Source organism: Camelus bactrianus, chromosome 2, assembly GCF_048773025.1.
Source record: "Camelus bactrianus isolate YW-2024 breed Bactrian camel chromosome 2, ASM4877302v1, whole genome shotgun sequence".
In the NCBI taxonomy this organism is placed as follows: Eukaryota; Metazoa; Chordata; class Mammalia; order Artiodactyla; family Camelidae; genus Camelus; species Camelus bactrianus.
Window position 1 is genome coordinate 89,962,482 of NC_133540.1, and position 1,153,433 is coordinate 91,115,914.

General features: G+C 37.0%; 6 protein-coding genes, 1 long non-coding RNA gene, 2 other non-coding genes and 2 pseudogenes across 19 annotated transcripts; 5 read left to right on the forward strand and 6 right to left on the reverse strand.

The window, feature by feature from the left end:
- Positions 1-21,388: 21,388 nt before the first annotated feature.
- ANTXR2 (ANTXR cell adhesion molecule 2) lies at positions 21,389-155,517 on the reverse strand. 2 transcript variants are annotated; one of them, XM_074346004.1, is made up of 17 exons: positions 154,486-155,513; positions 153,759-153,830; positions 151,250-151,321; positions 137,804-137,885; positions 137,204-137,311; positions 137,010-137,078; positions 136,164-136,244; positions 119,052-119,112; positions 117,116-117,214; positions 115,220-115,289; positions 104,372-104,450; positions 92,813-92,908; positions 81,784-81,828; positions 80,841-80,933; positions 75,597-75,764; positions 75,220-75,300; positions 21,389-23,359 (listed from the first exon to the last, which is right to left on the reverse strand). In XM_074346004.1, the coding sequence occupies exons 1-17, from the start codon at positions 154,638-154,640 to the stop codon at positions 23,321-23,323; spliced, it is 1,470 nt and encodes a 489-aa protein (XP_074202105.1). In that variant the 5' UTR covers positions 154,641-155,513; the 3' UTR covers positions 21,389-23,320. The 2 variants fall into 2 exon arrangements, with proteins under 2 accessions (XP_074202105.1, XP_074202111.1); XM_074346010.1 differs by lacking the exon at positions 21,389-23,359 and adding an exon at positions 58,134-74,152 and having other exon boundaries at positions 154,486-155,517.
- On the reverse strand, positions 99,433-101,505 carry LOC141579427 (10 kDa heat shock protein, mitochondrial pseudogene; annotated as a pseudogene).
- Positions 155,518-235,704: 80,187 nt separating the features above from the next.
- Positions 235,705-240,682, reverse strand: LOC105083999 (uncharacterized). The gene is made up of 3 exons (XR_012500289.1): positions 240,261-240,682; positions 238,800-238,942; positions 235,705-237,016 (listed from the first exon to the last, which is right to left on the reverse strand). It is a non-coding gene; the product is annotated as an uncharacterized LOC105083999 (long non-coding RNA).
- PRDM8 (PR/SET domain 8) lies at positions 240,632-247,306 on the forward strand. 4 transcript variants are annotated; one of them, XM_074346023.1, is made up of 5 exons: positions 240,635-240,768; positions 242,085-242,293; positions 243,041-243,261; positions 244,263-244,494; positions 244,901-247,306. In XM_074346023.1, the coding sequence occupies exons 3-5, from the start codon at positions 243,043-243,045 to the stop codon at positions 246,532-246,534; spliced, it is 2,085 nt and encodes a 694-aa protein (XP_074202124.1). In that variant the 5' UTR covers positions 240,635-240,768; positions 242,085-242,293; positions 243,041-243,042; the 3' UTR covers positions 246,535-247,306. The 4 variants fall into 4 exon arrangements, with proteins under 4 accessions (XP_074202122.1, XP_074202126.1, XP_074202131.1 ...); XM_074346021.1 differs by lacking the exon at positions 242,085-242,293 and having other exon boundaries at positions 240,632-240,768; XM_074346025.1 differs by lacking the exon at positions 242,085-242,293 and having other exon boundaries at positions 240,632-240,768; positions 244,904-247,306.
- Positions 247,307-292,145: 44,839 nt separating this feature from the next.
- Positions 292,146-312,156, forward strand: FGF5 (fibroblast growth factor 5). 2 transcript variants are annotated; one of them, XM_010974044.3, is made up of 3 exons: positions 292,154-293,152; positions 300,516-300,619; positions 311,408-312,156. In XM_010974044.3, exons 1-3 carry the CDS (start codon positions 292,792-292,794, stop codon positions 311,753-311,755), a joined length of 813 nt encoding a protein of 270 aa, XP_010972346.1. In that variant the 5' UTR covers positions 292,154-292,791; the 3' UTR covers positions 311,756-312,156. The 2 variants fall into 2 exon arrangements, with proteins under 2 accessions (XP_010972347.1, XP_010972346.1); XM_010974045.3 differs by lacking the exon at positions 300,516-300,619 and having other exon boundaries at positions 292,146-293,152; positions 311,408-311,557.
- A 37,324-nt stretch (positions 312,157-349,480) lies between these two features.
- On the forward strand, positions 349,481-844,038 carry CFAP299 (cilia and flagella associated protein 299). 3 transcript variants are annotated; one of them, XM_074346047.1, is made up of 6 exons: positions 349,481-349,712; positions 366,498-366,628; positions 537,282-537,366; positions 764,209-764,351; positions 822,793-822,922; positions 841,646-844,038. In XM_074346047.1, the coding sequence occupies exons 1-6, from the start codon at positions 349,602-349,604 to the stop codon at positions 841,739-841,741; spliced, it is 696 nt and encodes a 231-aa protein (XP_074202148.1). In that variant the 5' UTR covers positions 349,481-349,601; the 3' UTR covers positions 841,742-844,038. The 3 variants fall into 3 exon arrangements, with proteins under 3 accessions (XP_074202148.1, XP_045365481.1, XP_010972348.1); XM_045509525.2 differs by having other exon boundaries at positions 349,484-349,712; positions 537,282-537,372; positions 842,900-844,038; XM_010974046.3 differs by having other exon boundaries at positions 349,485-349,712; positions 537,282-537,372.
- Positions 353,484-353,656, reverse strand: LOC123614006 (DNA-directed RNA polymerases I, II, and III subunit RPABC4 pseudogene; annotated as a pseudogene).
- Positions 558,031-558,133, reverse strand: LOC123614023 (small nucleolar RNA U13). Its single transcript, XR_006721491.1, has one exon. It is a non-coding gene; the product is annotated as a small nucleolar RNA U13 (small nucleolar RNA).
- TRNAT-UGU (transfer RNA threonine (anticodon UGU)) lies at positions 699,440-699,512 on the forward strand. The gene has a single exon. It is a non-coding gene; the product is annotated as a tRNA-Thr (tRNA).
- Positions 844,039-892,782: 48,744 nt separating the features above from the next.
- BMP3 (bone morphogenetic protein 3) lies at positions 892,783-921,544 on the forward strand. The gene is made up of 3 exons (XM_010974048.3): positions 892,783-893,881; positions 909,308-910,218; positions 917,547-921,544. Exons 1-3 carry the CDS (start codon positions 893,557-893,559, stop codon positions 917,736-917,738), a joined length of 1,428 nt encoding a protein of 475 aa, XP_010972350.1. The 5' UTR covers positions 892,783-893,556; the 3' UTR covers positions 917,739-921,544.
- Positions 921,545-946,208: 24,664 nt separating this feature from the next.
- On the reverse strand, positions 946,209-1,041,548 carry PRKG2 (protein kinase cGMP-dependent 2). Of its 4 annotated transcripts, XM_074346070.1 has the most exons (19): positions 1,041,281-1,041,548; positions 1,031,342-1,031,815; positions 1,010,578-1,010,744; positions 1,006,231-1,006,344; positions 1,004,549-1,004,654; positions 1,002,095-1,002,158; positions 994,910-994,987; positions 993,203-993,297; positions 990,179-990,247; positions 986,582-986,680; positions 985,125-985,278; positions 983,081-983,217; positions 980,867-980,956; positions 978,516-978,657; positions 962,702-962,865; positions 959,219-959,341; positions 958,140-958,202; positions 951,266-951,332; positions 946,209-949,203 (listed from the first exon to the last, which is right to left on the reverse strand). In XM_074346070.1, exons 2-19 carry the CDS (start codon positions 1,031,800-1,031,802, stop codon positions 949,108-949,110), a joined length of 2,289 nt encoding a protein of 762 aa, XP_074202171.1. In that variant the 5' UTR covers positions 1,031,803-1,031,815; positions 1,041,281-1,041,548; the 3' UTR covers positions 946,209-949,107. The 4 variants fall into 4 exon arrangements, with proteins under 4 accessions (XP_074202171.1, XP_074202175.1, XP_074202177.1 ...); XM_074346074.1 differs by lacking the exons at positions 986,582-986,680; positions 990,179-990,247; positions 993,203-993,297; ... (5 more) ...; positions 1,031,342-1,031,815; positions 1,041,281-1,041,548 and having other exon boundaries at positions 946,210-949,203; positions 985,148-985,278; XM_074346076.1 differs by lacking the exons at positions 985,125-985,278; positions 986,582-986,680; positions 990,179-990,247; ... (6 more) ...; positions 1,031,342-1,031,815; positions 1,041,281-1,041,548 and adding an exon at positions 984,963-985,046 and having other exon boundaries at positions 946,210-949,203.
- Positions 1,041,549-1,153,433: the final 111,885 nt, after the last annotated feature.

Sequence of the window (1,153,433 nt, forward strand, 5' to 3'; positions counted from 1 at the left end):
AAGCAAGAGATTTTGAGAGATGGTGCTTGGGAGGAAAGCAAGAACCAGATCAGAGAGCCACTGGAATCCTCTTTCAATTGTTTGGACTCAGAAAATATTTAAAGATTTCATCAAAGATGGGTCTAAATCAGTTTCACTTAGTCCCCTCCCACTTCACCCCCAGTCGCTCTTTCTTACTGCAGTGTGGGTTGGAGAGGGGCAGGGTTTCCCGAAGGTCAGTAAGGAGGCTGTTTTAGCGTATTTGGATGAGAGACAATGGTGGTCTGAAGGAGGGAGTTAGCATGTGATAGGGAGAAGTGACACAGAGGTGAGAGGCGTTTACATAGCACACTGCCAGGACTTGACTAGAGATTGAATTTGGAGTTTGAAGGGAAGAGGGTTTCACCATTTGTTTCTGGCTTGGGTAAATGTGTAGGTTCAGTTTTGAACATTTGGGGGATAAGCTGACTCTGAACCATCCAAATGGTTGGTCAGAGACAGTTGGGCACATGAGTCTGGAGTAAGAAGAGAGCCCACACTGGAGGTAAAGACTTAAAACTCTTTAGCACATGGAAGATACTGGAAAAGCTTTCAGGAAGAGTGTGGCTCAAGTCTTTTAGTAAGTTTTTTCCTGTACTTTCTAATTGGATTAGTTTTTTGAAAATGGATTAACTCAGTTTTCTTGGTATTGTGGTCATTGCCATGGCATTGCTTGAGACAGCTTTCATTTCTTGTCATTTAACTCCTCTATACAGAAAAAAATATATATATATAAAATTATCTTCTACATGAAAAACTCAAAATACCTATCACCATCTCAATCCTCCCATTCCCTGTTTAGTTTCTCTTGGGATATTCCTAGAACCCTGCTGATATTTCAATATTGAAGGACCTTGATCTGATTTTTGTGAAATAATCAGGCTAACAGTTGAGGAAGAGGGATACTGTCAAAGACCTGCTCTTTGAAATAATAACCTTTAAAAATATTCTTTTGTGTGATTTAAATTATTTTCATTTGTGCAAGAAGAGTTTCTTGATCATAGAAAGTGTTTTTGCTTCAATTAATATGAAAATGAATATATGTATACATAGGCATGACTGGGCCATTACACCAGAAACTGACACATTATAACTGACTATATCTCAATTAAAATTTTTTTAATTAAAATTTTTTTTTAAGATTCTGTAGACATCCTAATTTATAAATTTGCATTCAATTTAAAATACTGTGTGAACAGAAAAAAAAAGTGGGAGTAAAAATTATAAAACAACATTAATCCCTCTAAGATTGTGAGGAACTTTTTCCTTCTTTACCTTTTTTTGTGCATTTATAACTTGTAAGACTATCTTACATCATAAAAGTATTATTGATACAACGGTTTTACTATCATATTACACTGTATTTGTACAAAAGAATGTTAGTGTTGGTATTGTTTTTGTGCTTTGAATTGTATTATCCAACATTCCTTTAAATGTCTTTATTACCCACAGACTCATTTTAATTTTATTGTAAGCAAAATGTAGTCCAGGTACAGATGGTTTTAAAATGACTTAATAAGCAGCGAACAAATCTTTCAGCAATCTGGTTCTCCATCCATCATGAGATTGTAGTATTAAAAATGGTCTTTCTCATACAGATAAAGCTGAGAGAATCCATGGCTTTACAAGCTGCCAGTTAGTAGCAGAAGTGAGATTAAAACTTTAGTCCTTTGCGCAAAGAGTTGGGGAAAAGTATTACCATTTTATGTATTTTTAAAAGTGAACTCAATTGACCTTTCTATTTTCAGACTCAGTACAATTGGAAAATCAATATTATCAACAATAATTAAAACTGCCAGCAATATGAAAGAAGTCAGTCTGATGAATTGTGTACAGTTAAACTCTTGTTTAAAAGGTTTTCTAAAATATCACAAATGATGCAACGGAGGATAGGAACAACATTTTCTGAAAGTGTCCCACACTGGTAAGAAAAAAAATTAAATGCTGAGAACTCTTCCCTTGTCTCTCCCCAGTAAGATGCCATCATGTTTACCTTAAGCACTAAAACTAAGTGTCCCCTATGTACTTTGCACTTCATGAAAATTTTTTGTTTGTTTGTTTGTTTGTTTTTAAAGAGAATAAAGGAAAGGAAGAATGAAATGTTGTATGGACTAGCTTGTAATGTCAGAGAAAAGAGTGTTCAACAAAATGCATCTTACTCTTTAAAGTAACCACCCACTTGATTACAAATTACTTTGCACATAAAGGAAATTAAATCTCCCATAAGAGTACCTATTAACAGTTACAGGAAGGCAAATGAAAAATCAGACTGTAAAAGGCCATGCAATGTATTTACTTTTAGTGATTCTTTAGTAAAAAAGAATGCTTCTGTTTACGTACTAAAACAATTGGAAGAAATGGCACGATCACATTATGTGAGAAAACAATCTCATTTATTTCATCTCATTCATACTAGCCTAATTTTTTGCTTTGTTTTATTCTCTAATAGAAAATAGTGTCGAATAGCATAATTTCCTGTGTATTAGTCATAGCCCTCCTTTTTCCCACTTGGTGGCCAGATGCATGACCTGTTGGACCATTGTTAATATCTTTGCCCTGGAACGTTTCAGAGACAGATGTGTTGGCTGGTTTCCGGCTAAGTTTAGTATTTCCTGAAGGAGAAAATTAAATAAAATCATTTTGTCTCAAATGCATTTCCAACTTCGAGTGAACCTAGACATGGTAGATTAATTCTTTTCATAGGCAAATGCATCCAGTGTCCTATTAATTCTGTCTCCATCTTTAGTAATTGTACTTTACAAATGTAATAATTTTCTCATGGGTCTATACTTCCTTGCATATTTTTTGCTCATTTTGACATTGCTTAATAATGAGTACAAGATAGGCTAGAGCTTGGGAACCTACAGAGAAGAGTGAGTATGGAAACCCTGGGGGAAAAAAGGGCAACATTAAAGGCTTCTGTTAAGATGTCCTTTTGGTCGCGAGCAGGAGATATAGCACTCTTGAAATGCTACTTCCTTTTGAGCAAGTGATTAATGTTGTTGGGAGAAAGACATGATCACAACATATAGCTCAGCAACTCGGTCTACTGTACCAGATTTATGAAGCCTGGGTCAATATAAATTGTTGTCGGAGAGCTCACAACCTTGTAATTCACTAGGGAAAAATGATCGAAATGAAAACATGGCCTTGATGTTGTCTTTGCTCACTATTTTCATTGGCAGCTGTATCATTGAGTAAAAAACTATCTTGGCATTTAATGAGCAGGTAAAATATGAAGGATAGCTCTCGCTGAATCCTGTCTTCAATCTTCCTTGATGGTGAAGGCATTAGAGACAAAGGTGAGTTTTAAAGGGGCAGAGTTGACTTAACCAATTTCCCTGGTTGAATTAATGTATTTATTTTTGTGTTTTTACATTGCAAATAAAGAATTCTTTTAAAATAGGCACATGTTGGGAAGATATTTTGCATATGAAAACCATGCCTTTCAAAAGTATATACATTGACAACGCAAAATAATACAAAAAGTTCTCTGACTTTGAAGTTTATTTTAAAGTCAAATGGAAACCATCATGTTCACTATTACCTCCATATAATATATACCCACCTAGATGATTTTTAAAGGACCTTCCCGGCCATTAGACTAAAATAACAAAATAACTCATAAGCATGGCATCAAGCTCTTGTTATCACCTCATTGTCATCTAAAGGGAGCCTTCCTTTTATTACATCTATTTCTTATATTATCCTCTTCAAAAAAGCTTTCACTTTAGCAAAATTGTTCTCATCAGTAAAAGCCTTTTCTGAATTAACATGTTTCTTCAAATGTGGTGTTCATTCTTGGTAGTTGCTCTATGGAACTAACTCAGAAAAGGCAGACATTTATTTGTTTTTCTAAGAGGCACGTACTGGATTGTGAATGAGATGAACAGTAATTTCAATTGCAGTTATTGAGGGGAAAGGACTAAATGAATACGAGTCTTAAATACAATATCCAAGTGAAAAACAAACTGGAAATTTGGTAGACGCTTGTGGTCATATCAACTTGGATTGATTTACAACATGACACATGATTTTTAATGTGCTGCTCTGTTTACCAAATGGGCTTTTGAGCTCTGGTTTAAATTTTAATAAGACTATGTCTGTACAACCTAAAAGTAAAGTAATACAAAATCGGTATTTCTAATTGTTTGATCTGTTTGATGAAGGAGCTAGATGTATGGAAACAAATAACAGGGTGAATTTATTTTTCACTTTCCATCTGAATTCAGTAGCAAGAATAAATATGCCATACTTTGAGCAGCACCAAAAGGATCCCTGTTTAATTGTACTTCCAACACAGGTATCTCTGGAATTCACGCAATCACTTTTTAAGAGGAAAGTAGCAACAGTTCTTATTAAGGTAAGAAAGTAATTCACTGAGCTACTAATACCTCATGACAAGTTAGTTTATGAGATTAACTAAATAGTAATCTGATAGTAATAATATTACTAACTCCTATGATAGTTAAGGACTTGAGGCATAGAAGATCTGGGTTACAAGTCGGCAAAATGGAGTGACTTCCTCCCACATACACACTCACAAAAATAAATGTAATGCCTCACAGGCTTGCCAAGGGTCAGTGATATATAGACTGAGATGGGAAAAAAGTGTTTATGCATGTATAAATGTATATATGTATACAAATACAGGGACATGGATAAATGTATGAATGCACACATGCATATTACAGGTTTATATAAATGTATGTGAATACAGCTGAGACACTGGTGATGAGATGAACTAAAAGAACAAGAGTGTTCTAAAATCTAAGGCATAAGTATCTATATCAAATTCGTAGGACTCAGGTTCTAAGTACATCTTCTGCAAAAATGACATTTAATTCAATTTAAACAGGTAAATATCTCATCTATAACATTTTTCTTCAAATTTTGCCATTCTTTTCGGTCACTTTATCATTAATTATTATTTATTGAGTAAATGCAGGATTATTTATTAAACGACTGAATTAATTATTATTTATTGAGTGCTTACAATATGCCAGGGACGGCTGGCCGAGCATAAAGGGACACTGTCCTGCCCTTGAAGAATTCATCAGATAGAGAGAAAAGACAAATGCACAGGGCCTCAGCCTTTAAATGAGGTTATTGGTGCTTATGTTACACCAAGAGGATGCTCGTGTGTGAATATGTGTGTGCATGTGTGTGTTCAGCCAAACAGTATGTGATTGACTTGACTATTTCACTTGGACATTCACAGGAGTTTGGCCCTCAGAAAGTTGAGATTAAAGTCATGTATTATGTTGGAAATCAATATTATTGTCCTTGTATAATTAGGAAAGTGTTCCTGATGGTGTTCATTTTTTTTTAAATCATGAAGTATGAATGCTTTTAAACACACAACAACAAAACAATATAACAGACACCTACATGGATACCAGTAAGAATAAACATATTAGCATGTTTTATTATTATATTAGCTAACACCTATAGTGCTTACTATGTGTCAAGCACAAGGCTTGACATATTTGCCTCACAGAACTTCCCATTCCTTTATATTTCACGGGCCATCATAGGTAACCAAGTTGATTTGTATCTTTCCCATGAATTTTTTGTATTTTTACTCTCTCTATATTTATTTACAACATAAAATATACTATTGTTTTGTTTTTTAAACTGACATAAATTTTATCATATGGTAGATAACCTGTGGCTGGTTGCTTTTTTCACTCACTGTCATATTCCTGTGATTCATTTATATTGATACATTTATTTTGACTGTATGAATGATCTGCAGCTTATTCACTAAGTGGTCCACAAAAAGTCATTAGATGACTTCCACTCCTTCATAGGTAATGATCCTCAATAAACAATCACATCCAAGGCTCCATCCCACCATCTGCTTCTGAGAAACCAGTGTGTGAATCTCAGGCAGTTACTCTCAGGCACTAGGAACAGTTCTGTGACAAATCAGTTTCTGATTCCCGAAAAGGAGATCCAGAGTTTCATCAGGCTTATCAAGGTCCCCAGTCTCATCTGTCTGTCTCAGTGACTCCCTCTTTCCCGCTATGGCAGGAGCCCCTATTTTCCCACGTCCTCTCATGACAAGCCTTCCGTCTGCATTTGGGATCTTGTTCTGCTCTTCAGCGGTTTTAGTCTGGAATGGCAAGTCTCCCCTCTCTGGTGGCTTTTCCCCCCACCTTGGTCTAGAAATAAATTTAAGTTACCTTGTTTTAGAAAGAAACAGTGACAAAAGTATAATAGCTTCTATAATTCTGAGCCTACAGAGACCTATTTCTGACCTTTCCAGCCAACCTCTCTATAGTAACTTCTTATCCCACTGGAATCTGGCTTCTACCACCCCTAGTTTGCTGAAATTATTTTTACCAAGGACCCTATTAACCACTTTATTACTAAATCCAGTGGACATTTTTCAGTTCTTGCCTTTCTTGACCTTCTGCAGGGCTTGACAAAGTTAATCAGTTCCTTTGAATTTTATTAATGTAAGTATTTCAAATACACAGGTGTTTCAAATATGAAAGCACATGTAACAACATAACATTCATTATTCGCTATTCAGATTAAACAAATCCGACATTTGTGTTTTCTTGATTTCTATCTTACTGAAAAAATAAATAAAATATAAAATATAAACTATCACTAAAAATCCCCTTAATGTCCCCCAATCTTCCTCTGCAGGAGTAGTGCATAAACTGAAGTCAATGTGTGTCATACTCAGCCCTTCCTTTTCAGAATGCTGTCACTCTTTCTTCATTCTCCGCACACAGCTTGACTATTAGTTCTTAGAGTCATTTTTGGGCTCCACTTCCATCAATGTCTTCCTATTGCAGGAATTCCCTACAAATGGTTCCCTAGAAGAGCTTGTGTCTTTGGCCCTCTTCTTCAGTCACCATTCTTTCTTTGAGTTATTTTTATCCATTCCTATGGCTTCAACCAATATCTCTCCAGAAACATAAAACCATCTGAAAGTCTACTGAAAATTTCCATTTACATATTTCACAGAGGTAAACTCGGGGACCAGAACTGAGCTCGTAGTTCCCCTCTATTTAGAGCAAAGTTAACTATTTTAATAAATAAGCTCATATTTCTCCTATAGTAGTGCAGTAGTTTTAAAATATGCCCACAAATTCTTTGACACCTTTCCTTCTAAAGGTGGAGCCCAACACCCTGGCATTGACTGAGCTGGACAAAGTGACTCCCTTCTAGCAAATGGGCTGTGGAGGAAGTGGGAGTGCACGACTTCCAAGACTGGGTCATAAAAACCATCCTCTCTCTCTCTGTCTCTCTCTCATCGCTTGATCTGGCACATAAAACCTTCTATGCCATGGAGGGATTCAAGGAGCTCTATCAAGGGGTTCACATGTCAAAGAACTGAGGTCTTCTGCCTACAATGTGACTTATCTTAGAAATGACTCTTTGCCCAGGTCAAAGCTTCCTACATTAATGAATGACGTCACCAGTCCCTTGCAAACCACATTTTCCAGAGTCAGAGACCTATGAAATGTTTTGATTCCCTGACTATCTTCAACTTATACAGGTAGTCAATCACCAAATCTTGTTGATTCTAGCTCTGTAGTATTTTTTCCTGTACATTTTACTTTCTCTCCCTACTGCCATTATAGACTAAGATCATGGCAACAATCTCCCAACTGACACCCCCACAAATTTTACACCTTCCAACCCATTCTCCCTCTTGTATTTTATTACATTTCCAATGTGCTCATCTAATTATTTCTCTTTTTTGCTTAAAAATAAACAAATAAAAAGCAAAATAACCTGGATTAGTATGCAATAAATATGTTATAAGCACTTTAAAATAGAAAATGAAAGAAAGGTTAGACACCACTCTGGAGTCTTTGCTTAACTTCCTAAGCCCACCTCATGACATTCTCCTTACTTTGGATTTTAGATTTCATCCACTTTGAACTTCTATAATTTCCCCCCAAATGGACTGCTCTCTATTGCCTTGCTAACATTATACATTCCTCTCTGTCTGCTCTTCTTTCCTCTGCACTCTTGACCCATCACATCTCACTTCAAGCACCACCTTCCTCAAGAAGCCTTTTCTCAGCACCTAGTTAGTCTCTGTCCATTCTCTCACAACACCCTGCACACACACCTCTATCACATTCTTTTCTTGGCCACCAGATCCTTGGGGAATGTGAATCTCTACTATTCCTGGGAACAAGTAGGTTTTCCCCCAAAAGATACTTTCAAGTGACTAAATATATATACGGATGGAGTGAGATTATGAAGCCCTTGACCTGTTTTGTCCAACACAGTAGACATTAGTCATAGCATGTAGATAACTGCTTACAAGTTAAAATAAAATAAATAAATTTGAAAATTCAGTTTCTCAGTCTTTCTAGTTTTATTTCAAGTGCTCAATAGCCACATGTTGCTAGTGGCTACCATATTGTCAGTGCAGATTTACAGAAGTTTTCCTTTATCTCAGAGAGATCTATTGAATAGTATTGGTAAGATTAAATTGATTGGAACACTAGTAGCAAAGAAGCGAAAGGAAAAATTAGTACTAGTAAGAACTAGGAAAATAAAGAGAGGAAGAAATTGACTATGATTTCTAGATGGCATGATTGATTGATGAACTGATGGACATAGGAACTGCCAAGCTACGTGGGGTCAAGAAGAGTGATTATTTGTTGTTGTTATTGTTGCTGTTTAGTGTGAGATGACAGTGGCACATCCTAGTGACTATCTCCTAAGTCACTGCCCACATTTAATATCAAAAACTCTGTTCCATACCTTACCTTTTATCAGGAGATATTTCTTCATAAATTTCCCTGTTTCTGCAACTGTTTAGAGAACTACTCCAAATAATGTTGGATTCTTATTTACTTCATGCTATCCTATATTTAGAATAAATGAATTTTGTGAAAATCAACTGTTTCCATTGATTTGTTTTTCCCATTCAAAAGTAGTTTTTGTGTGTGGATTAAATTTGCCATTAAGAAAAAACTCATAATGATAACAGTACAGAGAGTTGTATAAAAAGTTACTAAGCATCTCATTTTTTTAATTGCCTATAAATACATCAAAGGAAACATAAAGCAAACCTAATTGAGTCTAGAGAGTGCACATGTTAAGGATTTTATGCCAGATTTCAAAATTGCCTTCCTGAAGAGTTATTTATCCTCAATTGTAGTAGACCTGTATATGATACTGAAAAACTGTGCAGATGTGTGTGTGTGTATATGCATTTTATATATGTATAAATATATATACATTATACATAAATATATGCATTATATGTATAAATATATATTTTATATATAAATATACATACATTATATATATTTAAATATATACACATTATATATATAATATAAAACCCTAACAAGTTAATATATAATTTATATATATATATAAAAAATATATGTGTGTGTGTGTGTGTGTATATATACTATATATCTATGGTGCCAACTGGTAACTGAGTCAACATCTTCTAGCAGTGTTCTTTAGTCTCACAACAGGAAAACTGAAAGCTATAATTTAGAATTAGGAAGTTGTATGGTGTGTGTGGCCAACTAACTACAGACAAAGAATCTGAGAATGTTGAGCCTTTCAAAATTATCAGAAAAAGACATCTCAGTTGGCATGAGAAAAAATACAATCCACCTGGGTTTCAATAAATTGGATTTATCTGAAATTGAAACTAACAGAAATTTTCAAATGCCTATGAGAATTTGAGTAGTTTTTAATTTAGTTCCATTCTCGAGGCATATGATATGAATTTAAACTGTTACTTGAAATAAATTTATTTCAAGAAGATATCATCACAGGCCTAATTCTTAAATTCATTCTCTGTATTAGTGTGGGAGGCAGGATAATGCTCCCCTCATCCAAAGATGTCTGGGACCCATGAATATGGTACCTCACAGGTCATAAGGATCTTCATGAAAGGTGAGGGTTGTGTTTCTGTCTTTTTCACTGCTATGAATAAGTGGCCAACAAAGTGCCTGTTATGTAGCCAGTAATCAATAAATAACTATATGTTTAGCTAACTAATTAAGACCCACACATTGTTCCCATATACTTTGGCTTGACTCAGGAGGAGAAATTGTCTCACTAGATTTTAGGAGACAAATAGAATACACTGATTAAATTCTGACTTCTAACTAGTTTAAACAATGCAAACAAACCCTTGGAAGACGAGTAATTTCTTATGTAATTAGCTAAATGTAACTGTATGGATGGGGAGGTTGGACCCTACCAATGTAATGCTTGACCTCATTTTATTTGATTAGGCAAATTATGGAACAACAGCATGAAATGCATTACTGTATTAATGTAGCCTCCAAAATGTGCATCTCATTGTAACTGTGGCCTGAGGCCTCTTAATGTTGAACCTGAATGAACAAGTTAAGTAGTTCAAAAGAATGGTCACACACACACACAGCTGTGTTAATTATACTCTTTTGCAGAGGAAAGCTTAACCCTTGTGCTACAATCAGAAAAAGAGAAGGAAATGGAACATTGATCAATTTGGAAAAACGATACAGGTAGATAAACCACTTGCCTGTTGCAGCAATTCCAAAAATGCTTAATTGTGTGACTTGGGAGATGGATGGTGGTAAGGATAGTGCAATACTATGAATGTATTAAAAACCAGTGAATTACACACTTTAAATGCTGACGATGGTAAATTTTATCTTGCATGTATTTTACCACAATAAAAAATTGAAAAAAAAAATCTGTGAAGCAAAGTACCTGTTATCAGTCCCATGGGAGGGCTCAATAAACACTTCTGCCCATTGCATTTTGGTACTGGAGATGCCAAGGAAAATACAGTGCAGTCAAGTACTGGAGGGAGCAACACTTTACTTACACAGAGGAGAGAGAGGGCAAGGTCAGCTTCAGTAGGGGTGCCAGTCCCCCATGACCGGGGGTCTCTCCCAAGGCACCCTCCTTGGAAGAAGGCAATACGGAAACCCAGGAGACTCACTGGCAGATTGTCCTCAAGTTCATAAGCAGTCTGCCTTCTTCTTCCACCATCCAGAGACTTCCTGTGTTTGCTGCTGTTGTGTTATGTCCGGGGATTTTTGGTTGTAATAGAGAGGACGTGGGAGAAATGGACTACTCAGTCTTGGAACTAGAAGTCTGAATAATCATTTTTTAACTCACTAACAAATACTCATTGAGAGCTTATTATGTGCCAGACAGTCTGCTATTTTATGTTCTCTGTTGTTTTATGCTCTACTTATGTTGCTAAGTGATTAGGACTGAAGGAGGAAGGAAGGATGGAAGGAAGGGAGGGAGGGAGGGAGAGAGGAAACACTACTCATCATTCCAGTCTCAGCAAAAACTTCACTGCTTTTCCTAAAGACTCAGACTAGGTGAGCCCCTGCCCATTACAAGTTCTTACAGCACTTTGTATTTCTCCTTTATGTGACTCATGATCTTGCATCCTCTTGTTTAGTGTCTGTCTCCTTTTGCCAATAAGATTGCTGAGACCAGTGTGTTCTCTCTGCTGTGTCTCATTGCCCAGTTCAGAGACGGGCACAAGGTAGGCACCTGCCAATAGTCATTAATTAAGCCAATGAAGGTGTGAATTCCAGGCAATTTCCTCTCTCTCTCAATGGCTTTGTCCTTATTGTTGTTTTTCATCCCTTGTACAGTTGCTGCCTGGTTTCTGACTTTTTGGTTGGTTTTTAGCAACTTTCTCTTGGCATGGTTGGCACTCATCTGGTGTGGGATCAGGGCATGCGCTGGCAGGTGGAGGAGAGTTTTTACACTTCTGGTTACAAAGCGCAGCTAACCTCCTCTCCCCTCAGGGCTCCACCCCAGAAGCATCATTTGTGCCATTCTCTGGGGGTATCAGAAAATCATTCTGTTGAAGGTTTGCCATACCTGGCTTCAACCTACAGAGCACTGTTCTTTACCTGCTTTGTGTAGATCAGTTGGTAAAATGGAGTGGAAATACTGATGTGTTAATAGAATAAACACCTAGAACATTTCCTTATCACAAAGCAAAAGAGCAAAATATAAATCTAGTTGTTCAGTTTTCCACTATGAAGTGTTGCTTGACCATATAGTCCTTGGAAATTAAAACTAAGATTCTGAATTAATCACCCTTTCACTGTCTTGGGTTTTCTCTCCTTTCTTGTTCAACATTAACTGCCTCTGAAATTATGTTAAAGCAAGCAATGATCTCTATCATAATGTCCTTCAGCTGGCCCTGAAAACAATTTCCTCCAGAAACCTCATTCTTTTTTTCACTCAGGAAGCATCTTCACCTTCTTAACTGCATCATTTTTATGTCGTTTTGTTTTGTTTTGTTTTGTTTACACTTCAAGGATATTACATTTTTATGTGGCTTAACTTACCCGTGACTTAGACTAAAGTAATGTTTTGCAACAAATAGAATGATTTAAAAGTATTTTCCTCCCTGAGGAAGGCTGTTAATGTCCACGGGAAATTGTGCGGCAGCAAAATGAGATACCCTCGGTGGTACAGAGTTTATCTAGGGTTGCCCATATAAAACAGGCCTCATTTAGCATTAAATCTCATTTTATGTGATCAGGGTTTATTTTCCAATGGGCCACTCAGGATTCACGCTGTAAGACTTTTTTTTTTTTTTTTTTTTTACTGAGTATCCTGAGAAGGCCGTCTCTTCTGCCTTCCCTCCATGCCCTTACACCTCAATTTCACACTAAATTTGCCTGGGTTTTGGCCAAATTGGTGCTGAATATAAAGTGTGCAGCCAGTACATATTTGTTAAATAGAAATAATGAATAATACATGTGGAAGTATTTTGGAAAATTATAAAATGATATATAAGTGCAAGTTATTAATGCTTTCAGGTGATTTGCCTGGTTAGCTTCAAAGATGCTGAGAAATCATTATTTTCAGATGTCGTATGGCTTCACATGAATAATCAGGGATATCTTTAGGATCGTGAAGCACATGGAAGTTCATATTGTGAGTCGTTTTTAGCATCTTTCCCTAGAAAGGCTTATGTGTGTATGTGCACATAGCTATATAGAGTAACAAAAAATATGAGTGACATGAATGCTATTCCTGTTGAATATATAGAATTTAATAATTTTTCCTAAAAACTCAAAGTCTATTGGCGCAGGGCATTAGGCAAAATATGATCCCTTTTATTTCTAACATTTTAGAGTTTATCAATTTTATTGACGTCTTGTTCAAGATTACTACTTGAACAGTATTTGAAGTAGATGTTAGTTCTATTGACTTTGAAATCACTCTCCTTTCTTTACAAGTTTTTTATCCCGTGAAAAAACAATTAACAAGTGGGGAAAGATTGCTGTTTAAGTTCTATGTACTATTACCTTGAATCCATTCATCAGTTTTGGAATGGTCAATACTCAGTATTTCTGCAAATTTTCAGAGAGTCTTATGTTTCATATTAATTTTAGGGATCATTTTGTTTTTCTTGAATTCAGTCAACTACCTTGCGTGACAGAGAACCTGAGTGAGCAGATGACTGAAGTTACGAGCTGGAAGGATTTACACTGCAGGAAGGCATGAAATTTAAAATGGAAAAGCAGGCATCTCCATTCTTAAAAACACAGACACTTCCTCTGCCATTTTCTCAGCTTATAACCTAATCTCCCATCTCTTTCCTTAGCCCTCCTCTCTCTTCTTTTCTCTCCATTTTATTCCCTTCAGTTTTGGTGGTGGGGGAGGGGGATGTGGAGAATTTCTCCAAGATTTGTCTCATAAAAAGAAATTCAGTTTTGTTCAACCTCTACTGCAGAACTCAGGTCTGAGATTTACTTCCTGTGGAGGAACTCAGCTGAAGCTTTGAATGTATGACTTGCAAGAGCCCCTCCTCACTGAGTTAAATTCTTAGACAAAGGCTGTCATGCTCTTTTGTTCACTACGAAGAGGAAGAGAGGAAAGGCAGTTTATCTTTCTAGTTACCCAAGCACATAAGCAACTAGAGTACAATCTATCTTAAATTTCCTGGTGTTTCCTTTAATAAGCTTATGATCAACTTGAAATATAGTTTCTCTATATTATTAATCACAGCTCCTTGAAAAATATATAGGTGATTTTATGCTTAAACAGATTAAAGGACAGAGGATGTTTCATACTTCACACCTGTCTCCCTGCTTCCATTTTGCCTCCTAAAGTTTACTCTCCATCAGGAAGCGAGAGTCTTTTTTTTTTTTCCCCAGTATAAAGCCGAACATATCACTGTCTTGCTCAAACCCTCCAACACCTGGCTTCCTATTAGGAAGTTAGAGTATAATCTTACCTCCTTCCTTGGCCTTCGAAGCCCTGCTCCCCACCCTCTTCTATCACACATTCTCATCTCTGTCGCCTCTCTGCCTTTCTTCATTCACCTCCTTGTTCTCACCAAGCGCATCTCTGTCTCAGGACCTGGGAATGAGCTCTTCCCTCTGCCTGGAATCCCCATCCCTCAGAGAGACCTTGAGTAACCACCTCAACAATAAATCTTTCTACTCAGTTTTTAGCTCAAACTGCTTCCTTTTCTTCATAGCACATGTGATATGATAAATATATGTATGAATACACACACACACACATATGTATTTGACACTTTCTTGAGAGCATATCTCTAGAAGTCCCATTGCTTACTCTGTTTCTCTACTTGAATATAAAGCAGGGACCTTGTCCCTCTTTGCTACTGTTTCCCCAGGACCAAGAATGTGGCTTTTCAATAAATTATAACATAATGTTCGAATGGAGCTCTTTTGGTCTCAGTTGCAGTAGAAGACTCAAAAGTTCAGAGTAATTTCATAGGGGTGACATCCTAGTGTGCATTATACTAGCCCTTCTGGGCTCGACACGCCGATGCTGTGAACCTGGCTGCATAATCGTAATGCAGGATGCACTGGGGTTTGGTACTAGAACCCCAGTGAATACCAAAAACTGTGGATGCTCAAGTCCGTTATAGCACCCACAGCCCTCCACGTCTGCAGCTCACATCTACGGATTCAACAAATTGTGACAGAGCCCACAGATAAGAAGGGCTGACTGTGCTCACATTAGCCGGTCACCTCTAGCTAATGTGAGAGTAAGGCTAAAGAATTTAGATCCCCAGTGAGACACTTGGGTAGAGGCCAGACCCCGGAGCTATAAGCACAGGAGTGAGAAGCTCCGTAGAGACTGGGGGAGGGGGAAATACTGTAGCCAAATTATTCAAAATAGTACTCTCCGAATCTTTAAAGTAACAGGAAAAAAAAAATAGAAGTGTGAAGCAAGAATGACTAGTTCTAACTTTAAACACATGGCATCTGTTTAAAACTGAGAGGGATGTATCTTAATTGAGGTAGTAGAAAATACATTCTCCCATAATTCCCAGGGGATTTGAATTATGACAAGCTCAGAAATATCACGCCCAGACAATGCACAATGATGTGGCACTTGAGGCGAGATGTTGAATTATCCATGATACACCCTTTCCTTTACGGTCTCCCCTCTAAGGTGGCATTGCTTCAGAGTGTCATCCTGATATTACTACTTTCCTGCTTTAGATCTTCCAACACTTGTTGAATGGCTTCTTTCCATCCTGAAGATAATGGTCAAAAATCGTGAACATGGCTCCACACTTTGATTTCTTTCTAAATCATCCTGCTTCGTCTTTTCCCGCTCTTCCTGGCTCTCTCTTCTGTAATTCCTAACTCTCAGTCCTCAAAGACGGCCTCAGTTTCCATTCCCTCTAGGGCATGCTTGTCCGCTGTCTACAACATCCTTCTTCCTCCTCTTTTTGTGTCCTTATCCTTCAAAGTTCCTGCTGCTTCCAGTTTTCCCCCCGAAGCCCTAGACCTTCGCACTTAAACGTTCAAAGTGCTCATCCCACTGGTTACCTGTTTACTTAAGGTGTTCTTTCTCTCCGCTGTAAGACAAACTTAACGTTTTCCTTCCCACTGCCCTGCTGGCCACACGTCGCTGAGCCCTCAATTGGCATTCGGTAGTTAGTTGTTGAATTTTCCGTCGTAGGATGTATGTTCTGATGTGACATCACACATGGAACTAAACAGTGCAATTCAGACTATATATATATACACATATATATATAGGTATGAGTGGTATGATTGAAATCGATGCGCTTTGTAAACACAAAGTGTGCCGTGTGTGAATCCCATGACTTAGGACAAAATAGTTAACACAATAGTTTAAAAAATGTTTATAACGTTCTTTTTGAAATGTCTGTTGCTAATGCTAGCATTCGAATATCAGATTATTTTTGTTGTCCCTAGTGATCTCTCGTTATCTTCTAAGCTGATTTTCAGTATGACAGCAGAAAGTATTAAAGGGAACTAAATACAGGGTAACTTCTGGGCTTATGCGGATAGAACAGGTAACTGTTCCAGAGGCAACAAAGAACTGCCCGTGTGCTTCTCAACCTTGTGCGAGGTTTATCATCCGGCTGGAATATTCCAAGAATTTATCCCCTGGCATTTTTCTTTTTATGAGAGAAATCTCAAGTAAAATATAAAGCAGTAGAATGAGGACAAGTGGGATTCCTCCAAAAACAAGACCACTTGTGTGATGACAAGATCTAAATAATTTTGGGCAAAGACCTAATATAGGAAGTTAAACTCAACTTATGTATTTCCTTATGGTATCATATACAAGGGAAATATTTAATGGAAGGAAAATTAGTATAATCTTTCTGGTAGGCTGGATAATGGCCTCCCAAGATGCCCATGGCCTAATCCCCAGGCTGTAATTGTTACCTCATGTGGCAAAAGGTGCTCTGCAGATGTGGCTGTGTTTAGGATTTTGAGATGAGGAAGTTACCTGGGATTATCCAGGTGAGTCCAATGTAATCACAGCAGTCTTGTAAAGAGGAAGGAGATCAGAGACAAAAGGGGATGTGATGATTGAAGCTGAGGTTGGAGTGATACACTTTAAAGATGGAAGAAGGGACCACAAGCCAAGGAATACAGACAGCCACTGGAAGCTGAAAAAGGCAGGGAGACAAATTCTCCTTTCAGCACCTCCCACAGAAACTAACCCTGCTCAAACCTTCATTTTTAGTTCAATGAAACTGATTTTGGACTTCTGACCTCCAGCACCATCAGAGAATGAATGTGTTAAGCCATTAAATCTGTGGTAATTTGTTACAGCAGCAATAGAAAACTAACACAAGCCTCTCTTCTCGATTTAATTGATAATAAAAGTGACTTTTTGAAAGCTAGAAGAAATAAACATATGCAGCAATGACCCTGGGTTGAGAATTATTGGATCGATTTTTGAAGGGGTTGAGGGAAATATTTTTAAAAGAAATATTTTACTTCCATTTTTACCACGATTTTAAAGGAATAATTTGAGGAGTATACTATTGTTATTCTATCAGCTCAATAGATTTAACAATTCTGAAATCACTTGTGAATTGGCCTTTATCATTTTGAATTAGAATTTTAAAAATCATTGCTATAAATACATCATTTCAGTGCTTTCTGGCAGTGACAGGAACACAGAGATGCTGAGCACCATTAATGCTATTGTCGTAATTTTCTTTTTTTAGCTTTGTGTCCTATTATTCTAATCATATCAACATCCTTTAAAATGAGACAAAGTACACTGAATATTCCAGGTTATCATTCAGTCTTTGAGATCCTTTATAAACATTATTCTAAAACCCTTCAAACTTTCTGTAATCTCTAGTCCCCTTGGGAAGAGTCCCAAGATGTTAATTACAGAAGCCCTGAAAATTTCTCCCAATTTTTTAAACATTAAGAATTTGTTGAAGATTTTTTACACTTGAACATATTGTTTGAAATATAATCTTTCTTCCCATGTGACAGCCTCACACAAAGTATTTAAAGAAGATGAAGGTCTGTCATTGCTCTGTTTAATTAAGAGAGGCTTTTAGAATTAGAGCATGTTAAAAAAGAACTCAGAAGAAAACTTAGTGTGATAATGATAATCATCTCATTTTACATCAGCATTTCACCCAGTAAAAATTCTATTTACAGGTGTCATCTGCTAGAACTAGTAATCTTATTTCATAATGTGAGTTTTTCTTCCCCTAGTTACTTGGGCAAATCAGATGGTGGAGTACAAAAGTTCAAAAGCATGCCTAGAGGTTTAGAATTCCTTCTAATTTAGCATATGATGTAACAATTTCCTTTTCCTGTGACTTTGAAAGCTCTCAGTTCCTTTCTTTTAGCAACTAAATTGTTTAAAATCACCGTGCCTTTTAGCTCACAAAGGCAACGCATTTATTTTTTGGTTAGTCTACATTCTAGAAAATTAACTCAGTGTCTTTAACCAAATCTAAAATGCACATTTTAATAATTTTTACAACTTATTTTGGGTTATCCATTGACACTTATAATCTTGAAAATATAATTCACCCAAGGTACAAATAACTTTACAGTAATTAGAAGACAATGTCAAGGGTCTATATTTTTTAAACTCTCACTTTCATAGTTATCTTTTACAATATGACAATGGTGACTTTGGAAAAGTCAGCAATTCTAACACAGTACCTATCCTAAACTGTGTTCAAATTACTCAATAAAATGTTTTCCAATGAATACTTGCTATGGGAAACATACGCATAGTTATTGTCAATTAAGTTCCCCCAGCCCCCAATTTTGACTTAGAAGAGAAGAGTTCAACGATTTAACTGTCTGTAGGGTACAAAGTACCTCACTCACTAAAACTGGTGGCATAAACAGCTCGTAACAATTTCTGTATATCTTTATATATGCCTTTGAGACACTTACTAAGACTGTAAAGTCTGAGTGAAATACATGGATAAACTTTCCAGTATTTTACTCATCTTTTGAGAGGTTTCATTAGATATAAACTTTATTATCAGTTGCCTCTTCGACAAATTATAGTTATAAGAAATTAACTGAGAAATTACTCTATCATGGCTAATTATCAAATTATATACTATGGTTCAATGTCTTTCTTGTAACTAAAAGGCGGTTTACAGAGCTAATATTACCATGCTCTACGAATAAAGCCAGTCATTAAATATATAAGATGCATAAATACCAAAGCCTCCAATATGACTATATTCACAAAAATGTTGTCAGAGCTGGAAGGAACTTGAGATACCTCCAGCCCACCCATCTCCAGTCTATGGTTGAGGAGCTGATCTGTTCAATTTCAGCAAGCTGGTTGTGGCTATGTCTAAGGTCGAGGCTCTCTACCATCAGATTCTTAAACTAAGACAATTTGAAGTGCCTTACTCTGAGTCAACCTCCATCTCTCTGTGTCTGTCTCTCTTTCACACACACACACACACACACCCCTTAATATAGCTCTTGCAAAGCAATCTGAACAAGCACATTTTAATATAAATTTTCATGTTATACTGTGTACTTGCTTATCAGCATTTCTTTTGGCAGAAGAGCACAAAAATAAAGTGTTAAAAAAAACTAGCACAGGGCTTGCTTCATTATGAGAGAAATTTTTCTTTCTTTTGTCAAATTGACTGAATTAGACCCTAGTGAGGGTAGAAATATACCAAAATTAAAGTGTTCTCAGAAATAAGCCATAGAGATTCACTCAGAGAACTAGTAATCTAACTCTGAGACTACAATACATGGCTGCACCCACTTCATACCTGCAGACAGACAACATTCTCCAGCCTTACCAGCCTGTTTCTTTCCTTAAAACATACAACAGATGTTCCAGTTATTCTAGGAGTATATATTTTCTTTCCTGTTAAGATAAAGAATGTATATATGTGCCTCCTGTGCACATACACCCACCAAAATTTTCCAGTAGCAATAAAACACTAATAAACTTCCTACAGTAATGTGATGCTGTACAAAATCTAGCAAAAGTTAACCACAAGGTTTCATGATGAAGGAGGAAGTTACAATGTTTACAATATTTGTAAATGTGACCTGGTTATATTTTGCCTTCTTAAAATCAAAAAGTAAGGTATATAAGCTGATCAATCAAAAAATATATTAGACACCTTCTTGGCCGTAATATAAACTGTTTTGATTTATAAAAAAATAAACTAATAAATTGCCTCTGAGCAGTAAATAATGGTCAGTGCTATTTAGATAATAAAGTTAAGTTCACGGAGATACCCAGATCTTGTATTCAGTAAGGATTTATTAGAAAAACAAATATTGAATAATTTATGATTTAGAGTAAAATTCAGGAAAAACAGAAGCAATTTCTTCCCTAACAATTTAAAATATAGGAGGTTTAAACCTTACGTACTTCTGCCAAAATAGTAATAATCCATAGATGACAGATGCTGCTCCCTACTTAATGGAAGGCCTCAAATTTTACTCTGCATCTCATTGGGAAGGAAATACAAAAATTTAAAATAGAATTAACTTGGGGAAAGGCATCAGTGCTGCAACTCTTAGCACCAAATGTTTTTTCTTGGAGCACCAAATGCTTTAAGGAAAACATTCCAAGTATCAAAGTTTTCAGATAGATAAATATTTATGGATCAAATCCATAAAGAACAGACATTGTTATGAAATATATATAGATGCCTTCAAAACTTTCTTTCCAGGCAGAGTAGACACATAAGTTAGGAGTCATTTCCCACTTAATTGTTTTTGCAACCTTATGCGACACAAATGGATTATGGATAAAGACTTAACTTGTTTATTCAGAGGAAGTAGATCTTGACTGACATTATGTCCAAAAAATTAAACAGGGACTGTTTCTCTCTATAAAATACAAAATATGATTAAACTTATAGAAATGGTTTTATTTTACCCTTCTCTTTGCCTGTTTGAAAGGTGTGGATGTTTAGACCTTTGATGAGAAAAGAGAACTCTTTAAAGCAAATTCTTCTCTATTTGTTAGTTAGCATAATCAGAGAAAATCATAGCATAGATCTGGTTCATATCTTGAAGAGCAATAAAATTCCACCTGTCTTTGAACTTTATGAATGGTACTTTTTTAGTCTACATAAAGACCATTACCTCTCTCTCTTCACTAAGAGCTCTTCATAGTGGGGTTAGAACTGGTAATCCATTTTCATTACAATCTATGGAAATCTATTTTGCCATTTAAGGGCAGAGGTCTACTGACATTGCTCATGTAACAAAACAAAAGTGTCATACCAATGCCATATGATACTAGGCCGATTCAAAGTAACGGCCAAATAAACAGCCTTAGCTTCTGTAGTATCCTTGATGCTCTTAAATACCGTGTAGGGGTTTGTGGTGATGAGAAATGAGGTGCTAACTTAAGAAAACAGCAGTAGGCCCGGCCCCAGATGCAGTGTAAAACCAAGGTCTGCAAGAACTCAATGGATACATACCCGGCTCCCAAGTCACACTTGTACATGTGCATAATCACTACCAACAGGATCAGATGTGAACATAAGGGACATTTCTGTCCCTGAAACTAAGCAAGACAATTATATATTCAACCAAACCAAACGAGGCTTGAGTTTATGTAGGCTGAAAGAAAACGGTAGCAGAGGCACAGGTAAAATTTTATTTATGAATACACAGACACATGACGTTGGATCCAGCCAGCCAGTGACATAAATAAACTTGAGCAAAAGATTCAAGCTAGAGGATATATATGTATACCTATCTATCTATCTATCTATCTGTCTGTCTATCTATCTGTCTATCTATCTATAAAAATGTGTGTGTGTGTGTGTGTGTGTAAAGCTTCTTGGAGCAGTGCCACAAATCTGGACACCAACCATCAGAATCACTCCTGTCCTTTGAAATTTCCCTTAAGAGCACAATGCAGGTAATTATACTGGGATGCTCCAAATCGCTGTTTCCAACTTGTGCACTCACATGCCCGCCAAACATGAAATGTTCGCCTTCTCCCTTCCAACGTGATGGTTGTTGAACTTATTTTTAGTGTCATTTGATAAGCCTTTGTGCTCGCAGAGAGACATCCCACTGACCCAGCCACTGGTCATTGTCTATACCAGTTCACATCAAACAGGCGCGCTTTGTCAGGTTTCCAGTCGAATATCCATTTCGCATCTGAAGTACAGTATCGAAAGTGACTAGATCATTTGAGCTTTTTTCTTCAGCTGCTGCCTTCTTCCTCCCCCACAGTGTTTCCGCTCACGCTAACATAATTTGGCATCGTCGACGTGACACGATGGTGGTGTTTCTAAAAAATATTATAATACATACATTTTCGATGCTTTGTGGTGGTCGACCCTCCTGAAAATTTAATTGATGAATTGATGAGAAGTCTTTTTTCTTTCCTCTACTGAATCACAACCAAGGTAGAGTGCCCCTCAAAATCCAAGTAATGCGCATACAGTAATAGGTCATTCAATGTCAAAAGGCATAAAAAAGATGAGCAAAATCTTCACAGGCTGCTGCTTGCTGTTGCCTTTAATTATATTAATTAAACTTTGAAATTTTCATGCAAAGAGAGTTGCTGGCTTGTGACGCTGAAGAGCCCTTGGAGACTGGAGGAAGAAAAAACCCTGAGCGGAAGCTTTGTGGTTACTGCTTCCTTTAAATTAAAAGCAAAACAAACTCGTAGGTGTGTTTACAGATATTAATGCTTTATGCACTACTAAGCCCTAAACATAGAAAGAGAGTAAATCTGCCGATCGACCATGATTTGACAAGTCCTCAAATCACGAGTCCCTTAAACTCCACTCAAGATCTCTGGTTAAAGGCTGTCTTCCTGTGGAATAATGCTCTATTAATTTTCTTCTTTTCCCAAGTGTATAATGAAAGAAAGGTGTCTTCAAAAACTAGAGGGCAAAATCTTGCTTGCTACCAATACCTTGAGGCATCCTGTCTACATTTTGTCATGCGTGTGCACTTTTCAGTGTTAGAATGACGAGATTTTCCAGTCAGAAGGTTCCCGTAGGCACACTGTGATAGGGGACCTGGAAGGAGTCTGTGCTCTGACACAGCTATCAGGCAGTGGATGCCTTTATTTGCTTAGCCTGGTGGGATATTTCATACTCTGCCTGTGGCTAACAACCTTGCTATGTAAAAACACAAGTGCCATGGTTCCGTGTAAAACACTCTTTTCTCCATTAAAGATCCACCACGGCCAGTTGTTTTATGGTCTCCATTCTGATATCATCTTCATGCTTTTGTTACTGCTTTTCCCTCCTCCACACATTCAAACGGACTTTCTTGTGTAAACCGCAGCGTGTAGGTTACAGTTCCTCTTTATTTTCAATGTCCTGAATCATGAGTTACCCCTAGGTTTCATCAACGCCGGGTAGATGGCAGAACAAACGTTTGAAAATGTTTGGTGCAAGCAAAGCAAAAGGCAGAGAAAATATTTCCTGACTGACAGGAGTAAAGCTGCTCTTCCAAAAACTTCTGAAATGCACTTTTTTTTCGTTTGGTTGGAAATTGGCATCGTGAAGATTTACATCTTCGTACCTCCCGGTCTCCCTGGTTTCCTTTTACTGAGACGGAACTCGGGAGAAGTTTATGCACCGGCCCTAGGAAAGAAACAAATCCTTATTGAAATACTGATGTAATTATATATATAAAAAAGCATAAGAACACTTACTTTCCTACTAGAATATAATAAATGATTACCCGAGGTAAGGTCAATGTTCAGATGAGACTTGAAGTTCTAAGTATTTTTTTCCTTGGGTCAAAGAATGATGGTTCATTCAGATCTTTTCCACAGAACATTCATGTACAAAAAGGTATGGTAAAATTAGAGTTAAAAAAACACTATGGAAAACAGAACTATTTAAAGTACAGCACTACAACAGTGGAAAAAGAGAGAACATGGAGAAAATAGAAGAGAGATCTAAAGAGGAAAAGATAGAAAAGGAATAATCAAGAAAAAAAGAAACTACTGGCCAAAGGACACTTTTATTCAGTATTCTACTAGGCATCTTAATCCCAGGGCATTATTTCATGCTAGCTGCTACCAACCACTTACCAGAATATTCTAAAATCAAGGCAACACACCCTGGTTGCAAGACGCTGTGGCTAAGTGTTTGTGGCCCTCCGACTACTATTCAGTACCATCTTAAAAAACCCATCAATGTAATGCTAATTATATTTAAGGTCAAGAACGTTTGGGCTGCCACTGATAAACATGGCAAGCAGTCTATGCCAGAACATAGCAAAAGCAGAGCAATTGTTACTTGCAGGAAATGGGATATGACAAGGTTTACAGGTCTGTTATATCCTCATGTTTATAATGTCTATACAATAAAGGTATGTTATCTAAGTAACAAGTAAACAATATAAAATAGCTTGAGCATAAAACTCATGAATTAATAGTATAGAAAAGAAAATATTAGTAATAGTGATTATTTTTCTGAGAGTATTTCACTTTAATGACAAATAATACAAGTTCTGAAAATTTTTTTAAAGTTAATTGAATGGCTTAATAAGAAACAATTCAATGTAACCTAAATATACAGAAATACACATAGAGACATAATTTTAACACTTTATATAGAGGTTAATACTCATTATCAGGTAATAGGACTATATAGTCCATAAAATAAACCACTAAAATTGTAAGATACTACAAATAGATGAACACAAGGTTTCTGATAGCAAAAGTTATAATAAATGTGTAATATTATGCTTATGTTATATTTTACAAAATAATTCAATAACTTTGATTCAGGTGGCATAAATATTTAAAGGATAATGTAACATGTAATATTATGTTATAAATAATAATTATTACTATTAAGAAATAACATTTTCTCTATATTTTTGAATTTTTAATTAAATATTTTTAAAAATAATTTTCTTGACTTAAAATTATGCTCTAATCTGAATTATGGGTAAAATCAAAATATATTTTTGTTGTGATGCTTTAGGTAAACACTCACATTATTTATTTAATTAGGCAATCATAACAACCAATTTGAATTTGGTATCACGCCATATAAGTCAGTAGGTCATAAATTTCAACAATAACAACATATAGTCAATATAAAATTGAAATAAATTAGTATCTTAGGACTGCATTAGTTTAAAAATGAACTATGAATGTATTCCATTCTTTTGCCTTGGGAATATAGAATTCCTTGGATGCAATGAAGTAATTGTTACATTTATTGATTTTTTTATAACATAATAGATTAGGAGTAAAATTTCTTAAATATTAAAAAAAATTAAGGCTAGGCAGAACAAATATAATTTAATTACTGACTTTAGATTCTAGTCAAATACATTTAAAGTACATTAATTTCAAAACTGTGATAAATCAGATAATGACTGATGAGGTTATAGTTTACCTTCTCAATATGTTAAACAATCAGTTAGGCAAATTAACTATAAACAAGATTACTATTGGCATGTTGACCAACTTAAACTGTAGCATATTAGAAGGGCATTTAAATATTAATAATTGACATCATTGTATTATGATCTTGTTATGATATTTTGTTTGCCTAATAAAAATTATGGCTTAAAAAGAGTAAAACTGCCTACCTTTTAAAGCGTACTATCATATGCAGCTTACATCAAACAAACTACCTAACTAGTGATCTCCTGTAGCAAGAAAAGAACTCTCAAGCATTACTAGTGAAAGTATAAACTGGCAAAAACTGTATAATAAGCAACACATGTAATAATAGTTTTTAAAAGCTTATATTCCTTAATTTAGTCATTTCATGTTGAGGATCCAGCCCAATAAAATATCTAGACAAAAGTTTCAAAATATTTACCATGGGATTTTTTATAATATGAAAAATATAATCAGTCAACTTATATTTATTTCTGTCTGACAATCAGAGAATAACTAAATAAATTATGATTCACCTATGTAACTAAATATTATGTAGCCACTAAAATAGAAAAAATTAAAAAAATTTAAAGATGAAGGGAAATGATAATAAGACATAGGGAAATGCCAACTTGTATATGGACATAACTATAATTATGCAATATATATCTAAAGAGTAAAAGACAAGACGAACAGACTGCACGAACATGCTATGAGTAGTAGAACTGCATATGATTTCTTACATTCTATTTTATACCTTTTCTGTATATTCATATATTTGATGGTTTGAAAAAGTAGTTTTCAAATAGTAAATTCAATCAGCAAAATATAGTTATATGTTTAAACGTCAGCCCATGAACCTGCTGACTACTCACTCTTAGGAATCGCCACCAACTACCAACTATGCCAAAATTTTTCAGCATTCAGTGTTCCCAAAGGTCAACTCATTTACTCATCTCTAGGTTTTTACAGTTACTACCCTGGTGAACCCATGTGAACACAGCTCTACTCAAGAGTGCATGGGTGTGGCAGAAGCCAATGATGAATAAGTGTGATAATTCACAGTCAGCATTTTCATTCTAAGAGTTTTCATAAAATGCCTTTTCAAGCATTAGTCCAGGTCACAATCAGCAGTCTATTTTAAAAAACGTTTGTGTGTGTGTGTGTGCACACATGGCCTGCCTCAAGTCCTGTGTACACTGGAGTCCATTATATTTAAATAAGAATATAAGGGGACCTCTTTAATTTTCATACAACATCAGACTTTCTAAAGACACACATAGTATCTCGGGTGTGTGTATATATATATATATACACACACATGTATCTCCATTCCATCAATAGAGTATTTATACCTCAGGCACTTATCAATAAAAATTCTGGAATCCTTTCTCCCCAGATCAGTTGGCAAAACTATCTTTGAGAGTGAGGTCCTAAGTGAAATGCCAGCCATCAGTTTCTGTAGGTCAGTGCATTTTTTATACCACAGTCCATGAAGTCCTGTGGGTTCTACGAGGTGCGTCAGGGGCCGCTACGGCTGGAATGCTGCACGAGAATGGAGCAAGGAGGCCACTGCAAGCCTCTCAATCCTAATCCAACCCAAGGAGCTGAACTCTCACCTACCCTTTAAAATTGCAATTCAGTATAAGATTTTGTTTTTGTTTACACTAAAAACGTAGTTTGATAACTATTACTCAAGCTATTCATACCTATGTTAAGTCTGGTCGCCAGTAAACTATCATTATATCTGGGCTTGGTTTCTTTACCTCTCTTTAGAAATGCCTCCCTAAACAAATCTAGGACATTTCAGTATTATCCCTTCATATTGAGCCCACATAAATTTTGGTCATATAGAGAGAATTCTGCATTTTGGGAAGTTGCTGTTGAGGATGCTGATATGAAGGGAGTAATTCTTGGAGTTCAGAGCTAGCTAGGAAAAAACTTGTCACTTCTGGTAAGCTCACGTACTTCTCCTATTAAATAATGACAATTACATAACTCAGCCTTTCTCTTTGTGCCTTGACTTTCAAAAAGCTCAGGTTTACATCATGCCCTAAAAGCACTGCTACCTTTAGTGTACATTTTCTGGTATAGCTATATCTTAACTTTGGCCTATGATTATTTCTTAATTTATTCTGAAGTTTTATATATATAGTTTTCTCAATTTTTTTTAGAAGTAGATTAGAGATAAGTAAATGTAAATTAATATGTTTCTGTCTTAATTTTCTTAATCATAAAGACTCCATATTCATCAGAACCTTTAAAATTCTCCAATAAATATATTAACCTCAACATCTATCTACCTTATACAAAAGATCCCAACATGTCTAACTCTCTTCTTCCTTGCCTTTTCTTATTCTGGTAGAACTTACTGAACTACTGTGCAGAAAGCTGATGTCAAATGATTATTCCTTTGATTTTAATCTTCACTAAGTTAACATAGATAATATGAATTTGAAATTTATACACACAAGCATGCTGAAACTATGTTATTCCAAAAAAAAAAAATCCTGAAAGTTCTTCTGTAGGAATAAATTCCCTAGTTCTAAAGACTAAAAGCTTAAATTCATTTTCTTTGACTGCTAGGAAAAATAAGCATAATACGATTCTTTATAAACTAGAAATGTTTTTATATCCCAATTCATCTCTTACAGCAGAGCTCTGTGCAGAAGTTTTATTCCATTACCCACTTTCTCTCAGTATAGGAAGAAACAGGATGTACCCAAAATAAATCACCAGTAGAACTCTGGTCATAACAAAAGCTAAACTCACAATTAGAATCTGTCAACTTCAACTTTGCTTAAGTGATTTTCAGGCAACATCAAGTATCTATTAGAGTAAGAAGTTCACTGATGTTTCATTATTGGCAATTCCTTCTCTTGGGTCTCATAATAAGTAGGAGTGGAAAGTTGATGCTCAGAATAAAAATGTCCACTGCTTTGTTACTGTTCTGCAATTAACTAAACCAGGACATAAAAATAAGACAACAGTAGGAACTAATATATTTGCCGTTGGTTAAGTATACAGACTCCAACTCTGTTGCAATATTTGAAAACTGATTTCACCCACTGATTTTCACCGTGACCAGCAAGAGCAGCATTAACCAGAGCAAATGCCACATTTCCCATCTCTTGAGCATTAAAATTCTGCTGGCGTTAACACCTGTGAGCTCCTTTACTAGCTATCTGCACAGGGTATATTTCACTGCTATAACCGTTATAGCATTACGCTCACCTCATAAATATCCATTGACAAGCTGAAGCATACAACTGCACTTTAGTTTAGACTTTTCAAACACAGATAGCTGAGTTATTTATACCTCTACTCCAAACAAGAGTTTACTAAACCTTCTTGCTTTGTGCAACAGTAAACAAGTGATTCAAATTTTAAATTGTACTCAAAGCACAGATAAACAAAGGAACAGACACACAAGACAATTCAAGAGGTTCAGGAAATCACAAATATCAGGAAAAATGCTGACTTGAGAACACAATAGGCTTTTTGAGTGAAGATTTCCTGTAGCAACTGGATGTACAGAGTGAAGAGTAGGCATCTACTATTCTCTCTCTCTCTCTGAAGGTCAGAACTTCCTGAAAGGTTTACTTCATTTTTTTGTTTAGTAAAAGGGCAAGTTACTGGTCCTTACATATTTAATATTAATAATATAATAAGACCACATTCAACTATCAGCAATATATATATACACACAGCATACATATATACATACACATACACTCATAACGAGAGAGAAAGACAAAGAGAGATATATATACACACATATATAATAAATAAAATAAGCTGTGTTATCTTCTACTTTAAATAAAACTGAATGATTTTGAGCTGAAATATAAGTTTCATATACTTTTTTCTAATGGAAGCTCAATCTATAAATGTCCCATTTTACAGCAGAGACAACACACCACATGGATGTTCAGTTGATGTCGTGAAGGGAAGTACTGAGTTTGCCTGATAAATTCATCTCCAAAATTTTTTCTCTTCATTCTGTTATGGCATCTGCAAAATTCTAGTGACTCTACACATACTGTTAACATTTAATTTGCAAATATCTATGTATCTTTATTTTTCTTGAGATTCAGGCACACAGTTTGCAGTTAATGAAACATTTAACCCATACCTCATAATAGTAAGATATGATGGCTAAAATAGCGTTCACTAAGAGCAAGGCAGAACCCTGCCAAAAGTTGGAGACATAGCAAGAAAGCAAAGAGAGATCCCCACATAGTACATGACATTGTCTGTAAAAGCAAAGCAGTAGTCAACCGAAAGCTAGGGAGAAAAGCAGGAGAGTGCTGAAATAATTCCCTTTTCAAAGACACCTAGGGCCTTCCTAAGGGAAAGGAAGCAGCCCACTGACGGTTGAAAGTTTGGGGAATGGGAAGAGGAATAAGAAAAATAGGCCTGAGGGGCCCAGAGCCTTTTGGAAACACATGGCAGTAGCCTGCTGAAACCTGAGTGCAGAACTGAGAAAGATCCCTCCGAGGCTCATGGGGCCTTTGAGAGTGCGAGGAATAGGGCCAGTCAAAGGCTGCAGGCAGAGAATCAATACGTGAACAGGCCTCTCCAGGTACAGAAAGTAGCAGCTGGTGGAGACAGAGGACGTATGGTCTCGGCAGCTGGAGAGCAAAGAGAACTCCACTGCAACCCCAGAAGCTCACAGGTGAGCTAGAGTGAGAGAGAGGGAGGGAAAGGGAAAGCGAAAGGGAAAGACAGAGAGCTCTGCTAAAGGGAAACCCCTGACCCTGTCCTCAAAATTTTGGAAGCCAGCAGTGAACTAAAAATAACTAAGATGGCAACAAACCAAGACCCTGCTCAACCACAGATTAGCAACATGACAGTGGAAGTATATATATGTTTCTAGAGGTAAATATTATCCAGGTTATTCTATTTTTATGACAGTGTCCAGCATAAAATTACAAATTATGGTACACACAAAGAAGCAGGACAATATGACCATAATCAATGGGAATACAGTTAATATAGGCAAATCTACAGCTAACAGACAAGGGCTTTAAAGTAACTACAATAAAAATATTAGAAGTTCTAATGAGAAAGGTGGATTTTAGCAGGAATATGGAAACTCTCATTAAGAACAAAATGGAAAAACTAGAGACAAAAATTGTACTATCAGATATAAAGAACATTTTGATGTATATAAAAATAGACAGGACATACAAGAAGAAAAACTCACTGAACCTGAAGGTAGGATTATAGAAATTGCTCAAATTGAAAAACAAAGAGAAAAAAATAACTAAAGAGAATCTGAGACCAGTGGGACAATATATATCTAATGGTCCGTCACATGAGTAATTGGTGTCCCAGTAAGAAGAAAGAGAGGGGAAGAAAGATTTGAAAAAAAAAATAATGGTTAAGAATTTCCTAGACTTGATGAAAGGCATAAACCTTCAAATCAAAGAAAATTTGTGACCTTTAAGCAGGATAAACATATGGAAAACCTTATCAAGAACATATAATAAAACTTATGAAAACCAGAGAATATCATAAGAGTATACCTGCTTTGTCCCTCATTATCCTTTAGCCCAAGACATCCTATGCAGAGAAAACAGCTCTAAGCATGACAGCCAACTTTTTATCAGAAACAATGTAAAACACAAGACAGTGGAACTCTCAAAAATGCTGTATGGGGACGAAAAGAGTCAACCTAAATTTCCATATCCTGAGAAAATACCACTCAAGAATGTAAGGAAAATAGACATATTAAGACAAGCAAAAGCTAGAACACTCCCTTACACCATATACAAAAATCAACTCAAAATGGATGAAAGACTTAAACATAAGACAAGATACAATAAACCTCCTAGAGGAAAACATAGGCAAAACATTATCTGACATACATTTAAAAAATTTTCTCCTAGAAGAAATAAAAGCAAGAATAAACAAATGGGACCTAATGAAACTTACAAGCTTCTGCACAGCGAAGGAAACCAGAAATAAAACAAGAAGAAAACCTATGGAATGGGAGAAAATTTTTGCAAGTGAAACCGACAAAGGCTTGATCTCCAGAATATATAAGCAGCTCATACGACTCAATAAGAAAAAAATAAACAACCCAATCCAAAAATGGGCAGAAGACCTAAACAAGCAATTCTCCAAGGAAGACATACAAATGAGCAAAAAGCACATGAAAAAATGCTCAATATCACTAATTATCAGAGAAATGCAAATCAAAACTACAATGAGGTATCACCTCACACCAGTCAGAATGGCCGTCATTCAAAAATCCACAAATGACAAATGCTGGAGAGGCTGTGGAGAAAGGGGAACCCTCCTACACTGCTGGTGGGAATGCAGTTTGGTGCAGCCACTATGGAAAACAGTGTGGAGATTCCTCAAAAGACTAGGAATAGACTTACCATATGACCCAGGAATCCCACTCCTGGGCTTGTATCCAGAAGGAAATCTACTTCAGGATGACACCTGCACCCCAATGTTCATAGCAGCACTATTTACAATAGCCAACACATGGAAACACCATCAACAGGTGACTGGATAAAGAAGAAGTGGTATATTTATACAATGGAATACTACTCAGCCATAAAAACCGACAACATAATGCCATTTACAGCAACATGGAGGCTCCTGGAGAATGTCATTCTAAGTGAAGTAAGCCAGAAAGAGAAAGAAAAATACCATATGAGATCACTCATATGTGGAATCTAAAAAACAAAAACAAAAACAAACAAACAAAAACAAAGCGTAAATAAAGGACAGAAATAGACTCACAGACAGAGAATACAGACTTGTGGTTACCAGGGGGGTGGAGGGTGGGAAGGGATAGACTGGGATTTCAAAATTGTAGAATAGACTACACCGTATAGCACAGGGAAATATACACAAAATATTATGATAACTCACAGAGAAAAAAATGTGACAATGAGTGTGTATATGTCCATGAATAACTGAAAAATTGTGCTGAACACTGGAATTTGACACAACATTGTAAAATGATTATAAATCAATAAAAAATGTTAAAAAAAAAAGAATCATTCCTTTAATGTTAAAAAAAAAAAAAAAAGACAAGCAAAACCTGACATAATTTATCTGCAACAGACTTCAACAACCACGAGTGCTAAATGAAATTCTTGAAACTGGAGGAAAAGACACTATATGGAAGTCTAGGTTTGCAGGAAGAAATAAAAAGAAACAGGAGTAAACATATGCACAAACACAGAATCTAAATACATAAAATAAATAAAATTTCTTTATGACTATTGATTACTTAGCACTAAACTAATAATATCGTATTATTGAATTCATAACTTTTCTAGAAGTACCATATATGACAATAGGAGCACATAGAGATAGAGGGGGAAATGGAAATTAGGCCACAGTAGTGTTTATATATTATTTTTAACTAGTATACTATTATTTGATTGTAGATTGTGAGAAGTTAAAGAAGCTTTATCTCTAAAGCAACCACTGAAAAACAGCAGAGAGATACAGCTTTAAAAGAAAATAAGGAGATGGAATGGATTACAAAAAAAATTATATTAATCCAAAAGAAGGCAAAAAACAAAAAAAAAAAAGAAAGAAACAGATGAACAAAGAATGGGTAGGACAAATAGAAATAATATAGTAGACACAAGAACTGGAAATAAACTGAAACAAATAAACTGGATACATAACCAAATTTACATAAGAAATGATTTCAAGTAACTTAACACAGTATTTTGCTTGTATAGCAATAACAGAATATAATCCAGGGATAAACAGACCAGCAAAAAGTTTATTTCATTCATTAGCCTTAATTTTATTAATACCCATTTCATTATTAATTTGCAGATATATATATCTAAATATATATATATAAAAAATAGGATAGAGCAAATAAGTATTTTAATATTGGTAAGGCCAAGATTTTTCATGTAAGAGAAAAGAGGTACAAAGTATATATTCAAAAATATTAAGTAACATCTTTTAATGCTAAATTAGAATTGAAACTATACCATTAACTCATGATTTTTTAAAACTGTTGAGTTTCCTAGCTCCACCTGCTGAAAATGCTTAGAAGCAATGAAAACCCAATAACAATTAGCACCCTTAGTATCCAAATATGTTCTCTAAATACCATAATCTATCTAAAACATCTAAGGCTCCTTGGAGTTGAATGGTTCACTCCAGTTTTGAAATAGAAAAAGTAAAAGATGTGTCTGAGACATACTGTGCCCAAACTAAAGAAATTTATCAAAGACTAATGTAAGCCATGTCAAAAATATAAAATAATCACTATGATGAATCAGGCTTTTATAACATGGTTTCTCTGATCTATCTTGGCATCACAAACAGAACAGTTGATGTGATGCATTACAAAGTGCACAGCACCACTTGCGAATAATCTATGCCAAAAGAAAAGGGTGACTCTCAATCAGAAAGGGGGTACAGAATGTCAGTATATATGAGCATGTGTGTTGGGGACCAGTGCTGGAGGAGTTGTAATATCATAGAGATTTTCAGGTGGCACTTGAGCAGAGATTCTAAGGAAGTCAGTGAAACTTCCTATGGGGAAGAATAATTCTAGTAGAGAAAATAACAAATTCAAAGGCCCTGGGGTGAAAATGTCTTTGGCATATCTGTAGAAAAGTAAGATCGCATGGCAGGAACAGGCTGAGCGATGAAGAAAGTGAGAGATGAGGGCAGAGAGGAAGCAGAGACCATCTGAAGCCTTGAGGCAGCAACTGTTATAAATTCTCTTTTAAGGGCCAAGTTACTAGTTATACAAAGTTAACACCTGGATCCCTTCTCATCTCTTTTACAAAGCAGACTGAGCTAAGATATAAAGTGATTTATTTTTCAAAGTTCTTAAGACTAACATTCTCTCTCTCTCCCACATACACTCAACAGACAATATCAGAATAAAGTACACAAACTCCAACCATTATGTCAAATAATGGCTAAATGAAAACTCAGTCCATATTTAAATGATGCATTTAGATAAATGTTAGACAAATCCAAATGAAAGGTATAGTATATCACCACTATTCAATCAGGTGGAAAATAGAATAAATTAATTTACTCAGTGTGGAAGAATGTGGCATGAAAATGATAATTTTCACCTGAGTGTTTCTAGACTTAAAACTTTAACCTCAGTTGTTAACATCATAGAGCAAAAATTTTACATGCAACTCATATATTTTTTCCTAGAAAATTAGGCACTTAGATAATTTGTTTATCTTATCAAACTGCTTTTGGCACATTTAAAGAGAAATCTTGAATGCTTATACATCATTATCACTGAAAAATATTTATTGGGAGATTTTGCTAATGTACATGATCCTAGGAATGCAATGATTTATCCCTAGCTATGTTTAGGTTTTAAGAGTTAAATCCTCACTTTTGGGACTCTAAAACAGTGTATGTTGTTCCAGGTTGAAATTTAATAACTAAGAATGTGTTGATGAATTCAGGCTATACGTGATTCATACAAATTTTCATTAGCTGCCCCTACTTAAAAGTATCCACAGCTCTTTGGGTCATCTGTCAGACAGCTAAATTCCCAGCTAATCTGAGACTAAGAACAGTCATTTAACAGGATCTTTCAAAGAAAAACAAATTTTAAAAACCACTTTAGGTTTTAAAAATTAATACTTGATGGATAATACCAATTAAAAAACTTTAAAGAAATGTACAGTTTTTAAAGTTTCACTTTGAAGGGAAATTATAGGCTACTTTCTAGATTGTAAATTAAAATTTTTTATTAAAAATCTTCCTAAAGCTTTAGCTGGAAAATTAGTTACTATGATGCTGTTTTCCTTCAGTACAGCAAGTATTTAGTGAACTCATTCCAGGCATTCAGTCCTAATAGAAGACATATGTATGTATTCAATTTTTGGACAACAAATTTATGCTTTAGGTTTTTTTTTATTACATTTGGGAAAACAATTTTAAACAATTGCTGAAGTCATATTTATATTTAATAAAGCATCCAAATCCCTAAAGTCAGGATTTAATTTTGAATATTTATTATAGACTAGTATTTAGATGTATGATATAAAATGATATATGCTTTTATATAACACATAAGTAATGTGGATTAAAATTCTTCACATTACACTTCTACATCTTAAACTGCTACAGCAGCAACCAAATGATTACATTTATTGCTAAATTTATACCAAGGAGAACAAAACTTCAAGCAGCACCTTAAATCGTGGATACTAAAATTAGGCTGTTGACAGCGTGAAGACTATCCCTGCTTTTATATGCAGATGCAAGTCTGAACAAGCCTTTCATATGTAGCCACGGGGATTTATATTGCAAAGATAGATGCCACTGTGACCCAGGTGTCACTTCACTTATCAATGAGTATACAATGGCACTTAATGAGAATTCTTTGCTCATAGCGTGCAGAGAAACTAAACATGAATTTTGTCCCTTGACCAATACAGGCATTCCTACCCTAAATAACATTATCAACTAACAAGACTGACTCTTAAAATAATTGTGGTAATATTAAACCATATCTGGAGACACAATTAATTTCCCTCAAATGGAAAGAATAAAATCTCAAAGTTTAAACATTTATACACAGATAAGCATATAGACACATTCAAATAAGTAAAAAACATGATTGTGACAGTGTTTGAGAGAACGAATTACCTACTCATATGTAATAAGTTACCTCTGTTTGCAAAGGACAGTTTGCTTCTTCCTGCATAGAACTCAAAAATGCTGAAGACACATACATTTAAGAGTCAAATAACTAAAAGTGATTGGCTTTGATTAAATCTCCATTTGATTGTCTACATGTAATTATTCAACATAAATCCTAGAACCAGAAACTGGAATTTAGGTCCATCTACAAGTCAAATATTGGGTGGAGTGTTAGTGCAAATAGATGATTTATGGATAGATGGAGGGATAGGTAGACAGATAGTGATAGATATATAGATAAACAGACAGGAAGATATATAGACACATAGATGTGGATATAGAGTCAATTTTCAGTTAGCTCAGAAAAACAAATTCTGATATTCTAAGCCAAAATGATTTTCTAAACCACAATTAATATTTTTATCCTAATATCTTCTCCTACTACAAAAAATATAGACTCTAGATGATGGCAAAGTTTGTTCAGCTGTATAATTCTTCCAATTTTTTAAAACAAAATAGCTAAGTATTTGTTAAAACTCTTACCTTCTTTCCTAGACTGTAAGCTTCATGATTTTTTTTTTAACTACCATTTTGCAAATACCTAAGACAGTGTTCATCCTACAGTTTAAGTGCTTAAAAATATTTGCTGAATTAATTACAACTACTGGGTTTGAAACATTAAATTTGATCTATGCAGCTAATATATCTCTCTGAAACATATAATTGATATTGATATCAATAGTCATATGAATACTGAGGTAGTTCACTCTAACTGCACCATGATTAGCAAGCTATAAAATACAGGACAATGGATCCCCTGTCTAAACATACAAATTCAAAGCTATAAAACTACACTTCAGTTTTTAACTGACTCGTAAGTCTGCAATAGAGGCAACTGTTCCATGGCGAAAGTCCTCCTGGATTATTTTGTGACGTGGATATTGAAGCAGCCCTAGATGTCTTGTTTCCTACGTGTCGGCCCAGGGGCTAGGCATGATAGGGAAATGGCTGAACTGCAGGACAGAAGTGTTCTGAGCTGGAAGGCAAGTAGGCATCAGGGAGGAACTGAACTTGATGTCAATTTTAAATAGAGAGCAGATGGTAGGAAGTGAGGTCCGCTTCATGCCCGAAACCACCGACAGAGAAGACAGAGATAACAGTATGTATGCTAAGTCCGTTATGATCCGTAGATCTAAATGCAACACATGTTTGACAAGCAGGAAGTGGTCATTGTGAGTAACCTAATCGCACGTAAACATGTCATGAAGCAATGAAACGTTAGATCAGTGCCCAGTTAATTAGCTGATTTTGTGGGCGTTTATTTTCCTTTATGCCTCTTAATTCTCTGTCAAAGAAATCAACATCATGTGTGGCATGCCACTTACTACCTCCATGTGTGTCGATAAAATTCTAGAGACCAAGCTATGCTTCAGGAGGAATTATCCTGTATTTCCTGATTACTAACATCATTAGTAATTAGTCATTTGAAAACAATACAGCACAATTCATGCAGATTTCCCAAAAGACATATTTAAAAAAAAAAACTCTTAAAATTGATGGCATTTGCTGACAAATGTGAATGAAAGTTTAAGATTTAGTTAATACTGAACTCTTCATCAATAAGATTTGGACTTAAAAAGAATAAAAATATTCTTGAAAAGAATAAACTATAATTGACAATCAACTTCAATTACTACATCTTATTTAAGATGAACAAGAAAGTCCGTAATCTACAATGCATTATTGGAGTTGTTCTTCCTTTGGTAAGAGATTATTAGAAAATTATTAATTCCAGGCAAGACCGGTACACAGAACATTCTTCAGAGTCAGGAAGGTGAAAGGAAAAGGCAAGACGCTGCCTTTCGCATTTGCAGAAAATCGGGTGTTCATAAAGCTTGCTTCCTTTAAATTCAGTCTCTGTCAGACTGTTAAAATATGACAATGAAAACTCAATTCCCAGACCTTGACACTTGAAAATATCTCTTTGACGGAAACAAAAGAGAGGTGCAGGTAGTCCTGCGTCAGGACAACGCCACAATAAAAGCCGTGCCGAGCTGTCACACTCTAACCTGGCACCCTATCATCACAGACAGAAAGGCTATGTGAGATGACAATGTCATGTATTGTTTGAATGGCATCCCTGAGAAAAATCCAACTGCAGCAGCGCATTTTGAGATTTAAACGTGAAAGATTGGTCATTCTAAATATATATCATTGTATTTTTTCATCAGAGTCAACATCTATCTTTGGAACTTAGAGAAGACTGAATGAATAAAATATTCTTGTACCAGCAAACCCCAAACCTGGACAATCGTATCAGCATTTTTATTCAGTCTCTTCTGACAACATTAATGCACCTTGCAAAAAGAAAGCCAGATGTTCATTCTATTTGGTGCTATTAAAAATCTATTTTACAGACTTAAATTATATTCACTCTTCTTTTTTTTTCCAAAAAAAAAAAAAAAAAGATGATGGCATTGAAGCCTTTGATAATAAAGAAAACATATTTTTATGTGGGTTTTTTGGTACTTCCAGCTTTAAATATACAACTTAACATATGTTTAAAATAGAGCATATGGGAATAAGAAAAAGCAAATCTGAAATCCAGGCACAAATACTACTTTATAGTAATTTCAAATCATGCAGGTTATTGAGACTCAGAACTAACAAAAATATAATCTCTTTGCTATAATCATACTAACTTTCAGGACTTAAAATTTCCATAGCTAATATCTCGTTATTCAGGTTCTACAAAATTCACTCCTACATTTTAAAAGGATTATATCAAGAGAGTCCTCTTGGTGTGAGTTGGGGTCATTTATTATTGAGCAATATTAAAAACAACACCTTTACAAATCAGCCAGTGAGTGAATTAATTAGCAGCAACCAGCCAGTACCATCAGTGTAATAACATCCATCTATCCACTAACTGCATTATTACAGAGGTGGTGTCCATGAACTAGTTGGTATTGGGCAAAGAAGAAGTTAACATCATTCAGCTGTTCTCTAGACAAGAGGAATTTTTAAAGTATTTCTCTTTTGTTGCATTTCCCTTTTATGGGAAAAAGACAAATTTTGCCTAATAAAATGATCTTACAAATTATTTACCACCAATCAGTGTGTTCTGAAACAGTCTCTTCAATGTCCTATGTTCTTTACTTTGGGAGAACTATAGACCTAAAATTGATTCAAAATGATGGCTTTGGAAAACTTGCAAGATTGCCAAGGGTCTGCTGAATTAACAGTGATTGATATGTGTTGAATAAATCAACCAGTATTTTAAAATGACAGTTTGAATCCATTTTTTAAGAATTGATAATCCATTTGATTCATATTTTCTTGTGCATGTTTTTGAGAGGATTTAGCAAACCAGAACATTTAAGTTACCAAAACATAGCAATCCCAATCATGTCTACTAAAAAAAAGTTGATCAAACCATGTTATCAATGAGATAGGAGTGTGTCTAACTTGATGGAAGAAGGTTGTCGTTCTAACCTTCTCATTTTACAAGCCACATGTCAACTTTCCATCCAGATGGTTGTTTTAGCCTATGTAGTTGCAAAGAGGAATGAGACTGTTGTCATATTGAAGCAAACAAAGAGATCTGACTTTAAGCTTAGAAAGGAAAATGAGAATTCATAAAGATCTGGAAAAACTTTCATGTGAAAGTAACTACTTTATTTTTAAAATATATCTATTTCATCAAATGTGGAGACAGCTAAACATAACATGTCTTTAGATATTTTTAAATGAACTAAGAAGTGCAACTATGTTTCTTATATGGAAAAGCTGCTGTAAGGTTACCATAACTTACTAGGTAACTCTCTTACCTTTGTATTCCTATGCTAAGCAAAATGCTTCAGTTGGAAGTACACACTATCTATTTACAAATGGGAAAAGTAAGTGGAAAAGTAGAAGCTAAAAAAAACCCAAAACCTATCTTTATTCCACTTCACACCTCTTAGGATAGATATCATCAAACAAACAGAAAATAGCAAGTGTTGGCAAAGAAGTGGAGATACTGGGATCTTCATGCATTACTGAGGGATATATAAAAAGTGCACTATGGAAGATAGCATGGTAGTTCCTTAAAAAGTGAAAGATAGAATTATCATATGATCCAGCAATCCCACTTCTGAGTATATGCCCAAAAGAACTGACTCAAACAGGTATTTGTAAACTTGTGTTGACAGCAGCACTATTCAAAATAGGCAAAAGGTGGAAACAACCCAAATGTCCATTCACAGATGAATGGATAAATAAATGTGACATACACACACACACACACACACACACACACAAACACACACACACACACACACACACACACACATATACAGTGGATTATTACTCAGGCTTAAAAAGAATGACATTTGACACAGGCTAGAACCTTAAAAACATTATGCTAAGTGAAATAAGACAGACCAAAAAAAAGACAAGTATTATGTGATTCCACTTTTATGTGGCACTTAGAATAATCAAACTCATAGAGACAGAAAAATAAATAATGCTCACCAGGGGATAGGGGGAGGGAACAAGGGGAAGTTATTGTTTAACGGGTACAGAATTTCAGTATGGAGTTTTGAAAAAGTTCTGGAGAGGAACAGGGGTGATGGCTGTATGACAATGTCAATGCACTTCATGCTACTGAATTGTACACTTAAAAATGGTTAAAACTGTAAATCTTATGTTATACATGTTTTACCACTATAAAGAGTTATTATTTCAGGAATTTAAAAATCAACGGAAATACTATCATAATTTATAGATTGCACTGATAGATGAATTCAAGATATAAAAAAATAAAAAAGTTCCCATATACCAGTAAGAACCAAGTTAGGAATCTTAGGAAAGGTACATTTAAATCAAATGTATATTAATTTATTTTTAAAGATATATCAGACTTTATTACAAATTACTAATATGTGATTCTCTTTCTATATGTAAGTATATTTATCCTAATTATCTGTCATGACAGTCAATTCCTTTTAATATAATAAAACTAATGGTGGCATGTAAAAATAAGTATCGTTTAATAAGCATTTTTGCAGGATATATAGCCAAGAAAATATTTGATATTTCAAAAATTAACTCAGAATTCTAGTTGAGATATATTACTATCCTAATCTCAATGGAATGTTAACAGTCAAACAAAGTCTTGACTATATGCAAGAGTTGAGAATAAGTAATTCAGAGTGGAACAATTATCCTGGTAATTGAGAGTGGGAGGCAATGGCTCTGCTGGTTGCCCCCAGCCTCCGTTCAGTTCCCTCAGTCACTCCAGTCGGCTCCAGAAGGGGTCTTCTCCCCCACTGCCTACCGCCTGGTGGACATAGGACCAGACGCACAGACTCAGCCATCCAAGACAAAAACATAAAGATTCTAACTGTTGTTGAGGAAAGAATAAAGTTCTCATTAGCTGTCCTTAACACTGCTGCCACCACTAGCCTCTCCAACTGAGACAGGACCCGGTGCCTAGGACAGGAGCCGACTCTGTGGCTTTTCTTTCTCCTAGTGCTAACGCTGTAATACCACTGTGATTCCAAAGACCTTTCCAAACTGATTTCATGGCTAAATATACATAAAACAGAAAGCAGAGAAGCCAGGTACAATCATATTTAAAAACATAATTTGAACCATAACCAACTATATTCCACATAAATATAACCAATAATTTTCTGACAACAACAGCAATGATAATTGTGACCAACCATTACACAATTTAGTCCTTATATATCAAGTGCTTTTCCAAGGGCTTTATAAGCACTGGGGTTATTTAATCATCACTTCTATGTGGCAGGTATTAATACCCCAAATCTACAGATCAGGAAACTGATGCCTGGAAAAGGTAAATTATTTACTCAAAAGTTCACTGTAAATAAACAGCAGCCACAGGATCTGGACGCAGGAGAGTCAACTTCCAACACCCATAATCATCACCACTAAAGCATTAATAAAATTCTGCATCTTGGATATCCGTATAGATCTTTTAAAATTCCGTTAGAGATAATGAAATATTACTGGATGGGAATATAGGGAAAAATGCTCACCTTTATGAAACTTAAATCTGGTAGAAGTTCAGAAATTAAATACATTATAAACTAAATCTGAAGAATATTATGAAAAGGAATATAAAATTTTCAAAGGGAATTTGTGTGAGACCTAATCTTTTTGAGACCACAGGAAATGACCTCTGATTTCTAATACTTGCACAATACAAGCTAGTGTGTAAGGATGGTGTGGATTAATGACATTAAGTCCTAAAACTTTATACACTTCTCATTTAGGATGAAACTCTTTTCAATAACATACATTTCTATCTTCCTAAACGGAGTTGGCTGCACATAGTCTCATACCCAAGACAAAGTTTTGTAATGGTGAATACTGATTATTACAGCAGGATGTAGTCCAGCAGTGTCCTTAGGGCGTTCTGGGGAACGTGAAGCTGTTCTTTGCAGTCTTGTGTCTGTCAGTTCTCTCATTCTCTTCCTTGCAACCCTCACCTCTCATAACTATGATGTACCCCTCCTTCGCAGCCCCCGCCCAAGTCAACTGTACTGCTTCTAATTTGCTGCAGGTATGAAAACCAGAGAGTCAAGTCCACTAAAAATAGGTACAAGATAAAAACAGAAAATAGTGTAAATGAGCTGCGACTCTTCGACATTTATTTTTACTAATCAGAGAATTATTTATCTATTTCCATTAACATTTTTAGAGTAGGTTTTACTTGCTGATCTATTTTGCAATACCATACAGTTTAAAATAATATAATCTCACAATGATTTTATAGAATAAAATCAGTATTCTGATTATATGTTCCATACAGAGCCATACTTTTCCTGCATATGACTGTAATATTCTTAAGTCTCGATTTCAACACATTCACCAAAATAGAGTCCAGTTCAAGCAGTCTACTAAATCTAATCAACAAAACCAAACTTACATTATGTCTATTCATGTCTATACACATACTCAAATCATACATAATTTTTCTCAACTTGAAAATTTTGCAAATGTGCTTTGTTTTATTTCCTTATTTAAATGCTTGGTTTTAACTTCTTTTGCATATCACAGACTAAAAGTAAATAGCTATGTCATATATATAATATATATAATATACATATACATTTTAAGAGAAAGCAAATGAATAGGGTTAACTTTGTAAGGGTTGAAGTCAGGGACACCAGCTGCAAATATTTCATTCTTTCTTAAACTGTACTTGTGAGTGAAATACATGTTCTAGGATCCCTCTCTTTCTCTCTCTCGCTCTCTCTCTCTCTCTCACTCTCTCCCCCCACTTTCAGATAAATGCCAGTCATTTGGCCAGGGCTCACTCACAGAAGGTACAGCAGGCACAGATGGTACTAATGCATAAATGTAATCTAGCAAAAGAATGCCAACGCCAACCCAGAAAAGGTTCCAAATAACTGCAGTGCACTTACAGGAAGTCTGTGATTGGCAAGGTTAAAGCTGCGACTGTGAGAGCTCACTGCTTGTTCCCAGATCAACAATAGATATTCTTTAGCAGATGAACATATTTAATTTGCTTTATTTGCCACACATGTATTAATTTAGAAAGTATTTAGATAAGTGATATATCCTTAGAAATAACATTGAATGAGGATAATCTAATTCCTGCAACTGCCTGAATGCATACACAAATGCACGTGCATCGGAGTATCTGTAGACTCTTCGCACCCATTCTCTATTTCTTACCTCATTTTGTTTTCTTTATAGCTCCTGCTACCTGAAATTATCATTTGTCTATTAATATACCAAAATATGCTGTTTATTTGTTATCTAACTAAATAGATGAATTTATTTACTTATTTATTTCCTCCTTAAAAATACCCAGCTTCGAATAAAAGTAATCATTGCTACATCAGTTATAATGGTAGCCGTCCCACCATGAAAAACTATGAAATAGCCAATCATAGGGGATTCCTACACTAATTAAAATAAAAGGTTATGTGACTGTTATCATGAAAATTACATAACAATGTAAAAAAACCCAAGAATGGTATAATTTTAAAGCAGGGTGGAAATTAGCTTTTCTATAGTATGATTTCAACTCTAATTAAAAATAGGTTCAGAAAAATTTTGAGGTAATTCTTTGATAGTTTCGGTTTGTGTGACATGACATGAGAAGACACTCTTCTTCTTTGTCTTGAAACTTACACAATTTTTCTTTAATGAGTATGTATTTGTTTTGTAATAACAAAAAGTTCAAAGAAAACTTATCATCTTAGTTACTTATGTATTTTACCCCAACTTACTCCACACACACACACACACACAACTGAAGTTACTTTTTCTAAATTATAATCTTACCATTGAATCAAATTACTGGAAGAAATTAAATAGTTGTTACTGTTTTGAGCTTTCTCTCAGATATAAACTGTGGCACAGGGAAGCTGTATGAAAAAACCTGTAGAGCAGAATTTCTGTGACAAGAATATTAGTAAATGACTGTCAATGCTTTAGCATAAGATGAAAGGAGAGGTCAAGCATGTAAACATTTTTTCATCTTTCAAAACCAGATCTACCATTTGAGAGTCATTTGACTGGGAGCAACTTATCTTTTCCACTTTATTGTCCTCATTTATAAAATGTGGACAACAGCATGGCCTCATGGAGGCACTGGGAGACCTGTAGACACGCCCATGAAGTTCAAGGCCTGACACACGATGAACACGAGCAAATGCCATGTGTTCCTACCACTGTTTCTGTCTAACAGAGACGAAATGGCAAGTAGTCTGATGCAAAGAATCATTTTAAAGAAAACTTCAAGCTAGATACTGGAGCCAAAAAAAAAAAAAAAAAAAACCAAAAACCCTCGTTAGTCAAGTTCCAATCAAAGAAATATCTATGTATCCAGCGGTTCTTCCATGAAGGAGACCCACCAGTCATTGAAGTGAGATCCTGGATGCTTTTGGAGGACTGACTCTGGGCAGCCTATTAAGAAAACAACTAAACAGTGCTGGCCATTGCTAAGTAAGAATAGACAGGTTTGGAACATGCTCCTGAAATTAAAATGCATGCCCTCTACCAGTGTGGAGAGTTTACAAACTGTATGTTCCTTTTTTAAAAAGTCACCATACCTTGACCCACTAGAACAAATGCCCTTTCTCTCCCCGAGGCTGACCCAGCTTGGCAGCACAGAGTGGGCTGGATTTCAGGGACCATTCCCAGTACTCCCTTGCTTTCCACCTTCATGCGGGACATAATTTGCTCAACTAGAAGCAACATTCCTGAAATTATGCATAACGTGTGGTGGCACATCATGGTCCACAAAAGTGCAAATGAAGAAGTGACAGGGAATTTGGGGTACACTGTCCAGAAATAGTGGACATGAAAAGAAAATCTTAAAGGCCAGCTGGACTGGAAAAAAGGTGACCTAAAACTGGGGGAAATGCCAGAAGGAGCATTAAGTTAGGCGAAGGCTGGGCTAAACATGAATATGAGGAGGCAAAGTGGGAACCAAAGAGCAGGACAGCACACTGACATTTATGCTTACGTGCCTAAGGTACGTGGTATAAAGTGGGAAGAAAGTCTTAATTTCCCTTGGCTGCAGAAATTGTAATGTGAAGAAGTTTTAAGATGTTTACAATTAATCAAAGAACTTGGAGATCTAAGGTGAACTTAAAATGAGGCTGCTCTGCTCACTCGTGTGTACTTGGCTCCTTGTTTTTGGAAGGAGCATTTGCTGTTTCACATTCACTACATTAATATGTGGTGCATTTCTGTTGTCTAGAGTGACACTTGAGTTAATATACTCTCAGGAGATGACTTAACTTCCAGTAGGACCTATATATGCCTCCCCGACCCCAAAAAAGCACGAAGAACTATGATCCCATTCTAAAGTTGTAAGAGAAGGGAATTTATCAGGATTATATGTACAACCCTGATTGCAGGTCACATATTCTAATACTGAGATATTATTCATAATTCTAAATGGAGGGAATAACCTCATTGCCAGTATCATGATGCTACACTTTAAAGGAGTTCAGTTGTTTCAGTCATCACTCTTAAACAAGTATTACAAATTACCTAATTATTTAGTAAAGGTGCCCTCTTTTTTGCTAGAATTTTCATCAGTCTCTATTCAGATAATTTTTAAAATAACACAGTGCTATTTAACTTCTGTTTCCAGATCTTCTATCAAAACTTGCTACTCTCAAAACCATTACCATTTTCTTTCCTAAATCAGCACTATAATTGGTAGCATTACATTCAGCCCTTCCTATCACACAAGTTCTGTATCCGTGGATTCCACACCAGCAAATTCAACCAACCTCAGATCAAAAAGGTTTCTTAAAAATTCCAGGAAGTTCCAAAAAGCCAAACTTGAATTTGCTATGCACTGACAACTACTTACATAGGCATTATATTAGGTATAATAAGTAATTTAGAGATGTTTAAAGATAAGGAGGATGGGTGTAGGTTGTAGGTAAATACTACCATTTCATGTAAGAGACTTGAGTATCCACAGGTTTTGGTATCTGCAGGGGATGGGGGTGTGTTCTGGAACCAATCCTCTGTGCATACTGGATACCAAGAGACACATGCACTTTGGAACCCTGCTTCAAAGATTCCCACACGAGAAGTTTTTCACTTAATCTCACATCCAAACCCTAAATGAACAGCCAAAATGTTCTCACATCTTTTTAATTCTATCAAAGTTTCTTTTTCTTTTTAGATGATTAATTTCCTCATAAAAGTTCAATTATAATGATGAAAGAAAGAGTGAAATATTTCTACAGTATTCAAGTTAGTCTCAGGGGTTAGAGAATGATGCAAAAGAAATAAAATCTCTTATTAAACCTAAAAAGTAGTGAAGGAGAAAAAAAACTAACACATGAAATAATCAGAAAGCAGTGAATTTAAAAATTTTTGCACAATATTTAAAATAATTCACTTTAAGCTTTGGTTATTTATTGCACTGTGGATTATAAAGCCTTCTGCACTTATACAATCATTCTCACCTAGTACTATACAAGATTAAGAATTATTATATTTTCTATTTTTCTGTCTCTTGCACAATTCTAGATACAAAGTCAGCAAGCAGTGAATAATTTGACTGTGCGTTCATTCACTCCTTTGGAGGCATTTCTAATTTTAATCTTTGTTACAAAGCAGAAAAAAAGGGAATTGGCAATAATATTTTCACTTTACTCTTAGGAAATTAATAAATGAACGAGCCCTATTTTTATACAGTTTAAAAACACCCATAAATTTAATTAAGCTTTTAATTCAGTTACAAAGGACGGGAATCAATCACTGTAGTCTCAACAGGAGCATTAAGAAAACAAGGTGCCCATTTCAGGTTCTTAATGAGGTGATTACCAGCAATAGGAAAACCTCAAAAGACTCAGATTTGGCTCAATTAAATTCCTTGAAAACCAATTTCACATAACTATCTAAAATGGCACAACGTAGGGTAGGAGAAGAAATTCTCTGGAAGATTCTTTGAACTATCCATAAAAGTTCAGGGCTAGGGCAGGTGGTTTCTGATTATCTGCTTTGGATGTTATCTTCATTGACGTTCTCACTGTAGTACGTTCACAGAAAACGGTCTATCTGCCAGTGACTTTTCTGCCACTCGGGCCACTTCTTCCCAGATCTAATTTTGTGTGTGTGTATGTGGGAGGGGGTGTGTGATGAGATTAATTTATTTATTTTTAAATTTTTTTGAAATGGAGGTACTGGGGGTTGAACCCAGGACCTCATGAATGCTGGGCATGCACTCTACCACTGAGCTATCCCCTATTCCCCTACCCTAATTTGTGACTCGTATCTACCCTGATAGAGATACTGTCTGGATTGTGCCATTCTCAAACAACAGATTTCTGTTTCATCATCTATACCAGAAATAAAGAAATCATAAAATGTTATGTGTCACTGACAAAGTAAAACTTGAGCAATTAAGTATCTATTGAGCCAAATATTCGTCCTGAACATCAACCGTGTTACTTAGCATTATGTTAGTGTTTTAATAATATCTTAATATTTTTGAATATTTCATTTCTTTTCAGTAAAAACAAGAAATTATATTTTGACATCTGGTTACTATTTTATTCTAGTTTTCACTGATACGTGACTGCCTTATCCATTCCTTATTTTTAGGAATTTGTTGTTTCAACTCTTTGTGAAAGCTCTCATGAGGTTGGTTATAAACATTGCTACTGCCCATTTAGACAGAGATGGTCAGAAGGAAAGAACACTGAATGAAACGGCAGGTTCCTGTGCTAAGGCTGAAGGCAGAGTGTCATTCACTTCTGAGTCTGAATCAAGTTAATTAAGACCTGCCAGAGGCTTCGCAAAGCCTAACATTGCTGGTAGTGCTACTCATACAAATTACAAAATATTTTCCTCCAGAGGATATTTTTTGTGAACTGCAGAACTGTAGCGGAAAAGCAGGAAAGAGAGGAGAGCTCTAGAATTCAAGCTCATTAAATGTACCCCAAATGCTTTCTGTATTTTCATGCCAATCTCTCTATAAGCAATTCAGTCCCTACAGAAAAATCTGAATACTGCTGAAAAAGGAATGCATTAACTTAAGTATTGCTACTTTGTAATCCGTGGTGGTTAATATATTGTATTATATATAGGAATAATTGCTACTGTTATACTCATTAAAAACCACTAAATCACAAGACCATTTTAAACTGCTGCAGTAGGAGGAAAACGTTCAGATTTTTTACAGTATCGTATTCTGGCACCACACCAAAAAAATGATGGGCTGCACTACTTGGGAGAAAAAAAATCTGAACATGAGTTCTTGTACTTAAGTGTCTATTTCTAATTTGCGTGACAAATAAAAGGTATATCTTTCCACCTTCAGAATAAAAAGCCCTACTCTATGCCCGTCACAGTATAAAAACAAGTCACTGGCCTAAGCTGTAGCCCATATGGTTGTTACCCATACATTTGTGAGTTTGGTACAACATGCTTTGTGTTGGCAATTTTAATTTAAATCGACTATTAATCTTTTAAATACATTAAGCATGTCCACCCCTGCTGCCAGGGTCTCCTGCCCCTTCAATTCTCCTTCCTTCTAGCCCAGTGTTTGCTCCCTAGAGTTTGAGGTTGCAGCAACCAGAGTGACTCAGGCCAAAACAGAAGGAGAAAGAGGTTCATTTCAAATTGCAAAGTTGTTTTGCCAATTGCCTAGTAACGCCACAATTTTCTCTTCTGAAGCTTCGTAAAATCAAGCATAAATGTTTCTCAAACAGATAATTCTTGTTTTTTCAAACATTACCTGAATTATTTAACTCATGAATTTAGGCTTAGTTTCAAGTGGCTTTGTTGGAGACAGACTCATCCACACTAGGGTGACTTCAGTGAAGAGTCTGGTTCTCTCAGCCCCTGCCACACCTCTCCTCCAGAGAATGGCTCACTGCAGATGAAGATGAGAAGGTAGACAGGTGGAAATGGAATACTACTCAACCATAAAAAAGAATAAAATAATGCCATTTGCAGCAATGTGGATGGAACTGGAGACAGTCATGCTAAGTGAAGTAAGTCAGAAATAGAAAGAAAACTACCATATGATATCACTTATATGTGGAATCTAAAAAAAGAGAAAAAGACACAAATGAACTTATTTATAAAACAGAGACAGACTGATAGACACAGAAAACAAACTTACGGTTACCAAGCAAGGGAGGGAGAATGGGTGAAGGGATAAACTGGGAGTTTGGGATTTGCAGATACTAAGTACTATGTATTAAAATAGATAAACAGCAAGATCCTACTGTATAGCACAGCGAACTATATTCAGTACCTTGTAATGGCCTATAATGAAAACAATATGAAAGGAATATGAATATATATATATATATATATATATATATATATATATATATATATACATATATATATGTATATAATTGAATCTCTATGCTATACTCCAGAAATTAACACAACATTGTAAATTGACTATACCTCAATTAAAAAAAAAATAGTAGAGAGGTGCAAATTTCTTTCCAATGAGAAGACAACTTAGTACATTAAGTAATATGTACAAAAGTCCAATATGGAAATCCATTTTTTAAGAATATACCCCAAGTGTCTTTATATAGCAGGAATTTACCTACATATGGAATAACTGTATTCCTCAAAATTTCCATTATGATTTCAAGTTCCAGATTTTTAAGCCAACCATCATCCATACTGTATTATTTTATTAGAAGAAATGTACTGATTTCTTATATATTGTTATTAATGGTGAAAATATTTGTTGACATTTATTGAGCATTTGCTCTATGCCAGGTAATGGTCTAAGTAAAGCAGTTCTTCCCATTAGAACTATTCTCTTTTTTCCAAATTTCAAGCTAAATGGGTTATACATTTGTCTTATTTCATTTAAAAATTTTTATTGATGCCTAGTTGATGTACAATATTATGTAAGTTACAAATGTACAATATAGTGATTCACAATTTTTAAAGACTATATTCCACTTATAGTTATAAAATATTGGTTATATTCCCCATCTTGTACAATATATCCTTGTAGCTTATTTTATATGTAATAGTTTGTATCTCTTAATTCACTACTTTTATATTGCTTCTTCCCTCTCCCCACTGGTAACCACTGGCTTGTTCTCTATATCTGTGAGTCTGCTTCTTTTTTGTTATATTTACTAGTTTGTTGTAGTTTTTAGATTCCACATATAAGTAATATCATACAAGATTTGCTTTTCTCTGTCTGACTTATTTCACTAGGCATAATACCCTCCAAGTCTAACCATGTTGCTTTAAATGACAAAATATAGTTCTTTTTATGGCTGAATAATATTCCTTTGGTATGTATCTATACCACACCTTCTTTATCCATTCATCTGTTGATGGACACTTTGGTTGCTTCCATATCTTGACATTTGTAAATAATGCTGCTATGAACATTGGGGTGCATGTATCTTTTCAAATTAGTTTTTGGTTATTTCAAATACACACCTAGGAGTGGAATCACTGGGTCATATGGTAGTTCTGTTTTATTATTTTGGGAAGCCTCCATACTGTTTTCCACAGTAGCTACACCAATTTACATTCCCACCGTGTAGGAGCGTTCCCTTTTCTCTACATCCTCGCCAACATTTGTTATTTTTGTTCTTTTTGATGATAGCCATTCTGACAGGTGTAAACTGATATCTCATTGTGGTTTTGATTTGCATTTCCCTGATGATTAGCGACACTGAACATCTTTTCATGTGTTTGTTGGCAATCCACATTCCCTCTTTGGAAAAATGTCTATTCAGTTCTTCTGCCCGTTTTTTAATTGGGTTGTTTCATTTTTTTGATGTTGAGCTGTATGAGTTGTTTATATATGTTGGATATTAACCCCTTATTGGTCATATCATTTGCAAATATTTTTTCCCATTCAGTAAGTTGTCTTTCATTTTGTTGATGGCATCCTTTGCTGTGCAAAAGCTTTTTAGTATAATTAGGTCCATTTTTGGTTTTACTTCCTTTGCTTTAGGAAACAGATCCCCCAATATATTGCTACAACTTATGTCAAAGAGTGTTCTGCCTATGTTTTCCTCTAGTTTTTTGGTTTCTGGTCTTACATTTAGGTCTTTAATCCATTTTGAGTTTATTTTTGTATATAGTATTAGAGAATGTTCTAATTTCATTCTTTTCTATGTGGATGTCCACATTTGTCTTATTTTAAACTAGCATATGTAAACAGGAAAGAAAGCGTTCATAAGCAAAGTATGAAATTGGAAGAAAAATAATAATTATGCCGTTTTACATTGCTACCTCCTCTCATAACTAAATCTGCCTTGCATGTTGGTTCAATTAGGTAAATCTGATTATGTGGGTAGCAAGGTTCTATTTACAACTACGATTGGCTTGGCACATGACCATTCCTCATCTTTTAAGTGCTACAAAAACTAAATAGCAAGGCAAGCTCATAATACAAACAACAACATAAAAATGTTTCTTATTTTTCTCCAGCAGAATATTTTCTCACCTACAGCTTCCAGTCACCTTTTACTGTGGGCGATGTCAAAAACACTTATTGCACAAGCAGAGATCCGTGTTTCCTTTGCCACAGACAATAAATCTTTAGTGTCTTCTCCTGATACGCATCATTCCACTTGCTCTCAAGAGACACTGTATGTCTCTCTTGACTTCCCCTTCACCTCACAAGGTCACTTTTGAGTGACGATACAACTTATTGCAAAAATGTATAGGCATGCACAGTAATTATCATCTGCTGTTAAGTATCTTGTCAGTAAATGTTACAAAACTCTAAAAAAAGGTTGCTTTCCAAACTTAACATAACATACACATAAACTTAATACCACAAACAGAGATTTGAATAAGCCCATCTGAAAACATATTTCTGTTCTGTCCTTTCTACTCATTGTTGCCATGAAGTTATACTTTATCCAGAAGGTATACATTTGAGGAATTCATTTTAGCTTCAGAGAAATCTCATTTTCATTAAGTGATAATCTGGGAACTAAAGAAAATAAATTGCTAGTTGACTGCATTCACCTCTAGCTTACAAAACCAAAGCTTTTTCTCAATTAATGAGAAACATAGTGGCAAAATTTTGTGAAGTGGAAATTTCTTTTATCCTCATTAGCCTTTCTCAACCAGGGTGCCACAAGTGCATTAAGACCTTTGGAACCATCTCTTGTATATGATAAGCTGACTTCTCAGCCAAGTCTGTATTAGTTGTGCAGAAGCCTTGGGAGAATGAGAAAACAATCCCTTAAATTGTTTTCTCTGTTCTCTGATTCAGATAAAAAGCCTCAGTTGAAAAATTCTGTCAAAAAAAAGTTTCAGAGAGGCTATAAAACTAGCTCAAGGCCAATCAGCTGGTAAATGCAAAAGCTGATATTTGAACCTGGTCTTCTGACAATAAAGCTAGGGTAAATCACATAATGAATACAGGGCATATGTTATTCCAAATTTCAGGCATGACATTTTGTTTTCTTAAAGTGTCAAATTAAGATACACAGAAATTCAGATTAACTCTCTGAAGTAAAATAAACCAAAACAGATGCCTATGAGTAGGCTCTTAAGCAAAACAAAGATCATACAAGTCTAAAAAAGTCACAGTTTTCAATCTCCGGGACAAAGGCATTTCTAAACCCATTCAAATAAATATAATAATATGATGACTTAAAATCATGATGGAGGTCCTTTCCATTTCAGTATTCAGTGAATCCCCTGAGTCTCCCTCAAACTACATGCAAGAAAGGAAGGAAAGAAAGAAGGAAGGAAAGAAGGAAGGAAGGAAGGAAGGAAGGAAGGAAGGAAGGAAGGAAGGAAGGAAGGAAAGAAGGAAGGAAGGAAGGAAGGAAGGAAGGAAAGAAACTGTCCTTGGATGTAACTCAGATCTTTAAATTAAAACAAAGTTTTTAATATAGGTATTAAAATACCTTCTGTACATGATTTAAACCCTTTGGATTTGGTCATCATCCTTTCTTTGAGTCAACAGTACTATTTCTTTCTATGACTTCTACTCTAGCTCTCCAGTATTTTTAGCAGGATGAATAGAGACTCTAAATCCATTGACCATACTTTATGTTCAGAAAATATTATCCCTTAATAAACATCTGGCTAATATTTGAAAACTAGGGATATAAATCCTTTTAATATGAGTCACAGAATGAAAATGTTTCAATTTAGGTATAAAAGGTATTTGAACATCATGAGAAAAACAGGAAGACAGAGGACACTTGCACACTTGGCACTCACAAACGGGATGAGAACAGAGGAGCTACAATGGGTGTGGTACATGATCACGTGATGCTTACATGTCTGGGATGACTAAGAGCTGTCTGTTAAATAGAGGATGACAGGTAGTAATTATTCTAATGCAATATATTGTACACTAAACAAAGATGACTGGGATAAAGTGTCAAATGCAGGTCATTAATGATGACAAGGGCTGGATTCAGCTGCAGCAGCTGTCACCGTCCCAGGTGGGTGACCATACTGGCATAATACCTATCTCTGCAGAGGTCCTTCCTGGGAAAGTGCAAGCCAATACAGAAGGTTAAAAAATACAAGTAATAATATACACAGAAACATGCACATAAAATCGCAGTGTCCTCAATGCCCCAAGAGTTTACTTCTTGGTAGATTATATCTTTACAAGTCACTAACTCCCCATGTAATGTAAATTAAAGATCTGATATCATCAAACTCCGAGTTCAAACTTTACCACCTGCCTGCTGTTTAACCTTTGTTAACGTCCTATACACATAAAGGAGAACCTACTTTTTATGAGGACTACAGTAAGAAAATGAATGTAACATAGCTGGCACATAGAAGGTATGGGATAAATTTTAGTTATCTCCTCAGTCACTGGACAAATTGGCCAAGTCCAGACTAAACCACTTTCTGTTAGTGAACATGTATCATTCCTACAAAGTTTCACTGAAAATACATCAATTTGTAAATACTACAACTCATGAATTATGGTCTGATATTTAGAAAATAAGAAACACAACTGATGACCATATTCAAAATTTTATGATCAGGAAAGGACTAGAACAGCTATCATATCAGTGCTGTCCTCTTTGAATATGCACGATTGCAACTCAGTTTATAAAACTAATAGAAAACTTTCATTCTTCAAAATTTGCCACTAAATATTCTTTATTTTATTCAGTATCTGTTCATATTCTTTTTAAATAAACAGTCATCCTAAGACTTTCTTTTGGATCATCAATCTAAGAAACAGTTGTAGAAAACAGCCAAAAATTCCTTTATCATCATCTTCATTCACACTCTTTCTCTCATTTCCCCGTTACTCTCTTGCTGATTTATGAAACTCCCGCTGCTTTAGACGAAAAAGGCCACATCTCCTTTAGCTACACATCTACATCTCTTGAAGGAATTAAGCTGCTGAAAATAGCTGCAGCAAGTTAACAGCTTCAGAATTTTACAAACCAAAGCTAATATTTCTTCTTTCTCCTCCCTCTTTCCCTCTCTCCCTCTGCTGGTCCACCCTCCATTGCAGATTATTCAAAGAGTACTTCAGTTTTTGCATATTTCATATTATCAAAAATGGCAAAGAATTGGAAAATAAGAATATATGCCAAGGAGAGGTTAGGATGCTAATTCTTGTTTAAAAAACATTAAAACAGATACTAGTTTTGATCCATAAGAAAGACAATATCCAATGTTAAAGTAGGAGGAAACGGATCCTCAGCCTCTAATATATGAGACACTTCAGAAATGGCTATGATGTAGATTTATTCCCTATTATTTTCCAACATATAGCTTGGAAGTAAATAGCTGAGCCACTGTCCCGGAGCAAATGTTAGCTCTTCTGCATTTTCTACCTGTACAAATCCTGCAAGGTTAATTCAAATCTTTCTTCCTGTGTAAACTGTCATCTCACCTCCCCATCTGATGTGCTCTTCCCAGATAACACACACAGCAATTAATATCTAGACCATTCATTTGGAAATTAATTAGGCAACACTTCCACTACACACCTCTTGTTACTGCCTTGAACTGGTATTCAAATATTTCATTATTTTATTTTCTATATATATATTCTTGGTCCTTTGAATAGATTATACATTTATTGAAGACTATGTTCTAAATTTGGGGTCTCTAAGACTGCTTAAAATACTGGATGCACGAGAAAAAATGATTTTTATTTTATAGCTCTCCCATCCTAATCCTAGCTCATTTTTTTTTGAACTACCAATTGTCTCATGTGGAATTATAATTGTGGATATATATATATACACACACATGCATTTATATATATCATATACCATTCTTTGCAGTATTAGTATATAGTCTAGATTATCTGTAATATTTTTGTGTATATATTACCAAGAATTAATATAAAGCAAAATGATTATATTAATTCTTCAAAATACAGTATTTATCAAAAGCAGCACTATCATAGATTTCAAGGCCATACAATGGTAGAAAAATTGTATTAGAAATTAGGATCCATCCACTGGCTTTATTTTTTGTTTTTGTTTTTAACTGAATTTTGTTTGCTCTGCTTTGAGTTATAATTTTTAAGGCATTACTTTATCCCCTGCCCCAAATCATAAGTTTCTAGAAGGTAGAGACTATCTGGTCATCATTAAATTTTTTAAGTGTTTTTCTTTAGATAAAAGAGCCTATTGACAAGATTATGGTTTATCTTCCTCTCAGTGCAATTTTACTGAAAAACATTTCAACCAAAATTTTAGAAAAAACAAAAGCCAGGAATGTATTTAAATGCATGTTTTCCAACACACCAAAAAGAAAAATTCTAGTATTAATAATTTTTAAATTCAAAGAGATATTCACCTGCAATCTTATAGACCATATGTTATAATTTCATTAATGCCATTAATTATTTGTTTTTCCCCATTTCTTATTCCTAAAAAAACTTCAGAAACAAAGCAGTAAGTGGTTTACAAAGGATTAGAACTGTTTACTATAAATGTAATAACTTGAGCTTTAAAACAGTTTATATAGACATTGTTCTTACACCTTCAGTTACATAAACTGTCTTATCATTACTATTAATTTTGATATTAGTATTTGTATATGAGAGGGAGTACACAGAATGATACCTTGGAAATAAGAGAGACATGATTTCTTACAATTTGGTAAAAAGGTATTTTCTCAGCAAAATAACAACACCAACAACAGTAATAATGATAATGTTAGTGTGCCATGACATGAAAGTTTCTCAAGATAATTCACCAAAAAAAGGATCAAAAACAGCTTTGTTACGAGAAACCCTGGCCTCCCCATGTGAAGTGGAAGGAACGTGAGGACCACTTACACTGTAGGCCATCAACCTGCAGATGTTCACTGCTGCAAGCTGGGGATTAGTTTTAAAAGTAATGTCTGGCAGCCTGTTTGCCTCAGTGTTCACTAATGTACCCGAGAAGACACTTTAAAAACCATTTCAGTGGGCTTTTTAAAGGATGATTTTGGCACACTATTTGCAGATAGATCAAAGGATAAATTTGACAAGTGGAATCAGTTACTCCATAGATCAAAATGAGAGCTCAAGCAAGAGAGAATAAATAAGGAATAAACAGTAAATTCAATTCAAATTTAACTGAAGTCGAAAATGAAGATGAAATATTCTGAGAACTAGATTTTAAGAGGGATTCTAAACAATAAATTATATGATCTGCCAACAGTATGCTAAACTAAATTTTATGGCCTTTCTATAGTATATATGAATTTTGATATGAAGCACATTTGGAAAATATAATTTGGAATTGTGTCATAATCTTAGCCTCTGGATGGAAATCTTTTTAGTTTGATTTTAGAGATTAGAAGTAACAATCAATTTGAAAAGTTTTATATTAAGAGTAACTTGTTGATACATTTTCTACCACTAATTATATTTTATTCCTTTTTTAAAGGAAAATACATATTTATAATTGTTACTAAGCCTTGGCCCTTGTACAATATCTGTAGGTGCCCCTCAAAAATCCACAGATAATTTTCTGACTCTAGTATTTACAAAAAAAGTTATTAAAATACTTAACATTTACATTTTATTTATTTTATATTTAAATAGTCACTAGTAATTCCTATGTTACATAATAGCTGACTAGAAATTCCCATTTCTAAGTTGGACTTTGCAATTTAATTTCATTGTTATAATTTTCTCAATTCATTCCAGGGGGCTAAAAATTGCAACTAAAACACTGAATTCTGAACAGTAGTGCATTTTCTATATAATTGGTCAATTAATTTTAAAATGTAAAGCAGAATTTAAATGGTATACTACATTTTCCTTTAACTTATTTAAAGTTCAAAAGAACTTAACACCACTCACTCACCACCTATGTGTGTGACATTGGCATTATTTAGCCTTTCTGATCCTCAGCCACCTTACCCATAAAATGGGGATAAGGAAAGTGAGTTGTTTTGAGAATTACAATAACTCATGTAAGGTCACTAGCATAGTGCCTGGCACACAGCTGTTGCTCTGGAGATTATGCTGGTTTTTATTATTGATGAAAATATTAATAATGATGGTAATGTATGTTGACTTCCTTAGAACTATGCTCAATTTCTTAGTTAAGTATCTTCTTCAAGTTTTGACTTTCCATATTGTCGCTCACAGTTTTGGATCCTACACTATCGTAATATCAATGTAATTATCTAAGGTACATGTTACATTGGGGTCTTTCTTGATTTTTTAGCTTTTCTTGTAAAAATGGAGTTTAAGAGTGCTCTTTGTCTTATGATCCTTCGTATTTCTGTGGCATCAGTTGTAACTTCTCCTTTTTCATTTCAGGTTTCATTGACTTGGGCCTTTTCTCTCTCTTTTTTTTTTTTGTTGATGAGTCTGGGTAAAAGACTATCAATTTTGTTTATCTTTTCAAAGAACCAGCTTTTAATTTCACTTATCTTTTCTATTGGGCTTTTTTTTTTTTTTTCAGTCTCCATTTCATTTATTTCTGCTCTAATCTTTATGATTTCTTTGTCTCCACAATCTTTGGGTTTTGTTTGTTCTTTTTTCTCTAGTTGCTTTAGGTGTAAGGTTAGGTTGATTATTAGAGATTTTTCTTGTGGCCTGAGGCAAGCGTGTATTGCTCTAAACTTCCCTCTTAGAACTGCTTTTGCTGTGTTCCATAGGTTTTGAATTGTCGTGTTTTCATATTCATTTATCTCTAGGTATTTTGATTTCTTCTTTGATTTCTTCAGGAATCCATTGATTGTTTAGTAGCATATTGTTTAGACTCCATGTGTTTGTATATTTTGCAGTTTTTTTCCTATAGTTGATTTCTAATCCTATAGTTTTTGTGGTCAGAAAAGATGCTTAAACATGATTTCAATGTTCTTAAATTTACTGAGGCTTGCTTTGTGGCCTAGCATGTGATCTATCCTGGAGAATTTGAAAAGATAACATGCACCCAATATTCATAGCAGCACTATTTACAATAAGCCAAGACTTGGAAACAACCTAAATGTCCATGGACAGATGACTGGATAAAGAAGATGTGGTATATATAAATAATGGAATATTACTCAGCCATAAAAAAGAATGAAATAATGCCATTTTTAGCAACATGAATGGACCTGGAGATTATCATATTAAGTGAAGTAATTCAGACAAAGAAGAATATTATATGATATCACTTATATATGGAATCTAAAAAAAAATGATACAAATGAACTTATTTACAAGGCAGAAATAGATTCACAGATACAGCAAATAAGCTTATGATTACCAAAGGGAAAAGGGGGGATAAATTTGTATTTGGAATTAACATATATGCACTACTGTATATAAAACAGACAAGGATCTACTGTATAGTACAGGGAACTATATTCAATATCTTGTAATAACCTATAATGGAAAAAAATATATATATATGCACACATACACACACACACATATATATAACTGAATCACTTTGGTGTACACCTGAAATTAACACAACTACCAACTACATTTCAATCTTAAAAAATTAAAATAAATAAAGATATAAAATGCATACTTCAATCTCTTGACCAAATATAAGTTCTACCAAAGTGAACTGAAAAATCAGTGCCTAAAATCCATGCAGATTAAACACATTGACAAGTAAAAGAAAATTAATAAATATTCAATCAAAAAAAAAAAGACTGCTGTGCTTCCATGTTTTGCTAGATCCTTGTACTTCCCAATAACATGTTGCTACTTATATCCACTGTATTTATAATGAAATATTTATGATATACATTTGAAATAAGGATGGTCTAAAAATTTGTGGTTAAAATAATATTAATTAAGAATTTTTATATTTATAAATAATATCTAAAAATACTTTAACTGATCAAGAGTGGGATAATTCTATTATAAGAATAAAATTATGATCAAGCCATTTTCCTTAGAGAGTTAAGTTAAAATCATTCATTAAAGGCTAGAGGTCACCACAAATGTTATTTGTCATCCAGTTAGCTGTAGGGAAAAAGACCACTTAATAAAAGGAATGTATTTAGCTTATTTAAATCAAAGTGATTGATTTTCATTTAACATTTGTCCACTACTATTTGCCCAAGGTGGAAAATCAATTTCAGAATGACCCAATGGGAGAACAGTTCCATGTAGCTATATATATATATTTAATGACAGGAACACATTAGTACTTTACTGCTTATAACAGTATTAAATAAAAGAAACTCTGTGTTTAAATTATTTGCAGTTGTGACACAAGGCAGAAAATTGGAAAATATCAAAATGACAATGTACATAATCCAGTATCACACATTAATATTTCCTCTTTTTTTGAAAGAAGCAGCAATAAATAGACAAGTTTTATTATACAAAGGCAGAAAACTGGCATAATATTTAAATATACTGCTTTCTTAAATCTGTATTCTCTTTACTTTCTTCCATGTGCAGTTATTTTCAAATTATTTAAAGCATAATAGTAGCAAAATATTCATTATGGATCTAGAATCATAGCATTGTTATAATTATTCTAGTGCAATTCAGAATATTGAGAGATATAGCCATTTTTAAATTCTTATAATAATTTGTAAAATGCTTATATGTATTTATTAATTATTGATGGTGTTACGACATGTCTAATTACTAAAAAAGTATGAATTACTTTAAACATACTTGTAAACAATGGACCAAGCATTCTACCTACAGAAATTCTTTCATTCCTCAAAGATTATTAAAGCCTACTGTCCGAGAGGCAATGTACAAGGTCCTGGTATCCTATTGAGCATAACAGAAAAAGTCCCATCTTCATAGAGCTGGCTTGGTTGGAATTAGATAAAAAATTTGAGATATCTTTGTGATCATTTATTTCTCTAAATACAAATGCTAGAACTGAGGATCAGAGAAATGAGGACATTTGCACCGGGCTTCAAGCTAATCATAGAATAGAGATCCCATGTCTTCTAACACTTGAATATAGTGATCTCACCAACACGTCACCAAGGGCTTTAGGAATCACTGTAATTCTGTCCCCCTCCCATTATGTACCTCCCTAACTTCCAGTTTCTCGCTCCAGCCTAGGCAACTACTTGCAATTTCTGGAATATACAAACTATTTCATCCCTCTTTGAGCCTTTGAACATGCTGTTCGTTTTGGAGCCCAGAACTGAGGTGGAGGTGGAAGTCTCAGTAGAAGGGGTTGAATTACATAACTTCTGAGGTCTTTTATGATGCCAAAATTCCATATTCCTCACAGCTTATCAACTTTCTGTGGAATTTACTGCCACTTCTAAATATTATCTTTTATTTACAGATGCAAGCATAATTAAATTATTTAAATTATATATATATACAAATAATAGGGTAATATGCATGCATTCTGAATACAGTTATCCCTCTGCCCTCTGTATCCACAGAGGATTGGTTCCAAGATCCTAGGGGATACCACAGTCCACCGACACTCAAGTCCTTCATATAAAATGACGTAGCAATCGGTCCGCTCTACCCACGGTTTCCACATTGGTGGATTTGACCAATCGCAGGTTGAATTTCAACTGTACATGCTAAAATAATTTACCGATACAGACATAGATACAAAATTGATCATTTTAGCCCCAAGAGAATCAGATTCAAAATCGAAAATTTTAAAAGTATTTCTCAACCTGTATAAAAGCCCTAATTTAGTCAGTTATTGACTGAACAGGGAGAAGAATAAAGTGTTGCCCTGAACAAGGATGGCTTGGCATAATGGGGGCACTTACTGAACAGGAAATAAAGAAAAACTGGGTTTGAAACTTGGCTCTGTTATTTTTCAGCAACGTAACCTTCGCAGATTCACTAAATTTCTCTGAGTCTCATATTCTTTATCTGTAATATGGGAAGAAAATGATGCCTAACTCTTAACACTGAGTTGAACATACCTAACTAAACATACCTGATACATAGTAGGTGCTCAGTGACTGCTAGCAGAAAGAGTCCTAAATATTTCCCATGAGAACAGTGTTCCCTCTTTCCTGAAGTTATGAGAGCCCTCAACAACCAAAATGCCCTGCTGCCACCCCCCATCAGACACAAAACACCCTCCCACACGTGCAGGCATGCACATATGCATAAACACCTGCATTCAAGTCCATTTGTATTGCCACTATGAGCTTCAGTTATCTACCTAAACATTCCTAAGAAGCAAGGAAGACTCCTAGACCTCTGAAAAAGCAGAAAAAAAGGTTTGACTTTTTCTAGCTAATGAACCTAGGTTGTGTTAAAAAAAAAGATGAGGTTTCTGTTGGAAAAAATAGTGTTATTTTATCCACAAAACCACTTGACCTCTTGACAATCCATCAGACCTTCTACATCATAATTTTCATGTGATTCTTTTTGCAACTCATGATGAAAGATCTTATATAAAAGATAAAAACATTGATATAGGGCTAAACACCACTCCTGTCCCAAATTTATTTGAGAACCTTTCAAGAGCCTAATTCTAATTCCATTTGATTATGTTACTGCCCAGCTCCAAAACTTTACTGACTCTTCAAGGCCTATAAATTAAAATCTAAACTCTTGATACGTACAGATTTTTACATTACCTCTCCAGGAGTCATTGTGTGCAAAAGTAAGTAGGTTGATAAATAAACACTATTTCATTTTCATGTTTTATCTTATTTACATTTAAAGCTCATCATAAAAGGAAGAAAACACTGCTGTAAAGAGTAAATGTAATATAGCTCAAAACCAAATCTGTGATTTTAAATTTGTAGACAACAATATTCAAGTCACTGCCTATAACTTGCTACTGAATTCAGTTCACCATCATCAGAAGTAAGATATACATGTAAAAATTAAATTATTTTAGTGTGTTGTATATTTTCATTGCAGACCTTTTCATTGTGTCCAAATGCATAGAGAATATGAAATACAATTCTGAAATCAGATTTCTGAAGCTTTAAGCCTTATCTGCTTTTTGAAGATTTCCCCTAGAAGAATTGCTACCCATTTTTCCATAGCCTCCAAAGTCAACATACTCATAATTAATACAGTTAGTTACAATTCCACATTGAAAAGTATGGTGGAATAGTAACATAGATTTAATAGTGAAGGGAGATTAACCTGACAAACATGAGTGGAACAGCAATAGCGCAGGTGGGGGTGAGGGGTGGGGAAAGAGCTTTAAGTAAAGACTGCTTAGTCATCTGAAAGTTCAATTTGTTTAATTCCAAATAATTAGGGACTCAATAGTGGAATATGAAACCAGAAAAACATATATTTTGTAGTTACTTAACACTTAATTCTCCTATTGCCTGCAGGTTTTTGAGAGGAATAATCTTTTCCCCATTCTTCATTTCTTTTTCCTTTTTATTTGCTTCTTTCCCCCTTTCTGCTCCTGAGCTATTCTCCTTCTATTTTAGCCCATAATCTAGCATTTCCTCTTCAGTGAAGTATTTTGTATGCTGGTAAACATGAAAGTAATATTATTCAGATTTACTGCTGTTGCTATACCTAGGAATTTTATCTGGATTTATTGCGACTTGTCTGTAATTCCTAACTGCCCTACAGTAACTGTCAAAAGGTGGAGGCCTGAATATTAACCCAGGGAAATCTTTGAAAGATATAAATGAAAATATTTATGTAAGATACACACACACAAGCACACCTCTTTCCTCCTTCCTAAACTTCTTATCATATAAACAGCATCTGATGTCAAAGCACGAACAGTATTAAGAGCTTAACTTCAGTAAAAATAACTCAGATTTAAAACTCTTGGCAATTAAGATTAATGACAGACGTCACCTCCTCTTCCCCAGAGTAACACTTGCTCCCATCTCTTCAATGCCCAACTCCACTGACACTTCCATGCTCATTTCAGGCTGTGACAACTTGAGGTCCTGAAACTTTCATCCTGCTATCTGCTGCCTTTTGTATCTGACATGAACAAAGTAGACATTAGCAAATTTACAACCAATAATAGCTCAGACAGCTGCCCTCCTTTAAACAGTTACTGGAAAGGGAACTAATCTAGTTAAGAGCATAGGACTAGTTCCTAATTTGGATTCAGGGGACAGATAAAGCCATCATACTTCTTCTGGAGAGTAGGAACTGAATTCAGTTGTCAGCCTTCTCACTGTTTGTTGAGAAGAGCCTGCATTTCTGTAAACTGGACTAATAAGACACTCAGAGCTAGCATAAGCCACACAGAGGCCTGCACAGAAGATGATAATGCAAGAGATTGACATTATAATGTATGATTTCACTGGGATGAATACACATCTCACAAGAAGTCCAGTCACTGAAACCTTCTCTGAGATCAAATATGAAACAAAGATGAAATCTGCTTTAGAAAAAATAAGGATGCAACTGCAAGCATGAAAATAATAAACATATCCTGGTAAAGAAAATTAATAAAAATTACAAGCCTTCATCTATTCATCAGAATTCAACCCAAGGGAAAACAATGGTGTCAGGCTATTATAACACAGAAAATGTTCAATAGATTTAATTATAAATTAAAAATTAATCATCACCCCAAAGTGATAAATTTTAGCTCCATATAAATAATATTTTTATGAACCAGCATCCTCAGTCACATCTTTATAAGAGATAATTCAAATTTGTCAAATTTAAGAACTGCTCTGATGTCTTAATTTTTTCAGTAGCTTAGTTTCAGGGTAGAGTCATGAAGACAAAATTGTAAGTCCTAATAACAAAAAGCTTTTAAGTTCTACAAAGTCAAATTGATGTACCTCTTAACAATCAGTAGAGTTTACTGCATAAATTCACCAATAGCTCATTTTTACTTTTACTTACAATAAAACTAAAAGGGACCCTGATACATACAGTTCTCACTGAATCAGTAGCTTCTGCACATAACAGGGAAGTATTGTGATTTGTTAGCATAGGACATCACACCCAGAACTAAAAAGTTAAGGTCCTGGGTCTGCTCACTGAGGTATGGTAACTATGAGGTCTGCTGGGCCTCAGCTTAGATACATCAGGTGAAGGGTAGTGAGAATAACTAGAAGAAAAGATAAAATTTGAAAGCCATATATAGGGAATACGCTAGTCCAGTTAAGCACAGAGAATGTGGTGAAAACAGGACATCCAAGAAGAAAGTCCATGTAAGCTTCCAGAGACATGCAAGTAGAACTGAGAAGGGAGGGCAGAATTGTCTAAAAAGCATGTGTATAATGATGATAGCAAAGCAGTGAAAGTCAAGATGCTCCTAGAGAAAGTAAAATGAGAGAAAACATAAGATCAAGGGCTAAACCTTAGGCATCAACCAAAGTTAGGAGATAGGAGAAGGGAGGGAAATGAAAGAAAGGTAATTGGAGAGTAACTGCTCTTTACTCTCAACCTTTTATCTGTATGTTACGTATATACGTGTGCTATTTGAATTTTTTATTGAAGTATGTTTTACAGATTTACTAACTCTGTTAGACAATTAAGATATGATATGAAATGATATGTATGTGTGTGTGTGTAGTTACAAACCAAAATGTGCTTAATACTGGACAGGATTATGAAAAACATATCTAATATATATTATTTTCAGTACACTAACCTGCTTTTGAAGAAGCATTATGGAAATCTAAAGTTTAGGAAATTAGAACCATCTTTTCTCCCACATTTTCTAAGTGAAAAGAACTCTCTAAGGAGGGAGACATGAGGTATATCACTGAATAAAATTACTGAAATGTCTGTAAACTCTACATCAACTTCATTAATTGAAAAAAAAAAAGCATAAGGAGAAAAAAAATTCTTTGAAATAAAAAAGTTAATTTTTAATCCAAAGTCAGATAAATAAAATGGTAAATAAGTGAAGGTCCACTGGCAGTCTTAGACATAATTTTTTGCAAAGTTTGGATAGTAAGTCATTTTTATTTTATACCTTAAAGGTACAACAGTTTCAAATTTCTCAAATGTCAGAGGCTGTGATCTGATTCAGAATGGAACTAATGGAGACTTTAAGATTACATGAAGCAATTTTAAAGATGATTTACTTAGAGCTTACAAGTGTATATTATAAAAATCACAGTGTTTTATTTTGAAATAAGGGAAATGAAAGCTATTTAGTGGAAAAGTCATTTATTTCTCCTTAAAAGTATAGATTTATATAATGTGTTAATATAAATTCATTTTTAAGAAGGGGCAATAAAAGCTTCCTACTCAAGCCAATATCCTTAACTGAGTTATGAAGGTTTCCTTAAACCAAACTTATAAATGGGGGTCTGGTAGACACAAAGGCACCATCATTATGTACTCTGTTAAAATAAACTGTCTAGAAAATAATGCACTGCTTTTCCCTCCTTGGACTGCATCTTTTGAGCTCTCAGTTGAAAACTGAATATTTAATGTATGCAGACTAATATAGATTTTTGCCAATTATTAGAAATTGTAAAGTGATATATTTAAAGAAATATAAATTTAATCTTCCGTAATTAAAATTACATGAAAGCTGTACAAAAAGTACTCAAAAACAGGGAAAAAAAGGGTTAAAATTCTGTTCGCTGATATTTCTGCTCCCAATTGGATGATTTAATTGATGTCCTCAAGGTGCCCTACATCAAAGTAGGATATTAAGCCTATGAAAATAATGTTTTTAGCCCTGGACAACCAATATTAGCTCTTGATATTTTAAAAGTAGCTTTTAGTATGCCAAAACTCACTGATGACAAAAAAAAAAAGTTATTTCTAAACTCAGTGCATTAAAGGATATTTACACTAACTTAATAAGTTTTGTTTCTTGATTATCAAAAGGTTGCTGAAAATGATTATAAATCAATAAAAAATGTTAAAAAAAAAAAGGTTGCTGATCAATTTTCACCAAGAAATATCCCTGCCTAAACTTCCGATTAATACGTAAAATTTATATGATGCCACTATACACAAGTTATTTTGGACCAGGGGTAAAACGTCAATTAAATGTCTAAGTTCTATTGATACTTTCTTTGAAAAAAATTAAATTTTTTTTGTAATTTAAATGATTACATTTTGCATATTCCATATTCCACTTTTAGGGAACCAAACTGAATCAACACTTTCGCCAGCTTACATGCATAATTAAGAGATGGTTTTATTTAAGCTATGAAATGGTATCAGAAAAGCTCTCTATTTCATGAATGTTATTTTCCACTGAAGCAGACATTAGTTGATGACATACACACTGAGAAAATATGTCCTATAGGAATATATATACACATATATTCATATTAAACATAATATACACACACACACATACACATCCACTCATAAATCAGGCAGTGGGATTGTAGTAATAATGGCATGCTCACAACCTGAGTTATTCTAGTAAAAATTTGTCTTTCAAATATGTATTAACCAAAGTTAATTACTTTTACCAATTTAAACAGGGTATTTAAAGTATTTTAAGGATACCCTGAAATATAGATAAGAGATAATAAAAATGAGAGAGATTTGTGGTCACATAAAGGCTAGAAAAGCTTAGTGGTACTCTTTTCCAATGATGCCACGTTATAATTGACCTAACGCACCATTTAAAATTTCAGATCCTTATAGAAATAAAACATAAGCAATCACTCTACAATTTAAAAAAAATTGATTTTTTCTCTACCCTCTCATTTAAGTATGAAAAAGAAAATTTATGAAAGCACTGTGGGCAATAGGACTGACTGAGTTAGGCTAAAATAAAGGGCTATCTTACAGCCCCTAAAATCTATTACAAAGTTTGGCTATATGACACAAAATGTTTAGATGGAATTTAAAAACTAAATTTAAGAGTGCAGTCATTAGCAGCATAATTCCAAGCACTGAAAACATGTGACATATCAAACTGTCTGAGTGGAGGTTTCAGTCTGCTCAGAAATACCCACAAGTGGTTTACATTTTGCAAACGTGATGGGGAACTCAAAGGCAGTATGGCACAAAATCTCTGCCTTCCAGATGCTTCTTCATCCTGAAGATGAAGTGGTTTAACAGCACAGGGCACTGGGTGACTTGTAAGCATGACAGAGTTCAGAGTAATCCCTGGGAGGTTGAGAATCACTGAAGAAGCCACCACTGAAGAGGGTGAGGCCTGTTTTGAGCATGAGAATTCAGAAGCAGGACTGACAGAGGAATGAACATAAATTTAGAACTGGGGATGTGAGCCAGGGCTCCAGCCGCAATCATTTGCCACTGAGATTATCAGGCTCCTCTGGTTCTTTTTAAATAAACCTGTGCTCAGGTTGGGTTTTTGTAGGGTTTTTTCCTGTAGATTTTAAAAAAATCAGATGGCTGACACTGAGTTTTGTCATGGTGAACATTCGTTTTAAAGCAGCTACCATCAATCATCTTAAAAAATGAAAATCATATCTGTACATTTAATAGAAGTCCTCTCCACGTAATAAATTTAGCTTAATTGGAAACTCACTATGCACTTATGTTTCTTATTTCACCATTGACTGATAAAAATTTTGCCACATGCCAGCGTTTCTCCCCGGGCCACTGCTTCCTGGCTGCCCCACTCCAAAGGAGACCTTTGAGTCAGCACCTTTCCTTTATTGCGGTGGTCACACAGCTATTTCCTCAGGTGAGGAAGCCTAAATATTATTAATGGTAACAGTTTACTGTAGAATCTTTATTACCTGGCCACACTCTGGAGCTTTACTTGTCAGACTAATATTTTAACCAAATCTGTTACGCCATATATGTGTGTGTGCACAGTTATGAGTTTTTATAGTCTCCCCAGTGAAAATTATTACAAATTCTTCCATTTTTCCCTGGCTGATTCTAGGTGCTAGAAGGGGAAACTTCCTCAAGAAAGAAAAATGCTTCCATTAACATGTAAACCTTACTTTGGGTTTTTAATATTCAAATACAGGTAGGAAGCCTTTACAAACAGGAAGAAAACTGAAGTCAATGCAATTTTCTAAATTTTGTCTTACTGAAAAATTAAATACATCTGGGAAAACTATCTAACTCTAGTTCACCTCCATGTAATAAAAAGCTCTATGAGTTTAAAAACAAAGAAATAGTGGGTGTGTTTCGCGGGTGTTACTATTACTGGGATTCTTTTATTGCCCTATTTTAATTTATGTCTGCTTACTGGTGAATGAGGGACTGCGCCGTCTGAAGGTTAACATAACCTCGATTACAGACAAGCAGCTCCTTGGAGATTTAATTGGTTTGTGGAACAACTCCAAAACTAGGACTGTGCTTTCTTCTTTCTTTGCTTTGCTGCTTCTCTAACTCTCTTCTTTTCAGACAAAAAAAGGAGAACGCATGGTAATGCATCATTTATAAATTACCTTGTTATTGCAAAAACAAAACACTGCTTTGAAAACCAAACTCACTCCTGCTGCGGACTCCAGCATGTTTGATGGAGGCCCTTCAAAAGAGTCCACGGCTTAATGGAGGCTGTTTACGTGGAGACTCCGATCTGTACCTGCTGTCCCCCGTCACTCCCTGGAAACTTGGCGGCAGATGTTGCAGCGTTAAGTTGTCTCTGAAGTGGCTTTCTGTCCCGTCTCCCCACCGCAACGGAGTCAAACTGCATTAGATCTCTTTATTTGCGCCTAAGGCAAGTTTGGGATCGCAGCTGTGTCCACCCCCACTCCTACCTTTGGTGTTTCAGGCCTCCAGGCAGCGAGTGTGAGACCAAAACGGTTCTGCCGCTCTCAACTACCTCCGCTGACAATCGGGCCGCTCGCTGCGGGCTGGGGAGGCCGCTGCCGCCGCCGCAAACAGATGTCGGCGACAACCTGCTAGCTTACACCTGGACGCGCGGCCCGACCTTCGCGCGCCGCGCGCTTAAACATTTATGACTCCGAGGAGCTGCAGCCACAATCAAAGCCTCTGCCTGGTCTGCGTGCAGCCCGCCAACCCCGCCACCCTGGCAGGAGCTGGCGGCGCCGAAAGGTGGCGGGAGCGGGGGGCAGAGCGAGAGGTTTCTCGCGCCGCTTTGATACTTTATGCCTGAACTTTAGTTACTTGATCAAGGACTTCAGTTCAGCAGTGAGTTCCGCTAACGAGCCCGCTGTGGCCTCTGAGCCATAAAAGGAGAGCATTTGGCTTGAAATTCAGCGTGACGGGACTCGCAGAGTAAATGTGCGTGACTCTGGGTTTAGTTCTAAGTACACTGATTTGTTCACTAAACTCTCAAGAGGCAGAATCTGCAGTAAACAGTTTATAAATAAATGACAAGATTGGTTTCCAACGTAGAAAACAGGCAGTTGACTAGGCAGAGGTTCTATTATTTTGAAACCATCAGCCACAACCTCAAAACAATTGTGTTTTGTTGTCTCTCAAGCAGCATAAAGTTTGTTGTCTTTTTTTTTTAAAGAAAGAGTGTGACTGCTACTTCTGTTAATATTCAGAAAAGAGAAAGCTTTCTCGTTTGTTTCTTGGCAAAGTAAAACAAACTGCTTCCAAATGTTAGCCACTATATATAAAAATAGATTTTAAAAAACAAGTTTTTTGGGAACAATACTCAATATCTTATAATAACCTTTAATAAAAAAGAATATGAAAACAAATATATGTATGTATATGCATGACTGGGACATTGCGCTGTACACCAGAAACTGAAACATTGTAATTGACTGTACTTAAAAAAAAACAAAAAACAAAAAAACCTGCATCCATATCCAAAGATTAGAAAATGTTTTCAAAAGTCCTCCTAATTTCTACAATGTACACATGCTTTATACACATACATCCCTCTTAAACCATCATGCACACATTTCATAAAAAGCATAATCAAATGTAAACACACCTTTACAAGCACAGGAAAATAACAACATTATTTGCAAAATGTATTCACCAATGTATATATTGATAACAAAGTTTCTTTTAAAAAGAATTGTCTTTAAGTAGCTAATAACATTTGTACCAATGAATTATTTGATATGCAGAGACAAACCTTCTCAGTGAGAATCAATATCTGTCTTTATATATACCATATATATATAGTATACACATATATATGAAATCATTCATGAGTAGTTTGAGTGGTTTGGGTTCAGTATTTTAAATTAGTTTAATCAAATGCTGATTTGTTTCAGAGAAGTAAGGTTGAAGACCTCTAAGGTTAAAGAATTTTACCCTTCCTTATGCTGTGGAGCCCAGTCACATCTAAAGCTATCCCCAAAACTACAAGACTAATTTTCTCATTCAGTGATTATGCCCTGGTTTGCCTAGAAAATTCAACACAAAGAATAGACAAAAAGCTAGAGGACACTGCTACTTGGACATCTTAGTCTCCCAAATTTAAATTTTTCTCTACTCCATGTAATCCTATGAGACAAACCATGTCTATATAAACTAAATTTGTAAAAACCGTAGAGTTCAGACAGTTTAATTTTTGAGGGCTTAACTAATTAGCCACAATAAATAGAAGGTAACAGTGAGCCATGGTCTTCTTCTCATGCATAGATAAAGCATTACCAAAGCAAATCATCTCATCTTAACATCACACATCAAAATTAGCTGTGCCAAATATGCTCTGAGTCCCTTGTTCTCTTTCTGCCTTTGGGTCCTCAATTTCTTACTAGGTAAATTAAGTTTATCAAATGAAAGACACTCTGAAGCAAAAAAAAAAAAAGCACTAGAAGTTTTAAAATATTATATGTTCTTTTTTGTAAATAAAATTTGTGGGGTGCTAGAGTGTGAGTACAGATTATGCCATGCACCATGCAAATATGATTTTATTTAGACACCTAATTAAATATTACTTTTGGATAATATTATTTGATGTATTATGGTTATTATAAAGCCTTTTAAGTAAAATTCACCAAATATTTAATATAATTAAGCATCCTATTTGGTGCAGATTCTTTGGGGCATCACAGAGTCCCATAGGTTGGCCTTATCAATAATGATATTTATTACACTCCAGAGGAAAAGAATAGAGCAATTGAAAGGCTTCATTCAGAAGAAGAAGCCAAGAAGAAAATTAGCATAGCATATAAGAAATGCACAAACTGGTATAAGAAATTAGCAACTGTGAAAGTGAGAGCATAGTGGAGGTAAATGTGCTTGAAAGAAACAAAGAGGGAAAAAGAAGATGGATGAAGGCATAGAAGGAAGGAAGGAAGGAAAGAAGGAAGGAAGGAAGGTCAGGGAGGAAAGCATTCTAGAGATCATGTGATGGAGATAGTATAACGGCTGCCTAAAAAATAATGTAAACATATAAAAAACATTGGGATGCTTCAGTTGTCTTAGTAGTGTACAGAACACTAATTCTGCCAAAGTATTAGAATGACTCACTAGGTAATTTTATAATCTCTGAAAAAATACAGATTATAGTTATGTATGTGTATGGGATGGGAAGTTTATATTGGAGTTAATTCTATCAAGTAAAGAGGACCTGGTAGATGATGTGGAGTTGACAGAAACTTAGATATTATTAATAATCTTTCTGAAACATGAAAAATGGGGAAATGGGAAGTAAAAAAGAAGGGAGGGCAGAGATTTACCATGTTGTCTAGAGGAAAACAGTTCTATGCTGATAACTATCGATTTGACATCAAACCTCAGTCTAAAAAAATAATAAATATTATAAAGGATCATAGCAGGAATCAGAAGCTTAGAGCAAATCATGCCATAGTTACCTGATTTCCATGATCATTTTGCATCATTGGTTTGGTTGGATGGGGGAATAAAAACTATTTAACACAATTTATTAAATATCCTTGTGAATAAGACGGTAAACTGAGTTTATACTATTGGCTGGGCTCCTAACTTTACCATATTACTGTCAATTAACTGTGCAGAGTGTCAACCTGTGAGGAAGGTTCCCATGGAGTACTCCATTGAGGTTTTAACCATGGCTTGAAATAAGTGATGAAAATTTGCAGTTGACGAATTTTTGGAAGCAGTAAGGCTATCAAGGATAGTTATTATGAAGAGAAATTACGTCAGACTGTGTCAGGCACACACAGAATCATAATGTATATTTGATGGAAAAACAAATCAATTAATTGAGCAGCAATTGATATTTTCTAAGCTTAAGTCCTGCATTTAAATAAAAACAAATTAAAAATCATAAATCACATATATAGGTGAAGAGTGAAAAAGTGGAATTTTAGTTAATAACACACAGTAAAGATTTACAATCTTTTATCTATAGTTTTGAAATACACAATCTTTGAAAACTGAAAGTTTCATGTTAAGTTTGTCACCAAAATTCATTTGGAAGCAAAATCTGACCTGAATTGACTTAAGAGTATCTAGTCTGTATTTATTCACTTGCAGTAATTAATATTTCTGAAGCAGAATGTCTCAATAATGAGATTAGATGATGCTTTACATAATATATATGGACTATATCAGATCCCTAAAATCTGAAAAATTCTCAATTTTGAAAAAATTTAACCTCAAGAGTCAGAATAAATGGCTTTAAGGGTATATCAGACAAAAGTGTAATCAAATTACTAAAAAAACAAAGGAAACAGTCAAAATAATGCAAGCATTACTCTTCCTTCAACCATGGAAAAATAAATAATGCTTTACCTGGTGGGGCAACATGGAGAATATTCTAGCACTATAATTTAAGAAGAATGTTAGATTTACTTGGTATCTAACGAAGTGCTGGGTACATATTAGACACCAGATAAATATTTGTTGAATGAATGAATGAGTATAATGCATCATTCAAAAGCACAAATATATCAGTTTATGCAAACTCAAAGATTTCTTCTCTTCTGTTCCCAACCTATCATTGTGGTTTTAATCCCCAGCCCTCAGACTGTCTTGTAATCCACAAATCACTGTTCTCGGCTGCCTCAGAGATTTTGCTTATGATGTTGCATCCGTGGAAATACGCATTGCACCTAACTCCACCTGATGAAACCCTATCCATTTTCAAAGATAGAAGGCCTATATTTTTTAATAAGCATTCCCAAATTCCTCCAGTGAGAGTTAATCTCTCTTCACTATGCACTCAGAAGTACTTGATACCTACCTATGGTATGGCCCAGTCCAGATTCTGGAATAAATTTTATTTTTGTATCTGTCTCATTTCCCCCAAAAAATTTCAGGTTTCTTAAGGGCAAAGTCTATAGTTTGTACCCACCTCCCCAATTTTACCTGATGCCATTACTTGTGCAAATTTATAATCCAAAAATTTTTTAATTTAGTCAAAATTACTACAAATGATAAAAATAAACAAAATTTCAATCATAAGAATTAAAAAATATAGAAAGTATTGACAAGGTTTCTGGAACCACTCTCTGTTTTTACTAATACATCTTCAGGGCTAGCATGATACCCCACACTTAAAAAGATGAAAATTATTGAGCAAATGAACTAATGTCTAACATGAAGGAGAGAAAACTAAGATGATCATGAAAACAATTTTAAAACCTTCAAAGTGAAAGTCTAGCGTATTGACGAATAGAGTTGTTATATGTTGTTCCAGAAGCAGAACTCCTGATGGTGCATAAATTGAAACAGAGGCACAGATTTCATTACATATAAGAAATTTCTGTTAATCGCATTGGTTTGGTAATGAAAGAGGCTGCTTCACAACCCACGTGGTTCTCTCTACCTCTGGTCCTAGCAAAGGGTAAATGATCTGTTAGGAATATGCCAGGACTGTTTTCTCAAATTGCTTTTCTAAATGGCTGAACTCAGATGTTGCTAAGATTACCTCCATTTCATAGAAGTAAAATCTTAAAATTTAGACGTTTTTGTATTTTTGATATCAAGCTAGAATCGTGTAACACTAAAGATAGCATGGCATTGTAAAGTAAGTATTAATTTCATCAATTATTTCACCCTTAAAAAATTAGCCTATCTAACCTGAATAAGCCACAATGCTCTGAAGCTGAGATGAATGAAGATCACACACTTGTTAACACAGAATGATGATCACATTGACACATAATGAAACAGTCCTGTTATTATTGCTAACAGTGTCCTGTCTCTGAATCAAACCTGCCCACTGTTACATATGAATGAGTTTTAAGCTATTTTTCTTATATGGATACAACAGGAAATAGAGCTGATACATTACAGAAATTATAAAACTAGAGTAATTCTAGCCAAATTTCCAAAAACAAAAACAAAAAAGCCTCAAATAGGCTTCCTTGATAGGGAAAATGCATAACACATATGTGTGTGTGTATGTATGTATTTTTATACATAAATGTGTGTATCTCACCATTGCAGACTTCCACAATGCCTCATAACGTTAAAGGCACTTTCATATAGACAAGAAATTAGATTAAATCAAATGTTGGAGGCAGGAAAATACCTATTTATACCTAAAGCAGTGGAGACTCTGAGGCATGTGCCCACTGGGTAAACCTCAGAACCCGATGTCATCCAAGTCAAAGGCTAGAGTGACGAGGGTGCTTATTACAGTCTGTGTGCGGTGGATCTTAATTTTTGTGTTACTTGAAAAAGTCCTTGTGTTAAAACACAGCGTTTAAAGACATATTCTAACAATAGAGAATCATTTATTAAGCACTCTACCTAACAGGAATTTGCACGAGACAATAATTCCTTCCTCGACTGTAATGAGGACTTTAGATTCTTTTTGATTATTATTTCACTGCCTTCGTCACACAGACCCGTGAGGCCAGGGTCAGGATTTTCCCAGCACATCCCCACATACAAACCTCATCTCCTTCCTGAGGTCGCATCAAGGAAACCCTGTCGTACTGCCTCCGCAACAGAGCCCAGAGCGCGTCCAGCCGACCCTGGAGGGAGACGGGATTTGTCAATTCCGGGGGAGTGTGCTCCACACCGGTTTGCTAAATAGGTGCACTGAAGTGAAGAGGGTAAAGCCTTATTCTCTACTCTCATTTCTTTCGTAAGTTAGACGAATAAATAAATAACAGCAATGGAGTTTCTTGTTGCCCAGAAAGTGTTCACTTGCTATAAGGTGAACTGATGTACCTCGGTCCTCCTTCAGATAAATGGGGGCAGGGAGACTAAAGGGGCTACAGCTTCTCCAGAAAGTTGCACTGAAATCCCACAAAGTTTGGACAGTCACCTTAATCGGCGTGTACCACTTTGTCTGAGGAGGCTGGTGTGTGGGTTTGGGTCGGGGTGGTCTGGGCCTGACGGGTTCCTCTGGTTCTTCAGGAATCGTCACCACAGCATTTTTGGCTTTCTCTAGCCTTGCACCTTCCTCGGTAGATCCTTTATCACCCCAGCGGACCTTTAAAACAATGGGAAATACTAGTATCAGACGCAGAGTGGCCTAGAGGAACAAGTTCTTGTTTAGCTGGTTCATTGGTTCACCACCTCAGAGTCAAAGATGAACAGGCATCCTAACTCCAAACTCCTCCGCTTGGGAGGTTTAATAGGTTTCTTACCACTCCTTAGGTGCTTAATATTAACATTCTAGAAATGGAGACCCTTTGTAAAAAATCTGGCATCAATTAAATTGATGCAACCATTTCTCCACTGTTTCAAATAAGGAGTTAATTTTTGGGGTATGTATGAAGTGCATGACAGTGTGTAACTCTATTCTCTAATGAGGTATGTTCTCCTTCCAGCTAAACACATACCCATATATACTGATGGCACTGGGGGAAACAGACAATAATGATGGTGATAATTAGCATTTACTGAATGATTTCATGTGCCAGTCTGCATTTAATCCATACCAAAATGCAATGAGATGGATACTGTACTTTTTTCTTTCAGATGAGGAACTGAGACACAGAAAGGTTAAGTGTCATGCCCAAAGCCACACAACTAGTAAGTGGCAGGACAGGGATTTGAACATATGTAGTCTGAAATGGGTAATAAATAAGGTTTGAATTTTACAAATATATTTTATACAAAGGAGTCAGTTGTTCCTTCCAAACTGTCTATTGAATCTATGGCAAAAAAGTATGATTTAAACATTTAGCCTTTGGAAGTAAAATAATTATAAATGTTTTTCTTCAATTTTGTAAAGATCAACTTTGTAAAGTAGCTTTCAGTCTTTAGTTCCTCTACTCCTATGAGTATGGTAATTTGACACGTTTATTTTTCACGGAGGAAGGCAAATCTGAAAAGGCTAGGCTGTGAAGAGAAAAAATTCAGAGACACCAGGGAATCTCACAAATTTTAGGAAATTCCCTTCTCTGAAAACTCTGGATATTGAAAAACAACAAGGTCAAATGATGTTCATTTTTCAATGAAAATTGGCTAAATCTGGGCCAAATGTTTGCAAATGTGGGCATGTAAAGAGGATGCGGCCCCTGCAGGAAGGCTTTGTCCTACCAGGAGCAGTAGGGAAGTCTAAAAACCAAGGACATTACCAAAGAAGACAAAAAGATAAGTGAAGTTCTAAAAAGAAACAGGGAGTTCTGTGCAGGGCACATAGTGACTCACCAGAGTTAAGTGATTTCTACAAAGGAAAAAAAAATGATTAAACACTTTTTAAAGTATTTTAATGACCTGAATTAAGGGGTGGGAATACAGATGACTACTGTTCACAGAAAGAACCATTCATACCTTTTTGATAAGGCTTACTTAGATGTTTTTACCTTTTTTTTAATTACAGTTTTAGAATAGGTTTTCAATTTCAAGTGGACCCTGCTGAGTCATTAAAACGTATCTGTATCTTTCAGTGTGATCAGTGGTACTAGCATGTTCTTTATGAGGTTGTTAAAATTGTTTTAAACACCATTAAACCTTTAGAGCTAGATAGTTGGCTTTCTTTCCAGAGAAATGACCTTCTCTTTTCAAATCACAGTGTCTTCACCTAGATAAACTAAAACTTTACAAATCTTTAGATATAGCTAAATTGAACTAAAAACCACCAGAACCAAGATACATCTCTTGGAGTTGTTGTCTCAATTTTAAGGGAAAAAAACAAAAACAAAAGAAGATACATGGTTAAATAAGCATAGGAATGTCATAACTCAAAGAAGACATTCGGAGTAGAAATATAAGTAGATAAAATGTAGAGTCATTTGGAAATTATAGATTTTTTAACTTAGATTTTAACTAGCCCCAATGTCATGGTGGATATCATAGAGCTAATGTAATTGTATTCTTTCTCCAAGTCTCACCGGCACCGTATTCTCAGATAAAGAACACAAAGATCGTTGAACTAGAGTTCTGACCCAATGTGGCATTTCTAGGGACTCAACTATCAAAGGACTAAACTTATAATATAGTTGTTGAGGTCAAAGGAAATGCAGTAAATAAATCCCTGAGTGTTACTTCATGAAGCAGCTGTTTCATCATCACCACCATCACCACGAAACAATACAACTCCTCTCAATCTCAAGGTCAAAAACTAAGAAACATTTTATAGAGCTCTCCTAAAACTCTTAAAAACAATTAAATATATATACACACTTTTATGTATACATTTTAATATTTTAGTTTGACCACACTGATAGTCAAAAAGGATAAAAGAAGAAGAACAGATTGTTAAAGGCAGCCTTAACAGAATTAATATATCTGACTTTTTATCATGAAAGAAGAGTGCAAGCTTGATAGCTAAAATTTTCCAATTCTACTTGGCTTTTTCAATGATAAACAATGAAATTCCATAATTTCCAGAGCATATTTGGATGGCTGGGAGGTTGTATCATAAAAGGAGCAATTTCAGAATTGAGAAAAGAAACAAAAACAGTTTCACGCTGAATTGGCAGAAACACACATTTGAAGTCATTAGGTATTGTGGATCAGTTGTGCTAACAGCTGTTATTAACATCAGCTCAGTTCCAGCTTTCTGCAAATTGCCATTACCACAGTGTTTAAATATTTAATGTAAAGGAGAAGTAAGAAAAAAAATTCTATGTAAAATTCCTATACTGGCTTAAAATAACATTAGTTACGAAGATTTATTCTTTAATTCAAATGTACAGGTAATTTCTAAAATTCCATTTACTTTCCCCAAGTTTAAGGTATTTTGTAAAGGAAAACACTTTCCAGGTTTAAACAGGCATGGTTTTAAAACAAATTATGTTTTCTATTTTTCCTCTCCAAGTTTAAATAAGTTCATGTTTGAGAAAGTCTCATGATGCTTAATTCTCAGTTTATTTTTTATTGTGTATTTTTCTGCATCGTGTTTCCCCTTTGTGATGCCCATATTTACTTTTCACTTTTTCCTTCACTTTCATTCTCATTTCCATCTCATTGATGGAGCACTCCATAAAATGTAGCCAACATTATCTATGACTAAAATGGCTGCCAACTTATTAATAGTGAGTCCTTTTCATAAATTTTCTTCAGCTGAAAAGGAAAGGCAATGTAATTTCATATTAATTAAAAGTCAACAAATAAAAACACAAACAAATACATTCCAATTAAATTTAAATAAAATTCAGTTACATCTAAAATTAAAAATAAGAGTCAATAACTCTTACCACTTGAAATGTGAGTTACTCAAGAATGTTCATGAGCCCTTGGCTTTCCTGCACATATTCCAATAATATTCCTTCTAAGTCAGGACCCATTTATGAGCTCATACATATGCTTTCATTTTCTGTAGAAAAAAGTTCTCAATCTTTGGAACACTGGAATGTTGGAGTAACAAAAATCTGCCACAGTTCTTAGTGTTTTGAGCAAGAACTAATATATCTGAATCTCACTGTCACGTGGTATTTTGTATGTGTGGCTTTCAAAATGGAATTAAGTTTATTATTCTGAATATAAATCAGCACAAGCTCACTGTCAAATAAGTTGGGAACAGGGAACTCTAGAACACAAACTGAAAATCACTCCATCAAGGGAAAGCTACTAACACGTTGTGCTATTTCCTGTCAAACTCTTTTTCCCCTTGCATACATCTTTTACACACACATTTTGGAACGAGACTAAATAAACTAAAAATAAGCTGTGACAGATCATATTTAGATATTCATATGTAACAATTTTATACAAGTGTGACTTTTTTTTTTATACCTCCAATCCACTCTTTCCCCAACCCTCCAAGCCTAGAATGACACAACAAAGGCAAATGGAAGGAAAATGACCCTCCATCTGTGTCAAGCAACAAGAGCTAGCCTAGCCATGTTCTCTTGTACTGTGTGGTGTTCTCAATTACTCACGGGCAAACACATGCGCAATCTTCTCCAAAAGACAAATTTAATAGGTTCTAGCGCCCACCTTTTCCATGGCTTATTGGCAATGAGATACCTGTCTCAGAGAATATTTCAGCAATAAAGTGGCAAGCTCTTAGGCAAATGTGCATTATTTTAAGATCTAATGTGGTCAAGAAAATAAGAACCACTATCGGATGACTTCTTTAGCCACTCTGGTAAAGATAACCATGTTAAGAAAGTCTGGGCTTCTTCTGAAGAATACTGAAATGTATTCTGCAAATGGGAAACTCTCCTTGGGAATCTGAATTTTACTGAAATGTATAAAAAGGGAAAATTGCAACAGTTGTGAGGTTGTTAATTAGCTTATTGATTTTTTCTGGCAGTAATGGGACAAAGCTGATATGACAGTAAGGAGACATGTGCAATGATTGCAAAACATAAAAACTCCTTCTTATCAAGAAGCAAAATTAAAGAATAACTAATAAGGAAATGCCAGGATTTGTGTTTAATAATACAGTCAATATTTCAATGAGAAAATTCCTCCAGTTGCTCCTTGGGGTGGGATGCTGGCCTGTCTATCTTGTTGTCAAGGGCTTAGGGCTGGCAGTGATTCCTTATTATTAATTAATGCATCACTTTGAAAAATATTTCTGTGGTGGTAAAAATTTGATTTTTAAGATATAATATTTAAGTTCAATTTTAATTCACACTGAGTCTAAAAATTCAATATGTTCTATAAATGATATTTAATATTAATTATGATCATTCATAAGAGATAACTATAAGCTGTAAAAAAAAAAGCTTTAAATGTACTTCCTCAATATTTGTGATAAGCTCATGGACATACTATTTTGACATTTTTCTCCTCAAACAATACATAACTGTTGGATCTTCTCAAAGACAAGCATTGTTGTAACTTTAAGTAGCTCGCTTCTTCAAACTGGATGTTCTCGGCAATAATTTTTTCCAAAATAGTCAGAAAAACCCTAACTTTGTTTTGCCCTTTAGAATTCAGACATCTCATCAATGCAGTTCTTTGACTAATAAAGTCAGTTCTTCTTGAATAATTTTGAAATGGCTAGGATTATTCCAGAGAAATAAAACTTGTCCAAATAAAAAGTGTTAAGTAAAACTGGATATTAGGATATTGAATTGTGAACAGTAGAGTTGCCATGGCTTAATAATTCTAGAAATACATAGTCCAGATTAGCAGCTTCTATTTTTTTTTTAAAGATACCAACCTCCATTCTTTTAATTCCTCCAACTCCTCGACCACCATAGTAGGAAGCATCCACGGTGGGCCACTTCTTAGTAGGCAGAGGTTCCTTTTCCTCCTATGTAGATACAAGTTTTTAAAACTGGGTTGAAATAATTTCTTAAAATATTGCTTAGAACTGGCTCACATTTAAACATTTTTCAAAATAATGCCATTGATACAGAAGAAATGTAATAAAAAATATATAGCACGTGTGGGCAAATTTACGCTTACATGCATACATCTCAGGTGAAGTGCTATGGAATATTGGGACTCCTTCCACCCCACAATTTGAGAAATCTACCTTATTTTGCTAGGTTATCAGAAGTTTACTTCTTAACTATGAGCATCATTTGTCTTTTACAGATCTATTCATCATTTCATGTTTTAAAAGATAAAAAGACATAAAATTAGGACCACATTTCAGTAATCACTTCAAGCCTCAATGTATGTGTAAATTTGAATTCTGAGAAATTTGTACTAAAAAGATAGGTAGTTGAGAAGCTTTCAAAATGTGCAATGCCGTATTTCACGTTGCCAACACAATTTTGGCTAATGGTAATAAAAAGTAACAATCGTTTTGGAGAAAGTAATAATATCTAAACTGCCAGCTTGGATCTTCCAACGTTTTGTAAATAAAATAAGTGATGTCAGAACTACTGATATATTGCTATAAAAAGTAAATTAAATCTCTATGTACTATTGATCCTGATGGCCAGTCTATGTTCATCAATATGTGAAGGTCCCATTCCTCTAGCATGTGAGAGAAATCATAAGAAGATAAAAAATAACAAATGATTTTCAAAAATGCAAAAGTCAATACAGAGGTATCACAGTTATCTAATAATAATGTCATTGATCAAACTGGGGGATAATATCCAAATACAGGGAAAAAAACCATCCACATCACTCATTAGGCACTCATTTACCTCTTGTGGTGCAGATGGTGGTGGTGGAGGAGGATCTTTTATAACCTGTACAAAAAAAAAAAAAAATCAAATGTAAAACCTTCAGTAGTATGTAGGGAAGAGACAGTAAGAATGTGTAAAAAATAATTAGGTTAGTAAAAACATGACATAATTTTCTTCACGTAGATCACTTTTAGCATTCAAATTTTAGTTTAGATCAAAATCTCAGGGAAAAATACACAGATGGTAATTACAACTACATAGATATACATGGACCATAATTTAATATAACTGAATCTCAAACTCACTCATTCCTGTAGCATTCAAACTTTTGATATAAGAAATGCTGTTATTTCTCTGTAATCCTCTTACTTAATTCAATTTTCTTTTATCAATAAACATACAATTCCAGTTCTTTTTCAAAATTTTGAAGGATAGGAATTTGTGAATTTTTATAGCCAGCCCAGAAATAAATGCCAGGGGAGGATTAAGATTCAAAATAGTATTACAGTAAAATGAAATAAAGGTGATCAAGCTACAGGTGCATTTCCTTTATAAAAAGGAAGCATTCATATCATTATCAACCCACATGTCCAAAAGCAATCCATGAAAACCAGATCTATCAATATTTCACACTCAACAGGGTCAAAACCATGCTAGTCATCTGCATTTAAAAGCCAACTCTTCTTCCTGTCTTCCCTGTTTCTTTCAAGTAAATCACTTTCTTTAAAGTCTTAGAATTGTCTCATAATCTATAATTTCTTCTCACTTTTAAATGACTTCACCCAATCATTTATGCTGTCCAAAGATTCTTTGACATAATCCCCCCACTCCCCCTGCTCCGTCTCCTATATCTTTTCCTCTCCTCTTCTGCCCACCAAGAATTCCCCCAATTTTCTCAATGCAGTTCAGACTCCCTCAATATGCACAGATGCCTGTTTGTTCTCCCCTACCATGGATCACAATTGATCATTTTATCTAACTCCAAAAATCTGTAACTCCTGTGAGGATGTGTTTTATGTCTGCTTTGCTCCTCAGTGTATCCAGTAAAGTGTCTAACACAAAATAGATCTTCTATTTTGTAAGGAAGAAGAAAGGGAGGGAGAAAGGGAAGTTAGGAAGAGAGGAAATGGTGGAAGGTGGGAAAGAAAAAAAGATGGAGAAAAGATAAAGGGAGGAAGGAAGGAAGGAAGGAAGAGAGGGAGGAGGGAAGGAAGATCAAGGAGAGAAGGAAGGACTCTGAATTCCACTCTCACTATCACTACCTAAAATCATAAACTTAAGATTCTCTGGATTTTAAAAATATCTAGTACAATATTTTTCAACTTTCCCAACACACATTCAACCAAAACTTCAATATTCTGAAAAATTCCCACCTAGATGTAGTCCAACTATGTTTGAATTCCTGCAATAAAGAGAAATTCACTACTTCACAAAGTAATTCATTCCACTGGCAAGAAACTCACATCACTTGAAAAATTTTCCCCCAAATGAAGCCAAAGCCTCCCTCTCTGTAGTTTCCACTTTTTAGTCCCAATCTTAGAATGTGGAAACACACACACACACACACACACACACACACACACACACACATAACTGTTTTTTCTTTCAGAAGAGAGCAGGTCCTATTTTTGAATACTGGGATAATAACCATGTATCTATTGAGCCTACTCGCCCGGAAGCTAAACATCATAACCATTTTTTATATAATGGCCTGAATTGTTGGGTCATCTCGATCAGTTTCTTTAGCATAGCATACATTCATTTGATCAACATCTCAAACAGCGGTTTCCAGAACTAATCCTGGCATTTTAAGCACAGCTAAGCCAGTAGAATTAGATGAATGGTGCTCAGGCAAAATGGCTGCACCCTCAGAGGTCCCCACCTTCATTCTATGCATTTTAACTCATAACATAGTGATAACATTAATTGATTATCATAGCATACCAGTTATAATTAACATAGTTTTCTTTTTTTGGCATCAATGTCTACATGCTTTACTGGTAGTTAAGTTAGACATCTAGCATATTTCTCTATCTCTACCCCAACCTTCATTTTAGCCTATGTAGCCAGGTCAATATTCTTCCTAACAGAAGCTTGACTGATTACTTCTCTAGTCAAAATGGACCAATTGTTCCAGTGACAACCGAAATCAAAGAATTAACAGAATTTTGGGAAGAACCATACAAATCATGCTTCCACTCACTTTTGCAAATTACCATAAAGTGCTCTCTAGAGTTCTCTCACTAGACAAAGGCCAAGGGACATCCTTCATTCCACTAAGTCTGAGTATAATGTATTGGAACTCATTTTCATTTCCTTGTGAGGGTTTCAAATTTACCCTACTTATTACCTGAGGACTTAAATAGTATTCCCAACCCTGTTCGACACTATATTCTCCTGAGAATTACTGAACATCGCCTTTCATGACACTTTCTTTTTTACGTCGTATTTGTCATGCTCATTATCCTGCATAACACTGAGTTTGAGCACTGATATACGCAAATTGAATTTCAATTTAGAATCCTCCTATGACCATTGCTGATGAACTCACAACAGAATGATGAGAGGCATCTTTGCATTCTTTCTCTTTATCAAAGACCCTTATTATCACAAGCCACAACCTGGAAAAGGAAAGGTCCTTTTTCAGTACATCTACAGGAGCCACCTCTTGTATTCTCATTGTTCAAATGCCTTAGTGTGGTACAGTTCTGCCTTAATGTTCTATCTACAAACATCCCTGTATATGCTCCTTTACTCCAAGCTGACAGAAGATGTTACCCCAAATAAAATGGTCATTTCCATGTTAAGTCCATCCAGCCTTCACAGAGTAGTCTACCAACTTTCTATCACTTTATCTAGAAGCTTTAAAACTTCTAAAAATATGCATTGCTGCACAGTTGAACCATTCATGCTTCATTAACTTAGGTTTATATGTTTATTTTGGAACTTTTCAATTACCCCTCAAATGTGTAGATTTTTTAAGGGCAATAATCATTATTCCCTCTTTGTAAATATCACAGTGCCTAATAAAGTGCTCTGCAAACAACAGACACTAAAAATAAGATTGAAAGTGAGCTAAAGGAATTAGCTGAGAATGTTCACAAAGGCTCACAGCCAACCTCTAAATTTATAAGGAAAATACTAAGAAAAAAAGCTATAAATGATAACCAATAAAGATTTCCATGAAACTAAAATATTTCTAGGTCCAAAAAACCCAAAATATCAAGTTTCTTCTTTAACCAATAAAGTCAGAGAGCTAATGAACTCAAAGGCAAATGTGAACTCACAGGCAAATAGGAAAACATAAGACCAGACTAAGTTTCTTCACCTGGGAAATAAACCTGATTCATTGTAGGTCCTTTCCAAAATGAAAATTCTAATAGATTGATACAACAAAATACATATCACAATATTTCCACTAGGTTCTTTTCTTCTGTGCCTTTACATAATTAAATAGGGCATATGTCTACATGTATTTGTATTCACCTTATTCCAGAAAAGAACATTAGGGTTTATTTTTCCAATAATGTGTAATTAATCTTATGTATGACTAAATGCGTGACTTATTATAAATTCAAATTGATTTTTAAATCTTGGCAACTATATTTTCTATGTTGTTAACAATGAAAACAGAACCTTAAAACTCTACATAAATCAAATTTTGATCTAGTAGATTAAGAGACACAACCACCACCACAACAAATAACAGAACCTAAAGAAACTGAAGTAGAGCTGAGGTTCACCTGTGTGCTGTTAATACCATCAACAATAACCACCCTTTATTGGTGCTGACATACGCCACACACTCTATGTTCTCTCATTTTCATAATAATCCTGTGTGCTTATCTCCATTCTAAATATAAGAGGGAGGCTCTAACTTTAGTAACCTGTCCAAGGATACACAAAGAGAAAACACTAGAATTAAGATGCAAACCCAAGACCCAGGCCCATCTACCACCAAACTCTGAGTTCAACTTCTTCTGCCACATGACATTCTTTTAAATTAAGGTTTGGATCACAAAGGGACAGGGTGCAAGAGAAAAGGCTTAAGACTTGTTGAGTAGTTTGTTACTTGCTGGGATGGATGGATGGATAGATAGATATAAACAGATAGCTATAGTTCAGTATTTATAGTAACTCTGTGAGATAGATGCTGTCATCCCCACTTTATAAGGACATAATATACATACACCGATTCATACACCCAACATCCATGCCCTAGAAGTGTTGGAACAGGAAATAAATTGTGTGTGTGTGTGACATTTCAAAATGCTCCTTCTCTGCAATCTACCATACAGCCTTGTAAGTAACAAAGGAGGCTGAAAATAATCTGAAGCCATTCAGTCCAAAAGCCAAAAATGGCAAAAATCAGTGTCCACTGATATCCCTATGTTTCAGTAAAACTAGTGCAGGAGAAAAGGAAACCTGACTGTTGGCCCAAATACATTAAAAATAACAGTCATGAGAATCCCATTCTTGTATTAAATAGTGCAAGAACACATTCCTCTCAGAAAAGGATGTATTCATATGCACCATATTTTATGAGAATTTGCAGATTTTAAAAGGCATAATATTGCCTAGTTGCCAGGATTTTTTCCACTTAGCATCCTTCAGCTCTGTATTGAAGATTCTGGAAAACACTTTCACCACTTTATGAACCATATGCAGAGTTTGAGTCTTCTCCAATTTTTTTTTCATTTGTTATTATCATCATCAGGGAGGACTACATCTCATCTCCTTAGCTGCTAGAATGAAGATTTCAGTTTGGAGGAGAGCCGATTTCTTCAAAAAAAAAAAAAAAAGCCGCTTCAGGCAACAGTCCTTTTGATCTGCTCATTAACACTTTTCAAATGTTCGAGTGATGTGGGCATTCTTTGCGCTAGAAAATGTCAGCACGGGAGCCTGCAGCCAGCTTGATGCAATCATATGTTCCGATATTCAGAAAAGAGTGAAAAGAACTGTCAACAGTGAACTGCCTTGGATTTAAAAAAGGAAGATACTGTACAACGACTGTAGATCAAGTAGTATTTCAGGACTGATTCTTGCCAGTGACAAAAACAAATGCCCAATTTATGAGCAATGTCATCTTACTGCCTGAGAGCCCAGAGACCCATAAGGAATCATTCTTAGTGTTTACAAAAATTTATTTAAAATATATGTGGGACTTCCTTTCATTCTTCCTTTCTTTTTGATAAGATAAGACAGCAAGTGTAGTGCTTTCCTCTGAAGGGCATAAACACAAAGTTTTCTGACGTTAGTATTTGGGAAGTCCTTTTCTGAACCCCACAAAGGTAGATGCTTTCAACTTTCAGACCAAGATATGATCAGGCTTATCTCATCCTCCCTTTCCTTTCCTCCTTGACAGACTCATCAGTGTTCAAAGAGTCTACTTTGAACAAATAAATAACTTGTGGGAAGTCTAGACAATAAGCATAATGTAAAGTGCCAAATGAGGACTGGGAAGAACAGTGTGAGAGTGTATTCTCCTGGAGTTAAGTAAAGGTGCTGCTGTCAAAGCAGATAAACCAAGACCAGAAGAGTTTGAAACCCTGTTTTGTAAATGGTGCTCTGTTAGAAAACATCACCATGGAAGCAATGAGTACTAACACCACACTCTATTTCAAGGAGGCAACCAAACATAAATCATTTTAATTAATGGTGCAAGGAAGGCATATTAAAATTTAAATTACTTTTGTTTTATTGTGCATTCCAAAAAAAAAGAAACAAATCAGGCTGCTCTCAAAGTAACTCAATAAAGGCACCAAGAGCCCTCCTCAACAATAAAAAACAAGTGCAATGTAGAAGCATTATTACTATTTAGAAAGAATAGCACAGCTGTTGCTGGCTAAGAAAATGATTCTATACAGCTCCAGTCAGACAGATCCTCATCACAAAAGCTCAACTTACTTATAAGCAAAGTGGGCTTCAAAAAGATAACTTTAAAAAAATTTTTTTAAATTAAGATTTATGAGATCTTTATGTAATGTCTTAAAATGAACTAAGGAAAAATAAGCTTGCAATTTTGCCTTGCGGATGGAGAACTTTGGCCAAGGACACTAGAGCAAAGTGAACACTTATCATCTCCAGCATATTCAGATATTTATTTGCAGCTGTATAACACGCTCTAATCTAACACTACAGAAAGCCTTTGTTTGCCACCTCATTAGCCTTACATCTGTAATTCTGCAGAGTGTCTGGTTGCTCCAAATGATGCAACTATAGGGCTGTCAGTTCTGCCATCTTGACAGTAAAACAAATCTGCTATAAACTCAACATATCTTCTAAGCTAAACCATGATGAAAACATCCATAGTTTCTGATATCTTACACATGATTCAATATATGATTTTTTTAACCTCTCCTGGCCCCTTTTCTAATTTAAGGAAAAAGGAAGGATATTGTTGATGTCTTTGTTATAAAAAAGCAGTTGTAAAGGATGGATGGTTGTAAAGGATACTCAATGCACAGGATACAGACTCTTAAACAGATGGTGAGAAATAACTTCATACAAAAATGAGAACTTTTCCCCTTATGCAATAGTTTGCAAACTCAACACCCTCTGTAATTCACTAATGGTAGTGCCTAAGACTTCCAGCTTCGCATAAGAGTTCTTTTATTATTATTACTAGATAAAGTCCTCCAAATATCATTGGTTTGGATTCTATTTGTCATGGAAAGCCCAGGCACACAGAAGACACAATTTTGCAACATTTTAAATGATATCATCTCTCTCTTTTATCCTTGAAAATACTCATTAAAATGAACTGAAAGATTTAAATTTTTAAAAATAGTCTCATATTAAAAGCATCTTAGATGGCCATATATTCTATTACAGGAGTTTCCCTAACTTTTTATATTCTATGCCCCTCTTTGGCAATCTGGTGAATCTATGAATCCCTGCCCAGAGTAATGAAGCTATATTAAAATACACAGGATTTAGAGGAACCCAATTGTATTGAAATATAATAATCAAATCTGTTTAAAAAAAAAAACCAAATCTGTGACTCAAAAATATATATGCTTCTTTATTAATTCAATAATTATAATGAAACATAATAGTAGGCCTAGAAACTATCATAATTTTTGAAGTATAGTTGATTTACAATGTTACATTAGTTTTAGGTGTGCAGCATAGTGATTCAATATTTTTATACCACACACAGTTACTGCACTATTCTTGACTATTTTCTCTATGCTGTACTTTATATCCCCATGTCTAATTTATTTTAGAACTTGCAGTTTGTACCTCTTAATCCCCTTCACTTATTTCACCCATCTTTCTACTCCCCTCGCCTCTGACTACCACTGGTTTGTTCTCTGTATCTATGAGTCTGTTTTTGCTTTGTTATATTTGCTCTTTTGTTTTGTTTTTTACATTCCACATAAAAGTGAAAACATGCAGTATTTCTATTTCTCTGTCTGACATCATTTTGAAGTAGTGATATGTATCTGAATATGAATGGGATTGTACTGACCTCTTCTAGCAAATAACAAGCACTCTGAGAAAATAATACAGAATGCCTGGGTCTTTGCCGTCAATAGGTTCTAATAACATATGCACCTTGGATACTCCTAAAAATTAGAAACCTGTTTCTTCTACAAAACCCTTGCCACTCTGAAACAGTAAGTAAATTCTACTCAATGTATAAAGCAATATGCATATGCATATTTACAGTTACTCAAAACAAAACAGAATGGTAATTCTACTTTTAAAGAATGTGTATTGTTTTTAATCACAGTGGAACCACTACAAACAATTTTTTTCCACTGCAAACATTTTGAAGACTATTTCATTATCTCCCATCTTACAACCTCCTGTACTCCACGAACAATCTTTGTAATGATCTGACTTGAAAACTAGTTGCCAAAATCAATAGCCCTAAGCAGTGATTCCCAACCCTGGAGAATATCAGAATCATTTAGGGAATGTACCTGTTTCTTACTGCTGTTGTAACAAATTATCACAAACTGAGTGGGTTAAAACAACAGAAATTAATTTTCTTGCAGTTCTGGATGCCAGGAGTCCAAAATGAGTTTTACAAGGCTAAAAATAGGTGTGAGTAGAACTGGTTCCTTCTGCAGTCTCCAGGGGTGTATCTGTTTCTGGCCCTTCCAGCTTCTGGTGACTGACCACAATCCCTGCCTAGTAGCTGCATCACTCCAATCTCTGCCTCCATGGTCACATTGCCTTCTCCCCTTCTGGAATCTAATCTCCTCTGCCTCCCTCTTATAAGCACACTTATGACAGCATTTGGAGCCCGCCTAGATCATCCTGGATAATAACCCTATTCCAAGATTCTTAATCATATCCAAAAATGTTATACTCCAACTCTCTACACTTTTTTTGGAGAGATTTACCTCTGGTCATATCTAAGGTGCACTATCTGTTGCTGGCTTTGCACTTCAGCTGTTGAAAGAACTCAGTTGAATAAGACCTAATCTCTCCCAAGACCAGATATCAACACCACCATAAAACAAGCAAAGCTTTTTGCAGGGGATTACATTGATCAAAAGTGTACACTCCTTTCCAGTGGCTTCTCATCATCCTTGAGGTGAATTCAAACTTCCTCAATACAGAGGATGCCCTCCCTAGTGCGGTGCATGCCAAATTCTAAACCGTCTTTCACCTCTCCCTTTCCCTGGCACACTAGAACTCAGCCTAGGACTTCCCAAAGCATGCCAGAATAGCTCATAATTCCCCACACATTTCATCGGAAATGTCCTTCACCAACTGCCAATGTCTTATTCATTATTCAAAACTCAGTTTGGAGTCTGTAGCTCAGTCCAGTTTCTCTGAAATATCCCTAAACTCTGGCAAACCCCGACTCCTTTGTGTTCTTTACACATGTTGCTATTTGGGAACTTATAAGCCACCATTCACACTTTGCCCGCAGTTCTGTGTGAGTTTCCACCTCAGACGATAATCAGTTTTGTTCCACCAGTTCCTAGCACTGTACTAGCCCATATTAGATTGCTAAGGGCTGAATGCAGAATTTTGCCTCTACCTCTCCCTGCTTTTAAACCTACTTAGGAAACATTTGCTATGATTCACTTCTCTCTAGGTCTACATACAAGCTCATACTCAGGGCTAGCTGCTCTTTAATATATATTTCTAAATGTAAAATAAAGGTGCTTCTCTCTATTAAATAAGTTGCAGAAATTAGTAAACATTCATGTTTCTGAGGATAGGAAGCCCACCTGACATCCTGAAAACACACCTTGATGGTGTCCCTGAGTGATTTGCATAAAGAAATAAACCACGTGATTCACAATCTGCAGTGTCCCAGGGATGGAACGGATCTATTCTCACCACCTGATGATGGAGTATCTCTACACCATGAGATATGAGGGTGGAGACTTCATCTGAGCATACCTAGCAACCTCCCAAAGAAGCCCATTTCAGTTTTCACAAGTGTCCTTTTAAAAATCATACGCTTTGATACTTTTGAGCCCTCTGGTCAACATTAAATGAAACTGCAAAGTAACGAAGGAAGGATATCCACCACGGTGACATTTAAATTAAAAAATAAGAAGCACAAATCACATTAAGACACCTTTTCCCTTTTTAATTTGAGACTCAAGAATGCTACGTAGCCTAAAATCGCCATATCTAAGATAATCAAGATTACAACAGGAAACCGTTTGAGCATAAGTTGCTGTGGCAGGAAACTGATTAGTTCAGCAAAGAGACAGGATGCTTCTTGTCTCCACTGTTGTCTAAGTTAATTCTGTGCCTCGTCCATGGGCCAAGTGCTCTGAGATAAAGGATTACAAAGTTGTCTCATGAAAGCAGACTGAATAACAATTAATAATAAATGCAGGGGTAATATAAAGTACTGCCTGAAGTTGCAAGGAAGCTGAAATCAGTCAGCAACAGTTAGGGGAAAAAAAAGGGCCCTCACCTCATATTATGTAAAATGCTACCGTGATCTACAGAATATAAAGTCCTGTGTAATGTTTTGATTAGACAAGAAATATTACCAAAATAGGTTAGGTAATGGCCCCATAAAGATGTCCACAGCCTGATTCCCAGGAACTGTGAATATGTTGCCTTACAAGGCCAAAGAGACTTTGCAGACGTGACTAAGGTGAAAGACCTTAAGATAGGCATTTATCCTGGATTATCCAGGTGCCTCCAGCCTAATAACATGGTTCCTTAACATTGGAGGTCCTTTCCCAGATGGGTTCAGAGTCAGAGGGACATGTGACTACAAAATAATCACAAAGATGCCATGTTGCTTTAAAAGTGGAGGAAGGGGCCCGTCAGGCAAGGAAGGGAGGTCACCTCTAGAAGCTGGAAAAGGCAAGAGGGCAGACTTTCCTCCAGAGCATTAAGAAAGGAATGTACCCTTTCAGTCCAGTTTAGCCCAGTGAGACCCATGTTGGGTTTGTGATTACGTAACTGTTAGAGAACAAATTTGTGTTGCTTTAAGCCATCAGATGTGCGATAATTTGCTACAGTAGTAACAGAAAGCTTCTATCTACCCATATTATTTCAGAGGTTTTACTCAAATGTGAAAAATGACAACCTGAAACCAACTGTCATAATTTCAAAAGTGACTGTTTAACGGGTACCCTAACACCTACACATGACTTATTTATAGGATGTTTTTCTGAGAGGCAGACAGAGAAGGTCCTGAAATAGCAGATTTCAGGTAATGAAAGAGTAATGAAAGATTCATTAAGCACTGAAAAATAAAAACAAAAACCTGACAGATTATCAACCTCTCCCAATGAATCCGGCAGAACATATCATTCAATTTACTTGAAATTAAAACCCTTTATCCCTATAACCTTTCCTACCTTCTTCCCCGCTTCTTCCCCCAAACCTGACTGTGAAGTGTTTTTAGATGAAGTTTTATAATAAACATCTATTGGCATGCATGTTTTCCAGAATTTATTACAGTGATAAAAATTATTAAAATTCAGTTTGCTAACTGAAACTTTGCTGTTGTTGAACCATGTGTCACTGATTCAGGTTTCAGGTCCTACTTTACACCTTGCTGTTTAAAAAAAAATGGGTAGAGTTGCAAATCCTTCTTACTCACCACTTTGCAGCAAAGGGGCCAAAACCACCACATTAAACCGATGGCCAAGAGTAGCAGTAACACCAAAATCGCGATGAGGGCTGCAATCCCATTAGACTAGAAGAGGCAGAAAACAAAAACAAGGCAGTGAAGTTTAGGGACAAAGCCCAAAGACATGTTTTTTAAGGAAACAGCAGAAAATAATATGGAAAGCATCATGATATCAAACCTGATTTCCATCATATTCCTTTAAATTCTTTAAATTGAAAAAATTATCTTATAATCTGTTTGTATTGTATTCCCTTTTATTATATTTATATTGTATAATATATAAATATATCATAACCTATTTGTATTAAATTCCCTTATATTATGTTTTATATATATTATGTTAAGACAGGCAATAACAACAGGGAACTATATTCAATGGCTTGTAGTAACCTATAATGAAAAAGAATATAAAAATAATATTATATGTATAACTGAATCACTAATATACAACACTGTAAATCAACTATATTTCAATTTTTAAAAATGGGGGGGAGAAAAGGCAGGCAATAATAAATACGAAAAACTTCCAAAATGTTTTAAATTCGGCCATAAAAAAAATAAGGAAAATTACAATTTGAGATTGTACAGATCATCCATATGGTCCCTATCTTTTGTCTCTGGGGAAGGATTATTTTGGTTACAAGCATGATTACCTCTAGGCAGAATTTATGCAGAATTTCCCCAGATTTTTTGATAATGGAACACTATTTACTTTATATATTTAAATGATAGGACAAGATGAATCTCAAAAATCACCAAGGAGATGACAAACAAACAATGATTCTTGTTAGCAAGTGGTGCATACCCATCGATGCAAGACGTGCATTCACTTATCAGAAGATCTCTCAGGGCAGCTGAACCACTACCCACACAAGAACCACACTGGTGTTCTTTCACTTCTTAAGGATGAGCTCCTCCAGCCCTAAGGCACCTGCTCTGGGCTCTGCCTCCTACCCCCTTCACCTACCAAGTACCTATTCATCAGAGAACTTAGCTTAAGCCACTTCCTCCAGAAGACTTCCTTGTAACCTCTGGCTAGAAAATGCTCCTCCTTACTGTACAAAGGATAGTTCTCCACACTTTAATCTTTAGCATTATCACAATTTATGTGTTGATTATTTGCTTATTTTTGAGGTGAACTACAATTATTTATTTAATTTGCTTTTTCTCTCTTCGCTGTGAGCCCTAGGAAGGCAGGGCCCATGTCCAACCTACTTACCAGTATATACTCTATGATCAGCATTTAAATCTATTTACTAAGAGAATGAATTCCAAATAAATAAGACTGCAAAAGTCACAAACACACATAACAAAGAGTGTTTTTTTTTTTTTAGTTCAGAGATAAAAGTTTCCAAGGGAACAAGGTGTCTCTTCCAAATCCCACTCTCCAGGATCCCCAGTTATCATGTTTTGTTCGTGTTTTGGTTTGTTTTTTAAGGGAAATATTTCAAGGAAGAACAAAAATAACTGTAAATAAATCAATACACTCTCTGGATGGAAATTTGGGCCTTTATAAGGCAGCTTTTCAGAGATACATTTACTGCCATTCAAAACAAATAAGACGTTTAAGCCCAGAAGTCAAGGAGGGAGCCATATGTATCCCAAGAGCTAACAGAGAGGCTGGGGTCGAGTGGGAAGAACCTGTCAGTATCCATCTTAGAATGGTGTTGTCTTAAAAGTAGTTTAGTCGAGGGACATTATTCTGAACACCAGAAATTGACACATTGTAACTGACTATACATCAGAAAAAGAAAAAAAAGCAGTCTATGGGTCTAATGTTAAGCACATTGCTCAAATTCTTGGTGCCTCTGTTTTCTAATCTACAAAATAAGAAAGTCAGCTGTTCCCAAGGCATGAAACTCTGTGGCAAAGGATATCACTCTTTAAAAAGCACTGTGCACATTAACATATTTTTAAAGCTCTGGATGGTTTTGTAGTAAAAAAACAAAAGTAAGTCCAAGTTGTATCAGCACAGAATCTTTTTTATTTTTCATAACGTTATCAATATCCTACAGAAGTAGGATTCCCTAGAATCCATTTTGGGAAATGCTAGGATTGAACAAAGCTAAGAGGTTTTCTGATGTTGAAGCAACAGTGGTAGTAGGATTTAATCAGAACATTTAAAAATGGAATTTGAATTGCAATACATAATTACCTATGCACAAAAAGAGCTAACAATCTTTATGTAGATAGTTATTTGTAAATAACTGAAGAGAGAAGGTAGTTTTCAGAAATAGCAGGGAGTGCTAGCAAAATATACTTGGTTTAGCTGATCAGAAAAATCTTGAAATGTGTGTCATCATTTCCCTATATTATCTGATATTTTCACAATGGAAAAAAAAAGAGAGAGATTACCATAGAGTAGATGGAAACTATCTCCAAATAAATCAATTTCCAAAGATATTGGTTGTTAGTAGCCTTTCAGTTTTAATAAATCTATTAAAAATAACTTTAAAAATAATTCTCAGAGCAGCATAGACCATAAAACATTCATTAATTTCAGAAATTTTTAGGAAAAGATTAAGAATCAAGTATACATGATCAACTAAAGTATCCTTTGATTTCTAATTTTGCATCTGAATGTAAGAGGGAATAACCACACAAAATATTTATATAGCAGACGGTAGGTTGCAAATTAACCAAAACAGACACCACCAAAATACCACCTAGAATCTTTATCATTTCATTTATTTTTCAGAAAACAATGAAAATAACTACAGAAACTTTACATACACAGACACACACACACACACACACACAATATCTTCATAAAGCTTTACCACTTACCAGTAGACCATTCTTAAGGCACTTCAAGATGTTATCAAATATTTATCGTAAAGAATTATTTTAAAATACAAGAATTGAAAAGACATGCATTCGTCTAGTAACTTCTTGATGTAGAGTTTGTTAGAATGGAGATGTAAGCTCGGCATGTGGTTACTGATGTGTCCTAAACATCTAAATCAGTGTCTTGCACATAGAAAGCTGCATGTGTGTGTGTGTGTGTGTGTGTGTGTGTGTGTGTGTGTGTGTGTGTGTTTGATTCAGAGAGAGAGAGAGAGAGAGAGGAGAGAGATAAATACCTTACAGAAATTTTCCAGGCAAATAATCTAAGTTCTCTGTCCTCAAAACCAAAGAAAGTAATTCAGAACACATATGACACTTATGAAATACTCCAAGTGTATCTTTCTACCCAGAATTCTAAACATTCAAGAAGAAATCATGCAGCTCCCCACAGGCTTGATTACACTAAGCTCTAAAATCTGGACAAATAAGAACATAACAGGAAAGGAATGTCAAAGAAATACATAGAAAACTATAATATCCTTTGGGACAAATGTTGTCAAATCTATAAATTCATGATTCCACCTTCAAATATAAGGTCTTATATAAGATAGCCCCAATCTGTGACACGTATGGAATGTAAACAACATTCCCCACCAGACCTTCCCCACATGAGGATCGAGCCACAGCACCCATGGAAATGGCTCACCGCTTGGCTGTTCTACACAACTTTCTAAAGGGTTCTATGAACATTCGTTTCCCCCTTTTCTTAGAATCAAATCCTGTGTTCAGAAATAAGGACGTAAAACTAGAGGGTGTGAATATACTAAAAGTTTAGTGGTTAGGGTTTTCTTTCTACAAATGTGTCATGAGCAGGGAATTTGGAAAATGATACTGATGGAATATAAAGTAGATGGGGTAGCCATGACAGGCAGTTAAAATTCTTGGATTTTCTGTCAAAAAATGCCCCTATTAGGAACACTGACAAAACACTATGCACATCCAGATGTAACTATACATTTAATGTGATAATATTCTCTCAAATGATTCCAAACATCTGTCTGTAAGAATACTGACTATGAAAACACACACTTTTGAAAGACCTACAGACCTAATCTTTATCATATTAAGCTAAGCATGATGGAAAACAAGTCAGAAGAAGCAAAGAATTTAATGCAACCCAACCTCATCGTAAACACAGCTCTGGAGACCCTGGTCCCAGACACTAGCTCGGCTAACTGGATACAAACCGAGGCTTCCCCAGTTCCTTTGTTTAGGTTTGCCAAAGCCATTATCAGAGCATGAAAGGCTTCAGTCATGAAAGGGAAATCATTTCATTGTTCACATAACTTTATAAACAATTAAGGAAAGGTCAAACACATAGATTTCAGTCGCATGAGCAGACACCATGCTGAAAACTGCAGACTTCAGAGTCAGATGGAACTAGCTATGATTATGCACAGATCTGTATCACAGGTGGAAGCTAAAAGCTTCACTCCTGTTTAGGCAGTGCTGCTCTTTAAATACTAGATAGTTAAGGAACTGCCAAAGCGATCGTGTGAGATGAGTCCTCATGAAGCCCACGGGTTAGCTGGAGAGATAACCCTTGAACAAGTGAACAAATAATCAGAACCGTGAGGAGTGTGGAAGGAGAGCACAACAGAAACAGGGCAAAGTGGGAACTAGGCCGTGCAGGCTTCGAGAGGGCCTCCTGAGGAAGAATATGGAAGCCCAGGAAGGGAGTCGGGGCAGAAGCAGTGGCTTCTTGCAAGAACAAGAAAAGACGACTTTGGCTGGAACATAGTTTGGTGGGGTGGAGGGGCAGTTGTTGGTTGCAGCTGAAGCAGCTGAAGAAAATACAGGAAACACAAATTTTTGGAAAGCAGTAATCTCTTTATTACAGAGACAATTGGCCACTTGTTGGATTAATGTCCATTTGTTAGATGACTTTCCAGTCAGCCGTTTGTAGGATCAATTGTTCCTAGCTAACCATAGTTCTGACAGGCAGCATTTTCAAGTGTCTACAAAGACAAGTTAGCCGAGGAGTCCGGTTGGAGACTTAGTACCCACATGGTGATCAAGGCTGTGAAGCCAAAACTCTCTTAAGGTTTACCCGGGGACACACCAGACCCTTGAGCTTGATTATAGGGTAAAAGGAATATATATTTTCTAATCATCCTGGACACATTCAGTTTTGAACTTCATCTGCACCTAATTTCCTTTTCTTTATCGAAAACAAGTTATTATGTTCAATCAAAAACTTTAATCTGCCAAACAGAACTGAAATTCTAGCTAACAGAATCATAGAAGTGTAAAAACAAATCAGAGTCACTACGTACTTGCAAAATAACTATGGGAAGAGAGGAAGCACTCAAAAATTTCAAAACTATATGACTAGCATGTTGCAATCTAGCTAGAAAATAATTAATCATAGCAACAACATTAGAATAACACTGACACAGAAAAGGGGAAATAGGTCTCCACAATTTTGTTTCCATGAAATTAGAGCTAGGGGAAGAAAAAACAGTCATGGAAGAGGTGATGATTTCATTTCATTTGATTCTTTTGAAATATTCCATATCAGGAATTAGTAAACTATGGCCCGAAGGCCAAATCAGCTCATCTATTTCATAAGATGCCTGGCAAGCTAATTTTTTTTTACATTATTACATTTCTGATAAAAATCAAGAGAAAAGGATATTACATGAAATTAAAATGTCAGTGAACACAGTTTTGTTGAACACAGCCACGCCCATTTGTTTATATAATGTCTCCGGCCCCCTTTGGGCTACAATGGCAGAATTGGGTAGTGGGACAGAAAGTGCATTGCCCCCCAAAGCCTAACGTATTTACTCTCTGATCTTTTACCAAAAAAAAAAAAAAAAAAAATGCTAACCTCTGTCTTAACATAGATCAAATTGGGATCTGGTAACAAATGGCAGATTGTACAAGTATTCAGGCTGGGGAAAGACAGGCTTGGGTTCCAACTCAAGCATTTACTCGACTGTGAAACTGAGAAGCAATCCAATCTCCAGAGCCTCCAGGCTTCAACTCCCCCCTTTCCAGGGGGCAGTGAAATCAGCCAATATTCTGCTCATCAAGCTCTGGACCCTGCTGAGGGCTGGGTGCACCTACTAGAAGAAGCACTTTCTAAAGCGTTTGCATAAATGTGCTCTGAAGATTGGAGGTGGCTCTCTGTTCCTCAGTTTTCTCATCTGTAAAATTAAGGTCATGGTAATAGCCTCCTCTAGAGTGGTGAGTATTAAATGAAATCATAAACTGCTTAGCACATGTATAACACTTGGCACAGTGTCTGGCATTTAATATGTGCTCAGAAAACATGTTCTCAGTATTATTATTCCAAAAGAGTCAGAAGAGCAGCGATTCCAAGGGGAAAAAAAAATCTTTCACTGAATTATTTTAAGTGGAGACACATTTAGGAAATCTCCTGAGACAGATGAAGAGAATGGACTGCCTAAATCCAAACCTTCCTCAGACTCTAATCTTGAATCTCTTAAATCTAAACCTTAGTTTCCCCACTTTGAAACTGAATGTACAATTACTTTCATTCACTCATTTAACAAATAATTTTGGAGCACTGTCAGGACCCGGCACTGAGAGGGAGGCAACGAGCAAGACACGGGCTCTGCTGTCCTCGTCTCAAGACTGTTGAGAGACACCAAGAAGTAAACAGGAAATTACAGCCCAGTGACATAAGTGCCTTAATAGGACTGAGCCCGGATGCTCTTGGAGAACACAGAGGGCCTTCTTTATTTGTGGCATTTCCACAAGGATTAATCAATTGCTAAAGCAATGGTTTTTTATTTTGTTTCACTTTTCAATGCCTGTGAAGAGCCAAAAGCATCATCTTAGAATGAGTAAGATTACCAACTGCATCTCACCTATTTATGTCATTCTAATATGCCTAAAGGCTGCGTAGCATGTAAATACAATGCCTGGTATTTATCATAGTGTTACCCATTGTCCTCTTCTATTCTGAATAGGGATTTAATGCACACATCTGCAGGCGCATTCTCATCAGCTCCAGCTTCACGTCCCATATCTATGAAATGGTAATATTACTGCCACACACCAGAGGTATTTGAGTTTGAATCAAAACAATGGTCAAATCGAATAAGAAAAAAAAATTATCCCGTGATTATTATTGATATTATTATTATATTATTATATAATATTATACTATTATATTATATTATTTATTACCCTATAATAATTAGTGAAATAATAAAATTCACACAGAAGACTGCAAATCATCAACCTAGGCTGAAGCAGCAAGGTCACCGTGACCCCTTTGACCGCTCCTCCTTCCCCTCCCTGAAGCATCTGATGCTGCTCCTTTCATGTTGGCCTCTTCATATGTGTAAGTATCCTCGTTTTCCCACGTCTTGTGCTGTTCCTTCTCTTATTCACTTCATTTATTCTACAGACCAAGAAGGACTTACATTTTCCCTGAGCCTGATTAAACTTTAAACAAATTTCTTCTGGACAATAGGTCCTTGACCTCCCTTTTTCTAGAGAAAAAAACTTAGAAAACTTTATAATTGCAAAATCTTTTTCTGCTTCTTTGAAATGTGTATAAATCTCCTTTAAAGTCTTTTTCCAGTTTTACAGATCCCAGGGGGAATGTCTTTCTTGATCTGAGAGCCATCATCATAGAAGGTGGTGCCCCCAACTCCCAGTCTCCATGAGAGGGTAGGAGCCTCACTTTAATGAGTGCCTTGCTCCAAGTTTTAACACTACCTCCTATCAGGAGAATAGGAAAAAGATGACTTTCCCTTCAGGTAAGGTCAGTTAGCAGAGACAGGTGGCCTGCAATTCCCTCCACTCCAGCTCTTAAACTCTCCAGCTCTCACTAAATGTGTCGTGATAATCATGTCATATAAGTCGAATCATTATGCTGTACACCTTAAACTTACACAGCACTGTATGTCAATTACATCTCAATGAAATTAGAAGGAAAAAAACAGCTCTCTAGCCCTTTATCTCAGCAGAGTTGAGTTCATCTCTCTTCTCTATTGTAATAGTCTTGGATAAGGTCTTCCTTACCTTTTTAACTTTGTCCAGTGGAATTTTTCTCTATCACTAGGTATTCCTCCCACTCCAAGAATAAAGGAGGAAAGGAGAGAAGGAAAAAGGAAGGAAGGAAGGAAAGAGGAAAGGAAAGAAGGACCAGACAAATCATTGGTTATCTTTTCCTCAATTAAAGGATATTTTAAATTAAAATGCAGAAAGAACAATTTCAGAATAAAAGAGTTCTTTCAAATTGAGTAAGTCTAGGATTGTGAAAAATGCAATCCATTTTCTTACCTTTTTATTAGTTTGGAGATTATTAGTTTACTACAAAAGACAGACATGGAAGTTATTTACCTGATGAAAGATTTCAGAACTTTAGTGTAACGTGCAGTCTCACTTGATGCCATTTTAATAGCAACTTATTTCAGTCTTACAGATTTTCCAAGAATGTCACCATCTCTAAATAAAAAAATAAACCCCTGCTTTCCAGAACAACTTTGGTGCCTCTGTATTCTGAGAGAAGAAATTCACATTTAACTTTCACATGAACTGGTTGGATCTCTCCACCCCTGCCTTTAGAGCCGGATCCAATAGCCAATATTGTTGCTTGCAATACTTTTTCCTGGCATTTTTTCTGGAGGCATCATGCCTCCTTTGGTTACAATTTCGGCTGCCCTCCTTTCAACTAGTTCTAGATCAAAGAGGGGAAGAAACTTTCTAAATGCCTGTCGTGTGGTGACTCTAGTTGCTGAAGTTCGTATCCCACTCTGATAACCACAGCTCAAGGAGAGAGCCGTAGTCTGGCCCTTGGGACACGTGAACGTGGGAGATTTTCTTTCCTTCTTTCACTTCAACGCTGACATCTCTGTCTGCTGAAGTTTAGAGAACCACAGATCTATAGGATGAACTCTGGACTTTTTTTTTAGGCTACTGATAATCTGGTCTAAATTTTCCATTTCCAAGGCTTCCACTATTTTTACTCCAGCCAAATATATCTCCTCTCTCGATTTATTTTTGTTAATTAATTTATTTTTATTAAAGCATAGTTGCGTTACAATATTGTGTTAGCTTCAGATGTACAGCATAGTGATTCAGTATTTTTGCAGATTATATTCTTTTATAGGTTATTACAAACTAACTGGTATAGTTCCCTGTACTATACAGTAAATCCTTGTTGCTTATCTATTTTGTATATAGTAGTTTGTGTCTGTTAATCCCGTACCCCTATTTTGTTCTTCCTCCTTTCAGTTTCTGTTTGCTATCTACCTGTATAATGCTTTCCCACCTTTTCTCCTTGCCTAAGACCTGTGCTGTCTTTCAAGACTCAGTTCATCTCAGTTCCTCCATAAATACAAAACCTTTCTCTGGTTTTCTTTCCCTTCTTGCTCTACCTCCCTAAAAGCTCTTTTTTCCATTAAAAAAAAAAAAGAATTTGGTTGACTCTTTCATTCCACACAACTCCCAAATGTGTACCTCCAATCCAGATCTCTTTTTTGAACTCCAGACTGTATTCAGTAGCCTTTCTGACATTTCCACTGAGATGATAAGGGCATCTTTCACTCAACATTTCCAAAACAGACCTCCTTATCTTCTTCCAAAGACTGTTCTACCTGATGACAACTCATCTTTCTAGCTGCCCAGGTGAAAAAGCTTAGAACTATTCTATTGTCTTTCTCTCACACCCACATCTAATCTGTCCAGGTATCTCATAGATTCCACCTTTGAAACACATTCTACTCCAACCATCACTTCTTACCACCTCCACTGCTATCTCCCTAGTGGAGCCCCTTCTCCTCTCCTGGGTTATTGAAATAGCCCCAGAATTGGTCTTGATGTTTCCACTTCGGCCCCTGCCTGCAAAGTCTATTTTTGCACAGCAGCCAGAGTGATCCTTTTAAAACAATGTGGTGCTGTGTCACCTTCCAGTGGCTCCCTGTTTCACTCAGAAGAAAAACTCAAGTCCTTACAATGACTTACAAAACCCTACGTGATCTCTCCTCTCCCTCCACCCTCTCCTGCTCGTCTCAAAACTCCTTCAACCCACACACTGACTGCTTTGCTCTTCTTTAAGCTAGCAGATATAGTCCCAGCTTCGGCTTTGGCCCAGCTGCTCCCACTGCATAAACACCCTTCCCTTGCATGGTCTTCAAGGCTCACTCTCTCACCTTCCTCAAGCCTTTGCTCAAATCTCTCCTCAATGAAAATTATTTTGATCCCTTATTGAACATGACAAGTTGTCCCCTCACTCTCTCTGCATCTCTGACACAACTAATGTCCCTTTTCCTGAAATCACCTTACTCTTAAACCACCTCAGTCACATTACGCTCCCCTGAGAACTAGCAAGACCTTGAAAGACTTCCTTAAAGTACACAACCTGTAAATTCCAGATGTGTCATTTAATTTCAGCATCCTGCACACTGAGACAGTGCATGGTTATAAGGATCCAGACAAAGACTTGTTTTCCTGTTTGCATGGGAGAGGGTTGCATAAAGGTGGCTGGATGTACAGAAAAGGAAGGAGGATGGAGAAAGAAAGTCATTCCAGTGAGCTAAACACAGAGAAACCACATACCACAAATGTTTGTAATCACAACCACATCCCGAGGGACCAGAAAACCTATAAACTGCGACCGCCAAAAAACCTACAAATTGCAACAAGAATTGAAGATAAAAAGAAAAGAAAACTAGCTATTTTAAAAATAAAAACAGGTGTCAAGAGTTATCCAGGGAATTCAGCAGAGACCCAAGAGTGCATATGGATGCTTGTCTTCCCTGCAATGTTTTCTCACAACCAGAAACAAAGCTACCCTTCTACAAATAATATCGAGTTGTTCGGTTTTGTTTTCTGGAGGAAGCATGCCTCTAGGATTAAAAGATCAAAATATGAAATGATGAGATGTAAGAAAATGTTTAGGTTTGGGATTTTGGTCTTTTAAAGGGCAGGGATTTTTTTTTTTTCTTTGCTTTGATTATATATATTTTTACAAAGAAAATGCACTCATAAGAACAACAGCCTTGTGATCAGTTCCTTTTAGTGCTTCGTGTTTTCATGTTCAACAATATAACAGCAAGACTTTCCATAAACCAAAAAAAAAAAAAAAAAAAAAAAATCCTACAAGGAAAACACTGTTTTATCAATGGAGTTTACATTTCAAAATATTGCATCTTAGGCAACAAACATCAATCATCTCAACTAAATTATAGTTCAATGTAGTTTCAAACTAAGATACTGCCAAGCAATAAAAATGGAATTCCTTATTCATGTGAGAAAGCACTAACAGTAAAATGGACAGAGCAATAAGCTCACTCATTAAAATGCACTAATAATTTCAAAATATAATAAATGCCTTAGATACTATAATGCAGATTTCATTAACAAAAAGGCATTATTCCAGGTACATATGTAATGTTTCAAGAAAAAAAATGCTTCATTTGGAAATTATTCTTCTACTGTATTTTGGTTTTAAATATGACTTTTCAGATTTATAAATATCAAAATAAAATGTATACTCTCATAAATTCCTTTTGAAGGAGGCGAAAGGGAAAAACAAAACAACCTAAAATAAATTCTATACAAATTCTTTCTTGTAATGGTCTCCAGCGTTACTGTCTGTACCTTCTTTACTATAGTCTGCAGCAACATTGAAGATCCATAAATTATTTCTGGATAGAACTATTTTTAAAAGGTAACTTTATGCAGACTGTTACTTACACATTCTGTGGCTGTGACTATTAATGAGCTGGAGATGACAGATTTTCCTCCATTAAAGCTCACTGAAACATCAAGAGTTCTGAAAGAAAATAAAGAAGTAATAATCAAAACTAAATTAAAAAACTAGAATATTGTGGGAGAATTTTATTTACTTAAATAATTTCAAACTAGCCAGAAAAATTTACTGAAAGAGTCAAATCCTAACTTTGTTCTTTCTTAGTTGCAGTCCTTACTCAGTAGCCAGAAGCAAATTCCTCAGGTGATCTAATTGTTCCTAAAACAAGCATTAACATAAATAGAAACATTAAGAAATCCCGGTACTTCCTGTTATTTAATTTAAATTTTTTAAATTTAGAAAAAAAATTAATTTAAAAAATTCCTTAATCCAGAAAATTACTGAGATTTCAGGTTCACAAAAACCTAAAAAAGGGGGAAAATATCCTTCTATCCCATTTAGTTTATGTTCCCTGTCTTTAGATATTACCATTATCACAAGATCATTCTTTAAGAATATAAAATTGGAAATAATAAATCATTCAAAGGTAAAATATAGAGAAAATGACCATGAAAGACAAAGATAAACTGAAGGAAATTTAAAAAAAGTACACGATTTATGTATTAGTAGGCATTTGTTGTAAATGGTCCCAGGATAATTAAAATATCCTGACAAAGGTAGAAAAAAAGAGAGGATAACTTTTGTCTATGGCTAAGAAATACCATAATTAAAACATAGCTCTCATTTTTATTTCAAATAATTATACAATTAAAAATAGTGAAATTTTTATTAATTCAGATTCTAGTAATTCATTATTTGGGATCAGTTGGTAATTTTTTTTAAATAGCTCTAAGAAGGTATCAAACGGAAAAAAATGACAAGGAGATTTTAAAGCATTAAGGAAACAACTCTTTTCCAAAAGAGTTTACAAAGTATATTGCCAAAGAATAATCAGTGTATAAGCAAATCAAAGCTATTAATTAAAGTGGAAGTAGCAGGCAACATTGTTAATCTAGCTTCTGTACAACACTATGCTCCAATTCTCATAAAATATTATAAATTCCAAGAATTAATAGCAGAAGCTTTGCTTTAATTACTCTAAATTGTAATTTTATTTTCTTTAGAAAATTTCTTCTCTGTGCCTTGGATTGAGTGCCAAATATTATTAGTTATGGAGAGTTAAGATAAAAAAGAAACAATCTGAAACTGGTAAGATTTTCAATAATGACACCAGAGTGAGGAGATGAGGATTATTATTTAGTCCCTGCCACATGTCAGACACTATCCCAGACATTTCATGGATATTATCTCATTTAATCCTTACAAGAACCCTTAAAGTAAGTAGTTTCACAGTTTTACAGCTGAAGTACCTAGGACCCAGAAATGTTCATTTCTTTGCCCAAAGTGGCAAAGCTAGGATTCTAGTAAATTTTGAATTCTTTCCATCATACTTGAGAGGCTTGAAGAAATAAAGTCCTTAATGTGTTTTTTTTTTCCTTAATGTGATATTTAGTTTGGATTCTTACAGGGCTAGAGCCACCAGGAAAGATACAATTAGCAAACATAGCCAAACTCTTCTTCAAAATTTAGAATTACCCTCATTAAAAATATTTCTTTTGAAATATTCACTTCAAAACATTTTGTTTAAAAAAAAAGTTTAGCTAAATCCAGAAAAGAGAGAAAACTTGGGGTGTTTATACCAACTTAACTGAACTTTTGAACTATTTCAACACAGAATGCCAAGTTGCTTATTTAAGAAAGAAAACTTAAACCTGGTTGCTTATTCTGCAGAACTGAGTGCCTTGTTTTGTTTTGTTTCAGTTTGGTTTTTTGAAGACTAAGCATAGTTGAATCCAAAAATAATCTTTCCTAGCCACTAATTTCTCTACTTCAAAGCATGTACCAGAGAGCACACGGCATGGAAGGCATGGTTTTAGTTTGGGGGAAGATCATTTGGTTCATAATAATGTATGACTGAGCAGATAATCTTACTGACTCAACTTTTAAGGGATCAATAGACACTGACAGAAGTTGTTTATCATCTGGCCCGTAGAACTCACCAGAAGTGAACCAGTTGTCTAATCAATGAAGGAAACATTCAAAATGTTGAATGCTTATCCAAATGGAATAAGAACACAAGGTATATTTTACAACAAAGCTCACTCTTTTCTGTAGCCTCTTGTAGCATGCTGATGAGGTCTTGTAGGCAACCAAAACAATCAGATGTTATTCCTAAAATCTCAGTCTAGTATATACTGTGGCTGGTGTCAAATAAAACTGAGTTAAGTCTCCATAGCCATGAAAAGCCACCTGAAGATTCTTTTGACACATGGACTTCAATTTCAACAGTATAATCTTCATCTTCCTGAGGGCAGTAGCAGCCCAGTCAAAACATGACCGTCAGCAACAGTACTGATAATGACGGCTTTTATGGATTCCTTACTGCGAGACAGACACAGAGCTCATCTTATTTAACAACACACTGAGGGAGGCTGTAGCATTATCTCCATTTTCCAGATAAGGGACCCGAAGCTTAAAAAGGTAACTCACCCAAATGTTGGACTTCTCTGACTCTGCAGACAAAGTGCTTTCACCTCTACTGCATGCCACCTTAATCCTCGATAACCACTAGAGTCTTATATCTAAATTTCTCTCACTGACAAGAGCTTAGGGTCACTCCTCCAACTTTTTACTATATTCACGTATTTCTCATGGTTAACTACAATGGCATCTGCTATATGCTAAGATAAGGTATTTATTTGTGAATATACATAAATGTATATTTTTATATGCATATATATTTGCTGGGAAAATTTTTCAGAAGTGTTACAATCATGAAAAAAACACTCTAAGAGTTATTTCCACTTTTAAATTTTATCATCTGTTTAGAAGAACATTTTTGAGATTACAGGTATGATACTGGCACTATTATGACCCGACACCATTGTCCAAAGCTATGCTACCCCCTTGCTGGACACAGATTCATAAAACCATCTTCCCCTCTAATCCAGACTCAATAATTTGACCTTTCTTTTCTCCAAAACTGTGATATATGTATTTCATGTTTTGTCATATTTTATGTCACTTCCATTATCATCTATGGGTTTCTCACCCTGGTTGCTGTATAACTTCTACTGCTAGTTAGTACATTTATGACAATAGAATCCATACTCTCAGTTACAAAAACTTTATTATGGGCAAAAAATGTATTAAAGCCATGTTGTTTTTAATAAATCCTATACATAAGTGGGAGGTGAGTACAAAGTTCATCTTCAATTGTCCCAAGAACCAAATAAAACTGAGAAAGGGGACAGATTCAGCCCACGTGTTGGAGAATCAGGAGTTCTAGGTATGCACCCTAGTCATTACATTCTCAGCCTTGTGTTCTTCAACTGTAAAATGGGGTTAAGTGTGCCCATTTCAGAGTTGTTTTGGGGAAGAGAGCTTGATAAAATAATGTACATAAAATGTCCAACAAATCACCAGGAACACAGCAGGTACTCTATAAATTACTGTAACACTTGACTATTCTTTAACAGATTATTGAGAATATCAAGATACTTGTATATAAATATTTTAGATCCAAGTTCAAAAACAACACAGATAATATAGAAGAATGTATAGCAACAACAAAATAATTTCCTTAACAATGTTTTGTTCAATTTAAAGAATTTCCATTCTACTTACTGTTATATAACAATATAAAGAGCTAAATTGTTCAAAAATTCCTAGTACATAATGCCATGCAGGTTCCTGTAAAGAAATTTTTCAATACTACTTCCTTCTTGTTACAAAGCATTATCTTGATTAAATCCCACGTTTCCACTATGTTGAGCTGTGTGCTTGAACTTTACACCTAAAACTGCATGCCAAATTGGTTTATGAATGTTTATCAGGAAGTTCAATCAGTCACTCAGTCATTCTACTACTAATTAAACCAATATTTATAAATTGCCTACAATATAGCTAGGCTGTACTTGGTGATAAGGCTGCAATAAAAATAAAACAAAATATTACAATGTAATCGAAAGGCTTAGAACTGAAAACTCTGTCTACTTCCTTTTCTATAAACTGGTTCTACATTGTTTAGAATTGTTTACAAATATGTCCATATACTCTGCTCCATCCTCAGAGTATTTTTTTAAGTGGAAGGATAGAAGAAATCTAAACAACATAACAAAAAGACTGCTTGAAGTGCATTTTAATGTCAATTGGTACTCAATACCAATAAATAATAAATAATAATAAAACTAAATTCAAGTGTACTAATTTCATGACACATAAGAAATTATTAAATAGTATTGTGATATACAATTAAGTAAATAAATTCAATGTCCCAATGGTCACAGTGCTTTTATTTAATTTGTAAAGATGTATGAAAATTCCAAAACAGGAGAATAGCTCAGTGCCATATGTTAGGGCTACTCAGATCTGAGAAATCTCATATTCCATGAAATACAGTGGACATTTCAATCCACAGTAACCTATTTGCAAAGTATTCATTTGCTGCTATATTTATGCATATCCAATAAAAGACTGCAATTTTATGATCCATTAAAAAAGATGAAAAAATTAAATAAAATTGTGAAAGACATTTGCTGGAAGTAATAAATAATTTACCTCCAATTTTAACAGACTGAAAATTAAACTGGCAACTACTCAAAAAGTTATTAAAATTATGGTGACTTAAGATATTTTGAAATTAAGGGCTACTGTTTAATGCTCTGCAGACCTTTTCAAAAGTTAGCTTAATGCATAATGTTATGAGTTGAAAACAAGGTTTCATATTTGTGACTAGTTTAAAGAATCCACTTCTAGTTATGAGTATATGTAAGTGAATGCTTTGTCTTAGGACATTTTCTTCAAAGTGGTTAAAGAATAAAATAATTGAATAAAACAATTTCTTTTTGAGATATTTCAATGTACATATATAACTAAAGCAAACACTGCAGTCAAGAAGATTGCAAGATTTCAGAAGGAAAATAAAGCTGTATCAGAAATGTACTGGACATCACACTTAAAGTTGCATCGTAAATTTTTTCAGTATTACACTGAAAATAATCCCATTTTAACTGCTTTGCATATTTCTTAAAAATACTAAAATGATACTTGGAAATTATCACTCAATTTTTAGCGCCTTTCATCCAAAACTGTCAAGTGTCTTAGTAATAGTAAAAACTTTGATAATATAAAATTTAGAAGTAGATATATAAGAAATATCTTTTATATCGTCATGCAGCTGCCCCTCTTTGAACAGTTTTATAGTTACCGAAACACTCACTAAATGATGCTAATTATTACAAAAGTCTTCCTTACATTGGGCTGAAATGTGCCTCCCTATATCTTCTACTCTTTCCTCCTCTTGTTCTTGGGGCAATAAAGAGGAAGCCTCTCTGTCACGTGACAGACCCGACATTTGAAGAGAGCTGAGGTGTCACACCTGATTCATATCTTTTTCAGTAGTTTAACTGCATCCCCCTTAGTATTTCCATACTTGGCAACATCTTGTCGGCCATCCCTAGTTGTGCTGGAATTAATTGTTGTTCCTCTTTAAAAGACAATTTCCAGAACTGACTATAATATTTAGGATGGAGCTGTAATGCAGATTAGGGGAACTTACCACATTTATAGGTGTAATCAGAAAGCAACACACCATGGGAACAAAGAAATAAGCGTTCCACCATTGGGGGAGGGCGTGTAGAGAAATGTAAAAACTGAGAGGGCCCTGAGCCTTAACCCATCTCACCAAGATTCTAATATTTTTATTAAAAATAAAGACATAAAGTCCTGGTATCCATGATGAAAAAAGTAAATGAAGTCTCATTCCTCATAGAAACAGAAGAAAGAATAAAGTTGTGTTGCATCACCTGCTACTAAGATAATGGAACTGGGGACTACATAGATATGCAGATGGAGGACATTTGGTCAGCGTGTGGCCTAGAGTGGATGGCTGGATTTGCCCGCAGGCATTCACCCAGCATCAATGGGCTGTGCAAGCTGTAGCTGGGCCTCCGCAGCAGCCCGATGTCCTGGCAGCTGGAAGGAGACCCAGTGGTTTACACATGTGCATCTAGGATGTCTGCTCTGGGGGTGAGTGCTGTGGATGTTTCTGAGTGCACTCCATCTTCTGGTCTCCCCACTACAAGAAGCTCGTCTCAGGCCATGGCTTTGCCCAGAACCAGCAGGTTATTTGGAAGTACCCAACCATGGCCAAGGTGGCTGAGCTCAGACAAGGTCTGAAGTCCTACCACGAGCCCAGATGGAGCCCTGCAGCTATGGTGCTGCTTCAAGTTGGACCCTGACCAAGGAGGGAAGGGGGAGAAGACCAGAGCAGCCATAAGCAGCTTCATCCACCAAGTCATCTGATGAAGACCAACTGATCACCGCTGTTTGTGTTTGTGTGTGTGTGTGTGTGTGTGGTGTGTTTAACTTTTCTAATAAAGTCATGCCTCATTCTCCAAAAAAAAATCTGATAAAATAAGTTCACCTAACATACACATACTGGTATATATATTTTAAGTGTTCATGTGAGAAGTTGTGCTAAAAAGGCAGTTTTGTTCAACCAAGAAAGGGAAATAGAATTAATCAGTGTTATTCCAGGCAAAATGAATTATATTGAAAAAGTAACAATGTTGAGGAGAACACAAAGACTCTATTACCAAGTCAGGCTTTAACCCCAAGTCTGCCACACATCCATCTCAATGATTCTTCGGTATCAGATGCTTAAAATGTTCCACATACGCTGATGTCCCACCGCTTCTGTCAACTGTCTTCCCACGCTGCCTTTTAAGAGAACTAATACTATCAGTTTCATCTGATTTAGATATTTATTTCATATTTGCCAGAAGATTCTGGCCAATGTTTCTGAAAGCACATTTAACTATACCATATGCCTCCTTAAATCATTTCTATCAGACAAGCTGTAGGATAAGGCTCTGGTTCATTCTGTTCTGTTTTTCTTTCTTCACAATGTGTTTATGTATATTTACCCAATTTGCTCTGTTCTTCTTGCCAAATTACAGGTTTGAGATCTCAACTATTCCAGAGCAGCTGTGCTATTGTCGAAGTCTCACTAAACAAGGCTCAGAGAACAAGCCCATTTTGCAAGAACTGATGGCGCCTGCACATCAGCCCAAGAGGTGAGCGCCCTCAGATGGGCGGGCTTCACAGAACTTCACACAGTCCTTCCTACTCACACTTAGGAGGTTTTGGTGCGAATGAACCACTGGCAGAAATTAACTCCCAAACAATCTACAGATGTTTTTTAGGTAAGACAATTGATTTAACCATATGACATTTTAAAATTAAATTATATCCAGTGGAAAAAATAGAAAAGAATAATCTCAGTGCTACCATCCTTCTTTCTGTTTGTATTAAAACAGAATTTTAAGAATTTGTTTATCTCAGTCTGAAATTCTATCCTGAATGGAGAAATTTAATAGAGATGTCTCTCAAAGAAGGTACTCCAAAGACCCATTCCAGCAATGCTAGATACCTGGACAAGACTGCCCAGAGAGCTTTAGCTTTTGTTTACTCTGTGACATCAATTTCCAAATGCAAACCCAGGTTCCAGCTACTTTGCTACATCCTTAGGCCCCATCTCCAAGTAAACATCTTCACGTTAACTCTCTTTCAAACCAAAATTCGTGAGCCCTGGGCGTTGAAACGAACAATGCTCGAAGAAAACGTAATGCAGGAAGTGACAGAAAGATGAGAAGGGAACTGAAAGAGCACGCTAACGAGATGAGGCACGTGCCCATGGATCCAGCTCTGAGACGATGCAGCTGGCTTTGAGGCTGGCCGTCTGGGGTCACTTCACCAGCACGTTGTGAATTATTTAAGTGAGAGAATAAGGGGAACCATCACCACATCTGTCACCCTCGCGTAGGAAAAGCCTTCGTTCATTGTGGGGCCAGATGTGTTTATTTGAAACATAGACTAACTAGCTACTTAATGGGTTTGAATCCTTAGCCAAAAGCTAATTAGACAAACATATTAAGCATCAGTCACCTTACAAGGCTAAATGGTTTCAGTTGTGTTGGTTTTAATCCAATCTCATATGACAGCTCATCACCCACAAAAATATCTGAAGAAAATTCAAGCAGAGGAAAGGTCCAAACTACTTGCAACATACTTAGGAGAACAAATAACGATATCATCAAATAGCCAGTACAGTAACAAATAAAATCTCGTAAATTTTGCCTCAGTGGTTTTATGTACTTGACACAACAACAACAAAAAAAGGAAAGTCAAAGTAATTATTTTAGACAGCTCTCCTTCCAAAACATTCTCAGTTTGCTTGTAGGTGAAATATTAACATCAAAAGCCAAACAAATGATGATTTTTCATGCCTGATACTTATTACATCTTACATGACTATTAAAAATCACATCTCTGGAGTATTTAGCCAATCTACCAGTCACTAAAGAATATCAGAATTCTCCATGGTAGTCTCTTCAAAAAGAGACTGTGCCCCAAGGCAAATTCTAGAGAAAACAAATTCAGTGCTGAACAGGACAGGCATTCTATAACCACTTAGGAGAAAAAAGAAAGCTGTCCTCCTGAACTAGTAGTTACTATGAAAAAGCCAAGATAGTTTTGTGCTCTCTGCAATGGTAGGACCTTCCAAACAGAATTCCGAGGACTTTTCTCCTACCTGATATACCCAGACATCAAACGCACTGTTTGCTCCTTCTATACACAGTAAATCAAAATGTTTGAGAAAAATGTATTCATTCTTTCACGTAGCAAATATTCAGTGAATCTGCTGTGTGTCAGGCATGGCATTAGGTGCTAGAGACACAGCAAGAAACAAACAAAATTCATTCCTAACAAGCAGGAGACACAATAACAAACAGATAAATGCTTTGAAGAAAAAGTAAACCTTGAAAAGGGAATGGAGAGTGTTAAACTCAAGACGGGGGGAGGTTGTCTGATTAGGGTGACTGGGAAGGGCTTACTGAGAAGTTGACATCTGAACAAAACCTGAAGAAGTTGAGAAAAGAGAGTGAGACATGAGGGGAAGAGTATTTCAAGCAGAGAACAGCAAGTGTAAAAAGTGCTGGTGTGGGCGGAAGCCCACATGGTTAAGGAACAACAAAGAGGCCAGCATGACCACGACAGAAGGGGCAAAAAGAAGATGAAGCTGGAGACACAGTGAGGGCCAAATCCTGAGGAACCCCGAGGAACACTGCAGTGATGAGGCATTCACCCTGAACGTAATGAGGAGCTCATCCTCCAGGGGCGACATAAACTGACCTGTTTGAACAGGATCCCTTTTGCCAAGGACAGAGGCAGAAAGCCCAGTTGAGAGGTGAATACACTAAGCAAGAAAAGGCAGCAGTTTGGTCTAGGATGCCATCAGTGCAGGTGGTGGGGAGGACTGCATTCTGAACACACTTTGAAAGCAGAGCTGAGATTTGCTGACTGGCTGTGTGTAAGAGATCAGTAACAACTCAAAGGTTACCTGAACAACAGGAAGGATGGGGCTGCCAGTGGCTCAGATACAGAAGACAGCTCTGAAAGCAGACTGGTAGGGGGGCAATCAGGAACATCAGTACAGAATTACAGATTCAATAAAGTAAGACCAAACTTGAAGTCAATAGATTTAATACTGCTATCATACGAGACATTATAACTCAGAAAGCCACTGAGCCCCAGTGTGCCCCTAGGGTAAAGATGGCTCCATGCAAAATGGACCTGCCTCGAACTCCAAGGCCAGTCTAATTGAACCATAAGCATGTTATCAATAAGACGAGATTACTACATGACACAGAAAATAAATACTTTCTTATAGAAATAAAAAAGATTCTGGTAGTCTTGCTTTTATAAGTCATATTATCCAGACTTTTAATGGATTTAAAATAGAAAGCTGACACCGCTCCAGTTTCCTTGGATGATGAGAAGTGATGTCCAATAGCTTGAATATTTAAGCATCCACAAAAGTCAAGTGCTCAAGTCAACTTCAAACTACTAAAATGATTCTCTTAGGTCACAAAGGAAAACACAGTCTTCACTCTCTGAACACTAACTCAGAGTTTGGACTAGGGCCTTATATTTTTTAGTTTTCTCTGCTCTAGGTGCAAGATCAGTATAAAGTGATTCTTGAAAACTGTATTCTATTCATTATCCTAAACGTATTGCATCCACTACTGTTGAACTAGAGAGCATTTGAACTATTTGCAATTATTTCCTTCATAGTAGAGAAGGCAGGGGAAAAAACTGCAAATGGAAATATTAAGTTGCTGGTAAAATTATCTGTGTATAGATGATTAAAATAAAAACCCTTCCAAACTAAACATCCTTTATTTTAACCAGCTATCATTACGGTTTATTACCACACCAAAGAACATGAAAATATAGACATTAACAGGACTGGAACATCAATTAAAGAACAAATATTTCCTAGACTAAGGTATGCTTTATTAAGCCTTCAGCTTTTTAATCTTTATACTTAAATACTATGGTAATTCATCAAAATCCCACTTTGAAACTTTGTGTGTGTGTGTGTGTGTGTGTGTGTGTGTGTGTGTAAATTCAATACTCTACAGTCCAAAATAATGGCTGTGGCTCATTTAAAGGCCATAACAATAGTTCCCAATCCTATCCATTTAAATATTTATAGAGGCTTTTAATCAATACTTAAGAAACAAGATAAAACAGGCTTTACCATTTTCAACCTACTAAGAATATGTATAGTTAAATCATAACCACAGTAATTTGCCTAGTGTTTACTATTTCATATTTAATCTGCAGATCAAGAAAAGATAAAATAAAACAACTAATGTATATTTTGTCACCATTTCCTAATTTGTAGCTAAAAAGTTCCTAAATGTTTTTAATGAAATACTTACTCTCCAACTTCATGCAGGGCAGGTGCAGGACAAAGCATAGAATTACGTTCCACACTTACCGGCATTACACCTGGAAAATAAAATGCCATTGAATTAATAAAGGGTTTTATGTATCTCACACATTTTCATTAATAATATGAAGACATGTAGCAATCAGAGTTCAAGTGTGGAACATTAGCTATATTAGCATGAAAAACCAAAAAGATACTCATCGGAAGAAAGATGAGAAGGAATAGAGAATGAAAAATAGAGATTATATGCCTCATTGATATATAATATTGGTAAATTATAAATGATGATTTTTTGACATAGAGTAAGTTCACATGCAGCTTGTAGATACTATAAAATTATCAACTTTCCTCCTCATTATGCTAATGTATTAGATTGTTAAGGATAAGTGATATATATTTTAAAAGCACAATTTAAAAATGATGGAGTAAAGAAGACAAATGTCCAAAAGATAATAAATTTATTTTAAGAGTTTACTAAAATAATTATGTCTATGATACATAAATACATTTTATAAAGCTGAATGTTTACACTGCCCTTGTAATTTTAAGAATTTATGAGAAAAATTATCTAGACTATAAATATTCCGAAAAGTTACATAATCAAATGGATAATCCTAGAAGGTGAATGATGAAAATAAAATACAGTATGATTTAATTCATTTGTTTGAGGATTTACTTTAATAAATTTAACCTTATATAGCTAAGTATAAAATATGTTTATAGTGTAATCAACTTAAATGTGTAATCCAAAGGAGTTAGGTAAAGCTAACGCCTAGATACAGATGACTACTGAATAAGAACACTAAAATTATTCTGTCCTTTTCAGTTGTAGAACCTCCTAGGAAGAGAGTTTGTTACAAATATCACTGTCTTGCCTTACTAAAATGATGATCGGATAGGAAAGAGAGGAATTAATCATGGCATTTACCATGCTGAGATCCTCACACTTCAATTAAACAAACACATATTGAGCAGTTACTGCGTATGTAGCCAAAGCTGTGCTAACCAGAGGGCTTAGAACCATCAGATAAACAATAAAATTGTAGATGAACCTCTCAAAAAATAATTCCACCAGAGTTCATAGAATCGTAGCATCTGCCGTAGAGTATAAAACCTTAGAAGACAACGTAATTGTCAATGAGGCGAAAATGTCTCAGTAGAGATCCAGAATGCTCCGAATACTAAGATCTATTTAAAGAGGAGGAGTTTTTACTCAGAATGAAGATGAAAACATTATACTCATCTGCTTTTCTGAAAGCCAAGCAAGGGAAAAATAAAACCTAATTTCTTAAATATGATAATTATCAATGAACACTGTGCTGGGTGGGCATTGAAGATACAATGTATCTGAAAGGCAAAAAGCTTGTCTTCAAGAAACTGGCTGACAAATTATCGGAAAATTAGATGAAGAAAACAAGTGACAATAAAATAAGGCAATAAATAATAGAGTAGTCCAAGATAGTCAGATTTTCAGGCAAAAGTGACAAGAAATAAATCTGGAGAAAGAGGCAATTAAATCAAGCAGTGCATGTAGTCCATACAGAAGACAGTCAAGAAAACTGGGCTCATCTCTCAGCTCTGCTCATTATTCGTTGTGCCCCCGCAGGCAAGTTATTTGACTTTTTCAGCCACTAGCCCATCATTTGTATAAAAAAGGCTACTCAGGATAGGGTCCAGCAAATACTAAGTTATGAGCAAATGTTTCCACTATTAATAACCATCAACTAATTATTATTACTACTTGGTATTACGACTGGACTTCATTTCTCTCCTCACTGATTAAAAACATACATATAGCACAGTTTCATTTGGGGAAAAGAGGAAAACTCTTGTCACCGATACGCTGTGCAGATATTCAAGCAACACTGAGACCATGAGGACCTACTCTTTGTGTATGTTTCATTTACAGTGTAAGTACAGAGAACACTGCCATTCCGGCTGCCCAAGTTGAATCCTCTTCCGGTCAAAACAATTTGAAATTCCTCTAGAAGTAAAAGGGAAAATAAAAATTTTAATCACTGCTTTACAAAAAATAACAAAGAGACATAACTTAAAAGGATCAAGATGCACAAAATGAATTTCTTATTTCTATTCAGCCAACTAATAACAAGGAAGATGGGCTCTTCTCACTTTCTTCGACCCTCTAGGGAAATGCGGTGACACTACCACTCACTGTCACACGGAGACCCATTATTTTATTTTTAAACAAAGTGTTTTCCAATAGTGACCAAGATATTAGAATTGAAGCATAACAGTCATTCCCAGACAGACACAATAGAATCTTGCTCAAATTCTTAGGAAAGAACTTGCCATCTTAGGAAAATATCCGCAGGAAAGAAAACTATGTTTTTCTCTCCTGTCAGGTACTGAGGAATGCGAATTTAAAGAAATTAATGCCTCAGGTTCTCTGGTTCTTTGAACAGTCATGTGTTATGTTTTCTTTAATCTCTGACACTCCACACAGAGTTCTTTAACAGCTTCTCCATGCCCCTAATCCCAGTTTTATTTTCAGTTGCATGCAACCTTATAACACATCAACAGTCGTGCATTTTGGACTAATAACCTATGGTCATCACTGAAGAAAGCTGATTTAGCTTGTACTCTGCGTAAGAGGAGCAGTCACTAAATGTTAGAGGGTGAGATAACCTGCTAGAAGAATAGTTAACTGATCAAATGTCTTGAATGGCAACTAAATGTTCGCTGCTTTGCTATAAGAAGGTATCTCAACTATTCCAACACTGATTAACTTTCAGTCCTCTCAAAGACTTCCTACCCAAGATAATCTAGCATATATACGGTAATTAACTGTGAAAGAAAATACTGCCATGCCACTCTCCATACAGTGTGTTATGAAAGGAATTTTTCTTATAAGTTAAAATAAAGTGTCATGCATTTAAAGTTAAAATGTAATTCAGTAAAAGGAACATGAGCCTCTGGAGTCAGACAGACAAGAGTCTAATAGGACACCACTAACAGCAAGTACTGAACCTGTCTCTGCCTCGGTTTCCCCATCTGTGAACCAGGGATTATAGAACTGTCAAATAGCACTGTTATGAGGATTAGGTAAAATTATAAATGCAAAGAATCCCATCCTGCTCTGGAATATTCAGATCCATTATTCCTCTTAAATAACTCAATAATCTTTAATTAGAGAGTCTAAAAGATGCAGAACTTCATCCCACATCCAGCAGTTGGGAAGCTCTGTGGTAAACTGCACAGCACATTTCCTACCCTACCAGACCCCATATCTCTCCTTCTTAAAGTAAACTGCAGGTCAGACTTGAAGAAGAACTAGAACAGGCCAGAGAGAATCACTCTCTTTGGGTTGGATGGCTTGAAAGTGTTAAAACCTGAGTCCGTTCTTAGCACCAACTCTGAAGCCACCTGGTTCTTCCCTGTCATCCATCCATAAATCACTTTCTATGGGCCTTAAGCTGGTAGGTATTGTACTTTGGCCAGGTCACTGAGGCCTGGAGCCCAAAGTCTACAGATATATGACTGTTGGTATAATCAGATAAAAGGGAAAATTCCTATTTTATTTTACTTGTCAGAGGAAAGGTCTCAAACATGAACTAAATATACAGAAGATTTTAAAAGCCTGTCACACAATATGTTCATTATTTAAAATAACACTCCAATCTTAAAAATTTGAATTTAAAATAGAAATATTTCAAGGAATTATTTAAAAATTCTTACAGAAAAAGATGCCAAAAAAGTTAATTTTGTTATTCTCTTTCCAACATGAGTTTCAAATCATGTATTTTAACTAGGAAAAAAAAGTACAATTTCTTACATGGTATTTTTAAATTCTAACCACTTACCCCCCACACAGACACTTGAGGGCCGCAATTCCAGGACTTCAGTGCATGATTGAGCTAATATCTAAAAAGGAAAAAAAGAAGACCAAGATATAGAACGAACTCTTAACAGGTAAAATGAATCATAAGATCACTAATAATCGTGTGGTCCTCCCCTTAACTTCAATAGACGACAGAGAACATTTATTAACTATCATATATACAACTACCGAGGTCTTACGAAATTTCTGTGTTGTCTCTCAGTATATATTCTAAGATTGTATTCTGTAGGAATCCTTATTTGATTAGAGTAACTACAGATAAGCCCAGATAAAGTGGGTTGCTGCCTCAAAGTCTGGTAGCCTTGGATATGAAAAGATAACTAAAATTTCCTGATGGCCATAAAATCCATGCTGACTTTCCCCATCAGGCAAAAACGAGACAGCAATTCAGACCTCCTGTTTAATTATGCTAATTTAATGTTTTCTACTAAAAGATTCAATATAATATCAATAAACACTTTTTTATTTGACTCTGGCATTTCTATTCAATTTCTCCGCCTCAATTCCCATGGATGCTATTCCTCCTTATATGCATCAAACGTTACACTTGCAGAACACAGGCTCCTTGTGGGAGCCAAACATTATTCTCAAAAACACAGACTCTGTACTCCAGCATTCCCAGAGCACAGGAACAGAATGGCTTTTCTTAGACTTGTTCTGAGAAACAGAAACCACCATACAAGGCACAAGGCTACAGGCGAAAAACAACAATGACGAAATGAGCTGCTCCTAATGGACTCAACAATCCTGTCTTTATTTTTAGAACTGCTCTGCGCTACGTTAGCAAAGTCAGACAAGTTCCAGATGATCTCTGAACGACATTCCTTTCTTGACGGAAGTGGAAGACAGATGATGTACAGTCATTTCTAGCATCTTTTGCTCATAACTAAAACAGGAAGGAAGAATTGTGGCAGGAAACAGAAATGCCTTCCGTGCTTTCTTTAATAACAGTGGATATGTAAATTGTCCGACTCTTAAAATCAGCTGGATCGAATCACGGAATTTTTGTTGCTGAATATGCATCTCTGAAAGAGGGAATCATTTGTACTTTTTAAGATGACTTCCCAGTGAATCGACTTTTCATATAGTGATAGAGGCTTCAGTGATTAGGAAACAAACAGAGTAACATTTTACATCTGAGAAACTCCAAATGAGGTCTATTTAAACTCAGAAATGACCAAAGACATTTCATAGTCACTTAAAGACCTTTCAGTGCCAAACACCTCTTGGTCTGCTATTGTATCTCCTATAATTGACACTCCTTTGAAGAAAGAGTTTTGTTCAATTAAGAATTTAGGTAACCATTGAGGGCCATTGTCAAAGGTTAATGTGCCCTCTTGGAAGGAAAGTATCTCAAATCACTAACATCTTTAAATATTTTGACATACTTCAGATAACAAGTCTCTGAAGGGAACAGAATATAGAAGTTCTGCCAAAGGAATATGAAGCTAAAAAGGTTCCAGCTAACAAATTGGGGCATTATTGCTTTAGCTTTGGCCGATTTGAGATAAATGAGAACTAAGCTACGAAAACAGAAGGTCAAAGGAAAACAGAAAGCCCTCAAATCTATTTTATCTGCCAGCAATTCTGAAAGGATTTATTTAGAAATAAATCCCATTAAGGAGACTGATAGTATTTCACAGTTTACAAACTTTTTATTAGTTATTTTAGACACACCTCTATCAGCAGTACAGAAAAATGTTTCAACACAGAAAATTGTGAGAGGGAAAACCCGAGAGATGTTATATGAGATATATGAAGTGAAAGTACTTAAATATCTTAGTAAAGAAAAAAATGTATTCTACCGAGGACTTCAAATGGTACACAAATGCTTGATTCAAATTCACAAAATTGAGAAGGAATTTTAAGTTTGCAATGAAACAACCACTATGCACAGATTTTAACATACCGGAGACCAACATTAGGCCACTCATCAGGCCACTGATTGCCTTCAGAGTAAATATTATGAATTTTAACTATTAGATAAATTTATAGTATGGTAGATAGATGAATAAGTATCTTGTTAGAGGTTTTTTGTTGTTGTTGTTATTTAAAAACAGTTAAATTTGAAGAAAAGAATAAGAAAAAAATATATACATGTACTAACCCCTAATTAAGTTTCTAGATAACACTGAAATGATAAGGTCAAGGTAGAGAAAGGTAGGAGAGAGTTTTAAGAGCAAACACATATGTAGACTTCTCATCTTGTTGTGGGGAGATAGAGATGTCTGGTTTGTTTTTTTAAGTAAAAAGGATTAAAAAGAAATATTAAAAAAGTAAAAAAAAATATGAGAGAGGTTTAAAGACTATGTCTATTATAAATATACACCATTTTCTAAAACTTCCTTAGGATAAAGTAAATCAAGAAGTTATAAAGAGATTTTTTCCAAAGGCCATGTCAAAGACTATACAGCCCAGAATGATGTGTGTGAATTTCTGAAATTATGTTGGTTTTCTCTCTTCTTCAAATACTGATCATATTTAAATCAGATCTCAAACATTAAAACAAACGTGTGTGGGTTGACTTCCTCTTCTAATTTGGTATATTCCATCCAAACATTTCTAAAATAGAAAAGTTCCAATAGTAAAGATCAAATGATTAATTCTTATGGAATGTGCCTTAAAACTGGAGAATGAACACCTACAAGGACCATTGATGGTCCACTGCTCTAAAGTCAGTCGCTGTTTATCCCCTGTAACGTATTTTGATTTAAAGAAAATGTCCAGTATAATTTAGAAATTTATGTTCTATTCAAGTCTAAGATTAAAGAAATTAAATTACATTAAGCAGAGATTAAGAATAACTAAATATTAATTATATCTTTTAGTAATGTATATTACAGTATTCTTGTAAGTATACATTATATGTAAGAATATACTTAGATTACTTGAATATTTGTACTTAATTATTTTAACAAAATAAGATAAGAAAAAGTGATTCAGGTAACACATTCATTGAAAGACAAGCAGTTTAGACCATGAGTCATAAAACTGGAATTACCAATTGACATAATCCACATAGAACATACCTATCTTTCTCTAAACTTTATTTTGATTTTTTTTATTTCATAGGACCTTATATTGAGTGTATGAGTCACGTCTTCTGTTGGAAGATGAACTCTTTGAGTACAGAAATGGGATGACATACTGTGCAAGCCTTTCAGGACTAGCATGTTGTCTTGTACGTGCAGTACAACCAATAAATGCTTACGAAATACAGAATGAATGCATGAATTAATGAGAATATTAAAAATGTCTATCCAGTGAGCAATCAGCAATCATAAAAGGACTAAGATAAAGCAGAATAAAGTTAATTTATGTGAAAAAGCATCTAACCTCTCAAATAAATTGTAAATATTGGAAATCCTGAGACCCATAATTTGAAACTAAGTTCACCATGCTTACGAAATACAGAATGAATGCATGAATTAATGAGAATATTAAAAATGTCTATCCAGTGAGCAATCAGCAATCATAAAAGGACTAAGATAAAGCAGAATAAAGTTAATTTATGTGAAAAAGCATCTAACCTCTCAAATAAATTGTAAATATTGGAAATCCTGAGACCCATAATTTGAAACTAAGTTCACCAAAACCATTTCCACATGAAAAACAGTCAAAGAGCAAGAGAATGTGGTGGGGGGAGAAGTGAGAGAAGAAAGTGTATGCATGTTTAGAAAATAAAATTTGTTGTAAATTTGATTTTTCCATCGAGAGTTTACCATGTTGCTATATTAAGAAAAGAACAACTAAAAGGTGTTGTGATTTAATGTTTGTATACAAATAGTTTACATCATTAAATTTTTAAACAATCATTTCCATAAATACAAAATAGTTCATAATCCATTCTCACCAAGTAATTACACAAGTTCAAATGTTCAAAATATCATAATGGATCTATTACATTAAAATTGTCATCACTAAATGACAAAAGACAGAGGGGATGACTATTTTAAACACTAGTTAGTTTTTATCAAATTAAATACTGTTACTGATTGATTGAAAATTGGATCAGATGTCCCATCTATAATTGATGCATTATCTTTCATACTCTGCACTTAGCCATCATTTGTACAACAGAGGATCTTGTAAAGATGTTTCTTCAAATACATGTTGCCGTCTGTCTTCATTAAGTCTCAATAGAAACAGAAAATAGTTTCCAATAAAGGTCAGCCTTAGTTGACATCAGAGAGAGCTAACAGCACCATAGAACAAATTTAAAGATAAGCCAAATGCTATTAACAAAACCAGGGCACTCTAAGTCATGGACACACTAGATGCAAAATTGCATCATTTGAAAGAGATATATATATAAAGATAGATAGATAGATAGACAGATAGATAGATTGGCAAAGAACTTGATGCTAGCTGTGAAAAGAGTATACTAATTGTTCACTCAAAAAGTAATATTTGTATTAAGGAATATTTACAAATGAAAAAAATATATTATTACCCAATCCTTACTTTTAAATCCTCAAATATTAATACGGATGACAAAAGTTAAACTTTCTAAATTTAGAAAAAATATCCATAGCCAAAAATTCAAATTCTAACAACAATAATAATAATTACCATTTATTGGGTGCTTATTACATTCCAGAAATTGTGCTAAGCATTTTATCTGAATTTCTTCAATCAATCCTTCCAAATCTTAAGAATACATACTATTTTTATCCCCATTTTATAGGTGAGAAAACTGGGACTTAGAGAGATTTTTTTTAAAATATCCTAGAACAATTAGTTTTTTAAATAGCAGAGCCAAATCTCCCCAGGTCTGACTGAGCCCAAATTCCGTTCTTCTAACCAGTCCCCTGCCACCCTCCAGGCTTGGAATAAATGGTCTATCCATTAGACAAATTAATATCCAACAAACTAGTGAAATGTATCTGCCTGTTTTGCCTGGATGTCTTTTATACTATCAAAAATAATCTACAATCTGGCTTATTTCTTATCTTCAAAAGTATGTCACTAGGCTTACACTGTTTTTTTTACTGGGGATTTTATAGGTTTGTTTTAAAATTCCCAGGACCACCGACTTTGAATAAATTCAAATTTTGGATCATCCCATGAATTAGTAATATACAGGACACCCAAATGCTCAGAGCCCTCTCTCTTTTTATTCATTTTTTCTATTTTTTCTTACTTTATTACTGCTTTTGGTCTCAGATTTGGTTTTGTACAGACAAAACACTTGTACTTGTTACTTCCTGGCAACATACAGAAGCTAAAAGACAAGCAAGACTAGAACAAGCTACCAGGGGTCCTGACACTGGTGTGGGAACATAGTAGGAATTTGGAAATTAAAATCAAACTGCGCTTAGAAAAGTTATTTTTTGTATTCAATCTTAGAACACATTTTTTTCCATAAAAGTAACTATGTCAACGGTATTGAGGTTTCATAGTTCAAACACTCTAGAAGTTGCCTGAATCCTGGGAACAGAAAGGACATTCAGAGTGAGGAGGCAAAAGTTTGGCACTGTTGGTTTTGTTTAATCTTTCTGTTTTTTCTGGATGTGAAGCTGACTTTAGCAAACTTTTGATATAGGCTAAGTGAGTCTTTGCCCCTCCCCTCTCATTGTCTCACCCAGGTTTCTAGTTGCACAGAAATGTTTTTTCTCTAACCACAATCACAATCCAGGTTTGCCCTACCTCCCCCAAATATTCTATTTCAATGTAGTTGTTCTTATTCCATGAACTCATTCATACTAACATGTGAATGTGGATATGTGAAAAGATGACTCTTCAAACAACCTGGACAGGATTACAGCCTCAGGAGGTTATTTTTTTAAGCCATGAAAATCCCTATACATGGAAATTCAGGCAGCATAACCATTAGTAAAGCAAAAAATGCAAGGAAGGAATATGTTCCAACATGGAGCGTCAACACTGGAAAATCAAGTCGGCCTACATGTCTGCCTGAGGGAGCTCTGCCCCTCTCTAACTCTTTCTCTTAGTTTCTCTCCCTCCTGCATTTGTGAACCACAGGGTCTTTAAACATTTTTAACCTACAGTTGCACCCACAGGGCACAGGTTGGGCAGGAGATAAAAGTGTGAACTTCCAGGCAGGAGAGGTCTAGGCTGAGTAGCTGATGGTATACACAAGACCATCGGCAAGACTCGTGTTTATAAACCAGTAAAAATCTATAAAAGAAAAGAGGTTGAAATATATAGAATTCTAAATTCTAGTACTTTGTGTAAAAGGTCTACATTCCAGCATATTGTCCCAAACTGGGAATGAAATGCCTAAAGATGGTTTTATATATTTAATCTCTATAATAACAGTTACTGTCCTTACTCATTATCAAAACTTTCTGTCCTCTTTAAAATGTATTTGTCTTGAATGCCTCCTTTAAAATGTATGATAAAAAGCCTGCCATTAATTCATAAGAAAGTAAAAAAATCCAAGTATTTCCCATCTGATGAGTTGTTTGGGATAAAACTGTGTGGAACAGTAGCATTCACCCTTACAAATTATCATTAATTATTTTCTGTTGCTTCTAACTTATTGTACACAGTTTGAATATGTTATTTGTACAATTCAGATCATCAGAATACTCTCAATAGTTTGGGTGAACACTGCAAACACAAATTTCATGGAATGTCTCATTTTGGCAAGGGAGTGGGGTAGAATACGATAAGGTTGTTTACGCCTCCCTCTGGGTTAGTTTGGTTAGCGGTAAGACCGGATGCAGCCTTAGGAGTCAGCCCTGACTGTGCTGCTTGCTGGCTTCTGAGAATACAGATGTTTGGCAGGAGATCAAAGTAGGTCCTATTGTGCTGTCCTCTGAAGTCCAGCCTGAATGAAGTTCCAGAATGGGGTTTCACCCTGGATACTCCAGGCAAATTAATTTGGATTGAGCCTGCATCTAGTGTTATGTGGTCAGGTTGTACGATTTCACTACAGGCTAAATTTGCGCACAGGGCAACAAGTGGCAGACACGCACTTCGGAGTCAGAATGCGCAAGATTTGTGGAGGTGTGAGGACCACTGCTAAGACAGAGACATAACTCTTTCAAGAATCTCCTTGGTTATAAAACAATTTCTTATCTTACTCATCCATAGGGTTATGATCAGATCTTTACAACTACTGAATAATAACCAGGAAAATTGACAGTATTATCAAGGAACTATCTAGAGCAGAAATAAGCAGATAGCATCAGGCCTGATTTCTTCTTTCTTGGACATTTTATGATACCTATGAACCCATATTTTGATTGAGCTCTTGTAAGTCCCTAAACATGTTTACATAATGAACACATGTTATAATAACAAATATGGAACATATAGGAGGTAGTAAAAGCCATATCATGGCCTGAAAGAAATGCATACAATGGATATTGCTGTGGCCCTTTTCTTCTGGCCCTGAAGATAAAATGGGATTAATTAGTGGAGAATTGCAGTCAGGATATATCTAAGACAAAATTTAGCATGGAATTAGCTAAGATGAGGGGATGAAGTCAAAATATTATTTAGGACCCACAGTGTCTTTGATGTTTAATATTAAATTTGTGAGAAATATCTAGGTCTTATGATTTGAAGATCAAGCATCCAGTGTAAACAAAACAAACAAACAAAAGCCCACTTCCTACAACTAATTATAAACCAAGATAGATTTTTAAAATCTATATTTTTTCCGATTTCTAAATGGCAATGGGAAAGATACTCTTGGAAAGTAGAATAGAGCCCTTTCCAGAAGAAACTAGGTAAATATGTTTTAAATGAATGATAATGCCTCACATTCAAAACCAATCTAATATAAAAAATATACAGCACAATATGTTATAACAGCAGCTGCTCAATTAATCTTTATTGAATTAACTGAAAATTAAATGTAAAACTTTCTAATAAAAAGCATAAGCATTCAGACTACAAAACAAATAAATGGGGTGCATAACAATGAACTGTTTAACATATTTAAAAATACAGAGTTTAATGAGGGGCTACTTGAACTAATCTTTTGGTCACACACAATGAAAGGAAAACTTATTTGGACAGTTCAATTTTTTGGTAATCAATGCACTGAGCCAAACGGAAAAAAAAATTGTTTTAAAGAGAAAGAAACAATAAAAACAACACAAAAAGAAACAAATTTAAGATATGTTTCTTCTTTTCCAAAAAGGGCTAATTCTAGACAGGATATGTGGAAACAGGAAAAATATATTAAATCCCATTGAATGGTTTCCTTTGTGACCTCCTTTTTTAAGGTCAATTCTAAATAAAAAGGTATTTCCCCCAAAATAGACGATCTCTTCACACTTAAATTCAATATGCTAGCCAAACATCTTCAACATTTTAAAAACTCTATTCAAAATTCAAAATATTCATTCTAGCAATAATTTTCTAACAGTGACTTTGAGTATATAACATCACCTACACCAGTACCTTGCAGATAATTTACAAGTACTCTCAGTGTATACTTAACAAATAGAAACTGCTCATTTCCATGACATACAGCATGTCAGAAAATATCAGTGAGCATAATAATACGGTCTAAAAAAGCAAACTATTTTTTTTCTGCTTCACTGAGAAGCTTTTAGCACTGAGTTCATCCCAAATATGAAGCATTCCAAGTTTAAATTTCATGAGGAAAAATCACTGAACATCACTAGTTCCCCCCCAAAAGTCCCCTTCAAAATGAAGCTTTAGTAATCAGCCATACATGTGCATAAAATAAGCAGCTAAAACAACTAGAAAGATGTTTTTCACAATCTTTTCTTGTTTGCTTTTTACCTTTCAATATTCAGACATATGATTTTTACTTTCTATCTTGCTGCCAAACATCCCTACCAAATATATTTTTCTCTAAGAGGTAATACTTCAATGAAAAACAACTGTAATTTGTAATCACATGTTTTGGTTTGTTTATTTTTTAAAAAATGCTTGGAGCTCCAAAATACCAGTTGCTCAATACGGCATGTTCTGCACTGACCCATTTCTAAATATGGGTTCTCTCTTCCTTGGCAAACAAGGGAACAGTCTAAGCACAAGCGACGGATTCTAAACAAAGTTTTACTCTAATAAATCTGGGGACGAATGTAAGTTATGATTGTTGCCTTTTACTCGTCTCAGCTCCACACATAACAGATGAGTTACTGATTATCCTGTTGGTGAAATCATGTCCGTATCACAAATTGCGAAACAAAAACCCAAGTGACAACTAAGCTCCTCTGCATCTTGTGATTTTCACAACAAATCATATTAGCAAGTCTTCCTTTTTCACTGTAACACAGAAACACACCCAAAAATGGACTGGGATATAAAACAAAAGTTTATGTGCCTCTCTTTCTTTTGTTCAGCATAAACTCAGAATAATCATTTAATGCTTTCTTAAAGGATGAGTAGATTTTTCCATAAAAAGTGCTTTGAAATTATGGTATAAAGTAATAATAAATGTACCATTTGTTTCAGAATCTAAAGAAATTGAGTCCCAACATGTTTTTCACTTAGATGCATATATTATTTCATATTAGTCCTATTTACCCATTCTCTTGTTTCATTAACTGAAATGTTAAATAGACCTGTCAAGCATGGTAAGTCTATATTTGTTCTATTTGATTTTTTGAAACTCCAGAGTGGCAAATAAAATATTTTCCTATGCAACAGGAATAGAAAAAAAAAAAAAAAAAGCTCTATCAGTTCTATTGATTCTACAAACACATATGCCTAAAAATTGTGAGCTCAGAAAAGTCAAGAATACTATATCCATCTTTGTAACCCAACATCAGAATAGTGTCTTGGACACAGTAAATATTCAAAAATTTGCTTCCAAATAAATTAGGATTTATTATATTTGTGGGGAAATGAGATATAACTGAGGAATTATGCATTTACTCATGATAATTTACACTGACAGTACATTTAGTCACAAATTGTAACCATTTTAGCCTCCTTTTCAATGTCCTTGCACTCAACTGAATTTGCTTTCAAAAACAAGTGAGCCTCTAAAGGTCATCTTCTTTTGTAGTCCAACAGATTAATGTTAAGAAATAAACATCTGGCACTTAATTTTGGCTATGTAACCTAGTACCACCACTTTAGTTTTCTCACAAAATATCACAAAGCTGTAATTATTTATTGAAAATGGATTTGATTTTCTTAAACTACAATCCCAACCAAATAAAGAAAAAGGAAAGAATAATAATATTATTAAGTATAATTATCATGCAAATGCAAATAAAGCATTGGACAATGGATGTCAAGATTATAAAATTTCAGTAAAGTAAATGAATAATTTAAGGCAAATTTTCTATTTGTATTTTTGAGTTAATTAGAATTTAGAAGTGGAGTGACTTAATAAAATATGTCAAAAGCATTTTAAATGTATTTGAATATAGTAAACTGTAATAGTTATTGATTTTTTTTCCCTACCCAGAACAGTTTTTCATCCTTACATACCTATGAACAGTGTTCCCTTTCTACTGGGGAAATTGTTCTCCACTCCACAGAGTCCTAGTGAGGCTATCAATCATGATACCATCTCCCTCTCCAGCTTGCTCCCAACCTTTCATCATGGGGGTGGGCATGTTACCCAGGCTGGTCCAGATATGTTTGTTGATTATAATTGTTACAGGAGTGAGCACTTGACCCAAGGGAGTAAATCAGAGTCTTTAACTAGGACCAAGTATACCAATGCCCAGAGACAACAGGTCTCTCTTTCCAAAGGGCTTGCTAGTTGAGCCCCATATAAGCTGAAACCCTTGGTGATTACTTTCATTTGACACTCATCTGAATAAAGAGAGAATGAGGCAAACAGAAATACAGGCAAAACCTACAAAGAGAGAAGACCCTAAGAACACAGATTAATTCCCTGGATCTAACTGTACCTGAGGCAATTTCCTCCTCTGGACCATCCAGTTAGCTGTAAAAGCCAATAACTTTTTCCCCCTTAAGCTACTATGAACTTGGTTTTTGTCATTTGTAACCAAAAGTCTTAATACAGTGGAATATAAATAAAGAGGATGAAATCAAAGTAATACAGAATCAGAAGTCAATCCAAAATAAAGATTTTCTGGCAAAAACAAACAAAAAAATGATCTGATTTTTTTAATGCTTAACTAAACCATAAATATATTATAAAAATATAAAAATATTTTCAAGAAGCATGGATTTTATGTATCCATTTATTGATTAATATGAACTAAACAATGACTACGTAACCAATGCTATATTAAGCACTGGGCAAAAAAAAGGAGGAGGGGGAGAAATAGGATCCCAACCTTCCTACCATTAATGTGAAAGATGTTATAAGGGACAGCTCATCTATATTCAGTACTAAAGGTCCTTGGATAAATAGAAGCTCAGAAGAATCTGACATATAATGAGCCTCACATTATAGCCAGTCCTTTTTAAAAGGAGTCCTAGACACTGATTTCCAATTTGAGTAAGTTGTATCAGTTTGGTTTTTCTTCTTTCCCTGTGAATATATCTCTATAGTTAGCTCAGACTTTAGGTTTTTCATCAAACCATGACTTTATAGAGATTTCCACAATGAGGCAGTCAACATTCATAGCAGAACCTGCTGAAAGCAGTTAAGCTAAGGTCTTATCAGAATGTTTATTAGGTACCACCTTCCTCTACGAAAACGGTTTTCCAGTAGAGAAAATAATTTTGCAATGTCTTCTCAATCCATTAAAATACTGTTTAGACACCTTTCTTCAACACTTTTAAAAATAATAATAACATATTATCATTAACAATAATAGATGTTACTGAGAAAAAACATCTTGGCTCCAAAGGTCAAATGAAGCTTGTATTTCCAGCACTACAAATGAAGGTATTTTGTGAAATGTATATTGCACTGTTTCCCTTTATAAACAATCTATCACAGTTTTATTTAAATTTCCTACACGTATGAGTGACCATTGCCTTCCTATTTATGTTTCTCTACTTCTCCATTAGGTACTTAGAAACTCTGGCACTTGCTGCCATCACCTCAGATGCAGTGTTCTTAATTCTTTTGGATCAGGGTTATTTATAAACCCAGCTTCACAACTCATTCATCTCTTGTGCTTAACACTTTCTGAAGTGTTTCACTTCAGCAAAAAAATAAAAATTGCGGAAATAATTGCAAAGAGTAAAATATCTCATGGCTTTGTTTTTTTTTTAAAAAAAGAGGGAAGGAGGCCACAGATCATTTGGATTTTTATTCTTTCCCTTTATTCGCTAATCAGGCTTTGTTTTCTCTTTAATGTCCTCTTCTACAGGACTGCACTATGAAACACTGCACTAGAAACCGTGTGCCACTCACAGGTCAATCTGACCTATCCTCGTCTGAACAAAATTTTATTTTCAAATGAAAGTCCTACAATCACTTTTCCAAGAAACCAAAAATAACTAATATTCTAAGATCTTAAAAACAATGTAAAGTGGAAAATAGAAGAACTATATCCTTCTGTTTGTGAGTAATGGGAGAGCAGAGAAAAAACAAGAGAAAGAATGACCGAATGCTGCAGGTTTCCCGGAACATTTCCCTGGACTTCCACTTCCCTAAGAGACATCCTCCAGCGAGGTTTCTTCCTAGGCCCATTCAGCTTCTCTCTGCCCTTCTGCCCAGTTTCATTTTGTCCTCTCACACTCCAGACCCTCTGTGAGAACAGACTTCACTTGCAATGCTTCTAGGTACTCACACGAGCCAGGGGTGGAGGGCCCAAGTCACATTTGGTTCCTCTCTCTGCCCGTTATATCCTCTATCCAGTGAGCCCCCGGTTCTGTTAATTTTTTAAAGCTCCCCACATTTACCTTTTTATTTCCAGTTTCCCTGCCATCACAATGATAACAACAGCAATATTTGCCAGAGTCTCCAGAGCCCCACTTAGCAAGAGCAAGCGATTTTACAAAGGGACGTTCAGCCCCACCCTGCTCCCGACACAATTCTGACCAGGGCAGAGAGTTTATTGGGTGCTTCCCTTGCGGTCCTTGACCTAGTTTTATTGTGAAGGACCTAGAATCCCAGGGCCTGAAATAAGCCCTTAGGAACTATGGTCCACTGGGAGATGCAGTTTCCTTCCTAACAGGGTAGTATTACCACTATGAATTGCTAATTAGCACCACAACTTCCCCCACAAAAATTGTGCCTCTTTTCAGAATGGAGTTTCCTGAAATTCTACATAGCTTTTGTCAAGAGAATACTGAATCTCCTTTTCTAGTTATTGGCTGGGTCCGAGTCCCGATTCCCGAGGATTTGGAACCAGGGCACAGTCAGATACTTGACTCTGCGTGGCTACACCATCTAGACATCCTTGTTATGACCCACCTACTAGATGTGATCCTTGCACATATCAATACCATCCCCCTTTAGACCTAAGTCATTGATTGTTTAGAATGCTGGCCATTTCTCTCAGTGGACTGTCGTCCTGAAGAATCAATAACCCCACCCCACATGGTCCCATCTTCCTGCCATTCCCAGCTTCCCACCACAGGCTTTAAAGCCCACATCTTCTGAGTTACATCATTCTTAATCATTGTCTCACTTAAATCACAAAACAACCCAATGAAATAGGTATCATTATCCGCACTGACTGATGAAAATTTTAACTCAGAGAGATTACATTACAGGACATATACAAGGTCACGAGGCTAGGCAGTGGCAGAGCACTCAGGTCTTCCTACTCCCAATCGCATATTGTCTTCACTATATTAGGCTTCTTTGTACCGTGTCTCACAAGCACTATTGCAAGAGACGTAACACAGCTTTCTATCTTCCAAATCACCCTATACATTACCCAAAGATTATTCTTCCTGAATGTTCACTGCTATCATATGAATCTCATGCTCTAAATTTATCTTCCACGCTTCCCCAATTATTTATGCAATAAGGGGCAATTCACCATCTAAACATTTGAGAGTCTCCATAATCTGGGTCCAGCCTGCCTGTCAATGTTTATCCCCCATGATAGCTCCATAATCGAAACCAAATACTATGGTGCCTCAGCCACTCAGCCCAGGCTGTTCCTGAAGTTCCGTGTTTCTTGTTTCTAATTATACTTACTCTCATTGTCAAAGCCTCACATGACCAAATTATTCCACCTTTCTGTCAACTTTACTCTAGCCATATTGGCATTTTAACACAAATTGCACTGTAGGATTTCTTTTTATTACATAGGGTGACGCACGGAAATTTCCCTTTCCCAAATTCCCACACTTTGTAATTCTTGCAGGGCCCCAACCATATTCCAAACCTTAAATTGTCATTTTCGAGTTGCTTTATAACAGAGAATTTGTCTTATTTGAGTCTTCTCTTTCAAGCTTAACACAATGCCCTAAGCATAGTAAGAGCTCAATAAATGAGTAAGTGAAAGAATATATTAGATAACGGGAAAAGAGGAAAAGGTTTTCACTAGTACCTACATGATGATGATAATGAATTCTAAACCATCAAATGTGCTAATTAAGAGTGGAGGTTAAACCAATAGTACAAAAAAATGTTATTTATCCTGTTTGCCTGGATAGAAATCTAAAAATTTTGAAATGATACATTCCTTCCAAATTAAAATAGAACAGTAATGTGATTTTCTGAATCAAATAAATTTTAGAAAAGGCACTGAACTGTTAACAAGCAAAATGTTCATAACAAAGGCCCTTTCAGGTCCCTTGCTTTTGAAGCTGTAAAAGACAGGACTACTTAGTGTTTCTAACTGTGATAAAAAGAGGCTCCAAAATTAAATTCCAATCTTTGCTGATTAAGAAGCTGAGCCTAGACAAACCATGTCTTAACAAAACTTGCTATCTTATAAAACAAGGGGACCGAACCATCACTGGATTTTGGTGGGCAGGGGAGGAAGGACAACGGAAATAAGAAAATCACATTATCAGTTTTTCTCGATTAAAGATTAACTTCAAGGAAATGAATGCACTGACAATAAGGCCAGATGTACTTAAATGACTCCTATCAGGAAAAATAAATCTGTAATCTATTTAGCAAATATTTTTGCCTTCGGAGTACCAAGTATCTTGAAAGACTTAAATTTTCTGTTTTCTTCCATTTGCTTAGTTTCGTGTACATACATTCCACAGTACAATTTTATCCATTAGTTTGGTAAACCCTAAAGAACAGAGAGATATTCTCTTCTGTCTGCCCTTACCCTGAAATAGATACGCTATATTTGTTTTAAGTATCAAATAAAATTTTTAAAATATAATTTGTAAGTATAAGGGGTAATTCAAATTTGAGGCAGAAGTATACTTTTTGTATATTATCAGAGGTGGAGCAATCTCTGCCTTGAAGAGAGCTAAAGTGTTTGAATGGCCTTAAATTTCTACAAAGTGGGCAGAAATCCTAAACTAGCATCATGTTGACAAAAATCTCAGCGATTAGTGGGATCAGCTTTGACTGTAATGGCTCCGTTTGTCTACCTGCCACCTCTGCCAAGTTACTGCCAGGGCTTCCCCAGAGGCTGGCTTCCCTGAGGATCATTTACTCCTCCATTTGTGACAAAATAGCTGAAGTTTAATTACAATGAGATGATAGCTATACCCATCAGCCACCTCCAGAGGAAACTCAAGAGGCTTCATTCATAATTTGTGGCTAAAATAACCCAGCTCTCTCTAATTCCATGCTAAATCTTTCAACATAACTCACTTGAGCTAAAGTCCATCAAGAACTTCAGGCAAGAAACACTGTAGTTAGAAATTCCATTCTGAAGTTTCTCTAATACAAATTTAAACCATGAACTTTAACAAATGAATTTAATAAAACAACAACTTTATCTCCTCTGATAGTCAACTACTAGTACCTTGAAAGAGAAATCTGTCGTCATAACCCACAAAAAGAGAGTTTTCAAAAATTTCCCAAGGGAAAAACCCACAGAGGTCTTTTCTCCTCCCCAGTATTAATTATAAAAATAATTGCAAATTCACAAGTATAGTAAAATTCTATTTAAAATACAATACACTGATTTATTTATAGGGTCAAATGATACTTCTATTTGCATTGTCAATCCATTTTTTAATATTTTAAAGCCAATCACAGTTGTAGACTATATATCATGAATCTAGCCATAAAAGTATTTACTATTTTTTACATTGAAAATTTTTCCTAAAACTAAACACATATGTAAACTCCTAAAATAATTGAATCTCTTTTCCATTCTGCACTTACACTTGGCCTGTCCACTAGTCATACTAATATGGGATAGAACCAAATCGTATGTTTCCTCTAAAAAGCTCCACTTATTATGGGCGGAAGAAAAGCCTACAGGCTACCAAAAACAAATTCAATAAATCTCACTAGTTTCTGAAAAAAACATGATCTTTAAAAAAAATTGTAAATGCCAGAACCAAATGTCAGAAAAAAACTGAGATTTTTTTTTTCCTTCAAAAATATCTAAAGATTAAAGGAAAAGCTTTGGCTTAGAGAATGTATATTATTCACTTCCATTTTAGAATGTTGTTTACCAAAATATCATAAATACTTAATAGCAACCGTTCCTAGTGCTTCTAGCAAAAGGCAGTAAAACAAAACATAAACTTCAGCTGTGAAGCCCTAGGAGCTTTGCTTTGCATTTCATCACTCCACTTCCCCAGACCCCGTTTAGGGTGGCCCCGGTTCTAATGATCACCAGAGACAGCTCAACTGAATTCCAAACAGAAGTATTACGAGCTCCAGTGAAACCATTAATCATTGAAATGGAAAGAACAACAACAGCAGTCAAATCCTCAGCCGCTGGTTCCAGTTGCCTGACTGATAGCTAAGACATACCATATTTGGAGGAGGAAGTAATCACACATTCCAATCCAAAATTTTATTTTACACTTCTATAAAGCCTATAAAACTTTCAAGATATCAAGACGGTGAGGAACTCCATGCTCAAAGGGTGCTCTGGGACTATTTATGAAAATCTTAAACTTGAAATCACAAACCCAGGCTCACAGAGCTCAATTTACAAGAATTAATACCAAATCTCACTTACAAACAAGATCCAGATCTTTAGAATTTCCCTGCGTTTGCAACATCCAACTTCCTTCTTAATCTCTTTGTTCAAGATAATGACCAACTGAACTGGATATCAAGATTACTTTTTACATTTAAAATATATCTACAATTATGAGCCTCTCCTGTCTGCGGAGAAATACTCACAGAATTAATTATTCCTTTAAGAGCTTGAAATCCACCTTTGACAGGGAAAACTTGTTCCTTGGAATCAGCAATTCTTTCGAGCTTTAGAAAAAGGAGAAAAATTTAATTACGGGGTGGTTGAGACATAAAATACTTTTTACACTTCATTATGTTTCAGTTAATGTGCATCTGAAAAATTACAGCAGAGGATTACTTCACTGTCAGGAATTGCAGGTGACGGTACTAGTGTTACTCTAAGTGTATCACAACAAAATGCACTGAGATCAGGGTCCTTTTACTTGAGTTTCAACTTCAAAACAGCAGAGTTCTACTAGCTGTAAATGTCACGAGACTCAAGAATCTCAGGTGTACTTAACCAAGCATTTAAATGTAAAATCACATTGTCAGTGGAAAAAAATTTGTAATGTGTAAGCCCTCGAAACTTCATCAAAAAAACTGGTTTTTGTAAGGAAAATTATTAAAGATTTCTACGTGCACAGACTTCCCAAATCCCTGCACTCCTAAGAGTAGAGTTTTCAATCAAACTAAAACACGTAAACAAGACTTGTCATGATAATCTTGTCAGTTGAGTCAAAGAAGAGGAGTATTCCTATTATTTTAATCCAAAAGTTTTTCCTATGTTAATTACTTCAAACCAAATAAATGCTCAAGAAAATTAGAGTTTTGTTTTCAGTAAGGAAATCAAACACTATAAACATAGAGCTCAAGACATCTGGCCATTTTTATAGAGAAATCTATAACTACTGATTACTGTCATCATAAGTCATCAGTGAAAAAAAATCTGATAAGCTCTCCTCAAGACAATTATTTGGCTGAGATTAAAATTCACAGATCTGCTGTACTTACCTGAGCTTGTTCAAAGTCAAGGACACCAACACAATAAACTCTAGCCCCAAGTGACCTGGATATCTTTGCCTAATAGAGGGAGAGACAGAGAGAGGGAGACAGAGAGGTGAATTATTCAAAGATCAGGCTATCCATGCAGAGACATACAGCAAAGCACACTGGGGTGGAAAGAACAGTTTCAGTTCAACACTCACCTCCTTCTCTGCATACGATGGCACCAGACCGTCCAACTTACCATCTGTCAGAGCAATTATAATACTGGAGGTCTTTAAGCCTCCCGCTTTCTCAATTTGTTCATTTGCCTGAAAAGGAAGAATAATTGTCCAACTCACAAGTTAATCTAAACTTATAACCAGCATGTTCCACCAAGCTGAATTTGTAAGTCTAGCAAAGTCAAAATACATTGGACTGGCTTTTAAAACAGGGTATTTTGTGTTAACTATTTTAATTTGAAATATACATATATTGACATTCTAGAACAGTAACTATTTGGTTTAAATGATACAGGCTTTTAAGTCTTGGTCGACCATAATCACAGAGAAAATGTGGTTCTCTGAATATAGCTGCAGAGAAAAGGGGAATTTCCTTAAAAGGCAAAATGCTATCAAAACTTTTCTTATCACTGCAGTAAATGTTTCCTGTCAGTCTCATTCCTAGAACAACTAAGAGCATTTTTTTTAAATTTTAAGATAAACATGTAATAGGGTCTTTGAGTTTTTCTAGAGGGGTATATTTATTTCATTACAGAGTAAGACAATATTCTCTCCTATACTCATAAATGTAAAAGAACTTACCAGCTTTAGTCCTTCATGGATGTATGTCTCTCCCACAGGACTAACACGTTTTAAATTGTCCAAGCCTTCACTGATTTTGCCCCTGAAAATAATATATTAAAAAATGAAGCAAAAGAAAAACAAGCAAAGATCACAATAAACACTTCTCCAAAAAAGTGGCAGTTTTGCAAGTAAGGCTTCTTTAGTAAAGGAAAAAACTTGGGCTTTGAGGGCAGATAGCGCCTCACACTCTCTGTCATGTTAAGGAGTATTTAGTAATATCTGTATTTGAACTGCGAAAAATAAAAGTACTGACAATATGAAATGTCTTGAAAAATCCAGGCATATTCTAGGCATTTTGATATGACAACAGATTTCTATCATATTTGTTTTACTAAATGCTAAGGAGTAAAACATTTTCCTTCATCCAAAAAAAAAAAAAAAAAAAAACCAAACAAGGATTGAGTGAGTCAGCTTAAGTGAAAAAATATTTCTGAAGCACTCATCTCATCCCACCTCCCTAGAAGCTGGAAATTTTCTTTGTCACCTGAAAATTCCTAAAAGCACATTACTGAACCCATACTTATGGAAAAGAATATTTCCTACTTTTGTCTACCAGAGTCAGAATTCTGATGAGCTAGTCACGTTCATGGCACTTTCTCACCCATCCAAACCCCAGCTCATTCTCTTGAATATTGTAGATACTTAATACATATATGATGAACAAATGGGAGAATAAATGACTGGATGGATGGATGGATGATAATGGATTCTTGAGAGAGACAAAATAAAGGAAAACCATAAAAAAATCTTTTTCATCGTCACTAATTAGTTATCTCAATGGAATTTGTCTAAAGAAGTATAACTACAATATTATGAGTTATTTTGTGTGTGTAAGTAAAAGACTCATTTTTCAGGTTTTTTAAATACAGTTTCTAGAGACCCCTTTAAAAATAAAGAAACCACAAGAATCTTGAGATAAATACAACAATGTTGCAAAAACAATCTAAAACAAACTCAAATTTTCTTTCTAAAATTTTAAATTTAACAGAACAAAGAGATCTGAATATATTATTTTCAGAATTTTAGTTTTTAAATAGAAGTAAAAATATACCTTTCTAAATAAAAAAGTCTTGAAATGGTAAACTGAAGTATAATGTTTTAAATAAAACACGAAGAGCACCCACACTACTGAAGATGAGAGATGAAAGATTAATTATAAAAAATATATTATCTGAACGTCAAGAAACGTACTGGGATCACACACAAAATTACAGAATTTATATATATGTATATGCACACATATATATGCACATATTAAAACAAATGTCAAATATAGCAAAAAATTTATTTTGTCATGCTGTGAAGTTGTGTTTCAAATACTTGAAATAAATGAGTCATTAATCAGAGCCTCATTCACATTTTAAAAGTAACATAATGCTTATATTTTAATATTGTAATGAAAATGATTATCAGACAAGTTCTCCATCTCAAGAAGTTGCCAGAAAGAAACACAAGACAACTTTCAAAATATGTTCCTAATCTTCCTCCTTCCTAATTCAGTCATCTCTACCAATCCATGTTGATTTTCCCTTTCAATACTTGGTATAAAATCTACCTATTCTGAACCTAACTTTAACTTCAGTTTACTCTTTTTTTCTAAGGTGCCCCAACCGTATCCATACTCAACTTTTACTACAACGAATAATTCTGTTTCTCAATGACATTCTACTTTAAAATAATTTTACTAACTTAATTTAATATTTTCACTTCTCAACCAGACTGAAAGTTTACGGTGCCCTATCACCATGTCTATTATCTATAATGTAACCCCCAACTTTGCACTTATTAGTGATGATAAGGCCTTTTACAAAGTAAGTGTTCAATACATTTTTCAATCTCCATAGGAAAAAAATTCATCATTCCACAGATGATGGAGTAAATTACATAATTTATAAACTTGTTTTATCTAAATATTTATGTTTTAATACCTACAGAAACGACTTGAAACTAATTCTGTCTGAGTGTAGATAAAAACCAAATATTTGATGCTTCCCAGAAATGAGTGGCAGCGTGTCCTCAAGCATTAATGTTTGCTGCCAAAAGAGAAATGAAAAAGACAACTGAAATTCAACTTTACATAAACAGATTTTGCATGGTAAAAATTGCCTTCTCAGTTCAGTTCAGATTCAGCTCACCATTACTTCTGAAGACCAGACAACACCAGCAGGAGACTCTAAGCTGAAAGCCTGGCCAAATGTGGGATTCAGAGTCTTTGGGAGGGTAGGGCTCTGCTAGCTTATCTCACTGGAAGAACAGAGCACCTCTTTTCTGCCCATACCTGCCACCATAATATTCTAAATTGCTCTGATGCATCATTACTTTTGAAGCGACACAGTCATAGAAGGAAAAGTGTTCCTTGCCCATAACCATTAACATCAACACATGTGAGTCCTGGTTGCTCACTTTCCAAGGTAACTACGTAATCTATCAGCCTCTCCTCCATTAACAAGGGTCACTTCGGGGGAAAAAATGGAAACCAAAACAAGACAGGGCAGATCTCAGGCCTTTGAAGGGCCCCAAGCAACTAAAAATAAGTTCTAAACTTCTCTGTTAGTAAATGGTTAACTAGAGGAAAACAGAATTATGTAGTAGGTTAAACATATAACTCATGGGGTAAAATGATAGAAAATAAATGAGGAAAAATTGTCTCTGTTATAAAAATCAGCTCAAATCCAACAACATCTTAGAAGATCAGCTTTACTGAGTTTGGCTTTAACGTTATGTCTTCAACTACAAGGCAGAGCAATCCTGGAACTACTTTGGTATTTGTTGTGAAGCTGTAGTCAAGGATGCTGCTGTCATGATACACAAAGTCCCCTATGAGGTCACAAGGCAGAAGCTCCTTGGCCACGCCTGAGTAATCACCAGACACTTCCTCCTTGTGCTCGCTACAACTCTGTAAACTCTTTCTTGCCCTGACAATCGGGAACCCCACAGTACATTTCTCACTCATTCAGAAAATTCTATAAGTTCATATGGTGATCACACTGCTACATTCTCTTTTCAAAGAGCTCAACCTTTCTTTTTATATGTTAATAATTTTCTGTAATGTTATTATATTCTGTGTAGCTTCAAATACTTTCTGGAAAAGAGGCAGAATTTATACAAATAAACTGGGATATGAAACGTCTGCTTTTGCTGTTGTTGTTGCTGTTGAGCACCAGGGAACCAAAATCTATAATCAACTCTTTCTTCTTGTTTTTATAATTATATTGATTGAAAAGACAGAATGAAGGGGTCAGGGGAGGAGGCAAAAACACACTGACTCATTTTGTTTTCATCTATGAAATGAATACTTTCAGCTCTGTTAGTATCTCTCAATTATCTCTTCTGGGTAGGGAAAGGAAGAAAGAAAAAGGGCAGAAGAAGGATAAGAAGACAAGAGATGAGAAGGGCAGGAAACAAGGCAACTACAACTACCATACATGGCACGACAGCAATGGCTTTTCTCCATCCGTAGGACATTTGGGATCATGGAAGGTGCGCATGATGTCATAGCTAAGATAAAGATACATTTTATAAACAATGGCATGAAAAATGGTTAGCAGCAAATTCTGACTTGCCCAACTAGCATAATTAAGGCATTATTTTAAGTACTTTCTGCTTGTGACTAAGGATGTACATTTATACATCTGTACAGTACTTAAACTTTTCATCCTAACTTTCCAGATTTCAAAGCTCTTCCCATATTTCAATCAGTCTGGATGTGTGTAGATTACCTACACACATCTGCTGAGCACCCCCTGCTTGTGAATACCGTGATCCTACGCGGTGACAGGAGAACGACTCACGCTTAGCCCCTGGCTACTCTCACACACATCTCTGCAGATGCTGTGTAGTACTCCACCTTGGCCGCACACTGGAACCACCTGAGGGGCTTAAAAAAAAAAAAAGAAAAGTTCTTCTGGACTCTAACTGAAGAGATTCTAATTTACTTGGTGTGCAATGGGTCAGGGAACTTTTTGGAAATTCCCCAGGATATTCTAATGTGCAGCCAGAACTAAAAACCTCTAATCAAGTCTAATTTACAGACCTTGCACGTGGTTGGAATGCTCTCTTCCTCACCTAATTTGTCAATTTTTCTATCGAAAGGGTTTTTAGGGTGACTAGGATAATCTTTTAAACTGTAAAATACAGTTTCTGGGATGGTACGGCTTATCGTCAGAGAGAACATAAATTAATTTCAAGCCCTATCTCATTTTCTCATCTACAAAACAAGGATGAAAATACCTACCCCATGGCCCACTGTGTGGACAAGACGGCACATAACAAGCACTGAGTTAGCTGTCGCTACTGTCGTTGTTACCGCTGGTACTGGTCATTCCCCCGTTAGTAGGATTTTGTTCACCCAGTTTACTTTCTTCTTGATTCCAAAGAGAGCTCACTCGGCAAATTGAGGGTTGAAAAATTTTGATACAGAGACCAGAAAGGAGGAGAGAAAGGGAAAGAGAAAAGAGGAAAGAAAGTGTTATACTGAAGCTTTGGTGAGGAGAAGGCCCTAGAAAGGAATTACATGGAAAGACAGAGGATAAGGTAGGAAGACTCAGGGGTTGGAGCAAATAAAAGATGAACCGAGACTTTGACTCTGCAACTGTTAAACTGTGTAACCACCAGCACTTGGGCGGTTTCCTGGAGCTCGGTTTCTATAGTCATAAAAGTAAATAAGAATGCCTGTTCCAGTGGAGTTTGGACTCACTCACTCTACAAATATTTATTAGGTGCCTACTATGATGTTTATAATATAATGTTATTTGGCAGCACTGAGAATTCAGAAGGTAGTGAGTGCCTGGACAGAAGACAAATTAGAGGATATTAAAGGAGAGAGACAGGAGAAAGGATATGAGTAGTGCCCCAATTAAAAATATATATATTTTAGGAAAACTGTAGTCATTTCTAATAAATGAAATTTTGACTCTCATATTGTACTAGCAAAGTATTTCTACATATTGTTCTTAAGTCCTTGAGAGTTTGAATACAATAACACTATTCAAAATCATGGAGGTAAAGGAAATGTATCAAGATCTATTCCAACCTAACTCAAGGAAATAATGGTAATGTTAAAATAATAAAAGTAAAAGCAAATGTATAAATGTTGTTAATAAAGAAATAGTTTTAATTTATACAAATGAATTAGAGGGATGAGAGGGAGAGGCTAAAAATAAATAATAAAAGTAAAGGATACTTATTCAAAATTTACTGATATGGGTTATGGGTTACATGAGAATCTGAAGAATATTGCCAGAATTACCAGTCTAATTTGTTACTTTGGTTATATACAAGTTTTTTTTCCCTCTAAGCTGGTGTGTTTATTTCTGAAATTCATCTTTGGGATTTCATTATTCCTTTCATATAAACTATGGTAGATAATCTCTAAATATGGCCTCTGTCAATTCCTTCCCACTCTCTATGTGCCCCTCTCCCATCAAGAGACAGAATTTATCCCCTATCCCCTTGAATTACTGTGTGGCAATAGAATCAGGCAGAAATAATGTTCTTAGATATGAGTTCAACCCCTAAGAGAACTGGAGACTTTGCTTCCTTACTCTTACAATTCTTGCTCTTGGCGTGCTCTCTCAGAACCCAGTCATCATGCTGTGAGAAGCCTGTGCCCCGTGCAGAGATCACACGGAGGAGAACCAAGTTATTCCACTAAACAGCTCTAGCTGAGCCCCAGGATCTACGGCCAGCCGCTGTGACTACAGCACCAGGTGACATCAAGTGGGGCAGAGAAAGCCCCGAGCCGAGCCACTGGCCCACAGAATCATGAGCGACAACAAACTTGCTGTTTGAAACACTAAGTTTGGGGGTGTTTTTCACGATCACTGTGCCAGTTGCAGGTCTAAACCTTAAAAAGGCAAGGGAGTTTCCTCTTTGTGCCCTTGGGAGCTAGCTGCCACATAAAAACTTAGACTACCTGAGATCACAGTTAGGGGGGGGAAGCCCAACCCAGCCATGTGCAAGAGCCACACAGAGGAGAACAAAGACTCTGGTCAACAGTCCCAGCTGAGCCCCAAGACACTAGCTGGGGCCAGCACCAACACCAGCCCCAACTTGCCAACCGTGTGAGTGAGGTCATTTCAACTCTTCTAGCCATCCCAGCTTCCTGGTTGACAACCCAGGAAGCCTAAGAGCTGCCCGTTCAAAGCACAGTATTGTGAGAAACAATACATTCTATTTATACCCCTAATTTGGGGGTAATTAATGATGCAGAAATAGATAACCAAAATAGGCATCGGGACTAGGGTAGGAGCTAAAGGAGTAGGACCTTGAGGAGACTCATAATAAAGCCTGGAAGGGCAGTGAGCAAATTGTAATCGGAGGCTCAGTTTAATGGTTATGTCTGCTGCATTCTACTGGTTAAAGAAAGCCATGGCCCAGCCCAGATTTTTAAAATTATATGTCTAAAAAAATATTGATTTTACATACATATATGATATATATATTATACATATTACATTTATATAATTATATACACATGTATGTAATATACATGGGTATCTATGTAGTTGGTGCTTCATTGGAGGCTGCAGAATAACAGTCTACCACAAAAGCAAAAAGCTTCGTTTGTCTATGCTACCACATGCCAATTTAGGTAACGGCATAAGAATAAATGTTACAGGTATTTACATCATAGGTCAGTTCTGTTCTTTATTCTCAAGAGATCGTTAGCCAGGGACATTAGTTCTTGCAATAAAAAAACTGTAAACAAAATGCAGGAGTACACAAGAATTTTATAATGATTAGCCAGTTACATAACATCATTAAATGTTTATTTTAGAAGATAAAACTTAGTAAAGTGAGTAGAATATGAAACAAAACAATGTTCTCAGGATGTTATTGATGTCTGTACAAAATTACTAATGATTTATAATCCACTTAGCATTGTACTTTACCTGAGCAATTACATATATAAAGCATTTAGCAAAATGTCTGATACACATAGTATGTGCTCAATGAACTTCATCTACTACTTTTATTGTCTCCTTCCATTAACAAATCACAATATTAATCAGTCTGACAAAATTAGAAAAAAATTATATAAAGGAAAATCTGTTCATGCATTCAAATATACCCAGCCTAGCTATCTATTTAATTGTGCTATTATATACTGCTATGCACAACATACTGCATGAAAGACAAATTGAAAAAAAAATGTTCCATACAAGTTCCTCAACTTAAAAATTTTTTAAAGGTTTCAAAAGAGGGAAAGATGATTTTCCAGACACAAACACTGCTAATACACTCTATTATCTCAATAACTTGTACTTCATATAAAAACTTGCTTATGGTTTCTTTAACATGCCACTCTAAGACCAATATATGCCAAGGTCTCTGTGGTCCAGAACCCAGACCAGTGAATCCAAAGTAACAAATGGTTCAAAAATATCTGCCTACAAAATGCTCCGCATGATCTGGGTTTTGAGGAAAGGTTTTCTCCAATTTAGTCTACACCTAGCAAAGTGTGGTACACAGCTAACGCCTCAAGTTCGTATCTACTGCGTTTTGTATATTTTTACACCATTTTCCCAGTCAGTGCGAGGAGGAAGTGACCTTCGTGTTTTGCCACTTCAGTGGGCCAGGTCTGTCTCCCAGGCATCAGTGACAATGTATTTAATTTTCTAGAACATACTCATAAAGCAGATGTGGGACTTCACTGAAGTAACTATTCACATATCCACAGCTAGAATCTGAGTTGCTGCCATGCCCAGACTTCTCAGGATTAGCACAATGTGTAGCCAAAGCTGAGTCTTCTAAACAGGAGTAATTACTTCCCTAATAGAATCAAAATAAAAACAAAAACAACAACAGTAACTAGAGTCAGTGCCTCTCACCATGTCACTGGTCTGTAAGAGAACAGAATACACTTAGAGGGTGTCTTTGAAGAATGACAAATTCTGACTAATTGTGAAAACTGGAGAAGAGGAACAGCGAGCCAGAGGCAGTGCAGCGGTTAAGTGCTCACGCACAGGAGTCAGAACTGGGCCTGAATCCTGGCTCTAACTCCTCAGCTGAGTCACTTTGGGCAAAGTCACTCAACTTCTCTAAATTTCTGTTAGAGTTCTGGCACGCAATGATGAAAATGGTGATGATGGGGTCCACCCCAAATCCCATTTCAACCGCAGCCTCCTTCCCACGCTGTCATCAGTTAGGCCTACGCATCACTATATGCATGTAACCATCCCTACCCTGCAATCTGGTGGGCATGATTAGCTCCTTTTAACACACATGGAGACTGGGCAGCAAGAGAGGAAGTGACTTGTCCAGAGTCACACGGCTTGTATACAGCTGCTATGTCCCTCCGACCCAAGGCCCAGTCCTGGCGCTTTCACTTAACAAGGAGCGTGTAGGACCCTCCAAGGTAACAGCTGGATATGCTCTACTTTCTACTCTTTTTAGCCCTGTAATTCCATTCTTATTGCAAGATAGTTATCTCTGGCTACAAAAGAAGTCAGTAACATTTCTTTTTAATTTCAACATTTGTTTAATTTTTTTCTTTTACAAATAATACATTATTGTTGAAATAAAACTGAACAACCCAGAGGTATGGAAAACCAGGAAGGCTCTCCCCACCTTGAATCTCCCTGCTAAGACCATATTGTTATTAGCAATTTGTTGCCCATCTTCCAGACCTTTTTCCATGCATTTATTCTCACACACACACCATAAAAACAGTTAAAATGTTTTCACCATTTTTATTTATCACCCTTAACAGAATGTTCTGAAACTTGCTTTTCTCAATTAGTATATTAGATAATTTTTCATGACATATGTGGATTTTCCAATTCTTTTCATGACTGTATAGCATCTCACTCTATGAATACACTCTGATTTAATAATGAGCATTTAAATTTAATACAATTTTCATTATTATGAACAATGCTGCCGTGTTTAATTTTGCACAGACTTATCTTTGCCCAGTGGTGCTAGTATATTAGTAGGATGTAGTCCTAAACAGTAGAATTGCTGATAGGAACCTTCAAAACTTTTAGATACTGAAAGTTTCCATGCAAAATGAATGAACTACTTTACAGATTAACAATTCTTATAAAAAACTGTTTTATCACAAATAAATTTTAATTCAGATTTAAAAGAATTAGGAGAAATCCTTTCAAATAAGAGAAATGTGTATATTATTTATACTTTTCAATGTAAATTTAATCAATTGACTTCTCTTTAAATTCCTACAAATTTGCCTAAGAAATATTTTTTTCCTAAGTAATTGATTATTATTTTCAGGTCAAATAATTATGACTTTTTCAATTTGGGGACAAAGGTATTGAAAAGAGAGCTGAAAATGTTTATAACTGATCTGTAACAATAGGAATGAGAAAATCAACAAATGTAAGTCATCACTTATTTCTCAAGGAGAGAAAGTACATGATAGAAGTTAATAACTCAGGTTCTAGAGTCAGACCAACTCAATCATTCGTTAACAAATACTCACTGAGTATCTATTGTGTGCCAAGCTCTGTTCTAGGTATTAGATACATGGGTGAATAAGACAAAGAAGACCCCTCTGCTCTCATGCAGTCTGCACTAGGGTTACAGAGATAAAATAAACCAATTAATTAATTAAACAATTTCAGAAAGTGATAACCAAATAAGAGTATTGTGAGCCATTACTGGGAGGATGGGGCAGAGTTCCTGTAGGCTTGATGGACAAGTGGGGCCTCTCAGAGGACGTGGTGCATGGCATGAGGCCTCAGTGACAAGACTGAGCCAGTCAGGGGAAGATCTGGGGCAGAGAAAGAGCAAAACTCCTGAAGTGGAAACAAGCTTGGCCTGTTGTGGGAATGGAAAGAAGGCCGGGGGCGAGACTGTGGCACACGATATTGTAGGAGAGGACTGGGTGAGCAATCAGGTAGAGCTTTAAGGCCAATGGGAAGCGTGTGTCTTCTATGCTAAGCCATTAGATTGTCCTAAGTGTGAGAGTGGCATCATCTGCTTTACACTTTAAGAGACCATTCTGGCTAATACACTCACCACTTACTAACTGTGTCCTTTGATAAACTACATTACCTTTCTTAGCTTCAGTTTCCTCATTTGTAAAGTTGAAATAACAGTATTTATTACATGGAGTTGATATGAGGGTTAAGTGAAGTAATGACTGGAAAACATTTTGCATAATATCTAGCACATAATAATTGTTCACTAAATGTTTTTAATTAAATCACTTTTATGCCATTAAGATTATATTGAACAGAACTAAGCATAATTCACTATCCCCAATTATACAGCATAATACCTAAAAATATCCTTTAAAATTAGTCCTGATTTAAATTGTCTAATATTGAGAGGCTGGATATTTCCATATTGTACCAACACTTGGCACTTTTCCATACCTGATCCTATATAGAGCTCTGAGCTGTTCACATGTATGTGTACACCCCCTACTCTCACACACATGAGAGATTATTCATCCCTGTGTTACCCCCAGGGCCCACAATGAACAATACACTGTGTATAGGGTAGGCAAAGCAGGTAGGTAGGGAGGTGGATGGACTAACAGATACACGAAGGATAAAACTCACGGGGGCAAGAGAAGAAGAGAGTGTTTCAAATTAAAATAACAAAATAATAAAGTTTTAAAATCATGAGTATATAACATGTATAGCTGATCATTTCTTGCCATGTTTATTATTCTATTCATGCATCTACGTAGTACTGACCAGTACTTCCTGCTGAAACCCTAACAGAAGAGGTGGTTCTACACTGCCTTCCAATCTTTCTTCATATCTACTGAAAATATTTAGCAACACTCTGAGAAACATGAAGGAGGCACTTCTCATATTTACCAAGGTGCTGAAGAGTTATGAGCAAGAGAAAGAAAATTGTGAAACCTGCTGTATTTGACCTTTGCATTTCCTTTGCTCACATCTGTGAGTGTGACATACGACATCAAGAAAGTTCATACATAGAATTCCCCTTTCTAGGCTTTGAAAGAAGGATCCTCAATAGCTGTGAAAACATTTGTTTAGTGATCTTGCATCTAAATATGCAAATGGCTTCCACACACTTGAAAGTGTGTAACAGATGGAAAGTGACCTTATATCCAAATACAGAGGACCATAGAAATTTGAAAAGTTACTAATTTAATTAAATAAAACTAGTAAAAGAACAACTAGGGTCAGGAAATAATATCCTTTAGTGGAGACTTTTCTGTGATACACAAAATACTTTTCTATGCATTGTCTTATTTTTGATCTTCACAACTCTTTTAAGAAAACATGGTAGATTATGTCTGCAGTTTATAGACATAAAAACTGACACATTGCATTGATGATTTATCCCAAGTCTCTAAATCGATAAGTAGCAAAACTGGAACTCTGACCCAGCCCTTCTTAGTGTACTTTCTGACACCCCAAACTAATTCAATAAGCCACAAATAGTGCAATTTACTAAAACTGAACTTATTTCTATTTAAAAAGAGACAAGGGAGCCAACTATATATAAAACAAGTTGAAAGTGCATTACTAAAATTCGTCCTGGAATATTATAAATCCTTTCTAACAAGACAATAATCCCTTTATAGAAGCATAATTCCTCCCTGCTCATTAAAACACTACATATTCCCTAGCTGCAGGTAATAACAACAAAGCCTTCATCTCTTGAATTACATATATGCCAGACTCTTCCTACATTCTCCACATTCACTGACTTCAGTTCTTACAACAACCTTATGAGGAAGGTATTGCTATCATCATCGTCATCATCATTACATAAGTGGAAAAAAAGGAGGCACGAAGAGGTTAAGTAACTTGTCCATAACCATTCCGCTTGTAAATTGGTTCAGCAGCTTTTAGCTGCAATATTATGCTGCCTCTTGAAATGGAAGCCTCTTTATCCCATTCCAACTTCTTCCCTGTTAGATAGAGTCAGTGCTAAGGGAAGAATCTCTAATTGTGATTAACCATTTAAACCCTGTCCGCGCACGTCCACAGAATGCCAGCCTTGTCGACCAGTGACTACCCTTCATCAAAGTGCTGGAGAACCCACATGTAAAGTACCTAACAGAAAACCGGACACAGTGTATGCAGGTGACAATTGCTGAGTCCACTATGCATCTGGTATTACTCGAAATGCTTTTCTCTTTGTATGCACTCCATAAATGTTAAAACGGTTCTTTTTTTCTCCTAATGGAGAGACTGGATCAAAAGCTGTATCTTTGGAAATTAAGCTGGGCAATGGAGATAACTTCTTTTCAAGAAGGCAAGGACTGTTATGTAAGTGGATATAGAAAGCTGCTATATGCGGGTTGTTAGGGACTACTATTGCTCTGGCCCTCGATGAGACCCAGATGCCCAGAGGAAAGTATGAAAGGAAGTGTCAGTGAGATGACTGAGGTTGTAAGCTGGACTGCTCACCTGCAGAGAGATGTCCTATCCAGGAAAAGTAAAACTTAAAGCACAAAAAAATCAGAAGTTTGATTGATTTGCTATGTCAATTCTGTGAATTATATATAAGTTATCTGCCTGAGTCCCTTTAAATATTATGCTTTCTTGACATTTTTAAAGAAAAACATTATTTAAAAAAACCCATATACACATAACTTTTCAGAAATCCACATATTATGCAAAACAAAGTACAACAATCTCTCTTGCTAAACTTACAGTTTGGAGAAATTTGATTTCCAAATGTTATTAACCCATTCATTTATTCAACAAGAATTGAGCAAAAACTATCTTGCATACTTTGTACTAACTGAAGTAAATACAAATATGAAGCAGAATTATCTCCCTTCCCACTATGGAAAGCAACTATTCTTCAAAATATGTCAATGACCACTTCTAACTTGTCACAATGATGGATTCAAAGGCCATAGAAATGGTCATATGAAACACTGTAACATTGATTTGGGAAAAAAAATTTATATATAAATTTGAATTTATATATATGTGTGTGTATGTATGTGTGTCTGTGTACTTGAAAGCAAGTTCTTTTATAAAGGTAAACATATTCAACATCAGTGGACCTCAGAGTAAGACTGGAGATACAGGATGTCTGCTCAATCCAGTAATATATCCAAATAGGTCCGTGTCTTTCTCCTCCCTAATGTTCTTCAAATTCCTAGTTGATTAATATATTACATCTAAACAAGAAAATGGAGAACAACTTATAGTACCAGAGAGGGGGGAAGTTGGGAAGCAGTAAATACACACAACTAAGGCAGGGATCTGGGTTTCACTGCACATTGCACAGCCAATATGAATGATATTGATTTTCAGATTATCGGCTCTTTTATATTACTCATACCTCCTTTCCCCTCTATTAGCGAAGAGAACTAAATTGTTTGTGCATTTGCTTGATTCCACTGAGAGACCTGAAGCACCACTTCGAAATATCAATCATTCCTTCCAGATTAGTCTCTACTAAAAGCTTGCAGTGAAATGATAATGCACTAACCTGTCTCCAGTTAATGGCAAAATAATGGTCGCTTGAGAAGAAAACACAATGAAAGATAATCTCATTTGAGGGCTGTAAAATAAGAAAAGAGGCAGTTAAAGCATTTTTAAAAGATATTTTGATACCATACAGATGTATAGCTAGGGAGTCTCAATTAAAATCAGTCTCACTGAATAGTCCAGGCTTCTTTTAAATGGAACTCCCTAAGTGGATACACCAAGTCTGCTCAGCACTACTGCATTTGTCATTTTGGATTTAGTCAGTGCTTCTCAGTCCTCAAGCACTCCTCCCTGACCCATTGGATCATTTAGGGAGAGACTACCTGGAAAGATAAATTCTAGGTCAATGCAATATTCGTTTCTAGGAAGTACTTCTTCCTTTGGAGTTCTACCTCATGTCCTGCAAGGAGGCCAGTCCCTTCAGAGTGATTATCATTAGTGCTATTTAGGGCTCGAGAACAGCCCATTTGATTAAATTGCCACAACGGTGAGAGGAGTTCCTACAAGTTATTCTGAAGTAAGAAAACTAAAGAGTGTCATGGACAAAGTGAAAGAGATGAACAAAAGACATTTTTTGTGCTATGAATTTACTGCAGTTTATCTCATTTCACTTATTTTTTTTTATATTGAAGTGTAATCATTTTACAATGTTGTGTTAATTTCTGGTGTTCAGCATAGTGATTTGGTTATATATATCTATATATTTCATATTCCTTTTCACCATAAGCTATTATAAGATACTGAATATAGTTCCCTGTGCTATACAGCAGAACCCTGTTATCTATTTTATATGTAGCAGTTAGTACCTGCAAATCCCAAACTCCTAATTTATCTCTCCACCCATCCTCCCTTCCCCGACCCCTTGCCCGGTTAAGAATTAGTTTGTTTTCTATGTCTGTGAGCCTGTTCCTGCTGAACAAATCACGTTTTGATACGCATTTTCAGTTTTCCAAGCCTTGAACATCACATTTTCAATTGGCAACAATTGCCCTGGATAGCTACGTCTTTTAAGCTTTAGGCATTAATCTCACAGAATGGTTCTTGTTTCTAAGACACTCTATGCAACTCTTACTAAGATCTGAAACTGAAAATCTGAGACTAAGATCTATCGGCTGAAGATCAGAATGATCTCAAAGTATTATACATATTTGAAAAGTCATCCTGTTGGGTAGTCACCCTTTATTCACTTCCTATAATGTATCATTAGTTAGTAACCAGCAACTAAAGTCAAGCCAGAGAACTGTGCATTAGAGAATTCCAACTTGCAAACCCAACAAAATAAGAGCCCCATTTCTTAAAAATGTACTGCAGTGACCCATTGCTTTCAATGGAAATCTGTGGGACACTGCACACTATTGGATTAAATGAGAAAATTTATAAACAACTGTCTCTTCTGCCTTTGATATTTAAGGATACAGAGCCTTGTTCATTTTTTCTTTCCTAGACAACTCTACCTCAGACCCTGTCCAGAAATGAGTGTTATACTTGGCTTCTTAAGCAGGCGACTGATGATTGAACATGGACAAGCATACATTTTTATAGGGATAAGCTTACTGCTGCCAATAACTGAAAGCAAGGATTGCCTAGGCCTCTACAGATTGTTTGAAGTTACTTGCAACATGACTTTCAAAATGTTTTGATCATCCAAGCCTGTTTTACAGAAAACATTTGGGCTAACAAGACTGAAAGAAGCAATATTTAATGATACAGCTCCTTTTCATGTCCTTTCCATTATTCTGATAAACTTGAATTTGCTCATTACATTTTTTTTTTCTTAAAAAAAAAAAGGAAGGGAGGAGGCCTTCAAAAGCCTTCACCAGGCCTCAAAAGCCTGGTGTCCTAGGGGTATTTTTAAATAGGGATGCCACTAATTCTTAGTTACCTCTAAATAAGAGAGTAAGCTGGATTTTATAGCAGTTGTGCTTTTTATAGGAAACCAATCTTTCCTAGTAAGGCTTATTGCATATATAGAACAGTTAAATTTTAAACCAGCCACACACCCACACATTGTGTAAACACAAGTCATTTCTTTAAACACACACACAAGTGTCTTTTCTGGTAGTGGGTTATTAACACATGTTCTTTTGAAGTTTACCAACACTTTTTTTTTTTAAATGAGGACCTCTACAATGCTAAGAATTGTGTGGAAAGAAAAATATATTATGGATACTATTAGCATAAATGTTTAATGTGATAAATTATGAGAAAGCATAACTGAAATTCAAAACATGAAAATTCAGAAAGGAAAAGACATTTGGAATAGTATTTGAAGATACTTCCCCAGAGCCAGAGCCAAGTTTCTGGGATCCAGATGAAATAGGCCCTCAACAACTGAAGGGCTGTCCTAATAACAGCATGTGTGTGATAAGGTCTTGAGGCACTTAAAAATCAACATTGCAGTAAAGGCTTTCTCTGCAAAAGGTGTCCAAAAGAGGATACCCTCCCTACCCTTTGATTTACTTCCCTCCACTTCAAACTCCCCTGCTTAGAAAAGGAAAGTGAAGAAATACCTCACAAATCTCTCTGTAAGTTGCTGGACAAAATTGTAAATTTCAATCCAGTTATTTGCCACACTCCCAGACCTGAAAAAAAAATTGAACTGATTAGAAACATATTTACATGGGGTAACCTGACCTCTTCTTCACCCAAGGTAAATATCAGTAGCTGAAACTTAGTTGTTACAAGAATCAAAGAGGTCAAACCATCTTCAGGGATCACCGGCCTGCTAGTTGTTTGGAGTAGGATCCCAGCTCTTCAAAGTAAATACAGCCTTCCTTGGCAGGAAATGCAAACCACACTGGGCATGTTAACCTTGGATTTTGCCTAGTGACAATGAAAGTGCTGTGATCAGGACAAAACCAGGCAAACTTTAGCCATCATGAGGGGGTCACAACAGAGAAAGCCGAGAGTCTTGTCTGGATTCCAGGGACGCAGAAGGCTACCCCAAGTGGCAGCAATCTCGTTTCCCAAGAAGTCCCAAGACTGGCAAGCAGTGACTACTCATCTCCCCAGAGAGCCTAGCAGTTCAGGCCTTCTCCTGTCACCCCTACCCCACCCCCAGCCCGCACAGATCCGAAAGCGCTTGCCTTTCGGACAGAGGTATCAACAGGGCACCCACCCATCACCGGTTTCCAATCTTTCTGCCCAGGTCGCACACACATCTCACCCTCCCCAGCCACAGCTCACCACCCAGTGTCACTCTCACCAGAAGACCCTGGAACTCCCTCCCACACTCACTTGTCCAGGACGAAGTAGAGATCAAAGGCTCCTCGGCAGGAGGGTTGCTCCTGGGCGCTCGTCAGCCCCCCAGGACCGCTGAGAGCTAGCAGCCACAGCCCGGGGACCAACCAGCTCCCGGGACTGCGGGCCGGGGGCAACCCCGCCACCATCATGCAGCCAAGGGCCTGTGACTCCTTCCTGCTCGCAGCCCCCTCGGCTCGACTCGGTGGGGACGCTACTGTGGTACGAGTTCCCAGGGACGCACCCTGGGAAGGGGGACTGCCAGCAGCTAGGGCGCCCGCTTCTAGGTCAGCGGGACCCACTAACTGACAGAGGGAGGGAGAGGGGGAGGGAGGGAGGTCCTAGGAGGACAAAGGGAGACTGCAACCGCCGCAGCTGCCGCCGGAACTCTTGACGAATCCCAGTGGAAGAGAGATCCAGACCTCCCCCTCCCGATTCCGGAGAGTTCCTGCAGACAATGAGAGCCCACGGCGACAGCTCGCAAGAGAAGTTCCTCCCCAGCTCTGGTCGCCCGCCTGGGACCGGGGCCGGGAGTTCCAGTCCGCCAGGGGGGCTCAATGCCGGCAGCTGCAGTGCGCCGCGGGACAGGCACCCCCGGGACGCGGCCACTGCCGCGCAAACTTGGAGCGGAGACCCCTGTCTTCCGGTTCCCTTCCTCCGGCGGCTAACTCCCCTTGACACTCCAAACTTTCTTCCTTGCACTCCGCACTGGCACAGCGCAGCCGGGCGGTCCCGTTTAGGGGAGGAGGCTGAGCTGGCCCCGGGGCTAGTGGCTCAGGAGAAGCTACTCTCACCAGGCCAGAAGGGATCTGGCCAGGTCCCCGCGGTGTCAGTGCGTCCCGGAGGCCGAGGGCGGGGCCTGATGCGAACCCGGCGAGCCACACACGCACACTTCTGGGTTCGTGCCGAGCTGAAGATGACTAACGGCTTGCCAGTTTTGGAAAGAGAAGTCGTTTAGAAAAACAAATGTCCTCTAGAAATTGAGCCGATCCATGTATCCTGCAGGCCCGGCCTATTTCAGCAGCTGTGCAGAGCAGCCCTCTGTGTGGCTGGGAGACTAGAAGTCTAGCAATCTCAATGGATGTGATGGCCCCCTCACTCTGCCCCACCTCTGCCCCGTCACTACCGCAAGCCGACTTGCTGCACCCTTACCTAAGGAAGGCAACTTCCTCTTTTATTATAAACCTACTTCGTAGTTCAGCTCACCAAGCCTAGAAACGGTGGGGTGGGGGAAATGGGGAAGTCGGGGTGGGGAGCTGGGGAGAGAACTCTTCAGGAATGGAGAGTTGTGCCTCAAAATATTTCATCCCACTTTTGTTCATCTCAAGCTCCAGATAGTAAGAATTCATCCTGGAGCAAGCTAGGCCACCCTCACCAAAGTTTGCATGCATTCAAATTCTCTGCTTACTCATTCTGCACCCACTCCCTCCTCTCTCCCCCTTCCCACCACCTCTGCCTGAGACTTTTGCCTTCGGCTTGTGGAAACCTAACAATCTTACTGATATACACACCAATGACTGAGGGCAATATAAAGTGTTACCTCCTCCTTTTCATTTGAATTAAATCAGTGCTTTTTATCATAATAAAAAGTTCATGTAGTACTTAATCACATATAGTACTTAATCCTGTATTGTCTTTCAGCAATTCTCTTGGTTGCCTGTGTATTTCACTTTTCATTTACATTATCTTTGACAAACAACCAGATTTGCAATCTCTTTGAAGTTAGAAACTTATCACTTTAACAAAGATTTATTGTGTACCTACTCTGTGCTAGGCACAGTTCTAGGACCTAGAGTTAATGCACAGAACATGATGACAAGCCCCAGTTTCCATGAAGTCTGTAGTCTGGTTGAGAAGAGAAACAGACAAAAATACATAATACTGTCCATATTAGAAGGTGGTTTGCAGAGATTTAAAATATGGTAATATGGGGGGGAGGGTATAGCTCAGTGGTAGAGTGTGTGCTTAGCATGCACGAGGTCTTAGGTTCAATCCCTAGTACCGCCATTAAAAATAAATAAACAAAATTACCTCCTCACCAAAATTTAAAAAAAAAATAAAACATGGTAATATCCCAGAGAATGACTGACTAGTTGACTAACAGAAAGAAGGCAGCCATTCCAAGAGCTAGAAGAGGAAACATTCCCAGTCACTGCAACTTTCTATTAGTATCAGCTTCACATATTGGAGAAACACAAAGAAAAGCAATGTGGTTGGAGTTTTGTAAGTAAGATGAAGTAAGAGAGGTAGGCAGTGGCTAGTTAATGTCCTTTATAAACTGTAATAGGGAATTCAGTTATTTTATATTGTGTGACAGGAGCTCATTAGAGGAGTTTAACCCCAGGAGTGCAGCATGGGATAAATTGATAGGCTCTATTTTTTCAAAGATCTATATGGCTGATATGACACAGTGAACTTGGAGGTGGAAAAAAATGAAAGCAGGAAGACCAGTTAGGAGACTATTGCAGTATCAGGGCACAATAAAATGGTACCTTAGACCATCCCTGCAGCGGCTAAAATGAGAGCTATGAATGGATGAGAGCGTCAATAAATACAGGTGGATCCCCAGTTTGGCAATGTCTGCCACTTAGAAATGGAAATTCTACTATCATCTGCTGAATCCACTGCTTCTTACCTGATAGAGTAGGGAGGGTACTCATGGGGCAAGTGGCTGATTGAGTGGAAGGTAACTATGCTTTTGTTAGAAAGAAACAGAATTCTCCATTGATTTCAAGTAAATCAGCTCTATAAAATGTTTCAGTGAGAGGGATGGCTATATTATAAGCATCCTAATTCCGTCTTCCTTGGTCTCGTTTTTTCTTAAGGTTCTGAAACTCTGATTCCTCTATAGCCATCAGGTCTCCAGACATATGTTACTACCTCTCATTTCAAATTTGGGCCCAACTGTGGACACTTTAATCTCCTTGACTTCTGACAGCAAAACTGAAACAGTCTTATATTCTCAGGAAACTTGTATTAACAGCTTGTTAAAGGCTTTTTCCAAAGTTTTAAAATGTTGGTTAAAACTGGTCTCCATTTTCAACTTCAGTTTTAATCAAGACAGAATCCAAGATAGCATATACCTTTAGCAATTGATACCATATCAGTACATGAATATAAAATCTGGGGGGAAAATCTGCCAAAAAGCAATGGCAACTGGTTTTAAGTTAGGGGGGGACAGAAGGTAAAGAAATATGAGCCACAATGCTATCCATGGACTCTACCCTCATGATGAAGTATTTTAAAATCACATTCATTGGCTTCCTTTTCCCCAAGCTTCGTGACTCAACTTCTGGGACTTCACAAACCTGTCCAAGAATCCATCTTGTCCTAGGCCCAAACTAAAGCAAAATACTTTAGACTTAAAACTCGTTCTTTCTGAAAATTCCTAGGCCCTCCTAGAATTCTCTCATTTAGCTCTCCTGACCAGGGTCACCTGGTGACTGACATACTAAGGTGTATTACCTGTCTTTTGTTTATTTGTTTGTTTGGGCAATTATTTCACCCCAGTTCCAGAACTTTTATCATTTCACTCATTTGCTCACATAAGATCTACAGCAAAGCAGGGATGTGGCCTCACCTAGCACAGACCCATAATTAATCACATCACGTTCATCTAATATAAATTAGTGAGAAGGTCATCAATTACTGGGGCAACCAACTGTCTCGATTTGTCCCAGACTGAGCGGTGTCCAGGGACATGGGCCTTTCAGTGCTAAAATGAGTCAGTCCCTGGAACAGTCCTTAAAGGAGGCTCTTGGTCACTCTATTTCCAAGCAACAGTGAGGGAAAGTGAAAGCAAGAGCAGACTGGGGATCTCACCAAGCCATGAAGAAGGAGCAGTAACAACAGCAAAGCTTTCTCTGCCCCTCTCTGAGGTGAGAGGGCTCGGGCACCGTGTCAGCGGGACACTGGCCAGGTAAGGCTTCAAAATGACTTTTGTACCATGCTGGGACACTGTTTAACTTTCTATTTTAAATCAAGGATGTAATAAGAAATGCAGATTTTTAAGTAGAGGGGGTTGGTTGGACTGAAGTATTTACATAAATAAATCTAGACTATTTCTCTTTTATCAAATTATCTGCATTTCTGCTGAAGTATTTGGCTTCATAATCCATGCAAGTCCCTACTCTTTGAAAGTTATTCTTTGTATCAAACTAAACTTCTAATTCAACATTAGAATTTATCACCTTATTGTATAAAATATGCTAATAAATCCAAAACATTTTAAACCCAGTTTAATGCAGTTAGAATGGCTTGAGATTGACTCCTGATGATTAAAAGTGTTCACCAGCCCCTCTATCATTGACCATTTCTTACACCCACAGAGCTCCTGCAGACTTTTGTTAAATTTTACTTAAGTATTTATTTACTGATTTTTATTTAACAAACATTTATTGATTCCTACTATGTATTTGGTAATTTTCTAAGCATAAAACTTATATCCCCTGCTCTCAGGAGTGCACCTTTCCAATACACTTCCATTAGTTTATTTCTGTCTCCCCTGACCCCAACAAAAAACAAACAAAAGAGGCAAATGAGCAACAATAATAAACACAGGGAAATAAAAATAAATGTATCCTTTATGAGTAAAAAATCATATCATCTATAGTATTTGCAAGTAGATAACTTTGTATGACATCCACAATGACAAGCATGACTCTCCCGGATGTGATTCATATTCACATTACACATGGAGTGATTCATTATATGATAACTTCCGGGACTTAGAGGAAGAAAATAAATCTACCTACAGGTGACAAAGCTTGTTTAAACTTTTATCAGTGTAGTTATTAGAGAACTAGATTTCCCCAATGTCTGAACTAGTTCCTGAGAGTGAACAGAATGCTTCTGGAGGGTGCAATTACTTCTAAATTAATACCTCTATCTATGACAATAAGGGATGCCAACCAATGATAGAAAGATTACCAACATCTGTATTTGGGATAAATGTGTTTTAAATTCTAGAAACAGACCTGAGACTCTGAGATATGCCTCCAGGAGATATAGTGGGTCTCAAGCAGCAAAGCCTACAAGGAGTAAAGGAAGCAAAAACGGTCAGAGGGAAAGCTGAACCGTGACACAGTTGCAAGGAAGCCTCAGCCACCCCAGGGGTAGCCCTGGAGCTGGAATGGCCTCACGCAGTTGTCCTGAATTGAATGAGGCAATGGGATCAGGGTTTTTGTCTCCCCGTGGACCAGCCTTTAAATGTGGGCTGCCCCCTCAAGGGAAGTATAACCTTGAGCAAGGCAGCTTCCTCTGGCTTAGGGCAAGTATAGGAGGAACTCAGCTATGAGCTGCCAGCAGTCACACTCGGCTGTGGGAGGAATCTCTCTATGATTCTGCAACCACAGCATCCGAAACATCCACAAAAAGCTAACCACCTGGTAGCTTGTTTGATGAAAGACTTACGTGCAACGTCAGACCTTCGCAAACGACTGCAGGCTCGGATTGGCTCCTGGAATAAAATGTCCTGTAACGGCATCCCTTCGTCTCATGCCCTCGATAGCAGACCTGGTCCAGGCCAGTTTCTCAATTCTTAGTGAACTTATTCTAATACTGTTCTGTCTGCTCTTACTTCCTACACACTTCAATGTGATGTATGTTCCTGAAGTGCAAAACCAGTCATACTAATCACCCACCTAGTAACTGCCAATGAGATATCATTTCCTAACAACTTGAGGCCCTCCACAGTAGTATCACAGATTAGCTCTTTGTCCTCACCTCTAACAAGTTAAGCATGTACTCAGTGCTCCAGAGAAACCACGATAGTCCCTGTGTCCCTCACATACACAGTTACACCTTTAGGGCTTGCCTCATTTTGTACCCCCATGTCCCTGACACCACTTTCCAGGTATCAAATTCTGTCTCCTCTTTCTCTTCCCTTCCATTCTGTTACTGAATAATCCAGGTCAAAGGCCATTAGGTGGGGCCAAGCCAATGTGTTACTGTCGAGAGGAGATATAGTAGTCCAGGGCAGGGTGTCAGAGGCCAACTGGAGTGAGGGGAGTGTCCCCCCATACAGGGAGGGGCAGCCTAGAGTAGAATACTGAGCCAAAAAAAGTGAGGGAGATTTCTACATGGTGGGGACAGTGGCCCAGGATGAGGAGTCAAAGAACCAGCCAGGTAAGAAGGATACCTGTGAAGACTTCTGGGCAGGGAAGGAAGCCCATCATAAAGTTGTTGGAACTTAAACACAGACTTCCATGCAGGGAGGTCACCCCAGTGCAGGGTGTCAGAGCATGAACAGGGCAAGAAATTCTACACTGGAAGACAAGCTATCCAGAATGTTGAAGCAGGTGAGGGGCAAGTAGAGGGTGAGGCAGCCTGGTGCAGGGTCTCAGAGCCCAGCCCAAGCAGTGTGAAAAGGAATTCTGCACAAAGAGCCAGCCTGGTGTGGGGCTGAACCCAAGCAGGACAACGAAAGTTTCAGCACGGGAGAACCTGGCACGGGTTACTGAAACCCAAGTAACAAATGGAGGGTTTGTTTTTTTTTCAGGAGCCACCCTCCCATAGGGTATCAGAGCCCAGATGGGTTATAAAAAGCACTCACACAGGGTAGCAGCCAAGTACAGTGTCAATGTCTCAGTAGGGGGCAGCAGGTGGTGACAGTGTCAGAACTCCTGCAGGACAAGGGTATCAGATTTGGTGGAGGGTAACTGTGGTGATGAGAAACTGATTATGTATAGAGGGATAGATAAATTAAATGAACATAGATAACACACTTCTCACCACCAGAGAAGGAAGTTACAAATGAGGAAATGGGAAAATAGTTATTCTTCTCACAGGTCCTTGATGCATCTTAACACAACTTAATTCATAAAACAGTTTTCAAATTCTAGTCATTTTGCTGTTTATCCCAGTGGGAGAAGTGATGGGAATCAAAGAGAATGGAAAATAAAAAGTTGCCTGAAATGGTGGACAGTGAATTAACTCACTCAACACTGACCCAACCCCTCTCCAGCATGCCTTTCTACAAGCTAGAAAAAGCTTAAAATGGACATTTCCTAAACTCCCTTACACGTTTTCCTCATGGTTTAGAATCCACCCATATATGCTCATGCCATACTTTGAATGAGAACTGAGGTGCATGAGGAGAGAGGCAGAGCTTGCATTGTCCTTTTACTGGTGCAGGGCGGACGTGACAGAGGCTGTGTGCAGGAGGCAGCACCTGGGGCTCATAGGTGGCTTTGGGGCTCACCCCCTCTAATCTCAGCAGAGTGGGCAGCTCCCTTGAAGCCCAGTGATGGAATGTATTTGGGGAATTGCTCCTGAATTTTCAGCCTTCACCTTCCTTCTTCAGCAATCCAAATGACACTGTGAGCTATTTATACTCCTGAATAAATGCCTTTCATTTGGAGTAGCTAGACCAGATTCTGTTTTCAAAGACATTGACAAGTCCTAACATTCTCTAATCTCTGTAAACCTTACATTAGTCATTTTGCTGGCATTTTAAATTATGATAAAAGGTTATAAATGGAAGAAAAGAGATAAGAAACTGAATTTTTAAATTATCCATAGCATTCATTTGATATTATTCCTCTCCTTGGTAAACTCAGATATTCTGAAGAAAAAAGGGAAATTAGATTTAAAAAAAAAGAAAAAGAAGGGAGTTCAAAAATGCTTTAAATTTTCAAAAGTTTCACACACATGATTTCATATAATCCCATAATAACCCTTTTTTAAAATCATGTACTCCTATATCCCCGTCCCCATTCCCTCTCCCCGCTGGTAACCACTAGTTTGTTCTCTGTGAGTCTGCTTCTTTTGTTTTATTCACCAGTTTGTTGTATTTTTTAGATTCCACATATAAATGATATCGTGTAGTATTTATCTTTCTCTGTCTGACTTATTTCATTTAGCAGAAAATTGAAAATTGTAAAGCACTATAAACTTAAAGAACCTTCCATTCAATAAGAAAAGTAAACTTCACTGAAAGCAAATCAATAGATTTTTACATAATGAAAAATTGAAAGAAAATAAGAGATCCCATACACTTTCAGGATATCATAAAACATGTAGAAATCTTTTTAGTTTGCCTAAGAACACAGAAACAGGAATTTTAAATTAAAAAAATCAAAGAATGAGAGTGATTGTAGATAGAAGCAGTCAACTCAGAAGGTAGACAAAACAAGTTACAGCTAAGAATGACACCTTCCTCAAAAGAAACAAATAAAAAGGACTAGATTATCCTAAATGACGATGTTCTTAGCCTGTCTGTTCAGCTGAGGGGATTCCAGTTTGGTTATCTTTGTCCCTTTGCCCTGTAGGAGGAGGGCTCTCTATACCTATGTCTCCACCATTTTCAAAAAGAAAAAAAAAAAAACCTCTTTTTTAAGCTAAATATTATATTTAAAGACTTTGTAGGCAACATGAAAAAGAAACTTTTTTTTTCCCACTTCTTTGAAACTTGTTTATATAACATTTTAAACAGCCACATTGTTTCTGCTCCAAGATATTTAAGCTTTGGTATAAACTATTTTTTTAAGATAAAAAAGTTTGAAATTTTTCTATTTGGAGTGCCTACCATAAGTACTACCATTTAAAAGATTTTTCATATTTTGGACCCCTTGCGTTTCTCATGGAAACCGCTTGATTAGTGCATATCCAACTTTATTTTAACAGCACATATGGCACATAGATTATCTATCCCAGTTTTCTTGGGAAGTTCTTTGAAAGGAGCAGTAGGAAAGTTGTCAATCCCCAAATGGCCAATGGGTTTCATATGTAGCAAATTTGGCTAGCAAAAATACCAACTTGAGTTCACCCACACTGGACCACAAATGCCTGAGGATATTTTCCAAGTTTAGTAAACCAGAGGTTTGCTTTTGACCCTGATCTTTATACAGAGTTAACACTTCTTCATCAAATAAAGGGAGGCTCGATTTGAAGACATTTATTTTTATAAATTTTTAAAATTTATTAATCAAACAAATGTTTAGTGCCTACTCTCTGCAAAGCACTGTTCCATGCTCTTCGGAAGACAGAGTCTATTAAGAGGATATTTGAGTTAGATATTCTAGTTATTGAATCAAGATAATTAAATAACCATAATGCCAAAATTAAAATGAGGTGGAGTGTAATAGGAATTCTGAAGAGTAACAAATTACTCATAGCTGGAAAGATCAGGATCGATAAAGGACAGAGCCTTTAATCTGCATTTTGAAAAATGGGTAGTGCTTTTAAGATTAGCCCAGATGAAGGGAAGAAAACTCTGCAGAGAGAAAAGGCATAACCAGCTTCTAGCTGAAGGTAGGGATGGTGAAAAATGGCATTAATTAAGATGGGTAGAAGAGCAAGCATATTTTTTAAAGGCACAACCTTTGAATACCCCCTTTATCTTTTTCATAGGATTAGTATTGTTTTAATCATGTATTTTATTATGCTTTCTCCAGAATATGTCATCTGACTCATAATAAGCAGTATGACTAAACAATACCTTAAAGTTAATGTTAAGGCACCTTCTTATGGAAAAATGTGCATAGAGAAATGACAGCCTCCCTGTGCCCCACTCCAGCCTCCATCCAAGTGAGTAGTGTTTAGGCATAGAAAAGTAATAATAATAATGTCAGTGGAGACCTGAATGTATGAAGGGATAGAGTAGAAAGTAAAGCTGACAGAAGTGGGTAAGGTGCAATATGTAGAAAGCTTTAGGTCAATCCTGTCCATCGTCTGTTTTTGTAAATAAAGTTTTACTAGACACAGTCATGCCCTTTTGCTTACATATTGTCTGTGGCTACTTTTGTGCTATAATAGCAGAGTTGAGTAGTTGAGACAGAAACAACCTGGCCCACAAGCCTAAAAAATTAACTCTCTGGCTTTTAATGAAAAAGTTTGCCAACTTCTGCCTCAGATAAAACCCTTTTAGTGTATGAACACTTTTGTGTAGACAAAGTAGAGACAGTAATACATTTTAAATATCAGAAGAGTTTGAACAGAGCTTTGCTTTTAGAAGAATAATTGGGTTGCTGTAGCAGGACAAATTAGAGAGGAAAGACACCGAGGGACTGAGAACACTTAAAATTATTTTCAAAATTGGTAAAGTTTGGCATTCTTTTATTGTTTTTTTATCATATTTTCAATGAAATACTAATGCCTAGGTTGATTAAAAACTGTAGAGTTAATGGTAGAATCAGAAGAATGACACTTTTAAAAGTGAGAAGGTTAAGGAATTTCTGTGCCTCAGAGAAATACATGTAAGTCAGAAAGTAAGCTCTGCCTGTAAAAAAATTGGAGACTGGGAAGCTGTGCAGAAGACTGTGAGTGAGAAGGCTCAGAGGAAACATCACAAGGGAAATCTCATTGTTGGAATAGGGTTGCAGAAGATCTCAACAGTAGATAGTAAGCCTGCCATTTCTAAACCAAAGTCCTTTACCATGTGATCCAGCATTCCCACTCCAGAGCATATATCCAGAGGGAAGTCTAATTCAAAAGATACATGCACCCCAATATTCATAGCAGCACTATCTGCAATAGCCAAGACATGGAAACAACCTAAATATCTATCAACAGAGGACTGGATAAAGAATCTGTGGTATATTTATACAATGGAATATTACTCAGCCCTTAAAAAGAGAATAAAATAATAACATTTGCAGCTACATGGATGAACCTGGAGATAATCATTCTAAGTGAAGCAAGCCAGAAAGAGAAAGAAAAATACCATAAGATACCACTCATATGTGGAATCTAGAAAAAGAAAAAAAGACACTAATGAATTTCTCAACAAAACAGAAACAGACATAGTAAACAAATTTATGGTTACCAAGGGAAAGGGGGGTGGGAAGGTACAAATTGGGAGTTTGAGATTTGCAAATATTAACTACTATATATAAAATAGATAGACAAGTTTATTCTGCATAGTGCAGGGAACTATATTCAATATCTTGTAGTACCTATAATGAAAAAGAATATGAAAACAAATATTTGTATGTATATGTATGACCAAAACATTATGCTGTACACCAGAAATTGACACAGCATTGTAAACTGACTACACCTCAATCAAAAAAAAAAAAAGAAAATAAACCAAAGTCTTCAGTTCAATCCATAGGGTTCCCCCCAAAGGAGAAGTAAATTTGGTTAAAGGAACAGATAACAATGTGAACTAGATAAAGACAAAAAGAAATACTAAGAGCTACAGAGTATCTCATAGAAACTCCAGAGAGGACTGTAACGGGATCTATGGATGGGATTAGAGTCTAATCTGGAAGGTCCAGGTTCCAATTTCAAATTTTTAGAAAAGAAGATTTTGTTGTAATGATCTAGTTAGGATCAGGCGTCCACCCTTGATTGAAACTCAAGTTCAGAGGCAGGAACATTTAATCCACATGTGGCAGACAGGGCCCCACCCTGGTGGTGAAAGTACACCTCCTAGAGATGGCATATTAGGTGGATACCTTAAAAGGTGTCCTCCACAAGAAGGGTAGCTCCTGTTTTATAAAGAGACTCATCAAGGGAGCAAGATTCACTTTACTAAAATTCTTCTTACACCCAAATTCTCTGGGACATTTTGGTTCCACAGCGTGCAATAGCTGTATAGTTTATACCAATCATATAGCCATCTCTTTTCTGCCCAAAATAGTTTTCTCTCACATGCAGCTCAATTTGACAAAGAAAAGGCTGAAAATGAGTTTTATAAATTAATTTTTAAACAATTACAGTCAACATTTTGATTGATAATCGAACCAACAATTAAAGAGAAATAAAATGCAGTGCATGGTTCAACCAACAAGCTTCTGTTTTTGAAACTCTGACCTTGACAAATTTGCATTTTAAAGACATTCATTAACAATTTCCCTTCTGTGGCACAAATTCTGAATATAAACCAAGGGATCCCGAGTAGGCACAGACATCAGTATGTAAAGGATATCGCAGATAAATTCATGGCACCTTGAGGTGATTAGTTTAAAACTCATTGAATTTCTAGTCTTTGAATTAATGTCTTTTTTGTTCATACATGATACAGTACAAGAAGAATCATGTGGCAGTCAAAAAAATAAGCTAACAAAGTTGGTATCTTAACCATTCATCATATCCTTGACACGTCTAACAAAATGGTTTTCCACCCTGAATTGACAGTCAAAACAGAGGGACTTCACATAGAATTTTAAACTGCATTTGTGTTAGATGGTATCACAACGCAGTACCAAACTCATGAGATCAATCACATAATTTCTCTTTTCCCTGATGCAGATGTTAAGAAGTGTATCATCCCTTTTAACTAGTCATTTTTTGTACAAGAGTGTCTTGTAAGAGGTAAAGTGCATTGACATTCTTCATACATTACTATACAGTGGGATTTAAACGGAAAGCTGAGTTCCATGGGGAAACCAGGAAAAATATAATGTTTCTAAGTCTCCTTGCTGTGGCTTACTAAGAAAGTTTAACAATGTACATTAAAAATGTATATGTGAGTATGAAATAAATTTCTGAAGAAATATGATAAAATGTTTGTACCCTTTTGCTAAAAGCTATGAGCTGTTGCATTTCCCGTGTCTGAGGGGACGAACCCTGTGATTGTGCCTGCGTTACTGGCTCTCTCTTTAAGTCCGACCTCCACTAGCAAAATTATGTATTTAATATTCTTTATTCTAATGATTCAGGAAAAAGTTTTGGCTATTTTTGATATTTTCCCTTTCCCTTTCTGTCCATCCACCTCTTTCTAAATAATTTCTAACTCTTCCTTTTTTTTTAAATTAAAGTGTATATAGTCAGTTACAATGTGTCAATTTCTGGTATACAGCATAATGTTCCAGTCATGCATATATATACATATATTCATTTTCATATTCTTTTACATTGTAAGTTATTACAAGATATTGAATATAGTTTCCTGTGCTATACAGAACAAATTTGTTTTTATCTAGTTTTATATATAGTGGTTAACATTTGCAAAATCTCAAACTCCCAAATTTAGCCCTTCCCATCCCCTTTCCCATGGTAACTATAAGATTGTTTACTACGTCTGCATATCTATTTCTGTTTTGTAGTGTCCTCTTTTTTTCTTTTCTTTTTTTTTTTTAGATCCCACATATGAGTGGTATCTTATGGTATTTTTCTTTCTCTTTCTGGCTTACTTAACTTAGAATGATGATCTCCAGGTCTATCCATGTTGCTGGATTTTATTGTTATTTTTTTTTATCACTGAGTAGTATTCATTGTATAAATATACCACATTATTTAATTCTTTTATATCACTGAGTAGTATTCCATTGTATAAACATACCACAACTTCTTTATTCAGTCATCTGTCGATAGACATTTAGGTTGCTTCCATGTCTTGGCTATTGTAAATAGTGCTGCTATGAACACTGGGGTGCATGTATCTTTTCAAATTAGAGTTCTCTCTGGACATATGCCCAGGAGTGGGATTGCTGGGTCATATGGTAAGTCTATTTTTAGTTTTTTGAGAAATCTCCATACCATTTTCCATAATGGCTGCACCAAGCTACATTCCTACCAGCAGTGTAGGAGGGTTCCCTTTTCTCCACACCCTCTCCATCATTTATCCTTTGTGGGCTATTATTTCTAACTTGCTGACTTATTGATCCCACATTTATACACATATATCTCTCAAACAGGTGTCAGTGAGCACATACATATAGATGAATCACCTTCCATGTATTAACCTGAAGGCCAGTCTCAGGTAAAGGTTTTCCTTTCCTTTTACCTGTGCCTTTAATTTTTGCATCCTTGAGATTAAACATTCATTTCTTTAACCTTCCTTCTCTGTAGGGCTCTGTATTTGGAACTTTAATACAAATGATATCACATGACAAGGAATTTCTGGAAAAGGTATTACATCTTCTGGTTGAGAAAATTAAGGCACAGAGAGTCAATACTTATCTGGTCCATTGCAGAACAGAGACTTAATTTCAAGTCTTTTGATGGACACTCTGTGCAGTTTTCTTTCTACTATGCCTTGGCAGGGCCTTGTCATCAACAGGCACAGCTTCTGTCAGGCAACCCTCTCTACACAGCTCTAGGATCTGCTCCTTCCTGACCTATTCCTACCTCATCCTTTATAAATCATCTCTCCATGAGACCATCCAATGTGAATGTTTTTCATCTGTTTCCTGCTGGGAACCTGACTGGTATGGCTCACTCCCAAACAGCATTCTCCAAACCTCTGCTAACTTCCATCCCACTTCCATTTCTACCATGCTCCATCGCAACTACTCTCTCACTTGCTCCCATTAAAGTACCCATTCCTGCAATTCTTGCTCTAAACAAACAAGTTCTTTGAGCTTTCTTCATAAAGACAAGACAATCTGATAATAAAATTCACACTAATATATATGCATCACTAGAAAATATTTATGTATTACCTTTCCTTCTACCCCATCTCCAAGCTGACCAACAGTATTTGCATATTTGCATATTTGCATTAATCTCAAAAAATAAATATTGATGGCAGAATGCCAGGCATCTGTTGCAGGTGGTTTAACCATGTAGGCCCAAAGGTCTGTAGTCAGGGAGAGGGAGTGCCAGCTAGGGCTGAGTTTCAAAGCTACTTTTGTAGCATCTAACTCTCTCTCAGTCTACTTTGAATCTGATTGGTGATAAAAGCACCTACTAAGTAAATACTGATAAGTAATAAGTAATATTAAATAGGAATAAAAATGTGTGTTTTAGATGGAAAGTTCCAGGAGGGCTTTCTATATAGGATGGTTAAATATGGTCTTCAACTCTTAGTCAAAATAATTTTTTCAATGAGGTAATATAGTCAGAAAATTTTCAGTGAACATATTCTTTGTTATTCTGTGTAATTACTGATTCTTTTCCTATGTAATATAGATGCAAGAAGTCCTATGTACATATCAACTAGATAAAATATAAACAAAAAATATATGACTAAAAATTTCCTATTATAGACTTTTTTTTTAAATAGGCACATTAGAGAGGATTGAAGATTGGATTGTATGTACATTATCAAATAATAACCCAAATAAAAATATGCTTCCAGACATGTACAGATGGCTGTTTTATAATCACTGAAACTTTAAAATGATGAAATATGGCTGGCCTTTGGGTTTCCTGGATGAAGTCTATTACAGGATGATTTAGCATCTGAGGATCCAGAGAATGTATAACAAGTGTTATCACCAAAATAATGTTGGATAAAGTCTTCTGCCGAGCAGAAGTAAGAAAGCAGCCTGGGGCCTTGGGAACCTTCTGTCTGGCCTGTGGCACCGTTATCTGCCACAGTATCTAGTCTGTACAGAAACCTTATTTTAATTTCACTTGGGATCCATATGTTTCTGCTGACCTTTCCTTGCAAAGATGACTTTTTTCCCACATTTTGCTATTTTCTGCTCTCTAAGCATGTGGGTATTTTTAAAAATTCTTTTGGTTTTGTTGAAGTGACATTTCACTAGCTAAGACAAACAAAGCTTCTAACATAAGGGTAGTGATTAAGAGTTTGATAGCATCTTAAATGTACACATAGCATAAAGAGAATCACAGGCAGCGCATTCTGTATTCTGATACAAACATCTATGCTTCTAATACCATATTTGTTTAATCCAATAATCATCTTTAGCTTTGGTCTTGTCAAAATGAACTCGAGTGCTTTTTAATTACTTGTTGGGTTTTCTCTTAATGCACTTTTAAGAATACTCGGAAACCATATGGATACAATACTCATTTTTAATCCCTGCACAAACTGAGTTTTCCAATTGCCATTTAAAATATGTAATACTCATCAAGAAAGCATGGCTGGAATGCAGCTTTATGTGAGAGAAGGCTTTACCCTAACCAACTGTACTGAAAGATAGTTGAAGAAAAGTGTCACCAGATGGTCTGCACGAAGTCAAAGAACACAGATCTGTCAGCGTGGCTTCAGCACCACCCAGAGATGAAGGTGACTTGGCCAGCTGATGTGGACATTCTGGTTGCTTGGCAAAAAATATCACCTGAGAGTGTGTTGGGGGACATAACATGTCCTAATTTGATGGTATCAGCCATTAAAAGCAGCCCATAGCTGTGCTCTGACTGCCTTTCTACCAACCAATCTGAATTTCCATGGAAACATTTTTTCACAGGGGACAGAATGTGCAAACCAGGTGATATCGGCATTTTAATTCATTTGGCAGTTGTACTTTTCACTGAAAATTAATAAACAAATTGTCACACTGAGTTATAAAAATAGATACCTATTACAAAATTATTATCTCTGTCTTGCTTCCATAGTGATACTAATGTTTAAGCAATTCCTATAATTTCTTTTTCTTTTTTTTTCCACCTTCTCTATTCCTTACCTCCTAGCAAAACCAAATGTCAAGTATTATTCTCTCTATTTTACAGGGCAGCTATGAAAGCAAAGTGAAAGAATATAAGTTAAAGTACTTTTATTAAATATAATACCTATGTAATTTTATAATTGAAATTAGTAGCTTGCACATTGTAGGTACTCAGTAAACCCTGTGGATATGCCCCCTTGCTCCACAAAGGTGTTAGGGAAGTCATCAAAAGATTATTTAGGAAATTTATCTCTCTTCTTTCTTACTCGAATTGGCATTGTTTCTTTTAATCTGGTTCTTTTTAACTTAAACATAAAGGATAAATGTAACAGTCGCTTATAAGCTTTACTGTTCCTACCCCACATGTACCTTCTCTTCGTTTTTACTATACTGTGTGTGGGTATGTGTGTGTGTGTGTGCGATGCGTGTACTCAGAGCCAAATATTTATTCCTCTCCTTACTCTGCATTGATTTTTCTTCCCATCTTACAAAAGCATTGTCAAAATAGGATTAGTTAAGCTTTACTGAGTACTATACTATATAAATATATTATCTTATTTAATATTCAAAATAATCATAAGACATAGACATTATTTATTGAATTCTTACTGTGTGCTTGGTCTTGTTTTGCCATTTACCAAGGAGAGAACTGAAGTTCAGAAAATTCAAGCAACATGACAAAGGTCACAGGACTCATAGATGGAGAAGCGGAAATTTTAGTCCAGACATGTTTGACTCCCTGGTACTCTACTGATTGTCTTTTTTAAATTTATTTTTTAATTTTTGTATTGAAGTATAGTTGATTTATAACATTACACTAGTTTCAGGTGTACAGGATAGTGATATAATATTTCTACAGATTATAATTTTAAAAGTTATCTCAAGAAAATGGCTATAATTCCCTGTAGTATACAATATATCTTCATTGCTTATCTATTTGATACATGATAGTTTGTATCTTTTAATCTCCTACCCTTAATTTGTCCCTCCTCCCATCCTTTTTCCCTTTGGCAACCACTAGCTTGTTTCCTATATCTGTGAGTCTGTTTCTGTTTTGCATATACAATCATTTGTATTATTCTTTAGATTCTACATGTGATATCACATAGGATTTGTCCTTCTCTGACTTATTTCACTAAGCATAATATTCTCTAAGTCCATACTAATTGGCTTTATATTTTTATTTTTCATTATTTATAAAGTAACACAATTCTCATTTTCATCCCCTACCCCTAATCCTTGATAAAAAGACGAAATCCATTTTCAAATACTTTAGCAGCATCTTCTTGTATTATCTTTATATTTCCAATACTATGTAAAAACAAATAACATACTTATTGTTATATATCCTGACTTTTCACTAATGACTATATGGTATAAAAGATGAGATTTAACTCCTTTATACCACTGCCTTGCATGTAGATGTTTCCCTCCCTCTGTCTTTTTGAAAGAGCTGTAACATTTGTAAGTCTTTTTACATGGGCTGTGTTCTCCCAAAGAAGAATCCTGCAATCTCCTGCCTGAGGAATATAAATTTGGCCTCCAGAATTCTGGATGTTAAGAATCCCATGAAAAAGTGTCCTGAGGGTCTCATTTTTCAGAAAATAGACTTTCACATTTTCTCCACTTTTATTATGGCATCTCTCCTCCATACCCACTCCTATCTGGAATCGCTAAGACCAGAACATCTTTGGTTCAACCAGTTAACCTCCAGGCTTTCGCTTGGGCAGGAGAAGGAATAGGGAGAATGAGTGCTCCTCCCTGTAACACAACGCTGTCAACCTCTTCTGCTTTCAGCCCCATCCTGCACTCTCACCTTCAGAAGGATCTGGTGGTTTCAATTCAGGAGCATTTCCAGGGTTCAGCAGTTTTAATTAGCTTATTGGTAGGCTTAGGTTTCAGCTTTCCTAGATCTGCTAAGTCATTTACCATTTGTCCATCTGCTTGGCAGCTTCCAAAATTACCCGTTGTTCCAAAAATGTACTGGAATGTTAAGTGAGTAATTGAGAGGTGAGGTCTTACACTTTGAATTAGCAAGCCACATCAACCAACGAGAACACATTTGCCCACAGTGTTCTCAGTATCCTGGCCTTCTCTGAAGCTATTTAGGGGATGAGAATGTTGACTAAGAGGAAATTATAGATTATCCAATTTCCACTTAAATCTATGATTAAATAACCCTATGTGAAAATTATTTGTAAGAACATACCCCCATCACTGTTTCACATATAAGCTTGGCTTGTCTGCTTGCAAAACAGTCCCTCTCCCTGGACCATCTCTGCTTCTTGTCAGTTTATCCCCTGTGCCAAGCATGTGTCTGACCTAAAATGGGTGCTCAATAAATGTTTGTTGAAAGAATAAACACAAAGACCTCCCCCTTAGATGGAGGTTTATTTCAGTTCAGCAAGAAAATTTTAGAGTTGACTGTCATTGTTATTCCCAAATGGAATTATATTGCATCAAAATTGGCTTCATGATTATGGAGAACAGCAGTGAAATCCTCATGAGAAACTTCCTCGTACTTTCTTATTCACAAGTATCACAAAAATATGAATCCTTCTTAAGATATTCTACCTAATGCCTACTTTGGATAGAAACTGAAATTTTCAGAGGAAATATATATATAAATGTTTCACATTTGAATCTCATCCTCAAACTCAAGATGTTCAAGAATTTAATATTGTTTTTGCTGTTCTAACTCTTAAATTTCTACTGGGGTAGTAAGTCCCTGAAGTGATTAAACAATCTTAGTCAATCCCTGTGACTCCCCACTCCCTTTCTTGGGGTGTGTCCACAATCAGAGGGACTTCTTCAGTACCAAGGTATGTAGATATGTGGAAGGAGTGGAGGAAGGAGGTAGAACCTGGTCCACAATGTCATTTCCACATGGCATGTGCCTACCAGCTTCAGTCTGCAAAAGGGAAAAAGGGAAGAGGGTGGAAGATGAACTTAAGAGGAGGGAGAGTGGGAATGGAAAATGCCAATAAAAACTTGATAACTATCTCAAAAATATTATCTCACTTTTCCCAGTTGGAATCTCAAGGGGTTGATCTACTTAAGTTTTGACTTTATCACATCCTTGTCCAAACTTCCTCCTTTTTCTTGTCCTTCCACAAGCTCTCTGTGTCCCCTTCCCACATTCCCCAGCGGCTTATCTCGCCTGGCCCAGGCTGTTTGTTTGTGTCTCACAGTTGTCCTGCTGCCAACAGGGTGGGATGACCAGGCTGAGCCAAGCTATCCGGATAATGTCACTCCTGGCAGGAAGAGAGATTTGCAGCAGTAACACACTGCGCCTTCCACATTCCGGACACTCCCAGGAATCCTGTGAGACCCACTTATACAAAATTGGCTCTCTGCTTCATTCATCTGGCAGCCAAGACCCATAAACTAAATCTGGTTTCCAGCAACAGCAGTGGTAATATCAATATCAAAATTGGTTTGATCCATTCCACAAATGTAAAATTTTGTTTTTTATTTGCTTTGACAAGTACTCCTGCAAGCAGTGTTTCTGGAGCCCACCTCCAATCATGATTTGTACTGAGAACTTGACTTTTATGAATCATAACAATAATAACAACCGACATACAATGAATACTGTTCTAAGCCGAGGCTAAATGTTTTACACAAACTCTCTCACTAAGTCCTCATCACAATCTCATCTCCATTTTACAAATGAAGAAATAGTATTATTGAGAGTAGTTACCTTATTTGCCTGAAGTCATGAATACTAAGTCCAGAACTAATCAAGAATTTTATCAGAACCTGAGTGCTTAACCACTATCATATTCGACCAACAGAACTGATATAAAAATCCGTAAGTAATCTATAACTTAACAGTTATAATACAGACAGTACCAGAAACAGACATCATTAGGAAAAGAGAAATTTAGACTTACACTAACTGTTCTGGTTAAAATATTTATTTCTCAATTAAAATACTAGACAGATATATAATTAACACTAAAATGCATCCTGAAGAAGGCAAGAGTGAATAGGTCTAATTTTTTAACTTTAGAGACCCATTCATAGATATCACAATGATGAAACCACTAACCAGAGAACCAAAAACAAAACAAACCAATAAACAAAAACGCCTATCATTCCACTTCCACCTCTCTTTTCTATAATTTTCTTCTCCAGGATATAAAATACTATGGAAACGTATATTTATTTATACTCATGTTATGAAAATACAACCTGCAAGAGGAGAACCACCAATAAACCAGGAACTGAGATTTTCAGATACTAACTACTGTATGTAAAATAGATAAACAACAAGTTTCTACTGTACAGCACAGGGAAATATATTCAATATCTTATAGTAACCTATAATGAAAAAGAATGTGAAAAGGAACATATGTATGTTATTTTATGAATATTATGTTGTACACCAGAAACCGATGCAACATTGTAAACTGACTATACTTCAATTTATAAAAAAGGAAGGAAAAAAAAACTTAGGGAAAAATTAAAACACGATAAAGCTCCTTTGTTAAAAACAACAACAACAACAACAAAACAGCAATCAGAGACTACATTTAGTGCAAACTCAACCACTAACCAGCTATGAAAACGGAGTAAATGTGTTGCTTGATTTCTCTGCCTTGAAGAAACATTGTGCAGAATTAAGGGTGCTGGACTGAATGAACTCGTAGGTTTTTTCCGGCATGAACATTCTAGTATCTGAGTTATGTGGTTTATGTTACCAATACTCCTTTGCTAAACTAGCAGGCCCAGAGGGAGCTTTTGAAGAAAAAAAAAAAAATGAGGAAATTAACAATAATTAAGGATCTATCTTACAGATCAAGCCCAAAGTTTCCATATTTCTAAAAGGTAAGTAATTCTATCCTCTCAACTATTATATCATATAAATACAGTCGAAATGATCCCAAAATGGCATTTTTATACCATTTGGGGACTTCTACCTTAAATACTATTCCCCCTGTCTTTGTCTTATTGCTTATTATTCTCTGTTCTCATCTTAAAGGTGAGTTACTCCAGGAAGTTCTTCCTGACTCCCTCTGGAGGAAGAGAAATACCCTGCGTGTACCCTAATACTCCATGCATTTCCTAATAGAGACTTTGTATAATTTTTTGTAATTGCTTATGAATTGATTCTTCTTCCAATAATATCATAAACTTAGACTGAGAATCTGTCTCTTTTTCTCACCAGCACCTACAACAGTTGCTGGCACGTGACAGTTGCTCAGTAAGTGTTGACTAAAATTTTCTCTAGTCCAGGTTCCTCACTACAGCTAAGAAACTGGAGCTCCAGGACAGGAACACCAAACTCCCAGTAAAGAACTCTTTTTACCACACAGCCCTGTCTTTCAAACTTTGAAGAGTGTATTATATATTATCAGAGTAACTTTAAGTAGAGAAGGGATGATAATAAATATATTATAAAATGCAAATATGAAAAGACACACGTGGAGTTTAAAAAAAGTCTTACCATAGATAAAAGCAAGCAGGAAAAAAAAATTAAATTGCTAGCTGATGGTGAGATGAGATATTATCAAAGAAAGTTGCTGACAACTCCTCAGCTGTAAAATCACATCACAACCATGACCAATTAAAGACATAACATAGGTGCTGAACCCCAGGACCTGGCCAAAAAACAAAGGAAAATCTAGAGTTATCAGACTTAGAAGGAAAGAAAAAGTTTAAAACATCTCAGTAATAGATGGTAAAGAATGATTTGTGAACACAGACACACACACATACCACCACCACCACCACCACCACCATCACCACCACCACTAGCACCATACATATGTAAGGGTTTTTAAGGTTTTAAAAATATCCACAGGTGAACATGTGCATCACAAAAAAAAAAACACTGTCTAGTTAAACTCTAAACTAATAAAAAATTGAATGAGTTAGTACAAAGCCACTATGAATCAAATAGTGGACACATGATTGTATTCCTAAATCTGACTGACTCATCGGACCATTTCAAGGACTTACACTCCCAAAGTTCTCCGCAGACAAAGCACCCAGTGGTCTTATTCATTGACATGGAGCTGTCATCAGCTCATCTGGAAAACTGAAGGGAGAAAAAGTATAGGGTAAGGATTGATAAGGATAAGACAGATACTAAGAGAAAAGAGAGCCAAAAAGAGCAGAATGGTTCTCAGCAGAGGAGGGGCCATTAAACGGCCCACTTCTCACCCTTTATCTTCCTGGTGTTTTTGGTGCTGCAGCAGTTCCTGGGGTCCATGAGGAAACAAGCATGAGAATAAAAAACCATGCTCTATGGATGACAGAAGGAAAAGAGGAAAAAGCCTGTTTAATATTACTCGAAAGATGCTTATGATTTAATATGCTTCAATATAATAGAGGAATTCATTGGAAAGAAATGATTTATACTCTGTAATTAAACTATATAAAGCTCACTAAAAGGTTTAAAAAGTTTAAATGCACGTAACACAGGCACCACGTTCACAGTCTAGCATTCATATACACACAAAACTAACCACACAACAGATAACTACCAGTACCACACACATATGTATGTGTTAACGTAAGCTGTAGTTGGGGATATGATTAAGGGAGATTTCTTGCCTGTTCCTACTTAGAATCTTTTTTCTTTTCCTATTTGCAAATTGTTGGAAAGTAGCCTCTTTTTAATGCTTTTATAAGGAAAGGTAAACATATCTTTCCCTGTGTAAACCCTCCAATTATTTTGTTATAAAAATGTTTCCTAGGCTACCCTCCTATGTACAAATTCTATACTCACTGCAGAGAAAAGTCTGCATCAAAAGTAAAGGGTCCCAGGGAGAGGGTGTAGCCAGTGGTAGAGTGCTTGCCTAGTAAGCACAAGGTCCTAGGTTCAATCACCAGTACCTTTATTAAGATAAGAAAATAAATAAACCTAATTACCTCTCTCCCCCCAGAACAAACAAACAAATAAAAAACAATTCAAAAAACAAAAAACAAAACAAAGGGTTCATGCTAAAATAGAACAAATATGTCTTCCACATTGGAGGAATATTCTTTATAAATATTTAGAATATTATAAAAGATTTTATCTGCTGCCATTTAGATGTTGTCAACAGAAATAGGACACTTGTGCAACTTGGTAAGCAAAACAATGCTTGGAAAATGAAAAAGATGGTAGTTTTTTTTAATTGAATTTTTTTAAAGTATGAAATATGTATCATTTTAAAATATGTTGTGGTTTCAACAATGCAACATAGAACATCAAAACTGGAGGAGACAAGAGAGATCTTTTAGATCATTCTAAGGGAAAGGAAACTATCAGAATTATTAAGTAACTAAAAGTTAAAGAACTCAACCAGTGCTTCTGCAGAAGACCCTTTTAACCTTTAATAACTAAAGGAGACATGGGTTGGGTGGAGACATGACTTCTTTAAGACCATGCTGTCCTGCCTCACTTCATCTGACTTTCTCTTCCCCACCAGATTCAAACCCTGAACCGATTCTCCCTCCAATCTCCCTCTCTGCCTCTCTGCTTTGTGTTCCTGACAGCTGGGTTGAGTGCAGTTCTTCTCTTTGTAGTTTTAGAAAAATGTACCAAATGAAAGGTATTGCTCCATCTCACTGTCATTTTATAGAACTCTCAGGTTCCAAGATTTTTCTCTAAACTTCCTTTGAAAAAAGAGAAATCCTTAGAATAACAAGTGATCACTCCTTCACCAGGAGTAGGGATGGGAAGAAATAATAACCCAAGGGAGAAAAAGTGATAAAAAAACAACTGCTTATAGTGGTGTTTGGAGAAAATTATGTAAATATTTATGCAAAGACAGCTTTGCAGAACACATCGAGCTGCATCAGAACCGCTTGTGCCAGTGCGCACAGGCAGCCTCACAGTTGGATCAACAGCCTGAAAAGCAGATGTGCCAATTTCCTGTATTTGATTATGATGATTCCTAATTATGCCAAAGCTGTGGCAATGTCCTTCCCCGGAATGACTCTTAATTTTGTTTTGCTAAACCACACACACAACCTGTTTTGGACGTGTAATTCATTGTCGCGTTAAGTCTATGAAATACTAATAGTTCTGAGGACAATGGCTCACAGGGATGCTGTTTTCTTTTTTAATGTGGCGTTCTCAAGCACGCGGGCGGGGGGCGGGGAAGAACGAAAATACGCATAGTGAGAGAGTCGTGCTGTTTAACATCAGCGGGACTTGGGCTTTTCCACTGTAGTCTACAAATGAAAAGAATACTACACAGCTGTACTTGAAAGGGCAGTTTTCTTGCTTTGCTTGTGTTTACATTTGCAATGTCATCAACAAAAAACTCAGGCACCACTTACGATCAGGTGTGGACTACAAGCTACAGCAAACTGATAATACCTGATAATAGCAGATGTCAAAATTAACAAAGAGCTTGACCATTGAGGTGCTTAGACCTAACTGTACAATAGTCAGAGGAAGAAAAAGCAAAATGTCGTCATACAGCCTTCCACACAAGCCTGGAACGTCTCTGGCACACCTAAAGGTGTCTTTGCTAACCTAGACTTTAACTGGTACACTCTTTTACATCCCACAGTTGATATTTAAATTTGCTTTACAATATAAAATGTGCTTTTTATTTACAATCCTTTATTTACACTACACAACAATCCTGTGAGGTCAGTGCTGTTAGTACCCTTATCTATAGATGTAGAAATAAGGACAGAGAAGTTAAATTACACGCTCAAAGTAGTAGAACCAGGACTTAAACGCCAACTTGTACATAAATCAATGATTATTTATGAAATATCTGTGTATTAACTAGACTTGATCTTTATTGAAAAATAGTGACAGAGGCAAAGCTTGAGTTTGGCCCTTTCCGAGTGCAAACTTTTAACAAATTGTAACTGTCTCTCTCTCCCTCCAGGAATCTAGGGGCTTCCTGTTTCTCTCTGTATGAGGTATAGACATAAGCTCCTCTACCTCAGGTTCTGAGTCTTTTGGTCCAATCTTTTCTCAAACCTGCCTGCTTGGCCTCTTTACAAACCTACTCCAGATTCACTCACTATAGAAAAACCATAAGGCTTCATTGTGATCTGCACTACAATGTAATCTTCCAAAGAAGGAAGATTCTTTGTCTGTTTTCTTCATTCTGCATTTCCAGCAGAAACTTAAGTGGTGCCTGGAACACTATGGGCCTCGGTAAATATTTGTTAAATGCATATAGTTGCATACTCTTAAACTCATAAAGGAACTATCTAATTATCTTAATTTGGGTTCCCTCAAAGCAGAGCATCAGACAAGGACTTAATTTGAGATCATTTATATGGAAGATGATCTCTAGAAGCAGGCATGAAGGTGTAGGAGGAATAAATTGGGGGAGAAGAAAAGCCAACATCAGGTTTCATAATCAAGTTTGCTTTCTAGGTAATGGGAGCTCAACTTGCCTAGAAGACTCTCAGAAATGTCCACCTGAGAAACAGGCAGCTGGCGCATTTATCTGTGGACTCTGTTGATTGAGGGCCTCTGTGGGAGTGTTAATAATCCCTACACTTCCAAGAAGCACAGGTAGGTTCACACAGCTTTGGAGAAGGCCCTCCTGAGGAAACAAGCAGGAAGATACAAGATATATAGATGCCACAACAGGAGATGAGCCTGAGTTTACAGAAAACTAAACATGGTAGCAATCGCTAAAATTAGATGTGAGCAGAGAGGATGTGAAACAAAGAACTAAAGCATCTGCTCCACCCACACAAAAGAAAATAGAGATGTTTGTGATGTTTATTCTTTGAATTATTAAAACTAGAATTTCTGGAATTTTGGAAATTCAAGAGGAAGAACGTCTTCTGATGACTAGAAGAATCAAATGTCTCAAGCATTGCAACGGCTCTTTCAGTTATTCAACAAAGTCGAAAGACACCTGGACATGGTTCAAATACAGAGATGCCACAAGCTGAATGGGAAGAATCTTAAGCCATGTGCTCAGACAGAAAAGTGAAGTTCAGAGTATATTGTTAAATTAACTTCCACCTGAAGACTGAAATAGGAATTTAAAAATAATTAAGATTTTAAATCTAAAATAGTAATTTGTGGGAATGCAACCATTCAAGGATTGAGAGTGTGTAAAATTTTGACAATAAAGAAACAAGGAAGGAAGTGTTTCTCAAGCTGAATCTGTAGACCTAACTTCACAAAGTCTGATGACATGATTTGGGGGGATTCACAGGTTGAAGAATACATATATATAAAAATGTGTGTATATATATATATACACACACATATATGTATACATACTATATTAAATTCACACACTCACATATACACAACATATATATGATTTTAGGCGATTCACAAGTTGAGGAACATATATATATATACTATATACATGCCATATACATATATATGTATTTATAAATATAGTAAATACATTCTGGATCATCTTGATAACCACTTTATAATAGAAATGCCCAAAACATAGAATTCTTTTTCATATTTAAAATTTTTAATTTAAAAATTTTGAATACAATTTGAATGACAAGTATTAAACTAAGAAGTAAAAAAAAAAATCAAGAATCTTAATATTTTTGACAAGTGAAAGTCATGTAGTTCAGCTTCTAATTACCCTAACCCCTAAATGAAGTAAAAGCATAGAAGAGTATCCTTAAATCCAAGAAGCCAATATGAAATCTCTTGGAGAAAGATACTATCTCATAGGCCTCAAATTAGCTCTATAATATTTCATATTCAATGTCAGATACACAATCCAAATTAAACAAGAATAAGAGAAGACAAGAGAATAACCTTAGGAGGGTTATAGCTCAAGTGGTAGAGTGCATGTTTAATATGTGTGAGGTCCTGGGTTCAATTCCTGGTACCCCTTCTAAAAATAAATAAACCTAATCACCTCCCCCCACCAAGATAAAGTAAAATAAAATGATACAATGGTAGACAAATAAAGTTTTTTTTAAAAAGAATAACCTGATTGAAAAAAAAAACATGAGAAAATAGAAAGAAAGCCACAGGGATGTCAGCAGTAAATTTAAAATAACTATGTTTGATATGTTAAAGGAAATAAAAGAATTTTGACAGAGAACTAAAATGTATTTACTTAATACATAATTTACTTAAAAATACATTTTAGTTAAGTAAAATACAATAACCAAATTTAGGAACTTAATACAGGGGTTTATGAGAGGATTTGATATGGTAAAGAGAGTATTAATGAACTTGAAGATAAGTTAAAGAAAAAGATTCAGACAAATTTTTGTTGAGTAAATGAATTAATGTTGCTGACATGTGAGAATAAATTCTCCTAAGGCTATTTGTAATTGGGATCCTAAGTGGTCAACCTGTCTACATGAAAATTACTCCACATGACCCAAGTTTCTTCAAAGATTCAGAGAATTCCTCAATTCCTCAATCTCCACCAAAGATTACTGCTGCTCTTTTAAGAGACCCTCGCCTAGGTCATGAAGTTTGATCTCAGACTTCTGCTTCAACTCATCTTGCTTCCACTTCCTGTTCAGTATAACATTTAACAGCCTCCAGTCCTCTAGATCTTTGGGAGATCCCTTCATCTTTGGGACTGTAGAAAACCATGGAGAGCTTACTTGGGTGAAGTCACAGTGACGCCATAACCATCTCCACTATAAGCTACAGTTTACTGTTCCCAAAATTCAAGTTTTCATCTGTCTAGACTTTGAAACACTTACATTTCCATCATCCCTTCTCTCCAAAAAGTCCTTCAGTATTCTTCCATACTGAGTTATGCACCCACTCTCTATCTGGGCAGCCCTCCTGACTCTCAGCATCACAGTCGTCATTCAAGCATTTATAAATACATGTTCACGGAGCAGGGTGCAGGGAGAAGGGGCATTAAGGCTGTTAAAATAATCCAGACTTAGACACCACTGTTCAAATTTTAACATAGCTTTCCTCATACCACCTCCTAATCTAAGCTTCACCTTGTGATTCTCAGTTTTTGGAAGGCATACAGATCATTTAGACTATAATTATTAAACTGAAAGTAAAATGTTGAAGACCCCAAAAGATAAACAATCTGATGCCTTTACACAGGGATAGCCTTACCCCCAAATTATTATCATGAGCCTTTTTCAATTCCCACAATAAGGTAGTTGAAGAAAAAGCACATCTGGGTCTGGGTTTAAATTCCAGCTCTGCTTTGTATTAGCTGCATAATGTTCAGCAGGTCAGCTACCTTCTCTGTGCCCACTTCCTCATACATAAATAGGTAAAATAAAATATCCACTTATGAGGTATTTATGAGGATTTAATGAAGTACTATGTACACATTGTCTAACAAGTTCCTATCATTGAAGAAACGCACAAGAAATGTTATTATTCATTATTGCTATTTTTAATATTATCATCCTTTTCTTCTGTTCAGTTGTCACTATATCTCACCTTCCTGTCTCTTCTCTTCTAGTCACTCTCTCTTATTCTTTCTCAGAGCTTTTCCATCAGAGGAAAGAAAAAAAGGGTCTTATCTCTTCATGACTTCACTAAAAATTAGTCATTTACTAATAACAGGTGGGAACTTAAAAAGTGTTTATGCTGGTGGGCTTCTACAGACTCTGCTCAAAATTCATATTAAAAGTTAATTTCCAAGGGGAAGGTCTTTGGAGGTAGGACCTTTGGGAAGGCATTAGGTCATGAAGGCAGAGCCCTCATGATGCAGCAAGATTGGTGTTCTTATGAGGGAGACCCCAGAGGGCTCCTTTGCTATTTCCACTATGACCTTACATGAAGAAGATGGCCATCGATGAAACAGGAAAAAGGCTTTCATCAAACATCTAATCTGCTGGTGCCTTGATCTTGGGTTTCCCAGCCTCCAGAACTGTGAGAAATAAACTTCTGCTGTTTAAGCCACCAAGTATACAGTATTCTATTATAGCAGAGCCAGGGATTAAGATCTGGACTTTTGAGTCAGATGTCCTCTGTTTAATGCTGGCTACGTCACATCCTTGCTGCACATTCTTGGACAAGACACTTAACTTCCCAGATATTTTATCTGAAAAATGCAGATAATATTTGTGTCTGCTTCATGGGGTTATTATGAAGATAAAATAATTCATAGGAAGTACTTGGTACATGAGATATCCTGGGTGAATATTACCTGTTTATTTCCTATACTTTATTTTTGTATTTTAAAATAGGGAAGAGAATCACTGATTAAGAAATTTTAGGCATGAACAAGGGAGATATTATTCAAACCTCCTAGGTATTCTGTCTACTGAAAACCTTACTTTAACAGCTTTCCTGAAGGCCACCTTTCAAGTAACTTTTTCCTTCTCTCTTGGGAGATTTCCCCTGGGTTGCTTGTCACTGAGTCATTCCCCACTCCCAGTCTTGTTCATACATTAATCTACCCTAAGGTTAATGAATCATCTCTATATCCTGCCTTATCATTTGCTTTTTTTCCCCCTGCATAATTCCCTGCAGGGGGAAAAAAAAAGGAAGAAAAAAGCCATTTGGGAACAGAATATTGAATAGCCATTGAAATTCAATGCCTTAAATACTTTTGGAAGAAGTCTCAACCCAAATGGCAAAATACCTTCTCCTTTACATCTCCCAATGTTAGAACTCACAATTCTAATCTGTTCTCTTCTTTAAAGTCTCCAATAAAACCTTGGATACAAACACTTATGTCTGTTTAGTGATACATTGTCTACATTGATAATTCTTTGGAAAATGTAAACTTAAACAGAAGTGTGGTGAAGAGAAGGAAGGAAGAGAAGAGGAGGATGAGAAGAAAAGGAAACCAGCTTAAAAAAAAAAGGAGGAAAGGAGATGGTGAGGGTATAAAAAAAGAGAGAAGTAGAACAAGAAAGAAAATTAGGAAAGATTAGTGAAAAATGGAAAACAAAAATAAAGACTAGACTTCCAGTGTCTTGTTCCATGTATAAGGAACTCAGAAGTCACCACTCTGTTCTAACAACAAATAAAAATCTGAACAGATTGCAAAATCAAAAATTCTTCTTAGATCCATAAGAAAAAGGAAGACATAGGGAAAACCACTGCTCCCAGGGACTGGAGAGAAAGACAGGTGAATCCAGGGACTCATGGCTTACTGGAGCAGAGACTCACAAGCAGAAACCACCACAGGGAGAAGTGCTGGAGTAGGACAAGCTGAGCTGTAATTGATGACTCGCTGGAGGTTCAGTGAGGACAGTTAAAACTCAGAGGGACCCAGTCATAGGGAGAGGCCCCAAAATATTGTGAGATTTACCTACAGACAGTGACCAGGTTCCCACAGTAAATATCAAGAAAAATCCTCTTGTGCTTATGGCAAAGGGAGGGGAAAAGGAACCATCTTGAAATAAGCCAGAGCATCTGTGCCTTCAGGGGTAACTAGTTAATCAGAATTAACCTGCTGGGGGTATTATCAAAGTCTAATTGTCCTGAGGGAAGGGAACTATCAAAAATCCAGCCCACTCTGGTCACCCTGTCCCAAATAAGGAGGGCGAAAAACTGAGAAATGCTTGTGAAGTTCACAGTTCAGAGGCAAAGGCTCACTAAAAGACAGACCTAATCATAAGACTATAGAATATTTCCCCTTGGCCAACACCTTACCACCTCATTACTCAAGGCTTATTTACAGCAGTTTTTATTTTTAACCCAGTACAAAATGTCTACCTATCAAAAAAAGCACCAACAAACAAAAAACAAGGCATATAAAAAGACAATTTATTCAAAGAAGTAATAGCTGAAAACTTCCCTAACCTGCAACAGAAAACGGAAACAGATATCCAGGTCCAGGAAGAACAGAGAGCCCCAAGCAAGATGAACCCAAGGGAATTCACAGTGATGCATTATAATTAAAGTGACAAAAGTTAAAGATAAAAAAAGTCTTAAAAACAGCAAGGGAAAAACATAGTTTTTACATACTTTATGTATAAGGGAACTACGGTAAGATAATCAGTTGACTTTTCAGCAGAAACTTTGCAGGCCAGAAAGGAGTCACATGGTACATTTAAAGTGCTGAAAGGGAAAAATCTACAACCAAGAATACTCTACCTGGTAAGGCTATCATTCAGATTTGAAGGAGAAAGAATGAGTTTTAGAGACAAGCAAACACTAAAAAGAATTCAGCACTACTAAACCAGCTTCAAAAGAAATGTTAAAGGGACTTCTCTAAGTGGGAAAGAAAAGACCATAACTAAAATTTGCAATTTATAAAAGGAAAAATCTCATTGATAAAGACAAGTTAACATTAAAGGTAGTAGATCAACCACTTACTAATGAAGTAGGAAGATTAAAATATGAAAGTATTAAAATCATCCACATCCACGAAAAGCAGTTAAGGAATTCACAAAACAAAAAGATATAAAATATAATGTTAAAAACAATGAACATTGGGAGGGTTCCAGTTAAAATGCTTGGTTGTTAAATTGTGTTAGATTTTAAGAAATCATCAACTTAAAATGATCCTGTGTATATTTGTAGGTTTCTATATATAAAGGTCATGGTAACCACAAACCAAAAACCTAAAATAGATAAATAAACAAAAAAGAAAAGGAATCAAAATATAATACTAAAGATAGTCATCAAATTACAAGAGAGCAAAAGAAGAAAAAAAAAGGAATATAAAAACAACAAGAACCAATTAGCAAAATGGCAGCAAGTACATACCTATCAATAATTACTTTAAATGTAAATAGACTAAATGATCCAATCAAAAGACACAGAGTGGCTGACTGGATACAAAACACAGATTCAGTTATGCTGCCTACAAGAGACTCACTTCAAATATAAAGACACATAGACTACGAGAGAGGATGGAAAAAGGTATCCCGCGTAAATGGAAATGAAATCTAGGGTAGCAGTACTTGTATCAGAAAAACTAGATTTAAAACAAAGTCTGGGACAAGAGACAAAGGAAGACAATATATGATGATAAAGGGATCAAACAAGAACATACAACATAAAGAAAATAAAAACAGAACTTATAAAAATTTATAGGATGCAACAAAAGCAGTGCTTAGATGGAAATTTATAGTGTTGAATTAATATATTAGAAAAGAAGGAAAATATAAAATCAATATTCTAATAAAGGAATAATATGAACAATTCAAATTTGATAATCTAGATGAAATAGACTAATTCCTTGAAAGACACAATTTGCTAAAACTCACACAAGAAGAAATAGACAATGTGAATAGGCCTATGTCTATACTGTGTAATTCCAACTATACGACATTCTGGAAAAGGCAAACTATGGAGACAAGAAAAATATCAGAGGTTATGAGTTTGGGGGAAAGGGATGAATAGGTGGAGTACAGAGGATTTTTTAGTGCAGCAAAAATACTCTGAATGATACCATTATGATGCATACATGTCATTACATTAATGTACAACACCAAGAGTAAACCCTATTGTAAACCATGGACTTTGTTGATTATGATGTGTCAATATAGGTTCATCAATTATAACAAAAGTACCATCCAGTGAGGGATATTGATAAGGGAGAGGCTATGCCCATGTCAGGGCAGGGGTAAATGGAAAATCTCTGTACTGTCTTTTCAATTTTGCTGTGAACCAAAAACTGCTGTAAAAAATAAAGTCATAATAAAAAATTAAATTAAAAAGTAAAGACTAAAGAAAGTGGGACGTAATTAACATGGTGATTAAGAATACTGGTTATGGAGCTTGACTGACTCCATTCACATTACAGCTTTACCACTCACCAGCCATATAACCTAGAGTGATGCGGTTAGCCTCTCAATGCCTCCGTTTCCTCATCTTCAAAATGAGGATAACAGTACCTACCTCAAAGGGTTGTTGTGATTAGTAAGGTAACATATGGAAAGCACTGTGAACAATTCCTGGAATATAAGTGCTCAAAAAGTAGCTGTGGTTGTTACTAGTTGGAGCATTCGGGTCATCACAGTAATAGTTGGAGTCTTTAAATTATCAGTATTTAGAATTTCTGCCAACACCTGAATATCTACAAATCCAATAATTAGAAAAACTCTTACTAGAGATGCCCAATATATTTGTCAGTGATATTGAATGTTACTATCTCACTAAGAATGTGCTAATGAAAATTCAGCAAAACAAGTCTTTTCGCAACTTGTACAAATGTGCTGCAAACACCCAGAAAAAAAAAAAAACTAACCACATTTTGTACTGGATTTAGTGTATCTATTTTAGAATATCTAGGCACCATCCCAGAGGCAGGACTGCCATTTAAAAATAGTCGGAGGAGTGGGAGAAGACTCAAAAACCCATGCGTTAAATATGTTTCCATTAACCTCACAGAGGGCTGACCCCAAATCCCAGCATGTGTGTGTAACTGTCTCAGATACCTGAAAGTAAACAAGAAGATAACTAGTCCTGCCTATTGAACCAACATACAAGTTCCCATCAAAAAGATCTCCTCATCAGATGTTCACATATTCAAAAGTTTACCACATCCCATAATGTGTTGACATGTTTACCATGATTTGCTAAGAGGCAGGGGAGACTTTTCCCACTTAACAGGAGGCTTCTACAATCAGGCTCCTGAAGGGCTTTAGCAGTTCAAGCAGGTGAGTGACAAATGGGATTACAAACAACAGGAAATGGGGTTAGATCAGTGTCTTCTCCTACTCACCCCTCCCCTATAAAATACCTCACATTAAATTGCCAAAATGATGAACTTCAGAAAATACCCATAGCCCAGTGACACTCACATTTTTAAGCTTTTATTAACAGTAGACAGACATCTAATATTGCCTGGTCTTGTGTGACTTGAAGATTGATGAACCTGAGTGCCTTCCTTCTCACCATCATCTGATACTGTCATCTTATAGTACTTGGGCAGGAGAGAAGAATTCATGACATGGAAGACAATGTAGATGATAGTATAGAAAAGGAAATAGACCGCAGTTAAAAGACCTTGATTTGGCCACAAATCATGGTTTTGTCATTTAAAAATTGAAAACAATGGCCTTTCACATGTGAATAGGACTTCCCATCAACTTTTCACAATACTAACTCTTAGAATCTTCTCAATGATCATAAGGAAGGTTAACCTCTAAGATTAAACTCTAATAAAATCTCGGTGGCTAACATTCCTGACGATGCTGAGAACAAGGAGTCTGGAATCTTGAGGAACAGATATTTATGGCCAAGTAGTCTCCATCAAGCCTGGTCATTCCATCATCCCTGTTACAGTATTTTTATATACTTTCTATCTGTGTAAGGAACATGAAGCTCTCAGGCAACCAAAGTCAGATTTGCTAAAATGTACTTTTGAATTTTTCTATGGGTAATTTTCTTTTAGCTCTCAAGTTTGCTCTAATGTAAAACTTAATCTTCCTAATTCAAGGTGGCTCAGTCACTTCCAGATATGTCTTTATCTCTTTTGGTTTAAAAATCTGTAATGTCATGCTTTTCCCCCTTTCCCTCTCCTCCCAGGTAACTTACCTCCCAGGTAAGTTCCACGAGGCTCATAGTGTGTCTCCAGGGTCAGGCCAGGAATGCCTGTGAAGTATGCCATCCTCCATCCTCACTAGCCAGTGCTGAGTGCTTTCTTCATTCTGCCTTTGAGTCCTGCTTTCTCACTTGATGCCTGACCTAACTTAGAAGCCAAGTCTTTCCTGTCATAGTCTCGAGTCATCAGTAAATAAACCCCTATTCCCCTTTGGGACTACTGGTTTACATTTAGCTCTTGCCTCCCCACTAGGGTGCATGGGGCTCTGAGAGGCTGTCCTTGGACTTATCAATCAGACATTTTCATCAGGGTCAATCTATCACTCATGCATGACGTTGGATTGTGAGAGTCTCCGTACTTTGCAGTTTGGAGACTGCACCCTGAGGAGCAGCCCCATGGTCCCGACTGCTCTGAGATTCCCACACACTTGACCGAACTTTCTTTTACCCTCCCTCTGAGGTTTAGACTCCAAAGGATGGAAGTAAGCTGGGCCTTTTCTGGTCCCACTAAAGCTCCAGCAGGTCCCTCTCAGATGGTCTTCTTCCCAACAGGTGATTAGAATTTCATCTCCTTTAAGTGACAAAGAAACATCCTGATCCTACATCATCCTACATTTTTGCCAACTCAGCGCTACCGTATTTGGCAAATGGTACCCACCAATTACTAGTAGTCATTGAGTTTAAGGAAGGTATGTAAAGAATGTGTGCGTGCACCTTAAAGTTTTGGGTAAATGAGTAAGTTTAGCTGAAATTACTTGATTGGAAGGTTAGAGGGTGTTTTTGGCTGAATAATGGCCTATCAAGATGTCTAGGTCCTAATTCCCAGAATCTGTGGCTGTTACACGTCAAAAGGGACTTTATACAAATGATTAAATTAAGGATCTCGAGATGAGAGATCATCATGGATTATCCAGGTAAATCTGGAGCCCTTCATATGAAGGAGGCAGGAGATCAAAGAGACAGTAGGAGAAGTAAAGGCAGAAGCAAGACAGTGCTCATGAGCCAGGGCATGTAGGCAACCATCAGAAGCTGGAAAAGGCAAGGAAATGGATTCTCTCCTCAGAGCTTCCACAGGGAATCAGCCCTACCAACACCTTGACTTTACTCGGAAGACCCAAAGACTGTAAGATAATAAATATGTGTTGCTTTAAATCATTAAATTTATGGTAATTTGTTACAGCAGCAACAAGAAAATTAATACAAAGGCTATGAAACAAAAAAAATCAAAGTATTACCACTTTGAAAAACAATTTGACAATTAATATAAAGCTAAACATATATTTACTATATGATCCAGCAATTCTATTCCTAGGTACTGGCCCAAGAGTAATGAAAACATAGAGTCTTATACACCAGTATGCATCTTTATTCATAACACCCAAAAACTGATGGCAGCCCATATATCCCTCAACAGGTGAATGGATAGACAAAATCATGATGTATTCATACAATGGAGCACAACATGGCAATAAATAGAAATAAACTGCCGATACAACAACATGCATGAATCTTTAAACATTATATTCTGGCTGAAGCCAGGAGCAAAATGTACAGACTATATAATTCTACTTTTATAAGTTCTATAAAAGGAAAATTAATCTATAGTGATAGAAATCATATCAGTGGCTGCTTAGCAGGGCAGGTGCATTGCCTGTACAGGAGAATAAGGTGGGGTGAAGAAAATGTTTTACATTTTGACGGTTGTGGTAGATACACAGGTATGAAAATGTAACAAAATTTATCAAACTGTCCTGACAAACCAATGGCTCTTATTCAAGACTTTAAAAATGTGAGGGACATTAGTTTACAATAGAGCCTTAAATTCATGTGAACTCTGTTTCCATCCAATTTCCAGAAAATAGCACTAGGAAATTGTATGAACAAATATTTACCTGATAAATTACAAGTAGTATAAAATTTAACTTAGTTATTCAAAATATAACAAACACGAAAGAGCTGCTGTTTTAAAAAGTATCCCTTTTTTGGAGAGATATTTTTCCTTTGAGGAAGCCCTATATTTTAGGTTGAACTATGTAAAATTACCCTGTGTAGGTTAAAAATCTTTTGAATATCAGGATTTTTGTATGATTCAACCTAACAAAAAGCTAATTTTTCAACCTGCTCCACTTCATAGCCAAGTACTAAAAAATAACTGAGTAAGATATTTACTCTTTTCTTACAAAGTAAAAAATGACATCCTTGAGTGAATACCTCTTCCAATACACACTTTAAAAATTAGGATATAATGATTGTCCTTGTTTTATTCTCTGTCAATTGCATTTAAAATATAGTATATATATTTGAAGTATTTTTACATACGAAATGCTGTCGCTTTAAAACACCCTGCATATATTTACATTCCAAATCAGTGTCACGTTCATCGTATGTTACCACAGTGGAGTGTTTCTTCTGTAATGCATTAAAAAAAAGAGCAAAAACAGGGTATTCTTGAGCAAGCAGACTCTGACAAGCTGCTCTGCAAAGCTTACTTAAGTGCATTTTTTTTATTACTTCAGGTATCTATAATTACCTACAAAGCAATCTAGAGATAAGAAATTTCAACCCAATTCAGATCCTCCCTTCATGTCTTCACACTTCCAGTTACTGACTGAAATAATGGTCTTGTTATGGTTGTAAACCTGATACTGCCCCAGGAGTGATTTGGGGTGATAGAGATAAGAAGTTTGTAAAAATATTGTATAAATTTTATTTTATTTACTATAAAAATAAAATTTAAAACTCAGAGCATATACATGTACTATCTAATTCTATTTGGTGGTAGCAGCCATAACTGACCCGGCGTGAGGAGAGTACTGGGTGAAACCCGCAACCCTTATGCCTCCTTGCTTTCTCTATTAAATGGATTAAAAACAAAAGAGTTTAGATGGACTCTTTCAATCCTTTTGGGAGAACATATACTGAAAGCATAGTCCTAGGAATCCTTTTCCTTTTACTGAAAGGGGCTTAAGTAAGTTTGCAATCAGGAAAATGAAGAAGTTCTGTAAAAGAAGAATACAAAATGATCTTATTAAAATGGCAGATTTGGGGCCTGAAGGAAAGCCCTATCAAATTTGGCTTTTCATTTCAGAATAATACCGAAATTGCTGAAAATGAAGCAGAGAGAGATGGTATTACCACCAGAACGTGTATCCTTCCCCCTAGATATTTAGGAAGTATCTGAAATACATTCTCCATTCTTAAACTCAGGAAAAAATGTGAAAATGTTATTAATACTTTGACCTTAATTTTTTTTTCCCTGAGAGGATTTTCATCTTTGGGAACCCTAGATAGTGTTTCATGGAATTTTCAAAGTACTTCTCCTTGAAGCAACGAATTCCTTTCTCTCACACATCAAATCACTCCCATTTTTCTTGTTCCCAGTATCTAATTGTTCTTTCTTTCCCATTAAGCCCAAACTTCCAAATCCACTACAACTCCATGTTAACAAAGGATACAATTCTTCAGTGTGTTTTCATATTTTTGCTAGTATGGCCAAGACCACATATAATCCAATGACTGAAACATGAGGAGATGTTTTTCAAATACTTCTTTTTTGAGATGAAAAGAAAACCCTCTTGAATTGTTTGTTTCTCCTTAAACAGTCTTACTTTTAACCTTCTGTTTGCCAGATGGCAGAACTGAATATCCACTTAATATAAACGTGGTACCTAGATAGGTTAGTTTGAGCCATACCAAGAGGAAAAATAGGAATGTCATTTCTCTATGCTTTCAAAAAAAAAAAAAAAAAAAAGAATGTGTTTTATTTTCTCCTCATTTGTCTGACTCTGAGACAGTGAATACTGATTATAAAAGACACATTGGTGCACCCAACTTCAGTCCATTTCATCCATCTGGGTAGACAAAGTATGACAGGCGTGCGTGGGTGTGGATGTGTGTTGTGAGAATGTGTAAGCAGGAATACAGGCTCGAGAGTGCGAGAAAGTGAGAGCGAGAAAATGGACTGTGAAAATTTAAGTCTACCCCAAATCCTGATTAACAAGTCTGTTATTTAATCTTCATTTATCTTAACTCATTTTGTAGTCAGGGCACATGGGCGTCATTTTTCTTAAGGAAGCTTTCTCTGATTAGAAATGCAGAACCAATAGAACTATGGGCTATTACTTGAAATGCTTCCCTGGCCTTTATTTTCGGATGCCTGTCAGTAAATACAGATAGAAATAGGAAGGTCTCAAGTGTAATAACTAAAACAAAGTATAGAAGGCAAAGTGGTCACACTGGTAACGAAGACAGATAAACCCAGAGCTGCAAACTCCCTATTCAGTGCTTTGCCTGCAGACTCTGATCTTCACCTTAAACTAGACCTACTTTTATTAATTTTGCCTTTTTAATACTTCCCCCCTAAACTACCATTATTGGCCCTATCTTGATTTTTCCCCTCGAGATATCTTTCACCTTCTACTTATTTTATTTTCTCTAATTTCTTGCCTTCTAGTATCTTTTCTTCCTAAGTTTGAATAATTATTTGTATCACCTACTGCAACTTTTCTTATTTTTTTTTTTTTACAAATTCTAGGGTTTCTTTTTCTCTGTAAATGCACATTTCTTAAAATCTTATGATGAATGCATAACTGAACCCTAATACTGAGGTAAATTATATTGCCACATTCTCCTTGGATGAACGTCCTTCTCATTTAGGGGAAGTACATGAAGCTAATCAGCCTGTGAAAATATTCACAGGGAGGAAAATGGCACTTGTTAACTAACAACCCAGGATAAGCAGTACTTCTCAATTTAAGTATTTATAGGTGATTTTTTTTTTTTTTTGCAAAATTCTTCTCAGTAATATTATCTCATTTAGTTCTCACAGCAAAACATGATTTCAGTCTCATTTTATAAGCAAAGAACCAAGACTTAGGAAGGTTAAGCTTCTTGCTCAAGGTCACACAAGTAGCAGGTGAAACAGCAGGACCTGAGCCCAGGCCCTCTGACTGCAGATCCCAAACCCTTTCCAATACAAAACCTTGGAAAGAGCAGCACAGGTCTTGAAAGTAAAGGCCTGCTGGATACACAAGCCCAGCTAAAGAGGATTCCTGTAAAGTATATGCTTTCATGTGATGACTTTACTTGCATAGACTATGTTTCATTAATATCACCTCCCCCTTACTTTAGATGTCAGCTGATCACCAAGTCAAATCAGGCCTGGTTTCTGTTTTTATTGGAAGAAACAGTTTCACCTATTTGTGTATTGTCTAGCGCTGTCTTTGAGCTACACTGGCAGAGTTGAATAACTGCAACAGGGACCATGTGGTCCGGACAGCCTAAAATGTTTATTATCTGGACCTTTTCAAAAAATGTTTACTGACCCCTGGCTCAGATTTTTTTTTTTTACTATTGTTTATACTTAAAAATATTTAGACAGAAGAGAATAGATTGTAGCCAGCAAAATATAATTTCCTTAGAAGTAGACTATGTACAGCTGTCAGAAGAACCATTCTAAAGTTGTTTTTTAATAACTCCAAGGGCCAGCCACATTATAGTTGACTGATTCTACCCCAGTAACTAGTTATTGAAAAGTAACTGTACCAAAGCAATTGAGGTTGCGGTCCAGTTATTTTAGACACATAAACGTGAATCATAAAAACAATTCTTGGGTTTCCAGGTTGTTTCAGCAGGAATTTTTCTAATATTGGCTTATTTTCCCCAGTTGAGAATTCATTGATTTGCTTAAGAAAGAAAAACATTGAGAAATGTTTGTTTTACAAAGATGAAATCTGTCAGAGATGCTCACTGCCTTCTCAATAGTAACTAAACAATACGTTGTGACAGATGTTTGAGAAACTCATGTACTAATTATACATCTCCATTTTTAACTTCTCAACTCATGAAACTATTGGTCCTGAATTAGAAATCCCTCCTGGAGATTCCCTTACTCATAAACTAGCACCAGGTCATAAGATATGGATGCTCCCAGCCCTTAACATTAAGGGCCAATTGTGAACACTAAACCTTCTACTTGATGAGCATGATGGACATGAACTACAACATCTTAACAAGATTTTATTTAATGTAGGAGGGCAGCAACAAAATACACAGAAAGAATTTGAATCCAGAGAATCTGGACTATACATGATGAATTTTTTTCTGGAGCTTAAATTGCTCATCCTATCCAGATTCTGGCTGGCTTCCTAGAGAGAAGTTCTCTTCATCACCCACCACTCAATAACCTAAGCTTTCAAATTTAGTTCTCTCCCTGACTGTCCTCTTTCCCTGTCAATAGCACTGTTCAAAAGAGAATGCACTTTGTGACCTATGAGGACCCAACGTCACTCTTGTAAAGTAAACCACAACAGGGTAATCACTACTTGAAATCACAAGACAATCCCAGCTTTTGTACCAGAGATACACATACAGGCGTAAAGAGGAGTAATTTCCTTACAAGGACCAATTTAATTAACTGTCAATTACATTATTTAAGAACTAATATATAATTATTACTTCAGTAATACATGTCATTAGCTCAAAATCAGTGCAACATAAAGGAAAACTTGACTGGATCAACAGAAACACAGATGCATAGACAGAAATAAAGATATAGATATATCTGACTGCTCTAGAATTTGGAAGAACTCAGAGCAACTTAACTTGAATTTGTGAAAAATCAAACACTTGCTTAGCCATGTCAGGTCAACAGTTAAGGTACTTATTGATGGGATGAATTTGGCAAATGGTTTCTCTCTTTTGAATATTTTCTGGGTAATATTTGAACAAGTGCCCTGGGCACATCTCTTCAGTTCCTCCTGGATGTCAGCTGAAGCTGCGGTGAACAGATCCTATGTCAGATGCAAGTACCCCCAGTCCTTTCAAGTCCCTGCTGTATCACATCACCTTTCTTCACTCTGTTCACACAAGGGGCAGCCCAGAAGCTGCGTGGAGTTAATTCTCCCAAGGACAACCCTCAGTCAGTTGAGGAGGAGAGTCACTAGACAGATGACCTGGCCTCTTGGTCTCCCATCCCCTGGAAGAACAATTCTCAGTGCTTTCTACATGGTTCCTCAGAGGATCACCAGTAGAACCGAGCTCCAGGTGCACAAGCAGAAACCAACTCAGTAATACCGACGCCCTCTGAAAACCTTCCCTTCATCCCTGCCTCATTTTTCTAACTTCTAACCAGAACCCCTCCCCACTCCCAGTCAGATAAACTAGTGGCACCCTTGTCTCTGTCTCTGCTTTATGGGAACCCAAATTAGCCCAGTATCTGTCTATCAGATTTATCAACACATTTGTTCTTGAACAGTCCATTTTAATACCTGAAAAAAGGCAATTTCTTACAGTATCAATTAGCAATGTTAACCATGGGCAGCATGAATATTATTAACAAATAAAAGAAAAAATAACTTTTGTCCATTAAGAATATCCAAGAGAATGGATTTTCTGAGGAAGTAAAATCATAGAAGGATGACGAAAAGCATACCACAATTCTAACAGAGATGTGGAAATAGATGCCTGACTTCACAGAAAAATGCAAATCTAACTGTAGATGTAAGATTTGTGGAAGAGGAACTATATTCATGACATGAAGTCATTACATTTGTCGTCATTTGTAAGTAACTGTATACAAATTAAAAATTCTATCAGGAAACTTCAAACTATTTCCATGATTTGAAGGTAGGACAATGCTGGGGTGGGGATAATAGATAATATCCTTCTTCTCATAACCACATTTTGGACTAATTAAGAGAAAACAGATAGAAGTCAAGCAGTCAGAAATCAAAATATCACTTTTATTACTTAGCCTGGGTTACAGGCCAGGGGCTTTCCTCGATCACAGGGAACAAATTACCATCACAGGCATCCCTGAGAGGAGAGAGGCCTGTCCCTGTAAAACTTATCACAGGAGCAAATTGTGTGTGTGTGTGTGTGTGTGTGTGTGTGTGTGTGTGTGTGTGTGTTCATGTGTGTGTGCGTGTTTGTGTGTGTGTGTTCTGTAAGCTAGATCCCAAAAGAAATGGGAGTTGAGAGGAATAAACTATTCTTGCCTAGTTTGTCCTCCCAAACTCAACTATCAGCTAAGTCACTCTTCCCTCTGGAAAGAGTGAGGGCATGGGCAGAGGGCATGAGTGTCATGCTAATTACATGCCTTCTGCATGGAATGAGGCTTCAGGAGTGGGGACAAAGCAAAATATCGCCCTCCAACAGATTGGGAAAAGCTTCCTGGATCTATCGTTACCTGAAATCTCACACAATCTCCTACAACCCTTGCCACTGTCTACTTCTAGTTTCTGTGAGAAAAAGAGAGTATTTATTTGGCAAAGCATATTTAAGTATAACATGGGAGACTACAAAGTAATTACAGGCCACTATTAGCTCAAGAATGAGTTATTCAGAATTCTTTCATTTGAACCGGAGTTCCTGGGCAGCCAGAAATGTAAGGATTCCCAGGGAAAACCCTCAACCAAACAGCCATTGTATATAAGTCTTGGCTTCCTGTATTTCAGAGAGAAAAGTTTATGGTATTTTACATGATGCTGCAGAGGATCCCCAGTAGGATTGGGCGTTAGTCACCGAACAATAACCAGCTCAATAATACACCCAATATCCAAGAAACTCAACTTTGACTTTTGACCAATAGTTACTATTATCTAATTCCAATAATGACTATTAAACATAATTTAGAAATTATCTTAGATATGAATCTGGGTTACTAAGAAATCAAAGTGCAACTTTAAAAGATATTAGAGGTCACTCTCATATATAATGAAGGAAGAAAGCTAAAGGAGTCATTAATGGTCCATAGGCATTTAAAAATTTAGAAGTCCCTCAAAATTAATAGCCAATAGTGATAGATTCTTTAATGTCCAAGGAGCTTTATTGTATCAAAAAGAATACTTCTAATGTTCAATTTATTTATCCAATAAAAATATTCAGGGTGTAATAGTCCTTCAGAAATAAAAATTAACATTCTTGTAAATATCTATACTATTTACAAACTAATAAATCAACATTTTTCCAAACATTGAACATTGACTATAAACTTATTTATTCAAACTATTCTAAAACTTGACTTAAATCTACTATTATTAGAATTTCTTAATACTGCTATGTTAGAATCTACTATATTAGACTCTCTTAATGCCTTCTTAAAAAATAGACTAAACACATGCATAAAATAACAGTGTTTGAATTTATTACACTTAACACGAAAAAACTAGCTATATTTTTTCTGGTATTTAAAATTCTTACATTTTTTCTTTATTAGCTCTATTCTTATCCTAATGCATATTCTTCTTCTACTTGTATATGGTTTACAGTGAATTTGGCAAACATATCTTCCAAGTAGTACTGCAGAAGCACATCCACCTGCTCCAGCCCTTCTCCTAAATATAAATGGATATACCACTTTCTGTAATTTCTGTCTCCTTTACCATCACCCCACTCCTCATTCTACACTTTAAAAGATGTACATTGTTATATGAACAGAAGCTAGAACAAAATATATATTCATTTACAGACATGTACGAGTGTGCATGTTTGTAATGTTTTTTACATGCTTTCTGGGGCAAACTTTGCTGTTTGAGTGAGTCAATATCCACTTTTATTCCCCTCCTCTCTTGCTGCTTCCCATTATAGTGGTAGGGAAACTCTTAAACCACTAAATCCTCTAAAATTCTGTAGCAAAAGCAACTCCTCCTTGGTAGAGGATGATAGCTTCTCCTTGCCTGGAGACTATGGGAAGTCTTCACCTAAGGCACATGACCCATAAGATGATGTCTGCATTCCTCAAGATCTGCCCCACTTCTGCTCATGGCTTTTAGATGAGTGGTTCTCAGACTTTCACATGGAGTTCTCAGCGTCACCTGGAGGACTTGTTAAATCACAGATCACTGAGCTAGGGCCCCCAGAGTTTCTGGTTCAGCAGGCCTAGGATGGGACTTGGGAGTCTGTATTTCTAAAAAATTCCCAGGTGATGCTAATGCTTCTGGTCCGGAGACCACACTTTCAGAACCACTATTTTGGAACAATAATCAGGAACAACTCTCAGTCTAGCCTAAATTAGGGAAGTACTGTCTCTGCTGGAAAGAAAGAGGTTATTTACAAAAAAAAAAATTCCCAGAACCTGAAACATTTGTTACCATGGGAACCAAGAAAAAAAATATGCCCCAAAATGGATCTGAGAGTATAGGATATAAAGCAGATATAAAGCATTTTAGATCTACACACACTCTTTCATGACTCAGGACACTGGGAACAAAGGTGCTTTGAGCCAATCCTAACATGCTGCTGGGGTAGCTCTTTGAAATGTGGAGATGATAGTAGCCTAGATTAAACGGAATAAAATTGCCTTGACAAAGTATTTATGATGGAGTCAAAAGGCTTGGAGAATTGGACACATTACAATAGATTTGTTATGTATGACCAGAGACCACCAGCTATGTTCCTCAGGAGGGCCCAAAGGATACTCCTTTTGTTAATGCAGTAAGGGAGGCAATAGCATCACTGAGTAGAGGTGGATATCCTCTTTAAGTCACTGGGTCCCCTACTTTAAATAGGAGAGACAAATTCTAAAATAGGAGAGACCAGGTGGTAGCACTCAGCTGCCTGAAGCAAGAAGGACATAGGCAGCAAAGCAGTATGACAAGGAAGGGGCCTCGCCCACAGGGACCATACGGCAATAGCTAACAGACTCTGGAGTCCCAAGAGGCAAACCTGACAGACAACACAGGTACTGCTTCACCTGTATAACCAGAAAAGAGCAAGAGCAAGTGAGCAGGTTGGTGTCAGCCACCACAAGTCAATGTCAGGATTCTTCACCCAGTTCCAAGATCTCAGCCAGTTCTCAGACCCAGAGGCCACTGATCAAAGGGGAATGTAATCTCCTTGAGGAAGGAGCCTGCACACTGTACGTATCCACAGTAGTAATTCCCCTTACAGTTCCCCAGAGTGACCTATAACCACTTAATGAGAAATTTTACACTGATAAAAGTGGAATACCCAAATATTTACAGGGCTTGTTGGAGACAAACACTGAGGTAATACTAATACAATGCAAACGTTTTATAATGGAAGAGGTAAACACATGAACCACTGGATCGCCTATCCCACCGTATACAGCATCCCCCAGAAGCTGCAAGCCTGAGAGTGCACTGGTATGACCTCTTAAAGGTGAAGCCAACTGCCAGCTAGGGACAACACCCTGCAATACTAGGTGCTGTCCTTCAGGATGGGCTGCATACCTCAAGACAAGGGCCATTACCTGGTGCTGCACCCACCACTAAGAGGTGGAAGTAACGGTGTGTGAGGACTGGCCTCTCACGCCATTATTCCTAGTAACTCAGGTGAGGGAACTTGTGCTTCCCATGCCACAACTTAAAACTCAGCAGAACTGGAGTCCATGATTCCCTGGAGGTGAATCCTTCTGTGGGGATACACAGTAAGTTTCCCAATAAACCTAAAGCTGTAGCTGCCACCTGGCTGTTTCGGGCAGAGGAAAGTTACTATATTACCTGATCACCATTATCAATCACTACACTGGCTGATGTCAAATAGGGAGGATAATGTCTGGAATTCAGGAAATTCTCTGAAGCACTTCTTAGTACCTGTATGCCTAATGGTGACCACAAATGGGAAAAGTGGAAAATTTCAGCAAAGACAGCAGGACAATGGTATAGTAACTAGGGGCCCAGATCCCTCCAGGTTGAAGGTTTGGGATACTTGAGTGGGCAACCTAGGTGGACAGAAGTGCTGTCCATGGCTGAGGAGAATCCACAGTGTAATAGAGGAGGAAAACAAATGAAGTTCAGTTACAACCACAGTGTGAACTAGAGAAGTGGGGTCTGTAATTTGTCCTATTAACCCTCTTGTGTTAGTCTATTGGGGGTTTTAGTATTGTTTCATTATTTTTTTAAGCTGTGACTGGCCATAAATCTGAAGAATCAGTGACAGAACAGAGTAAACTTATCATGGGTCACAAGTGTATATATGTGGTATCAGGACTGTAGCAGATGCTGTTGACGCCCCAGCCATGTCCCCTCAGCACTTACCATCTGTGCATGCCAGCCTGACTTCCAGCGAAGGACCTTTATCTCTTTGCCTGTTGGCTTTCTCTGGCTATCAAAGCCTGCCCTGCCTCCACACACAGCACACAGAGAGTTCTTGCAAATGAATGCCCCATAAGATCAACGAGTGACCAGTGGGCATTGTATGTCAGTATTCCAACTCCCCGCTACCTTGGACTCGATAACGCTGAGGCGTACGTTCTGCTCCGTTTCAAACCGTATCTTGGTTGCTGGATAATGCACTCTTTATTGGCTTCCCTTCTCGGTCTCACTTCCTTACTCCCTTACCACTGTTTCCACAGATATTCTCCCAAATATGTGCTCTCAAATGTTTGTTTCTAGCACTCCTTCTGGGGAGGAAGGCCATTAAGATATACAAGTAAATAAAATGGGAAGTAAAAAGTTTCTTCCCTTTTTCATTTGGAATTCTGGCACATCACCACCTAAGTTGCCCAGCAACAACACAGGATAGCTGATGGAGATTAGAAACTGTGATGTGACACGGAAGCACAAAAGGAGGGGGGCAAGAAATAGTACCTTCTGAGTCTTTCTCTGTGAGGTTTGTAAGAGATTTAGAAACTCTGACATGACGTAACCGAGTTGAGAGTCGGAAAGCCTGCTAGAGTAAGAGGTGACATCATTGTTAAAACTGCTGAGGACCAGCAATGCCACCAAGAGCTAAGGCGGAGCAACTTTTGTAAGTGGAAGATCACAGTGCCTTGGCCATACCAAGAGACCAGACAACAAGTTTCACTAGCCTCAGAATTCCGCAAGTGATCCATAAGGGTGAGGTGAGGAGGAAGGATGAGGGTCGTGGCCCAGAACCCAGGGAGAACACAATCTCTTTTCCCATGACCATGAGAACAGATAAGCCCTCTTGAATCCAGATATCCTTCAAGTAGGATAGGAAAGGAGGAGTCATAGAAAGGTGAATTTTGGAATGTCTGAACAGTTATATATAACGGGGCTGCTTAAAACCGGGAGACTGAGATCATTTTAATTGGCAAGTTTAACTGCTGCCTCAGCACAACCCACACTATCCAGCTAAGGGGGCTCAAGAGGAAGAGTTTTATGTTAATGTCACCCCCACTATACAGATTCAGTGTCTTCAAAGAATAGCTGAATTCACACTTTCCCTCATTTATTAAGGGGAGAAATGCTTTTGATAGATATACTTTTTAATGTAATTGTACTTTAATAATACGCTACCCTGGAGTACATCAAGAAGTACATGAATACATCTACACTTTCCAGGGGCATAAAGAGAGAAAGACAAGGGCATTGGCACAGCAGGCTGCGCAGACAGGACGGCCCTCGGGTGCAGCCAGCCGCACCCACATGAGACCGAGAAAGAGGTGAGGCTGTGTCTTAAAGGACGCTGGACCTCAGGCACCTGAAAGGGCCAACAGGCCAAAAGGCAATTAACAAGTGTCCCTTCTCCTTCTCTCTGGAAACTCTTGTCCCCTTGCTTCCATACTTGTCCTGTGTCTTCTCTTAACAACTAGTAGTTCAACCACTCTGCACCAAAATGCCATTAAGAAAGGTGATCTCACACAAAGGGGGGCTTCAGATACCTTAGACCTGAGTAAGCACATTCAGATAAAGAAGTATTGTAACATATATGTTTTTTTTTAATGCTTTGAAATAGATCCTAAAACAGAAACAAAAAAAAAAAAAAAAAGAGAGAGAGAGAAGAGAGAGAGAGAAATGTAGGGATTTCAGAGGTGAACTTGTTCACAAAACTGTTAGCCTGAGCTTCAAACCCACATCAATATTAATCAAGACACCTTAAATTGACTCCTTAGAGCACTTTGTAAAGTGCCATATAAACAAAAGTACTATTATTGGAAATCTAAAACAGAAAAGACAATACAACATATAAAATGTCTTTTATAGGCGCAGCCTGATAATTAGTATAATTAAAGCCCACTTTTGGCACCAGATGGGCTTGGATTTTAATCCCAGATCTGCCACCTGCTACCTGTGCAGTCTTGAACAGTTTATTTAACCTTTCTGAGAATAAACTGAATGTTGTGCAGATTAACCCAGACGTATAAAGTTTCAGGAACATCATAGATGCCTGATAGTTATAATCTTCCCACCCCATTCACAGCCACCCGCCACAGCTAGGAGAGGGAAGGAGGGGAGCCTTGGAAAACTGAGACTGAAGGTACAGAGGAAGAAGGCAAAGCTCAGGGGGAAAGTGTAGACAGAAGAGTGAAAGACAAAATACTTTATGGAAGGCTCCTGTATGCCCTAGTACATGCATTCTGATAAGTCAAAGTAAATTTTTAAAATATCTATTCTGAGCATCTAAGCATTCATGTCATTATGACACCTACATCTTCAGTCTCCTCAAAATCCTCTGGAATCCACCTGAGACAGGTATCCAAACTGGAGAACCTGCTAGAATGCTGATTCCCAGGCCCCATGCCCAGGGGTTCTGATTCAAAATCCTTCTGCATTTTCATAAAAGAGGCTAATATTCGGAGATAACAAGTGAGGTTTCTCTAGCCATTTTCACCCCACTACTAAATTTTCCTGTTGCTTTTCCCCTATTCATTCAGAAGCAGCATTACCTCAGGGCAAAAAAATAATAATAATAAAAAGAAGAATCAACATATTACTTTTCAACAGAAAATTTAATTCCACAGAACCTTCAACTTTGAAAGGGGAAGAAAGGCTTATGGTGAATGGCAAAATTCAAGGACCATACCATAGACCATGGATTTGGGGAAGAATCAGATAACATCCCATTTTCCCGCCCACCCCTAGCCCAAGAAAAGATGGAGCTTACTCACCTAGAGGGAAGGGAACCCTGCAGAGAGAAAGCAGAATTAGGTGTGAATGCGAAATTTCTGGTCAGTAAAGATCGAGGAGGAGGACGATTTAGACCAAACCTCTGATGTCATGGGACCACTAAAAAGTAACTGTGGAACTTAGATATGATCTCAGGAAAAGAGGGTAAAGCAGAACTCTGAATCTGAGTAAATTTAAACCTACAGCGATAGGATAATCCATGAATTCCTGGGTTTTCTGAATGTCAGTAGATTTAATGTTTCTGTCATCAATTGAGAACAGGGCCTCTAGGCAGAAATTAAATTCAGTTATGTAAATTTTATAAAAGTTATATACTTCCTCACATGTTTTGGAGATTGTACCACCTACTGCAATTTAAAAAGCCACCTCAGTCCTTCTGACGCAGGTGACCTGCAAACCACGCTCAGGAACATTGAACTATCATGGGTGATTTTCCTCCACACTGAGCTCCAGCCTCACCTGTAAAATTGTACCTACTTCGTAGGGTCAACGTAAGGATTTAATAAAACAATACATGTTACTTGACATATAGTAAGTTATCAATAACTATTAACTTGATATTAGCAGAGAAATATTTCTTACTCGCTCCTGATATTTTCTTCTCTATGGAGAGATCTTAAGTAGTGCAAATGCTGGTATTTTTTTATACAGCTTTACTGTGGAGTGTAATGACTTACCTGATTGGCAGATCTGGGAAGAATAAACTGGAGTGTTGTTGGCTCAGCTCCTTCCTGCTGCTTCCTGAGAACCTGTTGTCAGTGGCCTTCTGCTGGGAACAAGCCACCCATTCCTCCTCCAGAGACAGAGTGTCCCTATAGTGAAGCTCCCCCTGGTCCAGCATTATCTGTACCTGGGCATTTCTCCTAACCCTGGGCTCCGTTAGCAGGCTCATTTAGCTTTCACATGGTCTAACTTAACTTCTCTAGGCAACAGGGTTCTATTTTAGCCTACTGCTTTTCCTTTACATTGTATATCAGTTTGTTTGAAAATTAGATATTGAAGAAGACTGCTATTTAGTAAGCTCCTAAGGAATCCCTGCACTGATTTTAAACGAGATAAGTAAAAACCATAAAATTTACCCAAAATGTCTTGGTTTTTACATACTCTCAGAAATTTTACCTAAAAAATTAATTAAGGGTAGAAATATATATGCACAATAATTTTCATAATATTTATGCATAAGAATTTAAATGATTAGAAAAATGTAAATATCCAACAACAGACAACTAAAGTCTGGTATCCATAAAATGGAATACTATGCAGACATTAAATAAAATATTGTAGACTTCAAATTCTGACTAGATGAAATACGAGGGACCAGATTTACTCTAATACTTTAACAACTAAAAACATGGACAAATGTATGAAGAAATAATGTTCAGACGTGAGACAACAAGCAGCACAGGACTGCGATCCCTGAGAGATCAGAGACAAGTTGAATCCTACATTTTTACCAGCCTACTGTTTGGAGATGGTTTTCAGTCCATAGAACAGGAAGGAAGAACTCAAACAAAATCAGGAGTACTGCCTCGATGAGAAGACAGGGACAGAGTTCAAGGCAGCTACAACTTGCAGGGCTCTACATAGAAAGGGCTCCATAGCTCTGCAATGGGTCCCACTGTCTTTGGTGGAGTATTGGTCTGCACATGTCTAAGAAAAAAACTTTGAAAGGTCAGGCGGGAAAATACCTAAGAGGAATAGGCAAAACAATTCTGGAGCTCACATAAGGCTGGAAATAGTTTGTCCTCCCATCAGTCAGAATGGAAAAATCTCATAATACATGGGCATCAGATGGAATTCTCAGAAGGGCATCAACTTAGTAGTGGAGCTAAATTAATCCCAGTCTAAAGGGTTATCCACACAAACAAAGATTAAATCTCAAAAAAGTGCAACTGATTAACTGTGGACCTGACCAAATTCTAACATTACTCAAAAGAATCATCAGAATTCATCAGTCAGCAACATAAATTCCCAATGTCGGGTGTCTAATCAAAAATTGCAAGACATTCACATAAACAAGAAAATATGACTTATAACCAGAATGAAAATCAAAGTATAGAAACACAAAGAAAATTTACGTGAATGATGAAACTAGCAGACAGGAATATTAAAACAGTTAATATAAATAAGCTCCATATATTTAAGAAAGTAACAGAAAACATGACCATAAATGGGAGTTATGTAAAAAAATTTTACTTCTAGAGATGTAAAATACTATACCTGAAAAGAAAAAAAGACATGGAACAGGATCAAGAGCGAATTAGATATTAGAGGAGAAAAATATCAGTGAATTTGAAGACATAACAACATTAACTTTCCAAAATGAAAGACAGAAGAAAAAAATACTGAAAAATAAGTGGGCAGAGCATTAGCAAACTGGTCAAACTTATAAGTGGTTGAACTCCAAAATGAGAGAATAAAGTGGAGACAGAACAGAGTATTTGAAAAAATAACAGATGAAAAATTTCCAAGTTTGATTAAAATACTACATATATTAAAACCCCACAAATCTAACTCTGAATCCCAAGCAGGAAAAACTAGAAGAAAAACATGGCAAGACACATAATAATCAAATTGCTGAAAAGATCAATTCAATAAATACAAAAAAAAGAATGGTTGATTAAATTGAACATCCATATCTGATAGAACTCTCCATAAACTATAGATAGAAAGGAATTTCCTCAACCTAAAAGATATCTATAAAAAAAAAAATCTATCACCAGTAGAATACTCAGTAGTGAATGAGTAGTTACTTCAACTATAATTTTGGAATAAGGCAAGGATGGTCATTCTCAGCAATTTTATTCAACATTGCCTTGGAGATCTTAGCCAGGGAAACAAGGCAAATAATAATAATAATAATAATAATAATAATAATAATAATAATAATAATAATAATAATAATAATAATAATAATAATAATAATAATAATAATAATAATAGAAATAATAATAATTAAAAAGCCACTCAAGTTCAAAAAAGGAAATTTAAAATTTCTCTTTTTTTTCATAAAGGACACATGGTCTATGTAGAAAATCCTAAAGAATCTACAAAAAAAAAAAAAATCCCAAAACAACACACGTGAGCTAAGCAAAATCACAGGGTACAAGGGGTTAATCTACAAATATCAATTTTATTTCTCTATTTTATCAGCCTACATTCGGAAATTAGGTATTTGTCAGTTTTTAAATTTTTTACAATTTCTTTTTTCCTTCTAAATAAATATTCAAGATTGCACCTAATATTCTATTCATATTTTGTATTCTAGCTCTTAATGAAATTCTCCAAAATTTGACAAGCTTCAGGCCCCATAAAACCCTGGTGCTTTCCTAACACAAATGTTAGGGTCTACTTAAATGATGTCTTATTGTGTACCACTGTAATGTGAAGCACACTTAGGAAATAATTAAACCTACTAATGCAACATTTTGCATGCTTCCTTCTAAAATAATAGTTCCAAATTATCAACGAGATCATTTATAGAAAGCACTCTGTGAAGTAGTAAGTGCCAAATCAATGCAAAATATTACCCTTATTATCCTTTTAAATATAAGCATCTGGAGCTCTCAACATTTGTCTGATAACCATTTTGTGATCTTCTAGCAGTTAGTATATGACACTGCTGGGGCTGTGGAGGGTGTAAAGATAAAATATATCCAATAATTGCCTTCAGGGAATTTACAGTCTCCAGTATGGTAACACTGTAAACTGAACACAAAATTCAGATATAAACTCTATGTTAGTGCTATGAACTGAATTTCGTCCCTCCAAAATTCATCTGTTGAAGCCCTAACTCCCAACATGATGGTATTCGGAGAAGAGGCCTTTGGGAGGTGATGAGGTTTAGATCAGTTCATGAGGATGGAACCCGGATGGTGGGCTTAGTGCCCTTATGAAAAGAGACACCAAAGAGCTTACTCTCTCTCTCTCCCAACCACATGAAGAAGGCAGCGGTCTGCAAGCCAAGGAGAGAGTTCTCACCAGAATCCAACGCTGTTGGCACCCTGAACTCTGACTTCCAGCCTTTGGAACTGTGAGAAAATTAATTTCTGTTGTTAAACCACCCAGTTACGGTATCTTGTTCTGTTGACCAAGGCCAACTAATATAGTCAGCAAATTTCAATGTTTTTAAAATTATAGTCCACATTTTAAAGTGGAAATTATATTCCAATACACAGACACACTTAGACAAAGTTTTCACAAAATAATACTTAAGCTTAGTGCATGCTACCTACACTTTCTCATAGTTTTCTCTTCTACCCTACTTCATTTTGTAAAATGCTGGCCCCAACTCTTTTAGTTTACTTCATTACCTCCTAATAAATCACAACCTATTATTTGAAAAATACCATTCTATGTGACTATTTTATTCTATTGGGTGTGTACTAAAAAATCCATTCCATTAATATAACCTATACGGAAATCTCTACTAGCTCTAATAAAAATTGTTTTGAACTCTACTGAGTGAAAAAGAAGACACTGAAACCCTAACAGCCCTTCCTCCCAATTATTCATACATACATTTTATTAGAGCAAAGACCTAGCTGTCGCTCTATATACATACATATTCAAGAGAGCACACACACACACATATACTCACATGCCTTTACCCTCTGTGTATCTATATATTAAAATTGATTGCTTTTTCACAGTGACAACTGCAATGAAAGCTCCCTGCAGGGACTCACAGTAGTCTGAGTGAAGGGGTTATTTTAGCGGTTCTTCACCATCCGAGAATCGCACTGAGCCACAAGAGCTTTCTGACAGGACTTGGCAAGCTTTGCATTATATTCAAGATTGTTTATTCTGTTGGAAAATTTATCATAAAGGGGTTTGGCTCTTTTCTAAAGTACATTCGGGGTGTGTGTGTGTGCGCGCACACGTGTGTGGGCATGTGTGTGCATATGCACACATGTGCATATATATGTATATATTAATATTCCATAAAATATATGGATATAGATGGAGATACAGAGATATTTTGTTAATTCTTTAATGGCAACATGTGTGCCTGAGTTATTATTAAACTAATAATTATTATAATGATAAATAATTACTTACTTACTTAGAAAACACGTCACATTGATGGAATAATGCTGAGATCCTACCTAGCCAAAGTACACATTTGCACCTACTAGCTGACTAATCACAATAACTGGACTCAGTAATTTCCTTATCCTGCAAATTACTAACAAAATTTAGTTACTGCATTTCCAAGTTCCCAAATCTCTGTTTTTTCTTCATCTCCCCAGCTTACCTTTTCTGTAACCCATATTTTATTACATCCCAATCTTTTATTTCCCAATCTTTTGTTTCCTGCTCTTTCCAATATGATTCTCTTGGGCCCTCTAAAGTCCACTACTTGCTGTTCAGCCTGACTGTGATGTCCTCCCTCCCTTTATAGCAGGCTCCTATTCATCTCTCAAGATCAATCTCAGATAATCTCCTTCTGTGAACCCTTCTCTGACCAACCCGAACAGAATGAATCACTCCCCACCTCATATAATGAGGCTATAATGAGGCCCTCATCATCTTTTGTTTTTTCTCTTCTTACTCTTCTATTAAAATATAACCTCCTTGAGGGTTGAGACTGTGTCATATTCATATTCCGTCTTCAGTGTCTCTTACAGACTGTGGTTCTAAGGTATTAAGTTGATTAACTGATTGATTGACCCATTGATCAATATGTCTGCCCTGGGTTAAGGTGTGTACTCTTTTTGGGAGCCCTACTTTGTTCTGAAGCACTTTTCTCTGTCCTTTCTGAATTTTTCAAAATCTATTTACTAGAAGTTCATGAAGGTAGTCTGAACTTCTTTATGCAAAAATCTAAGCAAGCATCATAACCCAGTCTCACCTGAGAATTTGCATCAATGGTGGCTGATACTATTCTCTGGAGTATGTCTGCATTACATTGGTTCCTTCTAATGATCAGAGGCAAGCTATTTTGAGCTTTCATCACGATTATTATTTTTTTCTTATTGAAGGACTCCTCTAATAGAGCAGATATATCTAACAAGTCCTAGGTCAATAATAAAACCAGGGTAACAACATGTCACAGTTTCTGCTGAATTTGAGGATTAAGCTAGACATCTCTGTCTGAAGATTAAAAACATTCTAATTGTTAACAGTCCCAGAATTGGCATTATTTCATCATAACTGGGGCCAATGACGGAGGGATTCCTTGCTCCTAATTGCTGGCTCTCTGCAGGTTTGTCCAATATGGCTTAGCTGGAAGGAGAAATGGTGTTCTTACACATAGTATTTTTTATCATTTTTTCCAGGCAGAAATTTGAAATGATTTCACCTGTGGTGAAATGCACTTGTAACATCCTTTAATCTTTCTTGGAAAAGGTTTTCCTTATTTTATACATGGATATACACATAACAAAATACTAATCAAGCATAATTCCTAACAAAAGGAGCTTTAAAAAGGATCAATTTTTCTTTCATTTCAGTGGTGGAGCTTTTCATAACAGAGCCCAGCAACCTTGAGCCACCTTGTTTAAGAAAAATAGTCGGAATTTACCAGTCTTATTTTTACCCATGGAAAAGAAAAGTTATTATACATGGTAATATACCAGGGACCTCAGGCCAAGTGGGGAATTTTTCCGTAGGGTTCCTGCAACACTCTTTTCCTGTAGAAAGTCTAAGTTCCCAAGTTTCCCAGAGAAGCAATCCTTCCAGACAATGTTCACCTATAGATAAGAAGAGGTTTATCCCCCAGTCCCAATGTCTGACAGTGAGGTCACAGGATGGGTAATTCCAGCAACTGCTCTAATGGGAGTTAGAGCTCCTTGATCATAGATCTAAATTCCTCTCTGGAGCAGCTCTCAGAATCTGTCTCCCAGGCATTCAGTTTCCCCTCCCAACCTTCTGTTAACGTCCTTAACATCTTTTCATGATTATACCCTGGATCTCAGACTAAACCAGGAGGCAGTTTCTTGATCCTACAGACTCCATTCTCACTCCCCTTCCCAATGTCTTCAAATTACCATTGCTGCCATCACAAAATTATTAGGTTGAATATTAGGTAGAATATTTCAATAACCTAAACAAGAAATGAGGACCTGGACTGAGGCATAGCCATGAAAATGAGAGGTTCACCTTTGAGGGGCACCTCAGTTAACAAACAGAATAACTCGGTGATTAATCAGGGGTGATAGAAAGGGAAGAAGCTATTAAACAGAAATGGAAATCAGACTGCTCTTCCAGTTACTGGTTACTGCTGGAAAGGAAAGGGAGGGTGTGTGTGTGTGTGTGTGTGTGTGTGTGTGTGTGTGTGTGTGTGTGTTATCATGGGGAATCCATCAAAATAGCTAAGGAAAACCAAGCGAAATTCCCTAGATTAGACCATTTTTTACCTATAAAACTGTCACTTTCACTTGATTTCAACCTACAAGATTCAAGCCAAGGAGGAGTCATTTTCATTGCTGACAATCTTACTGGCATGTTTCACAACTTTCCATTTCCCATATTCCTTCTAGGTTTTTGTGTGCACAGAAAAATACTCGGTGGTAAGTCGTACAAGCCTCCTTAGGTCTCTAAACTACCAGTAAATCTACAGACGCTTCTTTTTTAATAATAATAATGCTAGATAAGTGCACTTCCACAAAGATTATATCATATTATCCTCACAGTAATATCCCCAGGGAAGCTATTATCCTCATCGTGCATATGGAAACAGGCTCAAAGAGGTTAAACGGCTTGTCTGACGACAAATGGAAAGTAATGACCTCTAAGTTGCCTAGCCGCTAGTCTGCTGTTCTTTCCACTTTGTGTACATTTCCCATCTATGAAACAGAAAAGAGGAGATTAGGTATGCTTCCCATCAGCCATGTCTAAACCAGCAGAGAAAGGCCAACAAAACAAACAAGGTCAACTTTTATTTTCTAAATTGTGATCATTTCATACAGGCTTAAAAGTTATTACAATTATCATTATTTCCACTTCTCAAAGTAATTGTATCTACAGACCTCTTGTCACATTACATCCTGTGGAGCTTCACTGTTGGGAAGACCACTGGGCAGCCTCACAGCAAAGGAACTTTTCCTGTTCTCCTGCCCAGATTTGCCTTTCCTGGTGTTAGCTGCTTTCCTCTAGTGACTGTGCTGCCTAGAGAACATGCCCAGTGTGTTTTCTTTGTTTCATAGAAGAGGCCTGCAGAAGACTTCGGATTTTAATTTGAAAAATAAATAAATGCCCTTGAAAAAGGATGAATGTATTCCCCTAGGCCTCTTTCATTAATATGAGCCTCATGAAATGCAGAGTTCAGTAGTGAGATTCAAGGTTAGAGGCAGAAGACCACACAGACTTGGAGAAGCTTTAAAAAATAAGAGAGGAAAATGTGGTTTATTAGTTATACTAGTTACAGAATGAACAGCATATTGTATGTGCTGTGTTAGAGGTATGTTATGAATAACAAAAGCCCTGGAGCATTTACATATTTGTTTTCAGCAATCCTGGCAGTTGGATTTCACCATTCTATGCCTCTTTGCCAGAATCACTAAACACTGGTACATATGGCATCTGAAGTACCATATGCCATAGAAAATGTTAGCTGATGCCTATACTTCTATATTATATTTTTATTTCAGATTTTTGCAGTTTGAACAAAGAATAGTAGAAAAAACAAAATATTGGACAAGCAGTAAACAGTAAAGTGAAAAAAATGCCTTCAGAGAAAGCAAATAAAAGAGATGAATCTACCATGAGTTAGCATGGCTCTATGGTAATGAATCGGATATGGGAAGTAATTGTTCTGCATGAATAAATTTAGATAGCCTGTCATTCTATTATTTTGGAGTTAAAGCCTGCAACGTGAATAGTGAGAGTTGACATATTTTTCTTATCCTATTCTTTCTGACATTTCTTGCTAAAATCATAGTCTCCATTTGATTGAAGTTAATTAACATGAAGGCTATAGTCAGTGACATTCAAAATCCAGGTTAAAACAGAAAAATTCAAATACCAAGACTTATTTTTCAATATTCATTTAGATCTTTGACTGAGATTTTCAGCTAGCATCTAGTTTTTGTTTTTGTTTTTGTTCGTAAACACAGGAAGACTCTAAAGTTAAAAATCAGTATAATTGAATACTTAGCTCTCTTAAAACAGAGAAGCAAACAAAAATCCCATGGCCAGCTAGAAATTGTGATTTATAAGAAATACACATTTTTGATCATTCAGATGACCAAAATACATTTCTCATATATATTTGGTCTTCATTCAGAGTTCCTGGCTCACAGCTCCCAAATCCCTTGGAATTTCCTGAGCAATAACAGCAATAGGAACATCTTTTGTTATACTTGGTCTCTTATCCTTAGTGCCTGAAAATGCTTCAGAGCCACAAAGGTGAAACAGGTGTTTTATTATTCATCACAAGCCCCTTTCCACCACAACTAGGTTTACATTAAAGAAGGTGACTTTTGGCCAGGGTAACCAACTATGAATAGAGGGTTGGAAGGAACTTTCAGTGCCAGTTTCTGATCTCCAGGGAGGGAAAGGGAGCTAGAGATTGAGTCAATCACCAATAGCCAGTGAGCTAATCAGTCATGCTCAATCAGGCCAGAACCAAAAATATCCAGCTCCCAATCTTATATAAAGAAACTAAAACTATATGAGGGCTCTTCTAAGATGTGAGCCTCCCTTGATAGAGCTCTAAATCTAAAAACATAACAAGGTAAATGTATTTGTTTCCTAAGGCTTCCATAACTAATTACTACAAACCCTGTGGCTTTGAACAACAGAAATGTGTTCTCTCACAGTTCTAGAGGCCAGGACTCCAAAATCAAGGTGTAATCTCTTTCCAAAGGCTCTAAGGGAGAAAACAACTTGCCTCTTCCAACTCCTGATGGTTCTAGGCATTCCTTGGCTTATGGCTGCTTAACCTGAATCTCTGCCTTCATCTTCCCATGGCCTTCACCTCATTTTTTTATGTATCACTCTTTTGTGTGTCTCTTATAAGGACACTTGTCATTGCGTTTAAAGACCAATCAGGTAAGGTAGGGTAATCTCATCTTAAAATCCAAACAATTATGTCTGCAAAGACCATTTTTCCAAATAAGATCACACTCTCAGATTCTAGGGATTAGAATGTTGCCATATCTTTTGGAGGACAACACCATTCAACCCACTGAAGCCCACTCTCAGGCCCCCCAAAATCCACATGTGTCTCATATGTAAAGTATATTCACACTATCCTGACATCCTCCAAAATCTCAACTCATTACAGCATCAATTCTTAAGTCCAAAATTTCATCTAAATATTATCAGCTCAAACATCCCAAATCTCATCATCTACATCAGATATGTGTTAGACTCTGGGGCAAAATTTTTCTTTCTGTGGACATGTAAAACAAGAAAACAAGTTACCTACTTCCAAAATAAAATGGTGGGCAAGGCATAGATGTTAGATACAGATAGGAGGGATATTCCCACTCCAAAAGGGAGACGTTGGAAAGAAACATAGGGGCCAATTCCAGGTAAGTTAGAAATGCATACGGGAAAATTTCATTAGGTTTTAAGGCCTGTGAATGATACTCTGTGTCTTAATGCTCTGCCCTCTGGGACTCCACAGGCCTCTGTATAATCTGCAGAGGCTGTACCCTTAGCATCATTACTTTTTCCTTAAAGAGTGGCATATGTTTGCAGTTGCAGTTTTCTGCTTGAGTAATTTTGGCAGCCCAACAGCTTTCTCTCATTTTGTCCTGTTTCTGCTCTTTTTGGTCCAAACTAGCAGTGTTCCTGCTGACATAACATTCTCAAAAACCTTGTGGGTCTCCCATGTATGTCACAAGGGTCCACAGCATTAGACATGAGAGCCCTCCAGAAATATTTCCTGGATAACCCCATCTCTGTTTCTGCTTTCTCCTAAGATGACTGAATGGATCCATGAGTAGCAAGCCTAACTGCTTCAGCAAAAGTTTATCCAGCCATACCCTTGACCTTCTCTCCAGAACATCCTTCCTTAACAGTGAGTCTCCTAATGGTGCCATCCTCTGAAATCTGGATAGGCCAAGATTCTCCCAAGTCATCAAATGTTGGTTCCTTTTTGCGTAACAGTTCCTTCCTTAATTTATCTCCTTCCTCCTGCATTTTACTGAGCAGAAAGAAAAAAACCAGGCTGCATCTTCAATACTTTGCTTGGAAATCTCTTCAGCAACATATCCAATTTTATCATTTATGATTTCTGCTCTCTCACAACTGTAGAACACAGAGAAGCCAAGTTTTTGCTACTATATAACAATTCTTCCAGTTATATTTAAAATTCCTTCAGTTTCCAATAATGTGTTCCCCTTTTCCTTCTGCATGCTTACCAGAATTTCCTTTAAAATTCATATTTCTACCAACAGTCTTCTCAAGGCAACCTAGACTTTTTTCTATTATGTGCTCAAATTTCTTCTAGTCTCTACCCATTACCCACCTGTTATATAAAAGAGCCAGAGATAGCCTCTGTATATTGGCCTCTAGGTTGTTTACTTCTTCACAGAAGGCTCCACCATCAGCTCCACCAGTGTCACACTCAAACTTTCACATGCCCGGTTGTTTTAAACTTACCCCAAATAAGCAGGGTTGTAGCCATGTAAAGCCTGCCTGCTTTGCATGTCCCATAAAATTGCACACAGCCTCTGCTAGCCACAGATGAAACAAACTCTAGATCCTAAACTGCTGCTGCCCATTACAACTCTCTGCCTCAGAGACTCCCTTTGGGCTGCTGAGCATCACCAGCACTGCTAACACATTTCCCTCAGGAACTCCCCTCCCCTCGTCCCTTTCTGAATGGTGGCCCCTACAGCGTGGCCTCTGGACAGCCTCATGCTGTGAGGGATTTCAGCTACTATGCAAATCTGTCAAAGGGTTGCCCAAATAAAGCCTACTTGTGTGATAAGGATAAAGTGGTGATAAGGATGGGATAGCCACTTTCACATTTTTAGTTGTGTTACAGCAGCACTCCACTTCTGAATACTATAATTCTGTCTTCTTGAGAATGTCACAGAAATAAAGACAAGAATATGTAACCTTTTCAGATTAGCTTCTTTCACTTAGCTTAATACCTTTAAGAATCATCCAAGTTTCACTTTTTTTTCTTAAGGAGTCTTTTTTTCGGGGGTGAGGGGGAGTAGTTAGATTGATTGATTCATTGATTCATTATTTTTTTCAATGGAGGTACTGGGGATTGAACCCAGGACTTTCTATATGCTAAGTACACTCTCTACCACTGAGATATACCCTCCCCCATCCAAGTTTTTCTATACATCAGTAGTTCATTCCTTTTTCTTCTGAGTAGTATTCCATTGTGTGTATGTATCAAAGTGATTTATCCATTCACCCACTGAAAGACATTTTGGTTGTTCTTAGTTTTTGGTAATGGTGACTACAGCTGCTATTAATGTTACTGAATAAAATTTTGTGAATATCAGTTGCGTTTCTTTTGGGTAAAACGCTAACAATGGGATTTCTAGGTCCTAGAAATGTATTTTAACTTTATTTTTAAAAAAAAATATTAAACTTTTCCAGAGTAACTGAATGATTTCACATTCCCACAGACAATATATGAGAGTTCCATTTCCTCTGTATCCTTGTCAGCTGCTGCAGACAAAATGTTTGCGTTCCCTCTAAAATTCGTATGTTGAGCTGGAATCCCCTATGTGATGGTATGTGGAGGTAAGGCCTTTGGGGAGTAATTAGGTCACAAGAGTAAAGCTCTTAGGAATGGAATTAGTACCCACATAAGAAGAGACGGGATAAAAATGTTCTTTCTTTCTGCCATGTGAGGATACAGTAAGAAGGTAGCCATCTGCGAGCCAGCAAGAGGGTTCTCATCAGAACCGGACCATGCTGGCACCCTGATCTTGGATTTCTAGGACCCAGAACTGTGAGAAATAAATTGTTGTTTAAGCCACGAGCTCTTTGGTATTTTTCTTATAGCAGCCCAAGCAGACTCATGTACTAGTACTTGCTACTATCAGTATTTTCTTCTTTAACCATTCAAACATTGAAAACCATTATAGTTTTAATTTTCATCTCTGCAGTGTCTAAAGATGTAGAACGTGTACGCACTTACTATCCTTATGTCCTGATGGGCGAATATTTGTTCAGACCATTTACTCATTTTTAATCAGGCTCTTTATTTTCTTACTGTTGAGTTTTAAGAGTTCTTTTTCTATTTTGGATACAAGTCGTTCGTTAATATATGATTTGCAAATGTGTTCTCCTGGTTTGTAGCTTGTTTTTGCATTCTCTCAATAGTGGCTTGTTCACAGAGGAAAAGTTTTAAATTTTTATTAAGTCCAAGTTACTTTTTTCTTTTATCAATCATGCTTTTAGTATCATGATTAAGAACTCTTTGTCTAACCCTAGGTCATGAAGATTTACTTCTATGTTTTCTTCTAAAAGTTTTATAGTTTTAGGTTTTGCATTTAGATCTATGATGTATTTTGCATTAATATTAATGTAGTAAGTGTGAGACTTAGTTGTCTTCTTTTGTTTTTGCATATGGATGTCCAATTGCTGCAACACAATTTATTGAAAAACTTATTCTTTCTCTATTTAATTATTTTTGCACCTTTGCCAAAAATCAAATAGTTGCACCTGTATGGCTCTATTTCTGGACTTTCTATCCTATTCCATTGATCTATTTGTCTATTCTTTGCTAACACCACAGTTTTGATTACTTTAGCTTTATAGTAAGTCTAGAAGTAAGGAACTATAAAGTGTCCAAATTTATTCTTATTTTTCAAAATTTTTTTAGCTATTCTATTTTCTGTCTTTCTATATAAATTTTAGAATTGTCTATATCTACAAAATATCCCTCTGTAATTTTAATTATAAATTTGTTAAACCTTGGATTAATTTAGGAAAAACTGACAATGTTCCTATATTGAGTATTAGAAACCATGAATAAGATATATCTCTCTATTATTTAATGTTCTCTGATTTCTTTCATCAGCACTTTTTAGTTTTCAGTATAAAGATGCTGCAGTTTACTTAGATTTATTCATATGTATTTCCCTTTTATCAGGAGCTTTTGTAATTAAAAAAATTTTTTATCAGTGACCTTGTTTAATTCACACTTTTATCCTAGGATTTTAGGATTTTACAAATAAATTCCCAGGAATTTTTATGTTGGAAATCATGTCATCTGTAAATAGGGACAGTTTGCTTCTTTCTTTCTACCCCATGCATCTTTTATTTCTTCTTCTTGCCTTATTGCAATGGATGGAGGATGTTCAGTAGTAATGGTAAGAGCAGACATTCTTGTCTTTTTCTCAGTCATAGAAAACATTCATTTTATCAGCAGCAAGTACAATGTTAGCTGCAGATTGTTTATAGTTGTCCTTTAACAGGTTGAAGAAGTTCTCCTCTATTCCTAAACTGCAGAGAGTTTTTATCAAGAATGGATGTTGAATTTTGTCAAATACTATTTCAGGATCAACTGACATGATCACGTGGGTTTTTCTTCTTTAGGTTATTGATATGGTCGATTAGCTTGATTAGTTTTCAAATATTGACCCAGCCTCACATTCCTTGTATAAACTCCATTTTCCTTTAGTGTCACTTTCATTTTATATATTGCTGGATTCAACTTACTAATATTTTATTGGAGATTTTGTGTCTATGTTCATGAGGAATAAAGATCTGTGCGATTATTTTACCTATATTGCCTTTGCCTGGATTTCATATCCAGTCTCATAAAATGAACTGTGAAATATTTCTTTCTCCTTTTTGGCAGAAATTATGTAGAATTGGCATTACGTCTTCTTTAAACATTTGGTAGAATTCACCAGTTAAGACACTTAAAAATGGAGATTTATTTTTCAGAAAGGTTTTTTGTTTATTTTGTTTTTTACTATGAATTCAATTTCTTTAATAGTTGTAGGACTGTTCAGGTTGTCTATTTCATCTTAGATGAGTTTTGATAGTTTGTAGTTTTTAAGGACTTGGCATTTCATCTCATCTGCTGAATTTGTCAAGTTTTCACAGTATTAGCTGAGTACCCTTTTAATGTCTACTGAGTGTCTTCCATTGCTGACATTAGAAAATTTTTCTTTTTTCTTTGTCAGTCTTCCTACAGGCTTGTCATTGAACCAGCTGTATATTTATTAATTATATTTATTATTTCTTTTAAAATTTGCTTTGATTTCTGTTCTTATTCTATTATTTATTTCCTTTGGCTTCTTTTGGGTTTATTTCCCCCTTTTTCATCTGGTTTAAGATGGAACTTAGATAATTGATTTGAAACCTTTTTTTTTTCCTAATATCACAATCTTATAAATTTTCATCTCAGCACTACCTTAGCTACATTCCACAAATTTGCTATGTATTTTTATGTTCCTCCATTTCAAAATATTTTCTAATTTTTCTTGAAATTTCCTATTCGATACATGAGTTACTTAGACATGTGTTGTTTAACTTGAAGTGCCTGGACAGTCTCCTGTTAACTCTCTGATATCTGTTTCTTAAGTATCTTTCTGATATCTATTTCTTGCTTAGTGTGGTCAGAGAACATAGCTATTATTATTCTGATTATTTTAAGTTTGCTAACTTTGTTTTATGTTCCAGGATATGATGTATCTTGGTGAGTATTCCATGTGCATGTGGAAAGAATGTATATACTACTGATGTTTGGTTGAGTGTTCTATAAATAAAAATTAAATACAGTTGTTTGATAGTGATTTTAGTTATTCTATGCCTTTGCTGATCTTTCTACTTGTTCTTCTATTACTAAAGAGGAGTTTCTGAGTCTCTAATATAATTGTATACTTGTCTAGTTCTTCCTGTACTTTTTTCAGATTTTGTTTTGTGTGTTTTAAAGCACTGTTATTAGGTTCATACAGATTTAAGATTATTGGGAATGACTGAAAATTTGTCCTTTTTATTGTTACATAATGAATTTTTTATCCCTGGTATTTCCTTATCTATGAAATCTGTGTCTGCTATTAGTATAGCCACTATAGCTTTCTTTTTTTTAAAACTTTTTTTATTGAGTTATAGTCATTTTACAATGTTAGGTCAAACACTATAGCTTTCTAATGATTAATGTTTTCAGGCATACTTTTATTATCTTTTTACTTTTAATCTATCTACATCATTATATTTGAAATGATTGTTATATAGACAACATAAATTTTGTTTGTTCCTAATCCATTCTGACCATCTCTTTATTTTCTTTAATGTGTTTAGGCCATTTGCATTTAATGTGATTATTGATATGTTTGCATTTAGGTCTACCATTTTATTATTTATTTTTTGTTCATTCATCTGGTTTTTGTTTCTCTGCTTTCCCTTTCCTGACTTATTTTGGTTTATTTAAACTTCTTTTTTAAATTGTCTGTCTTTTTTATTATAGCCATACTAGGTGTGTGTGAAATGGTAGCTCATTGTGGTTTTGATGTGCATTTCCCTAGTGACTAATAATACTAAGCATCTTTTTATGTGCCTATTGGTCATTTTTCCATCTTTTTTAGAGAAATATCTATTCAATTCCATGCTTATTCTTTATTTGGATTATTTATCTTCTAGTCTGGGGTGCCATTGTACCAGCAGGATTCTCTTCTACTCTTTCCTCGACTACACTCAGCTGTTAAACTCTACTAACTTCTGGCCTATTGTGCCAATGTTTTCAACAGTGCCTTTGCATTAGAGAAATAGAAAAAAAAATTCTAAAATTTGTATGGAACTACAAAAGACCCTGAATAGCCAAAGCAATCTTTAGGAAGAATAACAAAGTTGGAGGCATCACATTTCCTGATTTCAAACTATATTACAAAGCTATAATAATCAAAGCAGTACAGAATGGCATAAAAACAGACATATAGACCAGTAGAACAGAATAGAGAGTCCATAAATAAATAAGTATGCATAAACTATTAACCAACCTTTGACAAGAGTGCCAAGAACCCACAATGGAAGGGGGATAGTCTCTTCAATAAATGACGTGGGGAAAACTGGATATTTCCATGCAAAAGAATGAAACTGGAAACCTATCTTACACTAGTCACAAAAATTAACTTGAAATGAATAAGCCTTAAATGTAAGGCTTGAAACCCTAAAACTCCTGGAAGAAAACATAGGGAAAAAGTCTCTTGACATTGGTCTTGGCAATGATTTTTTTGATATGACACCAAAAGCACAGGCAAGAAAAGCAAAAATAGACAAGTGGGACTACATCAAACTAAAAAGCTTCTGCACAGCAAAGAAAACAATCAACAAAATGAAAAGGCAACTTATAGAATGAGAGGAAATATTTGCAAACCATCTATTTGATAAGTGGTCAATATCCCAAGTATATAAGGAACTCCTACAACTCAATAGCAATCACCATCATCATCATCATCATCATCATCATCTGATTTCAAAATGGAGAAAGGACCTAAATAGACAGGTACACAAAAAGATGCTCAATAGACAGGCACATAAAAATACAGTCAACATCACTAATCATCAGGAAAATGCAAATCTTAACCATAGTGAGATGTCACTTCACACCTATTAGGATGGCTACTATTCAAAAGACAATAGATAACAAATGTTAGTGGAAATGTGGACAAGAAGGAACCCTTATATACTGTTGGGGGGAATGTGAGTTTAGGTAAAGCTGTTATGGAAAACAGTATGAAGGTTACTCAAAAAATTAAAAATACGACTACCATATCCAGAGGAAACAAAATCAGTATCTCAAAGAGATATCTGTATTGCCAACATTCACTGCAGTATTACTCACAATAACCAAGTTATGAAAGCAGCTTAAGCATCTGTTGATGGGTGAATGGATCAAGAAAATGTGAGATAGATAGATATCATATATACACATATATATGTACATATGATATATATACATATAATACCATTCAATCATTAAAAAGAAGGAAATCCTGCCATTTTTGCAATAGATGGAATTGGATGACATCATGCTAAGTGAAATAAACTAGACAGAGAGAGACAAATGCCATATGATCTCACTCATATGTGGAATTTTAAAAAAGAAGTTGTACGCATAGAGACTGAGAATAGAATGGTAGACTCTAGGGGATGGGGAGCAGGGGTGGGAGAAATAGGGAGAAGTTGGTCGAAGAATACAAACTTTCAGTTATAAAATGAATAAATTTTGAAGATCTACTGTACAGCATAGTGACTATAGTTATTAATGCTCTATTGTGTACTTGAAATTTGCAAATAGAGTAGATCTTAAGCATTCTCAACAGATAAAGGTAACTGTATGAGGCAATGAATGTTTTAGTTAACTTGATTGTGTTAATCATTTCACAACATCTACATATATTAAATCATCACCTTCTACATGTTATATGTAGAATTTTATTTGTCAGTTATACCTCAATAAAACCAGGAGAAAAATTAAAAACAAAACAAAAAACCAAAGAGTTCCAGGAGCAGAGTTCCTCTACAAACTAATCCAATCATATTGTGACTCCTTTAGATGGAACAGTTTCTGAGGCTAGTGTTTGATACCTCTTTCCAGCTCTTATTCCTGGATTCTCTCATACAAACTACTGGCTTTACAATCTAGGCTATATTTTTAATAGGTTCACAAATCTCCCCCCAGTTGCCTTTTACTACAAGCTCTGCTGTTCTTGAAAGTAGCCCTTAGGTTTAAACTTCACCACTCTGTTGCAGATAAAGTCAGTTCTTTCAGGAAAAGATTACAAGCTATCTGCTTCATGACCTGATTCTTTCCCTCTCCCCTCCAACAGGCAAAATTTCTGAGCCAGGGCTCTGGAGCCGGGGGTGGGAACAATGGCAAGGTTCTCTCTGAGTGACACCCCTGTTCTAGGAGCTGAGTGCTTGGTAGGGGAATGGGAGTGGGGGTAGGCAGCAGCCTGCAGTCCTCTCAGCTTGCTTCTCCTGGAAAGGAATCTCAAGGACTAGGAAGAGGGCTATCTGAGCCCTAGGATTCTCAAGACACCACACCCAAAGGAGAACCTTCATTCCACAAGTAAGGGTTGGGCAGAAGAAGGAAGTTGCATCTCCTAACCACATTCATGTGGGACTTAGCCTCAGCAACAGGCAGCTAGAGGCAGGATGAGAAAAGCAGAAATCCTACTCCTCTTGCAAAGAAAATCCTCCAGTTGGGAGCTGGTGGGTAGAGGGGGTGCTGTGTTCTTGGCCACAGCAGTCTGGAGTCTGTCTCACTGAGTTGGGAGCGGGGTTTGGAAGGGAGTGGTCTTAGTTCAAATACCACAGACTCTCACTTTTTACCAAATTTTCATAGATTTTCTTGAATAGTTATTCTTCATTTGCTGTTTGCCTTTAGGACCATTTTCAGAGGCTTTAAATGACTGGCCTTTATATACATAATTTTCAACAGTTTCACTGGGAAATTGGTCCACAGAGTTCCCCATGCTATCATGCCAGAGGTTGATCTATTTCATTTATACTCATTGCTTAGTTTTATATGTTGCTTCCAAAATTATTCATCTTTGCTTCTCACTCTTAATTTTCAGGGGTTTTTTCTAATTTGTTAATCTGTTTCTCTCCATTAAAACAATGGCTACTAATTTTACTTCAGGCCTACCAATTTTTCAAACTTAGTTTCTAGGAGATTCAGAAACGAGGCTTTTAATTGTGCTAATTATCTAGAGTAAACACTCAAGACTCTGATACTACTTATAATTTTATCTAAAATTAGAAAAGAGAATATGTTTCTTTACCGTTGTTTTTCATTGTCTTGTCTCTGGGTTTGTTCAGATATAGGTGGAAAGGACAGGGACGGCAAAATTGGAAAGAGGAAAGATTACTTCAATCTGAAGTCCACACAGACTCTGAACTCAAGAAAAGGCATTAGTAGGGTTTCCTGTTGCTGTGAGGTTGATTTGTTATAAAGCAGTCACTTTTTGCTGAATACTGGCTGGCTTCCTTGAAAGCAACAGCCAGCAAGTGACTAACCGGGTCTAGCAAGACTGATCCTGACACAGGAAGCCACAAAATGATGAGAGACCTGGGGAAGCCCAAAGGAAGTCAATAGGGCGTACTCTAAAATTCTTCCAGGTCTTGGCTTACAAAGCCTGCCAAGACTTCTGGAAACCTTTCATGAGTGCTAGTAGGAACTTTCAGCCAAAGGGCTCTGAGAGATGATTCTTAAAAACTTGGATGGTTAGGTTTACAAAGCCTCTTAAGTTTTTACTTCCCATTGGAACTATGCTTTGCAAAGATGTTTGCAGGGAGGGTTCTCAGACAATCTTATTGCTGAATAATAATAATGGTGTGCTAATTATTCTCCCTTTGTCTCCCCAAGATCCATTCTCCAGCCTTCTATGCCTGACTCAGTGTCCTCAAAAGCTGACCCATGCAGATTCATCATCATGCTTCCAGTAGAGTGCCACCTAGTTTCCAGTTGGGTTTGGCCAATGGAAGATATCAACGTGGAATTGGAAGATGTGAGAAGGGAAAGACTGGAATGTTTCACCCCTGCTCCCTCCTTGCTATGCCGCTACCTCTCTGGCAACAGCCATGTTCCTATGACTCTCACTGGGCCCCTTCTCTAAGGTTCCAGTACTACTGAGTTCCAGAAACACTAATTCTCCTAAGAGCTTCTCAATGCACTGTTTCTGTGCTTCATCATCTCACTTGTTCCATAACCATGCTTACATCTTTTTAAGCAGTCTCTTCATATGACCCATTTGGACTGAATTCTGTTTCCTGCTTGGTCCCCCAAAATTACCACCTTTAAAAACCTGTCATTATTTCTAAGTTTCAACGTAACCCTGCAAGGCATTATTAACATTATTAACCCATTTACAGATAAGGACATAGACTTAAACAAGTAAAATACCCAAAGTCACACATCCAGTGAGTCACATAGTTGGGATTAAAACTCTAGTCCTTCCTATGAGCCATTTTCCTTGTTTCATTGAAATTTGTAAAAAAAAAAAAAAAAAAAAAAAAAAAATTGGGTCTATACTTTCCTTCCAAAAACTAATTTTATTTATATATGTCAGATTTTGTGTCTGCTGTCTTATGAACATATTGATTAAGCTTGAGGCCTTATTTTGAAATAGAATCTGATGAAATTCACAAAGAAATTGCTAAATTCAAGTACAGTATCCTGACTGGTAAGTTTTAATGTCTATAATAAAAACAAAAGATTTTTATTTAAAACAATGATAAAGCTTGATCATCTGCTCTTGCCTGGTGCTAAAATTAGTCTTCCTTGCCCTGAGTTTTTGGTCAGAAACCCTTGGTCGCAACTCAACAACCATCCCTAATTCTCTTCTCCCTACCTTTTTACATTTTAAAGGTTAATTCTCCCAGACTTCTTGCAGTTATCTATGGCCAGATGACCCAGGTCTGGCTAATAAAAAGTAAAAGTACTTCCTTCACACAAAAGGAAAGAACAACTTTTCTTTGCCCCGACCCTTTCTTCATGCTTAAAACAATAGTGTGATGCCTGGAATTAGAGCAGTCATCTTGTGATCATGAGCCAGCAGCATAAGTTATGCCCCAAATATTTCACAGTATACATTTATACTAAAAAGAGTATTAAAATTTTATATATAGTATATATGTGTATATATTCAATAAAGAGCTGTTATGCTCAAACACTGAGTTCCTCAAACCTCTGAGTCTTGTTGTTTTTAAATTGAATGGGCAAAAAGAATATTTATAAAATATGTGCATGGCATAAAGGAAAACAATACACTGACCATCTAGGTAACCACAACCCAGCCTAATCAAAAAGGACAACCTCAGAAGCAACCCCTATTCTAGATTTTGTTTATCCAGCCTTGGCCGTTTTAATAATCCCCTTGCTTTCCTTTATCTCTCTCTTTTGAAAGTCCAGGAATTGAAATAAGATCTTTACCCATTTTTTTGCTCATATTAATATATGCAATATTTTAGTACCCCAAACACATTTACTTTTTAAGATGCAGTAAAGATAACCTAACAGCCTACCTCCCTCCACAAATTACAAGGCAAAGAGAATGGTGCAACGTTAAGAACAGGAAGGTGCTTTTTATATCAGTGATCAGAAAGCCTTGAGGATGGCAGGAAAGTTCATCTTTTCAGAGCTAGTTAGATAAACAGAGGTACACATGGCAGGGCAGGGGTAGGGGAGAGAGAGACGGCAGGAGGGAGAAAGAGGTCTTATAGTTAAGGGAGTGGGGATTGATCTTTGTGTGTTTTCAGAGGAGCAACTTCAGCTTGAGGTTTCTGAAGGGGTTCCCCTGCCCCTCCCTTAGCTCATCCCTAGGCAGGCAGACCCCTGCCCAAGCCTCCCTCCTGAGATCCTGCATATGTTTTCTTGCTAAATGACTTTTCGCACCGTTATCTCCTCACGGGATACATCTGTTGGGTGCCTCGCATCCTCAACTCCGCTTTCATCTCTTGGTATCTCAACAAATTGTTTCCTCCAGTCCTGGTGCCAGGGTGGAAGGGAGCCATCCCGCCCGGCCGAGCTCTGGGATTGGCAGCGAATGAATGATTGGCAGTGGGCATCTCTGTCAGGGCTTTGGCATGCTGCAGAGTAGAAGCCCTGTGCTAATGAATGCCATCTACACCTACCAGATGTGCCACTGGGTGACATGCCAGATCTTTTACATAATGCCATTCTGCCGGACACAAGACAGCTGGGGAGGGGGTGTCTTTTAATGCCTTGGGGTGGGAATGAGTATGTTTTTTTTTTTTTCAATCCAGACTTCCCACTACCACCTATACACCCGATCAGCTCTCCCTACATTGAGCTAAAACCTATAGCTGAGGGCATCTCCCGCAGAGATTGCCCCAAAGCTGGAGAGCTTCAGTTCCTTGACCGGCTCCCTTGGCCCTCTCCCATACTTTCTCACCTTTCCACTTCCTTGAGTTTGCTCCCCCACCCCATCCAAACTTAGGAAGGGGAATTTTTTTAAAGATAAAAAATATTGGAAGGATCTGAAATGAAAAAAGAGGGGAGAAATAACACTTCCTATCCTGCCCCTCCCCAATTACTCTCTCCTTCCCTGTGCTAGCAGTGCAAGGATGAGCTTCCCTCATCCCACCCCCTCCCTTTTCCACCATCCACCGGAAACTAGACGGTATTTATTCCCAAAGGTGATATCCTGTCAGTGTCTGTCCCACGTTCTGGCTGAAGTAGTTGTCTGAAGTAATGTGGAGGTGTCCAAAAACCCATGCCGTTTGGAGAGGACTGTTTCCTGGAGTGGGATGAACAAGGTGGGAGGAAAGGGAAATGAGAAAACCACTTCTGATGGACAGCGGGTGTATGCGCGCGTAGGAGTGTTTTGCCCCCCCCCGCCCCATCCCCATCCCCAGCCCCATCCCCAGCCCCATCCCCATCCCCATCCCCAGCCCCATCCCCATCCCCATCCCCATCCCCATCCCCATCCCCATCCCCATCCCCATCCCCATCCCCATCCCCATCCCCATCCCCATCCCCATCCCCAGCTCTCCAACCTCCTGGGGAAATGGCTGGTGGGAGGAGGGGCTGCCACGCTGGTCCCCCCTCTCTTTTGCTAGACCTGCCTGTAGGGAATGTTCCGGAATTCAGGGGACTTAAAAGGGGCAGGGTTCTGCTCCTCTTCCCCAGGGGCCATACACCCTCACGCACACTCCACCACAAGCACTCAAGCACGCGCTCCCACGCTCGGACCCCGGCCCCTCGTGTACCCCAGGCCGAGCCGCCAGGCCCTTTCCCTTGCACCCGCACCCCCGCCCGCTGCCAGGCTCCAGATGGCGGCTCCTCGCGCTCGGCTCGCGGCCCCCAGACGCCGCCCGGCAGCAGCCGGCGGTCGCTCCCTCCCTCCCAGCTGCTGCAGCAGAGACTGCGATCGCTCGGCGAGGAGGGCGGGCTCCGCCGCCGGCTCGGATCGGTGCGGGAGCCGGGGCCGCCGAGGAGCGCGCAGGAGCTGTGCCCGCGATGAAGGGGCCCTGCAGGCCCCAGGTGAGGAAGGCGCGGGGGAGGGTGCGGGGAGCGGGGAGCCTCTTCGCCGCCGCAGCACCGTCACACCCTCACACCGTCTCCCGACTCTCCTCCCGGCTCCTCCTCCACGTCCCCCGCGCCGCCGGCGGAGCAGTCGCTGGAGCGGAGCAGTCGCTGGAGCAGAGCATCCGCGGGACCGCCCGGAGCGCCGCGAAGCCGCCAGGAGGGGGCGCCCAGCACCCTGGAGCCCAGCCCGAGGGTGGGCCCGCCAGGGCGTCCTGCCCCAGCCGAGTGGAAGGCTGTCCAGGCCGGAAAGGTGCCCCCTTCTGCCGGAGAGCGGTAATGCCCAGCAACTGCGACCACCCCCTTCCCCATTTTCTGCGTTTTTCTCCCTACGCTCTCACTCGATTCCTAGTTGCTTCTCTTTCTTCCTTCCTTGCCAGTTTCCCTTCCTTCTCCCCGCCTGCTCCCTTGCATCCTGGAACTTTCCTCTCTTTCTCTGGTCTCTTTACCCGCGCGGTCAGGGTTTGACAGACCCCCGGGGCAATGAGAAAGGGGATATTTTTCCTGCCCAGGCTCTGGCTGCTCTCCACAGGTGCTCCCCTGGGTGCCCCCGAAAGCAACCCTGATAATGGGGGGCCTGAGGGGACTGCAGTCACTCTCTTCCGGGTCTGGGCCCGTAGACTCTGGTTTGAGGCGGGGAGTGAGGCATTTGGGAGCAGCGCCTCCCCTGAACACGGAGCTCGGAATTCCCTTAACTGGACGGATATATGAAGTTCAGTGGTTTGGTATTGAGCCCTTTTCCCCCACCCCGGAGCCAGGACACTTCGAGGGCACTCTTTGATACATACTCCTGTTAAGACCTGAAGTCCGCCTCTTGGGATAGTCCTGACTGCTCTACTCCGTAGCAGTTGTGCAGGGACTGGGGTGGAGGGAAGAAGGCGCTAAAGGCCGCGGGGCCTGGCATCGCGCGCCCATCTGACGACTCCTCTAATCCCCCAGTGCTCTGGCGCGTGCCCACAGACCCTCTGCTCGCCCCTACGCGCGGTTGTCGGGCATTAGACCTCCGAGAGCACGTTCTGTAAGTTCCCAAGACAAATCCCCTAGGAAACATTAATCACAGCCACCAGTGAATGTAAAATGTGTGCCCGTGCCGTGTCTGCCTTTTAATCCGAACGTAATTCTGGAAAGCAGCATCAGACAGGGGCTCCATTAATCCCTTACAGGAGCAAATGCAATCTCTGACCTACTAGACTTGTTTTCCTGCAATTTCACGAAGAGTTAGCCTCGCTGGAGGAATATTTAAAGACAGAAGGAAAACTGAGCGACTTGAGGCTTGGCGCAGCAACGTAATAATAGGGTGCATTTCAGTCAAAGGGCGTTCCTGTTGTGGACTAGGATCCCTGGCCCATAGTCCTGAAATTCCGCTGGGGCGGCTGTGGAGTGCGTGTTGGCGCTGGGGATGGAGGGGCTGGCGCGCTGGCGGGGGTGGAGGGGCGGATAGAGTTAGCTAGGCGGTAGCCACCTAATGAGGTTGGAGCCTGAGAGGAAACCCAGTTCTCCTTCCTCCGAAGGCTTCGGACCCAAGTGACCTCATTTGGAACTGTCCCCTTGCGACAGCGTTAGGGCAGGCAAAGAAGCCCGCTGGCAGGACAGAGGGGTCAGGGTTTTACCCCCTGAGGCCTGTTTCTATCACTTGAGATTTCAGTACCCCCTATCATGTGGTTCCATCAATCACATTTCCCTTCTCCCATTTTATTCAAAACCGTCTTCCAGTTCCCTCATAATCGTAATTTGCACCATTGCCTTTTATCTTTGATTAATTAGGAAATCGAAAAAGATAATGGAGGGTCGGGCCAATAAATTAGCCTTAGGAACCGACGGACGGATGTCTGGGGCTGCTGCGTGGGTGGGCACTGGCCACGGAAGCTTGTGGGGGACGCCGCCGGCCGGGCAGGAAGGGGTTAAGTAAAGGAGCGCGGTGCCTGCTGAGTGGAGAAATGCGCTCTGAAACCAGCCCGTTGGGCGCAAGCAAAAACTTCTCCATGTACTAAGTGGAGAGTATCCAGTGATTTTTAGCTTCTCCGGTTTGAGTCCAGAAAAGCAGAGAGGAGAGGATACGGGTAGGGTGCGGGCGGGCGGGACTCCTGTTTTTTCAAAGGGGCCTCCCTACTAGCTGATGAACAGGTTTAAAGCTTGGCGTTTTTAAGCTGAGGTCTATTTATCTGGGGACGGGAAGTTAGATTTACTTTTGCATCCTTTCCTTCCCTCTCCACTTACCTACCAGACTGAAGGAGGGTAGGAGGAAGGGAAGAAGGAAGGGAGAGAGAGAGAGAAAGAGATTGAGAGATTGTGTTATTATGAGCCAATCAGTAACTCCCTGGCCCCAGAGCTAAACTCGCAACGCAGTGTTGTTCCCTGCTCTCGCCGAGGCGTCGGGCAGGTTCCGGATTCTTCTTCTCGCCCTCGGCGAAATCGATCACGCCTCCCAGACGGCTGAGGGAGAGCACTTTGCCACTCTCCACAGCTTCGCCCCAGCCTCTTTAGCTTTCAATTGAAAACCAATTAAAGGTTTCTATAAATCTGTTAGATCCCCTTTTATCTGGAGACCCCTGATGCATGCGATATTGCCCTTTAGATGCCTCTTCCGTGTTTTGTTTTACAATTGTTGTATCAATATAATGTGGCCTTTCTTCTCCTGTCTCTATAGATACAGATACACAAGGAAAACCAAAGCTATTCAGCCTCCTCATTTGTCCAGCAGCCTAACAGTGGTGCCCTTTCTCTGCTGCTGCTTTCCCTGCTCCGGGAGCAGCAGTTATGGTAGAAGCAGATGGCTACTGATTGGGGGAGCTTTGTGGCTCTAATACTGAATACTTTATGGAAAAGGACTTTATCATGCTTCGTTGGGCAGAGGAACAAGGGGGTGAGATTTATAGCCAGGAAAAATAAATCTTTTCCAAGTTGCAGCTCCTTCTCACCAGTTGTTGCCTTTGCCCTCCCCACCGGGGGGGTAAGGGTTGAGGAATTGGTTTCATCTCATTTTATTTTCCTTTCTGCTAACACTTTTTAGTCAGGGTCTGAGAGGAGAGCAGACAAAAAGCCAGAAGTTTATGAAATACCTTAGATTGCTGTTGCTGCGTCAGCATTCTCTGCCCTCAGGAGTAGAGCAGAAGGATGTGGTCTTGAATGCTGTTTGGGGCCATGTTTTCCCCAATGCCCTGTTAGTTCCTGGTAAAACATCATCCTCCATTATCCTATTATCTATAGAGAACAACAACAACAAAAAAGGATGTTCGTGCTCCCATTTGAAAAATCAAAGGACTCTGGCATTGAAGGAGTGTGGCAGTGATAAGGCATATGGTGATGTAGGTATGCTCCCTACTCTGAAAGGGCCTAAGCTGTAAGGATGATGACAGAATATCTGTGAATGTCAGCTCCTGGACTCTAAATTGAATTTTCAAGCTTTGGGGAAATATAGAGATTTCAAACCTCCACTAAAGGCCTAATTCACCCCAAGATAATTCACCCCTGTATCTTCTTCTCCCAGACGCCATGACATTAAAGTCACATAGAAATGCTCCCAACATGCCTACTGGCAGCCAGGTGCAGAGAGATGGAAGCCAGTCCCAATCCTGGGTTTCCCATTCCATTTCAGACAGACTCCTTGTCTCATTAATATTTGAAATGCCATTTTCTACGCAAGAAACATTTGTTGAGCATCTTGCATGTTCTAAGTTCCTTTCCCCTGCCTTTCGTATTCTTTTACCTTACCCTGAGAAGGCCAGAAGGAAAGGCCTGCAGCTTCTAGAAGTGTCACCTAACTTTCTGCCACAAACTGCTTCTTCCCAATTCTGTGTGCACTACCACCCACATACCAACGTGCACCTTTGCATTTTTTTCTCTCTCTGAAGAAGATAAAGAGATTGGGGGGGGGAGGGCTAAGATTAAAAAATTGCATTTACCCAGCATTTCAAAGTGGCAGACACTGAGATGCTTTAAATAGTTTACTGTTTGGGCTCTTACTATGTGCTAGACTAAATGCTCTCATAGGCTTATCTCATTTACTTCTTATGACCTTTGAGGTAAGTATTATTAACCCTAGTTCACAGATCCCCTTAATTCACAGGAAACAGAAGAATAGAGAAATTAACCCAAGCAATGGTCCAGCTGGGTTTGGGACCCAGGCTTCCTTTTGCAATATTCATAGCCACCCAAATGAGACAAATGGTGTTTTTGCTATTTTACAAAGGAGGAGACTAAAGTTCAGAGAGGTTAGGTGATCTGCGCAAAGACACACAGACTGCAGACCTGGGGTTCAAACGTACGTGTCTTAAGATCCCAAATTTCGACGACCTCTTAACCACTAGCTCCAGGACCCTTCCGAAGAAAGAGCCCACACTGACCGCTGTTCCGGGTCCCTGCCTGGGCGGGAAGTTTCACAGAGCGTGAGACTGCAGCTGTGGGGTAGAGACCCGCCGGCTCAGGGCTGAGTTAGCCGGGCCCGACCCGGGGCTCCGTCGGCGGTGCGGCCCACAATGCCCCGCGCAGACCGGGGCGTCGGGGCGGGGCCTGAAGGCGGCGGGCGTGGAACCCGCCCAGCCCCAGGCCTGGGCGTGGCGGAGGCCCGGGTGGCGGTGCCTTGTCCCGATCTGATCCCGGGGCTGGAGTGCGTACGGGTGGTCCTGGAGGGCGGCCCACCCCGCTTCGGGTCCCGCCTGCGTCCGAGCCGCCGCCCTTCGAGGAAGGGGCGGGGCCGCTCCGGCCCGAGGCCCGAGGACCTGGTCGGGGCGGGAGGCCCGGGCCCCAGGCTTCTCTGCCCCGCCAGGCTTTGGCTTTCCGGCCGCCGCAGTGGAGTCAACCAGCGATGCGTTTACGGGCTTCTTGTTGCGCCAGGTGGGACTGCTTGAGCCCTCTGCCCTCGCCGCCGGACCTCCCAGCGCCTGTAACGTGGCGCGGCTGCCAGGTCTAAAGAAAGAACTCCCAGCTGGTGAGGGATAGAAGTCCCGTCTCCCAGCCTCCCGGCTGAAAACTGCTTGCTCTTCTATATTCTGTGTTTGGGCCCTTCCTTGGGTGGTAGAGGGAGGGGGTTCCTGAACACCTGAACACATTCCTCCCGCCTACTTACTTTATTCTCCGGTACCTCCTTCCAGCCTTCCTAGAAACATCGAGAAATCCCCAGGCTTCACTGAGTGGCTTTGAAAGCGGGTGCACAATACAATTCCTAAATTTTCCGAGAAGGAAGCGAAAACAGTGTTACCAACAGTAACATAGCCAGCACCGAAATAGCTGTTCACTGTGTGTCAGGCATTGTTCTCTACGCTTGCTAAATATCAACTCAGCTCTCATGGTAACTTCGGTAACTTCGTGAAAAGAGTTCCCTTTCTTACCCTCGGTTCTCAGATGAAGGCCTGAAGCACGGACAGCGCCACGGGCCCGGATTTGAACCCGGGCATTATAGTTCCCCTGATGGAGTTGTGGCCTGAACCTGAGTTGCTGGTCCTTCTTGGGTCAGTTCTCTAGACATCTGAGAAGGTTCGTTAATGAAGGCATTGAGATCTCTCTGGGATGTCCAAGGCTGAAATGAAACTAACCCCGGCTCTTGGATGTAATCCCTTACCATCTGCTCAGCAACTGGCTTTCCAAAGCGCGCTCGCCCCGCTCGCCCTCGTTCCCTCCCTGAGTCCTCCGCGCGACCCCGGCGACACCTCTTGCCAGCACCCTTAGTTTGAGGAGGAAACAAAGGCTGAGGGAGGTCACAGGCAGCCCAGCTACTGAGAGATCGGAACACAGACCCGTGCCCTTGGAAAGGGGGCTGGTGGGGAGACGGGAGAGCCGGGTGAGGACACAGGGGGCATATGGAGGCGGAGGGCTGGAGTAAAAGGAGCTGCCCAGAAAGCCCAGAGCTCGAGAAGCCTTTCCACGCGGAAAGTAGTCTCAGCAGGAGGCAAGAGTTGGCACTAATTCCAGGGAGGGGGAAGGAGGCTGGAGAACGTGGAAAAGAGGGGAAGGGGACGTCTACATATGCTTCCCACCTGCTTAGTCCAGGGTGTGTCTGTCACGCACCTAGAGTGCCACATGGCTTCTTCCTGCCTCACTTTCATGGTTTGCTAATGCTGCTTCTAGAAGAGTGACCCTTCTCTCAAGGCTTGTCTGGTTCTGCCCAAGCCCCATTCAGTGTCATTCTTTAGTTACTCCTCGCAAATGTAGTGGGAGCGTTGTCTGCCCTTGTGATACGGTCGGGGTAGTATCCTCCCTGGGTCTCTCTCAGGAAGATCTCATTAGCCCACGTCTGAGCCTGTCTCTGTCATTTGACCTTCTCTGCACTCTTCCCTCTGTGCCTTTACTGAGATACGGGCACCAGAGAATCCAGACATCAGGAATTGTCTGTGGCTAGCAAGCACTTCCCTGCTTTGCCTTGAGGCCCAAACGTTAGGCCCAAACTCAGCTGTGAGTGGCTTCAGGGGTAGAAAAGCTAATTCAGTCCCCCAGATAAGAAATGGAACCCGCTGCACTGTCAGAGGATTGACTTTCCCGGGATATTTTCACAAATTCAGAGGATCCCTCCCTGTCTGGAAACATTAACTTCCTAGGGCCTCAGGTAAACTGACTCTAGAATGTAGCTAATGCTATGAGACAACTGATCATATACACAAGGTACTTGATAATAAATCATATGTATAAAGTATATTCTTTAGAACTCTATTGTTTTGCCTCTCCAAGACCAAATGTTCTCCTATATAACTTAATACAAACTATTTTCTTAAAACCATTTTACATGAAAACAAGCAACAGGGAGAAGTGACTATGTAGACATGCAGCCAAGAGAAGTCTCTCTCTCTCACACACACACACACATACACCCACGGAGAGAACCATGTCTGATCAGGTATAAAATTGTTCAGACCTAAATTGGATTTGAGGCCTTCAGGAAACTCAACATTCAGGTTTTTAAATTCAATATGTTTATTCTTCTTAGGAATTTGTGAATGATATATTTTCTAATTCAGGATATTGTTTATTTTTTATATATGGGTTTTCCTTAAAACTTTAGAGATGTTATGAATTATATCTTGGCTACCTTTATATTACATCATCAGAAGACTATCAAATCAATCTGGAAATTGGCTTTTCAATCAGTAAGTTCAAGAGAACAAATAAAATTTTCAATCCCCCTATTATTTTTGCCACTTTGTAATGTGCATACAATATTGTTTATAGTAGTCATGCTGTTAATATTGTTTGTGACAAGCTGATCTTTGAATTCCTTAAGAGACAGCTTCTCCTAAGTATTAGAATGTTAAAAAGACCTACATTGGTAATTTTTTAGTGCTTATGTAAACCTGTTAAAAGCTATAGGCCTTTCATTTAATGTTTAGGGAGACATTCCCCCACTGATGCTAGATTAACACCCCTGGATTAAATTATGAAACACCTGCAATTCATTTGAAATGAAATCATGAAAGGTGGTTTTCACTCAAACGGTCCAATTTACAATACAACCAGGGGAGTGCTTTGGGTATAAGAACATAGTTTGTGAAAAAACTAAACTGTATTTCCAAGGCTCTAACAAAGCAATGGGAATCATCACTGTTCTGGTCACTGATTGATATCTACTCCCCTAGTCTTTTTCATTCCTTTTATTTCTCGCCTCCCTTTTCCTTAGAGAAAATCAAATGTGTCTTTCCTCAGGCTTCAGGAAAGTGCAGTCGATGGATTCCAAGCTAGAAAGTCCTGGGCATGTGTGTGTTCTGCCTAGACCCCCTTTCCAGGAGAGGATTGCCTTATGCTGCTTATCTGCCTGCAGCCCAGTTTATAATCTAAGTCCATGCTTCAGAGGGCCAGCTGTGATCAAGTGCCAGGGAATCGAAAATCTGCCCAGTGGGAACCCACTGTGTTTCAATAAGCATCTCTCTTTTAACTCAGGAACTAGACATTCAGGTACCAGGTATTGGGATAATGTCCCTTCTCCTGGCTTTGTAAAGAAATCTGATGCAGAGCCTCTCACCTTGATGACATTCCCAGCCTAGAATCAGTCTTCTCAAAATCTGATGCTCCCTCCCACTTGAGACTACTGGACACTCCTTCAGCCCCAGTCTCCCTAGAGAGCCTGGCCCAGAGGGCAAGGAGATTCAGAGTGGCTGACTGCCTGCATTTCCTTCCTCCTACCCTACCCCTCCTACAAAGAGATATTCAAAGACTGTGTGTATAATTCTGGGAAGGTCTTTGTAACCTGCAGATTTGATAGAAAATTCCTTGCCAGATCTCTAGCCATTCATCTGGAGAGGGGTACAAAATCTGGGAGAATCCAAGGGGTCAGGATGCTGGATATTAGATCTGGCTCACAGGTTACTTTGACACAGGTGAGCATGAGACATTGATTTCAGACCTGTGGTGGTTGCTTTCAGTAGCACCAGTTTGTCCTGCTAGAAGTCATACCCAGAAGCCATTAAGCCAGTTGACTACAGCTTAGATCCAGGAGAGAAAATGAATTAAACAAAGCTCTCAAAGACTATCCAGCTCAAAGCTGAACTCCAGCAGAAAGGCAAGTGGAACTTGAGATCCCTCAGATAGAAAGTTTTAAACTTGAGAAAGGTAGGTTATAACTATAATGACAATAGTTACAGTAGTAGCAGCAGCATGAAAAACAGTTAACATTGATTGAGAAAGAGAGAAAAATGTGTCAGGAGTAATGATCCCAGCAGTTGGGACCCTGGCTATAAGATTATCCATCTTTTGCATCTCTGGCTGTCCCAGAATGAACCTGGGAAAGATTAATTCATTTATCAGCTATTGAACCCACTGTAATCCTTGCTAAGGAACAGGCCCATAATGGGATTGCCATGTATATTTATTAAAAACAAAGTGCCCCCTCCCCATACATGTAAACCTTTATTCAGCTCAGCAAGTCTGCCTCTTCTTGGCTCTAAGTTATCCCTTAGAAAGTTCCTTACTCTCCATGGTGAGGCTAGACAATGCAATACCCCTCCATGAAGTTACTCTCTGCCTCCCCCAGTCTCCTCATAAGCCCTTTCCAGAGACCTCCCTGTGGGAAATATAAGTTTAGGAAAAATTCTCCACTGTCTGTCTGCTTCTTTGGCATCCTCTTGTCTTCCAGTGTGAATATGTAAATATACGTGTGTGTGTGTGTGTGTGTGTGTGTGTGTGTGTGTGTGTGTGTGTGTGGTGCTTCGGTGATATGATTAGAGGGGGGATGAGCCAGGACCTATAAAGAGAGAGAAAAAGAAAAACAATGTTTTCATTCTTATAAAGTAATAATCCTTCTGAGTAAGTTGTTCTTAGAGACTTTGCCTGCCTCCTATCACAGAAGTTGAGATATTTGGGGCCCCATTTCTCTACCCTGGGAGAAGAAACGACATTTCCATTCAAATACTCTCAAGAATCAGATTTCCTTTCGTACCCTTTCTCCACCCTCCCACTTAAGTCATAAAAGGCACCACCTCGGGAATCATTCATCAACCTCTCTCCAGCCTTCTCTTCCAAAACAATACTGCAGTTGTCTACACATGTATTTTTTACCGTAACTGCCAGAAGCCTTGTTAAAGTGGAGCAAGGCAAAAAATACCCTCACTCTTCATTGTCATCCCTCTAATCATTTAATTGGAAATAAAATCCCAGGGAAAAGAGCTCCAAATATATGCATAAACCCATTGTTCCATTGAATTAGATAAAACCATTGACTGAGATGCACTTTTATAGTACTGTTTGGGGCTGAATAAGTGCTTCAGCCCTTCATTAGTGTCAGTGAATTCCAGTAATACTGCAGAATGATCTAAAAGTAGTTTATGTACCATTTTAACCCATACATTTCTAGAGAAATAAAAATAATCTGTAGATTTTCTTTACCTCCTATTAACAATTTTCATTTAGATCATTTATATTACCTAGCAAAATATGTACCACTTTAAAAACTGGAAAACCTTCAAAGTAGAAATTTCAAAGCTAATCTTACTAATATTTTTTTGTTATGTGTATTATTTAATACCTAAGACAAAGAGTTGGTTGGATTCATAAAATGTAGGAAATTCTTTTATTTGGGCATTTTATCTAAAATCAGTAGGGGAAATCTAAGTGAGCAGCAAATAAGAGAAACTGAGAAGAGATATCTGATGGCCAGATTCTCAGTATATAACTCTCCTCTTGGATGTATAGAATCTTAATTATTTTCTAGACTTAGAAGATCAAGCTCCCTCATTCCCAATTTAAATACCAAAAACATTTGTTATTTTATACAAATCAGAGTCTAGGTTTCAGTACCTCAAAGGAGACATAATCTTAGTGCCCTTTATATTTAAGAAAGGAAAGGCTAGGGAAAGGAAAAATGCCTGCCATTTAGAGTTTAAGCGTAAGAATGCCCATATACTGCAGTGGGTGCTTTTATATTTACAATATGTAGGAGGATTTTTAAAAATGGCTTGCATGGACAGATGACTTGTCCTGGGAAAGACTCTAAGGAGTGTTCTGTTCAACAGTTTAATGGAATTAGTTCAAAGACACTGCTACACACACACACACACACACACCATTGCTGTAGTTTCTAAGGGACCACAACTGTCTTATGGCTACTTCTTTATCTTAATTTGCTGGGGATTTTTACACCTGCATGTCTCCTGTCCTTTCTTTTTCCATTTCTTTTCTGAATTCATGTAAGTGAATTCTTTAACACTGCAAGTTATTTTTCAGATGTTTCAGGCAATTCTTTTGACATTTCTAATCCCACCATTCTTTCTTTAAACAAGTGATGGGGGGATGCTTTGTGGGGGGGTAATGAGTGGAGCACCCAGTTATAAGCCAATTGGTGGCTAAATAACTTTGCAGATTCTTATATAGAAATACGTGAAAGCCCTCAGCATTGAGTCTTGGTCGTTACATGAGTTGCCCTTGGCCAAACTATTTAAAAGTGTGCACACATGCATAAGAGGAATGATATGTTAAGATGAAGGACAGCTGCAGTTTGAGAAGGTTTATTTGAAAAGTCAATAGCTAACCTGGAAATTCAGGAAGAATTCTCCCCTTCCTCCCTGGTATATGAGGATCTTGCAACTCTTCCTTCTCCAAGTCCCAGCTTAATCCTAGGCAAGGGGCTCTGTCCGATCAGAAGGAACTTATGTGGGGAGGCTGACCAGGGCTGCTGGGTGAAAAGAGAAGGGAGGAGAGAGAGAAGAGAACTCAGTGGGAAATTCCTTACACATTTAAAAAAATTTCTTCTCAGCAAAATCCTTTCCGGGCCTCCTTGTTGTAGGCGCCAGCAAGGGAAGGCGCTTCGCGCCTCGCTGCTTCACTGGGTTCCGGAGGGAGGTCTCGGAGCCAGGAGAGGATCAAGGTAACACTGTACACATCTTTCCCTTTTAAGCTACTTTTTGCCAACACCAATATACTTACCTTATTTCAGCACTGGCTAAAAAATGAGGCTGTCTCCTTAAACAGTGGTTCTGCTTCGTCCACTTTAGCCGGCTACACGTCCTATTTATCCTAAAGCTAACAAATTGCCCTCTTCAATGTAGTGGTGTTGTGGGTGGGGCTGAGGGAGTGGGACTCTCTATACGACTCAAAAGTCTTTCTTCCCTTAGGAGCAGAGAGTTAAATGTCGAAAAAGAACCCCGAGAACTCCCAGCAAAAATGTGTTGCGACCTCTGTTGAAGGAGTCAACTTTCAGGCTGTTAAAGACCTCAAGTCATTAGCATCAGCTGCTGCACTAAAGGGGCAAGCCAGCGCCTCTAAGTGGCTTAGTGCACAAACGAGGCTCCCGAGACGGGCTCGGCAACTCCATCCGCTCTTCCACCACCTGCTGGAAGTGAAAAGCTCTCCGGAGCCCATCCCGGTAATAATTTTTACTTTAACTTATCCTCCGCAACCCTAGGGGGTCTTAGAATACCGACCGCCCACAGCAAGGGACCCCCTATGCAGCATGCGCCAGGCAGAGGCGGAAGAGCAGGAAGAGCTGGTGTCCCCGTAACCTGGGTTCCTGCCACCCATCTCCTCTTCACTTCTTCCCCGGTCAAGCACTTGTGTCCTGGGACCAGAAGATCCCCGTAAATCCCCTTCCGAGGTCTGGCAGCGTTCCCACAACATCCCCCTTACCCATCTCCATTTTCAAGGAAAGACTGAGCCAAGTTCTCACCAAAGCGCATCCTTTCTGAATCTTGCTCCTAAAGGCTTGGTAGTGTGAGCGCTCCTAGATAGAGCTGGTGCGCGTTTATCACCCCCAGGCAACTAGCTGCGCACATCAGCCGCGGCTCAAAGACCGGAGAATCCCTTGGGACTAATCCACGCCCCTCCCCCCATCCCCTTCACAGAACTCAGACTCTGGAAATGAACACGGGGTCCGTGCGTGTGCTGAGTGGCCAGCTCTCTACCAGAGGTTCTCCAGTGCCAATCGAAACAGTAAAAGGCCCTCTCCAGGTCTTTTGGTACTTCCCTTTCCGACCCCGAAACTGATTTCCCCCTACCAGTCCCAGAGGGCCGAGGCTTTAGGAGGCGGCGGGCAGGGCCGCGCTCTGAGAGGCGTTTCCACTTGGGGCAGGCGCTCAGGGGCAGCGGGGCGCGGGCAGGCCGGAGAGATCGCTTCCAGGCAGGCAGCGCCGGAGGGAGCGCCCAGCCCAGCAAAGAGTTAAAGGGAGGGGACGTGGGCTGTCACGCGTCATTGGGCAGATTATGTGCAGCAAACAAAAAGTGTGTGTCTGCGTGCCAGTCAGTCACTGCATCGGGTCCATCTGTACAACTCTCTTCTCTTCTCTCTCTCTCCTCTCTCTCTCTCTCTCTCCTCTTACTCTCCCCTCATTTCTCTCTCCACATCTCTCCATCTCTCTCCTCTCTTTAGGCAGGGCCTTCACGACTGCAACACCAACACCTCTTGACATGGAAATACACTGATACAATAGGCAAAAGAAATACTCGATTGCATCTCCTGTTTCCAGGTGGCCTTATTTGGTCGATTTGATCCTGACCTTATTCCTGGTAAGTATTTGCATTGATGGAGGAGGGGGATGGGAGGAAGGCAGGTTTGATGGTAAGAGTGGAAAATGTTGTCCGCTGTCTCCTCATTATCCAGAAGAGGGGGGAAATAATTGTTGAGGGGCTCTCCACTTCCAGTAGGGTAGGGTTATACAAAGGGAGGAGTGGGTGGAGAGCACTTTGCCCAAGAAGCAAGGGACTGGGGAGCGCGCGGCCGCCAAACAATGCCTGCCTACGGGAGAGGGCGAGCGGCAGGCGGCAGCGACGGCTTTCGGCGAGCGCAGCCGGCTCTGGGAGGGTCCCCCGGGCGCCTGAGAACCCGGGCCTAGAGGAGGATGCTGAGCTGTGAAAGGTTGGGTGGCAAAGGCGGCCGCATGCGGGCGACAGAGCCCAAGCGTCGCCCAGCAGTTATTGTGACCGGCTCGAGGCTCGTGGCGGCCGCCGCGGCGACGCGAACTCCTATTAGCTCGGCGTAGCGAGGATCTTTTCACCGTATTGTTAGGTAGAACTGCATTTTAATGATTGCGTCCCTGCTGTTGCCCGAAGTGACGGGGCGACCTCCCGGCACAATGAAACGCTTGTGTGAAAGAGACTTTTAAAAGGAAGAGAAAAATTGGGGCATAAAACGCTGAATTGAGGAAATTGAAAAAAGAGAGAATAGGACTCCGTTGAAAAGGAGGTTTTGAGAGGTTCTGAGGGATTTTTTAAATGTGTCTAAATTTGCAACTGGAGATGAGAAAGGCTACCTCGTGTGGGGTAAAAATGCCCAGGGATAGACGCTGTAGCACAATAAAGTAAGTTCCCACTTTGTGGGTATTTTTCTCTTATTCCTGTCTGGCAGATACAGCCCATTACTTGACATTTGAAGGATATAGCAGAGTGAATGGGAAAGAGCTGACCAAAGTTTCATGCTCTGTTAGCTGAAAAGGAAAAAAAAAAACACTATCTTGTAATCACATCTGCAAGATTAATTGGTTAATAGACATTAAGATAAAAATGGACATTACTCATATAATTTCATTAAAAAATAGCTTCTTAGGAAAAGAATCGGTCTCTTCTTTCCTGCTTCTTAAATTATACAAAACATACATAAATCATTGCCACGTTATTGGGGAAAAACCAACTTGAGAGAATCTTTTAATCAGTCAGAAAGAGTGAACAATGCAGTTACTCAAAGCTACTTTAAAATTTAAATATCTGTTTTGTTTGTTCGTTTAATGGTAAGTCTTGTGGGGGGGGGTGTCCAGCGGTAAAGGAAGGGAAAATGTCTCTTTATGACAGCTTAATAGAGAGCCCTCCGTTGGGGCATTACTTTCTAGATTGCTGCGGATTAAACAGCTGGAGAGCCCACCGAGGTCTACTCAAGCAGGGCTGCCCTCTCTTGCCCAGACAGGATCCTATCTGGGAAAACAGGAATTCACCAGTCATTACACATGTGGTATTTCAGACAGGGGACACTTCAGGCCTGCCCTGTACCTGCTCACTTTATGAGGCGCATGCGACTCTATCCACCCCCTTGTATAACAAGGTAACTGGGATTCACTCTCATCCATAAATAAGCATGTCGAGAAAAAAATAATTACCTCTGCTCGCTGCTTTTAATTAAAGCCTCGGAGGGACAGTGTTGGATTATGGTAATGAGCAGACATACGTCCCCTCTTGTAGGCTGCAGAGAAAGGTTAGCTGACACCGAATCAGTGGCCCTGACACTCCACTTGAAATCCATTCGCCATGCTCCGCTGTCTCCGCCTGCTTGCTCATGCTGCTTCCCTCTTTGGAAGAAAAAATAATAATAATAAAATCAGCTTCTGGGCACCCAGTTCAATACATAAGAGGAGAAGAGAGGAGCTTTCTTCTAAGGGTTAAAAGTTTCTTTCAGTCTGGAAAGTCAATAGTCTAGTAAAATATCCTATTGTTCTCCCCTAGTCTCCGACTTCCCCCCAACCCTGCCCCATTCTCCCCCAAGGTAAAGCAAAACAGCGATCTTCTCTTTCCTAACCCTCTGTTTTTCTTCCTCTCAAGCAATCACTCTACTCTGAGCTCCCCCATTGAAATTTTTTTTTAATTTTTAAAGGAAAAGAAAGTACTCTTAGTTGGCATCTTCAAAATATGCCAGATTTAATCTGCTGTTGGCTTTATTTCTGAAATAAGAGCTATGGAAAATTCAGGCAAATTCAAGAAAAATCTGTCTAGTAGTTAAAATATTCTTCCTGGATTCATAGAGGCAAAAGGAGTAATGTAATTCGCTTCCACTGTCCTTTGTATCTGTCTCCAGTGATGGAGGATTCGGGCATCCCGCGAGGCATCTGGGATGGAGATGCCAAGGCTGTCCAACAATGTCTGACAGATATTTTTACCAGCGTTTACACTACCTGTGACATCCCTGAGAACGCTATATTTGGTCCCTGTGTCCTGAGCCATACTTCCCTGTATGACAGCATAGCTTTCATAGCTCTAAAGTCCACCGACAAGAGAACAGTCCCTTATATCTTCCGGGTAAGTCTTGGCTGATGCTACGTAGGGTATGAGGGTAATATCCTGTTGAAAATGAACTAATAGTCATTTTGATGACAAGCTGAGACAGCTTCTGAAATCTGAAAATGCAATGATGTGAGAACACATTTTATCTTACACACCAAAAATTAGAAAAGGAAAATTAAACTCAAAGTATTGTCAACTGATTTTCTGAAATAAATGACAAATTTGATTTTGAATGCCAGATATGTCTAAATCAGTGCCTCAGTTCTGAGCTTTCCTGGACATGAACACCACTTCCTTAACTCTTTGGGAGAGTTCACTAGGGTTGTGGCTATTTGCATACTAAGTACTTTCTATAAGTACTTTAATTATAAATATTGGGTGCATTTGCCTTCCAACCCCCGAGGTCTCTTGTTCCTGGGAGTATTACTCTTGCTGGTAAAGCTAGCTAGTGCCAAGAGTTCATATTTAAATAAAAATTTTAATGGTTTGACAATAAAACATCATTAAAGCCATATATTTGAGAGTGAAAAGTCCTCATTTCCTATTCTTTCTTTACAAAGAAAAACTATTAATTGTTTAAGCCAAAATTAGGAAGATAAGTGAATGCCGTAGAATAATTGATAAGATCTAAGCTTGCTTTTTACTTGTAAAACGAACAAAATCCCCCATACTTTTGCAATGGGGTAATTTAGAAATCAATTCTCAAGAGGTTAACACTAATTTGGATTGTAGGAAGGAACATCTTCATTTATTGTTCAGCCAGTGTATGAAAACGACGACTTAAATAATCTATATATAATTGATTCAGCTTGCAAGGGATGTCATCCTGCCTGCTGGTGACAAACATGAGGGTGGGTGCCAACTTGGGTCAAGTTTTTGGAAGCTTGATCTCAGATAATTCATTGGAAAAGAATAAGGAGAAATGGCCCTGGCTCCCATGGCCATAGAAGTCTCACAAAAAGTCTCCCTCCCTCGGCCCCTCCCTTCTTGTATTCTTTCTTGTCTCTACACTGTAGGTAGACACCTCAGCGGCGAATGGTTCCTCAGAAGGTCTCATGTGGTTGCGTCTGGTCCAATCAGCCAGAGATAAAGAAGAGCAGAACCTTGAAGCCTATATAAAAAACGGACAGCTGTTTTACCGCTCTCTCCGCAGGATTGCCAAAGATGAGGAGTTATTAGTTTGGTACGGGAAAGAACTGACTGAGTTGCTCTTGCTCTGCCCCTCTAGATCCCACAGCAAAATGAATGGTAGGTTGGCTCTCGACCTGCGTATGGGCCCTTAGCAAGCGGGGAGCAACTCGGGGAGCAACTCAGGGAGCATCGGGGCTCACTCTGGCGTCTCGGCGCGCCTTTCCTCCCTTGGAGTGCCTCAGAGAAAGCCTCTAAGATATAGTTCGGAATGAAGCTGGGACAGATGGGTGAGGATAAATCGGGGCACGCTTGGCTTAATTACTGTACGGCCCCCAAGTCAGGTGGCAAAGTCGGATTAGGCCTTACTGGATATTCTGTTCTTGGGCACTCAGTCCCTGATAGGTAACGGTGGATTTGTGAAGAGGGTGATGGCAAACTGTCCTGCAGACGATGCTGAATAATCATGTGGTATGCGTGTGTGTGCGTGCGCTTGTGTGTCTGTGTGTGGCGTTTGCTCACTAAGCAGGGTCGTCCCCTTACACATGCCTGGAATGCAGCCAACGTTTCCAGTTTGAGTTCCCCTATGTGGCGCATCTGCGCTTCCGCTGCCCCAAGAGACTTCACAGCGCTGAGCTGAGCCCCCGAGAGGAGCAAGGCGGCGGCGTGGGCACCAAGGATCACGGGGGCGGCGGCGGCAAGGATCAGCAGCAGACGCAGCAACAGGAGGCACCCTTGGGTCCTGGCCCCAAGTTCTGCAAAGCCGGCCCTGTCCACCACTACCCGGCCGCCTCCCCCGAGGGCGGTAACCCGCCTGCGGCTGGTGGCGGCGGCAGCGCGAAGCCGTCCACGGACTTTCACAATCTGGCCCGAGAGCTGGAGAACTCCGGGGGAGCCAGCGGCTGCTCCCCAGTCCGGAGCCTCAGCAGCGGCAGCAGCGGCAGCGGCCACCAGGAGGCGGAGTTGAGTCCCGACGGCAACGCCGCGGGCGTCGGCAAAGGGAAGAGGAAATTCCCGGAGGAGGCGGGGGAGAGTGGCGGCGGCGGCGGCGGCGGCGGCGGGGGCGGCGCGGGGCTGGTTGGAGGCCGGGGCCGCTTCGCCGAGCGGCCCCTGCACGCCTCCAAGGAGGACCTGGTGTGCACGCCGCAGCAATACCGCGCCTCCGGCAGCTACTTCGGCCTGGAAGAGAACGGCCGCCTCTTCGCGCCGCCCAGCCCGGAGACGGGCGAGGCGAAGCGCAGCGCCTTCGTGGAGGTGAAGAAGGCGGCCCGAGCGGCCGGTCTGCAGGAGGAGGCGGCCGCCGACGGCGGGAGCACGGCCGCTGAGGACCAGGACGCGGGCGGCGGCGGCTCCTCCACGCCCGTGGCCGCGTCTCCGGCCGGCGCCGAGAAGCTGCTGGCCCCCCGGCCCGGGGGCGCGCTGCCGGGCCGGCTGGAGGGCGGCAGCCCGGCGCGGGGCAGCGCCTTCACCTCGGTGCCGCAGCTGGGAGGCGCGGGCGGCAACGGCGCCGGGGGCGGCGCGAGCGCGGGGGCCGCGGGCGGGGCGGGCGGCGGCCAGGGCGCCGCGTCGGACGAGCGCAAAAGCGCCTTCTCGCAGCCGGCGCGCTCCTTCTCGCAGCTGTCCCCGCTGGTGCTGGGCCAGAAGCTGAGCGCGCTCGAGCCGTGCCACCCCGGCGACGGTGTCGGCCCCACCAGACTCTATCCGGCCGCCTCCGACCCTCTGGCCGTGAAGCTCCAGGGAACCGCGGACCTGAACGGAGCTTGCGGGTCCCTGCCGAACGGCGGCGGCGGCGGCGGGCTGCCCAAACAGAGCCCCTTCCTCTACGCCACTGCCTTCTGGCCCAAAAGCTCCGCCGCCGCGGCGGCCGCGGCAGCCGCGGCCGCGGGGCCTCTGCAGTTGCAGCTGCCCTCGGCGCTCACGCTGCTGCCACCCTCCTTCACCTCGCTGTGTCTGCCCGCACAGAACTGGTGCGCCAAGTGCAATGCCTCCTTCCGCATGACCTCCGACCTGGTGTACCACATGAGGTCTCATCACAAAAAGGAGTACGCCATGGAGCCCTTGGTGAAGCGAAGGCGGGAGGAGAAACTCAAGTGCCCCATCTGCAACGAGTCCTTCAGGGAGCGCCACCATCTCTCCAGACACATGACCTCGCATAATTGACACGGAAAGGACCCCAGCTTTCCACGGGCGCATACGCACAGTCGAGCCACCTGCAGGAACAAACACTCTAGGATATCCACCACCTCCTTGTGACCTGAAACATCGAGCGCACATACACACACATACACACACGTGCACACATGTGCTCTCCCCCACAGCCTTTACATCCAAATGTTTACCCGAGACCTACACTAGCGCGCGCTCACACACACACACACACACACACGACAGGATGGTGGATTTTTGATCTGGTGGGTTGGTTGAGGGGTTTTCTTTTGAATGCACGCATTTTCACTTTCCCAAAAACAAAAGTACATTTTTAAAAATGTCATATATTGCAACATATTGATGCATTTGTCATACGTTTCTACTTAAATTATTAAGCACTTACGATTTAGATGTAATAATTATATGTAAGGGCAAAATTTATTTTAGATATAAAGTAAAGGAGGAGTGTGAAATGCTTTCTGCATTTCTTGATTACAGTTTGTGTTCTTACAAAATAAGCAAAACAAATAAAAAGGGGGTCACCATTCAATTTAAATTTCCAGGGGAAGTGCATGTATCATGAAATGATTATGGACTTCAATGAAGAATGTCATCATTATGTAAATATGTATTTCCTTTTAATACAAAGTGTAATTTTGTGCCAGTGAAATGGAGTCTGAATAGTTACGTGTTTCTTTTATCCCTGGAAAGATTTATTAAACTTTATAGATTATCCGGATATGTTGGATGCTTTGACAATAAATGACTATTTTCTTCAAAGCAATTATTTGGAAAGTGTTTTTCAAATTTTTTTTGTAGCTAAGGGCTGCACTTTGAGTAGATACTATCTATTTTATTGAGAAGAGATAGCAGAAGAGAGGGGCGATAAACCCTGCCCCACTTGCATTATTTACTCTAAGCCAATTTTGAGCCTCAAAGTTAGAAGGTAAGGTTTGATTATTAGTTGGAACATCTTTATCTGGAAAGTGTTGAGCTTCTTGATTAAAGGACAAATTATTTAAACAAAGATGCCTTCAGGGACATGCAGCTAACCTGTCCCTGGAATGTCAGCATTGTTTTCAGCAGCAGGATAACTAGCATCTTCACAAGTGGCCATTCTTCAGGCCTGGGTCTGGGGGACCAGGTGAAGGCCCTATAGTAGGGCATCCCTACTACAGGTTCTACTAGTGAAGCTTACATGAAAGAGCATCTTGTGCACTAGAACCCTTCAGCTTTTCTGTCATTTCCCACTAAGAGACCCTAGGGAGAGCTTCTTTGGAAACCAAGGTGAAATGACCACAGTGGTCTAGGTATTGCAAGTCCTGGCCTTCCTTCTAAAATCCTGAGCAGGTGCACAGCCTCTGACAAAAAAGAGCTCTGGAGCATCACAATACAGAATAACCTGATAACTTTCCTCCTCTCCCTGCCCTTCCTCTTACAGAAAGTCCCTCTGTACTCTTCATATACTGACAACAGTTCTTAAACAGAGTATACACATGTAGGTGCATGTAGTATGTCCAGCAACCAGTAGATGCAAAACCAAATGAATGATGATCCTTTAGGTCCTAGAGTAGCAAGCACTTGATCTATGGGCATCTTCAGAGTCACTCTATAGATGCTCTAGTGACAGATATTGCACTGATTTATCTATCACAGAAGGTGTTTTCCCATTTTTTTCTTCCTTCCTTCACAATCTTGCCAACCGTCCCCTATGTCAGAAGGAAGACACTTGTGAAAAGGTCTGAAATGGGAAACTTGCACGGAGTCTCACTGCAGGCTTTCAATGGTTTTCCTTAAAGGGATTGTAAAAACTTCATTATCTTAAGGTGAATACAGAACAAGTTATTAGGCAGGCAAAGACCAGGGGCAAGGCAAAAAGGTGTATCCTTAAGTGTGACCAAGGTTGTTGAAAAAGCAGGCTGACTTTCTTAAGATTATCCAAGTACTTTTAGCACTACATTTCTTTGAGGCTTGCTCTCAGTTTTCCTAGGCAACAGTTGGGTAATTTGAAACACTAATCCTCAGCAAAGTGTGATGAGAAGAACAATCCAAAATTCCAGTTATAACTGCTCTGAATGACTAGTATAACCTTGCATCATTATTGGCATCATTAATTTACCTGCATCTTGGTGTCTTATCTCTACAATGAGTGAGACAGGTTCTGCTATCTTTAAAAGAACTTCTAGCATGGGGAAATTTTTTTTTTTTCTAGTGAGCTAATCAGGCTCTTTTTAAATCTAAAGAGGGCTTTCTGGAGAAAAGATCAAGATTGGTTGTGGAGCAAATTTGATGGCAAGAAGTAAGAAAGATATTTGGGGACAAATAGAAAGTAGGCCTCAAGAGATCTTTAAATCACAATGCCTGAGAGGTTGACTAAATTGCCTGGAACATAGTGGATCTCTGGAGCAAAAGTTTCTTAAAAACCAACCAACCAACCAACCAAGCAGCCAACCAACCCAGGTTGCCTGGGGTCTTACTTTAAAAAACAAACCAAAAAAACTTGAATGCCCTTTCATTTCTGTCCCATTCTTCCAGAATCTCCTTTTCACTATGGTGGCTTTATTACCTGCTGGAGATTCAAAAATTGAATTTAGATCTGAAGAAAAAGTAAGCAAATACTGCTTTTTGAAAAGGACTTCCTCATAGTCTAGAACGTTATTTTTTTGAGGGACACATACAGACACCTCCTGAGCTTCCCCTGTGTTTTCTTTTGCATGGTCATTGACTTAATCACACAATGTGGAAGAAAGCCGAGCCTTGGCTGAGCTACTGCCCAGGCGACCCAGGTAGGTGTGTTCGTGGCAGACACTTTAGAGCTGGGCAGCTTTGCTGACCAAACTGCCTACAAGACCTTTTTGGAGAGAAGCAGTAGGGGAAGGGTGCCCAAAGCTAGTTTTGCCTTCAGCCAAGGCAAACTGAGGCATGTTTTCTTTTAATGTTGCATTAAGCTTTCGGATGTATCTTAACTTTCTTAGATGAGAATTTCTAAGATTCCATAACCCCACCCCTCTGCTGAGCCGGCTGAGGCCATAGGCGTAAATGTCGGCGCACAGCTGCGGAGAAAACAAGGTCACAGGGTCATGCAGACTTGGAGCAGGCTGGTGCCCTGAAGCCCAAGCAGGTGGCCTGAGCTCCGAGTGCCTGCCAAACCCACAGGTCCTAAAGACTGGGGAAAAGGAAAACCGAGCGGCTGCCGCACCAGTGCTTGTGGTGTCCCACTCAGGGGCAGAAGGCTTGGGAGTGACCCGGCGCCTAGCGTCTGCGATCCCCAAGCGTGCTGCCTCTGGGCGGACTGCGAACCCCTCTTCTCTGTTGGCGTTTGTGCGTGGGAGGGGGCGACGCCTGTATTTCCCAGGATGTGTTTGCAGAGGACAGCGTACGCGCACAGGCGTGCGGGAACTAGAGGGCCAGGAAAGGACGCACGCACATCTCTGCACAGCTTTGCAGGCTCTGTAGAGCCGAGACCGACACCGGACCCAGCGGGGAAAGTTCCCAAGGTCCCGGGCCCACTCCTAGCTCTGAGGCCCTCCGAGGCCCTCCGAGGCCCAGAGTACCGCGAGTAGAGGACGCAGCCGCGCGCCGGCCAGTTGCGAACATAGATGTGCAGCCACAGCCGCCGTCCGGCGCTGCGGTGGGGGTTGAGAGGACAGGGGTCCAGCGGGGTTGCGCACTTCCTCCTCCCACCCAGGTCTCTGAACCTCTGTGCACGCCGCTTCCGGTCCTCTGCAGAGTTTGCCCTCTCCTCAGCGTCTCTCTTTAGTCGCCGGGTCCAGTAAGCGTGATCCGCTGCGCCGAGACCTTGGACGCCCGGGACCAGTCATACCAATAAAACGGCCAGGAAGTGCACCTCCGACTCCCGATTCCGAGGGCCCGAGGCCCAGGGCCACCTGCCTCTTGGGTCAGGGGCTTCTCCTCTCCTTCCCTACGCATAATCGGCGCAGACTCCCCTCCGCGCCCACAGGACGGTGGAGGAGTCCGCGCTTGGTCTGCAAGGCGCACGGGGACCTGGGGAGGCGCACACACCCGGAACCAGGGGCAGCCGTCAGCGCTCAGCCGCGCCGGGACGCCTCGCTTTAGCGGACCACCGAGGACCCAACCACGGAGCGCGGGCAAGCGCGGCGAGCAGGGATCCGCCCCGAGGTTTCAGATTTTCTTTTCCAGTTCTCTGTTCTGGAATCAATTTGGATCATTCTGTGGTATCTCTGTTTCCCCATCCCGCAATCCTGCCTGACCTCCACGTTCTTTTCCATCTCTTAAGTACTTCTGGAGATATGAGATCATTTCTGGAGTTTTATTAGGAAATCCCCACCCTAACCCTCACCCCTGATGATTCTCAGCCATTCAGGCAACCAACTCCTGTGGTGGTCGCACCAGCCCAACCGGAGACTGCATTGTGCATATATTGGGTACTGAGGACTACCTCACACCCTACTTGGGGATGCAGAGAGAGGGACAAGTGCCAGTCCTCTCTAAATAGACAAACACATACACACACCTGGGATCTCACACGGCCACCTCTTGAACAGTTCCTCTTCGTAGAAGCAGCAGCTAGTCTGACTTTTGAACAGATAACCTTTGGGCCTTGTTTGGAAATACTGTCTTCCGCGGAAGGTGCAAAAATACCTCCAATGGGTGTAGAAAGTTTAGCCTGCTCAGAAACTGAACTGGGAATGGAGTGAGAAGCTGGGCCACCTCCCTTTCCTCTTCCAAATGCATTTGAGTTGACAACCGGGCCACGAGGCCTAGAATGCTGAGGCAGAAACAGAAGCCTTAGACTGGTGGGCCTGAACACTTGCCGGCTTTATAATCGGGCTGGGCAGGCAGAAGGGATGCTCTCTGCTTCTCTGCTTCACAGATCCCATTCCTAAGGCAACTTTTGCTTTTCTTATTTTAAATCAGGACTTAAAATTTTTAGAAACTTGTCTCTTCTCCAGGACTAGAGGATGAAGAAACTGAAGAAAAAGTTCTTTTAAAAAAATTATATTTTTTAACTCTCTAGGGTGAGAGGTCTGGTAAAGTGTCCTCCTTTCATAGCTAACCTGGTTATGATCATTGTTATTTACTTATTCCTTTTCAAGTTGTCTGTGTCTGTGTACTGGAATATGTATGTATGTATGCATGTTTGCACACATGGTGCATTTTTACGCATATATGTGTATATTATGTACATACATATACATTTATATATACAAATGTACGTATCCATTTTAGCACACACATAGATACACAACTGGCAGGCACTCTTCTAAGTACTTTTCATATGTTGCTTTGGTTTAATTCTCACAACCTATCCAGGAGGAAGCCTCCTAAGGGTCCCAATTCATCATGTTTTAGGATCTTGGAACAGAAAGACGTGATACAATATCATAGTATAATGGAAAGAATAATGGCTCCTAAGGCAGGACATCTGCTCCAAATTTTGAGGCCTTTCTGTCTATGTATCTCAGTTTACTTTACTTGAATTTGTGAATAATACTACTTGTGGGCTTATTGCACAGCTGTGTCTTGAAAAGCAAATACAATCATTCATGTAGAAGCTTTTCATACTATTGTACAGGATTAACTTCCCTTTTGATAAGAGAGATAGATTTTTAGCCTCGGCTTATCTTCCTCAGGTGGTCAGGATGCTCTAGTCCTCTCTAAGAACTCTTTTGTGGCCTTGACTTCCTTTAATGATCTTTGCTCATTTTCAAGCAGAGGTGGGAGTAACAGCTGGTTTCATTTTGTAGATGTGTATTTAACTACTCAGCTCTTCTTTCTTACGTCCCAAACTTACAGAAGGATCACTGAAATAATATTTAAGAAGTAAAATCAAGCAAGCCTATAAGTCCATCGAAGGATGTATGGGTTTAATTGGCTTAGCTATAATAATCTTAAATTATAAGTACCATGTGTTCCCAGTACTTAAAAATTATATACAAGCAAAACAATAAGAACGAAAAGGGCTGTAAGAGCAATCCTAGCTATAATTTGCCCTTTTGTAGAAAAGATGCTCGAAATGCAGAAGAGAAGCCTGTTTCTCTTCCTGCGTACCATTAAAGAAATGACATCTTGCTTAGAAAGCTATGCTGTCTCAGTGCTTAGTGAAAACAACTCTGGTTTTGCAGATCATGGTGATGCATGAATGATATTAATCCAACAGTCAGTATCATTAGAAGGGATCCCTGATTCCAGCTCACTTTTTTTTTTTAGTGTTTTTAAATAGACTTTGAGCTAGAATGTGTCATTTTATCATTTCCCCTCTTTTAAAATTGAGATTTGAAGAACACCTACACTATCTTCTTCTCTTTCCCAAATTCTTCAGGGAGTAAATTCTTCAGGGAAATATCCTAATGTCCTTTGTAAACGAAGAACAGGAATGAGATTTGGAAGAAAATAATTATGGGATGAAAGAAATTAATTCAACCAGTTCTTTGTCCCTTCGCTTCTCTTCGGATGTCTAGCCATCAATTCCAGATTTCTTTTTTTTTTTTTTTTTTTTTTGAGAAAAGCAAAGCTGTGGCTTTCAGGGGAGAAATCCAGAAACCAGTCCCACCCTTGACCAGGAGCCCAGGGCACATCTGCTGTGGGGGTTGAAATCCAGAAAAATGTAGCATGATTATACTTTTCTCTAGGGATTCATCTGGGATGGGTGTGCCAGTGTTATTGCTTGCAGAACTCAAAGTAGCTTTTTCTGTGTTTGGTAACTTTGTGTGTGTGTGTGAAGTGTGAAACTTTTTGAAAGTATTTAATGACTTCTTTTCTCCCAGACAAACAAATAAATTAAGATCTGTTTTCCCCTCTGGCAAGATTTCACTGGGTCTTTGAGAGAGAAAAACATTGCCAAACAGCGACACCCAGTCCCCAAAATGATAAAAAAATCATGCGGGTTAGAAAAATCTTAGTATCCATAGGCCTCTCTAGGCTCAGGGGTCCAGGGTGGGAGCCAAATGAAGGTACAGAAAAGAAAGAAAGGGACTAATACTGCAGGGTTCCTCCTACAAAGAGAGATAAATTAGATTTCCCCATTACAATGCTTTTAGAGAGGGTTAAGTACACTATTTGCTTTAGCAGGGCTGGATAGAGGTAAATAGTGAATGTGGGAAGCTCATCTGCATGGACATTTAATCTAACCTCTGAATTCTGTCTCAGAACCTCTCACCCTCGGTTGCCTCTGCCTTATGACTTTGTTAGGTATCCCTTAGTCCTTTGCCCTCCAGCAGAGGTGGTATAGAAGATTCCCACCAGTATGAATAAATAGTAAGAAAAAATGTTTGAATCTTACGTGAAAGTATTTTTTTCCCTCCATTTGCTTTTTAGGGGCTTAATTCCTAATTTTGGAACTGTCGAAGGAAAGAGGAGGCATTGGTATGTAGAGGTTCTTCTCTTCTGGGGGTGGTAATGCTTAAGACTGCTTCCAAATCAGAGGTCTTTGAGTTTGAGGCTACACTTGAAAGTGTTTATTAAGCCTCCAAACATGCCTAAACTTAAAACCAGGAAGATATTTAGAAAACCTACCTTTCAAAAACCTAACTCCATGCAGAGTAATGATAATAGCATGGTAAGACAAGTTTCATCAAGTTACATGGTTGCCAGCAGCTCCCATCTGAATTTCTTAAATCCTTTAAATATCCAAAATACATCTATGTTGGTATTAAGCCAGTTTTGTAACAGCTTAAAAACAGGGACTTGGGATTTCAGAGAGCACACATTTTCTCTCTTCTCTGGGATGGTGTCTTCCCTTTGACCACACTTCAGGAGAAGCAATTTAAAGTTTAATACGTACAGAGTCTGGGTCCCTTTCATACCAGCTCCTACACAGCTTACTCAGGGACCCAGGAGCATGGTCAGCTGGAAAATCATGTAAAGACACTGAAAAAAGAGGACCTCTGGTAACAACTTCACATTTTCATTGACTCAGTAAGGTAACAACTCCAAAAGACGACAATCCCCAGAGACAACTATTCTCAGAAATTTTCATCAGAAACGTTATTAAGAGCTCCCAGAGCAGAGGAAAAGCAGTAGTATCTTTGGACATTGTAGAGGTCCTCGAGGGAGCAATCGCTCTAAATCACCTAGGTATCTGCTAAAAATGCAGATTCTCAAGCTCATCTCCAGAAACTGGGTAGATCTCATGAGGGGCCCAGAGTCTTGCATTGTAAGCGATCATCCTAAGTGAGTCTAGAGCGGGTGGTTCTTGGTCCACACTCCACACTTTGAGAAACACCGTGAAGGGTTTAGAACAGCAGCCAACCCTTGGGAAACTTAAAATGTATAAATCCTCAGTCTAGAAAATGGCTATGTTGTTGATATATTGAGGCTCAATTGAATTATAGTGCTATAAATATACATTAAATTAAAAAATCTTCACTGATGCTCTATCTTTGTTTCATATGGATTTTTTTTCCCATTTCTAGTGATTCATAACATGTCAAGATTTTGCTGTTCTTTCTCACTCAAGTCTGGGTTGTTTTGAACAACAAAAAATAGAAGTGCATAGAAAATTCTCTGTTCAAGAAAACCTGTAAGCTAAATCTTTATGGAAAAAATGTTCAATATTTGTGGATCGTCACCCTCTGAGGGGTTAGATTTTAAGTTTTTGGATTCCAATGCATTAGGTTTTCTAAAATCATGTCGCAACTTATTTGTCTATGTGTGTTCCCTCCCTTTACCAACTCAGACTCTGACACCAAGCTCCCAAGAGCTCTCTTTACCCCTGGATTTTGGATGGGTAATAGCAGCAGAAGTGAAAATCTCTTGAGCTACCAGTTTGCTCCCTGTTCCAGCTCACCAATCAGTCACTGCTACTTCTCTGCCAGCCGACGCCAGCACAGAGGCTGCCACTTTCTGATGGTGAGTGATGCTAAGCCACTGACTCCTGCTGCAGAAGCTACTGGTGCCAGGGAAACAGACTCCTCCATCGGCTTCATAGCACTGAATTTGCTAACTCATTACTGTAGCCTCCACCTAGGACTCAGGCCTAAATCTGGGGAGGCGGGACCTGCAGGGCCTTGGCAGCACAGTATAATGTAGGATTCGCAATAACCCATCAGTTCTGATGTTGCCCATTGTCCACAAACACAATACAGGCTCCTGGAATGCATTTTAAAAGGAAATACAACTGTAATAATCCTGTCCTCTTGGGCTTCTAGACTTGTCAGGACCTGCCTGGATTCGAGGGTAGATGCAGTTGAGTCCTGGGACCAGAATTACAAGATCGTTTTAATGTCCACACATTTCTTTATTAGCTAAGAGAATCCTGCTAAAAAATTTAGATTAAGTTTCAGGAGATCTAACATCTAATCTCCTTCTGGCTCTGCTGTTCTCTAGCTATGTGACCTTGGATGAGCTAACTTCGCCAAGCCTCAGCCTTTTCACCTCAATGTAAAATGAGAGGGTTAGACTAGATCAGAGCTTTGCAGACTTTTGGGTTCATAAAAATTACTAGGACCCTTGATAAATGGACTTGGCTCCATTTCTGCAGATCAGAGTGAAGGCAGCCACTGCCCCTGTATAGGAATTTGCATTTTAATAAACTCTATGGGTGATTCTTTAACCACTTTTGGGAAATAGTTGTCTAAATCAGTGGTTCTGCAGTCAGGTCTCCTATTAGAGACAATTGGAAAGTTTTAAAAAATATTCATGACCGGTCCCACTCAAAATTAACTCATCAGAATATCTGGGTGTGGGACCAGGCACTGGTGCACTTGAAAGCTCTTTTGTGCCGCAAGGGTCAAGAATGAGTGGATTAGATAATCTCTAGAATCAGTGCTTAGCTCTAGAACTCAGGCTTTCAATCTAGGATTTTTGGTCCTATAGCTCAGTTAAAAGTACGGGGCACTCTGTGATTATAGATTTACTAGTTGTTATGGTCTGAATTGTGTTGCCTCCACCCCAAATTCCTATGTTGAAGTTCTAAGCCTTAGTACCTCAGAATGTGACTGTATTTGCAGGTAGAACCTTTAGAGAGGTAAGTAAAGTAGGGTCACACAGAAGGATCCTAATCCACTATGACTGCTGACTGGTGGCCTGGTAAGAAGAGGAGATTAGGGCACACACCACACAGAGGTTTAGCTGTGTGGAGACACGAGGAGAAGGCTATCATCTGTGAGCCGTGGGAAGAAGCGTCAGAAGACACTAACCTTGCCCACACCTTGGTCTTGGACTTCTAGCCTCCAGAATTGTGAAAAAATAAATTTCTGTTGTTGAAGCCCCCCAGTTTGTGATATTATGTTATGGCAGCCTTCGCAAGCCAGTACATTGGCAGACAGTTCACTGAAACCCATCTGACTTTAAAGAAAACAGCAGTTGTCTTATTATTCCTTCAGAACCAACTTATCTCCAGTATGGACCCAAACAAACTAACACACACACACAAAGTCATTTAATGAGTACTATTTTCCAAGTCCTGATTGAAGATAGGCTATGAAAATACATACTGCAGCTTAGAACACTACGACCTAATCTTGAGGATGATGTTTTAAACAGGACTAAGAAAATTTTCAGTGCTTTTTGCTACTAATAATACATGACAAACCTGATTTCAATTAAACGATACAGCACTACCAAATTTTTAAGGGGGTCATGTCAGTTTAAATTTTGTTTATGAGCATATAGGAAGCAAAATTTATTAATTTTAATTCTACGTTTTATAAGACAACCCTATCCTCTGTCTTAGTATATTCCTAATTTCTCATGTCTCTTTCTTAAGGTTGTTTAGTCTTAATTTCAAATGAGTCAACTCAGAGAAAAACTACTCAAAGGCGTCTTTTCATCATACCCTGGAAAAACACATTTAAACTGTAAAGAAAAAGATATATTGCCACCTAGTGGAAAATAGACAGAATCATCTGTTGTACTTCGGGTTTTAAACTACAAAATGGCTAGTACAAGAAAAGTCTTTAAATGTTTTTTGATTATGAATAATTATGCTTTGTTAGTGAAAGGATGTCTTCCATGTTTAGCTGCAATATCACTTTTGACTTTTAAGTTATATATTCTTTATTTTTTTTAGCAACTACTCATACATATGCTGTTGCTATATGCTGAGTGACAAAGTCGAACTCAACCTTTATCAAAAATATTTAGCTAAATTGACAAAATAATTTACAGCTAAATATTAAAAATATTTACCACCCACAGAAGATCAATAATATAGTAAACAATCCATGTCAATATAGCTGACTGAGCTTGGGGAAGTCACAACTCTGGACGGTTTCCTCATCTAAAAAATGAGGTTGAACTACGTGATTTGTAAGATATTTTCAGTTCTAATATGATTATCTATCTATCTATATATCTATAACACACATTTATAGTTATTCAGCTCAGGGTCTTTTTAATAATTAGGAGGGTGTCCAAACTCGGTTTAGGAAGCATTCTTGGTAAGATAATAGGTGTATGTCTTTGGAGTAACGTTTCAGCACAGAATGAAAGAAGCTTATTAATGGGAAGGAAGTTCCTATCTATTTATTTGGTTGCCAGGTTCCCAGGGCTTTTTTTCCATAAGAGTAAGGTGACCTGGCTAATTTTAACCTCAGTAATTACATTCTATCCAGCTAAGTTATCCTTGCAGCTTCTATTTGGATATAGCATCCTTTATTGTTTCCTGTCCTAAACTTTTAGGAAGTTGCTAGTAACTGATTCACTGTTGCTGACCTTTAATAAGCATGAAGAATATTAATGACTTGGTAATTCTGTAGGTCTTTCCTACCATAGGCCAGGGGAGGAAAGAAGAGTTTAAAGACACTTCCCTTTTAACAGCCCTTGGTATGTCCCAAGAATGTCACAATCCTTAATTAGTTAACCTACTATGTGTGTGCTTTCTGAAAAGGTCCTATTTCAGGTGATGTAATTCAGGGAGCTTAAGTTATCAAATTGTTTTGGCTCAAATTGCTGGATACAGTTTCTTTCTGTACAACATTAAGACATCCCTATCAAATAGGATGGGCTTAAGGAGAAAATATCAGTGTGTCTACAGGAAATAAGGAGGTAGGCTAAGTTAGTAGGTGTCATGAAATATTACAGAGAAGTCGTTTGCTATAATCACTCAACTTTTAAATAGTTAGTTGTGAGAAACTACATTTATATGAGTATTAATAAAAATAGAGGACACAGGAAAGATTGATATCAAACTTCTGTTTGAAGCTTTGCCCAGAGACAAGGTGTCAGGAATGCTAATTATACCATTTCTAGTAACTTCTCTCACTTATTGCTTTTTCTATCCCATCTTCCTCCCCTCCCTCACCCCATTACACCCTACACAGACAAGAAAGGAAAAGGAACAAACGAGAGAAATAGCTAATTTTCCAGAGTCCATTTATCCTAATAAAGTCTTGAAAAGTTGCTTCTGACAGTTGAGAACAGAGAAGACATCTAAGGTCTCTTTTTTTCTTCCTAGAAACTTTTTTATGTGTGCTCTCTTTAGTAATAATTGACTCTTAGATGCATATTGTGGTATTTGTTGCCAAAATTGTGGTATGTGTTGCCCATTTTACCTATTCTCTTTTTAAACAAGCAAAATTGAAGAAAAATAATGTTCTAAGTGTCAAATATGAATCTAAAAACTATTTGCCTTCTTAGGATGCATATCTGTTTCTCCTCTATTGCCTTTTCTATACAAATAACCAGCTCCACTACTTTCAGAGGTAAAAAACTTCAGTTAATAATGTGAAACACTCTTTATCCTATCAGATCATCACTTTCATTGTCAGGGTCACCAGCGTGTTACATATCATCTAATTTCTTAATTAGGTAGGTAGCTTCAGCAATAAAATATGGAAGAGGGCCACTACATGCTTGAAACAACAGTTGGATGTGACAAGGACAAATGAAAGGTCATGACACATGTCATTAGGGAAGCCATTTCTATAGGTTTGGAAAAAAATTCTCAGATTGATCTATGACTTAAGTTTCAACATAATTTAATATATCTGTTCCTTCAACAGATACATCTGTCAATGATTACCATTATTATTCTCTTTAAGATAATATTCCCCCCTTGCATTGGAGTGAGACAGCACTCGAGGACATATGTCATAATGAGATGGTACCCTCTCTATTAATATATAATTCAAATATTCCATTTCAATTAAAGAAGGCATCCTAAATACAGACCCATGGAATGGGTACTTTATAAGGTAACTGTTTTGACTGCATTGATTTTTTTTTCTTCCTTTTTTATCCAAATGCACAATCCTTTGATATACATTCCAGGGAAGCTGAGTTTAAAAAATCAAAAGTTTTGTCATAATAAATGAGAAGAAATTTTTGAAGTCATACATGTTAAATTCCAGGCATTTTCTACGGCTCGTCAGAGAAAGAAGGTGTAGTATAATGAAATAATTTAGAAATACTGCTGATACTCAGAATTCAGAAAGTGTTAAGATGGAAAAACATCCCAGAAATATAGGCAAAACTTTCAATGGGTCTTTCTTTATATATATATTTGTATACACACACACACACTCATAGTCAGTTTACAATGTTGTGTCAGTTAATTTTTGGTGGACAGCACGTTTTAGTCATACATAAACATACATTTATTTATTTTCATATTCTTCCTCACCATAAGTCACTACAAGATATTGAATATAGTTCCTGTGTTATACTGTATGAACTTGTTATTTTCTATTATATATATATTAGTTAGTATCTGCAAATCTCGGACTCCCAATTTATCTCTTCCCACAATGGGCCTTTCTGATAAAATATTGGTCTGTTTAGGAATAAAAAGTTTTATTAACCCTCAATTCTTTTGTACACATTTATCATATGCATGATAATAAGCTTATTTATATTCAACCAAACATTCATTTGGCAAGCAGCCTAGAATATTCTAGTGTTCTAAGAGTCAAACAAAATGCCTCAGAGATTTAAAGTCTTTTGTTTCTTTTTCAGTATCTCAAATTATAACAACTCTTTGTGTTCTTGCTGCTGTACTGAAAAGCGCATTAAGTGACAGGCTACACACGCTGCCTAAATGACTTTCTCCACTTACCTTTGAAGTGGAGCCTTCGTTGGGGGATTATATCTGACATCTTTAATACTTCTCTGTACTTGGAGTGGATGGATTTGGCTTCTAGGTGGCCTGAGAAAAGTCACCAAAAAAGTTTTATTTTGTTTTGTAAGTAATTTTTGTTGTTGTTGTTCATTGGTGGGCTAAAGCTTGTTAAGTCAAAGTTCAAAATTATTGGCTAGGCAGCTGGTAAGGATAGTTATCAGGTATTGAGATTACTCATGACTTAAGGGATGACAGTCACCCTTCCTTGCTTTTCTAGGTTGTATTTGGATGTAGAGCAAAGACAGGTATTGGAGTCAGAAAGACCTTGATACTCCCTCTTGGTGGTGCTCTGTGCCATGTGTACTGTTGGCATGTCATCTTATTTTTCTGAGCCTCAGCTTTCTCGCCTGTAAACTGGAATACTGAAAAGCATATAAGGTTGTTGTAAAGACCAGAGGTGAACTATGGAAGTGCAAGTCACTTAGCAGGTACTAGATACATAATAATTCTTATTTTCATAACCCCCTTTATAGGCCTTTGTGAATCTTCCGTTATCTTGGGGTTAAATTCTTTTCTCCCTTTTGTGAATGAAGGGAGGCATCTTCTGTGCTTTTTTGTACAAAGAGGATGTTGCTGGGAAACTATGAGAGGAGATTTCCTGGGATACAGACTATTTCTTGAGAATTCTAAGTGGGAAACTAAGATAAAGTTGGAGTCTGAACCACGGACTCCTCCACATGACAGAGTAGATTCCTTGTCTCCTCTAAACATCTGGGGTAAAAACCCACTCCTCCAGACTCCTTTGGAACCTCACCGCTCCCAAGAGCTCCCTTCCCTGGTGGTCTGGCGGAGCCCAGGAATGCTGGCCTTTAGGGCACACCGGCCAGACCTGTTTGCTCACTCACGCCTGGAGTGAGCAGCGTGGGAGGTCTTGATAAGCTGGCTTCTTAAGCACGAAAGGCACGTTCTGAGCGCTTGTATAGGCTGGTAAGACAAATTGTCAAGTAGTCGCTAAGAAGTCTGTATTAAAAAAAAAAAAAGAATCAAAGCATGGATTCTATTAGCAATGGATCCTCTGAGAGCCCCCCAAAATGATTCTGTATACAACATTTCCAAATCTCTATGTTTAACTTTTGGGGAAAAAATTATCCTATCTCTTTAAATAGCCTTTTAGATCTCCTTTTTTTTCCTAAATCACCTAGGTGCTGGAAGAATTGAGGCCAAGAAAGATGAAAAACATGTAGTTCTGTAGTTTTCACTCTAAGAGAATTGAGTAGAAAGGAAAAATCAAACTATGAAAAGTCGATGGAAGTGATGCTAAGCTTGCACACCCCATCCCATTTTAATATTTCTCTGAATGGGTGTGGGGTTGAGCTAGCAGAGGTTTTCAAAAGTTACTGAAATCTTCTTAGTCCTATAAAACTATATGATATTAGTTGAAGAAGACTAATAAAGTTCTGCTTCTAGAAAGAAAAAAAATTCTCACCTCGAGATGATTATTGATTTACAATTTTTCAGAAATTAATTTTTAATTAATTTTAACTGTAATTTTTTTAAATAATAATTTTTCTGGGTTAGAAAGAGCAAAATGATCATTCCAGAAATTTCCTGTGCTCTGTGGAACTTGCACAGAATTTTTATGTTTACTTGGAAATAGAGTTCCTGAATATATTTTATTTTCAAGAAATTTCATCTTAACTTTTTTTTGCTCTTTGAAAAAAATGGTTCTCTTTTTTCATAAAAATATATTTTATAGTGATTTTTGAAGAGAAATCTCCTCTTTAACTCAGTAAGGACCTCTTCTGCTTCTACTCTTTCACCACCCTACTGTAAATCAACATCTTGTTTCCAATGTGTGCTTTTTAACGAATTTCCTTCAAGATCCTGAAGTCAAGAAATAATGGGTGCTGGTTTGCGGCATGTGCTCATCAGAGGGTCTGGGTTCCTGCAGATGATCAGCCTGAGTTTAGAAGGTAAGAAGCCAGCACGTGCCATGGTCAGTCTGTCTTGTCGGTGTGCCATCCACTGGCAGTGTGCGAGGGAAAGAAATGAAGCATTGGGCTAATAAAGGCATGGGTCAATGAGATCCTATCACTCATTCTCCTGAATCTAAACTGTGTCTCTCCTCGCCCACCTGGAAATGCACTTTTGGGCAATAAACACTGTTCCATGTGTGAAAAGTACTTTTTAAAGTTGATGTTATTTTAAAGATACTAGATTATATCAGGAGACTTTGTGAACTCCTTTTGAAATAATGATTTCTAAATTTTGAAAACAGCCAAAATAAATACAATGTTTCTAAACGTGTTTTTAAAAATACGTTATCCAGATTCTATGTCCTTAGCAACTTATATTCGTGATACAAACTTTTATTTTTTTCAAAATAAAAAGAGCCAACTTTATGCATGAAGCTGAGAGTCCACTAGAGGTCACTTTTTCAACTTATTTCCCTTAAAAATGGAAAAATTTAGCCTTGATTACTGTCACTGAATCTTTTTTACATGCCTTTATTTTCAATGTTGGAACTTTTGATTTTTCCCAGAAAAGTTTCTGCTATTTCTCAAACTCTTTTTCTAAAATCTTTCTGATACTGGAGTCGTATATTCTTATGTTTCAAGTGTATTTTATATTATGACATTTTGAATGACCCTCTTCGATATCTAATTATATCTATATTATTTTTGATTATTTAAATATCTCTATTTCAATGCTAGCATCTAGAACACTAATGTCTATTTTCTAAAGTTTTCATGGACTTTATGATGCTGTATTAGTGTGAAACAATAAGAGATGTGCAGCCCTCTTGAGACTTAGAAACAGTCGTTCAATTTCTGCCCCTTGCCGCAAACCTTAGTACTGATGAAAAATATCCAGCATCAACACCAGTTGAATTGAATCTCCGAATTTCATCATTCTTGATTTAATTTCCCTAGTAATCCATTAAAGCTGTGTTTTGAACCCCTTTTTAAAAAGCAATGTCTTTAAAATGTGAATGTCTAATGTGCTTAGTATATCTAAGACATTTTATTGTTTGAGGTTTTGACTAACATAAAAAACATTCACAAGCTGCTATTATACTGTTAGTACCACTACTTGTGCATAAAAAGTAACGTTACAAACATATTATATTTTTTGTCTGTTTATAGTCATGTGTATTTCCCACTAAGCCATCTGGCATAAAGTTACAATTTTCTGGCTTCTCAGTTGAATAAATGCCCTCTATAGCTCTCCTATATCCATACTGATATTGATTTTAAAGTATTTTCAGCTATTCTTAAAATTTACCCCAAATCAGCAGTTTTTAAGCTCAGAAATAGTGCAGTATCTCATTTCTCTATGAAATGGAGGCATTTATAGGGAAATCACGTAAGACATTTATTCTTACCTTCCAAAAGACTATCTCTTTATATCATTCACCCATGACTTACTTATCAAAATGCACTGTGACAGAGGCCCCTCTAACATAATTTTTACCACTTTTGAAAAGATCTTATTGAAGAAAATGTTTGACATCTGAGAGCAAAAAAGTTAAAACAGCAAGTACACTTTAAATCATTACACACATAATACTAATTTTAATAGTATTTAAAATTATTTTCATGCATAAATATAATACATGACCAATTTTTCTGTATAAAATACTGAAATAGTACAGAGAAGAGGCAGCCTCCATTGTTTACTGGGTCTAATCTCCAAGCCTTCCCAAAGGTACCTCCTTTTGTGTATTCTTCCAGATCTGGTGATAAATATTTATGTTCAAATGTTTCAGACACCTACAATATATACCACACTATTTTGTTTTATGTGCACATGTGTTTTTAAAATAAATGTTAAATACCATTGAACAAATTGTTCTGTCATTTATGTGTTAGATTTTTTTTCCTTTTTTTATTGAGGTATAGTCAGTTTACAATGTTGCAACAATTTCTGGTGTACAATGATTTTTATTCAATAATAGATGTTGAAGTTATTTACATGTTGATTCCTATAAATCTCGCTCATTCTTTGGATCTATGGCATAATGTCTTTGAGAATGAACTTATCTATAATTACCCATTTTCCTCAAAATGTACAGTTAGTTTCTTTTTCTGCCTGTACATGACCAAGCATTTCTCTGCACTGGGTACTGTGAAGAGACTTGCTGGATCATAGGGAGAGGCAATGAACGCTGTAATAGATACTACCAATTAGCTCTCCCAGTGTCTCCCAGTGTCTCACCAGTGCCCTCGCAACTAGCAACAACTGGAGAAGAGCAGGCTCCCCAAACTCAGGCCAACATTCATTATCTATCTTTACATAGTCATTTCAATGGTATCTCATGTCTGAAACTATTGCCAAGTTATTAGTACCATTTACATTCACCATCTTTCCATACATTTTTTGGGTATTTGTAGTTCTGTGAATTTCTTATTCATATTTTTTGCCTGTTTTTCTACTGTGCCATTTGTTTTTTCTTACTAATCTCTAGGAGGTTTTATGTACTTTGAATATCAAATGCTTATTGCTTACAGTTATGCAAGTATTTTTCAAACCCATCTCTTGACTTTTAACTTTATTTCTCTGTCATAAATTTTTGTTTTTATGCTGTCTATTTATCAGTTCTTTCTATTATGACTTTAATTTTTGTATCTTCCTTAAGAAGATCACTTGTACTCTCAGAACAAATATGTATCTTGTACATTTATCTTATATTTTCATCTATTCTTATACAGTTTTATTGTTATAATTTTGTTTAAGTCTTCAGATTTTCTGAGGATTATTTTTGTGTGTGAGGTACAAATCTCATTTCATTCTTTTTCCTAAATGGATGATAAATATTCCTTACACCACTTGATAAATAGTTAATAATTTCTTACTGATTTTAAATGCTACTTTTATGATAATGTAAATTTCCTATGTTTACAGAGTTATTTCTGGGCACTTGACTATTAATTTAATATTATTTATTATTCACGCATACCTGTGTAACACCACATTTTAAAAAGTAGCACCTTTTTAGCTCACTGGCATAGCAAAGCTTTTTTATTTCTTCAAATACAAAAATAAATAGCAAAATTATCTTTGCTACTTTTGTTTATTTACTCTTTCATATTAATGTTAGAATTAGATTATAATGGTTACAGAAAAATTCTATTGCAAGCGAGCATTGCACTAAATTCACATACTAATCTGGGGTGAAATGATATGTCGAATCTTCTCGTCAATGAATATATGTATCTCTGAAATTTTTATGTCATAATATGTCCTTTAGTTAACATATTTTTCTAATAGACTGACCGTGACAGGTTTATCCACAGTCATGCTGTAGTTATTGATACTGTGAATGAAACCCTTTATTCTTTTGCCGTTTCTCGTGATTGCTTGTACAAAAGAAAGCTACTGATTTTTAAAGGTTGATCTGATGTCTGTCTACCTAAATGAATTAATTCTAACTATCAGTTCTAATAGTGTGTCTGGTGATTCTCTTAGATGATTTTTACATCAGCAATCATACCATCATCAGATGTTGACTGTTTTGTCTCTTCCTTCCAGAGATATATATACCTCTAATTTTTTTTCTGGTTTATTGCATTAACTAGGATCTTTAAAATGCTGAATTGAAAGAATTTGAGCATCTGTGCCTTCTATTGGCTTTAATGGGAAAAATTTTAATATGTCATTATTATGATTTGCTGAAGTTTTTTGGCAGCTTCCTTTTATGAAGTTAGAGAACATGATGATTAGTACAAGAAGTGTAACACTTAGGAGTCTGTTCCTGACTTGCTTTGAGAATTTAGGCAGCTATGCCCTCTGCCTTCAGTTTCCCACTGACCGAATGAAGAAAATATGTATGTTTTTAAAATGAAAGTTTAACTTTTCCAGTTATATTTTGCACTGAATATAAGGTTGAGAAGTTAGAAGGAAACCCAATTAACCAATATTCTAAGGCAATTAACTTAGGAAATGAACATAATTAATTTTGGCTAGTTTACAAAGAACACATTTTGGAAATATAAATGAATAATTGTATAATTATAAAACTTCTTTAATATTATTAAAGACTAACAACACAATCATGCTATTTTAATATCATTTAAGGAGTTCAAAATGACAATAGTCATTATTCTAATTAACTCTAAGTTTTAAAACAGTTTCTAAGGTAACATGAATATATACATAAAATGAGTACTATAAAATATCCAAAAATATATACAGTTTTCATATTTTCTTTTGACTGTGATTTTTATATATTTTTATTTCAATTGTTACTCAAAACATTACAATTATGTAATTATATCAAGAATGTAGTTAATCTTCTCGGTCCTTCTCTGACGCATGATTTACCACCTATGAAGGCTAAAGCAGAATGGAGGTATGAGTTTCCTTCTCCAAGTTACTTGCAGACTTATTAACTGAAATTTTTATTTCTCATAGTTACAGATTCTTTGGACCTTGAAGTGGCCCCAGGGATAGAAAATTTTTACCCCATTTGAAAGTTGAGGAAATTAGGGGCCAAAAATGTCAGTCACTTCCCCAAACACATATGGTTGGCAGGTTTGGGGCACGATGCCTCTCTCTTAGTCAAATTCACCGCTCTCTGTATGGCATCTCTGAGCATTTCAAGCTTCTGTGCAATTGCTGAATGACAACTTTGTATAATTCTAACAGAAACTGAGGCCCCAGTAAGGAGGTGGAAAGGGATTCTGGATGATGGTTGGGACCCAATAATGATGCCTCAGGCAGGTCTGGCTACATACTTTGCAGGGCCCAGTTCACAATCAGTGTGGGACCTCTTGTTCAGAAGGCAGAAGAGTGCCATTAAAGGTACTGAAATACAAAACATTTTCCTTTTTTCCTGCTTCTGTCTCTCAACTTATCATGCCAGTCCTTTTTTTTTTTTTTAATTAGCTATTTAAGCTATTTAATATTACTCAAAGTAAAGAAAATTTTAAAATTTTAATCATTGTGTAAATTTTGCTGTTTATCTTTGTATTGCACAAGGCTAGTTTTAAATGTGACTGTAAGAACACTGAACTTGTTTGCAGAATCAATCCCTGAAACGACACAGTTCTGTTTTGTACCTTATGCATGTGGCTTTGTATTTGCTCTTACCAGAACAGTGGCAGTCTGCTCACAACTAACTCAGCCGTTTCTGTTTCCTTGCTTGGTAGACACACACTGCACCAACAGTCTCTACTTTTGTCTCACTGATATAAGTAAGGGAGGCCTGAAAGGAGAAGGAACTGTCCACTGTCCTTTCATCCAGAAACTCTCCCTTCATTCCTCACATTCATCTTCTACAGAGTTTCCATCACTGACTGACCTTTTATTTTATTTTATATCTTTTTAGCTTATCTTTACCTGCCAGTCGTACAAGTGATCTGAGGCGCTATGTCTCTTTACCAAATTTTCTCATCTTTACAAAATCACTTATTATTAACATTGCACATTATAACAAAACTATTATTTGTCTATTTTTCTTATTCTTTTGAAATATGTCCTACAAATACAAGGTATTTCTACAAAAAATTTTTCCCATGAGGAAAGCTAACAGGTTTCCATGTTGGAAGGGCTATTGTCTCCTTAGAAGAGTAACAGTAGTAAATACTTTCCCTCTTTAAACTTTGGTCCACATTACTTGCTTTTCTCGTTTAAACATTTGTATCTTCCAAACTTCATTTTTCTCTAACTGTGTAGGAACTGAATTCTCTTTCTTCATATGTATTTTATCATTGAATGTTTTCATTTATCTGAGCCATTAGTAATGCATATTTGTGATGACTTATATTTCAGAAGAAACATGAATAACAATAGAGCTTAAATTTCTTTAGTATTTTATACTTACCAAAGCATTTCACTTCACACTTTCTCATTTGATCTTTGTGACCCTGGAAATGATTCATAGATGTATTTTTAGTCTTAAAATTAATAAATAATATTTTATTTTATATCATTTTAAAACTTTTAATTTTTTCTTCCAATTTTATTAAGGTATAATTGACATACAGCACTGCATAAGTTCATGGTATATACAGCATAATGACTTCACTTACATATATTGTGCAATGATTACCACGATGGGCTTAGTTAATATCCATCATCTCATATAGAGAAATAAGACTTTTTCCCTTGTGATGAGAACTCGTAACAACTTTCAAATATACCATACAGCAGTCATTATGTACTTTACATGCTCAGTACTTATTTATTTATAACTGGAAATTTGCACCTTTTGATCACCTTCATCCAGCTCCCCCACCCATAAATAATGCTCGAAACAGCATATTAACATACTTATTTTTCTCATTTTGAGGTTTAAACTTTTGTAAGTACTTCTTTGGAAATGATACATTCACCCCCTTTCTCCCCCTGCTTAAAAAAGTTCTAATAGAATATCAGGTCTTCAAGGGAACAAATAAACATAGCTAGCTGTTTTGAGGTCAAGTCTGTTGGGTTGGTGGCCTACTACAGTTGGTCATAGTCGAAAAGCAGAATAGAACTACTTTAAAATAAATATTTCTTTATTCCAATACATTTTACATTTGCCCTGTGCTTATTTTCTGGGTCAAATGTAGAGTATCGTAAAAAAGAAGGCTGAGTAATTGGGCCTGTTTTTTTGTGTAGTGGCCTCTGTTTTTAAACAGAACTCAGCATTTCATTGATACAAAACATGGGTACAAACATGCTGTAAAACTAGATCCAAGCCCCCAGTTTCTCTGAACTTTTTTCATACATTTCTGCTTCCAAAACTTACATTGCATACACTCATTTTTGAAATCACAATTGCTGTATAATATTCTTTCTTACCATGGAAACATATAAGGAGAATTTGGAAAACCATTCAACTTTCACTGCTGGTCAAACGAACCAGCATTCCCCATTCACATAGCAGCATGGGTGGTAGAATCTTGAACACAGTCCTGTCCTCCTGACTCTATCACCTGTTGGAAATTACATATGTATATAATTATATATATAAATAATTTATAGATAATTATATATAATTTATATATAATTATATGATGTATAACATATAATATATAAATGTACCTCAATAATTTATAATAATTTGATAGCGGCTCTAAGCTGTCTATTCTTAGATGAGTTTTAACAAAGGTCTCTCCGCTTATTATCTTCTTTAAATATTATTCTAATGACCAATTTATACTTCAAATTCAGATTTCTTTTCCTCCTGCTCGCTTTCCATTCCTCAGCTGGGACACATCAATTCTTGGAATACCTTTTAACACTCACGCTTCCTCTCTCCGTGGTTTCACTTTCCTTCCTTTTGCTCTCTCAGGTGTTCAGTTGCTCTGCTCTCTGGTCCTTCCATACCCTCCCCTCGCCACTCCTTCCTTCCGGTCAGTATAGCTGCCCAGGGCTTGTCAGTTTCCAAACAGGAGGAGGAGAAAGAGTACTCATAGCCTATACTTTTAGGCGACTTTCCTGCTGTTGCTCCTCTTCTACCCCCCCCCCTTCCTTTTTGTGACTGTTAACTCGTTTTTTAGCATATTCTTCCCTTCTTTCTTCCTGTGGTCATTTCTTGTAACTGCTACTGGAATTCTTCCAATCATCACTTACTTACTTCCTTTTATCACCCTTGGTAGTTGACATGTTGCAATGTAAGGATAAAGGTAATAAGATACAACTATTGTTAAAAAGGAGAAACATCAGTTATTTAAGCTATCGAGTAAGGGTCACACTGACAATACTGGAGCTTAGACTAGAAGTGGTGTCCCCACTCCTAGGCAGTTCCAGGGTTCTCCCATACTTGAATGTTATGGCTCATTATAGTGGAATCTGGCTGGCCTCTAACAAAATCCACACTAGAAGTGGGTGTCCTGTAAGTTCTATCATAAGATAATTATGCACTCATGAAAGAAACAGAATTGTGTATATTGTCGGTGTCTTAAGAGAAATGTCTGCTGAGTGCGTTAAAAGGCCCTGAGGATGTATACATCCTCTTGCCTACATTCACACAGAGACAAAGACGCCTTACCCTTTATCCTCCAGGTCCCCCACGAAAATGATTCACAAGAATAATTTACGTGTAAACTTGGTTGATGGAATTGGAAATGATTAATTCAAAAGAGGAAGAGCTAGACAGGACATGAAAACTGTCTTCAAATAGATGAAGTGCTATTAAATGGAATAGCAGTTAAATAAAATAATTAAATTTATTTCCAGAGGATGATAATTGGACCAAAAGGGGAAGCATATTATTACCACTATAAGGAAAGTGAGGGAGTCTTTTGACAAATTGTATATTTTCCCCTCCGTTTAAATGATATCTTTTTCTATGGCTTAGCTACTGTAGGTGAAAGGGGTAAATTTTCTCCATCCTCTGGAAGATTCTGTCATGTAAGTCCTTCAAGCCTGGCCTGATATATTAAATGGAACTAAAAGGAATTTATGAAATCTTCTGCTACAGTGGTTCTCAACTAAGGGTGGTTTTTCCCTCGAGGAGATATTTGGCAGTATCTGGAGGTATTTTCGGTTGTCACATTGGGGTGAGGTGCTGGTTGGTGGAAGTCAGGGATGCTGCTAAACATCCTACAATGCACAGGACAGTGCTCCCAGAACAAGGAAACTAGTCCTAACTAGTCCTGCTGCCAAATCATATTTTCCACGTCAGAAATCAGATATTGCTTTATTCTTTCTCTCCATGTTTTCTAGCAAAGTCTTCCCATTATTTTCCCTTTCCAAGTGGTTGTATATTTTGGATCAGCTTCATAAAGATCTTATACTCAGAAAGATGAAGGACAAAAATATATTTACAATTCTCAAAATATGACCCTTGTTAGAGACGTCTATTTGAAGTAGCCACGAATATCTTCCTAGTATGACTGGAGAGTATCTTGAGTTACTAATTTAAATTCCTTTGTCTCTGTATTTCCCTTTCTCCTGATCTCCATCTAGATAAGCAGCTGACTATATAGGTTATTGTGTAAGAGGAACTACATGGCTGGGTAGAAGCAGCCTTGTCCTTCACCCGCAGCCATGGTCATAATGCCTAACCATGCTGGCTGATTTTACTTTGAATTCATTACCTAGCTTTAGTGCTCTCTGGCAGTCCAGCTGCATTTCCTTAGACCATTCGCCCCCTCACTCTCCCAGATGCTGTTCCCCTCTTCTTCAATTTCCAGTATATTCTTTCCCCTACACATTCTCAGGTGAAACAGAATCGATCAGAAGTAACTCCTTATATTCCACCTATCACATTTTTAAGATCATCTGAATCCATGACCATTTACCCTGCTTTCCCTTTGCTACTGTAGATGAACTATCTATGCTCTTGCTGAAGACCAAGTCCTACACCAGTGGTTCTCAGTGGTTCTGTCCCCCAGGGGGCACTTGGCAAAGTCTAGAGTCATTTTTTGATCATCATAACTTGACTATGAGGGAGCTCCAGGTGTCTAATGGGTAGTAGGGTCGTCGTTGCTACTAAGCAGTCTTAGGATATATAAGAGCCCTCACAGTGAGGACTTGTCTGGCCCAGTGTTGAGGTGGAAAAAGCCTATCCCACCTTAAAGCACTGAATCTCTTCCCAGCATCTTTCCATCCCTCTTTTATATCATCAAGTTCTTCCTCTTTCCTAATCATCCTCATCTTCACACAAGTGGTTAATCGCTGCATCTTAAAAAAAAAAACAACTTTTTTTTCTCATTCCTACATTCCCTTCCAGCCACTTTTCCTTTTCTCTGATTCCCTGAACAACAGAATTCATGAATGACTTGCACCAAGTGTGTCTTTTTCAGAATAATTTTTCTTCCATATCTGCACAGGTTGCTTCCTCACTTTTTATGTTGCTTTGTAGTGGCGATTTGTCACGAATGCCGCTCTTGACCGTGCTATGTAACATAGCAACATTCTGTCCTCCAACCTAATATCTCCATCCTGCTTACTATGATTAATTTTTCAGTGGTTTATTTATTTATCATCCGCCTCCCTTCACTGCAGTGGAAGTTCAGTAAAGGTCATGGTTGTTTTTATTGTTGTTGTCTATGACATCTCTAGTACCCAGAACAGCACCTGTACAAAGTAAGCACTATGAAAAGAATTTTGAATGAGTAAACCAATCTTGTCATAACCACAGGCTGACATTCAAAAAATCACCATTTAAAAATTATTATTAGGTGTATCAGAAAACATAATATATTGTGATGTACTGAAACTCAGCTCTGCTTTGCAACTCCACTGCACCCTGAGCAAGTCTGACACTTCAGAATCCTGGAGAAATATCTTATGTGAGATAATCTGTCAAAACAAACATAATAAAATATTGATGGAATTCTATCACAGTGGATTTAAATGTAATCACATTGTATATTTATATAGTATCAAGGCAGTGTCCAAATGCAGCATAGTAACAGTCCTCAGCGACTCCTTGTTTTATGGGACTTTTAATGCAGTAAATATGGCATCAGTAAATATTTAGTCAGTTGAATTGTATGAGAGAAGTGTTTTACAATCATCTATAATTAGACATCTTGATTGTGGTCTCAACACAGCTATAGAGCAGATACAGTTGGGGCTTTAACAATATGTTTAGTCTCTGATTCCCAATCTAAGACCTCTGGGTTCTCAGAGTATTTGGGGACATCCACATGTTCCTCAGATCATGGTTCCTTGAGTGGAAAAAAAAAAGCCAAAGCATCCAAAAGAGATGAAAAAAAGAAATATCACTGAATTCCTTTCTCTTTGTTTTCTTCTCTCACTGTGACTGCAGGGTGTGGTCTGCCTTCTGGCATGTGAGCTCTGGGTGACTTGCACGTCTGCTGGAGGACCGCAGGCTTCCCTGTCATCATGGTGTGATCCTCCAAGCCAGTCTGGGGCTGCAGGTCACCACTTCCACTCTCATCACATTTCCTGTTTGTGCTTGTTCAGGGGGTAGCTGTCACCCTGCTATGACAGTCTGCTCTGCCCTGCTCCTCTTTCCCTGTGCCACCATCTCTGCTCTTTCTCTGTTCTCGGCAGTTCCTGAACGCTGGTTACCGACAGCTTGCCAGCCGCAGCACACTCTGTGCCCTTGTCATCTCTCGCCTATCACACCTGCTGCTGCCACCTGTTCCGGTACCTTGCCAACATCTCCCCCACTGCCTTCAGTGCCGGCTATGCTCCTTAAGGGGAGGAAGGATTTTTTTCCTAATCGGTGGCTGCCGCTGGACAGTGACACAACTAAATAGTGACGTCTGGAAAATATGTCATCTGCCCTTGGGATGGTGTACTTACTCTCATTGTTGCCAAGACATGTAATCACCAAGTTCTGAGGTCTCTGATGTTCACAGTTGTAAGAACACTTTTCCCCTGCCGGCTTTCTAAGAACTGCAACCTCTACCAAAATACAATCTAACTGTTAATTAAAACTACTCCATTAAGCTTGTTTTTAAAGTCTTCACCTTTGATTCTCATATCAAAATTCAGTTATGGGGAGATGAAGGGAGGAATATTTTGCAGTTTGGTTCCAGCATCACTGACATTGGCTAGGGTAATAGAGATAAACCTAAATCTAAGAGCCGTGTTGCATTTACAGATAAGTCTGAATTAAACTTTACTATTTTAAAGTGAATATTAAGTTGGTATGTGGTCTATAAAAGACACATAATTAGGATATTGATGACTATACTACCTACTTCTGGGTGAATGGTGTACCCCATAATACTCTGTTTTTTTCCAAAATGCCAAAAACAAAACTGGGGCTGGGAGACACACGGAGAAGGAAAATGAGAGAATACATTGGAGATTAATATAAATCTTCAGAAAACAAGATTTACTAAAAACTAGCATACAAAATAACAGATTAATGGAGATCAAAAGAGTAATAGAAATTTAAAATATGAATGTGTTATATAAGCAATAAACTATTATGCAAATATAAGAATTATTTTTAGCAGGTTATTTCCAAAGCATAGTTTGCAGAAACAGTAAACTGATCTCTGAAAAAAGCAGTCTATATTTATGAACAGCTCTCATTGCTAGAAAAAAATATACCAAGCCAAAAGCTAATTTCACTTAAACTAGTTCTAAGCTCCAGAATGATACAAAATAATCCAATCTCATTAGCAAATCTTTTAAAATAATTGAAGACATCTTTCCAAGAATGTAAAATCCAGAATATCTATGTTTCTACAGAAGTGGAGAGCTTCATGCATTGCTGCAGGGGTCTTTGAGGAGATATATAGCTTTTGTTAAGTAATCTGGCAGCGTTTATTCAGATAAAAATTGCTCGTAACCTTTAACCCAGCTATCCCAGTTTTGGGGACTCTATCGCACAGAAATAAAATCAAAGGTACATTTGAATGTTTTGCATTGTAAGTAATTACTGCTAAAAAATGTTGGAAAGAACTTAAAGAGTATATATTTATTGTATATGAGTCTATGAAACATAGAGCAAATATCTAAGAGAATGAATTAGATCCATACGTATTGATCTAGTCTAGGAGGGCTACCCTTGGCATATTTTTATATGAGGGCAGCACAACCATGTGTATTATAAGATTTCATTTCCTAAAATAAACAAAAACCTCCCAAATATTTGGGGATAATTGAAATAGCATAGAAAAAGTCATGGAAGAACATACTACCAACATGGAATACACCAACATTGATTACATTTTTAAATGTAGAGGTCTCTTTTGTTTGAATAAGTTTGCATTCCTTTTAAAATTTAAATTATTTAATGTCTAAAAACACAAACCATATTTTTAAAAGTAAATCTCAGTCTATGCTTTTCTATAACTGGACATGAAATTAAAGTTTCTTCTAGGATTTCTTCTATTTTAGAAATTATACACTAATTTTCCCAGTCACAGTTATAAATTTATAACTAAGGGACTATGGGTTTTCATACGTGAACCATTAAGGATCCTGTTAGTAGTTGTTCAACTCTAATAATGTTATGGCAATAAGGCCTCTATTGTTTTTTTTAAGTACTCACTTTTATATTTGGATTGAAATTGGGAATACATCCAAGTAAATGTTGTCAAAAACTATAACTCCAAAAGAAGGTATCATTCTCCCAATTCTATTTTATATGCTAGAACATCCTCAGATCATTCAATCAAATAATATTATCAAATATTTTATACTTTATTGGCTGTTATTCTCTGGTTCTATTTTAAAATATTTCATCCTGCTTTGGAAACATGTATCTGCATCTTTCTTAAAGTATCCCAATGTTGCAAGTAATTTTGAGAAGCCTTATCTCAATAGCGATTTACATTGAGATTTTGACAAACTCACAATCCCAAGATCTTTTACTTGTGTGTTGTATTTGAGAATGTTTTAATACAAATATTGTTAGCTTCTCTGTGCTCTATCTTGTACTTGAGCAACTGATTTTCTTAGCCTAAATATAGGACTTTATCATTACCCATTTTCAATTTGTGTTCCCATGTTAAAATAAAAAGGAACTAAATTATACATACAATATGATTAAAACTATGTAAAATATATATCTTGTTCAAATAAATAAAAAAGAAAAGAAACAGATTCCAGATTTCCAGGACAGAAAGAGTGAAACTTCAATATTAGATATGGTGGATGGAAAAGATATGATCACTCAAAGTATTTTAGCTTGGCCAAGTTGAAAGGGGGTGATTGTATTAATGGAAAAGTGACTGTATGAAGAGGAACAATTTGGAGTCAAGATATTAATAGATACTGTAGTGCTTTGCACCATCTCTTCTTAGCCCAAATATTTCAGCATTGCTATAGTAAGCACTTCCATGTGTATCTCCAGGGTCCCATGTCAAATGGCAAATGTTGCACCTCTCTGCTTTTCTGCCTCAAGGCTTTCTTCTAAGGCATCAGTACCCACAACCAGCACAGCTGCTTCCAGCAGCCTGGAAGTGGGAGGAAGAAGGAATCAATAGCTAATTGCTCCAACTTCCCCATCCTTCTATGAGACAATTTTGAGGCAGTTTCTACAAGGTGCTCAGCATGTCTCCAGTGGGTCTGAGCTCCAGGTACTGACGCAGGTAACCAGTTCAATGATCTATCCCCTTTTTTTGCCCTTTACCCTCACGTCTGGTTTCATTCTCTCAACTCCCTCTTTACTGCTTCCTAGAACTATCTTCCAAAGGAATTATCTACACCCAATCCTTATCTCAGGCTCTGATCAAGTCTAAGATGAAGATATTGAATGATATCTGGGGCACATAAAGATTTAGGAGTCTTTAGGAGATTAATTGAAGATGTCCATTAAAAAGTTAAAAATTAATTTCTGTCATCTCAGAAATAGTCTTTTCATTGTCTTGATCCAGTTTCACTCTTCATCCTTACAAAAATTTTTCTTTTTGCCACTTATTTATATTTATCATTGTTCTGTGACTCTTCTCCTACTTTACTAGATTTTTTTAAAAAACCTGAGATCTTAAGAAAATGCACTGAACAGAGATTTTGTTTAAAATGTTTCACTTTTTTCTTCCTCAAATGGAACATATGTGACTAAATATAAGTCTAGTTTCTTTTTTAGAGAATCTATGGTCTCCCTTGAGTTTCTGGCCATAGGGCAACACCTAATTATTTTTTCTCAATCTAACTGCTCTGAATAAGGGCATGTTCCCTTCTGTGTGCCATTATTTCATCAAATGCAAAATAGTGCCCTTTAAAAAGAATGTGAAAGAATGTAATGGAAGACATTTTGATCCTGCCTGGTCTTGTCAGCCTGAGAGGTTTACTACTGTAACAAAGACGTGAGTTTTATTTTCTTTTTAAAAATTATCTCTAGGAACCCATTATGTCCATGTGTCACATCTTATTGGATGCACAGTGTCAGAAATGTGCTTAAAATCTGGAGAAATCCTGGCTCTTTGGCACTTTTCCAAAGGCTAAAAGAAATTCTCACAGAAATGAAAGCCATTTGTATCCTGGGAGAAGTAAAATTGTTCTTCTTGAATCAAAATTGTTGTTTCAAAGAGAGCAAAAAGTGAAAAGTTTGGGAGATGAAATGATGTTAATCCACCCTTGTAAGTTAGAGTACTCCCCCTCTTCTGGTGGCAAGGATGCTGTGATCACGTTACCTTATCCTAATCCTCCCGCAAGCACAGGGATTCCATCTCCTGGGACATCGCTTTCCCTCTATGCTTTGTTTTTCCCAGTTTATATCTACCCTCTATTGTCCTTTTCAGAAATAACTCTATAATATCTATCCTCTTCGTAAGGTTTAGAGGACTTGTAAATTTGACTTCAGTGTAAAGAAAATCTTTGGAACTTAGGCACTTAAAAGACATCAATTCAGGAATTTTCACAAAAAAAGAGTTACTTTAAACAAAACAAATTTTTAAAACAACTAGAATAATCAAACTTTGGGGATATAAAAGGTCAGAAATCTCCTTATTCTTCTCCTAAGTTTGTATATAAAAAATGGAAGTGCATGCAGTTTATATACTATGCAAAGCCATATGCCAATAATCAGCATTGCCAGGACTAAAACATATTCTTTCTGTCATTTAATGTAGTTTAATTGAAATAGGCTGCAATATGGCTGGTAGTGCCTGAGATAAGAAGTAAATATAAGTGACTTTTTCTTGTCAATCTTATGTTTATAACATCTGTCTTGTTTTTAAAAAGACTCCTGCTGATTATCCAGTCTAACTGCTTTTATAGATTTTACATGTTACAGTTGAGGAAAGCCTGAAATATGAAGAAAGTAAATAACTGGGTCAACCACAGAGCTAATTGATGGCACAGTCAGAAGCAGAACCCATTCATTCATTCATTCGTTCATTTCTTCACTCAGGCGGTAAATACTTCCTGAGTGCATCCTCAGTTACAGGAATCGTGGGGATTCAACTGGTGACCAAAATAGACACAGTTCCGGCTGTCACGGAGTTCATGGTGGGCCATGGCTGGGCTTCTATAGATCCAGTGATGACAGAAGAAAGAGAACTTGGGAACATTTAATAGGGGAGTAGCAAGAATTCCTAGTTGATAGGACCTTGGCTGCTGATGTGGCCTGTTCCCCCAGCTTAAAAGTATAAAAGGCAGAAAGTATATGCTTTTTTTTGTCTCCTCTTACTGGTCAGACCTTTAAAGGACTGAATAAACTAAAGCAGCACTTTGCACGCAGGAGCACGAGGAGCTAAGAAGACAGGATCGGTCACATGCAATCTTGCGGCACGTCAGCCTTACTCTACGTGACTGCTATTTCTGTAGTGAGACAAAGTGAAAGAAATCTTTGCTAGCATCTAGGTTGCCCTTCTTGCCAGTATTTGAACCCAGATCAACCTTTGTGGGCCAGCCTGGCTTAGAGCTGATTATCCAATGAAAGCTAAGGGGTGTAGCTAACTGTAGAGCCTAACTCTGGGAGGAGAGAGACTGGTGGTGGATCTCATGCCATTTGTTGGTTGGAAACAAGTTCATTCCAGGAAGACTCCACATGTAACTTCATTTACATACTTTATAAATCCTTCTGCTGATGTTCAGCTGTACATACTGATCTTTACTTTCACACAACTTTTACCTAACCATAAGAAGGGGGTTGGTATGATGCCATTAAGAATTTGATATATTTGAAATATATATATTCCACATATATATTTGGACTATTATATATATAGAGAGAGAGAGAGAGAGAGAGAGAATATTACTCAGCCATAAAAAAGAATGGAATAATGCCATTGAGTGAAGTAAGCCAGACAGAGAAAGATAAGTATCATATGATATAACTTATATGTGGAATTTAAAAAACAATGATACAAATTCTATTTACAAGCCAAAAACAGACTCATGGATGTGGAAAACAAATATGGTTACCAAAGGGGAAAAGGCAGAGAGGGATAAATTAGGGGGTGGGGATTAACAGATACACATTACTATATATAAAGTAGATAAACAACAAGGACCTACTGTATAGCACAGGGAACTATATTCAATTTCTTGTAATAACATGTAATGGAAAAGAATCTGAAAAGAAAATATATGTATGTATGTATATGTATAACTGAATCACTTCACTGTACACCTGAAACTAATGCTGTAAATCAACTACATGTCAATGAAAAATTTTTAAAAATAATTTGATAGTATTAGGCTTATTTTATCCTTGAGCCTGAAAAAATTGTTGAAACAAATGCCATTTTTGGAGAGACTGCAGGACCAATCACACTCTCAACTTAGTCGTGTGGGAGACAGACTTTAGGCTGATTACCCATAAAAAGCTGTGCAGAAAAAAGCTGTATAGGTAAATTGTGGTAAGTAGTGATACTCTGAAAACATCACAGGAGGACCTAATCTAGATCTGGGGTGGGAGATGAGTCAGGAAAGGCACTTGAGAGAAAGCAGCTTTTAAGCTGAGACTTTTTTTTTTTTTTAAGGGAACAAAAGAGAAGAAATTAGTAAATGGAAATTGTGGAAATGAAGGGCTTATTTCAGAAGACAGAAGCCCATGTACCTTTCCTCTGTCATTTTCCCCCATTCTCTGTGTTTGCCTCTTAAAGGAATGAATCACTCACACTTTGCCATTTATATTATGTTATGTATAATTTAGGGCTAATTAAAACCAAATGAGGGTCTTCAGCGTGGTGATGGTTATATGTCTATGCACTTACGAAACTTAGAGCAGCACACCAAAAAGAATGAATTTTAGTATAGGTAAACTTTTTAAAGAATGAAAAACAAAATAAAACAAAATGTAAATAAAGTAGAGCGATGACTACTGTTGTTCATTTGCTCCTTTAGCTTCATGTTAAAAAGAAGCACGTAACAGAGAAGTGTGCATACAGTTACGTGTGTTTCCTGGAAACTCTAATCTTCCCCTGGAGAATGGAATATTTGCGCTTGTTTTTATTTGAGTGTTTTATGTTTCTAACACAAGAAGGGCTCTTTAATGTGCCTGTAATATGTGGACAAGCTAGGAAAATCCCTAGAAGAAAAATGTATTTTGTGACATACTGACTTGACAAATGGAGTGTGATCTGAAGGCTTTATTCTGGCATTACATGACAGCTGTCTTTTTATCTAGAAGAGATATGCTACGCTTACTGGTAGAACACAAGATATAGGTGCCTGAATGTCATCACTCCAGTAATGGGAAGACAAGAGCGATCATTATTTCATAGCCTGCAAAACTTGAGCACTATTTTTGTTAAACTGAAGGCATATCATTCCTTTACGCGTCATCTGATGACACTGTCTCTGATATTTATGACAAAGGAAATCCCTTGTGATTTTTCCCAATCAGGATAAAGAACGTTTTCCTTACCTTTCACAGAGCTGAAGAAATCTGACTTGGAAAAGGAAAGACCATTTTGATGTATTTGTTGACTTGCATCAAAATGGTAATCCATTTCTTCTCCGAAATGATTTTCCCCAAAGTATGTGAGAGGGAAAAGAGGGGTTACATTATGATCATTAACAGTATTTAGGCACTCGATGTGCCAGGAAAGGGAGGTAGTGCTTCGTTTGTGTGCATTAGCTCCTCAGCTTTTACAGTGACAGTCAAATCAGCACTCAGAGGCAAAGGTTATTTATCACTGTCTCCATTTTCCCAGTGAGGAGACTGTGGCAAAGAGAGGTTAAGACAAGTTCTCCAGGTTGCAGAGCTAGGAGCACTGTGCCTGTGCAGAAGGCTGAATGTGTGTTTTATGTGCCGAGGTCAGGTGTGTTTGTGCAGCAGAGAAATGCTGCGTGATTCACTCCAGCAGCCTCTAATGCTGATGTCTGGGTGTGTGCTGATCTCTTCCCTTTGGATGCTTGCATCTCGTGTCAGTTCATACTAAGACCTCATCCAGTACGTCCTGGTTCCCTGCATTAACACAGAAGGTAGTTTCCTGAGATTCCTTTTAAGAAGCTGTAAACAATGAGTCCCCTACATTTTGCTTTGTTAACAATCCTGTGTTCCACAGCAATAGACTGGGTGTGAAACAGTTGTATTTGAAAGTGCAAAAGTTTCCTTCCTTACTCATTAATACAAAGGTAATATTTTTAGGAACAATTTCAAATGTTTCAAAGTGCTTTACCTTTGTAACAAACCAACAATGACCTTTGCTATTGAAATAGACAATTCCTTTATGATTCTTTTTTCTTAGAAAACATTGACTTAAAAAATTTTTAATATTAGATGTGCCCCTAAATTTTTACTATGATGTCTTGTTCTAGTGAACATACAGTCCTGTTGCTCATGTTTCTCTGAACAAATCAAAACACATTACAGACAAAGCTTAATGCAGTAAGAGGCCCTAAAATACTTTTTTCAAAAAAACTTTGAAAAGTAACCATATATGAGGAAAAGTCTTGAAGCCAGTGAGTTTGTCTTTTGCTTTTACTAATGGAGAAAATGAGGTGAAAACAGGTTAGAGTTTGTTCCAGGTGCTCTCTGGCACGTCAGCCTTGGTGAAGGCATTCAGTTCAGACAATGGGAGATTATTTGTTTGCTTTTACGACATAGCTTTAACTAGCACGGCTTCAAAGTGTCCACTACAAAGGTATTCCCACATGGAAATCTGAAGCGAAATCCCTTTCTTTTAAAGGGTGGACAAGTGATCCGGACAAATCCTCATACTCTGGAAACTGCTGTACCTGCTGGAGGCCTTAGAGTCAGAAAAGATGACACACCAGTGACTTGCTGCCTTTAGATGTGTTGGTGGGAAAAAGGACCACTATTTGAAGAAGACAGTTGCAAATGCAGACTGGGCTTCTTTACTTTATCTTCGCTTCCGTTAGCGTTCCTCAGAATCAGGCTGATAAATCTCATTCACCCTAATTCTCAAATGTTCTCTGCAGTTGTCTTTCAGCTGCTGAACCACCTATAGGGCATCATAATCCCACCTTGTAAAAAGCTGCTGGACCAAGCGCTTCTGTCACAGATTGTGACACACAAGAGCATTCATCTTATTGATTTTATTACCTGCATTTCTCCAAAGGCAAGATGATCTGGTTAAAATAGTTATATCCATGCATTGTGAGACTTTTTTGTGTATTAAGGAAGTGCATTGTTTTAACAAATTTAATGTAAACAATTATAATTTTTGTAATTACATAATTTAAATTATCAATTAAATCTGTAATAATTTCACATTCATAATTACAACTGTGTTTTTACCTTTATTTCTCCAAACAAAGGACGTCAGAACAGAAATTATTACCCTTATTTTTATGGAGAATGAAAATGAGGCTCTAGGGTTTAACTCACTACACAGTTACTGTTCGTGTGTGTGTGTATGTGTGTGTGTGGAGGTGAGCTGCAGAATTAGAATTCAGGTATGTTTGTTCTCATTAGGGGTCTTTTCCACCACTGAGCCTGCTATCTTTACAGAATAAACAGTTTTGAAGCACTGAGGGCTTCCACTTTGCTGGACTGGAATTTTTAAAAATCTGCGTGTATGAGGTTTGCCTTGTTTTGTTCTCAAGTGTGGGTACCACGAAGAATCAGCTGCATTTCTGTCACATCGTCCATGCCCATTCTCTGGCTGCAGATTCCTTCTGCCTTTGTGCTGTCATTACTACAAAATTCCTAGAGGATATAAAATGTAAAAGCTAACTAGTGTTTAGTGTGTGTGTATATAAGACCAAGAGTGAATCCTCATTTCTTTCCTTTCACATCTACCCACTCCAAGTACAGTGTGGAGAGGGGTGGGTGGAATTGTAAAGGAAACTTAAGGTGAAAAAAAATCAGAGGGAAATAACAGCTGCATCTCTATGGCAGTTTCACTCATTCAAAAATGATAGGATGAAATAAAATATCTGAACTAGAGTGAAGTTTCTCCCTGTTCTACTTTACCTGAAGTCCCTGGAGGATAAATCGAGGTGCCTGAGAAATGGATGTCTTGATAATGAGCCCAAAACAATGTATCTCAAGCTGGAGAGCAGACTCTCAATCATCGAGTTTATTTATTCATTCCACAAGCATTTATTGGGCACCCACAGTATATATCAAGCCCCATTCTAGGTATCTGTGAACAGAAGAAAGAGCCTCATCATCATGGAACTTTCATATTAGCAGGGGACAAAGACAGTAAACAACAAACACAATATAGATGTATATCCTACAGTATATTAGAAAGTGCTAAGTACATCAAAGCACAGTTGTAAGGGTGCTGCTCCTAGAATCAGCCTGAGTCCCAGCCTCAGCGCTACCACTTCCTAGCTGGGTGACTTGGGTAAGTTATTTACCCTCTCTGTGCCCCAGTTTTCTTATGACCTACAAAATAGACAACAGTTCCTACTCCATAAGTTGGTATGTACATTAGATGAATTAGTATCTGGCGAGAATGCCTGGCTGACAGTAAGAGCTACATAACTCTTTATTAAATATACAGCTTCTATGGAAAAAAATTAAAAAGAAAAGCAGAATGGGTATTAGGGAGTATGGAGGGTGATCAGATGACATTTGAGAAGAAAACATGAGCAAAACCTTGAAGGATGTAAAGAATTAGTCAGACAAATACATTAGGGGAAAGCAGTCCAAACAGAGAAAGTAACCTTTGTGAATATCTTAAGGTGAATGCATGGCTGAGTTTTTCTTTTTTAATTGAAGTACACTCAGTTTACAATATTGTGTCGATTTCTGGTGTACAGCATAATGTTTCAGTCATACATATACATACACATATTCCTATTCCATATTCTTTTTCATCATAGATTACTATAAGACATCAAACATAGTTCCCTGTGCTATACAGAAAAAATACATTTTTAAATCCATTTTTGTATATAGTAGTTAATATCTGCAAATCTCGAACTCCCAATTTATCTCTTCCCACCCTCTTCCCCCACCAGTGACCGTAAGATTGTTTACTATGTCTGTGAGTCTGTTTCTGATGAGTTTTGAGAACTGCCAGGAAGCCAGTATGGCTTGAACTGAGCAAGCCAGGGGATCACTTAGGGGCTGGAAAGCCACTGGGAGGATTTTAGCTTTTATTTTAGGTGTGAAACAAGAAGTGACCAGTAATTTTAAGGATAGGAGTGTCTTTTCTTTTTAAAAAAGATTACTATGCTGCCTTTAAAAAAAAATTGAAAGGAGGAAAGGCCAAAAGCAGGGCCTTTTGGGAGGTGATGATGGCTTATACCTAGGTGGTTGCAATGGAGATGGTGAAAAGTGAATGGATTCTGCTTATATTTGGAAGATAAAGCCAAAAGGAGTTCCTGCTGGATTGCATATAGTGAGTGCAGAAAAGAGAAAAATCAAGAATGAATCCAAGATTAAAATTTCTTTTCATGATTTCCCCTGCCTGCTCTCCTTCCTACCTACAATTTTATCCATCCACTGTCTGACCCTACCCTGCTTTCTCTTTGTATCAATGCCAGGAGAGCTCCCAAATCTAGGAAGAGTCATAATGTAAAGAAAGGAGAATGGTTTTGTGAGAGACAATGGGACAGAAGAGAGAAGCAAAATCCATCTGGGGGAAGAATTCAGGCTGACAGCTCCTCCCACAGAATACAGCGGAGAGGAGTTCCAACTGGAAAGAGATACAAATGGAAAGGCTCGTATCATCCCCATCCTTGTAACTCCCAACTGCGTGGGTGATCTTCACAGGCTGAGGTAGGATCAAGGCATTTCTCTGGGCTGGCATGGATTTCTATATATCTTGAACTTAGGAAACAAAAGGTTAGGAAATCTAAGAATAAATATTGGTACTAAACTCTGTCTTTGAAAAACATAGGCTTTTAATCTCCTTTCGTTGTTCTTCCCAAAACTTTCTGTCATTTTGTTCTCTTCCTTCTCCATGTGTGGACATAAGCGTATCTAAGTATCTACACTGTTAAAGAATAATCGTTACATTCAGGAATTGACACTGAGTTTTTCCATTGAAGCCTATTAGGCTGGATACACCTATCTCTACCTAGAACCAGCCTAGTGCCACCAGAGCGCTCAAAATGCTGATCTTCTGAAAGAGATTATCATATGGAAAAAAACCTTCTTGGTCCCATTTTTCATGCTCCCCCAACATTTCTTTGCATCTTTTCTCTTTTCTTCTTACTTCCCTTTTTCCACTTTTATCCACTGGATATTTATTTGTAAAAGCCATTTAGAGTTTGATGCCTCAAAGCCCTCATACCTGTTTAACTACAGTCTCCTTTAGAAAGGAATTTTCCTCGAATCTGATCACATTCATTTGCTCATTAACAGATGTTGTGGCCCCAGGCTGCATTTCTGGGGAGTAGGTAGAGAAAGGGGAACGGATTCATCGACATCTTCTGTCAGGAGTCAATAAGCTGTCATTCAGCTCTCCTGGGCCCTACACAGGTGCTCTTTCCTTTTTTCTGACAATAGCAAAGGTTCCCAAGCCCCCAGATTACAGTCTCTACATTAGTACTTAGTGGCTCCACTGACAGGTGTTTCTCTGTATAAGGAGACAACAGGTGTTGGCCTGGTGCAGCCTGCCAAAAGTCAAGGAGCCAGAGAAGAAAACAAAGCCAGTTTGTGAAAATGATTACTGTAATTAAGAGCTATGGTGATGCAAACGATGAAAACACATGCACATGAAGCACTCGCCATCTCCCAAATTCTCTGTCCCCTGGGTAGAGGAAATGACAGACTACAAATCTCCAGCACTGCAATATACTTTTTATTATTATTATTATTGAAGTATAGTCGATATACAATGTTGAGTTAGTCTCTGATGTGCAGCATAGTGATTCAGTCATACACATACGTATATTCGTTTTCATATTCTTTTTCATTACAGGTTACTACAAGACATTGAATATAGTTCCCTGTGCTATACAGTAGGACCTTGTTTATCTATTTTATATATAGTAAAGTTCTCACTTCTTTTGGGGAGAGATTAAAATGATTATTAAGCCATCTTTTGAAACCATCCCTCATAAAGATCCTCATTTAGAATTTATATTATGGTGCATTTGGGGGATTACAAGGCTGAAGGAGTCTGCCTTGGAGGGGCTTATGATTTTCTTGAGAGACCAGATGCACTGATAAGAAAAGTGAACTCAAAACTACAGAGAGTTTCTATTGGGGGCCCCTTGGGCTCCCAGCAGGAAATTGCCTCATTCATAATCAAGCAAAGTCTTTTTTTTTTCTTGGTGATTTTTTGGAGGGAAGGTAATTAGGTTTTTCTTTATTTTATTTTATTTTTTTTTTTAGGGGATGGTACTGGGGGTTGAACCCAGGACCTTGTGCACGCTAAGCACGCACTCCACCCATCATTAAGCTATCCCCTACCCCCTCCAAGAAAAGTCTTGATGGTGGCATGCTGTAGACTCTTCAATTCCTCCTTTAGGGAGCATACAGGAGCTTCAGAGCTAGGGCAGATAGCAGAGTGGCTTGCATAAGGTAAATCCTTCTCTTTATAAAAATCTGTGAACATACATTAGTTGCTAAGGATCCTCTCGCTGCTCTGATCAGAGCCGGCTACTACTGGAATGAGAAGCAGAAGGTGGTATGGACCAATGATGAGGACATAGGTCAGAAGTCACGGACTTTACCAACATGATTTCATATTATATATTTATGATTACAATATGCAACGTAAGTTATAACTGTTAGGTCCCTCTGCTCAACTTTTAGCCATTTTTGTATATGTTTACAAGGGAGCTGAGGGTGGTGGCATGTGGGTAATTCAATTTTGTTACATACTGTGATTATTGAACACTTTCATACTGTGATTGCTGAAAGAATGGTCCAGGATTTTTCAACTATTTTGCAATTAAAAAAAAATATTGAAAGAAAAAAAAAGGCTGGTTCACCAATAATTCTTCTAGAGGCCCCAGGAATGGATGCTTTTTGGCTTTTTTTTTTTTTTTTAACAGCTTTTGGTTAAGCTGAAAAACTTTTTAGATTTCTTAGAAAGTTTCTGATGTTAGAAAATGTATACAAAGAGTATTTCTCTAGAATATGGTGCCTGAACTTTTCGTGGGAAAAAACTAAACTGAAGCAAAACATCCACTTGGTCTTGCTGAAGATATCTTTCCAGTGCTGTGTACTCCCTGCCAACCGTTCCATCTTCCCAGTTTTGGGGCTCCTACCCCTTTAACAATGAAGAAAAATAAGCATCTTATTATGGGGGAAAAAGAAAACTTAGCCTGTGTGGACAAGCTCTCAGACTCAGCCTGAGAAATTAACTTTGATCAAATTACTTTCTGAACAAATGGTCTTTGCCGGAGCTGGTGAAAGGATGCAGCCCATGTGGCCTCGGTTTCAGCAGTTTCCTATCTGTTTATCCCTGGACCAGGCTTGATCTCACTTCTGTTCTCTTCCCCCTGCCTCATTTGGCACAAGAGGGATGTCCTACAAGAGGACACTGTGCTTTCTTTCTCTCATCCTCTGCCCTCATTTTTCTTGAATGAGTGCCCGTTTGCTTATGGCCTGTCTCGCTGGATACCAACCAAGCATGCAGAATGCTAGAGCTGTTCCAATAGCAGCAACTCAAATTCACCCTCTTTTTCTCTTAGATGAGAAAAGTCTCTGATTTCTCACCCTTCTTGCCACCCGACCCACTTCTCATGGAGAATTAAGACTGGAAGTACCACACCTCTCTACCTTATGCTCAGAACGACCTCTCTAGACATTATTAGCTCCAGACTGTGCCAGGAGCAGAAATCATCACAAATGGCAAAGTGGGCTCTGTTGGAGGCAAGGGACAGTGGCATGATCACAAACCATGACTTTTGTGCTCCCCTGTCACCAGCACAAGGCACTGCATCCTCCATCTTCCATGGCTGGCCCTAAATAAGATAAGGGGCTTCTAGTGCTATCTATTTCCTCCAGGCTTGGCTTCTCACCAGGCAAGTTGGCAGCAGCTACAGGAACTAATAGCCTGTGGCTAGAGGAGTACTGAGCAGGCTGAGAAGGGTGGGAAGGGCTGCTGTGCTGGAAGGAAGCGGAGACTAGGGGCGCACAGGCGGGGTGCTGATGAGTGATTAAGCACTCTGCAGGTCCGGAGGTTAGATCTCCTCCTTCTTCTCAAGGGTCTGTTACTTCTCTTTGAGGAGGCAGCTGTTTTGAAATGGCCACAGGCAGCTGCTCTCCTCTATATCTGTGGAGAGAAAAAGCAAAGCAGCCTTTGCTGGTAGAAAGAGGTCTTTTGTGAATTGACTCAATGAAATCAGTTACTTTTTCTCAGAAAGCTCATCTCTAGTGCTTTTCAACTAACCTGGTGACTATTTCTGCTTTAGCTTCTGGTACATCCATTCACTGTGTCCCAAAGTGCTACAAGCCCCCAGTTTTCTCAGTACACAATATCCAATTGCAGGAAATAGAGGGTCCTGGCAAGAATGTGGACTGACCTCTCCCCCTCCCCAAGAGGGTCAGTTCATTACTCCTCCCATAATGCAACTGTGCCTCCATTAAAAAACCTATGGAACTAGAAGGCACTGTGGGGGTCACCAGGGACCTGATTAGCCAAAAGTAGTGCTGCTGTCTGGATACAGCCTCTAAGTGTATGGAAGGGCGACAGGAATGGACAGGGAGGGCTAGGTTCAAGCCCTTCACTTAGGAAACATTTCTGAAATCCTCTGGCCTTTTGTCTGCCTGGATCAAGCAAAGAAAACCAGTCTTTGCCTTGCATTATAACAAACCTAAGACCAGACAAACCTCATAGAGTGTGGGTACCTCTAGCAGTGGAGATGTGGAGAAACTAACCTGTGTGAGGTCCGCGGGCACCCTGGCAGCCTCAATTGTGGGTTGGAGAGCCTTCCAGGACTCTGGCTTGCCTGCCAAAGGTTGCTCACCCTATCCCACTATCTCCCTCTTGTCCTTCCTCCATCCCAGCATGATGCACTGTAGGAAGGACCAGGCTTTGGCCTCTGGTCTCAGCAAACTCTGACTTCTGCTTACAACCAGAGGAAGGTTGTAAATAGTAAGCTGGTTCCTGGGATGAGGGAAGCTTGGGCACTGACTTCTTTGCCCTGACCTCTTTTTCCTAGACTTTTGAGTGCCCAGTGACTGAGGATACTAGTCATTATATCTTGCTTTGAATCGACTCTTTTTGCTAATGACTGGATCACAGCTACAGCTACAAAAGACCTAAGAGAAATTCAACGTCTGATTTCTCACACTGAACTATGGGAGTCCTGGGAAGAAAGCTCAGGTGCTGGGACTAGGAAAGGTGAGCCTGAGGAGGTGGGGCTACTGAACGTGAGGCGGAGGGCTTGAGAAGCTAAGGAAGGTTAACCCGAAGGGCTGCTGACCAGATCTGGCACCTAGTTGATTGGTGAAACCCATTCATCTGTTGGTTAGTTTTTTGGTGCTCCATCCGGTTGCTATGAGTGGAAGCTCGCCTTGGAGGATCGTTTGCTTTATCTCTGGAGGTAGCCAGGAGCATGCACCGTCTCCGCAACCTTGCTTCCGCGTCTGGGAGAGCGCGGGGGTTTTGACCAGCACCGCGCACCGGCCCCGGGCACGCGTCCTCCTAACCCTGGCGACCTTCACTAGGCTCTTTAGCCTGTGAATGGGCCTGGGAAACGTCTCCAGCCAGAGGGCTTCTGATGATCTGGAAAGTAACCAGAGAAAATCTGGTACACGCTTGCACTCACCCTCTTTAGAGTGGAGTCTATGGGAATAGAACTTGAGTAGCCGAGACGGTGAAATGAGAATTTTTCCGACAGCAGATTTACTGTGGGCAGAGGCTCAGCGGATCTGCTGCGCCGTGGGTTAGGCAGGGCGCGGGCCAGGGAGGGCGCAGCCGGGAGCGCAGGGCGACTGGTTCCTCTCTCCGCCAAGTTGCGGAGGGAGGGGCTAGGCTGTCCAGCTCTCGGGACAGGCGCAGTGCTGCTCTCTTTTACTGTTCAGTGTTTGGAGGTCTTTAAAAAAATTTTTTTTGGTAATGACCCCAATACATGTTCAACTCTCTTGTTACAGGTTTTTAAAAGTTTAGTGGCATCCACCCTACTTGCTCATGCACACCAGATCAATTTGGTTTTAAGCGCGCACTTATTTTAAGCCCCCGAGCATCCACGAGAGTTAAGAAACCTAGGATCTGTGGTTTGCTAAACCCAGTCACAAGAGCTGGTCACTTCTCTCTGCTTGGAGAACGCTCGGCTTTTCCTAAAGTCTCACCCTTGCACCCAAGAGAGGTCGGAGTGCACCTCGACACCCTCCAGGTTGAGGTGAGCTAAAACCTGAGCAAGTGGTTTGGCCTTCCTAAGTCATCCTTAGACAAAAGTTTAATCCCCAGCTGGAATCTTGTAGAGAACGAGAAGGATACAAGAATGATTGTTTCACTGGGAGTGGTGCTTGAGAAGCTGAAAGAAAGCAGAAAAGGCAGAATGTCAGTTTCAGAGGCTCTGCCTGAGTGGTTTTGGCCTCCAGAGTTTGGGAAGGAGGCTGATAGTGCGTCTAAGGTTAGTCAGTCTCCTGCCCTTTCAGCAGACTCCTAGGGAAGAGAAGGGGGGAGATGCAAGCTGGATTTGCTTTGGAAAATCTTTGCCACTTGAGGCATGGGTGGTATACTGTGTGACATGCAGGGGAACTTACTGATGGTATCCAGCAGCACCAACAGGTCTTAAACCCTGACAGCTTTGTCACAGAATCAAGGGTATCACCTGCAGAAGGCACAGTGCCCAGGCCCAGCATCCCACAATCATTCATCCTGGAAAGGGGCAATGTCAGTCAAGTGGACCGTTTTCAGAGGCAACCTGTCTGTTCTCAATGTCCACTCTCAAGATTGCCTTGTCAGCATCTATCTACCCCACGGTAATTAAGCCAGAATCATAGAGCTTGAGTTTAGCACAGTGGAAACAGAAGGAGGTGTTTAGCCCAGAAAAACATCCTACACAGTGTGTTGGGAGCACTGTGCCCAGGCTATGCACATCTATGTGTGACATGCCCTTCCTTCCCCCTAGTGGCTTCGCTAATTTGTCCAGGTAACGTTCTGTTTAAAGCTGCCTTGATGTAGCCACGAAAGACTTCCAATCCTGAAAAACCTATATGTGTTTTATATGCTTTTCATTATTGAGATAGGAATCCTTAAGTGGGTACTCAGTAATGGATAAAGCCACAACTTAGCATCAACCTTGGCTTATGTGAATCGACTTCATCAGTCAAAATCACAGCCTTTTCATTAAAGTAACCAATGAATAGTGTATCAGAGTGTAGCTTAAAGCTTCAGATATATTTTCAGACAGAAATATTTCAAGAATGTAAGCCAGGTATATTTCTCAGATAAATGACAGTAGGGGCATGGCATACATGGAAATTCCCGGTTCTCAGGTTTCCTGAAATCCAGTGTGAGCATCATTAATCATTCATTGGGGTCGGCCCTTCAGTCAATGGCAGCTCTGAGTAAGCTGAAGCGAGCCGTTAGCTAATCCTTCCTGCCAAGGGAATCCTGGGGCGAGAGAGGACAACTGGACAGTTAGTCACATGTGCTGGGTGCTCAGACCCTGCCTATCTTGCTCAGCTCTCAGTGTGATGTGCGTGTGCGCTTACCCTCTCAGACACAGACCGAGAGCTTCCCAGAAGCAAAAACAAATTCAGCAGCATCGTGTTTAGCGTGACCAAGAGTTTACAACAGGAAAACAGCTCAAGCTCAGGCGTAATGGCTTAGGGTGGCTCTCTAAACGCTGAGTAAATGCATTCATTAGCTCTTTAGTAAATCAGTAGTAACAACAGCGAAAACAGTCCCCTCCTCCCCCGCGCCACACCAAACCCTTCCCAAGTTGGGCTGGGAATACTTGTTTGGCTCTTGGTCGCAAGCACTAGCAGCGTTGGGATCCCCGGCGGGAGCAGTTCCCGAGGGATTCCCGGGACAAGTGTTGTGATAGTCTGGTCCTCCCAGCAAAGGGAAGGGAACCTGGAAGCTGGATCCTAGGTAGACGAGAGTGCCTTGCTGGGACGCAAGCGTGCGGCAGAGGTGGGAAAGGACAAGATTCACTCCCGCGTCTCAACCTCCCGTTCCCGTCGCGGCCCCGGGAGGACACAGTGCTCGCGCGGAGCTGAATTCCGCGCAGCGTTGGCTCGAGTGGAGGATGGCCGTGTGGCGCGTGAGAACTGCTGGGGTGCGTGGCCCGGGTGTGCGCGCGCCCAGCGGCGGGGTGCAGCTTCTCTCCGCCCGGCTTCTCCTCCCACTCGCCCTCTCCCATCTCCTCCCTCCTCCACACCCCCGCCCCCGGGACGGCGAGGCTCCCTCCCCGCACCGGCCGGAGAGTACACAAAGCGGCGGGTGAGGGGAAGCTTCGCAGGCGTGCAAGGAGCAGTGAGATCACTGGCGTTATAAATATCCCAGTGCCAGCGCCGAGATCCGTTCGGGTGGCCTCCCTCTCTCTACCCCCTCTCCCTGTCTCTTTCCCAAGGCTATGTCCACTCGGTGCGGCGAGGGGGGCAGCGCCAGAGGTACGCAGCCGCGCGGGGGCTGCGGAGCCCAGAACCAGCCCTACAAGATGCACTTAGGACCCCCGCGGCTGGAAGAATGAGCTTGTCCTTCCTCCTCCTCCTCTTGCTCAGCCACCTGATCCTCAGCGCCTGGGCTCGCGGGGAGAAGCGCCTCGTCCCCAAAGGGCAACCCGGACAGGCTGCCACTGCTAGGAACCCGGGAGGCGCCAGCAGCAGCTGGAGCAGCAGAAGCACGACGTCTTCCTCTTCTTCCTCTGCCTCCTCCTCCCCCGCGGCTTCTCTGGGAAGCCAAGGAAGCGGCTTGGAGCAGACCAGTTTCCAGTGGAGCCCCTCGGGGCGCCGGACCGGCAGCCTCTACTGCAGAGTGGGCATCGGTTTCCATCTGCAGATCTACCCGGATGGCAAAGTCAATGGCTCCCACGAAGCCAATATGTTAAGTAAGTTGCTTGCTCTCCTACAAAACCCGTCCTAAGCGGGCGGCAGGAGATTCGGGAGGGACAGCGGATTATTCCCTGGGCCACAGGCGCACCTTTCCGAGCCTCGGCCACTGGGATCCAGCCGGCCCTGGAAACGGCGGGGCAGGTTGGGTGGAGATCCGTCTACACGGCGCGCACACGCTTACCCCTCTTGTGATTATGAGGAATGGAGATTCCTGAGGTGTAGGCTATCCGGAGGCTGGTACAGACAGGCACCTTGCTTCCAGTTTGCCCTGGTCCCAAAGAGGAGCTCCAGCCTGTGCCTGGAGAAAAAACACGAATTTTCTTTCTCCTCTTCTAGTTTCTGTTTACTTTCTGCTTCTGTTTACCAGAATAGTATCTTACACTGAGCATCAATGTGCACCTCCTTTCCCTGCCCATAAATAATAGTTTTTTTTAAGAATAATCAAACCTCGCATACTCCCCTCCCCACAACCACTACCATAAATCCCAAATTAATATTATATATAATATATATACTTGTATATCTATTATAAATATGTACATATTTGCATATTTATATTATATATGTGTGTATTACATGGGAGACAAGACATACCTTGCTTCGAAGAAGACCGTGATCTAGAAAACTGGACACGTTTAGAGGGGAGGACGTGATGGACATTCGAATTATGAATTCAGGAGTTGGGTTTAACAATGTTTAATATCTTGAGACCACGACCAGACCTTGTGAGAAAGAGTGGCCGGCCTTTGGTCCCCAAGGACAACTTTATTTTAGAAGAAACTCAGAGGCGATTCAATTTTGTAGATGAAAATTTTGTAGGTTTTTTAAAGCCAAGTTTAAAATTTTCTGAGTTTTCTCTTTAGCTCCCTCTTTTTCCCTCCTTCCTCATCTCCTCTTCCTTTCTACCCCATCTGAGTTTCCACACCACTCTGATTCCTCTCACTGCCTCTCTAGGCTGCAAAGAGGAGAGATGATTTGGGGTTGTGTGCGGGACTGGGGGTATCTCTGCGGGCCTTTTCCTCCTTAGGGCCGGATTGCTCTTCCAGCCGGGGTTAGTCTAGCAGATAGAAGCACAGTCGGAGCCTCTGAGAGACTCGGGAGAGCGGAAACGTGGCCAGAAAACAGCGTTGCGCAGGGTCTCCTGGCTCCCATAGTGTCAGCCTGGTGGCTCCCAGGTGTGCTTAACTTTATCCGTCTTTTAAACCGATGACCCTACGGTCAATTGCGTGTCTTCTTTCCCAAGCTCCGGAGGAGCGCCGGCGCCACAGCGGAGCTGGCATCTGACACCTTCTCCGGTCGGGGGTCGGTGGGCCGGCGGCTGGTTGCCACCAGAAAGGGAGCGAGTCCACGCCCGTCTCCTGTCTCCGACTAGTCTTCCGGTCTCTGCCGCTCCAGCTGGCTATGTCGCATGTGGCGAGGTGACCTGGAGCACGGAACCCCAGAGAGGGTTTTCCACATCCCCTCACCGAATGCTAGGGCCTTCCACACTCTCCTTAGGGGGGCTTGACTTTTATGTTTTAAGGTTCGTTGCACTCTTATTCAACAACTGACCGTCTTTGGTGGCAAAAGGCAAGGTCAATTAGGGCAAATGACAATTTCCCAAGATCTCAGGTCGACAAGAGTTATGTCTATTTCAGTGTTTCCATTGGCCTTCTCATTTTGGCCCACCCAACTCTTCCCTGCTCCAGACTTCAAATCTCATTCCCCACTTCTAGTAATCTTCCCCCTTTCTCCTTACAGGAACACTCTTTCTATTCTGTTCTTCTTGTAGTTTATCCAAGAAAGCAGCCTCAACAGAGGATAACTTCTGTGTTCCCAAGGGAAGATCTAGAGTTAGCCTGCAAGGGGCAGCAGGTTGGATCCCAGGGAGGGTAAAAGGATGTGTCTGGCATGTGTTTTGGTGTGCTACGGATCTCTGAAAACCAGACTTATTCCCAAGATACTCATCCTCTTCACTTGGAAGAAACCATGAGAGACAAGGACTTTTGCAGACAAGGCCTTGTGGAGGGAGTTGTAGAAAAATATAGGAAAGAAAATGAGAACAATTCAACAAAGAATACATTCAGCTAAAGAAGACATTGGCCAGTATTTGTTAGTTCTAAGGCACATTTTATTTTAAAATCCACTTTGAAAGGTATCTAACAAAGAACAGGCACAAAACACTGTTTTGTAACACTGTTTTGTAACACTGTTTTGTTTCATAAACAAAACTAAAGTGCCTAAATAAAACTTTCTTAATTTAACTAACACTTTCCTAATTCATTCCAGTTTACAGCAGCCTTTCAGAGTTTAGTCTGTATCTTTCACATGGCTTGAGATCATTCACTGACTCATTCATCCATTTATTCGTGTACCCAGCATAGGGTACCTAGCTCACCAAACTTGATATTTGGGTTACTTTGGGGTTCATTGAGGGATTTTTTTTTCCTTCTACAGGTTTTTCTCACTGAGGAGTAAAATTTACTTGTTTAAATCATGGTGATTTTCAGTTTTGTGATGTCTGAGTGTCTAACACTATTTCATACGATTTTGCAACCATTGATCAATGGAGAATTTATGAAATATGTCATGTTAAAAGGACAACATGTAATTTGGAAGTTTAGAATGAATCTCTGTCTTTAAGAAGCTGTGAGAGAAAAACAGACCTGCCAATTGCAGTTGGTCATATACCTCTTTGAAGACAGCACTTGATGGTTCCCTGATTCATATGTAAACTAAGGCATTGTTTACAAACTGTTGGTTAGAGTGTGTGAGGAAACAATTGTCCAGGTCTCTCTAGAGACACTAAGAGAGTTTTGGGACCAAGAGGACCATAGAGGATACATCAGAGTTTTACCTCATCTTCTAATTCTACTGTCTGAGTTATCAATGATAAAAAACAAAAAAACAAAAAAACATTATTCTGTCACAGCTTGCTACTTCAGAAAAGAGTCAAAATTTTGCCATGAAGCTGAATTCTAATAGTTGCTTTTAAACTCAAAATTTTTCTGTGTTTGTCAGAACAGATAAATACATGTGTGTATAAATGTTTTACAACCATCATTGGACACTAATTTTTGCAAACTGTGTATATCTTCTAGTTTCACCATCAGAAGTACACTGGCCATAGGTTTTTGAAATACAATAGTTCTCTTATACAATAGTTCTCCAAAGCTTTGAAGACAGAAAAAAGAATCAGTCTCATTGTACATAAACTCTTATTATGAGGAAATACTGGGGAAGGATGAAGAAAGATGGTCAAGACAGATGATAAAATCCTAGTACTGAATAGAAACATATTTTGCTTCAATTATTATGCTTTCAAGTTTAGTTTCAACACACTGCTCCTGTTGACTTACCTTGAGCCACTGAAGAATAGGCAATAAAGTAGTTGTCAGTTTAGGGAGCAAAAGCTCAAAGCTATAGCTACACAAAGCTGAAGTGTTCACATAAAATATGGAAATTCCAATCATGTATTTTGGCTAAGCCAAACCCTCAGTTTTACTCATTTAAAAAAATCTGAATTCACTATCAATTTTGATGTCATGTAGTATCAACCTTTATATAGTCCCCAAAGACTAAATAAACCAGAAACTTTATCTACTATATAGAAAATCTCAAGCAGGATGTTCCTATGTTGCTAACGTAATCAGTGAAGACTGGATTATTAATTGGATTATTAAGACTCGGATTTGATAAAGATATGACATATCTCCTGCTGTGTGAACGCAAGCAGAGAAACTTCATTTTTAAATGATTTTTCTTTGAGGATTTTCAGACGAGCTGTTGAAAGCTTCTGAATACATGGAGTATCTGTCATTCTTATTAACTAAGAAAAGAGAAAAGGGAGAAGTTTACATAATTGGATCCACCACTGATAATAAAGTCTATTATATTAAAAATTCTAGAGGGGACTAAGTAAAAAAATCTAGATACTGATTTTCTTACTGGAATAAGTTTACTTTGTAACACATGCCTATGCTTGTGAGTGAGTTGATTAAATAGTGTGTGTATAATCTGAGACACCAAGTTCTTGTATCTTTGAACCTAGATATCAATCCCAAAATTCCTCCAAGAGCTAATAATCCCTTCAGTTAAGCACTGCTTTTTTCTTTTGATCCTCTTAAATGTGAACACCCTAGGAAAGAGAACACTTTGTCACTTGCATTTTAACATGAATTAACTATACTGATCCTCTCCCCCTGCCCCACTCCTCAGCATTAGAGGGCCAAAATAGCAGGAGAGAATGAAAACATGTGTCCATACAGGTGTACATGTGGGGTGTCCTGAAAAGGAAGAGAGGTAGTGAGAAGGTCAAAGAAACAATCCAATTCAGCAAACAAATTTATTGACTATCTATGATCTGTGTGACACACATGGCCATCTGCAGTTTTGTTTAGGGACACCATCTGGGCTCCCTTAATGTGAATTGCAAATTCCCATCATGTTTATTATTACTGACTCCTAATAAGAGTGAGGAAATTACTGAAATTGAAAAAAAAATCAGTTTTAGAGAAATGTTTTCTGGGATTTATATATATGTGTGATTTAATGCACATTGGTTTAAAATGCTTTAAGGAGTTACTGAGATTTGGCATAGTAAAATCAACAGGCCTGTGATCTCTTGGTGAGGAGGCAGGAAGTTGAATTGTGAGGCTTGCAGAATATGCTCCAATATTCTAGAAAAAAAGACATTGTGAAATAACTTTGGGGGTTACTTTGGAGACTATGATCTTAACAGGGTGCCCAATATTACAGCATAATTACCTTAAGATCTAGAAGATCATACCAAAGTTGCCTCTGTGAAAAAACTATTATTTCATCTAATCTCATCTTTTTTCTTTCCTGCATTCTTCATAATTTTAAATAGAATGATACATGTAAAAATACATTTTTAAGCTTTCAATTAAATAGAATTTTCTTAAAATTATAAAATTCTTTTATTTCCAGGCATTGTAACATTTTTTATACTGGAACTTACAAGAAAAGAAGCCATGCGGTATGCAGTGAAATAACACTTTCACGTATATGATTTCATCTTGCCCATATTTAAAACTTATTACAGTGCAAATTTTACATAACATGTACATACAGAATGTATAGTGTGTTGGGAAACAAGCTGAGTCAAAAATAGGTCTTTCTTAAAAATAGAATGTGTTGTCAGAAACCAACAGTTTACATAGGCAGAGCAGTGTTCCCATTAAACAAGTATTTACAGATCCCTTTTTCTGTGGCTTCTTAAATGTTAGCCTGCAAACACTTATGCTTAATGAGAATTTTATCTTGTATGCTACCATGTATTCTTTTTCACTAATACACAATAGATTTGCATTTACAAAACTAGGTGATTTTCCAGACAATGGTATAGAAAAACCTCTAGAATGTAAAACTATGAGTAAATTGGGGGAAACACACAATCGAGTCTCCTTTTCTATCAACTCCATATTGTCTCTTTTGCATCTGTCATTCTACACATAGACAATTTCTCATGTTCTCTCTGTCTCATTTTTTGATACACGTTTACACAGTAGTCACATTCACCCCCTCATCTCCCAAATATCCAAAATTATTAATGTTGTTTTCAGTATCATTCTGTAATTTTGATAGAACTATAACTTTGTATCCAATGTTCTATTTATGTTTTATTAATAATATTATTATAGCATATTATATTGAATAGTAAGTTTATCTTTACAAAGCATTCTATGTGCTTTGTTACTATTGATAAAATGATAATGCTTCTAAATCTTTGGGTGAGCATCACAGTCAAATAATTCACATAGCAAAATCTATTATAAATAGCACCTTGAAAATATTTTGAAGAAATGAATTTATAAAACATATTTTTAAGAGTTTCTTCCTAAAAGCAAAAGTAGGTTCTTTCTAATAGTTTTTACATATTTTTTGTTCATTTTAAAGAAACATCCACTAATAAAGTGGTAGCTGCAGTTTTCTTGAGATGCATTTTATTTACCCCAGGCTAAGCACGCTTATCACAAGAACAATAGTTCCTCCATGAACTTTCTGATCAAGTATTTTTAACAAATCTTAAAAATAAATTGAATAAATAAGTGGCAGGATTTGCTGCAATTATAGTTATTAGGTCACATTGTGCAACATAAGTGTGCTGTAAAGATATTCATCTATATAATTCTATGTATTATATATGTATATCCACAACACACTACTTTTTGGTAAATTGAATAATTTTTATGTACTCCAAATTCATCAGGGGAAGACTGCTATTTTAAGAAAATATGGTGAATTTCTCTATTTGACACAATCCTATTGAGATATCCTAATTAGAATATGTGCTCAAGATACAGATTGAAATATTGAGATGTTTTTTCCCTCTTCCCTCCCAACCTTGCTTGTTTCCTTCCTTTCTTCTTAGGTGCCTTTTTAAAAGCTTTAATGAACTATATTATTTTGGCCTTTTTTTTTTTTTAATTTGTTGTAGGCTGTTAATAAAAAGCACTATGCTTTTCTCCTGTTCATATAACATTATATATGAGTTCACAGTAAACAGCCAGGAATTCCAATTATGTACAGACTCTGAGTTTCATCTTCTCTATGAAGTGTTGTCTGTGACTCACTTGACCCAGTGGATGTGGGCTTTCAAATTATTACAGAAGACAGAAGGACATCGAGTTGATAATACTATGAAATACCAAATATGAACAATAATGTAATAAAATACCTCATTAAATTTTTTTCCAGAAAAGTCATTCAAAATGCAAGATGTTTGAAACCATAATCCATTAAACACTTCATTGAGCCAATAATCCCGAATTATTTATGTTGCTTTCAGTATGTTATGTGTAATCTTTGAATGAGCTACTCACTAAATGATGGATCATGATATGTATATTGATTTGTACTTTTATAATTATGATAATTTGAGAAGAGGGATTTCTTTTATTAAATAAGTATCATTTCAAGGCTTTCCAAGGTTTATACTAGTCCTGAGTACAATCTTTATATCCTTTAATATTAGAAGTACTCTATTTTCTCTGACAAAAACAATGCATGAGAATTATTTTGTAAAACATTTTAAAATGTCTTTTCCATTCCTTTAGAACTTGAAAAGATTCTATGGTCAAACACTGCTTACTAAAAGTGACATATTCGTAAAGAAAAAAAAAGCATTACTAATGAAGCACAACTAAATTTTTGAACCTTGAAATTTATCATTTTAAAGAATACTTGAGTGCTAGACATTTTTTTCTTTTACATAATGAATGTCACAAAAAATAAGGATGTTAAATACTTTTAAAAATCACAGTAATAAAGAATGGAAAGAATCTATGCAGAAATTTAATTCTTCACAATGATATATAGAGGAGTCTGTGTTTTATTTTGGGATTTCTGTCATCCTAGGTATTTTGGAAATATTTGCTGTGTCTCAGGGGATTGTAGGAATACGAGGAGTTTTCAGCAACAAATTTTTAGCGATGTCAAAAAAAGGAAAACTCCATGCAAGTGTAAGTAGAACCACTTTATATTTGCTAAAGGTGTTGTAGAGATTTTACATTTGTAAACTGGAATGAAATGATTTTCCAAATTGGTAGATAGGACAATTTGCCCAGATTACTTAATGTTTTTGTTTTTGTAAAATTATATGTACCTTTAACCAAGAGAATTGTATGTGTTTTTGTAAGTAATCATTTAAGTATTTTATTTACTTGAAAAGATAATAGAGACTCCACAAAAAGTTTTAAGGATTAGTGTACTTGAAAATAGCATTCTCTAAGTGATTGTCATTGTTTATTTTTTTAAAATGGTCCAAGTGAGGAGAAATGTTATGAAAATAGTATATTATATTATATTTTCAGTTAACATGTTTATGGTGAATTGTGTGTGTGTTCAGTAGATCATGTTTTTACTTAATTTTACAAACTAATCATGATGTCAAAGATGGAGTCTAATAAAACATATTCAAATTAAGAAATACGGAGGGAAGAAACCAATAATGAGATGAGCTTGACCTGTCATAGAGAAATTTTATTAGATTCATTTGAGGGATTTTTATCTTGTATTTTTGTTGCATCAAAAACTTCTTAAAATTATGAAGACTAATTTTACACTCTTAAAATTTTCTTCAGACCACTTATACATTTTGTAATCAATTTACAAATCATTGATTTCTATGTTTTGTTCTCAAAATGTGCATTACTTGGGAAGCATTAAAACATTTTAAAGATAATAAAATACATTTAGTTGACTTTTCCCACTCACAGATTCTGTTTATTATAGTATTAGTACTTAAGCACAGTCCTTAAAAGTGATTTATGCTTTTGCTGTAGTGTACTAGGTTTTGTCACACTAAATCTTTTTAAACAGCAATTCTTCTTTAAAACTAATCCTTTGATCCTTATTCCCTTTAATTCTCATTAAATAAATTGGAGAAATATCATTTTTCCAGGTTTTGAAATACATAAGATGTTTTAATCAAGTGCAATCAATTGAAACTTACTAATTATGACTTTTACCCTACAGACCTTTAAAAAAATTCAGGGAGAATTTCACTTGGTTCAATGTTTAAGACTTTTAGTTTTCCTTTCCTTAGCATTTAAAGGTGGTTTGTTATCATAGATATCATAGAATTCAAGCTATTTCTACTGTTATTTGAGGATTAAATGAGATAATATACATTAAACTTTAAGAACAGTTTTAGGTACATTGTAAGTGCTTAATAAATATTATATATTATTATATAATAATTTAAATATAATCTAAATGTAATAAACTACTAAAATTTCAGTATATTAAGATAAATGGAAAGTCATCAACTTCTTTGATCATCCATTGCAAGAATTGTTACCAGATTTACCTATTTCATTTTCTGAGCTGGTTATTTATATTCTAACAAGCTATAATATAGTATTCACAAAGTAATTACTCTTTGATTTATTTATTATTAATTTTATAAAAGAGGCAAAGTTCTGCATTGCTATGGGAAAGTAGAACATGCCATTTTATTTTTTAAAATACTTGATTTTTAAAAAATCCACATACAGAATAAAAATCAATGGTCAAATACATCTGCACTGAATAACTTTTCCTCAATCTACTTTAAGGTTGTAAAAGATTGAAACATGTTCAACATCTAGCATCATAATAATATGCAATGCCTGAAAAGAAATTTTCTCTTATTTGTTTGTTTTTGGTGAAAATCTAAATTTTTAAAATACTCTGATTCATGTCCTAGTACATGCAAAAAATAGACTAACTTGGGCCAGCTTAAGGATAATTGCAACAGAAAGCGAAGTATTACAAATGGATGCCAATTAGAAAGGTCAAACCGAGAGGTTAGGATACATGATTCCTCTGTCAAATGCAAGTAACAAATTTCCAGAAACTTGACCCAAATGTCTAAGGATGGCTGGCCGAAATAATGCAGATAATGCAAAAACAGCATCTGTTATTCTTTCTCATCTTGGCAGGCTAAAGTTATTTCATGGAATAATGACTTTTAAACAGTACAAAGCAAGTCTTGCTCTTGTCACTCACTGAAGCCCTTTGATATAAAAGTCATTCTGATGACTTTGAGCTGAATTGTAGATAAAATATTAAGCCCTATGATTATGTGGATTCTTTTTAAACCAATTGTCCAAGCCCACTTTCTCTTATCTGAGCTTTTATTAGCACTTCTTCTCTAAATGGAAACCTAATTAAATTATAAAGTGGATTTTCTTTAAAGGAAGTTGAATTTAGAAGTAGTTTTAATCCTAACAATGATCAGTTTTATGCCAAATGTTTTTTTCCTGTTTTAAGTTTCTAGTTAAACATGCTAAAAAGTTGGTCTTATAACTTTAAATATAATTATTTAATTTTGGCTTTTACAAAGTTTCATCACCACTAAAAAAGGCTAAACCCCCTTATACTTTAAGGATTAAATATGTTATTAGTGAGTTGCTTTAAATTAATAATTGTGCTGAGACATTTAAAGAGTATCTTTATAATCGTTTCAAAAATATATACATAAAATCACCGCATTATGCATCTTAAACTTACACTATGTTGTATGTCAATTATGTCTCAATGAAACTGGAAAAATTTTTAATTAATAGACAATAACTTTAGGGTTCTATTTACAGTGTAAATGTGAACTATAAATGTAAAGTATTCATATAATTCTGGGGAAAGTAAATCCATAGTGTATCAAGAAATATTCATAGATAATTGTAGATTTTCAACTTGGGTTTTATAGTAACAATCAGACTATTAAAAGTTAGTTACTAGGCAGAGATAAAGTATTTGCATATTTCTTTGAAAGGTCTTTCACTCACATTATCTCATTACATAGTTAGGCGAGGAAACAGTCTCAGAGATGTTAAATATCTTCCTAAGTGAACACAGTTAACAAGTGATTGAAGCAGAATTACATACTTTCAAACTTGTCTCTTCCTTTAAATGCTATTATGCTTGATAGAGGAAAGCTTGAAAGAAGATATTTTGTTTTGTTTGGAACAAATACACTGTTTTCAGCTATTATTTTATAGGAATTAATAGTTGCATATTTTAATAATATTTTTATATTACATTTTAAAGAATGAATATTCTGAATATTCTGGCTCATCCTTAGAATATTTTTCCATGTTTCTCTTTCTTTCTCTCATTCCAACCTCTTCTTGGGGATCTTTTTTTCCATCTACTTCTGTATCTCCAGTACTTGATTTTAAAGTCTAGAAAGGTGGAGATGGGTCTGCCACAGAACTTATCACCAAGTATTATAAATGTTGGTTTTCAATGTGATGATGAGTTGCTTGGGGAAACCCTCTTAGAATGAACTTTCAGAACAGAGATCTGTTTTGTTCACAGAAAATCTTCATGTAGAAAATGCTTCATCGTTGGTGGACACAAAGGTGGTAAACAGAAGTATCAGCCTAGAACAGTTAGACTCAGGCAACATTTATGCTGATTTCCTTTGTGTGCTAAGTTTGTTAATTCGGTGAGAGAAGTTTTACTCGAAGGTCAACCATCTCAGTGTGCGCTGCTCCCTGCCTGCATTCAGTCTACAAACTCATATTAATCTACATGCAACTCTCCTTAAAACCCTTACTGGTATACCCTAAACAGGCAATGAAGCCAAATGCTTAGCATGCAGGTTTTTTCAGCATTCTCTACAAGGATGGAGGTGTCTGGTCTCCTTCTCAAGACGCCTTGGGAATCTTTGAGTGTAGGAGCAGATAATTGCTTCCCTGAGAGCCATGAGGTTTAGTCAGAGCCTTCTCTGGGATCTCTGTCCTCTTTCTTAACTCATTTCTGGGCTGACGTTCTTTGTGGGACTGAGCATCCTTCTCTTTCTGCCTCTATCTCTCTGGCTGCTTGTCTGTTCATGCTCCCTCCTCACTCTGTTCTTGCTCTCTCCTCAGGTTTGTTGTCTTTATCCAAAGTCCCATAGGGAGCCTTTCTGGATTTATCTGAGGTGGGTCCAGATGTAAGAGTCAAAGTTCATGAGTGTGGTGGTGAAGGACACAACTAGATTGTGTCCTTCTACATCATCTTTCTATCCCTTGGTTTTATCAGCTATAAAAGGAAGAAAACTAAAGTAACAATGCACGGCTATAGATGAGCATTTTAAATGAGATAGTACATATAAAACACTTAGAATAGTGCCTGGAAAGTATCCAGCATTTAATGTTAGAACAGAGTTTCCTGAATTTGCTCTCAGGCAGCTGTTTGAAGATCTTCAGTCTCTCTTAGAATACTTTCTGATTTTGGGGTCAGGCAGCTGTGACCCCCTCAGATATTTAGACCAGCCTCAAACCCCATTTATTGTTGGCTTTTTTTTTTCTTTAGATTCAAACTTGTCTTGCATACAGTAGTCCCTTATCTCCTGTATTTTTGTTTTTCCAAGGAACCTAATCCGAAAGCAAAATTCCCAGGCTCAAGATCTTAAAGAGGCAAGGATTTCCAATGGTCCTAATCTTATCTCTAAGATCCCTATTGTGCCTTTTTTTTTTTTCTCTCTCTCTCTCTAAAAAGAAAAAAAAAATATGTATATATATATATATATATATATATATATATATATATATATATCTTGGGAAAGTTGATTATCATGTATTCTTTGGTCTTTTCATAAAGTATGCTTGATAGCTCATTGCCTGTTGGGGAAAAACATTTTAACTTATTTTAAAGATGCATAGAGAAGCATGTGGTGGAATTATTTCTGTTTCTCAGGGTTTTAGGGGATCATGTTTGGAAGGAAAGCTAATTGCAGAGTTTACGAAACAGGCATGGAATGTGTGCTTGATCAGCCCTGAGCAAGGACTAGAACGTCCTCCTTTCCTGGTTTCAGAGGGTGCCAGCTGGCTTGCCGGGGATGAGAGTCTGGACAGGACTTCCTGCACTGGGGGCAGAGTGAGGAGTGAGCAGCCCCTAAAGCTGGACATGTTTATTGAAAGGGGGAATGGGGGCTTGAGTAATAGTTATCATCATCATCAAAAAATAATTTATTAAGCACTCCATTCTTACAGTCAAGACCATGAGCTGTGTCAAGGCGTTGAATAGAAACTCCCCTTGCCCTCCCAGAGCTTTCAGTTTACACAGTAAAATGGAATACCTAAGAATTCAGGCTTAAAAATGGGTTCAGAGCTCTGTCTTTGCAGTAAATGTCAGTTTTCCCTTAATGTCGTACTATGTAAATCTGGCTAGAGGGCCTATTTTATTGAAGAAATCTGGGTATAATGGATCAACTTATAGCTTCAAAGATCCATTTCAGCCTAAAGTGAGAGATGGTGTTTTATGTCTCGGATGGTGTGGGGATTGGCTCTTGTTTTTCATCGGCATTTCATCATGGAGCAAATTCAGGGCAGGTAGGACTATACAAGCCTAGGAGATGCCCTTGGGTTTGTGCAGAACTACAGAAAGAGCTTGACGCTAGGAATTAGTAGATGAGATTTCACTCACAGGTTTATCCTGGCACTTGATAAACATGAGCCTTTAGATGAATCCTTTTCTTTACTTTTCTGGATGGAAAATCAGATAATAGCATCCTAAGAGTCATGGAATTATGGTGAGAATGAAATAATAATGACACCCGGCACATTTTTTGAGCCCTCAACAGCCCAGCTTTTTTGAGCTATTTAGAGCAGCAGAAAGGAAAGTCCTACCCTACCCCCTGCCTTTCCAAGTGTGGTTCTCACCTCACCTCCCTGAATGTCACACAGGATGCTGTTCGTGATGCAATTCCAGGGTCTCACCTCAGACTTACTAAAACAACCTCTGGACCCAGGGCCTGGGAATGTGCATTTTCACGAGTTCCTGAGCAGTTTTAAGTCAACTCATCAAGTTCGGAGGAGGAGAAATCCTGTAGTTGGCATTCTTCACTATATTACCTCAGGTTGAGGGATTATTAAATCCAACTTGTATATTCCTTTGGCTGTTCAGCATGAAGGACTGAGATACAGGAAGCACAGATGTCCAGTGCCAAGCAGGAAACATGGCCATGCTCTGGAGGTAGCGTTGTATGGCCACAACTGACCCATGAGACGCTTATGAAGAGTCAAGGGCACCCCTCTGGGCAGATGCTGCCTTGCTCTGGGCTTCTCTGCTAGGGGGCAACTGGAGCAGGGTCTGGCTTTCAGACTTCACGCACCACCAAAGTGGATGCCTTTGTGCTGGGACATCCTGCACAACCATCCAAAACAGCCTGGGCCTGGGGCATCTGCCCCAGGCAGTCCCATCGGAAGGAGTAGGGGTGGGAACCAAAAAACACTAAAAGGAGGCAGGGGAACCGGAAGTAGGAATGTATGCAGCAGGAAAACTTTGCTTACAGCACAGTTTGGTCTATAATTGTTTTTGTTACAGTCTATAACAATATTTTAATTATTTAACAATAGTCTATATTCTATGATATTTTAATTATTTGTATTTAGTCCATTACTCCTTTATAAAATTTTTCAGAAGAAAGAGGCAAATCAAAGTGAAATAAAGCATTAAAATTGATTAAATTCCCCACAAACTCGAGAGCTGTGACTGCTGTTCATCCAGATTCAATGCTCTCTATATGCCTCTTTGACATACTGCAGATTTATGTCTGTATTTGCACATAATGAGCATTGGGATGTGTTAGCATAGCCTCAACTCATTTGCTACAGGATTCTCAATCATCATAGGGCAAGTTCACTAAGGGACAAAACTGTGTTAGGAGCTTTTTGAAAGTTTTTAAAAATATTGTTTCAGGAAGAATTTTCTGTTTGGATTAATTGACCGTTGGATTTCAATTAAGCAAAATTAGTCTACTCTGGAATATCTAAGTTTTACTTTCTTTAAACTAAATTTCACCTTTCTTCTAAAAATCCACTGTGTGCCCTCACTATGTCAGATGAGTAGAATCAAAGCAAAGTGTCCCCCTGAGCCACCTCTGAGTAATTTGGACATTCAAAGGAAAGTAGTTTATTTAATTTTTATTCATTTTGTCAATCAAGACTATTGTAAGTTACATAGAAATTAGCTGATTTAAACATTTCATTTTAATTTTGCAGTTATGGCTTGTTGATTGTGACTTGTGTTTACACTTGTAAGATCAAGGAAAATTAAAGAGAAAAATAATTTAAGTCAACAAAGAACATGGGCAGAACCTTGCCTATATTGTTTTTCTTTTTTCTTTTTTTTAAACTTTTTTTATTGAGTTATAGTCATTTTACAATGTTGTGTCAAATTCCAGTGCAAAGCACAATTTTTCAGTTATACATGAACATATGTATATTCATTGTCACATTTTTTTCTCTGTAAGCCTATATTGTTTTTCATTGTAAAAGCGGCAACTAACACAGTGATACACAGTCAATAAACATCTGCTGAATAAATTTATGAAAAAAATGAATTTGAAACAAAGATGGGGTTCTTTACAAACATTTTAATGATTGATTTTGTTGTCATGGCTGATGGTGGGCGGGTGGAGGTGATTTGAATCCTGATTTCAGCTTATTTGAAATGTGATTTACCACTCTACTTCGCACCTAAGCTGTTCAAAAAGTCTTCATGTCGACTTGACTTTTTCTAAGGAAATAATCCAGTTCTATTATTTTAAAACAATATATTTTGCTAAAGGACTTTTTATAATTCAAAGATGATTTCAAAAATTACAAGTAGCCTGAAACATTTATAATTCAAAATTGTGTAATGGTAAAGTATATATATTTAAATGCCTATGCTGCTGGTGACTCTACTGTAGAGATGCTTCATTTGTAACACAAGGGACAGAGATGTACCACTTAGGGTCACCATCTTGTCTGGACAGGGCCAGGAATACTGACAGGAACAGTCGATCCGTCCAGAAGAAACTAGATCTCTTGATGAAATAACTCACTGAAATGTTTGTTTCAAATGGTTCTGTTCCATTGTAGCTGGAAGAATTTTTCAGACAAAACATTAAATTAGAAGTCAATTAAGAAAGCCAAAACAGTCTGACTGCCTTACTCCTGTTTTAATGTGGGATTTGGAATGGCTAAGGGCCTGCCAGTCATGTGTGGGTCCTCAGCGTTCTGATCATCTCTACCCTAGGTGACAGCCTGAACAGCCATCCCTTTAAAGGCTTCTCTTAAGAAAGAACTTTAGAACAAGAATCTTGAGGGGGGAAAAGAGAAAGTTTTTAGATAGAAAAATTTTAAGGAGTGGCATCAGTGGGTTTTCACCCTTATGAAAGACTGTAAGATGGAATTGCTATAGGTTAATACACTGTGTGTGTGTATGTGTGTGTGTATGTGTGTGTGTGTGTGTGTCTGTTGGCCACATCAATTAAAAAAAGACATATTCCTTTTTTACTTTCTTTGACATTGTCAGGGAAAAAAGAAGGTTAAATAATGCAATACACTTGAAAAAAATCTGTCAAAATTGCAAAAAGCAATCACTGCTATCTCTATTTCAGGAAATAATTTTTTGTGTGTGAAACAGGGGTGGAAGTCAGGTCAAAGTATGATGTATTGTACATTTTTAAAAATGTTTTCGAATGCATTTTAAGAAAATAATTTGAGGCAGGATAAGTATACCTGCCACTCTTTTTTTATGAAATCCCCTACACCTTTTGAAAACGCTTGTCATTTTATGTAGCAGAAAATATTCCAGATGGCTATAGCTTTTATTTTAAAATAAAACTTTGGGATCATCTAATTGAATGTGAGAGCATTTAAGTCCCTTTAAGTGCTAAGCAGACAAATTTATATTAGACTTATAAGAAAGCCTTTTTTAATTAAAAAAAAAAAACAGGAACAATAAATGTGTGCTCTTCTGAAGTGAAGTCAGCATAGTATCCTTATCCTAGATGTGGGCTGGTAGCTTCTGACTGACAAGAAAGCCACAGGCAGTGGATCTTTAAAACACTCTGTCCAGGGAGTCTCCAGTAGACTTGTGGAGTTCTTACATACATAGTTCCATAGCCCTCATATTTAAAAAAAAAACTTTATTGATTGAACTACACTTGAATGTAAATAACTTGAGGAAACTACCATACGTAAGATAAATACGCTGTTGGAAATGCTCTGAAACTGGTTATCTTCTGATACTGCCAGGACTTTGCACAAATCAAAAACTCCGTGTGGCCATCAACGGTAGTTCTATGTAGATTGCCTTGCAGTGTTCAGACCTTCAGATTACAGTGCTGTGATCTGTTTTGCAGAAGAAAATTTGGCATTATTAGAAAAGCGAAGGAATGAAAGGACTTCTAATTCCAGCAGAGAATCTCTGGGTTTGATATAGAAAGATTATCTATCTATCTATGTGTTTAGTATTCTTATACATACATAGGTGTCAAAATATTTGATACTCCCAAGCCCAGGAAGTTTATACTAATGGTGCTCCCTGAAACTGTGAAACCTGGTCATCTAGTCCGGGTTAGGAATTCTAATTATTTGGGGGTTATGGACACTTTCGTATTTTTTAATGGAGACACTGGGGATCGAACCCAGGAGCTCAAGTATGCGCTCTACCACTGAGCTATACCCACTCCCTATGGCCCCTGTGACCCTTTTGTATTTGATGAAAACTCCAGATCCTTTCCTAAGAAAAATATTTTGATTCTCACAAAAGCCCTATGGGTGTAAGGATTGTGGACAAGGAGCCTAAACCTAAGAACTGAATTGAGAGAACTGGCATTTGATCGCGTGTCTATCTGACACCGACTCACGCTTTCTGCCCAGACCATGCTTGTTCAGTTTCTTCCATACGACAAAATAAGCCTTTACAGAGCTTGTACTGGACAACTTTGTCATCCTCATCTCTTGTTCTTTCTCCACGCATCCTGATTGGAAGTCCCACTGAAGTACGTATACTGCCCTGGGAACACACTGTTCCTGCTCCCTGAAAATCCTTTCTCACGTCACCTGCCTCACTAATATCCCGGTGTACTTGAAGACTCAGCTCAAACATCACCTTTTCTAGGAAGACTCTCCTGCCCTCTTCCCACCACCTCCATCCTCTTAGATGCCCTTCCTCTATGCTCTCCTTGCACCCTCTGCACACCGCTGTCATAATGCCGCTTATCAAGCTGCACCGTGACGGATGTGTACTTCTCTGCTTTTTCCATTCTTCTGTGAGTATTTCCAAGACAGATGTCGTGTGTGTGTGTGTGTGTGTGTGTGTGTGTGTGTAGAGAGAGAGAGAATGAGAGAGAGATCTGGCTGAAGTGTTACAAGTGACTCCAAAAGGTAACTGTTCTCTTCCTGGCATCACACACACTCTCCTGCGTCACTGTGTGAAAATACATGTTTTCCTGAAGATCTCTAACATACGCAACTTTAAATAGGGCCATATGCTACCCCTCTCTCAGCACCATGAATCACACTGGTAACAATGAAAAATGTATTCTTGTTTCAAAGCATAATGTGACTCCATTTCTCTGAATGAATGTGTATTTCACCCAGCAATTGTTGCTTAGTAACACAGCAGTATTTATTTTCTTGATGGCTTAAGAGGGGCCAGATTTTACATTAAACATTAAATTTTTAACTAAAACTTCCAAAGTAATTTAAAGAGAAACAGAATTTAAGTATATGAAGAGTTCTTATCATTTTTATATTCACTGATAACTATGTCATGATTGTACATAGTAAGCAGAAATCAGCATTACAAAGGTGAATAAAGTAGGAATATGGGAACCATAGTCATTTTAAAGCATCAAAAATGTGTCTTTATAAAAGAGAATGCCATAGGAGGGCAAGGGTCCATGGAATTCCTGGTTTTTCTTTGCAGTACAAGACCTCATTTTATCACATGCTGAAAATACTCTCACTACTTGAATTTCTTCTTCTCCCTTTTTTCCCTAGGCCAGATTTACAGATGACTGCAAGTTCAGGGAGCGATTTCAAGAGAACAGCTATAACACCTATGCCTCAGCGATACACAGAACTGAGAACACAGGGCGGGAGTGGTACGTGGCCCTGAACAAGAGGGGGAAAGCTAAACGGGGCTGCAGCCCCCGGGTTAAACCCCAGCACATCTCCACTCACTTTCTGCCAAGATTTAAGCAATCGGAGCAGCCGGAACTTTCTTTCACAGTTACTGTTCCTGAAAAGAAAAAGCCACCTAACCCCATCAAGCCAAAGGTCCCCCTTTCCACATCTCGGAGAAGCCCCAGCCCGGTGAAGTACAGACTCAAGTTTCGCTTTGGATAATTCTCATCTTGGCCGTGAGGAACCGCGCAGTTCCCTCAAGAGTTTCCCTAGATGTTTTTAGTGCCCTGAAGACAGAGTTTCGGACACAGCTTCAGCTCTACTACACTGCATCGAAGCCAGGTCATTTGTTTCAGTCTGACTGAAACAAAAACGTTTTCTGATAGGAACTGAACTGGAATTCTTTGTACCAACATGAAGAGCGCACTGCTTCAATTCAGTGCCACATAAAGCCTTTTGCTTTATGCTTGACGCGTCCTGGTACTCTGGTTCCAGAAAGTTAAATGATGGGAACTATGTACTTTTCTGACTTTTACAGGTCAACCTGAAAAAACATACATGGTACATTTTTTATTTTTGGTTTCCAAAGAATATTTTGATGCAGATAAAAATATTTTATTAACTTTTGTTTTTTGTTTTTTTAAAAAAACATACCTCTGCATTGAGCATATTTTCTTACTTTTATTATTTTAATTAATAAGACATAAAACAACCATTTGAATACAGTTTATGAATTATAAATGTGTTTATAGCCCATTTGTAACAAGTGGATTTCCCTTTCATTTTTCTTATTCATTGCACTTTTAATTTTTATTATTATTATTATTTTTACCATACCTCAGATCATGTAAGTTTAGTTTTACATCTTAAAATGTTTAAATTCTCTTCAATAGCACCAAAGGCTCAGCCTGGGTGTGTGTGTGTGTGTGTGTGTGTGTGTGTTTGTGTGTATGTGTGTGTGTGTGTAAATTCATGATCGTATATGGAATTCTATCTCTTTGGTGCTTGGACTTTAATGGGTTAGAAGTAAGGAAAAAATATAAGGACTTTTTTTGGTAGAATTGAAAGCTGTAGATAAGGAAAGGATTAGAGGTACAAGCACACTGAGTTCACAGCATTTACTGGTACTAATTCCGCCTTGCCTTCACTTGTCCTTTTATCTACCCCTGCCCTCATTCTTTAACAGCTGGATGAATACATTTTATTCTGTCCCTCAAGCATACACTATGAAACCAGAGTGCTTAAAATACCTCTTCCATGACCCTCTGCTCTCCCCACTGTATAGATCCACAGGGAGCAACCCACTTAGTGGAATAACAGTTTTCCACGTCAAGTCCCATTGTCAAAGTACTCCTATTACTCAGTCAAACACCCTTTGAGTTTTCTATCCTAAACATAACCATCCCAGTGAATAGATCTGCCCCTTTGTAAGGAAACTTTCTGATGTATGTTTTTAAAAAGTTGGCCATGTGATACGGGAAACTTAATTTGGGAATTTGATGCATTGAAAATGGCACTTAACTGCCAACCCAAATACTGAATGTTGGGCATAAATCACAGACAATTTAGTTTAAGAGAATTTACACAATTTACTTTCTTGGGTAGTCATTTTTATGGAATTCTATGAAATATAAGTATTTATCTTCAGAAATGAGGCAATAGGAAAGGTAGAGCTAATGTTTAAAAGAATGTCTCATAGGAAGAGCAAAAGAGTTCACAGAAAGTTTATGGTTTGCATTTAAGCGTATTTCTTATAAGGAATTTGCTAAACTTATTTTTTGAGCAAAGTATGGTTTATTTTGGTGCACAAACGCAACGTGGAAACTCAACAAAATTCAAGTTACTACCACTTAGGCAGATAGCTTTGTTTTAATGGAAACAAATTATACACATATATATTATATATAATATATAAAATCCATCCGTCAACTAAAACATCACACACATACTCTGTGTCTTATTGTAAAACTAATAATCTGGTTAAACATTTGGATTTAACGCATGATTTTTAAAAAAAAAAATAAAATGCTACAAAAGTCGTAATTAATTTATACATTAAAAACCTCCTGGATTAAATGAAACAATGAAATTTTGCAAACCAAGGTATGTCCAATTCTTATCCAATTGGCATATCACCTTATATACATGGTATAAAGCTAAAAATAATCCTCTAGTTTATTCTAATATAGTGTTAAGAATTATGCACTGTGTATCAAGTTCATAGTACATGTGAAAAATAAAATTGCAGGACAGGAGAATGGTAGACATGTGTTCCTAAATGGACAAGGACATTAACGACATTAATGATGATTAACAGCAAATTAAATTAGTGCATATATTGTATTAGGCAAATGTTGCTGGTAGTTTATGTTAAACTAAAAAATAACACCTTATCTGTACTCTTTGATTTGATTAGCATATGAAGGTTAAAGTAGAATAGCTACCAAATATACATTATGCAAATCAGGACTCATTAATTTCAAAATTTAAAGCCAAGCTAAAGTTTAAAAAAAAGCAACTTTAAATTACACTTATCTTGAGTTTACTGGCCATACACAATTACATTTAATTAAAGCTCACCGAAGCATAAAGTTACCTAAATTAATTAATTGGAAAAACTCATGTAGAAAAAACTTCATGTAGAGTATAAATATAATCCTCACTAATATTTAGCACCTTTTAAGGAGATCTTTGCTTATGTAGTTTTTGGTGATTTTTTAAGTGATTAGATTTATCTGACATTAAATAAAGTTATTTAATTGTGATTGTGTTCACCTAAAAATGTCAACAAATTTTACCTTACAATTTAGAAACCTCATTTGCCTAGAAGAGAGATGACAAACACCTTCAGACTAACATTTCAGTTTTATTAATTATATTATGTTCAATTTAATTTAAGATATTCTTTATTTGGAACATCAGCAGAGATAGAGGTTTTCAATAAGATGTGATAACACTGTGGTTTCTATTTCACAAAATATACCATTACTTCCTTCTAAAGAAACTAATTTGAGAATGTGGGTATATATAAATTAACTTAGTTCTTTTAGCTGAGTTATGGTGACTCAGCTGTTCAAAACTGTGTGACAGTTATAAAGGACACTGACAAAATTTCCAAATTTAACAATTATATCTTCTTAGATGCTTTTATTTCTTGTACCTGAAAATAAAACACTATAAATCTGGTAGGCAAATTTTCTATAAAGTTGATATTGAAGTAAGAAACTGAACATTTTTACCCTTCCAAAAGAGAGAGGACTAAGCCATGACTTCTGACATTTTTCAAAAGGAAATGAGAATATTGCACTACCTGAAAACTTGAATTCTGGCACCATTTTTTACAGCTGCAGAAAATTTCTTGTACAGTTAATTTTTAAAATAAGAAACAGTATTGTAGACATTGCTGTGATGGGAAGTAAACAAAAATAACTTGTCCAAGGAATTCTATACCTTCGTTAAAATTTATTTCATTGCTACATCTAAATTTTGATCATGTAAAATCTATTTTTAAGCCAACCATCTTTTTACAAATTTTGAAAGAAGTTTTTGGGTAAATGAACATGACCCCTTTATTTTTCTTTTGGAAGTCAGTTTAATTGTAATAGTCAGTTTTTGAAATAAGATTATCCTATGATTAGGCATTGTGCAAGAAAAGTGTTACTTCCTCAATCTTACTTCCTGGGAGAGAAAGGACGAGAACTCGGCCTGAGTCAGGGGAGGCATTTTTATACCTAAGAATCACATACAGTGTCCACACATACCATCAGAATATTGAACTACAATTCATCCATTGCTATTTAAATGATTTTATGTCATAAAAATACTAGGTTAGAATCAAGAGGTCTTACATACTTTTTATTTTATTCAATTGGCTTTTGTCCTGACTGCCGTATAATTATCACAAGTCACTCTCTGGGCTTCGTTCCGCTATATGATCTCTGACATTATTTCCAGCTTCATCATCAATAATTGCATGAATCTTCAAATGTAGAAGTACCAAAAAGAGGGCATGGTTCCTCTTCAGGTAAAACTAAAAATCTATATCCAGATGAAACTAGACAACCACATGAAAAAAATTGTCAAAACAGTAATAAACAGATATTTTTTAAAGACTTGTCTTAGATTAAGAAAAAAATGATCTGTGAAGAGATTTAAAAAACGGGGATCAATTCTGGGCTTATCTTTTCATAAGGGGCTTTGCAAATCTGAATTAACCCAGATAGGATTGGTCAGGGTAGTATCATTGTTGATAATAAATAGTTCTAAGACCTTAATTACACATGTAATTTTTGAACAACTCTGTTTTGACTAAAATCCCACTTTCTCCATGAAGCCTTCTAGAAATTCATGAAGAAATATGAGTAATCTTGTTGACACCATCCTTCAAATATGTATAGCTCATGACATAACTTTCCATCACCATTCCCTTACTATTCCACTGTGTCAGTATTTTCTGAGACCCTGCTGGCGAGCTCAAGGCACTCAGTTGGTGAAATACGTTTTTATTTGGCTTGATACTTATTCAGTATGTTCCTTGAGGTTAACACCAGCGTATTCTCAGATTTTGAACTTCTGCAGGGAATATAGCTGCTCTCTCCTTGCACGTTGTCTAATGCAAGTGCAGCCTAATAAAAGGAACTTAAGAAATGCTCTTAGCTGATAGCAATTTTGAATAATGTGTTCCTTTGACTTAAACACTTTGTGGAGGTTATTGGACATTCTACTTATTCAAAGTACTGCCTATATAATTATATTTGTAGGTTCCTGGAATATGTCAAGTGCTCAGAAATGCTTATAGGATGGATGTAAGTGCTGGATAAGATTTATTTGATGAAGATGACGGTGATGGTTAAGAGAATTTCATGAGGAAAAAAAAAATAATTTCATGTAAGATGTGAAATGGCTCCAACAACAAGAGTAAGAACTCTGGCTGCTGCACTCACTGTCCTTGGACTTCTCAAACACAGATCCCAAGTCCAGACTAAAACTGTCAGGCCCTTGCAAGCTGCATTTAAGTATCAATAAATCAGTCATCGTATGAAACTTCAATTTAATTGGCAATCATAAAAATAGGTTACTGTGCAAATCCCGATGACTTTGCTATTTGCAGGCCAAACAAGCAGTCCGGTGGGGCATCAGTAGGTATCAGTGGGAGGGTGAAGACATTACTTTTCGGTAATTTGTTTCTAGATGTGCTTTTTCCCCCTTTTCTCAGATAAACTATCTCCAAGAAGATCGCCTTTTTCTGTCGCCTACAGAGAGATTAGAGAATGCATAATCACACAGTGACAGGTCCGGTGCCAATGTGTTTCTCATTAAATTCTCTGTCACTCCCTCTGTGGGAAACTGGAAGATTTATCAGATTTTCATCCAGGGAGGTGAATTTCTGCTGAGGAGGCAACACAGTGTCTTTTACTCTCTGGGGTGCAATTACAGCTCTGCTTCAACAACCTTGCTTCGTTTCACCACCAGGCTCTCTTTGTGGGATGTGTGCATTCCATAACTTGTTTCCATGCTTTGACACAGGTTACAGCTTTACATTTTTTGAAGTTTGCTAGTTGTGCTGCATTCTTCTCCATAAAGTGCCCCTGAGATCAAGTGTAACTATACTGGAGTATTAAATGTATTGGAAGACGAAACACAAACCTCCCACACAACCACCATCCTAACAGGGCAGAAAGAGTTTAAAATCTAGAAGCAAAAAGCAGCAAAAAGTTGTATGTTCCTTGCCTATTCTCTCTCTCTCTCTCTTTTTTTTTTTTTTTTTTTTTTTTTTGCATACAAGGTGCATTACGAAGGGGTGAAAACATGTTTTCTGTTTAGGTAATGAAAGACTAACAGTCACGGCAATGACTACTCTAAATCTCTGAGACCTGCAGTTCCTGTAAATAATGCTTAGGAGGGAAAGCCATGCCCATTTATGTTGCCCCATTTGTTATATCACTCAGAAATAAAACTGGGTTGGTTCTGAGTGAGAGTTTGTTTTCACCTTAGAAATCAGGTTGCCTGAGATTCTCAGCTTCTACAGTCTGGAGAGCAAGAGATCAAATGAGAAAAAGACAGCCCAGTGTGCTGGTGCAGAGCACAAACCACAAGCTCTCTCTGCTAGTCAAGTGAGTTTAATGTTTAATGATGAGAAATTAACTCGGTCCAGCAAAGTCCAAAGGAACTTACTCAAACTAAGGGAATAATGATTTCTTGGTTGCTAATCATTTATGGCAGAAATCGCTAATGAATTTCTAATGGAAATTCAATGGTTATTTAACTCCTTAAAAGATACTGGCACTGTGCTGCGGTCTTGGGGATAGAATTAAACATAGCACCTGTTTCAGGGGAAACTTACACTCTTGCATATATTATCAGGGCAGTGGATTAATTCTTTTGAGTGTTCCATCCAGTTCACAGTTAGTGTCATTCAAAAATGACAGTTATTCTTGCCAAAGGAATTTAATATGTTAGGTTACTACTTACCACAGGAGACCCAAAAGCTTAAGCTGTGGGTTACATTATAGCTTTGAAAGAACTTCAGACACTCCTTTGGCACTCCCTTTGGAAATTTTTAGCGTGTTTTCCATCGGTTATTGACAAAGATGCAAGATTATCCTATACTCATTGAAAAATAATTAGGAGCCCAATAGAGCATGTGAAAATGTGATGTACGCTTTTCTAGGGAGATCTCCAATTCTATTTGTTATAACGTTGATCTGATAGCTAGGATAGGAGATCAATGGATGTCTAATTTCAGTATTGCTTAAAAATGGGAGAAACTGGTGTTTTTCTTCTTCCCAGAGTCTGATTTGTTTCCCATGATAAAGGTGTCTACAGGATAGAAACAAGTGTGTAGGCTAAAAAATCAAAATTGAATATAGCCCTGAATCTTGCCTAACCTTTCAGCTCTTTTCAACCTGTTTGCGGGAAGCTGGAAAATTAACAATCTAGCACTTAAAAAAAAACTCTACCTCCCACTTTTGGTCTTAAACAAAGGATTGTATCAGACTCCCTTTGAGAACAACTGCTGCTTTGGGGGCTGCTAGGCTTAGCGCAAACGAACCTCCCCCAGGACATTTGAGGGGGCTGGCAAATGTTGTCGTGTCTACCTTGAGTGTTACAGAGGCACCCTTGCAGTGCTTTCAGCTAGCGTTCCTGTAACGTTGGCCTGCAGTCAATAAATATTTCATGTCTCTCGCCCCCAGGGTGTGCTCAGAGGACCACCCTGCAAGTGTCTGCCTCTGCAGTCGGTCACAGCTTCACACTGTGGGCGGAAAGGTGGGTGTGGAGCCAGAGGCAGGATGTGCAGGCAGGATCCAATGTGGTTAAAATTTCGGATCACTGGTCTGGCTGTAGGGGATCTGGAGACTTCATGTCAACACTTATTCTGGGAGAAGCATATCCACCAGAGGGTTATCAGCCTGCATCAGCGTGACTCACTCAAGGGTTAATAGAAGGAAGCATTCATAAGAGGTGAGGTTGTAGAGAGAAGTAGAGGCTTCTCATACGACTCATTGTTGAGGGGATGTAGAATGCCATCTTCCGTTTGGGAAGGAAACTCTCAAAATTTCCCAAAGGCAGGCACCCAAATGGGAAAGGGTTCTCGTATCCTTAACTCTTTGAAACCTGTCATGTGCCATGTGTCGAAAGTCATGCACTAAGTGAATATTTAAAAAGCTGAATGATTCAGGATTTGGTCAAGGTTCTCATTGTCTAGTAAAGAGACTCAAAGGCCAGAGAGGGTAGAGCCAGTTTTGTATCCTTGAAGAAAATAAGAGGGGAAATGAAAATGAAGTCTCACGTTGACTTTCAAGCCTGAAATCAGCTTCCCCTCACCCTAATGGAGGGTGGGTCCGGCTGACTTAAACTATCATTTGGAGGGCTTACTTAGCTCCCGCTTCTTCGTTTTTCACAGACGTTGGTTGAGTACCTATTGTATGCCTACTACAGGATAAAGTATTGTCTACAAGGAGATAGATGAGACATGGTTTCTTCCCTCAAGAAGCTTATAGTCTAGAAGGGAAGGGAAGGGAAGGGAAGGTGGACAGTTTAACCAATAAGCCCCAGCCATGCTACGATGGAGGGGCGGGGGCAAGCAGGCAATAACATTAGCATTAAAACTTGACTACTCTAATGACTACTACCACCTCGCATTTGACCAGCACTTTTTAGTTTTAATCTACACTTTTGGTTTTCAGAACATATTTAGCTACCTCACCTTATTAGATATATAACTAAAACACCTAAAAGGAAGTGAAGTGCTGGCACTTGACCTTGGATGCTGTGGTGCTGGACGCAGATTCCCTCTTTGGTGCTGTGATACTTATTCCTCAGAGGCTGGAAACTCAGCTGCTCAAGGCTGTGGCCAAGGGTACACTCACGCCCAGGGGCACCGCGAGGTCAGTGACTGGCTGATTCAGAGACTCAATGGCCCAGCCCACTTGCCACAGTTTGCAAGAAAAATGGAGGACTGTGCTAGCTTCAAAGTGCCCCAGGATCAGCTGAGGTCCCTGTTGTAACCATGTAGAGTGTCACCTCCCTCTACCCTGCCTTCTACATTTCCTTACAGGTAAGGATAGAGATAAAATACAACATTCCAGTTAAATTTAAATTCCAGATATAAAACAAGTAATGTTTTAGTATTAGTATATTCAATATTGCTTGGGCTGGGTTTTTTTTTAATTATTATTATTATTATTATTATTTTTGAAGTGTAGTCGATTTACAATGTTAGTTTCAGGTGTGTTCAAAGTGAGTCAGTTATACACATACCTACCTACATTTCTATTTATTCCAGATTCTTGTCCATTACAGATCATTACAAGAAACTGAATATAGTTCCCTGTACTATACAGTAGGTTCTTGTTGTTTATCTATTCACCCCCAGCCCCACCCCAACGCTGCCCTTTCTCCCCTGGTAAGCACAGTTCGTTTTCTATGTCTGTGAGTCTATTTCTGGTTTGTAAATAAAATTTGTATATATATATTTTTTTTTTAGATTGGGCAGCCTGTCTTTTTATTTGCTAAATTTGGTAACCATACTTGTAGATGTTACTCTCAAGAGCACTCCCCAATAAACTTTCTGTGTGCTACTTTCAGCCACAGGTGGTTTCCAGGAAATCCATTCTCTAGGAAAAGTTATTATGGTCAGTAAAAACCAAGGAGTAGCTTGCAGTGCAAAGGAAAACTCAGAGAGGAACAAGAAGATCTAGAAGTTCCTCTTTCTACATTTGGGGGGACATATTTCAACATTCTCCTGGGCAGAAAGAACTTTATACTCATAAGCAACACCAAATTCAGAAGTTTTGGCAGCTATACAAACCTTAAAATATTATTTATCCAAAATGTGATCTTTAGGCATCAACTCTTCCCTCAAGATGTTATCTGTTGTTCTGTGCGTTTGTACGTGTTATATAGAAACACATGGACTCTGTTTTCTTAAAGTTATACAAGGAATGTAATCAATTGGTGACTTACCAACATTTCTGAAGCTCTCTTTAAAAAAAGTTGATCACTCCCTCCTTCATTAAACGCATTTTTTAGTTATTTTCCCAAGTGCCACTTGCTCCTGTCTTTCTGCTAGCTCAGTGCCTGCTCCTTTCTCTTCCATCTGACCTCTAAACTTCCCGGGATCCCAGGGCTCAGTTTTTGGCTCTTTTCTACTCCCTCTCAAAGCTCCCCACCGTGTGATCTCACCTCTGCTTTAAATACCATCTGTATGCTGCTGACTCCCAAATTAAAATCCCCAGCCTCAACCTCTCCCAGAGCTCCAGGTTCACACAATCAGCTGCCTACTCTACATTGCTACTTGGATGTCTAACAGGAATTTCAACCCTAGCATGTCCAAAACTCAACTCTTGTTCCCAAACCGGTTAAGCTTCCAGACTTCCACAGTTTAATAAACAGCATGATGACATATTCAGTGACTTGAGCCAAAAATCTAGGAATCATTCTTGTGCCTCCTCTTTCCCTCGTAACCCTCATGCAATCCGCCCATCCCTCCTTTTCCCTAAACCTTCAAAATAAATCCTGAATCCTACCATCTCTCTCAACTCCATACCTTAGTCCAGACCACCCTTGTCTCCAACTCCATCTGTTGCTATGGCTTCCCAACTCATCTCTCTTCTTCTCACAATAAGAAGTCAGAGTAAGTCAGAGAAGTCAGAGTAAGATTTCTAAAACTTGAATCTTGTCTTGTCATTGTCCTGCTCAGAACCTTTAATAGCTCCCCAGCCCACTAGAATGGACCCAGCCCTTCTTTCACTCTCCTATCACATCTGCTCTCCTTCAGCCTCCTCCCTCTGCTCCAACCACAGTGGCCTGAAATGCCTTTCCTCCAGGTCTTCAGCAATGCCATGCTTTGTCCCCTCCGAGATGTCTTCCCCGATGGCTCTGTTTGAAGCCTCCTTCCCAAGTTAGTCCATCTCACCCCCTCCTTATTATTCCTTAGAGCACTTTACACTCTCCCAAGTATCTTACGTGATTCTGTGTCTACTGATTTCCCCCAAGGAACTGTAAGTAGTCTGTCTTCCCCAATTCGACTGTAGGCATCTTGAGGGAAGCCACCCTGTCTGGTTTATTCATTGCAGAGTCTCAGGCACTGAGCCTTGTGCCTGGAATATAAGAGGCAGCCACTATTCATGGATTGAACGAATGAGTATGGTCACTTTTGTTACAGTGCTTCTTTTGAAAATGCTAATTAGTTCCAACTCAGTTGATATGTAAAGGAACAATCTGAACAAAATGTGAATTTGTGTTTGCTTATATGCAATTTCATTGGTGAGAAATACTATGCATTTCAGATGAACCAAACTGCATACATGTGCACAATAAATATATACTGCACACTTCTCATGAAACCAATGAACCACATCTGTACACATCTGGTTTTACAACTTTCCACTCGATTTAGATAACACCTCCCTGAATCGTTTTATGGACTGAATTGTGTCCCCCCCCTCCAAATTCATATGTTGAATTTCTAACTCCCATGTATTTGAAGATCAGGCCTTTAAGGAGATAATTAAGGTTAAACAAGTTTATAAGAGGGGGGCCCTAATCTGATAGGACAGGTGTCCTTGCAAGAAGAGAAAGAGGCAGCAGAGAGCCTTCTCTCTTTCTCCCTCCCACTCCGCCCCCACCAACAATGCACAGGCTTGCACACAGAGGAAAAAGGCCATGTGAGGACACGGAGAAGCCAGTGGTCTGATGGCCAGGAGGAGAGCCCTTACCAGAAACTGAGTCTGCTAGAACCTCAGTCTGGGACTTCGAGCCTCCAGAACTGTGAGGGAATAAATTTCTGTTGTTTAAGCCACCCAGTCTGTAGGTTTTTGTGATGGCAACCTGGGCAGATGAGTACAAAGCACTTGACAGTAACTCACAAGCCACACCCCTTCCCACAGCCCAGCACCCTCCCTTCTTTCATTCTCCACTTTCTCCTCACAGGCTTTTTGGTGTTTTTTTCCTCTCTGTTCTGTTTTTTTTTCTTTATCTCTCTTTTATGATAAAAGTATTATTCATTTGCTTCCTCTCCCTCTTTCTGATCTTTTTCTATTTCACAGAGTATACTGGAAACTTAAGTATAAGCGAATGTAAGACTTTTTTTTAAGGTAAAATGACATATTTATTATAGTATTTACATATTTCTTAACCATTTAATGTGTATAAACTGTGCTATTATTTTTATTAGGTTCCTATCCTTTTTTAATGTGTCACTGATAAAGTTTTGAGTGTTGTATTTCTCACCCCCTCATTTTCTCCTGTTCTTTTTATTGCATAATTTTGCATATTGCAGTGATTTTTTTAGGAATGCATATATTGAATTATAGAAACAAACATATTCACACATATATATAGCACAAAAAGGTATCCTGACTTTATAAATGAAGCAAAAGATCGAAGCCTCAGGCATAAGTCATAATGTATTCTTTACTGTGCCAGGCAAGCTTCTGTATTATATCTTCTGATATTAAACCTTAGCAACCAACTTTAATCTAATCATCTTTGAAGTAAATTGTCTTTCTGTGGCGATATTTGCCTTTGCAAAAGACGTAAGGATATGGCTTAGATAATTTAGGTCCAAAGTCTTCCACTGACAATGCTGTATAGAGTGAAATTGTAAATGGTATACCCTTATTGCTGGATGCAATACATTGAATTGACAATTGTTTCATTCATGGTTTATTTCATTTTGTAGGTCAAATATACATTCATTCTTAAATGGTATGTTTCAAATCACACAGTTCAGTAGCAAATAAAAATAAAGCAGATTAATACATAAGCAATCATTTTATTATAGTTTTAAGAAGCTGTGCACTTTATTATATTTATCAAACATGTACTATGCGCAAATATGCAAAAATGACTAAAGAAGATTTCTTCTTCTGTTAGTTATTCCACTTCTGTGTATGTCCTCCAAAGCTGGGACCCACGGGTCTACTGCTCGTAAGAGGAAGTGCTGCGATCGGCAGATGTGAGTCTGTGTCCTGACCTTACCCCTCTCGTGAATTAACTGGAAAGGCTTGGACATCTCAATGGGGTTTAACTTGATGATTTGTAAAGTTCCCCAGCAGTGTGAGCTGGTGTATTAGTCAGGGTTCTCTAGAGAAATAGAGCCAATAGGATATATATTTATATCTATATATTTATATAGGTATCTACCTATCCCTATCTATCTATTTTTCTATAGAAGAGATTTATATAGGAATTGATTCATGTGATTAGGGAGGCTGAGAAGTCCCATATTCCATCATCCACAAGCTAGAGAACCAAGAAAGCCAATGGTATAATTCAGCCTATGTCCAAAGGCCTGAGAACCAGGAGCACTGATGTCCGAGGGCAGGAAAAGATGGATGCCCCAGCTCAAGCAGAGAGAGTTTATCTTCCCTCTACCTTTTTGTTCTGTTTGGCTTCTCAGTGGATTGAATGATGTCCACCCTCTTTGGGGAGGGTGATCTTCTTTACTCAGTCTACACACTTAAATGGTAATCTCTCCTGGACATGCTCTCATAAATCCATTTAGAAATAATGTTTTACCAGTTACCCGGGCATCCCTTAACCCAGTCAAGTTTACACATGAAAATAACCATCACAGCTGGGTTTTCTGCTGCTCCTCCTCCAGCCCAGTTTCTAAGTTGGTTTCACTTACGGCTGAACTTCTGTTTAGACTATAAGTGATGTCATGGAGAACTCTTTGTTCTTCCACCCAAACTCGGCAGACCTCTGTAAGCTTCCTTTAGGAAGGCTCTAGTGGATGAACAGGGATAAGACAAAGTCTTCTGTAAGAACACACAGTTCTTCAAACGTTTGAATATGGTGCACTAGAAAATGATCTGTTTAATAGTTATAGACGACAGCAGGGGAGGCGGGGAGAGGATGCCAATAAGACACAGTTTAATCAGTATAGGTAACTGAATGAATGAAAACTTTAACAAAGATTTCTTTGCTTTCTTTGCTGGTATAGGCCAACTCTCAAAGGTCTTTTAACATTCCACTCTGGGGTAGAAGGAGTTGATGAGATTATTTCAATTTAGAGGCAACCAAAACCTGAAACTATCCTACTGGATTTATGTCTTGTTTTCAACTTGACTTTCCTCAAATAAATCACACTTCCTAATTTGTCTCTTATTAATCTACTGATATAGAAACTCAATTCTAAAACTAGTTTTTCTTTCTTACAATGAATGTTTTCCAAATTAAAGGAGAGAGGGGGAAATAATCTTACAGTTACAAACACAAACGTGACAAAAAAAAAAAGACAAAAGAAATGTTTATAGTATACTAGATACAGGAAGTTGCATCTTAAATTGCCTCTAAGGTACTATCCAAATTTAAGCTTTTAAAAGTACATAAAACTCACTAGTTGTGAACATGTTGATTGGCCAGCTGCTACATTAATTACAATTTAAGTCACTTTTTGAAAATCTCACTGAAATGGAAAACCATGGTAATAGCCCTCATTGGAACTGCCTTAAGATATGCTAAAATATTTCAGTGATAAGCCACACATTCAAATAGTGAGGTGCTCATTCAGAAAGCTGGTGGGCTTGTCTTTGAGAGGCCTGATAAAGATGAATTTTCCCCATTTCTTGAGTGGGAGCAATGAGAACACTATTGTTATCAACAACAACAACAAATGAGCAGACTGTTGGATTCTACAAAAGATGGTCTGTTTTGTCTTCAAAATACAGCAGGGGGCAAAGGAAAGGGCACTTTAATACAAATGACGCACATAATTTTTAGCAGAAGTTATGAGCACTCATGTGATCCAATAAAAAATATGTCCCATCTACATAATAGTTTCATGCTTGCTCTGTGCTAATTGAACTATGTACTTTTGATGCATTCTCTGCTCATGTTAAAGGGTGGGCAACAAGTGACCGAAGTCAGCAGTCACGGCAATTGGACACACTGAAAATCTTTCTTCTTTGACTCTGAGTCAGTCTCCTCAGTGGATTACTAAACACATTCCAGAAATCTCATAAGTTACTACTGGTCTAAAAATGGATATAATTAAAGATGAGTAAACCTACCGCAGAGCTTGATGTAATCTTTTAGGATAATTAACACAAACTATTTACAATGGACTTTTATTCCATTTTTCTAAAGATTGCAAATATGTTACTACAAGTTCATATACCTTACCATTACAAAAGCACCCTCGCCCCAGCATATTCACGCAAAGCCAAGAGATATCTGCATTGTCACAGTTGCAGAGGAGGTAAATCAGTAACTATGGTTGTAACTTTGACCAGGCTAAGATCTGGGGATTGTTTGTGAATTTCATTACTTTAGGGATTTACCAGTACATATACCTTTGGGTTTGGGAGCACTGTGATTTGGGGGGATAACTTCTAATACTTTTATTTTATGCCACCAAGTTGCTTTCCATGGTTAGAGGGTAGAGAAGACTCATTCCTAAAATTCTCCTTTTTTTTCAAGTCTGGTGGAGTGTTGTTAAATTCTAAAAAATAAAGCTCCTTTTCTTGCTCTCTAGTAGTTTTGTCTTAACTCAGACACTAACTTTCCATAGTAAGGCATTCTATTCTATGTGGACTTGCTAAAAGACCTACGAAATAAGAGAGGCCATTTCTGGATAATTAGCTCTATCTTTCCACTCATAATTGACCATTACTTCTTGCAGGCCAAGTACTGTGCTCAGTGCTTCATCTTATCTCTTTACCCCTCACAACCGCTGCATGTGAATGACTAATTTCCTCCTTTGCAGGTTGAGGGATTAAATCTTCCAGGATCACAAGGCAAAGCTGAGAATAATCAAATCAGGGTTTTTGTTTGTTTGTTTGTTTTTGTCTCTGTCTTCCAAGTTTTAGTGTACACAGTGTGTTCATCATTGAAACTCTGTTACATATTTTATAATATAGTTCTCTATTGAGACAGCTTCTCTACTGAGACAGCTATGGGTTGGGGGCTCTAGGGTTTAGAAAAGAAGAGTAAATGGTCAGATGTGAATTTGGTTTTCTGAGCCTGCACATGGAGACTGTATGAATCCGTGTGCTGGTATGTAGGAGAGATGGGCCAAGTACTGAGAAGTAAACTGACAAAATGAGTGGTTGGATAAGGATTACAGACATTGAATTGACATGTTTTAGTCACCCTATACATCTGGAGGTGCCATGATCTTTTAGGGTATTGAATCCCTTTTAATTGTCCATTCTGACTTTTGATGAATAACACAATTTTTCTTTCCATAGTATCACCTAGAGTTATGTCTAAATGTGCTTTTATATCAGGGATTAAAATCATCTTTAATTTTTCTTTTTTACATCAAAGAACCAGAAAACAAATTGTAGAAATCAACTGTCACAAAACTCAGGACCTGAATCCTGTCTTTGAGATAACTTTGTCTCATTATAATTTGACCTGATTGTAGCATAGGAGTAGTTGAGAATATTCTTTTTCTTAGCTGTCAAAATTCAGTTGATACATCACAGATCCCTAAAGCTATGTAGGGAACTCTTCCCTTAATTCCATCCGCTTCATTTCTAAGCATCTGTAATAGTCACGGCTGGGTTCAGTGAGAGTTCTGCTTGCCATGAGCGTGAGATCATGCCCTAAGTAATTACAGTGAGCGTGCAATGAAAATATGTGGTGAGTATAATGTCAGGAAATCATGCAAATTTTATTATCGTCAGTGAAGTGGTGGCTGGTGGAGAACTTGTCAGTATTTGCAACTTGAAGCTTCTAATTACCTTGATTTACTTGTAGTTCCATTCATAAGCTTGCTGCTGTGCTGTTCCTGACAGCACTTCTGCATTTTACAAGAAAGGAATAATGCCACGTAAATAATTTAAAAACAATAAATCATTTAGAGTGGCTTTAAACCAAAACCTAATGCAGTAGCTGGCTGAGTACTTGCTACACTTGACAGGTAGCTGGCATGCAGAAGTCATCTATGCATCATAAGTATTTACTTTAAAAATTCCCCAATCCAAGTCAGGCAGATTGAAGAAGAAATATGATCCAAGCCTCCTCCATCCTGAAGAGTCCATTTTTCCTTTTTGAGGCAAAATAAGAAAGAGAGAAATTAAGTTTTATACAGGATCATTCTACTTCAAACACAGATTTGCTGAGTTATGCTAGGTAAATGCCTAATTAAGGCTGAGTCTCCAAGCAGAGCTGGCTGAGTTTTGGACTACAGAAGCATGCCTGCGGCGGGCCCCACATCCCTCCCCCACTCCACCCCACCCCCGCTGGAGGGGGCAGACTAGCAAGGTTGGGGAGCAGGAGGAGAGAACAAGCTGATACAAACCCAGTTCCCACCTACTCTCCCAGGAGGACTCTGCTCTTCCACTCTGGTCATTTCTATTCACACAAGACAAAGCAGATAATGAAAAGCAAAAACCCATGGAGAAAAGCTTCAACTTAAGGAAAAAGGTAGGACTACTTCCATTATGCCAGAGGGGGAGCTGGGTCTGCCAGCTGCCTTTGGACAATTGAGTTCCTACTGGGTGCCAAGCACATCATTATCTCTTTTAATCCTCACAACAATTCTCTGAGGTAGGTATGATTATCCCCTTTTATAGATAAGGACAAAACCTGAGTTAGATTAAGTAATTTGCCTGAGCTCACCAGCTAGGAAGTGACTATCGGAATTAAGTCTGAAATCTGTCTGACTCAGGCAGCCCTCTCTCTCCATCCCGTTTTGTACCCACTAACCCCTCCCCACAAGCTCAATTTCTTTAACTCCATCTCTACTTTCTGACATATTTGTGAGGCTGTCCTGTGAACGTTCAGAGTGGTGGAGTCCCTGGGGGGAGAGGCATCCTCAGTTACCTCTCCAGAAGGGGTCCCCGAGCATACTTTGAGAGCACCCCACAATAGGGCAACAGGGCACACACACAGCTTGCTTGAGACAGACACCAACTCTGTTTTCCCTCTTTACATTACTCCTGCCTGCCCCCCAAAGTTATTCTCCCCAAGTTCCCAGCTACCTTGTCTCATTTGGTGTTTCTCTTTCAGGGCAGACCTCACCAGCCTCACCAGACCTGTTAAAATGCCAAAGTGGTCTTTTTCTCCTAAAATACCAATATTCAAATATTTATTTCTTTAAATTAATGGTTCTCAAATGTTAATCTGCCTAAGAACTACCTGGAGCACTTGCTAAAACACAGAGTTCCGTTTTGTGAATTAAAAACGTCTGATGGTTTGGCTCCTAATAGGCACTCAATGAATGTTAGTTCCTTTTTTAGGAACTAATTTATGAGCCTCATATTTTCCGGATTTATGTTTATCCTGGTGTTCCCCAGACTTTGGATAGCAGTTGCTATTAACCAGTAGCAGGTTTCTTGAGTTAACGCATTTAGAAGAAGGAGTATCAGGGCTGTTTTTACCCACTTATTTGTACTGCATGAAGAAGCAAAATATAACTCACCTGTGCCCTCTCATGCCTGCCTAGCGTGGACAAGAGACACTGTAGTGTAACATTTATGTAGTGTGTGTTTATGGAAAAATATCACATCTTTAGATGGTTACTATGTTTAAATGTATTTGAAATGTTTCAAGGGAAAGAGTGTTGTTCTTTAAGAGCTAAAAGCAAATGGCAGAGTCCAGCTGATAAAATCTGCTAGAGGCTTCCTAAAGCTACTGAGAGGGAAATACATGTGCTAGAGGTTATAGGCACTGATCAGAAGGGGACTTGACGGAGTTAGTTGTCAAAGAGTCTTGCCTTCTGTGGGGGAAAGATCATTAAGGAAGAAGGAACCCAGTGGGCTTTTATCAACTGCTCAGAGTAGTGATTCTTGAAGCGTGGTCCCTGGACTGGCAGCAACAGCATCACCTGAGAAACACAACATCCCTGGTCTCATCCCAGACCTACTGAAGTAGAAACCCTGGGCAGGGGCTCAGAACTCTGTGTTCTAGCAAGCCCTCCAGGGGATTCGGATTGTAGGGAAAATGGAGTCAGTCAGGTCCCTCGCTAGATGCCCGGTGCCTAGTGACTCAGTGATACTATCCCTCATGCGCAGTACCAATGTGTTGTTACGCGGTGATGACTTGTCCTACGCAAGCGCACTGGTGAGCCCATAGGTCGTAATGGGCTGGGTGCCGGCTTTGTTTGCCTTGCTGTGTAAGGTGGGCGGGGCTTCCTGCTGCCGCCATCGAAGCCTGTGTACTCCTCTCGCAGTGAAGACATGTCAGAGACACCTCCGACTCTGCAGGTGTTCTTCAGAGTGCCCGAATCTGTGAACCTGCCAGGCCTTGAGCGCCTGCAATACACTGATGAACAGGAAAGTTGTGAGAACACTGTCTTAGAACAATTTTCCTAAAGAAAGGGGCCTGGGTTGAGAATTACAGCTGTAGACACTTGAAGTTTAGAGCTTAAAATAACGTAAGAGAAAGTTAGTGATATTTCCTTAATGCACGATTTAAGTACTGGGTGATCACTGTTACCAGACAGCTGAGTTATCAGACCTCCTGTTGCAATTAGGAGACTGTCTAGATTGCAAGGCTGCTGCCATTGTTCCTAGTCTGACCCGTTAGCAGCCTTTACAGGCTACTGGGCACTTGCACAAGCAGACTTGTATACCCTTACACTGAGCTCTCTGCCCCTTTTGCTGCTATGTTCTGTGTGAGGAGAAAGTAGTAAGGCTCATGGAGGGAACTTGGTCTCAGAGGGAGGAAATATGCACTGGAGCACCTGCTTCACCACTAACAAACCCTACAATGAGGTCAAATAACTTAAGTGCTTTGCACCTGTTTCCTTGTCTGTACTATTCAATATGCTTCCTCTAGCTGTAAAATAAAAGCTTTACTCATAGCTTCTTTAGTTTCATGCAAAGTGAATATTTGTACATTTATGTATTAAGAGACAACACGGTCTGATGCATCACAGATCTCAATCCTTGAATTTTAGTCCTTTGGCTCTTTTATTTATTAAAGTTAACCTTTCAACATTGGATAAGACTGATGCTCTCAGGGAAATACAGAAATTGCGAGAATTGGGGTTGGAGGTGGGTATACTCAGTGGTAGCATGCGTGCTTAGCAAGCACGAGGTCCCAGGCTCAATCCCAAGTACCTCCTCCACAAACAAAAACACAAACTGCCAGAATTAAGTTTGCACCATGAACTGAGTATTAAAAATCAGTTGAAAGCAATCCACTTAGTTACCTGTAAAATCAAATTTTAATGAAAGGAATGGGGTTGGATATGAAAAATAAGAAGCTTCTCCAACTGCCTTTTTAAAAAAGCTACTATGAGATGTGCTTAAATTTGATTTTGCGATTCTTTTTTTTACTATGAAGGCAGCTTATAAACTAAGACTGAGAAGGGCTTGGGTGCAGCACATTCCTGCTCTCTCATAAATGATGCTCCAGATAGTATGTGATTCTGAGAGGTACCATATGAAGCATATCATGAAATTATTATGGTCCATTCATCACGGTTGGTTTCCACCTCTGGATTTGGAAACCAGAGGAGGATCAGATTCTAAATGGAGTACTTAGGAAGGAGACACATACGGCCGTATCTTTATTGCTCCTATACTCTATCCTTCTTACACCTTAACATTGTAAATGTTCTCTCTGCTGTAGCATAGAGTAACTCTTTTCCCGTCTCTCTCTTCCTGCCTTCCCTCTTGCCTTCTTACTCTAACATATCTTCAAGTTTTGTTATATCAGAAAATCTCGTTTGAGAGGTTCATATAAACTTTTATTTTTGTTGAGGCACAGGTCAATTGATAAGTGTCAATTGTCATTCACATGCTTTTAACCAATCTCAAAATACATGTATGTGTATGGATACATACATGTGTGCAAGCACACACAATATTTGCAGCCTCAACAGCAAAACCATTCCCTTCTCTTTAACCAAAACAAGGTCTTGGAGGCAGTCACATGGCCCTGGACTAGAGGCTGAACCAGGAAGTACTGGACTGGAGGAAATGAGACGTCTCCTCCAGTTAAAGATGCACAGCACTTTCTACCTAGCATGAGAGATTGTTATCAGGGAAGACAGAGATGTATTTGCTGCATTTCAGCAAAACTCTTTTACATAATTGGCAGATGAGATTGTGAAAGGCTATTTTTTTAGATTGAGGTTTAGTTGAATTACAATGTTGTGTTAATTTCTGATGTACAGCATAGCAGTTCAGTTATACTTATATATATTTCTTTTCGTATTCTTTTTCATTATAAGCTATTACAAGATATTGAATATAGTTTCCTGTGCTCTATAGTAGGACCTTGTTGTTTATCTATTTTACATATAGTAGTGTGTATCTGCAAATCATGAACTCCCAATTTATCCCTCTCTCCTCCCTTTCTTCCTTGGCAACCATACATTTGTTTTCTATGTCTGTGAGTCTGTTTCTGTTTTGCAAACAAGTTCATTTGTGTCATGTAAAAAGATACTGTGATTTAATAATCAGAGCCTGCATTCATCTCTCCCTTATGGGTCTATGTAGCTTATGAAGAATATTTTGCAGTTACAACAGCTTTTTAAAATCACATATTGAAACATAATGAATTTAGACCCATAGCTTTGAATACCAGCATGTGAGTACCACAAAGGGTTGATCAAGTTAAAAAATTACAAAACAATCACATTGCTCTCAATTAAAATATTAATATTAGTGAGAGGAAAATTATTTGAATTATTGGTAAATAACAAAATTATTTAAAACATGAATTATATTTATCACATCCTTTTAAATTTCAATTCCATATATATTTACAACACATACATTATGTATTATATATTTATTTTTCATGTTTCTAAGGGAAGGTCAACTGTGTAGAAGACAATCTATAACAGAAAATTGGTAACAAAAAAGCCCCTAAGTCAGTGAATTAGAGTATTGGGTTCATCCATAAGGAAAGACAGGTATAGTCCTTTTAGGAAAACAGACAAACCAAAAATAACAATCCAAAACCCCTACAAATCTTATTGAGGACTTATAAGAAGGTGATTGCTTTAATTCAGCAAGAGAGGTGCAAACTGTATATCAAGACAATCCACAACTGTGAATTGTGAAGTATTTCAAATGCATATTAAGAGTTTGACAAGTAGAGTTACTTTGATGATATAATTTGTGTGGTACCTATGAGACTTGGGGAATTATATGCTAAGAGCCTTTCACAATCCATTTTATGTCCACTGATGATCAGTCATACCTTCTTTTCTCTCTTCCATCACATCTGGATATAAACAAGAATTTCGGGTGAGAGAAGTTTCAAGCTGGAAAAAAAAAAGGATGGATGGATCAATAGGTAGATGGATGTATAGGTAGATGGCCGAGAACTGTTTCAGCACCACCCCTTGCCAAAGTCTCCATACCTTTTAAAACCAGTCCTATTAGTAAAACATTATTTGAACCCAAATTCACACCTAAATTTTTATAAATTGCATAAAGTACTATTGTACCAATATGTAACTATCAGTAATATGTATTAAAACAGAGTAAAATATTTTTATATCAGTTAATAGCATATGGGACTTTTTTTATATTATTAAGTTTTTTAATCTACCTTATCATCTCCCCCTATCTTTCACCATGTATGAGATGTAGTTCTAATCAGTAAATACTTTTTGAACGCCTACTATTTCCTAGGTACAATACTAAGATCTCTAGGTGATACGGAGATGAAATAGGCTTGTCATATCTCTTCTATTGTATGCCTAGTGCCTCTGAAAAAGATACACCCTTGACATAATATCAGCTGTTGAATTAATGTGGGAATATGGTTCAATGTGGGCTGTGGTTTGTTATCTGCTAGTCTTTCATACAGGGAGTACTGCCTTCCTGGATGTAAAGAAGGTAATAGAGTGAATGCTAAGATAGAAAAGTTGGAAAATTAAATACATAATATATGTAGCATATATATGCTTTATCAATAAATGTATATGCTTTATATATAGCATATATGGTACATATAATATAGCATATATTATATATTTATCTTTTAAATTTAAAGCATTTCATTCATATTAATAGTAGACAGTATTAATGCACACGTTTTAAGAGGGAATTGCACTGTATTTTTATTAACTCTCAGTTATAATTATAATAAATGTGAGTGTTACACATAAATTATTAGTTAAGATTTTCAAATTAGTAGGCTAAGAACAGGAGTAGAATTCAAAGTCTATTCAAGAACTTACCACATGCCAAGCATTGTGCTAAATTTTTTGATATGCATTTTCTCATTTCATTCTTTAATGTAACTCATAAGCTAAATAGTTCTCACTTTCTGTTTACAAAGAAGAGAGCAGGCTTTGGAGAGATTTTGTGATTTACTCAATATGGCATAGCCACAAAAGGGGAGATCCAAGATTAAAATTCAGATTATTCTGGCTAATAGCTAAGGCTCTGGAGTCAAGTCTAGATGATTTTTCTGTCTCTTTACTAATATGGATGCTCCAGTGTTTGCACTGAGATAAAAATCAACAGCATTTAAATACAGTTTATGGGGGCATGTTCGGATAAGTCACTTGCAAGTGAGCATTCTTGTGGTTTGTTTTGTTATGAATCAATGATAACTTAGGCTATCAACTCTGCCAAATTTTAATATACATTCGATAACTGTTTTCATAACAGTTAAAGCTTGGTCTTAAAAAAATGTATGAGTGGGTAATAGTAAAAAATATGAAATATAACCAGCCCGAGTAGGAGACTAATTACTTAAACCTTCCCTGATTATACATATTTCGTTTATAGAAGCACATAATAAAAAATGTCTCAGAATGGAGCTGAAGTTATATCACAGATTAATCTATTTGCTTCTGACGAAGGATTTTAACTTCATCCTAAATGCAGCATCTTGCTCTCTGTGTCAGATAACTTCCAGATAAAACTCCTTAAAAGAGCTATTTTCTCAGAGAAACTGCATGGCCATCTTCCTTATAATGCTCCTTGGTTCTGGAGGCTACATCCTGGGATCAGGAGGTTGCCCCTGAACTCAGTCTCCTCTTTGGTAACACACTAACCCATCCTCTGAGCTCCTTAATGAGTGCCTCAGAAACTTAAGTCTAATGAGACAGCCATATGTGGATGATAGATGGATTTTGGACAGAGACGGAGAGACATGTTGAAAGACTCGTGGTGTTCCCAGAATCAGCTGTATAATTCTTGACTAATTTTTATTGCTTTGCTATCAGTCTGTGCCAAATGCTGGCAGCTTTTTTATTCAATGTGTTATAAAGTGATTGCAGGAGCAGTTTTCTAGGTAGAGGGGAAATTAGCCATAAGTGGCAGGTATTTATGTTTTGTGGTGTGGGAGGAATATATATCAAAATTTTAATTAGCCTTTTGTGGACAGATGTTCTATTGTCTTATTTATAATACTACAAACTTACTGCTATAGTGAGGTGACAGTGCTCTTCTGTACTTTTGATTGCTGTATAAAACTCCATTCTCAAGAAATTTGTCTTATTTCATTAAATCAAAAACTGCTGACCCTGCGACTGGTTAGATGACATAATCCTTTTAGAATAAATGGTAACAACATTGTTAATTTTGCAGAAAGTTAACAGTGTTACTGTGGGGAAGTAAAGTGGTCAGAAGAAACAATTGTTCAAGCGATTTATATTAAAAAACAGAAAACAAAAAGAGAAGAAAAGTAATGTTTTATTAGCAATGATCATATATTAGTGAAAAGTAGATTTGACAAAAATGAAAAATCCATGTATAAATTCTCACATCTGGACATAGTCCATTCAATGATTTCATTTAAGGCTAAAATGTGGTGAATTATTATTTAAAAAGCATTAGTAAGAAGTAAAACTATCTCTATTTGCAATGACATGATCTTGTATACAGAAAAACTAAGGAATCCACTAAAAAATTATTAGACCTAATGAACAAATTCAGTTGGGTTGTGTCATATAAGATAAACATATAAAAATCTATATATTGTATGTACATATAAGAGTATATATTTCTATACTCTTGCAATGAACAATACAAAAACAAAAAACAATTTCACTCATTTAACAGCATCAAAAATAATAAAATGCTTAGGAATAAATTTAACAAAAAGGTGTGAAATTCATACTCTGAAAACTACAAAATATTGTTGAAAGAAACTAATGATCTAAATAAATGGAAAGACATCCTGTGTTCATGGATTGAAAAACTTAATATTGTTAAGATGGCAATATTCCCCAAACTGATCCACAGATTCAACACAATCCCTATCAGAATCCCAGCTGGCTTTTTTGCAGAAACTGACATGCTGATCCTAAAATGCTTATAGAAATCCAAAGTACTCAAAATAGCCAAAGCAACTTTGAAAAAGAACAAACTTGGAGGACTTGAATTTTCCAATTTCAAAGCTTACTACTACAAAGGAACAATAATTAAGACAGATAGTATTGGCATGAAGATTGACATATAGATCTGTAGAAAAAACTCCAACATATCTATGGTCAATTGACTTTCAAAAAAGGTGCCAAGACCATTCAATGAGGAAAGAAGAGTCTTTTCAACAAATGTCTGTGGGACTACTGGATATCCACCTTGAAAAGAAAAGTTGGACTACTACCTCATATTGCATATAAAAATTATCTTGAAGTGTAATAAAGACTTAAAACAGAAAATCTGTAACTATAAAAGTCTTAAAAGAAAACATAGGGATAAATCTTCATGACCTTAGATTTAGCAGTGATTCCTTAGGTATGCTTATGAGCAACAAAAGAAAGTGATTAACTGGACTTTATCAAAACTTACATACAGCTTTTGTACTTGAAAGAACACTATCAAAAGAGTGAAGCCACTAGGATGGCTATCATAAAAAGTCAGATAACAAGTGTTGATGAGGGTATGAAGAAATTGGAATCCTCATACAATGCTGGTGGAACTGTAAAATGGTGCAGCCATTTTGGAAACCAGCGTGGCAGTTCTTCAAAAAGTTAAGCATGGAGTTATTATATGACCCATGAATTCTACTTCCAGGTATATTACTCAAAAGAAATGAAAACATATATATACAAAGATATGTACACTTATTTTCATAGCAGCATTATTCAAAGTAGCCAAAGGGTGGAATAACCCAAATGTCCAACCACTAATGAATGAATAAAATGTGGTATAACCACAAACTGGAATATTATTCAGCCCAAAATAGGTATGACATACATGCTATAACATGGATGAACCACATGCTAAGAGAAAGAAGTCAATCACCAAATATCATCACTTTTGAGATTCCATTTACATAAATTGTTCAGAATAGGCAAATCTACAGAGACAGAAATTAAATTAGTGGTTGCCTAGGACTGGTGGTGGGCGGTTGGCTGCATGGGGGTGATGACTAAAGGATACAGGATTTCTCTGGGAAGTGATAAAATGTTGTAAAAACTAATTCTGGTGATTTGTTGCATAGCTCTTTGAATTCACTAAAAACCATTGAGGTGTACACTCTAAATTTGTAAATTGTCTGGTATGTAAATTATACTTCAATAAAGCTGTGACCAAAAAAAGCATGATTTCTGAGGCAACAATCACACACTTTTAATATTAAGTATCCAGCCCTTTCAACATAGATTTTTCAGTTATTCCTGTGCAAAATAAGGAAACATTTTTGAAAAGAACCTTATTTTGTCTGAATGAAGAAATATCCAATATACTTCCAAAATACAGATTCATTTAAACGTTGGTATGTCCCAGATGCTTATTAGCATTGTGAAGTGAATGATTGAAAAGGTCAAGGGATGTGAAATAGGAGAAGAAATCCTTTAGGCTTTTTTCTTTTTTAAACAGGTGCACCATATCCAGAGAAACAGTTGGTGTAACCCTTATATCCATCTTTTTTGTTGATAACTCAGTAGAAAATACTATTTTCAGAAAGTATTGTCTTGCCAGTGAGTTACACATTTACCACTCCTCATTCTTGCCCAGCTATGAGAATAACCTTAGAGCATTGTAAGGGATCCTGAGGAGCTGACGCCGGCGCCAGTTCTGTTTGCCTCGTGCCTCTCTTCTGCCTCTGAGCCTTTTTACTTAATAAATCTGAAAAATGTATTAGTCACAGCGGTTTTGGATTCTGCTTTCCTAAAGCTCTGTTCTAAGAGAGCTGCGTCACTTCTGAAAGAAAATTTCCCTGCTCTTTGCCGTCTTTCAGCCTGGGCTTTTCCAGACCTAAAATGTCAAACTATCAAACAGATGGAATTACATTTGGCACATTGGTTTGGTAGGGAATGATTCCATGTTTTCAGTAGATCTGTAATTGTATTTTTAAAAACAATAGACTTAATAGAAGACTCACTGAATCCAGTTCTCAGTTCTACATCTCAAGTAGCTATTGAATTTAGATAAAATATTCAATGCTATAAAATAAAATCAGCACTGGCCATTTGCTAAGGTACCTAGGAAGTTATAGTAGGCCAGATTTTTGTCTAGTAATTCTTTAGAAGAAAGAGTTTTAGGAACACTTGGATATACTTCAGTACTTTTTTTTTTTTTTTTTTTTTTTTTTTTGATGCATCTGGGCTAAAGAAGTTAAAACACTTTTTCTAACCCCATGTGAGCAGAAGAATAGCTTCCTTTTTGCCAGGGTCCTGTGCCCAAGGAGCAACATATAACAACACTTTGTTTTACCCTTTAAAAGGATTGGCACTAGGTTTCCTTTACGTAGAAGTGTACAAAGATGCATTTCTGTGATTGGAAGTGCATTATTTTTCTTATTGGGTTTTGCACCTACATGACTACAATTATGTCTTATTGCACTGCTGACTATGGCTCAGGAAAATGTGAGGATGAGTAATGTCAAAACAACTGACCAGGAATCAGGAGTCCTTTTGGTTTCTAAGGCTGGCTCTGTCACTATCTCTGGCTTTGGGTATTATTTCCATCATCCAACAAATATTTATAAGTACATACTACGAATGGGCAAAGTGCTGGGTCTAGATGTCTAAACTTGTAAGAATTCAGTTTCCCCATCTGTAAAATGAAACATTAGTTTTAAGCTGTTAACTTGATTTTTTCTTCTATGATCCAGAGAGCAAAGGTTAACATATTTGACCTTTCTTCTGGAGAAATCAGAAATTTTACACATATTTGCACACTTACAGAATGCTTTCTCACTCATAGAGATGTTCCCTTCTTTTCTAAGTGGTGTTAATAAAGTCCTGTACATGCCTTAAACTAAGTTTTGAAAGTCACCTTATGTGAAAATTGTGTGTGCATACAGCTTTATAGGAAAATCAGCAGTGGAAATGTGACATTGGGCAATTTTCAGTGTGGTGTCATAATTTTAAGTGGCTGGAAATTCCCTCCAGTCTGAATAGAGAGGACTGACAGGATATTTTGTTGCTCTTGAAAAACTGTTGGATACTAGTCCATGTTTTTCTTTCCTTGTTTAAGAAAAAAAATGACCAATGTACACGGGGACCAGTGAGGCTGTAGCCCAGTTGTGGTGGCAAATGTTCTTGGTCGCAGTCCCATTATGGGATATGGGCCACTTTATAAACTGCCCTTCGGTGCTTCAGCCCTGTTCACAATCAATCTGCCTCCTCATGGTGGAGGGTGACAAGGAGATAGCGGAAACCCTGACCCTGTATTTTTAAATGTATCCTCCTTTTCTTGCCCTGCCCCTCCTAATATGAAGAGTTAAGTAGCCAAAAGAACAAGTCCACCCAGATCTGGATCCTTTCCTGTTTAGATGGGCTTTGGGGACTGGGATTCCAGAATTCCCTGTTAACAGGGACTCCACACTGCAGGTATAGGGACCCTGCCTGAGGGGTGGTCAGGCCAGGTGTGGACCCAGATTAAACCTTTGGGCTAGGGTGTCCATATGCATGCACATCAGGGAAGAGAAGAGAAGGGAGGATGGGCTCCAGGCCATGGAAATACTGGGCTGGGCTGGGCTGGGCTGGGAGTAAGTATTAACTACTCTTTCTGAGACATCCTCCTATGTGTATGTTTCCATGGTTATTCCCTCTCTTCTGCCAGGAGCACACATTTTCACAATTTAACTCTAAACCTGGTTAAGCTCTCCCTTTGAGGGAGGAGTGATTGGTGCAAAAAATCGGAATAACTAACATTTTAGTAAGGCAGAGAGGAAGTAGCAAGTAGAAGGAGAAAAAGGATTTGGGAGGGTACTGGAAATATTTCTTGTCCTTGGGGGAAGTAATATGGGTATTCACTTTGATATAAATCATTCTGGGTATTTTTCTTTAGGTGTGCTATGATTTTCAATAAACATTTTTTAAAGCTCTGAAAAAAAAAAAGCTCTTTGGTCCCCTTTGGTCTCCTCTGCCCCTCATTTACGCATCTCCCAGTCATGTTGGTGATTTCCTGCCAACACCCCTATCACACTGTACTCCCATGTTGATCCCTGGCTGCTCACCTGGACTGGGCTCGCTCCTTTGACTGCTCACGCCTCCCCACCCCAAATCAACATGGCTAGGTCTCCATTTGTTCCGGGAAATGCTGTGCTGCTGTCAGTAGCTGAATTAATTAAATGCATCTTTAATGATGCATTTACTAATTAATGTGTCCTTTGTTCCAGGCAACAAAGGGCTTAATCTTGTTAAAAATCTACTTCTGCTCAGAAGGCATTTATAAGAAAAAGGACCTCCAGAGTGAAAGGAAAACTCAGAACTTCCTAGGTTTTAGAAAGAAGAATCATCTGGTGAGGAATGTTCCCTATGTGTCCGTTTGCTTGGATTTTTCTCATTCTGGTTACAGTTTCCATCACTTCTGTTACCAACATCCCCGGGCCACTCTCCTCTTGTGTGAGTACAATCTCTTGTCCTTAGTGAGGAGGCAAACTTATTTTTAATACTTTTTTCTTTCTAAATACTAATGTAGAATAAAAGGGAGATAAACTGATTATAAGAAACATAAAACTTTGCTTACCAAGCACCCTCTGTTTTGCTATAACACAACTGTTGAAATCATAAGAAAGTTTGAGTTCTTAATAATCATGTAGGAAAACAATTATTTCAATTGGAAAAGGTAAGAGCCGGGGAAAGAAAGATTCAGATTCAAAACAACAAAGTTATTTTAAGGAGCAACACTAATGATCCTTGGCTGGAATTTCAGGTAGGCTGCCAGGGGAGTTTTGGCTGGCAGGCTTGATGCCCTTCAAACCACACCATGTTACGGCTTTCACCTGTGGATAAAGCTGTTCCTACCGGGCACCGTTGGCAGACGCAGGAGAAGCAAACATTGGATCCGGCTTTCCGGCTGGGGAGACCCAGGCAGGAGCGCCACCCACAGGATGCTGGAATAAATGCATTCCTTAGGAAAAGATGAAGCAACATTGAAGAAAAATCCATCTCCAGGCCAGATGCAATGGCCATTCATAATTGGGAAAGCCAGGTAAAATATGGGGTGGAAGGGCAAAGTTAGATTGTAAGTGGAAGAATAACAAATTTCCTTAGTAATAGAAAGGTCAGAAACTGGTTGGAACACGGTGTATAAATTAGAGCAATTGGTTCTGGACGAAGCACCTGAACAGTGATCAGAGGCCAGCTGTCATCTGATGTCTCAGGTAGAGAGCCCATGGATTGAAGAGCTCATGATTTAAAATAAAAAGCAGAAAACATGGCCTCTGTTTTATGTAGCTCATTTCTCTTAATTAACTTTCACTGTTTATGACTTGGAGCTCTAATTTATTATCACTGTCTCTCAATAAAGAAAGATATAAAGGAGCTATAGGATTTGACTATGGTTCCCAAATAAATAAATAAATATAACTGGACCTTGATTTTCTAGAACCCAGGTCAGCACTGTATCTATTAATTGTTCGCTTCTCAGGAAAATTGTCTTTTGAGTAGTTTTTTTCTTGACTCAACAAAAGGTTTGATTACTTTTTTCTGTTAGTGTCCAAAGACCTACATAAAAAATTATATTAGCCTAAAAATTCTATTAATTAAGATTGATTAACATGTGGAGGAACAAATTAGTTATGTAATCATGTATATTATAATGGTCAATAAATTATATAGGCCTTTAATAGAAAGTATGCAAGTATTTCATAAATATAATTCTTCACTCTTAAATAATTATGCAGGATAGACTTCCAGAAATCAGTAGTTTTAAATTACTTAGTGTATTTTCAGTGTGTTTTAAATTAAAAATTAGATTTCCATCCTGTGTACTAACAGTTATTTGAAAACTTTGAGTGATTTGGGTTAATCAGAATGATTGCCGAGAGTCACATACATCTTCTTGATAGCTGCCCTTGCAGTAATATTTTAAGGCAAATATCAGATTTTTAATTAAAGTGAGGGACAATATTCTTAAACTACATTTTTAAAAAATTCAGAAATTTATACTACGCGTACACTCTTTCTGGAATATGTGATCTACTGGGAAACATTATAAAAGAACATGGAATGAAAAACTGTTTTGCTCTCCAGAGCAGTTATTGTGAAAGGATCTCAGAGTACTTTGCAATCAATTTTTATTATCAGCCAGTTACAAAACCCCTCAAAATCCAATAACTGACTCATACAGTAAATAGTAAGTGGAAAGGGGAAAAAAATTAGGAAGCATAGTGCATTACATAAGGTATCATAAACAGACCTAAGTTATCATTATTAATGCATTCGGTTATTGATAAGCATGCAGACAGAGCCACATTTTATGTGATAAAATTTTATCACAGACTCACTCACAGCCATTTCAGTTGTGTTACTGCCCTCACCTCTGTTTCAATGTCCTATAATGCAAATCACAGACACTGACACTGACGTGCCCTAGGAGGAAACAGTTTCTGAAGAAATTTGAAATTCTGAGAATAGCAACAATTTTGAAAAAGAATATGTGGGCCAGTAATTATATATGATAGTAGATATTCTGAATGGACATGGAAAAGTAGAAGTTTAGGAGAAAAGTAAGAAGAATCTGAGAAATAAACACGTTAATGAGGTCCTGATAGAAAAGGCAGCAGCTGGGGGTCCTTTAATATGGTCACACAATAACATGTTTGTGCTATGTTCATTAAAATAAGTTTATTTAATGTGTTTCCTGCTGAAACACTGAATTTGCCAGAAATATTCACTCTTGGTTATTGAAATTAACATTTTTGTGTGCCTTTGGCTAATGTTAACCACATTATTTTGGCAAATGGTAACAGCTTCTATTTATATAAGCTTCTCCTTTTTTCTTCATAAATATATTCTAAGGCGTTAATATATTTAGTGTTCAGATCATTTGGCTAGGGTTAGCTTTATCTGAATTTTCCTAAAAATAATATCCATCTTATCTGCTTTCATATTTAAAAATTAAACTGCTGCGTAGATGTGGATGTATTGGGTGGGTAGTGGTGGTGGAGGGAAGTGGAAAGGGAGGGAGAGGGAAAGAGACAATTTTGAATAGCAGAGGAGGTGGGAAATACACATTTTTCGACACACTAACACAATGTGATAGTCTTGCCAAGCATGCTGAGATTTGTGGGCATAAAATAATCTAGTACAATATGCATTTTCTTAGGGCAAAGCGCACTGTTGGGGAATGATTCTCTTCTTTCTCCCTCTTCTCAGAGACTTCCTTAGGTTAAACCCAAACACTTAATAAATATTTGTTATAATAGAATATAACAGAAATTTGAAGCTAGACGTGATCTCACAGATCATCCAGCCCTAACTCATTCTGTTAGAGAAGACAAAATTATTTTCTGATTTCTTGAGACATTCTTGCATTCTTTCTATTAAGTCTGTCCTTCACACACAGATCCAATTTTTCTCACCTATATCCCACTCTGTAAATATTTTTATCATAGCTCCTTTAAAATTTTATCACAGCTCCTATTAAGTTGTATTTTCTTCATTTATTTACAAACATGTTTCTCAAATCTGCTTAGTTCATCTCCTCCCTTTCCTTCACTCAACCAACTACTAGTCAAGGCCCTCTGCCTCCCATGCCTAACTTATAATATCCTTATAATACATATAAAGGACCAGGCTTTATTTTTTGTTGCACTTTTAGGGCCTAGCACAGTGCCTATCCTGGTTTTGTTAAATTATTGCTGAGTGATTAAGTTTATTGATTTGATAAGTGTCATTGGGGAAGATGGACCAAAACATCTTTTATTGTAATTATCATGATTAATTTATCCATAGTCAGAGAATGTTTGATATCCTGGAGAAGCAGAGCCAAGTTCAACGAGTGAATTAGCCCTTAGTGGAATTGGCATCCCTTCTTTTAATGCTATTTCTAGAGTGTTAAGTGACGTCTAGTGATCTTTTTCCCCCTTTCTGTGTTGGCTTGGTTGTGACTGGGGTTGTATTATTACTATGGCTACAAAAATGCTTTAGTACTTGATGATCTCTGACATCGTACTCAGAGGCTGGAAAGAAGATGTTGGTTTAAAATAGATCAAGTTTCTCCTCTGAGGAATCCTATAGAGGTCAGTGCATATTTTGGAGGTGCTAAATATACTCAGAGAAGCAGCTTGTTTCCACCTTGTCTCTAGAGTTTTAAAGATGTCATTTCTTAATTTCCCCAGAAATCTTATTTGATTTTTTTTGTAACCTTTAAGTCAGTGCCTCATTAGTTTATTAAGTACCAGCAAAGTGTCATTAAAAAACCAACCACATTGTTGTATTTCTTAATATGAAAATCTTCTGAATTTTATTTAAGGGTAAAAAAATATGCATTGAACTTGAAATCAGTTGCTCCTCTCTAAAATCCCTCTCCAAAGGTTTCTTGAATCCATCTCTCCTACAGCTATTCTCGGGTTCAAACTCCCCTTGCTTCATTTCTTCCGGATCTAAGAGACATTCCTGCTACCCCTCTAGTCTTTTACTGCTGTCAGAGTAATCTTCTAAACTACTGTTCTGATGATTACTTCTTTCCAAACCCTTCCTTTGACTCTCCTCTGCTTGAAGAACACAGCCGAAGTTTCTTAAGTTGACAAATCATACCGTATCATTTTCCCTCTTGTTACACATATCCTGCACTATAATGCAATTTACCTGGTCACACATCACTGAACGTAGCTTGTGATTTTCACCTTCAAACTTTAGCACACATGAGTCATTTGCATGGACATTTATTCAGAGCCCCAGATTCTTGTCTCAATACTTCAAATTTACTGCAAAGGCCATGGTATCCTTTACATTTTCTTTGAATCCCCTGAGTTAGAAGTGATTTTAGCTGCTCTGAATTTGTATAGTGCTTCAAAAAAATTGCCTTGAATTGTGTTATTACATTAGCATGAAAAAGTACCTTTCTAAAACCAAAAATAGAACTACCATATGACCCAGCAATTCCACTCCTGGGTATATATCTGGGGGAAAAAAAGCTAATTTGAAAATACACATGTACCCAAATGTTTGTAGCAGCATTATTTACAGTTGACAAGATATGGAAGAAACCTGGGTGTCCATCAACAGATGAACGGATAAAGAAGATGTGATACACACACACACATAAAAAGAATACAATTTTACCATTTGCAACAACATGGATGGACCTGGAGGGTATTATGCTAAGTGAAATGTCAGACAGAGAAAGACACTGTATGTTATCACTTATATGTGGAATCTAAAAAATACAGCAAACTAGTGAATATAGCAAAAATGAAACAAACTCACAGATATTGAGAACAAGCTGGTGCTTACTAGTAGGGAGAGGGAAGGGGAAAGGGCATTATAGGGGTGAGGGAAGTGATGTTTTAGGGTGGAGCCTGATTTCCAGGTTGGCAAAAAGGTTGAGGGAACTTTCAGTGAAATTGTTAGAAGTACCTTATAGAGTCACTGAGAGCCCAAGTTTTTTCTGTTTCAAATGGCTGTGGCTATTATGTCCATGATCTATCCCACAGCACAGTGGTTTTCAAACATTTACCAGGTGTGGACACCTGTTCTGGGAGCAGTTCCCTCTGATACTTGGTCTTTCCCTCTTTACACTGTCAGGTGTAGGCCAGGGGAACACTCTGGAGTTACGATACATGATCACATCATGTCTCCATGACAGAGATGCTGTGGAACCAGAACTCCTGCTCTTTAGAATAACTGAGACAGTGTGGAAGTCCAGTGATCTCAACACAAGAAATATTTTAAAGAAGTTCAGTGTGGTCATTATTACAAAGCACAAAAGAGCTCTCCTGGGCTGATGATTAAGCAGTAGTCCTCATCTGCAATCCACAGAAACTTCACAAGCAATGGGGCAACATCAGACACAAATCTCTCATCTTTCTAGAGTGATTGTATGTTTTTCTTTCTTGCAATATGGTGGTGTCTTAAGTCCATTTGAATAGAGTTCAAGTTCTTAATGTTTAGCATCTCATTAACATAATAAGGCATTCCTCTTCTTACTGTGTCAAAATACCAAAAATATGTTTCCCACTCACTTTCCCAGTTATCATGGTGTATTGCTGAATATTTGGAAATAGAAAAGTAGAAAGTTTAATCTGAAATTGTTTTACATACTTCTGCCAGGTAACTATAATACCAAGGTCTGCTTATTTCAAAGAGATACTGATGTTTAGATTTTCTCTACATTCCGATGACTCTTATTTTTACATTATGCCGTTTCTTAACTCAGTAAACTAAGCTAAATGTGGTATATACTTTGTTATTCTTACATAGCATGTGCTTCTTTTCTCTTACATTTTGGAGTTGTGTTGTGAATAGACATAATCCTTGCTGGTCCTTTGGCAAAGGATGGAATTTCTGGGATTGGGTGCTAAATTCAGGTTTCAATCTTTAAAAATCGAGGAGTTTAAGTAGGAATGCATGTTATCCAAAACAAAGTATTTCCCCATTATAACAAAGACTATGCAATAGGTAATAGAGACTTGCTGGAGCTCATTAATTTCTTTGTTGCCATCCTTTCATTGCAGTTTCTCAGGCACAAGTCTGAAAGTGCTTTTGAACTTAAACTGAAAGTTAAGAAAAATACAGTTGAATTAGGCTTACTGTCATTCAAGCCTTTCTGTGAAAAACAAGGCCGAGTTTATAAATTTTCATTTTTTTTCTTTCAATATTCATAGAAAAACTAAGTTGTTGAAAATCATCCCTGGTGTTTTGAGTTGGAACACTTTACTAGATTGACTGACAGAAAATATTTTCATGATTGTTTAACTTTAGATGTTTTAGAGGTTACTTCATCAAAGAGCCATTGACTGAATGGTAGATTTAATGAAATTTCCACTAAGAAGGCATAATCACAATGGATCATAACAGAACAACATAGGTCCTTGTAATCAAAGTGCTATAGTTTAGTGAACCCAAAGATTCCTTAGGTGCTTTACAGTTTCTTGAAAGTGATGAAATCATGACGGAGGAGGACTTCAGACCTAAGATAATAAAAATAAGCTCTCTGGAGGCTTTAACAGTAAAGACACATTTTGTTCAGTAGTACATGATCATCACCCAGTCATTTTCACTGTACCTTCTCTCATTCAAGGACATGAGTACTACCTTTTCAAACTCTTTAGCCAAGCATTTAAAGCCTTCCTACCAATTTTCCTCCTCTGGTCGGCTTCCTTTCCTCTACTCTCCTTACTGGGTCCCTCACAACTGTCAAATCAATGTGCAGTTTTTTCCCACACAGAACCCAATCTCCTTGCCTCTACTTCTTGGAATTTGCCCGCTCCCCACCACTCCACCTTTGCTCCTTTATTTGTGCTGTTCCCTTTCACAATTTGACATATATTTTTTCCGAATAGACACAAAAAACCAAAAAAATTAACTTTCATAGTTAATTCCATGTGGTCCTTCAAACCATGATCCACATCTGCTTTCTCTTTGTGGGCAAGCAAGAGTAGTAAGTTGTGTTGCTATTTTCATCTTTAAGACTTTGGCCAATCCACTTAGATTCATTGTCTCTATATTATGAATAAATTATACTAGTGCTACTTTACAAGTGGATTTGTAGTCATGATTAAATGACACCATGAAGGTAAAGTATGTGTTTGGAACAGGGCTGGCACATAGTAAAGTTTTAATAAATATTATCATACTAAAGCAAATACATATTTTCCATACATAGCAAGTGGCTGGAACTTTTCCAAGCCTTTTCTTGTGTTCAGTTCATCCATAATTATGCCTTTTTCAGGATGGACTTATAGAACTCTCTAGATAATAGAGAATACTGAGATTTATGTCCCTTATCAGAATGTCTTAAGTGATGTGGATTTCTTCTTGTTCTTAGGCTATTTGAATTTTCATGTCTTTTTAGACATTAGATAATATCAAAGTGTTGGTGGTTGTTAATTTTAGCACAACTGCTAGTTAAAGATGTAATCTGTTGTTGGCACTTAGGACAGTGCCTGGCATGTAGGATGCCCTAAGTAAATGGTATTATTATTATTAATATTGTTGCTGTATTAGGAGTGTATAGGATTTTTCTCTCCTTTCTTTCTATTCTCTTAAATTAAACAATTACATTGCATTTAAACATAATGTCCAAAATGCTTTTTAAAACATTTCAGAATATACTCATTAATTAAAAAAAAGTCAGTGATATCCTAGAGATTGTCTACATCACTTAAAATTTATACATTTATGGCATTCCAATTTTTTTTGTGGGGGGGGTAATTGGGTTCATTTATCTATTTAATATTTTTAGAGGAGATACTGGGGATTCAACCCAGGACCTTGTGCATGCTAGGCATGCACTCTACCATTTGAACTATATCCTCCAGCTGACATCTCAATTTTTGAGATAATCTTTTAAAGTTAAGAAAGCTAACTTAAAATGAAGTATCTTACCAGAAGTTTTCATTAAATTTTTTTTTTTTGCACTTCTATGAAAATCTTCAAAATCACTTCATTAAGCACTTAAAGAGCAGCTACCACAGGCCCGAGGGCTGCACTGTGTGTTGATTCCCAAGGATGATTTGTAGAACATTAAAATCCAAAAATGGTTTCTGAAAAGTTTGCTGGTTTCCAAGTTGGATTACTTTAAACCCATATTTTTAAAAATGCACAACTTTGTTCTATAGGAAAAGTCTTTAGTAAAAACCTTTTAATTTCTAATTTACCCTTTAACAAAGGCAACTTCAACAAGCCAAGATCCTTCTTTATGTGTTTACTGAAACTTAAAAAGTAAAAAGAAAAACTCACTTGGGACCAAAAGAAGTCTTCAAAGATATTTTCATTGTTTCTTTCCTTTGAGAAGTTCATAAATTGTTCCTCTCCAAACATTAGCAATAATTTTAAAAATAATTTAACAAAATCATTAATGTATTTTATTATTGGTTTTGGTCACAAGATCATTTCCGGAGACTTCTGTTTTGAGATAATCTCCTTGCAATACTCTCCTTGCAATAATGAACTTCCAGGTACCTGAGAACTAACCTTGATATTTTTGTCCCTCATAGCATGGTTTTAGAATGAGATTAGAAGAGCTGATCTATAATATTTTGTCTACATATCCTGGGAGTCTCATACTTCTTAATTTTGGATTGGAATTGGCATCTCTCCTGTGGCTCCACATTTCGCCGAAGTCCGAGTGAGGTGACGGTGTGAGACCTGACTTGCAGTGGGTAATTTGAGACGGCGTTCTTAGGAATAAGGCGGAAGCCTGAGCAGTAACAAGACACGGGGGCGGGGTTAACGTCCAAAGCTGCGCACCGGTTCCCAACTGATTGGAAGGGACGGAGTGGGTGGAACCTTCTGACCCGGGCCGGTGCCTCTGTCGCTAGGGACGCTTCGGCCCAGGTAACTGCCATGGATCAGGAAGAGGGGTCGACCACGTTGGACAACATAGTCACTCAGTTCAGCACCTATGAAGATTTCCTGGACTCGCAGATCACTACGGTGGACCTGTACTACCTGGAGGTAAGAGCGGCAGCCCCACGGGGCGGCCACCTCCTTCGCGTCCCTCAGGCTCTCCCGAGGCCCAGCGTCGTGGGGTGATCGCCCCCTGGCGGTGGACCGCGGGGACAGCCGACCCCGAAATACCGACGGCGGCGCCAGAGCTCAGCGGCGGAGAATCGGCGGGTCTTCCCGCCCCGCGCTGCCTCAGTCGGTGCGGAATTCGGGCCCCAGGTGTCCATCACCCGGCGCAGACCCACGGCCGTGCGCACGCGCGCACGCAGACCCGCCGCGGGGCCTGGCGTTCCTGCACGTCGGCCTCCCTCGCCGGCCTCCCTCGCCGGCCTCCCTCGCCGACCCCCCTCGCCGACCCCCGGCCCGCTCCCCTTCCGAAGTCCCTCTCCGCTGAGGAGGGTGGCCGGATTCCGAGGCCCGCCGAGACCCTTCCGGCGGGCTGGAATTCAGGTAGGAAACCCTGCTTCTCTTTCCTTTGCCAGTTTGTATGAAAGAATAGAAGCCAGTATTCTTTCAGATTGCCTCGTGTCGTGCTGGGCATTTGGTTCCACGAATTTCCACCTCACGCTGGTTGATTCAGAAAGCCCTCTAATTACGGGTACGCGCTACAGGTCGTCCTGCAGGCAATTCCTGACTCCAGTTTATCGGGGTGAAGGATCACAACTAATGTTGAGAGTTAAAAAAAAAAAAAAAAGCCTGCAACATAGCAAAATCGGACGTAATTGGAATTGCTTCTATCTTCCTCTCAGGACCCCGCCCCCCCCCCCGACCTGCTTCTTGAAGGTGTATACGTGCTGTGGGGGTGGCTGGGGGTGGGGGTAGGGGGCCGACAGAATAGCGTTCTTGTCCTCTTCCAGGAGGACCAGGACGAGCGGGAAAATAACAGGCTACCGGTCCTGGGAAGCAGGAGGTGGACGGCGGGTCTCTGTAGCCCTGGTACATAGCCAAACCAGGCCCACTAAATGGGCACTGACTTGGAAATTATGCTGTCCTGGAGCCATGCCAGAGAACCCCAAGCTGTCCCCTCTCTGCCCCTCTCTGCTTAGGCCAGAGAGGACCGGCGCCGCTCTGTGGTGCCACACCACACCTGAGTGTGAGAAGGATTTCTATGCTGCAGCCAAATCCTCAAACTCCTTATCTGCAACGATGTAATTCTACATTTTAGTGGATAGTAATTTTTGGACTCCAGTGATCCTGTTAAGTGGGATTTTATTTCAGTGTGGATTCCAAGGTCTGAAAAGTGCTTATCCTCTAAAACACATTCATATGCTGGATAGGAACAGAATTTTAAGGAAATAGAAACATCTAATTTTAGTCCTATCTCTGCCACAAATAAGTTGTGTGACCTTGGACAGATAATTTTATCTTTCTGGAATTAAGTGTTTAAAAATCCAAGTGATATTTCCAAGATATATTCTGACTTCAAAAACAAGCTTTTAAATATTTTATACAGATAATATGTTTAAAATCATGAAGGTTGAATTTTATGCCTTGCATCGTAGTCACTGAAATGAAGGGGAAAAAATCATGGTGCCAAACACTGTTTGCATCTAAATTTTTGAATATCTAAACAGAAATAAAGTATAGACGATAAATATCCCAATAGGATATCATTATCTTTGTAACACATGTGGAAAATTGCCAAGCTTAAGCTTAGTATCATTAAGAAGGATTTCAATTTTTTTAAGGCAAAGTTTTTCATGTGAGTAAGCAATTAAAATCATTAACATTGATTAGGAGTCAGAAATTAATATTGTGTTTCATCAATTAGAATTTTAAAGGTCTCCAAAATGGAAAATGGTGACTGCATTTGGGGGAAATGTAAAGAAATTTACTGTTAAATTTGGCACTGGTTAAAATTATTATTATTGTACTTTCATAAAAAATAAGATGAATATTTAGTTTAATAATAATATTAAGCTACAGATTTTTGGACTGAGCAATGAAAAATTCTAAATGTCATTAGCTCTGGGAACCTGTATTCTCCAATACTTTCTGAGGATACAACTTACTTGCCCACTTAGGGCACACAGAGACAAGTGAACTCCTCAGAGTTGTTTCAGTATTCTGGCTAGTCTGGCAAGCATGTGTCATGGATCATGCGTTGTGAGGTGATGCTCTTTTCTTTTTCTTTTTTCTTTTCTTTTTCATTTTGGTCATCTGTACTTGGTTTGGATGGAGCAAATTTTGAATGGCAAGTGAGAGAGAGCATACTGTAGTTGGAAGAGCCTAGAGTCATGAGATTAGGATTCGAATTCTGTATTATTGTGTTTTAAATCAGTTTGAAACTTCATTACTTCATCTGCAAAATGAAGGGGCTAGGCAAGACTATACTGAAGGATCTTAATGTATGTAAAATTTCATGAATCATCTATGCACCCATCTGTCCATCCACGTATCTATGTGTTCATTCAACTGTCGAATTAGTAAACCTTCACCAAGAGCCTACTGTAGTAGATATTACCTTAATATCTAGGAATTTAAGAATCAGTTCTATGTTGTGTCAACTTCTGATGTACAGCATAATAGTTCAGTCATACATATACATACATATATTCATTTTCATATTCTTTTGTAAACTGAGTATACTGCAATAAAAAAAAACAAAGTTCTATGGTATAGCACAGGGAACTATAGTCAATATCTGTAATAACCTATAATTGAAAAAGAGTACTTATGTATGTATATGTATAACTGAATCACTGTGCTGTACACTTGAAACTAACACAACACTGTAAATCACCCATACTTCAATTTAAAAAAAACAACAAAAATAAACAAAAAAAGAATCAGTTCTAGACTTGACCTTAAGTCATCTTAGTATTAGTACTTACAGTCCAGTCTAAGTTTTATTTATTCAGCAAAAGTTTTACAAATATTTACTATCTTCTAGGCACTCTTTTCTTGTGTAGGATATTCTGCTGCTGCCAAATGTTTTCAATTAATTAAAAAAAATTACTACCAATGATTCACATACAAAGGGCATACTATCTTTGCTAGACTCAATCTCTACCCTTCTCCACCCTTATCTGTGCCCCTGGAAGTTATCCCTTGTGGTCATTAATCAGGCTCTTTTGGTTTTGGGTTTGTTTCAGCTGGTAAGGAGACTGAAGAGATTGAAGAGAGTTAGAGAACTTATTCCCTGTCGTCTTCCTGCGGGCTGTGGTTTGGAAGTGGCTGCATTCCTTATGTTTGGCCAACTTCTTGTTCCATCAGCTGCAGCACTCTTTCCAGGTGCTGACAGCATTCCTGTTCTAGGAGTTCTAGGGACTGTTTCCTCTCCTGTCTCCTTTTAGGTCTAATGGTGTTAATAACTTTAGCACTGTTGCTAGCCCAAGGATGCTTCACTATCCCATGTTGGTTTCCATTAATCTTGCTCATATCTTTGTAAATTGTGCTTTTATTCTTTTTAAATCATCTCTCCTGAGTTTACCTGCCATGGCCCTGACCTCTGTGTTGTTATTTAACATCTCAAGCCACAATAAGTATATGAGTAGTGTATAAATATAATAACCACAATGCTTTTTATATGATACTTAAGAATGAAGGGAAGTAGGAGAAAAAAATGAAAAATGACCTCAGTTAACTATTCGATGAGCTGAAAAGTTTTTTTTTTAATTGAACGGAAAACAATGTCTTTATATAAACTGTTAATAGATACCTAAATACAGTGTTTTTTAAAATGAAATCGTGTGTATATAGTAAACAAATCAAAAGCTATACAACAACATTAACAGCAAATCCAATTACAAATGAACATATTCCTCTGAATTCCATGTTTCATTGAGCATCAAATACCACCAATCTTTTAGTCCTTTTCTTGTATATTATTTTGTATCCAGATTCTCTGCATTGGATTGGATCCCTGCATTTTATTTCATTTTCTATGTGACATTCTCCACAAATAACATTCGCTGCTGCTTTGGGGGTTGAACATCCTTCTGGGTGTCCATTGTTGTCCCCAGGTAGCATGGAGAACAACTTAGAGAATTTATTTATAAAGTAGGAAATAAAAAGCATGTTTTTAACACTTATTTAGAGTATGAACAAAACTTGAAAAAGTTAACCTACAGGAAAGAAGGTAGAGAATACTGAACTTAGCTTAATGGCCATGTAATACAAGCAAGCAAAACCCAAGTTTCTTTCATGCAAATAAGCCTGAAGGGAAAGAGAATGGCAATGTTTATAGAACAGACCACAACAAATATTTAAAAAATTTACTTAAGAAACTGTATATAAATGAAAAAATAAATTAGACAATTTATAAGAAATGTTTTGTAGGTTACAATAGGCTATAACTTAGTTTATTATGAATAAAATTTAAAACACTTTGTACTTTAAAAAATTTTTTTGAGGGGGTTGGATAATTAGGTTTATTTATTTATTTATTTACTTTTTCAGAGGAGGTACTGGGAATTGAACCTAGGACCTTGTGTATGCTAAGCATGCACTCTACCACTTGAGCTATACCCTCACCCCCAAAGAAATCTGTAACTGGCTGTGATCAATTAGTTATAAACACCACTGCACTTGGACCAGCCAACACATTGTACATTTTTTACATCATAGGTTCAGTGTTAAAAGAATTCCAACAAGACAGAGCTTAGACTTGGCAAGAACAATGCAATAGATAGAGTAAGGCAACTTAAATGGAAATGGCTTGTATAAGTAACATTGATGCATATGAACATCTTCAAGGTATGATTTGGTCTATAACTGGGCAGAATTAAGACAAATGCCATTCAATTTCAGTTAAAAAGTCCAAGTTTCACTGTAGTTAATAAAAAGTCAAAGCATACAATGTATATACCAGCTCCCCCAGCAACTAGGGTAAGGTGGTAAAGGAGGATGAAAGAGGCTTTTCATTCTATGTACAATGTGCTTTGGTCGTCTTACTAGGTACCTGTAAACATTACAATAAACTTATAACAGCATTGACAATCAGATTTATCTATGCCAACTCAAATAACAGTATTTGTTCTGGGAGGTAGTATCATCTAATCTAATTTAACCTATCCCCTAAATCAATATACAAATACTTAAAAAGTTTTGGCCAAATTTTTGCACTGTATTTTTCCAGATTCTTTCTTGTTAAATAAACACTATCCCCCTCATTTCAGTGGCTGCCTGTGACCATGGGAGAAATAAGAATACTATGGAATTGCTTTTCTCAGATAAGGGATCAAGGGGTATTTTTTGAATTATTTTAGAATTTCCCTGACTCATGGCTAAATTATTTACAGAGATTGGCAATATGGAAGTTTTATTTAGAGATTATCTTTCCATTATTTAGAAAATAGAAATAAGTAAATCACACAAATTAAACCTTTTGGATATTTCTTAAATTTATTTGGCAGACATTGATTAGGTAAGTTTCTAAGAAAAACCCAGTAACATAATTTACCATAATTACACAGTAAGCCAGTTAACCACCAACCATTGTATTTTTTTTCCAGTATTTATTCCATCAAGGTACAGAGTAAATACTGTTCCCTATGAAAGATCTTAATTCACATGTTTCAGAATCAGTTATACTTTGTTTATTCAATAGAAAAATATGTGGCATAAATTAGCTGCTCTCTGCTTAAGAGGAATCTTATATTTTTCCTTCATTAGGTTCACAGAGGTACTTCTCCTTAAGTAAAAATATCTGGTTTTTTCATGGAGATGAATTCTGATAATCAGGGACTGAAACTGAGGTAGGAATGCCTCATCCACTGTACTTCTGAATCTTTATCATAATGATAAAATTACAGTGCTGTGAGCCTGATATCCTCCTCAGTTTCTCAGCTGTGTCTCAGGCAATCCCCCAAATTTATTTTCTTGGTATTTAAGGTATGTTCCATTTAATTTTTTGTTTATACTAACTTCAACAGCTACTTCTGGGAAGAGGCAAGAGTAGAGGCAGAGAAAATTCCTGAGGAGAGTATGTAGGGTGAGATAAAACAGAGGGCTGAAGACAGAATGCTGGAGAACAGTCATCACTTAGGGCATGGGCATGGAAGTGGTGCTCACAAAGGAGAGGGAGGGGTCTGAAAAGTGGAAGGAAATAAGGAGCATAGGATGATCCAGAAGCAAAAGCAGCCAGATTATGATACCTAAAACCCATGAACAACATTTGCACAAAACCAGATGAGAGTTATTCCTATGAAGCCCAAGATAAAAGCAGATGAGGAGAAACGATCAATAGCCACAACACTCAGAAGGTGTTAGCTTCGATGTGAGAGGAAAGCAGAGAGAAGAATGGGGACATCCAGAAGACCCCAGAACAAGAAACTACAAAGCAGTCCACAGGTGTTCCCTGGAAGTGGAGTAGTCCAATCTGAGAACAGCAGCTGAAACTGGGAGGTTTTGGCCACTACATTAGTAGGTGAGGATAAAGGTTCCTGGGTGAGGTCTGAAGGAGTTGGAGCAATGGACCCCTGTGAACTCTTGAAACTAAATTCCATAGCTCATTTTTGGGCAGTGCTCTGCACTGGAGATGCTGTTAGGAGTGGAATCAATACTGAGCAGGATAGGGACAATAGAGACACAAATGGAAAGAGAAGGATCAGGTAAAAGCAAGGGAGTAAAACAAATTTAAAAAGAAATTTTAGAAAGCAAGTGCCAAATTTTTTGGACACTTTATAGAAACAAAATAAGTGGGAAGTTCTGTAAGATTCTTTTAAAAGTTCAGGAAGACCAAAAATGAGGTCAAAGCTCTTTCAAAGTCATAAGAAAAAAGAGGATGAGGAGCAGAATAGCATCTTTGCAGTCCCTTACAGAACTGTGACCTTCCTTTTGCATGCAAACTAAAAGATATTAAGAAGATAATACACACATGAAAGAATTCAGATGTGACAGAATCCAAGAAGGAAAGAGGAACAAAATGAAACCTGTAGAAATGAAAACTGAACTGGAAGGAACACAAGAATGGATAAACACAATAGATAGTATCTTAAAGAAATAATAGGTATAAAGGATGAAACTTTTTTTAAAAAAAATCAAAGCATAATGGAATAAAGAGAGGTTCAAACAAAACTGATAATTACTGAAGATAGTAGTTTCAGCATATGGATAATAGAAGTCCCCGATGAAGTAAGTCAGAGCAGGGAACAGAACAAATACTAAAAACTATAATTCAGGAAAACTTTCTTGAAAGAAACAACAAAAAGATTTGAAAATACATATTAGAAGAATACACTCTGTACCTGAGAATTTAAATCCAGTATGACCAATACCAAAGCATATCTAGTAAAATTGTATGGACTTTAAAGAAAAAGTTAAAAAGCCACTTGGATATCTAGGCATAAACAACAAGTGACATATCAGGTTACACAAATGAAATTATCAGACTTTTAAAACAATGCTTTATGTTAGATCAAATTAGAATCACTTATTTCAGATACCAAAGGGAAAAAATGTGAGCCAAGAGTTTTATATCCAGCAAATCTGACTTCTAGTTATAAAAAACGCAAATTGTTATTAACATGCAAGAACTCAGTTTTATCATGGGTCCTTCTTAAGATATGTATTACAGAATGAGCTTCAGAAAATCAAAATGACTAATATGATATCAACGTAAGGGTTGGTAACATTGGTTAAATACAGCTGCTAATGTCACTAAAGGGGGAAGAACCAGACATTAGTGCATGAAAGAACAAAACACCACTTATAAACTTTCTAAAAAGCCCAAACCTCAATCTGATCAAGTCTCTGTTAATCAAGTCTGCTGTTAATTGCAGAACATATAGAAGAGAGAGGAACACATGGAACTGAACCCTGAGAAGGCAATCAGCAAAGCCAGGTGATGGGAAACTATAGATCACACTGTAGCTTCTTCATGGGAAACTGTAGATCAAATCGTGCAGGTAGGACATGGATGAGAGAAGATGTAGATCAAGAGAAACTTAGAAAACACGTGAAATTTTAAGAAGTAGACAAGACTAAACTGGCATCTAGAATAGCACTTGTCTGATAATCCTATAAAGAAATGCAAAGAAGTGATTACTGGGAAGGTCAGGAGAGTGGCTACTTTTCGGGGAAGGCAAAGATTGGTGGTTAGGAAGGGGCATGTGAAGGAGCTCCTGAGATGCCTAAGAAAGCTTTGTTTCTTGACTGGAGTGGTGGGCTCCCACTTGCCAAGGCTGACATAACTGCTGCCACCTCTGAATGTCCAACTTGAATGACAGGCATTCTACTGTCTGCAACCAAGTAAAGTGCCTCTGATATAGCACTTTTCTTCAGGTAAACATCCAACTACTTGGTGGCAAATTTACCATACTGGGCCCCCTCAACTTTGGAAGCATCAGCATTTCAATCTGATAGGAACAGATGCATTTGGTTTACCTTTTCCGGCTGTAGTTGTAAGCCAGCTCCACTATCTAATGACTTACGGAATATTTTTTTCTTTTGATTTTCTTGAGATAAAATTGACATATAGCACTGCATGAGTTTAAGGTACAGAGCATAATGAGTTGACTTACATATATCCATTCACTTGTTGATGGACATAGATTCCTTTATCCATTCATCTGCTGATGGACACTTAGGTTGTTGTTTCCATGTCTTGGCTATTGTAAATAATGCTGCAGTGAACATGGGGTGCAGAGATCACTTCGACAAAGTGTTTTTATTTCTTATGGATATATGTTCCCAGAAGTGGAATTTCTGGATTGTGTGTGTGGTAGTTCTATTTTTTTTTTTTTGAGGGGGGAGTTGAGTAGGTTTGGTAGTTCTATTTTTAATTTTTTGAGGAATCTCATATTGTTTTCCATAGTGCCTGCACCAGTTTACATTCCCACTAAGAGTGCACAAGAGTTCACTTTTCTCCACATCCACAGCCAGTTAAAATACAGCATTTGTTATCTTTTGTCTTTTTGGTGATAGCCATTGTAACAGGTTGTGGTAATATCTCATTGTGGTTTTGATTTGCATTTCCTTAATGATTAGTGATGTTGAGCACCTTTTCACGTACCTGTTAGCCGTTTGAGTATCTTCTTGGGCAAAAATATTTGTTCAGGACCTTTGCTCATTTTAAAATTGTATTATTTGTTTTTCTGCTCTTGAGGTGTTTGAGTTTTTTTAATATATATTTTGGATGTTAACCCCTTATCAGATGTATGATTTCTATTCCATAGGTGGTCTTTTCATTTTGTTGATTATTTCTTTTGCTGTGAAGAAGCTTTTTAGTTTGATGTAGTCTCATTTATTTATTTTTTTATTTCCTTGCTTATGCTTTAGGTGTCAAATCCGAAAATTATTGCCTAGACCCATCGGTGAGCTTTTTTCCTATTTTCTTCTATGAGTTTTATGGTTTTGGGTATTACCTTTAAGTCTGTAATCATTTCAAGTCAATTTTTGTGAGTGGTGTAAGATTTGGGTCTAGTTTCAGTATTTTACATATGACTATCAAATTTTCCTAGCACCACTTATTGAAGAGACTGTATTTTCTCTATTGAGTGTTCTTGGGTCCTTTGTCAAATGTTAGTTGACCATAAAGTTAGTTGACAATTAAAGCTGACTGGATTTGTCTATTTTAATTTCTATTTTATTTTCCTATTGTTTTTATTAATTGTTTCCTTCTATGTTACTTAGGTATATTTTGCTATTCTTTCTCCACTTTCTTTAGTTGAATGGTTAGCTGTTTATTTTCAAATTTTCTTCTGTCTAGTAAATGCAATGATGCAGTTTTTTCTATGTACTTTATTAAGGTTTGATATGCAATTTCTATGCCAAAATTTAAAACTCTATATGACAAAAACCAAAGGCAAGCAACTGCTTGAGAATAAATATTTGCAAAATGCATAATCAAAGACTTGCTATATAGAATAAAGCCCTATATATCAATAATAAATAAAGTCTAATTGAAAATGAGCAAATTTACACAAAATATACACAAAATGTTATGATAACTCACAGAGAAAAAAATGTGACAATGAGTGTGTATATGTCCATGAATGACTGAAAAATTGTGCTAAACACTGGAATTTGACACAACATTGTAAAATGATTATAAATCAATAAAAAATGTTAAAAAAAAGAAAATGAGCAAATTTAACAAACAGGTAGTTCTCATATAGACACTAAAATAATCAATAATTATATGAGAAGTCGCATATGTATGACATAATATCATTTGTGGGAAAAAGCTTTTAAAAATCATGAAACTGTACCAAGTATTTTTCCCTTTCATGATGGGGTTAATCCTATGTAACTAACCTGCTACCAAGTGGCTGGCTAAACCTCAAGCCCTGAGTTTCTCATTTTCTTTTCCCACGGCCTTCAGCACACTTAGAAGCAACCAACGCCATGATATTTCTTATTAACACTAAGTTATCCTTTGGTAGCCAACACCTGGTTATTCCAAACCCTGTCTTAATTACAAGTCTCTAAAGGTGATAAATTAAATAACTTGCCTCTGCATTTCACTGACTATAGTATAGGCTTTCCTACTGTAATCAGGATTTATAATACCTTTAATAAGATGAGAGAATCAATTCCAGGTAACCCAGAACCAATTCAGAGAACCCATCCTTGAATTTCTATTCCTTTGGAACCATTGCCAGTAGCTAATTGTGACTCATTCAGGGTTCAGTCAGAAAATTAGAACACACACACACACATATGTATTTGTATATGTAGATATATGTGTGTCATATGTATATAATTTTTCAGTAGATATTTGACCTTACACAATTATGAGAACAATTTAAATGGTCCATGAAAGGCTGTTTCCTTGGTGTCTGGTACTGGAGCTTGAAGTCATCAGGACAGACGGCCATGAAGGGAAGGTACATGAAAAGTGGAGGAAGCAAGGGCAAACAGACCTGCAATGATGAGCTAGAATTCATAAGGACAAAATGGAACTTGGATTAGGCCCTCACCTCCTCTGCACCTCCAACTTTGATGGTAGGGGACATCTGTAGAAGAAGCAGACACCTTTAGTCAAAGGGATAAACATAGTCATGCACCTAGCCCAGGAATTGTAGGAGGTGAAGGAGAAGATCCTGCAAGAGCTAGAACAATAAGGCTGCTCCTCTTGTGTCTTCCAAACCTATTGCAAATGTCTCTTGTAGCCCAGCCTAATCTGTAACTATCTAACAGAGGAAAATTATGGAAAATCAGCTCCAGCTTAGCCAGGTTGACAGAATACAAATTCACTACATCTGCCACATTTTAATTTTCACAAGGAGAATATATTTATGTCTGACTTGTATAATTAAAAATTAATAAAAAGAAAAGCATATAATTTTTTAAATCGTTTTATAGGACTTGTGTAACCCTGACATCAATCTAGAAAAGGATAGCACAAAATGGAAAGCTAAAGACTAATTTTACTTATGAACTAGATGAGAAGAAATGAAAAATGAATCTAAGACTATATTAAGAAATAATAGATCAGAGACTAGTAAAGGCTATTCTTAAGTGGTGTGATTTATCATAGGAATGCAAGGATGAGCTCATGACGCTAATAAATTAAAAAAGAAAATTCTATGATAACCTCTACAGGTGCAGAAAAAGTGTAGGATAAAGTTCTAACCTCACTCATCATAACTTGAGTAAGAGTATATAGCAAATACTTGTAGTAAACTGCATATTCGGTTGTTAAACATTTGAATGTTTAGCCTTTGAATAAGAGACAAGATAAAAGTGCTTGCTGATACTCAACTTTTTTTTTGGCAGTCTGGCCAAAGCAATGCTATAATGAAAGAAAAGTGTCATAAATATTTGGAAGAAGGAGTCAGAATATTATTAATTGTAGGTAATAATTGATTATCTACAATAAAAATGCCAGAAAATTAAATGGAACTTATTAGAACAAATCAGTGAGTTTAGTAAAGAAATCTAAGATTGAGCTACAACAGTAACTCTCTTCTCTAGCAATAAACAACATAACAAAAGACACAAACAAAAGCTAACAGAACCTTGGTCTCCTGTGGGGCAATGCTCAATGTTCTAGTGGTTATAGACTTTTCTTCTTTTTTCTTTTCGGATGAGAAACAACTGAGTGCCCTGGATGCTGGATGCCCCTTGTCCCATATTCCTCCATAAAGAATATGGCTCACACCACCTAATAACACACAAAGTTCATTTCCTTATCTACACCTTGCTTCCATCCACTGAGAAACATTGTACAAGGCTCTTGCATCAGGGTCACAGCCACATAGAGGAAGGAATTGGCTCTGGCACAAAGGCTGTATAGAGGGGTGGTATAGCCTAAAACCAGTAAGGGAAATAAACAGTGAATATGCAAATCCATAACCTTCTGGGAACCTGTAGGTCTGAGGCAGCTACACAGGCTTCTGGCATGGAACCCTGGAATCCCAGTCCAACATCAAGGACCAAGGCTGCAGAAACTTGCAGGTGCCATTCCATTGCACATCCTTGGGGCCATATGTTGATCCCAGCAGCTGAGAGAAGAATTCATCTCAGAATAACAGTCTACTCAGAATTAAGTCTTCCGTAGACATTTGCTTCCTACTTGGTAGGGTCTACCTTTGCCACATGTTGTTTTATAGTTTGTGTGTGTTAATGAAGTCTTTTCTTTAGGGGTGAACTGTCTCTGGGTTCTGCTTTGCATGATGCCAACTTATAACTAAAACTCCCAAACTGCTAACATCCAAAAGTTAGTGACTCATGATCACATGAGAAAAGAAACATTAACATTTAATAGAAGATTACTGCTTTATTTATATGCCTTGACTATCATTGCTAATCACTGGTTTTTACTAGGATGAACTGTTATAGCCAAAACCATTAGAGTTTTAGAGTTTAATAAAAAAATGATAATATGTTTACCTTTCCAAAAAAAAAAAAAAAGTAATTGGAATCCCAGAAGGATCAGAGAGAAACAGGGAATAAACTATATTTGAAAAAATGACTAAAAAGTTTCCAAATATTGTGAGAACTATAAATCCATAGGGCAAGGAATACACTGCATTCCAAGGGGAATAAATGCAAAGAAACCACTCCAAGGAATATCTTAAAATTATTGAAAACCAGTGATAAAGAGAAAATCTTAAAGAAATCTAAAGTAAAATTGCTGAAAACCAGTGAAATGAGTAAAATCTTAACGGAATCTAATCTAAATCTACATAATTTATTCGACACATTATGTAGAAAGAAACAAAGGCAGTAAAAATTGAACTTTTCATCAGGAACAGTATAAGCCATGGGACAATGGGATGACATCTTTAAAGGGCTTTCAGGTAAAAAGTCAACCTGGAACACTAATCCAGCCAATACATCTTTCAAAAATTAAAGTGAAATAAGAAATCAAAGAGAAAAAAATTCCTGGAGACAAATACAAATGAAAACATAGCCATCCAGAATCTTTGGGACAAAGGAAAATTAGTTCCAAGAGGGACTGTATAAAAATATAAGGCTACCTTAGGAAACAAAAAAAAAATTTTTCAAATGTAAACAACCTAACTATACACCTGAAGGAACTAGAAAAAGAAGAACCAACAAAACTCAAAGTGAGTAGAAAGAAAGAAATCATAAAGATCAGTGCAGAAATAAATGAAATAGACTTAAAAAAAAAAGGAAAAGATCAATGAAACGTAAGAGTTGTTTCTCTGAAAGATAAACAAAATTGATAAGCCTTTAGCCAGACTCATCAAGAAAAAAAAGAGAAAGCCCAAATAAATAAAATCAGAAATGAAAAAAGAGAAGTTACAATGGTCATAGCAGAAATACAAAGAATCATAAAAAGCAAAGGACTACTACAAACAACAATATGCCAATAAAATGGACAACCTAGAAGAAGTGGACAAATTCCTGAAAACCTAATACTTTCCCAAGACTGAACCAATTAAAAAAAAAGAAAATATGAATAGACCAATCACCAGTAACGAAACTGAATCAGTGATAAAAGAAACTCCCAACAAACAACAGTCCAAGACCAGATGGCTTCATAGGCGAATTCTACCAAACATTCAGAGAAGAGTTAACACCTATCCTACTTAAATACTTCACAAAAGTGAAGAGGAAGGAATGCTTCTGAACTCATTCTGTGAGGCCAGCATCACCCTGAGACCCAAACTAGACAAAGATATAACAAAAAAAGAAAATTACAGGTCAATATCACTGATGGACATAGATGCAAAAATCCTCAACAAAATATTAGCAAATTGAGTACAACAGTACATTTAAAGGATCATACACCATAATCAAGTGGGATTTATCCCAGAGATGCAAGAATGGTTCAGTATCCACAAATAAATCAGTGTGATACAGCATGTTAACAAACTGAAGAATAAAAATCATATGATCATCTCAGTAGAGGCAGTAGATTAAGAGGTACAAAATTCCGGCTGCATGGAAGTGAGTGAGTCATGGTATGAAATGTACAGTGTGGGGAGTAAAGTCCACAACTATGTAATATCTGTAGACTTGTTGTGGTCATCAATTTGCAATGTATAGAAGTATCACATTACTCTGTTGTGTTAGTGGAACTAACACATTTAGTATTTATACTAAACTAATTTAGTATAATAGATCAATTATCCTTAAAAACGAACAAACAAACATACTTATAGAAAAAGAGATCAGATTTGTGCTTACCAGAAGTTGGGGGTGGGTGAGGGGGAATTGAATGAAGGCAGTGAAAAGGTACAAGCATCCAGTTATAAGAGAAATAAGTACTAGGGATGTAATGTAAATGATAATATAAATATAAGTAACACTGCTGTATGTTATATATGAAAGTTGTTAAGAGAGTAAATCCTAAGAGTTCTCATCACAAGGAAAAAATACTTTTTATATTTCTTTTATTTTGTATCTATATAAGATGATGGTTGTGCACTAAACTTGTAATCATTTCATGATGTTTGTAAGTCAAATCATTATGCTGTACACCGTAGACTTAACATAGTGCTGTATGTCAATTATATCTCAATAAAGCTGCAAAAAAATTAAGGTGAAATAAATATTTTTTTCAGTCAAACAAAAGCCAAGATAATTTGTTGTTAGCAGACCTTTATTATAAGAATTGTGAAAGTTTTTTAGGTAGAGGGAAAAATCATATATCACTAGGAAACTTGGGTCTATACAAAGGAATGAAAATCACCAGAAATGCTAAATATGTGAATAAATAAAATGTTTTGTTTCTCAGTTTCTTTAAAGATAATTTCTTTAAAGATGATTGGCCATTTAGAGATGACTTGTGATTCCACCAGTTAGAGCATGGTAATGGTTAAGTGGGAAAACTCCAACTTCAACTTCCTAGTTGTTTTTTCAGTAGGTCTTGTCATCTGTCGCAGTTTACAGTAGTGTCGATGAGTGCAGGGCTATCCAGATGATTTCGTGTGGCCCAGGGAAGGCACACAGGAATGTATAATTCACTCCATATACAAAGTTAATACAGCAACGTTTTAACGGCCTTTATTGTAGAAAATACTGTTGACCACAAGTAACTTATATTCCACTAGAAGAGCCCCACAGTCTCTCAGAGATCAGCTGTGAGTTCTTCCCATAAGCTCACTTTCAGTAATATATTTAAGAAAATTTAGACTCAAATTGTCTCACTTATGTAAATCAAACTCCAAGTCTGCATTGCTTTGTCTGTTAAATATTAATTCCACTAGGTGGAGGCATTTGCTTAGTTTTGTGGTTCACGCTAAAGAAGCCTGGAATAGCAGGTATAATAAGCAGGAAAACAAGTCGGGAAGAAGGCAAGGAGCCTCCCAAAGCCTGGTGCTTTGCATTGTATTAACTTGGCAGATGCATCCATATTGCTGTAGAGTTTGGTATTTGCTTTCGAGTGTTTAGCAAAGCAAAGTAGCAAGTTTTCTATTTTGTTTAAATAGTTTGAACTTTAAAGTAGTCACTATGGGTTGAATAGATTATTAGCCATGCATCTTAAGTTTTCTCTTTTAATTCTGTTAGATAATTCTTGCATTCAGTGATGTATTAAGTAAGGATAAATGTAAAATATATGCTGTTTTCATCATATTTCAGACATTCATGTTTAAGATGATAATGTAAGGATCATTATTAACATATACCTATTTTTATGTAACACTTTATACTCGTAGTACATTAAATTAGCCTTTATATTAGTAACTTCAAGTAAAATGTCACCTCTTCAAATTATGGGAAAATGGTATTCTTTTTTGAATATGCTATGCAAGTGACAGAAATGTGTGAGACAATTCTTAAAGTAAAATATAAAAGGTCTAAAGGATTGTGGGGAGATTTTGTTTTCAGCTTGAAACTTTTTGTGGTCATCTTCTTGGGTTTCTACTTTTCTGTTTTTATTGGTACCAACATTATATGGAAACTATCTTTCTACTCAGATGGGAAATTCATCTGCTTTTTATTTTGTATTTGAAGTTATAATGCTCTGTGTCATCAGTTAATTGACTTCAAGGAAATAAGTCTGAAATGTTGAACTTTCTGAAAGCAACCCAATTTTCTTTTTGTGCAATTGGTTTTTAAAAAAATCTTTTTTTTGTGTGAATACTATTGTCTCTAGTTTTATTGTTTTAAAGATACTTTATTAATTATATACAGCTGTTCTTATAAATTGATTAAAAACACAACAGACTTTTGTCCTCCCGTCCCTTAGAGAAAATTTATTTAAGATTCATGTTATTATTATTTTTTTGGTTTTACATCTCTGGGAAAGGGATGACAAATCATGTTTATAAAAGTATTGTTAGAAAGAATTCTAACTTTTTGTATTTAATAGATCTTGTCTCCTTTTTAAATAATACATTTGATTTTTCGTTTCAAACAATTATTCATATACATTAGATAAAATAAGATGTCTCATTCATCTGCAAATCCAACAATTCATATTCTTTTTAGGATGAAGGCCTGGCCCGCCAGTTGGTGGAGCTAGGCTACCGAGGGACTGGAGAGGTGGTAAAAAGGGAAGATTTTGAAGCAAGGAAAGCAGCTATAGAGATTGCAAGATTGGCTGAAAGAACTCAGAAAACGTAAGTGTCCACATTCCAAATTCAGCTTTTGTATTATATTGTAGAGTCTCTGGAAAAATCCAGTTTGGTTGGCATTGTTGTAATTTAGAAACGTTGGTTGGAGCAGGTGGGACTTGGAATATTCTAAGCATGTGTTCTGCAGATCAGAAACCAGAAGAACTGTGATATGGTTGCAAGAGGGCCACGTGCAACTTTGAGCTACTGGTTTAAGTATGGCCATCATACCAATAAAGTCTTGTTAAAACATAACTCAGTATTATTGACTTTACGTAGTTATATACTAGAAATATGAGTGACTTTTGCCTTAGAGTTCTTTGTACTTTTGTTTTTGAGTTCTTTGTACTTTTGAGGCCTAAATCCTTGGCATCATTTATGTTCTCACATTTTTGTAAACATCAATTCATTGAACTCTATCAACGATCACTGGCTTTTGTCAATGTGACTTATACATGGTTATATAAAATATGAATCCAATAAAGTACATTAAATATATTAAGAAAGAGATGTACACCTGAAGTGATAAGACGTTTGGAAAACGACTTGGCAAGGTAATTGTCTATTTACTTTTTAAAAATGAATGCTAAAGTTGTAAGTGTTGGAGAGGATAATTACTTAGAAATGGGTGTATTATTCTTAGATAACATTTAAAAAATACCCAGTAATTATGGGTTGAAGTCTCCCATGTATTTATTAAAAAAATAACATTTGGTAGTGGAATGTGAATTGGCTCTGGGAATGTGCAATTTTAATTGATCGTTTTAGTGGTTCTTGTGTTTCAGAACTGTAGAGTATTGGAATTTAATATACCGACATTCTGTAACATATTAGTTTTCTATTGCTGCCATAACACATTACTACCAAATTAGTGGCTTAACACAACACAAAGGTATCTCTTCATAGTCCTGTAGGTCAGAAGTCAGAGCACAGTGGCTCAGCTGGTTCTCTGCTCGGTGTATCACAAGGTTGAAATCCTGGTGTTGGCTGGAATGAGTTCTTCTCTGGAGGCTCTGAGGATGAGTCTACTTCTACACTTGTTTAGGCCAATTTCAGTTCCTTGTGATTTTAGGACTGAGGTCTCGTTTCCTTGTCATCTGTCGATCTGGGGACTCATCTTTGCTCCTGTAGGCTCTCACGTTCTTTCTTAGGCTCTCCATGTGGTCACCCTCCAGCAGGAGTGTACCAACCTTTACATTTATCTGACCTCTCCTTACACAATGTCTTTCCTGACTTCAGTCACAGAAAGATCCATCCTTCTAAGGACTCATGTGATCACGCTGGGTCTATCTTGATAATCCACGATAATCTCCCTGTTTTAAGGTCTGTAGCTTACATCTGCCAAGTCCCTTGTATTATGTAATGTAATATATTAACAGGTTCTAAGGCTTAAGGCATTGGCATCCCTGAAGGGGCCATTCTTCTTACCAAAGGTAGTTTATATAAAACTTCAATAATTTATTCAGCACAATTACACTTGACTTCTATTCACAGAAAATTGAGATGATGCAAAGTACATGTGTACATGTGATGTGTCTTATATAAAACATCAGGGGAGTCTTCTCTTTCTGTAGGTATCAATAAATGTTTATCAGTCAGAAGTAGAAGTATAGAGTTTTTTGTGAGATTTTATAAGGAATTAATATATATTCATGTTTTATTAGAGATGTGTCCTATTGTGTATCAAGAGGAGCTGGTCATGTCTAAAGTGTAAATTCTATCTAGGTACACGTCCATTTTGTGTTTGGATCAAAATGATTATTTATTCTATGTAGTCGTGTCTTTAACTGGCCAGAGCTGGAAGTCATCAGACTACTTATTCCACCCGGAGCTGCTAGCATCGGAAGCCTTTTCATCTGCACATCTTCTCATCTCCTTTGTGGGGATGGGCCCCATATGTTTCCTCTTGTCCCACGTGGGAGTTACTTTGTTTCCTTCCCTGCCAGGTCCATTGTGTTATTGGCAGCAGGGCCAGCAGAGTGTGGACACCAAATATGTCCTGTGTCCATATTTGCGTGAGGATCACTTTGAAAACATGCCAACTGGTACCAACTTGGAAACACTTGATTCTACTATCAGATTATCGTACATACTTCTGTGCTGTGTGAGTGAGCAGCCCCAGGTAGATCACAACCCTCTTCTCTAGCACTTACAGAGCACCCATTTCAAGAAGTGCTGGCACCTAAGAGTGTGGCCTGTCACAGATTAGCTTCTCCAGGAAGCAGAAAATGAGAGGAGTACAGAAGGCTTGCTGGGGAAGTAACACCTGTGAAAGGGAAAGTTAGGAAACAGCACTAAGCAAGGTCAGAATCTTGATGCCAAAGTAACATGGACTCTCAGCACAGCAGAAAGCACCAGAGTGAGAGTTGTCCATTAAAGGAGTCCCACATTGGGTGAAATGTCAGGCCCTAGTACCTCGACTGTACCCAGCCATTGGCTGGGGCTGTCCCTCGAAAGTGTGAGGTCAGCTTGAAACTGAGGCAGACCCTGGAAGGGTTACAGGCTGAAGGCTCTCAGCTCAGCACTCCTCACAGCCAGGTGGTGAGGCCTTTCTCCCCGGGGTATCTTAGTGATGTGTCCTGTGCCTGCCACAGTTTGCCCCTCGTGATGTTCAGATCCATTTTGTGCGTGTAGGGACCAGCAATTCCAGAGCACCGAGGGCCTCTCTCCCTAAGAGGAGACTCAGAAGGGGAAAGTTAGTGAGATGAGCTACAGTCCCCATCACTGCTGGTTTGAGGGCCAGAGCTGGTTCTCATCATCTCATTCTGCTATCTATCCTAAGTTCTGTGCCTTCAGCTGTCACCTCTCTGAGTCTCAATCATGAGAACGAGGAGGCCCTGGTAATCCTACCCTCCCTTGGCTGGGGTTGCTGCATTTCTCATTCTCTTTTAAAATTCTGTAAGGGAATATCAAAAGTTGCCCGAGTGAGTCCCTCGAGTTGTCACTTGTTACTCTGCACCCCCATTCTATAACAGCAGTCCCCTGAACTGATCAGCAACAATTACTCTTCACAAGATAGTGCCCCTGCTTCTTGCCTGCTGGCCCTTGGGCATAAGAATCCCAAAGTGCTCATGTGGCAGCCATGGTTTTTAGTTCAGTGAGACACTTGCTGTTTTCCCTGGTGAGAGTGTTCTGAAAGATGGCACCTTACCCATGAACAATATTGCCCCTAAGCTGATGATTCAGCTGTGCCTTCACTGGGCCGTTCCAACACTTTCAGGCTGACAGCTTCCGATGGGGCAGTATGTGATGTGGCCAGAGGATCCCACGGTCATGAACTCCCTCCCACACCTCTTTGTTGTAAAGTGGGTTCCCTGGTTGGGATGCTGTGTTCTATTGGATTCCCTGCCGTGGACTAGGTATTCTGTAAGCACCTAGATAGTGGCTCCAACTGAGGCCAAGGGAGACAGAAGAGGCACACTCATACCTGGAATAGGTAAGTACTCTTGTGGTAGTGAACTTTTGTCCCCTAGGAGACAGAAAGGGCCCAGTGTAGTCAGATTAACTCCATTGTTCTCCTTGAGAAATAGGCCCTACCAGGGACTCAGTATTGGTCTTTGCTGCTGGCATAGCCTGGAAAACTTATGAAATGACAGACCCCACTCTTTGTAGGGTTTATCTGTCCTCCAGAGTATGTCTTATAAAAGCAATGTGACAGCTACCTCTTGTTCATTCTTCCAATCAGTGTGATGTCACTGATGAAATTAATCAATGTGATGTTTTGTGGGATGTCCAGTTGGACCAGATTCCATTATGACAGGTGATAGAGAGTTAGTATAGCCTTGAGGCAAAACTGTGGGTGAATATTGTTGTCTGTTTAATGTGAATTCATTGATTTTGACCTATTTCCCAACTGGGATAGAAAAGAACTCACTCACCAAATCAGTAGCTACATACCATGTACCTGAAGTCATATTAATTTGTTCTAGCAGCCAGCATGGCACCTGCAGTCAACACTGCTACTTAGATGAGCTTGTGGTTGTCTACATTCTCCAGGATCCAGTGTGAGGATTATGCCAACTGCTAAGTTTGACAGTCTAAATTAGAAATTCGACTCAGTTATCCCTGGGTGGATCCATGGACACAGTAGACCTATTATAAACCAACCCTTGGCCACGACTCCATTTGTTATCTTACCTCCATATGTCTTTACTCTAACAGTAGGACCGTGATGATGCTTTGGATCTCCAGATACCAATCTCAGCTGTGACCTTGCATCCAATAGTCTATCAACTATCTGGGTATTCTCCTTTCCTTAGTGTCTACTCATTTAAGTAAATGGTTAAAAGGTCCTTCTGGGGAAGAAAAGAGGGAATCATTGTAATGGATACTTTATATAGCTTTACAGGTCCATTCCTTTAGGACTTGGTAACTTCTTCAGTCAACAGGTTCTTAGTCTGAAAACTGGATCAGGTATGGATACTGGGCAAGACATCCTGACTTTCTATTGGGATGACTGCCTTCAGTGTCAGATAATCAACTTTGATTTCTTATTGTGATACAAATTGAATAATACCATTTTTGGCTGCCCATCTGTTTTGCCCAAAGGAATGCCATGTTCAATAAACCAACTCTATAACTTTCTGTAGGTTCCCTAACCTTGGCAACCACTCTAACCTCATGGGTCTTTATAATAATTACAAGCATCTGGATTCCTGTGGTTAAGCTCCACCTCTTAGCTTCTATTACATCAAGACACCATTATTCCCATTCTTCTCAGCAAGCCAGGGTCTGTGACAGGCTCTTTTACATTTAGCCCTGGACTGCATTGGAGAGCCACTACTGAACTTCTTTCTTAGTGATTCTGGTGCCATTCTGACAAGCACATTTCTGATGGCCTTGGTGACTGGGTATCCTCTGTGTCCTTCCATGGACCATAATCCTATAGTGGATCTTCTGGTCTCACAGAATATGTCCATTGTAGCATGCCCATTTTCCTAAGCCTTTTAATTTATTCCTCAAAATTTGTCCCTGCAATTTAGACATTTCAGTTGTACTCGTTGTGGGCCATTGCTTGTTCCAGGTTCCTTGGAGTCACCCTAACAATGAGCTAAGTGATCCCATCTTCTGGGGTCCTTACCAAAATGCTGTATCTTGTGTTCTGAGAGAGTGCTGCGAGTCAACAAACTGATTTGTTCAGTCTTAGGTCTGGCTTCCCTGTGTAGAATCCACAGAATCTAGTCCCATGAGCACTCCCCCAGTCCTGCTAGTATGTGTTGTTTTGGTCTTGCAGCTCCTTTGGAATCATGTTCCTTTCCTTACTTACCAGATGTGTCCCTGGCTGCGACTTAACCCTCTTATAGGCCTGGTGGTCAGAAGTGGAAGTGGGATATCTCCTGAGGTGGACACATGTCTTATGGGAGAAAGGACTCTGTTTTCTTATTGCATTGCTGCTGCTGATGGTGGGTGTTTCCTAGATCTTATTGGAGAAAGCTAGGCTACTTCTTTAGGTTCAGAAGATTCAGAGGTCTGGGGAGGTCAAAATTTTCAGGAGCAGCTACTCAGTTGTCTCTATTCCATGGGTCAGGATCCCAGATTTTCCTAATCAGAGCTCTGATTTTGATGTAGCAGACCTGCCCCTGCTGGCATCCAGTTGTCTCTGGACTTTAGCCACTGTGCCTATCAAGTCCTATGCTTGATCTTTATTTTCTACTTCCCCACTGCATGAGATGAGGACCTCTTTGGCTTTCTTACTTTGTTGCAATTGTTGGTTAATTGCTCTTAGCTTTGCATTATTAACTTATAGGGCATCGAAGCAATTTAGCAATAATTATCTAATTCCATTGTTCTTATATTTATCATTCTCTATATATTTCAAATGCCCAAATCATCCCATTGGCTTAGACATTCCAGTCTAATTGCATAGCATTCCAGCTTACCACATGAGGACGTTTTAACAGTTGGACTGCCACCTTGTGCTGGGGTTGTCTGCATGCCACTTACTTCCAGGGCTTTGGATCTCATTACTAGAGGGTTCATGGTGAGAGATCCAGTTCCCAAACCCCATCTTACTGGCTTCTGTCTCAGGCTACTCCAGATACAACCTGTCACAGACTAGACTGTTTGGAAAGCAGGCACAGAAATGACTTAAGAATTCAAAAGGCTAACTGGGAGTAATAAACATAAAAGGAAAAGGGTGGAAGCAAAATTGGATAGGGTGAGCTGTCAGACCTTAATGCCCACTTGGCAGTCTCTGCCAGATCAGTGGAAGGTCTGCAAAGCAAAGACTGCCTGTTGAAGGGGTCCCACATTTGGGGGATATAGGTCTTTGAACCATTGTCTTTTTCAGTGATTTGTGAAGGCTACCCCAAGAACAGTAGGACGTCTTCTCAATTGCTGAGGCTGACCAAGAAAGAGTTAACTAAAAGCTGTCAGTTAACCACGCTCCTTGAACCCAGGCAGCAAGTCCTTTTATTTTTATAATTTTATGATTCATTTTTAAGAGTCAGATTTATTGGTGTTTTTAAAGTATTTAATTTGATGAGTTCTGACAAATACAGTAGTGTGACCCCTACCAAAATCAAGATAAGAACATTTCTATCACCCCCAAAAGTTTCCTCACGCCCTTGTATTTATGCCTTCCTGTCAGTTCCTGACAACCACTTGCCTGATTTCTGTACCTAGAGTTTTGCCTTTTCCAGAATGGCATATAAATGGAATCATACAGTATGGAGCCATTTTTTCACTAAGTATAAGGCTTTTGAGACTATGTGGTTACATGCATATTTGTTGTTCTTTTGCTGAGTAATATTTTATTTTATGGATGGACAATGATTTGTGTATCCATCCTTTCTCCACTTGATGGATAGTTGGTTGTTAGTTTTAGGCTTCTCTGATAAACCTGATGTAAATATTTGCAAATAGGTCTTTGTAAAGACATATATTATCTTAGGTAAATACCCAAGAGGGGATTGCTCGTTCATATGGCAGGTGTATATTTAATTTTATAAGAAATTTTCAAATGGGTTTCCAAAGTGTATTACTTTCTCATTAGCAACGTATGAGACTTCCATTTGTACTTCCCAGACAGTGCACATGGTATTTTCGGGTTAATAACTTCAGCCAAGATAGCAGGTATAGTGGTTGGTATTGGATTATAGTTTAACATGTAGTTCCCTACTAATGAATGATACTGAGCATCTTTTGATGTGCTTCTTCGTCATCCATAAGTCTTCTTTGGTGAAATATCTTTTTATTATTGACTATAAGTGTTCTTTATATATTCTGGTTACAAGTTCTTTGCCAGATACACATTTTGTAAATATATTCTCTCTGTGCATTTAAAATTTTTTTTTTAACGGTGTCTTTCAAATAGTAGAAGATTTTAATTGAGATGAAGCACAACTTAACAATTTTCCTTTGTGGTTCAGGGTTATTTTGTGTGTGTAATATTTGAGTATTACAAGGTCACAAATATTTTTTCCTATATTTTCTTCTAGAACTTTTAGAGTTGCAGGTTTTGTATTTAGATATATAATCAACTTTGAGGGTTTTTTTTTTTTTTTTGGTATATTTTTCAAGGTAAGGGTCAAGGATTTTTTTGTTTTGTTTTGTTTTTAAATTTGGATTTACAGTAAAGTGAGAATTTATTAAAGGATGGATAGTACACTCTCAAGGGGAGAGAGGGCAGGCTCAGGTGAGCGGCTGCCCTGAGGTTTTTTTGGCAAGTTGTTACCATGGGGTGTAAAAATGAATAGGCAGAATATTCATTAGGGAGGGAAGGGTCTGGGGTCAGATTTTCATCCCAACTCCACCTTCCCAAAGGGAGGAGGGATTTTTGTCCTTATTTAGTCTGTATCAGAAGAGTCATGGTGTCGGTGCATGATGGGTACTTCTAGTCTGCCAGGCTAATTTTATTGAAATGAGGGCATAATGAGCAAAAGGTTACATTCGGACACTGGAGATTCTTGCCTTTTTCCACCTTTCTTTTTTTGGCCTCTGGGCTGCTTATCACCTCCAAATGTGTAACCACTTATCAGCCCAGAGGTTCCTGCTTCTCTTTCTCTGCCCAGGGACTCCTGGTGCCTATATGATGTATGGATTCCTGCATTTGGCCTGTGGCCCTCCTTTCTGCCCAATTTCTGTCATTTGGTCTGTGTCCTCATTTCTCTGCTCATATCTAGCTATCTGCCTACTCTAACATTATGACTTTTTAATTTGTACTTGATTTAGTTTATATATTCTCTTTTTCTTTGTATCTATATGTTGATATGATATATTCATATATCATTGATATATATATATATATATGTATGTATGTATTAAGAAGCAGACTTTCATGTGAGGGAATAGTCTTTCAGTACACTGATCTGAGTGTGTTTTGTGTATAATATATAATAATAATAATAATTAGTAGTATTGTAACTATCATTTGCTGACGTGTGCCAGGCACTTTAGAGCATTTTATGTTTTGAGATAATTTCTATCTTCTTAAAATTGTTGAGGCTTCTTTTGTGCCCAAGTACATGATAAATCCTAGAAAATGTTCCATGTGCACTTGAAAAGAATGTATATCCTATTTTTGGGGGGTGTAATGCTCTGAAAATATCCACCAAATCCAATTTTTCTATTGTATCATTTAATTTCTCTGTTGCCTTATTTATTTTCTGTCTGGAAGATCTGTCTAGTGATGTTAATGCAGTGTTAGAATCTCCAACAATGATTGTATTCCCATCAATTTCCCCCTTTATCTCTGTTAGTAATTGTTTTATGTACTTAGGTGCTCCTATATTGGGTGCATATATATTAACGAGTGTAATATCCTCATCTTGTATCACTCCTTTAATCATTATAAAATGTCCTTCTTTATCTTTCTTTATGGCCTTTGTTTTAAAGTCTATTTTGTCTGAAATCAGTACTGCTACACTTGCTCTTTTGGCTTTTCCATTTGCATGGAATATCCTTTTCCATCCTTTCACTCTTAATCTATATGTGTCCTTCTCCCTAAAGTGGGTCTCTTGTATGCAGCATTTTGAAGGTTCTTGCTTTATTATCCAGTCTGCCACTCTATGTCTTTTGATTGGAGCATTTAGTATATGTTTTAGCTTATTTAATGTTGACAACCACCTTGTCAATATAATTATCTCCATTTTACAGTGGAAAAGCTGAGTACTTAGAGTTTACATATCAGTTTAAACAACCATTGAGAGGCAGTTGTAGGATGAAAGCCCAAGCAGTCTGGTGTTGGATCCTGGATTCGTAACTACTACACTTCATTGCCTCATTTAATGAAATAAGGTCACTAAATGCCTTATCCTCAGCACATAGCCTCTTCCTTTTACATTATACTCTATGTGTTCTCAATCATGTGAGTTGTATGACCAAGCTAATACTAAGGTGAAATCATAAGCACCAATTACTACCTGGTAATATTGGATTTGGAAAGGGAGTCATGAAATGCAGGTTTATCTTTATCAGAATCTGGGTAGCTTGTTTCATTTACTTTAAGTAGCAAATTGGGCAATACAGACTTTTGATGACTAAACATTCATGTCCTTAATATGTTTACTTTAACACAATATTAAATCAGTTCTGAAAAGGTGCAGGTGTGTTTGGGTAGCTTTTCTCTCTAAGTAGTGAATTTGTAACATTAGCAAAAATGTTTTTGCACCTGGATTTGGATAGCGATAATAAACTTTCTCAGCCTAAGAATAAATTTGGACTCCTTTAAAACATGTTTTTATGTGATTTAATAATATTCTAAATGTAAATAATTTTGGAAAACCCTACAGCAATAAATAAATAAAATTTGTTTACATAGGTGCAACAAAACATTTCCTTTTAGTAGGGATTGTTTCTGCTTGTAACAAGTTAATAATCTTCAAGCAAAAGGGGCTAGATTAGAGGCAGTAATTTGTTTATGGAGTCCAGGGCTGTTATTTATAGGTTTAAAATGATTCTGCTCTTTTGAATCCTTTTCTTCTATTTTTTAGTACCAACTGATAGTTCTGGTTTATTTCTTTTGTGAAGATGAAGCTTGTTCCTGGCACAGACTCTGCACTGGCTCTTCTTTTTATTCGGAAAACTCTTCTGCCTGATTGATCATTATGTGGCTGTCTTCTCTCGGTCATTCAGATCAACAGTCCATATCTCAGTATCTCAGTGGAGGTATCCCCAGACTGTCAGTCCAAACTAGCCACACAGTTGCTTGCTACAACGTTGCTCTATTTTATTTTTCTCTGAGGTCTTAATAGGTTTTTGTTTGTCTTGATTGATTGATATATGCCGTCTTTCTCCTCAACTACAAGTAAGCTCTGTATGAGCAGGTATATTTCTTTTGTTCACCACTGTCTCACCAGTCAACCTTAGTGCCCGATAAATAGTAAGTTCTCAACTACTAGTTGAATAAATGACTTTTTGATTCAGGACTTCAGAGTGCCAGATGCTAGATGTATTACGGATGAAGTAGCAGTAAAACGGTTTGTCGCTGAATTTGCAACATTGATGTTTATCTCGCATTGCCAATGGAGTCCCAGGTATGGCGCCCATAGCTTCAGTAACTTATCTCATGCATTTTGAATCTACCTTCTTTTAAAAAAAATCACATTATCAAAACCTATACCTACTTATATCTTCTAAAAACTTAACTTCTATGTGTAATTAGTACTTAGGAAAATTGCTCCTAAGTTAGATTGAGAATCAATGGCAATGATTAACAGGTCAATAGCTAAGTAGCATTTATGTATCATATATAACATACATGATCTATAAATATGTGTAATATAAACTTTATATTTGTGGTATAAATACACATTACACAAAATTTACAGTCTTAAGCATTTTAAAGGGTACAGTTCAGTACAGTATATTTACATTATTGTGCAACCAATCTTCAGAACTTTTTGGTCTTAGGATACTGAAACTCTATACCTATTGAACAAAACTCTCTCTTTTCCACTCCCCCAGCCCCTACTACCCCCATTCTACTTTCTGTCTCTGTGATTTTGACTACTTTAAGATACCTCAGATAAGTGGAATCATATACTATTGTCTATTTTAATACTGGTTTATTTCACTTAACATGATGTCCTCCAAGGTTCATCCATGTTGTAGCATGTTTCAGAATTTCCTTTGTGATTTTCTGAAGAGCATATTAATTTTTTTAGTCTTTTTTTCAGCTCTTAAAAAGTATTAACTATATGCCAGATATTATTATTATTATATATAGCCTTGACAGTAGTTATTAATATCAACTCACATGCCTTTTTTTTTGGCTGATCAAAACTTCAGAATTATGGATGATATTTTTATGATACCTATCCATCAGGATATGCCATGTCTTAATTGAAAAGTAAAAAAGGTACATCACACATAAGCTCTAAGAGGAATAACTTTAGGTAGACATGGGGATGTCAGTACATTCAGCACACAGATTATTTAATGGGCCTTGTACATTTGCTTCTAGAATGTCAAAAGCATGGGTCATGGACATGTTCTCCTGGCAGAGGTAGGGATCCAAGGGAGAGAGACTCAGACTTGGGTCTTGAACCGGCACACTGTCATTTCTGTACCGTTCTATTCACCAAGGGAAGTCACAAGGCCAGGCCAGATTCAAGGGGTGAAGAAATAGTCTCTGCCTCTTGATGGAAGAGGGTTGCCAAATTATATTGCAAAGAGCGTAGATGTGGGGAGAGCTATGAAAGACAGAGCCCATTTTTGTAATAATTGGAGCCATTTTTACAGTCACAAATTAACCAACATCCTGAATTCTGTGTTCACCATCCTCTTGTTTTCCTTTTTATGTAATTGTATGTCTATATGTGTTCTAAAAAGTCAATTTTAAATTTTAGTGGTTTTAACTTTACAAAGGATGATACTGCTGAATATACTCTCTTGGGACTTACTTTCTCAGATAATATTTTATTACTAAGAATAATTTATGTTGTTGTGTGTTGCTACAGTTTATTTTTTGCCTTCTCCGTGACATTCTGTTGGTGGTATCACCACTGAGTCTTAAGCATCCTTGTTGAAAGGGATTTGGTTTGCTTATAGGTTTTGCTGTTGTGAACAGAGCTGCTATGAACATGTCTCCTTATGCACATTTCTCCTGGGCATATGCCATCCATTGGGATGTATCAATTGTAGAGTATGTGCATGTTTAACTACTTCTGAAGTAGTTGAGCCAGTTTGCCTTCCTACTACCAATTAGTCAAATGTCTTTTGGCTCTCCATCCCATTCAATACTTGCATGGTCAGAATTTGTTTCCTTTTTGCCATTTGAATATTTTTAAAGTGACTTCTCATTGTAGTATTGATTTGTGTTCCCTAACTGCTAAAGGCATTGAATTGAAAAATCCCTTCATATGTTTTTTGGCAATATAGGTTTCTCTTTTGTACTTTTCTTATTTTCTTGTAGGAATACTTTATTTATACTTGTTTCAGCTTTATATACTTCAGGTAGCTTCTTCCAGTTTGCACATTGTCTTCTCCCTTAATTTAAAGTGTCTTTTGATAGTCAGAATGTGAAATTAACTTGGGTATGAGGTTATTAGGAGTCACTGAGTGATTTATACATTTGCTTTAAGTCATGCATAGAGCAGAGATGCATATTGCCACTCCTCCGCACATTCCTTAGATCGTATACTGCTATTTGAGGGACTGGTTAAGAATAGCAGACACCTGAAAGAGGCTTTGATGATATGGGAGAAATTGGGAAGAAAATTCCCTATTAAAAAAAAAAAATCCTAAAATGAAGACATTGTCTTTAGTGTTTTCCTTCAAATCATTGTAACACTTTCATTTTAACATCTTTCAGTTTTAGCATTCCTGAACAATAAAATGGTCAAGTGGTGTCTTTAAAACTATAAACAACTGATAAATATATGTGGTAGGGAGCTATATAACTATAGCTTAATGTCTGTGAAATGAGAATTTGTACATAGTTCAGTACCTTCGTGAAGGTAAACAAAGAAAGGAAAAAATATGAGAAATTTTAGCTGATTTCAAATATAGTTATTTATGATAGTTCAAAATAAAAAATTAGAGTTATTGGCAACTCTAAAATCCTCAGAAACATAACCCTTGATAAATATATTCAAACATTGAAAGCAATATAGGTGTCAGAAAGTGTATTTTTAATGTGCATTATTAGAAGGTAGAGTCTAGATTAAAATTGCAAAACTCAAACCAGATTTAAAATGTACTAGGATTCACCATTTTTACAAAGTTATTGACAAATTCATCCATAAAATTTAACCTTTTTTTATCTGTGTTGTTGTTATTACTTCTTAACAAGTTATTCCTACAAGATCTGTCAGATTATATCATTCTTAAACTAGAAGAAAATGGATTTCTACATACATACGAAGAAAACATACTTCTTAAATGTCATCAGAATGTAAATGTTGATGGTTTTGTCACGGATTGTATGAATTTTGATTTTGTTTTCACAGCTTTTCTATTTTAGCTTTTAAAGAAGGTAGAAAAATGTTCCAAAGCTATGCGCTTCTAAATTTGGTCCTTTCTGACAGGGAGGAATTATTTGAAGCACCTGAAATCTGATCTGAGCCTTGGAGAAAGGTACCACAAAATGATAGCGTACATGATTACAAAGCAAAGAGGATTAGAAAGAGCAATATATTTTTGGAAAAAAGGGCAAGCACACCACTTGGAATGTTTTATCAAGAGAGGGATACAGAAGTGAAAAGTAATCCTTCTGCTTTATTTGGCATTTTTGCTGTGTTCGATTTTGGTCTTTGCATTTGGCAAAGTATATGGAGACTCTGGAGAAGGTCCAGCGAAGATCAGCAAAAGTGATGTAAGGAATGGGGACTAGCTCCTAAGAGAGGGCTCAGTGGGATCAGGACTGTTTAACTTGGAGAAGGGAAGACTAAGGGGTGATTTAACTGTCTTCAAGCATTTGAAAGGTTATTACATGGAAGATGCAGAACAGATGTTCTTTTACCTCCACAGGAGACCAAATAAAAGGAAATAGTTTTAAATTGTAGCAAGAGAAAAAGTTCAGTTGGTCATAAAGATGGATATAACTATAAAGAAGGGATTAAACATTGAAACAGGTAACCAAGGAATATGGGGGAGTTCAGTCCTTAGAGATCTTTGAAACTAGGAATAGAGAGCCCTCTGCCTAGGATGCTGTGAGTGTCTTCCATCGCAGTGCAGGGAGCTGCCCTGTTTCTCTTTTTGAAACTCTTCCAACTTCAAGATTCAGTGCATGTTATTTCTATTCTTGTGGAGTTACCTGGAAGACAGTCAGTTAGGAGTATGTATCCAAGGACAGAAGCTAGAATTCAGCAAAGGCAGAGATCAGAGGTCTACCCGGTGTCTCCTTGAGCGTCTCTGATCTCCTCCTAACTCCATAGTATTAGCAACTGGACCAGAGAGGAGAAAGTATTTCTCACCTGCTCATTTGTAGAACTATAGTACGTATGTTCTTTCTTCCCTGGGCTTTCTGAATGGAGTAATTATTCAGGAAATTATACCAGCTGCTACTATAGGGAAGGTCGGGCATCACACTAAATTATCTCAATCGCAGGGAGATGGTATTTTTCTCCTTTCAAAGATAAGGAAACCAAGACTTAGAGAATTTAGTTACTAACTTTAGGCCCTTCAAAGAGTCAGTGACAAAGGCAGAATTTTTGTTTGGCCTTCTTTTTTGTTTCTTTGTTTTATTCTATGGAGAAATTGTACACATTTAGAAGTATTCTCCATTGATAATGGCAGTTTTTGTTAATATTAAGAATAGAATGTGGGTACAAAAGTAATAATCATCATTAGGAGAATATAAGGAAATGCGTGTTGAATGAATGATGACCAAGACTTAGGTTTGAAGGGAAATTTGGTGATGTTTCGTGATATGTGTCATAATTAAGTTGCTCCCCTTCACTAAAGCAGCATTGTGTGTAACCAGAGATGGTTATTTCCTTTGGCCATTTGATCCCTAATTAAGACATCTGAATGGTGGCCACATGAATCATAAAACTTTACAATTCAAATAAATTTTGTAGTTTGAGCATTGACACTTCCTAAAGGCATGAGTGACATGGAATATTGCAAACTTCCACAATTTAGTTAAACACAAAGTGATATTATAAGTATTTTAGAGGAAATTTAAATAAATAGCATAGTATATGTTTAATGTGATGTTTGATTCACTAATTATTAACTGTCCTCAGTCAATACTTCATTTAATTTTATCACTACCTAAAGTTTGTTTAGAGTTTAACTTATTCCAGCTCTTTGTATTTCTAGTAAAAAATACTTCTGGGAAAATTCAAAGAGATAAAGGGATATAAACGATCTTTTTAAAATTTAAAAATTAGCAGTTAACATACTACAGCGTTTATCTTGTTTTTAGAAAAATGTTACCCTTCTCATTAATTTATTCCATGAAAAACTTTAAAGAACCTGGGGCTATGTACTATGCACTCTTAATTTGTTAGGGTAGCAGAAACGTGAATTCTTTCAGTGGGTTTGGTTACTGTCTCATTGCTGTGATGTCATCTTATCCTTGGAAAGCTTTATCAGGAGAATATTGTTAAGAGGCCCTGAGTGTTATTTTCTAGGATAAGAATTCTCTTTGCCCAGTTTCTCTTTTGCATTCCATAATTTACACTTACTTCATAGTAAAGAGAAAGATAATGGATAACATTTATTAGTGCCACAGAGGGCATCATCTATGGTGTGTTCTATGCAGCGGTTTCTTCCTGTATGACAGGTATTCCTCCAAATGAGATAGTCTAGATTATCTCATCTAATCCCCATCGTTGTCCTATGAGGGGGCCTTAATTAGGCCCCTTTTATGGAATAAGAAACTGAGTATGTGGGATGTAGACCACAGTCACAGAGACGTTAAGTAACTACCTCTAGATCACCCCGCTAGTAAATGGAAGAGTAAGGATTCATACCTTTGCAATCTTGTGACCATGCTTTTTGCCTCATACTGTGCTTCCTGTCTGTTTGAGACCACTTGCTTGTGAAAATCTCAATCATCATTTCAATTGTCCCAAGCTTTCTGTACTTCATTTCTAATTAATAGTCTGAGTCAATATACAGGTCTTATTTTTTTTTTGCTTATTAAACACTTGCCATAAAACCTTTACAATTCAAATAAATATGTTACAAGATACTACTAAATGAATCTGTTTTGTGTGACACATTTTAGGATAAAAGTTAAGCATGGAAAAGCCCCTTTCATTGAAGAACTTCCAGATCAGAAAGGAGGTTAACACATAAATTCAACTAAATATATTCCTTGAAGCAGAATGCGCTAACTGGAATAAGAGAAGTAAAAACAACATATTCCAGAAGCACAGAGGTGGGAGAGATTCATTCTCACTTGGCAAGTGTAGTGCCATGGAGCTTGCTATGGGGAGAGAGAGCTAAAGGATCTATGTTAAATAGGGTGACTACGAGATGTGGGCACACACAAGGAGCCATACTGGAAATAGCGGCGTTCCTCCCAGCAGCTTATGTCCGTTGAGGATTTTGGGGAATGCGGCAGCAGGTAGGTATATGTCTCTTACTTGCTGGATCAGGAAATGGCACCTCGACCCACACACAATATCCACCCATCTGGCTGTTCACTCTTTTATCAAATCTCTGGTTAAAGTAATGTCTATTAATTGGGATGATGATTGTTTTCCTTAATGGGTATGCATTTTTTTCAAACTCAAGAAGATTTAAAATGGAGTATAAAAGTGTTTAAGACTCAAAATTAGAGCATTTGTATTTGTGTGTTAGGGAAGAATCTGTTCATAATTAGTATTATATTTGCTTAAAATGAGCAAATTTCAGCCTTTAAAATGATACCCTAGTAGCTTCAAATTAAAATATGTAATTGAGTAAGTAGTTTCAACTTGTGGTTTTATGTATAAATGTTTCTAAATTTATATGTTGTATGGGAACATTTAAGAGAATTTAAGATTGTCCTTTTTATATGTTTAATTTACTAAATATACAAAAATTGCTAAAGTACTTCGGAGAGTTTTTTCCTAATAAGACAAATTCAAGTATTTAAAAAGGAAATTGAGTATATTGAATTTATGAATGCACTTTCATATATTTGAAGGTATTTAATTTTATAAATGGAACCAAATGTCAATCAATCAAAGGCTTCTTAAACAGACCCTTAAAAAATTTCTAGGCTTATAACTAAGATTTATCAGTAGAATTTAAAAGGCTAGAGAAGAAGGTGGTTTGCATCCCAAAGCTGCCTGTGCAATGACATCAATAATAGGGGTAAAAGTCTAACTGGAACGGGCTTAAGAGGGAATGGAGGGAGTGGAATTGGACAGCAAGCATGGATCCACTATAGACCCAGACATCAATGTCATTACTTAGATGTTGACTGTGGTGCTGGCTGCAGCTTTGAAGTCTTACCCTTAAATGACAGTGCAGAGGAGCAGGCCTTCCTGAGAGGGACCAGAATGGGTAAGATAACAAGACTGTGCACGAGCTCACCTGTGACACCTGCGAAGGTGGGTTTCAGGAGATGGAGATGGTTGCAGTTCTGCAGACAGGGGCTAAAAGCTGCAAATGTAGCTTTTACCTTTAGTAAAACCCTGTTTGTACAAAGAGACGTCTGAGAGCTGAAACTCACTCTACAAGAGTAAAAAAAGAGGAGGAAAAATCTGGGACAATGAAGGGACCACGAAACTGGAGGGGCTGTGGAGAGTAGATGCCTTAGGGTTCTGGATGAAAGGAACAGAAGCGCATTTTATAGCTGGGTCTCATAAGGCACCAGAACCCAGGAACTCAAAAGTTGGGAATGAAGTTTGCTTTCTGTGTTTCTCCAGTGTCTCATGGTCACTCACTTCTTCTTTTGTCTGCCTGTCTGTGTCATTCTTTTCTGTCTTTAGCTACAAATCTGCTTCTCTGCTTCTCTGTGTTTATGCCGTAGAGTGACTGACACAACTTTATTTGACTTCCTGTTCAAGCAATCAGAAACTCGTAAAAGTAGTGCGTCACAACTGCGAATTTCCAGGACCAAAAATGCGACTGACCCAGATCCAGTCACTTCTGGCTAAGAGAGCAAAGTGTATAGTCCATTGTCCTCTTAACCAGCATGAATATCTCCTCTGAAAAGGAAACTCATCTTTGTCTTGGAGAGGGTGTGAAGGGGCATGCTGGAAATGGATGGGCATTTCTGCTGTAGGGCACACGTCTGGAAAATGCAACTAAAGAAGAATATTATTCCAAATCTAATTTTTAAATGGAAACTAATTTAAAACTTAATTCATAATAATCAAAAGATTTTTCACATAATGCTAAAGTTGTCTTTCATCAAGTTTAAGGAATAAAATGAAGCACAGTAATCAGGTCAGTGATTTCCAGAGTTTTTTGTTTTTTGGTTTTCCTTCAGCAGAATCTTTTTGCAAATGAAATCTCATGTGCAACTATACAAGGTAGAACAGATGTGGACGGAGTGCTGTGGCAGAAGTATTGTCACGGAGCACGGCACCCTCCCTACCCCTTCCTCTGAAGGATACATATTATATTCTACTAGCTGCCATCTTCTACTTCTGTTTCTAGCCCCTTCTCTAACCCCAGCATCCACATGGAACTACTCTTGGAGTAACTTAGAGGAATTTCCTCTCTCTTGACTTATTTTAATTACATATGCTCTTCATTTTGGCATTGTGTTCTATGTGAATAGTTTCATGTACGTTTGTGTTAAGGACCATAAAGGGACCACTGGCCTTTTTGGTTCACCAGTGACCCTCCCAACCCAGACCACTGGCTGGAACACAGATGTGCTGAAGTAGTAGTTGTATTGAAGGAATAGAGATAAATTAATAAAATTAGAAAGACAGTGTCACACTTTAAAAAAAATTCACCTAACATCTTGTAGTTGTGCAATAAGTATTTGCTGAATTAAGTCAACTTAAAAATGAAAATATAACCTCTATCTAATGCTACTTGGTAATATTACAGTTGTGGCTGTGGCTGTGACAACATATCTAATGAAAATTTGACAGTCTTTCTGGATTAGCTAATATGTGGTTTAGGCCTAAAAAATGACTTAATGAAGTTTAGAAGTTGTTACTAATTTTCTTCTTCTGGATTTTTCCCCAGATAATTCTGCAAAAGAAGTCAAATAAAAAAATATTCTTGTTTACCACTTGCATAAAAATTACTGCCATTTATATAGTGGATTACTAATTTGTGTATAATCCTATCTCAGCATATTGAATCTGAATGAAACAAATTTTTGAATTTTGTTTTTATATATATATTTTAATTAAGGCTTCATTTTTTTTTTAAAAGGAGTTTTAGGCTCACAGAAATATTGAGAGAGAGGTATAGCGACTTCCCATATGCCTTCCTCCCACACATTCATAGCCTCCCCCATTTATCAGCATCCCCTACCAGAGTGGTACATTTGTACCGTTGATGAACCTATGTTGAGACATTGTAATCGCTCAAAATTCATAGCTTACATATGGTTCACTCTTGATGTACATTCTGTGAATTTGGACAAATGTGTAAGGACATGTATCCGTTAGTATGGTGTCATACAGAGTATTTCCACTGCTCTAAACATCCTCTCTGTTCCATCTATTCCTGCCCCTAATTCCTGGTTTTTCTTTCTTTCTTTTTTTAACTGTCTCCATAGTTTTGCCTTTTCCAGAACGTCGTATCTTTATAATCATACAGAACGCAGCCTTTTCACATTGGCTTTTTTCGTTTAGTAATATGCATTTAAGTTTCCTCCATGTCTTTTCATGGCTTGATACCTCATTTCTTTTGAGTGTTGAATATTTGCTTGTCTGGATGTACCACAGTTTGCTTATTTGCCCATTCATCTGCTGAAGGACATCTTGGTTACTTCTAAGTTTTGGCAGTTATGAATAAAGCTGATATAAACATCCATGTGCATGTTTTGTGTGGACCTAAGTTTCAACACCTTTGGGTAGATACCAAGGAACACAATTGCTGGATCATGTGGTAGGGATGCGTCAAATTTTGTAAACAACTGCCAAACTGTCTTCCAGAGTGACTATAACATTTTGCATACCCACCAGCAATGAATGAGAACTGTTACTGCTCCACATCCTTGTCAGTATCTGCTGTTGTCAGTTTTTTAGGTTTTGGGTATTCTAATTAGTGTGTAGTGGTATCTTATTGTTTTTTTAATTTGCATTTCCCTGATGGCATATGAGGTGCAACATCTTTTCATGTGCTTATTTGCCACCTGTATATCTTCTTTTGTGAGTGTCTGTTAAGGTCTTTGGCTCAATTTTTTTTGATCAGGTCATTTTTGTTTCTTGTTTAGTTTTAAGAGTTCTCTGTATATTTTGGAGAACAGTCCTTTATCAGATGTGTCTTTTGCAAATATTTTCTCCCAGTCTGTGGCTTTTCTTCTCATTCTCTCTCTATTGGCTTTTTGAAAAACAATCTTTTCTTGAAATATTGCTGAAAAGCAAGCACAAATTATCATTAGTATAAATGCTAGAAAAGCAGTTGATACCCATATTTCAAGAACCCTGACACCCCAGGGTTATTAAAAAGTTACATCAGAAACCTCTTGATTATGAGGTGTCTTTATGATGATCCGTTTGACTTTGCCATTAAAATTATGGATTTGTTACATAATAAACTTGTTAATACTGTGTTCTGACTGTGATTTACATCATACATATTTTGTTATTTTTACATTATTTTATTTTATTTTTGTTAGGTTTTGACAAAAGACCTACTATCCTTTCCTTGAAGGTTATAATTTAGGACATTAGCCGAGATGTGTTAAAGGCCGGTATAGATAATACAGACTCTCACCATAGGTGTAAATGGCATGACTACTTATTTGTGTGAAATTATAAATCTACACAGTTCTGCCCATCAGAAATACAAGAAATATAGCAAGTTTCTCTATGACATTTCCATAAACTTCATCCTTCTAATGACTGATTTGAGTAAAGTGGGGACAGTTCACAAAAGATGCTGTTATAATGAGCAAACCAGATAATACACAGTTATTTAAAAAATTGCATTATGGTGGTATAATTCTTTACTAAAATTAATTTATAGTGATCTCCCATGTGTAGGTGTTAAAGCCTGAGGATCTGGTAAAGGCCGATAACATTGAAATTCAGAAAAGGAAGGCACTGGGCCAGGAGTTCTATTCCAACCAATTACCAACAGTAAAATATTCCCATCCTGATCGTGAGATCAGAAATAAATGCTCTGATGTTGTAGTTGTGGCTCTTTCCTTGAAGCGGTACTCAGCATGTTTTGTTTCTTTTTTGACAATACTAGGTCATTTTTATTATTACAGAAGGATTGTTTTCACAATTGGGTAGCAATTTGAAATCCAATTCTGTCTTATATTTCATTACATTAAAGAGTGTTTCCAGTGCTTTGCACCCAAGATGCCGGGTGATCTGAAGGAGGGAGGTTTTGACAAGGGAGTGTTCATGATGTGCCCCACTGTCCTGTGGCTCCCAGCCCTGGTCTCTGCCCTTAGATTTTATATCCTGCTCTCTTCTCACTAAAAACCCATCTCTGGTTTTGTTTCTCTCTAGCTCAAAACCCTTTAAGGGCTTTCCCTCATCCATTGTTCCAACCTGCTTTTCCTGTCTAGTTCCTTACAACTCCTCTTCGCTTTTACTTTCACAAAATAAGCTGCTCGTTGTGCCTCACTCCAGCCTTGGACCGCTCTGCTTCTTTGCCTTTCCATATTCCTTTGTTTGTTCTTGTATTGGGGCTGCTTCATGCCGGGAACTGCGTTATTCTTCTAAGACTTCTTTCTGAGTCTCCCCGTATACTGTATAATCCTATCCTTTGTTCAAAGCCCAACTGAAACACTTTATGAAGCCTTCTGTGATATACCTTGATAACCCTATTCTCCCCTTCTTCTGGGAGCTCATGACATACTATCCTATTACCTGTATTTTTCACATGGCAAGTCACATTCAATTTTTGCATCAATTTTGCTGGAGTTCCAGTGGGCAAACTGGTGGACAAATCCCTCTTCTGACTGGCACAGTCTTTCTCTGATTGAGCAAGATTGAGTAACAAGAATGTGCTGATATACAGATTATTGGTGGCTCACCCATGGAGGTCAATGAACAAATTCAGGGCTCTGAGAGACTAACAGGGCCTTGTGCTTGAACCACTTGTGCAGGTGTGTGCATCGTCAGTGTTTCCAGCTGTAGTGCTGCCTCAAGGCTACTGTACTCTAGCCTCAGATGACCTTCCCCAATGGCATCCAGAGTGGCCACCCACCTCTCTGCAGGTGGTCCTCCAAAGTGGCCATGCCCTTGCTCTCTGAGAACTTTAGAAATCGTTGCTCTCAACACCAGTGGCCCTCCTGATTGATATCCTCTTTTGTCTTTGATCTATGTAGATGCATGTTCTCCTGGTCTTTCTTAAGCCACGCCAGAAGAGAAGGACATTCCTTGCTGCATTGTGTCACTTCTCTCTGACAATGGCTTTTCCCCTACAGTCCACTGGTGGCAGTGTGTGGGAGATGAGGTTGCAGTTTCAACATGGAAAGAGTTCACATTCTACGAGTGCAGTGATTATAGTCAGAAGACTTCAAGAAGAGGCACTGTTGGAAGATGTTTATTCCATATTATAAAATTTCAAAAGGTAAATTTAACATGAGCAGAAAAGGAATTATCATTCACACTTTCCTGCATGCTCTGGGTAAGACTTGCTTTTGTGATTATCATCAATAAAGCATAGTGTCATCTTTTGAATGTCACTGTATTGCAGCATTCATTGGTGGCACCAAGGATAAGGCAGCTTTCTAAGGAATGATGTAAATTGAATGAAAGAACTGGTATTAGGGAAGTGCAGAGGCAAGAAGGTGTATATTGTTTCAATATAAACATGTTCCGAAGAGTCATGGCATTATGAGTAATAATAGTGTTGCTACTTTTTCCTTGCTAAAGAGGATAGGAAATTAACCAAGAATAGGATGCTTGACAATAAAGAACATGAAGAGATAGTTCCCAGACTTGTTCAAGAAGAAGTGATACCTAGATATTAGGAGGAACTGTCACATGTGTTTCTGAGCTGAACTGGGTCTTTTTGCCCACCACACAGCAAAGCCAATCTACTGACACCACCAGGTTGTGATAAAGGAAAGTATAGCATTTATTTCAGGGTGCCAAGCAAGGAGAATGGGCAGCTTGTGCTCAAAAGACTGTAACTCCCTGATGGCTTTCAGGGAAGGGTTTTTAAAGGTAATATTTGGGATGAGAGTTGTAGCTCCTGGACTTTCTTCTGATTGGTTGATGATGAGATATCATGGTGGTGTTTCAGGAATCGTAACCATTAACCTTCTGGTTCTAACCAGTCTAAGATCTAGTACATATGGTCAGCATATCGTCACCATCCTCCACCTACGTGTGAGTCTTAGTTTCTGCAGAACAACTCAAAGATTTGTGTCAGATTGTTATGTATATCCCTTGGGGAGGAACTGGGACTCTGTTTTATCACTGAACTGTTGTTTAAGGTATCATTACTTTTCTGCTTAACTGCTTTTCCTTTGTTTCTGCCTTCTCTCACTCCCGTAATTAGTAATTGCTTGAGTCTGCTCTCTGGAACTCAAGGAAGGTGTAGGGGACTAAACCCTTTTTTTTACAAACAAGAAGTTGGGGACAAAGAGGGGCTTTTGTATCTGAGAAGGCCCTTCAAGGTCCTGCTCAGTTTCAGTCCCCCCTTTTCTTTGATACTTCTCATTCTGAGGGGAACAGAGGTCAGGACAAAAACAAGAACAAAGTTTTGGATAGAGAAGTTAATCATACACTTGGCAGGGGAACTTGGTTTTAAGGGGACCCAGTTTCACATGCACTGATTGGACAATAAAACAAAACAAAACAGAACAAAACAAAACAGAACAAAACAAAAAACTTAAGCACCTATTTTCTACCCATTATACTAAATTGTCAGCAACCATTAGACATTATATAGACTCATGAACTTTAAAAATAGATTATTTAATCAAGTAGTTTATATAGACAGGGGACCTTCACACTCGAGGGACATCCCAGCCAGAATCATTACTTTGTACCTGGATTGTCCAGAAGAAATGGTGCCATCTGTTCTTGGAGACTACTCAGCACCCAGCTACTTTAGGGGGACAACACTGCTTTTGTTACCCAACTCAGGTTTGACTGCTCATCACTCAAAAGGCAATACCTGAGAGGTGAGTGTTGGTTGGAAACGAAAGGTTGATTTATTCAGGAGGCCAAAAACCTGGAGGGAAGGTGGTCTCATGTCCAAAAACCAACCCAGAAGATTCTTTTCCAACCATGAACGTTTTTAAAGGGAAAATCATCTGGGGAGGGAGTCAGAGCCTTCGTTATTTTACACCATGTGCAGACTTTTTTCTGATTGGTTGGTGGTGAGGTAGCAGGGTAGTGTTCTAGGAATCTTGTGCTCAGCCTGAGGTTACCATCCTCCACCTGGGTGGGGGCCTTAGTTTCTGTAGAAGAACTATCAGATTGTTGTTTACATCCCTTGAGGGGGAATAAGGACCCCGCCCAGGGCTGTGCTATCTTTCTTGACTGCTCCTCCTTTGTTTCTGCATTCCTTCCCCATCTTTCCTTTGGAACTCAGGGAAGATCAGGGAGGCTGAATGAAGCCTATTTCTATAAATGAGAAATGAGGGACACAGAAAGGGTTAGTACCTGGGAGGACTCCACAGGACCCTACTCCATTTACTTTCAATGGTCTGAGGACTTGTAAGCCAGTCAAGACACAGGTATGGCCATGGAGACCTAAAAGAGTAGTGGAGGAATGAGAAGGAATGCCCTCCCTCCCTCTGTGTGTAACTAAACGAAAATCAAACCCTAGGAAATCTCTGCCAGATCTGTGATACTCGTTTCAAAGGTCACAATCACATAAAGGCTCAAAAGGTTTTTGAGAAACTTCAGAGTAAACTAAATTCTATAACAAACTCCATACAGAATACAATATTGGATTAAGTAGCTAAAAAATGTTGACAAGAAGTTAACATGGTTATATGGTAAAAAAGGAATTTTATTTTAAATTACTTAAAAAATTTAAATTTTGTAATAAATTGTTATGTGCGATAATGGTGTTATATGTGTATGTGCACACATGTTCTGTGTCTGTTAGAGAGCATTAAGAAATCATAGGATGTATGGGATTTCCTTTAAAATACTTGATGGGTGGGGAAGAATGAGAGATGACAGATAAAATGACTGACAAAAAGCAATGATAATTGTGGAAGTTGGGTGATAAGTACTTGGGGGGGCCTCTATCCTTGCCTATTTACATTTCTAAATTAAAAAAAAAATATTCTAATAAGACAGTTGATGCAGAATAGTGTCAGGCATAGGGAAGGTACCCTACAAGTCTTCACTGCATCAATGCACTGACTTCTCCCTCACCTCTTCTGTGAATTCCCATAGCACTTTGTATTACTCTGGATGGCCAGTGTATTAGTATGCTTTCTGGTAGCAATTGGATTATAAGCCCTTCTTAGTATTTCTTTTTAAGTAGTCATTTTTTTTTTTTAACCTCTCGCAAGGGCTAGCCCATAATTTCTCATATGTATTTTTTACATTATACATAGAGTGCATATGGTAGGCTCTCAATAAATATTTATTGAATGAATAATAAATGCTTAATACATAGCTGTTGAATTGAAAAGGATTACTGCATAACAGATAACATGGACAATTCTTAGGTCTTACTCCTGGTAACTGTTTCTGCATTGGGAGGTGATAAAAAATATTTTCCCCTTATAATCTAACACATTTACTACTACACATAAATTTCTGAGAACACACTTATGTATCTCTGGGATACCTTTACTAGATCAAAGATTATTTTCACCCCTTCCTTTCCTTGGGGTAAAACTAGTTCAGGCTTCTGTGAAGAAAATATTTAGTGTTATTTTCTTGTTCCATTATCTGTTCCTAGGTCTTTTCATTTAGAATCTTTGTAAAACAGGTGTAAAAATACAATTGTTTTCAAATGAAAGGGAACCTTGCCCTTAGCAAGCCTCTGAACAGTTGTGTTCTGCACCTGCTATAATAAAATTCGAGAGAGATAATGTATTGAATTTTAATCACATGTTGCTTTGTTACATATTCACTGTTTAAAAACATTTCCTTTATTGTGGAGTTGTTAGTAAAAGGGCGGTATTGCCAATTAAGCCACTAAATGTCCCGGGGAGTGATTTTACACTGGGGAGTGATTATAATCTTGTGTAAAAATAGCAGACTCTTAGGTTAAAGTGAAAAAGACTGTTAAAAAAGCTTGATGAAAGCTGTGCTCACAAGAAATGCTTCAAATGTGAGTGTGTGTTTAAAGTTATAGATGAAATTGGATTTTTTATCCAAATACCCAGAAAGGGATCATTTAGTCAATATCTATGTATGTTAAAATTCTGATAACATCAGTTTATTTAATACAATTGATCACTGAAGGGAAGGGGAGCAGACTTTGCCACCCCAAAATATACCTGTTTGGCGTAAGGATTATCTTTGCCTGGTTATTTTTTAAGAAACAGCAGACACAGGAAAAGCTTCTACAACTGAATAGAAGTTACCCTTTTGTAAGGGACATTTACATTTGTAAGAGCAATCTCCTTTTGTAAGGGTATCTCCCTACTGTAACAGGAAGAGGTGGATGACCAAATCTCTAGAAACTCTTACCAGTAAGGAAGGCAATGACGTAAACCTGCATAACAACCTTAGCCTTGTTTACTGTGCTTTGCCTGATAATCTCCCATAACTGGCTCCCCAACCCCCAACATTTTTCTCTTTAGCTGGAGATGGTGTTTTAGGTGATGGCTTGGGCCATTTCGAGGAGTCACTTAGTTTTCCTGGGTATCTTCCATATTTATAGGAGGTGTACATCATATGAAGCTTCTGTTTGTTTTTCTCTTGTTAATCTCTTTTTTTTTTTTTTTCTCCTGGTGTTCTCAGCTGAGAACCTTGAAGGGTAGAGGGAAAATGATTCTTCCCTTACACAACCAAAGACGAACAGTACCTGGGGTTGTTAGTTTTCTTTTTGTTATTAGACTTTTAAAAAATATTAATCTGACATTTAACATGTTAACTGTTTTCTACACTTACTTACCTGAATATATTCAATGATGATTTAATGGAGATTATTTCAGTTATTTTTAAAAGAGAATTATGAAAGAAGAAGAAAGCATATTTTTATTAGTCTTTATTTTTTACAGGATATTTTAATATAACCAGTACATCGTTTTACTGTGTTTTCTGGAAGGCTCTGTTTTTTGTTTTTTTTTTTTAATATTGGAATATGGCGTTCTCTAACAATTTCTTAAAAGGTGGAGAATATATAGAGATGAATTGTAGAATAGATAAACAAGATTATACTGTACAGCACAGGGAAATATACACAAGATCTTATGGTAGCTCACAGAGAAAAAAATGTGACAATGAATATATATGTCGACTGAAATAAATGCACAGCCTAAAAGTTAAGAGTTATGTTTTTATTTGGCGTGAGGACTCGAGCCAGGATAACAGCCTCTCAGATCGCTTTGAGGGACTGCTCCAAAGGGGTAGGGGAGGAGCTAGGATATATAGGAGCTTTACAACAAAGACCAGGTAGTTGGAACAATAAAAGATTGCTTGTTATCTAAAGAAAGCCAGGCATCTCATGTGGGAGGAAGCAAACATTTGGGCTCAATGAATTCATTCCTTTGACAAGCACCTAGCTATCTAGGGCCAGTATCCTGTCCTTTCTTATTCTGAGTCTGCTCCGAGTGCACCATTGTGAGTGGCTGCAGAGACTGAGCTGCAGGCCTGTCCTCACTGGGGGGTAGCGGCAGCCGCTGATGACTTGGTTTCAGCATTCTTTGTTTACTGATATGGTTGCAGTATTTTCATTCACATTGCAGTATTTTCGTTCACATTGCAGTATTTTCGTTCACATATATATGCTCATGTATGACTGAAAAATTGTGCTCTACACTGGAATTTGAAACAACATTGTAAAATGATTATAAATCAATAAAAAATTTAAAAAATATAAATATAGAGATGAAAAAGTATCTGCTGTTCTTCATCCTTATAGATAAAAAAGTAAAAAAGCTAAAATGTATGAATTTAGGTTAATATATGTTAGAAATTAGGTTACGTATGTGTTAGAATTTAGGTTATGTATATGTTAGAATTTTCAGAGACTCAGCATGACATAATATGGGATTTCCCAAACCTGCCTGTATCGTGTTACCCAAAAACTGGCTTTGCCCCTTGGTGGGTGTTGAGCTTAGGCACAACCATGCCAAAGATCAGTCGAGAGAAGGAAGGGTTTATTACTTACATCAAGTAGGGAGAACACTGAGGATCTTTCCCAAAGTCATGTCTCCTTGAACAGCAAAATTGGAGAAGTTATAAGCTAAGGGTCATGCATAGTCATGAAGGATCTCATATGCATCTCATGAAGGGGCTTGAGCAGAGAATTTTGCATAGAATTGGATCAAAGGTAGGTACAGTCCAAGCTTCAGTTGATTGAAGTCAGCAAAGGGCATCATCATCATTCCATTCTCCACGTGGTGGGGGCCTTAGTTCCTGCAGATCTCAGGGATATATATCAGGTTATTATGTATATGCCTCAAGGAGGAACTGGGACTCTTGTTTTGTCACTGAACTATTGTTTCTTGACTGCTTTTTCTTTGTTCTCACATTCCCTCGCTTCCCTAAAGACCATTGATTACTGAGAGGTGATCAGGGACAAGCCCAGTGACCAGGCTTGAATCACAAAATACTTAGGCCCAAAATGACATCTTTTATGTCAAGAAAGCCATGTCTTGTTCTCTTTCTCCCAGGACCCCCTACCCTATGTACTTATGTTACGGAAATGACAGGCCAGCCAAGAAACAAGCACCACTCGGAGGGTTGGAGTACTCAGATGTATTACACCGGTGGCCTCAGAGGGGCTTCTGCTCTGAAGCTCTGAGCACCACCAAGACGTGCGCATGAGGTTTTATAGGGTAAAGTACAAGCTTGGGGTATTCGGCCAATAGGCATGGAACAGCTTTAGCAGCATCATTATCACAAAAGTGGAGGCGGGGAGGCAGCAAACCAACATTCCAAAGCCAGATATGCATCTTTGAAAATCCAGCAGGCTAGCAAAAAATCATGAACAGCAAACCAACACTAATTAACCTAGATTTACAAGTTAGTCCTGTAGAACTCAGATCAGTATTCCGATACTTAGATTTGTGAGTTATCTTGTTAGCCCAGCCCAGCTTTTCCTTCACACTTATAGGAGGACTTCTTGCTAAGGTAGCTTCTTGGGTCCTCCAGGCCTACAGAATCAGAATTAACAGGGGAAGGGCCTGGAGTGCTTGACTAACACAGAAACATTGGGTAGTTGTTAAGAACAGATACTTGGGATTAGAATATCTGAGTTAGAGCCTTGATTCACTACATTTTAACAGGCTATCCTTGGGGAAGGTGTTAAATGCTCTAAGCCTCAGTTTTCTCATATATAAAATGGGGGCAATGGTAATATCTACTAAGAGGGTTGCTGCATGGATTAAATGAGATGTTAAACTGTGCTAAGTATGTAGCACAATGCTTGGCATTAGGGAAACATTCAATAAATATTAGTTACATGGTTAAGTCTTCTCCAAGAAATTAGAAGTCCACTAATTAGTTTAAATAGGTTGAGTATCATTTAATATGGGAATCAAATGAACCAACATGCTATTTTCAACTCTTTGAAACTAACTCAGTCTTTCCTGAGCTTTTCTCTAAAGCCAAAAAAAAAAAAAAAAGGCACATTTATACCACATATATTCAGGCTTTTAAAAAATATAACATTTTTCCTAAGTAAAATATTACAACAGATCTAAAAGGGGATTTTTGTTACATTGTCTGTAAGTTACTTTTAAGTACTTATGCATAGAAAGTGTGATATATATGTGTAAATTATTTTTAAACGACATTTGTTAACACTTGAAATGCCCTAATCAAGACTCCTCAGGCTAAGGAAAGTTAGCATTTGAAAGAGATGCTTATCTGAATCTGCAAGAGAGGGTTTATTAACTAGCATAAGTGCTTTTAGACATACTTTTTCATTGATGAAGTTGAGGCTTTCAAGATTTGTGGGTTGGGTAGATATTGTACAAGCACCACCACTATTGCATGGCTGGGGAAGAATAATTAGGAACATCCATCAGCTTAATCTTTTTAGATTGATACAGATATGTAGACTTTCCATCAGTCCTTTTTCCCATCGCTTAAAGGATGGGCCTTTGTGTGATTCAACTAGTCACTACGATTAGCTAATGCTGCCCACAGAACACAGTGTTTGTCTTCAGATCTTTAATATGAGGCTCTCGTTGGAGAGGCGAGGACTTCATCTAGCTTAGAGAACTGGGTTTGTGCCTCCTTGCTAAAAATGTTTATGCATGTGGTGGAATTCATTGTGAAGCTAACTTTGTTTTTCACATGTTCTGGTGGTGACTTGTAGAAAAAGACTGGGATTTCAAAATTGTAGAATAGACTACACTGTATAGCACAGGGAAATATACACAAAATGTTATGATAACTCACAGAGAAAAAAAAATGTGACAATGAGTGTGTATATGTCCATGAATAACTGAAAAATTGTGCTGAACACTGGAATTTGACACAACATTGTAAATTGATTATAAATCAATAAAAAATGTTAAAAAAAAAAAAAGAAAAGAAAAGGACACTTTCAGCACTCACCTGCCTTTAATCATTAGAGGCTGCTAAGCAGGAGATACTTAGAGAAAATTTGTGACCCATTTTGAGTGACCACTGTTAAAAGGTAAGCTGAGGCATATTAGAAATTTTAAGAGTTTATTTGAGCAAAAACTTATTTGAATCAGGCAGCGCCAAACCAGAGGTGGTTAGGAGCACTCTTTGGAAATGAGCCAAGGGAAAGACTTGTATGGAGAGAATGTAGAAGCAAATAAATGAAATTATTTGATTGGCTATAGTTTAAAGCCCAGTTGGCTGTTTGTGATTGGTTGTCGTTAGCATTTTGATTTCATAACTTTGAGGTGTTTGCAGGCTGAGATTTTGATTTGTTTACATAGGCCACCCAGGCATTAGTACCACCTCAGTCTGATGGGTTCCTTGTTTAATTAATTTAACACCACATGAGTTTATTTCAGTTCACAAATACCAAATTTTAAAGATTGAAGGTCAAAATCTTAGGGATTTTAGTCTTTGTTTTTCAATTCTTGGTATTGCCTCAAAAGAGGCAATTCTGCGTAACTCTTCCAGGTTCATTGATAGCTTGAAATAGAACATGGTAGGAGCATTCACAAGTTGGCAATTTCTACAAACTGTCGCCTACATTCCTGCCAGAGCTGTTTATTAAACATGTACCTGGCCTTTCATGGTCTGGTGTCCATTCTGATAGGTTTGTACTCATGATTCACTGGATTTTAAAAAAAGATTCAGAATAGTACCCTTGCAGAAGTTAAAGGGCAGCAGATATTTAAAAACCTCATAAATTTTTTGCTTTCTTTCTGGACGACACTGCCTTGTTGGAAGAATACAGTCAGCTAGAAGCATAGAATTGGACTGGATCTTTGGCAGAAGTCTGTTGAGACAAAATTTAGAGATAAAGCCCAGGTAAAACCAAGACAGGTGATGGAGCTGAATATAGAAACGAAGGTTCATGTATTAATTTCCACAAGCATCTCTTAATTTTCTGTTGATACTAAAGACCAATAATGTATTTATTATTCTTTATATAAATGTTCTTGAATTAAAATTTTTATTTTGACATATTCGTCAGTTCATTTGTAAGAAATAATAGAGATCTCATGTATCCTTTAGCTATTCTCCCTCAATGGTAACATTTTACAAGACTATAATACACCAAAGCCATGATATTGTCATTGATGCAGTCAAGATACAGAACATTTCCAGCCCTACAGGGATCCCACCTGATGCCCATTTATAGCCATAGCCACTCCCACCCAACACTACTCCTTCCTTGTAACCCTTGACAACCACTAGTGTGTTTATTTCTATAATTTTGTCATTTAAAGAATGTTATATAAATGAAATAATATAATATGTAATCTTTGGGATTGGCTTTTTTTCACTTAGCGTAATTCTCTGGAGCTTCATTGAGGTCATTGTGTGGATCAAATGTTCATTCCTTTTTATTGCTTGGTAGTTATCCATGGTATGGATGTACCACAGTTTGTTTAATCATTCACCCATTGAAGGATATCTGGGTTGTTTTGGCTGTTATGAATAAGGCTGTTATAAACATGACTGTACAGTTTTATTGGTAAATGTAATTTTTTATTTCTCTGGGGTAAATGCCCAGGAGGAGTGCAATTGCTGGGTAACATGGTAGTCACATTTCAGTTTTTTAAGAAAAAAAAAAAAGTGCCAAACATTTTAAAGTGACTGTATTATTTTACATTCCCAACAGCAAAATATGAGTGATCCAGTCTCTGCATCCTTGCCAGCATGTGATGGTGTTACTAGTTTCTATCTTAGCCATTCTTGCAGGTGTATAATGATGTCTCATTGTGGTCTTAAGGCATTTCTACTGGCTAATGATGCTGGACATCTTTTCATGTACTTATTTGCTATCTGCATATCTTTTTCATTGACATGTCTCTTCATGTCTTTGCCTACTTTTCAAATTGGATTTTTTTTTTTAAACTGTTGAGTTTTGATAGTTCTTTATATGTTTTAGAAATTAGTCCTTTGGCAGAGATGAGGCTTGTGAATGTTTTCTTCTGGACTGTATCTTGTTTTTTCACATCTATCACATGGTCTTTCGCAGAACAAAAGTTTTAAATTTTGATAAGTTCCAATTTATCAGTTTTCCCTTTGGTATCATCTAAGAACATTTTGCCTAATCCTAGATCTTCAAGATTTTCTTCTGTTTTTTGTTCCCATGAAAGTTTTATAGTTTTTTATTTTATGTTTTAATCTGTGATCCATTTTGAGCTAATTTTTGTATAAAGAGTGAGACTTAGGTTGAGTTTTATTTTTGATTTATGGATGTTTAATTGTGCAGCATTGTTTATTGAAAAGGTGATTGATTGATTGATTGATTGATTGGTTTTTACATTGAATTGCTTTTGCACGTCCATAAAAAATCAGTTGGGTATCTTTGTGTGAGCCCATTCTGGCTTCTCTGTGATGTTCCAATTTCACTGATTTCTGCTCTTCTTCATCTCTCTGCTTGCTCAGGGTTATCTCTTCTTTTTCTAGGTTGTTGAGGTGGGAGCTTAAATTATTGATTTGAGAATTTTCCTCTTTTCTGCTGCATTTAGGTCAGACTATAATTTTTTTCCCTCAACACTAAGTTAGCAGTTTCCCACAAGTTGATGAAATATTTTCATTTTCATTCAGTTCAGTGTATTTTTTAATTTCTCTTGAACCTTTCATTTTTATTCATTTATTATTTAGAAGTGTGTTGGTTCTTCTCAGTTGATTTACCCTTTATCACTAGAAAATATCTCTCTGTTTCTTTGTTTTAAAGTCTATTTTATGTGATATCAATATAATCATGCCAATTTTTTTGATTAATGTTTGCACAATATATCTTTTTTTCCTTTTATTTGCAGCTGACCTATATTGTTAAATTTGAAGTGAGTTTCTTTAGACAGCATACAGTTAGTCCATGATGTTTAATTCACTCTGCCAATCTTTGTCTTTTAATTAATATATTAGGCCATTTACATATAATTTATGTATTTATATGTTAGGGTTTAAGTCTGCCATTTTATTTTTTGTTTTCTTTTTGTTTTTTATTTCTTGTTTCCTTTTTCCTGCCTTCATGTGCATTTCTTGAACCTTTTTAGAATTTGATTTTGATTTACTTATATTGTTTTTGAGTGTTGTCTTTTTGCATAGCTTTTTTAGTGGTTGCTTTAGATATTAATTATATATACATAATTTATCACAATCTGCTGGTGTTGTCATTTTTCTAGTTTGAGTGAAATATGGAAGACTTACCTACCTTTTAACTGTTTTATTCCCCTTTGTTTGTAACATAAGTGTTTTAAGTATCTTCTCTACCTATATTTAATCAGTGTTATAATTTTTGTTTTAACCATCATTATCATCAAATGAGCCTAATAGTTCATTTACCTCTTTCTTGCTTCATTCTAGACTAACTTCCACTCAATTGCCCCACTTGAATCAGAGATGCTTTAGACAGGTAATATCAATGCCACTCAGCTGAGCTCAGGAACTTTAAAATAGTCACCATCCGCAGTAGGGCTAGGGTATGGGAATAGGGTCAAGTTCAGTAGGGGAGCAGGGCAGTATGGCAGTAATTTAGTACTTGTCATTTTATTTCCATTAAGTTTTTTTCTCATTTTGTTTGGGTTACAAACTGTAAGAAATTTGGAATAATTAAATGCAAGCTTATTTAACTACATAATTCCTCTTAAGTATATATTATTTTATTTTACTTTGCATATCACCAATTAATAAGTTTTAGTCTATTTATACCTATTAAAACCAATTTTAGCTTGGGAAATAGAAATTAAAAATAATTTATTTTACTTTTAAAGTAATAATAAATCTGTAAATTTATTCTTCATCTCCTCTATAGGAAGTTTCTTTAACTGGCTTCCTGTGGGCTTTTTCAGTGATTGGCATGAAAAGTCCCAAAATTGGATATGGCCTTTTGTGTAAGATGTGCACAGTTCTGTAGGAAGAGCTTATTGTTTTAAAATTGGATCTTTAAAGAGTTATGCGACCCTAATAGGATTAAGACCTACTTTTCTCTAGGAGGTAGTTGCCACCATTACTGTAGTTTTTCCTTTTCCAAATCAAGGTACTGCATTAGAAAACAACTTAGGTTTCTAAACAAGATGGAGAGATACATTATAATATATTGGTGAAGGCATTTAGGGCATTTTGTTTTTATTTCAACTAGGCATGAAGCTTAGAATTTGTATAAAAGAGCAAGGGAAGTCATACTCTTTTTTAAAAATTTTAAGTAGCAGATTCAAACATTATTGTTCATTAATTGCCTCAGCTTCCTGATGTGTTTTTTTGGTCTACTTGCATTTATTCACAAATGGTTATTAAATAGCTACTGTTTACCATATATTAAATACTATGAAATAGAAAGAAGAATCATCAGTTGATCTTAAGGGATAGCTCTTTATTTGAACTTTACATTTCTCAGAAAAATTAGCACGTTTAATATGCTCGACAGCAAGCCATTGCAAAAGCTGCACCCCCAAAAAGAACCCTCAAAAACTGAAGGGGGTTGCTTTTTTAGCAGAGTTTGTTGAGCTGCCCAACTTACTCATGTTTCATTATTTCAGACCCCTACTCGGATGCCGTTCCTTGGTTCTGAATTACAGTGCTTACCGTAAATGACTGTCTTTTTATTTCTAGTTTGATTCTTAATTCTACAAAATTTCTACTTTAATTCTTCTACTATTCCTATCCATCCAACATCTTGTTAGGAAAAGTCTAAAATCTATTCTACATTGAAAACAGGCAGTGACTGTTTTTTATCTGTATTCTATAAAGTGACATGGGCAGGATTTAGGTCCCAGGGTGTAATGTTAACAATTTAAGTGATCTGCATGGGAATAAGGAATGGCTGGGGGTGCAAAATCTGAAACCTTGACCTTAGTAGCATCATTTTTTAAAAAGCTGAATTAATTACTCAAAGAAAATAATATACAAATGTAGTAACTTATGAAGAAAATGTTTCCTTGGGAGAAAAATGAACTAATTATGGTAAAAATATTTCAGTAGAAACAACACTGCATTCTTTTAAAGTGAAATCATGAAAAGAGGTAAACTAATATTTCCAAAATTATTGACACTCTATACACAATGTGTGTATTTTTCTTGGCCTTAAATGTTTTTTTCCACTAAATCAGATTCATTGCATTTGGCAGTATTTTCAGAAAGAGCATGAGGTTATTTGTGGGATGGGTATTTGACATGTTCACACAATGTACAGTTCAGAGTTCAAAGCTGAAATCACAGGACTGTTTTTCTTGACAAGAATTCTCTCTGGCAAATTGCCTAGGAAAATTCTAGTAGGTTTCCATGCATCCCACCCAATATTCAACTAATGTTATAAAGTCAGTCATCAGCTGGGACTAATTGCTCTAGAATTATTTATCTGAATAAGAAGACTCTCCATTAGCCTTGTTCAAACAATAGGGCACATTTAATTGAAAGACCCAAGTATTCTTTTGCCTAAAAACTAATGAGAAGATATATGTTGAATTTGTATCTTTGAGAATATGAAATATCTTAGACAATTGTTGGTAAGCTATAGTTATACAAGTATCTAATCTGTATATTTCAGTATAAAATCTGAGTAGGAACGTCCTAGAAATGTTTCTGCTTTAACTTCATTTGATGACATGTTACTGTTGCACTCTTATTATGTCATCAATATTCTTTATTTGTTAATTTATTTTGGTGGCTACTGTGCTGAAGTTTTATGTCATTTTGAACTATAAACTCTGCCTTATGGAAGTATTATACCAAATTCAGAGACTATAGACTCAGATTGGCTATTATAGCATGAGTCTAAAATTTGATTTTAAGATTAAGTGTGAGCATGTTGCTGAATCCAAGTTTGTGTGCCTGACACACAGTGAGGCCAAACAAAGCGAGATATCAAATTTTGGAGCAGAGAAAGCTTTATTGTGAGGGCCAAGCAAGGAGAATGGGCAGCTTGTACTCAAAAAACCCAAACTCCTTGGTGATTTTCAGGAGTTTTTAATGGCAGAATTTGGGGTGAGGGCTGCAGGATGTATGACTTTCTTCTAATTGGTTAGTGGTGAAGTAACAGGGAGGTGTTCCAGGAATCTTGCACTCAGCCTGAAGTTATCATCTTCCACCTCGGCGGGGGCCTTACTTCCTACAGAAGAACTCAAAGGTATATTGTTATGTAGATCCCTTGAGGAGGACTTTGCACTTTATTGATGCACTATTGATTGAACAGCTTTTCCTTTGTTCCTACATTCCTTTACTCTCCTGAATAGTAACTGTTTGAATCTGCCCTTTGGAACTCAGGGAAGGTTTAGGAGGCTGAAGCCTTTTTCCTACAAAAAGAAAGTGGGGACACAAAAAGGTTTTTGTATCTGATGGGGCCCCACAGGGTCCTGCTCACTGTCCAGCAGTCTACGAAATGTTGGATACTAATTTGATTCTGGTAGAGTTCTTTAGTGTCTTTCAATAGAATTAAATACTGCTTTTTGAAAGAAGTTGAGTTGGGATTAAGAGTTGTAATTTATAATATGTCATTGCAAAACGGCCATGTTTGTAAATATACAAAGATTAGGTAAAATAGGTAATCTGGATGTAAAGCAAAAAATTAGGGATGAAAATTTTTGTTTTATTTCCAAGTTTTCTTTTCTATATACTGCTAGCTTGTTGCCCAAAGATCCCCCCCCCCCCCCCCCCCCCCCCCCCCCCCCGTCCCTGATGAGCCAAATAACCCAGAGACATGGTCTTGGAGCTTAGAAGAAAAGAGGCAATTTTATTGCTTTGCAGGACAAAGGGGACTCACAGCAGGCTAGTGCCTTCAAAACTGTGAACCCACCTTGGGGATGGGGTGGGGTGGTTATATAGCCATAGTTCAAACAATAAAGCATTGATAATTAGCAACAGAATCATTTTCTGATCAGAAGCCTTAGAATGTTGACATGATGCCTCCAGGCGACCAATTCTATTGAGGCCAGCAGTTAGATCTCTTTATCTTGTAAGCACTCAAGGTGTGGTCTTGGTAATTCCAGCTATTTTGTAATGTTACAGTCCTGTGATCTTCTCCTTGGAGAAGGACTCCCAGACCAAGCTTGATTATTACTTTCAATTATTAGAATAAAGTAGAAATAGTAAGATCAATAGCTTTAGTTTTAACAATGGGCCTGGAACTGTGAGTAGCAACCAGGTCAGTCAGGTCAGTTGACCGTTTTAAGGGCAAGCATAAGAATAAGCAATCTGTTAGCCTAAGTGCAGCCATTTTATTAATCCTTCAAACTCTCTGAATTTTTTATATAAATTGGCACGATCTAGAACCTGAGGCTTATAGCAAAGTTCTACTTTTCTAATCTAACAATATTTACGAACATTTCACCATCATAAAACATTTTTATTTTATTTTATATTTTTATATTTATATTAAAAGCTGAGATTCATTTATTAATATGTATTTATTGAACATGAATTATGTACCAGGCATTGTTCTAGTCTCTCATAATTTATTCATGACTAAGATAGAAAACAATTCCTGCTATGTGATATTTTGCAGGAATATTGTCTTCTCTAGCATAAGAAGACAATAAGCAAAACAAACAAATTCAATGGCCAGTTTCAGTTCTCATCTTCTTTGATGTACAGCAGTATTCACAACGGCGGATCTTTTTCTCTATTTTGCAATACTTTCTTCACTTGGCTTTGGATTTTCCTAGGTTTTCTTTTCTGACTGTTCATTTATTTCTTTTACTGGTTCTTCCTTATCTTCTCAAGTTTTTAATATTGAAGTGCTCCAGGGCTGTCCTTGAACTTCTCCTGCTTGTCTTCTTTGCATCCTTGATGATTGTATTTATTTTCATAGCTTTAAATACACTCTCTGCTCTGACAACTGCCTACTAATTAGCCTCCAACTTAGACTTCTCCACTGATCTCCAGATTCCTTATGGAATTGTTTTCTCCATATATCTTCTTGAATATCTGATACACATAAACTTCCTGATTGTCCCTTTCAAATTAGTTTGTCATGCAGGCTTTTCCATTTTTGTAAATGGTTACCCCAGCCAAAAATCTCAGAGTTATCATTCAATTCTCTGTTTCTTCTAACACATCTCTAATCCATTGTCTTTTTGACCTCATTACCCCTCGTTTCTCTATCTCTAGCCATTCTAGCCTTCTTGCAGTTCCTCCTGTACATCAGATGTGGTTCAGCTTTAAGGCCTTTTGCTGGGAATCTCCTCTCTCAGATTTGCTCCTGGCACACTCCCTCCCATCCTTCACGGGTTTGTTCTTGAACTCGTCTCAGTGAGACTTTCCCTGACCAATCTGTTTAAAAATTATACACCCCTTTTCCCCTATAGCTGTTGTCTCTTCCTTATTTATGTTGATTGCTAAGTTTTTCTGTTTTGTGTTTATCCCTGTCTAACATGCTGTATATTTTATTTCCTTTGTACTGATTGATAGCTCCTCTCCCACCAGAGTGTGAGCTCTGTGGGCAGGAATTTTCATCTGTTTTGTTCTGTAGGTGGAATGGTATCTGGCACGTGGTAAGTCCTCAGTGGAATGTGGAGCTCCAGCAGCAGAGGAACCACATCTCTGCAGGGTTTCCCTCTCTCCTTCTTGCCTCACCATTTCCCCTCCCTCCCACCCAGCCTGTCTTCCTCTTCCTTCCCACTTTCCACCTCCCCTCCCTTCCTCCTCCTCCTCCTTCATTGTTCTTAATAGGCTTGGAGAAGCCACTGCATCAGTGCCCATTAACCTTACAGTTTGAATTCTGCTGCTGGCAGCTCAGCAGCCTTGAATGCCATTGACATGTGGCTGCAAAAGTTCTGTTTTGTGGGTGGCTTGATCCTGTAGTGAGAGTCCCAGCTGCTGCCTGCCATCAGGCCTCTGGGTAACCCTCCTTTAGTGGATAGGAACATTCTCTGAATATCAAGGCCTATAACGGTAGCTCATTCATGAAAACATAATAAATATTTGTTGAATAAAGGAAGGAACATCTAATCTCACTTACAGATAGGAAAATCTAAAAGCAAATAAAAATGGAAAATATTTTATGATGATAAAATATTGGTAATGAGCGCTTAGTTTTTTCTTTTGTTTATTTCATCTGTGCTGTAAAAGAAAGTCTTAATAGTTTTTGGCAGAAAGTTCCCTGTTCTTATACAGTGCACACGTTATTTTTCTATATACTTTTGTTCATGTTAATGGGAATCTGGAGTTGGATGGAGGGGACTAAATATGCCTAGCTTGCCATCTTTCCCAGAATATTTTCACCAATGTTTATGATTTGTAATAAGTGCTTTTTAATAAAAAATATTTCTCAGCTTTTTTTTACTCACATTATATGCTTGACAGAGCACTAAATGACTTTGCTCTCAAAGTGGGCAAAAATTTTGCTTTCATCAAGGAATTAAAAAAAAAAATCTGTTCTTAGTGAGGCATGGCAGGCACTGAGCAGTTGTTTTCCTGCACTTACTGTGCTTAATTTTTCCTATTCATCTGTTAGTTCCCAAATATGCAGAACTGCAGAGGGAAAAAAAAGTATAAAAAGCTAAAGATGTGTGATTTCACCTAAGATATTATTTTGTGGAAACAATCTGGATGTGTCATATACCTGAGTGATTAAAATAAACATTTTGTATATGTATGCAGACAAGTCATTAACTTGTGGACAGCCTTCTAAATAATGTATCTTAATAGTCTGTAGCAATATATTGCTAAAATTGATCCTAGGTGATAGCTAAATACTGCTTCCAGGAATGAAAGAATAGAAAAGAGAAAAATTTGTGGAAAAATGAGAGGAATGCTTTACTTCAATCAAAGGACTACTTTAAGTTCTGCTTTTCTCAGTTTCTCAAAACTACAAATGAATTATTTTGTTCTTCATATAAAAGCACAAATAACTTTGATGGTTATAAAGAAATAGTTCATTTATTTGTCATTGATTTAAATTACTTGAAAAACATTCCAGTTTTAAGCAAATAGTTACATGTCACAATGTCATGCTAAATGTACATTACTTTTTACTAAAATCTTAAATATAAGATTTGTTATAATATAAATATACAAATTCAATATAATATAAAAATTTCATAAATACTAATTATTTCATTTGCCCTTAGAGTAACCTTCACACTGCGAGCGAGTTAAAAAGAGGATACCCAATTTTTATATTTTATTTGAAATTATAAAATAATTTTAAGAAAATTTAATTTAGAACAGTTTTATTTTCTGTACAATAATTAGAAATTGTGTTGAAAAATTCTTGATTTTTATTATTTATTATTTATGTATTTTTAGTATTTTATACATTTATTTTTATCATCTTTTTTATTGAGGTATAGTTGATTTACAATGTGTTAGTTTCAGATGTACAGCAAAGTGATTCAGTTACACATGTATCTATCTATCTATCTATTTGTATATATATATACTTTTTCAGGTTCTTTTTCATTATAGGTGATTATAAGACACTGAATAGAGTTCCCTGTGCTACACAGTAGGTCTGTGCTGTTTATCTATTTCATACTATAGTAGTTAGTAGATGTTAATCTCAAACACCTAATTTATCCCTTTCCTCTCCTTTCCCCTTTGGTAATCATAAGTTTGTTTTCTGTTTCTTTAAGTCTATTTCTGGTTTGTAAATAAGTTTATTTGTGTCTTTTTTTTTTTTTTTTTAGATTCCACATTTAAATGATATATGATATTTGTCTTTCTCTGTCTGACTTATTTCACTTAATATGATCATCTTTAGGTCCATCCATGTTGCTGCAAATGGCATTATTTCACTCTTTTTTATAGCTGAGTAATATATCCCTGTATATATCTGCCACATCTTCTTTATCCATTCATCTGTCCATGGACATTTAGGTTGCTTAGCTATTGTAAATAGAGCTTCTGTCAACAATGGGATGTGTGTATCTTTTTGAATTAGGGTTTCCTTGGGATATATACCTAGGAGTGGGATTGCTGGATCAGAGGGTAACTCTATTTTTAGTTTTCAAAGGAACTGCCATACTGCCATAGTAGCTGCACCAAACTGCATTCCCACCAACAGTGCAGGAGAGTTCTTTTTTCTCCATACTTTCTCCAGCATTTATTATTTGTAGACTTTTTAGTGATGGCCATTCTGAATGGAGTGAGGTGATATCTCATTGTAGTTTTGATTTGCATTTCTCTAATGATTTGTGATATTGAGCATCTTTTCATGTGCCTATTGGCCATCTGTACGTCTTCTATTTAGGTCTTCTGCCCATTTTTTGATTGAATTGCTTGTTTTTCTGATATTAAGCTACATGAGCTGTTTGTAGATTTTGGAAATTAATCCTTTGTTGGTCACATTGTTTGCAAATATTTTCTCCTATTCTGTAGGGTGTCTTTTCATTTTGTTTACGATTTTCTTTGCTGTGCAAAAAGTTTTAAGTTTAAGTCTGGTTTGTTTATTTTTGCTTTTATTTCCATTACTCTAAGAGATAGATCCAAAAAAATATTGCTGGAATTTATGTCAAAAAGTGTTCTGCCTGTGTTTTGTTCTGAGAGTTTTAGAGTATCATGTCCTACATATAGGTCTTTAAGCCATTTTAAGTTTATTTTTGTGTACGGTATTAGGGAATGTTCTAGTTTCATTCTTTTACATGAAGCTGTCCAGTTTTTCCAGCATCACTTATTGAAGAAGAGACTGTCTTTTTTGCATTGTATACATTATTGTACGCTTTGTTATAGATTAATTGACCTTAAGTGCGTGGGTGTATTTCTGGGCTTTCTGTCCTGTTCCATTGATCTATGTGTTTGTTTTTGTGCCAATACTATACTGTTTTGATTGCTGTAGCTTTGTAGTATAGTCTAAAGTCATGGAGCATGATTCTTTCAGCTCATTCTTCTTTTACAAGATTGTTTTGACTATTCAGGGTCTTTTGTGTTTCTGTACAAATTTTAAAATGTTTTATTCTAGGTCTGAAAAATGTCATTGGTAATTTGATGGAAGTTTCATTGAAGCCATTGATTGTCCTGGGTAGTATGGCCATGATAAACATATTGATACTTCCAATCCATGAACACAGTCTATCTCTCCATCTATTTGTGTCATCTTCAATTTCTTTTATCAGCATCTTATAGGTTTTGGAGTACAGGTCTTTTGCCTTCATAGGTAGGTTTATTTCTAGGTGTTTTATTCTTTTTGTTGCAATGGTAGATAGGATTGTTTCCTTAATTCCTTTTTCGGAATTTTCATTGTTAGCATATAGAAATGCATTCTGAATATTGATTTGTATCCTGCAACTTTACCAATTTCATTGATGAACTCTAGTAGTTTTTTGGTAATGTCTTTAGCATTTTCTATGTATAGTATTATATCATCTACAAACAGTGACAGCTTTACTTCTTCTTTTCCAATTTGGATTTCATTTATTTCTTTTTCTTCTCTGATTGTTGAGGATAGGACTCCCAAAACTATGTTGAATAAAATCAGTGAGACTGGGCATCCTTATCTTGTTCCTGATCTTAGAGGAAGAGCTTTCAGCTTTTCACCATTGAGTCTGGTGGGAGCTGTGGATTTGTCATATTGGCCTTTATTATGTTGAGGTATGTTCCCTCTGTTCCCACTTTCTGGAAGAGTTTGTATCATAAATGGATGTTAAATTTTATCAAAAACCTTTTCTGCATCTATTGAAATGATCATGTGACTCTTATTCTTCAGTTTGTGAATGTGGTGTATCACACTGAAATGTGGGTATTGAAAAATCCTTGCATCCTTGGGATAAATCCCACTTGATCATGGTGTATGATCTTTTTAATGTATTGTTGAAGTGGATTTGGTAGTATTTTGTTGAGGATTTTGAGTCTATGTTCATCAGTGATGCTGGCCTATAATTTTCTTTTTTTGTAATATCTTTGTCTGATTTGGGTATCAGGGTGATGCTGGCCTCATAGAATGAGTTCAGAAGTGTTCCGTCCTCTGCAGTTTTTTGGAATAGTTTCAGATAGGCGTTAACTCTTCTCTAAATGTTTGATAATATTCAGCTGTGAAGCTATGGGATACTGGAATTTTGTTTGAAGTTTTAAATTACTGATTCAATTTCATTACTGGTAATTGGTCTGTTGACATTTTCTATTCCTTACTGGTGCAGTCATGGGAGATAGTACCTTCCTAAGAATTTGTCCATTTTGTCTACATTGTCCATTTTGTTGGCCCATAGTTGCTTGTAGTAGCCTCTTATGATCATCTGTATTTCTGTGGTGTCAGTTGTAACTTGTAACTTGCTCCCTTTTTCATTTCTGATTTTACTCATTTGGGCCCTCTCCTTTTTTTTTTTTTTTTCCTTGATGAGTCTGGCTAAAGTTTTATCAAATTCGTTTATGTTTTCAAAGAACCAACTTGTAGTTTCATTGATTTCTCTCTCTCTCTCTTTTTTTTTTGTTCTCTATTTCATTTATTTCTGCTCTAAGCTTTATGATATCTTTCCTTTGACTAACTTTGGGTTTTGATTGGTCTTCGTTCTCTCGTTGCTTTAGGTATAAGGTTAGGTTGTTCATTTGAGATTGTTCTTGTTTCCTGAGTTAAGCTTGTATGGCTATAAACTTCCCTCTTAGAACTGCTTTTGCTGTGTCCCAGAGGTTTTGGATCATCGTGTTTTCATTTTCATTTGTCTCTAAGTATTGTTTGATTTCCTCTTTGATTTCTTCAGTAATCTATTGGTTGTTTAGTAGTATATTGTTTAGACTCTACATGTTTGTGTTTTTTTTTAATTTTTTTTTTTTTGTAGTTGATTTTTAATCTCATAGTGTTGTGGTTGGAAAAGCTGTTCTATATGATTTCAGTTTTCTTAAATTTACTGAGACTGGATTTCTGACCAAGCATGTGATCTATTCTGGAGAATGTTCCATGTGCACTTGAGAAGAATGTGTATTCTGCTGCTTCCACATTGAGTGCTCTATAAGTATCAGTTAAGTCCATTTGATCTACTCTGTCATTTAAGGCCTGTGTTTCCTTATTGATTTTCTGTCTAGATAATCTGTCCATTGATGTAACTGGGGTGTTAAATTCCCCCACTCTTGTTGTGTTACTGTTGATTTCTCCTTTCATGTCTATTAACATTTGCCTTCTATATTGAGGTGCTCCTATGTTGAATGCATGTATATTAACAATTTTTATATCTTCTTCTTGGATTGATCCTTTGATCATTATGTAGTGTCTTTCTTTGTGACAGTCTTTTTTTTAAAGTCTATTTTGTCTAATATAAATAATGCTACTCTGGCTCTCTTTTGATTTCCATTTGCATGGAATACCTTTTTCCATCCCCTCACTTTCAGGCTGTATGTGCCTCTAGATCTGAAGTGAATCTCTTTTAGGCAGAAAATATATGAGTCTTGTTCTTTATCCATTTAGTCAGAGTGTGTCTTTTGATTGGAGCATTTAGTTCATTTAAATTTAAGATAATTATTGATATGTATGTTCTTATTGCCATTTTGTTAATTGCTTTGAATTTGTTTCTGTAGGTCTTTTTTTCCCCTTTTCTTCTTTTCCTTTTTTTTTTTTTTTTTTTTCTTTTTCAGCTTTTCTCCTTTCCTTCTCTCAGGAACAGCCAGATGGACAAGATGTATAGGGCAAGGTATATGGGAAGGGGCTCAGAGCTTCCATGCCTCTCTAAGTGCAGCACTCTCCTCAATCTACATGTGTTCACCAGCTTGGAAACCCCAATTCCTGTCCTTTTGAGTTTTTAATGGAGGCTTCATTACATTGGCCATTGGTTATTGTACTAAATCTCCCTATTTTATATTTTTATTGTATGTGTATAGTGCTTCATGTTGCCAGTATCAGAAGTAAAATGCTGCCAATTTCTTCCATATGTTATACGTTTTTTAATATATCTTTGTTGTCTAACACAGTTGTGGTCTCATAGGAAGGACTCAATAAATACTTACTTTGGTCAGTTCATTCATTCTTCCATTCAACAATTATTTACCAAATGCCTAGTATGTATCAGATATTTAATGCAAAAGATAAACTGTATATTTACATCTATTGATAAGAAAATTTATGTTTTGAGTGTTATGCCTTGTAAAATATTCTATAAATATTATTAAGTGAGCAGTTTTTCTTAAAATAGTGTGCTAGTCAACTTAGTTCTTATTGTTGTAAATATTGGTTCATGATATACAAACATGTTAGACCCCAATAATGTCATTTGTTTTAAGGTTGTAGCAAGGACTATTTTTTTGCTCCCTGCTATCCATGATCCTTTTCTCCTATAATGGAAGGAGTCTTGTTTTGTAGCTAGACATGTGGCTACAGAGTAAGGACTACATTTCCCAGGCTCCATTGGAGGTGATATGTGCTGCTTCCAGACTTTCCTTAAATGGAGGAAGAGTTGACCCTTTGCCACCTTTTCCCCATCCTACTGCTTTGAAAAGTGTTTGTGGTGGTAGATTATCTTGCACCATGTAGATAAAAGCAATGTCTTAGAGATGACAGAACTACGTGATAGAAAGAGCCTGTATTCCTCCATAGCATCCCTAGAGGACTATTTCTGGACTATAATGTGAAAGGAGTAAACATCTATTTTTTTTATGGACTGTATTTGAACTTTTGTTACACATTTTAAACCTGCATCCCAACTAAGACAGAAGTTGGTACCAGAAATGGCATGCATGAAGTGGCATAACCTAGGTCTCTGACGTAGTTATGTTTAGCACTGGGGAGGCAGGAAGAGAGACACAGCTATTGGAGATAAAAAGCTGGTTCTTTCTGATATGCTGAGGCAAAGCATTGATATAATTGTTGTTTATAATATTTTAGAAGACAGATTAAATGGTAATGGAGTCCATACATCACATTAAGGGAAATTATAGGAAAGCTGCAGGATCTTCATCTGTGTTGGCAGCTTCTTGCTCTTCCAGCAAAATCCTATAACAGAGATGAACTCAAACTAGAGTTAACCAGTCTGCAAGCAGAGGTGGAAAGGAATACAGTTCTGTTAAGAAAAGCTCTTTGTGCCAGGTTAGCAAAATAATTTCACTGAGAGTCCTGTAATTTGAGGCCTTTGAGGGCTGAAAAAGTCAACTCCCTCTGTATTCCAAACCAAAGCAATTATAACTGGTAGCTTCAAAGCCACTGCCTTAGTAGAGGATAAGCTCAGTGCCCTGCCAGATTTGGGATCCAGACCAGAGGCAAAATCAAATTAAGAGTATTGCTTTTCTACCCAAACAAAATGGTTTAGATAGCTTGGATGTAGCTTCCATCCAGAGAGAGGGTAAGCAAAGCACACAAGGTAATAAGGAAAAGACAAGCATCTTTGGGCTTAAAGACTACATCGAGATTAGATCTTTGACTATAGTTACTTACATATGGAACTAATCCAAAACAAATTGCCTAGAAGCTTGCTAAGGTTTTGAGGTAATTGTATGGCTACAGAACAACAACATAGCCTGCAAAAGCCTATAATTGTTCAACCCTTTAGGAAATTCCTGGGCTGCCAAATCTGGACCAACAAAGGACAGGCTACAAAAACGTTGCAGTTTCCAAGCAGAGCAGTCTCTGTAGTGCCTACCTGATTCATGGCAAAGGAAGACAAAAGATAAGAAAGAACTAAGGGCTTTGGAAGAAATGGGCATTTCCTCAAGGAAAGCAGAAACAGGGGCTTCCAGATGAGACTAATCCATTGTTGGCTCGTGGAATATCTGTAACTCCAGTCTAGTAGGATTTGATTACTGCCATAGCCCAGTGACTGCTATAAGTTTCCCAATCCTTCTTTGCTCCGTAGGGGGAGTTTAGTTTGCAATATTCACTTTCTTTACAGTTCTTGAATATTGAGTGTATAGGGACAAATTAACTTGTTTTAATTTGTAGGTTGCCAAACTATGAGACTCTGTATCCATAATTAATGAATGGAAAGGGCTATATGACATCCAGAAGGAGAGGTTTTCACCTGAGTACAGCAACATGGCAATGGGACTTTGGAGTTTTCTCTCCCTTGTGGAGGTAATCAATGTATTGTATGTGAAGGAGAGAGGTTGTGATGGATATTTGGGTTGCCACGTGAATAGACTGTGGCAAATAATGCTAGTTATATTCAAATTTCCATTCTCTCCTTTGACAGAGATACAGTCGTAAGATGCAGGTCTGGTTTCAGACCACCACAGTAAAGCGAGTATCACAATTAAGTGAGATACACAATTTTTTTTTGTTGTTTCCCCATACATAGAAAAGTTATGTTTACACTATACGGTAGAGTATTAAATATGCAATAATAGCATTATGTCTTAAAAAACCCAATGCAATTAATTAAAATACCTTAATTAAAAAATACTTTATTACTAAAAAATGCTAACTATCATCTGAGCCTTCAGAGTCATAGTAGTACCATCAAAGGCCACAATCACAGATCACCAGAACAAATATAATAATGAAAAAAACTGAAATATTTTGTGAATTACCAGAATGTGACACAGAGAAATGAAGTGAGCGAATGTTGGAAAAATGATGCCAATAGACTTGCTCCATGAAGGGTTGCCACTTACCTTCAATTTGTAAAAAACACAGTAACTGTGAAGTGCAATAAAGAGAAGCACAACAAAACAAGGTGTCTGTATAGCCCCTGATTTTTGGATATGTGCAGGATTGCCAAAAATAAAGTAAGTTTTTTTTAACCTTCCTTGCAGTTAGGTGTGTCCACATGACTAATATCTTGCCAGAGGATGTAAAGAGACTTGGTGGGTACAGAATCTGGGATGTTGTTAAAAGGCAAGTATGATGCATTTCTGTCACCCTTCCTCTATCTCATTTTTCTGGAATATGAGTAAGGTAGTGAGTTATCTTGGAATAAAATAAGGAAAATTTTGAGGGAAAGGTGGATCAATAAAATAGAAGGAGCTTTTGTCCCTGTATAACTTCGTGTGGCAGAGCTATCATACTGTCTCTGTATTGCCTCCATTGAGAATATTGCATGGGGAGAAATAAGCTTTTATCACATTGAGAGGATATTTTGTGGGTCTGGTATCAGTCAGCTGTTGCTGTGTAACAAACAATATAAAAATTTCAGTGGCATATGAAAATAAGCATTTATTTCTTGCTCATGATTTTATGGGTAGGTTGGAACAGTTCTGTTTTATACTTCAGTTAGTCTGGTAAATTCTGCTTCATATTCTCATTCTTCTCCTGAGATCATGTGAGTGTATATATTGCTTGTAGCCAAGAGTTATGATAACCAGTTAAATGACTATAGTGAACTATCCTACATGGTAGTGAACTGTTATCCATTTATGAATATCATGTAGGTGAAAGTGAAGTTGATTGATGTTTTGAAGGTATAATTTAATATCATACTGAGAAGAAGTAAATGATTATATCATTGCTAATGCTGGTGTATCTATACAAAATCTGGTTATTTTGCCATTCCTCTAGAGCTGTATATTTTAGGATTTTACCCAATTGGCACACTAATAAATTAGCCTGCAATAGTTTTATGGATGCTGATAGGAGACACGACTCCTAGGTCAGAGATGAAGGACAATTTATTATTTACAGTATTAGCAGCAACCAGAAAATCAGCACATTTTGCACCTGTTTTCTGGGCTCCAGTTCCCATAAAAAATGGGTCACATTACTATATTATGTTGACTCATCCTATACAAGAATGCAATTTGGTTATTAATTTATTTAAATATTCTTTTATATTCCTTAGTAGATATTTAAAGTACAATAATATGTCTTTTTGGTTATTGGATTTATGCTTTAGGCTATTTTTTTTTTCAATTGTGTTTAGGTGTTAGTAATGTTGAACGTAATGGAGAAATACATATCTCTGGACTCAATTTCAAAAGTTAACATGCTTTAGTGTCAGCCTCAAGTAATTCATAGAATTCAAGGTGCACTTATTTTATTATTCTAATGAAGTTATGACATATCCATTATAGAAAGTTATCAAACATACTTCTAGATGAGAGTTCTTTGTGCTCTGGGCTTTGCATATATAACAATGATCAGGCAGTTATAGATCCCGGGACAGAAACATGCCCCAAGTGATTATTCAATCATCTGTCTTCCCAGAGGTAGAACTAAATTAAAAACATCAGGCAAAATAGCTTAATATACTTTTTGGAGATTTAGGGTCAAGACAAGAAAATCCATCTGTTTCTCTGTTATACTCCACAAATTATAAAGTCCTTTTGCAGATGGTCTTATATCCCAATTGGGCCAAGATATACCACCTACATTTGTCTACTTTGCTTTGATTTTTAGTCAAAGTTTGCATGATGACATGGAGACTCTCCCACTTACTTTCCTACTTCAGTTTGATAATTATTTAAGTCATGATGTTTATCAGTAAAGTTCCTTGTTTTGTGAATACAAGTAAAATATACAGTTCTTTAAAGATTTATATTGTGCTGAATTTTCACATTGAAACTGTTTCATGCTTAATTTTATTATTATTTTTATTACTAATTTATTATTAGTATTCATAAATTAAACAGAATTCCTTTGTTAATTGTCTCTACCTTCATTCTTGTTTTCCTTATTTCTTTATTGGCTATTGATGTTAACAGTTAGCCAAGTCTGATTTTTGATGAGATTTTATAATTTTTTTCATGTAGAGGTAGAAAAGGTTTATTTCTAAAAACAAATAATTAACAGTAATTTAATAATTTTATTAAAGATGATTATGTGTCTTACTGGATTTAGAAACTGATCTTTTAAAAACATTTAAAATTATGATTATAATTGATAATTATATTTTTCAAATTTTCCAGGATTACAATGAAATTGAATAATTTAGCAATGTTTTCAGCTTTGCTAACCATATGCTTAATTTTCAGATTTTCAATGCATTTTTGTTTTATGTAATTTCTAAGAATGCCAACATCTAGAAAACACAAACTAATTTTCTGAGGCTAGAAAGTCCCACAGACTCCCTAACTTCTTTATTTTTAATTCAATTCAATACTTATAAATACTAATTTTTCACCAAAATGTACAACTTCTTTCTCAAAGCTAGAATGTTCCTGATTCACAAGGTAGAATACCTTGTCACTGACGGAGGGATATAATGGGAAACAGCTTTTTTTCTGCCCTAGTAATTTCTGTTTCTCTGCCTAAATGCCTTATTTGCTGGGAAGAAATATGCAGCAAAACAGTGGGGCAAAGTAAACTATGTTGGCACACACACACACACACACACAAGTTATTTTGAAATCTCTTAAAACAGTGTCAAATCAAGCTCAAGAAACTAGATTTAGAATTAATTAATCCATAAAGTCAGAAAAAAAGACACTAAACGTAACTGCAAACCTCTAATTTTACCAGCCTGCAAAAAATCTTAATACTGTGTTTGATACTACAAAGGGGAAGTTGCCTTTTCAAATAATACTATTAGTAAATAGTATGACATTCATATCAAGTATGAGAGAGACAATATGAATTCAGAAGATTGGTACATCAAACAGAAGATTGGTACATCAAAAGTTTTCATTACACACAGTGACTTCACAGAAGTAGTAACTATTCTTGCTGATACCACATCATTTGGAATACCTGAAGACAAATGCTTGAAAGAATATTATTTGTTCCAAAGAAACTCTATATCACACTACTGAGAATAAATTGTTCAAAGTGGTAAAAAGTACCTGAAACCAATAACATACCAGGGAAGCACTCCCCCAAAATATCTGTGGGTACTGAAGTTTATGTTAAGTTGCAGGAAAGTATATGAGATTTACATCAAAAGTTCTTTTTAAATGCTGGAATTCAGAAATACATTAATTAATATTAGAGATGTTCACATATGTCAATGTTTGTCCATAGATCTAGTTTATATTAAAATATGTTACAAAAATGGTGATTGGTAATAAAAAATGAATATATATAATGATAATTAAATCCAAGCTGTTAAAGTATCATTTTTCATCTTTATTCAAAGAAATATGATCAGAACATTACATCATACTGAAGTACATGGTTCCCCAAGGAAAGTTAGGCAAGAATTTATAAAATTACTTTTTTAGCCTAATTTAAAAGAAAAATTACTTTTTTAGCCTAATTTAAAAGAAATTATTTTTATTTTTTAATTTGAAATATAGTCAGTTTACAAGAGTTTATAAAATTACTCATAAATGTGTGTGTGTGTGTGTGTGTGTCTGATAGAGAGGAGGGCGGCGGGGAGAGAGAGAGAGAAAGGAGTATAAGAAAGAGGAGGGGCTGATCTCTTACTTTGCATATTTTTAAAGACATTGTTACTGGCTTTCAAAATAGTGCACTTGGCTGATGTTTCTTCAGCTTCCAAGGAGTTTAAATTATTTTAACAGGTATTGATAGAGTCAGCGGAGAAGTTTGAATCCTAAAACATTAACGTGAGCAAAGCAACATCCATGTAGGCTTGAGGAAAATATTGTTTTTAAATACTTGAAGGTTAAAAATCAGCATCACCACAAGACTATTCACAGTTATATTTGTCACAAAAAAGAAGGAAGACATTTTTAAAGACTGAAATATAAGTTCAACAGAAGAATTAACTGAAGTCTGGTAATTCTGTAAGAAAGTCATTTCCAATAATTGAAATACAATCAATGTATATTCATTTGCTGCCACCTACTTGTGTGAACAAAATTTATCATTGATATCATAATGAAAAATTTAAAGAGATCATCATTAAAAAATCTTGATTTGTGTATAATCATTTCAAACATAAAACCATATACTAAAGCATTATGTCCACAGAAAAAATTCATGTTTTTTATTAAAAGTTAAAAAACTTTATTTTGGAAAGTTCATTTATATCAGTATTTAAAATCATCCTTAATACTTTGTATTTTATTGATATTATAATCATAAAATACAAAGAAAATGTAATATTTTTTCTTCTAAGCCCCATATAGATGCTCCCATAGTCAATTTTGTGAAAATTTTATTTTTATATGTGTCATTAAAAAAAGAGGTTGTGAGTCACATCTGTAGAATTCAGCAGGGGAGAATAATGAGTCAATAACTTAGTGGAATTATAAAGAGTGAAAAAAGGAGCGTCTTTGAAAACAGGCAGTGAAGAAGGTAATGGTTAAAAAGATTGGACCAAATGAGTTGGCTAATTTTTATCAGAATGAAAAACAAATGAGGTAAATCTAAAATAGATTAGGGACGATAACTGTTCTTGGGACGTTGTAAACGCTTTGTCAGTTTTTATGTCGTTTTTTAGTAATTGTGCTTCTCCACTGTCCAAAGTGTTTGTATAATACACTGAGCGGCGAGAATGGGAGCAGTGTCCTGGTGCTGTGCCCAGCCCGGCAGCTGGCACCCTCTCGGCCCATGATTGTTCCCAGGGAGTATCTGTTGAGTCAATGGGGGTTGTATTAGTTTGCACGGGCTCCCATGACAAATTACCAGACTGGTGGCTTAAACAACAGAGATTTACTTTCCTACAGTTCTAAGGGATGGAAGTCCAAGATCAAAATGTTGGCAGAATTGGTTTCTTCTGAAACTTCTCTTCTTGGCTTACAGGTGGCTGCTTTCTTGCATTGCACTAGCATCCTTGGTGTCTCTTTGTGTGTCTAAAATTCCTTTTGTTATAGGGACATCTGTCCGATTAGAATAGGGTCTACCCATATAACATATTTGACTTTAATTACTTCTTTAAAGGCCCCATCTCCAAGTATAGTCACATTCTGGGGTACTGGGGCTTGGGACTTTAGCATATGAATTTTAGGAGGATACAGTTCAGCCCATAATACAGGTCCAGCAATGCAACTAAGACATTGTAAGAACTCATTTAAAAATATCTGAGTTAATATTTTTCCGTGTAGGAATGATTTTCATGTTATTTGGTAATGATAAAGGAAACATATAGTTCTGTCTGGTACACAATTAACATAGTTAATGATCTACAGAAATGTAAACTAACTCTTTTCTGAATGCTTGATTTAGTGTTTTCAATCTTTTGACAACATAATCCATTCATTTCCTTTCCTCTTTGACTGTTTTATGAAGGATAGAAAGTTCTAGTGATAGATGGCTTAGATTAATTTAGCCTCTTCCTCATTTTTAACCCATTACTCTAACAAACTATGCTACTGAGATGAACCTCGTTTAAGACTATGTTAATCTGATAATTACTCTGCGAACTAAGACTAGATCCCATCAGATCTAAAGCCTGAGCCGTACCTGGAAAACTGTTCCTAGGAAACTGACTTGGCACCAGGTCCCGCAGTAAACACTCAGAAAAATGCTAAGGATGTTACCTGTTAACTTGTGGGCACAAGAACAGTTGTGGCGGGTAGAAACATAAACCCACCAGAAAAAAATGTAAAGGTGCCTTCTAGAAGGCCTTCGTAGATCTTCACCTTAAAGGGACATGATCCTGGTGATTGATGTTTAGTGCGAGCTTGGGGCAGGGAAGCCTGCCCTTTGCCTGGGGATGCCACCCCGTCATGATAGTAAGCTGTATGTTGTCACCTGAATCCTGACATTAAAGGAACAATGTAGTCTTTGCATGACTCTGTAGTTATCTTTTAGTCAATTCATCCTCCTGTTGGGGCAAACAATTCCTCAGCTATTCATTTCATTCCCCACTTGTTCCTCTTGATACAGAAGAACACCCAATAGAATAAATTACAGGACATGTGACTCCAAATTAGTTTTTCTGGCTACTGTCATTTCTGGGAAAGATAAGTAGATAAAATTACTTTTAGAATTTCTTCTGAGAACTGTTGGTCTCTCAGGTTTGTAAAAGCCTTGGGTATCCTTAATGGAACTAGCTGAGTTATGTTAACATGCTTCTGTTTGGGTAAAGGCTATTGTAAAATACATCTAATGGTTTATTTTAGATGACAGAAATTTAATGCCTTTTAGAGGTAAAGCTATTATTGTTAATATTGTTAACCTTAAAAGAGCCATCAAACCAAGCTGAATGAGAACAGTGTGGTATAACAATAAGTTTGAAAAATAATGTAATTAAGTTATTGTATTTTACTTGATTACTTGTGAAGTAGTAGAAGTTGTGGGGGTAGATTATGGGATTTGTTTGAAGGGATATAACACATTTCCCCAAATGAAAACATCTGTCCACACTGGTGTTTTCCATTAGTCATCTTCAGAGATGTTAATTTAACTTAAAACAATTCACACTACTCTGTTGATGATTAATTTGAAAATGATGTTTGCGTTACCAGTTGAAGTCAGAGACACCATGAGAAATGGTAGTAAAAACAGATGGCCATAATGATGCATTTGGTACTTCGAATGTTTATATTAAAGCAGCCCCTGCTGTTTGTGCAGGGATTTGGAACAGAGGAGAAACTAAAATAGGCACAGGTTATTAAAACGCCTGCTTTAGAGAGTCACCAGAAGCCCTGAGTAGGGTCTCATAGAAACTGCAGTCTTAGCAAGTTTCATGTGATTGACATGCACTCACCTGTTATTGCAGAGGGCTGTAGAGTAAGCAGTGAGAACTCAATCCCTTTTGTTTACTTATATTTAAGGAAAAGTTTTAAAATCATAAAAACTATTAGAAGAGATCATGCTTTTGTCTGCTGAACCTTGCATATCACGAACACTCCAGCTTTTAGTAGACAACGGCATCCAGGCAGAGGCCTTTAAACCCCTTATAAGAGTTCTCATACAAAGAAGTGAGTTCTCGTATATCAACCCTTTCATTCATTTGTCCCCAAATTTTAGTGTGCATATATCCTGTCCTATAAATCTTAATTTAATTAGTCAGTGTTTTGGTCCAGTAATCTAAATTTTAGAAATACTCTACAGAATGTTTTTTTCAAAAATTCACATATACCCTTTCCTCAAATTATTCCTTAAAAATAACCCTGCAAGCCTGATGTTCATTTTTACCTATCTAGTTATTTTCCTAGCATTTTAGCTTTACAGTAGCTTTAAAAGTCAGAGAAGATTTTTGGTTCATGATGGCACACAAATTACATGATCTTGTGTTCTTTACCATCTCAGACACCTCAAAGGGATTAAAACACATAAACACATCATAATGAAGATAGCAGGGTGACCATTCGTGGCTGACAATTTTCAACAATTTTCTGGCAGACAGAAAGCAGTTTGGGGAGAGGTCCTGGAAGAAGCAGAATGGATGGGGCTAGGACCTGGGAGGGAGTTGATCTACCCGGGTGAATCCTGGAGAGCAACAAGATTCTGGATACCAGGTCTGATGAAAAACAGGAGTGAAGAGTGAGTTGAACCATTAAGATCTGTATATGGAAGGTCACAATAATCTTATACTTCACATGGTGGGCAGAATACCCAACAATGAGCATCAACCCACTTAAGGAAAATATTAGAGGGTTCCTCCTTTTAGAGGTAAGTGACTGTCTGAATCTCCTGTGGACAGCTGGTGTGGGAGCTGATGCCCAAATCAAAGCATTCTCAGCCTGTAGGAGTTCTCAAGAAAAGGACCAGCTCATCACCACAAAATTCCACCTGCACCCATGCATGCATTCCCACATATTTAGGTTTTTATTGCTTCATTCCTAAATGTGAAAAGATGACAGAGGCCCAACAGATATTTGAGGAAAACTTAAAACATAAGAAAGAAAAACAAAGGTAAACATTTAAAAATGCCTGTAAATGCACACACAGTCACAAATGAAACAGATACTTGTTTAAATTAAATGGGAATTTAGTAAATGCTGTCACCACACACTCATACACACTTTCATACTCTATTCAGTATCCTTAAAAACAAGGATACAATGCTATGTAAAAGCAACACTTAGAGAACAAGAAAGATTCTTTTGAAAAGATAGGTGTAAAAAACATTTAAAATGTAGGACCAGTAAATTTGAGGAAAATCCTGGAGAATAGGAAGAAATATACACTGAGTGACCTATTTCATTTTATAACATATAGCCCAAGGGAATAATCATCTCCTGGAAATGCCTTTAAACTTTTTAAGTTAATCTTTTCAGATATAAATTTTGGCAGTCACCAGTATATAATACTCAGTGAGTCACACATCAATGAATTATCTTCCTTCATTCATTATCTGGTATTGATTGAGCACCTCCTATTTGTCTATCATTAGTCTAAGCATCAAGTACTGATCAATACAGTGCAGGAAACATACAAAAATTCCTGTATCCAGAGACCATATATTTTAGTTGGGAAAGAAAGACAACAAACAAACCCTCAAAATATACAGTAAGATAGATGGGCATAAGTGCTTTGGAAAAAAATAAAACAGGTAAAGGGGATAGGAGGGTGCTGCTGGGTGTGGAGTTGTAGTTTTAAAATGAATGATCAAGAAAGATCTCATTTAGAAGATGACATTTGAGCAAAAAGCTGATGGAGCCAAGATAGTGAGCCATGGAGGATAGGTCGGGGAAGAAACTTCCATGCAGAGGGAGAAATGAGCCAACAGCCTCAGGCAGTCACAAACTTGGTGTGCTTGCCACATTGCAAGGAGGCCAGTGTGGCTGCAGTGGAGTAATTTAAAGGCAAAAGAGATCAGAGAAATAAAGGGGTGGGGAAGATTCCTGACAGGCCATACTGTAGACCGTGGCTTTCACTTTTGAGATATGAAACCACTGGAGGGCTTTGCTCAGAGCAGTGACAAAACCTTGTATAAGCGATCTCTCTCTGGCTGTAAGAAGAATAGATTGAGGTGAGGATACGGATGGAAGCAGGGATACCCATGAGAGGCTACTGTAGTAAGCGAGGGATGGTGCCTCTTGGACCAGGATGATAATGGTGGAGGTGATATGTATACGTGTCTGGGTTCCAGACGTATTTTGAAGATAGGAAAAATAGACTTCTCTAATGATTGAATATAAGGTATGAAGAAGAAAATGACTCAAGGATGATTTTAAGTGTTTTTCCTGAGTATCTAGAAGGATGAAATAGCCGTTCAATTAGGAAGGCTGCTGGGAGGAGGATTTTATGGAGGGCTGGAATCTAGAGTTTGGGTTTCAGACATATCAAGTTAGAGATGCCATGTAGCAATCCAAGTGGCTGTGAAGAGGGGGAATTGGATAAGCATTTTGGAGTTCTGTGGAGAGATCTGGACTGCGGATGTTAATTTGTGAGTCATTCAAGTATACTGGTATTTAAAGTCATGTGAACAGAGAAGATAGAGAAGAGTTACAGGCAATGAAAAGTTACAGGCAACACTTCAATGTGTAGAGGTTCAGGAGATGAGGAAGAACTTACTAGCAGAGACAGAGAAGGGCTAGCCAGGAAGAGAACAAAAGGAGTATGGTGTTCTGGATACTAAGAGAGGAAAGTAATTTGAGGAGGAGGCAGTGATCAATCATTCCAAATGCTTTTCTGAGAATGTTTTCGTCTGCAGATGGGTAGTGGTAGTGTTCTTATTATTTCATGAGGCTATGAGAGTAAGTAAAAATGGAAGAGTTATATTGCACAAGTAGTTTGCACTATACCAAAATGTAGCCACTTCAAATATAACTTTGAAGTAAGCAGAGTAGAAGTAAATTATTCAGTTAACCATGAAATTGAAAGGCAAGAGTTGCCCTGTTTGATGATCCACAAGCAGCATTTTCACCACCATCACTACCACCAGTAAATCATATGGGAAACTGAGTAACTGTCTTTGTTATTTGCCTGTGTCCTAATAGCATCTCTGAAATCTGAAATCATTATTGGGGCATGTTAGAAAGTTGTTTTTGATAATTTTCCTAGTTTGGAGAAGAGAGTCAAAGAGGCTGCCATGTTTGTGGTGTTTAAAAACATATCCTTTTGAGTTTTCACACTTAAGCAAAATTAAATGGAGTGACAGATGTTTATCCACTGAATCCCTTTGGCTTAGATAGGTTGGCAGAGTAGCAGGAAATATTCTTGCTTTTAGTATATTCTTTGGGTACCTAGAATGCTGTTAATACTTCATTTCTTATAAATATAACAATATATGTTAACTTGTTGAGATACTGTTTGTTGGTCCTTTGCATTTCCTTACCTCATTTATTTTCCTAGAGCTTCTGCTTGGAGTCCTGAAGGGGAGAGAGAGTCCAACCTGTGAAAGTAAGGAGAAGTGCAGAACAGATTTCCTTCCTGACGCAGTAGGATACAGGTTGTCACATCTTTTGAGGTGGAAGGGGTCCATGCCTGCCCTAGAGTAATACCTAGCACAGTGGGCCTCAGGAGCCTGGTTCCTAAGAAAGGAGGGTCCCAGCCACACCATAGAGTCTGTGCGTTAGGTGTGACTCAGGGACAGCCTTCAGCTTCCAGGGCCTATGTGGCTAGAGGCAGCACATGCCATTCTTCTGTGTGCCGCTTCTAGGTCTAGCCTGTGTAAATCTGTTGCACGACTCTCCACCTTTTCCCCCAATCCCACCTGCTGGTTGTATGACAACGTCCGTGGTGCTTTGGAAGGAAGTTGCGTGCTGAAGATGGGTGAGCTTTCACTATCCCGACTCCCTAAATGACTTCATGAATAAATCCCTAATCCTATTCTGAATAATTTTAAATGAATGAGAAATAAGCTTCTATTGTGTGAAATCATTAAATTTCTAAGTTAATCTGTTAGAGCAGTTAGTGTTATCATAACCAAAGATAGATCCACTCCTCTGCCTCCCCACCCCGCCCCATAACTGGTCTGCCACTGAGAGGTACTGGAGACATTCACACCATCATGTGGATTTGTACCAGACTTCACCACCTTCAAATTTAGCTGCCTTGTCAGTTGTGCTTGGTGATCATATTGCTTCTTTTTCTCATTTCCTTCAAGAATTATTTTATTTATTTTACTGTGAACATCCTCATTTGAGTATATGATTTGCATCCTATGTTATAGAAATAGGAAAAAACCTTGATGTCTGAACTTCTTCTAACTCCTATCCTGTCCCTTTCTTTCGTCTACAAACATGCCTGCTTTCATGAACTTTATCCTAGTTCTGTGAAATAATTGGTTCTCTTTCTTCTTAAGACTAATGCCTCCACTTAGATATTAATCTAATCTACCTTCTTAGAGCTTTTGGTCCATCTGGGATTCTCAACAGGGCAGCAGCCTTGCTAATTTAACCCATCCTTGGATCCCCAGCAAGAAGTATGATACATGGTGCATAGTGGGTGTTCAAAACAAGTTTCTTAAATGAGAAAAATAAATGCATTTCCTTTAGTGTATTTTCAACATCATCTTCTCTACCAATACTTTTCCTCCTTAATATATAGTTAATTCTGTCCCTATGAAAAACAAATGAAGTAAATAAAACTTCCTCAACCTTTAAACTCCTCCATCTCCTGCTCTAGTTTCCTTCATTAGATGAGCCACCTTTCTGAGAGAGTCATTATATGCAGCCACCTCCTCAACCCACTATAGCCAGACTTCTGTCTCCATCACTTCACTAAGTGATTTTTGCTAAGGTCAGCAAGACTTTGTAGTTTTTAAAATCAGAGTATATCACCACTCTTCTGGTCTTAGTTTCCTTGATTTCTCTGTTGAATTTCTCGCTGTTGTCACACCCCTGCCCCCACCACAATTTGTTTCTTTGACACATAGTTTTGGTTTTTCCTTATCTCTCTGCTCTTGCCCTCCCACCATCGATTTATTTATTAATTCTGGTGGCACTGATTTTGCTTTCTTCTCTCTTTATATACTCTAAGTGATCTCATCCCACCCATGCTTTCCCAACTCACAACAGCTGCAACTCCCGCCCAGTTTCAGATCTGTTTATTCAACAATTCACTGGTTGACCCATAGATTCTTCAAACTCAACATGTCTCAAAGTGCGGTCATCAGCCTGTCACCCTGAGAAACTTCCTCTTCTCCCTAAATTTCCCTTTTTCAGTGAATAACAAGGTCCTAATAATAGCCTGTACAGGAAATTTTAGGTTTTTTTCCTTCAACATACTACTTCAATCTAGAGTACTAGAGAACAAGGTAGTGAGAGTAGGAGAAGTTGACTCCTCAGGATAACAGAATAGGACCAGGTGAATATCTGAGCAAAACCAGAAGTAGAGGAGGAAGCTATGCACATGAGGTTGTTTTGAAGTTGCAGATCTGAGAAAAGAAATCACCTGCTCCCTCAAGCAGTGAGTGGGATGGGAATAATCATCAAAACCTAGCTTTTGGCAACATCAAGTTGGAATAAAATGGTTAACATTTTAAAAATAAATCTATTTAACATAAGACATTAAAATGGAGGAAGAGAAACATGAAACTAAACACTCAGAAGAAAAGCAAAATTCTGAAAATCATCTATAGCAAATGGCTGTTTTAGAAACATGATCATAGGAATGAATCAATTAGGAATGAATGCTATAAAATTATATAAAGAAAGAACATGAGGTGTGATCAAGAAACTGAAGAATTTCATGATCAAAAGGAAATGGCCTTAAACCAATTAAATGTATTTAGTTGAAATAATCTGAGGTCCTTCTAGTTTTTCATATGTTTTATGCATCTGTCTGCTGGGCTGCCATAAAAGATACCATAGGCTGAAGTGGCTTAAGCAACAGAAATTTATTTTCTCCCAGTTCTAGAGGCTGGAAGTCCAAGATGAAGGTTCCATCAGGGTTGGTTTCTGGTGAGGCATCTTTTCGTGGCTTACAGATGTCTGCTTTCTCACTGTGTCCTCAGAAGGCCTCTTCTTTATGTGTGTGCAGATTGGGAGAGAGAGAGACAGAGACAGAGACAGAGACAGAGACAGAGACAGACAGAGAAGATGAATCTCTGGTGTCTTCCTCTTCTTATGAGTACTAACCCTATTAGATTAGGGCCCCGCTCTTAGGACTTCATTTAATGTTAATGATCTCACTAAAAGTCCTATCTCCAAATACAGTCTCATTGGGCATTAGGGGTTCAACATACGAATTTTAGGGGGATACAGTTCAGTCCACAACATTATATAAACACAGCAGAGATTTACTGAAGTGATATTTTGTGTCCTAGGTAATATTATTACTTCCATGCCATAGGCTCACTTGCACCAACATTAAAACTCTACCAGTCCAACCAGGTCTTCCTTATCTGCAAATGTCTGCAACATTTCACTTTTAAAGTTAAAACTGACTTTAAATTAGAGATACATAAACGTACCTAAATTCAGCCAAGATCATGTTGTTTTTGGCTGCCTTTGACTAAATAACAAGAAAACTAATTTTGACTTTATTTTGTAAAGTAAAAGAAAAAAAAAAATGCACACTCCAATAAAGAGCTTTCCATGCCAACTTTAAGCCTGGAGCCAATGTGAAAACCAAATTGTAACTCCCTGAAATGTAAACGGTTGCTAGAACCTTAACATTACTGTGCTGCCAATTGCTTACTGTAACATTTACTTACATTTCTGGTACTTAAGCTGAAGAAAACTGAATGTAGCTGCATAGTTCAAGACACATGAAACTATGTGCTATATTTTCTATGCATTTTACTCTTTTCAACATTCATTAAGAAAATGATGATTTTTACCTAGAAGTGAAAAAGGTGACATTCACTGGCCACTCAAAACATTGCAGTGCTAAATGGTACACCCATAGTGTGTGATGCACAACTGGAAAAACAATGAGTATCTTTCAATTTTCCAATATTTAAAGCTTTGCTCCTAAAATTTCAGAGCTTTACAGATGAGGTATATCGTCCAGGATTCCAAACTTCAAAGGCTTAAAAAATAAACTGCAAACCAGCAAACTTTTCGTTTTTGTTTTACTTCCATTATTTTTGTAACCTTTCCTTTTAAACACACTTTTTCTTGCATTTGCCATTTGCAGATGAAGTTAGTAGTACTCAAATAATTCATTTTTAATAAATTTTAAATGGGCTAAGCTTTCTGTGAGTTGTACCAAATAACAGAAAACTGTAAATTCCAGACATTTTATAATTTCTTCTACCTTGTCATAATATTTTGACATCTTCTTGTGAGCTTCATATTAAAAATGTACCTGGCATATTATTGATTAATTGAAAAACAAGGATCCTCTGAACTGTAGAGAATACTTTTATGTTTTTTACTTTTTCAGTTATTTAATTTTCTACTCTGGCAAGATAAAACGGAGGAGTATTTTTTTCTCTATGATGAGCCTAATATTTTTATTAAGAGTGGCATTTTTCATAATTCCATTTTAAAATTATTTTTCCGTGGCTAAGTTTCTTTCAGGTATTTATTAATTTTTATTTACAATTAATAGCAGAATAAAAATTACAATTCTTGCGTGTGTGTGGAACCTAAATGATTTGGATTATTTTAGTAAATTACTATGCATTGTATGTACTGGACCTTATTTTCCATCAGACATAAGTCAAGAATAGACAAAAATAGAATTTGCTATTTCTATTTTATATGATGCCCTAATTAGGATAACAAAAATGCCAGGGATACAGACTAAGCTGACAGGCAGAGGAGGGCAATGATGCTGGAGGTGGGGGTCACAGTTCCCCCTGAAGGGGAGACAGGACGGTTATAGTTTACTGCATAAGAAAAGAGGTGGTGGGTCACAGAGGCAAAGATTCCAAAATGCCCCACAGATCCCGGGAGCAACCTGAGATAATGCATCATGACTGGAGTGAGGGATCCAAATGCTTCAACTTTCTGTATCCTTCACTGCTCTTCCGTCTCTTCTACACTTTAAAAACTGTTGCTATATTATGAGGAAATTAAAATACATTCCTGTCTCTCCCTCTCACCTTGGGAGAGTGAAAGAGAAAGAAAATCAAGGAAAGAAATGGAGTGACATAGAATGAAAAACCAAACCAAACCAACACACTAACAAATCACAGCCTTCCTGCACATTTTGGAGCTTTTCTTTAATGTTTTAACCCTCTGTAGACTGTTTTTCCTTGAACATACGTGAGCAGGGCTTCTGAGACATGCGGTCCCAAAGAAAATAAAAAGGGCGTGCCCAATGAATAAACACCGTGTGTGATTAACATTCCCAGCCGGAGGATTGCAGCAGGGCAACTTAAGCTGTATTTCACACACAGACGAATGTAAACTCCTCTTTCATTCAGCAGCCATAATTTCTGGGAAGAAACAGATCCTCTCAGAGTTTCAGAGGAGCACAGAATTTCCAGGTTTTGAGGTCCCCAGTGGCAATTTTTAAATTTTTTAATTTAAGTGAAGATCCCTGAAAATACTTCAGGATACCTTAAAACACCCAAATCATTTTCTAGTAATTTAAAATGTTTGTGAGCTAATAATCAAGGAAAAAATATCTAATGGAAAGGAAAAATAGTTTTTATGTAATGTCTTCTCAGACTTGAATGGCATCTACTTAAATATATATATTTTAAAAATGGCATGAAGTACAAATTAGAAGCCCTTTTTGAGCCAAAATCTGTCTAGACCTTTTCTGCAAAGAAGCATGTCATGGAAATATCACCAAAATATTCATTGTTGTGTTCTTTCAAACAAAAGGAAGCAAATATTTTTAGGTTTTAAAAATTCTCTGTGATTTGCTTATCAATGTTTGAAGAAAGGAAATTTGTGAAGATTTCTCTCCGTATATTTTTTAAATAAATATGCATGACTATCTAAAATAGGCACACATTATATAGAACCATATTTCAAAATGTTTAACCTGAAGGCTCAGTTTGGAATTGTTGTCCTGTTGTGGACTGTTGCCCAGCACGAGGACTACGGTGAATGGTCATGGGGGCCTTCTGCTCCTTGGCAACTGTTTTCCTTCCAGTTCCCTTGAAACCGACTGTGATAGAGAGGGCTTATTCCCTTCTCCAGCCCACCCCAAACCACAGAGAATCAGCTGAGGGCAGCATTTTTCATCCCTCAGCTCCTGAATTCTGTTTTCACTGATCTGGCCCCCAGTAGCCGACTGCAGGTAATCTTGACCACCCTATCACATGCTCTCTCACCCCAGGCTGCTGCGGTTTTGCATCGCCTCAGACCCTCCAACTGCAGGGTACAGGCACAATGAGAGCATCTAGAGATGTGTATCAGCACCCAGAGATGAAAAAGCTGTGTTCTAAGGCTTTGTTTAGGAACCTGCAGGAGGGCAATCCTGTGTCTCTCTATCAGTTACAGAGAAGGGGTGGTTCTCTATTCTACCAGGAGGATTTTAGGGTCAACATTCTAGTAGAAGGCTACAGAGCTATTGCCTTGAAGCTATGTTTGAATAGTGGGTCCACTGATTTTCTCTTAGGCTGTGTTTTTGTGGGTTTGGGGCAGGAGTGTGCTGGAGCCAGGTTTCACAAGCTAGCAAGCCCATTGGGCATTTCTCTTCCCAGATAGGCCATCAGCTGGTAGCTTGAAATTGGCCAAGGTGCGAGTTCTTACACCTTTATGCCACATATACTGGCAAATGCTGTCAATCAGGACTTCTGTCCCTCCTCCATCCCACCGCAGCCAGGTTTGGGGATGTTGCTAAAGACTGGAGCAGAGCAGCTAAAGCCATTCTAAGCCAATACCTAGGGGGTACCACTCTCTTAACCACTTCTTAAAATGCAAACCTTGCCTCACTTTTCTCCTTTGCTCTCATCATTTTGCTCTAGATTTCCTCTCCAGATTATTCCATCTCCTCCTCTCCAACTTTCCCCATTCTACCTTTCTTGTAAACTCATCTGCCTCCTGAATCTCTTCCCAGAAAGTTTCCCAATTCCCCGCCTTGTCTCTGCCAGGCAGGATACTTAGTCCACAACCTCGCTGACACCTGCGTCCCAGTTGTTCCGCATGTGGAAGAATATTTTCCTTTCATGCGCCCTCCAACACTGGACTGTGTGGTACAGACTAGATAATGGAGCTCTTAATGCTAAGTGATTTGATACAAGTGTGGATGAGGGTCAACCTGCAGAAAGAAAAAGTTGGTACCACATAGGCTTTTTGTTAGCTGTTTTTTGCCCTTATATGCAATCCAGATTAATAAAATAAGATTTAACAGAAATGTGAGCACTGTAGATGTCTTTAATAAAAGAATATAGTGAGAACCAAAGTGAGCATTGGTTCCTTTGTTTGCTTTAGAAAACACATTGGTAATTGTGGTTTAGGAAAAGATGTTATTTCTAGATACGACCTTGGGCTCCTCTTTCATTATCCTTTATCTCAGTGTCTGGACTTACATTACCAAATAAATTTGGATAATTAATAAAAAGCAATCAGCAAAAATACTCTATTAAGTGTGGTATATATTTAGAAACTATAAAGTTCACGGCCAGTGGTTTCAATATGTGGTCCCTGACTAGCAACATCAGTATCCTATGGGAACCTGTCAGAAATGCAGATTCTCTGGCCACACCTCACATCTACTGAATCGGAAACTCTGATTGAGGCAAGGTCCTGGGATCCGTGTTTTTCCTCAGGCCCTCCAGGTGATTCTGATGCCTGCTGGTTTTGAGAACCATTCTTTTCTGGGCTGTGGCCACAGAGTTGACTGCCAATGTGGTGCTGTCTTTTTATTGAAGGAGAACATGGGATTTGGAGTAACAAGATGTATATAAATATTTATGAATAAAATTCATTACTATTTAGGTGACCTGGGGCAAGCTACTAAGTTTTCTCATTTCTACAAACGCTTTTCTCATTTATTAAGTGAGAATAATAACAGTGCCTAATTCAAAAGATATTCTGTGTGAAAGCATGTAAAAATTATGCATTAGTATACATATAATATTAATAATAATAGTATTAACAATAGCTAACAATATATAGGATGTAGGGTTGGGATGTTAGGAAAGGAAGTCATTTAATATATTATCTTTCTCTAATCAAAGAAAGCAGGTAAGAAATTTCCTTTAGAAGTTTAATGGCAGGAAAAATGTTTTATTTTTTCTCAAGAAATAAATGCCCTTATTTATTTCTGCTAGTGAGAATTACATTATTTTCCATGTGTTCATTTTTACTTTGTTTGCTGGGATACTTAGGACAAAATTTGATACTCGTCCCATCAATTATTTAAGGATGCCTGTGTAATATATTTACTTACCATTTTCTGTGGTTCTTGTTATCTATTTTTTAAAAATTTACTTTATTTTATATAAGTCCTTAATTACTTACTTACTCCCTCACACTTACTTCTTTTTTTTTTTTTTGTCTAAGTGAAAAATAAAAGAGAGAAAGAAGAAAAAAAGCTAAGTTATTATTTGATTTAGCAAAATAACTTTACTTAGGGATGCTAGGAATATCAGGAAAGCCTCCAGGAAGGAACGCCTCTGTGTTCTTTCTGTGGTCATCAGCTTTCTCAGGTTCAGCCTCTCCTTTGCATAGTGAAAACTGATTTTCCAGCACCACGTAGTGAAAAGAGCACTAGGCAGTATTCAGGAAAACCAGCCACAAGCCTCTGCCACCTTGGACATGTCATACGTTCAGTTCCCTCATCACTTATAAAGATCAAATAATAAAAATGTATGTAAAAATGCTTGGGAAATAACAAAACTCTACACAGCTTGAAGCTGATGTATACAAACTTTTGGTTGCATAGATACCATTTGTTAAATACATGAATAAACAGTGAATGAATGAATTCTCAGTCTGCTTTCTTCTCTTTCTTTCTCTTTCTATTGTTGTGCCTGAATATTGGCTCCCAGAGTGAAGTTTAGAGCAATGTTTAAATAAATCAAATTCATTTTGTCATTAAGAACATGATATCTACAGTCCATGTAGATATCAGCTCAATAGGAAATGTGATACTTTTAAGTACTTTATACAGATGTAATTGTTATTATATGTATTATGACTGAGTCACTTGATGTCATTTAATGGCCCATACTTGTTTGTGTTTTCTTCATATTCAATCTTGGATATGACAGTTGTCTCAATTTCATGAGAATATTTTGTTGACTTAAAAACTGTCAGTTATTTTGTGAATCAGGAATAATAATAGCATGACATGTTCTTAATGAAATCCTGGGTTGCATTTTGACAGTTTTTACCGAAGTGCCATCTTTCATCCAGTGGAAAATTGCCTCATTAGAAATATTCAAAACTGAGAAAATAGGATAGAATGGGGGAGAGAGATTATATTTTAGCAGAGAAATTAACTACAAATTTTTTTGTTTTGCATTCTGTAGACAATCATTTTGTACAGTTAAGCAGTTTGGAAACCATATCAAATGAAGTTAAATTCTAAATAAAATAAGCTGATGTTATTACAAAGCAGTAATAATGACATTAATAGTTACTTTGCATTATTATCAGGCATTATATAATCCACAAAATAACCCTCTACAGGGAGATATCACAGTTTTCTCGATTTTGCAAAGGAAGACCTGAGGCTTGAGGATTTACATAATCTGCTCTAGCCTCACAGTAGTAGGTTGTTCCGCTAAAATATGAGCTGAAACTGTCTGCCTTCAAAATCTGTATTTATAACCACTGGCCATACCCTAAAAGTTATTGTACACTATTTTAACACTTTAACTATATTTGATAACAGATAGATACATCAGAAAACTAAACCAGCGCCTTCTCCCTGCAAAAAGAATCCCAAGATAAAACCCAAAACAACAGCTTTAAAAAAGCAAAACCCTAAAATGAAAACAAATCTCCCCAAACCCAAACCAGTTAACAAATGTTATTATTGTTGACAAATTTATTGGTAATGTATGTCATAGTCCTAATATATTTTTTAAAAAACACTGCTATGCCATTTAACAGATTTTGGCAGGAAAAATCCTCTTGTGGCATTACTTCCATGCAACCGTAAAAAGAATCCTTGCTAAATGCCAGCAAATGAGGTGGTAATAACTTCAAACTACTTTACTCAGCAGGGAGATGCTCAGCAGGGGAAAAAAAAAGATGTGCTTTCCATCTCTTAATTTTCAGCGTAAAACAATGATAGGAGGTTCAGGTGTGCTTCGTGAATCCTTGAAGTTGAGGGGGTATTAACCTGCTAAGTAAGATGTAGTGATTTTACAAAAATGACCTATTTTCAAAATCAAGCATTCAGACGCCACAGCGTGACTGCCAGTGTTTCTTTAGCTGCTAGATGGGAGAGCCCTTGCGCTCCTTCCCACACACCTGTGTTTACATTGAGGCCTTGGCAGCACATGACCCCGCAGCCATCCCTCACTCACAGCTTTCGGTTTGCTTTCAGCCATGGCAAGCCACACTGTCCCTGCACTTTCACTAGCTAGCACTGTTAGAATGTTGACTTAGGAGTCCTAAGCTTGGAATTTAATATAAATCAGTTTGTTGAATCTCACTCGTTTTAGAATGTTACACAGACATTTTCTTAAATCCTAAACTGGAATCGATTATGTCTTGTAAATACCGTTGAACTTTAAAATAAGGGTGGAGGGGGGAGTTGTTTTCGTGTAACTTTTTGCTTTTATATGGACTTAAGATATTTCTCCCTACTTTCTTAGAAAATGGAGATCATGGACTTAAAACAAGTTAGTTATTTAGTAAGCAAAAGAGGAGGGGGATAATGTTTCTTTGAGCCTTCTTAGGTTTCAGGTGCAAGACATTAAAGCAAAAGAAATCTATAACAATCCACCTTTGCAGTGATGGTTAGTTTTTAGATGCTACTTTTTTTTATGGAAAATTTGATGCATAATTAATCTTTTCATCAAAATATATGCTGTTGGTCAGAACCTGATGAATGAATAGTGGAGTGCATTGACCTCTAGATTTCTTAGGAAATAGGAGGTACTGTGGCAATATTCAGCTGCAGTGAGTGTGACTGATGTGATTAATTGGTATTCAGTTCATTGACTCATGAAAAAAAAGCTATGCTTTCCAATAGATATATTGATAAAGAAGATAATCAGCTCCTGCCCGCAAGGAGCTTGAAATTATTTAGAGGTTAGAGACAAGCAAGTAGACCATTACAATAAAGTATAAATACGCGAATAGATGTGGAGAGTGCCCTGGAAATCCACAGGAGGGACCCCTAACCCAGATGCTGTGGGGCCAGGAAAACCCACACAGAGAGGGAGATACAGCCAAAGTGAGACCTGATAGGTGAGTAGGGGCCAGCCAGGTAAGGAGCTGGGTAAAGAATATTCTAGGAAGAAGTCAGAGCATGTGTGAATTCCCAAAACCAAAAATATATTTCTACGAAAGAAATTCAGTAAAATGAGTCTGAGGCCAGTATCGTTAATCCTTCCCAAGCGGTTGTAAGGTTTAATTTTAAATTTATAGTTTTCAATAGATTAAAATAATCCTATGCTTTAAAAAATGCAATGTGCTACTTTTTTAGGGAGATAAATTGTCTCTTATGGAATATCTCCTTGATTTAGATGTTTTGTGCCCTTTTGGAGTAAAATAGAACACAACCTGTTCAAAAAAATTAGAAATTTTGTTTTACTCAATGAACTACCAAAGAGAGGTTGATTATAAACTACATTAAAACTAAAACTCTTTTTGCTATTAAAAATGTTTATTATAAATAATTTTTATTATTTAACACATATTTTGACCATTTAAAATCATGACTTTAAGATTGAAATTAATGAATAAATTTAAATTATAAATAGAAATTTAGTTTAATAAATTAATTTAATGGATACATTGAAATTAGAATTGAAATTTAATGAATAAGCTCTGGGGATCTCAGGTACAGTATACTGATTATAGTTTGTATTATATACTTGAAAGTTGCTATGAGAGTAAATTGTAAATATCATCACAAAAAAGAAATGAAAATTATGTGACATAATGCAGGTGTTAGCTAACACTACAGTGGTAATCACTATGCAGTATTAAGTATATGAAATCATGTTGTACACCTTAAACTTATGTAATATTAATATTCAATTATAGCCTAATAAAGCTGGAACAATTAGTTAATTTAAGTTTTCATCACGTTGTGACCGTGTTTCAGGTTTCTCCAACTTTGTATTATCAGCATTTTCATTAAGCAAAGGAACATGCTGAGGAATAAGTACAAGAAAAACATATTTATTTGAACAATAATGTTTGGGTACATAATTTATCTGATATATATGATTTTACATATATTTATAACTTGTTGAATTATGAATCTTTTCAAAAAGCTGAGAAGTGACGTTACTGACCTGACAAATAATACTCCTTATTTTTTAAATGGAAATAAGAAAGTGATTGTAATTAGGAAATGTTTATTCAACCTGGAAATTTCCTGGATGGGACAATAAATTTTAAAGTCAGTTTCTGAAAACTTAAGGTTAATAAAGATACTAAATATTTCCCTGTTCATCTCTAAAAAACAAGCAATCTAAGACAAGTTCAGTTTTCTTCTTTTACATGGTTGAGTGGGATGGAGAATGTATATGTTCAAATTCAAACAACTTTAAAACAATTTTCTGAGGGGTGGTTCAAGATGGCAGCATAGGATGTTGAAGACTCATCTCCTCCCATGGATGCACCAGATCTACAGCTATGTTTGGAACAATTCTTTCTGAAAAAAAAACATGAAAACTAACTGAATGGCTCCTTCCCAACAAAGGATAAAGGCCGTATCGAGAACGGTAGGAGAGGCAGAGACATCGTCTCACCAGACATTCCATACCCCCACCCCCAAACAGAAGGGATCTCACAAATATGGAGCTTCTGTCCAATGAGGGAGGGGTTCATGCCCCACATCAAGCACCTCAACCCTTGGGACCTGCACTGGAGAGAGGAGCCCCCAAAGGTCTGGCTTTGGAAACCAACAGGACTTACATCCAAGTGAACCAGAGGGCTAGAGGAAAAGGACATTTTGCTCCAAAAGGACTCACACACAGACTCACTCCCTCTGGGACCCCACAGAAAACCAACAGTTTGAAGAGCACATAGACCAAATGTGAATGAGATTAATTTGCTAATTTTAAAACATCTACTGGAGGGGCAGGAGCCTGTTAGAGCTCTCTGGGAGTAGAGGTGATGGTGAGCACCATTTCTGTGTTCTCCATCTACCTTGTTAGCAACAGTGGGCATGCCCAGGCCCTGCACTCTTCTGCAGTCCCACCAAAGCTTGTGGGTGTGCCCCAGCCCTGTGCTCACCCATGGATCTGCTAAAGCCAGCAGGCATGCACTGGCCCTACACTCTCCGATTGGTCTGCTAAAGGGCACATGGTCCACACAGCTGATACCCATTAATCACCTATCTCTGTTGACATCAGCTTGTGCATTTCTGGACCCCACAGAACTGAAAACAGAGAGACAATTCTTGACAGGCTGTCACACCCACAGCTTTGCACATACAGTAGACTGAAATACACCCCCAGTCATCTTGTGAAAAAAGACCTATTTACTTGTCCTGAAGCTTCAACCTGAGGAGCAGGCTGCAGGTTTACCACACATCTAGAAGCTACAGAGATGCTGTCAGTGTACGCAGGCCAGGGAGAACTGTGTTTGCACTCACTTGGCCTTGCCAGTGCTTCCCAGAAAGGAGCTTACACACTTGTCTGGATCCCTGATTTTTGCAACTTTCACCAAGGGGACACCTCAAGATTATGTGGCCGGAGGCCAGCAGGGTTTATGATTGGGGTCCCACAGGACTATATATATATGTGTATAGTTTAAAAGCTCCTGCCTGAGAGTCAGGATTCCCATCAGCCTGAAACTAGGTACTAACTGAGATCCCTCCCTCTGGAACTCTGACAGGTCTTGGCACACCCTCAATAACTGGGACCTATCAAGAATAAATCATGCTGCTTAAACAATCACAAAGGTTCACAAGACAAACAAGAGCTAGGGCAAGGTTGAGTGATAAGATTCATCTCTTACATAAGGCCACTCCTTCAAACCTGGGAGAGGGAGCTGTTTTGCCCAGTACAGAAAACAAACACAGAGAGTCAAGCAAGTGAGGAAACAGAAGAATATATTCTAAATGAAAAAACAAGGTAAAACTGCAAAAAAACCTTAATGAAATGCAGATAAATAATTTCTCTCATAAATAATTCAAAGTGTTGATCATGAAGATGAGAGCTTCAGCAAAGAGATAGAAAATACAAGAAAGTAGCAGAAACTGCAATTGAATAAGAATATAATAACTGAACTGAAAAATACACTAGAGTTCAGAGTAGCAAAATGAAAAAAAAATTAACAAGTGAAGGTAGCTTACACTGAAAAATGTAACAGATTGATGAAAGAAATCGAGAAAGACAGAAAAATGGGATAATACTCTGTGCTTATAGATTGGAAGAATTAATGTTGTTAAAATTTCCCTATTATCGGTAGCTCATAGCAAAAAAAAAAGGTGACAATGAATATATGTATGTTCACGCATAACTGAAAAGTTGTGCCCTATACTGGAATTTGACACAACATTGTAAAATGACTATAACTCAATAAAAAATGTTTTAAAATAAACTAAAATAAAATAAAATATTACCCAAATAAAAAGAATTTAAAAACAAAGAAAAAAAAAGACAAATGGATAAAAAAAAAATTCCCTATTATCTAAAGCGATCTACAGATTCAGTGCAATCCCTACCAAAATTCCAATGGCATTTTTCAAAGAAATATAACAGATAAACCTAAAATGTATGTAGAACGACAAATAATCCCAAGTAGCCAAAGCAATCTTGAGAAGGAATAACAAAGCTGGAGGCATCACACTTCCTGATTTCAAACTATTTTACAGACCTGTAGCAATCAAAGCGGAATTGTAGTGGCATTAAAACAGACACATAGATTACTGTAAGAGAATAGAGAGCCCCAAAATAAACCTGTACATATACAGTCAATTAATTTCCAACAGAAGAGTCAAGAATGGGGAAAGGATAGTCTTTTTAGTAAGTGGTGCTGGGAAAACTGGACAGCCACCTGAAAAGGGGGGAATTAGTCTACTACCTTACATTATGCACAAAAATCAACTCAAAATGGATAAAAGATTTGAACATAAGAACTGAAACCATCAAACTCCTAGAAGGAAATATAGATGGCAAGCTCCTAGACATTGGTCTTGGCAATGATTTTTTTTTTTTTTTTTTTTTTTTGTATTTGACACCAAAAGCAAAGGCAACAAAAGCAAAAATGAACAGGTAGGACTCCATCAAACTAAAAAGTTCTACACAAAAAACAAAACAAAAACAAAAAAATAAAAATTCTGCACAGCAAAAGAAGCCATCAACAAAATGGAAAGACAAGGGTACAGAGTAGAAGATGATATTTGCAAATCATATATCCAACAAAGGATTAATATCTAAGCAATATAAAAAACCATACAACTCAACAACAGAAAAACAAACAACTTGATTAATAATATGGTCATAGGATCTGAATAGACATTTTTCCAAAGAAGACATACTGATGGCCAACAGGCACATGAAAAGGTGTTTCCCTTTACTAATTATCAGGGAAATGCAAATCAAACTATAATATCGCCTCACACCAGTTAGAATAGTTATTATCAAAAAGACAAGAAATGACAAGTGCTGGTGAGGATGTGGAGAGAAGGAAACTCATGCACCGTTGGTAGGAATGCAAATTGGTGCAGCCATTATAGAAAACAGAATGTAAGTTCCTCAAAAATTAAAAATAGAACTACCACATGATCCAGCGATTTTACTTCTGAATGTTTATCCAAAGAAAACAAAAACAGTATTTCCAAAAGATATAGCACTCCATGTTCATGGCAGCATTATTTACAATAGCCCAGATATGGAAACATCTTAAGGGCACATCAATGGATAAATGGATAAAGATGTGATAGAGAGAGAGGAATTCTTTTCAGCCATAAAAATGAATGAAATCTTACCATTTGTGACAACATGGATGGACTTTGAGAGTATTATGCCAAGTGAAATAAGTCAGAGAAAGACAAATACGGTATGATTTCGCTTACATGATCTAAAACACAGAACAAATGAACAGACAAAAGAAGACAAAATTAATAGATACAGATAACAGATTGGTGATTGCCAGAGGAGAGGGGAATTTGGGGGTGGATGAAATGAATGAAGGATGTCAAGAGGTAAAAACGTCTACTTATAAAATAAAGTCACGAGGATACAATATACAGCATGTGGCAATATATAGCAGTTGATAATATTACATTGCATATTTGAAAGCTGCTAAGAGAGTAAATCTTAAAAGTTCTTACCACAAGAAGAATAATTTTGTTACTTTACATTGTGACATATGGTAACGACTTATTGTGGTGATCATTTTGCAGTATATACAAATATTGAATCATTATGCTTTACACCTGACACTAATATATTGTTATATGTCTATTGTATTTCAATTAAGAAGTAAAAAAATTCCTGCATTCACCATCAGTATACTATAATAACTATTTAAATATAGTTTTATATCATATAATGGAATGCAGGAAATGGGTCAGGTTAGAAGTATTTCACAGGATGCAAAAAAAAAAAAATTGAGTGTGTAAGTCCATAGAATTGAGATTTGGTATATAAAGCAACAAAAAGAATGAGAATGTACAGAATATATTTATAAATTGACCACTCGTTTATTCCTCAATTCATTCAGCAATGTTGTTTGGTGATGAAACTATCTTTCTAGGTTTTGGGGATACGGAGATGAGAAAGATAGACATGGTTCCTCTATTCATGGGGATTATATCTTAGTGAGGAAGACGGGTAATAAACAATTAAACTAATCAATGTGAAATCCAGTTTTATGTGGTAATTGATACTATGAAGAAATGAAGCAGAACAAGGTGATTGGGTTGACTTGAGATGGTGCAGTTTATATAGTGTGTTCAGGGAAAGCCATCAGAGGCTTGAAACAGAAAGAGGCAGCCCTGCAGATTTTCAGGAGGGTCCAGGTAGAGGAAACAAAGGCTGGGGGCTGGGGGCTTAGAGTAGCATGTGTGGGGGGGAGTGAGAAGGCCTGTGAGGCTGGAGCAGAGGGTGACAGAGGTAGTGAGAGGAGAGGGAAGCTAAAGAGGTATGCAGGTGCCTGTGTAGACTGGGACTTGGAGGCCATGTAAGGTCTTTGAGAGGCACTTAGCTTAGAGCTAAAACAGGTAGAGGTTGTGAACATACTGTATTTTTAAAAATCCCTCTGGCTGTTGTGTAGGGGGCAGATTATGGGGGGAAACAGAAGCAGGCAGAAAGCAGTTAGTGGGTACTGCAGTAGCCTATGCAAGAAATGATAGGAGCTTGTTCTGGGAGGTGGGGAAGTGTTGCACAATTAGATTTTTTTTTTTTTTTTGAAACAGAGGGACAAGATATACTGATGGATTTGATATGCAGTGTGAGTGAAAGAGAAGAATCAGCTGAGACACATAAATTATTTTTGGCCTGAGAAACTTGGTAAGTTTTTGGTGCCATTTGCTGAGATGAGGAGACAAGGCAGTCTGAGAAAGTGGATGGTTGTTCTGGGGTATGAAGGGAATAAGGACATCTCTTGGACTTGTTAAAATTGAGATAGCTTCTGTCATCCAAGTGAACATGTTAGGTCACTTGGGGATGTGTGAGTTTTGATCTCAAGACAACGTCAGGCTTAGAGTTGTACATTTAGAAATGAATACAAATCATCAGCGAATATTGGTGTTTAAAGCTAATTTAGTGGGAATGATTTAGGGCTGGAGGGAGAGAGATGGAAGGAAAGAGGGCAGCCACGGACAGAGTCCTAGACCACTTCAAAATTTAGATGTTGTTAAGGTACATGGCAGGCCAGCGTTTTAGGTAGTAAAAGAATTTACCAAAGATAAAGGAGGAGAATGGTAAAGGAGTTTATTAGGTTACGCTGCCATAAACAACAGTGGGCCACACAGACGATAGGGGCCTGTGTGAGCACCAAGGGCCAGTTATTGGGGTCTTTTATACCATATGGTTACAAGGTGCCTGATCAGCTTGTGCATAAGTCTCTCATTGGTTGTAGGTGAGGTAAGAAGTTTAGAGTCTGCGAAGGGGCGGTGGGTCTTATGAGTCTGATAAGGTGGACTGAAATGAGCCAGCCTGAGCTATTGTGAGATTAGGCATTACCGAGGGCTATTAGTTTCTTAGGGCAAACATGCCCAGTAAAGAATATACTTTATCTGTTGAGGGATTGCAAGCAGATACCTGAGAGCCCAGGAATGAGGGTGCTGGACTTTGAAGGACGTCAGTTGGCCCCACAGACATTAGGAGAGGAGGAAGATCTAGCAAAGAGACTGAGAATAAGAGTCAGTGAGGCAGGGGGGAAACCAGAAGTGCTGTCCCAGAGGTCAGTTAAAGAAAGAGGTGTTGACTGAAATAAAAATGCACGACATGAGAGCTGTGAGTTCAGTTTTATTTGGGGACTTACTGAGCACTATAGCCTAGGAGACAGCCTCTCAGTAGCTCTGAGGAACTGCTCCAAAGAAGTAAGGGGGGAGGTCAGCCTATGTGTGAAGGAGTACCTTTAGAGAACGGGTGCTTGCAATCAAGCACACATCTTGGTAGAAGGTTACTGCTAGTCACAAGGCACAGATGTCAATGATTTTAGTGGTTTTCTAAGTATAAGAAGATGCCCAAAATTGGGTTCACAAAATTTTCTCCTGAGAATACCTAGCTGTCTGAAGGCATATTCTGCTGGTTTTCCCAGAGCGGAGTGGCTCATTCTTGATCTCTGCTCTGAACTTCTTTCAGCATGTGTTGAAGGTCAGCGACTGCAGTGGCTAATGACTCAATCCTTGTAGAGCCAGATGGCGAGCGGCATCTTTAGTTGGCAGAGATTGCTAGACTCATAGTAGTCCCTGAGAGACCAAGTGGTCTGTTCTTTTAATGGATGAATTATGTAAAGCAAGACCCACATAGTGCTCTAACAACGCTGTCCTTCCTCCTACAGCATCCATGGTAGGAGTAATAAGGGAGTTCTTGAATCTCCGGCTCCTAGAAAGATCCCACTGCCCCTATTCCTTCTTTTTCCTTAACACTCAGAACTCCACTGACCATCACCATCTGTCTTGATAGTGTTGAAATGATAACTCATTGTCTTCCAACTTGGGTCTAGTGATTGAGGACTTGCATATAAACTGAAAATAGATTAACAGGAGAAAAGAAGGTTCATTTGTGAATTCATGGGTATGGGGTATGTGGAGGGGTGTTCAGTGATGAGTTATTCACTCAATAGCCAAAGATAAAAGGTTTATATACTAAACTTAACAAGAGTGGGGTGTTGGGTTAGCATTTCAATGGGAGAGTATGGAAAGTTTTTTTGGGCTTTTTGATGCTAATGGGAGTGAATAATCTATCTTCAGGGCAGCTGAATTCATAGGAAACTCCCTTGGAGGGTTTAAAGGTAGCTGTATTTTTGGGAGGCTCTACTTTAGATCAGATAGGTGAAGTTCAGATAAAATTTCTTTCTGCCTCTTCTATAGTTCAGATGTTTTCACTTTAAAATAATCTTTATACCAACTCATGGGGCCCAACTCATGGTTCTCCCACGGTAGCATCAAGATTAATCTCATGTTCTGTTTCACTGTTTGTCAGTTGTACGGATACTCAGGATTTCCAGGAGTCCTTATCTCCTGAAATTTCATTCCATGTGTGTGCCTCCTTTTCTGACTCTATCTTCCATTTCTTTCCAATCCCTTTCACTGTGTTCTCTGGAGCTCTTTTCTCATCACTCTCTTCACTGCCAACTGGCTCTTCCTCAAGGACACTATCTCCTTTGCAAAGCTCTTGAATGATGGTTTCATGCCTCTGGGGCTGCTGTTTCCAGAGAATTTTCCTTTGTTTTCCCCAATCTCCCAGCTTGGGAAGTCATGTCTTCAAACTATACCATGTACCACTCCTGCTTCTTGATGTTTTCTGCAGACTTCAGTTTAAGCTCCTGGGTTTGTCTTTTCAAACTGTTAAAAGGTAAACTGAAGTATACAAAAAATTTCAAGTTTTTGAGCAAAGAACGACTTTCATCAAGCAGCTCCGTATCAGAAAGTGGTGAGGAGGGCTCCACCAGCAGGAGCTTAGGGAAGGATTTTTACTGAGAAAAGGCAGGAGCAAAGCAAGGAAATTATTATTAACCTCATCTTAAAGCCTAGCTAGTTGTCTATAATTGGTTGTCCTTAGGTTTCAGTTTTGTAACTTTGAGGAATTTATGGCTTAGATTTTTGTTTGCTTACTTGTAAATATAGGCCTCCAAGACATTAGAGTCACCTCAGTCAAGTGGCCTGTTGTTTAAATAATTTAACAGTCCCTATGCCCATCATCATTTTGGGGATTCAGTAAGCATGGAGATAAGCCTTCTAGTCTGGCCACTCAGATCCTGGCTTTCTTCTCCCATGAGCTTGTACACCAACCAACTCTATCCATCTCATCCCACTGTCAGACCCTAGATCTTGCATTACTAATATCTGCAATCTCCTCATTGTCTCCATTTCAAGTATCTCATTTTCATAACACTGCTGCTGACCTTTCCACAGCTCTCTCTTTAGTTCTCTAGATTTATTCTTTGACTCTCATGAGCCCTATAGCCTATTGTTCTGACACCTTTTAAAACTATCCCCTAAGTCTCCATTCTCCCATTTCCCTCCCAACTTAGTTTAGATTCCACAGTCCATCATTATAATTACTCCCTTGCAGACATTGTCAGCTCGCTTCTATTTTTCACTTTATTATTGTTGACTTGGCAAAACTCCAACTCTGGTTAAATCCAGCTCTCCTCTCCCTCCACACCTGCACTTGCAGACGTGAACAAGGCTGGAGAAAACCCTGCAAAAATGACTGATCTCATTTTCAATTCATGAGGACTAACCTGCTTGAACTGTTAGTGCTCCAGCAATCCTACTACATTTCCCTAGTGCATTTATTTAGTTCCTCACTTTCCCTAAGTCAGTGGTCTTCAGACATATTGTTCATTCACTCCTTAAAGGATTTTTTAAAAAAAAATACATATTTCATGTATTTTTAAAGTTTATATCTAATATTTTTACTGTAATTTAAATTGTTATAAAGGATGTTACCCCTGGTATATTGTATGCCACCTTTTAAAATGTATCCAACAAGAACTAAATGCCATAGCAGATGATGTCCACTATTTAAAAACAGACAAGCTGTTCCATAACAATTCAAAATATTTATCACTAATATTTCTTCTTGACTTTAATTCCATTCCACTTACCCCACAGAATTTTATTTTGTTCAAATGAATTTTTTCGGTGTGTTTGATAGCCTTTCATTTATTGCCCTATCTTATTTATCTGGAATAAAATGCATATAAATAAAAATTTAAAAATTCTTTATATTCTATGAGCATAGTCCTCTAGCCATTAAAATAGTTAATGAATTATTATCAGTACAAATATTTTTAGTAAGAAGCTTATCAAATAAAAAAATCTTGTATGTATTTTGAAAAACAATATTAAGTCTAAAAATTAAAACAGTTACTGGAAATTCAGTGTCAAAAAGGACTGAGTTAATTTTTAAGCACCAGTAAGTATGGGCACCCGGTGGTGAATCATTTTGTGTCTGAATGCAGTAGTTGGGTATGAGTTGATTCTATTTCCTTGTATGTTTCATAGATTGAAAGTTTTACTCCTTGTCTTAATGTATTTATTATCATTTATTTACAAAATTTAAAATATCTTACTTAAAAAGACATCGGTATAGAGGATTGCCTTGGCAAAAAAAAAAAGCTGTATTTTGGGGGGTAAGGGTGGGAGTGGAGGGTGTTGATACAGTGATTTCACATAGAATTTCCAAAGAATTACACTTTATAAAGGGAATGTGCAGGAATAATTTCAGAGAAGTCTTGATGTTTAAGGTGGTTTCTGATTCTTGTAATATGCTGTGTTAATTAGACTGCTGTGCCTAGTGTCAATGATCATAATTCAAAATGATCATACATGTCTTTGAAAAGGTAGGGTTCCAGAAGAATGATCAGATGGGTATAAATTGTGATCTATAAGGAAAAACAATTGTAGGGCTTTGGTCTATTTAGTCTACCAAAATGAAAACTAAGGGATGGTATAACAATTTTACCTTGGTGAATATTTACTGCATTGAGTTGGATTATGTAAAAGTTGAAGTTAAGGTTGCCAGTTTATCGAAGTTTTTCTCTATTAAAAAAAGAAAGAATGAGACATGGGGACTTAAAGTGAAAAAATATAGATTTGAAAAATGTGGAAATCATTTAAGAATTAGAAATGAAGTATACAAAGAAAACTTGGAGTTATCTTTTCTATCCCAAGCCTTTTAAAGTACTCTCTGCATGAGGTTAATATTTTTTTAAGGGATATAAGAATTACATAGTTAAATAAATTTGGGAGATGCTGAGTTAAAGAAAATCAAACTGATTTCTTTATCGCAAGATTTCTCAGGCCATTTAATATGCTAACGTGCATAAGAAAGGCAGGTAAAATACTTTCATATTCTATAGAACACTCTGGGAAAACAAATTAGACTTTAAATAAATGTTTCTATTGTTAATTGGTTTTTCCAACTGTTAGGTAAGACTAAGACACATTTCTGATCAAAAGAGCAAACATTTGCCACAGAATGATAAAGTAATGAATTATTTGTTATGAAAACTGGTCTCTTAGGAATAATAGCATTGTAAACACACCTATTAATTAAAGAATTCAAACTAGATATTTTAGTGTTAAGTGGTCATGTAGATCTTATTGCAACATCTTAAAGAGCTACATCACTTTAGTGCAATAAACTTGTTTGGTTCAGTAAAGTTAAACCACGTCTTGAAAAATCTTTATATTGGTACTAACTGAATTAGGTGGACACCTGGAACATTAACACGTTTTGGGAACCAAGTGACAAAAAGCTCACAGCCCATTGCCATAAAGCTAAAACATGTGTTCTGATTTATGCTGGACAAGTATCTGCTAATAGTCATATCCAGTTTTTTTATGGTTATACCCAGCTGTAACAATTTAATGTGAACCTGGGCAGTACCTAGTTGATAAATTCTTTCCCTCATGTACTGGGGCATTTTTCCTTAAAAACAAATTAATACAAAGTTTTCATTGTGTTCTTTCTTCAAATAGTATCCTAATGTGTCCTTAGTGATTGTGTAGTACTCCAAAGATGAAAGTGTCTAAAGTGGATATTGTGAAGATGCTGCTGGTTGTTTACTGGATGGATTGCTTCAAAGAATTGGATTTTCAAGATACTATATTCTAATCAAAATAAATTTTCAATTATAGTATGTGTAGAAAACCTCTGAAGTTCTGCTTTGTTCTCATTATTTATAGCTGAACTCAGTTTACAAAGAGTATGATGAAATACACATTTGTTCATGGAGTATTTTTTTAAATCACTCTGTATTATTTTAGCTCATAAATTATCTAAACAAGTAAGTGCTATTATTAAACATCCATTGATGGCCAGAAAGTCAATCATTATCTCTGGGAAAGTATCAAAATGCCTAAAAGACATATTTTTAGACTATTGGTCTCTTTAAGCCATGTAAGCAGAAATGGCAGGTTCAAAGACAATGACATTGTCATAGCAGACGGGAAAGCATAGTCATGGATACTTCTTAGGGGCAACACTTTGTTGAAAAAGCTTAGTGTCAGTAGAGGCAGCCAGCAGATGCTCTGAGGATTGCAGATCTGACTTGTAAAGACAAGTAGTCTAGATAAGGATGCAAGTACTTCACTGAAATGAAGATACTCTTGTGAAGTTTATAGATGGTTATTTTTGAAAAATGTCCGTATGCCACAAAAAACAAAATAATTTGCAAAATGATCAATTACCACCAGTTAAATTCCCCCAAAGGCATAGCAAATAACATATTTTTAAGGTCTATGTGTATTAGTGAGCTATTGATTTTTTAAATTAACAAAATTGAAACTCACTGAACATACTGCACTCAGCTTAAGGCATTTTTAAAAACTCCATTGCAAGTGTAAATTCACCTATTTTACTGGCTTTGCAAAATACATATGAAATAATTTTGTTAATATAAATTTTATTTTGTTCGGAGGATTTTGATTACTGACTGTAGCTACTAAATGCGGATAAAATTTTAAAACTAGAAGGAAACGTAGAGACCTAGTCTTCATTTCCTTGTTTTATAGATTGAGGAAACTATGCCTGACCCTGAGGGCTTATAAGTGACTTGTTTAAAAATTTCATGCTAATTAGTAGCAGAGCTTGGGCTAAAATACAGGTGTTCCTACTTCTCAGCTGAAAACAGAAAATACAATTGAACAAGTATTTATTTATTGTCACCAGTTAACATGATGATCGTGAGGCTACCATGTATTTTTTCCCCCTATTTATACTGTCCATCCAAGAATCTTCCACTAGGAGCCTGGTTTATATTTAGGACATGGTACATGGCTAATACTCAATGTCAAACATTTAATTTTGAAATAATATTCCAAGAAGTGTTAAGAAAAAATATTTTGTGTTCTGGTATATGTGGCATTTTTTGAAAATTTGGGAATGCACATGTTTTGAGTAATTATATGAGAAAGGATTACTATCTAAAACTGGATAGTAATAAAAGAAGTGGAAGAGTCAGAGAATATTGTAAAATGGCTGTATAACTGCACAGGTGGCAACTCTACCTGGGAATATAGAATTTAAGGAAAAATTTTATGATGCTTGAAATTCTTTTAACAGAAATGTGTACCAGATCAATAAGAAAGCACATATTAAACTCTTTGCAGTAGTATCAGTACTAGCTCTAACTACATTTTCTCTTTTCTCTGACCAGGAAGAGATATTAGAGGATGAAAAGAAATTCAGAGTGAAATCTCATGGACTGTCACTTTTATGTAGATGATATTTCTATTATTTGTTTAATAACAATATTACCCATAAAGCGTTCCTTTTGGAAAGATTAAAATACCATTCAAGATTATAGTACTCCTAGGAAGTGTCTTATTAAGTCATCCAAGAAATGAGAAAGTTTTTAGCACATGAACTTAATAAAATTTCTTGGCATGCAGGCTGTAGTGACATATGCTGTTTAGCAATTGTTCACGTTAGTAAAACAGTAAAGAACAAAGCAGTAGACAATAAATTAAGGAAGACAGTCTTAACCCTGGGCAGCAATTCAGAGAGGTAGCAAACAGTGCATTGTTTTCAATAATCTAATACTATCAGCTAGTGTTTCTGAAGGACTTATACTGTCAGGTATTGTGTCCAGCCTTTTACCTAATTTACCTTTACCCTCACAATAATCCTGTGAGATATTTTTTCTCAGTTTCTTAGATGAGGAAATCATTGTCCAGATAATTTCAAAAATATGTTACATCAAATAGCCATTAAATGTTGAAGCTGAAATTTGAATCAGGTCTCTCTCTCTCTCTGAACACTAGCTCTTAGTGAATGATAATGTTACCTCAACTCTTATCTTTTAAATATATTTATTAATGTATATGTAAATTCTGAAGCAGGGACTTCCAAGAGAACTGAGGATGTATTAGGCAGAGTAATGAGTCCCCAAAGATGTCCATGTCTTAATCCCTGGAATTTGTGAATGTTATCTATCTGACAAAGGGGAAATAAAGCTGTAGATGGAAGTGAGATTCCTGATCCGCTGAAGTTAAAGTAGGGAGATTATCCTAGATTATCCTGGTGGGCCTACTGTAATCCCAGTGGTGTCAAAGTGGACAAGCGAGGCAGAAGAGGACATCATGGTGATGCTATGTGAGAAGGACTGAACTGCTTTCTGGCTTTGAAGATTGAAGGAGGCCACAACCTGGGAATTCAGGTGACCTCTAGAATGTGAAAAAGACAGAGAAGTGCATTTTCCCCTAGAGCCCTAATTTACAGAACTATAATAGAATAAATATATGTTGTTTTACATCACTTAGTTTTTGGTAATTTGTTATAGCAGCAGTAGAAAACGAATTCATCTCTTGGAGGTTTGGTTAGCAGAAATCTATATCCCCTGAGCCTGATCACCTGTGACAACCCGCCTGTGTGACCAGCCAGGTGCTTCAGACATTTAGAGTCCTATTTGCAACTTTGACCTTATATTTTTCTAGATCCGTGCTATCTCCTATACACTATAACATTCTAGTAAGCAGAACTTTCTTGTTGAATGCCCAGTCCTAAGTGTATTTGGGCACTTTGTGTAGGTGGGCCTCTTTTCTCCCCGTTTCTAAGTGCTGCTCTAGTGTAGCATTATTTCAGTTCTGTCAAATACTTTGGGAAGATGTACAGAACTTATGTCACCAAAGGCATAAAAATAATCAATTTAGTAACTTCAAGCTATTAGTACATTATTTTAGCAGTTACGAAAAGTGTGTTTAATTTAAAAAAATTACTTTATTGACAATGATCTTTGTCATCTATGATGACTTAGGTTTTTTAAAAGAAGTAATATGTATTCTATTTTATTTTTTCCTTACATTTTCTGTTCTACTTAGTATCCTATCCCTCTGTGAAGCTTAATATAACCTACCCAACTCAGGGTCTCCTGGACAAATCTATAAGGGTCTCCTCATCCTCTCACTACTGGTTCTTAACATGGCAAATGTACGGATAGCTTTCCACTTTAGGTACAGCCTCTATCACCTAAAGGCTTCAGAATCCTTACCTATGCCATCTGATTTTGACTCTTTTAAACGTTGACTTCTTTGTCACTTGGTCTTTTTCTGCTTCAGCCTAACTTCAGTTACAGAGCCTCCTGACTTTGATTTAACAAGTCACTATCTACTCTTGTTCTCCTTTATCGATGTCTGTCCTGTAGAATGTGAGATCTATGGATGCAGAAACCTCTTCTGTCTCATTCTCTAGTACCCAGAAGAGTTCCTGGCTAATAACAGAGGTTAAATATATAAATGCTGAACCAAGGGGCTCCTTATCCTGTTTTTCTTCTTCTAGAAATAATATAATTTATATATTCTTGGAATTCCCAATTTATGTTCTTTACATTTACCAAAACTTTTCTGGACTTTTTTTTTTTTTTTTTGCCTAAATTAGCACTTAAAAATATCAAACACATTTGTGATCTCATAGTTTAAAACCCAGTACATTAAATAGTCATTATGTTTAAGATTTAAACCATTATAGCTATCCAATAATTCAGTAAAATGTTCTACAGAAGGGATTACTGCTTTTTTAAAGACAATTTTACCCATAACTTTTTATTACATAAATTTCATTTTCTGTAGTATTTCTATAAAGAGGGTGTTTTTCTTCGTCAATCAATCTTACTTGCCTCTCCATTTTACGAAAGGCAATTTTTAGTTTTAACATTGCATGTGTAGCTTGTCATTCTCCTAGAAAAAAGTTCAGTTTAGTGTTTAACAGTGTTTGCCAAGAGTAAAAATATTCTGACATGAAATGCTTTGTTAAATATATTTAATTTTGTCTAATATGGATGTCATTAAGCTGTGGATCAAAATTATTTAACAGTAATAAAAAATAATTGTAATATGCTTTTCAGGAAAGACCACACATTTTATATAATGATTATTTTAATAAGTAAGATTTTTTAAAAATTTAGGGATAAGTTCATGGTTTAAAAATAGAATTAATATAGGCTGGATACCAGGTTTTCTGTAAGTTTAATATGTTCATAAAAATGGAGGTGGCAAAATTAAATTTAGAATTCTGGATGCCATTTGATAAAAGCACTAAACAGTAATGAGCTTTGCTCAGGCTTTAAAAAAGAACTCATCTGGAAAACACACAGGACAACACATATGATATGCCGACAAATACCACAGTTAACATTCATAGATAGGACATAAGGGTAATACAGCCGTTTTCTTTCTGTTTAAGGAAATATTTTATTGTAGTCAGGTAAACAATATTACACAGCCCATATCTGTGTAATAACTTACAAAAACTTCTACTTTACTGTTCATTATCATCAAATTTCATAGGTTAATATTTTTGATAATCTAGTGTCAAGAAGAATTAATGATGGTATGTTTTTGAAAAGTAAACAAGCATGTAGTGGCTCATGATAAACTAGTTCTTCGGGAGATCCAGGGAAAATAGTTGTGACCAATGGGAGGTCAAAGGCAGAGAGTTTTTATGTAGGATAAAATGGAGGCATTTGGAAGTATGTGTAAAGGAGTCAGAAGGAAATACATCTTGGTGCAGATAACGCTAGTTGCTAGTTTAAATAGTTTCATCAGGCTCTGGAGTATGCATAAGGCTGTCTCTAGTTGTATGGTACCTGGGCTGGGTGATGAGGGCGGGGCATAGTCACTGGGAGAGTGAGAGCCTGATAAATGATATGATTGGGAGTATTTATGATTGGGGCTTTGAATCAATTGATTGATACATGGAAGGTAGGTGCACTTTCAGGGGGGTCCTTTACTATCTCCAGGAACTGCCTGGTCCAAGGAGGGGCCGCCTCTTCAGGGTCAGCAAGACTCCAGGTGTAACAGCATCAGAATAAAGAGATGCTTAATACAGTTGCTCACCAGTCAAGGTGGATACAGTGTTAATTATTTATCTTTGTAATTTATATTCTCTAAATGCATACTTCATATATTTCCCATGCCTTTAAAACTGCTTCTAAATGCTGATGACTCTTAGTTTGTATTCAGCTCGAGCCTCTCTCTGAGCTTGAGCCTGAAATATCTGTGTCATCTACATGTCATACCTGGTTGATTTATATTCTTGAAGTTAACTTTTTGCTTGATTTCCAGACCCATTCTTCATCTAAACCTGCTCCTCTTCCCATTATCCCCAACTCCACTATCTTAGAAAAGTCATCATCAAAGTACCCTAACTGTTCCCATCTTTTGCTTTCCTATAGTACTTCACAGGTAGTATGATTTTTCTTTTTTAAACATAAATCTGATCAGGTAACTTCCTTGCTTAAGACCTCTGCTTGGCTTCCCTTTAAATAGAAAAATCTTAGCTCCTTCCTGTGGCTTATCAGTCTCCGTGTGATCCAACAGTGGCCTATCTGTACCTCATACACTCTACCTATGCTCATGTGCTCACGGCCCTCTGACCTTCCTCACTTCCTTTCCATTCCTCACAGCCCATGTGAATTCCTGTTCCACTAACTTGCCTTTCCCCTGCTTGGATTGCTCTGCTACGTGTTCTCATCCTCATCCTTCTGGTCTCAGCTCAAATGGCAGTTATGTTAAACAGTCTTCCCTGACCACTTGAGTTAACTAAGCCATCCTCTGCTCCTTAATCCTTTGTCAATTTTGTTTATTTCCTTCACAGCTTTTTAAAAAGAATACAGTTTATAATTATCTTTAGTTATTCAGGTATTTGTTATTGGCTTTCATTGCACTAAATGAAACCCTCAAGAGAGCTGAGACCTCGCCTGTCTTTCTTTCCCGTTGCTCTAATCTCACCCCTATGTTTTAGTGACTAGAATATACATATAGTCAATATTTTTGAAATAAACGAATATATTAATGGATGTGGTCAGAAAAGTCAAAGTGATAATCTGTGGCAGTTAAGAGTCTTAATTCCAGTATATCTGCCTCCAAGTCCAGCACTTTCTCAATTATAATCTGAAGAGAGATGTGTATCTTTACCTCATGTTTTAAAAGAAAACCATCACAATTTATATGTTGTATTTTATTTCATTTTGTTAAGGCATATAAAGGTAGGCTAGATTTTATAGATTTGGTATTCATCCACAATTTGAAAATTCAGTATATTAGCTTATGTTTTACAATGAAGGTAGCAAGAGGAAGGAGAAGGAAAAACTATTTAATTTGGCTGAAACTCTAATTTCCTTTTTGAAATGTATCCTTATATAGCTTAATTTCCTAGCAAAAAAGGATCTACTGCAAGAACAAATTTTACCTATATATTAAAGTAACATTTTAGGAAGTGATATAAACATTGTAGACACATTTAGCTGCCAATTCTTGGTCATTGTGAAATTTTTTATGTGGGTAAAAAAAAAATTAGTTAGTCAATTTCTCTTTATTTAGAAGAAAATTTTCTTTAATTTATACCAAAGTAATTGTACAGTTCATATCAATTTTTCTTTTTGTTTAATTTTCTGAACGCAGTAAAGCAATTTCTGTTAACAAGTGATTTTTGTCGTTTTTTTACTTAAAATTTTTAAATTTTTGTACAATTTTTAAACATTATTTTCCATTTATAGTTATTACAGAATATTGGCTGTATTCCTTGCTGTTGTGCAATACATTCTTGAGCGTATGTTACACCTAGTAGTTTGTACTTCCCACTCCCTCACCCCTGTATTGCCCATCCCCACCTCCCCCAGCTGGTAACCACTAGTTTGTTGTCATTTCTTTTGATGTAGATTTCCTTACGTGGCTTTGATAAATGAGGCTCTTAAAATAAAACAAAATATATTAATTTATAAGTTAAGGAATAGAGTATGAGTAAGATAAAGTCAATATTCATTATTCTAAAAGTAACCTTTTATAAAAGAGATATGTATTCAATATAGAAGATAAGAAGTAAGCAAGGATGATAAAGATTCCCTGTAATTCTGCCAACCGAATTTGGTATTTTGATTTACTTCTTTCTTTTCATCTTAAAATATACATGTGAATCTATATTTTATATACTGTTTAAAATTTGGATCATGCCATACATTCCATTTTGAAATTTGCTTTTTAACCTAACAGTATATTTTGGACTAAGTTCAAAATTCTTAAATATTTGTCTGTAACTAATTTGTTTATTTATTTATAAAAATATTTTAAGTAAAAATTTTATGTATTTAAGGCATACATCATGATGCTTTGATACACAGAGACATTGTGAAAGGATTCCTAAATTACCACCATTAACACATCTGTTACTTCATGTATTTACCTTTTCTTTTTTGTGAGAACACTTAGTACTACTCTCTTAGCAAATTTCAATTATACAATATAGTATTATCAACTGTAGTCATCATGTTATACATTTATCTTATAACTGAAGGTTTTTACCCTTTAACCAGCTTCTATTTCCTCCACACCCTAGTCCCTGGCAACCACCATTTCTACTCTTTATCTATGAGTTCTCCTTTTTTTTTAGATTTTGCATGTATGCGACATCACACAGTACAGTCTGCCCTTTGTGTCTGTGGATTCTGCATCTGCAAATTCAACCAATGGTGGATGGCAAATATTTGGAAAAATAAAAACTTCCAGAAAGCTCCAAAAAGCAGAACTTGAATTTGCCTCACACCAGCAACTATTTACATAGCATTTATATTGTATTTACAACTATTGTACTATTTACCTTGTATTAGGCATTGTAAGTAACCTAGAGTATATGGGAAGATGTGCATAGGCTATATGCAAATTTTATATAAGGACTTGATGATACACAGATTTTGTGTATCTGTGGGAGGGGTTTTGGAACCCAGATCTCATGGATACTGAAAGACAACTGTATTTATCTTTCTTTGTCTGGTTTATTTCACTTAGCATAATTCCCTTCAAGTTTATCCATGTTGTTGCAAATGCCAGGATTTTTTAAAAAGACAATACTATTCCATTGTATATATAAACCACATTTTCTTTATCCATTCATTTGCTGGAGGACACTTAGATTGTTTTCATACCTTGGGTAAGGTGACTAATTCTTCACTGAACATGGGAGTACAAATAACTCTTCAAGGTAGTGATTTCATGTAACAGTTATTAATGGCAACACATAATATGGTGTACCATGTTTAGTTTAGGATTTTTGTTGTGCTTGATATTTCACATTATTCTTTTCTTGTAATATAGTATAATAATGACAATATGCTTCAAATTTGAATTTACTTACTAGAACACTAATTAGATTTTTTTTTACCATGTAATGTTTTAAACTTTAATGTTTCTGACATTAACGTTTCTACATTATTGCACATACTGCTAGCATTTGCTCTATATACTTTTTTCTTCCCTTTAATCATTACCCTTTTTTGGTATTTTGATATAATTTTATTTCTTGTTAACAGTATGCATGTAGTTTTTAAAAAACGAATCATCTAAGTGGAAAATTTCTGATAGTTAAGAGAGTTTAATCTACTTTCAATATTACTTCTTTAATTTGTATTAATTTTAGTGGGTGAGTGCATGTGGGAGTTTAGGTACATGAGCTACTTTGACCATTTTAGTTCCATCTCTTTTTTTATTGAGATATAAATGATATATAACATTATATTAGTTTTATGCATACAACATGATGTGATATATGTGCATATACTGCCAAATAATCACCACAGTAATTCTAGTTAACATCCATTACCATATATAGTAACAAAATTTTTTTTCTTATGATGAAACCTTTTCAGATGTACTCTTTCAGTGGCTCACAAATGTTTATTACAGTATTATTTATTATATTCACCACATTATGCATTACATCCCCATGACTTATTTATTAAATAACTAGGAAATTTGTACTTTTTAACTCCCTTCACCCATTTCACCCACTCCCTCACCCCTGCCTCTGTCAACCACCAATCTGGTCTCTGTATCTGTGAGGTTTTTTTGTTTGTTTGTTTTTGTTGTTTTTTTAGATTTCACATATACGTAAGATCATATGTCTTTCTCTGTCTGACATATTTTACTTAGCATAATGCCCTCAAAGTCCGTCTGTGTTGTAAAAAATGGCAATATTTCTTTCTTTTTCACTAAATATATAATATATACCACATTTTCTTTATCAGTTCATCTATCAGTGCACGCTTACGTTGTTTTCTCTGTCTCCTCTTGATAGCTTTTCTCCTAACATTAATAAAAATTATAAAGTCAATATTTCTCAAATTAAAGCTCACATTCTAGAGTATGATGGCAAAATGTCTCATAACTTCTAATTAAACCTTGTCATGTTACATCTCATTTTATTTATATAAAATAACCATTAATACCAAGCCTAGCTCTAAAGAATTTAGAAACCTACTTCTTTACTTCATTTTTTTGTTGTTGCTGTTTCAATGACAAGCTTATGCATTTGTGTTTTGAAATGTTAGCATATTATTTTCTTGGTGGGGGAGAATCCTACCTAAACATCCATTTAGTCCTCAGAGCACTGCAATTTGGATTGAATTCCCATCTCAACTAAAATTGCCCTTTCCAGCATCACCAGGGACCTCTAGTTCATCAATCCATTGGTTATTTAATATTACTATCCTAACTAATCTCTCTGATGCATTTGGCATTTTTTGAAAGGAATTCTCAGAAGAATATGATGGGAAACCATGTTGTGTCTCAATGGGCAGTCTCTTTTGGGTGGCCTTGTTTCACTGTATAGAAAGTTTCATTCAGTGTTCAATTTTTGAGTTTGTTCTCTTCTGATTTATTAATTTCTCCTTGGGAGATCTCACTTAAAAGCTGTTTCCTAATTTTTCACATACAAGAGCCTGGTGTATTTTATTACAATAAAATTCTTAAATTTAAATCTGTATAGATTGTATGTATAGTACTAACAAAATTAGTCTACACCAAGCTACCATGTTTTTAATTGCAATAATTCTGCTAGTCCAGTATACTCAGTCTTCTCATTTGTTGGAATAACCAGCTATTTTGCTAAAACTGCTGTCAAAGCAATAGTAAATTTATTCTAAAATGTTTTAATATTTGTGGTATTTGGCAGTATATTCAATAAGTTTTTAATTACATCTGATAGAAATACAAGTTCCATCTGTCTCACACGTGCGTCGTACTCAAAGTATGGCACTCATGCAAGTCTGTTTCCGATGTTCATAAATAAGATACCGACAAACCCACAATATTGGTACAGACTGTTCTGGACTAGGTTCTAAAACGTTAACCACAGGAAGTGATTTTAGTTCTTTTTTTAAAACCTTTTTTCCCCTCCATCAGGCTGCCCACGTGCTCGCTGTGGGACTTTAGAATTTCTGGATCTTCTAAGTACTCAAAATTACTGGAATAACCAAATGGAAGGTGATCTTATTTACTTAAATAAAATGTGGACATATCACTGAGACGACAGCTAAGTCTGGTTGTTCTGAAACTGGGGGTTTTAACAAAACCCGTTGAAGCCTGTAAAGTATGTGATCATAGCAAGTACAGATTAGTGCATTAACAATCAACCTTTCTGATAATTTGTAAGATAACTTGGGCCTCTCCAACTGTAGCTTACCCTTCCACTGCTCTTGGACTTTTGTATTTACAATATGAATTATTGCTTATTGAAATTTAACTCATTTTAAATGGAACAAAAGTACTCAAAATGGAATTGGTTTATTGTACTTAATAGCTCAGTTTTTCTCTGGAGGTGCTTTCTTTTGTAATTAATGTAGTCTTTATTACAATTTCAATTTATATAGAAATCTGAGCGTATACTTATAGTTCATAAGTATATACATATATTTCAATTAACTTATTTAAATTAGCTTTTAAATTAAAAAATTTCTATTCATATAACTTTGGATAGGTTTCTCAGAGCTTTCTTTCGTATACTTATAGTTCATAAGTATATACATATATTTCAATTAACTTATTTAAATTAGCTTTTAAATTAAAAAATTTCTATCATATAACTTTGGATAGGTTTCTCAGAGCTTTCTTAACAGTTTGAACTTGCCTCAACATTTTTGAACACAGAAAACAATTTCTACAATGTTCAAAGATGGCACTATCTTTGATGTAATTAATATTTATCCTCTTTATTTTTTCTTGTTTATAACTTAATAGAAAAAAATAAGCATAAAAAATTTGTTAGTTGGAAAATACTGTTTTTTTCATTTTTAGGATGAATTTTAATTACAATGATCATTTTGTTAAGGTTTTAATTCGGTATCTTGGTTCTGCTCAGTTCTACTCAACTACCCAATATTTTACCACATGGAAAATAACTTGAAGTACTTTCATGTTTTGTGTGGTCCTAATTATTCTTGATCAAGGATGACTGATTTTATAAAAGGCCATGATATTATCCCTCTCCGACTATTTTTATATTATAAAATGCTTAGATGAGTGAGTCAAATCTTTGTGGTATTGGCAAACCACAATTTTATTCAAGACCACTGTGGGTCAGAATCTAATTTTATCAACTTTTGGAACTTGTATTGTTTTGGTGTTTGCAGATATCTGTTCAACACGTGATTTGTTAAATAAAATAAAGGGGAAATGAAGTATTATGCTTTATATTTTGATTGATGATATACAATAAAGATCACCTACCTTGTATTAAAAATCACCTTTATCTCATATTGAAAACCAAAGCTGTAGGCAGGGCCACTTTCCCCACATTAGTTTAAGTTCATGCCACAAAAGACAAGTAAATTTTAAAACTGATGCCTTCTTTAGTCTTGTACTGCATACCTACTTATCAAGTAAATTAAAATAGCAAATTTCCTTTACTCAGGTGGTTCTTTTCTCCAGATAGAAACTGGCAAATAAGAGATCCTGACAAACTGCTCTTCATTTACTGAGAATTTAATGTGGTGCACAATTGATAAAACTCTCCGGGGAAGCATAAGCTTAGGTAGGGAAGTTGACAATGGTGGGGCAGGAGAGAAGAGTGTTGTTAACTTCCTGGAGGACACGTGAGAGGAAATGTGGGGTCAGAGATCTTTCTGTAGGCATTTGAAAGACCATTCCCCCTCCAGGGTAGGAATTACTAAGCTGAGTTATCACAGAAAATCAGAGCAATTACATGGAACTGGTAAACTGAGCTCCTTCTCCTTTAATGTCTGAACAACCTTGCTCTCAACTCTTGATTTCTCCAAGACATCCTTATGGTTATCTTTACATCTTTAAGCTGTAGTCTGTGTTCACTGCTTTTACTTCTCAGTCCTTAAATACCAATCTGATTTCCTCCCACCATTTTATGAATTCTCTCTTTCTCTCTATGTATGCACACAAACACACATATGAAAGGATATATACTTATATAGGATACATATATGATGAAGAAGGGATATGTGTGTGTGTGTGTGTGTGTGTATGGGATGGCATATATCTTACCTTTTGGCAATTTTTTCTAGAGCAGTAATAGATTAGGAATTTAGGATTTGCAACTTTTATTTCTTTCATATTCTTTGAGAAATATTGAACTGTACTGCTCAATTCTATGAATAGTGACCAAAATTTAATCCAGTTCTTTCCTGAGTGGAGGAACTAACTTGTTACATTTTAATGTAATGCTCTTCTCTTCGTTAATTCGCTTGTATAGGTGCTAACTGAAGTATGAAATGGTATCCTTTTATTACAAGAGAGTGACATAAGCTTTCATCACTTTTGTGCAGTTGTGTTTGTTTTGACAGACTAGGAAGGATACAATAAGACTGTTAAAATTAGCAATGCAAAAATGACTATTACTGTAAAAAATCTAAAAGTGGAAGTCATTGTATAAAATATGAGTATCATTACAAATAATGATGAAAATAGTTTCAACTACCTCTTATTTTCCCAGGCCATTTCCCAAGACACTTGAATACTAAGCAATATAAGAAGAGTGCTTATTAAGATATAAGTATGTGTAAATACGCATGTGAACTGAAAATAGCCCCCTTTTAATGTAAAATCTTGGAAGATACTGTAGCTGAAGGGTTAAGTATGTAATAGATAAAAAATATTTTTTATCACCTCAAAAGGAAATCTTATGGCTTATAACTTTGTGTGTGTGGTTTTATTTTTTTTTAAATGTCTGCTTGGCATTTTTTGCTTATGGATAAATTTGAATGTACTTATTTTATGCTTTTTTTCTTGACTCAGTGTGGGAAATGACATTTAGATGTAAGTGATAGAAATGACATTGAATTGCTTGTGATTTTAAATGTAAAACTCTACTATTCATAATCTTCTAGACTGAGTTATGGTAGTTAGATATATTTTAACATCAGTCCTCATTTTAAGGACTTTAGGTTATAGTAAATCCAGGTGAGACTATTTGAAACAAAATTTTGTATAAAGAGATTTCTGGCTGTGAGAAACTTAATATTTTTTTATTTTTATTGAAGTATATAGACAGTTCACAATGTTGTGTCTATTTCTGATGTACAGCACAGTACTTAAGTCATATAGGAACATACATATATTCGTTTTCAAATTCTTTTTCACCATAAGTTACTACAAGATATTGAATATGGTTCCCTGTGCTGTACAGTATAAACCTGTTGTTTATCTATTTTATATATAGTAGTTAGTATCTGCAAATCTTGAACTCCCAATTTATCCCTTCCCGCCCCCTTTCCCCCAATAACGATATGATTGCTTACAATGTCTGTGAGTCTGGAGAAACTTAACTTTATAGTTACATGGTTATTGGAATCAGTGGGGTTTTGTACATGCAAAGATAATAATAATACTATAGTTGATCTAGTGTCCTTGTCAGAGGGGTTATCTCATTAAGGCTAGACTAGCTTATTGAAAGTCTATGGTTTTCTATTTCTAAGAAAATAATTGCATGAAATTTTACTACCTTTGTTTTAATATCTGTTCATGGTTTTATAGGGACAGAGAATTGGGGTAACAAACTTTAATTTCTCTGTTATTTGAATTAGTTGTCAATATACTAATTGATGTATTGTTATAAAGTATCCAGGAAACTCTTGACTGAATTGTGAGGTAGACAAAATTTGTATTTTTTCTCTGCATTATTTCCCCAAAGGTCTTCTATTCTTAATCTCAAGTAGCTATTGTTCTTCTCATAAACTCCAACTCTCAATTATATGATAGGCAACTCAAAAGCAATGGGATACATGACAATAACACATAGATTGGTGTGAATTATTGTCAGTGTTCTAGTTCTAGAGTTGGCTGTTCAGCTCAGGGAAGTTCAGTATAAAATAAAGAAAAAAAGAAGAGAAAAGTTGGTCATGCATGTCATGGTGATTAATCTAATTCTGTGAACAAAGGTCTGTCTAACAGTATTTTCTATTTTTAGATGATAAAGCTACAGTGCTTTCCAGGCTTATTTGCATTTTAATTGAGAACAGAATTTACTTCAAGTTAAATGGAATCCATCTCTTAATCATTAAAACTCGGTATCAGATTGTTCTATTGTTTCCATTTCTAGAGATTTTGATTCTCCTGCATCTAATATCTGCTCACATTCTTTTGTGGAGGTTTATTTCTTCATGTGCACAGTAAACATACATGTATTTGCATGTTGGTAGTAGGGGAAAGGAGCTGTCCGTATCACTCAGGCCATCCTATTGCCGTCGATTGCTGAAGGCATTGCTAATAGTGAAATTTCAGAGTGACAAGCCTTGGGCCATGTGATAGAAGGGGTATTCTTTTGGGCATCACATGATCTTCCCACTCCATCTACTCCTAAGGTAGGTCCTGATAATACATATTTGAAAATATCGTTAATGTGTTTGGGAGCCTTTAGAACTACATCCTATGTAAAAATGGAGGCAATTTTTCTAAGTGGTGCATTCAGAGTGATGCATTAATTTTATAATACTAGTTTTAGAAGCATTACTTCCTTGGATTTCAGGAGTATTCTTTTGGGAGTTTCACTTTTCATTGAAACCTCATCTATCACCAGATCATATTGATTCCAGTTCAGAAAGAGATCTTAAATTCGTTGACATCTGTCAATTTTCACGGCCACTGTTCTGGTCCAATCACATCACTTCCTCCATAGAAAACCACCACCTTGGCCTCCTACCTGGTCTGGGTGCTTACATTTTGGCTCTTCTTCTCCACAAGCGTGATGCTTTTACAAGTCTGATGCTTTTACAACAGAAACGCATTAGGGATGCCAAACTCTAAATAAACCTCAGGAACTTTTGTGATGAACTCTTAGGTTCCAGAAGCTTTACTTATTGAGGATTTATGTTGTATTTCCTTGATTCAAAAATAATAAATTACAACTGATCTCCATATAAAGACAGGTGACACTTTAAAATAACAGTTTTGTCTTCATACTATACACTATGATTAGTTAGAACAAAAATAACTTTAATTATACTAGCTAGATACATTTTTAAAATTGGTCTCAGCTGGTATACAAGAATAATACATAATTGAGACCTTAAAAATTATGTCATGTCTACTACACCCTAGGAAAAAACAAAATTAAAAAACCCTATATTTAGATTATACTGAGAAAGTGTTATTTCTCTAGGGGAAGGCAGTTAGTATGAATTTGATTTTTCTCCTGCTCATTTACTTATATTCTGAAATTTCCAGACTTCTGCTTTTTAATATTAGTATCCAAATAAATTGATCATCCATGCAATAAGTTGCTTCACAGAGAAGAACTCTGCAATGGTGATATTCTGTGATATAGTTCTGTATAACACAATTATTTTTCTGTCATGTGGTAGAAAGATACAGTTTTGTTTTGTTTTTTTCTGATTACAACCAGTTCTATGGAATGGATGGTTCCATAAAAGCAATTTTACATTTTGATTTGTTTTCTGTTCAGTGTAATAAAATAAGGAAAGGACTTTTGCAATAAGAACTTAGCTGTATAAACCTTGTAATGATTCTATCTTTTATGAAGTAGATATTGTCTTCAGAGTCTCTTCATCTTTTCAATTTTAATCAGTTCAATTGACTATCTAAAGTAAATTTACTGAAGGAATAATACTTTCACACACACACATACATACACACGGAGGGGGTCAGAGAAAGAGAAAAAGAAACTGTAAGAACTAGGAAGAGGTAAGACTAGAGTTTATGTGGTGGAGTATCATTAAATTTCAAGTTTTCTTCTATAATAAAATTTCATTTTACCTGTTAATTCAACAAGTAGGGCTGGACATCATCTATACTTTGATAGTTCGGTCAAAGGTTGTGGTTTATATTAATTCCTATAAAATATTTCTAGGTGATTTCAATATCTTCCACTACCCCAGTTTATCAATTCCTTGACCTTCTCTCTTCCACTTTTGTTATCTCTCAGTCTACGTCAGTCCCTCAATCCCAGTGCTATAAACTTGACCTTATCATTGTTGGCAAATTCAACCTATCCATAGTCTCAGTTTTGAGGAGACCATTATCCAACCACTATTTATCTCTTCAGTTCACTTTCTCAAGGACACCATTTCCAAAATTCTTCAAACTCACCAGGCCCTACAATTCCCTTATTTTATGTCCTTTTACCTTCTACTAATTTTCTCACATTTTCACTCATGTACTCAATTGCCAGTTATCCTTCAAAATTCCATGGTCCGCCTCTATAAGCACTCACTTGTAGACTCAATTGCTATTCCTTTGCTCCTGTCTCACTCTTTCATGTTTACCTGGTAAAATCCCAGACTTGGCAAAACTCAATTTTCTGCTTACAATGTGCCTATACCTATGATGGTGAACATGTCCAGAAAAAATGCTGTGTTGAAATTTACTTCTAAATTCATGATCACTAATTCAGATGTTTTGTTAGTGCTTCCAGCAATCCTGTTACATTTACCTAATCCATTTACTTCCCTACTCTCCTAGATAACTTTTTTTATACCTTCTTTCATTTGTTCAAAAAATTCCCACCTCCCCCCTCACTGTCCTCATTCTCAGCTGATGGCCTTTATTCCCATCTAAGTGAAATAACACAAAGTAAAAATTTTAAAAGCTACTACCACTGCAGCAACTCATTTGTATCCATGTACTTTGACTTTACTCCTGTTTTTACCAGTGAACTGACTGTGCTTCAATTAAAAGCTCATCTTTTCACTGATATACTAGAGCCAGGCCCTTCTTGCCAAGTCAAGAACATCCCTCCAGCCACCCTCTCTACTTTCAACAGAACTTCCTCTCACTATTAAGTCATTTGCATCAGTGGAAAAAATTACTGTAATTTTTCTCATCTCATAAATCCCTGTCGTAAGTCCATATTTCACTCAAGGTAGCATATCATTTCTCTGTTCCTCTTTATGACAAAACTGCTTGACATAGTTATTTATACTTTCTGCATCCAGGTCTTCTCTTTTTATTTCTCACTTTAGAAAGAAATGTATTTAGATAAACCAGCACCTTGTAGTATACAAGTATATAAGATCTGTTTTATTCTTTCATAATTTCCTGAACTAGTGAGTTTTATATAATTTTTATTTTAATATATTAAAATCTTTTTGCTTTCTATAATCTTAAAAACATGGCTATTAAATAAAGTCTCCCTTTTAAATTTCCTAATGAAAAGATACATTTTGTGTGGCATTTCACTTTAAAAAAAAATCATGAGGCATTTTGTAGCTAACTTTGTGACATGATAATTACCATTTTACCTTGGAGTTGGCTATATTCACTAGCAAGAAAAGTAGTTAATTGCAATGCTCCCTTGTATGCTCTTACTGCAGGATGCTATGACTAGAAACACACACCAATGTTTGATATCATAAAGTTGCAATGCCTTTCTTCTTGAAGCCATTCTAATTAGGTATCCTTCCATCCCCACTTCTCCACTGAATCTGCTCTTGCTCAGGTCACCATTGATCTGTCTCCATGTTGTTTTTCCCAATGGCTGATCATCAGTCCTGGTCTGAGACAGTCACTTTATTCTTCTTGAGACAGCATCTCTACTTTGTTTCTAAGGCTTTTTCAGGAAAACATATTCCTCTAATTTCCCTCCTACCTCTTTGGTCATTCCTCTTCAGTCTCACTGACTGGTTACTTTTAATATCCCATATTTATAACTGCTTACGTACTCTAGAGCTAAGATCTTGACCCTCATATCCAACTACATGTCGTTATCTCCAAATTTATACCTTTAGCTTAGAATTCTCCCCTAAACTGCAGACTTTTTTATTCAAATGCCTACTGGACATCTCTACTTAGATATCTACTAGGCAACTCAAATTCATCATGTCCAAAACTGAACTTCTGACCTTCCACTCCATTTCCAAAGTTTCTTCTCCCACAGGCTTTCCCATATAAGGAAGTGGAAAATCCATCCTTCCAGTTGCTCAGACCAAAAAATGTTTGAGTTACCTTGATCCTTCTCTTCCTATCTTACCCCAAATCAAATCTGTGAGCAAATCATATAAGATCTACCTCTAAAATATATCCAGAGTTGAATCGTTACTCACTGCCTTCACTATTACCTTTCTGGTCTACACACCACCATTTCTAGCCTGGAATACTATACACCATATAATAACTTCTTAAGTGGTCTGCCTGATTCTGTGCCCTTCTTGCTCCCCCTACCATTTTCTTTTCTCAACTCAGCAGCCAGACTGATCATATTCAGTTAGATCAGTTTAGTTCTCTACCCAACACTTTCAGTACATACCTTTTTCCTTCACTATACAAATTAAAGTCCACATAATGTCTTACAAAGCCCTGCCCAAACTGCCTTCTCTTCACTTTCTGACCTTACCTCTCACTAGTCTCCCCATTACTTACTTCACTGCAACTGACCTTAACATGTCATGCAAACTCCTACCTTAAGGACCCTGCTCTTGCTATTCCTACTGCTTAGAACAGTTTCCCTCCATATCATACCCTTTCTCATGGGTCATACCCTTTCCTCCTTTGTATCTTTGCTTATACATCACCTTCTCAGTGAGGCCAACCCCACCACCTACTGTATGACTGAATGTGTATTTACTTGCTTATGTGTTCATAGTCTATCTCCCCATTAGAATGTAGTAAGTTCCTGGAGGTTAAGGATTTTAGTCTTGGAGGATAAGGATTTTAGTCTAATTTTTTCTCTGCTGATTTTCAAGTGCCTAGAACAGTGCCTGGTTTATAAAAATGCTTATTAAATGAATGAATGAGTGAAACACAATATAAATGTTTTTCATCTTCACCCTGTAATTTCATCATTCTTCAAGTCTTATTTCATACTTTACACCCTTTGGGAAGGCTTTATTTCCCCTCTTGCCCCCATATAAAGAGTAAATTAGCTGCCCCTCTCACCTGCAGTCATTGCATCCTATGCCAAGCCATATTTTTGCTCCTTATCACCCTGCCTGTTTTCACATGTGCCACCATGGAGGGCAGAGGCAAAGTGTTTACCATATGCTTTCAGTACTTGCATCATAATAGGTATCCAAATAATTACTTGTTGAATAAGTGAACCACATATATATTCTCTATTGGGATCCTACCAGTATCACAGAAATATTTGTCATAGGTGTAATATTTTCTTGAGGATTATCTTTATTGTAAGCTAAGATTTGTTTGGTGCTTTCAAACCTCTTCTTAAATCAGTAGTACATAAGTTCCTTTTGAATTAAATTTTAAAACATATTGTTGGCAACCTTGACAACTTGACTACTATCAATTAATTAGTAAATGTTTTTAAGGATATTCTCATTATGCTTTAATAAATTTTCAGACCATGTTTTCTATCTTCGGGAATTGTGTTGATTGGTTGCCTACTATCAGATTGAAATCCTAGATAAAATACAAGTTCAGTGTTTTAAATAATCTTTGTGTTATGATCTGTATTTAATATCTTGCTCCTCTTTGGGAGAAAGAGGTCAAGTAAGTTGCTTTAGATGAATCTAACTTCTTATAATACTTTTTAAGAACTAACTGACTTCATATAGAACTTAGGTATAATGATGAAAACCAAATGTTGACTTTACATATGGTAAAGTTTAAAACAAAGTAAAAATTAATTTTCATTTTATTCTGGACACCATATGCAATGCAATATCATTTTAACAAAGTTCAGTTGTTTCACATTTTCATATATTTTAAAAGTCTCATAATGTCTCCAAATAGACCACTACACATTGCATAAATTTGTTGGAACTTAGATGGCCTGGAATAGGAATGTCAGTCCTGCAGTCAGCACCATATGTATTGTTCAGAGATTAAACTTGATAATAAATTATCAAGACTTAAAAAAAATTTTGAAGCAACATGAGTATATGGAAAAAAATTTAGAAGGCGTCTTCATATTTAGTCTTATTCCTTAGTTAAGAAAGAGTAAAAATATAGGATATTTGTTAGAAGACCTTCATAAAATTGCTAAAATAAACATGGTATGTAAATGTTTGGCTATCTGAAAAATATGTACAAGTAGAGTATCATTTCTCATTGTTACAGAAAATGTCATTTCAGACTTTAATTCTAATTAATTATATAATACACATGAAAAAATAACCTAAGTGTAATTGTTTTAAAAAGTATTATATGCAAGTTATATCCATTTTGAGAGTTATTTCAGGCTCAACCATCCTTTGTTAAAACTGTGCATAAATAACAGTGAATCAGATTGGCTGAGCCACCTGTAAACATTACATGAAATCATTTGTAGCTGATAGTGTTTTAAAGAATGTTCTGCTTTTGTTTCCCAGATTTTGGGTAGATCTTGGTCCCTCCCCTATTCAGTGTGCTAGGGAAATGTTTATTTCTCCAGAGAAGGGAAAAATGCTGAGAAAAAAGGGAAAAGCAAGAGAATGTTTTGCTCCAGGAGGGTATAAGAATGGGGCTAGGCAGAAACTCAAAGGAGAATTGATATAGGCTTTGACTCAGTCTGGGGGAGTCCCTGAGAAAGGAGCCGTGTACTCTGACTGCCTCTCTCTAATAGTTAAGCCGCAGGTGAGGATCAGCAGAGGTCTCAGTGGAGATGCCAGAGCAGAGGAGACCTAGACCTTACCCTTAGGTAGGCCTAGGACCTGGGGAGGGAGGACTAGCCCCCCAGGCAGAGATGGCTACATAACACCTCTAAGCAGACTGGCCTGAGCTTTACCCATAACTCTCCCATGGACCACCATGCTCTGCAGTGACTAAAAATACTCAGGCACCCAAGAGGGTCATGAAAATAGCAGAGAGTTTCTGGACAAGATCTTATGGATGAGAATTGGGCTTGACAGAATTGTAACCTCAGTAGACTAACATCCAAGGACCAGACCACAGATGAGGTAAGATTCCGAGGGTGTGAGCGTGGACAGATGTTACCAAGGAACACCCCCAACCCTGTGTTTTAACACTATGTAAGACTATTGGCATGTAGACTCAGTCCTAAGCAAAAATAGCTGGAGTTTGGGTGAGTTTAGAAATTAAATTGTTATAGAAAAATAAAGGGTCTTTGTGGATTTTTGTTTTTTGCTTTTCTTGGTTTTTCCTCACAACTGAATATATAGATATAGCTTCATACCTACTTTACACATTTCTTTTTTGAAACATATTGAAAATTTTAACTAAGATGTATCCTTGACTCAATAGACAGCCACAGTCATATGATGAGAGCTGAGAATTGTTTCCTTAGCTACTCAGGGGCCACTTGGCTGGCTTATGGAGCACTTTATATAGCTCTGATTGGAGCATTTTGTAGGGTTTGTAGAATAGGGATTGCCCTGACCTTGGGAATATTTGAGATCTATACAACAGGAGAATCCAGATACTCTTCATCCTATATACAAAATCACCATGGGTAAAAATGTTCCTGTCTTTTGTGCCTAAAAGTCAGTAGATAAAAGCCACACTAAGAGATTTTCAGGCTTCCAGATCCAATGCTGAGTAATTCCCAAGTTCATGGTCAATTGCCTTCTCCCCTTAATGTTTATAGATTTTCTCTGGAACACAGCTCTCCGGACACCAGAACAGGCCAAATGACAAGTTGCCAACAGAGAAATATGGGAAACGGTTGAGAGTACTTTCTAGACTGAGAACCACAGACTTCTAGAGCTGGAGGTCAGCTCTAGAAGTTTAGTCTTTCTTGAATACAAATTCTGAAGATAACTTCCTGACCCAAGATGTTTCCATGCTGTTCTTGGTGACTAATGAAGGAAGATGTTTAAACCATAGGATGTGGTGTAGTTGGAATTACATGCCTAAGTATGGCTGATGTAACTTAAACGTATTTGCTCATATACTCTAAATATGTGAAATTATGTAATTTTAGTTTAATACCTTATAAAAAGGAACAGCATGGTACCCTTTATTTTTATTATTGTATAGCATGCTAAAGTATACAAGATTATGAATTAAATCTTGAATTTGTGTGAAAGCATTTTAGAACAAGCTTGAGTAGAGGAGGGGGAGTTAAATTTGAGTGTATTGACAATAGTGCTCTGCATATAGAGGAAACAAAGTTTTAAGATGCATTTGCTTTTACATGAAGTAGGCTTTTTCTTAAAACAGAATGAGAGTTAAATAAATATCAGAATCTTTTGTTATCTTCATGTGTGGCTTTTAGTCAAAAATACATTGTAGTGTACACTCATAGTAATTTTTTGTAGTCAGGTCTTCAATCTTGACCTTTAAGTGTGAATATTGGAATTTTATATCGTGATCTTATAAAGTTGCTGATTTCTGGGAAAAAAGTAGTAACTAGCAGCAGAAATTGTCAGGTCATAAATAATTTGAAGAACATTATACATTGGGAATATATAATTGTTATTTCTTCACATAGAAGTGACTATTACAGATGTTAGTATTAACTAGTCAGCAACAGAAAATCACCATACATTTTATTTCATTGAGATGAGTCATGATGAAGTTACCTGAAAAGAACATGGATTTATCACACAACTGATTCCTTGATCATCCTCTGTTCTGCTTCCAGAAACTGCTTTTAAAAATACAATTGGAGCTTATAACTCATCTACTTCAAAATCCTGTTGGTTCCTTATCGTTCACAGACTCTTCACCTTCAGAGCCAAGTTCATGGGAGAGTGAGCTGTGCAGTTGTACAGAGTCCCACATTTAGAAGGGCTCCAGGCTTGGTTTAATGCTCTGTCATCAGTTTGAAATGATTAATAATTTTGAACAAGGTGCCCCACATTTCATTTTCCACTGGGCCCCACAGATTATGTGGTGAGCCTTCTCCAGCTGCTCCAGACAGAATTTATTCATTCCTTCTCTTTGTTCTTATACTTTTTTTGTACCTGTCAGAACTATGATACCAAATTACACTATAATTTAATTGTGATCTGCTTTCTTTCCCAGACAGTTGTAGTGGATGCTGTTGGTACCCACCCAGATCTCTTTTACCAGCCAGTTTACCCATTCCTAGTTGCAGGGAGTGCTGGCTGTTAATGGCCTTGAACTAGCCTCTTCCAGAGAATTGTGCTGTTACAGAGATGCAAAACGTCCTCTGCCTTAGGTGGGACTGCTCTGTGGTGCCACTGGTATTGCAGAATTCCTTGTGGTCTCCATTAGGATCAGCGAAAGTAAACTTTAGCTGAGCCCATGTCCTTGCCTTCCTTATCCTCTGACTTACCCTGCTTCCCTCACTGCTTTTCTCCTCGGAGCATTCCCTCAACGGTGCAGAAGTACCTGAATCCCTATGTCAAGCTCTGCTGCTAGGTACTCCTGTCTAAGCCAATCATGAATTAGGACCGAGACCTTTTGTCACTCGTCTCTACATCTCTGCCACCTTGCACAGTTCTTGGCACACTGTAGGTGTTTTATAATGTTTGAATGAGAGGCCTTTCTAGGATGGTTTATTTGAGTGGTAAATCTCTTTCAGTTTCGTACTGTCCAAGATGTAATTGTGGAGGGTATAAATTTTGCTTCATTAATCTTCCTTCATAGATAACACACTTCTCTCTAGCTTCCTGACATGGTCTTTGCAGTGGTCTTTCCTCAGCTCTAGACCATCTCTGTCTCCTCTCTCAGACTTTTAAAAATGTCTATTTCTTTGAGTGCCTATTTTAAACTCAGATTCTTTGGAAAGGTTTTAATAGAATATTAGAATGAGAGGAGCCTTAGAGAATATCCAGAAAGGAAATGATAAAAGAAAAACTCTTGGCGGTTCAAGAAGCAAGAAGAAAAGAAACAATGAAAGGTCAGAAGTGTGGTTACATATAATGTGCTATTCTATTCCTCATGAGCTTTGTAATTCTTATTTTGATAATCATTAAAAAATTACAGATAATCAGATGTAACTATCTGATACACAAGACAATGATATTTAAAAATGAGGAAGGTAAGGGACTTAAATGGAAATGAGGTATCCATACTTAAATAGGAATGGTAAAAATATTGATATCAGTGAGTTATAAGTCATATGTGGATAATATAATTCTCTGAGCAACACTACAGAAACTACACAAAGGAATAACACTCAAAAACACTATAAACTGGAATCCTAAAAACATATTCAGTTAACCCACAGGAAGGCAAGGAAAGAGAAACAGAAGAATGAGTTCCAGGGGAAAGAAATAGAAAAGGATAATGATAAAATGGCAGACTTAAGTTCTAGGGCATTGATAATTTCCTCAATGATGCCAATCAAAATATACCAATCAAAGACAAATTGACTGAATGAATTAAAAAATATAACACAACCATATGCTCTTTACAAGAAATTCTCTTCAAATTCAATGACATAGTTAGGCTAAAAGTAAAAGAGAAAAAGTTATACATGAAAACATTAATTCAAAAAATGCAGGAGTGACTATTTTAATATCTGATAAGAAAATTACTAGAAGCAGGGATAAGAAAATTACTAGAAGCAAATAACATTGATAAAAGGATGAATCAACAAGAAAGACAGAATGATCCTAAATGTTTACCAACCAAACAGTAAAGATTTAGAATTTAAGAAACAGAAGCTGATAGAGATGAAAGGAGAAGTAGACAAATCTACAATTATTGTGGGAGACTTTAACACCACCCCCCTAGCATCAGATAGAACTACTACCCAGAATCAGCAAGTATAAAAACGATCTGAACAGCACACTCAAACCAACAGCACCTAACTGACATATATAGAAGTCTCCACCCAATGAAAAAAAGAACACAGTCTTTTCAAATACCCCTGGAACACTTAACAGAATGGAACAATTCCTAGATGATAAAACAAACCTCAACAAATTCAAAGAAACTGAATTCATACATAGAGCGTTCTCTGACCATAATGTAATGAAACTAGAAATCAGTAACAGAAAGATAACAGAAATATCTCTAAACATGTGGAAATTAAACTACACCTTTAAATAATCCATGGATCAAAGAGAAAGACTAAAAGGAAATAGAAAGAAATACATAGGACTGAATGAAAATGAAAATACAACATAAAAATAAATGGTCTGCAACTGAAGTGTTGCTTAGAGGGAAATTTATAATTTATAAATTCATAAATTATTTATAATTTATTGCTTCCATTGCAAATGAGGTAAAGCCTGAAATAAACTAAATTCTTAGCTCAGAAAGTAGAAAAAGAAGAGCCAGGTAAACCCAAAGCCAGGAAATCCAAGGCAAAAAGAAGGAAATCATAAAGGTCATTAAAGATAAGAGCAGAAACAATGAAACAGTAAAGTAGGAAAACAATAGAGAAAATCAGTTGAAACAAAAAAATCCATAAAATAAATAAACTTCTAATAAGACTAACAAAAATGAAACAAATAAGACACAAATAGCGAATACCAGAAATAGGGGATGTTGTGACAAATTCTACAACCATTAGAAATTAATATATGAATAGTATGAACAACTTTAATATATTTGCCAATGTAGAAGAAATGGACCAATTCCTTAAAACCTGTAAACTATCAAATTTCAACCAAGATGAAGCAGATAATCTGAATAGATCTTTAATAATTAAAAAAATTAATTCATAATTTAAAAGCTATTGAAGAATAAATCTCCAGATCTAGATAATTTCACTAGAGAATTCTAATAAGCACTTTGAAAAGTAATAACATTTAACTTTGCCCAGTCTCTTTCAGAAAATAAATGAGGTAGGAGCACTTCCCAACTTACTTTAGGAATCCAGTATTATCCTGATGCCAAAGCCAGAAAAAGGTAATAATGCAAATAAAGACTACATAAGGAAAAGTATCTCTCTTAAATTTAGACTCAAAATTTCTCAACAAAATATGAGCAAACTGAACCCAACAATGTATAAAAAGAATTATATGCCACAATCTAGTGGAATTTATTCCTGGTGTGCAAGGCTTGTTCAGCATTCAGAATCAACCAGTGTAATGTACCGTATCAATAACCTAAAGAAAAAAAATCGTATCATCATGTGAGGTGACACAAAGAAAGTATTTGAAAAAAATCCAACATCTTTTTAAAATAAAACTCTTAGTAAGGTAGACATAGAATACATTGAACAAAACATGTTAAGGATCTGTATGCTGGGAATTTTTTTAATGGTATGGAAGAAATCAAAGATTTAAACAAATGAAAAGACACAACTGTGTTAGTGGAATGGGAGGATCAACATAATAAAGGTGTTAGTTCCCCCCAACTGATCTACAAGTGTAATGAAATTCCTATGAAACTTTCATCAAGGTTTTTTTGTAGATGTCAACAAGCTTATTCTAAAATTGATATGTGAGGTACAGTAGCTAGAATAGTTGAAACAATTGGCAAAGAATAAAGTGAGAGGAATCACTCTACCTGATTAAGGTTTACTGTGTAGACAGAGTCATAAGGACAGTACAGTATTGGTAGAGGGGCACAATGATCAGAATAGAGAACCCAGAAAAAGATGCACACAAATATGCTCAATTGATTTTTTATGAAGATGCAAAAAAATTCAGTGAAGTAAAGATAGCCTTTTCAACAACTGGTGTTGGAGCAACTGGCTACCCATAGGCAAAAGAACGGAGGGGAAGGAAGAGGAGGAGGGAGGGGAGGAGGAGGGGGGAAGGAAAACAGGAGAAGAAGTAGGAGATGATGGAGAGAATCTCAACCTAAAACCTAAACCTCACACCTTGCACAAAAATTAACTCAAACTGTACCATAGAATTAAATATAAAATGTAAAAGCATGCAACTTTTAGGAAAAAACAGTGGAGAAAAATTTTAACATCTAGAGCTGTTCAAAATATTCTCAGACGAGAAACAAAAGGAGTGACCCATAAAAAGGAAAGTGGGTAAATTGAATTTCATCAAAATTTTAAACTTTTGCTGTGTGGAAGTCCCTGATAAAAGGATGGAAAAGCCTATAGATTCAGAGAAAATATTTACAGGCTGTTTATCCAACAAAAGACTAAAATGTAGAGTATATAAAGAACTCTTAAAACTCAGCAGTAAAAAAATAATCTAAACAGAAAATGGAAAAATGACTTCAAGAGACATTTCAGTGAAGAGGATATACAGATGGCTAAAAAGCACATGGAAAGATGTTCAACATCAAAGAAACACAAATGAAAACCTCAATGAGTTAATACAGAAGGGCCAAAAAAAAGCAGTGACAACACTAAGTGCTCGAGAGGATGTGGAGACACTGGATCACACATACATCACTGGTAGGAACGTAAAATAGTACAACCTCTCTGGAAAACAAGTTGGCAGTTTCTTATAAAACTAAACATACAACTGCCATACAACCCACTAATTGTACTCTTAGGCAATTATCCCAGAGACAGGAAAACTTATGGTCACATAAACAATCCAAACCTATATGGTGTTCATAGCAGCTTTCTTTGGAGTAGCCCCAAACTGAAATGAGCCCCCATGTTCTTAAATATTGTTAAACATTGTTGAACAAACTGTGGTACCTATCTATCGTGGAATACTACTCAGCAATAAAAAAGAAAGGACCTGATTCATATAACTATTGTGTGAATCTCCAGGGGATTTTGCTGGGTGATAAACAGCCAGTCACCAAAGTTTACATACTTTGATTCCATTTATAGAGCATTTAAAAATTATAGTTGATGTACAATATTATATGTTACACGTGTACAGTATAATGAGTCCCAATTTTTAAAGGTTATACTCCATTTATAGTTATTATATACTATTGGCTATATTCTCTGTGTTATACAATACATACCTGTAACTTATTTCATACATAATAGTTTGTACCTCTTATGTTCCATCTCTGTATTACCCCTCCTCCATTTCCTCTCTCCACTGGTAACCACTAATTGCTTCTCTGTATCTGTAAGTCTGCTTCTTTTTTTTAGTCACTAGTTTATTGTATTTTTAAAATTTCAATATAAGTGATATCATACAGTATTTGTCTTTCTCTATCTGACTTATTTCACTTAGCATAATACACTTCAAGTTATAGAGCATTTTTTAAATGATTAGATTTTAGAAATGGATGACAGATTAGTGGATATCAGAGGTTAGGAACAAGGGAAGGTCTGGAGGTGGGAGGGAGATGAGTGTGGTTACAAATGAGCAAGAGGAAGGATTCTTATGGTGATGGAACTCAGTATCTTGACTTAGTCAGTGGTGCATACAGGAAGCTACACATGTATGAGATTGTATATAACCAAATACGCACACACATTCGTACACACATACATGAGTACAAATAAAACTGGGGGAAACTGAATAATACTGGTGGATTGTACCAGTGTTGATATTCTGGTTATGATATTACACCATAATGTAGTTGTACACAGTGCTGCCATTGAGGGGGACTGGATAAATTGCACATGGGATCTTTCTGTATTATTTCTCTTTACTGCATGTGAATCTACAATTTTCTCAATTAAAAAGATCAATAATCAATAAAAATGTTATTTTTAATAATATGCCAGAAGAAATTCAAAGAGTAGTACTTTAATTATACATTTAAATATTTTTGTTTAAAGTCATTTGATATATAGGGCAGTATTAATGTCTAATTTATTAATTGCCTGCAGAGTTTATTTTCCATTTGGAAGCTGGAGGATGCTGACACTTCATTATAAGATACTTATTGATGTACATTCAGTTCTAAGATATAAAGTATATTGGATATATTTTTCTTTGATGAAATGGAGTTGCTGATACTTTAAAAATGTGTGTCCAATTCTGTTTTTTTTTCCCCTCTTGACACCAACCAATTCTGACACTGAATTTCCTACAATTGAATTTAATTCTGACATTAATTACATGGAATTAGAGTCAAACTTCTCAGGGTTAAGGATCCAGTGTCAAGACTTTATCCACTTCAGACACCAACTGCAAAAGGGGTGCCTGGAATAGCCACATTTCTGCCTGGTTGAGTACAAATTTAGGGGTCCCCATGATCCCCCCTCAGGTCTGATCATTCACTAGAACAATTGATAGAACTCCGGACAATTATTAGCAGTTTAGTATAAAGGATGTAACTTAGGAATAGCCAGGTGGGAAACACACATAGGTATAGGGCATAGGAGGAGGAGTGTGTGTGTGTAGAGCTTCCAGGCCCCCTCAGACCACACCATCCTCCCAGCACCTCAGTGTGTTCACCAACCCAGAAGCTCATTTAGGGCTTTTTATGGAGGTTCTGTTATGTAAACATGATTTATTAAATGATTGGCCATTGGTGTTAAAACTCAACCTCCAGCCCCTCTCCCCTCCCTGGAGTTCTGGGGTTGAGACTGAAAGTTCTAACCCTCTGATCACTTAGTTGGTTCCTCTGTCAACCAGCTCCCTTCCTGAAGCTAAAGTCATCATTGCACTGAGTTCAATTGCTGCTTCACTTATCTGTGTATTACCTTGGGCAATCACTTAACCTCTTTGAACCTCTCCTTAACTATAGTAAAAGTCCCCACCTCATTAATGAGCTGTTAGTACATATAAAAATAACAGAACTGAGGACACATAGGAAGCATTCTGTTGATGTTGTTAATTGTTACTGTTGACATAAAATATAGGAGATGCCCATTGCATTTGATAATTTATGTTTGAGTGCATTATTGCTATAGTGAATGCAATTTGTAAATGATTTGTCCTGAGTAGATAAAGTGATTATATATCTTAATTTGTCTAGTATATTCTATAAATTCTAATATTTCTCTAGTAGTTTAATGTAACTGTAATACATCAAAGCATTCAAAACTATGTGTTCATATTTTTCCACTAAAGTGAATATGACTGATACTTTAATATTTATTTTTTTGTAAGTCAGTAATTACTAACAATGAAGATAGTGGCTATGGATGTGATAATGAAATTGGTCATAGTATAGCACTTAGAGTATATTTCTTTTCTTTGAATTTATTTAAGACCAGAATCTTCAGACAAACCGTACTGCAGCATTTATAAAGCTACTGACCCCAAGCCTATCACATGACCTAAAGGTTGACTAAAGAGAATCTTTATATATCTTAATGGTATGTCCAATAACTATGGTCAAACCAAGCATAAAATAACAGGTCCTCCTCTCTTTAAAGTTATATTAACTGAGGAATTGCCTTAATGCTACTTTCTCTTAGGATCATTGTAGGGATCACTACACTGAGGCTGAGATTTCATATGAAATCCTGAGAGATTCATAGAGACCCAGCAGTTGATTTTTTAAAATTCTCAAGTTTTAATTACTGATCAACATTTATAAGTTATTTTTAAAAAGAGGGTTCCCCCTGCTCCTCTTCAGTTTTTTCAGGACCTGGGGTGAATCTAGTTGCTCAGCTCTAATTCCCAACACTTTTATGTGTGCGAAATTAGATGAAAATGAAGAATAAGTACAACCATAGAAGAGGAACATAATGAAAAGATCAATTCTACTTGGTAGTGGTGGCAGGCCCACATTTTACATAGTATATACTAGTATCTTGGGAGTTTTTCTTATGTGTATATAAAATAGAACACATCTTTTCCCATCAGCCATCTCCTGACTGATTACCTCGACATCTACTGGGTTGAAGGGACGGGGAGAAGGTGAAACAACTTGCTGTGCTAGGAAGGGTTTTCTTGCAAGAGAAAATTTTACTTGGCTTCTGAGGAACAACTGATGGAGTGCATGTGGAAAACAGCTCTAAATGGCAGTGCTCAGAATAGTGACACACATTTTGGATCCAAACCAGGATGCAGTCTTCAGGCTTTTAGTGGATAAGTTACATTATATGTGTGGGCTGCCTAATAAGACAACTAGAGCCAGTTGGTAGTGTAGTCCTATAGGATAGGAGCTACCTGTTAAGCTCAAGAGGTCACACTGCCTGGGTTCAAATCCCCAGCTCTACCATTTATCAGCTGTGGGGCCTTGTGTAAGTTGCTTAAATTCTTATTGTTTCTGTATTCTCACCTGAAACATGGGAATAATAATATCTACCTGATAAAGTTGTTTAAGGAGTAATCACTATTCTTAGAAAAATGCCTAGTACTTAATAACCACTCAATAGATACTGACCATTTTAAATTTTATTATTTGGCAATTTAGTAATACATTCTGTACAGAATTGAAGAAAAATCTTTCCTCTTTCAATTTCTACTTTGCAGTAGTATTGTTAACATGTTTCAGGATTCTTTGCCCTTTAGTACCTGTTTTCTGCATTTATTATTACATTATTTAAAAATACAGGATTTGAAATATTTTATAATCTATATAATTTTTAAGTATGGTCATGTCTGATTACCTCAGGGAGAATGTTTGTAAATAAGCATAACTCTGTGAAAATCTAACTTACCTCATTATGTTTCTCATTAATGTATCTTGGAAGACTGAAAAACTGTAAACAGGAACCAGATGCCATGAATCTTTAATATATAGCTTCAAAGTCATTGCAGATTTTTTACCCTAAATATAATCACAAATATTTAACTCTCCATATAGCTCTCCAAAACCACTGTAATGGAAAGATACATAAGGTAGAAAGCTCAAAAGCAAGGCCAAATTTACATTCTAACACAATTCTAGTATTTAAATCCATGCCAAAAGCTGGTGAAAATACAGTGCAAAATTGGTTGGTTTGTACTTCATGTTTTTATTTAAAAAGTTGCATGTTTAAATAAAGAACATCCAGTCTAATTAAAATTTTTATTAAATTCAATCAGGGAGCATTTGAAGTAATAGTTTATAAAGTACGAATTTGAAAACTAAATTTTAGACTTAAATGCTAACAGGTGGTAAATAACCTTTTCCACAGCTCCCAATACCAGTCCCAGTATAGGATATTTTAGTGGTCAGGAGCCCAAACACCAAGGATGGACTGCATGAATTCAAATCCCAGCTCATATCCTTGCTGGCTGTGTGACTTTGACTTTGGGGAAATTATTTAGCCTCTTTGTGCCTCAGTTTCCTCATCTGTGAAACAAATTATACTACTGCCAATTTTATAGGGTTTCTGTGAGGATTACAGAATTTACATATTCTGTGTATATATATATATATATACACACAAGTGTCTGTATAGTAGACACACACATATACATATATGAATATATATTTGTCAGTGAGCGTATATATAGATACACATGTACCCACGAAGTGTATATCTAAAGAATCTCCATGTCCTTATATATGGCTTTTTCCTAAATTGTTCCTCTTGCTGCCTTTCTCTGTATAAGGGGGAGAAACCAGACTTTTCAGTAACACCTTCACTGGCCTGGCCTGTGAAAAATAATGAAGCTGTTGAAATTTTTTTTTAATAGCATCCCGTCTCCCTTTCTGCCGTCTTGTCTCTTTTCCAGTGCTCAATGCTCTGTTTTTAGCCACTCATGCAGACATAATGCCTTTAAGCTGCCCATACTGGTTTTCCAAAGTCGATGTCTCTAAGTGCATTTCTTGTGTTTGCTTTATCACAGAATGTTAAAATAATAACTTCTTGCTCTCTTGCCCCTTCCCATCAATTTGAAACTCCCTTTTCTTACATGATCAATCCTTGGAACTGCACCCATTGGCAAATACACACTAAGATATGACTTACTAGTAGCCTTTTCTGGGGCTCCCTTCATTTGGTGAAAAAAATCTGTGCCCCTGTACTGGAGTAGTGAAACTGAAATTGTGCATTTTGATTTTTATTAGTGAGTATGAGTAATTGGAGAGGTGACTGACACCCTTGGGGTGAAACTGACCATAAAAGAGAAGTAGATAGCCTTAGTGCTAATATGCAATGAGAATAAATACTATTGAAAGTTAAAGAGAATAATCTAGAAACTAAAGTAAGTAAACATAAGCAATTTTCATTTAGTCACTGTCCTTCACTTACTTAGAGTACTGTGTATTTCCTTAACGGTTCCTAAGCACCTAACTAAAATTGTCTTGTGTATTTGAATAAATTTTTAAGAAGGGGAGACATGAAAACACAGCTCTGTGGTTCTTTTTTACTCACTGTATCTCCTAGGGTAGATGCTGAATAAATGTATGGTGAATACAAGAAACAGAAATGGGCCAAATGGAATTTCCTTTTGAATTCTTTTCTGCTTGCTTGCTTCAACAGACACTTTTTTAAAAAAATAAAAGTTGAATTTTTGTGAATGTTAAGTAAGAATTAGTAATGAATAGAGAAGATTTTTGGAAACTGTTGAAACACAACCTCTGCATTTTCAACACTATTAAAATACATGAATGCACCAATTGCAGCTACATTATTCCTGGGATCAAGAGAGAGCTCGAAGGGAATGCACAAGTGATGCTAACACAGCTATAAGTCATGGCAAAGCCAGAGCAATACAAATGGGTTTTAACCAGTTATCCTCTCTCAGAGGTTGTTTCATTGACCTTCTCCAGGATAGCCAGGCCTAGGAAATACCACTTCTTTGAAGCGTACTCAGAACATAACCTCACAACAAGAGCTGTTTTCGGGAGTAGTTGGGCAATAATATTTAAAGAAATAAAGAAAGAATTTCAAACAGTTGTAATATAACCTTTTGATAAGGACCTTTAATCAATTCTCAACCAATACGTTAATTAATTCCTCATTAGAGGGGAATTACATTAGAGTCTTTGTGCAGAAATAATCTTTGGATATCAAGACCAAGAAAGTTTAGTAAAATGTATTTGAGGATTAAGTGATAATAATTTTGAGGGAAACAGTGCATTGTTGTTGCCTCTAGAGGATTAACTTCAATTACATCTAGTCCCATATTTGGTATTTTTAGAATTCTTCTCTTTCTCTCTCCCCACATAAATGATTAATGATAATGATTAAAATAAATTATATAATAACATGTTTTAAAAGTAATTTAGTTGAAGGCATAAAATAAATAGTAGATCAAGAATACTTCCAGTTATAACCTAAGCTGAATTTAAATTTTGAAACTCTGTTGAATTTCCATTTAAAGAAAAATGTATGGAAGAATTATACATTCTTTGGTCCCCTGATATTAATGCATGTGGCTTTGTCTGGATAGTCTCAAATTGTATCAGTTTTCCCAGCACAATCATTCATAATACTGTCTTTGAGTCTCAAAAATGTTGTGCTTTGGTTGATAAAGCATATGTACATCCTACCTAGTACAGAGAATTTGTTTGTAATACGCTTTTATAATCTAAAAAATTTCCAGAATTTCTCAGGCTGTGAGCCACAAATAGTGGTGGAAATCATATCCAGTCACAGCAAGCATCAGTTCTTCTGCCTGGTCGTTCTTACCAATGTTGCTCTATGAGGCATTCCTCCAAACATTTTGCAGTCCATGTTCTTTAAAGTGAAAAGTATTACTCCTTTCTAGCACATTTTATTCAAAACATTCTAAAATGCAATCTGCTTTTTTTTTTTTTGTAACATATTAATATACCTAACATGTTAAGGTTTAGGTTTTCATTTGTGCAAGTACTCAGGACTTTGTGTTATTATTTAGTAGAGGAAAGATCTTCTGGAAGCTACACCTTCATTAGTCAATTTCATCCTCAGGTAAACTCTTGGCTTCTCAAAGTGTCCTTCTGGACGTAGTATAATGTCGGCTATACAGTAGGCACCTAATTGATATTTGTTAAATGAGTGAATGTGTAGCAGTGATAAATAGTTTTCTAAACTTTTAAAAAATATGTTAATTTAGTATAAGTTAATGGTATTATTTTTCAAGTTATACAAGCTACAATGAGAATAATAAAATTTTTACTTGAGAAGTTGCCAATCACTATTATCCACATTTATTAGAATATACTAAAGGAGAATTAATTATATTATCCCATGTAAGATATTAACTGAGAAACTTTAACCCATATATGTTTAAATATGATGGAGGAAAAGAGAAGGGAGTGTGGAAGGGAGAGTGCCATGAAATAATTAAATTTCTTGTCATGGTGAATGATGTTCCCATGAATTTCTACTATAGACTTATTGTTGAAAACATCAATAATTATTATGAATCCCCTTAGAAATATACTTTCCATGTATGGAACAAATTTCTTTCATGGTCAGAAAGATGGCTCGTGATTTCAGTTTAACATCAATTCAAAATTACACCATATTATAGAGGAGGAGAGCTTAGGGCACCGGTAGGCCATGAACTTTTCAGACAGTAATTTAAAACCAACGTTTTAGAACTGCATTTTAAGGAATAGGCTTTGCTCTTTGATCATGTTATTAATCTTTCAGGAATTTAATAACACTTAAGCCAATTTTACAATTTAACTAAGAGGTAGCCAATAATTAAATAAACTTTAAATGTCTGTAATAGCATGATGGGAAAAGAGAAGAACCAGAGTGGATTAGAGTTTTAAAAGTTTTAAATTCCTTGGGTCAATAGGAAGAGAATTATTGGCATAAAAATGGGCTTAATTCAGGTGAATTACCAAAAGGAGACTGGCCAGCCACTATGAAATTAAAATGATTGTATAAAGCCCACTAGTCCCTTGATGCTGCAGTTGAATCCCCATAAAAGCATTAAGCCTATCACCTACTTGGTGATTATTTCCCTACCGTTTTCACTCCTTTCTCTTAGTTTCACTTGCCTTTTCAAATACAGTATAGTTGTTTAAAAAAAAAAAAAAAAAGAGTGTCATATCATTTTTAGGAAAAAAGAAAATCTAACAGAGCTAAAAGCATGACTACTTCAAAGTTCAGTAACTACATATTGAAGTTGCTGGAATAAGTTTAAAAAAGTAGCAATTTAAATTCACATTTATTGTATTAAAGACTAATTTGTCTTATTTCCAAATTTAACTTGATGAAAACAGTTTTCTTAATATAAAGGGAACAAAGTGTTAATGAATCACCTCAATCTACTCAGGACTATGTCTGCTTTAATACAAAAGAAAAAAGTCCTGCAAAGCAAATTCTTTTGCCTGAATGTCTTTTGATTTTGTAACATTCAAACATCAAAATTTCATGCAGAAACTATAGCATCTTACTCTGCTAAGAAAGAAAATGATCTAAATTTTTTTCTTTAGAAACTTTTGTTTTAACTTTAACATCCAAAGAAATATTTTTAAACCAAGCATTAATTGTTTATCTGCCCCAACCAAGTACTTGTCCAATAAATGAGATTTCTTGAGGGATGCAAGTGACTGGCTTGAGGGAAACATCTAGAAATATGTTTATACATAGAGGCTATTAAAGCATGTCATTATGTTAAAAGCTGAGATTCTTGTTGAAATAAATGGTCACCACACTGCATTGTTGTAGAAAAGCCCAACATTATTATCTTAGTTATGTTTTAATTGGACTAATTTTCTACATAATTGCTCTACTTTCCATTTCATTTTGTCTCTATAGGCACAAACTTTCTCTTTGACAAGAAAAATTGGCAAAAACTTGGCAGCATTTAGAATAGCCTGCCTATATCTTGAAAATTGCATAATTTGTATTATTTTCCTTATCAGAATGCTTATAATTAGTTTGTGTGCCAACAATTGAGATAGGAAAACTTTAAATTTGTTTCTGCTTAGCTTTCTAATTGGAATTAAAAGAAAATGTGATGTCACAGGGAGTTAGGGAAATAAGCTGTGATAACATGAACTATATAAATAATTCCTTTGCATCATGAAATCTATGCAACCCAATAAAACTGCCTTTCTTTTGTGGGGGCTTAATTGTGGACTTAATAGTAATTCATTATTCTTGTGCTGACATGCCGATCCATTTATCTGTTCATCTGATCATTTAACAATATATTAGAAATCTTGTATGTGTAACTACATCTGGGATGTAGTTGGAGGACAAAAAGAGTTTAATATAAAGTCTATGCTGAAGGAGCTTATGGTTAAGTGTAAATGACAGGTAATTTACATGATGGTAACACAAGAAAGAAGATAAAGTCAAAACCAATGCATTAATTACTCTAGGGGAGCAAGATATGATACCTAATGGGGGAACAGGAAATTTGATCATATTCAAATTTCCTTCAAGAAAATAGTTGTCCTCCCAAGGCTTATAAGGAACTATAAGGGTTTAGAACAGGCCTTCCCAAGATGTGCCACTTTGGCAAGTGAGTTATTTTGAGCTGAAGGTAGTTAAGACCCTTCAGGCTCGAGAGAAACTACTGCCCCTCTCTTAACTACTAGAATTTAAATTGGGGATTTTTCCCGTAAAAAAGTGTTATCACCAGAGTTAAACTTTATCTAAGTGGTCCTATCTATATGGCAGTGCAAACATCTAATTACCAAACATCTGCTCTTCTCACTGTCCTGTGAGTGACCCTCCTGTCCTTGGAAGCCCCAGTCCCCATCCCATCCCTTAGCTCAAGATGGCATATGTACTTCATTTACCTTTCTGTCTTTGAACTTCTCGTGTATATGGGGTCTCAGACCCTCTCACGTATGTGGGGTTCCCATATGTATGAATCACAAGTTTGATTTTTTCCTGTTGTTCTGTCTCATGTCAATTTAATTCTTAGACCAGTCAGAAGAACCTAGAAGGGTAGAGGAATGTTTTCTTCCCCCTTGATAGAACTCTGGTTATAAGGTTTAAAAGTCAGTTAGGAAGGGAGTGTAAAGAATGTCCTTCAGTTAAGTGTTCTTTCCAGTGAGTAGTTAGCACGTTATCACAGTAGCCCATCACAGTTCATATTCACAAGGCGAGCAACTGTGTTTACCTTTTTTTTTTTTTTTTTACAACTCTATCTTCAGCATGGCCTGAATGTAATAAGGGCTCAATAAATATTTACCAAATGAAAGAGTATATTAAGACAAAAACAGATGAGTTTTCATTGGATTTGGCAATAAGAAATTATTTGTAAATTTAGTGACATCTGATTTTTTGCTGAAATGTCTAGTTTCACCATTTGCTGAGGAATAAATGAGAGGTGATTAAATAGATGCCTGTATGCAGCAGCACTTTCAAACTTTTGATTGTGGAGTAGGAAAGAAACTGGATGGCGTAAGAATTTCTGTTGTTTTAGATCAGGAGGAACTTAGTATGTTGAAATGCTGGTGAGAAGCCTCCTGAAGAGAGATAAGTAATTAACAGAGCTAGATCCATGAGAAGCTGTCAGAGGGATGATCCACACCATGGGAAGAGAAATTGCCCTTATCTGGAGGGCAAACCCCTCTCCCACTATAACAGGAGAAAAGACAGAAACCATGCATGTCGGTGCAGTTCAGTTTATACGTCTGATGGCAGAAAATTGAGGGATTTCTATCGGCTTTAATTTTGTTTTGTAATGGTAAGGTTATTACTTTATATTGAACAAGAATGTAGCCAGAGCTTTGAGATGAGTGGAGATACTTTGAAATGGCTGCATGAGGACTGGAAAGAGAGCATTTACTAGTGATACCTGGAAGTATTCCTAGATGGCAATAAGTGAGCTATTGATGTTGGAGGCCACAGATCTTTAATGACACTACTTATTTTCTCTAGCAAAGTACAGCTTTCCAGGTATTGGAGGAAGACATTCAATTTAAATCAAGGAAGATATAGTGTAGAGACAAGCCTGGGAGTTGACATAGTAAGAGTGATTGATATACTGTACTATGGAGTTGAATATGGGAGGAGATCAAGCAGTGATGTGATTAGGCTATTTGATAGGGAAAAAGCAGCAGTAGAAATTGGGTACCTCACTAAGATCTAAGACTTGGTGCAAGGCTGGGGAAATGCTGAATGGTAGAGCTAGGATAATGGACAGCTGTGGTTGTTTGAGTCTCAGGTTTGGCAGTTACAAGGGATGACAAATCTAGGGTACAAACATGAGAGTTGGATGGTAAAGTGGAGTAGAAGTGAGGTTCACTGAAGATGAGGAAGGAGAGGAACTGAGAGATTCAAGATAATGTTGGTGTACAGGAAATAATGCTGACAGAAGTGCAATACTGGTGATAAAATAAAAATTAATTTTGTCTTTTTCATCTCTGTAACCCCACTTTCTAGTATATATACTAACACTAAGCACTCTGTTACTATTTATTGAACAAATAAATACATTTGTAGTTACTAAAGCTTTGAGGATTAATTAAGATGTTTGAATTAGAATTCAAAGAAATTGAGGACAGATTGGAATTGGCCAAAATCAATGAGATGTAATTTAACATAGGGACCAATATACAATTTTAGCCTCATGTTCAAAAGGTCAGCCACCTAAGAATGGATGTAGTTGTGTGGTGGTGAGCCTGGCTGAAGAGCAGCTCAGGACTAGAAAATGTAGGGGTTTTGATTGACCATAGCCAAATATCTGTCAGCACTGTCATGCAACGGCCCCAAATCATGGATCCGCAAATATATGTTGCACACTAGAAGTTACAAAAACAAAGTGAGTAAGAGCCCAGTAACCTATCTGTCCTCAGAGTTCCAAGAACAAAATTTTATGATTCATATAGTGTAAGAACTTTAGTTTGTGAGTTTTGGGATGGGCCAGGACAGAGAGAGATGCAGAAGAGCGGTTTTCTACCCCTTACCTGCCTCCTCATCTCCATTCTAGGCAACCACTAGTTTGGGGTCTCACTGGAAAGCTGGCAACAGGTATTTGGAGACAGCATGAAAGAAGCACATGTTGACTTTTAAAGTTCTTTAAAAGCTCTTTATTTAATTTTTTATGTGTTCACTCTGTTTTGAGTACTTAATATGTTTAATTATGTAAATTACACAACCAGAGAGAAATAAGTGTCTAAAACACTGGGAGGGGCATTCCTTAACTCATTTTATCTCCCCTGAGCACCAAAATACTGACCTTACGAGCTAGGTGGGGTATATTTAACAGCACACTTTAGAGTTAGTTCACTTGGTCCTGTTCTCTGTCAGCATTCTATCTGTGATAACATTTCTCTGATACACATGGGAAGGTTATATTTTACTCTGATATGCCAAAAGAATTTACTTATTATTTAAGATATTTTTCCTTAAAATTTTCTCCTTTACTTTTAATATGTAAGTGTCAAAACATTTGCCAAGAAAATAGTGACATCAGAATCATGGCAGCATAAGATGTTCCTCATTTTGTCCCCTCCATGAGAACAAAAACTGGGCATTCATTCATCCACAAACAAAACTGCCTCTGTGGGAGCTGTGGGATCCAGTACCATTTGCCAAGAGACCCAGGGTCTCACCCACCTGTGCATCAGGTAATAGACTAACAGACCTCAGTACCAGCTGTGGACCTGCAGTAGCCTGTGAACCAGTTCCAGCCCCTCTCGGCAGTGGTCCAGAGCACCTGGAGAACACTGACTTGGGCAGTCACCCATGGAGGGACAAGAGAGCCTTTGTAGAATTCCAGGTTTCCAGAGAAGAAGTTGCACTCTGTTGGAGGGGGAAAAATATGACTTACTGAATTGGAGTGGATAAGAAGAACAGCTTGACTTTGCCCATATCGCCCCTCCCACAAAGCAGCACAGCTTAGGCCTAAATGAGACCCAGATGGCCTGAGATTTCTCCCATGGAGTAAGGGAGAGCAGGTGAGTGACTGCAAGCCTTCTCCAGCTTTGCAGGATGCTGCCAAAGAGACTCATTTCTCTCTTATGGCACCCAGGGTCCTAAACTTGGAGCTCCATGACTGAGGAAAAGAATATTGGGAAAGAGGCAGATGTGATTCTGAGAGGGTATTAAAGGGACATAGTTTCTAATGACTGCATAGTGGACTCCATCAGGAAGATTGCCCACAAACCACTGGGGAAGTCTCATATGTGAATTCCCGCAACTGGCCCATTAGGCATACACAAAACTTGCATGTCTCCTCTGACTTTGCTGCTGGCTCCCTATGCTCAGTCCAGAAAGCAGGGAGCATAGCTTCATTGGAAGACTAATAAGCATGCACAGAAAGCAGGTAGGATCTGTGGGCCAGGGGGAAAACACAAAAAAGTCCCATGGTAGGGCTACCTTCAGGAGAACAAAAGAGAGGCTATCAGCAACCAGCCTGGTGTATTGTAGGATTGAGAGAAGACATACAAGCTTAAGAATTCTGCCACAATGGGAGCAAGAAGCGTGGAGGAGGTATGTTCATTCAAGGCCTGAGAAAGCCTCAGAATCTCTTACAGGACTGATGGAAGGTATTGCTACCCTGAAGTCAGTTAATAAAGATTGGAGGAGGTGACTGCTAACTCAGATGTGAAGGCAGCAACACAAACCTCCAAGAAGCAGGAAAAACCATGGAAACATTATAAAAGGATTACAATAATCTTCCAGTAACTGAAGACAAAGACATAGAGATCTGTGATTTACCCAACAAAAAATTTAAAATAGCTGTTTTAAGGAAACTTAATAAACTATAAGAAAAATGCAGAAAGGCAATTCAACAAAATGATGGACACAGTGAGAAATTTAACAAAGAAACAGAAATCCTAAAAAAGGAACCACACAGAAATTCTGGAGTTGAAGAGTTCAATGAATGAAGTAAAAAATGCAATAGAAAGCATCAAGCACAGAATAGACCAAATAGAAAAAGAATCTGTGCATTAGAAGATAGGAACTTTGAAAATACCTGCATAGAGGAAAACAAAGAAAAGGTAATGAAAAAGAGTTAAGAAAGTCTAAGTGATCTATGAAAAGTTAAATCACTATCAACAGAATCAATATGTAGATTATTAGAGTTCCAGAAAGAGAAGAGAAGGAAAAGCGGGTAGAAAACTTATTTAAAGAAATAATGGCTGAGAATTTCCCGAACCTGGGGAGAGATTTAGACATACAAATTCATGAAGCAAATAGATCATCCCATTATTTCAATGCAAAATTATCTTCTCCAAGGTATATCATAATAAAACTGTCAAAAATCAAAGACAAAGAGAGAATCCTAAAAGCAGGAAGAGAAAAAAATTATAACTTACAAAGGAACCCTCATTAGGCCATCAGTGGATTTCTTAGCAGAAACTTTGTAAGCTAGGAGAGAGTGGGATGATACATTCAAAGTGCTCAGAGAAAAAAGTTGTCAACCAAGAGTACTCTAACTGGCAGAGTTATCCTTCAGAAGTGAGTACATAATTGAAATTAAGTTGTAATCAGTATAAAATAGACTATCATATTTATTAGATGTTTTATGCAAGTAACCACAAAATGATAACTGATAATAGATTCACAAAAGATAGAGAAGGGAATTCGACCATAATTAATTCACAAAGAAAGGCAACAAGAAAGGAGGAAGGAACATGAAATATATTAAGCAAATACTAACACATCTGAAAGGAGAAACAGACAGCAATATGATAATAGTAGGGGACTTTAATACCTGATTTTCAACAATGGGTAGATCATCCAGACAGAAAAACAACAAGGAAATCCTGGGCTTGTACCATACTTTAGACAAAATAGACCTAACAGATATATATAGAACATTTCATTCAACAGCAGCAGAATACATCTCCAGAAATCTTCCCAAGTGCACAGGAAGCATTCTTCAGGATAGATCATAAGATATGCCACCAAACAAGCCTTAGGAAATTTAAGATTGAAGTCACACCAAGTATGTTTTCTGACTACAGTGGTATGAAACTAGAAATCAACAACAGAAAGAAAATTGGGAAATGTACTAATATGCAAAAATTAGATAACGTATTCTTCAACAACCAATGGGTCAAAGAATAATTCAAAAAGGAAATCAAAAAATATCTTGAAACAAATGATAATGGAAATGCAACATATAAAAAACCTATGGTATGCTGCAAAAGCAGTTCTAAGAGGGAAATTATAGTAATAAACACCTATATTAAGAAAAAATAAAGCTCTCAAGTTAACACCCTACCTGTATGTCAAGGAAATAGGAAAAAAAAAAAAAAATCTAAGCTCAAAGTGAGCAGAAGGAAGGAAATATAAAGACCAGAGTGGAAATAAATGATATAGAGACCAGAAAAACAGTAGAAAAGATCAAAGAACCTAAGAGCTTGCTTTTCAAAAGGATAAAATTGGCAAACCTTTAGCTACTAATAACATTGAGAGAAGATTCAAATAAGTAAAATCAGAGGTGACAGAGGACACATTACAAATGATTCCACAGAAATACATAGAATCATAAGAGACCACTATGAACAATTGTATGTCCAAAAATTGGATAAAGTAAAAGAAATTGATAAATTCCTAGAAACATGCAGCTTACCAATACTGAATCATGAAGAAATAGAAAATATGAACAAATAATGAGTAAGGTGATTGAACCAGTCAATCAAAAACCTCCCAACAAGCAAAATCCTAGGCCCTGTTGGTTTCATGGGTGAATTCTACCAAACACTTAAAGAAGAATTGGTGTTACTCCTTCTCAAACTCTTCCAAACATTGAAGAGGAAGAAACACACCCAAACTCTTTTTATGAGGCCAGGATTACCTTGATACCAAAGCCAGATAAGGACACTACAAGAAAAGAAAACTACAGACCAATACCACCATGAATATAGATGCAAATTTTCTTAATAATATATTAGCAAACTGAACTAAACAGAACATTAAAAGGATCATACACCATAATCAAGTGGGATTTATCCCCAGGGTGCAAAGATGGCTTAACATATGCAAATCAATAAATGTGACACATCATATTAATAGAATAAAAAAATCATATGATTGTTTTATTAACAGATGCAGAGAAAGCTTTTGACAAAATACGGCATCTTTCATGATAAAAACTTTCAACAAAATGAGTTAGAAGGAACTTACCTTAACGTAATAAAGGCCGTGTATGGCAAGTTCATAGCTAACATCATACTCAATGGTAAAAGATTGAAAGCTTTTCCTCTAAGGTCAGAAACAAGACAAGTGTGTCATTCTCAGCACTCTTTATTCAAGAAAGTGCTGGAAGTCCTAGCTAGAGCAGTTAGGCAAAACAAAGAAATTAAAGGCATCCAAATCTGAAAAGAAGGAAGATTCTCATTATTTGAAGATGATATGATTATATATATAGAAAATCCTAAAGACTCAACCAAAAAGCTGTTGGAACTAATTGAGGAATTCAGTAAAATTTCCATATATAAAATTGACATACAGAAATCAGTAGTGTTTCTGTACACCAGCAACAAAACATCTGAAAGTAATAAAGAAAACTATCCCATTAATGACAGAATCAAAAGCAATAAAATACCTAGGAATAAATTTAACTAAGGAGGTGAAAGACCTGTACAATGTAACTACACAAGACTTTGATGAAAAAAGTGAAAGGGACACAAAGAAGTGGAAAGATATCCTATCTTCATGAGTCAGAAAAATTAATATTCTTAAAATGTTTGTACCACCCAAAGCTATGTATAGATTCAGTGCAATCTTATCAGAATGCCAATAGCATTTCACTCAAAAATAGAAAAAAAAATTTCCTAAAATTTGTATGGAACCAGAAAGATTCCAGATAGCCAAAACAATCTTGAAACTTAAGAACAAAGGTGGAGGTACCACCCTTCCTGATTTCATATTGTACTGCAAAGCTACAATAATTAAAATAATGTGGTACCAGCATAAGAATAGGGACATAGGCCAATGTAAAAGAATAGAGAGCCCAGAAATAAATCCCCAAATTTATGGTCAACTAATATTTTAAAGGGGAGCCAAAAATACTCAGTGGGGGAAAAGACAGTCTCTTCATTAAATAAATGGTGTTGGGAAAACAGGATAATCACATGTAGAAAAATGACATTAGACTCCTGCCTTGCACTACTCACAAAAATTAACATGAAATGTATCAAAGACTTAAACGTAAGACTTGAAACTACAAAACTCCTGGAAGAAAACATAAGGAAAAAGTTCTTTGACTGGTCTTGGCAGTACTTTTTTACATATGACACCAAAAGTATAAGCAACTAAAGCAAAAATCAGTAAGTAGAACTACATCAAACTAAATGGTTTCCCACAGGAAAAAAAAACAATCAACAAAGTGCAAAGGTAACCTATGCAGAAATTATTTGCAAGCCATATGTCTGATAAAAGAGGGTAACTCATGCCACTCAATAACAAAAACAGCCTGAGTGAAAATTGTGCAGAGGATCTGAATAAACATTTCTCTAAAGGCAACATACAGATGGCCAACAGGTGCATGAAGGTGCTCAACATCACTGATATCAGGGAAATGCAGATTAAAACCAAAGTGAGATATCACCTCAAACCTGTTAGAATGGCTCTTATCCAAAAAACAAGAAATAGTTTTTGAAACAAGTGTTGGCAAGGATATGGAACAAAGGAAACCCTTGTACACTATTGATGGGAGTGTAATTTGATGCATTTATGGAAAATAGTATAAAGATTCCTTTAAAAATTAAAAATAGAATTATTATATGATCCAGAAATCCCACTTCTGGGTATATGGTCAAAGGAAATGAAAACAGGGTCCCAATGACTGCACTCCCATGTTTGTTGAAGCATTATTCACAATAGTCAAGATATGGAAACAACATAAGTGTCCATCAAAGGATGAATGGATAAAGAACTTGTGGTATATACATATATAATGGTATTCAGCCATTAGAAAGAAGGAAATTCTGCCATTTGGGACAACATGGATGGACCTTGAGGGCATTACGCTAAGTGAAATGTCAGACATCAAAGATAAGTAAGTGTATGATACCACTTGTACGTGGCATTTTAAAAAGCCAAACTTGTAGAAATAGAGAGTAGAATGATGGTTACCAAGGCCTGCAAGCTGGGAGAAGTGGGGAGGTATTGGTGAAATGGTGCAAACTTCCAGTTAGAAATTAATAAATTGGCAGGAATCTGATGTACAGCACGGTGTCTATAGTTAACAGTACTGTATTATATGCTTGAAACTTGCTAAGAGAGTAGATCTGAAATGTTTTCCTCAAGGAAAGGAAATGGTAATTATGTGACATGATGGTGGTGTTAGTTAATGCTACAGTGGTAATCATTTTGCAATATGTAAGTTATCAAATTGACACCTTGTACATTTTAAATGGACAGTGTTTTATGTCAATTATATCCCAATAAAGGTGGAAAAAGTTTTTCATTGATCATTATTAAACATTCCCCTGAGGCAGTAGCTCAGCTGTAATACAGATTCACCAAATCACGCCTCAGTAGCACGCAGGTGCAAGGTACTGAGGTCAGCCTTGTGTGTGAGAAGATGAGGCCTGGATGATACATGTCTACACAAGCATAAGTGATGGCTGGCAGGAAACACCCAAGTCATTCGTACTTTCAGAAAGGTGACTTTAAAGATAGTAGAATTACAGACACATTAAAAAAAATAAAACTATAGCTATAATTGTGCACATTTAAAAATACTTTATGCTGGTTTTTAAAAATTATAAATTGATTGTGTTCTAACTTATTCTACCAATGATTTAAGGCACCATAGAGCAAGCAAATATAATTTAGAAATAAGAAGGAAAATGAATAAAAAATGAAAGATAAATGGAGCTAGGACTCTGACTTCTATGAAAACACATATCTCAGATTGCTTTGCTGGTGACTAGTGGGCCACCAATTTTAAGTTTTTATCAGTTAATGAAAAAAGGAGAAGCACAGCACAAACTAGTGGTTACCAGTGGGGAGATGGAGGAGGAGCAATATAAGGGTGAGGGAGTGGGAGGTACAAGCTATTGGGTGTAAGATGGGCTCAAGGATTTATTCAACATGGGGAAGATAGCCAATATTTTGTAATAATGGTCAATGGAAAGTAACCTTTAAAAACTATATTAAATTTTTTTTTAAAAAAGGTGAACTCAGAAAAAAGGAATCATGTAAGTAAAGAAAAAAAATAGAGAAAACTTTTGCCATTAAAACAATGACACTGAATATGTGGATAAAAGAAAGTCTTATGATCACTTGAAAACTTAAAAACAGTACAAAAAATTAGATATTGATTACTGAAATGATGAAGATTTTTAGGTTCATTCCTTAAGGATTACACTGGCAGGAACCAGTTCTTGCATATATTGCTCTTAAGTAAAACTTTCACCAAATGATCGGACTGGGTAAAGATTTCCCCTAGACACAATAAGAGATAAATTTTACTCTAATCCTTCTATGGCTCTCACAAAATTGATGTTCACTTGAATATTTACTCTTTGATTTAAGTTGCAGTGGTTTCTATTTCTATTATGTGAAACTAACGTTTTTATACTTCAATTTTATGAAATACAGTCTTTGGCTATGACGAAAGTAAGAGAATAGTTTTATTTTAACATGCATAAAATGTCTTGTTCTCTGCCAAATATTTTATACTTTTCTGAAAGTGGTAAATCACTTAAGTAAAATATTAAACAGTTATTTTACCACTTGGAGAACTTTTCCTCAAATAAAAGGTAAATACAACAAATAAGTAAGAAGAATTTCATAAATAGTCTAGTGGTTGCAGGACAGCTACCTAAAATTTTGAATTTCATACCCAGCTCTGATTTTTGTCACTGTATATTCTTGAACACATCTGTACTATGTGTACTGTATTCTACACTCATACAATGGAAATCCATCTTGCCTAACATGAGATATTTTCAAAAGAGAGAATGATAAAAATACCAATTATGATATTTAAACAAAATACTATTTATCACTTTAAATAAATTTCAAAGAATGCCCTAAATCATTGTAGAGGCAGCTGAAATTCATCCAAAATGAATAAGACATCAGATAATTTGCTGACCGAGTCTGTATTAGACAGTGTAACCTTGAAAACCAATCCATTCATTCAACAAATATTTAATAAACGTCTGCTTCTCCAAAACACTGTGCTCTTTTCGGTGCCAAAATAAAATTATGATGACATATTCTCAGCCCTCAAGGAGTTTATAGTCTATCAGTAGAAATTAGACTAATAAAAATGTATTAAAATGAGAACTTAAAGCAAGTTCAGGAAGTAATAGGAGTTGGAGAAAGGGGAATATAGGTATGAAGTGTTTTTTAAGTAAACAAAGTAGATTTTGACTTCCAGTATGTGAACTGAAGACTGCCAAGAGATAATTTTTACTCAAAAATATCTCCCTCATTATCACTTTAGGTCTCAAAGGCTTTTACGTTATTAAGATTTAATAACCAGTTTAATTATTAAACACAAATATTTTGGAAATGTAACATTTTCAGATCTAATGATTTTTCTAGGGTGCCATTTTTGGTACCCTAGCAAGTGAAGAATCTTGGGGTAATGGGAGGTAGAACATGATATTGAAGAACAGAAGAGCACGTAGAGATTCTAATCCTATATGATACTTTTCTCAGTACTCATTTCTCCCAATGAGGTCCTGTTTTATGTGGCCAAAAATAGGATGCCAGCCCAGGAACCATGACTCTTAAGGGTCGTTGCTTACCAGAACGTATTAAGGTTTCCCAACAGAGATTCCTGCCTGCCTATCTGCCAGAACTTTGATAATATTATTAAGACTCTCATTGGTGATTACTTGCCCCAGAATGGGTGACTTCCCTGGACACCTATCACCTGCCCAGTGTTACTAGAATTTGTTTTCTTAATATTCTAAATTTTCCTTTACCTTTTTACTTAAATCCATTAAAAATGAATATACGTCCCGCTTGAAATTGATTCTTCAATATTCATTATATTATTTTGATTCACTCTCATCTCCCATGAAAACTGAGTCATTCTGGGCTCCTCCCACAGTTCACTCCCAATTTTTGGTCAATTGCTCACATATACCAATTTTACCTTATAAATATATCCAGAAAGTTTCTCTCTTCTATCCATCTTTAATGGCATTTCCCTACTTCCACTCTTCTGTACCATTGCTCTGACCTTGGTTTCCTTAGGACTGCCTTAACAAAGTATAATAAACTGGGTGGCTAAAACAATAGCCATTTATGCTTTCACAGTTCTGGAAGCTAGATGTGTGAAATTAAAGTGTTGGTAGGGTTAATTCTTTCTGAGACCTCTGAGGAAGAATATGTTGCATTCCTCTCGCCTAGCCTCTGGTGATGATCAGCAATCCTTTGGCATTCCTTTGTTTGTAGATGCCCTTCTCCATTTTCTGCCTTCATCTTCAAATGATGTTCTACCTCTCTCTTATAATGATATTGGTCATATTGGATTGAGTCTATCTTACTCTAGTAGGACCTTATCTTAATGAATTATATCTGCAATGACCCTATTTTCAAATAAGGTCATATTCTGAGGTACTGGACGTTAGTACTTTATTATATCTTTTGAGTGGACAGAATTCAACCCATAACATCTCCTAACTGAAATTCTTGCCTCCAGGCTAATATTGTCTTTAGCTATAACTTACATACGACTGCCAAAATAGCTTTTCTAAACTGAAAATCTGATCTGTCAGTCTGTTCCTTAATGATATTTAAAGAATTTTTGTCATATATACAGTGAAGCCCAAAATCTTTAATGTGGCTTGGAAGTCCTTCGTGGATCTCTCCAGTTTCAACCCTTATTTGTCTTAAGCTGTAGAAGTCCCCTACTGCTGAGTTTCCTTGAATATATCATACTTTTTCTTGTCTCTGTGTGTTGTCTTATTCTCTCATCTTTATTCAGAAGTTTCTCTTTTTTCCCCATTTCCTACTTAGCTGGTTTTAAGACCATCTCAGGCATTAACTCACCAGAAAGACTTTTGAGGGTCTTCCTCTTCCCCTATGCTAATTGGGAGCCATCATTGTAATTGCTCCCACACTTCTTAGTATTTCTGTCACTTATGGGTGAAGTCCTTAAACAAAGCAAGAGCCAAGCACAAGCAAGAATTTTATAGACCTAGTGCAAATATGATCCCATGAGTTTAGTTTGACACTAACACATAAAGTTTAAGCTTTGTATATAATCGTAGCACATTATTGGATCTTGGCTTTTGTTTATTCCATATAGTCTTTCACAATAATGTATCTTATATCTCAGAGCCATTATTTGTTGCTTTGTTCTGGTCACTTTCTCCAGGTGAGTTCCTAAAAACACTTGGGCAACACTGGGTAGGAAGACAGAAGCAATCACGTGACACCTGAAGGATTCTATTTATTATGCATTTGTGCTGCACCAGCTGGGAGCAGGGTTAAGTTTACATCTTTACTCTTATCCACCATAATGTGGCACTTATTCAGTGTATCTTCACATTTTACGTTTTGAACTTTTATGTGTGACAATGTAATGTAACAGCTGTGGATATAGTTAACTGCAGTGGCATTTACTTGACTAATGAAAAGAAACATGACATTTTATTAAAATATTCCCATATCATTAAAAAAGAAATAACTTATTAAAAGTGTAACTCATAAATCTCTCTTACTTTCCGTGCAAAAAGAAATCTGCTTTTGCCACACATGTGTGTTGAAAACTGCTACTGAAAATTATTTTACATTCTGCCTACATAATTGAGGACCTTTAGAGCCTCCTTCACAAACTACCCCATAATTATTTCTTTATTTTAAAAAAATCACATTGTGTTTTTCTAAATCTCTTTTCTTTATTCTGGCTTTTATCCAGTTTGTCCTTCAATCATATTCAAGGCCTTTTGAGGGAAATATTTTAAAAATTCATTAAATTCTCTATATCATTTTCTATATGTCATTCATATTGGAAAGTTTATGTTACTAAATCTATTTTTGAGGAGAATTTTAGATATACACATGTATGTAGAGAGAATATGATTAATCTGTTTTTATTTTTATTGAAGTATAGTTGATATACAATATTGTGTTTATTTCTGGTGTACACATTATTGATTCAGTTACACATGTATATATGTTCCTTTTCTTATTCCTTATCATTGTAGATTATTACAAGATATTGAATATAGTTCCCTGTGCTAAACAATAGGACCTTGTTGTTTATTTGTTTTATATACAGTAGTTAGTATCTGTGAATCCCAAACTCCTAATTTACCCCTCTCCTCCTTTTTACCCCATTAACCATAAGTTTCTTTCCACATCTATGAGTCTGTTTCTGTTTTGTAAATAAGTTCATTTGTGCCACTTTTTTAGATTCCATGTGTAAGTGACATCATATGATATTTATCTTTGTCTAACTTACTTCACTTAGTATAATAATCTCTGGTTGCATCCATGTTGCTGCAAATGGCATTATTTCATTCCTTTTTATGGCTGAGTAGTATTCCGTTGTGTGTGTGTGTGTGTGTGTGTGTATCACATCTTCTCTATCCAATCATTAGAAACTAGCTCTATTTACTGGAATTTTTCAGGTCAAAGTTATTTCTATTTTTTATTAGAAGTTTTTGTATTATAGTTTTGCTAAAATATTTTATTATAAAATAATATATATTTATTTTAGAAGTTAAAAAATAAAATTGTGTTAAATGAAAAGCAAAAGTCTCTCTGTCTACACCCTTAATTCACTCCTTCGAGTAAGCTATTGAAAATGTTATGATAGTCTCTCTTTGAGATATTTTTTAATAGCAAATGTATATAATTTTTATATATGTACACATGCATGTACTTTTTACATATAAATGGAATGACATAAAGTATTTTGACCTTGTATCATTTGCCAGTATATTTCAATTATCACTTCATTTGGTGGATATAGATTTACTTCATTACTATAATATATGGATGCCCTGTAATTTATTTAAATAGGTTTCAGTTGGTGGACATTTAGATTTTTCCCAATTATTCACCCTTATCAAAATGCTACAGTGAATATCCTTATATTAATATCTTTGCTTTCTTTTACTATAATTATATGGTAAATTCTGAGAAGTGGATTCTTGGGCTAAACTATATATATATTTTAATTTTAATAGGTGTTACCAGATAGTCCTTCAAAAAACTTTTACCAATTTACATTCCTAAAAATGGGCTATGAGATTTGAGTATAATAATCTATATTCAACTACCACAGGATCTTATCAAACTTCTTTTTTATCTTTTCAAATTCGCAAATGAAAAATGGTACCTCATTATATTTTTACCTGTACAGTTGACCTTTGAACAACACAGATTTGAACTGTGTGGGTCCACTTATACATGGATTTTTTTCAATAAATGCATACTACATTATTACAAGATCTGCAGTTAGTTGATCTGTGGATGCAGACCTGCCCATAAAGAGGGCTGAATATAAAGTAAAATGCTGATTTTTCAACTGTGTTGAGGGAAGTTGGTGTCCTTAACCCCAATGTTGTCCAAGGGTTTACTGTACTTAGTTAATTTTGAGTGATGTTGAATAACTTTTCATGTGTTTATTTATTACAAGAAAATTGATCAACCATCATTAAGACCAACTAGTAAAACTCAAGGATGTCTTTTGACCTCCAGAAGACTTTTCTTTTTATCTATGCCTAGAATATCATGTTCGAGCACCCCCTATGACATGAAGAATGATGTGTAGATTTTTACTTGGGAACAGATGAAATATTTTGGATTCACATTGGACCAATAAAGACTGAGAGAAGAATTGATTTAAACTTCTAAGACCATGGATACTATGATAAATTGAACATAATCTTATTCACTATGATGAAATGCTATAATGTGTTCATTATTGGGTGAATGCTTTTATTGGCCAGGCATGTTAGTTAAGAATGGAAATTGACTTGGGTGATTTTTTTTATATTAATCCTCAGATATCTGAGACCATAGTAATAGGAATCAAATCATACACCACTGAGTTTTACAATAGCCAAGCCTTGGGATTAACACTGGAACACTCACTTCTCTTGAAACTCAATAGTGGATGAGATCATTGAAGGAAAGTACAGCTTAGAAGGGGACAAACTCTGGAAGATCTCAAAGTTTTATTAATACAGTACTCTCTCTTTTACTTTTCTTGCAACTCTCAACTTTATTTCCCTTGCAGGCTAATTTTTCTTGATCCAGGCATAAAATGTTGACTTTCCTGAAGACTCAGTTCTAAATTATCTTAACTTTTCACTTTGTGCTTTTTTTCTAGATAATCTAATACCATACCCATAGACTCATACATCATCTACACACATATGTATACAGTTTTATATCTAGCCCAGAGTTTCTTAACCTCAGCATTAATGATAATTTGGATTTTTTTTAGAGGCATGGATTTCTGTCCCGTGCATTTTAGGATGTTTGGCAGAATTCTTGGCTTCTCCCAACAGATGCCAGTAGAACCCCCATTTGAAGCAATCAAAAATATTTCTAGACATTGTCAAATGTTCCTGAGGGACAAAATCACCATTGATCTAGCCTTAGGCTTCTTTGAACCCCATATATAAAAATATCTAATGGACATGCTTCTTGAATATCTTAAGGAAGCTCAAATTCAACATGCCCAAAACAAAACTCATTGTGGAGCTCCCGTCCCTAAACTTAGGTGTTTATCAATCCTTGCTCACTCAGTGGAAAGTACCATACCCTCTGGATTTGCAAGCCAGAACCTGGATATCATCTCCCTTTTTCTAGATGTATTATTTACTGATGTTAACAAATTACCACAAATTTAGCAACTTAAAACAGCACACATTTGTTAGGCTACAGTTTCTGTGAGTCAGGAGTCTGCACACAGGTGACTTCTCTGCTGAAGGTCTCACAAGACTGCAGTTGAAGTGTCAGCAGGGCTTTTTCTCCTTTGAGGGCTTGACTAGGGAAGAATTTACTTCAAGCTCCTTTTGATTGTTGGTGAAGTTTATTTCCTTGTGGCTGCACGACTCAGGGCCCTGGCTGTTTGCTGGCTGTTGGTTGGAGGCTGTCCTCACCTCCTAGAGGCTACCCACAGTTCTTGCCATATGGCTGTCTAGATAGGCAGTTCAACGTATCATGATATTTGCTTCTTAAAGGCCAAAGAATCTTTCTCTTTCCAGTTTGTTAAGATGGAGTCTTCTATGACATAATGTAATCTAGATAGTAAAATCCAACTACCTATGCCATATTCTATTAGTTAGAAACAAGTCACAGTTTACACCTGTACTCAGGTGTGAAGGGATTATACAAGAGCATGACTCATTGGGGTCATCTTAGGGTGTTATGGCCTCACTAGAAAATCAATCCATCATCAATATCCATGGATTTCATTTTAACATGTTTATCTGTATCTATCAGCTTCCTTCTGTTTCTTCAACCTTTATCATGAGTCTTTTCCAACCTATCATCATCACTTACCTGGACCACTGCAGTATCTTCTTTAGTGAGTTTGTCTAATCCACTCTGGCCTTCTTTAGTCCATTCTGCACCACATAGCCAGTGTGGTCTCTTTGGAATGCAAATATGTTCATGTCTCCCTCTTGCTTAAATCTTTTCAAAGGCTTTTAAGAGTTCTCAGTGACTTTAGTAATCCTTATCAAAACCCCCAGGACCCCTGCATAACTGGTCGTTTCCTACTGAGATGTCTGGCCCCTTCCCTCACTGTTCCCCTTCACTGTCTCTGTTCCAGTCATTCTGGCTTCTTTCAGATCCTTTGTTTCCTCCTGCCACAGCTTCTACTTATGCATTTCTTTCCTTCACCTAGGAAGAGTTTGCCTCTCATCTTCACCAGCTCATTTCCTCAGAGAAACTTTCTGACCTCTATGAATATAAGGTCACTCTCCTTCTGACAAGTTCCTCCTCTTAGAATTTATAGCAGTCTCACTGTTCTAAGTGAGTTTATGATTAATTGAATAGTCTCTCTCTCTCCCACTAGACAGTAAGCTTTATGAAGTCAGGGACTGTGTCTGGTTTTGCTCACTGTTTAGCCTCTGCATGAAGCACTATTGCCTGGCACATAATACACATTAAAATTTTTTTGACTTAGTAGATGAATAATTGATAAGAGAGAGAATTCAGGAAATTCCAATTGTATAAGAGATATGGAGACTTTAAGTTTGGTTTTTAATATTAACTGATTATAGAATAGAATAGCACTGTACTACTTAGTATTCATATATCTCACAGCTTTTCTGGGTCAGGAGTCCGGGCATAGCTTAGCTGGGCCCTCTATGGGGAATCTGCTATGGTTTGAATGTTTTATGTCCCCTTGCAAATTCATATGTTGAAGTCTTAACCTCCAAAGATGCTGATGTTAGAAAGTGGAGCCTTTGAGAGGTGCTTAAGTCATGAGGATGGAGCCCCCAAGTATGGGATTAATGCCTTATAAAAATAGAGGCTTCTGAGAGATCACTGGCCCCTGCTACCATGTGAGGACATGGAGAGAAATTGCTGGCTATAAACCAGTGAGAGGGCCCTCACCAGAGAACATGACCGTGCTAGTGCCTTCATCTTGGACTTCAGCCTCCAGAACTGTGAGAAATACATTTCTATTGTTTATAAGCTACCCAGTCTGTGGTGTTTTGTTACAGCAGCCCAAATGGACTAAGGCAGCCTGCAGTTAAATACTCTGAAAACTTCAGCTGAGATGAATTGCTCAGCAATTTTAATCAAGAAATTAAGAAAATGCATTCATTGGAAAGTAGCTTGAAAGACTACATTTTGGTATAGAAAACAGAAAATTCATTACATAAGAATGAACAGAAGTTCAAAGTGAAAAATAATTCTCTGTTACTTTAGGGCTCCAAATCTTTCCACTACCCTGTTAAAAATGCAAATTCTACTAACATATACTAAATCAAAACCATAAATCTCTTGAGACTAGTGACATAGTTTTTACTACTTATGCTTGCATATTTATTAAAGAGCAAATTTAAATAAAAATTTTGTATGTCATCTCTTCAATGTCATTGCCTTAGCAATTAAAAGGGAAGTGAAACCTTCTAAATATTCTGATTTTTAATAATGGATATAGATTTCTTATATTTGTACAATCCTATGATTGCAGATTGTAACTTTAAAATCAAATGAGGTTTTGCCACTTTTTAATTGGCTTTCTTGGTACTGTGTTATTTTAGTAAATGATGTTATTCTGTAGTTTATAAGGTATATACTGTGATTCTAATTAATACTAACCAACAAACACAAGTAAATAGCCAAGTAGGCAAGCAGAATGGATTTATATAGCTCTTCTATTGCATCGCATCTTGTGTCCCTTTTGGTTCCCAGTATAGCTGGTACACATTTTCAGAGCCTAATATCTAGTTCTCAAATAAACATGTATATAAGGCCTTTATTTTAAGATTTTATAATTAATTAGACAAAAAAATCTACTTTGAACTTTTTCTATCTCTTTTCAAGTATAGTGTATGAGAGCAAGATACCAGCTGTGTGGCCTTGGGGCAGTTACTTAAAATTTTTCAAGCTACATTTTCCTCATCCAATACCTACCTCATCTCTTATTGTGAGGATAAAATGAGATAAAGCACATAAGTGCTTAATAGAATGCCTAGTTCATACTAAGCATATTCAGGAGACATCAACAATTGTTATTTGCTCTTTACATAAATTCATCATCTTTCAGAAGTGTGTTCCTTAGTGCCACAGCCTGTTTTCTTGTTACACAATCACTGGGGACCTGCTAGTAAGAATTTTTAATCTTAAAAGTTGTTTCTGTAAAACGTATTATCCCACTCAGATTGGAAGCAGCAGTTTTCAGGGCAAATTAGAGTACAAAGATATACAGAGGGTATTCTAAGAATTTATCTGTGACCCTTTTCTCTTTCCTGCATCTTTTGTCACAGTGTTTGCAAATGTAGGTGTTGGCCATGAAGAAGCAAAAGGGCATAGGGCCTTATTAGTCTCCCTAAAATACCACTTTGTTCATTTACCTGCCTTTTACAGAAGCCCTTAATGACATTCTGTTGTTTAGAGGTCAGTGTGCAAAGCCAAAATCAGAAAGTGAAGGCCCCTCTTAATCAGGCCTTTCCCCACCTTTCACCAGATGATTACCGTTCCACTTGTACCTGCTGCCCTGGAAGGACTGACCTGTTCTCCATTTCGCTGAAACTACATGACCATTCTCACCTCTGCACTTCCCTGGTGTGTACCTCTTTTTCAGAGTTTTTTGAGTCTTTATGGCTTCTTATGACTGCTTTTGCCAATGTTATGTGTATTCCTGAAAATAAGAGATACTCTGCAATATTGTTATATAAAGACAAGAATTGTTGGAGAAGGATGGTGGAAGAGCCTAGCCATCTCAGAACTTGAATGAAGAAGGGAATGCCTTCTGTCTTCTTGGTTGACAAATCACATCATTTTTGCATTAGGCTTACAAGTGGTTGTGGGTGGCTGTCACCTCTTACTTCTTCCTCCTGTTTCCTGAGTCAGAGCCCCATCTATGTTTTGGTTAATGGAAAGTTCTTGGGGTTTGGTGGATTACTTATTAAGATTCCTGGTTTCTAGGGTGGTTGCATTTTTCACTTTATTGTGTGTTATTCTCATAAATAAGTGGAACGAAATACATCAGAAGCTGCTAGATAGTTTCCATCTTACTGGAAATCCTTTCATATGTGAATATAATGCCAGCTCTTAGAGTTCAGATTGTGATAAGTATTATTGAAAAAAAATAAGAATGTTTAAACAGTTAGAAAGGGGCAGGGTGATATTTTAGATATGTTCAAGATGGGTTCATCAGGAAAGACCTTGCTGATAAAGTGACTGAGTACAGCAGAGAGCTATGCAGATATCTGACAGCCAAGTGTTCCAGGCAGAAAAAGGAATGCGTACAAAGCCTTGAGATGGGAGCGTGCTTGGCTTGTTTGAGAAATGGCAAGGAGAGCAGTGAGGGGGGCTTAGAGATGGGATCAGAGAGGCAGGAATTGGGGGGCATGCCCTTGGAGGCTATGCTAAGAACTTTGGATTTTATTCTGTGTGAGATGGGAGGTCTTTGAAGGGTTTTGAGCCAAGCAATGACACAATGTAACTTAAATTGAAAAGGATCACTGCAGCTGCTATATTGAAAATCAATTTTAAAGGGACAAGGGAGAAAGCCTGGAGGCCAATTAGGAGACTGTTGTACTAATCCCAGAGAGAGATAGTGGTGTCTTGGATTAGAATAAGAGCAGAGGAAATGGTGAGAAGTGATCAGATCAAATTCTGGATATATTTTGAAGCTAGAGCCAAAAGGCTTTGCTCATGGACTGGATGAGAAGAGATAAGGATTATTCCTGGATTTTGGCCTTCAATATCCTATAATAATCTCAAAATCAAAGTATGCAAAGCTAAACTCATCATATTCTCTTCAGCTCTTACTCTGATATTTAAATTTCAGTGCCCCGAGAAGGAAACCAATATCCTTCCCTTATTCTGACCACTTTTTCTCTTTTCGCAGTCAACCCAAATAACTCCTAAATCCTGCCACTTTTACTACCTTATTGATGTCAAATGTTGTCACTTCTATTCACCCACTGTCTTCTTTCAGGCTGCAGAACCCCCTTGCTTGGATTACTCCCACAAGCTTCTTTACCTGCCTTCAGAATAGCTCCATTTCAATCTACTCTCCACATGTAGCCGAAACTATCTTCCTCAATCTCAATGAAACATTTCAGTGACTTCTAGACCCTCTGTCATCAGGCAACAGTTTGCCTTTCTTCTCTTGCTGAATTCTTCAAGCCCCAGTCTCCTGCACCCCTGCCGGCACCATATTCTCTGACATCCAGTCCTTTGTCTGTGCTGTGTTCTCTGCCTCATAGGTTCTTTCAGTTCCTTCCTGAGAGTAGGTACGACTCATTTCTCAGGTCTCAGTTTAGTCAAGTGAACAGTTTGAGAAGCCTTCCCTGCTTCATTTTTAGATTATACTACATCATATAAGACAAATAATATCCTTATTTTCTAAACATGAACCAGCATAGTTCAAGTTTTTGAACAGTACTCAGTGCCCTTGTATGTCTGTATTGGATTCTTTATTTCCTCTCAATCTGTGCTGATAGTTTTCACTCATAGTAAAATCAGTTGGCTGTTTGGATCTCGCTAATGTGGCTTAATCATTGCTGAAATACAGTCATGTGTTTCACATGAACACATTTTTTATCTTGAATTTTAGCAAAGAAACATTTTAAAGGACTATTTGGGAACTGCTGTGTTTAGTAGTTTTTTTTCCCCCTTCTTTTCTGTGTATGTGTGGAGAGAGGCTAAGGACCTCTTGCTCATCTAGACTTGCTAATTCCCTGTTTAGATACAGTGCCTTCCTTTTCTTGGCAAACAGGTTGTAAGAAAAACCAAGTAGGGCGAAGGGAGCACAGCATTGGCCCCTCCATACATGGGAGATAATAGAGCAGATCTGCGGATCCAAAGGAAGGACAGTGAATTACACACAAATTAACTGAATTTAAGAGATAGCAAATTTTCCCTTTTCTAATATGATACATTTTTAAACATCTAATCTCTTGTTTTGAAAATAGTATTTGAACACAGTGAGGAAAAAAAAAATGTGACCTGAGGGAGGAAATTGTATAAATAACCAAGTTGAAATGCTTTTCCTTACAGACTATAAATACTAATTTTTAAAATGCATGTGAGTTAGCAAAGCAGGTCACACGTTTGCTAGTATGATGAGAATATTTATATGAAGTACACAAGGGATTTGAACTTCCAGATGCTTGCTTTGGAATGTGATTGCAATGACATCACAAAAATATTTGAAAATATAGCTGAGACTATGATCATAGTGTTTCAAAATTTGAAATGCAAAGAGTAGCAATATATATCATGTTAATATTGGAGACTTCTTTCAGAAACCATATATATGTTGTTTGTAAGGTACAAATACTTCCTGAAATAGTCAAGTGAAATGATTTTAAGGTACATTAAAATAATATGAGTACCCTGCTACCAAGATAATATTTTCTGGAGAGTATCATTTATAGAAATCTTATGCAAAAAAGAAAGTCATTTAATTAAGGTATAATCCAGGTTTTTCTGCTATTTCTGAATTATGAGGCTTTTCCGCTTTTTATTTACATAATGATGTCCATCAAACCATTCAACAAATATTTATTACCTCCTATGTGCCAACAATGTTCCAGGCACAAGGATTCATCAGTTAACAAAAAGTGAAGTCCCTGCTTCCATGGAGGCTACTCTGGGGAGGGAAGAGAGACAATAAATAAGGAGGCAATGTATTGTATGTTACAGGATGATAAATGCGAAGAAAAAGAAAGCAGGAGAGGTAGGATATGGAATGCTAGAGAAGAGGGGCTGGGCTGTCATTTTTCATAGTGTCCTCAGGCAGTGCCTAGCCAATATGATGAGAGTTAAGAAGAGGTGAAAGGAAAGTGAGGAAGGAAGGCAAGCAGATTTAGGGGAGAAGGTGCTCCAGGCAGAATGAAGACATGTCCAAGAGCTTGAGGTGGACATGTGCCTCCAGGAACAGCTAGACTGAATAAGTGATAGAGCTGATAGGAAGAAATTGACACATTGTAACTGACTATACTTCAATTAAAAAAAAAAAAAAAGATCTGTGGAGTGGATGTGGGTAAAGCATAGATACTGTAGGGCTTTGCATGTCAATATACAAACCTGAGAAAGATTGGAATCTTTTAGATGGTTGAAGACAAAGGCAAAAATGATTTATGTTTTGGAAGTATGGCTGTGGCTGCTGTGTTGAGAGGCAGAGGAGGAAGCAGGGAGACCAGTTAAAAGACTAGTTTTATAATCTAGGTAAGAGATGAGGACGGCTTAACCATGATGGTAAGAGGGTGGAAATAGAAAGCCATGGCCAGGTTCCAGATACATTTTGAAGGTAGCTTTTAAAACATTTCCTGATGTATTGGATGTAAAATGTGAGTGAAAGAAAGAGATCAAGAATTATTTAAAACTTTTTACCTTTGTACTTCAGTTTATACATTTCTTTTTAATGTTCAGAACATAATTTTAAATGTTTCTTAATGTGTGAAACCAAGTGCTTGCAGATATTACTAGGTTTTGTTATTTCATCTTGTGGCTCAAAGATATGTTTTCAGTTGTCACTCCAGGACACCAGGTACCACCTGCAGCTGATACAATTTTTCAATTTAGAATTAAAATTTTACTTATAATACTAAATTATAGTCTTTTATTATCTTTCAGAATCTACAGAAAGACTGTCTTGTCTATGAGAAGCAACTGATTGTGACCTATTGAATTTCTATTCTCTTCTTCATTAAAAATAGATCTCTGATCTGGTTCAAGGTGGCAATGTGCTCAGCTAAATGTACTCACTTTCTCAGTTTCCCTTGCAGCTAGATGTGGCCACCTGACCCATTTCTGATCATTAAGGTGTAAGAGGCAACACGAGGGCATACACTTGCTGATGAGGCTTTGGGAAAGATTTTTTAAGGTACATGGTGCTTCTCCCTAATGCCTTTTCCACTTCTTCCTACTTAAACTTGACCCATCTTAAAATCTCAAATGAGTATTTAATGTCTTGGAGATCTGGCTGTTTGGGGAATATCTCATCACAGTTTAATAATTCTATTTTTTTAAACAAGAGAAATTAGCATAAGGAAGAATGAGGCACTTTTCTAGATACTTTACTGCTAAGTGTTGGAAAAAGGTTTGTCAGAAGGGAATGCAATATTAAAAAATAGTAATTAGTCCATTATAAATTTCTTGATTTTTTTTGGTTGTTTCTTTGCAACCTTCTGGAATGTAAGATTGGAAAGCCATATTTATCTTGCTCACTTCTGTGTAGTGTCAGGTAGCTAGAATGGTCTCCTGCTTTGTTCCTTAATCATTATGTGTTGGCTAAGGCTCAGTTTCCTCATTTATAAAATAGTTATTTTCTTAGTAGTTTGTTGTGAGGATTAAATAATGTAATATTAGTAAATTATGTAAAATCTCATGAAGTCCTGTAGTCTGTCTGGCACATAGTGAAAGCTATTATTAACTGCTATTATTATTGTTGTTATTTCATTGATATTTGGAAATCTATGTTATTTGAGTGGCGCAGTAAAAAATTTTGCAGGTAAGCTTTAAGGTGAACACATTGTTTATAAAGCAGGAAAAAAAATGCCATCAAGCCAGAAAGACCACAGACCTGATACAGCTGCACCAAAATTGTCTGCCAAGAGTATAAAGGACCTCCCACAAGGTGAAACCTAGTGGGTAGCTAAGTACCATTCTTTACCGTTTTCTTCTCATTACTTTAATGTCACTGGCCAAGCACCTCAATACTAACAAACACTTTAATAATTTATTATACTCTTGTTGTGTCTGTTTTCCATCTGACAATGTCTAAACCTTATGTATACTACGCCTTACTGAATTCCTTGAAAGTATTGTCTCCGTTTGAAAAGCTTTTCACCTGCTCTACTGTAATCTGAGCTGAGCAATCTCACATGCTTGTCTGTAGAACAGGATTTAAGAACTCATTAGAAATATTAAATCCAGAGGCAAGCACAGGTGTGCGACTTCTGGCTTCAATTTCATTTGCATAATAGTAGATGGGTAATTGAAGCTGTCAGTGGTTACCTGGTCAAACACAAAAGTTTATAAAAACACTGTATTCAAGCATGGTTCCCTAAATTGGTCTACCTTTTAGTCTTTACAAAGTTGAATGAATGTTGTTAACATTTATTAGTATGCACAGGTGTGGAATTCTAGGATTCCTATTTATGAATTCTTTTACTGGAATGTTCCCGTCTCTTCTAACTTTATTTTTAACTCCTCCAGATAGAAAGGAAGTTTTTGCCACTAAATACTTTTTCCTTTCAGGGTGGATACCCTTTGCGATTTTAATTATAGAAGAGCCTTAACTGTTGGCAAAACAAAGCTAATGGGTTTCCTGCCTCAGGGGAACTTTAAAAAAGGATTGGGAAAGATTCTGTGGACTAAATATGTAAGGTCCAGTCGTTTCTCACAGCCTTTCAATATTTGAAAAAATACATATATTTCAAAAAACCTTCTAAGAACAATTTATCAATACATATCAGAAGCATTTTAATGCAAATAAATTCCACGTCGTATGCACATATGCTTTGAGGATGTTCATCATAGAGCTATTTATAAGACATAACCTGGGAAGCTTTCCACAGTAAAATGTAGAACCCACATACAATTGAATACCAAGCTGTCCTTTGAAATGATACTGTTAAAAAAAAAAAAACAAAACTATTTTATGACCTGGGAACATGTTCTTGACTTCTTAAAGTAAGAAATAAAACCCACAAATATGTTGCATAGTATTATATTTAAATAATGGTAATGTACATAAATGTTGATTAGATCCAGTACTGTGCTCAGAATTGTGGGGCAAATACTGTAATCACAGGGAGAGAATACTTAAGATTAATTATTGATATCTACCTTGTGTAAAGGAAAGAATACTAACATCTTGAATGCTATATATTTAAAATTCTTGCCCAAAAGCACAATAAAAGTGATCATTTCTGGGAGGTGGGATTAAAGGGGATTTTATTTTTCTTTTTTGCATCTCTGACTTTGAACCTTTGAGAAATGATTCTGTAATTTATAGTATTGAAAAAAGTCAACAAAAGTTTTTGTAAGAATCTTTTGTTAAAAAAAATTATCCACACATTAAACAGAAAACTCATAAAAAAATCAATGAAAGTTTTCCCAATATACTTTTGTTAAGGTTTAGAAGGTTCAGATAACTTTTTATAACATTTCTAAATGAGGTGATTCCATCTGTAATATATGCTGGCCTGGTCTTAGTAGTTAAATGTACTTAAGTATAATTCACAATTAATCTTGATAATTAGAAAGAAAAAATTATCTCAATATTTTGATGATTTTCTTAGAGTTTAACAAACTTAATTTTGTTCTGTTTATCCACAGAAATAAAATGATTTAGTGTGGTGTTAAAAGAAAATTTTCCACTGATCTAGTTGGGTTTTATCTAATCAGGAAGCATCTAGTCTAGAAAATACAAAGGAGTTTCGAAGAGTTCTACAAGGGGAGAGGGCTTTATAGACCAAAGAGAGCAAGAACAAAGAACTTACACTGGGCATTTGATGACTGGTTAAAACAGGGTTACTGTCCTGAGGTGAAGCAAAGGGAAATATTGGAGCTAGGTCAGGTCACTTGTACTGAGCAGGCTAGTGCTGAGTTATTGACTTAGCCCTTCCTTTTCTGAGAGAGTCAAGCATAGAAACAGTTAAGTTTTGGTTTGCTGATTCAGGGCTTAGAGGGAGCTACTGTATCTTGGACCTTATCTAGTTACTTAAACAGTAGCAATCAGTTGAATATTAAAAAAGTGAGATTTTTAATTATAGTTTTATGTCTGGAATGTGAAGACTTCTTTTCTTGTTTCGGAAAGTAAACCATGGGCTCCTGTTACTAAAATAAAGACATTTTCTTTTACTAACACATTTATAGGACAAAGGTATTTTTAAAATCATACTGGGAAATTTATGAATGATTTCCTCCAATTTGAAGGAAAAAAATGAATTTCCTTATTCATCAATATTTTTAATTGAACATAGATTTTGTAGATATAGGGATGATCGAAGCCTTTTGATGATAGCAATAACTAGAGAGAAATTTATCAGAATATCAAGAAGTTTTTTTAAAAAATCTAGATTCAGTAGGGTTTTTTACTTGATTTTTGAACTGTAAAAGTAATAAGGATTAAAAAAGAACTTTCATCCCACCCACGCCAATCCTGGATAAGATAAGATACAACTATATTACAGAAAAAAGAGACTCGTAGTTCAGCCAGTTTGTGTGTGTGCCTGTTTTGTTAAAGAGAATCATCTTCAACTTGGGTAGGTCAAAGCACACAACATAAAAATATAAAAGGTTAAGAGTGAAGCATATTTTCTAAGTCCCATTTTTTAGCCCCCACAACTCAATGTTAGGAGGTAGAATAAAATTACCATTTTGTTTTCAGAGTCATTTCTAAGAATGAGAGACCTGACCCCTAGTTTTGGAGACTCTAGACCAAGGAGATTCATGTCAACTTCTAGTCCTATTTTGGAATAAATAAATAGACAACTGATTGGTGAACACTTAGCGAAGGGAAGATATTAACACTAGAAGAGAATCTTGATTCTTAGAAATAGGAATCTTAAACTGTGTTCCTATTTTGATAACTATTAGCAGGCAGTCATCCTTTTACCCTTGAGCTTTAATGGAGTATGACTGAACCTTGCAAACACCTTGGCCAGCTAGTGAAAAGTGACTTTAAGTTTTGTTAAAATTTTTTGTGTCAACAGCATGATGTAATTGCTTACAAGTATAGAACACGAATGGTTTCCCATTGTGCCCTCAGTTAACCACATTTGAAGTATAGTTCTGAATTGTGGAAACTTTATTTTGTAGGAGATACTTATTAATTGGAGGTTATTCAGAGGAAGGTCATCAAGCTAATGAGAGCTCTAGAACCATTTTTGTATTGAAGTTGTAAAGGAACTGGTGATATTTAGCATAAAGAGAGAGGTCTGAGGTGGTCATAGAAAAGATATCCTCAAATAGTTGAAGATATGCCTGGTGGATGATCATAACTGTGGGATTTAGGAAAACAAAACTAGAAGCAGTGGGTAGTACCTACATCGAGGAAAATTTCAAGTCAGTGTAAGGAACTATTTTCTAATCACTAGAACTGCTCAGTAGTGGGATAAATGGCCTTTAGAAATTCCCTGCCATTGAAAATATTGCCACAGAATTCAAATTACTGCCTTTCATGGATGTCACTGAATGGATTCCTACACTGGGTAAGAACCTTTAGATCCTCTAATTTCATAAATCTAGTTTTGTTCTACGTAAACAAATTTGCATAATTATTCCACTAGGTAACTCTGAGTCATGATATATATGTATCATTTAAAGATCTTTTAATTATACTACTCAGATTCATTAGGTGAGTTTTTTTTTTTAATTTTGTTAAAAACTAATAGAAGATTACTACATCTTCCACAACTCTTAGATTAAGTTACTCTAAAATATATTGTATAAACAATAGATTTCACATTTCTTCAATGTGACTTCCTTAGTAGGTTTTTAACCAGTCTTACAGCTCCAAAGATATCTTCAGATCAAGGACAGGTTTAAAGGACATATTAGTGGTTTTCCAGGAAAGTATCCTAAACTGAAATTTGTCTATAGTTTCTCTCACTAAATTTAATTAACTGGAAAACTTTCTGCTAATAAAATGATCTCATTTACCTATTAGATGGAATGGTTGGTTGTCATATTTGTGGCTCTACAACATCTTTGAAATACCTGTTCTGTATTTGGATAGTTCCACAGATTATATGCCTTAGACTCATGTTCTAAGATTTGTACCCTGGATTTTTTTTAATTAGGTATGGTAAGGTGATAGATAAGGAGATATCTCGCTTTGAAAGAATTGATTACTTACATTTTCTAAGAGAAGGGAAATGCCATGCCATGCAGGGCCACATGGAGAAGTACCAGGTTTTGTCAGGAGGGAGAAGCAGGAGTGAGGGAGAGAGCAAGGCCCAGAGCCTTTACTGTGTTTTCTGCTATGTAGAAAGGCAAGGCAGGGTAAGGAAAACAGCTTAGGACTGGCTAATTTGAATAATGTCAGCAGGCTCTGGGCAATAGGGATAGACTCTAGTTGTTTGGTACCTGAGTCTGGGTGATTTAGGACAAGAGGAATATTGGCTTGGTGTGTGAAAGTTAGGTAGAGGAGATGGTTGAGAGTCTGGGGTCTTGATTGGCTAGAAAGTTTGTAATGTCATCTTCGTATACCTGCAAAAGCTGGATTGCAGGGGCAGAGTAAACAATTTCGTCTGTTAATTTGGCCCTGTGATTATTGGATGTCAAAAGGACAAATATAGAATTAAAAAAAAATGCAGAATGCTTCCTCAAAGCAGAAATCAGGATCATTCTTCTAGTCTCTTGCTTCTAAGGCATAAATGTGACAATTTGGCTTGCAAATCTTTTGATCTGCAAGAGATCTGTATTTGGAGGTGTCCAAGGCAAGGGGATCAAGAATATTGGGGATACTTTTTTGGTGAGTAAAGTATCTAGTTCTTGGGGCTTGCACTGGAGAATCTTCTGGGATCTAGTCTTAGTATTTTTGATATGTGCTATGGCATCTATAAAAGCATAGTGTCTTGTCCAAGTGCAGAGGCAATAATGTTTTTGCTAAAGCAATCAATTCAATGTGCCTGAGTATTTTTCAGTAGCTTCTGTTTCTGGATTTCTGACTTTCTTCAAATTTATATGAGATCCTTAAGATCCTTTGATAAATTTGATTTATGCTTAACCTAGTCAGATTCTGTTGTTTGCAACTAGGAATATTGAGATATACAGTGACTTTCTAGGAATCTACTTTTTCCTGAATTTTCTTTTACTAAATAGAGAATCCAAACATAAATAGTTGAAAATATGTTTAAATATTTTAATTAAATACGAATATAAGTAAAATAATTATTATTTGAATCATAAGTAGCTACTGTTCCATATGATGAAATGGAGAAATTGTAAGCAGGTTAAGCAAATAATATATTACAAGACTATGTAAGTCCAGTACACCACACAAGGGCAGGAAATGAAGGCAAATTAACTTGCAAACTGCAATTATAAATATAGACTTTTATGACTATTTTGATGACCCAAAGAGATTTAGAGGAAAATGACTCTTTATAATGAACAACTTTAGCTAGAAAGCAAAACAAAATCTGTTTATATGTAACAGAGAGGGGAAAGACAGAGTTGCCGATCATACATTGGGATATCCCTCGCACCCCTACATATGGAGAGCAAGCCAAGAACTTCTGGTTCAAATAAGAAGGATGAAGTGTATATTTTCTCTGTATGTAGGTTTTATTTCCATGAAGTAAAGTAAATCATGTATACTTGAGACTTATATGTAATGAAGAGTTCTTAATATGCCACAAATGGCCCAAGTAAGTTTTTTTCCTGTGCCATGTAAGAAACCTTTGTAGTGATTAGGAGGGAACTATCTAACAAATGTTTTCAGCTCTTGCAAAAACTCTCATATGTTTCTTTGATGGGGATTTTTATTCTTGATAATTATCAGAGCTCCTAACCACAGAGAAGGATCCGAGAAGCAGATGATTCAGTTCTTGCTCTGATCTTTGCGTCCTAGTCAAATTAAAACCTTGTTACAAAAGAGAAATTTGCTTCCTCTCAGACATTTAGTCATGTATCTTGCTTTTTCCTAGAAACATGGTGGGCATATTTTTATCTGATTTAGACATAATATGAACAGAAAATAAATGTTTCGTATGAGAGGAAAGATAATTATGAGAAATAATACACATGAAGCATTTTTCTAACTTTCTTTAGACATTGCAGAAATGTAATTTCTCTGTTTATGTGTATTCCATATAAACATGGTTAAGTTTATTTGAGCTTTTTCTTTCCATGTTGCTTCATTGTGGTTGGTAGTTTTGACCATTATAAGGATTAAACATTCTTCAAAGAAACAGCTGGGTTAGTTCAATCAAAGTTACAAACGTGTTAAATCCATCCATACATACATTCATACATAGGTACATATATATGTATTTTTCTTTTTAGTATTTAAGTTAGGAGAACCTTAGGATATTTTTGATGTAGTACTATATACCATTTCTATAGGCTTATTTAACACTCATTGTACTTCATAGCTTTTATCAGACTTTTAATTATCTGTTTAATGGTCTACTTCTATTGAATTTATAACTTTTTAAGGGTGGGAACTATATATTATCTTGTTTCTTCTTCTAGTTTATATCAAATTAACTGAGCAGTAGGTGGTTCATATAATAATTCACTTAGTTCGTAGACTTTTTTTTAATTAAATTTTTTTAACTTTGGTTAACTTGTTTAATTTATTGCTTATGCATTTTATATATATATACTTTCTATTTATTTATTTATTTATTGAAGTACAGTCAGTTACAGTGTATCAGTTTCTGGCATATAGCCCAATGCATAGACATTTATTGAAGCACTCTGCGACTCACTGGGTATGCAGAGTTAAGAAAAATTGATAAGGTACCCGGTCTTACTAGATTCAGCCCAGTGAGGATAATAGATATTTAATAATTCAACACAAAAATAAATGTTATAAGTGCTATAAAGAAAAAAGAAAAGGATTCTATGTGAATTTATGGGAACTTTAAAATAATGTGGTAGGAATTTCAAGTAGTTTATTTATCATCATGATACTAATCCACTACGGAGCCATTGGCCAAAGATTGGCAAGGTAATAAAAGTTAGAAGATATATTCGTGAGGAAAATTTTAAAAAGCCATTGTAAAACATGAGAGCTAGGCTCTAAAAATATCCGTCTATATAATTAATTATAGAAATCTAAGATAGAAGAAATTCAGTTTGTATAACTGCTGTGTGTTTTGTCTTTTCCCGTGAGGGGAACGGTAGCCCTGCCAGTCTCCTCTGTGTGAGTTTGTGTGAACTAAGATTCTCATCAGGATATGATGGTTTGCTTAACTCATTCTCCTCTTATTTTTACTATCATAAGTAATAAAATTTTAGTTTTAATCTGCTGTATTTTCAAGTGCTGTAATTATCTTTCATTGAAATTATGTAATTGCCTAAATTAGAAAGGAGGTTAGAGAGGGCTCTCTGAGGATCTGACAATAAAGCTGATGTATTATAGACAAGCAAGAAATAAAGAGACAAAAAAAAAAAAATTCCAGTAGTTGCCTTTTCAGCAAAAGGAAACATCTTTCAGGGAGATCTGAGGTGGGTGGGGAAAAGCATCACATGTTTCAAGAACTGTACACTGCCAGCGCAGTCAGAGTAGTGAGGGAGATGAGTGGCAAGAAAAATCTTGCAAAGCCTTTCAGGACTGGTTTGTGATATTTATATTTTATTCTAAATTCTACAGGAAACAATTAATTGGAGGGGTTGAATCAAGCAGGCAACACACACACACACACACACACACACACAGTCATATGCATTTTTAGGGTACTCTGGTTTCAGTGAAGAAAATTGGAGAGTAAAATTAGAGATGCCAGCTAAGAAGCTTTTGTAATATTTAACATAAATGATGATGACGGGTTGGATTTAGGATAGTGGAAAGAAGATAGAGAAAGTTGAATGGATTCTAGATGTGTTACAAGAGGGAGACTAGGAAGATTTGGTGAAGAGAGAGGACACCACATATTTAAACTACTGAAATATTTGCATTTCCAAAAACGTATTTGATATGTTTGTGTGTGTACTTGGTACACATATATTAACAGATGTTCTGTGAAATGACAAAAACTCATTCTGTGGTCAAATAAATTTTGGAAACACTGAATTTAGGCAGAGTTAAAGAGGTTTCTTTACTGTAAGACTTTTCAGTGTCTTTAATATGCTAATATGCATTGTGGATTTTCAGCAGGGTGACAATAAAAACTCTTATATTTGATGAAATTCTTGTAGGCTTAGTCTTTTACTGAACATACCTTATGATTTGCTGCTTAGAGGAGTGAAAGAGCTCTCATAGAAGTGTATTTAATTTGTCATATGAAACTCTATTTTAATAAATTTTTCTTTTAGTTAATTGAGAGTATTTATGTGTTGTAGGAATTGAGAGAAAAAAAGATTTTAGAAAAACTGTTGAAAGCAAAATATAATGTTTGATAAAGTTACCAGGTAGAAAAAAGTTTGTATATTTTAAAATAAACTTTCTCATTGCTGCAAAATAAAAGGAAAAATGAAAATCTATCTGCAGACATGATTCTTTGTCAAAAGTTTCCTCTGTTCATTCAAACTCCTTAAAATTTGCCAGTTCATTAAGTAACATATTCATATTTTATATTATGCAGAATTTAACTATCTACAAAATGCCATTATAAAATTTCATACTTACTGTGTGTGATTGTAGGAATAAAAAAATAAAGTTTTACACAGTATAGCCTTAATGTAGCACAGATTATATATATCTATTCAGCAATCACATATTGAGCTCAAACTTGTATTAGATGTATGTTGCATATAAAATTATAAATGAGACATGACAGTTTTACTATGTCTAGTAAACAATTAACCAATATTAATATTTACTGACTGATCTTAAATGCAAGCAAGTATCCCTTTATATTTTAGTGGAATCATCTAAATCCTGAGTCACCATATCCAACTCTTTCCTTCCTGTATTTAAATTCACATTTATCTGCATATATTTGGCTGATCTGATGTAGGCAAATTTTACTTTTTTGTAGCCAAGTCTCAATTTAATGTTCAAATTTTTTTAGATTTTTTGATTGGGTAATATCATCTTTTTAAGTGGCTTCATCGTGGCTTCTGTTTTATTTTTTATTTATTACTACTTAGTCATATTAAAAATGAAGTTAGAGTTTGATTCTTATCCCTCTACTTTTAATCCGTACAACTCTTATCCTAAAATTAACATTGTTCCTAACGTAACATCCCATATGATGCAAGATGTAGCAATGTATATAATTTAGAATATTTTCTAAATATTTAAAAGCATCACTCAGTACACACACATGCACACACACAGATACACACACAGACAAACACTTCTAAATGTGAAGGACAAAAATTACCTCTTTGTGTATACTGGGCTATGCTATAACCACATAAGGAGAGCTTCTCAGTTGCAGTGTTTTCCCCTTTCTGGTAATGGTGGTTTTACAAACTTAGCAGAAAGCTGATAAAGAAACTTTAAAATATATTTATATATATATATATTGTTAATGCTGGATAGGTGACATGGGACATGCTGCTGGTAGCTCTGTTAACTGTTTGAAACATTTGTGCCAATATTTGGTCAGGTGTGGACTTCCAGTGTAAGCCAAAACTCCAATAACCATGGAAACTGTTCAACTGAAGTATGTGAGCACTAATAATATTTTTAAAATCATTTACTCTGTGGAGTTTCAAATATCATACACTAAGTGTAGTTTTTACAATTACTTGTTCATTTTATTAAACAATAAAATACAAGGGATTAAGGTCCTTACAAAGGCATTTCCTGTACGTTAGATTATGTAAGTAGCAATCAAATTTTTATACTAGATTTTTCAGCTGACAACATGCCAACAATGTCAAAATGACTAACAGTCTAAGTGTTAAAAAGTGACTTCCTAATCCAATTATTCCTTGTAAAAGATAGCACGTTTTTAAAGTATCTTTAATTCAGAAAAAATTACATGATAGAAAGATAGAGTATTCATGAATAAAATATGTTTATTCTGACAACATATGCATTTTTATTTCTGAGTCATACGTATTCTAAGTCCAGATATCAACTAACTGTACTATAAATACTATCGTGTATTACAATTGTTTTTTTCCCTTGGAATGGGTTTTAGTTTTATACATGAAAATTTATGTGTATAATTCCTCCAATATTAAACCTCAGATTTCTTTACAACTAATACTTGAATTTTTGTGTATAAAAGATTTTCATGTAAATTATATGTCTACTAATGTTTTTAAAGGAGCTGAAACCATTTTATTTACTTAAGATGAAAACATAATAAAATTCTTTGCCTTTCAAGGAGGTATTTAGATACAAATAGTCTCTCAAATAATTCACTCTTGTTTGTTTTCCTTATTGGGGCAACCTAACAAGTAAATGCTGCTTGAGGCATCAGTTAGTAAAAAGTATTGAAATCTTGCTGGTTTAAATTGGACCAGGGTGCTTGTTAACACAGGTTACCACACTTGATTGCTTTTATAACTGGGGAAATATAAATAGATTCCACTTTTGATGAAGTAGACAGTGCCATCAAATGGAAATGAAAAAGAAAAATCTCTTTCCCCTGGACCTGACCTGTTGAATGTTTTCATAGCATATATGTAATTGTGCCACCAACTCTGAGCCAGCCAGGTGAAATTCTCAACCAGAATAGCATGGGAACAAGTGGTTTATTTTATTATCTAGACTTTAAAGTTTCTAATAATGTCTCCTAACTATTTGTATGGTCCAGAATATTACAAAGGAAGCTGTGGAGAGGAAAAGAATTATAGAAAAATGGAAATATTTTGCTAACATGAAAGCTGACTTTACAAAGATTTAAATATATTTTGAACAAGAGTTTATTACTATATCCAGTAGTTTTATTCTTAGAGCATGTGTGAATGAATAGCCAGTTATGAATGGTAGACAGATTTATGAAACGGAAGATAAATTAAATTAAAATGTGGCTTTCCATTCATTGCATGTTAGAATCATTTGTTTTGAACTTAAACATGAAGGTTTATAATATTTTTTTTCACAGGAAATAAATTTCATTCCACATCTTCTAAATAAATATTTGTTCTGGTTATCTTCTGCTTTGCAAAACACATCACAGCTTTAAATATCTGTTTTGTTTTGCTCACAGTTCTGTGGGTCAGGACTTCAGGAAGGGCTTGGCTGGACAGCTGGTCTCTGCTCAATAGACTCTGAGGGCCTGGAGCTGGTGGGTCCACTTCCAGTGGCCTGTTCACTGATACGGTTGTGGCCTCAGTGCTCTGTCTACCAGTGTCTGTCTGTTTCTCCCTCTCCTTCTCTCCAAGTGGCAACTCCATATCCAGGGTTTCTTCGTATAACTTGGGCTTTTCAAAAGCATGGATGTCTCAGTGTACTTTTTCTTACATGACAGTTGGCTTCTAAGACAGTGTGCTCAGAAAGAGAGGGAGAGAAGATGCCAGTTCAATTACAGGCTGGGTGTAGAACTGACACAGTATTATTTCCCTGGGTTCTGTTGTTCAAAGTAATCAGATTTGAGGAGGTGGAGGAAAAAAGACTATTCCTTTTGCTGGAAGGGATGGCGTGGGCACAGTGCATTAGAGCGTGTGGGATGGGAGATACTATTACTGCCAAAACAGAATCTAGCACAATGCTCTAATACATCTTTTAAAAAGCAGTGCCCAAGGCAGACACTTTATGATTAGCCTGTTTGGGAAGCCCATGTAGCTCCTTGATCTGAGCATAGGGAGGGACGGGTAAAGATAAAGGAGACTCAAAATTTAAATGTCAAAGTTGTAACCCAAAACTTTACTATACCATCTGTCTCTTTCTCTGTCTTGATCCTCTGAATAATAGTAATGATAATCATAATGATAATAAAATATGGATTTATTTACTGAGCACTTACTAAGTGCCAGACAGTGTGCTCAGGCCTTGCCTGAATTCTCTCAAAGCCCATAGCAATACTATTGCCTTATATACTGTTACTGTCAATGCTCTTTCTTCATTCTGGGTTCATTCTGGGCTGCCAAGAATTGCTAAAAGACCCCAAGCATTTTCATCAATGTTGCATTTGTTTAATATCCTTTACTTGTTTTTTTTAAACTTGTATATGACGTCAATTAGAGTGAGTTCATCAGTCAGAGTAGGATATGTAGTTCTATCTTATAGGTAATTTTAGTAAGAAATACAAGCATGTTGGTTTCCTATTATTATAAAATTAAAGAGCTAACACCATATAGGAAAGTAAAAAAAAACGCTTTTGTTAAGTGAAGAATAAACTAAAAGAAACGTATAAATAGATGCCACACATTGCTTTAGGAGGAGTAGAAGATAAAAAGGAGAAACAAATTAAAAATTGCACAGAATGAAGAGATTAAAAAGACTTGAACGTGATATAAGATAAAAACTGTATAAAATGATAAAGACATGGATAAAGTATACATACATACATACATACATATATACAATAGGAATTCCTGGAGAAGGAAAAAACAAAGCAACAACATAAAATTAAAACTAAACATTATACTTTTAAGAAACTTTCTGAGATAAAGGACTGGAAGGGCACACTACTATTTCAGGAAAAAACAGAATAGCCTACAAGACATGAAAAATGGAATTTGAAGAAAAAGAAAAAAAAGACTTCTAAGGGAAAGAAACTCAGATTGTCATCAGATTTTTCTGTGTTTTATGCTGCAAGTAATGGAGTAATATTTAAGAGACTGAAAGAAAATATGAGCCAAGGATTTTATATCCAACCAAACTAAACTTCATGTACGACGGCTGGAAACACACTATCATGGATGTGCAAAGAACTCAGGAATATTGCTCCCATGAGACTTCCTGGGGAATTAACTAGAGAATACACTTTATACCACCAAAATGACCAGAAAGACATAAACCAAAGAACTGTGGTCAACAATAAGTATATATTTATCTATAAAACAGAGACTAAATGGGATATAAGGGGGCGAGTGTAGTATAATATTGTTGTATGCACTGGCAATAGAGATACCGTTGGCCATCAGAAATAAGGGAAAGTATACGGAGAATAGATTAAGTTCACTGACTGCCTTCTAGTGATTAACTGAAGAGAAAAGGCATATGATTTCAAATTAGACGTTTAGGGATAGGAAAAAGTGGGAGAAAAAATACTGCTAGCTAATTTCAATATTCTTCATAGTAGGAATAATGAACGTTAGCTTTAAAAAAAGGGGGAGAGGCAAGAGTTTCATAGAAGGGTGGTCAGATAAAGGTAGTTATTTGGGCAAAATACAAGCCTTTCATAAAGCCAAGGAATATATAGAAAAAAAGATGTAACAAAGTAGGTGCCATAGTGAAAAAGCTGTGTGTGTGTGTGTCTGACATATATACAATATAAAGCAATATGATAAAAACTAAGGCTAAATTTATCAATAACATCAGTATGTGTAAATGAACTTAGTGCAACTATAAAGACAAAATAGTCCATATTTTATATAAAAATATCTAAATTAGAGAAATACAGAAATGTAAAAATAAATTAAAAAAGTAAGTATTCTAGACAGACACAAATAAAAGAGTAAGAGTTGTAATTTTGATATGTAACAAATTAGTATTCAAATAAAAAAGCATTAATAGACAAATTATATATGATGTCATTCTAGTGCTTAAAGCTATATTTCACAATTATAGATATGAGTTATTAATATTACTCAATTAATTACCCAGTAACACAAATTGATAAATCAGAAACCATTGTGGAGGAAATAATAAATAATGGAAATACACTAATAATAGGAGACTTTAACACACTTATCTCAAGCCAGGTAAGAACAGATAGACAAATATTTACTAGATGGATAATTAATAAGTAATTAATAAGTTCATTTTCATGAATGAATGTTAAACTCTGTTAACAAAGACTTCACCTTTTCAAGTCTACATGGAACATTCTCCAAATTGGACTATATCTTGGGCACACATGTACATCTGAAAAAAAAAAAATCCCCTTAAAAATTTCACTACCTCAGTTACTACAAAGAGCATTATCAGACCATAATCCAATTTAAATGACATTAATAACAAAAACAGTACAAATGTCTTTTCAAGTGGGACTTTAAAAATCATTTTAATAAATAACTCTTGGATCAAAAGGGAAACAAAATGAAATAGCAGAATTTCTTCAAAATAAGAGTACTGAAAATACAGCTGTCAGAATCTATGGATACAGTTAAAGCAGTTTTTGGAGAAAAATATATAGTGTTAAATACCTATACTAATAAAAATCTAACAGTAAAAGCAAATGAATTAGGTACCCAATACAAAAGGTAGAAAAAGGACTACAAAGTACCCCCAAAAAGTAAAAAAGGAGATTAATTAAAAATAAATGAGAAAAATATAGAATTAATAATAAATCCAAATGCCAATTCTTTGAAAAAAAATTAACAAACTAGTCAAACCACTAGCTAGCTCAAGTAAGACAAAAGGGGGAACCGACAAATACTTAAAATGAGAAATGGCTGGGGGGTTTTCACTACTAAAGAAGAAGACTTACAAAAAACCAAGAGATTAATTTACACAACACTAATTTATAAACAACAGATAAGATAGATAAATTTTTCTAGAAAAACACAACTATCCAAAATTGGTTACAGAAGAGATTAACTGTGTAAACAGATCAATTATTATAGACAAAAAAAAAGTAGATGTTGCACAGTATGATAGTTTTTATGAGTCCAGCTTGATGATCTGACTCATGAAACACATGGTTTTAATCTAATACGGCATTTATTGGATTAATAGAAAATGTAGGACTAGGGATAAAGCAAGTGGGCCATTTTTCTCTCTTTGAGAGGCCTCGCGGTTACCATGACACAGAGAAGCCGCACTTCCATTCGCATGCCAATCTTTTACACCGTTCTAGTCAAGGCCTACATTGCAATTTAAAGCTCCCTCCATCCAGGGCAGTGCCACACAACAGAAAAGGCAGACAGAAAAATCTGTATCTGTCTACATTCTAGTCCAAAGAAAACGGTGTGTGCTAATGGACTAGAGGCCATTCTCCTAGGCAGGCCTGGATTGACACAGGCCTGAGGTTAACACTTTTTTTTTAATTGAAGTACAGTTCTGTACAATATTATATAAATCTCAGGTGTACTATATAGTGATTCACAATTTTGAAAGGTTATACTCCATTTACGGTTATTATAAAATACTGGCTATACTCCCCTTCTTGTACAATGTATCTTTGTAGCTTATTTTATACCCATTATTTTGTACCCTGCCTCTATGTTGCCCCTCCCCGCTTCTGTCTCCCCACTAGTAACTGAACAGTTTTTTCTCTGTATCTGTGAGTCTGCTGCTTTTTTTTGTTATATTCACGTTTGTTGTATTTTTCAGATTCCACATGTAAGTGATATCATAGTGTTTGTCATCTGACTTAGTTACCATAATGCCCTCCAGGTGCATCCATGTTGCTGCAAATAGCAAAGTTTTGTTCTTTTTTAAGACTGAGTAGTATGATTCAGAGTACTTAAGAAGCTGCACCAAAGTAGAGTTCCAGGCACAGGTTGTACCACAGGAATCCCACCAATCATTTAAATATCAGATAGTCCCAGGTAATAGTTAGACTACTTCAGAGCACTAAAAAAGAAGAGAAACTTCTATATTCATCTTATGAAGTGTGTTTAACACTGATTCACAAACCTTACAAAGCTTTTATGTAAAAAGATATCTACTGACTAACTTTGCTTATGAATATGATACAGAAATCTTAAAATCCAACAGTGCATTAAAAAATAATATATCATGATTAAGTGCAGTTTGTCCTATAATTCAAGGGTGAGTCAATAGGAGACAGGAAACAATAAAATCCATAATATAAATAGTGCAAAGGAGAAAAATCTCCATCATTTTTATTTTGATTATTTATTACTGCAAATGAAACCATTCCCAAACTCAGTGATTAATAGTAATAATTTATTTAGTTGCTCATGATTCTGCAATTTGGACATATTTTGGTGGGGACAGCTTATCTTTTATTCCAAGTTGCTTCTATTGGAGCTAGAGTATCCAGGATGGCTTCTTCAGTTACCTGTCTTCTCAGCTGGGATGTTTTGGGGCTGGCCAAGCAAATATCTCTCTTCATGTGGACTCTCCATTAGCTGGCTTGGCCTTCCATATAACATGACAGATTCAGGGTGGTAGGACTTCTTAACACATGGTGACTGGCTTCCCCAATGTGCAAAAGTGGAAGCTTTGAGTCCTTTTAAATATCACTTCTTAATGTCACTCCTGCTATATTGTGTAGGTCAAAGAGAGGAGTAGATTCTACCCCTTAATGGGAGAGAGCAAAGCTTATGTTACAAAATAACATAATAACATGTGCAATGAGAGATATCATTGCAACCATCTTTAGACACATAAGCTGTGATATTAAGAAATTTAAAGCAATCCTGGTGAATGATCATCAGTTTTTGAGTTTTTTCTTTAAACTAGAAATTTAAAGTTCATTTGGAAAAAGCAAATAAGCAAGAATATCTACAAAAACCCTGAAGAAGAATAGCATGAGAGGGAGTTACTTTACCAGATATTAGAACATATAGCTTCTATAATCAAGATAGTGTTGTACTGATGCACAAAGCAACTGAACAAAATAGAAAACACAGAAATAGACTCAAGTGTGTATCGAAAATTTTTTGATAGAGATGTCATCTCAAATTAGTGTAAAAAATAAAAGTAGACTTTTAAATAAATGGTGTTGAGAATACCCAAGTGGACGAAATTAAAATCAAATTAATTTATTATACAGTAAAGTATGGTAAATTCCAAGGAATTAGAGATATAAATGTTAAAATAAATAAAAAATAAACCATTCAAGTTCTAGAAGAAAACATACGTGAATCCTCCAAAATCTACAAGTGATTCAAAATCTAGTCAGTAAGGGAAAGACTGATAATTTTAATAACACATAAATAAAACATTTTCTTGGTAAAAATGCGTTCTAAGCAAAGTAGGATTACAAGTGAAAAACTGGGAAAATATTGATAATTCATATCATAGAGAAGAGCTAACGTTCTTCATGTTTAAAGAAAAAAATAAAGAGACCAAGAATATTATAGAAAAATAAGGTATCAATATGCAGTTCATAGAAAAAGAAATGTAAATAGTGTAAACATATGAAAATATGTTCATTTTTGTTTATAATAAGATAAATACAAAAAGTATACTCAGTTTCTCACCTGTCAAATCAGCAAAAATCTAATAGCTTTAGAACATACTTTGTTGATGAGGCTATGCAGAAACTTATAAATGGTGCTCATAAATGACAGGATGTCTGCAAAATGGCCCAACCGATTGAAGGAGAATTTGATAATATTTAGCAAAATAAAATACTCATGTACTCTTTGACCAGGAATTCTACACCTAGGAATTTATCCCAAAGATAAACTGGCAAAAAATGTGAAATGACCTATGCTCAAAGCTATACACTAAAGCAGTGTTCGTCATAACAGATAACAGGGAACAACCCCAGTGACCATCAGTAGCCATGTGACTATACTGTGATCTATCCCTATAATAGAGTTCTGTGCAACTGAAAAAGGAGTGAAAATGTCTCTTACTACTATAGAATAATTCCCTGAATATACTGCTAAGTAAAAAAAGCAAGGTTGAGGTAAATGGGTATAAGGTGCTACTACTTACATAAATAAATACAGAAGTAGCTAGCTAGGTGATAGATAGATAGATAGATAGATAGATAGATAGATAGATAGATAGATAGATATGCATGCTTATATTTAAAAAAATAGCAGTTAACAAAGCAATATAAAGCAAGTCCCTTGTTTAAAATGATGATCTATATTGAAAGGAGGCAATGGAATAGGATAGAGGGCATTGGGGGAGATGCAAGCTAGACTTCTTTAAGTCTCTAAATTGCAGATTTGACTTTAGAATTCTAAGAATATTTCATATAATTGTAAGGAAAATTTTAAAATATCTTAAAAAATGAAATAAAATCAATAAATGAACCTTACATATCTAGCTGGTATCATAGCTGTAAAGAAGGGAACTTTTCCATGTGTAGTGACTTTAAAACAGAATATTCTGGCCATACATTCCTAATGGGATATAGCCTAAGGAAAAAAAAGATCTGCAAAACATTTCAGAGTGTTTGCAAAGCATATTGTTGATGCTAATATTGGCAATTTTATTTTGAGACTCTATTTATGATAAAGCAAATGAGTCATTATGTCAGTGTTTTTGAACCTCGGGATTTTTGTTTGGGATGAAAGGAGATTATGGTTGTCAGTATAATGCAGCTAGTACAGGGAATGTAATTAACTGAGGGCCCCATCAGATGCTCTTTGAAACCTGTTGTTCAGGCCACACCTCCCACAGGCTGCTTTCCCCCAAGGACTGAGTGTGGCAGGGATATTAAGGGTGGATCTATCTCTGGAAGCCATATCTCTTTATTGGTTGACTTTGGTTCAAGGACAAAGATGTGGCTCTTCTGAACCTTCTTTAGTATGACGGTTTAGGTTACTTTCTCTTTCTCCCACTCCCCTCATTTTAATGTCGTCTTATTTTTTCTAAACTCTCTTTATCACTAAGGGTCAGACTTGCATCCCAGTACTGCAGCTTTTATTAAAGGGGTAACACAGGGGTTAATACAGAGGACATCAGACAACAAGCCTTCCTAACAATCTTTAGTTATCTTTCCACCCAAGGTCCCACACCAGTACTCCTCTTCTTCCATCCAGTGCCCCTTCATCTGTATGAGGACCCACATGTCCACTATTCCTGATGCAGGATAGTCCCCATCACCGTGCATAGTTGTGGAGAAATGCAGTGTAGGCTTTCGCTTTGATTGCTGTTCTCTGGTGATGAGTTGCCTCCTGGAATCCAATTGTATCAAATTCTCTTCCTCTCTCTATGGAATCTTTCAAAAATTATTAAGGAGACACACACACATAGAGAGTAGGTATAAATATCATAAAGATGTTAAACTTCAAGAACTTCAGCTTTCTAAAGCGTCATCTGCAGGACCAGCCTCAGTGTTCTACGGAGCAATAAGGCTGATTCCCATGAATAGGATAGGAATCACAGATTCCCACAGATAGGAACCACAGATCAAGAGGAGTTTGGAGGCAAGCATATCAAACAAGGGGTTACTTTCCTTGCTTTCTATTTTCTCATTGGCTTTCCCTGTATAAATATAACCAGAAGATCAGAGAGTATATTTTAAGCCAAATAAAAGATTTAGCTGCCTCCTAGAAGACAGTAAATAGCAAAGTTATATTTTACTGTGTTTACAGAATAAAATCAAACATATTCAGAAACTAAGAACATTTATTTCCTCTCTAAGCAACCTTTTTTCCCCCCTTAAAGTGTGAGAACATCTTAACCTACCATATTCAAGAATTAACTAAAGAAACTTGCCAAATGAAGTGTTTCAAAAAATGAGGAGTTCAGAGACACTTTCTCAACACAGAAGCCAACCCTCAAAGAAAAGCACAAGTTTTCATCCAGGGGGAGTGGAGTTTGACATAAGATACCTCAGATTTCAGGACTCCCACTTGGGTTTTCCTCGAAATAGAAAATGAAAAGAAACAGCTGTCCAGCATGCACGTTAGTGCTTCTAGTCTTTCGTCTGTGTGCTTCCGACAGTTGAAGTTTTTCCCAGAGATGCTGATAGCTTTACTGTGCATTTGAAAATTTAAAAACTCCTTCACATAGAAAAGAGTGGCGAAAGGGGTGCTATTTACCTACTTAATGGAAATTTGATTCTCATTCCTTCTCACCGATAAATGAATCTTGTTTCTCAACTAGTCTTCTTTTCTGAAAGTTACTGGAATTTAAATTGATGACCTCCTGGAAATTCCATGGAAATCACAGTTTGTAGTGTAGAAGTTCCTAACTCATAAATCTCTCCAAATGTAATCCTGACTGACTTGAAGCCTAAGGAACATTCTTTCAATTATATTTTAAGAAAAGAAAGAAAGAAAAGCAACAAAGAATATCTTACAAGACAAGAGATTCAAAAACCACACATTGGATTTAGGCCCACTATTTTTTTCCTCTTAGATCTTCAAAAAAGTAAACCCCTGGCATTAAAGGTGGATTCTCCTATTGAATTTATGCTCAAAGGGAAGGAAACCGGCTGCTTTTTCCCTTCTATACAGTTTCTGGTATTCACTGTAGCTTTCAGAGGGCATACAAATCAGACATAAAAGTATGTGCATACAAAACATAAAAGTAATCAGGGAAATGAAAATTAAAATATGGTGAGATAGTAGGACAAACACACTGAATTGTTCAATATTAAAAAGCCCAAAAATGCAACATTTTAGGAATGATGTGGAGCTAAAAAGAACTCTGTCGCTCTGGCAGTGGGAATGTAAATTGGTTCAGCCAGTTTGGAAATAAGTTGACATTATTTTGGAAAGTTAAAGTTACAGGTATCCTACAACACAGCTATCCCATTGCTTGTTACACATCTTAAAGAAATTTATGCTCAGGACACACATAAAGGAAATTTTAGCTGCCTGTTTATAATAGACACAAATGAGAAACAACTCTGAGGTCTATGTTAATAAAAAGGATAAATAAATAGTTGTATATTCATATAAAAGAATACAATGAAAATGAGATACAACTATATTCATCAACATTTTGGGAACATATAAAAATATTAATGAAAGAAACAATACATTAAAAATATACACTTCATGATCCCATTTATAGAAAGTTCAAAAACAGGCAAATTAAACTATATTGTTTGGAGTAAGTGCTTAAAAAGAATGATGATGAAAGTTGAAGACAGATAAGGGAAAAGCATGGGAGTGAGTATCATAAGAGTGAGAAAGTAGTTACCAAGGAGAAGTAGTTGTGAGCAGGAAGGAGTGAGCAGGGGTTCTGGGGTGTAGTCATTGTTCTATTCCTTGACCTAGGTGATGAGTTACAGGGGTTGGCTTTGTAATAATTGATTAACTCAATATTTTAGTTTTATGCTGTTTTTAACATATGTTAGTTATAAAGGTTATATCCCAGCTATAAAGGTTAAAGAACTCCTGAAATGAGTATATTATTTTCGTATAAATTCACATTCAAGATAAGGAACAGGAAGTTTTTCTCTATGATATTTGAAGCAAATTCCTATGGTCTGTCTTTTTTTTTTTTTTTTTTTGTATGGTTATCTGGCTTGAAATTGTTTGCACGTTGCTAAAGATAGCTGGAGAAGAACAAATAGCTGACTTCAGTAACTTAATCTAGCATACCTCAGGAGGTAAAGCCTTGTTAACTTACCCCACATGATAAAAGAAAATTTGAAATAGTTCCAAGTTGTACCAAAGAGGTGATAAGGCAAGCAAGACAGAATATTACAAGAAAAACAAGATGTGGGAAATGAGTTCTGAAGGGAGAAAGAATATGCTATGAATAGAATTGTGTGCCTCCCCCAAAGCCCCTGCCCTGCCCAATTCCTGTGTTAAAACCCTGGCCCCTATGTGATGGTATTTGGAGACTGAAGTTTGGGAGGTAATTCCGTTTAGATGAGATTATGATGGTGGGGCCCTCACGATGGGTCCGGTGCTCATCTGAGAGGAGACACCAGAGAGCTTGCTCTTGTTCTCTCTGTGCCACGTGAGATGAGGACACAGTGAGAAGGCAGCCATCTGCAAGCCAAAGAGAGCTCTCTCCAGAAACAGAACATGCTGGTACCCTGACCTTGGACTTCCAGTGTCCAGAACTGTGATAAACGGATTTCTGTTACTGAAGCCACCCGGTTTGTGGTATTTTATCATGGCAGACTGAGCTGGCTAATACAGAGCAAATACACAAGGACACAGTGAGAAAAGGAATGTGAAGATTTATCAATGTTAGAGATGTTTATAAAATATTTTTTGGGGGGGAAAGTAAAATCTTGTTCCTCCTCACTTATAGAAAGGATAATACAAAAGGTATCGTGCAGTCCTGGAGAAAATGTACAGGATCATCTCTCTCAGGTAGAGCAACAGGTACCCTGCATGAAAGTACTGTGAACATATATCTCCATACTTAATACTCAAACATTCAAATGAATTGTCTAAAAATTCATACATTGTTTTAAGTAAAATCATATTTTTATCAAGTTTGCAAACAATTTTTCCATTTTAGCCTCTAAAAAAATCAGAATTATATTTCTCGAGACCAAACAAATACAAACACATAACAAATAGTTTTGCCAGTGAACATACCATGGGGAATAAAGCTATTTCTGAAAACTGCCTTTTCATAAATAAGTGTGTTTGTTTCTTAAGATGATAATATTACAGTTTTTATAATAAACATTTTACTTATCTACTATTTTTTACTTTAATCTCCACTACATGTTTCCAAACTGAGTATACAAAAACATCCTTTTAAAGAAACTGAGGCTTAGAGAAGTTGAATTACATATTTAAATGAGTGCTAATGAGTTGAATATAAATTCGAGAAATATGAAATGTGAATGTGGGACACATAACATAATTAACTCATAAAACTAGTAGCCTTATTTTTGAGGATTAAGAATACATTTAGTCATTCATGTAGAATTATATAAATGTGTTTAGCTAATGATTAGACAAGGTTGGTAAAAATTAACTCATCCATATCACTTTTACCCCACTTGAAAGTGTGGTGGAGTGAAAACAGCAAAGATGGAGTATTTGCCTTTATAAAACTTACAATCCTAAGATTTTGTAGCAGAACTATTTCACTTCTTGAGGAAGTAACTCCTTTTGTAATATTTATTTAAGCAAGGTTTCTCAGGTCACTGACTGTTAAATAAATCTAGTTAAGTAAGAGTAATACATGTTAAAGATTTAAGAATTCCTTACTACATACCCTGTATTACCTTTCTTTTCCAGTATTTCTCCTTGCTGAGAAGTTTCAGGTTCTCATCTGTAGCATGCTGTAGTAATTGATAATGTATATAACTTTTTTTCTCTGCTGCAAATAGCTTAGGGATTATAAAAGACTTTATCCTCTCTGTTCCCAATTCATATACAAAATATTTGTATCTTCCTCATAGAAGTTATAGGAAATGATGTAAGTCTGTGTGTGTAACACTTGAATAATATTGAAGAGGAACAATTTGATCTTATTATATCTCCAGTGTAATAGTCACATTTCTTAGACTGATTGTAAATTAATGATGTTTGATGATTGCTGATAGAGTATGATCATTTTAAATTACAAGTTTTACAGCTGCTAGGGACTTGGAGATTATTTAGCCCATCATGAAACCTAGGTTCAGAAAAACATGTTGACTTGGACTACTCAGTTGGTAAATGAATAAGAATTAAAGACTGATACCTAAATTTCAGTTTAATTTCCATTATCTCATGCTTCCATTGAAAATACTTAACTTTCTGACTGGTTCAAAAGCAATTTATTTTAATTACGTAAGTGATACAGTCTCCTGGGATATCCTTAGAATATAACAGGTAAGATTAAAGTCTACTTTGATTACGAAGCCAATCCCTCAACAACATCTTTGTCAGATGGATTAGTGTTTTGCCTGGTGAATGTCTCTGTTTAGATTAGTTTAGTTAAAAATAGTAGGAAAAAGCCCCAAATGATAGTGGCAGAAACAAAATATAAACCCTTTTCCGTGTTATATTCCAGAAGTCCAGATGGTGTCAGTCAGAGCTGGGTTGGTTCTCCAAGGTGTCAAGGACCATGCTCCTTTCTCTTGTTTCTCCATAATAGTGGCCTCCCACTTACGTCAGGATGGCAGCTGGAGCCACAGTCTTTCTATTGCATACTGACTTCAGGGAAAAATGGTACCCACTCCCTTTAAATACACTTCCTAAAAGTTGTGTATAATTTTCACTTGGTTCCCATTGTGCAAAAGTTAGTCATATGGATACAAATAGCTGAAAAAAAAAGGCTAGGAAATGTAGTCTTTATTCTAGGAAGCTACAGGTGAAAACTGAGGCTTTATTTTTACGAAGAAGGGAGAAGAGGGTATGCCAAGGTAAGTGTCCAGGGAAAGCAAAAATTCTACTACAGTTACTCCCTTTTCCTGTCCTGCCTAGGTATCTGCTAAAAACCTCAGCCATTAGTTAGTAAGAAAGCCAGGCCTGCCAGAGCATTAGGAGTTCCTTCCCTATTTTGAATGTTACCTAGTCATATATTCTGGCTTTTCATGTCTGACAGACCTGGGGATGATTTTGATCTTCCTTGACACTCTCATAAACATCTATTCTCAGGAACAATAACAACAATGCAATAAAGCAGTAAGTTGCAAAATATGTAGTAAAATGAACAAGTCACCAAATGATACTGTGTATGTTTTTATGGGTACACATATACAAATAAACAATAGGAAATAACCTTAAAGGATGCATGCAAACCTGATAATGATGGTTACCTTTGGTGTTTTGGCTTCAGGGTTGGTGATCAAATTGGACTTTAACTTATCTGCAATGTTCTAAAGATTTACAACAAAATAAAGTGTGTTTGAGGAAGTGGGAGGAGTGGGGAGTAGACTTACTATAAGGAAACTTTTAGGAGATCTGCAGTATCTTAACTGGATACCGGTTGTATCAATTAGAGGTTTTGGTTGTGAGCAAGAAACCAATTCTAATGAAATAGATTTAAAAAGGGGATTTATTGGAGGAGCACTGATTATCGTAGATTTGAAGAGAAAGTTGAGTGATGAGGCTAAGGAGTTGGAATTAAGGATAATCACTACAACTCCAGTTGCTTTTCATCCTTGTGTCTCTCTGTTTATGATGTACATTCTCATGAGCTGAAGTGACACTGGTTAAACCTGAGGCATATTCATTAGCTGAAGTTTGGGAGGTAAGAGTTATAAGTGAGTGGGTACCTTGACTGACTGTTTACCAAAATTGGGGTTCTGTTATCAAAAAGTCAGGAGAGATATCAGGGAGGTAAAACCAACAGGTGTCTATAACTATCACAGAAGACCACATATGAAGGTCTATTTCATTCCTTCAACTATAATTTTTAGATGGTCTGTGGGTCTATGGGAGCTAATTCTCTGTTCAAGCTTCACAGAGAATTTCTAACTCATTCTAGTTTTAAATATAGACCATAAGGAGGAAATTAGGTAGAAACTGACCAAGTGGTAAGATTATCTTGTGAGCAGTGGAGAAACAATACATGTTTTCTGGCCAAGCTACTGACAAAATGAATTTGATATTTTGAAGATTTAATGTTAGAATAGTGCATAGGTGTATTGTCTCACTTTTGAATAGAACAGTAAATTGAGTATTTCTCAAATATCTGATTCTCTCTATTGGTACTAATTACTAGTTATTTTTATTTATATTTAGATGTTTTGGACTATTAGTTGATGCTGACACTATAAGCCAAGGCACACAGAGCTAGAATAGAAGAAGCTGACAAGTTACGATCAACTTAATGGGTTGCATTTATAGATCAACAAACTAATTGGTAGGTTACATATTGTACATGGCTATGTTGATTTAAAGAAATCTGGTAGTAGCCTCTCTTTAACTCTTCACAAAAAGAAATCACCAGGTCTACTTACCTTTTAAAATATTTTCCAAATCTATCCCTTCCTATTCTTACCACCACTGCTTTAAATCAGGTCTTCATCGTCTCTTCTAAAGCCCCCTAATTAATCTTTCCATCGTGGTTCTTCTCCAGATTATATTTATCGCAGCCACTTGATATTTTTACTAGAACACAAAGTTGACTGTCTTATTTCCTTGCATAAGACCCTTGTGGTTCAATATCTCCTAGAAGACAAGGTTCAAACTTCTTAGTGTAGCATGCAAGACCTTCCTGGAAAGGCAGTGTGGCCTCGTGGTTATAAGAATGGGTTTTAGAACCAGACTGCCTGGGTTTGAATATAGGTCTACTCCTATTAGCTGTGTGACCTTAACTAAGTATTTATAACAGTATGTGTATTCAAATGTTAGCTTTTATTTTTAATATTATATGATTTCTCCCTCATTTCCTGCACTTACCTTTTGACTTTTGCAATTACCTAAGGGCACTTTGCAGTTTCATATCTCTCTTATAGTTACTGATAACTCTTTCCCTCTCCCACCACCCCAACTCCCAAGCTGGCTAATGCTATCTCATCTTTTAACATTTAGTTCAATAATTACTTGAAAGCTTAAGTTAAATGACTTTTCCTTGAATAGGTTGGCTATTTCTCTTACGAACTCCTCAATATCCATCCATATCTCTATTATTACAGTTATCCCATGATATTATACTACAGTGTTTCTGTATCTGTTCACCTCTTTGAGACCACAGGAACTTGAGAGAAGGAACTATGTGTCATTCATCTTTGTCCTTGGTGCAGTCTCTGGTACATAATGGACACACAATAGAAATGTTTTTTGAATATATAGAAAATTGCCAAATAAAGGATTATTTTTTCACTAATCCCTCTTGAACTCACTCTTTATTTTGTGGCTCAGTGTTGCTTGATTGAGACCTTTATGATGAATTTTCTTTAAAATTTATTTCCAGAGAAATAAAGAAAAATTTCTCTTTTGAATTCTTAACATTCTTTTATCTGACAGAGACAAGCTAGTGTCCTGTCTTGCTTTGATTATCCCCATTCATGGAGCTGAAATGAATGCTCTGTTTCAATAACTGAGTTGGCCTAGGTCGCTAGTATTTTCATTTTTTTATATTAAATAAATAAATTATGCTTAAATTATAGGCAATTTAAATTCATTGTGGGTTGTGAGGGGAATAAATTGAATTTTCATGGCATGATAGAAAGAATAAAATGAGCATGTGAGTGGAATTAACTGAATCTGGCATATGTATTGATATAGGCATGTATATTATTTATAAACTTGATTCTAATTATTTGTAAATAAAGACTATATGAAATTAAATTGAAGAATCTAGTAGATTATAATAATTGTGTGTTTATAATGATTATGTGTAATGTGTATGTATAGATTTAGTATTATAAGGAATTGTCATTTGGAATAAAGAAGCATTTTTTTTTTTACCCATAGTATTCTAAATATATTTGTTATCTAATATGACTGAAGATCTGCTTTTTATAGGACATTAACAAGTGCTGGTAAAGACCTGCAAGACAATTTTCTGAAGGCTCTGGCAGTGAGAGAAGAAGATAATCGCAGTGGAAAAGTGAGCGTGAGTACATTTCATTCAAAGGCTAAAAATGTATACCTTGAAGACACAGTTAGTATATAATGTCTAGTAAGTAATAATACAGCATTTAATATTGTCTCTGAAAATTAATTCATGAGGAACATAATATGGCTCTTTATTATTTATATATTACAGGAATATATGTCGAAAAATGTTATTCCAATTATATCTACAGAAGTAACCAAATGGTGAGAAATAGTAGTATTCTATGCATCTATTGTGGAGAAAATGCCTATATTTGGCAGACTGGTTGTCATCTTCAACTCTGTGCTAGTCCTATGTTGAAACGTCCCGCTTCTTTTCAGCCCAACCTCCTAGTACACTTCTCCAAGTCATGTCATCCACTCATCCCCAAGTTTTGCCCCCTGCCTACCTGATTTCATGCTACCTTAGAAGGTAGTCTTGGAGTCTTCCTTGGGAGATGGTATAGAAACCACATAATGAAGAGACATGATTTTGAATCATCTAAGGAGAACTTGCTCTTGCTTTATTAAAACGTATGCTAGATCAAATACTTAACGTTGCTAATATTATTTAGAATAAATATTTCCTTTCTTGCTTTGCTAATATAATATTAGTGATAGCAGTCTTCTGTTAGTCTTAAAATGTTTCAAGTTAAGGATAAAAGTAGGTAAATATTCATGCTGAAAGTGCAATAAATGACTTACAGAAAAATAATCAGAAGTGGTATGTTGAAAATTTTAGAGCAACAGAAAAAGATGTTATAAGGAGGTCTATTTTACCAATTAAAAAAGTTGGCATTTTCTATCAGGTACCTTGAAAATTTCACATGCAGATAAAATCCTCAAACGTACTTCAGAAAGGGAAAACATCAAGCCTTGGTTAGATAACTGTACAGAACTATCCTAGACTTGAAATCAGAGAAAGTTTCTTAGCGGAAGTGGGCTGAGTGAGATTTAAAAGAGGTGAGGTTGGAAATATGGGCAGAGACTAGACTTTAGAAGACTTTGTCAGTTACAATAGAAAAGTTTGGAATTTATCTGACCCTTAATGGAAAGAGTAGCTAGAACAGTAGGAAGAAAGCAGAAAAATGTGGTCTCTCGGGAATCCATGGCAAGTACTTTCAAGAAGGAGCAAGTGAGATTCAGGATCTGTTGTGTTTGAGAACATGCAAATAAAGAAAAAATACCTGAGAAGAACGAAATGCATCCATAGTAAGGACAGAAGTCAGATTTCTTAGGGTTGAAAACAGTAGCTCATTGTTAGACGGTAGCACCGACAAATACAAACAGCTTTACAGACCTAGGCCCATATCTTTTACCACCATGGTATACTTCCTTTCAAATATATCTTTATTAACCTTTCTATCTTGTTGGTATTTCCTTTGACAATGAATGACAGCATCATCCACTCATTTACCCAGCTCAGAAGTATGTCAGTTACAATAAATTCCTTTATCCTCTCTCACTTATGTTGAATGAGCCACTAAGTTCTCCTAAATATGTCAAATCATTTCATATTTCACCATCTCAAATATCATTTATCTAGATTCAGACCCCCATAATATCTTAAATATATTATTATAACAGCCTCCTAAATGATATGCCTGTGTATTTTCTTGACCAACTCCCATCCATTTTCCAATCATTCAGCAAATATTTCTTGTGCACCTGCTCAAGCCTGGAACTGTTTTAGTCACTGGGACACTGGGGCACTGCAAAATCTATGACTTTAAAGTTCTTTATATTTGAGAGAGGAGGAAGAAAATAAGTAAGCAAAATAAAAGTGGAACAGTTAATTTCAGCTCTGGATAGGTGTATAAAATCAGAATATTGGCTATAGAGAGATTGACTAGACAGTGGTTGATTGCTTTAGTTACTGTGAACAAGAAAATCACTTTAAGGAGGTGACATCTTTTAATACTTGAATGAAATGGAGAAGGTGGCCATGGAATTTGAATGATGAGACACCGCAAACAGATAAATATTTGCGAAGGAGAGATACCCTGAGAAGAAGGAACAGTGTAATAAAATCTGAATTGACAGCCAATCATGGTATGTTCAAGAGATGGTAAGAAGACCAGAATGACTGGAATGCAGTTATTGAAGGGAATTATAAAGACAGATGAGGTCAGAGAGGGGATCAGCAGCCAGATCATACAGGTTTTAAGGAATTTTTATTTTATTCTTTATTTTTAATTTTTATATCTATTCTTTTATTATTGTGACAGAAAGTTAGATGGATGATCTTAAGCAGAGAAGTGACCTGATCTGATTAACACTTTAGAAAGACTGACCTCATTGCTGCTGGGCAGGGTAGGAGAATGTGGGGAAGAAGTCTAGAGCAGAAATAAGGAGGTAAGTTAGGCTAAGATGATATATTAGTTTCCCGTGGCTGCCATAACAAATTACTGCAAACCGAGTGGCTTAAAACAACAGAAATTTGTTCTCTAACGGTTCTAAAGGCCAAAAGTCTGAAATCAAGGTGACAGCAGAACCATTCTGCATGATCTGGGGGAAAGTCTGTTCCATGCCTTCCCCTTAGCTTCTGATGTTGCTGACAGCTATTGATGTTCTTTGGTTTGTAGAGACATTCTTCTAATCTCTGCCTCCATCATCATGTGGCATTCTTGTGTATCTATGTCTCTATCTTATGTTCCTACAAAGACACCAGTCATATTGGATTAGCACCTCCTCCTCCAGTTAAATATGACTTAATATTAATTTTATTACATCTATGAAGAGTCCATTTCCCAATAAGTTTGTTTCCGCAACTATCAGGCGTTAAGACCTCAACATACCTTTTGAGGGGACATAATTCAACCCACAACAAAGGATAAAAAGTTTGTTCTTGTTTTTGACCAGGTAAGTATCATTGGTTACATTGTTGAGGGCTGTTTCAGTGGAGAGCTTTGATTAAACGTCTTGGTGGATTAAATAGAGGAAAGAAAAAAAGTGTATATGTGAAGATAAGGAGAAACAACTGTTTTGAGGATTTTTACAGTGCTGTGTAACATAAAACACTGAGTGATAGCTGATATTGGGCCGGGGGTCCAGGAAGTTTGTTTTATTGTATTTTAAGATGGATACTATTAACCAAGTTTTATGTTAATAGCAGTGATTCAGTAGAGAGAGGGGTATTGGTGGTGTAGGGGACAAAGGAGATTCTTGCTGGAAAGGCGGGATCCAGAGCTCCCGGAAAAGGTTTGCCTTTTGAGAGGGGCAGAACCACTGTTAAAGTTATAGCAGGAGGGAAGAAAGAGCCTAGAGGCGCACCTGCTGAGTATGTTGGATTGAAATTTTAGAAGATGAGATAGCTCTGCTGTGAGTTTATCTACTTTTTCTGTATTGTTGCTCCAAATGACCTTGTATCATTATGATTTTTTCCCTTAGAAAACCTAAATTGAAGTTTTTTTGAGTCATTTAATGTTGGGTAGGTTGCCACTGATTTGGAAACTAGAATCTTTTTTAGACTCATAGCTTGCTAACTCTGAAAATAACATATGATCATTTATCTGGCCCTTTGAATTTATAGTATTATTATAATCAGCAGAATACATGTCATTGTATCAAGGGCTGCATTTAAGGCTTAATTTTCTGTTTTCCTAATCTTAACGAAGACTCCAAATGGTTTTATAGCAAACTGTTTACAACAGAATACAACATATTTTAGAAAGATCTAATTGTTAGAATCATAGGCTTACTTAAAAGCCATTAACTAAATGGATATGCTTTTTGAAAAGCAGTCCTATGACGTATACAATATTCATGAGATTTGAATCTATATTAATTTGCTGTCAGCAGAAATTATATGTGAATTTTATGAGGGCTGAGCTCTCAAAGGGAAATGACTATTTCCTGAGCGTTGGGATTTCTCTACATAATGTGTAGGGGCAAAATAAATGGAGAACTTCAACGGAGAGGCACACTTGCTACCCTTTTTGTTTTATCTTACTGAAAGTAATACTAGAAAAATTATCATATAGTTTTAGAACTGACATAGTTGACCTGCCTGGCCTATTAAGGCTTGAAGGACTAATTTCATAGCAATTTTCCTAGGTAATTTTCTTTAAATGTAGCTAGGAAATTAGAAGAAAATTAAATTTACTTTCCCACACTCACAAGTTTTTATTTTATTTTTAAGTTTGGTGATCCTAGGTTTCAGATGCTATTTAGTGTAATTGAATCTTGTTCTGAGTGTCCTCTTTCTCCCTCTGGTCAACTAATTACAAACATGATGTATTAGTTTTTGCTGCTTAGTCTTTGAATTTACTCTGCTATGGAGCTTGGGAAAACAGCATTGCTCTCTGTCCCTGATCCCCAGGGGCCCCCACCATAATATTTTCAATGCACAAGCTGTAGGATTATTTGCTTATTATATGCATTTATACCATTCCCACAAAGCTGCTGCTTGGACGTGTAATCTTGGGCTGTGTCCTGGGAGAGAAGTGTTTTATGAAAACTGAAGGTTATATAGCTGCTACTTGAAGAATAAAAATTCTTGAAAAGTAATTCCTTTAAAGCTTTCATTGGTTCAGTGGGTCAGATGTTGTCAATACAAATATTGTTTAGATAAATCCCTTTTTAAAAAAGCTTGTTGTAAGCCAGAAGTAACTCAATTTAATTTGAGAATTTGTATTATTTCATGAATGCCTCTAAATTTCATATATAATGTACACAAAATAATGTGTATGTATAATATATGTATATGTATATATAGCCATATATACAAGCACAATATGGAAGCATACCTTTACATATATGTATAACCACACATTTTTAAAACATCTTTTCCAAAATACTGTGTTTTCAATTACTATGATGTTCCATGCACTTTGTTTAGACAAAACATTGAGCCTTATGTGCAATTTATGTACAAAAATGTTTGAAAGGATTAACTGTGTAGTATTTCAAATGATGGGTACAATGAGTATTTTTTCCTAGTAATATAATTATTTAATTTTATTTTAAATGTGAGCTATTCATGTAGGAAAACATTTCTACCTCATGTCCCATGTATTTCAGATTTTAAAAAAAATTTAAAGACTAAAATGACTAACAATTTTCTTCTCATTTGGGAGCAGATATATTGTTCCCTGAGAAGTACAGTTTTTTGATTGTTCATGTGATGAAGTTTTTAACACTGCCACCACAGTGAGGCATTTATTAAGTATATGTTTATAATAAATGCTTGGAAAAGCACATTAATCAGGTCTGGTTCTAGATATCCAAAAACTCGGATGAGAAGCAAATCATAGTAATACAGGTAGACATAAAAAAAATTCACAGAGAACTGAACACATTGTATGAACTTATGAGATACTGCAAAATGTATTTTCTCAGAAAAATCAGTGAAAATGTTAAATAATTGAGCATTTAAAAGAGGATGAGATTAAGTTTTTTTTTTTTTTTTTGCAATTTCCAGCAATGTCTTGATAAAAATGGTAGAATTACAGAGGATGCTTGAATGAAGATGTAACATCTTGAGAGCATTTCATATCTGTGATAGAGACTAAAGAAAATATTTGAGACAGTAGTTTCCAATTTCTTTCTAAAATACTCTGAGTTATTTACGTAGTTGATCGTCTGTTTTCTCTCCTATCTTTGTATAGTTTTCCAACTTTCTTCTGACTTTTGATCTCAGTCTCTTTCTTAGCTGACCACCTTACACCTCAACTTGACCAGCATCTCTCCCACTATACACGTTTTCCCTTAGTGAATCACCCAGAGCCATGACTCACTGACTCTATGCCTCCTGCTACCAAAACAGAGGCTTAGATCTTGCTGTCCATCTGTTTATTAATTTATTCAGTTGTTTATTAAATGGTGATAACTGTTTCTGTACAAGGATTTGTGTGGGCTTCTGAGGAACAGTGGATGGCAAGTGCCTTGTGGAGCTTAAAGTTGCTTGGAAAATCAAGTAATCAAGTAAGCATACAAATAAAGCAAAATTGCAACTGTGATAGGTGCCATGAAGGAAGAACCAAAAAAGTTCTGACTGAGGAAGTGGGCTGAGAGATGATGTGATCAGATTTTCAGACAGAAAAAGATCTGTATGCCTTCAGTATAGAGAATAAATTATAGAGCTGATAAAGCAAATGCCAATAAATGCAAGATCTGGTGAGAGAAGATGAGATGGTAGCCTGGACCAGGAAGATGATAGGGAAAATAAAGGAAAGAGAGCTGATCTAAGAGTTATTTAGAAGGTAAACTAGGCAGGAATTGGTGACAGGACAGGGCTAAGGAGGGGGTTAAGACAAAGAGAGTGGCCGTGGATAATTGGCCTTCACAGCTGGATAGATGGTGGTGCACTCAAAGATGGGCAGTAGGGTATACAGACCATGGATCTGATTTTAAACATAGACTGAGTTTGAGTTGTCTTTGATGAAAGAAGTGGAAGTGTCAAGTAGAGAGCTGGAGAAAAAGATTCCAGTGTTTATCTCCATATTGCTATACCTCGGATACTAACATTTAATCTACAACTAAACCAAGTTTCTGTTCCTCTTCCATTCCTCAGATGTCACCTCCAGTTTGTGACCAAAGCTGGTCAGTTCTACCTTGTAAATATGTCTCAAATATATATGATGGCAAGAGAGCCAAAGAGGTGGGCAACAGGCAGCTCTAAGGGCTCTATTGTGCTGTGCTCAGTAGCATGGTGTGTATCCATGAAGATGGTGTGTATCCATGAAAGAATTTAGATGGGTAGTCAATGTCATCAAATGGGTATTTTAAGAGTACATTAGCAGCAGTATGTAAGGATAAGTATGTGTCTGTAGGGGTAGGGGATGAAATATGAGAAGAGGAGGTCAACTGAGAGCTGTTGTAACATTTCAGATAGATCATAAAAGGCTGGGATCAGGAAATGACAGAATGAATGGTAGGAAAAACATGGATTTGAGTAATCAGGAGATAACTTTATTTTGATATAGGAAGTGGTGAGAGGGAGTTTTGAATATTATTCATGCATTTCTATTTGGGGGATTCAGTGGAAAGTATAAACAACTGATGATAATTTTATTAATGGGAACAGAAGTGTGATCCGGGCTTTAGAGGACTTAGTATAGTTCATTGGTTAAGAGCATAGAAGTTGGAGGTAAACATTAAGTAGTCTAAGGTTTCAGATTTACTACTTACCAGTATTATAAATTGCAGAAAGACTATGTTAGTTTTCTAAGGTGCAATGTCCTGCTCTGTAATGTACAGATTAAAAGAGTACCTTCAACAGATATTATATATCACTTATATGTGAAATCTAAAAATAATGATACAAATGAACTTATTTACAAAACAGAGAGACCCACAGACAGAGAAGCAAACTTGTGGTTACCAAAGAGGAAGGGGAGGGGAGGGATAAATTAGGAATTTGGGATTAGCAGACACAAACTACTGTATATAAAATAGATCCACAACAGGGTCCTAATGTATGGCACGGGGAACCATATTCAATATCTTATAAAAACCTGTAATGAAAAAGAATATGGAAAAGAATGTATATGTATAACTGAATCATTATGCTCTACACCAGAAACTAACACAACATTGTAAATCAACTATACTTCAAATAAAAAAAGTGTGCCTTCATCTTATTTTGATTGAATATTGAAAGGAAAATATGGGTTAAACACTTGACACACTGCATGATACATACAGTATTTAATAAATACTATGATTTCTGCAATAAAAGAAAATTATAACATTGCTAGAGCTAAAATTATAAATACAATAGAAATTACAGAAAATATACAATACTTTCGTTGATAGTTCTCAAGGTAAGCATTGAATAGCTTTGAGTCTCTCTTTAGAAAGGATGGTAGAAAGGGTTCCTTGAGACCATAAATACTTAGTTTTTATTAGAGATCTAGGATTGTTGGTCATTGGCAAGATATTGTAGCAGAGTATTAAAAAAAAAAACTTTGTTATGGAATTTTTCCAATGTTATAGGAAACCACAATCCTTTTCATTAATTTTCTGCTCTCTGCAAACCGCTTTGCTATTTGCCATAATACTTGCTATTTTCCAACGATGAAGAAGACGCAGGTCTCCCTACAGTGTTTCTGATATGATAGGATCACATAACTCTTTAAGGTAGCTAGGTGGCAGAGTAAGGGTGGGTGGAGGGAGTCGTTATTTTTCAGATGACAGTAAACTAAGAAACCTGGATTCACTGAATCGAAAACAAAAGTAAAACAGTTCCTTCCTAATCAGAGACTAATGAGGATTATAATGAAGGGTCACATGCTGTTCTGGGTTGGGAAAATGGAACCTGTTGATACTCATTTTCCCACTGAATATTGACTGTGTAAACAGTTACATGGCTGACTAGTTTGGGCTTTGAAATATGCATTATTGAAGCTGGTATATAAGCACTACTTACAGCTTTTCCTTCAGAATCTTTCAAAGAAACCACTGTATGTGGGTCAGGAAAACCTATGAATTAGGCAGTTCCTAATATACCCATTTCCTGTGTTGAAATCTCTATGAAACGTAAGATTGCATCGTATATGACCACTAACATTGTGCTGACATGATCTTTTCCCTCCTTGCTATTTTCCAACTTCTATAAAATGTCCCCTTTCAAGAAAATGAAGGCATTATACAGATGTTTGTTTCCTTTTTAATTGAATCCATGCTTGCCCACTAATAAGCCCTTATGGAAATTATATAAGTCATACAATCTTACCTTCATTTTAAACAAATTACATCAATGTTTGGAAAATAGAATGCACATCAACTTCCATTTTGCTAAAAAAAAAAGTATAGTCCGATAGAACTTTAATTTTTTTAATTTCCTGGACAAAAATATGATACAGAGGCAATGAGTAATTTTAGAGTAGAGGTTATGGAGCCGTATTAATCTGAATTTGATTCTTGGATTTCCCACTTATTTATAAGCTAAGTACAAGTTCTTCATCTCTGCAGAGTCTGAGTTCCACACCTGCTCCCCAATGTGGGGATCATAGTTTTCACAGAGCTGAGATACTTCTAGAATAAAATTATGTAATGTTTAAAGCACAAATAAGCTGAATCCTTAGTAGTTGTTTAATAAATTATAAATAATATGTGTTGTGTTAGTTCAGTTCTAGAAGCAGAGTCTAAGATGCAGATTTTAGTGCAAGTGACTTAGGGAGAAAATTCTCTCATATGAACCCTATTAAGGGAATGAGGGCTGCATGATTGTATAGAGGGAAAAGGTAGGTAGGGATGTGGTTTCAGTGGAAATCCAGCCTCAGTCTGATCACACAGGGAGCTCTGGAGCATGAATTGTATCAGACTTGTTCTGCCTTGAGGTCAGAGGCGTGTGCTTATATACACTCTCCTTTCCCTTTTTCTGTCTCCATCAATTAATCCTCAGCAGCCACATGGGTTGGGGGAGGAAGGAAAGTGGCTCCAATCACCTAAGGGCAATCCTTTTTGAGGAGAGTGCAGGTGTGAACCATTAGCCATTAACACCTGCAGCATCTGGATCTGAGTGCATCAGCCTGGGGAAGTGGATCTAGGAGGGACCCCACCAACATGCACTGCAGATGCAAAAGCTTAGTTTCAAACATTTTTGAAAGAAAAGAATGCCCCTCTTTCAATAATGTAATCTTATATAGGCAAAAAATATTTTTATGCTATTTTAATTTATCAGTCCTTTATATGTGAAAATTTAATTATTTCTTTAGTGTTCCCTTTCCATAATCATTTGAATTAAAATAAAATGTATTATACTGCAAAAGCATCTTCATTTACAAATAATCAGAAATTCAAACATGGTTTTCAGTCCAGAAATTTTGCATATATAATAAGCTTTCTCATCAAAATCTTATATCCACTAGTACCTGGCTCTATATAGAATGGTTACTGTTTTGTTTGGATTGACAGAATGAAGCCAGTGAATCTGCTCATGAGTGAGCAACCAGCAGCATGTTCGAGTGCATTCACCAAAGATGTTTGTGACTATAACAAGAAATAAAACCATCATAAGGAATGGAGATACAGTTGATTACTTTTTAAACACTATGCATTTTCAGATCTAGTACAGTATTTTTTAAATCCTTTTGGTTGCTTTTGGAATATGAAAAAGAGTAAAGTTGTTATAAAGTCACCAAAATTTGAAAAATGAATCTCTTTTCCATGTTATGGAGTTATTATATCCCTAATATTCTATGCAAGCAAGTTAACTTGGTTATTTGTCTCATGGTGAAATGTAGTAGGACTGGACTGTTTAGACATCAGTAGACATAAGAACATCCTGAGACTGCATCACTCTTCTCCATAAATGAAAGTAGGGCTAAAAATGGTTTTAAAAAAAGCACTGATATACTGACAGCAAGTGCACTGATCTGAAAGAGTATGTGAACTTCCAAGTCCACAATCTGTTAACCACCAATCTAAAATCCACAAAGTTCTGAAAAAACAGAAGATTTTTAAAGTTTGGAATAAGATGATTTGGCAATGAAATCTGACCTGACATGAGGCTATTTATAGAGTTGATGTCATTTAGTGTTACTGCCCTTTTAGTTCATCACAGAAAAATGAATGTGTCAGGCTAATGGATGCTGTCCTAGGCTTACCTGGGAATGCTGGTTAATATTTGAATATTCACTTTATTATCCTACCAAAATCCATGTACTCTGAATTCTAAAACAATTCTAGCTCCAAAGATTTCAGATAAAAGATTATGAACCTGTGTACATACAACGAAGTAGTAATTACGGTGAAGTGAGCTATAGAAGAAAACAAATCTTAGTGGTTGAATATAATAACTTATTGCTCTCTCACTTCATGATCAGTTCCTTGTCCATGATAAACTTACATTAGGGCTTTTCCTGTTTCTTGCATTAGTTCAGAAACCTATATTGATAGGCATGCTCTATTATCTTCATTATATAGCTTCTGAAAATGCCCTGGATATTGAGAATTAGCTCAGGGAAGAGAGAGAGGGGAATCATGCAGAAGATTATGAGCCAGTCCTGAAAGTGTAGTTTAGAGTTCTCTGTCTCAGTTCTTGTGCCCGAGACTCAGTAATATGGCCATACCTACCTGGGATGACAGGGAAATGCAGTCTAGCTGAGTGCCAGGAGAAGATGAAGTGTGATTGGTGAGATCCCAGGTGGTCCAGGTATCTGCCGCATTTTCATATGTATACATTATATATACATGTGTGTATGTATATATCTTATTCCCAAAACAAAATATTCATTCACAGAAAAATTATTTTTTAATTAAGGCCATTAGTGATCTTTAGTAAATGAATGACGTTTAGATTTCCAAAAAAGAATTGAGGAAACTCTGAAAAAGAATAAAGGTGTGGATAACCAGTTTTACCACATAATAACATATATTAAAAAGCCATCATTACTAAGACAATATGGTACTAGAGTGTGAAAATATAGAATGCTCAACTGTGCTAGTAATCAGGGAAATGAAAATTTAAAGAGTTACATTTCACACACACAAAATTGGCAAGAAGTAAAAAAAACAATCTTTTCAAATGCAGGTAAGGATGTGAAGAAGGAGGAAACCATGTTCAGAGATGGCAAAAGCGTGCATTGTTAAATTCCCTTCAGAGAGCAATTTGGCAATATCTGGTAAAAAGAAAGATGTATAAAATCGTTAACCTAGTAGATATATATATATATATCTAAGAGAAACTGCCGATCATATATATAAGAAAATAATTACAAGTAAGTGCATTATAGCATTTATTAGACTAGCAAAATCACCTAAATGTTCATTAACACGAGAACACATTGTGATCTCTTTATGGAATGGGATATTGTACAGCTGTCAATGTGAAAAACTAGCTGTATTCTGTACATTATCCTGGAATCATCTTAAAAACATCACGTTAAGTTAAAAGAAAAAAATGTGTTTCAGAATAACACGTGCAGGAGTGACCCTCCCTCAGTTATTGACAAGCTCTGTTCCTTCCTATGCCTCAGTTTCCTTGTCTGCCTGTTGAATTAGTAGCAAAATGAAGTCAATAAATGGGTGTGGGGATTAAAGGAACTAACACAAGCAAACAGCTTGGAACTCTATTTGGAGCACAGTAAATTCTCAACAAATATTATCATTAAAAATAATTATGTAAAGTTTAAAAGCATACAGAATAATTAATAAATTTGTATGGATACACTCATGTTCTAACATATAAAAGCTACATGGGGATAATATACACCAAATATTGGAAAGTGGTTACATTGTGCAAGGTGGGAGGAGGCTGGAAACGAAAGAGCAGAGAAGAACAGAATTGAAGAATAGGCTTTTATGTACTGTTTTATTTCTTCAAAATTTTTGATGCCAGTGTGGGAGAATGTAAAGATTTGAGTAAGCTGTTTAGCTGGATGTTGGCTAAGAGGTATTCATTATGTAAATATGTTATGTTAATCTCCTTTGTAATTTTCTTTATATTTGAAATATTTCATAGTCATAAATGGAAACATGAAACATAGATTATAATATTTTGGGGAAAGTTTTAAATGAGTGAATTTATTACGTCTAGTAAAATGTTTATAAGGAAATGAACAAAAAATGCAGCCAAAAGGTCAAATACAAAGAGCAAACCTTGGGGTGGCAGCTCACAATTTTTTTCCTCTTGGAAAGGAACCCAGATCCAGATGAAGGCCTCCAGAGGCCACAGAGTCCCTGTCTTCTGCTAGGCATCTGGATGACTGATTCATGTTGGACCAGTAGGATGCTCTCTGTTGGGAAGTGACGTTAGGAGTGCTGAACTACACATCCAAGAACTCACTGAGGCTAAGAGAGATGGTCCATGAACTCCTACTGCTGAGCTCTCTGAGCTGCCTGTGTAGCTACTCTTGTGTTCTGAACATTCAATCCTGCCTTTGAATCTGGAAGATACTGCAGGGATCATTCCAGTAAAACTTCTATTTGGCTTAAATTAGAGTCCAGTTCTTGACTTACAGCAAGGGAACCTACCATCTTAAAATTAGTAAAGTTTATCTCTATTACGGAGAGGATAATCATTTAGCAGAATCCTTTTATGGGAACAGATTATCTCCAATTTCATCCGGAAGAAACCTCCAGAAGCACTAATAGAGTTAGAATCTTTTTTTTTCTTCAGTTTTCTTTTTTTTTTTTAACATTTTTTATTGATTTATAATCATTTTACAATGTTGTGTCAAATTCCAGTGTTCAGCACAATTTTTCAGTTATTCATGGACATATACACACTCATTGTCACATTTTTTTGTCTGTGAGTTATCATAACATTTTGTGTATATTTCCCTGTGCTATACAGTGTAGTCTATTCTACAATTTTGAAATCCCAGTCTATCCCTTCCCACCCTCCACCCCCCTGGTAACCACAAGTCTGTATTCTCTGTCTGTGAGTCTATTTCTGTCCTTTATTTACGCTTTGTTTTTGTTTGTTTGTTTGTTTTTGTTTTTGTTTTTTAGATTCCACATATGAGCGATCTCATATGGTATTTTTCTTTCTCTTTCTGGCTTACTTCACTTAGAATGACATTCTCCAGGAGCATCCATGTTGCTGCAAATGGCATTATGTTCTCAGTTTTTATGGCTGAGTAGTATTCCATTGTATAAATATACCACATCTTCTTTATCCAGTCACCTGTTGATGGACATTTAGGCTGTTTCCATGTTTTGGCTATTGTAAATAGTGCTGCTATGAACATTGGGGTGCAGGTGTCATCCTGAAGTAGATTTCCTTCTGGATACAAGCCCAGGAGTGGGATTCCTGGGTCATATGGTAAGTCTATTCCTAGTCTTTTGAGGAATCTCCACACTGTTTTCCATAGTGGCTGCACCAAACTGCATTCCCACCAGCGGTGTAGGAGGGTTCCCCTTTCTCCACAGCCTCTCCAGCATTTGTCATTTGTGGATTTTTGAATGACGGCCATTCTGACTGGTGTGAGGTGATACCTCATTGTAGTTTTGATTTGCATTTCTCTGATAATTAGTGATATTGAGCATTTTTTCATGTGCTTTTTGATCATTTGTATGTCTTCCTTGGAGAATTGCTTGTTTAGGTCTTCTGCCCATTTTTGGATTGGGTTGTTTATTTTTTTCTTATTGAGTCGTATGAGCTGCTTATATATTCTGGAGATCAAGCCTTTGTCGGTTTCACTTGCAAAAATTTTCTCCCATTCCGTAGGTTTTCTTCTTGTTTTGTTTCTGGTTTCCTTTGCTGTGCAGAAGCTTGTAAGTTTCATTAGGTCCCATTTGTTTATTCTTGCTTTTATTTCTTCTAGGAGAAAATTTTTTAAATGTATGTCAGATAATGTTTTGCCTATGTTTTCCTCTAGGAGGTTTATTGTATCTTGTCTTATGTTTAAGTCTTTGATCCATTTTTTGAGTTGATTTTTGTATATGGTGTAAGGGAGTGTTCTAGCTTCATTGTTTTACATGCTGCTGTCCAGTTTTCCCAACACCATTTGCTGAAGAGACTGTCTTTATTCCAATGTATATTCTTGCCTCCTTTGTCAAAGATGAGTTGACCAAAAGTTTGTAGGTTCATTTCTGGGCTCTCTATTCTGTTCCATTGGTCTATATGTCTGTTTTTGTACCAATACCATGCTGTCTTGATGACTGTAGCTCTATAGTATTGTCTGAAGTCTAGGAGAGTTATTCCTCCAGCCTCTTTCTTTCTCTTCAGTAATGCTTTGGCAATTCTAGGTCTTTGATGGTTCCATATGAATTTTATTATGATTTTTTCTAGTTCTGTGAAATATGTCCTGGGTAATTGGATAGGGATTGCATTAAATCTGTAGATTGCCTTGGGCAGTGTGACCATTTTAACAATATTGATTCTTCCAATCCAAGAGTATGGAATATCTTTCCATTTTTTAAAGTCTTCTTTAATTTCCTTCATCAGTGGTTTATAGTTTTCTGTGTATAATTCTTTCACCTCCTTGGTTAGATTTATTCCCAGATATTTTATTACTTTGGGTGCTATTTTAAAGGGGATTGTTTCTTTACTTTCTTCTTCTGTTGATTTATCGTTAGTGTAAAGAAATGCAACTGATTGTTGAACGTTAATTTTGTAACCTGCTACCTTGCTGAATTCTTCAATCAGCTCTAGTAGCTTTTGTGTGGACCTTTTAGGGTTTTCTATATATAGTAACATGTCATCAGCATATAATGACACTTTTACCTCTTCTTTTCCAGTTTGGATCCCTTTTATTTCTTTCTCTTGCCTGACTGCTGTGGCTAGGACTTCCAGGACTATGTTGAATAGGAGTGGTGATAGTGGTCATCCTTGTCTTGTCCCAGATTTTAGTGGGAAGCTTTTGAGTTTTTCACCGTTGAGTACTATGCTGGCTGTAGGTTTGTCATATATAGCTTTTATTATGTTGAGATATGTTCCCTCTATACCTACTTTGGCGAGAGTTTTTATCATAAATGGGTGTTGAATTTTATCAAATGCTTTTTCTGCATCGATTGAGATGATCATGTGGTTTTTGTCCTTTCTCTTGTTGATGTGATGTATTATGGACTCATGCTCTGTGTGAATCTAAGAAAGCTATTACTTCCTCTAAATCCCGTTCTGTGTACTTACTTGGCACACGGCAATTCAAAGGTTAATTGCTACAAACTTTGGAGAGATGCAATGCGAAATGCAGTGGGTTCAGTAAAATATAAAATAAACGGATGTTTTGATTGTGGTGATATACATAAGGGCTTCTATTTTTAAGTGTTTTATGTTGATGAAATTATAAATCTGCTCCTCTCTACAACTAAGGAAACATCCAGAGATTGTTTTGGATTTGGATATGTGCAATTGAAAGCCAAGTATATTCATGAGACTATTTGACCATTGGTGCAACATTGTAGTAATATTTCTTTCTTCAAATTCATAAATTTGAAGAAAAAAACTTCTGGCTACTTAATGTTAACAAACACAACAGCTTTCATAATATGAACAATGAAACAAAACAGTGGGAAAAGGAAAATTCTTGATACATGAAATATGTCATTGGAAATGAATGAATTAAATAGCTCTTCTGTCAAAAAATAATTTTACTTTCTGAAATTAAATCATATAGAAGTTTCAACCAAAAATCAGCTGTCAGGGAAGACGTTGACTGTACTGTAATAAATAACAGAGCTGACCTTCAGAACAGTAAGAGGAAGATAACTCTTTAAAATTTGTGAACATTTTTGCTCAACCTAATTTGCAAAACGTGATGATGAATTTGGCAGAAAGTTGTAAAACCTAACAGTTTCTAATTTAATGTTTATGCTATTTGGAGAAAATTGTTATATTGTATTCAAAAGCTCTTTTGATTTTTCAATTGAGTATAATTTAGTACTTTAAGAGGTTGGTAGATACGCTCTAAGCAAGGTTTGGATCACAAACAGAAATTTAGCAATCATGTTGATTTCTCTTTTCCTCCTTAACCTCAGTATGTGGCGAATTAAGTGCTCTTGACAACCAAGCTTTTGAAGCAGTATTTTGTCTCTTTAGATGCTGTAAGTGAAAGGGAAACAGTGGGACCTTCCCATTTCTTTTTCCCCACTCCTGAGTCCCGGGAAAGGTATATTTTACAGCTGGATCATCCCAGGGTAGTGTTCCTTTAGATGAGAAATACAGTGCAGTGTTGGCAGGTGCTCTTCTTTGGACCATTTCTGCGTGTCTGACCATTGCTGGTCTCTGTGTTTACTCATCCTAGACAGAGAGACTCAAGGGGAGGGGCCAGATCTGAACCAACGTCTTCATTAAACTCAAGATAGCAAGAATACCTGCCTCCTTTGGCGTGGGGGCCAAATAAATTTATACTCCGCTTTAGTTCTTGAGAGATGGAGGAAAAGTCTCAGGTGGCTCAGTTTTCTGTCACTCTTTTTTTAGAACTCTCTACTCCTCTTCATATTTGACCAATATAGATATAACCAATATAGAACCCTTGCAATGTTAACAAATTACAGTGATAATTAGGATACTTGTCTTTTACTGGATACTCACTTTTTGTTGGCACTTAAAACTTGTCAAGTTTATTAGCATAAACTTATTCATAATATTCCTTACATTTTAACATCTGTAAGATTTATAGTGATATCCACTCATATTCTTGATATTGGCGATTTGTGTCTTCTCTCTTTTCCTGAGATGTCTGGCCTGTGGTTTATCAGTTTTACTGGTCTTCTTACAGAACCAGTTATCTGCTTCATTGATTTTGTGTTGTTTCTGTCACTGATGTCTGCCTTTTTGATTATTTTGTTTCTTCTGCTTACTTTGGATTTAATTTGTTCTTTTTCTAATTTCCTAAGATGAAAGTTTAGGTCATTGACTTGAGACCGTATTCTTTTCCAACATAGGTATTTTAGTGCTATAAATAGCCCTCTAAGTACCACGTTAACTCCAGCAGGCTTTTTGATAGGTCATGTTTTCATTTGCATGCAATTCATTTTATATGCAGTACAAATTATTTTCTGATTTTCCTTTGGATTTCTGTTTGACCCATGAGTTATCTAAATTTTATTGTTTATTTTCCAAATAATTGGGTATTTTCCAAGATTAATTTATTAACTTTTAGTACCTGTTCCTCTTCTTCCTTTACTGTCATGGTATTATCATTTGAGATCAGCAGGCTGAACAGGTATATCACTGTTGTAACTGATGTTCTTTCATCCTAGTGTTGTGTTCGCTGAGGAGGCTAGAGGTTTTTTGTTTTGTTTGTTAATTTTCTGTTGTCTAAATTACTTCTGTGTCCTCTGGGGTAAATCATTTTGTATGTATTTCCTGTCTATCATATTGCAAGATTTTTCTCAAATTTTTAGTGCTCCTTGATTCTTCATTCATATTTAAGAAAAGGGCAACATAAAAGCTAGCCTATGAGCTCTGATAGATTTTACATGAACCTATGATTGGCCAGGGAGCTTACTGTTTGGCAGGAGCCCTCTTAAATATGGAGGCTGTTTTGTGGTATCAAGTGCCTGTTCTGATTCCCCCCAGGCACTTTGTTCGGTATCTTTAACTATTAATCTTCAGTCCTTTGTCTGGGTGTTTGAGGGGCATGCCTGTCTAGTTACTGATATCTGTTCATGCAGGTGGAGTGTATTTTGATTGATCTTATTTCTAGCCCTAGTTCTCACTCTTTGACTCTTATGTAACTGGAATTTCCGACCTCGGAGCTTCTCCAGGACTTAGCTGATAAATTGGTTTCCTGCTTGGATGCTGTTGTCTCCCTCCTCCCTCCTTCCTGCCATCCATCCTTCCTTTCTTCCTTCATGAATAAGCCCAACTATTTCCTATTCTATTTTATTTATAATGGTAGATTTATTTTAATCCTCGACAATTACAGAACTTTATTTTTTAAAACAGAATTATGTCATTGTATCCTTACTGCCTAGGATGTTTGATAGGAGCATCATATGCTCATATGTATGTGCAATTTATATGCACATGTATAAAGTCTTCTGTTCATTATGAATATAATTTTTGGTAAAGTAGATTTTCCTATATTTTAAAGATTTCTAGGAATAAAAGGAAATGTAATATATGTGGCAAATGATTTAGAAACACTTTGGACATTATGTTTTGGCGGGGGCTTGTTTAACATTTTATATATATTTGTTGCTTTGCAACAGGTGTTATCTGATAGGCCAGAGCTAAGATGACTTTTTAATTAAATGCTTTCTACCTTATTGTATTGGGGTTAAAAGTAATCAAATAAAATGACATCTCAATTATTTGAGAACTAATATGCTGAAATGAATATAAAATTCAACAAAGTGCTGTTGTTCTGAAGACCTAAAAGACAAGGTGTCATTTGAAAGGAAGCTGCATACCAATTTGGCATCTGTAGTCAGGTTTGAAATAGTTATTAAGTTATATAGCAAGGACAGTGCACATATTTTCTTGTGGGCTTTCTGAGGCAGTGGCATTCTCCCAGATTCTTGGGAAAATATTTGGGGAGAAGAGACATCCAGCTCCAAAATATTTTCTCCTTTGGGGGAAGTGAAGTTGGCAGGGCATAGAATACATAGCACTCTACATCTGGCCCACGGTGAGGGCTCTCGTCACACTTACCAGATTTTGTGTGACTCACCTGAAGGAAACAGAATTAAGAAGGCAAAAGATCTCATTTTCTATTTTTATCTTTTGGAGTCTGGGAGGCAGAAAGGGCTTGTGGAGGGAGGACCGGGGGAAGGAAGGAGGGAGGGAGAAGAGAAGGACAGATACATTTGACACCAATATCATCATGAACCATAGCATCTTAGAAATAAAAAGAGCATAGTGCATTTGTTCAGTCTCTTTTCTGATATAGAAATCCCTTTTCAACTTCTCTGATAGACTAGTTTAAATACTGTCACTGGTAGGTAGCCCATTTTTCTGTAGGTTGTCATTTCCATTTCACAGAGTCTAACATTTAGTGCTGGGGAAAATGTGCTTTCTTTTAGTTCCTTGTCTTCTGGAACAGTATAAAATAATGCTGCTGCCATACTGATTTTTGAAGATAGCTTTGGCTTTTTTTTTCTTTTAAATTTTATGAAGCTTTTAAGTTAATTTTTTTTATTCTTTCAGTCACTCTTTATTTAAAAACCTTCAGTATTCTGATTGATTTCTTCTTGATACTCCTTAATTTCCAATGTCCCTTAAACTTCTTAAAATTGAAAATATCACATACATATAAAAGTATATAGTTTATAAATTTGCAGCTCCATAAATTACTATAAAATGAACAAATTCTTCAATTGATGCCCAGAATGAGAAAATGAACATTACATAAGCCCCCTCTATGCCCATTTACTCACTACTCTCCTCCTCCCAAATATAATAATATTCTCATTTCTAACACCATTGAACAGTTTTGTCAGTTTTCAAATTTTGCATGCTAGAATCAGATTGTCTGGGTTCTTTCACTCAGTGTTTCATTTGTGAGAGTCATCATGTCATGTGTAGTTGTGGTAGATACTGTTTCATTTCTGCGGTTTTCCACTGTATGACAACACAATTTATTTATGTGCAATCCTGAACATATTATAATTATATACAACAACATAATTTGCTGATTAGATGTGCTGGAAATATCTCCTCCCACTCTATACCTTGGCTTTTTGCTTTCTTAATGAAAGTTCCTAATTTTAATGTAGTAGGCCAATTTATGAATCTTTCCCTTTATGGCTAGAGCTTTTTTTTTTTTATCCTATTTAAGATATCTATGCTATTACAAGATCATAAATGTACTTCTATATTATCTGCTGGAAGTTGTATTGTTTAATATTTTCATTAGATGTATATTTTAACTGCAACTACTTTTTTGAATACGGTGTGAAGTAGAGGTCAAGTTCCATAGACCTACTGTGCATCCTAGCAAGGATGTCAAGCAGGCATAAATATAAACATTTTGATTTCCATTTGAAGGTCTGCATTGTTAAGAGTTTTAGGGGTGTTCAGTGTGCAAATGCTGCTTCAAGTTATGAGATTGGATGCTATTGCTAAAGAAATGAGCACAGATTGAGAAGAAGTCTGAGGACTGAGCCTAGGGGCATGCCAACATGTCATCTAAAACTGTACTCAGTACTCCACTACATGCCTGTGTAGAGAAGATTGTACTAATACAGGGCACAGTGTACTGTAGATTCCTGCCATCTGGACACTACCTCTAGTAGTGTGTCCCATGATTGTGTTGACTTATGCCATAGTCAAGTCAGAGTATAAACTTAATTGAATATTAATGATAAGCCAGAATGTCCTATTTTTTTTTTTTCATGTCAGCCAGGTAGTGTGCCAATGTTGTAACAAGGTTCAAGGGAGGCACATGTCACACAAGCATGTCAATACCCAATCATCACACTCATGAACTACAGAATATCCTAATTTTTTTAATATGAATTGTTATTAACCCTAATGCTTCATTTTATGCTAATGGAATTTGTTTGCGTACAAAAGCAACAATTTATTATTTTTTTTTCTTGAGCATTTAATGAGTTTTCAAGTTATTTGGGTTACTTGTCCCAACCTATCAGGGTATTTTGGAATTCTAAATATTTAATCCGACATGGTAGCTGTCTCTCACATATCACAAAGTCTTTCAACATTTGTAGATTTGATAAGCAAGTGACTAATAGGGAATATTGGACACTATAGGATCGCATCTTGAAAGCTTTGACTGATTCCCTAGCTAACATTGCTCCCAGTCTCAAACCTTCTGTGAGCAAAGGTGTTCAATTATATCTCACCTACTGTTATATCCAGGTCATATTTCCTTAGCTCTTCTAGGAAGGAAGTCATGAGTGAAGCCATCTTGGTTTGAATTCCCACTTTATGTAGTCTTGAGTGAGGCACCTAATGCAGGAATCTTGCCCACCTTCTTGTCAGAATAAATTACTTCCAGTGTAAATTTATTTCTCCTCTGGAAAAAGGAATACCCACAAGATGGTAGGATGCATGCCCAAATGGCACACTTGGCCTTTGGTCACCTCCAACAATGTGAAAGTAAAAACTTTGTGTAGAGTAGCTGGCTTTCGTTCAGCCAAATTCAAGAAGAAAAAAACCCCCGAGCACACATTCATGTCATTTGCAACATTTACCAAGTGCCTATTTTATGCAATGCACAGTTTTAGATGTTCTGAAGAGTATCAGATGATGAATTATGGATCCCTGCCATCACACCGTATATCAAGTCTAGAGGTCTGTCACCTATATTGCAACTCTATAATTTTCTTCATTTTCCATATAATTTGTTCTCAAATCATTTCCTGTGATTTCATTGCTTCTTTAAGACACCTCTATAAGTTGTTTGTGAGGTGCTTTTCCAAGTTCTTACTAGCCATGAGAATATTTGACTCTTTACAGTCACATGCCTGACATTGATATCCCATGAGCCATCTCTGATTCTCCACTGTCTCACATGGGATTGTTGATGAGGAATAAGAACACTGAATCTTCTAGAGGTTAAGCCATGTAGTTTGTGGCCAGTGGGGTCTGGAAAATAAATGCCCTCATCTCCAGTCTATTCTTTTTTTAACTAGGTCACAGAGTGTGACTTCAAAATTGCACAGGCATTGTATTTAAGGACCTCTGTTAACAATGAGTACAGACCCCAAAGTCTCTTAGGTGCACCTCGTGACTGCGTTGTTATGAGTTTCATGTAAAGTGAGGTACTGCCACTCCTGATCTTGCAGGCTACTACTGTTACACTCCCAGGAAATCTTTGAGGCCTGAAACTTGTGTTTAGGTTACAAGGGATCATTTATTCGTGAAACATTTGCAGAAGTGTTTTTATAAGACTTGTGACCAAATCATAATATATGCCTTTAGCAAGGAAGGAATAAAGGTTGTTGATTATCAGTAGGAAACTTGGATGTTATACATTTAAAATTGGGATATAAAGCAAAACAAAAAGCTACAGATTACCAGATCTCAAAGGGAAAAATTAGTAAGCCATGAATAATAAACAGAGGAAATATTTTTAAAAGGTAAAGTATCAGAATACCTCTGAGATCAGTTTAACATATAAAATCTGCTGTGTGTGTGTATGTGTGTGTGTGTGTGTGTGTGTGTGTGTGTGTATAGCAGATTACCTAAATTCGAACTGACCTTGGCCACTGTATAGGGGTAATATTTTTGAAAGAATGAGTTGTACTAAAACAGTTTCTGCAATATATTAGGCACCAATATGCTTTCCTTCCACGTTAGGCATGCAGAACTTTTTCCCACCTGTTTATTTTTCCTTAAACAAACATATTATCTGATATAACTAGTCCAAAGAAAATTTTCTCTTCCTCTATGTGAATGAACTCCCCTCTTACCCTTTTGCAAAATCCTGGAGTTCTGATGTAGTTCAGGATCTTATATCACATCCATGTCACTTTTTGGAATCACTTTAATGGTATAGTGACTTGAATTATTTTCAAGCATTTAATCAGCTTCTGTTTAAGTCGGTTTTCTCCTTTGACAGTGTAAATTTATTTTCCAAATGCAAATGTATGATAATATAGACTGAACTCCCTGTGCTGTTATGAGCTTTAAAACAAAAAACAAGCTTTGTCTTAAAGTCGCAAAAAGTGGCAAAATTTAGAATGTTTCATCGTCTGTCCCATAGCTCTCATGACAGTTATTTCATAGTGTCATTGTTTATTTTCTTTTCATCATTGAAAAATTAAGATATTTTATTCATGGGAATGGACAGTTCCTAAAAGAATGGTTCTGGGTGTCTAAAATATAAGGAAGAAATTTTTAAATAAATGGATTTAGACTTATTCTGTGATTAAAATAGTAGGCCCTGGAGTCAAGAGTTTTAGATTTATAGTTGAGCTCAGGTATTTACTAGTTTGAGCATTTTGGGAAAATGATGCCTTTCTGTACTTCAGTTTCCTCAGCTGAGGAATGAGAATGATTGTGGCTCCCAGTCATTGAATTGTGGAATGCTTTAAATGAGATAGAGTATGTGATGTGCTTAGTGAATGCTCGATAAATATTAGTTATTATTAAGGCTTTACGTACAAGATTATTGTACAAAGTACAATTCCGGAGGGCTGAAGAAAGGAACTGCTAGGAAAAATTAATATGGTTCTATACTTTTAGTGTACAGGTGATGAGAGTGAGGTGACAGCTTATTATAACCGTCTTAACTGTCTAACAAGGTAAATTGGAGAGGTTAGCTTTTAATCTCACGTGGAAATTTGTGCTGCTGTAACTTACTTTTGCCTAACTTACTTTTGGCTCTATCTGATTTGGATACTTCTTAAAATTTTTCATTTGATAAACTTTCCTTGGTGGAAAATGTACCATATTTGTGCATTTTGAAATGCAAGTGATGTGAATAAACAATAAATACTGTTGGAGTTGAAGAACATTATATATGATTTCTCTATTCCTCACCCAAATTTTGATTCAATTGAAAGAAGATCCTGAAATCAGATAGAATGAGAAAGTGATACTGATTTTCAAATAGATAAATAAATCTATACTAAAAGGATGGCTAAGGATAAAAGCAAATGGGCTTGCCTTTGCTATTCTTTTTCCCAGGATAGATCTTGAAACAGCTAGCCCAAGGGAAATTTTGCTCTACAAAGCAGTTTGTTTACCTAGGATCACTACACCACTTCACACTTAACAGCTGTTTCAGCTCCACCGGGTTGAAAGAAGCAAGAACCACTAACTTGTCCATTTCTGTAGGGAGGAGTAAAGGGTAGAGCAAAGCAGTTTTCTTAAAAATTAAGAGATTCCAAGTAAATGTAAATGAGGAGAATGGAGGGATGAAACCCTAGGTGCATGCCTATTAAAGTTGGACAACCTGGCAAGAATGTTGATATTCACTGCAGTTGGGCGAGATTATCATTATTCTGAAGGCTCTAGCCTAAGAAATAACCTAACAAAATAAATACAAAATATATAAACTCGGAAAGGAAGAATTCAAAGGATCAGTGGTAGACAATGATGTCATTTTTTTCCAAAGTTCAAGAGAACTAATTATGAAAACTACTAAGTAAGAACACCAAATACCAGATCTTTGACTTATGCCAGAGAATTCCAGGATAAAAAGTTAAATATAAAAATTAATCAACAGTTAGATTTAGGCTGATGAGAGACAAATCCAGTGGCCATGGTGGCTAATCTCTTCCTCTCTTGGTTGCTTAGCAGAGAGCTGGCTTAGTTTGACAGAATGTCACCGGGGTCCGGAGGCAGCACCTTTCTAACAGCCATCCCCTGATGAGGAGGTCCCCACTGATGCAGATCACAGATTTCCCTGACCCTTAGCCTTACAAATATGTGGGGTTACTGACTCAGGTTTCCTCTCTGCTGGAACGTTGGCCGTGTGCACATAGGTATGAGCTGTGGCTGATGAGAGTTAAGAGCTGGGGATGCTGTGTCTCTCTGCTTATCAGTTTTCTCTTGATAACTCCCTTTTTTCTGTCTTCATTGTGAACTGTTGGTGGTGTGTGCCCATGACTGGCAACTGGAAAGCAAAAAGGGACATCCATGTTTCAAGGTGCATGCAGGGACAAGAATCAAAAACCAAAAGTATGCCTTGTATAAAAGTATGAATTGTGCATCACATCAGAAAGGCAGAATGGGTAGATTCAATGGACTTGGATTGGACACCTGTCCCCTGAAGCCAGTGTGATACCAGAGAGAAAAATTTAACCCTAGAAGGATCAAAGGGAGAAGAGGGAGGAGAATTCTGCTCCAACAGAATATTTTCCTCAAGGGAAGTGTGTTTAAACTAGAAGAAAAAATGTAACTGAGCTTATTTCACACTGGCGAGATCACACATTTTGCCACCAGTGAAAATGGGGACTCACAAGATAAGTTACATTCAGTTATAGAGGAAAAAAATTAATGCTTCACTTTTCATGGCTGAATTATATAAAATCCATACTTCAGTTAAAAGAGAAATTGTTGTTTGTAGCTCTACTTGAGATCATGTTAAGATAATTTATTGAAATTTTAGAAAGTGGGAGTTAGATGATTTTCATATAAGAGAGACTTCTGTGCAAATTCATTTTCTTTTGAACAACATTTACTTTTCAACCAAATGCTTAATAAACATGTCTATGACTTTATTTTCCAAAAATAAAATGCGGCCTAATGGGAGAAGAAAAATACCAAAATGATTTTCTTAAAGTGTTTTCATAATAGTAATAATTTTTCCTTAAACATAAAATAAGTTACATTAATACATCTAACTCTAGATGCAGACTGGACAAGTGAAAAACTAGGTTATATAGCCAAGAGGAAATAACATTATGAAATACTCTTACTGATTTACTACATCACCTTTTAAATGAAATAAATAGAAACAAATGTCAGGAATGTGCTCTCAAGAATGAGCTTTATGCTTGTGGTATTTCATTCTAGCTCTCAGTATAACCTGCAGGTGAAATGAAAAGAGGACATTTATTTGTTTCTATAGAAAACAACAGTTTGTTATGTCACCTACCTAATAACATTTCATTATGCCAGCTTATTTCATTTTTGAATCTTTTTTTTAAAGAAATGATTTTAAACTATAGAAAAGACACAAGAATACTATAGAGAACATCTGTATACCTTTTACCCAGATTCACCTATTATAACCTATCATTTTTAATGGCACTTCCCAACATTTTTAAATATTGAGTACTTAAACAGAAGTTCATCACACTGGATTGGTGTGTGTGTTTCGTGGGCAGCATCCCTGTTTGCAGAGAAGGACAGTGTTAGCCAGTCCACACAAGTCCTCTAAGGGGATGGGAGCCAAATTGCCTTTCTCTTGAAATCCTAAGAGGGACCACTCCATTTGTTGAAAGAAGAGTCACTGAGGCTCCCTAAATTCTTATTGAATAAGTTAAAAAACTATAAATAAGTGAAGCTATAAGGTAGTAAAGTAAATCTTAAAAATAGATTTAAACGTTAAAAGTGAGAGACTCATTTTCCAATCTCACTGCCCCTTCTGCAATTAACAATATCTTATAAATCTTTCCAGAAATATTCTGTGATGTACAGAGATGTATAGCCATCACAATAGCAACTGGCATGCAGTCACAGACATATATAGAAGTTTAAATACACCTGTAAATAGAATGACAGATACAGATTTAGAAATCCTTTTCCACGCATAATCTAATGGGACTATTTTGTATATACTCTCCTGCAGCTTGCTCTTTCATGTAGCAATACATCTGAGTCAGCTGAATTAGTTGTCTAGATCTGCCTCAGTCTTTTTAAAAGCTGCATAATATTTAATTGGATGCATAGGCCATATTATTTTAATCCATACCCCAATGATGTGCATTTAATTTTTTTCCTTTTTACCATTCACTGTTATAAAACTGTCAAACTTCCTTCTCTTTTCTGAGAGTTTTTGTAAAATAATTTCTAGCAGGGTATTTATGCATTTAACTTGTGATAATAATTGTTGAATCATTTGATAATGGTCATTTGATATTTCTTGTATTTAGAATATTGCATGTTTTCAGAAAATGTCTGTAGATGGAAGGAAGGGAGGAAAGGAAGCCAGGAAGGCTAGTCTTTTGGGAAGTTTCCTTCATGTAAGTGAAGGAGGAGAGGGACAAGTCAAGATTATGATTGCCTCTACTTACCATTTTTCTATTGTGCTCTGTATCTTCATATTTGTGTACTTTTAAAATATTGTGTACTTTTTACTTATTTCAGAGACCAGCTTGAGTGTTGCTTCTTCAGGAAGAATATGACAAGTAGAATGTTAAATATTTGTATTGTATGGTCCTGTCATACTCTACACTTCATCACACTTGCATCTCTTTCAATGTCTGTCTCCTTAGATAGATAAGAAGAGGCACCGTAAGTGTAGAGACCATGTCTCTCTTGTTTGTCAGTGAATTCTCTACTTCACCAGGATGTCAAGGTGTTCAGCATTTGCTAAAAGCAAAGAGGTGAAGGGAGGAGAGAATTAGAGAGAGTGACACACACACACACACAGAGACAGAGAGAGAGAGAGAGGCTGTGAGACAGGAAGTAAGAAAGGGAAGGGGGAATGGATGGAGAGAAAAGGGGATGGAGATAAGAGGGTCATGATGCTGCGAGTTAGAGCTGTAATAGGAGAGAAATATGTAAAAATGAATGCTAAGAAGGAAAAATCATAGATACAAGAATCTCAGTATTTCCTGACTTTAGAATCAGGGTAACATTGGGTCATTTTTCAGAAAACCAAAGTAGTTGACCACAGCTTGGTTTCTGACTGCAGCGTGAAAGCTGTGAGTGTTGGAAGGGCATGGGTCCAGAATAAGAAGGACTGCTGTTCTGAGGACTTGTTTTTCCATTTAAGTGGTGCAAAGAGAACTGGGAAAGGTATCACCGTCAGGGTGAAATACCTGCTTTCTGTAACCTAATGCTGTGGGAATAGAAATACAATTACGATCATGAATCCATCTTGGTGGGGGCAGCTTGAAATTGCATTGGACTAGAAGCTCATGTAATGTCACAATGGGAAGGTTATGTGAGGTAGTTTTACTTATTTTTATCTTACTGTAATGTGGTAGAGACATTTATAAGACATTTGTTAGCTGAAATTTCTTTTTGAATCTACTACATTATAATTATATATCTCTATATCCATACTTCTATATATCTATATATATATATACAAAATATTTATATAATTATAATGCATGGAGAAATTCACATTAAAGAATAAACCATCTTAAATTTTATATCATTCACATTTAAGTGTATCATTAAACCTAAATAATTAGGAAATAGATTATTCAACTTAAAAGCTTCTTGCTTTTTCTATTTCACACTCTCCTTTCTGGGCCACGTGTCTGTTTTCACCAACATTGGAAAATGGGTTCTTGAAAGGAGAGTAAATGAAATATCTAAATAATTAATAGCAGATTGCACACTTTTTAAACTCATGTTACTTATCAATATTCTCACACTTATCAATCTGCCTGACTGATTCTAATAATAAGAGAGGGTGGGATTCAAATGATACTTCAAAAGGAGGTTGTGTTAACATATGGAACATGCCTCACTTGGGTTTCCTCTCCATTTATTGGAGTTAAATCAACAGGAGGCTGTTGCTGCTCATACCTTGAAGACGCAACTGGCAGAAAGTAGAGCTCATGGAAAAGTTTCCTTTACGAGGTAGAAAAACATTTTGGCTTCATCCTACATGTACTGCACTCCAAAGTCTATTGCTACTGTTTTCCGAATTACTCACTGGCTTGATGAATGGCAGTTACAAGTAGTGCCTTTATTGCAATACACAGATGTTGATGTTTTCCACGATTTTCCTGAAGTAAATGGAGGGCTTTCATATCGAAAAGACTCATTTTGGATGTAATAAAAGAACCTAGATTTCTACTTTTTTAAGATCCATACACTCCTACATTTTTATTCTTATTTTTTAAAGAGAGTTTATTTACAGAACCTGTCTTCCTTGGCATTGATAGAAAGCAGATGTTAACCTAATGGTATGAAGCCAGGAGGTTTAGTGAGAAATAATAGTTTGAAACAGAATCACCATGTTGAGGGTCAGAAATGGGTTAGAATTCTTACATACAGCTGAGTACAGCTAACTGTGTGTCTGTGTCTGTGTGTGTCTGTGTGTGTATTTGTGGGGGTGTGTGGCTAGAGGCGGGAGGAGCAGAGAGAGAGAGAGAGGTTGAGAGGGAGTGGCTGATGAAAAGGAGGTGAAAATAAGGAAATGCTGAATGAAAATATTTCATGATAAAATTCAATTCTACAAATGATTTGGGATTACCTACATTTAAATTTAGTTGTGTATTTGAGGTTCGCATACTGTGTGAAACTTTTAAAGTAGGGCTTATTACTCAATATAAAGAAATGCATGGATGAATTTCTTGGAAAAGTTTCCCAGGGCTTTTTGTACACCTATATTATTAGCTCTTTGAACAACTTACTATGTCCAGAAACTTAAGGTTGTTTTGGGGGGAAAAATGTTTACATTATGTTAAATAACATGACTTTGTAAATCAATAGGACTCTTGCCTTGTGTATAATTACTGATCCTAGCAAAACTTTACAGTGAAATCTGAACAATATTCATATTTATTAAAGTACTTTTTTCTGTCATATTATTTAACTGTGTTAAGGAATTTTGATAACTTTGTCGTGCTGTTCATGCAAATATTTCCAGTGTCAAGAAACTATGTAGTGAGGGAAGGAAGCTATTTGGGGGGATATTCTTTTAGAAAGGTTTCAAGTTTGGTTTATAGGTTTATTAAAGTGTAAAGATTTTTACTTTTTTAATGTTGGATTGTTTCAACAGGATATTTCTTTAATATCAAATTAGTTTTAAACAATCCAGAGTAATAAGTGCTAATTTTATTTTCATTTCTTACTTATTTTGGTAGTGGGCCCAAAGTAATAGTGAAATATGATTTTTTAAAGACTATTTAAGTTCATAGCAAAATTGAGAGGAAGGTACAGAAATTTCCCATGAATCCCCTTCCTCCACACATGCATAGCTTTTCCCATTATCAACATCCCTCAAGAGAGTGGTACATTCGTTAAAATTGGTGAACCTACATTGACACATCATGATCATCCAAAGTCCATACTTTGCATTAGGGTTAACTCTTGTTGGTGTACATTCTGTGGGTTTGGACAAATAGATAATGACATGTATCCATCATTATAGTATCATACAGAGTATTTTCACCCTGCTAAGAATCCTCTGTGCTCTTCCTGTTCATCACTACTCCCCCTCCCCTAACCACTGATCTCCATAGTTTTGCCTCTTCCAGATGTCATATAGTTGATGTCATACGGTATGCATCCTTTTCAGACTGGCTTTTGTCACTTAGTAATATGCATTTGAGCTTCTTCCAAGTCTTTTCATGGCTTGATAGTTCATTTCTTTTTAGCAGCGAGCAGTATGTCATAGTTCATTTATCCATTCACCTATCAAAGGATATCTTTGTTGCTTCCAAGTTTTGGCAATTATGAATAAAGCTGCTATAAGCATCTATATGCAGGTTTTTCTATGGACTTAAGTATTCAACTCCTTTGAGTAAATATCAAGGAGTGCTATAATGATTTTATAATGGTGATTTTAATGTTTACAACTTTCCCTGTTTTTTGTTTCTATGGCATTAGTGGAATTTTTGTAATTTCTATTTTATGTATAACAATATTTTTTGGTAGCTTTCCATTGATACCTAACCTGTCCATATATTTTCCTACTTGTGTGCTATATTCTGTGAGTTTTTGTGATCATATCTTTGTGCCTACTAATGAATTGTCTGGTAAAATAATGACTTTGTAAGAATAGTCCATAAATGACCTTTAAAATGATAAACTGAAAAGAAGTAATAAATTTTAAACTGTGCTTGAACAAACCAAATGCAGCTTAGTAATTATATCCTTCTTTGAATCATATCTGGCCACCATTTTACCTGTAGGAAATTTCTGAAAACTTTTAAAAAGACTGAATTATACTCATTAATATCTATGAATTTTCAGATAATTTGCATATGTTTAAGTCTTTATATTTTATAAAGTAGTTCTAAGTAATTTATTAATTGAAAATATTTCAGTTCCCCTTTGTCACACCTCTTTCTAATCACATTAACAACTTCTTTAACTTAATAGAAGCTCTAATAAAAATAAATAACATCAGCAAGATACAGAGGCAAGTGAGAGTCTGCTGTCCAATCACAGAAGACATTACACTGATTTCACAGGAATGAATATCCCTGAATTTATCTGAACAGCCAAGCCACTCAAGCTGGACGTAGTACTGAAGTAGTAAGAAGATGCACGTTTAAGGAAAAGAGAGCAATTTTTCCAGCTTTATTGAGATGTAATTGATAACAGAAAATCATGTATTTAAGTGTACAATATGATGATTTGATATGCATATATATTGTGAAATCATTACCACAGTCAAGCTAATTAACATATCCATCATGTCACACAACTTTTTTTGTGTGTGTGTGAGAACACAAGGTCTTTTCTCTTAGCAAATTTCAAGTATACTATATAGTGCTATTAACTACAGTCACCATGCTGTGCTTTAGATCCCCAGAATCTATTCATCTTATAAGTATTCATCTTGTACCCTTTGGACTAATGTCTCTCCATTTCTCCCACCCACAGCTCCTAGCAATTACTATTCTACTCTGCTTCTGTTAGTTTGACTATTTTAACTAAGATTCCACATACAGGTGAGATCATACAGTACTTGTTTTTTGGAGTTTAGCTTAGTTCATTTAGTGTAATATTCCATAGGTTCATCCATATTATTGCAAATGGAAGGTTTTCCTTCTTTTTTATGGTTGAATAATGTTTTATAATTATATTTTATAGTTGAAATATATATATATATATACACACACATGCACACACGCACGCACACACGCATGCACACACAAAATGGAATATTAAATTTACCACATTTTCTTTATCCACCCATTGGTTGATGAACACCTAGGTTGTTTCCATATCTTGGCTATTGTGCATAATGCTGTAATGAACATGGGAGTGCAAGTATCTCGTTGAGATCCAGATTTCATTTCTTTTGGCTGTATACCCAGAAGTGGGAATCCTTATTTTTAAGGAATCTCCATACTGTTTTCCATAATGGCTGTACCATTTCACCTTCTCATCAACAGTGTACAAGGGTTCCCTTTTCTCCATATCCTCTCCAACACTTAACTTTTTGATAATAGCCATCCTAACAGGTGTGAGGTGATATCTCATTGTGGTTTTGATTTGCATTTCCTAGTGATTAGTGATTTTGAGCACTTTTTCGTAATATCTGTTGGCCATTTGTATGTTTGTTTTGTAAAAATGTCTAGTCAAGTCATTTGCCCGTTTTTTGACTAGATTATTTGTGGGGCTTTTTGTTTTGTTTTTTTGTTTGTTTGTTTTTGCTGTTGAATTATTTGAGCTCCTTGTTTAATTTGGATATGAGCTTCATATTAGATATGTGGTTTGCAAATACCTTCTCCTGCAAGAGTAAGTTCTAACAAAGCAGTATGGTAATTTAATATTTTAAAGAGAAATAGCCATTTCTTGTTTTCATCTCCCATTCTATCCTGTGTCTTTCCTATGACACTCATTACATTCTTCCTTATTATAGTAGCTTACTCTTACATCTTCTCTCCTTTACATTTTTAGTTTTCTTAAACTCAGTTGCTAAGCCCAGTGCCTTAATGATAACAGTACAGAATGTATGTTGGTTTAATTAATCAAAATAATTTAAAGACCTTTTATCTGAAGGTTTTGTCAGAACAGACCTAAAACTAAAAAGTACCGTGGGACTTTATTCTCAATGCTGTATAATCTACAAAAGTGATATAAGCTCTTTTCTAAATGTAGACCCATGGTTTGTGTTCAGTGATATTTATAAAGGCATTTTATACCCAGTTTGCTATCTTAAATCTTGTGATTAGCCCAGAAACTTGCGGGCGGGAGGGTTTCATCAGTCGTGGTTCAATTGCTCTGGGTGGCCTAAAGCCATTATGTCATTATCAGCTGCAGGATGAGCTGGTCACACTGTTTGCAGTTTCCCTAAGTTGTTCTATCAGCTGTCCAGAAGTAAATGCAAATAAACGGGTTCCAAACCCCTTTAGAGCACACTGTAAATCTTTGTAACTTCATGGCCAAATGGTAAACCGCAGGACCACATGACTCAATTCCCTCGAGACAGTCGTGTTTTTCCTGTCAGACTTTTCTTCCCTCATTCATCAGCTGGAGGCTTTCATCTCCTTTTAAAGTCATGGCCTTTCAAGTAGGGGTGAAATTACACCTGTCAGTAATAAATGGGCAAAGTACTCTCTATCATTCTGCCATTTCACAGAAGATATTAAAAGGGAGCATAGTTTATTCCATATTCAGTTACCAACACTTTTTTCCCTTTCTCCACAGTACTCTTAAATACCTTCCAGTTATGTGATTGTTGAGCGAATTTAAAACATTCTCACCTAAGACAGTTTTAAAAATACTCCTCTAAATCGGGGGCTGATATGGGAACATTGAGGAAATTAGCTTCCATGTGGGCTATACATAATATTCAGTAACTGCATTCAACTTATTTGACAGAAAGATTTAACTGTATACGTAATCTACAACGGCAATCTAAATGTGCCCCTTAGCACACTTGTTCTGTTTGTTTTTGCTGCGTTACCCTCTGATAGCTTTGTGGTTGCCTGTAATTCCATACGGCAGGTGCACCTGGACAGCCACCGTTTTATTTACATAGAGAACAAAGTTAATGTTTTATCAAATGCGGGTCACACCTGGGTTGGGACATTAGTAGGAAGCAGGGTTCAAATCAAAATTGCAACTTGCTTTTAGCCTGATATTTGAACTCCATTGAACAAACTCTCTTGAGTTCTCTTGAAAGTTTTGAGGACTTGGTCTCTTAATTCCCCATTTACCGAAGGATGAAAGGGGAGCCAGAAGACTGAATACGTTATTTGTAGCGCCACCACTTTCTACAGTGGGTCTTGACTTAAGCAATGAAAATAAATAAACTGCGTCATGACTGCCCATACTGTACACCCCATGTCCCAGGTAGAGAATTTGTAAAATACGAATGTATTTGGCCTGATGTACATGAGTGTGAGGAAAATTTTTTTGATCAATGTCCTAAAACTGAGCTAGATGAATGAATGACTATTGTGAACTTTACAAATAATGGTCATGCTCTAGAGGGTTTTGGTGGTGGTTGTTGTTGTCAGCCCTCAAGGAGAGAGTGTGTCAATTGTTTTTAGATTAGTGATACAGTGAAGAATACATGAATACTGTTAGCCACCCACCATTATTAGCGAAATATTAAATTTTATTTTTCCAGAACATAAACGAAATATGTAATTCTTCTGTTTCAATACCCTGCTTCTTACCCTGTGTCCCCAAGGAGAAAAATAACATAGTAAACTAAAAAATAGAGCCTAAAACTTGGTGAAAAGGGTGGGTTAACTCAGCTTGTTGCTGAAGAATTTATCTCAAAAGCATAATGCAAATTTAATTTCTCTGGAAATGATTACACTAGACTTTGATGACAAAAACCCTAAAGTATATATTTTAAGCCTTATCAACTATTATCCTTATTTATAGAAACAACATCAACCATATATAAGGCTGAAAATGAATTACTATTAATTAATATTATGTTTTGTGGAATCTCTATATTGATATAAATAATTTGTGAAAATTGAGTTATCCCTATTTCTGCACCCAACTCAATGTTATACTAAATAATTTTCTGTGGCTTACAGTATTCTAATATTGTTTCCACTTAATAGAGGTTGAACAATGCTCTCAATCCTCTGCGTTAAGTACAAAATGCCTCTGTACACCCCAGATCCTAAACCTGTAGCCTTGGGCTCTCCCTCCAAGTCTTCTTCCATTTAATACATGGTTCTTAAGAAGCTTGTTTCTCTGTTTTATTCACCTTTAGAAGATAAGAATTACCAAACTAAAATAATTAAATACAATAGTGAGAAAGGAGAAACTAACAGCCAAGGAGAGAAAGGAAAATAACAATGGTTTGCTGAACCTGTTATTAGGCTCTTCACATGCACGATCACATTTAATACCCATAACCTTACATGAAGTACATTACCTGTTTCACAATTGAGTAGGCTAAGATGTAGAGCAGAAGGCATGCAGTTTTTCTCAAGGCTAGTAAGCAACAGAATTGGGATATTCACTCAGGATATCTTACCTTAAGCCAGTGAGGAATGTTCAGAAAGATGACATAAGTCGCTTCTATTGTCAGACCAAGAAGTAGAGAATTCATTCAAGAAGACTAGTAGAAATGGTTAAAATATACAGAGCTTTGAAGTCATTGGCATCATGTCTTTTGTGGAACCTCTCATTTTCTAAAGATAATTAATACATTATTTTACATATTTTTGTTGTAACTCTAAAACTGATGTGGCAGCTACAGTGTCTCAAACAAATTTGAATCAGTTCATTAAACTCAATTCATTGTAATCCCAAATTACATAATTTCCTCTGTTCTCTCCAAAATTAGGTCACATACATAATGCCATTCAGAACAAAGAGAAGCACTTATCTGCTGCCCCATTTCAGGTGGCTTTTATGTTTGACTGTTATGCACTCATACCACATAGTGGTATGTTACAAAATGCAATCCATGCATTACCTGCATGAGAATCAGCTATGTTGCTTTTGTAGAACGCCGAATTGTGTCATCAGGGGCTGGGGCTTAGGTACATAAAATCTGAAAACTACTGTCTTTTAGTTCATCATCAGTTCCCTTTGTACATAAGATGATGAGGCTTTGCAACTGACTGCGTTCTACAATCCATCTATACCTGCAAAGACTAGTGCTTGACCAAAACACTGTTGATTGAGACAAAAGTGATTGGGGAAAACAAAATCTGTCTTCAGTTCATAACTCTGATTGCTCTTGGCCATACTCTCCCCTGTATCTTTGCCAAAAAAAGGTAGGCAGGCACATATTTGATTCATTCTCTGCAATTATTTTAAGTTACTGCAATTGTTTCCCAATTAGTTTGGACTTGGGTTTTGTTAATTGATGCTATTGTTCATGGGCCCCTGTATGTTTGTAATTTGTATTCCATTTTTTTCCCTCTGTATATATAACAAATCATCCATTTACAAGTTAAGTTCATTTCAACAGATTGTTAATGTCAGTTTGCACTGAAATTATGATATTATTTCTATCTTAATGGGAAGTTTTTATTAAAATCAACTGCTGTCTTAGAATATTTTAAGTCTCAAAGGAGTGATTCAAAACAGGGTGCTCCTGACAGAAGGTGTCCTAAGAGGTACATTTGTATGACTGACTGATAATGACCTGATCCCAGTAGCTCTATATTTAACAGAGATGACAGACAGTCCATGCCAGTGGTGAGGCACTGACTCTAAATTAAAGCACTTCTACTAACAAGGAGATGTTGATATCACAGATACTCTAATTAGAGAAGATGGCTCTGATTTGATGTGTGTGATGGGGAAGAACCGGGACCAGGTCTTCTGCTGGAAAAGCATGTGTGACATTTGTCCTTGGAAGCCTGGCTGCACTCCTGAAAGGTTAGGAGGCAAAGTTCATTTAGATTGTTTGACAGGGAAGTTAGGAGATATGGCACAGTTTTTTTTTTTTTTAACTTGAAAGATTAGGTGCTGACAATTTCTAGCAACTTGTCTCTTTTTAAATGTAGTTAGAAGTCTTAAATTTAAGTGAGTTAGGGGCAAATTAGGGGTATGGGATTAAGAGATACAAACTACTGTATCTATAATAGATAGGTAACCAGGATATACTGTATAGCACAGGGAATTATGGCCATTATCTTGTAACAACTTTTAATGGAGTATAATCTGTAAAATACTCAATTGCTATGCTATACACCTGAAACTGATAGAATATTAGTTATGTAATATGGTCAACTATACTTCAATGACAAAGAAATGATGTGTTAACTTGCTGCATGGAATGCCGATTAACTGGGTTTCAGTATTAGTAGAGCTTTACTTCAGAACTAATAAATAGTAAAATTTAAATAATAAAAATTTAACAAGGTTTCTGGTTATCTTCTGCTTCAAAAAAAAATAAATAGGTGAGTTAGTCCCATTTATCAAAAATTTTGAAAAAGCATTGCATGCACATACTATTAAAATGTTGTTTGAAGTTGAAATGTTTTCTAGTTAGAAGAGAAAAACATGATTTTAATGTCAGCATGAAGGTGACATCTTTGTGAATCAGTATGTTTAATTATAGCCTCAAGTTTCCTATTTCTTCATTGATAAATTTAAGTGTTTATCATCTAATTATAAATACAACATATATTATGGATTTCCTCAATGGCAAAGAATGTTAAAACTTTATTTGTATTTTAATAATATACTTTATTTGAAAATCTCTCTTTTTTTTTATCACATTAACTCTTTCCTTCTCTCTATAGAGCCAATAAATTTCAGCTAATACTGAGAACTGAAACTGCTAATATTTACTAATATGAGCAAATTAGTTTACTAGACTTCGGAAATACTGATTTAAACTTAGGGAACTGCAAACAGAGTGCAGAATTTAGAAATCACTGGCTATTTACTGGTCAAACATTGTTCATTGACTAGGTAAATAGTGATACGAAAGCAAACTTATACAAGTGAAAAGTAAATAATAATGTGTTTACTTTTTTTCTAATATTTCCATATATTTATAAAATAGTATTATGGGTTACTGGAAGTCAAACTTTTTCACAAAGTAAAGTTTTAGAAATATTTTAATACTTAACTGCAATGTGTCTACTTTGGAATAGAAACCTGATACCACTGATTCACCCTAGGTGGGCATACATCTTGGTACTTCTAGCAATGATAGTTTAGAAATAATTTATGTCTTCCCCATTTCACTCAGCAGCCTCTGCAAGATCTTTAGGACATTACTGGAAGAAACCACAGTAGTCCTTGTGGCATGGAGTAGAGTAGGTTTAGCTGGGTGGGTATCTTGGCCCTCACTGTCTCCTTCAAAGCAGAGCATGCTAGGGATCGCCCTCAACGCCATTCCTTCAGCTGCTAGGGAGCTGGCATTAGCCTTGTCTGTCTACTGCTTAGTTACTAACCATCTCCAGGAAAGGGGAGCTGTTTCCTCTGATTGGTCAATACAACCTCAGATGTCTAAGAGTTAACCTCACATAAAATTACAACGAATATCACATTGTATTGTATTGTGTTGTGTCATATCCTATTTTCACATAAATTTTGTTTGTGTCTTCCTTAGTAAACTGTAAACTGTGTATTTTGGATGCCAAGCCTGGAACTGGACCAAAGTGGTTCTTTTTTTGTGAGCCCAAACCTTTTGGCTGCCTCCAAACATATACAATGACAATGAAGATTAAGAATCCTCTATAACCTATAAGCATCTCATGGTCATTAATGAAGGGCAAGTCTGGAAAGAATAAGTTTTTACTCTTTCAGATTTTTGAAGAAAAAGTAAGAGGTAAAGCAAGGTTTACTTCTTGGAATTAAGAGGTAGGAGGTATTTTATAAAGTCAAGTTATTTTTAAAGAAGAAAGTATTATCCATAACATGTAAAATTCTTACCTCATTAGTATGTATATAAAGAGAGTAAATGGCTTTTCTTAAACAGATACATAGGACTGAAGGACAACCAAGCAAATAAGTAATTTGGTAATAATTAAATATAAGTCTTTCAAGTTTGTGATTTGGTAATAATTAAATATAAGTCTTTCAAGTTTGTGATCAGGTATTTTTATATTCAGAAGGGTACCATGGATACAAAAAAGATGAGGACTTCTATTGTGTTAGGGAAAAAAAGAGAGATATATAAAAATAATTTAGAGGTGAAATGACATGTAGTGAATATTGTCCTAGAAGATAAAATGGAAGCACAAACCAAAACCATATAAAAATAATTGAGGAAGCAGGAAGGGAGTTCTTTCTGAAGGGTCTTGCAGCCAAATCAGACACATGAACTCTGATTATTTTCATGATTTTTATTACTAGTAAACTAAAGAATACATTAAATCAAATTTTCCCAATTCAGGTGAAGATGAGATAGCTAATAACAAGTGGATTTTTATTTAGTGTAGTTAGGGTAGGGTAGGGTATCTATATTATAAATAGAACAAACGATTAATTAAGGGCTTAAAATAAATGCATTCTAATAGTCAAAATGAAGTAAAAGCATATGTGAAACCCATACTAAAAATTATTAATCAAAAATAGAGTAAGGGTGACAACTATATATGCAATGTCTTTTACTCTTTTGGGTTCCTGGACCCAATTCCAAAGTGTGTGTGTGTGTGTGTGGTGTGTGTGTGTGTGTGGTGTGTGTGTGTGTGTGTAGGCTTCTCCACACCAACAAGTAATTCTCAGGCACCCAGCAGGTGTCCAAGAATTTAACTTGATTCTGATACCATCTGCTTGGAGATAGCATCAGATTATATAGGTAAAGGGCTCAGTCACACAAGACCACTCTCCAGTTCAGATGCCAATCACAAGTCCAGGCTGTTAACTGTACTTCTGACCCGATGACTATAAATCAGTGGTTCTCACGCCCCGCCTCCTTGGGTTTGGTTGATTTACTAGAATGGCTCACAGAACTCAGGAAAGCCTGTTTACTCATTGGCTTACTGATTTATTACAAAGTATATTAAAGGATATGGATCAATAGCCAGATGAAGAGATGAACAGTGAGAGGTCCCAGGCAAAAAAGCTTCTATTCTTGTGGAACTTGGGCAAGGCATGGTGGCATCTGGAATTGTTTTGCTTCCCCAACCTGGAGGCTCTCTGAACCCCCTCTTTCTGTTTTTTTATGGAAGCTTTAGTGCATAGACATGATAGATTAGCTCACTGGCCATTGGTGATTGATTCAACTTTAGCCCCTCTTTCCTCCCTAGTAATCACAAGGTGGGACTGAAATTTTCAACCCTCTAATCACATGGTTGGTTCTCCTGGCCACCAGCCTTCATCCTTAGTACTTTCCAAAAGTCATCTTCCATAGCATAAACTCAGTTGTGATGGAAAAGGTCTTGTTATGAAGAACAAAATACCCATTTCACCTTTGTGGCCCTGAATGACTTTCAGGGACTGAGCATAGGAGACCAAATATTATAATAAAAGATGTTCCTATTCTTATTGCTCAAGAAATCCCAAGTGTTTTGGAAGGTGTGAGCCAGGAACTGTGGATGAAGTTCAAATATATATATGAGAAATATATTTTGGTCATATGAATGCCAAGTATAAATTTATTTCTTATAAATCATGATATCACAATTACTAAAGTGATCTTTGGTTACCTTTCAGTTTTTCAAAGTCATTCAGAACTCAGGGACAATTTTAAGTTGTTGAATCTTTTATTTCATTAGAAGGTGATTGATTGACTTGTCTGGACATGTGAAAATATAAACTAGATATGAAAAGAATTACCTATCCAGCATTACAATCTAGCTAGAATCAGTTTACCACCAAAGTAAGTAATTGGGAAAGGTCCTCCCTCTTCCAGTTCACACTTCATTGTGGTGTGTTAGGAATGGGTCACTTATCAAAACTCGTTGAATCAAAGTGCCACAAGGTGGCAGTGGCCTGCTCAAGGTGGAAGCCTTTCAGAGGGCACTGAAGGCCCTTCTCTTTAGAGTAGACATCCTTCTAACACTTTGAATTGTGGAAACAATTTAAAAATATGTGGTATGAAATACAAGGCATTTTGTCATTGTTATTGTTCTTAGATTGAATGATATAAATTTTGACAAGTTACATTTATGGAGAATGATGAGAAAAAAAAAAAGCCAATTCTTCCATCCGTACATACTTGTCTGAGAAAATGCAGGCAGAGTGTAGTGGTCAAGGCTATGCAGCGAATTTATAGAAGAATCTTTGGGGTTGAATGTTTGCCATTACCCTTGTTTATTGATAAGAGCAGTAATACAGTGTATAATTTTATTTATGGGTGGCTCATTGGTGGATGACTCCAGAGAAAAATGGAAAGAACAGTTTGTTGGAAAGAGGGTGACTGCAGAGGTGCCAGGGATGTCCTGGTGATGAGGGAGATGCTGTCCGAATCTCAGAGATGGCAGAGGAAGATTTCTGAAAGGGCTTTGTGATTGAGCGCCATTGTGATTTTCTCCAAAGATGTTCATAAAACAGTTTTGAAATGAATTTAATAAATCTTTCATTTTTATTTTATATTTTGTGTTTGATCTACAATCGAGTGAACTTTTAAACTATGTCACTGTTGCTTCAGGGTGATGGCTTGAGTCCTGATGACATACTGATAAATTCAGATTGTGCTCCTCATCCCTGTCATCGTTCTCATCACTTGATTTAATTAGTTCTTTGAGGTCATGTTTAAGCAACTTTACACTGACTGACTGATAGTCTCTCAGGCCTCTTTTGTCTCCTTAAATCTGTGCCCTACAGGAAGTTAGAGCACTGGCTTTACAATAAAGTAGATCTGGGTTCAAATTTTGACCTAGCCACTTTCTAGCTATGAGATTTTTGGCTATTTATCCTCTGTCAACCTTACATTCCTAGCATATAAAATGAGGAAAACAATATCTTCCTTTGGGGGTTGGTTTGTGCTGAACACTAAATAACACAACTATATGGAACACTTGGCCTACAGTATTTAAATAAATTGAAGTGGCTATTTCTTCTTCCAGGCTCCACACTCTCTCTATAGCTCTGTCTCCTTCATCAAATGAGTGACCTTTGGCAGAGTCACTGACACCCTTTTCTAATGGTCCTCAGTGAGCATTTCCAGTGGAGAGCATCCCTTTTTCAATTATTACTTTAAATATTTGGTATATAACGAAAAGTATTTTTCCTCTAGGATCCAGTTACAGATGTGAAACAATATGAGTTTTATCCGAGATGCCTTGAAGTGTGTGCTGTGAATGTTGCTACTTGAAAATGACTTCTTTCCTTTTCCCAAGAAATAAACTTGAATTACTAAACCCCCTTAAGAGAGTAGTTATATTATGAAGACTTATGAAAGATTAAATACCAGATTCTAATAAAAAGTCCTTTTGGACTAACTGAGTAAAAAGCTCAACTGAATAGTTAAAGACAAACATTGAAGATCCGGAGGGTGAATGGGATAAGGACTCTCTAGAAGATCTTAGTTGTAATTATTTGCTTAAACATACTTAATACAATATGATAAGTGCCTCAGATGGGGTGTGAACCCAGGGCTGGGGCATGCAGAAAAGGCAGATATTTGGCCTGGGTGAAAGGAAGTGAGAATTTTCTAAGCTGTTTGATTATTAGCCTGGGTTAAAGGAAGTTAGAGTTTTCTAGGCCCTTGGTTTAAGTGCAGCCTTCTGATGGGAATGTATTAAGGAAAAAAGAAAATATTTCAAGTAAAGGAGCTGTGAGGGGAGGAACTCTTATAGTCTTAGAGTGAAGCCTTGTGTTAGGAATGTTTTGGTTCTAAAGAAGGCACGTAAGTTCCAATAGTACAAGCTGAGGCTGTAGAGGTAAGTTGGGGCAGATGGTAAAGGCCTTGAATGTCATGCTTAGAAAGTCAGTCTCTTTCCTTTAGGCTCAGGGAACAATTGAATTCATTAATCTGAAGATCTGCCATGATCATTTTTTATTAGAAGAGTAATTCTTCTGGTCATGGAAGAGGAGAAACTGATAATGGGGGACTAACCGGGAGACTGTTGCGTTAGTCCAGGAGAGAGGAAGTAAGATGAACTAAAAGGAGCAGCAGCATTGAATAGGAATACAGCGGTTCAGGTGTAAAGCGAACTATACTGGGAGGTTCTGTTCTCTTCTTCACATCACTACACTGCACTACAGCCCTACTATCCAGATAGGTTAGATAAGGCAATCCTCAGATAGGTTAGATCAGAGGTTATTGATCAGCTTTGTATTTCAAATCTCAGTATGCCAAAATGTTCTTTCTTAGATAAAGACTTTTATATAGGCACCTTTTCTAAAACCCTCTTGTCTGATAATATGTTAACTTCACTGGTCTTTATAATATTTCTTATCAGTAGCTTTTTAACAATAACTTGCATTTCTGGTTGGGATAGCACAGTGAATTCACATTTAAAGCACTACCTCTGCTCCAGAAGGTAGCAATGAAAGGTGAAAATAAAGACTGTCTGAAAGATACAGCTGGGCTCAAGGCATGATCAGTATCTCTGTAGACCAGAAACATGGTCTGAATAACATGTAGTAACTATGTAGTACTTGAAATTAGAGAGAATGGGCTTACTGTGTTTCGTGTTTGGGGTGGGAATGACTCTTGCCTATTCCAGGCCCCCTCAGGAAAGGAAGTTAGAATTATGGTTGTGATCGTGAGCCTGGGGCTATGGCTTTATAAGACCCCATAGGCCAAAGTAAGCAAGAATACCAATAGAGTACTTTTTTTTAATTGAAAATGAGTCAAGTTGCTCATTGGCTTAGTTTCTAAATCTGTGTTATCAGTGATATCACCACAAAGAAAGAATTATTTTATAGTTTGATTCTGGACTTAACTCATTAAGAGGCTAAGTGGAAATAACTACAATGCAGAAGAATGAAGAGGGCTTATAATAGGAAGAGAGTGACGCAAGTGAGAGAGAGAGAAAGGAAGGGTTGGGGAGAGAAGGGATTCCTTTCATCCAGATAAGCTTGCAAACCAAGGTAACAAAATATGGGAGCAAACTTCATTAACATTAAGAAATGAAGCCAGCAAAACTAGGCAGATGTTCGGAAGAATGCATCCAAGATGAATTAATTTTATGAAATAGTCTGATAATAATATCCACGAATAAAGAACAAAAATTAGGAAACAAAAAAGGGAGCGAGGACACACAAATAATTTGGTATAAATAGAACCAAGTGAAACTTTTGGAAATACAACTGTTTTTATTGAAGTTAATAAAATCTCTAGGTGGAATAAATTCTAGATTGAACATAGGCTAACAGAAAATTTGTGAACTGGATGACAGAACTGAGAAACTCACTCAGAATTCAGCACAAAGAAGCAGAGAGATAAGGAATGTGGTAAGACAACCATGAGATATGGAGGATAGACTGAGAGGCTCAACATACTTTGACTAGGATTCCCAGAGTTAGTGGAAGTAAAGGTACAAAAGCAGTATTTGTGTAAGTGCCTGTTTATTTTTCCTTTGTGGCAGAGAAAAGGAAACCATTGACTAATGGTAGAGTAAAATCATTTCAAATTCAACCTCATCACCCCGCATCTGTGAAAGTTGCATATGCGAGACTTAATTTAGCAGTTATCAGAAAAGTCCTATCTTTAAAGATGTCTTAAAAGGAAAATTTACTGCCTGCTCTAAATTTGTCTTCTACTTTGTAAACTGATGAATACCATTGTTTTAAAAGCTATAGCATGAGTGATAACTAAATTAAGAGTGCAATTTTTAAATAAATCATGAGATAATAAGCTAAAGAAATACTATGTTTTTGGATGCATTATAAAAGATATTAGTGGCAACTGTAGTGTTCATATTATTATCTAATCACATTTTGTTCATTTTAAGGCAAATGAAAGACATATGCTTATTGTTTAGCAGCAAAAGCCCCGATAACCACCACTTCAGTGGGTCTACAGTTCAATGATAGTTGGTGGTTATAATCCTGACTATAAGCACATTCCAAATTACAGAGTTTCTAAGAACATTTAAAAAAAATACTCCACCAAATTAGGTGATGCAGTATGTTGAAATTTGGGGAATGTTTTAATAATGCAATTGCAGAACTACTGGATTTGCTAAGATAGATGATATGCACACACTACAACACAACTATAAATCAGTCTAGCTCAGGATTCTTATTTTCTTTTAAGGGTTTGTTGATAGATGTACCTTTCATAGTTTCCTAAAACCTTACAACTTATAGAGTAATTTCCTTGGTAGAATATTTGACAATACCAATTGTATTTATATTTTGGAAACAGAAATAGTTCTATATTTTGATTTTCTTCCTTAAAGATTTTTAATTTTTCTTCTTCTTAGATAAACTTGTCAAAAGTTTGAAATAGTCCAAGGACCTGGAAAATGCATTTCTTTAAGGCCATGGGACTCATTGAAAGAAGGACAAATTATGATGATAAAGTTTTCAGCACATACATTTAATTATTTAGTACCTGACATTAAATTATTTATCTATTATATGTTATTATTATACAAGGAAGTTAATGATCCATCTATTATTAAGTAATATATTGACCATAACAGCATAATATTTTTATAAGTACTTAAATGATATTACTTGATTAATGGTAGATATGAAATAAATGCTAAGAGTAGGCAGACTTGTAAATTATTATTTTTTTATCCAAAAATACTAAGGAGTTATGTTAACACTATTACTTTAGCACAATATATTTTAGAGATTAATTAGGTTTAAAATGAGAAAAGACCCTCACCAAACCCCCTTAATGACAGGAAGATGCCATTTAGACTGTTAAAATATTAAAATTAGAAAGCATAAGAGAAGTATGATCAGTTATAGGGCTATTCATAAAATATAGTTACTTCCTGTATTAATCTTGTTTAAATTAGTTATAAAGTAACATGTTCACATCAATTGTCCCAGTCTTTGCTATGTTAAACTATATTGTAGTCACTAGGATTATCTTTTTAACTTTAATTTCAAAGTACAATAAAAGTGTTGATTTTATAGTTATTGAATGTTACCAAGTTAGTAGATAAGAATACTAAACTCTATTGTTACTTTAAAATTGATATTTATGAAATATCTGTTGATATATTATTATATAATATATGCTTTTAATTGTGTTTATGTATATTTTTGGCTAATAAATTTGATAAATTTTATAATATGCAATGCAAAGTCTTTAAATAGATGCTAACATAAATATGAAGCACCAATTATGAATTACAGAACAGGGCTAGAAATTAGTAGTTGATAAAATTAAATATTAAAAAAGAAAAAAATTATATGGTAGGATTTCTGGCCATATGCATTTCTTCCCATTTAGTAATTTTCCATTAAGTAACCATCCTTTCCTTTATGCTTTTTGGTATATTATAATCCTAGTAGTTCAGATGTTCAAGTTTATATGTTTCATTTTGAAAATGAGGAGGCAATTCAATTTTGCCTCTTGCAATGTTCAACTACTAGCATAATTCTGACTGTTATGAACTGTTTTCAAGTCAATGTACATACATTTTCTTTCAATTTTTTTCCTTTTTAATCCATATCATCATAGATTATGATTGCTTTAGTCATGTCAACAGTAGTAAAAGCATTTTGGAAAATTAGAGTTATTCAGACCATTTTCTCTATAGTTTCATGTTGTAGTTCATTTTATTGATTTATTTCATTATGATATGAACATTTGGTGATAAAAATCATTTTCTAGCATCAAAATTATTTTTAAAACAATATGGCTTTCTTGCTAATTTTAATAGACCTTATCATTTTGTTTAATTTTCATTCTTAGGACACTTTTTACTAGGTTATGTTGTGGCGTTAGGGTTTCCTATCTGGCAAGATACTATCAGGAACAGACCTTCTTTCTTCAATTTTCTTTGAGTCTAATTAAGGTTACAACTACACTAGCCATTTAAAAAATTAAATCTTGCCTCTTTGCCTGCATCTGAATTTCATGGAAGAATTATTTATTTATTTATTTATTTATTTATTTAGAGAATAATTGCTTTGAACATTACTAATTACACATTTTGCTCAGAGACCAAATTTGTACAATACCAACAATTTTAATGTATGAGAAGCAATGTTTCCTGAAAATAATTAGTCTTAGTTATAGGCTTTTTCCTCCATGGTTTAGTATTTTCCCTCTCTGAACATTTTAAATAATGCAGAGTATGATAAACTATGGACCTATTAAAATAAAAAATTGAATGTAAACTCCTTCTCGCTGAGAGGAAAGCTCTTGAGATAGCACAGCATAATGGTTAAGAGTAGGGGAGTTGCCTGAGCCAGATCAAGCTCACTTCAAGTCAACTCTGTTGTCAACTTCTTGGGCAAGTTAATCTCTTTGGTCTTCAGTTCCTACATAGTATCTACCTCCAGTGTCATATATATTTAAAAATGTCTGCCTGCTATTTTGTAACTGCTATATTAATGTTAGCTATTATTTCTAATATTTTTCACTTAGCTGTTTAAACATTCTACTGGATTGCAATTATCATAAAGTAGCATGGTAAGGCATATAAGTTGAACATGTGACAAAACACGATTTTCTTGATAGGCTACTATAATTGAATTATTAAATTGTCCTCAAAAGTACAACCACATCAGATCTCCTAATTTGAATTTTCTAAGCTTCTTAAAAGCATTTAGGAGATTTTTTTAGTTCTTTGGAGACATCATTATGAGCATCTATCATTAAATTGTAGTTATATTAAAGGTTGACAAAGAGTTCTATATAGTGAATATCAGCTAAACTTGAATTACTAGAATATGAAAGATGTAGGATATCCTTTGTCTAACTTGAAATGAGCAACATATGAATAGAGAACTATAATTAACATTATGTATTCCACGGAGATCATTGTAAATCATTTCTTATTATGCTATCTCCCAAAGGACTTTAATATATGAAATGATTTATGGTAAAAAAAAATTACTTTTCTTAAGATAGGCATCCTTAGAGTAATCTAGCTTTATAAAATTCTGTAATCGTTAGAATTATAAAGTAGGAAGTTAATTTTATGCATGTTTATGGCAAATTTTCATTTATTACTTTCCAACTCTTCTTGAACTTAATATGCAAAGAACTAAGCTTGAAAACAGCTGAAATAGTGATTGTCATATGCAGCTTTCCCCACAGAAAATGTGAGTCATGAGAGAGCTACCCCCACAGGATACTGAATGTGGAGTGAAATTTCCTTACCATAAGTTAAAGATCTGGAATCTGCTTTTTCTTCTCCTTTTTATTCCCTGCTGCAAACAGCTATCCTGTAACTAACAGCCACTTCCACTCTCCTACTTTACTTCCATTACATTTAGACAAAATAAGTAATACTCAAAGAAAGCAAATTCACATTTTTAAATTGTTAAAATAGTGCATTTTATTAAAAGCTAAGTGGGGAACCCTAGTTAGACTTTAGGAAGCCACCATCAGTGCTTCTGAAATGAGGCAGGAACAAATAAATAAACTGAAGAGAAAGAAAGAAAAAAAGGTAAGATAAATTCTCCAAAACAAAATTGCTTACAAGTAATAATTATGTTAGTGATTGCTATATTCTTTTTATCCTCTGTGACTTATTCTTAAAAATTGAAATTAATCAGAGAGAAATGTAAAGGTAAAATAAGCAGTTTACTTCATTATTTTACATTCTCATTTACGTTTTCACAGCTGCCCTCAGATTCCCCTCAGGTAATACAGCAGTCATTTGCTAGGAAGTGGATTTTTATGATCCATGTTAGTACTGAAAATAGCAGCAGGCATTCATCTGTCCATTAGGAGTGTTCTAGCAACCATGGCCCTCACTTAGCTCTATTACTGTAGGCAACTGCAGAGAATTTGGAGATCTTAGATCTTTTGTTAAATATGGCCCACTGATACTGGATAGTTTTACATTCTGATAGAATTATAAATTATATGTTTCCTGGAAGAAAGTTCACATAAATTCACTAATACCTAAAGGAAATGTACCATGAAAAGCAAATCTTATAAGCATCTCTACTTTTTAATAGAAGTACTGTATTGTAACCAAAATGACAGACCTTTTGAGTACTACCTCAATTGTCATGTACCACAGCCACAAATATTCCTCAGAGGGTTTAAAAAACAAAGGCCCATCTTTCTCCTGAAAGCTCACTCTCTTCTTCAAAAGTATAGACAGGAATTAGAGAGAGAGAAAGAGAGCATCTGCCTGGCTGGGCAGAACAGCAGCCTTAACCTTGGCTGTTCATGTGGTGTCAGGTACCACAGCCAGATCATCCTCAGACCCTTTCTTTCTAGTATTTAATCTTCAGGTGTGGAGAATGGAGTATTTCGTTTATAATCACTCAGACATTTTATAGAGTGGTTCTAAAAGTTTACTTTTCAAAGGAGAGCCATCAAAAATTAAAATATTTTGCAAAAAAAAAAGATACTTTAAGATTAAAAAAAAAAAGCTGTTCACAGGTTTTATCATTAACTTTCTAGCATTTGTTCACAAGTGAAGGGGATCCTCAGGTGACTGCTGAAGTGTTAGGGTTTGATAACATTCACCTAGATGACACATGTTCACGTTACAAATGAGGAAGCCCACATGGGCTAAGAGACATGCCCAAAGTGACATAATTGATGGAAAAGCTCATTCTAAATCAAAGTATCTTGGCATCCTATGTTTGTGATTTGCACAACACTTTCTAGAATAAGACAGAGCAGGAGTCAGCAAACTATAGCCTGTGGGCCAAATCCAGCCTGCTGTTTGTTTTGTAAATAAAACTTTATTGGAGCACATCTGTGCTCATTCATTTACACATTGTTTATGGCAAAGTTAGCTAATTATAACACAGACCGTGTGACACCCAAAATAGAAAGTACATACTGTCCGGCCCATGACAGAAAAAGTTCACCAACCCCTGCTATAGAGAACTAAAGTATGAGTGTATTCTAGAAAAGAGAAAAAATATAAGTTTTTTTTTAAACAAATGTGTTGTTTGACATGCCTATCAAAAAATAAAATAGTTTGAAACTCTACTCTGAAACTTCAGTCAAAAATAAAGATTATGTCCATCTGTGGATGCTATAAAGACTGGGTCTGTCATAAATTACTTTTGTTCATTTTTTTAGAGATCAAGAATGTAAGACCCATTGTATTATGCTTAATGAAGATAAAATGTTAGTATGGAAGGGCTATAAAAAAGATATGGATAATATTCTCTAGATTGTATTCCAACAAAAAGAGGGAAAATGAGAAAAAAGTCATTGTCATCAAGGTATAATAGATATAATACGATGTACAGTAAAAAGGAGAAGTGATAGACATGCATTTTCATTCCTGTGAAACCCCCTTACTTCGGAAAGAAGTGGTTGTCAATGCCTGTGCATTTCCTTGACAGGTTACACAGTGCTGCACAATGGCAGCATTTGTCTTTGGTCTGTGGACCTAAGACATTCAGTATTGATGGGACCTTTTTCAGTACAGGTAATAATAAGGTGGTCAGTCATGCAACCGAAAGATTGAGTTTAAAGTTAAAATTAAAGAGGAATTCCCAGCACTATAGCATTTCATTTTATGTAAAGCTGTTCACTAGCCAGGCTCGTTTACTTGTCACAGGTCCCCAAATGAGAACATAAGGTTGACATGAAAGATATAAACAAGTATGGCAGTCTCATTCCGTAGAAAAGGAGCTAACAGAAACACTAGAACAAGCCTATTAGATGACCTAGAAGCATGGCAGACAGTGATTAGCAGACATCTATAATTTCTATCACGTCCTTTAAAAGACAACACGTCCAAGCAACAGTTCAACCGAAGGTCATGGTGCCTTATTTCCCTGTCTTCACTGGAGAAGCCACTGCTAAAGAGTCAGTACAGTGTTTCTTTTGTCACATATGATTGACTCTCTTAAAATATTTTATTTATAATATCATGGTTAATTCCTAGCAAAAAAGGCAATTCTCTTTTTAAATTTCTACTTGCACCCAGCATTTAGATGGGAGGGAAACTGGTGACTTTGGTAGTGTTCGGAGTTCAGGGAGATTCATCTCGCCAAATCCTCTTGTGTTGACTCATGAGGAAACTTCCAGAGTTACACAACGAGTAAGAGCATGGCTGGTGAACTGGAAACAAATGACTCCAACCCTTCTGTCCTAGACTCTTTGCACAGTTCCACTCCAATTCTCTGCTTGGAGAAATTTTATTCAGTTTACTTGTTGAGGTGTGGCAAGGAGTTAAGTTATGCCAAAGAGCTCCAATTTGAGGACATTTCCTTCACATGCAAATATTACTGTGCACTGTATTGATATGTGTGCTTGTGACACTGTAAGCTTTGAAGCCTATTTAGCCATCCTTCTTACGAATAGTCATAGGTGCTCAGATGAGAACACAGAGTTGATATGAAAGATACAAATAAGCCTTATTCTTATTTCTTGTTCCAAAGAAAAGGAGCTAGAGACTTACAGAATCAGAAACACTTGGAGAAACCTATCAGATGTCTAAAACACGGAGTCTAAGACTTGGTTTAGACTTTCCTGAGAATATAGACACACAGTTACCAAAAAAAAAAAAAAAAAAAGAATATAGACACACAGTTACAGTTCACAGTTTCAGTGCCTAGATCAAGTCCCTGACTAGAGTTTCTGGACCACCAAAGCTGCCAACATTTCCCAGTGTTCTGTTGTTTCTCCCTCAGTTCTTACTCAGTTTAGAGTCTGGTGACAATGCCAGGAGTGATCCCCTGTTGGGGCGTGCAGCCGTCCTTGTACCGGGTAGACGTATTAGAGCACTTATTTTGTGTGGGACTGTCCCAAACTGCTCGGGTTGCCATAACAAAACATCACAGACTAGAGGCTTGCATCGTGGAAATTTATTTTCTCACATTTTTTTCCTGGAGACTGGAAGTCTGAGGAAAGGGGGCTGGCATGGTCAGTTTCTGGTGAAGGCTCTCTTCCTGACTTGGGGGCCACTTTTTCAGTGTGTCTTCACGTGGCAGAATGAAGAAGAGCAAGATCTTTGGTTTCTTTTCTCGTAAGGACACTAATCCCATCATGGGCGCCCTCCCCCCTCTCCCATGAATTCATCTAAACTTGATAACCTCCCAAGGGTCCCATCTCCAAATATTATCACACTGGGGATTAGGGCTTTGACACGTGCATTTTGTGGCGGGCACATTTCAGGAGCTACACCAGGCATGGAGCATACAAGGAGAAGTAAGACACAGACATTCCCCTTAGCAGGGAAGACAGATTTTAGAAGAAAGGATCACAATGCAGTGTGAAGAGTGCCATCAGTGAGCAGAATACACTAGTGAGTGTGGTGGGTCACAGCATCTGTTCTTCATCTCATAGAAGAGATGAAGTTGAGTAGAACTCAGAAGGACGTGGAGGTGTTTCTGGTGTAGAAAAGACATAGGTAGGGAATTGCAGTTATTCACAACAGGACTAGCTACATAATCTGTGAGGGTACCAGTGCAAAATGAACATGGAGGGCCTCTTGTTCTAAAATTATCAAGAATTTCAAGGCAGAGACTGAAGCATTAAACCAAGTATGGGCAAAAAGACAAATATTGTATGATTCTGTTTATATGAGGTACCTAGAATAGTCCAATTCAAAGAGACAAAAAGTAGACTAGTGGTCACAGGGATGGGGGGAGGGGAAGTTACTTCTTAAAGGGGTATGGAGTTTCAGTTTGGGATGATGAGAAAGTTCTGGTGATAGATGGTGGTGATAGTTGCACAATGGTAAGTGTACTTAATGCCACTGGACTGCACTTAAAAATGATGAAAATGGTCAATTTTAATTTATGTCTATTTTGCCACAATAAAAAATAATTAAACCAAGTGCAGGTCCCTTCTGAGTCCAGGATGCTGTGTGGGTGCTGGGAGGTATGCCCATGAGCCCAATCCAGCTCTGCAGCAGCTGGGGAAATGTGAAGTCCTTAGACCTGGTAGAATACCAGAGGCGTATCTGTTGGGTGTACCAGGGCTGGCAGGAGATGAGAGCAGGAACAGTGGACTGGGGACGAAGTCATTTTGGCCCCTAGCATTGCCTGCCTGCACTACGAGTTTGACCCTTTTTTCCTCTTAATTAGCCACCTGTTTTGTTCAGGTTTACATCCCTTGGGCAAAGTAACCCTGTCTCAAGTTCAGAGCATAATACTTACTAGCCTATGAAAACAGAGTAATACTCAGAGTATTTCCATTGCCAGTGTTTAGTTAAGCAGCAGCTCCAAACTTGTCTTCATATATTTTCCTCCATAGAGTGTTAGGATACACGTGTAATCATGTTTCAGGATTAGTCTTGGGAATTTTATAATTCCCCCTAAGGTGAACTCCAGTAGTGACACTGGATATCACCTGTAATACTCACTGTATTTGTTGAAATGTAGTCTGTTTTTCCTCTGTGTCTATTTTCTGGTTAATTATTATTTTCCTCCTCTGGGCACACTGCTTATATTCTGTGTCTCAGAGGGTTACTCAAGATTAATTAGTGGCCCCCTGTGTATAGAAAGTGACAACCTCTGCAGTTTATCATTAGAGAATCACATCAATTACTTTGCTCTGCAAAATCCAGATGAAAATATTTTATACTTTCATGCAAGTTTCAATGTGATATGTAAATAAATATGCTATGTCCATTAATTAAATTTACTGGGTAATTTTGTCACTATAGATAGAAAATTTTAATATCTGCTAAATATGATGTCAGATGAATTGCATGAATTTGAAGAATTTTTATTATACAGAGTACTGTTTTGCAAGACTTGTTCTTTTTTGAACAAAGCATATTTTTGAAACTAAATCTTGATATCTATGCAGACATAACATTATCATGTCTATAACTAAAAAGTAATTTCTGTAAAGTTAATATATTGATCACAGCATATTTAGTTACATCAACAGTTTCTCTTTTAAATCCAATATCGCAATGGTAGTTATCAGGAGATTGCACACCATTTTGCCCTATTTATCACCTTAGTTTAATTACTTTTAAAATTAATTGTATACTCTGTACAAGGTATTTTGCTAGGTGCTATACAGAATTTAATCATGAATAAGAAATGTACTACAGCTTGCATTTCTTATAAAAGTACCAATAACTGTAACAAGAAAGAGTACAGAGAACATCATATGACTATGACCTAACAGAGCATGCCATGATATGGTCACACAGTGGGGGACATGTATACACAGCTCATGTATTATTGAGCTGAACGGGAAAAAGTATCATATGAGATAAGCAAATGGGATGGGGAGAATCAGTTTAAGCTGAAACCAAGCAAAGTACAGTTAGGCAAGTACTTAATGAAGGGGTCATTCAGGGGAGAGAGGAACCTGTATAATTAATGACAGGTACCTACTTTGGGAAAAAGAGATGGTTCTGTTTCATGGATATTTAGGGATAACTAAATGAAGCTAATGGAGGGGCATGATTCTGCATTTAGTAGGGTCTTAAAGTCCAGTCTGAGGAGTTTGTATTTAATCTGTTGCTTTTAGGAAGTTAAAAATTTATAAATTGCAAATTGTCATTCTCAATCTTCAGTTTATAAGAGATTAATCTCTTAACAGTATGAAGAATAATTTGAACTATGGAAGGATAGAAGCCAAGGAATCCAGTTGGAAGGGATACAGTAAATATAAAACCTTATAGGACTTGGCAGCTGACTAAATTTGGATTTAAGTACTGCTCTGAATAATCTAATTGTCCAGGGAGATGAATGATGGCATTATTAATTGACTAGGAAAGTCAGGAGAAAAGTTGGGTCATGAGAGAGTATAATTAATTCTGTTTAGGCATTTTACAAATTAATAGGAACTCTTGGAGTTTACTGTGCCAAAATTACCAGTATCTACCTTGATAATTCAGTGTAAAGTCAATAGTTTTGCAAGCATACTGTAAGTCTACTACGTGGTCCACATGCTGGACTGTACTTTTAGTGCTGGTATATTATGTAGCTAATAAAAAAGACAGAAACAAAAACCCGCCCTTCATGGAGGTTACATTTTAGTGGTTAAAAAAAAGAGCAAAGAACACTTGAATGAAATAGGAGGAAAATCCAAGGAGATGCTAAACTGGTGTAGAAATAAAGGAATTGTTTAAAGGAGAAAGTGATCTACCGGGCCAGATGCTGCTGGCAGATTAAGAGGAAGACAAACAAATGACCCATTAGATTTGGCAAGATGGAATTTGTCAGTGACTTTGGTAAGAAGTGCTTTGAAGAGTAGGGTGAGTATAGAAGCCTGAGTGTAGTGGGACCAAGAGAAAAAAAGACGAGGGAATGAGTATAGAAGACTCTAGTATTTACACTAATTATTAGAAGACTCTGCCGTAATGGAAAGTATAGAAATAGACCAGTGGCTAGAGAGAAAAAAGGGGTCACAGAGTCCTTGGCTCGACTGTTTTAAAGCAGATGAAATTATAGGACATTTGTTTATCAATGGAGAAATCCACTAGAGAAGGAAAAGTAAAGATAAAGTAAAGGGAAGGCCTCTAGAGTAATATCTTTGAGTAGGTGAGAGGCAGTGGTATCCAGCATACAAGTTGGAGAGTTGGGCTCTTGGATAGGAAGATGGATAATTCAACCTATAAGATAAGGGGGAGGCAGAGTCTTTTTGGGTCCAGATGCAAGAATTGATAGATTTGATTGGGGGAATATATGGAAGTTCTGTTCTTGCTGCTTCAGTTCCCCTTTGCTGCAGAAAAATAAAAATCAAGAAAATTAGCTGAGAATGAGTTTTTTTGTAATTCTCATCAATAATCAGAAAAATATTATTATAATAGATTTAAAAGAAAAAAAATAATTTCAAGTTACAGTGTAATTGCTTTTTTGAAAGATACAGCATTAAGCAGTATAGGATACTTTATTATCTGTATGAAATATTGACTTTTGCATCATTCAGATTCTAATGTAAAGTTTTAGTTCCTCCAATGTTCATCAATAGGGATGTAGTTGAATGTGTTATGGTACAGCCACACTGGGAGATTCTATGTAGTTACTAGAAAGTAAATTTAATTTAGCTCTACAGCTACTGGACTGGAGGGATTTCCAATATATCTTTGTCAGGTGAGAAGAGTCAGTTACAGAGTAATATAGTTATTATGATCCTGGATTTTTATGAAAATAAAGCATGTGTCTTATGTGTATTTTTGTATGTCATGTTATTAATATGAAAACACAATGCAAAAGGATACATAATAAGCTATTAGCACTAATTGCCTTTGTGGGGGTGAGAATGAAAGAGTTATGGAAGGATTAATAGCTTTATTTTTATAGCTCTTTTCTCTGTTTCATTGATGATAATAAGTATACCATTTTTAATTAAAAACTGAAGAGCAAACAGGTCTAGAGACTCTTTGAATCACTCAATATCGTCTTTCAATAACATGTCCAGCACCAGAAACCAGACTTAACAATTCCATTTTATGGTTCTTTTTATGAAAAAAAAAAAAAAAAAAAACAACTCCATTGATTTATTTTCGTATTTTGGGTTTTCATACTATTATCATATTTTTTTCTTCCTATATCCACATGGGGTTACAGATCAATTGGTAATTGGGTTGAAGGAGACAATAATAAGTATTTGTCTAAGTGTTCTATGAAGACTAATTCAGATGAGCAGAATGTTTAGAGAATTCCAACTTCTGCTCCTTGAATAGATTTTGCAATCTATTTGGAAGAATTAAATGCCAGAGGCAGCTGCTGCCCCTGTGATAGGCCTGTGTGTGACTCTGGTCCCATTGCCTAACTTCATAGGGCAATATTTCTCATACTTCGTTATGAAATGGAATAATTTTTAAGTGTCCAATTCATAACAAAATGTGAGCAAAAACAAAAAAAAAAGAAGAAAAAAAGATTTTAGATACAGAAGTATTTTTCACCTCCACTCTCACTGATCTTTATCAATGTTTGTCACTTTTAATCAAACTTTTCCTTCTTGTAGGACTTTATTAACTTAGCTTCTTGACACACACTCTTTCACAGAAATCTTACCACAGTTATGCCTTCCAACTCAGACTTCCTCCCCGAGTTCCACGGTATCTACTTTACAGATCCTCTTCATTAGCTGAACTCCCCACCTTTCCCTTCACTGTTCTCCAATGTATGCCATCTCAACAAATATTGAGGATCCTTATAAATACTACTTGTAAGTGGAACAGTGAAGCAGAAAAAGGGGAACCAGAGAAACAGCTATCATTTATGGAAATGTACTTCAACAGCTAGCAAACAAGTGAGACCCACAGTCCCACAGACTGTGAAGTAATTTATCCTGCCAGAAGTGATTAGAGTGAGCTTGGAAGTGGATTCTCCCCCAGTTGAGCCTTCAGAAATTGTGGTATCTTTTATCCACTTTGATTTTTCCTATTTCCTTGGACAGTATTAGTTTCCTATTGCTGCTGTAACAAATTGCTGTGGCTTAAAACTTAGTGACTTAAAACAACACAAATTCATTATTCTAGAAGTCTGGAGGTCAGAAGCCTGAAACGGGTCTCACTGGGGTAAAATGAAGGTGTTGGCATGACCGCATTCCTTCTGAAAATCCAAGGGGAGAATCTGTTCCCTTGCTGTCTCCAGCTCAGGGAGGCCACCTGCATTCCTTGGTTTGTGATCCCTCCAGCAACATAGGAGTGCATCTTTCTCATGCTGCCACCTCTTGTGTTCTCCCTCTTCTGCCTCTCTCTACCATTTATAAAGACCCTTATAACTAACAGTGGACCTACTCAGATAATCCAGAATAATCTTCCCATCTCAAAGTTACATAATTAGCAAACTTAATTCTATCTCTAACCTTAATTCCCCCTTGCCATTTAACCAGAATATTCCCAGGTTCTGGAGATTAGGATGTGAGTATCTTTGGGGCCCACTATTCTACATAACACATGGATTCACCCTAGAAAATGTATGCAAATCAGACGCAGACACACAAGACACACAGAGACATACAGACACAGACACCTCCCCCCACCCCCAAAAGGAGCATGGAGTGAGATGTCATTTGGAAAGAGAGAATGTGAAAGCAAACATATGAGTAGCATGAGTGGCTATGAGGCTGGGGATATCTTTTCCGCTGAGGTGTTCTTAGGTGTTCCAACAAAATCACCCTTGTACAGTAAGAGTTTAGTGTATGAGTTTGAAAACACAGTGGACTATGAGAGTAAAATGAATTGGCTATTGAAGATAATTGATTCTTGTTCCTTCCCCTGTGTCTAGGCTGTTTGTGACAGTGAATCTCCTGATGCCGCATTTGTGCAGTGTGTCTAGAGCTGTGCAGTTGGGAAGCATCCCACAGTAGAGTGGTGCTGGACACCAGCCAAGCCCTGCCTTTCATTAACTCCCTTGCTTGGGCAAATTACAGCCTGGGTCCCTATCTAGAAAATGAAAAATTCTCTTCTGCTTCCAACATCTCAATGATTTTTATGGTCAGTGCTAGCCACAGTATCATAATGCCAGGGCAAACTCCTCTCTATATTGTAGAAGTAGTCTGACTTTTATTTTGCCTTGAAAGAATAGATGAAATACCATTATTCAAGTAGATGACATGGACATTGAGAACAAGAGATTTTCCTCTATATAATGCAAGTAACTGCCTATATTAAAGCTCATTTAAATTAATACTGTATTCGTAAATGATTAACACTAATTTTTTAAGTCACCCTGCAACAGTCAGTTGCAAGTCATCTAACTTACGAGATGTAAAATAACTTAGAAAAAAAGGGAGCGCTAACAGCTCTCTGGGTAGTTGAAATGTCTTCCTGTCACTTGGATTATTTTTGAGATAGGGAAGAGATATTGGGCTTCTGTTGTGTGAAGTTCTTTCTGTTACTTGGCATATTTTCCTTCACAAACAATAGCAAGTAAAAATGAGGGAAATACTTGGGAAACATTATCTGCGAAGATAATTTTTGCTTAGAACCTGTGTTTTTACTGTGAATTGCTTTCAGTCAGAAATATTTGAAATTTAGCATGATCTCCAAACATGTGGTTCTTTCCACGCTTTAGCTTTTAGGAATTATTTTTCAACACACAGTCATCGAGAAGGCAGCATCCTTTCTCAAACGTGGTGGTATCTTTGAACCACAAGTTAATGAAAATGGACGATTCAACTGCCAGACCACAACAGTGCCTCCCGGGTCTGTAATCTTGCTTTGAGCTGGCACAAACGCATGTGTTCTACGTCTGCGGTAGAGAGTTTAGCCCTGACATTCCTTCATCCCGTGCAATATTTGTTAAATAAAAGAAAAAGACAGGAACAGACATGCTTCACCCAGATGTGATATTTAGTCAGCCTGGAAATTCTTCCACCATATCCTTATTACTGTCACCAAACAGCCCCATGCCTGTGCTGGCCTCCTGCATCCAATTTAAATTGATGACTGTTGGTGACTTATTATCCTAATTTCTCATCAGCTCATTGCAATAGATCTACTGTCCAGATTAAGAGTGCTGCAATTTATGCCCGAAGAAGCTATATTCTCAGTTGCGTGTTTACAAATTCTACATTTAATTCATTATCGCCTGTGTAAGCCACTTTAATTTTCGAGGGTTTTGAAGGTTAGAAAAAAGCAAGACAAATCATCTTGAAAGTTTTATCGGAAAACAAGGCCACGTGTCACACTTTTATCATATTCATTTCTGGAGAATAGTGCATATTGACTAGTGACGTTCACTGTCTTCTCCCAATCCAAGCCTCCAGATAACATGGGAACCCTTGGTATTGTTTTGTTCTTCTTTCCACCTTCCCTTTTATACCTCTCCCCTGCCCCTCTCTCTTCCCTCTCCCTCTTTTTTTCCTTTTCCAGCCTATAAGCCATATTTAGTTGTGCTAATAAAGTAATATAAAATCAGAGTGGATAATAAATGTTTCAGTTTTACAGTATAGTCTCTGATCTGACACTATGATTTTAAAACATAGAATGAGAGAAAAACAAAAGACTAAACACTGGATTTCAATTGGTTTTTCAATTCTTTGAATTTATAAATATTTTCAAAGCACTGAAAAATAAAGTGTAAGAGTACAGTTTGTTGTTCAAGTATATGAACAATTCTCCTTAAAATAATGTGTCAAGTAATAAATACTATAGAGAGAGCGTCTGTGCCAGACACTACCCTCGATGCCCCAGACCAGAGACCAGTGGTCTTCAAACCATGTGCTGCTGATGGTAGGGTTTTGCAGAGGCTCTGCAAACATTCCTTAAAATATAACTTAAAACACTCTCATGTGTGTTGTTAAGTTTTTTGAGTCCACCAATTTATTAATTTATGAAGACAGGTGTACTTGTTTTGGGGGTAGACCATGAAATAAACTCTCAACCACAGTGCACTTGGCTCATCTTATAACTTTTTTTAATCAAATGAATGACTGTATCTTTGCATTGGTCATGTTAAAAAGAAAAACTCACTTCTGTTCATGTCCCTTAGATAAATGGTGGAAGTGACAAATAATTTTACCGCATTCAGAACTATGGAATCCAAAGTTGACTATGCATATTTCATGAAACATAATATGTGCAGAATTACATGCATATAATTTATAAATATACATATAAATATGCATATATATGGATAAGTATATTGATAAGCATATTTTATAAATAGATAAATATAGATAATCCTCCAATAATTTTACTGGTAGAAATGTGTGAACAAAAAGTTTGGAGACTGCAACTCAAGAATATAAGTTCTATAAAGAAGAGGATCTTTTTAGCATTATAATTCTTGAGCCTGGCACAGTTTATCGCATGTTTTGGGAGTTAGTAAACATGAATTAAATTAATCAATGTTTACTTCAACTCACCTGCATAGAGTGTAATTAAACATCAGTCAGGTCTCAGACACATTGCTGCTCTTATCTTTGTAGTCAGCTAAATGATATCAAATAATATTTTAATGGCAAGTACTAAAATGCTATTATGGATAGATTTCACATGTATTTTATGTTTTCTCTGTATTTTATGTATTTAGAAGGGAGTCCAAATACTAAGTAGTTAGTACCATAGAAAGCCTCTAAATCTACATTTCCTGACTCACTGTAATATGAAATGATCCATTTCCTCTGAAAGCCCGTGGTAGGATGGATATTCGAAGTTAGTGAGATGCTTGGTTGCGTGCTCTGTGCACTCCTGCCCCCTCTACTGTGCTGTGTGATAATTAAGAGCCATTTATTTTGGTTTCCAAACCTGCTTATGCTAGTTTTTCTCTTTTTTACTATTACATTAAATTTAATATTGAATCATTCACGTAATTGAATTGAATGTTATGTAAGGAAATGAAATATGGGGGCAAAAAGAAATGCTGTTTCTAAGAAAGGTAAGTTAAATGCTTTGGAAAATTTTGGTTAAAATCACAGTTAAATTAGGAGTAGAAAAAACAATTATAAATTACTGGGAACTTTCATGTGAAAGTTGCTACTAAAGTATCTTTAAGTTCCTGCTATGTTTTAAAGAAAAACACTAGACTTTATAGATGATGCATTGGAGAAAGAAGGATTATAAGCAGCTCTGAAGAGCAGCTACTTGCTTGGAAAAGGCTTTATCCATAATTTAAAAATGGCAACTATGTGGCCTTTTGTATCTTTTACATAAAAAATTGTTTGTATCCTTTCATAATCCTCTCCCTGTGGTTTTGTTTTTTGGGTTTTTGTTTGTTTGTTTGTTTAGTTTTGTTTTGTCACACAGACTCCTTACCAGTCTAATTGTGTCAGTGACGAGGACTTCTACCATAATTCAACTTAGACATTTCCTTCTACTCCTCTTTCATGCTTCTGGGGCAATGTTACTAAAAGATCTTGGGATTGGAAAATAAGGTTTTAAACATCTTTTGCAACTTAATTTTGTGAGTCACAATTTTTTTATATTGTACAACCTAGAGAAACTTCAAAATAAATGAAAAAGTTTAGCTGATGGACATAAAAATAAATTTTACTCAGATTTCTCTTTTCAGCTGTCTCTTAAAGCAGCCTCATTGTTTTCGATGATTAATTACAAAATACATAAAGATCATAAATGCAAACATAAGCAAGAAATTCTAAAGCACATTTTAATACATTGGGGGATTTATGTAAGTTTTCATCTGAAGAGTGTTTATCAAAATATATTTCAAATATTCCATTTTTGAGTGTACAAAAGTGATTCCAATCCTGCCTGGGCTTTCTAGAAACAAGAGTAAGAACAAGACAATATCACATTGACACAAAGGAAATCAGAGGCTGGTGAGCTTACTTCCCAGTAAGGGAATAGAGGAGACTTCACATAGGAAATACAGTTTAAACTCAGCCTTACAATTTTCTGGCAGATAGAGGGAAAGGTAATTGCAGAGAGAGGAAATTCAGCAAAGGATGGTACAAGATAAGGAGAAAGTATTTATAGAGAAGGAAAGAAGCTATTGGTCCTGGAGTCAGGAGGAAGCTGCCTGAGGGCCAAGGCATTGGTAAGTGGCTTTTTTTGAGCCACTGCTGTTGCCTGAGTCTGAAAATGACACCTATCACTAATTTATGGAACATCTGTTAAGACGAGTGTAAGGTATTATGGGAGAATCTATGAAGCAATGACTAATTCTCCCTGTTGGGAAGCTCCTTCATAGAGGAGATGACATTTCATTTTGACTTGACGGATACGTATTTTGGATCTTCTTACTGGACATAATTTGAAGGGGGAGGAGACCAGAGGCAGGGACAGCAATACTGATATGGTGCAATGCAAAATAATATATGACTTTAATCAAACAGTTTCACTTTGTTTGAAGGCAATTACTGTTGATGTTTAAAAATAAATTCCAAATTAGTGGAATTAAAAAATTTTCATTTACTTCTACTTTATTGGTGCTTTCCCCTTCTATTCAGAAAGTCCACTGTTAACTCAGTATTTCAGAGGCATTTGACAAAAGTGAAAAGTTAATTTAAAAAACTTTAGATTAAAACTAATCATTATTTCTAAATAAAATGAAAAGGTAATATAAAAACACAGTTTTATTGTGTAGAAAAATGTTTGGTCAAGTAGTATTATTACTAAAAGACCACTAAAATTGGAATCCTAAATGTTTTTGAAAGATTCCTAATTGTTGTCATATGGTTCAGTTTCATGTATGTTAGGCATTCAGGAGTTTCCTTCCATAAATCACTGAAGAATATGTTCCTTGCAAAATGGACTTTTAGTTTTATTCATTAATAAGGAAAAGAAGTACAACTGTATTACCTTTTTTCAGTGCTGCACTGGCTTTCAGTTGAGAGGTTAGCTTGTAAATAACCAAAATAGTGACAAAATAGTTTCAGTAGTACAGAAGTGCCTTATATAACACATATAGTACAAGAAAATATGAATACAGAATATATATAGAACCATTTTAAAATATGTTGTGAGGGTTAATAGTTGCAAGAATTTGCAGAATTCATGGTATTCATATATTGAGAGCTGTGATTTTTGTATATTAGGGTACTTATTTTTAACAGGACAGTTTTACATTAATACTTAAAGAAAATGGTTTTAGAAACATCAGTAAGACAAAAAAGTTACTTTTTATTCTACCATCCCCAAAATGTACTTTGTAGTATATAACTTTTATAGATACATACAACTATGAAACCTACTTTTTAAAAACTATTTTCCTATAAAATTACATTGATACATCATTTTTTAAACTTCAGTTCTTTACTTAGCATATCTCTTTAGCATCTTTTAATATTCTAAATCATTTTTCAAGAACAGGATCTTAGTGAGTAACACAAATGTTATCATCTAAATGTATCACATTTTATTTAGCCAGTCATCTATGGTTGGGATATGCTCTGTTCATATTGTCTCTGAGGTAGCCATGAGGATGTGCTGCCTGAGACCTATTCATGCCCATCTCTTATAGGACAGTACTGGGATGTAGTCAGTAAGCATCTTAAGGCTTTTGATTTGTAATGTGAAATAGTTACCCAATTTAAACGCCTACTTTCTCTAAAATCTCCCATCCTAGATGGTATCTTTATTTCATTATTGTTTTTGTTATTTTTTATTCTTTTGTAATATTCTGCTTAAAAATCATTTCTTTGATAATGAACATGTTTTACATATATTGGCTATTTGATTTTTTATGAATTGCACATCAGTGTACTTTTCTGTGAATTTAACTGGTATCTTTTGTCATTTAGGTTGTCAGTATTTTTCTCCCCTTGTCCTTGGCTTCAATATTTTGTTTATAGTGTTTTTGAAATACAGATATATATATTTTGATTAGTCTAAAGATCTCGTTTCCCTGTCTAGGCTGTTAGGTGCATGCACACGTGTTTGTGTATGTGTGTGAGGTGTGGCACTGTAGTAAATGGGCACATTAAAGGAAAAAACTCTCAGTTAAATTTTGAAATATTAATGTGTTACATAGAATTCAGTTTCATTCAGGACAAAGTCAAAGCCCATTTAAACAGTCCATATATTTATGAATTTGAGAATTCACTTAAACTGCAAGGTTGAGGACTTAATAATGTTGCAGGGCTAATAAATTCTCTCTAAGAGAAAGATAATGCTCTTACAATGAGAAACTAGGACATACTCTACTCAAAATTAATGCATTTGGGTGGTTTTGAAAGTAGAACAGAGCAGAGAATTCCTAAGAAGATGAAAAGCTACACTTATGCTAGAAGATAAAAATCAGTGGTACGCTTGTCTTTCAAAACACGCAAGACAAATTAGGCTGTGATTGTCACAACAAAATTTTCATCTGATGAGAACTTGAAGCTGACTACATGGTTGCCAATAAATGTTTTGCATTAGAAATGACACTGTACATTTTAGATGATGAAGTACTGTTGTTAATGGATGTAGGACTTCAGCAGTGCCAAAAATATTTCATCAAGTGGATTCTCTGCATGCGGTAAATTTCACCAGGTACAAAAATTTTATGAACAATATTTTATAAAGTATGTATTTATACATTTGGCAAAACTATAGAAAGAAGTAAAAAATGAAAAACAGTAATTTCAGGCTAGTAGTTCCTCTGGGAGAGAGGGCAGGGAGTGTAATCAGGGAGGGTGAATAGGGGCAACAAAGGTACTGAGAATGTGTCAGTTGGTGGTGGTCACACAGGTTTTTGTTATAATTATTCCATATATATATACATTATGTATGTATAGACTTGCTTTGAATAAGTTGTTAAAATATGTTAATGATTAATTTTTTAAATTGCAAAAGTATTTGAAATAAATATAAGAACAGTCAATATTTCTGAACATGTCCTGTGTGCCAGGTACTTCCCTCATGTCTGGTGCCCCCCCTCCCCATCATGTGCCCACACTGTTTTGACCTCCTACCCTTCTTGTGTGTCTGTTCTACCTCTGGTGCTCCCTCACTCCTCTCTGGTGGATGCCCTCCTGATTTGGCTGTTCAGTTTTCTCTGTCAGAAATACCTTGGCTAAGTTCTCTTGCCCAAGCAGCACGTAAAATGAACATAAGCTTCTAAGCTAGCCTCACCTCCAGTTTACTCACCTTGTGTGTGCCTTGTTGGCACAGAGTCTCAGACCTCCATGTTTTCCAGATGGAGAACTGGCGAGTCTAAAATACTGCTACTGTGTCAAACTTGTTAATAAAAGACGTAGAGCCTCTTCTTTCCTTTGCCTTATGTTATCAGTGGCCTTCACAGACAATGCCCCTTGCCTCTGCTGTCCACTTAAGACTGTAAAATGATGCTTAATTTTTATCCCAAAGCTCTTTTCTCAGCTCCACACTTCTGTATTCTGCTGCATGCCCTACTTGTATATCAACGACAGATAAAAGCAGATGCTTAATTCCTCACACCCAAACCTCCTTTTCCTGTGCCATGTTTTGATGAATTGCAGGGCTACTACCAAGTGGTACAGGTAAGACTCCTAAGGAGGCGTCTTCAAGTTGTCTCCCCTTCACCTCTCCATTTCCAGTGACTCCACCTGAGCCATCTGTTTCCTTTCCTCCTTCCCTCTGATTGTTGTAGTTTAGGGCTTCATTTTTATTCAGCTGGATTACATGTGTAGTAAAAAATTAAAAATTATAAATTGCCTTCTTATTGATCTATTATATTGCCTACTCAAATTTATTCTCTACACAGAGTGAACATTCTAGAACACTGATCTATCGATACTATCCTCCTGTTCAAAAATCATGTCACCTCAGTGTTCATATCAGTGGTCTCCAAAGCACAAACCTCAAGGGTGGGCAAGATAAGCCAGTGTGGGGCATGGAGAAAACATTAGAATTCATATGTATATTTGGGTTTTATTTATTTTAATTGAGATAAAATTGACATATAACACTGTGTAAGTTTAAGGTATACAATGAGTTGATTTATTACATTTGTATACTGCAATATGGTTAAGACTGTAGCTTTAGTTAACACCTCTATCACATCACATTATTATAATTTCTTTTTTGTGCCGAGAAGATTTGTGTTTGTTTTCAATGTAAAAAATTGGGAAGAAATTAATCTTTATTAGTATTAAAATATGGATTAGCTGGATTGGCACTGTTTTTTTTTTTTCATTCAATCTATGTATTCCATTCCAATCTGCATATATGTCATTGGCTATTAACAAAAACACAATATATTGATGAAAGAGGGGGAATTAAATAATTCTAGCAGTTGGCAACGGTACCTTGTTTTCTTTCTTTCAGCATATATTGACATATTGCAGTTAATGTGTGCCAGGTCAAATGTATTTATTAATTACAATATCTAGTTTTAATTAAACTAACCTTCAGAAAATGGACAAGAAACTGACAACTATTTGTGCAAAATGAAAGAAAGGGAGGGGAGGAGGGAGAAGGGGTAAAAGGAGGGGAAAGAAGGAAGAAAGGAAGGGAAAAAAGGATGAAAGGAAGGTGATACAGCTCATCATTCACACTGGAGATAAAAACAGTGATGCACTAATTAGAATAACAAGAAGTTGGCAAAACTAAAGTAGATTTTAAATTAGATTTTATAATTCGATTTTAGCAAGAAAACAGTTGGAAATGTAGATTCACAGCCACTATCTTTAACAGTAAATCTTACGAAAGTGTGTACAGAGCCTTCAGATATTAGTAATGAAAGTATGAAGCTTCAGTGATTTGCAAGTCAAGCACCTAGAACATGAAGACAAACCACTTTTTGAAGCAACTCTTGTTTGCTATAGGAGAGAGCATTTTGAAATTTGATTTGAAACTGTTTCACTTCTGTGTAACTTCATTGCTGAGTAATTTCAGGACAGTTCTAAATAATCATCTATGCATTTAAAATTTTAGAAAATAAATCTTTAAATCTTCTAAATCTTTTTTTAATATATTTTTATTGAAGTGTAATCAGTTTACAATGTTATGTTAATTTCTGGTATACAGCACAATACTTCAGTCATATAGGAACATACATATATTCATTTTCATATTCTTTTTCACCGTAAGTTGCTACAAGATATTGAATGTGGTTCCCTGTGCTATACAGTATACACTTGTTGTTTATCTATTTTATATATATTAGTTAGTATCTGTAAATCTCAAACTCCTAATTTTGAAGAGGTTTTTGTGACTTTTGGAAACTATTTGTGAAAAATAAAAACTATATTCTTTAAGCACTGTCTTTCCTACACATTATTGAAAACATTTTCTAAATGTGAAAAAGCTTCCTTTGCGGACAGTAGATTAAACAAAAGACATTTTAAAAAATTAAAAAATATAATGTCTAATATCTTTCAATTAATTTATCAGGAAAAACAGATTAACATTAGAGAAGATGTAAATTTGCTAACCAAGTTTTAACCAAAACTATTGCATAATTTGTAAATGTAATTGAAAAATGAGGGTTTTAATTTAGTTCGTGCTTCTCGATTTGTAATTTTTCTACTTGCATTTAAGTAAGTTTGTGATTATCTTTTTTTCAGCTCTGACAGACATCAAAAGCAAGTGGGCAATTAATCCAAATTTAGAACCAGATTTTTAAAACACTATTTCACAAAGTGTGAGATGTAAATTTGGGGGGGAAATCAAGCATGCTTATTTTTAAAACTATTCTATATTTCATCTTTAGCACTTTTCTAAAAAATATATTTGATTATCATACTAAGTGAAGTAAGTCAGACAGAGAAAGACTAATATCACAATATGATATCACTTATATGTGGAATTTAAAAGCATGATACAAATGAACTTATTTATAAAACAGAAATAGACTCACAGACAGAAAGCAAACTATGATTACCAAGGGGGAAAGGAGGGAGGAGGGAGGAGGGATAAATTAGGAGTTTAGGATTAACAGATACAGACTACTATATGTAAAATAGATAAACAACAGGGATCTAATGTATAGCACAGGGAACTATATTCAATATCTTGTTATAAGTTATAATGGAAAAGAATCTGAGAAGGAATATATATATGTATGACGGAATCATTTTGCTGTACACCTGAAGTTAACACAACATTGTAAATCAGCTGTAAAATAAATATGTATACTTCAATAAAAATGTATATTTGATATATGTTTAAACATATATACATAATACTAAAATAATAAACATATGTATGTATTTATTTGTCTATTTAAAACAAAAAAGTCACAAATTTAAAATACATTTGTTTTAATTTTACTGATACTGCACATTCTTTAAAAAGACTAATTAAAATTAGCATAAATTTAGGGTATTTTTGGAATATAGGATATTTAAGAAAGGTAAGATAAAATCAAAATTAAATTTTTTGATAGATAAAAGGGGCTATTCATAATCCTGACCATCTAATTTAAACAGAGTGTGTTATAAATTTCAGTATCTGATTTCCCAGTTCTCCTAGAGGAAAGTACTTGTGTGGTAAGCACAGGCATAAAAGTGTGAAGGGACAGCTGATGTCTGAGAGCAAAGGGAAAATCAGAAACTGTTTCAAAAGAGGTTACTCAGTTATACAATGCTTTTTATAATACAAGATGGATATTCACAATGGTATCAAGAGATACTATATTTTTATATTAAAATGGTTTTGATTTTCACTAAAATTACTGTTTATCACTTGAAATATTACACTCCAACACTGAAATTTTTTTCATAGTCTAAGGTATTTTTTCTCAATAAATTAGACAACAGTCTAGTGTTCTTTTCTTGCTGGACATCTCACATGAGTGTTTTATGAAATTATTCACTGACATGAAGTCTGTGTCCAATTTGCTTACATTATCAGTAATGTCTATAATGTATATGTGGGTATGCGTAGAATGCTAATTAAAGAGAATTCATTTTTGTATATGAATGTAGTAGACAAGCATTAAGTTGGTTTAATTTCAGGTGCTTACTTGTTGTAGTTAGTTACTACATTTCAAGTGTAATATTTGCTTCAAATTATGGCTAACCTGATCATTAAAGCTCCATGATGCTGGAGCACTGGGGAATGATGGGCATCTTCTAAAAGCTGATTAACAAGGTAGACAACATCAGTACGCTGTTGGATTCATGTGTATCTGTCTGATTGCTCCTGTTGAAGGAAGATGAAGCACATTTAGTGATTCATTATGTTCTCAGGAAAAAGAGAGGCACAAAAAAAGGCATAAAGTTAGATGGCAGGTATTTAGGTAGTATTTATTCATCAGTGTAGATGGCTCATGGAATTTTTGTAAACTCTGCAGTGCTCCAAAGTCCCAATAGTTTTTATTAGGTCTTGTTGAACTTTATACTAAATAATGTGTTTGTGGTTCGTGTTCTCTCTCCTTTATTCAGGTTTTTGGTCACTCTGTGTTTTATGTCTGATTCATCTATCTTGAAATTTTCTGATATAAATAAGTGATTATCTGAGGATAAAATGTCAGTAGAAAATTAAAAGTTCACTGGAAAGTACTAAGATAAGCTATCTTCCATTGGTACCTAATGCAACATTACTAAAATACTGATTTTAAAAACAAATATTCTGGAATCATGGAAGTAACTACATTTCATGTGTCTTAAACTGAATCTATATAAAAGCTAGAAAGGACACTGAGTAGACAGAATTGGTATGGTAAGTGTGTTCTGCAGCTGTGTTGGCTTCAAATATGCATTGCATGTGTTGTTCTTGAGAGCAAATAATAAAGCAATCCCCTCATCTTCCAAGGGCATGAGAATATTTTTTCCTTTTAATAGTAGTCCCAAATATGAGCTTCATTTTATTTTCTTAAAATGTTTGAAATAGTGAGTAGACACTTCAACTTGAAGACACAGCTGTTCAGTCGATCAAGCACAAAAGAAGCCTAACAATATCCTCAAAGTGAAAATGAAATTGTAATTATATGAATTTTAGCTGCTGAAATTATAAATGTGGGGCCCCCTCAAGGAAAGCTGGAAAGCTGCCAACTGCATTTTACAAAAACATTCACAGATATCACAAAGAAATTTACATTTTGTCACCCTATTCCCTTTATTGGCATGTAAACCATCTCCCTGCTCTCTGCCACTTCTTCTATTTGAAGGTGGAAGTCAGGTGGTTGGACATTGCTTTAATGATTTCCTCTCATCTGCTCGAAATGAACAGCTGCACTAAATTGTGCAACATCATTTTGAATATGCATAGACCAATTCTCAGCTCAGATTAAGAGAAAAGTGAGACTTTATCTCCTTGGCTATTTCAGTGTTTGCACTGAACATTTTTAAGGCAGAACCATTACTGTTGCATTTTGATACTGTACAGAATAGTTACGGGACCTTCAAGATATATTTTAAGTTACTTTATGTATACTTTGAAAATTCTTAGCAATCTCTGTCAAAAGCTAGAGAATTTTTCTTTTTCAAAGTTTCCAAAAAATTCTATTTAGTTTTTTTATGATTACTCCTCAAAATCATTGACAGTTTTTGATTCTCAAAGATACTCATTTGCTCTTGTCAAAACCGAGTCAAATAGTTAATGTGCTCTCTGACATGTATTTCTCGTTATTAGGATAAAGCTAGAACTTAGTGACTTTTCATTAGTTTTCTTTTTTTTTATCCAATTCTTTTGTCTCTCCAGCTATACATTTGTTCTATTTTTAAATCATTTACATTTTTTTGAAATTTTAAATGCTTTGAAAAAGTTACCTTTCTGAATGTACCTTCTTATTACTTAAATTTTAATTTATTGTTAATAGCTTCTGATTTTTCATAAAGAATCACCAAACAAAAAGAAAAATACTGGTTATCATTTGCATTTGGGGTCAGCATCTACTGTTTAAACCAATGCTGAAAATATGGAACTTTTATCTGTAGTAATCTTATTTATTCCTTGAGGATTCTAAATGCTTAAGGATTCCTTAAAGGAAAAGAGAACATTTAAAGTGTAAAAATTGTTTTGATACCCATTATTATGAATTGTGAAGTGGCAAATGATTCTGAATTATTATCAATATTTTAAAATATTTTCTAAATACTGATAATATGAAAATGTCATTAAATTATTTTTAAATATACTGCTTGTATATCTCAAAATTATGAGATATCTGGGGTTAGAATTGTTAACCATGGCTAAATCTGTTGCTCACTTCTAAGACTTGATTGAATTATTTTTGTAGCATTTGACAGTATTAGATGTTTAAGCTTTTTGCCTTTTGCAAACTCTCCCTCCTACCCCTCAACCTGGTCCTTTTTTTCCTAGTAGTGTCTCATGTCACTGCTAGCCTCTTAAATATGTCTCAGAGTTTTATTCATGTTTGTATATTCCTTTCTCATGAAGCTTACTCTACCCTGGATACTTCTTCCCCTGCCACCCAAGTTTTCATCTCATACCCAGGGCTCACAGATCTTTCTTATCTCAGCTCTCACCTCTGAACTCCAGAATCATGTCATCAAGTGCTGTTAGAAATCCTCACTGAGTTGTTCTACAGGTACTTTAAACTCAGCTTATCCAAAACAGACCTTATCATTTTTCATTTTCCCCTGTTCCAACCTGATCCTAGCCCCGTATTTCCTCACCACTACTTGAAAAGTCCAGGAACATGGAAATCATCCTAAAGATAATACCTTTCTCCTCACCTCATCTCCCACAATATTCAACGCTTATCAAATTTAGTTTTTCAGTACCTATAGCGGGGTGTCTCATTCAACATCCATTCCAACCCCCTTCTGTTATAACTTCTCATATTCTAGAATCTGGAAAATAACATTACATATTTCCAGACTCTCTTGCAACTAGGTTTCTACATGTGACATAGACACCAACAAACAGGGAAGAGCCAAGCAAGAAGAAGCAGTCGTCACACTCATCAAGCATCATATCTCCTGTCAAACCTTGATGGTACCATCTGATTTTTCTTTTTGGACAGCTAAAGTAGAGACCCTAGCATCAAAGTTCCCAGGGGATGGAGAGTGGTTGAACATTTCTTCTGACTGAGTTGCTTTCAATTTCCATAGTCCAGCATAGTCCAGTGACTCTCCAAGATCACTCCATCTACTTTTATTTTCTATTTGTCTTTCCGTTACTCTGTACTGCAGACAAACAGAACTGCTTTGGTTATTTAAGCCTAAACCATAATTTCCTGTGGTCATACCTTTATTCTGCATTTTCTTCCCTTTTAGGCTCCTAACCTCTTGTAGTCATGGTGTTCCTAGATCACTCAAATTCTGTTAATTCTCTTATCACTTTATATACATTGGAATCCTTTTGTTTACATGATGATTTTTTTCTGTTCTACTATTTTGTAATTTTCTTTAAGAAATAGTTAATATTTTTCCTTGTATCCTTGCAGCTTTTAGCTTTTGGTTTTGGGACCTTGAATATGTAAATATTTTGAATGTATGAATAGTTTTGATTAAGAATTAATGAGATACAACTGTAATTGTTGACCAACATTTTATATTGTGGTAAAATACATGGAACATAAAATTTGCTTTCTTACTTTTTTTACTTATACAGTTTAATGGCATTAAGTACATTCATATGGTTGAGCAGCTATTCATACCATCCATCTCCAGGACTTTTTCATCTTTCTGAACAGAAACTTTGTACCCATTAAACCAAAACTTCTCATTTCACAATAACTAGCCTCCACCCCTGGGAACCAACCTTCTACTTTCTACCTCTATACATTTGACTACTCTGGGTACCTCATGTAAGTAAAGTCACATGCTATTTATCATTTTGTGACTACTTACTTCACTTAGCATGGTGTCTTTAAGGTTCATCCAGGTTGTCACATGGGTCAGAGTTCCATTCCTTGTTAAAGCTGAGTAATGTTCCATTGTATGGATATACCACATTTTGTTTATCCATTCATCTGTCAATGGGCACTTGGGTTGCTTCTACCTTTTGGCTGTTGTGAATATGCTATGAATATGGGTGTCAACATATCTGTTCAAGTCCTTGCTCTCAATTATCTGGGGCATATACCCAGAAGTGGAATTGCTGGATCATATGGCAGTTCTATATTTCACTTTTTGAGGAACTGCTATACTGTTTTTCATAGGGGCTATACCATTTAAATTTCCCACAAGCAATGCTCTAATTTCTCCACATCCTTGAAGACACTTTTTATTTTTTGTTTTTGTTTTTGTTTTTGTTTTTGTTTTTTATAGTAGTCATCTTGGTTGATATGAAGTAGTATCTCCTTGTGGTTTTGATTTACATTGCCCTAATGATTAGGCATGTTGAGCATCTTTTCATGTGCTTATTGGCCATTTGTATGTTTTCCTTGGAAAAATGTTTATACAAGTTCTTTGCCTTATTTGTTAATAGGAGTTGTTTGTATTTTTGTTGTTGAACTATAGAAGTTCTTTTATATATTATGGATATTAATCTCTTATCATATATATGATTTGAAAATATTTTCTGTTTTACGAACTGCTTTTTCACTCTGTTGGTAGCATCCTTTGATGTGCAAGTTTGTAATTTTGATAAAGTCCAATTTATCTACATTTTTTTGCCTATGCTTTTGGTGTCTTATCTAAGAAATCATTGCCAAAATCAGTGTCATGAAGTTTTTCTCCCTTTCTTCTAAGAGTTCTATATTTCCAGATCTTATGTTTAGGTCATTGATCCATTTTGAGTTCAGTTTTTGATTATGCTATAGGGTAAGGGTCTAACTTCATTCTTCTGCATTTGGATATCCAGTTTTCTCAACACCATTTGAAAGACTGTTGTTTCTCCATTGAATTACTTGGTACCCTTGTTGAAAATCTTCGACCATACATGTGAGGGTTTATTTCTGAGCTCTCCCATTCTGTTGGTCTGTATGTCTCTCTTTATGCTGGCACCATAACTGTTTGATTACTTTGTATTAAGTTTTGAAATCGGGAAATATGAGATCTCCAACTTTGTTCTTTTTCAGAGTTGTTTTGGCTATTTGGGGTGCCTTGAGATTCCAGATGAATTTTAGTTATCAACCATATTTTTTGTCCTCTCTTTCTCAGCCACACAAATGGCCATAAGAATAAAAGAATATTGCATATTTAGGGATATTAATAATGCCTGAACCATTAGAATACAAAGAAAGGCAGTGTTGTGTAATGGAAATAACCCTGGAATAGCATTGGAAGTTGAAAGATTCTGCTCCAACCTCTAACTAGCTATGTGGGTCATCAGTAAGCGATTTATTCTACCCGGGCTTCAGTTTCTTTGTTCTTATACTGAGAGTATTAAAATGGATTATGTCTAAAATGTGTTCCAACTCTGAAATTTTTATGAAAAATATAATCTTTGGAAACTCTGCATGATAGTGTTTTAGTTCCTTTCCCTATCTACTCCTAGTTAATACTATGATTATGAAAAATAGTTCTTCTCTCTATTGAATGTTTATTATGTGTATCCCTTCCTGTGGCAGAGGGAAATCTCTCTTGTGAATTCTGTACATGCATATGTTTGTTAATGTTCCATCAATCAGGAGATTGATGAGGTGGAAATTTAACAAAGGATGAAAGACAAGTTGTACCCAGGTGTGCAGAAAGGAGTGAGTTGGGTAAACAAGAAAAATCACAAGGGGCTAGCACCAGAGGCAAACATTTATGAGAGGCCAGTGAAGGAAAGGAGGTGGGAAGTCTGTAGGACTGGAAAGTTTGGGCCTGGAATGCTGGAATGTGGGGCAGTAGAGGACATTTCTATTAAGGCATCTGAGTGAGAATTAGGGCTGCCCACTTCTTCAGTTGCCCAGGGACCTAGTGATATAGAAGCAGAGAAAAAGAGAGAGCTATTCCTGAAATGTTGAAAGGGAAAAGTAAAGCATAAAAACAGGATGAAATTAGAAAGAGAATGTAATGTAGCATGGGACTAGCCAAAGGTAAATTAACAGGTGACAAAACATATAAAATGCATAATGTTATCCTGACCAGTAACTACCAAGTACTCGGTAAAGTCAACTAAGCTCATGAATGCTTTGTGTGGGAGACATTTCGGTGTGTGCCAACTGACAAAGGGCTAATTGTCATGCGTGCATCCATGTAACCCAATACGAAAGGAGCCCTTGGGAATTCTAGAACCTGGAGAATAGTAGACCACCAGAAGTTTCCAGAACTTTGGGGAAGGCCTTGGAAACATAACCTCAAGATCTGGTGGAGAATAAAGATATGAAAGAGAAAAAGGAACAATTAGCTTTTGAATGGGCTGAATTCAGTGGGATATACAAAAAAGGTAAATTTTATTTTTCTCTAACCACTGCTTTCAGATTTGTTCTGTGGAATCTGCCTTCCTTTTCCCTGGACCATATCACAGGCTTAGTTTTCTGGGGATTTTTTCCCACTAAAAATAGTCTTATGTTAATTTAATTTCACTTTCAGTTTTTGAAAGTCCAGTCCAGTCTTAATCAAACCTTTAGTCTAATGTGCAATTATTATTATCAGATAAGGTCTCACCTTACATTTGGTGTAGGAAGCTGTGATCTGTTTTGTGGTTTATTTTATATTCTTTTGAACCAGTCTCCCTCTGTATCTGGTTCCTCATGTTGGAGAAAGAGAGGAGAATGGTCTTTTGTGATTGGTGCAGTTATATTCAGCATCAGTTTCAACCAATTCTTTTGGTTATGAGTCATGTCCAAAAGATGATCTCCCTCATGGAATATGCCACTGGGCTATTCAGAGGACCTCTCCTCGCCCACTCCAACCATGGCAATACCCACTATACAGCGTCTCAGTATAATTGATGCAATTTTTAGTTAATGTCTTTGCAATACCAGTTCAGTTTCTTTCTCCCACCATACAATCTATTAGAGTTAAGGAAGAATATTATGGGGCATTAACTAACTCTGTGACACTGGGAAATTTACTAGATATCTGAACTTCCCATTTGTAAACTTGGAACTGTACCCTCCACTCTTAGCTACACTAATTTGACATATAAAGTGCTTAGAACAGTGCCTAGCACATAGTCTGTAATATTGCCTTTTATTTGGAGGGCTGAGTTCCTTTTGTCCCAATAAGATGTCTTCTAATATAAGTAAGAGGAGAGGGAAGTTCTCAAACCTTCCACCTGAAGGCTTGACCCACAAGAATGGAAGCATTCTTATCCTGCCTCACTGCCAACTACTGCCTCCTGGCTGTACTGCCTTATACCACTCCAGTCACCCATCCTAGGGGAAAAGAGCAAAACAAAGCTCTCTGTATCCTACAAATTTTTCTCTTCATAACTCTCTGTTTGTCTTTTAGCAGGGAAGAGAAAAGAGAGCATTTGATGGAGAGAGGGATCTGTCTAGCTCCTCAGTAAATCCGCCTGCCTAGCATCTCTCCTTAGAATGTGGGAACACTTGTCAACTGGTATCTACACTGTCAAGTTTTAATTCAGATTCTGAGGCAACAGATGCAAAATTTTATTTAAAATCCTATTTAGGAGCAACATTTTCAGAATGGAGATTAAAGAACAAAGAAGAAACCATTTCAACCCTTGGGGGTAACAACTATCTAATCAATTGGTCCTTCACTTTAAATCACAAGCAGCAGGTTGACTCTTGAAGGTTTTATTTTTTATTCTCCAGTTATAAGTCTCATTATTGTGCTTATAATATGCTTAATTTTTTATATTCAACTCCATAAATTTGATTTACGGGGGCATTTTTTGGGAAGCAGGAAGAAAAGAAGTGGGACTTATTTTCTGAACATCTTCCCCACATTCTAGTAGCCATCAGAGAAATATTTGAAAGATACTCGCATTATTTAAAATTGAGTTTTAAATAATGTGAGTATGAAAGTCTCAGAAACTATAGGTTCAATTTTAATTTAAAATATAGTATTTTAACAGTAGGATCAAGTTGTCTGTCTGAAGAAGGTAATTTTCAAACTGTTAGTGTTCTTTGTTTACTCCAAATATATGAAAGATGGTTGGAGATTTTAAATACACACCATCTGTTGAACAAGTTTTTCTGCTCAACTTCCTGAAAATTATGGGAAAGAAGTGTCATCACTTACAAAGTGCTATAGCCTCAAGATCCTTAAAACACTCTCAAATTTCTTGGTTACATTTTTATTTTATTTTATTTTACTTTGATTAGTGAGCTTAAGAAATGAATATCTCCACTTGCCCTTGCAAATGCTCTGGGTTTGATTCCCTCTTACTATCTCTTCATGTCTCTGGTAAATAAACCATGTAGATAGAGTTGTAAATGATGCAGGTGAGATGATTTTTGGAGAACTAATCAGAGACAGGTTGATAGATTCAGTCTCATGTTTTAAGATTTCAGTTCTTAGTTAAAGTAAGTATGCATGAGACAATCAAATAATCCAGCCTTATCAGATATTAACAACGGTTAAAATTGTTAATTTCAAATAAAAGTGAAAAAAAGATAAAAGAGAACATTGTAGACTAGAAGGGATTAGCAGAAGACTAAGTATGGGGGAAACTCAGTTCGGGAGAACTGCTTTCTTTCCAGTTTTCTGGAGACCAGCCCTGAAATGAAGTTGGTTTTAATGAGTATCAAATGAAGCCCTCCAGTATATGATTTTACATTAAGTAAATTCTTAATTAATAGTAAGTGTTATTAATAATAAGACAGATGGTCAAAATGTGGAACTAATTCAATTCTTGCCAATAGAATATTCAATATGGGCTATAAGTGTTGGAGTGAATCATTCCAATTACCTATCTTTTAGATAATGAAAGTTTGACTTTGTTAAATTACTTTGTAAAATACATATTTTCTCTCTTGTCTCTGGTTTCTTTGTGTTTAAAACCAAGACTTATTGTGAATACATAAGTTATTGCCAAAGGCCTTTTAATTCTCTGTCAGTTTGAATTGTTTAATTTAGAGGATATATTAATGATATCTATTACTAATGTTTTTTGAGCATTCCCCATTAGCCAGACTTGTGCTAAGAGCTTTGCCCATTTTATCTCTGGAATCCTCCCTCCCAACAACCCCATGATTTAGCTATTCTTACCATTCCCATTTTATAGATGAGAAGCTGAAGCACAGGGACCAAAGTAACATGTCCCCAACCACACTTCGAGCTAGTGACAGAGCTGGTCAGTCTCATTTCCAAGTCCACGTTTCCCCTCTCAAAACTGTGCCCAACTCTTTTATCTTAAAAGATCTGAACTGTTACTAACATTCTATATTCTTAAAAGTGATACAGTTTTAATGATTGGAAGAGCAGCAGTGCGTTCTGTTGAACAGCACATGACATTTGTCATTGTGTTTTATTTTGATAGTTTGCCATGGAGTCACAGTGAAGTACTTGGCAGATTCCAGTTATCCTCTATGACATATTTAATAAGAACAGTAGCTAAAATTTATCAAGTACTAAGCTGTGCATTTTATACGCATAGCACATTTACTATTTGTAAGGCCTTGCTGTTGCCTCCATTACATAGATGAGAGAACTGAGACTTAGAAAGTGAAGCCCCTTTCTCAGAGGTCACTTTTTCAGTGCTTTTAGGCTAGATCTTTCCCACCAAGGCAGCATTTTCTGCGTATTGCTTAGTTTCATTTTTCAAGTTTTACCATGTCACTTCTGGCCCATTGAGATCCTTCCAGTCTTGTTTCTGCCATCCCACCTCTTTCTCCTAGCTCTTAAAGGCTGCCAGTGGATAAAACCTTCCCTGTCATCATCCCAGTTTGATAAAGAGGTCGAACAGAATGGTACCAAGAACAGAGCCCTGAGGTCTTCTGCCAGGTAGCACTCCCTCCTTATGTTGTATCGTATGTTCATCCTTCAGCATTCTGTGAGGGATGCTGAGTTACAGGTTGCGAATTAACTCTCATTCAGCCCACTTTTAAAAATCTTGTCTGCAGATTTTGTCAAATTCTTTCTCCTTCTCTAGTATAACACCTCTATCTCAAGTATAATATGAGAATGAATTTGCCATTTTATGGGCTGATGTGGTGATGGTGATGGGAAGAATACCATGTAAATATGAAGCATCTATAGACTATTATTTATAGCATCACAAGGGTGAAGATATCTCCAGGGGTCTCCCACTACATTCCCCTCCATACCAATACATTAATAATTATATCATTAAATTCATAAATATCTATAGGTCCTCATGCTTCTTAGTAACAAAATCATAGTCCCTGATGTCTAAATTTTCATAAAGTCCAAAGTCCTACAGAAGTTCCCTTTGATCATTGAATACAGTATTTTTTTTACTGTATCATTACCAAAAGATGTTTAATAGAGGAGACTGATATTTATTTTATAACATAAAACCTAAAGGTATACCTGAAAAATCTCTACTTTCTTTTAACTAACCTAATATGGATCAATCCACATTGAATTAAATGAAATATCTCTTGACCATATTTATATTTTTAGCTTAACTGTTAAAGTTAATGAGTTCCATACGTTTACTACTCAACTGCCTAAAATAAGTATTTTAGAACTTTTAAAAATAATTTTAGTTTTGAAAAATAGGAATAGCACACAGTTTATGAGATATTTATTGAGTACATACTATTTACACAGTGCTTTATTCATAGCAGATGCTCAATAAATATTTAAAAAGTTTTTGTGCTATCATGGAAGTCTAGTACATTTTCTTTTCTGCATCATAAGATGTCTTTCTTTGAGTGTCAAGGAGTACACATTAGTTCTAGTATCTTAATATTTGACAGACAAGTCCATTTTTGTAAGTTTCAGGGTTTCATAGACTTTAATCATTTCTATTTTTCGATTTCACTTTCTAAACTGGAGTCCCAGTCATTTCAAATATAGTTTTGTACGAGAGCTACATGCCATCCTTGCTAATTGCAGCTGTCCATTTCCGATTCTTTGCCAGATTAGTTATATCTTTTCTGTTCTATAACTGGTGAATCAGAGTGTAAGCTTCCAGGTATGAATGACCATTGTTTGTTGTCCGGGGCATCATAAGACTCTTCTGTTTTATTTCTGTCATTTACCCTAAGTTATCTATTTTTCTAATCTTTCTAACTATTACATGCTGGTTTAGTTCTTTAGAATCAGGAAGTAATTAATTTTATCTAAACTAGACCTCTTCTGTCCCAAATGAATTCCATTGTTCTTGTTCTCTACCCAGTGGATAAGGCTTAGCCTCTCTTTGCCACGACTACTAGTCTTTGACATCATTAAAAACTCTTATTACAGTCACCTTCACATTTCTCTTTTTCTGTGTAATTGTACATCTTTCTGTATATTCTATTATGGCTATTCACACAGTCTCAAAACTCTGTTTCTCTTCCATTGAAGCCTAGGCACTTCAGACATATGTGTATATTATGGTTGTCCCAAAAAAGTCTCAGAAAAAAATGTTAAAAATAGATAGAAATGGTAAAATATTAAAGTTCATATGAGCAATACAGTGATATTGATATATATTATTTGTGTAGTTATACATAATTTGAAATACATTAGGAAAGTATTTAAAATTTGGGCCTGGATGTTGCTTTATCAAGGCAACAAAAATAGGAAACTTACTCACAAAGCGAGAATCAAATAGTCTATGCAATGCTATTGTCCTTTAAAATTTTCAGATAAAAGAGACTTTGGGGCTGGCCTTACACATTCACCTAACTTGTCTCTGGAGTTTTCATCATTTATTCTAAGAAGCTCTTATTCAGCAAATGAATTTTCAGACTGTTATTAAATTTAGCTTACTAGTTTCTTAGATTTGGTTTGAGATCTCTGAGGGGGAAACACCAGAGCTTCACTATTAGCTACCCAATGCATAATGTCTGCTTTCAAAACAATGAGCAGGGAAATGTGACCCCGTGCTTGGGAATTGAAATCTTGCCAATTGCACTGAAGTGTTACATTCATTATGTCATACCACACACATCTGATAAGGGAAGACATAATGCTGTTGGATAGGTTCTTGTATACAAGAACTCCGTAGGTCAAGTAAGGGACTGTTTTTCATTTAATAACTGAACTATGCAGGTGCTAATTTGGACCATATGTAGGACAATGCAGAAATATGTTACTCCACAGTGGGATGGTAGCATGTGTGTAGGTTGATATTAAGGGGAATTTTTTGATTAATTAAGCTGCCTGTGCTCTGGTTAATTTAAACCATAGAAATCAATTAACATAACTTTGTAAAAAATAAAGCTTGCAGAAAACTGTCATAATGCTGAAATTTTTCCTGTTCCTTCTCTTCATACACCCTGACTTTTTGAAGCTCCCCGTGGACCAGTTCATTTGAGAGAAACATATTGGACACTGGGAAAGGCCAAATTAGAACTGAGGCAGCAATTGACTCCCTCATTAAATATGCCTGCCATGGGATCTACATAGTGTATCTGGCACAAGGAATACTGAGGGATTCGGGTTCTTAATATTTTTCATCTTCTTGTGAGAACTAAGTTAGGAAAAAAGACTCCAGAGGTAACATGCTAAGAACTGTTTTCACAATTTAATTGCAGATTTGCACTGACCAACCAAGTATAGCGTACATATTGAGGATTAAATAAATCCATGAGAACGTTGATGAAGATTTTATTTGAGTGCTATTGGAATCAACCCCTAAGAGAACTTTTTAGATTGTTGACCTATCTAGTGAAATCCACATTCTGCAGCCTTCTGCTCTCTCGTTGATCATATGCCTCTCTGGCTTTTTTGTACTTCCTTCTCGTTCCTTTGAGATAATGTTATAAAAATCCTTTTATTTTCATTGCAAACATTATTCTCTTCCTAAAAAAATTGTTAGAGCAAAGAAATTTTTTAGTTAATTATGGTCATATAAATCTATGTAAAGAAAACTTTTGTCACCTTGCTGGCCCTGTTGTAGTTCATGTGTGTTTTACTGCAGTTGAGCAACAGCAGGGCTCACAGTGGCAGTGGCAGCACACAGATGCCATTCTTAATTCTGAGGAGCGAGGTTTCCAGAGAATATAATTATTGTTCGTATCTTTGGCACTTAAACAGGATATGGCCTTTCCTGAGCCTAGATTTCTACTGTGATGTGAAGTGTCTACCCTGCAAAATGAAAATACAGACTGGTTTCCTCCAAAGATGGGTGTAAAACTGACCTCCACCCTATAGTGCAGTGATTTGGGGACCATGTGCGTGGTATAACATTTCTGTTTTTCCCTTTGCTCTTCCAGCTGAAACCCCCTGAGGTATGTTCCTTATATACCTGTTCCTGTATCCTTGTAGCTTCCTAATTGGACTTATCACCTCTAATACACCCGTACATATCAGTTTCATAAATCTCTATAAAGTATGTTTTACAAAAGTTGCCCCTTCTCCTTAGAAAATGCTCTTGCCTCTATAATAAATCCTGAAGCCCCAGCTGGATAATCAAGTCATTATGCCACCTGGCCAAACTTACCAGTTGACTTTCTCTCCTGCTACCCTCCCATGTGTCTCCACTTGAGCAAGCCTATCCCATCACTGGACTTCTGAAACTATTATGTCAACTCTCCTCTAATCTGTGCTCGCCCAATTCCAATTCCCTGGAATGTGCTCCTCCCTCCTATCTATTTATTAAAGCTCCATATTTCACATTCTTATCTCAGACTCCAGCTCTATCACCCATGATCTCTTCAGCCTCAGAATTCTTGAAATTAGTTATTGTGGAATCTCAGAATTTTCATACCTAAAGGTAGCTTTGTAAGTGATCTATCTTAATATCCTCATTTTATAAGTAAGAAAACTGAGACTCACGGAAGATAAAACTAATAGCCTGCTGTTGCAGAAAGCTTTAAAGATACACAGAGGAGGGATTTATCCTGAGATGGGGCAGCACAGTTGTAAATTCTTTGAGATCAGGTTTTGAGTCTTACACCCATCACCTAGCAAGTATGTAATGAGTGCTTTGTAAATAATTTGATGATGACATCCTGATCAGATTTACATGATAGAATATGGTGACCGTTTTTAGTCATCTAAAGGCTATCCAAAATGTAGAATATTAGCTTCCAAACTTTGCAATGATAATAATTTGTAGAAATCATTCATTCATCTCAGCAGATTAATGCCCTTAAAGCTGTCATAAACAGCTAAATTTAATCATAGAGCTAAATTTATTCATTTCTCAATTGTTTATACCTAAAAATTATAGAATCCTTTCATTTGGAAGTTTATTATGAATAAAAACGTCACCGCCCTAACAATGATGGTGTTTCTGCCTCACCACTTAATATTGGAAATACAACAGTTGAGTTCTGAAAGTCACACATGGAGTACATTCCTTGGAATCTTCTTTGTTTGATCACTGCTAAACAACACGCAAAGCTTTGTATTTTTTCACCTGAATAAATAGTGCCCTGCATTTCACCCTTTGAGGTCAATACATACGTCTCACAAGACAGGCGCTCTCCAGCTCTTTGCCTGCAGATTCTAATGAAAAGCAAAAAGCTCAGCACTCATGCCACCTGACTAGGAGTGGAGGAGTCTGTTTTTTATTCTTATTTTGGAAGGCCAGATGCTGGTCAGCAGTAGTTATCTATATGGTTATGTTTTCTCAGTAGGAAAGAACAGTATATATCTATCTGCTGCTCTCAGCTTTGATTATCTACCAACATAGCTTCAAAGCAGATGACTTGCCAAACACTCTGAATATTTAAATTTCATTGTAATTTATAGTAACGGATGTGTGAAAGAATTGCCAGTATCTACATAGCGTTTGTGAATTTAATTATTGCTTGCCAGAATAATTGATGTTTAACTGACATCTTGAATTCTAACTTGCTAGTAGCTCTTTTAAAAGTTACAACTTTCATTAGAAATCATTGTATTTATTTATAAATGTCAACTGTGTGTAGAAAACATGTTTACTATTTTTAAGAAATCTCAGATTATCTGCAACATGTATTTAGTTGAAATTGTTTGCTTTGCTTGTGTCTTGAATTTGACAGTTTTTAAAATAAACTAAAAAAATTACTATAATTTAATTGTTCAGAACACATGCATTATACGCTTTACAGTCCAAAGTAGAAACAAAAAGCTCATTTGCATAGCTTGGATGAGTCTCTGTAACTTGACCTTTTTTTAGATGCAGGTGCCAGATTTGGGGGCCAACATTATTCCAGTGGTTACCAGACCATTAAGGCTTGCTGTCAAGCTCTGTACATTCTGTAGTATTTGGAAATGCCTCACAGTAGCATCATTAAAACAGACTAAGTATACACTTAAATATGATGAAAGCCAAGTTAATACAAATGTGCACATGGGTTTCTTATTTGGGCACAGGATAATATTATAATAATATATATAGCACATCCACACTTTATCATTCATTCTGGTAAATTTTGATGTGTTGTTAACTATTAGGCAGTGTGAGCTAGTCTGGAGAATCTTAGATATATTAGAAAATTGATCCCATTAGCGTCTCTTACTGGTTAGGTCTAGTGATAATGCATGGACTTCTAGAGCCTCCTTATTTTGTTTTCTTTTTTTTTTTTTTCTTTTCCTTTTTTCTTTTAACCACCTAGTTTCTTCCCACTTACCTTATTCCAGGGACAGCTTCCTCACATGCAGTGAGGTCCAATTGCCATCCTTGGCAGATACCTTTGCTACCCAGATGGGGCAAGCTGTACTCAGTTCATCTACATGCTGTTTTTCAGAATAATAATGTGACCCAAATGGATGTGAGCATCAGTATAAATATTGTTTGTCTTATTCCCCACCATCACATCCTCAAATGATCCTCTCCTCTCATAAAGCTAGAGTTGACTGTATCAGAAATCAACCAATGCAGACCACATCTTTAATGCTACAAAGATGCCTTGGGCATCAACTGACAAAAGCCTCATATATGTAGAATTTTAAAAATTATAGAATAAAAGTTTGATTCACTGTGTCTTAAATACACTAATTTCAAATGAGTCATTTGTTCAGTGGACATATAGGAAAGAGAAGAAGCTGGATTTATGAAGAATAGTGTGGTCTTACCACACCATGTGAGGGAAGAGCATTCCTGATAGCAGTCAAAAGTGACAAAGGACAGTCAAATGCCAAGATAAGAGAGAGAAAAACAGAGAAAGCAGCACATGATCTGTGAAAGTACAGTAAGTCTGCAAGCTTTGTCACCTGGTCTCTAAAATGATTCTTCAATTATTGCTATCTTGTATGTTCTAAATAGTAAGGATACAGAATGTGAATCAGGTTATAGAACAGTGAATAAGGATATAGACATTGAAGATGTAGAGTAGAGGATAAAACCAAGTCCCTGTTTCTATATAATTTATGTTCAATTAGGGAAGAGAGACAATAAGCATATAAATAAAAATAAACTCAATCATTTCATGAGATAAACGCAAAAGTGTATAAAAACAAGGTAGGTGATAAAGAATTTCAAAAGGTGGTTATGAAGGGCTTGCCTGAGATGGTGACAATTGAGGTGAGGGCTGAATGGCTCGATGAGCAAAGGGAAGAACTGCTGAAAGTGTCCCAGACAGAAGGAACAGTAAGTGTGAAGACCTTGAGGCATAAATGAGCTTAACGTGTACGAAGAAGGGTAAGAAGGCCAACGTGCTTGGATTCTGTGTGTGCGGGGAGGAGCAGTATGAGATGAGGGTGGGAGCGGGTAGCCAGACACAAATCATGTGTGACCTTTTGTGAAGAGAAGCAATTTGGATGATTTTCTGTTGTGTCAGTGGAGAAGATGATGTGAAGTTCAGGACTCCTGAGACATAGGAAGGACTAATGCTTTTATAAGGATTTTAACCAGAGTAATTAAATCTTTAAAAATTAGTCATTCCTTAAAGAGCCTTTTCTAGTTCTCAGAAAAATGATCTATCTCAGGACTGGAGATCCTGGTTAAATGGGACCTTGAAGAGAATGAGTTCTTTATAAAATTATATATATAATTATAAAAATTTCTTTAGAGGATAATCTAAGGTTTGGAGGTAATTTTAGAAGCAGACATGTTTTTATAGTCACTGTTTTTGTTATCTTTTTAATTCCTGCCACTGCTTGTAATGGAGCCCTATTGCTTCACCTTTCTAAGTCTATTCAGACAAGTACAGGAGCCATGACTAGTTTCATCTCCAAACAAACAAATAAATAAACAGGACAAACCACAACTGCAAAAGATAGACTGAAACAAGAATCAAGTGGCCCGTGGCCTTTTGGACTTGTTGTTATAAACCTACCCAATTTAGGCTAAACCTCAGCAGTGACATTGGGTGACAATAGTTGGGAGCCACTCCCTGGGAAGGATCATGGACACCTCTTAGTTTTGTTGAATCGTGACTTTGGACTGTAGTGAAAGGGAAGCATGATCATAACAATTAGATTTCTCACCATGAGGGCAGACAAGAACAAGATTTATGGCCGCTACCACCTGGCTTCCCTTTGGCCCTCCAGTTTCACATGAAGTCACATGACACAGCACACTATGTCCATACAAAGTGACACTCAAGATGATTTGTGGTAGTATGAGGACAAACTTTTTATTTTGATACAAATATTTATTGTATATTATGAAAGAAAGGAAGTAACAAATCAAACTAAGGATTTCGTAGACATCATTGCTTTAGACAAGTAATATTTAATTGGAGGTCATACCTGATACGACAGAAATTGTCAGTGTCATAGCTGAATGATGAAAGATTGAGGAATAGTAGCACTGACCCAACATAGACCCCAAAATTGAAATTCTGGCTCTGTAACTTCCTAACTGTGTGACTTTGGCAAATCACTTTAATCTTTGAGGGACCACTTCTTAAAATGGGGAATATATTCCAAATTTCATCATTATTTTTGTGAGAAGTAAATAAAATAATTCATTTATAGACACTAACATTGTGTCTATCCTGTAGTAAGTACCCCAAATTTACAGTTGCCTTTACTTCTATCACAGTAGACTCCTTGAGGACAAAAATTTTCTTTTGTACCATTACATCTCTAGAATCTAGCCCAGTGCCTAGCAGTCAATGAATGCTTTTTGAATAAATAAAAGAATGTATATACAGATATTTCAAAAATACTAGTAACAGTTATCAACTTTAATATAATATTATAAAGGACAAAAACAGAAGAGTTCTTATTAATAAGTGATAACCTTAATAATAAATGAGTTCCTGGCAAAAATAAAAAAGAATGTATAAAGAAATACAATGATTCTAAGACATTTGAATTGCTTGGTAAGTTAAATTAATTGGACTTTTTTCCTCAACTTTTACTCAATCTAGTAAATATTTTTTAGGCACCTACTATGTACTAAAAGCACTCTTTTAGGTTAGATGATCATTAGCTTCAGAGACCTCACAACATATGCTGCAAAATGATTCCAACACAGATAAGTCAGAACACTAAGCAGGTCAAGTTTATTTGAAAAATTACTAAATGTTTAATATATCTGGCACAATTTGAATTTCCTTAGTCCCTATGAGTTTATTGGTGCCAAATAAGTCATTTAAGAGTGATACTTAAATTTTGCAACTTCTTCCTCCTTTACAGTAAATACTTTAGGTTCCCAGACTTCAGAGGGATATAATTGATACACCCCCCAACACCAGTAACCTAGTTATATCTGAGATTAGTCAATATCATCTCAAATGTTTTTATAAAAATCTTGGTTCCAAATAGGTTCTCCATGTGCTCTGTTAGGCAGGGCAGGCTCCCTACTGGACCGTGGGTGGCCTGTCAACATTTCACTCTACAGCACTTCATTGCTGCTCCAACAGATACCATGTTACCTATGGCTGCTTTACCAGACCCCACAATTCCCAACCTATTGCCACATTTCTTCCAGATTCAGAAAGCACAATTACTGTTTCACCAGGCAGTACCAGAAACACTCTGAATCCCCATAGTGCCCACGATGGGAAGCAATCTATGGCAAAATTGGCAATGGGAAGGTGACTTTCTCTCCTCCGACTTGCACTTTATTAGTCCCAAGAAATGCTGGTAGCTAGTATTTTACAGTCTCTTCAATTGTTACTGGTAGTTAAGTACCAGAGAACAGTTGAAGAGGTGGTCAATGTGATACATTTGAAATAACTCCTTACCTCTGGTAACCAGAGCTTTGTTACTAGCACAAGTTTATTTGCTGTACATTGCCGCAAGGATTTGTCACTGGCTCCTCAAATTCATATTTTCCAAAATTTAACTCATTGTGCTATCTTTCAAACTTACGTTGACTCCTAATCCCTTATGCCATTTTTTGGCTAGTTTTTGGTTTTATAAGTTTGTTTGTTTCTTTGTCCCTAGATTTAAATTCTCCCAGAAAATTCCTAAAGTTCATAGCTCAGCAGACTGCTAGGTTATCACACTTGCCTGAACTTAAGCTCTGGACACAGCCTGTACTCAGTTTGGGATCCTCAGTTATATGTGTGGATGAAAGTGACAAGAGTTGGCATTGAAGAGGTAAAACTTAGTTGTTAATCTTCAAAGTCATTGGGAACCACTGAAGCAGGGAAGGAAGCCATCAGAATTTAATTTTAGATAGATCCTTTTGGTGGGATTAGGGTAGATGCATTGGAAAGAACTAGAAGCAAAGAATGTAGTAATCATACAGGTGAGATGAAATGAAAACATGAAGAGATTTGTTAGGTATATACGAACTAAAATGAGCAGAATTTGGTATATTACCCCGATAAAAGAAGTGAAGGAAATTGAGAAGTTAAAGGTGACTTTCATCTTTCTGGCTTCCAAGCTGAGATCAGTAGAGTAAAGTGGTTAAATGCATAGGCTCCAAAGGCAGAATACCTGGTTTTACTACTTCCTAGCTGTGTGACCTTGTACAAGTTACTTAGGCCTGCTTTTTCATTAGATATAGGTAGTAATTACTTCCTAGGATTTTTTGGACCACTAAGTGAGTTAATGTTTGTAAATACTTGGAACAATGCTTGGCACAGAGGAGACATTCAGATAGCTTTAGTTATTACTTTTATAGTTTGTGGTTAAGATAATGCTTGTTGTTATTTTAATACTATCAAATGGATGGTAGTGGTGCCCCTAGTTGGAACGGGCAATAGAAGAGGCAAAACATACTTGAAAACTAAGGCAGTGTTTTAATTTAACATTACTGAGTCTGAGGTGCCAGTCATATATCCAGGTAGAGACGTACAGCCAGAAGATGAGCCTGTAGTCCTAGCAAGGGCTCTGGCTAGAAGAACATGAATAGGAAAAATTGCCTTCTAAAATTTTGCTAGGTTTGGGGAACTAAACGGAAACCAGTGCATTCAGGAATAAATAAAATGAGAATGTGGTGACAAGAGGTTTGGCATATTTGTTCAAGAAGTTGTAAATGAGAGAAAACTATGTATGGCAGTAGCTAGAGAGACGGAGAATTTAAAAAAAATTTTTTTTTATTGAAGTATAGTGAGCTGACAATGTTGTGTCAATTTCTGGTGTGAAGTATGTTTCAGTCATCCATATACATATGTATATTTCTTTTTATATTCTTTTTCATTATAGATTACTACAAGATGTTAACTATAGTTCCTTGTTCTGTACAGTAGAAACTTGTTTATCTGCTTTTGTGAGGCTTCTCCTTGTATTTCCAATGTAAGAGATATTCTGCCAAAGTTCAGTAGGTATTCAGGGTGAATTGTTCCATATGTAGATGTAGTTTTTGGTATATTCATGGGAGAGGGTAAGCTATGCATCCTTCTCCACCATCTTGGCAATCACTCAGGAGAATTCTTTTAGTAAAAAAAAATTTTTAATAGAATTTTAAAATATTTTAAATAGAAATAGAATAGATTTTATATATTTGTAGACTGAGCTTCTAAGAAGCCAGAGAGGGCAAGGAAAGAAAAATATTTAATAAAAATCTAAATTAAAACTAATATTAATTATTTACTACTGAAAAGACATATTTGTTTTGTGTCAGCCACTGTTCTATGCACTTACACACATTATCTCTCTGGACCTTCAGAACCAAGCAAGATGGGTTCTGGATGTGGAAGCTTGGAGTTTGAGAGTAAGCTGGAGTGTGTAGCCTTGCACCCAGGACCACTTGGTACCCAAGTTCATGTCTCTAAGCACTGTACTGTTTTGCCTCTCATACTTGGAGTAAAAAATGTTCTAAGAACAATAGGAGGGGTCAGAAATGAGACCAAAAATGGAAAATCAGGGACATCAGACAGTTGAGGATATGGTTTAAGAATCTTTGGGTTGGGTTAGAAAGGAAGATATTAAATGCCTGAGAGGATATAGAAAGCAGATTTCCCCCCTGGGGAAGCTACATGACAGTCAGATGCTGGTTTCAGAAAGATTCACCGTTCTTTCCACCCTCTGTTCCTCTCTTTCCTCCAGAAGGAAGTTGATCCTAGAGATTTCAGCCCATGCATTAAACAGGAAACAATAATAAATGTGTAGAATTCATATTTTTCTAAAGGGAGCTTAAAAACTGCTGCTAAATGTTATGTACAAGACTGGTTTATGCCACATGAACAGAGAATCACACATTCATTTTCGGTACTTTCGTTCCTCTTTTGTATTCAGTTGTATAGTACTTCCAAATTCAAAATGAGAAGAAAACCTGTTCTATATCAAACCATCTAAGCAATAAATGTTATATTTAAAAAAAAAAAAGAAAGCAGATTTCTCATACCTTGGCCTCTGTGAAAATAAAAATGACATGATTTATATTAAAATGTTAAATCCTAATATTCAGTTGTCAAACGCTAGTCATCAAACAAGTTTAACTGACTTGTACTTTTTCAAAAATACCTAAATGTGTTAGTTCTCTTGAGAAGGTGGTAAGACTCCTTTGGCAAGGAGGATCTGAAAGTGATATTTAAAAGTAGTAGTCCTAGATGTTCATTTATCTACACTGATTTTAGGCAGGAAATACAGTGAGATTTACTGGTGTGTCTATTTTTTTCCACAATAGTTTGAATGTGGTTAATGGGGTAATTGTTAGCAGAACCTTCTCCTTACAGCAATGTTGGTGGGCTTTAAAATCCCTTGTACTTAAATTATCTTTCCACCCCTTGTTTTAGCTATCCAGTATTTACTCGAGAGAAAAAAAAATCCCTATTGATTCATACTAGGCTTATAAAACGGAATGTGTGCTTCTACTTTTTATAGGCAAATGAAATAGAATGATTATAAACAATGAACTTGCCAGCGTGATACTGCTAATCAGCTTGTTTAAACAAAACCTGATTCATGTGCCAAATACCTGCCATCTTGTTAAGGAACACTTTGTGTTCTTTGTATGTGGCCAGATTTTATTCCCCAGAGATTTGATGCTATGAGGCTGGAATTCAATTTGTATGTGGTTAGGAATGATATTAGGTTCTAGACACACTGCCAGGACATATCTTTCCAAACAGGTGGGAGAATGAGGTGGAGTGGAAAAACTCTACAGTGGTGCTTGAGGAGATGCATAAATAGATTTATTTTTATAATGGCCTTTCAGAAATCTTCTCAGCCTTTTTCAATTACTCAAGTTAATCACAAGGTTGGGACATTCTCATGACATACTTTGTATTTTCTTTTGCTTAACACAGTGGAGAGGATGTATTTCAATGTTTGTAAATATCCATTTTTCAGAAACTCTTTACATACATTTCATGAATCCATATTTGGTTTATTCCTTTTTCGCCTTCTGTTAAAAAGACATTTATCAATTTAAAAAACGTATGGCACAGAAACTTTCTCCTGGAAGCGCTAAAGAAATAAATTATTTCTGTGCTTTTATATACAGCACTAAGCTGTCTCTTAGTGGAATGGAGATAAATATCTTACCAAATGTCTGAAATGTTGGCATCAGTGCAGGCTAATCTGCATGTCTGTGGTGGATATGAGGTCATTCTAGAAAACTGTACTCAGATAAGGCCATACAACTACTTTTATTTGTCCCTTTTTAAGTTATTGCTACTTGGGTAAATTCTGGAATTTTATGGAGTATTTTTTTCCTGGCCATTTCGCCTCACTGTGTCTGCTAAGTAAGAAAGAAATGCATCTCTGCAAATATTTTACATTTTATATTTTTTAGAATAAACATATAAAGTCTGCATTAAGTTTACCTATATTAAGCATTTCATCCTAGTTAATTGCTAGTGGGGTTTAAAATCTTGTATCATAAAACAAACATGCCTCATCAGATAAACTGGAAACTGTTCCAATTGAGTCTGTGTTCTGATTCACGGAGCATTTGGGTACTAACCTTGGAAAAATTGACAAAATGGAAGAAAAAAATGCTTAACTTTCTGGAAATATATTATGGAAATAAACTGTGTTAATACCATCCTTCATAGTTAGATCAGCCTCCAGCTCAGTATATGCTCAGCTGTCTTTTTCCGACTTACGTCTATTTCACGTTCCATGACCTATCTTGACTTAGTGGGACTGGAGAGGAATCTACTTCTGCCCCTTAACATAAACACAATGTATGTCTACCTAACAAAGAAGTTAATAGGTCTTGGGTTGCTTCAAGTTAATACCAATCAACATAGCTTTCTAGTTCATTAAACTGAAACCTTTTCACCAATGACTGTCTTTGATTGGACCTGGATCTGCTGACCTACTGCTGTCTATAACTAACATTCTGTGACCTTAGAGAAAATGTCAATTTCTGGAAGATATAATGAAAGAATAATCTAGCTTGCCGTATACATATCCTTAAAGACAATGAATTGTTAGTGTAGTCTTTAGATTATGGAATTGATACTGATAATCAGCATCTCTTTAGTCCTTCTGTACAGAATAATAGTACCTTTCTTGTTACCAAGGATGAAAATTAAGAGCAGTAAGACTGAGTTTAAGTTAAACTCTGGGAAATTAATACCTATAAACAAAATTGAATTATCTATAGAAATGTACAGAAATGCTTGTGGAATTTTCTCTGGTCTCTGCCCCTCTCTTCTCTGTGAGAAAACTCTAATTCACTATTGCTGCCCACATGTCCTCCTGTAATCGACAGTGCATAAATAATCTTAGTCCTTCAGTTCCATCTAGAAAAATGATCAATTTCTGTTTAGTTATTGCAGAGCAATATCACTGGCTTTCTAATCTGAAAACCAGGTAAACTAAAATACACAAGTTTGCTTGTTATTGAGAGAAAATAGAACATCTCTTTTCTCAGGTCACTTTCCCTTAAATTATGAAATTTTTTGTGAAGATACTCCTAGCCTCTGTTGTCCACATGAACTATTTTTACTGGGATTAACATACTTGGGATAGGTTGTACATAGAAGTGGCAGCTTTTGGTGCCTTAGGAAAGGCCCAAATGATGTGATGAAAAGAGTATGGGCCAGGTGCTCATCTGCCTGGGTAGATCCTGTCTCTTACACTTTAGCTCAAACCCTAGGCTTCTCTGAGCCACTTTTCATATTTTAAAAATTAAATAAGTTAATTAATGTTAAAGCATATAGAACAGTATCTGGAATACAGAGAAAAATCATTAAGTTGAAAATCAATCAGTCAGTTCCTGCAGGTATGCACATATCAGGTCAGTCCATGGACTTTGCTTCAACAGGCATCTGAAAACCATTACACACCAGAACTCTCTGAGGAAGCTCAACAGAACAGTGACAATTGTATGTAATTAATTCCTAAAAGAGCAAATCTATTTGCAAGACTGAATTATTGGTTCAATAAGCTCCCCATTATAGTCACAGTAATCTTATGGGAGAATCATCTCTCAAGAAGCCCATAAGAAATATTGGAAGTGATAGTAAATAGTTATTTCTCATTCTTTTAACCAGAATATCCCATATTAATGGCTTACTTATAGTCTCCGATTTCTCTTCAGTGTATTTTATATATTACATGAAATACATGAAAATGAGTGTTCTGATAGTGGCAAAGAAAACTGAATTGTCATAATGTGATGAGGACATTGATAATTAGATTTGGTCTAAAGGCAGAAGAATACAATACCAAGAAATAAGCGACAGGATATAGCAAAAGACAGGGATGTGGGACCCAAAAGAGTAACTCAGGTCCCTTACTTACCCATTTTCCTGAATTTAAAGTGTATTGTCATATTTTGGTGGTTTTAGAGGTTGTGAAATAATTATTTAGATAAAAATAACTACAATGAAACTACTTGGGAATATGCTGCATAGATGTTGAAATTTAGGGCCCTTTACACTCTGTCATTTTCTACTTCCCCAGCCCTTTTTCCCTCTCTTTCCCCACAGCCACCCAATAAGATAAGCATTCTTTCCTCCAAATACATTGTCCTTTTGTCTTACCTTTGCTCCCCTACTTCCATGGTTATCTTAGCCCATCTTCAGCTGACAATATCCAGCCTACCTCCTCATATATCTAGTTTAAGATGAATTAAGAAGCCAGTAGCTGTGAAAGAGAAAGAAGCAGAAAAGGTAGATTATCCTTCTAAAAGTTTGTTAGTGAAAAAGAAGAGAAAGGTGGAATAATATTGAGAGTCCTTGAGGAAGATTTCCTTTCTTTATTCTTTTTATCTTTATGGATATATAGAATTTTGCTTTAGACTGAGAAAATAAATTAATAAGGAGGAAGAGAAAATGGTATGTACTGGAAAAATGAGGAAGCATCATAGAGAAAATCTGGAGGAGGTAAAAATTAAGAATTAAGAGTAAGGATGGGGGTATATCTAGAGTCTAGGATGTAGTGTATGATAAAGCTTCAAAGAGATGCTGGAAAGTTATTCATCTGCTTTGGGAAGTAAGGAAGAGCATATAGATGAAAATGTGTGTAGACAGGTGAAAGGTGAAGAATTTGTGTGACCTTATTATGATGCTCTGCATTGTCTCAGTAACATAACTGCTGAAAATGAGAAATGCAGGATTGGAGGTGGACACCTAAGAAGAGTAGAAAATTTCTGGAAGGGCTATCATAGGAAATAAGATAGATTGTCAGCTGAATTTAAGGAATGCAAAGTTAAATTGAAGACCTAGCTGAGATTAAATACATATAGAGTTGATGTAAGTTGCAGTTAAGGAATCTCCTATTTTGTTCATTTAAGAATAAGGCATGATACTGTACCGTTACATTTTATGATTAGGTTCATGATAGGTATAGCAGATCATTGGCATAGTTACATGTCAGTGTTATTGTTGGCAAAAGATCAAACATTCCTGAAATTGCAGAAGCAGCATGCCTTTCTTCAAGACTTTAATTTTAATAAAATAGATAAATATTGGTTTCCAAAACAATCTAATGTAATACTAACCTGTCCTAGATAGAATTATATCTGCAGATGTACCAAGAACTTTTGGAGGTTTCATTCCATTCTAATACATTCTGTTTTGTAAAATGTTGATATACATGGTTTTACATTATCAGAGTTGTCAGTTAAGAAGATCTAAGACTACAGGATTTAATGGTTATTTTACCATTTTAGATGTGATGATAGAATCTAGATAAGGTTCACTCAGTTTGGGTATAGATAGGAGATCATAGAAACATTGTTTTTAGACTCTACTACAGGTTCAAATAGAAACTCGATATGGTAATGGCAAGGAAGTCAAAAATGGTGCAGGCACTGGGGGGACAAAAGTGCTAGCAGTTTTATCTTGGATAGAAGAGGGAAAGTACAACCTCTTCTTTTACCTATATCCCCAAATATTATATAATAGAGTAATAGTAACTGTTGTAAAAAAAATTGACCAGAACATTTATAATTGCTCGAACATCTAGAAGTTTATTTCTTGCTCACAAGACACAGTCATGAACTTTTTCAGTTTAGTGGAAAATAAGAGATAGTTTCATCCCACTTAGTCAATTAAGAACCAGGTTATTGGTGTCCCTGTCATCTTCAAGACATGGATTCCCAGGTTTTATAGCTGTCTCCTTCCAATGAAAGAATAAGAAAGGTCGTGGAAGTTGGCTTCTAGGATGTTTAATGAGGCAATGTAGAATCCTTGCATGTTGGATTGTGCTAACATTCTATTACCCAGAACTCCGTTATGTGGCCAAAGCTAATCAAAAATGAAGCTGAGAATGTGATCTATCTGTGTGCCTGTGAAAAGAAGAAAAGAGATGTGAATGACTGTTTCACAGTTGGTGCCGTACTAACTGCTGAGTAAGACCTATGACAACAGCAACTGGTATATTAATCTAATAGGGAAAGTTATCTCCTACTTAACCCCAATCTACCCTTAATGATTAGGAACACTTGAATGGTTTCTTTCTAGTTAGTTCTTGTTAGAATACATTTTTAAGTTAAGAAATCAGTAATTAACCTCCTTTCCAACATTCGAAGACTGTTGAATATAATTAGAATTCACCTACTCAATGACATTACTATAAGTACCCTTAATGATGATAATGAGACCATGCAGAAAATTCTTTTTTTTCAAAGACACAAAGTTTTATCCCCACAATGATTGGCAACTGTAAAAATAATGAGTGCATTTTGACTTGGGGGCAGGATAATATTGATTTGTTAAAATAGTGGGATTTTGCATAGTTTTTCGTTTTTAACCATTTTCACTATTGCTTCAATATAGTTTATGCAATAAATTAAAATTCTTGCTTTTTAAATGATGAGTACAAGTTTCTCACATGTGTTTAAGTGCCTACATTAAGATATGTTCATGTATATGTTATGTTTAAAAGGCTGCTATGGAATTATCAAAATTCAGAATATACTTCTCTTATAATCTTGACTTTGAATGTAGGCTCTCCATAGCAAGTATGCCCAGATGCATTCCTTGAACAAGTGTCATCATTACTGGCTTTTTTACTATGTGGTCTGTGCTATGTCTTAAAAAATGTAGTTTATTTTTTCTTATATTTGGGAGTTAGGTTTGTGTGAACATATCTTAAAATGTAAAAAATTTTAATTAAGACAAATGAGAATATTCCAGAACTTTTGTATTGTCTAAGGATTAAATGAAAATTATTTATATTAAATCTTGGCTTCATTAGATAGCACAAGCTTCAAAGTTTCACAGAATAAAGATTTTGCCAAAAACAAAGGGTTTTTGAGGGAGAGCATAATTCAAATCAGATTTGCAATTATTCTCTTCTCTCCTAATATCTTCCCAACATGAAAATATACAAATTCCTGATAATCATAGATGAAATCATATGTCAAATTATAGCTTGAGTAATTATAAGGAGAAATTTATAAAACTTTTATAGATACATTAAATTATTTCCTACTGTAGGACAGAGGATTTTGTGTCAATGTGTATGTCTCTGTGTGTGTACTATGTGTGCATGTTTAGCATGCACGTATGACTGAGTTTTCTAGTTTTCCTTTGTCCTAGTACCAGTTCGTTAGAATGAGATTTATTGAATAGGTTAATGCCACAGTCAGTTTTTACAACATGTCTATAGATAATTAGATACACATATGGGCTTCTTGGGTTTCACCCATGTCCATGAAACATTGATTTGGTCACTTATAATACCTACCAAAATATTTCCATATTAAGGAAGTTGTTCTTAAACTTAATACACAAAAATTAACTGGATAGCTTAAGAAAAGTATAGATTTCTAATGAAATAAAATTAGAGGGGCATGAATATGCCTTTATAATAAGCACCCCTTCCAAGGCGTTTGCTCCGTGGATCACGTGTCAAGGAACACTGCCTTAAGGAGTGAGTCAAGGGATATTTTGATGTTTGATTCTTTTATCATGCATCTTACCTCAAGGCTTAAGCAAAATGATATTTCTGCAATGAATATTCTGTGCCATTCATATTTAACCTGAATTATAATGACACATGAAATTCCTGATTAATAACTCACCCTGTTTTGCCTTTAAACATGAAACACCCTAAGCTGTAGAACAGGAGCTTGAAAACTATGGCTCGTGACAGCCAATTCTGGCCTGCTGTTGGTTTTGCTATGCCTGCAAAGCCTAGAATGGTTTTTACCTTTTGAAATGGTTGAAAAAAATCAAAAGAAGAGTAATATTTCATGACACATCAAAATTATATTCAAATTTCAATGCCTATAAATAAAGTTTTATTAGTTTTATTTATGCTCATCTGTTTATGTATCACCTGTGGCTGTTTATATGTCATAATAACAAAGTTGAGCAGCAACCACAGAAACTATATGTTATGCTGTCATCACTTTGCATTGCACTTCCAATCACAGTGGCACAATTATAATTCTATAGTCTTTTAAGTGCCACATATATGGTCATATCACATCATTGGCAAAGCGGTGGCGCTGTGGTTGTGCTAAAGTAATAAAATGTATATCTACGTTACCAAATGAAGCAATCATCAATTATAACCCCAAATCATAAGAAAAGAATAGTTAGAAAAATTTAAAAACTAAAATGAAATGTCTCATCATAGCAGACTTCCTTCACAAAAGTAAAAAATGAAAATGAAGATACAGCCATTGTTACTTTCTGAGTCATTCATTTGTTAGTTAAGCAAGGAAAACCATTTGCTGATGTTGAGTTAATTAAATCATGTTTGATTGCAATAGTTGAAGAAACTTATCCAGATTTATTCTTTTTTTTTTCCTCAAAATTGCTTTGGCATTTGGGGGTCCTTTGTGGTTCCATATGAATTTTAGGCTTATTTGTTTTAGTTCTTTAAAAAATGTCATGGGCATTTTGGTAGGGGTTGCATTAAGTCTGTATATTGCTGTTGGTAATATGGATATTTTAACATTAATTCTTCCAGTTCAAGAGCACAGGATATCTTTCCATTTCTTTGTATTATCTTGAGTTTTCTTCATCAGTGTTCCATAGTTTTCAGAGTATAGGACTTCCACTTCCTTGGTTAAGTTTATTCCTAAATATTTTTTTCTTTTTGATGCAATTTTAAACAGGATTACTTTTAATTTTCTCTATCTGATGGTTAATTATTAGTGTATATATAGAAAAGCAACAGATTTCTGTATATTGATCTTGTATCCTGAAACTTTGATGAATTCATTTATTAGTTCTAATATTTTTTGGTGGAAACTTTAGGGTTTTCTGTATAAAGTAATCATGTCATCTGCAGCCAGTGACAGTTTTACTTTTTCCCTTCAAGTATGGGTGCCTTTTATTTCCTTTTCTTGTTAAGTATGATGTGAGTTTGTCATAAATGGCCTTAATTATGTTGAGGTATGTCCCTCTATACCCACTTCGACGAGAGTTAGTTTTTGTTTTGTTCTGTTTTGTTTTCTTTTTTATCATGGAGGGATGTCCATTTTTGTCAAATGCTTTTTCTGCATCTGCTGAGATGATCAGGTAATTTTTCCCATCCTTTTGTTAATGTGGTGTATCATATTGATTGATTTGAAATATTGAACCGTTCTTGCATCCCTGCAGTAAATCCAACTTGATCATAGTGTGTTATCCTTTTTATATATTGTTGTTTTTGATTTGCTAATATGTTGTTGAGGATTTTTGCATCTATATTCATCAAAGATATTGGCCTATGGTTTTCTTTTTTTGTAGTGTCTTCATCTCATTTTGGTATTTGGGTAATGGTGGCCTTGTAGTATGAATTTGGGAATGTTACATCCTCTTCAATATTTTGGACTAGTTTGAGAAAGATAGTTACTAGGTCTTCTTTATATGTTTGGTAGAGTTCTCCTGTGAAACCATCCAGTCCTGGCTTTTGTTTGCTGGGAGTGCTTTTATTACAGAAATTTTATTAATTTCACTACTAGTGATTGGTATGTTCAAATTATTTGTTTCTTCTTAATTCAATCTTGGCAGGTTTAATCTTTCTATAAACTTGTCAGTTTCTTCTGTATTGTCCAGTTGCTTGGTGTATAAATATACGTAGTATTTTCTTCTGATTTTTTATATCTCTGTGGTATGGGTTCTATTTCTTCTCTTTCCTTTCTTATTTTGTTTATTTGTGTCCCCTCTCTTTTCTTCTTGGTGAGCCAGGCTAAAGGTTTATCAATTTTGTTTATCTTTTCAAAAAAGCACCCCTTGGTTTTATTGATCTTTCCTATTATTTTTTAGATCTCTATTTTATTTATTCCCTCCATGATCTTTATTATTTCTGCTTTCTGCTGACTTTGGGCTTTGTTTGTTCTTCTTTTTCTAATTCCTTTAGGTGGTAGGTTAGGTCATTTATTTGAGACTTTTCTTATTTCTTAAGGAAGGCCTGTATTGTTATAAATTTCCCTCTTAGAACTGCTCTTGCTGTGTCCCCTAGATTTTGGAGTGTTGTATTCCTATATTCATTTGTCTTGAGGTATTTTCTGATTTACTCTTTGATTTCTTCATTGACCTGTTTTGGTTTTTAAGGAGCATGTTGTTTATTCTCCATGTGTGTTTGTTCTTTTCCCACTTTTCTTTATGAGTTGATTTCCAGTTTCCTATTGTTGTGGTCCATGAAAATGCTTGATATGATTTCTATCCTCTTCAATTTGTTGAGGCTTGTTTTGCAACCTGGTATGTAATCTATCTTGGAGAATATTCCATATGCATTTGAAAGAATTTGTATTCGGCTGTTTTTGGTTGTCATGTCCTGTAAATATCTATTAAGTTTAACCAGTCTGTTGTAGCATCTAAGACCTTTGTTACCTTATTGACTTTCTGTGTGGATGATCTATCCATTGGTATCGGTGTAACATCCCCTATTATTATTGTATTGTCAATTTCTCCCTTTAAGTCTCATAGCATTTGCTTTATATATTTGCTTTATATGTTTCATATTGAGTGCATACATGTTAAAAGTATAATATCTCTTGTACTGATCTCTTTATCATTGTATAATGTCCTTCTTTGTCTTTTCTTAGAGCCTTTGTTTTAAAGTCTATTTTGTCTGGTACATATATTGTTACTCCTCTTTTTGTCATTTCAGTTTGCACGAAACTTCTTTTTCCATCCACTCACTTTCAGTCTATGTGTATCTTTAGCCCTGAAGTGAGTCTCTTGTAGGTAGCATATTGAATGGTCCTGTTTTTCAATCCAATCTGCCACCCTATGTCTTTTCATAGGAGCATTTGATCCATTGACATTTAAATTAAATATTTATAGGTATGTATTTACTGCCATTTTATTGCCTGTTTTCCGGTTGTTTTGTAGTTTTTTTTGTTCATTTCTTCTTTTTGTTTCTTTCCTTGTGGTTTTATGATTTTCATTAGTAGTATGCTTGTGTTCCTTTTGTTTTAGTTTTTGTGTGTGCATTGTAAATTTTTGATCTGTGGTTAGCATGGGGTTCATATATGTTAACCTATTATATCTACTTGTTTATGCTGGTAGTCATTTAAATTCAAACACATTCTAAAAGATCTACATTTTACCTCCCTCCTCCACATTTTGTGTTTTTGATGTCATATTTTATGTCTTCATATTTATCCCTTAACTGTTTATTGTAGTTATAGTTGCTTTTATATAATTTTTTGTCTTTTAATCATTGTACTAGTTTATTTAAGTTGTTGACCCTTAGTCCTTACTATATATTTGCCTTTCCTAGTGGGATTTTCTCTTTCTATAGATTATTACTTCTTGTCCACTTAGAGAAGACTCTTTAACCTTTCTTTTAGGATAGCTTTATTACTGATGAAAGAATTAAGTTCTTTTGACTTTATTTTCAAATCCATATTACTCACGTATAAATTTGGTTCCAACTTTTATCTCTAAGGTAAAGAAATAAGTTTTCTTCTTGCACTTGGTTCAGTGTCATTGAAAAGTAGAAGGAACTCAACAAATGTGAGATGGTTATACAAAAGAGTGAAGGAATTTATCCTTCTCAAGTATATTGTTAGCAAATTCACACATTTTTTCCTTTCACTCATCAATTATATTTACTTTTAGTAACTTCAGCATTTATATAGTGACAGTCTTAATGTTCTGATCTTATAATTTCTTGTCCTTCTGACTCTTTTAGGTTCCTTTGCTACAATTTGGCAGTTACCCACTTGCACAGTTACTCCACATGTCATTCGAAACTGCTTCATGTCCAGCATCATCAACGTTGTAAAACAAGAAACTCCTGTATTTTCAGCCTTCCCACATTTCAGTCATTAATTATGGCTACTCTGGCCATAAGTTTTGCTCCCCATGATAGTATGTCTTCAATCTCATTCTTATGTAACTTGCTTTCTTCTTTTAGCCACATTGGTTAAACAGCCATTCTAGCAGTCTCTCAACTAACATTCTTTCATCATATCTTTCTTTCCTGATAACCTTTGTAGTCACCAATAATCTACTTCTTCACTTTGACATTTAGATTGCCTCTACTTTAGACTATGCTGTAAATATTTATTTTGAGTATTAAATTTATGTAAATTCTAGAGCATACATAACCTCACCATTACTACAGCTTAATAGCTCTCCTTTCAAAGTTTTTTTTTTTTTTTCCACAATCCTTCTTAATTCCCAATATTCTGGTCCTAGGCATAGAAAATAAATTCTAGAGCCCCAAGTGTTTTATTCCACTTTATTTCTGTCTCTTATCTGGACAGTAATCCCATTATTTCCAACTTTGAACATTTTAAAACTTCATTTAGTGAGTCACACATGTTGCTAAATTATAACTATCTGTGTAGCAAACACAAAATTGGAGCAAATGAGCATTCTTCTATAGTTCAAGAAATTAAAGTTGTACATGTATCCATTTGCCACAACTACTCTAGCTGTGATGAATTAGATTAAGTGGTCTTTGGGGGAAGGAAAATGTAAGGAATTTGATGAGGGACTATCTGAAGACCCAGCCAACACAAATCAGGACCTTTTGATTATTTTCATCCATGAAGGACAAGTAGTTTAAGCTTGAGACTATTTGTTTCAAATCAGGAAATCTGGACCCAGTATCAATAGCCATCAGGAGTGGTAACTTTACTAGTATATCTGAGTGGCAGCCGGTCACTAGCATATTCAACTCTGTGCAAGTTTTTCAGTTAAATTGTTTCATTTGGTATGAGTTTCACAGTTTGATCATTTGATGCATACACAATGTTTTCCTGTTAGATTTCAATCAGCTCTCCTTTTGAGCTGGCTAGAAAGAAAGGACTGATCAAATGTATGCTTTATGCTTTTACACTTTTTATTGGGTTATACTTAACTTACAATATTATATTAGTTTTAGGGGTACAACATAGTGAATCAATATTTTTGTACACTGAAATGATTGCAATAAAGCCCGTTACCATCCATCACCATACAAAGTTGTTGAAATATTATTGGCTATATTCTCTATGTGTTCATAACATCCTGTTATTTATGTGCTTTTACATTTTTGTTATCTTTGTAGACCACTTAGATTAGAGTTCAATCCTAGTAAGGAACTTTTTTTTGTCTTTTTGCTCTTCATGTGAATGTATTCCAGATTCTTTCTATTTTTCTGAACCTAAGTTAAAAACTGAGTCCAACATTCCACACCATGTCTGTCATTTTCTGTATTAGATTCAATGTACTAATTATAGTTCAAATTATACTCTTCATAGAGAAGTTCAATTGGGAAAGACTGTCAGGTGGTATTTTTCTTATAAGGTTTGCTAGGATTCTATTTTAAATTAGTGTAAAATATTTATTAAAAATGCCTTTGATGTTAGTATTTTTAACATACTGAAAGAAGTACATATGGGCCTGTGCAAATAGCTTTTTCAATGGAGAGAGTCACTTAAGCAGTTTTCAACTCATTATATGATAAATTCTGTGATCACTCACACAAAAAAACAATCAAAATAATAATGTAGTTAAAAGCAAATAGCATATAAGGCTGATACATCATAAGAAAATGCCCTTGAATTTGAACTTTTTATTACTAATAACCAAAAACACAGTATAAAATACTAAAATAGATGACTATAAGCATTTTTTCAAATGTAAATGAAAACATATTTAAAGAGGGAATTGAGGTGTGGTTAATTTGACATCTGACCTGTGGAGTATCAGCCTTAAAACTGTAAAAGTCACACAAAATAAATGTCAGCTCTGTTTTTTCTATTATAAATACTATGGCTATTAACACTTTTGCTTTTTTTCAAAATTTGGGAAAAGTATACTAAAACATAATGAGCCCAATAAATGTTATAACGAAAGCATATATATAACCAAGTGTTTTTACATTTAGATATCAGTAGCTGGGAAAATCCATTTTTCTTTTTAGAGTTTAGCTGTTTGATTCTTCCACATGTTCTACATTTGTTAAAGGATGTGGCTCCTTTGAAAGACGTTTTGACTTACAGCTCTCTGTTGTATGGGTAAATGAAAGCAAATGATGCTGTTGTAAAGTATAAAAACAAGAGAAAATTTTGCCAAGGTTGCAAACAAGTATAAGCCTGAAAGACATATAAATAATCTGGGTTAAATATCAGGGTTGTCAGAAGCATTGTTATTTATTGCTGTTGTCCTCATTCATATTTTAGTATAAATCACTACCCCTATGATTTAGAGCTATTATTGAGCAAGTTTCTTTCCAAGTTTAACTTGCTTCTTCAATCTTAGTGGATCAGTGCTTCACCTACCCTCTAGTAGTTCAGATGCTGGACAATCTGATTAGTGCAGGCCCGTGGTGTTCCATCATCCGCAAGCTAGATAAAATGTAACACAAACACAGCCTGGGTCCTTTCAGTCACTAAGCACAGGGTTGAACAAACTGGTTGAACGAGAAGTGTATTTTGCTAAGTCAACATTTATACAATGATCCAAATTTCACTCAGGTTGGTGGCACTGTACAAAAATCTTGGGTTTTGCTTCAACACTGCTTGAACATTGTAGGAGCTCAAGACATAACTGAGGAAGAAAGGTAGGAAGATGGGGGGAGCATGGGCCAATGGATGATGGGGACTCTCATTTTCTTTAAAATTATTAAAACTTTAAAGTCCCTGTGATAGTTATTAAGCACATAAAATGTTAACAACTATTACAGTTATTCAGCCAGAGCACACTAGAACCTGTATACTTAATATTTACATTTACATATGTGGAATAAGTTGTGCACAACTGATTGACTTCTCATTATATCACTGATAAGCAATAAAAATCAATGAATGGTAGCTGGAGATACTGGTCTCAGAACAATGAGAAAGGTAAATCAAAATTGAATTATATGAGGCCGTGGTGATAATAGAATAGCTGAACAAATTTTTAGGGATTTAGAAATTGGGGCTTAAAGAGGAACTAAAGCTTTGTAACCTGAAAAATCAGAAGAATGTGAGCTGAGAGAGCATTTTATCTGAGCCTCATTATTTGAGTCCCAGTGTGGAGGTAGGTGAAGTTGTCTTTTCATTGGCCAGAATGATTGAGGAAAATAGACTTCCTTTATCCCAGGAAAGCAACATGCAGAAAACAGAAAACAAAATTCAATTTTTTTAGAGATGCCAGAAAGAGATAAACTTGGGAATGAAAGAAAGAAGCTCTAGGGAAGCAAATTATGATTCCATCTCTGCCACTAAGCTAGTGGGTGATTAGAACAAGAAACAATCTCCCTGAGCATTGACTTTCTTACTTTTAAAATTATTATGTTGGAATATCAAGCATTACATATTGATGGCCTGGTCTCTATTTTGAAGAACTGAAGTGAGACTATTTTGTCCTTGATGTTTAAAAGATTTTGAATCTACAGCCTTAAAGAGGCTTTCATACATTCCCTGATTCTACCCAGGACTTCTTCGCTCTAGCCGGGGCATTTGCTTTGCCCCTGACAGCATTTGAATTTAAGACCTCTGTACCTCTCTGTTGTCTTTTATTGTTGTTTTTGGCTCTAAAATTCCATTAGTCTCTACAGATAATGATTAAAAAACAATAATACTGGCTAATTATTGGCCTCCTTTTATGTGCTGAGACCAACTCTCAGAACCACCTTATAGGGTATTTAACATTTATGTTCATTTTACAGATGATGAAATTAATGCTAAGGGATGCTAATGACTTGTCTAAGGCCCGTATTTTGTGAGTAGCAGGGCCAGGGTCCTAATTCTCACCTAACTGGAACCAAGACTGAAGGTCTTCCCATTATACCATACTTCCTTAAACTATGGCTATAGCCTTTACTATGGATATTTTTTAAAATTACAGGCCTGAAAATAAGAAGTATTTAGTCATCTTGGAGATGTTCTGATCTAGAGTGGCATATTTTCTAATTATGCTGGAAAAATGAGTTGCTATCTTTCATCAAGATGAGGTTACTTCAAGTTTGGACCTTCTAATTAGGCTTAAGAGATACTTCTTTGGGCATTGTAGAACACAGTCTTAAAGTAGATTAAAATGTGAAGTTCCAGTTCTCATCCCAGTGTTTAAAGTTACGTCCTTTGCATGCATTTCATTTCTAAAATGGAGACTCCTCTGTGCTTAAATTAGCAGTGAAGAGGCAGTAGTCATCTAGTTCAAAATGTCATTCATAAACTCCTTCATATTTTAATTAAGCCAAATTTCTGGTGGGTTCACACATGTGGAGGCTGTAGTTATGAGGTAAACACACTTCTTGAAAGCTAAAGGTATAGGTCTGTGACAACATGCCCCCTTTATGTACCTAAGGCATTTGGTTACTGCTCGATGACCCTACTGTCCTGAAAACCATTATCTCCTAACATCTGCTCCTTAAGTACTATCTGAATTATGACTGTTTAGCATACTGAGGAAAAAACCCCTACATCTTTACCACTGTTAACATTACAAAGGTGATACACCCAGGATAGAGGAGATTAGCTTCACTTAACCTCATGTGTCAATAAAAACTTCAGATAAACACTAAGTCCAGAAACTAGGTTATATGTGATAACATAAAGTTATCCAATGGCAGACCAACTAACAACGGCAATCATCGTTTCTTAGCTGCTAGCTTGAGCTTGTAGTGCTGGCTGTACAAAAAAATCTTGTTTTGACTTGAGCAAATTAAATGTGTAAGTCAGTAATGATGACTAATTGTATGATCCATTCTTAACAATCTTTAATTTTTTTTTTGTTAAAATGTAAACTTTCAAATCAACAATCAAATATAATAGATCCAAAGATGTTTTAGAAATCAAATATGAAAATGTTTTGGAATCATTTGTCCTTCATAATAACCTGATTAATTCAACAAATCAGTGAATAGTTTATCCCAAAATGAGCTATTGACCTTTAGATTAAACAAAATGGTACTAAAAGTTCTGCTATGTGTGTGTGTGTGTGTGTGTGTGAAGACTTTTTCACAATCTGATCAATATCACACTTCAAACCTGCAAACTGAATCTTTCTTATGCCTCCCATTTCCTCATCTCTCTGTAGTATGGTATTCTATCAGAGGGATATCCTATCATTCATTTGTTCTTTGAGCACTGTGCTGGGTGCTGGAGGGCAGTGGTGAGTTAGCCATTGAGTTGGAAGTGTAGGAGAGGGTGTAAAAACTGACTATTTCAGGATATGCAGGAGTTAACCTGATAGATGGAGCATGAGAGTGTGTTCCAGGAGAGCAGAAAGACTGGAGCAAAGTCATGGAAGTGAGAGATAGCACCATGTATAAAGAACTAAAGGTCAATGGTGTTGATTGATTATAAAGTAAAAAGAAGAGGCTGGAGAGCTGGGCAAATGCTTGGCTACAAGGACTCTGTTAATAGGTTTGAGCGGGGATCCTTGAAGAATTGAAGTCAGAAAAATTGCATATCCAGCTGTGCAATAAGCAGCTGTGTGCAGTTCTGAGAAGAGAACTATCAGACTTTAAGGCAAGAGGCCAAACAAGAGATGACGGTAGTCTGAAGTGGGCTGTTCTTAGTCCATAGGAAATAAATTGTTTTCTATAATGTAGGAAGAATCTGAGGATATCAGAAGAATCCCACAAAGCCATCACCAAAGCAACAGTGGAAACATTGGTGGCAACATCAGTAGCAACCAGAATTTATGGAGCCCTTACTAGGTGCCAGGCACTCCGCCAAGTCTTTACATGCTCCAGTGCAATCCTTACTTTGACTTTGTAAGTTAGGTACTCTTGTTATCCCCTTGTTTAGAAAAGTTCACACAACTAGGAATTGGATGAGCTGAGACTCAAAGCCAGATCTTTTTTAGAACCATGATCTTAACTACTATGCTGTGCAACCAAGTTTATGTAATATGTAACTTTAAGTTTGCATAAAATAATAAAGTCATGACTTTCAGAATAAAAACTGAATAAATGTGTCTCCTAAAGTAATCAAGTAAGTCACTGCTTTTGCCCAAGCTGCAAAGAGGCATTTAACTTCCAAGTTTGCAGTCATTCTGAGAGGTGCTTAAACTCCAGAGGAATCTGCTCATCCCCAAACAGAAGTAAACCACAAAGCAGGCCCTATTAAATGAATGAATTAGTAGAAAATATCTTCAGCCCTTCTTGTCTCTTCACCCTTATTTCTTGTTGGCTTTTATCCTCTTCCTGAGGTTATTGGTGATTTAATGCTGTTTCCTCCACCTCTTAGGATAAAAGCTATCTGAGACACTGATTTTAACATCTGTGTTAGTGACTCAGTGGGATATTCCTCCTTGAGGATTTTTTTACATGAAGAGTGGGCTACAGAGGGACAGAAGGGAAGAGAGAGGCTTGGAAACGGTTGCTTCCTGAAAGGATTAACTCTAATTTTTAAATAGTTATCTGGTATGATGAATTTAAACATGCAGATTACATAGTAAATAATCCTTATTTGGATTCTGTCCTTCAAAGCAAACTTCTGATTACAATTTCACTTTCATTGTGATTGGACTGCCTGGAGAGAGTGCTCTGAGGAAAGGCTGAGCACCTGGATATGTAGGCTGTTACAGTTCTCAATTTTAATCCTTAGAATAGCATCTGGTTTTATCTGTTACATGTCTACAAGCCTCTCTGAGTCCATTTCTGAGATGCAAATCCATTCCCAGAGTACTCACAAATCAAATTTCTAAGTCTGACACACTGAGGATTGGCTTGGCGTAATGGTGAATCCATCAAAGAAAATGCTCTCTTTTAATGCTGTGTCACAATAATCCAGTTTATTTACATATGTTACACCCTCACCTTGCTATATGCCCCTTCCCTTTGGAAAGTCTTACAAGACCTGTTTAGAAACTCAAGTTGTAAGCATCTTAGGACTTGGAAGGGAGATAAAGTTTCGAGAAAGCTGGCTTTCCCATTACCTCCAGACTATATCATGTAGGAAAATTGAGCTAGTTTTGGAAATCTACTAATCACACTTCCGACACTGACTTCTTACATTATTCCAAGGAAAAATATCAGTTCGGACAGCTGACAATTTTTTATAATTGCTTTTAATCAAAGAGTTTATTTTAAAGCTGCCTAGAGTTTTTATTGCATTCCACATGGCTGACTCTTGGCAAAGTCAGATGTACTGATAGCCTTACTAAAACCTCATAATTTTCCAGGTAGTTCCCTGTCTTAGCCCATAAATCTCATTTTCTCTTCACAAAAGTTGTTAGACTTCCTGGGCAGTGTACCAACTTGGGCAGATGTTTTGAAGATGTTCTGATCAATCCAAATTAGGAAATAGGTATCTGAAGTTCACTATATAAACATAATAGTACTGAAACTTGGCTGTGTGATTTGGGTGGAACACAGTCAAAGAAACACAAAACATTTTGCTGCCTCTGTATGACCCAGCCTTTAAGAGAGGAGAAAAAAAATGACAAGTTGGCTTACCTCAGAAATATTTTGATCTCCTTGCAAATCCTGAAAATACTTAGGTCTGTTTGCTGTTGATAATAACAGATCAAGAAATATTTTCCCCAAAAAGTTTTGTTTTGTGTATCGTGATGGCATAATCATTTTTCTTGTTTCTGATGTGGAAATAGCATACTTTTTAATTGAGAGTTGTCATAAATATTGCATTTCCAAAAGGCCTAAATGAGTTGACATAGTGTTGTCAAAGAAATATACTCTCTTGCTCATCAATTTAGTTAACATTAGAGGTAAGTGCTTTTCAGAAATAAAACATTTGTTTTTAAAAATACAAATAAAAATTGATTTTAATACACCTTTTCCCTTTGAATGCATGTCTTCTTTAAATATTGACTATGTGAGTAACCCTAAACTCTTTATAATACTACTATTCACAATTTGATGGAATTTGATGATTTTAAGAAGTTTAGGGTTTGTTATTATCCCCATTTTATTGGTAAGGATTTCAAACTAAGGGTTGTAATGCTGATAAATGCAGAGCTATGTTTAAAAGTCACATCCAGTTTTGTTTCCATCAAACCTTGAATTTGTACGCATTTCAGTGGTAACCAAGATAAAGCAAACCTTAAATGTAAGCAGCTGTTATTTTTCTGGGACCTTGATTTGATTTTTCATCATGTCAGAATCTGAAAATAACTTTCCTATATGTAAACATACTAGAATAATTTTCATAGGACTTAAAAAATCCAGGAGTAGTAACCTAAAAGGCTATACAACTCCAAACAAAAATAAGGACGAGAACAGACGTTGTTCAGTAAAGCAGAGTAAGAAAATCAAGATGATAGCTGTGTTAACAATCCCTTTAAAACCTTGAAGTGCTAATATTAACACAGTGCGGCTTCTATATGGGTGTCTTATTTGTTCCTCCAAATGACCCTATGAGAGGAAAAAGGCACATAGTAGTTTCACTTCACAGATAAGGAAAAAGAAACTTAGAAAGCTAACATATCTCATGTCTGACAGCAGGAGAAATGTCAGAAAGGATAACTCCTAGAATACCCTATAGCTAAAATACACTTGGTTATCACTAAGGTAATTTGAGCTTCAGTTGAGTCTGTTGATGACATGTGCAGACCTGCTCATGCCTATGCAAAAACAACTTGAACATAATCGCTTCACTGTGCCTTACCGTAAAACGTTCACTCCCGACATGTGAGCTTACAACTTGTATATGCATCCTGGTTCTTTTATGGGTAATCTACATGATTTAGCTAAAGTTATGATATCTTTTGTAGCCACTATCCTTATCTATAATAGAAATGATCATCTTGCTCCCTTATAGTTTGTGCCTTTGAGTAAAATGACATGATAAAGCACATAGCTCTCCAAGCCTGATACATAGCTACTTCTCTACGACTAGCTTAGTTGAATCTGAATATGTACACATTCAGTGCGTAGCTCTGGATTAAGAGGTCCTAGCTGGTTCTAAAGCAACGCCAGTCCTGAAGGTCTCTGAAGGTCTGCTGTGACCATCAGTAATAGAGAGGTTGCCCTGGAGATGCAGATAATGTTTTCTCACTCTGTCAAAACCTTTGGAGGAGTGTGCTTGCATGTTCTCTGTTGTTTGCTTCAGACCCAGATTCTAGAACTATCTCTGGCTCTTCATAGAAGTTTGCACATCTGTTAGGGAATTTATTTGTTTACTCAATCATTTATTTAATAAATATTGATTGAGTTTCAAACATTGCGTCAAATAGTCTTCGTGGTGCTGAGGCAACAAGGAATAAAGCAGACATGTCTCCTCTTTTTATGGAGTTTGCAATATATTGAGAAGAAATATGACTACACAAGAAATATGAAAATCGTGATGAATATTATGATGGGGGAATTTGGGGTTAGGCCATAGGACCAATTCTAGTAGTCTAGCCTAAAGGGGATGGCTTCACTAAGGAAGTGAGCATGTTAAAGCAGAAAACCGAAGGGTGAGTTGAGTCGGCTGTTTTTAAATAAGAGAAGAGAACCAGAACGTCTGGCAATGATTTTCTCCTGTGTAGTTCCAGCTTCTCCCATGACATTTGAAATATACAAAGTCATATTTGAATGCTTTGTTGTGACCACTGTGTGTTACTGGAAATAAACTCAGGTCAGCAGAAATCACATATGACTTCTACTCTTTCTTTCCAACTACTGGTAGACAAAACATTTAAATTCCTCCAGAATGTATCCTGGAAAGGCCTTTAAGTTATTTATGTCTGAGGATCTTTGTTTAAAAAATTTTTATGTCTATCTTTACATAAGAATGCATTAATAATAATGAAAACAAGAACTACTGTATATCCAGTGCCTGCTATGGGTCAAGAAAGCCTTTGCATTTGTTAGTTCTGATCTTATCAACAATCCCATAACGTTGGTATTTTTATCACTATATTGTACAAACAAAAATTAAGGTGGAGTTAGTCTAATTCTTGCTTTATTCTATTAATCATGAAGTTTTACTTTTATAAAATCTTAGATGTACAACTGTGAACTAGTTGAAACATTTGACTTTCCCCATTTCAAAAATACCTTTTCATTATTAATCACCATAACTTTTTGACCATGTTTAGTTTTATAATTATAATTGTATGTTAATTCTCCAGTATCTATTATTTTTCTATGACTTCTCCTTTAGTATTACACTTGATAATAGTAATGCCCTACTAATTGTTGAAGCCAAACTCTTTGTAACTCAAGGAAAGGTAAGACAGAATATGAAGAGGTGAAGATGATACACAATCTGTTGTTAGTGATCATCAACATGGTGTTTCTAGATAGACTCTACAATAATTTGAGTAACACTTCATGTGAGTAGTAAGCCTTTGGAATATTGCACTTTAAAATATGGAAACAAAACCATGAGGGGTTCTAGCAAAACTTGAGGAGGAGAAAACCCTGGCAGATTAGCATGCTTCCTCTAGGACAGGGACCGAGTCTTCAACCTGGTATCTGTGGTACCCACATTATGCTCACATTTTTGGTGAACTGAAGAATACACAGGTGGAGAGGAAAGGATCTCTTCAGTAAGGAATGTGCTTAAGACAGTTATTTTTATTAATGCAAATATGCAGGAGCAGTGTCTCTGAATAGTATTTTGAACAGTTGTCAAGAGTAAATAATTAATGGTAGGGGGACTGTAGGGAATATAATGGAAGTCAAAGAGAGGGTTTTTAAACTATTGAAAATAAGGACAAAAAATAAAGTAGTTCTTAAAAAACATATAAGAATTTGAAAATTCAATCATATATTAAGTCATAAATAAAACATCAGTAAGTGTCCTGCTGTAAAAATATTACAAAAAACACTCTTCAATCACAAGTTAATAAAATCAGAAATTATTCACAAAATAAAGACCTAAAAGTCCTTCCATCTATAAATGAAAAATAAAATCTTATATTAAACAACTTTCAGATAAAAAGGGAAAAATATACTGAAACAACAAAATTTGCAAATAATAATAATAATTAAAACACCACATATTAGGACCAATGACATAGTTAAACAGCAATCAGAAGAAAAGTTGAAGCACCAAATGTTTTTAATCACAAAAAAATGAAAGAAGAGAAATTAATGAATTAAGACCTTTGCTGCTCCTGTCTTAGTGCATAGATGGAGAAGTGAGAGAAGAAGCAGGTGAATGAGAGATACCAGCCCTGCTTGGTGTATAAATAGTTAAGATTTTATACCTGACCACTGTGGAGTAATGGGGACCAGATTTACCTCCCTTATGAAACAACTAAAGAAAGTAGATAAAACATATGAAACAACAGTTGTCCTGACATTGGATATCAGGAAACAAAGGGCAGTTACCCCTGAAAAATGGAAAATAAGTGAGATGTGCCCCACAATTTTCCCAAATCACTGCCTAGAGAAAGTGCCTGGGTTGCAGTGCAGGGAGGGGAAACCCAGAAGTCTCCATGAGTTGAAGAGATGAAGCTGGTAGTCTGGGAAGGCCAACGCCACTGTGGTTCACCGGGCAGTAGACTGGAGAAGAGCAGGCCACACAGAGAGATGACATCTAGGTCTGTGGAGGGCCCCTCTCAAGCAGTCAGCTGAGTATCAGTGATGCATGTGGGCAGCTTTCCTGGAGTGGGGGGAATTAATTACCTGAAAGGATGACAAGGAACAGGCTTTAAAGCCAATGCAGGGCCACTAGCTTGAGTGGAAAAACCTCACAATTCACAGAACATCAGGTAGAATACTCAGAGGGGATTTGCCTCGGTAATAGGAAAAATTAACCCTAGACTAGATGTTGCTCTTGGCCCACCTAACAAAGCAAAAACTGAATGGATGAAACTAATTTAAGTAATTGGACAACTTTCCAGAATAAACTCAAGAATATTTATAGGAATACAGAAATATTCAGCACCCAAGAGGTAAAATTCAGTCAGGCATCTAATAGAGATCACAAAAAATAAAAAAGAAACAGGAAAATACTACAGATAATAGGTTCTATTGAATGAGGAGAAAAGTCAGCCAACAAAACTGACTCAGGATTGATACAGATGAGGGAATTAGTGATCAATAATGTTAACATTTATTACTTATGATCCATATATTCAAGAAATTAGAGAAAAGACTGAACCAATGTTAAGTAAAGAGAAGTTTTTTAAATAACCCAAATTGAACTTCTAGTGAAAAAAAGTGTTGAAATGAAAAATATTTTGGATAGGATTAAAAGTAAATTAGACATTGAGGGAAAAATACAAGCAAAAAAGACACAGTTGTTGAATTAACAATAGAATCTGTACAGAACTAAACACAGAAAGAAAAAAGCATGGAAAAATGTGTGGCAATTCTGTAAGCTGAGGGATAACTTCAAACAGACTAATATACGGGCAATTTAAATTAACAAAAGAGAGACAGGGAAGAAAAAAATATGAGAAATAATGCTGAAAAATTCCAAATTTGATGGAATCTATAAACCCACAAATCCAGAAACCTCAATGAACTCCAACTGTAAGAAGTATAAAGAAAATTACACCAAAGTACATCAGAATCAAATTTCTTAAAGTGAGTGACAGAGAAAAAATTTCTTAAAAGCAGCAGAAGAGGGGAAGGAGAAAGAAGATACATTATATCCAGAGAGACAAAGGTAAGGAAGACAGGATATTTCTGGTAGGAAACAATGCAAGTGGGAAGACACTGGAAAAATACCTTTAAACAACTGAAAGAAAAATGTCAACCAAGAATTTTTTGACCCAACCTTTACCCAGTTTACCCAAAATTATCATTCAAGAAACTAGCAAAATAAGATTCTCAAACATAGAAAAGCCGAAGTAATTCATCATCAACTGACCAGTACTACGAGAAATGTTAAGGGAAGTCATTTAAGCAGGAGAATTATACCAGACAGAATCCTGGATGTACACAAAGGAATGAAGAATACAAAAAATGATAAGTACTTTGGTAAACAGAAAGATTTTTAAATTTATTTCAATATGTTTAAAATATAATCAACTATTTAAAGCAAAAATAATGACAATTTGTGGGTTTTCTAACACGTGCAGAAGCATAATCCATACAAGGAAAACTGAAAAATTGTACTTCATGAAAATTAAGAATGTCTATTCTTCAAATGATACCCTTAGCAGAATGAAAAGGCAAGTCACAGACTTGGAAATACTTTTAAAGCATATATCTGATAAAAGACTTGGATCCAGGCTATATAAAGAACTCTCAAAACTCAATTATTAGAAAACAAAGAAGGCGATAATAAAAGCAGGCAATTGACTTGAACAGGTATCTTACCAGAAACAGTACATGGATGGCAAAGAAACACTTGAAAAGATGTTCAACAATAATAATCTCACTAGGAAAATACAAAGTAAAACCATAATGAAATACACCTCACACCTATCAGTATAGCTAAAATAAATGACTGATCATATCACCTTTTGGCAAAGATGTGGAACTCTCATTCTCTGCTAGTGGGAATGTAAAATAGTACAATCACTTTGGAGAATTTTTTTGACAGTTTCTTATTGGTTAAATATTCATCTACTATATGAATTAGTCATTCTCCCAGTTAGTTATCAAAAAGAGATGCTCATACAAACACTTGTACGTGGTCATTGGAGCATGATTCATGACAGCCCCAAACCGGAAACAACCCAAATGTCCGTTAACAGGCTAATGGATAAAAAAGCAGTAGTGTAGACATAGAAAGGAATACTAAGCAAAAAAATCCCAAAAAACAAACAAACAAAAAACAATAAATTGCTGATCCATGTTACAACATGGGTGAATCCCAAAATGATTATGCTGAGTGAAAGACGCCAGATAAAAGAGTCCATAAATGATTCTATTTATACAAAATTCTAAAAATGCAAACTAATCTATAGTATAAGAAAGCAGATCTGTGATTGTCTCGGGATGAGAGGTTGGGGAGAGGTGGGAGAAAGATCATACAAGGTGAAAAGAAAGGTTTTGGGGTAATAGGTGTGTTCATCATCCTTACTGTCAGTACAGTTTTATGGATTTTATGCAGGCAAAACCTAAATAATGCACTTTAAATATGTGCATATTTTAATGTATGTCAATGATACCTATTAAAATATAAAAGTAAAATGAATAGATGGATTAAATAACTACAGCCTACCCCATCCCCCAAAAAACAGATAAAAAAACAGCAAATCAAAGGAAGCTCAAAAGAGGAGTTACTAAATATAAAAGTAAAGACAATGGGAAAATAGTCTACCTTACTAATAATTCAGTCCTGTTGTCATGAAAAAAAGTAACAAAATAGACAAACCACTTGCTAATTTCACAAGGAAAAAGGGTCAGGAGAGCAAAATTATATAAAATAAGAAATGATAATAGGTAAATCACTATTAAAACATAAAAATCTCATTTCACAATAAATTCTAAAAACGTTAGTATTGTCCATCCATATCTTTGTTTCCTTGAGTTCATTTCTTCTTAGACTCAGTAGCAGCTGCAACAACTGTTTAGCAATTAGATGCACACAAAATTGTTGTGGATAAGAATACTTTATCACTGATGTGGTTTAGAATTGTTGACTCATGCTAATAATAAAAAGCAGACTAGTTTTAGTTGGTTTTATTACTTTTAAATTTTCTGCTCACCGTGCACCCCTTTCTTGCCTGCATCCAGGTTAGACCACTCCCACTGTTCCATTCTTGATACATCACTACATCCAAGTACTTTCTTAATATTTCCTGAATATTTGTTTCCATTATTTTTCTAATTCTTAAAAGATTTGTCTTATTCTCTGAGTGTTTCTTTTTTACATCATGGTGAGCTACTTTCTTTCAACTCTTTGAGGATGTCAATTTTGTGTATTTTGAGATTTTTATTTTGCTTTCTTCATTGACTAAATTTCTCTTGAGTCTCCTTTTCTCTTTGTCTTTTTTATCATTTTTGTTTATGTTAGAAACTTCCCTCCAATGTCTGGAGTTCCTTAGTTTATTTATATGTAAGAGAAAGGACTAAAAACTCCATTTGGAAGGTCTCTGTCTCCGTGGCAGAATTTTTCTAAAGGTACCAAAGTAGATCTCATCATGGAGCTCCTGAGTGAAGAAGAACCCAATTAGTCAAGGGGGTCTTAACCCAAGTCAGGTTCTTTCTCATCAGAGGTCAGTTTTACCAGCAAAGACTTCTCTAATCATCTGCCCATTACAGGGACAAAATGGTGGCAAGTATAGACCTCATTGCCAGTCTGAGAGTTAATCAGAAAAGGGAGCTGGGATGTTCTTATTTAGACCTTCTGGTTTGTTGACACTTTATGATTATGTTTTCAGTGTAGCTTCTGATCCTCCTGCTTGACTGGTCTCTGAGTTACAGAGACCCTGTATTTTTCAACGTCTCTAAATGTGTGCAAGGGAAGGAAAGACACTTTCCTGGATGCCAGAGCTACGTTGGGGATGGAAGACTGTTCTAACCAGTACTCATACAGGTTTTCACATAACTTGGATACCCAGTGGAGCTTTCACGTGCCTAGTGCCTCTAATTTTCTCTCCCTTTTGCAGAGAACACTCAGGCATCCACCTCTTCTGCTGCATTAACCAATGCCCCACAATCTGCTTTACATCGTCTATGGTTTTGTGGGTTTCTCTCTTTGTCATTCACTTCCTCCCTAGTTCTCATTGCCCTTGTGAGTTTACACAATTTTTATCCCTTTACTGTAATTTCATTAGGCTTTCCAGAGGGAGCAGAGGTAAATGGGTGTGTTCAATCTGTCAAATTTAGCCAGAAGTTTGGACTCTTCCTCTATGACATAATTAGAATAATAACATTAAAATTTATAGATTGAAGCTGCCTGTAATTTTCAAGTGTTTGGGTGGATTTTCTTTTGCCTTAAAAAAAAAAATGTGTCCCATTAGGCAATCACAAATACTCGGTAAATTTAACTTAGAAGAGAGAAGAAAATATCTCTTAAAAAGCCTCCAAATACACTTACTTTATACTTATTTTATATTATATTTTAAATATACTTAAAAATGAAACAAATACATTTATACAACTGGTGTTCAAAGTTGAATAAGTGATTATCAGATAATGAGAATTAAAAGGAAAGTAAAAGCAAAATGTATCAAGATTAAATTTTCCCCCCACACTTCACTGGTGCTGAAATGTGTTACGAACTATCTTTCTTTGTAATGCTTTTGGCGTTTCACATTCATAGCAGATCAAAACTAGCATATGTTCTTTCCCTGATTTTCCATTTCTTCACTAACTTAAACATTGTGGGGACTGGCTGTATTACTCACCAATGGTGAACTAAAGTAGTTGGCTTAAAATTGATTTAAATTAAATCTGATATTTCAAAGATACAAACCATGTTTTAACAGTATTACCACAGCACCCAAGAGATATTATATAATCAGTTGGTTGGAGGTATGAATTTATCAATTGGTCTTTTCTCATCTAGAATACTTTTCATGGTTGTATTGTTTTTCTTTTACTTCAGATAAAATCTAAAGTTTTCATCTTTCCACCCAAGACCCTCAGCCTTTCAGCAAAAATAAAGTAAAAACTAATAAAAGAAAGTAGATCACCATGAGTTAGGGCATTGCTCTATATGTTCCAAGATAACATTTAGATAGTTCAAGAAAAATATTTACTTTCAATGTGAAAGAACATCTATGTATCATTTCTAGAAAAAAACATTTTTATTTTGGCTCACAAGTAAAATATGACATAGTTCAACATTCCAGGTCATTTAACAGAGGTATCTACATATTCTTATTTTCCTTCTGGAACACTTTATTTACTACTTTACTACTGTAATATTTTTAAATAGCTAAAATACCTTCAGAAAATTATTTAACTAGGCCGTACTTCACTTTACTCCTCCAAAAGGATAAAGAATGTAGAAAATGAACTGTATTAACTCAAGTGCGCTGGAATGTTTCATTGCTTTAAGGACAATAAATGCCTGGAAAAAACATACAGAAGTGGTTAAAAGTCATGGACTCTTCAGCCAGACTACCTGAGTTCAAATCTTGATTCCACTGTTCTTGTCTTGTGGAAGCATGGCCCTTGGTGTCCTCATCTTTAAAATAGGGCTAATAATAGTCCCACATAGAAATGTTAAGGAATTTAAAGAAAGAACACACCTAAACAGCCCTGCATAGTGTCAGTTACTTAGTAAGAACTCAATAAATGTTCTATATTGGTTGTCATTATTATCATAAACTATTATTGTTACCATTATTAACAAGTCAAGGAGGCTTATTTTAAGATGTTGCCTAAGTATATTCTCTTGTTAGATCTGGGACAGATCCTTTAGGTTTCGGTTTCTAAAATCCTGTGCTCCCATTGACAAGCAAAATATATTTCAGAAAATGGTCTAGAGAACAAATGTAAAATTATTGGTAAAATATGTTAGGAAATTCTTCATCCCACTTTGAAGTGATAGCAATATTAATAAATTTGTAAATAGAATTTCTTTTTGCAACAGTTAATTGGAAGGCTAAGGAAAGCTCAAGTCAGTTTTGCATCTAATGAATAACAAACAATTTCTGTGTCTAAAACCATGAATGTCGGGGATTTTCCTTGAGAACATATTATAATTTAAGAATTAATAGCAACAACAGAATTCCACTTGGTTTTGGAAAGAAAACTATCCTTAATATTTCCATATTCAGACCTCGGTAAATAATCTTAAAACTGACATGATTTGTTGCACAATAGTAATATTCTTTTTTATCCCCTTATTTTTCCAAACGTGTAGAATATTATTTTCTCTAATATTATTTGTTTCTTTAATTCTGAGTCTACAAAACTTTGGCTTAGCACTTTTCATGTATTCCAATGATAATAGAGTAATAAACTGAAAAATACTGTGGTAAAACAAAAAGCAGTAGACTGAAGAATGTTACTATGGATTCTGTTTGCTTTTTAAAAAATTTTTTCCAGTAGCATGATTTATTTTAGTTCTTTCTTCATTTTCTTTTGACCTCAGATTTTTGAAACTTTTCAAAGCCATATTCTGTATTTATTCTTTCCTATTATAAATTCTTTCAAATGTACATTTCCTTCTGTATTCCCAATTGATCTCATCAAGTAAACTAGGAGACTGGGAATTAACCTAAGTCCTTCGTTCTTCCATACACTCTACATTCAATCCGTCATCATCTCATGCATTTTGCTTTTAAAAAAACTCTCAATTCCATTCTCTGTCTTTTCTGCCCCTGTCTTAGTTCCTGCACCAGTCCCAAATATGAGGATTTGAAGAAGTAATCATCCTTGAAACATAGCCTTCAAACCCACTCTTCCTTCCACATTGGTATCAATGTGCTTTCTATAAAGCATAACCCCTTCAGAGGTCACACATCGCCCACAGCATTAATCTAAGCTTTTAAGTATGAGAGACAAAGCCTACCTTTTCCGGATCCTGCCTACTTATCCAGTATCTTGCTTTGACCTTCGCACCAATAGTATACCCATTTTTTAAAAGATGCTTTTACTCTTCGAACTTGCATACAACCAAAAGAGATTAACTCCTTTTTCCTGTGCTCAGGAAAAGGGATTTTGATTAACCAAGACAAAGTTTCTTAGATACATGAAAACAAGATTGCAGGTTGCTGCTATTGGCTGTCTCCCTTCAATGGTGAGGTTGAGATTCCAAAAAAAAAAAAAAGGAAGGTAGATGCATCTTTATCCTAATAAATGTCTGTACTCTGGGTGCTGCCACAAAGCTTTCCCAGATTTCCTAGTCACCTGCAGAATTGAGGCCACCAGTTTGGTCTCATAGGCAAAAGAATATATATAAGGTTCTATGTGAAAGCTTTGGCTTACACTAATGCCAGCTCAACACTCTTTTGGTTGTTGACTCCTCAGGCTTGGCAATGCCACCATAAGCATGCCTAGAGGGAAATTCATGTGTGTTTGTGGTAGGCAGCCCCTTACGTGGCTCCAGTGCTCCTCCCATCCTGATATTCATGTCCTAATGCCATCACCTTACCTTGAGTGGGTTGGACTTTGTGACTCACGTTTAACAGACAGAATACAGCAGACATGATGGCATGTCACGCATGAGATTGGGTTATAAAAGACTGTGACTTCCTTCTTGAGCAAGGAAGTCTTCTTCCTTTCTTAGATTGCTCATTCTGGGGAAAGCAAGCTGACATATTATGAGCAGCCCTTGGGAGAAACCCACTTGAGTGAGCTTGGAAATGACTCTATTCCCAATCAAGCCTTGAGATGACTGTAGCCCTGGCCAGCAGCTTGCCAACAACCTCATGAGAGACCTTGAGACAGAGGCACCCAGGTCAGCAGGGACCAGATTCTTGGCTCACAGGAACTGTGAAATAATAAATGTTGTTTTAAGCTGCTAAATTTTAAGGATAATTTGGGCAATAAATAACTAATACACTGTTCTTCACAAATGTCACACTGCCATGCAGTGCATTGGCTGCTGTTAGCTTAATTACACCACTAAAATATTGAACAGCTCTAGAAATTCCCAGATGCACTGTGTTGTTTCACTTCTTCCCCCTTTTCACGTGTCTCTTTTCTTCTTAGACTGCCCTTCATCTCCACTTGTTCTCTATCTAGTCTTACTTTGAGATTTCCTGAGGTGGTAACCTTACATAGCATTTCCTCTGTATTACTTCTGGGCTTTGTACCTACTGCTCACATTTTGTTGTAATGATTTGAGAGATCTGCTAACTCAAACTCACAACCGAATGCTATGTGCCCCTTTTCTCAGTGTGTATGTTTAAAGATGACACCTACCTTTCCTCTTGAAAAATCTAAAGGAAAACCTTTGTGAGAGTAGTAAGCATCTGATTTATTTAGTTTTTTTAATTTTTGAAAGCTTTCAAATGCCAATCAAATCATGCATTGAAAAAAGTACGAGGTAATTCCACGTTGTTAAAATAAACATTAAGTTAGAATATCTGGGTAAACAAAACCAGCACAGTAAAATCACCAGATCTTCTGCATTTTAAAAATGCCCTGTGGCAATTTTCCTTGAAACCTCCACTGACAATAAAAAGGAAGGCATGCATGAGGAAATGCACAATAATGGCTTATAAAATAGCTTTCAAATTACAAGGAGTCAAACGTTCTGGTTTCTATCAGGACCCAGTGGCCATAAGCAAGCTTTAATGGGTGCAGGTGCAGTTGTTTCTAAACATGTTTTTGTTTTCACTTAATCCCGTTATCACTGGCTGTTACCCCAGTGCCTGCTCCATCTGTTCGCCCTCACCGTTCGCTCATTTAGCACTGCCCTGGCAAGCTCAGTTTACCAACAGGAAGAAGAAAATGCCTTGATTTCACCATGATCTAGTAGTGAGTGACCTAGTTTTCTTAAGTTCGTTGGCCTAAAACTGTGGAAGGCTTTGGCCAAGTTGATTTTCATCAACTATTCATGATTTTTTTTTCCTTGTAATGTCATTTCCTACATATAGATTTCTAAAAAAAAAAATTGCTGATTATTTTTATTTTCATCAGTTCTCATTGGGGTTCTTTGCTGATTTATTTTTATAATTCATAGTTTTTATTATCAGCTTCTCATGTGTTTACTATGCTATAACCCAAAATTGCCTCATTACTAAAAGCTTCCATAAACTTTTCTCTTTATTATAGGTGATTTCACCTTTAAAATGCTGTGCAAAGATTTCCCTGCATTTAAAAAAAAAAATTGTTTGTTTTGAGTGTAGACACTGGAAGCAGGAAAAAGACCAATCTGATTGGAAATGTGCCAGAAAGGGTGGAATATTTGAAAGAAATGATTCAGTTTCATGGTTTTCCTTTATAAATCTTGCTGTTTACTTGGAGAACAGCCATAGATACTCTGGGAGTTTGCTTTAAGAATCACACACCTTGAACTCTTGAGTTCTGCTTGCTGTTTCCAGATGGATAGACTGACCTGCTGCCTGTTCTTCTATTACACATTAACTTTGCTTTTCCAGCTTTTTAATAATTAATAAATATCTCCCCTTTTGACTGAAAATACAGAAGACAGTGAGATCATATAAGAGGCTTGGTTAGGAAATGCATATGAGTTTTCATCTACTTAGTCAATAAAGAAAAGAAACAGCAACTGGAGTTGCATTATTATCTTCTGTTTACTTTTCTATATCCCTCTAGACTTTGAGCTCATTCTTCTCTGTATTCTTTGTGTTAGAAAAGAGCTGGTTATATAATAGACTCTCTACAAATGTTTTGAGGAAAGGAAGAAAAAGAAACCCAGTATAAATTTTTCATTGTCCGCCAAATGCCATGACAATCATTTTAGCATTGTTTTCTAACTTTTGATGAACTATAAGCCTTATTGAAACACTTGGTATAGGTTAGTTTTAAAACTCCCAGGAATATACATGTATACTACTAAATCAGTATTAATTGTGCCCACATCAGTAATGTGGTTATGGTCACTTATCATCTGTATGTGGCTATAATTTTGAGATAAGGTAATGTATTAAGTTCTGTAAATAATAACTTTGAAGTCTGCATAAATCTCCCAGCCTGAACTGTAACAGAAAATCTATGAAGGGGCATTAGATATAAATTAAAACTTGTAAAGGCATGCAAGTAAACTTTTAATGAACTACTAAATTACTTTTTGAACTTATAAAATAAGAAGTGTATAGAGTTCTTACAGGGAAAATAAGGCATTTTCTAATGAAAATCATTACACTTATATATTCATTTCCTTATTCATTCAAGAAATAATTATTGAGTTTCTAAAAAGTGCCAGGCGTCATTCTAGTTCTAGTCTGTCACGGGAGATAAAACAATTTCCCTGCCCTCAAGGAGGTGCAGTTATAGTGGTGGAGACAGACCATAAACAAATCTATCCTAGACTGATGATAAACAAACACAGACAGATAAACAGACAAAGGGATAGAATAATGTCAGCTTCTGATAAGTGCTATGAAGAAAAGGGAGGGGTCAGAGAATGAGTGGGCTATTTCCATAGGTGGCAAGGGGAGAACTCTTTATGGAATGATAGCAGGATCTGAAAAGATTTTCTACAACTGAGATAATTTTAAAGACTATATGACTTCAGATAAGTGTGAGATGTAGGAGACCAGCTGTGGATGCCTAGAGAAAGCAAAAGACGTTGGTCTTAATTCAATTTGACGTCAATGTTCTGTGTTTAAAAGCTCAAGACACACTCATCTCAGAAACAGGTAATGTTTTATCTTAAAGGAAATGTGACTATCTGGCAATTCAGTTGCTTTGGTCCTTCATGTATGAAAAGATGATTCAGATATATATGTAGACAGTAGTGTTGTTTATGAAAAAAATTAGATATTATGTAAAAAAATTTCTTAGAAAATGTGAAATCAGTTGGCTTGCTTGCATCTAACTACTTTCATAGTTGACTAACCTGATTGTGTAGATTATTGTCAAACTTAATATTTCTTTTATATGCCATTCTAAGTTATGTGAGTAAATACTTAGTGTGGGTTTACATACACATTGTATTTGTTGTATAGTACTGTGTCATTCACAGCAAAGTTCAGGCAATTTTTAAAAATTATTTTATTAATGGTAATTAAAGTACTAGGGTTTCTTTGAGGTATATTGGCAAGTAATTAGTTAATAGCAAACAGTAGGGTATTATTTTTATTTCTAGGAAGAAGGTGGGTTTAAGTCATCAGTTTCTTTTTCAAATTCTGGTAGCTGGTAACAGTTTCAGACAAGATAGAATTTTTCTCTCTTCATCAGTAGGTAAGAGTTGGATTTGAGAGGAAGTGTTGCCCCCAAAACTAGATCAAACTGTTTCATATCCACTTAGTAAGATTTCAATTACACAAGGAAATAGTAAATACTTGTTTTTGAAAGAATGTATCTAGATAGATAAAACAACTCTTATTTCTTCCTTACAGAGGAGATCTAAATCCTTGCTGAAAAAAATCGTAAAAGTAACTTTTAAATATGCATTTAAATTCATGAACACTCCTGACTTCAAAGAGTTAATGTATTGTCATGTGTGGCCAGGAGCCAAGCTTCACTCCACATTAGCAATGCTCACTTTTGATACAAAATTCTTTGAATTTCCTATGCTAATCCTGTAACCTGGAATGTAAATGCTAAAGGAGCCATCTCAAACCAGCACGAAAATATTCAGCAAAAAACATATGTAGAACTATGACTTATACACGTATAACTTGTTGCCAGAAATGACAAAATAGGAAGGAAAAGGAAAATTTGAAACATCGTAAACCAATCTAATTCTTTAGATAAATTTATATTTATATATACTAGTTTCTGTACACACACACACACACACACACAGGTTTATTTGATCCTGTGGTTAGCTCTGATAAAATAGGAAATACATTTGATGATTGCTATTAATATATACGTATAAATGATTATAAATATAAAATAACATTAAATTGAATTTTGAGTTCACAATACATAATGACTTGGTTTTCGTGAACTAGTTTCTGGCTTAGCCTGTGTAGGAATCTTTAAAAGAGACTATTCAGCTGCTCAGTGGTATTTGAGAATGGGTAGAATTGAAATCTATAAAATATGACTTAATTTGCCACATGTCAGAAGCCATAAAAGCAAATGTATCTAAAGGTCTTTCATGCCTACATGTTTAACACAAGTGGTCTTTTTCATCATTTATAGTAAATATGATTATTGCCAGATTGTAAATATGGACCCAGGCTGTTCTTTGGGAAATTTAGTTCAATCTGTTTGCAACTCTTTACAGATGTGAGTTTTCCATAAAGATCATATCTTTGTACTTCACTATGAACTGAACATTAGATTATTTCATATATCTATTAAAGGTATATGATAACATTACTTATACAATTCATATTAGAACTGAATGTTCATGGCTTTCTGTAAAAGAAGATAATAGGAAAAAAAGGGTCAGAAAATAAGACGGCAGTTTCTTCACAATAGAGACATCTCATTTTAGAGACAGCAGTATAGTGACTTTAATTGCTATCTTTCCCTTGTCAGGATGTCCAATGACACTGTACCTCATTCAGGTGCTGGTTGTAATCCCTGCTGTGTTCTTTATCTCTATTTGTGGCTCTCCTCCAAACCTGACCAGTCAACTCAAAGGCTTTTACTATAGTTCACAAGAAGAGGGAAAAAATAGTAGAAAATAGGTAGTTTCTCATCGCCACTTTTGAAAAACTTGATGTACATGTTCTACTCATGTAAGTTACCCCTAACATTTTTGCATGCTAGGGCCCCAGTTTTGGCAAATAGTCCTGCTTTTCTGAATCTGAGCCCTTCCTTTCCCTTACCTTTTATGATTTTCTTTTCCATTTCAAAGACTGTTTGCTATATTTGCGCCTGTTAACACACAAGATCTACTCACCATATAAATTATTCCTTAGGAGTCATTTATCTAGTTGATAGGAAGCACACTGATTTGTTAAAAATTTGACCACCTTTTGTAATAATGATAGGCCTCAAGTTTCTCCTCAACTTGAGAAACTGAGTTCCATGTTTGAAAAGAACCCAGATCATCTCAGGTGCAAATCACTTCAAAATATATCATGCAAAATGCTTCTTCACTGGTTGAGGATTGGGTTGGTCACTGTATCTGTGGCAGTGCATATTCCTGAAGGATAAGAAAACAATTTCTGATAGATGAATAAAAGCATCCTAAACTAAGGCTCACACTACCAAAGAAGAGTTCTCAGCATCTTATTGTTTCCAACCAAGACGAAGCTAAACAACTCATCTGGCTAAAAAAAAAAAAAGAAAGAAAGAAAGGGGGAGACAGATAAACCCTAACCTTGAAATAAAGATCATAGATATACTAAGTGTCTAAGTCAGCTCCACAGTGCAGGCAGGCATTAAATCACAGGAAACGACATGACCTAGAAGCGGTGAGACAGCAAATCTTCAGGAATAGTGGCTGCACGTCACTGTGTTGAAACCTTGGTGCTCAATGTTTGGTGATTCATCCAGAAGCCGTGTGTCTTAGCCCATCTTGCAGTGAAATCTCAAACGGATATTTCTAAACTGCTTCTCATTAACTCTGAAAGTTTTCAGATGTTTGTAGGCAAGAAAGCAACACTTGATGTCCTATACTCGAAAATAATGTTTGAATAGGATAGCGGTATATTTTGAGAGCTGACAAATATGCAGATTTTCCACTACTCTTGATGTCATTATCTCATTTCATCGTAACTGCAGTCCTGTGAGTTATCTATTGTTATCTCTATTTTACACATGATCAGAATGAGAAGAGTTAAAGGGATGGTGAAAATGTATGCCTTAAGTATGGAACTAATGACATAGGTTGTATAAAAATATTATTACTAAAATGACCAGCAGATCCAAGCAGAGTATGAACCAAGCCTTAATTAAGTTAGGTTGCAGGTTGGAATATTGCACATGGATATGATACACCAAATAAAATTGCCTTTATTTGGTGCTGGTAAATCTTCACCAAAAACAAGTGCATTAAGTTTGTGAATTGTGTTTATAGGTCTTATTTAGTAAAAATGAATTATACAGTAGCATTTTTTCCTTTTTAATAAACTTTTTATTTTAGAATAGATTTAGATTTAGAGAACATTTATGATCCCATATACCACACACTCAGTTTATACTATTATTGTCTTACATCATTATGAAACATTTGTCAGAATTAATGAACCAATGTTAATTCACTATTATTAACTCAAGTCCTTACTTTTTTCAGATTTCCTTAGTTTTTACCTAAGGCCCTTTTTCTCTTCCAGTATCTCATCCAGGATATTGCATTACATCATTATATTTAGTCATTATGTTTCCTTAGGCTCCTATTGGCTTCTCTGTTTTGAAGACTTGATAGTTTTGAGTACTGCTCAGAACATTCCTCAGTAGGGATTTATCTGATGTGCTTTCATTTATTTGCCTGATGTGTGTCTTGAGCTAACAGAATTCCCAAGGAATTCAAACTCTATCTCAGTTTCCTAGAATCTGCTGGCTATCAATCCCAACCGACTTGAGGTAATTGTGGTGTGAAGAGCCTAAGGTACGTGCAATTTAAGACTGAGGGCTTTTCTGCAAGTAAAAAATTGAGAATATGACAACAGACAGAAAGGACCTATGCTTGAGTCTTGGTTCAAGCACTCATTAGATTTTTGTGCTTAGGCAAATAAATTAATCTAAAGGGCCACCTTCCACTTCAGAGGGTGTTCTAAGGATTAAAACAAGTGAAGTATCCTAAAAGTTCCTGATACAGTTCCCTGACATAGCAAGTTATTAATAAGTAGTAGCCCTAAAAATATTATTAGATACTACATATAAAGTTCTGGGCACAGGATAGGGCTTTATAAGAATCTATTAGAAATGAGTGGTTTGAGAAATGTCTACTTAATTTGTAAAAATATTTAATTTGGAAATACTATTTTTCTGAAGGAAGTAACATGTTTGAACTTGGTTTTACTAGATTGACTTGGTAGCTCTTTCTCTGAGTGAAAAAAATCTATGCAGCTTTTAGAGTGCTATAAGTTTGTCATTCATCAGATTTAGAGGTTGGTATCAATCGGGTTGATGTGACTTCCTTCAGGAGCAGAGATGGGTCAGCTCTTTAGTCTCTAATCACCCTTCAGTAACTAATGATTAAAATTACATTCCGAGTCAAACAATAGTTAATTCTGTAGTGAAAATAATCTAGTATTGGAACAGATAAAAACAGCAGTTTTTACAGACTTCTACTCCAGTAGATAGTGAAAATAGGAAAAGGTAGTATATAGTCTCACTTGTAATGCATTTCTCAGTTAGCCTGTTAGAAGTCATCCCCTCAAGCCCCATTCAAAGCTTGTGTGTACAAATAGGGCCATTAGGAAAACAAACTAGAAACTAGGAAATGGTCTTCAGAATATGACAAGCCGGGTAGGACTGAACGATCATGATAATAAGTACTGGCCTTTGCATTCATGGCTTTAAAGAAACCAGAATGGGCTCAGTGGAAATTGGGCTCTGAGCCCAAGAAGAATTAGGCAGGGATCCCAAAGGAAATTTAATGTTCTCTACTTTTTTCTTTCTGCTTTCTATTTAATTTGGTTTTGGAAGAAATCTCTATTTATAGGACAATTTTAAGTTTATCTGAAGCAGGTGGAAGATGGTTTTAAGTCTACTGACATGGAGAAGCAGGGAAAGATATAGGGGAAAAAGAGACGGCAGCACTGGTATATGTCAGAGAGACCATGGAAATATTCGCAGATAGAATTTCATGTTCTGTAATATAAAAGAGATTGAAAACTTTCACCTGAGTCAGCTGGATATTTGATTGTCTTTATTTCATAGTTTAACTAATCTGTCCTCCATTATTGTAATAGAATTGTAATAGTCTCAAAAAAGAACTTGAGTAGTTTGATTTACTAGACAACATTTCCGTTGAAATAGGTTCCATATATTTGTAAAGTAGATCCAAATATAAAGAGGACTTATTTTGTTTTACTTTAAACCAATTTTTTTTAGACTGTAAATATAAAAAACAGAGTAATGATCTAAAAATTCAAATGGGAATAAATATTTATTGTGAGAGGAAAAGAAATAATACAACCAGTAAGAGTATAAATGTATTGCTCCAAGTAATATATAGAAGTTGTTTATACATGTATATTATGACTAAGATGCTCTTTAAGGTTTTACTAAGTAAAGTTTAAGAATATATCAGGTATGGAAGAAACTTTAAAATTTAACATATATGAAGTATATAACTAGGCTATTTACAAAACAACTTACTCTATGTCTCTTTAATCTTTCAATAAATGTAAATACTAGCTTGATAGTGATTCTGATTTTATAAAATTTAATCAAATTTTATTTTAAGCAAAAGGATGTAACAGTTTTCACATCAATTCCAGACACCAAAGTCTAAAATGGACTCAGAAATAAATTGAAACAACTGGCAGAAATATGTCAAATCAACAATTAATGGAATTTGTGAGTAGACTATGATAGATGATGAACAAAATAATTCTTTTCAAACTCTAGGGACTAGGGTTGCCATTTTTGAGTGGAAGAGTTTTCACAGATAGAACAAGAGGAGCCAAAAATAACAAAGAAGATATGCAATTAATAAACTGAATAATCAAATGATGCTAAGGTGATGCTTATTATATCCTAAAGAGTTGATTATATAACTGAAGTCTAAAGAATGCAGTTTGGCACATTTAAAGAACTACTATTAAGTATAAAATAAAAATTGAACCTGGAGAAAAAGGTATTTTGACCAGAATCCTAAGGTCTAGGTAGGTTTGTTACTTTAAATCTCTGTTATTTTGAGCAAACATTTTCATGTTGCGACCATCTATAAGTTAGAATTGTTTTAAATATAAGTAATGTCATTGTGCAAATTAATTGAGTCTAGTATAAGCTCCAAGTGAAAACACTTAGAAAATTGTAAAATGCCATATAAAGTAAGTATTATAGTCTCTGTTAAAGGAATGTGCTCTTCCCAAGGTAGCACAGTCAACGGCCTAACAACATATTTCTAGATAATAATTATAGTTATAATCATGGGAAATGCAGGCTTACTTGGTGGTCTCATTGTTTACTGCTTCATAAAAACAAAACAGCACTAAAATTAATGAATTAGAGGCTCTTAATATAGCCGGTATTTCTGAACACATTTTGCAAAGGTGGAAAAATAGGTCATAATGGATCCATGCACACAAAAGAGAAATATTCTTGGATCCAAGCTTTCTTTGATTTTTTTTATGAGGTGCACAGTGGAACTAGAAAGCCTCAGTGGGATTAATCAGTGAGCAAACAAATGGCAACCTTGTGTTTAGAGCCCAAGTGGCTTACAGATGAGTCCATTTTCTGTTTACACTCCAGATGCCATGACTATCTATGGACAATATTCCAAACATCCAGTTCTGTTTCCCTAAAGCAGCCTTCGTGTGCATACATTGCCAAGGCAATAGTTCTAAACAGTCAGAGTCTGTGATTTCACTACTAATCAAATTACTTTGACAAGGAGCAGTCACTTAAGGAAAAAAAAAAAAAGAGTGAGCCAAGACTGTAGGTACTTAACTACACAGTGGTATGCCTTCATAGCTATGTAGTTGTTAGCTAAGGGCTTTTTAATCTGCTCATTGGGATTTGCAATGGCTTAAGGGAGCTGTCCTTTAGTACTCAGCAGTTAGTAGGTACATATTTATCACATTAAGATTTATCACATCGAATAGAGTTGCTGGAATTTAACTGACACTTATCAGGATTTCTAAAATACCAATATTCCAAGCAAAGATTGTTGCCTGTCACATTCTTTCTCTTTCCTTTTGTCTGTGTCTCCTTGCTTCACTATCATAATGACACTTTCCAGGTTTTCACAGGTTCCAGTCCTGTAATTTGTCTTGTGATAGCAAAAGGCAGCTATGAGCCAACCAGTGATGATATTCTTTCTATGTGCATCTTCCTGAACAGATGCCTGTTCCACTCTGACACAAATTATAACTTCATTAAAGTTTTTCTGATATGATAGGGGAATCCCTTAATTTCATTGAATTTGATGTGATGTATATGAGAGATGAAATATGATTTAAAATTGGGCAGAATTTTGTGAGAGACCTCTTCTTAAGGTCAATAGGAGATACAAGAAACAAACACCAGGTTCTTGAATCGTTTCCAGTTTGGGCAATCATGAACAATGCTGTTCTGAACATTCTTCTATGGTGGCCCTGTGCCTACATTGCTATAAGAAAAAAAAAAAAAAATATATATATATATATATTCATGAATTAGCAGTAGAATTGTTGGGCCATATGTTGTTGTTTTTAGGTCCACATTTAGTAGAAAATATTATGAGTTGTCCATAGTAGATTTAACAGGTTATGTGCCCACTGGAAATGCGTAAGATTTCCAATGGTTCTACAACTTTACCAAAACTTAGGATTGTTGACGTCTTTTTTAGCCATTCTGATGACTTTGTAGAAGTACCACACTGTAGTAATAATGTGCATTTTCCTGATTTCTAATGGAGTTGACAATTTTATCATATGTTTATTGGCTTCTTGGCTATCTCCTTTGTGAGGCTGTGAAGCAATTCCTTTTTTTATTAGTTTGTCTTTTACTTGTTGATTTGTGTTTTTTATATACTTTGTATTTGAGCATTCTGTCCATTATATGGTTTGTAAACATGATTTTTTTGCTCTATAGCTTGCCTTTACATTTCCTTAATGGTGTCACAGTGAACAGACACTCCCAATATGAATGTAGTCCAATTTGTTAGTCATCTTCTTTATGAGATTTTAGTCATATATAAGATAGTTATATAGCAGAGTTCTGAAGCAAATTTTGACTTCCTTTTCCTGAAGTTTTTGTGGGCAGCCATGGACAATAAAGAATAATTCTGGCTATGGCTTCTTTTCTGTGTTATTTACATTCTCATCTTCTATAGTGTCTTGGTAGCATTCTGCACAGTTGACTATGTGCTAGTTTACTCAGTTAGCATTTCCTTTCTTTACCTTGGCATAGTAATTATCTGATTTTCTTGTCATGTCTCTTTTGCCAACTGCTACAATAATCTAACTTAAAATGGTGAAATTCATAGTGCTCTCACTCCTAGACTTTCTTCTTTTCTCACTGTTTATTCCCTGTTAGGTATTCTTCTCTGTATTCATGGCTATACGCTGATAATTTACATATTTATATCTTCAGATCAAATATCTTTTCTGAATTCCTGATTTATTGCCCCAACTAAGTAATATCTCTACCTGGATGTCTTACAGATGCTTGAAATCAAGTATGTCCAAAAATGAACCCATGAACTTTCCACAACTCTCCAGTGTTCTCTTGCTAGGTAAATCTTAACACCATGTATCATTTAGTCTGGGTTCTAGCAAATCATCCTTTATATCCACCTTTTCTTTTTCATCCATTATGTATTGTCACCTAATCCTGCCTTCTATTCAGTAAAGATTTCTGTTTTTAAGCCACTATCAAGTCATACATGGATTATACCAACAGCTCTAATTAGTGCCCTTACCTTTACCCTGCAGCCCCAATCCCTTCTTCACATTGACGAGTTATCAGTTTATAATGCAAATATTAACTTGTCATTCCCTTCCTTAACCTCTTTCAATGATTTCCCATGCCTTCTGGGTAATAAAAGTCCCTTTATCCCTTAAAGTAGCTTAAACAATCTGGCATGATTTAGTCTTGCTGACTTATTCAACCTCTTCTTTTTTCACTCTCCTCGATGAGTGTCTGTCTTCCCTACTAGATTGTAAACTCCATGAAAACATACTGTTTTTCTTTTTGACACCTAGTAGCAGTTTAGGATATTTTTTTTGAACTTATAGAATGTATGATGGTATTCTTTTCCACATACTTATTTACACTGGAGTATCACTTTTCTTTTAGGTATTTATCACCAATGCTATTTATGAATTTGCTCAAATTCATTTTAATACAGTATCTTTATCTGTTATACCCCTAGGGCAATCTCTTCTCATCACTATGCTCTGCCACCATTTGCTTGTAGGACCGGGATTGGCTTTGCCCTCTTGGAAGAATGTACATTCTGATCACTTGTCCATGTGTTCAGCCTGTGTATTTTCTGCCACACTGCAACAATGGATGGGGTTGTTTATTTCTTTTTGGTAAAAATTTGGGGTCTAATATTAGAAATAAACTTCTGACCATATATATAATACAGTAGTACCCTACTACTTCCTAACAACTCTCTTAACTTTATCCTCTTCTGGAGAATAAGATTTTTTTCTCTTTAATCATTTCACATTCACTATTTAATAGGAAACATTTATGCAGGCATATTTTATGCTGGAGAGCTATTTACATGTCACAAAATGGAAAGAGAACAGTCATCTATTTATTTTAAAACAATTTATTTAAACAATTTATTGAATAGTTAGGGAATTATGAATTACAAAGCTACATGGTGTTCAACACCTAGAAGGCAGTGCCGAGTATGAGATATAAGGCTTTAGAATCTTCAACCTGGTTTTGCATCTTCCTTGCACCACATAAGAGCTGTTGAAGCTACTTGTTTTGGTTTTCTTGTGTAAAACATAGCGATAAACAAAATCTTATCTTATAGGGCTGTTATGAGAATTAAAAAAGAAAGTGCTTATCAAAGTACCTGGTACTTGGTAAGCAATTAATAAATCTTAGCAATTACTAAAGTAAAATTTAGAAGATAAACTTTTCATTGTAAATCATGCTTATACTATAAAATATATTTTAAAATATGACACATGACAATACTTATTTTTTCTTTTTTTATTATCTCATTAACAATTTATTATTATTAATTGTTTTTATTGTTTACATGAAATGGTAGTATTTTAGGTATGTTGGGTTAAATAAAATGTATTAACTACTACAATTAATTTTATTATTTCATTTTAGTTTTTAAAATGGGTTATTAGAAAATTTTAAATTATGTATGTGGCAACATTTCATTTGTTTTGAGAGTGCTACTCTAGCCTCTGTATTTTCTGTAACCTAGAAATTAGAACCTAAAGAATACTTATTTTTTCTAACGTAAAATTTCTAATATTGTATGAACAGGTTATACAAACACATGATAAATCATTTAAACTGTATAAAATGGCATTATAGTGAAAATTCTCTCTATCCCCCTTACAGAATCACATTGGAAAATAGTAATATTTTAAAAAATAAAGGCTATCACTTTAAAGTATTTATAATATACTTGATGTATCTAGATCATTGCTGAGTGCTCTTCATACTCAAATGGGAAGAGGATTCTACTCTTAATTCTCAAGTCATTTTTAGACTTTGTAATGTTCTGGTGTACTTTCTTACAATTGCTGGGTTTACATATGGAATATTGTCATTATCAAGATCATTACATGGATGGTCACAATGAAATCTGTGAATAAGAATCATGAAGCTTGTATAATAGGGATCCACTTGTGGCTTTATGATTTTGGAACTCAGCTGTAATTTTTTAACATCAGTGAAAGTAAACCTGTCTATCAGATAAGAAAACACAGTGGTCACTAATTATGCTCTTTCTTTCTTATCTTATGGGCTTGGAACCATTAGTGTAATTTGCAGAACAGACTTTGTGTTTGATTTAAGTCATGGTGAAAGCTGCAGCCCATGTGTGAGCTACTTTCGCAATATCATGGTTTCATCATGTTGTGAAGGCGTCGCAAACAAAACGTGCTTTGGATTATGGGAGGCTCTGCTTAAACTATTCCTTAAGAAAGACAAAATCATCAAGAATGTTGCAAGTTAATACCATGTTCAGAGTTTCAGGAGTTTGGTTCATCTTTTATTTGTCAACTTATAATAAAGGCCTGAGAAAGCAGGAGGAAGGAAAAGGAAAACTTGGATTTCAGGCAGCATGATAAATTTCCAAACACAGAGTCTGTCCAGTAGCATGCCTTCAGAGTAGAGAACACTGAAGGAAGAGAGGAGCTTTGTTCAAAAGAGAGAGAATTGTCTTCCCAATTTTCCCATCTTTTTAAATTTAGTCATTGAAAATTTCAGGTTAACATTATTACTTTCATTTTTCCTAAAGTGTTTCCATTATTTTCTCTACTCTGCCTTCTCTAAATATCAGGGTTGCTGTTCACAAATTTTTATTTATTGAAACTTTACTGACAAATAAGCAGGGACTGTGAGAGATACCATGAAGGAGTAGAAGAAGAGAAGGAAGGGCAAGAAGACAAAGCAAAGACAGGAAGAGGAAGGAGAACAAGAGGGAAAGGATGAGATCCCCATCTACAATGTCTAAAATAGTTGCACCATGATCTCTAGCTAAGGAGTACAATTATGTTCTATGTTAGTTTGCTGAGGCTGCCATAACAAAGGACCACACACTGGGTGGCTTCAAACAGCAGAAATTTCTTTTTTCGCTGTCTGGAGTCTAAACATACAAGATCAAGGTGTCGGCAGAGTTGATTTCTTCTAAGGCCTCTCTTGAACTTGGCTTGTAGATGGCCTTCTTCCTCTGATGTCTTCACGTGGTCTTCCCTCTGTGTCTCTCTCTGTCATAATTGCCTCTCCTTATAAGGACACCACCATTATATCGGATGAGGGCCCACCCACAAGACTTCATTTTACCTTAACTCTTTAAAAGCCCAGTTTCCAAATACAATCACATTCTGAGGGTTAGGACATTAATTTTGGAGGAGCTCAATTCAAAATTCTATAATAAAATTTTGAGCAAGTTAGAATACAAAAAGAGTAGAACAATTAATTCCAGCCAAAGAAATTTGGGATAGATTTATGGTAGAAGAAATATATATTCTTAAATTTCATATCATCACATAATGACAGGTTTGAATTTTAGGGCTCTGGGCATTTTTAATCAATATTTAATTTATTGAATATAATGTCATATGTCTGAATAGGGTTAATTTTTCAGGAAGCAAACAGTATAATGTCCTTAGCTGGGGTTTATGCAGGAGGAATGTTAAAATATGCCAAGCCTTCTGCATTAACATTCAATTCAAAGAAATATTCTATATTAAAGATTATTTTAGTTATAAGCATATACATGGCTTGTTCCCAAAATTATTTCCAAGTACATGTGCCTAATACATTTCCCTGTAGTTATACCTCTCTGCTATCACTCTAGAATAAGAACTTGAAATGCAAAAGAGTTGGGTATACTTAGTTTAAAAGGAAAAAAAGCCCATTTTTATTATGTTTAAGTTTTTAAAAATTAACCAAATTGTAAACCAAAAAGTGAAAAATTGTAAAGGTATGCAGACATTCTAATTTGACTTGCCTTCTTTTGTTAAATCTTCTTTTGAAAGGGAATAATGTTATATTTTTGTAAAACATAATCAGACTGGTTTAAGTTCATTCTAAATTTCTATTGTCTGCAACTATTTCTATATTGAAGAGATGAAGCATTCTATTTGCAATTTAATTATTGTTATGTTTCTACATATTAATTTAATATGTCTGCTATAGACTGAATTCTTGTGTCTCCCCTCCCCACCCCAAATTCATATGTTGAAACCTAATTCTCAGTGTGATGGTATTTGGAAGTAAGATGGGGCCTTTGGGAGGTGATTAGTTCCTGAACACAAAAACTTCATGAAAAAGATTAACGCTCTTATAAAAGAGACCCGGAGAGCTCCTTTCTCCCTTCCAACACCTGAGGGCATAGTGAGAAGACAGCCATTTGTGAACCAGAAAGCAGATTCTCACCAGACACTGAATCTGTTGATCTTGATCTTCCCAGCCTCCAGAACTGTGAGAAATAAACTTGTGTTGTTTATAAGCTGCCCCATCTGTGGTATTATAGACAGCGTTTCTGTAAAGTTCGATACCAAGAGCAGCTTCAAGAAATGCATCTGTCATTAGGGAGAAAAAAGCCATTTGAACATTTTTAAATGAGAAAAAAATCTCAATAGATGAAATCTAATAGGTTTTTAAAATAATACAAACTGATTTATGGAGTCTTACTTAAGGGTATGAAGTACTTACTTACGACAAAGTTGCAGATTAGGACAAGAATGATAATGATAATGGTGATAAATAACCAAAATTATTAATTAGCTGGAAATTGTCTTCAGTTCCCCTTTATTACTTTTGGTCCAGGGGAACCAGGCAACTCTAAACACTTTTGAAAGCTCATTATCTCTAGGACCTGGTTCTCCAACATCTATACTTTCTTCTGTATCTAAATTATTATCTGCCTCTCAGTTCTGTTAAACTACCAAAATATTCTTAGTGCAATTGAAGTTGACATTAAGAACTGTCTAAGAGTGTTGTTAATTTTAGGCAGAATAACAGGCTAGCAAATAAGTATGTTTAAATTTACACTATTGCCTAAAATTGGTCTTTTATATCACAGAGATTATATGTGCATCCATCTTATTATTTTGATTTGAACAATTAGTTAAGATTAAAATATGATCCAATTTCTTGGTCATGTATTAAGTAATTCATTATATTTTTTAATTTGAAATTTATTTCTGCTGTAGTATAATTAGAAGTAGATGATTTATGGATAACTTTGACCATGCTACAACATTATGATAGTTAAATATGTAGTAGTTAATTTTTAAAATCTTTGTTTAAACAAATCACAAACCATGTCTCAAGGTATTATCACAGAGTGAACACACCCACATAAATATCACCAACATCAAGAAATAAAACACTGCCAGCAGCCCAGAAGCACTCCTTTGCCTCTTGGATGATTGATGTATTACTCTTTTTAATCCTCCTCCTCAAAGCAAACCAATATCCTGACTTAGAACTATATAGATTAGTTTTTCCTGGTATTGAACTTTATATAAATAAGCCATTCAGTGTAATCTTCTGTGTTTGGCTTATTTTGCTTAGTATTATTGTTGTGGGATTCATTCTTCTTGTTGGGTATAGCAATAGTTTGTTCATTTTCATGTTTGAAAATGTCTTAGATTGTGTCCCTCAGAAGCAAAATCTGAGATAAGTGTTTATGATAATGTGACTTTATTGTTCCTAATAAAATTCCAAAGGAAAAAATGGTAGGGGACTGTGAGAGTTGGGTAGGGATGGTTGGAGGCCAAGCAAGATATGTACAATATAAAGCAAAGTTCCCAGGATGGGTACTTGCCCAATCTCACAGGTCAGCTCTGGACAGAGTGTAGCTTGAGGTCAGAGATGTCTGGATCAGGGATAGAGAAGCTTGGAAACCTAGACTTTTGCCCCTGCAACTCATTGGTTATGGGCTGCCTATAAGGTACATACATTTCCAGGAACTTCTGGTTCTCTGGGTACACAGTAAACTAGGTTTCTGCAATCTAAAGACAGCCTTTTGATCTAGGCACAGGTGTTGGCTGCTGAAAATGAAAGTACACCAAAAAGAATGGCAAAAGGATATAGGGAGATATAGGTGGAGCACTGAAGATCTGTTACAAATAGTACACCATTATATAAATACACCAGAATTTATTTATCCATTACACTGTTGACAGACATTTGGGTATATATCCAGCCCTGTGCTATTATGAATAAAGCTGTTATGAACATTCTTTGACTTGCCTTTTGGTGGACTTCTGCATAAATTACTTTAGGACCATCCATGTTGCTGCAAATAGCATCATTTTATTCTTTTTTATGGCTGAGTAGTATTCCACTGTATAAATATACCACAGCCTCTTTATTCAGTCATCCATTGATGGACATTTAGGTTTCTGTGTTTTGGCTATTATAAATAGTTCTGCTGTGAACACTGGGGTATATGTATCTTTTCAAATTATAGTTTTCTCCAGATATATGCCCAGGAGTGGGATTGCTGAATCATATGTTAAGTCTATTTTTAGTTTTTTGAGGAATCTCCATACTGTTTTCCATAATGGCTGCACCAAACTACATTCCCACCAACAGTGTAGGAAGGTCACACCCCCTCCAGTATTTATTGTTTGTAGACTTTTTAATAATGGCTTTTCTGACTGGTCATAATTAATAAAAGAATGCTATTTGCAGCAACATGGGTGGATGAGGAGATTGTCATTCTAAGTGAAGTAAGCCAGAAAGAGAAAGAAAAATACCATGTGATGTCACTTCTACGTGGAATCTATAAAAAAGACACAAATGAACTTATTTACAAGACAGAAATAAACACACAGACATAGAAAACAAACTCATGGTTACCGGGTGGGGGAAGAGGATAAGAAGGGATAAAATGAGAGTTTGAGATTTGCAAATACTACTATATATAAACTAGATAAACAATGAGTTTATACTGTACACCACAGGGAACTATATTCAATATTGTCTAGTAACCTATAGTGAAAAGAATATGAAAAGAAATATATTTATGTATATGTATGACCGAAACATTATGCTGTACACCAGACATTGACACACATTGTAAACTGACTATACTTCAATAAAAAATAATTACTGTAAGAAATAGACCTAGCAGTGGAATTGCTTTGTTATTAGTTTCTCATTTAGTAGAAAATATTAGCAGTTCTCTGTAGTAGTTTTAACAGTTTATACTCCCATTAGGAATGTGTGAGACTAAATTAAAGTTGCTCAATAGTCTCAGCAAAATTTGAGATCTGTCAGTCTCTTTTTCAGCCATTCTAGTGAGTTTCACTTCCTTGCAAACTCTGGTAGAGTTAACCATTTCTTTCATATTCTTTGGCCATTTGGATAACTTCTTTTGTGAGGTTGTACATTTAATTTTTTTTTATTGAATTACATTTATCTTGTTGATTTATGTTGTTTAGATTTGAGCCCTCTGTTGGTTACAGTGTGCAGTAGGCTGAATATTGACCATCTAGATATATCAGGTCTAAATCCCTGGAACCTGTACATGTTACCTAATTTGATAAAAATTTCACAGATGTTAATTAAGGATATTGGGATGGAGAGATTATCCTGGATTATCTGGGTGGAGTATACATTCAATCATATGCATCATTTTAAGAGGGAGGCAGAGGGAGATTTGGCACAGATGTAGAAGATAAGGTGACAAGGAGTCAGGGCCTCACTGATGCAGCCCTCAGAAGCTGAAGAGTCTAGGAACAGATTCTCCCCATAGGGCCTGCTGACGATTTGATTTTGACCCAATGAAGCTGATTTCAGACTCCAGTCATCCAGAACTATGAGAGAATACCTTTCTGGTGTTTTGATTCACCAGGTTTTTGGTAATCAGTTAGAGAAGCTTTAGAAAACTAATACACATGTGTTGCACCTGCTATCTCTGTTGTGTAGCTTGCATTTTCATTCTTTGAATGGTGTCTTTGATGAGCAGAAGCTCCCAAAATGAATGTGTTCCAACTTATCAATTTCCGATTACTTTCTTATAGTTAGTTTCTGTTTCCTGCCATGGTTACAAAATGTTTCCCTGGACTAATGACATGAAGATACTCTCCCATGTTACCTTGTTTTATCTTTCATATTGATGTTTACCAACCACTTAGAATGGATTTTTATATATAAAATGAGGTAGGGAGATCGAGTTTTATTTTTTCCCCATATGGATATCCCTTGGATTTGAGACCATTTATTAAAACAACTGTCCTTTCCCCTCTGCCCTTTAGAGGCACCTTTCTTGTAAATGAGTTGATTGTATTTCACAGATCGGTTTTCCTACTTTTGTCTCTATTCCATTTTTCTATTTATCTGTCCTTGCATAAACACACCTTGATATTAAGCACAATAAGTTCTCCCATCTTGTTATTCTTCAAGGTTGTCTGGGCTATTTGATCTTTGCATATCCATAACTGTTTTATGATCATTTTGTCAATTTTCACAAGAAATCAGGTGGACTTTTGAATTTTATTGACTCTATAAAACAATTTTGAGAAAATTGAGGGCCTATAAAAATGGCCTTTTCAATTCATGAATATGATATTTCCTTTTCATTTAGGACTTAATTTTTCAAGAGAATGTTTTAAAATTTTTATTAGCTTTATCTCTTAAGTTTTTTATGCTATTATAAATAGTAATGTGAAAATGTCATTTTCTCAACTCTTTGTGGCTAGTAAATAGAAATATGAATTGATTTTTTTAAGTATTAACTCTCAATTGAGCCAAATAGTTAAATCTACTTACTGACTCTTAAGAAAATTTATTTGCATTTTCTATATATACAATCATATTATATACAAATAAACTATTATTTTTTGCTTCTAAGCCTCATAGATGTTGTTTTCTTTCTTTTTTCCTTTTTTTTCAAAAAATGTATTGATAAGGCTTTCCACTACAGTTTGAATAGAAGTGCTCATAGTGGACATCTATATTTTGTTCCTGATGTCGGAGGAAAACATTTACCACTAAGTATGAATTTTACTTAATTTTTTGTTGTTGATCTTCTTTATCAGATTAAAAATATTTCCTTCTAATCTTAATTTTGCTGAGATTTTTTCATTACAAATTTATGCATGTTTTGTTCTGAATGTTGAAATAATAATTTTCCCCCTTTATTCTGCTTAATTTGTTGAATTACCTCAATTGATTTTCTAATATTAATAAACCTAACCTGGTAATGTCATTTTTTAATTTTATTTTTTATTTTTTGAAGTATAGTCAGCTTACAATGTTGTGTTAATTTCTGGTGTACAGCAACAGCAACATATTATCCTTTTAGATATGACTAGAATTGGTTTGTCAATATTTTGAACATAAATACCTGTAGCTATATTCATCAGTGAGGTCAGCCTGTGATTTTCTCTCCCTGTAATGTTTTGTTCAGATTTTGGCATCAGGATTATCTTAGCCCCATAAAATAAGTTTGGATGTGTTTTCTCTTTTTAGTATTCTTAAAGAGTTTTTACAAGATTGACATTATTTCTTCCTTAAGTAATTGGTAAAACTTACTGGTGAAACTATTTGAGCCAGAGTTTTGCTGTAAGAAATATGTTATTTATGGATTGAAGGCTATGATCTTCTCCTTATGTCAATGTAGTAGGATGTGCTTTTCTAGGAATTATATGTCCTCACAGACTTTCCAATTCATTTGCATACACTTTGTAAAATTCTTTTATGACCTTTTTTAAAGTCTGTATGATCCAAAGTAATGTTCCTTTTTCGTTCTTGGAATTGATTATGCTTCCTCTCTCTCTTTTTGATCAGTATCAGCAGATGACATTTTTGTTATTATTATCCAAGATCCAAATTTGTCTCTGAGGTTCCTTCCACTCTATTGCTTTTCTCTTTTATATTCCATTCATTGTATTTTTCTTCATTTATTAGTATTATTTTTTCTACCTGAGATGAATGCTTAGGAACTATTGATTTTTTTTTCTTTTTTTTTTTTTCTATTCTAATGTATGTATTTTAGGCTGCTCCACCTTGAATTTTAGGTCTTCCCTTTGCACAGTGCCTTAGATTGTCTTCCTACAACCTCCTGTCCCGCTCCTAAGAGTAAGAAGACTGCTGTTACTCAATACTTACCATCTTGCTGTGGGTGAGGGACAGAGCGTTTTTTCCTTGATTAAGAACTAGGCATAAGTAAGCACTTTGTCAATAAGGTGTGAGTGTTTGTTGCCACTCCCCCACCATTTAAGGCTTTCTTTTTTCCACAGGGAAATGTGGGGAAGGATCTGGGCCGGTGTTGTACCTTCAACTCCACTAGGCCTGCACCTTATAAGATACTTTCTTATGACACTCATTGGTCTTTATTTGCAAGAAGAGCCTGGAAGCTTGTATGAATTTCCTTCATTTCCATAGTTCTCCTATGTTCTATATTCTCTTGCTATCCTACAGTCAGCCTTTGGCAATTTATTAAAAATTTTAGCTGAATTCTTCCATATGTTCATTGGTATCTGCTCCAGGTAAGCACGTGCTTGCATTCTGTCTGTGGAGATGCCTGCCTTTCCTTAGGGTTCATGTGAGTCAGTCTATGACTTCAACTCTTCTATGAGTTCAAGAAAAGTTGTGTTTGCAGATTGTCAAAGGTGTTGCTCCTATAAGGGTGGCAACAATCCTTTTTACTTTTGCCTACCTCCTGTGTGAAACTAGATATTCACTTTTTAAAGTCATTAATCATCAAGAGGCAACAAGCATCCTAGTCTTAGAGATCAGGGCAGTCTGAGGTTTTCTAGGTCAATAGTAACCAAATGAGATAGAGACAAGTCTATAATAGTTTGAAGAGGGAAGAGGAAGATACTGGGGCAGTGGTTTATTTCTCTACTATTTCTGCCTGGTTGTTTTATAGAAAGATTCAAAATATAACATTTGGTCTGCTCTTTGAGACAGGGGAGTAGAACCCATAGGCATTAGGCAAAATGAGAAATTGTCTCCTTTGGAGTCAGATCTAACAAAAGAAAAGAAACAACCAAATAGACATCATGGGTGAGAAATGCTAAACTCTGTAAGACAGTAAAACTTAGTGCTTTTTTTCCATTTCATTTGATTGATTTTTGAAACCATTCTTCAGTGTTTTCTCAATTATATATTATGACAAAATATGAATGAATGAAATTAAAGGACCATAAATCATGTAGAACAAATACTTAGAAGATTGCTTAGAAAACTCTACTGTTCAGTTATCAAGTTCACCTTTTACTCTTCAGGGTGATAAGTGAACAATGAAAGTAGAAGTGAAACTGAATGGGAAGTAGAAATCTAACATAATCCGATTGACGGTAAACCCTAGATAGGTCTTTGTCACTACTTGAGAAACTCAAAGGCTCCCTTTCTAATTCTTGTGCAATGAGCAGTGAAGTTTTCTTTAGAGCTCTGTGGCCAGCAGAAACATCCACTCAATTCGTTTTACTAGCAGGTATTTTTGTACTTTTACATGAATAAATAAAAAAGACTGGCTCAAATAGGCCTGTTTCTTTCCTTCATACTTTTGGTAATGAAGGGCTAGTTTGAAGTTTTAGGGCAATCCTCCCATCATGCCCATAGTCTTCTCTCATTAGAGATATCTGAGAGCTATATTGTGCAGACTCCGCTCTCTCCACCTTCAGGAAAACATCGGTTACCCAAGTTGTTGGAATGAAGGGGAAAACACATGTCCTCCATTTACACCCCTTGTTCACCAAAATTTCATCCTTTCAAAGGAAACCCATGTGCCTCTGCTTTGCACATTAGGTAGTTTGAATATAGAAAATAGTGTGCCTATTTCAAATCCATTGTAATAGTTCTCCAACTAAAAAAATCAAATAGCATGACAGATTGATCTGTATGGCTTCATTAATTTTTTTGTTTTGTTTTCTGTGCCCCAGGTTTGTTTTCTTTTTTTTTTTCCTGTGAAGGAAGTATGGTTCAGGTATATGGCTGGTTGCCTTTGCACAGTGCCACTGCATCTGTTTATCTTTATACAAATGTATTATGGTTTATTCTTCAAGTACAAAAACATATGGTTATTTTTCTATGTCTGACTGCTGTCTGTGAGCTTAAGGTTTTTACCCCGCAGCAGAGCTCAGCTGACGGGCTCCTCTGTACTCTGCGTCAGGAGTTGGTAAACTATGCCCCACAGGCCAAATCTGACCCACCACTTGTTTTTGTACACTCAGGAGCTAAGAATGGTTCTTACATTTTTTAAAAATGATTTTAAGAAAACATCAAAAGAGGGATAATATTTTATGACACATGAAAATTATGATGAATTTCAGTGTCCATAAATAAAGTTTTATTGGAATTTTATTTTCTTAATATTTTTCAAAAATTTTTGGAATGGCCACACTCATTTGTCTTTGAAATATTTTGGCTACTTTCTGCTGTAATGGCAGCATTGAGTAGTTGCCACAGAACTCTATGGCCCACAGGGCCTGAAATACTTATTATCTAAAAATTTACAAGAAATATTTGCTGGCTTCTATTGTATCATGGTTTGAGTTTTAATCATTTCATGTGAAGAACAATTTTAAAATAATAAGAATTATTATTCAAACCATACCTAGAAATCAATACTATTTTTCTGTTCTCATAACCCATAAATATTTGTTTTTTCTTATGTTCTGGTAAGTCAGTTTTTATAATCTGTCTTCATTATTTTACATGAGACATTGGACAGGATTTTTAAAAAGAGAAATAATTAAAATTAAAATTAGAATTAAAATGCCAGATATTTGATAACTACTAAAATTCAATTTTTAAAATATATTATTAATCAAAGAATTATTTAGTATTCAAAATTCACTAAAAAGTAATTTTGAATTGTGTTTCTCATGACTACAAATAATTGGACTTATCACCAATGGAGATATCAATATTTCAAGGATTTTTCTGTAGGCATTTTTGTTATTTTGACTTTATTTATTCAAAACATTTGTTGATAGCTAACTTATTAATACCAAACTTACATTCTTTTGCAATCTTTCTAATGTCAAGACAGTGCCTCTATCCTGAAAGTTTCTGTAGATTCTTACCAGATCTGTGATTCCATTATTCATATTGCTAGTTCAGTATTAGGTATTAGCAAATTAATGTAGACTTTTTTTCATTATTAAACATTAGTTCTAACTTTTTCACAAAGTCAGTTTTTTATTTTTGCAATCTAAGTTGAATTAAACTGATGTTTCCTCATGGGCCTATGTTTCATAACATATTCATTATATAAACAATAAAGGATAATAAACAATTTCTAAATGACCTAAGTTTGTGGACCTAAATGATATTAATATAGACATAACAATTCCCTTTCTAAATTTTTTTTACTAATTTGATTACAAAAAAATGTATGTCAGTCATGTAAAGATGGCATATTTAACAAAGCTAGCAAAACGGAGAGAATTATATGTCAAAAGTGACCAGAAAGCAGAAGTAAACTTTCTCAAATATGGGTAAAATCAGGGTAAATTATATTGGCCAAGGAGAATTCCTACACTCTTCCAAATATTGAAGCAGCAGGAAAGCATTATTAATGTTTATTGTACTGTCCTGGGGTTTTATTCTTAAAATTAAGTCTGGAAAAGAAATGGTGAAGCTCACTCAAATTATTTTGAAAAAATATATTTATATCTTTATAAAAAATACAAGTCATGACCGCAAGAAGACATAAAACTTGATTTGTGTAATATTCGTGCCTAAAACTTCCTGTTTCTTTTTTAGCATGGTTTAAACACTTTAATTCAATAAATCTTTTCAAATGCCTATTACGTACCAGGAACTGTGTTAGGCTCTGAAGGAGGGTATAAAGTTGGTCAATATGTTGAGCTGGTTCTCTAGGTACTCACAGTCCAAAAACTGATGTAGAATTTGTATAATACCTACACAACCAAATGTGTATTTGATAAGGTTATGAGAAAAAAGATTTAAAATGGTAGTTGGAGATCTGACTAAAGAGAGAAACTTAAATGTCATGGTTATACTTTGAATTTCATTCTGTGCTCATTAAAAACTTTTGAGTAGAGGACAGTTAACGATTGTGGTTGTACTTTAAAAGCATAGAAGAAAAATGTGAGCAAAATTGCCGTTTGTTTTATTTGTTTAGTTTTGTTGTTTTATTCTGCTCCTTTCAGCCACCATTCTCATCTTTGTTAAGAAATGGGGGAGAAAGATCAAATAATACTGACTATTCTATATCCATGGCAATTTTGATACAGCCATTATTTCATTTCTTTGTGGAATTGTTTTATTGTTGTTCCTGTCTTTAGAGTATAGGACAGGTTTTCCATAAACATAGCAAACTGGAATTATTTGATGTCAGTGTTACGGGGATTTAATGGTAGTAGAAATGATGTTGATTTACACAAATTTTACACTGAATTTATTTACTAACTTAATTCATTCCATAGCTTTATTCCATATTTTATTGCTGATTTTCCATAACTTTATTCACTTCAATATGGACCTAGTCTCCTTAAGCTTTTTTTTTTTTCTTTAAATATTAAAAAACCCTCTAGATCTCATCAGTCATTTTTTATTTGGGATTATGTTATGGGTAGGTTTGCCCATAGCTGCAGACAGCCTCTTCACAAGTCTAAGAAGTATGTCCAAGGCAGAGAAAAATCTTTATTTATCTTACCCTGATTTAGTCTACTTTATGGCTTTCATAAATTCTCCATAAAGCTAGACTGTCTTTTTAAATTACCATATTGGTTCAAAGTTTTTCTGCAGTGAAAATCTCCTAGGAGATCACTAACCTTAATTCAAATCTTTGGCATTTTTAACAATGTATGAAATAACCTGAAAGAGAGAGAAATATGATTATTACTCTTTGTATCAATTGAGGCTTTATCAGAAGAGGAGAACTACTATGAGCATTATGGAATAATGGACCCATTGCAGGAATTAGACCTTACATAGTTGTGGAAGAAGCTGGGGGATAAGTAGATGTCTGAAAGGAAGAAGAGCTGGACAAAGGGCAGGGAAGATAGAGAACAAATAGGACCCACCATCCCCTCTACACCTGTTTCACCGTAGCTAACCACAGTGAGCCCAATGGCCACTGCGTAATTTCCAGTTTCCAAGCCTTGTGCACATTTCTCTTTTGCCTAACTTTAGCCAGGAACTATACAGGGAAGGGAGTTCTGAGAAACATAGTTTCAGCTTAGCTAAGTGGTTATATTACACAACTATCACACTGCTTTTTAAAAAAATCATTTATGTAGTCTTTCATTTATTCTACAGTTATTTAATAAGCACTTACCACTTGCCAAGCTCCTTGTTAATTGTTGAAGATCCAGTTCTAAATTAGAGTGCCCCCTCTTCTCAAAATTCAAATTTTTTTCTGGGACAAAAATGTGAAAAACAAAAGTATAGGGAGAAGTACTATTACAAATGGGAGAAAATAGCTGAGACCCTTTCCAAAAGCATTCACCAGAGAAGCCCTCCTGGACAATGAGACATCTAAACTGATACTTGATGGGCGGACAGATATGAGGAGTTGGGGAGAGAAGCAGAGGAGCATGAAATGCCCCCAAACCAAGAGATATCATGGTATCTTGGGAGAACTGAAAAAAGTTCAGGACAGCTGGAATGCCAAGTCCCCAGGAAGAATGGGTAACCTGCAATGAACAGATTACTGTTTCTTTGGTGAATTGTTATAAAAGCACTTCATTTTTTTCCTGTCCCCATACTCATTTTTATAGTAATTCAGTTATCTGAAGATTGCATTTTACAATTTCCTCTGATCCTAGTTAAGATTATGTTTTAATTGGTATTATTGTGTCATAGCAGATGTTTTAAAAATAACTAAATCAGATAGAGACTCTATTTTATTTTGAAATCTCAATTTAAAGTTGTCTAAAAGTATAATATAAACAAGAACATGTGTTTAAGCAAACTTCTTTTTCTCTCTCCATATCCTCCTAGGAACAAATCTTTTACTTCTGGGTGGTCACTATGGTGGTCTTTGTTTTTATACAAAGGAAAAAATATAGGAGGACCCTCCGATAAGCTAAACCATAGTGGAATTTTGCTTAGAATTAGATGACTAAAGAAACCACAGTCATGCATTCCTTCCTGTGGTTATTATCAGCATGGTCAGTCTCTACTTACAATGATGTGCTGCACTATTCAAAACAGAAAAATTGATACATTTGTATGGAATGGGCAAAAGAGAGAATGCTTCACCTTAGATTCAAATACCCAAGCTATGAAAACTAGAATGTATTTTCAATAAAGTAGATAATTACACAGTGTATACAGGAAAAAAGCAGATAGTTTTTCCTGTATCTACAATAACAAATTCTGTAAAGGAAAAAATAATAAATATAAAATATTTTTAAAGTAAATAATGATTAGACAAATAACAAAAACATGTGCATTTTAAATACTGTGATAAGTGCCAATCAAATTTCCAGTGGGAGTCTGTGCAATTTTAAAGGCGATTTTAGTATTTTTTTTAAGTAACAGTCAGCCTATGTTCAAGGAGAGCATAAGAAGATCTTATAGAGTAAAAAAATTATGAATCTACAAATATCTAATCAATGTGACATTGGTACAGAAATAGCTAAGCAGATTCATGGAGATAAATAGAAAACATAGGAACAGATTTGAGTGGTTGTATATCTTTGTGCATGTTTATATGTGTTTGGGACTCAAATATAATAAATATTTTAAATCAATGGATAAATTACTATTTATTACACAAATGATGCTGTATTTTAACTTGTTATAAAATATGATAGAATATGCATATATTACATCTGATGCAATTCTGATAAAGTCAGATTAAGTTTTAAAAATTGCAAATATACATTTTCTTTCTTGCAAGGTGGTGGACTAAGATAATATGGAAACTTCCCACATATACATAGAAATGCTGGGGGATGAAATACAGTAACCAAACAATTGACCTCATGAATAAAAATCACAAGAGAGAAAGATACTTGAAATAAATAATATACTTCCCCTTTTGCCTGCGACAGTCGTGCCATTCAAATGCAAATGGACTTCCAAGATGTTTTGGTTTGGATGACTCCTCTAAGTATAAACAGGAACTAGAAACTCATGAACTATTAATGCACCTGGTCTTGGGGTGAGGGGTGGAATACGGTGGAAATGGAATTTGTAATTGTGATGTCAGTAAGTTAGAGTGGTGTTTATGCTCTTATAGAAATAGGAAATGAGGTCTCAAGCCCACCAGAGGAGGGAAGTTGGGGCTCTTAAAGTCTGCAGTGTGGTAAGTGATGTACTTCTTGATTCCTTTTCAATAAAAGACATAATTCCAGTTGTTAGGAGTGCCTGGTAGACTGTCCTTTGCTGCCAATCCCCTTTGGAAATTGTCCCAGCTAAAGAGAGCTGTCACCAAAGCCACACCCCTTTTCCAGGGCGACCAGCATCCAAGTACTGATCCACAGTGGTATAAAGGACTGGCCCCGTTTCCTCAGTGAAAAACAATTATAAAGGGCTATACCAATTCCAAAGGCACACAGAGGGTCAGCAGGGGCATTTAATGTAGTTGCATCACAACTCAGCTTCTTCTACTGTCCAGTATTATTTCCTATTTTTTTCCTCCCAGAGATGTTAATCCCAAGAGCATTCCTAACAAATGGCTTGAGCACTAAACTCTTTTTCAGTCTGCTTTTCGGAGAACCCAATCTGTGACATATACACCTAGAAGTAATCTGCCTAATGGCACAGGAAGGCTGTCTGTTTTTCCAGAATCCTGCATAGGAAGGGAATAAAAGCCTGCTTGAGAAATCTAACTTCTAGATGTGGGCCTAGCCTGAGGTGAGGTCCAAGACAGAGATATCAAGAACAATAAAACTGATTTCCAATAGCTGGCCATTTATGGGGAATAGGCAAGCAAACAGCCAGATAGAGGGTAGGATAAAGTATGCCTTAAATAGAACTACAACCAACAAATACTGTGGTTGCTCAGAGGATGGACTGATTAATGCTGTCTGAGAGGATTTAAGTAGAGCTTTAGGCAAAAATATTTGAGTTTGATCTGTGATGTACAGCAGTGCTTTCCAAAAGTGGAAAATAAATATGTGAGCAGAACAGATTAGATAACCTGAGGTTAAACTTTTGATGAATAAGTTAATAAAGTCAGTTGAGAGAAAAATTTAAGGTTTTTATAATTTTCTTGGAAATAATGATATATACATATTGTTAATTGCTCACTAGGTGCCTGACATTTTGCTTTGGCTTAATCAAAATTATTTCATTCAATAGGCTATGGTTTGACATAGGTATTAGTATCCTACTTTACTGATTCAGAAACTGAGGCTTAGTGAGTCTGTTATAGAATTTTACTGAAGGTAACATGGCTTATTAGTAGCTATATTAGATTTATATTGTGGTGCAACAAATTACCATAAACTTGGTGGCTTCAAACAGTTCCCATTTATTATTTCACAGTTCTATAAATCAGAAGTACAGGTACAGGTTAGCTCAGTCCCATGTTCAGGGTCTCACCACACCTGAGATTCTTATCTGAAGCTTGAGGGCTTCCCACAAGCTCATTTGTTCTTGGCATGATTCATTTCCCTTAAAGTGGCTGTGACTAAAGTCCCTGTTTTCTTGCTAGCTGTTGCCTGGGGACCACTGTTAGCAACTTGAGGCTGCCCATAGTTCCTTTCCAGCTGATGCCATAGGAAGTTCACAATGTGAGTGTTGGCTTTCTTCTAGGCCAGCAGGATCTAACCCTTCTAATGTCTTTATAGATTGCTGTGATGGAGTCTTATATAATGTAAAGTGAACATCCTATCACCAAAATGAGTGACTCTTCCATCACATTCTCAGGTTCCACCCATATTTGAAGGAAGGTGACTATACAAGGTGTATATACCAGGGGACAGAAATCTTGGAGGCCCTCTTAGAATTGTGCTTACAAATGCAAAATATATTCACTCCCCTTCTGAAGTCCTTGAAAGACTCATCCCATCACACCATCAGCTGTAGTCCAAAGTCTCATCATCTAAATAGAAATTCCATAATCCATTCAGATCAAGTCCAAAATTGTATCTAAATCTCCTTAGCTTAAAGTAAAAACATCTCATCATCCAAATTATCTTATTGAGGTGCAGGTGAGGCTTCTACTATTATTCATAAATATAACTCCTGGGGCACACTTCCCCTCCATTTGTGGACCAAGAAAATAAGCAGAAAAATTATCTGTTCACAACATTCCCAACATACATGGTGAGACAGGCATATCAGATAATAGTTACAAACATTCTGGTTCAAAAGAAAAGAAATGGAATGTAAAAAGCAGTTCTGGTCCAAAATGGGTCTGTAATCCAGAGTTTCTTGGTCACTTTGTAAAAACTCTGAATAATTCTCTATGGCTTTTTGTTCTACCCTCTGGGCTCTTTGTTTCACCCTCTGAGTCATCCTTCCTTGTTATGAAAAGTAGCACACTTACACAGTTGAGTAGATTATCCACCTGCTTCTCACCAGTAGAATTTCAGAGGGTCTGACAACCTCTTTTCATCTGTACCTCCTTTGTTCTTTTAAGGCCAAGTTTGAGATTTTTCTGCTGATAGAATTTTTTCAAGGACTTTTGGGCCTTCCATGGATTTCCATGACATTCAATCCATTAGACGAAAGCCATACTCACAGATCGTTTTGGGATAATGCCTTCTTTCTCTTTGGCTCCTCTTCTTAGATAGAAGTCCTCTGGTTTGGCTGAGATGTGTGAGGCAACTCCTAATCTGTTGAAATAGCTGTAATCCAAATCCAGATCTCTTTTAATCTAAAGCTCCTTCCCTTAATATTATGCTATACTGCCTAGAGCTATTTTGAACCGTATTTCTTAATTTAATGTGTTAATGCCAGGATAGATATACAAGCTTTTGCAAAGTATCAGGCACAGGCCAAATTTATTTACCTCCCACCAATGAAGAGGTACATCCATATTTGCTCAGAAATATAGTTACTTGATACAGAAACTTTTTACATATATAAACATTAATTACAATACTAAACGGTACAGTTAACTATAACTAAATTTGTTCTCCTACCCAATCAATTCAATTGAATAAAGTCTATTACTTGTGCTCAACCAGTAAAAACTACTACTTTGGCACTTTTCTGTGCATCTTCTTGGCTTGCATTACTAGTTAGAAGTCTTTTGAAGTAGTAATGGATGGGAAAGTATAAGTTTTTTTTTTTTTTTATTTCACTTAAGTATTAGGCTGACTCTAAGCATCTAGTCTGCAATGGTGGCCTGTAGTGGTGGGGACCTGTGCTCCTTCCATGTTGGTGCTCAGCCATCCTAAACATACATCTTCCACTATGTCCATTATGTACTCTAAGGTGACTTCTCTGGCATGGGCCATAACTCCAGCAGATATGGACAAGGGGAAGAACAGAGAGGGTATGGACATTTCTATTTAAGAGAATGACAAGAAGTTGCTTCCTCTCGCATCCCATTTTTTAAGAGCTTAGTCAACTAGCCATTCCTAGCTGCAAGGGACTCCTAGAAATTCAGTTTTTGGTGAACAATGACAGATCTAGCCAAAATTTTTATTATTACAGAAGAAAGGAAAAATGAGGATCAGAGCACCATTAGCAATGACTGCCTCGTATTTTGTAATTGCTGAGTGTTGTTGGCCAATACTTTAGGTTTTTATAACTGGTTTTAACCTATCATGTCTGGCTAATCAAGGTAGGCAAATCACATGGGATAGGAAAATCTAAAGTTTTACTGTCTTGGGGCAGAGAAGCACATTTAAGGTAACAACCAAATAGGTAAAGAGCAGTAGTCAATAAGAAATTAGTGGAAATGTTTTCCTTTACAAAGGACATTATAAATATCAATGGAGCCTAAAGAAAAGTGATAAAAAGCATATCAAGAATTGCCAGCAAAATGTGTGCTGCAGGCATCTGATTGCTTCAAAGGGTGTGAAGAAGAGAAGACATGACTGGCCATATAAGGACATGGAACACAGTTATGTGAGAAATAAGCACTATTAATTTCATTCAGCTCTGACTCGCATTTCAGGGAACTCATCCCTGGGCTGCATAGAATAGTGACTCTATATACATCATTAAACTAAAATCTCATATATATTTAGATTAATATTTGTCTATAACCACTTGAAAAAGCGCATTTTTCTACAATTGTCATTGCTGGGACTGATATAACCACAGAATCAGCATAGCTCTGAGAGATACAGGGATACAGTCAGATACCATTTAAATATTCTTAAGAATTGTGCCCTGGCTATCCTGTAAGAATATGAAACAAATTCAGAATGGTATGAAGCAGAGTCTAGATTCATTGAATCCTAGTAAGTGTTAAAGTAAGTAGGGTATGACTCAAAACAGAAGATGATCTCTGCTAAAATTGCCTGGGTTGAGAGGTGTGGTGCTATTACCCAACTCTATTTAGAAAGTATGGCCTTGAATTGATGGTTGTTACAGTGACTTGTGGCCCAGTGTGTCCTTCATGGGCAAGAAAAAAATCCATCTGGATGTCTGGAGTCCATTTTTAATCTTTCGTTCTGCAAAACATGGTGATCCCAAATTTCTCTTTTCCTTGATGTGGATAATTTTCTTTAAAACTCTAGAAGTATTAGAATTGCAAATATAGATGATAAAGGGTAAATTGTTAGCATAACCTTACTATGTTTTTGTTAAATCTAGAAATGCATAGTTTTATAATAATTTCATCCATCATTTTATTTGATATTTAAAATGTTTTAATCAGGGAATTGGAAATAGTATTTAGCAAGTGAGCCTTAGATTCCAATTAAATGTGTATCTGAATAATTTTTTGAGGCTTGCAATTTGTAGGTCAAAAGTTATGCAATAATCTTTCATTTTATTAATGAGTCTTAACTGTCTTTACACTTAAGAGTTTAATATATTAGGGTTACTAAAGTTAAAGTACTCTAGCAAATTGCTAACTTGAAGTTATTGAATTACTTCAAAAGAAAGATAATAACAAATTTATACATGAGTAGTTGAAAGTATTTCAAAGAATTTAATTAAGTTTGTAAATGGTAGGGATTGTTAAGAAATCTTGGTTTGTTTACATTAGACTAGTTACTTTCATTAATCAAAAGCTCTCTTGAAAGATTATTAAAATTTTCTCAATTTATGAAAAGAATAATGAAAAAATATAACTTAAAACATTAGGTAAAACAGGTTTGTGATTTTGTGAATTGATTAAATTTGATATTAATTTAAAGAATCTAAATAGCTATAATTAATTTTTCCAGGCACAAGAGTTACCCTCACAATCACCAAAATTTGACACAGGAATACCTTTTTAGGGGAAGCATAGTAATACCTATATTTTGAACAACAAAAATAATATCAGTTTAGACAAAACTAAATAATCTTTTTGTACTTCTAAACATCCCCTACCAGTAGTATATATCCTTTCATACTTTATTCTCTGCTAACATAAATATATACATTTATATGTCTAATCTTTATTTTCTCTTTTTAAAAAAACATTTTGGACAGCTTTTTTATTGAAGTATAGTTGATTTACAATTTGTATTAATTTCAGGTGTACAAGATAGCAATTCAGTATTTTTCTGGATTATACTCCATTTTAAGTTATTATAAAATATTGGCCATATTCCCTGTGCTGTATAACATATCCTTATAGCTTATCAACTTTGTACATAGTATTTTGTACTTCTTAATCTCATACCCCTATGTTGTACCCCACCCTTTCCCTCTCCCCTCTGGTAACCATTAGTTTGTTCTCTATATCTGTGAGTTAGTTTCTGTTTTGCATATTCATTCATTTATTTTATTTTTTAGGTTACACATATAAGTGAAAACATATAGTATTTGTCTTTCTCTGACTTATTTCACTAAGTTTATGACCCTCCAGGTCCATCCATGTTGTTGCAAATGGCAAATTTCACTCTTTTTTATGGCTGAGTACTATTTCAATATGCAATGGAATATATTTATACACGTCTTCTTTATCCATTCAACTGTTGATGGACACTTAGGATGCTTCCAGATACTGTCTTTTGTAAATAAAGCTGCTTTGAACATTGGGGTGCATGGATCTTTTCAAATTAGTGTTTTCATTTTCCTCAGATATATATCCAAGCATGAAATTGCTGGATCATGTGGTAGGTCTGTTTTAGTTTTTTGAGGAACTCTATACTGTTCCAAAGTGGCTGCACCAATTTACATTCCCACCAACAGTGTACTAGGGTTCTCTTTTCTCCATATCCTCACCAACATTTGTTATTTGTGGTCTTTTTGATGATAGTCATTCTGAGATGTGTCAGATGATATTGTGGTTTTGATTTGCATTTCTCTAATGATTAGCAATGTTGAGCATCTTTTCATGTGCCTGTTGGCCATCTGTATGTCTTCTTTGGGAGAATGTGTATTCAGACCTTCTGCCCATTCTTTAATCAGGTTTTTTTTTTGTTTATTTGTTTTTTGGTTTTTGATATTGATTTGTATGACCCATTTATATATTTTGGATATTAACCTCTTACCTGTCATATCACTTGCAAATATTTTCTTCCATCCAGTAGATTGTCTTTTTTTATTTGACAATAGTCTCCTTTCTCTGCAAAAGCTTTTAAGTTTAATTAGGCCCCATGTGTTAACTTTTTGTTTTTGTTTCCTTTGCCTTAGGAGACAGATCCAAAAAGTGTTGCTATGATTTATGTAAAGAGTGTTCTGCCTATGTTCTCTTCTAGGAGTTTTATAGTTTTCAGTCTTACATTTAAGTCTTTAATCCATTTTGGGTTTACTTTTATATATGGTGAGAGAAAATGTTCCAATTTCATTCTTTTATATGTTGCTGTCCCAATGTATGTTCTTGCCTCCTTTGTCATAGATTAATTGGCCATAAGTGTGTGGGCTTACTTCAGGGCTTTCTATCTAGTTCCATTGATCTATGTGTTTGTTTTTGTGCCAGTACAGTACTGATTACTGTAGCTTTGTAGTATAGCCTGAAGTTACAGAGTGTGACACCATCTTCAGTTTTGCTCTTTTTTTTCTCAAAACTGCTTTGGCTGTTTGAGTTCTTTTGTGGTTCCATATAAATTTTAGGATTATTTGTTCTAGTTCTGTGAAAAATGTCATGAATATTTTGATAGGGGTTGCATTAAATCTGTAGATTGCCTAGGGTAATGTGGCTATTTTAACAATATTAATTCTTCTAATTTGTGAAAATGGGATATCTTTCCATTTCTTTGTATCACCATCAATTTCCTTCATCAATGTTTTATAGTTTTCAGAGTATAAGTCCTTCAGTTCCTTGGTTAGATCCATTCCTAGGTATTTTATTCTTCATGATGAGATTTTAAATAGGATTGTTTTCTTGCTTTCTCTTTCTGGTAATTAATGATTAATTAGACTTGCTACAGATTTCTGTATATTAATCTTGTATCTTGCAATGTTACTGACTTTACTTATTATTGCTAATAGTTTTTTGGTGGAGATTTTAAAGTTTTGCATATATAGCATTATGTCATCTGCAAATAGTGAGTTTTACTTCTTCCCTTCCAATTTGGATGCCTTTTATTTCTTTTTCTTGTCTGATTGATGTGGTTAGGACTTCCAATATAATTTATATTCTTTGTTAAATAGGAGTGGCAAGAGTGGGCATCCTGGTCTTGTTCATGATTTTAAAGGAAAAGCTTTTGGCTTTTCACCACTGAGTATGATGTTAGCTGAGGGTTTGTCATAAATGGTCTTTATGATTTGGGGATATATTCCCTCTATACCAATTTTGATGTGAGTTTTTATCATGAATAGATGTTGGATTTTTTTCAAATGCTTTTTCTGTGTCTATTAAGGTAGCCATGTGATTTTTATCTTTCCTTTTGTTAATGTGGCATACCACATTGATTAATTTGTGAATATTGAACCATGTTTGCATCTCTGGAATAAGTCCCACTTGTTCATGGTATGATCCTTTTTATATATTGTTGAGTTCAGTTTGCTAATATTTTGTTGAGGGTTTTTGCATTTATATTCATCAGAGATATTGACTTGTAATATTCTTTTTTGCAGTTTTTTTTTTTTTCTAGCTTTAGTATCAGGGTAATGGTGGCCTTGTGGAATAAACTTGGGACTGTTTCCTCACATTCAACTTTTGAAATAGTCTGGGAAGGTTAGGTATTAGCTTTTCTTTATATGTTTGTTAGAATTCCCTGTGAAGCCATCCAGTCCTGGAATTTTGTTTGCTAGGAGTTTTTTGATTACTAATTCAGCTTCACTACTAGTGACCAATTTGTTCAGATTATCCATTTCTTCCTGATTCAGTTTGGAAGGTTGGGTGTTTCTAGAAATTAATCCATTTCTTCTAGGTTGTCCAATTTTTTGCAATAATTGTTCATAGAATTCTCTTATGATTTTTTGTATCTCTTGATTTTGGTTGTAATTTCTCCTCTTTCCTTTCTTATTTTGCTTATTTTGGTCTTCTGTCTTTTTTTCTTGATAGGCCTGATTAAAGGCTTATAAATTTTGTTTATTTTTTCAAAGAAATAGTTCTTGATTTCTTTGATCTTTTCTATTGCATTTTTGGATTTTGTTTTATTTATTTCCTGTCTGATATTTATTATTTTCTTCCTTCTGCTATCTTTGAGATCTGTTTGTTCTTCTTTTTCTATCTTTTGTTGGTGGATTAGGTTGTTCATTTCAGATTTTTCTTGTCTCTTGAGGTAGGCCTGTATCTCTGTAAAATTCCCTTTTAGAACTGCTTTTGCTGCATCCCATTAATATTTTTTAACTTTTTTTTATTGATTTATAATCATTTTACAATGTGTCAAATTCCAGTGTAGAGCACAATTTTTCAGTTATACATGAACATGTATATATTCATTGTCATATTTTTTTCTCTGTGAGCTACCATAATGCATCCCATTAATTTTGTAATGTTGTGTTTTCATTTTCATTTGTCTTGAGGTATTTTCTGATTTTTCTCTTTGACTTCTTCATTGACCCATTGGTTTTTTTAGTAGCATGTTGTTTATTCTCCACATATTGGTGTTTTTCCATGGAATTGATTTCTAGTTTCATACTGTGGTGGTCATAAAAAATGTTTGGTATAATTTCTATCCTCTATAATTTGTTGAGACTTGTTTTGTGGCCTAGCATGTGATCTTTCCTAGAAAATGTTCTATGTACACTTGAAAAGACTGTGTACTCTGCTGTTTGGGATGGAATGTCCTGTAGATATCTATTCAGTCCAGCTGGTCTAATGTATCATTTAATTCAGTTCCTGGGAATTTTGATCTGTTTCCTCTTTCACATTCCTAGCAATAAGCAAGTATATACATGCTCTTCACAAGTGGAGTCTAGATTTTTTACAGCCATCCTGTTAGTCCCATTTATTTTCATAGCAGCTAAGGAGACTTGTCTTCCCAGTGTCAGAACCAAGGGCTGGAGTGTCCAATATGTGGTTCAAAATGCTCACTCCACAGGGAGGATCTCGAAGCATGTGTAATCACTCTCCTCTTCTGTATCTCCTCCTAAGGGCACAGGTCTCAATGTGATCACTTCTCTTCCCTTTCTACCTGCCTCCATGTGGATCTTTCTTGGAGCCTTGGTTGTACGGGATTCTTTCTGCCAATCTCCAGTAAGTTCTCAGTAAGAATTGTTCCACATATAGATATATTTTGAATGTGTCCATTGGGGGATGTGGGCTCATTGTCCCCTACTCTACCATCTTGATCTCTAGATCTTTGGACAAAGAACAGGTAGAATCTATGGAAGCTACTTTAGTGATACATATCAAAAAGCTTACAACATTCACATTCTTTGATATAGTGATTCTGTTCCTAAATATTTATGAACAAGGACATTCATCACAGTCATACTTATAAAAATTAGAATAAATTAAATGTCCAAAGAAAAGACTCATTAAAAATTGTCTTTATTTGGTGAATTATGATGTAGCTATTAAAAACTGTGTTTTGAGAACAACTGCATGAAGATATTGCTTAGTAGAAAACTGAGCTATAAACCTATGTTTAAACATGCTTCTAGTCAAAATGAGTGTGTAATATAGAGAGATATACTTGTAAGGTATGAAAGAAGACAGGAAGGTATTAAAACATAATTTTAATATCTCAGGGTGCTAGAATTACAGATTCTTAAATGTGTTTTCCTTATGCATCTCTTTATATGCAGGTTTTTTCAGTGGTCATATATTACCTTAATAGTTATAAATAATAAATGATTTTAAGTTTAATAATAAAAATAATGGATTTTCAATTTTATGTATTCATTCACTGTATTCACTAATTCATGACTAGACCTCTTCCATCTGTAACACACAATATTTATTTCCTTGCTGTTTGGCTCTGTTAGGTTGATGTATTTTTAGCTCATCTAGTTAATCAGTTTGGGGAATGAAATTAGAACATAGTCTTCCAAACTCTAACCAAGCATTCGTTGCCTGAGACAAACTGCAAAACAAGAAATAATTTGAAAATTAACTAAAAGAAGCACCAGGACACCAAAAGTGAAAAAAATACTGATTTTGTACAAATATGTTTGTCCAAAAGTTTAAAATCTTGGACTTTTGAGAAGGTTGGAGAATATTTTTGAAAAACTAGCCATCCAAATAAAACAAGTTTGTCTGGGATGCAAATTCATAAACAAAATGGTTGTATGAAGTGAGAAAGGCATGAACTTTGTTTGTTTCGATATTATTTTTAACACATTGAAATATTCCAGTAAGTGATTTGAATTGCAATTTAGGAACCAACTGAGTCAACAAAATAAATACGACAATTTGATGCCATTTGAGGATATTGGCATTTTATAAAAGAAATTGTCTCGTAGAGTAGATGGTGTTCTGGCTCAGGTTGCATCTTTTTCTTTTTTTTTCCCCTGGATGGAGATCATTGCCACCAGGTTCAAAGTACTCTCTTGCCAACTCTAACACCATGGAAATAATTTAAAAGGTGCAATGGATGAAATGCTTCAAGGTAATGAGGCTTTTATGACTGTTTAGGATACAAGGATATCCTTGTACAGGTGATCAAGAGAGGGAACATACAGATATATCATGCTAATTTGGCAATTTTCACACTTATTTTAGGACCATCGCCAGAAATTCATCAAAGCATCCTTCTCTACAATGTCAGGCTACAGTGGCTTCTCAGCCTCTACTTAAATGTTTCTAGAACAGAGAACTCTCAATCTCTCCCAGGTTCTTAACTTGGGGTTCACAGATGCTGTAGGAGTGCCTAAATGAGTTTTATGGATCAGATAATGCCTTGAAGTTATATGCAAATTTTTGGATTCATGTGTCTGTTTCCAATCTTAATCAAATTCCCCAAGATGTCAGCATCCTCAAAAGAGTTAAGAACCACTGCAAAGGTAGCTGACTACATTTTCAAACAGATTAAGTAATTGAAAATATAGATATACTGATAGATAACTAGAGATACAGATAGATATGAATTCTGGAATGAAACAGAGTAAGTCTAGCCACTTGATCTGATTATAACCCTTTAAAGAGGACAAATCATTTACCATTTACTCCTAAGATCTCCTCCACCCTTAAAACTCTCATTTGCTTAAACACTTACTTTTCGGTGACTGGCTACCTCATCACCATGTCCTCTCTCTTCTTTACATATTCCACTTTAATCATTTATTGCTTATTGAAGTTTGGTTCCCAGATTGCAAATTTCAGGTGTGATCTAAATCACACACACCAGAGAGGATTAGTCCTCCTCCTATTTTGTACATTCATCATTAATAGAAAGATATTTACCTTTTGGGTGGAGCCACAACAAATATTTTTCCTCTTTGAAAATCACATATTTTTATGTGTTCAGATACAAATCCATAAAGTATACTGAAATTGCTTAACCCCTATGTCTACTCCAGCCTCCACCCCTACTTCATCTACTCTTCTACCACTAGGACATTTGATTGTTTGACTTCACTTTCTGTTAGGTCACTCATGTGCTTGCTTTGACTTTTCATCCAGACTAGGCAGGGTTCTCTGTTTAGTTACATCAGTACTGATCTTAACTAACCCTCCCAAATTTCCCAGCATGGCATATGGAGAAATACAAGTCATATGGATGTAAAACACTGAGGTTTGACTCTTAGTCCTATCTCTTCTTAGTTTTATGATCTTGGACAGTTTAGTTAACATCTCAAAGCATCAAATTCTTCATCTATAAAATGGAAATATTAATATCCAGTTCATAGTGTGATAAGAATTAGAAAAGACTACATATTTTTCTAGAATAGCTTTATTCTTTCCCTCTTCTGTACATTTTTTAACAGTGTTTATATTTTTATAATATGTACATGTAGAAAACTGAGGAATGCTCAGCAAATGCATAGTAAATTTTAGGCCTTGTGCCTTGTACCTCTCTCTGCCCTTGGACATACTCTCCTTCTGGTGCCCCTGCTTATTCTTCAGCTTTGACCATGCTGACTTTCTTGTTGCTCCTAAAACATTTCACACACACTCCCATTTCAAGACTTTTAATTTGCTGTTCACTTTATCTGAATAGCTCCCTGCTTCCCTCTCCTTTCCCCCTAATTAAAAAAGTATTTCTTATTTTTTATCTCCTACTTCATGTCTTTTATTTTCAAGTAAAGCCAACCTATCAAGATTGCATCATCTGCCTTCTTCCAGATATAGGAGATAAACCTAGAATATTCTGATATGCTAGAAATCAAGGAAGCTCTTAAAGAATACAGCAGCTGTGTGGAAGACAGTTTCCTAATCAAAAAGAAGAGTGATATGTAGATGAAACTTCTATTTCTGGCTACTGTGGAATAATCTGTATCAGGCCATCCCTTCCACTGAGTATAAGTATAAAGGCAGGGTTAAAAATGATAAATAAATGAATATAATGTTTTAAGGGGGGAGGAGATAGCTCAGTGGTAGAGTGTGTGCTTTGTATGCATGAGGTCCTGGGTTCAATCCCCAGTACTTCCATTTAAAAATTAATGAATTAATTAATTTAAAAACCCTAATTACCTACCCCCCCCAAAATTTTTTTTTAATATAATTAATTAGGGAGCAACTATAGCAGCCAGCATTTGAGGGCCCCACATTCCAGAAAGAAATTTAGGTGACTCATCTTTCTCTGCCATTTTCCCCAAAGGAATATTAGCCAAATTTCAGGCACAGCATTGAGGTGATGCAGAAAGTGACAACCTAAAGCAGGGAGCAGCAAACTACTCCCTGAGGGCCAGATCGGGCCTGCTGTGCAGTGGTGGCGTGGCGTGGTTTTATCAGAGACTGTCTACCATGTAAAGCAGAATTTACATCTCTCTCACAGAACCAAAAGGACAAGGGCTGCCAGTGAGAAAGAGCGCTGGAAAACATGTTTTTTAGTGAGACCTCTGAAAGGCTATGCTCTGTGAATAAAGGGAAACTCAAATTAGACAGACTCCACCAAAGCTAACACCCAGTCTTAATCCCTCAGTCCTTGATTAGATGACAGTCCTTGATTTATACCACTTTTACTGACAACCTGAAGAGAAGTAGATCTTTTCTGGAAGAACATAACTTTATCCAAAACTCCTTCAGTTTTTCATACTCAGTGTCTGACATTTAATCAATAACTATCAGAATGTCAGCAGGCAAGGACAAGTGACATAAAAGCGAGAGAGGAAAACAAATAATAGAAAGCCTAAAAGGGTCAAGGCAGTGAAGTTACCAGGTAAAGACTTTAAAATAACTAATTAATATATTTGAGATAATAAATGACAATATTGGTAACTTCCCACAGAACCCACAGTATATGCAAAAATTGAAAATTCTAAAAGTGAAAAATACAATTAATGAAATTAAGAACACAATAGACATGTTTAGCAGCAGATAAAAGCTCTCTAGACTAAAGCAGTGAAAGAAAGAAAGATGGAAGGTATATAAAGGAATGTAAGAGTTGAAGAACCTAATGTAACTGTCATACGGATTCTTTTATTGTTGTTATTGAATTTTTTATTAATTTTTTATTTTTATACGCTTTTAAAGGTTACTTTCCATTCACAGTTATTCCAAAATATTGGCTATACTCCCCAGATTGTACAATACAGCCTTGATCCTATCTTGTATCCAGTAGTTTGTACCTCCCACTCCCCCACCCCTATATTGCCCACCCCCATCCCTTCCCACTGGTAACCACTAGTTTTTTTCTGTATCTGTGAGTCTGCTTCTTTTTTGTTATATTCACTAGTTTGTTGTATTTTTTAAATTCCACATATAGGTGATACACTGTATGTGTCTTTCTCTGTCTGACTTATTTCACTTAGCATAACGCCCTCCAAGTCCACCCATGTCACTGCAAATGGCAAGACTCATTATTTTTATGGCTGAGTAGTATTCCATTGTGTGTTGAATAAAACACATCTTCCTTATCTGCTGATGGACACTTAGGTTGCTTCCATATTTTGGCTATTATAAATAATGCTGCTGTGAACATTGTGGTGCATGTGTCTTTTCGAATTAGTGTTTTTGTTTCTTTGGTTATATACAGGGGTTCTAATGTAGTCAAGAGAGATAATAAGGTGAAAAAATAACAAGGTGAAAACATAACAAGCTGAAGAGATACTAGTTTTCAAAAATAATAAACTAAAGATATCAAGTCTTTATAAATAAATGAAAACTTATTAATCCTAAAGAGGATGAATGAAACAAAGCCACAACTATGTATCCCATAATAAATCTTCTGAAAACCTAAGACAAAGAGAATAATTGTAAAAACAACTGGAGAAAGAGAGAAAAAAAGGCACAGTTCTCTCAATGAGGCTGCAGTGACTGACATCTGTTAGTAAGAAACTATGGAAACCAGATAAATCTGATCAAAATTCTAAATATAACTACAAAAGCTACAAGAATATGGAAGAACATGTTAAATGTCATCAGGCATAGAATTGGCCAAATCCAGAATGTCGAAAATTCTAGCATATGACCTGGTTTCTTCATCAAACAGACAGAAGGAGGAGGAGAGGGAGAGGAAGGGAAGAGGAGAGGACAAAGGTAGGCAGAGGAGGAGGAAACGAAGAGGGGAGGAGAGGAGGAGGTGAAATTTTATCTTGAAATGCATGTTGATCAAATGCAGTGTTGGAACTTTGCATTTGTCCTGATTTCAATAAACTCTAAAAAAATATTTACGAAACAGTTGGGGAATTTTAGGTGTGATAATCCTATTCTGAATATGTTTTTTAAAGCCCTTAACTCTTAGAGATGCATACTAAACTACACACAGATAATAATATAATATTCATGATTTCCTTTAATATATAATTCAGTAGCTGCATGGATAAGATTTGCCATGTTGACAATTTTTGAAGCTGGTTGATGGATACAGGAAATCTCTTATACTATTGTATCTCCATTTGTGTTTTCGAACATTTCTATAATAAAAAAGCCAAAATTTTTAAAAGAGAAAAAAAATTGCTTTTAGCTATTTAAGTTGGACAAAATGAGCTTACAGTCCATATTTTAAAAAGGATATCTGTAGAATTATTTTATTATACCTAAGTCCCAGGTATTTCCTCAGAAACTCGAAAAGTCAAAGCAACAATTCTAGATTCTGAAGTTTCAGTTTTTTTATAGAGACTCAAAATCATTTTTAAAAACTTTCTTCTTTCTTTCAAATTTGTGCTGTAGACACTGGTTCAAGACTTCCTAGCTAAAGTGCAACAGATATTTACAAACCACCCGTACAGAATGTGCTTTATATACCAGTATGGAGAGGAACAAGTCTTACTGTCTACCTGCACTGGCCCTTTGAGCTCCTTTATGTGAATTAGGAAGAGGTCCTACTGAAGTTCACTTGTTTGAGATCTGGGTTCCAGCCTTTGCTGATCCCTCATCTGGACATTATTTTTCAGTGAACAAATTAAACAAGTTCCTGTGACAGCCTTAGGATTGTGGAATCCTTTCTCCATTTTTCAGGCTTCACTGCCAGTTAAGCTAAAAATTATTATTTTTTGATAGAAAATTACTGATTTACTATATCCCCTCCTCCTCCTACTGAGTTTCTACTCCTTTTCTTCACACACTGCTGGTGAAAACTGCTTTTAAGCCCATAATGGATGATTCTTCTTTGCATATTACATGAAATCCTCCTGTTCACATAAACCAGTCACTGCAACACAGCCATTTCTTCCACAGATTTGTAAAGGGACAGAGAACAACCCATACCTTTTTAAAACTAAACTTTTTGAGTAATTGCGCTTCACGTGCAATTGGAAGAAATAATATCTTTTGCATAGTTTTCCCCAGTGCTGACATCCTACAAATTCTAGTACAGTATCACAACCAGTATCTTGACATTGATACAACCCATCAGTCTTAGCCAGCTTTCCCCAATTTTACTTGTATTCATTTGGTATTTGTATTTGGCCTGATGCAATTTTGATATATGTGTAGGTTATCCCACACATTTGTACTTGTATGCTTTTGTGCAGATACCATGTCTTAACTGAACTAGCATAAAAATAATAGCTAGCACATAATATTTAATATATGTCCAACAGTGTTCTAAGCATCTTACATGTATTAATTCACTTAATACTCAGAACAAGCTTAGAAAGCAGGAACTATTTATTACCTCCTTTCTAAAGATGAAAAAACTGAGGCACAGTAAGTTTAAGTACTTCACTCCGTGTCACATAGCAAACCAGGAGCAAAGCTGAGACTGGAGCCAGGCAAGTGGATCCAGTGTCTGTGCCCTTAATATCAACACCGAATGCCCTGACAAATTAATTCATTTTTTCAGATCTTCCATATTTTCTAAATGGGTACTAATAGAATTTCTTGAGTCAACATCTCTATTTCCTTACATTACCTAGTTCTACCACAGAAAAGCCATTTCTTGTGACTCTAACTTCAGATCACAGCCTGGCCAGCACGCTGCTCTCTGTCTATCCCACTTTACTGAAGCAGCATGAAGATTGAATGAGATCAGGCAATTCAGCTGTCTAGCACAGTATTATTTGCCTTCTTTCCCTTTGAATCTATTATTCCTTCTCCATGTCACCACAGATAGGTCCAGACCCTCCCATTACGTACCCAAATTCCTCAGGATAATAAATTAGGGTATTCAGACACTGTTCATATATATGTTGAAACAGACCTTAGCCTTTTTTATTTCCTCTGGTCTCTCCCAGCCCTGCCTCTACTCTCAGTCCCCACAATGAAACCTAGTCTTCTTTTCATCCAACTGGCTCATCATTTTCCAAATCTTCACCTTGTCACTCCCCTACCCAGCACTACAGATTCTTCTCAATCTTTGGCTATCAATATGAATGTATGTATCTCTGTACTCTTCAAAGAGGAAGAGTTGGACTCTTCTTTGAAGAAAGCATATGAGAAATCCCAGTTCATAATAGGTATTGAAAAAAAGTCTCCAGAATCCCATTGACTAAGGGCTTTAGGATCTGTGGAACACAGCTTAAAAGCACCTCTACTTGTATTTACTCCACCTCTACAATATTTCTTACAATTTGTCCCACCCCACTGGATTTTTCTCTCCTCTTCCTTATGCTTCCATTTGTGTTGCTATGGTTGTTCATTTTTTGCTTTGACTCATACTTTTTATCCTTACCTGGAATATTGTCCACCCTCCTCTCCACTTTTGAATTCCTATTTATTCTCCAAACCAACTCTAAAGGGTTTTTTAAGACACTGCCTTGTTTTCCTCACCAGCATCTCTTTGGCTGCTATTGCCTGCACCAAGGCATCCTTCTGGCATTAATAAAATGTTTCCTTGTTTTGGGATTTATTGCTGTTGATAGTCACTTTGTGCCATTGCAAGCTCTTGAATGGCAATGCCACTTTCTCAGAATCCCATGTTTTCCACTATATAATCTTAGGCAAAGTACGTCTTTGCATTCCCATAGCAGTTAGCAGAGTGTACTACATATAAGGCCTACCCAGACATTTTTTTTTTAGATGAATAACTGAAATGTTTGCAACATCATGGCTTAGAGTATAGAAATTGTATGATGTACTCAGTGTTAAAGGGAAACATCACTTAAATTCTGGGCAACCTTAGAAACAAGCAAATGATTCTTACTGACCTCATAGTTCATGTAAAACCAATAATCCCATTCATATGTATTGCTACAAATTTTTTAGTTAGAAAAAATGCATAGCGTTATTCCTAACAACTTATGCTAATGAAAATGCAAATAGTTTGGCCTATATTCCTATACAACTGAATCATGAAAAGAAACATTTATAAAAATAATACCTAAGCCTGTGAATGACGTCAGAGACTAAATACATGCAGTCTATGTTCATGGTAGAAATAGATACACAGTTTGTATAAAATAAAAATTTAAGGAAAAAAGGGTGAAGTTGATTCTTTTCCTAAGCCTATGCCTATAAGCTTATACCTATGAATTAGACCCCAAACTTATTTATTTTCAGGCTTATGCTGATTGTTTGTGACAACTTTCTGTTGTAAGAAATTTATACAAAATCTGTATCATGTAATTATCACATACATAATTATATACTTTTTTATTTAGATAACATTATCATACCACATTGCTTTCTTTAAAGGAGATTTATATTTAATCAAGTTCAAGAAGTCCTAGTGTGAGATACTGAGGAAGGGAAGAAGAAAATTCAGATACCTCCAGGTATCTGCTATTGCTCATGAGTAGTTTAAAGAATACTGTTCTAGGGGGAACATCATACCATTTTCATTGTTTCTGGGAAGGTGGCATAGAGGGAAATTATTTCATCATCAACAGAACTATTTTATCAATATTGTTGATCCTGAAAAACTTAACAGAGTGGTTTTGATGATCACTAGCCATTTTAAAGTGGTACTTCGAAAGATCCTGGGATGAGAGTTAATGTCAAATAAAAGAGCTATATTAAATACTGATATATTAAATGGAGAGAAATAGGTGAGCACCTATATCTTTGTACAGTATTCTAGAACTTTAGATTGTTTTTTATTTAATCTTCAAGGGCTAGATTCCATTAAGAGCAGAAAGGATAGCCAACAAAAACTTGCCTGTCACAGCCCTCTATCTAATCCACTGGAAACTAGAATAAGACTTATTTGCAAAGCCTGAGTGGGAAATTCTTAAGACTTGTTGTTCATCCAGTAACTATAAGGGTAGGTTTAGTTAACAAAATTGAACATTGATTTTCTACAGTCCAGCCCATGACTCACTTAGGTTTTGTAGCTGAGTAGATAGAATAAGTGAAGAAATCGACCAGATTATACAGGATTCTAATTTAGAAGAGAAGAAGTGGAACAGATATAGTGTCTGAATAACTCAAATTACCAAGCCACAATAAAATTGTAATTCATAGGATCACTTAGACAGATAATATAAGAATGTGGCATATCACATGGGTTCTGGCATCTTACTGGCCCTTCCAGGTGTAGCTGTGCAATTCCAGGCAAGCGTCTCAAGTGCTGGGCTTTACTGTCCTCTGTGGAATGTGATAATAATATAATCTACTCTAACTGTTGTGAGGCATGGGGGACATCTATTATTTTTGCCCAGGATCCCTTTTACCCTTCTAATCATGAGACCCTAGTACCCTAGTTTTCCTCTAGTAGTCCCCTCCCCTCCACTTTTAGCTTGTGTTCATTAGCGGAACATTGTAATTTAACCTGGCCAATTATGCCTTCCTTCCCCGGGCTCTGTTACTGGGTCAGAGACACTGATATTGTCCAGTTAGAGCAAAAGTGATACAAAGAAAATTTTTCTGGGATTTTTTTGGGAGAAAGGCATTTTCTTTCCCACTGGACTGGAACATAAGGCTGAAGCTGCAGGGAGCTAGCTTGCTGTGAAGAGTTTGAGAACTAAAATAACATGAGAGGAAGGCAAAGCCCAGGGATAGAGACCGGACAGAAGTCATTCAAGACCCTGAATCTAGCAGTTTGTGAAATGAGCTCTCACCCTGTACTTTTAGTTACTTGAACCAAAAAATTCCTTATTTTGCAGGGGGAGTTCAGCTTAAGCCAGTCTGAGTTAGGTCTTCTGACACTAACCATATGAAGTTTAAATGAGACAACACACATTTTTATATATATATATATGAACTTGGATATAGTTAGATAGATAGATAGGTAATAGATAGGTGATAGATATCTCAGTTCCTAAAGGACAGTGGTGCTTGGGAATATAACTAACTCATCTGTGTACTCATTATATTCTAAATACTATTCTATTGGCTTCAGATAATTATCTTATTTAATCCTTACAACCTTATCAGGCAGAGTGTATTCATTACCTATTGTGGTATAACAAATTACACCAAAGCTTAACATTTATTGTTTCATAGTCTCTATGTAAGTTAGGAGTTTGGGAGCACTTTATTTGAATGGTCTCTCATGAGGCTACAGTTCCATGTCATTTGGGATTACAGATACCTGAAGGCTTGACTGGGGCTGGAGAATCCACTTTCAAGATAGAAGAGTAAATGATCTGATAGAGACAGCAACTTCAATGTCTTTCATGACTGAGTATTGGAAGTGACACTATACCACTTATATACCATTCTATTGTTTACACAAGTTATCCCTTTTTGATGCAGGAGTGGACTATAGAAGGACGAAAATACCAGGAGACAGGGACCATCTTGGAGTACACTAAGCACACCACGTATATTATTATCTCTGTTTTAAAGATGAGGAAATTAATACTTGGAATATTTAAGTAATTTATACAATGTCACGTAGCTATTAAGTGATAGAACATAATTTGGGACTTAGCCAGTCTTATTCCAGAACCTGCTCCCTTAACTACAATGTGATGCTCTTTAGTTAACTGTTTCAGTAAAAGTTGTCCTTTATTACTTAATTAGCATGTATTCAGTAACTCATTTTCCTTCATAAATGGATGTAAAACCATAGAATATAAAACTTAATGTTTGTCTCTATCACTTTAATATTGAAACATGTCTTTGTTTTAAAACTACAGCAAATATTAGTAAGGCTTAAAACAGTATATCCTTGCAAAATCTCAGAGATTTCATGTATATTAAGGCATTTGAAACAACTTCTCTGGCATTTCCATTGACCAAACCCAATCAGACACCAGGATGTAGAAGTGCCTTGAGTGCACATCTCAGGGTCAACCTTCCAGGGATGCAGCCAGGCAGAAACAGACAAAGAAGTTCCACAGAACTGCAGAGAAGTACAAGCCCAACATCCCTGCACTTTTCATTAGTAAATAACTTACCTAGAAAGAAGCACATTGTAAGTAAAGTGAAAAATGAACCCTATGTCGGGCACATTTTTAGGGGATTTTCCAAAACATTTTAGCTCACCAAAATATTCTGAATGATTAATATTTCATCCTTATTCCTTCTTTTCATCTTGATTTAAATAACCTGCCTTTCATTATCTTTTCATGTTAATTTTTTTTAGACCAACAGTATATTTAGAAGGTTTCACCCAGTTCATATAGTCAAGAGTTTCTAATAACTGTTTAAATGCCTTTATGCTCTGCTGTTCACATGATGTGTTCCGTATTACAGAACAGGTAAATGCTTTGACTGATAAAGAAGATAAGTTGTATCAACTAATTTTATTTTAAAAATACTTTAACAGAATCAGATTGACTGATACATTCTACCAAATTTCAATATCCTTTTTCAGTGAGAAATTTTTTGTGAATATCCTAATGACAAGGAAATTCTTTTAAATATTTTCCTTGTTGTTGTTGTGGCTTTAGCATTTCATCTTTAGCTTGTCTTTATTGATTTACTTATTTATTTTAACCTGAGATTCTTATTTTATATGTGTTAAAAGTTCCCGGCTGAAAACATACAGTTGTAGTTTCATGGATATCTGTATATGGCACCCTACTTTCTCACCTCTACCAATGGTATCCCAGTAAGCACTGTCCTTGAGCTAAGGTTCTGTCTTTCCCATCATGTCTAGAATTTTTCTTGCAGAGCATCTCTAGGACCACTCTTTTCTCTCCATTTCCATGGCCAAAATTTCAATCCATATTCTGATCAGCTCGGCAACTCTCTGCTCTGCTAATGCATTAAATACCGCAAACGTTTATTAAAGTGAAAATATGGAATTATGGGACTTACGTAAATAAACTTGTTTTGGATAACGATGACAGCAATGTCTGTGGGGATTAAGAATCACTAGACTGCATGGAGCACAAGAGGTCAGGATAGCAGTTCTGATCTATGAGGCCGATTGGGCTGCCTATTGAAGCCATATGAGTAGATATTTTTCCCAGTGATTACTGGAGTTAATATTTTCCACAGTGTAATGGTAACTGGAAGAGTCTATAATTGGTTTCATCAATATAGGAAACTTCCTTGTTTCAAAACACAGTTAAAGTAATTCAGAGCACTGAAATAATATTTTTGAGGTACCCTTCTTGAGTCTGGCAATAAAAGTCAATGTTCAGGGCCAAGCAGAACAGAATAATGAAAAAAAAAATCCTTGTAAGTTTTAAGGGGTTTTTTGTTTTGTTTCAATGTCAAAAAGGACCTCCACATATTTCTAAAAACTTTGCAATCTGGAATTGCTATTGTCTTTGGCCCTGATTTAACCAGTAAACTAGTTACCCTGAATTCTGAGACGCTCGTGATAGACGTGTGGCTGGTGAAATAGGCCCTCTGTTTAGTGGACTATGGTTTCTGCAGAAAGAACTGCAGTACTTCAGGCTATTTTAATGTCATGGCTTTAAAAGAATAACCCTAGTGCAATTAAGTCATAGTTTGGAGTGGAAAGGAGGTAGGGAAGGATATATTAAAACCAATGGAAACACTGCTGACCAAATTACTTTGGCTGTTTGATGGAGCAGATACATGAGATTAAAAAGTGGTGATTTCAGTAGTGTGTGCATACTACTGTCCAAGAGGGTTTGACTTTCAGATTACTGAAGCTATAAAGAAAAATCGCCACCTCTGTGCTTGCTTACTTTTCAAATACGAAATACTTAAAAACTGAACTCTAATTATGGACTATAGTCCTCCTGTGAACATTAATAAAAGTTTGACCAAACCTGAATTATGCTTTCCACAACCTTTTTAAAGTCAAATGAAAAAAAAAAAAAAAAACAAACCTCAACCAATTATAGTAACAGTGCTGTGTAGGAGGTTTGCAAATATATGATACATTTTGACAGCTGTTTTTTACTGGAATCCTATCAAGACAATCACTAAAATATTTTGGAATGCTTGAAATGAGGGGATGCTAAATTTGTAGCTGTGCTTCAGCCACTCGAGGCCCCAGAGTTTGACAGTGTTTTTTTGGTTGCTTCGGTACTACCGATTCTTGAAGTCAGTCTCATTCTGTAAATCAGATCCCCCAGGGATTAACACAAAATACTCACTTTAAATGTAATCCTTCCCCGTTCAAAATGTTTATACTGTTTATGCAAAGAAGTTTGTCCTTCTGACCACTTGATCAAAAAATGGACAGGTAGACTATTCAGAGATTGTCCCTATAAAAGGGGCTTGATGATTAAAACATAATACTCCCTAACTTGTAAATCACAGGTTTCTGTGAAGCTCAGGGAGGAGTTAAGTGGAAGTGTACAGAGCTGATGCTTGACTCTGTGATTGTCGATATTCTCTTAGATGACAGTGCAGGGCAGATGGTGTCCTGTCCCCTGGTCTGTGAACTGACTAGCTGCAGTAACTGTGTCATAGCCATCCCTATCTTCATGGTTAATCTTAGTCTCCCTTGTGTTGCTTTTGTTATTGTTATTGTTGTGTGTGTGTTTTATTTAGAATTATGTTATCCTGAACATCTGTTAAAAAAATCACTTTTTCTTATCCTTCAACCCCTCTTCTTCCCTCTCTACTCCAACTCAGTCACCTGTGCTTAAATTTGTCACAACCTAGCTAGGTCCCAGAGCTCCTACACCCATCTGGAAGCACCTGAGCCTGAGACTTCCTTCCGAATCTGTCCTTCTCTCCTAGCATTGGACAGCAAAGCATCTCCCTCACACTACCTAAGAGCATCCTAAGGTCTATAACAGGTGGCAAACAGGAAACCCAGATTTTGCATCAATTCCAGGTCCTTTTCACAGTGGGTCCCTGAAGTTACTTGCTACAGCCCTTATACCAAGCCCTGTAGGAAACAAGACCTGCAATGTATAAGGCATGCACATAGACTCAGTCTAGATCTCCTTTATCTACTACCACTTCCTGCCTCTTACTCTTAATCTCTAGGAGTGTCAAACAGTGACATTCTTTCCTCTCTGCTTTTGCTAATGTTGTCTATTTTGCCTGAAAAAAAAAAAATTCAGAAATCCTCCACTCAGCTGAAGTGTCTGTTCCTCCAGGAAGCCTTCTCCCATGTCTCCAAGTTAACCTGTATGTTTCTCTCTAATCTCTGTCTATTTAGGCCACTGGTTTAGGCACTCAGACTTCAGTGTGCACCAAAATAACCTGGAGGGCATGTTGCATACAGATTCCTGAGTTCCTGATGCAGCAGATCTGGAATGGGGTCTGAGATCTTGAATTTCTAATGAGTCTCTAGTGGAAGCTGATGCTGATAATCTAGGGGTACACTTTGAGACACACTGTCCCAAGTTCTGAATAAACTTAGAAAATGCTAAGATAATGTAGCACTTCCCCAACTCAACTGTGACCTCTTTGAAGGCAAAGGACTTGGTCTAGAAACCACGGATGCAGAGGGCCTACTGTACTAAGCCACTTTATATAAGAGACTTGAGCATCCAGGGATTTTGGTATCTGCAGAGGTCCTAGAACCCGTCCCCCCACCTTCACCCCACACTAAGGAAGGACTGTATGATGTACTTTCAGTACTTGAGCACAGCACCCGACACTCAGTAAGCAACCAGTGCTGAGAAAGGGAAGCTTATAAACTTGGGAGCTAGGCAGAAATGCGCCTGTAACCTTATTGCACCAGTAGCTAGCTGCACTATCTATCGGGTAACTTGGGGAACTAATTTTAGCTGCCAAGCCTTCAGTTTCCTCATCTCTGTCTAAGGATTAAAAACTGGCACATGTCATATCTGGTTATTTTATTAAATTAAGTGTACTGACATATGTTACGTATATAAATGTATTTCTGGGATAATCTTCTCTACTGGTTTTGGACTGTGTGTGTCTGTGTGTGTGTGTGTGTAGATGAGCTCATTGGCCAGTGCATCTTAAATACTTAGTAAGTAGTGTCTTATTAGAATTATGAATAAATTTGTTTGAAAAGTCCCTCTCCTCTGGTTACTAACAATATTAGCTGCATAGTTTATACTGTTCAGCTTCTATGAGGGTGGTGGGGACAGTAGAAGCAGGAGGAAGAGAAAAGCCATTTTACAGAGGACAGGAGAACACATGATAGGTCTCTGAAACATGATTTTCTGTGGTAAGTGGAAAGTCCTTGTTTATTAAAAGTGGTTTAGGGTTAGACAATGTGTTCTCGAATTTTCAAAGCTTTGGTTTTCATTGGAATGGGTAAGCCTCTAAGTTAAATGTGGCTAACTTAATATAAACATCTAATACTTTCTTCGTCTCCGATATCTGCTCTCCTCGGCCCATTGCCAAGTCATTTGAGGGTTGCTGAAATACAGTTCTTGAATAATGATTAACATAATCATGTGAGGTTAGTTTTCCATCTGGAGATTTTACATGTGTGTACACTAAAACACTGAGGGATTTTGACTAGGAGAAATTCTCAAATCCTAGGAAATACAGGTGAACAGCTCTCTACTGACTGCAATACACAATCGGCCTGTTCTGAGCAGTGTTGGGCAGGAGGGGAGGTGCATCACTCTGTCAGGCCTTTAGGATGTCACTGAGGCTCTTCTGCCCACTGAAATCCTGAAACTGGGAAGTATCTTACGCTGGATTGACTTAAATATCAAGAATGAACTGATGTCTTAGTATACTTAGGTAAGGGTTTGGTGGGAAAGCAGAAGGAACTTTTGGAAAGGACAGTTGATATCAGTCAGAACCTAACCTACTCTCCTTACTTTAGATAACCTCCCTATCTTGGGTAAAAGTTAATACTGACAGAAAGTTATCTGATATGTGATTATTAGACGATGAGTTTGCTAATACTCTGATCAATTATTCTGTCCTAAACATCTTTATAAATCAGTGCTCACTTCCACCATCTGTGAATGAAAAACCAAACGTGATCAAGCATGTTCTATGTTTGGGCTCTTTGACATACATTTACCTTCACATAGCTGATGTTGAGCACTGCCCCAGAGATGAGCTCATGGAGCTCTAAGTAAGAGACATTTACCCAAGGAAACAACTCTTAGTACACAAACTTGGGACTAGTTCCTGACTGCAAATCTAGAATTCACATTTCAGCTAAATCCTCCTCAAGAATGAAAATCTGTTCACCTGTTCACATATTTTAAAACTGCATTGACTTTTTCTGTATCTTAGCTACCCAATTATTTTGCTGATGCAGACTATTCACCTAAGAGTTAATGTGCCTTTGGAAAAATGAAAACATGCCTTCTACCCTTACATACTCAACTTGCAATGGGCAGGTAAAAGTAGGTACTAATATACTAGTATTTCCTTCAGTAGGAGACTTGCTTAAGGTTATTCAGTGGATTAGTCAGAGTGCACATCACTATAGTCTCTCCCCTAATTTCCTTTTTTTTTTTTTTTTTTTTTGCTTTTCCATGCAAATTCCTGTTAAGGTTCTTTTGTGCATAAAGCAAGATCAAGTGTTATCATTTTTATGAAAGCATTGTTCTCATTTACTACTTAAGAGTTTGAAAACCACCAGGTTCCATTTTAAATGCATAGGTTTCTTTGAAATATGAATTTACCTGTGGCAAAAACGTGTTCTCCATTGTCTTCCAGTTCACACCACCACTTTGCAGTTTCATAGACATAGTACAACACAGGCAGATTTCACAAACTCTGAAAGGCTTGAAAGTCCCTGTCGTAATTGTCACAGCTTGATTTTCTTTTTCATAGACACTGGGGCCCATCTTTAACCATAGTCAGAATGTACCTGACAAACTAGGAGATTTACCTGCCAAAGGTTTCACAACCATCACATGTGAGCAAAAAACATTTATTTAAGGATGAGATTAGAATATTTTACCCCAAACCCTAAATAGCAGAAATGGTCCCTATGTTAAAATTTTAATGGGACACTTAGTTTTGAGTATATCTTAAAACCATTGGCTGTATAAGTGAGGCTTTGCAGTTTCTAATTATGTAATGCCAAACATACATGCCTCCTCCCCTCAGGAAAAAAAACCCTCAAATTTTCAATGACTAGATCTTAACAGGCTAAAAAGACACATGAACAAAGTTTGAAGTTGAATTTTCTGACTGGCTGCACTTTTCATTATTATTCTAGAGAAAGGAAATATGTTACTTAGCAAGTCTCCTTTTGTTTCATGGATATAAAAGATAAAATTTCCCTATTATGGATGAGAGTTTCGGTCTGTGGGCTTTAAAGTCAGACAGACTGGATTTTATTCCTAACTCTGTTGTCTCCGAACTGTGTGTACTTGGATGAATATTTAACCTCGTTGACTGTTAGTCAAGGGGATATCCATGGGGATAATGATACACACTTTCAAGAGCACTAGTGAGGATTAAGTGAGATAATCCGCAGAAAGGATTTAGTACCATTCTTGCACACAGGAGGTCTTCAATACATATTAGCAACTACAGCAATTACTGAGATTTGGTGCATACTTTGGTAAGTTAGAAGTAAGCCCTCCATGCACATCGGAACCTAACACTGAAATCAGGGAATGAGTACGTCAAGTGAAATAACACGTGTTTTATTGCACCTTTCGAACCCTTAGATAGGTCCAAGCTAACCTTAGTAAGAAAAATGAGTCTGAGGATGAAGGCCAATGAGTGAAAATTTTGAGAAGTTAAGCTGTATTATTACCTACATAAATGAGCAGTATAAACTGTGGAAGCTCACTGAAAATGAAAGTTGAGACCATATTCCCTCTCAGAATGAATTGTTGACAAATATATGTTTAAAATGCATAAATGCTTACTTACCCACGTGTTCTTAGAAGTGTGGTGGACGATGTTGAGGAGTAAGATTGTCAAAAATATAAACAACTTTGGCAAAGAGCTACGAAGCAGAAAACATACCAAATCAGTTGACATTAATAACTTGGTGTCACAGTAAATTTTATCTGAACATTTGTATAATGTTGTTATCAGATTATTGTATGTAGCTTTGTGTATGTGGCTTGAAATTTTTACCAAGTAATAATTTTCCAATATGGTCATCTACTACATGTGAATATTAAAATTAATATTTAATTAAAATTAAATTTAAAATCTAGTCTCAGTGACAAATAATTGGATCTTTAATAACAAAAAAGAATATGATCTCTGCTTTATACTATTGATTTAATAAAGCTTTTGCAGGCATCCAGTAGAACTAGATAATAAAGCAAAATTGTATCTGAGTTGATTTGGTCTCATAAGTAAGTTGAATTTTCTGACAGAGTTGCCAAGAAATTAGTATACTTTTGGATTAAATTCCTAAACCATGAGTGGTAGACTAGACAAGTATGAAAATGCCTCCTAGAGATAGAGCAAGAATTAAACAATCTTTAGAGAAGGTAGAAATGCGTTAGAACTCTAAAAATTCTTGGTGAATTGTAGTGTTGATATTCAGTGCTGTCATTATAGTGATTATAAATTTTAAGTGTAAATGTTATTTATTTAATCATGAAAATGTTATTTTTTTCAGTGGCTATGGGTTTGAGATAGTATTGATAGGCAAATAGTCAAAGGTTGTTAAGTAAACCACACTTGGAATTTATTTTCTTTTTATCCCTACATAAATAAAACCTGTATTTTGAAATGTTTACTCAGATAGATTTTCTACATTTATCCCTTCCGCAACCCAGTTTGTATAGGCAGTTTGAATTTTGCAAGATCAACAGATATCCACATACAACTCAGGTCTAACTGAATACTTGGTCATATGATGTTTTCGGTATATTTAGCTGTGGCTTAAAGGGAGATTCTGAGCTTGGTCCTTCTGTGATGTTTATCTAAAAGTAGGGATCGAATGATACCCAATTTGTTTATTTTCTGACCATGTAATCAACGGACACCTATTTCTTGTTCAACAACAGAAACAATGAATTTTGAGCTTCAACAATCATTTTCTTTTTGCTGAATGATTAGTTTTTGAAACAATGGTTTTCAGAATTTTCTACTTGCAGTAGTTATTCCTCTCCCCTCCAAAAAGCATTATGAAATAAAATTCATGAATGACAAATGTAAGTAATGTTTTAATTTTTATCAATAAAATGGGCACGTTTTAATCACCTTAAAAATTTTAGCACTGTCAGTCATTACTTTAAAAAAAAATGGTTGACAAGAAGTTGACAGGCTGTTCGTTAAATTTATACATGTAAGAGAGAATAAAGGCTGCATTTTAAAGCATTTGTTCCAAATCAGTTTTATGAATTATTAAGTGGGAATCTTAATTTTTCTGACTCATAGTTAGCTGAAGAAATCATGAGGATTGTCATTCATGTTCCATTTATCACTGGTAGATTGTTTTCAGATTCTTCTCAAGTTCTGTAGAGTTTTGGCATCAACTGGGAAGAAGGATAAAAGAGAGCAAAATAGATTGTCCGTCAGTTGAAGTAGGCGAAACTTCGTGCAGAAAATGGTGCCTCAAACTTTCACAGGAAGGGGTTAAGTCAAATCTGAAAACCATTCTGCCCAAAGCACTCTATGCTTTCTCACATTCAAACTCCTGTGAAGTTCAGTACAAATACAATCCTTATGTTTCTAATTCATTTTCAACTAATTCAGCACAACAATGTTTTGCAAGCACTTTTTGATGTCAGAGAAACATGTTGTGTGTCTCTGTAAAGCCATTTCTTGGTGAAGCAGGAAGTCACAAATTAACAAAAAACAAAACACTATATTTTTCAAAACATGGTTTAAATGTTCAGAATGAATTAGCCTAAAACTTGTCAAAATATGATTGTTTTATTCATCATTTTAATTGAAGCATTTGAAAACATTCTTATCTCCAACACCTGGCTTATTTCACAACAGAAAGACTAGATGCAGGAACTGTAGGAATGGAAAAAGGGGATAAATTACTAATTTTAAAACATATTTTGAATGCAATGGGATGGAGGTTTTCGAACACTTAAGCTTATCCGTTTTGAGGCCTGGCTTTATTCAAAATATGTTTTTAGAAGTGGGTGAGTGCTTTGAGTTGTGGTATATTTGATTACGGTATTGTTTGTTTTTCACTTCTTATTCTCATTCTATCCTATTTCATTTTAAAAGAATAATAGAATTATGGGATTTCTAATGCAAGCCTTCAACACAGTGTCATTATTAGCTGCTGTCATGTTGGTCCATTAGTGGTCATCTGTGAGCCCTTTAGACTTTCCCTTCACCATCATAGAAGCTCCCAGATGCACTCCACTCTTTCTGCCATCAAAAACACTCTTTGATATTTGAAACCTCCAGTGTTTAGAAGAAATTCTGGGAAAATGATCAGTATTTGAAATGAGCTCCACCATGCCTTCTTTTCATTTCTTTCCATCTCCCTAAGTATAATTTGAAGACTATATTGTCTCTCACTTGGCCTTTCTTCTATGTAAGCATTTTTTTTTGTTCATTTAACCAAAATGAATTTCCTAAGGTTAAAAAAATACAGTAAGAAGTTGCCATTCTAAATTATGCATTAATTTGTATAATTTCAGTCATTCTTTTATACTGAAATCTCTCATTAACCTTAAGCCAAACCCTGGAAACATCTTTATTTATAAATCCTGGAAATCCCCTTCTTTTATTGACTAAAAGTTAAATGGCAAGGAAGTTGAAATAAAGGATGTATTTCTTAAAGGAGTGTCAAATGATATGCAATAGAATAAATAAATATCCAGCTCAATTTCTTCCATTATTTGCGTATTAGAGTTTAAATAAATTTTGAAATTCACATGTGTAGTCAGTGCTGTTGATATAATTCAAAGCAATTTTTTTTACTCCAAATTCCATTTATGTTCCTTTATTCTATGAACACCTATTAAACGCATGTAGAGTTTGTGGGAGAACACAGAGACTGTTACAGGAGTTAGATGGGTGCCAATGTTTACCATATAGTGCAATAAGGGAAATTATTAACATACATATAGATATGGGAACATTATCAATGAAGAAGTAAGTGGTGAGTGCTACCTGGATAAATCAGAGAAAATCTCTTAGAGAAAACCATTGGAATAATTTTGGAAACATTACTAGGATTTCACCAAGGAAATCAAAAATTGAAAGGCTTTACATCAAAGAACTTAAGGTATTTAGAAGTCTGAATGTACTTAAGAGTGTCACAGGCTGGGCCAGAGTATACACCAAACTGGATCATAGCCTGGATCATAGGCTGATTTGATGATCAGCTAAGAGATTGGAGATGAAGGTGAAAACTGTAGCATGGGGAAGCTTACATTTATCCTATGGGTCAGTTCTGTCCAATAAAAAACAATACCAGCTACATATGTAATTTAAAATTTTCTAGTAGCCGTGAAAAAAGAAAAAAGCTGATAAATTAATCTTAATAATATTTAATATACAGAATATAATACATTGCATTTTATACATATGTAAAATATATTTTAATGCAATAAATCTGATATATTACCATTTCAATAGAATCAAAATTAAAATGATTAATGAGATATTTTTCATTTTTATACTAAGTTGTCAAATCGCCATGTATATTTTACATTCATGGCACATCTTATTTAGGGATAAGCACATTGCAAGTGCTTTAATGGCCACACAGCCATCATACTGAATGATTCAGCTATGGACAGTAAGAAATATTTTAAGCGTGGGAATAACATGACCAACTTGTGTCATTGTTTACAGTTTGTGAGATGGACTGAAGGCGGACAGATTGGAGGCAAAAAGACTAGCTGAGATGTTGTTGCAGTCGTCCACATAAGGATGAGGATGGTTTGAACTAAAGTGGTGATCATGGGGGTGACAGTAAAAGGTGGATTGGCAGTAGAGCTGAATGGACATTCTCAGTATGATAGTGCATATGAGGGAGTAGGAGGTTCCAAGAATGATGCACAGTTTCTGACCTAGAAAGGTCTAGTTGATTGTTTTATTATCCTAAGTGTTTTATACTTCACTCTGTGCAACATAATGTAGGGATTAAGAGCAATGACTCTGGAGTCGGTCATCTTGGGTGTGAGTCCTGTTTCTGACACTTCCTTGTAGTGTCTGGAGTCCTTGGCAAGTTACTTCACTTCTCTGTGCTTTAGCTTTCCCTTCTGTAAAATTAAGATAGTAATAGCTTACCTTCCTCACAGGGTTATTGTGAGGATCAGCTGAGTTAATAAATAGAAAGTGTTTAGAGGAGTGCTTAGCATACTATTAAATTATATGAGTGTCAGCTATAACTTTAATCTCTTGAAAATTGATCATTTATGTATATATTATTAGGTAATAACACTCATATAGCCAAAATATTCAGTTAACCAGAGCACCCACAACCCATCTAGATAAATGAGAATTTGCAGATCTTTTTTTTACCTTTACATCTAACAGTAGAATCATTTAAAATATTAGGAAAAATACCTTTAAAATGGTATATTATAAACCATTTTGTAAGTATAATGGAGGTGTACATATTATTAGTATATTAACAAATGTGATTGAACTTAAGAAAATTTACTTAATTCTTATCCATATAGTTATACAGACTTTTGTTGTGGGTCGTGAAATTTTCATGCAGAGAGTACATAAATTTAAGCATTTAGCCATTGCCTCTTTCATTCTTCTATACTCTCTAGATATTATTTCTACTGATTTACTATTATTATTATCATGCTCCTTATCTTCTTTATTTATTCCATTGATCTCTGGATACTTTTAGGGGACAGTGCTGTCTTAGAGTATTATCAAATTCCAGATGACTTTGACAAATCGAAAATAGTCAAACTTATCAAAAATATGATGTAAAGAAATGGTGGGTGCCATGTTGAGAATTTACTATATTATCACTTAATCTTTGCAGTCACCCCATTGTTATCATTTCTGTTTCACAGATAAAAGAAACTAAAGTACAGAGAAGCTAAACTGTCCATTACTATTATTGAAATTTTCATTTTGAGAACACAAGCAGAAACTTCAGGGTGCCATGTTTAGGTTGTATATATGAAGGAAACTTTGAGAATGGGATCTGTTATAGATAATATTGAGAGCTACAAAAATACTTACACATTTTCACTATACTCTTTGTAACTTTTATCAGAGTTCACATTTTGTCACCACACATTGTAAAAAAGGAAAGAACCACAAACCTTCAGAGGAAAGTGATATAAATAGGGTCTTTCCACTGAATTATATTTCATTAAAGCAGGGACCACATCTCTTTAATTCATAAAATAAATGATTTTTAATTAAAGCAAAAATATATTTAGCAAATAAAGTAGCAATTAGTCTTTGAATACCCATTCAGAGCATAGTAAAGTGCTAAAAGCTCTGAGAATACCAACAAATATAGTAATCTCTGCACTCAGGAATACTGTAACATACTTGGGGAGAATTATAGTCATTAATAACAAGTAAAATAATAATAAATCAGATATAAGAAGGATGTCTTAAATGCCGCAACAATAAAATACTAAATAGCAACTGAGGGAGATTGTAGACTCACTTCTGTCTGTGCATTCTTAAAAATAAGTGAAATATATATTCATGTTGATTGATTTAATGATTGAAAAACGGCCGATTTACTGAAGACATTTTATGTACCAGTCACTGATCAGCATACTGCAGGTGTTATCATTTGACATCAAGTCCTCTTAAAGAGATTGATTCATCATCCCTCATCTTCTATCTCTGTTTACATTTTCAGAAAATGACCCTCTGCTTGCTTTCTGAAATCGTGTTACTAAACTTCAGCCCATGATTTATTTATTGAACATTTGCTATGTAGCAGGCCCTGTGCTGGGGTCTGGAGTTGTCAAGATGTCTTTGAAGAACTTTCTTAGGGCAGTCAAATACAGAACCAAAATGTAATGTGAGGAATTTGTAAAGAGAGATTCATTCAACAAATTTTATTGAACTCCTACCATGAACTAGGCACTGTTCTAGACATCTATCACTAGAGATATATTACAAGCAAAACCAGCAAAACTCTGTACCCTGTGGAGTTCATTTTCCAGTGCAATTGGACCTTCAGTGAAGAGATAATTCTAGTGACTGAAAAAAGTCACTAGAAACTATGAAGGGCCTAGTCATTTAGGGATGGTAGTCTTGAAGGATGAACTAGAATTTGCTGGGTTCAAGGAGATGCTGGACATCACTGGTAGAAGTTAAAGCCTTTCAAAGCACTGAGGGAGACAGGCGTTCCAAGGTATCTGTTCACACACAACACTGACTTCCTCTTAGATGGTAATATATTAAGGAAATCTGAAACCTATTAGATGGTAGAAAATGCCAGGACATCTCTGGGGTGTATCTTGTTGATTTTTAATCATCTGAAGATGTTGGTTTTTCTATTAATGATTATAAAAGTATAGACCCAATTGCATTAAGTTTGCTTTAAAAATAAAAAAAGAATTACCTTTGAATTCATTCATGAGGTGTCAAGCTTGTTAGCTGAAGGATGATAAGTTTTGGATGTAAAGTTGCACCAAGCCCTCTCCTCTTAAAAGCTAATTATCTCCCTGAAATACAGTTCTCAACTTTACAGATTGATTTTTTTTTCTTTAAACATATAAAATTATTTATAACGAGGGTGATAAATAAATTTGAAACACTTTACCCCTCCATTTTACCTACCGATAAAACCAAAAATTTTAGAGAAAAATTATCTTTACAGTGAAACATATATATGTTGTAAATGTATATCCATCTCAAGAATCAAAATGTAGAACTATATTGTGATTTTTGGAGTTAATTTAGTTTTGGTTCAAAATTGATACATATCTCTGCCAGGTGTGAAGTAATGACTAGATACTGCATTTTGCCATAACATAACATGTTTTAGGTTTGTACTCATCACAAAGAAACACCAAAGAAAAATCAGAAATTATTCAAGAGGCATTGATTTCATTTTTCAAAAAATTCAGTGACTCAAGTAGAATACATAAAATGAGTCAATTTTTAATAAAGAGGCTTTAGTAGGAAAATACACTCTTAAAATCTGATCTTTAATAAAGGTCCCTGGGTGCAACCCTAGGTCACAGCACAATGAATTGAAAAGATGCCATTCTTTTGCTCTAACTGGTTTAAAGCAGAGCTTTCACATTAAATAAACATGACAAAGAGCATTCATTAAAAAAAAATCTGATAGTAATTTACTATATTCCCCTGACTAGTGACATTTTTCAGCTTACATGCTAGGGCGCCTCAGTTCAATAATGATGTATCCTGGAGTTAAAATGAAACATAACCCATTTCACTGTGTGTCATAATTAAAAGTCAAAATCGAGGGTGGGGAGTGGGAGAACCTCACTGGTTAAATTGCCCTATTTTAACAATTTGCATGCAGATGTCACAAACAGGAAAAACCAGGAAGAGAAACTGATGAGGGACTGTGAGCAATTTACACACTGTTAGTGAGGAGCAAAGAAAGCAAAGGGGAGCAATAAGCATTTTATTTCATAATATGGAACTTTTTAAAGTGTTATGCATCAATTAAATGTTTCTGTATGTAAATATTCAAAAGTTCATAGGGTTATATTTCAGTATTTCCATCTTGATAGTGAAATACTGACATTTTGAGTCAAGCCAATTAATTTGGCTGTTAAAATTTTCTAAGATGCATATGTTTACCATTATGACAAAACCATATTTGCTGGTTGCCAATCGAAATTCTATTTGAAGAAGGAATTTGGCATTCACAGATCATAATATGTTGCTACCCTGGATGACCTCTGTGAAGGCATCTGCACGCATAACAGTGGAAGCATTAGTTTAACCTGAAATACCAAACAGTGATGTATTGTCAATCTGTATTTTAAGTTATTTTCCTACAGAATAGCACCATAATTTCATGAAAAAAAAATGTTGAACTTAATTTTGAATTCAGATGTATTCTCCATAATGCTCTAAAATACATTAGTTCTGACTCGCGAGGAATGTATTGAGTTTGGGGAAATACAGGTCTTTGATTTCAGTATATGTTACATGGTTAGCCCTAATGCCTTTGCATTGAGTAGGTAGTGATCCTTTTCTGTCTTTCCATAAAATAAGCATTTCAAAAGCTGCTAACCTGCCACTTCATGTGCTGCACATGTTAGACATTAACTAATATGATTTTTCAAGTATCTCTTACATGTGACACATTTAAGACTAAATGCATGTGAGAGGTTTGATTCTGAGAGCCACAATTATAGGCTAGAGCCTGTTTCTCTCTTTTTATTTGTGGTTAAGTTTTAATGTGGTCACGGTACATAGTCACATGATTTACAGTCCGATAGATTAGCCACTGACTTATGCTTCACATAAGCATTATAAATTCATACACATACCTTCCAGATGCAGGGAAAATGCAGAGACATTTTCATAATGGATTATTCAGACCATTTTGAGTGGGGGAAAAACCAATCCAAAGCAAAAACAGCTTTTACATATGGCATCCATAGCTGTAACACTCACTATTTTGCAGAAAATGCTCAGATGAAGCAAAAATGTCCTGACAAAGACCAAAAAAAAAAAAAAAATTCAACCCAACAAACTATATATAGTTATAGCTCAAACTGTCAAATTTAGAGTAAACCTTTTGCCTCTAACCACATTTGCTGCAAAATTCTTCTGGCTAATTGCAGGCTACTCCTGCTTTGCATGGAGACATCTATACTGTGGCACACCCTGTAATTATATGAGAACGGATCACTCATGATTTTGTTGATAGTGTATTATAGTTAAATTCTTTGGGTGGGAACAGGAAGATTGCATTGTTTTGATCTAGGTGCAACTTTTAAGGAAGTAAAATTGTCCATAGAATAAACCATGCAAGCATTCTATGATAATGTTTCATACTTTTTCTTAACTGCATAGAGAGACTCTTGAAATTCTATGAAAGAGAAAGAGAGAGGGGGAAAGAGGGATCTCTACAGAGCCAGGATTATTCCCTCCAGTGTATGTTTGAAATGAGTCATAATTACCACTGCCTTAGTTCAGGCCCTTATCAATTTTTGACTGTTGACTGCAAAAGCGTCTGAGTGCAAATGTCTCCTAACAGATGGCATCAATATTTCCATTCTTCAGTCTCTGCTGGACGTTAACCATTGGCACAATCTTCCCATTTCCCTGTTTCTGTCATGTTATGCACCCTCTCATGAACTTTGGTGACTCCATTCCTTACAGAACAGAAACCAGATTCCCTTACCTGGTTGACATGAACTTCCACAGCTGTCCCCAAACTCCTAGATTGTAGTCCTTCCTACAGGGCTACATCAATATCGTGTTTGGAAATACCCATTTGGAATACTGAATTCAGACTGTCTGGGTTTGAGGTCCAGTCACATTACTTACTAGCCACATGACTGGGAGCCAGTGGTATAACAACTCAGGGGCTCAGTATCTTCATCTACAAAGTGGCTCTAATAATTTTACCTGCATTTAAGGGTCTTGCTGAAACTTCAACATCTTAATAAACTAGTAAAACACTAGAACACAGTGCCTGGCACATAGTAAGCACTCACAAATTGAGAGCTATTTTATTGTTGTTGTTTATTGGAGGAAACACACCGGGTATCCTCTGGTTGAATCTTTCCTCCAGAAGAGTATTATCTGGCAAGCCATGATAATAACTGTTTTTTGAATTTGCATATTTTTAAGACTGATCTTGATGTCTGATAACTTACTTGTCACTTACCCTGTCCTTGAAGGAATTTTATCAAAGTCCTCTACCTCTGTGAGCACTCCCTAGCCACCTGCAGTGGGTTGAATAATGTCCCCTCAAAATTCATGTTCATCCCGAACCTCAGAATATGACCTTATTTGGAAACAGTAGCTTTGAAGATGTAATCTTTTGAGAATCTTAAGATAAGATCATCTTAGATTTATAGTTAGCCCTAAATCTGTTGTGTGGTGTCCTCCTAAGGAGAGAGGGCACAGAAAGACACCAAGAAGAGGGCCATGTGAAGACAGGGAAAGATCAGAGGGATGCATCTGCGAGCCAAGGAACACCAAGGGTCACTGCAATACCAGAAGCTAGGAGGGAAGCACGGGATGCTTTCTCACTTAGAGCCCCCAGGAGGAGCCAACCCTGCCCACACCTTGATTTTTGGACTTCTAGCCTCCAGAACTGTGATCAATTCCTGTTGCTTTGAGCCATCAGTTTGTGGTAATTTGTTATGACAGCCTCAGGAATCAACTGTGTAAGCATCATTCTATCCGTCTTTCAAATCTCAGTTCTGTTCCCACCTATGCAGTGAAACCTTTGCTGACTCCATCACTCCAGCCTGACACAAATGCTCTCTGTTCTGAACCTTCACTGAACCCACTTACTTGGTTCCTGTCTTGTCTTCCCTTCTTACCTTTGCACATGTGTATGTCTTGGTTCCACAGAAGGGCTATAAACTTCATAAGGTTGAAACCTGATCCCTGCACATTTTTATATCCCTTATAGCCATTTTAATACCGTAGGCTATAATAAATGTTAATTGATTGAATTAAATCACCTCTGAACATTATGAATAATATGGTTCTCTACATTTATTGAAAAAGCTGCCATAAAAACAATTCACTTAAATTGCAATCATATTTTACCAAGATATTTTAGTATACAAATAATACATTTAAAATATACAAAATGTATATTTAAATACCTTTGCAGTGATATCATGTCATGTTGAGAACCAGAAGCATATGATCCAATATCAATTGTAAACATATGATATATTCCCAAAACAAACACAAGTTCTATATGTAATACATGGCCATGATAGTGTAGCTATTCCTTAACACATGACTTAATTGTATACATTGTGATCAGCTATGATAATATTTTTTCCTCATGTAAATTCATTAGATGAAAAAGTTTGCATGCTTGAGAGCATGTAACCCAAATTTGCCATTTAAGTTAATATGGCAGTTGTATTGGTGACTGTTTCACTGAGCTGTTAATAATTAGTGCTTCAAGGACCACAACTAAGACCATGGGTTTGATCTCCTTATGGCCTGGTTAGTTTTGCAGCTCAGACTGTCCCCTTTGCCACAGCTGGCTAAACTCACAAATTTGTGGTCACTAAGAGAAGTGACCTACCAACACTGGGTCAGTTGTGTCCACTTGTATTCAAAGGGCAGTGAGTTGAGAAGCTGCATTACTAGAGAGCTGGTTGTAAAGAACTTCAAAGATTGAAGATAAGGCATCTGGTACTTCAGACTTGAGAGGTTAATCTTGGTGTAAACCAAAGGCCCGGAGCCAGACATGGATTAAAAGGGAGAGCAGATACAAAGCAGAACGAAACATAGTGGCCGAAATTTGGAAAGAATCAGGGAATTAAAAAAATCTAGACTAAGGCAGGATTATGGGAGGTGATAAATACATTAAAGTGCAATATATGAAGTAGCTGAAAAACAGAAAGGTTATGTGAGAGGGGATTGCAGTAGCAGCCATGTAGTTTCAACATGGGGAGATGAAGGCTCTTTTTAATAAGCCAGTAATGTAGTCATACACCTTCCAAAATTCCAAAAATGAAGTTTGTAAAAAAGGTGGCTAGTATGTGTCTGTCATCTGTACCCAGTGAGATGAGTGGACCAACGAGTCACAGCTGGAAGGAACTGCTTTATGATTGCTTTGATTTTTTTTCTTTTTGCCTCAACATGTATTGATCACCTATTATGTGTCATAAGCTTCTCTGCACACGGTCCCTGCCTCCCACAAAATTGCAGAGGTGGGTGGATGTGCTGACACTATTCAAGTACAGGTGACAAATGTCTTGACAGAAATTTGTGTGTGGAGGGGTTACATATTACACAAGAGAGTCCTCTTCCTTGTCTTAAATTGAGCAAGGAAACCTTCCCAGATGACAAACTGAAGAAGGAGGCTGTAAAAAGTGGTGGAAACACTAAAATCTATCACGAAAAGTAGCTTGCATTTATTCTGTTTATTTAGTTAGTAAGTATTTGTTGAACCACCTGCTATTTTCAAGGTACTACGTAGGGCTTGAAAAACCTTTAGAGCCATACAGTCTAATCTGGACCTTGCAGTCCAGTGCAGACAGCCAACATGGTCAAAAGAACAGGAATAGTTGTTATACTGTTTTCAAACTGATACAAACTTTCACTGAGGGAAAACAGAACATTAGTATTAAAAATGGAATAGCTACAAAGGAAATACTTTGGTTAATCATAATTTACATAAATAATTTTCAGGCCACTTTATCCTAAAGACTGGCTACAATACGGTTGAGACCTCTGTATTATTATAATGTATGTTGGTTTCATGTTTTACATTTGGGTCTAACAATATCATTATTTTATTTATTTATAGGCATACTCACTGAAGTCTTCAGGCATTTCTTTAAGAAATTATTGACATGTTCACATGAAGTGTTATTTTTGATCACACTATTCTATTAATCAACTTTCAGAAAAGTTAAAGTAGAGGAGAAAACTGTGTTGCTTTAAAAGTTTAAATAACTGACTACTTTGTAAGACTAATGTGAAAAGCTACCATCACACATTAAATTATAGTATCCAGAAAACATATAAATGTTTATTCTGCCTATATGCACAAATGTTGATATGCATGTAAATACTTAATTAAAGTACACCTATTAACACAGAGGAAAAGGTTTACATCATCAAAGTTTAGATTGTCATTAAATAGATGAAAAAAATTATCTTGAGTTTTTGGCATAATAAATTGAGATGCAGTTTTCTATCACTCAACATCTAGATTTATGAAAGGCAGGTTTCCATGAGCAAAGGAATTTTCCGTTGTTTAGAAGTTTATTCTTAAAACTATAGTAAATTCTTCATTTTTGTGAAAATTAAGAATAATTGTATATAGGATAGCAAGCAATGGGGCAAAGTAGTTCTGTGTGTTTCAGAAAGGACATCTTCTGTTTCTTCTAATATACTTATTGGAAGTAGGTATCTTTTCTAAATAACAACCTTCTGGGCTTGTGAATAAAACCTATGGCTCATCCACTATATCTGTACCAAATGAGACAGAACTTACATGAATCAGGACTTCGATTTAATTCACATAGAATTCAGAAGTTTAGTAAACTAGAGTTCATTGAAACATCTATTGGGGGAGGAGCTTCTGTGGAGTAGCCATAGCGAGTGTCATAAGACTTATGAGTAAAGCAAATAAAAATAATATTGTCAAATCATTGTCAGAAATACTAGCATAGATTTGAAGCCAAACCCAATGCAGCCAAAAATTTGGTATAATTTCTTACCCAGGGGAAAAAAAAGCAAATTTGAAGGAGTATTTGCAAAGTCCTTAGCTTATTGTAAAATCAGTTTGATCAGTTTGTCTGAATGTATGATTATTGCTGAGTAAAGATAGACTGCATTTGATCTTGTTTCTTTTCTCTTTTCTAACTAATTATGTTAAAGTCAGTGCACCTTATTCTACATATTTCAGTCTGCTGCGACTGCTTATACGTGAGCTGCCTTTCAAAAGTACTGGAAAGTTTAACTTAGCATAATTCTTTTTCTTTTTCTGTCTTCTGTCACTGCTCTGTCCCAGAACTCTAAGAAGCAAACCTCTACTACTCAAAGCTTTGTAAAGTGTGTTTGAACAAGTTGAATTCAATTACACTTCACCATTTCTCTTAAACAAGGGAGCTAATGATGTCCTTTCCTTTTAAAATGTTGTTGAGACATCTACACATGTTCCTCAGCAACCCCCCAAACTTGTTAAAAGCACGTGCCTATTTCATGCTCTGAAAGTGGACTTGGTGTTGGCATTTGGTATCAAACCCAGATGGACATGAGCGACATCATGTCATTAGTAAACCCATACAGAGGCATTTTTTTCATGTTTATAGTGGATTTTGAAGGCCTTTAGATAGTTTCAATGAAAGGAGAATGCTTGAGCTGAAACACACATTCCAAAGAAAAATAAGTAAGAAATCAACTCTCCAGTGAGTTTTGTGTTCCTATGATTTTTTTCCTAAGATTCTTTGTAATTTGGGAGTAATTTTTAATGTCCCCAACTAGGTTAACCTCTATATATGTGGTTAATTAAAATACTTCCTGGGAATTTTTAGCAAAATTTGTTATTTTTACTTGCTTTCAGCTATTAATTTCAAATGAAATTTTTAAAAAATCTTCTTTTGCTTTCTCAAAAAATTAAACAGTTTGGCTGAGAGCAACTCCTAGGTGAATATTGACACTAGAAAAATAAGCAGGGCAAAGCCTGAAGTAACCTCTTATCTCCATAAGGACCGTCAAAGGAGAAAAAAAAAGTTAAGGAACAAGATTTGCTGATAGAATAAGTTCTGCATTGAAAAGTGTGATCCAGATATCAGGACAGTGCCCCAAGACATGTGACGTCTAGAAGACATGACACCCATTCATCTCAAATAGGTAATATCCTGTACACACACACACACACACACACCCCCTCAGTCAGAAGAAGTAGGCCAATGCGATCAGCACGTACATTGCCCAAAGGCAAACTGGAATTAGCAAGTACAAATATGAACAAACAAACCAAACTTGCTAAACATTTGGTGAAAACCAAAAGCCAAAGAGAAGTGCCAAGCTCAACAGAAGAATTAGCAACCAAAAAAGAGTTAATAGTGAAAACAGAGGAAAACTTTAAAACTGGCATTTAGTGTACTTAGAGTTGAGAAGATATTGCACCTACACAATATAGTTGTTACTAAGAAAGAAAGAAATAATAAATAATAGATTTGTAAAATTAAAAATACAATGTAGCAAATGCCTCAGATTTCCTCTCTCAACTCTCGCAGCTCCTTTGTAGCTTACCCTATTGCACACTAGAGACTGGGAAGTCTGTCTTTCTCAAACACCTTTCCCTCTTGGCATCTGTGTGGGACCTAGCTTGCTTCTTAGGAGAACGCTGTGTGTGAGGTTTGGGAGGCAGAAATGAACATGCCGAGGTGGAGACCACACTTGAACTGCTTCTGTTGTGTCTGCAGGCAAGTACAATCAGGGAGGCATTTGGCTTTTCTGAGGCAGCTCTAGCCAAGTTCCAAGTGTCTGTCCTCTGGCTTCAGAGGCATTTAGAAGCAGCATGTGACATCTGTTTACTGGTACATGTCAGAACTGAGACAGGATGGTCTATAGCCAGCAGGATGTAATGTCATGGCACCCTATCACTGGACCGGGGCTGAGGCCCTTAGACCAGGAGCCAGCCATCGTTGTAGTAGCGGAAGTAGCAGCCCTCAGCCTGGCCAAGCCTGTCATGTTCTGGGAGTTGTTCCAGGACTTCCCAATTACAGAATGCTCCTCCTGACCTGCAGATGATTTTGTAAACATCTAACTTAATTTATTAAAACTTTCCTATCTAATCTAACCAGACGGCAACTGGAACCCTGAGTGATATATGTGATCATCTAAATAAGACTGTTTCGTGTATATGGGTTAAAGCACCACATAGATGTATTTTGAAGATTGAATTAATGAGCTGAAAGATCAAACTAAAGTAATCTCTAAAATGTAACACAAGAGGAGAGGGTATAGCTCAAGTGGTAGAGGGCATGCTTAGCATGCACAGGGTCCTGGGTTCAATCCCCAGTACCTCCTCGAAAAATAAATAAGTAAAGCTTATTACCTCTCCCCACCCCTCAAAAAAATAATAGGATAAAATGTAACACAAAAAGACCTGGATATGGAAGGAAAAGCCAAAGTGCAAAAGATAAATTTATGAATTCCACCATTTGTCTAATAGAAGTTCTAGAAGGATAGGACTGAGAAAATGCAGAGGGAGAAATAAACAAAGAAATAAAAGAAAAGAAATTCCCAATATTGAAAATAATTTTGAGTCAGGTCTCATAAGTCGTTAACTACAGACTTTTTCTATTCTAATTGTTTATAATAATTATATAGGAAAGTTGAAATAATAAAAGGAATAAACACAAGAAAGAGGAAGACATCGAACTAAATAAACGGTGATACTGAATAATGAGGCATTAGTTTAAAAATTAATGAGATGTCAGGAAAAATAAGGTAGCAAACATTGCTAATCACAATAAGTTTTTTTATTTTAATTTTTATTATGTAGAATTAATTACAGTTCGATTGCACATATACATTATATTGCATGTAAATAATATATACAATATACTGCACTTTTTTAGTTTTCATATATGTACTAATTATTATTTCTAAGAACAGATTATATCTTTAGCTTTTTTAACTTACATAGTTATCAAAGGAATAAAGCTAATCATAAAATAAGAATCAACAGAATGTGGTAATCCAATCATAAAGGACAGTCAAATGTGCTTACACGTATTCAAAAAAGCAAAATAGTAATTAGTTCATTTGTGTCCTTATTATTATTGTTATTATTTTTTATATTCTTCATATAAATGATGTCATTCTTCTTTCTCTTTCCAGCCCACTTCACTTAGAATGACAATCTTCAGGTCCATCCATATTGCTGCAAATGGCATTATTTTATTCTTTTTCATGGCTGAGTACTGTTCCATTGTAAAAATGTACCACATCTTCTTTATCCAGTCATCTGTTGATGGACATTTGGGTTGTTTCCACGTCGTGGCTATCATAAACAGTGCTGCTATGAATACTGGGGTGCATGTGTCTTTCTGAATTTTATTTTTCTCTGGATATATGCTCAGGAGTGGGACTGCTAGATCACGTGGTAAGTCTGTTTTCAGTCTTTTAAGGAACTTCCATACTGTCCTCCATAGTGGCTGCAACAATCTACACTCCCACCAACAGTGTAGGAGGTTTCTCTTTTCTTCACGCCCTCTCCAGCATCTATCATTTGTAGACTTTTCAATGATGGCCATTCTGGCTGGTGTGAAGTGGTATCTCATTGTAGTTTTGATCTGCATTTCTCTGACAATTAGTGATGCTGAGCATTTTTTAAAGTGCCTATTGGCCATTTGTATGTCTTCATTGGAGAACTGCTTGTTTAGGTCTTCTGTCCATTTTTGGATTGGATTGCTTGCTTCTTTGATATTAAGATGTGTGAGCTGTTTGTGTATTTTGGCAATTAGTCCCTTGTCAGGTACATCATTTGCAAATATTTTCTCCCAATCTGTAGGTTGACTTTTCATTTTGTTGATGGTATCCTTAGCTGTGCAAAAGCTTTTAAGTTTAATTAGATCCCATTTGTTTATTTTTGCTTTTATTTCCAATACTCTGGAAGCTGGTTCAAAAAATACATTGCTGTAATGTATGTCCGTGAGTGTTCTGCCTATGTTTTCCTCTAGGAGTTTTATAGTATCTCGTCTTACATTTAAGTCTTTTATCCATTTTGAGTTTATTTTTGTACATGGTGTTAGAGAATGTTCTCATTTCAGTCTTTTGCATGTAGCAACTGAAAACATTTTCTATTAAAATAGGCACTGTATCCATCAGTTTGTTATAAGCATACTGTGGAGTCCTACAATATTCTCCAAGTCAATTATAAAAATAAAATTTAGCAAGTAGCAGAACACTATATGAATTATGATCTCAGTTTGCAATGTTGCAACAATCTCAATGTTTGCAACATTGTGTACAGTACAGATGTATAAATATAAATGCACAGGTAAAGAGTTAAAAAGGTATACATCGAATTCTTAGCAATGGCTCCCTCTGAGGTAGGAATTGGACTAGGTTTGGGTGTGGGGATGGAAAACTGCAGTGAATACTTTTTACCAATATAATATTTTTTACAATACTTATAAAATTAAAATTAAGAAATATTTTACTACTTTCCAAAGATAATTCTATCAATAAAAAACCTTTTAAATTCAGATAATTATTACATATGTAATCATAAAATGCCTATCTGACAAACCATTTCTGAAGAGCCACTTGTAAAGTCAATGAATTAGTACAGTACATCAGAATTAGAGATAGGGTTTAAAGGAAAAAAAGACACCCTCTTTGTAATAATAATTCATATAAACATATGCAAAATTTCTACAGGAGCAACTCACTCTGCAAATGATTTGTGAATGATTGTGGTTAAGATTCTTCCAAATTTAGAATCAACATGTAAACTATAAGAAAGATAAAATAAAATGTAGAATCTACATTAAGTATAGAAAAAAACAGAAAAAATGATCAGTGAACTTTCAGCAGTAAAGGAAAATGAATCCTTCTAATATAGAAAATGGTGTAATGAGACTATCTCAATTTGAAAGCAGGTATCTTTTAGCACTGTCACTTTTTTTTCCCGATGCCATATAAATCAAGAAAACTTCTGGTATCAATTTGGTTTCACAAGGAGATTTTTTCCAACTTAGTAGAGAATGTTCTGTCAGCCAAGACAACATTTTTATCCTCTTGTCAGTTATATACCTCAATAAAAGTTAATAAATTGGGGTTTTGATATGTATATCACTTATGAATTGTGTGAATATGAGTCCATTATTTCTTCTAGCACTTTTATAGTTTTCCTTTTATATTTTATCTTTAATCTATATGCAATCTATATTGATTTTAGAAAGTAACTATTTTTAAATTTTCTTTTGTTTGGGTCCAAATAGTTTGTCAGTTTTTTCCAATAGCTTTTATTGAGTAAACTGTTATTTCACCACTGTTTTGAAACATTACTTTTTTATATACTAAATTCTTTTATGTGTACTTATGTCTATTATATTATATTCGGTTCCATTGCTCTAGCTGACATCTTAGCTGGTAATAGAATAGTAAAGTTCAGCTGCAGACTTCATATGCTTCTCTTTAACATGTCATTAGATTCTCTTACATTCTTACATTCTTTCAAGGACATATAAGGAACTATTGTATGAAGTCATTTTCACCAACCAAAAAAAAAAAAAAACAGGAATCTCAATGTATAATAATTTGCTGAAATTGGGAAAAGCAAATCAAAGAGCTATTAGAACAGAGATTTGGAGAGCCTTGGTTACAGTTTGACATAAGGAACTGAAAACACTGGGCATATGTATATCAAATCATGTTGTACACCTTAAATACATATAATTTTTATTAAAACAACAACAGCAACAATAATAACGACCTAGTAATCCCTGATTTGGGATTGGGAAATACAATACCCATAAAAAAAATCTGTTCCACCAAACCAAACGGTGTTACATACTGTCCTGGAAAATGGTGGCTGAGGACCCATCCCTTCTCTCTGCTCCTTCCTCTCCCTCAGGCTTCATATTGCCTATTCTGAAATGCTTTTACCCCTCTTTTAAATTTCGGCTTATTAGGTCATTATGGTATGATTCAATTAAATTAAATAAAACTCATTCAGTAAAAATCTTGGAAGGAAGGAAGGAAGGAAGGAAGAAAACACCGTAATTACTGAAGCACACTGAAGCAAGAGGTTTTCTCTTAACAGGAAGTGGCCTGTGAGGGTAACCAAAATGCTTTCACTTCACAGTGTCATAAGCCAGGTTGGGAAAGTGTGTGCATGTAATTCCAAGTGAGACAGATGACTGCTTAGAAGAACTGGTGGACATGTGCAATATGAGGAGAGCTGGAGGGATATGATTTTCTTTGACTTAAGTATATTAGGAAGTCACTGTATATGAAAATGATTTCATGTATGGCAAGAGAGAGCTGAGAATGATAATATTTGAGCAGTCAGTCCTCAGCTAGCAGAAGCAGCTATGTAGGATTTGTGAGGGCTTCAAGTAGGCAACAAAAAATTCAGGGAGTAAAAACAAACTTTCTGTGGGCTTCAGAAAAGTCACAGGAGGGTTTTAGAACAGCCTTGTGTGAAAATACTGACTAAAGGCAAGCCTCACCAGAGAGTGCAAGAACCCAGGACTTAAGTTAGGAGTGTTAAGAGTGTGTTAGTTGAAGGAAGAGGTCAAATCACCTGGTAGATTTGGGAGACTGTCGAGAGAATGAATTCATACTAATCAACTGACCAAGTTCACAAGAAACAAGTAAGTTTTCAGGTCAAATAAACCAGGGGGGTGGCCAAAATTAACTTGATGTCTAGACAAGTAAAAATTTAAAAAATAGCTAACTGGTAGAGAGGAGGAAATTGCTGTAACTTATGATCTCAATAAGAATAAGTAAGGGAGCAACACAATTATTCATTTCCAGGCTACAAGAACAATCTCTGCGAACACTGACCTTTATCATTTCTTTTCTATTTACCTAAACTGAAAAAATCTATGGGGAAACATCCCAACTCATAAAATCCAAAAAAGCTTCTAGCGTGAGCAAGTCCTGTGAGTGTCAGTATAAAACTGACAAAAGCAAATACAACAATGTTGTCAACACCAGGCTCCTACTATTTTAGGGACCTTTTAAAAGGCTCCATTCTCATGGACAAAGCCTGAGGAGTTTTCCTAAGACTAACTCCAAAGACTAACTAGCCAAAGTTCTTGAGAACCAGCTGAAAATTTTTGGAAAGTACGGTTTTTTCCTCTCTTTCTTTTTTCCCTTAGTTTCTTTCTTTTATTCCCACCCCCCACTTTTTTTTCTTTTTTGGCCTTCAGACAATTTGAAAAGTGATAAGAGAATTACAGATGAAAGTGGCTGTATCACAGGAGCCAAAAGAAATATTAGTAATATAATAAAGCTTGAAACAAACGATGCTTCTCTTGACTTCTAAACACTCCCTTAATAGCATGCGGATTTACACTTCAGTAAATTCACATTTTAATAAATATAGACAGGCATGTGACCACTATAACATCTTTATCATTGCACTGAAGATTTATGATATTAGGATGATTTATTCACATATCTCTCTTTCTAAATAGACTAAAGCCCAGGTATTGATGTGTTCATTGAGTTACTGAACAAATATTTATTGAGATTCTGCTATATGAAAAGACTATTCCAAACCCAGGGGATACTAGAGGGAAACAACAAAAAGCTCTGACCTCATGAAACTTAAAATAGACAAGAGATTAGACCAAAGCTAGAGATTAATGAGAACAGAATCAGATCAGGAGATAAATACCATGGAGATAATAAAGAAATATGCAGCTATACTTTGTAGAACAGGAAGTTGGGAGCTGGTGCCTGGTGTGTTTGAGGAGCCTCAAGAAGACCATTGTTGATGGAGTAGCCCGGGGCAGAAGAGGGCAGGGGTGAAGAGGTGTGGCTCGCTTTTAGGCAGAGGGGCGATGTGATCTCTGACTCGAGTTTTTAAAGGATACCTGTGGACACTATGGATCAGTGCAATAGGTGGGCAGAGAGTGGGCTCTCTTTGCATCCCTTTGCCTTGCCTGACACACTGCTTGGCAATGAGTGAGTAAATGAATGAATGAAGATGTTTATGATAGATTACAGATTTTAAGAATATAATAAATAACAACTTCTCAAATGATATGAGCTGTCATTTGGTATAACATAGGTCATTAGGCAGAGAGAAATATTTTAAGCAATTAAACCAATTAAAAGATTCCCAGAGTAATAACCCTGAACCACTTTTAACTTTACCACATCCCTTTAAAGGTAGTGAATAGGGTCTGCAATATTATTGGGGAAGGATGGCATAGATGATCACAGAAGTGATTTATCATAAAACATTATGCTAAGTCATTTCCACAAATTAGCAATTCCTTCAGTAGAAATTGTTTTTGCGTGAAACTTGACACACTTTTCGTTGAATGAGCCTAGTAAGTAAACCGGAAACCTTGCCATGTATTAAGTGGTATTTGGAAATTCATCATAGAGCAATCTTGATAAGAAAGCTCCATGCTTATTCTTGGGTCATGGAAAATGTAAGTTGAGGAGGAAAAGGTTTTACATTTTAAAATATGTTTCTTTCTTTTTATTCAACTGTGAGTAATAGATTTGAAAAACAAAATAGTTCAAAATCACATGAATGATTCTTAACTCCCTTAATAGTAACCCCCCTCCCTCACTTTTGGAAAAAAATTATACAAACAAACTTCTGAAGAAGAGAAATGCCTCAGAACCAGGCAGAGGATGTATTCCTCTGGTGAAAGCTAAAATGAGAAAGCAGCACACCTGCTCCCAGCTGGTCCCTAACCCCCCCCAACTGCCCCCACGTATCTCACACGGCCTCGCCATGTGAAGTCTCGTCCAAGTCAAACAAGTAGCAATTTTAAAGTAGCACCTAAAGAGGAACTCTGGCAGAGCTTGCCAGCAAAACCCCAGACCCTAAAAGTTCCTGCTGCACAGGCTTTATTTTCATTTCCTTGACCCATTTGCCGAGAGTTGTTACTGATGGCCCGCTAGGCCTCCCTGAACACAGCACACCAATAATAAACAGAGGCCAGCTGACACCCAGAGACACCTGCAGAACACTCACAGTGCCGGATTGTTCATCCAAGGGGGAACTTTTGGACCGGGGCTGGATGGGTAGCCATCCATTAGCTCAGTATACGCACGCGCACGCGAACACACACACACTCACACACGCACGCACGCACGCACACACACACACCCACGAAAGAAGTTTACCAAGGACCCTCCTGAGGGCCTGCTGGACTGCCCAGACGACTAATAGAAAAGAACCGCTGGCTGTGGGGAGCGGTGTGTGAAAAGGCCTCTGTATGCAGTCATCCCTTTGTATCCCAAGCACTTGGACTTGCTGAAATTAATTTTGTAAAAGTTTGGTAGAAACTGCACGCAAGCATGTGCACAAAGACTTTAAGGCATGGAACTTATTATTCCACTTTCTCAGGATCCAACTTCTTATTTATTCATAAATTACATATTTGCCAAGGAAAATACTTTGTTGAAGGTCTGATCAAGCAGGTGCATTCAAGTAACCTGAAAAGCCTTCACTAACATTTGAAAACTTTTCAGAACTGGGTTTCTTGGAATTGACAATAAAGGTCTTTTTTCCTTCCATGAATTCAAGTTTGAAATACTTTTCTAAATAATTCAGAAAATATGATTTAAGTTGGTAATGAATCAGTAGGAATATATGTAATAACATTCATCATGTTATGAAAGAAACTTATTTCAAATATATTTAAACACAATAATTAACATCTTTAAGGAGCCTGTTTGGTATTTTAAATATTTAGTACACTCAGTGTTTTTGATTAATGCTTATTCATGACAGGAGAAATAAAGGAAAGCTGATTTTTATAACTTTGTGGCTTCAAAAACCTAAGGTTCGATTCACTTATAATATTTTTGAACTGGAGAAGATTTATGAGAGGGCATAAGAATAGAAAAATACTGAACCCAAAAATGTATCATAACATAATCAAGGGCCGCATAAGAAGGGGAACAGAGTTAGCATGGAAGCTAGATTTCAAACCTCTAATGCAGTATGCAGAATGCTCTTTCTACAATATAGTTCATCCTATCTTGTACATGTCTTCCTTCTGTATTCATCAATGATAAAGAAATCTGTCAAAAAAAATGACTAAACAAATTGAGTCCTATCTCTGAAATTGTTTAGGGACTTTAACAACTTGAAATCTTTTGGTTTTGTCTCATTTTTTTCTCATTAACAACGTGCATCTTTCTGATGGTCTTTAAAATCACTTACATCAATCTTAGGAATAGTCCAAACCATTCTTGGACAGGAGAGAACACACCAGCTGTGGTTTAAGCAGCAATGCAGCTGTAGAAAGTATGTGAGCAAAACCTGAAGCTGGAGAAAAGCCAGTTTGCCTTAAAAAATTCCACCTGGACCTACTTAGCACCTCCTTCCTTGCCCTAACCCTAAACACATGCCCTTGGACTCCTCAGGGACAGGAGTGAAACCTGGAGAGAGCAAGAGGCTTAGTATTAGTTTGTGTTGGCAAGATTGTTCCAGGGCCCTTCTATTTCCTGCTTCCCATACCTCTCCTCTTTGCTGCAACAGACAACTGAAACTCAGTATAGACAGCAGTCACTGCTATATATTAATAAATCAGAAACTATAGCAATTCCTCCATATTGTCTTATTGTTTTTTTACTAAAGAAATCCAAGGGATATACTAGACACCTTCTTTCATTGCATGTAACCAGGAACAATTTAAATAGTAAATAACTGGGCTGGTACAATCCTTATATAGGTATGTTGTTTCAGCTCTTAAGAAAAAATTTCCATGTTCATATTCTTCAGAGCGCTTATTCTTAGAGACACCACTTTTATAAATCCAGCAGCTAAAATACAGGTATTAAAGTTCCTTTAGAAAATTCAAGAAATGTATTATGCCTTTGTTTACTCATTCATTCATTTGTTCAACAAATACTAACTACTGTAGGTTACACTGACTGCATATATCTGTTTTATGCCTGGTAGCAGGTTAAAATAAGCTTCATAGATTATAACATTTAAGCGTTGCAGCAATGCATAAAGTAAGTATTACCATTATCTCCCTTTTCTAGATAAGGAAACTGAAATTCAAAGAGATTAAGTAACTTGCCCATGGTTACCCACCCAGCTAAGAAGTTATAGAATTAATATTTGAATAGAGTCATTTGCAAAAATGTTAATTATAGGCTCTAGACACCAAGTGTATTAGGGTTCACTATATAATTATTTTACCATTTATGCATGTTTGTAAATTTTCATAATAAAATGTCAAGGGTAAAATCACTTTCATTTTCATTTCCATGAAGCTTTAATTGATGTATCATATCATGACTTATTCAGTATTTATTTGAAGCCACATCATAAACACTAATGCAAAATTAAAACATTCCCAGATAAGCAAAGCTGAGGAAGTTCATTACCACTAGACCTGCCCTGCAACAAATGCTTAGCCATCCTGCAAGTTACTAGACAGTGATTTGGAGCCATATGAAGAAATAAAGTTCTCAGTAAGGGTAATTCACCATATGAAAATTGGTTAATGTGATACACCACACTAACAGAATGGAGGGAAAAAAATACTACATGATCATCTTGATTGATGCAGAAAAAGCATTTGACAAAAGTCAACATTCTTTTATTATAAAAACACTCAAGCTAAGAGTATATGGAAACAACCTCAACATAATAAAAGCCATATATGACAAACCCACAGTGGACATCACACTCAATGGTGAAAGGCTGGAAGCTTTTCCTCTAATAATAGGAAAAAAATAAGAGTGCCCACTCTTACCACTCCTATTCAGCATAGTATTACAAATCCTACCGAAAACAATTAGGCAAGAAAAAGAAATAAAAGGCACCCATATTGGAAAGGAAGAAGTAAAATTATCCCTGATCACAAATGATACGATCTTGTATGTAGAAAACCCTAAAGATTCCACAAAAAACTCTTATAACTAATAAATAAATTTAGCAAAAGATCAGATACAAAGTCAACCACAAAACCCAATCACATTTCTATATTCTAATAATGAACAATCTGAAAAGGAAGTTAAGAAAACAATTTAATTTACAATACCATCACAAAGAATAAAATACTTTGAAATTGACTTAAAGAGGTGAAAAATTGTACACTGGAAACTAAAACATTGCTGAAAGAAGCTAAAGAAGACATAAATAAATAGAAACACATTCCATGTTCATGGATTAGAAGATTTAATATTGTTAAAACATCCATACTACCACAAGTGATCTACTGATTTTATGCAATCCCCATAAAAATCCCAATGAAGTTTTTTAAAGAAACAGAAAAATCCATCCTAAAATTCATATGGAATCTGAGGGTCCTCAAATAGCCAAAACAATCTTAAAAAAGAATGATGTTGGAAAACTCTGATTTCAAAACTTACTATAAAGCTATAGTAATCAAACAGTGTAATACAAAGACAGACTGACCAATGGAATAGAACAGAGAGCCCAGAAATAACCCTTCACATATTAAGTCAAATGATTTTCAACAAGGATGCCAAGACCATTCAGTGGGGAAAAGGACAATTTTCAATAAATGGTACTGGTGAAACTGGATGTCCACATGCAAAAGAATGAAATTACACCCTTACTTACCACCATATACAAAAATTAACTCAAAATGGATTAAAGACCTCAATGTAAGAGCTGAAACTATAAAACTCTCAGAAGAAAACTTAGGACAAAAGCCCTATGACATTAGATCTAGCAATGATTTTTTGGATATGACACTAAAGGCATAGACAACAAAAGAAAAAAAATAGCCAAATTGGATTTCATAAAAAATTTTAAGTTTTGTTTATCAAAAAATTCTATCAACAGAATTAAAAAGGCAATCTACAGAATGAGAGAAAGTATTTGCAATTCACATATTTGATAAGGGATTAATAACCAGAATATATAGAGAGCTCCTAAAATTCAACAACAATAAACAAAAACCAGATTCAAAAATCAGCAAAAGACTTGAATAGACATTTCTCCAAAGAAGATACACAAATGACCAATAAGCACATGAAAAAAATGCTCAACATCATTAAATTAGGGAGCTGCAAATCAAGACCGTGGTGAGATACCATCTCACACCATTAGGATAGCTACTATCAAAAAAACAAACAAACAAACAAACAAAAAACAGAAAATAACAATTTAAAAAATTGAAAATAAATACAGACACTAAAATGCATAGTCATCCAGCTATTCCAGAACATCCTTATTTTATTTTTATAGATTGTCATCAAATTTTTTTAAATGTTAGATTTCCAGTTGTCAAATAAGGCATGTGAAGATCATCCAGACTCCCACATCCCAGCATGAAAAGCACTCACATGATTACATAATCACAATAAAATATCATGTGTATTATGGAGAGGACAAATACATAGAAAAGTGATCAAGCCTAGTCAAAAGGAAGGATAACATTCCAAAGGATGGAAGGTAAGATGAGGAGAGAGGTGTTTTAAGCAGAGGAAATATGTGTAGTTAGGCCCAGAAGCAAAAGAAAGTCTAGCACAATCCAAGAATAAAAAGTGTTCAGTATGGCTGGAAACTATGGTAGTCATCCAGGTAAGAGATGGTATTGCATGGAATAGGGTAGTTGCAACAAGAATGGATACAAATGGACAATACTCAAGCTAATTAAAAAGTGAAAGAATCAGAAATTGGTGACTATGAGAAGAACAAGGAGCTAAAAATGATAATAACAGCTGACTTTAAAAAAAAAAAAGCTCATCATGACCCAGGCATTGTATTAAGCACTTTACATAAACCATCTCATTTAATTCTCACAATAATCTGCGAGGTATTTACTATTTTAGAAATGCTGGCTAACATCCAGTGTTGCACAGATTGAAAATAGCAGTAGGGCTGCAATCAAGGACTATTCACTCCCAAACTCATGCTCATAACCACTATCTAGATAGTCTGTCTTCGGCTGGGTAGGTGGTATAGCCATTTACTGAAGAATAATGGGAGAGGATGTGTTAGGGAAGGGGATCAAGATAATGAATATTTTTAAACACCCTAATGGAAATAGACATTATGTATTATTTATTGGTTTCATGATCTAAATATCAAAAGAAGTTTTACTGTTTATCTTAAGTTAAATAGGTCAAATATTAAAAGCATTTAATAATAAACAGCAAATGAAGTTAGTTCTATTCACCCCAGTGTTTCTCAGTCTAGCTACATGTCAGAAACACTCTTAGAATTTTTTAAGTCAAGGCATGTCTGGACTTCACCCCATGGAATAAATACATGGAGAGGTAGCTGTATTTCTCTAAAACTTCTCAGAGATGCCCGTGCTGAGAGCCACCATTGTATATGGTTTATGGCAGTGTTTTTCAAAGTGGGAGAGCTAGACTGTTGGCATTAGGAATTCGGGAGTACTTATTAAACATACAAATTCTAGGTCTCTTCCCGTGCTTCTAAATAGAATCTTTGGGAGTGTGTTCCAAAAACTGCATTTTAATTGGCTTCTCAGTTATGTGTGGTATTTATCTGCATTCATATTATAGAGGTATTTATTAATAATAAAAGGTATACCATTAATCTTCCAAATGTGTAATGCTGATAAGTGTATATTGAAGACATACCATTTTAGCATCTAATAAATTTATGTTCCTTTTTCTTAAACTGTTTAAAAATATAATATTTCATTTCCCATCATTCCTGAATTGGTTCCTATTGTATGAAAGAAAGAACACAAATCCTTGAATCAGCAAGGACTGGTGCTCGATAATGGTGTTCCAAATAATTTTGCATATCAGAACTGTACTGTGCCCATTCATAATAAATCTAGGCCAAAGCAAGGTTATGGGAGCTGTTTCCAAATAAAGTTTTCACAGAAAACATTTTCAGATTTGTTTTCCTGTGTCAGAACAATGAGCGCAATATGAATGGATTTTTACTCCTCTGATGCTCCAAAGTATTGGTTGTTTAATAATGCTCGTGGACTTTTGAGTCTCCCCAGTAGCTGGCCTCCCATGTTCTGTTAGTTAGGGTGGTCATGAACAGTGATGCAGAATGTGCACAGCACAACTCCAGGGGGCGTCATCCATATTATGGTCTATGATGGTGCCAACTCCCAACGGCAGGAATTATACCCCAAGGGAATTCTTAAATTCTAAATTAAGTCTTATTTTACTACCTTCTATTACATCTCATTGGAAATTATATCCTTTACTTGAAATGGTACATGTACATTGTTGACTAAAATAACTTGAAAGCACATTGGTAAATGAAGGAAAGCAAGGCAAGTACTCACCAAAGATAACGTCATTGATAATTTGGTTTTTAAAAAAAGTGATGAAGATTGTAGCAGCTAGTCACAAAAAATGTTTATACAATTTTCAAAAATACTAAATTTTAAAGTTCTGATTTTTCCTTAATGTAGCTTTAATTTAAAATGCAAAGATTTAAGATTGTTTATTTTAATCTTGACTGTTTAAGTAAACAATAAAACGCTTTTTAATTCATTCCCAAGGCTATAGTTTGTTATCACAAAAGCTGAAGTCCCACTTAGAGAATGTGTTATTCTATTACAGAAATATCTGTTAATGATTAAGTAAATGTTTTTATCAGTTTCTAGTATAGAAATTTTCACTTTACATTTGCATTAGAAGCAAGATAATACATCAAAAAATTTCAAGAACTTTGACATGATTGTTACCATTTAGGGATATCTAGTTTAAAACAAAAACGTGTACTCAGAAAAATCAGGTGTTTCTCTTTTACTTTTGATTTATTTTGCTTTTTTTAATCTTCTAAATCCAAGTATTATAAAAGAGTCTAAATGTGAAATATTCATAACTAGAAAAGAGTACTATACTTTAACTTTTAAAAGTTTATAGTAATTATATTTTCTTAGCCATATATTTTAATTATATTTTACTTTACTCAATCAGTATGTGATTATGCAAACAGATTTTGCAGTATTTACTGAACATAGTAACCAAAAGTAGGTCAAATATTTCAGATAATAAAAGGCACAGTTTATAAGCCCATAAACCTATTTTATGAAGTACTATCATTTTAATTTCAGTGTTCTAGTGAAGACAAATATATTAATGATCTTGAACCTGAAAAATATATTGAATATTGATAATTAAAATCCACACTTGCTTATTTGAGAACTGAGAACCCATGAGACCTTCCTAATACTCATCCCACTTGCCTCCCCAGCTACGTGCTTCATTATTCAGTTATAGCATTCTCAACAGTTCTATGAGGAGAGAGAGAAATACCATGTACTAGACCTACTATGTGCCACATAATGTGTGAGGCAGATGCTTTTATGAAATCAGGAGGGAAGGAGAAGAGACAAAACATAAATGAGACAATTTTTTCACCACTTGATGGTTCCAATAAGCTTGACATTATTGATCAAAAGTATTTTCAAGGATTTTTCTCTATATTTCATACATCCATTCTGATTCTCCCCCAATATTATGACTGCTTGGTTATTGGAGATATTTTAATGAATAAGTAATTTCAAATGCAAGCAAACAGTAGAACCTACCCTGCATGGAAAACTGTTTACCAAAGTAAGCATAGTCTAATGAAGGTAAATGCCTCCTTTGTAGATGTGAAATAACATTTGGTCTCTTTAGCATTAACGTTATTCCTACAATGATACACAGGGCAACTCCATATTAACCTTCTCAGTGACATCCAGGGATTAATTTTTGGCGCAGAGAAGAGTAAGAAATGGAAGCTGGTGAGGAACATCCCAAATTAGTGGTATATTAGAGAGTAGATAGAAGTGATAAGTCTGCAAGTTCACAGGAAGAAGGGGAAAAGGTAAAGCTCTTTTAGTCATTTCAGGTAGGAAATAGTTGCTGTTTGCTAACTGTGTGTGCATCTAAAAAAGCAGAATGCTCAGTTTTTTGGTTTTCTGGTTTTTGCTTTCTCTGTTTTTCCTCAAAGTGATGTATATTCCCAGTTCATTCACATTACCTACCACTCAATAAATATTTTCTGAATGGATGAACTAGTGAGTATTTCTAAGAGTCACTTGTGATTAAAGACACTGGACGATGCCAAGTGAGTGAAAGTTGTTCTGAAGTGATCAGGGGCCAGATATGCAAGAAAGGCATATCCTCATCTGCGAAGTGCCTGCCTATTCATGGGTTGCTATGAGGATTATTTGAGACCACAAGGCCCTTGAGAGAGTGCCAGGCATCAAATAAGCCCTAATGGTTGCTAGTATCATTATGTTGTTACCAGTGCTACAATAACTGATGCTTTATGTGAGGCCAAAGTGTTTTGGAAGCTTTGAATGTTATGACAAAGAATTTTCACTAGTTCAATGGAAAATGCCACTGGTATCTTGATAGGGATTGCATTGAATCTGTAGATTGCTTTGGGTAGTATGGTCATTTTAACAATATTCTTCCAATCCAAGAATACAGAATATCTTCCCTTCTGTTTGTATCATCTTTAATTTCTTTTATCAGTGTCTTACAGTTTTCTGAGTACAGGTCTTTTGCCTCCTTGGCAGGTTTATTCTTAGGTATTTTATTCTTTTTGATGTGATGGTAAATGGGATTGTTTCCTTAATTTCTCTTTCTGGTAGTTTGTTTTTAGCATGTAGAAATGCAATAGATTTCTTTTTTATTTTTTTTAAGATTTTTTTATTGAGTTATAGTCAATGTGTCAAATTTTACAATGTGTCAAATTCCAGTGTAGAGCACAATTTTTCAGTTGTTCCTGAACATACATATATTCATTGTCACATTTTTTTGACCATGAGCTACCACAAGATCTTGTATATATTTCCCTGTGCTATACAGTATAATCTTGTTTATCTATTTCTGTATACCTATTTTGTATCCTGTAACTTTACCAAATTCATTCATAAGCTCTAGTAGTTTTCTGGTGGCATCTTTAGGATTTTCTATGTATAATATCATATCATCTGCATACAGTGACAGTTTTACTTCTTTCTTTCCAATTTGGATCCATTTTATTTCTTTTTCTTCTCTGATTGCTGTGGCTAGGACTTCCAAAACTATGTTGAATAAAAGTGGCGAGAGTGAGCATCCTTGAACTTAGAGGAAATGCTTTCTGCTTTTCACCATTGAGTATGATGTTACCTGTGGGTTTGTCATATATGGCCTTTATTATGTTGAGGTGTGTTCCCTCTAAGCCCACTTTCTAGAGAGTTTTTATCATAAATGAATGATGAATTTTGTCAAAATCATTTTCTGCATTTATTAAAATGATCATGAGTTTTATTCTCCAATTTGTTGATGTGGTGTATCATATTGATTGATTTGTAGATATTGAAAAATCCTTGTATCCCTGGGGTAAATCCCACTTGATTATGGTGCATGATCCTTTCAATATATTTTTAGATTCAGTTTGCTAATGTTGTTGAGGATTTTTGCATCTAGAACAAATAATTATAAAATTTATATGGAAACACAAAAGACCCCAAGTAGACAAAAAATCTTGAGGAAGAACAAAGGTGGAGGAATCACACACCCTTACTTTAAACTATACTACAAAGCTGCAGTACAACCAAAACAGTATAAACAAAAATAAACACATAGGTCAATGAAAGAGAATAGAAAGCCCAGAAATAAACCTATGCACTTACGGTCAGTTAATCTACAGAAGGAGGCAAGAATATACAATGGAGAAAAGGCAGTCTCTTCAGTAAGTGATACTGGGAAAACTGGACTGATACATGTAAAAGAATGAAATTAGAATATTCTCTAACATTAAATACAAAAATAAACTCCAAATGGACTAAAGACCTAAATGTAAGACCAGAAACCATAAAACTCCTAGAGGAAAACATAGGCAGAACATTAATTGACATAACTCATAGCAATATGTTTTGGATCTATCTCCTAAAACAAAGGAAATAAAAGCAAAAATAAACAAATGGGACCTAATTAAAGTTAAAAGCTTTTGTCCAGCAAAGGAAACCATCAACAAAAAGAAATAACAACCTACTGAATGGGAGAAAATATTTGCAAGTGATATGACCAATAGGGGTTAATATACAACCTATATAAACAGCTCATACAACTCAACATCAAAAAAACAAACAATTTGATCTTTAAAATGGCAGAAGAACTAAATAGACATTTTTCCAAAGAGGAAATGCAGATGGCCAACAGGCACATGGAAAGATGCTCATCTCTAATCATGGAAATGCAAATCAAAACCACAATGAGATATCACCTCACACCTGTCAGAATGGCCATCATCAAAAAGAACACAAATAGCAAATGTTGGCGAAGATGAGGAAGAAGGGAACCCTCATACACTGTTGGTGGGAATGTAAATTGGTGCAGCCGCTATGGAAAACAGTATGGAGGTTTTTCAAAAAAACTAAAAATACAACTACCATATGACCTAGGAATTCTACTCCTGGGTATATATCCAAAACAAAAAACAAAAACACTAATTCAAAAAGATACATGCGTAAAATTGAAGTGAATGATAAGAATTACCCTATTTTTTAAATTAGCAAGCTGAGATGGAGAGATTGTTTTTACTAGTACTTATAAAAGGGGAAGAAAGAGCTAAGATTAGAGGTCGCAAATATTTTACCTGCAATTTTCTTTGTGGTTCTTTAAATTCCATTGTAACCAGGTTATTGACTTTTTAGCGTATTTTTAGCATATTGACTGCATGTGTTGCCTTAACATTAGAGAAAATTAGCAGACTCTCATCTGCTGATTTTTTTTAGGTATGTGGACACTTCTGTCTGTCTCAAATGCACAAATTCATCAAAATCTATTTATATCCCTCTCTTCCAATGAGCCTATCTTGATTATCCCAGCCCACAGTGATATGATTCTTCTGAAAATTTAAACTGCTTCTTTGGTATATTGTTCATTTGATGCACATGAGCTGCCTTGAATTATTCAATACTTTTTAGATGGATAAGCATTTTCTTCCAAATTAGTTGTGAACTGCATGGTGGCAAATGTTACACATTATGTTTCTTCATATTCCTCTTATGCTTATACTGTTCTGCCCATTGTAGGTAATTAAGTCATTTGTTAATTGGTCAGCAGTATCACATCCCCATCCTCATCATCATTATCAGCATCATCAGTAGCATTTACTGAGAAAATGACAAGTCCTTCTCTAGAATAGCAAAGAATGTCCTCAAAAATGCTTAACACATATTTTTCTTGCATCATACAAAGGAAAGGAAATATTCTCTCTTGTACTGATGAATTCATGGGCCAGCAGGAGCACAAAAAGGCAGTGTGATCTAATGAAAATTTTAAGGGATTAAAAAAATCAGAGATCTTCTTCCTACCCCTTCAGGCTTCACTAGCAGGCTAACCCTAGGCAGCCCAGGGTTATCTTGGTCATTGCTCTATTTCTTCATCCTGCAAAATTGCCACTATGGCAGTTTCTTTCCTATATATACCACCAGGCTATACTGTGGGTATATTAAAAAAATAGAAAGAAGATAATCCACTTGAAAAGGTAAATTCCTCATTAAAAACCAAATTCTTGTTCACTGTCATCTTAAAATCACGTTCTCAGATAGGAATTTCCAAGGGGATAAATGGTTTTTTAAAAGACATTCTCTGTGGAATTCCTATTTAAACAATCCCCTGAACGTGCTTCAAAGGTAATAAAGGCCCATGCTCTGCTTTGTGGAGCCACACTAGAGTGATTTACTTGCCTTCCTGGCTTATGAGATCTTGAATTGAAGTTCCTGAGAAACATCCAAGAAATGATCGAGGTCCCAGCAAGGAAAACCCAAGCCCACGCTGAAACCTAATTTATCTGAACTGTTACTGTTGTCCCCACTCTAGAGATTGTACTCACTCTACAGATTGCAAAACTGTCTCACATGAGTAGCAGATAACTTAATTTTTGTGCAAGTCATTATGCAAAGACATTGTTTTTAGATGCTTAACTCAGAAAAATTGAAAAAGCTCATCTATTAATCTATTTGCTTTGCTGGTGTTAATAAGTATATTTTTATGAAAACAATGAATTTGCCGTTTCATATTGGAGTGGTCCACATTCAAATTAGTATTTCTTATAATCAAAATATATGACTTGAGCTAGATGGTATATGTTATGTTCTAATCTTCATTAATTAATAAGAAATAGCATCAACTATTTCTGTGGCTATGTCTAGCAAAAAATGTTTGCTATTTTGATGGGCTTAAAATGCCTAAACAAATCATACAGGCAGAAAGGGCTTAGATGACTTGATATTTTAAATTGACGTCAATATAAGTAGACAAGTTGGTGTTTTGTCTTAAAGGTAAATGCTATTGGGTTATTTTGGCATAATTATCATGGTTAAGAACAAAAGTATTTTAAATGGGCAGATAACAAAGATAAACACACATTTATTATTTTTTTAATCTCAAGATCACAATTTTGTATTTGCACATTACCCTTAAACCACATCCTGCATGTTTTGAATTTCAGAGAGTTTAGGATTAAGGGCCGTTCTTTTTATCTAATGCTTATTCTCAGAGTTTGTTTTGATTTTTTTTTTCCTAGCATGATACATAAGAGTTTTAAGTTCTTTAAAGATCCTCTGGACTTATGAGCAAAGGAAGAGGAGGATCAAGATGATCTTATTTTTATTTAATATTTATTAAGCACACAAGTTATTCCAGAATTTTTGGAAAACACTAAGCTAAAATAGCCTCAAAAAATGTCTTTGCCTCTTAGATTTTTAGATTCAGATGTCTAATCATTCCTGTTACTTTCCTTTTACACGTGAGGAAAGTGAGTCACAAAGAGTTTAAGTTACTCATGTATGGCTGCATAGCTAACTAGTGGCAGAACTGCGAGTAGACCCTGATGTTTTCACTCCTGCCCAGTCTAGACTCTTTCTACTGTCCCAAACTGCCACTCGTGACAACTAAATGTTTCCAAGAAGGATAAATATGTACAAATACATTAGAACGTAGGGAGATTAAGGACAAAGGTGGTGTCTTGGTCATCGTGCGCCTAGCACACAGTAACAGTAAACAGTTTATAAACACACATTGAATAATTGAGCTGCTGACCGATGCTCATTTTGCTCTGACATTGGAGTCAGTGCATCATCTTTGACTGAGGTAAGCATCTTAATTGGTGCCTGGCTGTTCAGTTAGCCTCAATTTTGTGGTCTCACTGGCAATAAAGGTCACAAACTCTTCCTGCCTAGAGGGAAATAATCTCTATAGCACTGGTCTTGAAGCTCTTAATGCTCAAAATGATCATACAAAGGTCCCTGTGCAAATAGCATTTTACAAACCCCAAGTTGATGTTCCAACACAGTCCCTGACTGTCCTGTTCTGTAGCCCAGATGAACAGACAAGTCCACACAGGTTCAGATATTTCTATCACAATATACCCCTTAAACAAGATTTTTAGAAACCAAGTAAATAATTAAAATATTACAAAATTAAGCCAGGTCATGTAAGTTATATCTAAGGTAGTATTACACTCATATTTCAGTCTAAATCCAAAAAATATGTATTTGATCCCTGCACAACTAGAACGTGTGTGAGAACAACCTTCCCCAATAGGATGCTAAGATAATAATCGAGGCAAATGGGCACCCTCTTTTAAAATGATGCTTTTGTTCCAAATCCCGTGATGAACTAAACTAAATCACATGAAGGTTGCCTTTTGGTCTGAATTAGATTTTGTCCTAAGTGACCCAAGACACTTGAAATAGATTGAGAGGAACTTCGTGTCTCCTTTTCACCCAACCCCTCTCCTATAAATCTTTGTTTACCAGTCTAACAAGAAAGTGTTGGCAAGAAAACAAGCCAGAATTTCTTTCTAAAGCCAAGAGGAAACTAGCTAATCTATTCGGCCCAGTCTTTCTCAGTGTGTAAGCAAGGAAAAGAGACTGCATGCCCCTAGCTCCTCTGCTAGACGCACATCCTGGAGCCGGACTCATCCCTTCTCCTTGGGGGTGCTATGAGGGAGATGATCGCTGGGGGTGGGAGAGCTGGTGAACTTTGGCTGGATCTTTCTCTAGACAGAAAAAACAAATTACACATAGAAAAGAAGAGGCTGCAGCCTGTTGGGCAATACCCACGGGTTCCTGAGTTCTAATCCCAGCTCTACCACCGCTTATATGAGTGAGCTTGGCCAAGTTATTAACCAGTTCCACCCTAGACACTGGGGAAGGGTTGCCACCTCTTAACTTTTTCACATCACTGTCAGGGTGGTAGAGGGGCAATAGAGTGTAATGGTGAAGAAAATGGGCTCAGGAATCAGACAAACTTGGTTTCCAATTCCAGCTCTGTCACATCGAGCTATAACCTGGGGAAACTACCTCTCTCAAGCCCCACTTTCCTAATCTGTAAAGTGTACTTGTTTAGTAAGTTCGCTGTGAGTACTGGATGAAATAGTGCATGTGAAGTGTTTAGCACAGTTCATGGCCCAGTCTGCACAGTGCATGACCCAGTCTGATTGTCCGGTAAATTTTGAATTTGATAACAATAGCCGAGGCTTGGGTGTGCGCTTAGTGTGGGAAGAGGAGGCCTTTCAGCCACCTGCAATCTAAGACTCAGGGTCACCTCGGGCACCTAAATAACAGTTGCTCCTTCACATAATTCAGCCTAGGGCCTTAGGCTATGACACCGGGTATCGCCAACAAAACCTCCGAATAATCATGAATGTTTATTCGCTTGAAGTTTTCATTTCCTTCAGGCTCTTTGCAGGTGTGGGTAAGAGGATGGGATTTAAGGGTCTGGGGTACTGTTGCTATATCCAGTCTCACTACCTTTTCTTCAACCCTAATGTAGGTTAAATTTCCGTTTACTGCCTAAAACATGACTAAATAGAATTTATGTCTGCTCTGCTCATATTGGTTGCAGCAGCCCTCTAGCCCTGAAGGTTAAGGCAAAGTCCTACACAATTCAGTGGTCCTTTCTGTGCTCTCCTCCATTTTTAGCACAGCACCATCTGCTCAAGCCTCATACGTTCTTCTCTGGGGGACCTTTCAAATTCTTCAGTGATGTCTTTAAATTAAAACTCACAGTAACTTTGTTGCGTGAAACTCCTCAGTGACTTCCTATTGTCTTTAAATCAAATTGAAAGCCATTCTTAGAGCCCACTTAGCCTACAGAATTTAGGTCCTTCTTAATCCCCAAATGTATCTCATGTCATCCCTTCCCTGCACGCTTCTCCATTCTCACTATAATCCAGACACAATGACCTTTCTATCTTTTGAACAAGCCAGGTGATTTCCTGTAAGAGGGCCACTGCACTTGCTGCTCCTTCTGCCTGGAATGTTATTCCCCAGCATCTTCACATGGCTTTCTCATTGTTCAAGTTTCAATTAAAACATGTCCTTCTCAGAAAGGATTGTTTCAACCTCCCTATCTTAAGTATCTATGTCCTTTCCAATTAATATCAACTTCATTGTTCTCACAGCGCAATTTCTCTACCTGCAGTTATTTGTTTACATATTTATGACTCTTCTTTCCCTACTGAAAAGTGATGCACTGAGAGCAGGGACTTTATTTATTATCAGTGTCTGGAGCAATGATTTGCTCATGGACTCTCAATAAACATTCACTAAATGTGAGAATGAATGGTCTGAAATCTTCCTTTAATAGTAGGCTGGTCTCCACCAACTCCCCTTTCTGTATCTCTGAAATGTATTCAGCATTGAATAATAATGTCTAGGACTTTGCTACTTTTATAACTTATCTTTTACATAATCCCTTTTACACTCCATATGGTCACCCTGAATTTCACATTCCAGGTAATGCTACCATCTCCCCTTACTGATTGCTTACTGATTGCTGGGAGGGGCACTATCATCTCTCCTTGGGGGGTTGAAGAGGGAGAGGTGGGACACTTACTAAAGCCTTGGATAGGCTCTGGTTTGCTCCAGAAGGTACTCACTTCCAGGCAGCATTGCTTGGAAGTATCTTTTAGATCATTCACAATCTTGTATAGAAGGAGAAATATGGCAGTTTGAGTTTTCACAATCCCACTGTGTCCTAATTTTTACATAGGGTTGAAGATATCTTCCTAGAGAATGTGTTCATTGTTATAGCAACAATTTACAACTAATCGGAGACATTCTTCCATGCTTGCTGGAATGTAGTCTGGTATATAGGAGAGAGCAAAGACTTGAGTTAGTAAACCTTCATTCAAAGCTCCAGCTTGGCAAATAAGTAGCTGTGAGTCCTTTGGCAAAATATTTAATATTTTTCTTATGTGATTAAAAGATGGAAACAGAAATGCCTGACTTACTTAATAGAAATATAGGCAAAGCCCCTGTCACATAGAGGATTATCAATAAATGGTGACTGTTACACTTCTCACCATCAAAGCATGCAGATGACTTATGCTCATTTTGAGGTTAACATTTGGAAAGTGGGTAGAAGAAAGGTATTTTTATTTTCTCTTTTGTTCATTTTTGCATCTAATCAATAAATATTATTATATGTCTTCTCCATGCTGGACATGAGGCTTGACTGTGGAGGAGCCAAGATACATGACAGCATCCCTGGTCACAAGCAACTTACAGTCTAATATGGGACAAAGCAGTCAAGAGACCAATAAGATACAGTTTAGAGAAAAGCTAAGAAATGGAATCTGCGGGGACACTGCACAGGGGTGAGAAGATTCATCCACAAAGTCCTCCAAAAAAATGAGTTCTAAGAATAAGAGAAATACCCAGATGGTAAAGAAGTTCATTCCAGATTTCTGTGTAGTGAAGTCGTCTGTCTTCTTCATTAGACTGTGAACTCCATGAGGTCAGGGTCTTATTTTGTTCAATATTGTGTCTTCAGAACCTAAGACAGCACGCAGTACACACTGGTCTCTCATTAAGTATATGTGAATGAGCCCCTCTAAAGCATAGTATGATTTACCCTATTCAGAAGGCTATATTAAAAGATACTGATGAGTTTTTTTAACACAGAGTTGTAGAGAGACAATGAAAAGACTTTCTGAAGTTGACAGAATCCAGTCTATAATGAGAATGATAAATAATTTACTTCACATTCATAGTCAATGAATTTTAAAGCCTCACTATATAGTAAGTTCAGAGATCAATTTATAGTTTCTCCTCAGTAAGGAAGTGGTTTTAATCCATAATGTCTTCTTAATTGATGAAACTCTATTCTGGCTTTGTCATATCCTCACTGTCAGGATGCTGTTATCCCACTGAGATGACTACATTCTGTCAGCCTCTCCTATTTCTCATCTCTTAGTCTTTGATTGCGTCTGAAGCCCTTTGGTCCAAACCAATACACCCTGCAAAATGCTAAATGCTTAGTGGTTTGCTAAAGAGAATCCCCATTCAATGTTGTCATTTTTCTGTTAGGTTCAAGATTGTCTCTTATTCTCCTAAGCAATTGTATTTCCCCTGCAAGATGGACGTTCCATCCATGTTGATGGTGGAAAGGAAATAAAAATCCCTTTGTTCATAAGAATCACCTTGTTTTTGGAATCTGAACTGAAAGCAGAACCTCCCTTTCTGCCTTCTACCCCGACAAGCATAGCATAGGCTTCACAGTAAAATGTTTGGGTACAAACCCCAGCATTATCACCAACTATTCCTCGTACCTTTGTTTAGTTGCTTCAGAGCCTCTTCCGTTCTTCTCTCCACCTTACTTTCTACCTAGAGTAGAGAAGGGATTCTGCTTCTGTGGGAGTACATGCATGGTATCTGGGTTCTAGCCCCAGCTGGGTTTGGCCAGTGTGAGGCTCCTCCTTCTGTGAGATTACCTGCAGCTATCTCTGTCGCTTGACATCAAGTATCTGCTCTTCTCCAGGCTGCTCTCAGTCTGTAATCCCTCTCTCCCTTTGGGTTCTGATTAATTCTCCCACTTGAGGGTGAGGAAAAGCCAGTGGCAGGAATGGTTTCAATACTCATAGCCCTGGCTTCATGCAGTGTCCTAAGCGGTGTCCCTACACACCATCTGTTAATCCCTGTGTAAATAAATAAACGTTGCCATTGTTGCCTGTTGGAATTCTGAGTGACACACTAACCATACGAGCCTTGGCCTTAGCACCTCCTCTTGCTTTAGTTTTCTTATCTATAAAATAGGATTAATAATAGCACCTACATTGTGGGCCTTGTGTTAGGATTACATGAGACAAAATTTGGCACATAGTAAACACTCTCCAAAAATTAGCTCTTAGCACTATTATTATTTTGTTGCCTGGTGACACTTACTGTGAAGCATGATTAAATAAATAGCACCCTGACAAATTATCTTGTTAAACTTTGTTTAATCACCTCAAATCCAAAACCATGTTGGTTATACACCTTCTTTGAACCAAGATCCAGGGGAAATATTAAGCATACAAAGTTAAATAAAGATACAGTCTCCAGCCTGCATGGACCTCAAACACTACATTATAAAGTAGGAAGTGCAAAAAGAAAAGTATTTTAAAAACTGTTATGGGAGCTCTGGTGACAAGCAGAGGAAATGCCCAGGATTCTTCTATTTTCAGAGAGAAAATCATTGAATGTGAGAAAAAAAAGGTATTATTGAAAGTCTGAGGAAAGAAGATATGAAAAAAATTGGAAGTGTGGTGTGGAAGAGAGGAAGAACTTATCATAGACAATTATGCAAGTGCTGTGGGTCCAAAGGAGTTTATGGTCATTAATATTTATGAGACCAGTCATTATAGTTTTATTTTTCTCTAGCCAAACTCAGTCATTGCTATGCAAAAACAATAAAAGGAAAGTTGGGTTGAAACAGTATTTCAGTTTTTTCAATGAGCATAACAGGATGTGTGCAAGGAATTTGAAGGGCTATGCGGTGAGCAGTTATGATACTGCACCATGGAATCTTAGCTTGATAGGAGGAAAGTGAGTACATAAAGAGGGTAATAAACAGTGAAACGTAGTGGTTTAATGAATTAGCAGCTCTAAAGGATTTTTGAACTGGGGCTTCCAATGTATGTGAGCTAGAAAGATAGGAGATGAAGGTCAGAGAGCAGTATGTTTGGAAACAAGACTTTGAGGATCATGTGTTTAAAGAAAGAGTAGACATTCACTGCAGAAAATTTAGAAAATATGCTATAGGAAAACATGTATACTACATGCATACACATTTGTGTGTATGGGTGTGTTTCTTAAGTTATTACTTTCCATTATCCACCTATCACTGTACCAATGACATCAGATGTGATTATTATTTAATAATTATAACTTGATATCTAAATGCAAGTTTTGCTGTTTAGCCTTCCTTTTCAAAATTATTTCAGATAGTCTTAGCCGCTGTCATCAAAGCAAAATTTTAAGTAATCAAAAGTACCCCATTGGTAATTTGCCTAAAATTTTAATACACTTATTTTATAATAATAAATTTCCTTCAGCAATATAGCCTCTTCATTTACTTTTTATGTTATTTTAGAAAAATTTTTCATAAAAAAATGTTTGGAGGAATGTTATAATTTTTAAAAAGCATAATGCAAGTAAAGATTGCATGCAAAGTAGCTAGTAGATTATTTATTGCTGAGTAAAACCAATCAATTTTTGTACAGATATTTTGTATTGGATCAACTTACTGAGCTATCTTAGAAATTTTTCAGCTAGCTATCTTGGATTTTCTAAGTAAACTATCAGTTTATATGTAAAATATGATTTTTTTTCTCCTTTCCAGTATTTCAGCATATATATTACTTTTAATATTATTTTCATTTACTAAGGTTTCCAAAACATTTTGGATAACAGTGAGATCAGACATTCTTAAGTTATTCTTATCCTCACTGGTGATGCAAAAAAGAACCTTGTCAAATACGGATATTTTTGTAAACTGAGAGAGAAAAAAATAATAAAGTCAATGATTCCCTTCAGAAATCAAATTGAATCTCCAACTGTCAAAAAGTGAGCAAAACTCTTATGTTATTTATAGTAAACCCTTAACAGATTGCAAAAAAAAATGGCCACCATTCTCCACTTTGTCCTTTATCCGTGCAGTGATATCCATCCATCCTTTGCAATGATACTTTGCAACTCCTCTCATCAAGAGAAGAAGTCACTCTGCCTGCCTCTTGAATCTGAGCTAGCCTCTGACCTGCTCTGGGCAACATTATGTGGAAGTAAAACTCTGCTGGTTCTGAAAATAAGCCTCTAACAGGGAGGACGAAAAGCTGTCTTCAACATAACCCTGAGAATTGTGTGACTAGTGAAAAGATATTTTTAAGTGCCACTGAATAAGAAAATAATTTCAAAATAATTATCAGCATTACAATTTTCAGAAAATAACTTGTTTCAGAGAAATTTATACTGACAGACTTTTGAAATGTTAGAAAACAATTGTTTGTCAGAACTTAGACTCCATTTGCAAAATGGTTTCTTTTCCAAAACAAAAGAAGATTCCCTAAAACTAATGATTCATAAAAGCATTCCAGAGTCTTAAAATTCTAAGAGATAAAATTTTTTTCTTCATTTGTCTTTATCAGGGGGCATGCTGACAGTCTCAGGGGGGATTACAAGAACTTAGCTTGTCTGACGGCTCTCAGACCCTGAAATGGATGTTTCTGTTTTTGTGCAGCCACATACTGCTTAGCATGCTTTTTTTAAAACTGCCTTTGGCTTCACTGTTGAAAAAGTCCCGTTTCGATGTATCAGGTTTATGTCTCCTCATTAGGGCTTGGCAAGAAAAATCAGGCAACACATGTACTCAACTCATAAGAAGTTTATGAATTTGTATTTTTATCCACTTCTGGGAAAAGACAAGCAGTCAAAGATCCAAATGATATATTAATGGTCTAAATTGTACTTTAATTCATCTTTTCCCAACACATCAGACATAATGAGGACCTAAGCATTCCAGAAGTCTTTTCAACTAACACTGGTTCACACTTGAGGTCACAGACCATCTCAGTAAAGTCTCAACTGCCACATGCTCCTTGGTGTCTGAGCCCCCACTTCAGTATCAGGAATACTTGTATCTTGATATTTATCAATAGCTTGTCCTTCTGTTTTTCATTGTTGTTGTTTACTTAAACAAAAATTTGTGTTTTCTGCTTAGGTTGCAAATAAATATAGACTATTATTCATGGTTGCAAATGAATATCATTTGATTTAATGATATACTTGGTGAAACCTTGACTTTTTTTCTAGAAAGGATTCAAGGGTTTTATATAAGGACAATGAGCATTTCGGAATTTTTCCTTTTATAAACATAACATCATCATTTAAAAGAGCCCTTAGATATAAAGTATAGTTTTCATGTGTCTTTTGGGAAATTAACTGTGATTAAAAAGTTATTAGAATCATATATTATATGATTCTATTTATATGAATAAAAATAGAAAAGGAAAATCTATAGAAATACAAAGTAGGTTAGTGGTTGCCTGGGGCTGGGGGTGGGAACAGGGGTGACTGAAAATGGGCACAAGGGATGTTTAGGGGGGTAATAAAAATATTCTCAAATTAAATTATGTTACACAGCTCTACAAATTTACTAAAAGTCATTGAATTGTACACTTAAAACTTTAGGATGAATTTTATGTTATGTAAACTATACCTCAATAAACCTGTTTTTTTTTAAAGGAAATTTTATTAGAGAAATGGAAAACAATTATTTATAACATTGTCCAATTACTATTGAAATGATAGAGGGCTCCAAATGAGAAAGCTTTCAGTTACTAAAGTAGATCACACTCAGGCTGAAATAAACCTAATTCTTCAGAAGGGCTCCATTAACCTACTATGCCCATTCTGGATACCAGAATCATGACTCTATTGTCAATTAGGTCCATCCTGTATAATGCCTGGAAGGACTGCTTAAATTTTAACTTTAAAATACATCCAAAGTTTTAACTGAGGATGCCTAACTTAACAAAGGAACTGAACCAGGCCCTGCAACCTAGTCATTATTACACACACTTAGGCAATGAAATTCTGATATGATTATTCCATTTCCTTTATCCCTAAGGAACTGATAAAACCCTGAACATAATATAACTACAATAGTAACAGTAACAGTAAAATGTTTTAAAGCAATAGATAATATTTACTAAGTGTTTACCATGTACTCAGCAATGTATGTGCTTAGCAAAAATAGTCTTAATTCACACAGCAACTCTAAGAGGCAGGTGTTATGACTATTTCATAATAGAAGAAACTGAATCCTAAAAAAGGATAACTAACTTACCAGTGTCGCAGAGTACGCAGGTGATAGGGCCAGCATTTGGATCCAGGTCTGTGTGTTCATTGTGTGGTGGTTAGGAACATGGGCTTCATGGGAAGCCGCCCTGGCTGTGAGGGTGTGAAGGTGTGAGTGTGGGTGCCTGCCCCATTCTCTAGATACATGCTCTTAGGGAGTTTCTCAAACTCTCACACCTCCAACTCCTACATTTATAAAGTGAGGATATTAATGCTATCCAGCCATTATATGTAAGTAAGTAAGATGATAAAAAGTTCCTAATACTTTGCTCAGAACATTGTGTCTTCTTAATAAATGGTAGCTAGTAGTATTAATGGTAAGAGTAATTAGTATTCACTTTGGAGGAAAATACACTTTTTTCTGAATGGATATATTAAATTAATTAATCAAGAGTGTTTGCTTCATTCTGATTCTCTAACTATCTCTCACCTCTTCTATCTCACTATTTTTTCTATAAACCTATACTATGCTTTTGTAATTATGTGTTTCTAAAGTTAAATGTTGAGTTGTCAATAAGAAAAAAATAAACAACCCAATCCAAAAATGGGCAGAAGACCTAAACAAGCAATTCTCCAAGGAAGACATACAAAAATGATCAATAGGCACATGAAAAAATGCTCAATATCACTAATTATCAGAGAAATGCAAATCAAAACTACAATGAGGTATCACCTCACACCAGTTAGAATGGCCATCATTCAAAAATCCACAAATGACGAATGCTGGAGAGGCTATGGAGAAAAGGGAACCCTCCGACACTGCTGGTGGGAGTGCAGTTTGGTGCAGCCACTGTGGAAAACAGTATGGAGATTCCTCAAAAGACTAGGAAGAGACTTAACCATATGACCCAGGAATCCCACTTCTGGGCATATATCCAGAAGTAGCCCTACTTCAGGATGACACCTGCACCCCAATGTTCATAGCAGCATTATTTACAATAGCCAAGACATGGAAACAGCCTAAATATCCATCAACAGTTGACTGGATAAAGAAGAGGTGGTATATTTATACAACGGAATACTACTCAGCCATAAAAACTGACAGCATAATGCCATTTGCAGCAACATGGATGCTCCTGGAGAATGTCATTCTAAGTGAAGTAAGCCAGAAAGAGAAAGAAAAATACCATATGAGATCGCTCATATGTGGAATCTAAAAAAAAAAAAGCATAAACACATAACAGAAATAGACTCACAGACATAGAATATAAACTTGTGGTTGCCAAGGGGGCGGGGGGTGGGAAGAGATAGACTGGGATTTCAAAATTGTAGAATAGATAAACAAGATTATACTATATAGCACAGGGAAATATATACAAGATCTTATGGTAGCTCACAGAGAAAAAAAATGTGACAATGGATATACACATGTTCACATATAACTGAAAAATTGTGCTCTACACTGGAATTTGACACTTTGTAAAATGATTATAAATCAATAAAAAAATGTAAAAAAAATGTTGAGTTGTGATTTCCTGACTATTACCAATTACTATGCATCAATAGTTCTAAGATTTTTTAAATGATTTCATAAAGCATGTTGTTAATTGGGAAAATGTTTCATTTTAGCAATTTTTATTTCACTCAAAGTTTTTTTTAAATATACTTTTACACATATGGAGCCATACTTGGAAAGACATGAGTAAATGAATTTGCTCTGTACAGATTTGTGTGAAAACAGCTCCTTATGATTTTTTCTAGGTTTAAAATGATAGAAATTTTACTTGAACATTTTGTTTCCATTGAAAAATAAAAGAAATCGTAACTACAATGATCACCAGAATTCCCATTAAGAAAGAAACAACATTTGCATGTTGCTTACAAACTCGGTGAATAGGGCAGAAGGTTAGGCTTGAAGAGAACCTGAACGTGAACTAAGCAGTTCCTTGCACAAGAAAAGGAGGAGATTTCGTTTCTTCTGAGGCCTTTCTCTCTGGCTTGCAGGTGGCCCCTCTCACTGTGTCCTCACATGGTCTTTCCTCCATGCACACAAACCCCTGATGTCTCTCTGTGTGTCCAAATTTCCTCCCCTTATAAAGTCTGATTGGATTAGGACCTACCCTAATGGGCTCATTGTAACATAATTGCCTCTTTAGAGTCCCTATGTCTAACGCATTCTCTGAGATATAGGGGTTAGGGTTTCAATATCTGGATTCTGAGGGGTTACAGTTCAGCCCATAATATTATCATTACATTTGTGTATTTTGTTTGTCCTACCTCTTCCATATTTTTCCTCTCCCTCCTTGCCTTCTGTTTCATTGATCGATCACTTGTCCTCATTTTATTGTTTCCTCTTATAATTTAAAGATGATTTACACTATCTCCTGTAGTGACCCTTTATTTATACATACATAGCTATCAAATTCTAAAATCAATCAACATAGCTGCCCTCATTCTAAAAAATTTAGACATTCCAACTTTAATTATAATTCCTTCCAAACATACATGTTAATGTTAATAAAAACAAATATGATTTAGACATACTATTCTTTTTATTACAGAGGATATTATTTCATACATTCAGTATGTGTTTATATTTACCTATGTATTTATTATATTCTATCCTATTCTTTATCTCTTCTATTCTTTCTTATCATTCTATTTTTTAGCTCTAACCTTCCAGCTGGGGTCACTTTCTTTTGCCTGAAGTACATCCTACAGAATTTATTTGGGCAAGAGTCTGTTGTTAGCCAAGTCTCTCATTTTGGGGGGGGTCTGAAAATATCTACATTTTGCTCAGTACAAAAGTGTTTTCTCTGGATGTATAATTCTGGAATGATGCTTTTTTCTGGATACATTAAAAGGTTTTTATCCTTTTTTGTTTGTCTGTTTCTCAGCTTTATGTTGTGGCAATAAGTCCTGTTAGTCTATCTGAAAGGCTGGGTTTGGTTTCCTGTCACTCCCACCCCCACATGGTCATGAAACCCTTGCTGAGATTCCTTGAGGTTGGGCAAATGTCTTCAAGACAAAGATGACTTTAGGGTTCTGCTTTCCTCTCTGGGGTTCTGCTTTCCTCTCTGTGCTCCTGCTTTCACTTAGTTTTTGGACTCTGAGTATTCATCATTTTCTTGCCAGTGCATCAATGCATGTACAAGTTGTTTTTTTGATTTTCTCCACAATTTTCATTTGTTTTCAGAAAGGGAGTCAGTTAAAATATCTGGTATGCCATTCTGCTGGAAAAATTAGGCTGGTCCATCTCTCATTTAAAGAAAGAGAGACAGAAACAGATGAAAAGAGAGACAGAAACAGATGAAAACAGAGACAAGAGAGAGGCAGAGGAGCTTTCTTTTGTAAGTAGAGTTCCATTTTGAAAATAGAGGATTTACTTTGGAACTTTTTTCCCTCTCTCTGTCCCTGCATGGCTTGCCTAACATCAGTAGCAGCCTTGATGGAATAAAGATTACAAGCACCTTTCGGACTGCATATGAAATATTGATAGCTCATGATAGCTCATGGACTAGTTTAAGGAAGGGTAGCAATGCTAGTTATTGGTGAGGGTCTCAAGAAGTCTGAGTTACTATCCCTTTAGTTTTTTGTGCTGTAAAAACTATAAACTAACTAACTAAAAGCATGGAGAAATCTATAAATTTAACTGGGATTATGTAGGGGAGTGAGAGGGACTAAAGACTGAGTCTATATAAAATTGAGCACAGAAATAGCAATGCACGTTAATTCCTCCAGCCATATCTATGGGAAATATCACTAATCCATCACAACACTCCTTCTCCCTGAGCTTAGAAAGTACCTCAGAATCCTTTTTAGCGCAGTATTCTCAGCACGCAGTGCCTTACCAGAGTAGTCTAGAAGATGAAACATCAGCAGAATAACAAATACTTGTAAATTGTGTCTCCATTCTTCCATTTTTCAGTTGGCGTATTGTTAGTATATTTTTGTAAGTGTAGCAGGGAAAATAAGTATTTCAGTTTTCTAACTTCACCCTTTTGGAGGCTCTCCTATCTAAGATAACCCATATTAGTGTTTCCTGTAATTGACTATACAGTGACCCAACAAGTAACAATCCAGTGATTGCTTGAGAGGAAAAGGAAGGCTTGTATACAGGTTCTTCCAGATTTAGAACTTTGCTGTGAAATTCTACACTTTGATCTAGATTTGGAAACGAATACATTAAGAGCTTTTCCAATTACAAGTAGGGTCCCCCCCCCCCCCCCGTTTTTTCCTTCCCTCTAGAGCTAAGGATCCATGTCTATTGGCTTGACAGGGGAGTGACTATAGTTCCTCATTTGTATCACATTGTTTCCACTTCAGGGCTTTTTTACTAGCTGTCTCTTTTGCCTGGTAGACTGCTATTCTAGATCTTAACATGGCTTCCCTCTTCTCAGCCTTCAAGTCTTAGCTTAAGTGTGATCTCCGCAAGATATTTTCTGATCACTCTGCCTAAAGTAGCCTTCACTGCCACCAACTCCTTCTCTAGCCAACCATTTTCTGTATCTGCTTTATGACATTTATCCCTCACTGTAAGTATTGTTTTCTTTTCATGTCTGTTGTCTGTCTCCACTTAGCTCAACATAACTTCTGAGAGATCAGGACCTTTAGTGTTTATCACTGTATCTTTGGCACCTACAACAATGTCTACATGCAGTAGCTGCTCAATGATATTTGTGGGGAAATTAAAACTTTATAGTTTTGACCTATGGAATTAATTTTTTTAAAGAAATTTTAATTTGTAAAGAGATTTTAAATTTGTAAAGTCATTTTTTGACTCTTATGATAATAAAAAGAAGGGACCCAACTTCTGTCTATAACAGAAACTATATAGGTGTTCAAATGGAAAAGGAATGTAGTGATTGGAAGGACAAACACGTAACCCTGGGTTTTCATCCAGGTTTTTCAGTTTACTGAAGGTTGTATGTGAGACACTCAACCTCTCTGTTCCTCAGATTTTTAATTTACAAAATGATGACAAAGAGAAGACAATGGGGTTGAAGAAAAAGTAAATAAATGAATGTATTATAAACACTGAAAATAACGTCTGCCTTTAGGAAGATGTCTATGAATTATTTATTGATATTGTTATATAAAATTATTATAAGTACACATTATATGCATGTTGAATTAGCTTTTCACAAATTTTCTCATCTGTCAGGAGAAAATAATAGTACTACTTCATAGGATCGTTGTAAGGATGAAATGTAAAGCACTTAGAACAGGATGTGGCACAGGTATCACTCAATAACTATAGCTTTTATTACTATATAAAATTTACTCAAATGACTTGTATTCATTTACTCTCTCCTTTCTCCGTTTTTCTGTGTTGCCAGTCCGTGATCTTTATTCGTGACAGAAATTCTCATGGGCAGGAGGTGTCAGGATACATCGACTATGCCCACAGGCTAAAGACTGAAGATTTTGAAGTCTACTTTAGTGGGAAAAAAAGACTTCTTCCAAGACCCACGGATATGAGGTAAATTGTACACATTTCTCACGCCTTCAATGAGAACAAGCTCCTCGGATGTAAAGATAAAAGATTTTTATTTTATGTTCTGCATTGTACCTGGAATGCTCATGTATATGCAGGAGGAAAGTGGTAAGAGTGGTTTAGATTTTAAAAAATGTATGTTTTAAGACGGAGAATGAACATAGATGCATTTTTTTCCATGAACAGCCTGAGGAAGGGAACTCTTCAGAGATGAGATAAGTAAATTCTCCTTAACATTCCTTTTAAATGATAAGTAGAACCTAAAAATTGCTAATCTCATAAGGCTCTTGCACCACTTGGGACTCCGTCTAGAAGCCTTAGGAGCAGTCCATCCAGCACATTCTCCTCTCCCTTTTTTTTTGGCCACCAACCGAAGTCTGGGCTTCTGACTGGCTCACCCTCATTTACTCTCATCACTGGCCTGTTCTGGGATCCCCTCCACCCACAGTAGTCTTTTTATTATTGACCCCTACCCTTTCCTTTGGCGCCTTTATCCCATCACATAGGATCTACTCTACCATGTCAGTTCAACCTAGATGCAGAACAAATCATTTAATTTCCCTCTTGCAATCATCCCTGCTGCCCACGTCTTTTTGTGCTTTGGTTGTAATCTGTCCTGCTTGCCCTTAAGAGTAGGTTGACCCAGTCACCCTCTTCCTGCATCTAGGACTGGACCCCCGGGCACTGCTGAAGGAAATTTTAGGAAATTTCACAAAGTTGGCTGCTACTAATAATTAATGGTCTCCAAATTCAACCAGGACCTTTGTGGCCCTGAGACACCCATTTATGTGCTTTTTATCAGACTTTAATTTCACCCCTCAACACACACACACAAAATATTCTGGAGCTTCACCACTCCCTCAAAATCGTTGTTCTCAACTGCTGACCCTGACTCCTGTCCATATACAATTTACCTCACATTTCACAGAGAACGTGGGGTCTAAACATGGGAACCACCACCAGTCTGTCTGTCTGTCCACCGAAATCAGCTTCCTCATTAGCCAGTGCCCCACTCAGAGTGCCTTCTGATTATTTCCAGTCACAGGTCCATTCTGGCAGCTGTTGGTCCCGGGCCTGCCATCTACATCAGGACATGTCTGCTCCTAACCCTTGAAACACCACCGTGCTGCCTTGTACCTCAGCCCACCTCTCAGGGGCCAGTTTGCTGTAAACTTGTACATATTCTTCCAACACAGCAAAGCATAGGCTTCCTTAACAACCATGAGGGAATATGTCCTGAGAGTGACTCGGGCTTTTCTGGTGACATTTCTGAAATAAAATAAATCTGACCCCAGGTGACTTTACTCTCTACCTGTATAAACAATTTTTTTCTTTAAAAAATTGTTCATTTTTATTAAGTAAAATGTTCCTTTATACATGCATAACTCTCACAATATTTTTCCAGATTCAGAAAGGAAAGGACTCCTTGTCTTGTTTAGAGCTAATTCAACTTGTTTTTATCTTTTTCACCCCTCTTTCCACTGAAGCCATACTTCATTTATTGTTCTCTCTGTTTTCATAGATTCTCAAACTGACCCTCTCAACTGTCTCCTTTATCTTTCCTCTAAACATGCTGAAATCATTTCTATATTAATGAAAAGAAATCCTCTTTGAATTCCAATTTTTGACCTACCTCTCTTACTGTTTCCAGCTAAACTCCTCAAAATAACAAGTGTCTTCAATTCTCACTTCTCCTGTAGGTGCTAACTCATTGTAATTAGCCCTCTGCCACCATTACACAAATGAAACGACTCCCGCTGAAATCACCAGTGACTGCCAGTTTCAAAACCCTGTAGATTTTCAGTTCTTACTTATCTTCTCTACGTTATGTGATTAGTGTTGATTAATTCTTTCTTCTCAAAATTATTCAACTACTCTAACCTGTTATTCTCAGGTTGGACTCTCCCCTTGTTTATTTCATGCACGTTGGCAGTCACCAGAATTCATCCTTGGACTTCTTTTCTTACCATATGCATTCTCTTGGGTGATTAGATCATTTTTTCCGGAGTGAACTTGTCTTTGAAATTACAACCCTAGCACAGATCTCTTCTTTATTTAAGATTCAACTGTCCTATTGCTCACTTCAGACAACTATTTGGGTATCCCATTAGCATCTAAAACTTAGTTTCAATATTAAACTCATTGTAATGTGTGAAACCTGCTGTTGCTTCTGTGACCCCTTTCTTGGCTAAGAGCATCACCTTGGCAACCCAAGGCAAAATCCATGTTATCCTAGACCTCTTCCTCTCCATCACCCCTATAACTAATAATTTACTAAAAATGCTAGATTCTGTTACCTTAACAGCTTTTTTTATGTTAAAGCAAATACAAAATTTGTCATTCCACCTGTAAACACTTCAGTATGAATGTTTATCTGATAACGTTTTCAAAGAAACTATCATGACATCATCATACCTAACAAAATAATTCCTTAATGTCATCTAATACTTGGTCCTTGTTCATATTTCATTGACTGTCTTAGGTTATCTTTTCAAAGTTGGTTTGCCCGAATCAAAATCCAAACAACATTGTGTTATTCTATCTTTTACTTTATAATCATCCCCCTCCTTTTTATCTTTTATGCTGTTAATTTATTGGAGAAACCAGGGCATGTGTCCTAAGAAATGTGCCATATTCCAGATGTGACTGATCACTCTCATGTTGTTGTTTGTTACATGTTCCTTCTATCCTCCTATTTCCTGTCAACTGGCTTGATGAAATTCAGTGTCAATTTTTTTTTAGGTAAGATTTTTTAATATGTTAAGCTCTGTGAGTTTGTTCAGTAGGTTCAGGCGGTGTCACTGGGATCACTCCACTATAAAGTTCCCATCAAGCTTCACTCAGTGGTTTGAGCACACAATAATGATGCCTCCTTACGTGTTTTTACTAAGGTTTGTATAACGGTACTGTTATAATTCTACCATTCATTCTGCATTTTTTAGCTGAAATTCTTCCACAGAGAATAACTTTTCCTCATAGTTTGTTTGACTGCCCTGAAATAGAATTCAATTCATGCAGAAAGACAAAAATACATGTTTTATTATTTTCCTAAGTTTATGAAAAAATGCAAAGCCCTAAGCACAAAAGAGGATACAGATAATGCCAAGTTGTCTTCAAAGTGCTTATACTAATTTGTATCCACCGAAAATACTATATAAATGCTGTAGTTAGCCTTCATCCTCACCAGTTCATGACATCAGCACACTTCTTTTCCCACTGTGGTTAATTATAAGTGATCTCTCATTGTGGTTTTAATTTTCATTTCTGTAATTATTAATCAGGTTGGGGATCTTTTATTGGTTGTTCAGATTTCCTTTCTGTGAAGTACCTATTAAGACTTTTCCTCATTTTTTTCTACTGGTTATTTTTTTTTTACTGATGTATAATCAGTTTGCAGTGTGTCAATTTCTGGTATACAGCATAATGTTTCAGTCATACACATACATACATATATTTGTTTTCATATTCTTTTTCATTATAATACTACAAGATATTGAATATAGTTCCCTGTGCAATGCAGAAACTTGTTTTTTATCTATTTTATATATAGTAGTTAATATTTGCAAATCTTGAGCTCCCAACTTATCCCTTCCCACTGCTTTCCCTCACAGTAACCATAAGTTTATTTGTTCCTCCTTTTCTTGTAAATCGTAGGAGTTCTTTTTATTTTTTATTTTTTGAATATTGATAATCCTTTGCCTCTTCTACGTATTGAAAAATATCAACTTCCAGTGTGTAATTCTCCTTTCACTCCCTTTTTACTGACTTTTGATGGTCAGAAGTCAGAAGTTTTGATAGTTGGATTAATTCATTTTATTAATCTTTTCCTCAGAGGTTTGCGTTTTTTGTGTTTCATTTAAAAATCCTTACCTTTCTGGAAGTCATAAAGATATTGTCCTATAGAGTATTTTAGTTTTGTTTTTTATTAACCTACTTGAATTTAATACTGTATATGGTGGTTAAGTAAGACTCTCCTTTTTGTTTCTGTTTTCCGTATGACTAAGAATTTGCCATAGCAACATTTATTGAAAAGTCCACTATCTCTCCTCTCACGTCTTCGACACCGTTTGTGTCAAAAGTTAAGTTCTGTATGTGTTGGTTTGTTTCTGGGCTTATTCTTTTGTTCCATTGGTCTCTTCTTAAAATAATAGAATCTTACTCATTTTTATATGTTCATAATAATTCATAATACAAAGAAAGGCAGTTTCTTCACCTTGGTTTTCTTTTTCAAGAGTATCTAAACTATGCTTGCCCTTTACTCTTCCATGTGCATTTTATTCAGCTTATAAAGCTCACACACAAAACATGGTGTAATTTTGATTGGAATTGCTTTCAGGTAATGACCAATGTATAGTTCATTGACATCTTTGTGATATTAAGTCTTCCATTTATTTATTTACATTTGCTTATGCCTTCTTTAATGTTTTTAAATAATATTTTATAATTTTCTCAATTAAGGATTTCATCATTTGTTCATTTTTCTCCTGGGTGCCAGATAATTACTGATCTTTTAAACAAAATTAGCTCTATTCCAATGATCCCACTGTATAATTTTTACCACATTGAGTTTAATTTAAGCCATTTATCAGAAGCAAACTTCAGATTTTTCACTCTAGAAATTTAATGCCAATAAATGACTTAAACAGTTGTTACTAGGGGAAAAATATCTTTGGTATCCATAGTTCCATACTTGGTTTGATTCAGAACTAAAACAAAGACTTTAAAATTAAAGATTTCAGAAGATCTATTTTACTTATCTTTTGTTTCTATTTACTTATCTTTTGACATGCTATTTTATCCTGTGTAGGAAGATACATTAGTTCTGTGATTAGAATCATGTCTTGCATTTTTACTGCAGAAAATATAAATATCAGCAGACAGCTGCAACTGTTATGAAATGCAGCAGTAGCAAGGGCTGAGAGCCTGATCATCTTGTCAGCTCAGACTTCATCTTGACCATGTGTTTAAGATTCAGTATCTTCCCCAGCATAAATGTGAATAACTTATAAGCAAATAGCATGTTACAGTTTACCAAGTTCCTTTACAGTTCCCTGTAACAACTTTGTGCAATAGGTCCAACAGCATTTTTCTTAACATCTGGGAGAGGAGAAAAGATAAACCACTTGCTAAAGTTTACAAGCAAAACAGTGATGAGTGAGAACAAGTCTTAGAATTATAATTCACTGCTCACCTCCAGAACACTCTTCTAGGTTTAAAAGTGTCTGTGTCCTGAGGATGATTACACTATGTAGAATCCTTGAATCATGCTCTACCCCACATTTAGCTGCTTAAATTTCCATATTTGTGTATTGTTGAACAAAGATCTGAGGTCCGCCTGCAGAGCTCTATCCATCCCTCAGATAGAATGGTCAGGAGGAAATGAAAAAGTTCTTTTTGTATTTCTCTTTGGAGAGTCCATGAAATATTCATACCCTTGACCGAGAAATGCCCTTAAATACAAAAGCTTTGAGAGGTATTATTGTCAAATTTCCCTTGCAGTCCCATTGTCTGTTTTATTAAAATGTTGAACGTGCCAAACTGTGAAGTTAGAATTGTAAAGTTGTGCTTATCCTGTGCTTAAGTGCATTCTCATGAAAGCATCTGGTAATGTATTGGCAGGTTCTCAAGTTTAAAAAAAAATAAAGGAGTAAATGACTCAGTGCTTCTGCAAATGGTATATAAAATATTGCCTATTTTTAAGTTATTAATGTTGTCTCACTTGTAAATATAGTAACCAACCACTAGAATATAAATTTAGTCTCTTCAACAGATATTCACTAAATTTTGAGGGAGGAAAGAATGCTTTTGGGGGGAAAATGCTGATCGAAGGAGACTTGCCACAACCATCTAGCTCCTCATTCAAAGTGTGGTCCATGGACCAGGAGCACTGACACCACCTGAGAGCCTGCAAGAAGTGAAGTATCTCAGGCTGTATCCCAGCCCATGAAGAAAAGGCCCTTTAACACGATCCCCCCAAATTTCAATGTCCATATTGAAGTTTGAGAAGCATACTTGAGACCTGTGCTGTCCAATAGGATCACCACTGGCCACATATGGCTATCGAATACTTCAGTGTGACCTACCCTGAGTTAAAGATGTGCTGTAAATGTAGAATACAGACCTGATTCTGAAGACATCATAAAGATACGAAATACCTTGTTAATAAATCTACATTAATAACATGTGAGAATAATAATATGCTGGATATGTTAGGTTAAATGAGATGTATTATAAAAATTATTATCATCTATTTCTTTTTATTTTAGTGTAGCCACTAGAAGCATTCAGAATTACATACATGGCTCATGTTTATGGCCCACATTATGTACATATAGCACTGTTCTGGTCTACTGGTCCCCGACCCAGAAGTTCAATCCCATCCTGTTCTTTAGGACCAATGCTGATCTTAGGTGGGACCTAAGAAGCCACAGACCAGAGATTACCAGTTAGTAGTGTCTGGCTGCAGACATGTTTTATTTGGCCTGCACAATGTTTTTAAAAGTTGTGTCAATGTTTTAGATACAGGAAATGTCACATAAAATATTTTTGAGTTGCAGATTCTCCTAAAACTAATGAGGTCTTCCCACACCGAGCCTGCATTCTCTCATCCCAGCCGTGATCTTGAATTAAATAGCAGCTGCTCCCTGAGATAGAGTATGTTCTCACCAGACTAACAAAAATAACTACTCACACTTTCCAGCATTTGCACTGTTACCCTTGAGTCATTCATTCATAGCGTCTATAGGATTCTTCTAGGCATTTGAGTTTGTCATCTCCAGTCTAACTTACCATCTTAGGTTTTTGAAGTCATCTTTGTCATTAGCCCAGTCGTGATCTTTGCTTGACCCCTCTGAGTGGGTTTAATTTCAGCCTGGGCTCTCCCAGGTTGTCCCATACTACTGTGACTGGACTGAGTCAAAGTCTGAGATGATTATGATGCACTAAAAATTAGCTGAGCACTTCCTGTGCACAAGACACTGTGCTAAATAATTTATATACATCATTTCACTTACTCTTTACAACAACCTTATGGGTTAGGAATATTTTTCACATTGTAGCCTCAAAGAACATGCATCAGAGTGGTGTTAGTTGGCTTAACAAAAAGTTACATGAAGACATTTGCATTTACCATCCAGGACCTGATAGAGATCTGTGGAATCCTGGGTGCCATGATTTGTTGTTGTTGTTGTTGTTGATGTTATCAGTGCTACATGATTCGATTTTAGGACTTTGTCATGAAAAGATATCATTTTCCCCTTCAGTCTCATATCCATATCCTAGTCATTGACAGGTCATATATTTCTTTTGCAGATGTGTTTCTGACTTGACAAGACATAATTTGGGATTGTTTTTCAGAACTCTAAGCAGTCTACTATCCACAGTTAAGACTGGGGAATTTCAGCCATCCTGTACCCACCCTTGCTACTTCCTCCTTTCACTGAGCTTGGCAGAAAACAGCTCTTTGTACTTAACCAGGGTTTTATTTTCAGTCACTCTGGGTAAGAATTACAGTGCCCCACAGCTTTGTGTGTGGAAGAGCTCTGGACAGAACTAAAAGTGGCCTTTAATTGTGGCTTCAGCCTTAAAGTCTTTAGGGAAAAATTGGCCTTGACTTGTTGAACCTCAGTTATGTCCCAGGATACTTTTAGAATCTATTCATATCCTCTGAAATGTGGTTCACATGATTTTTGTAATATTTGCTTGGAATTCTTTTACAAATAAATTTAATTTTCCAATACTTAGCTCATTTTAGTTTTTCCTTTACCTCAAGCTAAACATTAAGTACCATCTTCCATGGAAAACTGAAGGATGGATAAGAGAAGTCTGAAAGATAGACCACCTCCTGTTCGTCTATAAAACCCAAATATACTAGAACAGTTCCTATCAAACTCCTACTGAAATATCTGTCTGCATTATTCTGGTAGAATTTTATCCAAGCTCTGTTTGGCTCATTGCTTTAAAAAAAAAAAAAAGTCAGGATTCCCAGAACAAGTATCTGGTAGTATCTTTAATTGTCTAGAATGTGCTTCCCTGAAAATTATGTCTCTGGGTAAACCTTAAGAGAATAATTAGAGATCTGAGACAGCCTCTAGTTTATTGACAACACTTACTGTGGTTATGACAGAATTATTTTTTATACAAAATTTTCTCCAACATTTAAAAAATATATATAGCATAAAATTGACCATTTTAACCATTTTTAAATGTATTGTCCAATGGCATAAAGTACATTCAAATTGTGCAACTTTTCCAACTTTTTATTATAAAATTTAAAAAATTTTGGAGAAGTTCAAAGAATAGTACCATAAATGCCAGTATACTCACAATCTAGACTAAACAGTTGTTAACATTTTTTTTCCAAACTTGCTTTTTGCTTTAATTCTCTTTAAAATGTTGGGATGTGTGTGTGTGTATCATTTTAAAGTAGCTTGCAGATTTCATCCTTAAATATTTCATCATACATCTTCTAAGAATAAGGACATTTTCCTATATAAAGTCACCATTATTATATGTAAGAAAATAAATAATTATTTCCTATTATCATCTAATATCCAGCTCATATTCAAATTTTCCTAATTGTTCCAGAATGTGTTTTGCAGCTGGTTTTGTGAATGATCATCTAGCCAATGTATAAAAAAATGCATTGCTTATGTCTCTGGACTGTCTTTTACTCTAAGATAGTACCTTCCCACCGCTGTGCCCACTTTCCAAAAAGATATTTTTTTCTTGGTCATAATGTTGTTTTTTTAAAGAGATAAGGCCAGTTGCCTTTTACATTGTCCTGTATTCTGGATTTGTCTGATTGTTTCCTTGTGGTATAATTTGATTTCTTTCCTCTCATCTCTGCGTTTTCTTTAAACTGGGAGATAAGTTTAAAAGCTCGATTGTATTAGGTATAAACATTTTTTCAGGAAGAATTCTCTATTGGTGACAACTATATATTGTATCATGTCAGGAGGCACTTACTGTCAAGTTGTTGTATCATTAGTGATGCTCAGTTTGACCCCTTAGTTAAAGAAGAATTGTTAAGTATCTCTTCCGAGAAGATATATTTTAGTTTTCTTGGAGAAATTTTATAGTAGCTAAACTAGTATGAACTAATATTTGTGCATTTGTCTATGTCCTATTTAAAATCTACATTTTTAAGAGAAAGACTATTAGTAGCAAATTAACCTTGATATCCAGAGTTTTTTCATTTAATTTTCTAAATTAGATGAAAGGATGGCATTTGTTATAACAATTCAAATAGAATTAAAACTATACTGTAAAGATCTCAGGAATCATAGACAACTTCTAATGTGTAAATAAATTGTGCCCAAAATTGCATTTGTTTGTATTTGGAACTCAGAGCCATTTTCCTAGATAAACTATCAGTTAGTGTTCTAGGTCATCTTGCAAAATGCCAAACCCACTATTTCCACTGAAAAATTAATTTTATTGTATGTAGCAAAAAGAAACTGGACGACAGCAAATAAATGTCTACAACCACCTGCAGCTTCCCTGTCTCAGCTATATGGCAACCATCTCACTTAAGTTAATTTAAAAGGGACACATCATGATCATCTTCCTTCAGATACGGTATCTGTGTCCTTCATGGAATCAAAAAGTAAGGTAACATGCCTCAGGGAACACAACTCGCTCTCTGGAGTAGTAGGCAAAATCAGTTCCTAGCCTTGCAATACATATAAATCAATACCTTCTAGATAGGTTCTGTACAAAAGTCAACATTCATAACTTGTGGAACACTAGAAATCTGGTGATGATCTAAAAATCTGAGGATGCTTAAGTGTAAATCTCACAAAGAAGAAGAGGATTAATGGCTTTCTTAAGCACAGAAGGATAGATGTGCCAGAAGTGATGTGCATTACATTTTTACATGGTCATGCTGTCTATAGAAATAAGACAAAACTATGGAGAAAGCAAAGATAGACACAGGAAAAACAGAGGCTACTAGACCTAAAATGTCAACTTTCTCAGTGGTAGTCCAATAATTCCAAGCACTGAGTTTTCTGATAAAGTTGATCTAATCTTCAGTTCCTAAACTTTAGCATACTTGTGAATTATGAGGAAGACTTGCTAAAACAAGATTTCTAGGCCCCATTCACAGAGTTTTTAATTTAGTAGAGTTGAAGTAGGACCTGAGAATTTGTATTCCTGACAAATCCTCAAGTGATGCTGATGCTGCTAATCCAGGGACCACTGGTCCAGAGGCTGCCTCTACTTCCCCCTGTCAACACCAGACATCAGGGCTGCCTGAGAAAAAGCTGACTCTGTAGAACTGACTCCAAGGACTCTCAGCTTCTTTTGGGCTTGCAGACTAACCTCTAGCCAGCTGTCTTCTGTAGGTAATGTGCAAAAGACAAGAGTTCTCCAAGTAGCTCTGTGCTGTCTTTTCAATGCATGCACACTACCCCGGGAATATATGGCTCAAAGTAAGTTAGGTTGTCACCCTTCAAATCAGTTACCTCTCCCATGTACATCCTCTCCTGTGGAAATGTGGGGCAATGGGTTTCTGTTTATAACATATTTTTCCCTCTGGTGACTACCTAAAACCTGGCACGTGGCAGAGAATTACTAAAAATCTATCGCATGAATAAGTTGAATGAAATGAGCAATTTTTACTAAGGAGACCTCTAACCCAATCTTGGAACACTTTGCAAATATAGCTTTACTTAAAATATTTAACTTAAAACATTTTAACATTGTGGAAGACTATTCAAATAAAAGAAACAATTTGTAAATTACTTTTACTTACAGTTGATATTCATTTTTTAATAACCCTGAATATCTGGCACAATAATTTTAAAAGTGTACTGGCTATTAATATCATAGCAGTTCTGTCAAAATATTATTATATTTATATTATTTATTATATTTTAAGTCTGGATATTTGCAGTTGATTCACAAAATTTATTTTAGTGTTAGTGGTAGGACAGTTTTCACTGTATTTCAAACTGTCAGATAACATTAGAACTTTTTTATTAGTGTTCCCCAGATCAAATTCCATCTCACCACGTGATCTACAAGTTAAAGAATAATTAAAATTTTAGTATAATCTTGCTTTCATTATTTTCATAAATATCCAAGAGTATAGAGTGTGATATGTACAAAGTGTCTGAATTTCCTTCTGGTTTTAGTATAGAAATGCTTTTCTTTATATCATCAAGTTCCCATTTGATTCTTGTTTGTTACAGAAAAGGAATGTGTTGGGCAATAGGTTTGGATGTAAGAGCTTATAAACTTTAGAACTTCAACTGCCAAATTACTTATTAAATTTATTCCATGTCTACTGATTTATGAAATTGAATGAAACAATGTGAGACCAGTTTCTTCAAACAATGTATGGTGTCATTTTCAAACATTACAAAATGTTTGTCGCATAAATTTCAAAACCGTAACAACAATTTGAAAGATCAAGCGGATCTTAAAGTTTTGTTGTAAAGAGAGCAATCTGTGTGCTATTTTGTATTTCCCCTACCCTTGCTTTTAAGAGTAAAAACAGTCATTTTAAAAGAAAAATAATTCAATTCAATTTGATGATTTCTCAATTTGTATTCATGGACAAATGAGAAGAATGAAACCAAAATCCTGATTCAGTTATGCCTTACCTTTGTCTATTCCTGTAAGAAGTTCCACGAACATACCAAGACTTCACACCTAGTCCTAGGCACACTCAACTGAAGAAGGCAAACCCAACTGTAGTCTGCCTGAGCATTTGAATTCAGGAATGATTAATATAATTCTTTGAGTTCCTAACTTTCCCACATTAGCAGAATTGGATGTTATTTAGAGATGGAAACATCAGTGCAGTGTATATATTCAAACTCTCACATAGACACAAATATTGTAAGGGCTTGTTAATACATATTCTGAGTCATTTACGTTCAATCACCCATGAATCGTAAAGCTACAACAGAAGGGAAGTTAACTTGTTGATGACATGGATCGAAAAATCCCATACCAACATTTTTATTCTTTTAACTTTCAGCATGTTTACTTTCTATCAACATTTATATTTGATTTTCAGTTACTCTTTACGTAATCATTTTTTAAGAAAGAGTGAACCAGATAAGCCCTCAAGCTGTGTAATTCTGACTCATGAACACACCTTACAATCCGGTAACATGTGCGTGCACTTCTGTGCCAAAATTTAATGAAATGGAATAATGAGACTCTAAATGGTTTAGCTTCTTTAGTCATAACCCAAAACTCAACCTCTCAATTCCCTCTCCCACCTTCAAATAAGGGAAGCATTAAACAAGTCTAACATGAAAAGGCAAGTCATTGGGAATGCCAGCATGCCTTCTTATTAGTTCCCATAAGCTCTATCCATTATCAGTCACCTGAGTGGCAGTCTCATGTCAAACCTTTGGGATTGTACTGTTTAAATTAAAGAGCATGCTGGTTGCCTAAGTTCTTTGACTATGACTTCACTGTCAAGAAAGTGCAGAAAATGAACAAGAAAAGGAAAGGAAAGGAAAGGAAAGGAAAGGAATGGAAAGAGAAGGAAAGGGAAGGGAAGGAAAGGAGAGGAGAAGAAGTTATTGCTTTGGTTTGTCAACTCATGTTGATTGAAGCCACTATAAAGGCATTTAGGTGAAATACTGTGGAGAAATTGGGTAATCAACCTTTAGTAGATAAGAAAATTAGAAACTTTCTCAATTTTCTTGAAAGGCCCATTTTCTTGTTTTCCAAATGCATACTTGATGTTCTTCATAAATTGAGGCCTTGTCCACACTATTCCTAAAGAATACATAAAATTTGAAGGATGCAGAACCAGATAGTGATGCTTGGTGTTTTTCAATAGTCAAATTCACTTGAATTCTTATGGAAGAAACACACACACACACACACACACACACACAAACATATATGAGAACTGTCACAGAGATTTCAGTCACTGTGTCTGCAAAAGCCATATAGGATTAGCCCATAGTTTAAATTTGTCTAAAGATGAAAATGAGCTATTTAGCTCATCTGGGAAGCAGCTGTGCAGAACTGTGGAAGGCAATGGTGAGGAAAAACCACTATTAGGTAAACAAAGCAACAGAAAGATGGTGAAAAGGGTAAAGGAATAGGAAATTAGAATCCATTCAAACAAAACTTACTTGGATAAATGAGGAAAAAAGTCTTTTTCTGCCAGCTCAGTAAATGTTTAATCTGGAAAAGCATGCTTCCACATCTGGCTTATGTTTAATATTGTAAATATCACCTCTGATTTTTTTATTTTATTTTTGATGTAAATTTTGGTTTATGAACAAAAATTAAATAAAAATCAGTGGAGAGATGTGGTATTAATGTTATAAATGCTAAATAAATCAAATAAAATATTCAAAATATAAACTAATACCTATTCTCCAACATGTGCTAATGAAAGTCTCTAAAGAAGAAAATTAAAAATATTGGAAATAATAAACATTTATATTGTTTGAATATGAATCACCTAATATATTAAATGCTATGAAAGAAAATCCTCTCAATGACCAGAGAAGTAGTTACTTTGGTATACTTGCAATACAGAATTATTTTCAAAGTGGGAACCAGTTATTTAAAAGGAAAAAAGGAAGCAAAAATTCACTGTGTTCATTTGTTTGAAGACAGTATTGTGATGTTTGTATGCAGGAATGAACTAGTTCCAAACTAAATTATTTCTTAATTTTCTGAGGAATTACTCTGAGGGAGTCTTGTGCTCTGCAAGTCAGCCACACAAATGAACATGTGGCTTCCAAAGGCTGCCTAGCCCTCTTTCTAGGACTTCCAAAAGTCAGGTCATGTGTAAGTCAGTCCACAAAAAAGAAGATAAATGGAATAAATTGGAGGTCTACCTACCTGAAAAGAGAAATAAGTTAAATTGAGTAGTAATTTTCCTCTGCTTCTGCGTGTAATAATAAGGATAATAACTTACATTTGTGAGTTTATAGCACATTTTCACAAGCATTTTGTCATTTTAATGTTCTTCACCCACACATTTTATTTCACCTAGTAATCATAACACAATGATTCAGAATAATAAAAGGTTATTATTGTAGAAATGCTATGATAAAAAATCTACAAAGTATTATACAAACACAGATTAAGGCATGATTAATTATTTGAGGAAGTACAGGAAAGTCTGCTGCAAGAAAATAACTTGGTTTGTCCTTGAAAAACAGGTAGGAATCTACATAGTGAAACAGTGGAGAAAAGGGTATTCCAAATAGGGGCAAAAGTGTGAGAAAACATTGAAATTTTAGTAACTGTGAGTAACTGATACCTATTCAGCAATCTCAGTCTCCTTGATATATCATATTCTCAGACCAAGCTGAAATGAAATATAATAACGTACAGAAATAGGAAGGTGGACTGGCAGGAAGTTTTTTAAATAATATTCCAAAGCAGTTTCTGTCATTGCAGGAGAAATTAAACATTTTTAAAACTTTGTCATGAAATTTAATAATTATATATTGACACCTACTATGGGCTAAGCTGTACTTGACAGTGAGAATTCAGCAATCAACAGTAAAAGGATAACTTCCCTTGAAGTGCTTATATTCTGGTAGATAAGACAGACACAAAGCTTATTAGATATAATGACCAAGGTTCTTAGATGCAGATAACAGAGTCTACTAAAGCTGGTTTAATCACGAAAAGATTTAAGAAGAATGTAAATAGTTCACAAAATCACTTGGAGGACTGAAGAAACAGATTCTAGATTGAGTTTCTACATTTAAGCCACACTGCAGAACTGAGCTGGCAAAAAGCTGCAGCTTCCACCACAATCAGGAAACTGCATTATCAGGAAGCTTCCACCACTGTTGACAGCTCCAGAAACATGCTGCTTTTGCAACAATCAGGAGCCGCAGTATCTTGAGTCTTCTGCCACAAGTGCCAGTTCTAGAACTGCCTTTTCTGCTATACTCTGAGCAAAATTGTTCCTGATATCCTGTGTCTCTCCCCACATAACTTAGTTCCAGGTTAATTCCTCCTCTGAGAGCTTCTAATTATGGAAACTAAATCGCATGGGAAAACCCAGCTGTGAGGTAACCTTAGAAAAGTAGATTTTTAGCTCTCCCACCTCTGCGGTACAGGAAGGCACATCAGAAAGGGATTAGAGTGGGTATTGAGCAAAACAATTCCCATCATCTGACGAAAATGATGAGGAAGTTGCATGACTTACAATTTTTACTAAGTAATTTCAAAGAAATAAATAGGAGACTTAAGACTGAGAATAAGCAGGCAGGAGTTGGTCTATACAGGATGATCAAGGACAGCTTTTCTGAAAAGGTAATGTAAGAATGTAGGCTCATTCCGAAAAGAGGAAACTGCTTCCTAAGTTTCTACATGAAGAGTAAGGAAAAATGCCTTTAGGCCAAGAGAGTACACAGAGTCTAGCAGCTAAAGAATGAGATCTCTAGAACCAAACTAGGTTAAAAATTTTTTCTGCCCCTTACTTACTTTATGATCTTGGGCAAATTACTCTCTAATTTATTATCCCTGTTTAAAAAATAAGACACTAATAGTACCTACCCAAGAAGGTTACTGTGAGGATTGTATGATTTTGTGTATGTAATGCACTGACAACAGTGACTGCTACAAACAATATGCAGTAAAAAAAAAAAAAAAAGTATGTCATTATCATTAACTTTTCCAACATGTTAAGCTTGAGTTATCTATGAGATATGTCTAGAGTTGAGAAGTCTACAGATGCAAATTTGAAAGTAGTCAACAGAAAATCCGTGGAAGGAATTTGCTAACTAGGGAAGAGAAGAGAAGAGACATAATGTGAAAAAGCAAAATTTTACACATTTGGGAGGAAAAGAACTCTGTAAACTAAACTGAGAAGGAAGGTACAGTGGCATAGGAGGACAAGCAGAGCACAACTGTATCATGTATTCAAGAGAGAAAAGTGTTTCAGGAATGAAGAAGTGATGGAAAACAGTATGGAGTCTCCTCAAAATATTAAAAACTAAATAGAATGACCATATGATCCAGCAATCCCACTTCTGGGTATATATCCAAAGGAAATGAAAATAGGATATTGAAGAGGTATCTACACCCCCATGTTCATTGCAACATTATTCACAAGAGCCAAGATATGGAAACAAACTAAGTGACCATCAAGTGATGAATGGATAAAGATGTTGAGAATATATATATATACACACACATATATATATATATATAAAAATATATGTTGAGAATATATATACACACACAAGTATGTAATATATATATATATATATATATATATATATATATATATATATATATATAAATATATATATAAAATATTCAGCCATGAGAAAGAAAGAAATCCTGCCATTTATAACAACATGGATAGACCTTGAGGACATTATGCTAAGTTAAATTAGTCAGATAAAGACAAACACTGTATGATATCATTTATATGTAAAGTCTAAAAAAGATGAATGCATAGAAATAGAGACAAAAATGTGGTTACCAGGGGCTGGAGAGGGTTGGGGGAAAGGGGAAATGTTGATCAAAAGGTACAAACTTTCAGCTATGAGTAAGTCTTGGGGATCTAATGTACAGCATAGTGACTATAGTTAATTTTATACTCAAAAGTTGCTAGGAGAATGGATCTTAAATATCATCACCACAAAAAAAGAAATATGAATTATGTGATGTGATGCATGTGTTAGCTAACACTATGGTGGTAAATCATTTTGCAATATATAGGTGTATCAAATCAACAAAGTGTACACCTTAAACTTATACAGTGTTATATATCAATTATAGCTCAATAAAGCTGGGAGAAAAAAGAATAAAGAAGGGCCATCTCTTGATTAAGATGAACATTTAAAAATGTTCATTATCTAGAAATATGGAGAACATTAGTGACCTTTATAAGAACAGTTTCCATCACGTGGTGGTAGTATTGGGAAAACTATATTGTAGTAGATTGAAAGGTGACTTGAAGGTCATGAGTAGAAAACTCTAGAAGTTTGACAAGAAAAGAAATGAAAGTGAAATAAATTGTGTGTGTGTGTGTGGTGGTAGGAGTAGATGAGAACAGAAGTCAACCATGGAAGACAGATATGAGAAGAAATTTCTTTAGGATAGAAGATAGAAAAAAAGGAAATGGAAAGGCATTCAAATCATCCCATCCTATGGCATTCTAAATCAGTTTTTTTCTGTTATTATCTTATATGTATACATATTCATTCCCTGTAAGTACAGAATGAATATGATAGGAAGAATATTAAAATAGCAATGTCTTTGTCTGGTTATATTTAAAGAGATAGGGCTTTGGGATCACTCAATCCTCATTTCTAATTCTGGTTCCGTCATCTTGGGCAAGTGTTCAGACTTCTATGATACTTTGCTTCTACATCTTATAAAAGTTGATAAATAATATCTTCCTCAAATGATAAAGGATCATATGATCACTATAGTATTGCATGTAAAATACCTAGCATGAAAACTAACCTCAGTAGATACTTAATATTTTAAGGCGTTGTTTGTCATTTCATTAAGTAGTGATGTCAGTTAGTAGTGAAATTGGTTAAAAAAAAAAAAAAGTGTGGAACTAAAAGGAATTTATCAAGGCCAGTAAAAATGTAAATTTGCGTAATTATCTAACATGTAGACTGTACTTTGAGAGAAATAAATTAAGTGGTAGAATAATTTTTGTTCTAAAACTGGAAAATGGGCAGCTATGGAACAGCATAAGTTAAATCACAAGTCACCACCATAGTAAGCAACTATGCACACGTCAGGCGGCAAGGTCATCTACTGAAGCAGGATTCTGCCCTTCAGGGAAAGAAGGGGTGGAGGAGGGATGTGGGATGTGGGATATGGAAGGGTAAACAAAATATACCCAGGGCGATATAAAACAACTTCAGGTATACGATCTTCTGCATTAGACTAAAACATGTACACACATACACAAATACAGTATATATTAAGCAGTTTTCATTTTTGAAATCCATTGCTTTATCAAAGGGTTGATTTTTTTTTTTTTTAAGCAGCTCTCAGGATCTGCTAGAGACATTCTCTTCTCCTTTGGATGAAGCAAATGGGTGAATGGGTGGATGGGTGTTACAAGATACTCTTATTAAACATTTTGGGTCTTTCTGACAGTAATAAAGAACAGAAATTATTTGCTCTCATACTATCCATAATGATAAACATTTTTAGGAGAGATGTTTGGCTTCACTTTGTCAATCAAAAGATGCTCATGATCCTTAGGTTTTGCCTCAGGTGTAAGACAGCCTGTTTTATCTGCTTGGAACTTCAAAACCCACTGAAATTGGGTTCCCGGGCGAATTTTCATCTTATTCCACTGTCTAGAATGACAGGTTTCTGGACTACAGACTTAATATTATTAACATTTTATCCTCTTGGCTCAATCATCGTCAGCTATTTGTCCAACTCTCTCATTTCTTTCAGATATGGATATCTAGTTTAGCTTAAATATGACTAGAGACTTATTAAGCCTCAAATTTCCAAAGAGAGCTCTAAATTAAATCTTTTTTAAAGTTTTAGAATAGTTTTCGTATTTCCTTCTCAAAGCTTGCCAGTTGGACTCTCCCGCTTCTGCCTGAGTTGGCCAGCTAGTTTTTGGCTTTGGCTAATGTTTGTTTTCCCTCTCCCCATACTCTGATCTCTTCATCTCTAAAATTACACAGTTTTGCTGTTTCTATATATATATTTTTTCTAATAGCACTTGTTAATTTTGTGTTTCTGTGTCACATTTTGGTAATTCTCACAATATATCAAACTTTTTCATTATTATTATATTTGTTACAATGATCCGTGATCAGTGGTTTTTGATGTTACTATTGCAAAAAAAAAAAATGACTCACTGAAGGCTTAGATGATTGTTAGCTTTAAAAAAAAGGAATTTTTAAGAGTATTATATTATTTATTTTATTCATTTATTTTTATTGAAGTATAGTTGATTTACAGTATTGTGTTAGTTTCAGGTATACAGCATGCTGATTCAGTTATTTTTTATTATATTTCGTTATAGATTATTATAGTGTATTGAATATAGTTCCCTGTGCTATATAGTAAATCCTTGGTGCTTATTTATTTTATGTATAGTAATTTGAATCTGTTAACCCCATACTCCTAATTTATCCCTCCCCACTCTTTCTCTTATGGTAACTATGTTTGTTTTTTATGTCTGTGACTCTGTTTTGTATACAAATTTATTTATTTTTTTTAGGTTCCACATATAAGTGATATCATATGGTATTTAAACTTTCCTATTTGACTTTGATTAAGTTTTATTTTCTGTAGGTCTATCCATATTGCTGCAGATGGCCATATTTTACTGTTTTTCATGGCTGAGTAATAGTCCATTGTGTGTGTGTGTGTGTGTGTGTGTGTGTGTGTGTGTGTGTGTGTATTCTTAAACCAGTCGTCTATTGATGGCATTTCGGTTGTTTCTATGGCTTGGCTATTGTAAATAATGCTGCTATGAACATTTAGCAAAAAGTATAGTGTAAACATAACTTTTATATGCACTGGGAAACCAAAAAATTTGTGTGACTTGCTTTATTGTGATATTTCCTTTATTTCAGTGATCTGGAACCTAACCTGAAATATCTCTGAGATGTTTCTATATATAGGACATTATGGTAGTGGTTTGTTGAATTACATTTACATATAAATTTGCCATGTATGTATACATATAAATAATCATCAATGAATACTGTGCTGCAAAGAAATTAAGAGTATTTCAATATTTTTGTATAATTTCATATAAAGCATTACAGTGTAACCAGGTCATTATGATTTACTAGATTAATAGAAATCCTCAAAGATATGCTTTTTAAATGAATCTGTTGGCAAAGGCAAAGTGAAAACCCAAATCTTTGGTGAGATGGTATTTGAAGGTTCCTACCATTTTAGATAGAGAAGACTATGGAATGTTACAAAACATCTTTTGTTTTGACAACTCTTACCACATTGGGACACTCCGACCTCAGAAGTCAAATCACGTGTCTGTCTGCAGATGTGTTAGGGATAAGAAAATCTCAGTGTTGTCCATGCCCCTATCATTAGTATACATAACCCAAGGAGAGATTTTTCCTAGTGGCCCAACAAAGAACCTAAAACTCCAGAGAAACTGGGGAATGGAAAAGGGAGAAGTTTACCTCTACTTACTATCCAGAGGCCAGATCTCTAATTCTATCACAGTTACATAGAAAAAAATTGAAATCAGATGTAAAGAATTTTTCAGAAATCATTTTATTGCAGTACTATTTTGATTGTAATTATAATTTATCTTTATTGAAGAAAATAAAGTACACAAAAGTATAAAGAAAATTAAAATCACCCATCATTTTACTGCTCCAAGATATTACTATCATTATTTTGATTTATTTCCCTCTAGTATTCCTTTTTCTGTAAAGGTATATAACTAGCAATATCAAAGTTTATGTCAGAATACATACAAATAGAGTACAGATAAATATGTAGATCCTGTTACAGCTTTGTTTTTCAAAATGTAAATCACGTTGCCATACAAAATTATTTCAGTTGTTCTAATGAAATATTTTTAGAATACAGATCTCTCTCGAATTACAATGGAGTTATGTACACATAAACCCATCATAGATTGAAAATATCATAAGTGAAAATGCATTTAATACACCTAACCTACCAAACGTCACCTAACCTATCAAACATCATAGCTTAGCCTAGCCTATCTTAAATGTGCTCAAAACACTTAACATAAGCCTGCAATTGGACAAAACCATCTAACACAGAACCTATTTTATGATAGTGTCAATTATCTCACATAATTTATTGACTATCGTACTGCAAGTGAAAACCAGAAAGGTCGTACGGGTACAGGATAGTTGTAGGTAAATGATCTGTCTACCCTGGTGACCACATGGCTGACAAGGAGCTGTGGCTGCTGCCTTGCCCGGGCCCAGCATCACAAGAGTGTATCGCACACGTATCACCAACCCAAGAAAAGGTCCAAACTCAAAATTCGAAGTACAGTTTCGCAGAATGCGTTATCACTTTCACACCATCATAAATTTGAAAAGTTGTAAGTCAAACTATCATAAATTGGGGACCATCTGTAATTATTTCAGGTGCTCTAAGGAAGTTCTTCAAACGTATATCTGAGAGGTGTCTATCAGTCAATTCAATGAAACTCATTAAATAATTTTAATTATCTATAACACATAGCAATATAACACATAGTCATTGGTCTCAAGAAGTTTTTATTATTCCTTTCACTTATATAGGGATTTATAGAAAAGTAAAGTTAAACTTAAATTCAGCCTTGATTGGGAGCATTGAGAAATGTTTCTGAATTTAATAAAAAATCTATTACTGCTTATTTGGCAATACGCTTCGTAGAAGTAATGTTAGTTTAAAATAATTCTTATAATGTACTTGTGTGCTTTAGATTCTATTTAGAGCAATAACTGTGTCATGAATTAGCTAATTATCTATGGATTTAAAGTAAAATTGAAGGTTTCCCAGTTTTGAGTGTATTGTTTTTAGAAATGTTGCCTTCATTGCTCTCTGCCAAGTATGATGCTAGCTGTTACCTGGCTTAATCCTATGATTCAATTGGAGGAATGAACATTTTTGGTCAGGGGAACATTAGATCCAAGCAATGCTTCTCAAAAAAATGGTGGGAACAGCTTCAACTCTTTTTAGAGTCGTAGAGTGCAAATCAATGAGTGAGGCCTGCTGTGATGAAGACACCTGCCTCTCTCACCCCACCCCACCCCAGTTTCTGGTCAGAGTGGCTGGTGGGGGCCTTTTACTTGAATGCTATGGGGAACCCTTTAAGAAGCTCTAAGCTGGATAATTTGTTTCATACTCTGGTGAAAGGAATGCTCTTTTCCCTCTCATTTTCCATGGAGGATTTTTCCTTGGCGTTTGACTTTTCTCACAATTGGTGTGGTGCTGTCTGGAGCACCTATAATGGCAATCAGGCCGAGATAAAAGAAACAAAGGAAGCTGTTCAGCATGTTTTTTATAGGCCTTAAGTCAACCTGCTGCAAGGAAAGCCATTCTTGGTGGTTCCCCATGGTTCAGCCTAGCTCTCGAGAGAACACACTGGAATTTGGGACTAAAGCCTAATAATAAAAATCATCCATGTATACATCTTAGTGAGAAGAAGTGAATCTTTGATGCACACTAAAACTGATATTGATCCTCAGGGAACCCAGTGATATGTGCCATAAGAAGTAAGCATGAGCATCTTAAGCCTTTGTCACAGGCAATAAAAAGCATGTGCTGAATATGAAGGAAAAAGCATTGTGCTTTGGGAGATGAATGAAAAGTGCTTTTGCAAAATGATAAGCTGTTGTTCAGATAACCAGCTTTATGCTACCTAAAAGTATGTGTGAGATAATGAAATTCTACATGAGAAAAGTTTGTAATAAAAACATGATCCAAATTTTATAAGTTAAAACCATTTTTAAAAGACAGTACTCCCACACCCTATACCTTTTTTTTTTTTTTTTGAATCAAAGTTCCCCATTTCTTGAGATTGGGAAAAACTGGAAAAGCTTAATTAAACTAAAGGAACACTTGGTTCCAATGCAAACCTATGCATTATTTGTCATCTTTTGGCATTTCAACCATTTGATCATTTCAGTCCATCAAGTTAATGATCATTATATTTGAATCTAGTCCATTTAATGAAAAAAGCCAGGAATAAAAGAAAACAGCTATTAAACCAAACTTACTGGTGAGTTTGCCCATAAATATGGACTGCCATCTAATTCCTGCTCCTGAATGGAGACTGCTGGGCTGATTTCCATTGTTTCTTCTAATCACTAAAATAATTTTTAACCAGAAAATATATCTTTTTAAAAAGACTAGAATTCTGAAGACTTGGATATGCACAGCGGTAATATTCTTAGTGTCCAAAGAAAATCTCCTGACAATGTTTTTACTCTGAATCTCCCTCACCCAGAATGGTTGCCAAAAAGCATCAAGTTCACCAGGAGAAACCTGCCAGAAAGCTTAGGCGAGTCCGTGTCCCATCACCTTGTTGCTGTGATGGAGGAACCGTTCTTTTAGTTCCCGTTGGCTCTCAGTGCTGTTTCCCTGTGGCAAAGGGCTCATTCCTGCAGTTTCTCATCATGCTTTTTCATCTTGAGATTAACAGGCAAAGTGTTTTCAAACTGCTCAGGGAGCCAGAAGTGTCTTATTCATTGGCGTTTGAATTTCTCAATTCTCACTAACTCTTCTGCTGTTCTCTCAATGGTCCCCAATAGTCGCCGGTAGGGAGTGTGTAATGAACTGTGGTGTTGCAGTTATGACACTTTACATCTGTAGATGTTGACAACTTGACTGCTGGTGGTGGACAAATCCCACGGGTTACATTTATCAGCGCCGTGAAAACACCCACAAAACACAAAGTCAATTACGCTTAATTTATTTTGCTGATAGGATGTCCCATAGAGTTTAAACTTTAAGAACATTTTTTTTTTAGTTCAGGTTTTGTCTTCCCCCACTTCTTTGTTTAATATTTTGAGAATATGGGTTTAGCATGACATTCCTACCTGCTTAAGTAAGAAGGTTTGGGAAAAATTAGTAGAGAAGTGATCCAAGATAGAGTTGCTCCCATGCCAGGATTTTATTCTTCCATACTTTGCTTTGGTGATGCACCTGCCCCTGCACATTAGAGTCAACGGACTGAAGGCATTTAAGTGAAGTGCTGCTTCTCATTATATCTCCAGATCAAAATGTCCTTTGGAAGTAAGTGCGCAAGCCAAATCGCTGTGTTGATGTTGGTGCACTACACCTCAAGTAATGTTGCTAAGATTGTTCAGTTTAGTCACTTGATATATTTGCTAAAGCAGATTGCAAGTTTGTTGAAGTTATCTTTAGGTGCTAATGTTCACCTCTCTCGTGACCATATAACTCTTGTGCATGATCTACACCAAAAATATAACTCTGGATTCAGTGCAAATGTTTGAAAATGTACTTTGAATACACACACATTGAGGTGCGTGTGTGCACACACATACATGAACACACATCCTGCCTTAGTCCCACCCGATTTGAATCTTCAGGTAATGAGAGTCATGCCTGATGCTGACATTATGACCCAAACTTCTGAAAAGTCTCATAGCATGGTAAAGGCCTTGTACTCTACAAAATACATGTACAACTTTGTTGAGTCTTACAGTTCTCCGCAATTTTGAAATGCAAGACCTGTAACTACTTGATTTAAACAAACATCTGTAGTGGTGGCTGTGAATTTAAATCCAAATCTATCTTACCAGTTGCCTTATTAAATACTAACAATTAATTATATTTTGTTCGATAGTCACCAAATTTCAGTAAGTGCCTGGGTTAGTTCATGGTTGCAGAAAAAAAAAAGGTACAGTATTTTTTTAGAATTTATCTACATACTTGTTACAAGATTTAGTTTCTGGCTATGGCACCAGATTAAAATTTGTAATTTAGTTGTGATAACAATTTTAGTGATAAATTCATAATTAGATATTCTAAACAGATATAGGAAATGAATCTATTATGTAATTATGTAATGATGCCAAAGGAATACATACCAATAATATGTATTTTAGAGTTGCAGAAAACATCTAAATCTGGTATGCAATTTATGCCTTGTTGTTCTAAATTTTTCATTCTGAGAAAGTTTTTTTTTATTTTGCCTTGCCTTTCTTAAACTTCAAGTGGAAAGAGAATTTGCTATAATTTTTTACATTCCTGTTCTCTTTTACAAGGTACTTCTTTTCAATATTCTAAAAGAACAAATAAAATCTCTGTGATTTTTAAAAGGAACAAATAGTCTATGTATAACTTAGAAAACAGTATGCCTTAAACTCTCTATTCAATTTTGATATTTTTCTGAAACAGGCTTGTAACAATAATGGGTTTTTTTAATGGTTCAATTTAGTCAAATAATTGAATTTTTTGAAAATCATAAATAGAATTCAAACAATCTGTTATTAGGTATGTTTTTAATAATAATTGCTTGAATTAATTCATGCTTTAAAAAGTCCACAAGTTTATGTTTACATCTAAATTCAATATAAAGAAAAAGTTCAGAATAACTAAATATATGTTTGATCATAAAAAGTCCTCTAAGTCCAGCAGATTAGCACACCAAAGTATACAGCTGAATTTTATCTACAAATCATTTACTTTACATAAATTATTGACTGCTTTAAAATAGGTCATTGTTATCATTTTCTACTTCAAAAGTAGAGTAGTCTGGGAAATATGAACTCTGAGTTCTCTGCAAAATTTGTGCCATCTTCTCTGGTTCTCAAGATTGATTATTAGAAGTGCATCCAAATACTTTTTTAGAAAGCAATTTGGATAATTTAATAAATGTTTAGTAACACTTTATCCTACTAAACTTTTCTTAATCTTCAGCTTTCAATTTTTTGACTCATCCCAAAGTTAACGTTTTATTCCTAAATTAAGTATTTATATTTAAAGTATTTATGCATTTACAATTGAACATTTCAAATAATTTATTTTTATTGAAGTATAGTTGATTTACAGTATTGTGTTAGTTTCAGGTTTACAGCAAAGTAATTCAGTTTTTTTTTTCAGATTATTTTCTATTATATGTTACTATAAGATACTGAATATAATTCCCCGTATTTTACAGTCAATCCTTGTTGCTTACCTATTTTATGTATACTATGTTATATCTGTTAATCCCATACTTCTAATTATCCCTCCTGTGCCTCCCTTTCCCCTTTAGTAATCATAAATTTGTTTTCTATGTCTGTGAGTCTGTTTCTGTTTTGTATATAGATTTACTTACATTATTTTTTAAGATTCTACATGTGATATATAATATTTTCTTTCTCTCTATGACTTACTTCACTTACTATTATTCTCCAAGACCATCCATTTTGCTACAAATGGCAATATTTCATTCTTTTTTATGGCTGAGTAATAATCCATTGTATAGATAAAGATATAGATATAGATATAGATATAGATATAGATATAGATATAGATAGATATATACCACCTTTTAAAGCCAGTCATCTACTGATGGGCAGTTGGGTTGTTTCTATGTCTTGGCTATTATAAATAGTGCTGCTATGAACATTGGGTGCATGTATCTTTTCAAATGAGAGTTTTCACCTTTTCTGGGTATATACCCAGAAGTAGGAATGCTGGATCATATGGTAGTTTTATTTTTAGTTTTTTAAGGAACCTCCATATTGTTCTCTATAATGGCTGCACCAATTTACGTTCACACCAATAGTGTAGTAGGGTTCCTTTTTCTCCACACCTTCTCCAGCATTTATTATTTGTAGACTTTTTGATAATGGCCATTCTGACTGGTGTGAGGTGATACCTCATTGTAGTTTTGATTTGCATTTCTCTGATAGTTAGCGATGTTGATTGTCTCATGTGTCTGTTGGCCATCTGTATGTGTTCTTTGGAGAAATGTCTATTTAGATATTCTTCTCATTTTTTGATTGGCTTGTTTGGGTTTTTTTTTATATTGAGTTGTATGAGCTGTTTGTATATTTTGGACATTAACCTCTGTCAGCTGCATCATTTGCAAATTTTCTCCCATTCTATAGGTTGTCTGTTCATTTTGTTGATGGTATCCTTTGCTGGAGCACTTCAAAGTATTTAAATAAAGTAAAACATAACTTGCTTGTCCCTTTCAGTGTTCTTGTGTCTCTGGTCTGATGCATTATTTCAGAGTTTTTGCTTGCTTTTGTTTGATTTTGGTTTTTAAGCCATCTTATATATCTTCTTTTCCATTACAATCACTCTTTTTTTCTAACCTTTTCCATCTTTTTCTTTTTATTTTCACATTTTTTATTGATTTATAATAATTTTACAATGTTGTGTCAAATTCCAGTGTAGAGCACAATTTTTCAATTATACATGAACATATATATATTCATTGTCACATTTTTTTCTCTGTGAGCTTCCATAAGATCTTGTATTTATTTCCCTGTGCTATACAGTATAATCTTGTTTATCTATTCTACAATTTTGAAATCCCACTCTATCTCTTCCCACCCCCTACCCCCTTGGCAACCACAAATTTGTATTCTATGTCTATGAGTCTGTTTCTGTTTTGTATTTATGTTTTGTTTGTTTTGTTTGTTTGTTTTTGTTTTTGTTTTAGATTCCACATATGAGCGATCTCATATGGTATTTTTCTTTCTCTTTCTGACTGACTTCACTTAGAATGACATTCTCCAGGAGCATTCATGTTGTTGCAAATGGCGTTATGTTGTCAATTTTTATGGCTGAATAGTATTCCATTGTATAAATATACCACCTCTTCTTTATCCAGTCATCTGTTGATGGGCATTTAGGCTGTTTCCATGTCTTGGCTATTGTAAATAGTGCTGCTATGAATATTGTGGTGTAGGTGTCCTTTTGAAGTAGGGTTCCTTCTGGATATATGCCCAGGAGTGGGATTCCTGGGTCATATAGTAAGTCTAGTCTTTTGAGGAATCTCCATACTGTTTTCCACAGTGGCTGCACCAAACTACATTCTCTCCAGCAGTGTAGGAGGGCTCCCTTTTCTCTACAGCCTCTCCAGCATTTGTCATTTGTGGACTTTTGAATGATGGCCATTCTGACTGGTATGAGGTGATACCTCATTGTAGTTTTGATTTGCATTTCTCTGATAATTAGTGATATTGAGCATTTTTTCATGTGCCTATTGATCATTTTTGTATGTCTTCCTTGGAGAATTGCTTGTTTAGGTCTTCTGCCCGTTTTGGGATTGGGTTGTTTGTTTTTTCCTTATTAAGTCATATGAGATGCTTATATATTCTGGAGATCAAGCCTTTGTCTGTTTCATTTGCAAAAATTTTCTCCCATTCCTTAGGTTGTCTTTTTGTTTTACTTATGGTTTCCTTTGCTGTGCAGAAGCTTGTAAGTTTCATTAGGTCCCATTTGTTTATTCTTGCTTTTATTTCTATTGCTTGAATAGACTGTTCTAGGAGAACATTTTTGAGATGTATGTCAGATAATGTTTTGCCTATATTTTCTTCTAGGAGGTTTATTGTATCTTGTCTTATGTTTAAGTCTTTGATCCATTTTGAGTTGATTTTTGTGTATGGTGTAAGGGAGTCTTCTAGCTTCATTGCTTTACATGCTGCTGTCCAGTTTTCCCAACACCATTTGCTGAAGAGACTGTCTTTATTCCATTGTATATTCTTGCCTCCTTTGTTGAAGATTAGTTGACCAAAAGTTGAAGATTAGTTGACCAAAAGAAATGGGTTCATTTCTGGGCTTTCTATTCTGTTCCATTGGTCTGTATGTCTGTTTTTGTACCAATACCATGCTGTCTTGATTACTGTAGCTCTATAATATCCTTTTCCATCTTTTTCACTCATACACTCCTCCCATTCTATTCTGCCAAACTCACATTTGAAGACATTATTCTGACATAAATACAAACTGGTTTACAAGAATTTTCACATCAAATACATTAATGAATATGTTGATTAAAAATAAAGAGAATCAGAACATTTTTGGTTTAATTTTATAACTAACACAAATAGTGTTGAATAGATTTGGAACCAGGTATCTATTCCAAATGGCAGATTTTTTTTTTTTTTACCATTTATTTTTCTATATGCTAAAAGGAAATTTAAGTTGAGTACATTCATCATCCCAATAGATGTCAGGCCTAGGTTGTTAGGGAAAAAAATCTGGCTGCAATAAGATTCTGGTCAGTTCCATAAATCTCATGATGACTTTCATGTCATACCAAAGTACATCACACCAACCTTTAAAACCACATCATATGCCAGAGAAAGGAAATCAGAAATATTTCTGTCAGGATCAACATAATGTCACAAGAAGTATTTATTGAAAGGGAAAATGAGTTACAAAAATGGGAAGAGGCACTTGTTTTATATTTGAGAAACCTGTGTATATCCACTTGGTCTTTTTTTATACCATGCAAAAATGATTTGGTCTCTGGCATTATAATTGAGTTAGGACTCTATTTCAAAAGCAGAATGTGTCTGGAATTATCCAAAGAAAATAATGTATATTTTACTTTTTTTATATAAGAAATGCTGACTTTGAGGTAGTAAGTCAACAATATTTAATAAATTCTTTTTTTCAGAGAGAAAATATTAAGCATCTGATCCCCTGAATCAAATTTTTGATTTATTGAGAAGACTGAGTGGGCCTTTCAATAAATCTGTCAGAGAAAAAAACAAACAGTAATCACACACTAGTGCCTAACAGAGCTAGATGCAGTAAAACTTGCAAAAAGAAATTTAAGATACAATGCCTCTTCTCCAAGAGCTTATTCTGTCTCTGTCAGCAAAATTAACATTTAGGCTGCAGTTAGAAAATACTTGGGCATCAGATTATCACTACACACTTGTCTTTACCAGGAGACAGTCAGAGGGCTCATAGTCGGAGGGAATGAAGTAGGTGTAACCTTAGACACACATGACCTAAGACAGACCCAGGTGAAAAAGATGTCACCTTATCAGTCAGAGTCAAGAGAGACCATCAGCTGGAGGAGCTAATTGACACAGCTGAGCAATGGTGGTGAAAGCCCTTAGAAAAGATAGACATGACCTGTCCAGGAACAATGCCTCCTTCGTTGTGTGGAACCTGTGGAGGCCATGGAATGCTGCAGACCTGAGCAGGGCTGTAGTCTTAACAGGCAAAGAGAACTGACTCATCCATCCCGGGTAACCTAGTGTCCTGAAAACCTCCTGTGCCAAGTGCGATCATTCAAAATCAACGTCAGCCCCATTTTAAGCAGCACAGCCTCTTGTGATCCCATCCTAGAGGACCCAGCTACTGGGTCCAGGAGGACTCCCGGGGCATGAGTCCTAGACCTCCCTGAGTCTTCTGGCGGACCCCACAAGCAAGAATCAGTGATAAAAGAGAGTCAGGGAACACCCTCAAGAGGGGAAACAGGGACCAGGGAAAACATAAATCTTGGTGCAGCCTGATTCCTCATTCATACAGCATTGCCTACCATAGTTGATCTCCACCACTAAGTACCACTGTAAGGATAATTTGACATTTTTTAGAAAGGCACTCCAAAGAACGGGGGCACCTGATATGTAAGCCCTGCTTTTCTGGGTCTAAGGGCAGCACTGTCAGAAAGAGGGGCTTGGAGCTGGGCTTGGAAAGATAGTAAGGATCCAGATAAGTAGAAAGGTATGACAGTAAATGAGAGGGAAAGGTTGGGAGGCAGCATGAGAGAGATCCCAAATGAGAAGGGAGAAAATAAACACATTACATGTGAGAAGCAGGGAAGAGACTAACCAATTGCTACTTGAAAGTGAGCTGAAGATTTGTGGTGAATACTTTGGAGTGGCTCATTTATTTTTGGTCCCAACTTCCATTTACTATTCCTTAATGTGCTATGGAATCTGGAAAGCTACAAAACACATTACTCAGACTGCAGTACAGCTAGGCTTATGACTGAGAAATAGGTTGCCCTACTTCAGTTTGGACATGTGTGTATGGAGGGGGAGGTAGGCAATAAGCATCCAGTTTGAGGTCATGGACTTGGGCTGGGGAGCTGGGAGAGGGGGCTGCATTGTAGACACTATCCTACTTGGGCAAGAGGCTTCCCAGTTTTGACAGAGGCTGAGTGGTTCTGAAACCCATAGTTGTGGAAAAAGTTTTCCTCCTTTGGCATGCAGTTTCTTTTTTTTCCCTCCTTTAATCAGTTTATTTTGAGATATAATCTACAGACAATAAGACTTCCTAATTTTAAAGTGTACAATTTGTGAGTTTCAGAAAGTGTATGCAGCCATGCAAATACCACCACAGTCAAGCTACAGAATGTTTTCATTACTCCCTAAAACATAACTTTTGCTTTTGTAGTCTATCTCCAACCCCCACTCTGGCCCCAGTGATCTGCTTTTTTGATACCATAGTATGTATTTTTCTTGAATTCCATACAAATGGAGTTAAACAGCATGTAGTCTTTGGAGTATGGCTTCTTTCCTTAGATTAATGCTTTTGAGATTCATCCATGCTGTTGCATGCATGAATAGTGTATTCCTTTCTATTGCTGAGTAGTGTTCCATTATATAGATCTGCTCCAATCTGTTTATTCATTATTCATTGGACATTTGAGTTCTTCCAAAATGGCTGTGAACATAAACAAGTCTTTCTGTGGACATCTGTTCACTTTTCTGGGGTAAATACCTATCAGTAGAATTGTTGGATAGAATAAGCTCATGTTTAACATTTTAAGATACTGCCAAACTTTTTTCCAAATATGCCATAACATTTTTCACTTTCTCCAACATTGTATGAGTTTATTTTGCTCCACAACTTTGCCAACATTGGTATTGTAAGTCTTCTTAATTTTCCCTACTCTAGTGTGTGTGTGTGGTGTCAGACTAATGACATTTGGGACCAAGTAATTTTTTCTTCTGTTTATTGTAGGATGTTGAGAGACATGCCTGTCCTCTACCCACTATATGCCAGTAGCAAGCCTCCAGTTATAACAACCAAAGCTGTCTCCAAACATTGCCAAATGTCCCCCTGGAGGCAAATGCCCACCTCCCTATTGAGAACTGCTATTGTAATGGTGTATCATTGTGGATTTAATCTGCCTTCCTCCAATAATGAAGACAGTGAGCATCTCTTCATGGGCAGATATATAGGGTTCTTCAGGTTATCTGTTTGCTCAACTGAGCTTTGATAGTTTGTGTCTTTTAAGGAACTTGTCAGTCTCGTCCAAGTTGTCAAATTTATTTAGAATAAAGTTATTCACAGTAGTCCTTTGTTATCCTTTTTACTGTCTGTAGGATATGTCTTCTCTTTTTTTTTGATCAAACCAAAGAGGTTTAATGGGAGGCTTATCAGTTTTATTGATCTTTTCATGGAACAAGCTTTTTATTTCACAGATTTTTCTCTGTCATTTTTCTGTCTTCAATTTTATTGATTTATACTTTTATCTTTATGATTTCCTTTTTTCTTAGATGATTGATTTGAGATTTTTTCTTTTCTAATATAAGCATTTATTATTTCTCTGAACACTGCTTTAGCTTCATCCTACAAAATTTTATATATTTTTTTCACTTTTATTCATTTAAAGTATTTTCTGAATGCTCTTGTGATTTTCATTTTGATCTATGGGTTATTTTTAAATGTTTGGAAGTTTCTCTCAATTATCTTTGTGTCTTTATTTCATCTTCATTTTTGAAAGATATTTTTACTGTGTGTAGAATTCTAGGTTGGCAGATCTTTTTTTTTTCCCTTTAAGTACTTTAAGGATGTCACTTCACTTTCTCTAGCTAACATAATTTCTGATGAGATATTGCCTATCATCCTTATCCTTTTTTAATCTGTGCAAAATGTATATTTTCCTCTAGTTTTTAAGATTTTTCCTTTTATTATTGATTTGCCATAATTTTGTATGTTTTCCATATTTTTTCCTGGATTGCTGCCTTGGTAAATTTTTGTAATGTTCATTTTACTTGAATTTCATTGAGCTTCTTACAGCTACAGGCTTACAGTGTTCACTAAATTAGGAACCTTTTAGGCCTCTATTTTTTTTAAGTATTTTTTTCTGAACTCCATCTTGACTATTCCAACTGGATCGCCTCTTTCTCTCCTACCCTCCTGTGAGGACTCTAGTTACACATACATTAGCTCACTGAGCTTCTGAATTTTTTTTTTTTTTTTTTTTGGATAGCTTCTATTGCCATGTCTTCAAATTCACTGATAACTGTTTTTCCTTTCTGCAATGTCTAATCTGCTATTAATTTCATCAAATGTATTTTTTACTTCCATTTTTAAGAGTATTAAAAGACATATACTAGCTGTTTTATTTTTGTCTACTAGTCCTATCATCCTTGCCACTTCCGAGTCTATTACTATTAACTGATAGTTTCTTGTGGCAATGGATCATATGTTCCTACTTATTTATATCTAGTATACAAACTGGACACTGGGCATTGTGGATTTTACATTGTTCAATGTTGGTTATTTCTGTATTCCTTTAAAGAATGTAGCACTTTGTCTTGAAATGTAATTAAGTCATATGAAATCAGTAAGGTCCTTCTGCATTTGTTTTCAAGCTATATTGTGGCAGATTCAGAGCAGAGACTCTGCCCAATAACCCAGATACTGTGCGATCTACAATCTGGCTGAAGGAAACGTGAACTACTTTCAACCCTTGTGTGAGTACTGGGAACTGTTCCTTTGATACTTTAATATATTCCTTATTTTTTCAATTCAGCCAGAGCAGGTTCCAGAAAATTCTAACTGAAGGGGGAATAAGGTTGCTAGGATTCTATAATTAGGAGAAAATAAGTTATAAAAGACATTGAAAGTCTAGCTGAGCAGCTAAGTTACAACTTAATTCAAGAGTCAAGATGGAACTATTATTGATTTTTAAAAAGGTAACTGATAAAATACAGGGAATGAATGCTGGGATGAAGTAACGTGTTTCATATATTGAAGAAAGAAAGTCTGGAGGGAGAACAGCTATGAAGTTGATCAAGTAATCCAGTGTTTTCCATTAGTGATGAGCAGTAGGAAGAGAGAAAATGGTTAATATGAGCAACATTTGGAAGGAAGAAATTGTTTGGAAGGAAGAAATTGTCTGAAAGGAAAGGCCTGGTGACAAACTGGATATAATGATATTAGGAATGGAAAGGGAAAAGTCCAAGTTGACTCCAAGATTTCTAGCCAGTGTGATACTAAAAGAAATGGGCAAGGAAAATAGTTTCAAGGGGAGATGATGAGAAGTTTTGGACTTGTGTTTTATGATGAAGGGGGCACACCCAAGTAACCATGTCCTGGAGACTGTTGGAAGACAACATACTATTTTACAGATAATAGATCTGGGCAGGAGACCTGAGTCTGGACAGAAGAAATGACATGGTCAATACGGATGAGTTTAGTCCTTTCTCAAATGTATTACTTTTCAAAATTCTACTCTCATGTCAATCTTACTTTGGTAAAAGAAAAACTAATAGTAATATTTTCTCTGTTTTAGATTTTGAATGCCTTTTGGTTTCTAGATTTGAAAAGGAATTAGAAATATCATAATAATGCAAGGAAAGCTATTCTTCTGTGTAATTACTTACACTAGTATTGGAAGCCTCACATAAAATGTTGTGTTTGAGGGAACTCCAGCCCATATTCTTTACCAGTATTTTGGCTAACCTTCAGATAAGCAAGCCTCCAAATAGCTTAATAGTCACTGCCAGCAGTTGCCAGGCTAATGCTTTCATTTCCTTTCTATGGCACTTTTCCCAAAGAAATGGAGCCTTTGTGCTTTGAGGAAGGATTTCACACAGCATAAATAGGCTCTAAAAACACAATAAATGATTATTTTGCTCATTTCATGATACAGACAACTTCCAGAATACACCACACAATTTTCTGTTCCACAGTTTCCAAGGGTAGCAATCCATTCACCACAGCTACTCTAAATTAATCATTAGACAAAGGCATAAATTGTAGCATTCCAGGGGACTCTAGAAATCACCAGCTCCAGATGCTTTACTGTGTAGATGTAGAAATTTTCAGGAAGAAATGGTGTACTTTCCTGTCCAGTGTAATGGCACAGTTAAAACTGGAATTAAATGTGATGTCTGCTCAGTGCTACATGCTGTACCATTAGCTCTGCTCCTTGCAAGTATTTTTTAAAAGCCTCTTAAGATAGGGAGGTGCCAATCAAGCATGATTTATCTGATTTATTCACCTTAAATGTCAGTGTATTTTGTCGTCCTGGTTTTCTATGGCACGCATAAAGCAGCTGGGTAACACAAAGTAATCTCCAGTTGGCCTACGATGATTCAGTTGATTTTGCAACACATCTATAACAAACATTTTGCCTATATCTCTTCTGTTCCTACATGCCTGGACTCTAATTATGAGATAAATTTCTAGTTTCCATGGCTGTGAATAACAAAGTAAATTTTCTTCCTACTACTGGTCTTCCTACCATTTTAAAAATGGTAGAAGCTAACAAATGATAAAATCTGATTTATGACTAATCATATCTAGCTTCTCCTTGTAGACCCCAATTTAAAAATGATTTATTTCCAGAAGTTTGCAAACTGGCTATTAGAAACATTTACTGTATTTTCCCAAGAATGTTATATATGAAAGTCAGGTAGATTCAATGATACTATTACTTCTATAGTGTACGTGTGTTTGTGCATGTCTGTAAACTTTTCATGGCAAACTGATAACTATCTTTCATCTATAATAGTAGTTTTATGTAAGAAAACATTTTAGAAATTCTAATATTTATACCTAATGTCTAATATAATAACATTTTTAATATAATATCTAATATAATCCAATAATACATAATATCCAATAACAAAATTTCCCCCACCCGACAGGTAAAAGGGAAGCTTTCCTACGCTACCCAGGCACAAGCTTCACAATCACAGCTCCAAGAGTGAAAGAGAGGTGGAGAGGGAGGGCAAAGTGGCTGATGGAATCTCACAGCAGTGTTGGGGTTGCTTCAGTAGCAACTGCTAAAAAATTGGGTCAAGCTCCCGGTTCAGGGAAATGGTTTCTGAGGATGTAAGTTCCATTTATAGCATTCGCCTGTAAGGAAGCCAAGTGGAAGTAAAAGATCTGTAGACTGTGGTGGTGGCTTAGGTGTCCAGGGGCAGCAGGAGCCCCTCTGTTAATCAGGAGGGTAAAGGAAGAGCCCATACATAGCGGCGTGTGTAGCTGTTGGTTGTGAGTCATATGGGGCTGCCTGTAGTTTCCACAACTGGGCGCTGAACCCAAACCCCTGAGGACCTGCATTTATTTTCTTCTCACTATTTCAGTAAATGCACGTTTAGTTCTAAATGTTAGTTCCTAAAGCATGCTATAAGTTGGGCAAATTACAAAACAGAATATTCCTAGTTAGAATGGTTTCCAGATTCCAGAATTCAGGTTTATAATCCAATGGATTATATCAGTATTTAGCCTCCATATGTTTTAATAACCATGTTGAATTACCATGCAACTCTCTAATTCAACTTATTGGACAAATGTGGTACATGAAGTTCAAGAATTTAGCCTCTGGTCACAATCATGTCTGACAGAAATGCAATCATCTGCAGTTCTCAGCACATTATAATTCAAGTGGGTAGAACTTTCAATTATAGTTTCAGGCTATTGCAATGTTTTCCATTTTCAACTATTAGTAAGAGATCCTCAGGTGAAGTTGAACTATCCATTACTTAAACTGAAGCAGTTCTCTCATTTTCCAAGCTCTGTGAGAAGCTGTTTTCCCCGCTGAGTCAAATTCATGACTCACAAATTCAGTTATGTCGGGATCATTTCACTACTGGGTGGGCATCATTTTCTGTTGTTTCAGTCTGGATTTATCTGATTGATGTAGAATCAGGACATCAAGTTCATTCAAAGAAAATTTATTATGTGTCTGTTCATTCCAGGCCAAAGATCACCATCCAGATAAGATCAAAGGGAGCTGTCATTTTCTTACATGAACCTAACTCCCTCAGGTGTCAAAAATAGGATGCCTACCACAGATCATTAGCATAGGAAGGATTTTGACATGCCCCCAGGATACAAGGGCCTGCTGGGATGCCCCATCCAGCTCCACCGTATAGGCTACAAACGTAACTTCCCTCCTAGAGAATTGTCTGACCTTTTTTTTTTTTTTAACTCTTAGTAAAAATTTGGACTTGCAAAACCTCTTCTATGCAAAATACTACTCTTGCATGATGTGCTTCCCCATTCCCAACCCCACATCAAGATCTTGCACTGAAGTTACTTCTACACTGTTATGCCCCCTTTCAAGTTAATAGAGCAAGACCAATAATCCTGGTCAAAATTCCTTCCTGACCAGTAAGCTCCTAAGCAGAATCTGTCAATATCCGTCAGACTAATATGGAGCTGGACTACCAGCTCCTCACTCTGAACTTGACTCATCTATGTTTCTTCTGTTGAATACACACTAGAGATGAAAGTATTTCCTAACTTAACCAAGTTGAGTCAGTGCTAACCAAGGCAGTGGGGGTGGGTCATATGGAATATGAGCCAGACTGTAGTGTCAGTGCACCTAACCTTCCTGTACCACAGAAGAGGCCAGTATTCATGACTTAAATCTTCACGTGATGTCCTTAGGTCTTGAGAGGGTATGCCACGTGGATGCCCTCTTGTACTCTAATTTCCCTTCCTCTGCTTTCTTTTCTCATAATGCATCTTCCTTTTAGCTCCTTTCTAGGTGGTGTCCCTGAGCCAGCCTGCCCTAGGATATGTAACCTTTCACTGCAAAATAGTGGTGCCTCAACCTCCAGTTTCTTTTTGTTGCTTACTGATAATGTCCAAAAGTCCCCTGAATGTCCATGATGTCTTTCTGCAGCAGTAAGTGGGGAGCTCTGGCTCAGTTTCTGATACCTTGGAGGGTATACATGGGGATCTGAGAAGAGAAGAGTTGAGATGTGGTTAAGGGAGGGATGAGGTCTTCTATTCTGGGCTGTGGCTGATTTTCTAAAAGCAAGTGAAATGAAACCCAATTTACTAATAAAATATGATTTTCTTATCAAGAGTCACTCAACCCAATCTTTATAAAAAACACAAATTTCTTCCACTAACCTGACCTTTATTCTGTTCCTCATGAATCAACAACCATTTGCTTATTTATTTAATTGCACATTTGTCTCCTTCTAGTCTAAACTTTCATGACACTGTTTCTCCCACATTGACAAATCCAAGCACCAAGCCCAGTTCTCATATTCTTTATCCCTAGGTTTGGAGAAAACAGTTTGGTATATTCTCCCACACATTATTTATTATCTTATTTTCTAAATTTCTATTTATGAACCTTCTATCTGTTTGGCATAGTGGTAAGTGATTTTATAGCACATAAATAAGGTACATTTCCTTTCCTCAAGGAACCCATCATCTAATAAAAATTTAGACATAGACAGTTATAAAACAATTTGGAAACAGAATTGTATAAATATGCCTAGGGCATATCCAATTATGGAGAAAAATATAGAAAGAATTAATGTGAGGAAAAGGCAGGGCTTCCTAGAGGAGGTGCTGACAGAACTCATTCTTAAGGAATGCATAGGCGTTTCCAGGCATAGAAGATGCGAAATGGCATTTAGGCAGAGAGGACAGCATGAACAAGGGTATAAAACTGAAAAACAACATACTATAGGAGAGAAAGTATTAGCAGTTCAGGGTTGCTGCAGCATAAACCTCAAACTGGAAGCAATAAGACATGAAGGGCCATGCAAACCAAATTAAGAAGCTTAGAATTTATGCTATAGGTGATGGTGAGTCATTGAATGGGATTTGCCTTGGGAAGCAATGTGGTTAAATCTGAGTATGAGCAACACCCTGGAGGCTGTGTTGAAGATGGATTGAATAGATATAAGACAGGAGGCAAGGAGACAGATAAGCTATGGTCCTGGATTAGGGCAATGGTGGAGGGAGGCAGGATGACAAGGAGCCCAATTTGAGAAATATTAATGTAGGGAAAGTGGCAGAATTGAGTGGAAACGGGCTATGCAGAGAGGGGAAAGTCAAGCAAGCACAAGTTCAAATCTAAAACATGAGTGTCTTAATAAACGGAGGTACCAACAAATGTATGGTAGGAAATTCAGGGTAACAGTTTTTCAGGGGAAAAATCAAGGACTCAGTTCTGGATATGTTGCATTTAAAGTAGCAGTGGAATATCTAGAGCACAGTAGCTAGATATATAATTCTGAATCTCTGAGATGTCCAGGCAGAGAAATGGGTGTGGAATTTTTTTAAATATAAGTATTAGCTAAAACAATGAGAGAAGATGAAATTATCCAGGAAGGTCATTCTTTATACCATTAGCAGTGATAATGCTCTTTTTCTAAGAGTACCATTTTTGTTTACTATTTTTGAAGAATGACTATTATTATTTTCTGCATATGTGAATAGCACATATATTTTGAGATACACAGTTGGCAAACATGATTAGCTTTTACTTGAAAATTAAAATATAAAAAGATAAGAAAGCAGGTACAATTCTTTTTTATGAATTTATGACTAAAAACTTGAGGGATGATTTTAAATATTTTGCTTAAAAATAAAACAAAAACTTACTGTTTATAGATGGATTTCATGTCAATTCTTAATGTCCCAGGTAAAAATTCAAGAATGCTCTGTTTCTTAAAATCAATCCCAGTTTATACTTCAAGATTTTTCATAGAATCTTACAAAACATATCACATCCAGACAGATGCTTGGAGCCCAAAAAAATGCATATATTTTATTTATCTATTTGATACACATAATATAATAAAAAGTTTGTTTCCTCTATTTAAAAAGAAACACTTTTGCTCTTTTTGGACTTAAAAATAATGTGTTCTCCTTGTGGATAATACATAAACTATAGAACAGTATATAGCATAAAAGAGAAAATCAAAATCTCTCCCAACTCAAAATCTTAAAGTGTTAAAAATGTTAAAATGTTTTAAATAGGGAATTTTTTGAATATTTTAAAATTATAAATATAAATACTGTTAGTATACATATATATATAACATATGTAACATACATGTATATAAAACATACATAGACACATGCATGTATATTAGGGAGAGACAGAAGGTTAACTATTGGGCAAAGTTGTGTTCTCCAGGTCAGTGACTGTAGGCCAAACATGTGCCGTGTAATCAGCTACATGCCTGCTACCTGCTAAACAAGGACAAGAGCAACAAAACAGTTACATTTTTCTTAAAAAAAACCTGGTCCAAGGAGGAAAAATAAATCACCAGCTCAAGGAGGGCTTCCTTCTAGGTTGTTAAGAGCTTTGTCTTCAGGGGACTGCTAATACCAGTTTGCCCCCAGTTAGCCAGGGGAGGGATTCCAGATATTCTCAGGAGTACCTGTTTGTGGAGTTGGAATTGAATCCAACTGGGTCTGAAACTGTGTACCTCTCACCACACCTACCAGTCTCCCTTCCACTACAACCTTTTACTTTTGCCTTTCATCATAGTCTCAGGATATGTACAGAACAGCATGCGTGTTATATATGTTGCTCCAGGGACAAGTAAGCATTCAAGAACATATTTGCCCATTTTTACTGTGATGTTACTGTAAGGAGGGAGAAGTTCTATCAAAAGTGACAATGACTGGCAAGTAGTCAACAGTATGTGTAGATGTGTTCATGAATGTATTTATTTGCTATTTTATTGTATATATGTAACTCTCAATCTTCTTATATCATGAGCACTATATCTTCTCTCTGAAAACTCTTCATGGGTATCAGTTACAGTAGCTGTCAGTATCACATTTTATGGTGCTGTTCTTTAGTTAACCAATTTGCAACTATTGAGCATTATTTCAAAGTTATTTCAGTGTCCCTGAAGGCTCTTGTCTTTCATTAGTTGAAGTCTCTGGACTCCTACAAAATATGGACCTTGTTTGGATTCTGAGTTGAGTAAACCACACATAAAAGAGAAATTAATAGAACAATTGGTGAAATTTGAATGCTGAGTACTTGGTGGTGTTGAAGAATTAGTGTAATGTTAAGGTATGATAAAAACTGTAGTAGTTATATTTTTGAAAGAGGTATCTTTTAGAGATTAAAAGAAATCTGTTTCTCTACTCACAAAAGTTCTGACACCTAATGTGGGAGGGGGGTTCCCCTCACCAATTTTCCAACACTCAGAACACCAACTGGGTCTCCTCCAGTTTAATGCAAGTCTGACCCTAAATACCCAGAGTTAGACTCCACAGGTTTAAGGTCTCAGTTCCATAAGACTGCCCTCACTTCAGATGCCAATTGCAAGTAATCTGTCCCTAGGGTACTCACACTTCTGTCCAAGTTGGCTGCAAAATCAGGGGTTCCCTCCATCCCCTTCCCCCCCAGGTTCGATAATTTTCTAGAACAGCTCAGGGAAATATTTACCTATATTTACCAATTAATCATAAAAGATCTTCTAAAAGATACAGACAGCCAGAGGAAGAAGTTTATAAGGTGAGATCTAGAAGGGTCCAGAATGCAGGAGTTTCTATCCTGTGGCGTTTGGGGTCCACCACCTTCCTGGCACATGAATGTGCTCACCAACCCAAAAGCTCTCCAAACCCCCACTGGTTAGAGTGTTTATAAAAGTGCCATATGTATGCATGAATGATCAACTCATTGGCCAGTGGTGATTAACTCCTCAACCAATCCCTCTTCCTTCCCTGTTATTTGCCTTTATTTTTGTTTGACTTCTCTTGACATAAAAATATTTTAAACTGTTATGGAGTTAAATTGATCCAAGTTTCCCTTTAGGATTTCTTCCATTACTTTTAAGCTTAGGAAGTCTCTTGGTATCTGCCATTGTGGCAAACAGGAGTCTACATATCCTCCCTTTCATTTCCTGTGAGGCTTTATAATATTCAATGTGTATTCTCTCTTAATCTTCTCACTCTCTTTTTTTTTTAATTGAAGTATAGTCAGATACAATGTTGTGTCAATTTCTGGGTTTTAGTCATATGTATACATACCTATACCCATTTTCCTATTTTTTTCATTATAGGTTATTACAAGATATTGAATATAGTTCCCTGTGCTATACAGTATAAACTTATTGCTTGTCTATTTTATATATAGTAGTTAGTATCTTCAAATCTCAAACTCCCAATTTATTCCCTACCCCTCCTTCCCCACCAATAACCATAAGTTTGTTCTCTATGTCTGTGAGTCTGTTTCTGTTTTGTAAATAAGTTCATTTGTCTTTTTTTAGATTCCACAAGTAAGTGATATCATGTGGTATTTTTCTTTCTCTTTCTGGCTTACTTCACTTCAAATGACAATCTCCAGGTCCATCCATGTTGCTGAAAATGGTATTATTTTATTCTTTTTTATGACTGAGTAGTATTCCATTGTATAAATATACCACAATGATGGATATTTAGGTTGTTCCCATGTCTTGGATATTGTAAATAGTGCTGCTGTGAACACTGGGGTGCATGTATCTTTTCAAATTAAAGTTCCCTCTGGATATATGCCCAGGAGTGAGATTGCTGTATCATATAGCAACTATTTCACTCTCTACTGAACAAAATATCGCTAATTTACCTTTTTTATGTTTTGTCATTATGATTCAAGTTCAAATACTTGTCAGAGGCATATCTTACCAGATTCTTAAGGGTGGAGCAATGGATTTTTAAATGCAGTGTGTTTTACTCAACTATTAATGATCTTTGCCATTCAGTTTCTAATAGGATGCCTGATGCTCCTGTCATATTGACAAGAGAGTTATGCTTTGTAAAAGCAAAAGAGATTACTGAGTGTGTGATGTGACTGAAGGAGAGCCAGGAAACTGCCTTACCTCCCAGTCAAAAATATATTCTCTTTGAAGTGACAGAGCATACATTCTCACAATCAGAGATGCATGACATTGACAAATGAAAGAAGAGACAGATTATTTTATACTAATGTATGAGTATCTCATAATGTCCTGAATCCAAAGCTCTTAGTAGGGCAGGTGAAGACCAGAGGAGGAAGAAGATGGCAGTACGCCCAAGAGAAAAGAAGCTGATGCTGAAGGTGAGAGTTAAGTCACACCCCTCATGGTGGTCTCATGGTAGCAGAGGGAGAAGATCAACATTTGTTGGAACTAACCAAGTTCCAGGCGCTGCAAGAAACTCTAGGAATAGTCAGATAAAGCCTTGTTCCTACCCATGTGGGGCTCACAAGCTAACTGAGAAGACAGAATAGTAAGTCAATTGTTACAGGACAGAACTTTAGTTTCTGTGAGTATCTATTCAGCCCAGAGACTGGAATATAAATTAGGCTAGCTGAGGGTTGTTGGTTCCCTTGAGAAGTATTGTGTGATATGAGATTTGGAGAATGAGTAGAACTTAACTAGATGGAAAAAAGACATGTGGAGAGGGAAGTCCAGGCAAAGAAAACAGCATGTCCACAGTTAGAGAGGCACTGGCAGGGCCTGGAATGGCATGTTTAAAGAAATGCACAAGTGCAAAAAGCCTAAGAGAAATATGGGGTCAGGGGTGCATGGAGTGGCCAGAGAAGCAGCTTCCAGTTTTTGGAGAGTCTATGTGCTAAGCTACAGTGAAAGCCATTGGTGTTAGGAGAGTATTTTCAGCAGGGATGTAATAATCTGATGTGATAATTTTAAAGATAATTGTGATTGCAAGGGTGATAGATGAGAGGGGATGCAGACAAAAGGGAGAAGACTGATTGTATTAATTCACATAAAAACTGGTGATGCAGCATTTGGAGAGAAGCACATGGATGTGAGAAGTTAAGGAGCTAGAATCTATAAGACTTGATAAGACACAGGATGCAGGGTGATGAAGTGGGAAAAGCCTGAGGTGACCCACATTTCTAGATTGGGTGACTGGGTGGGTGGTGATATCAATGACTCATGTTCATCAAATCATGACTCACGAACATGATAAGACATTGTTTCTTCTGTTTCACTGTCAAAAAATCGCAAAGGAATTAGAAGGAGAATCATTTACAAAGGAAAAGACTGAGTAGTTGTAGTCTAGTGGAAAGAGTTCTGGCATAAAATTTGGGGGGACAAGTATAAGGTAATGGTCTCACTTGTAAATATAAAACATGAAACACTTTATTATTTGAATAAAGAAGGTCTTCAAAGGAGGTATGTCAAATGAGGAAGGAGAGCTGGATGAGGAGTTCTGATTCTTTTCACTTAATGTTTTCCCTCCTTGATCCTTACTACCATCAACCACGATGGGCCCCAATGAATAGCTGCTCCCATTTTAATTCTGTCCCAGAAGAACCAGCACACCTTTCCTCGGTTTAACTCTGTACAGTCGGGAAGACAGAGGCAGACAGGCATTTTTTAAAGATAGCTTTCCATAGCATGTACAGAAAAAGCTATTCAATTAAAAGTCAAAGGCTATGAAATGTTTGGCTTCTCTTTCTTCCTAAGGTTGTTTTTTCTACTATGTGGATTCTCATTGCTTTGATCTTTGTTGCTTCAGTGTTATTTTTGTTATTTCTCCCTGATCACATTCTAATTATAACTTCTATTCCTTGCTTCACCACTCTCGAGTACAAAATGAGGTCACATTCCTTTTAATATTCAAAGTAAATTTTGAGCCTTCGGTCCATCCCAGCCTCCCAACTGTGACAATATGTTTATTTTCTCCTCACGTACTCCTTTAAGGTAACTCCAAAGCCCTTACATTAGCCTTTGCCTAGCCTCTTAGCTTTCTAATGCTGAGTAACAAGTTACCACGAGTTTAGCAGCTTAAAATAACACTCATTTATGATGTCACTGTCTGTAGGTCAGAAGTCCAGCATGGTGTGGCTGGATTTTCAGTTCAGGGTCTCACAAGACTGAGGTTAAGGTGTGAGCAGAACTGTGTTCCTTTCTGCATGCTTTGGGGAAGAGGACACTCCCAACCCATTTAGATTGTTGGCAGAATTCAGTTCCATGTAGTTATAGAACTGAGGTCCCCGTGGCCTTTCTATCTGAAAGCCAGCAACAATGCCTCAAACCCTTCTCATGCTTTGAATTTCCCTGACTCTTCTGCCTTCCTTTTGTGTTTTTTAAGGGCTCTTGTGATTACATTGTACCCACCTGGATAATCCAGGATTTTCTCCCTATTTTAAGGTCAGACAATTAGTAAAGTCCTTTTTGCCAAGCAATATGACACGTTGAGGATGCAATACCAAAGAGTAGTGAGCATAGAAGATATTTTGAATTCTGCCTACCAAGTCCACCTGTTCCCAAAGGGGTAAATCTTGATTAATATCATGTTTGAAGGATGCAAACTCACAAAACCATCTTCAATAGCCAAGGAGCCCTCTTTCAACAAATTGTTCCTGTTGAAACTCAGCCATCTAGCAGCTCAGGTGCCTTCCTTTTCTAGAGGGTTGTGATATAAACACAGAAACTCCAGCCTTCTCAAATCATCTGACTTGTACAACTAAATGAGCCCATTTACTGACCAAGTATACCATCAGAACTTGTTAATGCATCTGCCTAGTAAAACTTCTTTGCACTTAAAAAAAAGTGCTTTAATGACCTAAAGTTCCACCGGTACTCTGGTAATGGCTCTCCAGGTATAGCAGCAGAGAAGGAAGTCTCTCTGCTCCAGCATTATGCCCTTCTATCATAGCTTCATGTTGCCCGAACCTTGTCATAATACTCATTTATAGTGTGGCTCTATATACACATCTCTTTAGTTTACACAATTCAGAGCCATTTCATCTCAAGGCACAATGAATGCCTGAGCCTGGAGGAGTAGCTAGTCTCCCTTGCAACATACCTATGCCCCAGTTTTTAATTTCTGACTTCTCTGCCTGATTCCTGGGACCCAAGACCCATTATGATTTCCTTTCCCTAATACGCTGACATTTCTTTTAATGAAAAGCCTTACTTGTCACACAGTCATGACTGGAAAATTATAAATCTAGAAATATATCCACAGATATGAAGGAAGATTATGGTGATTACAGTGCAGAATTTGCTACTACTCACAGAAAGATCAATAAGCCTAAAGAACATCTCAATATTCCTAAAAACAAGTGACAAGGTTGCTGATGCAATAGTTCAAAATATTTTCATATTCACAAAATCTGAATTGCCAAGAGCTTCCAGATAGAAAGAGTATGTTAAGCCAAAGAATGTTTGTTATTTTTTAAGAATGAAATTTTAATCTTGTAATTCCAATAGAAGCAGCAAAGATCATTTATCTATACAAATCTCCTTAGCCTAAGATAAATACACGTTAGTCCCTAAGAGAACAGATACCAATAACAGCTATCAAGTTTTGGTCATTTTCTCATTCTTTTCCTGCATTTCACAAGGTGGATCTCCTCGTTATTTTTTCTCATTTAGTCTTATCCTAAAACTCATCTTATATTTGTATGCAGTTCTTTCTCTTGAGGCTCTTTCGTTATGTATATCCAGTGTAAAGTGTGACATCAAAGGCATAAAATATGTCTACAAATAACAAATGTTGTTGGTGAGGAAGTGGATAAGAGGGAACACTCATACACTGTTGGTAGGAATGTAAATTGGTGCAGCCATTATGTAAAACAGAATGGAGGTTTCTCAAAAAACTAAAAATAGAACTTCCATATGACCCAGCAATTCCACTCCTGGCTATATATCTGAAAAAAACAAAAATGCTAATTTGAAAAGATATATGCACCCCACTGTTCACAGCAGTACTGTTTACAGTAGCCAAGTTATAGAAGCAACCTAAGTGTCCATCAGCAGGTGAATGGATAAAGAAGAGGTAGAATATATCTACAATGAAATATTACTCAGCCATAAAAAAGAATTAAATTAGGTCATTTTCAGCAACATGGATGGATCTAAAGGGTATTACACTTAGTGAAATACGTCAGACATAGAAAGACAAATACTCTGTGCTATCCCTTATATATGGAATCTAAAAAATAAAACAAACGAATGTGTGTAACAAGACAGAAACAGACTCACAGTATAGAAAATAAACTTATGGTTGCCACAGGGGAGAGCAAGAGGAGAGACAAATTAGGAGTGTGGGATTAACAGATACAAACTAATATACATAAAATAAATAAACAACAAGAATTTACTGTGTAGCACAGGGAACTATATTCGATATCTTATAATAACCTCTAAATAAGCACCCTGCCTAAGTCACATCATTCTTCTGGACATTAAACAAGAGTATAAAGGTGAAAGCTCTTTGTAAATGACAAAGCACTACATCAGTGCAAAATAACATTAGCAGTAGTTGTTTTAATAATGTCAGAAAGAGAATGAGATTAAGATAGGGCTCTCTGTGACACTCACCCTATCCCTGCACCATTCCCTCATGTTTCTGCATTGGGAAAGTGCTTCCTCTTTAGTCTCTTCACCACAAATGGCCACCTAGCCCAGTTACTATAGGACTGGATGTGGCATTCTTGCTTGACCTTGAGGTTCTCACTCTGTGATCTGCAACTGAGAGGTACCCCGGGATGTTTCTAATACTTGCTCTGAATGCAAAGTCAGAAACAGGTTTGTATAACTCAAAAATCTATCTACATAGTCCTATTCTGGGGAGATATGGTAATAGGTACATCTGTTATTATTGCCTATTCCATTCCCATTGCATGGGGCTAGCAATGAAGCATTCCAGATGCCCCCTACCAGAAGGCTAGGGCCTCGGTAAGGAGGCCAGCTTTAGGAGTATGGAAGCATGTATGAAATCCTTCCTTAGAAATTCTACCCATGAGAAGGGTTCCTCTGAACAGGGAGCTCCTTGATGGTGACTTAAGAAATCTGCCCATTGGGTTACAATATTCTCTACCCTTGAGGACCTATTATAATCTGTTAGGTATCCCTGCTATTATATTCCATTCACCTCTCCCTTAGCACCTTCCACAACCAGTCCATCCACTTGACACCACACTTTTGGCTCAGAGCACATGATGGTGAACATGCCAGACAGGTACCCATCTGTCTTCTTACTCAGGTGAAATTAGGAGTAATTTTCCTGGTGGAAATAAACACTCCTTTCTATCTACATGCCTGAAAGCGATAGGAGAGCCAACCTTACCAACTCTCTTTGCTTTCTTTACCCTGAGCTCACTCCAGCCCCAAAGGGAAGGCTCACTCAAAGTTTCTGCACTTGGGTAGGAGACAATTAAGAATCACATTTCACATTTAATTCTCAATCCACAGCAGTTTACCTTCTGCCTCATCTAGTAAACTACTGAAAGTCTCTCAAAAAGGTTAACACTGATGTATGTACATTTTTTTGTTCTTATCTAATCTAACTTTTACTATCCTTTCTACGTAAAATGCTTGTTCCTGCTGCTTTACATCAGGAAAATCTCATTGGAAATTTATTTCATCAAGATACATACTCTTTTTTGACCTCTACTGTCCAAAAATACCTGACACAAAATTTCTGTTGTATCATTTTTCATGCTGTATTATAATTCTTTGTTTGTATTTTTGATGTGTTGAATTGAAAGAATGACCCTCCTGACCACCTGTCACTAGGGCTTTTAATGTCCCCAATTATTTTAATAGTTAAAGTGTGTTGTTCAACAGTTACCTATATTTTCCCAAGTGGTACATGCATTTATTAAGCAGCTGATTGAAGTTAGAGATACATTATGTAGCCATGAATAGGAGCCAACTCAGCTAACTTATGGAAACACTAAACTTTAGATTTCATATTCTTACCAACCAAAATAACTGATCAAACCTATATTTTTACTTGGAATATCATATTTCAGAAAATTAGTTTGTTATAGAATGTTTTACTGCCTTGAGATTATTTGACAAATAGAAAAAGAACAGGAGTATTTATTATTCGAGATTAAATTTCATGTCTCTATACCACAATTGCAATTCCATTTAATATAATTTTTCCACAGCAATAAAATAAAATAAAAGGGATCAACCATAGGAAAATATGTTTTAGCATTGTTTAAACATCTTTATCATATTTTTGGCAAGTCTGTGGCAAAACTTTGGAAACATTTTAGACAACCATTGGATAAATCAATTCTAAAACAGCAGTGTTTAAATGGTTTGTAGGTGTGGAGACCACACATCTCAGTTTTCCTGGCATCATCTAGGCTTACTCTTATTGTCTTGGCACAATCAGTAACAGCTCTTTTCTTTCTCAGAAGGATTTTACTCTGGACAGTAACACTGTAAGGCCATCCTACCTACAGCTGTCTACATAGGGATTAAAAAGGAGAAAATAATGTTTAACACTTAAATGTCCCCATGACTCATATAAAATCTCCTGAATTTTCATTTTTTAATGAAATCTTTTGATTTCACAAAAACTAGTTTTGTAGGTTTTTGTTTATTTATGTTTCTACACATTTCCTTTAACTAGGAATATCTCTCTGTCCTAAAAATTGTATCTTATAAATATTCTTTTTCTCTCATAAAATATGTTTTAACTTTATAAGCATATACAAGTATTAGGTACTATAAATGCCTACTGGTCCAACTGTTTAAAACCCCAAAAGATTCCATTATTAACGGAAGTTGAAACAAAAACTCCCTCCTCATCTATATAAACTGTTGGTTATATTCATAAGGAAAGTCTCGTAGATGCTGATAATTTCTGTTTCAGTGGCATGTGCTCTGTGATGTCAGATTCCATGTTCACGTGGTGGGGGTCTCATTTTTTCCTCTATACTTCATGTGCTAGAGACTATAATTGTTATAGTCATTATTTTTGTTCTGCATTCACCCGTAAGACCTCGGCTTGCCTTTAAACGTATTTTTATGTGCAAATTTTTCTAATCTTTGATAACACTGGCCTTTTTGTGCTTCCATAATTTCCTTTCCATTCCATTGAAGGAAGATACTGAGCAAAACCAGGGCAAACAGGGTATTCTGGAGACAATGGCTTTGAAATATACTCCCCCTGGTGGTCCAAAGCTCTGTTGCCCTGGGATGGCATTAAAATATTTTCTCTGGTATCAGGAGTTCTCATGTGAAATAGATAACAAACAGGCCATTGTTTCCAAAAACATACCTGAGATCCCCTAGTAACTTAATGAACAGACTTTACACATATTTATTTTGTTTCATTATCCCACTTTATTTGTATAAGTTGTGTATAGGTACTCTTATACACTAAAATGCCCAATTTCTAGGATATTTATCATTAGAAGCAAAAGAAAGCTTGTTTTTTATTTCAAAACCTTAAATAATTTCACACCACTTATCCCTTAAGTTCTTCTATCTATTTTAGATACAGTATGAACTTTTCTACAAATATTTTTCAAGATGTGAACACTAATAAATCAAAATAATGTGTAAGAACTCATTGAATCAAAGAAGGCTTTTATAATAATAGACTATTACCATTTTATAGAGCCTTTGCAATATATAGTTCAACCTCTAAACTTTAGATAAGAGAAAACTGAAACCATTGCATGAGGGTTTAGATTTCATAAGTCCCAGATCAACTCTCTTAATTACCTTTTAAAATATTTTTCTTGCTACTTCTTTATTTTAATTCTGTAATAACTAAAAATATTATAATCAATTGGATCATAAATAATAATAGGTGAGATGGGCATATGTCACTCTTTCAGTCAATGAACGTTTATTGAGTGCCACTTTTCTTCTTTCTTTTCTCTACTTAGCTAAAGTTACTTACATGTGTTTGTTAGTTTTGGGAAAATTTTACAGTGAGATGAGTTTGATTATATTAGAGAAGTGTTGGAAAATTATTTGAAGTAACTAAGGAGGCAATAAGGAATGAAATTCAGAACACACAGATGATTTTTTATCTTGGAAAGGAAGAGGGGCATTTATTCTGAGCTGAATGAAGAGAGGAAGAGAACATTGTCAGTAAAAATAAATTTTCTAGTGACGGATATTGATCATTTTCCCATTTAATATCATTTTTCTCTTAATAGAGTAAGACGTGAAGCCATCCTCTGAGAGTAAGAAGGGAGGTAGAGGAATAGAATACATGAACAATATAATAAATGGTAGAGAAAGATAGCTAGAGACATGTAAAAAATAACTCCGCAGTGTGTGGAATCCAGGTGGGGTTAGAAATTTGGAGTTTATAATTAAATCAACAGTATAATATGTTATTTTCAGCAAGACTTGTCAGAAGACTATATGCAGGAATAGAAAAGGTAAATATTTGAATTGACCTAGAGCTGGTATTTTTCAATATAAAGAGGATCTGTTGAACAAGAAATTTGTGACTGTTAGCAAGTGTCTTGAGAATGATATATAAAAGTAAAGAAATTAAGAAATTAATTGTTGCAAATTAGAATTAAAAGAGTGATCCAGGGAGCTCAAGGCCTCAGTAAGATGAAAAAAGTACTGTAGATAAACTAACAAGGAATACTAATAGACAATAAAAATTGAAATAGAGTTATGAGTTATAACAGCATCTTGAATGTGGATCTGGATATAGGTTGCTTAAAAGGAGTAGAATTAAGGTTTAAATATACATTAACTTATTATTCTACATTGATAATTACTTTGCCACTTAAAAGAAATCAAGAAATAGCAAGTTAAAAAAAGCATTTGTATTGTTGACATCAGCACGATAACAAAATAGGACTGGACTTTTCTTCTCCCCACAAATACACAGATTTAGCAACAATCCTCAGACAAATTCCCTTGTGAGAAATCCAGAAACTAATTGAAAGGTTCCTGCACCCCAGACAAATGCAAAACCAGCCTCACCAAAGCCGGTAGAGAGGTTTGGGACCCTCCCCGACTCTTGCTGGAATCTCTACTACCAACATAGCACCATACTATCAAAAAGAAACCTCCTTGCTCTCAGCTTCTCCCGGGGAGGCAGGAGTTGGTTTCTGTATCCAGACCCCCAAGTCTTCTAAGTCCCCAGAGGACTGACTTCTAGTTTTGCAGTCTTGGAGTTCTGATGGCCCAGAAACAGTCTATCCACCTAGGGGAAAATGGTGACAGTGTCTTGGGCTGGTAGACATCATAGATCCTACTTTCTGCTCATTGCAGAGCAAAGGACAAAACCCACAGCTGCATGCTTCTCCCTGGGGAGGAAAAAATTTAGAAAAGGATAGTGAATCTCTGGCAAAGTTGATTGATGGAGGTCTTCTTCTGTATAATAAGGTCAGTCCATGAATCCTAGAAGAGCTGCCTGCCTTATCTAATATGCAGGCAGCAACACAGAAAGTCAAGGAATATCAAGAATCAGACAAAAATGTTCCCCCAAAAGGGAATAAGATAAATCTCCAGAAACTGATCCTAAAGAAAGATAATAATCTGATTTACTTAAAAGAGAATTCAAAATAACTGACATAAAGATGCTCACTGAGTTCAAGAGAACAATACATGAGTAAAGCGAGAAATTCAATAAAGAGATATAAAATATTAAAAAGAGCAAAACAGAAATCATGGCATGAAAAACAATAACTGAACTTAAAAAAATCACTAGAGAGTTTCAATATTGGACTAGATCAAGCAACAGAAAACATCGGTGATCTCAAAGACAGGTCACTGTAAATAAATAAGTCAGAGGAGCAAAAAGAAAACAATGAAAAAGGCTGAAGAAAGCTTAAATGAGTTATGGGACTCCATCAAGGAACAAGTATACACATTATGAGACTCCCAGAATGAGAAGAGAGATAAAGGATGAGAAATTTTATTCAAAGAAATAATGACTGAAAACTTCCAAAGTCTGGGGAAAGAAAGGGACATACAGATCCAGAAAGCTCAAGGGGCACAAATTAAGTAAGTCAAAGAAATCAGCTTCAAGATATTTATAATTAAATTGTCAAAAGTCAAAGACAAAGAATTTTGAAAGCAGCAAGAGAAAAGCAACTTGTCATTTCCAGCAGACACCTCCCCCCACTGCTGCTCATAAAACCATCAGCAGATTTTCAGTAGAAACCTTGCAGGCCAGAAAGGAGTGGGATGATATATTCACGTGCTCAAAGGAAAGAGCTACCAGCAAAGAATACTATTCCCAGCAAAACTGTCCTTCAGAAATGAAGGAGAGATCAAGACTTTCCCAGAGAGAAAAGAAGCTTGGAGAGTTCACTGCCACTAGATCTGCCTTACAAAAAATGCTAAAGAGAGTTATTCAAAATGAAATGAAAGGATACTAAGCAGAAACATGAAAATATAAGGAAGTATGAAACTCATTAATAAAGGTAAATATATAAACAAATACAGAGTACTGAATTACTGTAATGGCAGTAGGTAAATCACTTTTAATTCTACTGTAAAAGTATAAGATAAAAGTATTAAAAATAACTATAACTAAAAAAATGAAAAGATACACAGTATGAATAGATGTACATTTTTACAACAATAGCATAAAGTGAAAGGAGGGGAGAAGTTAAAATGTAAAGTTTGTGTATGTGATTAAACTTATTATCAGCTTAAAGTTAATGTTTACTACTATAAGGTATTTCATGTGAACCCCAAGATAACTACAAAAAAATTACTCATAGAAGATACACAAAAGAAAAAAATCAAGTATTTAAAGCATATCAATTAAAAAATTAACACAACAGGAAGACGGCAGGAGAGGAAAAGACAGACAAAAGAACTGACAATAGTTAATAGTATGGCAGGAGTAAATCCTTCCCTTTCAATAATTGTTTTAGGTATAAGTGAATTAAACTCTCCAATCAAGAAATATACAGTGCCTGAATGTTTTTTTTTTCAATCACTCATCTACTTGCAACCTAAAAGAAATTTGTCACAATAGACCAGATGTGGAAACTACCTAAATGTCCATTGACAGATGAATGGATAAAGAAAACATGGTATATACATTTAATGGAATTTTTATTCAACCTTAAAAAAGAAGGAAATCCTGCAATATGTGACAACACAATGACCCTTGAGGGCATTAAGAAAGTGAAATAAGCCAGTCACAGAAAGACAAATGCTGTATGATTTCACTTATATGAGGTATCTAAATTAGTCAAATCCACAGAATCAAAAATGAAGTTGTGGTTGCCTGGGAATGGAGAGGCGGAGTTGGGGAGTTAATAATCAACAGGCATAAAATTTCACTTACATCAGATGAATAAGCTATAGAGCTCTGCTGTACAACATTGTACCTACAGTCAAAGTAATGTATTGTACACTTAAAAATTTGTTAAGAGGGCAGTTCTCCTGTTAAGTGTTCTTACCACAATAAAGTAAAAATTTTAAGAAAGAGTACTTGTTTAGATGCTATATAGACTGGGCTCAAGACTGTATTCTAGTATTTACTAGTTAGGTAAACTTAAAAATTTTAATTATCTTCTCTTAACTCCAGTTATCTCATCTATATAATAGGAATAGTAATATGCAGAGCTCTTACTAAAATCAAATTAACCTGCATAGATAAAGGAATATCATAGGGCTGTTGCATATTAGATAGATCTTCTCATATATAATTTTTCATGACAAAGCCTTTTGACAGCACCTCCCTCTTTATAGTCTTTTTTCTCTACTTTTCCCTCTTCATATCATGGAACTATATTCAAAATATTTCATCTTTTTAAAAATTGACCCTTAATTTTTTATATCCTTCTTGGTGCTGTCCTAGTTTTCTTGTTTCCTTCATAATCAAATTCATAAAGGAATTATTTTTATTCCATAATCTTTTCTCATCTTCCCTTAAATTTTCTCTAACCTGAGTGTTGCTCCCACCATTTTACTGCAACTGCTTTTCCTGTAATCTCTTTCCAAGTGTACGTTTTGATGGACTCTTTTCACACGTTATCTACTTCATGAGGCATTTAGCACTGCTGTGTTTCTTAAAATACTATTCGTTGATATATTCTTCTCTGCAGTTTTTAAAAAAAAAAAAAAACCTCTCCTGGTGATGCTTTAGATCACTGTTTTTAGCCTCCTTTGCTGATTCCTCTTTCTTCCTTGTGAATTGATATTCCCAGATTTCACCCTTATTTCCATCTTCTCCTTTGTCCATCTCAACCACCTCTTTAAATTTAAATACCGCTGGTACTTCAAGATATATTACTCCATCTAAGAAAACTTTCTAAAGTTCAGGAATACACTCATTATCTACTTATTCCATTAATATGCGTTCAAAATCTACCATGTGTCAGGCATGGGCTGAGAAAAGGAATTGTAATAGGGCAGTACACAAGACAAACCAAGATGCTTGCTTTCATTTTCTTGGATGTTTCATTAGGATTTCAAATTCAACATATCTAGAACTAAACTGCCCGTTCCCCTCAACACACACCTCCTGCAATCTGTTCTTTTCCTTGTATTTTATTTCCTAGTAAATAATTCCATCCACTTAGGTATCCAGATCAGAAATCTGAGAGTAATCGTAGTTCCTTACCTCGTCCCTGTCTTTCTCATAACCATTAAATCCACTTTTCCATGTGTTCTCAAATCCAGTGTCTCATTTTCATTCAAAAGTATACACTTCAAAATCACCTGGGCTCTGCATGTATGAAGGGGGATAGTTTTATACCCACTTCATAGGGTTGAAAATAAGATTAAATGAGGTAAGAGATTCATTTGTCTCAGAATAGTACCCAACACATGCTTACTGAATGTTGGTTATCTTTATTAAATACTTCTTTAATACTTCTTTAAATACTGTCTTTATTAAATACTAATAATTATTAGCTGTTAGAATTGACATGTGAAATGAAACCTGGTCCCTTCCCTGCCTTGGAAAACAAAAGTATTGACAAACAATCAAAATCACTTTATCAAAAATACCACATGCTATACAAATTAACTTTTTTTTTTTTGCATTATATATATATAAAATTTGCCTGGACTTCAATAAGGCTATTAACTTGAGGTGTGAGCAACAAGATAGGAATGCGATATAAACCATGCCAGTCTGAGCATAACTGTGACTCAAGCATTTTACTGGGATTATCTATTATCTATTTATCTCAGATATATGTATAGTTAAGAATCACATCCATGTCCTCTATCGCAATTTGTCAATTTCCTAACTGAACAGCCAGGAGAATGAAGGTCAGTTTATCTTCTTTATTACGAGTTAATCTGAATCGGGGAACCCAGCTTGAGTGCATATTCAAATTGGCTAGTAATCCCTTTACCACTGAATTGAATTTATCACCAGTGCTACACGCTGCTCTCCTACCATCACCCTACTGGGAACTGAGCCTGCCATGATAAACTTCACTTATGAAAGCTAGCTAAAGTGAGGGCCTAGAAATCCATGGATGTTCGGCTTTTTTCCTCAATTCTCAAATCAGAGAATTGCTCTCTTGAGGAGGGTTGACTAAACAGACAGAGATACCTGTTTAGGAAAAACCCACTTTTCCTAACTCTGTGCTTCAAAAAGGACAGGCACTCCCAGGTCTTGGCCATAGAGGAGTGAGAGGAGAAGAGAGAGAATAGTTCTCACTAACATGCACCCCTGAAGATATAAATATATAATCAGTTTTGGGGTTTTTTTTGAGTATTGAAAACTTTGAAGGTTTACACATTACAATTTCAGGTAATAGCAAAAAATTGATGCCTCAGAAAATATATAATATAATTCAGAGTGTAATCAATGAAATCTACTCTTTCAAAATGAAGAAGGGGGTAACAGAGGGCAAAACAACCCAGAAAAAGGGAAATGATTGAAAATGAATATTGCAAATATTGAGAGATATACTAGGCTGTGAGCTATACATGTATTATCTCTGTGGCTGTCAATTGTTAATTGAATTATAGTTGATTTACAATGCTGTGTTAGTTTCAGCAAAGTGATTCAGTTGTACATATATATATTATTTTTCATATTATTTTCCATTATAGGTTATTACAAGATATTGAGTATAGTTCCCTGTGCTATACAGTAGGTCCCTGTTGGTTATCTACTTTATATACAGTAGTGTGCATTTGTTAATCCCAAACTCCTAATTTATCCCTCCCCTGTCATTCCCCTTTGGTAACTACAGGTTTCTTTCCTATGTCTGTGAGTCTATTTCTGGTTTATAAATAAATTCACTTGTATCATTTTTTGATTCCAATATAAGCAATATCATACGATATTTGTATTTCTCTGTATGACTTACTTCATTTAGTACGATAATTCCTAGGTCCATCTATGTTGCTGAAAATGGCATTATTACATTTTTATGGCTGAGTAATATTCCCATGTGTGTGTGTATACAACATCCCCCTTATTCATTCATCTGTTGATGGACATAGAGGTTGCTTCCATGTTTTGTCTATTGTGCTGCTATGAGCATTGGGGTGCATGTGTCTTTTTGAATTATACTTTTCTCTGGAGATATGCCCAGGAATTGGACTGCTGGATCATATGATAAATCTATTTTTACTTTTTTAAAAAACATCCATACTGTTTTCCATAGGGGCTGCACCAATTTACATTCCCACCAACAGTGTAGGAGGGTTCCTTTTTCTCCAAACCCTCTCCAGCATTTATTATTTGTAGACCTTTTGATGATGGCTATTCTGACCAGTGTGTGGTGACACCTCATTGTTGTTTTGATTTGCATTTCTCTAATAATTAGCGATGTTGAGCATCTTTTCATGTGCCTGTTGGCCATCTGTACGACTTCTTTGGAGAAATGTCTGTTTAAGTCTTCTGCCCATTTTTTAATTGAGTTGTTTGTTCATGCAGATGAATACTCCCTGATATGACCACCACCAGTTTTTATGTCCCCAGGGAGAGCCACAGCTGCCCCCTATCTCCCCAGGAAATGCTCCAAAACCAGCAAGTAGGTCTGACTCAGGCTCTGTGAAGTTACTGCTTTTGCCTTTGGTCTCGGTGTGCATGAAATTTTGGTGTGTGTCCTTTAAGAGTGAAGTCTATTTCTCCCAGTCCTGTGAAGCTCCTGCAATTAAGCCCCACTGGCCTTCAAATCCAAATGCTCTTGGGGCTCCTCTTCCCAATGCTGGACCTCCAGACTGGTGAGCCTGATGTGGGCTCAGAACTCTTACTCCTGTGGAATAACCTCTGCAATATAATTATTCTCCAGTTTGTGAGTTGCTCACCAGGGGATATGGGATTTGATATATCACAAGTGCACCCTTCCTGCCATCACATTATGATTCCTTCTTTGTTTTTAGTTGTAAGGGGTCATTTTTGGTAGGCTCCAGTCTTTTTTATCAATGGTTGTTCAGCAGTTAGTTGTGATTTTGGAGTGCTCGTAAGAGGAGAAGAGCTCAAGCTCCTTCTAATCTGCCATCTTGGCCTCACTTCCTGTGGCTGTCATTTTAAAAGAAAACATAACGCTGGATATGCATTAGTGGCAATAATATATGTAAAAATAAGTATATGGAGGATATTTTCAACTCACATAACAGCATTATATTTGTTCTTGACAAGTAGGTATAAAATAAGATCTGGAAAAAAAAATAGAATTTTTCCGTAGAAGATCATCCCAGAAAAAGGATCAAATGCAAGCAGTGCTGAACAGTAGAAAGCACATGTGTATGCTTTGAAACACACAGATCTGGGTTGAAATATTAGCCCTATGATGTATTAGGTGTAGGGTGTTAACTCTGCTGGTTGACCTCCCCTGGTCTTCTTGCCTTGCCTTTGAAATGAGAGCAATTTCATACGGGTGCTGTGATAGAATACATCACATCATGCCTGGCCTATGGTAACCTCTTAAACACAAGTAGTTTTCTTACTGCCTGGGAAACATATTATTGAAAAATAGATCCTTAAAGAAATGAATTAATTTGTTTTGAATGAAAAGAAGTGACTTAACCTGCCTTTCCTTCCAGTAAATAGCCTCTTAATACCCTGAATAGTCAATACCCTGAAGGGTCTGTGCTAGAAGAAATAGCCTTAAATTGCATCAATTTTCTTCTTGACTTCCTGGGAATGTAATATTGGAATAGGCCCTGGGTCCTGGAGTGTCCAAACCAGGAAATCATGCAAAATAGTCATAAATATGTATCTAAATGATTTGAGAATAACTCACAGTCTAATCTTTTCTGTAAGACTTTTAATCACACATGTGTTCTACATGGTTGTACAGACTGTAATTCTTCTGTCCATTTATCTTGAAACTGAACTGCCTCAAATATTTTTAAAATGTATTTGTCAATTCAATGCATTATACATATTAATTCCTAATGAATGGTTATTTTTATAGCTTTTACAACTGGGACAGTCATATTGCCGTTTGTAATTCAACTCCCAATTACCAAGTGATTGCTGATAATCCAGAAGGCTTACTTTTTAAATACAAAAAAGACAGAAAAATTCTCAACGTGGACCCTAAGGTAAGTCTGCTTTTATGCTTTTGTATCTCTTCAAATTTTATTGTATCTCTACACTTACTCAAAAACTATTAGATACTTGACTCTTAAGTTTTTAAATTTAGAAATGAAAAGCTATGTTGAAACTTAGAGCATGTACTGTCCTTAAAGAAGAAACTTCAAAACTTAGTAAATTATTAGAAATCAGTGAGGAAGAATTTAGGGGGAGTTTAAATGGAACTTACAAGTGGGCACACTTCTCCATGCTTAGCAGCAGAATTAGCCCTCAGGGAGCCAGTGGGTAGAGCATCTGTTTGCTCTGATCCTGGGGATGTCCAGTCACTTTTTGCTCTGAATGGAGACATGAGTCATTTAGGGAAAGGAGACTCTCATCTCACATATGTACTCAGAATTCTAATATCCCTTTTTGTATGTGCGTAACACTGAAAACAGCATGGTCCTAAGTGCATTTCTGAGCGTTAACTTAGAAAATATATTTTATTTAAATATTTTTAAAACATGTCCCATGATATTTTGATTTTGTTCAAGGAGAAATATTTACATTTTACATATTTTCAAGGACTGTATTTATATCATGACTTTTAATCATATCTGGGGGCAAAGGTTAAAACTTAAAAGTCATATATGCTTGGGTTGCTTAGTTTGTTTTTTTTTTTAACTTTTGAAAACTATGTATTACTCATGTGATGGTATCTGTGTAAAATCCAAAGTCAAGAAAAAGATTTTTTCATAGTGAAAGGATAGAAACTGCGTGATATGCCTGGGATGGGGGCAAGGATGGACCAAAGGAAAAGGGGAGTTGGTTCTAAAAACTTTTGAAAAAGCTTTTCAAAACAAAAAATTCAAAATCCAAAATAAAACATATTTTGTTTCATATCCACTAAATACAAGTTCCTTGCTCCTAGAATGTACTCAGTACTATGTGCTCAAAGAATGAATAAATGAAATTCTATAGCAAGAAAGAGATTATTGTCTGCAATCAGATACAGCTCCAAACCCCAGAAACCCCAAGACAGTGGCTGAAACCGAACAGAAACTTCTTTATCTCCCATTTGTGAAAATAGATAGTGGCTGTCCAAAGTTGGAGTGGCAGCTTCCCAGTCATCTGGGCCAAGGTGGTCCTTATCCTCTTAGGCCAATATAGATCTCCAGCCAAAGCAACTGCATTTCAAACAGAATGTATGGAGGGAGCTGAGTGGGTGCAAATAACATGACCCTATTGCCTTGTAAGGAAGTTTCCTCAAAGCTACCACACTTATAGTCACTTATGTTCCACGGCAAGAGCTTAGTCACCTGGCTGTATCTGGCTACATGGAAGGCTGGGAAATGCAATCTTTTACTTAGTTAGCCATGTGCTCAGCTAGGAACAGGAGTTCTGCAAAAGGGAGAAGGAAGTTTTAGGTAGACAACTAGCAGTTTTGTCACCAGATTGGCCTAATGGACAGGCACTTGGGCCCTAGCCAGGAGGTTCTTTTCCCATTCGGATTTGCACAGCCCATAACAAAGCTGATGCTGAGACTGAAACAGCATAAGGTTTATTCAAGGGCCAGAGGATGCAGAAGCGGGAACTTACTTCACAAGTCAGCTTCTCATCAAGGGGTGATCAATGCGAGGGGGAGGAATAGGTGTTGGTTTTCTGGGAATAGACAAGGTTCTTCCTGGAACTGGGATGCCACCTCCTTTTCTTTCTTCTGTAGTCCGGTACTTCCTGTCATGGCCACCGGTAGAGTGGCACTCACCATGCTAGTGCATTACAGTGAGCAAATAATGAGGCTCAAGGTCTACGGGAAGTCAGGTCTTCTGCCATTTTAGATTCGGTCGTTCTAATCAGTTCTGGTAGCCTCTTGTTTTTCTCTCCTGGTGATGTCTTTTAAAACAAAGATAACACTTCCCCACAGCTTATGTTCCCTCAAGGGAGGGGTAGTGTTAGGGTTAACGGCTGTGGTAATACTTTCTGACACAATGTTGTCTCCTTCAAAAGAACGCTACTCTTTTTATTCTCAGGTTTCTCATTAGTGAGATGAGCAACTGGACCTGAACATCATTAAGGCCATGTTTATTATGAATCTATGAATTCATCTTCAGTTTATGAGCACATCTTCTCTCTAATGGTGCCTCTTTACTTCTCATAAGTGGATGTTAAATATTATCATTTGAGGCAAATTACAGAAAACTTAATAAATAGCATTCACAGTCTTCCATTTCCAAGGCTAAACTACATACATAAGAAAAGATGTAAATGATTCATAGCATCATTAACATGTGTGAAATAATTTTTTAAATCAGTTTTCAATGGCATCACACAGACCATTTTAGGGCTGTATTTTAACTAGTGGCATATACGTATATCAAGAGTGTATGTCATAAGTTATAGTTTTTGTGTATGTCTTTGAAGAATCATTACTGAATTCAAACTGCTACTTGAACATGGTTCAAATAATTTTAATTAAGACACTCATTTCCAAAATAAACAATCATGAGATTTCAAAGACTTAGTTAACAATCCATGAAATACAACATTTTTCTCTTTTTTTCTGGAAGATTTTAATTATAACCCAAAAGATCATGATGAGTCTGAAGGAAAGTTACTTCTAAAATCTTAAGAGAGTGAACATTGATTTAATTAATTAGTGATAAAAGTAAAGAATTATTAGGTGAGACGGCCAATGATATTTGTATACTTGTATTCCTTTAAATTTTATTTTGTTTATCTTTTTGAAGATAAAAACTTACTAGAGAAGAACGTTGGTCTCAGCATCAATAATGTCAACTGAAATAAATGCGCAACCTAGAAGTTGAGAGTTACGTTTTAATTGGGGGGAGGACTCGAGCTGGGAGGACAGCCTCTCAGATCTCTCTGAGGGACTGCTCTGAAGAGGCAGGGAAGGAGCTAGGATATATAGGAGCTTTACAACAAAGACCAAGTAGTTGGAACAATAAAAGATTACTTGTTATCTAAAGAAAGCCAGGCATCTCAAGTTAAAGAATTTAGTGCTTTTCTATGCATGGGAGGAAGCAAACATTTGGGCTCATTGAATTCATTCCTTTGACAAGCATCTAGCTATCTAGGGCCAGTATCCTGTCCTTTCTTATTCTGAGTCCCCTCAGAGTGCACCATTGTGAGTGGCTGCAGAGGCTGGGCTGGGCTGTAGGCTTGTCTTCCCGGGGTGGGGGTTGGGGGGCAGCCGCTGACGACTTGATGGTTTCAGCATTCTTTGTTTACTGATATGGTTTCCAGTATTTTCCGTTCACGATAAGCAAAATTCTAAGCCTTACTTTACTATTAACTGGTTCTATGGCCTTGAGTAATTCACTTAACCTCCCTGGGTTTTAATGTGGAAGATGCGTGTTTATGGTTGTTGTTGTTTTTTGCTCTCCAGTGTCCCCACTAGAACCCCAGCCCCACTTCACAGAGATCCTGACTCAACAGGGCCCAGAAGTACATATTTTCCTAAGTGGCCAATGTGATTCTACTGCTGATTGTCCATGAACCACAATTCGAAAAAGACCACTTCTCAAAAAAAAGGGCAATAATCTCAAGAGATCTCGTACTCTGTTCCCAAACACAAGTATTCTCAAACGAAATATAACTATATTTTCGTTGTTTTGAACTAGATATAAAGTTAGCATGTGCATTTCCTACATGATTTCTTAACTTACTCATCCTCTTCAAAGAGCCTTGATCCTTTTGCATTTCATGCATTCACATAGCATATCTTATGGATCAACAGGAGGATCAAGAAATAAGTGAATATGCCAAGTTTTTTGAACTACAAACAAGTTATACTTTTATACTTAATATTTTTCTTAGTAATTTTGCTTGAGATTCTTCCTAAGATGAACACCTTCTTATAACTCCGTAGTTAAAGTGCTGGAAAATATTGTAAGAACAACACAACTCAACTCTCCTTTTCCGTTCCTTCAAGTACTCTCTTTGAAATATTTTATGCTTAAAATTAAAGGGGTCAAGATAAATGAAAGGTGGAAGCAGTGGTAAACAGGATGTGTTTCCTTTGTGCAACACAGATGTAGACTCATTAATTCTGAAGCATGGTTCCCATGAAACAGTTGTTTGTGAATGGTAACAGTGGAAAAAAGAAAATTATGTAGGTCTTAGAACAAGTAATATGAGTTCATTGGTTAAGAAATTCCAAATGCAATAAGAGTTTGGTTGCATTGAAAACAGGACCACTGGCTTTAACTTCCCTGCAGCTGTATAACATCTGGAACAAATAAGGCCAGTTTCTATTTTTGAGTGAAGAATGCGTGTGTGTGATTCACACCCACCAAAATGTTTCCAATGTATTATCTTTAGAAGGATTGAGTGGACGCACTTTGCACTCACTCCCCTACATTATCTGGACAAATGAAAAAAAAAAAATAGGCATTTTTCTTTTGCTTTTAGGAAACATTAACCATGAAATAGTTGAGTCTCAGCCTAACATAGGTGGTCTAAAACCTTCATGATCTCCTAATAAGATAAGAGATTGTATAAAATAGTTACAATAGGAAAAATCTTCCATAGTTACACCAGCTTTTTTTCCCTCCCCTCCCCTCTTCTGTTTACTAATGTGAGAACCCATCACCTGGAAAAATGTCTGGTTAATAGATACTCAATAAATATTTGTAGAATAAATGATTGAATAAGTGGTTCCCTCCAAACACACAAACATGATGCTACACCAATTAAAAGTTGAGGCATAGATTATGTCACTGATGCTTGAGGGAGAAGTGATAGCCAGAAAGGGTACAGTCACCCCCAATCTATATTGATACAAGTAAGTCAGAAAACAAATTACAGGAAATTATCTGTGGAAACTGTCAATGTGACCATAAACTTAGGTTTTGTTAAGATTATGTAGAAATCTTTTTGGTATGTGCTTTCAGGTGTCCTTGTGCGATCCCAGGAGTATGTAATTTAAGCCATCTCAAATTAAGGCTGTTAAGTTAGAATGTGTTTTTGATTTATGAACAAATTGACACACACAGGTTAAATGACAAGCTCAAGGTCACAGAGTTCATTATTAGTAGAGTCTAGCAATGGAGCTTAATCTTTCATATGAGATCCCATAGGGAATGTAAAGACGAGCGAGAGTTCACCCCTTGCCCTTTCAGTGCTTGTAAGGTTTTTAAGGAAACAGGCTTGTAAACAACTGCAACATAAGGAAGAAAGTGATATGCTGCAAAAAAGAGAAATGTTTTGGGAATTCAGGGAAAGAAGAGATGTCTTTTAATCTGGGGCAGGACCAAGTGAAGAGGGGATGGTGAGGGCAGCAGCACTGGGGGTTGTTAGGAGATAATGGAGGAGGTAATCTTTGAACTAGACTTGAAGAATGATTAGGTATTGAACTCATAGAGATGGAGAAGAAGATAATACCAGGAGTGAAGCCTATTAACAAAGATAAGGTTGATGGGTGTAAAGGAAAGGAAAGGAAAACCTAAATAGTTCAACTGGCCTGAAGTATTGGTTTGGAGGAGTGGAATGGGAGTCATGGAAAACGTTGAATGCAGGAATAATGAGGGTCTTGGACTAGATTTGATATGGGGAAATGGGGAAATATGCCAAGGTCTTGTGCAGGGAAATAACAGATGGAAAGCTATGTTTTAAGGAGATTAGAGGGTGTAGATTGGACACACTAGGGAGAAAGTGTGGAGAAGATGAGAGCATAACAATAATCCTGGTGAAGATCAAAGAGGACTAGGACTAGGGGCCCTCCTGTGGTTAGGAAGTTTCTGAGTTGATGTTTTTTAATATTGCAACTACCTGATCATTCAGGGAAAGACAAAACTTAGAGAATGCATATCATGCAGAAAAAGTGGTTGAGAGATTCACTTTGCTCCAACACTTTGGGGAGAAAGAGAGTTAGTTCTAGTGCTGGATGAGTATAGAGAAGATGATGAGCTGGATGGATGTCAGTAGGTCTGTAGCCTCTTCATTCTTCCTCCATCCTCCTCTTCCTCATCTGATGTGTACTGAGTACCTACTGGGCACTGGGAGCTATAAAAAGTGAATCAAAAAGGTGGGTTTCTTGCCCTAAAAACTCACAGCTTAATTGGTGGGGAAATAGACTATGCACATAAATGGCAAGCTAGAAAGTGACCTAGAGGACAGAAAATGCTCTATGTGTAAGCGCACTTGACTGTCCTTTATGATTGGATTACCACATTCTGTTGATTCTTATTTTGTAGTTAGCTGTGTTCGTTTGATAACTATGTAAGTTTAAAAAGCTAAAGCTCTAATCTGTTCTTAGAAACAATGATCAGTAAACTAAAAAAAATATGCAGTATACTGTATATATGTAGTTACATGCAATGTAATATGTATGTGCAGTTGAACTGGAATAATTCTACCAAATAAAACAGAAAAAGGAAAAAAAAAGAATTCAGAGGAAGCAGAATTCACTTGGACCTCAGGCATTCAAAAACAAATTAACAGAAGAGATAGCATCTGAGCCGGATCTTGAAGGGTGGGTATGGTGAAAATAGGAGGACCGGAGCAGGGAGGGTATTCTGGTAGGAAGGAGCATCACACACAAAGGTCTGGAAGCACAGAGCATGGGACTGCATGGAAAGGAAGAGGAATTCGTTCTGGCTAAAGAGTGATTCTCAGCATGAGCCAGACAGCAGAATCACCCAGAAACTATTAGAATATAAGATGCCTGGCCTCATCCACAAAGATACTGATTTAATTGACATGGGTGGAAGGCCTGGGCATCCATTCTTTTTTAAAAAGCTCCCTGGGTGATTCTTAAGTGCAAGCAGGGTTGAGATCAAGGTGCAGAAAGGAAAGTGATAGCAGAGAAGTTGTGAGAGAGAATTGAATTCCAAGTATGGAAGCCAAATCTAATGAGTCTTTGCCATTCTACACAGTTCAGTGAAAATCTATACCATTTGTGTTATGTCTAAGTACAAAAATGAATAAGCCATTTTGAAAGGAGATTATTTTTCTGTTGGCTAAACATTGGTGTGCAAAAGAAAATCAATTATATTAAAACTATGAAATTCAGTAGAACAGAAGCTCCTTTCTGTTACTTTGGTGTCTAATGGAGTGCACTTTGAATATAGTTGTTTGAGAAATAACAAAACAAGCAAAAAAACAAACAAAAAAAAGTTCAGAGATCTGAGAGATGCTGGATCATCCTGAGTGTCATGAACTTGGAAGGCATGTGCAATGCAGATGATGCACTGACGTAACAGGATGCATTTCTTTTCTTTTTACATACAATACTCCTCACTGTACAAACAGAAGCTCCCCAATCCAGTCTCCTCTGTCTGAAAATCACAATTGTTCAAACATAAAAATGTGCTACTTTGAAATGCAAACTGTTTTTACATGAGCTCTCGTCAGCGGCTAGTCTACCCTGTTTTGATTAGTAGCGATGTTTGTCAATTCTATGAAGCATTTCCCCTTCCTCTAGCCAATCAGGAGAACCCTAGGCTCCACCCCTAGAGGTTCAAACTGCATCATTCGTCTGTGGCAAGGTCCAGGAATCTGTATTTTTAAATGTCTCTTTGGATAAGCTTAAAGATTAGCTGGATTTGATACACACTGCTTTACATAGTGATTTTTTTAATTGAAGTATAGTCAGTTACAATGTGTCAATTTCCAGTGTACAGCATAATGTTTCAGTCATACAAATACATATATATTCCTTTTCATATTATTTTTCATTATAGGTTGCTACAAGATATTGATTTTAGTTCCCTGTGCATATACAGAGGAAATTTTTTTTTATCTATTTTATATATAGTAGTTAATATTTGCAGATCTTGAACTCCCAATTATGAGCTGTTTTTTCACCTTACCATATGTTCCTAAAGTAATCGAAGTTCATTCCTCTAAAACAAGTTTTAAGCCAACAATCTTAATTTTAAGGAGTCTAAATTGCAGATTCCTGAGACTGCACAGGCTAGAAGTACAGACCGTATACCAAGGACTTCTGCGTAATGTCCACAGTACCAACGATCCCGATAGATGCTTCCGCTGATAAATCACTGCTATTTTTCCTTGGCTCATTGTAGAATGAAGGTGGCAGTACCCATTCTTGCTATCATGGCCTCGTTAAGAATCCTTTTCATGTAGGTTTGCCCAGATGCTCATATGAACCATATGTGACAAAGACTTGTAAAGTGTAAACTGAAACGTGGGGCAGAAACCCTTTCTGGTTGTTTTACCATTGTATTTCCAGTGCTAGCACACGGTAGGTGCTCAGTAAACCTCTGTGGAATGAATAAACTGCATATTAAATATTTGCTAAAGAAATGAATAGTAGGGCCAGAAATAATCCTGGAAACTTTTGAGGTTAACTTTAAAATGTTTTAAGATCTTAGATGCTAGAAACATATGTAGAGCTAATGCTATTTTTACCAGAGTAATTGACTCTGGTTCTTTTCTCTCCTTGGTAGGTGAATTAACCCTGGGGGGGGTTTGCTGAAGTTTGAATTGCTGACTCTGGGTGTCCAGAGCAATCGTGATGTGTTAGGCTCATTGGTATTTTATTATTTTAAAAAATAAATACTTAGTCATTATTGTATATAATACAGATGCCAAAAAAAAGTGCCAAATTTTACTTTTTTTTTCATGAGCAAAAGAATATCTAGATGAACAATGTTTAAAATTAAAAGTAATTTCTCCCAGTGAAAACACATACTTCTGTTTTGGGGGGGTTTTGCTTGTTTGCTGGCTTAATTTAGAGGACGATTCCAGCAGTACCTGCTTACAGCTCCCCTCTCCTCTGTTCTGTTCTTCCCAAGCAACCCCCACCCAAGCACTTGCTACTATTAGTAGGAAAGGTGTTAATTGTCTCCTGATGCTGCTCCCGGTTCACTGTGTTAGAATCAAATGGAGCCTGTCCCAGGCTAGAAATTGCACTTCTCAAAATGGAGGTCCATAAAATCCCTACATCTTTTCTGCAGATGGTTCAAATTTAATCTTGTGAAGCTCCACCCTCCCAGTGAAGGTCCTCAGTTTTACAATCTGTCTTTTTACAGAACCCAGGTATATTTCCCATTGGACATTTTTTAAAAAGAACCTATACTGAATAGAAGAGGTTTAAGAGAGACTATGATTTCTTCAAAGTCTCCAACAGTGTCCCCTCAGCTCCTCACAAACTTGAATTAACAGGGCAGGGGACACTTACTGAATCACCAGCATCACTTTTTTGGCTCTGAATTTTCCTCAGAGGGCTCCTGTAAATGTTAATTTTTAACTGTGGCACAGTCACAGTTCTTAAGTAAAGCTGAGGTCTTGCCAACTTTCTGGTTTTGCTGCCCAAATTACTGAATGTTTGGTTGATTATAGCCCTAAAACACCCACAAACTAAGAAGCTTTTAAACATTTTCTCCCTTGGGCAATCACCTGGTCTACCTGAACCGAAGTTCTACCACATATAAATTAAGTATTTACTCAACTAACTACTGCTAAAATCAATGGCCTTGAGGAATACATTAAATGTTATACAACAGAGCTTGACTTTTATGAATTTAAAGTCCTAAAACTTAAATGCTATGCCCTCTTCTTGACCTGGAAAACTGATTTTAATTTTATACGCAGTATTATGGAACAACCCCTAGAGATAAGCACACCGTTGTTAACTGTCCAATAGCTGAACTCATATATGAGGTATAGCACAGAAAAGATAAGCAGGAGGAAAGAAAAAAATATGTATATATATAATTTAAAATTATTATACGTATAGCAATGCTTACTAATAAAAGTGAATGACAACTCTTCACCATCCAAGTTGAATATCTGTGGTAGAAAGAAAAGTACGTATTTTAAATTGCTGTTTGAAGCTTCTCAGAAGGGCAGCCCAGTCACATTATGCCAAAAGTAAAATGGACCAATACAGAAATGAGAATGGGGCAATCTGAGGAAGAGAGCTTTAGTTTCAGTTCACACTGTTCTTCACAAAATTTGTCACAAATCAGGACAAAGAGTATGGGAAAGAGTGGAAAGTGAGTTTCCTGGCTGAATGAAGGGATTAAATAAGAACAAAATGACTGTTTCCTTCATGATTTCAAAGACCTGATAACTAATGACAAAGAAGCAGGCACCAGAAGCACATGAGTCAGACATGGAGTCATTGCAGGGGCAAGAGCACAGTTAAGGGATTATCTCTAATTCAAAGAGAGCATGACTACAGTTGAATAAGTGGTCAACTCCCATGACTCCTTCTTAACCATTCACCACCCCAGCAGATGCTTACGGGTTTCTGAGGCGTTGAAATCCCAAAGCAGATTGCGGGATGTTGAAATATATCGGAACATGGAACACAGTAGTATCGACAGTGATCAAGTCCATTGGCAAGAGAGAAAAATCTCACGTTGACAGCTTTTAAATGCTTATTGCTGGTTGGAATATCGTCAGCAGAAACATTGGTGGCCTCAGTGATAGATATGACCTCAAGAGTGAAAAGCACAATAAAACAAACAAACAAAAGGCAGCCCTAACTTGGTAACCCAGAAAACTACCTCACAAGCACATGAGGCTGCTCCAGAGGATAGGTTCTTAACCTTTTGGGAAACACAACATATTTTAAAAATCTGATAAGTCTCATGGTTTGCTCAGAAAAGAAAATGCACGCCTGGGGCCATACACAGAGTAATATAATAATATTTTAGGATATTCAGAAATCTGCCTTAGTCTCTTAATGAATTCCATCTGAGAACTGAAGACCTAAAGACTCTCCAAATTATCTGGGAACAGTTGAAAGGGGGCTAAAGGACAAGTAGGAAAGGGTGGAGAATAGCCACCAGGGCTCAGGCAGGGAAGAACTCTTTAAGAGAGGCAACAGGTAAAATGAGTCGGAGTTAAATAGATCGTATCAGCTTTGGGTGAGTTTTTTGTTTTTGTTTTTGTTCTATTTTTCTATTTTTTATTTTTTTATTGAAGTATAGTCAATTTACAATGTTGTGTTAGTTTCTGATGTACAACATAGTGATTCAGTTCTACAAATATAAATTCCTTTTCATATTCTTTTTAATTATCAGCTATTACAAGGTATTGAATATAGTTCCCTGTGCTATACAGTAAGACCTTGTTTTTAAATCTATTTTACGTATAGGAGTTAATATCTGCAAATCCTGAAATCCCAATGGGCAATTATTTAACCCCTTTGGAGCTCTTCTCTACCTCTATTTTCTCATCTATTAAATCTGTAAAAACAACCATTTTACACAAGGTTATTGTGATGATAAGTAAGACAGTGTGTTTAATGTGCCACTGAATAGGTGCTCAGTGAATAAACATTGCTTCTTGGTGGTGTATCAACTTAGAAACAATGAAAGTTCTAAAAGAATATCACTTTTCACTACAGTAGTTAAAAACTGGAAATTACATATCCGTGACAGGGCAATGACTAAATAAACTGTGATACCTCAACACAGTGAAATAGTATGCAGCAGTTCTGAAAAGCAGTTAACGGTGTAGTTGCTGAGGTTGATGGGCTAGTATGAATAGATGTTCAAGACACACTATTAAGTGCAAATAGCAAGCTGTGAAACAATGTAAATACTATTCTATCCTATAAAGCGATCATAATTCATGTAAGAATTTCCCACTGATGGACATTTAGGTTGGTTTCTGTTTTTCCCCTCATGTTTAAATAACAACTTTCTATAACAAGTTTTTGATTTTTTTCCTTAAGATGGATTCCTGAAAAGGAAATTGCTTAGTCAAAAAATAGATACGTTGGAAAGTTTTAGAGAGATATTGTCAAATCAGTTTGCAGTTAGAAATTATAAATGTTTCATTATACCTGAACTGCTTATGACTACCCATTCACTATGCTCTATTTATTTTGCATATTTTTAAAATTTTAATTTTGTAATTCAAATTTATTGGAGTCATTTTGATTTTTATTTTTGATTATCATTAAGGATGAACATTTCCTTCACATGCATGTTTTTGTATTTCTTCTTCAGGAATTGTTACTGCTCTCTACACACATTTCTATACAGTTTTAGTAGGGCTTTTTTCCCCATTAAATTGTAAGTATTCTATATATAAAAAAGTAGAAAACCTTTGGCTCTCATTTTCAGTGACATGTGACGATTTAGATACCTATCTTTTAACATTTAGAATTTTTTAACATGCAAGTTTTAAATTTTTATATAGTCCTAACTATTGATTTCCTTTTCTGATTTCTTCCATTGTTTCTGTGTTTTAAAAGATTCCCATACTAAGAATGGACAAATATTTGCCAATATTTTCTTTTGGGTTGGTTTATGGTTTCCTTTATACATTTAACTCTATATTGTATTAGATTTTATAGAGTAAGGTTAGAGTCTTTTTACTTTGTTCCATCAGTTATTTTTCAGTAGTTTATAATCAATGATCTTATCTCATTGTCTTGCTTTACTCATATTTTATATTTGGCTTAGAGTCCCATCTCTCCTGGTACATAGTAGTGACTTCAGGTGGAAGTCTTTTAACAACTCTTTACAGTGCTGTGAATTTGAAGTCAGTTTCCTGAGTGCTGAATTTTCTCAACTAACTGCATTGTTTGTTGTTCTTATTGTTGTGTACGTGAGATTGTTTTTAGCACCCTTGTTATCTATTGTTAAAGAATAATTTTTAAAAGAAGGTAGAATCATGGTTTTCATACAGGTACAAAATGAACGTGTCAGAGATTTTTAATTCATTAATTAACAAGGGACCCATATGATGTTACTATTGGTTCCAAGGATTCAAAGACCAGAGACATGAAAAGGGAATAGGAGATTATGAAATGAATTTATAAATAAAAGCAAAACTGGTCTATCAAAATCAATGCAAAAATCAGTTGCCTTGCATCAAACACAACTGCTTTGCATTTATACAGACTAGAAGTATTTGCATTATCAGATTACTACAACTTAGAGTTGTGATGTCAAAGATGAGAAAACGTAGATGAGTGAGTAGTCAAGATAGCCGCTATTTGATTTTTGCCCGTTTCAAAATCTCTCACAGTTTTCCCTGACAGTCTCCTCCTCTCTTTTTATTGTAATAATTTCAAAGAAAGATTATTCTTAAAAAGCTGATCTAATTAGAGTTGCCTGACTTTTTTTCACATGGATGCAGTAAAAGTGTTATTTTACCATATAGGACACCTTAAGTTTCCTTTGTAAACTCTAAATCTGCACAATTTTGAACAAATGCTAAATTAAATTGTGCCTGGGAGTTTTCATAAGGAACCTTAAATTGGATTTTTTAAATCCTCTTTTATTTATTGACCTGAGGGTAGGAGACCAAGCCCAAGGAACACTCTCCACCATATTTCCCCTAAAATATCTATAAATTGGGGTAAATTCCTCTCTTCTCAAGGTCTCCCAAGTATTCTAAAGTTAGTTACATATAATATATAATATTCTTGAACTTTTTAAGCCAAGAAGTAAGTCAGGACTTTGCAGGCAAGTATTAAGTAAAGTCATACTTAATCCCTGAAGAGTGGCTGTCCCTACTTGTTTGCAAATATGACAGTCCAGGCAAGGCCCTGGTTTACAATTTGTCCAACTGTATGATGTACATGGCAGAGTCTTATTGAACCTATGCAAATAAGTAAACAAGCATAGAAAGTAAGGAGACTATAAAAATTTCTGAGTCCTAGGGGAATAAGTGAGAATCAGATATCATTTTAAAATGTTTCACTTCAGTTTACAGAAGCAGGCTTTACTAAGTTGCTATGGGCTACACATTGCTTAGCAGGGAAGAGATAGGGTGGTTCTTACATATCTGGAAAAGAGAACCTTAAAAGAATATCAACAATATTCCAGACAAATAACCACAATCAGTTTCTCTTATTAGTTCATTCAGTCCTATTATAATTGATTCCTGCCCCACTGGATCTTGGGTTAGCTGTCGTATTCAGTCTTCTTGTTCAGCCTAAAACAAGACCTGGAAATCCTGACTCAGTCCATCCGTGGTACAATCTGAAAGTTGTCTAATCTATGTCAGCTCGGCTTTGAATTGTCAATAATTGAAGTACCTGATATAGTCCTTTTCTACAAGATTCTGAGACTTTTATTCTTAGTTGAAGACACAGATTCTCATCTGTAACTTGTAAGAGAGACTCCAGGGAAGCATCCGAGGGAAACAATGCTATCTGTAGGTGATAGGGACTTAAAATGGCTGAGTGGTGAAACTAATAATTTTCAAATGTGAATAGTTTGACATGGGTTCATAATAAGGATAATGCAGAAAACAAGTTTAATTCTTTCTGTGACGTACAAAACAAAAGATGGTTAAGCCATTCCCTGCCTCCTTCCCCACTTAAAAAAAATTTAGACAAACCATCTAAGGATAATGATTAAATTTGTTTTAAAAGAAGTTGGTGAATGCTATATCTGATTCGGAAAATAGATGAAAATAGTTTTGTAGAGGAAAAAAATCTTGAGATACGACGTCAAATAATCCTAGGCTATGACTGTTTATACCAAGAATATCAAGTAAAGAGATTTGTAAGTAAGTCTGCAGTAAGTCCTAAACATTTGTCTCTTTAAAAGCAATAGCTGAAATTATAACAGATACATTATACTACCGTTGTCTAATATCATCAGACACAGCACAATCAGAACTCTTATAAATGTAGGAAAACCTGATGGAAATATTCCTAAGAGTTGCAAGCAGTGTTTCCCTGAGAGTAAAGCCATATTATAAGATAGCAAGTTCAATGACATAACTCCAGGGACTTCCCAAAAAGAACACATTTCTGAAATGTTGATGTTAATAACATTATACCTGTACAAATCTTCTTCAGTAAGGCTGAGCACTTCTTCTGACGTAACACCCTTCCCACAGAATTCTATGGAAAAATCTAATTCTTTCTAGCACCTGCAAGATGAAAGATAAGTCTTTGTGATTTTTCCAGGGGCCCCCTGGGAAATCTGAAAGATAGCTTCAAGTGTAAAATATATCTTGAAGGTTTTATTGATTCTTTTCTGTACTTAAGATCCAATTATGGAATGGGAAAAATCAGGGGACAATTGTCTGAGGATATTTGGATGCTTAATTAAGATAGGATCAGGGTGCTACAAAAATAATGCTGAGTTAACTATTTAATTAAAGGAACATTTAAAACAATTTAAAATGTTTAAAATAAACCTTACAGTAACATGATAGTAAAAAACCTTAGCTCTTTATAAGTGAGGAATTTTGTTCTTTGCTCTCTTTCATTTATTTATTCTCTTTCTTAAACAATCAAGGATGTAATAAATTCAACACAAAGGATAGAAAATTATTCTCGTAAGGCACAGACTATTTGCCACCTAAACAGATTACATAGGTTAAAAAAAAGGAATCCCTTTCATATGGTAAGCAAGGGACTTAACCAGTAAGCCAAGAAAGCAAGCCTTTCAAGATAAGGCAAACTTTACTAAAATTTTAGCAGATTTCATCACATCTTTTCAGACTCAGGTACTATAAACCAAGGCAAGTAAAATATACTTCCAAATTTTGTCCTTCATTTTGCTTTTTTATTGTATCAGAGCAATTCTCAGGGGATCCATGAACTCAAAATAATTTTTATATTCATACTAAGATGTTATTTCTGTTAACCTTTCAATGTGTATTCATCATTGCTATGGTTAAATGAATTAATATTTTAAATTTTCTCAATTTCCACTTCCAATATGGTAAATATTAATAATTATAATTCACATAAAATTTCTTTGGAGTCCTCCGTAAGACCCAAGATTTAACAGGGATTTTGAGATAGAACAAAAGAAGAAAAACAGAAGCCTGAAAAGCACTTTTATAAATATATATACACACATATATAATATATAGTTATTTATAGTATATATAATTATGCAGCATACAATAGTAATTATATAAATTATAAACATATAAAATTATATGTAGGTTATAAATATATATAAATGTATATTTAATTACTACTGTATACTGTTATAAAACCTCCACTATGTGATAAACTGCTTTCTCTTTGAAACACAAAAACAATTAGTGGTATTAGTCTGTCCCTGTTGCTTATATGTGGTCTCACCTAGTCATTAATTGTGATTTTTTAATCAAAGTAACTTCTATTTCATAGTAAAAACTAGAGATAGATAACTAAGAACTATCTCTCTTCCAAAAGCACTTTAAGAGACAAAAGTTTATGCTGCAACTTTCTACAGCTACACATACACCTTTTTAAGAGACAAAATGAACAGATTCATTAACATGACCCAAGATACAAACTTTCCATAGGATATAAGTAAAAGTATATAAACTTAAAATTATGCCTAATAATTAGGCACCAAATTTTCAGTATTCTATCTTAGTTAGAAACTATCTAGATATCAAATAAATATTCATTATGTCATTCAACCTAATGGTCATCTAAAGATCTGGGGAATTATATTCAAGCTGAAATACTAAATAATAAAATTACTGTTGAAATGAAGTGGTCAGAATAATGATTTAATTTTGTTGAATACAAGTTTACATTTCTCATTATCTTAAATATTGTGTAGGAGTAATGTTAGCTCATTTGATCAGTATATCTTAATAAGTTTAAGACAAGTACACCCAAGTACAGTAGAATAAAATGTATGCTTATGTTATACCTAACACTGATAAATCAGAGGACAAGCTGTTTGTATTCAACCAAAATTATTACACTAGTCTGATTTACCAAATATTTATCTCAGTTATATGACATTACATTTTTAAAACATTTCTGAGACTAACTTTTTAAATATATCATGTTTAACGTATCAAAATTTTACTTTCCACATTTTCCTGGAATTTTATAAATATTTGACTTGCATAAGAACTCATTTATATAAGAACTGTATAGGCCAATCAGAACAGAGTTTCTTTAATTAAGAGTAGACATTTAAATCTAATGTATTAGTTCCCTCCAAAGATAGGAAGATATTATATACTCATACTTAAACATGTCAAGGCCTTTCTGAATTCTAAGCATATATATACACAGAGACACATAGGGAGCTTACAGCTTCAGATCTAAACATTAGCTGCAGACCAGAAGTAAACACAAAAAAGTTATCAGTCCATATATCAAAAAGTTGTCCTTTTTCCTAATGGGCATGAGATTCTTAGTTTCTTCAAAATAAACAGACAAAGGGAAAAAAACTAACAAGTCAGATTCTCTGTTGTCTCTCACTTAAGAAAGAATACATCTTGGTAATCTATTAATTTATTTACTGAGATCACAAAGGTTAACCCGCAAAATCAAATTCCAAATCATTGTTGTCACCAATGGGGAATAATTTATCCATTGTAAAAGTTACAAAAACAAAATGCAAAAATAGTAAACAGGAAAATATGTAGAAAAAAACAACAGAGGATCAGCAGAGTTAAAGTTATTTTGCTACTGGAGATTTACCTCTGGGAACCAAGAAAAGAAAGAGTTCAAGTCGCCCAGGAGGGAGGACAACACTGGGATCACAGGCTACTCAACTGTCAGGTGAATCCACAGGGCATGCAAGTGGAACTTCCAAAATGTTGACAAGTTAGTTTTTCTTAAAAGGATGTAATTGTAACTCTTGTATAAAATGAATGGACCAAAGATTTTATTTAATCCATTAATTATAGCTTGAACTAGTAAGATATTACAAAGCAGTTCAAAGGAGAATTCAAAGAGCAGAACATATATAGGGAAAAAGAAAAATTGAAATTAACTTGCAAATAGATGCAAAGCAGGTCCCAATACTGGGCAATTATCAGTTCCATACCACTGGGCACAATTCATTTGCATCTTTGTAGACAAGAATATTTTGCATTATTATCAGTTTTCTCCAATTTAAAGATTTGTAAAATAGCACCAGAACAGAAAAAAATGTGGATAGGTGAGCCACTCAAGACCCCCTACTCTGTTTGTTTTACTCATTTCAAGATCTTTACAATTTTACTAACTCTGTTTAAGGAAAGATGAGTCCAACGTATTCTTTCTCTCTGGCACAAGAAATTGACTACTATGGAGAAAAGGGAATATCAAAGCTTCTCTCTAGTCCCAGATCTAAATTTCTTGTCATCATTTCCTATAAGAGAAGATGAGAGAGCAAGTAACACGTTTCTTTTGTGCATCAAATATGGAAAATGCCCAATGACTAATGTTTTCCAATTATAGATATTATCTAACCCTTTTAGTATCTGTCTTCTCTCTTATCAATACTATATTAGGAAATACTTGCTCCCATAGGAGCTCCCTAGGAGCCTATAAGTATGACAGACTATCCTGAATAAAAGTAAAAGGATTGAATCTTTTTTCAGAGTATAATGTGAAAGGGGAAAAAAGCAGATCAAATAGTTTTTAAACTGATAAGAAGCGTTTCATGAAACTCACCTTGGACAGGTAGTTAGTTCCACTAGTCTGAACCAATCTCAAACTTGAGATATTTCTATTTGACAAACTTGAAATCTAGATAGGATTCCTTTTGACTTATTACCCTGCAATAACATGTGTTTGCAAAGCCCTTCCCTGGGAATTCTGCAAAGTCAGTGACCCATGGGGTTCAGCAGAGTCTAGACAAGCATGAACCTGGGACACTGCTTTGATCCTAGATTTTTCAGTAATGTCACAACCTGAGGCTTCAAAGCTCCTGATTAGAATTATCTCTGCTCCTGAGAAAAAGAATATGGGTTGGGGTGGGACATGTCTGCATGGCCACAGCATTCTTAGTTCTGTTTGCTACAACACTGAAGCAAGAAGACAATTCATATAATGCTAGTTATTTTCATGGACTGGACTGATTAACAATATGATTTATGTATTTTAGGCACAACCAGGTGACAACTCTACTAGAACCCCTATCCAGACAGAGCTCTACATACAAGCTGTCATTTTTGACCATGTTTCCAGAAGAAAGACTTAAGTACCAACCACGTTAGATGGTTCCCTAATGGTTTGCTAAGTTTGAATCCTTTAACCAGAAGCAAATTAGGATAATAAATAAGTCCTGTCTAAGGCAAATTAGAATAATAAAAGTTGATAAAGAAATTAGAAAGAAAATCATAATCTTGTCTATCTTTTTATGGTATAAATAGCTTCTTAATTTGATAAGAAGTTTTTCTAAAAATTTTTCCACGAAGCACTGAAGCTGATTGTAACAGTTGATGGGAAAAAATCTTGTTGCTACTTCAGAGATATAGAAACTTATTTTGTAGTTCAGGTTTTCCAGATGTATCCAAATATTCCAAAAATGGTCCAGGTCCTACTATTGCCAAATATAGTGAGCCAGACCTTATGCTATGTGGCAGTGCGATCTCCTAAAATCATTGAATATTGATGAGAGGCCTCAAATTGGAAAACAAGCATAAGGAAATATAAATACAAGGTTTTCAATAGCACTACGTAAGTAAATATAGTATGAAATATCCCATGAGATGATGTACAAAAGTCATTAAAGTGTTTGCTATGTTTATATGCCTGGACAATATGAACCCCATGAAGCCAAGAAAATGGAATCTAAAGAAAATCAGATTTTAGAGAAATGAGGACTTCATAATAGTGAAGAACATGTTTTCCTAATGTGCCCCTGCAGGTGGCTTTTGTGCAGAAAAGATGGTCAGAGGCCATTTGTTATTTGAAATTAATATTTAGTCTTCCTCTTTTCCTTCCCATTGTCTTCTCTTCCCTTTCTAAATAATCCAGTTCTAAGCAATTAGGTGGGGCCAAGCAAGGTGGAAGTCTGCTCAGTGTGGGGATGGGGATGGGAGAGCCAGAGCAGGGTGTCCCCAGTTCCAAAAGGGTGAGAAGAGGGTATTCATGGGGGAGGTGATGGTCTGATACAAGGTGTCAGATCCCAGTCTGGGTGAGTAGAGTGGTGGTAAATTAGAATTGGATGTCTTGGTGTGAACTCATCATTTTCAATACGTACAACAGATAGACTATATGTTAATGTATGTGTGTGCACATATTCCAGTGCTCTTTCCACTGAGAGGGACTTGGGGCAGCAACACTCAATATCAGTGAGCACACCTAGCACCCAGATCTTAATTTCTCAACGCCTTTTTTTTTTTTTTTGCCAAAGGCAAGAAGGGATTCTTGGAAAAATGGCTTGATTCTGAGGCTGAGATAGGGAAAGTACAAGTGTCTGGAATATCTGTGCCAGAAAGAAAAGAAGTTCTGGAAAAATGAAGGGGACTTATCAAAAGGACACAGAATCTACCCTGAAAAGGTTCCCACTGGCCAAACCTGGGAAAGTTCAGGCATCAAAATAAGCAATGATGACAACAGGCACAAAAAAGGAAACCATAAGGTTTCTACATAAATGAATAAATGGAAAGTTTGATGAGCAACAGGATATTTACATAGTATCTCCCACAAAATATTTATTAATTACAGAGGGAACAATGGAAAAGCCTGGAAGACACCATTTTCAGTAAATGATCAAAGAGAATATGATTAGTAATGAGGTGCACTGATTTGTTCCCCACCAAATAAGATGCAACAGAGGAACTCAGCATCCCTTTTGTAATAATCCTGCCAAAGTTACATACCCTGAACCTAATCAAGAGGAAAAAATACAGACAAACCCAAATCCAGGGACATTATACAAAATAACTGGCCTAGTATCTTCAAAAGTGTCAAGATCATCAAAGCAGAAGTCCGAGAAATCGTCCCAGACTGAGGGAAACCAGAGAGACATGATCAAGGCAACACAGGATTCTGAGTCTTATCCATATCCTATAAAGGGAATTGGGGGACAATTGGTGAAAATTGAATGGTTTCTAAAGATTAGATGGTCGTAATGTAAAAACGTTTATGTCCTGATTTTGATGATTATATTGTGGTTATATAAGAAAATGTCCTTGATTGTAGGAAATTACACTAAAGCATTTGGGACTCAAGGTGCATCATCAACAAATTATTTATAAATATCTCTGAGGAAAAAAAAATCTTTGTGCTGTACTTGCAACTTTTCTGTAAGTCTGAGATTGTTTTTGAAATAAATGTTTGCTTTATTACATTTATAAGTTCAAAACTCTAATTATAATTTAACTATGTGTACAAATTATTTTGTTCTATCTATACAGATTTGATGAAATTTTAGCAATAATTTTTATGAGTTCTTCTAAAGTTTAGTTAACTAAATAACTTCAAACATTTTAAATTTTATCTATGAACTTCCTTACATTCAATTTTCTAGTGATTTCAAATTTCCAACTAACAAGCTTTCATAAACATTTAAATAACTCATAAATTTAATAAATTAAATGTATAAATGTACTGACTCATGTTCTCATATAAGTTTTAGTATAGTTCATAAATTTAAAATTTCAATTGAAAGTAGTCTAAATGAATTATTCAAATATCACATTTTATTTTGTTTTATTTTTAAATAAAAGTAACTTTTATTAAGATGTAATTTTCTCTTAATCCTTATAATTTTAGGAGCTGCCTCCCCAACTAAGTCTAATTTAGATTTGTTCTTCTTTTATTAAAGTATAATTGATTTACAATATTGTTTTGTTTTAGGGGTACGGCAAAGTGATTCAGTTATATATATATTTTATATTTTCCATTAATAGGTTATTGCAAGATATTGAATATAATTCCCTATGCTATACAATAAGTTCTGTTGCTTATCTATTTTATGTAGTTTGTATCTGTTAATCCTATACTCCTAATTTATCTCTCTCCCTTTCCCTTTCCCTTTCCCTTTCCCTTTCCCTTTGTAACCATAAATTTGTTTTCTGTGTCTATGAGTCTGTTTCTGTTTTGTATACATTTAAATTGGAATGATAAGGCTTACCTATTAGATACTCTGTCCTCTAATATGGCAATGCTTCTTAATGTTTTAACTATTTTAAATATTTTTAAGTATAGGTATTTCAAATATTTAAAATAGTATATTTACAAGATTATTCCCATATTTAGTCCCAACATTTAAGACACTAAAAAACTAATTATGTCATCACAAGTAATTTTTACATTACCTTCCAAATTGAATTTAATGATAGTAAACACGGCACAGAGATCTGAGTTGGGTTATGGACGTATTTGTTTGCTAGAGCTGTCATGACAAAATACCTCAGACTGGGTGGCTTAAACAGTGAAATTTATATCCTGACAGTTCTGGGTACTGGAAGTCCGAGATCGAGGTCTCAGCAAGGCTGGTTTCTTCTGAGGACCCTCTCCTTGGCTCACAAGCGAGAGACAGGCCACGTGGCAGCTTCTTGCTGTTTCTTCATATGGTCTTTCCTCTGCGCAGGCATCCCTGTCGTCTCTCCAGGTGTCAGAATTTCTTGTTCTTGTGAGGACACCAGTCAGATTGGATTAGACTTCATTTTAACGCAATTACCTCTTTAAATCCCCTATCTCGAAATACAGTCACAATTCAGCCCATAACATGGGATATGGACTAGAAACATTCAGGGCATTCTCATGATTTGAACCTCTTGGCCAAAGCTAAGTGTAGACCTCTGAGGGTTCCAATTTCATGTCTTTTTAAATGAGAGTGGCCTTGGATTCAAATGTCACATTGCCTAATTTTGTAGCCTGATTTAAGTTTGCAGCACCAACCCAGGTTGACTGATCTTCAATGAATCTATGTAAGGTTTCATTCTATTTCTAAATTGTTTTTATATTCTGTCAACAGAGCCACAACCCCGATAAATGTTTAAATGACATCTCATTGTGTAGAGCTTATCTCTCATGTCTTACCTTGAGCTGTGATCACAGTACTAAGGTCAAACCAATGCAACTATTGGAAATTGGAAATTCCTTTTATGGAAGCTCATTAGGTTGACTTTTACCCAGTAAAGAAGAGAGAGCAATTAGAGAACTGTTACGCCTGAGTCCAGGGTACACCAAGAAAGTAATTTTAACTTGAAGCTAATGGTCAGATGCAGGCCAAGAAAAGGGAATATGTGAAATGTATGTGAGAATCAGCAGAAGAACGGCGGGCCAAAGACACAGGACCAAAGAATGAGCTAGCCGACCGAAAGGAAATGAAACAAGAAATTGAGCAATGCAATAAAGAGTGAAGAGCATTAGGAACCAGACTATTTGGCAAGCTGATGTTGGGAATTGGCCAAATCACTTTATCTCTCCAGACTTTGGCTCTTGAAGGTCCCTTCAAAATCCAAAACATCTATGATTTCTCCTTGCTGTTTTTCTAATCTATTTATAGACTCCCTCAGCTGAATAGAATAGCCTTGCAAGTTAAGTGTAATTTTCTCCAAGTGATAGTTTAAGTGTATTGCCCAAGACTCTAGTTGCAAGTGATGGATATCCAATTTGAAGCTTTATTATAAAAACACTGAGATGTCTCCTAGAACTAAAGAAAGGAATATGTCTGCATCCCAGCAATAATCAAAAGTAAACGTTTGAACACTATCAGAAGTCCCACTCTATCTCACTAATGTGTTTTTCTCTGTGCATCATTATTGTCTTCCAACAAAACAGCCTGTTTCTCCAGACACACACCTCTCTCTCTCCCTCTGCCCCACTCTCTTCTTCTTCTCCCCCTCCCTCTTCCTCCACCCCCTCCCTCTCCCTCTCTCTCTTCCTCCCTCTTTCCTTCCCTCCTTCCCCCCTTCTCTTTTCTCCCAAGTCCAGAATCCCAGAGAAGGGAAACTTGAACTTAGTATCAATCAGGAGCCCAGCTCCACTAAAATTTGAAATCTAAAATGGTCAGGCTGTGCAGATTTATGTTCCCCATAATTACAACAGCTGTGACAATGTTGTTAATGAATGAGAATCTTTAGAAAAGCAGGTAATTCTATGACAAAACAATGCACCCAGTTCAATGGAGCAGAGAGTGTGTAGGAGAGAGAAAAGGGAGAAGTCTGGGATGCCGAGGGGCTCAGTCATTGGAGCAGAAATCATTTTTTCCTCTTTTCGCTGGTGGTGACAACAGAAGGAAAAACAGCTATGGCAATGTGACTGAATGAATTCTCTTTTTTGTATGATTCCTGTTTCATAACACAATTTTCTAAGATAAGCAATTCTGTAATCAGAACTGCCTGGTATATGACTGACCTCTTCAAATTTTATCGTATCTCCCAGAATAATATGATTTAAATTAATCAACCGTAACCAGAAACTAGCTTAATCTCAAGGAAATGAGAAGGAAACATCTACTTACTTATTTATGGACCACACAATATTGATTGATTGATTGATTGTGAGCCGGATACTCATCTAGGAGCCCAATAATGAATAAGTGCTTCCCTCAAGAAATTCACCAGCTTGGATTAAAACGGAATCTGAGGGATCTTAAGTTTTTACTTTTGTTGCTGATGCTGCTGCTATCCGTGAATGGATTCTGACCTCATTACAGCTACCAAAAGATTGTTGTAGCTGTTACATGAATTGGCCAACATTTTCCAGAACCATATTAAGTCATGAGGATGAGGATGCTTGTTTATTGGGAATACCACTAGGAAAGTATTTCCTAAAGTATGTTCTGTAGCACACTAGTCTTTTTAAAGTATCTTCCAAAAGAAAATATTCTGCAGTCAAGTAAGGTTGTAAAATTGCATACCACAGATTTCTCCTAGAGACTCACAATATGACATTTTGTTGACTGTGAGAAGTTCCAAAACAAAGAGAGCTCTCTACGTTTGCTTAAGTTCCCACCCAGATTGTCCACTGATCAACACCCCTCCACTTATACCATCAAATATCTATTAGTGTCTGAGTTACTGGAGGTTTTTTGTTGTTGTTTGCAAGCCACAAAAAACAAATCTCACACATTTAAGCAGAAATGAGAGTATACTAGAATTCAAGGAAGTGACAATAGCCAAGACTCAGGAAAGAAAGAATATAGAATTCTGGAATCCTCTCTATCAAATACTGACAGTAATAAAGCAGAACTCCAACTACTGCTCAGTCTCTGTCTGTCAGTTCCAAATTTCAAATTCTCAGATGAAATCTGATCACACACAAGGATCAGGAGTCCACCCCTGGATCAGTCAACAATGGTCAAGGTCAGATGGTAGACTTAACGCTCGGAGGTTCATCCCTGTATCTGAAGGGCTGTTTTTAGAGAGAGGGCGATTATCATGAGTTGAGAAGACACTCAAAGAAATATCTATGAAATCTCTTAAAATTAGAAACACACTTTGTTAAAAACCATTACTATGATGACACTTGATTTAATATTAATATTTTAATTTGGGTGGAAGTGTACTCCTATTCTTAATACTGTTGTGAGACTTAAACAGGAATGGATGTCAATATTTCTTTCCAAATACTGTTTGCCATCAATTGAAATTATTATTATAAATAAAATTAAGTTATACAATGTACTATGTGGATAAATTTTAAGATGCATTCCAGGTAAAAATGCTTCTTGAATGATTTTTTTCAATAAACTATCCAAATTATTTTGCTAGTATATTATTTGAGATTTTTGAAACTCTATTTATGAGAGTACTTTTTATGTATGTAGTTTTATTTTCCTCTTTGCTAATGGCAATTTATGGACACTGAATATTGAGTTTTATGTAATTTTTTTAATTAATAGAACTTATTTTCTTGGATAAGTTTTTTAGGTTTACAGAAAAATTGAGCAGAAAGTACAGTTTCCATTTACCTCTTATCTCCATATTTATACAGCTTCCTTTATTATTAACATCTTGCATTAATGTGAATTAATAAACCAAATTGAAAAATTAACTGAGTTCTATAGTTTACATTGGGGATCACTCTTTGTGTTGTCATTCAGTCTATGGGTTTTGACGAATGTGTACTGTTTGGTATTCACCATAACAGTATCAAAGCAGATATCCAAATATCAACCCCCAAATATTCTCTATGCCAACTACTCCTCACTCCCCCTCTATGACCTTTGACCTCTGGCAACCATTTATCTTTTTTTTGTTTCTATAGTTTTGCCTTTTCCAGAATGTCATATAGTTGGAATCGTATAGTGCATAGCCCATTCATGTTGGCTTTCTTCACTTAACAGTATGCATCTTAGCTTCCTCCATGTCTTTTTATGGCTGGGGAGCTCATTTCTTTTTAGTGCAGGATAATAGTCCATGGTCTGGATGTACCACAGTTTATTTGTCCACTCACCTACCGAAGGACATCTTGGTTGCTAAGTTTTGGCAGTGATGACATAAGGTGGCTATAAACATTCATGTGCAGGTTTTTGTGTGGACATGGGTTTTCAACTCATTTGGGTAAACATCTAGGACTGTGATTGCTGGATCATATAGTAAGACTGTGTTTACCTTTGTAAGAAACTGTCAAACTATCTCCCAAAGTGTCTGTACCACCAGCAGTGAATGATAGTTGTTCTATATCCTTGTCAGCATTTGATGGTGTCAGTGTTCTGGATTGTAGCCTTTCTAATAGATATGTAATAGTAGCTCATTTTTTAATTTGCAATTTCCTAAATGACATATGATATTGAGCATCTTTTCATATGCTCATTTTCCATCTGGATATCTTTATTGGGGTATCTGTTAAATATTTTGTTCATTTTTTTTAATTGGGCAGTTTTCTTATTGTTAAAATTTAAGAATTCTTTGTTTATTTTGGATATAAGTCCTTTATCAAATATGTTTTGTAAATATTTTTTCCCAATCTGGCTTTTCTTTTCATCCTCTTAAAGGATATGTATAGTTTTTTCACACTATCTTTAACAGACTTTCAAAGTGGGCTTCTTCCATATTCTAGAAAAGTTTTTTATATAGAATTCAGATTATCTTTTTTTTAAAGTTTCTTAACAGTAAAACCACATGGTTCAAAAATTTTCAGAAGAAAAACTGTGATTATTTCTTATGAGAGAAGATAATAGTTTTCGAGTCAACTTTGAATGTTAATTTTTTTCTCAGAAAAATAATACTTCTTCGAAATTTTCTAATATATTTTCATAGAATAGTGTATAATATCTTTGTAGTTTATTTCCTCTATACCTTTCTGTGATATTAAATATTTAATTCCTATTTTTAAAATTTGTGTTGTACCTTTGGTCTTAATTATATTTTAAGAGATTTGGTTTTAAAGGGCTTACCATTTTATTTTTTAATTGATTCTGATTCTGATTAATTTGTTTCTATTTTTATTCTTCATCAGATCCTTCTTTATGTCTTTTTAGGTGTATTTTGTTGTTGTTGTTGTTTTTTCCAGAATCCTAGAGTTGTGATTAATCATTTATTTTTATTTCTGCTTTTTTAAAAAATGAAACCTTTTAACATAAAATCTTTCCTTCAGAGAAGAGCTTTGACCACATCAAAAAATTTTGAGAATTAGTGTTCTCATTTTTTCTTATATTATAAGTACTCATATGTGTAGGTTTGCACCTGCCTTTAGCCCTAAATTTTTGCTGGATTTTTTTAAATTTCAAAATAATCCTAATTTCTTTTCTCTAAACTTGTGAACATGGTTTCTAATTTTAGTGCATTGTTGTCAAAGAACCTTGCCTTGGCTGTTCTCACTTCGGGAATTTTATTGATATTTCTTTTGTAACTTAGCTTACAGTTAGTTTTATATTTTTAGTTTAATGTTCTGGAGACGGTTAAAAAATTGCATATTGTTTTAATATGTATTTAAACTTTATTAACATAATATCCAAGTACATATATCTCTCATTTTATGTGTATATCTGTGTATGTATGTACATATGTATGAATGCATATATTTAGGCCCATCAAAGGCTAATAGATAGCCAAGTTTTCTACTAAAAATAATGTTTATCTTTCCTTGTAAATCTAACAATTTTTGCTCAATTAGTTTTGAAACTCTTCTTTTGCTATTCTTCCTGAACATTGTCAGCATGGATTATACCTTTACTAAATGAAAAAAACAAACAAAAAAAACCCTTCAATTTCCTTTTTTGAAAAAACTGGAATCCTTTATTTTTCTGAAATTTAAAATATCAACCATAGTTTATTTCTGTTTTTATTTGTCTGATAAATGAGTGCCCAACTCCCAATATTTTTTAGTATTTATTAATGTAATCTGGAGGCAGAGGCCTATATCATTATCATTTTCAATATATCTTCTCTCTCAGTAATATTTACCCAAACTTAAAATCAGTTTTGTAGCAGTACTTATGATAGTTGTTCTCAATTCTATTTTTAAAAAGTACTTGAATGTCACCTTCAGTCCTTTTATAGAATGAAATCCAGATTCTTAAATCTGAATTTTATCATTTTTTAATTCCAAAATTACATTTATATTCTCATGGCAAATAACTCAAACAGAATTGAAAAACAGAAAAATGGAAGTAAAGTCTTCTTCTTCACAGAAGGTCAGAGATAGGGTGAAGTGAGTTAGATACCTGGGCACCAAATTGAAGGAGACACTCAATCTCGGGGTGCTTCCTCCAATCTGTAGTCCAGGTGCCTCATTCGCCTCACCCTGGTTCTGGCCCGGCTTTCTTATATTCATTCCATTACAGATAAGACACCACTGCTAATGGTTTCTTGTCTTTCTTTTCAGAAAACTGATTGCATGTAATATGAGTGTGTGGGGGTTTTTTCTAATTACTTGGGATCATTGCCTCATGCTGCTCCTCATAGCTCCACACTTAGCATGAGGGTCACCCTCTCACCTCAGTAAATATTCATTAAGATGCCTAGTGTTCTGGGCACATAAGCGGCACAAATAAAGACCATATGAACATGAACGTATTTCAGTCTTCCTAAGTATTGCTTGCTATTGCAGTGTGTGGATGCACCATGTTTCAACCAGTCTGATATTGATGATGTTTAAGTATTTGTTGTCACAAACTGTATTTTTGCTAACATTCTTTTTCATGTATTTTTCTGCCATGAAGTAAATATACATGTAAGAGAAAGGCCTGAACACAAAACTGCTGAGTCAAAAGTGTGTCTGAATGTTGATAGGTATCAAATTGCCATCCCAAAATGTTGCACCGATTCATAACCCTAAAGTGTGTTTGAAGGTGCATCTTTCCACTCGTTGATAATGCATCTTAGCAATCTTTTCATTATCTGCCTCTCTAATAGTTAAATATTTGTTTTCCATTGTCATTTTAAGTTGTATTTCTTGAATTATAAGTGAGTTTGAGCATATTCCCCTGTATTTATTGAATGCCTTCATATATTTTTGCATTTTTGCCTATTTCTTACTTTGATGTTCTTTGTTTTCTAATTGATTTGGAGAAGTTTGGGATAATATAAGGATTATTTTTTCTGAAATATGTGATGTAAGTGTTTTTCTCAGTTGCCTTATTGTTATTTGATTTTCTATGGTAACTTTTGTTGTGCAAAAGGATTTGATTTTTAAGTAGTCAAGTTCAATTGTGCTTAGCTTTTATATTTCATGGCAGAAAGACTTCCCCACTCCAAGATGGTAATAACTTTTAAAATTTCCTTCTGATACTTTTGTTGTGATTAAGATGTACATTTCTGTCCATTTTTAAATTTATTTTGATATAAGGGATGATGCAAGAATTTAATAACATAAATTTTTTTCTCAAATAGCTATCATTTTCCCCAGTATTTTTCAAAATAATTCACTTTTGCTTCACTAATTTAAAAATCCCAAGTTTGTCATAATAAATTCACCCTTTTTTTAGTTTTTCTCTAGTATTTGTATCTTATGTATTGCTGGGTCATCACATGCTTTAATTTCTTTTGTCTTAAATTAGCTTTTAGTATCTTTTAGGGAAAGGTCATCTTTATTACATTTTTTTTTTACAGTTCACACAATGAATTTTTACTTCACCTTTAATATCATTTTTCAAATTCCAAATGAGCATATAAGGATTAAATAGGCAGTTAATATAAGCATTTGGAATAATATGTCACATAGTAAATACTTAATAAATTCTAGCCTCTTTAATTGGCCAGTGCAGTAAAATCTATCTAGACCTTGAGCTGTTACCAGAGAAGATAGTGACATTTCCATTGTCTCCACTCACTCTGCACTTGGATGTCTCTTGAATTCTCTACACACATATATTCCTCAACCACAGCAGAACACACGTGGCTGTCCTTAGAAGTCATTTATATGATGGAGCTGTCCTGGGCTGAGTGCGGACTTTCTCCTATGCTCATGATGCCAAACACCAAAAGATATCGTGGCAACTGTTGTTCCCAGGAGGCACTTTTACCAAGATTCTTCCTGTCTGCCCAAGGGTACCGTACCTGGGGCACTCATACGTACCACTGCAAGGGTTCCCTCGTCGTCTTGTCCAGTTGTTTTAAGACTGGTAGAATAGTGGTACCCAGGTCAGAGAGCGATGCTTCTTAAGTAGTATTCTTAAAAGCCTTAAAGGCCATCTCAAAGGACAGTAGAAGGCAGAGCTAATGGAGCTCCAAGACTCCTATGTCTTTTCAGCCATAACAGCTCTCCTTTATGTTTCAAGAATACTTCACTGGGACAAATAGTGAAATTATTTTTTAAAGAAAGTTGGGGGAGGGTAGGACAAAGCAGCAGAGAGACTCCTGTCCAGCTCTTTAGTTAGTACAGACCAGGGTTTCTCAACATCAGCACGATTCACATCTTGGGCTACATGCTTATTTATCGGAGGGGGTATATTCTGTGAACTGTAGAATGTACAGCAACATCTTTTGCCTCTAGCTAGTAGCAATCCTAGCACAATTGTGACAGAAGAAAATGTCTGCAGACATTGTCAAATATTGCATGGTTGGCAAAACTGTCACCAGTTGACAACCACTGGTATAGACTGTGCCTTTGTGTAGTAAGGCCATAACAGTGGATGCACGAAGCACCTTAAATCTTCCTTCAGTTCGACAAATTTGCTTTTGATAACAGGTTATCACTTTCAATCCACTTCATCAGACTTTAATTAGTAGAGGTTCCCTCCAGACTCTATTAGATTTACCGATTTAGTGTTTATAAGGTTAGGAAAACTGTGTCAAGTCCTCTTAGTGTGATAGCATTTAATACCAGCCTCCCTGAAGACTTTAAATTGTAAGTTACTTGCATAGTAATAAGAAACATAATTATCAGTTAATGACAAACAAAAAATAAACATAAAACAATTAAACAATGTTTTCTCATTGGTAAGTTTCAGCCTTCAGTAGCCTATCAACACACGCATAAGAAGTGGACGCCTGGAGGGAGGTGGGGTCTAGCTCAGTGGTAGAGCGCATGCTTAGCATGCGCAAGGGCCTGAGTTCAATCCCCAGTAACTCCTTAAACAGCAAAAAAATAAATAAAAAGAAAGACGTGGACACCTGGTAACTGTGATGTTAGTCTTCCACTTCTACTTCTCTCTCACCTCATCAGTTTGGATCCTTAATTTCTCCAAAATTTCATTTGCTTTGTTCTTATACTTTGGAATATAGATCAGTGAATACTACAGCTTTCAAACCTTCCTTTTGGCTCTCCAAATCCTTGCCACTATAGTTCTTATTTTAATAATATCTATTCTTAAAGACACAACTGTCAATTTTTAAAGAAGAACAGTATTTCATTTACTACTCAAATGGCTCATAACTGAAAAAAGAACAATATTTGAAAGATTTCCTCTTCTCAGAAATAATCTCCTTCCAAAAAAATCTGAACATTCAGCCAGTAATGTGTTATGGTTATTTCTTTCAGGAAATCAAATAAGTAGGTATTTACTAATCTGATTATGTAATGAGTAATATTTAAAATTGAAAAATAATTTTGCTTTTTCTTGGCAGTTTATTAACACCATAGCTGGCATGTAATGATAAAAAAAAATGCACTTACTATGAAAGTTATAACCACATGTCAAGGTTAAAAGATCAGTGGGTTTATAAACAAAATTTTTAGTTTTTAATTTGCCAATTATTTTTAAATTGGTCAGTGTTTCTTTCAAATTATCACTATAAGATGGATGATGAGAAATTCCAGTCTAAGTCCAAAGTGCACTAAGGAAGCTGAAAACTTAGAAAATCAGGTACATATGGTGGGGGTCGGGCAGGGAATCAAAAACCTTCAAGGTAAACAACAAGGTCCTACTGTATTGCACAGGGAACTATATTCAATATCCTGTAATAAACCATAATGGAAAAGAATATTAAAAAGTATATATATGTATAAATGAATCACTTTACTGGACACCAGAAACAAACACAGTATTGTACATCAGCTATGCTTCAATAAAAACAGTCAATCAATCAGTCAATCAATCAAACACCAAAAAAAAAAAAAAAGGATTTTGGAAATGTAAGTGACAAAAGCCTGCAATTTTGAATTCCTGTACGTAAAGGCACATTTTCTAAATTCTGCAACTGTTATTGCTGACTATAACTCTGCCCAGCCAGAGCTGTGATGCAAAGTAAAAAGGTACCATATGCCTTCCTTCTCCCATGTCATGGAGAACCAACACATCCCAGAAACTTTCACCAGCCTTAGCCTTAGAAGATTCAAGTTCATTTTCTGATGTTCTACCCCCTGCAATTTACTTAAGCTCTGTAGCCGCTCTGGGCCCTTTTCAGCTGTGCAGCTCTCACATGTCCTAATTCCTTGACTGTAGTCGAACACTGTTTAGAATATTGTACAGGGGCCTTCCACTCAGATGGGTTTAGGGCTAGTTTGTGAGTACTCCTCCAGTTCTCCCCTGGTGGTTCTGCATGCAGCTCACCCTACCTGAAGGCCTACATCTGAAACTGTCACACACCGTTAAGGGCCTAGAAAAATGAACAGTCACTACCTTAGCAATGACATTGTTGAAATGTATTTTCGTTTATTCATCCATCCAACAAATACTTACTAAGCACCTACTATGTGCCAGGCCATCTTCTGAGCCCCAGAACTGGAGCGGTAAACAATATAGTCAAAGCCCCTGATTCCCAGGGATCTTACCTTCCAGTGAGAAACACAGACAGTAGACAAAGAAACAGCCAAGAATAGCATTATTCTCTAACCTTAAACTGTGCTTCCAAGACTGAGGAATAATTGTCATATCATATAAGGAGCAATGATTTTGAACTCAAGAGACTAGCATTTGTGTGCCGGTTTATTCACTTGTTAGCTGAATTATTTTAAGGAAATCACAATTTAATTTTCCAATCCTCAGTTTCCCCACATGAAAAAAGGCATAATCATATACATTATCATTAGAATTAACTGATATAAGACCTGAAACAACCACTTGCAATAAAACATTGAAAAGAGAGAAAAATGTTTCTAAGGTTAAAGTTCTCTTCAAACAATACATTCTTTTTCTAGTACTGTGTCTTCTTTTAATTGTCCTTTTTATGGTTAGTGAACAATTCAAAAATACCCAAAAGTGCAGAATGCTTCCTGTCGTCCAGTAGAAACTTACCCTGATGCTCTGTCAGCTTCAGTGGAGCATCAGCAGGCAATGGCAGAACCACACAGGCGCGGGGCCAGGAAAGAGGTGGCTGAACCCCAAATTAAACACAGATGATCCTATCTCAACTGTTAGCATTTTTGAGAAGCAAACCTCAATACCCTGCTATTAGACCGAGATTCCAGCGCTTGAGATTTTGATCTGTTTCTTTGAAATAAATGCAACCACTTCAAAAATGCCAGAGAAATTTACTAAACATAATGAAATTTAGGGCGGAAATGTTAAATGCCAACTCATATTTTTGCATTTCAGTCTGAAAGCTGACAACATAAAATAAGAAAATATTATAAATTAGAGTCCAGTATAAGGACTACCAACTTTGCTCCATTAATTGCATTCATTTGGCAAGATACAAACTGTTTTTTATTTTTATAATGAATTTTACATCAAGATGTTTTATCTCAGTTGTTATACCACATAGTCAGGAGGGGTATGTGTAGTTTCCTGATACAGGAACATATATTTTTACTAGATTTCTATGCCTCAGCCTGTCTCCCAGAACTCAGATGCATGTTACCAACTGCCTGTTGGATTTTCCTGCCTGAATAATTCACTGGCACATTAAGCTCAACAAATTCAAGATGGAATTCGTATTTCTTTTTAAATTTTCTCCTTCTCCTGATATTTCTCTTCCCACTGACATCATCCTCTGATATCCAATAACCTCTACGTAAGTCCAAAGTCTGTCTAGTAGATCTCCAATCATGTGTCAGCTCCTTCTTTACATTCTCACCACCACCGCCCTAGCCCAATCCCATCCTGTCCCTTACCTAGGCCAGATCAAAAGCCACCTAATTTGTTCTCAAGACAAGCCTCCTTCCAGTTTTAGTCCACCTGCATGGTGAAAGACAGAATAATGGCCCCCAGATAAGGCCATGTCCTAATCCCAAGAACCTGTGGCTATGTCACCTTACATAGGAAAAAGGGGACTTTGCAGATGTGATTAAGGTTAAGGACTTTTAGATAGGGAGATCCTCATGGATTATTCAGGTGGGCCCAACCTAATGACAAATTCTTAAAATTATAGAGAAGCGTTCCTCATGTGATCTGAAGACAGTGTGACTAAATAAAAAGGTTCAGAAGGATGTAAGTTTGCTGGCTTTGAAGACGGAGGGAGGGGGCCACAAGGAATGCAAGTAGCCTCTGGAAGCTGGAAATGGCAAAAAAAAAACAACAACAACAACAAAAAAAGGCGGAATACACAGGGAATCATTCTCCCATACTGCCTCCATAAAGGGACACAGTCCTACAGACACTTTGACTTTAGTCCAGCAAGACCTGTTTCATACTTCTGACCTACAGAAACATAAGATAGTAATTCTTTGTTATGGTATTAAATTTACATTAATTTGCAACAGCAGCAATGGAAAATGAATGAATACTCATGTGCTGCTAGTTTAATCAATTTAAGAACATCCCTATTCTCTTATTCTAGCTCAAGACTCTGTAGCAACCCTTCGCCTGCCAAGTGTAATTCAAATGACTCAACATTACATACAAAAGAATTTATAATTTTATCGCAGACAACTTCCATTATTTCCCTTCACCATTACCTACTTAAGCTACTCCCCAAATCAGTCTTTCACTTTCCCACCACTGTGCCTTTGCACGTCTTTTGTCTGGAATCACTTCCTCTTCATCTCCTCTTGCTGCAATTCTAGTTGTTCTTCAAATTCAAAATCCACTACCATCTCCTCTAAGTGGTCTTTTCTGATTTCTCTAGCGGGAAATGAATCATCTTTCTCTTCTGTGCTTTCTTTACCACAGTTTATGTCTTTTAATTTTGTTTTAGTTCCTTCTACAATATTTAGGCAGAAATGTTGTTTTGTCCTTATTAAATCTATGAGGTTTTCAAGAGCAAGAATCTTGACTTTTATCTTTGAACTTCTAATGCGCTGAGTTCAGGTCACTGCACTAAATAAATACTCCAGAATTTTTTTGGTGAACAAAAAGAATAAAAGAATGAATAAATAAGTATAGAAAATGCACATATTTACATCATTTCCTCTTGAGTAGTTTAAAGAAGAATTAGTATAACATATCTGATCTGCTTTAAAAGGAACATTTCAGATATTTTTTAAACTAATTTTATTGAATTACCTTTATGGTACTAAAGAGTAAATATCATATTATGGTCTTAAGAGGCAGTCATAATAAAAATCTTCTGATATAACAATATCATCTGGGTCTATGACATAACAATGCAATAAACATTGTAGATAATCTTTAAACCATGAGCATTCTTGTAGTCTGAACAATACCCCTACAGTCGATACAGTTCTTTAAGGGTGTTCCAATGTTTGTTTCTCTGATTTGCTTATTTTTCCATATTTTGAAAATGACAATATTGTTGCTTCTAAACAATGTCAGCCCAGAGCCTTAGGCGACAGAGTGAGACAAATGTGCCAAACATATGGACGACAGGGGAATGATTTCCCCAGAAATGATAACCACAAGAAAGTTTTAAGAATGTCCTCTTTGGCTTTGGGACTTTTGAGGCAAAAAATCTGCAAGTTATGTGGGCTGATGTGGGAGTCATAAAAAAGAAAAGGGACAAGAAAGTGGGTTCAATAGATTCAGAAAAGAGAATCACCTTCTCGACGTACAAAATAATTTCATTATTTCTACAGAAGATTGAGTCTACCCCTAAAATGGCTCTGTTGGAAAGTGATATTTCTGTGAAATAAGAAAATCATTGCTGTTGGACCGAACCACATTTGGGAGACATTAATGAAGAAATAATTCAATTATATTGGGGAGACTACTTGTTGAATGCCTGCTCTGCTGGGCACTAGACTAGGGATTAGGGACACTAAAATTAATAATATAATGCTCTGCCCTCCAGAAGCTTAACTTTTAAGCCAACTCATACTTGTTTAATTTACTAAGGGGCAGACTGGCTTTCAATGATTTATTTTCAGTGGTTCAACTTTTGGTAAATTGGCCTGCTTCTGAGAACTTCTAAGAAGTTCTGAAAACTGAGAATATAGTAGTAGGAATAGATGATTAAATGATTTTAATTAGTGGGATAAAGAGTGTGACAGAAGTTTTCACAAGATTGATGGTCTAAAGAAGCACCTAGACGAATTTCTGGACGAGGCGATACCTAAGGCAAGTCCTGATGAAGAAGAAGGAAATAGCCAGGCAGAGGTAAGACATCTACAATAAAAGAATTAGAAAAGAGGATGTGTTTGAGGAACTCTGAGCCGATGAGACCTGCTGGAACGAAGTGTCTGCAGGAGGATGTGCCTGGCGGGACGTGAAGGAGAGGTGAACAGCAACCAGACCATGGAAGGTCTCGTGCTCCACCCATGCATTTGTATTCTGTTTTGACAAACCTGGGAAAACTAGACAGAACAAGCTGAAATATCAGTAGGATAGAGGTAAGAAGAAATGGAAGAAAGGACATTTTAATTTGTAGATTAGATGACGTGGGACCAAAGAGAGAAAAAGAGAGGCTGGGTTAATTCTTGAGCTGCAGGGCGGTGATGATTGCTTAGGGTAATGGATCAGTTGGAACTGGGGAGATGAGAGACAAGAGGGTCACTCAAGGGGCACTTGTAATAATTCATGAAGGAATCATCAGGCAGTGACAGAGGTCTAGAAAGAAGAAAACAGATGTGAAAAATATTTTGGAAACAGTATTAACGTGATTTAGAGACCTATTGGCTATGAGGGAGGAAGAAATTGCAGATGACCTAGTGATCTTTAGCCTGGGAAACTGGGAAAGTGGTGATGGCATTAAACAATATTAAACCTAGTAAGTGGCACAGAGTTCATTGCGGACGTGGGACAAAAGCATAGTTTATTATGTTGACTTGCACATAGCAGCCCAGCATCTTCATGGAGCAGCTGAAAGTTATCCAAGAGCTGAAACTGTAAAACTTAGTATGATTTTGAATTTGAAATGCTTCCTAAAATTTTGCCCAACCATGTCATTAATACATAAACAAGACGTATGGAAGTGGCTTTTGTACCACTCTCTGAGTCGTTTCTATATATTTTTACTTAGCAAAAGAAAAGGCATTAATATTTGCTGAATCCTTATTACATGCAAGCACTATTTCAGAGTATTTTTGAATACTATGTCCTCTAATACTCACAAATTTTGAGGACAACGGTGTCCTGGAGAGTTCAGGAACCTTAGGGGTAGTGACCTCTGACTATAGCCTAAACCTTAACTTTGTAAGTTACTGGCTTTCTACACAGCCTTGAAAATGCTCTTCTTTTCTGAGCACAAAGACATAGATAGAATCACACTTTATATTTTGAGGGCACTTAGCTTTGTACATCTTTGGTAAAGTGATAATCTGTTTGGTCTTGTGGTGTATGATAGGTTAAAATTGTAATATATCATTCAGACACTGGATGGCAACATTCTAAATAGGCTGGTCTACTTCCCCATGTCGGGGACAGTCTTACACAGGGTTTACATAAAAACTAAGCTTCATTTCTGAAATCCTATTCTGTCTCTGGCTTTCTGAGCCTTGTATGGTGTTTTTGCCAACAGAAGATAGACAAGCCAATTTGGCTAAACCTGCCAGTCAGTCCATCCAAACACTTGCAACAGGTTAATCCTATTATACTTAATGATGGAAACAATACACATAGTAAATTAACTCCAGGAGGCCAAAAACTAAGTTTTCTCTTAGTGAAACTAAGAATCTGAACCCATTCAAATAGTTTCTGTCCCACTGCAAAATGTGAGCATCGATAATTCTGCAGCATCCACATCTGATGAACATATTCTGAAATAGCTGTGGTCTGGGTGTGAATACGTTTCACGGTCCCCCAATCCGGGGACTCTGGGGAATCTTTCATTATATGGGTCTGATTGGGGCAGCATAACACGAGATTAGAAGTTTGAGGGGCAAGAGGCGGAGAGAACAGAGTCAGTTGGCTGGAATTTGGTATTAAGACAAAAGGAGAAGGATTTTATGAGGAAATGAGGGAGAAGGGGCTCATTATCTGATTTATGTGTGCACGTAAAAAGAAAGAAGACTTTCCCTGGCCCCAAAGAAGGAATATAGAGCTGGGTGTACTTTGATGCTTTTTGTTTGCTTGTTTGATGTGAGAGATTCAAGATTATGACTTGTAGCCAGACTTACACAATTTCAGAAAGTCATATGCCAGTTTCCTCTGGTGATTCACAGGCTAAACTCTGGAAAATCTCCCCACTTCCTCAAACTTTTCAGAGATAGACTTTAACAATAGATTAGAAATCCAAGCTAATGAATAAGTTACTGAGGGCAGCCATGTGTCATAGAAGCACAGATTTTGGCCATCTCCCTGGGCAGTGTCGCAAAATGGTAATAAGAAAAAGTAGTATTAGGAATTAAATTCAACCAAAACCACCTGGTAAGGTTCAGTTTGCGGGAACGGCTGTCAGAGTTGAACCTGCTTCGAGAGCCAATGCATACTTAGGCCTGGAGGGATTTATTCTTATCTGTAACAGTTGTTCTCCTAACCCCACTGCCATTCTCTTTACAGTACAAGTGATATTATGAAATGGGGGGGGGGATTATACCTTAAAACAAACAAAAACACTAGCTGCAAAAAGTTGTTCCCGTGGAAAAAATCATAATACATGTATATCATGTAAGTGTTATCTTCTGCTTTCTAGTGTGACTTCTATGTGAGTCTGAGATTGCTGAAAATTAGAGAAGATGCTGAAATAGATCCAAATCATCTTAAGTTTGAAAAGCAAATCTCAAAAAAGCAGATATATCTTATTGGATTTCAATCCCTCTAATTTCTAAAAAGGGGTAGTTATATCTTCTCTGAGTAGCTGATTGCCCATTTCTGGGTCTACATCAACATAACAGCAATATGCTAAAGAAAAAGATTATATTTGGAAGTAATAGCATATGCATTTGTTTGAGCAGTAAGGGAAGTGAAACATCATTTTTATCATTGTATGTATATTTACATTGTTAATATGCAGTTTCTAAAAAGTTTGAATGTCTACTATTTCTAGGCTTTTCATTACCCTTGTAGAGAGGTAGCAATGAAGATGTTTAGGCAGATGGTTGTGGAGGGATGTTCACAAAGGTGTTTTAAAAGTGAAGTAGTAAAAAAGTTAAAATATAGTAATGCTGCATTTCCCCAACCCCAAGACTACGTATGGCTAGCTTCAGGCTTGGAAAACTAGAATGAAGGAGAGGAACAGAGGAGCATGACTGGCTTCTTGTCTGTTCTCCTGCCTCACTCTTGTGGTCCTCCTCCACAACTCAGTGGCTGCTGTTCCTGGTCTTTCTAAGGTGGGTGTTCAAATGGAAGGAGGTCAGGGAGAGAGGACACGGCATTAGGTACCTGGTGCAGTGATGACCTGGCATTGGTTCCCTGTGACTGTGGTGGCTGCGCAATCACTCTAACTCTTCTCTTGTGGGGTTCTTTTGAGGTCAGAATTTTCAACTTCTGGTCTCTGGCTACTTGGCTGCTTAGGTCATTCTTTCAGCCTTTGGTCTCAGAGGGTCCAGCCTTCTATTGAGGTGGCATGGCCCTTCAAGGCAGTCCTCTTAAATGAGATCTCTTTTAAGATCACTCCTGGTAGGATCCTTTCCACCCACCCACATTTGCCCTCTGCCGGCATCTTCTCGCTCAGAAAATAGGTACTTATTGCCCTCAATCTTGTTTATAAAATTTGCTTCCTCTTCAGACGTCCCAGGCCCTCCCCTACCCTACCTGTAAATGACTCTGTGTTAGCATGCACAATAAGTAGATGCCCACTGAGACATTTTTACAACTGAAAAGGCATTGTCAAAGAACAGGACACATATATACATACACATACACACACACTCACACATACACGCAACTGTCTTTCAATCCAAGCTTAATATAATTCAAAGATTTCTTCATTAATCAAGACATTTCTGGACTATTCACCAGGTAAACTAGGATCAGTGTCTCAGAAATGCAGAATTTTAAAGGGATTCTAAGTTTCACAAAAAAAAAAACCCAAACCATCTCCTTGTTTGAGTTTGATATTAAGAACATGATCCGTATTATAAAACTTAGTCAAAGAAATTAACACCTAGAATAAGCTGAAGAGTTGCATTTGATGATTTTCTGTCATCTGAAAACACATGCCTATTTTCCAGCTTAAGTAAGATTTAAATAGGAGAGAGACCAAGACCTTAAAATTTTTTTCTAGGGTTCTAAAAAGTTCAAATATTTCTTATAAGTTATAACATAAAACTCAAGTAAAGAAGTTGTTTTTGTCCCTGGAGAGACATTTTTGTCCTCACCTACTTTTTTATTTAATTACCTAATATTTTAATAGAGATCGTCTTAAAACTCAGGAGGTAAAACAAGATAGAAAAGATGCATAAAGACTCTTGAGGTATAATGACCTCGGGCACAGATCAAAAACATGAGAGCCATTATTATTACAGGGGAAGGAAACAGGGGCTTCTAAATCAAATTAGTGGAGAAAAAGAAATAAACTTTCCACTGCCAAATTGTAATATTCAATACTATGAAATAAATCTATTTTCTAACATAAGTATAACATGAATCCTGTTCAATTGTAGTTTGAAAACTCTACCAAGAAGAAAAGCATAATCAGCAATCATTCAGAAAATAATCCAAAATTCAATAGAGAGGAACTTGTCCTCTCAGTTCATTTAAGATGTTCAATATGCATTACATTTTTTGAATAATATCAAATATTGACTCAGTCCAAATGCCAGCTCCTTAAGGATCCAGTCATTTCTGACCCACCTTCAAGCAAACATTCCAGCTTCCAAATCCCTTGCCTGTAGAATACATGTGGGCAAAATTTAGTGGCACCAAGCAGCCTAAGGTATTATTCTCTTCTCTACCTATTTATGGCTGCATTCAAAATGTATCTAATAAGTGCATATCACGTACCAGTCTCAGTGATGTGAATGATATTGCCTGTCTCTATGGGGTTTACTAAATAACAAGGATATGGGTAAACAAGTAATATAATATAATGTGGTAAGTACTGTAATTTGAGGTCGAGTATTCTGTGGAAGTACGTGGCCGGAGCAAGGAAATGTATTATGAGATCTGTGGGTGTGGAAGGGAGCAAACTCCAAGGAAGTGGTCTGTGTGGCTCTTTCCTCCCACCGCCTCCCTTCATTTTCTCCTCTATTTTTTCCCTCCCTTTTATCTTATTCCAAATATCTTTCCTTTTTTTAATTCCTGTCCCCCCCTGCCTAGTATAAGTTCCTTTACTCTTTCTGCAGTTGGACTTGACCTAGGACTTGAGCAGCAGTCCTCTTTCTAGCTAAAACTCACTTAATTCATATCCAAATTCAGTTTCCTAAAACTACACAGAAACTTACATCCTTGCTGAGTGAGTAAGTGTTGAATTTGTCGAAGGATCAGGATTCAAATCCTGATTTTGCCAAGTTAGAACAGCTGTGTGGCTGAGGACAAATGGCCTCTCAGAGTCTCAGAGTCTTCATCTTCATGATGAACCTACCTTATCAGGACACTGAAAAGAGAAATGTAGTGAAAATCGTGTATAAAATGCAGTCAGTGGGACAAAAAGGGAATTTTACCATCAAAGGAACAAATAAGCCAAAAAAAACACATATAATTTGACTTACTAGGGAGATATTTTAGGAGACTTTGTTTTGAAATACATGAGAAGTTATACTGCAGTTGTGCAATCTGCAAAATGAATCCAGTTGCAGAGTGGGGATAGTTGGGTCTATATCGTGCATAAAGTTCATTTTGTTTTTAATGGATTTGGTTACTGAAATGTGTAAGTACCTGAACATAACTGAGAGAATTTGGAGAAACGTTTTTTTAAGACTGTATTATGCTCATCATATATCCTACTCTTTCCATTTTTATAGCCTTTTTTTATGATAAAATGAAAGTGTCTTCCCATGTGAATCCTGGAAGCTATCTTAAACATGGAATGGACTCATTTAATTATTTCAGATACTTAAAAATGGATTTATGCTATTGACCACAATTTTTCCTAAATATCTAAAGAATACTGAGCAGTCTACACTTGATTTTCCATCACCTGCAACTACAGAGCCCTCAAAGAAACAATAGCTCAAACAAAAAAAGGACATAATAGTGAATTACCATGGTCCTTGCATTTACAATAGACTTTCATCCAGGACCTAGAGCAAACTATATATATATAGTTTATATATATTATATATATATATATATATATACACACACATATATACATATATATTTGTATCTTATAAAAAGATTTTTATCTGTTTTATTTTCTTGTAAGGTATTTTTTAAGTTTCCCTTTCTTTGGACAAGGCAATGTTCAATTCAAGACATTTCAGAAGAACTATGTCTACTTTGCTTGTTGACTTATTCAGTCAGTCTTTGAACAAATACTTATGGAGGAACTAGTCTGTGCCAGGTAGCCTTTCAAGGATTATTTCGTTTAACTCTCACAGCAACACTGTGAGGTACACAGTATCTCCCATTTAAAGGGTAAAGAAAGATACTTGGACAGAGACACACCAAATACAATTTTGTCAAAAGTACATATAGTCTTTCTGTCGCCCGTATCTATTAGTTTGCTCATCTAAGCACACTGAGCTTAGATGTCAAGACCTGTTTTGCACTGTTTTTCAATGGCCCCCCTTCACTGTAAAAAGGCACTTGGGAGTCACTGTGTCTTCTCAGCTGAGGGCTCCTGACTGGATTTCCACATCACACAGCCAACCCTGTGGTAGAACCCAGAAGAGGGAACAGGAATCCTCCTCCTGTCTAGAGGATCTGCCACCTAGTGGTGAAGCTTAGCAACACTTTTTGTTGTCTACTCAGGCCACAGCTTTCTTTAAACCGTACTTTTCTTAGCTCTACATAGGGGTCCAGCTTTGCTCAGCTGCCTCCAATGAGCCATGCAGACATATTTTCATGCAAATTAGCTAGCAGGCAGAATTTCTAGGCAGGACAAGAAACCTCTTTGGTCCTCTCCTCCTTGAGAAAAGGGCCAAAGTGCACCCCTTAATCAAATGCTCCTTCCTCGGGAAAGGCATAACACTCTGTATCCAACAAAAAACACTCAGGCACAAACTGCAAAGAGACATGACAGAGATTCAGTTGACAGAATTAGATGTTGGGGGCTTCTGGATTCCTAAATTATCTGCCCTATTGTTTCTCTGGCTTTCAAAAATTGGCCAGTATTTTCCTCCTTGGTGTCCTGCTATTTTAACTTATAAAATACAAATTTCACTATTGCTCACCAAATGACAAACGTAAAGTGTTTTGGAATTTTCAGAGGAACAGTGTTTTTGCAGACACTGCCGTTTGCCAAAAATTTTCAAGTTGAAGTCTGAAGGAGTCGGAGACTTTAATTAAATGACCAGGCAAGAAGTGTATCATTTCTAAGTCTGGGGTAGGTAGATCATTTTGTATTTTAGGTTACAATCCAATTCTGCCACTGAAACATTCATAATATTGAGACTTGGGGCCAGGATGAGATTTTGTTTTGGAGTGGGAATGAATCGAGTCACTCATTCCCAGATAAAATGCACACAGTCAAGAGCCCCATGACTATCTGTGAGACAGATGGGAACTCCTGATGCATACCAGGCAACTGTTCTTTAGCAAAGAAAACAAAAACCCAGGTGCAGAATGTATTGGAACAGTGCAGATGGGCCTTCAAGGGTGTTCACTGTTTACAAGAAAAGGGAACGGCGCTCTCATCACTGAGCGACCACTCTTCCTGGGGTTCTGTTTCCCCCAGCTGGTCCCAAGCAGCATAGACCCGCAAAGGCCAGAGCAGCAGCTGTCAATGACCTCTGGCCCTTCAAAGGGAGAGGCTGGGTGGCCGCTTTCACCCTGTCAAGATGTGCTAATTACATGAATGCTGAGAGTCAGAGCCTACAGACCAGTACGGTTTTTCTATAGCAAGTCGGCCTCCTGCTCATCTTTCTCTTGTCTTAAGTCCTGTTAAGGAAAACAATTTGCATCTGTTTCTATACAGATCGCTGGCATCTTTTCCATCCAGTTGTATGTTATCAGCTCCCAGTTCTGTCTGAAACATGCAATTATTTGGGGAATTGAAAGTCAACTCTAAGAGGAATTTGGAAAGAGAGAAGCACCCTCTTGAGATCTGCTCTCTGCCAGGTGCATATCCGTTACGTCCAAAGCCTCATCTGATCATCATAATCCCGAGAAGAGAACATTGCTGTTCCCACTTGGCAGGCGAGGAAACCGAGGCTCAGGAAACCTGGTACTCTTCACTGCGCTCCAGTCTCTCCTCTCCTCATTATCTTCCCCATGACCCCATTAATCTTTTTAAAATTCTGATTATCCCATGCTCCTTATCTAGTCAAGGAAGTACAGACCCCCCTGTCTGTCTTTTAAGATGTAGTCTCAGCCTGACCCACATCAGCTGTATTGGCTGCGTCGCAGGTTTCTGCCCTTCCTCATGCAACTAAGTCCTCTCTGACATTCTATCTTACCCTTCGTTCTCCCTCTTCTCCCAGGGTAATCCTACTGTATTTTGCAGTTCTACACAAATATCTCCCTCATGAAACCTTTTCTCCACTTTTAGTGTACGTTGAACCCATTATAACTCTCATCGTGTTAGACTTGTACCTGTTCTCTCAGTCCATCAAAGATGATGTTGAACCATCTAGGCCCACACTTAAAACCATCACCAAAAAACAATATTTTAGGGATCTCCCTGAGATGCTCTATTAGGCATCAGGTGAGAATTAGAGGGGAAAAGCCTGATTTCTGATCTCTTCTGAGCTAGGTTGAAGGAGAGAGATCAAGAGAGAAACAGAGAGAAGAGAACAGAGCCACATAACACACTATAAACTAAGTATGCAGATAATAATGTGAAATTGAGTTTCTGAGTAAAAATCTATTATCATTCTGTTTTAGCTAGAGGTTTGGAAATCAAAGATTTTTCAGACATATATATTCTCTAGGGATGGGTCTGGGGAAGGAAAATTCACATTAAGTCTCTACAATTGATGCGAGCCTATTCGTTATCTCATTTTATACATGAGCAGAGATGTGCTGATAAAGACTTAACAATAGGCTCTCTGAAATAAAAAGGAAGCCTTGATTTGTAGTCTTTGCCAATTGATTTAGTGTAAATATTTCCACTAATACTGTTTCGATTTCAAGCTACTAATGGAACATCTCTGATCAGAGAGTTAGCAGAGATGGCACACTGGGCTCTCACGGGCTAGTACAAGCCCCCTCCTCCTGCACACCACTCTACAAGCCTAGTATTATCCCAGTTAAGCATATGAGGAAACTGAGCATCAGAGAGGTTTTGTACCTTGTGCACGACCACACTGTAAACGGAGGGAGGAGATGTGCTTTTAGTCTGATATGTAAGATTACAAATTCCATTCTTTTCTGCTACAGCACACTGTCTGGACAGCCTCGAGAAGTGACGGAACTAAGGACTCTGAGTATAGACACTTCTCAGTCCCTTGATGCTTCTGCCAGGAGTAGGGAAGCAGAAGGCAAAGGAATAGTCCCCTGATGGACAAGTCTTCAAAATATTTCAACAGGGGAGAAATGTCTGGTAGCACATAGTGATGATCCTCAGAAAGACAGAGATGAGCAGGAACCGAGCTTCTGCCTTTGTACGCAATCCGCCCTCTACTTATACAAGCCCATCACTTTAATACAAACACACTGCTTTCCTTCAAGCCTTAGCCACACAATGAATTTCTCCTTGTAGTTTGTATTTTTTCCCCTCCCTCGTTTCTTTCCTTCCTTCCTACCTACTTTACTTCCTTCCCTCCTTCCTTCCTTCTTTCCTCCTTTCTTATCTTCCTTCTTTCTTCCTTTCCTTCTTCCTCATTTCTTTCTTTCCCTAATGCTATTTTATTGTTGTTCTTTGACTATCAAGGATCTAAAATAATACATGATGCTGTTTACCAATGTTGAATATCACGTATAATTCATCCTGAGTTGAATTTAGCCTGAGTCATTTGGCCAAGTAGGATATAAAAAAGTAGTCACCGAGTCAGGATCTGTAATGGAGTGGTCAAATGTGTGTTGTGAGGGTCAAATAAATTTACCCAGAGGCATGTGAAACACTCCCATCAAAAGTTTGGAGTGAAAGATTTATTTCTGGGATATCAAACTGAATTTTGTTTCTTCTCAGTATGTACAAAACAAGGTGAAAGTCTAAATGGCCATGCATGTAACTTTCAGATCCTAATAGCTTACGCAGAAGAAAGGATTATTGTACTATAAGGAATGCACAAAGTACACTTCCTTTTATTCCGTTAACAAACTTGCCTGATACACTGTTTAACAGTAAAAGGAATTTCTAACTCAGCCTTTATAATTGAAAGGTGCCGATCTCTAATAGTTGACTTTGCATATCCAGTGAAATACAAAATAACTCAGGATCAAAAGAAGCCTTCCAGTGAAATCAAATGAGACTTTTAAAAAGTCACACACTTGGGAGTCACTTTGTAGCCCTTAGCGTCTTGTCTAAACTATTCCCAAGGGGAGAATTAGCCCCTCTCCCACCCACCAGCACCCTCTTTGCGTCTCCCATTTGTCAAGACATTTGTCAGCACACAGCGGGATCCAAAGTGCCTGGACTTTGTCAGATTCTCGTCTGGGAAGTGAAGCAAAGCTGTCTAAAGTCACTCACACAGACACCTCCTTACAATGAACAGAACCCAGCCTGCGTGAAACCTGCCCCTCGTGAACCAGGCACGTGGAGCAGAGCTCCCTGAGTTGCTGTGACAGTCTACCCCGAGGACCATTAAGGGACAAGAAACAGGGATCAAGACTGCATCTGAGTGTCTCCATCCTCAGTTTCTTCATCTTTACATTAGATGGGATCTGGACCAGATGGTTTTAAGGTGGTTTCCAGCTTGAAATCTTTATAACATAAATAAAAGCATTCCCGGGCTGTAGTTTACTTTTTTTAACTGCATAGATAAGATTTGGGGATTCTACAAGTGAAAGAAAGGATTTTAACTCTTGGACTATTTGCCCTAAACAGAAAAAGTATGATGCACCAGTGTGTGCTTTGGAACTTTGGTCAGCCTGGAAATTCTGCAACAGAGGCTGTCTAAGGAAAAGATCTCAGGAGAGGATGCTACCTGTCTGCCCAGTAGGGAAAGGACTTATCCATTTAGCACCCACCGTGGGTTAGATGCTTGAAGTAAGAACACAGAAAAGGCAGCATCTTGGTGGGGTCACCATCTCCCATGGTCTGGTCCTGAGCCTTCATGGCTTGGAGCATATTAATAGGTGCTTCACTTCTCTTTGAGATGAATAGTTTCCAACAGCCTGTCTCACATTGGTGAAATAATAATAACCGACAATAATAACCGCTACGTGAGGACCATGTTAGGCTATTTCCTCACAGTGTGTGTTTTAGTTCTCCCTAGAGACTCATCAGTCCCCTGTTACTAGACGAGGAAGCTCAAGTTCAGAAATGTTGAGTGACTTGCCCCGAATCATGCAGACTGTAGGAGACAGAGCTTGGTTTCAAAGCCTGGTCTCTCTAATTATAAAGCTAATTTTCCCTGCTATTCCTGTACTAAGTGTGGTCCAAAGACTACCTGCATCAGAATCACTTGGGGTGTCTATTCATAATAGACCCCAGGCCAGACCTTCCAAATCAGTGTGTGTGTGTGTGTGTGTGTGTGTGTAGTGGTGGAAGAGGGGTGGAAATCTAGATTTTTTTGGAAACAAATTCCTCAAGTGATCATTTCACCCATTCACCTTTGAGAACTTCTGCACAATACTATATTGCCTTTCTGCGTAAAGCTTACAGAACCTGATCTGACCCAAAATGCAATTATAGAAAGAATTACCAAAATAAATAGAGATGCCAGAACGTGGTAAAACTCAGGGTGGCTAGGTCTGTTCTGTCCCCAGCACGTGAGAAACTGAACTCCTCTTGGAAGGGGCCCGCTGAGCGAGCGTGAAGTGCAGAGGGGTTTGGATGAGCTGAAGTGTAACAACATCATGTCTGGGTCCACAGTGGGCCTAAACCTGATAGGAGAACCTCTGCACTGGCAGGATCTAATCTGCGCTGATAAATTCTTGCTCTTTGTCTCTCTTGACCAATTCCAATCTCCCATTGATACACGCCATCAGTCCGTGTGCAATAACGTTGACGAGGCTGTGGTTCTTGTTTTTATCTTCTGAAGAAATAGATTAGATACCTCAGTTAGAAAAGGACACTTTCCTGATTGCACTTCTGCAAACTGTTTCTTCATCAGGGAACTTCAATTCTGAGTTAATTTAAATAGCTAGGACTTACATACACTGTTCAAAGAACTTGACTTGTTTTGTCTTAATCTTACTTAATTAGACAGCCCTACTGGTAATTGTCCTCATTTCTTGCAGATGCAGAAACTGAGACACAGAGAGGTCAGGTAAATCTCAGAGGGTCACACAGCTGTAAGCAGCAGAACCAGGATTTGAACACATGCAGCTGAGCCCCAGTTCATCTTCTTATCCACTCTGATATATTGTGTCTAAGAATGTTTCATATGCTTATTTATGCTAGTTTTATTTGATGGTAACAAAAATCCTCTTCACTCAGGTGACATTTTAAGGAAAAGATTGTGAATGTAACAAAGATACAACTGACTCAGCATGATAGATGTCACACACGGGAGAATGCCTGAAAAAATTTGGCTTTACAGTATCCACTTGTCATATTTCCATAAGCATAACACCCATTCCCCATTCAATGATTATATTAAAATTACATAATATAAATCCTACCCACAAATTGTCGCTGGGAGTATAAAACCAACGGTGTAAATAGTGCATCACTTCCCTCCTCTGGTTACAGCAGCCCTTCTGTGTGTGTCTGGATGTTGGTACCAATAAATTATTTCAGAATCACAAGAACTTAAGTTAATTATACTTTTTATTTCATAATACTGCCCTTACCATATCACTGCTGACGTTTAAAGATGCCTTCTAAGTAAGCTGAACTAATTCACACTTTGTACATTTATTTTTAAAGATTCCTTTGAAGCTCAGTGACATTGGGAGGTGAGGGTCTGCAGGAATAGTGACAGGCCAGATGCAAGCTGTTTCTACTGTTTCTTCTCTTTTGTGTAAAGACCTGACTTACACAACATCCTGAAACGTCCAATCACCAGTATCAGTCCTGGGTCTCTGTGAGATAGAGAAACCGGGTTATTTGAATTTTCCTAAGAAGTGTTTTAGGAAGCTGTAACCTCTACTGAAGTTTGGAACTGGACAGTGTTTCTTCTTGAAATGTTTGTCTTATTTTTATAAACGAATTAAGGAGCAAGAATTTCTCTCTTTTTTCTCCCTCCCCTTGCTTTGATTGTTTGATTGCTAAATAGAAACCAGTGTACAAGATTTCATTTTTAAGAAAAAAACCTAGGAAACTTACCCTAATTGAATAGGTAAAATATACTATAATGCTGTATCAAGCCTAGATTAAAGTTAATTATAAATAATCCGAAGCCTATTTTAGACTTAGTGCCCTACCAGGTAAGTCAAGCATTCGATCAATACCTGAATGACCAAGGATTAAATATTACAACCAGTCAGTGAAAGAGTAAATGATTCAGTTCTAGGTGAATGATGAGACAGACACCTGCAGCCCTTGAAAAAGAATACCAAATAGTCTTTCATTCTCAAGAAGGAATATCAAATCTGGGCCTTGTGCCTAAGGTCTATGGTTAGCACCTTGAAGAGAATGTATACACTACTGCACCTCCCAAGGTTTTCCAAGACAACCTTGATTTCAAACACCCTGCCGTGTTCACTCCAGGCAATAACTGAGTGGCCCCTCTGCGGCAAACAGAGTGTCTTACTGTTTTTCACATGATGTGTCCTACGTTTTCATTTGGAAAATAGGCTCAGAATAGACTTTGACTTTATCATCATTGGGCTTTATGAAGGTGGCCTTTCAAAATGCATCCGATAGAACTGAGGCTTGAATGAGTTAATTTCAAGAGTTATGTTTCTGAAAGCAAATTGCCTGCATTCATAGCACAGTCCCTCTTTGTTACTCACTTGTGTGAAATTTAGAGAGTGTAACTTGACCCCATGGAGCTTTAGTTTCCTTATCTGCAAAAGGAATAGTAATAGTACCTATTCCATTGGGTTAAGATAATTCAGTAAAATAATCAGTGTAAAGTTCTTAGACTTGTCCTTAATACATACTAAGGGCTCAATAAAAATTAACTCAGTGTTTTAGCTCAGCTGACTATTAATAAATTTAATTGACCATCAGATGAGGCCCATACAGGGATATTACCATTTTACCTCAAATATAGCTGTGTACCACAAGAAGGGTATATAATTTGTACTATAGATTTGTTGATAAAATTAGCCCATTCCTAGTCTTACCTTCCACCTTGCTTTTAATTTATAAAATACACATTCTGTATTATTGTAGAAGTACCTATATAATGTTAGAAAATATTTTGTCCATTTCTTACTTTGTGCCAGTATTTTATTACTTTAATTGCTCACTGCAGGAAAACCCTTCAGGATGGCAAAATCACATCTTCCTCATTACCTGTCTCCATACATTTTCAAATGAGTGAAGCTGCCCATTACACCAAGGCCAAATTATTTCAAGTATTGTATTAAAGACATAACTCGTTTGCTATTTTCTTCTCTGGTTTGTCTATTATTAAGCATTGATACATATTTTAAAAAACAATATATTTTATTTCCAGTGCCTAATGAAAGACTGGCAAATGAAATATCCTTATGGCTTTTTTTTTTTTAAGCTTGGGATAACAAATATTTATACATGATCTCTTTTTTCCCCAAAAAGATAACCTAAATATAAGTAATAATTTGAAAAAGCATATGAGCAGGAGAATCTGAGTCCAACAAATAAGAATCCATTAACTCTTGAAAAGTAAATGTTACAATAAACAGTTATAAATGTTCTAAGTGATGCTTACGGAAAACCTGTTCTCATGGGTCTGCTATGGGAAGGACAGATGGCATAATATGGGAGAATCAATTGTGTGGTGTTGAAGTAGAGTCAGAGGATCAAGTGGTGGGGGTGGGGAGAGGGGAAGATTTATTAAGACATCCATAGAACAGTTTCAAACCACATCATCTAACACAAGCACCCCCTAGTCATGCAATCTACCTCACCTCACTCATAGTAGGAATTAAAGAAATGTTAGCTGGATGAATGAATGAGTTTGATCCTGGGCTATAAAAGGATAGGAAATGCAGACTAATATGGGTTGTGGGGTTTTTTTTTGTTTGTTTGTTTGTTTTTTCATTGGTGGTTTGTCATTGGTTTTTGACAGCATGGCAATCAGTTAACCTACGTTTCTAAACCTCGGTGTCTTCTTTAGGAAAATGGATATAGTAATAATGTTATAATTTAATAGTCCTTCCTACCCCAAAGGAGAGCACTCTAGAATTTACAAATGCTCTACATAATTACATAATTTCTATTTCACTTTTTTGAAAAAAGTGACAAGCAACTGGTATGTTTCCACAGATTCTGTCCCTCTCAATCTACCTTTACATTATCTAGAGGTGTAAGGATGAGGTTAAGGGTAGAATTGAGACAGGACGGAAGAGAGCAGGGCATAGCCATTAAAAGAATGGCATAGTAGCGAGCACCAAGATGGAGGGAGACTCAACTCCCAGTAGACCTTGAGACCCAAGATGGCGGGAGATTTGACTTCCAGTAGACTTTCCTTCATTATACGCTCATTGTAGTAATATTAACATGGTAAATGGCACTCCCACAGGCACCATGACTGTTCCAAGGCTGGCCATAAAAGGTCAAAAAGTGGACCGTAGGCCAGTTTCTGGGAATCCCAGCCCCTTCCCCAAAGTAGTTGGAATAATCTTCCCACTTGTTAGCATATGAATTTCTCGAGCCCAGAAAAACTAACAATCCCGCACCTCCTGGCTTTTTCTCTTGCCTTTTGAGGCAGCCTGAACTCTGTCTATAGAGTGTGTTTCTACTTTTATTTTAAACCAAACACCCATCTCCATGCCTCGTGGCCTCTCTGGCCTTCTGAAACGGCCTACACTCGGTCTATGAAGTGTGCATCTTTTTGAATAAATCTACTTTTACTCAACTATGGTTCACTCTTGAATTCTTTTCTGCATGAAGCCAAGGACCTTATTTGATAGGGCACATCCCAGGGACTTGCCTGGGACCTGAGACATGGCCATCCTCTCATACCCCATTTTCCTGTAGCAGAATGGAAAAGAAGACATGAGCATGGGTACAGAAGGAAGTTGGAGAGTCTTCAGTCATCTTTCTCTATGCTGTTTTAGAGGAATGGTCTGCAGAAGGTATGAATAAGAGAAGGGAGTTTCCCTCTGTAAGTCAGGCACTGGATGGTTTATAGGAAACAAGGTGTGGTGAGTCCCTGAGGAAAAAGGTGAGAGATAGCAGTTACAACCATAAATTGAAGAACAGTCATCACAAGTTCAAAGTGTGAAAAGCACACTTAGTGAAGCATGGCTATTTTAAGTTTCACTTGCACTCACAGCAAGCAACGTGTGGAAGCCCAGCCTCCCTTCTGAAAGCAGAGAGGAGACAGACCAGAAAGGGGAACCAGGGTTTCCTGTGTTAAAATATTAATTATTTGTGGGTGGTACTTTTTAAACATAGCCAGGAATTGCTATTGAAATGCAAATGGGTGTTTACTACCCTGAAGGAGATGTAAAAAAGAAAAAAAAAAAAAAAAAAAAGACAATACCCAGAGCTGGAAATTGCCCCCTGGGCCAAGGGCAGATGTTGGGCAAGAACAGAAATGGGCAGAGAGGGCAGGAAGAAGGGAGGAGGGGCAGGAGACAAAAAGGCCAGAAAGAAGTGGAAAAGGCCAGCATAGACATCCCGTGAGAGCTGATTAAAAAGTCACAGCTGAGCCCAGTCTTTGTCACAATGCAAGTAAGGATTCACAAGATTTAGTGGGTGGACTGGTCAACTCCTGAGAATTGAAAGACTCCCCAGTAGAAGGGAATATGGTCAAGATGGTCAATAGTGCCTTAACAGTGTGAGCGATACTGCACCTGGTGAGATAAGGACCACATAGCCCCTTCCCTTAGAGGAAATGCTGACTTTGAAATAAAGCAGTCTTAAAGAACTCAAGTATGGAGCAGAATAGCAGTATTACTAGAGATGAAACAGAGAAGAGGCAGAAAAGGCTGAATTTAAGTATCACTTATTGAAGAGCTTTCCCACTAATCTTTTTTTACCTGCTGAATGGGGATAGAAGAGAGAATTGAAGACTTATTAGGAATGGGTCTGGAAGAAATAGGGGAAAACCAAGTAATCAAACTCCCATTGCTTCCTCACTTTCCCACTTTAAGCCATACTGGATAAGCCACACTGGGACATAAAGGGAAACAGTAAGGGCTACAACAGCTAGACATGCTGCATAACAACAAGGACTGCCAGAGCTAGACACGCTGCATGGGGTGAGACACACTCAGTTAGTCATGAGACATAGCTATTTCTGGACAATTTAATATATAAAGGCAGAATGTCAAGGAAGCTTGAATACATCCAAGTGGGCTGGGAAGCAAGAGCTAGAACTAAATTCAGACCTTTTTGTCCCCTATAGTCTCAAAGTGTCTTTGGACATGACTCCATGTGTGTTAATATGAAGTGTCACAGAACTAGCTACTTCATTTAGGGGTTAATGTCAAGTCAAATAGAATTTAAAAATCAGTTTTTTATTTGATTTGTTCAATCAAAAATTATGCGTGAGTGCTTTCTCTATGCCATGTTCCTTACTGGGTCCTGGGTTTGAGCCGTGACAAAGATGCGCATGGTGCCCAAACTCCACAGCCAACTCAGAGTGTCAGTGAAGTTCCCCTGAGTTCATTCCCTGAGTTACACAGACCTTTTATCCTTAATAATATGGACAACAAGTGACCATTCAATGTGTTTATATCAGGGGAAAAAATAATCAATTTATACTGCAGAAGGATGATGCATTAGATGTATGCAAAATGGTTGGATGGGAAGGAGAATGGAGAATTTGAAAGATTGGAAAACTGTTTCACGGGGTTGCTGCATTAACAGTTTTCAAGGCACAGACGTGAACTAGAGAGTGTCAGTGAGAATATTTTTTAAAGGATCAGATCTTTACCAGAAGAACTGGCAAAACTTGGGAACAATTAGACACAGAGGATGAAAGAGGAAGAAAAGATTGCAAAATGATGAGAAGTTTTTAGTTGAGAAAGTCCACGTGATAGAGAATAATTTCCTAATATAAAGGATCTAAGTCATTCTAAGAACCATAGGAAACCAAGAGATCAATAAATTTTCCTCCAACTGGTGGTAACTGATAAGACCTGTCAGAATGCTCACAGCTCTCCAGGCACTGGGGTCAAGAGTGGTTCTTAGATTCTATGCTTCTTATCTTAAATTCATCAGTGAGATCTTTAATGTTAACATATGCTGCATTAGAGCTAACAGTTTGTTTTACAATTGGTGGCGATAGCCTTCATTACGCCAAAAAAAGGTAGGTGTTGGAGGAAGAAAAACACATTTGAGAATGACCTCTTATTTATTCTTAAGGGCATGGCTTTATTAACTCACCTCCTTTCACAGACCAGAAGATCTCCCCGTCAGAGCACACTAGGTCTCAAGGATCTCAAATTTAAAATTAGTGGGTAAAGATTAAGGATAAAGTATAAAGAACATCAGATCAGAAGAACATTTTTTTTCCCCTAACCCTGCCCTGCCACTTACTATGTGCCTTGGATAAGAAAAGTCCATTATAGATGAGTAAACTGAGGCTTATAGAGGTTTAATAGCTTGTTTAAGTCCCCTAAGTCATTAGGAGAGAAATCAAGATTTGAATTCAACTCTTTGACTCCAGCCAGTGTGTTCCTAATGTGTTCTCTCACTGCCTCTTTGGTCCATCATTGCAGGATCTGCATCTGAAGAATAATTATTTAACTGGGGTGGCATGCACCACAGCATAAGATGCACCCCTCTTCCACCTGCTCTGTGCTTTTGTTTACAATTTTAGATAAATTGGAAATTCTCTCATTGCAAATGCAACTATTTCAACACCTTGAAGGATTATTCAAAATCCTACACCAATTTTATAAAAAACAGTTCATCTTCATATTTTGTGTCCTGAAAAGTATACCATCAATATCCATATTTTCTTAGATTTATTTTTGAAATATCTTATTTTCACTGCTCTCTCAAGACTGTACTGTTGTAGACATCAAACTTTTCAAGAGGCATTTAAAGCACCATGTCTGTGATGACTAATTTTATGTGTCAGCTTGGCTAGGCTATGGTGCCTATTTCATTAAACATTAGTCTACATGTTGCTGTGAAGCTATCTGTGGATGTGATTAACATTTATAATCAGTTGAACTTAGGTAGAGCAGATTATTTTCCATAATGTGGTGGTCTTCATCCAATCAGTTGAAGATCTTAAGAACAAAGACTTAGGTTTCCTGAGGAAGAAGGAGTTCTCCCTCAAACTACATAGACATCCTGCCTGAGTTTCCAGTCTGCCAGCCTACCCTATAGATTTCAGATTCAAGATTGTAACATCAGCTCTTTCCTGAATTTCCAGGCTGCTGGCCTGCCCTACATATCTCAAATTGCCAGACCCTACAATCATGTGAACCAAATCCTTAAAGTAAATCAACAGATAGGTAGGTAGATAGACAGATCTATATCTCTCTAAATCTGGGTATACAGATATACCTGTTTCTCTATATCTATTTATATCCGTGTGCGTGTGCGTGTGCGTGTACATGTGTCTTATTGGTTTGGTTCCTCTGGAGAAGCCTGACTAATCCAGTGACCAACCATCGTGGTTTTCCCAGGACAAAGAGATTGAGTGGAACATGGACCTTTCAGATCTAAAACCAGGACAGACTTGAGCAAACCCAGACAAGTTGGTCACCCTACGTTAAAGTATCTCTTCCTTGCAGCAAATTGCATGGTGGAAAGAATTATCAGTGTTACACAGACTTGCAGGATCTTTCCAATTATTGGTGGTGCAAGTTATCTAGCCAAACACCAGTCAGACTATATTAACTTAGCACTGCACTAGGTTGTGTGTGTATGGTAAAGTACACATAATGCAAAATGTACCATTTAAACCATTTTAAAGGTACACACCACTGTGCAATCACCACCACTTTCTATTTGCAGAATCTTTGCATCACCCCAAGCAGAATTGCTATCCATTAACACTCTCCCCAGCTCCTGGCAACCACTTATCTGTTTTCTGCCTCTATGGATTTGTCTCTTCTGGCAAATGTATCCGATTGAATTAAAAGGCTGCCTTGAATTAAAAGGCTGCCTGAAGGAGCTGAGTTTTGAGCCAAATGACTCAGCAACACAGATTGTAAGAAAGAATGAAGAAAGTCTTTTAGGGTTTAAATCATTTAGTCATGCATTCAACAACTCTTTATTGAACAGCTACTATGAACCAGAGGCTTTTCATGGTACTGAGGCTATACTTGTCCTCGGGGTCATAGTGTTGACACAGAGGGTCAGCCATTCATAGCAAATGATTGGATGTATTGAGTTTATGAAAAATGTGGAAATGGAAATGGAGTCGATGGAAGTTAGAAGCCCTTGAATTCTGGACCCAGGGGTTAAATGCTAACTATGTTCGGCCCTGGATGGTCACCATAGATTCCTGAGATATGAAGTGACCAGGCAATCCTTGGCTCTTCTTGTCCTGTTTCTTGGTGTGGAAAGATAGGGGACAGCAGCGAGCAATTCTTCTAAACTGCCACGCAGCGGAGGGTGGCCTGCCATGGAAGAAAAGGGTACTGGAAATGACTGCGGACGTGGAAAAGAAGGCCTTTCATTTCTTCACAGGATTAGAAAAAAATTCTATCCAGACTGTTCTGAACAGGGCTTAGCTACGCATTCGGATATTACTCTCTGATAAGAAATACCATAAAACACCTGTGTTAGGTAATACACGTCAACAACATCTCCTTTCTATCAGAACTTAATCTATGTTCATCAGTAGTTGGTAGGACTTCTGCCATGGCTTGGTAAAGAGATACAAACAGGTCCACCTCTGTGCAGAACTAGAGATAAGTACTTCCACAAAATATTACTACTATGATGCTACGTAAATCACCTTTACAGTCCTATAATAAAGCCACTAATAACACTTTGTACTTATGAACTGCCTCACACCGAGAACCTCAGATGTTTTATAGACCATAAATTCTCCCAGCACCCTTCTTGAGATAAAGAATAATTACTCTTCCCTACCAATAGATACACCAGAAACGAGCTTAGCTGAATGACTTGCCCAAGGCCACTGAGGTAAGACAGAAGTCCACTTGTTCTGGAGACTAACTCGGGGCCCATCCTGCACTAAAGAGTGTGGTAGGCAATCCTTTATCACAGGCACTGTTTCTACTTCCCCTTTCTTTTTCTACCAACTCCTGGCAGCTCTCCTAAGTTTCCCTCAAGGTGTTAACTGATACCAGCTGATAATGCTCAAGGTGTCAGCCTTCCCAGGGATATCTACCTTTTATTGGGGAGCTCCTGAGGGCTGGCTGAATTTCAAGAAGCAAAGAAAGGAGCTCTTTGAATCGTGGTTGGAAAATGTGTGTCCTTCCCATGGCTCACAAAGGGCCCTGCGCGGGACACTGATCAGCCCCTGCTCTGCCACCCTGGAGACTGTCTCCAGAGAGAAATCTCCTTTCCTACTCCACCCACCAGGCCACTCTGAGGTCTTACTTTGTCTTAAGGATGGAAAAGGAAAGAGAGGAATCATCTTTGTGCCTAGAACTTTCTGACAGCAGGACCTGTCTCGTTCTGTCCGAGCCATCTCTCAGTAAAATTGTTAGTGAGTTGTTTCTTGATGTTTACTTGGCGATACAATCCAAACACTGCCACCAGGTGGGATTTCTTCCACCTAGCAGGACAGACACGTCCCACAGCGTTTCCAAGATCAATAACGTGTAAGACCTCTTCCTACCTAAATGAGCGGAAACAGAACAACTTAAAACCACTAGAAAAGTGCCTGGTTGCCCATCGCCCTTTGTTGGAACTTGTGTCTGATTTCCTAAATTAATTTCAAATAGGCTATTGCATATGATTTAAGAGGAAAGTGGGAAATAGGAATTCAAGGGCTGAGGTTTGCTGTATGATCACTTGCGTATCTTTTATGATATGGATCATTTAAAATTTTTGGAGAAGGCAGTTAACACTTACTTTATGTACAAGTGCTCAATGTGCAGAGAAAAATATTGAAAATGGGTTTCCTCCTGATCTTTTTATCACTGGAAGAGTAGCAGTACTGCTTTTCTCTAAAAAGGAAACAAATTTCTGCTATCAACATGAATTTCCTCTGAAGACAGCCCTGTTGAGGCTGTGCAGATATAATCAACTATCAGAAGTCAAAAACAAAATAATAATAATAATAATAAAGTCTCTCTTCATCTTTCTGCCATCTTAGGTGACAGAATTAGGATGTCATGGTTTGTGCCCCAGTGTTTTTCTTGCAGCTGCTCTTCTGAAGGGGATTTACTGAGGACCTACTGCGGGCAAAGACCTCTCCCAGGTGCTACGCGTGATTCTTGCCCTTGGGAGGCTGCTTTCTAAATAGGGACGCAAATGTACACAAGTGCCCATTGTTCATGATCTGTTAGTGTTCATGTGTTTATGTATCAAATAATGGCCTGGAGTCTTCCAGAAAGGCTTTATGGAACAAATGAAATCTGAAATGTGCTGATCTGGAGAAGATTCATGTTTTGATTTGGGTTTGATATATATTATGTGGAAATTTGCACCAGAGTGTTTTTTTTTTTTAATTGAAGTCTACAATGTTGTGTCAATGTCTGGTGTACAGCATAATATTTCAACCATACATATACATTCATATATTTGTTTTCATATTCTTTTTCATTATAGGTTACAACAAGATATTGAATACAGTTCCCTGTGCTAAAGTTGTCATTTATCTATTTTAGATATAGTAGTTAATATCTGCAAATCTCAGACTCCCAATTTATCCCTTCCCACCACCTTTCCCCAACTGGTAACCATAAGTTTGTTTTCTATGTCTGTGATTCTGTTTCTGTTTTGTAAATAAGTTCATTTGTGTTTTTTAGATTCCACATATAAGTGATATCATATGGTATTTTTCTTTCTCTTTTGGCTTACTTCACTTAGAATGACAGTCTCCAGAGACATCCATGTAGCTGCAAATGGCATTATTTTATTCTTTTTTTTGGCTGAGTAGTATTCCATTGTATAAATATACCACAGCTTCTTTACCCAGTCAGGGGACATTTAGGTTGATTCCATGTCTTGGTTACTGTAAAAAAGTGCTGCTATGAACACTGGGGTGCATGTCTTTTAGAATTAGAGTTTCCTCCAGATATATGCCCAGGAGTGGAATTGCAGAGTGTTTTAAAGCAAGAACAACTACCACAGGATGGCCGCAGATTCCTGAGTGGTGTTCCTCACCAATTCCTTAGAATTCAAAAATATATGCCAAACTAGCTGCAGAAGTAATCACAAATCTCTTTTTAATTATTTACACTTCCTTCAAAATATACATTCCAATAAAATGTACTGTACACTTAGTATAGTTGTAGGGATGACGAAAATGGAAAAGAAGCATCCTTTGATCTTGTTGAGAATCGAGTCTGTCAGCATCTATTCAATTTTAATTTCAGTCCAGCCAAATCCTATTCGGCTAATCTGGCACTATCCAGACACTCCTGCTCTGTTTACAGCTCAGCAATCGTTACCAGGATTGACAACATGGATACCTGAAATATTTATACAGCATTTATGCAATCACTCTTCATTGCCTAGTAAAAGACTGGTTTGCAGTGGCTGGCTTCTTGCCAGAGTTATCTAGATCTTAATGTTATAAGGCAAGAATTTACCCTAGAGTTCAAAAATTGAAAAACAGGGTGGAGGAGTTGGTAGTGGTGATCATTTGTGGTCAAAGAAAGCTATTTGCTTTTCTGTGGGCAGATATCCAGGGGCAGTTTGAAATGACTTCCCTCAAGGAAGAAACAACAGAAAAACACCTGGAAATCCTGAAGTGAAAGTAGAGAATCAAATTAGTTCCCAGTGGTGATATTTATCATTTCTACACCCTCTGTCCATATTTTTAAAGCATTCGTCACCATACCTAAGCGATTTTAATTGATCCTGTCAAGGTTTTTAACATGGGTCATCTGAGTAGCTACACCCAGAAATTTATTTGCCAGGTGAAAAGGCAGATGCTTGCAGCCATACTGATGATTGGATCCCTGGGTTGCTGAGGTGACAAATGAGATCACCTCCCTCCAGATACTGGAAGGTCAGTAGCCTCCTCAATCCGCAGCCCTATTGCCACCATCTTGTGGACCACGTTTAGGGGAAGGGCCAGTAGGAAGGAAGAGGGACCAAAGGAGGTAGAATTAAGAAAGTGGGAGAAGGGAGAGGGATAGGGGTGAGCCTGAGAGCAGAAGGGAGGGGGAGGAGTGAGGAAATCACGTGTATTTATGCACTGCCAGCTAATCCTCACCTATGGGGGCTTAGAGGCAAGACTGCCTGGGAGGATGCTATGGAAATATGGATGGAAATGTTTGCTGAATTGTGTATGGAACAATTGCTAGGGCACAAAATAATGTACGTGTTACCCTTTTAGAAACTCAGCTTAGGAAATAAACACTAAAAGGGCGAGGTGAAAAAAGAGATGTATTCTAAGAGGAAAAGAGTTTTTAAACTAACAGCTTTTCCCCAAGACAAGAATCAAACTCAGTAAACTGCCATGTATGAACATCCAAGAGAAATTCAAGAGAGAGAAATCTGCTAGTAAAAAGGTTTTGGGGAGGCCGTAAGAATTTAAACACAAATTACAGAGGAAGGATGGCACCTGAACTGCCTGCAGGAAGAAACTGATTAGGATGGGGTCGAGTTCCACCCACAAATCCTGCAGACAACACGCAGAAAACAATGGGACCAGCACCTGAGGAGACATTCAGACTATCAAATCACAAAGACTCAATGAACAGCCAGAGGGAGGAAGGCTTCAAGGCAGGCTCGCAAAATTTCTCATGCTGTGATTCAAGCATGACACAGAACATTCTACCAAGGGCGAAAACATCAGTTGTTATAAGTAAAACCCTTTTCTTTTCTTGGTGGGGGAGTGGGTTAAGAAGAAGGGGAAGTGTAATGGCAAATTCTCATAGCACCATTATCAGCTGAAATTTTCAGTATAGGTGGGATTGAATAGTACAACAGAAAATATGACCAGGTGTGTCAGTTAGTGATAAAACCTTACTGTGCACGTTGTTCAGATGTGTTGATTGTGAAGCAGAATCACCAGAGTCAAGCATGAAAAGGGATCCAGCCCCGTCACAATATAATTTCTTTATTTTTTAATTAAACAGGAAAAAGTCAAAATACTATGTGGTTCTAAAGATACAGTTAACACACAGAAATATTCTATGTCCTAGGCATAGAAAAGGGAAACTGAGAAGAGATATTCCAATATGCTAATTTTGGTTTCGTTTGCGTCCTATGATGACAGGTGATGTGAAAATAGTGTTTCTGCTCTCAAGGATCTAATTAGTTGTTTTTTCTTATTCTGTATGTTTAGTCATCTTTAATTTTCATATCATTACAATTTTAAGGAATGTCTTAGTTGAAAAGCAGTTGAAATGACTTCAAAAAAGGAAATAAACAAAAGCTAAAATCAAATTATTCTGTTATAGGAAGATAAACTTTTTTATTCTATATATTAATATAGGAAAATAAATATATTTGATGGGAGATATCTGGTGTAACACCCCTCATCTTATCACTGTTCAGTTGGATTCTGTTCCATACATATTATATTAAGCATATAATGATGTGTAAGGAAATTAGGGGAAGGCAGTGAGGGTAAAAGACGAATAACTGGAGGGAGGGTATAGCTCAGTGGTAGAGTGTATGCTTAGCATGCATGAGGTTCTGGGTTCAATCGCCAGTACCTTCATTAAAAAAATTTTTTTTAATAAATAAATAAAAGATGAATAACTATTCCTGCCTTCAAGGTCTTTGCATCTAATAAGTCAGATCAATGTAATGACACTTCCACATCTCCCCAACCCCAAGCCTATGCCTTGGATTCTTGTCTGATTTTCTTATTTAGGACAGAGAACAAGGTGTTGGGGGAAATCCTCGGAGTGACTGATTATTCTCAGTGTAGATCATGAAAAACGTGTGAGACCCTCGGTCCCTGTAAAGCACTCAGTAGGCTCTCCTTTCCAATTTTTTGCTAGTGGCTGGAACATTTTCCTTCCAGACCTTGTTAGGCGGACTTACTCATCATTCAGGTCTCTGTTCAAATACTGGGTCCTCAGAGAGGTGTCTCGTGACCACCTCACCACCCTGGAACCGCATCCCCCTCCACATATACACACCATTCTTGATCCTATTTGTTTTATTATCTTCATGGTACCTCTGTGAAATTCTTGAATTTTTTAATTTGGTTTTATTGTCCATTTCTCTTGGAATGTAAACTCCATGAGGGTAGGATTTCAAAGGTCTTCTGTATGGCTCTATCCCCAGCTTCTAGAATAGTGTATGGCTCATAATGTAAACTCAATGAATATTTATGAACACATGAGGAAGCACCTACCTCTGCCTCTCTCGGTCTTACGATCTTGACCCTAGATTTTTTTTTTTTTTAATAACAAATAATTACTTTGCTCCCACTGTATCTCTAGTACCTAGAGGGATTTCTGGTACATGAGGGATATTCACTTAAAAAACAAAACTGTTAGCAAAAATGATGGTAAAACAGGAGCCAGGAAGAACAAAGCAGAAAATCAAAGTGTGGTGTAAGCCAGATTATGGAGTTGTGTGTTGGTCTCTGTGTGTTTATTTCCATGAACCTTTAGTCAATGATTGTTTGCAAGTTCCAGGCTTGCCTCAACTATGTGACAGAAATCCAAAATTAAATTGGTTGTGTGTTCAAGCTTAGCCAGAATAAGAGAGAAAGGCATAGCAGAATCCTTTAGTGCAATGCAGTAACAAAAAGAAGAATCAGCCAGAGAAAGATGGGGCAGATGGAAAATCTCTGGGGAAGAAGAGTCAGACAAGAGGTCCGCTCACTTCTTCCCCAGGTGGATGTTCTCCCATTGCTGCCAACCTGGAGGGAGCTGGGTTTTATTAGAGATACCTCTTTCTTTATAAAAGTAAACCGAAGCAGCATATGCCAGAATCTCTCAAATGCTATGAGAGGTATAAAATGCTATGAAGATTTAAAGGATTAAGAGCTCACAAGCCGTTGGAGTGATTAAGAATTATTGCACAGAAAAGGTAGCATTTGCAGATGGTCTTGAGGAGCATAAACCAGGCAAAGGAAGACTGCAAGTGAAAAAAGTGTAAATGAACCATCTACTATGGCATAGGGGATATGTGGGGAAAAATAGAGACACACCAGAAAATCAGGCTGAGGACAAACGGTGGAAGGCCGTGAATATCAAACTGAGGATTTTTTTTTTTTTTTTTGCTTAAATTTAATTGGTAATGAGCAACTACTTACTGGTTTTTGAGAAAGATTTTATTAAATTTTAGGAGGATAAATCTGGTAGCAGTATTTAGATGATTACTATGATAGGCAGGATTCTAAATTGACTCCTAGTTATTTGTATAATCTCCATATTCAGTGTAAGAGAAAGTATGACAGGATATCCCTTTGGTGATTAGTTTATGTTACATGGTAAAATTGAGTTTACTAAAGGGAGATTACTTTGGTGAGCTGGACCTCAGACAAGTCCCTTAAAAGGCTGGGGACCCTCTCTGGAGAAAGAGATTATAAATACTCTATTTAACATGCAAGAAGTTCCCCATTGCTGGTTTGAAGATGCAGAGGACACATGGCAGAAGTGGCAGGTGGCTTCTGGGAGCTGGTAACAAACCCTGGTAATTGCCCTCAAGAAGATGAGACCTCAGTCCTACAAGCGTTAAGGAACTGCAATATGTCGACACACGAATGAGCTTTCAGATAAGAACCCCACCTATCCAGCACCTTCAGTGTGAGACCCTAAGCAGAAACCCAGGTGAGCCCACCTGGACTTCTGACCTACGGAACTGTAGCATAACAAATGAGAGCTGTTTTAAGCCTCTAGGTTGTTGAGCAGCAATAGAAATCATATACAGTTGGAGTGAGGAAGAACTGGAAGCCATCTGGGAGACTTTAACTAGTCTAGAGTAGAATAAGTTAGCAACTAAATGAAAGAGGTTGCAATAAAAATAAAGAGGACAGATGACAGAGATATCGAAGAAATAGTGTCTATGTGACTTAGCAATGATTAGAAATGATGATCAGAGAGAGAGAAGGCAAATGTGACTCTAAGACTTGGAACCAGGATGGCTACAAAGATACTGGTGCCATTCACAGAAGAGTGGAAACCAAGAATAAGATGGGGGGGCATGATCAGTTTCATTACAGATGCACAGAATTTATGGTGCCAGCAAGACATCCACAAGTTTGTAAAAAATGGGAGTCTGAAATTCTATAGTGAAGCTTAGTTTAGGAAAGGCATTTTTGGAATTTCTGATAAATAAATAGCTACATACATAGCTAAAGTGAGGTAACTGAGGAAGTAACTGGAGAGAGAGACTGGTATGAAGTTGGAGAGAATCCCAGAAGAAAGGCCTCTCCCATCTCTGTGTTCTTGATAACTCCTCTGCCTGGAATATCCTGTCTGAAATAGTCCTGGAGAAACACCTATTTAACTTTCAAATCTCAATTCAAGTATCATCTCCTCCATGCAACACTTCCTGCCTTATTCAGCCATTCAAAACTATCTTAAGGTTTCTTAAGTGATAATATTCCTGTCTCCCCAGTAGGGAGAATAGGGACCATTTCATTTCATCTTTGTATCTTCAATACCAAATTAAGTGTCAAGAACACAACAGATACTAAATATTTGTAGAGTGAAGGAAACAAAGGTATGTGTAATCAAAAAGACAAGAAGAAACCGGAATAGTGCCATATACATAAAAAAGGAAGAGAGTTTCCAGGAGAGGGTGGTAAATAGTGTCGAACACTTAAAGGTAAATAAGGATGAAGACTTGGGGTGGGGTGGCAAATGGACCGGTGTTTAGAAGTTTAGTACCTAACACAAATTTCAGTAGAGAACAAAGATCCTCTTATAGATGGTAATAAACAAAATGAAGTGATGTGATTCTAGGCAGTAAGAAAGTGAAATGTTAGGTACAGACTACTTTTTAAACAAGTTAAGAGATCAAAGAAAAGAAAATGATAGGATGATATTTTTTGAAACAGATAAGGAAAAGTGTTTTGATGTTTGGTATTGTTTTTAGAATGAAGAAAAACTAAACAAGTTTACAGGCAGAATAGAAAATAACTACTAATAAATGGATTGAAGGTTCACAGACTTTGCATTTTCCATTGTCCCTTCTTCCTTGACAACTGAACTCAGATTCTGTTTGCAGTGGAAATGTGCCCAGACCGAGACAAGATACTCAATTTCCCAGTCCCCCTCATTCAGAAAATTTTGAATGGCCCCAGGTAGAGGTGGCCGTGAGGTAAGATTTTGACCAATGATATATGAGAGATACCTGTCAGAGTTCTGAGAGAGCCTTTACTTTTCTTGATGAAAAGGTAAAGGTATAGCTGGTTGCCTCCCCTTTTCTCCTCCTTTCTTCCTTGAGTGAGGACTTGATGGCTGGAGTTGTAGGAGCCATCTGATGACCCTGAGTCAGCAAGAAAGAGAGAAAAGATGAGCCACATAAACATGAGACATGACACTGTCAAGTCACTGAACAAATACCAACAGCTCCTTAACTGCAGATTTCTTACAAGAGGGAAAATAAACCCCTATATATTGACGCCACTGTGAATCAGATACATATATATATCAGGTATATATGTGTGTGTATATCTATCTATATATATATCCTTGCATTCAAGGAAGTTTGTAACTAATAAGGCTTTAAATATCTTTAATCAACCTTCTGATGTTTGAATCAGTTCTAAAATTTCCCCCAGTTGCTATCTACCTTATGTTTTCATAATTCCAGAGGCAGGAAATTTAGTAGTTATTAAAACTTTCTAGACCATTTTGGAGAGTTCTGGCCTTCATTAGAAAGCCTTCTCTTCTCAAAAACGTTTTAGGGTCCCCTACTTTTCCCTTGATCTATCATTCAAGGCCTTCTGCGTTTGCGTTCCACCCTACAATCCGTCTCTATTTCCTGTGCTCTCCAGCATACAAGCCCTATTCAGATCAGGTCAAACTTTGTCCCAACAGACACTGCCTTATTAGCATGGTAAACTCATTCTTACTTCTGCAACTTCTCTCTTACTGTTATTCTTTTCTAAATTACAAATCCTTTATGTTTGACTTGCCTAAAGTCCTACCCATTTTTCAAGGCTAAATAAAACCTCACCTCTTCTAGGAAATCTTCCCTGGCTACTCCATCTCCCGTTGATTTCCTCCTTTCACTGTTTAAAACAGCAAATTGTGACATAGTCTCCAAAACATGGTTGAATACTACTTCTCCCATTTTTGGTTAATTGTCCCATGTGGCTTTCTTTGGTTCACCCACTAGAAGGTAAACTCTTCAGAGCCTAAGACACATTTTTCTTATATATTTTCCCCACAACTGCTGATACAGACTTGAGTAAGTACTCAATAATAATTTAGAAAATGTATGTATACAGTGCTTAAGAGAGCTAAAAAGAAGACATGTGTAGTATACATACACACACACATGCATATACACACACACAGACATGATTTTGTGGTCAAAATTAGAGCTCAACTCAACAGAATCCACTAAAATTTCAAATTTGTGTTTGCTGTTATTTTAAATTACACAGATGGCTTTCTTTAAATCTCCTTGTCTTTAGGAAGAGACTGATAAGTGTCCTTTGATTCAATGGTTGGCTGTAACAGTAACAGTTAATCTCTAAAATAAAATAGGAAATTCCTACTACTAAAATACAAGACAAATTTTAATTAATCAGACTCAATAAGAAATCAGACTGTGTATCACCATTGTATTCAATCCAGAAGCTCCTTTTTTTTTTTTTTTTGAACAGCTACAAATCCTTCATATATCAACTAAGTCAGATGCACAGCCAGAATTATGAATCCTAATATTTAGTCCTTTTGGGGGGAGGGCATCTAATGATGCCAGCATTCTGAGACAATTTAATCCATACAGATCTGAGTTTCTATGACCTAAGATAAAACAAAACATCCTTTTATGGTCTTAAAGTGTTATAGCATGGCATCTCTAGGTGGGAAATACTATACCCAATTCAATTTTTTAAACTTTTTTTTTTAATTGTCAGTTTACCCAGTTCAGTTGGCTTTCAGCTCAGGTCCCCAGGAAGTCACTCAGAAGGTCTGGCATGAGTGCCATTTCTTTGTCATTGCTGGACATGATACTGCTGGCTTATCTGTTTCATCCCTTGCTCCATCTTGGGCATAGGTTAGTTGCAAATGAGTTGCTTTTGGTCCTGAATGTAGCTGTTACAAGCGTTCTTCAGTTTGCCAGCTTCCATCCACACTTTTTTGTCCAGTCTCACAATTACAAGTGAGAGTTCTGGCTAGGGGTTATTTTACTTGCTTAACATTTTGTCCCTTTTTTTTACTCTAAATGTAGCGGCAGATCACTAAAATGTAAAGATAGATATGGCCTGACCTCTGCTTTAAATAAAAACATACAAGCAATTCTCTTAGCTCATAGCTGATTCTTCTTAAGCACTTGTTGTATGCAAGGCACTGTACTAATCTCTTGACATGGACTTTTCCAATGATTATTCACAACAATTCTGTGCAACAGGAGATACTATTTTATACTTATGACTCCTGTAAGAAAGTGGAAGCACAAGGGAAAGAAGGGAAAGTCTATACATCTAGGAAGAAGTGAAGGTAGGCATTGAAGACTTACGGTCAAACCCAGCACTCACAGCACAGCTTCTACAGATGAAAAATTATGTCAAGTACAAAGTGGCAAAAGTAGCAAGATGGCTATGCACTTGATCTAAAGGAAGAGAAGTCTTGGGGATGGTTTCAAAAAGCAGGAAGGTGAAATTTTAGCAATGCAGACTGAGGCTGGAGGAGACCAAGAACTATATATTTAAAAGGTCAGAGGTGACCACCAAAGCAGATTTTTTTTTTTTTTTCTCAATTTGGCATCCTCCCAGCGCAGGGAATAAAGATGTGAGAAAGCCCTGAAGGCAGGCCTAGAAAGAGAAGGCAGCTCACAGAACTGAGAGGGAAAGAACCAAAGATTCACAGAGACAAATCAAAGAGGGAGAGAATTTGCAGGGCCTATTGAATTTTGAAACTGGGTCTTCATAATTAATCACAAAAGCTATTATGTTCTTTATGCAAGCAAAGATCACACACATGATCTCATTTAATCCTCACAACCACCCTTGAAGTTTGTGTTATTATCTGCAGCACAGTTCCAGGGATGGCCAAAGGCAAAATGTAAACCGCAGTGGGTTGAAAAGTGATTGAGTGCGGAGAATGTAGTCTGCACTTGGGATAAGTTTGGGATAAAAAGGGATTGAGCCCCTACTACAGGCTAGTCAGTGTGCCAGTCACTTTAGCACTGTTTTCTAATGTCATCCAAACAAAACTCTAAAAGGGATGTGTCCTTATTGACCTTTTAAAAAAAAGACAGAATTTTGGAAGCCCAGTGTGATCGAAAAGCCTGTATTCTTTTCCATAAACCCCACTGTGCTCCCACTAGGGAACAGACAAGCTGGAACAGACATTTACTGAAGTCCTCACTGCACCAGGCCAGACACTGGGCTAAGAACGTTTATGTGGACTGTGACATTGAAACTTCAGTTTAAATAGTAGTTTCATTGACTGGGACATTGTGCTGTACACCAGAAATTGACACATTGTAACTAACTATACTTCAATTAATTTTTTTAAATGCTAGTTTCATTATTAATAGTGTGGTGATTGGTGATTAAGGACCTGAGCCCAGGAACCAGACTCCCTGAGTTTGAAGCTCAGCTCTGCCATCCATGAGTATCCTTTTGTCTCAGTTTCCTCATCTGTAAAATGGGCTTCCTTCGAAGATAATACATTTGAAATAAAAAGAACAATGAATACCTAGGGCATGATAAGTGAGCAGTAAACTGTTAGCCAGTAGTTTAGTCACCATTTTACCCCCAGGGAAGAGAGGGTGAGGAAGGATCTCAGAGTTAAGCTGGCTGTGGATTCCAGCGTCTCCCAGAAGTCCTTCTGTTTCCCCAGGGCCTGCAATCTTGGAGACAAACGTCTTGAGGGGGAAAGTAGGGGTAGGTGAGTGTTTGTGGTGTGTTTGCTTGTCGGTTTATTTGTTTTAAGACGGGATTGACTGGCACCGTATCTTTCTCCTGACGAGGAGGGAGATGCAAAGTAAAGATGCAGAAGAGAAGGAGCTATGATGGGTAAGCTCTCAGAGAGACAAGGAGAGATGGCAACCCAGCACAGATCAGGGTCCGCAGCCTGGATCAGGAGACGCCCAGGAAAGGAAATGAGGATGGTGTGCACCTCTCGATTTTATTTGGAAGCAAAGGAGAAAGAATCCAGGAAGAAGTTTATTTTCCTCTGCTCTCTTGCTGGCCAGGAAACAGCCAGAGTTCTTGATGGGATTAAAAAATAACACCCACTCCCTTCTACCCTTTCTTTCTTCCTCGACTGTCTCCTTTACCCCCTCCTCTTCCCAACCACCCCCACCCCTACTTCCTCTTCTTTCCCCTCCCTCCCCTGCTAGTTTGCCGGTTACTTCCCTCTTCCCTTCGCTCCTGGCTATAGAGGGGTCCCAGCTGCCTGCGAGCGAGCGCAAGGGAGATAGTGAGATTGGCGGCGGACTGTACACATCAGCCAGGGAACGAAGTCTCTCTCTCTCTCTCTCTCCCTCTCCCTCTCCCTCTCTCTTTCTCCCCCACCCCACCCCCTCACACGCACGCACACACACACACACACACACACACACACACACACTCACACACTCACACACACACACACTCACACACACACTCAAAACTCGATCCGGCCGCACCGCGGCTGCTCCAATCCTTGCAAAAGGCGAACGAGCGCCCTCCGGCCCGCGGCGCTCAACCCCTCTCGGGCTCTGCGCCCGACTCAGCGCTAGTCCCCGTGCGCAGCGCGGTCGCTTCGGCAGGCTGTTCCCGAAAATAAAGCGGGGAGAGAGGGTACGGACAGATCCGAAAACACCCCGGCCACACACGCCGCGACTTCAGCTCTTCGGCGTCCGAGTGGAGACGGTCCTGGCAGCGCCCTGCGCTTGGTGAGGTCCTCGCCGCTGCCCGGGAAGAGCCCACCTGCCGGTCCGTGATCGGCCCGCGCTAAAAGTGGGGCTTGTCGCTGTCCTGCTCAGGCAGCGTCCGCGCTCCGGGCCCCCTTGCCCCAGGTAGTTGTGAGTTCAGCCCTTGGCTCTGCCGCGGGCCCCTCGCGCCTTAGAGGGTCCACCCCCCCGCCCCCGGGACGCGGCAGCAGACGCGCGGTGCCGGGACCTCGCTATGGCTGGGACGCGCAGACTGCTCTGTCTATGGCTGGGCTGCTTGTGCGTGAGCCTGGCGCGGGGACAGACACTCAAGCAGCATTTCCCGGGGATCCGCAAGGCTGTGCCGGGTGACCGCACCGCAGGTGGTGGCGCAGACCCCCTGCTGCAGCCGCACGACAAGGTGTCAGAGCACATGCTGCGACTCTACGACAGGTACAGCGGCAGTGACAGAGCCGCGACAGCGCGGACACCAGGGTCCTCCGAACTGGGCTCTCCGCCCCTGCGGCCCCAGCTCCTGCGGGAGGGCAACACAGTTCGCAGCTTTCGAGCCGGAGCAGCAGGTGAGTGCCCGAGTCGCCCCCTTTCCGTGGTCCCGCCCCAGATGTTTCCTGGGACCCCCGCAGCTTCCTCATCTGACCTGTGATGCCTAGAAACCTTCCCTCGGCCCCCAGCTGCCCTCCGAGCCCCTCGGTGCAGTCCCATCCCGCATTCCGCCCGTGAGTCAGCCCAATTATAGAGTCCGAATCGAGAGGAAGAAGTGGAGAGAAGGGCGCCCAGCCCTGGAGGGGGTTCGGCTGGAGAAAGTGCGTGGAGCAAGGGCTCCCCCACCTCGCCGCCCACCGGAGTCCTCCTGCCCTGGGTGTCTGGGGCAACTCTGGGGTACCTTGTGCCGGTGTTTCTTTAGTCGGTCAGCGGAAATTCCCTTGGACTGGGCTTTAGCCATGTTTACTTAAAGGCAGATGTCATTTTATGCCAACCCCAGGGCACCAGAGAGAAAAGTCACACTTGAATTACACGCGCTCCCGTCGCCTTGTAGACCGTCGCTTCTCCAGACTTTGCACTCTCTCTTAACTCACGGTCTCTGTGTTAGGATATTTGACGCTTTCCACTTGATAGTCCCTTGGTGGCAAACACAAACTAAACCAGGTGCTCGGGTGTTTCGATTATTTAAAAGCCATCTGGGCAAATAGGGATTGTACCACCCACCCTGGGAGGAGTTGGGAGGGAGGTGAGCAGCCATAGATGTAAACACCTCTTGGAATCTGCCGATGAAAATCTGCTCATCCCATTTTTCAACACACAGATCACTGCCGACTGAAATTCATGGCTTAACACGGTTTCTCCTGGCCCCCTTGGTGAGGCGAATAACTTACACTAACAGCCTGCCTCTCTTGTGCTAACAGCTTGAGGGAAAGTTTCCTGGACACTAACTCGGTTTCTATGCTTTGAGGATGCACCAGGCTTTTTTTGTTCACTACCTACATTCATGACAAAGGGAAATGTAACTGCAAAGCCTGTCTTCAGTGAACCCTTGAAAAATAGCCAAGAATCTTCAAGTAAGGAGGCCATGCCTCACGCTTGCTCTATCAATTCTGTCAGAATCACTAGAAAGAAATCTCCCAAAGCTTTGATATGCAGGACTCCTGGAAAAGAGGAACATGCAAGCATCCATCAAGGAAAGCCCTAGTCTGACACTGTAAATACACTCTGGAGCTCACAGGCATGATGACATTTACAATAAATGTGAATTATGCTTTCTAATGCAGAAGTCTTTAGCTAGAGTCTGAGCTGAACCAGATTTCACTTGCTTCTTAAAACCACGAGTATGATCTATAAGGAGCTGGCCTCTACTAAGGAAACAGAAACCTGCTCTGAGTTGTCCATCATATGCCAGCCACTTGAGGAGGCTGTCCTGACAGCTGACCACACCAGTGAATGCCCTGTTTACTCCAGTGCCACTCTGAGGGCAGAGCTCGATGAAGGAGCAGGGTGGGAGAAGCAAGAGTTGGAAGGAAGTTGAATGGGCAAGGCAGGTGGCAATACTGAAGGTACTCAAATCACTCTTACCTCGATGTTCATTTTCTTGGTAATATTCCTAAGAAGCTGCTGAGGCACCCAAGAGATGAATAGTATTTTTGGTATCAGCAAATTTCATTTTAGTATGAATCACAAGATTTGGAGGTGGAATAGAAGTTTGTTTCATGCACATCTATTGTATAGTGTTTTATAGGTTTGTTTTAGGATCAGGGAACCATGAGTGGGAGAAGAATAAGGCTTTGAATAACTCAGGCCCCGTTTACTTTCTGGCTTCAACTCATTCCTTGCATTATAATTTTAAAGCGTCCCTTATCAGCCTCTCTGCAGTCTTATACCAGCAAATGATAAACTCTGATACGGAGGCCAGAAGTTCCTTGAAATGATGAATTGCAGCTTGAAGCATATATACAAGGCTACGTGCCCTGATAAGAAAAGTAATTCCTTTAGCATCCTACAGACTGTCTTAATGACTTATTTATCAAATGTAGACACTGGTTCTTGTGGAAGCTTAAGTGTCCTGTTACTACACTGGAGACTCCTGGAGAGGTGGTTCGCATTGGACCCCTTCCAAAAGTGTTTAGTTACTACCACACTGAAAAGACTTACTATACAGCAGTTTTGGCTCTAATAAGGCAGGACTCTAGGAAGGTGCTGAGGCTTTCATGTGTGTCTCTCTCCTTTATCCATTATCAGCATTTCCATAACACCTTTCGTCCTGTGACATATGCTCTGATGTAGGTGAAAGGTGCTGTCTGCATTAACAAATTAGGTATGTTTTTTAGTCCGTAGTGTCTAGGTTTCACAACATATGGGCTTCCCTGTACCAAGGGATGCGACAGATTTTAATGGGAAGTCAGGTGCGTGCCGTGTCTGTGGAGTGCGTGCTGCTCCGGCAGACTTTCCCAGTGCTTACCCAGGCTGAGTTAGAGGCTTAGAGCCCTATTTGCTCCTTGGAACATACCTGATTAAAATTATTTATTGTTCTGAACCTAGAATATCTTTGGTTGAAATTCAGCTGCTGTGGTCTCCCTCTGATTACTTTCTACTTAAACTATTACTTGATGGTGGGTGGCATTCATCCTAAATACACTTTCTGCTAACCCTTTTCTCCTCCCTCAACGCTATGCTGTTGGTTTGCCAAAACCGTAAGTTTGGAGCGCTCCTGAGTCTTTTTGTGATGTGTGAGGGTTTACATAAAGAAAGGTTTTATCTTTCCCTTTGTAAAAGGTAATTTACAAAATTATTGATGACAGAGAAGTTCAGCTGTAGAAAAACACAACGTCTTGAAGGAAGACAAGAGGAATATGAAATCAGCTTTTATTTTCATCTTAGTTTAAGTTGTCCTTGGCTTCTATGTAATAATAATAAAAAAAAAAGAATATTTTACATGAGGTTTTCTCCTGGCTCGATCCTTTAAGATACATACTTTGTGTTCATTAGTTTCTCATCATTCCCATAGTCACTTAATCTTATTTTTCTTAATCATGAATTTAACCTATTTAGGAACAGTGATTAGAGCACATGTGTTCTTATTAGGAAACTACCATTATTTTAATTTTCGGCATATAACTACAAAAAGATTGCATTTCAGTGGATATGTGTCACCTTTTTAAAAAACCACACAGACTTCATAGATAAAAAGAAAAGAAATTTGAGGAAAGATGGACTCAAATGTGAATATTTTCCCTCAGTGAGAAAGGGGAGAGTCTTTCCTTCTATGACCAAAAATCTTTAAAAATGAATAACTATCATTTGACATGTTTCTAAAGTACAAGGCTAAAATATATATACATTTGGGAAAGATATAACTGAGGGCTGAATAATCATTCCAGTAGGAGCCAGCCCTGTGAAATGCATGGGAACACATCATTTTTGATGGGTTTGATGGCAAGGGGATATAATAACTTTACTAAAACAGAATTACCTTAAAATTTCTGGCACCTAGAAATGAGGCTTAAAATTAAAGAGCATTAGATTATCTGATGTGTTTATTCAAAGGACAATAGTACATCTGGAGATGGGGAGCTGGATGTGCAGCTGCTTTGAATTACACTCTACTTTGAATACTTGATAGCCCTTAATGAAGTTTTTACTGTAATAGACAAGACAGCTTTACAATCTCTGACGTTTAAAAATCCATAATACCATGAATTCTTGATTATCTATGCTAATGGAAAGGAGAAAGAAAATGAGTTACATAAGAAAATAATTTCAATTTAGCTTTTTAGCATAGTTAGACATACTCAAAGAGACCAAGAAACCATGGGGGTCAATGAAAAAAATCCCCTAAGCAGATAATTCACTCAGGGAATATTTGTGTGTGTGTGTGTGTATATATATATATATATATATATATATATATATATATATATATATATATAAAATTCAGAAAATATTAAAAGAGTTACAGACATTTTATCTAATCAGTGGAAGTTTATAAGCACTTGATTGAGCCACTTCAGATTTTTCTAAAAATTAAATAGGGCTGTGAATATCAAACCTGCTCTTAAGCATTTTGGAATTACATAATTTTGTATTTGGAAGAGGCTTTAAAGAAAGCAAGTCCAACCTTGTATATAAATGGAAGAAATGGGCATCAGGATATTTTTGCCAGACAATTTTTCAAACATACTGAACTCATCTCAAAACCTATTATTTCTAATAATCTGATCTAATTTTCTAAGAGAAACTTTTATAAAAGAGGGTCTTTAGAAAATGTTAACAGGTGTTACATAAAATTGCATTCCATGGTCAAATAAGCTGGAGAAAAAATGAACGGTTTTCTTTGCTTTGGGACCTTTCAGGGCCTTTAAACACTAGTGAATCTGCTTAAGAGTGGATCACTTTCTCTCTGAGAGAGCATTTCAGAGAAATGTGATTCTAAAATACCTGTTTGGGGTAACACTGCTTCAGAGTCTTCCTAATTTCTCAAGGAAGAAAGTATGCAAAAATCAAGTGAATATTACAGCTGAAAACTATCTCCCTTCTCATCTCCCATTTAGTACCCATCTCAGGGTGTTTACTTACATTGTTACCTTTTGGACTTGAGTCCAGCTGGCATTGTACAGTTGGCCCTCAATATCCCTGGGTTCTACAGATCCAATTAGAGATTGAAAATATTCAGGAAAAAACATTTCTAGAAATTTCCAAAAAGCAAAAGTTGATTTTGCCAAATCATAATAATTTAGAGATGATTTAAAGTATACGGGAGGCTGTGTGTAGGCCATATGCAAATACTATGCCACTTTATATGAGGGACTTAAAGCACCTGTGGATTTTGGTCTCCGTAGGGGTCCTGCAGCCAGTTCCCTGTGGATACCAAAGGGCGACTGTTCCATCTTCCTGCTTTCTTGTCTCAAACTTCTCTGAATCTAATTTTAGACTTTCTGTCACTAATTTTATTTTGCCTGTTTCTTTATGAATTTTCCTTCATTGTTTTCTTCTATAGGATTAATATTTTTTATTTGACATCTAGTTTTACCCTTTTAAAAGAAGAGCTATTTTATTTGTGGAAAAATTAACTAGAAATCACACACATTACTTTGTTAATATTTTATCATCATTCATCCCTTGGTTTTAGACATCTATCAAATCCTTTATAAAATCTCCATTGTTTGTTGGATTCATTAGATAGAATAAAAGCCATGCCTATCAAAAACCTAGTGAAAATTACTGAGCAACTTTGCATATACTTTGTATTTGCTCGTCAGGATTTTTGTGCTCTCGCATCAGAACTTTTCTCCCAAAATTTTGATGCTTTTCCCATCTATTCAATTTGAATGTCCTAGGAATCAGTATCTTAATAATTTTATTTAAGTGGTATAGTGGAAAGAAGTCTGGCATCACAAATAGTCTCAGCTTGAACCTTCCAAGGCCAAGTTTCTAGTCATAGTGAATTTTATGACTATGTTATGAATTCATGAAAAAAGAATTTTGTAATGGAAACATTGACATAGTATCAATCAAGTGACACAAGTATACCAGGATGATATCTGGACAGTAATAAACCATGGCAGTGTGACTAAAGAGCCCCCATCTATGGAATATATTGAGAAATCCATAAAATTGCTGGTCTGTTCACATGTTAGTATTGGTTGTACTAGAGTATTGGTACATAAAGCAATACTGTTGGCAACACGCATTTTCAGGGATAATTTTATTAAAGGCATGGATGTCTATTTATCTAAAATAGTCACATGTAAGTCATAAAGCCAATTGACTATGGTGTTTTACTGACTCCTTCAATGATCTACCTTCCTTTAAGATCCATCTTTTCTTGACAATAGAACCACATTTGGGCACACTATGAATAAAGGTGTTTGGACAAACTGATCCTACTGTATTAGCAACTTCAGTATGTTCTTCTTACTTTATCAAGTGAGTCAAGTTAAACATTATTATTAAATATTAAATGTTATAGTGAGTAAATGTTAAATATTCCTTAGATAAAATCATTTGCATCCAGTTGTTTTAGAAATAAAAGGTTCTTTCCTCAGTCCTCTGACTTTATAGTTAAAACTACAGAGGTCCAACATGATCTTATTTGCTTTTCCTCCAAAGAAAAATTTAATTTAATTGCATGGAATTAATCCAGATACTGTTTGAATTGAGTGTAATTGCTGCACTTAGGCATGGGTTAAGATAAATTGTTTTCAAGAAGAGAAGAGATTCCTAGAGTTTCGATTTTTCTATTACCTGAAGCTGAGTAAGCATTAAGAGATCCAAATGCTCATCTTGGCTGAACTGCTTACTAATAAAGTCATCTAATGGTACTAGACCTAGTTTCTTCCTCTGTCAGATGTGTTAAACCATATCTACTGTGCTGGTCTCACAGGAAGATGGTGAAACCTAATTGAGAAAATGAATGTGAAAATTCATTAAAAGCTTAGAAGCCCCACGTAAAGGAGATATTCTTAGTATTTTAGAGATTATCTCTCTAGCTTCCTTCAAAACCTTAAACACACCTAAAAATCTTAATAGTGTGCAGTTGTTTGTAGCACAAAGGCTGTGTCTGGGAGGCAATGTAAAATGAAAAGGTGGTAGTCCTCTTAAAGGTGTGATATCCCAAACCTGCGTTCAAGAAGTTACCATTTCTGTCCTGACCTTGGTGGCTGAGTGGAGCAGGATCACACTTTTCATAGTGATTTCTTGAGGTTATTTGTTCTCAAAGTCTGGTCCCTGGATTAGCAGCATCAGCATCACCTGGGAACTTGCTAGAACTTCTCCAGCCCACCACCCCAGCTATCTGAATCACACACTGAGGGTAAGGCACAGAATCCCCTGCTTTCACAAGCCATCAGGGTGATGCTGATGCATGTCTGAGACACTGTGCTCTGAGCTCAGGTCCCCGGAGCTCTGACTATCTTATAACTAGCGTCCGAAATCTACGATTGACTAACGTCTCATCTGGCCCTTTCAGTGGGCCTCTCCATGGACAAATGGTTAATTTACATAAGGGCAAGTTTCTTTCACTTTGGAAGGTATATTAATGTCTTTATGGCAGTTTTGCCCTGGGGAGAAGTTCAAAAGTAAGTTAATAAAGATGTCTTACCCTTCTTTCACAGCTGCAGTGAGTTTGGGGCCTGATAGTTTTGCTAGAAAGAGGATGATGGAGCGGGGGCCAAGTCTCTGGAGAGCAAAGAGCATATCTCATTTCATGCTTGTATTCTGAGAACCTGGCATAGTTTACCACACAGTAGGCACTCGAGAAATACTTCAGTTGAGCTGAATTAGATGTTCAAGGGACTAGATAAGAAAAGATAGTTAAAAAAAAAAAAAAAGCTAGTAGAAAAGCTACCAGCCAGGCAAAGGATGCTTTAAAAATAAACTTGCCATGAAAGGATTTCCCAGGAGGCATTTTATCACATATATATTGTATGACAGCACTGTTCTACTTCATATACCACTGTTCTAGTGATGCTTTTTCTCTGATGAACGGAAAGGAAACTCCAAACAGTGCTTATACCCAAGAAGGCCTTTTGCTGACTTTGGGAACTTGAAACTTCTTGAAAGTTTTTTCAGTTTGGTGTTAAGTAGGAAACACTTTAGAATCTGGTTAAGTTTACACAGTTGCTCATTTGACACACTTAACAAATATTTTTCAGAAGATCAATGCCCCAGACTGTGCAAAGGCCTAGGAGTTCAAAGATTTATTAGAACATAGGTCTGCCCTCTGAGAGCTCACAGTCTAGGAATGCCCTTGGGTGGAGGCTAAGAGTAGATAAACTGATTAATGAATATTTTGCTGTTCTAGAAAAGAGTACATTATATCATCTTTGGCCATGTCTTACTTTGGACATAGAGACTGGTTGTTTTGAGATCCCATAAAACTCAAGTCATTTGACTGGGACTCCACAAGAAAAACAAAATTCTGTGACTTTGTGCTCTATTTAGAATATCTCTGTCTTGCGTTTGTCTAGAAGCTGAAGGTGGCAGATAGAAGCTGCAGCCTTGACTCCGCCAAGCAGCAAGCATTCAGCCAGTGGCTCCAGGTGTATGTGGCCCTGTCCTAGGCACCCCTGGCATTTCCAGCAGCTGTGCTTTGTTTGGAGAAAGAGGTGGAAAAAGAGTTGTTCTTAGTTACATATTTTCTGTATGACTAAAATGTTTTCCCTGCTTCCTGGGGATTTAACTAATCATCAAGATTTCATTTAGTCTATTTGTTTTAAAGTCAGACTTTACATAGAAAGCTTTCCATTGTACGTTCTATTTCCCTTTGAAAACGTTCTGTGTGGGCCGGCACGAAGGTGAACTTCCACTTACCACTCCCTGGGCACTGCCTCGGCTACTCCTTGAGAGGAACCGAACTGTTGCAATAGGATGGCTGGGCCCAAGTCACGGTCTCCTTGCTGAGTCCTCTGTTTCATGAGGTGCAGGTGCTTTCTTTTCGGATGAAAACAGCAATAAATCTCCTACCTTTATCTAATAATCAAACTCAAAAAAAAAAAAAAACCCATCTGTATGGGTAATAGAAGACCTGGGCTGGGTTCCTCTCCAAAATCAGTGCATACTGGCTGGCTGACTTTTATGGTCCTTCATTTTTGTATTTCTACAATGAATAGGTTGGACTAAATCTGTTTATTCATAAAAGAAGCGTTTATTGAGCACCGCTGAAGAGTTAAGCCCCACACTGGGGGTAGAAGAGTATGATGTCATCACTACAAGGCTTTGTCTTTAAGGAATTTATGGAAGGAACAAAGATGATGAAAAGAGCAATAGAGGCAGGGTCTGATCCAAGGGAGTGGGCTACCATGACAAGTTTGCCTCTGCTTTGCTTTAAAAACCAAATCTAGACATTCCAGGAGAACTAGGCTGGATGAAGGCATTTCAAGAAGTGGCAGCCGCTGCAAAGTCCTAACAGCTGTGCAAAGGAAAGGGTGTCTTGTTCCGAAACTTACCTGACTTCTAAACCCACTTTTATTTCACTGATATTATGACTCCAGAAAATTCAAAATAAGACTGTAATGCCGACAGCGGTTCATCGCAGCTTGACAGCTGTAGGTGTAGTCTCAGCAAAGAAAATCCACGCTCGGGCTGCTGCCGGCAAACAGTAAGAGAACAGCGCCACCTATTGGTAGTTATATTTTGACATCAAATACATTCTTCGTGAAGAGCTGGGAATAAAGTCTACTGTAGTTCCTTGCAAGGAATCTGAGAAGTTATCTCGTTCACCTTTCATGCCTCCCCTCCCATAAAGTGATCCTCCTGTAACAGTCTTGAATTATGACCACCTGTCTCCTGTCTGCCTGTTCCCACAGAGGGGTCTCACCATCAGGCTGGACACTTAGAAAGTCATTACCTACGTTGACCTGGATTCTGACTGCATTCAACTGTCACCTCTAGACTTAATTCTTATCTTTGACACTGAAAGAAAAACTGATCTCTCTGAATCTCTCTGCAGCCCCTCCAGCATTTGCAAACAATTCTTATGTCCCTGCTTAATCTTTTTTTTTTTTTCCCTTCCTCCAAGCCATGCATTTTCTATTTATTCAGCTCAAATTTGTAAGAGAGAATTTTAAGGCCAACTTCTTGGTTACTTTCCTAGTTGCTCTCTTCTGTGTCAAAAAGTAGTTAAAATGAGAGCACCCAGAATTAAGCATGCCACTCTAGATACAATTGGATTGGTGTGGCACACGTTAATGTTTTCTAGTAGATGTAAACTACAAACAGCCTAAAAATATACAAGCTATTGTTTTGTAACCTGATAACACCCACTGTGTTTTTTTTTAAATATTAGTATTGTATCAGTTTGTTCTTATTAATCAGAAAGTATACCTCCATGTTCTGATCCAATGATTCCAAATAGGGAAGTATCAGAATATTTCAGAATAGAAGTAGTGAACACAAAAGCATTTTTTTACTCACTGGTATTTCAGTATCAATATCTTCTCCTTAGATAAATCAATGCTATTCATGGGGAAGAGAGAAAAGGCTATTGCCAAACTCCTGTTCTTCAGTATATGAGAAGAGACCTATTTGAAAAGTTATGTTCGCAACGTGACAATGAATATATGTATGTTCATGTATAACTGAAAAATTGCACTCTACACTGGAATTTGACACAACATTGTAAAATGACTAATACTCAATAAAAAATGTTTAAGAAAAAGAAAAATGATAAGTTGTATTAATATAAAATCTAAAAAATTAATAAAGCACTAGAGTAGTTGGATAATATTACCACATAATTCAACTTGCAGGGAAGTATTTATCTTATTCCTATTGATTCCTCTAGCCTCACTTACTCAAATTCAGACAACTCCCTCTCCCTCACCGCTGTTTTTGTCCACTGTAAATACTATTTGGTGGCTTTGGTGGTGGGGTGGTGGGGGGAAGAGCATTGACTTGCACAGAAATGAAATGCTTTAAAGTCAGAGTGGGTAAAAATAAAGTATGGATTAGAGACGTCAGGGCAAGTTTTGTGGAATGGTTGAGACTTCTAGCTCATTGTTTTAAAAAAGGCAAGGAGGAGGGAGATGTAGGTCAGGCAGAGGTCATGGGTCCCCTCACCCAGGTGGAAACAGCGCTTGTGCTGGGCGTGATATAACACCTTTAGTTAGGAGCTAAACATGAATTGGCCATTTCTTTTCTGAAGTTAGGCAGGTTTGATGTCGATAAGGACTTCAAATAACTAAGTTAATTTGGGATATTTTTATAAGTTTCTGTTTGAAACATTGACAATATTACGTATGCAAAAGCTTCCAGGTGTCAGCACTGCCTACACCCAACACATCCTTTTCCCCTCATTCTTTAAAGTCTGGTTCACAGGTTACATCTTCCCTCTGTGTTCCTCTTCCTCTTGCTTGGGGAAAGTTAATTGCTTCCTCCTCTGTGCTCCAAGGACATAATTAATACCTTTGACAGTAAGGAGCATCATCACGGCATAGCTACCTGCATATTAATTCTTAATCTTTTTCCCCAGCCCCAGTCTGGACAACAGTGGCCACTAGGCAGCCCTAAGACCCAGCCAAGGGTCCAGCACCTAATAGGTGTTCAATCGCAAAAAACATTTATTTTGCTTTAGCTCCTGTTCATCGTTGCTTGTAGTGGCTGTGTGTGTGTAATACACAAATAACACAACTGAAACTACATATAGAATCACTATACCATAAAGCACTATTACTCAACTGCCCATTTAACTCTATTTTAGAGCAGTTAGTTGGTCTTAGACTTTTGATTGCAGATTGAATCAATTAGCTACAGCTGGAGGGAAAATTTAAAAGCAATTGCCAAAATTATCTTTATCTAATATGTTCTTGGTAAAGGAAGGTATGTTGCATTCCAAAAAATAATCTTTTGCCCAATTTATTTTTGGTTTGCATATGCATGTTTAAGAAATTCCTAATTCTTCACTGCATTTAGAAAAAAAAATGCTTTTTTCCTTTCCTTTTGGACTATATGAGCACAAAACTGGTGGTCATTCTAGACCACCACTGTCCAAGAAAAATTAAATTTGAGCCACAGATGTGACCCACATATGTAATTTTAAAATTTTAGTAACCACATTAAAAAATATGAAAAGCCAAATGTGAAATTAATTTCAATAATGTATTACCAGCAGGGTGTCCGAGAATTCACCTCAGTTCTAACACTGTCTACCCAGACATCAAATCCCATAGGTAAAGGGCTCAGTCCCACAAGACTGCCCTCCACCTCAGGCGCCAATTCCAAACCCAGGTTGTTTTCAGTGCTTCTGACCAACTGGCTGAGGATTGGAGGTTCCCGCAACCCCCTCCCTGGCTCTGATTAATTTACTAGGGTGGCTCACAGAACTCAGGCAACCCATTTGCTCACTAGTTTACCAGTTTAGTATAAAAGGCTATCACTCAGGAACAGCCAGATAAAAGCGATGCACAGGGCAAGGTAGGGGGAAGGGCTTGACGCTTCCACGCCCTTTGTGGGTGCACTGCTCTCCCCAATTTCCACGTGTTCTCCAACCCGGAAGCTCTTCAAAGCTTGTTTTTTTGTAAGGTTTTATGGTGGCTTCATTATGCAGGCATGGCTTATGAAATCATTGGCCATTGGTGATTAATTCAGCCTCCAGCACCTTTCCCCACACCAGAGGTTAGGGGGTGGAGCTGAAAGTGCCAGCGCTCTAGTCACAGGATTGGTTCCCCCGGCAACCAGCCCCCACTCTTAGGTGGCCTCCAAAAGTCACCTGAGTAACATAACAGAAGACATTTCTGGCTCTCATCACTTAGGCAATTCCAAGGGTTTTAGGATCTGTGCCACAAACAGGGATGAAGGCCAAATATATATTTTTCATTAAAAGTCACATTATCACAATATTTAACCCAGTGTATCCGAATATTATCACTTCAATACATAATTAATATAAAATATATTAATGTAATATTGTACGCTCATTCTGTGCTAAGTCTTTGAAATACACTGTGTATTTTACACTTACAGCACATCTCAATTCAAACTTAAGTGATTAGTTGCTATCATATTGGACATTACCATTCGACTTAGCTGACATTCATTGAGATTTTTCTTATGTGTGATATGTATTACCTATATTCTTCCAATTAATTCTCACAATGATTCTGCCATTGATACTATTGGGCTCATTTTACAGATGAGCAAACTGAGACTTAAAGAGTTTAGGTAATTTGCCTGAGGACAGCTGTTGGGTGTGGTGGAGCTGAACCTGGATCACAGGGCTTTGACTTAAATTAAGGCACTGAATTAAAATTAAACCACCCAAAGAGACAGCGTGGCAGATTCTGAGACATTTATGGGAAGATATTGAAGGTTAGACACAAAGTGGAGTCTAGTTAACAGCAGATCACAAGGTATCTGGAAAAATGTTTGAAAGAAGGCAATATTTGCAAGCAAAATGTGGGGGAAAGGAGCCGGACTGGTTTCCCCAGTAAGACTCTACCACCCACATCCCTCTGAGTTCATTTCTTCCCAGCCAGTGTGTTCGTTTGGCAACCATCCGATTGCCACATACTTAGAACAGAGTGACTTCTCTTCCTTCCATTTTAAACTTCCATCTGGGTAAAAGTATATGCTCTGGTGATTGGTATGAATTAAAGCTGGAGTCTCTGAACAAGCCTGATGCGTGGCTTTGTTATAGAGGTCTGTATAATATTATCCTGGTGTCATGGATTATACAAATGTGCACAAATGGCAGTTTCCTCCTTTTCCTTCACACAATGTTAGAAATGAGTAAAATATGTGTCTCACTGCACTTCCCTCGTACTTGGGGACTCAATGAACTCATTATAAGTTTCCAGATCTTTTTAAAATGTTTTATTTTTTTCTGAAATATGGTTTTGATCAAGAACATAATTTCACGATTGCGTGTATGTTTCTGAAACAAATATGTATGTGAAACAAGTGCACGGAGGAGGGCTCAGGCTCTGGTGACCAATCCTGGGACCGGGGATTCTTGAGTCCAACCTCAGCCTTACCATTAGCTCATTCGATGATCTCAAGAGCAAGAACCAACTTCTGCCCTTACTAATCAGTCGCCTCTTCTGTTACCTTCATTTCTGCATTTGAAGAATTGGAAATACAGTTGGCCAGTTTCAGTCATTTGGTCAAACTCTACAGAAGAATTCAAGTTAAACCCATGTAATGTCATAAACTTTAGACAAGCTCCACAACAGCATTAATTCTTTAGGACAGTTTTGAAAGCGTGGCTCATTTTTTTATCTATGTTCTCTGAACATGGAGCTATACGGTCTTGCTTATCTACCCTCATCCTGCACCCTTAACTTTGTGAGGCAGGTAGAAGAAGGTGTAATCCTTGTTTTATGGTCAACACCGGCACTAACAGCAATAATAATAATTTGTCCTGAAGAAACACTTACCGGACCCCTTAGGAATGGATTTACACACATCTCATTTAATTCTGACGACAGGAGAAGAAGGCACTCTTCCATTTTGTGAATGAAAAATGGAACTTTTTCTCCCAAAGTTATATAGTTAATAAGTGACTGAGTCAGTCCTTGAGTCAAGGTGAGTCTCCTTTCACCAATGCTGGTAACCAGTAGGCTCTGCCTCACATAAGATGCTCCTGTGACACGGCCAAATTTATAGGAATATTTCTCGGTAATCTCTGATTTAAAAGCCAGAGCTCTCAGCTCTCACACCACTGAGTTCACTACTGTATAAAGGAAAGAGCAAAAGACTAAAAATGTCTGATCCTTGCTGTGATATTTATCCAGTTTATAAAATTACTCCTGTTATCTTTTTGTTTAATTGCAGTGAAAATCACATAATTTAAAAATAGTTATCTTTAATTGAGCAATTCAGTGGCATTTGATACCTTCACGATGTTGCGCAACCACCAAGTCTACCTAGTTCCAAAATATTTCTCTCATCCCAAAGTCAAACCCCCTGCCCATCAAATGGTTTATCCATACCCCTCCCTCTCTTCAGCCCCTGGCCAACACTAGTCTGCATCCTGTTTCTAGTGATTTACCTGTTCTGAATATTTCACATAAATGGAATCATACAACATGGGATCTTTTCTGTATGGCTTCTTTCATTTAACAAAGTGTTTTCAAGGTTCATCCACATTGTAGTATCTATCAGTACTTCATTCATTTGCATGGCTGGATAATATTCCATTATATGACTGTATTACACCTTACCATTGATCCATTGATAGACATTTGAGTTGTGTCTACCTTTTGGCTATTGTGAAGAGTAGTGCTGCTTTAAACACGCACGTACATGGACTTGTTTGAATACTTTCAGTTCTTTGGGGTTTATACCTAAGAGCTGAATTGTGGCGTCTCATGTTGTTACTATGTCTAACTTTTTGTGGAACCACCAAACTGTTTCCCACAGTAGCTGAACCATTTTACATTCCAAACAACAATGTAAAAATGTTCCAATTTCTTCACAACCTCACTAACACTTGTTATTTTGTTTTGTATTATTATAGCCAGCCTAGTGTGTGTCAAATGGCACCTCATTGTGGTTTTGATTTGCATTTCCCTGATGACTAATGCTGTTGAGTATCTTTTCATGAGGCTGTTGGCTGTTTGTACATCTTAGGATACATGTCTATTTGATTCATTTACCCATTTTTTTTTATTGGTTTGTTTTGTTGTTGTTGTTGAGTTGCAAGAGTTATTTTTATCCTCTGGGTACTAGATTTTATCATATATATGATTTGAAACTATTTTCTCCATACTGTCAGTTGTACAGACTTTCTTGATAATGTTTTCTGATGCACAAAATTTATAATTTTGATGAAGTCCAGTTTATCTGTTTTATTGATTTATCTGTTATTTTCTTCTGTTACTTACACTTCTGGTGTCATATTTAAGACTCCACTGTCAAATCCAAAGCCAAGAAGATTTTCCTCCCAGTTTTCTTCTAAGAATTTTAGGGTTTTGTATTTAAATCACTGGCTTATTTTGTATATGATGTGAAGCAGGGGTCCTATTTACTCCTGCTTACTTTCTTATTTTTTTCCTTCCTAGGAACCCTTGAAACCACAGAACTGCATATTTTTAACTTGACTTCTCTAACCAAGTCTGAAAACATTTTATCTGCCACACTGCATTTCTATATCGGAGAGCTAATAAATATCAGCCTGAGTTGTCCAGTGTCCCAAGGATGCTCACATCATGCTCAGAGGAAGCACATTCAGATTGACCTCTCTGCGTGGGTCCTCAAATCCAACAGAAACCAAAGTCAACTCCTGGGTCATCTTTCAGTGGATGTAACCAAATCTCATCGAGACTTTGTGTCCTGGCTATCTAAAGACATCACTCAAGTTTTGAGGGAGGCCAAGGAAAATGAGGAGTTTCTCATAGGATTTAACATTACTTCCAAAGGACAACAGCTGCCAAAGAAGATGATACCCTCTCCTGAGCCTTATATCTTGGTGTATGCCAATGATGCTGCCATTTCTGAGCCAGAGAGCGTGGTATCAAGCTTGCAAGGACATCGGAATTTCCCCACTGGAGCTGTGCCCAAACTGGATAGCCGTATCAGGGCTGCCCTTTCTACTGAACGAAGGAAGAAGCGCTCTGCTGGGGTCCTGCTGCCTCTGCAGAACAACGAGCTTCCTGGGGCAGAGTACCAGTATAAGGAGGACGGGGTATGGGAGGAGAGAAAACCTTACAAGACTCTTCAGACTCAGCCCCCTGAAAAGAGCAAGAACAAAAAGAAACAGAGAAAGGGACCTCACCAGAAGAGCCAGACGCTCCAGTTTGATGAACAGACCCTGAAGAAGGCAAGAAGAAAGCAATGGATTGAACCTCGCAACTGCGCCAGGCGGTACCTGAAAGTGGACTTTGCGGATATTGGCTGGAGCGAGTGGATTATCTCCCCCAAGTCCTTCGATGCCTATTACTGCTCCGGCGCGTGCCAGTTCCCCATGCCGAAGGTAGACGTTGTTCTTTGTCCTGGGCTTCCTCTTTCCACAGGGTAGAAAGACACGAGTTGAGTGTGTGTTTTCATTTACAGAGTCCATGTGGACCTTTATTTATTGCATTCTAAAGTGTAATTGGTTACATGCTTATGCTTGGCTTTTCTTTAATGGTTGTTAGAGTAATACGAAGTCAATATTGGTATGAAGAAGGTTATGAGGAAAAAATGTGCTTGTAAAACATATTTTCCTCTTTGCTTCCAAACACTGTGCATATTTAGCTACATGGTCACATGCGTATTAACACCTGTCCACAACAAGAAAGCCCCAAATGGTAGAAGGCTGATCTTTGAGGGGTACTCAGGGAATGAGTGAATATCATGAGAGCAAAGGGAAGGACTAATTGGATTGATACCATGATGCAGAACATTTTAATCGTCTCTTGTGAGATGACCCCATGGGGGTCAGAATTCAGATTAGACCAGGTAAACTTGCCTCAGGAAATCCACCAGATGCTTATTTCATTTGCTTCCCTGAAAATAGCAGAAAAAGAAGTCATAATAGGATACAATGACTCTGTAGACTTCTAAGACTTATTTCAACCGCTCAGAGCTTACCGGTGTCTCTTCCAGAATCAATAGGGACTGAACCTTATCATATCAGAACTCAGGATCCTGACAAAATATATTCTCAGAAACCTCCACAGCTCAACCTCCATCTTGCATAGCAAGTCCAAGGGACTGGTATCTTTGGATTTAAAGTAAATAAGATATAGTGGCGCCCTCTGGTCTTCAGTTAAGTTTGTTGCTGCACTTACATCCTTAGCTTGTAACAATTTGAATCTCTGTTATACAATGAAAAGGGGTGCTAGGAATAAAATTCAGGGGAAGAATAGTGGGTTTTTAGTTTTGGTTTCTTTTCTTTCTTTCTTTCTTTCTTTTTTTCTTTTTTTTTTTTTTTTTTTTTTTGCAAAGCTTGAAGTGAATCAACTCTGGCTGTGGTATGTTAATTGAGATAAAATCCCTTTGCCTCAAAAAGTGACCGACTTCCGCTGATAGATCTTTAAAGTAGCATGTTCGTGTTGCAGTCCTGTGGCCACTGGGATGCTTCGTGTAACACACACGTAAAGCAAAGGGCCAACTAAACAAGGCCAGGTCGGCCTCAGGTCAGGAACTTGATTGAAATCCCATTTTATAGTCAGAATGTCTCAGAAGGACACGCTTTCTAAATTTTCTCGACCTTGTGGATTCCATGTTTTGTGAATCCAAACACAAAGTAAGGATTATATACATTTACAATGACATAAACAGCCTTACCTTGTCTAAATATTCATAAAGGAGTTTTACTGATCAATCAAAACTTGTTCAAACTGGGATAGAATTTAAAACACACAGCCAAGATGCCCAGAATAACAGGCGATGATGAATCTTTACAGTGTGGCTTGCTTTGTGGCGTTGAGAAGTAGAAACAGATTAAAAATGGGTTAAAAACAGATTAAAAATCTAAACCTGGGGTGACTGATTTTAAATGAGTCTCGGAGTCTTCCAAATCATTCCTCTCACTCTCACAAACTGATTTCTTCTAGGTAGCCTGGGGAAGGCACTTTTCTCTTCCCTCCTGACTCCAGAGTTTAGGGCCCAGGGAGCCATGATAACGTGGAGATACTCAAGCCAGTTAGCTTTTCCACCTTCCCCTCGGGAGACCGAGACCTAGCCTGGTCTCCACCGCTCTCCCAGCTTGCCTCTCCCACCCCCTGTTGGCTTTGCTTTCTTTCACTCTTTAAAAGCCTCACTGTTGCTTCAGTTATCTTCATTGTGGTTCTCACTGACCTAAAGAATAATGATTTAAAAACTTGTGAGAGGTAAGTTAAGGATAGAAGAGATACGTTTAAGGAGAGAAGTGTTCATGTAACAGAATGATTAAATACTTTAATCACATATGGGCTTCTTAACCTTAATGTGCCTGCAGTTTGCCTGGGGATCTTGTTTATCCACGGATTCTGATCCAGTGGCGCTGGGGGTAGAGCCTAAGATCCTGCGCATCTAACAGGCTCCTAGATGTTGCTGGTGCTGCTTGTCCACAAATTCAAATCCTTTTGGCTTAAAACTTCCATCCACCTCTTACCAGCGACTGCTTTTAGGGGGAAGTTACTCAAGCTTTCTATATGTTCCTTTCCTCATCTCTGAAACAGGTACAAACAGTAAACAGAAATATAATAGTATCTACCTAATAAAAAATGGTGGGAAAATGAGACCGTAGAGCACCTTACGCTTAGTAGGCACTCAGTAAATTTTTGCCATTGACATAATTCCTAATGGCCATTGCTGAGACTGAGGAGAACAGAAAATCGAATGTAGGGGGCTGAAGAAAGACCACACAAGAAAAGGGATCAAGAGGATAAAAGATGTAAGACAAGAAAATGTTTTGTAAATGTTTCTTATCCCTCTTTAAATATCACAAAGCCTAAAATAGGATTCTCCCTTCGGGTCCCGCAGTCCGTAAGTTCTTTGGAAAGTAACAGAGTCAGAAGAGCATCGGTTACAGCAACTGAGCTCATGATAATATTTGTCAGAACTTGGAATGTCATCAGAACTCCAGGGAGACATAACACGGATGAGTGTGGAGGTTTCTCTCTGAGTTTGAGATTTCCTTTTGCCAAGTTGAGAGTGGAAGTTTGGCTGTGACATGGAGTTCCCAGTCTCTCATCACCTTGTGTGGATCTGCTTAATTTTTACAGCTTTCCAGTGGTTCCCTTGAAGCCTTCCAGGCATGGTGTCTTTCAAGTGTGCAGTCACCCACAGGATGGAAGCTGTGACATTAGGGGTAATTAATAAGCACCGTTGTTATCAGCACAGAGTCCAACATGGTAACCAGAGTAAACTACTTAAATAAAAATATAGTCTGAGCAACAGAGGGAAAAAAGGTCTCTGACCAGATCAATACAAACACATGTGGAATCAGTGAGGCGCCAAAGAACATTCAGACAGTAGATATACATTTTGCCCCAGAGAAATGTTCTCCCAGGCCAGATCCTCTGCTGGGCCTCCTTCCTTCTGGCCTCCTGAGTGACAGCCTGCTCTCCAGAGCTGGGCTCTTCGTCTGCAAAAGTCGACAACCTGTCTGTAATTCAGAACAGCTGTGTTCTGCCTTTCCCAAATTCCAGGCTTTGCCCTTTCACTGATTCCAATTAGATAGTTTCTGGGCTATCACACCCATGTGGGCTGGACTGGAAGAGCATGGAGCAAAACCCCAAGTGGCCCGAGTTAGCAATGAAGGCTCTGAGCTGATGACATACTCTCTGCTGCTAATGCATTTGTAACCAAATCCAATGTGAGGACATCATCCGCAGCTTGGCAGGTGTGTGCCTGACCCCTGCAGGTTTCATTCACAGACACGGCAGCTTGGGTTTTTCTGATTTCAAGCCCATATAGCCGATCTGTCCTCCCCAGGAGAGACCCCTGGAATTCTGCCATGAGATGAAAAATACCCACACGGCTTTCGCCAAACCTTTGCCTCCCCTCACCACTGTAATAGAGATGGAAAACAGATTTCATTTATTTTATTTTATTTTTTTATTGAAGTATGGTCAGATTACAATGTGTCGATTTCTGGTGTACAGCATAGTGTTTCCATCATACATATACATACCTATATTCCTTTTCATATTCTTTTTCATTATAGGTTGCTACAAGGTATTGAATATAGTTCCCTGTGCTATACAGTATAAACTTGTTGTTTATCTATTTTATATATAGTAGTTAGTATCTGCAGATCTCGAACTCCCAGTTTATCCTTTCCCACTCTCTTCCCCTTTTGGTAATCATTAGTTTGTTTACTATGTTTACTATGTCTGTTTCTGTTCTGTAGACAAGTTCATCAGTGTATTCTTTTTCCTTTTTTAAGATTCCACTTATGAGTGATATCATATGGTATTTTTCTTTCTTTTTCTGGCTTATTTCACTTAAAATGACGATCTCCAGGTCCATCCATGTTGCTGCAAATGGGATTATTTTATTCTTTTCTATGGCTGAGTAGTATTCCATTGCATAAATATACCACATCTTCTTTATCCAGTCATCTGTCGATGGGAATTTAGATTGCTTCTTTGTCTTGGCTGTTGTATATAGTGCTGCTATGAACACTGGGGTTCATGTATCTTTTCAAATTAGAGTTCTCTCTGGATATATGCCCAGGAGTGGGACTGCTGTGTCACATGGTAAATCTATTTTTAGTTTTTTGAGAAATCTCCATACTGTCTTTCATAGTGGCTGCGCTGAACTAAATTCCCACCAACGGTGTAGGAGGGTTCCCTTTTCTCCACACCCTTTCCAGCATTTATCATTTATGGACTTTTGAATGGTAGCCATTCTGATTGGTGTGAGGTGATACTTTATTGCAGTTTTGACTTGCATTTCTCTGATAATGAGTAATATTGAACATTGGAAAACAGATTTCAGATGAAAATGACTGAGCCATTGTTGTTGACAGAGGTCCAAGGGAACCAACGAGGATTAGAGGAATGAAGTTATTTTTGCATGGAATGGTGCAAAGGCTGGGAATAGCAAAGACACAGAAGTAGGAGGCAAAGAGGATAAACACTTTGAATGAAGCGTCCTATAGAAAGAAGAAATCCACAAATGAGTTCAAAATAAGACACCCTCAATTCATTTGCTGAGGTTTTCAATTCCAATCTTTAGTCATGAAGATGAACTCAGAAAATCCTACACTTGATATGCTGAGTTAACTAAGCAAAAAAAAAAAAAAAAAGAACCTAAATGGATGTCAACATCATGTTTCACCATCTTTAAAAAGACAGACTGGGGAGGGAAATAACACAGGTTTGCATTTGTCATCATTAGGTTTCTTAAGCTATGTAAAGAGAGTCCTGAGAAGTGTGAACTAAACTCAAAAACAAACAAAACATTAGACTAGCAAATGACCGCGTGGAGCTTTTGTACATGACATAACTATTCTGGGTCACAGCAGCTTGATCAGAGGATTCCACAGTGGAAAAAAGAGGGGGGAAACTCCCTAGAAAATTGAGAGGTTCCTGATAAGACCCACCAGTCCGGAATCAAGGGCTTGTGCCTGGATTCCAGGGAGCCCACCAGAGAGACTGCTCATAGTTCCTGAATCTATGATTTGTGAGTTAGAGCTTAAAAAAAAAAAAAAAAAAAAGGACAGGAATTTTCCTAGGAAACACCCATGAATATTTTCCATATCTACGCCAGGTCATTTGTTCAGACACTTTTATTTTTGTTGATGGGAATTATTTCCACAGAAATAGGTAAAATGGAGGGTATGCTATTTTTTTTTTTATAAGTATTGTGTCCATTTGGCAAGTATTTATTCAGTGTGTAGAGAGTCTGCGTTGCTCTAGGCACTGAGGACTGGTAACGCACAGCAGGATTTATGGATCAAGTCCTCATCTGCTTAAATAGATCTACTTTTTTATGAAAATTAAATAGTATAGGAATGAGTAAAATTTTAATAGTAACAGAATAATGTCAGAAAAATCTACGGTTTAAAAAAATCCTTTGGGGCATTATTGTATGCTGTTTGGATGATTGAATCTTAAGAATAAAACAATAGAAGAAAAGTGGCTGCAGACGTTCTCTTCAGATATTACCAACACTGGTGTATGTCATCAGACGGTGGCGACTGGCCGCTCTTGCACTCTGGGGATTGCAGGTTGTGTTAGTTACACAGGTGGTATTGATGCCACGGGGCACTCGATACGCAAAATAGAACAACATAGACTTCCTGTCCTTCAGGGGAGAGAATACCTTGCTTTGAAAAGCTGATTGATTAAAAGTTAACTATTCTTTTTAACATACACTTAAAGTCTCTAGGAAGAGAGAGTAAATAAAGGAGCTGGCCATCATCAAGGCAAATGTTTAAATAACATGCCTGTTAGCAATCATGTTGAAGTCTAAGGTATGAATAATTTTTTTGTTCACTAGAAGGGAAAGATGGGATGAGATAAGTCAGATTTGACCTTTCTCTGCCAAAAAGACTATTATTATTATTGTTGTTGTTTATTTGTTTTACAGTATGCCCTCTTTCTAGATTATTTGCTTCTCCCTTGGCTCGTATGTACTCTTAACCTTTTAACTGGTTCCAGTTTCCCATTTTGGGTGTTTTAGGTGTATAAAATTGAAATACCAGTTCACTGGGGGCAGAGGTGCCTCTGAAACATGGCTCAAAATTGTGAAATTAAATAAGCCAGAGTTTTGGCCTAAATCCCACTCCTGAATTGACATGTGATCTCTGGCCAGTTACCAAATTCCTGCTTCTACATTCTTTTGAAACAAAACTGTTTTCATCTGCTTCACAGAGACAGTGGGAGAACTAATGTTGAAAAGTGTGGCATCTCTCAGGAAGAGGTCCTTACCCCTCTGGCAATACCGAAACATTCTGGGCTTAGAAAAGTGACTGGTCTTCAATGCTGAGCAGAGCCGGATGACGCTCTAAATAAAACCACATGTCTCCCATGGATGTTAATGGTCCCATTTGGTATTTCTCGGGAACAGATTTTACCCAGGCTTCTTTGGTCAAACTTCTGACATTCATGGGATAACCTCAGGCCCCCCAGATTATTCCCAGAGGATATGCCGCAGGTTTACAAAACCGCGCTTCAGCCTTTGTCTGAACCCATGGAGCAACAGTGACCCCCAGTGGCCAATGGAGTCTTCTTAACCCCAAGTTTGTGCTCCTGAGACTTGAGTACTGTAATTACATGTTAGAATAATCACCATCAGTTCATCCTGTTGCTAGCCATTACATAAATCAATACTTCTTGACACGCTTGGTGTTTTTTTTTTTTTAAAACAAGGTATAAATATCACCATGGCAGTGGCAAAAATATCTATGTTAAATAGGCGCTTGTTAAGGGTTCTTTACCATTAGCATAGGATCAAGAACAAATTGTTTCTGCTGCAATCTTGTTATTGAAAACATCCTAGGATGTATTAATCCCCTGTTTGGACTTTAAGTCACTTTTAATTAAATGATTCTTGCTTAGAAAACTGGATTTAAATCCTCACTCTATGTGTCTACCTGACTTTAGACATGTCGTTTAAGCATTTTGAGTCTGTTTCTCTACCTGTAAAATGTAAGAAATGGTAGTTTTGTTATAAGGATTAGAAAGACTACATATAACATGCCTGGCACATAGCAGGCACTTAGTAAATGACAACTCTTTTGGTGATGGTGATATTGGAGATTGGGCTGAATGTGTAACGTGCCAGGGCTTAAGTTGTTGAAACAAAGTTCATGATATGTACATTTTAGTGATGAGGGGATACAATTCTACCTAACGTATGTCCTCCCTTTTCTTTTTCTAGTCTTTGAAGCCATCAAATCATGCTACGATCCAGAGTATAGTGAGAGCAGTGGGGGTCGTCCCTGGAATTCCTGAGCCCTGTTGTGTGCCGGAAAAGATGTCCTCGCTCAGCATCTTATTCTTTGATGAAAATAAGAATGTGGTACTTAAAGTATATCCAAACATGACAGTAGAGTCTTGTGCTTGCAGATAACCTGGCAAAGAACTCATGTGAATGCTTAATTCAATCATTAGTTTATTTTTATGGACTTTTTTTTTTTTTGCACTGCCAATGCATTTCATGTCAAAAATTTTTTAATAGTCAGAAGAGAATGAGCAAAAAATATTCTGATGATTTCCACCAAGGAGAACTGGACTGTATTTGTTTCTGAATGTAGCTAAAAGGAAGATTTTAGTAAATATGGACATCTGTTTCTTTTTTTTTTTTAAATCACACAAGAAAAATAATCACTCAAACTGTTGTTAGAACTGTTGGAGAACACACTGATTTATTTTTGTAATGGGCTTTGAAAATAGATTGGAAAAAAAGACCAATAGCTTATCATTTATCTCTGCTCATAGAGAATAGAATAATTTCATATTTTAAAGTAGGCTTATTGCCTTAGATTCCTGAGCAGCTCAGCAAGTGCTAAATAATCCAATCCACTTTGATGTTTATCTTCAAATGTGTTGAGACTCTTGTTTGCCTGTGTTTTTCTCTGTGGGTCATGGTGGGAAGCGCTGAGTGGAGAGTGTGTGCTGAGTGTTGGTATATACACATGGGAGACATTGCCAGGGGCCTGTACCCTCTGTAGGAAGGCTTGCTTAACATGGTTTTCTATTCAATCTGCACAGGATTCTTTGGTTTTTTTCATTTCATGTTCTGGAAAGCACCATTCAATTATGAGAACGTAACCAAAAAGGCTAGAGTGATCCAAGCTCATATGCAGAGAGTTACCATTTGGCCCAGCCATTTATTGGGAAATACCAACGTTTTCATTTCATGGCCTCCCAGGAAAGGGAAGCAGCAACCCAACTTTCGAAAACCCAGATGTGCTTCCTCTTCTGTGCCTCTATTCCACAACTACTTTCAATTGTTCTTTTAAACTGAACTCAAAAATTCAATTAAACTTTTAATTTTCTTAATGTGCCTTTACTTGCTATAAAGTAATCATCAGATTCCAAGGCTCAGAAATGGATGGATGATTAGAGATTAATCACAATCACATGTTCAGTATCACAAGTCCAGGCACTTTTTCACACGGATCAAGGCTTTTGGCTCAGCCATGAAATCTACACTTCAGCAAAGCTCACTGAAATTATCCAACAAGAAAGGGATTAAAACATAGATACTTCTTTGGTTCTTTTTCCCATTTCCATTTGTCATAAATATCTCCTCTTACACTGCTGCCCTTGAAAAATTGTGCCAAAAATTTTTCGCTCATTGAATTTGTGTGTGTGACCAAGACGTTTTCAGCCCCTGGGTTGCTGGTGTTCTGTCTACAGTTCATCCTTTTCTCAGCTCAGTCTGGCCAGACTACAGACAACTGAGCCGTTGCAGAGGCCGCGAAGTAGCAGAAGACATGGGGCTTTGTTCTGTTTCTGCCTTTAGTGATCAGTGGTGGGTTGTCATTTAAGAAATACTAATTGAGCATTTATTTTGTAAAAGACACATGTTAATTGTGTGTTTTTAGTGTCCTCACGGGTAAAATGAAGAGGCTGACTCGTTGACCTGGAAGAAAGGTCCTTCTGCCACCCGAAGTCTGGGTTTAGCATACTGGCTAGGTCACATACCTCTTCTTGGACGGACGATAGCAGTAGGGTAAGAACTGTAAGCATCGCTGTCCATAAACCAAAGGTGAGACCATCCCACTCTTCAGTGTTTCTGAGTGAGTGTGGCCTGCTCTGTGGTTTAAGTAGTAGTGCTAGCTTATTGGAAACCCATTAAAAGAAGATCATGAAAAAAAAGTTCTTTAACACTTTGGGTCAAAGTGTGTGTTGACTTCATGAATGAGACACACCTATTCTAAGTAATGAATTAAGTTCTGGTGCCTGAGTTACTATGGTTTCTTATAGTTCATTTTTTGTTGTTGTTCTGGTAGCATAAAGTTAAAGATTCAAAATGAGATAAGGGATGAAATGATTTTTAATACATTTTATCAAAAATCTGAAAGCAAAATTATGTCATAGAAGTGAGCCAGTGTATGGCTGCCCTATCCTGGTCATAGCGCCTTTCAGTGAAGAAAATTTTTTTTCCATTGGCAGATTGCGTGAAATTCTTTATTTAGTTTTTTTTAGAGAGATATCAACCAAAACCTCTAGTACTTCCCAGTAGTTCTTCTCAGCCTTCTTCTATCCAGATGTCTGTTTGTTACCTTTCTTAATTTGAATTGATGCCTGCTTGTTACAGATTAAATCCTACAGCAGCCAAAAAAACAAAAAACAAACAAACAAAAACCAACTTTGAATAACAAAAATTTCCAATTTTTTAACTAATTAAGATTTCATCTTAAGTAGCAATTGATATGACAAGAGTCTAACACAGTGAAAGAGCTTAGATAGTCTCTTAGCATCCAAATCCTTTTTGACCAGTAGTTACTTGTCGGTGACCTTGTAACCATCATTTTGCTACTTCACTGGGGACATATTAAGGTATAAAGTTCAGTCTCAAAAAATAAAGGAAGATTATTTTTCAGTATTAAGGGTTGAAGTAAATGAGGTAATATTTTAATTAATAAAAATGTACACGGAACAGTTGGAAAATTGAGTGACTATTTTGCAATTTGTTGGGTACTAGTGTCTGTAATTACTACGTAAACTTTTTATAAATCTCCTAATATTAAAGCAGCATTAGTGAGAAAAGACATTATATTTATAATGCTACTTCCTAAGTCATGCTCTTTCTCTTCCCCTCTTCCAACCACCTTCCCGCCCCCATTCCTACATGTCACACACACACTCTCTCACACACACACTCTCTCACACACACACACACTCGCATACACACACAGAATTAAGTCACTTAGAAAATGGATTTTTTTTCAATAACTCTTGAATTCAAATTCAGGGGCTGCTGATGTCAATATAGTATTTTCAAAGTATTTTGTCAGAACTTGTATAAATAATATACAATTTATAGGATTTGAGGTTGTAAAATTTCAACTAGAAGAGCGGACTCCCCAGATCTCAGGACGACAATATCCCAGATCACATTTTACATTCACCTGGCTATGTACTAACTGATGGTCATTTATTCATTAATGTAAGATTTTTTACCTTAATAGTTCTCAAAAACCTTTTTGCCCATTTATTATTTTCATAGACAATCATATGTGTATAATATTATAATCAGTCTGGGTTAGAATAATTTTTATATAATTACATTATTCAGTTTAGTCTTTCTCCGTGCTAACACATAAGTAATGTCTGGATGTTGATTTGGTTGAATCAAGGTTGGGTTAGAAAATAGCTTTGCACACTTGATGTGTTAAGATGAAATATGAGATTAAACAAGATATCGTGGGTAAGTCTGAGTTCTCTGTATATCATTTTTCCCTTGAGAATTGTATTTTAATGTAGTCTATAGGTGCTTAAATGATCCCCTTTTCCTAAAAAAACCAAGCCTTCCCTTCAGCTTTCCACCTTCATTTCTGTAAATGTTTTAGTTGAGAACTGAATGCTTGTACAGTCAATGGCAATTTAAAATATATATATATTATATATGTATATGGAAAAACTTTAAAGATGCTTTTAATTTATTTAATGACTGTTGCCTTCCTATAATGGTAATAATTTTCATCCTTAGATGATGAGAAAAAATTCTTTTTACTATAGTTATTACATGCAAAATGACATTTGGTTCTTTAGTTCAGTTACTAAAGGGGCGTATTGCAGTGAAACTGTGAAAGACGCTTCACTACTGACGTGTAAGCTTTGCTGGCTTTGTATCACTTTCCTCCAGTAATGGAGAGCTTTTCACTATACAGTATGGAAATAAAGTTGCTTAATTGAACACCTCCCCTATTCTCTTCTACTTCTCATTGGGAAAGACTGCATTTTCAAAACTTGAAAAAGTTGAAATACTGCTGCATTTGAAAAGAGATAATTAATAAAGCTTAGGCACAGAGTGGAACGTTTTCACATGGTATCATGAATGAAGCATCATAACCTACCAACAACATAGCATGAAAGATAATTAACATCGTGGAACAATATTGAAATATACCCATAAGGGAAAAAGTCCTGTCTCCCAAACTTGAGAAACTCAACTTGAATTATTTCATATTTTCTTACTCTCTCTCTCTCTTTTAGCATTTCATGTTAAAACTCCACATCTCCTACTTGGAGATATTTTTTCTAGATGCTTGTATCACTATTTTGGCAATCATTTCATTTCATCTGTCTTTGTTACCATGTCCTGTCCATATAAATCATATTGCCAAGCGCCTGAAGCAGACTAAGGACTTTGTTACTATCAATTATATTTTATCTAATCCAGTCTTCCCATTTGCCAAATAAGGAAATGTAGACATGCTGTGGTTTACACCTATTCAGACACAACTCATAATGCCGTCCCCTGAAAACCGGCCCCCACCAGCAGAGATGGGTTCCTGGCACTAACAGAGATAGGCATCTGGCAGTTTAGCAAGAGAATGAATCTGGCACAGATAGAACACTGAGCCTCGCAGAGTAAGGAGAAACTGCCTTGTTCCCAAAGGTGTTCCAGTTTCCGCTCCTGTCTCTGCTAAACTGCGCTTCCTGTCCTTGGATTACATGCGCTATCCCTGTGAACTCAATAATGAGCTCACTTGTGCTTGAGCAAGTTTGAGTCCATGTCTGTAAATTGCAACCAAAAGAATCTTGACTGTGATATACTGAACTGTTGAGTATGCCCAGAGCCACATGACGAACTATTGGAAAAACTGGTACTGGAACCCTTCATAACGTCATGGAGAGAACATGGTCCCTGCTGTCAAAAAGACCTGCATTAGGATCTTGGTACCGCCAGTTACTGCTGGGGCAATAGGTGTCCTTGAGGAATAATAACTGGGTCACCATATGATAAGGGTGGTCACTTCTGTTGTAATTCGCTGACTCAGTTCTTATGCCAGAGGAATTGCCTTGAAATACCTCTTAGGATAAGACTTTATAGCTATTAGAAGTTATGCGGTGGACATTAGGGTTAAGAATAAGAACCTTGAATACAAATCCATATCATCCTACAAATCATTTAGTACAGGTATATCTTGGAGATGTTGTGGGGTCAGTTCCAGACCATTGCAATAAACTAAATATAGCAATAAAGTGAGTCACACATTTTTTTCGGTGTTCCAGTGCATATAAAAGTTATATTTACACTATACTGTAGTCTATTAAGTAAGCACTAGCATTATTTCTAAAAACATGTACTGACCTTAATTTTTAAAACACTTTATTGCTAAAAAATTCTAAACATCTTCTGAGCCTTCAGCGAGTCAAAATCTTTTTGCAACAGTAACATCAAAGATCACTGATCACAGATCACCATAGCAAACATAATAGTGAAAAGCTTTGAAACATTGTGAGAATGACAACATGTGACACAGAGACACAGTGAGAAGATGCTGTTGGAAAAATGGTGCTGACAGACTTTGTGATGCAGTGTTGCCACAAAATTTCAATTTGTGGAAAACACAGTATCTGCGAAGCACAGAAATGAGGTATGCCTGTACTACTGAACAGTCTTCACCTTGTACAAAATCTTATCTTACTTAGGGGAGATGTGCTTGATGATACAGAGCAATAATATCTCAGTTGTCCACAGTCTCAGAACTGGAGATTAGGCATCTGGAGCTATTATCAAATGATTACCAGCAAGTAATGCTAAAACATTATCACAGTGGAAAAAACCACAGTGTCACAGGGTTATACATTTAGATCCACAACACACAAAATTTAAGAATCCACAAGTCTTCTTGCTCTTTTGTTCACACACACACACACACACACACACACACACACACAGAGGATGTCCTCAAGGTATGAGTTTTTACATTTAATTTGAGTTATAATACTCATTTTTTAAGTTGCATTTGCTGTAACCCCAGATTGTAGCCCTGACTTTACTAAGCTCTGGGCTTACTTGCTTTGCTATGTTCCTTAAACTGCTGGGGGCCTTAATTTTCTCTTAAACGGTCTTTAAAATCCCTTCCTCTCAAGTATACCAGATTGTATGATCCAAACATCCTTCCTAAATTACAACTCATAAGTATTTTTGTCCTGATCATGCCTTAGGTAAAAACAACAACAAAAATAATGATGAAAGGGAGAGTGGGAAGCACATGACAAAGGACGAGGAAAGTGGTCAAACTTCCCTCAGCTTAGTCATCAGAGATTCTCCCTCATGTCTATCACGTGGGGTGTTTTTGAGACTCCTCTACTGCTCATACCTGTATCTAACTTCAAGCATTCATTCTCTCATTTTAATAGGAAAAATAATTTTTAAAAAAACTAGATTCACCTGTCATTAATTAGAGAGTATAGCATGAGAATTAGGTACTGGGGCTTGGAGCCAGACTATTTGCATTAGAATACCAACTCTGTCTCTTATGACCTTAGGCAAGCTATTAACCTTCTCTGGGCTTCCATGTCCTCATGTGTAAAACAAGAACAAAACACAGAACCTACTTTACAGAGTTGTGAGGATTACTTGAGTTATTACACATGAAACACTTATAAATGTTTACAGCACATAGTAAATGTTCTAGAACATTAGCTTTTCGATTTATTAAATGCATTTTATACATTTCCATGAATGAGTCTTCATTTCATCCTGAGAGGTAAGGTCTCAGGTATTATCCTCAATTTTATTGATCAAGGAGAATAACTGATTTAACAGAGGTCAGAGCCATGGTAGTGTCAGAGTTGAGATTCAAGTAGTGGTAGACTCACCCTAATTGTCCTGTCTTTTTTTTTTTTTAATTGAAGTATAGTCAGTTTACAATGTTGTGTCAATTTCTGGCACACAGCATAATGTTTCAGTCACACAAACATACATTCCTTTTCATTATAGGTTACTACTATATTGAATATAGTTCTCTGTACTATACAGTATGGACTTGTTTATCTATTTTATATATAGTAGTTAGTATCTGCAAATCTCAAATTCCTAATTCTGCACCCCCCCCACCCTGTAATCACTCATATGTGGAATCTAAAAAAAAGACAAGACACAAATGAACTTATTTACAAAACAGAGACTCACAGACATAAAAAACAAACCTATGGTTGTCCTTTTTCACTTTGCTTCAGATGTTTCTACTTCAAAAGAGCCGTCAATGTATGTATTCCCTCAGAATTCTGAGAAATTTGGGGAAAATAACCAAAGGCACAGGACAAGGAGCAAAAAAATCAGTTTTAATAATGGCAGCTTTCGATCAGTATTTGGATCCGAGGTCTTTCCCCCTGAGCTGAGTTTCCCTGCCCAACACCAAGTGGTGCAGAGACAGTCCTGTGAGCTGAGGTCCTGGAAGAGAGAAAAATGTGTGTTTTGAATAGATAATTCTGAAAAGGGGTTCATCAAAAGAGGGCTGACCTGTGTACTTTCAGCTTCCATTTCTTCACATTATCAATCTGATCAGTTGTTCCCTTTAAAAAGAAAAGCTGGAGACAGTAGCTAAAATGTTGCTCTGTTGGTGTTACAGCTCAGTTGTGACAGCAACCTGGATCTTGGCGAGAGAAGAGTTGGAGAACTCAGGTTTATTTCGCCAGTGGACCCAGAGGAGTTAACACTGCAAGCTCTGGACCCTGTCGGTAGGTTTACACAGGTCTTTATAGGTTGCCAGTTTTACACTTTGCAATATCATATGCAAATAAAGTAGAACAGAAGTTGACAACTAGGAACAAGCTTTGTAGAAATAGACCAATCAGGAGTGAGAGAATAACCAATCAGGAGTGAGGGGAATGGACCAATTAGGAGTGAGAGAAATAACCAATCAGGAGTGAGCTCCATGCAAATGAAGTACTATAAAAGGACCAATCAGAAGTTAGGGAAGTGGACCAATCAGAAGTGAGAGTAATAACCTTCATGAGTGAAGGAAATAACCAATCAGAAGTGAGATTAATAACCTTCATGAGTGAAGGAAATAACCAATCAGAAGTGAGCTCAGGGAACCAACAGAATTTTAGGGCTAAGTAAGCCATTTCAGAGGCGAAAAGTGAGATAGAGCCTCTGGGCCAGGGAACGGGGTGGTGCTGGCAGGAGAGTAGTGACCCTGCTTGGGGGCCCTGCAGGTCTTTTTATGGGGCTTCCTGCCTCAGCTCCAACACCCCGTCACAGAGCGTGCACCAGAGCCACATTCCCTGCGTGCGGAACCAGAGTTGGGTATGTCTGAGAGCCTTTTCCTCCAATCCCTGCTACGCTGTCATGTGGAAATTCGGCCCTCCCCTACATCCCAGTCAGCTCAGAGGGCGCGAAAGAGCACAAGTGACTATAATCTTCAGTCTTAACATGTCCCCCCTGAGAAATAGGGACCAACTGGTGAATGGCCAGTTCTGACTCTCACCACGAGGATCCGCGCTCCTCTTCCCCTGGGGAAGCCATGAGAAGCACCTTCACCCCAGGACCTGTCCTCCACTGCCATTCCCTCTTGGCAGGTGAGGTAGAAGTAGAGCCCTGTTTATGGAAAGATGAGGAATGGGGAAAGCGACTCCTCTAACAGAAACTGTGATATGAACTGTCTTCTGTCACTTTTTAAATTATAGTGAACATTCATTACCAACCTCAAAGGAGCAAATATGACATACAGTAATCATTGCCAGTAGGTGTTGGGTTTTGCTTTTCAGAGTTCCCCTACCCGGATTATTATGCCTGTTTTCTCCAGGCCCACCAGAGGATGTGGAAAGAAAACCCTTCTTTGATTTGCGTCAAGCCCAAGGTTATCTGGGTCTTTGATCTGTAGCCAGTAGGGAGAGAGACATCTATTCTGTGAGTCAGCTGGAGGTCGCTGACAATTAACAAGGTTAGAATAAGAAGTGTCCTCCTCCTTTCATCCTTAATGCTGTCAATTTTCTTTCATTTGTGACAACATGGTTTTCATCTTGTCCTCATTTCCATCTGGGGCATTGAAACACTGCTGTGAGGGCAATCAGAAATCCAGTCCTAGGAACAGTTGAATTGGAGAGTAGCAGGTGATTTTATTCACCTGTATTCCCTTCGTCCCAGCCTCATACCCAGTGTCTGTCTGTCTGTCTGTCTCTCTGTCTTTCTCTCCCTCTCTTTCACACACACACACACACACACACACACACACACACACACACACACACACACACACACACACACATGTGCTAGCTCCACTGCAGTGTCATTGAAGTGAGGAGGGAGGTATGGTTATATTCCAATCCATGGACTCAGAATACAAGCCAACTACATTTTCAGACTCAAAACACAGGCAAACTGCCATCAGGTTACAGTCAAAACCAACCCCCACCTCATAGGGGTTCAGGCCAGATGTGAATGCAGCAGTTCAGAGGTGAGGCAATTATGTGTAAGAACCATGTGACAGAGCTTTTCCCAAAATGGACTAATCTAAGAGAAAATTTTGGTTTTTATAGGACTTCAGCCCTGCTTTCTGGAGGTTTTCCATCACTATAAACACTGATATACATACATATGGACATGCACAGACTTTTAAAATTGGGTCAAGCCTATGTAATTTCATTAACTCATCTTACTCGTTAGAAATGGGAGAAATTAATGACACAATACCCAAATTTTGACAGTTGAAAAGGTCACAGAGACAAATGCTGTATGGAAGCTGGAGACCATATTCTGGTGTCAATAATATGAATTGGGAAACTTGGAGCTGTTAGTAATGTTTGGATGATTTTATAATGCAGAGGTAGACGGATTGCCTGGTGAGGGAACTTGCATCTTCGAGTTGCATGAACCCTTCGGGGCTGTGATTTCTACTGCCTTTGATCTGAAGCTCAATTTGTAACACTTCCAAGGGACACCAGCATGTCGCAAAGGAAGTTTAAGGTTTGATAGGTTGGGCTGGGAGCACTTTGAAGCTGCCCGTTGCTTCTAATATCAGCAGTTCCCATTTCCTCCAGCAGGGTGGTTTCGGAGTTGTTTTAAAATTCTATCCCACTCCAACCAGTTGCAAAATTAAGATCTAGAACTCACCATGAAGATGAGATATTTCTTTCTTGTAGAAGGCAGACTCCTCTACTGCACCTGCTTTGAACGACCTAGTAGACACCTAAGGAAAGACCCTGTGGTTTGAGAACAAGGCAGAAATCACCTAAACATGAGTATATTGATTTTAATTAAAACGTTATTTTTCTTCCAGCCCAACTTTATGTTCCATTGCATAAGATTTTGTTTCAATTGACTTTTGTGTGTGTATGTATATATATATTACATATATGTGTGTATATATATATATTTTATTGAAGTATAGTCAGTTTACAATCTTGTGTCAATTTCTGGTGTACAGCATAATGCTTCAGTCATACATAAACATACATATATTCATTTTCACATTCTTTTTCACCATAAGTTACTATAAGATATTGAATATAGTTCCCTGTGCTATATGGTACAAATTTGTTGTTTGTTATATTTTATTTATATTTTAAAAATCTTAAAGAATCTTTGACTTTGTTATTATTCTTTCTCAGGTCTCTTGCAGCTCTCTGAAATAAAATCTGAATTTGTAAGAAATCTCAAAAGCCCCAAGAATGGTTATACAGATGATAGCCTACAAATCTGAATTAGTATACCAAAAAAAGTGGAAAATGAAATGATTGAATCTATACATTAAATATTTCCTTATTGAAAGGATTTCCTTTTAAGTTTATTGAATTTATGGGAAAATGACGGAGTCAAGTCCTGGACATTTATGACAGAAGAGAAATAATTATTTTGATTATAAAGCCTCTTACTCAAAAAAAGAAAACAAACTAGCCTGTTTTGAACCACTGGGAATTTGAAGAGTGTTACATGGCCTGTGATAGAGACAAGAGGCCCTGAGCACTGGTTTATTCATTCACCGATATCAACAGTAGTGGCTGAAAGCGGAGAGGCCCTAGATAAGAGGTTCTTCTGTAGTTTGAGTGACAGGCAACTTGAGTTTTAGTTTTGGCCCAGATTTTAAAGGTCTAGCGTCTAATAAAACTGATAAACATTTAGAAAGATTCCCGCAGTGGACCAAAGGCGTAGGGAGCTTGAATCTAAGGCTGCATGTACACAGCAGTCACTAGCCATATGTGGCTATTCCACTTCAAGTTAATCAAAATTGAATAACATTAAAGATTCAGTTCCTCAGTCCAACAAACCACATTTCAAACACCTAACAGCCACATGTGATTAGTGGCTACTTCATTGAACAGCACAGATATACAACATCTTCATCATCACAGAAAGTCCTCTTGGATCTTAGAGTGTTGATCTAAAGGATAAAAAGGCAGTCATTTCACTTTAACTCTTCAGAAAAATGCTATCTGTTTTACGTGCCTCATCTGGACAAGGTGCACTAGCAGAGACGGAGATCCTTGGCCAGTATGTAGGCTCTGAAAAGCGAAAAAAGATGCAGCGCCCTCCTGGGGGGCTAAAATTGAAAAAGCTATTACAAAGTGTAGTTGATAACCCATATTTATTTAAGATTATGTTAATCGCCCTCTAACCTAAAATCTGCCTCAGATCACTTCTCCCGGCACTGGATCCAGTTTTTACTCACCTGCTATTTATAACGCAGATGTTAATCACCAAGCCAGGTACGCTGCTCTTCCCCGAGCTACGCTACTTCCCGCAGAGAGCTCCCAGCGCCTTTCCCTTGACTCTAAAACAACTTTGTATGATAATATTAAAACTGCCCCAGTTATTCCTCGTTCATTCGGTCGACTTTTGCAAGAAACCTGTCTTTAGCCCTTTCTGAGCATTTGGAGTATGTGTAGATGATAGGTAAGTGGATAGATATGTTGAACACTGTCCAAACATTTTACCCTGTTTTTCACCAGCCGTTACCTCAGTTCCTTTTGGATAATAACTCTGTTCATTAATTTTTCTACAATGATTTGACAAACAAAAGGCATCAGTTGCAACCATGTAAAATGTTATAGAACAAAATCACAGTTCTGTTAAAATTATATTATATATTTGTATCTTATAAAAAGGTAAAATGGTTCTAATTTCTCATCAGTCCTCCTTCCTTTGAGGTAGATAGATGGCTATCAGAATAAATAAGTAATAAACATTTAAAAATAATCATGTCAGAAAGGTAGCCGTTTTCAAGGCTAAAATTGAACGTTGTGGGTAAAAACTAGACAAAGCAGTCAGTTTCAGACTCGCCAGTTGCTTCTCCGTGTGATGTTGGGTCTTTGCCCAGAGAAGCCGAAGGGAACTCTTCAGTCTCTATAACGCAGAGAGTACACTTGCTTTCCATTTTCTGAAGGACTTAATGTCTCTCTAAAACCCTTTTCAAAAATTGCTTTCAACTTTCCAGTTTTTAAAAAGGATACACAAGTCTGCGTCAACTGACAGGAAGTATTCACGTTTCTGGACTGAGAAGGTGATCATGTGTGTGAAATACATCTTAGTTATGTTTTTAAAATGCGTAGGTAGCTTTAGGATTTTTTCCTCAGTATCCCGTCTACAGAGATGAATGGATGAATTAAAATAAGCAAGTTTTCATTCTTGCTTTCAGATCAACTTGGAGAAAAAGTTAATAACTGAAGATTTTTTAAACGGAAACTGTGAGCAATGATAAGAAGTCCAGATGATGATATAAGGACATGTGGATATAAAGTGTTAAGGTTGAGAAGTGTTCATAAATTCTGATTGAGATATCCGTAAATAAGTAGACTTATTTACTTAGAAAATTAAGTAGACTTAATCGAGAGTTCTCTAAAGGATGGAAAGTGGAGAGTCCCGCAAATTATTAAGATTCTTTTTATCACAGGCTTTCTTTCCCTGAATGTGGGAAGAACGCTCCCCATCCCGTTACTCTTCCTCACGCGTGGTGTGCAGACAGAGATGCCTATGTGCTCATGCACACGTACATATACAGTTACAAAAAGTCTTTTTCCAAATACTCTCCCCCACCCAACAAATCTACATGAAACTCCCTCCCGTCTCTCTGATGCACCTGCATTCTGATATTCTGGCTGAAAAAGAGAGAGTGGAAACTTTTGGAAGCTATCAAACTCCTCTTAAATCACCCAGGTAAATGAGTTACACATGGCTTTTAGTGTTCTCGGGAACTCCCAAATAATATGGTGAGGAATAAATGCAGTCCACAGTAACGCATACAAACCTACCAACAGCCCATAGTTTATTACGGTGTTGTGAATCTTGTTGTTGGGGAAATGTTTTGTGCACCATAAAGTACTATACAACTTTTAGTTATTATTGGTTCCCATGCATTATATCTATCAATTCATTCTTAATTCCCAATAACCCAAACTTAATAAATCTTCCTGATTTTCTAATTGTGAATAAGAAGGTTAATGGTATGCTTTTATTTTACAGGTGTTATGTAGATCAGAGAAACAAAAGCCATAAAAATCTAAGGTCTTCAATATGAATAATAATATTGATAACATTTTTCATTTATTAAGCAGTAGACAATACTCATTTCTTTTCACAACATCTAGCTTAATCATTACAATGGCAGAAGCTGAGACTTGGAGAAGCTAAGTAAATGTTCAAGATCTAACAATTAATGAAAGGTAGATAGACTCCATTTTTAACTCTGATTCAAATCTGAGTCCAAAGCTAACAGCATAGCCATTATGACTGATGGTCTAACTCTATCAGTAGTGCTTACAGTTTATGACAGCAGGTGGACACGATGCCACTCTGTGAAGTATTATTATTCCAATTCTATAGGTATTGAAAATGAGACTCAAAAAGTTGATAAGTGAATTTTCTAAATTTATATGGCAAATTACAATATTCTTCCCACCTTTTATTTTTTAATTCTTTATTTCATAATTATTTCATTATTACCATTTTTATTTATTCATTCCACAAATATTTATTGAGCTTTGTGCCAGGCATTCTGTAAAAACTGCAGATACAAGCTTCAGCAAGATGGTCTTGGTGCTTGCTCTCCAAGTGCTCACGCACAGCCTCCTGGACAGGTGATTCAGCAGGGAAAGCTGGAGGACACGCCAGGGTACCAAGAGGACCAGGGGTGTCCCACCACATCAAAAATTCCCAGTACATCGTATGGCGAGCAACAGTCAGCAAGCCCTATTTGTGACCCAACGGGCAAGAGCGATGATTTTTGCTGCCTCAGGCTGCCCATCACAGTGCAATTATCCAACTGCCAGAAAGCTGGGCATACTGCCAGGAACCACCCAGAAAATGCAGGAGCCATTTCCTGGCGTCCGAGGCTAATTGTTCCAGGGCATCTGGTCATAAATTCAGTAAACATTCATTGAGTATGTACAATATGCTAGGCACCAGGGATGTAAAGTCACGTAACACACTGTGGGGACATTGATATGCAAGCAGGTGACAGGAATGCAACATGGATGTGTGCTCAGGACATCACTGGATTCGCCCAACTCCTCACCTCGTCCCACAAGGAAACCATCTAGATTAGGTGATGATAATAAAACACCAACCACTGTGAACACCGTACAGTTCGAGGAAATCAAATTAAGAACCTTATAACCAGAATGACCATATATCTTAATTTGCCCAGGTCAGTTCCCAAATTACATCTTGTGTTGGCTTAATTAAATCACCCCCTTTTACTCTGAAAAGCGATCTCATTTGTTTGATAAATTACATGGTCACCTAATTCATGTCTAACGGAGGTTAATAGTGGCTTTGCTTTCATGTACAGGTAATGGCTTAATTTTCATTTCTGGAACACTGACTATGTGCAAGTGTGATGCTAGGTGCTATTGCCACCTCGCCCTCCACAAGAATTAGATGCAATGGTACTATCCCTGCTCTTCAGGTGAGGAGACTGAAATTTTAGAGAGTTCGGTCACTTACCGAAGCATCACACAAATATTAAATGGTGAGGTGAGGGTTCAAACACAAGTGTGTCGGGCTCCTTTTAGCAGCAGATGGATTGTTTGACAACGTGTTTGACAACAATGTTAAGGACTAAAGAAGAAGATTCTCCTCAGAGAAGCTGAGGATAACGTACTACTTGTACAAGTGGGAGACCATCAGGACCTGGCCCATAAGCGTAGGGACAGGATGGTCACCACTGTGGTCTCCCCTATGAAAGGCCTGTGTTCTCAGCCACCCTCACTCTCCCCTTGTCTACCCACAGCGCTCACTGACCACTTCTTCAGCTCTGCCACCCTGATTCTGACCACAGCACATGCCCGGCCATGTGTGGAGATGCCAGCAGGCAGAAGGGACGTGTCCTGACCATGCAGACTCTTTGTTGGCCTGCCTCCTTCAGAGACAGTCTTTGTGTCTTTGCAAGTTTCCTTTCTACCTCCTTCCATATGCAGCCTTCATATAGTGCCTAAGGGATACGAGAAGAGACAAATTTTTTTTTTTTTACCAGTGAAATGGAACTTTAATGATCTGTGAAAGATACATCTCTTTTGTTAGTTCCTTTATTTACCTCTGTAGTGCAATAAACTGAAGCAGGAAATTTTATGCTCAGATTAGGAAACACTGTGGAAGGTGTAGCTAGAGAGTTTTGTGGAAATTTGCCCCAGTTGCTCAGGCTTTATTCCCATCTTTAATAGAAGTTGCTTAATTGGCTTATCTGATAATAAAAGAAATTTATCATAATTGTGGGAAAGTGAGACAACAGAGAAAAGTACAAAAAGAAAGTGAAAATCGTCTGTAATTTTACCACCGACAGACAACTACTAGTAGTGTGTTAATTTATATCTTTCTGGGTATTTTCCATGCTAACTCATGTGCATACAGAATTTGCAATTTTAATAAAAGTGTGGCTTGCTGTATATCTTCTTTTGTAAGGTATTTCCCCTTAACATATTGTAAGTATTTGTGTTATAAATGTAGATCTATGAAAATGTTCATTACAGTATAATAGTCTAACCTGTGGCTCTACCCTAGTTATTTAACCATTCCCGAACAGCAAAATATTTAGAGTTGGTTGTTGGTGGTTTTTTCTATTTCTTTTGCTATTATACAAAATGCTACAACAAAGATGATTACAAATACATCTCTTTGTAGTTGTCCATCCAGTGGTTTCTTTTAAATGTACTAAAAATGGACCCTTTTCTCTCTTGATTCATATTGTCAGGCTTTATCCAGAGAGATTAGCGATACACACTCTCATCATCACTGTCACTGTAAGAATGCCCGTTTTCTCCACGGCCCATTCAGTGCTAGTGATTATCCACTCTTTTAAACCTTGCTGCTCTAACAGGAATTTTAAAATGTATCATTACTAACAACTAACTTGAGTTAACTGCGTAATTAAATAGTAATTAAAGCAAATGGAATTACTTAAAAGTTGATTTAATATCTATTCGCTGGTAAGCTTAAATATACACTTAACAGATATTTGAATATCTGTAGTTCTTTTCTGAGAGTGGCCTGTTTGTGTCCTTTGCTCATTTTGTCTCTAAGGAGTTCGGGTTTTTTTATTATTCATTTGTAAGAATTCATCACACATTAATGATATAAAATTTTTACCAGTTGTTCATGTTCCACATGTTTTCCCCAGGCGGTCATCTGTCTTGTTGATGGTGAATTTTTTAAATTAACGGTGCATTTATATTCGGTATGGTATGTGCGTATATATTTATATATGTATACACACACGGAGACTAGATACAGACAAGGATACAGCCCTGGACAGACAGACATATATATAGCTTAATATTCTATGTCATTGCTTATTTCTACACCCATGAGTAATTATCTAACGCTCAGACTTCTACGTGGAACTCCCTGTGGACTCCTAGTATGGAATTTGGCAACTTCTATAATGTATTTTAGATATCCACAGTAAACTTTTATCTCTTTCCTGAACTTTTAAATCCTCCAAAGCATTCAGCAGAGGCCCTGGCAGGCATGAAACAGACGAGTGGAGGAAAACTTTGCATTTCATCCTCTCATCTTAAACAAGAAGAATGTGTCCTACGAGGGTAAGTCCCAGACCTGCCCAAGGTCACAAAGCAGAGACAATGTTCCTGACACTTGACCCAGTACTCTGTCCACCACCCTCCCTTGTTTCACATAATGAAATGTATCACACAAGCCGTCAGAGAGAGCAAAACACTACACGACCTACAGGGCTCCCACCTGCAAAAGGAGGCTCTCAGAAGGCCAGCTCCGGAGCACTAAGGCGCTGTGTTTTGTTGATGCTGTATTGTTTGGTTACTTTGGGCCCTCTGACATCGGGAGCAAGTCATATCTCAGGAACGGTACAGGTCTATTTGCTTTGGTGTAGAGGCCCTTTCTGGAAGCAGCTAGATCCCGGTTTGTGATTATGACCACTAGATGGAGTCCAGTTATTAGTCTGAAGAGACAACATTGCGTGTAAAGTTCATCCCAGCTTCCCTGGTTAACCAGAACGTGACCCACCGCCCTGCAGAAGGCTCTTAGACGGCACTTGCTTCCAGAGGGGACACTTCTAGATAAGCCTGGAGATCAAAGGGTTTTGTTTTTCTCTTCCTTGTGAATGAATTAGCCTTTGTGACACTCTTCAGCACAATTTCAAGGTTGCATTTAGATGCCCATAAACTCCCATGTCCTCTCCCTCTCCGGTTCTCACCTTTATTTTTGTTGCTTTTAAAGAGAAAGAATATTCTGTGGCTCCCTCAGTCAGATATCCATCCTCAGTCAGATATTTCTGCCCCCAAAGCATTCTGAGCTATTAGATTTACCTGGTGAGAGAATATGGCTGAACTGAAATAAGACAAAACATCCAGAAAGAGTTCCACCTAATTCATTCTAAAGGATTAAATGCTGAATGGATCTAGAGTGGAATTCCTCTTGACCACACGTTCAATTGAAACTCTTTTGGGAAACAATATTCAGGACTGCCTTGCATCACATTATTGTTCGGTCAGTTTTCACAGAGGACATGGCAAATTTTGCAATTGCCATCCTTTGCTATGCTTTGAATACTTTTCAAACTTGCACAGGTTTTAACAGTTGCCTGCACCCTGCTGACCTATCAAATATAAACACAAATGAGATGTGGCTGAAAGTAAGGCAAACAGAACCCAGAATGGCAGTTCTAACCCTGAGCACTCCTGCTTTTTAAAATTCAAGGTCATTCTGCTTCACTTGGACAAAAACAAATTGCCCCAATTTCCCCAGGAGGTTTCCCATCAGTCAAGTTACTTAATCTTCATTTCAAAATACAGAAAATATCACCTTATAGGTTGATACTAATACGTCTAATACTGGCCCCCTCTAAAAGGCTCAAGTTTGTAACAAATATGACAGAGCCCCTTGCATCAGCCTTTGCGTTACCTAGCTTAAGAATGAGACATTTAAGAGTCTTGGGAAAATAATCAACCATTTAACCAGATAGTACTAGAGCACCATAAACGTGACTTAGAGGAAGCTTTCAGGTTAAAACAAAACCTCCCTGGTATATCTTTCATACTTTAAAACTGTATATATATATTATCACCTACCCCTGTAGGTTTTCTTTTAATGTATCCAGTTGAGGTAGAAAACGTATCTATTTTCTAAAATCTCTGTTTGCTCTCCTCCTACTTCCCTGATAAACACTAAAATTCACCAGCAAAAATGTTTGAGGATGGATGGGGTCTTGCAGCTTGATATGAAAGCCAGAATGTTGGATAATGCTGATGGTCTACAAAACTTTAAAGATGACAGCCCCTGAATTTGCTGTAAATGTTGGAATTTCTGGGTAATGTATGGACATCTCATTACATTCATAAAGATAAAACTTTGCATATTTGTGCATAACCTGGTCTAATGTGCTAATTTGAGCATTTAATGTACTAATTTGAGCATTTTAGGGTCTGTGTTAGATTATAGCTTTGATCTCTAAAAGAAAAAAAAAGCTATCAAATTCTAAAAAGGAAATATTTGTGAAATCAACAGATTCAAGCCATGCTTTAAATTCTGAAGTTTTTATGTAAGGAAATAGAATCTGTTCATTTGGAAGTATTTAAAGTTAAGGGACAACGAACAAATTCAAATATAATTGAATATATGGATATCATAGTGGTAAAAGAGCATATGGAAAATATATATTGGATTAAGGAATCAGAAGATTGAAGCACTAATAAAGTTGTGCTAAAAACAGTGAAGTTACTTAACTCTTCTGGGTTCAATCACCTCATCAGCCATTCATTCATTCATTCATCCAATATGTTTTTGTTGAATGCTTACCTATGCCAAGCACTCTTCTAGACACAGGACAGAGCCCTCTGTCTTCATCAAGTTTATATTCCACTGAAAGAAGACAGAAAATTAGCAAAAGCCATAGATAAATACATAAATCGTGTACTATATTAGAGAATGGTAAATGCTGTATAATAAAGTAACAAGGGAGAGAGGGATAAAGCGTACTGGAAATGCTAAGTAGGGGCATCAAGAGAAAACACACTGGAATGTGAGCTTTAGGTCAAAATCTAAAGGTAACTGTGTGGGGGAAAGGCATTCCTGGGAGAGGGAGGAGCCAGTGCAAAGTCCGCGAGGCGGGAGTGTAACTGCCATGCTTGAGAAGAGCAAAGAGGCTGATATGGTGGAGTGGAGTGAGCGAGAGAAAACAGTGAGACAGGAAGTCAGGGAGAGAACAGAGATAGGTGGAGTGAATTCCACTACAGGGAGTGAGTAATTTTGACTCTTCCTCTGAATGACATGAGAAGTCATCATAGGGTTTTGGAGAGAGAAGTGATACTGTCTGGCTTATATCTGACCAGATCACTTGGACTGCTATACTGGGAACAGGTGGAATGAGGGCACAAGTAGAAGCTGTGAGGCCAGCAAGACAACTGTCTCAATAATCTAGGGAAAAGGTAGTGGTGCCTTGAAGCAGGGGCAGTGGTCCGGATGCTATGCTATCTGCATCTCAAATCAGATGTAGTAATTCAGATGAAGATGACTTGGAAGTTGTAAATTTCTTCACAAGTATAAGATAGTAATAATGTTCTTGTTTTAAAGTTTTTGACTATTATTTCGTGTAGACTATTCCAGATCAACTTTAGAAATACTTGGTCAGGTTCATTAAAAAAAAAAAAAAAAAAAAAATATATATATATATATATATATATATAGCTTCTGTTACAAAGAGATTTTTCTAAACTGGATCCTGAATTGCATCTTTTTAAAATGATCTATCAATATGATTATATACATTTCCATTAATCCATTTATCTTACACATTCCATTAATACATTTTCAAGTTGTTAAGAGTTAAACTTTACCTGGTTGCAGTGAATGAATCTTGTGACAGTTTTGGATTTGATTTGCTAATATCTTATTTAAGATTTTGCATCTATTTTTATAAATAAGATTGGTGCCCCTTTTTTTTTTTCATTATATTACTAGAGTTGGATATCGTGGTTTTACTAACTAAGAAAATGAATTTGGAAGTATCAAAGGAACGGTCTGAACCCGAGTAGATTATCTGGGCTGGTTGCCTCGTGGGAGTAGGAGTCACCATTTCATTTTGATCAATTCAGACATTCCACCTCCACATGAGCTGATTTTTAGTGACTTACAAGCTCTTGGAAATTATCCTTCTTGTCTACATTTGTAATTATTTTCTCATTTAAATTTATCCACATCTGTAGTTACTCTTTCTCTTATCCCTAGCATTATTTATTTGTTTTCTCTTTCTCCAAATGTTGATCTTACCTATTTTTCCTATTATAATGATCTTTTTAAAAAATCAGCTTTTGTCTGTTATAAAGATTTAAGTTTTTTTTTTTTCATTAAATGATGCTTCAATCAACAAAATATTTTCTTCTCCTTTCCTTGGATTTGTTTATTTATTTATTTTTCTAGCCTTTTGTGGTGTTTACTTATTTTCAATTCTTACAGTGTTTTAGAAAGTTCACTTAAGAATAACCGTTTTCCTTGAGTACTGTTTAACGGTATCCCACAGGTTTTTGAAATGTATTGCTCATGTTCTTATTAATTTCTGCCTTGAAATTTTATATTTTAAAGTCATCATTAAAGCTAAGTCATTTTGGAGAAAAAAAAAGTAATTTCCTACTGAATAGTTGTCTGGAGGTTTTCCTCTTATTGGCTCTAGTTTTATTGTGTTGCACGCTGGGTTGTTTTTTCCAACCTTCTTTTGAACACAATAAGTATATCTCTGGTAAATCTAAAGATCTTTTATCCAAAATTTAATATAACATATAACAATTTTAATTTGGAAAAAGTGCTTTTAAGCAAAATAAATATAGACAAATTTTCTGCCATTAAATTTATGTTTTGGAAAAAAACACTCTAACAGAAGTACAAATGGTAACTGACAAGAGAGCTAGGCTGGAAGCGAGGAGAACAATCCCCAAGAGTTGTAATAATCCCAGCAAGAGATGGTGTCAGCCCGCGCAGAGGTGAGAGGTGAGAGGGGGTTCAGTTCTTTTGTTTGTTTGTTTTTTGTTAGTGGAGGGACTGGGGTTTGAATCCAGGACCTCCTGCAGGCTAAGCGTGCCTCTACCATTGAGCTCTATACCCCCATCCTTGAGGAGTTAAGTTTTGAACTGAGTTTGTAGTAGCTAGAAAATTTAGGTGGGTATGATCAGAGTGGCCTGGAGCTCAGTGGTAAGGTCTGGTCTAGGGGCAAGAGCTTGGAGTCACAGGGATAAATTAGAGGTTGGAGATTAACAAACACACATTACTATATATGAAATAGATAAATGACAAGGATCTACCGTATAGTGCAGGGAACTATATTCAATTTCTTGTAATAACCTATAATGGAAAAGAATCTGAAAAGAAAAAATGTATTTGTATGTATGTATCTGTATAACTGAATCACTTTGCTGTACACCTGAAGCTAACATTATAAATCAACTACACGTCAATTAAAATCTTTAAAAATAAATAAGTAAAAATAAAGCAGGAGGTGGAGCCATTTGTAAGGAGGAGTGGGCCAAAGGAATTTAGAAAAGTGGTGAAGGTTTGATTTGCTATAGAGCAGTCGTGAAGAATGGAGCGGGAATACCAGAGTCCTGAATAGAAGATTAAGTCCAAAGTACTGAATTTATAGTTGTATCTTTATATAGGCTAGTTGGCCTGGATAACCACGGAGGCCAAGTCTGACAGCTTGTTGACCCTCTCCCTGGAGAAGTGGGAAAAGAAGCAGGATTTAGGGGAGGAAAGTTGAGGAACTGTGTTTTGCGCTTGTTGCTCTGGACGGCATTGGGGTGAGTGGATTGGGTCTATTCCATGGAAGCGAGGTGATGCAGACTCCTGCGAAAGGAAGACGTGATGTATCTAGGAAGTGAGGTCGATTACTAGAGCAGCTGAATACAACTGCGATCCCAGCTCTGCTTCGTTCCAATACAAACGAAAAAGGAAGCTGAAACTGCACTTAGCATGAAGAGAGATAAAAAGCTAAGTTTAAAACACTCCACTCTCTAAAACGATTACAACATTGTTTGTATATAATATGCATCTTTTCTTTTTTTTTTTTTTTGACTGACACCCTGGTACTGTGTATGATTGAGAATAGTTTTGACCACAACTGTTACATCTGATTTAAGTTAGCACATGAAAGGCAAGCTTTTTCATTTTAACTAGTTTTGTACCCAGAAAATATACCACACAACACATCGGATTTAAAACCTTTTTTCACCCAGTAAGTGGTCATAGTAATGGAAGTGACGTTAACCCTTCTGACCTTCAGCTATGAATGTAATGCACACAGAAGTTCCTTTAAAAATGTTGGTTGAATAAAATTTTGAAGTGTGTTTTTGTATTTTCCCTCCAGGGTAACGTTTCCTCATCTATTAAATAGTAGAAACAATAACTTCATAAAGTTGAGGCATAAAGTTCAGACGAGATAACATTTATGAAATACTTAGCACACTACCTGTCACATAAGTTTTTAAGATGTTTGTCCCTTTCCTTTTTTTTTTAATTTGAACAATGAAATCACCAATATTTGGCAACCTTAGTTGAAAAATAACTGAGACCACAGTTTGCAAACTGTTCTTAGAAGAAGAAAGAATATTTTTTAAAAGTTTAAATATGTGCATATACTTACATATACATTTATACGCACGCATATACCTGTGTGCATATATTTACTCACCTAGAACCTTGAACACCCCAAGAGTCATACTTGTTGTTTCTTCTCTTTATCTCATTCTTCACGTACATTCCTGTCACTCATCACCTCTTTCCAAAGCACAGCTCCAACTTGCCCATCACTCTTTGTACATGACCCATTTGACAATCTAGTCTGAGCCAGTTCCCACTGGTTTTCTCCTGAATTGGATAATTCGACTGCCTGCTTTTTGGTCCGCTTGCTTCCTTTATTCCCCGATCTATGCTCCTTCATAGCATGGCCACCAGAGTGATCTTTTGAAAACATAAATCAGATCAAGTCACTCTCCTGCTCTAATGGAAAAAGATAAAATAAAATGTCCTCATGTTTCATTTAAGATCAAAACCAAACTCTTTCCTGTGGTCTATGAGGTTCTCATAGTCTGGCCCTGCCTACCTCTCACTAGGCAGCTCTCACTATTCTGGAACTTAACAAGACTTCTTTCTGTTTCTTGAACTTGCCAAATCCATTAATTCCCCCACAGCTTCTGCATCTGATTTCTTTGTCTGGAACACTTTTTCCTAGACAGTCTCAAGGTTGTTACCTTTTTGCCATTCAAGTCTCACCTCAAATGTTACTTACTCTGGAAAGCATTTTCTCACCATTATTTAAAGCTGTTCTCACCTCTCCTCAGCCTCACATTATCCTATTTAATAGAGTTTATCACTATAATGAATTTCTTGTTTATTTATCTTAGCAAATGGGAAGTAATTCTTCTTTTGAATTTTGAATTATTAATGTGATCTTGTTTTTGCCTGCTGAGAATAAATCTTGGTTCTTTTCTTGAATCATACACCTGCCCATTAGGATTCGTCCCAGTTAGGGTTGCACTAAGAAAGTCTTCAGTAACACTAAGCTTTTGGAATTCAAAAGCCAGGCTTTGGTCCTGAGAAAGCTTGATCTAAATTCCTCTATCACCTTTAGCTTATAGAGGATCAGACTTTGTGGAAGAGATCAGAGAATTTTATATATATAAGGAAAGTCCAGACAGAAGAGAAAACTTGCCCTTTTCTGGCTTCAGGGAACTGTGGAAGGAAAGAGGGAGGAGAGGAAGCCCCTCTTTCCCATGTTTGGGACTCATCACAGGCTGCTCTAGAATAAATGGCACTTGGTCCTGTCTCTGTTGTTTATTGTCTATATTGTTTATTGCTGAACACCAGTGCCCGGTACAGAGTAGTCACCAAAATATTTGTTCAGAGAGTCAATCAATCAATCAGTTGATTGATTTACTAGTTAATTAGTTTATGCATATGCATTTATTGGAGAGGATGTGGTTGCCAGGAGCTACTCTACCTGCGGATGAAGGAGGTGGGGGAACAAGGCACAGGAAATCTGGCAGAAGCAGAACTAAACATTTTTTGTAAACAGCCAACACCACTCAGTGAACTGCTGCTATCAAGCAGAAGATTTAATTTGCATCTGTGGGAAAACGTCAGAATTGAGAGGTAAGAACAAAGAGAGTCTGTAAAGGCTTGACATAAAGATTTAAATAAAGAAGAAGCACTTAACACTGGAGAGGCCCGAGAGGGTCCGTCATTCATCTGCCTGTAAAGTGATCTGATAGAGTGAGCTTTGTGGTTGATGTTCCGCAGACATTTTTTTCAATAATCTTTCTGGTAGCTAGCCTATTTCTCAATTTCAAGCATATATTTTAAAAATAAATTTTGTTCTTTATTCCAAAATATAAGTTCAATGCAGAAAACTTAGAAGAAAATATCCATGATCACACCACCTGGAGTGACCCTCAGTTAAGTCTTCATCTGCTAAACCGGAGCACATACAAGGGCTGTGACTTCTGCCCTCTGCTGTATCCTCAGCACCTAGAATAGTGCCTGCAACAGAGCTTGATTAATAATGGTTGAATGTATCAATTAAATATCTTTCTTCATATTCACTATTCATTAGAATAAGAGGATTCCCCTTACTCCTTCTGATCAAGAAAAAATACGTATTTTAATATTTCTGTTAGACTTTCTTGACTTGACTTTCTTTGGCCTTGACTCATGGAATGAATTTCTAAGCATTTCCAGGCACACCTTAATTTTGTGACTCTCTGCACTCCATTTACCCTACTTGGTTTCTAGGACTGATGCATTGCCAGGGTTCTTCCTTGACCTCATTGTATTTTCTTCGGCTTTTTATCTTCTCAGTGCGTGTCTACTTGTTTTTCCCTCACTGATAAAGTTTATATTTATCAAAACAAATTTCGTGCTACTTTTGATTATGCCATTTTAAATTTGTAACAATTAAATAAACAAAAATATCTTGGTTTTATACTTTCCGAAACTGAAAATGCTCCAGCTCTGATTCAGTCGCGAGCTTGCCTGTCAATCACCTGAGACAGACTGCTATTGCTGGTATCAGTGGCGTCACGTGGCCTGTGCTCTATCTACACGTTGATAAATATTGGGTGGAAAGACAGGAAGCAAATCGCATTAGTTAAAAATTCACATTAAATTAATTACATAAGAATAATGACATACACATATATATATAGGTTTGAAACTGAGTGAATTTGTAGTGTGTCAGTTTAGCTAAGCCAGATGCATGTTTCCTGGAGTTCCTTTCTCTGTGTGGTTCTGAGCTTGGCTTTGCCACAAGACAAATCTGCATAAGACTTGAAATGCCCAAGCCAGTAGCAGTCATATTTATACTCTGGAGGTCAGCGCAAGACCAGGCACTGTTGCAGCTCGTGCACATTTTTGTTGATCTGCTGGCTCACCTTGTGGGGGAAGAGCAACAGCCAAGCCTGTGGTCCCTCCAGCTCCAGCCAGATTGCTCCTTTGGCACTGGCAGATCCTGAGCCAGGTATGCGTGAAAAGTGCCAGCTTATCCTGCAAGCCACTCGTATGGCCAAGGTTGGCAACCATGAAAGACAGACACAGATTCTAATTTGTCTTCGTAGATTCTGGTCTGTCATCACAAATTCCAGTTTTTCCTCAAGGATTCTGGTTTGCCCTTTTGTGTCCAGTTTGTTCTTGTTTCTTCCACTTCATGTCTGTCTTTTCTTCCCAATCTCGTAGTTTAATTCAATACACAGTTCCTGGCTCACAGGTTCCGTGGGTCAGTAATATGGGAGTTGTTTATCTGGCTCCTCTGGCTGATGGGCTCTCACTAGGCTTTGACCAAGTATTGGCCAAGGTTACAGACTCATCTGGAGGCTCAGCTGAAGGAGGATCTGCTTCCAAGCTACTGCTGTGGTTGTTGGCAGGATTCAGTTCATCACAGGTTGGGGGACTGGGGGCTGCATTTCTTCGCTGGCTGTGGCCAGAGACTCCCTTAGTTATTTGCCACATGAGCCTCCCCATAGAGAAGTTCCCATGATGGCAGCCGGCTTCCTTCAGATCAAGAAAATGAGAGAGCAAGAAACGGTAAGCAGGACAGAAGCAGAGTTACTTCATAATGTCATCTCAGAAGTGACATCCCATCTCTTTTTAGTATACTCTCTTTGCTGGAAGAAAGTCACTAGATTCAGTCAACACTGAAGGGGAGGGATTATAATAGGGCCTGAACACCGTAAGCAGGAATCATTGGAAGCCATCTTTGGTTTTTTTTTTTTCCAACAAAAGGTCTCACATATTTATTAGCACTAGTGCAGAAACACTGATGCCAAGAGAAAAATCATTTCCCCAGTTAAACACATCCAGCCTTTCAGATAGTAGAGTTGTTTTCTTAGTGATATAGTAAGATGCAGATGACCTTGACACAGGATAAGTATGTGTGCCACCTCATGTGCGTGACTCCTTATAAACGCAGCTTAGTTCTTCTCTAATGTCTTCTTTTGGAGTTGTACCTGATTTTATTACTAGTTTTCATGTGAATCCATTGGGGAATGGGGTGATTCTGCTTTTGTTTCTTGGCCAGGAATCGCTTGGTCCTGAAAGTCTTGTGAGAAGACGTGACAAGCAAGTTCAACTGCACATAGGATGGCAGAGAAGAGAAGAGAGGGAAGCCATCTTTGAAGCTGACCACCACACCCTCTCAAACAGGCAAAAGGCCTTCTAAACACTTTAAGCATATGCTATACATGCACTCTCTTTAAAAAAAATAGAATTTCTAAGAATCTTTTTTTCCCACAGCATCTTCACAGAAAAGACGTGTAAGTATAACATTTGTCTAATGGAGTGGATCATGAATTCATACATAGGAAACTCACAAAGTTTTTAAAGGAAATGTATCAGCTTGGAATACAGAGAGACAAACTGGAAAAAGGCATCTCTACCACTAAATGTTTACAGGCAGGAGACAGGCTAAGAAGTCAACTCAGTTGGAAATATCAGACATATCTTACAGAAAAAAAAAAGGGTAACTCAGAGGCAGAACCAAGATTCTACCTGGTGGAGCCAAACACTATGGAGAACAATTCACAGGGAGTAGGACTGAGCCTTAAGCAGAGAAATGGTAACAAGTTTCAGAATTCTACAGATCAGTGCTGCTTTGTGCCTCTCATGTTCTCCCTCTCAGAATACAAGGATCTGTTGTTATCCTTCAATTGTCTCACAATTCTGATAAGTATGGGGACATATAACTTGTTAACTTAGTTCACAGACTTTCTGACCTAAAAGAATGTGTCCAAAGAGTTACACCTGAGGAACCTCATCCATACCTGAATTGAATTTAGATGACAAGATCCCAGACTTGAGCAAAGTCTGAGGTAATGAGATGATATTTTTAGGGAGGTTCTTGAGAGGGAATAAGTTTATTTTGCACATGGCAGTGATATAAATAGTCTGTAGCCAGAAAGTGGGTTGTGGCAGTTTTAAAACTTGCTTGCAAATTCTTTGAAACTCTCCTCATTAAGAACTGGAGTTTATATTCCCTCCCCTCAAATCTGGTGGGCTTGCATTTCCACCAATAGAGTATGGCAGAAATGATGCTACGTGACTCCAAGGCTGGTTCATAAAGTTTATATAGCTTCTGTTTGTTGGCTGGAATACCTGCTCTTGAAGCCCCAAGGCACCACAAAATGCACTGGTCTACTCTATGGACATCATAACGGGAGGCATTCAAATCATGCTGAGGATGTGTATGGGCATGCAGAACAGCAGTCTTAGTCTTTGAGTAGTCCCAGCCTGGGTTCCAGATACACGGGTCAACAAGGCTCCCAGCCATTGAGTCACCCCCATCTCTGACTCTTTCTGCTTGATGCCCCAGATACTGTGGTACAGACGAAAAACCATACTTGCCATGTGCTGTCCAAATTCCTGACTCACAGACTCATGAAGAAGAATAAAATGGTGTTCCAAGCAACTAAGTTGTGAGTTAATTTGTTATATTGTTATAGCAACTGGAACTAAGCCATGGAAAACCATCACAGCAACTGAGAATGAAAGGCATATTTTTGAGGCCAATATTTAGCTTTGAAGGCAGTCAATAGGCAGTGTGTTTATAATTATTTTAGATTCTCGTATGAATGAGATAATGGATGTAAATACTCATAGTATAATACCTGGCAATAAAAAACAAAGATTTATTATTATGCCAAAAGAAATATATGTATATGTTTATTTCCAAATGGTTATTTTCAATGACCCACAAGTAATAATAGTCTGGCCCAATGTTCCAAAGCTTTACATATACCATCTGTAAGTTATAGACGAATAAAGATGTGGTTTGTTATTATCCAAGGTCACACAAATCTGGGCAGAGCAGGAATTCAAACCCATTTTTTTTTTTTACTCCAAATCTCTTACTTTTCACCACTACATTCTCCTCCCTCCAGACATTTTAATATTTAGAGAAAAGATTAAGAAACTACCCTTGTGAAAACTTGGCCCCAAAGAGAAGAGGCTCAAGAATGAAAAATTAACTTTGCACCCAGAAAAGAGATATTAGGAACGCTTTAATGATTAGGAATATGATGGGTCTGTATATAAAGGGATCATTTTGTGTATTTTCTAAGAATATATATATATAAATCCTTAATTTATAAAAAATTAAAATTTAGAAACTTAGGTGAGCAGAGAGCTCTTAATAAAGCACTTATTTTGGTGAGAGTTCACCATAGTCACTAAGATTTGATTAACCATCTTTACTTTATGATTTAAAAAAAGAGAAAAGATTGATACTGAATTTAATTGGCACAACTGTGCATACAGATACAATCTGACAGATAAGGTTCAGGACGAAGTGGTTATTAAGGCCCCTTCAATTCTAACAGAGATAGTAACAGTAGCTCCCATCCATGCAGAACTGATTATTTCATTCATATTGGCAAAGGACTCTCTAAATATCAATTCACTCCCCCAAACAGGCCTCTAAAGTAGCTATTACTTTACTGTGCCTTTTTTTTTTCCACAGGTGAGAAAGCTAGTACTCAAAAAAGGGAGTCATTTTCTCAAGGTCACCCAGCTAGGAAATAGCAGAATTGGGATTATGGGTCAATCTCTCATTTCTTCATCTTTATAAAGTACTCTAAAGAAAACACAATAAAATCACATGTGGAGATTGTATACTGACATGGCCAATCAGAGCCAAAATAAACCTGTAGTCCTCTAAGTTGGTTTTTATTTGTGTATATGTAAGTCTTTTTTGAATTACAACTATTGACCACCTTTGAGAATATCATTGCTAGAATAACTGTACAGTTCTAATATCCACCCAATACATACTTTTCCTCCATTTATAGGTGGGTAATTTAAAAATATATACATGGAAAAACATACAGTGCCTACAAACCAAATGCAAATAAAAATCTTTTAAAAATCTTAGAAATTCATTAAGCAGGTTATGTCAATCCTATTAAAAATGGTTCTTCTATGTACAATGCATAATCTTTAAAAATACTACTCCAGGAAACAAAAATTCTTTGGTTCAGCAAAATGATTCTAAATGTGGAAATTTAATTTGTTAAGGATGCATCTTCTTGGGTTGGACCTCACGTATCTGATTCAACACTCCCAGAAGCACATAGCAGACTCCCTGAATGCTGAAAAGATGGGTGGAGTGTGGGTAGAGGCTGCTTTTCCTACAGAACATTAGCATATGAAAATATAACCAGAAGCTTGAGTAATGCAGGAACTTAGACATTATTTTTACTCTGCCAGATCAAAGAGAGAGAGAGTTTGTTTCCCATCCATTTGGGAAGGAGGCTGCAGAAGTGATTATGGTCAATACATAAAAACATCCTACTAGTAAAGTTCTTAGGTACTGGCGTCCAATGTTATGGAAACAAATCTATTTATTAATTGGAAGACTGCAGGAGGAGACAGGAGGGGGACAGATGCTGGAAGTCCCTTTACTGTCCCATCATTTCTCTAAAGGCTTGCTTGCCTTAAAATCTACAACTATAAACACGCCCATGACTCAAATGTCCTTAAAAAGAGTTATTAATGCAGCCATGATTGGGTGTGCATCAACATTTGCCAAGGGGATTTCCATTAAAAATTAACTGTGGTTATTCTATATTCTTGGTTTATTAATAGCAACAATCACAGAACTGGCCAAAATAGCTGAGTTTCAGCCTTCTTACCTATTAGAATTTATTCTCCATATTTAATGGGAAGGAAACACCTTCACAATTTGTTCCTGCATGCTCTCTAATTTGACTGTGAAAATATTTCATACATAAGATCAAACCTTTCCAGAGGCCCATCACTGAACCACACATTATAACCACCTTTAACAAGGCTTTTGAAAAGTTGCTGAGGTATCATGGCTGGTCACTGGAGAATGAAAAATATTTTTTGCTTTGTTTATTTTTTTCTAAGTTCCCCAATAGAACAGAATCACCTGGCTAGATGAATGAACTCATGTATGTTAGGAAGTCGTACCACTGACTAATACTCAAGCCTGCCCTTCCCGGTACTAGTATCAGAAGCGTATTAATATATTTCTAGGTTGGACACTGGTGAAAATCAAGAGCTTCTATTGACTACCAAGTTTCCTGAAAATCATGACTTCAAGATGCCCTAATGCTTACGTGAGGTGGTTGAGAGCAGGGGAAATCTTCTAAAATTCACCCTTGTTCTTCCTTCTATTTGAATGACTTAGTTGCTCAAGGGCAAGACACTTTTTAAACCTTACCAGGACTCAAAGGAGACAAAGGGACGGAGCAGTAGGTTGCAGAGCAAACGATGTCCCTTTAACAGAAATAGTTCTGACTTTGGAAGGGGAAGAGGATAGCCTACAACACTGAAGAGAAGCAGAGAATGGAATACATGAATAATTCACAGCATCTAAATGAGACGTGATCATTCAGAACCACCTCCACACCCACTGTTTCCCACTCCCAGCTCATGGGCAGGGATTTCTTTTCTCTAATGGTCTTCCCAAAGATAGCATAACACGACAAAGAGAAGTAATCAGGGTTGGGTTGTTGGTCCTCAGAGTCCTCTTGTGCAGTGGAGGCGGTCATCCTCTTCTCTTCCGTCAGAAGTCTTTATCCCAGCCTGACAGCTCATCTGGAGGCACTCCCTTCTCAGGAGGATACTTGTCAAAGTAGCTGTGATCTGTGGGTCCACTGAGCTAGTAGACAGGATTGAACCAGAGGTGAGGATAATGCTGACTAAGCATGCTAGTGCATATGGGGGATTCTTTCTACATCTGAACACTGATGTTACACTGCAACCACTTGTAAGGTACATATAAGGAAAAGATGACCAGTTATCCTTTCTGAATCACACTCTTAGACTCGTGAGATCTCCCCTTTGGAACAAATGGATTGGGTCCCTGAATTACATTCAATAAGAACAACCTGACCTGAGGACTTATTTCTGAAAGAAAAGGCGACAGAAACAATGTCTTCTTTTTTTTTTTTTCAAACTAGAAAACATTTTAAAAGGGAATATTAAAAAATCAAAATTAGACAGAATCCTTCTTCCACTTTATAAGAGCTTCTTACTAATCTTAAATTTTGATATGGTTAATTGACCCATATAAAATCTCCAGAATGTCAAAGGGAAAAATTTAAACATTAGTGATCCTGTTGAGAGAGCAAAGTGACTCTGGTAATAATTTACTTTGCAAATCAAGTGGTTTCCAATTCTTTGCTTTGAAATAATTTTCAGTAGTACCAAACTGAATTATCAGCTGATAGATCACTAACAATACCATTAACGATCGATCACAATGTGTTTTTTGGGGGGACAAGGAGACTATTCAGAGGTGTCCAAAGTGGCATTGCTATTATAAAACCCTCAACTCTCATTATTTATGGAAACACAACTCTTAACCTCTGTATAAAATAATTTTATATTTATATTTTATATAAAATAATATATATTTTATATAAAATAATATATATTTATATTATGTATCTGCCTCTGTATAAAAATAATTTTAAAAAGAAATAGAATTTATATGGAGTCTGACCCCATTTCTAAGTAAATTATATTTATTTACAAGTTCATTACATAATTTTTCAAAATATTTTTGTTTAATAATTACTTAAAATTTTTATAAGATTTATGCTGTTTGATACTGCATGCTATAAAAACGTAATTGTAAGTGAATCTGAAAGAAATATTTGTTGCCAGAAAAACTTTTGTTGTCACAAAAAAATGTTAATTTATAAAACTAAAATTGAAAAGCACTTAAAGAATGATCAATAGAAGACCATCAACCATAAAAATCTTTTACGTTAGGATGGACTTTTATAGGGAACGTGTAATGGAAAAGTGGAAATAAGAGTTCAGAGAGAAAAGGAATGATGTAATATTTCTGCCTGTATTTTTTTAAACGACTGATGAGTTTCAAATTGCCATGGCATTTAGATTACAATGCATATATTTAAAGGGGTGAAGTAACAATAACGTTTTACTTTAAAATATCAATATTTGCAACATACTAGAAATTATATTCTCCACAATGATTTAAACTTTTATGATGAAAAAAAAAATCAGATGTCAATCTAAAAATGTACAAAGAAAGACACAGATCTTCAAAAGTCCGCTACAGAGAACACAGCATAAAGTCTGTAGGATGCGGACTAGACCACTCCTGAGACATTCTTCCCCACAACTTGGCAGGTGTTCTACTTTCTCTAGAGCTGTGCTGTCCAACCAAGTGTGGTGACTGAGCAGTGGAAATGTGGCCACTCAGAACTGAGATGTGCTCAAAGTGGGAAATCAGCTTGAGATTTTGAAAATTTAGTATGAAAAAAATAAATGTAACATCTCATTAGTATTAGTCATTAGTGTGTAGGGTACATATTGAAATAACAGCATTTTAACATATTATGATAATTAAAATTAATTTCACCCACTTCTTTTTAATATGGCTACTAGAAAAATTTTAAATTATCTACAGGCGCACATTATATTTCTATAACCAGCAGTCAGCCTGACCAATGCTGACTACCATGAGACTTAGATTTACATGTCATCGTTTCCTAAGAGCTGAGCTAATGTCCATCAAGTAGGTAAAACTATTTAGACCCTATAATCACAAATGCTATGAGATTTTCACTTAAATTTAAAAACTAGTTCAAAACTTTTAACCTATTACACACCCACACACACACCTGAAATCTGTTTATAAAAACAAATACTTAGAAAAAATCAAGAGAGAAATACAGCAGATACCATACCTCTCTTTGTAAAGGTGATGGAAGGTTCCGTGCTTTCAGTCCCTCCCAATTAAAACCGTTTAACCACCTGAGAAATGAGAAAAGAACAGGCGAATATTACTCGTGTGATGAACTATTAGCATGTCAAGTTAGCGGTCAACCCATTTTGTCGCTTGCTCCCTGCCTGCAATGCAGCTGCCAGTTATTGGAGGAAAATATTCAACCATGTTCACATCTGTGTGTGTCTCACTTTAAACCCATGCCCGCTAACGTCAAGGGGGCACTCAGTGCTGCCCAGCAGTCAGTCTAGAGTTTCCTGATAAACCACTTACTGTCGCACTCCCTGAGACTCATAATTCACATTTTGTCCTTTCTCCTCAAACTTCCAGAAACTCCTCTCCATCCTCACTCCCAAATGATGCCCTGGCTTCCTATTTCACTAAGAAAATTGGAGCAGAAAAGGGAACTTCTACAACTGTCCACCAGCATCCCTGTCTACTTACCCACATCTGTGCTCTGCTTCTCTCCTGTACCATAAAGGAACTGCCTTTGCCTCTAGCTAAGGTCACCTGTGCCCCTGCTCCTGCAGACACTTCCTTGTTCAGCCATGCTCCTTAAATTCTCCTCTCTCCTCAATCTTTCACATCATCTTTGCTGGGTCATTCTAATCAGTAAGAAAACACTGAAATTCTTCCAACAACAAAATGCTCTCCCTTGACCTGAATTCCCCTTCGACTCTCCTCCATTTCTCTTTTCCCGTTGGGGGAAAACTTGAAGGAGTAATCTAATCACTGTATCAGCTGCAGACAAAAACTGTTGCTTGCCATCCAGTAAACAACGAATATTGTCCAACATCAAGCCATCAGCCACTGCAGCCTCCAACAGTGTACCCTGAGGGGAATTCAGGATGGAGAGAAACAGGATACTGGCCCTAGAGAGTTAAGATGCACATCTAAGTAATAATTTGAAGGAGCCCAGATGCTTCTATCTTCCCATGTATAGAAAAGCAGTAAGTCACTAACTTGAGATGTCTGAATTTGTGAGTCACAGAAATCCTTTTTTTTCTTTTTGTTTTTAAATTTAGGTATAATTGCTGTACAGTATTATATAAGTTATAGGTGTACAATATACTGATGCACAATTTTAAAGGTTATACTCCATGTATAATTATTATAAAGTATTGGCTTTATTTCTGATGTTGTACAATACATCCTTGTAGCTTATTTTACACTTAACAGTTTGTCCTTCTTACCCACCAACCCCTGTGTTGCCCCTCTGCCCTTCGGCAGTAATCTTTTGATGTCCTACTACATGGTTTGTTTGTTGTTATTGTTGTCTTTCTAGCAAAAACTACTATGTATCTTGGCTCCTCCCTTACTTCTTTGGAACAGTTCCTCAGGGTTATCTGAGAGGCTGTCTCCTGGGCTATAGTCCTTAGTAAGGTCTCTGAATAACATGACTTGTGACTTTTAGGTTGTGCGTTTTCTTCAGTCAACACTACCCATTTTCTCCTGGCCACACTGCAGTCAGGCTTCACCCCCTCCATCCCATCCAATCACCTCAATTCTCAGTTTTAATATCACTACTAACAGCATTTGCCAGAGCTCCTCACTCACACACCCTGAAACACCCTCCTCACTTGGCTTCTGACACGTGCTTTCATCCTGGTTATCCTCCTGCCTTCTTGGGTGCTTTTTCTCATTTCCCACTATTTCCATGTGAAGCTGGTGGACTCTGGGGCTCAGTCCTTGGACCTCTTCTTTTATAAACTACTTTCACTTTCTAGATAATCTCATTCAGCTCGGTGGTTTTAAAGAGCATTTATAAACTAGTCACTCCCAAATTTCTGTTTCCATCCAAGACCTCCCCATTGCTTTACAAGCTAATATCTACAACTGCCATCGATCATCTCCCCACTTCGTGTCTAATGAGCATCTAGCATGTGTCAGGTCCACAGTGAAGCTCCAATTTTCCCTATCAAACTTGCCTCAGCCATTTCAGTTTCTCCAACCAAAAACCTTGGAGTTATCCTTTCTCTCACACCCTATCTCAGTCCAGAAGCAAATCTTATCAGTGTTACCTTCACAATACGTCGGTATTCAGAACCTGACAAATACTCAACACCTTTGCTCTACCAGCGTGGGCCAAGCCACTATTATTATAATAACCTCCTAACAGGTCCTCTGCTTTTGTCTGTGGGAAACAATTAGCAAGGGCGATCGTTTAAAACATCAGTCAGGTCACATCACGGCTTTGGTTCAAAACTGCCAGTGCTTCCAGTTTCAGCGTAAAAGGTGAAGTCTTCACTAGGCCTTTATTATAACCCATAAACGGTACAGAATCACCTTCCCCTCTCCCCCCCACCTTACCACCGGCCGACATTCCTCTTTCTCCCTCCCTGGCTCATTCGTCTCCTCAACATTCTTCCAACAAGCTAGGGATGCCCCCACTTCAAGACCTTTGCGCTCAGGCCCCTGCAGCTGAATGGCTCTTTCCCCAGGTCTCCACTGGGTGTGTCCCCTCAGCACCATCAGGCATTTTCTCAAAGCTCGTCGTCTTAGTGAGGCCTTCTTTGGCCATCCAGTCCAACACTGCAACCCCCCAACCCCTCCCCCATGCTTCTCATCCTCCTTCCCTACTTTATTTTCTCTCCTTAGCACTTCCTGCTCTCTGAAGTACCTACTACACACTTGACTTAATTATCTTCTTTATTTTCTATCTCCCCTATAGAAGGCAAGTTCCACAAGAGCAGGGGTTTTTGTCTTATTTTATTTCCTCTTGTGTCCCTAATACTCGGAATGATTCTTGGCACAAATAGGGGATCAAATAAATGTATGTTGCATAACTGAGTGACTCTACAAGAGAAGACGCTTACATAGAACCTCCAACTGCCATAAACGTAAAACATCACACCGCCGTCGTGGTGATGCTCTTGGTGAAATGCATCTAAAAAGCTCCAAGATAAAAGGTACTTTATGGTAATCTGTAATGGGATTAAGCTGATGGCCGGATGAAGTACTTTTATTTATTGCTTCCAAATCATTAGTCTAAAAGGGCAGATCTGATCTTTAGGATACATATCAGCAAAGGCTTGGTGGGCTGGAAATGCAACACCAGAAGCGAGGAGGCCTTGCTTCTCCCAGACAGAAACAATGTACTCTGTCTCTCAGAATCTTACAAAGAACAAGGAGTAAAACTGTTCCACAGCCACTCATCTTTTCCAATGGGACACTGAGGTCAGGTCAACCAGCTAACAAAAGTGTAGGGAAAATCAGTTTAGTTCCAGGCATCAAAAACAACAAAGACCCTGATTTTAGGATATTTTTATTTTGGTAGAAGGTGACAAATAATCAAACAAAAAAGTGAACAACACAAATACTTCAGTTAATTTCAGATACTAACAAGGACTAGGAAGATAAAAGAGAGTCAAGTGGTAGATGATGACCGGGCTGGGAGTGGGCTGGGAGGCGCTGCTTCAGCTTGGCTGGTATCTGCAGAAGTGCTATGTGAATTAAGGCCAGAAGGAGGAGAAGGGGAAGCCATGGAAAGATGTGTGGCCATGGCCTTCATGGAAGTGCGTGCCTGGTACGAGCTGAAGTGTGATGGGTGGAGGGGAAACTAGAAAACAATATGATGCCTGAGAACCGACCAGAAGCCAGATCCTGCACGGTCTGGTGGAACACAGCAAGGAATCAAGATTTTATGCTTATCGGGAAGCCGTTAGAAAGTTCTAAGGAAGTGATGGCAATCTAAATGTGCTTTCCCAAGATGATTCTGGCTGCTTTGTGAAGAACAACCACAGGGGGGCGCAATGGGGCAGGGTGGTGGTGGGAGGTGTGTACTGAAGGCTGGGAGACTTGAGGAGGCTGTCACAGTCCTGCCTGTCAACCGTACTCGAAGTTATGCTTTTCCAGCTTTTTCAATCTCTTCCCACCTGTAGAGTTCGTTTTGGGTCACTCCTTGACTGGATTTCCCATTCCAGGTCTAAGCTTAGCAAGCAGAAAAGTACTAAAAACAGAGAGGCGCTAGTACATTCCATCTCGGATGCCATTCTTAACCCAAAGTGCCATGTGGGTCTAAACTGCCGAGACTCTCATCAAAGAGTGCGAGTCAGACAGACATTCACGCGGCATGACCTCCCCTGTCCTTGCTGCAAAACCACTGAAGCCCTCTCCTCCATTTACCATCATCAGCTTCTTTGCTCAGATCGAGGCTCCATTGTTAGGGATTTCTAGGCACGCAGTTCTGTGGATTCTTTTCTTTTGCCATCAAATATCATCACAATGCCTTTTCACATATTTCACAATGCTCTCTACCCAGAAGCTACTCCATAAATATTAATAAAAATCATTACTGTGACTCTACTGAATCAAAGAGCCTATACATTCTTGCTGAGTACTTGTTACAGTTTGACTTCTGGCAATATTTACTTAACATGAGTGGCTATTCACTTAACACTTGGCCTTTATGACACTAACCACATTTTAAGTAATCCAAATGCCAGCATGCACTCGTGTGTGAAAAATATTCACTAAAGAAATATTAGCAGCAACTGCACATAAATTGCTTCTTCATTTTTAAAAGACTTGTAAGTTATTCTTGAGAGTAATTTTAGAGACTAGAACTATTAAAGGTAACATTAAGAGACTTGAAACAAATTACTCCTCCACCTAGCAGCAAAGATTTAATTACACCCTACAAATACATGACCCCTCTTTTCAGATAGGGGCTAGGAGACATGATTGGTGCCTAGTTTATAAATTAACTCATAAATAGGAGGGGAGAACTCTATTTTCAGGAAAGATGATTCAACACAGACTGAACAAACATGGAACAGTATGCCAGGTTTAACTGTATTATTTTTAAATACAAAATTTAAGTAAATAATTCTCTAAGGAAAAAAATTAGAGTGGGAAAATCTGATGGCAAACCTTAAAAAAGAATTTTTTTTTTTAAATTCCAAGAATATAGTTGGTAGAGATGCTACATGCCTTGGAGGAAGGTTTTGGAACACTCCTACTTCAAAGAAGAAAGAGATCTGTTTTTCAGACCTCCCTGACCCAGCTTTGTATCTTAGAAGCACTATGAAAATGAGGTGAAATAACGTCTTTGAGCCCCCCGGGCTCATCGGAAGCTACTGTGTAAATCTGGTACATCTTATTAGTGAACTCTGCCCTACACACTGCGCTCCGATGCTTCAGTTACTTGGCAAAGAACACTCTGTCTGTTAAGAAGAGTGGGCAGATTAATCCCTATGGGGAAGGAAATTCAAAATTCTTCATTACCACGCTGAGGTGAGAAAATCCTTTAGCATCAATTTGCATGTGCATCCAATCACAATTTGACAGTTACATTTAAATGAGCCTCAGGTAAATAAGAAGTAAGAGCTAAAACTGGAACCTGTTAACAATTACATCACTTCTATTTCCCAACTGCCCCAGAGCAAAACACGAAGAGGAAGACGGTTCTTTAATGAGACAAAAGAGGAAAACACATTGGAAGAGGGACTTTAATTGACAGGACACTTGTTTGTTCAATACGAATGGTGTGTTTATGTGTTATTTTATAATGAGAAAAGAAATTGTGGTAACAGCATGTAGGAAGAAAGACAAATTGGAATCTAAGACAAAGAATAAGCTTTACATTGAAGACAATCTAAAGGATGGCAAAGAACAATAAAATACACTAAGCATTTTGATGTCTGTAAAATCCACAGATGTTCTGTTTGTCTCCATCTCTCCCTCCCTCCTTTCCTCTTCTCCCCTTCCTGATCCATCCTGAAGGCAGAGCGCGATATGAATTTACAATGTTGAATACATGGCTTTATTTCAAGAACGTTCATGAATAGCTAGAGCAGGGTTGGCAGCTTGGGGATTTTTTTTTTTTGAAGCTGCACCACTACTGTTCAGAAAAAGAAGAGCGTTTCTATACAGCAGCATCTCCCCCTTTATTTTCACACTGTGTTCATGTGCCCCTAGTTCTTCAGTGAATATATCCAGAGAGGAATAAAATACTGGAAGGTGTTTTCATTTCTGAAAGTGAACACAGCAGCGTGCTCAAAGGTTTTCAATAACAAAATTCTCACATTTATTTTCTGTACTATCAATAGGTGAGATTTCACAAGTTGTAAGCAAAATTGAAACATCTTGAAGACTGCAGGATTTAGCTAAGCATCGATTAAAAAAATCCTCCAAGATCTGAGCAGCCACATATGAACAACCAAATCAGACAGTGTACATTATGGGAGTTCTTGATGATTTTAAAGGCCAGCTTTAGAAATTCACAGACCTGAAAAGGTCCATGTTAGATTACTACCCAAGGATAACACATTGCCTGAGGTGTCGTGGGAATCAATGTACCTTACCCAAAGAGTAAAATACAGCATGAGGCTTCAAACTGTGGAGAGCCAGTCAAAGGAAAAGTGTATTTAAACTAAATATATAATATTAATTAACAATTAAATAGAATACTATTTAACTGTTGATTTTGCTGACCCATTCTCTTGCATACTGACAACCTTGACTGTATCCTACTTTCATTACAAATCTAATGTCAAAATTGGAACCTAATTCCTTTATAGAATCCAAGTTAATATTTTAAAAAGTTAAGGATAGCAGCCAATAAGAAGCTAAGTTGTTATAACTTGAAAATGTAATTTATAATTTGTTTTATTACTTCATCCATACTTGATATGAATTTCCAGCATTAGTGAAATCACTTTGCGACTGATCATTGTTATTGTAGCCAATAAAACACAAATTAAAAATAAAGCACCAAAAAGGAAAAACTGAGCATCTGTGTAGGGATCTTTGCAGCATATTGAGAGAAGCTGCAAGATTACCAAGCTTTACAAACAAATCTCTATAGTCTTCTGGGCAGAGAAGTAACTATGTACCTGTGTTTCTTAATGTCATTGATGCCATTCTTCAGATTTCCTAGTCTCTCGGTTGGATTTTGCCTGTAGTAAAAGTTTTCAAGTCAGTTTATAGTAATTATACTTGAGTAAATTTTACATTAAAATTTAACAAATTTTCTTTCTTTATTCATTCATTCATTCATTTTGTCAACAATATTCATAGACCAGGAGCATCTGAGTATAGGGAGATGGAAAATGTGTGCCCTCCCTGGGGGATCCACAGCCAAATTACAGTTAGGAATATGAAAAATATATGTATACCAGTATATAGATTGATAGATATGAATATAGATAGTAGATATCTCCCAGTGCTTTAAATAAGCTGTGAATAAATGCTTAAAAGAACAGGATGGTGCTATTTTACCAACTCTACTAGGAAAACCAAGGAAAGCTTTAAAGAATCATTTACAATAGAGCTGGAATTTTAGAAGCAGGCAGAAATTTCTGCGGGCAACCCCACAGCTAGGTTTCACATTCTAAATTTACTAAACTTTACTGCTTTTTAAAAAGTTCAGATGTGCACAAAAACCAAAAAAACAGTGACAAAATGAAGTTTAAATAAAATTCTAGAAATCTTCTATTCTCCAATAAATTATTTCTAATGGTAAGTAGTAATTTAAAATGAGGCCAGAGCAGTACGTTTTTTCAAATGAAGATTGAAAGAGGGCATATAGTAACACGTTTATCATCACCACTGATTCTCTCTCAAAGTAACAAGGCTGTAAATTACTCCTTTATTGAGTTAAGGTTTGTGGTCTATTTTCCTCTATGACAGACAAAGACGATTCTCAACGATGACCTGAGTAATCTGCATCTCTTTTGAACTATAAGTAGTTTCTGTGCTTCCATAATACGAAGTAAACTCAAACTCCTGGCATAGACTGCAAGATAGAAAATGATTTTCTTTAAATATAATTTGGCTACATAGAAAAGTACAAAAAGTAAATATATACCTGAGTTTTAAATGTGTGAAAAAAATAAAATAAATGTGTGGAAGCAGAAATGAGAAGCCTTCACACTTTTCCCAAGAACAAGGGGTTTTTAATAATGACTCTCACCTGCAAAGCCTCCGAATCAAATCCTCAGGTCGTCTTGTTATCTTTCTGGGAAAATCCATTTTTTCAATTCCTTTGAGAATCAAATTGTAGGTCATCATTTGGTCAATCCCAGAAAAGGGCGGGCTAGAGAAAAGCCAGAACAGGACACTTGGACCAGCATCTGAGACACGGTTCTAACTAAGCCTCTTTTCTTTTCTTTTTCTTCCTTCCCTCCCTTTCTTCTTCCTTCCCCCTCTCTTACAGGTTAGTGTTCCACTAAATCTGGATATATGCTAGAAAATAGCTTCATTAATTTCACATCACTTAACAAATGACACACAAACACATGTAGAGGTAATCTGTCAAGTGGTCATAATCACAGAAAAGAAAAATAGAGGGGAGAACAAAGAGGGAGAGGGAGAGGTGTGATTTTGTGAGACAGAGTGGACAGGAAAAGCCTCTCTCATACATTGTCAATCGAGCAGAGGTGGGAACGAAGAGGAGTGAATGAGCCACACTGTTTTCTTGTAGGCAAAGGACTCCAAGACAGCAAGGACAAAGGCCACGAGTCAGGAGTGGACACAGGTTGTCCCTGGAACAGTGAGGAGGGCAGTGATGCTGCTGGAGTGAGTGGTAAGCAGGGGAGGAGTATAAGAGATAGGGGAACATCGCAGAGATCTCATGGGCGATGGTAAGGACCTGGGAATGTGTTCTGAGTCTGGTGATCTAATTTACAGCAGCCAGAGTAAGCTTCTTAAAAATGTGTTGAAAATAAACGGTGATGGTACTCGTGGTGGGGAAAGGAAGGTCTGGCAGCCTGGACTAGAATGGTAGGGGTGAAGGTGGTGAGATGTGTTTGGATTCTCGACTTACTTCGATGATAAAGCCAACAGGATTTGCTAATGGGGTGAATGCTGTGTGTAGGAGAAAGAAAAGATTCAAGAATGATGCTAAGTGTTTTGACCTATGGAATCGATTAAAGACTGGGGTAAGGGTTGAGGGTGGGAGGCAAGGGTGCGGAGTAGCTTATGAAGCAGAAACTCCAGACTTATGTCTTGAACATCCAGATAGAGATGTTAAGCGAACAGCTGAATTTATGAGTCTGGCATTCAGGGAAGAGGTCAGGGCTGGAGGCATGATTCTGGGGAGTTATCAGACAGTAGTTACGACCATGGGACTGGATGATATCACCCAAGGAGTGAATAGACAGAAAAGAAGTCAAGTGGCCAATGACCACCGAAGGGGTCAGGATGAAGAGAAGGATCCAGCAATGAACTCTGAGATGGAGCCTCTAGCACAGGAAGAGAAATGAGAGGAAGGGAGGTCCTAGAAGCCACGTGAAGGGAGCATTTCAAGGAAACTGTTGCTCAGATGAGTAAGAAAGCTTTGGAAATTAACCATTGAATTTGGGCAACATGTTAACGCATACACTCTGCTTTCAAAACCACTTTAATGCCTATTCTATAGTTATTTAATTTTTGAAAGTTAAAGATGACTTTTATGAACAACTCTGCTATATCTTGGTCATGCTTGAGACTTCTGACCGGTGAGAGTTCCCACTCTTGGTAGTAAACTTGAAACAAGGTCGGTTTTCTATAATCTTTGTTTCACTTGTAACAAAAATGAGGTGGGAAACAAAAACCATTGCTATAATATCTTCCATCTATTTATATATTTACAACTATGTTTTTTAATGTAAAGTCTACATGTTCTTTATTTTTTGTATATATATACATATATATGTAGATTGTTATTCTACGTGAAGTAAGCCAGAAAGAGAAAGGAAAATACTGTATAATATCACAACTGTGTTTTGTTTTGTTTATTTCATTTCTTTCCTTGTTTTCATTTACCTCCCGACTCTCTAGAGTTCAGGGTATTTAAAACAAACTCTTCTCACACCCTACTCTGAAAGCCTTTACAAAAACAAATTCTCAGCTTCTTTCTGACAGCTCAAGGCCACGTTAGCAACTCCAAGTTACTGAGGTTTTTTTTCCCCCTTCCTCATTCCCTCACTGTATTTCCCTACTTCTTGTAACAATCTACTCCAGCTGATGAAGACTGAAATGTATGTTCTCCAGCCACCTGAAAGATCATCATGTATCTTTTAGAAATGCAGCTGAAGACTTTTCCAGGGACGAAGAAACAAATTCTTGAAACAGAAATCCTTGCGTCCTGAGACCTTAAGCAACTTTCTCTCTGAAATAACTGTCTGAAAAAATTTCTCTTCTTTCCTTCAAAATCTTAAGCAATGAATATTTGAAAATGATTACAGATAATATAAAATAATCTTTCATATCTGTTTGCTCAATGCATGTGGACAAGGACGTTGAAGGAGCCACAGGTAATCCAACGTTGACATCTGTAGTGTCAAAAGTTCAAAGAAGATTCTATGAAACTCTCTTTTTGAAAAGTATGTGTTGAGACTTGAATCCCCATCACTGGGCTCATTCCAGCATTCCTTATAGCGTTCCACATGCAAATCCTCCCTGAAATCAAGACTTAGAATATTCGGTTGTAAAGGTTTATAAGGATGACCAAATCAGCTCATGAGAAATGGAGGTAGAAAACTGGAAAGAAAACTGATCTGAATCCTGTGTGTATTTTCCAAGCACTATATTAAAACACATATGTGTAAGGCACGTGTGTAATGGAAAGAAAACCTGGGATCAAATCCCTGATCTTAGATAGGAAGCTCTCCGGCTTAGTTTTTTAATCTATAAGATTTAAATCATAAACTAATCATAATAGAAATTTAAGTCATAAAATAGTTTTTAAAGATCCTGCTTTAACGTCCACCCAAGTTTGTGAAAACTAAACTAGATAATATGCATGTCAGTGCTTAGTAAACTGTAAAGTGCTTTACAAATGTGAGGGAATAAGGGTGTGTGCATGCACATTGAATATTTGGGATCTCACATTCATTAGTACAGCCCTTTAATGGCTTCAGGAATGACAATCCAACTTTAACTTTAAAACTCCCACTGTGTCTTGTCTCTGTTCATTATCACCTCTAGAACGCAGTTGACAAAGGGATTAAAATTTAAATCCATCAATGTTGCTTTCTCTTAGCTATTCTGGCTAATGATTTGGGGGGAAGATGGAAGAACATGGTTAAATTTAATTGATCAATGGATTTAATTGACCTAAGACTGCTATTTTCTCAACTACAAAAAAAATGAGGAAATAATTACAGCCCACAATTTCAATTCCTGTTCTTATTTCTATGATGGATTACCAAAACCTTTATCCACTTAATATGCTACCTGTGTTTACAGGCCTTGCCATTTTCAGGCACACCACAGCAGCTCTGCACTCCTTTCCTGCAGCTTCCTGAGCCTTTTCACGGTGTCATGACCTAGCAAGCATGCTATATATGACATAATACGGAGAGGAAGAGGCATCGTGCTTAATCAAAAACACCCCCAAAATGTTAAATTCTTAAATTACATATATTTGTTACCATTAGTAAGAAAAGGCTGAACACAACTTGTAGGTACTTACTTGCCCGTTAGGAGCTCATACACTAGAATTCCCAAGGACCAAAAATCCACACTGAAGTCGTGTCCTTTGTTGAGAATGACTTCAGGAGCTACGTACTCTGGAGTTCCACAGAATGTCCATGTTTTCTGTCCAGATCCTATTTTCTTGGCAAATCCGAAATCAACCTGGAAGAGGATGTCAAAAAAATTTTCAGAGACCATAAAACTCATGTTCTTTAAATTTCCCTCTAACTTCTCCAATCTTACTTCTACATATCCACCCTCCTCTTCCCACCATGGTGCGCGCGCACGCACACACACACACACACTCCACTGACCCTCTCATTTATTCTTTTGCAGGGACAACGGTATATCTCATTACTTTGGAGAAAGTTCCATGCACACACCTCTATGCCCACAACCCCTAGAGGGCTGGTTTGGTAAAGGGAGATCATTACAACAGAGGTGAAGCTCAAGACAAGCAGATGAGTAATTTTCAAATCAATAATGATATTCATTGGTAAGAGGAGAGAAGGCAGAAGTGATGGACCCTTGTGCACTTCTAGCTTTGTCATAACAGGGAAAAGTAATAACAGAATTGAGAGTGTGGGAAAGGGACCACTATTGAGAAGAAGAAGGGCTTAAAATTCTGGACAGTCCTTAAAAACCATTATGCACGTTGTCTGCACCCTCTAAATGTTGGCAGTCCAAAGAAAAAGCCAGGATGGGATGGGATCATCCAATCTTAACTTTTTCTGGACTCTGTCCACTTTCAGTCCCTCTCACGGTAGTGGGTGGTGGTAGCAACTGCATTAACTTATTTATTCTGAAACAACAGAGCCAGCTCTCACTATAAGCCAGGCTCTGTGCTAAGTTACAGATACAGAGTTGACCAGGAGAAGCTCAGAGTATTGGGAAGACTTACACAGACGTGATTAATAAAATGTCACGTGAAACATGATAATAGTAGAAGATTAGGCTAAACTCAGAGAGCAGACAGACATATTCTTCTGGAACGTTAGGGAGAAGACGGCTGGGGAAGATGTTGCAAGGAGGTGACATCTGAGCTCAGCCCTGACTGAGGAGCAGGAACTCTCTCAGGGTAATGAATGGGGGGTAGTAGCCTCATCTGTCTTTTCCGATTAGGCCCCCACCCCACTTCTCTAAGATTCTAGTCAATGAACTCTGTGCATAGAACAGAGACAGGAAAGAAGGCCAGAGCAACAGAAGACCCGTTCATTGAATCGAGGCAGTGTATGTGACTGAAATCCTGTCCTGCAAAACAAACAGCTGGTTTCCTTCCACAAGGGTTACTTCGCATGTACTTTTCATCTCCAATACATACAGGTATTATTTTAGTAAAACCACCTTCCACCTCCCTCAAGTAAACAGACCCACAAATTATACCTGGATTTCAACATGCACATTTGAACAGCTTCATTACACATGGACTAGCTTAATAATATGGCAATAGTCTTGGTTAAAAAAATTAAACAAATCAGGTTAACATAGCAAAACAGGCCCTCACTAAAAAATTATGAGTCAGTGACCTATAAAACCCAGCCCTCATTTATTTATTCAAATGTGAATATTTAAAACGCTTGTTTTACATTTAAAAATCTCTTGAAATGTACCTTTTTACTAATGCTTTCTGGTATTTATCACACAACAGCAAGGATATCCTTATTAGAAAATGGGAATTGAAACAACCTAATTTGAAGTGGGCTTTTACTGTTTTCTTTCATCAACACAGAATGACTCTCAAAGATTATACCCAAGACATGACTGGGAATATGATGATTCTACTTACTCCTCAGAGAAAGAACCAATATGAAAATCCTGCCTGGTTTTATAAAGACTGAAATTTAAGAGACAAAAAAGCAATGCTTATAATTGCATTTGTATCCATGTATATATAAAAACATTGTATTTTATTGTTCTGTAACAGCCTTTCAACTCATTTTTTTAAATTGCACCTAAATTTTCCTTTTTAGGATTACTGGAAGTTCATTAGATGGTTGGGAGGGTTTTCCTAGCTCTGAAAATAATAAACTTTGAGTACCTGGTTTTGCTTTTGTATTTATGTACTGGCCCAAAGAGATGGCAATAATTATATTAAGATTTTAAGATTTATGAAAACTTACCACTTTCTTTCCCTCCCTTGATCATATCAACTTTAATCCATTTGGTTGCAGGAAATTGACACTCAGACCTATTCAAAGTCATGTGCCTAATACAGACGGACCTGGACCTTATGATGTGAAGTTCTGTGCATTTTCTATAAAAATTCACACTACCTCTGCCTTGTACCAGCATGGATACCACCGCAGAGCCTCAATCTTTTCTTTAACCCTTTCTTTTCTAGGCAACAGAAATGCAAGTTCTTATCTTTATTTATTCAAAGAATGTTTATTGAAAATCACCACTGTACCAAGCATCAGGATACAAAGTCCGCAGTCCTTTTAGAGCTTACATTTAAAAGAAAGGGGAGAACCAGCATAAAAATATAATATCATGCATAATATTGCCAGACAGTGGCTTATGTTATGTGGCACATACAGCAGTTAGGTACTGAGAACTCTAGGAACTATATTTTAAATAGGCTGATCAGAAAAGCCTCTCTGAGGAACTGCATTTGAGCAGATATCAGCAGAAATCCATGTGAAATAAGAATGAGAGGCCTGTGAGGGGAGGGTAGAGCTCAGTGGTAGAGCGCATGCTTAGCAGGCACAAGGGCCTGGGTTCAATTTCCAGTACTGCCATTAAAATTTTTTTTTTCAAAAAGATAAATAAAAGGTAATCTTTGAAAAAAAAAAAAAAGAATGAGTGATCTGAGAAATCTGAGCAAGGGTGATTCTGACAGGTAAACAGCTGGTACAAAGGCTCTAGCCTCTGGGAACATGCATGGTTAAGATCAGGGATTGGCAAGAAGGTCACTGTGTCTGGGCCCTGGTGTGGGAGGGAAGAGAGGTAGCAGTGAGGGCGGATTGTGTAGTGGTCCAGCAAACCTCAGAAAGAACTTCAGACTTCTTTTCCTAAGAGGCCATTGGAGTATTAATAAGAGGGTTATGCATGGCCTGGCTAATGTTTTAAAGGGATTATTCCAGAAGAAAAGAAGACAGTCTTCCATGCTTCCTTTTTAAAAAAAATTTTCCTAGCAGAACTAAGCTTTCATGAAGAATCTCTGGAGAAGCTGCACACAGGTTTTCCCTTGTCTCTCTGTTCAATCCCCATCATGAAAGGCAGCTTACATTATGCTGAAAGCTTAAAAACATTAAGTCTCCAAAGATTTTAATCAACCAGAAGATATTAAGATGCTTCTAAATCTGCAGCAATGATTGGTTCCTTTAGACAGAAAAATCAGTGCTGTGGCTTGCTGGAGCTGCTGTCCAGGAAGCAGTAGCTTTTTCCCAGAAGTTTCTCTCTGGGTCAGTAAATGTGTCAGCTATTGGTTCTTTTGCTCACATTAAAAAAAAAAAAAAGATACAAAATGACCAGTTTAATTAAGCCAGATGATTCATGGAGATGTACCTTCCAAAGAAAATATTTATGTGGCATTTTTAGGGCACTTGCTTTGCCCAAGTCTAGACAAGGGTAAGATGGAATCTGTTTACTCTGTCCACCAATAACCAAAGAGGATTTCATGTCCTTATGATACTAACATCCATCCACTAAAACGGACAACGTGGATGGCTTCCACTGGGTGGAAGAGTGAGTGAGAGAGGCTAAGAGTCCTTCCTAGCAGCACCCCACTCTTCAGGGGGCTGTGGTGACTCACCTGCAACACTGGGAGTGCTTAGTGGAACGTGGGAAAGGTGTAGGGGAGCTTTGCATACACGAGAGCAAAGAAAATCAAATCATTGAGGGCTCATCTCATATGCCGCCACCTCTATGAAGCCTTTGAATTTACAGAACCAACTCTTTCCTCTTACAAGATTCTTTAACACTGTTTATATTCCACAATTACATCCCCTGCGGAAGCATCGTCTAGTTGTGTGTGAATAAATCTAGCTCCTTGAGAAAAGGCATTACATCCTATTTATTTTGTACCCCTCACAGCATTTGTAGCACAGCAGATGTTTGCCATGTGTTTAGTGAAAAAATCTGAACGAGGAGATAACTGTTAACATCGGTTTCAATAAGATGTATCTGTATAATTTTTGCAACAGCTTCATGAGTTAGGGATTAAATTCAAAAGTATGATATCCCAATGTTAGAGATGACAAAACTAAAGTCTAGGAAGGTCATGGATCCTTGAGATAAGACTAAAACTAAGTTCCAAAGGAACCTTCTCATAATAGGTAAACTGATGAGTAAGTAGATTTTTAAGGGAAAAGGAGCAACATATTTTAAGCACGTTGGTGAGAAAAGCTTCATTGTCATTTACTAAGTACATCTATTAATGGTCTGGCAAAAAGAATCTAGTTAGAGTTGATGTTTATTTTTATTTTTCAAGTTATGAAATACTTGACACATATAATGTGTCATACATGCAAGTTATAAAGCGTGATAATGAAAACACCCTTGTACCGTACCCACAACCAGTGGAATAGTTAGCAGAGAACCACTGCAGAAGCCCTGTGCCTCCCATACTGTCCTCCGACCTACTGCCAACAGGTCACCGTGTGCATCCCTCCCATACCTACTGCCAACAGGTCACCGTCACTCTGACTTTTGGTATTTATCATTTGCTTGCACTGATTTCTAATTTAACCACATACCTAATATCTTTAAATGATACATAGGTCTCATTTTTAAAACTTATAGATAAATCTTATCTATTCTTGGGCAAATTGCCTTTTTTCACTTAAAATCATATTTTTGAATTTAATCCATATCGCAGTACAGTTATTTTCCCTGCTATAAATGCTTTTGTCCATTATGCTCTTGATGGAAATTTGTCTTACATCTAATGGTGCGTTAGCACATCAAAAACATCATTTTCCACGTTGCCTACTGGACATGTCTAAGAAGGCAGAATTTCTGGGTCAAAGATATGGTACATTCAACTTCACTACATGCTGTCAAATTATTTCCTTTAGGTACTTATATCTCAAACCCCTTCACAGCAGCAGTGTTCAAGAGTTCCTAGTGCTTTACATCCTTACCATCTTTAGCGACAGCCACTTTTCTTTTTTGCCATCTGTATGTATTAAGTCCCTGTGGTTTTAATTTGCACCCCCCTTAGTAATTCGTTTGAGCTAGAGCATTATAATTAGTTCTGATATCTGAGAGAGTTCCCACCCACTCTGTTCTTGTTTGCCCTTAGAAATGTCTTGGCTATTCCTGGCTTTTGGTCAGTTTGTATAGACTTTAGAATCAGCTTGCCAAGCTTCATGGAGTGCTCTGCTGGAATGCCACAGGAAGGGTATCAGATCTGTAGGTCACTTGGGGAACTACTGGTATCTTTAGGATGTTGGCCCTTCCTATTTTTTTGTATATGTATTTTATATACTGTATTGTTTTGTTTCACTTTGTTTTTAATTTTTTTAAATTGAAGTATGGTTGATTTGAACCGTCCTATTTTTAAACCTAATACATCTTTCTGAGTTAGGGTAATGCTAGCTACTGCAACAAACATATTCAAGAAAGTATAAAAGCTTAAACTCTACATTCGTTTACTTCTTCCTCACATAATGGGTTTTCCTGAGCAGCACGGAAATCTCCTCCAAGCAGTGGCTCAGAGATGCGGGCTCACTAGGCTCTGCCAACTTCAAATTGCCTGTGCTCATCGGCCAGGAGCCAGAAAGGCTGCACAGAAACCAGCTGCGAAGACCCTCATCAGCCCAGGTCCGACAGCAGGGCACAGCATGCAGCTCTCATCGCGCAAGCTCGAACTGTACCACGTAGTCACAACTAGCCACACAGAAGTTCTAGTTCTGTGCCCAAAAGAGAATGAATTTAGGCCTTTTTAATGTCTTTCTATCAATTTGTATAAGTTTATCAATAAAGCTTTTACACTTTTTTGTCAGCTTTATTCCTACATTATATTTTATTTACATTATATAAATATATGTTATATTTTTAGACTTTTTTTCAATGGCATTTGTATTCCTATTTGTCAGCTATATTTCTGGTATTTAAAAATACACAGAGCTCTTGCATTATTAATCTTACAGGCTGCATCGATACTAAACTCTCTACATTTTAGTAATTTGGTGTTACATTCTGGATTTCTATAGAGTTAATCATATCACAAGGGAAATAAGTTTTGTTGTTTATGTGCCAATTTTTCTTTTAATTTTATCTATATCTCAGTGCACCAGGTAGAACCTCCTGTAAAATACTAGCGAGAAGTGCTTATACTGCTGATTTTTAAGAGCATACTTCAAATGCTTCATCATTATGTACAGTGTTTAAATTTTTGTTAGGTATCTTTCTTTGGGTTAATAAAATGTATTTCTATTCCAAGTTTGCTAAGAGAATTTATCATAACTGAATGTGGAAACATCAAAATTTTCTCTGCATCTATTGAGGTACTTATGTAATTGTTTTTCTTTTTTTAATCTATTAAAGTGGTGACTTGGTTCAATAAAACTTTTAATGTTAAACTATGCTTGCATTCCTGGGATATATCTAACTTGTTAAGATGCACTGTTACCATTTGTATTAATTGTAGTACTCAATTTGCTAATATTTTGCTTATGATTTTAACATTAAATTCGTAAGTGAGATTGGACATTAATTTGCCTTCCTCAGGCATTTCCTTTGGAGAATCAAGTTTACACTAGCTTCATAGAATAAGATGGAAATTATCTTTTACTGTTTTCTGAAAGAATCTGCATAAGGTTCATATTATAAGCCCTTGAAGTAAATTCTCTGCATCTTGTGAGCTACGGACTGAATGTCTCTCTCTAAAATTCCTATGTTGAAGCTCTATTCCCAAATGTGATGATATTTGGAGGCAGGAGCCTTTGGCGGGTAATTAGGTCATGAGGGTGAAGCCCTCATGAATGGGATTTGTGCCCTTATGAAAAAAGACAAGAAAGATGACATCTCTTTCCATCATGTGAGGACACAGTGAGAAGACAGCCACCTGTAAACCAGGAAGAGAGCTCTCACCAGAGCCCAACCATATATATATTCATATACACATTTCATATATAGTAGCAGAGTTGCCCAAATCCTTTCTAATCCATGTGAATCTTTACTAACTGTACTTATGTTCATGCATAATCACATTTATCTGTAGCTCTTCTCTTTTTCTTTTGATCAGTATTTTCAAGGTTGTTAGTTGTATTAAACTTTCAAAACATCCTGGCTCTGTATCCTTTTATTTTATATTTTATTAATTCATCTCCTTAACTTTATTTTGTTCCTTCTCTTTCGTTTTTACCCCTTTTCCATCTTCTTAAGTTGAATGCTTAGCTTATTAATTTTTAGCTGTTTTTATTTCCTACTTGAAACATTAAAGGTTATAAACATTACTCTATCATTTTAGTTGCAACCCACATGTGTTGATATGTAAAATTCTCTATTATGCAACTCTGTTTCATAATATTCATAAAAATCTTCACTCATCCTTGAATTATTTTGAAATATTCCTAAAATTCCAGTGAGGTGAATTCAAATTTTTTTAGTGGTTTCTTCCCATTTTTTCAATTTTGTTATTGATCTCTACCTTAAATACTTTGACGTTGGTGAACGAAACCTCCATGTTCCTATTTTGGGAATGAGAAGGAAGCTGCCCCACTGATCTTTCACTTATTCTTCTATGCTAAGCTGTGTGCTAAGTCTAGCGGTAAATACTGCAGCACAGTTTCTGTCATCATGGGGCTATGAGCGTACAGGAGCAGCTAGATCATAAAGAAGCAGGCAACAGTGTCAACATTTAATGTTTGACACTGTATTTTCTTCTACTATACTCCACCTAAGTAAAAGAAGTAAGAGTGAGGTGTTCTGTTATCACATGAGGTGTATTACCTACATGAGTTAAGAGCACAATCATACAGAACACTTACTGATGAGTGACAGCTGAGATTTATTGGATTACAACCAAGTTTTCTCCTCTGCAACCCCAAGAAGGATAGCTACTATATAAATTCTGCTTAGGTTGAGAACAAGCTGAGTTTTTCTTTAGACTCTTAAAGTACTGTCCTACATCTTAATATTACCCCTGATTCATTCATGATAACCAGAAGAAGGACTCTTTACCATGACTGCCTTCATCAGCCTTGAAAGTGGAGAAAGATTTAGGAAATCATTGAATGGGCAGGTGAGAGACAGTCATGGGAGAATCTCCATGATTCTTCAGTAGTATCTGCTAAACTTACTCTCTACCCAGTATGTTTCCTGATGGAGACAGCTTGGACCAGGTGGGATCCACGTGGGACTGAACCAGGCTGGCACTCTCAGTTCTCATGAACTGGGGAAGAAGAACAGAGTGAGGTCTTCACCCTTCACTACAAACGCATCCTCTGTAATTATCTCAGAAGGGCACATCTCTATAGCCTCAAGAGAGACACTTTTGAAATCCAGAACTTTTCCTACTTAGGTATTTTTTTCCAGGCTTTTACTGGTTATTCTTTGCTGGGGAAAAAAAAACGCAAACAAAAACAAAACCCCAAATTTTCCTTATTGTTGTCCTTAGATATCTGACCCCTCACTGATATTGCCAAGAAATGATAAAGGAAGATGAAAATGCCACCTATCAAAATTTGTAGAATGAGGTCAAGGTTATCTTTACAAGGAGTTGTTCATCGTCAAGGACATTTATGTCCAAGTCTGGACAGCCCACTGTCCATCATCCAGATGTGCATTCCTGATGTGCTGGACCAGGCACCCCCACTGCCCCTACCTCTACTGCCATGCCCCCTCCAAGAACTTTATTAAAAGCAGCATTGCTAGGCTGCCAGCTGCCAGTCCAACTCCTATTTTTTGTATTTGCTATAACTTGCTTAATGGCCTAGAATATGATCAATTTTGTTACTGTGCTTTCTCTAACCACTGGGAACAATATTCTACAAGCCCATTATATCAAGTTTATTAACTGCGTTGTACACGTCTTCTAAAGTTTTAGTGATTTTCAGTCTGAATGTTCTATCAATTTCTGTAAGAGGTGTATTAAAATTAAAAAAAATTAAAAATTTCTCATTAGTTTTGTCAAATTCTGCTTCTTATTTTTGAAGCATGTTAGTAGGTAAATAAAAGACGAGGATTTTTGTATCATCTTGGTAAACTGAACCTTTCATCATCATATGGTAACCTCTGTCTCTAGTAATATTTCTTCCCTGATACCAGCATAATGAAAGCCTCATTTCAATTTGTTGAATATTTCCCAGACATATCTTCTCTGAGGCTTTTAACGTCAACCTTTCTGCATTCTCATGTTTTAGGTCTGTTTCTTATAAACATCATAATAGCTGATTTTAAGTTTTAAAATCAATTTAACAGTGTTTGGTTTTATCTGGAGAGTTAAGTCTATTTACATATGTTAGATTTCTTCCTATTTTCAATTTGCATTTTCTCTTCGATTTTTTCCCCAGGCTTTTCTGTTTCTTGTTTGCTGACTTCCTTTAAAATGACTGACATCTTCTCCCACTTTAATTCCAATTACGCCTACTCTCAGTTTACATGCTGCTGTTGTTCAGTTATTTAGCATTTTCTCACTTTTAATACTATATAGCAGAATGATAGTTATTACTTTATACCATATTTTGAAAGATTTAACAACATGTTTACCAGTTTTCTATAGTCATCACTCCCTGTTGCATCTCAGACCCTCCATCAGGGATTTTTCATCTCAAGCACATCCTTTGTCTGTAGGTGGTAAACACTCTTCATCTTTGTTTAAAAATGGCTTTTTTTCACCCTTTTTGAAAGATAATTTCTCTGGATTTATAATACATGTTTGTCAGTTATTTTCTCTCAGAATTTTAAAGATATTATTCACTGCATTCTGGTTTCTATGGTTGCTGTTGAGATGTCAACTGAAAGCCTGATTTTTACTCCTTTATATGCAATCCGTCATTTCTCTTGGATAGCTTTTATCCTTCTCTTTGTTTCTGTTCTGCACTTTTGCTACTTCAACAGCCAACATCCAAGACAGCCTCAACGATCCCTTTCTCCTGGGATTCAGAGGTGTCCTCTCTCACAATAAATCAGGGCTGACCCCGTGCGGCCAACAGAACACAGTGGAAGGGCTGGTGGGTGGCTCTGAATATCTTCAAAGGCACTGCAGCCATTCCTCGGTCTCTCAGATGACTCATTCTGAGAGAAGCCAGCCACCATGCCATGAAGACATTCAACCCTAGAGACTCATATGGAAACGAATTAAGTCGCCCAAACAACAGCCAGCATCAGTCTGCTATGAGTGAGTCACCTTGGATGTGGATTCTCAAGTCCGTCAAGCCTCCAGGTGACTGCAGCGCCAGCCAACATTTGACAGAAACGTCCCGAGACACCCTGAGTCAGAACCACCCAGCAGAACCACTCCCAAATTCCTGACCCACAGAACCTGTGAGAGAACATACATGATTCTTACTGTTTTAAGCAGTTAAATTCTGGAGTGCTTTGTTATGCAAAGACAGAAGCTACAATAAATAACATTAGATTCAGTTGGGATTTATGGGGGATTTATTACCTGATAATTGGTATTTTTTATAACTTCTGGAAAATTCTCAGCCGTTATTTCTTTAAATACTGCTTTTCTCTCTCATTCTCAATATTTTTACCTTGGCCTCCAATTGAACACTTTAGGAATTTCTCACTTTACTCCCCAAGTCTCCTCATTTCTCTTATTTCCCATCTTTTTGTGCCTCTGTGCTATATTCTGTGTAAATTGCTTAAATTTATCCTTCAGTTCACTGATTTTTCTCTTTACTTGTGAATTATCTGCTATTTAATCTTTCCACTAAATTTTCAAATTGATATAAAATTTACAAGCAATAAAATGCACAGGTGTTTGGGGTACAGCTCATTGAATTTTGATACAGATTATACTCATGTAACCACAACCACCACATGGTCAAGATACAGACACTCCCATTTATCTCAGAAAGTCCCCTCGCGCCCCATTCCAGTCAAATGCCCCTCCCAAAGGCAGACCTTGTATTAATTTCTACCATCTATTCTACGACTGCAATAAATGTACTCATAAAGAAGACACTCTTCTGTGTCTCTCTTCTTTTTGCTCAACATAGTTTTAAAAGTTCATTCATGTCGCTGCCTGCAGCAATTCATTGCTTTAGGCTGCTGAGATGAGTTCCACTGATGAAACACTGCTATATATTTATACATTTGATTGGTGATAGGGGTTTGGGCTGTTTCTGATTTGGGGGCTTTCAGGAATAAAGCTGTTACGAACATTCTTGTCTAAAACTTTTGAAGACATGATTTCAATTTTCCTGGATAAATACCAAGGAGTAGAATTTCTACCAAAGAGTGGAATTTCTTGTCACAGTAGAGGCATATGTTTGACTCTATGAGAAACTGACAAACTGTTCTTCAAACAGTTCATAATTTTCTTTTCCCACTAGGAATTTAGGGAAATGTCCCCACCAACACTTGGTATTGGCAAGCTTTTAAATTATAGTCACTCTAGTGGGTATGAAATCGTACATCTTTGTGGTTTTAATTTGCATTTCCTAGTGACTGTTGATAAGGCTTACTGATTATTCCTATGTCTTTATTTGTAAAATGATTTTTCAAGATCTTTGATCATTTTTAAAAACTGTGTTGTTTGACTTTTATTATTGAGTTCTTTGTCTATTTCTGGATACAAGACCTTTGTCATATATTTATATATTGCAAATATTTTCTACCAGTCTATGGCATGGCTGTTCATTTTCTTAACAATGTATTTTGATGATCAGGAATGTTTTAATTTTGATGAAATCCAATTATTATGGACTGCATGTTTGTCTCCCCCCAAATTTATACGTTGAATCCCTAATCCTTAATGTGGATGGTATTTGGAGGGAAGTAATTAGGTCACAAGGCTGAAACCTTCATGATAGGATTAGTACCCTTATAAGAAGAGACAGAAGAGAGCTTTCTCCCTCCCTGTCTCTCTCTCTCTATGTGAAGAGAGAAAACAGGAAATGGACCCAGACCAGACACCAGATCTGCCAACACCCTGACCCTGAACTTCCCAGAGTCGAGAACTGTGAGAAATAAATTGTTTAAGCCACCCAGCCTGTGGTATTTTTGTTATAGGAGCCCAAGCTTTCTGAGATTACTACTATTGTGTTCCAAGAAATCTTGCCTACTCCATGTCCTGAAGATACTTCCCTATGTTTACTTCTGGATGTTTTATAGGTCCATGATCCACCCTGAATTATTTTATACAGTGTGAGGTGAGAGTCATGTTCCTTCTTACTCCACCTATGCATATCCAACTGTTTCAGCAATACCTGTTGAGAAGACTAGCCTTTCCCCTTTTTCTAAAAGTCAGTTGACTGTGTATGTCTATTTCTGGGCTGCATTCTGCTAGATTAAGCTATCTATCCTTACACCATTATCACACTGCCTCAGTTACCAGTTTTATAGTAGGTCTGACATCAGGTATAATAATTTCCTCAATCTTTTTCTTTTTTTTTCCAAAGTGGTTATTGACTATTCTAAATTTCATTTCTGTGTAAATTTTAGAATAACATCTCAGTTTCTAAAAATGGCTGCTATAATTTTTTTATTGCAATGGCCTTAAATTTGTGGATTAATTGGAGAATGAATGTCTTATCAAATATTGAGTTATACAATTTATAAACATTACCATTTATTTCTTTTTTTCTCAACAAAATGTCATCATTTTCAATGTAGAGGTCTCACACATTAAATGTATTTAAAATTATTTTGTAATTTTTGATACTATAAATGGTATTTTAATTTCATTTATAAATATTTACTACTAGTTTATAAAAATACAATTTTTATTTGTATATTGACTCTATACCTATAATCACGCTTAATTTACTTACTCTTTCTAGCACCTTTTGGGTAGATTCTTCATGCTTTTCTGATAAACAATCATGTTGTTTGCAAATAAAGACCAGTAGCTTCTTCCTTTCTAATCTTTGGCCTTTCCTTTCTTTTTCTGGGTTCATTTCTTTTGCTAAGACCAATGTTGAAAAGAGTAGTGAAAGAAAATATTCTTAATTTCCTTACAATATAATGGAAAATGTTCAATATTTCACGGTTAGGTATGATGTTAACTAAAGGTTTATGCTCCATGCCTTACAGAATGAGTGCTTTGAAAGGAACAGCTGTGTTAATGTGGATTTCACCTTGTGTGAGTCCCTTTCTCCAAGGCTTGAATGTCTATTTCTTGTTGCTCTCCCACGCTTTCAATCTCAGCAAGATTAGTCCAATGCAAGCTACTCCACCATTAATGAAAACTTTCATGGAATACTGAATTTCTATTACTATATTAATTTCTTCATAGTTTTATTTGTTATTTTTTTCTAAACACTTTAGATATTTTTTGAGAGTCTCTGTTGTTTACTTATTTGTTAGCCCCTCTTTTACTTTAAAAAAACAATGGATGTATTTATTTTACATTTTGTATCTGATTACTCCAATATATGAGACTCTTATGTGTCTGCCAAATAATGCTCCTAGAACTTTTTTCCTCATACATATTTTTACTTTATTTATTTTTTGGGGGGGAGGGGATAATTAGATTTATTTATTTAACGGAGGTACTGGGAACTGAACCCAGGATCTCATGCATCCTAAGCACACATTCTAACACGGAGCTATTAACCACCCCCTTATTTTATTTTAAATGTGAGTTTATATCCCCTGGAAGTTTATCTCTCAGACTCCTTTGTATCCTGAGTTGAGAGAACATTCTTCCAGAGAGAATATACACTGATTCTTGGAAACTTGGGCATGCTACCAACATGGATACATTTTCATTTAAATTTTTCCTTGGGGTTTTCCACCCTTGAAGACTGGGCACCCAAGACTCCATGAAGACCAGCCTGTGGCCAAGTCTTCTCAGTGGAGGATCTCTCTTTTGTTCCTCTACTAAGAGCCCGGTAATGAGAAAATCATGTTTTCTTGCATGTACTCTGCTTTTATAAATTAGAATTCCACCCCCCTCCCCGTTTTCTATTTCTCTGAGGGTATAATCCGTATGATTCTTGGTTCTGGCCAATATTCTCTGATTCAACTTCCCACATTGCCCAGGTCCAAAAACGTGGTCTCCTGTTCCCGGAGGGCACAGAAACTAAAATAAAACCTCTAGGCCACCTAGGAGTGCTGGCTGCCCACAAGACAGCAGCGTCAGTGTCTGAGTCCCACCCTGCGCAGCTGCTCAAGCTTGAGTCCCAGCCTTGGGGGGATTCCAACGCTGTCTTATAAACTCAGCCATGCGTGCAATCCTACTTTTCATGTTTCATCCAGTATTTTAGACATTTCTGTAGTAAGAGACTTTCAATATATTTAGCTTGAGGATATAGCTAGAAATGGAAATATTCCACATTTACTTTCTAATCTCTAAAGGCTTTAGTTATTGCTCTTCATTTAGCTGGCTGGCACGTGAGTTAGCTGGATGGATAAGAATGGTTAACAGAAGAGATCGCTCTGGACCTCTCTGTCTATAAATACTGAATTTATAGTAGTAAAGAAATAAATACTACCTGTTTCTCAAAAACAGCTATAAAAAATGAATCTAATGGATAATTGGCATCTCTCATGATGGTTTTACTTCAAGAATATTCCAAACGGTTTCTCTGAAGAGCTGTCACAGGCTTTGTCAATGAAGGAATTGTGAAGAAGACAAGTAATTAAGGCTTTGTGTTAGTACCACACTAGTTCTCAAAGCTGTCTTTCATGAGTAAAATAAAACCTGAATGGATCAAAATGTTTCTTGGAAGTTGGCCAGATTTCACATGAAAGGACTTCCTTTACTCCTTTACTATAGAGAGAAATCGCTTAGCAATTACACATAATAAATTTAATTCCTAAGGCTAAATTACACACTGTAACATGTGGATGATAAAACCTACCTCGTCAACTGTTAAAACATATGGATCGAAAAATGTTTAGCACAGTAGCTTTACACACTAAATGGTAGTTACTATTATTTCCACATAAAAAAGGTTCTGGTATGAGAAACTTTTAGTATCGTTGTAAATGTTAAGTTCAGAGATGGTTGACTGTCCTTGAGCTACTGACAAAATGGACTCAGGAAAACTCAGCTTGGGTTCCCCATCTTGATGGGGTTCCCTCCTGAGATCCAAAGTGTGTTGGTTTCTCCTTAATTATGACTGCCCAGTTCTCTTACAGTTTCATAGTGAAAGCAGTTTACGTGACTGGTAGCATTTTTTTTCTGTAGTGTGACATGCAAGGGGAATCACATTAGGCATGCCATCCATTACAAATATGGATGCCAAGAAAGTCTCTCCTCAAGGAACCCATAGTCCAATGTCGTGATTCTCAACCCAGGTTGTACCTTAGAATCATCTAGAAAGATTTTTTTTAAACTACCAACATTTATACATGTGTCTTTCCTCCCTATACAGACTGGCTATCTTGGGACAAAAGCCATACTATCTTCCTTCCTTATTCCTCATAGCCAGTCTCTATATGTGGCAGGAATTTATTAAGACCCACTTAAAATCATTATACAAAAATGCTAACAGAACTCAATTTTAAAGACATTCTATAATGTGAATTCTTAGTAGGAGTCACAAATAAGGCTGAAACATTAAATTCCTAGGCCAAAAAGAACTGTAACATTGCTCCCTGTGTTAAGTGTGCTGATTTCAAAAGCCATATCCCCCAAAGTGAAAATAACAGATGTACCAAAATTAAAAGAAAATTGCAACTATAACACAGCTTTGTGCGTAGAAATACTCATGTGGCACTGTAAGTTACAGAATTTGTCTTACCAATTTAAGATATCCTTCAGCATCTAGAATTAAGTTTTCTGGTTTCAGGTCTCTGTAGATAATACCCAGTCGATGCAGGTAATCAAACGCTTCCGTCACACAAGCAACGCAGAACTTGGAGGTGGGTTCATCAAAGCTGCCTCTGCAACGAAATCATTTTCCCTCTTAATACTCTAGACACACATCCTTGCGGTATATTCTAGGTGTAAATTATCATAGTGTAAATGTATGCAATATAAACATTGTGTAGGGCATCAACTCTAAAAAGTATTTCATACTGCCAATATGAATGAGGCTGCTGATCATAAAGAAACTTAGGGGGACACTTGATGCAAACAAGAACCACTTCACTGAAATTAAGATGTTTACAACCAAATGATTGTTTCTGGCAACCATATGTGAAGATCTAAAATAGAAAGAGGAGAAAACAGAACTTTTTTTTAGATACCTACGGCAAATTCTGGAGAAAATGCAACAATATCAATGGAGAGCTTGAACCAGACTTCTGTAATTGATTGCTTGACTAAAAATGACCCAAATGATCATTTTCATTTCCTGTTTGCATAGCACGTAACAGTAACCCATGTAGAAACAGGGTCATAACTCTTTTCTGTTTAGTGTGCCTTGATGATGTAAGAGTTGCCCTGTGTCAGCACCGTGTGTAGGTTTACCTACTGAATTATTAAACATGGTGGTGGTTTGCTGCATGGTGTAATAGAAGGCTGTGGCTCTGGAGTGAGAGAAACTGGCTTTGACTCCTGATTCTTCCACTCATTGTGTCCTCGGGCAAGTTGTTCAGCTGTTCTGAGCCTCAGATCCCTAGATGTAAAATGGGTGCACTGTTGACTTTACAAGGCTGTTTTAAGGAGCAGGCAAAGTGCCTAACAGGTAGCAGGAACTCCCATCTCCAAACAGATTAAGATATTCAAAAAAGATTTGACAGTTGAAGCAAAGGTGGAAGATGCAAATGCTTCTGCAGGTATCATGCAAGTCTCCTCCACCCTTCCAGGTTCCCCCCATTGGGTCCATCCAACAGTCTGTTCCCAGCACAACATACAGCTCTTCATTCAGATGCTTAAAGGTCTCTGCCTACTCAGGTCCCTGATTCTTGACCATGAATGCACATTAAAATTGCTTGAAAGGCAGGTAAAAGTCACTTCCTGGACCCCAAAGCAAGTGAACCAAATCAAAGCCTTTGGGATTAGGGCCCAGCATTTTCATCTATAAAAGCTCCCCATGCGACTGTGATGAGAAACCAGAGCTGAGAAGCACTGGCCCAGGGAATGCTGTCTCAGTGTCTGGCTCGGCATTAACCTCCACAACCTAATGCAAAGCTACCTTCCCATCTCCTCTTCCACTGCCCTCATCTTCTATTTAAATTCTGCTCTTAGTCAGCGAGTAAGAGACTTAATCATAACCCAACTTCCCTGCTGTATCTTACATCCGTTTCCCTTCTTCTCTGCCTTCCCACATTTTGGTCATCTTTAGAGTTCAGCTCAAGTCCTTCCTTGACCATCACATTTTTCTATCTTTCCTCTCTTCTGAGCTCACTATTCACAATACTTATTGGACATTTGGTTACAAATAGCCAACTTCATCATATTTAGTTCTCACATTAAATAATGAAATGTTTTAAAACTGCAGGTTACATTATCTCCTGAAATCAAATCTAAATCCACTGGAGGAAAACTATATTTTTTATACTTCGAGTTATAAAAGTTTATATGGTTTAGGAAACACCCATACTGTACTATGGAGCCTTGTATGTAGGTGGAGCTCAGAAAATACCTGTGGTTCTGACTGTATGGAAAATGCCCTTTTTGTATAATAGCATCTTTGCAGACACTTCACTCTGCTTTCCAGCCAGGGCTTCCCCACTCCCCACCCTTCCTTCATCTCCCTTCTCAAGATTCAGAATCAGTAACATCCGGGTTTATCCTTACTCTGCCTCATACTAACCACGTGACACAGATGGTTCACACCTGAAGCCTGGGCTCCTTTAATCTTTAATACGAGAATGACAATGACTGCCTTACATGATGCCTATTATGTGATTATAATATTAGCTAAGAAAATGTCGCTATTACTTTTTTAATCAAGTGGTAACATTTTTTTAGACTCATTTCTTAATGACTTTCTTCATGTCTCTTTATTTTTTAAAATTAATTAATTAATTAAAATGGAGGCACTGGAGATTGAACCCAGGACCTCATGCATGCTAAGCATGTGCTTTACCACTGAGCTATATACCCTCTCCCCTTTTCATGTCTCTTTAAATGATCATGAATAGTGCATCCTTTAGACCAGATGTGAGTATACAAAAGTTATGATTTATAAACCTTTTTCATTACCTGTCCCTCAATATACTCCATAGCTCCCCACCTAAGCAGGCCTCCAGAAGCATGTATACATACTTATTATCCTTGAAAGTGCGATACAATCTGTGAAGACAAATAAAAAGACGCCTCTTATTAGAAATCTAGTTTTAAAACATCTTTAAAGTTGCTTAAGAGCATCATCAGTAACATTTTGGACAATGGTCCTCATCTCCTTCCAAACATCCTACAGCGATATTGGCTTCCCCCTGATGCTCTGATCTCTCCTCCTCCCTTGCTTTCTCTCCTGTTGACCCCTTTACTTGGACTTCCCTCCCTTTACCCACAAACTGAACTTCTTAATTTCAGTTTCACTGTATAAGTGTTAGCCATTCTCAACACCTTCCCGATAAAGCAGATCCTTATCCCACCTATTAAATATGGCCTATCCTTCCTTCCAAAACCCAGAGACCTCTGCATAGTCTCCTTTAAGATCTGCCTTGCATAACAGTCATTCACGCCCATGTCTTATTCCTCTAGTTGGTCTCAGGAAATAGACTGAGACAGACATTCCTAAGCATTTCTCATGGGGACTGCTCTTGGGACCAACACCCACGGTGAAGGAAGGAAGTAGACTTGGATAGAGGAGGGGTTGTGCTGTCATCTAGTCTTTCAAAAGCTTCGGCTTCCAGGAGCTCTGCCATCACTGGATGCAGGATGTACCTGGAGAATGAGTATGGTCTTGGCAAGGTGGTTCTCTTCACTTTAGAGCACCGGCCAGAGAGGGCCTGAGCTAGATGCCTCAGCTGGCAGCACTCCCAGAAGCTGGGAGAACAACAGCCTCAGTCCTGATGTGGGTTCTGGGCAACATACCGTATTTCAGCGCTGGGTGAAAGCAATCTCTGGGTCTTACTCAAGAGATGCCCTTTTCTCCCTAGCACCATGCCCAGGCTAATGCAGGTGACAGAACAGCTATCTCACGTACAGGCAGCAGAAGTGACCTAGTAAGTGGTTCTGGGTGGGATCTGGATCCAAGCTGCCTGGGGTTGAATCCCTGATCAACCGTTTATGAACTAAGCAACTTCAGTTTTCTCATTGTTCCTGCTCAACAAGGACAATCTTAACATTTACCTGTTTTGTTATGAGGATCATAACAAATACATATCTTCACTTGATTACATACTGATTATATGTATTAATTTAATATATTTTACACATATAATATATGAAATAAATATAAATAAAAAATATGTTTAACATATTATATATAAGATTTTTAAAAATTTTTGCTTTAGAAGAGTGCCTGGCACATATTATTTTCTCAACAATAAATGTCATTAATATTCATTTTTAATAGTATAATTGCCCTACTATATGCCAGGTCCTTTGCAAAGAGCTGGGAATGAGAAAATGAATAAAATCTAATCCACACCCTGAAGCTGCTCTTGATAGTTTTTAATGAATTATTGTTTAAAAAGGCAGGGGGAGCACATAATTTATATAAAGATAATTGGCTGACTCTACTGCCAGCATTGCCTGGGTTCAGATTTTTTTTTTAATCTTGAAAAGAAATAGGTCTGAGAATATGGACAGGCAGAAGGAGTCTCTCAGGGCATTTCATCAAAAAGTATAAATTCTATTCATTAAAGAGGCACCTTACATCACCCAGAAATCTCTAAAGCTATACTCTGGGGCTTTAAGACATGTATGAAAATATATGCGTTAACTGACCTACACTGCTAACCCATGAATTCACGAGAGAGCCATGGCCTAGAATAACATATTTCTCTTCCAAACTCTGGTGATCAATGCAGAAAGAACAGTAATTATAAGGAGGTGGATCTTTGGGCATCCAGGCACCACTAGGAACCAGCTCCTCGGAACCCACAGGTGCCCAGACGCCACTTCTCGCAGAAATTCAGAAGCAGCACGCTTCCTGAGGGGTTCTGAATGAATTCTTGCTTCCCAAATTCTGCAGCTCAAATAAACAGTTCAAATTATCCCCACAATAATTTTATATTCACTACACACACACACACACACACACACACTTTCCTGAGATTTACCCAAGGATAAAAACTCTGGGCTCTTGACTTCAGACCTCAAACTGCGAACATTTTATGTGTTGTTGCTGTGACTGGGATGGCGGATGCAGAGAGGGGGCTCCTCTTCCTCTTCTGCCTTCTCTCAGGGAAACGCTCAGCAGAAGAGCCTGCGATCCTAAGTCCTGAGAGGGAAGCCCTCACTTACTTCACGATGAAGGGCGAGCACAGCTCCTCCAGGATCCTCTTTTCTGAGTAGACGTGCTCCTGCTGCTTCGTGTCCACTATGTGCTTCTTCCTTATACACTTCATGGCAAAAGCAACGTTCTCGTTTTTCACCTTAACCTAGGTAAGAAGGCAACAAGCCCTCAAAATGAACCTACCAGAAAAAGTTTATCATGCCTATGTAAAACATGTTGACTAGTAAGAGTTCAAATTCTTTCACATTTAAATAGTATGGAAGCTTCTAACCACTTATCCTTCTGGGAACTGAATCTTATTCAGGCGTATACACTTCCCTTTTATTGTATGTAATTTCCCCAAGAGTTCACATATCTGGAACACGGTTCTAAAAATACTTGTGTTGAAACAAGAAAAATACTCCAGTTAGAAGACTGAATGAAGTTTAGAAATCTCTTCAGTTTGGAGTATGTGATATGAAAAACTTTGGCCAGAATTGCCCCCAAATTGTTCTTTCTTAATAGTCACTTCTTTGATATTCAAAGTGAAACATATTTTAAGTCAAAATGTATATCTGCCCTATCCCATATGACAGCCACTAGTCATATGAGGTTATTTCATTTTAAATTGATCAAAATTAAAAATTCAGTTCCTCGGTTGCATTATCCACATTTCAAAAGCTCACCAGCCACATCTAGCCAGTGGCTACCCTATTGGACATGCAGATACAGAACATTTCCATCAGTGCAGAATGTTCTGTTGGAGACCACTGCTCTAGATGGATGAACAGAATTTTCCCTTAAAAGAAAACTTAAAAATTTTTAATAAATATTTATTCAGAGAGGCTTAAAACTCCATAATACGCTATATTTGACAAATAATGACATTGTGCAGAAATGATCACACCCCATATTTTGTTCACATTTGCCATTAGTACTGCCTACGATTTTTCAATCAATGGCAGAATTATTGTTTCAATTATTGTTATTTAACTATATGAAAAACAAAGCTCAGCATTGTCAATTCAATCCTTTTGCCAAGAGTTTGGTGGAAAATACAGCAGATAGATCTCTCCCTTATCTCTCCATATGGTGGAAGAAACATTAGTAATACTTTTTGGCCTATTAAGAACTCGTTTCTTCCTCTCTCACCCAAAAGAGATGAAGTATGGACTGGGTGTGTGTGAACTGGTCAGCATCTCCAGCAGCATTTCAGATCCGCTCACACCCAGGCCATCCAGCAGATGGAGGTGTCAGCACCATTCCCAAGGTTAATAATATACAGTGAATCGTTACAAATCTGTGAGGCAAAGAAGGGCTGGGTAATTGCCAAGGGTTTAGAGCCATCTCTACCCAGTAAGGTCACAGATCTCCATTCGACAGTTGCTTCAGAGCACTTGATCTGACAGCCCCGCTCTGCTACTCCTTACAAGCTGGTTCTCAAGCTCAAAGAAGAGGTGGTGTGGAAGATGCAGCGGAAATCAGGCGTAATTTCCCAGCTGTCCTGATCAGCACTACAGAAGGCTGCTCTTCAAACATCCCCTTGCAATTCTGCTTCTTTTCTGTTTTTCAGAAAATTTTGAGCAAGCCAAAAATAGGATAATGAAAGCCAAATATAGACATGGTAGGGGAGTTGTTTAAGAAATGGAACTATGATATGAAAGATTTCATTTCTGTGGCATTTCCACTGGACACATTCTTCTTTTCTTTAGTATATAGTTAATGTATCGTGAGTGTTTGTATACATACATTTTGCTGTTAGCAAATACATTTTATGTTTTCTAGCCTTTGGGAATGGTTACTTGGTACATTCTCCAATAACTGCCATCAAGAAAACAATTCGCAAAAGGACATCATGTGAAAAGCTTGAAATAGCAGCTGTATTATTACAAGTTACTTACTAGCACAGACCTGCTATTATGCAACAGAGTGAAAAGTGTACTTTCTCAATTTCAGTTCAAAGCAACATTTAGATAGCAATAACAATGCATATATTCCTCCAAGAGACGCTGGAATATAAAGCAAAAAAAGTCAAAAGGCTTCTCTCAGATGCTTGAAACGTAAACCCCTTACAAGCTCAACTCTTCCGAACCCACCAACGCCCAGTGTGGCGATAATCTCAAGGTTCTGGAATGGGGATGATGAGGAAAATCTGGCCACCTTCTCCTTCAGCTGAATCATCTCCAGAGAGAGTGCTTTGGACAGCTTCCAGCTAGACATGGATCTCCTGTATGAGAGAAGAGAAACTTTATATACCTTCCTCCAGGCAAGCAAGGCTCACAACACACAGAAATTCCACCCTTAAAACAGCCTTCTTTCTGCCAGTAATTACTGCCCATAGTTGCCATAAAGACTATCTCAGCTTTTACAGGATCAGATTCAGTTACAACTGGGGAGAAAAGCAACAGAATATACAAATATGAAACAAACACACTCGCACACAATAAAAAACGGACAAAATGTCAAAACGAGTGAATTGTGTGGTATTTAAAATACATCTCAATAAAGCATTTTACAAAAAATAAATAAGTCATGAGAGGAAATAAATCCAGAAGACTGGAGAGCCTTTGCCTTTGTCGCACATACAAGAAACAGCCACACAGCATCTCCGCCATGCTTCCTTCGCTCTTTCTGTCAGACCTCGAAGGTCCCTGGCTGAACCAGAACAACTGCTTTGTGAAACATGAAAAATACATTCCTTATTTTATGTCTAAATATTGTTACTTGGAGATGCTCATTTACCTCCTTTAGTTAAAGTTCACTGCTTGGGATTATATATTTATAAATTGTTCTATTACAAAAGGCCTTTGGCATAAAAACTGCAAATATATTCCTTGCCAAAAAGAGAAACAAAAACAAACTCTATGCAGTTCTGGTTGAATGCTCTAATTTAACACAAGTGTTTTCTAGAACTTTTGACTCTTAAGCTTTAATGGTACTATCTAGTAAATACATGCTTAAGTATTCACTCTACAGAATATTCTAGCAAAATATTCTCAAATAATTTAAATTTTAGAAAGCAGGTTTTTTTCTATGAAACAAAACATTTTTCATCAGTATTACTGTATTTGGGACCCCTGAGCAATAAACTCCATTATATTTTGAAATAACCTGGGCTCTAGTTCTAGATTATTCTTTATCTGGAATCAGAATGAATGGACTATGCTAGTGCCTTGGCATTCTTGTTTGAGTTCCATGTGCGAGAGGGGCTTCCCTTCTGAACTAATGTCTTTCGGAGCTAGGTCACAAGTCAATGTACAGACGCCCTTTCCCAAGGTCTCTTATCAGGATATCGTCCCCTTAACATTACTACTCATCGCCGAAAATAAGAAACACTATTTATAGACTAAAATGATATCCATCCTAGTGGTAAGTGGTATCCTTTTAGTGGAAGGAGAAGATAGAAGAACTCCCCTAAATCTTCTAGTGACAACACACTAAAAGTTACTGCACAGCAAACCACGCCCCTCAGTCCCCTTCATTAACTGCCAGAAGTCACATCCGGCTTAAGAAAATATTCCTCCACTTACTTCGCATGTCTTTTTTCATCATCACGGTTCAGGTTTGCCACATACCCTTCAAGATATTTTTGGAGTTCTTCAAAAGTCCCAACTGTTTGGTTGAATGTTCTAAATGAATAAAAAAAAAAAAAAACCCTCAATGCGAATAGTTACCATTGTAACTTACCATTCTTCTTAAGCTATTCAGAAAACATTAATTGTATGGTTATTCACAGCTTTGTAAACTGTTTTTCAATAACTTATGTTACATTAAGTGGCCATCACAGGTAGAATAATTGTTAGAAGCTATATGATTGAGCTTTTGAGTTTCTGAAAGCAAGGAGGCTCTCAGTGAGAAGAGACATTTCTGTAGTTTTCCGCATTGTGGTTCAGGTTTACCAAAAATTGTTCTTTTTTTTTTTTTTTTTTTTTTTCATTTTAAAGAAGACAGTGTAAAGGAAATAATCTACATGATCTGTTTATTGAATCTACAAGTTACATATCTTACCCATTTTTCTAACCTTGCTTAATCAAATTGAGCTCTTTATTTTTAAAAATCAAGGATAAAAAGTATCTCTTCTTTGTCCCTAGATAATACTCCTCATTTCACATCCATTCATAAATAAATCCAAACTTTTTACCTTAACTTACTAATTCTTTGGGTGAGGCTGGGCCATCATATTCCCTTGACCCTCCTGACCTCACGGATCACAGGTTTGTTACGTGTCCCGTCTACTCTCCCAAGTCCCTTGTCTCTGGGAATTCTTACACAGGGCACTGCCCATGAGAAAAAATAATCCCTTTCCTCACCAAAGAAGTATATTTTCTGGATTATCCTTCCAATGCGTCCTGCACCCCACACTCGACAACCTTCCTTGATGGGTGATTTTTAGGGTGGTTCTCTTCCCTCCTATAAAATAGCAACCTTCTAGAAACCATGCTTCAATCATCTCAGTAAATCTTAAGCTCCTGGCTAGAGCAAAATGAAAGGAATGAAAATTTATGTCAACACACCTAATGCTAGTAAATCAGAGCCACCTCATTAGTGTCGTGTTGCCACTTACTGCCTGCCTAACCCTGAAGACCTCTACCCACCTGTAACTGACCACCAATCTATACTTACATTAGTATTTTACTGTATTGGGTATTTTCCATTTCCCCCTTCAGATCTACACTCCACTCTTCTCTGCCCTGCTCTGTGGACTATCCGTGGTTGACCGTACAGTAGTGAGAAACAAAACAGGCTTGTCATGCAATTTCAAATTTCCCACGGCTGAAGTTTTCAAGTAGAAGGAAATACTTCTCTTAATTTGTTTTGATTTTATTTATTCTATTTGTCACCATAGTTTTGCTTGCTATTAAACTAATTCATGTATTGTTGTAAACAAATTTTATTTTTTTAATGTAGGTGACACTAGTGTCACAAATCTCTAGAAATTCTCCACAAATTAAGGTCAAGTTTAAACAGCTACAACATTCTAGCTGTAACATTCAAATACGTATTTTTTTAAAAAAATAATGAATTAGGAAAGAAGAAGTAAAGAGTGATAGTCTGCTCCTCTTACTCATAAAATAAATTCATGTAACTTTTTATGTCTCATCGTGCCTAACACGACCACACTTTGTGTAGGAATCTCAACTCTGTGCATTTAAGCATTTTAAAATTATAAACTCCCAAATAATTTATAGGCTCTAAAATAACCACTGCATCCTCTTCATGGATGGTGGAGTCATGAGATACTATACAAATATTTGGTTATGTGATTACAATGAAGAAAAAGGGAAGGAGTTCTTCCTTTCTACCATATTTTTAGTCCTAGCATTTTGGAGCCATTTGTAAGATTTTATCACACAGCTAGTGCTGTTCAGTGCATGCATATATTTTTCATAAACAAAACAATGCACTGCCGGGACAATTTCATACCAATATATTTTCCATCTGAGAGCTGTCATCCAAAGGGTTCCTTTATCTGAATATACTTTGCACTTTCTAGCCTGATGCTTTGTTTTAAGTTGTACTTCACCTGGAGAGACTTCCACATTTCCTTTGCCTAGAAAACTCCTATTTCACGTCCCATTTCCATCCTTACAAATTTAAAGTAAAACTTTCCTCATTTTACTGCGTTGTGATTGCTTCTCTTTCTGAACACATGCTATGGAAATCAAATGGCATGATGGAAAGAATGCTGAAAGGAACTGGAAGACCTGGGCATCTCATATGAAATCACAGATGTCACTTTTGGGGCAATTCTTTAACTGACCTGGACTTACTTTTCTTATTGGTAAGGGAAGTATTAATGTAACTCAAAGTGATACTAAGAATTATTGTTCTATGTTTGACGATGCATGTTAACTAGATTTAGTGTGGTGATAATTTTGCGATATACATATATATATGTGTGTGTGTATGTATATATATATATACACACACACACACACACATATATATATATATATATGTATATATATATGATCATTATGTTGTACACCTGAAGCTAATATAATGTTAGGTGTAAATTATATTTCAATTCAAAATAATCAATAAAAAATAATTGCTAACTTTTTAGGTATGTTATATTACTATGGTCATGTATTACAAATAATACTTAGCTTTTCGAGATGCTACTAAAATTTATCAGTGAAATAACTTTATGTTTGGAATTTCCTTGAACATAGTGTGGTGAAGGCAGGGAGGGTTAATTGATAATTGTTGAACTTGTATTATGGGGTTTATAATCCTGACCTGTCTATTTTTAATATGTTTGAAATTTTTCATAATAAAAAATTTTTTTTAATATTCCAAGGTTCTTTCCAGCTCTAAATCTCTATGATTCTATGTTCAATAAATGGTGTATTCAATTAGCAATCAGTTGCATACTCTCTTGTGATACTTGTCATCATTTGACTATTTTTAGTTAATATTTCATAAGCACATGTCCTATTTGTTTGGCTACACATGACTTTTCTCAGATAATGGCCTAGGTTTGGTATAGCAGAATTCCTTAATTATATCTAGTCAACAAATATCCCCCTGATGAATAAGAGATCCGAAGAGTCAGATTCAAATATGATCTGAAGGGATTTAACAACACAAAATGAGACATTCTGAAAAATAACCTAAGACCTTTAGAGGTTAATATTGATGCACATCTCTTGCAAATTACCACAAATGTTAAATTCAGATTTCTCTGGAAATACATATAGCTAATGAGCATTTTATATTTTGTCTGAGAGAGAGAAGTTCAAAAATATTTCTGACTGCTTAGAGCATTTTAGGAATAAATTATGAAATTGCTCAGTATATTGTATGGAAAAAAATACATGAGTACTAATAAGCTTATTTCTCTGGAAGATGCAGAATTTAAATCAGTCTATTGCTGATATTTATGTACAAACTTTGAACACAAAATATTTAGCCTGCCAGCATCTGCCACTGCCACAGACAGATTCAGATCAGAAGGCCCAGTTCCTTCCCATGAATTTTAATAGAATGTACTAGCAGCTGAGGATTGGCCAGCACTTCCAAGTAGTGATGAATGGGAAGACAGATGGCCCTTGGAGTAACAGAAGGCCAAGTCTTCAAAGGTGGCAGAAGCCTGCATTCTCCAACAACAGCAGTATACTCACTCTCGATCTATAACCAGACATGCGACATCATTTTCCTCAGCAATGATGTTAGCTGACCTGACATCTTCACTGCAGACAAAAACAGGAAAGTCAGTTTTCTAGTGAGAAATTAAACATCCATTTTTATTAGGGAACCTGCTATTTGCATGAAACATCATCACTTAAACCTTCCAAAGATTATGCCTTTTTTTAACATCATAATATATACTCCACCCCTTTCCAAGAAAAAAAAAAAAGCATGGACATGTGTCCTAATAAAGGTTAAGTGCACAAGGAATCCAGAGGAGAAGGTAACTGCACTGGGAACATAAATCAGTGACTGCAACCGTGTATGGAATTTCACTCTGTGCTCTGCGTCAGCCCAAATGAAATAGGTCTTTGATCAAACGGGAACTGCTAGTTAAAAAGCAGCCAAAATTGAAATTACCCGATCAAAGACATTTATAAGAAAACATTGAAGTAATTACATATAATAACCAATCAAAAATAAAACCCAAAGAAAGTGTTTTTCATGTCATATCACCCAATGAATTAGGTAAATCTAAAATCTTTTATTTCATAGTCTAAGATGTGTATTTTCCATTACAATCTCTGAAATCAGCACATGTCTTACAACTGACGATGAGTCATAGTGTAATTGTCTTTCTCGGGGGTACATAATATAATAATGCATCTTATAATTGATACCTTAGATATGAAGAATTATGACATATGATCTAATCATAATATATTTAATTACCTGATGAATACCAACGAGTCAAGCACTGGGTAAAATCTTTCTTTAGAGAACTTTATTTATATTAGTTTCATCCTTCTATTAATTACAAACTAAAGACCCTGAAGAAAAGGTACATCCATGTGGTACCCAGTGCTCTGAGATTCATTTAAGGTAACCTGGAGCAGTAAGCACAGGAGGACTGCTCTAAGCAACTTCGTCAAAAATGGCATCACGCAAAGTATACAGTTGCTTTGTCTTCCCTTAGTGGTAGGACAGGGAAAACCTTGGCAGCCCGCCTCTCAGTGCAGAGAAGTCCCCTGTCCACATAGCCGGCATCCAGAGACTTTCTAACACAGTCCCTCCCAAGTTTACAGGGTCCTTGCTAGAAGACATTGGTGAAAACATTTCAGCTTAATGGGTTTTTGAGCTGGGAGCTGGGTAGTTTATACTCAACTGGTATGTGTAGATATCGATATGGATATGATCTTGGATATGGGCCAACTATTTGATATGTGAGCTCAAAAATGAAGAGATAAAGCAACCCTTTCACTTGCCAGTGTCATGATTTTGACTAGGAATATCCTCTACAAAAAGTTTATGAGTATTAGAGGTTTACAAATACACATATTTTTTTTCATAATAACTGTTAAGTACCATGAATTTATTTTTGCATACAAAATGCCGAAAGAACTCCTGGGCCTGTTTAATGTCGAGTCATGGAAATACACAGAATGTAAAGAATACTGAGTCACAGTCAGCGGCCCTAAAAAGTGATAGCGTAAAAATGCACAAAAATGTAAACATATGTGTATCCAACTCTCTTTCTCATAGATTTTAGTTCTATGCTTTTAAATGCTTTGGGGAATGAGTGTCTTTATTAAATGTAAATTGTCATGTTTCTCATGGGAAAACACTGTAATTGGCTAGCTGCAACATAGAACATAAATTATTTCAGATCCAGCATAACCAGACAGCATATTTCCTTTCAAGAGCTATTTTGAGTCTACAGTACATTTATAAAGTTCTCTGCACTTTCAAACTAATTGTTTTGCTTGGAGATATGAGAAAAATAATCTGTTAATTTTAAGAACAAATACACTGAAGTTTTGAATAATGATATTACACGATTATATTGCATGAATGTATTCATATTCTGTCACAAATAAACAAAAAAGGACCATTTCCCAATTATTGAAACAAGTTCATTACCAGCTAGAAAATGGGAAACAAAAACTCAACTTGTTTTTAAATTCAATTTTTTATACCAAATAGCTATAACTTCACTTATTGAGTTTAAGTAGTTTAATTTTCTTTAAAAATAAAAGCTATATGACTTTTAAATAATCAAATTTGTCTTCAGGTAATTTATGAACACTTTTTCTTTGCTCTGTATTTAATGTAATCCTGACATGTAAATCAGCAGAACTGGGGCTTCACAGACAAAAATTAAAAAGGAAGAAAAATGAACAGAAATACTACTTATTTTTACAAGCAAAGATATGAAATAAAAGCATTTAGTAATAGCATAAATTTTAAGTGATTTCTTAATAGTTTCAAGTATTCATTTAAAAACATATATGACTCCAAAAAAAGTGTGTTGCTCAAAATTCTAACTTTATAAGGTTATGTATATTTAAGAAATTTTTTTTTTCACATTTGAGGTTGTGTTCTGAGTTCCAAGAAGCACATAGTGTCTCCTGTGCTACTTGGTTAATCTTTATAAATGTTTCTCCTATAAGTTAGATCAAACAGTAAATAAACACATACCTCAAAAGGCCAAAGGTTCAGGGAGAAACTTTAAATACACTATTTTGAGTTGCTTCTAAAACTTGCAAAGTGAGCTGATAAAAAGTCTTAAGAAAATATTACCTTTGGCATAATGATTTAAAAGCACAAAGAATATGTAAAGTCATTATCTGATAATTTTTAAAAGAATAAAGCAAGGCAACATTTTAAAACTTGATAATATAAAAACTCTTACAGGAAAATTCTAGTTTTCATGTCTTCAATTTCTTTCTCTGACTCTCATTTAAACCAAAAATTATTAGAATTATTATTTTGGAACACCAATTTTATTTTCACCAGCAAACTAAAACTTTCCAAATCTCTTCCTATACAAAATTAATAAACTTATCTCCCATTTAACAATGAATTTTTTTAGAAGTCAGTGTAAAATTTTGGTTTAATTTCCAGATAATGGCTGCCATCAGTTTGGTAGCTCCATTCTACAGCTCCAAATGAGTAGGTATATGTGCAAACAACCAAAGAATTATTATTAAGTATAGTCTATAAATTCATAGATTCACCTGATAAGAGCTTTTTCTCCGAAGTATTCTCCTTTCTGCAGTGTTTTTATCAGTTGTGGTTGATCATGGCCCTCAGTACTCTGGGTGACTTTTACCTAAATGATGTCAAATAATTAAAAAGAGAGAGAGAAGAAGTAAAGGAGAATCTAAACACATATCCATTCAACCAGTCCCTCCAGATCTACATAAACTTGACTGAACAAGGAAAGAGACAAGTCTTTGCTTCAATATTTCAGTAGTTAAGACTACAGTCAACTACATTTAGACTAATCTAACTACAGTCAACTCATTTGGATGGACTAAAAAAGTCTGCCACCTAACATGATCACATGACTCCATCTTTTGCAAGAAGAAGCCTCTCCATACAAACTTCACCTCCCAAAGTTAATAAATTTGCTATGTGAATCCAGTTACTCCTTCCTAAGGATGGTCAAAGAAAATGATAATGATCCTATGGGAACTTTATTTTTCCAAAAAGCCAAATACAGTTGACAAATCAATCAAGAATAAGACTGAGTATCAGGAGTTCTGAACCCAGTGTCCACAACTGACTTGTTGATTCGTGCGGACTCTCTAAAACTGAATACAAACTGTGGATCTGGAGGAGGGTCCACAAGTCTCACAAGAGGCTCAATGTGACGGTTTAAGAGCCCGCATGGGAGAGTCAAACAAAAACTTCAACATTACTTGCTTGTGGCTAGAATTATTCCAGTTCAACATGGGAAGAAAGGTCGCTTCATATTGGTGAGAAATTCTGATTAGCATTTATGAAAGTTACAATAAATTAAAAATTTTTTAAATAATAAATGCAATTTATTTATCAGGCAGAATTCTTTCAAAACATGAGGTTTAAGTTGGTAAGAAATGATAAAAAGCGTTTCTGAGTGTTGAAAAGTTTCCAAAACTATTTTGTTAACTTTTTTCCCATCACTGGGGGCCTAGTTCAAAGTTCAACCACGAACCAGTTTACAAAGGGCAGTGCCCGACTCTCTGATGATAAAACTCTTTCATGGAAGAAAGAGCATTTATAAAAATCTGGCAGTTTATGGACACAGGTGCTCAAGATTTCATTCTTTACTTCGATCTTTCACAAATGCTTTTTGTCTCCGAGGAACATTGTAAAGAGTCAACATGGGAGCAACTGGCAAAATGTTATCCACTCAATAGCTAGGTAAAGAAAAAGATCTGTTGTCTACATCAGGGTAAACTTTTCATCAGCGTCTAAATCAGCTTGAGCTATTGTATACAATTTGAAGTTCTGAGCCACACTGTTCTCCAGCTTGATGCCTGATCATTGCTGCCCTCAATTGCCTAGTTCATTTTCCTCCACTGTTGTCTGTTGTATCTGTGGGATGGGAAAATGTTCCAGCCCCGATCTTGGGCTGGGAATCACACAGTCATAGCTAGAAGGGATGTTAGAAATAATCCAGTCATTTTATACACGATGAAACCAAGTCTAAAGAATGTCAAGTGACCTGACTAAAGTCACTAGGAAGTTACTATCTCAGCTGGAACCCATCACAAGTCTCTTGTGGCCCCAAACCCAGTGCTCAGACCAAACCGTCCCAGGACTTTTGAGCAGAAGCTCCTTTACCCAGCTCTACACAGAGGACTTAGGCTGCAATGTTAGAACATTGCTGTGTGTATGGCAAACAGATTCAAAACAATTTTTTGATTTACTTTAAGTAAGCTTTCATTAATATTTACCTTTCCTTTTGCTAAAATGAAAAAGGTACTTCCTTCCTCGCCCTCTCTAATTATGTAATCTCCTTTGTCATAGTATTCCTATTGGGATGAGAGAAAAAGAAAACGTTAGATGCAGTGGAGGCATTCAGATGAGGACATAAATGAAACAGAACTCCTGTGTCTTTGAAATGAGCATTCCACACAGTTTCTGTTATTGTTTGCTTATTGTAACTGTGATCTTTTTAAACACTGTAGTCACAAACCATGGAAAAGTTAAGGAGACTCTTGCTTTATTATCTGCATTTACATTTATCTTTCACAGAAAAAAAATTCCCCTGGAATAATGAATTTCAGGCATGGACACTGAAGACATGAACCAGGCAGTCATCACTGATATGTAGGTAGGCTTCCCCAAAATAATCTAAATATAAACTCTTTGATGATCTGCAACAGTCTGAAACTGGGTCTAGAGTTTCGAAAAATGACAAACATTACCTAGTAAACGGAAAATGTAACCCCAAAAGGATATGAGGAACATCAACCTCAGTTTCTAATTCTTTGCAGAGCAATGGTTGGGAAAATTCTATATACACAGTAAGGAGTTCTTTCATATAGATTCTCTCCAAAGATTTATCATCACGGAAAAACAACATTAGAATTTTTCACTTGTAAACTCCATTCATCAATGTAGGTTTATCCTCGTGAAACCCCAAACTGTCACTTGTTTCTTTGTTTCCCTCATATATGTGTGTGTAATCAGAGGATTGAGGGGCAGGGAAAAGTAATTCATCTACCTGTCAGATCAAAAGAGCAATTCAGTCTCTTAGAAAATAAAAAAACTGTCCATTCCTACTTTGCTTTAATTTGATATTGTCTCAAAGTCATAGAACTAAAGTAGATCTCTTAATTACTTATACAAACAAAACTGGTCTTGTTTAATTTTTTTAAAGGCTTAAATAACATCATAGCACTCTCTTGTTTTTCTTTTAGACTTGAAAAAATCCAAACAAAACTCCTTTTGTGTCTATCATATTTCAGTATTTTTGGGTCCTGTACTCTTAAAACATATTTACATTTATGGAATAAATATTACTCCTAATACTAATAAACATACCTTTTATTCACATAGCACTATGTATATTTTACAAGACATTTCAAGATCTCATGGAAGGAAGCATAATATCTTCGGGGAAAAAGCACTTTGAATCCATAGCAATCAAGATTCAAATCTCAGTTCTGCTCTGAATTTCACTTCCATCAATCCAGAAAATTTAAATAAGAATATTTACTTTCAAGGACTTAGAGAAGATAGGCACATTAGTTTTTTTTTATTGCTGCTGTAATAAATAACCACACACACTTAGTGGCTTAAAACAACACTCATTTGTTATCTCAGTTTCTGTGGGTCAGCGAGTTGAGGCATGGCGTGGCTCAACCGGATTGCTCTGTTTGGGGTCTCTCAAGACTGAACTCAGGGTGTCATTGGGGCTGTGTTCCTTTGTGGTGCCTCTGGGGAAAAAAAATCCACTTTCAAGCTTAATGAGGTTGTTGGCAGAATTCAGTTCCTTGCAATTGTAGAATAAGGTCCCATTTCCCTGCTGGCTGTCAGCCAGGAGCTGCCTCTTAGTTCCTAGACTTCTCTCTTGCCCCTGCATGGAACCTCTTATGTTTCAATACCAGAAAGGTCACGTCGAATTCTTCATGTACTTGGAATCTCTCTGACTTCCACTTCTGCTACATCTCTCTGACTGCAGCCAGAGAAAACTCTCTGCTTTTAAGGGCGCGTGTTCCTGAATGATTCATACTTGGCCCACCTAGATAATCCAAGATAATCTCTATTTTAAGGTCCCAAACCTTAATTAAATCTGCAAAGTTCCTTTTGCCATGTCATATAACATACTCATGTGTTTCAGGGTTTAGGGTCTGGACATTTTGGAGGGGGTCCCTTCTGCCTCCCACAATAAGCTAATTAAAGACAACGGTTTTTGGAGAACTGAAAGCCCCTGAACCATGGTAAATACTCAATAATGATCACCATGTTAAGGAGGAAGATGAGAATGGTTTGCTTAGCTGTTATTTCAATATACTGAACCTCAGTTTCCTTTTCTGTAAAATTAAGATGGTATGATCTACCATACCTAGTGATGTTTGAGGACTAGGTGAGACAGTCACCTGGTGACTGTTAATTTCTGTGAAAGAGGCTGTGAGCTGGTCATCAAAGTCTTCCACAGTAATACACAGCCATCCAGGTAAACTGCATCCCCCAGCCTCCCTGCTGTTCACTGTGGCCATGTGATTAACTTTTAGCTACATGAGTCTGAGCAGAAGCAATGTATGTCCTGCCCATGCCAGGCCTATGCACTGGTCCAAGGCTGTGTCTTCATACATTTCCCCAAACTGTAATGGCATGGCCCTGAGAGATTTTGGGAGTGGGACAGTATTGAAGATGGCAGAGTAGCCATCAGCTTGGGTTCCTGAATAATTCTATGTAGCTAACCAGGCCTAGCCTCCCTGGACTGTTACGTGAGCAAGAAACACACTTTTATTCCACTCGGAAAATAACATTTTGAGTTTTTTCCATCACAGTCTGCTTACTCCAGCACTCTACTCCTTCTCATTATAGCTCTGTCACAAGCCTTCACTACATACACACAAGCTCACTTTACCATCGAGATGACCATGACACCACGGTTCAGGGCTCTTCATCATAGAGCTAACATTCAGTTCTCTTTACTAAAACTGCCGGGGTCATGTGAGACTTCCCTGTTTCAGACAGTCTGCTCTTGGATCTGTTCCCATCTTAATTTCAGTCCCCATCACCCACTTGGAACAGAAGGAATCTAGAGAATTCCTGAAGTGCTGGTGGGCTGTTCTTCAGCTATTATAAAGTCTCTGGTCTTCACAGAGGGGCAGCTTTAACTCCTGCCAGTCAGATAAGTTAAAAAGGAGAAGCTGGAAAGGCAACACTGAGAAAGGGCTTTGCTGTTTCTTAAGGGGCAACCTTCCTAGTGGTGTTTTTCCCAGGGATTAGTCTTTGTCACCCAAAACCATGGGAGGAAGATAAATAATACCTCCCAGTGTGTTGACAGTAACTTCATAGATCAGAAAAGGCCATGGATGTAGGTCAGACCAAAAATATATAGTGGTAAGTACTGGCTACGATGCTAGACTGGCCAGTGTTTGTCAACTGGGGAGAGCAGCCAGTCTAGCCAGGGTGGTCACCAAGACCAAAAAGAGACATGCAAACAGTGTGGTTTACTGTCCTGTGTTACATTGCAAAGGGGTCCCTTAGAGGACCAAGAAGCCATAGACCCTATCCTGTGGGGTGGCGGTTTTCAAGCAGTTTTTACTCTGAATTCAGTAAGGAATACATTTTACATGTACACCCAAATACCTACATGCAAGTGTACACACACATATTTATATAAAACTGAATCATATTTAAACAATACTTATGATCAGTACTCTGATTTTTTAAAAAAGTGTTCCTCTAAATTGATTTCATGACCCAGTAATGAGTTGTGATCCACAGTCTGAAAAAGTTGTTTTAAAAGATGATATTTAGAAACACCGAGAGTGGTTACTTAGTGTATGGCAAGAAGGGAAAATCAGGAAATCAATTCCACGGCAGACTGAAAGGCAGAGATCAGAAGAAAACTACACAAATAGCAACAGCGAAAGATGGAAAGAGTTTTTCATGTAAAGAACTGCTCATTCTGTGCTAGCTAGCAAAATGCTAGAGCCTCAGTGCCTGTAATAGAATATACAAAACCAGAAATAAAATCCAAGGCGATGGAGGGCAAATCAAAGAAGCAAGCCTATAACCTCCTTGGAGTCTTTACTGTGTGGTTTGAAATCTTCATTGCAAAGAAGTATTGATGATACACAATCAGCTGTATGATACACACACCATACACACACACACACACACACACACACACACACACACACACTCTGCATCATGTGACTATATACCTAAGTTGATTGTTTAAAAAATTGCATACAGTTATTTGGGTCTGTTACCAACTATGTTTTGTTTCTCCAAGTATGATAGTTAAAACATTTTAGAAACTTTAAAGCAAACACACGTACATCAGTGGACCCTATCAACCATTCAGGCAAAACATAGTAGTACCTGATTGCTTATTTCTAAGGAACCAAAGTCTACAGAATGAAAACCAACAGAAATTCCTTTTAAGGTGAGCCAACTGTGTGGAATTCTGTAATTGAAACACTTGAAAGAGCCCGTAGAGATGGGACCCACCCAGCACTCCCTTATTTTACAGTTGCGAAGACCCTGATGCCCACCACAATTAACTGACAGCTGCTAGGAACAGGGGTTTGACCATAAAACCTAATCACCAGACTTTGGACTAGCTAACTTTCTACAACACCTCGTTGCCCCACCTTTAACTAACTGGTCCATAAACTGGCAAAATCCACAATTATCTCAACTTTGTATGGTTCTGGATGTAATCATTACAGTGAGAAAACCCCTCTGACTTTTGCAAGTGTTAGCAAGAACTATAAGAAAGGAGGACTAGAGACTTTTAACAAATGATTAAAAAAAAAAAATAAGAAATCCATGAATGAAAAGGTAGAATATGGCAAACCCTAACCTATGTGTGTTCTGTTCATAACTTTAAATAGTGCTTCTCAAAATTTAATAAGCCAAAGAATTGTATAGCTAAAATGATAAAATGTGGATTTCTGGGTCCCTATCCCAGTTTCTGATCCAGTAAAACTGTGAGGTCGGACCTGGGAATCTGCCTTTTAAGCAGCACCGCTAATGATCTGACCAAGGAGGACCTGCCACACTCCCCACCCCCAGCCCGTTCCCGCTACGCCTCCAGGTTCATGAAAGATGCCACACAGGAGTCGCAGGGCAGAGGGTCAAATACCAAATCTCTGTAACAGAGAGTTAGGTGACTTTTCAGTCAGCCACACAGTCAAATCCCATGCTTCCTGGATCAATCACCACAAGTGGAAACAGAAACTCCTTCCACTCTGGTCTTCCGTACTGCACAACTGCCAGGTGTGGAGGTCACATGATTGTTTTCATTATCATCAGTAGTTACACAGCATTCTGAATCCGTATTATGTTTTACGATGGTCATTAGTTAACTCTTAGGGCACACTAGTGAATATGCTGATACCACTCCCACTCTCCTTTTCCCATTAGAACACAAGAAGAGGTTGAAAGGCGATGTCTGCCTCTAGATCTGAATGCTCTGGGTGATTTAAGCTGAAGCAAGAAATGCTATTGAAACACTGCACATTCTGGCTATTTGGTCTATGAGTGCAACAGATGAAGTCTTAACAGACACATCAGATCAACTGCTTGGTGATGGGAAATTCTGATCCCCCTTCCCCGTCTCCTGCACAAAAATTAAAAACCACCCCCAATCAACTCCTAAATAGCACACCAGACTCAGTCTGTTTTCTCAAAGATTATAGAGACAGTTTGTGGGACAGCTGGTCCTGGAACTCAGCGGGTGCTCTGTCATAACTCTGATGCATTAGTGATTGGCTGTTGTCAGGACCCTGGTGATGGGTCATTAGTCCAACCTCTGCTGGCAATTTATGTGCTTTTCTTAGCGCTAAATAGATCCCACTACTCCCTTGTTAATCACTTTCGAATTTGAGAATTTTCACACATTACAGAGACACGTTTGTTTGCCAGGTATGAATAAAGAGCCCTTTATATACTGTGCTGCTGTCTGCAAATGCTAATATGTAATAAAGCCTTTCTAGGCTGGTTTTAAAAGATGAGACTTTCAAACTCAAATTGTGTGTTAATTAATACTAGGTTTGAGCCCCCATCTACATATTCTATAGCTGTTGCCTGCGGCTGCTATAAATATGTCTAATTTACCATTTATTTTTAATGACACTAAATTTTAATATTTGCTGTCAGCATGGAATTCCCCTCTGGTGAACCTACTCTATTAGTATTATATTAAAAACAGATTTCCTCAGTTAACAAAAAAATATAGGGCCTCTACAGCTTTAAAAAAAATACTCAGAAATTAGAATGAATTATTAATTTGTAACATCTGTGATTGGGTTATGTTACACTGAGAAAATCCCGAGAGGTGCAGGGCAAGCAGCCCTCTTGAAAATGACTTCATATCTGAAAGCTCTGGGGACACAAGGCCAGGCACTGTGTCATCATGGCCTGTCCTTGATAAACTGCTGGATGGGCTCCATGAATTGTAAATGGAAACATTACTGGTGTCACTTACACTTAAGGATAAAATGGTCAGTACTCCCTTCTCAACAGATATTAGTTTACACTGTATATTGTGATTGACAGAAGCATGAATCTGTCAACAATTAGTCTTGTCTCCCACTGAGAACAGCTTTATAAAAGCTTAAAGTCTACATGCGACTCCTTTACTATTCCATACCTCCTTTAAATTCCCCAAAAGCCATTTTGCTTTCAATGAAATTAACTCTCCAAAAAAGTTAGAGCGAGGTTAACTTTTAATATTAATCTCTGAAGAGGTTCTCACATACTGCATATTATTAGAATCCAAGGTACATGTCATAAAAGCATTATTCACGAAAAGACTTGACTAGTCTTGGACTAGAACCAACCATCTGCGTGATGCTTAACATGAGTATTTGAACACATTCCAATATGCTGTTTTTCCCGAGATGTTAAAATAGGTACAGTGCTTCTTAAGCGCAGGGGGATTTTTTTGTTTTGTTTTTTTTTAATGTCTTTTCATAGCCTGGAGTTTTCAAGTATGGAGTGTCTCATAGCCTGATTCAGGAGACTATCACAAAAGCCCCAGTATACCCTTTCTCTTCTCCATTACCTAATTAGGCATCACTACCTCCTTCATACTATGAGCTCTTTAAGGGACTGTGATGTTAATTGCAGAAAATCAAATGCCTCTTGAGTGAGGCAGATTGGTTTTCTCAAATACACTGAAAAAGATTAAAATACGTAAGTCAAATGTCACTTTACACATGCAAATCCAATTTTCCTTTATATATTTCAGAAGAGTGCCCTAATCCCACCCCAGCCCCCTTAATTCAGTGTGAGCTGACCTAAGGGTTTTCACAATAGTAAAAGGTTCCTGGTCTCCATGAACTAGCGATCACCATCTTTTCCTTCTTTTTAATGTGCAGTGCTAATAATGACTAGATTATGCAATCTTTTAATGAAATGCATTTTTTAACTTTAAGATTTCTTACCACTTCCAAGCAGTCAATGATCTTGGTTAATTTATCTTCAGGTAAATTCTTCAGCAAGGATACACTACAAAATTTTAAAAGAAACCTTTATTTAATTCTCTTCCTGAATTAAACTAGAAATGCACACCTATATGTAGATTCAAACACCTTTGCATGCATTTAAAAAGACACAATGCCCTTTAATTGTTCCAAAGTAAACCGCCAAATATATTACCCATAAATAACTGAATTTCAAATACATTTAAATTATATAATTATATTTAATCACAGACATTTATTATAGGCAAATAAATAAAATTAGTAAGATACTATAAAAAGAAAAAAATGAAATTTTGCCTCTTTGGGAAAAAAACATTTTACATTGGTTGTTGGTTTTCAAAGTGAATCACATGCAGAAATGTGCTTCTCTCCACATCTCAATATCTCTTTTATTAACATGCATAAGGAGCTCCCTCCTTCCAGAGGAGGATCAGATTTTCATCTAAATCCTTATAATTAAGTAAAGACTGAATCTAGGAGGGAAGGTAGGAATCAGCATGGAAATGATCTTTGATTATTAGTCATATTGTACTGTCTTATAAAGTGAATGGTAGCCGGAGGCATGTAATCGGAACATTTTTACAGATAATAATACACAGAGAATGAAATAGAATACTGAAACTTTTATTTGAAAAAACCCCCAGAAATTCCACTCAATATGATTAACCAATCAATGTGATTCAATTATTCTTTTAAAGCAATTTCTCTTCTATTTTACCCATTTTTCACACAGGACTGTTGATAGAATTTCTATAAGATGAATACTTCTTTCTTACCATTTCAAATTTGATACCCCTAAGGAAAAAATGATGCTCCTCCAAAAACACATGATCAGGTCTGAGTTCTGAAAAGAGAGCTCTAGACTGACACTTGCTCACGTGCACCAGGAGGCATGGAGCCAGGAGCCAGTGTATAAGAATTGTTTGTAACTGCAAAACACTGAAACACCACCAATGGGAGAGCAGATAAATGCACTGTGGTCGAGTCACTTAAGAGAACTCTACAAGAGGAGAAATGACTAAATTAGCCAAATAAATGAATCTTAAAAAAGAGTGGGAAAAAAGCTGAGTTGCAAAAATGACACCTATTTTGTAAAGCTCAACAATAGGCTAAATGAAGCTATAGGCAAAATAATAAAGAATACCAAGGGTATGATCACTGAACCTCAGAACAGAGATTACTCCAAGGAGAGGGGATACCCCAAGGAAGGCTAAGAAATGACATGGGGGTGCAAATGAGAGCTCCAAAAACATGGCTGACTTCCTACTCCTTAGAATGATGGCGCTTATTTTGTTATTATGTTTTATAACTTTTTTTGAGATTACCTATACTTAGGTAGACCCCACAATATGATGCTAAGGCACTGTCTGGCCTATAGGCAAGGCACCTGCTTGCCATTATAGCAGCTCTCTGCCAGAAGCTCTGACTGTGTCCGGGAGACTAGATCAGCAAGCGTTCATACGAGAAATCTTAACGCCTGCAATGTTCTACTGACTAACAATGCCTTCATTCAATATTCATCAAGTCCTCACTATATGCTAGGCACTGCACAGCCCTAAAATCATTGGCTAGGCAGGCTAGTTATGCACGATAAAAACCACTATACTTAAAAAGACCTAAGACTTTATTTTGGAGAACCACAGAACATGTTAGTATTACTACCACTTATCATCGGTTACATTTCATTACAAGATGTACTGCAGCTTCAGAGACTGTCAAACCTCCCATAAAGCACACAGAAATAGTTTGAATGAGGAACTTTCCAAACAAAATTTTTAACGCGTAGCTGACTTTTTCAGTTACATAGGTATTTGTTTCTCTTTAACTTGATGTGTCCAAGTTGTTGGGGGTTCAGAACAGTTGACAAGATGTGTATATTCCAAGGATCCATGTTATCATGGCAAGCATAATAACATTTTGGGCAAGTTAGTCTGCTATAAGTAATAGTAATCTGGAAGATGGTGTGGCTATGTAAATGAGGGAAATGTTTCAGGTAAAGAAAATGAATAAGGATAGTAAAAGAAATTAATTTTAATATTATTCTAAGCAAAGCAATATGAGAAAGATTGTCTTTTGCTATCTACTTCTAAATTATAGGACGTATTTCAAAGTCGACTGAGAAACCCAAGTGAATGTTTTAGGATATTTTTTGCACATTTTTCTATACTATATACAATGACTCCATCAATAGAAGGGCAAAATTAGCAAGAGAAATAAATCAGTGAACAAAGCTAATAATTTAATATCAGCAGCATATACTGCAAGAGAATACTTTTGCTCCTTTGGTTGAATCATGTGAAAAATGCTTAAATAAGAAAAGCTATAGTAAAAAAAAATTACTTGGATAAAACCAACATCCCCACAATCTGGCTACCCCATCTTCTGCTCTTTCCGCTGCCAATGTGTTTTTCTTACCTTCTGAGGAAGTTTCTGTACTGTTCATCTCGAGCTTGAGCTGTCCTTCTCATTATATTCTGGAACACCTCTCGATCTAGTGCCCATGTTTTAACATTGGTAATAGCTTTAGAAAAGTCAAGAAAATAATAAAATATTGTTTAGCTCTTCCATTAAGAAAACATTCCAAAATGTTCATCAATAAGTTTTTCATATACTCTCATAAAATGATAGATCTTGGAAAATGAATTATTTAAGCATGCAAATGGAAGGAAGTAGTGATGTAAAGAGTAAGCAACTTTATAAAATCATTTTTGGCTTTGAAATAAGCCATGATTGGAAGTGAGCAGCAAAAGATTTCCTTTCTAATTATGTTTTGCTTGGGATGATATTAAAATTAGTTTGCAAATCCTAATTATACACTGCATCATCAGGATGTATTTTAGATTTGTGCTGTGATACAATGCAATACAAGAGAAAGCCAGCCAGCCTGCAGTCAATTCAGAGAGTAAAGAATTCATACCTAGATAACTGAAAGCTAAAGATCTCTGTATGTGAGTATGTTTTTATGCCTTTTTATGTTGTTTAGACATTGTTGCTAATGAGAGCCAATATATTTTAAGAATCTCTATGGTTACTTTTACTTAAAATATATAAAATCATTTTCAAAGAGATTATGCAAGACAGTTTTTGAGAAAACCTCTTCATAGGAAAGACATTAAAAGCAAGAATAAAATCTACAAAGAAAGAGGAGCAGAAGTAGCAGCTCTAAAAAGTCTACATGAAATTATGGTAGAAATATATTCTTTTAAAGGAGTGATGAGAACTGAAAAAGTACATCAAAACCCAAATCTCTGGTCTACTAAACTTTAAAGTGAATTAGAATTATTTTGACATTCTTTATTTTTATTTCTGTATTTATTAATTTTTTTAATTGAGGTATAATCAGTTTACAATGTTGTGTCAATTTCTGGTGTACAGCACAATTCTTCAGTGATACGTGAATATATATATATTCATTTTCATACTCTATTTTGACGTTCTTGTTAAAAATAGAAATCCCTTGGCCCCACTGTCAGAGATTGTTTGGAGTGGAGCCTCAGAATCTGCATTTTTATCAAATACGGCAACAGTGCTAACACACATAACCTGGTCCCAAACCTTGAGAAACACCACATCTAAGTAATTCAGAAGAAAACCTAATACTACCATGAATAAAGTCAATAAAAATAAGAACCCTAAGGAGAAGCAATGGAAGTAATCCCAAAAGTCACGCATGAGAACTCTCATTAATTAATTCATATCCTTTTTGATATTTATACATTTTCATTGGTTTAATTAATGTTTCTGGCTTATAATATGGTCAGAACCTCATGGAGAAGAGAAAGCAAACATTCTAGATGAGCCAAAGGCAAATGTCTACATAGTGAAAAAGTGAAGTGGCAACTAAAGCAAACATTGGAATCAGTTCTGTTTAAAGCCATAATCATATTTTATATACAGGTATCCGATGGACAGGTTTTTAGAGCTTGAATCATTTAGACAAGTGCTTCAATATAAATCCTTTTATAAGCATAATATTTCTATTAATAAGAGAATATGGGGCACAACGGGAGATAAGAAGACTCAGGATGCAATAATGACAGATTATCTTTACCATTGTGTAATAATTATTTAATATACAGCATTCCCTCTCCTGTTACCTTTCACAGAGGCGGTCCTTGTACAGTTGTATAAAATGGCTAGTTCCCCAAACGTGGTCCACATAGGGATGGATGATAGCAATTTCTCCCCTTGGAACACCTCCAGTCGACCCTCTATCAAGAAGGATGCAAGAAAACACAAATAATCAAAATCCACCTAGATTCCATAAATTTAAAAAAATAAAACAATCAGAAAGTACACAAAACATAGACGTAAGATATGATTCTCATTATAGGAAAGCAGTTAAGAGGGCAGACTGAAGCCAGCTCTGCCACTTACTCACTGTTAGCTGATTCGTCTTGAGCTACCCACTCTGCCTGGGTTCCTCGTCAATAATGGGGATAATATTAATAATAATTATTTCATACAGTTGTGAGAAGTAAATAAGTTACTATAGAAACCGATCATAGAACAATGGCTAGCGATAGTAAATGCCATGTAAATGTTAGCTATTGTTAACATTATCATTGTTACATAGTTCTTTTCCTGAAGCAAGTGTTTTACTTAAAATTCATTCTACCTCATGAAAAATGTAGCACATTAAACTATTTCTCTTGTACAAGGAACACAGCAATCACTGCATGTCTTGAAAACACAGAAGAGGTGTCCACACTGGCGGAAGGACTAACTTGTAATAACTGAGAAGTGCCCTGACCCTGGAGTCAGCCTGCCTGGATGTGTGACCTTGGGGAAGTTACTTCACCATGCCTTGCTTGTTGACTAATCCCTCAATCACTGCAACGAATTAATACAGGAAGTCACTAAGAAGAGCGCTTGAGAAAAATAATACCAAGAGAAATAAAAGACAAGCCAGAGACTGAGAGAAACATTTTCCTAAAAGATACATCTGATAAAGGACTGTTCTACCAAATATACAAAGAACTCTTAAAGTTCATTAATAAGAAAACAACCCAATGAAAAAAATGGACCAAAGACTTTAGCACTGACCAAAGAAAAAACATGAAAAGATGCTCCATGTCATATATCATTAGGGAAATGCAAATTAAAACACCAATGAGATACCAACACCTGTTAGAATGGCCAAAACCTGGAGCACTAACAACACCACATGGTGGAGAGGATGTGGAGCAACAGGAACTCTTTATCTCTGGTGGGAATGCAAAATGGCATAGACAATTTGGAACACAGTTTGGTGGTTTCTTACAAAATTAAACATACTCTTACCATACAATCCAGCAATTGTGCCCCTTAGTATTACCCAAAGGAGCTGAAAACTTAGGTCTACACAAAAACCTGCACACAGATGTTTATAGTAGCTTTATGCATAATTGCCAAAACCTGGTAATGACCAAGATGTCCTTCACTGGGTAAGTGGATAAATAAACTGTGGTACATCCAGACAATGAAATATTATTCAGTGCTAAAAAGAAATGAGATATTAACCCAGGAAAAGACATGGAGGAAACTTAAGCTGAGCATATTACTAAGTGAAAGAAGCCAATCTGAAAAGGCTAAATACTGTCTGATTCCAACTATACAACATATAGAAAAGGGAAAATTATGGAGAAAATAAAAAGATTAGTGGTTGCCAAGGGTGAGGGGTGGGTGATGAATAGGCAGAGCATAGAGGATTTTTAGGGCAGTGAAAATACTCTTCATGATACTATAGTGATGGATACATGTTATTATGCATTTATCCTAACTATAGAGTGTTCAACACCAAGTATGGACTTTGAGTGGTTATGATGTATCAATGTAGGCTCATCCTTGATTAAAAAAAAAAAAAAGTACCATACTGGTGAGTGAAGTTGACAACAGGAGAGGCTATGAATGTGTTGGGGGCAGAGGGTGTATGGGAAATCTCTGTTCCTCTCTATCAATTTTGTTGTAAACCTAAAACCTCTCTAAAAATTAAAGTCATAAAAAGGAAAAGGAAGAGGAGTCCTTGACACTAATCTTTAAACAAAGGTTGGGGGAAGGAAGAGGCAGAACTTGAGGCAACTTCCTCACAATTCTTTTGCCCCAGCAATTTGCTTCTCCTTTCTCTTCAAATAAATAAAACCTTACCTAACCAAAATCATATGCAAAAAGACCTATATTCTTAATGGAAGAATATGGTGGGGTCATTTCTCTTCCCCTTCAAGAATTAGTCTTTCCTTTCTCCAAATCACCACTAAGTAGTTCCGGGTCATCGCTGTCCACTCATTCATTCAACAGATCTGATCTGAATACTTATGTTGTACCAGGAACTAGTCCAGGTGCCAGAGAGATAGTGTAGACAAAACAGAGACAATATTTATTCTGTTAGAACTTATATTCTAGTAAGAAATAAATTCTGTCTTGGCTCTGAATTTTATAGATTAGATACACAATTTAATTTTTAATCATTACAACTAAATTCTATTCCATTGAAACCACTTAGTTGTACTGTTGAGTTGATATTGTAGATCTTATGCATTTCAAGTTTCCTTTCTAGTTGGTTATGGCTCATGGGACTTGCAATACTGAACAGTTATATGGAATACCAAAAATTTAAGCTAAATATGATTTTACCTTTTGTTATTCATGCTATATTTCATAAAACAGAGATTTTAAAGTAACAAACTAATTTGCTCAGTTAAATCACACAATTCAATTCTTAGATAACACCGTAATCAGTTCAACTGAGAAACCACCCAATTTTCATTTCCATGTGTGCTATAGCCCTGACTTTAATGGCTGTATTGATGCTGACTTCTGTTCAAACCCTTCTCTCCTCAAGCCTTTCATCAGAGTTATTGGCAAGCAACCAGATGGGTTGACATGAGTTTCTCATCCTTTTCCTAGGAGGTTCCATAAATAGTGGTTGACTTAATGACCAGAGGGAATGATCATTCTCTCGCCAGAATACTCTCGTGTTACTAAAATAGAAGTGAAATGGCCAACAGAAAACTTGAAAGACGGAACGTTGCTCTGGGTCACCTGTCCCTAAAATTTGAAGGCTTGGCTAAATTAAGACTATAATTCACTTCTTGGATAGAATTGCTTGTGAATGACTATAATTTTAAGGATGTCTACAAAGATGTATATGGCAAATAATACACCAATAATTATGAAACTGGCATGTTTAAAGAATCAAAATATAGAAAACAATCTTTTATACACTATGAATAGAATAATACACATTTATTAATTTCTTTGGACAGGCAACTTCTGCTCCATATGTAAGGCCTCAAAGAAACAAAAGTCATAAAAGCATTACATTGCCAGGACCTATAGTGCAAAATAAAAGGCCACAGCTCATCCCAGATTACCATTCTATCTGGGCAAGCCAGCTTAACTTTTTTCCCTAAAACTCAAAGAGTTGGGGCAGTTCAGAATTTGACAGGGCACTCAATAACCATAAGCCCTGTTCAGATAATTTCTTGCCTCTATATCTAAAAAATAATTTGTTGAATTCCACTATAAGATTTATTATGCATTTGATATGCATTTGAGAAATAAATCCTTTGCCTATCTAACCATTATAATCTACCCAGCATGGAAGCATGTTAAAGTGATCATATATGGAGAAAGCCATTTAAATGGTTCTAAAAATACTGGTCTTGGGAAGAGCGGTATAGCTCAGTGGGAGAGTGCATGCCTAGCATGCACAAGGTCCTGGGTTCAATCCCCAGTACTTCTTCTAAAAATAAATTAATTAATTAATTAGAAAAATAAACCTAATTACCAGTACCCCCCCCCCAATAAGACACCAGTTTTAATCTTAAGGCATTCTATTTGATTCATCTGTTGGTTAAATGTACCTAAATTATCTTTTGAAATCATCGGTATATTACCAAAACATTTTAGAGAGTCACAAAAATAATTGTTTTCTTTTTCCTGGTACAACAATGTAAAAAGGTCAACACAACCAGAAGTACTGTGAATACTTTCAAACACTTTTTTGTGATTGTTGAGTGAGTAGCACTGTGATTAAAAGTACAGACTCTTGAGTCAGATTGTTTAAATTTGCATTCAACCCCCACCACAATGAGCTGCGTGGCCTTGGATAAGTTACTCAATCTCTCTGGGACACAGTCCACATTAGTAACATAAAAATAATAGCTCCTGTCTAACAGAGTTGCTGAGTTGAAATGAGATCTCTCTATTAAGAACTCAATAGGATACTTGACACAGAAAGCATTCAGTAAATGTTATCCCCGTGATGATTAGAGGACCATGATATATTAAGTATTATCACTATGATGATTAGGGCAACAATGTTACTATTTCATGAGCGCAATTTGTTATATTTTCTACAAATAGAGCAAACCATTTTGCATTTTTATAAATGTCTGCAAAAAGTTATTAAACAACAGACAAATGTTTGTTATATAATGACTAGACAAATCTGTAAAACCCACCTGCCAGCACAAAGATATGGTTTCCTGGTTCTCCTTGCTTAATAATGTAACTCCCTTGCTGGTAGTTTCTCCCATACATGCATTCCACCATGTCTTTGATCTGCTGAGGATCCAGTCTCTTCAGAAATTGATTTTTATTAAGGGCATCTGTAATGAGTTTCTTCTCACTGGTGTAATGGAAGGGAGATGTTAGTTACAATTAGTGAAAAGTCATGTTTTGCTCTTTAGATTCACTTCCTTTTTATTCTTGACATTACTATCTATGTATTTACAACATTTCCATCAAGGACAATTTTGTTTTTCTATTCCCACCAACATCTGACCCTCATAACTACCGTATTTTACTTGTAAATCCTTTGAAAATATTTTGTTTCTGGTAATCATCATTAAATCAATGTTATCATCACTCCTAACGGTCATCATCACAAATGTAGCATCTTTCAAGATCCCTAGATGCAAAATTAATGGACACATGACTTTTAGATGGAAAGCAAGTCTGGTTGGCAGGTAGAAGGTGTATCTAAAGAACTATAACACAGCATTCATTCATTGACATATACACACATGCCTAATTATATTTTACTTAATCCTCACAACTATCCTGTGAGACACTGACTATTCCCACTTTATAGATAAGTAGACTAAAAGCTAAGAAGCAGCTTATTCTCCCCTAGGATTTAAATCTCAGTCTGTGAGTCTGAAGTCTATGCTGCTTCCATTACATCTATTGCCTCTTCTGAGCTGGAGAAGTCAGCTCCCGTGGGACTCATAAGGTTTGATCAGATGTAGAGGGTGGTGGTGGTAGTTCAGATTTGCCTACATTTTGACTCTCAGTATGTCTAGACAAATCCCACATTTCCAATCTTATAGCCTATTCATTCCCCAAATCCAAGCCTACCTGATGATAATCCTAGAACACTCTATTTTCTTTTGGAAAAGGAGTACTTCAAAATAATTACCTAATCTTCATCACTGTAAATTTCAAATGTTCTAATTACCATACCTTATATGTATATATCATAGCGCTGGAAGAAAAGTTGCCTTGTGGGCTAAGTAAGAATCTTTGCACAATATTTGCTTTCATTCAAATTCAGCATGATTTTGTTAAATAGGGTTTTTTTTTCTGTATTTTTCATTCAAACTCTCTCCCATCCCTAGCTTTGCTATTTAAAAACCTGTGATCCTTCCTACACAGAAAGTTCTCAAACACAAGGTAAAGTTTCATGGAATTAGATACTACCTTCATGATCCTATCCATCAGATCATTAGACTGCATGAATGAAACAGAATAAAGTGTTAGACAAATTCCTTCCTCCCTACAGTGACTCCATCGTCCTCGGAGCCATCCAAACTCTCTGAGTACTTGGAGAACTTACTTCTTTCTTCATCTATCACTACATCTTGTCAATTCTCTTTACAAAATATCACTGTTACCCATTTTAGTGTCCATTTTCAAGGATGTTCCAAGAAAAAAAATCTTAGCTCTGGACAATTCAAACAGCTTCTTTTTTGGTTTTTCAGCTTCTAGCGTCTTTCTTCTGCAGTCCACACTATACCATACTATCAGATTAATCATGGTTAAAAAAACAAAACAAAACTGACTTCACCCTGATCTCAGTCTTCATCCACGAAAACCAACAATTCAATCAATTAATATATACTGAGAAAATACTTTTGCAAGGTGTTCTTCTCACTGCAAGGGGTAGAACTGTGAACAACACCAAAAAGCTCCAGCTTTCATGGGTCCTTCATGCTAGTGTAACATTCCAGCAAGTGTTTCTTCAATGCCCACATATCCCAATTTTCTGAAATATGTTCCAAGAAGCACTGTCCTTTTATAAATAAAAGTGTGCTGAACTTAAACAATTTTGGAAATTCACCATGCACACTTAAAAGGTTCAAAGAAATCTTGCAGTAAACAAATTCGTTTAAACCAATGTTTCTCAAACCTCAACGTCTTTTTCTTTCTTTTTTTATTTTGTTGGCTTAACTTTTATCAGCATCCCATGGAAGTACTGTGAAAACCCTTTTGCCCCTAGAAGAAAATCAACATCCCACAATCTGGTACTCTCCACTTCCCACCACGTGCCTCCACTCTACCTGTCTAGTACTTACTTTCAAAAACAAATTCTTTGTTATAAATAGACCGGTATCCTTGTGGTCTCCCATGCCTGCCAGCTTTACCTTCAGGCTTGGTACATGTTTTCTTCTTGAACTTAACTGAGTTATTCTCCCCTCAACCCACGCAAACATTGCACATCTACCAAGAAACCCCTTATAACCTAGTCAACCTTGCCCGGATACTGTTGCTCACACAATTCTTTTATTCTACTCTGAACTCCTTCCTAGAGTACTTGTTTTCATGTCCATTCAATTCAACATATTTAACAAGAATTTACTTAAGGGCATAGAAATTAATTAAGCATGGTCCATGGCCTCAGAGAGTTCCCAGATCCTCTTAACTTAGTTTAGTGTATAAACATATGGTAATAGTCTACTATTAGAAAAGAGTTCTCCCTATGAGTTTTTCTCCAAAGTAAACTATAAATTCTTAGAGGAGTAGGTCTTGTCTTGAATTTTCTGTTTAATAAGTTGCATACAGCAGCAATTAAGAGTAAGAACTTTGCAACTCCTCCTACAACTATGATAGGCCAGCTATTAAAAGCACAACTCTCCCTGCTCACACAAAACAACTATAAAAGCTAATTAAAATATATATTAATAAATCTTTTTGAAAGCCCTGGAGACCTATAAACATAGCAACAGCTTGACAAACGATGGTCAACAAGAGAACATGAACTTGACATTCACCTCTGCTTTTCCCTTCAAGGCATTTACTGATTTATAGGCAGCACTGAGCAGAGTTTTGGCAGTCTCAAAGGTTGAGAAGACACAAGTCAGTGTTCAAGACACCATGAAAGAGGGACCCTGATAAACACCCAGGGTTTCAGATAGAACATCTAAAGGGCTGTAATGTAGAAGTAAAGACTAACCAAAAACAGGCAAAAAAACCCAAAAATCAGTCTTAAAAGAAAAAGTTCCTATTTTGGCTAAAATGATTTGTCCCTTCTTAACCGCCTGCCAGAAGCAAAGGGAAATATTTTCTGTAGGATGTTAACAAAATCCAGGACTCAAATTTTCTCTACAATTTTTCCGTAAGGAGTATCTGGTATGACATCAAAAATTGCCAGATATCTTTTCAGGAGAAAAGATTCAATTACTGAAGACCAAGAGAAAAAGAAGACAATAGAAACATAACAATAGTAGATCAAAAAACTGTACATATCAGGCACAAAGTTTAATATAACTATAATGGGTTTATAAAAATCAGGGATAAAACGGAAGACGTCAGCAGAGAAAATGAATCTTATTTAAAAATCAAATAGAGATTCTAGAATTGAAGCATACACTATCTGAAGCTTGGAACTCAATAGGTGGGTTTAAAATATGATAAGACACAGCTGAAAAAAAAGATTAGAAACTCAATACTGGCAGGTGGACTATATTCAGATAGAAGATTGGAGAGAACCTAGGATACAAAACAGAAAACCAAAACCGAAACAAAACAAAACATAGGAGACATATAAGGCATGATAGAGAAGTTGAGCATATCTGTAATCTGGACCCCTGAAGAAAGGGAAAGAATTGAAACAATATATGAAGGTATCACACTCAAGAATTTTCTTAAAGCAGTGAAAACACATCAAGTCATAGACAATGTGCACAACCACCTCCAAACAAAATATATACAAAGAAAACCATATTTAGTCCCATCATAGCCAAATTACTGAAAACCAAATACAAAGAGAAAAATCTATAAAGCAGCTGGAGAAAAGAGACATATTACCTTAAAATGACCAACAATAGGATTGATTAAACTCTTCAACAGAAATAATAAAAACCAGAAGACAGTGGAACACCTTCAAAGTGCTTCAGAGTGCCTATTTCAGTATCTTTCCCCAGTGAAAAGAGCCTTCAAAAATGAAAGCAAAATGAACACATTTTCAAAACATTATTCCATTGGCAACAGACTTAACAGAGAAGGAAAATGATCCCGGATGGAAACTAGTAGATGTTAGAAGAAAGAAAGAGCAATGGGAAAGAAAGAGCAAAAGTAAATACGGGGGTGACTAAAGGAAGCTCACCTTTATAAAAAAAAGTAATAACAATATCTTGTAGAGTTTGAAATATGTGATAAATAAAACGTATGAAAAGAATAGCCAAAATTGGATGGTCAGAAAATGGAATTAATATAATTCAAGGTCTAGGAATTGATAAAAGCATTCATCTATATTAGAAATTGAATAAATTAAGTATGCATGTGATAATTTAGGGTAACCCCTAAAGGTTGGCAGCTTAACTAGAAAGCTAACAGAAGAGAAAGTAGAATAAAAATACATACTTAACTAATTCAAGAAAGTGGAAAGTAGAGAAAAAAGGAACTAAAAAAAGTGGAACAAATAAGAAACAAATAGTAAGATGTTAGGAGTTAAACCCAAATATTCTGTATTTACAGTAAAGATAAATGTATTAGTTATCCCAATTAAGAGACCAGATTGTCAGACTGATTAAATAAATAAATAAATAAATAAATAAATAAATAAATAAATAAATAAATAAGGAAATACCAAGTGTGTGTAGCTTATAAAAGGTATGCTGTAAAGATAATGATATAGGAATTTCAAAGTAAAAAGGCAGAAAAAGACACATATTTAAACACCAATCACAGGCATACCTCAGAGATACTGTGGGTTCATTCCAGACCACCACAAAATAAGTATCGCAATAAACCAACTCAATTCACACAATTCTTTTGGTTTCTCAGTGCATATAAGTGTTATTTTTACATTATACTGTAGACTATTAAGGTTGCAACAGCATTATTGTCTAAAAAAGCAACGTACATATCTTAATTTAAAAATACTTTCTTGCTACAAAATGTTAACCATCACCTGAGCCTTCAACGAGTCATGGTAGTAACATCAAAGATCTCTGATCACATATCATCGTAACAACGGTAATAATAATGAAAAAGTTTAAAATACTGTGAGAATTACCAAAATGTGACACAGAGACAATAAAATAAGGTATGCTGTGTAAAGAAAATTTTCCTTGATACAGGAAAGTAAACTTTAATGAAAGACATTATTTCCAGAAATGAAGAGGAATATTTTATATTCTAGATGTCTATGCACCTAATTAGATACCATCAAACTGACAAAAAAAACTGACAAAATTAAAAGAAGATATAGACAAATCCACGATCATCTGGGAGATTTAACACATCTCTCCAAGTAACTAATAGAGCAAGCAGACAAAAGTTAGTTAGAAAATAGAAGATTTACACACTTGATTATCACACTTCACTTAATCTCATGATCTAATTGATATTTTAAAAGACTGTATTCAACAAATTCAGAATACACCTTCTTTTCAAGTACACATGGAGCTTTCATGAAAACTGACCATGCAGGGACCATAAAGCAAATCTAACAAATTTCACAGGAACAAATAATACATAGAATATTCTTTGAATACAATAGAAGCTAAAAATTTAAGCTAGAAATCAATAACAAAATCAATAACAAAAATAATCAGAAAATCCTCAAATGTTTGAGAACTGAGCAATACATTTCTAAACAGCCTGCTGATGAAAGAAAGATTAAATCATAGAGAAGTCAGATAATATTCTGAAATAAATAATGAATATGTGATATATCAAAACTTGTGGGATGCAGTTAAATCAATAGGGAGAGGAAAACCTGCAGTATTAAATAGATATATTACAAAACAAAACAGATGAAAAATAAATGACTTAAGTGTCCATCTGAAAAGAATAGCAATTGGGCTCAAAAAAAGGGAAAAGGAAATAATAAAATGGAAGCAAAAAGTAATAACACAGAAAATAAAAGTGCAATGAAGACAATCAAGACAACCCAAAACAGTTTATTTGAAAAGACTAAGAGAAATGATAAATTCACAGCAAATGGGGGTGGGAGATGGTAGGGAGAAAGAATAATTACCAACGTTCGAAATGATAAGGGAGACATCACTATAGATATTACAGATATGAAAAAAGTGGATAATATTTAATAACTATTTTTAAAATTTAGATTAAATTAAAAATTCATAGAAAAATACAGCATACCAAATCTGACATGAGAAAAAAAATAGAAAACCTGATTAGCAATAAACAAAATAAAAAATAAAAACTATCCCACAAAGAAAATTCTAGACCTAAGTGACATCATTAAGTTTTCCAAACATTTAAGGAAAAACTATTATTAATCTGATATAATATTTTCCAGAAAATAGAAAAAAGAAAAATTTCCCAACTGATAGTGCCAGAATAGCATATTAATAAAAACACATATTACAAGAAAGAAAAATTGAAGGTTAACACTCCTAATTAAGATAGGTACAAAAGTCAAAAACAAACAAGTATGTAAAATAAGTTTTCTAGATCAGACTGAAAATTAATTAATATAATTAATCACATGAAAAAAATTAAGAGAAAAATACATAGCAAAATCCTATAGGATAAGGAAAAAGTATTTAATAAAATTAAAGACCTGTATACAAGTTTTAATTTTAAAATCACTTAGTAAATCAGGGATAGAGGGGAATTTCCTTAATCTAAAAATCTATAAAATAAAACAAAAATAGAAAGTATCATGTCACATGTGAAATACTGAAAGCTTTCCTCCAGATGTCAGAAATGGGACACTTCAATGCTGAGTAAGAACTCTGAGCAAAATTTAATAAAATGAGAAAAAAAGAAATAAAAGAAAAAATATACCAAAGATATAAACACATTTTAGAAATAAAATGGCCATTTTTTCCAAAAGACAAGGTTCTGTAAGTAGAAAAATTCATATAATGTACAGCTAAAAACTATCAAAATTAATAAGTGATTTCAATAATCTCACTGGATTCAAGGTCAATAAGCATTCAATTGCATTCCTATATCACAGCATCAAATTAAAATGAAAATTTTTAAAAGACATCATTTTAAAAGATCAAAAACATCAACTATATAAGATTATATCTAACAAAAATGTGTAAGACCGCTACACAGAAAAGTACAAAATATTAAGAGAAATAACGAATATCTAAATAAATGGAGGCCTATAGCATGGTCGTGAATGGGAAGACTACATTTTTTAATGATTCTATTCAAATTGATTCGGTTCAATGAAATCTCAATAAACATTCTAATAAAAATTGTTTTGATGAAAATTGACAAGCTAACTGTAAAATACTTAGTCATAAGAAGGCCCAAGAATAGCCATCACAGCACTGGAGAACAATAAAATTGAAGACTTAAAGTAATGGGTATCAAGAATTATTATTAATCAAAATAATTGAGAGACTATACTGCTGGCACAAGGATGGACAAAAAGACCTTTAGAACTGAACAGAAAGTTCAAAAACCACCCCAAACATACATAGATATTTGATTTATGACAACAGTTATACTATAGAGCTAGGAGGGAAAGCCGACATCGTAGGAAATACACACATTAAAAAGTGCTCACCCTTGTTAATTATCAAGGAAAAGCAAACCAAAACTACAATGAGGTACAACAACATACCCGCCAGAATGGCTCAGATAAATAGGACTGACAATGCTAAATGCCAGTGAGGATGGAGAGTAACAAAATTCACACCTTGCCAGTGGGCAATGTATACGTTTTTCAAACATTTTGGAAAATAATGTAGCAATCTATATTAAATGTGAACTTAGATAAAATGTACTATTCATACATTATGCCATACACCAGAAATTGACACAACATTGTAAACTGACTATACTTCAATAAAAAATAGTAAAAAAAAATCGCTGAACTCCAGAATCAACCAAATATCCATCAATAGTAGAACTGATAAATTGTTGCACAGTCATATAACAAACACCATAAAGCAATGATAATTCATGAACCATTGCCAAATACAATATCATAAATGACTCTCACTATGTAAACTAAAGAAGTCAGACTGTAGAGTCCGTACTCTATAATTCTATTAACATAAAGTTCAAATAAATGCAATAATAATTTATGGTAATGCCAGTGCAGATGGTGGCTGCCTTTGAAGTAGATAATAGGAAAGGACTGGAAGGGAGCAGAAAGGGCTTCTGAGGTGCTGCTAAGGTTCTGTTTCCTGATCTGTTTGGTGGTTACATGGGCGTGTTCACTTTATGATTTGTGTACTTCTATTAAAAATTCATTTGAAATAAATGTGTATATGGCTTTGGAGGCAGAAGATCCTAGGTTCAAATCCCAGCTTTGCTACTTCCCAGCTGTGTGACCTTGGTCAAGTCACTTAACCTTTCTGAACCTCAGGTCTTTCCTCTGTGAATAGAGTATAGTAATCATACTTACTATATAGGAATACTATGCACATGAACTAAGATAAGGTGCCAATACATAATAAATTGCAGTAATTGTAGTAGGTGGCAATGGTAGTATTTACAGCATGCTTTTCGTGGGGAAGAGTGGGATGGGAAAAGTTCTAGAAACCATGGAGAAACAAAAAGGCACTGCCAAGACCCTCTGCTCAGTGTAAAGTTCCTCCAGTAGGGCTGGATCTCGAATTTCTGTCCATCAGTGGCAGCATCCATTGGTAATCCTTTCATAATCCTTTTATACCCCCAACTTACATAATCAACATTCTTTGAAGCAATAAATTCTTGTCCTCTAAGTTGCTTCAGGAAGTTTAATTTGTCAAAGTCTGCTGACAGTTCTTGTTAAGCTGGGTCCTCAATCTTCCTTCTCTGGTCCTGTTTCCTAGAGGCCTGTGTTCTCACTGTTTTTGCCTGTGTCTTGCAAACTTCTTTGCACAAGGCTCAGTGTAAAGCAGGGACCAAAAGCCTCCAGTTTACTTCTCAACTATCAAGAATTTCTTGTGAGCACAGAGGCCAAGGCAACTTCACTTGTGCAGCATTTCATAGCTTAATTATAGACCCAAATAGAAAGCATATTGTAAGACATATTTGTCAAGGGCCCAAGATCTAAAAGCTGGAATGCCAGGGATTCCTGGAATCTGGAATGCCAGTATTGAATTTCTAAATCTGCCACTAAGGAACTGTGGAACCCTGGGCAAGTCACTTAATCTCCAGTTGTCTCAGTTGTAAAAAGATTATAATCATAGTCCATAGGTCAAAGGATTTCCAAGAGAATTAATTAACAATATAGAGCACAAAGAGCATGGCCTGGAACATAAAATACATTACGTAAGGGATAGGTGTACTATTATAGGTCAGCAAGTTACCAGCAACTTAAAAACCTTTGAGTTAAAACAACTCTGAAAACTCTATCCTTGAGAGTTTATTTATTCAGAGAGACTCCTTCACACTGTAGGTAAAACTCCTGACAGTCCAGGCCCCCTCCCTGTCCAGCCTCCCCATGCTCGGAGTACCCCAGGCCCACGGTACTGCTTGCAGGCCCCCAAGTGCGGCAGGCCACTTCATCTCCAGGCCCTCCATTCCTCCTCAAAATTCAGCTCAAGGCCGTCTCTCCAATGGCTCTTTCCCTGATGCCACCAAGCAGTCTGCTACCTCCTTCTTTTGGACATCCATCTCTTAGAAGATCAGTCATACAAGACTGTAATACATTTTAATTTCCTGAAAGGAATCTTCAAGGATGATCTTCAAGGGTGTGCCTACCCTTTCTTCATCCTCTTACCTAAAATCCAGAATTGTCCCTGGCACATAGTAGGGACTCTACAAAATTAATGCTAAATGACATTCAAATTATTTCCTAGTTTAACAATGATGGCTATGGAGACAAGAGGGGAGGTGGGAAACACCAGTCACCTAGGAAGCAGGCACAGGTAATAAGCAGGACAAGCATCTCTTTATTTCCTTCTCTCTCAATATTTTGAGTAATAAACCAAAAAGAAAAAAAAAGCTAAAAAATGCATGTTTATAGTTTGAGAAACTAGCGTGAGAAAGATGAGGTCCTTCTGTAGGTAATCGGAAAATGAGCGTAACTCTCTCCTGTCGACTCTCTTACCCTATTGCCCGTGTAATTAAGTACAGTTGTAATTTGATCATGTTTACTGTTACTTCATGCTTACAACAAACATTTCACCCTCCCTTTCTTAAATGTGTGCAGATGATCCAATTCCCAGGAGCCTCAAAGAACAGAGTTTCATAATGAAATGTTGAAAACAAGCAAAGCTTACGGGGAAGCTAATCTGACACACACAATGATATGCATAATCATCACTATGCTGCATGGTAATTAGGTAGAAATGGTAAATAGTTTTCTTACATGTCTGTAATGAGCATCGCTCTCAGATTGTCAAACTGAGTATTTCGGGAATCAGCTGCAGGGACGCCTGTTCCTATAACAAAATGGTTCTCTCTTAATCATCACTGCACATTACAATTGTCGAGGGACCTTCTCTAAATCCTGACACCCAGGGCCCTCAGTTCAAACTGATTTAATCAGACTCCCTGGGGTTGGACCAGGGCCTCCGTATTTTTTAATACTCCCCTGGTGATTACAATGTGCACTTAAGGTTAAGAATCACAGCTGCAAACAAGAAAACACAAGGGAGTTTGAAGCTGTCCTTTCCCTCTATATTCCCACAGCTCTGGGAACAAGTCTCCCTTGAAGGCTCATCAAATAATCAATCAACTACTATTAAGTAATTAATGATTGATTAATCAACAATAATCAGATGAATGTTCATCACAAGACTCTGCTATATCTTATTCTCCTTTACAAGATGACAAATTACTACAGAAAAGGGAAAATCATTACTGTTCTTCCTTCCAGCATCCTTTATGGCACCTGAAACAGCCTGGCACTTAGGGGCATACTGTCAAGTCAGCCCCAGGACTCAACACTTTTTTTTTTTCAATTGTTATAAAATACATAACATAAACTTTTTAAGTGCTCAGTTCAGTGGCATTAAGTATACTCCCATTATTTCGCATCTATCCCCACCATCCATCTCCAGAACTTATCTCATATTCCCAAACTAAAACTCTGTACCCAATAAACAATGACTCCCCATTCCCCGCTCCTCCCAGCCCCTGGAAGCTTCCATTCTACCTTATGTCTCTAGGAATTTGACTGCTCCAGGTACCTAATATAAATGGTAATAATACTCATTTTGAATCTTATTTCACATAGCATGATGTCCTCAAGGTTCATTCACATTGCAGCATGAAAAAGGAAAGGATTTCCCTCCTTTTTAAGGCAGATTAATACCTCATTTTGTGTATATACTGTATTGTGTTTATCCATTCTTCCATCAATGGGCATTTGGATTGTTTCCACCCTTTGGTTCTTGTGAATATGCTTCATGTAAAGACTCTGGACTTTTGATGTATGGCTTTACATATCCAGTGTGGCCAACATTCTTAGAGAAAATCTCACACCAGAGAGGCAGAAGGGCCTGGTATGGTGTGCAGAATTCTAAGATGGCCCCATGATCTCCACCCAGCTAGTGTCACACTGTTACATAATCCCATCCTTTTGACTGGAGATGGAACCTGGGACTTGCTCCTTGCCAGCAGAACATGGTAACCGTGATGGAAGGGTCACCCAGTGCATGTTATATAAGGTCTCATCTTAGCAACAATACAGAGATTCTCCAGCTTGCCCTGAAGAAGTAAGTTGCCGTGTTCTGAGAGGGCCTACGATGGGGACATATGGCAGGGAACTCTGGGCAGAACTCTAGGAGCTGACAGCAGCCCCTAACTGACAGCCAGCAAGAAAATGGGGACCTCAGTTCTACCACCACGAGCAACTGAATTCTGCCAGCAATCATTTGAGCTTAGAGGAGGACCTCTTCTACTAGAAAGCTCTAGAAAGGAACACAGCCTGTCGACACCTTGACTGCAGCCCTGTGAAGCCCTGAGCAGATGACCAAAACAGCTTCAGCCAGACCTGACCCACAGAAAAGCTGAGATAACAAATATGTGATGTTCTAAGCTGCTAAGTTTGTGGTAACGTGTTATGGAACAATAGAAAACTAATATCTGGGTTTCCCTGAGTTTCTACTCCTGAGAAATATCAAGTAGTATCTTCTCCTGCTCACTTTTTACCTCCCTTTTTCTCATCTCATCTGGAGAGAAGAGACCGGAAGCTATAGATCTTTCTTTCCTTATTTCCCAGAGCTTACTTATAAACCCCAAAAAGACTACCAAAGCTGATGCTTGGACTTTACCAATTAAAATTAATTTTTCGTAACAAACTCCTGGAAGGACTAAAAGGAAACTGAGAGTTCCTGATCACTCACACTTTAATACGAATTTTCTACATAAGATTTTTCTGGCCATTATTGGCCATAGCTCTCAAAAAATAAAAACAAAAACAAAACAAAACAAAACAAAGCAAACAAACAAAACCTGTCAAACCAGACTGCACTGAAAAATCTACAACTAACAAATGCTTCTAAGGAAAGTCAGATGGAGGGGAGCAAATCACCTTAAAATAAGACTTTAAAGAAAGAAAACAGGTTTAATTAAAGGACAATTACAACAAATTTCTCTTTCACAGAGAAGGTACTTCCACAGCTTAAAAACTGAAAAGCTTTTCCTTGGCTTCAGATTTTTTTACCCCTTCTTGAGAATTCAAATGCAGTTTAAACCCTAGAAAAAGTCAGGTGACCAGAGCTGAGCCAGCTGCTCACGCTTTGGAAGGAAAAGGGAGGCTCCCTGGAACCTGACGCCTCAGGCAAGGTCAGGGACGATGCTTCCCTCTGATCTGACAAGCAAGGAGAAAAGGCCACTGTCTTCTCAGTCAGACTATTTCTACTCCACTCTTTCCTAGGAATCTAGCAGGGGAAAATGGGCAGTGTCCAGAATGGCATGAAATGCGTGGGAGAAAGAAAAATGGGTCCAGAAAGAGCAGCCCATTTCAGAGGACGTTCTGAAGATGTAAGAGAGGAGAGCTGAAGGCTTTGCCCAGGCCCCAGGACAGCGGTTCAAAGCCAGCACTGCTCAGTCACCTGGAGTAACTTATCTGGAGGCAAGCAGATCCACGAACTACTATAAACATTCTATAAATTAGTAAGCTAGCGGGCAAAATCAGACATGTTATGATTAAGTGGCAGCTATCTTGGTCTCCAGATGAGGCTACACAGCGTTAGGCACTACTGATTAGCACCATGGACCAGTTACTCAGGCTTGGTAAGCCTCGGGTAGTAATACTTAGCCGGCAGGTTGTTGTGAAAACAAATGAGGTTACTCTAAATAGGTCATAGCGCAGTGCGCCTGGCTTATAATAGGTACTCCAAATTGGTACTGATGGCTATTGACTAGTCTAATGCTGAGACTGGAGGAAAACTGGGGGCAAATAAAATAAAAGTATAAAGGAAGAAAATTAGATAGGGAGGAGACAGAAAGAAATACAGAAAATAAAAGGAAGAAAACAAAATTAAAGAATTGAATATTCAGTAACTATTTGTTAAGCTAAATGTGTTAATCTGATGGGGTAAAGGGAATCTTTCCAGCCAAGGCTATTGGGACAAAAATTGCTGTGGTTTTTGTGTAGTATAAAAATATCACAGAATATGCTATAACTCAGGAATGGAGATCACTGGGCGGGGGAAGGGTGGCTCTGAGTCAGCTGGGCACTGACAATAAGCACTTAGATATCTGATTCTTTACAATTAGCCCTCAAGTCCTAAGTGTTTCCTGAGGCTTAATTACGCATTTCCCCTGACAGCTAGCAACTGACAGACTGGAAGGTGTGAGGTTAAAGTGAGAAGCAGCAGAGGGTTGCTATACACCAAGCAGGTGATTTGAGAGGTTGAGAGAGGGTCCAGGTGGGGTGCAAAGTGAGAAGAGCCCAGGCCCTTTGGCATCTAAAGAGAAAGAAGAAAAAAGCAGGGGCAGGAAGTGACGAAGCTGGGTACTAGGGTACAGGAAGTCTTCTCTGAGATGGCAAGGCAGCTACCACTGAATTCTAGGCTTCAACTCCTCCATGCTCCTTACCTGTCCTTTTTTTTTTTGAAGTTTAACAGCACTGCCCATCCCAGCCCCAACCAGCTCTAAGGGGAGCCATCCACTTCGCACATCGGGGTAGAGAACACCCTCTTGACATTCGGCAGACTCAGCTTGGAAACCTGGTTCAGTGGACGACCTTGTACAAGCTGTTGAATGCTCCTGAGCTTTCATTTCACCTCCGGGCCAAGGTTAAAGTAACACCTACCTCATTAGGCAAGTGTCCAGGCTCCATGGGATAATAGATGGAAAACAACAGAGCAAACAACTTGGTTTTCTCACTGCATCCCTGTGTAGCTAGCTCTGATCTGCATGTCTAATGCACATTACTGCTATAAAACATAACCTCTGTTTTCAGACATTCTGGCATCTTTCACCAGACACATCACCCAGCTCCCTTTACCCAAAATTTCAGGCTATCAGGTCACCACACAAGTGGACTTTCCTCTTCCTCCATCTTTTATACGGGGAGCTTCACTTTTTTGCTTTTCTCAAGACCCCAGGTTAAGGAATAGTATTTACAAGCATATGCATGAGGTTTTTAACTATTCATCTGATAAAGAGTCTGTACATGCACTCTCAGTAATCTTTAATAATCTTTCTAAGTAAAATCTACATAAAGAACGTCTCATACAGTAACATCTAAGTCACTGTTTCATGGAATTAAAAGATTTCTTTCCCTCCCACTCTCAGCAAAATTTTCCTCTACTGCAAAGTGGTAACAGTGCAGCACTTTCTGAAAGCACAGTTTTCAGGGAGAAATAGCAATAGCCGGGAGCTGTTTGTAACTATAGGGAAAAAATAGAAACATATCTATTTCTAATTATATATTTATTTTTTACAAGGCTTCCCAACTAAGATATAAAGAATCCTCCTCTAATTTTCGTTTTGGTATAGTGGTATATTGGAGTTGTTAAAAGAGACTTTAGGTAGCAGAAGTCCTGGTTTTGAATCCCGGTTCCAACATTACAACCTTAGGCAAGGTATTTAATTCTGCATGCCTCGGTTTCCTTCTACATAAAACGATACGTAAGAATCACAACTTTTACAGTTGTGATGGTAGTAATATCTATCTCACAAGTCTGGTGTGAGGATTAAATGATCCAACGTTTGGGAGGCATTCAGAGTGGTCAGTGATGTACAAATGTTGTTATTATTACTACTGTCTTTTTACTCCAGAGAAACACTCCTGCTCGATAAAGAAGCTGCATTCCTATAATGCACATTCAAACGTGCAGTGCTGCTTTCGAAAGGAAGCCCCAATAATAACAAATATCCTCTTCCTCACTGCTGTTCCACATCTTGTTTAAATGGTTGACTCACTAACGCTTTCCACTTTTACCTATTCTGCTCCTGGGGTGGGAGTGACAAACGAGACTAATTGTCCTTCCTAAAACTACAGTCAACTTCTGAAGTCAGCCGACAAGTCTTTGTTTTCTCTTTCCTTTTCACAGAAGAACAATACTTTCAAATGATAGTTTAGGCGTTCTTCGTGAAAGGCAGTCGTACCAGCAACTTGCCAGATGTCTCTGATTAATTCGCCTGTGTTCCACCAGACATTCTGCACGAGCTTGTAATTTTGCTCTGCCGGGGCTGAAGTTTGCTAAACAATGTCTACATCAACAGAAAATTTAATTTCAGTAAGAGGTCTGACCTTGGGATGCCTGGTTGTCCTGGTGTTTGAGGCAGGTCAGATGTGGACAGAAATGAGATCTGAGCTCTTTCTCACTCTCCTTTGCCACTGATGCTCAGTTGTCAGCCTTGAGAACCACTGTACTTACTTGGGAACCTATTCATCCATTCGTGCCCCTCCACCTACATCACAGTCTGTACGGCCAGATGGATCAAACCCATTCTCTGTGTCCTCTTCACACAGGTCTGAGCTCTGAGGATCCAGCACTTGGTGAACATTGATGCAATGGGTAAGCTCTGCTCAACTCTGCTCGGAAGAAGCCAGGAAGCACACTGTTCTTCCTCCCAATCAACAGAGCATGTCAAAATAAAGCAGACTGGTGGCCAAACCAATCTGACTTGAGGCCTTTGATCTTTGTGGTTGTTTTAAGAACTCTAGTGTAGGCAGATAGGGTAGGGGTGGCTGGAGGAGGAGAATCAGACATAACTTGCTTGACATAAGAGAAGCCATTTTAAAGCTAAACCATTTTCCGATCTAAGCCTGACCACAGTGCTTGTCCTTGACCAGGCCAGGGAAATCACCATATCAGAGACAATAAATCAGTTGTAAAGACTCCAAGTTCTAGTCCGAAGCACATCCTTGAGCTATTTTGCAGAAGCCAAATCTCCCTCAAGCACCCAACAACCAGACTAACTGGAACCTAAGAAATGATGTTGCTGACCTTTGCCGACCCTCAAGATTTCAATCGAGAGCTGGGACTCTGTCGATCTTTGCCCCAATTCTATGCTGAATTCTCCTCTGCTCAAGCCCCTTCATAAATACGCATGTACGCTTAGCTGAAAACTCCAGTTTTGCTGTTTGAGGAGATACTGCTTTGGGAAATATCCCCAGTGTTCTCCTTACTTGCTGCAAGTAATAAATTCATCCTTCCCCCACTCTTTGGCTTGGTTGTGTCTTTTGGCTTGACACCCCCAAGAGGCAAATCCAGTTTTCAGGAAACACTAGGACTGTAGAGGGAAAATACTGGTTTCAAAGTCAAGAATCTTGGATTTTAATCTTAGCTCTTGCCACTCACCATGGCATATTCCGCAACTCCCCAGCACCTGTTTCTTCACTTCTCCAGTAAGGGGCATAGTTGGCGGTGGGGAATGGCAGGGGAGGGAGGCATGAAACAATCTCTAAAGTTCCTCCAGCTCTAAAATCTTCTGATAGTCACCACAATAAGTTGAAATCAGAGATCAGAGTATCTGCTATACTGTAATGCTCTGACTCATCCTGATTTACGATACTTCAGTAAGGCTGAGGACCTGTAATAAAACACACTACGTGCCCACACAGTCGTAGGCTTCTGAAGATCTGAAATGGTCAGTGGGCACAAAGCCAAGTCCCTACAAAAGGCTACGATAGACTGCAGGTTCAGGGCTGCTGAGGACTGATCCCACACTGTGCCCATGTCATCTGACAGGCTCATTCTCATTTTCTGAGACTTTGTTCTAATACTGAACACAGGTCTTATTTTGCCTACAAAGCTTTCCCAAATTTCACTAGGTCATAATTCCCATCTCAGGAGATAGTAGTTACAGTCAAAAACACATAATCTAGAACTGCAATATCCAATAGAGTGGTCATTGGACACATGTGGCTGTATAATTGTAAAACAAATTGAAATTAAAAATTCAATTCCTCAGTGGCACAAGCCCCATTTCCAGAGTTCAACAGCCACATTTTGCTATTGGCTACAATACTGGACCACACAGATTATAGAACATTTCCATCACTGCTGAAAGTTCCCTTGGACAGCACTGAGTTATTCTAAAGCCTGATCTTACAAAGTAGATCCTTGCATTTTGCAAAAGGCAAATTTCAAGAGTTCTCTGAAGCATTAGAGCATAAGTCTTTCTGTATAAAACAGGGAGGTGCAACTATACCATTTAAGCTACCCTCTCAGACCCTGCAAGTACACTTGCAGGGTACAAGACAGCCAAGACGGCATGAGCGGGCTGCCTGGCAGTCTGAGAGGTTCACTTGCCATTCACAAGACATTTGAGCACAGAAACCTTAGCGAACTCACAGACAGCTGTGGCATAGGTCTTAGAGTCTCTCATGAATTACTGGATCTGAATCCTCAAATTCCAAATCTATCATCCCCCCAAATGTTATTCTCAGCTGTCGGTCAGTACTTCATTTCTCCCTAATGTTGTTGACTGCAGGGGGGCTGGGAGTCTCTCCTCACTTCCCTGCTCACTGTTAAGTCCTCATCTGAGATACCCTTTTTGACAAAAAGTCTAAGAAGCCATTCAATGGCTTTCTGATGCAGTGTGGAGGGGAGGCCTTATCCAAAATGCAGTTGACATGTGTTAGTAGAAATAAATATAGTCATAAACAAGTAAATCATGAGAACCTAGAAATAAATGAAGGTGCCATTTTGACTGATATTTAAATTCTCTAATATTTAACAGGAACTGCTTGGAAAAGTAGCCAAATCAATGGATACTGTCCAGCATCCTTTTATCAGTGAATGGTGCCCTCATCTTTTCTAAAGTTCTAACTTCTAGAAACTTGTTTCTTACAAAATTCGTGAAGACTGTATAAAAGATGAATTAAAACATTCTAACTTTACTTATGGCTTTTCTCTAAAACTGGAACTATGTGAAAATGGTAAGTGAATTGTAATATTGAGCACGTTCAAAGAACCGGAAAATTTTAAATCTCTGAACTGATGATGTTAGCTATCTACATTTAGCCAGTTATTCCAGACTTAAGGGGAAAGACATTTTATAAGGGAGACTGCAAGGAAAACTGAGACATATTGTATATATGTATATGTAGTTTAATCACTTTGCTGTACACCAGAAACTAACACAACATTGTAAATCAACTATACTTCAATTTACAAAAAAACACTTCCAATTAAGCTGTGGCATGTCTTCAATTGTAAGGAACATCCCAATATCAGAAATGTTGGAATGTGAAAAAACAAAGAGTGGTTCCCATATTTTTACTTAATTTTTCAATTCAGAACCGAAAGGTCTATGAAAGCATTAAGAGGAATATGAGGGCATAAGTGATCCAATTTGGCCTCTTTAGGACTTAATCACTAAGAAATCAGTTATCCCATTTCTTCGTCTTGTCCTCAGCACAAACCGATACCCATTTGGCTTGACTTTATGATGGATGAGCGGAATCGTTGCCAATTCTTATTCAGGGCCTATAATGTCTTTCCTCTCCCGTGTCCCACTCATGACAGACAGGTGGTTTGGCCCCAGAACTAACTGTTCCCAGCTACTGATTTTCTCTGCCGGGTTATAACAGAGCTAATTTTAAAAATACAGAGTAATGTACTTATCTTGGATTGTTCTGTTACTTCACTCTGGGAGAATGATGTTTTGCCTAAAGATGGACAAAAATCTTTGGAATAAAATAATTAAAAATAATCTTCATTCAAGAGGAGAAGTCTCATAGAAAATGTAGGAAGAGGGTCAAAGAAGATGAATTGCTATTACATTCTCTCACATATCTCTCCTAGATATGCAAACACATTACTACTTGAGAGTTTTTTGTGGGTAAATAATACATTATGCTTATATATGCATATATAGTAATATAATGCGTAATATATAGTATTACCATATGTGTGTATATCTCTTACACATCAAAAGAGAACACTATGATGTTTAATTTTTGAAAAACAAGCATAAGTTTGTAAGCAACATTTATAATTTCTGAATTCATACCACTGAAAACAAATAATTATTATTTACACAATAAGAATAGATAAGATCTTTCTAAATCAACTAGTCATAAAATTCTCGGCTTAGAAAAGTCTTCTGAACTCTCATATTAGTCAGATTCTTTCAGCCACAGAGTATTATGACTAATAATCCAGCATGACTTGTTTCCTTAACAAATATTTACTGATCATTTGCTACTTGCCAAGCACTGTCAACAAATTGATGAATTAACCCTCCCTCTACAATCCTGTTGTCAAAAATTAATCATTTATTTAAGTCAGATATTTTATCTTGATTTATGTTACTTGTGTCAGTGAATAAATTAAAAGTTGCTTTAATTTTACTAATCTTGCAGTTTGCAAGAGAGATCCAGGCTCAGCCAAGACATTATCAAGGCAAAAGATCTAACTGCAACTAAGAAATACTCAGTCGTTTAAAAAGAGAACAGAAAAAAAAACTCTAACTCATGATGTTTCCAGTCAATCTTTCCTGATTAGGAAATTAAAATTTCGGCCAGAAAAGAAACATATACGTATACAAACACACACACACACACGTAAACACATGCCTGCATAAGAATGTTGTGGTAAATATTTACATGTCTTTTTAAAAATCCTTATTTTTTAAATTATTTCTGGCTTTTAATTGTTCCCTCTTCCCAAGATACTCTTTCCACCTAGTCTATGCTCCTCGTGCTCCTTTGGGTCTCAGTTAAAGGTCACCTCCTCAGCCAGGCTTCCGTGACAAGCCCAGTTCCGTTGCCTCCATCCCCTTCTCTCCCTCTAATCCCAGACACCACTCATTATACTGCTGGGTTCATCATATCTTTTATCTTAATTAATAATTACACAATGTTTACTTGTTTCCATGTATACTATCTCCTCACAAGAAAGGCTCTGTGTCTATTCATTCACTGATTTATACTTAGCATCTAAGACAGTGGCTGGCAGAGCGCAGTGCACGACCGTGGGATGAATGAATGAATTCATCCCCCTTGGAGGCTCAGTCTTGGCCCTTTTTTCACGACACTTGCAGACTAAGTGCTAAGAAGTGGGTTCTGCTATGTTCATAATGGATCGTGATTTGTGTACACCGTTAAGACCACTTCTACAGGAAGAGAGAAGAGCGGACTTTCTGAAACAACCTCTTCCCTCCCCTACAGTTTTCAAAACCATGGAAACGACTTTCATAAACTCAGTTCCTCAGTTATGCAAATCACACATCAAAGTCCAGGAGAAGCACAAACCCTGCTTTAAAAAGAAGTTCTGCTTAAAAGGAGACCCTGCTGCAAAACAAAACCATTCCTGAAGCCCACCACTCTGAAATCCAAAATGGTTAATATGCTCTTTTCCACTGAGGGGGCTCAATTAATGCCACTCTAATGTCTCATTAGATTAAGGCCATCTAAGTCAAAAGGGTGTGGGACCTTCTTACCTGGAGTCCTTTCTGACTCTTGCTTTCTCAAAGGAAAATTCAGGTGGTTTGTTGAGGTCATAGGTTCGGGTGGTTGGCTCAGCGGACACTCCAGCCTTCGCTCCCCTTCGGCTGTGGAGGGAAACCAATCCTGAGGTCTTGCGGTGGACCTCCAGGGGCACTTTATGTGGAGAGGCCTGACACGGGCTTCCTCCCTGCATGTGCACCACATCCTGAAGCTTGTTCAGCTGGATGCACTTGCTCTGGAGCTCCTCTGTGAGCTCTGCGATGGCCACAGTCTGCTTGGACAGCTGCTCCCGCAGCTCCTTCAGATGGTACTCCCGTTCCTGGATCTCAGCATCCTTCCTCCTCAGCTCTCTCTCCAGCTCTGTCACCTTGCTCCGGAGGGCACTGGCAGTGAGGTTCCCAGACTGGCCATCTGGGTTCTTGGAATGTTTGGGTTTCACTGAACCATTTCCCATTTTGCTCAAGGACCTGAAAGAGGGCACAGAATTGTGAATTATGTCATGGAGCTGCACTTCCCAATGGCCCCTACCGCTCGTCTCATGCCACTCTGTTTCATAAATAGAAACACAGGAGGCACCGCTGTTCAATAAGCAATACATTCCCCACACTTCCAGAAGGAAAGCTATGGGATGGATTTCCTTTGTCCCTCTGTGAGGACAAGTTGGCACTTGGTTTCATTCTTCCCTGTCCCTTTGCTGGCACAAACATCACACCTAAGTATTTTGCACAAACGGCCTGCATTACCTGCTGTTCTGTTTGGTTATTCTCTCTGGACAGCTGTCAAAAGCATCACAACAAAACTGCGATGCGGATGTCAGCATGGCAAAGATAAAACGCCAACGAGCAGCTACGGCATCGGAGGCTTGTTAATGTCACAACTCTCACAGCTCCCTGTGCGGCTACACTAAGAAACCGCCCCTGATTTAGAAAATAACACATCTGCGTTCCTCAGGAGGAAGAGGCAGAGTTGGTGTTGCTTGATTAGTACGTTTCTCCTGCCCTACGAGCCTATTACATTTGGCTTTTCTGACAATGCTCACTTCTGGATGGCAGTTATTAGAAGGTATAATAGAGTTATGGGGATTCTTCTACACCCTTTACTTCATATCCTAAAGCCAAGACTGTCCAAAAAATAACAACCTAGGGGGCAAGCCTCGATTATTTTCCCATAAAGAAAATCCTCAGTAGACATTCCAAAGTAGTTACTAATCCAGTGAGTCTCAGGATGTGATGTCCATATCAGGGAGTATGAGGCATCATTTCAGTAGATTCAGAAACATTTCTTAGTTCAATAGTTATGTATTTCAACATTCGTTAGAAATATAAAAAATTGGCATCACAAAATTTTGAGGCTCAGTTAGGTATTTAAGTTTACTGAGTCAATTCAGTGAAAATAAAAAAATAATCTGCAGATAATAAGCACATATGAGCAAAATCAAAAAGAAGAACTTGAATGGGTGAAGTTTGGAAAATACTGCTTTGATTAATTATTATCAAGTTTAAGACTTTTTAGGCTAGCTATTTAAATTTCATACCTTTGCATATGCAATTTTTGAGAGCCATAACCCAAGAAACTTGTAAACTAAGTTTGAATTATCACTCGTTCTCTAATATCTGAAGACATGGATGAAACTTTGAAGTTATAAATCCCACAAATCCTTGCTCCTCTCTCTCTCCAAATTTAAAACTCAGAGAGACATGAAATGCTCAGACTGATCTCACTAGCTCTACCGGAATCATCACCGTGACCTCTACAACAAAGACAAAGACACAAAACAGCCTCTAAGTATCAAATGGATGCAACCAAATAGCCAATCCAGGTCGCCTAAGATGGATGGTACAAACAGAAAATAAATGTACTTATAAAAGTAATCTCGCAATACCCAGACATTCTTCATAGAATGCAGGTTCAAAGTAGTCATTAATAAACATTAGCCTCCAGAGAATCACCTTAATATGTCACAGAGATGTGGCAGGTTTAACCTGTAAGTTTTTGTTGCCTTGGCACCATTTATTACTCTTATATATTAGGAATATATAAAAAGGTTAAGGAGAAGAAATTCAAAGAAGTGGCCCTGGACACCCTGGTAACCTGATCAAGCAATTCAGAAGACATTCGATTGGGAACTGAGAATAAACTTCAATGAGATTCTGAACGACAGGCAAGAGAAGGGTACCCCCAAAGGTATCTTCAATTAATGTGTGCACAAGTTTCTAACATGCAGCACTGAGACATCTTGTAGACGCACTTTTTTAGTTCATGGACAAGCATTCCTAAGCCAAGGCAAGATAAGGGAGAGGAATGGGCATAGGAAAAGAAATTGCCTTATAAAGAACAAAAGTAAGCACAAAAACTTTAAAATCTAATATTAAACTAACAACTTAATCTTTATTCATAGAGCAATTGCTTACAAAGACCTAACTAAATGCTGTGTACTATGTCAAGGGCATAAATCCATGAATTTGCAGTCAAATTTGACACAGAAAATCATTCTAGCAATCTAAATATGAAAAGGCTTAGAATCATTTTTGCTCTATATATGGTAGTCAAAACATTCTGTACCAACCCAATAATTTTACAAACGTGAAACACAATAAGGTAGAAGATGTTAAATTCTCCCCAAACACCAACACTTCTCTGGTTTTAGTGAAGTCCGTTTGGAAGCTGTATAAATCTCTTGAGCTATTTAGAATTCCAAAGAGGGGTGAAATGAGAGTAACTAACTCATCTTTCAAGTCACTAATTTAAGATATGTAAGTAAATCACTGAATGGCTCAATACCAAGTCTGATTTCTTAGTTAGTTTAACCATTTCAATTTTGGTGTCCCTCAAGCCAAGGTTTCAAGTGTCTGGCTTCATAAAACCTAATTGGATTCACTTTGTTTCCTGTTTGTATCAGTCACTAAGATGGACAAGCTATTTCTCAAATATGTATTGCTAGTCACAAGCAGAAGCAAACCACAGGGTGTTGCTCTATCAACCTAGCAACTATAGGTTATTAGAATCATTCTTATAATCAAAGGACATGTATGGTAATAAGAAATGAGCTTGGTGATAAGATCAGGATTTTTTTCATATAATTGACATACAGCACTGTGTAAGTTTAAGGTGGACAGCATAATGATGTGACTTACATACATCATGAAACGATGACCACGAGAAGTTTAGTGAACATTTATCCATCATCTTGTCGTGATACACAATTAAAGAAATAGAAAAAATTTTTCCTTGTGATGAGAAATCTTAGGATTTTCACTATTAACAGCTTTCATAAATAACATACAGCAGTGTTCATTTTATTTACCATGTTGTACACTATATGTCTACTATTTATTTATCTTATAACTGGATGTTTGTACTTTTTGCCTGCCTACATCCAATTCCCACCCCCTCTGCCTGATAACCTCAAATCTGATTTCTTTTTCAGTGAGTTTGCTTGTTTGTTTGTTTTTGAAGTAAAATGAAATAATAAGAAATGAGCATGGAAATGAGTTTCTTCTGTACAGCACAGGTAAATTCAATGCCTTGCAGTAACCCATAAAGAAAAAGAACATGAAAAGGAATACATATATGTATATGTATGACTGAAACTTTACACTGTACGCCAGAAATTGACAGAAGATTGTAAACTGACTGTACTTCAATTGAAACGGGGGAAAAAAAAAAGAAATGAGCATGGAGACAAAGATCAGGATTTAACATAAGCAATGGAGTCCAGCCAGGCAGGGTAGGAAAACAATCTCCCCCTTCCCAGCTGCATAATCCTCTATAAATTACTTAGAATCTGAGGTTTTCAAATCTAGAAAGTGGATATAATTATATCCATCATAGAGATTTATCATCAAGAGCGTGTTTGTAAGGCATTCTGTGCACTGTCTGGCATGTAGTAGGCACCAAGTACCTTACAGTACGGGACTGGTGGCTTGGTGTGAGGAAAAGCCCAGAGGGCATCATTACTGAGTGGAGAAGTCTAGTAGCAAGAGGTTCTTAAAGACAAAAATTATTGTGAGGGGAGGGGGTGTCCTTACTCTGAATTACAGCTTTCTTTAAGAGACGAAAAAGCCATTCTGGAATAAACAACCTGGAAAACCCTCCCAGTTAAGGGAAGCCCTGCCAAAAGATGGAGACCAGAAGGCGTCATGAACACCCCACCCTCGGATCCAGGACTGCACAGACTCCTCGTCTGTAATTCCCTCATGTAGCCTCTATTTACACATATTTCACTGACACCCTTAAGCCAAAAAGGCCCACTTAATTTTCTTTGAAGGCAACAAAAAAATCATGGTTCACTGTGAAGAAGGTATTCTGCAACTAGGGTCAGGGGCAAGGAATATGATGAGTAGTGGCATTTAGCAAAAGAGATCAATACTATATAAAATTATAAATTATTATCACATTAATTTAATCAAGATTTAAGAATTGTCATTTACAAGAGGTAACTAGAAAAGACACAGGAAATGCAAAGCTGACTTGCAGGCCAATTAACGCCTGACAGCCGGTGTGGGAGGAATCCAGCTTTGTTGTCTGTTTTTCCTCTAGCCCTAAAGTAGTTTGAAACCAGAATCTTGGCTCTGATCAAGACAGTATCTATTTTTTTCTCTACCCATCTGGATTCTGATATATATATATATATATATCTGTAAATACAGGAGACAGTATAGTGCTGGCTAAGGTAGAGAGCCAGCGTCCCAATCCAAGTACCTTCACTTAGTATTTCTATGCCCTTGGCCACGATATTAAGTGTGAGCATGAATAATAGAAAAAGTAGACACACAGATTGACAGAGAAACAAAATAATGTTGCATGTCATTTAAAGTTGTTAGAGGGTTCAATGAGATAAACCATGATAAGAACTTAGCACAGCACCTGACATGTAGTATGTGTTTAATAAATATTAAATATTACTATTATTATTATTAAAATTATTTACCTAATGAAATAACTCATTCTAGTAGAATAACTTACTGATCAAAAAAATCTGCCCTAAGCCAGCAGGGTGTTGCAGGAGAACAAAGTTAGAGTGCTGATACTACCAGACTTCAATACTTACTATACAGCTGCAATAATTAAGACAGTTTGGTGTTGGTGAAAAAATAGACAACTAACTTAATGGTATAGCACAGAGAACCCAGAAATAGACCCACAAAAATTTAGTCAACTGATCTATGACAAAGGAGCAAAGATTAAATCAATGGGGAAAGATAATCTTTTCAACAAATTGTATTGGAGCAACTGGAAATCCACATGCCAAAAAAAAAAAAAAATCTAGACACAGAACTTACATCTTTCACAAAAATTAGATCAGAACAGATCAAAGACCTAAGTGTAAAACACAAACTATAGGACTGCTAGTAGACAATACTGGAAAAAAAATCTAAGTGATCTTGAGTTTGATGATAACTTTTTAGATAAAACACCAAAAGCACAATCCATGAAGGGAAAAATTGATAAGCTGGACTTCATTAAATAAAAACTTTTGCTCTGCAAAAGACACTGTTAAGAAAATAAAACAACAAGCCACAGACTGAGAGAAAGAATTTGCAAAACACCTATCTCATAAAGGACTATTATCCAAAATATATAAGAAACTCTTAACATTCAACAATAAGAAAATGAACAACCCAGCTGAAAAAGATCTAAACAGACACCTCACCAAAGAAGATACACACATGGCATACAAAGATATGAAAAATTCTCAATATTAAACGTCTTTAGAGACTCTCAAATTAAAACAGCAATGAGATACCATGCTCCTCAGTATTTATCCAGCTGATAAGAAAATATTTGTCCAACACCAAAACCTGAATGTGGATGTTTACAAAAGTTTTATTCATAATTGCCAAAACTTGGAAGCAGCCAAGATGTCTTTCAATAGACAAATGGCTAAACAAACTGTGGTACATCCAGACAATGGAATATTATTCAGTGATGAAAAGCAATGACTATCAAGCCCCGAAAAAACATGGAGGAACTTTAAATGCATACTGTTAAGTGAAGGAAGACAATCTGAAAAGCTTACATACTGTATGATTCCATTTATGTGACATTCTGGAAAAGACAAAACTGGAGACATAAGATCAGTAGTTTCCAGGAGACTGGGGAGAGTGAGGAAAAAATGAATAGGTGGAGTACAGAGGAATTTCAGGGCAGTGAAGTTATTCTATGTGATACTGCTATGGTGGATATATGTCATTATATATTTGTCCAGAACTGAGCAACAAAAAGAGCAATCTCTGATGGTTTCAGTTAATTTTTCAACATTGGCTCCTCAGCTGTAACAAATGTACCACACTGATGCAAGATGCTGAGAACAGGGGAGGGGAGGGGAGACTAGGGAAACTCTCCGTACTTTTCATCCAATTTTTCTGTAAACCTAAAACTACTCTAAAAAAGAAAGTCTATTAAAACAAACAAACAAACAAGTATGTACCAAGAGTGAGTACAAGAAAGTTGATAGCATATTCAGGGAACAGGCTGAAATGCATGATGGGTAAAGGAGAGTGATGAAAAATGAAGCTGAAAAAGTACAATACTGGAAAAAAGATACTGAAAAACTTCATATGCCATTTATGGTGTCTAAATTTAGTGTAGGTCAAGTTTTTTTCAAGTCACATGGTCAGATTTGTCCTTTAGAAAAATAATTAATTGTTTTGTAATAAATATGCAATGGAGTGAAAAAAGCTTCGAGGAAGAAAGACAAAGTAAGAGGCTATCACACCAATCCAAGTTAAGAGGGGATGAGGACAAGGTAAAGGTGAGAAAGAGTCCCAACCCTATTCTAACGGTGAACTCAAGAAAAAATGGACCATCTCCATGGTGGCCAGAAGAGAAAAACATTATCATAGGGGATCTGATAAAAGCCATGGCTATAAGCAACTCCGCAATTTCCTTCCCTTCAATAAATCATGAAAAGTAGGACAGATTCTTTTTCATAATATGGGCAAGTAAGCCCAAAGTCAAATGAATTACAGAGGCTTCTAGAGACAGTTTTCTAAGTTGACATGAAACTGATGCATCTCAAACTTGAACTCTTAACTTTGCCTCACCAAATTTCTTTCAAAAAATAATTAACCATCACTGAGTATATAAATCCCTGCTGCTCCTCCCTGAAGCAACCACAAAGAGTTGTCCTTATGAGAAACAACTCAGTTTCACGTAGATGCCACAATTAAAAGCTTCTGTCCATCTGACCCTGTGACTGTTGACCTGGGGCTCCATTTTGAATCTACTGCTTGTTTTCTCTGACCACAGCATCTTAATTTGGGGAGTAATTTTCCCTCATGAAGCAGTCATATGAGCTTTTTATTGTACCAAAATTTCAGCTACTCCTGAGGCTGACTGTCTTTTTGAAGTGCCCCACAGAAATATTTACAGCAAGTTTTATAAATGCTACATATTCCATATTTTCACTGCCAAACATACTGGCATTCCATTCAGCTTCTTTTGGGTGCTATGGTAGCAGATAAGCAGGTAAACACAAGGAAATGTAATTTTATAGGTGTAGGTCTGGAGATTGTAGCTGATGGAATTTGAGTAATCTTAAGAAAAAGAATAAAGATTTGGAATTTTCCATTATGGCAACTGGGTAAGAGATGATGTCATTAACCAAAACAAGGAGTAGATTTGAGGGATATGACAGTGAGTTTAACTTTGGACAGTTTGAGGAAGCTGTGGAACCATTAAAGCCAAGAAGTTCAGTAGGCAGTAAGAAACAAGGGACGAGAAAATCAAAGGGGAGAAGCTGAAAATACTTAGCAATCGTCGATACAAAAGTAAAAGGTAAAGCTGAAGAAGTAGATAAAAGTGCCCAGGAGATTGGCAATAGGGGAAGAAGAGTGTTTAGATCCATGTGAAGTTTGAGAGAAAAACTAGAGAGATGGTAAGAAGAAGCTATTGTGTTTGTCAGAGAGAGGATGTGGAAGGATTAAAAGTAAAAGGCAAGAATGGTGGGAGGAATACTGCAGGGGCAGAATCTCCAAATGTGGTAATTAAATGGGCGCGCATAAGAGGAGAGTCAAAAAAGGTTCCAATGTTTTGATCTTGGCAGGCTTAGAGGACGGCAGTACTATGAACTCATTCATTCATTAAAAATGAATAGAGCACCATCTATGGGCTAGGCACTGTGACACTGACCACAGTCAAGAGAAAAAGCATGCTTTATGGAGAAAGTATTGAGTCTGGATTTGTATCTGTTGAGTTTGAGGTGCCCGTGGTCATCAAAGTGGAAATCTCTAGCAGACGGTAGCAAAGAAGGTCAAGGCAAGTGGTAAGAACTGAAGTCCCACTAGTAGATGCGATCACTAAGGGAGAAAAGTAAGGAATGCCTCTATTGTTATGTGTGTACATTTAGATGGTACCTGTGGATATGACCTATAGGAGAAGACGGGGAGGAGCTGCCAATAACAAAGATGGAGAAGGAACAGTCGTACAGTAAGAGATCCAAGAGAAGTATCATAGAAGCCGTGAAGATGAGATTTTCAGGAGGTGAGCAGGCTGCAGCTCATCCCACAGGCATATCAAAGTAAATCAGATCAGAGGGGAAAATACTGAATTTAGCCTTTCACATAAGAATTGGGTTAGAAACCGGATTACAAAGGACCCTGGGAAGAGCAGACACTAATAGTACTTCAAAATGGTACCATGGTTCATGCGATGGGTTTTCAGAATAGCAAAAACATGAGAGTATTTGTAAGCCCAGAATAATGAACCAGTGAATACCGAGAAAATGAAAACACAGAAAAAGGGGATAATTGTTAGGATAATAGCTTAGAGGAAGCAAGAAAATATGGGCTCAAACGGCTTGGGCAGGTTCCAGGCAACATATGCCTTCGCTGTGAAGGGAATTAGCCTCATCTGTAAGGATTTCAGAGGACTGGAGCGAAGCATTTCAGGTAAAAGAGAAAGATCTCTGTGTACCATATTTTTATGTCATTTATTCTTAGTCACACAGTGTTCCAATGGTGAAGATGGCCTCTAACTCACCAAAGAGAATTCTCCACCATATGAGACTACCTACCCTCCTGTGTAAAACTAAACTGTAGTACCGGCGACAGCTACTGTTATGTGGGATGATCGCCTCCTCCCAGAGTTAAACAGAAACTTCCAAAGAAAAGAGACAGTAATTTCTAAGGAACTAAGCGGGGGGAGGGGGGGTACGGGGGGACGAGGAGGCAGGCAGGTGTGTGCTGCTCTCTTCCTTTATAAAGAAGCTCCTGGACACTTTGGCAACGAGATGAAGATCAGCGCGTCAACCTTTCTCCCTGTCCATTCTGCGTGCGTTGTTTCTTCGTATTCTGAGCCATGGTCTCACCTGCTGTGCCTCTGCACCCTAGTTCTTCTCAAACTTGAACCCCTTGCTTTTTCTCTCATCCCCAAAGTGACTGATTTCGTTTTTGTCTGTTTGCTTTTGTTTCTTCACCGCCGGGAAAAAAGAGAGTAAGAAATGGGAAAGCGCCTCACGGTGCCTAGAGTGACACAGGACACCCACACAAGTTTACAAGGACTCGTGAAGTCCTCGCCCGAGACCTCGTCTCCTAACAGCTCCCCGGAGCTCGGCGAAGCGGAGCCGGGAGCGCACGCCCCGACAGGACCGCCAAGCCCTCAGCCCAGGGCAGCAGCCTCCCCGGCCGCCCGGGGTAAAGGAGTGAGAACCTAACGACTCCCCGCGGGAGCTAAGCTCGCCCCTCCCGCCCCCAGCTGAGCTTCTGGAAATCCAGTAGCTTTCCCCTGCCCCCAGGAGCTCACGGAAGGCGGCCACCCCGAGCGAAGGCACCGCGTGCACGCGTTCACACGCCAGGAGCACAGGCAGGAGAGCTGCTGGGTGTGGAACCGAGGCGCACCGCGCGCACCGCACACTCAGCCGGCACCCGCGCGCAGCCTGGCCCCGGCCCCTCGGCGCCCCTCGGACGGGGCCCCACGCACGCGAGCCTCACCAGACAGCCGGGTAACTTTCCAGGTGCGCAGCTCGTCTCCTGGGCGCCGCCGCCCCTGCGTCTCCGCGTCCGCTCACTCGCCGCCCTCCCTGCCCAGCCTCCGGCGGCGCCCCAGCGGGGCGCGGGTCAGCTCAGCCAACCCGGGCCGGGCGCGGGGCGCGCAGCGCGGGCCCGGGGCTGCCAGCGCCGCCGCTCGCGCTACGTGGGAGCCGGGGGCGCGGGCGAGCGCGCTGGGCGCAGGAGCTGCGGCGGCTCGGGTGCTGCCGCCTGGCTTCTCCGCGGGGGCCGGTGCAGAGGAGACGCGCCGGGAGGGAGGGAGGGAAGGAGGGAGGAGAGGAGGGGAGGAAAAGGAGGGGGGCAGGGGTCAGCCGGGGCGATGGCGTGGAAGAGCAGGGAGCCGGCTTCCCTGAAGGTGGGGTCACCCGCGCGCGCACCCACACCGCCCCAACCTTTACTCCCGAGACAAGCTAGCGGCGACAGCCGCAGTGTGCGCTTTATACCCCATCCCCTCCGGAGTGAGACAACTTAAGTAGGGAGATAACATCGTGGTTGTAAGCAATTTTTTTTTCATGTTATTATTTCTATTTCAAGTGTGTGGGACGAGGCGAGAGGAAAGTTCAGGGAGGTGTTCATCTTTTCCTTCCCCTCCCTCTTCCCCCCTCCATCTCCACCCTCCTACCTCCACCCCACCCCCACCCCCACCCCAGTCTGTGTTCACTGCAGGTTCTCTCCCACCTCGCCTCCACTCCCAGAGCACAAACAAGCGCACGTACCCTGGACGTGCTCTCCTCTGTCACACCAATGCCCTTCTAGAAGACACGTGAGGCCAGAGCAGCTTGGCGACGCGCGCTTCCCGGACTCTGGAGCCATACTTTGCCTCTAGTTTGCTCATTCACATGATGCTGGGGGCAAGTGGTTTGAACCGAGTTTCAAGGAACCTACAGAATCTGTTGGTCTTCTGGCAGGGAGCTTTCTTGATCACCCAAGCTGGTAATGCTCTCCCCGGCGCCTTTTGATTACGCCCCCACCCCCACCCCGAGGCTCACATTATGGTTTTCTAAATATATATATATAAATGGTATGTATATATATATACCCCACCGCCTTATTTGCTGTGCCCCGGAGTTGTGAGATCTCAGTGTGGCTTTCCCCCTTTTCTCCTGCCTGCGGAGGAATTTCACTGGTAAATCCACGGAAGACAAGGGTAGTTTCTGTGTGGAGGAGCGGGAAGCACAGTGAGGGTCTATTCACTGTGCCTCTGGAGAACGTTAGAACCCAACTCCCTGGGGTTTTAAACCACATGGTGGCAGTGGGACTCGTAACACCGGTCTGCACTAGTACATATATAAACTTATATAGAAATTAGGCCCACGGAAAATATGTTGAATAGGGCCATTACATTTCAAAGGAGAGAGAATGTAATCCTGTTTTTTTTTTTTTATGTGTGTGCTAACCGAAAAAAATAAGCAGACGTACAAAGTACTTTTCATGAACAGATGCCAGAGTCTTTCCATTTTATGCAGGCCTTCAAAATAGCCCAATTAGAGGAGACGGGGATGGAAAAGAATTCCACAGGGAAAGGGAAAATAAGCCATTGTTAAGCCACTGTAATAATGGACATTTAAGTCGATGGCCTGAGTGTTTATGAATAGTTTAACAACAACAAAAAAAGAGAAAACCAGACATTTTCAAAGCCATTACATTTAATTCAGTCCATCTGGGGTGAAGTGGGGGTAACGGTGCATTGATAATGAATGGGTCCAAAAATTGATGTATTGGGCCAGAGCATGCATTTTTAAATTGAAATAGAATAGGATAAACATTTCAGAAACACTACACATAGTGCGAGTAAATATATTCCATCAGCCTCTCATTTCAGTTAAATATGTAAATGTGTGTGTACTGGGTCAACCAGGTAATAATGTATTTTCTTACTGTTCCTTGAGGTAAAATCTTGAAAGGCACTGATGTAGTACAGACTGCTGCCCAGGGTCCAAGTCTTAGGGAGAACTTAGGTTCCTTCCCAGGGATGGATCCTGTGCTCTGTGAACAATACTGAATTACAGAGAACAAGGAGTCGGGGGTGAGGAAAAGGAGGGGAAAAGTGACCATGTTTGAGCTCTATATTCATTCTTTCCACAAAGGTGCTTCTCTCCCTCTTAAGCTCGGTGCTAAAGTCAGGGAATTCAGCGGTGAGCAAAATCAACATGTGATCTTGGCACTTCAGAATCCAGGGGAGGGACACCGTTACCAAACAAACACGAAAGCAACTATATATGTGATAAATGCTGTGAAGGAAAATATCATGAGAGCAAAAATGATGAGGTCATAAATTCGATGCAGGAGCTATAATTAATAATTAACCCAACTTAAATTGTCTTAAATGATAAGGAAATTTATTGTTTTCATATGGCAGGAAGTCCCAAGGTCAAGAGGCTCTATGTGGTGAATTTAGCAACTCAGTGATGTCAGGGCTGTTTCCGTTATGCCCTGCCATCTCCAGCATGCCAGCATTAGACCTGGGTCTGCCCTTCCATGGCCCCACGATGGCTGGAGCAGCTCCCTCTGTGACAGTCAGTCACCCGGTGGTAACAGACAGTCTTTTTTAAGAGTGGGAAAATCCCTCTCGGAAGCCTCCAGTGACTTCTCCTCACCTGTCTTTAGTCCAAACTAAGGCACACACCCACGTCTAACTGCTGGGAATCGAGGGACGTTACTGTGATCCGTTGAGACTCTCCAGGATTCGCCTCTGAACTTTTCAGGATTGCATTCTCTGAGGAGTGGCTACCTAAACAGAAAGGAGAAGGTTGTCATGGATGTTGGGTAGCCAATCCAGAATCTGCTGCAGGAACTCAGGGATGACTCCTCTTGGGGGGTGGGGGTGGGGAATGACATTTAAACTGAAGATGAGTAAGAGTCAACAAGGAGTGAGGAGGATGCACTTTCAGACAAAGGGAATCAAGTGTGTGGTCTGACTGTTTCATGGGTTAAATGTGAACATGTAGTTTCTCATTTGCTACATCAACCCGAAACGTTAAGTGTACCTGACGAAGCAAACTCAAAGGGTTAAATATTATGATCAAGTTTACAGAGCTAATGAGTTGCAGAGCCAATCAATCTAATTCCAGAGCCTAAAATCTTGACTTTTGCCTCTATGGAGATAAGGAGAAGCCAAGATCCACTGGCCTTTCCCTTCCATTGATTGAGGAACAGAGTCCCCCAACCAGGTCCCCTCTGCAAGGTGCCTCTGGGCCCACTGGTAGTGCAGGACACACATTCATGAATAAATCCTTGCACACTGAGTGTGCCTCTGCTTCACTGAGTGCCATGGTCCCTGACAGGCACTGTCACCAGAGTGTTAGGGTTCTCCTGACGTCAGCTGGGAGGCGGCCTATGGAGATGTGCAGAGTAAAATGTCCATCTTTGTGTGGCACCAGAGAAGTCCTTAAGCAGCCTTGGTGTTTTACGGACATCTCTGTTTCTCCTGCTTTCTCTTTATCGCATGGACAGTCATCTAAGGGACTGAGCTGGAAACAGGTTACTTCCAAACTGAGCTCAGACTCCCAAGGCCCTGCATGATGAAGTTCTGGCTCAAGCTCTTCTAGTCTGAATCCTGTTCTCTTGGGATAAATGCCCTGACAGGAGACTCTGTAGTTGCCCTTGCACACAAATTTCTCTTGGGCCACACCATCAGATCAGCCTTGGTGCTCACAACATTTGAGCCCAGCCCAGGGCCCCCCCAGGATACATGCTGAGCTCTCTTCCATTTGTTACCAGAAGAAGCTCTTCTGAGGATGGGAGAGGGGCAAAGCCACCATCCTCAGTCCCACTCATTTTCCGTGTCTCTTTGGTTTTGCACCCTCCCTTCCTTTTTTCTTTCATTCATCTGCATCTTGTTTATCTCCCCACACTGACCCCAGGGCAGCCATTTCAGTTTCTAAAGCTAGAACCTTGGGTCACTGTGCCCTTCTTTCATTTTAGCTCTACCGAAACTTAACCCCAGAAAAATACTAGCACTTGTCTTTGGCATTCCCACTCTCCAGGAGCCTACATCACTCTGTGGGCTTCTGAAACTGGGCCAGTTGATCCCATCACCATTTTCCTGCTGGTCTCATCTCTCTGCAGCCCACAATCTTTCTTCACCTCAAAGCCATTCATTTCTTCCATGAAGTCTCCCTGATTCAGCAGCATGGTAGTTGTGTGACCCCTCAGGGTTCCAGAGGCCTGTCAGCTTGGCCCTCTCCCTTATTGGACTTCAGAGCAGGGACTTTGTTGTATTAATTCTTGTATCTTCAGAACATACGTAGCTCAAATCTTTTCAATATGCAAAAACAAAACAAAATTCCACTCTTTAAACTACTGTCTCTAGTTTCTTTAAAAAACAAACAAAAAACCCACAAAAACTATTCACCAAAGAACCCTGTGGGAGCTTATTACTCACATCACATAATCTTCCAGGCCTGGCACTGGGAGCACTGTTCTCCATTCCACTCTTGTGGAATTTTGTCAAGGGGACAATGGCTTCTCATTTGCCAAATCCTTTCCTGCTGATCCCTCGTGGGGAGGAGGGTGAGCCCCACGGGCATTAACTCACAGTGCAGTAGAGCAGTTTCCCAGCCCCTCCAGGCAACAACCAGAGGCTACACGTGTCCCTGACCAGTCTCTTGTCCATGCTCTCCTTGAAAGCCCTCCTGCCTCTACCGAACTCCCACTCATTCTGAATTTTCCCAGGATTCTGTCCTTATCCCCTTCCTCCCTCCTTCCCTCCCTCCCTTCCTTCCTTCCTTCCTTCCTTATTACTTCCTTCCCTCTCCGCCTGCTTTAGCTTCAATCATCACCTCTAGGGGTACTCTCTTTCTTCAGAACTGCACTTTATTTCAGCCCTTCTGCCAGTATTTATCATTTTCTACTTTGTATTATTGTTATCTATCTGCAGTTCTTATCTCCCCCGCTTGACCGTAAACACCTAGAGGACATGGTTCACAGCTGATTCATCCTTACTGTATCTCTTCACAGCACTAGTGAGTCCAAATCCCAGGGGTACGGTTGTGACTTATTACCCAGAAGAATTGTAGTTACATTTCTGAAATTCTACAGAAAGTATTTGAAATGTGCTCTTGATTTTCCTTCTGAAATAAAGATGATTGTTTGGAATAAAGACACAATTTAGAAATTAATAATCTGCCTAATTAATGAGCAGGTAATAGGAAATTTTACTACAAAAGACCAACATATAAAAACATTTAGTTTTCTGTTTTTATCTGCATATACTGAGTTTCAGTACGTAGTGCACTGGTTTTCCAAAATAGTGATTTTGTTTGTCTAGTTATAGGCTTAGCTAGTGTATACTAACTGCATACTAGGCTCACAGTGTTTGGCATCTTGAGACAGGAAAGAAGGGGGCAGGACACAGCCATTAGAGGAATAACACAGCAATTAGCACTGAGATGGAAGAAAAATCAGCTCCCAATAGACCTGGAGGCCCGAGATGGTGGAGATTCAACCTCCAGTGGACCTTGAGCTGCATTATACACATTGTAATATACTAGCATGGTGAATGGCACACCCCCAGCACCATGACAGTTCCAAAGCTAACCATGAAGGGTCAAAGAGAGGATGGTGGCCCAACTCCTGGGAACCCCCACCCCTTCCTCAAAGTAGTTGGAATAAGCCTCTCACTTGTTAGCATATAAAAACTAGCAACCCCGTGTCTCATGGTCGCTCTCTCTCTCTTGCCTTGAGAGACAGCTCCCACTCTCGTCTATGAAGTGTCCATCTTTCTAAATAAATCTACCTTTACTCAACTTTGGCTCACTTTTGAATTCTTTACTGTGCAAAGCCAAGAACCCTTACTTTGTGGGGCACGTCCCAGGGACTCAACCAAGACCTGGGACACGGCCTTCCTCTCATGCCCCATTTTTTTCCTGTATCAGTCCCACCATGCTTTTCTATTTCAAAATCGACGTGGATCATCCATCGAACACTTCGACTCCTTAGACCTCATAATAATCTTCACGTCCACTCAGCATCAGGCATTCCCTGCCACAGCTATACCCAGAATCTCCTCTAAAATCATGGAGGCAGACGGTGCCTGTGCATCCTGGATCAGCTCAGCCCTGCCTGCCTCCCAAGGCTTTAGTCCTTTGCCTTTCCTCTCAGACACAGTGATCACAGCAGCCCCTCATGCTGTTCCCATGATTGTCAAGCCTAGACAAATGCTGTCACCAGCCTCAGCCTCCTCTGGAGTGAGAACCAGACCAGCACGGCCTCTACAACATCCATCATAGAGGGAGCCTCAGTGGTTCCAGCTCCCAGGTCTGACCTGACTGGACCCACAGAAGTTCTGGCTTCCCAAGCTGCCTGGAGGGCCCCAAAACACACCCTAAAGATACAGAAGAATTAATACTCTGTGGAGCCAACTCTGACCATTGAGAGACAGGAGCCAGGAAGAAGCCAGCAGATAATTGCTCACCCTTCCTGCCCACACAAGAGCTGTTCAGAGGATGCCATGGTCTTGTACTTCTGGCTGCTCAAGCATGACTCAGCAACCAGCTTTGTATTCTAGAGAAGCTGTGGACAGATTGGTCATGCATCACCATGAACCTGCTTTTTCTCCTTCTCTCCCTCATTTCCTTTTTTCCCTTACGTCTGCTTCCTTAGGATGACACCCCTAATTAAGAATTAGCAAGTGAGCTTTGTCTCAGGCTCTGTTTTCTAGAGAACCCAGACTAAGCTAAGACTTTACACTCTGTGACCACCACCTTCCATCCTTCAAGTTTATTTGCTCTGTTACCGTCTCTTCATATGTTTTTGACCTTAAAGTGGCCTCTAGTTCCTTGACCCCCTGTTTCCTTCTTTCCTGTCTTTACCCTGCTTCTTACTCAGTTTGGTATGCAGTTCATTTTTCCTAAACCTTGGTACTACTCCCGAACATTGTATCCTGCAACAGCCAGATGAAGTCTCCATCTGAAGGGAGCCCACTTCTCACCTTCTCTTTCTTGTACTTGGACAGTGAGTGCTAACAGATCAAGGGAAATATCGGCCCTGTTCTCATGGAACTTAAATTCTGGGTCAATGTTAAGACATTAGACTGCTAAAGCCATTCTAGAGAGCCATCTTGCATGATTTACTCAAATTAAGATTATGTACTGGCAAGTCTACTGAGTGCACTATATATCCCAGAAAATTTCCCACATGTCTGCAGAGGGACGTGTACAAGGATTTTCTTTAATTTTTATTTTTTATTGAAGTATAGTTAATTTACAATGTTTCAGGTGTACAGCAAAGTGATTCAGTTATACATACATATATATGTATTCTTTTTCAGATTCTTTTCCATTATAGGTTATGACAAAATATTGAAATAGTTCCCTGTGCTATGCAGTAGGTCCTTATTGTTTATCTATTTTATGTACAATACTGTGTGTCTGTTAATCCCAAATTCCAAATTTATCTGTCTCCCCCCTTTCTTCTTTGGTAACCGTAAGTTTATTTTCTATGTATGTGAGTCTATTTCTGTTTTATAAATAAGTTCCTTTGTATCATTTTTTTAGATTCCACGTGTAAGTGATATCATATGATACTTGTCTCTAAGTTTCTCCCACCTTAAGCAAGGGCTTCTTCCGTTATGTGTTACACAACTCCTCCTCAAGTTTCCCAGCACCTGCACTCACTGTCTTCATTTCCTCTGTCATTCCTTTCATCTTCAGTGCATCAGTTTCTTAATGCTGCTGTAATGAATTACAACAAACTTAGTGGCTTGAAACAAGTAACAGCACACATATGTTTTCTTATGGTTCTTGAGGTCAGAACTCTGAAAAGGATCTCACAGGGTTCAAATCAAGGTGTCGTCAGGGCTGTGTTCTTTCTGGAGGCTCTAGAGGAAAATCTGTTGCCTCTGTGGCTTCTGGAGGCTGTCAACTTCCCTAGGCGTGTGGTCCCTGTCATCTTCAAGGCCAGCAGTTTATCATCTTGAAAGCTCTCCCTGACACTGACCCTCCTGCCTCCCTCTTTCACTTATCAAGACCCTTGGAATTACACTCAGCCCTCCGAAGTAAGCCAGGATAATCTCATCTCAAGATCCTTACCTAAATCACATCTGCAGAGTTCTTTTTGCATGTAAGGTAATACCTTCATAGGTTCTAGAGATTAGGACGTGGACGTCGTGGGGAGCTGTTCTTTTGCCTACCACAGTTAGCAATCTCGCTCCCCACCACTTTACTGAAAATACTTTCCCTGAGATCATCAATTCCTAGTTTCCTTAGAAATACATCTGTCTTAGTTGACCTCTCAGCAGCACTGAATGCAGGTACTGCTCCTAAGAGCGGCTTCAATGACTACATGTTCTCTAGAGTTTCTCTCCTTCTTGCCAGTGACTCTGTCTCTAACTTTAAATGTTGAAAGGCCTCGCTGCCTCATGCAAGATTGTCTTTCCTCTTTGTAAGTGGCCGTCCTCTTAAAAGCAGGTCCCCCTTTCAGTTCTGCAATAGAGACAGAAAGCACAGAGACACCCTCGCTTCCATCCCCATCTGTGCGCTGGTGACTCCTGCATCTCCATTTCCAGGTGGTGCTTTCCTCCCATGATCCAGAACAGATTGTTTAGCTGCCTTTTTGATATTTCCACTCAGGGACCAAGATACAAGTCACTCAGTAGCAACATGTCCAAAAATAGAGGAACATCTTGTCCCCAAGAACTAATGACTCCTTCACTGTCTCTTATACAAATAAGCCATTTTCCAGTTAGATTTCTCGGTTGGGGATTTAAAGAGTCATCTCTGTCTCTTTCTCTCCCTCATTCTCCATAAAAAATCCATCCCAAGGTCCTGACAATTCTGCCACACACATCTCTCTAATGCTCAGGAGATGCTCTCCATCACCACCCTCAGCGTCTTCTCTTGCCTGAGCCCCGTGAGAGTCACTGCACCATCTCCCAGTGGCTGCTCCTGCTCCCACACCAGCCTCCAGCCTGTTCTCTACACTGCGATCAAAGTGATCTTCTTAGAACATAAAGCAGCTTTGTCACTTCTCTGCTCAAAGCTCATTCATCTGATAGGCATATAGCCACAGTGCTTAGGGCCATGTGTTAGCCAGGACCTGTGGAATTGTATGAGACCTGGAAAAAAAAATCACTGGCTCCATGCTACAAAAGAGAAAACTACAAAACGTTGAGTTAAATAGCTACAGAGCATGATGTTGTGCCAACTAGCAATTCACATGTACGTGTGAGTGTACGTGTGTATTTATATGTACATGTACAACCAATTCTAAATCAGAAAACAAAAGAAATAAGTTTAGCCACATGAAAACTCAGCTTTAAAAATCAGTAAAATTGTTCATTTTTTTCAGAAACTCGTGTCTGCATTTTGAATGGGATGCCAATATGCTTGCTTAATGTGTTGTGGAAGTGAGACCTCCAAAAGTCAGAATGCGTAGGGCCTATAAAAGCCCCCAAACATTTCTGCCTCAGAGATCTTCTCACTGCTCTTGCTATAAAGTCCCAGATCTTCAGCGTGGCTTCCCAGCATGTCAGGCTGCATTTTGTAGCTTGCCTTAGAAGGTTTCCATTATTGGAGGAATATCCCGGCCTCCTAGGAGGCCCAAGACCAGTGCATCTGATCCCCTGAGAAGCTTGTTAAAATGCAGGTTCTGATTCAACAGGTTGGAGAGGCTGAGATGCTGCATTGCATTTTTCACAAGCTCCCAGGGATTATCGCTGCTGCTGTTCCACCGATCACACTTGGAGCAGCAAGACCACAGAGGGCAGTCCTGCCTCTTTCTGCTGGCGCCTCCAGTCGTGCTAAGAGCTCCATGGGGTCTAAATTGGTTTGGGGGTTCAAGGGCTAGGACATGCTTATAGCCTGATGGACAATTTTTTTGTGGAAAAAAGTGATGATTTTGAGGATTGAAAGATGAGAGCCCATGATGCTTTGTCTATGTGCGATATTGGAGATGAGTACAAGGGGCGGGAGAGCAGGAGAAGCAAATACACTTAGCTCTGTATGTGCTGGTGCTCTGGATGGACACTCACACAGCCCTGGGCCTGCCCCCACGTCCGTGTGTCCCTGATGTCAGAATCTGGCTGAAGCTTTGCCTGTATCACAGCTTTTATCAAGCAGTTTTATAATCTTGTGTTCCTGGATTCAACCATGAGCTCTTATGCAGCCCAGATGAGTTCTTCTTCATGGTAATCATTCAGTGGATGTCCATTAATAAAAGAATGGCGTTAAATATCTACTCAAGTATAACTTCCAGCCAGAAGGCAACATTGTTCTAGAATGCTGGGAAATAATTCCATCCCACAGGGCAACCTTGTATACTGTAACTAGAGAGGGGTTAGCTGTTTCAGCACTCAGGTGCCACGGACCCAGCAAGCAGAAGCAGCACGTAGGAACAGCCCTATAAATGGCAGCCCTAGCTATAAATTTTAAGAGGACACCCATATCTACCTAGCAATGCTAGGATAACATGAGCTGTTTATGAATAGTGGCTGGGTTTTGTTATTGGTTTGTTTCCTTTGTTGCTTATATTGTTATTATATACCAATTTATATTAGATGTAGTGACACCTTTACCTCAAAAGTGGCAAAAGATAAATGAAAACAACTCGAATGCTATTATTGTTTTTCACTTGGCTCTTTGAGAGTATTGTGCCTTCTAGATGTGGACTATTATTTGCCCACCCTGACATTTAAACAGCAAAAACCTGGCTTGAACTTCATTACATTTATCTTTCCATGTAACCATTTAAGAGGAACTAAATCCATTAGGACCTCACTGGAGATACAAAGTTGTCCTATTTCCCAAACCCAGACGGTCTGTAACTGATTCCTCCCCTCACAAAGCCCTCCAGATAGGAAAGGTTTCATTTAATCAGTCAGTAATAATATTTCCCTGAAATAAAGGTCATTGAGAATCCTGTGTAGTTTCAGTACTTCAGTGGGTCAAATTATTTTTCAGATTTTGCTCAGTCTGTGCGAACAGGGTACCCCTAAGTGGACTCATTTGGCGCCATGATGCCAGGCAGAACCATCTGCTCAAAGACAGCAAATAATAAATCATCTCCAGGCTGGTCTCAAGCCAGAAAGTTGCATGAAGAAGCCAGTAAAACAAGACTACATGGTCTGTCTTGGGACGCTGTCAGATGTCACTGTTCTTTACATTCCATCACCCTGCCAGTGGGGATCACCACAAATTAACCTGAACTACCTGACAGTCTTCTTTTCTTCACTTTGCAATTACATGTCTAGCTTCCCTTCGGAGACCCAAATTGGGAGGAAGCCCCAGTTTCATTGTCAATGAGGTCCATTTAAAATAGGTTCCTATTTTCACTCTGATCTCTAATTCCTTTTATAAAGGCCAAGCTTCAGTGTCTGTTTATCAAGGGCTGGCCACAGGATGTACAGTATCTTCTATACTGGGTATTTACAAACATTCCTGGAGTGTACCTAATACAGAATGGGTGATCAGTAATTATTTCTTGAGTGGATGTATAAACGTTGCTAGGCTACATGGCTGTTAAGACCAGAGGTGAATGCCACTTTATTTTTGGCAATTTAATCAAAGTGAGAATGCTTGAGGACCAATTTTTTTTTTAATTATAGATTTTTATTAGAAATGCTGCAACGGTGATTAAGAGTTATTTTATTTTTCCTCCATTACTGAGTGGCTCCTTTATTGAAAGAACATTTCAGAAAGTACATAATTAGCACGCTCTCCAGTAGCTGATTGTAATGACTCGCCCTTGAACAGATTTTATGTAGGAGTTGAGGCTCCGTGGTGGTGGGGAAAGAACGTTTTGAGGGATTTGCAGGAGGAGAGTGGACAGAGTTTGGCCTTGGGCCAGAGGGTAAATATCCGGTTTCAGTTGCAGATTCCTGGGGAAGCAGAATTGGTGTTGCCTTTGTGGAGGGAGTAGGTTAGAGGAATGAAGTAGTGAAGGGGGTGGATGTCCTAAACGATGTCAGTGATTCACCTTCTCCCCACGCCAGCCAGAAGGAAACACTGTCAAGGCACCGCTTCCTGAGAGGGTAGTGGGTTCTGAAACGTCTTGTGAGTCCATGTTTGTCTGTCCGTGGTTCTCGCATTTTTGGTCTCGGAAGACTTTTACAGTCTTAAAATTATTGAGGACCCCAACATACTTTTGTTTATGTGGGTTATATCTCTCAATATTTATCCTATTCAAAATTAAAACTGAGAAATTTTTATAAGTATTTATTTATCTGAAAATAACCTACTCTACAACCATTAAATATTAACATAAATGACTTCATTTCATGAGAAATAACTATTTCCAAAAAAAAAAGATAGTGAAGAGAAGCATTGTTTTATAGTTTTTACAAATCTTGTCAATATTTGGCTCAATAGAAGATAGCTGGATTTGCATATTGACTTCTGCATTCAATCTGGTGCGATCCTACATGCCACTCAGTGCCTGGGAAACCACTGAATGAGAATGAAAAAGGCAAATAAGGACTTAGTATTGTCATAATAATCATTCCAATCTGTGACTCTCTGAAAAGCTCTTGGGGACTCTCATGGGTCACCTGGCCACACTTTGAGAACCACTGTTCTAATTTATAAGCCTCATACTACTTCACATGTCACAGATGATCTCAAAGGCATCTACCACAGTGGGTGTCCTTCTGATTCAGCCCAGTGGCCCAACTGGCCTCCCAAGCTCAGGCTTCTGACAATGGGGGGGAAAAAAAGATGGCTCTGAATTACTCAGCTCTGGGGTGCTTTCTCAGTTCCCAAGTGTAAGTGAGTAAGGGAATTAATAAAATAATAAAACTGTTCTTCTTCACAGATATAGAGAACAAACTAGTGGTTATGGGGTGTGGTGAAGGGGAGGAGAAATATAGGAATGGGCAGTACAAACTCCTGGCTCAAGGTTGTATTATGTTATACAACACAGGGAATATGGCCAATATTTTGTAATAACTATAAGTGGAAAGTAACTTTTAAAACTTGTATAAAATAAAAGTTTTTTTTAATAATTTAAACAAACAAAGCAGAATAAAACAAAGAACCTTGAGATTTTTCATGGCATTTGGTACAATAATTCACATTGAGGCATTTATCTTACAGCAGTAATTTGAAGCAGACAATGAATTGTACATAATGATATTCACTGTAGAAACATGGAAACAGTATAACTATTAATGGAGCAATAATTAATATATTATGCTGTATCCAGAGATAATGGAACAGTAAGTCTATTGGTAGTGTGAGATAATTCTCATTTTACCCCATCTTTTCAATATTTAAGATTTAAAGATTATTGTAGGAAAAAAAAGATTAGTTTTCATGTACATTTCCTTTATTAATAAATTGGAACATCTTATAAGCAAAAGCAAAACTGTTCCTCAGTTTTAGTACTTTCATCTTCTTGATCTTGGAACGAGACTATAGTCCCCATCATGAAGCTGGGTTAGTTGCATTCAAACTGAGATGAACAGAGATTAGACACCGTTTTGCCTTTTTGTATGATCTTTTACCATTTGCTCCTAGATTTTATAAAATATAGAAGGGAAAATGGCCACACACTGGGCTTCAAGTCAACTACTTCTAGTCAACTATAATCATTCAAGTATTCATTCATTGACCAAGTCATTCATTCAGCCAACAGACTTTTATTCAACTCTGGGGATTTAAAATTTAAAAAGGCAAGGTCTCTGTCTTCTAGAATTTCACAGTCAAATAGAAAATGCTGTAACTTTGTAATCCATGCATACATTCATTTAGCATGCTCTAATTCAGTCAACAAATATTTATTGGGCACCTGTAATGCGCCATTAGTAAAGCAGGTGGAAGAGCCACTTCTTGTCTTGTGGAATTCAATCAACTGGGGCTAGAAACCCAAATAAGTAATTAAAATATACTAAGTCACAATAAAACCAAGAGCAAAATTCTCTAGGAGGTCGGTGGAGAAAGTGGATATATGGTTAGGGAAGTGGAGGAAGATTTCTGACTTGCCAAAAGGCCGAGAAACAGGAGCACTGAGTCTGTGATCTGAAAGAGCCAAGTTCCAGGGCCACCTCCAAGTCGTTCTATCCTCTCTCAGCCTGAATCACAGCGTTGTGAATACATACAAACGTGACCACGTCTGTGCAGCACCCAGGACAGTGCTGACCATCATAATTAGAGAAGTGATGGTGTTCTTTAGGCAGAAATGAATTGGGCACACATTCTAGGTGAGGAAAACCACATGTACAAAAGCTAGGAGACATGAAAAAGCATAGCGTATCCTGGAAACAGATGCAATAAAACAAAATAGAAAAAATTGGCAAAGCACCACAAGGTCCTTATTGAGGTAAAATCAGGATTCCATTGTTTTCGTTCAAATATCACTCCCTGCAACACCTACAAAGAAAAACATAAAGTATAAAAGCCTTTGATAAAGGAAATCACAATGTTGAAAAAAGACAAATAGGGCTAGCTTTCTGAGTATCAGCCTGGATAACGTTTTACAGTTTTTGTCAGAAAATGAGTCTGCATGGAAATGGGCTTTCCAGCTAGTGGAGGCAAAGATATGATTCAGAGATTCCTGACACTTACTGTCATTTCCCCTCTTGGATGAAGTTGTGGCTTTGTCAACGTTGAATTTGGATTAAGAACCAGAAGAATGCCACATTTGTAAACACTCTCTTGAACAGAAGGCCGTAGATTGTAAGTTTTTCAGGGATAGTTCTGTAAGTTTACACATAGAAGTGCGGCGGTGGCACTTCTTCCAGACCCGAGACACCTCAGCCGTGCAGGGACAGTGCTACCAGAGCATCTGTCCCCACCAGAGGTGCTGGAGGCTGGGAGAAGCTGGGCTGTGTGGCCACTTTGCACCCCATGAAATACAGCATCTACATTAGCTCCCCGGGGCTGCCTTTAAAAACTGCCACAAACCAGACGCTTAAAACAACAGAAATGTATCGTCCCACGGTTTTGGAGGCTAGTAGTTTGAAACCAAGATGCCAATAGTTCCATGATCCCTCTGAAACCTGAAAGGGAGACTCCTCCTTCACCTCTCTGTAGCTGCTGGTGATGGCCCTCAGTCTTTGGCATGCCTCGTCTTGTAGCTACAGCACTTCCAACTCTGCCTCCATCATCACACAGCATTCTCCCGTTGCTACTATTGTCCAGATTTCCCCTTTCCATTGGGGCACCAGTTATGTTGGCTCAGAGCCCACTCTAATGGCCTCATCTTAACTTGATCTCATCTGCAAAGACAAGCATCCACGTAAGGTCACATTCACCGATACCAGAGGTTAGGACTGCAACATCTATTTTTGGTGGAATACAATTCAACCCATAACAGTACCCTCAGTCAATTAATTTTGGAACTGAATCTAGCAGTGTATGTGTGTGTGTGTGTGTGTGTGTGTGTGTGTGTGTGTGTGTAGTGGTGGTGGTGGGAGTGAGACAGAGTCCCTCTTTCACCCATCCAAAACCTACCTGAAATAATGCAGAGTCATAAAAGCAATATATCAGAGTGCCTTTGAATCACAATGTTTAAAGTCAATTTAGGTATCATTTATGAGATGAGGAGTAATTTGTTTTGTCTAGAAAATAAATTTGGGCCAAATTATGAAACATCAAGGTATTTGTACATGACCATTTAGGAACTGAGGAGCTATTGATATTTCTAAGTAACAAAATGATATGATGAGACTTGTGTCATAGAAATGTTGCTCTGGTGATAGTGTGAGTAATGAATGGTACAGGGAAAATATTAGAGGCAGAAATAGCAATTAGAAAATCACTGTAAGAGTCTGGAGAAAGAAACTGACTGGGGAAGGCTAGGGATATATGTGTATATGGCAGGGGACAGGTATGCTGGGCTGGTGACCAGAAAGAAGAGAGAAGGGGCATAAGTAGGAACATTCTGAGTGAACTATTGGATGTGACTAGTAAGAAAGATGAAAGAAATGAGATCAGCTCTGAAGTGATGAGCTTGGTTAAGTGGGAATGGTAGACCACCATTAATTGGGATGGAAAGCACAGGAGAAAATGCAGATTCTGTAAGCAGTGAAGTGAATAACAATACAGTATAGAGGACGCTATACAAGGATGACAAAGGCGCGGATGCTATTACAAATATTTGTGAAAAACTGCCTTTGTCTGGGCAGCTATAGAAGGACACTGAGGTGCAGTGTCCTCTACTCTAAAGGTAGGCAGTTACCCCATACTCAAAATGTCCCGAAGGATTGATTTTCCCCTTTACTGTCCCCTTTACTGTCAACTCCACTCCCCTACAACCAGTCCTGTATTCCCTGCTTTGGTGGGTAGCACCACCAATTACCTTTCTCTTAAACCATGAATCTGTTCCCTTCCTCAATGCCTCCCTCTCCCCAAATCCTCATCTCTAGTCATCAAGTCTTGCCCATCCCGTCTTTTAAATCTCTTGAACTGACCTTGCCTCTTCATTTCCATTGCCTCTGCTTTCCTGAAATTCCCAGTCTTCTCACATCTGCTTTATTGTCATAGCACCTTACCACATAAGTCCACCAGTGCACTTGAACTCACTCCCGCAATCCAGCCAAAGTGCTCTTTGCAGAATGCAAGTCTGGTCATATTGCTGTGAGACTTAGCAGTCTCACATTACTAAGACTTAGCTTATCCATCTTAAGACCTCTCCCTGCTCCCTGCTTCACAGCCAAAGAAAGTCCAAACTCCATAACATGTCCTAAGTAGCCTTGCATGTTGTTGCTCCTTCATATCTCTAGACTTTGTTTCCTTCTAGTACATTCTAGCACATTTAAAAATGTTAGAACTTTATAACCTCTGAGTGCTTCTTGCTTCTTCTTTGCATGTTGTTTCCTCCAGCTGAGTGTCCTTCCTGCTCTGCCCCCCTGGAATCAACTCCCCTTTCATACTCTCCCTGACACTTCCGTGCATAAATCCTCTTCCTCACTTTCTCTCTCCTACTTCTGTATCATGACGTACTCCCCCTGTTACACTTCGAACAACACTGTGTGTCATTTTTGATGTAGCTGACTCCCCAAGTCACCCACAATCTCCCTGAGGGCAGGACTGTCCAAATTCCATTTCACGGGCATATGGGGCATCTATTTTGTTTCATGCACTGTGCTTTTGCTCAAGATACAAAGATGAATGGGTTCCTCACTTCAAGTTTCTGGAGCCTGTGGACCAAAGAATTGGATGATTCAGATATTGAAAAGGTGCTTATAGCCTAATAGGAGAGTCGAGAAAATAAAAAATGTCAAGAGAAAAAACAAGTTGGTACAGTCAGAAATGAATTAGGTCAGAATTTTAATGGAGTTTAGTTAAAAGCCACTGCAAGCCATACAGGCCACGGTAGCTACAGTATTATCTTTAAAGCAAACCATACAGATCAAAACGGAACAAAGTGAGAGTGAATTTCCAAATATAAAAATGATGACATTTCTCAGTTCTTTTGAAGAAGTCACTAGACCGATACATTGCCTCTGACATTTTATTTGCACTAACTAAAAACTCTCAACTCTGCTTTGCTCCAGTCAAAATAAAGAAATGGTATAAAAATAAATGTATTTTGAAAAATAGTAGTGTCAGTAAGGGATTCATTTTTTAATCAGAACTGACCTCCAGAATCTTCTGACTTGGCTCTGCCTGCACTGCCAGCAACACCCGTAATCCAGCCTCACCCCTTTCTCCCCAGGGATCAGTGCAGTCACTCATGTCTGATCTGAATGCCCCTCCTCCTCCCTTGCTTTCTGACATTCTCTTTTGCTCCTAAGGTCCAGTCCCCAATTTAGCTTGCAGGTCACTGCATGATCTGCCCTGAGCTGTAATCCCTACACCAACAGAAGCTTCCTACATTCAGTCTAAAACACTCCGAACACTTTCCCTTCCCGGGACCTTTGTTAAAGATGAGATTAAACAAAAAGACTCAGCATCTCTAGATCAGTAAAATTCTCTTGAAATTATTTGATATTTGAAATTTTAAAAGTAAAAGCACTAACAGTCATGGTGGGCAAATTCTGCATCTGGTAGAACTGCTTCCACCTATTTTGTGGTTTAGTCCTGTTTTGATTTTGAACTATACAGGTATGACATGTGCCTTGGAGAAGAGGAGAGCGATCTCCTTTTTAGAATTGAAGTTTTCTTAAGGTCTTAATTTAATCCTGTCTCACTGTGTGAATGAAGGCTTCCTCTTAATCTTCCACCAAAGGGTATCACCTTACATTAACCATCCTTAGAGAAGCCTTGATGACCCTCTTATACTGCACATCACTCTTTCCTGTTAAAATCCCACTTGTTCCTCAATTCTTTCATTCCATGGCCTGAGTCTAGGCTGCCATCATCCTTCACCTGGAGTACTTCAGCTACTTTACCACTGGTCTCTACCCCTACTTCTAATCCTTTCTTGTTTTTTTTAACTTTTTTTATTGAGTTATAGTGATTTTACAATGTTGTGTCAAATTCCAGTATACAGCACAATTTTTCAGTTATACATGAACATATATATATTCATTGTCACATTTTTTTTTTTGCCGTGAGCTACCATAAGATTGTGTACATATTTCCCTGTGCTATACAGTATAATCTTGCTTATCTATTCTACATTTTGAAATCCCAGTCTATCCCTTCCCACCCCCCGCCCCCTTGGCAACCACAAGTTTGTATTCTATGTCTATGAGTCTTTTTCTGTTTTGTATTTAATGTTTTTTTTGTTTTTTTTTTTTTTAGATTCCACATATATACAATCTCATATGGTATTTTTCTTTCTCTTTCTGGCTTACTTCACTTAGAATGACATTCCCCAGGAGTATCCATGTTGCTACTAATGTGTTATGTTGTCAGTTTTTATGGCTGAATAGTATTCCATTGTAGAAGTATACCACCTCTTCTTTATCCAGTCATCTGTTGATGGACATTTAAGCTGTTTCCATGTCTTGGCTATTGTAAATGGTGCTTCTATGAACATTGGGGTGCAGGTGTCATTTTGAAGTAGGGTTCCTTCTGGATATATGCCCTGGAGTGGGATTCCTCGGTCATATGGTAAGTCTCTTCCTAGTCTTTTGAGGAATCTCCATACTGTTTTCCACAGTAGCTGCACCAAACTGCATTCCTACCAGCAGTGTAAGAGGATTCCCTTTTCTCCACAGCCTCTCCAACATTTGTCATTTGTGGACTTTTGAATGATGTCCATTCTGACTGGTGTGAGGTGATACCTCATTGTAGTTTTGATTTGCATTTCTCTGATATTTAATGATAGTGAGCATTTTTTAATGTGGCCTATTTATCATTTGTATTTCTTCCTGGAGAATTGCTTGTTTAGGTCTTTTGCCCATTTTTGGATTGGGTTTTTTTTTTCTTATTAAGTCTTATGAGCTGCTTATATATTCTGGAGATCAAGCCTTTGTCAATTTCATTTGCAAAAATTTTCTCCCATTCCGTAGGTTGTCTTTTTATTTTACTTATGGTTTCCTTTGCTGTGCAGAACCTTGTAAGTTTAATTAGGTCTCATTTGTTTATTCTTACTTTTATTTCTATTGCTTGGGTAGACTGCCCTAGGAGAACATTTTTGAGATGTATGTCAGATAATGTTTTGCCTACATTTTCTTCTAGGAGGTTTATTGTATCTTGTCTTGTGTTTAACTCTTTGATCCATTTTGAGTTTATTTTTGTGTATGGTGTAAGGGAGTGTTCTAACTTCATTGTTTTACATGCTGCTGTCCAGTTTTCCCAACACCATTTGCTGAAGAGGCTGTCTTTATTCCACTGTATATTCTTGCCTCCTTTGTCAAAGATTAGCTGACCAAAAGTTTGTGGGTTCATTTCTGGGCTCTCTATTCTGTTCCATTGGTCTATATGTCTGTTTTTGTACCAATACCATGCTGTCTTGATTACTGTAGCTCTATAGTATTGTCTGAAGTCTGGGAGAGTTATTCCTCCAGCCTCTTTCTTTTTCTGCAGTAATGCTTTGGCAATTCTAGGTCTTTAGTAGTTCTATATAAATTTTATTATGATTTGTTCTAGTTCTGTGAAATATGTCCTGGGTAATTTGATAGGGATTGCATTAAATCTGTAGATTGCCTTGGGCAGTGTGACCATTTTAACAATACTGATTCTTCCAATCCAGGAGTATGGGATATCTTTCCATTTTTTAAAGTCTTCCTTAATTTCCTTCATCAATGCTTTATAGTTTTCTGTGTATAATTCTTTCACCTCCTTGGTTAGATTTATTCCTAGGTATTTTATGACTTTGGGTGCTATCTTAAAGGGGATTGTTTCTTTACTTTCTTTTTCTGTTAATTCATCATTAATGTAAAGAAATGCACCTGATTTTTGAACATTAATCTTGTAACCTGCTACCTTGCTGAATTCTTCCATCAGATCTAGTAGTTTTTGCGTGGTCCTTTTAGGGTTTTCTGTATATAGTAAGATGTCATCGGCATATAGTGACACTTTTACCTCTTCTTTTCCAATTTGGATCCATTTTATTTCTCTCTCTTGCCTGATTGCTGCGGCTAAGACTTCCAAGACTATGCTGAATAGGAGTGGTGATAGTGGGAAGCCTTGTCTTGTCCCAGATTTTAGTGGGGAGCTTTTGAGTTTTTCACTGTTGAGTACTATGCTGGCTGTAGGTTTATCATATATAGCTTTTATGATGTTGAGATATGTTCCCACTATACCCACTTAGGTGAGAGTTTTTATCATAATGGGTGTTGAATTTTATCAAATGCTTTTTCTGCAACTATTGAGATGATCGTGTGGTGTTTGTCCTTTCTCTTGTTGATGTGATGTATTACATTGATTGATTTGCATATGTTGAACCACCTTTGTGTCCTTGGGATGAACCACACTTGATCATGATGTATGATCTTTTTTATGTGTTGTTGGATTCTATTTGCTAATATTTTGGTGAGGATTTTGGCATCTGTGTTCATCAGTGATATTGGCCTGTAGTTCTCTCTTTTGGTAGTGTCTTTGCCTGGTTTTGGTATCAGGGTGATGGTGGCTTTGTAGAATGAGTTTGGGAGTATTTCCTCCTTTTCAATCTTCTGGAAGAGTTTGAGAAGGACTGGTATGAGTGCTTCTTTGTATGTTTGATAGAATTCCCTGGTGAAGCCATCCGGTCCTGGACTTTTATTTGTAGGGGTTTTTATTGCTAATTCGATTACATTTCTAGTGATCGGTTTGTTCAAGTGGTCAGTTTCTTCTTGGTTCAGTCTTGGTGGACTGTATTTTGCCAGAAACTTGTCTATCTCCTCTAGGTTATCCAATTTGGTTCCATAATATTTTCATAATATTCTCATATGATATTCTGTGTTTCTATGTTATTTGTTGTAATTTCTCCATTTTCCTTTCTTATTTTGCTAAAATGTGCTCTCTCTTTTTTCTTCTTTGTGAGTTTGGCCAGAGGTTTGTCGATTTTATTTACTTTTTCAAGAAACCAGCTTTTGGTTTGATTGATTTTTTTCTATTTTTTTTTTTAATCTCCATTTTATTTATTTCCTCCCTGACCTTTATTATTTCCTTCCTTCTGCTGCCTTTTGGGGCTTTTTGCTCTTCTTTTTCTAATCCCTTTAGCTGGTGGGTTAGAGTGTTTATTTGAGGTTGTTCTTCTTTTTTGAGGAAGGCCCGTATCGCTATAAACTTCCCTCTTAGCACTGCCTTTGCTGAGTCCCATAAATTTTGTGTGGTTGTGTTTTCATTTTCATTTGTCTCAAGGCATTTTTTAATTTCAACTTTAATTTCATCATTTGCCCGTTGGTTTTTTAATAGCATGTTGTTTAATCTCCATGCTTTCCCTTTTTTCTCCTTTGTTTCTCTGTAGTTGATTTTTAGTTTCATGGCATTGTGATCAGTAAAGATGCTTGAGATAATTTCTATCATCTTAATATTTGTTGAGGCTTCTTTTGTGCCCAAGTAGATGATCAATCCTAGAAAATGTTCTATGTGCACTAATCCTTTCAATACATAATCCACACAGCAGCAGACTGTTCTTAGACTAGGTCACATCCCTCTCTGCTTAAAATCCTTCAGTGGCTTCCCATTTCACTAGAATAATATCAGTGCTTCTCTTGCTGTTCCATGAAAGCCCTGTGGTCTGGTTCCTGCCCCACATGGCTCACCACCCTGGACAGCACTGGTCATCAGACTTCCATTAAGATTCCTGCTCCATTGGTCATGACCCTTCACCCCCAGGGCTTCGTACTTCCTCTTTCCTCTGCCTGGAAATGTTCCACCTCTTCTTAAAATGACAGCATCTTTCATCTTTGGATCTCAGCTTAAATATCACCTTCTCTTGGAAATCTTATCAGCTTACAGCCTCTAAAGACAGCCCCACTTTTGTCCCTTTCTTTGTCTATTCCTTTTTCCATAACATTTGTCACAAGTTATGGTTAAGTCTTTGTTTATTTATAATTAATTCACTGATTGGGCTTTGGGGCTGTCTCTCATACTAGAAAGTGAGCGCCATAAAAAAGAGGCATCTCTGACTCAGTCCCTTTGTTATTCCCAGTTAACTGGCTCATAATAAGCCATTCAATACATGTTTATTGAATGAGTAATCCTTTATTACACACTTTATAGTTATATTCATATGAATTTTTACAATTTTAATTATATCTGTATGTGTTCTTTTATTGACTTAATATCTTTTTATTTACTAAAGTTCTATGAGAGTGAAGATCAAGTTCATTTTGTTCTCTCATGTATTACTGGGCCCTTGCAAGTAATAAGACCTTTACCATTATTTATTCAATAAGTAAATGCATTAATTAATTATCAATCAGTGGAAGACACTTAAAAAGTTAATATTAAAAGGTCCAGACAATCCATTGTGTTAAAACAAAGCTCTGCTTTCAATAATCTAAACTTGGGAAAGGTGGGTTTCAACAAGTAATGACTTACTGTGACCCCTTTAATTGTTTAATTCTATCCATAAAAATTAAGATCTAATAACCAACCTGTTGGATAGAAAGTTCACTTTCTTTTTTTTTTTTTCATCAGTGATCCAGTATTGTACATTTGCATCTGCTTGAAACAAAATATTCATTTATGGGGATAGAATGTATTTAAAAGCATCTATGATGTTTTAACAACCTAGTCCTTCCTTTTTGGATATTGGCCTCAGTATAATTTTTTGATGGAAAATTCTGTTCAAGAGATTTTCAGAATTGATATTGGAGCATAATCTTGACTCACACTTCTGATCTGTGGAAAAGTTTTAGTTCCATGATGTCAAATGGCTGTTTGGTAGATGGCCAAAATGACAAGACCCTGTATCTCATTTTAAGAGGTGGAGTCTATGTTCCTAACTGTTGAATCCATGCTGGTCCTGGAACTTGTTTTAATAAATAGAATATGGCAAGAATGATATTGTGCCAGTTCTAAGTCTCAGTCTTAAAAGGCCGTATAGCTTCTGTTCTTGCTTTCTGAGAAATCTGCAAAAGCCATGTAAATGATCTTGGCTAGTCTGCTGGAAGATGAGATAATCCATAGAGAGAGACCCCAGTTCTTACAGTTGTTCCAGCTTAAACCATCATAATCAGCCAGCCTGGCCAATCCACCAGCTGCCTGCAGATGCATGAGAATGCCCAGCTACATTAGTTAAGGCTGTTATAACAAAGACTGAATGGATTAAAGCAGATAAGTGTGTGTGTGTGTGTGTGTGTGTGTGTGTGTGTGTGTGTGTGTGTGTAGAGAGAGAGAGAAAGAGAGACAATGCAGTATAACTCACCCATGAAAAAGAATGAATTCTTGCCATTTGCAACAACATGAACAGACCTGGAGGTTATATGTTAAGTGAAGTAAGTCAGGCAAAGAAACATAAATACTGTATAATTTCACTTACATGGAGAATCTAAGAAACAAAACAAACAAAATAGAAACAGATTCATAGGTACAGAGAACAAACTAGTAGTTGCTGGGGCAGTGGGTGGTGGTTAGGCAAAAATAGGTGAAGGGGATTAAGAAGCACAAACTTCCACCTATAAAATAAATGAATCACAAGGATGTAATATACAGCGTAAGGAAAATAGTCAATAATACCATAATAACTTTGTAAGAGGACATATGATTACTAGACTTATCATGGGTGATTATTTTGTAATATATTTAAATGTCAAATAAGTATGTTGTACACCTGAAAATAACATAACATTGTACATCAACTCTACTTCAATTTAAAAAATACAAATTACCACAGACCTAGTGACTTAAACAATAGAAATTAAAAGCAAATTTCTCAAAGTTCTGGAGGCTGGAAGTCTGAGATCAAAGTTGGCAAGGTCAGTTCCTTTGGAAGGCTCTGAAGGAAGGATCTGTCCCAGGCCTCTCTCCTTGGCTTACAGACACCTGTCTTCATGTTGACATGGTGTTCTCCCTTTATCTTCACATCATCCTCCCCTTGTATGCACCTGTGTCCACATTTCCTCTTCTTATAAGGACACCAGTCATGTTGGATTGGGGCCCCTAATACTAATGACCTCATTTTACCTTAATTACTTTTATAAAGATTCTATCTACAAATATAATAATATTCTGAGGTACTGGGGGTTAAGACTTCATCATATGAATTTGAGAGGGCTGGGTGGGAGAATAACATAATTCAACTCATAATACTAGCAAAGATCAGAAAACCAAGGAGAACTGCCCAGCTCAGCCTAGCCCAAATTACTGACATCTGAAATGGATGGCAATATATATAGGTGTTGTTTTAAATTATTAAGTTTTAGAGTCATTTGTTACACAGCGCAGGTTAACTGACACAGCCATATTTAATTGAATTTCAGTATGTTTACTACTTACTTGGTTTCAAGACTGTAGACTATAGCAGTCTTTTTGTTAGAGCACTAACAAAATACCATAGGTGGGTGGCTTAAACAACAAACATTTATTTCTCAGATTTCTGGAGGCTAGGAAGTGCAAGATCAAGGTACTGGTAGGTTTGGTGTCAGATGTGAGCTCTCTTTCTGGTTCATATGATGCCATCTTCTCCCTGTGGAGAAGGATGAGGGGGCTCTCTGACTGAGGTCTGTTTTATAAGAGAACTAATCCTATCATGAGGGCTCCACTCTCTGACAGAATCACCTCCCAAACACTCCCTTCTCCCAATACCATTACTTGGGGATTAGGTTTCCACATGTGGATTTTGAGCGATACAAACCTTCAATTTATAGCAGTAGACTTTCCAGAAATTGCTATGTGAGTTATAAGAACTGTGCTGGTTACATTGAAAACTTGCTGGTATAAACATTCGTGAAAAATATACTTAGTCTCTCTACCACTCCAAAGATGAGATAGACGTAATTTACTACAAGTATTTAATTTCTTCTTTCAGGTTATCCTTTGAGAGCTCCAATAGGAGGGATCAAACAATCTCTTCGAACTCAGAGTTAGCACTTCCCAACCAATATCTCTGCCAAAAGTACATTCTTCAAAGTATGTTCTTGTCCAAGTGTGACATGGCCTATTTTCTAAAAAATCAAATCAAGCACACCTCATAGCACCCTCACACAGGTAGAAAGCGTGGTTTATTTGTTTTTATGTGTAATGTTCATCTCGAAATACCAATGTTTTCACCAGAGTAAACTTAGTCTTGTGAAGTTAAATTTCATGCATGTCAGAAATGTTTCCCCAACTGAGTAAATATTGAAATGAGCAATTCTACTTTTTGACAGAGAGTGTTAAATGTGTTTGGTCATCAAATTTGACTTAGTGTTCCCCAGGGTACCGTAATGTTTTTGGCCATATCTCAAAGCACTTATGAATCTCCCAGCCAACTATTGCTTTGAAGGGCAGTTTCTTCACCTAGCAGGAAATTTTTCTAGGTAATTCACCTTTACTTAGAGTTTCATATTTTCCTCTTTTAATATTTCCTACATATTTAAGCACAGCTAAAAATGTGACCAAGAAATGTTCTAAAAGTTTTACTAGGTTAAGAAGTCTTACTACTCTCATGCTAGGAAACTAATCATTTATGATTCTAATTTTAACTGGATTAATCTCATTCAGAATCCTACCATGCTTATTACACATCTTATTGCCCAATTTCATGAAGAATGTAGTAGCTCCTATATGTGAAAAATGCTGAGAACTGAGATGTTTTTGCCATTGAAGGAGCATTACTCATGCTCTAAAATGCAATGTAAACCTAAGGCAATGTTATATGCAATTTAATTTTTATTTTGAAAATATTTTTGCAAAATCTTAGTTTTGGGGGAGTTCTTTACCTAAAATCATGGACAATCCTACTCTGAAAAGTACCACTGTGTTCCCACTAGCAGAGTTTCTCACTCTGTTGAGAGCTAGTTACTGTTTAGCTTCAAAGTGTCAGCATTTTCCCCTTGTGGCCACCTGGGGACATGGCTATGTTTTGCCAACTCCTTGATGGTCACACTGCTTTCCTTTCTGCATTAACTGAGAGTCTGCCATTTCCTATGTTCCAGGAAGCCTGCTGCTCCTACCTGACTCTAATTCAGTTTGTTAATATACAACACTTATCTGGTTTATGGATGTAAAGTAAGACCTAGATAATTTCATCTATGTTTGCCAATTGACTGTACCAGATAAGAGCCTTACCGTCAACATTAGGCTGCCCAGAAATTCTGTTGTGCTTTGACCTTTCATTTTAATAGTCTGTAGCTGGGGAAAGTTGGTTTGGCGTATAATCATCACTTCTTTGGCTGGGGGCCTTTTTCTGTCTTTCATCTCTGGTAGTGTAATAACCACTCCAACATTTCCTTTCTTCCTTAAATTTTCTTTTTATCTTTGCATGTTGGAGGACGTGAGGGTTCTCCAATTTTGCTTTGCTTTGCTTTGCTCCTTGCTCTGGAAATGCTCTAGCTCCCCCAGGGGTCTCTTTCATAATCTAATTTCCTTGACTTTGCCAGAACCAACAAGGAAGTATTTTTTGTTGCAGTCCTTTTTGAGCAGAACGTCTATGTGCTAGACTATATTAGACATTTTTTCTCCAGAATCTTCTAAGTTGAAGAGACATTGATGCCTGTGTTCTCACAAAAATTGCCATTTGGAATCCCCCATTTTCAAGACTTCCAGCAGCCTCCCCTGGTCAGAAAATACTTCTTTCCCACCCAACAAATTTTCCAGAGATCTGGAGAGAAATGTTTCTCTGTCCAGAAATATCACTTTGTCTAAAAACAAACAAATAAAAGATGCAGCTAGTAACAGCAGCCAGAATTTTCCCTTCCTTTCCCCTGATTTGCTATTTGAAAAATAGCTTTCTGAGTCTGTGATCACGAGGACTCTGGGGGCCAGGATGTAGAACATTAACCCAAATAAATGACTGTGACAGTTTTAATGACAAATGTAACTCATGTCAACTAACCTAATCAGTCTTTGAGATGGTCAGAATAATCTTAAGGAAGATTGTGTCCTGGGGCCATCCTTTGGAGCATCAGATGCCACCTGTGACTGCCTGTATCGCTAAATATGTGATCACTAAATATTTGAAAATGGCTTGAAAACGTTTTTAGGCATCAGATATTCTGAGAAATTCAGATGGATTGGTGGGGTTTGGTGGGGTTTTAAACAAAATAGAAAGTAAAAATGCTTAGGTGACTGGAATGCATTCCAACAGAAGCAAAAACAGAAGGAATCAATTCTTAATAAGCATTTACTCTAGGCAAGACACTTTACAAAATGATCTCTATTATTGCAATAAACATTTTAGGAAGTATTCCATCTCTATTCTGTAAACAAGAACACTAAGACTTAGAGATGTTAAGCTACCTGCCCCAGGTCACACTGCGCCCTGGCTAGTGTCCTGCTATGCTGGAGCCAGGAGCGTAACCAGATCTCCCTCCAAAGGCCGGGCTTGTTCCGCTGTACTCGCCTGTCTTCCTATGAAGCAGAAGTAAAGAGAAAGGGCAAGGAGATAGGATTGATTTATTTTAGTCATGTTTCCTACATGATTTATTTTTCACATATACTAGGAACTTAGGGAAAAGATGTATATGTTGTGTAAGATGGCCCCTCGCAGCTCAGTGTGGAGACACTGAATGTGTATGTTTTCTGCACAAGTCAATGATGACGGAAAAGAATGACATCAAAATTGAAGTATATTGCTTAGGATCAAGTAATAGGAATCGAATACTCTCTGGCCCTACTTTCATCTCCACAGGCCATCAGAGACACAGTGTAGTGGCTGAGAACATGGGCCTTGAAGCCAGACTGCACGTGTCTCCTTCCTCTCACCAGCTGTGCAGCTCTGGGCAACATATTGAGCCTCTTTCTGCTGCAATTTCCTCCTTTGTAAAAGGAATGATTTTAAAGAACAGCTTACCTTGTTGGGTTAAAAGGATTAAATGAGCAATATGTAAACATTTAGAACTGTGTCTGGCTTATAGTAAGTTCTTAAAGCATGCTGTCTCATTATCTTATGCTCTGAATCTCAAAAATCCTATGAATATCTGTCCCAAACATAAACCATCAGAATCTATGGTGGTATCATTGGACTGTCTCAGGGGTTCCCAAGGTATCACACAGTTCTTGAGAACACAGTCTACACCAGAAGTAGCTGGTAGAGAGCCTACAGTAGAGAGCCATGGTTAAGTGAGCAAGCCATCTTTTCCCTTTCTCTTTCTGGCTTACTTCACTTAGAATGACAATCTCTATGTCCATACATGTTGCTGCAAAATGGCATTATTTTATTGTTTTTCATCGCTGAGTAGCATTCCATTGTCTAAATATACCACAACTTCTTTATCCGGTCATCTGTCGATGGACATTTAGGTTGCTTCCATGTCTTGGCTATTGTAAATAGTGCTGCTATGAACATTGGGGTGCATGTATCTTTTTGAATTAGAGTTCCTTCCAGATATATGCCATAATGAAAAAGAATATGAAGAGAAATATATGTATGTATATGTATGACTGAAACATTAGACACATTATAAACTGACTACACTTCAGTTAAAAAAAAAAGAGAAATCTCCATACTGTTTTCCACAGTGGCTGCACCAAACTGCATTCCCACCAGCAGTGTAGGAGGGTTCCCTTTTCTCCACAGCCTCTCCAGCATTTGTCATTCATTTGTGGACTTTTGAATGATGGCCATTCTGACTGGTGTGAGGTGATACCTCATTGTAGTTTTGATTTGCATTTCTCTGATAATTAGTGATATTGAGCATTTTTTCACGTGCCTATTGATCATTTGTATTTCTTCCTTGGAGAATTGCTTGTTTAGGTCTTCCGCCCATTTTTGGATTGGGTTGTTTGTTTTTTCTTATTAAGTCATATGAGCTGCTTATCTATTCTGTAGATCAAGCCTTTAATGTCCATCAACAGATGACTGGATAAAGAAGATGTGGTATATTTATGCAATGGAATACTATTCAGCCATAAAAACTGACAACATAATGCCATTTGCAGCAACATGGATGTCCCTGGAGAATGTCATTCTAAGTGAAGTAGACCAGAAAGAGAAAGAAAAATACCATAAGAGATTGCTCATATGTGGAATCTTAAAAAAAAAAAAAAAGAACATAAATAAAAAATAGAAACAGACTCATAGACATAGAATACAAACTTGTGGTTGCCAAGGGGGAGGGGGGTGGGAAGGGACAGATTGGGAGTTCGAAATTTGTAGATACTGACAGGCATATGTAGAATAGATAAACAAGATTATACTGTTAAGTACAGGGAAATATATACAAGATCTTGTGGTAGGTCATAGCGAAAAAAAATGTGACAGTGAATATATGTATGTTCATGTATAACTGAAATTGACACAACATTGTAAAATAACTGTAACTCAATTAAAAAAATGTTAAAAAAAATACTTAAAAAAAAAAAAAAAACAGACAGAGAGTAGGCCATCCAGGCTAGTGTTTGAATCTTGATTCTACCACCTGTTAGGAATGTAACCAGGGTAACCCAGCTGAGTGCATTTCCATATTCGTGTAATGGGAGAACAGGGACTACCTTGTGGCATTATAGAGGGGATTAATAAAGTCACGTATTGAACAGTATCTAGAGGCTTTCAAGAAAGTATTCGCATATATATATTCACTCATCATATCAGTTCAGTACTTTTAAGCTCAGAATATGAATGCCTTCTTTTTGGTGTCTTTTGAGCTTGCCTACCTAGATCTTACATTGATAATGTCTTAAATTTGTGTGGTGTGTTTCAGCTTACTCAGTGCTTCACATCTATCATCTCATTTAAATGAAGAGAGTAACTGTGTGAGACAGGTATCGTTATTCTTAGAACGCAGACTCAAGATCACAAAGTTGCTAAGTAATTGAGCTAGAACTTGAACCCAGATCTTCTGAGCAAAGGCATCTAGGATAGTTTTTCGTGTTCCCCTCCTTTCTTCTGAATGTTCTCAGGAGAAATTTTTATGGTTATGTAGACCAGGAATTAGACATGGTCCCACCATATATGTTACATTGGCCAAAGTGAAGCAAAGAGAGACTTTCCTAAAAGCAAGTAGATAGTTTCAGAGTAGAGAAAAGGCAGCAGAAACACAATAATATTCTTCATCTTTTGCAAATATCTGTCCTTTGCAGTTCTCAAGTTGGTAAGAGTCATGTGACAAATTAGTTTACAGAGTTTCCATTGAGATTTGTGACCCCAGAAAAGGTAGGCAAGAAAATAAACTAGACAGACAATCAAACGTTTTACATTTTATGTTTTCACTTATTTTTTAAAATACATTCTGTTTTCACACACTCACAAATATGAAGATTGAGAAACCATTTTGAAACCCAGTAGAAATATTATTAAATTACAAAAAAGACATAGTTGATACGGATGTGTAGATAATTACTTTTTTTTTTTTTTTTTTTGCCCTGATCCACTGTCAATAACTTATTCCAGTGGTAGAAGCTGACATTTACTTTCTTACCTTTTTTAAGCTCCTGGTTTTCGGCTAAAGTTCAGTTTCCAGGAAAACTCTCCCCATTTGGGGTCACTATGTACCACAGCCTCAAATTCTTGCTGAGGTCTTTGCCCATGTACACAGTCACACAACTGACCGTCTGTTCGGGCTGGTTTAGTGGACAGTGCCCATGTGACATAATTATATCCTTCAGAAAGGAACTGGAGTAAAAGAGCACAGATATTACTGGGGGTTAGTAGGAAACCATGGACGCTAGCTAGACATGATCACAAGCTTTGCCAGCAGCCTCTGATGTTTGTATTTTAGTCCCTTGTATCTGTCATGCTTCTTTTTAAAGAGCACTGAGATACAGAAAATATAAAACTAAGCCTTTTTTTTTTTTTAAATCCAGGAAGGCAGCCCTGCTGCTTTTCACATTAAGAAGTTTAAACAAAGAGGTAGAAGATCAGGATATTGTAATAACCACTTACTTTCTGATGGAGAAAAAAATACAGGGGCATTACAGGTCTAATATAAATACCTTGACAAGCCAAAAAGGACTAAAGAAATAAGATTGTGAATGAAGCTGCTCTGTGATTCACTTTTGGTTAATAAAACTAATGGGTTGACTAAATTCTTTTCCCCCAAATGATGCATTTAAACACCTGGATATTGCTACTTCATTCAACATCACACATCCCTTCTCCCACACTGGAGAGAACACTGTCACTTAGAAAATCAGGGCTTTCTGTTGTTCACTGTGTCTGTTCTGTGAGCTTGTTAATCAGCTCCAGAGATGCGCTGCAAGGCCTTCAGTTGGCCTCGGACCACAAGTGAGTGTGTGGTGCAAAAAACGACCTCACCGTGCAATTTAACAGATTCCCAAAAAAGGAACAAAAATCCTGAGAGAAGGCATTCATAACAGTGAAAATTATGGTTGGTGAAACTTGGCTAAATGGGCTGAGGAATTCTTCATCTTTCTAAAAAGATTTGCCTCATGTATTGGGGTTAAGTTCAGTCCTGAAAGGACCTATTTGAAATCATGTTGTTCTTGAATGTGGCTGAGGACATACTACACCAAATTAACCACACACAAATGCCATTTTTAGTCTTTCAACATTCGATTAAAAAAGGGTTCACATCCTTCGATGCACAGTTCTTTATAGTTGCCATGTAGTCAATAAGCATTGAAATACTTATTATGTTCTGATTATGTGGATGTTCTGGTTAGACTAACAGTTACCCATGATCAGATTTTATTTCAATGCTTATTTCTTAGGAACCATGCTCACATGTGTTAGACTAGCTTTCTCTGCTTTAGAACTCATAGTGTCTATGAAATACAATTTACTTATTTCTTAAATAATGGTAACCTAAGAACAGAGTAAGATATTACATATATTAAAAAGTAGCCTTTTGAATTTGTAATCACTATGACCGTAGGGCCTAAAGAATAGAACATAAATAAGGAAACACCTGAATAAGGAATCTTGCCTCCAAAAAACTTCTTTCGATAGTTTAAAATATCTTGGCATGATTTCAGGTTACCGTTATGATTAAGATATATATTTTAAATGATGTGGAAGAAGATGATGACTGATACCAAGCTAAGGCTGCATTCTAAAAGAGTTATTTGTAAAAATCACATAATTTATAAACGTAGCAGTATAATTCATAATCACTGGAAGACAGAAGCAGACCAAGTATCTATCAACAGATGATTCGATAAACAAAACGTGATATATACAGACAATGGACTATTACTCAGCTTATTCATGCAGTGGAATATTATCCAGCCTTAAAAAGAGAGGAAACTCTATCACGTGCCACAACGTGGATGAGAACCTTAATCTAAGTGAAACAAGCCAATCACAAAAAGACAAATACTGTGTGATGCTACTTACATGGGGTACTTGAAGTACAGAGTCAAATTTATAGAGACAGAAAGTACAATGGTGATTGTCAGGAGTGGGGCCAGAGGTTGATGGGGAATTACTATTTATTTGGTACAGAGTTTCAGTCTTGCAAAATGAAAAATTATGGTTGGTTGTACAACAATGTAAATGTAGTTAACACTACTGAACTGTATATACACCTACAAATGGTCAAGATGGTAAATTTTGCTATGTGTGTTTCACCACAATTAAATGTTTTAATTTAAAAATATAATATTCCATGATCTATGCTTGTAGCTTTGTCATTTTCTTCTCTTATAAATTCATATATAGAAAAAAATGTAGGTTGATGAGAGGATGGAATTAAGATTTTACTCTACAGGAAGCATGTGAAACAAAGACTTAATAGTGCACTAGCCTTGGGGTCCCTTTTATAGCAGATAATGTTGATGGGAAATACATTCTTTCCACTAGAAATTAAGGAAGAGATTGTTTCCGTAAAATTTTCTTGTTCCCTAACATTCTCATTCCATCAATTACCTCTGTTTTGTTTCATTTCTCCATCCCCACTGACTCTTTCCACACAGTCTACTCGACATGCTTGGGACTCCTGAGTCCGTTAACCAATGTCTTCGTCCTATCTTTCCCAATCCTTTACATATACAATGGGAGCTTTATATACAAATTGGGGCTAACTGGCAAGTAGATGATGAGAGAGGGAAGGAAATTTAGAACACCAGGTAGGAAGTCTCTAAACTCTGTTGAATCAGGATTTAAGATTCAAGCCTGGAGCTGAGAGTGGAGGCAGTGGCACAAGTGATGGAGAAATGGCTGGAGGAGGAGCCAGAGGGAAAGAGAGAGGCCAGAAGACCAAACTGGAGAGCAGGTCTTCAGCTAAGAGCACAAAGAGACCTAGCACAAGGCCAGGTATGGAGGTGATACAGGATGCAAACATGGGCACTGCCAAACCTCTACACACCTTTTCAGGGTGGGTCCCTAAACAGTAGGCTCCCACTGAACCACAGCCGCGTTTTAGATGCTACAGTCATCTAATCACATGGGATCAGTGCTGCCGAAGCTTCTCACGGTAAGATCACAGTCTGTATTCCAGCCACCTGTCTTCATTACAGCCCCACTAAACTATTTGCTTCTCCTTGTTTCCATGATATTATTCATATGATTCTCAGTCTAGATGCAGTTCAGTCTGACAGAACTTTTTCTGTTGGTAAAAATGTTCTATAGCTGCACAGTCCAGTCCAGTAGCCACTAGCCACACGTGACTAACGGTTGATACGTTGAACAGCACAGGTCCAGAACATTCTTCCCTATTTCCAAGTCTGTTGAAACTCTACTTCTTCCCTTTTGTTGTCTAGCACTACCTTGAATACTGTCAGTTTTCCACCCAGGGTCTCTCAGATCCCTTTCACTGCTTCTGTGTGCCTCTCTGCTTTTGCTTCTAACCGCCTGTATCTATAACTCTTCAGAAGCCTGTCCTGAAACTCCTGGAGCCATTGTGCAAGCAGGGGTGGAGGTCAGAGAGCTGGGGAGTTTATGCCCTGCCACACCTTCCCATTCCCACCCCCAGGGCATGCCCCTGCCCTCAAATGATCAGTCCAGGAGTGTGAAAACCCAGCTCTCAGACTCAGACCCACTCTGCAGTAAAACATAGTCCTGAGTTCCCCACAGTATCAGGCTGAAGCTACCTTCTGCCAGGCATCGCCCGAAATCTTGCCCCTGTGCTTGGCTTGTTTTTCTTCCCACACTTCTGTACTAGTCTCTCCTGGCAGCACTTCCTCAGTGAACCGCTTGCATGTAAATCCTCATGCCGAGGTATGAGGGTCTGTCTAGGGAATTCTAAGACAAACCAAAATGCTAATTCCTCTGTGAAACTTTCCCCAGCCCCCAGTCCAAATTAATTTCTAATTCTCTAAGTTGCCATAACACTTTATTTATATTTATAGTATAACACCAACTAAATGTTAGATAATTACATTCATGACTGGGTCCCCAACTAGAATGTGAATTCTCTGTGAGTAGGGACCATGTTACATTCACCCTTGTATCCTCTGGCTCAATGTCTTGTATATTATGGATTCTATAAAATATTTGTTAAATTTATTTGAATACAAAGGAAGACGTGGCCACAATGATTGTTTCTCATTTTTAATAAAAATATTTAATGATTTAAGGTTATTTAAATTGTACAAAAGTTTTCTTGCCATAAGGTATTTATTTATTGAACTGTAGATTCTTTGCATATTCAGTGGTATGGCTAGCAGTTCTTTAAATTGAAAAAGATTAACATAACAAATGGTTCATATACTTATGGACAGAGACAGTGACAATACTTCTCGACTTTAATAAGTGTTTCAAACTTTAAAGTCTTTTGAAATTCAAATGGGAATGATTCAGATATATCAATGAGGTGAATCAGGGCAGCACATACTGTAGAAAGAAAAAAAAGCTATGCCTTTCCCATCTTTTGTTGATCGTAGTGAAATATGAACCATGCTGGGTATCTTGTAGCTTTTTAAAAGCATTTAATTGAAGAAAAAATATTTATCAGATGAACAAGTAAATAATGTTTAATGTCAAGGAAAACAGGTCATAAAGTAGCACATATTTTTAAAACCAAAAGATATATATGTACATAGGAAATAAAAAGATTAAAAAATTATACCAGAATGTCAGAAATGGCTGTCTCTGAATAGTGCCATTTTTAGGTGGTTTTTAAGTCCTTCCTAAAGCTTTGTTGAATTTTCCACATTTTCCACAGTGACTATGTACACTTTTTGAAATTAGAAAACAAAAATATTTTTTTAAATCTCTAGACACATCAACATCTTTTGTGGACTGTCTACTCCAAGAATCAGCAACAATAATCAAACGAACATCTTAGGTTGACAGAGAAGGAAATAAAAATAAAAATAACAGAGTTGTTTTAATCATTGAGAAATCATTTACAGTTCAATCAATTGTCCAGTAAAGCTTGATGCTATGAGTCAGGCAAACGTAATGACTTGTTGTGACAGAGATGTAACCCCACACAAACCACAGGGAGCCAATTCAATTGTACAATAGGATTCTTTCCTTACAAACTCTCATGCGTGTATGTATTTTACACACAAAGCCCAGGTTATTATGCCAAAATGCATTAATTCAGCCACTTGAACATTTAGCTAACAATTCAAGTTCATCATTGTTAGTTTGATTGATTATGTTAAAAGCTAACAAATTAATTCGGTTAAAAGAATTGAACTGACCCTGCTGTGACTTATCCCGTCATGTAAACATCTTTTTAAAGGACTAAAATTACTAAATCAGAAATAAATCACTCAGAGAATTCCTATCGACCAAACTGTTTTGATTCTTCAAAAAAGTCTCCTAACTTCTTTCCCTTTGAAATTCACCTTTGGCGATAAAATTATTTTAAAAAGAAACCTGAACTCAACCTCACTGTATGGAGGCATAAAGTTTCTATAAGGCATAAAGTTTTTAGGTAAGCTTAATGTTAGAGTCCTGTCTACAGAAAACTTTTCTTAAGTGCATGGAAGCATTTCTTTTTAAAATATATTCGCCTTGATTTTTCTACATCTTCTGCATATGATAGCACTGAGGATCAGAAGGGCAGTTATCATTATCCTTAACTTTCTGTTGTAGAATCAGAAGCCACAACTGAGTCCTCTTCAGCTGAGCTGCATGTCGAGCACAGCTCTCTGGACCTTGTAGTGCAAGTGCATTACAACAGGTAAGGGCTTGAACACCTGAGGGATGGTCTGTCCATTAAAAGCTGAAAGGAAAGAATATTCCTCCACCATCTCAGGACACTGCTGAGTTCCCTGATCTCCTGAGAACTTCTCCAAAGTGCTTAGCAGAAGTGCTCCACCCCTTCATGCCAGACAGGGCAATGGGCACTGTTCCCCTCACAGCCTTGCACCATCCACCATCTGGGTGGTCTTTAGGGGAAGCCCTCAGAGGAGTACTAATTAGGACCAGAATTGCCAAGCCACCCACACTGTTCCTAGTGTCAGAACCTAGCCAGCTAAAGCGTATTAGCTATCCTAAAATAATAAAAACAAATTAATGGAACTGCCTCAAGGGAAATCAAATTCCACTTGTAGGTCTAGTGGCAGAACAGCTGTTAAAATTCATTAAATTGGAAGTTTCTGTAGTAGCTTCTTGAGGATGTTTTTTCAAAGTCTTTGAGCCACTGCTATAAAAAAAATCTAGTTAAACATTATTCATCAGTAAGTACTTTCGCAGGGAGGACATGGAGCATTTTTGGAAATCTGCACAGAATGTAAGATTGTGGCTGGACCATTTGCCAAGTTTACATATCAGTAGGTTTTGACAGATGGGCTCATTGTAGTTTTAAAATTTAAGAAGGGGATATCAATGACTGCATTCAAATCCCCAAAAGCCTTTCCACTGAGAATTTAAAATCCCAAAAGCATTCCACTGAGCACGATTTTCCTTATCAAAGAAACTTCTATAAGCTGTTTATAGATTTTCACAAGTCTGGCTACAAATTCTGTAATAACATTTTTAGCTAATGACAAGAGCAACCCAAAGTCTATGTTACTTTAATTCTAAAAACATAAAAGAGTTTCTCTATGTTTTTTCTTCCAAGGATATTTCCACGCTGTTAAAATTAGGATTGTGTTGTTATATAGATGAAGTATTTTAGGAAGAATTCCTATAATGTTAATAATAAGGAATGTGTTTGATGAGAAAAGAAATGAGTTTAGCTACTCTCTGTGCTTCCAAGTCTTCATCTTCAGTAGAAGGATGAGGAGGAGGAGGAGAAGAAGAGGAAGAAGAAGAAGGATGAGTTTGAATAAGCTGATCTCTGAGGACTTCTTTGGCTTTTGAGGTCTAAGAAACTAGAATTCCACGAGCTAGCTCTGAATGCAGAGTCTAATGCTCACATTCAGCAAGAATTTGAGGATTGTTGACACTGCAAAACAGTGTTCATAAATGTTCCAGTTAAGGTCTTTGATCATAAATAACAGACCTTAAGTCCGGCTAACTGCAGGTGAAAGGGAAATAATGATAAGGTCATGGTGGGCTCACAAGGGGAAACTGGAAGAAGCAGAAGCCTGAAAGGACAAGAGCCAGGATTTGCGGGGATCTACATGGCAGATATTCAGGACACTGCGCTGGGACTAATCGGCTCCAACAATTTTTCTTCTGTCCTTTGGTCACTGGGCTTAAGAGTCAAAGTGTGGAGGAGAGTCTATTGCTCACATGATGGATTATTTTTAATTGGAGTACAGTCAATTTACAATGTTGTGCTAATTTCTGGTGTACAGCATACTGATTCATTATATGTATAATATATATAATAATACGTTCTTTTTCATTATAGGTCATTACAAGATACTGAATATGGTTCCCTGTGCTATACAGTAGGACCTTGCTGTTTATCTATTTTATATATAGTAATGTGTATCTACAAATCCCAAACTCCCAATTCCCCCCTTGGTAACCATAAGTTTGTTTTCTGTCACAAGATAGATCGATGTTCACTATTCATCGTACCTTATTCCAGGATCCCTTCACTCACTGTAAAAGCTAGAAAGCCAAAAACTGCATTTCCCAGTCTCCCTCGCAGCCCATGTTTCAGAAGAGATTTATTATTCAGCTAGTCACATGCACTTGTGTGAGACTGGAAAGGCAAAAGCGAGGTAAAGACCACACTTGTGCCGCTTCTGCAATTTCTACTCCAGAGTACAGATATCAAGGTGTTTGGGTTTTCTGCAATAGGTCTAGCCAAGGTCCCAAGATCCAGCCACTAGCTTAATAAGTATTGAGAGGCACGGCATGGCCCATCTGTATTGTTGGTACGGTCCCAGTGGATGCCATGGCTCTGCAACCAACAATTCTGGCAGTGGCTTCTAATCCCCAGGTCACAGCTGAGGTGGCATATTCCTGGAGCCAACAGTTGCAGGGGGCACCAGAAGTTGGCAAAGCGGCTTCCTAATTCTGCAGCTTCCTGATGTTAGTCATTCTCTTTGTACACCAGTCTTGTACTGCCAGTAATTCCTGGAAGCCCAGTTCTCTGTAATGAATCCTCTTCTGCTTAAATAGCTGGAGAGAGTTCCATTAGAGTCTACTTGGCCATTGTGGTTCATACACCCACTCGGAACTAGAAGAAGGCAGGCCATGTTGATCGGCTTCCCCAAGAGATTACATACACAGTGGAAAAGAGACAATTCTCCCCAAAGTAAATAAGGCACCCTTATCAAAGGGAAAAAAAAGAGGAGGTGATGTATTATGAGTTGCAGAAAACAACAATCATTCTGCAAATGAATACAGAGATAATTAAATCAATGCTATTTCAAACGTGTGCTGCAGGCACAATACACAAATCAAAGTTTTCTGATGTCTTAAAATGTTACGGTGCATTACGAAAGCTTCCCAGGGGAAGAAGTCAGAGAAGGCTTCAAAAAGTGACATATGATCTGGTTCTTAAGGCTCAAGTAGCTATGAAGGGCTTTCGAGGTGGAGGGGAATTAATAACTTAATTTGGTGTGTGTGTGTGTGTGTGTGTGTGTGTGTGTGAAGTATCTAAATATAGGTTAAGGGACTGAGTAAATAGTAAAGAAGAAGGTTTCATTTTGAGCTTTTTCTCAAGTAGGTATAAATTTCATCATTGGAAGGAAACTCTAAAAAGGCAATGTAAACAACTGAGACACTATAAACCCCTACTGGGTAACAGAAAATTCCAAGAACCTAACCTCAGCACTTCCAAGCCCTACCCAGAGGACACAGGGAAGCAGGCAGTTGCCCATCTCTGCCCCTTTAACTGTCCTAAGCATCCTCACTTCCTTAGATAGAAACTGGATTTAATTCCTGAGTGGGTTCCAAATGCTAGGGTTTGTCATCCATGGACTCCTGCATCACCTGATCTTTTTATGACTTCCCAACATTCTTCCCGAGGCTTAGTTTGCTTCTCAGAGTCATGGTCATTAGCTCATGGGCTGGCCCCTAGGGATATTAGATAGTCCCTCTTTCCCCAAGGGAAGCTAGACCCCTATTATTTCTTTCTTAACTCCAGCTAAGGCTGCAATTTTATTTCTCTCTTGATCTGTAACAGCTATTTTTCTCACTCAGCCATTTCACACATTGAGTTCAACTTTTACCTGCATTGGAAATGCTGCTGGGACAATACTGTCACAATGATGCTTTGACCCAAACTCACACAATGGGCTTTATGTGCCACCTGGTAGCATCATCAAGCACAGGAAGGGAAGGAAAACTAATACGAGTTTCCTTTATGAATTTCCATTATGCGTCAGGTATGCGTCTAAGACCTTTCCCATGTGTTATTCATTTAATTTAATTTATACAGTGGTTTGCGTCCCCAAGCCAGTCATCCTTCAGTCTGTGTCAGCACTTCCCAGGGGCTGGCCCTGGCAGAATTCAGTTTAATTAAATATCTTCCTCCCAGCAATACCCTTTCTGCCACTTATCCTGCCTTTTAATCCAGGTGATGTTCAAGTCCATCTCGCCTGCCCTTGCTTTCACTACTGCCATCCTCCGGAGGTCCTCCCTTTCCTGACTCCAGTCTTTCTACATGGAGCTCTGAGCTCATCGTCAAATTCAAGCCAGTTCTAAGTGAAATGCATTTATCTATTGCCTCAGATGTTGATAATGACCTCACAGAGAGGGAGACATTGTGGTAAGGACCAAATTTCTGACATTCCTACCATTTTTCTAAAACCACATCCACCTATTTCGAATCGGGGCACACATTAAGTGAATGGGATTCTCATAGCAGGATAAAAATGAGTAGATGTTACTTATCACACAATTTCCAAAATTTTTCTTCTCTTCTTGACCTTCCACATTTTCTTTCCAAGTGGCAAGCGGACTACTAAAAGAGAAGCTTCTAAAATATGATAGTGCTCCTCAAGCTTTAGGGATTAGGGAGGAAAGATAAAAATCATAGATTAAAAAATTAACAGTAATAATAAGCAGCCCTGAGGAGCCCTCTGTGAGCTGATAAAAAGAGGAAAGTCCTGATTCCTCTGTGTACAAGGTTACACACACACACACCCCTCACCATTTACTCTTCTATCATAGCATTTAAAAATCTAGTGTGTTGCATCTCCATTTTTTTCACACATTGAATTTCCAAGTGTAAAAGCTGTTAAAAAAAAATGACACAAAAACTATTTTTTGCAACAGGATTCCTGATATTAGGTGCTGGATGAGATTCTGTTTTTTTAAAACAATTTTGGCCCTGGCTGAGAAAAAATGTGCTAAGTTCCTAAGAGAACTGTGAGCAGCCAGATCCAGTCACCTCTCCAAGGCTTGAGGTGTCAGGACAAGGCATTTCTACTTCCCTTTCTCTCACCCCTCAACAACGTAAGAGGAGAAATGGGAACCAAAAAAGACTTCATCTTTCAGGGGAGCACAGCGTGTTAGGAAAAAACTATTTCCTCCCTTCAGCTCCCCCTACTGGGCAGAGAGGACTTTTCCTCCCTGATTCCAAGGGAGGGCAAACCCCGCAAGAATCCTGATGAGGTTTGGGGTGACTTCCGGCAATGGTGACTGAGGATTCACTTTTTGGTTGCATATCTGATTAGGAACTGAGCTGGCTCATCTTGGCAGTGCCACTGAAGCAAGGAATATGGAACATTGGAAGTCTTGCTGAGAACCCATAGGGCTTAAGGGCAAAGAGAACTGAGTGGAGGAATGGCAGCTGATGCCAGCAGCCGCAGGTCAGAGTGGGGTAAGGATTGAGATAGTTAAGCATTTTTGTGTCTTATGTATCAAACTATGAAGTAATGCATGGTGTGCATGCTTCATAAACGTTTCTGTGGAACTGGTTTCAAGAAGAGACTTCAAGATTAATTCAAGCAGTGACAACTAAGTAGGACAAATGTATCGTTTTTCAAGGTAGTAATTTTGAAAGGGAACACATTTAGATCTACCTGTTTTGTTGTGCTTGTTCAAAAGAGCTGCTCTCAGCCCCATGGTCTCAGTTTACATGGGTCGCTGCATAACTGAATCAGCTGTAATATTCCCCCAGCATGAAGACTTCCAAGTGGAGTTTCATGATGCATTTCTGCCCTTCTGCTTTCATTTGTCGATCGCAGGCCATGATGGGTTGAGAAATGTTTAACAATTGGACAATTGGGTCTCCTGTGGTGGGGGAAGGGTGAAGATACAACTGGTCTGTAAAGGTCAAATCACACCTGATTAGCCACCGTGGCTAATTTCAGGCGACCAGTGTGACACCACTAAATGTGGGACTGGGAAGAGGGGGGAGCAAAACAGCTCTCAGAAGTCAGTCTAAGCCCCTCCAGCACCCCACTGAGGTGTGCAGTGGGAAGAACCACACAATCTGCACCACTGGTCCAACTAAAATGCCATTGTATTGTTACTTTTTATTTTATATCAAATGTCCTTCCTCAAACAATTCCAAATAGCATAGAATGAATACATAGAGTACTCAAGTACAAGCAAGAATGGAAATGGAAAGGGAATATAGAAAACAAAAAATATCGGGTTTTCAGGGAAGTCTTCCTCAATGAAGGAGCTCATTGTAGCATGCTGGATAACAATCCCATTTCTTTTTAATCCTTTTTGTTTGTTTGTTTTGGGAGGAGGTAATTAGATTTTTATTTATGTGTGTGTGTGTGTATTTTTTTTTTAATAGAGGCCCTGGGAATTGAATCCAAGACCTCATGCATGCTAAGCATGCACTAAGCTATACTCATCCCCTTCAACAATCCCATTGTTAAGAAGACAAAACTAAAGTCCCAGTGGTTTTAGATTCTTGCCATAATGACTGCAGCACATCCCTTTGGGTTGATTTGCTACTGTAGCATATAAAGCACCTCGACACTCGGGGGTCCTAGTTCATCAGCCACACTTGGAGGCAAGGCTCTTTACCCTCTGCAAAGGAGAAAAGATCAGAGTCGAAAACTTAATAGAGCTCATTTTCTATAAAAGGAGTTGTGTCCCCCAAGCTGGTGGGAGGGGGTACTGGCAGAGAGCCACAGAAGCCCAGGGATCCTTTATAGCCAGTACTTGCCCAAACAAGATTTCTTCCAGGACCTCTGAAGTTATACTCTGCACCCATTTAGCTGTAGCCCAAGTGGGGCTGAAAATGACCATGGTCCAATTAAGGTGCTCTCTCAGAAAAAGAAATTTTTAAAAACAGAAAATGAAATAAGAAGATTATGACGAGCACTGCACTTTCCTAGAGGAAAACACCAAAAAGTCATTCTGTTTTCTATCAAAAAGAAAAACAAAAAAAGAATTAACAGTATGACCTCAATTTCACATCTGCATTAACAATTCAAGAAGAACAATTCTGCAGTTATCCAGGAGTAGCAGATTCTATCACTGGCCTGATTCAATTACATATTGAACTGAGGCCAAGTCAATAAAAAAAAAAAAAACCATAGCCAAGAGTTTCTGAATTTTCACACAAAACTTTTGTGGAAGACTCACTTTGATTTTGATGTGCTACGTTTACCCATTCCAATTACACCCTCGTAAAGTTCAGTGAGCAGCGTGAGGTCAACCCAATTAAATGGCAACACGAAGACCTTCTTTTACTCCCTGGTCCATCCCTGCCCAACTCCAATCGCCCCATTTTATGATAACTGGAAGCTTAGCATGGACTGAAGTTTAAAGTCTCACTATTTCCCTGCTACATTAAATAAAAGAAGAGGCTGTTACAATGGTTTCATTTAAGACCCATTCTAAGCATATATAATATAATTGAATCCCTCATCACCAAAGAGATAGGTCAGAGTTACAGGGCCATATTTACTCATATTTTATCACTTGTCCTAATCCATTCTCCTCTTCGTAGAAAGATAGGGAGAGGGAGAAAAAGAGAGAGGGGGGAGAGAGAGAGAAACAGACAGAAAGTGATAGAGAGGATCAAGATAGGCTAAACTGCCTCAGAGGATATAGTCATATTTTGAAGAGTTTCTTCAGTTATGCAGAGGTGGAAACAATCCCCCACATGTGTCAGCAAGTGGTCAATCCAATATTGCACAGACTGACGAAGAAGAAACCTGAACAAAGAAGGCTAACCCCTTTGAGAGGCTGGCAGGCAAAATGTGACTCCAAAGCTTAAAGCCCAACTCTGAACATGTTGAGAGTTGTACCTACCCTGGAAGTCACTCCTTGCTTGAGCACTTCCAGTGGAATTCCCCATGAACCTATTGAGCAGGAAGTGGCCTGCCAGGGACCCCAACAGTAGAGTGACATTCGTCTCGGCATAGCTTTGTGGAACCGACCCCATCTGGGAGACAGATGACCACCAGACACTCAAGGAACTTTCATAGTTGTGAGCTAAAGTAGAGCAGCCATGAGCAGGATGGGGCAGGAGGACTATTTTAAGGATTCCCTGAAGCACAGCTCCAAAAGATGAGGCCCAGCTTTGTCACATTGGCCTGATGGGAAAGTAATTTTAAAGACCTTGGGCTAACTCATGAAACTCAGAGCAAGCAAAAGGCTTAAATTCTGCAAATAGCAGCTGCAACCACACTTCTAAGAACAGAATGAGTCCTTTTAGCCGTTCTTATTCAAACTATCAGTCTCTGCCACTGTCATCTTGGAACTGAAAAGTCAATGCCTGCAAGAGATCTGGCCTGCACAGAGAAATTAACTTGGGACAATTTGCCCCAGCAACAAAGATGGCAGACAAAGAGTCAGAATATAAAGAACTGTTACAGATCAACAGGAAAAGAAACAATGCCCCAGTGTTCTGAACTGGGAAAAGAACTTGAAAGAACAATTTTTAAAAGTGGAACTACAGTCATCAATAAACATGTAAAAAAGAAAAGCAACCTAAATAGTGATCAAAGACATAAAAGATACCATTAACAAAATATCAATTTTCACCTATTTGAAGTTTTTTTTGTTAATGATAGTGATAGGCAGATGACAGGAAAACAGATTCATATGCATTAATTTATGCATTAAAAACTCACTGAACAAAATGGACATTCGGGATTTTCAGATACTAACTACTATATATAAAATAGATAAGCAACAAGGTCCTACTGTATAGCACAGGGGTATTCAATATCTTGTAAGAGCCTATAATGGAAAAATAAAGGAAAAGGAATATGTATGTATAACTGAATAACTATGCTATGCACTGGAAACTAACACAGCATTATAAATCAACTACACTTAATATAAAAGAAAAAGATAAAATAGAGAATAAAAACTGGGGGTCTCAAAAAAAATAACTTTATTGAACACATAACACATGCCAAGCACTATTTCAGATGCCAGAAATATAGTAATGATCAAATCAAGCAAAATCTTTGTCCTCATGAAGCTTACATTCTATAAGACGAGGGGAATTCATAAATTACTAAAATAATTTCAGACAGTGATAATCCTGTAGAAAGTATCACAGAATGATTAGCTAACAGTGCTAGGAGAGAGAGCTATTTTAGACTGGCTGGGGAAGGCTTCTTAGAGATGACATTTGAGTCATGATGGCAGTGTGAGCACAATTCTACCTCTAAAAATATGTTAAGGAAACAACGTGAATGCCTAAAATACTTAATTGTAAAGATGTTCATCCCAGTCTATTTTATAATTGCAGAAAATTGGAGACAACATAAAAGGCACTGCAGCTTTCTGCTTTTTCTTTGTCTCTCCTGGGTCACTGTTTACGGAGGAAGCCAGATGCCATGTTGTGAGCCATCCTTTGAAAAGGCCCTTGTGGCAAGGAAGTGAGGCCTCCAGCCAACAGCCAGATGAATAGGCTTGGAAGGGATCCTGGAGCCCCAGTCAAGCCTTCAAATGACAACAGCCTTGAGACTGCAGTTTTATGGAAGACCCTGAGCCAGAACCACCCTGCTAAGCCATTCCCAGTTCCTGACCTATAGAAACTATGAACTAATATGTGTTGTTTTTAAGATGCTCATTCTCTTTAGACAATTTGTTACATAGAAACAGCCAACTAATACACTTGGCCAGAAGAACGCTTTTAGCAATTTGAATTTAAATGCTTTTGGGTTAGGAAAATACCCCCAATTTGTCACAGACTTCACCATCGCCCATCTCAGAATTTCCTCCAGTTCATAGACATCTGAGCTGAAAACACCTGTAAGACTTTCACCAGCTAGTCAATGGAAGTTGTGTATCTTGAAGAACTGACCCAAACCGTATGTTTTTCCAACTTAAGCCAGAAAAAAAGGAGGTTTTGCTATTTTTAAATGGTTGGGAAAAGCAGACATTAGCTAACTCCCACTCCTATTGTACCCTGATGTCTTAAAGGCTACAGGACATGCTTCAGGAAAGAACTCTGCTTAACTTTCTTAAGTCTAATTTTAGTCTGATTTTTCCCAAATTTAGTTAGTTACCTTTCTTTCCTGTTTCTTTCGCCCTTTATTGTATAACAGCTCTCATCATACCATAGAACACTTGGAGAAATGTTGTGCCCCTTGCACATCAGAGCTCTTAAAATTGTGAGGTTTGCAACATCACCCTTGGTGGACTGACAGAGACATGAATGACAATCATGGCTTTTTTGTGCATTTGAGTGAATGGGTAGAGTTCTGCCTGGCCTGGTGTCCTAGGAATTTGCCTGGCCTGTTTTTTTTATTATTTTTTTCCATATTATAATCCATTGCCAAATACAGTCACATAGCAGAGTCATTCTTTAAGCCTTAAATTGCTACTATATTTTAAAATCCTGCCTAACTTCCCTCCACTATCTAGCTGACACCTAAAATAGGAAGGCACCGTTATTTAGATGTTAGCTTTAAGAAAACAAAAAAACAAAAATTTCAATCAAAACAAGAAAAAAAAGAAAGGATATAAACCTAATGTTGTGGTTACTGACTACTTGGATGTGGGTAACACAGTTCTTCTCCCCATTAATAAGGATTATTGCAAAGATAATTACACTTTCACAAAAGCTTTTATCTGATGGAGATTTCTGAGAATTACCAGAAGGCCTAAAATCTCTAATAAACATGAATTCTTCTATTTATTTTAAATATATTTCACCTAAGAGGACAAGAGAACATCTTGGCTGCAATGCCGAGCCATGTCACATTGGAAAGTCATTCTTTATAGCTTGGCCTGGCATAAAGATTGACAGCAACAGAACGGGTAGACCTGGAGGGAGCAAGGCCTGAAAAGCCCCCTGGTGCAGCATCAGCACTTGGTTACTGGGAGGTTCTGATCCAATTCTAATTCCTATAGCGCAGTCCGATGAGGCGGCAAGAATTCACTATCCCAAGAGTACTATGACTACAACCTACTGGTGGAAACTAGGCCAGCAGCAAGTGTGAGAAACAACATAGTTTAATGCCTTGCTATTCAAAGTGTGGTACACCTGGTCTACCAGCATCAGCACCCCCTGAGAGCTTGAGAGAAATCAGAATGTGAGGCCCTTTGTGAGTGCTGCTTGTTAGCTGGCTTACACAACACACAGTAGTGGTAACTGACAGAGATGCACTAAACCCGGGAATATCTAAACACACACACACACACACACACAGCTTGCAACTGCTAGTTGAAATGGGTGTTAGCGCATTAATGATGTTAACATTGTTTTTCAAAATGAGAAAGTAGGATTCCACTTATCCAATCTGTGTAACAAAAAACTTGCACAGCTTGGTGGGTTAAAATGACAACACTCATTTAACATCAGTCAAGGTTTCTGTGGGTCAGGAATGTGGAAAGGGCTTGGCTGGGTAGCTCTGTCTCAGGGACTCTCACGCGGCTGCAGTCAGATACTATCTGAGGCTGGAATAAGTCTCCCTCACGTACCTAGAGCCACGCACCGCCAGCCTCTCTTTCCATCTCTATGTGGTCTCTCCGTATGGACTCCCCAGTGAGAAGAGTGGTCATCTAATTCTGTGAGAGATAAAGGTGTCGTTTTGGTCTCTCTCCGTTCACTTTTATTTCTGAACTTGTATAGAGCCAGGCAGGAAACAGGTGCTATTACTGGGGCCCATGAAAGACTTACCACTTTGGCATGACTCTCCCCTCACTCCTGGCGGGGGTCCTGCTGCGTTCACACCCTTATCTCCCCAGCTCCTAAGGCCTTTGTGGAAAGAAAGGAGATGTGTGCACATTGTCATTTTCTAACTTCTGACCAAAAGTGTCCTCCTCTGCCCCTAGTACTTTGCTGAGTTGAGCTGTCTTAGTTTGGGTTCCTCTCATGCTGATCTGAGGCAAGATTCCTGTGTGAATATTTCAGTGAGGAGATAGTGCAGGAAACCCTGCAGTGTGCAGAGAAGAGAAGGAAGTCAGAGACGAGGAAGAATCGCGGCAGTTACCACCTCGCCAGCAAGTGGTACTTATCCCTGCTGGGAGCTCCAGGAGCCAGTGCAGGACCCCCCTCCGAGTTACCCCTACAGGGAGCTGGGCATTTTGTCTACCAACTCCCATCAGTGACAGGTTGAGGGAAGTAATTCCCCTTTCCTAGCAAATAATAATAATAGGGCAATAATTCTCCTTTACTTCCAGCCTTCCCTGGCCGGCAGCGAGCCTGCAGGGAAACAATCAACAGTGCCAACAGTTAGAAGTCAGGACTGGGTATGTGGAAATGGTGCCTTATCGACTACAGAAGTCAATTTCTGTCTTCCCTGATGGCTCCCTCTTTCACCTTCATTTATGCGTGGGCTTATCCCTCTAGTCCTTCTAAATCACGGATGCCTCTTTCTAGAAGGGCGGAGGCTCACTTTTCTGCCTGATCTTTACGGCAAACTTACCTGCGTAGTCCTGGTCAGCCCCCTCCGAGTCCTTTCCTACCCCGGTGGACTCTGTTAGGAGTCTGAGGTGCAATTGGGTGTCACACAGGAGCTTGCGAGGTGACATCTGGTTTCTTCCTAGCATTCATATTTTGATAACCTTTGGTAGCAACCAGATGATCACTTTGAAAACTTGACCATTGCTAACTGTTTCCCCGATAAGCTGTTCAATTTAATTCACTTTGCTCCACTAAGCATTTGGTAATTAATCAGAGGGAAAGTATTTGAACCACTTAAGTCTGTACAAACATTTTCTCTTCATATTAACTTCAATCGTAAATCACTCTCTTGCTATTAAAGATCAGATAATCAGAATTTTCTAAGTCTGATATGTAAAATCTCTGACTTCCCATTTTCTGATTGCCTCCCTCCAAGACCTTTTTGGGGCTCAGAGTAGGCCACCCCAAAGTGTGCTTCAGTGGCATATTGATTATTTTGAATTAAAGTGTCTTAAGAAACAGCCAGCTCAAGAGGGAAACTTTGACCTTCCTTTCTGTCTTCCTGAAACAGGAAATGCATCTCTCACGTGAAAGGTGTGCTCCCTGCGTGTGGGGGTAGACGCCCTTTACAGGCAGAGACAGGGAATGAGGGCCAAGAAACCGATAGAAACAAGCACGGTTACTTCTTCAATTTACTACCCCAAGCCTAAACTCTCTTTAGATTCTTCAGTATCTTGAGCACCCAAAAGTCTAAGTTTCTTTGTCCTGTCAATTCCTTACAAATTTATTGTTTTGTCTGAAAAGTATAAAATCTGCCTACTTTGGCCACTTCTTAGGTCCCGTTTCTGTGACACCTCCATGCACATGAATTAAAATTTGTTTCTTTTCCCTTGTTCATCTGTCTTGTGTTAGTTTTATTATCAGTCCAGCCACAAGAACTCAGGAGAGGTAGAGAGGGAAATTTTCCCCTTCCCAACAACTTCTTCCAGGGAAATGTTAATCAATGAAAACAAAATGTTTCTTCCTAGGGGAAGAAACAATGGATGCCTTTTGAATACCTGAAGGGCATAAAGGTATCTATTGTTTCACTCTGGAATGCTAAGCGAGCAGGGGCAGGGAGAGAGAGAAAGAGAGAGACACAGAGACAGAAAAATAAAACTCCAGCATCTTCGAAGGAGAAAAGTTTCTAGTTTAATGACATAGCCTCAAAGGCCTAAACGCAAACATTACTGGAGGCATTTATCTGTAAATTACTGACAGGGTTTTGTGGGGGTTTTTTTTGCTGTTGTTGTATCTTTCAAAGTACTCTACAGAAAAATCTTGAAAGGAAAACAGTCCGGGGTGTCTAATTTACATCTTAAAAAAGAAAGTATTTTTAATACAATTTTTTGACAGTTACTTACAGAGCACATCAGTTTAAAAAAAAAAAATCTCATTATGTTTTGCTACAATAACTTAAATGCTGCTTCTGAAAGTATCCAATAGCCCCGGGAGTAGTTTGCACACTCTGAGATCTTTACTGACTCGAGAAGGAATATTGTAGTTCTCAGATAAAGAGGAGAAAATAGCATATAAAGCAAAGGCTGGGTGTTTTCTCCTCTCTGACCCAAATGTCAGGAAGTGAAAAGTCCACAAAACAATATTAACTCATCTGTTCCTCTGCAATTTGATTTGGAAAATTATTGAATTTTCATCTTCAATAAAGCAAACTTGGAGCCTCTGTAAAATGACTATGACAATACTCACTGCGCTCATGTTTCTTAGGACCTTTTAGTTTCAAAGTTGCAAGCTTGATGTTTTACCAGTAAAGTATCTCTCACTCTATTCTTTTACTGACTTTAAAGCTGGAATATATACTGTCGTTGGGAAGAGTGAAAGAAAGTACGGTCTTTTCCCCTCCTCACCCCAAATTCTCCCAGCACCTGTGTTTAGGCTGAGGCCCGCCCTCTAAGTTCTATAACTTAAACATGTTTCTGGTTATTTCACATATATTTGCTCACTTAAGTCTGATGACAATTCACAAGGTTTGCACTAGCATCCTCTTCAATTTATAGATGAAGAAACAAAGGCACAGAGAAGCTAAGTAATTTTTCCAGAGAGCACAGCTAGTAAGAGATGGAGCAGGGATTTGAATGGTTCTGGAATTCAAGACTCCTAGGGCTTGTACTTACCTTGTTAAGGGCCCTAGAAACAACTCTGAAGGAGGCAAAGCGAATTTGTTTTTGTTTTGCTTTGCCTGTGTTGTTAGGGGGGTTTGTTTGTTGTTTTGGAAACACTGATCTCAGCATCTCCTTACTGTTTCAGGACTTCCTTATCTAAAGTCTAAAGTCTCCTGATTCTTCATAATAAGAGTCCTGGTCATTTTCTAACCAATGCTATTTAAATGTTTACATGCCTCCTCCCCCTGTACACATTTATTTGTCTTTGTAGTTTTCAAAGAATCTAGCACTCTGATTTGTGTACAGGTTATCTCATATATATATGTATATGTGGTTTTATATTATACTTATATTTACTGTTACATAATGCATATACATGCATGTAAATGTGTATATATCTGCATATTTGAACATGTGCACGTATATACAGCATCTACCATGTCTTAATTCAGTTCAACAGCACAATAATCTGACTCTGCTCACTCTGCATGAGAAAACCAAGCTATTTCTCACACCTGAGTTAGACCATACAGCCTCATAAATATGACAGAACTCTCAGTATATCACACGTTGGAAAATATTCAGATTCTCCAAAGGTCTCATGCTATTTCTCAAACCCAATACTAAATTTAAGTCTTTCATATCCATCTGTTTTATAATATATCTGCCCCATTTTTGAAACATTTCAGCTGTTTCACATCACGTGCCACTTAGAAATAGGAAATGATTGCAATATGTTTGTAAAAATATGATAAGCAGATATAGTCTTGTATTTCCATAGCCTTCAAAAACAAATGGTGACAACTTACCAATTCCTTGCTGAAGATACATATGTAAGCACATGTGATTTTCTCACCTACATTAATCATCAAATCTAGTTAGTAAGAGGAGATTCTTCTGGGCTTGTGAGAGAGGGAAGTGAAGTTCTGTAATTTCAAGAAAGGAATGTAAAGCAAAACAGTTGTGATGGAGGAATGGAAAGAGTAAATAAAAACTTAAAACACTGAGGAAAATTCTTTAAGCCTCCTCCCAAATTATAACTTTTTAATAAACTGTAAGTTTATAAGAAAAAACTGAACATAGCAATTTCCAGACATCATGCCCATGCAGTTCTTCAGGAGTCAAGGAAAGGCAGATTCTCAGACCCTTTTAAGAGTACTTCTGGATTTCAAACCCTTTCCTCAGGAAATATTTCAAGTGTTGTTGGTGGAGGAATGTTTTATTGGGTAGAGAAAGAACATGGAGGCATATTTAGGAAATAATCTAAATCTAGAATGGGGTGATATTGGTGAGAAGCTTGAGACAAACTTGATAAGACCTAGCCCTTAATTCTAGCCCAGCTTCTGCTGGGTGTGGGCTCTTTCTTACCTTCTTACCTTCCCTCTGCAGTCGCTGGTTCAGCCACCAAAAAGAAGTGGAGCTGGAAGATCTCTTAAGCTCCTTTTTCTCAGACTTGTTTCAAAAGAATCTGAGTTTGGTAGCCCATATCCCAAAAATGCCTTTGAAAAAAATCACAGTTTATATGTTTGACTCAAGCAGGATGCTAAACAGTACATGCCTGTATGTATTTGATCCAAAAAACCAATTTGACTGATTTCCTCTCTGATCACATATTGGCCAGATATTTCCCCAAACTGACTAAAACCTGTCTGTTGTTTAGTAAGTCACGTGGACACAGATTAGGGGAAGTCATCTTTGAGGTGAAGATGGCTTTAGTAAATTAGCACCTAAACAGGGATCAACAATATTCTTTTTCCTCCTAATATTACTGGTTTAATGACATTATTTAATTTTGACTAAACTATAAAGTAAAGGGTGTGGTGGTTTTTAATAATATGGATATTCAAAGCCAGCTTGGAATGTTATTATTACATGATCTGTGCTCAATGAAGGAAATCGGTGTACCTGAATAGGATGGTCTATATCCTAGAGCTAATAGTAGAATTGATTTAGGGAGCTTCTGAATTGTTAATGAGATTTTCTGACACGACAATAACAGTAGCAGTCGGGCCCCCCAGGCTGGTTTTAAACATCTGCTGTCACTGCTAAATTTATTGTTCATTTCATCTTAAAATAGGAATTATGTAGCACTCAGCTATTCCAGATATAGATCTACCACTCCTAAATGATCAGTACTGAGAGGACTATTCCATAGATTAAAAACATTTATATTTAACTATTCAATAAATAGATTTCAGGCTTAAGATAAATCTCAAAGATAGACCCTACTATGGACTGAATTCTGTCCCTCAAAAATTTGTATGTTGAAACTAACCCTCAATGATACTGCATTTGGAGACAGGACTTTTACTGAAAAAAATTAAGCTTAAGTAAGGTCATAAGGGTTGGGCCCTGATTTCATAGGATTAGTGTCCTTAGAAGAAGAGGAAGAGAGACAAGACCTCTCTTTCTCTGCTATGTGAAGACATAGCGAGAAGGCAGCTATCTGTTAGCCAGGGAGAGGAATCACCCAGAGCTGAATCAGCCTGCACCTTGATCTTGGACTTCTAGCCTCCAAAACAGTGAGAAATAGATTTCTATTGTTTTAAGCCCCCTAGTCTCTGGTATTTTGTGATGGCAGCCTGTGCTGACTAACGTGGACACTATCATGGGTGAAGGAAATCACTGTTTTTAAGTTAGGGTAAGGGCAGAAACTTCATTAAATAAGAGATAAACGTGTTTTTTGGTGTCTTCTCGCCATTACTGCTCACTTGTTTGTTTTTCAGAAGTGGGGTTCCCCAACATGGTCCCAGAATAGATTATTCAGTGAAGGGCAAGAAGCTAGTGTGTACCTGATATATAAGCCTTTACAAAATCTCCTATATTTTCAGAAGCCCAACCAGAGCCTCTGACCCCTAGATTAGCAGATGAATTTATGTCTCTTCTTTACATCGTCCAGTGGCTCCTGTCCTTGCTTCCTTGACTTGGCTGGAATTACTATCTCTTTCTGATTTTCCTGCAGGACCTGTTGAAGAGCTAAGTGTATTAGAAATTTACAGATCTCATGAGATTGGTAAAGATAGGAAAAGTAAGTCCATGTGAACACTGCTGCTGTTTGAGCCGTGACGTCAAATTCATTTTTATCTGCCCAAGTGGGAGTACAATAAAAATGTTCTAGAAAAAAAATCGTGTTTGTTTCTTCTCGTAGGAGTCATAGCAGACAAAATAGCAGGGTGAGAGCTGAAAGAGTCATGGCAGGATGGCAGAGAGAAATAGATTAGGTAACAAGCATATGCTGTGAATAAGCTTTCTGCAGCCCACGCTACGCAACGCGCCCTCTGGGGCACAGAGCAGTAGAATCTGACGCTGCACGTGGTTGGTGTAAGATGATGTCATGAAACAACACAGCACAGAATCAGTCAACTTGTATTTATATAACCCTAACTATGCTCAAGGCATCATGCTTGATGCTATGGTATGTACCCAATTTTTCTACATGCAAGGAAAGAATAGGCTAGTTGTGGAGAGAATCTACACGTAGACATACATATCAGCCATAAAAAATAACAGTAAACTGACTGGAAATTTGACAAAATTACATGGGGACAATAATTCTTACCTCATGGACTTTGGGGGACTGGGGAGTGAGGATTAAATGGAAAGCAAAATACTTAAGAGCTCCAGACAATCTTGGGTTTGATTCCTTGCTCTGCTGCTTATGAGATACTCTGAGGCAGGGAATCTACATTTTATTAAGCTTTGATTTCCCCATCTTGTAAGAAGGGATAATAATAGTAGCTTCCCATGATTGTTGTCAGATGACCTGTACAAAAGTGTTTAACACAGCACCTGACAGTTAGTCAGCACTCAATAAATGTTAGTTAAGTCATTATAGGCATTTGAAGTGCCCAGCACAAGGCCTTATTTATGTAGCTGTTTAACAAATATTATGTCCTATTCTTTTTTTCTTAAGTGTCAAAAGAAGATTAACAGGGAATGACATGCACGACAAATGTGTAACTAGAAGTAAGCGAACAAGAGGAGAACAAAGGAATGGGGCTATAGTCTTATCTAATCTGAGCTACAGACAGGCTTACCCAAAGCCGAATAGCACTAGAGGAGTGGTCCCCAAAGAACACCACTCAGGAGCCCTGAGGGGTCTGATGTAATCAAACCCACAAGGAACTCCTGCAGGCAGGAACTTCAGAAGCGATCTCACCATCGTCACGGCCACCACCAGGTCCAGGCCACCTCATCTTGCTCTGGATCACTGGAGCAGCCTCCTGACTGCTTTCTCAGCCTCAATCCTTGCCCTCTTAAACTCTATCCCCATGGAGCCAGAGCCATTCTTTTAAAATGTAGATCAGATCATGACATTGATATGGTGGCTTCCAATTTCACTCACAGTAAGAGCTCAAATCCTTGTAACGTCCTATGGGGCACTCAAGATCAGCTTCCCCTCTCCGCACCCCTTGTCTTCTGGCTCTTGACCTCATCTTCTCCCCAGGCTTCTCTGGGCCAGCTGCAGTAGCCTCCACTGAACACACCAACTAACTCTTTGCCTTCTGGCCTTTGCACTGGCTGTTCCCGCTACCTGGATCTATTGTCCCCCAAATACTCCCTCTTGCTCAAACTCCACTTTGCAGTGATGCTTATCTTTCTTAAAATTGCACCCTAGCTCCCATTCCCCCCAGCACTATTGGCTTCCCTCATCCTGCTCTACTTTCTACTTTTCCATAGCAGTTATCAACTATTTAATTTACTAATTTATTGTGGTTATTGTTCATTTTGTTTTCCCCCAGTAGAATGGAACCTTCTGCATTCACAAGGATGTGTGTCTGTTTTGTTAACTGTTTGTTCATAAATCTAAAAGCATGTCTGGCAAGTGAGTGTCCAAAATTTATTTACTGAATGAATGACTAGTTAATATATTACTAATATAAATATATGAATATATAAAATATTCATATATTTATATTAGCAATGTATTACTAATAAGTCTACCATGCCTGCTACCTCTAATTCTAACGTAGTATTTCAAGTTACTAATAATATTAATAATTAGTGCTCACTTCAGCAACACAGGTACTAATAATATTAGTAATTACTAAAATTACTAATAACATAGAATTACTAGTAATTCTGATATGTTACTAATGTAACACATACAGGTAAGGATTTGAGGTATCATAGCCCCTTTGTATCATGGCAAGAGAGAATCAATCCTTGGAAGGACTGGCTAGCGCACTTAGAGGTATCAGTAAATGGAAGCAAAGAAAGGGAAAAGGATCTTCCTGGTCTTCTCTATGGAGACACCAATGAAGCCCTTTTGTGGTGTAGTGTTATATCTTAATTGTCAGACTGAGGCTTTGAATAGGATTTTTAGGTAGAGGACTTAAATCAGGATCATCTAGCAAGTCTTTAAAAAATAAATCCATTGATCTGACAGATTATGTGATGGATCATTAATGTCTGGATGTAAACTTTCCAGAAATTTAGCAGCACATGCACACAGAAATGTAGCATTTACTGAGCTTACCAAGAAGCATAGCTCACAGAGTCCAGATATCCATCATCGTCATATGTGTCAATAAGATCCAAGGACTGCCTCTGACCCCATGTGCCTGTCTTGTCCCTCCTACTAAGATAATTTCTTTCCTTTTGTACTTCCCCCACCTTCACCCCCACCCCCACCCCCAATCTGGATGGTGGGGACATGCATCCCCTTCATACTGAAGCAGCAAAGTCTTCCTCACTTCTTCCCCAGACACATTGCTTACTGTGTTCAACTTCTACCAAGAGTTTGGAATATACATATTCTTTGTACAAAGGCAAGGTTCTGTTCTCAACAATTTGTTTCAATGGGCCACAGGGGAAAATGGGTGTTTTTTCACATAATTAGATGTGAAATATGGATTTTTCTTTTGCCAGGTTACTGAGTAACATTTTTTGCTCTCTTTCTCTCTTCTTTGTGTTTTCTTTTTTTAGACCTCTTGTGGTCACCCAAAATCTCAGGGGCAAAACAAAACGTCTAAAACTTGGCAATGGAATCTACTTGTAGGAAAACTTTTCTAAATTCTAATATATACATATATCAAATAAAACACTAAATCCCATTCCGTTTTCTTCATCTCTTTATTTAAACATAGGAAATGAATGCATTTTCTTTACTACACTCTGAACTAAGTGCTACATGAATGCAAATTGGAGAGGCTTGTTTTCTAATAGTAGAAATCATGTCTGAAAAAAGAAAAGCTTGAAAGAAAGTTCTGAATGGAAAACAACCACAAAGCACTTCAAACTCTCTTAAGGGGGTAGTGACTTCTCTGCTTAAAAGTCTTACGTTAACATAGAGGATAGCTTATTGAGAAGGACTTTCCATTAGTTTCAGTAGCTATTTAGTGGCTATGAGCATTAGGACCTTGTTTTGTTATTCCAGAATGACGTTGCAGCATTGTCCAGAATCGAGGTGAAGGTGAGCAACATTAGGTTGGGAAATAAGGGTTATTGCCCATTCCTTTTAGCAGAAACCATCTATAAGGATCAAGAGAGTCGCAAAATCATCTTAAAAGATGTTTTTAATTAGATAGGGTATAAAAATAAATAATTTCTGCTATCAAAAACACCAGGCAAGATGGCTAGCCATGGAGTGAAACACCAGGCTACGGGCAGAACTAGTGAGAAGGAAGTCAGGAAGGGGTTAGATAGAAATGCTGCCTCTTTCGATCACTGAGAATGGGCTGTGGGGCACGCTCACATCATCTCTATGAAATGGCCATCAACCACTGTGTGAAATGGCTAAATCACCTGGTAAAGGCTTGCAGTCCCACGTGGTATCAGGGGGTCCCATATATAACCACGTGACTCCAGCTGATGAAGAGTTTTGGGCCCCCTGATTCTCTGGCTGTGTCCCGAGGTGCAGATAGGGGTCCCCAAAAGGAATGAACTTTCAACAGGTGAAAGAACAGATCATCCCCTACTGAGGGGCACACACAGCAGCAGTCTTCTAAGACCCACTGGTGTTTGAAACACAGAATCTTAAGTTTGTTCCTATGAGCTTTATGGATTTTTCAAACTCTAATAGTGGACTGGATCTAATTGCAGATCTTTTTTTATTGGCTCTAGAGTGGAAGGAAATGATGCATTTCTTCCAGGCTTGGTCTGAGAAAACTTCTTTGAATAAGAGAGGAGGTAAGGTTTTCATTTTACCTTGAGAGTAATCTCGGCTAATTTGTTTACTTTTTTTTAATTGAAGTACAGTCAGTTTAAAATGCTCTGTCAGTTTCTAGTGTACAGCGTAATGTTTTAGCCTTACATACACAGATACGCGTTCTCATAACTTGCTTATTTTTAAAGGGCTCTGTCAGAGCATGGCTCTGCCTCATTCACATCGCACTGCCCTGTATGGTTTCTCATACTTGCTTTCAGGCCTGGGGTGGGAGGAAATGAGAATCAACCCCGTTGTTTCACTCTCACGTCCCCCCAAATGCTGGAAGATATTGACATGTGGCCCCAGCACTAACAAATAATAGCTAAAATATGCCTCTGCTACCAAGAATAGTATTGCCACATGGCGGGCATAGGAGGAACACGCCAAGGATTCATTCTTATATTTTGTAATTAAACCTTCTTTTTGAGAAAGAAATCTTAAAGGTGAAGGAGGCCTTGGTGGAGAGGGTTGAGATTGAAGGTTTTGTTTGCCCTGCTTGCTCTAAAAATCTTCATTAACTTAAGCCGTCTTTAGATCTAACCCTATAGCTACCTCAAACACTATGACATTTTGTTATAATGCGGGCCAGAAACAAGTCTCTGGTATGTGCTTTGGTTCCAGTAATAAACATTATCTCTGGAAAGAGGAGATATGAATGGCAGGCAGGCTGTCATCATCACTGGCAGAGTCTACATTACATCCAAAATCCTCACTGGGATAGTGAGCAAAGTCTATTCTGATATAGCTTGCCTTCATGCTTGGACTCAGAGTTCTTAATTTCACCCTTAGTATGAGGCAGATAAGCAGTCACTGGACTATTCAGTTCATCACTGATGCCAACTGGACTTTAGTTAAAGAAAAAAAGATTCCCATCCAGGTAGATGGAGGCACTGTATCAGGCATCTGGGAGACTCAGGAGTGTTAAGCATAGCTTAAAAAATGGTATTTTGGATCTACAAACCCTAGAGTTGTTGCTGTGCCAAGTTCAAGTCTACAAAACTCACACTACTTTTCACCTGCTTCAGTCCATCCTTCTTTGCTTTTAAGTAATGTCTAAATAAAGGCTCAGGGAGAGTAATGTAAACTCTGCTCATACCATGAACCTGATCTTGCTGGCTGGACTTCCATTCCTAGAACCCTTTCTGCCTGTACAATTCATCGACACAGAATCCTGCAGTGCTGTCTCGCTTTATCATTTCATTGTATCCTGTTTACCCATCACCTTCCTCAGTAAACCTGAGAACCTGTCAAATACGGAGCCAGACCTTGGACAATGTTAGTACTTTCCCCTCTCCTCGCCATCACCCCTCACACAGTGCCTTATCCTGTGTACATTTTCAGTGAATCACTTTGGAATAAATCACTTGGCTGGATAGGACTATATACCTTTATAGAGCAAAATGCCTCAAGACAAATTGGTTCTGTGACACTAGAAGTTTATATTCTAGCCCCACAGGTAAATTTTTCATAAAAGAGTCCAACTCTAACAATCATTTCTCCTGAGAAGCAATTAGAAACCAAATCTAAATGGACAATACTGCCTTACTAATGAGCTAAAGAAAATAGTGATGTCTAAAAAATCATTTGATTTGGGAGTATTACTGTTTTAGAATTGAGCTATTTCATTTTCTGCTTCTAACATTTTAAAGTTTATATCCTCACATTGAAAAGGGTTGATGAAATGTTTAATAAGTAAAGACTAATTTTAAAAGAGTTTCGCTGGCTCAATTCTTTGTAAAAACAGGACTTTAAAAAATAATTCTGTTTTATGAAAGACTCTCTGAGACTATCCTTTGTACAAGGAAGCAATTTGCAAACTGACCTCAGACTACAACTCTCTGTATTCTTAGTCTAACGTGTGGTGCCAGGCTTAGGGACCAGTTGCCTGGAAAGGCTCGCATCACTGCTGGAAAGTCATAGCAACACCTAGGTTCTGTTGGTCTAGAAGGCAAGCATCGCATTTTTCTTTCTTGCCCCACAAGTAAGTGAGTGTTCTGCCAAGGGATCAAGGATATTTCCTGAATAATGAGGAGAAGCAAGAGAGCATGTCTATTCCATGTTCTCTAGACATCCTGGCTACAGCTGTAAAGGCTCGCCTTCGCCAGAATGGCAGACTTCATTGCTGCTGTCATGTATACTCTGGCAGCCAGAAACTAAAACGATCTAATGACAGTAATTCTGCTGGTCTCTAGGGCAGGGCCCCAAGTTGCTAACAGCCTTCCAGACTTGAAGCGGTGAGTTAGCACAGAGCCACTACATTCTCATGATCAGCATTGTGAACTTGCTATAGTTCTCCCCACATTTATAAACCTTGAAACCCGGAGTCCTGATCAGTACTCCACTCCCTCCACACACACACACCAGCCTCTTTCACTACCTACTCACACACCATGACCAGCATTTTCTTTTCTCTTTGGAACCAACAGAATCAAGCACACAGAGACTTGGGGTTGTCTTTTGAAGCAGATCTTCACTTTATGAAGAACATTATTAAAATGCATGGGTGCTATTTTGTGGCAGGTTGCCCCAGAGATCTTGGTTTTTGGTTGGTATGATTACGTCCAGCAAACACAACATTCAAACATTCCCAGTAAGTGTAAAATTTCTACTAAAATCACTGATAGTAAACTCTCTGTCATTTCCCATATGAAAATCCTTCTGTTATAGAAAGCTTCACCAATTGACTGATACGCATTGATTATTGGATGAAACGTCTTGTTGTGTCATATCACGTGATGTGAACTAGCGTCATTTGGGTTTATTCTATGTACTGGGTACTGTGCCAGCTGCCTTTGCATGTTATTTCATTTAACCTTTCCAATAGTCCTGGGATTCACACATTACCCCAACTTTTGCCAATGAAAAATGAAGGCTACCAAGGTAATTCATAGTAATATGAATTCAAACTCAGGTTTTCTGAACTTAATCTCCAGAATTTTTTTAACTATGTCGGTGTGCCTCTCACTTATTTATTTAGCTTCCCAAGCTCTATAACAAAATACCAGCTATTTCAAAGTTAAGAATCATTCAATAAAGGACCAGGGTCTCTAGACAGAAAAGAGAATGTATTTACTTCATCAGTTTAAATCCCAGTATGACCTCTTTGCTTGGAACCAAATTTAAATTGGAGTGTATTCAAGTCATATGCTTAAAATATAAAAATAATACAAGTGTTCATAATTTTTTCAAAATAAAAGAGTTAAGCTGATAACTATTCTCACTATAAAACTAATGGGAAATGTCCTACTCGTTTCCTGTACTCACTTCATCATATTTCCCAGGGCTTTGATACTTGTCAGGAGAAAAGCACTTCCTTGTGTCCTGCACGAGCATCCAGCTCCTGTGAGTACTCTCGGATCCACTATGACAGAGACCTGAGGTTGCTAAGAGAAACTGAAAGGAAGAAATTGCTTCCACTCCTTTTCCCTACAGCAAGCCCTAATCCCACTGACTCTGAAGAGCAGAGGTTACTTATTAAATCATTTGCTCTACCTGTCGGTTTTTAATCTCTCACTAATAAGAACAACGGACAAAGTTCATCAAGATTTATTGCCCTGCCCAAATGTTTAGTGAACAGGTCATGTGATGTTAGAGCCATCCAGAGTAGTCTGTTTCCATAGATAAAGATAATAAAAATTTACAAGCATGCACGTTTTTAGCAAAAGAAAATTGAGTTGCATCCTCGAGTCCAAACAAAAGCACTTCTACGTAATTGAATAAAGTAATATCACAGTTAATTTTTTTGTTATAACTCATTGTTGTCTAAGTATCATCTTCTCTGAGTGATTTTATTGAAACCAATCAGTGCATCTTTTTTTTTCAAATTGAAGTATAGTCGGTTTACAATGTTCTGTTAGTTTCTGGTGTACAGCAGAGTGATTCTGTTATATATATGTATATATATTCCTTTTCAAATTCTTTTCCATTATAGACTATTACAAGGTGTTGAATATAGTTCCCTGTGCTATAGGGACCTTGTTGTTCAATCAGTGTATCTTACTTACAGCCTGAGATTTCTGATAGTCTTGCCTTCACCATCTTCTCTAAAAGCCAACCTTCAGACAGCAGGGTGAGAGCTACAGAAAAGAGCATGAGGATGCTAAAAAGATTTCCATCATATGTTCAGAGGAAAAGCAAATGGAGAAAGACAGTCTCAATAAACAACAAAGTCTACGAAACTTTTGAAGAATGTATTTGTTCTTTACCTATACTATTTAGTACAACACAAGGAATTTTATCTAGGTCAGTGATTCTTATACTTTAAAACACAATTGAGCCCACAGGGAGCTTGTTCATAATTCAGATACCTGCTCCTCACACCCTTGGCTAGTCTGATTCACTAGGTGTGGAGAGAGTCTGTAGTCTGGCTCCCAGTGTTCAGTGCTCCCTGTCACCTTCCCTGCTTGACTTTTCTTCCCAGCGCTTAATCACCTTCAATGATCCTAGATAAGTAAATTACCTCGTGTGTGTATTGGTTCTTTGTCAGTTTCCTCCCATGTGCTTTGTTCACCAGGATGGTGTCTGGCAGAGGGGTGCTCCAAGGGAAGGAAAGAAGGCAGCCTGGGCAATCAGCCATGTGTCTTCTCAAAGCTCTATCCGTTTATTGTTAGAACCAGACGGCAATCTCTAAACTGAGACGTCCACTTAAATAATAAACTGGATGCCAGGCCCAGCACAGGCTATTGATGACTCTTCTGAGGACCAGCACACATGAATCCCACCCTCTTCACTCTTACCTCCCAGCTGACTTCCCTGCCTCTCATTACTACTCACCAGACTGTGTCCAATGTCAAGGAGAACCAGGAAAGTCTGAGGTTGTCAAAGACTAAGACAAGGGTGAACTTGCCCTTTCTCATCTAAACATGAAGGAAAGAAATGTGAAAGAAGAAAATTAAAGATAAAAAAGAGAATTCTCTAGACTGAGCCTGGAGGCAGCTGAGTGGGACTTTGCCCAGAAGCTGCCTAGTTAACAAGTGCTGCTCAACTTTCACAAAAGAAGCTTTAATAAACTCTACAGAGCATTTCATTTTGGGTCCACTAAAACCCAAATCTGAATCATTTTACATCTCTCCTTTCTAAAGAGTTTGGTATGTCTTACTTTGAAGGAGGAAATTGTGAGAAACTTGGGTAAACTCAGACATTAATGAGCTGAGAACTTGGCTCAGGCTCACATAAGACTTAAGATCTCGAACTCACTCCATCAGGCTAATTAAAGGGAGCCAGAAAAAAGTCAAAATGGGACTAAATAGGGAAAAATCTTAGGTTATACTTTAAGCTGTGTCATTTAACTATTTAAATACCTGTCTTATTTAAAAGAGATCTAATTATGTGGTAAGTATGAAAATCGTATAATGGATATTTTTGTTTTGTTTTTTATAGCCATTGTGTTATTTACAAAAAGGATAGGCCCAATTGACTTTGATCATAGAGTAAGTTTCTATAAAGAAAATTTACCCTATTGACTTTTATGACAAATTGGAGGATTTCCAGAGAAAAATAATAGTATAATAGTAAGTGAGAATAGCAGCTTCTTTCAAAACACTCTTAACACAAGAAGTGCTCACAGCTGTCTTTCTCCTATCTTGTAGATGATGTTTGTGTTTTCTGATGTATTTGCACCATATATTGCACAAATAAAAATTAATTTGGAGCAAATACATTTTTTTAATTATCCCTGGGTAATTTAATTTTACCACTTCTTCTTTCAATAAATATTTTTTTATAATGCCTAATAATGCTAAGCACTGGAAGGAATTAAATAAATTATGTTCCTGACAGTTTCTATATAGTAAATACACAGTGGACTGTCAAATAAACAATATCTATTAAATATATAATATAAACTCAGAATTATTCTGTCACTGTAGTGTTGGTGGGAAAAGTGTGGAGAAAAAAAGATGATTTAGTCCTAGTGCCTTCAAAATGCCAAGAGAAAATAATTTCAACATCAAATTCTAGAATCAAATGCAGATGGAGATGGTTTGTAGAATTTTAAGTGTTCATAGTAGTAAATTTTGCTTCGTAGATTTGAAGGGACATACTTTTACAAGTAAGTTTATGAAATCATTAGTTACAAATACGAAGTAAAATAAAGTTAAAATAAATTATTATTTTCTGTTTGAAAAAATGTTTAAGTGAAAATTATTGATTCATTTGGGGGCAAACCAAAGACAATATAAAATTGGTATCTTGGTATCTGAAATCACTTTACCACATGCATTTTAAGAATATTGCTTCTTTACTGCTTGTTGGTCAAAGGATACAAACTTGCAAGTACAAGATGAATGAGTTCTGGAGATCTAGTGCACAGCATGGTGGTTATAGTTAGTAAGACTGTGTTGTATACTTCGAAGTTGCTAAGAGACTAGATCTCAAAATATCCTCACCAAATAGAAATGATAATTATGTGATGATGGAGGTGTTAGCTAACACAACAGTGGTAACCATATTGCAATACATAAATGTATCAAATCAACACCTTGTAGACCTTAAACTTACACAGTATTATAGGTCAATTATATCTCAATTCAAAAAATCATTATGTTGTACATCTTTAACTTTAAAAAAAGGTATTGTTTCTAAATATGAAAATAACTACCAGAAGAAATAGTTAAGAGTTAAAAGCAGTTACCACACCATGTAGAGTAGGACTATAGTGAACTGGTTTTGTGGGATTTTTTTTTTCCATTATACAGCCTCCTGGGATGATTCATTTTTTAAACTATCAAATGTATTTAGTTTATTTTAAATGTTCAGTGAAATAAAAGATCTTCATTACAAAATAAACAAAGAACAAACATCATTTCTTAAAACACTGTCCCCAGCCAGTTTTATAACCATGACATATACCAAGTCACTTTTGCTAGTTCCCAAAGTGTACATATTCCCTCCATGATTGGTTTCAAGCTACTAAGATTACATCACTGAATGTAGAGTTGGGAAGAAATGCAAAGTAATTTACCATTATATAATATGTCTATCATACAGATATAATAAGTTTAAATACACTTAATAGCATAGATAATACTGAAATGCAGTAAAATAATTAAGAAATGATGAGTTTTGATTATTTATTAACTTTACTTTTAATTTACCTTAATTTATTTAACTGTAGGTTTGTATCATTTGAGATTTTTTTAAATGGCTGGTTTTAAAGCATGCAAATTCCTGGAAATTTAACAATTGCCACTCACAAGCCTGTGTGAGCCAGATTCACCACACAGCTGACAGGTGACATTAACATCCATCACACTCTTGTGCAGTTAAATGGATGTTAGATGGATGGGTGGATGGATCAAAACGTAACTAACTGAAAATACTAACTATCCAGCGGCAAGTCTCAGGGATAGGTTTTCTCTATTGTAATTAACACTTTAAAAGTTGAAGGCAATGCATCCACAGTGATAGTCATTCTGCACGGTGCTATTGTCATCTATACAAGCAATGTTGGTTGTTCTTGCATAAAAGCATAATTGGTTATTTTCTGACAGGTTTGGATACATTCATAAAAAAATGGAATGTTTCACCAAGGAACACTATCTTGAAATCTAAAGAAACTACCAACAATCATCAGAAACCATAAATCAGGATCCAGAATGGATATTTGCCTAGATTATCTGATGAAGCTATGTTAATAGAATTCAGTTCTTCAAAAAAATTACAAGTATTTGAGGACAGATTTATGTATATATATATGTATTTATATATGTATTCTTTTTCATTATAAGTTACTACAAAATACTGAATATAGTTCCCTGTGCTATATAGGAGGAACTTGTTGTTTATTTATTCTATATACAGTAGTTTGTATCTGCTAATCCCAAACTCCCAATTTATCGTCTCCCTCCCCACCCTTTTGTGTCTGGCTCATTTTTCTGGTCTCCATAGCACTTACACAATGTTTAAAACTAGGTTGAGATTTACCCCTCGGTATGGCAATAGTCTTTTCTCCTAATAAACTGTGCACTGTCCTTGAAGGTGAAGTTTTTATCTTGTCATCTCTATGTGTCAGAGCCTGGTTGACATTAACCTCTCACTAAACATTAGTTTAGTTAGACTGAAGAGTTGTCTGATAAATATTTATGGAATTAAATTATCTAGGTTGAGTCAAAACCTAATTTAGTGTTATGTTGGCATAACCCAAAAAAGGCTATAAAATAGGTAAGGCTTTGTATCATTAGTCAGTATAATATATGTTAGCTGAATTCAAATTCCAGCTTTGTATATTACATGCTTCCAGAACCTCATGAAATACATAATTCCCATAAACCTTAGTTTCTCCATCTTAACATGTAGATGATAATAATATGGTTAATATTAAATCTGTGTTAAGTGTTTAACATATATTTACCACACAGTGAGCACTAAATAAATGTTTGCTGCTATATTATTATGCCTTAATATCACAGATAAATCTGATATGTGGTCATAATACATGATTGGCTTAAAGGGTAACTAGGTCTTTAAAACAGTGAAACATACTCCCAACTGCCAGCCACAAGGCTTCTCAGAAAAATGAATTTTATAAAGCCCGTCAGATTGTCACCGTTTCCCTTCTAGATGCAACCTGTGATTTGTTAACCTAAATCCAGTCTAAGTATTAAGGGACTACTGAGTTCTACTCTTTCTCTGCCTTGGGTTTGCTTGGAGAAGTCAATCTAGTAGAATATTGCTCTTCACAATATCTCAGTGGATCTTCATGCCAACCATGGATGTTAACATGTTTTATTCACACCCCAACAGGAAACCTGTTTCTTGAGGGCAAAATCTCAAGCACAAAATACAGAATTTTGACTCATAAGTCCCTACCACACAAAGCCCTGTCTAGAACAGAACATCTCCTCACTTAGATTACATAAGATCTCATCTCACTTTCTCACCAAGATTTCTGTCTGGAGATGTGTGGTTCAGGGAAATCAATTATGTGTATTTATCCCTGATTCTCAGTTCTTAAAGTGAAATTGAATATTGAGGTTTTTTTAAAAAAAAAAGTTGAAAATTCCTTGATGCCTTTTCAATTAAGAAGTAGGGTCTATGTTTCCTTTCTTGGAATCTGGGTGGGCTCATAACAACAACTTTTGACCAATAGAGTATGACAGAAGGGACACTATATTGCTTCTGACGTTCGTTGTTAAAGGCCTTGCATCTTTCACCTTGTTCATTGGCCCTCTCTCTCGAGCAGTCAGGGATGTCTTGTTAAGATGCAGAGGCCAGAAACAGACTTTCTGGCCAATGGTTCCCAGTGAAGCCAAACTTGAGTCCCTCCAGCCCAGGAGTCAGACATGTGAGTGGAAAAGCTTCCAGATGATCCCAGCTCTCAACCATTCAGGTCACCACTGTCTGTTCCACTCTCAGGTTTATGGAGTAGAGGAAAGGATCTCTACTGTGCTCACGCAAAATCCCTGGCCTCCAGAATCTGTGAGCACAGTAAAATGATCGTTGTTCTGTTCCCCTGAATTAGAGGTGGTTTGTTTTGCAGCAATAGTAACTGAAACATTTAACATGAGCCACAGGGAAGCCAAACAGGTGAATATTTACTGCAAAAAAGAAGCACACTGTTTGAGGGAGGAGCATGGAAGGACGTTGTTGCCAGGAAACCAGACACAGGTGCTTATTGTACATGTATGAGCATCTCCTACATCCTTTTAGGACCAGCTAATGTTGTCATCTTCGGCCTAATCTGCCTCTGTCTTGTGGTCCCATTTCTCTTGCTACACTAGACACCCCAAAGATGGCTCCAAGACAATTTCCCTGATTAACTGTATGAGAGATACAGCTATAAGTGGGAAGAAATTTTTTAATTGAGAGAAGGAGAAATCTCTCCTACTGGGGTAAGGAAGAAAAAGCATAAGTCTGGAAAGCTCTTTTTCTAAAGATTACTTGAACTCTGTTCTTTTGAAATGAATAAGAAAAACTGAAAGAATGAGGAAAAACATTTTTTAAAAACCTGGTGAAAAAGAAAGATGCTTTATTAATTCATCTAACCAACTCGTGCACAAAATTTTATGATAACTAGAAGATCCTGTATATTTAATAGTGCCTGCTTTTGTCTCTTTGACCTGATATGTCTTCACAACATAAGTGATGTGGCAAAATATTTAAGACTTTGCTACACGCTGTATTTCTTACTCATATTGCTTAAGCTGAAAAATCAAAACACTATCAATTATAAAACTGAAAGCCAGTATAATACTCATGGCTGCAAACTAAGTAAATCTTATATAAATGATAGTACAAAAATAATAACTAATGCATTTTAATAAAAAGCAACTCATTAATTTAAAAAAGTCTCTGTAACTCCCTGTAGTTCTTTAGGGGCATTATTTGGCATGGATCTTGGTAATGAATGACAGCTCCAATTCAAAAATAATAATGGTATTTACCCATTTAATGCTTATAACAAACAGCCCTGTGAATTGGGTATATTTTCCCCCATTTTACAGGTCAAGAGATGTGTAGGCCCAAGGATGTGCCACTGGTAAGGTAGAGCCAGAATAAAACAGAGGGTGATCTATTCTCAGATAGTGACTATTTTTGTTTATTTGTTTATTGAAGTACAGTCAATTATAATGTGTCAATTTCTGGTGTACAGCACAATGTCCCAGTAATGCACATACATACATATATTCCTTTTCATATTTTTTTGATTAAAGTTTATTACAAGATATTGAACATAGTTCACTGTGCTATACAGAAGAAACTTTTTAAAAATCTTTTTATATATAGTGGCTAACATTTGTAAATCTCATACTCCCAAATTTATATGTTCCAACCCCTTTTCCCCAGTAACCATAAGATTATTTACTATGTCTGCAAGTCTGTTTCTGTTTTGTAGATGAGTTCATAGCGTCCTTTTTTTTAATATTCTGCATATGAGTGATATCACATGGTATTTTTCTTTCTCTTTCTGGCTTACTTCACTTAGAATGATGATCTCTAGGCCCATCCATGTTGCTGCAAATGGCATTATTTTATTCTTTTTTATGGCTGAGTAGTATTCCATTATATAAATATACCACAGCTTCTTTATCCAGTCATTTATCGATGGACATTTAGATTGTGTCCATATCTTGGTTATTGTATACAGTGCTGCTATAAACATTGGAATGCATGTATCTTTTCGAATTAGAGTTTCCTCCAGATATATACCCAGGAATGGGATTGCTGGATCATATGGTAAGTCTGTTTTTAGTTTTTTGAGGAATCTCCATACAGTTTTTTCATAATAGCTGCACCAAACTACATTCCCACCAACAGTGTAGGAGGGTTCTCTTTTCTCTACACCCTCTCCAGCATTTATCATTTGTGAACTTTTTAAGGTTGGCCATTCTGATGTGTGTGAAGTGATATCTCATTGCAGATTTGATTTGCATTTCTTTGGTACTTAGTTATATATATCCTGCATTACTGAGCATATTCTGGACATGTGAGAACTTCTGTTTTGACTAGGAATCAACAAGAATGAAATCCTTTGCTTAAAATTGTACATATCCAGTGACTGAAATAATTTTCCACAGATTAGCTCTTGAGTCTATCTATTTCCAGCCTTGTCTCTCTTCTAGGACCCTCCTGTTTCCAGTGCTGAGTCCTAGTGTGTCACAATACACCTCCAGTCCTGCACCTTTGTGTCACACACCACACGTGAAAACCACATCACAGAGGAAAAACCATCAATAATGTAACTGATTGTAAACCCCACAGATCATATCAACCTAAATCTGCTCTCATCTTAAGATCCCCAAAATTTTCACAGCCAACCCAAGACCCCCTGACAGGAGACTAAATATGACAGACAGAGGTGTGAACAGATTACAGTTAAACATCATACTTTTGTAAAATTTACAAAAACACGTGTCTGTATGAAGACATTGCTTGGGCTACTCCATGGCCCTGAAGTTTAAGCTCCATCAGTGTCACGGTCAACCACCTCTGTCTCTGTGAAAAGCGTGGTAGAGAAGAGTCTGCAGAAAGATTGAAAAATTATTAGGATCCCAAAATCTTCCTTTCATTCTTTGACTTAGACTTTCTTTGGCCAAGGTGAGAATCAAAATCCTAATTATCTAAGGATCTGTCCACAGTGAAATTTCTTTGCCGATAAACCTTATCTGCACTGGGCTGTAAAAGGGCAAACCAGGGCACTTAGAATATCCAAATAATTTAAGCTGCAAAATCACATCACCTAATCAATTAAAAAGTGTTCTTGACTAAATTCATTTGCATATTTATATTAAGTCTCCACTTCACTTGGATTGTATGATCTACAGGGCTGCATTTAATTATAACAACTGTTCTTTCATTTATCAACCACAACTGATGCTAATGGTGAGTGTTATCTCACTATTCAGTATAAAGTACCCCATGATCCACAAGAAGAAGTAATCTTCAAGCTGGAAGGGCTTGAACTAACACGATAGTGAGGAAATGGAAACCCGGGATAAGTGGAAAGCAGTTAGAAATAAAGCTCTTAGTGGCGTTAAATAAACACAGATCTCCAGACAGAGATGAATCGCTTCTCAAAGTACTAGGAGAATTTGCAAATGTGAATATTGCTCATTTTTGTAACTGTTGCATAATCACAGAAAACAGAGGCGATGCTGAGAGTCTAGAAGCAGAAAAGTTGCCCCCCTCCAAAAAGAGGAGATAGACATATTTGGTGTCAATTTCTAATAAAAGGCTAAAGTAGATGATTATTTTATCAAGTAGGAATTCCACAATGACCAAGTCAAGAATCAAATGTGATTTCTGGCTACTGGCCACAATTCTGGCTGTTAAAGAAAACAAGCTACTCATCTCAGAGTTTAACTTGGTACAACTCAGCCATTTTCTCCTTCAGGTTTACGATTAGAAAGACCCTCTCTCAGGGTTTTTTTCTCATCCTTTCCTCCTTGAGGTTGATTCTAAGCCCAAGCAGGGCATTTTAGAAATTTCCATGTTGTTTCCCTTCCTAGGAGGGAGGCAGCTGATTATGTTTTGAGTTGGTTCTGTCTGCCCACATCCCGTGTGAGCCTTCTGCTCCACGAATACATTCTTGCCAGAAGGTCCTCGGGGCAGGCAGTGCATACTACCCCCTCCAAGAGCAACCTGGCTGATCCCCATGGAGCGTGATAGGCTGCCCCTGGAGTCTAGAAACGCCCCCATCAACCTCAGCCTGAGATGTGACCAAGGCCCAGGGTCTCTCCTCCGAGACATCACAGGAATTGCTACTTGTTTATTTGGGATAACCTGCTCCATTCCCGTGGGTGTCTGTCAATAGCCTTCAGAGCAAATTGATGCTGCTTCTATGAATTCTGAATGATCCTCCTTTTTCAGAAGTGAAAATGACAGCTCACAAACCTGGATGTGCCAAGAGGAGGGGGAATGCCCTGAACTGCCTGAGAAATTGCAGAATTCAGTGGAGGTTTCTTTGATTTTGTAAGATTACATATGCTCCTGGAGAGCAGAATGGGAGTCCAAGTATGAAGTGAAGCTCAGCTTTAGAAAACAAATATCTGATTTTTCACAATTGATGCCTGATAAAGATACCACTGTCCTTTAAGCACTTAGAAAAGGAAGAATTTCTCACTCAGAGCCCACATGAGTTTACAAGCAATAACTTCTATTAAACTAACCACCATTTCTTAAGTTTAAAACAATTTGAGAAATCAAGGGGGAAACTATGCATCTTGATTGAAGAAAAGTAATACTTTTTTGTGTAGCATCTCAGAGCCGATGACACAGGAGTAGAATTACTTTAAATTCCAATCTTTCAAGTGAGGAAAATGAGGCTAAGGTGACATCCTGAAGGCTGAACACTCAAACAGCAATAGAGGCTGAACTTAAAATCTGAGCTCTTGGCTTTCAGGCCATTCACAGGCATGTTATGTGTCAGATGCTGTGCTAGAAGTTAAGTATGTAAAGATGGACAGTCACAGTCCTAGCGTTAGGAAGCACAAAGCTAAGGCAGAAACATAAAATACACCCCAGCTGGCCCCAATCTCTGGGACCAAGGGAGCTCCTGGCACTTTTCTCCATGGGGTGTGCTGGAGCTGGCTCTCCACCAGCCCACAAAGCCAAGTGTATGCATCTCTTCCCAATTCCATGTTCAGTGACATTGTGTAGATGTATTGAAATTGGCAGTAGGGAGAAAATTTACACCAGGGGCATCGGCAAACCAGCAAACATCCCAAACTGAGGCACCACCCCCACAGCCAGTTTTAAAGCATTTACCAGCACACCACTGCCTCAGGAACCCTCTTGTTTTTCAACTTCTTTTTGCTGCTACTATCTTCTCTAACCCTGAACTCTGCTCTCCACAAAGCTTCCAAAACTTTCTTGTGCTCCTATAAAAAAAGATCTTATCATTTTAAAGGAATTGAGGCTACCACAAAGGTAACAAGAAATCCAATAAGCACATGAAGAAGCTATAATAATTCCTAGAGTCTGCACTGTTCTTACCATCCTGGCCTCTGGTTGTTTTCCTAGTTCAGCTCTGAGTTCGTAAACGAGTAAGATAATATATGTAAGTTCCTAGCACAGTGCTTGTACGCTAGGTACTCTGGTTCTTGGAGGTGCATTTAAATAATGAGCACAGGGAATATTCTGTCCTTCAAATATGGTCCAGCTAACATGGGCATCCAAGTGAGCTCTGAGCCTGCCTTGCTCGTACTTTGTCTCTTCCAGTCCTGGGCATATACTTGGGAGATTGTTGGCTCTGTGCTTACAGCCTGTGGCTACTCCTTTCCATACAGTTATCTGGCCATTGAAGTCACTGAGCCTAGCTTTGACATTAAATGAACCATGTTTTAATGAAGTGAGCTAACCAGGGTTTAGTATTTGGATTGAGAGGGAAAATGAATTTTCTGGGCAACTTCTCAGTTCTTTATTTAACATTGCTTGAGTGGTAGCAGATAGATTACCCAGGGTATTTTATGCCTTCAACTAGTTAATGAACATCTCAATTAATAGCCCAAGATAGGTTTCAAATATAGCCTGTGAGAGATGAATTCTAGAAGTTAAATGGTTTTTAACTTTGTCTGTACAGGGAGATGACTTCATGACCGATTCTAGTAAATGCTTAAGCAAATGACCTTCATTATATATCTAGTGTCATCTTCTGATGAGTGCATATTTTAAACAGCCTAAAAATACATTCTTTAGTGGATGCAAAAAAAAAAATCTCTATGTTTAAGTCCAAATGGCCTTCTCTACTTCCCTTAGAGATGTAAATAAGGTTTGTTATCTTGTCAGTGGGATTCTGTCCATTAGGTATATTATTATATCATACACTAAGAATTGGCACAGGATGTAAATCATACTAATTATTTTTCTGAAAAGTATCTGATCTAGGCAGTACTAAAAACAGCCATTGCATACGGAAAAGATACTACAAATCAATCCTCAGTTTTTTTTTTAACATAATCTCTATCCAATTACATTTAAAGATTTAAAGATGTTTTAAGGAAATGTATTCACTCAATAGAATAAAGAGAACAGAGTTAATTTGTCAGCATAGGGAAACTATTTTTGATAAATCAGGGAGAATATTAGAATAAATACATGCATACTACAAAGTTCCATTCAGTTAGTTCTGAATTTTCAAGCCAAGAAGAATACAATCAAATGTTTTAGTCGTAGCGTCCATATGATAAATAATAACTGGTTGAGTAAAAGTATAGATCTTACCACATACAAATCTTCTTCTCATGTATGCTCAGCTATCAATAGTAGACCTGTAGTTTAATCAGTTTGGTAGACTTCTCTAGCAATTACAAGAGCATGGTTCAGTCTAGCCTCAGGCCTGGCACCTTCCTTCTGTGGCCAGTAATAGTGGTCTTAGAATCTGTGCCAAAGAGCAGTGTTGTTAATGGATGGATCTTGTGATTTATTTCCCCTTGAGTAGTGGAGAATTATTTGCAAGACATTCATATATATATATATGTATGTGTGTGTGTGTGTGTGTGTATATATATATATATATATATATATAAAATAGATAGACAGATAGATAGATAAAGACAGGGACAAAAGAGGAAAACAATGATTTTGAAATATAGATTATATATATATATATATTATAAAATACATTTTATATTTATTTATAGCACTAGAGTTGACCTTCTCATTGAAAAACCCACTCCTCTGGGAGAAGAGAAAAAGCCAAGCTCCTTCTCAAAATATTCTGAAAAGCAGAACTGATTTCTGAAGAAAAGGCAGTATATATTTGCATATTGAGCCCAAGGATTTGGAGGCAAGGAGGGAGGAAGACTGAACTCGTGGTTACCAAAGAATGTAAGTTAGAGAAACCGGTGGGCCAGGTGGGATTTGACTAGGGTTTACTGGCAGCAGAGATCATTGAAGGCTCCATGTTGTTCAAGGGAAGTCAGTTTTGATGACCTTCATTCAGCACAAGGTCTTGGGAATCGCTTGGGAGGACCAGTTCCAACACAGGGGTAACTGAAGCCAGAAATCACTCTATAGCTTAGCCCAGTGGCTGTGCTTTGGGTAACAACCACTGGCCATGTGGGTATAAACTGAAAACAGCATTAGCTTAGGATTCTTTTTCTTTCTTTCTTTTTTTAAATTGAAGTATAGTCAGTTACAATGTGTCAATTTCTGGTGTACAGCACAATGTCCCAGTCATGCATATATATACATATATTCATTTTCATATTCTTTTTCATTAAAGATTATTATAAGGTATTGAATATGGTTCCCTGCACTATACAGAAGAAATTTGTTTTTTTGCCTATTTTCATATACAGTGGTTAACATTTGCAAATCTCAGACTCTCAAATTTATCCCTTCCCACCCTCTTTCCCCAGTAACCATGATTGTTTTTACTATGTCTACAAGTCTGTTTCTTTTGTAGATAGCAGCACTATATATAATAGCCAAGACATGGAAGCAACCTAAGTGTCCATCAACAGCCTAGAATTCTAAGCAAAGGGCACCAATGAGTTTTGAATAGACGGCAAGCCATTCCTCAACCACCTGATGCCAGACTGCAGTGGCCAAAAGCAATGGAGCCTATGGACTGATTCACTGTTCCAGTTTTCTTTGTACCTGGCATTTGGAAGCATATTAATCCCAGCTTCCCTCCCCAATTTAATTAAACCCTCAAGGTTGTTGAGCAATTTAGTGGGGTAGAGAAAGCATTAAGAGAGTGATTCTGGACTTCTGTCAGTAAGAAAAGGTCTTCTCAAGAGAAAGGAAAAATGTGAGAGATATGGCTGTAGTTATTCCCCAGGCTTGTGAAACAAGTAGTAACAATGTCATGGGACTCAGATACAGTGAGCTGATCAACCACACATTTAGCCCTAAACTTGCCAGTTGACTTCTGCTAAGCTTCATTTCCCACGTTCAAATGAAGGGGAAGGAGTCAGAATGCACATTTATCCAGCGTCTATGTCGGGCAAACGAATGAATGAATGAATGAATGAATGAATGAATGAATGCCATGTCTAAAGGATGTTCAGTATGAATCCTATCAATTCTGTTTTAATGTCTAAAATAGCTTTCTATAACTGAATGTTTGATGAAGAGGTCATTCAAGCCTGAAGTATCTTGGAGAAGCCATTTTCTTTAATAACATCTGGTGGTTTATGTCCATCCAAAATGATTAATTAGTAATTATTAAAACCATAAACATATTGTGCAATTGTCATTTACCTCCTGCACATCTTCTAAAACTAACACCGAAGAGAATACCCACTACGGTATTGAACACTCTTAGGTGAAAAAATTCTCTACCAGTTAGTGCTAAAGGGAAAAAAATTTATTTTTCCTTGATATTCTGGTTTTTATCCATTCTGTAGATTTTTAATTTAAAGTACCAGCTATGTGACAGGCATTTGCTGTGCACTGGGCAGTCCCAAACCTCTGGAGATGTCCGGGTATAATGGAGGAGGAAGACACACACATACTATGTGACAAGACGCTAAGGGTGGGATGGGCGCATAGCAGAGGAAATGCTGACCCTGGAAGAGGTTAAGGAGGAGACATATGAGTTGAGTCGTGAAAAGTGAGGGGAGAACCAGGTATCAAGATGAATCCTTGGTTTCAGACTGGGCGAGCTCTTAATGGTGCCATTAACCAAGATAGGTAAGAAGAACTCATTTCTGGAAGGAGATAGAAAGTACAGTTTCGGCATTTCACCTTGACACTGCCGCCTTGGTTTTGATCACAGTGTGGCTTAGTTGACTGACACTGGCTTTCACCTCAGCCGATCCAGGTTCATATCCTGGCTCTACCATGTACTAATGATATTGCTTTGGGAAATGTCTTAAGCCCTCACAGCTCTGACGTTCTCATTTGTAAAATAGAATTGATGATACATACTTCTTAAATTGTAAGGATTAAAATGTACAATAGTAACTAAATTTGTAATCCTTTTAGTAATCTTTCCACAGACCTCCCTGAGCCTAGTCTGAACCCAGACTGAGTCCATTTTGCTCTTGGTCTTTGTCTTTGGTAATGAGTGATGTACTTTTTTCTGTTGCCTACAATTCCATCCTTCGTGCCATGGTTTCCTAGAGCTGAATTCCACCTCCCACCTGGAGCTGAATTCCCTTATTCTCACCATACTCCATAGCCAGTGCTGAGAAGTGTACCGTATCTCACTGTGGTCTTTAAGCCTCAGGGGAGGGAATGAATGAAAATAAGGGTGCATATTATCTCCCCTGCTCAAATCTGTACCGTCTGTTGGGACTACACCTTGTTGATAGATTGGTGTTTACAACTATGAGCTTTGTCCTAACTTCCTTCATGCTACAATCCCCCATCCTCTGTGGGGAGTTATGTCCTCCCACAGTCTTGGGGGGAAGCCAGGATCCAGAGTAATGTCGTTCTGCTGGACTGTTCACATGCATTGGAGGGTGACAGCTGGATCCCAGACAGCTGTTGTATGGTAAGCTGAAGTGGGATAATCACAAGCCGGAAAGGAAGAGGAAATGCTTTCCAGATTCACTGAAGCACAACTTCAAGAAACACAGAAAAACTGGAGACAATTAGGCAACTCAGGCTGACAAGCAGCTATCAGGAACACAGCATCAGGCTAGCCAGGAAACCGTCACAGACAGCAAAATATCTTTCAGATCGCTGTGGCCAGTGGTAATTAAAGAACATTTCCTGTGTGCTCAGTCTAGCAACGACCTCTGGACCATTGAGGGTATTTCTGGCTACATGCTCATTGAGATGTCAACGCTGCCTCTCCGAGCGGGATGGCCACACGGCTCTCCCCTAATCTCCCTGTCTAAATTTCACAGGCCATGCAGAAGGAGGACCTTGCAGCCACTCTTCATTCCAATAAAAGGACTTCAGCAGCTGTAAAAGAAAGGAACATAGAGCATGAGGTTAATAAGCTTGGCTGTTGGGCCACACAATAGACAGCCTACCAGGTTGACACCTAGGGATGCAATGTGCTACAGCAAAAAGAGTCAGGGGTAGAGTCACATCCCAACTCTGCAAAAATGTGAAACTTTGCTTCCTGGTCTGTAAAATGGAGAAAAAGTACCTCTAATGGTTTTCTAAAAATTAAATGAAATAATACATAGTGTGTTCAGAATACATGGTTTAGAAATAATTAGTTCTCTACTTTTTGATCTACTAGGGAAAACTGTCAGGTACAGAAGTGCGACTTCAGCTGTGCCTTTAGCGATGATAACCATGTCTCCCCCAGTGCTCAGGTTTTGCTTTTTGGTTGAAGAGATTAGCAAGATGGTCATAACTTAATTCTGTCATTCCACTTACGAGTTCACTGGTAAATAACACCATTACTGTATCAGCTAGCTCCCTCCCTCTGTTAGGAAGTAACTTGTGGGGCACTCACGGTTGTGGTATATATTATAAAAAGAAAACAGTAACCTCCAAGTCACATTTCCCAGCTTGATGTGAAAAAGGGGGAAGGAGGATGAGAAAGCAAGGCTGGAAGACCTTCCCCAACTAGAGCATCCTTCCTTTGAAATGTTATACACACTGGCTTTCCCTTAAGGTCTTTCTATATGCAAAGGGTTCTATGACTGGAAAATTAAGTTTGAGGGAAAATATAGCTCAGTGGTAGAGTGCGTGCTTAGCATACACGAGGTCCTGGGTTCAATCCTCATTACCACCATTAAAATAAATAAACAATAAATAAAAACTTAATTACCTCCCCCACAAAAAATTTTTAAAAAAGCAAGTTTAAAAGACTGACTATTTTTAAAAAGTATTTCTTAAAAAGAACAATTTGTTTGCAATGTTCCTGTTCAGATGAAGGCTGCCCTCAGTGCGTCCGGCCTCCACGAAGGCCGAAGACAGCTGCCTGGTCTTTGGAAGCTCTTGGCCGGCTGCCTCTCAAGGGATCACAGAAACTTTTTCTGAGGGTCTCCATATCAGTGGCTGCTGGTGTCTCTCTCAACACCACTCTAGTTCTATTCTAAGTGTTCTTCTTTTTCTTGCTGGGAAGAATTCAGGTGAGTAATAGGAATGATGGAAAGCAAGGTCAGAACTGGCCTCTCTTTTTCAGGTCCATCCTTCCTAAAGCTGCTTGAAAACTCACTGTCTTCATGGCTTCATATCACTTTAAAAGAATTGCCACTACAGAAACTGTGATAATACAAGAAAAATATATAAACTAAGGGAGAAATCAAGGTGCAGCTGATACACCAAGCCAGCTCCTAACGACACCGAGGCCCGGCTGATACTTTAACACGTGAGGAGACACAGCATAACGGTTAAGACCAGGGACTTCAAAGTCACCCTGCCAGGTTCCCTTCTTGGCTCCGCCGGTTCCCAGCTGTGAGATCTTGGCCACATCACTTAGCCTCTCTGGGCCTCATTTACATCATCTATAAGATGAGGCTGCTAATAGTGGCATCTATCTTAGAGGATTGTTCTCAGAATTAATGAGGGATGTTCTTGAAACAACACCCAACGTTACAGTAAGTCCTTAATAAACCACGTGCCTGTATATACATGAGGCGCAATAAATCTCTGTTGAATTGGGGAAAAAAAGAAAAATTAAGTTTGAAAACTACTTTTCTGTAACATTCATGCTCATGAGAACACTTGGGTAAAAAGGCAACAGTATTTTTACATCCTAGGTCACGTAACACAGCTACCCCACTCTAAATTTAGTCTATACAGGGCTGGAAATCTATATATAACATAGAACTGTTCCTACCAGAAACGTCTCTGAAATGAACTAGGCCCTGAAAGGATACAGGGAAAAAGGAAACATTTCAAGGATACAGGGTTGAGGGTTCCCAAGACCATCCATCCTCAGGTTGGATAATTCCCTAGGAGCACTCACGGGATCAGCACATAGAAATACCTATGGGTATAATTATTGCAGCTAAAAGATACCAAGCAAAAGCAATGAAGGAAAAAGGCCCATGAAGCAGAGCCTGGAGGAAACCAGGAGCAGGCTTTCAAGAGTCCTCTCTCCGGGGAGTCATACAGCAACAAGCTGTGACAGCACGTGTGAGATGCCCTCTACCAAGAAAGCTCACTACAGGCTCAGGGTCCAGGAGTTCTACGGGGGGTGGGCACGTAGGCATCCTCTGCCTCTCTCCCACCAAAATCCTAGACTTCCAGAAGAAAGCAAGTGTTGGGCATAAACCAAACTGTTTGTATAAACAGCTTAGAAACAGTGAGCCACCCTTATCAGTTAGGATAAGATGAACTTTCCCCAAATATAAGTGCCCAGATGCCAGCCGAGCCATTCGTAAGACAGGAGTCAGACCTGCTACGTTAACTCTTTTTGTGCATAGATATCCGTTAAACAGCTTGGGAGTCGATGATGTAAGCATAATATAAACATCAGGATGTGAATGACTTTAAATCATCTGTAACCTTATAAATTCGGCAGCAATAATGTAAACACCATAGGCATCCCTCCAAGGGGAAAGAGGCACTGGAAAGACTGGGCTCTTCTCTGTAATCACTTACAGCCAGCGCCGTAAAACATGAGCTTTGTGAATTCACGTATCAAGGTATATGTGTAATTAGGAACACAAGGACATAAGCATTGCAATGAAATGACTGTAGTTAAAGAACCATAGGTCATAGTTTAATCCTCTTATTGTGCAAGTAAGGATACGGAAACCCAGAGAGGTTATTTGACTGATCCAAGTCCCATAGCTGTCTATGGACCAATCAGGGCGTAGAACTCGGCTGACAAAATTCGTAGCAACATGCTTTTCACCTTCACTTCACTCCACTGTTCATGTTCTGAGGTCCCTGGGAAAGACAATCTCTAAATGTAAACACATTGCTTAGAAGGTGTTACACCAGGGAGAACACAATAATGCTGTAAAAATATCACTTCACGGCCATAAAATTAATGAATCCATAAATCAACAAATGCCGTCAAACCCCACTAATGATTTGAGAAATGAGCTCCAAAAGCTTTTTGAAACATGTGAAATATGAGCATTATTATGCCCAGGTTAATAAAATGAGAACAGGGAAGACCCGGGACAAGTGGCAACTTCCAGCTGGACGTTAGGTTGAGTTTGCTTTTCCCAGGTGTGTTCTTGGGGGAGTTTCCTCTGTGTTCAAATAAGTTTTGATCTTTATGTGTTTGGTAGTCAGATAGCTTGTACTTTCACACACTCCACATTGATTTTCACAAATCTCCTTTCCTCAGTGGATTTCAGTCTTTCGTCCGTGACTGAGTCACCACAGGATGTGTCTAACTGCCGATGGTGGGGAGAAAGCTCGGACACCACAGAGGCAGAGGTGGGTGTGGGGAAGGGGCTGGTGTCAGGACCTGGGCCAAGGGGGTCTCGTCCTTCAACTCTCCACTTTGTTCCCTCCCTACCTTCTTGTTTCTCAAAAGAAACTTCTTTCAAGATGAGTATGAAGAGATATTGCCCACACTCAGACTTGCAGAAGCCCTCACTGCCCCTGGGGGTGGGGGTGGGGGTGGGTTGGGGAGTCAGGCAGTGGGGGCATAGCCCTAGACAGTTTCATACAAGATGTTAAGAGGCAGGAAAATGTTAAACTTCAGAGAAGGAAGAAGAGTAAGGAAAACATAGGTCAAGTCCTTGGGGACAGATAATACAATGAATGACTGCTAAATGCCCTTTCCACTTATATTTCTCTATCTGATACAGGAAAAAGGAGGCGGTGCGCGAGAGAATGGCCATGTCCCAGGTCTTGGCTGAGTCCCTGGGATGTGCCCCAATAAGTGAGGGTCCTTGGCTTCATGCAGGAAAGAATTCAAGAGTGAGCCATAGTTGAATAAAAGTAGATTTACTTAGAAAGATGTTTGGAGGTGGGGAGTAAAGATAGATACACATTCCAGAGACAGAGTGTGGGCTGTCTCAGAAGGCAAGAGACAGAGAGCGACCATGAGATGCAGTGTTGTTAGTTTTATATGCTAACAAGTGAGAGGATTGTTCCAACTGGTTTGGGGGAGGGACAGGGATTCCCAGGAAATGGGCCACTGCTCTCTCTTTGACCTTTCAAGATTAGCTTCAGAACTGTCTCGGCACCTATGGGTGTGTCATTCACTGTGCTAGTACATCACAATGTGTATAATGAAGCTCAAGGTCCACTGGAAGTTGAATCTCCCACCATCTTGGGCCTCAGGGTCTACTGGGATTTGAATTTTCTGCCATCTTGAAGCTAATTGCTGTGTCATTCCTTTAATGGCTGTGTCCTGCCCACTTCCCTCCTCTCTCAATGAAAGTGATGATTTTTAGAGCAAAATCCAAAACAGGAGAGGAGATTGTAAATGGCTGGGCAAGTCCACTCGGCCCCCACGCATTATATCCTGCTTAAACAGAGTGTGGAACAGCTACAGGAAAGCCGGTGGTCTTTTAGGGAAAGACAGAAAAGATATGAAGGGTCTGGAGATTTGAAAATGTTGTCCACAGTTTTAAAAAGGAGAGAAGGTAGCTACAGCAGAAAAATTCCATTATCTTGAGATTCATCCAGAGCAGGATTCTGTGTTCTGCAGGTGCTGCCTTCCCTGGCCCGGATGACCTGAAGTCTGTGGGAGAATCAACAAAGGGCCGGATCAAGGTTCCTAAGGTGGGGGACCGTCCCCTTGCTGTCCCTGTCATCTATGGTTCTGGGAAGGCGAGCCTGGTCTCTCCCTTTCCCAAGAGTCTGAAGCCTTTCTTCCAACCCCAGTCCAGGGGTGGGAATAGTGTCCTTCAAATATCTTTGTTGGGATGCATAGGCACTTGAACCAGGACTGGAGAGCCGTCTCATACACCTTTGCTTATTCTGATTAGCAGCCAGCCTATTTCCTACTGTTCTTTCAGGTTCCAGCAATTCCAAGCATTTCTCCTTTCTCATCTTATTCCCGATCTAAACCAAGCTTGACAGAACTCTGTACAACTGTGTCTGCCCTCTTATCTTCATGGGCTCTTGCAAATCTGAGATCCTGATTCTGTGCCCTTCCCATTGATGTTGCTTCGCTGAACTCTGAGGACAGCTCTGGCCCCAGACAGCCTTCTCCTCTTGGGCAGTCCTGTCTGCTTTCTTGTTGATCGGTTTTTAATCTATGACAGTGATTCTCATTGTTTCCTTCATCAACTGAAATTTGATAGACACAAGAAACTAGGTTAAGACTTGGATTTTTTTGTTTGGCTTTGTTTTTGTTTTTAGCAGAACAGGACTTATAAAAGCTATATAAATGGTTGAATTTTAATTTTAGTGTAAATAATCAATTTGGGTGTTTCTGTTTGTTTGACAGTTCATATGTATAAATATGAAAGATCAAGAGAATAGGAAAAGAGGGGGTGAGAAAGGCATTTCATTGCTTTTGTTTAGTTGAAAATGATGCTACTTTGATGGTTGCCATTTATGAGTATTACAAAAAAGACTGTCCAGAAAGGCATGATAAAAAAAATCTGAGTAACTCATTTTTTAGCTCCATTAAGGACAGAATAAGTTTAGTGGCTCAGAGCATGAACTTCGGAATGAGATGGGGCTGCCTTCAAATGCTGCCTGCTTTACTGACCCGCAATATGACTTAGTGACTTCAATCTTTCTAACACATTATTTCCTCATTTATGTAATGCATTTATTAAAAGACCTCATTGTGAGGTAGAAATTATGTAATATATAAAATATGCTTAGTACTTTGCTTGGCACGTAGTAAACACCTCACAATTGGTAGGTAGTGCTTTAGTAAGGACTAGATTAGTGCCTGCATTAACTCGGGGCCAGCCTCACGAACACAAAGAGCAGGACTTGTGATTTAATATGTTCTGTCCTCATGATCCACTTGTTCATTCTCCTACTGGCCTTAAAGGAATAAGGCTTTTGTGTCTAGTTTATTAAATAAGCTGGATTCAATAGAGCAAAAAGCACATTTTTTTTCTTTTAGCCACTATCTCTTTGAACCCACTCCCTCAACCTGTTCTCTCCTCACCCTGGATGAACGCTGTTCAGGTCTCACAGCTCTCCTGGTTACTATTAAGTAATAAGTCACCATTAAGTAAGAAAACAGTTAATCTTATGCAATAACTGCATAACTCCAAACTCACATTCAGTGTGAATCTCCACCATCCCAGCTTGGGTCTCCTTTAGGTTTGCAAGATCGGGAGGTGGAGGATGGGCACTGGTTGCTTCTTTGTTTCTCTTGTTCTTCATTAAACATTGTCCGGGAGAAGGAAAAATTAAGTCAGTTCCAGCTTCCAACATCTGCATTCAAATTAGCTTATTAAATATGCTCTCAAATCCTGGCTTCCCCATGGCAGCCTCAGCTGGTATCACTGAGTTGCTCTAGCCATGGGAACAGTCGTGCCCATTTTGGCAAGGAGAGAGCTAGCAGAAGTCTCAGCCCCACTGGTCTGACTCCCCTCTGCATGAGGTCTCAGACCACACTAGTGTGTCAGGGAAACCATGGGAGTGGGCCAGATCGGCTCGTGGCCATGTGCATAGACAAGACAATGTAATTTACAGGGTCCTGTGCAAAATGGAAGCCCAGGATCCTTTTTCAAAAGAGGAGCCCTCCTACGCTGCTGGTGGGAATGCAAACTGGTGCAGCCACCATGGAGAACAGGATGGGGTTCCTTAAAAAACTAAAAATAGAGTTACCATTTGACCCAGCAATCCCACTCCTGGGCTTATATCTGGAGAAAACTCTAATTGGAAAAGATACATGCACCCCAATATTCATAGCAGCACTATTTACAATAGCCAAGACTTGGAAACAACCTAAATGTCCATAGACAGATGACTACATAAAGAGTATGTGTGGGGGTGTGTGTATGTATATAATGGAATATTACTCAGCCACAAAAGGGAATGAAATAATGTCATTGGAAGCAACATGGATAGACCTAGAGATTGTCTTACTAAGTGAAGTAAATCAGTAAGAGAAAGACAAATATCATATGGTATCACTTATATGTGGAATCCAAAAAAAAAAAAAAAAAGACACAGATGAACTTATTTACAAAACAGAAAGAGACTCACGGACATAGAAAACAAACTTCCCCATGGCAGGGGAAGAAGATGGGGAGGGATAAATTGGGAGTTTGGGACTGGCAGATACAAACTACTATGTACAGAATAGATAAACATCAAGGTTCTACTGTGTAGCACAGGGAACTATATTCAGTGGCTTGTAGTAACTTGTCATGAAAAAGAATATATATATATATGAATCACTGTGCTATACACCAGAAACTAACACAATATTGTAAACTCACTATACTTCAATTAAAGAGAGAGACATGGAATGCTGGCACCTGATGAGGAAGCTCAGAAGGGAAAGTCCCCGCTCTGCCTATTCCTGATTGCAGTAGGAGGAAGGATCATAATGCACAGGACTTCAGACTTTTCTGAGCAATCCTGCATTCACTGTTTCTCAGATGTGGTATCTGTGCCCACAGAATCTCAGGGCCGAGGATCAGTTAAAATGCTTCTTGTCGTTGGGCCCATCTGGAGCCCTCTTCCTGAGAGACAAAGAGTGAGAAGACTGGCCACTGGCCACTATAACTTCACCGAGCCTCACATCCGCTCTGGGCATCCCCGCCCTGTGGGCAGCCTCAGTCTCCCCCTGCCGATGTCTTTCCTTAGCAGGACGGGGAGGACCCGCGAGCAAAGGGATAGACACGAACCCGCAGGTTTGGCAGTCCCTTTTCCTCAATGGGAGGGTTCATCTGTTTCCTAAATCCTAACATGCTGTGAGGTGCTCGAGTGTACACTATCCTGCGATGTCATCGTGGCTCGGATTATTTCCAGAAGGTCACCTGATATGGAAAATACCAGAGGCCTCTCTCTAAAGTAGTTCAAACACTTGGCACTTGTAGCTTCAGATGTGAAATATGACAACCCAATTTCTTCTTTATTTTCTTCTGGATTGACACCTTTTTATTTAAATCTAATACTGTTTATTTAATTATCCTCATTAGAAATATTTAATACATCAAAAAGATTCTTTAATGCTGAACACTGTACTGTCACTAATTTTTTTATACTTTTATTTATTTTTACTTTTAATCATCCTTTCCCTTCCAGCTTTATTGAGATATACCTGACATACAGCACTGTATACTTCCTTTGGAGGGGGGGGTAATTTGGTTTATGTATTTATTTATTTAATGGAGGGACTGGGGATTGAATCCAGGACCTCATGCTTGCTAGGCATGCACTCTACCACTGAGCTGTACCCTCCTCCCACTAATATGTTTTTAAACCTTACTTTTTCAAAAGTATTCTTTATATAGAGTATATATATATAATATATATTTATGTAATATTAGTGTTAAGTAATATAATACAATAAAAACAATACTTTAGATGTGTTGTGTGTATTATTTCTGGCAGAAAAAAAGTTAATTTTTTTTTTTTAAATCTGATGTTTGGGGAAAAAAAAACCTAAAGTGACTTAGTTACAAAAATACTGCCAAATCTAGGGAATTGGCCCCAAACCTAGGAAGATTTGAATTTCACATTAAACAAACAGAGGCAACCATAAAAGAACTTTCTGGTAAACATTTGTGCATAAGAATGCAATTAGAATTAGTTCAAAGAGAAAATTTGAAAATAAAGGGGGAAGGTAAGAAATCATAACCCGGACATGGTACATTTCAAAGTGATCCTCAAACTCAATTCTTAAATACAGTGTTTGCTGACTCTTGCTGACATTTAATTGGCTTAATGAAGAGATTGTTTCTGAAATAACTGTTTAGTTAAAACTGTGATTAAGCACGTAAGCCTTGTCATTTGAATTCTAGGACCATGGTAATGTTCCTGGAGTTTGCAGCCCATCAGCACTTCAGATTTAATTCAGATGAGCAAATGAGCCTACACTTAGATACAAACATAAGTACAGAGCCACCAGAACCATCATGATACATACATGCAAAAGCACAGATAAAGACAATTTCTTCACCCCCTTTTCCTTTCATTGCTGAACTGAATGTACTTATTTTTTCTTTACTGTTCCCAGAACTTTCCTTGGTGATCTATAATTAAGTTGCATTCTTAGAGAGTGCTTAGAATATATGAAAAAGTGTTTTGAAAGGCAAATTATTTTCTAATGAAATCAGCACTATTTCTTGCAGCAGATTACTGGCTATTGCAGATGTTACTCATAAAATACCTGTCAACACACCAAGAGGAAATCTAATTGTATCATAGGTACAAGCTACATATATCGTGGTTTGTATAAAGAGACTATATTATGTTACAGTCTCAGAGGAAGTTTAAGACTTTCGTATAAACCAAGGTGCTCTTTTAGTAATGATATAGACACAAAGTAAATCAGTCTAAAATAAGTAATTAACTCTTATAGAAAAATATATGGACAACTCATTTGACTCTTGATAGTTTTGAAAGCAAATGTAAGATACAGTCATGGTTGTTTCCATCTCTAGGAAAACATCCAAAAAATCTAAATGTAAAATGTATTATTTGAGGGATATACTTTGTTGATATAATATGTTTGCACTACAAAGAAACAGGACAATGAACATTGCTAGAATGAGCTATTGTTGAAATTTCATTTTCAATATTTATCCCTTACCAACACTTCTTCTAGCCTTCTTTTATTGTTTTCTGCCTTCTCTCTTTCCTTCATTTTTCTTCTCATCAGCATGCCAACTCCATGAAAGCAAATACTTATCCTCTGAAACTGTTCTTTTTTTTTTTTACATTGTACTTCACAGTAACAGTTAACATTATTTAGACATCTAATCAGGTTTTCTTCCTATTCAAGAAGTTTCACCTGGACACCAAAAGCACAAGCAACAAAAGAAAAAAATAGATAAATTGGATCTCATCAAAATTAAAAACATCAGAAGAGTGAAATGATGACCCACAAAACAGGAGACTGTTTTTTTTAATTATGTGTCTGATGAGGAACTCGTATCTAGACTATCTAAAGAACTACTACAACTCAATGGCAAAAAGACAAATAACACAATGCAAAAATGGACAAAGGATCTGAATAGACATTTCTCCAAAGAAGATACACAAATGACCAATAAGTACACGAAAAGGTGCTTAACGTCATTAGTCATCAGAGAACTGTTAAGCAAAGCCACAGTGAGACACCACTTCATATCCATTAGCACGTCTCTAATCAAAAAGTCACATAGTAACAAGTGTAGAGCAAAGTGTAAATCAACTACACTTCAATCAAAATAAGTACATAAATAAATAAATAAATAGTATCAGATAGTAACAAGTGTCAGTGAGGATGGAGAGAAATTGGAAGCCTCATACATAGACAGTAAAAATGTGAACTGGTGCAGCTGCTTTGAAAACAGCCTGACAGTTTGTCAAATAGTAAGACATATAGTATTATCATATGATCCAGCAATTCAATTTCTAGTTATATACTCAAGAGAAATGGAAACCTATGTTTACATAAAAACTTGCACATAGATGTTCATAGCACTGTTTCCAACAGTCAAAAAGTAGGGGAAAATCCCAAGTGTCCATTACCTGGTAAATGGATAACTGAGATGTAGTATATCCTTTCAACGGAATATTATTTGGCAAGAAAAAAGAAGGAAGTACTGATGCTACAACACAGATGAGCCTTGAAGACATTATGCTAAGTGAAAGAAGCCAGTCACAAAGGACCACAAAATTGTATGATTCCATTTATGTGGAATGCCAAGAATAGCCAAATCTACAGAGACAGAAAGCAGATTAGTGGTTTCCTATGCCTGGAGGTGATGAGGAGACATGAGGAGACTGGGGTGATGACTAAATTAAATTTCATCCTCTGTCCATGAGGCTCTGGGGTAGCAGGAGACCAATAAGGCTGCACATTGTTGGAAACTCCATCTTGTGAGTCTCCACACGTTTGTGTACTCACCTGTCCCGGGAGTGAAGGAGTTCTGCATTTATCATCCAAAGCCCTGGGTTTTGCATTCTATCTGCCTCTAGCTGTATGACCTTGAGAAATTCACTTAACCTTTCCAAATCTTAATGAAATAGAGATCATGATAAATACCTCACAGACACATCATGAAAGCTAAATGGGATGCCCTGGGTCAACGGCTTTACTAACTACAAATTCCTATACGAATGTACGTAGTTGCTATTAGCAGTTCTGCAGACCCAGGGCTTTGGAATTCAGCTAACCTCAGAACTCAGGCCAGCCTCACCTCACCCAGCTACATCGCAAGCAGGAGCCAGGGTCTTAATTTACAGTGAGAAATCACACTGCCAAAAAGATTGGATAGTCATGTCAGTCGGTCCACTCATTGCCTTCCCAGGAGAGAAATCTATTTGGGAAACTCAATTACCATCGGAGGTTGCTTGGCGAATACAGAATCAAAGCTGGAGGAGTTAGATTATCCCGGGAACGTTCATTATCAGGAAGATACAGCAAACTGATGCGTTCTCTTCCTTCTCTACAGAAAGAGGCCTGTCGAGCAGACTAGACATCTTCCCTTCTTTAGCTCAGGAAACTGCTCACAAAGATGCCCTTTCATCCTGTTTTTGAGGGCATCGTCCCCCTACTCAAGGTATTTATAACTACCTCAACTTCATCATTTCATGCATTGTTATAATAAACCAATTCTCAGTTTCAAACTTTTGTATTTATTGTATTTTGCAAATAGACTGCTTCCTTGGTGACTACATGTGACCTACAATTCCCTGCTCTCTCCACAGAAACTTGGATGCAATCAAAGTTTCCCCCAAAGAAAGCTAATCTCATGTACCAGGCACGGCTTCCTTTCTGATCCAGTTAGTTGTCTTGTCTTCTTCCAGACAAATTATCTTGGACCTAAAAAATAAGAGCTCTCTACAACCGTGAATGATGATGATCACTGTGAGCTCTGCAGATCAATACCTTGATGGTCCATCATCATGACAGGATTAGAGCCTGCTGGTAAAGCATAGTCCTCAGTCCCCCTGGCCTTTCTTCCCAGCACACACTTACCACTAAATATATATATATTTTTAAATCAGTTTTGCTTTGGAAGAATTTCATTAGTAAGGAAATGAAATAGTATTCAAGTCGCTGGACTACCAATACCCATTTCACTCTCACTGAGAGTCTTCTGCTCTTCTAGGGTGAGAGATTAACTATTAATAGATTGATCTGGTATTTGCATAAAAGCGAATATCCTGACAGATGTCACACGACATAGGAGAGGAAAGAACGTGGATTTCAGAGCCATGGAGTTGGAGGGTTCTGACACAGCCTCTCATTAGTAATGCAGCTTGGTCCAGTTACCCAACCACTCTGAATTTCATTTTCTTCATCCATTACAAATACCTTCACCACTGATGAACCGCAACAGTGAAAAATACTCCAGGATGACAAGGATTGAGACTGGCACGTTGTAGGTACCATGTAAAGGAACGCTATCATTATTGAGATCTTTGTATCCTTTAAAAATGCCTCTATCATTGTGAGTTTGAACTCAGGATTAGTCATGGCTTGCTATGTGGCCTTCCAAAACTCGGGGCCTTCCTGTTCCTGTTCATTATTTGAAAAGAAAAAGAAAAATGACACTTCTCATGTTTAAAAGTAATAAAGTGTGGTTAAATAAAGTTTCCTCAGCACAGTGCATTTTTTTTTTCTTATACATTTCAAAAAAGTGGCTCAGTGTATTACAGAACCTAAGTAAAGTTTATGGGGCAGACTCTTAAGAAATGGTCTTCTTTGTAGGGAAACACAAACAGTATCTGTACAAATTTTCTCATCTGATCTCACCTGCTATTTCAGGAGGGAGACAGAGAAGTAGCCCACAGCATTACAGCCCTCTGACTTCAAAGCCTCTTAGTTTTTCAACTGCTGTTTGACTTGGAAAAACCATGGTCAGATGCTTAAGCTTAAAAAAAAAAATCAAACACCATTTAAAGGTCCTGCTAACTGCTTCCCCAAGGTTTTATAACCTGATTCTTTTCCAAGAAGGAAAGAATAATCTGCAGCAGAAATACTATGTAATGAAACATTTTCAGTGAGTCAGATGTTTTGCTTTCTAAAAATGTCCTAAGTGTTGACGACACGAGTGCCGCTCTTCTGCTGAACGGAGCAGGTGCAGAAAACAAAGAAAGATCTCAGACAAAAGGCCTGGTACGGAACACCAGGTGTAACACAGTCCTAAAGAAACCAAGGTAGGTTTTCTAATTTCTTCTTTTTAAATGAAGCTGTCTGGGTTGTTCGTTTTCTTGGCAAGGCCTTTCAGTTTTCTTGAGCCGCTCTTACCTCTGCCATCACATCTCTCGGTCAAAGAAGGGTTGCCTCCCTGTCTTCTAGTGAGCCCGTAGGAAAGGAGTATTAATCTGCTCAGGGTGCCATGACCAGATATCATAGACTGGGTGGCTTAAACAACAAAAATTTGTTCTCACAGCCTGGAGTCTAGAAGTTCACCATCAGGCTACTAGCAACTTTGGGTTCTGGTGAGAGCACTCTTCTGGCTTGCAGATGGTCGTCATCTGCTATACCCTTATAAGATCCCTTTTTGTGTGAGGGTGGGGGTGGTGAAAGAGAGAGAGGCAGCTGGCTCTCTGGGGTCTCTTCCTAAAAAAGGCTCTAATTCCGTAATGAGAGCCCCACCTTCATGACTTCATCTAACTCATTATCTCCAAATGTCCATCTCTAAATACCATGACCTTGGGTATTAGGACCTCAACATGCAAATATTGGGGGGAACATAATTCAGTCCTCTCTCTGAAATGTAATGGCTTCGTGATTACCGGAGAGAGTATTTTTCAAATCACATGAGCCATCAACGTAAGCGTTACCTGGAGAACATTTTGTTCTGGTAAGTGTTTCTGTTTTGCAAACAACAACAATCCATCCCTCAGCTTGGGCAGAGCATGGAAGCTCTGGCTTGTCTCTGCTCCATGAAAGGTCAGCAGGTGCTGCTTGAAGGTGACCCACCTCGGGGACTGGGATTTTCAGAGGACCAGTTTATTCATGCGACTGGGGGTTGTCGCTGGGTGACAGCCCTCAGCTGAGGGGTCAGCTGGAGCACTTACAAAGGGCCTCACCACACAGCTGCTTGGCTTCCTTACAGCCCAGTGGCTGGGTTCCAACAGGAAACATCCCAAGAGACAGGAAGTGAAAGCTACTGGTTTCTTAAGTCCCAGGCCAAGAAACCCACACAGCATCCCGTCTACTGTGCCCCATCCATCAAGCGACGATTGTGCCCACAGTCAAGGAGAGGGGATGTGGAACTCAGCCCTCAATGCCAGGAGAGTCAAAGAATTTAGTACCATGTTTTAAAACTGCTACACCTATTTAAAACGCAAATAGTTGAATTTTACCCTATGTCCACTGAATCAATGCCCGTCTTGAAGCTGATATTCTAGCTTTTTAAAAAAAATTTTTAATTGAAGTATAGTTGCTTCACAATGTTGTGCTAGTTTCAGGTATGTAGCAAGTGATTCAGTTATACATGTATATTCTTTTTAAGATTCTTTCCCATTATAGGTTATTACAAGATATTGAACAGTTTCCTGTGCTATACAGTAAGTAGGTCCTTGTTGTTTATCTATTTTATGCATAGTAGTGTGTATATGTTAATCCCAACTTCCAATCTATCCCTCCCCTCGTTTCCCATTTGGCAATAAAAATTTGTTTTCTATGTCTGTGAGTCTATTTTTGTTTTGTAAATAATTTCACTTGTATCTTTTTTTAGATTTCATATATAAGTGAAACCATATGATGTCTGTCTTTCCCTGTCTGACTTACTTCACTTAATATGATAATCTCTAGGTCTATATAGAAATGTAACAGATTTCTGTGTATTAATTTTGTATCCTGAGCTCTACCAAATTCATTGATGAGCTCTCATATTTTTCTGGTAGCATCTTTAGGATTTCCTACATATAGTATCATGTCATCTGCCAACAGTGACAATTTTACTTCTTTTTTTCCAATTTAGAATCCTTTTATTTCTTTTTCTTCTTTGATTGCTGTGGCTAGGACTTCCAAAACTATGTTTATGTTGAATAAAAGTGGTGAGAGTGGGCAACCTTGTCTTGTTCCTGATATTAGAGGAAATGCTTTTAGCTTTTCGCCATTGAGCATGATGTTAGCTGTGGGTTTGTCATATATGGCCGTTATTATGTTGAGGTATGTTCTGTCTATGCCCACTTTCTGGAGAGTTTTTATCATAAATGGAGGTTGAAGTTTATCAAAAGCTTTTTCTGCATCTATTGAGATGATTATATGGTTTTCATTCTTCAATTTGTTAACGTGGTGTACCACATTAATTGATTTTCAGATGTTGAAAAACCCCTGCACCCCTGGGATAAATCCTACTTGATCATGGTGTGTGATCCTTTTAATGTATCATTGGAGTCATTTTGTTGAGAGTTTTTGCACATATGTTCCTCAGTGATACTGGCCTATAATTTTCTGTTTTTGTGTGATATCCTTGCTGCTGGTAATCTAGTTTTAATAGATATACCCAAACTTTTCTTAAGCTAGCAAAACTTTGATTGCTATATCATCTTGGAACTTCCTATTTTAAAATTTCCACTGCCCTTAAGTTTCTCTAGCCAAGAGTATTTCATGGTATCAACAACCAGCATCCTTCATGCAATGGGAGAGGTCTATTCTAAACTTGGATTCTCCCCATACTATAAGCAGAGCAGAGCACGGAGAAGGTGGAAGGACCTGAGTAAGGGCAGGGCTGGTAATCCTGAAGTTCTAATGGTGTGCAGCCACTGTGCAGCCGCACAGCTGGCAGGAAACTTCAGCTGATCTTCCTCCCGCAGCAGCCCTCATGTTTAGGACATGTGCTTCCTTTCCACATCAACGTTAAGGAGAGGGGAACTATTCCAGCAGCGATGTGTGGTAGTTGGGTTTCTCTGAGAGCAGACCCCAATATGGTACTGAATACACAGTTTATTTTGGAGATTCGGAGGTAGATGAGACAGAAGAAGTAAGGCAGATCGTAAGGGCCCAGAATGAAGCTAGATACCTCAGGAGGCAACCAGAGCTCCATCCAACTAAGAGGCTCTGGGAAAAGGCATCAACGCATACACAGCAGAGTCATCCTGCCAAGGGGCAAGGGAGCTGGGATGCTTCTATTCCCAGCCTCAGGTAACATGTAAGGATGCCCCTAGGGAGTCATTAATCCCTAGGTCTTCCACTAGGCAAGGCGGGGTCCATCAGCCCAAGAGCGGGTACTGGCGGCTGTCTGTGGAAATGGTGAGGGACTCAAGAAGATGTGGGTAGAACACACTCACGACGTGTCAGAAGCTCTCACCTTGTGCTCAGGCTTTAATTGGAACAAGTCAGAGTAAGGACTTGGACACATGAGGATTTCCAACTGGTTCTGTGTGATTAGTCTCTGTTCTATTGTTTTAGAGTCTACCTGGGAACTCTTCATTTTCTTTGGAGGTAAAGAGTGTGCCTAACTGAGAAACCTGCATTATTTTATCTTTTCTCTGAAGAAAGCAACCTCTTATTGATGAAAGAATCAGCTTTTGGAGCACTTGTGACATCGTTTCCAGATGTGAGCTTTGCAGACATACACTGGCCAGATCCAGAGGAGCCCAGGTCACGGTACAAGTGCAGATGCCTGAAAGCTTTGGGGATATCTTTGATTCCATTAAGACCCTGGCTTTGCAGACTACTTTGATGTCATCTCTCCCAGTTTATTGTGGTGTGTTTCACTCTACAAGTTGGGGAAACATCTGGGCTATTTCAGCTGGCTTCACTCTTTTAGGTGGTGTTTGGGAATATTATTTGGAAAGGGCCGTGCTGGAAATTACCGGTGATCACGTATGTGCCAGTTTTGCACTTCCTAGTGTTCTTTTGCATTGCTCTGCCTTATCTCTAAGTCAGTCCCAGAACCACCCAGAAGACCCTTTAAATGCCAGTCTCCATATTCACTCTCACTAGAAGGCAAGGAAATTGCAAGGCAGCTAATAAGTTCTGATGACAATGTTCTAGACTAGAGTGAAAACAAGGATCTAATTATTCATTTAGGAGGGGGATTGGGAGGCGATCCCAATTATTTTGGTTATATTTCTTTGATTTGTAAATCCATCTATCGTACTAAATGCATATCATTTTTCTCCCCCACAGGAGCTGATTCTCTTCCTAGGCATTTCTACTGAGTAGAAACCCAAATTACAGAACAGATAGAAGAAAACATAAGATACTATCGATGACACTGAAGGAGGGAACATTTTCTTAAGGCATAAAAATTACTCCTCTTTTGCTTTAGAAGCAAATTCAGACTCTAATCTGGCCTACAAAGGCTGACAGGCTGATCCCGGACATCATCTCTCCCCACACCCCCTTCCCCCCTCACAGACCTTAGCTCTGCCTGCTCAACACAACAAGCCCACTGTGGGGCCTTTGCCCTTGCTGGGAATGCTATGATCTGTGCCTGGGTGGCTTGTGTTCATCATTCAAGCCTCAGTTTTAATGTCACCTCCTCAGAGAAGCCTTCCTTCCCTGACAGCACCATCTTATGCACCTCAACTTTCACCTTACTTGCAACTTAACCACTGCCAGAAATTATCTGATTTTTTTGTTTGTTTGTTTGCTTACTTATTGTCAGTTTTCTCCACTAGAGAGTTTCATCAGAACAGAGCTCTGACCTCGATTCAGGACTGTATTCCCAACATATGGCAACAGTCAGTCCTCAATAAACACTTGTTGGATGGATAAATAAATTAAAAGAGATGCTTATTGGCAGAACAGAGGGTTTGATAAGTTTAGAAGCAAGACTAAAAGAAGCAGGAGATGAAGGAGCTAAGAAAAAGAGTGAGAGGGGTCAGGTAACGGCTATGTAGCTCAGTAGTAGAGTACCTGCCTAGCGTGCACAAGGTCCTGGGTTCAATCCTCAGTACCCTCATTAAAAAAGAAAAAGAAAATGAGAAAGAGTCCCAAAGGTAATAAGAATAGAAACAGAAGGCAGGGGCATCCCCCCTCTGTTGGGCAGGCCTGCTCAACTACCCACTCCTTCCCGTTGTGGCTTCAAGCTCAGCAGAATAAAATAATAAAAATTTTTTAAAATTTTTAAAAAAAAAGGTGCAAGGGGTAAGAATCAGCCACTATCGCCCTCTCCAGCCCACCTCTGTGCTAAGCTCCCAGCTTTCTCATTCCCTGCAAAAGGCCTGGAGCCGAATAACCAGCGGCTGCAGCATCCTGCCTGCACCAAGGCAGGCAGCTTACTCAAGCCCATGGGAGGACCAGGATGTTGGTCACCATGTCCCTTTTTCTCCTTCTGGGTCCATTTATTCCTGGCTCCTGCATCTCCCTTAGGAGCCAGAATCCAGGACCTAAAAGACTTTGGAAGGGCAAAGTTTATTTCCAACAGTGAGCTGATGGATGACCTTAATCATAGCCAGAGCCTACATTTATATAACTAGCTGAGTTCATCTCTTCCTGTGCACTACTCCCTTTAAGGTCACAACCTCTCTATGAGGTAATTATTATTATCCCCACTTCTCAGCTGAGCAAACTGAAGCTTAGAGAATTAAACCACTTTCTGCATCACACAGCTCGCAAATGATAGAAATGGCGTATAAACCCAGGTCTAAATGCTCTTAAGTGTCATTTCTCCCAGATGAGTAAACTTGCACTTAAACCGTCCTCCTGACTTTGGTATCTTGTTCTCAGTTTAACTGAGTAATTCCTTCCTTCTTCTTCCATTACGGGGATGAGGGATAAATGACCTAAATACAGTCATCTACTTTTCTCTCATTAGCCGCTGTGAATTCCAAAGAAATGCCGAGATGTTGCACATCTCTTTATTCTTTTTCACACAAGGTAATTGTAGGGATTTTTTTTATTGTTTGCTTTTTGAGCAACTCCCTCCTTGCCTGCCCTAGACCCCAGAAAGCCTCTTCATTTCCTTTAAATCAGACAAGTGTCTGCTACCTGCGCCACACTTTCTGTGCCGTGCTGCCCTCTAGTGGCCAAAGTAAATTCAGCCTCTGCTAAGTAACAGGCATCTTAAGGGCTCATAAGCTTCTTTAGGAGCCCAGAGATAAACGAAGTAGGGCCAAACCTACACTCGATTACTCTTTAAAATAGTCTGCCTGCACTTATTAAATGGCACAGGGGCAAACAATTTTCTATGTATACCCAGTAACCCAGAATTGGGATGTGAGTTCAGAAGGACTGAGAGACACTTCAAAATGAAACGTGCTTTGTTTCATCGACTTCGGATGCGGAAGCATTTCTTAGTCTTTCTCTCTCCATTGATCAGAAACTAGGAAAAAGCTGTAAAGTGCTCAGAGAAGACAGCGGTGGTAATTAATGTGTGCTCTACAAGCAAGGCCTTCCTGGTACATGTCACAGAGGGAGCATAAATCAGAGGGCACTGATGTTTTTACAGTGAAATATAAATGTGGAAAACAGCCCACTTCTTAGAATTTCTGGCACTTTCTTGTGACTCTGACGGAAGAAGTGGGGGCTTTGCAGGAAGGTGGGGAGGCTGGTAATAATTCTCTAAAAGCCTCATGTTAGAAGAAAGTACAGGTGGAAGTTGTGCGTATATTCAAGATATTCGTCTGCGGCCCCTTTTAGAGTTTGGGTATCAGAAAAACGCGAACTCGGAGGTGTGTCTGTGTAAGGTTACAAGATTGACCAGGTTGACTGAATTAACCCATGATTCAGTCAAACGGGTTTAACAGATTCTTTCCTTCCCTGAACCCAACAGTCTTTTTGATGATAACATAGACCAGCAAAATGAGCCCAGTGCATTAGGCCAGACCACAAAGCATGGTCTCAGATTGCAAGAATTCTGATTTGGACTCAGTTCAAGGTCGCTTTGACTTAGGTTTTCTTAGCAAAGCAGCAAGAACAGTGCAAACTTAATCCATGACATCAAGGATGCTAATGGGTAGATGCCACTTGCAGAAGTCTCCCATATTCGTCTCCTTGGGACATCCAAAGGTCAGTGGTCAGTGTGGCCCATGTGGGGTGATGAGCTTCCCAGCACAATGGAGCCACACACAGATCTGACCGGGACACCTACCTGTGCCTGGTCGTCTCGGACTTAAGGAGGAATACAGCAGTAGGGGAGAACTTGGGGCTATTTCTCTAGTAGAGGGTAAATGTTTTCAATATAAAGTATATTTATTTGAAGAAGGGTATGGATGGATGGCAGATTGTCCAAGGAGTACAAGGGGTGAAATATATTTTCCCTACTAAAAGATCCCTGAATCTATACACAGATAAAGCATTCTTTGCAGGTCAAATTGGTCATGTGACATCGCCAAAGAGAGCTAGAAATCTCTGGTAAGGCCAACCTTCCCCAAGTAAAAAGGCAAGGTCTTGTTAGGAAGACAGGATGACCATCAAATTTCTTTTATCCCTTTGCTCACAACCTGGAATACAAACAGGAGGCTGGGTGGTACAGCAACCATCTTGTGACTATGAGGCAACAAGCATGAAAATGAGGGCTTAAATGTTAAAAGTGGTGGATGGGTCACTAATGGAACTGCTGAGCCACCACACCTGCGTTGGACTGGCTTCTCTTCCCTGCATTTCTTTGTGAGACCAAAAAAATCCTAATGTTTAAGTCACTTGTAATGTCCTGTTGGTCCCAGCCCACGATGGTAATGCTCTGGGCTAGGAATGCCTGAGGCACTTGCCTGGGCCCCTATCGTTCCTAGCAAGGCCCAGAGACATTTCCAACCCCATCCCTAAGGCCAATGTTGTATCTGGGCCCATCCTTGCAGTTCTGATTATGATCATAGGATACACTTCAGGGGAAAAAAAATCAAGGAACTTTAAGAAACAAGTTTTATCACCCAGAGATCCTAGAAAGTACAGCTGAGGACGACACAGCAAAGTCATGAGGAGAGAAAGATAAGGAGTGGGGACCTGGGGCTCTGCATTTTTATTAGGGTCCAAGGGAAAGGTGTCTGGGGTTTTTCAGGGTCACTCATTATGGGCTAATTCAAAGCATGAGAGGGTATTGGGGCTCAGGAGAGTGGAGGAAGGGCCCCTCAAGGGGTCAGTTATCTAGGTGGTCCAGGGAAGTTCATGCGTGTGGGTGGCCTAGTTCCTTATCTGGTTATTTGCCAGGAGCAGAGTCATAGAGCTGCAGATATGTTTAATTGAAATAGATGTCTTTTGAAATGAATGCTTCCACAATCAAAAGCTTAATGTCAGGCCCTTACACTACTATCCCATTCTCCTAGAGTTTTCCATCTCTTATAACTGAATAATACATTCCTGACAGACCGTCTTCCTTTGCTCAGGCTACCATAACCAAATACCACAGACCTGGGGGCTTAAACAAAAAGAAATTTGTTTCTCACAGTTGGGAAGCCAGAAGTCCAAGATGAAGGTGCCAGCAGGTTCCGTGTCTGGTGAGGGCCCTCTCCTGGCTAGCTGACAGCCACCTTCTTGCCGGGCCCTCACATGGCTTCTCCTGAGTGCCTGCTAGTGGAGAGAATATTGCTCTCTCTTCCTCTTTTTATAAGGTCACTCATCCCATCACAAAGGTCCCACCCTCAGTATACAGTCCAAACCCAATCACTTCTCAAAGGTCCCCACATTCAGATATGATCAACATTTGAATCTTGAAGGGAACATAAACATTCCACTTACAACACAGATACATCTACAAGGCAATATATAAGTTATAGAGGCTTACCAAGGTTCCTTTAACTGTTCTGTGCTTTCGCTCAGGATGTGCAGACCTGTCCTGTAAGTCACAGTACAGAGCAAGGACATTGGCAAGGCTATTCTTGGAAACAAAAATCAAAGGTTAGCACTTGACCCTTTTGAAAATTAGCACAATTTATCTTATTAGGCTACACCCACATAGATAGAGAATACAGTTTGGTTAGAAGTATTCATTCAGTTATTTGATTCATAAAATTTAACTTTATTTGTTGGATTCAGGTTGTAAATAACCAAAAAATGATTTCTATTTGGCATTCAACTTTAGAGATGCATATCATTTTTTTTAAATGACACACATAGACATAGGGACACTTTTGATCTTTATTTCAGTACCCAGCCTGTGTCCAGCATCTCTCTTTTTTTTTATTGACAGAAACTCCTCTGAGAAATCATGAGGAGGAATAACCCATGCTGTGAATAGCCGTAAAATCATCAGAGTACCATGGATCACTAGGAACTGACCTACACTGTGAATTAATAAAAATTTGTAAAGGAATGGATTGGAGTAGTACATTTGAAAAAGAAATTTGACAGTGAGATACAAGATGTCTTTGTGTTGGTTCAGCAGCAAAGTATCTGGGTATCATTGCAAGAGAGCTGTTAGCATCAGAGGGACACATAAATGTATGCCTAATAGTGACTCACTACTGTAATTTTAGGTCATAATTATGCCTTGCATTTTTATGTGTTCTTGTGTTTTCTGTTGAATGCTTCTATTAAAGAATCAAAGCAAAAAAAAAGCAATGAGAACATTTTAAGACAGTTCATTGGACTCTTGAAATTTTTTTTGCTCCTAATAGTTGCAAAGAACACTAAAGATAGAGTATATTTTAAAAGTTCCCTTTCACATCCATAAATCACTCAGCATTATATAAGAACCCCCTAGGTTTGTAAACCACAGCTTTATATACCACAAGAGGTTGGTTTTTTCCTTACTCAGTAAGCTAACACCTTCCTGCAGTTTCCGCTGGGATCCTGGCAGGGCTTTGAACACAGTGTAAGTTAATGAAGTAGAGGACATTTCGAGGTTCGGTGTTAGAAACTGTGCCCAGAGAGAAAGTTGGGGTTTATTTGTTTGTTTCTTTGTTTGAGATTGACAACACTTAGGTATGTTGCATTCTTTTTTAAAAGGTAAAAGACCGATTTTATTTATTTTTTTAATTGAAGTATAGTCGATTAACAATGTGTTAGTATCTGGTGTACAGCACAGTGATTCAGTTATATATATATATATATATATATATATATATATATATATATATATATATACACACCTTTTCATTATAGGCTATAATAAGGTATTGAATTTAGTTCCCTGTGCTGTACAGTAGGACTTGTTACTTATCTATTTTATATATAGTAGTTTGTATCTGCAAAATCCTGAACTCCCAATTTTTCCCTCCCCCTCCTTTCCCTTCAGTAACCATAAGTTTGTTTTCTATGTCTATGAGTCTGTTTCTATTTTATAAATAAGTTCATTTGTGTCATTTTTTTTTAGATTCCACATATGAGTGATCTCATATGGTATTTGTCTTTCTCTTTCTGGCTTACTTTACTTAGTATGACAATCTCCAGGCCCATCTGGGTTGCTGCAAATGGCATTATTTTATTCTTTTTTAAGTCTGAGTAGTATTCCTGTGTGTGTGTGTGTGTGTGTGTGTGTGTGTGTGTGCGCACTCACCACAATTTATCCATTCATCTGTTGATGGACATTTAGTTTGCTTCCATGTCTTGGCTTTTGTGAATAGTGTTGCTATGAACACTGGGATGCATGTATCTTTTCTAATTAAAAGGCCAGTTTTAATCATAACATATTTGGGAAGCAGTTAGACCAAAATATACCCCATACGTTGTGCCAAATGCTTCCTGCTACGGCCAATATGTGCTGAACTTTGGACACTGCCTGAGCCATTGTGGTTCACAGTCAGACTTAAGTGACCCAAGAAGCCATGTCTTGCCCTGTGGGGATTCCTAGCCTCTCCTTTCCCTAGCCCCTTCTCTGAGACACTAGAGAGATTATCCAGATTTTCTGTTGACTTTTGAAGGTAGTCCTTGAAGTCTTGATCAAACTAGGTTTTCTATGACTGCTCTAGAAGTACTTAGAGCTCTATATTGAAAGGAATGAATACTTCAGGAACCCTTTGGGCATGTAAACAAGCCTGCCCTGAGTACTTGTCTTAGGTTCAAAATGCCTGGTCCCATTTCTTTCCCCAAGTTCTTTCTCTCCCCTCACACACATACCTCCAAGGGGCCAGATATTCATATAGACTCAGAAAATACCTCTCTTGTAGGACTTAGGGATAAAGTTGTGGCTCATTTTAACTATCTAGACTATAGTCTCGCCCTTATAAATGATTCAAGTCTGTCCAAATAGAAATTAACAATCTGAAGTTACCAAAAAAAAAAGGAAAGATGGAAAGAAGGAAGTGAGGGGAGGGGAGGAGGGAGGGAGAGACAGGTAAGGGTGGGGAGATGCAGCAGAATATCCAACTACAAATGACTTATTGCATTTCATAATAGAAGATTTGAGTTTTACTGATTTATTTCTTGGTAAAAAGATGTGTTTTTTAATTCCACAATTTACATCATGGTATGAATCTTTGAGTCTTTCTTCGTATCTAAGAAAGCTTTGGTGAAGCTAGAACACTCCCTTACACCATACACAAAAATAAACTCAAAATGGACCAAAGAATTAAATATAAGACAAGATGCAATAAACCTCCTAGAAGAAAATATAGGCAAAACATTATCTAACATACATCTCAAAAATGTTCTCCTAAGACAGTCTATCCAAGCAATAGAAATAAAAATGAGAATAAACAAATGGGACCTAATTAAACTTACAAGCTTCTGCACAGCAAAGGAAACCATAAGTAAAACAAAAAGACAACCTACGGAATGGGAGAAAATTTTTGCAAATGAAACCGACAAAGGCTTGATCTCCAGAATATATAAGCAGCTCCTACGACTTAATAAGAGAAAAACAAACAACCCAATCCAAAAATGGGCAAAAGACCTAAACAAGCAATTCTCCAAGGAAGACATACAAATGATCAAAAGGCACATGAAAAAATGCTCAATATCACTAATTATCAGAGAAATGCAAATAAAAACTACAATGAGGTATCACCTCAAACCAGTCAGAATGGCCATCATTCAAAAGTCCACAAATGACAAATGCTGGAGAGGCTGTGGAGAAAGGGGAACCTCCTACACTGCCGGTGGGAATGCAGTTTGGTGCAGCCACTGTGGAAAACAGTGTGGAGATTCCTCAAAAGACTAGGAATAGACTTACCATATGACCCAGGAATCCCACTCCTGGGCTTATATCCAGAAGGAACCTTACTTCAGGATGACACCTGCACCCCAATGTTCATAGCAGCATTATTTACAATAGCCAAGACATGGAAACATCCTAAATGTCCATCAACAGATGACTGGATAAAGAAGAGGTGGTATATTTACACAATGGAATACTATTCAGCCATAAAAACTGACAATATAACGCCATTTGCAGCAACATGGATGTTCCTGGAGAATGTCATTCTAAGTGAAGTAAGCCAGAAAGAGAAGGAAAACTACCATATGAGATCACTCATATGTCGAAGCTAAAAAAAAAAAAAAAAAAAAAACCATAAATACAAAACAGAAACAGACTCATAGACATAGAATACAAACTTGTGATTGCCAAGGGGGAGGGGGCTGGGCAGGGACAGACTGGGATTTCAAAATGTAGAATAGATAAACAAGATTATACTGTATAGCACAAGGAAATACATGCATGATCTTATGGTAGCTCACAGCGAAAAAAAAATGTGACAATGAATATATGTATGTTCATGTACAACTGAAAAATTGTGCTGTACACTGGTATTTGACACAACATTGTAAAATGACTATTACTCAAAAAAAAAAGTTAAAAAAAAAAGAAAGAAAGCTTTGGCATCAATCCCCCTGGATTTCTGTCCCGTCATCCTAGCTCTCATTCTAAGCAGTATCTTTGAGGCAAAGGGGCTATTGGGGCTACTTCATAACTCAAAAGCTTGAAGACTGGAGGTTTTTCTGACTTCGGCTTTGAAAAGTTCATCATTCTAAACCCTTGAAATGGTGACCTCTTTCACTTATAACTTGCCTGATTGTTCTCTGAGATGTCAGCTTTATCTGATAATAAAATATCATGTAATGTCCTCTAACTTTCTAGAAAACATCTGAAAATAGCGTGACTTACAAAGTAATAATCTAATTTGATGAACTTAACCTCTACAACCATGTATTACATGGTTATGATGGAAACTTCATTTCAAATAACAACAAGATTTTAGAATATTTATTCTGTTTATAACAGAATTTTCATTATACAATGTGAAAACAAAAGCAAACGTATGAAGTGCATTTTGCTGTACGTATATTTCAATAAAAACATCGTTACAAGAAATACATGAAATAAGACAAATTGTAGCTATTTGTGTCCATTTCTGTTAAAAATATTATCTTTATCAATTCAAATCTTTCCCAATTAAATCAGATTCTTTGGGGTTCATTTACCCTGGTATACAGTTTAAGCAGATTTTCTACATCTATGGTGATAATGACCACTCTTTGGAAGTACTGGGGTTACAATTTCTATTCTGCACTTGTGAAATACATTGTACCGAAAACTCTAGAGACTCACATCCAGTATTTACTCTTACAACTGGTACCATCTGCAAAGTGGGAGCTCCAGAGCCCCACCCATGGCCCCTTCCAGGGTTTCACCACAGACAAGGACCCTGGGAATTAAGGAATCTTGCTTTGCACCATATAAACGTGATTTAATCACAATAAGAGAAGGAACTTCTACCCATACGTAAAAGTCAGAAATGGTTATAGGGTTTTCCAAGGACATTTTCCATGAGGGTATGTATTCATGAGTCCCAAAGTGTTGTTTTAAACATCACTTCTGTACCTTATTTTCTCTTTCTCTTGCCTATGTGTGATGTGTGTGCATTTGTGGCTGTATGTCTGTATATATATTTTTTTCAAATGCAGTCACGAGAGAGTTGCTGAAATCACCATTACAAACATGTGTTTAAGCAATCATTAACCCATAGGTGAAGAATCATACAAGGTTAATCTGTTTATGGACTAGCCAGTATTTCTCAAAGTGTGTCCCATCAAATCAGACCTATCAAGTGAGAATTTCTGCCAGTAAAGCCTGGTCATCTGTACTAAACAAGTTCCCTAAGTGATTATTATCTATTCATTCAACAAACATTTACTGAGTTCCTATTATTAAGTACTAAGTACTGGGGGATATAAATGAACAAGGCAATCATGAGCCCTGTCTTCACAAAACCTAGAATCCAGCATTTACAGAACTTAACAATAGTTACAAAATGTTGAGCAGACTTTTCTGCTGAACAGGACCCAAAGTCAGGAATAATCCACATTCTAGAGAGTAAAGAGAATTGGAAGCAATTGGAAACCAGATTCTTACTATGTCTAGGGCTTCATCAGTGGCAGCTAAGCCACCTCAGAGACCTGCCCTTATCACCCACACCCAACCCCATCTCCTGTGCATGAAGAGTAGGGAGCGGGGAGGAGGGGAAAGGAGAAGGTACAAGTTCAAGGGTGTGAAGTGCCAAAGCTCTTCCCTCTCTTTCCTGTGAAAAAAGGGGCTGCTTCTTCACCCCAAAGACCAAGTAAAGAAAGCACTAGTCAATACTTCCTCAAAATTTGGCAGATCCTTTCGGAAGGAGAGCGAGACATCTAATTCCCTAACCAAATGTCTACTTACGCAGCGGATCTGCTGGTCTGTGTTTAAGCCACTCAGTCTACTGTATTTTTGTTATGGCAGCCCAAACGCACTAAGGAAGGCACACACCAACCTTGGACCATTTAATAAACCACCTATATGGATATTCTGTGAAAAACAAACCAACCAACAAAGTGTTCTTTGGTAAAATAAGACTAGGAAACCAGGTAAACTGTAATCCCCACCGTTACAGCCATGGTTGCTGCCATCACCACGTGCTGAAATTGACAGTGACAATCAGCATATTAAAGACTCTGTGAAGACAATCAAATAGGAAAGACTATTTGTATTCAACCCAACATTATCTACCTTGTTTATCAATAGAAAGAGAGAGAATGGGGGACCTGTTACATCTTATGGGAAGCTAATGTCTATGCAGGACAGTTTGGGAAGTGAATGCTGGGATCACCACAGTTTGTATTGTGTAGTGTAGCATTCAGTGCCAGGAGGTGACCGATCAAAGAGATTCCTGAGACAGTATTCACATCTTTATGCTTTATCATGTAGTCATCATGGTCAATCAAAGTAACTTTGAATATATTATTCACAAACTAACCTTTCTTGGATGCTGAATACCTTCTAGAGATTTTCCATGCATGATCCTACTGAATCTTCCCCAGAACCCCAGGAAGCAGATACTATACACATCCCCAGGTCACAGTTGAGGAAAACGGAAGTCAAGCTTACATAGCTAGTAGAAAGCTTTAAATCCAGGTCTGTCCGAGCCAAGCCCTGCTCTGGACCGCTAGGATATATTGCTCTGTGTTCATATGTTTCTCTGCACTCTTATGGGAAATTACCCAGACTGTGATTCTAATATTACTCACCACCACATTGAATAATAATCAGTCATAGCTGTGAACCTCATGGCAATTAAATGATCCTTATTTTTCTGACCAGCTTATTCAGGTTCAACAGCAATGTAAGGGTCTGGGTAATAAGCGTAGTAATGATTTGAAATTGATATGAACTACAAGAGAAAGGCCAAAGGGAGGCTGAACAGCTGCACACCTTGGAAACATTCAGGCTCCTCCGGGTGGCATATTATATGAGTCTCTGCGTGTGCTGAGGGGGTGGGGTGGGTATGAGGACAATATTTATCTTCAGTATACCCCGAGTATGAGGAAATTGGTTGCAGATGGCTCACAGCTGTGAGGAATACCTTTGTTTCATTTGAAACTTGTTATAAATCTGTTCCTTAAACTACCTGCTCTAATGACTTTTAATTTAGAGGATGTCGGGTAAGTCCCTGGATCTGACCCTCATGTATCATCATAAAAGTGGTGGGGTGGTTTGGCCGGGAAACCCCTGGGAGAGGCCCTGGATTTATCGAAGGACTGGGTTACCACGGGTGCTTTGGGGAGTTTGGCTACAGGCTTTTATTGATTATCAACATTGCAAAGAAGAAATCAATTTTTAGCAAGAGCGGAATTGAGGGAAAAAATCCCTCTTGGCTATAATATTTTTTAAAAAGAAGTTATGTTAAAATTATTCTTTTTTCTCTGAGAACATTTTGGAAAGTGGAATTATTACTCCATAAGTAAAGACATTTGGACTGAAATGAAAAAGATAACATTTTTTTTGTGGGTAAGCAGTTTAACTGGCTTTTCTCTAGAAGGGCAAGTCCGATTGACTCAATGTCCCCCCGTACATTTGTAGGGGGTGGGGGGGTGGGACGACTGGGGGAAATAAGCTGATGATAATCAAATGAGTTCTTTGATTTTATAAAATCCAAATTAATGGCTTTCATACCTGGAAAACAAAGCTTTTTTTCCAACCATGTTTTTGTATCATACAGCAAATTTTCATTAAATCCTATAAGGTGACTTTATACTTTAAAAAAAGAAAAAAATGTCTTTTGAGGGGGTAGTTAGGTTTATTTTATTTTTATTAATTAATTTTTTAAATGGAGGTACTTGGGGTTGAACCCAGAACCTTGTACATGCCAAGCACACACTCTGCCATTTGAGCCATACCCTCCCCAAGAAAAAACATGTCTCAAAAGTTGGGAGTTGCTATAATTTCTGTGTTACAAGTTTTTTTAACTATTGAAATTTCAAGAGTGCTTTTACATCAACTCTTTGGACGTCAAAAGCTTTGAACCTAGCATTTTCTTCTGACTCCTTGAAAGTTTCAAGAAGACTGTGCAGTGGGTTTGTGCACTCTGCAGCTGCCTCCCTTTCTTTCCATCACAGCCAGCAGATCAGGCTTCCTCAGAGAGCTGCCTGAGAAGCCGGTGGGCATCGGACCTCCCCGAGGAGTGACTCAGAACAGAGATCTAGATCTATAAAAACCCTCGGAACCGTTTACAAGTTTCCCTAGTACACACGAGCCATCCAAAGGAAAAATGAAACTCGTCTTAAAGAGTGACCCAAGAGTGGGACGCAGGAGGCCACAAGGTACCAAAGGACCTGAGCTCTCCCCTGGTATTTCTCATTCAAAGATTTTCTCCAACAATCCAATGCATCAAATTAGCAACAACTTTTTAAGAGCCATTGTCAAAATTCTGAATAAAATTTAGAAGTCTGGAGCAATGAAGAATACCTCTGTTTGCAATACAACGGTTTGCCAGGGGAGGAAAAATCTGTATTATGTTCCTAACTTCACTGGATGAGTACTTTAAGATATATCATCAGTTCAGCCCCTAAAATAGCCTCAAAAGACAGCAAAAGATGCTTGATTTTACCAAATAAATATTTTTCATAATAATCTAAAAATTTTCATTTCTGTTCTGTATATTTATTTATTTTGTAATCAGCTTTGCAGTTTTTATGGTAGAAGTTGGTTTCCAGAGACAAAATCCTTCAGTATATCATTGCAGTATAAGAAACAAAGGTTTTGGTTATTATGGCCCAACTGAGAATGACTGTCTGAGAACTGTTTAGCCATATTGGGGGGAAAGGTATTATCATCCATCAATTCAATTTAAGGTGTTAATACACGTTTTTATTTCTCTCTATTATGATGATTTTTAAAAATTGGCTACCTCGCTGCAGGAGAGATGCCTCAAATGTTTTAGCACAATATTTCTCAAATTGTAATGTGTCTATAAACCCCCCGGGGAACTGGTTAAAATGCAGATTCGGATTCAGGGTAGGGCCTTGACTTGGATGGGGCCTGAGATTCTGCGTTTCTAACAAGCTAACAAGATGGTGCTAATGTTACAAGTTTCAAATCTCTGGTACGTGGATTGGGGGAGTGGGGGAGACAAGTTCCTAAACAAAGGAAAAGGCACAGCAGAAAACACTGAGCACTTGACATCTTAGTGTCTGTCTAAAAATGTCTTAGAAATGAATAAAAATGTACAGCTAGAGCCATCATGGTAGTAAGCATATTTGGTTGAGGGATGTGTAAAGAATTATAGCAAAAGAGCACCAGATGGGAAGTCAAGGGAGCCTGGTTCTAACTTTAGCTCTGCCACCAATTATGTGAACTTGGGCGACTCAACCACACCATCTGGATCTTGGTTTCCTTATCTCTATAATGACGCAGCCACATCCTCAAGTAATTATAGCATCAGAAGCAACATGACTTGCACCTTCATGAAAGCATAACGTGCTGCGGACAAGTAAGATAAACAGGCATCTTCGTTTACTACTATTGTGTGCATTTTCTGAAAAGCAGACTACGTCTTTGCCTTTCAACAAGAATTCCACCTCTTTAAATTAATCCTGAAATACAATCAGAGGTGCATACAAAGAGAAGTAATCATAGCTTTGTTTATCATAATAAAAGTTCAGAAAAAATCTTAATGTCCAAAAATGTACTGAAACTACTAAATCAATTATGGTTCGTCCATGTGATGGCATGTCACACAATAATTTTTTTTTTAATTTTAAGGATATTGTGATAAGACACTATCTAATAGGTATATGGAAATATTCTGGAAGGAAATAGATCAGATTTAAATAAGGCTTTGTTCATCAGATTTTCTTTTGTGTGCATCTAATTGTTTGATAATCATAAATAAGTTTTTAAAGATTAATTCTCACTGGAGAATGAGAAAGTATCATAGATAATGTGTCATTTGCTCTCGCCCTCAAAAAGTTGAGTGAAATTATTTCTTAGGTCCTTTCCAGCTCTAAAATACAATTATTCTATGAATGGGCCCCCTTTTCTAACAAAGCACACCAAAAACCTGAAACAAACATCCAGATCCTCAGTTAAGAGTCAGAGTTTTTCTTTATATTGTTTTCAGTAAATGAAAAATCTCCTTACAAAGCCCATGTGATACTCACTGTCCTCACTGGCTCGACCTTCCATATATTAATCCTTCAGGAAGTAAATTTTACAATCCTATGTGGGTTCCAGAAGTGTCTCCGTTTTTTTCCTTTCTCAGTCTCATAATCACCTAAGTGTTGTTTGACGAATCAAATTTAAATATCGATCAAAAAGCAGAGCACGTATCAAGTGTTGAAATTTATAGAGTGCCACAAATTGCCGGCACTGGGGTATAGGACAAAATAATGTTACAAGTCGAGAGTGGGATGTATTTGAGGCTCTTACTTAGGCAGTAACCTATGAAGGCAAGACTGCAAGTCTTGGTGAAATGTTTTGCTGAATGTGTGACTGACAATGTAAATGAAACTGTGCAATAACAGACTTTGTTAGAAACAAGTGTATATTTTCTCAAAACCCCGTTGAACTTTTTAAATGCCTTATGACTAGAACAAAGTCCTACTATGCCTTCTGACTTAAAAAACATGTGAATCTATTATAACCTCTCTCTCCCTCTGACCTGCAGTGTGATGTCTGCAGTCACTGTTGCTTTGGGGCTGAATGGTGCAGTCTTGTTCATTCTCCTCAAGTCAGGTGCGCACTCAGAGTCTGCAATCACCACGCTACGGGGGTGCCGGGGGCCTCTTCAGCAGCTCTGCAAGACACTGTGGGTGAGTAGGTGGAGAAATCCCAAGTAAACTGATACAGTTAAAAATGTTTTAGTGCGTATGTCATTTAATGTGTGCCTATTAATTTTTCTATTTTCCCTTGGATAGAAAGAGGCCAAGTGGAAAGTTGGATGTGTGAATCTCAGACTTGTTTTAAAAAGCTTAGAAAATTACTGAGATGATTGATATCATTTGACTTGCTGATGTTAAAGAATTAGACTTCAATTTTCACTTTTCGGCCAGTTCAATCATTTGACTTGGCCTCAGAGGTGAAAAAGTTTAAAAACTCTCACAAAAAAGTCACTGAAGACTTTCCCACCATCACCTGGAGTCGTTATGTGCAGGGAGGGTGCACAGCCTCCCTGTGACCTGCACATAAGGCTTGGGACATCATTTTGCAACTTCCTTGCAAGTAACTTTACATCTATACTTCTTTAAAGTGATGACTTTACCATTTTTATAAAAATGATACACATTCATGATAAAAAAATTTTCTAGCAATAAAAGAAAGTACAAAAAAGGAAAACCACAGATGATCCCAAATCTTACCACCTAATAATAAACATTTTTAGTATTTGATGAATATTATTCTAGTTCTCTATACATAAACAGCTGACCCTTGAACACTGCAGGGGTGGGGTTGGGGTTGGGAGCACCAGCCCTCCACACAAAAATCCGTGTGTAACTTTATTCAGCCTCCATGTCTGTGGTTCCCCTGCATCTTGGGTTTTGCCTTCACAGGGTCAGCCAACTGCAAATTGTGTAACATCATGGATTTATACTATTGAAAAAAATCTGCATATAAGTGAATTTGCACAGTTCAAATTCATGTTGTTTAAGGGTCAACTGTATAAAATAAATGGAAAGAGAGAGAGAGAATAGAGAAAGGGCAAATGAGAGATCATACTGTACCATATTCATGAATTTAATTTGGGGTTGTCTTAGGATAAATCCCAATTTTTCTTTTTTTAAAGCTCAAGTCCTGTTCCCAAGTTGTCCCAAATACTACCACAGCTTCCTCTCCCACTCATCTGCCCCAGATCCTTCCTTTTAGAGAAAGTGCCTAGCACATTCTACTGAACAAGGCCCATGCTTTTCTGCCTTTTGAACATCACTCTTCCCCGGCTCTCCCCTGTGCCCTCCCCGCGCCCCGAAAAGAAGTGCCTTTCTCCTCCTCTGGTCTCTAAAACCTGCTAATGACAACATCTCTCTCTCTCTCTCTCTCTCTCTCTCTCTCTCTCTCTCTCTCTCTCTCTCTGTACTTGCTGTCTACTGCCTCTTACTGTTAGCTGTCCTTTTGTGACTTCATATTGTCTCTATGAGATTGTAATCTTCCTCAGAACAAGACCTGTGTGTTCCTTTTTTTTTTCTTTCTCCCCCCTGTTCACCAGAGCTTTCCACACAGCGCTGAGGGCCACATAAGCAAGTGCTTAATCGGCAGTTGCTGACTGAGAATTCCCAGACCATGCAGATGAAAGTCTGCATTTTGCAATCGTTGGGTGGCTGTGATTTGCTGCCTACATGCTTTGCAAGGCAGATGAAGGGTCTGGAGGTATCACAGAAGTGGTGAGGTGTCACTGGAGGATTCCCCAAGGTGAACTTCAGGACAGATGTTTAGAAAGGTCTCCCAGGGAGGCTGGGAGCTCAGGCGGGAATGACAGAAACGTGCCTAACAACCGCATGGGTAAATTACATCCCTGAATCGCTTTATACAAACTCTAATTTAAAAAGGATAAATAACCAAGTGTAACATTTTAGAAGGAAGCTAATGTATTGTGACACCTTGGATTTAAAAAGGAATGAAAGAGAAAACATTGCAAAGGCAAGAAATAAACAGGAGAAAATTGCCTGTTGAGAGAGCCGAAAATACATAGACGTTCCTCTGGGGGAAATACGGGCAAGGAGAGGACAGAGTGAAGGCGGACAAGAAGGTGTAATTTTTGTCTAGTTGAGTGTCACACATCCACTGATAAATCCTGCTTACATGAAAGGGAGCAAAACCTAGAGTGAGTGAGACCCCTAATTAAGACCATATGGGTGTGGGGAGGGTATAGCTCAGTAGTAGGGTGCAATGTTTAGCATGCATGAGGTCCTGGGTTCAATTCTCCAATACCTCCATTTAAGAAAGAAAGAAAAAGAAAGAAAGAAAGAGGGAAAGAAAGAGAAAGGAAGGAAGGAAGGAAGGAAGAGAGAGAGAGAGAGAGAGAGAAAGAAAGAAAGAAAGAAAGAAAGAAAGAAAGAAAGAAAGAAAGAAAGAAAGAAAGAAAGAAAGAGAGAAAGAAAGAAAGAAAGAGAAAGGAAGGAAGGAAAGAAAGAGAAAGGAAGGAAGGAAAGAAAGAGAAAGGAAGGAAGGAAGGAAGGAAGACCACAAGAAACCCGATTTTCAGGCTTTTCAGGGACCAAAGAATGACGAATATAAGACACTCTCAGGAGCCCATTTACGCTGCTAAATAATGCAAGGCTGTTCTGCTTTTTTCTGTGTGTGAAGATATATTTTGTTAAACATGGACAAGAAGAAAAATCAGGCTGATTTCTGAATCTTGGCTTCCAGATAACATCTTTTAAAATTTATAGCTATGTATGTTTTACATGCTTCTGAATATATTCGTGATTCAGCCAGACTCTGAGAGGAGAGGTAGCCTCTGAAATCAGAAGGCACGGTAGACACCCCTGCATTGCCCAAGCCCAGGCTGTTCTGCACCAGGGGCTCTGCCGCATCCCTTTAAGATGAGTCCCAGGAAAATGGTCCTTGTGTTCCTCTGGTTCTGCTT

Bases quoted from the DNA above. Each gene is read 5' to 3' on its own strand.
- ANTXR2 (XM_074346004.1), bottom strand. From the start codon at position 154,640: ATGATGGTGGCGGGGTTGCCCCCGGCCCGCAGTCCCGGGAGCTGGTTG. The intron at 153,831-154,485 runs GTGAGTGTGGGA...TTTTTTTTTCAG, and splicing joins CTCTACTTCGTCCTGGACAA to GTCTGGGAGTGTGGCAAATA. The intron at 137,312-137,803 runs GTAAGTTCTTTT...CTTCCTTTTCAG, and splicing joins TCCATGAAGGACTAAAGCTG to GCAAATGAACAAATTGAGAA.
- PRKG2 (XM_074346070.1), bottom strand. From the start codon at position 1,031,802: ATGGGAAATGGTTCAGTGAAACCCAAACATTCCAAGAACCCAGATGGC. The intron at 993,298-994,909 runs GTAAATATTAAT...GACATCATTTAG, and splicing joins TCATTTTAGCAAAAGGAAAG to GTAAAAGTCACCCAGAGTAC. The intron at 980,957-983,080 runs GTAAGTGAGGGC...TTGTCTTCACAG, and splicing joins TGCTCGCCCTTCATCGTGAA to ATTGTATCGCACTTTCAAGG.
- FGF5 (XM_010974044.3), top strand. From the start codon at position 292,792: ATGAGCTTGTCCTTCCTCCTCCTCCTCTTGCTCAGCCACCTGATCCTC. The intron at 293,153-300,515 runs GTAAGTTGCTTG...CTGTCATCCTAG, and splicing joins CCACGAAGCCAATATGTTAA to GTATTTTGGAAATATTTGCT. The intron at 300,620-311,407 runs GTAAGTAGAACC...TTTTTTCCCTAG, and splicing joins AAGGAAAACTCCATGCAAGT to GCCAGATTTACAGATGACTG.
- CFAP299 (XM_010974046.3), top strand. From the start codon at position 349,602: ATGGATCAGGAAGAGGGGTCGACCACGTTGGACAACATAGTCACTCAG. The intron at 537,373-764,208 runs GTGAGTACATTT...CTGTGTTGCCAG, and splicing joins ATCGCAGTGGAAAAGTGAGC to TCCGTGATCTTTATTCGTGA. The intron at 764,352-822,792 runs GTAAATTGTACA...TTATTTTTATAG, and splicing joins CCAAGACCCACGGATATGAG to CTTTTACAACTGGGACAGTC.
- BMP3 (XM_010974048.3), top strand. From the start codon at position 893,557: ATGGCTGGGACGCGCAGACTGCTCTGTCTATGGCTGGGCTGCTTGTGC. The intron at 893,882-909,307 runs GTGAGTGCCCGA...TTTCCTTCCTAG, and splicing joins CTTTCGAGCCGGAGCAGCAG to GAACCCTTGAAACCACAGAA. The intron at 910,219-917,546 runs GTAGACGTTGTT...TTCTTTTTCTAG, and splicing joins GCCAGTTCCCCATGCCGAAG to TCTTTGAAGCCATCAAATCA.
- PRDM8 (XM_074346021.1), top strand. From the start codon at position 243,043: ATGGAGGATTCGGGCATCCCGCGAGGCATCTGGGATGGAGATGCCAAG. The intron at 243,262-244,262 runs GTAAGTCTTGGC...TCTACACTGTAG, and splicing joins CAGTCCCTTATATCTTCCGG to GTAGACACCTCAGCGGCGAA. The intron at 244,495-244,900 runs GTAGGTTGGCTC...TTGCTCACTAAG, and splicing joins ATCCCACAGCAAAATGAATG to CAGGGTCGTCCCCTTACACA.